The 1,066,958-nt window shown below is 34.2% G+C and overlaps 2 protein-coding genes and 1 long non-coding RNA gene across 8 annotated transcripts; all 3 read left to right on the top strand.

Moving 5' to 3' along the window:
• The first annotated feature begins 24,904 nt into the window (after nucleotides 1–24,904).
• LOC127558010 (uncharacterized) lies at nucleotides 24,905–43,844 on the top strand. 2 transcript variants are annotated; one of them, XR_007952698.1, is made up of 4 exons: nucleotides 24,905–25,001; nucleotides 30,730–30,821; nucleotides 36,212–36,283; nucleotides 42,783–43,844. It is a non-coding gene; the product is annotated as an uncharacterized LOC127558010 (long non-coding RNA). The 2 variants fall into 2 exon arrangements; XR_007952697.1 differs by having other exon boundaries at nucleotides 42,796–43,844.
• A 117,344-nt stretch (nucleotides 43,845–161,188) lies between these two features.
• Nucleotides 161,189–227,511, top strand: CWC22 (CWC22 spliceosome associated protein homolog). The gene is made up of 20 exons (XM_051986111.1): nucleotides 161,189–161,285; nucleotides 172,994–173,148; nucleotides 175,489–175,547; nucleotides 177,502–177,603; nucleotides 179,632–179,880; nucleotides 183,887–184,015; nucleotides 185,572–185,740; nucleotides 186,126–186,179; nucleotides 189,767–189,902; nucleotides 189,991–190,197; nucleotides 190,304–190,366; nucleotides 194,831–194,932; nucleotides 195,688–195,769; nucleotides 202,599–202,659; nucleotides 217,282–217,359; nucleotides 218,025–218,177; nucleotides 219,866–219,993; nucleotides 221,904–222,005; nucleotides 222,132–222,337; nucleotides 226,188–227,511. The coding sequence occupies exons 2-20, from the start codon at nucleotides 173,122–173,124 to the stop codon at nucleotides 226,769–226,771; spliced, it is 2,691 nt and encodes an 896-aa protein (XP_051842071.1). The 5' UTR covers nucleotides 161,189–161,285; nucleotides 172,994–173,121; the 3' UTR covers nucleotides 226,772–227,511.
• A 94,856-nt stretch (nucleotides 227,512–322,367) lies between these two features.
• On the top strand, nucleotides 322,368–853,864 carry ZNF385B (zinc finger protein 385B). Of its 5 annotated transcripts, XM_051986113.1 has the most exons (10): nucleotides 322,368–322,787; nucleotides 488,855–489,160; nucleotides 746,619–746,761; nucleotides 776,551–776,589; nucleotides 780,861–780,971; nucleotides 804,789–804,951; nucleotides 849,080–849,328; nucleotides 849,627–849,805; nucleotides 850,145–850,246; nucleotides 852,344–853,864. In XM_051986113.1, exons 2-10 carry the CDS (start codon nucleotides 488,857–488,859, stop codon nucleotides 852,560–852,562), a joined length of 1,509 nt encoding a protein of 502 aa, XP_051842073.1. In that variant the 5' UTR covers nucleotides 322,368–322,787; nucleotides 488,855–488,856; the 3' UTR covers nucleotides 852,563–853,864. The 5 variants fall into 5 exon arrangements, with proteins under 5 accessions (XP_051842073.1, XP_051842074.1, XP_051842072.1 ...); XM_051986114.1 differs by lacking the exon at nucleotides 776,551–776,589 and having other exon boundaries at nucleotides 322,375–322,787; XM_051986112.1 differs by lacking the exon at nucleotides 322,368–322,787 and having other exon boundaries at nucleotides 488,842–489,160.
• The last annotated feature ends 213,094 nt before the right edge of the window (nucleotides 853,865–1,066,958 follow it).

Consider the following 1,066,958-nt stretch of genomic DNA (forward strand, 5'->3'; position numbering starts at 1 on the left):
AGTGACTCTCTATTACCACTAAGATCAAACACAAACTTCATAAACTGGTTTCCAAATTGATGTGACTCTTATGATATTAAATTATGCCATATTCACTGTTTGCATATAGCTGATAATTTTGCAAAGATAAAAATTGGTATACATTATTCCTTTTCACTCACTATTCATTTCAAACTGTCCTTGCTCTTCCTTACACATGACACTCCTTCTGACTTTGCTGTCTTACACTGGCTGTCCCATATACCTAGAATTCACTCCCTTCTCACCTCCTCTTCTTCCAAGCTCAGCTCTATCATCAACTTCTATATGAGAGTTTTCCTGATCCCTTTTCCAGCTTCTAATGTGAGCAAATATATCAGTCAAGTTGTAAAGCAATTATGAGAAATCTATCCTTAGATACAGACTATACAAGAGTTAAATAGTTCTATGATTTGTTACATTATAGACCTTCCCCATGTATCAATAGCTTCAGGAGGGTCTCTCATCCATTATTCAAATAACTCGCCTCACCTTTAACCAGATATCTCACTTTCTCCAATTCTCTGTCTTCTTCTCTTCACCAATTCAAAGCCAAGTCTCTCCATTAGGAAGCAGAATATGTGATCTTAGGGCTGGCTTTTAAAGATATACTGAAAACCACTTAGGGCAATAATGTCCAGTATGCATGATGTGAATATACTTATATGTACACATGTTATCCTCCCAAATAAAATCCTTAAGGGATTGTTTAATTCTTACCTTTACAAGTCCCTGAACCAAACACAGTGCCTGGCAAATAAATTAGTAGGTATTTAATAAATGCTTTTTGATTATTTTATTTAAAGATTTCATACACAAATATGTATGTATGAAAAGTCTTTGAATACAGCCCAATGGTGCCTTTTGTCAAAGGACAAGCCTAGTAATTTTCAAGGGACTCATCACCATTTTAGTTTTACAAATGATATTTCTGGCTGAAACAGCACCTAATGGGAAAGTTTTAGAGTAATGGTGATCTAAATGAGAAGTATCCACACCTATAAAATTACATATTCTTGAAATTTTGAAATATGATCTAACTTATGATGTGATATACATATTAAATTATGGCATTCACTATGTTTGCATATATCCGATAATTTTGCAAAGATAGGTTGGTATTTTTCTAATTGTACAAAGAAAAAAACTGAAGCATGAAGATTAGGTTACTTGACCCAAGTTCACTCATTTTTTTGCTGGGAGGAAACTTGAAAAAGAAAAATATTTTAGAAACACATCTTTCTTAAAAGAGTTGTGTCAGCATAGGGTATGACATATAGTAAGTGTCTAATAAATGCTTCTTGATTAATTAATTATCATAGAGTAACTTTTGTTGTGCTTTTGGTGGCCTCTAAGTCTGGTAAGTATTGAGGCAGATAAAATAATTTGTTGATATTCAGAAATGCTTCAAGAGTATTATGTGTGTCAAACTAAGCAATTCATTCCCTATTATCTAGTTCAAAGTGTCAGGTACAAGATAGTAAATTTTTGTAAGTGTAACTAAAATCTTAGAAATAAAATTACAACCTACAGAATGTGCTTGAGAAAATATATTTTAATAGTATCTGTCTTTTTTTCAATAACATAAAGCTCATTTCATACTCACATAAAAAATAAAATCTGATCATTTGAAGGATTTATTTTAAAGGAATGACATACTTTAAACAAAATTATACAGAGACTCATATAGAGCAGAGCCATAGGCTGCATTTAATTAGATTCAATCTGTTTAGAATAGGCAAAGATACAGCCATTTGTAAATAAGAAAGCAGTCTCATGAGCAATGAGATTTTCTTCTGTCCATAGATCTCATTGAACTAATTCTTATCCAATTTCAGAAGTCTTTTCTTCCTCCTGAAATTCTTTTTTGGTAGCTTTGCTTCCATGCAATCTGTTCTTGGGCTACAATAAGGAAAAGAGAAAAGTGATGCCAGAGGACTCCTAATCTATAAAAAATAGACTTTATCTTCTCTTATAATCTTAGAATCATCTTTTAAAATGAAATAATGCAGATAAATCTATGAAGGAAATAAAGAAACATGTCACAGAGCTTGGAATCATTGAAATCTCAGATCTTCAGAAATTGGATACCCAAGATCTGAAAAGGAGCTTAGAGGTCACAACTCAATTCCCCATTTACCTGATCAGGAAAATAAGTCCCAAAAAATAACTTACACTCTTTTGCATCTAATTTGTGCTCTGACCTGAGTTTCAATTGATAAATGACGGACAAAAGCAGCTACACCCAAAGAAAGAACACTGGGAAACGAATGTGAACTATCTGCATTTTTGTTTTTCTTCCCGAGTTATTTATACCTTCTGAATCCAATTATCCCTATGCAACAAGAGAACTGTTCGGTTCTGCAAACATATATTGTATCTAGGATATACTGCAACATATCCAACATATAAAGGACTGCTTGCCATCTAGGGGAGGGGGTGGAGGGAGGGAGGGAAAAAAAATTGGAACAGAAACGAGTGTCAATATAAAGTAATTATTAAATAAAAATTAAAAAAATAAAAATAAAAATAAAAATAAAAAAACTAAAAATAATAATAATAATAATAATAATAATAATTTGTGCTCTGGTGGTTTTGCTGTGGTTGTTGTAATTATTTAATTGTTCAGTTGTATTTGGTTCTTCATGACCTGGTGGACCATGATATGGCAGGCTATTCTGTCTTCTACTATCTCCTAAAGTACCTTGAAATAAAACTCCATTAGTCCTACCAAACTCCTTTTATGACACAGATATGGTACTGATACCTAAACCAGGTAGGCTGAAAACAGAGAAAGAAAATTATAGACCAATCTCCCTAATGAATATTGATGCTAAAATCTTAAATAAAATATTAGCAAAAAGATTACAGAAAATCATCCCCAGGATAATACACTATGACCAAGTAGGATTTATACCAGGAATGCAGGGCTGGTTCAATATTAGGAAAACTATTAACATAATTGACTATATCAACAACCAACCAAACAAAAACCATATGATCATCTCAATAGATGCAGAAAAAGCATTTGATAAAATCCAACAGCCATTCCTAATAAAAACACTTGAGAGCATAGGAATAAAAGGACTTTTCCTTAAAATAGTTAGGAGCATATATTTAAAACCTTCAGTAAGCATCATATGCAATGGGGAAAAACTGGAACCTTTCCCAGTAAGATCTGGAGTGAAGCAAGGTTGCCCACTATCACCATTATTATTGAATATTGTATTAGAAACACTAGCCTCTGCAATAAGAGTTGAGAAAGAGATTAAAGGAATTAGAGTAGGCAATGAGGAAACCAAACTATCACTCTTTGCAGATGATATGATGGTATACCTAGAAAACCCCAGAGATTCTACTAAAAAGCTATTAGAAATAATTCATAATTTTAGCAAAGTAGCAGGATACAAAATAAATCCCCATAAATCCTCAGCATTTTTATACACCACCAACAAAATCCAAGAGCAAGAGATACAAAGGGAAATTCCATTCAAAATAACTGTTGATAGCATAAAATATTTGGGAATCTACCTACCAAAGGAAAGTCAGGAATTATTTGAGCAAAATTACAAAAAAGTTTCCACACAAATAAAGTCAGACTTAAATAATTGGAAAAATATTAAGTGCTCTTGGATAGGCCGAGCGAATATAATAAAGATGACAATACTCCCTAAACTAATCTATTTATTTAGTGCTATACCAATCAGACTTCCAAGAAAATATTTTAATGATTTAGAAAAAATAACAACAAAATTCATATGGAACAATAAAAAGTCGAGAATCTCAAGGGAATTAAAGAAAAAAAAATCAAATGAAGGTGGTCTAGCTGTACCTGATCTAAAATTATATTATAAAGCAGCAATCACCAAAACCATTTGGTATTGGCTAAGAAATAGATTAGCGGATCAGTGGAAAAGGTTAGGTTCACAAGACAGAATAGTCAACTAGAGCAATCTAGTGTTTGACAAACCCAAAGATTCTAACTTTTGGGATAAGATTTCATTATTTGATAAAAACTGCTGGGATAACTGGAAATTAGTATGGCAGAAATTAGGCAAGGACCCACACTTAACACCATATACCAAGATAAGATCAAAATGGGTCCATGACCTAGGCATAAAGAACGAGATTATAATTAAATTAGAGGAACATAGGATAGTTTATCTCTCAGACTTGTGGAGGAGAAAGAAATTTGTGACCAAAGATGAACTAGAGACCATTACTGATCACAAAATAGAAAATTTTGATTATATCAAATTAAAAAGCCTTTGTACAAACAGAACGAATGCAAACAAGATTAGTAGGGAAGCAACAAACTGGGAAAATATCTTTACAATTAAAGGTTCCGATAAAGGCCTCATTTCCAAAATATATAGAGAACTGACTCAAATTTATAAAAAATCAAGCCATTCTCCAATTGATAAATGGTCAAAGGATATGAACAGACAATTTTCAGATGAAGAAATTGAAACTATTACCACTCACATGAAAGAGTGTTCCAAATCATTATTGATCAGAGAAATGCAAATTAAGACAACTCTGAGATATCACTACACACCTGTCAGATTGGCTAAGATGACAGGAAAAAATAATGATGAATGTTGGAGGGGATGTGGGAAAACGGGGACACTGATGCATTGTTGGTGGAGTTGTGAATGAATCCAGCCATTCTGGAGAGCAATCTGGAATTATGTCCAAAAAGTTATCAAACTGTGCATACCCTTTGATCCAGCAGTGTTTCTATTGGGCTTATACCCCAAAGAGATACTAAAAAAAGGAAAGGGACCTGTATGTGCCAAAATGTTTGTAGCAGCCCTATTTGTAGTGTCTAGAAACTGGAAATTGAATGGATGCCCATCAATTGGAGAATGGCTGGGTAAATTGTGGTATATGAATGTTATGGAATATTATTGCTCTGTAAGGAATGACCAGCAGGATGAATACAGAGAGGCTTGGAGAGACCTACATGGACTGATGCTAAGTGAGATGAGCAGAACCAGGAGATCATTATACACTTCGACAACGATATTGTATGAGGATGTATTCTGATGGAAATGGATTTCTATGACAAAGAGACCTAACTGAGTTTCAATGGATAAATGATGGACAGAAACAGCTACACCCAAAGAAGGAACACTGGGAAATAAATGTGAACTATTTGCATTTTTGATTTTCTTTCCGAGTTATTTTTACCTTCTGAATCCAATTCTCCCTGTGCAACAGGAGAACTGTTCAGTTCTGCAAATATGTATTGTATCTAGGATATGCTGCAACATATTTAACATATATAGGACTGCTTGCCATCTTGCGGGGGGGTGGGGGGGGTGGAGGGAGGGAGAGGAAAAAACGAAACATAAGCGAGTGCAAGGGATAATGTTGTAAAAAAAATTATCCTGGCATGGATTCTGTCAATACAAAGTTATTATTAAATAAAATAAAATTTAAATAAAAAAAAAAAAGAAATAAAACTCCATTGCTTCCTTGACACTGACTATCCAACTCATCTTCTGCCATCCCTTTCTCTTTCTAAATATTAGCCTTTTCTAATGAATCCTGTCTTCTCATTATGTGGCCAAAGCATCTAAGCTTCAGCTTCAGTATTTAACCTTCCAAAGAATAGTCTGAATTAATTTCTCTAAATATTGACTGATTTGATCTCCTTACTGTCCAAAGAACTCTCAAAAGTCTTCTTTAGCACAATCTGAAAGCATTGATTCTGTAGCACTCAATTTTCTTTATAGTCTAACTCTCATGATCATAGATTGCCATTGGAAAAACTATAGTTTTGACTCTATGCACCTTAGTCCACAAGATAAATGTCTATACTTTTTAGTATGCTATCCATATTTGTCACAGTTTTCCTCCCAAGGAGCAAGTGTCTTTTAAACTCATTGTCAAGTTATTTAGGCTTAATGTTAAATATCTGCCACTCGGATCCTCACTTCCACATTCTGGGTTCCTTTTAAATTCAACTCAAATCCTTTCCTTTGTAAGATTTCCATTTCTATCCTCTCCCTTCCCTCTTACTCCCATACTAATACCTTCTTTTTGAATTTACTTTCCATTCAAATTGCATTTATTTTTGCAGATTGTCTCCCCTGTTGGAATGTGAGCTCATTAAGGGTAAGTACTGTATTTTTGTCTTTCTTTGCATCCCTAGCAATTAGCATAGTATTTGGTACATAGCAAGTACTTTAAAATTACTTATGAATAATTGACTATTCAAATTAATGACATAAAGGATAAGATTCAGGTTGGAAGGAGACCACTTTTTCTTTAAAAAGGACTATGTATATCTCTGAAAAAATGATTTAGATGAAAATTAGAAAGAAAAGGTTTTTTAATGTATAGAATTTTTTTTGGCTATACGAGATACAATTGACATATTAGAGTCCAAACTATAAATCCCATGCTATTTTGTAAATACCAGTGAAATACAGGGGCCATAAAGCAGGTACTGTGCTCTATATGGGCTAGGGATACAAAAAAAGGCAAAAATAGTCTCTGCTCTCAAGAAGTTTACTTTAGAGCAGGAGTGAAAATATGTACATGAATAGGTATAAACAAAATACATAAAATGCATACCTAGAATAATCTTAAAGGGGAAGGCACTATTAGCTGGAGAAACCAGGAAAGACTTTCTGAAAGAGGAAACATTTAAGCTAAGTCTTGAAGGAAGCTAAATATCCTGAAAGGCAAAGGTCAATAAGGAGAACATTCCTTGCATAGGGGATGGCCAGTACAAAGATATGAAGATGATAGAAAATGTGAAGAAAAGCAAATAAGCCAGTGGTCATGGAATGTTGAATAATTGGAGGAGGGTACTGTGAAAGAAGGCTGGAAAGACAGGAAAGGGCCCACTACAAAGAACTTTAAGTGCTAAACTAAAAATATCATATTTGGTCCTAGAAGTAATAGATAACCAGTAGAATTTTTTGAGAAGATATAAATAGATAGATAGATAAATAGATAGATAGATATACACACACAGATATATACATGTGTATGTATGTATGTATGTATGTATGTATGTGTATGGGGCATAGGATGACATTATCAGACCTGTGCTTTAGGAAAATCATGTTAGCATGAGCACAATAAGTATTAGAATGCAAAAATTGGAAGCAAGGATATCAAATAGAAATAGGTTATTAGGGCCATTTTTTGTGTGTGTGTAGAAAAATGAATTTAAAATATCATATAATTAGAAATATCAAGACTTGCCAACCAAGTAAATGTGTGGGATGATCAAGAAAGAAAACCTGAGGTTCATACTAAAAGAATGATGGTCCCTTTGATAATAAGGAAATTCTAAGCTAGGATAGGTTTTAAAGAAAAAAATAATGAGATCTATTTTCAGAATTGTTTAATTTGAGATGTCTATAGAGCATATAATTCAAAATACACAATGGAAATATAGAGACAGAGCCAAGATGACAGAGAAAAGGCCAGAAGCTGACTGAGTACTCCCTAGTTTCCCTTTGAACAACTATAAACCAAGTCTCAAAACAAATTCTGTTGTAACAGAAAGGATTGTATGAAACAATTTTCCAGTTTAAGACAACTTAGATGGAAAAGTTTGTCTCAATTGGGCAAAAATGCAGCCCAGAATAAGTGGTTTCTGGGCAAGGCAACCAGAGACCTCTAGACTCAGAACAGATCAGCAACCAAGTTCTTGGATCAGCAGGCCAGCAGCACAGTGAACTAAATGTGAGGCCTCCAGCTACAGCACAGCAGGAGAGCTGCCATCCCAAGAAGTCTCAATGCAGCAAACCAAGAACTAGCAGCAACCAGCATCCAGAAATATGGGAAGCCATAGATCCAGTATTAAGGAATGCAAAATTATTTTTTAAAGGGACAAATAAATGGACAATGAATCAAAGAAAAAAATTAAAATAGGCAGAACTAAAGAGGATTGGTGACTAGAACAAGGTAAAAAATCCTTTACAAAAGTCACAGAATATGGAAAAAACTAACAAAAGAATTTTAAGAGAAGAGAAAAGAGATTTTTAAATAACCTCTTTTCCCATAAAAAGAGAATTTAATTTTCTATTTGAAAGAAAAAAATGAACATTAAATAACTAGGTAAAAGGAGGAAAGAAAGAGGGAAAGCTCAATAAAACTCTAAAACTAGGGAAAGCAGTGACAAATTGGGGGGAGAAAAGTGATCCACTAGTTTTTCATGATACTTTTTTCTTTCCAATATTCTATATACTTGACTGCTCTTTTCAATTTCCTTTGTTTTGTTTTTATCATCCATATCTTGCTTTCTAATTGTGGTTGCACCCTAAAGCTATGTCATGGTCCTTTTTCTGTAATTTTGTTTGGAGTACATCCTCCATTTGAAGTATATTTCCCTGGCATGTAATAATTATTTCTATGTAAATGATTCTGATTTTGATTTTGTGCTTTTTAGATATTTCAAACTGGTTTTCCCATAAGCATCAAACTGAGCATGTCCAAAACTGAATTCATTATCTTTCCTTTCAAAGCCAATCCTATTCTGAACTTTTCTTTTCAAGGATGCAGTTATGTTTCTGGTTATCCACGTAAGTATAATTTTGTGTAATTCTGATCCTTACCTTCCATACACTATCAGTTGCTGTTATAGTTTGTACTTCCATATTGCTCATGTCAGTCACCTGCTTTCTCTTCAGACAACCATCTATTCCAAGTTCCTATCCCCTCTTTTTTTCTCAACAGTATTTTATTTTTCCAAATACATGAAAGACAATTTTCAGCATTCAGTTTTGTAAAACTTTGTTTTTCAAATTTTTCTCTCTCCCTCTTTTACTTTCCCTCCTCCAAGACAGTAAGCACTCTGATATAAATTAAATATGTGCTATTCTTTAAACATATTTTCATATTTGTCATATTGTTCAGGAAAAATTAGACCAAAAGGAAAAATAAACACAAGAAATAAAAAATAAATAAACAAAAAAAGTAACAATATTATGTTTTGATCCACATTCAATCTCCACAGTTCTCTGTCGGGATTTAACTGGCACTTTCCATCCCAAGTCTATTGGAATTGCTTTGAATCACCATATTGTAGAGAAGAACTAAGTCCAAGTCCATCACAGTTGATCATCCCATAATCTTGTTGTTACTATGTTTCATTCACTTCACTCAGCATTAGTTTATATAGATCTTTCCAGGCTTCCTTATTACCTTTTTCCAGAAATATTACAACTATCTAATTGGTCTCTTTACCTCAAACCTTTTCTCTTTCCCATCCAGTCCATTCTCCATAACCAGTAGGATGATTTTTTCTACTAGCCAGAAAAGTCTAAAGTATGATCACATTCAGATCTTCACTCTTTAAGACGTTACAACATCTTGTATTTCTCTAAGATCAACTATTAACTCTTTCATTTAGGATTTGAAGTCCTTCACAACCTATCCCCAATTCACTTTTCCAAACATTTTTAGATATTATAGCCTTTGCCATTTTTTACAATACAAATAAATCACCCTTTTTTTTGTTCCTAACACATAATGTTCCATTTCTCATCTCCATTCTTTTATATTGGCTATATCTCTATTGTTAGTTCTCTTATCGTATTTACATCTCTTAGAATCTTTGTTTATTTCAAAATGCTAGTGATGCAATACTTTGTATACATGAAGGCTTTCCCCATATTCCAGGTTCTGCTGCTTTCTCCCCCCAAACAATTTACCTCAATGTCCATATTTTATATATGCTCATTTGTGAATATGTTGTCTTCGAATAAAATGGAAGAACCTTGAGGGGAAAGACTTTTGTTTTTATATTTATATCACTAAAACTTAGCACCATGCCTTTCATATAAAAGATGATGAATAGAAAATATATACATATATATGTATATATATATATGCATGTATGTATATACTCGTATATGTATGACAAACACCACAAATGAACAGTGAGTTGAGCCAAGAATTGAACAAAAAGAAGATACATAGTTTTGTGTTTAGGAAATTGTAAAGTTCTTTTAATAACCACAAACTTCTCTCTGAATTAAAGATCAGCATGATATACTTTAATAATGATACTGTATAAAGATGTGTTCTGATGGAAGTGGATTTCTTTGACAAAGAGACCTAACTCAGTTTCAATTGGTCAATGATGGACAGAAGCAGCTACACCCAAAGAAAGAACACTGGGAAATGAATGTAAACTATTTGCATTTTTGTTTTTCTTCCCGGGTTATTTTTACCTTCTGAATCCAATTCTTCCTGTGCAACAAGAGAACTGTTTGGTTCTGCATACATATATTGTATGTAGGATATACTGCAACATATTTAACATATATAGGACTGCTTGCCATCTAGGCAAGGGGGTGGAGGGAGGGAGGGGAAAAATAGGAACAAAAGTGAGCACAAGGGATAATGTTGTAAAAAATTACCCTGGCATGGGTTCTGTCAATAAAAAGTTATTATAAAATAAAATAAAAAGAATTAAAGATCAGTATTTAAGTACCAAAATTTGTCTCATATTATTGTATGGCTGTGAGTTACAAAGCACAAATCTTCATAGAATTTAAATTCAGTTCATCCAAAGAATAATGAAGTAATGCCTTTGATGAAGAGCAATTTGCAACATACTGTTCAATTGTTTTGATTTATCTGATTCTCCATGATCCTATTTGAGATTTTCTTGGCAAAGATACTGGAGTAGTTTGCCATTCCCTTTCTTCTGCTCATCCTACTAATGAGGAAATTGAGGGAAACAGGGTTAGGTGATTAGCCCAGAATCACATAGCTAATAAATGTCTGAGGTTAGACTTGAATTCAGATCTCCCTGACTCCAAGTCTTCTATCCAGTGTACCATCTAGTTGCCTCTGGAATATATTACAAGAGAAGAATTATAAAGAATTATAAAGGAGCAATAGTCTAAAGCAGGGTTTCTTAAATTTTTTCCACTCATGACCCATTTTTACGTGAGAAATTTTTACATGGCCCCAGGTATGTAAATATAATATATGTAATATAAAATATATAAAATAAAATATACAAATCAAACATTTATTGATAATAAGTCATAATGTTGTGACTCCCATATTGAATTACAAGACTCCACATAGGATTGAGAGCCACAGTTTAAGAAACGGAGGAATAAATAATGTATGAGATATATATAGATATATATATAATAAAACAAGCTAATTATAGTGTAATGTCAGGGAAAACAACTAGGTATAGTACATGTACTCCAATGCTAGAAAGTTGGGACAAAGAGAAGATCCCCAATGCATGATGATGAGTGATGAATCTCTTATGGTAAACTTATGAGAGAATATGAAAAAATTAGGGGCATAGAACAGCAGGCATGTGTGGATGAGTCATGATCTGCACCACTGGAAGAAGTTATTCATTTAAACAAGATCAGACTTCCATTGATTATCTGCAAATTTAAATGAGTAGTTTGCCAAATTTTAAAGGTATAAAAATACTTTGCATTTATTGTATTTTATATGTAATTACTTGTTTACATATTATTTCCAAATATAATATAAGGCCCTAGCGTGTAATGACTCTCTCAATTTTATATTTGTATCCCTAATATGCAGCACTGTCTGTCATATAGATGATTATTTGTATAGATGTATAAATGGACAGATAGATCTAATTAGAGATAAAATAGATAAAGAGTTCTTTCAAAGGACAGAGCAAAAAAAGTCTAACATGACAAGCTTGAATACAGGAGACCAACTGATATGGGTACAAAGTCACACATCTTTCAGAGAATATGTGGTGTGCAAAATCAGCTTTTGTTTTAATCAATAAGAAAGAAGACAGGCATTGAATTTCTTCACCTTGTTTTGTAAATTGATCCTCAAAATCCAACTGTGTTGCCTCCTTGTGATAGGAAGTTGACTTACAATTCATAAAGGTTGTACAGTGAAATACAGGATTGTTTTCAAACTAAAGAAGCTTAAGGCATGAATGTGGCACTGCCTTTAGAGGCTGTCCTCTGAAGACAGCTCAACCTAGCAATGTTCACAGGGGCCAACTAACTAACCACCAGAAGGGTCCTTAGGAAATGGTGAGGTATTGTTCAAAGTATCTAATGAATAACCATCTGTTAAGTGATTTCAATATATGACAGTAGCAGGAATCCACCAATGAAATCACCAATCTTTTGAAGTACTAGCACACAGAAATAAGATCACTACACTTCTCAGTGAATAGAATAAATCTATTGGCTATCTAAATGTCCCTTCTTTTTCTTTTGTTTTGAGGGGGTAAAACAGGAGAGGAAAGAAGGGATGAAATAATTTTATTCAATTCTGGTCTTTTGCGATTTTGCTTATTCTTAAGAACAAGAAAAGCATTTCATAAGAAATGCCTTACTTGGATTACACTCATTTTATTTTCTATCACCAGGGGGCAGTGTTTCCTTTTCTTAAAAGTTCCTTTGTTGTCTCAATAGAGCAATCTGTGGCAGTGATCACATAGATGACTTAGATGACTCGTCAAAATTAATATAATTTTGTAATTGTGTCAACTGTAATTCAAAAAATCTGAAGATTTTAGATCATGTTTCTTGAAGAAGTCCTAAACCAAGCAATTCATTTATTGTCACAACCAAAACAGTAGAAAGAATGCAAGTTTAGATGTTGCCACGAGTCATGTAATTAATTCTTTCTTCCTGATGAAAAGTTAGGACAGTTCATAATTATCTTAAAACTATAATTTTAGGAGCAATTCAAGGTATGGGAGGGGATTGATACATATGTGGCCCTTTATGTAGGTTCCATTTTGTCAACAGAAGACATTAAATGGGATTTTGCCTAAAGACTTGAGAGCAGGAATTGTGCTTCAAAAGAACTTACACATTTTTCAGATCCTGCCCAGAAAGACTCAGTAAAATATAAAAATGTGCTAAAGGCTCACAAAGTCCCCATTCTTCCTTCAAAAATGACGGGCAAAAATGAACCAATTCAATTTGGGGAGGGTGGGAAGTGATGAATTCTCCATTTTACAGGGAAAGCAAAATTCACAATACTTAGATTGAAGTCTACCTAAATAAATTGGAAGAGTCCAAATAGACCAACCACTCAAAGGAAGTATAATGTGATAGAACACTGGGCAGGAACTCATGATTTTCTAGGCCTAATTTTGATTCTGCTACAAATCAACTGTGCGATTTTGGATAACTTTGCCTCTATAGATCATATTTTTATAAAGAGTCGCTTAGATTAGACCAAATTTTCTTAATATTGTGTATGTGTGAGAGAAACAGAGAGAGAAAAACAGAGAGAAACAGAGACAGAGACAGAAAGATAGAGACAAAGAGAGAGAGAGAGAGAGAGAGAGAGAGAGAGAGAGAGAGAGAAAGTTGGCATTCTATTGAAGCCTAAAGTCCATTTTTAAAATATTTCAAATTAAAAAAATAGAAATGCAAAGAAAAACAATAATAATGAAATGCAATTATTCCATTAAAAAACAGGTTCATGGCCCCCATATTATAGCCTTTTGATTAAATTAATTCTAAAGTTCTTCTCTAGTTGTAATTTATAGCATGATTCAGCAGCTTTAATATTGGTCCAATAGGTAAAATTTTGAAGGTTTTTTTTTTTCCCTCAGTCCTGCTCACTGAAGATTAAAATGAAGAAAGAAACTTCCTTCATACAGCTTCATTTTAAAATAAACATAATACTTTGATTTTGTCATCCCCAAACAGAAAAAAATACACGTTGTCCTTCATTTAACAAAAAATGTTGTAAAGGAATTGTTTTAGCAGAAAATAGCACATAAAACTAACTAAGCTGACTTGCCCACTCAACTGGCAACCTGTTCAAAACTAGTTATAAGGAGACAGAAAAAGTGATCATGTGTATGGTGTGATTTTATGATTTCATGCTGACCTACTGTTAAAATAATAAAAATAAAATAAACCTTTTCACCTGACCAAAAATTCAGTTAGGGGGTTTATTCCTTTAGTTGCTCTTCATTCATTTTCAATCATGTCCAACTTTTGGACAAAGATTTCTCCTGGCAAAGATAATAGAGTAGTTTGTTATTCCTCTTTGCAGCTTATTTTCCAAATGAGGAAATTAAGGCAGATAGGATTAAGTGTCTGAGGCCCAATTTTAACTCTGGAAGATGTTTTCCTTACTCTAAGCCCAGCAATCTATGATACCATCTCTATATGCCTATTACAATTTTAAAATTTTATGCTTTTATTATTTGCTTCTTAGTATAATTTTTTTCTTATACTTTCTAGAATTCAGTTTAATAGGAGATACTGGGCATAAGTACCTAAGGGAAGAGAGAAACCAGATACTCTCCCCACAAAAGAATAAGTTTCTGAAATAAGAAGAGTGATTACTATGAAAATAAGTCATTCATTTACTTATTTCATAATTTTGCACAAAGCTGACTGTCTCTCATTGGCACTTATACTACTATATGACAGCTTAGAGATAAGGTATTCAACAACATAAATGCATTATGATGTACTTCAAAAAACACCTGAATTGTGAAGTTTTTTCAGTAGCATTCTATTATCTCAAATATTTGCACAAAATATCAAGGATTTTATAAAAAAAAAAAATGTAAGTAGTCTTTAATGTGTCTCTAGATAGAGTATCAATTCGGCATTAAATTACTTTGTTTCGTGTTTATTATGTATGGCAGTGTTTGGAGACATTTTCCTAATAACAGCTAATTTTTTTTTAAAACTTTACAAACACCACTTATAATTGTGTGGTCAGAAACCATTAATAAAACAACTGGATAGCTCTCTAGAAGCAAAGCAAAGTTTATTTACGTTCTCGGGAGAATCGGGCGTCCCACCATCGAGCAGACAATCGAAGGGAGGAAGCACTGTAGGGGGTAGGGTCGGAGCTTTTATCCCTAACGCAAATTCCCCCTCCCACCACTGACCCTCATCCTTATTGGATGAGGATCTTACATTCTAAACGCGGGAACTACCCAAGAAATTGAACTTGGCCAACAAGTACATAGTTGCCCATATTTGGCTGAAATAGGGAGGATAACAAGAAGGGGACTTAAGTATGCCCTTGACCTTAAAGTCCTTCAGGCCTACTCAAACTTTGAAATAGATGAAGCCTTACTCGATTTTCACAACTGTCTTGAAAGATCTCATTTTATCTCATTCATAATCATGAAGGAAATATATCCTCAATCTATTTTCTGAACCACATTTTTAAAAAAATCTTTTGAGGTTTGAAGAATGAAGTCAATTTATATTTGCCATATTCATTTATGTTTGTATAACATAATCAAGGACATGTTTGAGTGTTTGAAAAGGAAGATCAGTATTCCTTATTTAGAACATACTATATTTTTAATTTGTATACATTTTTAAATATAATGAATAAGATCTAGAATAGAATTCTGCACAAAATTTTAAAAACGTTTCTGGATTCTCAGTCTGAACTAAAACAAATGTTATAAAATTTTAAAGAGTGGGAGTGGGGAAAACCACAAATATCATATTTCAAGTAAAATGCATCTAGCTTTGGCATTATTTTGGGGTTTTTTTCCCTTTTGTGAAAAAAAAAATTATTTTTGTCTGTTTATAGATTAAGAGTTAGGATTTAATCCTAAGGCAGATATAGACAATTAGAAGTCCTTTTAAGATAAGATTGATTTCTGCCTTTTTCCCCTTTTCTATCTTGCTGATATTGCAAGGATTGTAACTACATTATAACACACTTTGTAAACTAAAGTTATAAATTGTAGCTTTTTGAATAGAATTCATTATCTCTTCTCTATCTTCCTAAGAATAAGTTCCATAGAATTCTGTACCCTACTTAATGAACATCTAGGTGGTATAGTGATCCTAGCGAATGTCTTCAGATATTTGCAAGCTGTCACTTATCTGCAAAATGGGGATCACCTGTCTCCCAGAGTTGTGAGAATCAAATAAAATAATAGGTGAAAAGCTCTTAGTACAGTGCCTTTCATATAGTAAATGCTATATAAAATATAAGCTTCAATTAGTATTAACATAAATAATAATAAAGATATAATTTGTATTATATTTATTACAGATATATTTATTATCATAAATATATAATATAAGTAATACTTAATATCACCAGCCTTCAGAGAACATTTTGTTTCAATGAAGATTCAGACTAAAGACACTTTGAGAAGCTTAAACAAATGTTGACTGATACAATTCAATTTATTAATATAGGAGTATAAAGTCTGGGCTAACTTTCAGGATCAGTCAGAGTCCAGATCAATCAAAGTCCTTGGTCTTTAGGGGGAGAAGTGAAGGAGGCAGGCAAGCTGCCACGTGGCTTGCCAAACATGACTCCTGGACTCTGGATTCAATGAGCACCATTGGTGAAGAGGGCCATCACATAATCATCTCATCTAAATATATATATATATAGAACCATTATCTCACATCACATCAAATAGGTAATTAGCCTTAACTACTCTGCAGTCTCAGATTCAAGTACACTTTTTCAGAGTTTCAGTGCTCTACATAGGAAGAACCAACAATGAGCACTTATTATATCTCAGGAACTATGCTAGATATTGGGGATTCAAACTTCAAAATAAATCAGTTCATACCCTAAAAGAGCATACTTTCTCATAGGGTAGACAATGCACATAAGGGAATTGAGGCTAAGGAAGAGAGTTTTATTCTAAGAAGTCACAGAAATTGTGAATGTACCCAAATGTCATGACCTTTTCAGTAGGAAAGATAGTATTGATTCAATTACTATTCTCAGAGCAAGAAGTAGAAAAAGAGATGAGAGAGATGGGATTATCTAATCAGATGACAAGATTTCTACGACATGGTTTTCTGATAACTAAAGGGTAGGAACCACAATCTGAGGGCACATGAATATAGCAAGTTAAGTGAGCTTTTATTCATTCACTGACAGGATAGCTCACCCCAGTTTGTACCAAATCTGGCTGGACTGTGAAATATAATCTGGTCTCAAGTAGATATAATGGACAGTGTTATCTAAAGAAAGAAATATGGAAAGACCACAATACTTAAATATTTGGATAAGGTAAAAATCCATCAAGTACTACCAGAGACTTCATCTATTTATTTATATATAGTTATAATCTGTTTTAGAGCATGAGAGTGGGATGGGGTTATCTCTAAAATGGGTAGAGCATCAAAAGATTAGTCAGAACCTGAGAATGGTCTGCCATAACCTACAAATATGTACTGAAACCCACTAATATTCTAATAGATGCTCACTGGCAAGTTGGACTAGAAAGCTGTTCTTCAAAAGTTTATATACCAACAGAGAAGAAAGATAACAGGGATTCTACTGCTCTAATGAATAAAATTGGAAAGTTATAAAAACAATAACAACAAAAACGATGTTTTTGATTGATTCTTGTTTTAACTTAATATTGAAAAATAAAGTAAAAGTATATCTGGACAGGAATAATCAATTCTAATAAACTTCAATGGCTATTTTAAAATTATTACAATGAAGTTCCTTATGCTAATATACTCTCTGATTTCTCTTAAAGTAGATGTATTAGAGTCCTTTGTAATTAAAAAATAATGCTGTTATTTATAGATGTAATTAAAGAGATTATTCTGTAACTAGCAAGCTTTTCTGTGTTAATCTATATATAAGATCAGCATTACATGGAATTGGTGTTTCTTTATTATAATTTTGGGTTTTTTTATTGATTCAATTTAAATAGTTTAAATAAGTGTTATTGATGCCTTTTCTCTTTTAGTTACAATTATTTCTTCAATCATCTCCTCTAAATTGAACCCCACATCATGACCAAAAAAAAAAAAAAAAAAAAAAAAAACAATTAAGCACAGATATACAATATAAAAACTGTCTAGAAACATATACAATATTCCAACGTAGCAATCCTCTAACACTTTGTCAGGAAAGATAAGGCATGCTTCATTATCTTTTCTCTAGAACTTTACTTTTTACTGGGTTTTGTTTGTTTTCATTATTTGGATCTTTTTAGTGATCTTTTCATTTATGATTTTTTCAGGTATATTGTTCTCTTGGTTCTGTTTGTTTTATGCCACAACAATTCATAAAATTCCTCATGTTTCTACAAATTCTTCATATTTTTCATTGTTACAGGACAAAAATATTACTTATAATGATATATCATATTTTAGTCACTTCTCAGCCCCAGCAACCTTATCCAATTTATTACTCCCACAAGAATGATACTGTGATTAATTTGATTTATATTGACCCTTCACTTCTAATCTTAGAATTCATACCTAGGAATGGAATTTCTAGGTGAAAGAACAATCTAGTCTCTTTTCTTGCATAAAACCAAAAAGGAACTTTTTCAGATCCACCAACAGTGCATCAGTGTGCTGCCCTATAACCTCTTCCACAGTGAGTAATCTTTCACCTTTGCCAATGAGTGTGGAATAAAGTCAAAACATTGTTGCATTGGATATTTCTCTTACACCTGATGATTTGTAGCTTGGTTCCATGTAGTCACTTACATTGAGAGACAACAAAACATTGTGGCTAGAGAGCTAGCCTCAGAACCAAGAATACCTGGCTTCAAATCACATTTCTGACAGAAGATTGGCTGTGTGACTGAGCAAGTTTACTAACCAGTGAGGGAATCAGGAAATTTTTCTTATAAGAGGTAGCATCTGAGCTAAGAATTGAAGGGAGGGATTCCAACAGGTATAAGTGAGAAGGAAGAACATTGTAGTTTCTGCAACAACTTGTAGAAAAAGATACAGAGATGGAGATGGAATGTCATGAATGGGGAAAAAATAGCAGTCACAATAGCTTTAAACATGGAATAAATGAAAATATATCTAGACTGCAGAGGACTTTCATTGCCCTAAAATACAAGTTAATATTTATTCTAGAAACAATAAGTAGACACTGATTCTTCTTGAGCAAAGGAACAATGATCATACTTGTGTTTTAGAATGTTCATTTGGAAGCTGTGCAGAAGATTCAGATAAAGTGTGTAAGAAGTAGATACTAGATATAAGTGCAGGCTATTAAAATAGTCTAAGAAAGAGGTAATCAAAGGAAACATTACAGTGAATAAAATAGTGGATTTATAATCAGAAAGTCCTGAGTTTAAATACTATCTTAAACATTCACTCATTCTGTGGCTCTTGGCAAGTCACTTAACTTCTTATTTTCCCCTTTCCTGTATTAACTCATTTATTCACTATTTAGGATTATTCTTCACATTAGAGGAAAGAAGATTCAGGGGCAATTGAAATTTTTTTTTTTTTTTAGTTCATTGAAAGTGATAAAGACAGTAGTGAAAGACTTTTCTCCAATATGGTGGATGAAGTCATGAAAACAGCTTGGAGAGAAATTAAACCTACTTGGCCTGGATACCCTCCTTAAATGAAGATTCCAGAAGGAGTCATCCAATTAAAGAGAGAGGATGCAGGAACAGGGAGAACTTCGATTGTGTGGATTCCAGGATGGAGTAAGGCTTTTCAATCACAGGTCTATTAGTGATTGTGTGAATGTCACCTTTAAATACAATCTCAGATGAAAAAGTAAAAGCTATGTCTACTCAAGAATCTTCAGTAGTTCCCTCTTACCTCTAGGTAGTATGGTTGATACAGTGCCAAGCCTAGAATAAGGAAACCATCTTCCTGAATTCAAATCTGGCCTCAGATTTAGCCCAGGTAAGTCACTTAACTCTGCCTCAGTTTTTTCATATGTAAAATGAGCTGGAGGAGAAAATAAGAAATCACTCTAATATCTTTGCTATATATGTATGTGTGTGAGTGTGTGCGTGTGTGTGCATTATATATATCTATGTATGTCATGAAGACTCTAACACAACTAAAAACAACTGAACAAAAACAACAAATAAACTGAACAGTCACTGGGGAGAAGAGAACTGAGGTCAAAATCAGCAAATGAATAATAGTCCAGCATTTGAACCAAGGATTTCTGATTTCATGAGGAATATGCTTTATACTGCAGCATGATTCTGTCTCCTGAAAGTTACTGGTATAAAGAGGATTTTGTCATTCAGTCAATAAATATCTGTTAGGTACCTCCCATGTGCCAGTTACTATGCTAAGCTCTGGGGGATTCATGAATGAAAGAGAAAGATGGCCTCTGCCCTCAAATAGCTTATAATCTAGTGGAGAAAGCACACAAAGGTAGTGGAAAAGGAAGATTGGGCAAAAGATGACTTCAAGGAGTTCCAGATTTATTATGATCCTTTTCTTATCTCATTATGGACTTTAGACAGAAATTGTAACACATGGCTGTAATCCCTGATATAGAGGTGGGAATTGGGGAGGGATGAAGCTAGTCGATCTCTTGAGTTCAGGAATTTTAAGCTGTAGTTTGACCAAAGCCAATCAGGTATCCATATAAAGTCAACCACCAGTATGGCCACCAAGTTTCTTCCTAAAAAAAAAGGCAAAAAGAGTCAAATTGTAAACAAAATTTTTGTTCTGGTCTGCAGTGTGATCTGTCTAAAGTCTATTCTTTGGAGACAAAAATAGATTTCTCCTTTCCATGAATTCAGACTTTCCTATTGCCACATGCCAATTGAGAGACTCCTCCTATGTTCTCTGATACTCATCTGCAGCAGAAAAAAAAAATGGGTCTGCTGTGAACCAAACCAAAAATAGGACCAGATTGGTATGAAGTTGAACCATGTATAGAACACAAAATACAGAAGTAAAGTCATGCTAAACATTGTCAGTATATACGAATTGACTTCTGTTGGCTCTCTTCACTGATAGAAAGCAGAACATCCTTATTCTTTCAAATAGATTTTTATTTCACCCAGCCAGCCAGCTCCTTTCATGAGGAACATGAAGATCTTGGAAGGTACAGATTTGTTTCTTTTCCTATGTCTCAGAACTACTACAGAATGTCTAGTGCTGTTCTTATATGTACTTAATAGCTAGGAATGGTCTGCAATGAAGTGGGCAACCTGCTTGTTGCTTTAAGTGCCTTTTATCTGCAGGAAGTCCTTCCTCCCAGATCATGTTGTCACATTGAAGCCATATGTTTCTCTGTTCAAGGACACCTGTTCACATAGGATATGCCAAGAAAAAAAAAAAAAGTGAAAAGATTGCTTATGCTATAAACAGAACAGATGCTCAGAATTTAGGGGCATTTGAGAAGGCCAACCACAAAGGCTGTATTGTTGTGGGTGTAGAACAGGATTCTTGCTGAAGTATCCTAAGAGACCAAATTGTGTTACATATATAAAGATTTCTTTGTGTATACTTAAAATATTTATTTTATTAGAACTTCTGGTGCTAGAAAATTGAAATTTAGCAAGCTTGTTAAGCTACAAAACCAGTTTCTCAAAAAATATTTAGAAAATTAATTCTTAAAAGAAAATTCTTTTCATTGTTTTTAATTAAGACTTTTAATTACTGATTTCAAATTTTCCTGGTGAGTTTGCACAGATTTTCTTTGAGAGAGGAGGAGAAGGGTTTCACAAAACCATTCCTTTAAGAATAAAAAGAAATATACTATACAGAAAAATTAAATACAAAACACTTCCCTTTAACAAGGTAATTGAAAGGAAAGTCATCATAGTCAGAAAGTATACAAGGCTAGAGATAATGCCCTTTTAAGGCTTGGGCCACAAGATTGTTGTTAAAAGTAAAACTTTCAGACTTCGGTTAAGATGGCGGAGAGGAGGCACACAGCTGTGTAACTCCACACTTTCTCTCACTATCCATTTCATTACAAGCCTCTGAATTAATGCTTGACTGAAAAAAAACCCACAAATAGTTACCAAGAGAAGCCATCCTTGAGATTCGCCAAGAAAGGTCTGTCTTTACTGGAGGGCTGGGATGGTTTTACATCTGAATTCTATCAAACATTTAAAGATCAATTAACTCCAATGCTAAATAAACTATTTGAAAAAGTAGGGATTGAAGGAGTCCTACCAAACTCCTTTTATGACACAGACATGGTACTGATACCTAAACCAGGTAGGCTGAAAACAGAGAAAGAAAATTATAGACCAATCTCCCTAATGAATATTGATGCTAAAATCTTAAATAAAATATTAGCAAAAAGATTACAGAAAATCATCCCCAGGATAATACACTATGACCAAGTAGGATTTATACCAGGAATGCAGGGCTGGTTCAATATTAGGAAAACTATTAGCATAATTGACTATATCAATAACCAAACAAACAAAAACCATATGATCATCTCAATAGATGCAGAAAAAGCATTTGATAAAATCCAACAGCCATTCCTAATAAAAACACTTGAGAGCATAGGAATAAATGGACTTTTCCTTAAAATAGTCAGGAGCATATATTTAAAACCATCAGTAAGCATCATATGCAATGGGGAAAAACTGGAACCTTTCCCAGTAAGATCTGGAGTGAAGCAAGGTTGCTCTCTATCACCATTATTATTTAATATCGTATTAGAAACACTAGCCTCGGCAATAAGAGTCGAGAAAGATATTAAAGGAATTAGAGTAGGCAATGAGGAAACCAAACTATCACTCTTTGCAGATGATATGATGGTATACCTAGAGAACCCCAGAGATTCTACTAAAAAGCTATTAGAAATAATCCATAATTTTAGCAAAGTAGCTGGCTACAAAATAAATCCCCATAAATCCTCAGCATTTTTATACATCACCAACAAAGCCCAACAGCAAGAGATACAAAGAGAAATTCCATTCAGAATAACTGTTGATATCATAAAATATTTGTGAATCTATCTACCAAAGGAAAGTCAGGAATTATATGAGCAAAATTATAAAAAAGTCTCCACACAAATAAAGTCAGACTTAAATAATTGGAAAAATATTAAGTGCTCTTGGATCGGCTGAGCGAACATAATAAAGATGACAATACTCCCTAAACTAATCTATTTATTTAGTGCTATACCAATCAGACTTCCAAGAAAATATTTTAATGATCTAGAAAAAATAACAACAAAATTCATATGGAACAATAAAAAGTCGAGAATCTCAAGGGAATTAATAAAAAAAAATCAAATGAAGGTGGCCTAGCTGTACCTGATCTAAAATTATATTATAAAGCAGCAGTCACCAAAACCATTTGGTATTGGCTAAGAAATAGATTAGTGGGTCAGTGGGAAAGGTTAGGCTCACAAGACAGAATAGTCAACTATAGCAATCTAGTGTTTGACAAACGCAAAGCCCCTAACTTCTGGGAAAAGAATTCATTATTTGATTAAAAAAAACTGCTGGGATAATTGGAAATTAGTATGGCAGAAATTAGGCATGGACCCACACTTAACACCATATACCAAGATAAGATCAAAATTAGGCATGGACCCACACTTAACACCATATACCAAGATAAGATCAAAATGGGTCCATGACCTAGGCATAAAGAACGAGATTATAAATAAATTAAAGGAACATAGAATAGTTTATCTCTCAGACTTGTGGAGGAGAAAGAAATTTGTGACCAAAGATGAACTAGAAACCATTACTGATCACAAAATAGAAAATTTTGATTACATCAAATTAAAAAGCCTTTGTACAAACAAAACTAATGCAAACAAGATTAGAAGGGAAGCAACAAACTGGGAAAACATCTTCACAGTTAAAGGTTCTGATAAAGGCCTCATTTCCAAAATATATAGAGAACTGACTCAAATTTATAAGAAATCAAGCCATTCTCCAATTGATAAATGGTCAAAGGATATGAACAGACAATTTTCAGAGGATGAAATTGAAACTATTACCACTCATATGAAAGAGTGTTCCAAATCATTATTGATCAGAGAAATGCAAATTAAGACAACTCTGAGATACCACTACATACCTGTCAGATTGGCTAAGATGACAGGAAAAAATAATGATGAATGTTGGAGAGGATGCAGGAAAACTGGGACACTAATGCATTGTTGGTGGAGTTGTGAACGAATCCAACCATTCTGGAGAGCAATCTGGAATTATGCCCAAAAAATTATCAATTTGTGCATACCCTTTGATCCAGCAGTGTTTCTATTGGGCTTATATCCCAAAGAAATACTAAAGAAGGGAAAGGGACCTGTATGTACCAAAATGTTTGTAGCAGCCCTATTTGTAGTGGCCAGAAACTGGAAATTGAATGGATGCCCATCAATTGGAGAATGGCTGGGTAAATTGTGGTATATGAATGTTATGGAATATTATTGTTCTGTAAGAAATGACCAGCAGGATGAATACAGAGAGGACTGGCGAGACTTACATGAACTGATGCTAAGTGAAATGAGCAGAACCAGGAGATCATTATACACTTCGACAACGATATTGTATGAGGACATATTTTGATGGAAGTGGATTTCTTTGACAAAGAGACCTAACTGAGTTTCAATTGATAAATGACGGACAAAAGCAGCTACACCCAAAGAAAGAACACTGGGAAACGAATGTAAACTATCTGCATTTTTGTTTTTCTTCCCGGGTTATTTATACCTTCTGAATCCAATTCTCCCTATGCAACAAGAGAACTGTTCGGTTCTGCAAACATATATTGTATCTAGGATATACTACAACATATCCAACATATAAAGGACTGCTTGCCATCTAGGGGAGGGGGTGGAGGGAGGGAGGGGAAAAAAATTGGAACAGAAACGAGTGCAAAGGATAATGTTGTAAAATATATATATATATATATCCTGGCATGGATTCTGTCAATATAAAGTAATTATTAAATAAAAATTTAAAAATAAATAAATAAATGAATAAATAAAAATAAATAAAAATAAAAGTAAAACTTTCTGATATTCTGAATTGTGTTGCTTAATCCTATGATCTTTTCCAGACTTGGTAATCATTTTTTACTTTTTCAGCAGTTTTTGACCATTAACCACCCCTTCCTATAAGACACTGTTCTCATAGCTGACTGACGTTTTTTGGTTGGCCTTTGCTGAATCATCATCTTCCTCTTTTCTACCAAGTACCAAGTACCAAATACTTCAAAGTTTTCCTACTCTCTTCTATCTAGAGATTCTTTCCTTTTCTAATACCATAAGATCCTGTGGAGTTTGCCTTCCTCAGACAAGATATTCCATCTCCTAATGCAAAGGTATTTATAATGGCTTTTCCCCATGTCTAAATTCATTTTTCTCCTAATCTCCACCTCCTTGTTTCCCTAGCTTTTTTGGAGTCCCATCTAAAATCCTATCTTTTCTATGAAGGCTTTGTCACTCTTTCTTTTTTTTTTTTAATTTTTATTTAATGATTACTTTATATTGACAACATTATCCCTTGCACTCGTTTCTTTTCCGATTTTTTTCCCCTCTCTCCCTCCACCCCCTCCCCTAGATGGCAAGCAGTCCTTTATATGTTGGATATGTTGCAGTATATCCTAGATACAATATATGTTTGCAGAACCGAACAGTTCTCTTGTTGCATAGGGAGAATTGGATTCAGAAGGTATAAATAACCCGGGAAGAAAAACAAAAATGCAGATAATTTACATTCATTTCCCAGTGTTCTTTCTTTGGGTGTAGCTGTTTCTGTCTGTCATTTATCAATTGAAACTCAGTTAGGTCTCTTTGTCAAAGAAATCCACTTCCATCAAAATATGTCCTCATACAATATCGTTGTCGAAGTGTATAATGATCTCCTGGTTCTGCTCATTTCACTTAGCATCAGTTCATGTAAGTCTCGCCAGTCCTCTCTGTATTCATCCTGCTGGTCATTTCTTACAGAACAATAATATTCCATAACATTCATATACCACAATTTACCCAGCCATTCTCCAATTGATGGGCATCCATTCAATTTCCAGTTTCTGGCCACTACAAATAGGGCTGCTACAAACATTTTGGCACATACAGGTCCCTTTCCCTTCTTTAGTATTTCTTTGGGATATAAGCCCAATAGAAACACTGCTGGATCAAAGGGTATGCACAAGTTGATAATTTTTTGGGCATAATTCCAGATTGCTCTCCAGAATGGTTGGATTCGTTCACAACTCCACCAACAATGCATTAGTGTCCCAGTTTTCCCGCATCCCCTCCAACATTCATCATTGTTTTTTCCTGTCATCTTAGCCAATCTGACAGGTGTGTAGTGGTATTTCAGAGTTGTCTTAATTTGCATTTCTCTGATCAATAATGATTTGGAACACTCTTTCATATGAGTGGTAATAGTTTCAATTTCATCCTCTGAAAATTGTCTGTTCATATCCTTTGACCATTTATCAATTGGAGAATGGCTTGATTTCTTATAAATTTGAGTCAGTTCTCTATATATTTTAGAAATGAGGCCTTTATCAGAACCTTTAACTGTGAAGATGTTTTCCCAGTTTGTTGCTTCCCTTCTAATCTTGTTTGCATTAGTTTTGTTTGTACAAAGGCTTTTTAATTTGATGTAATCGAAATTTTCTATTTTGTGATCAGTAATGGTCTCTAGTTCATCTTTGGTCACAAATTTCTTTCTCCTCCACAAGTCTGAGAGATAAACTATTCTATGTTCCTCTAATTTATTTATAATCTCGTTCTTTATGCCTAGGTCATGAACCCATTTTGATCTTATCTTGGTATATGGTGTTAAGTGTGGGTCCATGCCCAATTTCTGCCATACTAATTTCCAATTATCCCAGCAGTTTTTATCAAATAATGAATTCTTTTCCCAGAAGTTAGGGGCTTTGCGTTTGTCAAACACTAGATTGCTATAGTTGACTATTCTGTCTTGTGAACCTAACCTTTTCCACTGATCCACTAATCTATTTCTTAGCCAATACCAAATGGTTTTAGTGACTGCTGCTTTATAATATAATTTTAGATCAGGTACAGCTAGGCCACCTTCATTTGATTTTTTTTCATTAATTCCCTTGAGATTCTCGACTTTTTATTGTTCCATATGAATTTTGTTGTTATTTTTTCTAGATCATTAAAATATTTTCTTGGAAGTCTGATTGGTATAGCACTAAATAAATAGATTAGTTTAGGGAGTATTGTCATCTTTATTATGTTCGCTCAGCCGATCCAAGAGCACTTAATATTTTTCCAATTATTTAAGTCTGACTTTATTTGTGTGGAGACTTTTTTATAATTTTGCTCATATAATTCCTGACTTTCCTTTGGCAAATAGATTCCCAAATATTTTATGGTATCAACAGTTATTCTGAATGGAATTTCTCTTTGTATCTCTTGCTGTTGGGTTTTGTTGGAGATGTATAAAAATGCTGAGGATTTATGGGGATTTATTTTGTATCCTGCTACTTTGCTAAAATTATGAATTATTTCTAATAGCTTTTTAGTAGAATCTCTGGGGTTCTCTAGGTATACCATCATATCATCTGCAAAGAGTGATAGTTTGGTTTCTTCATTGCCTACTCTAATTCCTTTAATATCTTTCTCGACTCTTATTGCCGAGGCTAGTGTTTCTAATACGATATTAAATAATAATGGTAATAGAGAGCAACCTTGCTTCACTCCAGATCTTACAGGGAATGGTTCCAGTTTTTCCCCATTGCATATGATGCTTACTGATGGTTTTAAATATATGCTCCTGACTATTTTAAGGAAAAGTCCATTTATTCCTATGCTCTCAAGTGTTTTTATTAGGAATGGCTGTTGGATTTTATCAAATGCTTTTTCTGCATCTATTGAGATGATCATATGGTTTTTGTTTGTTTGGTTATTGATATAGTCAATTATGCTAATAGTTTTCCTAATATTGAACCAGCCCTGCATTCCTGGTATAAATCCTACTTGGTCATAGTGTATTATCCTGGGGATGATTTTCTGTAATCTTTTTGCTAATATTTTATTTAAGATTTTAGCATCAATATTCATTAGGGAGATTGGTCTATAATTTTCTTTCTCTGTTTTCAGCCTACCTGGTTTAGGTATCAGTACCATGTCTGTGTCATAAAAGGAGTTTGGTAGGACTCCTTCAATCCCTATTTTTTCAAATAGTTTATTTAGCATTGGAGTGTCACTCTTTCTTAATTGCTAGTGACTTTCTTCTATTAATTATGTCCAATTTATCCTGTAAAATCTTGTTTATACTTTCAGCTTATCACCCTCACCAAACCCAGGAACTAAATGCCATAATTACAAAATACTTCTCACACAAATAAAGTCAGATCTAAAAAATTAGAAAAATATCAATTGCTCATAGATGTAAGCCAAGCTAATATAATAAAAATGCCAATTTTACTTAAATTGGTGCCATACAAATGCCAAACTGCCAAAAAATTATTTTGTTCAGTGCCAAACAGTGCCAAACTGCCAAAAAAAATTATTTTGTAGAACTAGAAAAAAATAATAAAATTTATCTGGAAGAACAAAAGGTCAAAAATAGCAAGGGAATTAATGGGAAAAAATACAAAGAATGGTGACCTAGCAGAACCAGACCTACAACTAAATTATAAAGCAGCAGTCATCAAAACCATTTAGTACTGGCTAAGAAATAGAGTAGTGGATCAGTGGAATAGATTAAATACACACAACACAGTAATTATGATATAGTAATCTAATATTTGATAAGCCTCCAAATTCCAGCTTCTGGGATAAGAACTCATTATTTCACAAAAAATTGCTGGAAAAACTGGAAAATAATGTCAGAAACTCGGCATATGGCTACACTTCACACCCTACACCAAAATAAGGATAAAATGGGTACATGCTTTGGGTATAAGAGGTGATACTACAAACAAATTAGAAGAGCAAGCAATAATTTATCTATAAGATCTTTGGAGACAGGAAAAATTTATGACCAAAAAAGAACTAGAGAACATTATGAAATACAAAATGGACAAGTTTGTTTACATTAAATTAAAAATGTTTTGTACAAACAAAATTAACTGAAACAAGATTAAAAGGAAAGTACAATGCTGGGGAAAAATTTATACAGTCAATGTTTCTGATAAAGAACTGTGTCAAATTTATAAGAATGAAAGTCATTCCCCAATCAAAAAGATACAGACAATTTTCAGATGAAGAAATTAAAGCTATCTATCTACAGTAATATAAAAAATATATAGTCATATAAAAAATGCTCTAAATCAATATTGATTAGAGAAATGCAAATTAAAACAACTCTGAGATGTAAAGGGCTGCAGGTAGTGGGGGAACTCTGGGTAAGATATAAGACCCATCAGCCCAGAGTGAACCTGCTGACAATGTCTAGTTTGGCTCCCCATCTTCCCTAAGGGCTTTCACCCTTCTGAGAAGTCAAGGAGGGAGAGTTCTACTTGAAGCAAAGGATACTTACAGTAAGAAAAGACATTTACATATCAATAGCAGGGTGCTTATAGTTAGCACTTGCTCAGTGTGGTGTGATGATGTAATGCTTCCACAGTTAGCACTTGAGCAGTGTGCTATGGTGATGTCGTGATGTAATGGTTCTACAGTTGGCACATGCTCAGTGTGCTATAGTGATGTAATCATACGAAGGTATTTAGGGGCTGAGAGGAGTAGAAATAAATAGACTCCATCTTTGACCATCTTCATGGGTCTCCTGCCTTCTTCACTCCTCCACTGAGACCAAGGACTCAGGCTGGCTCTGAGATCTTCCAGAGAGCTAGTCCAGACAGTATATTTTGGCACCCCAGCATGGGGGCTCTAGAAAGCACACTACATTAAGGTATTACCTCATACCTCTCAGATTGGTGAAGTTAACAGGAAAAGATAATGATAAATGTTGAAGAGGATATGAGAAAACTGGAATATCAATGCCTTGTTAGTGGAGCTGTGAAATGATCCAACTATTCTGGAGAGCTATTTGGAACTATGCTCAAAGAGCTATAAAACCACGCATAATTTTTGACCCAGCAGTATCACTACTGGATCTGCATCCCAAAGAAATCATAAAGGAAGGAAAAGGACCCACATATGCAAAAATATTTGTAGTAGTTCTTTTTGTGGTAGCAAAGAATTGGAAAATTAGTAGATGCCCTTTAATTGAGGGATGACAACAAGTTGTGGTATATGAAAGTAATGGAATATTATTGTTCTATAAAAAATGATGAACAAACTGATTTTTAAAAAGCCTGGAAAGACTTCTATAACCTGATATTGAATGAAACAAGTAGAACCACATTTCTAATACGTCCTGGCTCCTCAGTGTGACCTTATATAAGTCACTCAATATCTCAGTGATCTAGTCACCTCTCTAAGACTAAAAATTGCAGAATAGTTAACAATTCGCATTGGTATATTTTCCTTATCATGAGTTGTCTACAGCAAAGGAAATTATAAATCCAGACAATTCATTTAACTGTTTAAGTATTATATATTCCTCTCCCCCCTCCCAGTAGAATGTAAACTTTGAGGGCAAAAACTATTTTATTTTTTATTTTTGTTTGTTTGTTTTTATTCCCACCTTGCAATAAAAAGCACTTATATGCTGGTTGAAGCAAATTTAATACAGAAGACAAAAAGAAATGAGAAAAGCATAGAGAATAGCCTTTAAAAGTCTATTATATTCACAGACATAATATAATATAACACAATAATTTCAGAACTCTTTGGTGGTGAGAAGAATCAAAGGATATTCAGAGGTCAGAATTAAAGCATGAGTTTATTCATAAAAGTTCAGGCAAGGCAACATTTCCTCTCTATTCAGAATTTAATGCTTCCTCCCTTACCCCTAGCTCTCATTGTCTCATTCATTCTTTCCTTTAGTCTTTCTCCCACTTTTATGAGTCATGAAACAGTCATGAAAAACTCTTTAATGATATGCTCACTATTTCTAAATTCCCATGATCAAACTCCCCTCCTTTCTCAAACTCCCAGTACAAAACAAATTACAAATACTATCTAACTTTTCTCTTATCCTCCCTTCCCCATACCCAGGCTAATTTTCAACTTCCAAACAAGTGTTCTGAAGCACTTAAAGGGTCTCCAGCTTTGAAGAAGTTGGCAGCTTCAAACCCTTACAGACTTTGGTAAGCAGCTATTCATCCTTCCACATTTGATCTCAGACGATCTTCTTCTTCTAATAACAGTGTATCCTAAACTAGATAAACAGTCAGGAGCAGCTGTCATGAGGAACCAACAATAGGTAAATCTTGAAACAAAGGTAATGTGGGGGAGGGAGTTAAATTTTATTTTAGTGATGCTTTTTTGTTTTTACATCATATACTTCCCCCATTATATCTTTATTTATTTATTTATTTATTTATTTTTGCTGAGGCAATTGGGGTTAAGTGACTTGCCCAAGGTCACACAGCTAGGAAGTGTTAAGTATCTGAGACCATATTTGAACTCAGATCCTCCTGACTTGGTGCTTTATCCACTGCACCATCTAGCTGCCCCCCCCCCCCATTATATCTTAACCTATGCATACACTCTACCTCGCAACAAAAACAACAATCTGTTAAGCAATACTGACTTTTGCCTCTGTGTATGTAACATTTCTCACCCATAATACTTAGCTTGCTACTCAGAAGAAAGTGTTTCACTATCTGTTCTGCAGGACTATAACTAATCATTAACATTAATCTGGGATAAATTGCCTTTTAGTGTTACTTTTTTATGATCTTGCTGCTACTTTCTTCATGATGCATCATGTAATAAAAAGTCTTCCTGTATTTTTTCAGAATTCCTTATATCCTTATATCCTATGTATATATTTCTTACAATGCAATAATATTTCATTTTTTAATTTCACATGTACATACCTATATATACCACAATTTGTTTAACCAAGCTTTGAAATAGAAGCTAATCTCTTGGCTAGAATGACAGGAAAAGATAATGCAGAATGTTGGCAGGGATGTGGGAAAACAGGGACACTAATACATTGTTGGTGGAATTATGAATACATGCAGCCATTCTGGAGAGGGATTTGGAACAATGCTTAAAAAGTTATCAAATTGTGCATATCCTTTGATCCAGCAGTGTTACTACTGGGCTTATATCCCAAAGAGATCATAAAGAAGGGAAAGGGACCTGTATGTGCCAAAATGTTTGTGGCAGCCCTGTTTGTACTGGCCAGAAACTGGAAACTGAGTGGATGCCCATCAGTTGGAGAATGGCTGAATAAGTTATGGTATATGAATGTTATGGAATATTATTGTTCAGTAAGAAATGACCAACAGGAGGATTTCAGAAAGGCCTGGAGAGACTTAGACGAACTGATGCTGAGTGAAACATCATTAAACACTTCAATAACAATACTATCTGATGATCAATTCTGATGGATATGGCTATCTTTAGCAATGAGATGAACCAAATCAATTCCAATAGAGCAGTAATGAATTGAACCAGCTATACCCAGTGAAAGAATGCTGGAATGTGACTAAGAACTGTTACATTGAATTCCCAATCCCTATATATTTGTCTGCCTGCCTTTTTGATTTCCTTCACAAGCTAATTGTACACTATTTCAAAGTCTGATTCTTTTTGTACAGCAAAATAACTGTTTGGACATGTATACTTATTTTATATTTAATTTATACTTTAACATATTTAACATGTATTGGTCGATATGCCATCTAGGCGAGCGAGTGGGGGGAAGGAGGGGAAAAATTGGCAATTGGCAATGCTGTAAAATTACCCATACATATAACTTGTAAATAAAAAGTTATTAAAAGAAAGAAAGAAAGAAAGAAAGAAAGAAAGAAAGAAAGAAAGAAAGAAAGAAAGAAAGAAAGAAAGAAAGAAAGAAAGAAAGAAAGAAAGAAAGAAAGAAAGAAATACAAGCTAATCTCAAGGGATGGTCAGTCCAGTCTCTCTATATAAGGGTAAGTGATATACAATTCATTAGACAGTATAGAATATAATAGCTGATGTCTTCAGGTGCTAAAAGAGCAGTGCTAAAATGGACCACTTGTCTATTTTATAACAGAACAAAATGGAAAATAATTTTTAAAAGAAATACTAAAGCCAAACTATATCTACTCTACAATTGTGTCTAAAGTCAAACATAGATATTAAAGGGCACTTAGCTAATTTGAGAATAGGGTTAGAATAAACCCTACAATAATGTAACCTAGACTAGCAATCAAATACCAGAATTTCTTAGTAGTTAAGAAAAAAATTTATATTTCCTGATGTCACATAATCCCAAAAATATTAAACTGCCTAATGCCTTTTTTTTTATCATTAGGGATGAATAAATTGTCACTAGTCCTAGGTGTATCAGTAGGCAACTACTTTTTAGACTTTTTTGCATATTTGCTTATTATATGTATATGCCTTGTTTCCATCAAACTCCTTGAAGCCAAAAACTGTTTCATTTTTATCTTTTCATTCCTAGATTGCCACATAGTAGGCACTTAACAAATGTCTGTTGATTAGTAGACTTCCTTAGGCCAACTGCTTGTTTTAATTATTAAAATAATACTTTCAAATATCAAATCACACCCCAAAAAAATTACTACTTATTGCCACTCAGAATATTTCTTTTCTACTTTGTTACCACTTACATTGCCACTTACTTTCCTAATTACTGCATTCTTTTTCTACTTTATTTAAGGGGATATGGAAGTGGGAGTGGGAAAGGAAGACTAGCAATTCATTTCCCTAGAAAGTGTAAGTCAACATACCACAGAATAAAGCCCAATCTCCAAAACAGTTCTCAGAACTTATCATATTGCAAATGCATACAGTGGGCATTTTTAAAAGCTTTCATTTTATAGAAATACTCTTTCTCACTTGCAGGAAACAAAAGAATATTCAAGTTTCCAACAATATTTTCTTTGTAAGGAAATTGGTAATGTAACCTAAATGAATTAACAAAGCAGCCAGGAAATCTTTTGTAATTTAACTCATAATTGATTTGTTTCAGGGAGAAGTCTCACACAATTTTCTCTACTATATGCCCATTTCTGTCCTCTCTTTATTTAAACCAAAGTTAGATTTCTGTCATCTGAATGTTAATCCATGCAAATCTCACAGATGTTGTTTGAATGAACTGGAAACTCTCAGCATGATTCCAGTTAAACAGCATTGCTTGAACTTTTATGCATGATAGAGCAGTGCTAAAATGGAGCAGGTGTAGTCACACCAGATGACATACTGAGTCAGTACCATGTGCAAGAGGGATGGAATGGAGGATACAAACCATACCAAATAACAAATATGTTCTCTTAAAACATAGAGCCAGTCTCTAAACCTAGGAAAAAATGAGTGAAGCTCATAACTAATTAATTGTTTGTATATTGCTTCTACAGAACCTTCTAGAAAAGGACATAGTGAAATAGAACTGTCCCTGTTCAGTCATTTTTAAGGCATGTCTGACTCTGTGACCCCCATTTAGGGTTTTCTTGTCAGGGACACTGGACTGGTTTTCCATTTCTTCCTCCAGCTCCTTTTATAGGTGAGAAAACTGAGGCAAATGGGGATAAATGACTTGTCCAAAGATCACACAGTTAGTAAGTAGCAGAGCTGGATTTGAATTCAGGTCTTCCTGACTCCAGAACTGGCTTTCTATCCACTGCACCAGCAGCTGCTCTGAATTGTCCCTAGTCAACTGTTTATGAAAGAGAGTGAACAGAGAACCAAAAAAGCAGGCTTTCAGGGAGTGAAGGATCAAATTAGGTTATTTCCTATAGGAATACTATATATATTTTTTTCAAGAGTGAGTGTTAATTCTAGTCCTTTTATAAACTAGAATAAAACTCAGTTTTTTTCCAGTTGTTTTAGTTATATTTGACTATGACCCCATTTGGGGTTTTCTTGGCAAAAAATACTGGAGTGATTTGACATTTCATTTTCCAACTCATTTTAAAGATGAGGAAACTGAGGCAACCTGTGTTAAGTGATTCATCCAGTATCTCACAACTTATGTCAGAGGCCAGGTTTGAACTCAGGAAGACTTATCTTCCCACCTTCAAGCCTGACAATCTATCTGCTGCACCACCTAACTGCCCCATATTATGGGGTCCTCCACACCAAATTAGTTTAACAAGTTGCTAGCTTATTCAAAATATTTTCCCTTTACAATATTACTTCCTCTTGACATTTTCCATTTTTATCCAGGAATGCTCCAGCAACAGCTTTTGCTTAACTAACTGTATGATGTTCTGAAAATGTCCCCTTGCTGTGCACTAATTGATTTTTCACTCAATTACAACATTTGCTTACAATCAGAACAATATACCAGTGGAGGGCATCAATTTCCAAGAATTGCATGGTGCCTTTCCTCTAGTTTGCTTTCCCTGCTGTTGTTTTGAAATGTTAGCACAATTTGAATAGGGAGTTGGGGGGAATTTACCCAATTTGGTCCAATTTGGTTTTCAGAATTCCTTAGGAAAATTCTAATCTCTCTTGATTGACAAAGAACATCATCTCCAGAAGCTGAATCTCTTCTATTCACAACATACAAGAGTGATCAGTTCTTAGTGTATGTATCACATAGGATAATATGGACTAGAAGGGAATAAGAAAGAGAAGGCAAAGGAACTAGTATCTATTAAATACCTGTTGTGGAAGAGATACTATTCTAAACATTGACAGAGGACTAGAGAAGTATAAGAGCAAAGCCAAGACTTGGACACAAGTGTATATAATAAAAAGGCAGCTGAAAAGCAATTCCTTCTCCCCCTGGGAAAAGGATGAAAAAGAATTTCCTGGAGTCTGTGTCTCTGTATTTGCAGGGCTGGCTTTGAATAGATTTTGGCCATCATTCCCACTTCCAAAAACCTGGGTTCTTCTTTTGCTTGTGACTAAGGGTTAATGGCATGTACCTTTAGATTCATTTATAACCAGAGGCAATCATCTATTTTAACGATCTTTTCTCTGCTCTTTTGTTGAGTTTATAAAATTATCAATGGCTACCATGATAGCAGGGCAGTCAAATAGAAGGCAGAAGATTGTGTAGTGGATGGAGCATTGGGCTTGAAACTGAAAAACTCAACTTTAAAAGTTCAAATTTGGTCTCAGAGACTAGCTGTATGAGCCTAGGCAAGTTACTTTATTCTGCCTCATTTTCCTCATTTGTAAAAAATGAGTTGGAGAAGGAAATAGTACACCAATTTCTGTCAAGAAAACCCCAAAATGGGGCCCACAAAGCCAGTCCTGCAAGTACAGAGGCACAGATTCCAGAAAACAAATCAAAGTTTATTATTAATGGAGCTAATAATAGTACTGATGTCACGGGGTTGCTGTGAGGATCAAATGAGATATTTGTGAAAAGCTTAGCATAGTGTTTCATATATATCAGATGCTATATAAAGGCTTATTCCCTTCCCTTCCCCCTTTCCTTCTATTATCAATATAGTTCCAAGTTGTGACTTCTCTCCTACTACATTCTCTCTCCTAATTCATTCATACTTCCCTAAAGTTCTAGTCCACATCAAAATAACATGCTATTCCTTTTATCTTTTCCTAGGCTAAGAAAATGTATAAACATGACAAGCCCCAGAATTCTGAGCAAGGATACAACCACTTCCTCCACCTGCAGGTGAGGAATCCACCCCAAACATCTGTTACATAGAGTTCATGACCTCTTGGAAAGTTGACATTAGACCAAATATTAAACAGCTCAATTCTGCATCTGGAAGATTAATGCGAAGAGATCAAATTGAGACACAGTCAAGATTGGTGATCAATTTCCATTGATTCCATCCCATCTTCTCCAAAATATTTATTCCTCTATGATTATTGAGAAAAATAAGAAAAATAAGGATTGAGAAAAGGTCTTTAGATCTGGCCATTAAAAGATCTTTTATAATATAAGCAAGATCACTCTCAGTTGATAGATAAGATCAAGAGCCAGATTGCAGAAAGTTAAGAATGAATGAGATGAAAAAAAGAGAGAGAGAGAGAGAGAGAGAGAGAGACAGCAATTGTAGATAGCCTTGTCAAAGAGTTTAAACTTGAAATAAAGGAAAGATAAAGGACAATAGATATGGAGCATTGGTAGAACAGGTGAGTTTTGAGGGGAAGTAGGGGAAATAGGAGAGACAGAAATAGGGGAAGAAATAGGGGAAGTGAGTTTTGAGGGGAAGTAGGGAAACAATTAAACAGGCAGACACTAAAAAGTAGTTATTGGATAATAATCATAGAGGAATAAATATTTTGGAGAAGATGGGATGGAATCAATGGAAATTGATCTCCAATGATTGAGTTGTCTTCCAGTTGAGATTATGCAAGAGCTCTGATGGTGATGAGGAACTGGAAAAAAGGTAGGGGAGTATCACAGCAAAGCAAGGCCAATGGGTAAAAAGTCTCTTCTTCTACCTATTGGGGAATAATCTAAAGTTAGGTTAGTCTTCTGAAATGAGGTATCTCTGTCTTCTTACTCTTTAACTAAAAGAGACTGCAAAGTTTATTTTATATAATAGAATCTTTCAGGATGATTGATACATGAGTTATATATATATATATATTTACTCAAATTTACTCAAAAATAGTAGCATCTGGGTCTTGAGGTTATTGAGTTCCCAATAAATCTGAAATTAATTTAGAATGTCATAATCAGTATTATAATGGTGAAAAACCTCCCTCTTTTCCTCAAGATGGTGTCTCTACACCCCTAGTTTTACCTCCAAACAGTTCCTTTTTTCCAGATTTTAATTATCCTCACATCTGCTAAAGTAGACTTGCTTAATGATATTTTCAAGTGGTAGAAAATATGTTTCTTACTAATAAGGAAGAAGTTAATGCTGCAGTGGAAACATCCATTCCATCTTAGGATCTGTGACAGAGGAGAATGGAATTCATGTAGTATGAACTGAATCTTAGATATAGGTGGAGTAGATTTCAAAGGATTTATAGAAAAAGTAGATAAGATCCCATGGAGTAACATTCCACAAGAAATGCTAATTCAGGAAAGATGAGAAACTTTTGAGAATGAATATTTATCATAATGTTTCTTATTTTTAAAAATTTCAATGATGAATTTCAAAGAAAATAATATTTAGACTGGATTTCCTTAGAATTCAGTCCTCTTTGTAATAGCATTATATTGCAATTAAGCTTTGCTGCTTGACTAGGTTCAAACCTGCAAATTATTTTGAGATATCTCACAACACCAGTTTGTGACCCCAAATTTTGGGGGTCCCCCTTTCCCAGCCTCAACATTTGGTGGCCCCATACAAGGAAAGTCTAGCCTTCCATGGTTTGATTCCCTCCTTGTCAGGGTAAGCCTCTCATTTTTTTTCTCCCACAATCCTATAGCAGGACACCCCAAGTCACTGGGTCATCATGAGCTCCACGCTTAGCAAATTATCCTGTCCTGGGGATGCCAAGACTGGGAAATTCTTGCAATTTTCTGTAAAGTTTCTAGGGAACTTTTGCCATCCTTTAACCTTCTCTGGGATGCTAGAGAAGATGGAAATGCCATAGGATAGCTTCTGGCAAAATTTTATGTCTTTTGGCAAAGCTGGGCCAGTCCTCTTTCATGTCATTCTATGTATATCTGTATCTCTGTGTAGAATGTCTGTGTCATATTTGTTCTGTGAGCTAGTTTAAAATTGAAAAAGTTTCGTGAAACGTCTGTTGGGATTGTTAGCAAGATCAATATAGCCCAATTCTTTGTTTGCTAACTCTTCTCAAGTCAACTATAGGAAAATTCAAATTCTGCCTTACCAGCAGAAATAGGGGAAACAAAATGGGGTACCCCACAAAACCTTGCCCAAATATCCCCAACCCATCTTGGGGGAATGGGAATGGAGTTGGGGATCAGGCTCTATGGTCAGTATTCCCTGAGCCCCGGAAGCAGTCACCCCAGCTTTCAGCAGGTTCTGTCCAGGAACTGCCTGGGAAGAATTTGGGTACCCCTGGCAGCATCCAGAAAGCTAGTCAGCCTCTTAATTTGGTAAGATCACCATTCTCTGTCTCAATTGTGGATATATATTAGCTAATATATTTATCTCTACCCAGTTTTCTAATTTGTCAAGAGAAATAATAGATGTTGTTGTGAAGTACTTAGCATAAAACGTGCTATATGAATGTTAGCTGATTTATTTGATATAATTGCTTCATATTTGATAACTTTATGGGGTTTTTTTATTTGACCAACAGATAAATAATTTCTAAGAAATTTTAAAGGAAAGCCTACTAAAGGGACCTACTTGCACTTATAGTGTTAATAGAAGAGTTTTGCAACTTTTAGGAGAACAGAAAAGCAGTTTGCCACTACTTTAAAACTTTAGTTATCTAGAGTCAGACTTCTGAGAGGCCTGTCAGTAAAAACTGACATCTTTTCCTGACTCACAAGAGAAAAGATTTGCCCAAATTTGGAAAATAACCAAGTTGAAATTCAGTTTGTTCAGACTCATTAACTAAAGATAAGTCAATTTTAAACTTGGTTCCATCTCAATTTTAAGAATTGTCTTGTTTTCTCCCTAAAACAAAAGGGAAACTTATTTAAGGAAATAGAAACTATAGCTAAAACTATTTGGCTGTTACTTAGAAAATTGCTAACTAAGTTACTTGGAATTGTTGTCATCATGTTAAGCCTTATCAGTTTACCTCCAACTATGAGGTGTGAACTCCTTTCCCTCTTTACAGGATGGGGGAAGGTATCAAATAGCACAGCCCATGGAAACACTAAAAATAGTTGCAATTTAGCAAGTTCACCCCCTCTCTGGAATCTCTGTCAACTCCACTTAATTTGTAAGCTTACCAATTTTCTTGAAATGATCAGGGTAAGCATCATCAGCCCTGAGAAATAAACCTGTTTAGGATTTATAGTTTCTAAACAAGGAATGCATTTACTAAGAATCTATAAGCCTGTATAATGATTGATCCTTTGCACCAGGAGAAGTTTAATTTTATAAAACATATTAAATAAAATCTCTTATGAGTTTAAGTCCTGGTCAACTTTTAAAATAATGTATCTAGCCCTAAACTGTGATTGGTAGAATTTGCTATTAGTGATAAAATCACTTGGGGAGGTAACTGATATTCTTTTGAGCTCTAAATTTAATTACCTGATCATTAAGTCAGTAGCCCACCCTTCAGGGAAAAGGGATCTCCTTTTAACCTGTCTCACTGAAGGAATGAAAAGGGGAATTAAGAATTAGAAAAGTTACCTAAGGAGATGAGGATAACCCTGACTTCTTTCAGGGGCACCTTATAGAGCTCTTAAAAAATAATACTAATCTGGACCCCACTTCTCCAGAGGGGAGTACTGTCTTCAGATACATTTTTATTAATCAATCTGCTTGGGACCTCAAACTTCCCAAACTCAGCTATTAGAAACAACTTTAAAAATCTTTAAAAGTAGGGACTGAAAGAACTGCAGAGGAGCTGACTGAAGGATCAGAGCAAAAAATGTGGAATAACCTCAATTTTTAGCTGCTGCCATATCCGAGAACCATGGGGTTTCATGCTTTAGATATCACAGTCAGGGTCACTAGGCTGTAAACTATCTTCAGAGGAAACTCCATGACCCTTGCCCCAAGTATAGTCAGGAGGGCCATGGGAAGAGAGACTGCCTACAGGGGTAAACCGCCCCCCCCAAATGTCCTGTGCTCCAGTCTCCTCAGGACCAGGAGTTCGGGGCTTGGTCAGGCTCCCAACTACTCCACCATGATGGCTGAACCTAAACTAACTTTGGATGTGGCTGGTATAAGGGTGGAGGGGAGGTTGTTTTCTGTCTTACCCCAGCACTCTGGTCTCACCTGCCCTTTCTCCCTTAGAGTAATTAGGATTGAAGGAAAATTTAAGAACTGTTTTGAAACCTCCCTTTTGCCCTGCCAGTTTGGTGGCCTGTTACTTAAACATTCCTTTCTTATTATTCCCTCCTGTCCTGCTCCCTAGTTGGGGTGTGATTAAATGGTGAAGTTGAGACCCCAATTTTTCCTTCTCAGACCTCCAGATGAACTTTATGCACTTCCCTGAAAATCCTCCCATCTTCCCTCTGAAATCTGGGAGTAAATAGTCCTCTGTCTGGGACCAAGGAATCCCTGGACAAGCCACTCATGCCACCCCAGCTTTAGTGAGCCTATGGGATCCCAGAGTGTTCCCTCATAAATACCCAATAAAGCTAGTCTAGGGACGGATTATAGCCCCTGACTGAGAAATTTCTTAAACACAAGTGAGTCTTCCTACAACTATCCTCACTCAGATCCCAGGGGACACAATGGTTTTCCACTCTAGGATGCTTTCCTTTCCATACTATTGCATAAAGACTCACAATTTCTTTTTGCCCTTGAAGAGGCAAATCCAAGGGAACGTGACCCCAGACCAATGCACATAACCAATATGGGTTAGATGATATCTTGAGCTACATCCCTACTCAAAAGGCTTCTCTGACTGCAAGTCATACCAACTCTCCCCAGGGAGGTCTATGAAGTCCTTTGTTTAAAGGCCCACATAGTCTTACATTAAGATCCTGAAAGCTAATCTCTAGCTCATGCCTTAGCCCTACCTAATGAAAGGTAAGGTCAAGCTCAGACATGCTTACTTCCCAAAGAAACTTGGTGTCTTTGGGTGACCCTCCCACCTTAGAGTTAACTGAAGAAGCCTCTAAATTCCCTACACCAATTATTGGAGATTCTTAACCCCATCCTCCCCAACCAGGTTCAGAACATTTTTTCACTCAAGCGTTTTAGAATTGGGAAAAGGAATGAGAGTAAATATCTATACTGACTCCAAATATGTTGTTCATATTTTGCATGCTCATAAAGTTATATGAAAAGAAATGGAACTGATAATAGCAAAAAATTCTTCTATTAAATATGCAAGGGAAACAGGCTTGCAGATTCTACTGCCTGTGCTGCTGCTCATTTGCCCCTAACCATGGCATATTTACTTCCTCAGCTCAGTTTCAAACACCCTCAGGCCAGCTTTTTATCCCAGCCCAGTTCTTTGCAGAATGAATAAAACCACTCCTTCAAATAACTCAAATAACTGATTGAGGCATTTAAGATTAGCTTTCTTTCTTTCTTGTTATTTAGGAGAGCTTTGCTCTTAGTATTTTCTCTCTAGTTCTCTTAGGCTAGAAAACTGAGAGCAATGGGGGCATTCAGGATTGTTGGGTTGCCCTCAGCATTCTCAAGGCAGCCCATATATGTGACTTGATGCATTATTTGTAAAGGCTCCTTTCCCAAATGTCACCATCCCCATCCTGGATACCACCCCATTGTATTAGCTACCCCTCCCCCCCAGGGGAATAACTTTAACCTAACTATTCTTTGATTTCTTGGCAGAATGATGATAACTGTAGTATATCCATTCCAAAATTATTCTGTCAAACTCAATCATAATGTTTCTACACCATCTTCCTATACCTACACCTATACAAAGCTTCTTCATACTCACTTGAAAAAAAATACTTTCCAATCCTTGTGAAACCTATTTTCACTGGTCATAAGCTAGAAGAAACAATTAAACAGATATGTCAAATATACCCAGTTTGTGAAAGGGCTTCTAAACTCCCCTTTCTGAAGCCTATCTGGAGAAGAGGTACATATTGAATGTATGTATGAATGAATGAATGAATGAGGATTGATAGAAGAATTTTACACATAAACCCCCTCTCAGGGATTTTAAACTGCTTTTAGGATTTTGTTGTCATCTTTACTAATTGGGTAAAAGCCTTCCCTCTCAAGACTGAAAGCTCCTGTTTTTGCTAAAGGAGATCAAACTCATTTAAGATTAATTATTATCTCCACTCTGTGTGTTAATCTCTCTACCCAATGCTTAACACCTTTTTAAGTTCTTACATCCCAATTCATCTAAGTGCTCCTTTCACTGTGTATGATGCCACTGCTTCAGACACTGCTCCCACCCCTTCAAGAAAATAAAATTGGGGATTTGGGGGAAAACATTCTTTGGTATTTATCCTAGGAAAAGCTGTCTGGATGAGAGACATTCATGATAGCCTCATCAACTCCCCAGCCTTCCTCTGGGGTGGGGTTCCTAGCTATTGTCCTTATTAACTCCACTTTTATTTTTTTTTTTACTTTTGCTCATATTTGCTTCTTGTATTTTTAATATACTTGTTAAAGTTCCTTTTTCCAGACTCTAAATCATGAAATTCCAACAACATGGTCAACCTGAAATCACCTGATAACCTGATTCTGACATTCAGCACTGGACGCTGCTGGTGCCGCTGCAAGTTGCTTGTCTCCCTTCTCAGTCTAGACCCCCACTGGGCAAGGATAGCTCTAAGACCCTTTTCATCCTGAAGCAGCTCTAGAAGATGAGACCTCTATCCCTTTGTTCCAAATTATTTTGGGTATAACTGCTTGAAGGGGAAAAAATTATATAACATGATTTTGTGGTCCCTGACCTTGTGGAGCTTCTGTTTTGATGCGTCAGTAGTCCTAGGTCTTTTCTAGCTTTAGAATCTGCCTCAGAAAACTCACACACCCAAGTTATCTGATTCTGACCACTCCTTAGCCAGATAATTTCTGGTCTCAGGAAGCTCCCACAGATCAAAACTCCTGAGACAATAGTGAATAAAACCACTTTAATATATTGCTGACTGGTAATCTTGTCAGTAATAATCTGATCAACCAAGAAGCTCTCCTTCCAGAGACTAGTTCTTCCTACTGTGAGCCATAGAATTTGCATATTTATGATTGAAAGCTGTGTAAGTGTATCTCCTTGCTTCTGTTTTTTACTGGATTCCTTTAGAATTCAGTCTGCTTTGTAATGGCATTATATTGCAATAAAGCTTTGCCCCTTGACTAGGAAAAAAAAAAAAAAAGAAAAGAAAAGAAAAGAATATGATTTCAAAGGGAACTCATTAACCAATTTTGATCTTAAAATGACATGTAAAGAAGATGGAATTAAGGTTAGGTTTTTTTCTTGGTGTAAGAGGAACAAAACTAAGATTATTGCTAATCCTGTCTTGAACCAGCCCTGAAAGCAAAAGATGAAGAGTTACATTTCTTGGTAACCACACTCCCTGACTAGACATTCATCCTATCCAAGGAAATTTTTCTCTACAATAATCATGCAAATCAAAATCACCCTTATTTATGTCATACCACCAGGGAAAGATCAGGAAGCCACTATCAGATGGGCTTTCAAGTATGAGTGCTTACAGATCTTGGTGAGCACTAATCCCCATCCATTCTTACCCTAAATCTATGCCAAAGGACTGGAATACCAGTAACTCTAGCAACCTTAGAATCAAACAATTAGGTTGTTTCCTACCATTTTATCTAGTACTTCATTATATTAGAGGTTTTCTTATATTTATTCATGATGTTTAATGGGAACATATAAGAAAAACTTTAATATGACAAGGAAATACTATGAATTTTAAGATAATCTCAGATTAAAATTTCTGAATAAGAGAATTTATTGGCAACAATGACAAGTAGAATTCTCTACAATCTGAAAGTAATCTAGTCTGTCCACACAATGTTTTGGACATAAGAACTCCATAAGTGGATATGAGATCTATCAAAATAGGTGAAGGTAGAGGGAAAAGGAGAGTTGGGGAGTCAAATCAGAACTCTTCAAGATAAATATGGAAGAGAACTAATAATCTAGAACAGAATATGGAAAACTCAACCCTGAAAAATGTATAGAGAAAAATGTATAAATTCATAAATGTATAAAAGATATAGAATTCAAAATTCCAGTCATATAGCAAAAAGTATTAAAACAAAGTCAAAAGAAAAAAAATTGGAAGAACACATGAAATATGTACTATCCAAAATAAATGATCTAAAAGATGAAACAAATTGTAAGATGATATGAATGAATGATTTCTGAAATAAATGCAAGCTATCAGCCATAAGACTTTTCCCAAGGGAAATGCACATACAAACTAATTTGACTTCACTTAAAAAAATGTATCTTTAATAAAATGAAAAAAATTACTTACCTGTATATTGAAGTTGTCTTTGATAACTTCTGTACATACTTATATACATAAGTAGGGTGTAGACAATCTTTTGCAAACAATTTCATACTAACTGGAGAACATGGGAAAAAAATATAAATAGTTAAGGTTAGACATATTACATATTAAGGTACTGTTTGTAGAACTAGGAATTTGTTTAATAGTTCTGAAAGGTAATTTGCAATTTTCTTTAAAAAGTGACTAAAACATACATAAATTTTGATCCAGCTATCCCATTGCTAGGCATAATCAATAAATTCTCAGCTTTTCTGTGCATGATGTTCTTAGAAAACAGTACAAAATTCATAAAGATGAATATTGATGCATTGAATCTACAGGAAATAAAGAAGACTACCAAAAACTACCCTGTCACTAGAGTAATACCCTTTCCTCTATATAATTATTTATAGTGAAACTTTATTTCTGATAAGAACTTTTCTTAATGAAGTTACCATGAAATAATCTATAAAATGAAGTACAAAGAATAAAATTGACCGTAGGCAAAATATTTTTCTTCACTAATACTTTCTTCTTTTTGTGAACGTAATGACCCATCAATTCGTTAACATCAAAGTCAGGGATAATAGCTCTGCAGACATTCTAGCATGAAGCTTATCTACCATCTTTATTATCTCACTAAGCTGCACATGATTGGGGTTAGAGCTCAAAGAAGTTGCACTATGCTTTGGGGATATATTTGGAACACAAAACTTGAGTTTTAAAGACAAACAGTAAAAATAAGCAATTAATGCCTGGAAAGCTCTTTACAATAGTAGAATGGACAAAACTAGTAATGCACCTAGTAAGATACCAGCCACTCCACAAACAAATTGCACCTCTTACTTTTTCTCTACTGTATATAATTATGAATGTGCATGTTTGACATTGCAAAAGTGATTTTTTTCCCTTTTCATCCTTTCTCTTTCTCTTCTCCCTTTTATTGTTCAATTAGAATTTCCTGCTTATCCTACTGCATTATTACTCTTAAAAATTTCAACTATCTCTTGCCTAAATTCAAGTAAAAGTTACTCTTACAAGAAATCCTTACTCTCCCAACTCCACCTATGTATTTATATAATATTCTCCTGTAGTATCCCAAATATAGGGGGAAAAAATGCATTCTTTCCTCACCATCCTTCCCCTCTTGCTTTCTTCCTTTCTCCCTCTAATAAAATTATCCAAATACTTGAAGTCACAGAAGTTAAACACACAAATGTTAAGGATTGACTCTACATCACAGAGGCCAGATATAGAAAGATATCATATATGCCAAACTTTTCACAGTTGCATTTTCTGGAAAGAAAGAATAAAAAACTAAGTAGGAGCCCACCAACTGAGGAGCGTTTAAACAAATTAAGATAGCTGAATGTAATAGAATCCTATTTTTCCATGACAAATAATATAGGAAATCTTCAGAAAAGCATGAGAAACTTACATGAACTGATGGACCTTAAAATAAACTGAACAATAGTGTGCAATGATTATAACAGTATAAGTGGAAAAAAACTAAAAAAAATGCTCTGTAATTAACATTACCATGCTTGACTTCAGAAAAGAGTTGACAAACTCTTTTTTTCCTCTTTAAGTAAGAGTTAGGAAATAGGGATGTGCAATATTGCATATACTATCAGATATGACTGATGTATTAATTGGTTTTCCTGATCTTTTTAAAAATCCTCTCCCTTTTAATACTTGTTACAAGGGGGAGTTGGGGGTAGTATCATTATTTTTAATTCTAAAACAAAAATATTAATAAAAATAAGATTTAATACCAAAAAAGTAGGTTCATCAAGAAGCATGATGAGATGAAGGATATTGTGTTGTAAGAACTTATAGAAGAAAAAAGAAAATTTGAACAGAATTATTGGCGACCAAAAGATAATCTCAGGTTTAAAATGGAAATTACAGGTCACTACTTTAACAAAACTTCAAATTTAACATACCCAGAAATAAAAATGCCAAACTTTTCAGACTAAAAAAAAATGCTGCACCAAGTCAGGAAAAGATAAATCACATACAAGAGAATGCTAATAAGAATCACACAAGATTACATAAAAATGCAAGAAAACAGGAAAGAAATGGTTGAACATACCAAAAGAAAAGGGTTCACTCCAAAGAAATTTTTCAAACCTTTGGAAAGAAAATGACCCTCTATTAAAAGTAATGTCTTCTAAATGTTCCTGTTAAGAGAAGTCAAAATTTGAAGTGTAAACATAGGTGACAAAGAAAGTTTAGATAGCTTAAGGAGTCTGAGCCAATTATAAAGATCAAATGATGAGCAAATGTTCACATTCTGAAAGGGGAAAGAAAGAATTTTATCCAAGGAGAAGGCAGGAAAAGAAAGAGGAAAAAATAGAGGGAGGAAAGGAGAGAAAGGGAAAGAGTGGTGAGGAAAGAAGACATTTACTATTGTCTTAAAATCGGTATTCTACAGAAGAATATTATATAAATACATAAATGGAGTTGGGAAGTAGGAATTTCACAAACCTCATTCTTACTTGAATTAGCCAAGAGATAGTTAAAATTTTTAAGGGTAATAACACAATAGAATAAACAAAAAAAGTGGAATCGAATAATGAAAGGGAGAAGAGAAAGAGAAAGGATGGGGTGGGGGGAATCACAAATAAAATAAACCAAGTATGGAGAACTGGTTATAAAAGTATAAAGTAGAGACAGAGAGAGAACCTCATTGAGTGATATTTAGGTCTAGGATGAGGAAAAGGAGGGTATTGGGAATTGGAGATCAGACTACTTAAACTACAAAATAATTAGTGCTGCTTTCTTTCCCTTCCCTCATATATTTCTTTTGTTTTTAATTTTAAAGAGGGAGAAAGATGATAGAAAGAAAATTTTGAAGCAGGGATTTAATTTTTTTTTCCATTCTCAAGTCTTTTTCACCCAGAAAAGTTTTACATAACTTGGGTACATAGTTATACAAAACAGGTGCACAAATCAAACATTTCCTGATAATAAATCATAAAGAAATTTATTTTAAAACAATTCTTTGGTGTATGTACACAGATATAATTTTACCATTTTAACCATTTACCATCTTTAATAAAATGAAGGCAAATTTGCATACTAAGAGAGGGATGTGCTTGTTTATTTTTACATAAAAAATTAAATATTGAGGAAATGTTTGATACCTTTTACTGTCTCCAAATTTTTCATGATTCCCACATTATGCAATTATATGTTTATATAATCCCATATGAGGTCACAACTCACATTTTAAGAAGCTTTGTTGTAAAATATGTAAAACAAACTTAGCAATCTTTAACTGTTACTGTGAATGGAATGAAATCTTTCATAATATATAGGCAAGCAGAATGAATACTAAGCAAAATCTAACAATCTGTTGTTTGCAAGAAGTGCACTAAAAATATAAAGATTCATATGCTCATTCTGTCATTTATATATATTTAATAAAATAAAAAAAAATTATCTGAGTGTATATTGAGGTTTTTTTTTAATGAAAACACGATGAAAAATAAGCTTTTGTAAACAATTTCAAACTGAATATTCACAGTCTTACAACTGATTTATAAACATAAAGAATATAAGATACCACTGTAGATTTGTTTTTTTTTCTTATTTGTGTGTCAAAAATAAAAGTCTTTGACATCATAAAGTAAAATGGAGAACTTCTTCCTACAAATTTTTTTTTCTAAGCATATGTGATGGTCATCTAAGATTCACTTCTTCAATCAAACACAGGCATAACTTTATTCAATGTTCATCTGATTAGCCCTAACAAGAGGGGACTCAAATTTGCTAAATGTACTCATTACTATTAGAGAAGATATTTTGTGGAGTCTAAGGCAATGAAGGATTCCCAGTAGATTGGAGGTACTTAACCTGGCATTCTGTGAATAGAGTTTAGGAAATCAGCAAAGTTGGATTAGAAAACAAAAGAAAAAAATATTTTCATTGACCTTTAGTTTCCCTTGTAATCCTATGTGTTTAAACATTTATTTAAAACATTTAAATCTGTTGGGTTGTTTTTTTTTTGTTTGTTTGTTTGTTTGTTTTTTTTAATGAGACATCTCACATTCTCTTTTTTCATTCTTTATATTTTGTTTTATTATTTCTTGATTTCTTGTATTTTTTCTGGCTTCCCCTTGCCTGGAAGGCTTCAGGGTCAGCCAGAGTTAAGATAAATTAAAGTCTTTGGTCTTTAGGGGGAGAAGTGAAGGAGGTAGACGAACTGCTACAAGACTTGCCAAAGATCTCTCCTGAATTTTGGAGTCCTGAGTCTAGCCTCTCTCCTCCTTGTCTTGCTGCCAAGTGACTCTCTGTCCCTTCTCTTTTTGCCCTCCAATCCTTGCCTCTGATTATCTTAACACCAAACATTCAGCAAGCACCCAACAGTAAGAAGAGCCATTTATCCAAATATATGTTAATAGAGTCATTGTCACACATCGAATGGGTAATTAGCTTAAGTGCTTGGTTGTCTGATTCAAGTATATCTTTTTGGAACTTCAGCCTTCTACACATAAGGTTCTGGATCTCTTTTTCTAGTTTGTTGACTTTCTTTTCATAATCTTTTTTTTTTTTTTGGATTGTCCTTATTTTTTTTTTATTTTCTCCATTTCTTTCACTTGCTTTTTAAAGTCTTTTAAAAAATCTTTTGTGAGTTCTTTTTGTGTACTCTTTGAGGTATGAGACTTTTTTTTTTAATTTCCGTATACTCCTATGAAGATGACCCTAGTCTTCTCTAATCGCATAGTAGCTTTCTGTAGTTGAGTTCTTTCTCCTTTGCCTGTGTAATGCCAGAGAAACTGAGGCAGGAGAGAGATTAGAGAGTTTTTAATATTTTATTAATGGGAGAGTATAATTGACTGGACAGGACTCTTGTCTCAAATTATCCAGTCAGATAGAAATAAAGATATACTGGGACCAAGGAATCCATGTTGGTCCCAGGGCTGGAGGAGACTGTCATCTCAAAGAATCCAGCATACAGCATACAGCATACAGCCGCCAGCCTACAGCAATGAATGGAGGAACCCCGACTTCTTAAATACCTTTTCTCTAAACAAAGGAAGGGGTGAGAAGCACGGGAAAACTTCTGTCAGAATGGGGGAGGCTATAAATCCCAAAAACCCAGAGACAGGATGTCTGAATACACAGAAATAAAGATATCAGTGAGGTATCTTGGAATATTTTAGAGGGATATTGTAAATTCTTGAGGACAGAAAAGAATCAGGAGGTCTACTCTCTTGTTTATCTTGCTAACAATTTATAACCTTAGAGCAATTAATCCTCAGTCAGACCAAAGAGGGAGTTTTACAATTTAGGGGATTGAAACAGAACAGTTAAGGAAACTGAGACAAGGGAAACTAGTTCAGGGGAACTGAGTCAGGACAGTTAAAGAGAACTGTGGCAAAACATCTGTTCACTTTTTTTTTTAATTATTATTATTTATAGGTGTTTGTTAGTTTAATCACCTGTAGTCCTGGGGTATGGAGGTGGTGTCTAATCTTAAGTTCTTCTTCATTTTTTTTTCCTCTGATATGGAACCCAAAATCAATAACTGTCCTCTGTAAATGTCTACAGATAGCAGGTGCCCTTGCCTCATTGCTTCTGCACTTATCAGATGGCCTGATTCCTCCTTACTAAGGAATGTGTAGCACAGCTGGACCTAGTGTTCTTTATCAGCAATAATTCCCAATCTTCCTGAACTCTGCATGTCATCTACCAGACTCCCTGTGTTGTCTGGAAAATGAAAATACCTATGGCTGGGATGAAGCTACCTCCCAGCTCAGCTAGTAACAGGGTTTGCTACTTACTGTTTCAGCAGAACTATCCTGGATGTGTTTACGTTTTGAATGTGCCTAACATCTGTCCTGGTATCCTTATGGATCTTTGATTGTCCCAGGACATCTACTGTTCTGCCCCCACTATTGATTGTTTTTACTACTCTATGTCACCTTAAGACTATTTTGTCTTGTTTGTGGTAGAGATCTGATCTGATCTGCTATTTTCTCAGAATTTTCTTTGAGAGCTGATTTTCCTAACTTTAGTTAGGTCTCTATCATGTGAGTGATGAATGTGTACTATTTACTTATTTCATGGCTCTTTTTGTATTTTTAGTTCTATGGGTTTTCTTTAAAGAATGCATATTACTCCAAGGAAATATGCTAAAGTTGTAGTTCTCAAGGGCATATGTGACTATTAAAGATATTGGTGTTTGGAAGTCAGTATTTTCAAGCAGTGGTATATTTAATGACAGGCCTTTTGGGGGAAAAGTATGCATGTATTTAAATTTATTGTACATCATTAACATCAACAAAATAATAAATAAAGCCCATATTTGTAATATGTGCCAATTTATGAGGTATAAATACTTACGTGAAAAATTCAAAAATTGGCTCTCAGTACATCATTTCTTTCCATGATCCAATAAATCTCACCAGGCACAAAGGAAGATATAGTAGAAAATCAAAAACAATAGCAATAACTGACAAAGTTTCTTGTAAAGCAATTTTATAAATCTTTAGAAAATAAGCAAAAATCTTTAGGGTATGTGCTAGTTGGTTAGGTTTATTATTGATTGCTCTACTTTGAGTGTAGGCTTTTTGAAATTGGAAGAACAGTGACATTACTTGTTTGTTTTAAGCTGCTAAATTTTGCTATGAAAGGGGGAAATTGCTTTTCATGGGCAAATAAATAAAAAGACTGAAGTATTAAAGATTTAAAAAGTTATTTTTTATTAATAAAAAAACCTTTTTCATGCAGGATGGCAACAAAACTTTTGTCAGAAGTCTACATTACCCTGTATGAATTGGACATCATCAAACAATAAAATATTACCCTCTCCCAAAAATGTCCTAAGATTTATTAATTCCAATAGATCTGCAATTCTTGTTTCTGTTAAAGCAATGATGAACTCTGTGAAGTGTATTGTTATATTTTAGAGAACTATTCCAGAATTGCAAAAAAAAAAAAAAAATCCTAAGTGATAATAGAATACTGCAATACAGCCTTGCTCTATGTCACACCTTATAAAAGATTAAGAAATTTTCCAAGATACAAAGATAAACATACTTCAATGGCTTGGTAACTCATTTTAAATATCATTGAAAACCTGTGCAAATTGAGGTAGAAGGCAGATAGATAGCAAGTAGGAAGCACAGTAGATAGAGCACCAAGCCTGAAATCAGGAAGATCTGGATTGAAATCTGGATTCAGACACTTACTAGCTATATAACTCAGGGCAAGTCACTTAATCCCAATTGTCTGCAAAAAAAAAAAAAAAAAAAAAAAATCCTTATTGACTATATATAATCAAGATCATACATGAAAAAATGAGCTGTTTGTTAAAGGTAAACTTCATATCCAATATAATATACAGTATCAATATGATGAATTTAAAAATGTATCAAAATTTTGTTAATTCAGTGCCAAAATCATGCCCAAAAAATGACCATGGGAAAAGGAAATCCTATTGCATGTACAAAATCTTTCAAAAAAATGTAAAAAGGTGTAGGCTCTATGGTGTGCCAATAAATTTAGTTTTTCCTTGTCCCAGATAATTTACACTTTACTGTAAATTGTACATTGAAGAGAATACCTATATCGATGAAATCAGGCATCTATTATTGTACTGAAATATCTACAAAGTATGTGCAAGGTACTAGAGATAATACAAGTACAATTAAGGCATGATATTTGTCCTAATAGCACTAACATGATGATCTGTATATATTGGGTTAAGATCAGAGTCCCTATTTTCTTTCATGACTCAATGTATTTGTCATTTCTATGTATCCTTCCAAAATTCATGTCTCCCTCATTATCTTGTTCTGAAATCATCACCTTTTCCTCTATTAAAATTTTATCTACTTGAGATCAGTCTATATCCTACCTCTCATTAGTAACTTGAACAAAATAGGTATGTAATAAATATGGAATTTAATTAAGTTGAATTGAATTTAACTGAATTATAGTCTGATACATTGAATCATGTTTCATGAATTCTTAGGTACAAGATTCCAGCAGTTCCTGGATTGTGTTCCAGCAATTACTGAGCAATCCATGACAATTTCTTAAAGACATGGCAAGAGCAAATCTTCAAGGAAGAACATTGAGGGAGAAATATATTTACAAGCCTGTCTCTACCCCCCAAAATTTTCTTTGACACAGGTAAAAATGCATGTGGTTTTCGATTTTTAAACGGGTTGCTTGGAAATTCAGTTTGTAAGTCAGATGTTTGGCACTTGGGCCACAGTTTGCCATTTAAATGCTCCCAATGTTACTGAAGTTTGTTGATTAGGCTTATGAAATGATGAAAATTTCAAATTAGAAGAGCTAGAAAAGAATTTAACAAGGCCAGAACTTGGACTTGTTATAATGGCCAAGGTATTAATGTGACTAATACTAGGATAAATGAGACATGAGCATTGAGAACTAGTTTGACTTTAGGAAATGATGTGTACTATTCTTCGATTTCTGTCCATATCTGTGCTTCTTAGAAGGTGTAGTAAAAAAGCTAAAGACTAATGACTAATAATCTAAGAATTGTGAGGAACTAAAGGAATAGGAGAAACAAATATATGGATATCAAATCATGATCATGTGCCAACAATGGCTTTGGGAAGCTAGGTCATGCCCTGTATTCACTTATCATATTTGTTAGCTTCTGATCATGTTATTAAAAAGAGTGCTGGATTGTTTAGTGAAGGGACTAACATAAAGCATTCTGACTGCAGGTGCAGATAATTATAAAAAGAAAATCTCTTTGCAATGGAGAAGATATTGGTCCTAAGGATTTTACTTGACAAAATGAATAATGATAGAAGAACTTAGATGTGAACCTGAGAATGCCGAGCACCTGTATGGAAATAACCCAATATGGAGAGTAGGAACTATATTGCTGCATAGTAATAGCAATAAAATGAGAGTAAAAAACAAGAAAGATTACTCCAGCGGAATGAGACATTCAAAGAAGGAATAAAATCCAGTCAAACATATATAAATGGAGGAAAACATGGCATAATGAGTAGAATATACCATGCCTAGACTACATTTCCATGATGGGTGGATTTCTATGTGTGCTTACTGAGCTAAGCAAACCAGTAAAGACTTTAAACAAGCTATCCCCATACCTTATGATGATTTTGCATCTTTATAGAGTCTGTTAGAGAGAAAAAAAAAAAAAAAAAAACAGAAACAGGTCATAGTCCAATTACTGCCCAAATATCTTATTGTAGGTCTCATAGCAGATTAGTTACACAAGCTACGATTTGAACTCAGGTTTCAAGTAGGTCCACAAAAGCCTTTTGTTATGATTCTTACAAGGTGCTAAGTCACTGGAATTGATAGGCACTCAGGGAGATTCACAAGTCAGGATTCAGTTTAGGAGCTCCTACAAGCCCAGAGAAAACCCATAAGCCCACTCTCTCTCGGAGGAATTAGATTCATTCCAACTTTCACCTTTGTCCTGGCTGGAGAGATTCGGAAGAAGAGAGGCTGAAGAAGGAAGAAGCAAAGGACTAGCAACAGGAGTTCTTGGAACCAAGGAGAGAGATAGACTTCTATGAAAGCTAACCGGGTTATTTTGAAGGAGACAATAAAGGATTGAACTTTTATCCCTGGTTGCATTTGAGGTGATTATTGATCAGAACTGAAAGGAAGCCTACCTCCAGAACCCCCCCACCCTCCGCGAAACCTGCTCACAGAGAACATTATATTTTTAGAAAAGAAGAACACTACACATTTAATGAAACTAAAATTCTTATTTTTTTTATTTCAATAATCAAGGATCTGAAATTTTTTGATTCACTAAATTGGATTACAGTCCCTCTACAATCCAGGAGATAGTATTTGAGAGATGCTGTGTTTAACACACACACACACACACACACACACACACACACACACAACAAACAAAAAAACAAGAAATATAAAATAATCACCTTGTAACCACTCAGTTTTTCATCTCTATGAATGTAGTTAAACTTGTCTGAGATGACAGATATGTAGTCCTGTACCAGCTGTATGCTGGTTATGTTCTGCTGGAATGGCCGTGAAAAAGTATCATGGGCAAGTTTTAGCAAAAAGAAGAACTATATATTTATCTTTTTTTTCCCTAAAATACAGCAGGAAAAAACATTGTAAGGCTATTCTTTTTAAACATAAATAAATTTATTTAACATATATTGGACTACCTACCATCTAGGGGAGGTGGTGGGGGGAAAGAGGGGAAAATTGGAACAGAAGGTTTTGCAAGGATCAATGTTGAAAGATTACCCACCATATGTTTTGTAAATAAAAAGCCATAATAAAATGAATAAAAAACATAAATAAATTTAACCATAACAAAATAATTTTTTAAAAGATACACAAGGATTTCCTCACAATGCAATACTAGGATTTAAGCAAAAGTAGAAAAAAGATGCCTAATGAAAAAAATTTTGCAACTTTTTGAGAGAGTTAGGTGGCACAATGGATAGAGCACAGAGCCTAAAGTAAGAAAGATCTGAGTTCAAACCTCACATCAGACATTTACTAGCTATATGTCACTCAATCTCTGTTTGCCTCAATTTCCTCTACTGTAAAAGGTAATATTGCCTACTTTCCAAGTTGTAATGAAGAGCAAATGATATCTTAAAACTCTATGTAAGTATTAATTAGTATTATTGTAAATAATTATCTATTTTATGGAAAAATTTTGAACTGTTATGGGCCAGAACTTTGAAATAAGGATTCTTACAAGGTGTTAAGTCAGTGGAATTGATAAAGATATTGGTTATCTAGTTTAGCATGGTGCTTTAATGGTTTTCTAGTTCAGTACATGTACTTAGTACTTAATATAGTTCTATAAGATTCAGACTTACGATAATGTAATTATAAGAGCGCATATAATGTTGTAACAAATTCGGCCGGAGTGAGAGCCAGAGACAAACTCAGAAGGGACTCAGAGCCAGATTCATTCACTTCATCTCACAGCACCGTGGCTGGCCTGGTCTCCTGCACTTCCCCCAATGAGACCAAGGCTTATTGGAGCCAAAGGCAGACTCAGAAGGGCCACACATGGACTCAAAAGGGATGCAGAGACAGATTCATTCCATCTTCAGTCAGGCTCCTTTCCACTAAAACCTAGACTCCAGAAGGCCTCTAAGAAAGCTAGCTAGGCCCCAGGCAAGTAAACTAGATAGAGAAGGAGATAATAAAGGATTTGGACTTTAATACCTGGCTATTCTTGTGGTGATTTCTCTGACTTCTCCCAAGACCTCCAGAAAACCAACAAAGAATATTACATTGAGCAATCAATTAATTAATTAACAACTTTGTTTCCTAAATTGGTTGGTTTTGCTGTACTACTTTTCTTATTTTTTTCTTGTCTGTATATTTTAAGCAAGGAGACTTTTGCAGGAGTATTATTAATTGCCCAGATTATTTAATAAAAATAGATAATTATTAATAATAATAATACTAACTTGTATTGGTAATGGGATAAGAGATAGAAGTAATTAAGTATTTCTCATCCTGATATAGTCATTCAGTCAGCTAGCATTTCTATAGTACCTACTCTATTTCAACATTGTGTTATTACAGGGGAAACAACAAGAAGGAAAAAAGACATGAAATGTTTCAGTTGAAGTTTTAAAGGGAATTTCTGAAAATTTCTAACATTTTATTTAAAATGTTATATTTAATTATATTATTGGATATAATGGTTCTTTTTTTTAGACCTAATTTGCTTTAAAAGTGGTAGCTTTCCTTTTTCTAGGTTCATATATCTAGAACTTGAGGGAATCTCAGAGTCCACTTGGTCTACCCTTTCATATTATAGATAAAGAAGTTGAGATTCAAGAAAGTTTATATGATCAGAAATCTTTGGGGCTTACAAATGCAATGAAACCATCTTGATTTTATTCAGAATATCACAAAAAATTTTAATCTTCAAAGTAAAATTTCTCTCATTACAAAGACTTTGGAAGTTAGAGTTAAAAAATTAATAGCCAAAGCTAATAAGGTAGAATGAGTAAAATAAACAATAAACTGCCTATGTGTCACTCTATCTCATTCTGTGTCTCAGTACTTCTTCCAACCTCACAAATGTATGAGGCAAGATTTATTATTTGGTCCCCAGACCCTTGCATTGCACCAATCCCACAATTCCTTTAGAGGATAGGACTAATGGACACAGACTCTACTGTTTTCACTCTCCTAACTCCCCAGTCATTCTAAACTATACTGCCTCCATTTCAACCATCATCTCTACTTCTTTTCAAAGGAATATTGGATACCAATGCTGGATCCACCTCTGATAGGTGAGCTTTCATCCACTATGGGGGCATCTGAGCCTTTTCTTCACTTCTCATTATCTTCAGCCCTCATTTTTTTCAGTTCCCCTTTATGTGTTGTCTTTTTCAATTAGAATGTAAGTTTCTTGATGGTATGAACTTATCCTAACCTTAGTTATATCAGAATCCCTAGCAATTACCATAATGCCTGGTATCTGGTATTTAATAAATGCTATCTATCCATCCATCCATCCATCCATCCATTCTTCCATGTATCTATCTATCTCAAGGGTGAACCATAAGGTTAAAGGTTTTACCACATCCAAAGTAGGTAGCACAACTCCAAATACTCTTGGTAAATACTTCTGGCTTCAAATATATATCTATGCTTTATATATCTAGGGGGAGAAGGGGTGAGAAGTAAGATGGAGCAAAAATGAGGGAATCTTATCCCTTCAAAGATAGATATTGGTAGTGGGATAAGAGATAAAAGTAATTAAGTATTTCTCATCATGATGTAGTCATTCATTCAGTTACTCAATGCATTGGTCCTCAAACTACAGCCCTCAGGCCAGATGCGTCAACTGAGGATGATTATCCCCCTCACCCAGAGCTATGAAGTTTCTTTATTTAAAGGCCCACAAAGTTTTTGTTTTTACTATAATCCGGCCCTCCAACAGTCTGAGGGACAGTGAACTGGCCCCCTATTTAAAAAGTTTGAGGACCCCTGAATGAGAGTACCTATTATGTTTTAAGTACTGTGTTAGTTACAGAGGAAACAAAAAGACAAAAAAATCTTACTTGCTCCTAGTCTATGCTAAAGACTGTGCACTGCTCCTTCTAAGGTTGGAGATTCAGAAGATAGGGTCCTTATGACAATATGAATTTTGGAGACTAGCTATCTGGTCAGCTAACCAAATATACAGGTGGCATCATAAAAAGACATAGTAAGAATATAAAACAACAGTAATGAGAAAAGAATGATAATCCTTAGTACTCAGGGTATTAGAAAAAATAACCTTGACTATCAGATGAGCCCATAGACAGAGAAGTATATAAGTAATTTGCTAAATTGAGTGTCTGTAAAGTAACTAATAGCTACAAATAAAGAGATTTTCTTATAGTAAATAAAAGTTTCTCATAAGTGACATTTACATAACACTTCAAAGTTTTTTGGCTTTCCTTATTTGTATTATCACATTTATTTCTAGGTAGACAAAAAGCTCCTTCATTTATCATTCAACTTTAATTTTTTTCAAATTATATATAAAGATCATTTTCAACATTCACTTTTCTAAAATTTTGAATTGCAATTTTTAGTCTCCTTCTTTTTCTCCCCTCCTGGCTGCCCAAGACAATAGCAGTGTGATATAGGTTTTATATATGTATGTGTATATATATATGTGTATATATATACATACAATTCCTTCTTTCTTTCTTTTAGCTTTTTATTTTCAAAATATATGCATAGATAATTTTCAGCATTCACTCTTGTAAAATCTTGGTTCAAAATATTTTTCTCCCTTCCTTCCCCCCACTCCCTCCCTTAGACAGGAAAAAAATTCAATATATGTTAAACGTGCAATTCTTTTATACATATTTCCATAATTATCATGCTGCATAAGAAAAAGATCAAAAAACAAAAAGTAAGTCAACAACCACCAAAAAAATGTGAAAAAACTATGTTGTAATATATACTCAGTTCCCATAGTCCTCTCACTGGATGCAGATGGCTAACTCTATCACAAATCCATTGGAACTGAAATGAATCACCTTACTTTTTGAAAAGAGCCACATCCATCAGAATTGATTATCGCATACAGTTTTTTTGTGGTACTGCTCACTTCACTTAGTATCAGTTCATGTAAGTCTCTCCAGGCCTTTCTGAAATTATCCTGCTGATCATTCCTTACAGAAAAATAACATTCCATAAAATTAATCTACCATAACTTATTCAGCCATTCTCCAACTGATAGGCAACCACTCAGTTCCTTGCCATTACAAAAAGGGCTACTATGTTTTAGCACATTTGGGTCCTTTTACCTTTTATTTATAATCTCTTTGGGATATAAGTCCAATAGAGAAATTTCTGGATCAAAAGGTATGCACAGTTTGATAGCCCTTTGGACATAGTTCCATATTTATCTCCAGAATGTTATCTCCAACAATGTATTAATATCCTAGTTTTTCCACATTCCCTCCAACATTCAACATTATCTTTTTCCATCAATCTGAAATCTGAAAGGTGTAGAGTGGGACCTCAGAATTGTCAATTTGCATTTCTCTCATAATGATTTAGAGCATTTTTTCATATGACTAGAAATGGTGTTAATTTCTTCATTTGAAAATTGTCTGCATATCCTTTGACCATTTATGAATTGGAGAATGGCTTGTATTCTTATAAAAGTGAGTCAATTTTCTATATATTTTAGAAATGAGGCCTTTATCAGAAACCTTGGAAGGAAAAAAAATTTTCCCCAACTTCCTGCTTCCCTTTTAATCTTGTCTGTATCGCTTGTACAAAAACTTTTAAACTTAATATAAGCAAAATAATCTATTTTGAATTTCACAAGGTACTCTATTTCTTCTTTGGCTATAAATGTATTCCTTTTCCACAGAACTGAGAGATGGACTGTTCTTTGTTCTTCTAATTTGCCTATAGTATCACTCTTTATATTTAAATTATGAATTTCAACCTTATCTTGCTTTAGGGTGCCATATGTTACTCAATACCTAGTTTCTGCCACACTATTTTCCAATTTTCCCAGCAATTTTTGTCAAAAAGTGAATTCTTATCCCAGAAACTGGATCTTTGGGTTTATCAAATATTACATTACTATAGTGATTGACTATTGTGTCTTGTGAGCCTAATCCATATCACTGATCAACTACTCTATTTCTTAGCCAGTACCAAATGGTTTTGATGATTTCTGCTTTATAATATACTTTTATCTCTGATACAGCTAGACGACCTTCATTTGCATTTTTTTTCATTAATTCCCTTGAAATTCTTGACCTTTTATTCTTTCAGATGAACTGTTATTTTTTTTTTTTTTTAGCTCTGTAAAATAAGGTCTTGGGAGTTTGGTTGGTATGGATCTGAATTTAGGTAGAATTGTCATTTTTTTTTAATATTACTTTGAACTACCATGAGCACTTCATATTTTTCTAAGAGATTAGATCTGACTTTATTTGTATGGAAAGTGATTTATAATTGTGTTCATATAGTTCCTGACTTTGCCTTAGACTCCAAAATATTTTATATTATCTAGTTATTTTCAATGAAATTTCTCTTTGCATCTCTTGCTGATGTACTTTGTTGATAACATATATAAATGCTAACAATTTATATGGATTTATTTTGTATCCTGCAATTTTGCTAAAGTTATGAATTGTTTATAGTGATTTTTTTAGTTGATTTTCTAGGATTCTCTAAGTATACCATCATATCATCTGCAAAGGTGATAATTTGATTTCCTCATTACCTACTCTAATTCCTTTCATTTCTTTTTCTTCTCTTATTGCTTAAGCTAACATTTAAATAGTAATGGTGATAGTGGACAACCTTGTTTCACCCCTGATTTAATAGGAATGGTTCTAGTTTATCTTTATTATCTGTGCTGCTTGCTGATGGTTTTAAATAGATGCTACTGATCATCTATTTCAAAGGAAAACTCGATTTGTTCCTATACTCTCTAGTGTTTTAAATAGGAATGGGTGTTGGATTTTGTGAAATGCTTTTTCTACATCTATTTGGATAATCAAACAATTTCTGATAATTTGGTTATTGAATTATGAAATTATTGAATTATGCTAAATAGTTTTCATAATATTGAATCAGCTCTATATTCCTGGTATAAATCCTACTTGGTCATGGTGTATTATCTTGGAAATAACTTGCAATATCTTTGCTAATATTTTATTTAAGATTTTTGCATCAACATTCATTAGGAAAATTGATCTATAATTTTCTTTCTGTTTTGACCCTACCTGGTTTAACATATCAGTACCATATCTGTGCCATAAAATGAATTTGGTAGGACTTCTTCTTTCTCTATTTTTCCAAATGGTTTTCATAGTATTGGAATTAATTGCTCTTTAAATGTTTGGTAGAATTCACTTGTAAATCCATCCAGCCCTGAATATTTTTTCTTAGGGAGTTGATTAATAGATTGTTCAATTTTTTTTTCTAAAAAGGGACCATTTAAGTAATTTATTTCCTCCTCTGTTAATCCGGGCAATCTATATTTCTGTAAGTATTCATCCATTTCACTTAGATTATCAGATTGGCATACGGATTGCAAAATAGCTCCTAACTATTGTTCTAATTTCCTCTTCATTGGTGGAAAGTTCTCCCTTTTTATTGTTGATACTAATAATTTTATTTTCTTCTTTCTTTTTTCTAATTTAATTAACTAAAGATTTATCTATTTTATTTTTTTCATAAAATCAACTCTTAGTTTTGTTTATCAGTTCAATAGGTTTTTTTTTTAACATTCAATTTTACAAATTTCTCTTTAATTTTTAGGATTTCAAATTTTGTATTTAATTGGGAGGTTTCAATTTGTTCTTTTTCTAGATTTTTTTAGTTGCATGCTCAATTCATTGATCTTCTCTTTTTCTATTTTATTCAAATAATCATCTAGAGATATATAATTCCCTTAAGAACTCTTTTGGCTGCATTCCATAAATTTTAGTATGTTTTCTCATTATTGTCATTCTCTTAGATGAAATTATCAATTATGTCTATGATTTGTTGTTTCAGCCACTCATTCTTTAGGATTAGATTACTTAGTTTCCAATTAAATTTTTCATCTATTTTTCCCTGACGTTTTATTAAATGTAATTTTTTATTGCATCATGATCTGAAAAAGATGTGTTCACTATTTCTGCCTTTCTGAATTTGATTTTGTGGGGTTTATGCCTTAATAGATGGTCAATTTTTGTGTAGGTTCCACGGACTGCTGAGAAAAAAAAAAGTATATTCCTTTCTGTTTCCATTCAATTTTCTCCAAAGGTCTATCATACCTAACTTTTCTAGTCCTGTGCCCAATTGAAAAAGACCTTTCCTGAAGTTCTTTCAAAATAACTTCTGCTGGAAATTTGTTACACTCCAAATATTTATGGATTCTGTCACTCCAAAACTGGTTCAGAGGTTTGAACTATTGTTGATCTGAGGGAAGCCAGGAAGAGCTGGGACAAAGACCCTGTCTACTCTTTGCCACCTTGACTCTGCCCTACATACATCTATCTTATACATATTTCCATATTAGGTATGTTTTGAAAGAAAATCAAAACAAAAGGGAAAAGCCACAAGGGAAAAAAGTGAAAAAGTATTCTTTGATCTATATTCAGTCTCTATAGTTCTTGCTCAGAATGCAGCTGGTATTTTCCATTCCAAATCTTTTGGAATTGTTTTGGATCACTGTTATGCAGAGAATAGCTAAGTCTGTCATAGTTGATCATCATATAGTCTTACTCTTATGGTATATAGTGTTCTCTTGGTTCTGCTCATTTCACTCAATGTTCATTCTTGGAAGGCTGTCCAAGTTTTTTTTTTTTTATTTATTTTTTTTTTTTCTGAAATCAGTCTATTCATCATTTCTAATAGAACCAAAGTATGCCATTATATTCAAATATTCAGCCATTTCCTAACTGGTGGGCATTCATTCCATTTCCAATTCATTTCCATGACAAAAAGAGCTGCTACAAACTTCTTTGGGCACGACTCCTTTTCCCTCTTTAATGATATCTTTAAGATAAAGACTCAGTAGTGGAATTGCTGGATCAAAGATCATGCATACTTTTATAGTCCTTTAGCTATTTCATAAACTCTAACCATTTATCAATTGGGAAATGACTTATGTTCTTATAATTTTGACTCTATATATTTTAGAAATGAAGCTTTATCAGAAACATTAGCTATAAAAATTGTTTTCCAGATTTCTGCTTCCCTTCTAATCTTGGCTGCTTTGTTTTTGTTTGTGTAAAAGAATTTTAACTTGATGTAATCCAAATTACTTATTTCACATTGCATATTGTTTTCTGTTTCTTTGTTTAATCATAAATTCCTTCTTTCTCCAAAGAGCTGACAGGGAAATCTTTGCTCTCCTAATTTGCTTATAGTGTCAACCTATTTCAACCTTATCTTGGTATGGGATATGAGATATTGGTTTGTATTTAGTTTCTGCCACACTATTTTTCAGTTTTCCCAGAAATTTCTATCAGTTAGGGAGTTCTTATCCCAAAAGCTGAAGTCTATGGGTTTATCAAATAATAGATTACTGTAGTCACTATTATGTCTTCTTTACCTAACTTATTCCACTGATCCACCACTCTATTTCTTAGTATCAATTAGTTATGATGACTGCCATTTAATAAAATTTAAGGTATGGTATAGCTAGGTTACCTTTCTTTGCATCTTTTTCATTAATTCCTTGATATTCATAACCTTTTGTTTTTCCAGATGAATGCTGTCATTATTTTTAGCTCTTTAAAATAATTTTTGGTCGTTTGATTGATATGGCACTGAATAAATAGGTAGAATTGTCATTTTTATTATATTAGCTCAACTTGTCCATAAGCAATTTATATTTTTTCAGTTATTTAGATCTGACTTTATTTTTGTGAAAAATTTTTTGTGATTATATTCATATAGTTCCTAGATTTATCTTGATAGGTGAAATCTTTAAGATTTTATATTGTCTATAATTATTTTAAATGAGATTTCTCTTTGTTGTTAATATATAGAAATGCTGGTTTCTTACGTCATATTGCATTACTTTATATCCTGCAACATTGCCAAATAAATAAAGTTGCTCATTGTTTCAAGAAGTTCTCCAGGATTCCCTAAGTATACCATCATATTATCTTCAAAGAGTGAAAAATTTGTTTCTTAATTGATGATTCTAGTTCTTTCAACTTCTTTTTCCTCTCTTATTTACTAAAGCTAACATTTTCTAGTATAATATTGAATCATTGGGTTGATATGGACATCTTTATTTCACCTCTGATCTTATAATTTCATGTAATGATAGCTGATGATTTTAAATATATGCTATTTATTGTTTTAAGGAAAGTTGCATTTATTTCGATGTTCTCTAGTGTTTTTAATAGGAATGATAACTATATTTTGTCAAAAACTTTTTTCTGCATCTTTTGAGATAATCATATAATTTCTGATTGTTATGGATATGGACAATTATTCTGACAGTTTTCCTGATATTGAGCCAACCCTGTTATTGATATGGACAATTACACTGACAGTTTTACTGATATTGATCCAGCCCTATAATCCTGGCATAAATTCATCATAATGTATTATTCTGGTGATAAATTGTTACAATCTCTCTACTAACATTTATATAAAACTTTTCATCAATATTCATTAGGGAAATTGGCCTATAATTTTCTTTATCTACTTGACTCTGTGTTTGACTTTTTCTATTTGTGTTATAAAAAAAATTGTTAGGATTCATTCTCCTATTTTTCTAAATAGTTTATATAGTATTGGAATTAATTGTTCTTTAAATGTTTGGCATAATTCACTTACAAATTCATCTGGCCCTGGAGATGTTTTTCTTAGAGAGTTTATTGGTGGCTTGTTCAATTTCTTTTTCTAAGATGGGGTTATTAAGTATTTTATTTTTCTTCTGTTAATCTGTGCAATTTATATTTTTGTAAAATTCATCCATTTAGATAAGACTGTCAGATATATTGGCATAGAGTTGGGTGAATTAGCTCTTAATTATTGCTTTAATTTCCTCTTCATTGTTGGTGAATTCATGATTTCCATTTTCGATATTGTTATTTGGTTTTCTTCTTTGCTTTTTCTAATCAAATTAACCAAAGGTTCACCACCCCCTCCAAAAAAAAAAAACCTTTAATTTTATTTATTAGTACAATAGTTTTCTTGCTTTCAGTTTTATTAATTTCTCCCTTGACTTTCAGAATTTCTAATTTGGTGTTTAATTGGGAAGTTTTAGTCTGTTCTTTTCTAGCTTTTTAGTTGCATGCCAATTCATTGATCTCACTTTTTCTCATTTTTATCCATTAAGACATTAATAGGTATAAAAATTTTTCCCTAAGAACTGCTTTAGCTGCATCCCAAAAGTATTGACATGTTGTCTCATTATTGTCATTCTTTTGGGTGAAATTGTTGTTTCTATGATTTGTTGTTTGACCCATCCATTTTTTAGGATTATATTATTTAATTTACAATTAGTTTTTTATTTATTTTTCCAATGTCCTTTGTTGTACATAATTTTATTGCATCATGATCTGAAAAACATTCATTTAATATCTCTGCCTTTCCACATTTGATTGTGGGAAATTTATGCCCTAATATATAGCCAATTTTTGTATAGGTGTCATATAACAGCAAGAAAAAGGTATGTTCCTATCTCATTCAATTTTCTCCAAATGTCTATATGTAACTTTCCTGAAATCTATTTACCTCCTCAACTTCTTTTTTATTTATTTTCTGTGATTAGACTTATTTAATTCTGAGAAAGGGAGGTTACAATCCCCCACTAGCATATATCTTTCTATAACTCATTTAACTTCTATAAAAATCTGAATACTATGTGCATATATATTTAGTATTGCTATTACTTCAGTATCTATGATTCTACTTAGCAAGATATAGTTTTCTTCCTTATCTCTTTTGATTGGATCTATTTTTTGCTTTTCCTTTGTCTGATTTCAGAATATATATATGTATGTATGTATGTATGTATGTATAGCCCTTTCCTTCAAATATGTTTCTTTTAAACAATATATGTAGGATTCTGACTCTTAATACCCTCTACTATCCACTTCTGTTTTGTGAGAGAATGCATTCCATTCACACTTACAAAATATTAGCTGTGTATTGCCCTTCATTCTGTTATACCCATTTATACTTTTTTCTCTCCTTTCACCCTTTCCTTCCTCATCAGTGTTTTGTTTCTAACTTCCACCTTCTTCAGTCTGCCCTTTCTTCTAGCAGTCTCCATTTTTCTTTCCCTTTTCTCCCTTCTATTTTTGCTCTTCCTTCAATCAGCTTTCCTCTACTTTTTCTTTCTTCTTTCTCCTACTGCTTCTCTATAGGATATGATAAATTTTTCTATTTAACTGAATGTGTATGTCATTTCCTTTTTTGAGCTAAATGTGATGAGATTAACATTTAAACAATGCTTACCCTCCTCCCTTTTTTCCCTCTATTGCAATAGGTGTTTTGTGCCTTTTCATGTGATATATAATTGACCCCCAAAATTGAGATTTTTCTCACTATACCTGCATTGTACCATATTCTCCTTTTACCCAAGTGAAAAAGACCTTTCCTGAAATTCTTCTAAGTTATCTTAAGATGGAAAATTGTTTCACTCCACCTTTTTATGGGTTCTGCCACTCCAAAATCCACTTAGAAGATTGTTAGGGCTGTTTCCAAGGAAAACTGGGGATTTCTCAGGCAATTTCCTGACTTCTGTCTACCACCTTAGTTCTATCTCCTGGCATTCAACTTTAAAGTCAGTGTGTTAGTGATTAAAATACATTCATTTCAACATTTTATAATAAGAGCTGGCCTTTACATAGTGTTTTTTAACATTTCAAAGTGTTTTTCAAATATTATTCCATTTTGTCTCCATAACAATCTCAGAAGATAGGTGCACTGTTATACCTATTTGACAATTAAGAAACTGAGGAAGACAAAGGTCAAGTGACTTTTCCAGCATTACAAAGTGACTATGTGAGGATATATTTGAACTCAGGTCTTCTTCACTTGAGGTGCAATACTCTATCTACTGCACCATCTTCTTATTTATTTCTAATTATAAGTATTTTCATCACTTAAAAACTAGACAAAAGTTGCTGAGTGAAATGAGCAGGATCAGGAGATCATTATACACTTCAACAACAATACTATATGATGATCAATTCTGATGGACGTGGCTCTCTTCAATAATGAGATGAACCAAATCAGTTCCATTTGTTCAATAATGAATAGAATCAGCTACACCCAGTGAAAGAACTCTGGGAAATGAGTGTGAACCACTACATAGCATTTCCAATCCCTCTATTTTTATCCTCCTTCATTTTTGATTTCCTTCACAGGTTAAGTATACATTATTTCAAAGTGCGATTTTTCTTGTGCAGCAAAATAACTGTATGTATATATATAATTTAACATATACTTTAACATATTTAATATGTATTGGTCTATCTGCCATCTGGGGGAGAAGATGGGGGCAAGGGGAGGAAAAATTGGAACAAAAGATTTTGCAATTGTCAATTCTGAAAAATTACCCATGCATATATCTTATAATTAAAAACCTACAATAAAAAATAAAATGTAATTGTGAAAAAAACTAGACAAAAGTTTGACCCCACTATTATTGTATACTGATAATATTTTTAACTTTAGTTTCATTTCTTCCTAATTATAAGCCTCTGTTTCCTCCCTCCTTAAATTAGGCATACCTGCCTAAAATAGCCTCAAACAGATATTTGGAAATATTCAAATAATTAGTGTTCTTTTTTCTCTGAATATTTGCTTAGTGTGAATATTTTTTTTCTAAACTAAAATCTGATTTTTGCTCTATTTAGAATAGTGTTCACTACCAGAGAAATTACATTTCCTTGGTGATATATCCATATTGAATTTCTCCCTTTGGGGCATATTGTATACCTAATTTTTCTGGCTTATTTCATTAGCAGAAATGCATAATTCATATTCTCATGCTGTCTCACTTTGTTTCCTTTAGTGCATGCCTCAGAATAGTAAATAACTTCTCTTTTTTAACTTTATCCTTTCTTTTCATACAGTGATTGAAGAGAACCTTTCTACTAGTAAACCTGTCATTAATAGTCTAAGTTATTTTGGGGGATAGGAAGATCAAATACCACCAAAAGTTAGTTCCTTGGGAGACAATTTCATTATTCTGCACCAACAATTCCTTGATATTTTGGTCTTCATAATATAATGGTCTGCCTGGCTAATGGGAGTAGTTAAGTCACCTGTAGGAAGACTCAGTGCCATCATTAATAGCAGACCAATTCTGATTCTGGGAAAGCTAGGAAGAGGTGGTGGTTTTAAAAAAGTCATGAGATACTTGCCTTATTGTTAACTCAGTAATTGGGATTAACAGACTTCAGGATGCCATTTCTTTTATAACTCAGCTCCTGGATGCAACCTGAATTTCTGAAACATCTGCTTCAATCAACAAACATTTATTAAGCACTTGTTCTGGAACTTGTGCTAAGTATTAGGGATACAAGGAAAAAGTAAAATTAATAATAATAATAACAATAGTTAAGTGTAATGGGCTGAGGCTTGAGTTGATGCACTGAGGTCCCAAGCACATGAGGCTAAATAGTAATTGGACCATACTCTATTAATATATAAGCTTGGAGAAAGAATGGCACCCGCCCACTCTTTGTGCAAGTCCTGATGTGTTGTATAGGAAATGACGATTTTGGTGGGTGGAGGCAGGGGAGTGGAAAAGGAAAGGGAAGGAGAGACTGTTTTTTGCTTTTGCCATTGCAACGACCTTTCTGTTTATTTCTCTCTCTTTTTTTTTTTTTTGGAGTAATTAATCATTTTATTAATTATATTGGTAAATAAATAGTGACTAAAAGTAGCATTCTCAAATGTCAGAGACCCCTCATGGAACCTATTTAGTGCTTATATGTCCTTAGAAGAGTGTAGTGACCGTGGATTTAAAATCAGCCGGAGTCAGGAATTCAGGTTAAGGGGAAAATCTTCAATATTTATTGAAGTGAAGAGGTGAATAAAGATTGTGATAGCAAATATAGGCAGTTGCGACAGGAAGCCAGCTAACAGAGTGAGATGTGAGCTGAGCCAACCGTGGCAATGGCAATCCCAAAAGTCTCTCCTTCCCCTTCAAAAACTTGGGGGGATGATTGGATTTCCTGATATGTGAAGCAATGGACAATAGATTGGTTTTGGACTATCTCTTGGCTGCTGAAGAAGGTGTATGTGTTGACTGCTATTTACATACTCTCCTTCTAGGACTTCTGGCAATCTTTTACAACACAATGTTGATTTATATTGTTTGTTATACCGTTACTTGGGTGTATACTTCATGTTTGTTACACCACATCAAACCTGCACTGACTGTGGGGAGAGTCATCACTAATAGCCTCTGCGTTGTTGCTATGTGCTATGTGCTATGTGTTCCCATGCTGATGGGTTTGTGCATAATAAGACCCTTGAGCCCAGAAACCTGCTAGCAACCCCCACTTCCCTTTGGTGCTTTTCATCTCCCTTCCTGAGATGTCAGGGAGGGGAGGAGATGGCTCAGTGGGTAGAACACCAGCCCTGAAGTCAGGAGGACCTGAGTTCAAATCCAGCCTCAGACACTTAACAATTCCTAGTTGTGAGAAGAAAACATGTGCATAAATTCATATAGAAGAAAGGTAATCTCAGAGGGAAAGGCCACAAGAAAAACCTCCTGCAAAAGATGATGTTTTTGATGCCATAAAGGAAACTAGTTTCTAGAATGCACAGGTGAAGAGAAAAGGCATTCCAGGCACAGAGAAAAGGCATTCCAGGCATCAACACAGCCACTATGAAGTCATTGATTAAATTTAATTTCTTTTTTGAGGTACAGAAAGTAAATCATTCTGGTTAGATTTCCTAGAGGGAAGAAATTTACCAAAATAGGAAGGTATTAATTGTGACAAGCTTTAAATGCCAGAGATATTTAAACTTGATTCTAGAAGTAACTGGGAGCCACTGGAATTTTAGTGGGAAAAGAGTAACATGGTCAGATTGGGAAACATCACTTTGGCATCAAAGTGAAGGATGAAGTGGGAAGAGATTTTCAGCAGGAAGACTAAGTAAGAGACCCTTGCTATAGTCCAGGTGAGAGTTGATAAGCCTTTAAAATAAGGTGGCACTTGTAAAAAAAAAAAAAAAAAAAGGAAAGAAAGGAACAAATCTGAGGAAAAAAAATTATTTGGCAACTGATTGGGCATATAGAGAGTATGAGAGTGAGAAATGAAGGGTGCTGTTAAGATTGCTTGGATTGCCTAGAGTGCGTGCTTCTTTTGAACAGGGATTATTTTCATTTTTGTCTTTGTAACTCTGGTACCTAGCATAATGCCTGCTTTACAAGGAATATTTATTGATAAATTCATGTAAAGCATTTGCAAAGTGCCATAGAATCTATTTTACCAATGTCTTTTCCTTTCCATCTCCCACACCCAATCCTTTCAATTCTCCCTACAAGAAGCCTGGTTCTGATTAACCATTACCAATATTATTGTAATAGTATCTAAAAGGTGTCTCAAACTCTCGTATCTCCTTGCTTCAATTCTCCTATGTACCACAATCATCTCTATCTATATCAATTGCCTGGTCAAAATCTTTAGTGGTGCCTCATTATCTATGAAGTCTTTCAAGAGTCATAACAATATGCTCCTCACCTATTTTATCCTCTCCCAATTGGTAATGAATACTCAGTTACAACCAATCTGAACTAATAGTTATCCCAGGTAAACTTCAGTCTGCTTCTCCCACAACTTTATTCATGTTGCTTTCATGTGCTGCTATTATCCCTATTTTACAGATAAGGAAACTGGAGCAAACAAAAATCAATATGATTTTGTCCATGGTTACATTAATAGTCTCTGAGGCTGGATTTGAATTCACTTCTTCCCATCTCAAGATCTAAGTGCTACTAAGTCACCTATCTTTGAATAGGAAAAAGAAAAGATGAAGACAAAGTACTCTGAAATTCTGATGATGGAGAAGACTTAACATTTTTAATTGTAGACACCAGGGAAAGTTTCACAGAAGTTGCATCTCAGTTGAACACTGAATGAAAAGAAAATTTTGGCAGGTAGAAAGAGTAAGAAGGGAATATATTTAAGCCCGGCAGATTGCCTGAATGGATAGATTCATAAAGGTCAGAGATAACATGTTGACTGGGGAACAATTAATAGGCCTTTTGGGTGGGAATGATGAAGAAAAATGGAAAATAAGGCTGGAAGGTTAGACTGGAGCCAAATTGTGAGAGCCTTAATTACCAGGCTGAGTTTGTTATTTTATTCTAGTGGTACTTAAAGCTTTCCACAATCTGTCTTCAGTTTAACTTTCCAGACTTATTTCTGATTACTCCTTCACACACACTCAGTGTCCCAGCCAAACAGGATTATATAATATAACAGAAATTAAGAGGAGAGTGAAATTGCATCTGATTGGGAAACTAGAGAAAGTTTTGTTGAGTGGGTGGCATTTAATCTGGGCCTGGAAAAATCAACACAATTTAGACAGATACAGAGGATTGGGATGGACCAGTGGAAAAGAATATCACAAATAAAGAACAGCATGAAGCAGGCCGCATTGAGGGATTTCATTGTTTCCCAGAAAAGAAAGAAGCAACTGGGTGACCCAGAAGAAAGAGTGCTAGACTTGGGTTTAGAAAAGTTTGAATCTGGCCTCAGATACTAGCTCTGTGGTCCTATATCAAATTGTTTTTTGTCTTGAGGAGATGGGAGGTAAAAGAAGGAGGGAGAAAACATTTGGAAGGAAAAATTTTACAAAAATGAATGTTGAAAACTTTGTGTTTTTGGAAAAATAAAATACTACTGAGAAAAAAATAAAGTGCTATATAAATGCTAGTAAAAGTGCTATATATGTATATATAAAATTAGCATTTTATATATAGCACTTATAAATAAAATATAAGTAGCATTTATATTTTGTTAGTTATTAGTTTCATTGTTCTTAGAATCCTTTTAATGACTGATTCCTTATTGCATCTCTTCAGTTCCTGAATTCTTGTGAAAGGGTACATGCTTGTTGTATCCAAAGTAGTTTTCATTATTAGGAGGAAGATGAATTTAGTGCTGAAAGTGATATGAGAGGTCAATTCCAACCCTGTCATCTTATGGATAAGAACCCTGAAAAAAATTAATTAAATTTCTTTTGCACACATAAGTTAGAGTGTTAGAAGTTGGAATTTGAATCCAGATTCTCTGACTCCCAAATCTAGGAGAGTCCACATTCATAGTCCAAATAAAAAGCTAAGTCTACAGTCAGTTTTTAGGATTCCTTTGACTCAAGGAACCAGACTAGCTAAGGCTACTTATTACATAAAATTAGACTGGAAGGGATTGTGGAGACCATCTAGTTAGACCCCTTCATCTTATAGATAAGAAAACTGAGGCCCAGCTATTTACTGAAGGCTATACTTATAAATATCAGAAGCAGAATCCACTGGACTAGGGTCCACTGAATTCAGAGAGAAAGCCTTTTTTATTTACTATATATTCTGTCCCTCAAAGATGGAAAAAGAATAGCACTCCCTGCCAACAACTAGAAAAATTCTTAACTCCCCTGATTTCCAGAGTTTTGTGACTTCTGGTGCAGGCATACTCAAGAGAGGAGGAAATTATTCATAATGGGTTGTCTAGAAAGTAAGCGATCACTTTCCTTATGTTGTTATTAAGTCATGTTTCAGTTATGTCTGACTCTCCATGACACCATGTTTTCTTGGCAAAGATGTTGGCATGGTTTATCATTTTCTTCTCCAGCTCCTTTTACAGATAAAGAAACTGAAGTAAACAGGATTAATTAACTTGTCCAGGGTCACTTAGCTAGTAGCATCTGTGGCTATTTTTGAATTCAGGAAAATGAGTTTTCCTGTCTCCAAAACCAGTGCTCCATCCACTGTATTACCTAAGTGCCTTTCTTTATGATATTGAGTCACCATCACCCAGATTTTTGTTGTCTCAAAGTAATAGAAGCTTCCTATATATCCCAGAGCACAAGGTATCCCCAAATATATATTATACAGGGGAACCCAGAGAAAACCACACAGGAATGCCTGATTTCCCCTTCACCCTATCATTCCTAGAACAGTCTTGTTCTATAACAATAAATTTTCTCCTGGATCTCTTGTTCTTTGCCATATCAAAACAATTACCTTTACGCCATAGTTTAAGAGCCAATTAAAGAATCAGTTTGAGTTTTGGATCTCACTGCTTTTTTCTGATGGCTACAGATGACATCAAAGACACATAAGTTGACACCCTTTGCCATTGTTTAGTCATTTCAATCATACTTGACTCTCCATATCCCTGTTTGGAGTTTTCTAGGGAAAAAATACTGGATTAGTCTGCTGTTTTCTTTTCTAGATCATTTTATGGATAAAGAAACTAAGGCAAATATAATTGAGTGACTTGCCCAAGGTCACATAACTAGTAAGTACTTGAGGCCAGATTCCAGCTGCTTATAGATATCCTTTTTTTCTTTTTTATTATGATTTTTATTTTCCCTAGTTATATGTAAAATATTTTTGTTGTGCATATACATTCATTTTTTACATATTTCCATACATATCGATTTGGTAGAAAAAAATCAGAACAAAAGGGGAAAACCACAAGAAAAAAAGGGGGAAAATAGTATGTATTGATCTATATTCAGAATCTATATTTTTCTCTCTCTGGATGTATATGGTATTTTTCATCAAAAATTTGTTGGGATTGCCTTGGATCACTGAACTGCTGAGAAGAATCACATCTATCATAGCTGATCATTGCACAATCCTGCTGTTGCTGTGTACAATGTTTTCCTGACTCTGGTTACTTCACTGGGTATCAATTCTTGTAAATCTTTCCAGGCTTTTCAAATATCATCCTGTTCATTATTTTTACAGAACAATAATATTCCATTATTGTCATATACCATAACTTTTTCAGCCATTCCCCAAATGGTAGACATCCACTCGTCTTCCAATTCCTTAACATCACAAAAAGAACTGCTATAAACATTTCTGAATATGTGGGTCCCTTTTTAATGATATCTTTGGGATACAGATCCAGTAGTGATATTGCTGGGTTAAAAGGTATGCTCAGTTTTATTGCACTTTGAGCATAATTCCAAATTGCTCTCCAAAATGGTTAGCTCATTTCACAACAATGCATTAGTGCCCAGTTTTCCCACATAGCCCTCCAACATTTATCATTACCTTTGCCTATCATCTTAGCCAATCCAATAGGTGTGAGGTATTTAATTTGCATTTCTCTAATCAATAGTGATTTGGACCATTTTTTTTCATATGGCTACATATGGTTTTAATTTCTTCATCTGAAAATTGTCTGTTTATATCCTTTGACTATTTATCAATTGGGGAATGGTTTGTACCCTTATAAATTTGAATCAGTTCTCTATATATTTTAGAAATGAGGTCTTTATCAGAAACACTGACTGTAAAAATAATTTTTCCCAGCTTTCTTCTTTCCTTCTAATCTTGGGTGCATTGGTTTTGTTTGTGCAAAAAAAAAAAACAAAAACTTTTTAATTTAATATAATAAAAATTATTCATTTTGCATTTCATAATGTTCTCTAGTTCTTCTTCAGCCAAAAATTCCTTTCTTCTTTAAAGATCTGATAAACTATCCCTTGTTCTTCTAATTTGCTTATAATATCACCCATTACAGCTAAATCATCTGCCCATTTTGACCTTACTTTGGTATATGGTGTGAGATGTAAGACTTTGCTGAGTTTTTGACATAGCATTTTCCAGTGATTCTAGCAGTTTTTATCAAATAATGAGTTCTTATCCCAGAACCTAGAGTCTTTGTGTTTATCAAACAACATATTACTATAGTCATTGACTGTTGTGTCTTGTGTATCTAGTCTATTCCTCTGATTTACCACTGTATTTATTGGCCACTACCAGATGGTTTTGATAACTATTGTTTCATAATAGAGTTTTAGATCTGGTTCTGCTATCCTTTACATTTTTTTTCTCATTAATTTCCTTGATATTCTTGATCTCTTTTTTTTTCAGGTGAATTTTGTCATTGTTTTTTCTAGTTACATAAAATATTTTGGGCATTTTGATTGGCTTTGCAGTGAATAAGTAAACAAATTTGGGTAGAATTGCCATTTTTTATTATATTAGCTTGGCCTTACCATGAGCAACTGATATTTTTCCAGTTCTTTAGATCTGATTTTATTTGTGTGAAAAAAGTATTTTGTAATTGTGTTTATTTTATTTATTTTTTTAATAACTTTTTAGTGACAGAATCCATGCCAGGGTAATTTTTTACAGCATTATCCCTTGCACTCACTTCTGTTCTGATTTTTCCCCTCCCTTCCTCCACCCCCTCCCCCAGATGGTAAGCAGTCTTTTACATGTTGAATAGGTTACAGTATATCCTAAATACAATATATATGTGCAGAACCAAACAGTTTTTTTTGTTGCACAGGGAGAATTGGATTCAGAAGGTATAAATAACCCGGGAAGAAAAACAAAAATGCAAGCATTTTACATTCATTTCCCAGTGTTCTTTCTTTGAGTGTAGCTGCTTCTGTCCATCCTTGATCAATTGAAACTGACTTAGCTCTCTTTATCGAAGAGATCCACTTCCATCAGAATACATCCTCAAACAGTATCGTTGTTGAGGTATATAATGATCTCAGTTCTCTCTGTATTCATCCTGCTGGTCATTCCTTACAGAACAATAATATTCTATAACGTTCATATGCCACAATTTACTCAACCATTCTCCAATTGATGGGCATCCATTCATTTTCCAGTTTCTAGCCACTACAAACAGGGCTGCTACAAACATTTTGGCACATACAGGTCCCTTTCCCTTCTTTAGTATTTCTTTGGGATATAAGCCCAATAGAAACACTGCTGGATCAAAGGATATGCACATTTTGATAATTTTTTGGGCATAATTCCAGATTGCTCTCCAGAATGGTTGGATTCGTTCACAACTCCACCAACAATGCATTAGTGTCCCAGTTTTCCCGCATCCCCTCCAACATTCATCATTATTTTTTCCTGTCATCTTAGCCAATCTGACAGGTGTGTAGTGGTATCTCAGAGTTGTCTTAATTTGCATTTCTCTAATCAATAGTGATTTGGACCATTTTTTTTCATATGGCTACATATGGTTTTAATTTCTTCATCTGAAAATTGTCTGTTTATATCCTTTGACTATTTATCAATTGGGGAATGGTTTGTACCCTTATAAATTTGAATCAGTTCTCTATATATTTTAGAAATGAGGTCTTTATCAGAAACACTGACTGTAAAAATAATTTTTCCCAGCTTTCTTCTTTCCTTCTAATCTTGGGTGCATTGGTTTTGTTTGTGCAAAAAAAAAAAAAAAAAAAAAAAAAAAAAAAAAAAAAAAACTTTTTAATTTAATATAATAAAAATTATTCATTTTGCATTTCATAATGTTCTCTAGTTCTTCTTCAGCCAAAAATTCCTTTCTTCTTTAAAGATCTGATAAACTATCCCTTGTTCTTCTAATTTGCTTATAATATCACCCATTACAGCTAAATCATCTGCCCATTTTGACCTTACTTTGGTATACGGTGTGAGATGTAAGACTTTGCTGAGTTTTTGACATAGCATTTTCCAGTGATTCTAGCAGTTTTTATCAAATAATGAGTTCTTATCCCAGAACCTAGAGTCTTTGTGTTTATCAAACAACATATTACTATAGTCATTGACTGTTGTGTCTTGTGTATCTAGTCTATTCCACTGATTTACCACTGTATTTATTGGCCACTACCAGATGGTTTTGATAACTATTGTTTCATAATAGAGTTTTAGATCTGGTTCTGCTATCCTTTACATTTTTTTTCTCATTAATTTCCTTGATATTCTTGATCTTTTTTTTTTTCAGGTGAATTTTGTCATTGTTTTTTCTAGTTACATAAAATATTTTGGGCATTTTGATTGTCTTTGCAGTGAATAAGTAAACAAATTTGGGTAGAATTGCCATTTTTTATTATATTAGCTTGGCCTTACCATGAGCAACTGATATTTTTCCAGTTCTTTAGATCTGATTTTATTTGTGTGAAAAAAGTATTTTGTAATTGTGTTTATTTTATTTATTTTTTTAATAACTTTTTATTGACAGAATCCATGCCAGGGTAATTTTTTACAGCATTATCCCTTGCACTCACTTCTGTTCTGATTTTTCCCCTCCCTCCCTCCACCCCCTCCCCCAGATGGTAAGCAGTCTTTTACATGTTGAATAGGTTACAGTATATCCTAAATACAATATATATGTGCAGAACCAAACAGTTTTTTTTGTTGCACAGGGAGAATTGGATTCAGAAGGTATAAATAACCCGGGAAGAAAAACAAAAATGCAGATAGTTCACATTCGTTTCCCAGTGTTCTTTCTTTGAGTGTAGCTGCTTCTGTCCATCCTTGATCAATTGAAACTGACTTAGCTCTCTTTATCGAAGAGATCCACTTCCATCAGAATACATCCTCAAACAGTATCGTTGTTGAGGTATATAATGATCTCAGTTCTCTCTGTATTCATCCTGCTGGTCATTTCTTACAGAACAATAATATTCCATAACATTCATATACCACAATTTACCCAGCCATTCTCCAATTGATGGCATCCATTCATTTTCCAGTTTCTAGCCACTACAAACAGGGCTGCTACAAACATTTTGGCACATACAGGTCCCTTTCCCTTCTTTAGTATTTCTTTGGGATATAAGCCCAATAGAAACACTGCTGGATCAAAGGATATGCACATTTTGATAATTTTTTGGGCATAATTCCAGATTGCTCTCCAGAATGGTTGGATTCGTTCACAACTCCACCAACAATGCATTAGTGTCCCAGTTTTCCCGCATCCCCTCCAACATTCATCATTATTTTTTCCTGTCATCTTAGCCAATCTGACAGGTGTGTAGTGGTATCTCAGAGTTGTCTTAATTTGCATTTCTCTGATCAATAATGATTTGGAACACTCTTTCATATGAGTGGTAATAGTTTCAATCTCATCCTCTGAAAATTGTCTGTTCATATCCTTTGACCATTTATCAATTGGAGAATGGCTTGATTTCTTATAAATTTGAGTCAGTTCTCTATATATTTTGGAAATGAGGCCTTTATCAGAACCTTTAACTGTGAAAATGTTTTCCCAGTTTGTTGCTTCCCTTCTAATCTTGTTTGCATTAGTTTTATTTGTACAAAGGCTTTTTAATTTGATGTAATCGAAATTTTCTATTCTGTATAATCTCATTCTTTATGCCTAGGTTATGAACCCATTTTGACCTTATCTTGGTGTACAGTGTTAAGTGTGGGTCAATGCCTAGTTTCTGCCATACTTTGCCAGCAATTTTTGTTAAATAATGCATTCTTATCCCAAAAACTGGGGTCTTTGGGTTTGTCAAACACTATATTATTAAAGTTATTGACTGTTTTGTCCTTTGAACCTAACCTATTCCATTGATCAACTTGTCTATTTCTTAGCCACTACCAGATGGTTTTAGTAACTGCTGATTTATAATATAATTTTAGATCTGGTACAGCTAAGCCACCTTCATTTGATTTTTTTTTTTCATTAATTCCCTTGAAATTCTTGACCTTTTGTTTTTCCATATGAACTTTGTTGTTATTGTTTTCTAGTTCATCAAAGTAGTTTTTGGGAGTCTGATTGGTATAGTGCTAAATAAATAGATTAGTTTAGGTAGTATGGTCATCTTTATTATATTTGCTCGCCCAATCCAAGAGCACTTAATATTTTTCCAGTTGGTTAGATTAGACTTAATTTGTGTGGAAAGTATTTTGTAGTTTTGCTCATAAAGTTTCTGATTTTCCCTTGGCAGATAGATTCCTAAATATTTTATACAATCAGTAGTTACTTTAAATGGAATTTCTTTTTATAACTCTAACTGTTGGGTTTTGTTAGTGATATATAAGAATGCTGATGACTTATGTGGGTTTATTTTGTATCCTGCAACTTTGCTAAAGGTGTGGATTGTTTCTAAAAACTTTTCAATTTTATATAATCAACATTTTCTATTTTGTGGTCAGTAGTGATCTCTAGTTCTTCTTTGGTCATAAATTCCTCCCTCTTCCACAGGTCTGAGAGGCAAACTATCCTATGCTCTTCCAATTTATTTATAATCTCATTCTTTATGCCTAGGTTATGAACCCATTTTGACCTTATCTTGGTGTACAGTGTTAAGTGTGGGTCAATGCCTAGTTTCTGCCATACTTTGCCAGCAATTTTTGTTAAATAATGCATTCTTATCCCAAAAACTGGGGTCTTTGGGTTTGTCAAACACTATATTATTAAAGTTATTGACTGTTTTGTCCTTTGAACCTAACCTATTCCATTGATCAACTTGTCTATTTCTTAGCCACTACCAGATGGTTTTAGTAACTGCTGATTTATAATATAATTTTAGATCTGGTACAGCTAAGCCACCTTCATTTGATTTTTTTTTCATTAATTCCCTTGAAATTCTTGACCTTTTGTTTTTCCATATGAACTTTGTTGTTATTGTTTTCTAGTTCATCAAAGTAGTTTTTGGGAGTCTGATTGGTATAGCGCTAAATAAATAGATTAGTTTAGGTAGTATGGTCATCTTTATTATATTTGCTCGCCCAATCCAAGAGCACTTAATATTTTTCCAGTTGGTTAGATTAGACTTAATTTGTGTGGAAAGTATTTTGTAGTTTTGCTCATAAAGTTTCTGATTTTCCCTTGGCAGATAGATTCCTAAATATTTTATACAATCAGTAGTTACTTTAAATGGAATTTCTTTTTATAACTCTAACTGTTGGGTTTTGTTAGTGATATATAAGAATGCTGATGACTTATGTGGGTTTATTTTGTATCCTGCAACTTTGCTAAAGGTGTGGATTGTTTCTAATAACTTTTTAGTAGAATCTCTGGGGTGTTCTAAGTATACCATCATATCATCAGCAAAGAGTGATAATTTGGTTCCCTAATTGCCTATTCTTATTCCTTTAATCTTTTTCTCAACTCTAATTGCCAAAGCTAGCATTTCTAATACAATATTAAATAGTAATGGTGATAGTGGGCAACCTTGTTTCACTTCTGGTCTTATTAGGAATGGTTGCAGTTTGTCCCCATTACATATGATATTTACTGCTGGTTTTAAATAGATGCTACTGATTATTTTAAGGAAAAGTCAATTTATTCCTATACTCTCAAGAGTTTTTAATAGGAATGGATGTTGGATTTTCTCAAAAGCTTTTTCTGCATCTATTGAGATGATGATATGTTTTTGTTAATTTGATTATTAATATGGCCAATTATACTGATAGTTTTCCTAATATTGAACCAGCCCTGCATTCCTGGTATAAATCCTACTTGATCGTGATATATTATCCTGGGGATGATTTTCTATAGTCTTTTTGCTAATATCTTATTTAAGATTTTAGTATCAATATTCATTAGGGAGATTGGTCTATAATTTTCTTTCTCTGTTTTCAACTTACCTGGTTTAGGTATCAGTGCATGTCTATTTCATAAAAGGAATTTGGTAGGACTCCTCCATTCCCTATTTTTTCAAATAGTTTATAAAGCATTGAGGCTAATTGTTCTTTGAATGTTTGGTAGAATTCACATGTAAGTCCATCTGGTCCTGGGGATTTTTTTTTTAGGTAGTTGATTAATAGCTTGTTCTATTTCTTTTTCTGAAATGGGACTATTTAAGCAATTTACTTCCTCCTCTGATAATCTGGGAAGCCTATATTTTTGGAGGTAGTCATCCATTTTGCTTAGGTTATCAAATTTATTGGCATAAAATTGGGCAAAATAACCCCTTATTATTTCTTTAATTTCCTCTTCATCGGTGGAAAGTTCTCCCTTTTCAGTTTTAAGACTACTAATTTGATTTCCCTCTCTCCTTTTTCTAATCAGATTTACCAAAGGTTTATCAATTTTATTGTTTTTTTCATAAAACCAACTCTTAGTTTTATTTATTAGTTAAATACTTTTTTTTAACTTTCTATATTATTAAGTTCTCCTTTTAATTTTAGAATTTCAAGTTTAGTAATCGATTGGGGGTTTTTAATTTGGTCTTTTTCTAGCTTTTTAAGTTGCAGGCACAATTCATTGATCTTCTCTTTCTCTATTTTATTCAAGTAAGCCTCTAAGGATATAAAATTTCCCCTTATTACTGCTTTGGCTACATCCCATAAATTTTGATGTGATGTCTCACCGTTGTCATTATCTTGAGTGAAATTATTAATTGTGTCTATAATTTGTTGTTTCACCCAATCATTCTTTAAGATGAGATTATTTAGTTTCCAATAACTTTTTGGTCTATTTACACCTAATTTTTTGTTGAAGGTAGTTTTTATTGCATTGTTTGTCTGAAAAGAAAGCATTTACTATTTCTGCCTCTCTGCATTTAATTTTGATGTCTTTATGTCCTAATATATGGTCAATTTTTGTGTAGGTTCCATGAACTGCTGAGAAGAAAGTATACGCCTTTCTGTCACCATTCAGTTTCCTCCAGAGATCTATCATACCTAATTTTTCTAATATTCTATTTACCTCTTTAATTTCTTTTTTATTTGTTTTGTGATTTGATTTATCTAAATCTGAGAGTGCAAGATTGAGATTTCCCACGATTATAGTTTTGCTGTCTATTTCTTCTCGCAACTCTCTTAACTTCTCCTTTAGAAAGTTAGATGCTATACCACTTGGTGCATATATGTTTAATACTGATATTGCTTCATTGTCTATAGTACCCTTTAGTAAGATATAGTTTCCTTCCTTATCGCTTTTAATTAGATCAATCTTTGCTTTTGCTTGATCTGAGATAAGGTTGGCTACCCCTGCTTTTTTGACTTCACCTGAAGCATAATAGATTCTGCTCCAGCCTTTTACCTTTACTCTGTATGTATCTCCCTGTTTTAAATGTGTTTCCTGTAAACAACAGATTATAGGATTCTGACTTTTGATCCAGGCTGCTATCTGCCTCCTGTTTATGGGAGAGTTCATCCCATTCACATTTACAGTTAAAATTACTAATTCTGTATTTCCTGCCATCCTAATATTCCCAAATTATACTTTTCTTTTTCTTGCCCGCCTTCCCTTCTTCCCTAGTATTAAACTTATTGGTCCCAATTGCGTCACGCAGCTCTCCCTCTTTATTATTCCTCCCTCCTCCCTTTGAATCCCTTCCCCTTTCTTGTACCCTTCCCTTATTACTCTTTTTCCTTCTCCCTTTTCCTCTCCCACTTTTTAATGAAGTGAGAGAAGATTCTCTGTAAAAACAAATATGTGAATTATTTCCTCTTTGAGCCAACTCTGATGAGAGTAGGATTCACACAATGTTCCTCCTCCTCTCTAAGTTCCCTCATATATGATAGGTTTCCTTTGCCTCATCGTTGTATGTAGTTTCCCTCTTTTTATCTCCCCTTTTCCCTTTTTCTGACACTATCCCCTTTCCATTTCTACTTCCCCTTTTTACGTGATATTGGTAAAATCAAATTATACATATGGTTTTTATGTATATCCACAACAGAAATACAGTTCTCAAGAGTTCCTTTTACCTTTTTCTACTTCTCTTGAGTCCTGTTGTTGGAGATCACATTTTTTGTTTAAGTCTGGTTTTTTTCCTTAGAAACAAATGGAATTCCTCTATTTTCATTAAATGTCCATCTTCTTCCATGGGAAAAAAAATACTCAGCTTAGCTGGGTAGTTTATTCTTGGCTGCATTCCAAGCTCTTTTGCCTTTCGGAAAATCTGATTCCAGGCCCTTCGATCCTTTAATGTTGAGGCAGCCAGATCTTGTATGACCCTTATTGTGGCATCTCGGTATTTGAACTGTTTTTTCCTGGCTGCTTGTAAAATTTTTTCTTTCGTCTGAAAATTCTGAAGTTTGGCCATGATATTCCTCAGAGTCTTTATTTTAGGGTCTTTTTCAGAAGGTGTTCGATGAATTCTGTCAACTTTCCCTTCCGGTTCTATTCCTTCTGGGCAGTTCTCTTTGATGATTTCCGATAAAATAGTATCTAGGCTCTTTTTTTCATCATAATTTCCCGGTAGTCCAATCATCCTCAGGTTATCTCTCCTAGCTCTGTTTTCCAGGTCTGTTGTTTTTCCAAGTAAATATTTGACATTTTTTTCCAATCTTTCATTTTTTTTGGTTTTGCTTGACTGATTCTTGATGTCTCAATGAATCAGTCATTTCTATTTGTTCAGTATTGATTTTTAGTGAGTTATTTTCTTCATTAGCTTTTTTTACTTCTTTTTGTATATGTCCAATTGAATTGTTTTGCTCTATGGAATTTTTTTCCATTTCACTAATTTTTTTTAATGAGTTATTTTCTTTTTCCAATTCGCAAATTCTGTTTCCCTGCATTTCTTGGGAGTTTTTTATCTTTTCCAATTCATATTTTAGGAAGTTGTTGTGCTCTTGCATAGCTTCTCTTTCCTTTCCCCATTTTTCTTCTAGTTCACTTTTAAGGATTTTAATAGTCTTTTCTAGGAGAACCTTTTGTATTGGGGACCAACAATTGTCTGGAGACTGTCCGCTATTAGTCTCTTCAGGATTGAAAAGCTGCTTTCTTTCTGTATAAAAACTATCAATTGTCCTTTTGATTTTTTTTTACTCATTTTGTTAAAGCCTGTAGCGTCTGTCTTCAGAGCCAGGAGGTTACCAGCTTCCTTTGCAGAGCAGTGAAAGGTGTATGGACTGGTTGCTGTCCTGCTTGCTGGCTACAAAAAGCAGCCAGGTACTGGAGTGCTCTGGGAAAGAGTTCCCCACCTGGAAGTAACTCAGGCCTGTAGGGCTGAGCTGGGAAAGTGCCCCGCAAAGAACCCCTGCTGTGTGAGATAATGACTGCCCTGGGGCTGTGGGTGTTAGCAGTTGAGCAGTGAATGGATTTGCAAGAATGGGAAGTGCCTGCCTGGGAAGCACAGTCTGCTGGGGAAGTTCTATTGCCCCAGGCCGAGCCCCCCACTGTGCCGATTAGAGGCTGCCCAGGCTGTGCCCCCCTGCCGTGCAGATTAGTAACTACCCCTGCAAAACCCCCCGAACTACAGGATGTGGCTGTAGGGCTGCATTAAAGTCTGCCTGAGTCACTTCCGGGTTTGGGTAGTTACAGCCAGATCTTGTTAGGTTCTAGTGTTTTTTAGAGTACCTTCTATTTTAGGCTTTAATTTCTCTGCCAGTTTACTGCTTTGTAGTCAAGGCAGAGCAGTTTGCCTATAGCAGAGTCATCTCTATAACTTCTCTAGCCACAGAGGTCACAACCCGCCCTCCCTCGCTCCTAGTCTGCTCAGGATGCTAGTCTGTTCCTAGCCCCTCAGGACAAACCTTTCCTGGCGAGCTTCCAGATTGACTTTGGCTGCTAAATTGTAGTGCTTCTAATCCTCATGAATTTAAGCAGTGAAGAGCTATTTTTGAGGCTGGATTAAATAGTTGGTTATGAGGGGAAGAGAGGAGCTTAGAGAGTTGTGTGTGCCTTCTATGCCATCTTGGCTTCGCCCCCGGAAGTCTGTAATTGTGTTTATACAGTTCCTGGGTTTGTCTTGGATGATAGACACACAAATATTTTATTTTATCTATACTTATTTTAAATGAAATTTCTTTTTCTATCACTTGCCACTGGGTTTTATTGATAACACAAAGAAATGTTAATTATTAGTGTGAATTTATGTTATAAAACTGGGGGGCTGGAAGAAAGGGGATCTATCAGTAACAAATCCCAAACTATAATAATTCTAAAGCAGAAACCATTAAATGATTATAAATTGTTGTATCAGTTTAAAAAAAATAAAGGTCTTTCAGCAGAATTGTTTAGACATGCAACAAATGAAAACAAACGCAGTGGTATCCTTTTCAGTAGATCTAAGCTACAGGGGTAGGCACTCACTATTGACAAAACTGCAGGAAACCTGGGCAGCAATCTGTCAAAAATTAGATTTAGGCCAATATCTTACACCAAGATAAGATCCAAATGAAAGTGACATAATAAATAATTTAGAGGAATAAGAAGTTAAGGGAAAAGTTCTTGAGTAAAAAAGTGATAGAATAACAAAGATAAAATGAACAATTTAGTGACAAAATTTTTAAAGTTGTTTTCATTTTTTTTACTGTTGTTAAAATTAGCAAATGAGGAAAATATTTGCAGTAAATGTCTCTGGCAAGAGTCTCATATTCAAAATGTATAAGGAACTAATTCAAATTTATAATACTGAGTCATTGCAAAAGCAATAAATGGTCAAAGAATATCACTAGTCAGTTTTCAAAGAAAAGAAATCTAAATTATAAACATCTATGTAAAAAAATAGAAAAAGACAAAGTAAAGCAACTTTGAGGTATCATCTGACACCTGTCAGAATAATATAGATGACAAGAAAGAGAAATGACAAATGTTGGAATAGCTGCAGGGAAAAAAAAAAAACAGATATATAAGTACATGGTTGATGAAGCTATAAACCAGTATGCATGCTGGAGACCAATTTGGAACATTTAACTCCAAAATTTTGAATACTCTTCCCTCCTCCATACATATTATTATGAATCCAATATCCCAAAGAAATCAAAAAAAAAGAAGTACTTGTATGTACAAAAGCAGTTCTTTTGATGGCCAAAAAATAGAAACTAAAAGGGAGTCCTCCTATTGGGGAATGACTCAACAAATTGTGGTATAAGAATGTAATGGAATATTATTGTTCCATAAGATGTGATGTAATGCATGTTATGAACTGATGCAGAACAAAGCAAGCAGAGAACTGGAAAAGAAAGTTATATCATAGGATTTATAAGGAAAAATAGTTGCAAAAAACTTTAGGATTCTGATCAAGTCAATGATATATCACAATTCCCTAAGAATGAAGATGAAATATGACACTCCCCCACTTGAGAGAGAAGTGATCAACTTAAAATCCAGAGAGACACATACAATTCCAAATATTGCAAATGTGGTGATTTGTTTTGTTGGATTATGCAATTATGTGTTAAGAGCTTTAGTTTTCATTTATCTGATCAAAGAGGATATTTATTGATAGGGATACATTAATAAAAACAACATCAATAACAATTTTTTTAAAAGAAAGAATCCAGTCTTTTAGAGGGCCACTGGAGAATATGCTGGCATGTTTTAATAATCATGAAAGTCAATAGTCTTTCCTTAGTCACTAATTCTTACTGATATGAACCAATTTCATTTTAAAAAGCTTTCTTCCAGAGATATCTGCAACCAGAGAGAGAAATGTGGGGACTGAGTATGTTTCACAACACGATATTTTTATTCTTAAAAATAAATCATTAAAAAGTTATCTTCCCCCTCTTCCTCCAGCTCCATTCCCCACCATATTTTCTTTGGTATAAAGTATAGATTTTTTCAATTAAAGGAGTCAGAGTACACATACAAAATATAGCACCTAACATTATGAAACGAGACATCATTGTTGTCTTAATTCTGGATCTCAGAATGGGATGAAGGATCAAACAGACTGAAAGCAAGAAACACCAAGGGGCAGAGCTAATTCAGAAGCCAACTTTTGTTAGTATAGGAAGTTATAAGGACTGTGAATTGTGGGGAAAGGAATGACTTTCTCACAACCCCAGGGTACTACTGTAGATCTGGAAATGGATCTACCCCTTATATGATCATCTCTGTAATCAGCCTCTATATTACATTTATCTTTCACTGGTTAGATTCAGTTTCACAGGACTTTGTCAAAATAGCTACTCTCAGAAATTGACAAATTGATCTAGGATGAAAAAAAGGAAATAAAGTAATGCAATGACATGATGATTCAAAAGGAGCTCTAAGTAAAATAAAGAACTAAGAAACACATTCATGATCCTCAGATATAACACTAAATTGAGTGATGGACACCCACACACAGTAATTATTTTGTAGCTATGCCAAGAGAGACAGTGGAGAAAAAATAGCATTTTTATTTCCTTTAAGTTTGCTTTAATATTTTCTTCTCTTTAGAGTTCTTGTAAAGTTATATGATTTCTAGGATGGATTTTTGCTATAATGAAGGACTCTTATGAGAAGTTCTGCTCATCTTTTAACTATTACTGGTGCAAATAAGGACTATTTCTCTGAACAAAGAATCATGATATGTATCATGTGCAAACATCCTTCATACATAGCAATAAAGGTAAGCCTACTTTCATGAACAACTGAAAAGTTTCTTCATTCTGTTATTTTCTGTCATTTATAGTTCTCTATCAAAATAAATGTGTTTCTAAACTTTTATCTTTAAATTTTATTTTGAATCATTAAATGTTGCATTACTTTTGTGGATTAAATGTATTTGTATTATAATCATATTTGTACTCTAATTCCTACTGACTGAATAATAATAACTGCTAAAATTTATATAGCAATTACCACTGAACTAGCCAGGTGACATAGTAGATAGTGCCAGGTCTGGAACTAGGAAGATGATCTTCCTGAGTTTAAATCTGGTCTCAGACGCTTAACTACCTGTGTGACCCTGGGCAAATCATTTAATTTTGTCTGCCTCAATTTCCTCATCTGTAAGATAAGCTGTAAAAGGAACTGGCAGATCACTTGTTTGTTTGATCTGGATGCCCACTTTGTGTTAAACATTCATATTCTCAAAGGACTTGGCAAATTCCACAAAGAACGCATGATATTTGCCAAGAAAACTCCATATGGGGTCACAAAGAGGTGGACACAACTGAATAACAATAATACTTGCCAGTCACTATGCTGAGCTCATTACAAACCTTATTTCATATTATCTTCACAGCAATACAAGGAAGTAAGTTCCATTTTTATTGCCATTTTTGCAATTGTGGAAACTAAGGCAAACAAATTTACCCAGGATCATACAGCTAATAAACATGTGAAGCTGGATTTGAATTCTGGTCTTCCTAACTTCAGGTCTGGTGATCTATTTAGTGGGTCACCTACTATTTGCCAAAATATGAGCATTTCTAGCACATTTCTATGGTTTACTAAGACAATAAGACAGAGAATTTGACTTCAAGAATTTATCAGAAAATATAGGATTTATGCCTATTGGTATTTGACATAATCCTAATGACAAAGCATTCAATCAATAAATATTTATTAAACACTTACTATGTGACAAGAGAAAGATAAGGTCCTGATAAAACCAAATAATTGCAATAACTGCTCTCAAATTTTCCCATTGAGTGACAGGGCATGCCCTTCACCTTGAACCTGAGCAAATTTAAAATAGCTGTTTGGTATCATATTAAAAATCAGCACCTTAGGATTCAGATGCAAAGTTATATCATAATTATCCTAAAGTAAACAAAATAAAGAGAAATATGGCAGACACATACCTTACTTTTGTCTATTTTGTGAAATAGAAGATCCATATGCTATAAGACCTGTAGTCCAACTTAAAGTATCTGATAAACTTGTAAGAGATTTGAAAGTATACCCTTTACCAGCATAACAATACCATCAGTTTCAGAGATTTCTAAATTTCACAAATAAAATCAAAATTTTGCTATGACTAATTATTGTTTATGAGCCAGAGCTGCATCTCAGCATTACAATTTGGAGGAATTCTTCGGTAACATGCTACAGAATCCCCTTGACCATAATGATGAATTCCTCTTAGAGTCCTTGACAAAATTGAAATTGACGTTTATAATGACTCAATACAAAACCTTAGCCAGTGAAGTTGCGTTACAGAAATTAAAGGAGAAATTAATGGCAATGGTGTCCATAACGTCCAAGCAAAAAACTCATGCAAAAAAAATGAGGGCAGCAGAGCTTTAAAAAATACACATTTCACAGCATCAACAGATCAGCTTAGAAATATCAATTCCATCCTAGACTATAAAAGATTACACTAATACTTTGCTTTAAGATTCAAAGAGACATATTGAACATTTTCTTTTTTTCCCTTTTTTCATAATGAATATTTTCAATTAAAGGCACTTTGAGAGAATATGTTGTCAATACATTAGCTAGTGCTGGTATACATATATTATTTCATTTTATTCTCACAACCACCCTGGGAGATATGATAATTATAATTTTATACCAATTTTTCAGATGTAGAAACTGAGAAACAGAAGTTAAATGACTTGTCTCTCTTTCCCTTCCTATTTTTCTTTTGGGTAAGATAGATTTTTTTACCCAATTTAATATATACAATCAATCCTCAATATTAAAGAGTTAAATTTCACAACTTCAAGAATTGGTGTGATTTTATTAATAATTTATTTTTCCTTACTATGCATTGTAGAGGAGGGAAAATGAAGAGATAGATGAGTGCAAGTTTGTGGAACAGCTGATATCCTCCTAGATGTTTCACTAGTCTTGTTAACTTTACCATTATAAAGAGCTCAGTCCATTCTTTGCATATTTTTGTTTAAACCCAAGTTTTATGTTGCAATTATGCAAGTTCTTTGAGTTCTAAGCCCAAGAATAAGACACAGGAAGCAAACATTGCTGACAAATCATTTCAAGCTGGCATGTTCTTTACAATCTCCAGTGCCAGGCACAGCTGTGAAGGTCAGTATGTGGGAGGCAATGTCAAGACCTCACCAGTCTCAACTTTTACTAACTAATACAGTTCTGACATTATCCAACAAAAAAAAGTATAATAGAGATAGGTCAGGTAACCAAGGTGGCCAAGAATACATCTATAAACTAGCAGTCTTAGAAAGTATCTTGGTTAAAACTCACACGTACAGCACAAAAAGCCAGGATGTCCATCTTATTAAAATTTTAAAGTAAAAGTCTTTAAAGTAAATATACATACTATAAACTTAATTAAACTTTCAAATGATATTTTTATAGGTTGTAGCATTTATGTTACTGAATTTGTTAAAGCTTAAAACTATATTAAGACTTTTGGGATAGGCTATATTTGTAGGGCTATTATGTGGAATAAGGATTAGCTTTGTTCTCATTTTTCCTAAGGGGTGGGTACAATTGAAGAGTTCAATCTTATTCATGACCGTTTATTAATGAATCCTCCTATATTTGCTTACCAACTATTATTTTCATATTTACCCAAGGATTATTCTAGAGATTAGCTACACATTGGCATAGAAGAGAGAGAACATGGAATTCAAAGTTTCGAAAACAAATGTAAAAAAAATTATTTTATATGTAACTGGAAAATATAAAATAAAAAGAATTTACTCTTTTCTCCCCTCTCCACAATGAAAATCAGAACAACTTAGCAATTATCTCTTATCTATCCCTAATATTTACATAGTATCTTATACCTAGTAGATATTTTAAGATAATTGTCATTTATTGACAAAATCAATATTTGCCCATTTCCCATAGTACTTGACTTTAAGGGTCATTAACTACTTGGTTTTTTTTCCATCTAAGGTGTGTTGAGATGGCAAATATTATGAACTCTAGTCAGCACTGTATAAAATATTAAGCTAAGAGGTGAGAAAAGCATTAGTTCAGCAAGGAGCCAGATGGCAGCTTTATCTCTGCTGAGCTGCTTTACAGAAAGCAGCACCCTATGCCTTAGCAACAGCCTAAAAATTGCAGGGTCCTTCCCTTCCCTTCACTCCCTACCCCTTTTTATTTCTTTCTCTCCTTTTTTTAAAAAATATAATGAAGCAGTACATCCAGCAAGAGACTAATTTTGATTAGTTAATAGAAAAACTCTGAATTTTACTTGCTAAAAGCCAAGGCAAGAAAAATGAAATGTAAACAAACAAAATTCACTTTATGGCAAATTTGCATTCATCTCCTATGGATTGGTGATTTAATAGAGTATGTATTTCAGAGATTTTGAAAGACTTCCAGTAGACTCTCAGGAAATACACTAAATATTTTGAATTCTAGGCATATTCATAAAAGAAACTCAAGGTGCTTTTCAAGTTCTCAAGTTGTACTTATGTAACATTCTATTCCTCAGGGTTTCCTGGGACTCAAATGTACACACATCAGTGAAAACAAATATAGACTCCAAATGTGTACTGTACATGTACTACAATTCAACAGACATTTAAATACCTAGTCTGTGCTAGAATAAGGGCCACCCTATGAAAATAGGCAGACTTTACATTCATTTCTACAGAAACACTCAAGATGCATAATGAGGTATATATTCTTGGACATGGAAAATATGGAATATATTTTGCTAGAGTATGCATAGGTTACAAAAATTTATTTGTTTAAATAGAAATTCAGGAGGAGAAGACACTTCTTAATTGAAAAAACTAAACATCATTTTAAAAAAAGAAAAAATAAGCTGGAACTCAGATTTCTAGGAGCCAAGATGGCAGAGTAAGCAGTAAATTGCTGTACCTCTCCCATGTTCACTTCCAAACAATCTTAATTAACTTCCCCAAAACAAATTCTAAAACAGCAAAACCAGCAAAAAGATGGAGTGAAAAAATCTTTTAACCTTGGAAGATCATCAAAAAAGGTCTGTCTCAATCAGGTAAAGAGGAAACACAATCCAGAACAAGAAGCATCCCAGTCAGTCAGTAGCAAGTTTCACCTCAGCAAACCAGTAGAAGATTCTGAATTCTAGTGCAGTATAGCAGGCAAAGGCAACACTAGGACACCCTCATCTTCTCAACAGACACACACACACACACACACACATAAACATACCTCAATATAGCCATGGGAATAGACAGCTAGCTTCAAGAACACTACATGATTCAACATAACTTCAGACAAAGAGGCAACCTTCAGCAACCAGACCTCCATATGATTCAGCATAACTCTGGGCAAACAGGCAACCACCAGTTGCCTGAGACAGTTTCACGCTTCAGTATAGTCCTATCACAGAAACACCTGACCAGCCTCAGCATATACCAGACACCAACACTAAGACCCTGATTCAGCATCAGACAAGCTACCAGATCCCTATATTCTCCAATAGCACTAGCCATCACCCATTCCACCATCTCAGTATATCAACAGAGATGGGGATCCCTGGTAGACTTCAGTATAACATCATTGAAGCACCAGTCAAACAGATAGGGCCTACAGCCACGGTACAAGGAGCCTGAATTAGAGCTCCTTCCATCGTGGGAGAAAGGGGAAATTTAAATTGAAATCAACAAAAATTTACTTTTTCTTCCCTCCAGGGAAGTTTTATTTTTGGTTCTGAATTCCTGCATTTAGATGATGACTTCCATTTTGTGTCTTTTCATGTAAAATAACTTACTCATTCTACCTCTCTCTTCTTCCTGCCCCCAGTTTACTCCTCTTTCTCATCCCTTAGTTATTTTTTATGTCCTTCCCTCAAATTCACTTTATTCCCATATCTTCTGTTTATGTATATTCCTTCTACCTATATTAGTAGAGGTATAGTTTTGAAGAGTTACAAGTGTCATTTTCCCATAATTTCAAATTTAAAGGAAAAGAAAAAGATCCAAAAAATGAGTAAAACAACAACAGAAAGAATCTGACCATAGAAGTTATTGTGATGGCAGAAAAGATCAAGATACAAACTCAGAAGAGGACAACAATGTCAAAACATTTATGGGCAAAACTCCAAAGAAAAATGGGAAAGGGACTCAAGCCAAGAAAGATTCACAGAAAAGCTCAACAAGGAAATTAAAAATCATATAAGAGAAGTAGAAGAAAAACTAGGAAAAGAAATTAGAATGATGCAAGAGAATTATGAAAAAAGAATCAACAGCTTGAAAAAAGAAAACAATAATTGGCCAAATGGGGAAAAAAGTATCAAAGCTAACTGCTGAAAACAACTCCTTAAAAGTTAGAATTGGGCAAACCGAAGCTAATTATTTTATGAGACATCAAGAATCAAGCAAAAGAATGAAAAAAATAGAAGAAAATATAAAATACCTCATTGTAAAAACAACTGGCATGGAAAACAGATCCAGGAGAGGCAATGCTGGAATCACTGGAATACTTAAAAGCCATAATCAAAAGAAAGACCTAGCCAGTATCTTTCAAGAAATTATCAAGGAAAACTTCCTTGATATTCTAGAATCAGAGGGCAAAATTAGACACTTGCCTCAAGAAAAAGACCCCCAAATTAAAGCTGCAAGGAATATTATAATAAAATTTTGTAATTATCAAGTTAAGGAAAAAATACTAGAAGTGGCCAGAAAAAAATAATTCAAATATCAAGGAGCCACAATCATAATTATACAGGATTTAACAAATGGAACGTTAAAGAATTGGATGTTGCTGAATATGATGTTGTAGAAAGCAATGAAAAGAAGACTACGACCAAGAATCATCTATCCAGAGAAATTAAGTATAATACTTCAAAGGTCAGGGGGAATGGTCATTCAATGAACTAGAAGGATTTCATGCTTTCATAAGATTAGAATTAGACAAACTTTGATCTTCACTATCAAGACCCAGTAGAAATACAAATAGATAAAAAGGGGGGAAAAAAGAAACTGAAGGATTCAATATAGCTGAATTGTTTATATCCCTATATAGGAAAAAAGATACGTATAATTCTTAAAAACTATACCACTACTAATATAGCTAGAAGGGATAGTCATAGAAAGCAGATATGAAGATAAAGTGAATTGGAGGGCAGGACATAAAAAAATAGCTAAAGGATGAGAAAGAGGAGTACACTGAGTACAAAAGGAAGAGAGAAGTAGAATGGGGTAAATTATTTCATATTAAGATGTAGAGGGTTGAAACTATTGAATTCAATGCACTGAGGTTAGGACTGCTGAACTGGAGGCTAACTATTGATTGGACGATACTCTATGGGCATATGCTTGGAAAATGATCCTTTCCACTATCCATACTGGCTCAATGATTGGTGTATAGAGGATTGTAGGAGGGACTAGGGGGTGGAGTAAAGCTAACCAGGGACATAGTCTCAGTGGTGACAAGGGAGAAGGCAGTTGTGGAGAATCTGCCTCCATCCTGTTCAATCCTGTGTCTGGGGACCGAGAATAAAGATTGAGGACTTTTGCTTATCCTGACTCCAGCTGATTCTGGGGTGTCCTGGGTTCTAGCGTGGTTGTTACATTAAGAAGCATAAAATGGAAGTCATCTAGATCTAGGAATTCAGAGAACGCAGCTGCCTCTCAGTCTCCTTGTATCATCATCGTCATTATCATCATGATCATCATCCTCTCACAGGAAGAGATCCATTCTACAGGTCTGAGTTAGAGCTCCAGCTGACAAGAAGGCAGGTGGTTCCCATATCACAACAGATATGAATATGTTAGTCTTGTTTAAAAAGCTCCAATGATTCCTTATTGCCTTTAAGATATAATACAATCTCCTTCATGCTATGAGGATGAAAATAGCAACAAGGTCAACTACCATACTAATGGGAAACTATTTTATTCCAAAAACATGCAAGCCAAGACTAAAATGGAAGGAGAGTTGATGCATAATGTTTTTTGTTGTTGTTTGCAGATGGCTATGTATTCACAGTCTCTGAAGCTGAAATGCAATAAAGTATGGGTCTATTCTCTGCTGCTTGTACTTTTTTGGCTTAACAATTAACACCAAGAAAACATTCATTCTCCAGCCAGCACTATAATATCCAGACATGGAACCACTGGTTATAGTAAATGGAGAAGTTTTGAATATTGTGGATAAATTCACTTATCTTGCCAGTATGCTTTCTAGAAATATATACATAGATACTAAGTTTGATAACACATATTGCTAGAGATTGCTCAATGATTGAGAGGCTTCAAAAGAAAGTGTAAGGCTTCAAAAGAAAAGAGGTAATAAACTGACTACATAACTTCAGGTCTACATAACTGAAAGCCATTGTTATTATCTCATTGTTATATACCTATGAAACCAGCACCATGCCAGGAAATTGAATTACTTCCATTTGAATTTTCTTAGAGCAATTCTGAAGATCACCTGGAAGGATAATGTTTCAGACATTGTGGCTCTTTTTCAAGCTAAACTGCTAAATATTCAAACTCTACTTTAGAAAGCACAACTCCAATGGCATGGTCACATCATTTGAATGCAGAATATAAATTTGTAATCAACAAAAGGAACTTCTAAGGGCAGAGCCAAGATGGCAGAGAGGGCACACATTTCTTTCTGATCTTCTCCTACAACCCTCAGACCAATTAGCAATTCTGGTCTCTGAATTAGCTCTGGACCAGCACAACCCATGAATATTGGGAGTGCAACAAATTACCAGCAGAAGATAATTTGGAAGATCACCAGAAAAAGTCAGTTAAAATCAGAAACAGAAGGAGATAGCCAAGCACAAGCAGGCTGAGCACAGATGCTAGTACAGACAGCGCAGAGTCCAAAGGTGGTATGGATCCACAGAACAATGTGAACTCCACAGGGTGGTGAAGACTCTGTGGGCCAGAGAATATATGGGGAGGAATCTACAGCAGTGTTGCCTACTCTACCCTACTTGCAAGCCAGTAGGTCAGCAGAGGAGTTATAAAACAATCAACACAAACACAAAAGGTAAATAGTATAATATAGGGTTAATAAGATGGCAGGAAATACAGAATTAGTAGTTTTAACCATAAATGTGAATGGGGTAAATTCTCCCATAAAGCAAAAGCAAATAACAGACTGGATTAAAAGCCAAAATCTTACAATATGTTATTTACAAGAAACACATTTAAAGTAGAGCAATATATACAGAATAAAGGTAAAAGGCTGGAGCAGAATCTATTATGCTTCAGGTGAAGTTAAAAAAAAAAAAAAAAAAAGCAGGGGTAGCCATCCTGATCTCATATCAAGCAAAAGCAAAAAATGATCTAATTAGAATACAAGGAAAGAAATTATAGCTTGCTAAAGAGTACCATAGATAATGAAGCAATCAATATCAATATTAAACATATATACACCAAGTGGTGTAGCATCTAAATTCCTAAAGAAGAAGTTAAGAGAGCTGCAAGAAGAAATTGACAGCAAAACTATAATAGTGGAAGATCTCAACCTTGTACCCTCATAACTAGATAAATCAAACCACAAAATAAATAAGAAAGAAGTTAAAGAGGTAAATAGAATACTAGAAAAATTAGGTATGATAGGTCTCTGGAGAAAATTGAATGGAGAAAAAAAGGAGTACACTTTCTTCTTGGCACTTCATGGAACCTATATAAAAATTAACCATATATTAGGACATAAAGACCTCATAATCGAATGCAGAAAGTCAGAAATAGTAAGTGTATTTTTTTTCAGATCATAATGCAATAAAAATTACATTCAACAAAAGTCCAGAGGAAAATAGATTCAAAAATAATTGGAAACTCAATAATCTCATCCTAAAGAATGAGAGGGTGAAATAGCAAATCATAGACAAAATCAATAATTTGATTCAAGAGAATGACAATAATGAGACAACATAACAAAATTTGTGGGATGCAGCCAAAGTGGTAATAAGGGGAAATTTTATATCTCTAGAAGCTTACTTGCATAAAATGCAATATTGTATTAGAAATGCTAGCTTTGGCAATAAGAGATGAAAAAGAGATTTAAAGAAATAGAGTCAGTAATGATAAAATCAAATTATCACTCTTTGAAGATGATATACTTAGAGAATCCTAGAGAATCAACTAAAAAACTATTAGAAGTAATCCACAACTTTAGCAAAGTTGCAGGATACAAAATAAATCCACATAAATCATCAGCATTTTTATAAATCACTAACAAAATCCAACAGCAAGAGATACAAAGAAATTCCACTTAAAATAACTGTTGATAGGATAAAATATTTGGGAATCTCTCTGCCAAGAGAAAATCAGGAACTATATGAGAAAAACTACAAAACATTTTTAACACAAATAAAGTCAGATCTAAGCAACTGGAAAAATATCAAGTGCTCTTGGATAAGTAGAACAAATATAACAAAGATAATGATACTATCTAAACTAATCTATTTATTTAGTGCTATACCAATCAGACTCCCAAAAAACTATTTTAATGACCTAGAAAAAAATAACAACAAAATTCATCTGGAAGAACAAAAGGTCAAGACTTTCAAGGGAACTAATAAAAAAAAAAAATCAAATGAAGGTGGCCTAGCTATACCAGATCTAAAACTATATTATAAAGCAGCAGTCATCAAAACCATTTAGTATTGGTTAAGAAATAGAGCAGTTAATCAGTGGATCACAGTGTTCACAGAACAAAATAGTCAATGACTATAACAATCTAGGATTTGACAAAAACAAAGATCCTAGCTTTGGGGATAAGATTTCACTATTTGACAAAAACTGCTGGAAAAATTGGAAACTAATATGGCAGAAATTAGGCATTGACCCACACCTAACACCATATATCAAGATAAAGTCAAAATTAGTTCATGATCTAAATATAAAGAATGATATTATAAACAAATTAGAAGAACATAAGATAGTTTACCTGTCAGACCTGTGGAAGAGGAAGGAATTTGTGACCAAAGAAGAACTAGAGATCATTATTGATAACAAAAGAGATACTTTTGATTAGATTAAGTTAAAAAGGTTTTGTACAAACAAAACTAATTCAGACAAGATTAGAAGGGAAGCAATAAACTGGGAAAACATTTTTATATTCAAAGATTCTGAAAAAGGCCTCATTTCTAAAATATATAGAAAATTGACTCAAATTTATAAAATTCAAGCCATTCTCCAATTGATAAATGGTCAAAGGATATGAATAGACAATTTTCAGATAAAGAAATTAAAACTATTTGTAGTCATAGCAATCTAAATCACTATTGATTAGAGAAATGCAAATTAAGACAACTCTGAGATACAACTACATACCTCTCAGTTTGGCTAAAATGATAAGAAAAGACAAGGGAGAATGTTGGAGAGGATATGGGAAAATTGGGACATTAATACGTTGTTGGTGGAATTGTGAATGGATCCAGCCATTCTGAAGAACAATTTGGAACTATGTTCAAAAAGTTATTAAACTGTGCATACCCTTTGATCTAGCAGTGTTCTACTGGGATTATATCCCAAAGAGATCTTAAAAGAGGGAAAGAGACCTACATGTGCAAAAAATGTTTGTAGCAGCCCTTTTTATGGTGGCAAGAAACTGGAAACTAAGTAGATGCCCATCAATTAGAGAATGGTTGAATAAATAAAATGGCAAAATATTATTGTTCTGTAAGAAACAACCACCAAGATGATTTCAGAGAGGACTAGAGGGACTTATATAAACTGATGCTAAGTGAAATAAGCAGAATCCGGAGATCATTATATGTGGCAACAAGAAGACTATATACAATGATCAATTCTGATAGATGTGGCTCTCTTCAACAATGAGGTGATTCAAACCAGAGCCACTTATTCAGTGATAAAGAGCCATCTACACCCAGAGAGAGGACCATGGGAACTTAGTGTGGACTATAACATAGCATTCTCACTCTCTCTGTTGTTGTTTGCTTGCATTTTGTTTTCTTTCTCAGTTTGTTTTTCTTCCTTCTTGATCTGATTTTTCTTGTGCAGTAAGATAACTGTATAAATATGTATACATATATTGGAGTTAACATATATTTTAACATATTTAACATGTATTGGACTACCTGCCAGCTAGGGGAGGGGGTAGGGAGAAGAAGGGGAAATTTTAGAACAAAAGATTTTGCAAGAGTCAACGTTGAAAAATAACCCATGCATATGTCTTGTGAAAAAAAAAAGCTTTAATAAAAAACATCAACAAAAGCACTCTCTACCCAAATGAGTCTCTCCTGATCCTATCCAGCTGCTAGTGCTTCCCTCTACCCAGAAAGTTCTTTGCTTTTATGTATATTTGATATTTGGAAGTGTACTGTGTCCCTTCATTGTATAACTTCCATGAGGATATTAACTATTTTAGTTTTCCTATTCCTTAAGCCTATCACAGTCCCTAGCACAAAATAATTCTTTAATAAATGCTTATTGGTTGACTGATACATTAAAAATTCAACTTCCTTTACCTTATTTTTAACCTGAAGATAGTAAACATAGAAAAGTTGAATAAATAATCAAAGCTTAAAATGGATGCCAGAATTGCTGCCCCTTTGACCTCTAGCTCATCACTAAAGCCATTAGACTTCTGGGCTTTCTTAAATCTTTATGTACTATCCCACATTTTATGTTGGTCATCAGTTATATGAACTGAAGCACACAAATATGAGAGATGCTAGTAAGATTTGTGACAGAACAGGGTTCCCCTTGGTTCAACCCAGAGATCCAAAGAAATACTCTAGACTTCAGCTTTAACCTTAGTGAAGTGTTAATCTCTCCAGACTATCTCTGAAGAAACCTTGTGGCTATCTAGATTCAGAAGTATTCTCAACCCAAATCATAGGAACTTCCACCTCCTGGATACCTCTGAAGTGAGAGTGTCTGAATCACTGAAGACTAAGGAAATATCCCTGATAAGGAATATCAGACCCAGCTATCCTAGGTAAGAAAGAATCTGCACACATAGTACAGAAGCAGTAGAGCAGGGACACTCTTTGCTGCTAGCACTTGCTGGTGGGTGAAGGGTTTGGTTTAGGGTTCCAAGTCAGAAGAGAGAAATTAAATGAAGCCAGTGGCACCATCACCCCACCACCATCTCAGAATTATAGGTGGTTACACTAATAAGTTCTCATTTAAAAAAAAACAATTATCAGGCAAAGAAGAAAGAATTAAACTGCAGAAAGTCACTGTGAAAATAGGGAAGACAGAATTCATCTTCAGAGAAAAACAATGAAATAAAATAGGCCTCTCTTACCCCCTTACCTTAGTTAAATGTCTAACTGCCCAGAAAGAATTTACAGAAGACTCAATAAAGACTTTAAAAAAGAAACGCGAGAGATTAAGGAAAAATTTAAATAAATAAATATGAACCAACCAAGAAAAACAAGAAGATTATGAAAAGAAAGTCAATGAACTAGAAAAGATCCAAAGTCTTTAATAAGAAAATAACTCTTTGAAAATTAAAATTGAGCAAAGGGAAAGCAGTGAAGTTATAAGACATGATTAAATAACAAAATAAAGCATAAAAAATGAAAAAACCAGAAGAAAATGTGAAACATAAGAAAAACAACAGCTCTGAAGAGAAAACATAAGAATAATAATTGTACTACCTAAAATCTGTGACCAAAATAAAGGAGAACTTGATTGACTTGTTTGGAGAATGGCTGAATAAATAGAAATTTCAAGAAATAATCAAAGAAAATTGTTCTGAAATGATATAACATAAGAGGAAAGTGGCAATAAAAAAAAAATTCACCAATCATCACATCAAAGAGGTTCTAAAAGGAAAATACATATTAACATTATTGCTAAACTTCAAAAACCCAAGATCAAAGAGAAAATTTTATAAGAAATAAAAAAAAAATCCCACAATTCAAATATACTGAACCTACAATTAGTATTGTATACAATAGAATTGTATAATATCAGCTGCTATGATAAAACACAACAGGTACTGGAATGTTATATATTATCAATCAAAAGAATTAGGCTATGACCAAAAATATATCCAGCAAAATTAAGTATAATATTGAATGGGAAAAAAAATGAACATTCAGTGAACGCTACAATTTTTATTATTTTGTCTCAACTAAATCTGAATTCAGTAGAAAAATTACCATGTAAGGGATAACATCAAAGACTAACTTCAAAGGACTCAATAACGACAAACTATTTATGTTTTATATCTGGAAATGTAAGTCATATGCTTAATACTGATACAAATGAGGTGCAGAGGAAGGACCAACATGTTAGCATAAGATTAGGGAGGAGTACTAACAATTCTGAAAACCTATTCACATTGGAAATGGTTAAATAGGGAAGAAAACATACACATTGATACAGATATAGAAATACCAAGAAGAGTATAGCACTCTCCAAAATCTATAAAGAAATAAAAGGGGAACAATATAAGGTAGGGTATAGCAGGGTAGGTAGATTTATATCAGTGGGACAAAGTGTGTAGGTTAATGATAATGAGTTAAAGAAGGAGGGTAACAGTGGCATAGGAAAAGGTGGGGTACAGAAAGGTGTTTAGATTAATGGGAGTGGAATGAGATGTCTAGATTTATAGGAATTGGATAAAGGAGAGAAATGTGAGAGAAGACAAAGGAGGGATGCCTAGGTGTGGGAGATGAGGGTTAAATAATAGAAAGACAAGTTAAGGAGTAAAACTAAAGTATAAGAGTTAGCAGAAAAATAAAATAGATATACATAAACACAATAACAAGGATCTGAAATAGAACTTTAAAAAATAAAAAAGGAGGGCTAGTAATCATTAATCACAAAGTCAAACATAATTATTCAATCAAGAAATCTACATTATATAACAATTGTATGCCTGAAAAACATCACTTTGCAGATAGATTCTCTCTATATATGATTCAGTTATTCAACAAACATTTATTAAAAGCTTTTGAGCTATACAGACAGACAACAATAAAAATGAAATAGTCCTTGCCCTCAAGAAAAGCAATCTATAAGTGAAAATAATATACACATAAATCAACTAAATAAAAACGGGAGGAGAGAATTGAGAAGGGAGTCCATTGGAGATTTAGGGATCAGAAAGGATTTCATATTAAAAGTGTTTCTTGATATGATGAGTGTAGATAAGGAACATGCAGGACACTAACACAAAGTGCCTGATTTGTGAATCTACTACATTTATTAAGTCCCACATACCACTTTTTATAGTTATTATTATCTAAAGTGTCTCCTAAAAGTTTGTGAGTTGTGTTTTTTTTTTTAATTGACAGTTCCCACTTTCATAGCTTTCAGAGTTTTGATGGTTTATCAAGTCTTTGGTCTAAAACAATCCAACCTTCAAAGCATCTGTTAAGTTCCAACTGTGTGCATGATAATATTCTTAGCTAAAAAGGCAAAATGAAAAATAGTTCTTGCATGAATATAAGAATGAACTTACATTTATAAAATCAGAGACACAGAGTTGGAAATCCCCTCAAGAATCATCAAGTCTAACTTCTGCATTTTGTAAATGAGAAGTTGAGGGACAGAGAGGTTGTAAATTCCCCAGGTCAAATAATAGCACAGTCAACACTTGACCCTTGGTTGTCTTAATCCAAATCCAACAGTCTTTCCACTACTCCATTGCTACTTGATAGGGAATAAAAGATGAAACGTAACATACGATCATCAAATATATTGATCAACAAGCATTTATTAAGCAACTATTATGTACCAGGAAGTAGAGATATAAAGAAAAAAATATTTTAATGTTAAAAATTGTGTTTACATGGAACCGGAGGGAAATAAAACATTAAATAAATGTAAAGTAAAAAAGAAAATAATGTAAGAAGTAATTAAGGCAGATTCACTTGAAGGAAGTAGGGTTCATTTCTATACTGGCTAAAAGTATAAATGTGTTAATTTTTTATATCCTCTAAATTTGGGATCTCCCTGTCCTAGTTATAACCATGATATCTGGCCTATCCAAATCCCATACTCCCTCATTCACACTTAAGAATTGCCAAACTAGATTGCAGAAAGTTAAGGTATAACAATATATTTTACAAAATCCACAGAAAGAATACTAGAATAAAACTAATACCAAGGCCAAGACTAGATAATATATTAAGAAGTGTGTTTATGATAATTAAGACTAGTTCCATGCAGGTGCTGTTTAGGACAAGAATTCATTATCATAAATAATTTTGCCTTTTCCATCTTTTAGTGTATCTGGTTTTCCTTGTATGTATCCACTTTAGTTTGTATTAATTTCCACTTTAAAACCTAAATTATTGGTTTTTATTACCAGAAAAAAAAAAAAAAAACAGTGCAAGGATAAGGGAAAGGAAGAACTTTGCTATCTTCCATCATCAGGTGAAATAATAAGAAACTCAGAAAAAGTAAGATTAAATGAGGAATTAGCAATATTACCTCAGGGAGAAAATAAATGAGCCCTGGATAACAAATAGTGCTGAATCCAAAAGGGAGGAAAGTGACTTTAAGGCCAATGTAGCAAAGAAGTTGAATATTTCACTAATTTTTAATATTAAAAAAATTAGGTATTTGCCTTTTGAAAAGGGATACTGGTGAATATTCCCATTGAGTGTAATGAAGTCTAAATTATATGTTTGGTATATGATCTCTTTTATAAATATATGTATCACCCTATCTCATCCCCAAAGGTCAACCATGTCTGTCTCTGTTCTAACTATGCTCCCATGTATATATGTTGCTTAGGAGGAATAAAACCACCAATACAACCTGTTTTGTTTTTCTTAAATCAAACCGGGGGGGTGGGGGGGGGGGGGGGGGGCGGAGGGGAGTGGGGGTGGGAGGCAGGGATAAGGTTGACAACACACACACACTCTCTCTCTCTCTCTCTCTCTCTCTCTCTCTCTCTCTCTCTCTCTCTCTCTCTTTTTGTCTCTCTCTTCCTCCTCCTTCTCCTCCTCTTCCTCCTCTTCCTCCTTCTTCTCTCTCTCTTAAAAAAAAAAAAAAAAAAAAAAACTTCAGTAACTTCCTATCACATCCAGATAAAATATAAAACACTCTATTTGACATTCATAAACTAGCTCCCTCCCATCTTTCCAGACTTTTTAGACCTTACTTCCTGCACTATAATCTTTGATTCAGTGATATTACTCTCCTCCCTGTTTTACTTCATCTCTAAGCTCCTGGAATTTTCTTCTCTAGCTGTCTTCCATGTCTAGAATGCTCTCCTTCCTCATCTTTGTCTTGGCTGACTTAAGATTTGAGCTGGGTTCCTACCTTCTATAGAAAACTTTTCCCCAATCTCTCTTAATTCTAGTGCTTTACATCTCTTACTATATATTTCCAACTTGACCTTCAATGTAGCTTGTTTATTTATCTTTGCTTATTGTCTTCCTCATTAGATTATATGCTCCTTGAAGGCAGTGGACTGTCTTTTGCCTGTTTTTATATCTCCAGTGACTGACAAAGTGCCTGGCATTTAGTTTATTGCCTGATAGACTCTCTTGTACCCAGGGAGCCAGATAAATTAAAACTTAAATGCTTATTGTTACGGGGAGGTACAATCTTGTGCTGCAAGGCATACCTACATAAGAAGAAGACATGACAGACACCTTAAGAAAAACTTAACTTCAGAGAAAGAAAGTTGAGAAAGTAACACAAGCTTTTTAGTAAATTCAGGAATCTTTCAGTCTCTATTCAGGATTGTTTTTTTTGCTTAGCCAGCATTAGGTGAAAAAAGACAAAGTTAGCTAATTAAGCTAAGAATTATCCTTCTCCTTAAAAGTGTTCACAAGAGTGACTTCCCTTAAGAACCCCATAGACTTGGGCTCCTAGACCAGAGATATTTGGGGAACAAGATTATAAATACGTCTAACCTATTACCCTTCTTCTACTTATGCATCCTGCCTACCCTTCTCTTCAATCTAGGTCATTGATCATGCCATCATGTTTCTTCTACTCTTTGCAAAGATACAAAATCCAGTCAAGCTACCCATAAGCCATGTCTTTCAAATTTAGACAACCACATAAATACATATATCATACTCTATAATTTTATTGGCTCTAGCTTAATTGTTGAGAATCAATTGCTAAGAAATAGAGAATATTAACTTCTTAGGGTCCCTGTAAGAGTCTTGGGAAGAGACCTTTAATTAGTATAGCATTTGTACTATCCAATTCTTTCCCTTAATTTTTACTTGATGACTGTTCTGCCTCTGAATCTATGTATAGAGTTTTTTTATGAAAGTTTTTTCAACTTTTTGTATCTAAATCATAATTAGTAATATGATAATAACCTACTTATACCCACCATATAGCTCTCTATTGCCTTTTGAGTCATTGCTAATTTTGACTCTGTAAAAAGTTTGATATTTCATGATTTACAGTCATATAGCATTACCATAAAAATGATGATATTTTTAAAGATGAACTTTTTTGTCAAGGAACAGCTTGGAGATAGTTGTTCACACTACCCAATTTTTCAAGTGCAATCTGGTCTTCTCTCTTTCTTCTATTCAATTCTGGGCCCATTCCATTGTCCTTGTGCAGTTTGTCTAAAATATGTCTATTAATAGATTAAGTCAATGAAATATGCATCTAAATACACATTACATTCTGGACAAAAGTAAATTTTCTATGATTTGTTTTTTTCTTGTATGGATTGTTAGATTAAATTTGAGCAATTGTGGATTTTATTAAGGAAGCTTCATAGTATTCAGTAGCTTTATACAAATAGCACAATACCTTCTAGAAATAGGAGAAAATAAGTTTTACACCTAAAGCACTTTGTGAATTAAATATTAAAAGCACAATTTAAATATTATCCATTGTTGTTCTTGTTATTATTACCTGTATCAATAGGAAATCATTTCAACTTAAACTCCATTAAAAATTTATGGGAAGAAATGAACAACAATTAGAATTGCACCAGAGGGGAAGGTCTGCTCTGTATCCCTGAGAGAAACCACTTTGATGAAAATATGGATCCTTAGAGGCAGGATTGGGGAGCAATACTAAAATAAAAATTTTAAAAAAAGAACGAAAGAAAGAAGTTCTAGTTGACTGACTTGCTAAAAAATAAAATCAAGTTTAGTAGATGGTAAACTCAATATGGGTCAATAGCAAAAGAGAGCAACCAAAAAAATTAATTCAATCATAGACTACATCAATAAATGTAAATATTCCCAAAAGAGGGACATGACAATATTTGAATACTTATTCAAACCAAATCTGGAGTATTATGTTTAGGTCTGAGCACAACACTTTAAGGAGGACATTGAAAAACTGCAGTACATTTAAAATTATGAAAGCTTCCAAAATCATAACACTTAAGAAGCGGGAATTGGAGGTATTTAGCCCAGAAAAGAAAAAAGAAAAATATGTAGAAGGAAACATGATAACTGCCAAGTATCTGGAGGTTTATTTCATGAAAAAGGGATTAAGCCTGGTCTATTAATCTTGGATGTCAGTGCCCAACACTGCTAGAGAGAAGTGCCTTACATGCTTGATATATTTAATTGAATTGGCACAAAAGATGAGAGTTTTTTAATATATGTACAATCATATTAAATATATTTCTACATTAGTCATGTTGTAAAGGAAGAACCAGCACACACACACAAAAAGAAAAGTACAAGAAAGAAAAAAAAAAAAAAAAGAAAAAACATGAAAAAGAAAAATAGTATGTTTTGAGGTGATTCAGGCTAGTTCCAATGGTCTGGTCATGGAAAAAGTCATCTGCACTCAGAGAGAGACTGTGAGACCAAGTATGGATCACAACATAGTATTTTCATTTTTTTTTTTTGTTATTTGTTTCCATTTTTATTTCTTTCTCATTTTTTTCTTTTTGATCTGATTTTTCTTGTGCAGCATGATAATTGTGGAAGAATGTATAGAAGAATTGTTAATGTTTAATATATATTGGATTACTTTCCATCTAGGGGAGAAGGGAAGGGCAAGGGAGGGAGAAAAAATTTTGGAACACAAGGTTTTGCAAGGGTGAGTATTGAAACCTATTTATGCATATGTTTTAAAAAATAAAAAGCTTAAAAAATAGTATCCTTTGATTTGCATTTAGTCTCCATATTTCTTTCTCTGGATGTGGATAGCATTTTCCATCATTAGTTTTTTGGAATTGTCTTAGATTACCTATCAAAGTCTATCAAAGATGATCATCTCACAATGTTGCAGTTATTATTTGCAATGTTCTCCTGACTGCTCATTTCACTCAGCATCAGTTCATGTAAGTCTTTCCAGGTTTTTTTCTGAAATCTGCTTGCTCACTATTTCTTATAGAATAATAGTATTCAATTATGTTTATATACCACAAATTGTTTAGCCATTCCTCAACTGATGGGCATCCCCTCAATTTCCAATGACCACTTCCAATTCCCAGCTCAAAAAGAGCTACTACAAACATTTCTGCACATGTGAGTCCTTTTTCCTTTTTTGGAATCTCTTTGGGATACAGACCTACTAGTGTTATTATAAATTCAAAGAGTATGCATAGTTTTATGTCCCTAAGAACATAATTCCAAATTGTTCTCTAGAATGGTTGGATCAGTTCACAACTCCACCAACAGAGCATCATTTTCCCAATTTTCCCATATTCTCTCCAACATTTATCATTATCCTTTTTTGTCATGAAAGAGGTGGTATCTCAAAATTGTTTTAATGTGCATTTCTCTTATCAACAGTGATTTAGAGGATTTTTTCCATATGAGTAGAAGGAGTTTTAATTCCTTCATCTTAAAATTGTGTGATCATATCCTTTGACCATTTATCAATTGAGGAATAACTTATTCTTTAAATTTGATTCAGTTCTCTATATATTTTTTAAAATAAGGACTTTATTCAGAAACACTGACTATAAAAATCATTTCCCACCTTTCTGTTTCCCTTCTAATTTTGGTTGCATTGACTTTGTTTGTGTAAAAACTTTTTAATGTAATCAAAATTATTCATCTTGCATTTAATAATGGTCTCTATATCCTGTTTAGTCAGAAAATCTTCCCTTCTCCACAGATTTGACAGGTAAACTATTCCTAGCTCTCCTGATTTGTTTATGGCTTCACCCTTTTTGTCTAAATCATGTACCCATTTTGGCTTTATCTTTGTATACAATATGAAAGGTGGGAGATCTTTATCATCCTAGGATAATAGTCTCTCAATTTTGAGCAGTTCTAATTATTAGGAAATTCTTTCTTGTATAAATTCTTCCTATGAAACCAATACAATAAATTTAATTTTCAACATAAAGATCTCCAATCTTTATATATTAAAATATATTTTGATTATAATTTCATTCACTTTTCTCCAAGTCTTCATTAAATGGCACATCTCTAGATCATTAATTTATTTTATAGCATGATTTAAAGTCCCTGCATCATCCTCTTTACTTTCCTTAGATATATCCTGTATCTCAAAGTCTCTCTTAAAATATGGCACCAATGACTAAACATGATAATTCACGATTTCTTTGACCACTGTAATGTGTATTGTGAAGTACAAAGCCCAAGATTTAATTAGTTTTTTTTAACCAGCATTTCAAACTATTGACTTATATTGATATTGTAATCAACTAAAACTTGTAGGATATTTTCATAGGAGCCGTTGTCTAATCATATATTTTTCCTGCTATACTTGCACAATTGTTGTTATTTAATATAAATGCAAGTGACTTTTCAAATATATGACAGTTTGTTTTGTAAAATTAGATCTATTGTTCCAGCTCATTAGTATCTTTTTAGATGCTCATTCTGTCATCTAGATCACTAGCTATCATTTTTCTGATACAAATGTCATATCAGTCATGACTTGGATAAGTATGCCATCTATATTTTCATTGAAATTATCAGTAGAAATGTTGAAATCAACTTTGTTAGATGACAGAATCCTACAGCTACCATACCAGTATTCTTTCCACGATACCATTCTTTCATTATCCAAAAGAGTATGATGTGAAAGTTTTCCAAATGACTTATAGAAAAGACAATTAGTCAACCCTTAGGAAATTACCTCCCCCTTTGCAAAAATACATTTCTTGCCAACCTGCCTTCATGATTCATCCTTTCTGTTTAAGGCTCCATGGTTTCTAGAAGCTGTTTATTAAGGTGGAAATGCCCCCAAGAGGATGATATATTAGCCATCATTGGCCATTAACTCATTAGTATCAATTAACTTAATTGATGATCTAGTAGATCCCTAAGGAAAATGACTGTAAAACAAGAATGTTTTGACAAATGGAAAGGGATCAAGCTAAGTTCAAGAAAAAGACCACTATCAATCAAGCAAAATCTTGAATAGTTGGGAAGCAACATAAGTATTGGACTTGAACTCAAGTCTTCTGGACTCCAGGCCCAGGATATTTATCTATCTATCTATCTATCTATCTATCTATCTATCTAATTTATCTATGTTGTCTGTCTCTCTGTATGTCATCTGTCTATCTATCCATCGTCTGTCTCTTGGCTCTCCTTCTCTCTCTCTCTCTCTCTCTCTCTCTCTCTCTCTCTCTCTCTCTCTCTCTCTCTCTCTCTCTTTCTCTCTCTTTGAGTGTCAGAGATCAGATTTGGTATGGGATGGTGTAGAGAGTCATAGTCAATGGGGAAACTCTGGGTAAGGTATAATACCCTTCAGCCCAGGGGGAACCTGCTAACAATGTCTGGTTCAGCTTCCCACCTCCCCTAAGGGTTCTTGGCCTTCCTAAGAAGTCAGGGGGTGATGACAACCTGTGTTGAGATTGAAGCAGAGGGATATTAGGTAGAAGAGTGATACCTGGTAGCAAATTATGTACAATAGCAAGTTGTTTATGTGGTCCCACATGCTCAGTTGTTTTTATTACATTATATAAAGAGGAAAGTCCTTGAAATAAACAGACTCCGTTTTTCCACCATCCTCAGGAGTCCCACATCATCACTTCTCCAATAGGAAGGTATATTTTAATCACCCCGGCATAGGGGTTCTAGAAAGCAATGGTATGGTTTGTTACCCCAACTTGGGGTCTCTAGAAAGCAGGAATTTTAATCACCCTGGTGTGGGGGCTCTAGAAATTAACAGTATGTTTTGTCACCCCAACTTGGGAGCTCTATAAAGCAGGACACAACAGGGTGAGAATGGTAAAAATGCAGTATGCTGAGGAAAATATGGGTTTAAAAAAATGAAGAGAGAAGGCACCAAAATGAATTTTGCCACTTTAAGGGCCAGTCCTGCCCTGGTGACATCATCAATTTACAGATCATACAACTCATTAACTTCATTGATTTACTTATGTATTTTTAAATAACACTGTTGGTTACTCTGGAAAAACTTTCCCAAATTATGTCATTCTATGACAGCAACTAATAGCAAGTCATTCATCATTTTTAATAACAAAAATGAACTCAGCTCAGAATCACTTAGAATTGACACCCCCCAAGCCTAGGTATTATAGAACATTTACCCTGAATGTCACAGAGATTTGTTTCTTTAGAAATTGAGGCTTAAGATACTTGTTTCTCCTTAAAGTCACTTTATATAGACATCTTAAGTCTGGATATAATTCTAGAGGGAATACACTTAATAAATACTTTGAAGCTCCATATAATTACTTTAGAAATTGAGTTCAGTGTGAGATCCTGAGGAATAGATAGTGCTTTAGATCTATTTCTTTTTTCTTTCTTTCTTTCTTTTCTTTCTTTTTTCTTTCTTTCTTTCTTTCTTTCTTTCTTTCTTTCTTTCTTTCTTTCTTTCTATCTTCCTTCCTTCCTTCCTTCTTCCTTCCTTCCTTCCTTCCTTCCTTCCTTCCTTCCTTTCTTTCTTTCTTTCTTTCTTTCTTCTTTCTTTCTTTCTTTCTTCTTTCTTTCTTTCTTTCTTTCTTTCTTTCTTTCTTTCTTTCTTCTTTCTTTCTTTCTTTCTTCTTTCTTTCTTTCTTTCTTTCTTTCTTTCTTTCTTTCTTGGCTGAGGCAATTGGAGTTAAGCCTAAGGTCACACAGCAAAGAAGTGTCTGAGGTCAAATTTGAATTCAGGTCCTCCTGACTTCAAGGCCAGCACTTTATCCATTATGCCATCTAGTGGTCCCTTTAGGTCTATTTCTAAAGCACTAAGTTCCACTGACAAAAGGACTTTCTATATTTTGGCTTGGACATTGGTTCCAAAGTATCAAGTCTAAGGGACTAAGATATTACAAATTTTTCTGAATCACTTTGATTAATTCTAGACCATCTGTAGTGACCCTAGACCTAAATGGTTTCACATATTGATTGTTTTTAATAGACCTTTCTCCATTATAGCCAATCATTGACTTTGATTCTTCCCTCCTCATCTATCAATTGCCAAATTGTACCTATACTACCTCTATATTTTTTTTTAATTTCTCTTATCCAAGTATTGCTACTATCTTGGTTCAGTTCTTCATCTTCCTCGTCCCAAGCTATTATATAATAGCTTCCTATCTGATCTCCTAATGCCAGCCTGTTCCCTTCCAAATCTATCTTTCAAAGTGCTATGCAAATTATCTTCCAACTAAAAGAACACTGTACAGAGAATGGGTGGATAAGTTATGGTATGTGAATGTTATAGAATATTATTGTTTTAAAAGAAACAATCAGCATGATGATTTCAGAAAGGCCTGGAAAGACTAACATGAACTGATATTAAATAGAGAGTAGAACTAAGAGAACATTGTACACAGCAACAAAAAGTTTATATGATTGTCAACTCTGATGGATTTGGCTTTTTTCAACAATAAGGTGACAGACCAATCATTGTTTGCTTTCATTTTGTTTTCTTTCTCATTCTTTTCCTTTTTGAGCTGATTTTTCTTATGCAGCATGATGTGGAGATATGTATAGAAGAATTACACCGGTTTAACATATGTTGGGTTACTTGCTCTCTAGGAAAGAGTATTAGGAGAAAGAAGAAAGAAAAATTTGGAACACGAGGTTTTGCAAGAGTAAATGTTTAAAGCTATCTTTGCATATATTTTGAAAACAAAAAGCTATTATTTTTTAAAAATTAGGACTGATGCAAAACCAAAAAAGAAAAATTAAAATTAAAAAAAAAATTAAAGTTTTCATTTGGCCTAAAAACAAAACAAAACAAAGCAAATTATCTTCCTAAAATACAGGTTTGATAATATGTCCCCAATATAATTCTTCTGTATTTCTCAATTATTTACCTGAATAAATTATCCCAGCACTTAACCTCTCCACTATCTAGTTCTTGCTTTTTGAACTTTAATGCTATTCTTCATACAATCTTCCTTTCACTCAAACTTGACCATCAGACTCCATTCTTCTATTATACTCTCTTATCTCCCTACTATAATAAAGATTATCTGTTCCCCATACATAGAATACATTCCTACCTTCTAACATTGTTTCCTTCTTTCCTTCAAGTTCCATTTCATGTTTGCCCTCCTTTAAGCCTTCCCTAATTTCCATTTCTTTCCAGCCTCTCCCATAGTTGCAGTTGAAAGTGATAACTGCCTCCCTCCTCAAATATTCTTAAAACAATTTATCTGAATCTCTGGCTAGACTACATTTAACAGTATGTTTTTCATACTTATATGTTTATATATTCTATTCTCTCCCCCTTTCTGATTTGGCTACAAGCTTTTTGAGATCAGGAACTGTATTTTGTGTTTTTTGTTTTTTTGTTTTTTTTTGAAATAAGAAGTTGCTAGGGGAAGTTGCTGGGGGAAGATAGATGACACAGTGAACAGAACACTGGGCCTGGAGTCAAGGAACTGAATTAAAATGCAGTAATTAAAATACTTACTATCTCTGTGATCCTGGACAAATCTCTTACCTCTGTTTGTTTCAATTTCTTATCTGGAAAATGAAATGAAAAAGGAAATGGCAAACCACTTCAGTATCTTTGACATGAAAACCCCAAATGGGATCACAATGACGGAAACAAATGAAGAACAAAACTATATAAAGTAGGTGCATTCCAACATTTTGGATTGAACTTAATTAAGTTAATAAAATTAATCATGGACTTTTATACCTGAAAAGGTCCTGAATCCAAACCTGATCTTTTGCAGTTATATAAAACTTAAGTTCAAAAAAGCTTTAATGACCTTCCTGTAATCACATGACTAGTGAGCTATTGAGACCAGGTCTTTTGATTCTTTTTCTAATATTCTTTACAGCACAACATAAGGGCTATTTCCTCTGTATGGGAGAAGAGATATCAGGACTCTTGAGATTTTTTAAGACAGATTGAGTGAATGATCATGGAAAGAAATATAGATGTAGATGTAATTATACTCACTGGGACCAAAATGAAACCTTTCTCAACTATTTCATTTAAATGTATAAAGAGACTTCCAGAGATTTCCAGTTAAGAGAATTATCATAATAGCAACAAATGACCTACTTCATATATATCTTTTCCAGCAAAAATATGAAATTCATACCACACCAAATACTTAAAAGACATCCAATAAAAAAAATACAGTAGAATACTTCTTCCATTCCAGAACAATAGGAAACAAAATGCCAGCACAGTCAGTACCAATAGACAGATGTGTTTGCAGGATCCCACGATAAGTGAAGATCATCCAGACATAAATTCATCCTATAAGGTTCTGCATATGTGATGCGGGAAAGCTTCCTTTCTAGATTCCCACCCTCTCCTACTTAATAATGTAAATTGCCCTTTAACTCAAAAATCCTGGTCCTTTTGAATTCCAATAGAAGATCTGACCTGTTCCCAGCCCCACCCGGATATGAGCCAACTTTGGGGCTACACCCGAAAGCCCCTCGAGCTAAGTCTCCTATTATAAAAAGGCCACGCTGGGAACCCCTCTTTGCAGAGATTCCAAACATGGCTACCATGTGAGGACCCCTCTGTCCACTGGACCCTCTGTCCAGTGCCCTCCTTATCTCTACCTTCACCTATACTTTAACTTTGCTTATCTAATAATAAACCTCTTTTATCAATCTAGTTCTCTGGGCCAATAAATGCTTTTATTGGGAACTCGTGCTGCTACTAGACCACCTTGCGCCGAATCTGTACCCCAAACCTGCCACTAGACCTTAACCCTAATTTCATTTAGGTACCCCAAAGCTAGACCTCAACATTTGGTTCCCTGACGAAACGAACACCGGAAGCTAGATAATTTGGCGATCAAACTGGACCCCAACCTTTTCGGGGCACTCAGAACCAATCTGGGTTTTGAGCTGTTCAGGCAGTATTCTTCCAGGAAGAATCTGCGTTCTTTCTTTGGTCTCACTCTATCTCTAAAGGTAGTGGGGAGAATATCTGTGTTCCGTCTCACCCTACTTCCATTTCAGGTGAAAAGGCTTCTCTAAAGTCTTTCCTGGAGCAGATGCTTTGCTTGAAGAAACTCCCTCTGGAGAGAGAAAGGCCCTTCCTTTGCATCTCAATGCATTTCTAATCTTTTTTTCCCGTCACCAGATAGTCCAGCTCTCCAGCAGGAACTGCTGAGACACGAGAGGAAGTGTCTCTTTAACACCACCCCAGACCAAAGAGTGGTCATGTGGCCGTTCTGGGGACCCACCCCTCTCGGGGGTCCCAGGCCAGCGCTCTCTTTGCTCTGTTCTGGGGAGATAGCCGGAGAAACGTTAAGAGGAGCTGTGTTTGAGCCCTTCTCCCATGCCACTGTTAAGTGCAATGGAGTCTCTAATGGTCAGGCTGTAGCCACGAGGAGAAAGGTCACTGAATTGGGGTGAGTTTAGAGAATGTCTCTGCCCACGGCAGCTGCTCCTGGACAGGGGTAAGCGGTCTTCCCTTCAGGTTTTGCTCTCCAGCAAGATTTGGGGGCTTAGATGAGCTGCCCCGCCTTCAAGTTCCAGCGTGGAATCTCCAGAGGAGCCCTCGCCATTCAAGACGCACTGCGCTGGGTAAGATGGCATCTCTTTCTCCCCCACCCTTGCTCTGGCTTTTCCTCCCCCTTCTTCCATGGAGTGGGGAGTGTAGAACTCGAGGCCTGGTTCGGACCTCTCCCATGTGGCTTGGCAACCTGCCGTTTAAATGCTCCTATCCTGCCCCCTCCTTGGGGTTACTGTACAGTGGGGAGATTGGGGACTCAATCTAAATCTTCTCAAATCTCCGGAAAGGTTGTCTTTTAAAATAGAAATTTGCTAGCAATTTGGACAAGCGAGCCGCGCCCCTTCCAGACCTTTACCTGGCTCTTAAAGCCGCAGCTTCCAGCCCTCAGGAAGTGTGCTCATCCCATACATTTTAAACGGGACTCAGTTCCCTGATTTGGTCATCTTGTGTTAATTGTAGAAGCCTCAGAATTACGCTTTTGCATGCTCACAAGGCTGTCTACAAAGACGGATTTTAAACTGCTCTCGGTTTTTTTCTTAGCCTCAGGGCACTACTTAAAACCATTTCTTAGCTGCTTGTGGAGAGATAACCTAGGTAATGCAGGCTAGGTCTGTCTGTCTCACACTTCCCTACCTTACCCTACAGGTGGGAACTCTTTTGCTCCTAATTTTCTTAGTCCTAAGACCTTTTGCTCTTAGCACACTCGGTTCTGGTTCTATTCTTTTCTGGATTGGCATTCTATGTCCCTGCCAACAAAGGGTTTTTTCCTGGGCTCCAACCCTGGCCAGGTTGCAGCTTCAAGAAAGACCTTTGGAATGATGGCTGGGAATGAAATTTTAGGTCAAGGCAAATTAAATTCTTTAGGAGATGGCTTTTTATTTCTTTTCTCCCCTCATTCCTTGACTGCAGCAAGAAATGAGTTAATGGGAGAAACTGAAGCCATTTAAGAATTCGGTGAATACCTTTAGGAAAGAAGTCTGTCTTTCCCGTGTGCTTTTCTCATGTTCTTAGACTTGTTCCCTGTTTTCCCTCCCCATTCTTTGAGATGCTGAGGGACTAAGATGGGATAGTTAACCTTCCTACTTAGATGGTGTGTTTTCTAGAGGTATTGGGTAATTTGTAACTGAGTTATGCCTTAAAATTTGTCATCTCTGTTGGGCAATTATAAGTTATATGAAATTTGGTTCAGTTACTTGTGAACTTCAAGATCTGTGTAATGTTAAATTTAAAACTGTCTACTTAGATAAGAAAGATAGCTTTATAAGCTGTAAACCCTTTACTGTGATTCTTGAGAACTAGATTCATCTGAAGTTCTTGATTAAATGATAACTGATGTAGAAAATGAAATCCTTTGGGACTGCAGCTAATATTTGCTGGGAATTTGAGTTCAGGTGTGATTGCATAGACCAGAAGTAAAACTGCCTTAAATAGCTATTGTAATTTGTGGCCACACTATGGTTGCTGCTAAGCTTTTTTTACTTCCTGGGGCTAGAGTTTCTTTATCTAAAGGTTTACTTCACCCAAGTACTTGGGGCCACTCCCACCTTACCTTTTGAGAAGATGGCCGGCCTTTTACACTGTATGTTGATGGAAGGCAGGGCTAGGCCCCTGACTTGCTGCTCAAGGAGCCCAAGGCTATAGAATATGCATACTGTCTAGTGTTAAGAGAGGAGCTATTGAAAGGAGAACACACCCACTCCTACCACATCTCTCCTTTGCTACCTTGCTCTCAATGTTGGTGGCCCTCTTAGGAGGTTTCCACTGAGGCAAACCCACCATGTCAAGCTTCTATAACGGGGGCGGCTCAAATGCCCGGGCTAATTTGAGCTCGCGGGGAGACTCTTGGCAGTTTTGGGGGGATTTGTCGCTCATAGGACGCTATGAGGTCGAAATCCTGTTTTTTTTTGGCAAACGGTCCTCTGGGAGGGCCCTTTGTGACACCTTCTAGAGACGTCTAGGAAGGTTACGTTATAGAATGCGAAAGTTTTCGGGTTTTGCCATGAATTAGCTTTCTTAATTCTGGACAAGGTAAAAGACTTTTTCTCCTTCCTTATCTTGCAGTGGACACCCAAAGCCCTCCGGTCGGGCTTGGGTCGTCGTTGGGAGCTCTAAGCTCTGGCACAATTCTTTCGGAATTGCTGCGGATTGACAAAAGGCCTTCTTTTGTCGGCTCTATCTCTAAGAGATACGAGGGAGGCTGCAAGGATTTGGAAGAATAAAAGTTTTTTACCTGTCCACACCCCATCCCTATGGAGATTTTAAGCTTTCTCTTAATGCAGAGACAAACACTGGGCTTGAGAAAAATGCCTCATTCTCAACACCTGAACTCTGAATAGATTAGCTGAATTCCCAATCTCTCTGGACAAGTCCATCCTTTAGCTTTTTTCTTTCTAACCCTGGGACTGATTAACACTTATGCCCTCAGGCAAAAGCGGTGAGCCAAAACACACCCAGCACTCTTGTCTCTTTTAAAGCTGAAAGACTCAACCTAGTGAAACCTAGGACCCACCCACCATCTCAACTTTTTCGGGGTCCAAACCTCAATGTTTCTTGCACTCTGCTGCTAACAGCTGTTGGTTTCCCTTTAACTCTAACCTGAGACACTGAGCTCTTTTCTCAGGGCAACTTCTGCCTCCTGAAAAAACATTTGGAGCGGAAGCGCCGTTTAATACAAATCTCTCCCAGACTTAGGCCCGAAGGTGCCCTGGAAACTGTCCGAGGAGACCCTAGTCTCTGTCCTGAGTTCGAGCAGGAGGAACAATGGAGAAACTGCGTCACACCCCAGGGGCTGAATTGTCCCCCGGCGTCCTGTTCCCCGGTAGGGAATTGAGGTCTGGCCCTGTTTCCCTTTTTATCCCAGGACAGTCCCAACACCTCAGGGGCCCGTAAGCTGGGTTGGCAGTGCTGAGATACTTTGCACTCCCTCTGACCCCTTCCACTCCTCCCCCATAAGAGTGGGGAAAGTGGGGGGAAGGCTCAGGATCTTTGCTTATTGAGGAACCAACTCTTTTTAAAAAGAAAGGCAGCACAGTTAAAAGATTTCTAAGAGCTTAAATTGCATTCTTATCTTGATTAGATATATAGGCCTCCAGTTTTCCCCTGACTTCTCAGTCTACACCCTGGACCAACACCAGGAGAAATTAGATTTCCTGGAAATTAAGAGTGAAAGGGCTAAATTCGAGGCTACTTAACACTTTTTACTATAGACAAATAATCTTTTGCTTCCAGCATTTTCTCCTACTTCTCCTTGTTAGATGGGCCATTAGCATTTTACAGGCAGCCCACAGAAGGGACCTGATGCATCTCCTGCTGTCTCCATCTCCACCATGGATGACACCCCGGTTTTAACCTGCTCCGAGATCTGGGCTTAAACCTTTGGACTCTCAACCGCCCTTCACCCTGGAGAACATGGGACAACTGACTGGGAATGACTGACCGGGACACACACCCCTTAGATGCCCTACTGCCATCCCCAAACCCCACACCTCATGCCTCATCTCCTGGCATGAACCCCCAAATCTCTACGACCCTTGCCAGCTCGAAGCAGTTAAGAGGAGATCGGCGCCCCTTTTCCCACATGCCTTTGGAGGTGACTGCTTGAGGGGGGATGAAGAGGGGACCCCAAACTTGGAAAATCCTGGAAGGAGAAAATCTTCAATTCTGTCTCAAGAGACTTTGCCCTATTTCTTTTTCCTTAAATGAATTTAAGTTCCAACTGCTTGAGGGGGGAATGATGCGGGAAAGCTTCCTTTCTAGATTCCCACCCTCTCCTACTTAATAATGTAAATTGCCCTTTAACTCAAAAATCCTGGTCCTTTTGAATTCCAATAGAAGATCTGACCTGTTCCCAGCCCCACCCGGATATGAGCCAACTTTGGGGCTACACCCGAAAGCCCCTCGAGCTAAGTCTCCTATTATAAAAAGGCCACGCTGGGAACCCCTCTTTGCAGAGATTCCAAACATGGCTACCATGTGAGGACCCTCTGTCCACTGGACCCTCTGTCCAGTGCCCTCCTTATCTCTACCTTCACCTATACTTTAACTTTGCTTATCTAATAATAAACCTCTTTTATCAATCTAGTTCTCTGGGCCAATAAATGCTTTTATTGGGAACTCGTGCTGCTACTAGACCACCTTGCGCCGAATCTGTACCCCAAACCTGCCACTAGACCTTAACCCTAATTTCATTTAGGTACCCCAAAGCTAGACCTCAACATATGGACTTAGTCAAAGTGGAAAGTCCCACAAGGAAGAGAACTGAAGGCCGGATAGAAAAACTAGAGTGGAAACTTTGAAAGTCCTGAAAAGTAGCAACACCAAGAGTAACTTAATTAGCATTTAGACTGGGATAGTACAAGGTCAAGGATTCCAAGGTACTTAGCATTCTGTCCTTAAATACCATGAAGTGACCTGAAAATCTAATACTCTAAATTTGAAAGATAAGGTATAATATTCTTCTCTAAAATGTATTGTTCTGTGGGAGCAGGTTTCTTGGGGGGCTTCTGGAGGCAGCCTTAGTTTCAGTTCAGTGATCACCCCAAATGTAGTCAGGTATTAAAAGTCCAAATCCTTTGTTGTCTCCTTCAAAGTCTTGTCTTCTTCCTTGGGCCCGGTTAGCTTTCTTAGAGGCCTATCTCTCACCTTGGTTCCGTGTCCTTTCTGGCCCTGAGAGCTCTTCCTTATATATGTTCCACACTGAGTATACACCAATCATTATATCACGAGGAAATCATTATTTGTCGTAGGATTAAATCAATGCTAAACCAGATTTAAATACTGTCTCCTCAATTCCACTTACTTAGCACCTTGTTTCAAGTTCTGGCCCATAACAATGAGGAGAGGGAGAAGGATGAGTCTAAACACCGGAAGTAAAGTTCAAAGAAAGAACCTAGGGGCCTCAGAGTGAGACTACTCAAAAGAGATCCTCCAAAAGGAATCATTAACACTATGACAATTGCAAATAATGACTTAAAAGAAAAAATGGATTAATTCCAAGAATTCCTTGAGTACTTTGAATTAAGAGATTTTTTTTCAAAATAAATAAAAGCCCTGGGGGAAAGAATTGGAAGAAAATAAGTAGTTTAGATTTAAAAAATGATAAAGTTTACTCAAGAAATAGATTTTTTTTTTGAAAATTAGAGCAGACCCAACAGTAGTAAATAATTCTGTGAGATGGTAAGAAGTATTAGAAGAACATCCAAAAAATAAAAGGAAAAAAAGAAAGTAAATGTAAAATATCCAATATCAAAAACAACTGATTTGGAGAAAGGGAAAATGGTCAAGGAGAGGTAATTTAAGAATCACTGGACAATCTAGGAAACATCTTTTTAAAAAATCCTGGGTACTCTTTCAAGAAATATTAAATGAAAATGAATAGATAAAGTAAAGCTCCAGTAAATCCAGCAATCACATCAGTGAAGAAAAGTCCCAGGATTGGCATAGCCAAAACTGAATCATTCCAGTTAAAGGAAAAATATTACAAGCATCCAGAAAGAAATTCAGTTACTAAAGAATCACAATGAGAATCAAATAAGATCTGGCAGTTTCTACTACAAATGAAAGAAGATTTTAAAATACAGCATTCTAAAAAGCAGTACATATTTGCTCATAATCAAGCATAAATTACCCTGCAAAGCTAAATATAATTCCATGGAGATGGGGATCAGAGACTAGCTATCAAGATGACCATAAAAGCTCATAGAAAGACAAAGAAATTTCAGAAGGAAGCAGAGAATTTTTTTAAAGATAGGTTTGAAAGTTGTATGTGGAATTATTATTAATCGATTTATGTTTGAAAATACATATGTATTATATTGAAAAGTACATATGAAAAGATTCACAGATTCATATTTAGAACTCTTTGTGTCCTGCTATTTATATGATAGTAAGCTTTTTTTGTATTTAACCTTATAATAAAATGACTTTAAAAATGAAAACATTAATTTACACAATACTGACTTTAATGTCTTTACTATAAAACATTGTTTGAGATTTACCAGTTTACGAATTAAATTTATCATTAATTCAATGAACATTTAAATGTCTACCATGTACTGAAGTTTGCAGAAAGCAAAACATAGAGCTTAGATGAGGTATGGCTTCAACACTTAAAAAGCATATCAAGTCATAGTTAGATAAGTCACAAACATAATTTTATGACACAATATTACTTGATAAAAGCACCGAAGAAAAAGTAGAAAATGTTATATAAAGAAGAATACCATTACGAAAGTATAGAGGAAAACCAGAGAAGGCTTTATAATGTAATTGGCATCTCAGCTTGATCTTAAAGGAAGAAAATCATTTCAACTGTAAGGGTAAAGAGAAATCTAATCCAAGCATGGGAAAAGATATAAAGAAAGAAAGAAAATGCTTGCCACAGAAGAGTATCTAAGAATTGTCCAGTTTGATTGAACTACAGAGTATAATAAATGGAGTAGCAGGAGATAAGGATGGAGAGATAGATTAGATAAAAATTGTGAAAGACTTTAAATGTCAGAGTTGCCCCATCTTTTATTCAGAAGACAATAACTAGGGAGTTACCAGAGATTTTGGAGCAAAGAAGTGACTTAAACAAGTGATGTAGTAGGAAGATTAATTGAGCAATGGTATTGAAAGTGAACTTGGAAGAAAGTATATTGGAAGACACAAAGAACTAATTAGCAGAGTTTTAACTGCTTGGGTGAGATAAAATGCCAATTAGGGTGCTATAATGTAAACTTTGAGGTCTTTGAGGTCAGAGGACCTGTGTTAAAATCCTAGTCTTGTCATTACTTCCTATGTAACTTCAGGTAAGTCACTTTATCAGTTTACTCAGGTATAAAGTAAAAATGGACTACCTGAACTCTGAGGTCTCTTTCACCTCAAATTTATAAACACAGTACTTAGTAAGAGCTTAATAAATGCTTCTTCATTCATCCATCCTATGATGCTACTATAGTACCAATGGGAGGAAAGAGGAAAGATCAAGATGATAGGGATTTTATATAAATGGAATGAACAATATTTGGCAATTATCTTGGCCTAAAAAAGTCAAAGAGCACAACAGTTAGATTATTGGCTGCCATTTATAGAAATAGAGATGTTAGGAAGAGAAAAGTCTGTTTAAGTAAATTAGGTATGATTCACTTTTAGTTCTATTGGGTAATACAATGGGTAATGGTGGGACAGTCAGAGGAAAAGATGTTAAACAAGCAGGTAAAAATAAAGAACTGGAGTCCTTGGGAGAAGGAGTTAGAGATAAAGATCGAAATCCAGTTATCATCTGCTTAGAGATGGTAATTGAAACTAACAGGGTTGTCAAATTCTTCAAAAGGGAAAGTATATAAAGAAGGAGACCTAAGCTAGAAGCAAACTCATAAAATTGGAGACTCCAAAGTAACCTGGGTGACTATAGAACCCATTTGATGCAAAGAAAAAAACCCATTATGATTATGACATACTTGCCAAATGATTATCCAGTCTTTCTTGAAACTTGGGTTGCCATTCTGGAGAGCAATTTGGAACTATGCCCAAAGGGCTATCAAACTGTGCATACTCTTTGATCCAGCAGTGTTTCTACTGGACTTGTATCCCAAAGAGAACATAAAGAATGGAAAGGGACCCACATCTGCAAAAATGTTTGTGGCAGCCCTTTTTGTAGTGGCAAGAAACAGGAAACTGAATGGATGCCCATTAATTGGAGAATAGCTGAATAAGTTATGGTATATGAGTGTTATGGAATATTGTTGTTCTGTAAGAAATGACCACCTGAATGATTTCAGAGAAGCCTGGAGAGATTTACATGAATTGATACTAAGTGAAATGAGCAGGACCAGGAGATCATTATACATGGCAACAGCAAGATTATATGATGATCAATTCTGATGGACATGACTCTCTTCAACAATGAGATGTTTCAGGTCAGTTCCAATGGCCTTGTGATGAAGAGAGCCATCTGTATCCAGAGAGAGGATAGTGAGAACTCAATATAGATGTTGTTTTCTTGAATTTTGTTCTCTTTATCATTTTTTCTTTTGATTTGATTTTTCTTGCACAACATAATATTTGTGGAAATATGTATGAAAGAATTGCACACATTTAACATATATTGTATTACTTGCCATCTAGGGTAGGGGATGGGGAGAATAGAGAGAGAAAATTGGAATGCAAAACTTTGCAAGAGTGAATGTTGAAAATTATCTATGCATATGTTTTGAAAATAGAAGCTTTAATTAAAAAAAAGAAAGAAAATTGGGTAGCAACTATGATAATATCAAATAGTATAAAATGTATAAAATGCTTTGCAACCTTAAAGCATTATAAAAATGCTAGCTCCTATTATTAAGATCCAGGAAGTAAAAAATAAATAATTTTGAAAGATTTAATGTAATGGTAAGCCATGATTACAGAAGTTCAATGATGAATAATGCTATTCACCTCAGAGGTGATATACTAAATAGTCTTATCCCATATTTTTGGATTTGACCATTATGGCAATTTGGTTTGGGTTTGTTTGTTTGTTTGTTTGTTTTTTGTAATTTTTAAAAAATTATTTTAATGACAATAGCAGATGAAAAGTTTAATCTCTTAAAATTTTCAATCAAGTTACAGCAGAGAATGGCTATAAACCAGCCACAGTCACTAAAACATGATATATGATTTTCCACAGAGGTTGTTAAAAATTTTAATATAAAATGAGGTTTGTCTTGAAACTCAATACATCATTATTTTTTCCTAGTAAATTTATTTATTTTAATACACATTGCTTTGTGACTCATGTTGGGAGAGAAAAATAAGAGCAAAAGGAAAAAAAACAATGGGAGAGATTTTAAAAAACAGAAAAAAAGAAGTGAGCAAAGCATATGTTGATTTATATTCAGTTGCCTTACTTCTTTTTCTGAATGCAGATGGCATTTTCTGTCCAAAATCTATTAGGATTGTTTTGGATCACTGAACTACTGAGAAGAAGCAAGTCTTTCATAGTGGATCATCTCACATTCTTGCTGTTTCTGCTTATTTAACTCAGGTAAATCTTTAACTTAACTTAATAATTTGCTTAAGGTAAATCTTTCCAGGTCTTTCTAAAATCAGCTTGTTCATCATATTTATAGAACAATAGTATTGAATTATCTTCATATACCACAACTTGTTAGTCATTCCCCACTTGAAGGGCATCTACTCATTTTCTAAATCTTTGCTACCACAAAAAGAGCTTCTATAAACATTTTTGCATATATGGTTGCTTTTCTCTTCTTTATGATTTTCTTGGGATATAGACCCAGTAATGGCACTGCTGGGTCAATTTTCTTTCTTTCTTTGAGTATGAATACTTGTTAGAAAAAATTAAGCCTTTATAATTTAAAATGTTTAAGTTTAGTTCAAAACCCTTTTTTTAAAAGAGGCAAAAGGATAAGAATTCATCCAATGATACAGAAGAGTCATCAAAGTGGGAGGAGAAATATGTAGAATTTGGAATCTCTGAAGTCAAGATAGGAAAAAAATGTCTATTAAGAATAGTGTAAAAAAACCAAGGTCAAGGAAAATATGAATTAAAAAATAATTTTATGATTTAGAAGTCACTGATGACTTTATCAAGAGCTATTTCACTAAAGTAGTAGAAGGAAAAGTCAGAAAAATTAAAGTACAGAAAGAGAGCAGGAAATAAAGAAATTGCATTAAGGAGCCAACATTTTTTTCTTCAAAAAGTCTGGTAATGGGGAGAGATGGAATTAAGATGATGTAGTAAAGGTAGGGACTTACCTGCGCTCCCTCCCAAACTCCTCCAAATACCTTTAAATAATAAATCTAAATAAGTTTTAGAGTGGTAGAACCCCCCAAAAGAGAGAAACAATTTTCCAGTACAACATAACTTAGAAGTCAATTGGGAAGGTCTGTTGCACTCTCGTGAGAGTGGAGAATAGGCCAGTCCAGACCATACTAGAACAGCTTGAGCCCTAGCAAACTAGTAGGAGGCTTTAAGAGCCACTGTGTCAGTAGCTGCAATAGCTGCTTCTAGAGCCCTCAGTCAACAAATGGTAAGGGAGTAAAAACAACTGGAGAAAAGGAAATTACAAAGGTCTCTTTGCTAGCACTGAGGCAGACCTCTGTTGCTTTGACCATATTCAGACCCAAGTTGCAATCCTGGATGGCAGTTCCAGGATGAGGAAGGGCACTAAAACAATAGATCTTGTGGGCATAATGAAACTGGACTCTTCTCACAGTTCCAGGTCAGAAAAGAGTACTTGTGATCACTCACAGACCAGAGCACAGGCCAGGAGAGTAATAAACACCTCTTCTTAAATCATGTCACTTTGGAACAATTGAAAACTTATGGATCCATAGAAGTATCTCTGAAGATAGCTACACAAAATTTCTGAAGGTAGGGACAGTGCATCTTCCACCATGGAAGCAGATAAAAATTTAGAAGTCAAGTTACAGATTGGGTAAATAGAAAAAACAATTTCTGACCAAAGGATATCACTATTGTAATAAAGAAAATCAAAAGACATTCAGAAGATAACAAAGTCAAAATTCCTATATCCAAAGTCTAAAAGAAAAATATAAGAGAAATGGAAGAAAAATTGTTATGAGAAATGATAATGATGTAAGAAAATTATTTTTAAAAAGTCAACAGCTTGGTAAAAGAGACACAAAAAATACAGAAGAAAATTTAGAAAAATTGCACACATTTAACCTATATCAGACTGTTTGTTGTCCTAAGGAGGGGAAAGAAGGGTAGAAAGGGAGAAAATTTTGAAACACAGGGTTTTGCAAAGGTGAATACTGAAAATTAACTTTGCATGTATTTGGAGAAATAAAATATCCTAAAGGAAAGAAAGGCGAGAGAGAATAAAATAAATTGGGTGGGAGGATAGGATGGAAGGAAATATACTTAACAATAGTAATTGTGAAAAAAAAAATTGAAGCGAGTTTCTCTGATAAAGGCCTCATTTCTCAAACATATAAAGAACTGAGGCAAATTTATAAAGAATAAGAGCCATTACCCAATTGATAGTCAAAAGATATGAACAGTTTTCAGATAAAGTAATCAAAGTTATCTGTAATCATTTTTAAAAATGCTCTATCACTATTAATTGGAGAAATACAAATGAAAACAATTTTGAGATACAAAATAAAGGAACTTCAAAAGCAGTATAGACCAACTTATTTATTTCACAATAAGGAACCTGTAATCTACAAAAGTTAAGTGGCCTTGGGTAGTAAAAGACACGTGTAAGATTTAAACCCAAGTCTTCTGACTCCAATCCAGCACACTGGACAGAGATTAATCCTATTATCCCCACGATCAAGAATCTCCTCAATTGCTACCTAGACTTAATCACTGAATGGGTGTGGCCTTAGTCAAACTGAGATCTGTTAAAGACGTAACCCTAAAAATTCTAAGGTCTCCCATTGCATCCAAGTCCACATCCAGTTGCCCTGATCTATACCTAGCCACTGGACCCAGATGGCTCTAGAGGCGAAAGCAAGTAAAGTGACATTGCATAGCTCTCCCTCACTTAAATACAATTTACTTGTATGTCATGGCATCACTTTCCTGGTGTCATGGTCCTCTTCAAGAACAAACAAAAATTATGCTGATAAAGTCTAATAATGACTGGATGTACAAGTATAAAGTCATAAAGTCTTAAAAAAAAAAAACATACCTTTGAGAAACACTGCAACTTTAAGATAGACAATGGGTATATTATCTTCTAATCCCAAATCAGCACATATGACTTCAGGAATGTTTCTTCCCCCTCTTTCCCCTCCCCAATTTGTGAATGCAACAAAATATTAAAATATTTTATCAGTTACTGTCCTTGGAAAATACAGAACATTCAGTAACTATCTCACTGTATCATTTAGTCATTAAATAGAGTATAATGGATAGACAGAAGTGAACTTGATCAGAAAAACAGTTAAAGTATTACCAAAGTAAATGACCAAAAAAGAGAGATATAGAGCTCAAAGGAAAGGACTTGGGTGCAAGAAAAGGAAATCATAAGAGGAAGTTGTCTAGAAGTATTTAAACTAGTGGACAAAGTGCAGAACAATAGAATCATTTATCAACAGAAATGAGCCCCATATTGAACACAGAAAACTTCAGATCTTCCAGATTGAAAGAGAAAATATTACAAGTTGATAGGAAAAAATAATTTACATCCCAAGTGACTCTACTTCAAATAAACAGTATGTTTTATCAAAAATGAAAAGGAAAAGCTGGAATAATATACCAAAAGGCAAAGGGAAATAGCTTACATCCAAAGAAAAACTTTTAACCGACTTAATAATTTCCCAAGTATTCCTCCGCAGAATATTAATCAGACAAAATACAAAAAAGACAACATAATACTTCCACACACACACACACACACACACACACACACACACACGCACGCACACATACACATGGTTTAAAAAAAAAAAAAAACATGAACTGATGTCTAACCTGAATTCAAGCAGCATTTTTCTCCCACCACTCAGCATGTTGCAAGATTACACTAGCCACGTCAAGTACCTGATCCATAAGGTCATTAATGAATACTGACTGAAAAAACTTAAACAAAATTCTACCAAACAAATTATAGAAATTTATCTAAGATATCATGCATTATAACAAAATGAAATAGGTGCAGATAAATGCAATGAAAATATTGTACAAAGTACGCATTTTGCTAAAAATGAAACAAAAATACAAAATACAGTCTTGGAGAAATTTTTCTTTACTATCCTTAAAAAAATCTATCTGAAACCAAAAGCGAACAGCATGTATAATGTGGATATACTAGAACCTTTTCCAATAAATATGGGAATGAAACAAGAAATGATCACTTTCTCCAATGTTATTTGATATGTTTCTGGAAATAATATTAAACAGCAATAAGAGAAGATAAAGAAATTGGAGTCATAAAGAAAAGATAAAACTATCCTATTTGTTGATTATATAATAGTATACTTGGAAAAAGTAGGGAATCAGCAAATATGCTAATTATGTTAACTTTAACAAAGCTGCAAACTAAAAAATAAACTCAAGAATCAGCAACATTTCTGCATAATAATTAAAACAAAAACAAGAAGCAGTATAAGATGGGGAAATCTCATTCCAAATACCTACAAAAATATATAAAATATCTGGAGATCAACTCTCCAAAATTTCACAAAAGACTTATATAGATTCAGTTACAAAGCATTCTTTAAAGATTTAAAGAATAAGTAACTCTTGTACTAAGTTCTATGTAGCTATAGAAATAGTCAGTGCTCATGACTAGGCCATGCTAATAAAAATGACAATACTATAAAACTTAATTTATGCTTTTGATCCTATGCTAATCAAATTACCAAGTTATAAAAGCTCAATAAAATAATAATATAATTCTTTCTTCCACACACTATAATTATCAAATAGTTTAAATCAAAGGAGATTGTCTAAAGAGTAAGAAATGCTGAGGTGTTGGCAACTCTTGCATGATAACTCCTGATGATATGCCAAATGTTGAAAGCCTAAGATAGTCCTGAACAACTCAGCCACCACCTCTAGATAGAACCCTATTCCATGCAACTAAAAGAGACATTATTAAAGCCCTGCAGTGGCATTGAGTTCCCAAGTACCAGCTGCTGCAGCATATGTATGTCTCATCCCAAAGCATCATTGTAATTCCAGCAATACTATTTGAATATTAAAACAAACAACACAGTGGATGAATTTATTGTATGTGTTTGTCAACCATAATTTTTTTTTTTTTTAAGTCCTTTGGAGTGCTTCATAAAATCCTAGAGATTCATGAAAAAGAGTTTGAGGAATGCTTGTCTAATCCAGTCCTTTCATCTTTTCAATAAGAATATTCAAAGAAATTATGTTTCATACAAAAATCACACAGTGGCAGTAGTTGAACTAGAACCTATATATAAAAAGTCTCATTTTTCTTAGTTTTGCCTCATTCTTAAGCTCTTTATTCCCCCAATGATTTTAATTGTTTTCTTCTGGAATTTTTCTACCTCCAGTATGTCTCTCTAGATGTAATGTAATCAGAATTACAATTGCAGCCATGGGCATCTGACAAACAACTCAAACTCTTTTATAATCCTAATAATGATGTATTTGTTAGGGACTGAGCTATTAGTGGTTTGTTAGCTATTAATGATATCACAGCTATTCTAGTGGAATCAGAACTATATCTCTAAGGAGAATTATTTGCTTCTGTTTTACCTCTTTTACAGTTTATTTTACAAACATCTTGGATCACCTGTTCAAGTCTCTTAGCTCCCATTATAAAATAGATGCTTATGAATTAAAAACGTATTTTTCTAATAATCACAAATTGCTTTATATACAAAATGCTTTAGAGATGAGTTACATTTACTTCTATGTTTTTACTCATGTCATTCCCTGTAGTTGGAGTGTCCTCCCTCCCCGCCAAAAAAAATGTACCTCTAGTCATTTCCTCCAAAATCTGGATAAAAATGCATTGGTGATTTTCTTCGGATTTCTTTGCAGATTATTATGACATAATGGAAAAATGTGCTGAGTCTGATATCAAAGAATCTAGGTTTGAATTATGCCAATGACTATCCATAGCCATGGACAACTTTAATTTCTCTGGCCTTCAATTTTTCCTCATCTGTAAAATCAAAGTTTAACATTAGAAAAATTTCTGCCAACTCTAAATCTATATTCCATGATCACTCCTTTTAACTCATGGAATTTTAAGATTGTAAAGGACCTTAGAAATTCTATAAATCACATTTCTAATTTCACCATTTGTGTTTATAGTGTACTATATTGTTAGCATTGCTTAAATACTGAATCTACTCACTATTATCATCAAGAAAGCAACAACAGACCAGCAGGATGAATACAGAGAGGACTGGCGAGACTTACATGAACTGATGCTAAGTGAAATGAGCAGAACCAGGAGATCATTATACACTTCGACAACGATATTGTATGAGGACATATTTTGATGGAAGTGGATTTCTTTGACAAAGAGACCTAACTAAGTTTCAATTGATAAATGACGGACATAAGCAGCTACACCCAAAGAACGAACACTGGGAAACAAATGTGAACTATCTGCATTTTAGTTTTTCTTCCCGGGTTATTTATACCTTCTGAATCCAATTCTCCCTATGCAACAAGAGAACTGTTCGGTTCTGCAAACATATATTGTATCTAGGATATACTGCAACATATCCAACATATAAAGGACTGCTTGCCATCTAGGGGAGGAGGTGGAGGGAGGGAGGGGGAAAAAAAATCGGAAAAGAAACGAGTGCAAGGAATAATGTTGTCATTATAAAGTAATCATTAAATAAAAAAAAAAAAAGAAAGAAAGAAAGCAACAACAGAAATAATGCATTGATCCAGGATAAGGTTTTAAGTATTCTATGAAATAGTTTATTTGCATATAAAAAATAGAGAAGTTTGGACTTAATAAGTACTTAATAAGTATGGAATCATGAACCTCAGAACTATTTTGTGATTATTAGGTAAATGTACATTGCCTAGGTTTAATTAACAATGAGAATTTAACTACTTCCTATAAGCTAGAGTGAAATTTCCATTGTGAGAATCTTTCTATATAAATAGAAACATTTAATTAAAGAAAACACCACTATATGAGAGAGAGAAGAATTGGTTATTCCAAAAGACACCTGGATGGGAAAGAACTGCAAAGTAAAACAGAAGGACAGAACAGGAGTTTTTTGGGTTTTTTTTTTTTTATCAGTCCTGGAGGAAGGGTTTTTCTCTTTTTTTTCTTTTATTTAAAAAAAAAAAAAAGTATAGCACTATCATAGTTGAAGATTAACCGACCCTGAAACTGGAAGGGTTGGAGACTGCAGTTGTCATAAAGGAGCAAGCCCCACTGCATGGTGCCTATAGCTGAGTAGCAGTGGAGCTGCAAAGTGATGTAAGCAGCTAGATGGTACAGTGGGTAGAATGTTGGGCCAGTGATCAGGAAAACACCTTCAGATTTGTTTCAGACACTTTCTAGTCATGTAACCTTGGGCAAATCACTTAACCCTTTTTGCTTTAGTTTCCTCACCTAAAAAATGAAGTGAAGAAGGAAATGGAAAACTACTCCAGTCTCTATGTCAACAAATAAGTTCATGAAGAGTTGGACATGACTGAACAAGCAAAACAAATCAGCTCATCTCCTGAGGCACTTAATTTGCATCTACTAACATAATCTTCAAATTGATCTTCCTATCATAAATATATTCCCATCCTACACTGAGCTTACTGAGGTGATTTCCTTAAAGGGAAATTCTGACCATTTCACCTACAAACTCAAAAAAACTAATGGTTCCCTATTTCTTTCTTGTTGTTGTTGAGTCATTTCAGTCATATCTGATTCTACATGATATGGAATTTTCTTGGAGTGGTTTATCATTTCCTTCTCTGGCCCTATTACTTTTGGATCAAATAAAATCCTCTGTTTGTTTTTTAAAGCCCTTTATATCCTGTTCCCTTGTTGTTTTTTTCAATCCTCTTATAATTCATTTCATTCCAAATATTCAATTCACTAACACATTCTGTTCCTCATGTATGCCTCTTCATTGCCAAGTTCCATCCCTTTTCACTTGTTGTACCCTGTACCTGACTTCCTTCAAGACTCAAGTTTAAATTTTACATTATGCAAAAGCCTTTCTTTGCTTTCCTCTCCTTACCTCATATCTACTATTAGTACCTTCTCTTTGAGATTATCTCAGATATATACTATTTTTCTTATATGTACATAATTGTCCACATATTGACTCTCTTGTTTGAATGTGAGCTCTTTGAAGAAAGAGAGTATATTTTTTCTTTCTTTGTATCCCTAGTACTTAGCACAATTTCTGGAACACAGTAAATGTTGGTTGACTGACTGACTCCAATCATCAAAAGCTTCTGTCTTTTAAATGACTGCTCTGTGATTAACAGGTTACGATTAATTTGTTTACTGGGATTATATTTTAGCCTTCTTGATAAGATTTTGGAGGTGAGATAGGGGACAACAATGATTTGCTGATAAGTTTTAGGAAATCCTTTTGTCTTATCAGCAATATATTTACAAATTACCTATTAGGCTATATTATCTCTAGTGACAGTTTCCACAGATAGTATGAGAAAAATGTCAAGCAATGATCTGGATTTTTCTTGAAATACTATGTAGTTCCCAAATCCTTCCTTCACATTCAACACTTAAGAATTACCATTTCAGCCATGATTTTCTCTCTAAAATTTCTAGATGTATGATTCCTTGGCTCAAAACTCTGAGCTGAGTGAAGGTCAATGTTCTACTACACTATGATGGATATTCCTATTGCCCAAATCACTGCCACGCTGAGATGCTTATAGCTCTAAGCATCTGTTCTCTTTTCTTCCTTTTCCTCTTTGATGTATACAATGAAAACCAGGTGTCTTTTTTGTTGCAGAATTTGATTATAAAGGGGAAAAGTATATTTTAAAAATACAAAAAAGCATAAGCAATCAGAAACATAAACAGAGTATTCTATTCAGAGTAATCTTAGTGGTTTCCAAGATTATTTGTTAGTGCCTAACTAATTTCCTCCTGATTCCCATCTAGGAGGATCCACATAGTTTGAGATGTAACTACAAGGTCAAAAAAGATCACCAACTTTCCTTTCTTTCAATTTCCCATCTTAAAAATTGCTTTGCTCAAGCTTGGTTCCATCCAGTTTCCAGTTTCCTGAATTTATATATATATCTTTGTTCTTTTCTACTGGACCTGCATACCGAAATTGCTTTTTCCTCACTTCTGCTTCATAGAAGATTTTGCTTCAAGAATTAGCTTAACCTCCTTCTCCATGAAGTCTTAATCTTGCTATAAATTCTGTATATAATGTTTCTCATTAAATAAAATTTTCCTCTCCTTGCATACATTTCTGTATTTATTCTATATATTCTTATACATGTTCATGTAGTCTGCCTCAGTACGATGGAAGTTCCATGAAAATCAGACACTTTCATTTTGTGTCTTTGTATCTTCAGAATGAAGCATAGTACCTTTAATATATTATAAATTTAATAAATGTTTGTTGATATATACACACATGTATACATATGTGTATACATATTTATATATGTACATAATTACATATAATGTGGTGTACATATGTACATAATACATGTAATATGGAAGCCTTCTCAAGAGATACTTAAATTATCCATTTGAAGAAATAGCCAAACTATATTTTATGGCTTTTATGGAATTTCTGTGAATGATATGATTGCACAATTTTGGAGTCAAAAAAAACCCAGCTTTGCCAAATTAGTTAAAAATTATTGAGAAAGTCTGCCAGACAGAACTATAAATTTGAATCATAGCTCTCTACACCAATGCTGAAAAGGAAACAGAGCCATGCACAACTACAAAATATTCTCCATCTAGGCCTACAGAAATGAGGAATCAAAGGGGAGAGAGACAGAGAATGCAAGAGAGAAAAATACAGAGAAAGACTCTGTCTAATAGATTCAAATTTCATTCATTCTTTCTCTCTTTGATTATCTATCTGGATATCTGCAAAGGGGAAATGAAATATTGCTGAATTACCTTAGTATTCTTCTTTGAGTACTAAACTTCAATAAGATGGTGAAGCCCAAGGACACAGAATGCTTTAATTTTTTTTTCCCTCTAACTAGGTCATCCAAAAAAAAAAGAGAAAAAAAGAACTAAAAAAAAAAAATACTATCTTGTGTTAACATGCCAAATAAATTTTATAAAAGTCTTCCTTGGTTGTTAAAGTCTTTAATCATGTGTCATTAGAAACTTTCATTGAGGTAGAAGATCTAACGAAGCAACTAACTGGGCCTTTGCATTCAAGGAAAAACTTATCCATTTCCTTGCAGAGCACGTAGGGGTACCCTTCAATTCACACAAGAATTCCTCAAGACAAACTAGACTATGCCCAAGATATTCTATGTGTCCACATCCATCAAAAACTATGGCTCATAAATCCCCACTGATGGCTTTGTTTTTTTTTTTTTTTAATTGGTCAGAGGATAGAATTAGTTCAGAGTAAGCATTTGATGAAATAGCTTACTCCATGTGTGCTTCATAAATTTGAGGCACATTTTAGCACAAACATATAAACCAGCAGTGGAAAAATAGAAATAAGGGAACATTGATAGAAAAGAAGACATGTAGGAAGTAGTTAGGGCAAGTAAATATGTACATTTGGGTAACTCTTTTATGATGTGAGGAATGTAGAAGACCCTTACTCAAAATGATTACTCAGAGATCACTCAGTAAAAGGCAAAAAAGTTGTTTATTGAAAACCTCTGGAGGATGAGCCATCCCATCACAAGATAAGAAAGAGAAAGCTCATGGTAGGAAGATTAAAGAAGTAGTAAAGACACAAAGCTTTTATACAGAAAATACATCACAAGTAAGAGAGCATTGATAAGAGGAGGGGGAGGCATCTAATTGGTTAGATGCTATTCTATTCGGAGAGATTGGAATGGAAGATTTCTGTTACATCATAAATTGGGGAGCATTGAGAAACAGGGGCCCTCTCCCCTAATTGAATGTTAAACATTGGTGCCAAAGGCAGATTTGAACTGAAGGTTTTGTTTCCCTGATTCGGAGAGAAATCATCAGTCAGACCTTCAGATTATTGAGCTGACAGCATTTAATAATCTAAATATTGATAACATTGAACAAGGATAAATGTCATCATTTCTGGTTAAGTAAATATATCTAAACTTTTAAGTAAATTACACACACCGTACTGTATGTAGGTCACAGAGACACAGAAATAATAAATAAAATACAGAAAAAGAATTTAAACATGCCTGTAAGTTCTTCACTTTATCTCTCCATTCCCACACAATGTTATCATAGTATCCCTACTGGGACTGCTCTTCTTTGGTCTCTTATGGCATGTATTTTCTACTAGGTCTATAGTCATTTTTAAGCATTTAAAATGGATTACAGATTCTACTAGATTGTGAACTCTTAGTCAACAAATATCTGTTGAACAATTAACTCTATCTCTTGACTTTAGACATTTTCACTGGCTATCCCTCATGCTTCGAATGGTTTCCTTCCTCATCTCTGATTCCGGGATTCCCTGGCTTGCTTTAAGTCCCGGTTAATATTTTATCTTCTACAGGAATTCTTTCCCAGTTTCCCTTAGTTCTAGGACCTTTCTTCTATTTGGTTATTTCCAATTTCTATAGATTATAGTTGTAGGTATTAAAAACGTACATATATATATAGTTGTTGTTTGCATATGCAATGGATAGTGGCATGCTCTAGTGCTACTCATTGTCAGGTGGTTCCACTGACCTAGTAATCATAGAGTTTGTCTCTGCTTTTTCCCTGATTCCTCATTAATTGAAAGTTACAGAAGATAGGAAACAAGAATCTCCACCCCTCATTACATAGCCAGTCTCTGCCCCAAAGAGCTTAAGTTCTAGAAAGAAGATATAACTGTTGAGGGCTAAAGACAGAGAACTAAAGATTCTTTTCAAATCTCAGACCACCAGCCTTTATTACAAAAGTCAGTTCCCTGATCCCAAGGAGCTCACATTCTTTTGGAAGAAAATAAACTCAACCCTTGATTATTCCTTAATGTTCATGTGGATTTCAGTTTTCTAATTTTTCATTTCTCCAATTTAAATTTCATAACTGTAGAAAATAAATGTCCAATCATTTCTTATAATTTCCCCCTTTTTTTCCTTTTTAATAATTTGGTTTCCACATCCCTTTCAAACCCCTCAAATTTGGCTAATTTTAAAATTCTACTTCATAAACATCTATTAACACCTGCAAAGGTCTCCTTATACAGGATGGATAAATAATCCCTGAATTCTCTGGTAATTCTTCTGATAGGGTTGTACTAGGATGAAACTATTTCCATTTGTAACACATGTTCCTCCTCTTCCTGCCAAAAATCTTTCTAGAGTCATTCTATTTTCCCATGCCATTCTGCTAGTGGAATCTAGTATTCTGCTATTCTTCTCTTCATTGCTTCTCTGGTGTAACTTATCCAATATTAGTAGGAGTAGGAATGACCCAAATCCAGAACTATATTTTTAGCCTTGAATTCATTAGTTACTACCCTTGACTTAATTTTTCCTGATTCAGTCTTTCTTACTTCATTGAATGCCATGGTAAAAGAAATAGCTAATTAGATTGGTGCACAGGTCCACTCAGTTTCCAGGCAAATTGGGCTTAAGAATGCTGCCTCTCCAATACTACCCAAGGTTTGCTTGAGATATTCTCATCCAAAAAATTGCCAGAGCTGTGCTTGGTACATGCTACTGCAATCTCTAGATTTTTAGAATCTTTCACCTGATTGATCTCCAGAGCTGGGAGGGGAGTGGGGGGAGAGGGAAGGTTACTATAGCCTGGTTTATTCCCTTATAGAAGGGAAAGGTAGAACAAAGCACTGAAATCTCCTCAGGAATGTTATTTTGGGAACAGGATGGATTCCCTAATGCTTTTTTCCATACCTAAACTATCTGGGCATGGGACAACCCATAACACAGACATAAAATTTGCTTTTTTTTTCAGACTCTTTACAGAGTACTTTATCAATTCTATCCAGGCATTGGTGTCTATCTCTTGCCTTAAATTCTTAACTTGATTCTAAATCTTCCTAAAAGATCTATACCTATTACATGTAAAACTAACTTACTCTTTGATCTGCATTTTCTAAATAAACAGATAAATTGTGCACAATCCAGAGAAGCAAGAACTTGGGGGAAGGGACAGGAAGAGAGGGACAAGAAGAGACTCTATCTATAAGCGGATTTTCATCTGCTAAGCAATTTGTGTGTCACCTGAGTGACTAGGATTGAAATTGGGAGAATTTAGGCAGTTAAAGTCTGTAAAAGGCTCCCATTTCCCTTTGATATTGGGAAAATCCTAGATAGTTTGAGTTATTTTTCTTTTGTTAAGATTGGGTGAGTCTGAAGGGGGTACAGCTTCTAAGGGAAATGTAGTGATGATGAGGTCCCCTGAACTTAGAGTGCTTTTGTTCTAAAAATCTGTCTTTGATGATTCTAACATCTTTGGCTTTATTTCTATAAACATTACTGACTGTCAGACAAATAATCTGTTAGTCAATAATAACCAAGTTCCTTAGACAATAGTGAATAATCAGGAACATATAAAAATGCTGATGATTTCTGTGAGTTTATTTAGTTATTCTTATTTATTCATTATTCATTCTTATTTAGTTATCAGGACCATATTTGTGTCATAGAAGGAATTTGATAGTACTCTTTCTTTACCTATTCTTTCCAAATGGTTTTCAAAGTATTGCAATTAATTGTGGTGGGATTCATTTATGAATCTATCTGACCCTAGAGATTTTTTCTTAGCAAATACATTAATGACTCTTTCAATATTTTTTTCTAAAATGGGACTATTTAAGTATTTTATTTCCTCTTCTGTTAACCTGGGTAATTTATATTTTTGTAAATATTCGTCTATTTCAGTTAGATACCCATAGAGTTGGGTAAAATATCTTCTAATTATTTTTTAAATTTCTTTTTCATTGGTGCTAAGTTCACGGTTCCAGCCTTTTACTTTTACTTTACATGTGTCTCCCTATGTCAAATGTGTTTTTTATAAACAACATATTGTAGGATTCTGTTTTTTAATCCACTCTGCTATTCACTTCTATTTTATGGGAGAGTTCATTCTATTTACATTCATAGTTATGATTAGCAGCTCTGTATTTCCTTCCATCCTATTTTCTCCTCTATATATACTTTTATTCTTTCCACTCTGTCTTGTATTTTTTTTATTCTTTCCACCCACTACCTTATCTTTTATGAACTCTTCTCCTTTCTCTTACCTTTTTCCCTAGTGTTTGTCCTCCCTTCTATTCTGTCCCTTCCTTTTCTTTCCTCTTTCTCCTCCTACTTCTTTATAGGGTAAGACAAATTTCTATACTTAACTTAATGATTAAATTATTCCTCCTTAAAGCCAAAACTGATGAGATCAAGCTTCATATAATGCTTATCCCCATCCCTTCTTTTCCTCAATTATAATAGGTCTATCAGACCTCATCATGTTCCATTATACCTCCCCTTTCCCCCTTTTCACCCACAAATGGCTTTTTCTTTGATGTCATTACATCAGAGTCTATTCATACCCACACCTCTTGTCCATATGATGCCCCACTCTGTCTGCCTTAGTAACAGATAGTGATAAAAGTTATCAAAAGATGTTGTTTTCCCATCTAGGGATGTAAACAGTTTAATCTTTAAATTTATGTTTCCCCTATTTATCTTTCTATAGTTCTCTTAAATCCTGTGTTTGTAGGTTATATTTTCTATTTAGTTCTGGTTTTTTAGATAGGAATCATTGAAAGTCTCTTACTACATTGAGTTCCATCTCCTCCCCTAAAAGAGAGTAGTTAATTCTTGGTTAGAACCCCAGGTCCTTTGCCTTACAAAACATGGCATTCCAGTCTTCTGAACATTTACTGTAGAAGTTACCCAGATATTGAATAATCCTGCCCGCTGATCCTTGATATTTGAATTGTCTGGCAGCTTGCAGTATTTTTTCCTTGAGATTATTATTTTGGGTTTCATAACAATGTTCCTTGGGGTTTTCCTTGTGTGATCTTTCAAGAAATGATCAATAGATTCTTTCAATGAGTATGTTCCTCACTTTTTCTAGAATATTGGGAAAATTTTCCTTAATGAGTAAATAATTTTTAAATTGTCTTTCATGGATCTGTTTTCTAGGTGGGCTGTTTTGACATTTTCTTCCATTTTTTTCATTCTTTTTCGTTTATGAGGTTGATTCTTGATGTCTCACAAAGTCATTAGCTTCCACTTGCCCTGTGCTAATTTTTAATGTCTGACTTTCTTCAGTTATCTTTGTATCTCTTTTCATTTGGTTTATTCTTCTGTTTTCCTCAGATAATTTTTGCCCTTCCTTTTCCAAACTATTGACTCTCTCATGCATCTCTCTCATTCCCTTTCTCATTTTTTTTAACCTCTCTGATTTGCCTTTTGAAGCTCTTATGAGAACTTCCAAGAAGTTTCTTTGGACTTGAGACCAATTTATATCATTCTTTGATATTTATTCTGTGGACATTCTGTCCTCCTCTGTTTGGTCTGCCCTGTCATCATAGTAGCTTTCTATGGTCAAGGTTCTTTTCTGTTTCTTGCTCATTTTCTTTCCTTTTCTTTTGGTATTTCCTCTGTTTTTACTTTTAAGGTAGAACTTTGCTCCGAAGGTAAAAGGGGCACTGTCCCAAGCTTCCTGTGTAGTTCTGAGCCTCAGCTTTGTGCACAGGAGTCCCTTGTATTTGTAGAGGATAGCTTTGCCTAATCTTTTCAGGAAACAGACTGGTTTCCCAAAGTTTGCCTTCTGAGCTGGGACTAGAAGCTACCCCATTGATTTGCTCCTCTATTGATTGACTAAGGATCTTAGTTGCTGATTTATTGTGATTAAAACTTTCCAGGGTCTATTTGAGCTGGGATGAACACCCTTCACATCCCAGTAAGACTGACCTTTCTTGAAGTTTTTCCAGTTTATCTTGAGCTGGAAAGTAGTTAGACTGTTCAGAGGCTTGGTTTTAGGTGGTTCTCAAGGGAGACTGAGAGAGTTCCATCAGCTTCTTGACTTTACTCTGCCATCTTGACTCCACCTCCAAAAGTCTTGCCACTTAAAATTTTGGGACTGTGTGTGTTTAAATTTGAATTCTAATTCTGGATTTGTATGAAATAATTACTACTCTATTATTTCAGTATAAGATTTTAGAAATATTTGTGCATTGACATTGAAGTATTGTCACTAAAAATTTAAATCTATATTTGATTTGAAGTTAAAAATTTTGATTCCCTTACCTAAAGAGGTCACATGTTTATATGTCCTAATTAGATGAAATATGTTTAAGCTACTATGTTACTTGCTAAATTATATATTGGGTAATTTGTAAAAATTATATGAGCTGTGGCTTAATCAGCCCCACTGGATATGTGGTATAAATAATGTGAAATTTGGTCCAAAGTTATTTGATATTACCTATATTCTGAATCTTAAGATTTACCTTGCTTTCTCCCTTAATAAAGAAACAAAAGCAAGAAAATTTGTCAAATAGGGATATATGTAATTACAGAACAAATTTTATCTGAAAGGTATGTAATATGTCTAAAAATAAGGTAGTGAGAAGGCATCCGTTGAGAGGGAGAGAGCCTGGCTCCAAAATATTTAGGTTAGGTTTTAATGAAATGACACCAGTGGGGAAACTGAAATATAGGGGATGGGTAGAAGCTTTCTCCTGAGATCTGCTGCTTTAAGAGGGGTTAATGGAATAACACTGGAACAAATTATACCTAAGTATGGATTGGTAGAGATAATTGATTCTGATAATGGAATATCCTTTACTTCTAAGGTTTTATAAGAAATAATGGGAAGGGATTGCAAATTGAGTGGCAATTCCATACACCTGGGCATCTGCCCTCATCTGGGAAAGTGGAAAGAATAAATCAGATTCTTAAGAAATGTATTACTAAATTGATATGTTAGAGACTAAATTGCCTTGACCAAATGTTTGCCTATGCTTTGTTAAAAGAATTAGGACTGGGGGCAGCTAAGTGGAGCAATGAATAGAGCACCAGCCCTGAAGTCAGGAGAACCTGAATTCAAATCAGGCCTCAGACATTTAACACTTCCTAACTGTGTGACCCTGGGCAAGTCACTTAACCCCAATTGCATTAGGGGGGAAAAAACAATTAAAACTGTTCCTAGAATTGATCTGATACTTTCTCATATAAGATGCCGTTTAGTTTACTTTTATTTGGGAGGGAAAATAAGGAAAGACCCTCTTTTGAAATAAAGGATAAGTTTTTAAGAAATTAAATACTGGCAGTATCATCATCCTTTTTTAGCCCCTAGGAAGCAAGGATTACTGACCCAGACAACACCTTCAGAGTTTGCAGTTCCAGGAGTCTTGGAAAAAGCAAGTGGGAAGGATCTTACTAGATGCTACAAATGACTGAGACTGCAGTCTGGAGCCTGAGAACACCAGGCTTAAAAGACCTGTGGGGGAACCTCAAGAATGAACTTTAAAGGACAATTTATAAGCTCTAAAATTGACTTTGTTATTAGGAATGTTTTGCTAAGAGGAGAGGTTAATTGTGCTTAGAGGAATTTTAACAATATTGATCTTGTACCTGTTATTTATATTTCCAGAAAAGTTTATAGGGAGCCCTTTATTTGAGGAAGTTGAATTAGCATTTTTTTTTAGGATGAAGAAATTATTAATGTTAATTCTGATGGGATTCTTTAATGTGAAATTAGGATATGCTATATTCTACGTGAGTTTTAATTAGTTGTATTGAGTCATTTTAAAGATGTTCCCATTATTTAGAGAGATTCTGAGAACAATGATCTATATCTTTGTCCCTTTAAACATAGTTAATACCTGAATATGTTTTGATATAGATTGGTTATTAAGCATGTTAAAGTAAAATGATTTGTGTAATGTTGAATTTAAAATCTATCTACTTAAATCGGAAGATAAGCTGTGAACTTTCTAGATTGACTGTCCCACTGTTGATAATGGAAGTAAGTATATTCTATACTTATTTAGGATATGAGATCCTTGAGAGCTAAATTCACTTTAAGCTTTGATTAATGAGACTTGCTATTTGAGATAAAATCTTTTGGAACTGTAACTGATATTATTTGGAGTTTTGAATTCAAGTATAATTGTCTGATGGATCATCAAGCCAGTAATCTACCATTTGAAAGAAATATGGCACAAGTTACTCAGAGGAATGTGATCCTGAATTATTACAGGTTGGGGTTAGTATCTGGGTAAGAGGAGAACAACCTTGGCCAGTGCTGAAGGTGGGATACTTCTGACTCAGTTTCCCAGTGGTGTTCCTTTGAATAAGAACCACCTGATTATTCCTGAGTATAGCCATATAAATTGTTGAATTGTTGAATTGAGTTAAGGATGCTTTATCCTGTCATGTATGTGCTCTTAGGCTGAGACCTGAAGGACCAGTTTTTGATTATAATCATGTCTCTACTTATAGCAAATTTCTAATCAGGGCAAGTGTTTCTGTAGATGTAAGATCTTGCAGTTTCCTATCTGAAAATATGTGGTCATTATATACCAAATAAATGAGTAGTTGGCCTAGTCATCTACTTGTTGCTAAATGCATGTATCTATTTCTTTTAGCATTTTGTTGTGAAATGTTACCTGCTCTAATTAGTGGGAAGATAAATGATTGAGGTGATAGATTGCCCCAAGTAAGAGTTGGAGGGGTACAGAACCCCAATTTATATGTTGAATAGGCTCATTAGACTCCAGGCTATGGTAAAAATAATTACTAATCATATGATAAAGTCACTGGATTTCTTACAGATTTGAGAAAGCATATAGTTAGCAAGGAAAGGGATTTTATAGGTTTCATGGTAGAACTCATAATTTCCCAGTAGAAATGATATGGGTGAACTCTGAAATTGTGTGCCCTTTAATCTGTAAAGACTGTGTCCCCTTCAATCTGTAAAAGAAGGGAAATTCTAGGCTTCGGACTCCAGAGAGTCTGGGAGAAGGCATATTTTCCAGACAAACCTTTTTCCTAAGATAAACTGCTTATTCAATTGGAAATCTCGGTTAAATCACCCCTCCCTCCCCCTCCATTTATCTTTTGGGTAGCCAGATCTCTTTTTAGGAAACTCTAAATTCTGAAAAAAGCCTTCAAAGTAATTTTCATTCAAATTGGGAGATCCTGGTCTGATAATCAGCTCAAACTTTTCTCCAAGATCTGCTCATAAAATAGGTTTTTGTTAATTCATTCTTTCAAATTTCTTCATTAAGAGATTTGCCTGCTAAAAAAGAGCTTCTTATTGAAAAATAAAACTTCCTTTTTGCCACAGATTTTGGGGTTTGCAAATTCTTTTGCATTTGTACCTGTGTCTCCAAACAGAGGGATCTCTCCCCTTCTCACACATCATCATTTGGTGGCCTGGTATGGGGATCCCCAAGAGCCCAGATGAAGGAAGCCCCCTTTTCTGGTAATCCATTCTATAGCAAGGATAGCCCCAAAAATGACAAACTTAGGGAGATCACCCAAGCAGCTGAGGAAAACCCTGCCCTCTTTCAGGGCCACCTTTTAGAGGCCCTCAGGAAATACACTAATCTTCTTCCCAGGGGACCACTGTCCTCAGCATGCATTTTATTAACCTATCTGCCCCAGGTATATTGAGGAAACTGTCGAAGTTAGCCTTGGGGCCTCAGACTCCCATGATCTAATTATTAGAAGTGGCTTTTGAAGTTTTTAACAACAGGGGCCAAGCTGCAGTAGAGGAAGAAGATCACAGGGCCAGAGTGAGAAATAAAGAGCAGACTCCATTTTTGGGTGCTGCTATTTCTGAAAAACACAGGAGTTCGTTCGTGTTATAGGTGTAATAGACAGGGATACTAGGCACCCAACTGTCCTCAGAAAAAACTCTTGGCCCTTGCCTTGAATGCAACAATGAAGGGCACTGGAAGAGGGACTGCCCAGAGAAAGGCACCTCAAGCCTCACCCTCCAGTCATCTCAGGACCAAGAGTGCTGATGCCTGGGATTTGGCCAGTCCTCCCCCTCCCCCTTACTCCATCACCACCACCAAACCTAGGGTTACTTTGGATGTGGCAGGTAAGGCCACTGAATTTTTTTTTGATAAGGGGGCCTCTCTTTCAGTTTTGCTCTGGCACTCTGGTCCCACTCTATCCTGCTCCGATAAGTAATGGGAATTGAAGGGAAACTCCAGAACTGTTTGGAGACTTTCCCTCTGCCTTGCCAGCTTGGTGACCTATTGTGTGCACATTCCTTTCTAAAAATCCCCTCTTGTCCTGCCCCTTTATTAGGGCAGGATCTAATGGTGAAATTGGGGACCCAATTCTCTCTTCTCAGACCTCCCAGTGATCTTTTTGTACTCCTTTCAAGACCCTCTCTTATTCCCTATGAAATCTGGGAGGAAATAGATTCTTCTGTGTAGAATCAGGGAATCCCCAGGAGGGTGACACACACCATCCCAACCTTAAGATGCAAGATCCTACTGTATTTCCTCATAAAAGTCAATACCCACTTAAACCTGAGGCCAGGGAAGGATTGCAACCTCTGATTGAGAAATTTCTTAAGTTTAAACTTTTGGTTCCCTGCAAGTCTCCTTGCAATACTCCAATTCTTTCTGTTAGAAAACCGAATGGAGAGTTTCACATGGTACAGGATCTCAGGGCAATTAATGAAGCTATCATTCTGATCCATCCCTTTGTGCCTAATCCTTATACAATCCTCACTCAAATTCCAGGGGACACAAAGTGATTCTCCACCCTAGACCTTAAAGATGCCTTCTTCTGCATATCTTTGCATAAAGGTTCAAAGTTTCTCTTTGCTTTTGAATGGGCGAAGCAAGGGGAATTTCCCCACCAACTAACTTGGTCAGTTCTGCCTCAGGGCTTCCGAGATAGCCCACACATATTTGGACAGCCATTGGCTAAAGATTTAAGGGAACTGAAGCTGCTTGGCAGTAGCTTTATCCAGTACATGGATGACATTTTACTCTGCAGGAATCCCTAAATGCAGCCTTGAAAACCCTAAATTTTCTAGCTTTGAGGGGCTACAGGGTCTCCTTACCTAAACCCCACATTGCCTGCCAGTTCGTCAAATATTTGGGCCACAATCTCACTCCTACTTCTTGCTCTCTGAGGAAAGAAAACAAACCATCTTAAGTCTCCCAGACCCTGCCTCAAAGAAACAACTTCCTGCTTTCCTGGGCATGGCTGGCTTCTGCAGGGTATGTATTCCCAATTTGGGGATTATTGCCAAACCTCTCTATGATTCTATTCAAGGCCCCAATAATCTTCCTCTTGAATGGGGACTTAATAAGGCCAAGGCTTTTAAAACCCTGAAAGCCAAACTGACCTCTGCCCCTGCCCTAGTCCTGCCCAACTTAGAGAAGCCTTTCACTCTGTATGTGGATGAAAGGTGTGGACAAGCTTTGGGGGTTTTGACTCAAACTCTGGGACCTGACCACAGACCCATTGCTTATTCCTCAAAGAAATACTGGACTCAGTTACCCTAGGATGGCTCTCTGGCCTTAGAGCAGTGGTTGTCATGGCCGTTTTAATTGAAAAGGGCTCAAAATTAAACTTAGGACAGCAGTTCAAGGTTTTCAATCCCTCACCAGGTCCAGAGCATTTTAGGAGCTAAAGGGACCAGTGGCTTGTGAGTGGGAGACTTCCTACATATCAGGCTCTCCTGCTAGATACCCCTGACCTAACTCTCCCAGTGTGCCACACCCTAAATTCTACCACCCTGTCCCCTGGCACCTCCCAACTGGGAGAAATTATGTATAATTGTGAAGAAGTTCTAGATTCTGTCTACTCCAGCAGATTTGACTTATGAGAAATTCCCCTTGAGAACCCAGATGGGGAGTGATTTACAGATGGGTTGAGATTTCTTGAAAATGGGAAAAGAAAGTCAGGTTATTCTGTGGTGACTCTTAATGGCACCCTAGAAGCTAAGTTATTGCCTCCTGGGACTTGTGCCCAGAAGGCTGAACTCATTACCCTAATCAGAGCTTTAGAACTGGGAAAAGGAATGAGAGTGAACATCTATACTAACTCCAAATATGCTTTTCATATTTTGCATGCTCACAGGGCTATATGGAGAGAGAGATGTCTGTTGGCATCAAAGAATTTTCCCATTAAACACACGGAGAAATCCTACAGCTGTTGCAAGTTATCCACAAACCCAGGGAGGTTTCAGTCATATTTTGTAAAGGACACCAGAAGGGAGATTCACTTCAGGCCAAGGGGAATAAGTTTACAAATTCAACTGCTAGAGCTGCTTCCTGGGTTACCCCTGACCATGACACCTTTAATCCCCCAGCTCCCTGATTTGTATACCCCTTCTTATAGTTCAAAGGAAAAAACCTTTGCAGAAGAGAGGGGGTGCATCCTTTCTCCCTCTGGCTGGTTTCAAATGCTCTTTACTTCTCAGGTAACCCAAGCAGACACAGCCCCCACCCCTTCAAGAAGACAAAAGTGGGGATTTGGGGAAAATGTTCTTTGGTACTTAAAGAAAGACACAGCAATGCTAGTCCCCTGGGTGGGATACTTAGAATATGAAAACATTTTCTCCAACTTGACTGCCACAATCAATCAGCTGGCCAAGGAAATTTCACATTCTCTCCTGGAGATCCAAGAATCTTTGCACTCTCTTGCTAACATGGTTTTAGATAACTGAATGGCCTTAGATTATCTCCTTGCCTCTAGTGAAAGTGTCTGTACCCTGGTCAATATCTCTTGCTGCATGTACATTAACAATTCAAGGGAGGTTGAGCTTTACACTGAGAATCTCAGAGAAAGCTGGCTGGATGCAAGACACACACCCCTTCCCCCCCCCCCCCAAGTCTTCCTCTGGGTAGAGTTCCTAGTTAGTATACTAACTGCATTCCTAATTATTGTTTTGTTTTGTTTTGTTTTTTTTAACTCATATTCAGCCCCTGCATTTTCAAACTGCTTATGAGATTTGTCTCCTCTAAGCTTCAAGCTGAGAATTTTCAACTGCTCCTTCAGCCTGCAGATCACAGGATGAGTGATTGGGACACAGAACACCCCTGCTGCTGCTGTTTTCAAATCTCACACCTCCCCTCCTGTCTTGAACCTCTCCCTCCAGTGAATTTAGGGACAACTCTATGACCTTTGTTTATGAGATACCCTTTTTCAGTGATATTAACCCAAATCTTAACCCAATATCCCCAACTTAAGCCTCAAATACTATTGTAGTTATGAAGTAGCATTGATAATCTTCCTCCTTCATAGGATTGATGGACTCCTTACAAGAAACCCACTCAGATACTGGATAGTTTGAGGTTCATTCACCAACCAATTTCAATTTATTCCCAAACAAATGGGGCCCAAAGTCCTTTGGAGTATGGCACAATGATTTCATCTTCTGAAATGACTTCCTGCCAAGAATGGGCATTGAGTTGATTCATCCTATAGGGTCCCATTTGGAAGTGCTTGAGTTGATTTCAGCTAGTGGGTTGAGTCAGATCCCTGAAGATGGTCAAAAAAGCTATCTAGTGCTGGTCATTTGAAGATGAATTGCTCAAAGCCTAGAAGAAAACAAACCTAAGAGAATGAGAGAGAGAGAGAGAGAATACAAAAAGCAGAACTCTCATTCCTGGGAGGTGTGCTTATATCTTCTTTGAAGATTCTGTAAATAGCTAGTTAAGCATCATCTCTTTTAATAGGAATTACATTATAACTCAAAAGCAATTTTGAGAAAAGGAAAATCCTATCAAAATAACAGAGATATTCACAAAATCCTTCATTAATAGATCTCATTTACCTGTCAAAAACAGGATATTGAGATAAAAAGATTAGCCCAAACTTCACATGAGGCATGTGTAAAGCCTCTCTGTCAGTATTTTTTTTCTCTTTTTTAAAATTTATTTTTATATAGCTTTTTATTTATAAATATATGCAAAGTTAATTTTTCAGCATTGACAGTTGCAAATCCTTTTATTCCAACTTTCTCTCTCCTTCCCCCCACCCCTTCCCCCAGATGGCAGGTTGACCAATACATGTTAAATATTTTAAAGTATAAATTAAATATAATATATGTATACATGTCAAAACAGTTATTTTGCTGTATAAAAAGAGTCAGACTTTGAAATAGCATACAATTAGCCTGTGAAGGAAATAAAAAATGCAGGCAGACAAAAATAGAGGGATTGGAAATTCTATGTAGTTATTCATAGTCATCTCCTAGAGTTCTTTCACTGGGTATTGCTGGTTCAGTTCATTATTGCTCTATTGGAACTGATTTGGTTCATCTCATTGTTGAAGTAGGTCACGTCCATCAGAATTCATCAACATATAGTATTGTTGTTGAAGTAAATAATGATCTTCTGGTCCTGCTCATTTCACTCAGCATCAGTTCGTGTAAGTCTCTCCAGGCCTCTCTGAAATCATCCTGTTGGTCATTTCTTACAGAACAATAATATTCCATAATATTCATATACCATAATTTATTCAGACATTCTCCAGTTGATGGGAATCCACTCAGTTTCCAGTTTCTGGCCACTACAAAGAGAGCTGCCATGAACATTCTTGCACATACAGGTCCCTTTCCCTTTTTCAAAATCTCTTTGAGATATAAGCCCAGTAGTAACACTGCTGAGTCAAAGGGTATGCACAGTTTGATAGCTTTTTGAGCATAGTTCCAAATTGCTCTCCAGAATGACTGGATGTATTTACAATTCCACCAACAATGTTCCAATTTTCCCACATCCCCTCCAACATTCCCCATTATCTTTCCCTGTCATTCTAGCCAAACTAACAGGTATGTAATGGTATCTCAGAGTTGTCTTAATTTGCATTTCTCTGATTGATAATGACTTGGAGCATCTTTTCATATGGCTAGAAATAGTTTCAATTTCTTCATCTGAGAATTGTCTGTTCATATCCTTTGACTGCCAGTATTTTTTTTAAAAGATATTCTGTCTCTTTTTCCAATCAGACAGTGGCAAAAGAGGCAGAATATTGTAGGATGGACTAAAAAAGGTTAATATACATTACTCATCAGATTTTTGATATAAACTATTCCAAAGAAAACACTATGCACACTATACAAAAAGAAATGTTATTTCCACATTAGTAACCAACTTAAATGAAAGTGACTTTCCCATTGATGTAACAAAATATTCTTTAAATTACATCCCTCTAAGAAAACTTGAGTACACTAAAAGCCTCTTCTCTAAACCATAATAAAGATATTTCATTTTTAGTTTCAATAATCAGTAAAATAACAGATCCTACAGACAGTTATATTATTTTTATTATATTTACATAAGATCCTTTAAAGACCTTATTTCATACAGACATCTAGCAACAGATGGATGACTAAACCAAATTATATATTTACCTAATTATAAGATATAAAGACTACATATTTTCAGATTGAAAACAGCAAGATATTATATACTTGAACTGTGGTTATGGCTTCTGTTGACCAGTTACTCTGATTTTAGAAATTTGCTATATGAGGAAAAAGCAAGGGCCTGATTACAATAGCTAACAAACCCACATTATAGCCAACTAAAGAATCTGTTTGAGTAACTTAATGGTATTTCTCTGAAATGGTGGGTACTAACTTAATTCAGATAATCATTCCTGAATTCAAAACTCAAAACAATATCTCTTATAATCCCGAGAGATTTAATCTTAATAAGCACAGCCAAAACTAGATGTTTCAACTGTCAGGTAGAAATCCTGCTTTAGGAACTTCAAGAAAGCACATTTGTTATCATATTCATTAAACAATGAGACCATGATGCACCTAATAAATTAGATAATTTGCTGAATGGGTTTTGAAATAAGCATTTTCAGAGAATTTGCAGTTAATCAGAAATCTAATAAACTTCTTTTAGAAGTTTCTTGCATTGCTAAGTGGTAGAATCTTTGATATAGCATCACAAATGGCTTTGCCTTAACACAACCACAGACTTGAAAAATAAAAACATTCAGTTATTAATACCATGTCAATACAAGCTATTCCTTTAAACAATAGAATCAATTAATGATGAAAGTAACTTGATTTAACTAGCAAGGGGATATGGCAGAATTGGGTGTGGGGAACTCCAGTGAGTGGGTTTGTTTTCTTTCTTCTAAGGAGTAGCTACATCCAATGAGGGAGGCTTCTGCTTTCCAAGCCAACAAATCATGCAAATTACTAGTATACAGTTTTCAATCTTAAATTTTAGATTAACTACTAAAAATCCCAATCAAAAACCTAAAGGTGAAGAGATAGGAACTCTGTACCCAGAACCAAGCTTTTTTCAAACTTAGCAAGTTCACAAGTCAGGGGAATGGACCTCAGGTCAGGGGCTGAGTTTAGGACCATGGTCTCATCCTCTGGAGAGGTGGTCCATTCTGAAATCCAAGTTATAACAAACTCCTGAAAGTTTGCAGAAGAGCAGTTTCACCCCACCATGTCCTGACAGAAATCCCAGTCATGTCCCTGAGGTTAAACCCTCCCTGTAAAATCTTCTATGGACCATTCCTTTGAGTCAGCCCACCACTGTACTTCACCTTTTCCCTTTTCCCCTTCCCCCATGCCACATGGTATTTCTCCTAACTCCACTATGCTTCACCACCCCACTTCTCCTTCTTATAGCTAACTCTTTTAGGGTGCTAGGTTCTTTTTAGGACTCAACCTGCCAGCTAGGGCAACTTTGTGAACTTTTTTCTTTCTCCTAGCAAATGGCAAATTCCACTAAAGAATTTTTCCTTTTCATCATTAACTATTAAAACTCCTTTCTATGCTCTTCCACTCTATTTCATATTCACCATTAGGAAGAGTCTATTGTCTCCATTTTGTCTATACCCTCTTCCCTAAATAAATATACCTTTTGTTGAAAAGAACAGCCAATGTGAATTTTTCAGATGACTGAATCCCAACATTATCTGGTATCTACATAACCCAAATCATTTTGGAGTCCTCAAATCACATCTTTTGGTGCCAGACAAAACATTTTGTTCCTCTCTCTCTCCATTATACTATCATATTAATAACTCTTAACAATTTTAGATTTCAATGTTACAACAATAACTCAAAATAACTTAATTAGCAATTTCACAATTTTCATAAGTGATAGCCAAATAGACATAATATAGTTTATCTCCAAAATGGATAGGACTCTCATGTAATTTACAGTCAAGTTTCTAATTTCAATATATACACCAACTGAAAAAAATTATTTTAAAACTTAATACTTCAGGTTGTGATATTCTAAGTGGATGTTCCATTTAAACTATCAGTTGCTTTTGCAAATCAATCTTTCTTGTCCCTTGTTTTTAAAACCATCCTTTTTAAACTTTAAGATTGATGATATAGCTAATATCTAAATAACTTTGGACCAAATTTTATAAAATTTATACATATGTCCATCAGAGCTGACAAAATTTTAAAGCATAGCTCATAATTTTTACAAATTACCCAGTATACAATTTAGAAGGCAAATATATAACCTTTTCAGGTAAGTTACCAGCAAATTTTGTTTTAATAATCAATTTTTAGCTTAAAGTCAAATCAGATTTGAACTTCTAGTAGCAATACTTCAATATTAATACACACACAGTTCTAAAAACTTATTCCTAAATGTATCAATTGAAAGTAATTCTATCTTATACAATTTAAATTTAAACACACAGTAATTTAGGTCACAATTTTGGGAGAAAACTTCTCTTCCCCCTCAAAAACTCCACTCTCCTAGACTGCCCAAAATCTCTGAAATGGCAATAAACTAGTTGAGACCTGAAATGGAGACATAGGCTCCTGGGAGCAAAATGACTATGACTCCTATCCCTCCCTCCCCCTCTAAATTTTGTACTCTTCCCTAAATAGACTATATTGGAAAGGGGGAAAGATTTAAAGTATAAAATGATTCCCCTAGATTCCCCCAAGGCATGTGGATATAGATCATACCCTTTTATAGAATCCAGGGTCCCCTGAGAAGAGTTTTGGGATTATGGGAGGTTGGGGAACATAGAGACCTATCTACAGAGAAACATAGGCTGAATCCAGAGCATGGGGTTTGGAGAAGTCTACTGTTCTTTGGAGAGGCTGGACTGGACATAAGTCCACATGCAGCAGCCCTGGCCATTCTCTAGGGAGAGACCTTTGAAACCTTAAGGAAAATTCAGGTTAGTTGGCATCAAGATGCCTTACAAGTACTTTTCTTTTTTGCCATTGTTACTCAGGTGACTGAGAGAAACAGAAGATAAAACACACACACACACACACACACCAATACAAATTGCTTTTAAATTCCTTTCTTTTTGTCTAGTACAGAGTTGTTCCTTTACTTTCTGAAGAACATCACTTTTTTCTTTACTAGAGTTTCTTGTAAATTTCTCTTGTGCAGACACTTCCTGCACTCCAGCATGAAAATCTCTACACTCCAGTGATCCCTGATCACTAATATTTACTCTAGATTTCCTGACATCCCTCTCTTCCAGAACTATATGAGAAATATGTCTCAGGAGTTCCCACTTCTTAGAGCCATTAAATTCCCCATCTTACTAACTTGCTTGATACCTCAAACCCTGTAAGATGGCTTCAGTCACCAAAGGCAATACTTTGCCTTATGTTCTTACCCTTGGTCTTTGCACAGAGTTTGCCTAACTGCTACAGAATCTACTTTAATTCCCTTCCTAATTCCTGGATTCATTGATGACCTTATTACCCAATATGGTCCTGGGAGTTGGACAGTCTACGAGAGGGGAAAGTCCAAGGTGAGCCACAAGGCTATTGAAATTAACTAGACATATCTCATTGTGCTGAAGATATGGAAATCATCCACAAAATCTTACTAGTTTTGTTTTCATTTTTTTCCATCAAAAATACTTTTCATATGAAAATTATTATCAAAAGCACTACAATGAAAAAGTAGGCATGGGGTCAGCTGTTTTCCTTACTTTCACAAAAATGGTTGTTCACATAATTGAAAAACAAGCCCCTCTCTACAAGATGTTTATTTAAGCAGAGCAAAAAATCCAATATCTGTATTAATGATTATATTAAAATAATATTTAAAGTATGACTCTAAATATTATCTTGACCTAACACTGAAAAGTCTAACCCAGTTGAGTAATTCAAAAGCTAGGACTTTATCCCATTTGTCTCATGTTTTTCAGGGTGACCTACATAATCATCTGGGATTAGGCTAAGAAAAAGAAATGAGTCAAATATTGGTCTGTTCCTTTCAGGAACTCTCCATTTTCTAGCACTTTTTTTTTTTTAAAGCAAGTCTTGAGGACACAGGCTAAGCTGTATTTGTCTTGTTGTCTTGCAGAGTGCCTTACACATGATATATACTCAGCAAATGTTTATTAGGAATTCTGCTGAATATTTGATTTTGTTTTCAGTTGCTGCATTACACTGACCTTCTTGGTGTTCTTGATAGAAAATACTACACTTCCCCACTCCAGGCCTTTTCATTGGCTATCCCTATGTTTGGGATGCTCTCTCTTCTCACTTTCACTTCCTTACTTTTCTGGTTTACATTAAGATTTAGGTCAAATTGATGAGGTTAGGGTTCTGGTGGTCAGGGAGTTAAATAATGATATTAGTGGCAGGTGCAGGGTTCATGGAACTAAATGAAGAGGTTTGGTTCCCCTAGATTCCCCTAGGATTTGGCACAGGGTAGAGAGTTGTGGGAACCCTCTTCTGGTGGTGCAGAGGTTTTCCATAAAGGAATTTACAAACCCAAAAAGCTAGACTGGTAAAAGAAGTTTATTATTGGCATTGAGAAGTCAGCCTTTGCTATGAAAAAAACTCAATTCCTTGGGCAAGGTCCTGACAGAGAAGTAAAGTTTCTAGTGGAGGAGTCCTGGCAGAGAAGTAAAGTTTCTAGCAGAGAAATCCTGACAGAGAGGTATAAAGTTTTGTTAGGGAAATAGGTGAGAAAGATAAAGAAAGAGTAATGCTGAAAGAAAATATCATTTCAGCAGGCAGAGGGTTGCTGCTGTGTCAGTGAGAGAGATTCATTGTCTGCAAGGACTGAGCCCCAAGTTGGCTCATTTTATGACTAGAAGCTGGAGGCAGTTCTTGATGGGGGCTGGGTACAGCCTGGGCTGGAATCAGAATAGAAATTTTATAATTGAATGAGTGACTCTGGGCTGATCTTCAATTCAATGGGAAGCTTAATCAGTAATCAGTAGTGAATGTTATCAATGGGGAGTGATGCCCATCTCTCAGGATAAGAGAATAAATCTGTTTATCCTGTTTCTTGGGTGGGGTCTTTTACAAAGCCAGGATTCAAGGAGACTTTCTCCTTGAAGGAGTTTTCAGAGAGAGAGAGAGAGAGAGGGTTTCAGGGTCCCCCTTTCAGTTTCAGGCTCCTCTCATCAAAATCATATCTTCCATGTCTATACATAAATACAAAATATCTCTATATCAATACAACATAGCTATAGATATGTGTATATTGTATATGTATATGCAAATACAAAGTTTCTATATATGTCTATAGAACTCCAAAATAAATATTAGTATATAGAAACACAAAACATCATTCTCTTTGGATAAATACAAAATATCTATCCATATAGAAAAACAGAAAAAACTGGAGTCTTTCTTTGGGGGGGGGGGGGGGGTTGGGTGTATTATCGAGCTTCCTCTACAGACTGCAGGGGGCAGCAGTGAGGCACTAGCAGGACTGTGTTGCGCGTGCGCTCTGAGATCCCAAAGCGTGCTGAGTCACTGGGGGGGGGGGGGGGGGGGGAAAGGGGAGCGGCCAGGTCCGAGAGACTCCAGCTGTTTGGGGTTGTATTCTTCAGCCCCGGTGTTTTTAGCTTCTCTGCTGGGCTGCTGACTTGCTGCCGGAGCAAAGTATCCAAACCTGTAGCGAAGCTCTCCCCGCAGAGACGGCTGCGATCACTCCCCACCTCCTCTCCAGTTTGCTCCCGTGCTCTCACTGCCGCTGCCCTCAGCCTGCGCCCGATCTAAAACCGCCCCAGCCCTCCAGTAAAGACAAACCTTTCTTGGCGGATCTCAAGGATGGCTTCTCTTGGTAACTATTTGTGGGTTTTTTTTCAGTCAAGCATTAATTCAGAGGCTTGTAATGAAATGGATAGTGAGAGAAAGCGTGGAGCTTATGCAGCTGTGAGCCTCCTCTCCGCCATCTTAACCGGAAGTCCAAAAAAAAAGTATATCTATCCATATAGATAGACTCTCTCTCTCTCTCTGTCTCTCTCTCCCTCTCTTTATATATGTGTGTGTGTGTGTGTGTGTGTGTGTGTATGTATATACATATACACATAGACTACAGATAAATATATGTATGTACATATTGAAAGTATACACACACACACACACACACACAAACCTAGAAGCAGAACAGCTATGGGTAGGGGCAGAGGCCTTATATGATTCATTCCAGGGATAATTTTCAAGTTACAATATATATTTTTGTATACATTTAATTATTTGCATGTTGTCTTCCTCATTAGAAAGTGAACTTGAGAGCTGGGTAGCTATTTTTGCCTTTCTTTATGTCCTAAATATTTGCACCTAGTGAACATTTAATAAATGCTTACCAATTGATTGATTGATGTCGCTTTTCAAAACCTGTGAAAAGGAGAACTTGATACTTTTTCAATGTCTTTTACTAATTTTATATAATTCCTGACTTTCTTTAAAAATTCTTTGCATTAATATATACTTTGATTATTAGTTATTTGCAGTCCCTTAGTACAATCTCATTTTTAGGGTTGAATAACATTAACAAAAAGCTAGACCAATTAATCTCCAGCTAAAAAAATACCCTGGAATGTGAGTAGAAAGTTTTCAAAAGAAGAAAGGCAAGCTATCAAGTTTCATATGAAAAAATGCTGCAAATACCTAATAACAAGAAAATAGACATTAAATCCACTGTGAGGTATTATCTTGAACTAATCAGACTTACAAAGATGCTACAAAAGAAAATGGCAATTTTTGGAGGACCTATGACAAGGAAAGGATAGGAATGGGTTTTTGGTAGAACAGTAAAGCAGTACAACCAAAATCAATGTGGAATTTTATTCAAAAAGTCACTAAATTGCACACACTTTGTTTTATGTTTATACCCCCCAAAGAAATCAAAGGAAATGGGAAAGTAGATTATACATAGATATGGATGGATGGATGGATAGATGGATAGATGGATATGGATATGGAGTAGCAAATTTTGTTGTACCAAAGCATTGAAATCAAAGTGGATATTTATCATTAAGGAATGGTTAAATGAATTTTGTGTACACGTAAAAAAGACTTACTGGTGATTACAATGTAAAAGAAATCAACTATGAAAAACTTTAGAACTTTTTTTTTTAAAAAAACAATAGACAATTGCTACTCCAGAGAACTGAAGATGAAACATGCCATCCTAATCCTTTAAAGGGAAATGATGGACTAGAGATGGAAAATGAAACATATATCTTCAGATATAGCCAATGTGTAGACATGTTTTATGTGACTATACTTGTTATAAAAGAGTGCTATTGTTTGTTTGGAGGGAAGGGTTATAGTTGGAGAATAGAGAGTAATGATAGTGAAGCTTAAATAAAGAAAATAAAGAAAAGAACATCAAAGAATCATTTAAAAATTTTTTTTTTATTATAGCCTTTTATTTACAAGATAGATACATGGGTAATTTTTCAGCACTGACAAATGCAAAACCTTTTGTTACAACTTTTCCCTTCCTTCCCCCATCCCTTCCCCCAAATGACAGGTTGACCAATATATGTTAAATATGTTAAAATATAAGTTAAATACAATATGTGTATATATGTCCAAACAGTTATTTTGCCGTACAAAAATAATTGGGCTTTAAAATAGTGTACAATTAGCCTGTGAAGGAAGTCAAAAATGCAGACAAAAATAGAGGGATTGGGAATTCTATGTAGTGGTTCATAGTCATTTCCCAGAGTTCTTTCGCTGGGTGTAGCTGGTTCAATTCATTACTGCTCTATTGGAACTAATTTGGTTCATCTCATTGTTGAAAAGGTTCATGTCCTTCAGAATTGATCATCATATAGTACTGTTGTTGAAGTATATAATGATGTCCTGGTCCTGCTCATTTCACTCAGCATCAGTTCATGTAAGTCTCTCCAGGCCTTTCTCAAATCATCCTGCTGGTCATTTCTTACAGGACAATAATATTCCATAATATTCATATACCACAATTTATTCAGACATTCTCCAATCGATGGGCATCCACTCAGTTTCCAGTTTCTGGCCACTACAAAGAGGGCTGCTATGAACATGCTTGCACATACAGGTGCTTTTCCCTTCTTTAAAATCTCAAAGAATTATTTAATAAAATAGAGAGCAGATCAAAATTTAGCAGAGAAAAGAAACAGAACAGCATTAGATTAATGATATTAAATTTGAAATATTTTTTAAAAATAGATTATAAGTTCCTTGAGAGAATGAACTATTTTTCATCTTTTTTTAATCCGAAGGCCTATCACAAGCCTTTGAAAAAAGTAGGTACTTCATAGTAACAGCAGGATTATGTGATGTTCAAATGTGATGAACTTAGTTCTTTTCAGCAATATGGTGATTCAAGACAATTCCAATTGACTTGGGATGGAAAATGTCATCTGCAACCAGAGAAAGAACTGAATGTGTATTGATAGTATGGTATTTTTTACTACAGCATATTATTTTTTTTGGTAGAAACCACAATGTTTACATAATGTTTATTATAAAGGATAATAGCAGGATTGTTACTTGTTTCATTGCCATTTATATCTTAATTCCATCCAAAATGATGAGAAAAATACAAGTAATAATTATAGTAATAACATTATCCATAATCATGGCTCTGAAAAAAAAATACAATCTTCCTATAAAACTACAAATCATAATCAATGAATTTGCTAACTATTATTTGTAATTATAATTTTTGGCTTGCTAGAACCAGAATGTAGAAATAGAAATATTTCGCTATGCTAACTAAGGTTTCAATGGGTACAATAGCATGGATTCAAATCTAGTCAAGGTGATCATCAGTGAAAACAGGAATTTATAAAAGAAGCAAATAGTCCCATGTGTCCTAAAGGAAGGAGTCCCTCTAACTTCTAGTAGAGCCTACAAGGTACCAGAGGTAAAAGAATGTTATCTGAATAGGTGCAGTAGTAGGCACAAGGATAAAAGGTAAAAAAAAGAAGTCCATTATTAAAGCAACAATTAATAAAACAAAATATCCCTCCAAAAAAATAAAAAAAATAAAAAACTAGAAAAAAGTCTGGTTGGAGAAAGAGCTCAAATTTCCTTATTGAACTTGGAGTTTTTCTTAAGTAAGTGGCATTTTAATTGTAGATGAATGACATAGTATCCCTAACTTAGTGTCTTTAATGCTCCATTGCTTCGGGAGCTATTGCTCATCTTCTCAAATGCCCCCAAAATAAGCAACTATATTGAGAATCCAGTGTGTGTCCAGTGTGTTATAGTGACCTCTAAATATTTTTCACAGCATAGTATTTTTTACCTTTTTTTGTTGTTTGATTTTTCTTTCTAATGGCTTTTTCCCCCTTTTGGTCTGAGTTTTCTTTCAAAATATGAGAAATATGAAAATATGCTTAAAAGGATTGTACATATTTAACATATTTTAATATAACAAGAGATTGTTTGCTCTCTTGTGGAGGGGGGAGGTAAGGGAACAGGGGAGGAAAAGGAAGGAGGCAAAAAAATTTGGAATACAAAATCTTACAAAAATGAATGTTGGAAACTATCTTTAGTTATATTTGAAAAATTAAAATACTACTGAGGAAAAAAAAAAAAGTTTAGTTTCTTCCCTTGCAATATGGAGTAATAGAAGTTATCTGCCTTGAATGTTGGGAATCAAATACTTAGGAAAAGCCCTTTGCAAAAATTTACCTCCCTTCTTTATATAATGTCTCTTGTTATTATTCATGAGACTTCCTAGGTCTTATGAAAAAAAAAAAAACAGAAAACAATGAAGCAAGAACAATAAATATATCAATCAAAAAGAGAGAGAGAAAAAATAGTAGGTACTTGTTAAATGCTTGAATAGAATTGAATCTTTTGAAGGGCATCTTATAGGTGAATTTTTGAAGTTAAATTTGTTTGAAAGTTTTCTTTTACCTTTTTGATACTTTATATCTTACTCCTCTCTAGTTAAGTCCCTCATGTTAAACCATTATTTCTTTTTTTTTTAATTAAAGCTTTTTATTTTCAAAATATATATATGGATAATTTTCAACATTCACTCCAACAAAACCCTGAATTCTAATTTTTCCCTCCCTTCCTCCACTCCTTTCCCCAATCAGCAAGTGATCCAATATATGTTGAACATGTGCAATTCTTCTATACATATTTCCACAAATATGCTGCTCCAAAAAATCAGATCAAAAAGAAAAAAATTAGAAAAAATGCAAGCAAACAACAACAAAAAGAGTGAAAATATTATGTTGTGGTCCATATTCAGTTCCCACTATCAACTCTCTGGGTGTATGTGGCTTTCTTCATCGCAAAGCCATTAGAATGGTCATCTCATTGTTGATGTGAGCCATGTCCATCTGAAATGATCTATATAATCTTGCTGTTGCCATATATAATGGTCTCCTGGTTCTATCATTTCACTTAGCATCAGTTCATGTAAGTCTCTCCAGCCTTCTCTGAAATCATCCTGCTGGTCATTTCTAATAGAACAATAATATTCCATAACATTCATATACCATAACTTGCTTAGCCATTCTCCAACTAATGGGTATCCACTCAGTTTCCAGTTTTTTGTCACTATAAAAAACTCTGCCACAAACATTTTTGCACATATGGGTCTCTTTCCCTCCTTTAAGATCTCTTTGGGATATAGGCCCAGTAGTAACACTGCTGGATCAAAGGGTATACAGTTTGATAATTTTTTGAGCATAGTTCCAAATCATTCTCCAGAATGGCTGGATCCATTCACAGTTCCACCAGCAATGCATTAGTTTTCCAGTTTTCACACAAACATTCATCATTATCTTTTCCTGTTATCTTAACCAATCTGACAGGTGTGTTGTGGTATCTCAGAGTTGTCTTAATTTGCATTTCTCTGATCAATAGTGATTTAACACCTTTTCCTATGGCTAGAAATGGTTTTGATTTCTTCATCTGAAAATTTTTTGTTCATATCCTTTGAACATTTATCACTTGGAGAATGGCTTGAATTTTTAAAAATTGAGTCAATTCTCTATATATTTTAGAAATGAGGCCTTTATCAGAACCCTTAAATGTACAAATATTTTCCCAATTTGTTGCTTCCCTTCTGATCTGCATTAGTTTTGTTTGTATAAAAACTTTTAAACTTGAGATAATCAAAATTATCCATTTTGCTTCTATGATGTATCTTAGATCTTTTATGGCCACAAATTCCTTCTTTCTCTATACATCTGAGAGATAAACTATCCTTTGTTCTTCTAATTTTCTTATATCATTATTTATGTCTAAATCATGAACCCATTTCCATCTTATCTTGTTATAGGGTGTTAGGTGTGGGTCAATGCCTAGTTTCTGCTATTCCAATTTCCAATTTTCCCAACAGTTCTTGTCAAATAGTGAAGTCTTATCCCAAAAGCTGTAATCCTTTATTTCTTCAGGATGCATCTTGCCATAGACAATCTGAAATGTGCCTGCCTGATAGTATATAAGTATTAAGGAGTGGAAGTGTGAATAATATGTACATTTAAATTTAATCCTTTTTTATTGCTAAATATTATTGGATCTAACCCATGGATGATGCTTTAGTGAAAAATTCAAGTGACAGGCAGGAGAAAGAGAGAAGATTAACAAGATGGCAAAGAGTAAGACAAAAAGAGATAAAAAGAAATAAAAGTATACATACTTCTGATACCACTGATATCATATTTCATCAATTCCACCTGAGTACAACATTCTTAGAAAATAGAAGCATTTATTTTCAAACCAGTAGTTTTCAGTATTTATTGCCTCTTAGTCTTATGTTACTCAGTCTACGTCTCCTTAATGATAAACCTTTGCATAAAAAATTAAATTATCAAAAGGCAAGCACAGAGAAATATTTCAAAATATGGAACAGAATTCCAAATATTAAATTAATAACAATATATACAATAATATATGTGCTTAAGTATATTTACATTCATAATTCATTCATTGTTGCTATCATTGTTTATCTTTCATTTTTCAAAGAGGACCAATGACATCATGGGGTGATATCTTGACTTGTTTGTGAATTGAATTTAAGTGAGATAGAGTTGTACAAAGTCATTAGCTTCATTCTCTCTTCCAGCGTCATCAATGTCCAGTGGCAAGACAGAAGTCAAAACAACTGCTAATGGTCCAGGATGCAGTAGATGACATTGGCACTTTTCATGTCTGACTCTAAGTGTTTCATAGCACCTACTTCAGTCATCTCATCTGCCCATTCTTCACATGCTTGGGGAAGACAGCTCTCTAACTTACTGAAAGGTTTGAGGTCCTTTGATTACCCCCTAACCTGTATAACTGCCAAGGCAATTTTATCATGTGGTCACTAAGCATGATAAAGTTTCTTGGAGCCAGAGGTAAGAGTGGAATGACAGCTGAAGCAAAGGTAGATTTATAGATGTATTTGTGAATATGTATGTCTGTGTGTGTGTGTGTGTGTGTGTGTGTGTGTGTGTGTGTAAATAAATGACCCAAGATAATCACTGTTCTGCTACTCATTACCTCTGTGACTTGAGCACATTTTTTAACCTTTTTGGGTCTCTGCCTACAAAATGAGATGATAAGAATAAATGAGCTCCAGGGTCCTTTATAGTTTTTAACTTATGATTTCATGTGATGGATTCAGAGAGAGAGAGAGAGAGAGAGAGAGAAAGTACACTTTGTTATTAAGGTTGTTATACATATTGAGCTTATTTTGGAATATTTTGTAAGATGTTGGCCTAAATTTAATTTCTACCAAACTAGTTTCCAATTCTGAATAGTAAGTAACTGGTTTTGGTTTTATCAATTACTATTCCAAATGAATTTATTTCTGATTCTTAATCTAGTTTTTTACCACTGATTTTTCTATTTTTAACTAATATCAAATGTATTTTAATGATTACTGACTTACTATAGTATAATTTGAGGCCTCAAAATGCCATTCCTCCTTCATTTGCTTTTACTCCTAAGCAGATTTCTTGTTATAGTAAAAACAAGTCCCCCTCACCCCCATATAAGGTAATTTGTTCAAACTGTCACTTTCACTTTTACAAAATACTTTACAATCATGATGTCATCAGAGATAAGCACTAAGATTACTGTTTTCATTTTAGAGGGAATAAATGACAGGCCCAGGGTCTCCTAGTTAGTAAAGTAAGTAGGATTTGAAGCTAGGACTTCAAGTCAAATCTCTAGCCAATTCAATACTGAGATATTAGTGATCCCTCAGTAATTTGCCACGTGCTCCTGTATTGTGAACTTAGCTTTGTGGTTAAGGAGGTTAGAAAACTACAAAAGATAGACGGAGCAAATACGTTGTCAGAAATTTACAGGCTTTTCCGGGAGTATCTCCGCAAGATTATCACACTTCTTAATCACAGCAAGATAGCTTTGAAGCTGAGAACTACAGTTCTTACGTAATAAGCCAGCACGCCCAGCTGTAACAAGGGAACTCTGATTCCCAACGAGCATTGCGGTACTACAACGCCCACGATGCATCGCGCGAATTCTCTCTCTACGTTGGTGTGGACTGGAGCTTGTAGTTTCCTTCAACGCTTCTCTAGTGACCATCTTGGTGAGGTAGGAAGTTCGGCTGCTTGGAAAGTGCCTGCTTCTCTAGACTGGTGTCAGGATTTTGGATTATTTTCAAACGAGAAAAAAAGAAAAAATCCAGCTCTGAAAATACCGACGGCTACTCCATATTCGGATTTTGATATCTGTTATCATTGACTTGCTCTCATCACCCAAGCCCTCATCCTCACTCTTGAGGTAGGGCGGGAAGGCCAAGGGAACCGGAAGTTGCGTGTTGTTCCATTATGGCGGCGTGTTGGAGCTCCAGGTATTCACAGAACGCGTTTGTGAGAAATGGTGGAATAGAGTTGGCGTGGGGTTGGACGGTCGTAGGAGCTGGTCTCGGACTCAGCTGATAGTTGTTCAAAGGAAGTTCCGGCTAAGCCGCAGTTCCTTGAGGTGTGGGGCTGGAGTCTGTGCCTGCGGTTTGGCTGGGACGCGCCAGGGCGGAGCGGAAGGGGTCGCTCCCCCCTGCTCTGGCCAGGGGACTCTGCCTATTTTCTTTCCCCGCGGTAGCGCCGGAGTTCCGGGGAGGCCTCTTCTGTTCCGGGACTCTGGCTAGTGTCTAGTTGCTCCCACGAGGGAGGAATCAAGGAGTTCAGGGCAGTTAGAGATGGCCCCCCACCAACTTCAGCCTCCGCAGGGATTTCTGTGAGCCATAAGGGTGGCACCTAGGAAGCACTTAATTATTAACTTACTAGCCCATTCTTCTCTTTTCACCTTTGCCCTGTGCTGCCATTCCTCATTTCATTCTTTCATTGTCTCCATTCCCCCTTTTAACTTTCTCCTGGTCAATTCCTCCAGTCCTATCTACTCTTCCCCCTTTTCCTTCTTCCTCTTTCTCCCTCTTCCTCTTTCCTCATTTCCCTCTCTCCCCCATCTTCTACTCCCCTTCTGTTTCCCTTTTTCTCCCTCTTTCTCTCCCCACCTCTCTGTTTTCTCCCTTTTTTCTCACCCTACTCTTTTCATTTCCACCTGTTTCTGTCTTTACCTACTGAGGTAAACAGGGTTAAGTGACTTGACCAAGTCACCCAGCTAGTAAGTTCGTGAGGCAGAATTTGTTACTCTAGGTCAATACTCTATCCTTTGCACCAGCTCACTGTTTCCATTACATTCAGAGCCATCTCCACTTTTCTTGATATATATATTTGGCTACTGGACCCAGAGGGCCCTGGAGGGAAAAGAGGCAGGTGACTTTACACAGCCCTCCTTCACTTTAATTTACTTGCATGTCTTGGCTACATTTCTCTGAAATCTTGGTCCTCTTGGAAAACAAAGTACAAAGCACAACAACTTTACTAGGAAGAATTGCATACAAAACACCTGAGGTGGATTCTCTGCTGGTAATGGAGGATACCATTTAATTGAAGCTTGGAAAAAACTTTTTTTATTCACTTTTCAACTTGGGAGAGTTTTAGCTAGGGTGATGACTTTGTGAGTATTAAGAAGGGGACAAAAACAAGATGTAAAGGTGAACGGGTTTTGAGGGGTGAGGGACAAAGCAGACCTGATGACTGAGGTTGTGAAACTGGGTGTTTAGAAGGGTACATGCTGATGCTCAAAAAGAGATAAGAAAGCATTTGTTAGAGCAATTATGGGGGTCTGGGATAATCTGTTAGAGAAGGGCAAAAGGATTAGAATGCTTGATCATGGAACAGTTAAGATTAGGTTGCAGCTTGTGTGACTTTTTTTTTGGCATATTTAAAGAGTACTTGAGTAATAAAAGAGAAAATAGATGTCAGAGCTAACTTAGGATTGAGGTTTAGGGAGGAGAGATTGAGAGGAGAAGGGGACAAGGATTCAAAGGTAGTTGAATATATATATATAGATATATATAGTTGCGCTTTATATGTTTAAGCATATTTATATTTAAATGAGTTAAGATTAGAAATGGAATCAATCATCTATTAAGCATTTATATCTAGGTATAAATGGAAAAGCAAAAACATGGCCTCTGCCTTCATGCAAAATATATATAATATAAATGGAAGATAATGACAGAAAGAAGGCAAAAGAAAGGGAGTCTGGATGGAAGACAATAGGAAAGGCCTTCCAGAGACGATAGGTTTTGAGCTGAGTCTTGATGGAAACCATAAGATAGATGGGAAATGGGAGTATCTATGTATGGAAGATAACCAGTGAAAAGACATAGAATTAAAGAATGGAATGCCTAGTTCAAGAAGCAGCAAGGTGCTAGATTGTAGAATGTGGAATTGAATAAAATGTTAAGAAGCCTAGAAAAATAAAAGGAGGACAGGTGGTAGGTGTTTTTGAAAGCTGAAGAGGCTTTCACATTTGATCCTGGAGATGTTGGGGAGCCACCAGAGTTAAGTAGTGTCACAACTGTGCATAAGAAAAATTACTTTTGTCTTCTTAGTAGACTGGAATGGGGAAAGGCTTAAGGTAAGGAAGACCAAGTAGTCTATTGCCTGGCATGAGTTGATGGTAACTTAAATCAAAGTTTAAGACTGCCCAAATTTTGGAAGTATCCTGTGTATAGATAGGAAACTTATCCTGGCTGTTCTCATTCTTTTCTCTGGATTCATATTATTCAACAGATTTTTCACCATCCATTCTTATTCCCACTTCTCTAAAGTTACAGTATCAAAATGTGTTGATTCAATTTAGATCTTCCAGGGGTTCTCAAACTATGGCCCATGGGCCAGATGCGGCAGTTGAGGACGATTATCTCCCTCATCCAGGGCTATGAAGTTTCTTTATTTAAAGGCCCACAAAACAAAATTTTTGTTTTTACTATAGTCCGGCCCTCCAACAGTCTGAGGGACAGTGAACTGGCCCCCTATTTAAAAAGTTTGAGGACCCCTGTTTAAGCTCTTGATAACATTACCTCTTCCACCTTAATTAATAACAAATGTTGCTGTGTCAGTTTTATCAAAAGTTGCTTTGTTTTAAAATTTAACTTTTAAAAAATAATGTTTTAGGGGCAACTAGGTGGGTGCAGTGGATAGAGCACCAACACTGAAGTCAGGAAGACCTGAGTTCAAATGTGGTCTCAGATTTAACAATTCCTTAGCTGTGTGACCCTGGGCAAGCCACTTAACCCCAATTATCTCAGAAAAAAAAAATAATGTTTGATTGATACCTTTTGTATTTTATCACACTCATTTCTGTAGGGAAGAAACAACTATTGCCCCACCTTATATTGAATCTTCCCTTTTGAAATTGAAATTGAAATTGAAAAACAATTAAAATGATTAATCTGACAGTTTCATTATCCAACATTGTACCAACAGTATTTCAGTTATTTAAAGCTTAGTTTCCTTTTAGTAATCTTCATTGTGTTTTCTTTTGGATCTCTTTATTTCATTGAATTAATTCATATTAATTTTCTCATTTCTGGAAAGGATGATAAGACCATTTTTTATTTTTCTTTATTCAAAAAAGTCATCGCCAAGTAACTTAGCCTGTTAGTGTTGAGCTTCTCTATATTTAATTAGGATGATCTTTAAAAAGCAAACACACTGTTTTCTGGGACCATATTTAGATGTCCTATGTTAAACTAAGTATTGGAAAATCCTTCTCAGACCTAATCTCAGAAGAAATTACTTCTACTAACTACATATTGCCTCTCTCTCCCCTTGCCCTATTTTCTCTCTCTTCTTTCACCCTCTCCTTCTGCTAGAATGTTTTTTTTTTTTTTCCCCTTCCCTTTGTGATTGCTCTACAATATTCTTGTGCAGGAAAGTACAGGTATAGTCTTGCTGAGTTGGTTACTTGTGACAGGATGACAATTTATGTATTATCATAAAACCCACATAGTAATTCTAAGAAGAGCAGAGAGAGCTATAAATTTTATATAAATTACTCTCATCTCAGGAATTTCCAATTACCAAACATACACATATTGAATCACAAGAATTTCCCTACAGACTTTTCCTGCATAGTACTGCTACTGTATTCATTGTTTTGATGGAACTGCTAGAGCATCAAATGTTAGCAATCTTGTCACTTGCATACTTGCATTTTGTGATATTGAGTGAGTATGTAGGTTCCTTCCAGATAGCCCAACAAATGACTTAGAACCAAAAGAAAAAGAAAGATGAAGAAAAGAAACAACTTTTATACATCATAAGACTTAATATATAAAAAAGAAAGAAAATATTTTTAAAACTTCATTTGGGAAAAAGGCTAGTAAAAACTGAAGAGGATAGCAGGAGAAAAATGTAACATTTTACAGTATAATTAGATTTTGTATTGTCTCTATCATACACCATTTCGTAACACTTTATGCTGGTTTTCAGTATTATTTGTTTACATTGTATAACATTCTTTTCCTACATGCTTCTTTGTTGACTTAGTTCCTCCTCAACTTTGAGTTCTAGAAAATTTAGTGCTTCCTGATTTGCATCAGAATAATATATATTTTTGTAAGGTTAAAAAGTATACTTCAATCTGTATTCAGACACAATCAGTTCTTTGTTATGAGTAACATTTTTCATCACAAGTCTCTTGGATCTTTGTATTGCTGAAAATAGTTAATTCATTCACAGCTGATCATCTTACAATATTTCTGTTACTTTGTATACATTTCACTTTGCATCAGCTTATGGAAGGCTTTCCAGGTTTTTTCCAAGAGCATCCTGTTCATCATTTCTTATAGAACAATAGTATTACGTCATAGTCATATACCACAATTTGTTTCTCCATTCCTTCGTTGATGAATAGTCCCTAGTTTCCAGTTCTTTGCCTTGGGAAAATTACTTCTACTAACTACATATTACCTCTCTCTCCCCTTGCTCTGTTATCTCTCTTTTCTCTCTCTTCTTTCACCCTCTTCTTCCACTAGAATGATTTTTTTTCCCTTCTGACTGCCCCTCCCCCAGTCTGCCCTCTTTTCTATCACTCTTGTATCTTTCTTCTTTTCTCATATCTCCTTTCCCTCCTGCTTTCCTGTAGGGTAAGATAGATTTCTATACCCAATTGAGTACATATGTTATTCACCCTTTGAGTCACTTCTAATGAGAGTTAAGGTTTACTCAGTCCACCTCAACTATCCCTCTTCCCTTCCATTGTAAGTTTTTTCTTGCCTCTTTTATAGCAGATAATATACATCATTCTACCTTTCTCTTTCTATTTCAATACATTCTTCTTTCACCACTTTATTTTTCTTTTAGATATCCCTTCATATTCAACTAATATTTGTGCCCTCCCCAATTTTTTGTTATGCATCACAAGTATTATCTTCCCATGTAGAAATGTAAATGGTTTGATTTTGTATTCAGCTCTGGTCTTTTCATCAAGAACACTTGAAAGTTCTCTATTTAATTGAATGTCCATTTTCTTCCTCTGAAGGATTATATTCAATTTTACTGGGTAGGTAATTCTTGTAATCCTAGTCTCTTTGCTCTCCAGAATATCATATTCCAAGTCTTCTGATTCTTTATGTAGAAACTGCTAACTCTTTTTGTTATCCCAACTGTGGTTCAACCATATTTGAATTGTTTCTTTCTGGATGCTTGCAGTATTTTCTTATTGACCTGGGAATTCTGGATTTTGGCTATACTATTCTTGGAAGTTTTCTTTTTGGGATCTCTTTCAGGAAGTGATTGTTGGATTTTTTTTCAATGTCTTATTTTACCCTCTGGTTTTATAATATCAGGGCAGTTTTCCTTGACAACTTCTTGAAAAGTGATGTTTCCTAGGCTCTTTTTTTTTTTTTTTTTTTTTTTAATCACGGCTTTTAGATAATCCAATAATTTTTTTAAATTCTCTCTCCTGGATCTATTTTCCAGGTCAGTTGTTTTTCTAGTGAGATATTTCACACTATTTTCATTCTTCTGGTTTTGTTTTATTGTTTCTTAATTTCTCATAAAGTCCTTTGCTTTCATTTGCTAAATTCTGATTTTTTAAGGAATTATTTTCTTCAGTGAGCTTTTTATACCTTTTCCGTTTGGCCAATTTTGTTTTTTAAGATAATCTTTTTTGGCGTGTAGTACTTCCTTTGGCATCACTTTTATTTCTCTTTCCAGTTTTTCCTCTGCCTCTCTAAACTGATTTTGAAATTTTCTTTTGAGCTTTTCCATGGCCTGAGATCAAATCTTATTTTTCTTGGATGCAGAAACTTTGACTTTGTTATCATCTGAAAGTGTATTTTGATCTTCCTTATTGTAATAACTTTCTATGGGTCAAAATCTTTTTCTGTTTTTTTGCTCATTTTCCCAGCCTTACTTAACTTTTAACTCTTTGTTAAAGTAAGGATCTATTTCCAGGGAATAGGGTGCATTGTCCCAAGTTTTAGGAGCTTTCAGAAATCCTTCTAGGGACCTGTAAGCTTTCAGTTCTTCCAGTGTGGTTTGATGTAAAAAGAGATGTGTTTACTACTCTCCTGGCTTGTGCTCTGGTCTATGAGCAACTAAAAGCACTCTTTTTTGCCCTGAAACTATGAGAAGGATTTCTGCTCCACTGTGGCTTTAACTTCTAGTGTTCCTTGTGGCCTGGATATAAATATGAGCAAAGTAACAGGGCCCTGCTTCAGTCCTAGCAAAGAGACCTCTGTAATCTCCTTCTGACCAGTTGACTCCTTACCTATCTGAGACTACCAGAAGTAGCCACTGTTGATTCGGTGGTTCCCAAGGAATGTCCTGATTTGCTATAGCTAGCTGAGACAGCACTCCACTCTCATGCTAGAGAAACAAATCTTCCTTGCTGACCTTCTAAGTCATTTTTGACATCTGTGGGCATAGATGCCTAGAAACCACTACTGCTGTCACTGTTGACTGGGACCTGATCTTTACTTACTTTAGACTACAATTCACCCTTACTTGGTTCAGTAGGCCTTTCTTGCTGACCATTTAAATTGTCTTTGCCTGGAAAATTGCTTCATAACATCTTTTTGTGCATTCTGATGCTCTAGAATTTGTTTAAAGTCATTATGTAATGGTATTTGGAGAAGTTTGGGGGAGAGCTCAGGGGAATCCCTGCCTTTTATTCCCCCATCTTGGTTTTGCCTCCAGAATAATATTGTCATTAAAATAGATGGGCTTTTATTTGAATGAGAAATTTGGGGTGAAAAAAATTTTGTAATTCTTAATGCCAATTTTTTTTTTTCTTTTCAATCCTTGGTCCAACTTATTGTACATTTTCAGGGTCATTCTAAGATGCACATTCAACATGTCTAGATTATGGATATCATTGTCAGAACAAAGACATTCTTCATTTCATTTTGTCTCTGACCACTGAGATCTTTTGAGTGATTATAAATTTAATTTAGGAAGTTCCAAATTGCTCTGGGGCTTTATGTAATTGGAAGATAGCCATATGTTATTAGACACATCTGAAGATTATAGGTTATTCCCTTTAATTTGGTCTTTGCACTAGATCTTCTCCATAGTAGCAACACCTTTGTTGAATATACTTCTGTTTAATACTATCTGATATTAATTGTTAAAGAAGGTCATCTAGACCACACTTCTTGTACCATCATATAATTTAACAAAAGACAGAGAGTATAAAATCCCATTCTACTTGACTGTCTACAAAATGGCATTTTATTTGGTAGAGCAAAATACTGTATTAAAGGCTCTTTTCTAATAAGATGTCTTCTATTCATGTCAGAATTCTATAAGATTCTTTGAAAGACAAAATAACAGAAATAACTTTGGTACAAAGTTATTCTCTTGTAATTTACAGGGCGTATTCACCAAGATTTAGCCTCTGTAGATGATATGAATAATAAGACAAATTACTTATCATAATGTTGTATATGATGAATGATTTTTGCATTTGAACCTGAAACTTTGCAGAGAATACAGATGATCCAATATATGAGATTTAATTATTCACTCACTTAAAACACAAACTGGAGTTTGCTTTTGCCTTTTAAGGGCTACCATATTGGATTCTAAGTGACTGCTGGAATTCCCAAAGTTCTGAAGGTTTTGTTGTTAATATATGCTTCATTTTATTGCTTTGCTTTTGTCTACTTCTCTTGGCCATTCTTGCTGCTCTTCCATCTTTCTCCTTTTTTTTTTTTTGTCACGTCTTTCATATGGGTTGAACTTTTCCAGATATTATTAGTCTACAATAGGTGTTTATCTAAAAACATGTGATTGAATATAATCTACTTAAAATATTCTGTTCAAAAGCATCTTTCTAACTTGAAATGCTTGTTCTGGTGTGAAATTACTGTGGATGCTGGAAAGTTCTGGGAAAGATGGTCTCTTGATTTACAGTTATAATTTTGTAATTTCCAGTGCTTGTTTGCTTTTTTGATAGCCTATAGTACTAGACCTAACAGTACCAAATAAATAAATACCTTAAGCAACAAGGAATGAATTGACAGTCCTAAAGCGTAGGACTGACTATATCCCTCTTCTGGAGGAAAAAGAAGGGGGAAAACAAACTAATACTAAAATTGACCAACACACCCCTCAAATTTTAACAATCTCTTTAGCATTTTACACTGTTTACCCATCCAACCACCCCCTGCAAAGGCATAAAAGACCATATCTAAATTGTCTTTTTTGCTTTGGGGCCAAGATTGGTTCATAACTTTGCAACAATTGGTTTCAATTTGTTTATAGTGGTGGTTCTTTCCAATAACATTGCTGTGATCATTGTGTATATTTTCCTGACTCTCTTTACTTCATTTTACATCAATTTATGTAAGTCTTTTTTGCTTTTCTGTGTTCATCACAATTATTTCCTGAAGGACAGTAATATTCTATTACATTCATATACCACCTGGTTTGTTTCTTCATTCCTGAAAAGATGATAATGGTCATCCATTTTTCCCCCAATTCAGGATAAAAGTTTCTACCAGGAAAAGTGGTGCTATAAATAATTTGCTGCTTATCAAAACTTTTTTTGGGGGGCGGGGGGGGGGGGCGTCAGATCTCTTATCGTGGAATATATTCCTGGAAGCACAATCTTAGGGTCACAGGATATGAATACATTAGCCTCTTTATTTGCCTATTTTCAAATTATTTTTCAGAAGTTATACCCATTCCAATTCTACTAGCTATGTATTTGTGTACCTTTATTTCCACAACTTTTTCGTCATTGATTGTTCCTTTTAATTCAGTGAATATATAATGATCTCAAATAATATTTGCCAATACATTTTATTTGTTATGTTTTTACATTATTTTATGTTACAATTGTATATATGTGTAGGTAGAAAAAAAATTTTGAAACATTAAAAACAGACTCCATGTTAAGGAATCTTGATCTATGAGTAGTTTTTCAGGACTTGTTATTATCTAAAGTTTGTCATTCATAAGAACAAGAACAGAAAAAAAGTTTCAAAGATTATCTGAAATTAGGTTCAAACAGTGTAGTATAGTTCTGAACTGGGAAGTAGCTGCTGATGATTACACAAGTTTTGATGTTAATAGTTAGTGATAGAAACAACTGATCAAAAAATCAGTCTGCACAGGAGCTTTTTATGGATAGCTCTGCAAGCTAATCACTTTTACTACAGTATATAGTAGTATAAGAATAATAATCTGTTAAGTCCAAGCTAGTTCCCTGGAGGCCTCAGGATCATCCAGAGTCAGGATAAGTAAAAGTCCTTGATCTTTAGGGGGAGGAGTGAAAGAAGCAGGCAAACTTCCAGGAGTTTTGCCAAAGAACTCTTCTCGGTTCTGGATCAGAATCTCCATCTTTTTCCCCCTGGTCCTGAGTCAAAATCTTACCTCTCTCACCCCACCCTGTAATCCTTGCCTATGATTATCTTAACATCTAGCACCAATGGTGAGAAGAGCCATTTATCCAAAACTTATGCTGAAAGAGTCATTGTCTCATATCAAATAGGTAATTAGCCTGAAATACTTGATTGTCTGATTCAAGTACACCTTTTCATAGTTTTAGCCCTTTATAATAATCCCTATTTATTGATATTCATGTCATGTTAAATAAAAGACAATAATATAGTTCCCTTACTTATAAATCAAGAGTGTTAGACTTTCCTTCCTAAATCTATGATAATTTGATTTTAAAATGTGAAGAAATCTTAAAAACCCTCTCTTATTTTTGTTCTAGTATCAGGCTAATAATTAACATAATATTTAATAAGTCTTTCATTTTATTATCTCCTAAAATTGGGTCTACTCAACTACAATTAAAAGTGAAGAAAACACCTATTTTCTCCTACCCATTTTATTTCTTTCATTTGGAAACAAGCACTTCTAAATATTAAATAAGTGGTTACATGATAACATGAGTTTATGGATGTTTCTATGTGATGTTTAATTAAATATTTTACAAGTATAGAAAAGTTCAAAAAATTTTAAACTTTAATGGATAGTTTTTGCAATATTTTGTCACTTAGTTTTGATAGCTGAGTTTCAGTTAATCTAAATTATTTCTCTAATATGTATATATTCTAAGCAATGTGCTACTGAAAGTCTTGAGTATAGAGTAGTCATAGTGATAGCACAGAATTTTGAGATTTGCAAAGCTCTTTTTATGTCTATTTTTCATTTGATGCTCACAGTCCTTCTGAGAAAAAATGCTATTATTATTCCCATTTTAGTCAATAAGCATTTATTAAATGCTTACTTAGATACAAAAAAAAAAGGAACAGTTCCTGTTCTCAAGAAGTACATTCTACCAGAGGATACAACCTGCAAACAGCTATTTACAGGATAAGATGGAAATAATCAACAGAGGGAAACCACTAAAATGAAGAGGGGAGTAAAATCCTTCTTGTAGAAAGTGGAATTTCAGCTGAAAGGAAATCAGGGAGGCCAGAAAGTAGAGATAAGAGAGACATGCCAGGGACAACCAGGGAAAATGCCCTGAATTGGAAGATGGAGAGTAGAGGAGATAAATATCATTGCATCACAAAGTGCTTGTGGCATGTACTAGAAATATGTTCAGTTTCTTTGAAACTCAGTTATCATAGCTCAGTGATAAGATATCTCAAAATCTGAACATTAAAATGAAGTTTACAATTTTTTGAACATTTCTAGCCATAGCTACAAATAATGTACTATAAGGTTATACTCATAAAATATTTAAACAACGACAACAAAAAAAGGATTTTGTATTTGATCCTGGAATTGAAACTGAAACTGAGAGAGATTGACTTTTCAAGGATCACATAGTAAATATCAGGCAGGATTTGAAGGTCCTGCAATTCAAATCTCCCATTTTACAAATGAAGGAATTTTTTCCTTTGTGAAATTAAATGCTTGCCTAGGTCATGGAGGCAAGGAAATATGAGAGTCGATTGGTTCCTCTGATTAGGTCCAACATTCCTCCAACTGAACTACAATGTTATGATATGCTTTTATATTACAGTTGAATGGAATTCACTCAGTTTAACAAGCCATTGCTATTCTAAGTAAAAGTGGAGACGTTTTGACCTTTTTTTAAATGGAATTTATTTTATCAAACAGTTGAGTCCTCAGTTCACTTTCAAGTGATAAGGTTTGTAGTGATGTTACAACTGGTACATCAGGGTGAGTTTCAGTAAGAAATTTTAAATAACAATGAAAATTTTTGTTCTAAACCATCACTGAAGAAATTTTAGTGTTAAAGTAAGTCTATTGCTCATCTTTTTTAGAGTTTGATGAGTAGTTACTATTAAACCTAGTGTCTCCCTAGAGTATTTTTGCCCACTGCAGCCACTTGCTTGATCATTCTTGCAGTGGGTCTGTAGTTTCTGTCTCATTTCTCACTGTTTCTTTGATTCTCTTGGTCCTCTGGAAGGAACAAAAAATGAAAACTTATCGTCTTCATAATGTATTTATCTTTGTCAGTTAACTTTTATTCATCTATTGTGGCTATGAAAATCGATTAGGAATTTTTTTACTTTATTGTTATATAAATTGGATCTTTTAGGTTAGTTTTTTTGTATTATCCTGTGATAAAATATCAAGTCTCTACTTGAATTAATTCAAAATGAATTCAAAAAAATTCAACTAATGTTGAATTAATACATCATGTGCTATTTAAAGCAAATTTTTCACCATTGTTAACAAAAGTGAGCTTTTTTTGTGTGTTTTACAGATGAAATTTCTCCAATCAGTAAGGAAACACTAACTACCAGAGAATTCATACCATTGAATTCTTTATTCCAATTTGGAGCAGTTTGTGCACTGCTTCCTACTACTACAAACAGAAGTAAACAGCAGAAAATGAAAAGTAGCGTGGCCCATATAAAAGTAAGTATTTTTAGGGTTCCTTTAGGCAAGTTAAAGAGATAAGCACCATTCCAAAATGAGGATAAAATAGGCTTTTGTCAGTATCATAGTTCATAAAGAAGTAGGAAAAGAGAACATTTTTGTTAAACAGTTTAACTTTAAAAAAAATCCTAACAATATTTGAATGCTTGGTTAAAAAAATGTACCTCTCTGTGATGAATTAATTCTCTTACATTTTTCCAGAGGTACATAGATGTGGTGCAGGGAACATCTGACTTTTTAGCAGTCCAGGTTTTTATTCCTTTGTTGCTGTTGGTATTATATAGAAATGTCATCTGGCCTCCCTAAGCTTTAGTTTCTTCATAGATAAAATGAGGAAGTTGGACTAGATGGACTCTCAGGTCTCCTGACTCAGAATCTATAATATATATAAGAGGTTCTTCCAATAAATGGTTTCACAAATTTTGGCTTGTGTACTACTTCAAGAATTATATATGCAAAGATGAATAAATACCCATTTGAAGCTTTCCTGTCTTATGAAATAAAAATTAATAATTCTTGAGAAAGAGATTTTGAGAAGGAAATTGAGCAGTTCTCTGAAGCAAATATGCATTTGTTCATTCACAGATATCTATAGAAACTTTGTATGAATTGTGTCACAGAGTTTGAGAGGTATAGTGAAAAATCATTTGTGTTCACTAATAATTTCTCCTTCCTTAAAACTCTCTAGAGCATTTTCTTTGGACCTTTTATCATGACATCTTCTTACCCATTTGTGGGCAAAATATTCCCCAATTAAATTGTAAGGTTCCTGATAGCAGAGATTGTATAAATTTTTTTTTCCTCTTTTTATCTCAAAGCCTTGTATAGGGCCTGCAATCAGTAGGTTCTTTAAAATGCTTATTGATTAATTGAGGCTATTTTATTTTTCTTTGTCCCTCGTATACCCTTTGGTTTTGTCTTTGTTTTCCTGTTATCTGTTACATATTAGATACTCAGTAAAGAAATACATGTTGAAATGAATTGAATTTGTACATAGGTATTAGTGAACCATACCTATTATCTTGGTCATTAGTGTGACTTGTGTTAGGTTGACTAAATGTGACCATTTAAAAATCTTTTTTAGATATTAACCTTGATTTTTAACCTATGCTTAACCTTAAACTTTGAAATGCAATGATAATCAAGATACATAATTATGCATTTTAAGTTGCAGATTTTGTCTGTATAGGTATATATTGTGATTAATCTACATGTATGTACCTGTATGTTAACTATGCTAAGATGGTTATTATATTCTTTAATTCGGTGTCTAAGACCAATAAATGTATGGATTTCTTCCTACTACACTCCAGAAAATGTAAAATTAGACAAGGAGACACCATGCATTTACCTCTAGTCAGTTTTTTTTTTTTCAATAACAGTTATACACCATAAAATTATGTAGATAAGTGCATAGTTGTGTAGTAAATTTTTTTTTCCCTCCAGGTACATTTTTGAGGAGTTTAGCTAAAAACTACATGGCACTTAAGTTAACACAGCATTTACATTTTTTCCTTTTAACCATTTTACAAAAAATAAATTTCCTATTTTTATCAGAACTTTAATCCTGATTTGAAAAGCTAAAATTTCTTTATTGAAGTTGTAGGTCTAAAAAGACCTAAAAGTTTAAAACAAAAGACAATTACGTATAGTTTAGTGTCTGCAAATGTTCTCAGAACTTGCTAAGACACTCGTGTGCCTCATTTTTTTTTTTTTTTGCTTTTTTCCAGAAAAATTGAAAAAGTGAATAAACTAGATTCAAAAGCTATGTATATGCTTGATATGTTATATAATTGTGAACCATTTTGTTTTATATATATATATATATATACATATATATATATATATTCTGTTTTCAGATTAAAAAGCTGTATTACATCTGTTCTGATCCATAATTTTCTAGCCTTTTAGTGCTTCTTACTTTGGGTTTTAATGAGCTGTGATTATTTTTCAATGAGAGACCACAAAGATATTATATTGAATGTATGGCAGACTTCAGCAGAAGTTGCTCTTGAGCCTGGCAGAATTCATTTTTCAATGTCTCATTTAGGTAAAACTTTGTGCATAGAAATCTCATGTTGTAAGTAACATGAGAAAATATTTGCATAAATTAAAAATGAAATATAAGTGACCAAAGTGTTTCTAAAGTATTCCTGTTTTATACAAACATATTTTTTATTGCCTAGGATTTATTTTAACAAACATACTCCTAAATATTTAAATAAAAATAATTTCTAGATGACATGTGTTCAGTATTATGGGTTACAAGTGTTTGTTGAAACAATTCTTACCTTTTTTTTTTCTTTTTTCTCCTCAAAGCATAATTCTGGTTATGAAAGAAGAGAGCTTTCTAAAAGGAGTTCTTCTCCAGAAGATAGGTATAAACTTTATGTTCCACGTGCATTTAAAATTCTTGATTTAGAAATGTTAGAAAAATAGATTATAATTTCATAATATATTATTTTCAAGTGCCATGGTCTCTGACCCATTGAGATGTGAGACTACCTTCCACAAAAGTCCTGAGTTGTTTCTATAATTAAATCTCTGTAAAGAGACTCCCAAGGTGAAGAATTGGCCATATGAACAGTTTTATCCTTCATGCCCTAGAATGTGCTCCTTCCTCACCTCCAACTACTTATCTTCCTGACTTCCTTTAAGTCCCTACTAAAATTTTGCCTTCTATATGAAGCCTCTCCAAATCCTTTAAATCTAGTGCCTTCCCTCTGTTAATTATTTTCTACTTATTCTATTTATTGTTTGCTTTGTATATAATAATTTGCATATTGTGTCCCCCATTAGAGTGGTAGCTCCTTGGACAAGGATGATTTTTTTTTGCCTCTTTTTCCCTTTCATTCATATTTAACATAGTGCCTGACATTTAATTTGTGCTTAATAAATGTTTATTGATTGATTTTATGTGGAATTATTGTTTTTAATTATTAGGTAAAAGGCAATATTTACATGAGTCGAACATTCTAGTATGAATTAACTAAACATTTGAAATTTTTCTCAGTGTAAAATGTTAGTGAAAAAAAAGCAGAAATTATAAAAGTTTCACTATTCTCTATTGAATAAACCTTCTCTTGTCATCATTATAAAATCAAAGCTGACTAGTACCTGAATACCTCTTTTCTGGAATTTATGACAGTTTCATTATATATATTCAAATTACTTAAACTAATTAAGTTAGATAATCACACAGAAATTAGATCATGATTTTGTTTATGATGGGTTGGGTAAGGACAAAGAGAATTAGGAAATACACTACTACAGTGGCTTGCTCCTTTTCTCCTTTTGATTTTTTTTTCTTTGAAAGTTGAAAAATTCACCAGGCATCTAACCTTTTGTACTGGCGACTAGATATAAAACAAATCAGTAATGGCTATTGGAACCTCTAGCATAGTCCCTCTCCAGACGGAAATTGAGCTGGCACATATGCAACTAAAGGCTGTACCAAATTCAACCAGGACCAAAAACTTAATCGTTATGATTTCTTAAGACTTTAGAAGACCTTGTATGATTTTGGACAAGTGATTTTGTCTTGCTGGGCCTCCATTGCTTCTTAGAGAAAATGAGAGGATAGAACAAAATGGATCTTGATTTTTGAGCCTCCCGTGTTAAATATAAGTCAAAAACTCTTTCAAAGCTTGATGAATTTGATTTTAATAGATTTAGCTGCCAACATTTTTAAATAACAGCCAGCCGATCAGTAAGCATTTATTAGACACCTACCGTACACCAGGCACATTGCTAAGTACTATGTAAACCAAATGAGGCTAAAGATAGTCCTTGAGATCATAAGCGAACAAATATGTGTGAATGAGCTAAATGCAGGAGAAATAAGAGATTAATTAAAAGAGGAAAGGCATTAGAATTAAGTAGGATTGGGAAAAGGTTTCTTGGAGAAGACAGGGTTTTAGTTGGAACAGCAAAGATAAGGAGGTTGAACCTTCCATGCATAAGGGACATCTAGGAAAGCTGCTCAGATCTGAGAGATGAAACAGCCAGGAGATCAGTGTCATTACTATCAAAGAAGGTGGGGCAAAGAGTAAGGTAGAAGAAGATTGAAGGAGGAGGAGGAGGGCTAGGTTGTAAAGAGTTCTGCATGTCCCAAAGCGGATTTTATACTTGATCCTGGAAGTGAAAGGGAGCCACTGGAATTTATTGAATAGGAAAGATGATGTGATCAGACCTATTCCACTCCTGGTGTTTCAGATATGGTCAAAACTGATTTGATCATGTGATACCAAGTAGTAGGATTCTTAGTAATGAGTATTCATCACCACATTATTTTCCATCTTGTCAATTTTGCTTTTTTATTGTATATCTTAGATATGAAGAACGGGAACGATCCCCCCAAGACAGAGACTACAGCAGATCAGATCAAGAATATTCAGGACGAGGACATTCTAATGATAGTACCGTGGAATTGCGGTGAGTGTTATAAAAAAATTTGGTATTAACATTTGAATTTTCTTATCAGAATTTAGAATTAACTTCTTTAAGGTTGGATACCATGATAGGAGTAGATTTAATGGATGCAGCAAAATTAATTTTTATTAAGCACCTTTCTTCTTTATGCTGGGAAAGTTAGAACAAAGGAGAGAGGTATCATGGATTTGATAAGGAACAAATTTGCTCCCACTTTTCAAAAAGACACTTTGAATCCTAGGTTATTAAACTCTTGAAGTCAGGTATATCCTGACTTCAAAGTCAACTTTCTTCACTGTTACACATTACCTTCAGAATCATAATTTGCTTTAAAATTTTGTCATATATATCACCATTTCAGTAAAGCTCTCCACTATTCTCCCAAGTTGTTTACACTTTCTAATTTTAAAATTGCTTTATATTTATTTATTTGCATGACATGTAAATTCCTTGACAGGAACTGTCTTGTTTTTGTCTTTTTATACCTCTGATAAATGTTCAATAAGTGTTTGTTGAATTTAACTTAAACTGCTTCCAAAAATATTTCACACGTGTTTTGTTTTGTTTTGTTTGTTCAGTACATACACATACCTTAAACTATATATTTGTTTTTTTCTTCCAAAATACCTGCTTCATCATATCATTGTCCTGCTAAAAATATTTGATTCCATATATATGTTATGCTGTAGCTTACTATATATAATTATTCATTAGTTTGCTATACAAGAATGAAAAAATTCTTAATTCAAGAAGCATGCATTATATCTAAGTTAAAAGAGGAAAAGAGTAGACTTTTGAGAACACTAGCATCAGGATAAGAGAAGAATTGGGATTGATGTTTTTTATAAAGTAGCAAATGAGTTGAGGAACTCAAGGAAATGCCTCAGAAAATTGGGGATTGTTAAAAATGGAAGAGTCCATCCTAGATGTGAAGGACTATTTGAACATAGGCAAGAGAAACAAGCATGTACAGAGAGCAGCAGGTAAGCTTGTCTGGCTGGAATTAGAATAAGTGAAGGAAAGTTGCATACTGAAAATAGCTTTCAAAGAGCTTTAAATATCGCAAAGATAAAACCTGTAAAGCAGGAGCATTACAGCTAAACCTTGGCTTTAGGAATCTGGATTTGGCAGTTATGAGCAAGATAGAGTAGAGTAAGGGAGGAGAGACTGAGGCAAGGAAATCAAGTAGGAAATTTTCTCAGCAGTCTAGGGCAAAGCTTCCTAAATTGTGGGTTACAACCCCATATGGGATCATATAACTGAATGTGGAGGCCGTGAAAAATTTGTCCACAGTAAAAATTAACAAATATTCCACCAAGATTTAATTCATGTAAAAATAAACAAGTACATCCATCTCATTGTTATACCATTTTGTTTTCATCTTTAGTAAGTAGTAAAATATTTACCAAAGAATTGTTTTAAAATAAATATCTTTATGATTTATTATCAATAAATGTTTGATTTGATTTGTATACCTATTTTATATACCTACATTCCCACGGTCATGTAAAAGTTTCTTGGGCAAAAAGGGTCATGAATGCAAAAAGTTAAGAAGTCCTGGTCTAGGTAAAAGATCCAGACTTTCTAAGCTTGTTTTGAAGAGCTTATAAGCTAGTTTCAACCTACATTTTCCAAGTTCTTTCCTATTAATGTTTTACACAAATCCTTTATTCCACACACACAAATCTTCTTGCTCTCTCACAAATGTACCGTGAATCATCCTTTTTGTTAATTCTCTTCTCTGACTTGTGCCCAAGAATGCCTACCCACTTGAGATTCTCATAACCCACCTCTGTTACTTGCTTGCTACCTAATATGTGCAGTAGCACATTGTGATATATCTTGTATTTTTCTGTAATGTTTTGGTTTTTATGTAGTTGTCTCCTCAATCAGTTTCTTAAAAATAGGAACTATATTGTTTCTAATGCCTTGCCCCTTCTAGTAATTTGAATAGTGTTTTGTGCATTTTAGTTACTGAATGAATTGAATTTAAGTTTTTTTTCTTTCCATTTGTTTTTTCATTCACAACAGAGGGAGGGATAGAGAAAAACGTAGGGAGAGAGAAAGAGAGAGAGATTCAGATCGGAGAAGGTACAGAAAATCTCCTTCACCAAGCAGAAAGAGTACAGAAAGAGCAACAACTCAGAGCTCATCTCAGGATGAGCCCCCAACAAAGAAGAAGAAAGATGATGTGGATCCACTCCTCACTCGCACAGGTGGTGCTTACATTCCTCCAGCAAAGCTCAGGATGATGCAAGAACAAATTACAGATAAAAACAGGTACTTCCACATTTTACTAGGTGTCCAGTTAGATGACGTTAGTAGAAATCACATAGGTGCAAAAGGATTTTTGGAAAGAAATGGTGATAATATTTAGATAATATCCTTTGCTTCATTAGAAAACTGACATTGATCCATCCTATCATTCCCCTTCTCTTGATGAGAAAGAAATAGACAATTCAAATCCTGATTATATGGTTTGTACTTTTTGTAATTTTATCATCTAGTTATTCTTTGATTTGTGTTTAGTTACTATATCTGTATCTTCTGTAAGTAGTCATGAACTTTTTTGGGGGGGAAATCGATGACTTTTGAAGGCAACCTGTGTAAGAATGAGCCTGTGCATTCTGCATTTTAATTAGAATTACAGATTTGTTTTTAGCGTTGAAAAAAAAAAATATTCCCATCCAATAGCGATTTGATTTTATAGTAAAGCATGTTATCATTATATCTTGCCCTAACTATCTCATCTCCCTACAAATAGAAGGGGAGAAAATGTACAAGTTTGGTCACTGGAATAGAATCATACACGTAGCTCTTAAACAGATTGAAATGGCTAAATGAACCAAAAGCAGAGCTGGAAGGCGGGGGACATAAGTCCATCCAAGCTTCTTCTTAGCTCAAGCTTCTTAGCTTGCAACAGACCTGATAGACTCTGCTAGAGTGATAGAGCATTAGAAAGTCCTTTTTTCCCCCCAAGTTGACTTAAGCAACAAAGGCAAGCAACCATATATACATACAAAAGAAAGGTCAAAGTCTTAATCCAAACTGCTCCTTTTAAGTGATAGAATTAAAAGAATTTACAAACAAAGCCAAGCAAATAAAATGCGTTTGTATATTTTCATCAACACCTGTCCAAAATTCTGCCATTCTAGGCTCAAGTTTTCCTTCAAATTTTTTTTTTCTTCCATGTAGTTTGTCATGTTTTTAATTCTGATTCTAGTCTGTATTACTTATACATGTTTTTTTGTATGTTTCACATTTGTAATTTTTATGGCAATATGATACTCCATCATATGAATATACCATAATTTGTTTAGTTATTTCCCAGTTGTTGGGAATATAGGGTAATTTCCAATTTTTGCTGTTAAAATAGAACAGCTATGAAGACACAGATTTTTGTTTTATTCCAGCTACCCCATGTATCTGCTCTTTTCCTTTACTATTACCAGACCTGTAAATTATTTATTTATTTGCTTATTTTTAGTTTGCTTACAGGAATCTTTTTTCTTTTTTGTCCCAATTAAATGACATTTTGTTCATTTGGATTTGGCATTCTAGGCTATGAACATCATTTAGAATCTTAATTATTTTATTTCTCATTAGCCATCTCTTAGATCCTATGCATTACCCATGTATTTTGTAAGCATTCAGTTCAACAAAATAATTATAATGTGCCTGTAAGCATGGATAAAGTTCTTGATAGAAATGTTGACTGAGAACAAGCTTTGGTTTTTCTTGCTCTCATAGCCACCAGGTTTTTATTGATTATTCAGCATTTATTTAGCATTTATTGAGAGCTTGTTGTATGAAAAACACAATGCTAATTCATCCTTGTCTATTTTTCTTGCCACCAATTTAGATTTTTATCACCTCAGGACTCGATTACTCTCTCCCAACTTCTAATCTCTATTTTACTCTCCTAGTCTGTCTACCCCATTATCAAAGTAATGTTCAATATACTGCTTTCATTAAATAATTTCCTTAAAACATGTCAAACCATTGTAAGATTCTTTAGACAAGCCTTTAGAGGAAAAAGAAATTAACTTCTCTTAACTCTATCACTGTTAGTTCATAGATTAATTCTAGGTGTCATTCATAATTGAAAAGGAGCACTTGACAAACTGAAATATTCCTTAAGAGAGTTGCCAGAATAATCAGAGTCTGGAAACTGTCGTTGTGAAAAATGGTTGAAGAAATTGGGACTGTTTAACCTGGCAAAGATAAGATTCGAGAAAGATAGGAAACTTTCCACATTTGAAGGGCTGCTCTATAGACTTAAAAAAGAGTAGGACATGCATCCTGTTAAAGTAATGAGCTAAGCAACCTTGGAAGTAATTAAAGCAATAATGGATCATCGGGGATTACAAAAGATCTTTAGGACCAGAGAGATCAAGTCCAGTGCCCATATTTTATAAAGGAGAAAATGGGCCCAGAGAAGTGAAATCAAACAGAGATTCTTTCTTGTATCATTATAACAATGCAGTATTCAAATGTAGGCCAATGTAGACCAATGTACTGCTTATATGTTTATTATCTCCCATTTTCTCTATCCTTGAAGAGAAGCATAAAATCAGAGCATTTTGAAATTAGAATATATTATTGAGGACAACCAGTTCAAATGGATCTTCTCATAAAATGTGATTAGTTTTTCCTTGCCTCATTTTTTCTTATTTCCAGGAGCTCTCAGTCTCCTTATAATTTTTATTAAGAATTTCACCTACCTTCACAATATTTTTCACTACCAAAAAAAACTCTTTTTAAACAGAATAGAAGCAGCAGAGTGACAAAATGGGTAGATCATGGACTCAGTCAGAAAGAACTGAGTTCAAATCCTGCTTCAGACACTTAATTAGCTGTGTGACCTTGATTGTAAGTTACTTGACTCAGCATCATTTTCCTCCTCTGTAAAATGGGATAAATAATAGTTTCAATATCACAGGACTGTTGTGAGGTTCAAGTGAGATAACATAGAAAGTGCTCTTAAAGCACTTTGTAAATAGTAGTTATTTATTACTATTGTTATTATTACATGTGTTTGTTATTTAGTAATCAAATAGGTGAAATTTAGGCTTCTTAATATACTTGATACTCCATTCTAGTAATTCAAGAGATTCAAGTAAGACTCAGAGAAATTTTTATTGACAGATTTGTTCAACCATAAAACACATTCTTCACATGGAAGAATATGAGATTAGTTTTTGAATATCATCATAGATTATTAGAACTCAGTCTTCTCATTTAGACATTAAGTGATTTGCCTAAGACAAAGTAGCAATTAATTTTTTTTTAATAGAGAAGCTATTCATCTTCCTGGACTAATTAGTATAAATCTCTCTTAAGGCAAAAAAAAAATTCAGCAACAACTATGCTTGTAGACATGAATTTCTGCAAATATCACAGACTGTCCATTTTATAAGACACGACAGAAGTCATCTGGCACAAGCCATAAATTTATACAATTGTCTTCAACATATCTCACAAGGAATCTTTTACCATTTGCTTAAAAGATCTCTAGGAAGAGAAAACTTAACTCTTATACCCTCTTATTAGCCTTCTTTTATTTTGGTTTGTTTACATGGTCTGCTTATTTCCTTCAATGTTTCTTCATTGTAAATAAGCTACACACTAATTAATGAGTTTTACTTTTAATTTTATCTTATAATTAGCAAAAATAGTTTTTTGCCTTTATTAGGGGATCTTTACAACAATGGTTTTTGACAAGAAATGAAATGCAAAAGAATATTTACACATTAAACTTTAAGAAATGAAATTTTTTTCCCTTATACTCCTTTCACAATATGATTTGAAGTATTTTACCTGATTGCTCATGTATAGTTTGTATCATTGCTTATTGAAGCAGGAAAGAGGATTGAATTTAAAACTCGAAACTTTAAAAAATGTTTAAAATTGTTTTTACATGTAATTGGGGGAAAATATTTTTTTTAATGAGATGAATTCTTTATGAAAACTTTAGTGATAACTAAGAAGAAATTATAATCTTTCACCATTATTTTACCTTACTCTGGAAAAAATTGCATCCTTTTTATATTATAGCAAGTATCAATTTTCCCATAGTATGGCAGGTTTGAGCATCAGTTTCGCATTTTAGAATATGAACAGGTTAATTGAAAATTAGGCATTTATTTCTATGGTTATGATATATTGAATAGTGTCCTTTGTGTGTTTATAGTAAAATTGAAAATTAAAAAACTATTGTTGAATTCTAAATTTCTCATTATTATTATGAGATCCTTTGATTTACCTATTTTAAAATTTCTTATAGCTTAGCGTACCAACGGATGAGCTGGGAAGCCTTAAAGAAGTCAATCAATGGTCTCATCAATAAAGTGAACATTTCTAACATTGGGATTATCATTCAAGAACTACTTAAAGAAAATATAGTTAGGGGACGGTAAGTATCAAATATTTCATTTCACAGTATTTTTTAAAAAAGTAACCTACCAACAATGGCAAAAACAAACACTACTCTTTTAAAATATGGATACTAATCTTTGTAATTTTTCCTGTTTTCTTTCAGTGATATATATCGATATTCATTTCATGTGAATTTATGATTAACTAGATTTTAATAAGTCACCATGAAGCTTGTGCACACATACACATGTAACTGTTTTCAGAAGAACTTGTTCAATTGTTATTGATCATAACTCCATGTCTTAAACTGCTCGAACTCTTAACAACTTTATTTCAAAAGCTTTAAAAAAAAATAAATAGGCTGAAAATTTGGAAAGTGGGAAATATGTTTTTAAAAGAGGGCTATGACATACCCTTTGTTATCTTTAGACTATGTTGTCACAAGGTAAGAAAATTACAGATTCTTAATAGTTTTAAAAAGTACTTCTATATACCCCATTCATTTATTCATTTACCAAACATTTATTAAAGTATCTAAATGTGATATGTACAAGTGGTTAAAAAAAAAAAAGACCAAAAAAATTTCTTAGAGTTTACTTGTGAGGAGGGAGAAATGGATATAACATTCCCTGCTGAAAGACTTAATTCTATTGGGCATTCGCATTGTAATATAACTTAAATCAGTTAGCTTTCTTAGTTTAGTTAGCCCAAGACTAATTTTGATTGAGGAGCAGCAGGGAGGTAAGGGTAGAAAGTAGATATAAATCAGGGGGTCAGGCAGAGCTCTTCATGGTCCTAAAATTGGAGGCTTTTACAACTCTACATAACCACTAAGGTATTGATTTGCAGGAGGGTTGGTGAATGAAAATAAGAAATGGCATAATGCAGGGGAGGTGTTTTTTTATCTCTAGGTCCTCTCTTATGATAAGAGTAGTCTATGTTTCATAAAAAAATCTTTTCTTAGTCTGCCTTTAGTATTTAGGAAAGATGTGTGTTAGTGCTGTAGCTAATGTCTCTTGTGAAGGGCAGCTAGTTGGCACAATGCATAGATTGGCACACCAGGAGTCAGAAAGACTCATCTTCCTGAGTTCAAATCTGATTTCCAACACTTATTAGCTATGTGACCCTGGGCAAATCATTTAAAGCTGTTTGTCTCAGTTTCCTCACCTATAAGATGAGCTGGAGAAAGAAACAGTAAACCACTCCAGTATCTTTGCCCACAAAAGTCCAAATGGGTGAAACAATGAACAGCAACAATTTTAATACTTTTTTTTTTTAAATCCAATTCATTTATCTTTGAGATTTTGTAATTTTTCCTTTGATGTTTTTTTCTTTCCAAACATTGATTTTTTTCAAAATACCAGAGGTTGTGATGTAGAAGAAATAGGAACTGAAAGAAAGAAACACTAATCTATGTTTATTAAAGTGCTGAAAAATTTGGTTTTCATTTGGTTCTCATGGCTATTTATAGGAGGAAATACATTAAAATTGTTGATAAATGTAGTTTTTCCTTTGTAAAGATTATAGTGGATTTTTATAAATTTTCTTATTTAAATTTTTTTTGATGTGTTTTTCTGTTTTTTAAAATCACAGGGGATTGCTGTCTCGATCTGTTTTGCAAGCACAAAGTGCATCTCCAATTTTTACTCATGTATATGCAGCCCTTGTGGCAATTATAAATTCAAAATTCCCCAACATTGGAGAACTTATCCTCAAGAGGTTAATTCTTAATTTTCGAAAAGGCTATAGAAGAAATGATAAGGTATGTAATATACTTGCATTCTAAATGCTGTAATGGTACAAACTATTAAATGGTACAGATCTGATATAAAACAATATAGAGGAAGATTAAAAATAATTATATTCTTATCATTCCTTAGCATTTTCCTATTGATAAATTAAAATGAATGATGAACACTCCTAAATACTTTCAACTTTCAATACTTTATGCATATACAAATGTTCATTTAATGATACTTTAAAAAAAATTTATGTACTTGTTTTCCTACTTGAAAAACTGAGTTTTTCATACTAATTACATTTTAGATAAAACTGTTAAAATGCTTTAGATTTTATAATTAAATGAAGATATTTAAGACTCAGGAAGTTGTTTATTATATAACTTTTTCTGTTGCTTCATTTTGCAGCAACTTTGTTTAACTGCTTCAAAATTTGTTGCCCACCTAATTAACCAGAATGTGGTAAGTACTAGTCTTCAAATTTTGACCTATTCCATAAAATAAGCAATCTAGCCCTATAGCATATCATTTGTTGTGGCTGTTTTCTTGTGAAGTACAGCACTTATAAAGAATAAGAAAATGTATAGTTGGAGGTTTTTTATATATTCATTTTATATTACTAGCAAACTACAGGTGTGGACACTCTTTACAAATTACTATATTTTCAAATAGTGTGACTTCATTTATTTTTAATCTTGAGACTAAAATTGGAAATTGTTTTTCTCTTTCACTTGTTTAGTAGATCCTAATTATGGGAGCATGGTAGCAAATATTATTTCCTCTATATCTATGCCTTCAGGTTATTCAGTTTAAACAAATAAATAATTGTCATAGATGTAATTGATAAATATATCTTCATTTTGATGTGATAATTTTTAATTCATTTGGCTTAGAGTCAAATGCATTTCCTTACTCAATAGTTTTTTCCTCCAAAATAATTAGAAGTTTATACTCTTGGGAAGTAGTAACAGTGATATTGATGTCAATTAAAAACTTGCTTTTCTTATTTGTTGTTGTTAGTAGATTGAGAAAAATAATAAACGAAAATTAACATTAGGATTAAATTAAAATGAACTTTTTTTTAGGGTTCCTAAGTGCAGGGTTTCAGTGTCACTTGTCATTTCTTTTAACTATAGGAATTCCTTAGTTACTAAAAAAAAAATTGAGCAGCACTTCCCTAGCCACCATGAGAGTACAAGAAAACTTATTCCTATTGATAATTAATTTTACCTATGCTGAGACATTGTAAGATTTGCAAATAGTATATAATGAATAGTATAAATCTAATTGAAAATATTTTCAGAGCTTTTTCCAAAAAGTTAAGTTGGCATATTTTCTATTTTCCTTTCTATGAAGTGGAAACATTATTTTTGTCAGATACAAGGTTATTTGATTATTTTTTCATTACATTTTTGATGTTATTCATTATGAAATTTAAACTTCTTTCCTTGTAATATGTGTGATTTTTAGAAAAGATTGCCTAAACTTTGACTTCATTATGAGAAATGATGTTTTTATGATGAATTTTCCTAATAAAATTATTCTAAATTTGTTCATAAATTCATGTTATTTCTTATCAAAATGAAATTTTAAACATGGCTCCTGATCTTTTTGCATTGATAATTTGGGTCATTTCATAGTTATATGTAGCATTGTATCCCTTTACCAAAAACTGGTTTTTGAAGCAATTCATATGAGAGATATTAAAAAGTTGCATTATTATATATACATATATATATAAAATCTTTTAATCAGAAAATTGTATAACATATTCCTAATACAGAATTATTAAAAGTACTTTCAACTTGAATATTGAATTATATATTATAGATTTAAAATGGTAAAATATAGCATTTATCTAAATATGAAGAGAATATTCCTTTATTGGTCAGCCATTCCAACTATTTATTGATCGCTTTATTGTATCAAGACAGCTAGGTAATTCAGTGGATAGACTTCTGGGCCTGAAGTTAGGAAGATGTGAATTCAAATCAGGCTTCAGACACTTACTAGCTTGTGACTGTGGCCATGCCTCTTACTCTCTATATTCCTTAATTCTCTGGAGAAAGGGTAAAATCATTCCCAGTATCTTTGCCAAGAAAATCTCTTGGGCAGTATTGGCCTGCTGTAGTCCACAGATCAAAAAGAATCTTAATAGTACGGAATAGCAGCCACTGTGTGTCAGGCCTTTGTTAAGTGCTGGGAATATAAATACTAGTGGAAAGAAAGTCCCTGCCTTCAAAGAATAAAGAAAAGTGAAAGGGGGAAGGAGGGAGATGGAGTTTGCCTCTCATTTTTTTCAGGAAGTTTGTAGTGCATACTAGATCAGAATTAATCTAGATTGACTTGGAGGAACTCTTTTTTTTTTTTTTTTTTTTGAATTCTATTTTTTTTTTTTTAACTTTTTATTGACAGAACGCATGCCAGGGTAATTTTTTACAGCATTATCCCTTGCACTCATTTCTGTTCCGATTTTTCCCCTCCCTCCCTCCACCCCCTTCCCCAGATAGCAAGTAGTCCTTTATATGTTAAATAGGTTACAGTATATCCTAGATACAATATATGTGTGCAGAATCGAACAGTTCTCATGTTGCACAGGGAGAATTGGATTCAGAAGGTATAAATAACCTGAGAAGAACAATAGAAATGCAAGCGGTTTATATTCATTTCCCAGTGTTCTTTCTTTGAGTGTAGCTTTTTCTGTCCATCCTTGATCAATTGAAACTGAATTAGTTCTCTTTATCGAAGAGATCCACTTCCATCAGAATACATCCTCAAACAGTATCATTGTTGAGGTATATAATGATCTCCTGGTTCTGCTCATTTCACTTAGCATCAGTTCATGTAAGTCTCGCCAGTCCTCTCTGTATTCATCCTGCTGGTCATTTCTTATAGAACAGTAACATTCCATAACATTCATATACCACAATTTACTCAACCATTATCCAATTGATGGGCATCCATTCATTTTCCAGCTTCTAGCCACTACAAACAGGGCTGCCACAAATATTTTGGCTCATACAGGTCCCTTTCCCTTCTTTAGTATCTCTTTGGGGTATAAGCCCAGTAGAAACACTGCTGGATCAAAGTTATGCACAGTTTGATAATTTTTTGAGCATCGTTCCAAGTTGCTCTCCAGAATGGCTGGATGTGTTCATAATTCCACCAACAATGTATCGGTGTCCCTGTTTTCCCACATCCCCTCCAACATTCCGCATTGTCTTTCCTTGTCATTCTAGCCAGTCTGACAGGTGTGTAGTGGTATCTCAGAGTTGTCTTAATTTGCATTTCTCTGATTAATAATGACTTGGAGCATATTTTCATATGGCTATAAATAGTTTTAATTTCTTCATCTGAGAATTGTCTGTTCATATCCTTTGACCATTTATCAATTGGAGAATGGCTTGATTTCTTATAAATTAGAGTCAGTTCTCTATATATTTTGGAAATGAGGCCTTTATCAGAACCTTTGACTGTAAAAATGTTTTCCCAGTTTATTGTTTCCCTTCTAATCTTGTCTGCATTTGTTTTGTTTGTATAAAAACTTTTCAATTTGATATAATCAAAATTTTCTATTTTGTGGTCAATAGTGATCTCTAGTTCTTCTTTGGTCATAAATTTGGAGGAACTCTTTTACTAAATGTTCTGGGAGAAGCTGTCCAGTTAGAGAGAGAATCCTCTGGAACTGAGTTTGTATCCATTGTGGAATTCCATTGTTAGAATAAGGTTGTAGGATGAAGGATTGGACCTGATAGAAAGAACTTCACGTGCAGCAAGTGTAGAGAGAAATCCACCAAACTCTTTAATTCAAACTGTGTTAACATTTTTAAACAATTTTAGATGTTTGTTAATAGATTTTAGATGTACAAAAGTGGAAAATGAAAGTAGAAGAAATAAATTTACTGTCCAGTTGAGAAACTAGTGTCTGTAATAAGTCATAGAATTTATTGGTTTACAGCCTAACATTAGCTTCACAAGACATTTTCATTGACATTATGTAACATGAAGTATTTTATAAATAATTATCCAAAATCATCTCATTCTTACAGGCACATGAAGTTTTATGTTTAGAGATGCTCACCTTACTTCTTGAAAGACCAACAGATGACAGCGTCGAAGTAGCTATTGGATTTCTTAAAGAGTGTGGCCTAAAATTAACAGAAGTATCACCTAGGGGAATTAACGGTGAGTATATCCTTTACTATAGAGTTGAAGTTTTGGTTGAATATTGTGGGAGTGTTTTATTCAAATAACTTTTTCTTTTCAATTACAGCTATATTTGAACGTCTTCGCAATATTCTCCATGAATCTGAAATTGACAAACGAGTTCAATATATGATTGAAGTGATGTTTGCAGTACGTAAGGATGGATTCAAGGATCACCCTGTTATTTTGGAAGGACTTGATCTTGTGGAGGAAGAAGACCAATTCACACATATGCTTCCATTGGAAGATGAGTACAATCCAGAGGATGTACTTAGTAAGTCAGATACAAAAAAAAAACAATGCTAAACAGTTTGAAGTTCAATATAAACATCATAAGGATTTTCATGATTTTAAAATGTACTGTTTTTGTTTCTTAAAAGATGTTTTCAAGCTGGATCCTAATTTTAAGGAAAATGAAGAGAAATACAAAACTATTAAAAAAGGTAAGTAGAATTTTATTTTAATTCTCAAATTTACCAAAAACAACTGAAACAAGTATAATTTCATATTTTTATGTAGGGTTTTTCTGATTATCTTAAAATATTTAATTTGTAAGAAGCTTACTTTGTTTAAAAGTTCAAGAACTTTAAAAAATAGAAAACTGTTTAGGAACTAAAATGTATTCATTCCTAATTGAATTGAGCATACATCCCTTGTATTCAATCAACCAGCATCAGTATGCATTTAATAAGCATTTGCCATATGTCAGGAATCACATTAGACACAGGGAATATGATAACAAATGAAATAACTCCTGTATAAATAAAAAGTCTTAAACTTTGTTGGGAGGGGGAGGGGACCATGATATCTATAAATAAGTATATGAAGAATATTTACTCTCCAAAATGCAGAATCATTTGGAGACAGTGGACATTAGCATTCTACATTGTTGTGACCTTAAGGGAAAAAAAAGCATTATATAGAAGGTGGTACTTGAGTTAAATTTTTGAAGGAAATACAGGATTCTTAAGAGGCAGAGATGAGGAAAAAGTATCTTCTAGTCAAGGAAATGCCAATGTAAAGATACATATTTGAAAGTTGAAAAGTCATGTGTTAAAAGCAAGAAAGCTAGTTTAGTAGGAAGCCTGGGAAAAGGAATAATGTAAAAAAGGATTGGGATCAGATTAGAAATGCCAAATAAAGAAGTTTATATGTCATAATAGGAAGCTGCCAGATTTTACTGAGTTGGAAAGTTACATAGTAAGACCTATGCATTGGGAAAGTTGCTTAGGCATCTCAGTGAATGATTGATAGAAGAAGGGGGTAGACTTGTTAACAGGTTAACACAGGTTAACAGGTTGTTAAAACAGGTTTTAGTGAGAAATGAAAAGAATCTAAATGGGATGGCCACAAATAGGCAGAATTGACCAGCTACAAGACTTGTGAAGAAGAAATGGCAACTGACTTCATTTTTAATTTGAGAAAGAATAAAGAAAGGATAACATTAAGGTTATAAATGTAGATGACTAGTAAGATGTTGGTGTCCTTGACAGAGGGGAAAAAGAGAGAATTCAGAAGGGTGGCTTTTGGGGAAAATAATAATCTCTATTTCAAACTTTGTAAGTTGGAGATGTTTATGGTATCTCAATTTGAAATGTCCAGTTAGCAGTTATCTTCCCCTGTCCCTTTAAAATTCTTTTTATAGAACTAAGAGTCTGTATTTCACAATTCAACCATTATGTTATCTTGAATTGTTCCTGATTGTCTTGTCTCTTAATATTGTCTCTATACTTAGAATGAAAACTACTTGAAATGTCTTTTTTGTTGTTAAATTTTTATAGCATCAAGTATAATGCATTATAAATGCATAATAAGTGTCCTGATTAATGGAAAAACCCAAAATATATATTTTTTTATCCAAATTGGATATTTTGCTTTGAGAATGTAGGACTGTTATCACTCAGGAGAACAACTGAATGGAGACATACAGATAATACTTAAATCCATAGTAGCTGCTGAGGTCACTGAGTGAGAAAATTTAGAAAGGGATGAGAAAAGGACACAAAATAATTTTATAATGTGCCCAATTAAGGGCATGATGGATGATGAACCAGCAAGGAAACTGAGAATTTAACTTGATTATCTTCTTTTGAGCCAGTCTCTGGCCTTACAGGAGGTAGTATGGTACAGAGTGCTGGATTTTGAGTCAGAGGACCGAAGTTCAAATTCCACTTCAGACATTACCAAACCACATGTCTTGTGGAACCTCAGACAAACTTTTCCTCTTTGTGCCTAGTTTCTTCATCTGTACATGAAGGAATGTGGACTTCTGAGATCTCTTCTAGTTCTGACTCCATGGTGCTGTCATCTCTACTTTTAAAAAAATAGTGGGTCTTACATCCTGTTTTTATCAGCCATTTACCCAAATGCAAATGCTGTTGAGACGTATATCTTCATCCCTAGCCACTATTATTATTTTTATATCATATTTGCATTTCTATCTCTCTACTGAACATTTCTTCTCAAATGTCCTATTAGTATATCTAATTTAACATATCTAAAATGGAACTCATTCACTTCTTACCTCAAATCCCTTCTCCAATTCCCCATTGTTATAATATAGAATTTAGAGTAATAAAATACCTTAGAAGTTGTCTAATTTATTTCTCCTCCACCCTCTTTATTTCTTTTGAAATCAAGAGAGATTAAGTGACATTTCCAAAGTGGTTAAAATATCATAAGCCAGAAAAGCTTACAATTGTCTTTGACTATTAAATCTCTTTAGTCCAGTGTGTTCTCCCAATCCTAACAACTTTTCCCTCAAAATATCGTTAGAAATCATTCTCATCATTTCATACCATGCTTACTCAACAGTTGCATGAGTGATTTCACTAATTTTAGGTATCCTGAATTAATTTGCCAAATTTTCCTAAAATAACACTGATATACTTCTTCCTCCTGTCTGTGATGACTCTTCTTATCTATCTGATTCTCTCTCTCTTCCTTGTCCCTTCTGCTCTAGCATGTCCTACTTTCTGATCATCTGTTTCATTTATTTGTCTCTAAACATTTGCTCATGCTCTCTTCCCCATTCCTTTAAAATTCTTTTTATAGCACCAAGAGTCTATATTTCACAATTCAACAATTATATATTATCTTGAATTGTTCCTAATTGTCTTGTCTCTTAGTATTATCTTTATACCTAGATTGAAAATTACTTGAAGTGTAAATTTTATAGCATCAAATATAATGCATTCTAGATGCTCTAATTTTTCTTTCCTATCCTCCAGGATATTATCAGTATGCTAATAACTGGAAATAAAATTTCTCACTTTTAAAAATTAAAGATTAAACATTTCTCCAAGTTAAGCAAAATTCATTTTAGATCAAGAGAAACTGATGGAGATACTTACTAGAGTTTCTTTGACTTTCATTCTTTCAAAAAGATTGGGGCACATTTTCAGGTAACATATAGGAAAAGAAATGGAGAGAGAAAAGTAATAACGGGCAATGTTAGTTACAGGACCGCCTAATGAGTTGTATTTACTTTGTGGCTGGCAGCATTTTAGAAACAAGGTATTTTCTCTACAGACTAATTTCTGATCTCATCACTCAATCAAAATTGCTTTCTGCAAAGTTATTAATCATCTTTTAATTGCCAAATCTAATGACCTTTGCTCAGTTCTTAGCCTTCTCGACGTCTCTGCAGTCTTTGACACTCTTTGATCACTTTCTTCTCATGGATACTTTGTTCTCTTTAAGTTTTCATGACACTGCTCTCTCCTGCTTTTCTTCTTTGACTCATCTCTGACTCCTTTACTAAATATCTGCATTCAGATCATTCCTGCTAACCATGAGTATTCTACAGGACTCCATCCTGAATCCTTTTCTTTCTTCCCCCTGTACTGTTTCATTGTTGATCTCATTACTTTGCAGGGATTCAATTATTATGTGGATGCTAATGATTCTCAAATTTATTTAATGAGCCCTAACCTCCCTTTTGACCTTTAAGTGTAGGTTCATCAATAGACTGTGTTTTGGTCCAAATTCCAGGTTTGATAAGTTCAGAGGCCCTCATATTTAGAAGGTTGCTATATAAGAGAAGCTAAAGTAAGCTTGGTTGCCAGATGATTTGAAGACATAGTAGCTCGTAAATCACATTGACTAGGATGCAGAAGAGTTTACCTATGTAAAATTAGTGATTTAAAGGATGAAAAACTCATTGATCTTATGGACAACATCATCAAACAAATGATGTTAGAAGCCCAAAGTACCTTAGGTTTTAAAAAAAGTTTTTTTACTGTAAGACTAATAGAACGAATAGTATTTTTTCAAAATAAAATTTCTGCAACTGTTTGTTTTATATCTGACTACTCGTTGTATGGATTAATTATTGGTTTTCATGTTCATCATTTTTAAAAATGCCCATGTATAGCATGAAATGGATAATAAAAGAATAATGAATTAGGGTTTTGGGGGGAAGAGGAAGGTGAGTTTGTTTTTTATCTTTTCTGTTTTATAAGATGCTTTTGAGAACCTAGCAATTCTCAGAAGCTTTAATTTATCTTCTTCTTTACCCTTCTACCTTTACCCTTCAACCCATAGTTGACAACTTTTCTTAAGATAAAATAAATGTCTTTGTTGCCTCTCAGAGTATGACAGTTTCCAGTCTAAAATTTTCCACATTGTTTTGAAACGTTAGCAGTTAATAATTCTCTTTATTCTTTGTCAAGTCTTTGTGTTTTAACTACCAAGAATTTTTGGAGGAATGATAATAGATATGTTTGTTTGTTTGTTTGTTTTCCTTAGGAAAGCACTTTGAGTTAGCTTATATATATTTAAAGGGTTGGTTGGTGATCTCCTTCTACCCTGAAATACAGAATGAACCAGTTTTCAAAATGTGATATAGGCAACATTTGATCTTTAATTTTTTGCTATGATTTTGTTATCTACTTTGTTTTTTCTAGAAATTCTTGATGAAGGTGACAGTGATTCAAATACAGATCAAGATGCTAGAAGTAGTGAAGAAGATGAGGAAGAAGAAGAAGAGGGGGATGAAGATGAAGAAGGTAAACATTTTTTCCAAATTATTTCAGTACTATTTAAAAAAAATATAATGATACTTATGTAATTAACTCTAACAATAAATCTGGTAATTTTTTTTTTAAAGGCAGATTGATATTTCTACTTTTACTTGCTATTTCATTTTAGAATTTTAAAACAAATATGAGTAAAGATTTCAGAAATAAGAGGGATTACACATATGGGTAATATTTGCATGCTAACATTAACATTTGTGCTTAAGATTTTATATTGTTCCTGTGGTGAGTCCTCAGAAGTTCACACATAAGTGATTGAATTCTTCTAAAGTATTTAGGTGCCATTTCCCACTTTTGAAATGTTATCTTATCAGACAGCAACATGGAAGAAGTCCTTTCTAAAAAGAAATAGTTTGTGTGTGAAACAGAATTTTCTTAATTTGGTTCAAAAATTTTTTGAAGCAATTTTGCCCACTAAAAAACAACTCACTATATATTTTTTTTCTTAAAAAAAAAAAAGTCACATTTAGATTGCTCTCAGGGGTTTATTTCTAAAAGATCTTGCAAATATAGTTGATTCCTCTCCTAGAACCTGCCACAGAACATGCTAGATTATTCCTTCATGGCTCAATAAAGTTATTGACTACAGATTCTAGAACTGAAACAAAGAAAATAGTTTTGAAAAATCTGATTTGATGTTTTTAAAGCATAATTTTAAAAGGCTTATTTGCATTTGTTTCATACTTTGTGTGATGTTTTCTGAATTTAGCTTTTTTTTTTTCCAGGACAAAAAGTGACTATCCATGACAAAACAGAAATCAATCTAGTGTCATTTCGTCGTACAATTTATCTTGCTATTCAGTCAAGGTAAGTTCATGTCTGTGTATATTGAAAGCACTTTTGTAACCTTGGTTTCTTTGGTAATCTTAGATGCTATTAAGTCATTTTATTCTCTTGCAGTCAAATATAATTTTGAACAAAATCTTGAGAACTGCTACTCATTTCACCTAGGCTCTTGTGATTTAGTGTAAATTTAATAGTGTATTTTTACATGATTGGATTCCAAGTTCTGGTTCTAAACAAAAGAATTGTTCTCAGGTAACTTTTTAACGCTGTGTGTTGTAGCACAGATGGAAGAGATCTGTCTACATGGAAAAATATAAATAATATTAGAAAAAAGTCTCCAGACAAATTTGAAAGACCCTCCAAAGTGAGGTTAAGTAAAGACAATAACTACATTTTGAAAACACAACACTTCCTTTTAAACTAAAAGTCATTGAGCTTAATTATAAAGAAAAATCCATGAAAATGTTAAATTATTAATACATCTGTTGTTTTAAATGGGAAGAAACCTATTGAGATGGTGAATGCAGTGTTTACATTTTATACTAGAGGCAGAATGTTTTCACAGATTTGTTTTGTTACTAGGTTTTATATATTTCCACTTAATATGATGTAATATCTATGATTCATAAGTAGGAGTCAACTTGTTTTCAGTGTGTCTGAAAATTTTCTTGGCTTTAAATTCATCTTAAAATGCAAGAATGTTAAAGAGCAGGATATTAGTTGGGAATTTTTTTGGTTTGTGCTTAGCCCTTTATTCATCTCTCTTCTAAGAGGGAAAAATACCTCTTAATAATAAAATAAAGTATTGAATACTTCTTCTTTTCAAACTGAATTATCATAGAAAATTAGACTTCTCTAATGAATAAATAACTCTTCAATATAATAGATTGATATTCCATTTTGGTCTTTTAATCCAAAACCAATTTCTAGTAACTTTTGTTAGTCCCTGTTACTATTATAAATGTTCTTTCCTTTTTTTTCCATTGAGAATGTCCACATTTTCTTAATAACCTGAATAATATAAATTATTACCTCTTAGTACTTCGAAAAGTACAAAATTCAGTTTATTTCTGCTACCCTTGCAAATTATAATTCCTCCCACACATAGTCTCCATAATTGCCATGCACACTTTCATTCCTCAAAAATTCATCACTTTATTGATCGACCATCTAATGATAAACCTTCTAAATTTTACCAAATTAGTCTTTGAATGAAAACTATCATTCATTGCTAGATCACTGCTTTCTTTTCCTTGGGTCGGATATTCCAGAGGTAGTAGTTTGATATTTTTTCTTGTAGAACTTCGTAGACATAGAATTCTAATATGTAGTGAAAATGAAAGATAATGAATAAACAGCATTATGGTGGAGCTAATATGGAATATAATAACTACAAATATAATTTCCCCTTTTCTATCTTCCTAATTTCAAGTCATTAGGTGGCAAAAACTTCTCCTGTGTGGGCACCATTTTGGAGATCTCTGCTCTAAATCACAATCTTTCAACCTATGCCAACTGACACCCAAGACACCCTGCTATTCTATACTTGTGCTATTCCCATCTTTTAATGATTATTCTTTTACTCTTTAGTTGCCTGACACTCTAATAAGATGGTTCAGGTCATTTGACAGGTGCTACCTCATCTAAATCACAAACCTTTTGTGTTTTCAGCTGTTAATCTTCTACTTGAATTCAGTTATAGAGGACCCATCATTGTTAGCAATAAGCCTTTTCCCATCTTCTCTGAAATCATGATCCTTTGAATATCATTAATTTTTCTCCTCCTGTGTCTTTATTGCCAACTTCTCCAGTGCTTATAAGCAAGCCCAGGCTTCACATATCTATTTAAAAATAAGCACATTTTTAACTTTGACCTTCTTTATTTCCTCTATACCTTCCCCTCAATATTCTATCATCCTCCCCCCTAAATTTATCAACCTTTACTACTTGAATCCTAAAAAGAGTAGATCATACTCCATTTCCTCTGAATCTATTCTTTATTTAGCTTACTATCTTGTTTCCATCATGATAACTCCACTGAAATGTCTGACTGTTTGTTTTTTTTTTTTTGCTAAGTTGAATATCTTTGTTTTTCCCATACCGTTCCTTTACTTTCCTAAAACATATGATATGTCAGATTATCTATTCTCACTACTCAAAATGTCATCTTTTTTATTTCTGTTGAATATTTTTCTAAGAATCAACTTAAATCCTGTGTGGGATTACTTAAATTAAAATTAAAATCAAAGACTTTCAAGGTAAAAAGCAAAAAGGATTTATTACTACCTCATGAGAAAGGACATTTCTCAACCAATATTGGTATAGGAGTGCAAACCACAAGCTGCAAAATATAGGATTATATAGACTTTAATGTGGAAGGCCCTCCTCTTTCCTGGCCCTTCCTCCCATTCTGATTGTGGAAGTCTACCTAACAGAGAAAGAATATTAGCTGAAATCACATTCTTTATCCTATTAGGAACTTAGAGCTAATGAAAAGGTTGGAGTGGGTAGAATTGGAGAGAAATATATATTTATAATTGATATAATTAAACATCTGCAGCTTTTGACTATAGCATAACTTGTTATTGCAAAGTTTCAGATTATAATTAGGGTATAGATAGAGACTACATTTTTATAAGAAGCTTTCATTCAGTTTATTCCATTCAATCCCTCCTCTAGTTTATTAACCTTTGAACATCTCCCACACCCTTCTTGATACATTTCTTCAACTATCTCGTCCTCAGTCTCCAATCTCTTTGAGCCTGGCTTGCCAAAAAATTCAGTGTCTTAATTATTTTGATCACAGTCTGGAATTTAATGAGCCTTTCAGCATATAAATTGGGGTTCTATACCCCAACTCCCATCTGGAGGGACTATCCAACTGTCTGTGTCCCCAGTAATTGGAGTAGGTAACTCTTCAAAATAAAGATACCTATCACAAAAGTTAGCAACAATAGAAATGCTAAAAGAAACACTCAGACATAAGCATCTAGCAACAGATAGATGACTAGGCCAAATACTCACTTACCTATTTATTTAGATATAATGACCACATATTTTCATATTGAAAAGTGCAAAATCTTATATACTTGAATTGTACTCAGGGTTTCTACTGATCTCTTGCTCTGATTTAGAAAGTTTCTATAAGAAGAAAGAGTAGGGAAATAATTAAGTACATAAATGACAGGATAAAACATCCATAACTCAATTTGACTTTTGATAATTGTCACAGTTTTCAACCAAACATGCAGTAATTTACCTTATAGCCAGACTTAGGGATAATCAGGCGCATTCTTATTCAAAGGAGCACCATTGGGAAACTGAGTCAGATGGCTCCCACTTTAAGTGGAGGCCAAGGTTATCCTCTCAATTCTTGTCCAGGTACTAACTTTCACTTGTAACAAGTCAGGATCACATTTCTTTGAGTAGCTTATGACTTATTTTTTTTCAGATAGTGGGTTGCTGACTTGATGATTCATCAATCATGATTGAATTCAGAACCCCAAATAATATCAGCTACAATCCTAAGAGATTTAATCTCAAATAGCAAGTCTCATTAATCAAAGCTTAAGGTGAATTTAGCTCTCAAGGATCACATATCCTAAGTAAGTATTTGCTAATCTTATATTGATAACTGTAAGAGATTCATCCTAGGCAGTTCACAGCCTATCTTCATATCTATGTAAATGCAACATTACACAAGTCATTTTATTTTAAGATGCTCAGTAATCAGTCTATAGCAAAACATATTCAGGTATTAACCATATAAAAAGGGACAGAGACCACTGTTTTCAGAATCCCCCTAAACAATGGGAACAGCTTTAAGATGACTCATTACAACCACTTAAAACTCACTTACCTAAGAATAGTTAGGTAACATACCTAAGAGATTTTTACTTAACATATAAACAGACTTGTAGATTCTAAATAAACCTTTTTCTTTTTGGAATCTATAAAACTCAAACAAGTATTTTTCCCAGGGCTGACAAGATAATTTCAAGAAACAGAGCAAGCTTTCAAATTAAGTAGAATTAACAGGGATCCCAGAAAAGGGAGGGACTAAGCTTGATTTTCTTGTCTGTTCATCCAACTATCCTTAGGGTTTTTTGGTGGCATGTGCTAGTTTATAAATCTAGTTTATAATTTTTTTTGGAATGTAGAGACTCTTTTCTTTTATCTTTTTATTCCTAACTTCTAGTGTTGGTAATTTAATTGAACTTAGTTACTTCCTTAGGCAGTTAGAATTTGAAAGGCTTTGTTTAAAGTGATTGGGACAGATCTGTGATGTTGCTTTGGGGCATAACAATAAAGATAGTGTTTTTATTGTACAAAATTAAATGTTGCCTCTATGTGAAATTACATTTCTTAAAATGTAATAAGTTTTTTAAAGCAAGTTCCCTCATTGCCATAACCTAAATGTGTGCTTCATTTGCCCTTTAGGGACCATCATTTCTCTGTAAGGAAGTGAGTAGCCTGTGGGACATTTTAAACAGATCAAACCCAGTTTTTTTAGGTTACCTTTTGACAAACTCTCCAAAGTATTTGAGTTAATCTCTTTCCATTTCTTATCTTTAATATTGGCCTATTAAGACCCATCCCACCACTATCTTATTCTTCCAGTTTATGGGGGCTACTTGAATAATTTCAGCTCACCAAGTTTTTCCTCCCTGCAGGATTGATTTGTCCTTTTAAAACGGCTTAAGTTTTTTTTTTTTTTTTTATGCAATTCTGCTTAATTTTACCTTTATTCAAATCTTGAAGGATTTCATATGATTTCAGTCTTTCCTTACATTAATAGGTAGGACTGCTATTTCTCCTTTGATTTTCCTCTTTTTTTGAGTACATGTATGCAACCAAACCAGTTTTGACTGATGCTTGCTATAGCATATATATTCCTTTTTCTTTACTCATTCCTCCACCACTAAAAATTTATTCTCAGATTGAATGCATCTACTTCTTTCCAATACAGTGTCCAAGATATTAAGACTTAAACATAAAATGTGTTTTTATATGTAAATTTGCATTGTTAAAAATGGTTAACTTCATAATTTTGAACCAAAAGTAAAATTTTATTGGAGTTACTGAAAAATTAGAACTTATGCCTAACAACTAATCTATATAAGCTTTTAATTTTTTTTATTAAAAATACTTAATACAACAATGAGTATAACTTCAGAATGACCTCTTATATGGGAAAATGACTATACACCTTATAAATAAAATTATGAACAAGAAAAGCAAGCCTCTTATGCAGCTGGCTTTTTCAGTGATGTTTCACTTACTAGGCACGAAGGAAAATAATAAAATTTAACAAGGAAAACAGGATATTCATTACTTTCTCCATCAACTATTTGACTTGTTTTTTTCAGAATTTAGGTTTTATTCCTATTAACAAAAACTCAACTTTTAAGAAAATTAAAGGGAAAAATGTGCTTACATTGTTTCCATTTACTTTAATATTTTATTTCTATATTTTTGTGAAAGTGATCTCTTAAAAATTGACTTTCCCATTGCAAACTATATTTGTGTACATCATAGCTATAAAAGTTAATGGTTTATTTGTGCAGGTGGTTTTTCCTCATTATGCTTATTTTGATGTGTTGCTTTATAAAATTCATCCCTAGTGATAAGTTGTCTTGTGTTCATAAATAGTAATTGGTAATTGAGAGTAAGGGATGAAAACATAGGTGAATCTCACAGAATTTCTGTTGAATATTTTATATTCTGAGTTTTCCATTTAAGCAGAATGAGAATTACTATAGAAACATGCCTCTTGTAAAACCACATCAGTGTCAACATTATTCTTTAGTGAAGTTCAAATTTTCTAGTTTTAATTAAGTGTCAAGAAAGAGCGGTGAACCTAGAGCAACAAGACCTGGATTCAAATCCTGGCTCAGCGACATGATGCTTGAACAAATGATAAGACCTCTCTGAGCTTGTAAAATGAGAGGGTTGTGCCAGGGAACCTGTGAGCTTCTTGAGAACAAGGACTGTTTTTAGCCCTTTTTTGTTTTCCTAATGCTTAGCACAGTGCCTTGCACCTGTGCTTAATAATAATAAGTGCTTAATAAATCCTTGTTGACTTCACTTGAATGTTTCACTGAATTAAATATTTATATTATATTCCCATCTTGTTTTCTTTCTGTTTCTGCTTTGTGCTTCTCACTGTTTCTTTTTTATTATTATTTTTATGTAAGTGAATACTTTTAAACTCTCTTGTTATTTAGGTTCATTTAGATTTGGATATGGCTGACTATATGAAAAAAATGGCTTACTGGAGAAATCTGGGTCATAAGATATCATATTTTGAAGCTTAGGAGTCAGATACCCTAAAATCCAGACATTTAAACAAATATTTTGGACTGAATTGCAGGATTATTTAATTAGAAAATTTGAGAAATCCTTCAGAGCATATAACATGCACATACACTTATGTAATTATTCTTCTAGTGTTTATTTCATTATTATTTTGAATTTTCAAAATTATTTTTCCTCACTAGGGAAGATTACACTGTCATTTATTTTGCTGAATTTGTAACTTAAGACAATGAGTGGATTAAATAACTTTAAGAACCAAAACAAATTAAATGATTTTTCCTTTAAGTTACAGTTAAAATACAAAGATCTTGAATTGAAAAGTATGAGATAATATTACTGCCTTTGCTATGATAGTTATGCATCTGATATATCATTTATTTTCCTTCACATAATACAATCCACTGAAATTGCACCAAAAAAAATATCAAAATAGGATTAACAATGAAAGGAAACTCTGTGTCTTCAATTGTGCTGTTGTTTAAACGAATTCAACAAGTTGCAAATTTAAAATTTGACAATTTTTTGTCTGCAGTTTAGATTTTGAAGAATGCGCTCATAAGTTGCTGAAAATGGAGTTCCCTGACAGCCAAACAGTAAGAAAATTTATCATTTTCTACAAGGAAAAGTATAATGTGATGTTTAGCAAAGTTAGAGTTTGTGAACTGAAAATATTAGGTAGTAAGGGCTAAAGAGCTTGATCATAAACGTGTGCTTTAACAATTTAAATCACAGATCCTTCTTTTGATGTTTAACACTGTCCATCCTACAGATTAACCTATTCATGAATAAAGAGGGAAAGCATAAAATTTGGAATTTGCATATATAAATGCATTTGAAATTTAATTATTTTTAAAATATTTTGATGAACTTGATTTCTGTGCTGAATTTTTTATACAATGAAAAATTCTTTGGTAATGCAAATAGGAAAGATCACAGGGTCTTGCTGTTATATCACATTGTAACTGTAGAACAGAAAGTAAGTCCACACTGCTTTGATATTCCAAAAAAAATTCTAATTATCAAAATAACAAATAGTTGCTAGTCTTGCAGGGAAATTGAGTGGGAAATTGATTAGTATGCTTCTTGTTGTTTGATATTTATTTTTAGTCTTCTCAACTTGATTGTAATTTCTTAGAAGATTGAGAATACTTTTCTTTTTTTTGTTGTTATTTTATATGTTATTGATTGCAGTTAGCATGGTTCTTTGCATTACAGAATTAAATAAATGTTCATTTAATTATCCAAATCAGGAATTTAGGAACCTACTTCCTCTTTTGGACATAGCTCAATAAATTACCAAAGACCAATTGTCTTCTCCTCCCACCCCCCCTCCCCGTATTAAGATAGTTTTCCCAAGGTTCTCAAAGATAGCAGTCAAATTAGTCTTAAGTTTTTACTGAACATTTCATGATTTGGAGTTTGGATCAAATAATAGGGTTAAAGAAGTAGCAGTATGGCAGGATTGGGGGAGGGAGTATATAAAGGAAAGAGGAGACATGTCCTGGGCTTCTTCAGGTCCCATCTACAGAATCACCACCTATAAGAATGCCCTCCTTAACATCCCTGCTTTGCCTTTGAGATTACTGCCAATTTTTTGTATCTCTCTTCTTTGTATGTAGTGGTTTGCCTATTGTCTCTCCTATTAGACTGAGCTTTTTAACATCAAAGACTGTCATTTTCTAAAAGATACAAAAAACTAATGAAAAGAAGAATGCTTTAGAAAGCAGAACTGGCCAAGTGGGAAAAGAGATGTAAAAGTTCACTGAAGAAAAAAACACCTTAAAAAGAAGAATTGACCAAATGGAAGCTGAATTAATAAGAAAGCAAAAATAATAATAATAATAATAATAAAAGCAAAAGAAGAAGAAAATATGAAATTTCTTATTGGAAAAAAAAAAAACAGCAGACCTGGAAAATAAATTCAGGAGAGATAATTTTTTAAATTATTGGACTGTCTGGAAGCCATTATCGGAATAAGAGCTTCACCATCATCTTTCAAGAAATTAATCAGGAAAACTGCTTTGATATTCTAGAACCAAAGGGTACAATAGAAATGAAAAGAATCTACCAATCATCAAAATAAAGGAGAAGCCAAAATGAAAACTTCCAGGAATATTATGGCCAAATTCTACAGTTCCCAGGTCAAGCAGAAAATATCAAGAGCAGCCAGAGAGAAGCAATTTTAAGTATTCTAAAGCCAGAGATCCAATAACATAAAATTTAGCAGCTTTCTCCTTAAAGGATCAAAGAGCTTGGAATGCGAGATTCTAGAAGGTAAAGGAGCTAAGATTACAACCAAGAATCACTCACCCAGCAAAACTGAGTGTAATCCTTTGTGGGGTGGGGACAGAATAGATATTCAATGAAATAGAGGACTTTGATGAAAAAACTGGAGCTGAATAGAAAATTTGATTTTGAAATGCAGGACTCATAAGAAAAGATTAATCAAAAAGGGAAATCATAACTTTACATTATTACATGGGAAGATATTTGTAACTTGTAACATTTATTTTCTCATGATTAGGGCAGTTAGAAGGAGTATATATGGATAGGGCATAAGTATCAGTTGAATAAAAAGGTAAAATTAAGAGCTGAGAAAAATGAATGACTAGGAGAAAGGGAAAGGGGAGAGATATAATGAGATAAATGATTTCATATTAAAAAGGCAAGAAAAAGCTTTTATGATGGAAGAGAAGATGGTGAGAAAAAATTTAACTTCCTATAGAAGATGATTCCCTTTTAAAATAGCTTTTAATATTACAATTTTCCTTTAATGCAAACTTAAACTTCTTTCTTTACAACTTTCCCCCACCATCTTAAATTATGGAAAAATGTCAAATGTAATGAATTATTTTAGAAGAGAAATTCAATAGAAGTAGTCAGTATTTTTATCTAATCCCATTTTCATTTTGAAGCATTCAAAATGAGATGCAAATATATGCTACATGCTTTAGATTATTGCACTGAAATATGTCTTATAGAAAATACTCACTTTCCAACTCAGGCCAATAAAAAGCAGTAGTAATATTTATGATCTCAGTAGCTAGCAACAGATTTAATGTCTCCATAAACAGTGATTGTATACTTTCTTTCACAGATCATATTAAACAATCTTTTTTTTTTTCCCTAGGATTTTATGTTTTCCTAAGGAAAAAAAAAAGGGTAGAGGAAGATGGAGAAAAATACAGTTAAGAGTAACTGAAAAGAAGTCTATTTAGTAATGGAATGCTATTACCAAGGAAAATACAATTTTGGCTCCATAAAATGATTTTAAAAGGGAAACAACAAAATACCTTTCAGATGTGCTAAATTAAATTACATCAAGACTATGTTAAAAGAATACTTTGTAAGGCTCAACAGCTTAAAATTGTCTGTACTTTGCATATTTATTGTATCCTGTTTGAGTTCACTCAATTAGAACTTTTTAATCTGAGTTATCAAAAATGTCTTACTTGACAAATCTTGAAACAGATGTTAAACTTTTATTACCTACTAATGTGTCTAGCTAACACAGTGCTAAACACTGTTATATCATAACTAATCCAACTATTCAATGCATATTAAGTATTTGAATCTTCCATGTACATAATCCTGCATAACTGTTGTCCATGTACTCCTATAAATCCTCAACAAAGATTTTTTAAAATAAAAATTAAATATTTTATTTTTCCTGAATAACATGTAAAAACAATTTTTTTTTTAATATTTAAGTTCAAAATTCTCTCCATCTTTTCCCCCACCTTTTCATTGAGAAGGCAAGCAATTCTATATGTTATACATATATTCATGCAAAACATTTTGTAAACATATAACATTATAACATTTATGTTATAATAAACAATTATGTAAAAGAAAATATAGACACAAAACAAAAAACAACCCCCCCCAAAAAAGGCAAAACCCCCCCAAAAAATAATAAAACCAACCTCAAGAAAAATAAAGACTAATTTTAAAAGTATGCTTATCTGTATCCAGACACCACCATTTCTTTCTCTGGCTAAGAATAGCATTTTTCATTATAAGCTCTTCAGAGTTATCTTGGATCAATTCCAGGTTTTTCTGAGAGCATCCTGCTCATTACTTCCCATAGAACAATATTCCATCACAGCCACATATGATAATTTCTTCAGCCATTCCCCAATTGATAGTCATCCCCTCCATTTCCAATTCTTTGCCTACATAAAAGAACTGCAAAATTTATTGTGGCTTTCGGAGTTTCATGAATTATGTAGGATTCAAGCCCAACGCAATAGGCAAACAGGAGCTATTGTACAAGTTGCTTTTGACCAACTAGCTGGTGAAGGTCAGTATGCAGAGAGTTCAGAACAGATTTATTATCCCATAACAGTGTATGAGCAAATTTCTAAGGCTGCAATAAAAGCTTGGAATTCTCTCCCTGGACAGAAAGATGGAAATAATGTTTTCACAAAAATAGAGCAAGGTCCCAATGAACCTTTTGCAGATTTTGTGGGACGTTTACAAACAGCTGTAATAAGAACCATTGGAGACAATGCAGCAACAGAAATAATGACTAGACATTTGGCTAAGGAAAATGCCAATGAGGTTTGCAAGAGAATTATATGGGGGCTAGACAAAAATGCTTCTTTAAAGGAGATCATTAGATGCTGTGCCACAGTGGGCACAAATGCTTATTATGCCCAGACTATGATGAACATGGAAAGACAAGGTCCTTCTTGGCAGAGGAATTCTAGAGAAACTCGTCGATGTTTTCATTGTGGAAAAGTTGGACATTTGAGAGCCCAATGTAGATACAGAGATAAAATGAGAAGGCAGAGTGAGAGGAAACCCAAAACCCCATGTCCAAAATGTAACCGAGGCTTTCACTGGGCCTCTAAATGTATATTGACCCAGAGGAAGGAGAGGCAAGGCCCAGCTCTAAAGTATCAATCAAAGGACAGGTGGGGCATGATAGCAGCTGAGGTTACACCCAGAGAGACTTTAGAAATTCAGAACTCTGATGTCATCAACCAACAGAAAAGCAATCAGGATTACAGTTGGGAAGAATACAGGCCTTTTAAGACAACAAGACAATATCCAATGCAAACAGCTCCAATGTAATTACAGATGATGAGGAGAAATCCCAAAAGTGGTAAACAGAAGAGAATTAGATAGGTTAACTGCTTGGGGAAGAGGATCTGCTTATATTTCCACAGGTGGAAAAGGAATCAGATGGCTAACAATGAGACTGTCAAAAGAATTTTAAAATCTTCAGCTTTCAGTTCCTGAAAAACCAGCAAGAATCACTGGATTCCCTGAGATGAAAAATTGTTGATAAGACTTTTTGCAGTACTTCAGAGCTTACAGGAATTATTAGATTCCTGGCGCATGAACTAATGAACAATGGATTCCTTATGGACTATTTCTAGGATATTCCTTATGGAATATTCTAGGACTATTCTAAGGAAATGTCCTTATGGACATTTGTAAATTTTCAGGTCGATTTATGTTGTTACATTACTACTAGCCTGTGTTATATTACTATGTGCTTATGTATTTTAAGCAATTGCAAGAATCATTGGATTTCTTGAGATGAAAGATTGTTGATGAGACTTTTGCAGTAGTTAAATTTTCATGTTGATTCATGTTATTTGTTACATTACCACTAGCCTGTGTTATATTGCTATGTACTTATGTAAATTATGTATAATGCCTCCCATATTGATGGATTTATGTATACCATGTATATCTGTTACAAAGTTCTGGCCCATATTGATGGATTTATGTGTACCCCCTCAGAAACCCCCTATGTTTTAAAACAAAAGAAAGGGGGAGATGTTGGAATCCTTATTAACTGCTAACTAATTAGAGTTGATCTAATCTTACAAGAAGATGTTTTGGCCAGAACCTGAAACAAGGTACTAAGTAGAACTAATCAAGACAAGGCTTGTGTTCAAGCTCTTTGGGCCAGAGAGCACTATGGGAGAAAACCCATAATCCCTCTCTCTGGAAGGAGCATAAATAGGCCAATGGGCCAGTCGAAGAGGGGCTTGAGAGAGGAAGACGCTACAAGTCGAGATTTCACCGGAATGACATGAAGACTGGAGCTGGCTGGAGGCTGAAGAAAAGCAGAGGCAGAGGCTGAAGGACCAGACCTTTGGATTTAAAGACATTTGGAGAGAGCTCTTGGAACCAAGCAGAGAGATAGGCCTCTAAGCTAACCGGGCTATATTGGGATAATAAAAGATCTGAACTTTTATCACCTGGCTGCGTTTTTGAGAAGAAAAAGATCACCACATTTTGGCGCCCGAACAGGGACCGATTCAGATCCATCTGAACTAGATCACAACAAATTATTGGACTGTCTGGAAGCCATTATCGGAATAAGAGCTTCACCATCATCTTTCAAGAAATTAATCAGGAAAACTGCGTTGATATTCTAGAACCAAAGGGTACAATAGAAATGAAAAGAATCTACCAATCATCAAAATAAAGGAGAAGCCAAAATGAACTTACTGTTTTTTCATTAATTTGGAAATTCCCACCAATGATAGAGAGACCTCAGTGTTCACTTTCTAACTCAGGCCCATTCATACCTTTCTTCCAATGTGAATCAGTTCATATTCTCCCTGAGTTTGCCATAAGGACTTCACTAAGTAATCTGGAGGCTTTTATTTGATTTTTCTTGACATTGTAATGGTATATAAGTGGAACACTGACCCACTCCTTTGCAATGTGAGTATCTCTTACTATTATACAATTTCTTTTACTATTTAAATTCTCATTGCATATCTTAGAACCTGCTTTCACCCTCCATTTACCTCTCTTTTTTCCTCTCTGTGATACTCACTTTTAGTTCTTCCAAGACAGTTGTATTCTATCTCTCCCTGGTATATAGTAAACAGATTTTAAAAAAGGTTAGTAATAAAAAATAGGCTTTTTGATTTCTTGGAAAGTTTGGTATCTCTAAAGGAGCTTTATAGTTTCCTAAAAACAACCCAGCTTACACTCTATTCACCTCTGGCCCCTGCTCTATTTCTCTGTACTGTTTTTCCCATCCAGAGGTGTATTGGCCTCTAGCTATGGGCTTTCTTCTTTCCAGTGTAGATAGTATGAGTAATTATGTGGACCTTTTCTCGGTTCTACTTCCTTCTGAAGTTTAATGTTCCTTTATCTTACAAATGAGGAAAATGAGGCTTTTGGAGCTTAAGCATTTGACTCAATTTGTAAGTAAATAAGGCAGGATTGGATTCCTAGTTATCCTCCTCTGAAGTCTGTCCTCTTTACACCACATGGAAAAATCATAGGATTGTCTGTCTATACTGTAAGGAAGTAAGCTTATAGCTAGAGGGCAACACACCTCTGGATGGAACAAATGGTACAAACAGGGAGCTGGACCTTGAGCTGAATAAAGAGTAAGCGAGGTTGCTTTTAGGAAACTATAAAGCTCTTAATTTTTGAAAAATGAGTTTAATAATGTCATCAATTTATTAATACTTCTTGACAAAGAAGTGGAAAATGCAACAATACTAGATGGCATACAAGACAAAATTATTTCTTGGTAAATGAAAAGATTATTGAAAAGGAGGAGTGCATAGTTCAAGTAAACTCAATGTATAATCAAAAATAAGGATTGCCAAATTCCACATTCTGAATGGTATTCTGCCCTATTATACTGACATTTTTGCTATTTGAGGGAGAAGGAATATGACCAAAAGTGGAATGTCTCTCTTGCTTGTGTTTGGTCCTGACATTTTTGCCTGTTTTTCTTTGGTTAAAGGGGCTCTGTTCTTAAAGAGTTGGATAACTATAACTTTTCATTTCAGATTGAACATTCTTATATCTTTAGTTTGGTATTGTTTTAAATTCAGCTGTCATAGTAAACTGTCTTCATCACCCAAAAAAGTTGACATTTGAGGCATTTTCTAGATAATCTCAAACCTTATGTTTTTCTTTACCAGTGGATATATGTCTTCAAATTATTTTTGATTTTGTTTTGAATTGGATTTTGTGTTTTTAAAATAAGGAATATATTTATGAGAAGAAACTATTCATTTAATCAGTATTATCAAAGAATATATTCTATAAGTGGAATTTTTAGATTGCTTAAAAATATTTAAGTTTTAGTGATCCTTAATTGTTATGGGTCTACATACCCATGGTACTAAGTGGAATTGAGGAGACAATGGTTAAATCTAGTCTAGCATTGATTTAATCCTACAAATAATGGTTTCCTAGTGATATAATGATTGGTTTATACTCAGTGTGGAGCATATAAGCAGGGACTGAGAGCCACAGAGAAGAAGCTGGTAAAGGCAGAGAAGACAAAGGACTCGCTGCAGGAGCTCAAGCTCTGGGAACCAAGGAGAGAGATAGGCCTCTAAGAAAACTAGCCAAATCCCAAGTGAAGGAGACAAGACTTTGAAAGAGATAATAAAGGATTTGGACTTTAACACCTGGTTGTACTTGTGGTGATTACTGAACTGAAATGAAAGCTACTTCCAGAGACCCCAAGAAAACAGAAACAAGAGAACATTACACTTAATGGGGGGAAAAATTTTCAAATATCTAGGGTGCGGGGAGGATGTATGGGGAGATGTATCCCATACCAAAATGTATCTGCCCTTTTAAATGGAATTTAAACTTCACTTGTAAATTCAAGGTCATACAATGGCACTCTCAGGGCATTATAAGATTTGTAGGGCAATGAGCTCCATCTTGAATGCACCTAGAACATCTCCTTTTTTTTAATAGTTCTGTTGTTTACTTTCTAGATATCAGGGTGAAAGGCACCACTTTTTGTTAGCAAGGTACCTTTTAATAGTCTACCATCTTTTCATCCAAGTTGTTATCTGTCATTACCTAAGATAACAGATGATCCTACAATCCTGTACATTGGAATTGCATACAGAATGACAATTTTGCTTTTTCTTTGTTCTTGGATGGTTAAAATAATCAGTTAAGTGAAAAAATGCATTATATAATTCTGAGCAATGAATATTGCTTTTGAAATTTAAAGGATATTCAGATAAAAATAATTTTATTCTCCTGAAGCTAGTAGCTACATAATAGAATTTGAAAATCCATATTTGTCCCTTGGTTCCCTTCCCTCCTTCCCCCTGAGGCAATTGGGGTTAAGTGACTTGCCCAGGGTCAATACCTAGGAAGTATTAAGTTTCTGAGGCCAGATTTGAACTCAGGTTCTCCTAACTTCAGGATTGATGCTCTTTCTACTGTGCTACCTAGCTGCCCCTGTCCCTTGGTTTTTACTAAAGGTATTGTTGAAAACAAATATATTAGTGAATTAACCTTTAAAATTATAATTGAAGACAAAATTACTGAGGGAACTTGTCACATCACTTTAAAAATATAATTGAAGTATTATAAACTTTAATTTTAATCCATACAGATAGTTATTCTATAACAACACACCTCAATCTCTTGATAATATTTGCAAGACTTTTTTTTGAACAAATCTTTTTTCATGCATATGGTTATTTGAGATACCTTCCTAAAAATCATCGTAATATTTAATTAAAATGTTAAAATATTTAATTATTGTAAACCACTGGGGATAGTAATGCTGTAATTGTAATGTAAATTGCATTTAGACTGAGGGACAGGAAAGAAAAAGTAATTTGTTTTGTAAGAATTGCTGACTTTTATTTAGTGGTATCAGCATTTTAACCAATTTCATTGTTTAAAACCTAATTAACTACAATATAACTCTTTAAGAAAGAGCCATAAAAGTTAGTATGCATTTTAATACATCAACCTAATGTAATGTGACACTGCTCAGAAAAACTGTGACTAAGTTTTGATGCTTTTCTGATTTAACATTAGATTGAAGTACTTTTAGTATATTTTTGCATACATTTACAAATTTTAAATTTAATATATGATGTATTCATAATCTTTCTGCTATTTTTCAAAGATTTGCTTTAAACAAAATGCTAATACGTTATAAAACACCATTTTTAAACAAAACATAAACTTTAAGGCAAGACTTTCAAGTACTATATCTAAAATCAATTTCCTAATAACTAGGTTTTAAATATATACAAGTTAGGGGCTATATATTGAGCTTATTTTAATCCCTCTTTGCCCCACCCCAGACCCATCTGCCACCCAATTCCCCAAAATGAACAATTTCACTTAAACATTCTAAGAGTCTTATATACTTTAGACAGTTTGACCTGCTAGTAAATGGACCATGGCAGACTTTACCCATAAAATCATATACACATTGATATAGCTTTCTCTGAAATCAAAAGTGAATATTGAGCACCACTTTGGTAGATCCATGCTTTTATTAGCATGGGTAGTCTTTTCTCTACTGCAGATTGCAAATAGAACCATTGAATGGTTCTTTCTGTTGTTCTTACTTTATTTACTCTGTCAAATCATGTAAGGCTTCACAGAGTCACAGAATTTCAGAGTTGGGAGAAATTTTAGTGGCTGAGTAATTCTATCCTTGCCTGAAAAAAGAATCCCTACCAAAATACACCCATTAATTGATCTTTGAGCCTTTGCTTCTCATGTTTCCCTGAATTCCTCAAAGTTATCATTTCTTACAGTAGCCCATCCATTTGTCTGCCGTTTCCCAATACTTGGGCCTTTTCTTTGTTTCTAGTTTTTTGCTTTAAAAAAACCTCAGCATCACTGAGGTTTGGGCACATATGAGACTTTTCTTCCTATCTTTGAATTCCTTCACTTCTCTTTAGTTCCCAATTTACCACCATACCCTGCTCTCCCTCCCCTCCCCCCCCCCAAAAAAAAAGCTGCCAAATCTGTACCTGTGATCCTTTTTAGTAATTGCTGAGTCAAAAAGTTTAGTCACTTTTTGGGCATGGTTCCAAATTGCTTTCCAGAGTGAGTGGAACAATTCAAAGTTCTACTAACAATGTATCAATGTGCTTGTTTTCCCTCATTCCCTCCCAAATTTATCATTTAACTTTTTGTTACCTTTGTCAATATAATGTGATATAAGATGGAACCTCAGACTTGCTTTAATTTGCATTTCTGTTATTGGTTTGGGGAATTTTTTTCTTTTGGCTATTGATACTTTGATCATAGAAGAAAAAGTAGATAATTAAAAAAACATTTACATGAATTATAGCATGTAGAATAAAGTTCTTTTTTTACTTCTTTTTCCATAATTTGAGAGCTAAAGAAAGAAACAAATAGATTTGTTTTTGTTCATTGAAAATAATTCTTATTTTTTTGAAAGATCACTAAATTTTTTCATTATATGGGCAGTATAATTTTTAACTCTAAAAAGGAACCAGATAAACATTTATGAAGGACTTTGGGCAATATTCTATTCTAGTTACTGAAGGTATGTAAACAAGAAAGAAACAAGAACTTAACATTCTTCTGGGGCAACATAGACATATACCCAGATAAATAAATATAAAACATATTAAAGGTAGTTTCAGAAGAACAGGATGAGCCTATTTGGGGTCAGAAAACAAATGTTTTTCTGATGTATTCTTGACAGCAGCCTTGAAAGGAGCTATGGATTTCTTTTATTAATATTATTATTATTATTAAGGCTTTTTATTTACAGAACATATGCATGAGTAATTTTTCCAACATTGACCTTTGTAAAACCTTTTGTCCCTCTTTCCCCTCACTCCCTCCTCTAGCTCCCCCCAATACATGTTAAATATGTTAAAATACATGTTGAATCCAATATATGTACACATATTTGTACAGTTATCTTGCTGCACAAGAAAAATCAGATCAAGAAGGAAGAAAAAGAAAAACAGAAAGAAAACAAAAAGCAAGTAAATAACAACAGAGAAAGTAAGAATGTTATGTTGTGTTCCACATTCTGTTCCCACGGTTCTCTCTCTGGGTGTAGATGACTTGTCATCACTGAACAAGTGGAACTGGTTTGAATCATCTCATTTTTGAAGAGAGCCACATCCATCAGAATTGATCGTCATATAGTCTTGTTGTTGTGTATAATGATCTCCTGGTTCTGCTCATTTCACTTAGCATCAGTTCATATATCTCCTCAGGCCTCTCTGAAATCATCCTGCTGGTCATTTTACAATAATATTCCATGGAGCTATGGATTTCAAGAGGCAAAGTATATGAAAAGAAAGAGCACTGCATTTATGGACAACAGATTATTTAAAGACAGACAAGTGGTAGAATATCATTTAAAGATTGATCTATCTGATTGTAACTTAACATAAAGATGAGAAATATTAGGACATCGGCCTTACAAGATATGGAAGGCTGTGATGGATTTAAAAGCCAAAGGGGATTTTATAGTTGAACTTGGAGATAGGAGGAGGAGGAAATAGAGTAAATTCATGAGTTGTTTTGGAGTTGGAATCTATAAGACTTGGCCACATTTTGGCTAGATAGGATTCTGTGAGAGTGAAAAGTCAGGGATGATATCTGGTACATGAAACTGAGTGACTTGGAGGATGCTAATGCCCTTGACAGTATGAGAGAAGTTAGGAAGAAGAGAGGATTTGTGGGGTGAGGGGGAAATAATGAGTTCAGTCTTGGATATTTTGAGTTCACATTATCTACAAGGTATCCGTTTCAAGATATCCAGTAAGCAGTTATAAGATGGAAGATTAGCAGAAAAGTTAAAGTCTAGATAAATTGATTTCAGAATCATCTGCATAAACATATTTAGTTGAACTATAGGTACTGATTAGCTCTTCAAATCAAATACTACAGAAAAGGAGGCTCAGGACAGAGGTATGGGGAGGCCCCTACAGTTAATAGTATGACAGTGATCAGGGCCACAAAAATCTGAAGAATAAGTATGACATAAGAGAGTGATCATGGTATCAGAGGCTTCAGAGAGGTCAAAAGGATGAAAACTGAGAAAACCCCATTAGTTTTTTGGCAGTTGAGAAATCATTGATACTTTTGGAGAGAAAAGTTTGACTTGTACCCACTCATCATGAATAATGATCTAGCCAAGAGGACTGAAAAGGAAATATCAAGACATTGACCAGCATTGGAGAGAGGGCAGTAAGAGTCAGGACAGAGGAAAGGCCATTGTATTTAATGAATCAATCTTTAACTTAGTTTATTGCTGGGTTATCCAATTTTAAATATTTTCTGAATTATAAATAACATTCTCCTAACTCTTAATTAAAGATGTAGTCCTTTTATAATGAATCTGTAGGTGTGTCTTTTATCCCTTAAAGTAACAAATTGATTATAAATTAATCTTGATCTTTTGAATTATTTTAAATGTACAGGAAACTTTGACTCATTATTGAAAAAAAATTGAGACTATCTATCCCAAGCACTGACTTTTTCCCATGTTTATGTTATATATTACTGCTACCTCGTTCCTCATTATTCTTCTTTACTCTGTTTTGGAGGAAAAGATGAGTCTTTATCTTTGTAAACTCCAACTGCTATTTTTGTGCCCTTCTTTCATGTGCTTGCCCTTTCAGTTACCCCTCTTTTTTCCTAATATTCAATTTTTTAACAGCTGTTTCCTACTACTTAAAAATATGCTTAGATCTCTGCCACCCTAGCTCAGGAAGTACAGCCAACACCTAGAAAAGATATTCTTAACTACATATATAAATATATATCCTGGATTTCTGACATTCTAATGAAACCTAATAACCCTTTCTCAAAATAGTATTTAAATGAATAAAATGAAATATATAGGGTTACTGAGAAACAAACTATATTGAAATACAATTACCAAAAAAAAAAAAAATCCCTGTCCTAGAAGAAGCTATTTCTAGAAATATCCATCTTCTCATCTCCCAATTACTTCTCCACTCCTAATCTGTCTTCTAACTTCATCAACTAAAGCTATCTGCTAGGTTGGAATTGTCAATTCAGATGGCATTTTCTCTATGTTCTTCTGTGAACCACTCCTGGTGGGCATTCTCCTCCCTGGAAGATAACGCTGTCTCTTGACTGCTCTCCTGTTATTTACTGTTTCTCAGTGTCTTGAGCTGGATCATTTCCATGTCCTACCCTCTCTAGATGGTATGTCCCAGGGGCTGTCCAGTGTCCTCTCCTCCTTTCTTTAAACCTGCTGCCTTGGAAGTTTCATCAGCTCCAATGGATTTAATTATCATCTCTTTGATAACTCTTAGCTCTGTACATCTAGCTTCACTTCCTCAGACTCCAGATCTACATCATCAGCTGCCTATCTTAAACTTAATTCTATATAGGAAAGGATTCTTTTTTTTTTTTTTCACATCAAACTATAATTTGGTTCCATGCTGCTTTACTCATTTGTATGTTGTGCTATCATATTGTATATTACTCTCCTTCATGCACTTTATATTCCAACTAAGTTTACCTTTTTGCTCTTCTCTAAATGTAAAATTCTACCTCCTCCAGATTGCACCCAACTTCTATGCTAGGATGCACTCCTCCCATACTTTCTCATGGAATTCATGACTTTCTTTAGGTTCAGTTTAAGGTGTCACGTCATACAAAGGGAAACCCATTCTGATTCCCTCTCTAATATTACCTCGTATCATACCCCTAGAAATTACTTTGTTTATATTTTGTATTTCATTTTCTTTCTGAAGGTTGTTTCTCTGGACCTAGCTTCCTTTTCTCTTCTACCATCCATTACCAAAATCCCTTCTCACTCCAATAAAATGTAAACTTGAGGAAAAGGATTTTTAGTTTTTGCCTTTGTGTTCCTGATAATTGTTTGTTGAAGGAATTCCTGCCCAAAAAAATGGGGAAATTCTTCCCTTCATTTGTCATATGATTTAGATTTTAGATTTTAGATTTCCTTCGAGTGGGACAAAATGCTTTGTATTTAAGTAGCTATAATTAATTAGCTAATCTAATTGAGAGATAAAATAATGCAATACATAAAATTGCTGGCCCTGGAGAAAAGGTCCTGGGTTTAAGATTCCAGGGCTTTGGACAAATTCATCACTTAGTGCTCCAGGCAACTTCTTAAGAAAACTAAATTGTAGCACATCTGCAGATCTGCTATAGTAGGAGTTTCCTCACATGTCTTAGGTCTGGAGGGACATACCCGCCCTACCCAAAAAAGTCATTCTAATTATTATGATTGACACTGAAAAATAGCAACAAGGCAAGATTTTTTTTTAAAACTATATACTTATTGTGACGTGCTTGATATTTTCAATTTGCCCTCATGCAACAAAGCTTTATTACAGTGTTGAAAGTTAAGTGTCTGATATTTTGACATATTTATATGCTGAGTGGATGCAAACTTTTTTTGAAAGTAATAAATACATTACTTTTTTCCCCCTGAATAGAAAGAACTTTGCAACATGATACTTGACTGCTGTGCCCAACAGAGGACATATGAAAAATTTTTTGGCTTGTTGGCTGGGGTGAGTTCCACAATTCAGTCATTGAGTCATAACAGAGGATACAGCTAGTTTGTTGAGTTTTGTCATGAATATTATGAACTAACTTAAGCATTTTGTTGAAAAAAACAGAGAGAAGCTTGAAATTAGTTACATTTTACTATCTCTTATAAGATTTTCCTACTTTCCTTTGTATCGCTAATCCAAACAGTATTGTTTGGAATCCTAACACTGTGACACAGTGGACAATCTTTCCAAGACTTCTGGAAATTTCTGCCTCTGGCAGTTTTCCTATCCTAATATAATTAAGTATAGGTTTGATTTTGTTTTCCTTCAGTTCCTCATGTAAGGCATAGTCAGTACTCCAGAGAATATTAATGCTAAAACCTGTACTAATTCATTTTCTAGACTCAACTCCTTTTACAGCATTGCTTCTCTACAAATACCTGTTTCTACAATCTTTTACAAATAGAACTTTATTTTAGCATATATGTAAGCTCTGGATCAGTAAGGGCTATACATTTTAAATTTCCTTTGTAAAATAACTTACTGCACTATAGTGAGATATCTGTCAAATATTGCATAACATATGTGCATGCATTATTTGATGTAGAAAATGTACATTTTAATTTATTAGATTAGGGGAGTTGTGCTGAGAACTTATTTTACTTATTTTTTTTTTTATTCAGCGTTTCTGCATGCTTAAAAAGGAATACATGGAATCCTTTGAGGGTATTTTCAAGGAACAATATGATACCATACATCGCTTGGAAACAAACAAATTGCGAAATGTTGCCAAGATGTTTGCTCATCTCTTATATACTGATTCACTTCCATGGAGTGTAAGTAACACCTTACATTGCAGCTTTCTCCAGAATTCTTTATTATTCTTAAATAAAACTTTAAAAAAAATCTAGCCATAAAATTACTTTTGAGAAAACAAACTTTCAAATGAAATGTATGCCTTACTACTATTGAAGATTCTACTATAAACATGTTTTTCACAATAAAACTTCTAAAAAACTGAGTTGTTAACATAGGTACATGAGAAATACAATCTAGCATTATTCCACGAAGTTTTCTTTGACAGCTACTATGTTTCTTACAATAGTACTAAACGTATCTTTAGAATACTATCTCCTCTCCATTGCACTGATCAGAAAAGTTTAAAAATGTTCTTCAAAGATCTCTAAATTGTCAACAGATTGTAATCTATAAACTTATAAAAAAAATCTTGAAAACCTTGCCATTTTTAGACTTTACAACCTGGACCTCTTTACTACTGTAAAACTTATTTTATTTCCTGTGTAAAGTTGGCTATCCCTGGCATATTGAATACCTAACTCCAGCAGAGTACTATCAGCCTTCTATTTCTCAGTGAAGATCACCTGAGAAACAAGAAAAAGAAATGTCATCTTTTAGAGTGATAGAACGAGATGAATGAGTTACTTGGCCTCTCCTTTTTTCTACAACTATCATGGCTGGTTTCAGTATAATATGATGTAGGAAGAGATATAGGGTTCTGTCTTGAGTTGGAACTCCTTTTTTTCCCCATAGAAACAATGTTATAATTAATAAATATTCTCAAATATAGGGAATTAAATAGATTTTTGAGAGTTGAGCTTGGGATCATAACACCTACTTATGACCTAGTTTCTATAAAATAATACTTCAAATTAATATTTTGAATATAAACTACTCATTTATTGGAAATTTCTTTTATTTTGCTTTGCTTTCTTATAAAGCTTTATTCCTTCATGAAATAATGGAGGTTCCCAGTTGATATTCTCAATACCTTCTTGTTCATACAATCCTCACTTTTAATGATTTTAAAGCCTTACTATTTAAAATTTGCCATATGTTTCTCAAGAGTTCTGTATATTATATTAGTTCTGTACTATATACACATATGTACATATTGATACTATTTTTTTAAAAGCTCCAAAGTTTTTAGGAATTAATAATCCTTGCTTCATCATTATATAATAATAATTTTTTAAAAGCTAGTGTCCTGGTATATAAAAGCAAGTTAAAAATTAAAGAATGTTAAAACTGGCAGCAGCTTTTGAAGTCATTGACCTGACCCTTTCATTTGACAATTAAGAAAACTGAGGCCTAAAGATGTGAAGCCACTTGTGCTTTTGGCCTCACATCATTTCAGTAAGCAGATCTAACTTAGCTGTCCTGAGTCCCCTTCCATGTTACTTCCAGTTGTTTTCTTCAAGGAAAAAAAGTGAGCCTATCATAGGAATCTCCTTTGGGTTTTGAAAACTAATACAGAGAAATATTCTTTTAAACTTAGCTAAGTGGTCATGTATATAAAAAGTCAGAGTTCTAGTCAAATACTTTCTGATATAAGGTAAATATTTGCTGTAATTTTTAATATTACTTGTAAATATAGATCATAAAAGCCCAGAAATGAAAGCAATCTCTAAACTATCTTGTCAAATCTAATCTGATGTTTTCTTTGTTTCCATCTTCTGAAAACTAAAATAAAATTATCTGCCTTTTTCTTCCCCCCCATTTCCAGGTTCTTGAATGTATAACATTGAGTGAAGAAACTACTACTTCTTCCAGCAGAATTTTTGTTAAAATATTTTTTCAGGAACTTTGTGAATACATGGGACTTCCTAAACTTAATGCAAGACTAAAGGATGAGTAAGTGGATGATTTATTCTTTATCTTTGTCACTGTTGGGATCCTGCCTTTTGTGCATTTGCCTCTCTAGTTATCCCCCACCCAAAATAAAGCCCAATTGCAAAAACATGACTTTGAAATTTTGAAATTCTAAAAGCTGATTTAGAATAGATATCAGGGATTCGAATCAAAGTCAGCATACTTGGAAGGAAGATCACTAAATTCATGCTGCATACATGGATTTATTTGTTCTATTTCTTTAAGCTTAATGTTTTAAATATTTACATTTCAGTCTCACTATTTTTGCTTTTCTTTCTCTTACATATGTGGTTTCTATGTACATATATAGAGTTTAACATTCCCATCATCCAAAAAAAATTACTTTTTATTATATTGGGATTTCCTTGTATTAAATAAATACAAATAAATGATTCACTAATTAGGCCTTTGAAATCTAAATAACATTTTAATTGTAATAAGTTTGAACTATGATTTTTTTATAAATGATAGTTAAGGTAATGTCATTTCTCTATTGAATTTATGTACATTGATAAGATATATGACTTTGATCTGTAATTAAAATATTAAAACTTACTTGGATAAGAATTCAATGAAAATTAATGAATTAAATGACATTTTGGCAGATAAAGAACTTTATATTCATTTCCCAAAGTAATACTTTTTTGCTTATTAGCATCATTAAATATTAAGACAGTGATTTGATAATTTTAAGTCCATATGTAGAAACATTCATGATACTTTAAAGTTTTATTTATGTTATACTCTTATGATGTTTCTCCTCTAAGCTTTTGATAGTTTTCTATTAATCAGCAGTTAAGAATTATTTTATAATTTATTCTTTGATTCACTGGATATTTTTATAATTGTTTATTATGAATCATTTACTTGTTGAAAGATTTAAATACCACATGCTATCACTGTTACATTATTATTATAAACTTTCATTTGTCCATCACATTCCCAAAGTTTTAGTGCCGTTTTAAGCTTTAATAACTTTTCAGGGAAAAAAAAAACTGAAACCATTATTTGAAAGTTTAAATACTTCAACTTCTCTTAAATTTTTTGAGCTTGATAAGTTTTAAATTATAATTTTTTATTTTTAACAAGTAGACACTGTCATTATGCTTTGTTTGTGTGACTTTTTTCTTAGACAGGCAAATCAGTAGTGCAATTCATCTTGCCTGGCCACCTTGGTCATGTGATCTATCTCCACTAGACTTTTTCTTGTTCAGTAACATGAAAATCCTCAAGCATACATCCAAATTTCATTCTTAAGGTAATCTTAAGACTAGGATAACAAATGCAAACTGAACAAATGATTAAGATTTCTAAAAAGTTTGAAGATTGGAACAATTATACACAAAATTATAGTTTGTTGGATTTTTATTTTTAAAAATCAGTATTTAAAATTCTAAATAATTGTTTTGTAAATTTGTAACATTTATATTTTTCAGCTAATTACATTTTAAAGCGGCCCTGACCACCTGTATATCTTCTTGTGGTTACAAAGTGCCTTCACATCCATGATTTGTTCTTCACAGCAACCCTGTGAAGTAGGTAGTATTAAGTACTTGTCCGGTTTTGCAGGTGAAGAAACTAAATCTCATAGAGCTTTACATAATTTCTTGAGGGTCACACATGTAGTGATTAAGCTGAAATTGCTTTGTAATTCATCAAGAGAAAGTAGAATTCTCTTCATTTTACTACACTATCTCACAATCAAGTCTATCATGTGAGGATTTGCTATGTTGGTTTCATGCAAACCTAGTCTAATATACTACTGAGAAAATTACTTATTTGGTTGTATATAAGTACTTCTTTGAAAATTTTAATATATTTTCTAGAATTTTTTATTTAAGTATTCAAATTCTGCTACAATCAGTTTCTATTCTGATTTTTATTCTTATTAGAACATTGCAACCATTCTTTGAAGGATTACTACCCCGAGATAATCCAAGGAATACCCGATTTGCCATCAACTTCTTTACTTCCATAGGTCTTGGAGGTTTAACGTAAGATGTTTCTTTTTTTTTTTTTTTTGACAATGTTATTTAAATTGTATCTTTTTTAAAGTGAAAATTAACCAATACTTGTTTTGGGAGAAAAAAATAGCTAAATGAAATTTTCTTGTTGGGTAGGGATGAATTACGAGAACATCTTAAAAATGCACCCAAGATCGTCATAGCAAAGAAACCAGATGTTGAGTCATCAGATTCCTCCTCTTCCTCCTCTTCCTCTTCAGACTCTGACTCTTCAGACTCTGATTCTGACAGCAGTGATAGCAGCTCAGACTCTTCCAGTGCCAGTGACTCCTCATCCTCAAGTGACCACAGCTCAGATTCAGGTATTAAAAATGAATATATGAAGATGACTTTGCCTCTGCTATCTAGTGTGTACTCATGAGGTTTTAGTGAGAAGTAAGTTTAATTCAGAGTTCAGTATTCCTCTATATGGTATTTGTAATGCAGCATTTTGCTTATTTTAATCTTTTTAAAAGAGAATATATAATTCATTCAACCAAGTTTTATTAAGGACTTATTGGGTTCCAGGTCATGCAATATTAAGTGCTGGAGATACAGAAAGAAAAATAAAATTGTCTTAGCCCTCAGGGAGCCTGCACTTTCTTGAGGGGACACAATAAGTAGATAGAAAATTAAATACAAATAGTTATAAAATTTATCTCCCAAGGAGATAATGCTATGAATTAGGGAGCTAGGCTAGACTGATTACATTTTCTTGAATAAAATCTTGGCATTTATGATCCTAGGAACTTCTTAATGCGCGCGCGCGTGTGTGTGTGTGTGTGTGTGTGTGTGCATACTCACATATGTATACATGCATGCATAAAGGTATACACTCATGCATGTGTCTATGTGTCTCATTGTCCCTTTTGCCATAAGAACTATTAAAAGATTTTTAAGTTTGCGTTGTATGAATATACTAGTTTTAGTTTTTCTAGAAGCCCTGTTCATTTCACCTTTTATCAGTTCTATTTCCTTTTTAATGACTTCTTAGTTATAAACCTATAAATTGAATCCTATTCTTTTATTCCATTATACTGTGAGGCTGTACAATATATTGCCTTGGGACATCAAGTCAGATATATAATCATGTTGTTTTCTAGATCCTTAGGTCCTGAAAAATTTCTGGGAGCGTATATTCTTTTTCATATATGATTAAAGCAATATGAGAGTTAATATAACCTGTTCTTTCATTGAGTCTGGTTTGGGACCAGATGATAACACAGCATGAACTTCTGTAGTAAGGAAGCTTGCTGATTGAAAATTAATTTGATTTATTATATGATTTCAACAGTGAATATTTGTTAATAACTCAGTAAACATTATGTGGGTGAGATGAATTATGCATATGCCATGTCATCATGGTGATATTGTTGCATCCTTATAAGACTACATATAAGTTAATAATAGCAAAGCATAAGGTGAGAACATGGTGCATCAGGGTTAGAAAGACATTGGTTCATCCAAGAGCTGAATTGGCTTGTGCAAAGACAAACAACCACAATACAGCTGAACTGCTTGACAGAAATCAGAGAGTTGAGTTTTGAGTGACAAAATGACTGATTTTGCAGCATGCTGGGGAAGAAAGAGATGGGAGGAGAATGATGGAGGTGGATGTGGAGTGGCAGTATTTTTAATTTAGGATATTTTTCTACCATATTTTTGTTTGGCTGTGTAAGAACCAATACTATAAAGAGAATAATTTTATTCATCTCAGCACTTTATTTTATTTTATGTATCCAAACTGGAAAGGCAAAATAAAAATGAATAAATACTGGGTTGTAGCTAAAATTTGAGATAAACATTTTTGACTTACTATTCATGAATGATCTAAATAATTTTGAGATATTTTCTCAGAAAGCAAATGCCTATTAATAACTTGTTTTATATTTTAATATTTTTCTGCAATATAGTCAATATAGTATAGTCAATGTTGCTCTGATAGTATATGAAAAGAAAACTTTTGCTGCCATATTAAGGATCTTAATTTGAAAGGGAAAAAAAAAATCACATCAAGACCCTAATTACCTCTCAATGATGTTCTTATTATTCTGTGTGTCCTTGTGAGTATATATCATCAAAATACTAAAAAAGGCATTAAGAGCAGATCAAATTCTTTTTTTATTATTATTATAGCTTTTTATTGAGAGAACATATGCATGGATAATTTTTCAACATTGTCTTTCTGTATCTATTTTACCCTCTGTTTCTATAACTTTGGCCAGCAGTTCTCTTTGATGACTTCCTGAAAATTAGTTTCCAGGTTCTTTTTTTCATTATAATTTTCAAGAAGTCCAATAATTCTCAGATTATCTCTCCTAGATCTGTTTTCCAGGTTTGTTTTTTTCCCAAGTAGGTATTTGACATTTTTTTCCATTGTTTCATTTTTTTGGTTTTGCTTGACTGATTCTTGGTGTCTCCTCAAGTCATTCATTTCCATTTTATTCAATTCTGATTTTTAATGAATTATTTTCTTCATTTACTTTTTTTTTGTAATTATCCAATTGAGTTTTAAATGAGTTGTTTTGTTCTGTAGAATTTTTTCCCATTTCCTCAATTTTATTTTTTAGAGAGCTATTTTCTTTTTCCAGTTCACTAATTCTGTTTTCCTTAGAATTCATTACCTTTTCCAATTACTAATTCTGTTTTTCAGGGATTTGATTTCTTTGTCCACTCTATCTTTAAATGAGTGTGATGACTTATCCAGACCCTCTTGCCAAACTTCCTTTTCCTTTCCCCAGTTTTCTTCTAGCTCTCTTGTAAGAGCCTTTTTAATTTCTTCTAGAGCCTTGTGTGGTGGGGATCAGATCAAATCCCTCTTTGGGGAGTCATCTGGAGACAAATTGTTTTTAGTCTCCTCAGGGTTTAAAGTCTGCTTTCTATCTGTATAGAAGCTATCAATAGTTAGAGCGCGCTTTAATTTTTTACTCATTTTGACAAACCAAAAAAAAAAAAACAAATGAGGTCTGCTTTTTTTGGACAGTGTGATGTTAACAAGCTTCCTTTACAGACTACATAAGGCAGCAGTGGAACAGTTATGGCTGTGCTGAGTCACTCTGGGTGCTGGGTGGGTGTGGTCAAGTCCCAAGAGACCCCAGTGTTTTGGAATTGAAGTCTTTACCTCCTATGTTTATAGTTTTTCTGCTGAATTACTGGCTTGCTACCAGGGCAATGAAGCTCACACTGGGTAAAGTTCTCCCCGCAAATTTTCTAACAGCTGAGACTATACCCCGCCCCCTTCCAGTCTGCTCAGTATGAGGTGCCTTCCGTGCTCTCCCTACCTGCCTGCAGTCTATGCCTGGTCTAACCATCCCCACCCATGAGCAAAAACAGACCTTTTCTGGCAAATTTTGAGGGTATCTTTTGTTGGTAATGTATTTGTGTGTTTTTTTCAGTCAAGCACTAATTCCGAGGCCATAGCATGAAAAATAGTAGTCTGAAGACAAGAAAAGGGCTGAGATAGATGCATGTGTCTTCTCTGCCATCTTGGCCAGAAGTTGAGCAGGTCAAATTCTAAAGTTAAAAGTATCATCAGCTATTTATTTTGTTTTATATTTCCAGACTTTTTAGTTAAATATAAGCTCCTTTTGGGCCTCACAAAAAGCTTTCCATTTTGTCTGTGTGTCCTCACTTGTTGGCCTGGCACATATTTCACAAATGTTTACTTGATTAGAAAAATTTATAAAATATTTAACATATCACTGCATCCTCCACATCTTCAAAAAATATTGCTGTCTTTGTGGCCTTCATTTATTTTGATTCCAGGCAGAGCTGGCAAAGTACAGATTCCTTATCACTGCAGGGATAATGGAACTTGTGTGGGGCTTTCTTTTACTTTTCAAATATTTTGGAAAAACAGTTGTAAAGAATGCATAGAACTCTCATCAGTGGCATAAAATCTGTCACCTTTATTTTTATTTTATCTTTTAGAAACAAAATGAAGAGGATTTGTATGACATTTTGTGCCTGAAGATCAGTCATGGCTCTTTTAAAAATAACCATGATTCAATGTTTTTTGTCATTTAATCTTTGCTTTCTTTCCAATTAACCTGAAGTTAATGAAATTTTATTCTATTGGCAAGCTGTAAATGGTATTATTTTTATGTATTATGTATTAAGAAATTGAAGTAAATGTTAATTTACATGTACTTTATACTTTGCTTTCACTTTTAGATAAAGATGAAAGAAAAAAAGAGCAAAGAAAAAAGAAAAACAAAGAAATTGATAAAACAGTTAAGAAAAAGAAAACAAGTGAAGAGAAACACACAGAAAATAAAACGGAAAAAAGACAGCGAGAGACAAGAAGTGAAGGGGAGAGAAGATCAGAAAAAAATATTGACCGAAATTTAAGAGATTCAAATTGGAGAGAGAATTCATCAAAACATGGCTCTGACAGAGATACTACTACAGAACGAAACAATTACAGAGTTTTAAAGGACAAAGAGCGTGATAAATACATAGAGCCAGAAAGTAAATCTGGTGATATCAAGAAGAGGAGAGGAGAAAGAAGAAATTCTTTTTCTGAAAATGAGAGAGACAGACACCGAAACAAAGACAGTGAGAATCATAGAAGGAAAGAGAGATCAAAGTCAAGAGAAAGGAGTAGAAATAATCCAAAATTCAGAGAGGAAGAAGATCGACATTGGAATGGTACAGAAAAGGAATCTGAAAAGCACAGCAGACGTTCTGAGCCATCCCGAGACTCAAGGAGAAATCATGACCGACGAAGAGAAAACTCTCCAGGAAGGCGAAAATAATACTTAAATGCCTGACATTCAGTCTGAACTGAATTTTTTTACTTTTATTACTGAACTTTATTTCAAAAAAAAAAAAAAAAACCTTTGTATAAAGTACTGTTTTGTATTATACATTTTAAGAGGTTTTCAGTGAAAAGTATTTTATAATCAGTTCTCCCCACCTTCACCCCTCAAAAAATAACCTTTCCCCTTTGGTTAAACATATTTGAAGAGAACATTTTCACTAAAGAGAACGTAATGCTTGCTTTTATTTTGTGAATAAAATTGTCATACTCTCATTAAATCAGTGTATTTATCAGTAACAAAATTATTTTTCTGTAAATATTTCCTGGTGGTCTGAGGACATAATGATATTAATTTATTCATTTTTTTTTGTTGGAGTTTTTAAAAGGTATAGATTTAATTCCAAGTTGCATATTATATCTTGTACATATATAGATGAGCATAGCTTTTTTCTCCCTCCTAGGAATATTTTGTTATTTAGTTTTAAATGGTCTTCGTGTTACATTATGACCTCATTTACTTTGCCAATAATATATCTTCTTTTTTTTAATTGTAGTTTTTTATTTTCAAAACATATGCAAGGATACATTTTCAACATTGACCCTTGAAAAACTTTGTGTTCCAATTTTTCCTCCTCTCCATTCCCTCCTCTGGAAGGCATGTAAAGCAATTTATGATAATAATATCTTCTAACTGGATTTCATAATAAAGCTGGATTTAAATTTTTTATAACACCATTCTTTTAGTCATACAAAATATTATTGCAGCAAGGGTAATATATTTTCAATGGGGATTATTAATATATCCTTCTGAAAGGACATGTAGTTGTGAGAAATATCAACACCATAACTGAAATTATTCAAATTGTTTTGTGTGAATAATTTTAAAGATTTTCATCTTTGTAAACCCCACCATTTGAAATACATTTATTTTTACATTTTTTAAATAAAAAATGTCCTCTGAGAAACCAGATTTATTTACACACATTTTCCCTTATTTTCTATCAGTTATCTTAAAGAAACTAAATTCATTTAAATCAGCGGATTTGGTGTTTCAAAATTGCATAATATTTTATCTTTAGCAGTTAGTAAATCAAATTTCTGGTTTTTATTATAAAACCTAGACATAAAAAACACATGACTAAAGGTGTCAGAGTAATCTTTTGGCTAGTATGACTTCACTCTTCTATTTAGTTGAGAAATTAGCAGGTAGACTGTAAGTCTGGAATGAATTTGCATTATTTGTCTCATCTCCCTAATCCAAGGGACTAATCTAAGCAGATGCAAATATAGCTTTTTCTTTTTTTTTTAACATTGAGTATAATAAAATTAAGGTACCAATTAAGAGTTCAAGGCACTGAGATTCTAACATAAAACAGAAACCAAACCTATAAAAATCTGCAAGTTCATCCTTTCTAAAAATTGTCCATGCTGCCTAGCATATCTGCAGGTTATTTCCTTAATAAATAGATGTAAATTTTACAATAATAATGAGTTTCCAGAAAGGAGAGAAGAGATATAAATGCCCTTTCAGACATATTTCAATATTAAAATTTTAAGAAAGAAATATCATGGACTATTTGTGTTAACATAAATTAACTTTCAAAAAAAGTGGAAGGCTCAGCAATATAAAAAGCACTAGTAGCCTGGGAACATAGGTCATTTAAATTCTGGCTCTTGGTTTAATTTTAGCATTACAAAGCTAAGACTAAATCATCTCTTAAGAACCTTTCTAAAGCTTGGTGTATGTATACATAGACACATCCTGTAGGGTAGGCCTTAAATTTTTTCCACATGTGTAACCTCCTTCTGTTCAGGTAACTTTTACATGACTCTTGAGTATGTGAGTATACAAAATAGGTATATAAATCAAATAGCAATAATCATAATTTCACAACCCACACAGTTACGAGTCGCAACCCACAATTTAAGAAGCTGGGCTACAGAAAGAACATAAACCTTAGCAAATGAAATCATAAGGCCTTCAATAAAAAGTCTGTTTTTCACAAATTCCTTTCTATTAAAAATGAAACACCTACATATTTTGTGAAAAATGCAGGCTTCTACATAAATTTATAATAGATAATAAGAATTGCTTTCATTCAATAAACCCCTATTAATTACCTAGTACTATTAATTACATGGGTACTAGGTCTGCTACCCAAGAGAGAAGTAATGAAATACAAATAAAATCATACCTATCACAATCTATGATTAGACATATACAGATCAAAAATCAAAGCTTTAGAAATTTGCTTATTAGGCTTTTCTTGTGTATTGGCAGTTAAAATGTAAATATAAGAACGACAATATAACTTATGCATGATGGAAAATTAGGTCAGGGAAGGATTTTAATAATCAGTATTTGATGATAAGTTACTTTCTGTAGAGAGATGGTTTGCTTATTCATTGTATTTAGCCAGTGTGATCAAAGTCAAATTTTGAGGGGACAGTGGATTAGAAATTATAGCCAATCTCCTTTAGCTTTGGGCAAGATAACATCTTTAAATGTTAAAAATGGTGCAATATATTTGCCATGAAATATTTGAAATACAGTGTTTTAATGGAAGTATCTGTCAAAGCTATGATATTAGCCATATCTTTATTATCTTGGATGAATTATCCAAATAGTTTGCTAAAGGTCAGTCTTGCTTTTCAGTTTCTATTTTAATTGAATCTTTTATTTATATTCACTACCCAACTTACTCTTGCCTAAGCACAGCTTAATAGTCCAATGAAAACACTTGAATACTCACCCAGAAAGGTATGTATTTCAGTATATGAAAGGTTATATACAACAGTGGTGTCAAACTCAAATGGAAATTGGGTGACTGTTCCATACATAAGGATCCCTGCAAGTCATATATTGACTTAATATTAAAATGTAATATTACCTTATGTTTTGGTATATTTTTATTCATTTTGTTAAATAATTCCTAGTTGCATCTTAATCTGATTCCAGGGTATTGTAGACAATACATGCACTGATGGAGTAATGGAGTAGGAACATGGAAAAATTTAAAAGCTTCAATCTCAGCCAGTGTAATTTCATCATATAATTTCAACTGTCATATTCTGAGAACATCCAATATTTGGCATATTTAAATTTATTGCATGTTCAACTTTTTTTTTTTTTTTTTAATAAGATTTACTATTATACTCCTCACTAAAGCACCGGAATCTTGTTTCCTTCAGGGTTTTCTTACTAACCCAATCAGAGAAAAAGTAGCCCTGAGTTTATTGGTGCTAATTTTCATTGTACTATTCTTTCCACTTACATACCCTTCCCTTCCCCCAAGAGAAAGCAAGGAAATCAGTTGAGACTCTGGAAGCATTTTAGAAAATGCACAATTCTAGGAGCCATCTCTATCTAGATAGAATTATGAGCTTGAATAAAGTCAATCTACAAATTATTCTTTTTCAGGGTTAGGGATTACATTGTCTAGTGCATGATTTCTAAACCCTTTTGTATGTTAGGAACTTCTTTGGAAGACTAGTCAGTGGACCCCTTCTCATTAAAAGGTTTTAAGTGAAAGATTTAAATCTCTTGGCTAAGCAGTACCATAATTTAATAATGTCTTCTGTTTACTCTCAAATCTAACTGCATGCAAACTTTATGAAAAAAGCTATCCTTATTAGCTGAAAACAATTTCTCCTGAAATCAAGGTATGATAAAGATAATACTCAAATTTTTCACCCCTATATGTAGAAATTCCAAAGTATCATCTTTGTGATACATTTCAAATAGGTTATAAGTATCAGAGAGGAGCAAAGAAAGATGGTGAGACCTGAGAAAGCAAAAGTAACTGATGGGAAAGGAGGGAAGCTTAAAAAGAAGTTGCATTTGAGTTTAAAAAGACTAGTCAAAAGGTACTGAGAAAATTGGAAAACTATGACAGAAACTTGACATTGACCAACATCTAACAACTGTAAGAAGATAAGATCCAAATAGTTTCATGATTTAGACATAAAGGGTGCAAGGTGTAGCCTACCTGTCAGATCTTTGAAGAAAGGAGGAATTTATGCCCAAGAAAAAGTAGAGAATATTATGAAATGCAAAATCATTTTGATTACATTAAATTTAAAAATTTGCACTAACAAAACCAATGCAGCCAAGATTAGAAGGGAAACAGGCAGAAAACTGGAAAAGAACGTTATAGCCAGTGTTTATGATAAAGACCTCATTTCTAAAATATATAGAGAACTGACATAAATTTATAGGAATACAAGCCATTCTTCAATTGATAAATGGTCAAAGGATTGGCTATGAACAGATAATTATCAGATGAAATTAAAGTGATTTCTAGTCATATGAAAAACTGCTCTAAATCACTATTGATTTTTCAACTCTAAGGTACCACTTCACATATCTCAGATTGTCTGAGATTATAGGAAAAGATAATAAATGTTGGAGGGGATGTGAGAAAACTGGGACACTAATGTCTTGTTGGTGAAGTTATGAAATGATCCAGCCATTCCAGAAAGCAATTTGGAACTATGCCCAAAAGGCTATAAAGCTGTGTATACCCTTTGCTCCAGCAGTCTCACTACTGGGTCTGTATCCCAAAGAGGTTATAAAAGGGGGGAAAGACCCATGTGTGCAAAAACATTTGTAGCAGTCTTTTTTTGTAGTATCAAGGAACTGGAAATTGAATGGATACCCATCTGTTGGGGGATGGCTGAATAAGTTATGGTATATGAATGTAATGGAATATTATTGTTTTATAAGAAATGATCTGCAGGATGATTTCAGAAAAGCCTGTAAAGACTTACATGCCCTGATGCTGAGTGGTTCTGAGAACAGAACCGAGAATATGGTACATAGTAGCAACAAGATTATGTGATAATTATCTGTAATGGATTTAGTTCTCAACAGTGTGGTGATTAAAGGCAATTCCATTTTTAGCTTTGGACAAGATAATGTCTTTAAATGTTAAAAAAAAAATGGGGCTGTATGTGTGCCATGAAATATTTCAAATACAGTATTTTATTGTATTATAGACTTATAGACTTGGAATGGGAAATGCCATCTGTATCCAGAGAAAGTGGGATGTAGATCAAAGCATAGTATTTTCACTTTTTTTCTTTTGTTCTTGGGGGTTTGTCTCTTTTGGTCGGATTTTTTCTTGCACAACATGTCAAATATGGAAATATGTTTAAAAGAATTGCACATGTCAAATTGTCTGCTGGCTTAGGGAGGGGAGGAAATAAAGGAGAGGAGAAAAATTTGAAATACAAAGTCTTAAAAAAATGAATGTTGAAAACTATTCAAGTATTTGGAAAAATTAAATACTATTAAAAATCAAAAACAACAACCACCACCAAAAAAGTCTAGTCAGATTTTGACGGGGAAGAAAAGTGGAAAGGGCATTTTAAGCATAGAAAATGAAGAAAGACAAAACCTTAAAGCAGAATTATTTACTGCTGCTCCAGCATAACCTGTTGAAATTGGAAGGCAAGTGTGTAGAACAATAGATAATTCTGCAATGGCAGAATGATGTCAGATTATTGAAGGCCTTGAATAGTCTACAAAGGAGTTTGAACTTGGTAACCTTCTAAGAAAAGGAGTAAGATGATCACACATCTATGAATATCCAAGTGGATCTGTGATTTCCTCTATTCATAGGTTCTCTAGCAATGCAGATTTCAACTCATCCTTGCCTGCTTATCCTATGGAACTTCCCCCATACTCCCATGTCTTCTAAAACGTCACCATAGTAGACTAACCTATCACTCTGGTTCAGACCTTTACCACTTCTCAGCTGGATTACTGAAGTAGTCTGCTGGTTGATGTGGCTATCACAAGTCTCTACCCACTCCAGTCCATCCTTCACTCAGATGTCTCGTTTTCCTAAAGCACAAGTCCCACCATGTTATCTGCTTGGTTGCCTATCACCTCCCCCTTTAACCAATTTTCTTTTACCTTATACCCATCATACTTCTTGATCCAATGATACTGGTCTCCTTGCTTTTCCTCCCACAAGACAATCCATCTCCTGACTTCAAGCATTTCCTGATTGCCTTCCATGCCTCAAATGTTTTTGACTTATTGTAGTTACATGCAATTCTCCATGACTCCATTTGAGGTTTTCTTAGCAAAAATTATTGGAGTGGTGTGTCATTTCTTTCTCCAGTTCATTTTACAGATAGAGAACTGAGGCAAACAGGGTTAAATTACTTGATTATAAAATCTCTGAGGTCAGATTTGAATTCAGGTCCTCCTGATTCTAGGCCTAGTACTCTCTCCACTGTGCCATCTAGCTGCCACTGTGTCTGGAATGCTCTTCCTCCTCATCACCACCTCCTGGCTTCCTTCAAGTCCTATCTGAAATCTCATCTATAAGAAGCCTTTAAAAAAGTATGGTGTCCCATAAAATTTCTATGATAAAAATATGGTCTTGATATATAATCTAAGATAATACAAGTACATTTTTTTTTTTTTTTTTTTTGTGGAGAGAAGGGCAGCTAGGTGATGCAGTGGATAGAGCACTGGGCCTGGAGTCAGGAATTTTCATTTTCATGCATCCAGTCACAGATACTTACTAGCAGTGTGGCTTTGGCAAATCATTTAACCTATTTGCCTCAGTTTCCTCATCTGTAAAATGAGGTGGATAACTTCTGAGGCCTTTCCAATTTCTCACAATTGTACAATCATTACATTGTACATTTCATGAGGAATGGTCTTTCACAGTGTTTATAAAACTAATATATATATACATATATATATATAACATAATAAACTAATATATAAGAATATATTAGATTTATAATAAAGATGAGTGAATAAATCTAAATTGAGTTCTTACAGTTCTTCTATTCCAGAAAAAAGTCAACTTTCACAAGGTTGGGGTGTTATGGGCTTGGGAATTCTAAGGTCCTATACTTCAAAATGCCAGCCAGCATGGCTTAGAGGAATAGCCTTAAAGCCAGAAAGCTCCGAGTTTAAAACCTGCCTCTAATACATACTAGTTCTGTTACCATGGAAAAGTCATTTAATCTCTCAGTGTCCTAGACAACTCCTTAAGACTATAAATTATAAATGAATTGCCAATCTGAATTGGTTGAATGACTTCCCATACCAGGAGATCCATACATGGATAAAATGAGAGAGCTTTATTGGGGGGGTGGGGGAGGGATACTATCAGTCAATACAAATAGTATCTAAATTCCAGGATATATTGATAGCATAGTGCACAGAGTTTGGGCTTAGAGTCAGGAAGAACTAAATTGAAACTCATTCTCAATTTTTATAAGAGGACTGGTTCTGGGCAAGCCACTTAATCTCTGCCTCAGTTTTCTTTATTATAAAATGAAGAGAATAATATTCTTCTCACATAACTGTTGTGAAGATCAAATGAGATATTTGTAAACTATTTAATGCAGTGCCTCCTGACTCTATATTCTGGTGGTAAAACAAGAAAAACACAGCTTTAAACAAAAGATACTAATATGAAGACAAAGATCTTCATTACATATCACATAAAATATGGAAAGGAGATCTATTATGCTTATCTATGCTTGTGGACTTATTTATAACTGAAACATATTTAATATTATATGTTCTCTTATAAGGAAACATGTGCACTAATGATCACTATAGTTTTCTTTATTCAGCACCTAAATCTATGTAATATAAAATTAGCCACCTAATAAATGTTTTTTGATGAAGATATTATTCTGACAGTCTTCTCTACAGTGCAGTTGAAAACCAAAAAAAAAAAAAAAAAGGATTATTTATAGTACACTTTAAAAATCCTTGTTATTGATAAAATATAGTATGTATGTATGTGTATGCCTATATCTTTATTAACTGAATCTCTAGCCTGGACTATTACAATAGTCTCCTAGTTGGTGTGCCGACCACAAGTCTCTCCCTACTCCTCCACTTAGCTAAGTAATTTTCTTAAAGCACAGGATTTCATGTCAGCTCTCCTACTCAGTAAACTTTAATAGCTCCCTATTATCTCCAGAGTCAAATACAAAATTCTCTATTTGACATTTAAATCAGTTTACTCATTTTTACAGTTCCATCCTTCAAGAACCCATTGGTCCAGGGACCCTCACTCCATTGCTCTTCCTCGGACACTGATTTTGCATTGGAATCCTCTTTTCATTGTCACCTCCTCACTTCTCTGGCTTCCTTCAAATTAATGTCCAGTGAATATAGGGAAAGCATGTTGGGCACTTGAATGTAGTGTCACTAGAATATATTTGTACACTATTACATTAAGGAACCTTCTAGGAATAAGAAAACAGCAATCCTATTGTGTTCTACCCCAGTCAAGCTACATTTGAAGTATTGCCTTCAGTTCTAAGCACTAGTTTTTAAAATTATTTTTTATTTGTTTCATTATTTCCCCAATACATGTAAAAAAAAGTCAACAATCCTTTTTTTAAATTTTCAGTTCCAATTTTTTTTCTTCTGTCCCTCCACTATTTTGAGAAAGTAACCAATTTGATATACTGCATAATGTAGTTCCATTTTTGCATTGTTGAAAAAGAAAACAAAAACAAAATAAAACAACAAAAATAAAGTTTTTAAAAAGCATGCTTCAGTCTGCATTGTTCAATCCATTCATTCCCCACTATGAAGCTGGACAGCATTTTTCATCATGAATCCTTGGAATCATCTTGGATCATTGTCTTGATCAGAGTAGCTAAGTCTTTCACAACTGATCATCCTTACAATATTACTATTACTATGTACAATATTCTTCTGGTACTAACTTTACTTCATATGAATTCTCAGTTTTTTTCTTAAACTTTCCTGCTCATCATTTCTTATAATACAATAGTATTCCATCATAGTCATATACAGTTCAGCCATTTTCCAATTGAAAGGCATCCCTTCAATTTCCAATTCTTTGTCACCAAAAAAAAAAAAAAAAAAAAAAAAAAAAAAAAAAAAAAAGCTGCTGTAAATATTTTTCTATAAATAGATCATTTTTCTTTTCCCTTTATTTCTTTGGGGTATAGACTTAGTAGTGGTATTGCTAGGTCAAATGGTATGTACAATTTTGCAGTCCTGGAAATTCCAAATTGTATTCCAAAATAGTTGGACTAGTTCATAACTCCAACAGTGTATTATTGACCTAATCTTTCCACATCCCCTCCAGCATTTGTCATTTTCTTTTTCGGTCATGTTAGCCAACCTGATAGTTTTTAGGTGATACCTCAGAGTTATTTGAATATCGAGAATTTTTATGTGACTTTTGATTGATAACTGATTTCTTCTTCTAAAAACTTCCTATTCATATCTTTTGACCACTTAACAAGTAGTGAATGGCTCTTATTCTTTTGTTTTTTTTAATTTAGCTTAATTCCCTCTGTGTTTGAGAAATGAGGGCTTCATCTGAGAAATCATGTAAAAAACTCCCCATTTCCTCTTTTCCTATTAATTTTGACTATATTTGTTTTGTTTCTACAAAACCTTTTTCATTTCATGTAATCAAAATTATGTATTTCACCTCATTTAATTCTGTCTATATATTCTTTGGTCATAAATGCTTTCCTTATCTATAGATCTTACAGATACCCTTTCCTATGCTCCTGTAATTTATTTATGATATCACCATTTATGTTAAAATCATTTATTCATTTTGATCTTATCTTGGTATATGATGTGAGGCACTGGTCTATGCCTAGTTTTTGCCAAACTGCTTTCCAGTTTTTGCAGCAATTTCAGTCAAATGTTGAATTCTTACCCCAAAAGCTTGGATCTTTGGATTAAGCAAACATTAGATGACTATGGTAATTTACTATTGTCTAATGTGTATCTTGTCTATTTCCCTAATCTACCACTCTATTTCTTAGCAAATATCAGATTGTTCTGATACTACTACTTTGGAATATAGTTTGAAATCTGTTACTGCTAGTCCAAGTATCTTCACATTTTTTTTTCATTGTTTCCCTTAATATTGTTGACAATTTCTTTTTCAAGATCAATTTTTACTATTTTTTCTAGCTCTATAAAATAACTTTTTGGTATTTTAATATAGCACTAAATAAATTCAATTAGATGAAATTGTCATTTTCTTTTATATTGGCTCAGTTTTTTCATGAGCAATTAATATTTCTTCAATTGTTCGGCTCTGTCTTTATGTGGAAAGTGTTATGTATATGTATACGTCTGTAGGTATGTAATTATGTGCCAAGAAGGGTATAACACTCTCCAAAATCCATAGAGAATTAAAGTGGGAAGGGAACTAGGATAAGGTGAGATATAGAAGAGTGTGTAGATTAATGAGAGTGGGATAGACATATATATATATAAATGGGGATGAGATAAAGAGGGAATCAAAGGGATGGATAGGATAAGAAAGAGACCCATGGGGGTGGGAGTGGATGTTAAATAATAGTAAGGCAAGCTTAAGGAGTAGAGCTAAAGTAAAAAAGTTGGCAGGGATAGGAAATATATATACACACAATAACAAGAATCAGGAGTAGAACTTATTAGGAAAAAAATAGTAGAGCTAGTTATCATTGATCTCAAAGTCAAACAATTATTCAATCAAAAGAGAAATCTACATTTTATGTCAGCCATATTAATAATTAATTAATAATATTAATTAATATTAATCCCTACCTATCTCTTTCCTTCCTTATTTTCTTCCTTCCTTCCTTCCTTCCCTTCTTTACATTTTATTTTGGCAACACCATCTCCAGTTTCCTTCTCCCCCATAAATTTACAAAAAACAAACTCACAATCCTTCAAACAAACAAACAAACAAAAAAAACAGTCAAGAAAAATAAATTCATTTACTTGACATATCCTGTACCCTTCATTCTTTTACTAGGATGTGAGCAGCTTGCTATATTGTCAGATTTCTACAATCAGGGTTGATCTTTTCATTGAACAGAATTCCTTAGTTGTTAAAAGTTGTTGTCCTTTATGATTTTGTTACTATATAGATTGTTCTCCTAGTTCTTTCACTTCATTCTACAAGTCTTTCTAGGTTTCTATGAAACTGTCTTCATTTTCTTTAGTACAATAATATTCCATTGCATTCTTATGACAACTATAATTTGTTCAACCATTCCCTAATTGATATCCACTTCCTCATCTTCTATGTCTTTGCTACAACAAAAAGACTGGCTGTATATATTTGCATAAATATTGCTCTTTTTCCTTTTTCCTTAAATCTTTGAGGTACAGAGCATTTAGTGATATTGCTGGGTCAAGGGTTACTCATAGTCTATTGACTTTGAGAGCATAGTTCAAAATTGCTTTCTAGAACAGCTGGAGTAATTCACAGCTCTACCAATAGTACAACAGTGAATCTGTCTTCCCAGATCCCTTCCAACAACTATCTTGAGGAAGAGCATTGCACAAATATTTTAATCTATTCCTTAAGTCTTTGATTTGACATCTTTATCAAAGAAATTTTCTCTTATGATTATTCTCAGGAAACTAAATCCCATCTAACTTTATTTTCTTTGATTTTGTTTCTTTAAAAACTTTTCAATTTTATGTAATTCAAATAGTCCATGACATCTTCCATATTGGGAAATTGGCCAAAGATATTCCAGCCAAAAGAACATGTGTAGCCTGCTTGGCTAGATGCAATCCTCCAGGGGAATGATAGTTATTCTATGATTATTTCCTGTCTTATTAACATGTGATTTTAAAAAATGCCTCTTTGGCTGATGATCTGGAACTAAGTATATGTGCAAAAGACTTCCATAGGAGGCAATTTGTTATCTCTTTGTTCCAATAGTGACTAGGGCTTTTACTAATACAGACCTTGAAACTACTGCTACTCCTCTCTCCACCTGGAAATATATATTTGGTATGAATTCTACTGACTGCCTTCTTCTGGAGCAATTCCAGTTTGTCAATGTCATTCCTGTAAGTTAGTTCCCAGAATGAAATCTATATGATTGTTTGGCCAGCCTATAGTACTGTGGGACTGCTATTTATTTACATTCATTACAGCCTAAGATTAAGTGAGCTTTTTTAGCTTCTGTGTAACATTATGTGTTTATGTCAAACTAATATCCCACTAAAACCTCGACATTTCATTCACATGAACTATTGTATTTTTACTAGTGCTCTTGTTATTTTTAACTTATACATGGTACGTTACACTTATTACTTTGAATTTCATTTTATTAGATGTGGATCATTGTTTTAGTCTGTCAAGATCTTTTTGAATTGTGACTGCCAATTTATATATGATCTATTTCTTCCTGCATGTTTTATAGTTTCAGCAAATTTGATAAATATATCACATAAGAAAATGGAACTAGACCAAAGACAGAATCCTTGGACCTAATTAGAAACCTTCTTTTAGCTTAATATTGATCCACTGGGGTCAGAGATTAAGAGCTGAAAATGGAGCAGGGAAGAATAACTATTTTCTAATATTTAAGGGAGAAAACTTGGAGCCAGAAAGAAAAAACAGGAATTAGAAGTTTCAAAGAGTCAGATTTCAGCTTCATGAAAAGACAAATTTCCTAACAATTAGAACTGTCCAAAGATGCTTTTAAGAATTCTTTTATATGTCCGATTCTTTTTTAGTTTTGAGATATTCAAAGACAAAAAAAAGAAAGAAAGAAATAATGCCCCCCAAAAGAAGACAAATGAAACTATTAGTATATATACTATGTGAAAAAATGCAAACTATAAGTTCTGTGGGAATCACAAAAGCCTTTTTAGAGGAGGTGGTGCTTGAATTGATTTTTAAAGAAAAGTAGGCATTCCTAGAAGCAAAAGTGAGATAAAAGGAAGGAAAGAAGGAAGGAAAGAGACAGAAAGACAGAAGAGAAAAGACAATAGTGAAAGAGAAAAAAGGGAGGAAGGAAAAAAAAGAAAAACAGAAAGAAAAGAAAGTAACCTCAAGTGTTAATGCAAAAAAAAAAAAAAATACAGAGACCCTTCCTGTCTGAGATGTATAGGCAGAATTATACTTATCCTGCAGATATCTTCCATAGGCTCATTCAACACAATGTTTTCAGATTTTACTTCTATAAATTCTTCTGGTCAGGACCTTTTGCCTTTAAAGTAGAATGCTTACTCTCTGATAATATTTCTCTTTTTCATTTCACTTATCAATCATTGGTGTCTGGGAAGCCATTTAACATTTTAAGATATTCTCTATTTTTCAATCCCTAACCTTTGTTTCAAATAATAATTTGCATTGTAAATGAGAGGAAGTGTAAATATAATATAAATGTTAGGAGAGTAGACAGAAAGGTTCCCCTTTGAAGTCAGAGATAGAAGAGGGTAAAAATGATAGGATGTTCCTATAATCCTTGGAGTTGGGAAGGCAGCTGATGTGGTATAGTGGAAGAAGAATTGGAATGGAAGTAAGAGAACTTAAATTCAGATGCATAATATCTATGTGATCTTGGTCAAATAACTTAAATTTAGGGTCTCAGTTTCCTCCAATCAAGTCAATAAGCATTTATTAAACACAGTTCCAGGCATCATGCTAATTGCTCTCCATATAAAGAAAGACAAAAAAGCTACTGTCTTCAAAAAAGGAGATGACATACAAGTAACTATGTAAAAAAAAAAAAAGATAAACACAGGATAAATGGGATATAATTTCAGAGAGAAAGCACTAATATTAAGAAAGAATGAGAAAGATTTCCTGTAGAGTATAGTAATTTAGCTGAAACTTGGGAAAAAAAATAGAAAATGGAAAAGAGGGAAATAATGACTGGAATCTGGAATGACTTGTGTGAGATACAGCAAGGAAGGTAGTGATATTATATCATTGAGTGTGTAGAGGGGGATAAGGAGTAAGAAGACTGGAAATATAGCGAGGGGCCAGGTTATGAAGAGCATACCAAGTCAAAACAGATAATTTTATATTTGATCCTAGGGATAATAGGAGCCACTAGAACTTATGAATTTAGGCCTGCATTTTAGAAAGAATACAATGGTAGCTGAGTGGAAGGTACACTGGGGTTGAGGCAGAGAAATCAAACAGATATGATTTGAGTTTTTGGCATTGTCAGATGAGAGATAGGGGCATATTAAACAATACCTTCAAAATTGCTATAAATTGTCATTTACCATATCTTTGCCTTTTACTTGAAAACAGGAACTAAATTGCAAAATATTTTAAAGGGCTTTTCTGTACTATAAAGTGATGAGACCTTAATTACTATAAGAAGCCTTACCTAAAAATATATTTTGTAACAACCATAATAGATACTATATCGAATAGAATATGACTTGGGGGTAGCTAAGTTGCGCAGTAGTCTGAAGTAAGGAGAACTTGGGTTCAAATCTGACCTCAGAGACTTAACACTTCCTAGCTGTGTGACCCTGGGCAAGTCACTTAACCCCAATTGTCTTAGGGGGAAAAAGATGACATTTAGTTTGTGAGTCCAAGTAACTGGGGAAAGTACAGTGCCTTTGATAGTAATAAGGAAGAAATGAAGAAGAAAGGGTTTAAGAAGAAAACAACAAGTTCAGTTTTGAGTATAAATTTAAAATATCATCAGTTTGAGACATTTAATAAACAGATGAAGATGTGAACCTGGAGAGTTGAATAGGCAAATTTCAAAATTGTATCTACATAGAGACTATAATTGAATTGTTTGCTGATGAGACCACCAAGTGAAATATTATTGAGCACAATGGGAAAAATGCCCCTAAAGGTCAGAGCTTTTATGCATTCCCACAGTTTGAAAGTGATATCTGATTGAAAATCCAGGAAAGAAGGGGTTATTCAGGTAAGAAGAAAACTGGGATAAAGTAATGTCTCAGAAATGCAGAAAGAACAGTGTCAAAGATAAGAAAGTGATCAACAGTGTTTAAAAACTGCAGACAAATAAAAAACGATGAAGATTGAGTAAAGGCTATTGGATTTGGCGATTAAAGTTATTGGAGAGTGTAGGGAACTTCTTCATTTGTAACATGAGAATCTTGGACTGGATCTATTTTGACATCTTTTACATTTCTAGAACTATAAACTTAAGTGTATAATGATGTCATCAATACTTTCTATCAGTATTTAAGTGATTCACAGTCGGAGGGAAGCAGTTTTATGTTGGATCAAGCCAATCTAAAATTGCAATGTATTAAGAGTGGATTGAGTGTAGGAACAACAATGGTTCTAGTTAGGAGAAATAATGTATCTACAGCATTATAAGGTCTTTGATTCTGGGTCTTTATATCTTTGTGTTGACTGTGGTGAAAGCAGACTGTTCCTAGGTCTCTACTGGTTCAAGGTTTATGGTGTGTACTGATTTAAAATCTGTATATACCTTTAACAAGAATTGGAGGAAATACAAGAGATGAGAAAAGTCATGGTCAGCTCCAGCCTAGAATTGCCTATTTAAATTGGATTTAAGAAGTAAGAATTAGATTTGTAATGTCAATAAAGAACTTGGAAAAGTTTTTGATCCTGGATTTGTGAACAAGATAGAGAAATGGGATCTAGATAGAAACATATTAAAGTTAATGTTTCTAAAGAAGTCACTTCATAAACTTTAAAGTACCATACAAATGCCACCCAATATTGTAGTTATGTGAATGTGAAGGCAACTAAGTGGTACAATGGATAGAACCACAGGGTTTAGAGTCAGGAAGGCCCAAGTTTAAATTCAGCCTCAAACACTTTCTAGTTGTGTGACTCTGGGCAAATAACTCTGTTTGCCTCAAATGGCAATGGTAAAGTGAGCTGGAGAAAGAAATGGCAACCTACTCTAGTATCTTTGCCAAGAAAACCACAAATAAGATCATGAAGAGTTAGTCACAGTTGAAAATTATTCAATAACAATGACATGGATGTATAGCTGGTTGAAGAGTGCCATGTCTCTGATTGCATGCCATGTGTCTGACTCTAATTCTTTTCTACTCAATATGTTTATTAGATTAAAAAATTATCATGCTTATCAAATTTATGGATAGCACAAATCTTGAAGGGAAAACATATATTGCATGACAAATTCAGAATATAAATTTGATCTCACCAGACTAAGTATAGGAGTATAGGTTCATAGATCTGGAAGAAATCTCAGATTATCTAGTAAAACTACATAATTTTAAGATGAGGAAACTGAGGTTCAGAGAAGTTAAATGACATGGCCATGTGTCACACAAGTACTTTTTTGTCAGATATGGGATTTGACTCCAGGGACAATGCTCTTTCTCCTGAACCACACAGCCTAATTTTGTACTTAAAATACCAGTCACGCAAATATAACTTGGGAGGTACATAGCTTGTCAGCAGTTCAAGTACAAAAGACGTCTAAATTTTCATTACTAAAAAAGTTTTAAGTTTAGTCTTAGGGTTATGTTAAAGGCAGTAACAGCCCACTGTACTTTGTGTTGATAAGTGATCTAAAGTAGTTTGTTGTATTCTGGGGATGCAGAACATTTTAAAAGACACATTGAAAAACTAGAAAGCACCCAAAGTAGGATGACCAACATGATTAAGGGATCAAAAACCAGGTGGCTTGAAGAATGGGTTAGTCTAAAGAAAAAAAGAATTACATAGTTCTCTTGGATAGAGTACTGGGTTTGAACTCAGTAAAACTCATCTCCATGAGTTGAAATCCAGTTTGAAATACTCCCTAGTTGTGTTACTCTAGGCAAGACACTTAACCCAATTTGTCAATTTCCTCATCTGTAAAATGAACTAGAGAAAGAAATGGCAAATCACTCCTGTAACCCCAAGTGGAGTCACAAAGAGTCAGACACAACTGAAAAATGACTGAACAATTCAGTATTTAAAAGGTTGTCATATGGAAATGAGAAATTAGACTTATTTTATCTTGTCATATCAATATAACAATGTAATAATTAATTTTTTCCAAAAGATAGAACTGTATGGTAATGCAATTGGCTGACACATAAAATGGTGAGTTCACTGTCCCTGGAGAATTTGTTTAAGCAGAAACTGTCTCTCCTTTCTGGGATTTTGTAGAAGGGATTCTGTATAAGGGAAATAGTTCTTGATGTCCTAATGAAGAGGTTTGGGGTTGTGTCCCCAAATTATGAGGTTTGGTGCAGGGTCCGCTTGATTCCCCTAGGATTCAGGGTAGGGCAGGTAGTTGTGGGAACCCCTTTGGTAGGTGCAGAGGTCCTTTGTAAAGGAATTTACAAACCCAAAAAGCTAGACTGGCAAAAAGAAGTTTGTTATTGGCATTGGGAAGTCAGCCTTTGCTAGAAAGACTGAATTCCTTGGTGGCAAGGTCCCAACAGAGGGATATAAAGTTTCTAGTGGAAGAGTCCTGGTAGAGAAAGTATCTAGCAGAAAAATCCTGTAGCAGAGAAAGTGAATAAGGACTTATTAGGGAAATAGATAAGATAAAGTGGAAGTAACACTGAAAGAAAATATCATTTCAGCGGGCAAAGGGTTGCAGCTTATGCCAAGGGGAGACAGAGTTTCCTTGGCATGGCATATTAGTTCCTCTGCAAAGACTGAGCCCCAAGTTGGCTCTTTTTATACTTGAAACCTTGGCTAGAAGCTGAGGATTGCTTTTGATGGGGGCTGGGAGCAGTTTGAGCTGGCATCAGAATAGAAAATCTTGAAATTGAATGAGTGTCTCTGGGCTAATTTTCAACTCAATAGAGTTGGAATCTCCAGCTTTGGCTAAGTAGGAGTGGCACTCAACCAGTCCCACCTAGATAACAGAATGAAACCTCTTTATTTTGATTCTCTGAGGGGGTCTTTCACAGAGGCAGGGTTCAACGAGAATCTGTCCTTCAAGGAGCTTCTATAGTGCTTTACCTCATGGCTCACCCCCAAGGCCAGAGAGAGAGAAAGATAAGCGTTTTCGAGCTCCCCTTGTCACTATGATGTCCCTCCCAAAATATAAGAATCTATTGTATATTTTAAAATTTTATATTTATCCTGAAAAAGTAAACTTATTCTAAAAATGTAAAAGTTTAAAGGAAGAAAAAAAAAGGTATGTGCAAGATTCTATTTTTCTTTCGAATATATCTGGTAGAAACTTTTTGATTGAGTCAGGAATGTTATTAGAATATTCATTGATCAGTTGTAGGACACTTTTCTTGTTCAAAATAACATTGAAATATAGATAACTTTGCATTTAAGAAAATTTCAAACAATGCCCTAGAAGAGCATTGATGTTTAGTTTTAATTTGCTTTTTCCCTAAGGATTTGTAGGGAATTATAATTTCATAGGTAAAATAAAGGACTTCACATTTCTTGGTTTTCTCCTTCTCATCTTTCTTCTTCTATGACTGACTATAAAATTAAGTTAATCCTTTGATAGAAGCCCCGTGGCTAAAATCTGTCCCATTGGCTTCTGCTCTTTAAACCAACATGACTTATTTTGACCCTTCTTTAGGATAATGCATTAAATCCTTAGGTAAGTCAATCTTTTTTAGTTAATAGTCTGCTTTCAATATTACTAGCCTATTTCTTTAGCAATCTCAGATTACTACTTAATTTGTGATTAAATAAAATTAAATAATTGAAATGTCATTTAAAGAAATGTTCTTGATTCCCAAGGAGTCATTCCAAAGTTTCCTTAAATCATGAGAATCTGAGTTTTTAGTATTTACTTATTAGAGAAGAGGAAAACCACTCTGCTTAGGCAAATAGACTTTAAGTCTTTTCTTTCAGTAGTCATGAATACATTGGAGAATATAAAGATAATAGAATCATCTCAACTTCCCTATTTGATACAAAAAGCATTTTTTCTTGGAATAAAAAGGATTGTTTCTGTGTTTCTTCCTCTTGGGAAGACATTTTTTTCCTCCACCTTGAAAATGGGTCTTTTTCCTTCTGAGACCTTTCTGTTCTCTGTGCTTTTAGGTCACTTTCATTTTTTTTTTTTTTTTTTTTGGCCTGGCTGAGCTGTATCTCATCAAGCAGCAACTCACTTTCCTGGAGTTGCAGTTCCTCCTATTTTCTATCTTTCAGTGTCCTATTTTTAGAACTATTGTTTTATGCATTGTCAGCCACATATGCTAACCATTCTAGAAGTTGTCTCATAGAGGAGTATATAGGGGAATACATTTGATGAAAATCTAGATTATGTGCTAAGTGCAAAGCAAAATTATGATAAAGGTCTTTTTAATTGATTTTCCCCCACTAAAAATCAATATTGGACCTGAGGATTGCTGACTTCATTAACTATTGATTTGGCCACCGAACAAACAACCACGAAAATCAATGGTGAGGCAGTCAAACAAATGCCAATATGCTACAATCCTCTTCACTAGGGTGGTAGAGATAACTTTCAGAGAGGGAATGAGTCTCATGTACAGGAGCAAAGAAACCAACTTGTACGGCTTAGATTAATTATCAGAATTAGAAAAAGTGTGTCATGTTTATGGCTGTGCCCTTTCTAGCTTAAGCTGAGATGTGAATTCCCAGGAGCACTATGAATTTTCTGATAGAATCTTTAGCCAGAAGATATTGAATCAAGAAAGGACAAAGCATGATGCAGTATTCAATTCAATTCAATAAACATGAATTAAGTGCTTAGAAGGGATACCACATGGTGCCAGGTGCTGGGAGAGATTCAAAGATAAATAAAACATGATCTCTAGTAAATAATAGCTTACCTTTCAAGAGCACTTCACAGTGCTACTTGTTACAAAGGGATAATTCCAGGTTGGATTCTGGAAATAGAAAATACGATAAAAACACAAGGTAGGAAGGATAGATGATAGTACTTCAGAAGTGAGTCTTTTTTAGTCTGGTAGATTAGTCATTGAAAATGTCTCCATTAGGTTTGTAATAGTTTCAATAACAATGGACTGTCAAATATCTTAGGATGTCATTAAAACTAAATCACTAGATAAAGTCAATCCACTTTTTCTAAAAATCATGTAAAAATACTTGCCTCTCAATTTCTGAAAATCAGAGGTTATTTAAACATTGGCCTTCAGCAGCAGGATGAATAAAAATAAGGGTCCTTGCTGAGCTCAAACTTCATTCCCTTCTAGTGATATATGACCATAGATGAGATCTTTCTCCCACTCATGCTCTCCACTGCTGCTTCCCACCCCATAGCAGGCTTCAGACTCAGTGTCAGTCATTCAACCAGGATACTTGTGTAAGTTAGATAAAATCAATTGTGAGAGACCTCTAAGTCTCTACTCTGGATTCATGATCTCCTCTCTCAACTTGTCTTCTTGAGGAAGCCATACTTCAGTTTCATGGATTCAGACTCTATCAGCCAATGACATAGTATCTAATTTATCTTTTTCTTCTCTCTTATTTGAACAAAAGAAAAAAATAAAACTTTGATAATGATAGAATCACTTAGAACTTGTTGGGGTTATTGAGTCCTTCATATGCCCAATCTATGTATAAATCTACTCATACCTGAAATATTTTCTTTCAAGTTGCTATAACAAGTATTTTATCAATCATCCCTCCAAGATTACTACTTCTTTTTCGCCAAATATGATCCATGAGCAATTCAATTAATTTCTCTGTGTCCCATTTCATTATCTATAAAATGATGGAATTGGACTAGGTTAGAATCAAATAGGAATAAATCACTACAGGCACACATAGTGTCTTAGAAAGCCACAAATTATATTGATTTGTATTTTTATTTATTTTGTTAAACATTTTCCACTTAATTTTAATCTTATTCAAATTCAAATTTAACAATACTTATATCACTTCTTTCTCTAATTTGATTATCTAAATAAATTGAAATCAATGATCCTTGACTCTAAATCTATGAAGTCTATGCAGATGACTCCCAAATCTCTAGCTTTACTTTCCTTCCCCTATATCAATGCTCCAATTCTATATTTCTAACTAAATGCTGTGTAACTATACCTAGATAATATTAAAATACCTCAAACTCAACATGTATAAACTTATTATCTTCCTCCAAATCCATTCTTCCTGTTTTATTTCTACTCATAAGAAGTTATTCTCCCCATTTCCCAATTTCATCTGCTAGCCCTTTAATCTGTGTTCCAGATATGACTTCTTTCTGCTGCATCCAATAGAGATAGATGAGGTCAAAAGGTAACAGAGACAGAATTTCAAAGATGCTTCTAAGCTTTAGGGTCCCACCTAACTTACCTTAGTCACAGAAATGGGAAGTGTACGGTATTAGCCAATCTACTTCATTTTCCAGAGGCCACATAGGGATTCTTCTGTTGTCTTCCTATCCCACTCTGATACTCCTTCCTTACCAACCATCCCATCTCTCCTCTAAAGATTATTTGTCCATAAAAGGCCTATATTAGGAATTTCCATTTGTTTTTATTTTTTTAGTCATGTCCGATTCTTTATGATTCTATTTGGCATTTTCTTGGCCAAAACACTGGAGCAGTTTTCCATTTCCCTTTCTAGTTCATTTTACATATAAGAAAACTGAGGCAAATAGTATTACATGACCGGCCTAGCTAATAAGTCTCTGAGGTCAGAGTTGAAATAATGAAAATGAGTCTTTCTGATTCCAGTACCTGGTGTTCCATGCACTATGGTATCACCTAGAAATTTCCAAATATTCAATAATACTCATGTTTCGTCCTCTGCTTATACAATAGCCCATAATATCAACAGGGAAAGGAAGATAGAGAAAGAATAAGACTGAGAAACCAGATCATTGCCATAATCTTTCTGTAAGCTTCAGTGGATTCTCTGCCTTGGATTCTCCAGTTTGTGTTGTCATAGCTGCTGTTCCTCCTCCTCACTTAATCAGGAACAGTCTGTCTTCTTTTTTTGTATCCTTGATAAAGCAAGCTCATAACAGTGAATTCTTTAAACAAAGATAATATGATGATGACAAATGCAACTGAGGACCCTTTTACTAAATATCTTTGAGATATTTTAATGAGAATGGAAGTCCACAGATTGATATAGATCATCTTTGACCCTTTGTTTCCCACACTCCTCATAGAAACACCCAGTTGCTAAATCCTATAATTTCAAATACCACCAGTTCTCTCACATTCAGCATCAGCTCAGCACTCTTACTTCAACCACCCTCATGCATGTCAAACTTAATATGTTTGCTTCTAAACTTATCATTCCCTCCTTACTATCTCCCTCCCTTTGTTGTGCCACAGTTCCTTTATTATCCTCTCTCATTTTCCCTAATTATCTTGACTTAGTTTCCCTAAATTGCCCTGCCTGGGTTTCCCTGAATTGTAGTGCCTCAGTTTCTAATTGCTTTGCTCAGTCACCCCTCCCTCCTAATCACAAGGATCCAGATAAGGAAAAAAACCTCCTATCTTAGACATCATCAGAATGTTGGGTGCCTCTCCCCATTCTGTAATCCCAATTTATCAGATGTCCCCCATACCTCCCCCTGACTCTGTCAGAACCAGATTGTTAGTTCCCGCTCTCAGTGCTCTGACTCTGCCCCTACCTCTGTCTATTCTCTGTATCTGAGCAACTTATATATATGTTTGTTGGATTCTCACATTGTTTTCTGGATTCTTGGAGACGATAGTCTCATTCAGGCCCGAGACCAAACCATTTGGTCCCAGTAAATCTCGCCCTTTCAAATAAAATATTAAATACTCTCTAATCTCTATCTTGCCTCAGTTTCTCCAGCATTACACTTTCAACTTCTTTATTCATAATTATGATCAACAATAAATTCTTAGTTATTCAGGCTTAACATTTTGGAGAAATAAATTGAGTTTTTTTGTCCTATGTTCCTTTTCCCCAAAATTCAATCAAAAGATACTTATAATCATGCCCACCAACCTAGTATAGGTCTACAATTGTTATTGTTGTTTGATCTTCTTTCTGATCAGGAGGAGGAGATCTTGAATTGCAAATCAATTGGATTTAAGTGAGGCAAAACTGTGCAAAGTCATCAGTCCTACTCTTTCCCCTAGAGTTATCCAAATCCAATGGCAAGACACTAATCAGGATGACAGGCAATGGCTTTGAATACAGTAGAAGTCACAATACTTGTAGCTTGGACTATTGAAATAGCCTTCTAAATGACCTTCCTGTTTCCATTCTCTTTCCTTTCTTTTTCCTTTTTAATCTAACTTGTACACAGATGTCATAATAATCTCTTAATACTCAGGTCTCACCATGTTACATTTCATACAATGTCCTTAAACATAACTATATTGTCAAAAGAATGCTATGCAACTACTATCTACATGTTATCAAAGTATTTGACAATTGTGTGTGTGTGTGTGTGTGTGTGTGCTATATATATATATGGGAAGTACAAAAATTGAGACATATAGGATAGTCATTTAGATGAATTAGGAATGCCCGGATGGCCAGAGCAAAAGCATAGTCATTAATTAAGTAAACTTGGATGGAAGTTTCTAGTGGCATGCCTCAAGGATTTGTGATTGACCCTTCACTGTTTAATATTTACATTAATCACTTAGATTAAGTAATGATTAACTACCATAATGGGTTTGGGATCCAATTGACTTGATCACAACTCAATTTAACAGCCAATTCTATATTAATTCTTAATCATGTCCACTAATAAATTCACCATAGGGTGGCCACCTAATGTCCTAGAGATCTTCACTTTCTTCTGGCATTACAAAGCTATTGTTGGAACAATATGGCTGTCTACCTGTCATCTCTCATTCTTGCCATGTGACAAGATCATATATATTCCTAGCAAACAATTCCTTGTTGACATTTTTACTTCTCTTGTTCTTTAGAGTTCTTTATTGGTTATATATTGCAGACTGCTCACACCCATCATGTTCTTCTGGGTAATACTCATTTATTTTTAGGTAATAGGTATTGCTTAATAAATAATATTAATTAAATCAATAAGTAAATAAATGACTATTAATTAAATTAATTACTGGATAATTAAATAGATAAGAAGAGGTGAATGTGTAGATAGATAAAAATAGATGGATAGATACATAAAAAATCGATGACTAGGTAGATAGATAAGAGATAAGCATGTTTATCAGCTCTAAAATAATATGTCCAGCACTGCACTGAATGCAAATTCAAGAAGACAAAATAGTGCCTACACATAAGTGAAAAACAGAAAGGGAAATGAAACAATCCCAATGAAATAATTGTTAAAACAAGAAACTGGATTATAGCTGAATTAATGACTAACTGATTATGACATGGAGTGAAAACCCTGACATATTTTCAGAAAAAGGGCAATGCTAAAGATAGATGCATTTATAGGACACCTTGCTTGTAAAGTGAATAAATATATTGTTTCATTAAAATAGATTTGGTCAAAAATTTCAGGAAGGAAGGAAATTAGCATTTTAAAGTTATCTACTCTGTGCCAGGCACTGTGCTAAAAACTTTACAAATATCTTATTTGATCCTCATAATAAACCTCAGAGGTAGGTGCTACTGTTAGTCCCCCTTTCACAGCTGAGACAGCTGAGGCAGACAGAGGTTAAGTGACTTGCTCAGGATCACACAACTAGTGAGTGTTTGCAGCTGTATTTGAATATCTTCCTAATTCTAAACCCACTTCTCTATTCTCTGCACAATGTAAGTAATCTCTTGGTGACATGACATCACAATTAAAAGTCTTCAGTGTTTCAGAGCATAAGTCCTTCAAAACAACCTCTGAAGGCAGTATTTTATTTACTCTTGTAATGCAGACATAGCCACAAACCAGGTGGAAAAATTAAAAAGCAATTAGTGGATTTTCTCTGCCAGTTTATTCCACCTGTGTGGGAAAGACTATTTCCTGAAATGAACAGCTATGGTTTGGTTTGTTGTTGTTATTGTTTTATGCTATCTTTTAAGTACAACAGATAGTAATAAAATGATGATGAGCATGACAGCAAAAGAAAAGATAAAAAATGATAAACTTGAATAAAGCATCTTTATTTGAAATAAAAGAATGTAAAAAGAAACCCCATCTTTCAAAGTAAATTTTTACAATATTTTTTTAGGATTATTTTTCTTTGCATATATTTTCCTTTGAAAAAGATGTCATTTTAGAGATCATATTTTGATGAATACAGTATTGTATATATGTGAATATTTTTGGCGTATTGATGTTTATGACATAACACTATTTTTAAAGTATCAACCAATTAATAATTAATGCATGTATGCTTGACAGTGTATACTTTACAGTTATTAGGTATTATATCAAATGACATGAATTAAATTAATGTAAATATTTCATTAAAATTGATTTGTTTGACATTGGTCATGCTTGTCCTTTTAAACACTTGACCACACCAATTATTTTTATTACAGAGGAAGACTACTTGTCTGTTATCCATGGAACTTTCGACTGAATAAATATGTGCTTAATGGCTAAGGGTATAGTAATTTATTTGCTATTTTTAAAATTTTAACTTTTTTTTTACAATGTTTCAGTTCCAGTTCCTGTACAAAGTGACAAAGATTTCCCAGAATATTTACTTTAATTTAAATAGGATCTTATGATATGTATGCATGTATATGTGTGTATATGTATGTATGTATATATACATCACTTTTATTCTTTTGGGTAAAGCTACAAAGAATAAAGTTAGGACAAGCTCTATACTCTGTTATAGTGATAATTATAAAATAAATTTATAGCTTTTGAAGCCTCTTTCCTGTTAATTTTCTTTTATTCCATCTTCACTGTATGTAATTCTCTTTTTATAAAGCTATTTTATTGTCCTCATAACCAAACAAAGGCACAGCCAAAAACACAACACAAAATGCCATCAGTGACGTGATTAATATGTGTACAAGATAAATAGAATGGAATTAGAGAACTCTAAATCTATAATTAATATTCTAGAGACAGAAATGTTGAATATTAAAAACCTATTTCATCTTTCTTAAATTCTTGACAAGTAAAAAGAATAAATGTTTGTCTATTGTATAATTTGAATATCCAGTTCACTTTTATATTTTTCACTCATTTGATAAAGATTTATTAATCTCACTTCTATAATACAAAATGTACCAAATATTTCACAACCTAATGAATCTTTGAATCCAAAAGATAGAATAATCTCTTTGAGAATGCATTATGTTATGTTTTTCAAATGAATAAAATGTGTAAATATATGTGCATGTGCACATGTGTAGGTATGTGTGTCTATGTGTGTGTACATAGTTGTTTTACCCATGTGGGATATATGTGTCCACATAGGTCTCTCAAGATGTAGCTCACAGGGAAACAATAACATCTCTTTAGAGGCTTCTTCCCCACCACCCCTTTTTTCTAAAGGAGACTTTGACTCCTTTAGAGAGGAAACAATATTCAGCCAGAGCCACCCAACTGTCCTCAGCTGGAATTATATCTATCTACTTCCTTAAATATTGTTAATCTAGAGGAATAATTATTAGGCTCAAGTTGTACTCCTGTTCACTATTCCCTAATGGAGGAGAGTCCCAAACTATATATCCAAGATTTGATTCTTTTCCCATCAGATGTCAGCTCCACAATGAATACATATAGCATATAAACCCATTTATTGAAACCAATAGCAAATAGAAATGAAAGAAAGTAGACCTGAAAATATATACCAAATGATACACAGAGTGAATGAACTATATGTGATATAATTATATGTATGAGATAACTCAATTCAAATGAGAGAGGGGGAGAAAGAGAAAGGGGGAAAAGAAGGGAGAGAGAGAGAGAGAATGATGGATAGACAGACAGAAGGAAACAGAAAGACACAGAGAGACCTAAGTCCCAGATCTCATCCATGGGAAAATTCCTGGTCTGTAGTATGTAAGCTGAGAATAGTGACTTGCTTGAAATGCTAGATCCTCCACATATCACCTTCTTTCTAGCTCTAAAGAGAGCTTGGAATGGTGCATCTTCTCTCTTGGAGTGGAAAGCCACAAGACCAGGTGTCTCTTCTCTCTAGGACTCACCAACTCTGCCCTTTATGAAAATGTGGGACATTGAATGCTTTATTTTCACCAATGAGGTAAGATTTGAGACTTGAGTTACAACATGTATCTGAGAAACTTTTAATTAAAGTGTTAGCAGGCAAGTTTTCTTGGGATGATAATCTTTAAGAGACTCTGTGGCTATTCATTAGGTAATTAGGTGGCAATGAATAGAGCACTGGACTTGGAATCGGCAAGAACTGCATTCAAATCCTACCTTAGACACTCACTCTGTGTATGACTCTGGGCAAATCATTTAACTTCTGTCTGTCTCATTTCCTCATCTTAAAATGGAGATGATAACACCTATTTTATAAAGTTTTTCCAGGGATAAAGCAAGATAATATTTATAAAGTACTTTTCAATCTTTAAAACACTTTATAAATACTAACAATTATTATTATAGCAGATGTACTAAAAGCCACATTTACTTGTTCAAACTGTTATTTGGATATCGTTTACTGAATTTTTATTGTTGGGCACTTGAGTGTAGGACTCTCAAGAGGTTAGACCAAAAAAAAAAAAAAAAAAGCACGGGCTTAGGTCCTAGAGACAGACCAAAATAATGGGGTTCATGTACTGAAAGAAGTCTCAATTTATTGCAAGATATAGGATAATCAGAAATGAAAAAGACATCTCAACTAAAACCTACAAATAATAATAAATCCATTTATATAGATTTTTAAGATTTATAAAATGGTTTGCATATATTATCTTACTGGAATCTCATAATAAGGCTTTGTGATAAATAATAGAAGTATAATCCCATTTACTTGAGGCTCACAGATGTGAACTAATTCATCTTAGATTACAGAGTTATTCATTAAAGAGAATGGAGGTCAATTGACTCACAGCTCTAAACTTTTCTCATTTTACCATAATAGAGAGTAGGGAATTTCAAACATCAAGAAAACTCTGGAAGGCGAACAGAGACATAAATAATCCTAAATTATTTGGGAATTTATTTGCCTTTGGGAATATGTAGGAAATATATATATGTATATATACGTGTATATAATATGTGTGTGCATGTTATATATACTTATCATTTAAATATAATTCTCATCTGGGAAGTCATTTTTTTAAAATAAAGTTCTCACTCAAGAGGATCTAGGAAACTTTATACTTTTTCCAATCTTCATCCGTTTTCCTACACTGACAACCAGAATTCTCTCTCAGATTTTTGAAAATTTGTATCAGACAATACATTTCAAGGTTTGGCTTAGGTTCAAAGAGACTAACAAGTTTCTTGTTTAACCAAGAACATGGTTAGGAGCAAGACTCAATCTTTGTAGAAATCTGAACCCACTCTGGAAATAATCAGGTCACTGAAACCCCTAAGCCCTTCTGAAATGTTACAATAGATAATCTCCATTTTTTTTTCTCACCCAAAGCTAATCCACCCTAGGCATAAATCAGTGGGGTCCAATAGAATTGACCAGGGATCATAAGCACTAGGTTAAAGATAACAAATCAATAAACCGAGTCCTATCTGGAGATCTCTTACCCTGTCTGGCAGCTACTCAAATCCATGGTTTCATTTCTCTCTTCTCTAAAGTTTGCCAGGATTTCCAGTAGGGAGGTCAGCAGTTAAAATCAATTCTCCTTATTCACCCTTACATAGCAACTTAATATCAGTATTTTCTCTGGATATTCCCAATCCTCAACTTCTTTGGGGACCTCTTTACTACTCTGCTCCCAATTCTAGTGGTCCCAAAGATTTAGGAAAATGAAAAATAGCTTCTCTTATTATTATTGCAAGATATAGGACAATCAGAAATGAAAAAAACACCTCAACTAAAACCTACAAGTAATAGTAAGTCCCCTTTATATAGACTTTTACGATTTATAAAATTGTTTGCATATATTATCTTACTAGAATCTCATAATAAGGGTTTGTGATAAATAATAAAAGTATAGTCCTGTTTACTTTAAGAAGAGAGGCTATTTTTCAAAATTCTCCTTCCCTCTCCTTCCCCCCCCCCCCCCACATACATACATACATGTTAAGATCTAGGTGGCAAAGCAGATAGAATTCTGAACTTGGAATCACAAAGATCTAAGTTTCAATCGTGCTACATTAGTTGTATGACTGGGCAAATTGCTTAACCTCCATGACCCTCCTTTTGTCATCTATAAAATATGGTGGCGGGGCTTATTGGTATTTAAGATCCCTTTCAGCTCTAAATCCTTGATCCTATGGATTGACTTTTGCCTTAAGGTTATGATTTATATCAATCAGTATTTTCTCATACTTTGGCTCAAAGTTGATTTTACTGCCCCAATTATACCTATGGGCAGGAAGTACATTTAATATGTTATTTCCCTGAGTTTTGACAGGTGTGACACTTTTAAAAATTTGAGAGACAATTTCTGGGCAATTTAATCATTTTAGTAATAAGCCAACATTTTAAATAAAAGGGCCAGTGGTACTCTTGAATGCCAAAAGCAAGCATGGCATAATGGTCTCACAGTTTCCTGAAGGTGGTAATCAATTCAACTCTGATTGATTAATAATTAATGAGAGACCTAATATTATAATGAGGGGTTGAACTTGTTCAATTGAACTTTGATTATTATTTCTAAGTTACATCTAACTTTAGACAATTTATTTAAAAATTTTATCCTTACTCAAATCTGAGAAGAGTGCAATGGCTTCTCTAACTGGCTGTGTCTTAACAATAGTCTTAGGAAAGTTAACCCAACCTCATTATTGTTGTTTGTATTTCTTTTCTGAAGGGTACCATGACATCAGGGAGGTGAGCCCATGACATGCAAGTGAATTTGATTTAATTGAAGTAGGGCTGTGCAAGATCAAGTGCCTCATTTTACTCTCCAAAATGTTAGAAACAAGCTGATTCTGAAAGTCAGATAGCAAAGAAACTTTATTGAGAGAGAAAGTCCAGAGAAATTGGACATTTCTGGTCAGAAGCAGGATCTGGCCCTCTAATGGGAAGAGGGAGCACTAGGTACAGAAGCAAAAAAACTTTATGTTCTTAATTTGTCACAGTTCTTTCTCCCCAAAAGAATCACTTGATTAGTTTCCCTTAGGGTTACATCATTTCTTACATGCTACTCCTAAACCTGTTCCCCATCTGTCATCATACATCCCATGTTGTGTTAATGAGGTTCTAATTCTATGTAGTATGTGTCTGCATGAAGTTTATTAAGCAAGTGCCATAAATAAAAGCCTTTTACAGGTCCTTGAACTTGGTCAGTTTAAGCCAGTTTCTAGACTAGACATCTTTCTTATGTTGCCTTGAAACTTACAAAAGTCTATGGAAACTTAGCTTTTCAATATGTTTCATATCTGCTCAAGGTTTCTGAGGAATTGAATTTTAACTCTTCTGTGGAAACTTAACCCTAATTTGTTTCTCACAATTGCCATCTGGATCCAGTGGGCAAATATAGATCAGAACAACTAGGCATAGCCTTGGATGCAATAGTAGAACTAGGTCTTTTTAAGCCAGTGTTTCCCAAAGTATGGTACACGTACCCCCAGGGGTACGGGAAGAGTTTTGTGGAAGTACGTGTTGCACCAGAATTTGGTGGGGATATGCACTGTACCGTGCTTAGCTGTGCCTAATTCTACGTTCTCATGAGTTAAGTCAAGACAATCTTGTGAGGCATGAGATGGTCCAGTGTGACACAGCGTGAATATACCACCCTTCCTTACAGAGACAACTTACTCCAGTGAGTGGCTTCTCCAGGCGCCTGTGTATTTTTAGCTTTTGTGCGATTTTTCTTATAAGAAAGGTTTGTTATGTGTTTTAGTAAGTCCCACTGATTTTGATTATTTTCAAATAGAAGGATGAAATTGTGCTGAGATAACACATCGTCATAATTTGGTTCCCTGGTTGTTCATTTTAATCTGGCATGCGGCTCCACATCCAATAGTCTGTTCCTTTTTTTCAACTTAATGTCTACAAATGCTGAAAAAGCATGTTCACATAAATATGAAGTTGGAAAAGGCAAGATGTATTTCAGAATTTTTTCTGTTAAAACAGGATACACATGTTGCATTTGTAACCAGAATGATGTTAAAGTACACTCCTTATGTTTATTTTTCAAGAATCCTTCTGAAGCCAATTCCAATAATTGCTCTTTTTCCACATGCAACAAACCTTCTGGCATGGATTTATGTTTTATTATGAATAATTTTATTTTTCATTTATTATTATTTTGTGTATGTACCAAAAAAAGAAAAAATAAATATATTTTTATTGTTATTAAAATACATCCTTTTTTTTGACAAGGAGTACTCAGCGTTACAAAAATTATAGAAGGTGTACACAAATGTCAAAAGTTGGGAAACACTGTTTTAAGCCAAAGTCTTCTACAGATCTCAGTTTGAGGCCACACCCATTCAGTGATTAAGGCTAGGTAGCAATTAAGGCAAAGAATCTCCTCTTTCACATAGTCAAAAAAAAAAAAATTCTAAATAAATAAATAAGTCTATGAGGGGAAGAATCTCAGGGTTTCTGGCCAAAGTAGAAATGATTGATACTTATATTCAATCTGAGTCAGGGAAGAAGGAAGGAAGGAGGGAAGTAGAGAGGAAAAAAGGAAGGAAAGAAGGGAGGGAGGGAGAAAGAAAGGAAAGGAAAGAGGGAAGGGAGAAGGAAGCAAGGAAGGGAGGGAGGGAAGAAGGGAAAGAAGAAGGAAGGGAGGGAGTGTTGTGCCACAGTTCCTTTTTATTGTCCTGACTCAGTTTCCCTAAATTGTCTTGCCTCAGTTTCCCTAATTGTCCTGCCTCAGTTTCCCTAATTGTTCTTTCCATTTCCCTAAATTGATCTGCTTCAGTTTCCTTTAATTGTTCTGTCTCAATCCTCTTAGTTGCAGACCCCTGCTCTGGTTCATGACAACTGATATAACACAGGGCTAATTACTCTAATTATAAATGTGTAAACTCGAGATATGGGGGAGTTTAGACTTCCTGGCTCCTAACTCCTCCTAAGTCATCAAGAATTTATGGTCCTAATCCCCATCTTATCATTGTTTTTCCTGATCCCAATTTATCAGAATGTCTGGGGCCTTCCCCAACCCTGTCAGAACCAGATTGATAATCCGTTGCCCCCTCTCAGTGCTCTGACTCCACCTCTGCCTCGGTCTACGCCTTGGTAGCTTAGAGTCATGTGTGTATATATATTTTATGGGAAGCACAAATTATCTGCTGGATGCTTTGGACATCAACCCTGAGGGCAACATGCCCCCAGCGCAATCTCTCTCTTACAAATAAAATATTAAAACTCTCTAATTTCTATCTTGCCTCAGTGTCTCCAGCATTACAGAAGGAAGGAGGTAAAGAAGAAGGGAGAAAACAGGGAAGGAAGAAAAAAGGAAGGGAAAGAGGGAGGGGGGAAGGAAGGAAGGAATGAAGGAAAGGAGGGAGGAAAGAAGGAAGGCAAAATTTTCCCATTGCATCTAGTGTCATCTCCAATCATCCTGACCTATATCTGGCCGCTGGACTCAGATGGTTCCAGAGGGAAAGTGAGACAAGTGATCTTGCACAATCCTTCCTTAACTTAATTCACTTGTATGTCATGGCATCACCTCCTTGATGCCATCTCTTCCAGAACAAAGAATGAACAGCAAACTCTGTGAGAGGGCTGGACCACAAACTGGAACTGGTCAGTTGGAAATTTCCCTCTTTCTTTACCAGTACCGTCCTTCAAGCAACTGTACTTTTGAAATCAGGACTTTAGAAAAAATGGGTAATTCTGGATCTCTCCAAATTATTGGCTATTAATAATTGTTTCTTTCACAGGTGAGCATCCAAGCACAACATAATTTGGATGATAACAACCATAACAATTATTTGATATTTCCATGATATTTTCAGATTGTCAAAACATTCTGTGTACATTGTCTCATTCAATGCTTACAATATCCCTGCAAGGTAGATTCTATAGGTAATATTATGCCCATCTTAAAGATAAGCAAACATAAGTTCAGAGATGCCAAGTGATTTGTTCATGGTCTCACAGCTGGTAAGTCTCTGAGGTATGTCATTTGGAAGATGATTTTCTTTTCATAAAGACTCTCTCAAGAGTCTGAGTCAAGACCATTCCATCTCTCCAACTGTGAAGGCATCTGGGATCTAAAATCCTGAAATGTATTATTTTCCATTTTGCAGCCCTTGATGGGGCATCTAAGGAGAGAACATTTTATTTCTCAGCTTTGTAGGGAATTGCACACATGCTTCTCTCTCTCATTTTTCTTTTAAAATTTGCAGTGATTTTGTTAGAGACGATAGCTCCTTTATGAGGAAATACATCTGAGGAACTAAATGAGGCCTCCCAGCAGATTCAGTCATTTGCAAAGCCATTGGAGAATCCGTAGGCAGAAGCTTTGAAAACTGAGGGAGGGAGGCAATGCATCAACCGCTCATACTTATTCTCCTAACTGCCAGAGAAATTAAATTTGGTTTTCACCTTCTGAAAACTCAACACATTTTTATTGCACAAATCTCTCCCATGTTTAATGCTACCCTGCAATCAATTTTCCTATTAAAATGAATGTCTGGTCTTAATTTTGCATTTCCTCATTAAAACAGGGCTTAGCATATTCAGTGACTGCCCAGTTTATGGGTCTTGTTCCTAATTTTTTATAACCTTTAGATTCTCATTCAGTTCAACCAGGCTGGTTGTTTTTCGTACCTTAATATCTGTTCAAAGAATAATAATAAGTGACATTTACATAGTTCTTTAAAGTTTGCAAAGCCTTTTAAATACATTATTTTTGCGGATCCTTAAAACAATCCTATCGTGCAAATGATACTTTTATCACCATTTAATGCTTGGGGAATCTGAGGTTGAGAAAGATTAAGTGACTTGTTCATGATCACAGAGCTAGAAAGTGTTAAAGGCCAGTTTTGAACCTTAGTCATCTTTATTGCAAGTCTAGTACTTCTAGCACTACTTCTCAGATCATAAGATCATTGATTCAGAGCTGAAAGAGACTTTAAAGGTCATCTAACACCAATATCTAACACTAACAAGATAAGGAAACTCAAGCTCAATGAGGTTAACTGACTTGCCTCAAATCAATAACTATGTATCTATTTAAAATATATTTGTTTACATTCCTATATTATTTGAACAAAGTTTTATTAAACACTTTTCATACAATAGCCTGTAAGGTAGTTAAGAGAAACATTATTATCCCCATATTATAAACGAATTAACTAAAGTAGAAAGAGCTAAAGTAACTCTCTTGGAGTCATAAAGCTAGTAAATATCTGAAGTAAAATTTGAATTCAGGGCTTACTGACTCCAGGTTCAATGCTTTACTTACTGTATCATCTTGTTGGCTCAGGATATAAAATTAAATGTTTAATCAATCAGTGGATGTATTGTGTTTTCCTATAAATAGCCTATATAATAAAGGTGTCAATAAGTAATGCAGAAAACAGATTAGTAATGAATTTACAGTGTTTGCAACAGAATGTCAAGAGCTATTTAAAGCCATAAAAGAAAAAAACTTCCCAATTATGGGACAAAATCAGTTTATTTCAAGTTTTGTTGGTCCAATTAGAAGCCTATGGATTTAGCTAAATCATAGAGAATATATGCATGTATATATGCAGACATACACATATGTATGTATACATATAGATTTTATATCTATATGTATATTTATAAATATGTCCAACATTTACATAGTGCTCTAAGGTTTGCAAAGCACAAAGATCCAGTGTGTCCTAAAAGACTTAGTGTAATTTTAATCTTTAATAGGCTCATTTAATCAACCCTGTGAGATAGATACTGTTATTATCCCTATTTTATTGATGATAAAATTATGTCAGAGAGATTAAATGTATTGTCCTGAGCCATATAGCTAATAAATGAGGCAAGACTTGAAGAGTAAGGGCTTCCTGAATCTGTCTAACTCTCTTTCACCATGATATCTAGCTGTTTATTCTCTTTAGATAAAGATATCTAGTTATAGTATGGGAAAAATTGCAAAAAGACCTTAAGCAATTTCAACTTCATTTTTGAAATTTGCTGATTAATCAAAGAAGAGGCAAAGTAATCAAATTGGTGGAAATCTGCAATGGATCTGCCAGAGTGGGCAAAGTCGAAGAAATACATGTTTTCTTATGTATTTCTATCACTTAGAATCAATATTCTTGTGATCTGCTGAGATTCAACCTAAAAATAACATGTGTACATCACTTGATAAAATCCACTACAATAATGTTCCAATTTAGGAATAACCCACATAATACTGACCAATACAATGGCAGGATGTCTTCTCTTCCATATCCTCCACCTTGGTCTTGCCTTCCTGCTCACTGCCAGAAGTGATTGTTTCTTTCTTCCTCCAAGTGGAGACACCACCTGAAGCCCTCTGGCATGCACCAAAACTGCATTTCATAGATAGGCTATGAGCACTACTGCTTTCCCAATAGAAAAGTTATATTAGACGTGTTCTTTGTTATAGTTTTATGTCTTTTAAGTTTCTACTTCATCTTCTTTTTTACTTAAGCAAGTTAGCTATCTATACCAGATTACAGAGTAGAGTAGTTATGATTCTGTAAGAATTGGAAGAATTTACTATAGAAAGTAACAAGGAATATATATATGTTTAGGGTTTGTTTTGTTTTTTTGTTTTTTTCTGTGCCTTGTTTTCCAATATCTTGATTTGTTCTTGGGATAGTTTGATGTCTAAAAAATCAGTTCATTCAGTACAAGGGAGTTAGACTTGAAGTCACAAGACTCCATTACAAATCCTGGATCTAATATTTGGTTGTAATATCATGGCTTTGTAGCCACAAACAATTCACTTAACTTCTCATAGAGCTATAGATAATGAAACTATTCCAGAGGTATGGTTATATTTTCCCCTGATACTGCAGTTCATAAATCTTCCTTATTTCATTAATGTAAAAATATAAATCTCATGTAAAAATGAGATTGTTTAGGCTCTAACTGAAGTACTTTTTAAAAGTCTGTTTATTTGACTGCATAGACTATTCAACACTAACGCAAAATCATCTGCTTTTATTCTTTAATCTTGGAGTAATATCTTTCCTTTTCCTTTCTTGAGTTTAAGTAGTTCCTATAGCCTATAAAAATAGTATATGTATGTTCACTACTAATCTATCCTTTGCACTATTTATCCACATCCTTGATAATTTGGGGTAGCTAAGTGGCATAGTGGATAGAGTACCAGTCCTGAAGTCAGGAGAACCTGAATTCAAATCTAGCCTTAGACACTTAATACTTCCTAGTTGTGTGACCCTAGGCAAATCACTTTACCTCAATTGCCTCAGCAAAAATAAAATAAAATAAAATCCTTACTAATTTATTAAACATATTTATTTTATTTATTAATTTATTAAAAAACAAATTCAATCAATTTATTTCAATTCATTAGACATTCTCTAAACATTTATTATGTCTAAGCCACTATGCTGAGTACTATGAATACAAAAAGTGAGATAGTTCCTTTCCTCAAAGAGTTTATAATCTATAAATACCTGCAATACAATCTCTGATTATGATAAAGTACTATATAAATATTAGAGATTGCTATTATCAAGTTATCCAAACGAAATGTTTAACAGGCAGACTTGTGCCATTTAGATGAAGGCTAACCCTTTCGAGGTCAAGAATTGGCAGAGAAATTCTGCCATTAAATTTGAGGACGGTTCTTTTTCAAATGTCCACCCCTGCTCCTAGATAGCTATGTGACATGATTTCAACCTGGAATCATTTTTATATCTCTGACTTCATTTAGGTCCTCCATAAGTAGCAAGTCAAAAGAGTGTTAGGAACTGCAGTACTAGGAATACTAACAATACTATCTCTATTACAAATTGAAGTGGGATTTTGAGAGTTAATTTAGCAACCTTATTTTACTTCCCTTAAACAGGAAATTCCCTTATTTGTTTGCAGATAATCAGCCTCTTAACAGAACAACAATGTGTTTGTTGACCAGAAAACAAAATTAAAACATTAAAATGTTTTGAAAGCAGATAAATAAGAAACAAACACTTAATATTTCATAATGTCTTTAAACAAATATCATGATTTAGTGAAAAGAGGCCTTAACTGGAATTTAGGAGAGCTGAGTCTTTATGGTATATAATGTAATAACATTATCATCCTGTAAAAAATAGTAAATATAGGGGTAGCTAGTTAATGCAGTAGATAGAGTACTAGCCCTATAAAATCAGAAGGACCTGAGTTCAAATGTGGCCTCATTCACTTAACACTTCACACTTCCTACCTTTGTGACCCTGGGCAAGCCACTTAATTCCAATTGCCTCAGAAGAAAAAAAAAAAAAAAGCAGATATAACATATTCAAAGAAATCTAGAAAGACATCTATGATTATGCAGAGAAATGCACAGATCCAAAACAACTTGCAATACGCACCAAAATGCAAGGTAAAATAACTTTTAAAGATTTTAGAATTTTTATCAATTCAGTAACAAAATATGCCTTCAGAAAACAGATGAAAGTTTGTTTCTTACCTCTTCACAGAGAGGTAATAACCTAAGATGCAGAATGAAACTTACATTTTCAGACAGTACCAATGTGTTGATTTATTTTGCTTAAATACACATTTATTATAAGGAGGGGTTCTCTATTGGTGAGTTTAGGGTAACAAAAGTAAGACATTAAAAAAGGAAGAAGAAAAAAGAAATGTGTCAATAGACATTAAAAATATCCAGAATAATACAAAAAGTTCAGAAAAGGAGATAAGCAAACAAAAATGGTTTGCTAACACAAGGTTAAATTGAATAAATTCTTTACATAAAGAGAAATTTTGGCAAATGTGAGTCCTCTCTTCTAAGCTTGCAGTGTTTTGCCTGCTGCAATTCCCCATATGGAGATAGAATAATGGAGGTTTAAGTCTGCTTCTGAAAATTCATAATCTAGCCAACTCTCTGAAGTAGGGTGCTTCGTATTCAGGCATTCTCTTTCTAGTTTACTTATTAAATGATGAAGAAAAGATTTTGTTGATAGGCTGTTGTTGGAACTGTAAGTGTTTATAAAAGGTACTAACTGGATGATTCAATCTGTTTCTTGATCTCATTTGAGTGAAAAGAAATGTAAGCCTTTAGTTAAAAAGAGTGATTTTGTTTATTCTGAGTTGCTGTGATCACAAACGTGATGCTCTTCTCTTTGTCTCTTGATATATGTTTATTCTTTTCTTTTCTTAGATAAAGTAGTATTGGAGATGGAGTAGAATAGTTGTTGACCTTATAAGATTCAAAAGATAGGAAGACCAGAGGTTCTGTGAAAATGCTTATTGAGACCCTGAAAACCAAGCTGAAATATAACCAAGCAGTGGATGCAGGCAAGATGCTGGCTCCTATAAGCATGGATTTGGCTCTGTTGGCCATGCTATGTTCAAAATTGAACTTGTTGGGGAGAATGCAATATAGCAACTGCTTTAAATTTGAGTTCCTTCTCCTTAGAGTCTAAGGTGGCAATTGTGCCTCTGCCTGTTAGGAGAAAGTGATTGTACTTTTGTTCTTGATATATATCACCTAAGAAATTATCAACTTATAAAAGCTAACTAATTAAAAGATATTGGGTACTAATCACTAAAATATAGCAATGATATAAAGGAAATACTAACTGTAACTAACAACATTAGAAAGAACAGGCATGAACTGGAGCTTGAACTTTGAATTTGAATGAATTTGAAATTCATCATTTCATATACAATACTCTTCATTATTCTTTGTGTAGTACTCCCCTCTGGGGATGGTATTCTTGATTCACACTCTCAGTGGTGGGCAAGATATCTAGGCATTCTGGTACTATTATTTATAAACCCAAATGAATGTATTTCCTATTGTTTATCAGCCAGTCATCTCGAGGTTATTAGTGAGAAGGTATAACAAGAATATTAGTGAAGTTATCATCATCCAAAACTAGAAGTACATTGTGTCCCCGACACAAAGTTCTTGCAAAGAATGGGCTTAAATTTAGTGACAGTGGGCCCATGTGCATAATACATGGATGCCAAAGGAGTAATTCATAGCCTCTGATTATTGGAAATCCCTTTGTGGAATACACATGAAGTTCCCTTGAGGTGTAATACTTCTGAATTCCAAAGTTCAAAGTTTTTGTGAAGTGGGGAAATTAAAGATGTTGATCTTGTCTCTAGTAGACATTGCTAGTGATGCTGATGGTATCTCCTAGTCTCCACCTTTTGAAGTTCACATAATCTATCATAATTGGTCATAATCTGGTCAATTGCATTTCTGAATACTTTTAAAAATCTTTTTGGGAGAAGACTTTCTAATTGTCCTTAGAATGCTTCCCTCCACACTCAGTTTGATTCATTTTCTCCAACTAGCTCAATCTCTCTGATAACATGGTCAATGGAAAAGGGAGAGGAGAGAAAAAGAGGGAAGAACTTTATACTTTCTTCAAGAGCAATTTCCTCACTGATCTAATTATTCTAGAGAGCAATTTGACCAAAGGGCTATAAAACTATTCATGTTCTTTGATCCAGCAATATCATAGCTAGGTCTATTTCCCAAAGAGATTAAAAAGGTGTGGGAAGGACTTCTTAGGATGAAAATATTTATAGCAGCTTTTTTTTGTGGCAATTAAAAAATAAAAATCAAAGGGCTGTCCATCAATTAGTAAGTGGCTGAACAAGTTGTGGTATATGATTGTAATGGAATACTATTGTTCTATAAGAAATGATTAGCAAGATGATTGCAGAAAAAAACAGGAAAGACTTACCGTGAACTAATACGAAGTGAAATGAGCAGAACCAGAAGAACAATGAAGAATTGTGAAAGACTTAACTATTCTCAATAATACAATGATCCAAGACAATCCCAAAGGCCTTATGATGAAAAGTACTGTCCATCTCTATATTTGTTTTTAAAACTTTAAGATCCAAATTCTCTCCCTTCCTCCCCATTACGAAGGAACATGTGAATTTATGCAAAACATTTTCATTAGTCATATATTATCCAATCCTAGAGAAAAAACTTATGCTGTTTTATACAGACTGAACCATACTATTTTCCTTCCTTCTTTCCTCTCTCCTTCCCTCCTTCTTTCTTTCCTTTCCTCTCTTCCTCCCTTCCCCTCTCCCTCCCTCTCTTCCTCCCTTCCTTTCTTTTATTTCTTAAAACCCCAAAGCTCTTATTATTTTTTCAAATTTATTAAACTTATTCACATACAATTTATTTTTTATTGATTTAGGATGTCTGGGCCATTTGTGGTTAGTAAGGGATGAGGGTGAACCTCCACCTCCTTTTACATTTGCATATAGAAATATTTGTGTTTGCTAATATTCATTAAGTTTATAGTTTTTTTAAATGAAATTAAAAAGAAAAAATTGGGGGTTTGTCCCTGCATTGCTCATTGAATCCTTGAGTGATCTTAAGAAGGTGTTTATCCTCAAAGGGCCTCAATTTTGTCATCTTTCAAATGAAGGACTTTGATGAGATGACCTCTAAGATCCTTTCAGTGCTAACACTTTATGTTTTTTTTTTTTGTAAAGTAAGGTTTGCCCTACATTCACTGCTGAAAGGTACATCCATATATTTTTAGTTATAGAATTGTAAAACAATGTTTTATATTCAAGAAATAAAATATTTACCAATATTTTTATAATTCATGTCACAGATTATTTCTTCATGCTATTTTTATTTATTCACTTGCTATTTTTATCCATTTGCACGACACTTATAAAAGGGAGTACAATGTCAATCATGTGATTCCCAGACAGTTGTTTAATATTTATTAAGCATTATTAGGCAATGGCCCCAAAGCCAAAGGGAAATGGTGTTTTGAGGTAACTAGTAATTTAAGAACAAGTAGATTTTTTTCACCCAAAATGAATGGATAATTGTATCAAATTTAAGCCTCTCTTCTAGGGAAATATAAACCAAAAGCATTTGATGTGGAATCAAATTTACATGCTCCTATCCCTTAGAAGTTTCCATTCTAAAGCAACAAATCATACGGAAATCAGTCCACATTCATATTTGTGTGGTGTATAAATAAAAGCATTTTCACCTTCTGTAATTATATATATGATGTTTTCCATTTTAAAAGCCATAATAGATAAATATTTAGCCTATTTATTCAGCTTTATTGTCTTTGTGAGCCAAAACTTATCTTTTAATTGTGTTATTATGTATAGACACAAGGCATGATGGTATAGTGGGAAGAAAGGAGAGAATAAGCATTTATATAGAGCCTACTATATGCCGGACTCTGTGCTAAATGCTTTTTTCAACTATCTCAATTGATCTTTACAGAAATGCTAAAAGGTAGGTATTTTTATTATTCCCATTTTATAGTTGAAGAAATTGAGGCAAACAAAAGTTCCTTGTGGTCATCAGCTAGTTAAGTATGAAAGGTTAGGTTTTAATTCAGGTCTCTTCTGATTCCAAGCCCAGAGTACTAGCCAGAACATCAACTGCCATAAATAGGTACTCCCAGCTTAAACTCTTGAAATCTGGACTATCTCTCCAAGTGGCAGAGATAGAATTTAGTTATGAGCTTCAGGTATGAAGTTCAAGAACAAATACGTAGGACATGTAATCACTGCTCAGATTTCCTTTGATGCACCAGAGCTGCTCAGGTTCCAATCATGAACTAACTGTAGGTCCATCACATTCAATTCCATTTAAGCAGCATTTATCAAGTGCCAGTATGAGGAAGAGACTAAACTAGATGGTGAAGACAACAAGTCAAAAAAGAATGCAATCCCAATTCTTCAAGGAGCTCACTTTCTCTTGAGCATGGGAATAGCATACATATGCAAAGAAAACTCAAAATACATGCAAAATTAATGCAAAATAATTTCATGGGCACTAATAGCAGAATCTGGAACAATTTCCTGGGAAAGGTAGAATTTGAGCTTGATCTAGAATAGAAAATGTAATTTTAAGAGACAGAAAGCAAAGGTGTCACGGGAGAGAGCATGTTTTGGGGAACAATCTAGGCTGATGTATAGACACAGAAGATGGAATGTCACAAATAGGAAAATGACAACTTGACTGGAGTATAGAGCTCATAAAGTGAAATAATGAGAAATTACTCTAGTATATAGGCTGGAGTCAGTTTGTAAAAGGCTTTAAATGCCCAAAAAAGAAATCCATTTTTTAGCCAAGAGGCAGTAGGGAACAACCAAAACTTTCTAAACAAGGGAGTTACCTGTCCTTTTGCAATAACAATTTGAATTAGAGAAAGAGGCTACAGGCAGGGAGACAAATTAGGTAGGTGTTGCAACACTCCAGGGAAGAGGTGAGGAGGTCCTGAATTAAGGTGATTTTGATGTGAATAAAGAGAAAAGGATGGATATGAGTCAGGTTGTTAGCACTTACCATGTGTCGAGAACCTTGCTAAGCAGTGGGAATACAAAGACAAAAAAAGATAGATCCTGCTCCCAGTAAGTTCCCAAACATCTATGGATAAATAAGATTATCAGTAGAGATAAAGCACTAACTTTAAGGGAATTTGGAAAGGTATGGAAGGCAAAATTTAAACTGGAATATGGAATCCGGAAGCCAACAGATTAAGATGAAGAGACTAAAATTCCAGACAAGGAGGACAGTCAATGCAAAGGTACAGAGATGTGATATGGAGGGTCTTGTGAGAGGAACAGGAAAAAGGCCCATGTCACTGGATTGTAGAGTACATGAGGATGAGCAAGGTGTTAGAAGTTTGGAAAAGTAGGAAGAGGTTAGGTTATGAAAGACTTTGAATGCCAAATAAAGAGGGCTATATTGGATACTGGTGGTGATAGGGAGCCATTGGAGTTTATCAAATAGGAGGAGGCAGAATGGAGGGGTAGACTAGAGTGAGGAAAGACTTGAGACAGGTCAACTGACCAAAAAGCTATTGTAGTTGTCCAGATGAGCAGTGATGAGGGCCTATATCAAGGTGGTAGCAGCGTAAGAGAGAAGTGAACATATATGAAAAATGTTGCAAACATAAAAGATATAACTGACAGGATTAAGCAGCAGAGGATATAAATGAACGAAGAGGTAGGGAGACACAAGAGTGAGAAGCTGAATGTAAAACCTAAGTTGTAAGTCTCAGTACCTGGGAGGATGGGGTGTCTTCAACAGTAAGAAGGAAGTTAGAAAGAGGGAAGGATTTTTGGAGAAAAGATAATGATTTCAATTTTGGATGTGCTGAGGTTAAGATATGTGTAGGACATCCACATTGAGTTTTCCAGTTGCCACTATTCCATTCATCACAAATGGCTTTTCAAAACCTTTTCAAACCTCCTCAAACCTACCGTTATTCTTTGTCTACCCACCCTTCTCCCTGAAAACATCACCTCATACTTTGCTGAAAAATGAAGTCATCTGCCAAGAGCTCCTTCTCCTCCCCCCCCTACCCCTGTACTTCTCACATCAGGCAGTACCTTCTCCCATTATGTCTTCCTTCATCCCTCTCTTTAAGAGGTGAATTCCCTCCTTGCAAAAGCTAATTCCTTTACATACCCAAGTGATTCAGTTTTATCCTGTTTTCTCCAACAGATTGTCTCTTCTATAATCCCCATTCTCTCACTTATCTTCAATCTCCCCCCAATTGGCTGCTTTCCTACTGCCTACAAGCATCCCATATCTCTCCTATCTACAAAATAACACTTACTTGAACCATCCATATCCTTTTACACTAATCCCACATTTCTCCTATCTATTTTTTGGCTAAATTCACTGAGAAGGCCATCTACAAAAGGTGTCTCCAGTTCCTTTCCTCCCACTCTGTTCTTAACTCTCTAGTTTGGCTTCTGGCCTCAGCAAGAAACAGCTCTTTCTAAAGTTACTAACATTTTTTAAAATTGCTAAATCTAATGATTTTGGTTAAGTTCTCATTCTCTCTGTAGCCCATGATACTGTCAATCACTCTCTTACCTCTGACACTCTTCTTCTCTCCAAGTTTCCATGACATTACTCTCTCCTGGTTTTCTTCCTACTATTCCTTCTCAGTATCCTTTACTAAACCTTCATCCAGATTTCAGAAAGGTCTGGAGAGACTTACATGTACTGATGCTAAATGAAATGAGTAGAACCAGGAGAACATTGTGTACAGCAATAGCAAGATTATATGATGATCAATTCTGGCAGAAGTGGTTCTTTTCACCTGCTAGGTGATTCAGGTCAGTTCCAATGGTCTTGTGATGAAGAAAGTCATCTGCACCCAGAGAGAGAATTTTGGGGTCTAAGAGTGGCTCACAACATAGTATTTTCACTTTTTTGTTTGTTTGTTTGTATATTTTGTTTTCTTTTTCATTTTTTCCTTTTTGATGTGATTTTTCTTGTGCAACATGATAATTGTGGAAATATGTACAGAAGTATTGCACATGTTTAACATATATTGGATTAATTGCCATCTTGGGTAGGAAGTGAGGGGAAGGGAGGGGAAAAATTGGAACACAAGGTTTTGCAAGGGTGAATACTGAAAATTATCTATGTATATGTTTTATAAATAAAAAGCTTAAAAAAAAACAAAATTCAAGGGAAAAAATGAACTAAATCTTCACTTGCTAGCCATGGTTGTTCCACAGGGCTTTGTCTTAGACCCTCTTTTCCTCACACAGTCCCAAGCACTGAACTATGAATCATAACAAGTAGGCCAACCCATCAGTAATGACCAAGTGATAATAACAGGGAGAATCTGCCTTAAATAGCATCTCTTGGTTTGTTTACCCAATGAAAGTGGGACCTCAAAAGTTTATTCTTGATATTCATCCAAGCCAAGTATTTCAAACTTGATTTGGAATAGATTTCACATTAAATTCTTTAATTAATCAATTTATTTAATATTTTCCTCCCAGTTACATTCAATTTTTTAAAATATTTGTTTTTAAGATTTTGAGTTCAAGGTTCTCTCATTTATCTTCACCCACAATTAAGAAACCACATGTAAAGTTATGCAAAACATTTTCATAAAAGTCAAGCTGAAAGAAAACATAGATTTTCCACTCTAATGAAAATAAAAACCCTAAAGAAATAGTAAGTTAAAAATAAAGAGAAAAATAGAGAGAGTAATAGAGACAGCTTTGATCTATCAGACTTGATCAGTTCCTTCTCTGGATATAGATAGAATTTTTCATCATAAGTCCTTCAGAGTAGGTATGGATGATTGCACTACTGAGAATAACAAAGTCATTTACAACTTGTCATCCCAGAACATTGCTATTACTTTGTATATAATAAATTTCACTTTGTTCATGGAGAGCTTTCCGGGTTTTTTTTTTTAATACTTTAAAATTTTTTTTTTATTTTATTAAAGCTTTTAATTTTCAAAACATATACATGAATAATGCAAAAAATATACATGAATAAAATTTGTGTTCCAAATTTTCCTCCAACCCTCTCCCCTAGATGGCAAGTAATCCAATATATGTTAAACATGTTAAAAATATATGTTAAATCTAATATATGTATACATATATATACAATTATCTTGCTGCACAAGAAAAATCAGATCAAAAGGGAAAAAAATTAGAAAACAAAATGCAGGCAAACAACAACAAAAAGAGTGAAAATTCTGTATAGTGAACCACACTTAGTTTCCACAATCCTCTCTCTGGGTGTAGATGGCTTTCTTCATTACAAGATCATTGGAACTTGTTGTGATACAGGATCCACTTGCCAGTGGCTGCTGGAGTTCTAACTCAGATGGATCTCTTCATGTGAGAGGATAATGATGATGATACAATGAGATTGAGAAGCTGTTGCTGTTCTCTGACCTCTTTCCTCTTCCCTCTTGCCTCCAATTTATTTCCTTCCCAAAACAAGGGAATATCTAAGTTAGTAAAGGCTGCTTTGCCCCTTCTTCAGAGTGATTAGATCCTTTAGGAGGTGATTAGTGGAGTCTGTCATTCCATAGCTGTGGAGGCTCTCAGAGAATTGACCTGCTCCTTCACTTAGGCATGGTTCTTAACAGGAACTGGTCTGAATCATCTAAGAGCTATGCCCATCAGAATTGATCATTGTATAATTATGCTGTTGCTATATACAATGATTTCCTGGTTCTACTCATTTCACTTAGCATCAGTTCATGTAAGTTTCTCCATGCCCCTCTGAAATTATCCTGCTGATCATTTCTTATAGAACAATAATATTCCATTCCAGATTCTTTTTTTTTCCCTGAAGCGCATCCTGCTCATAATTTTCCAGAGAGCAATAATAGTCCATCAGAAAAACTTTCTTCAAAAAAGCTTTTTTTTATTTATTGTATTTTATCCCATTTATTTTCTCTCTCCTTTCACCCTATTCCTCCTCAAAAGTGTTTTTCAATTGACTACTACCTTCCCCAATATGGCTTCTCTTTCATCATCCCCCCCCCCCTTCTTTTTCTGCATCCTATTCCCTTCCTATTTTCCTGCAAGGTAAGATAGATTTCTATGTTCCCATTGAATATGTATGTTATTTACTATTTAAGCCAATGCTGATGAGAATAAGGTTCACTCACCCTTTCTTTCCCCTCTTCTACTCCACTGTAAAAGCTTTTTCTTGCCTCTTTTTTTTTTAATGGCAGATAATTTGCACCATCCCATTTCTCCTTTTCCTTTTCTCCCAGTAGATTTCTCTCTCACACATTAATTTCATCATTTTTAAAAAGAGATATTATCCCTTCATATTCAACTCACACCCATGCCCTCTCTCTATATATTCCTTCTTTCTAACTGACATAATAATGAGAACGTTCTAATGAGTTACAAATGTCATTCTTCCGTGTAGGAATATAAACAAATAAACTTTAAGTCCCTTATGATATCATTTTCATATCATTATCTTCTTATGCTTCAGAGTCTTATATTTACAAATCAAATTTTCTATTCATCTTGTCTTTTCATTACAAAAGCTTGAAAATCCTCTCTTTTGTTGAATGACCACCCACCTTTGAAGGATTATACTCAGTTTTGCTGATTAGGTGATTGCTTGGTTGCAATCCTAGCTCCTTTGCTCTCCAGAATATCATATTCCAAGCCCTTCAGTCTTTAATGTAGAAGCTGCTAAATCTTGTGCTATTCTGATTGTGCTCCACTACAATGGTCTCTTTCTGGCTGCTTGCATTTTTTCTCCTTGACTTGGAGTTCTGGAATTTGGCTATAAAATTCCTGAAAGTTTTTATTTCGGGATCTCTTTCAGGAGGAGATTAGTGAAATCTGTTAATTTCTATTTAACCATCTGGTTCTAGAATATCAGGACATTTTTCCTTGATAATTTATTGAAAGATGATGTTCAGATTCTTTTTTTGATCATGACTTTCAAATAGACCAATGATTTTTAAATTCTCTCTCCTGAATGTATTTTCCAGGTCAGTTGTTCTTCCAATGAGATATTATTCTATCTTGATTTCTCATAAAGTCATTAGCTTCCATTTGCTCAATTCTATTTTTTTTAAGAATTCTTTTCCACAGTGAGCTCTTGTACCTTCTTTCCCAGTTGGACAATTTTGCTTTTTAAGGCATTCTTCGCCTCATTAGTTTTTTTTTTTTTTAATTTCCTTTTGCATCTCTCTCAATCCTTTCCCTAATTTTTCCTCTATCTTTCTTACTTGATTTTCAAAGTCCTTTTTCAGCCCTTCCATGGCCTGAATCCAATTCTTATTTTACTTGAATGCTTTGGATGAAGGAACTTTGACTTTGTTATCATTTTCTAAATGTGTATGTTTTGATTCTCCTTGTCACCATAATAACTTTGAAACTTTTTTTGTTTTTTACTTATTTTCTTGCTTATTACTCAGCTTTTAACTGTTAGTTAAAGTGGGGCTCTGTTTCCAGGGTGGAGGGTACACTGTCCCAGGCTTTTGTTTTCAGAAATCCTTCTAGGAATCTGACCACAAGTACTCTTTTCTGCCCTGGAGCAGTTAGGTATGTCCCTGCCCCACTGTAGCTGTAAGATTTAGTGTGCTGGCTGGGCAGGGGCTCTGCTAATTGGGGTTGTGGTGGGACTGCAGATCACATTTCCATCCCATCACCACAGTTTCCTTCCACTGATCTTCTGAGTTCTTTCTGATGTCTCTGGGCTGAGAGTTCCAGAAGCCCCAGCATAGTGTCAGAGGTCCCACTTCACTGATTCTGAAGTCTGGGTCAGAAGTGGGGGCCAGAACTGGACCTGCACTTGGAATGTGTAGAGTCCCACTCTGGTTCCACAGACCTTTTCTGCTAACCTTTCAGGCTTCCTTGGAGTCTCTGGGCTGAGAGGTCTGGAAAGCTCCAGCAATGCCAATGATTCAGAGGTTGGGCTGGGGTCAGACAGGGGTGGGATTCGGTCCACACTGGGACTGCATGCTGGACTCCTGCCCTGGTGCCTTTTCTGCTGAGCTTCTAAGTTGCCTTTGGCTGGAAAATGTTCTATTCTGGTTTTTTGGGTGTCCTGATCCTCTAAAATGTGTTCAGAGTCATTATTTAAAGAATTTGTAGAAGTTTGGGGAGAGGCTGGGCAAATTCTTGCACTTACTCAGCCATCTTGGCTCCACCTCCCTCATACTAAATTCTAACTATGCTTCTGCTATTGACTTCTTGTGTAACATTAAACAAAACACATAACCTCTTTGAACCTCAGTGTGTTAATCTCAACAATGAGAGACTTGGGATAAATGATCTCCAAATCATCTTTCAGGCCATTTCTTTAACTATAAGAATGGGAGCAAGGGTTGAATTTTTGTGAACCATAACATTAGCTGACTCTAAATTGAGATTTCTTAAGGTCTTTCTGTAATTTCTCCCCTTTTTAAACTCATTCTCTTTAATTCATTTGATTCCATAGATATGCTGTTTCCTCATTTGTATTGCTGGAAATGATTTACGTTAGCAATTGCTGAATCATGTACCTAAGATTACAGACAATGCTATTTATACTAAAGAAATTGAGTGCACATCTATTTTAGCTTCCTGCCCTATTTTCATACTTCCATCCATTTGAATTCCTGTCCCATATGTTGCCCTCAGCATTCACTGTTTTAAACTGCTGTCTAGTTATAACTCAAATAACTTCTATATCAATAGAGACTCTATTTCAGTAAGAAGGTTACTTCTTTTTTTTTTTTTTCTACCTATTACTTAACCAATAAAGCTTTAATTGGTCAATTAAAAAAAATGTTGTAAGTTCTTTGACATGCAGGCAAGATGAATTACATAGATTTGAGGTCATCAAAAAAGAAATTCTGTTTTGTCAACATTGTAAAAAAATTTCCTCTTAAAAGTTGTAATTAACTCTTTGTATGAAGACTAGAGTTTGAACGTTCCAGTATAAAAATTGGAAATGTTTGAAGGAGAACAAACATTCTATAAAGGTGATGAATAATAGCAAGTGAAACTTAGGGAAATAAAAGATTTGATTAGCTTCTACTCAATTTAAAAGATTTTTCCTCATTGGAAGTTTTCAAGTAATCATCTTACTTATCAAAGATTTCTGTTTCATTGAAATATGGCATCACAGGTTTGAAAAGTATTTTAGAGGCCATTGAGCCCATCCAAAACTCAAACAACAATCAACTCTATAAGATAGGCAACAAATAGCCATTCAACTTTTTCCTGAAGACTTTCCTTGAGGAGCAAACCTATTGCTTCCTCTCACTTTTGGATTGCTTTAATTGTTGGAAATTTTTTCCTTACATCAAAATTACATTTGTCCCCTTTTCAATTTCCATCCATTTCTTCTAGTTTCATGCAAAACAAGAAAATTAATGTCTTGTTCATACGACTTTAAACACTTGAATGCAGTTAACAAGTTTTATTTTAGTATTCTTTGTTGTTTAGTCATTTATTAGTCAAGTTCAACTCTTTGTGACCCCATTTGAGGTTTTCTTGGCAAAGATACGGGAGTGGTTTGTCATTTCCTTCTCTACTTCATTTTACAGATGAGAAAACTGAGATTAAAAAGGATTAAGTGTTTACCCAGGGTCAAACAACTAGTAAATGTCTGAGGTCAAATTTGAATTCAGGAAGAACAGTCTTCTTGATTCTAGGACTGGCACACTATCCACTGTTAGCATCTAGCTGCAACATATAATCCTGTATAATTTACATATGACTATGTATAAACCTAAAATTCTTTTTTTTTTTTGGCTATTGTTCTCACTATTGTAACATTGCAGTTATGCATGTTGTTTCTTGATTCTTAACTTTGCACATTCTCTGAATTCTTAATTCAAACAAATACCATAATTTTTAAAGCCATCTACTCTATTTCTAGTTCTTTCTTTCAAAAATGTTTTCATGATTTTTTTTTTATATGGACCCTTTAGTTTATATTTTTTTGTCATTGGTCCCACTTGGGTAGATGCCTATTAGTGGGATCTCTTGGACAAAGAAGTGAAATTTTTGTGATTTTTAAAAACAAAGTTCCAAATTGTTTGTCTCATCTTTCAAAGATGATAGACCCATTGCCATCCATTGGCAGATGGCAGATCTCTCCTCTCTCTTGGGAAGATCTCACTACTCCTTCTTCTTCAGTTCCCCCAGTCACAGTATATGTACAGTATTCCTTTCCAAAGAAAAAATGCTTCAGGCCACCTATACTTTGGTAGGATGGAGTTACCAAGGCCAGAGAATGTGTGCTGTTCACCTGCTCTTGTGCTTTCCTCCTTTATGTATTAGAAGTAGCTCTTAAGTCAGAGAGTAGAGAAGATACCATTTACTATTACCATTAGCAGTGGTGGACAGGAACCTAAAAAGTAAATTTTGAGGTCAAGCTAGCTCCTCATAACCAAGACCCATAGAACAAGAAGTATATGGGCCTTTTACCTAGCTATAGGCCACAGGACTATCAGGACATAGCTGGAGTATTACAGAAAGGATTCAACACTTCCTGTAAGTTTCTAGGAAGGTGTACTATTACAGAGATTGTAGGTAGATTGCTGAGCCTCAAAGTTTCCCCAAGAGTGTGGTAGTGTTTAATTTGTATTTGTATACACTTATAGCTGCTCTTCAAATATGATTGGGTAGCTTCTAGTTCTCTCCTTGCTGAGTGTAGGAACTCTTGAATATGGGGTAAAGAAGGAAAATGGTGGGAGAAAGCATAGTTCATGTAAAAAGATATATTATAATAAGAGCTAGCATTTACATAGCATTTTTAGGGTTTGGAAAGCAAAACATTGCCACATTTTATTTCCACAATTAAAGACGCAGTGGTAAGACTTTATATTTGAAAACTGAGATTCATAGGCTAATTGACTTGCCTTAGGTCACTCAGCTATTAAGTTTCTGAGGTAATATTTTAATTCAGGACCTTCTAACTCAAGGTCCAGCAAAACTCTACCTGCTGTGCCACTTAATGGATGAACTAGCTATGCCAAATGTAGCAGCAGAAAATTCTAGTAAACCCAATGGTAAGAGGTATGGCACTGAAAAAATTTACAATTAAGTTTTGGTTGGAACATTCTGTCTTCATCAAATTAGAAAAGATAAACCATGGAGAGATGTATTTTTTTATTATAGCTTTTTATTTACAAGTTATATGCATGGGTATTTTACAGTATTGACAATTGCCAAACCTTTTGTTCCAATTTTTCCCCTCCTTCCCCCTTCCCCCTCCCTCAGATGGCAGGTTGACTAATACATGTTAAATATGTTAGAGTGTAAATTAAATACAATATAAGTATACATGTCCAAACAGTTATTTTGCTGTACAAAAAGAATTGGACTTTGAAATAGTGTATTATTAGCCTGTGAAGGAAGTCAAAAATGCAGGCGGACAAAAATATAGGGATTGGGGAGGTGATTGTTTTTAACATGTAAATTGAAAGGTTGTGAATAAATGAGTAATTCACAAATTTGAGGTAAACTAGGAAATTTGATCAAGAGTTTTTGTCAGATAAAGTTATAAAATCTTTTTTTTTTCTTCCAGTACAAGTAGCCCCAGCAGCAGAGGGAGGGAGATCAAACCTTTGAGAAGAAGTGAATCATTTTGATCAAGATATCTGCCACTATTATGATATTATGTCCTTGAGCTGTGAGCAAATCAGTAACAGAATCTAATATTATTGTTTCCTAGGATCCAGGTTGAAATAATATTGCCCAAAGTCATAGCAAGCCTGCTAACTGGATCCCTTATTCCAGATAAAATTAGATAATATTTTAAAGTACATAGTACATAGTACATGGTACATAGTAGGTGTACATAAATTCTTGTTGTATTTACTCTTGGCCTTCCCAAACATAATTATCATACCACTGGATATACTCCCTGATGTTATCTCATAAGTTAGCCACCAAAATTCACTGATATTTGTGTAAGTGTAAAGTCTTGAACAAACACCCATAGCTCTGGCAGAATTTCATGGCTATGGAATTTATGATTGATATAAAGTACTAATTGGAATGATTTTTTTTTAAACAGATCTTTTTACCAGTTTTTTTTTTTAAACTAGGTTTAACCAGATGTGATTTAATAGGCAATTTCTTATGAAAAAACTACCTCTACCAATACAGATAACAGTGTATACTCTTAGAAAAGGGTCCAGGTCCTGGAAGATTCTGGGATTTCCCCAGAATCCCTAGGATGGTGCAGCAAAGAGACTGGGAGCCAGATATTCCTGACACTGAGGTCAGTTTTCAATTTGCTGTCAAGTTCCCCTTTTTACAGGAACACAAGTAATGATAAAGTTGAAAAATAAGGCACGGTAGATAGAATTGGCCCTAATGGACTTGTTAGGTTGTCTGAAGGTCTTCCAAGATTCCTAGATCTGTACAATGATGAGATGCCCCTTCTCCTGGAAATGTTGCCTCCATTCTTAAAATTAAACAGATGATGAACATTTTTTCCTCAGAAATGGCATCTTTTTTCCTAATAGGATCTAAATTTAGATTGGGAGGGACCATAGAATCATTTATTCCGAATTCCTCACTTTAAACAACAAGATATGAAGAAACTGATGTTCCTTAAGTTGTAAAGCTAGCCAATGGCAAAACCAGGATTTGATTTTGAAGTTGGGTCTTCCAGCTTCAAATAAAATGTGATTTTCTTCACCAGGCATACTACCTCCTATTTCTACATACTCACACAGACTATTAGCCTTCTCTGCTACTCCCCCCCAATTTCCAGAATACCATAACTTTTTATTTCTGCCTTTCAGAATCTTCTTCCTTTAAAATTCATTTTAGGAATAACCTATTTCATGAAAATACATGTCTCAGTCACATGAATCTTTATTTCTTTATAATTTTATGCTCCTTTCCCTTCTCACCCCATCCCATACCCAGTTCCAAAATGGAAGTTCCAGGAGGTCATTTAAAAAGAGTCTGGATCCTCAGCACCAACAATTATCCCTTAACACAGGGAATCAATCAATCAACTTTTAAGCATTTATTAAGTACCTACTAAGGACCAAGCATTGAGGACTCAAAGACAGAAAAGTAATAGTATATTGGAAAAATATTTCTTGGTTAAATAACTTTATGGAAACCAGTTACCATTCTTGTGTCATAACCCTTTGTATCCATTACAAGAATACACATTATATTATCATGAGCTAAACTATTTATCCTGAACTATGATGTTTTAAAATTTTTCCTATAGAGAAGGTAAGGAGAACCAATTTCTCATATTCATCAGTTAAAAAGTAATTTTCATTGAACTTGGAAAGATACCTTAACATTTCCTCCCAGCCAGACAAGCCTTGTTTCTTTATTAAGTTTCTAGTTTAAAATATTTTTAAAATCAACTATATATATTTTATCTAATTTAATCCCACTCCCTTACTTGTGTGGCCCAGAAACAGGTGGGCATTTGTGAGAGTGCATCTCAGGCTGTTTCAGAAAAGAATTAGTTTTCAGTGTTCATGTGCTGTGCTCCATATGCCTCATTAAACATTCTGGCATCATGCTTGATTTTAAACATTATCTCATCTATTGTCCTGTGAAACCCAGGCAATAAATTCACTTCATCAAGAGCACCCCATTTCATCAGTTCTTCTTTCAGGGAGTAGCTGTAGTCTACTTTACAGTATTGTGAAGACAGTTGATATTTTTTAAAAATTTAAATAAAATTTAAAAAAAAAAGTTAGAGAACTTAAAAGAGCAGACTCTCTAGAAACACCAGGGAGACATTTATTGGGATTTGAACACAGGCCTATCATAATCACATCTTTGAAATTTTAAGACATGTATTTTGGAACCTGTGGAGGGTGGATTGGTTGGGTGGGGGAAAAGATTGATGACTAGGAGGTCAGATAGGCTATTACAGTAGTCCAGGTGAAAGGGTATTAAGGGCTTTAACTGGGGGGATAGCTCTGTGAGAAGCAGGGGCTGTGGAGTAGTTAAAGCTTGATCAGACATTGAAGATGCATCTCTTGGCACCACCTGTCACCTTGACTTTTGTTCTGCCACTGGACTTGGATGACTCTGGAAAAGAGAGTAAGATTGGTGACTTTGAGTAACTCTGAAATTTAAATCTAATTCATGTGCAAGTCAAGGCATCACTCATGATGTCATTGATCTGCTTCAAAAATGATAAATGAACAATACCTTTTTTTTCCATTTAAGTTAACTTGATAGTTAGCATTTATATCTCTATCCATGTCTTGAGATAGATGGCTCAGTAGATAGAATACTGGACCTGACATACATACATACACACACACACATATACATACATATATAAATATATAGACATATATATGTACATATAAATATATGGGGAGAGAGAGAGTAGGTGCTATATATGGGTATATATGTGGGTTTATAATACCTATATTCTAGATGAGAAAACTGAAATTGAGAAGTTAAGGTTAAAATCATGTAGCTAGTGTTAGAATTTGAACCCAGGTTTTCCTGACTCTAAATCCAACACTCTATCCACTATATACTATACACTATACACTATAGTGTAGTGGATGTCTTACATGGGTCAGTTTTAATGTCTATCTGTCATTTATGATCAAGATGAAGCTCTCCAAAAACTGACATAACAAAACAAGAACATTCCATTTATCATCCTTGATCAAGATCCAAAAGGAGCTGGAACACTCAATTACAGTCTCTTACTCCCTTTGAAGCTAATATATTTATTTGTTATATTTCCCTTAGTACCAAGAACTCCTCACCCTGAAACATTTTCTTTTATAAATTTTTTTTTCATTTGTATTAATCATCCAAGATCCACCTTATCACCCTCTTAACCAAAATTTCCCCCCAACGACACACACACACACACACACACACACACACACACACACACACACACACACAAATCATTACAAATGTAGAGTTGATCAAAACAAATTTCTACATTGTCCATATTAAAATAAAAAAAAATTTAAAAAAATTAAAAAGAAAGAAAGAAAAAAACCCAGCTCATTCTGCATTCTGAGTCCTTCACTTCCCTATCAGGAGATAGGCAACATGTTTTGTCAATCCTGGCTGGTCCTTACACTAATAAGAATACAGTAAAATGTTATTTCATCACATTTATATAGCGTAACCTGTATTCCTCAAATAGAGCACCGTCTGAGACTTCCATTCTTTGATACCTCAAAAAGAGCCATAAATATTGTTGTAAATCCTTAGATTTGGTTTTGCTTAGGACTAATCCCTCACTTAATCTACTCTTTCACTAATCCTTCCCCTTCTCCCCTTTCCCTCCTATTTCCCCTTTGAATGAAATATATTACTGTATCCAACTCAGTATGTGTGTGTGCACACAAGTACAAGTGTACTCTTCCATCTTTTGCACAGTTCAGAATACAGTGAGATTCAAGTCAGCACTTCCCTACCCCCTTCTATTTGTTTTTATAATTATCTACTTGTGTACTATAATTATATGACATAATTTTCCCCTAACCTTCCTTTTCTCCTCACCCCTTCCTCCCAGTATATTTTTCTTTCCATTGTTTTCTTAATATTGTCAAGATAAAACAGAACCATTGCCAGATCTCATTTAATCGGACTCTCTCGATAAGCCTTGATGATGATGGGGTTCAGAGGAGAGACAAATATCAATTTTAATATTTGAATGTAAACAGCTTATCTTTGTTTAGTCCTTTATTATTCATTTATGTTTGCCTTTTCAGGTTTCTCTTCATCCCTGTGTTTGAACTTCAAAGTTTCTCCACAGCTTTGCTCTTTTCATCAGGAATGCTTGAAAATATTCTCATTAAAAAAGAGGAAAAAATAATTTCCCCTCTATAGCAGTTTTGCTGAGTAAGTTATTTTCAGCTTAAACCCATACTCTTTTTCTTCTGGAATATCATACTGTAAGCAATCTGATCTATAGACTGCTAAATTGTGTGTGGTCCTGACTGTCTCCTTGCAGAAATTCTTTTTTTTTTTTTTTTTTTCCTTTTCTAGCTGCTTGCAGTAAGTAATTTTTTTTTTGTTTGTTTGACCTGGTAATTCTGGATTTGGGTTATAATGTTCCTGAGAGTTTTTATTTTGGAATTTCATTCAGGAAGTGATTGGAAGATTCTATTTCTACTTTGCTCTCTGGTTCTAAGAGCTCTATGCAGTTTTCTGTAGAGGGCTGAAACACTTGAGTTGATGTACTGAGATCGGTTTGAGCACTTGAGGCTAACTACCCGAGTGGACAATATTCTATGGGCATGTGCTTGCGGAATGGCCCTTCCCACTCTCCTGTGCTGGCTTGATAATTGGTGTATGCAAAGAATTGTAGGAGGGACTACAGGGTGGAGTAAGACTAGCCAGGGTCACTTTGGTGGTAGACGAAGAAGAAGATTATGGAAATTCTGCTTCCATATAATTCACTCCTACCCCTAAAGACCAAGAATAAAGACTAAGGACTTTTGCTTATCCTGACTCTGGATGATTCTAAGGTATCCAAAGTACTACCGCGGCATCACAGTTTTCCTTTTAGTGTCTATTGAAATATGATGTTCTTGGCATTCAGAGAGTCCAGTGATTGTAAAACATTTCTTCTTGGTCTGTTTACCATATCAATTGTTTTACTTATATTTGTAGGTTCATAAAGTCATTAGCTTCTACTTAGTCCTTGTTGAAATTCGCACAAATTTGCACACAATAATATTTCATTATGTTCTATACCATAATTTGTTCAACCATTCACCAGTGGATAGACTCTTGGGGCACATTTCAATATGCCAATAAAAATGTCTCAAATTGTCTCCAGTGTGGATCTGCCTCAGATGTGAGAACTTAAATTTATATAATGCCCTTAGTTTTACTCTAATTTTTTTTTTACCCTAGATTTATTCTATTAGCATAATTTTCATTTTCAACTTTTCTGGTCTATGAAATTCACAAGCACTAGCAGTTTATTAGCATGTGAGCTTAGAGGTCTTGAATAACAATTATAGATCTGGTAACTTATTTTTGTATAATACTTTAAGTTTTATAAAGTGCTTTACATACAGTATACATTCTTTAATTTGATTTTTCCAATAATCCTATGAAGTAGGGCTCAGAGTCAAATGAATTTCCCAAATCACACTAGTAAGTGCCTGAAGTAGGATTTGAAATTAAGTCTTTCTGACTAAATTTAGAGCTCCATCCAGTATGCTAAATAATAGAGATCAAATCAATAAGTATTAATTAGGTGCCTACTATTTAATGGGAATATAAAGAAGAGCAAATTCAAACCTTACCCTTAAGGAGCTTACAGTCATTAGACTGTAGGCGGGAGATAACTTATATATACACCATAAATTGGGTATAATCTCAGAGGAAAAGCATTAGCATTAAAAGAGATCGAGGAAGAGCTCTAGTAGAAAATGGGATTTTAAATGAGGCTTGAAGGAAGTTTGGTAAAATAAGAGAGCCAACAAGAGTCAAGGAAGAAGAGCATTTCAAATATGGTAGACAGCCAGTTAAAATGTTTGGAAGGAGATGGAGGATCTTGTACAAGAAACAGCAAGATGACCAGTAGATTACATGCAAGAGACTGAGGTATAGGTAGTTTGGAAATGTAGGAGATGGCCAGAATCTGAAAGGCTCTAAAAGCCAAAGTATTATTTAATTTTAGAGATAATAAGAAGCCAGAGATTTATTGAATGAGAGTGGGGTGATCAATATGGTCATATGTGGTGTTTTCTTCTTATTAAAATATGATAGTTCTCTCTGGGAGCAGGTTTCTTGGGGAGGTTTTCTGGAGGCAACCTTAGTTTCAATTCAGAGTAATAATCACTTCAAATGCAGCCAGCTGATAAAATCCAAATGTTTATTTTCTCCTTCCAAGTCTTATCTCTTTCCTTGGGCCCTGTTTGCTTTCTTAGAGGCCTATCTCTCTGCTTGATTCCAAAAGTTCTTGCAGCTTGTCCTTTGTCGCCTCCAGTTCAATTCTGACTCGTGGCTTCTTCTGAACTGACACTCCCTTCTCAATCTTTTCAAGTGAACTCTGCTGACTGAGCTGAGCTGTTTTTATGTTCTCTCAAAGGTTGACTCCTCCTCTGAGAGTGGGATTGTGGGAGGTGAGAATTCACAAAGTTACAAAGCTAACTTTGTGTATCTCCCATACTTGTGAACACTTGTGAATCTCATACTGAATACTGACTTGTGAATCTCCCAAAAGTGTGAACTCCAATGAGTACTTAAATACATTAATGCACTAGAGGATTTGCTAAGTACCATGCTAAATTAGGCAACTGACATCACTTTGTAAGGTTCTAACAGTTAAACTTATCCTACTAAATGGATGAATTAGAATCAAAAAAAAAAAAAAAAAAAATGAAACAGGAAGGCCAAACAGCAAGCTATTGTTCTAATCCAAGGGGATAAGGACCTGTAGCAGAGTAGTGTCAATATGAGTGGAGAGAAGGCAATAAATATGAGAGGTGATAATGATAAGATGGGATAGCAATTCCTACTTTGAAATATTAAATATAAAGCACAAGGTGCAAGGCATTTGTGAAGAACTCACAATGGCATCCACTTTGCCAAAAGGTACCTTTATTTATAAGAAAAGGTTATGAACAAAATGAAGAAGTAAAATAGACATCAGGAGAGGTAAATAAAAAATAGATTCAAGAAAGTAATAGAAAGATTGTAGTTAGCAAGAAAAAGGGTTTTAACAGTTAACAAAAGAAAAGGCAGTTTCCTTAAGGGAAACTCACAATTAACCAGGAGAAAGGTAACATGCCATGAGGTGGGAATATGCCATTAACTGGCAGGTTAAATCTATAGAAGAGTTTAGCAGACTAATCCCAAAAAGGAGTTTGCAATGGAAAGAGATTACACCATTGATTGGTTGGCTAACTCTAAAAAGGATTTAGCACCCTAAAACAGTTAGCTATAACTAAAAAAGGAGAAAGATACCATGAGGCATTGGGGAGAAAGTGAAGAGAAAGATACCATGAAGCTGAATATGGAAGACTAAAAAGGGATTTTAACAAAGATGGCACAGATTTATAGAGGAAATTTAGCTTCAGGGGTTTGAATTCATAACTTGACTTTCTGATTGGATACACTAAGGTATCTTTGTGGAAATCTTTCCCAAGACCTCCACAGAGATGGGACAGTAAGGCTGAGCTAATCGCATCAGTGCCCTTCCCTGATTGCCTCAGGGAGTATTATAATCTTATCAGTACTTTCGGCTTTCTCTGCTAACCCCACCTAGTTAACCAGGACTTTATTAGTAAGAAGGTAGTAATTATAAGATTTGGCTTCTAGATGGATTTGGCAGGAAAGGAATAAAAGAGAATATGGAATCCACTATAGGTTTCAAGCCTATATATATATATATATATATAGTGAAGTGTCCTTCTTCCCTTTCTCCTTCTTTCCTTCTCTTCCTGACTCAGGAAGTTATCATATGATAAGATTCATATGTCTTATCATAGACCTTAGAGATATATAAATCCAAGATGACACTTTGAATTTATTGCCAAAAATTCATGGCAAAATGATCTTCTCAAGTTAAGGAAGAAAAGTTTATTCTTAGGATATTGCAGTGTGAAATCATAACTTCAGAGTAATGAGGATCTGGATTGGATACAATCATTCTTCGGTCTGAATGCAAAAGTTAAACCAGATGCTCTCTCAAGGTCATCTCCAGATGAAAATCTTTATGGAGGACCACATAGCAACTTTGAAAAGCTCAAGCATTTCTGTGTTGCTATAGTTTTACAATTGTGCCCTTATTGATTTGAGGTCAGGCTAAAAGAGAGAAATAGAAGTGCCTGCATCCAGAATTGAATATATGATTTGATTGGCCACTGAGCTTGGGCACTTCTTTATGTACTGATAGTGCAATTAAAAATGGGATGCGAGGCTGACTGTTGTAGTATACAAGGCTGAAAATAATAAGAGACTGCCCATTTAGTGCCTCTATAGGGAAAGTGCTTTATGCTTGAATTCACACTGTTTATAGCTGCTGTTAGTTTATATGGAAAATGTGACAGCCAAAGTTTGAACGATTTATACTTTGCAATATAATTTATATGGAGTCACTTTGGAGGTCAGCTGAATGATGATGGTGTCAATTAATTTGGAAAATTTGACCTATAATTTAGGTTTTATCACCATGGCACGTTTTAGACTACCTCTTCCAATTATGCAAATTAGCATAGCCCCACAATTCCCAGGATTATAAAGTAGAATGAACCTAGAGAAATAGTGCTGCAAGCAAGAAAGAATTTTAAGAAAAATAAAAAATACAGCACATTTCCTTTACTTCTATACAAGAATTCTTGTTTGGTGTAGTAGAAAGGATATTGGTTTTGAAATCAGGAGAACTGGATTCAAATCCTGACTTTGCCACCTGATACCTATGTGACCTGGGACACAAGAAATTTGATTTCATTATCTATAAAATGAAGGTATTGAACTAAATTGCTCCTATGGTACTTTCTAGTTCTGATTCTATTATCCTAACTCAAGCCCTAATTATTCAGAATGTCCTCATTTCCTATCTAATTGCACCTCTCCTCCCTCTATCTTTTAATTTCTTTTTCAGTGTTACCTTCCTCTATTAGATAGTTACTTGAGAGCAAGGTATGGATTATCTTTTGCCTTTCTTTATACTGCATAGAATTAATGCTTAATAAATGTTTATTAACTGACTGAGATGTAAAGTGACTTTTTTTTATCTTGTGACTTCTCTGCCTTTCCTTTCAGTTTTAAATTTATGATCCTATGATCAGCAAAAATCTCACAATTGCCATCTGGTTTTCCACAGATAATGCTGTCTAACACTTTTTCTTAGGCAGCTACAATGTATTTGAATTACTGAAAGATACAGTGAATAGGATGATGGGCTTTGATTTCAAATCTGACCTCAGACACTCACTAACTGTATGACCCTGGACAAGTCATTTAACCCTGTTTACCTAGTTTCCTCATCTATAAATTGAGATGGACATGGCAAACCACTCCAGTATCTTTGCTGAGAAAACAGTAATTGAAGTCACAAAGAGTCATACATGATTGAAACAACTGAATGACAACTAAGAAATTTTTACATCTCTCTGTAAGGCTGAGTACTTATTCATCGGTATTATATATATATTTTTTAACTTTCTTACTACTTGTTTCTGATAAATATATACCCCTACTCCAAAATATGTTAATCTTAAAATTGTAAGAGCTTTAATGATTAAAAACTTATAGAAATACAGTCTCTCATATGTCCATTACATTATGTTCCTAATCTCCCATTGCCCTAAGTTCCTTAATTAAAGCCAGAGAAATTTTAATCATTATAATGATGTTTCAGGGAATCTATATTTTAATTACATTTAAGTGATGAATATTTGATGTCATATATTTGTCGGGCAAACAAGAATAAGCACTATAATCTCCCAAAAGACATTTTCTAGTAAAGACTTGATTAAAAGGATCTGGAAATTAGACATAAAATGTAAATGCATCCAAGGGATAAATTCAAGGACTTAATTCCACATTTTATGAAGAAGAAAAATAAAAACAAAATCTGCTATTGAGAAAAATTAAAAATGGAGCTATCTGAGGATTTTCAACAGACATTCTCTAATTTGAGGATTGCCATTATTTTGAAGTTACGTTGAGATCTCTTAGAAAAAGCTTGGTTTGGCAGTCCTTGTACAAAGAAGTCCTCTGAATAAAAGGCTCCCTGGAACCTCTTTACCTGTAGTTGGATTCCAGCATAATAGTAGTGCATTCAAAGCCCATTACATGGATTCTTTAGCAGGAAACAAAAAGCTACTGTGTAGGAAATCTGCAACCAAGTTGGCCTGGAGAGGGGTAACCCTGTCAGGGTTACCACTATAATTTTAATGCTATTCTTGTAAAGTACATACAGTGCCACTGGAGGGGGTGAGTGGGGCATCTCTAATTGAAATTTTTCTCCATGAACCAACTTTTGTTCTGCTTTAACTTATAAACTACCTAAAGGAGGGGAAAACCCTTAGGGAAGCTAAATAGCTTGTTTAAAGTAGAGGAGGAGGAGGAAGAAGAGGAAGAAGAGGAGAAAGAAGAGGAAGAGGAGGAGAAGAAGAAGGAAGAAACAAGAAGGAAGAAGAAGGAAGAGGAGGAGGAGGAGGAGGAGGAGAAGAGGAGGAGAAGGAAAAAAAGGAGGAGAAGAAGTAAGAGGAAGAAGAGGAGGAGGAGGAGAAGGAGGAGGAGGAGGAGGAGGAGGAGGAGGAGGAGGAGGAGGAGGAGGAGGAGGAGGAGGAGAAGGAGAAGGAGAAGGAGAAGGAGAAGGAGAAGGAGAAGGAGAAGGAGAAGGAGAAGGAGAAGGAGAAGGAGAAGGAGAAGGAGAAGGAGAAGGAGAAGGAGAGAAGGAGAAGGAGAAGGAGAGGAGAAGGAGAAGGAGAAGGAGAAGGAGAAGGAGAAGGAGAAGGAGAAGGAGAAGGAGAAGGAGAAGGAGAAGGAGAAGGAGAAGGAGAAGGAGAAGGAGAAGGAGAAGGAGAAGGAGAAGGAGAAGGAGAAGAAAACTACCTCTAGAGTAGGAAGGATCCAGGTTAATTTGGGTGTACCATTCTTCTTCTCTTGGGTTGAGTTCACCTAGAAACTTGGAAAATCATCCACAGATGAATAACTTGGAGGCCATGCTTCTCCACTTACACAATGGAGATGACTTAGATAATGTAGTAGTAGTAGAGTGCCTGCTCCTGGAGTTAGGAAGACTCATCTTTCTGAGTATAAATCTGGCCTCAGACACTTACTAGTTTGTGACCCTAGGGAAGCCACTTAACTCTGCCTCATTTTCCTCATTTACAAAATAAGCTAGAAAAGGAAATAGCAACCCATTCCAATAGCTCTGCTAAGAAAACTCCAAAATGGAGTCACACAATTGAAAAAAAAAACCCACAAAAAAGTATAACTCTTTAAATACTGCCTTGCAACATAACAGAAAAGAAATTTTTAATAGAAAACAGATAATGCATTAAGTTATTTGTGATGGGGCAAATCTATTTCTCCTATTCTCTCCCTGAGATGCCCTAAAGTCATAGGATCTCTCTCCAATTGCCCTTTTCTCTGCAAACATTATCCTTCAGTCCTTACTTGCTGTTTAACCATCTTCTGGGATAAGTGACTCTCAGGAAGCCTTACCTCCTAATGTTACAAATAGTTCCTACAGAGTCTGAATGCCAGACTTTGCTTGCATAGCCAGGGTCTTGCTAAATAAGGGGTCTTGTCCCACTGCTTGGTGATTCATGATCCCAACTATAAGAGAACATAGAAGAACCAATTACATTCAAGACATAACAATCAAAAGAAATAAAATCTTGGTGTCTCCTCAAAAAATGAAATATTGTTCTTCTCCAATGCTTACTTTTTTCTTGATGACACACATTCCTGAAACTGACATACTACTTTAAATGTTCCCCAATTTACCAGTTACATTGGAATACCTAACACAACTCAAACACAATATTTTCCCCAACCTCTTAAAAAAAACCCAAACAAACAAACAAAACCAAAGGAAGTAGAAGAACCCACCAAGACTTAGAAATATATTCTATTTGCAGCTTTGTTCATTTTCTTTATAGTAAGAATGCATTGCAATACAATGTCTTCTTAGTATTTCAACTCATAGGGCTATTGGGAGAATATTTATTTTTAAGACTAGAAAACCAACAATAGATAAAATCCTTCCATTTTTATCTTCTTCATTTTCCCCTTACTTATTGGAACATAGTTTCAGTGCTTACTCAAGAATTTTGCAAGCCCTTCCAGGTGAGTTCAAAGAAAAAAAAATGCTGGAACCAGAATAAACAGCGGCAGATAAAAATAAAGCCATATAAGATAATTAATTCTGTTTGCATAGCTCAGTGCTTCTCATGCTGGGCATCAGAACACCCATGAGGGTCAGGGTCACTGGAATGTCTGGAAGGAACTGGAGATTCTATAGTGGCAGATCTGCTAACAGCTGTTGGGCAAAGACAAAAGTGTATATAGTATGTTATTTGAATGAAGCAGGCTGATCTCCCAACTCCTGGCTTCTGTCACTATTCCTAACCCACTCTAAGACTGGCAATGATACCAGAGGGAAATTTGAGGTGAAAAGCTCTGATGGGCTATTTGGTGCAAAGCTATTTTCAAGAATATTTGAACACTATGACTTTTCTGCCACAAAACTGTACACTAGGCTTTATTTGTGGTGAATGATAAAAATTCACTACATAATCTACAATTGTAGTACAAAGGTTTAGTGTAATTAATCTAAGCATCAAAAATATGTTAAATCTTTTTTGGAAAGAAATTCTCCCCTTTAGAGACAGTAATGAAGACACTGAGGTTGAGTTTTTAATTTTTTCTTTCTTTTTTTTTTTTTTTTTTTTCATATTATCAGACCAGATGGCCTGATCCAATATTTCTCCACCAGGGACTTTCATAGATGGTGAACTAATTTGAGGTTGAAAGAGCCCTAGAGTCTTAATAATTCTTAACTTTAATTGGCTTGTTTATTGCATTATATTGTTGTATTGGAATTCCGGGAAGGGGGGTGAGGGGTAGGAGGTAACTTTCAAGAATTATCCCACCATAATAGGAAACCTTAGATATAAACATGTGCAAATAAAATAATGGCAAAACCTTCTCATCCAATGTGTTTAATAACTATATCTCTAAAGTTAATAAACTGTACATAAAATTTGACCTAATAATACTGCCACTAAATATATACCTAAAGCAATGAATGGAAGGAAGGATCCAAAAATTGATTATATTAACATTTTTTTTCTGGTTGCAAAAATTACTGGGAAACTAAAGGAGTGCCCATCAATTGAATAAATATGCTATATTAAAGTAATACAAGGGAATGAATTCAAAGAAATCTGAGATGTTTATGATTTAAAGAAGAACCAGAGAAACTTATCCAATGACTATATTATAAATAAAAGTAACATTGAAAGACATGAAAACTCTGATCAAAGCAACAACTAACGATGACTGATGATGAAATATGCTTCTCACCTAGTGGCAGAGAGGTGATAGATGGACTAGATAGGTAAAGTTAAATGCATTTTCAGATATGGCAGATATGTAGATTTGTTTTGTTCAATTATGATTACTTCTTAAAAGAAAGGTTTCATTAATGGGGGGGGGATTAGAAGGGAGAGAAAATCTAGAGACAAAGATTCTGAAGAAGAGAGAAGAAACAAAAGAATGTATAGAAGAAAACAAGAGATTCAAAAGAGACATGCAAAAATATAAAATGGCTTTGAAGCTACTTTTGAAATTTCTGTATATTTTAAAAAGCTGTATGTAGTATCAATTCTCTTATTACTAACACTCACAATCTTTCTTTCCTGTTCTTTTTCTGTGGAAATGTTCATTTTTGTTGGACTTTGTCAAGTTCAGAATAACATTTCACATATACACATATATGTATATTTTGTGTGTACAGATATATGTATATACGTATACATATTTGTATATAAATTTTATAAAGTTAAAGATGAGATCTAGACTAAAAATAGTTACCTGGTCTAAAAATAGATAAGTGTGCTAGAAAGAGCTAGAGCTTAAAGTTGATTGTTGAATTTTCAGTGTGAACATTTATACATTGGAATATGGCAAATCCTATAAATCAGATTTTAATTTATGTTTTTTGTTGTCTAGATTTTTTAAAAAAAGAGATGGGAAAATGTTAATAAAGCAGATTAAACTTATAAGTATGTCATGAACATTTTTTTAAATTAAAGAAGTGATTATTATTATATTTATCAGCACAATGCTACCTATTTGGATAAATCCTACAATAGTTGCTTTAATAAAAGTGGTCTCAAATTCCTAACACGATCCTCTCTTGGAGAACATGTCATATGTAGAAATAATAATGTCCAATATAATTTTCTATAGAAATAATGTTATACTAGGAATTTATGTTTCTGACTAAGGGTTTTGTGCTTGACTTTTTATAGAAATTATTACAACTTCATATGCACTTAACTACAAATTATACAGCTACATAATGTGTAGTGTAAAGCTTTCAATCAGGCAAGGCAATGTAGTAAATAATTATATATATTATATGTATATATATATATATGTATATAATTTATTTATGAATGAAAAGGAATAGTAAATGCTTTGACTTGTTCAGCTTTAATATCAGAATGACAACATTGCTAGTCCTAAATCTGGAAAATCTTGTGCCTCAAAAAAAAAAAGAACCAAGAGTATATTTATATGTATACCTTGAAGAATAATAAGTTTCAAGTCTTCCTTAATAATTCCATAAATAAATGTTGGAAAAAAATCTTTTCCCCAAATAACATTTTGCCTAGTAACTTATTATTTTATACAAGAGTGTTCTCTGAAGTCTTCACTATACTTACAGTCTTTCCAAAATTCATTAGCTCTACATATATTTATCAGTGCTATCTTTCCCACCTTCCTAGTTTTCAACACTGATCAAATAAAAATCAAATCATTTTTTGATTTGTTCTCCCCTTCTAATAATTTCATAAGATGCCCCCAGTAAATGTTTTAAAATAAATATAAAAACAATAATAAAATTTATTTGTCATAAAATATTGCTTTACATACGTGTGTGTCTAAAAAATCTCTTATGTTATTCCAAGATAAGATATATGTGCCTCTTTTTCTATATAAGGAATAACTTACTTAAACTCATGATCCTATGATCCCTAATAAAAAATTCTATATAAGTGAAATAAAAGGAGAATTTGTACCAGAGAAACTGGGATTATAATAAATGCATTATTTGTAGTTCTCTCACCAGCAAAATATTCCTTAGTAGAAAAAAGTTGTTTTCTTCAGTTTTAATGAGTTGTTAAGAATTATTCATAATTAGTTCATCAGTTTTTTTATTCTTTCAATTTTCCATGGTACAAATATACTGAATGGTATTTGATAAATGTTTGTTTAATTAAATGTATAAAATATAAATGGATACTTCAAAATAATTGGAAATAACATTTTCTTAAGCAACTTTAAAACCATTCAATCTTCATTAGGCTATCAACTTTCCTTGCTTTAGACAGGGAACAAAGTAAACAGTCCAGCACTTTGCCAAAATTATCATACTTTCTAAATAAGTGAAGCTTAAATTACTGACATTTTGCTACATTAGGCTTCTTTAGGCTTCTTACTAAACTAGCTCAGTTATCTCATTTCAGGTAGGTTTCACAATTACTATACATGGACCTTCTGAATTATGATGATTTTCATAAATATTGTGGACTCCTGATTAAATTGTAAATGCTATGTAAGAAGAAGGAAAGGCTCGATAATGTATTATCACATGTAATTATAGTTGAAATAGTTAGAAATTTGGAACATTTAATAGAGTGACTGAGAAATAACCACTTTTCCATTGCGTAACACCAAAATTCCTTACCTAGGGAAAGAAAGATTGAATTTCAGAAGTATGAAGAAGACACAGTGGTAAGAAGCCTAGACTGGGAAAGAAGTACACAGTCTACAAAACCAAAACAACATAACGGAGGAAAGAGAGAGGAGTAGCCCAAGTAGATGACAGTGTTGAAGGGTAAGAAGCAGGACCAAGTGTTTCCAATAAATATATTTTTCAATATGAACTAAATGGCTAATTCTTTGTAAGACTTTTATCAAATAAATCCAAATCTATGCTATTTGCATAATTATGGGAAAATAAAGCCTTGGAGTGTTCTTTTCTCCTTTATTAATGAAGTATGATAATCAAATAGAGGGGTTAATGATATCTTTATTTATTTTTAAATGACATTTCCTTTTGAAAATCCTCAAGCTGTCAGTCACTTTCCTTCCATGCAGCAGGCATTTTTGTTGATATAGTCTCCTCTAACAGCATCTTGATAAAGGGTATGTAATCCATTATATGAAAGACCACTAAGATCAGGGCTTGGAAAATAAAAGCCCAATATATCAATCAAGAAGTTCCTAACATGAAACTTGAGGTTTTTTCTTATGAGTTTTCTCCTTTTTACTAAATTATAAAACCATTCTAAAGTCATGGGCATGCTGTGCTTGTCATGATGGTTCATTGGTCAAGTAAAACCTATTATTAATCATTTTGTTTGACTTTGGAGCTCTATTAATTTCCCAAGTACTGCTTCATTCAATGAAACTAAAGATCTTGTGATCTTTAGGTAAATTTATTTTTGTTCCTCTTGTAGGTTTTAGATGTTACTTACATAAAAAGCTTTAAGTAAATGCTACATCATTTCACCAAATCAATACACATTTATTAATGACCCAATATGTATAAGGAACTGTAATAGATATTGGGCATTCAGAAACAAAAATTAACACTCATGCTCTCTAGGAGCTGAGATTATATTTAGGTACAACATATACACATGAAATTTTTGTTTTTATTTTGTGATCTGAACATGTGTTTTCTTTGGTGTTTGGTGTTCTTTTGGTTTCCTAGGTGGAAACTCCATTCCCCAAGAAGAATAATTGATGGAAAATGAGATAGGAGAGGGCACTAATAATTCAGGGGATCAAGGACGATTTCGCATAAAATGTGAAACCTAAACTGACTTTTGAAGGAAGATAAGGATTCCGAGCACTGAAGAGAAGGAAGCATTGCATTCTAAATGTGGTGGATTGCTTGTACAAATGCATCAGGGTGGGATAAGTTTGATTAAATCACAGAGTTTGTGAAGGAGCATGAAATAAGACTGGAAGGAAGTGAGAGCCATATCATGGAGAAGCTTAATGCTAGACTAAAGAGCTTGTATTTTATCTTATAGGCAGGAGGGATCCACTGTACATTTTTGATCAAGGGAATGGCACATTTAGGCCTTAGAGAAATTATTTAGCAATTGTGTGGATGAAGCATTGTGGAACAAAAAGAGTTCAAGACCAAGGAAAAATTAGCATTCTATTATAGTGGTCCAGGAAAGAGATTATGAGAGCTAGAACTGAATCAAGGTGGTAGCTTTATGAATAAAAAGAAGGTAATATATGCAAGTGGTATGGTGGAGGAAGAATTGATACAAATTTTCCAACTATTTGAACATAAGGGATAAGGATTAGGGAGAGGGAGAAATCAAGAATGATTAGGAGATTATAAACCCATGTTAGTTGAAAAAATGATAGTACCACCAATAGTAAAGGGGAAATTTGAAAGAATGGAAAATATTTACAAATCTACTAGGGTCATGATGATTTTGAGATGTAGGCAGGAGCAACCAGGAAGTGATCTTTAGTAAGCCTTAATTATTTAAGAAAAAAGATCAAGGTTGGAAATGTAAATTTGGGAGTCATCACTGTAGAGATAACATTAAATCTATGACACCAAATGAGATCACTGAGAAAAGATTATAGAGAAATAGAAAATAAGAGAACACAGCTCAGAACAGAGATCAAGTAAGCAGTCAGGAGAGAGATAAAGATTATTAAGCAAAGCAGAGTGAGAAGCAGTAGTGGGACAAGTAGAAGGAGATTTCAGGGAAAAAAAAAAAAACCAGCATCATAGAATACAAGGAGTAAGAATGAATCAAGAAGGAAGAAGTCTTAGAAACTACAGAAAGGTTAAGGATGATAAGATAGTAACTTTTAGTAGTCAAGTCATTTCAATTAACTGAGTAAAGAAATTGGAAGTTAAATTTCAAGAGGATGAAAAGTCAATGGGCTGTTGATTCTACCTAGGAGTTTGCCTATGAAAGAGGGGAGATATAGAGTAATATATTAAAAGGATGTCAAGAAAAAATGAAGATGTTTTTATGGATATCATACATCTAAATATATTTGTAATCATTAAGGAATCAGTCAATTGAAAGAGAGGAAAAAGGGAGAGAAAGAGAGGAGAGGTGAGGGAATAATTCATGGGGCAAAATGAAAGGAAATGTAACTGAGGTTATGAGCAGAACATTTGACTTTGGCAAGGACAAAGAGGAAATTGTATCTAGCTTGCATTTATTCCTGGGACAAGGATAATTCAGCAAAGATCGATAGTCCCCAATCTTATTTGTAAGACAGCTTTTTGTTTTCTTCCTCTTTAGTTTTGAGATCACCAAGGTAGGGAAGGAGGGAATAGTAATGCTGCTTGGAGGTAGAAACTAAATACACAATTCTGAGATTCCCAGAAAACTATTGAGAATAATCAGGCAAAGAAGTATGATCTACTAATAGTAGCACTAATTCAATCAGAAAACTTGCAAAACAAGAGGTTCATCTTCTGGGGTCAAATGGGCCAAAGAAGATAGAGCACAGGACTTGGAATAAGAAAGATCTGAATTCATCTGTTCCTACCTAGTGGTATGACTCTAAGAAAGTCTTTTAACCTCTGAATACTTCAGGTCCATTATTTATAAAATTGGGATTAAAATAGCACCTACCTCTCAAATCAAATATATGAGTTAACATACGTAAAGTGCTATACAAACCTAAGGTGCTCTAGAAAGGCTAGCTATAATTTCAGTTTTCCCTTTTATTAAACTTTGTTTTTAATATAATTTCTCTATTAAAATGTCACTATATTCTCTGGTCATCAAGTTGATACTCTTACTAAAAAGATACAAGTATTTTTCTTTTCTTTAATTAAAATTTGAAGAAACTGTTAAGATAAATGTGTATTGTTTATTTTCTTTTTCAGTACAAATTTTAGCTAATAAAGAGAATTAAATCAGAGCTAAGAAAACAAAGTTTCCATCTAGGCTTTCTGTTTTAGGGTAAATAAAATATGCTTGAAGCATATAAAATTAATTTTTGTAAAGGAAAATGTAGTTCCTTTTTCACTATTATTTCTACAAAAAAAGTAAAACCCTGAACCTTGTAGCTTTGGTAACAATGCAAGTATATATTGTTTTGTAGAGGTGAACAATTAAGAAGGAAAAAATGTATCTAATTATACACCTGATTTCAGCCCTAGCTTTTCTTCTTCTCCTAGTTTACTGTTATGTTTAATGCTATGTTCCATTTTTAGCTTGTGGGTAAGGGGAGAAGTGTAAAATATACTTGAAGCATCTGTAGGAATGGACAAAAGAATGAATAATAATAGGAAGTGTCTAGATACCATCTGGTATAAACACAGATGTTTGTTTCTTCTAAAAGTAAAAACCTAGCCTCTAAAAAAAGGAAGATTTACAATCACAGGACAACCTCAAGAGTATACTCTATGGAAACTTTTCTTTGTCCAACAGTAATTCTTCCTCCATCTCTTTTCATTCCTAATTTCTTTAAGAATGTTCTGAAGTCAATTGATATGGATTACTTATTTTGTCTATGAATTACAAACATACACATCAGAATTATCTGTAGTTTCAGCTGCCATATTTTAGTTGTTGAGTGTCAGATATTTCATATTCCATTATCCAATAAATGGATCAGCTAGGTAACAAGCACTTATTAAGCACATACTAAGTGTCAGGAGTTGTTCTGATAACAAAGACAAAAGAGAAACAATTCTTGCTCTCAAGGAATTTATATTCTAATATAAGCAAAAGAATGTAGAGGGGAGGATTCTGGGAAGATGGTGGAATAGATTGATGAATTTCAAGCTCTCCAGATTTCTCCCACAAATAGAACAAATTTGTGCTTCAGGATGAACATAGACTGGTGAAAATCCAACAAGATCTGAAGAAAGACCCCAGACTGGTATTAATCTGTGTGAAGTGCAAACACCTACATGCTAATTCCACAGAAACACCAAGTGGGAAGTCCTGGGGCTAATTGGATGTGACTGGAGCCTCAGCAGGAACTATAGAGACTTTTTGCCTCCAGACTTTTTGTGGAGTTGAGGTCTGAGTACAGTAAGACTGAGGGAGCCTTGACTGATTAGGAACTCCAGGCCCAGCAATGTCAGAGTGCTCCTGGGAGAGAAGGAACCAGTATCCAGTGTGCAGAAGTAGTGGGGCAGGAACTATGGTGGCTATGGGCACTTGCAGGAGGGTGGAGCTCTTGGTTTGGGGTTCCTGGTCTGAGGAGAGAGCTGGAGGAAAGCTTGAGGCACTTACCCCCATCCCATCATCAGAAGTGCTTTCATTAATACCTCTTATTAAAATAAAATGAACTGGAAAGAGAGAAAGAGAGAGGGAGAGAGAGAAGAGAGAGAGAGAGAGAGAGAGAGAGAGAGAGAGAGAGAGAGAGAGAGAGAGAGAGAGAGAGAGAGAGAGAGAGAGAACGAGAACCCAACTATAGAAACCTACTATGGGAACAGGGGAGATGGGAGTTCATCTTCAGAGAAAAACAGTGAAGTAAAAAAATGTTTCTATCCCAAAGTTTACCATGAAATGTCTCCCTCCCCAAAGAGAATTTGTAGAAGAACTCAAAAAAGAACTTAAAAATCAAATGAAAAACATTGAGAAAAACTAAAAACAATTTTAAAAAATAGAAGTCATCCAAGAAAAACAAGAAGATTATGGAAAAAAAGTTGGCTGCTGTTCTTAGGAATACCATTTCATCTCTTATCTCTGTGTCTTTGTACAGTCTGTTCTTCATGCCTGGAATGTACTCCCTTCTCACCTCCACCTGTCAGAATCTAATTATGTTTGTTATTTCTTGCTCTCTCATAATTTCACTGGCTTCCTCTTGCCCAATTCTAATTTTCAAACAGTTGTTTTCATCTTTGAGACTCTGTATCTAGAAAACTAGTTGGTTAACTTCTTTTGGAGCTTTGTGGTCTCTTTTGGTCATATGTCTCAGGGATAAAGAGTTTGCAAACTGAGATGACAAAAAGTCCCCTAATTGCTTATATAAAGTATATCAATGTTCCTTCCCTCTTTCTATTGTATTCCTAAATCTGGAAAGAACCAATCTTAATGGTACTTCCTCTTTATTTAAACCTGTCAAGGCTTATTTAGCTCTGATATCATCTTCTCCATAAAATCTTCCTTAGTTGTCCCCATATTTCTCTCTCCTTAAATTATTTTATATTTACTCATCTTCATGCATGTTGTAAAAGATGTGCTTCTTGAGGGTGGGGAATATTTCACTTTTGTATTTATATTGCCAGAACATTGCACAGTCTCATGGACCCAATAAATATTGAATAAATATTTGCAAAATGTTTTTGAATGGCCATAGAGCTTTCCCTATAGTTCTTTTCTCTAGTTTTTACTTTATCTTGATGTTTGATGAATCTACTTCCTACTTGTGCATTAGTGACTGCTAGGACCATTGCTCTAGAGACAACCTCAAAGAGCTCAAAATAACAGTATAAAAAAGTAAGGTGGGGAATGAAAAGATATTAGATCACACAAAGCACTGGAGTTTCCAGATTTTATAAATGAGGCAAATAAGGTGTTAAATTGTAAGCCATTTGAAGGCAGGAACTGCCTTTGTTTTTATTTGTATTTGTATCCCTAGAATTCAACAAAGCACCTAACACATGGGACATAAAATGTTTATTAACTCATGGATGGATGCTCTCAATAGATTTTCTATTCAAATGCATGTTTCAGTCAACAACAGATACTCTCAATTCACTTGAGCTTTTCTTTGTAGCCTGTCAAATTAGATTCTTTGGAGAGGTTATGAATTGCTTTCTAATCTCTGCAGTGGTCTGGGCCTTAAAGTAATGAACACAATGTCATGTACAAACAGAAGCATTTAAAAGAACTCTATAGTAAATAATAATAATAATAATGACAGTGAGTTTCTTACTATCCATAGGGAATTCCTCCTCAACTTCAATTTTGTGTTGGATTTCCTTTATTATAGAAAATTTGTTTGGTAATTTTGTCCATATCATAGCTTATCATGACCAAAGAATTCATTACCAATTGGCCAGCTATTGGTTTGAACTTCCCTAAATTTATTTAGATTAGTTTTAGGGAAACAGATCCGGTCTGTTTCCAGGATAATACTTAAAGGTTTTATAAATTTGTAGAATCTGGCAGAGCTTCTGTCCCCCTGCCAAAAACCAAGGATTATCTCCATGTTGCCATGAAGCAATGGGAGACCTAGAAAAACATGTTGTGAAAATTAAATGAACTAGCCAAAATTTAAGCATCATCATATAGAAAATCCACTTCTAGTATTTTTCTTTGTAACAGGAAATCATGATTACATGTAAAATTCATGGAAGGCTCTATACTTAGATGTGAATTCATAAAGCTCTCATGGAATTATTTGTAGAGTATTTAATGAAGCTTATGAAAACAATGTTGACAAAATTAGACATTTGTTTTCTTTAATCAAATAACACTATTGTTATGTAAGTATTTCCCAGGACTTCAGGTGGTTTTATCTTCTAATGGTTGGTTTGAATCTCATTATGCTTTGTTGGAAGACAAGAATTTACTATAGGTACATTCAAACACTTTGGGCTTGACTAGTAAAACTGACCTAATATTGGTTCTCAGATTGTTCTAATTTCATTAAGAAATGATAGTAATAAAAAATAAACTAGCCATATATGAGGTAGGTACAAATATTTCATTAGGCATTTTTTCTTTGCAGATTTTTTTCTCTGTTTTGAGAACAATGAGCTTCAGAATGAAAATGCAGACAATTTTAATTTTATTGGTCTAAATATTACTGTTGTGGTTCCAAAATACATCTACAAAAATATGCTTTGTAAGGAGAGAATAACGCAAGGCAGTTCTTACAGAAAAATTCTAGATTTACTTTTAGAGGAGAAAATAATTATATATATGCTATATTAACGCAAAATGTACAATTTCTACTTTGGGTCACTAGAATTCAGTCAAGGCATATAGTTTTTGGAAACAAATATGAGAGTAGTTCATATCTACAGCACTCACTATGCCACAAGTCATTTGGGTTTGATATATTTTAAAAATAAAGGACATCAAGACACCTATATATACATAGATATTTATATATGCAGAAATATATGTATATACATTATCTATGTTGAATGGTGAATAGTGCAGTAAGAGGAAAGAGACAGTTCAGAATTTGAAATGTAAGAAAAAAATATGTTTTTTTTAAAAGAAACCTAAGCTGTATGGTAAATTGAAAAAAAGCTCTTGCAAATAAGGAAATTGGAGGGGGGGGGGAGGGAGAGAAGCTTTCAGAAGAATAAAGAAATATAATTAAGAAACAAAGCAGAACCCAGTGTAGTAGGTGGTTACAATACGCAAAGTAGCTCTTTTTCAACAAGTATTTGTAGAAACCTAATGAGGTCAAGCCCTTAATACCAGTTTTTCAAATAGTAACTATAGTCTTAAATTTAAGAATAATTTTCTCAAAATTTATAGTGTAACATAGAGTGTTCTTCATATCTTGGTCTTATTATTCATCCACAAATCACTGTGATAGCTAATTTGCTACCATTGAAAAGAAGGGCATATTTAATTATTGTCATCAGTTAGAAAATAGAACAACAGAAGGAATATTAGTTCTAGAAACAGACTATTTGGATTCAAATCCTACCTAAAATGATTATTATCTTGTGGTATTGGCCATGTTATTCAACATCCCTGGGTCTCAGTTTACTTATCTTTAAAATGAAAGGGTTAGACCAAATGGAACCTTCCTTACATCTCTTTGATGACCATCTTACTTTTAGGAACTACATTGATCTCATCTAAGGTTGGATGTAGCAATCTCTCCTGTGCTTCTTTCTACAACATTAATTTGCATTAATTTATATCTAATGTTTTAAGTTCTTCCTATTTTTCATCTTGTGATTTACATAGATTTAGATAAACCTAAAACTATTTAACAAATGTCATTACCATGTAAACTTTATTATATCTTTCTTTAAGTCTGAAAAGCATTCACAACAGGTCTGTGATTAGAGTAGATCTTTACTGACTGTGAAGGCATGACATTACAGAATGAACAATTTAATTCAGTATATCAAAATTTGACCAATTGAAATAGTTTCATAACCTCTTGGGTATGATTCCAGTGTTTACACTATAAGTTTAATTAATCACTAGGTAATAAAATGCTACACACCACATAGTACTAAACAAATAAAAAGTCTGTCTCCAAGACAACCTACATTGTTTTCCCTAGCAAGACTATTCTTTTGGGTTTGTTAATTGTTTTATTTTTTCTGATTATACATTATATATAACCTTTTAAAACACACATTTCTTTATGAATCATGTTAGGAGACAAAAATCAGGACAAAAGGGGAAAACCATGGGAAAGAAAAAAACAGGAAAAAAAAGGTGAACATAGCATATGTTGATTTACCTTCGTCTCCCTCATTCTTTTTCTAGATGCAGATGGCATTTGCTCTCCAAAGTCTATTGAGATTACTTTGGATAAGTGAACCATTGAGAAGAACCAAGTCTTTCATATTTGAGCACTACACAATCTTGCTGTTACTATGTACAATGTATTCCTGGTTCTGCTTGTTTTGCTCATCATCAATTCATGTAAATCTTTCCTGGCCTTTCTAAAAACAGCTTGTTCATCATTTTTAATAAAACAATAATTTTCCTTTACTTTTATATACTACAACTTATTCAGCCATTCCCTAATTGATGGGCATCTACTAAAAGCGGCTACAAACATTTTTTCACATGTGGATCCTTTTCCCTCCTTTATGATTTCCTTGGGATACAGACCAGTAGCAGTACTGCTGTATTAAAAGGTATGCATAAAGATTGTACCCTTTGGGGGTTTGGGTGGGAGTAGATGAGGAAATTAAAGAAAATTCTGAAATCCCTTTTTTTATCTATATCTTGGCAATAAATTTCAGACACCCTTCCTATTTGTTTTATTTCCCTCCAAGCTTTTACTTAATCTCAGAAAGTGATATTTGATAGTTTTAAATTCCTTTGTATCTTAATATACATAAAGGCATGAATATTTTCATTGGAATTTTGTCTTATCTACTCTGCCCAGTTCAGATTCCTTCACTTGTCTTTCTATTCGCTCCCTCAACTTTTCATGACTCTCTCTGATCTCAAGTGGTTTCCCTCAAAGTCCTTCTAAAGAATGCAGCAAAATTAAGGTGAATTTATTTAATGAAACTTTTTTTAAAGCACAAATCAATGCCTAAAAATGAGATCTCGAGCCTGTTGCACAGACATATGGGAGAGATTTAAAAATACTCATTTACAAGAAATTGTGAAGCAGGAAGGGAACTAAGTAAACAAGCCAAAATACAGAAAAAATTACATATTAGAAGAGAGAAAAACAATAAGTGCCAAGTTAGAGAAAACATCTGAAATGGCAGTAAAATGTTGTTCAAAAAAACTGGCAACAAACAAAAGTAAATGACTAGACTAATTAAGACAGTAACTAGGCTATTGTTTTAGAGATAAGAAACCAGATGTTTTTATGCTTCCATCTTAGGAGAAAGCAGGTTTAGAGCTACCTTAACCAGACAATAATTTTCCTGGGACAACAGATGTGGACAGTTTTAAAATTAAAAAACACAAGTTACTTTCAATTAAATTAGATAATGCAGGAAATTGGAAAAAAACTATGTTTATGACTTTTCAAAGAAATTGATGAAATATTGAAATCACTATTTAAAAGAAGATATTAGGTTCACAAGATATTATGGAAGATTACAATATTAGAAAATTAGATTAACCCATTACTTTAATTAAAAGGTAAAAAAAAGAGAGATGAATTTATTTAGTATTAGAAATAGATCAATAATCTAGTGTTAGAAATTAGAGACTTTTATAAATGAGTTTTAGGATACTGGAAGTGTCCAACAAGGACTTGAGTAAAGGATAATTTTTTTTTAAATATATAATTCTTCCACTAGATCATTTACAGAACATAATTGTGATGACCGCATATTTAAAATCAGCCAGTCAGAAATTCAGGTTAGGGGAAAATCTTTGATCTTTATTCTTTGTGGAGATGAAGAAGGATCGGAGGGAAAGGGAGATCACGATAGCAATGTGAGCAGCTGCGACAAGAAGTCAGCCCCCACCTCTCTTCCTGCCCCTCTGCCGCCACCCATCAAAATCATCATTTCCTATACAACACATCAGGACTTGCACAAAGAGTGTGCAGGGGCCATTCTTTCTCCAAGCATATATATTAATAGAGTATGGTCCAATTACTATTTAGCCTCATGTGCTTGGGACTTCAGTGTATCAACTCGAGTTTCAACCCATTACACGTAATTATGATTATTACATTGGAATTTTACTAAAATCCTATGGCTCTCTCCCCTCAAAATTGCAGCCATTATTGGATATATTTCATCCAGAAATGCTTAGTTTCAAAAAGTCCAAATTATGAAATTAATTCATGAGTAAGGCAGTTCCATGACATAAATCCAAGGAATAAAATTACAGCAAGACCATATTCCAAACAAATAACAAAAATTCAGAGGCTTAAATTTGGGATTAATTTCTTATTTAACATAATTTATGGGACAATTACTGAACCCAGTATATGGTTTAATTCTCTGTTAGTTTAGACCTCAAATACTCAGATGGACACAAGATCTCATCCATTTTAGAATTCTTTATTCAATATAGATGACACTCCATCTATGCTTCCCTATCCTGTGTTTCTTATCTATATTGTCCCAAAAATTTGTTATGAAAGGACCACTCAATGTGCTTAGAGCACTTTCTTGCATTTTCAACATTTTATTCCCTCTAATTGAAAGTAAATTTTATTTTTTTAATTTTAAAGCTGTGTACATCTATTTTATTTTTTATCTTACTATAGAATTCACCAATCTTTTCTTTATATTATAAAAATTTTTGACCGTATAATTTATTTCTGTTATTTTTTAGAGCTCCTGGTTGGTTATATATTACTACATGTTTACACCCACTTAGGGTCCCCATATTCCAATGAACATTTCCATTTAGATCTTTGTGAAACCCGTTTTCATTTATTCAGAGACAGACTATTCCATATGATGATGATAATGACCATGATCATAATAAAGAAGGAGAAGCATTTACATAGTACTTTAAGGTCTGCCAAGTGCTTTATTTTTATTTTATTTTATTTTATTTTTTGGCTGAGGCAGTTGGGGTTAAGTAACTTGCCCACAGTCTCACAGTCAGGAAGTATTAAGTGTCTGAGACCAGATTTGAACTCAGGTTCTCCTGACTTCAGGGCTGGTGCTCTATCCACTGTGCCACCTAGCAACCCCTGCAAAGTTCTTTATATACACTATCTCATTTGATGCTCAAATAATACTGTGACCTAAATTCTGTTATTATTCCTTTTTCCAGAGGAGAAACTAAGGCTAAGAGAAGTTAATGGTCACATGATTATTAAGTATCTGGGGCAGAATTCAGATACACATATTCCTGATTCCAACTCCAACATTCTATGTACTATACTCCTTAGCTTCCTAATAGTAACACCGGTAGAATTTTTTAAAATTCCCTCCCAATTACATGTAAAAACAATTTTTTTGTTATATATGCACGCATTTTTTTTTTAAAAGATATTTCCTTATGAAGCATGTTGGGAGAGAAAAAAATCAGAAAAAAAGGGAAAAACATGAGAGGAAAAAAACAGAAAAAAAAAGAAATGAACATATCGTGTGTTAATTTACATTTAGTCTCCATAATTCTCTCTCTGGATGCAGGTAGTGTTTCCCATCCAAAGTTATTGGGTTTGCCTTGGATCACTGAACCATTAAGAAGAACCAAGTCTGTTACAGGTGATGATTACATAATCTTGCTGTTGCTATGTACAATGTTCTTCTGGTTCTGCTTGTTTGACTCGGCATAAGTTCATGAAAATCTTTCCAGGCCTTTCTAAAATCAGTCTGTTCATTTTTTATAGAACAATAATATGTCATTACTTTTATATACCATAACTTATTTAGCCATTCCCTAATTTATGGCTATCTACTCATTTCCCAATTTTTTGTCACCAGAAAACAAAAGCTGTTACAAACATTTTTGTGCATGTGGGTCCTTTTCCCTCTTTTATGAATTTTTTGGAATACAGACTCACTAGTGGCACTGCTGGATTAAAGGGCATGCACAGTTGTTGCACCCTTTGGTAATAGTTTCAAATTGCTCACCAGAATGGTTGGATTAGTTCACAATTCCACCACCAATGCATTAGTGTCCCAGTTTTCCCATATCCCCTCCAACATTTATCATTAACTTTTCCTGTTATCTTAGCCAATCTGAGAGGTGTGAGATGGTAACTGGTAAAATGTTAGTTTTTAAAAGGTAGGCCTTTGTTTTAATGAGACACAATTTTGCAATTTATTCAAAAAAATATAGCCTTCTTGCCTCTTTATCTACAACTCTCTGTTCAACTCACTGTCCAGCTATATTATTTAATCCTGTCCATTATTGGACAAGCTCTATAAATTGTGTATCCAAATGCATGCTGAAATCTAGGCAATACATATTTTTCTTTCACTTGGGCCTTCCTATGTGCATTGACAGGTCAAACTTCTTGGAGTGATTACAGATAATTTACAGGAGGCTATGCAATGTCCTGAGCCTTGATGCCATTAACACAATTTATCCTATAAATAGGATCTCATCCTACCTTGGGAATGTCCCTCAACCTGGACATTAAAATGTGTAAAGTCCGGGTTAGCACCTTGGATGTCTTAGAATCAACTAGAGTCAGGATAAGCAAAAGTCCTTGGTCTTTATTCTTGGTGTTTAGGGGGAGAAGTGAAAGGTGACACAAGCTCTCCACAACCTCTCTTCCCTTCATCCATTGCAAAAGTGACCCTGGCTTGTTTTACTCCACCCCCTAATCCCTCTTACAATTCTCTGTATTCACCAAAAGATCAAGCCAGCACAGAATAAAGGGGAAGGGCCATTTTCCAAGCATATGCTAATAGAGTATTGTCCAATAAGGAATTAGCCTTAAGTGCTCAGTTGTCTGATACCAGTACACCTACTCACAGTTTTAGCCCTTTACAAAAATGGATCTTTTCCCTCACAGAAGTAAATACTTTGGTGAGCATTTACATCCTTATTTAATGCCTCTCCTGATATTTATTAAAACATGGTCATTGAACAGGGTTATTTCAATCACATTTTCCAGGGAATTATGAATAAGGAAATCTTAACTTTTCTTTATGGAGCTTTGAGAGTTTGGTGAAGCCTCTAGAACTTTTCTTTGAATTAGATAGATGCAATAATAAAGTTATAAAAAAGGTATTTTTAAAAAAGGTATAAAAAAATGATGAAGAGAGTTCAGATCTAGCAGTCAGAATCAGAAGAATCTTCTGATGGAAATGATATTTGAACTCTATCTTGAAGGATGGGTAGAATTTCCAGTGGTGGAGATAGAGAATGACAGTCTGGATTAGGGATTATTCCCAACAAATCACAGTGTGGACCAAAGAAAATTTAATACATTTTATGCATAATAAGTCTAATTTCTCTTCCACATGGAAGAATACTTAGAAAATGTTCTCATGTCCATCCTAAGTCTTTTTTGTCTAGGCTAAACATCTCTAATTCCTTTAACTGATCTTCACATGGCTCAGTCTTAAAACCCTTAGCCAACTTGTTTGCTTTCCTTTAAACGATCTCCAGCTTATAATGGTCCTTTCTAATGTAATGAAGGTCAGGTCCTGGTGCAAATACCATCAGCTTTGCTAAAATGGATTCATCCATATGAAAAAGAATTGGTTCCAGGAGAATACAATGAGAAGTAGAATATTCATGGACATTCTGCATCGTCCTACCACATAGTTGAGAACAGCCTTATTCCATTAGTGATATAACCAGAACTCTAGACATTTTTTAAATGGCTTGACTTCGTATTTGAAGGGTATTTTTTTCCTATATTTTTGCCTTAAGACATAAGGCTTCTTCACTCACCCCATGCAGTATGTGGCTTGAGAGCTCTTCTTCACCTCTATTTCCCACTCCCAAACTATCTGGCCAATAGAAACAGCCCTGGGTCCTTTAGTTTTTGTTCATTTTTTTCTAGTATAGGTGCAGAGAATGGAGTGTCTGACCTGGCCTGGAACAGTGAGCCATGGGATTTCAGAAGTCCAGGAATCCAAGCCAGATATTTCAATCAGCTCAGAAGCAGCAGCATCCTCAAGCTCACAGTTCTAGGTCCTGGTCAAAAATGCCACTTCCAGGTTTTGAGTTGAGCTTGGTAGGAATATATTGTGAAGGAATATAATGAAGGCACTGAGCTGTGCTATAATCCTAATCCTTTTCCTTCCCCAAACAGGTAGAATAAAAAGAACTATGCTTCTAAGGTGTTGGGGTAAAATTTATATGTTCTTACTCTATTTTTGAAGTGAATACCCTTTTGTAAAATCTAATCTCCTGTGATTCTGGTCAGTTCCAATGGTCTTGTGGTGAAGAGAGTCATCTGCACCCAGAGAGAGGACTGTGGGGACTGAGTGTGGATCACAACATAGTATTTTCACTCTTTTTGTTGTTGTTTGTTTACATTTTGTTTTCTTTCTCATTTTTTTTTCTTTTTTGATCTGATTTTTCTTGTGTAGCATGATAATTGTGGAAATATGTATAGAAGAATTGCACATATTTAACAAATTTTGGATTACTTACTGTCTAGGGGAGGGAATAGGGAAAAGGGAGGGAAAACATTTGGAACACCCTTTTTTTTCCTGAGTCAATTGGGGTTAAGTGACTTGCCCAGGGTCACACAACTAGGACGTGGTAAGTGTCAAAGACCAGCTTTGAACTCGGGTTCTCCTGACTTCAGGGCTGGTGCTCTATCCACTGCACTACCCAGCTGTCCTTGGAACACCCTTTTCAAGGATGATTGTTGAAAATTATTTATGCATATGTTTTGAAAATAAAAAGATTTTAAAAATCTAATCTCATGTTAAAATGCTATTTACTATACCCTTAAAATGGGATGAACACTGTAGGTGGAACTTAAGCCAATGGCAGAGGGGGAAAGATACCTTAACTTTTACAGGTACCTGAAAATCACACTGTTGACTTGAAATATTTTTGCATTTCACTAAAGTCTCCAGATCTTTTTCAAATGAACTTCAGTTATAGCTACACATCCCCCAACTTGTTAGCAGAAGCAAGGCATAGTTAGATTGGCATAGTAAATCTCTATCCCCCAGTTTATATTTAGGAAGTTGGTTTTTTGACTTGGTTTTTCCCTATTACATTTCTTCCTAGTTTCAGTACACTGTTGGAACCTATTGAAAATATTCTTGGTTCCATTTTTTCATCCAACATGTTGTTTCTTTTGCTTCCTAGCTTGTGTCTGTCACTTGAATATATGGCATTGATAAAAAAATGTTACATTTCATAGCATTAGGGACAGATTTCTGGGATATTTCAAGAAAGTTCTTCCAAATTCACATTAATGACTATACTTTGGATCTGGACATTCAAACACTTCTGAATCTCCCTCACTGTATTATCATCTGACCAAGATCTTTTCATTCAGTTCACACAAATGATGTGAGAATTGCTAAAAATCTAGGTAAGCTGTAGCTATAAATATTCAGAAGACAGATGTGAGATGATAACATAATAATAATAATAATAATAATAATAATCCTTTAAAGAGGTTTAAAGTTTAAACAAAGCACTTTGAACATGTCATCTCCTTGTATTTATATCTCATTTTATTCTCACAAGAAGCCTAGAAAGTAGATGTTATTATTTATTATAATCATTTTACAAATGAAGAAACTGAGGTAGAAATTAAACAACTTGCCAAGGGTCACACATCTAGTGCCTGAGGCTGAATTTGAACTCAAATCTTTCTGATTCCAGGTTCAGCATTCTATCCACTTTACAAACTAGCTGAGTCTAGTTGATATGGAATAAAAATTTTAAATCACAGACTTGAAAGCTGATTGGACTTTGGAGGATTGAGGGAGAAGGAAGAGACAAGAGTAATAATTGTAATCTTTTATGACAGGACAACTCAGAAATACAATTTTAAGGAGATGGTAGTAACAGCATGAAATTGTGCAAAGAGGTTGGAATACTGAGAAATCATTTGATTAGATTTTTACTGGCTTACTGGTGATCTCAGAGAGAACAATGTCAGTTACATAGTGGATACAAAAGCCAGATTGAAAGAGGTTTAAAACGGGGCTAATAGCATGGGAATGGAATCAAAATGTTTGAAAGTGAAGAGAAATAGAGAATAGCAAAGTCAAAGGATGCTTTGCTTTAGGAGACCTCTCTCCTAAACCTGAGGGTGTTTATAGACAGAGAGGAAAGTCAGTGAAGAAGGAGAGAATAAATACATCTTGATAGAGACAGAATAACTGATGTTGTAAAGTCACTATAGACAGAAGAGGTCATTGAAGACAGAAAGATAAAGTCAAGAACATAGGGGGAAGAGAGACACACACATTGAGCTTAGCCCAATATTTAATTTTTACTAATACTAGTGTGGGAGGAAATTCATAGAAGCAACTAAACAATAAAAATCATGTCCAAGCTGGAAATATAGAGGCTATTCATGGACCCAACCACAAAGCTAATCAGCACAGAAGTTTCACCTGCTCCATTTTTGACCTGGACTAATTTGACTCTCCTAGGACATCCTAGGGGTGCTCCTTAGAGAATCACTATATTGTCTTTATGAGGATACCCAATCAGCTTTGTGTTCCTTTAGCTTAGAACTCCTAAACTCCTAAGTAATCAACCAGCTTCAGCCTTCTATTATCAGGGATGTTGAGCTGCAGAGGTCTAGTTTAGCTTTAGTTTGGAGAAGCAAATCATCAAACTATCAGGGGAAGAGAAGGATAGGAAAGAGAAGGGCAAAGGAAAGAGGAAAAATGGAAGAAGAAAGGGGGGAAGGAGAAGGGAAAAATCTCTATAACTATTGAGTTAGAGAGGGGTTATAATTTGCTTCTGTGGTTGAAATATTCACATCACTGAAATCAAGATCCATGAGGTTCTGAAGTTAACTATATGAAATAAACCAAAGTTTTGAGAGATTATTATTTCTACAGGATTGCAAATAATAATAATAATAATAATAATAATAATAATAATAATAATAATAATAATTAGAAACAAACCACAACAGTAAATTCAGTTCAAAGGAGCTAAGTATAAAAATGATTAATTTCAGAACAAGGAATTTAAAAAAGGAATGTGTGCTAACCAGGAGAATCACCTTGCAATCTAATCAGGAAAAGGATTTAAGGATAAAATCAGTGAATTTGTCTTTTCAGAAAGCTATCAAATAGGACAAATGAGGGACTAGATTAGGTTTCAACAGGATAGAATACGTAAGAAAAGAGGCACAGTTATTTCAGCAAGGCACTCATTGGCATCTATGAATAATACCATTACTGGCTTTGATCATCTCTGGATATAAATGACATACTTTGAAGAGGGTGTTTAATGTAGGGCAACACAGATGCACTTGGTTCTTGAGTATATATATGTGAGTATATGTATGTATGTGTGTGTTTGTGTTTTAATTAGGAAAGGTTATTGGAATCACATGTAGTTTCACTGAGAAGGAAAAGAAAAATTATGTAATTTCTGTTATTTATGACTAAAGTCATATGATAGTGTCCTTAAATAAGAAGGGAACTATTTATATACCTTCGTAAACAAAATATATAAAACAAAAGGTTTGTGAGAGTTTTCAAATTAAAACAAGGAAGATGAAAGGTAATTCAAACCCAAATTTTAAAAAATTATTTTTGAAGTCAAGCAGACAATTTATTTTCAAAGAGTACTTATGATTCACATTAAAAAAAAAGAAGAAGAAGAAGAAAGCCTCACCAAGGAGAAAGTCAAAGAATAGCAGAGATCCTAAAGTAAGCCAGAGACTTAACAATGAGTTTTATTTTTTTTGTTCCCAAAAGACAATATCTATCCACATTTGAAAAAGCAATATCTTTTAATGGAAACAAACAAACAAACAAAAACTTCTCCTTAATAATTAATCTTTAAAATCACAGAATGTTAGAAATGGAAGGGACATTAAAGATAACCTCATAAAACCCCTATTTGACAATGGCAGATCTTTAGAGCATGGCTTACTCCCATGTGTGAACAATGTTTTGCAACATCAATGTGTTATATAAACATGAATTTTTAAATTTATATGAACAAGATAATGGTTAAATCTAACATGAATATGCAAGTATTACAAAATAATTTCTCTACATAGATTATCCAATTTTCAGCAAACATCCCTAAAATATCTATTTCAAGGCTCTAAAAAATCAAGATATTCACTTTGAAATCTCTGAATCGTTAAACTATAAACTTAAACTCATTCCATATTGATTTTGTAGTAATAAATATCCTCATCAAATTTTGTCTCTCTGAATAAATCCTATTGGTTAGTATCAAAGCCTAAACATGTCCCACTAGAATTTTCCTAACATTCAAAAAAAGAGAGAGAGAATAAAGAAAAAGCTAAAAAAATTAGGGGACAGACATGTACCTCATAAAATATAAGAATATCCACAATATGAAGAAATATAATTTCTGTTTGGTTTTGTTTTCATGTAAAAAAATGAAAACGGTCACATATTTTTTCTTTGGGAGATATTGTCATGAGGTTCAATGGCTAAACAACTTTTGAATTTAAAGTCATGGTTATAAAAAGAAAACATAAGTAGAAATAGACATCCAAATTTTATAGGCTTTGTGGAGAATGATACTTATATGGCCTGATGTCATTGCTAAGCAAATAGGAACAAATCAAAACTGCGAATTCAGTTCACAGAATCTAAGTATAAAAGCGATTATTTTCAGAACAAGAAATTAAAGAAATATGTGCTAACCTTGCACTCTAATCACCTTGCAATCTAATCAGGAAAAATAATTTGAGGATATCTCAAAGAGAGTATCTCAGAATTCCAGAACATCAGAGTTAGAATGCCTTTAGAGGCTCTTTAGTCCAACCTACAGGAAATAAGAATCCCCCCTCTACAATATACCCAGCAAGTAATCATATAACTTTTGATTAATTCCAGTGGTTAGGAAGCCACTGTACCTTCAAGCAACCTATTCTATTTCTGGCTCATTTTAATTGTTAAAAGTATGGAGTGCCAGAATGTGTTGGAGGTCCCTTGGAAACCAAGAACTCCAGAGACATGTGGCTTAATGATGAAAGAGCCTGGAATTTTGAGATCAATTAATTAATAAACATTTATTGAGCCTACTGTGTACCAGACACTGTCCTATGTGCTAAGGGTACAAAAAGAGTCTCTGCCCACAAGGACCTTACAATCTAATAGGGGAGACAATTTGCAAATAAATATATGTAAAGCAAGTATATGCAGGATAAATAGGCAGCAATTAATAGAAGAAAGGTAACTGGAGAAGAATTCCAGTAAGATTTAATTTGAGATTTAAAGGAAGCTATTAGGTAGAGATAAGGAAAAAGAACCATCCAGGCATGGGGGACAGCTAGAGAAACTACCCAGAGTCAAGAGGTGGAGTGTTTTGTTCATGGAACAGCAAAGAAATCAGGGTGACTGGATGAAATAGTATGGTTTAAGGAATAATGTATAAAAAGAGTAGAAAAGTAGGAGGGAGCCAGGTTATGAAGGGCTTTGAATGTCAAATGATATTTTGCTTTTGGTCTGAAGGCAATAAGGAGGCACTGGAGTTTATTAGTACTGTGATGACATTATCTGACATGTACTTTAGGAAAATCACTTTATTGGAGAAGTAAAGATGGGATCCAGTAGGGAGAGATTTGAAAGAGGGAGAATCTCCAGTAAACTATTACAAATAATCTAGGTATGAAGTAATGAAAGCCTGCATCTTAATAGGGGCAGTAGCAGAGGAAAGAAGCATCATATGAGAAAGACTTTACAAAGGTTAAATTCATGGGCCTTGGCAAGAGATATTGGGGAAGTGAAAGATAGTAAGGAATCCAGGATGAGTTCTTGAGATTGAAGGTCAATGAAGATTTTGGGCAGGATAGGTAAATTTTAAGTCATCAGCATAGAGATGGTAATTAAATCCAAGGTGATGAAGCAACCCACCTTATTAGCCATTGAACAAGAAGAATTTGAGTTAGTAGACATCCCTCTTCCTTCTGTTCTCCAGATGGCATCATGTGACTCTGAAACTTCCCATGAGGGAAGACTCGTACTTTTTCGTTCTTTGCCTAATAAGTAAGGCATTAGCTCCCACATGGCAGCTAGACCAGAAGCTAGCTGGGCTTCTGGTGGCTGCTTCTGCTTTAGGCTTCTTTGGCTCATCATAGGTAACTGAAGTGAAGGTTTGGAAACATCCTTATGGGACTGAGAGGTTGGGACATCCTGAAAATCTTTAAGTGAACTATATAGATTATAGAGAGTTTCCATAATATTGAGCTAGAATAGATTTAGCTATTCAAATTCAATTTACTCTTTACTGTCTAGTTTATGCAATTTTAGTTAATTTAATATGAGTCAGTGTATCAAATAGCTGTCAAAAAAGCTAGTTCAATTTTATTTCATGTTAAAGGAAGTGTATTGTCCAGAACCAAAGAGGTGCCTTGTCTTTATCCACTGCCGTGGTCTTGGAAGAAAAGATAGCCAAAATCATCAATTGTGCTCAATCCCTAACCTATTTTTCCAGAAAATATAGATCAGGAGAAAACTGTTTAGGTAAAACAAAAAGTCACACTTAAGCCTACAATCAAATTCACTGTTCCCTTTGGCCTCCTACCTACTGATTCCAGCTTCTATAATCTCCTGGTCTACCATTTTTGATGAATTATACATTGTGCCTGCAGAGTCACCTACTCCATGCTATAATTTGGGTCTTCCTTAAGGTGAGGACTGAAATGATTCTTTTTTCCTAGCTTAATTTGTGGCTCACATCTACAGCCAGGTGGGATCATAAAGAACATGATGCATAATTCACAGGAAGCTTCAATCTGATCTAATCATACTGCCTGTAATACCTTTCTTTTTAGACCTTTTGTTTTGGCAGAGATTGTCTCTTAAATAAGTTGCTTTCAACAGGTGGGATGCAATGAGGTGCTGTTAAATACAATACTGACACAATCAGTGTATAATCACATGGACTTGTAATGCCAGCATTCACAGGACTTATCATTCCATCAATGATTCTATCCATATTAATTTGTATAACAACCACATTTAATAGGTAAAATTTAGTCTTGCTGAAGGAAGTCAATAATTAAATCAAAGGCTAGATATTTCCTTCAATATTCAGAGAAATATAGGAATAAAACTCACAATAAGTTTTTCATGTTAAAATTCATTATCCTCTACCTTGAGTGGAATGGGTTGAATTCAAGTAAAATATACATTTATTATAAATAATTTTGAATAACTATAATTTCTATATCTGACCTGAGTTTTTTGGTTAATAAATGGGAGGGAAGGGAGTTGCTAAGATGATTAATCTAGTTATTTGGAATTTATGTTTTGGTTGTTTTTTTTAATGGTATACTTAACAAAATTTAATTAGGCTTATTTCCCCAATCCATATACATGGTAGCAGGTTGTGTGCTCAGAGAATGAATGGTTACATCTAGTCCCTCAGAATCTTGGGGAAGTAGGCCTCTTCTAATGCTATTGGGTCAAGCTCCCATTTCAGTACATTTCCCCTTTTATCAATCTCCTGGGTGAGGGAAAATAAAAATTTTAAAGAAATCTTTGAAATTTAAAAAAATCAGTTTTTTCCTATAGTCTTGTAAACAAAACAATTGACCATTTCACATAAATATCTTGTCAGAATTTTTTCCTTATTATAATTTTCATAAGTAGGCAAGAAAATGGCATGAACATTCATTTCTTTAGTAGTAATCCAATAGAAATAATCACCTATCTTAAAAGAGTGAACATTTGATTATTTATAAATGCTCTCCCTTCTATTTACCTTTAATTTACTCTGTATGTACCTTGGATGTACCTATTTATATGTTCTATATGTAGATATGGTGGTTCTCCCATTTGAATGTAATGTCCTACAGAGTGGGATATTTTTAGCTTTTCCTCTATATCCTTAGCACTTAGCATAGTGCATGGAACATAGTGATCACTTAATAAATGCTTGTTGATTGATTGGTTGATTGATAGGCTGTTTCCCTGGCAAGGCAGATGGGGAAAAAAATTACAGTTTAATAAATTTGTGAAGAGCAAATAGCTACTACCTACTTCTCCTTTCTGGGGCCCATGTAATCAAGTTCCTATACATGATATCCTTTTAATCTTGTCAGAGTGAGCTATACATTTTTGGGGATATCTACACTAGCTAAGAATAACATCCCAGGAGCACAGCAGCAATAATTCCTCACATTTACAGTGCTTTAGGGTTTTGCAAGGCAATTTCTCCATAATAAGTCTTAATACTGTAACTATTAATCTTCATTTAATAATGAGGAAAGTGGGTTTCATTGAGATTGAGTAACTTGCCTAAGATTGAGTGGCTAGTAGGTGTTAAAGATAGGAATCAAATAAGTCTTCTTTCTCTAAATCCAATATTCTTTATCCTATACCATGCTGCCTCACCTTTGCCTTTATTCATGCAAAGAATAAAGTAGACTCTATCTTAGAATTAATTTTAGTGAGCTATATTGAGGCTATAAAACTTCAAATACACTTTCCTTTATCCAGTTCAGGAAAAAGGTCTGTGTGCACATAAAAGCTGCCCCACTGCCCTTCCATAGCATTCTTACCACTGGCTTCCAAGAGAAAATGCAATTTTTGCTAGTATAGAAAAATTCTATTCTGACTTACAGTGCATCAACTAAGTAAATTCTGTGAGATTATGCAATCTTTGCTTTTATTCATCACTTCAATAATATCTATTGTTCTGGAATGATGAGTGAAAATATAGAGAATCCTCCTGCAGAAATCAATTGATGTCATTTACGTCTAGGGTATATGAGATTATAGAGCATTTTCTGAATCATTGATGGATTTTAGAGAGCTACCTTCCTTGGAACCTGAATTCTATCTCCCAATACTACTTTTCTTTGCTTGTGAGGACTAGTGGCAGAAGAAAGGAGAGGTGGCATTATCATTCTAAACCTTCCCCTTTCAGGAGAAGTATCTTCCCTTAAAAGATTACATCTCCCCATCTTTTATTTAACAAGATCGCTGAGAAAATAGTGAAATTGTGGACTTCTCTATAATCCCTCTCTTCACTCTGAAGTCTTGTATTGCTCTTCTACCACCAAGGTGATAATTTCTCTGTGACTTGAACCTGACTTAAAATGCAACTATCTATCAAAAGTCCCTCTTCATCCTCCATTATGTAAAATGGAGCCTTTGTTCAATTGTTATAAGTAATTTAGGTAGCCAATGATGTTCTTTTTTTAGTTAGCAAACTATTTTATTTGCAAAACTGTCCCTATATTTTGTTTTAGGTTATATGTTTATGGAAGCCAAAAGTCCTTTTTTGCTCAATACTCAAATTTCAATTTTGTAAAAAATAATAAATAGACTATTTACCAAAAATACTTTATATTTGCATAATGATTTACAGTTTTTGAAGCCCTTTAAGGCATATAATTTTATTTGATCTTCACAACAAGCTTGTTAGGTACATAAATCAGTTAGCTGACATAGTGGATAGAGCACTGGGCCTGGAGTCAGACTTGAGTTAAAATGTAATCTACAATACTTATCAATGCTAGAACTTTACAAAGTCACTTAAACTTATTTGCTTCAGTTTTTTCAATTGTAAATAGTTGTTATAAAGATAAAATTAGATATTTGTAAAGGACTTAGCACAGCGTCTGGCACTTAGCAGGTACTTAATTAATACTAATTTCCTCCATTCCTTGCTAACCACAAAACACTTTAGACTTGATATCATCTTTCCTCAAATTTCATGTAACTCTTTCTTTTGTAATTCTCTAATGCAATAGATATTATAGATATAATAGATATTACTTAATATAGATGTTACTTAAATATTGTACCTTCTCTAGAGCCCATCACAGTGTTTTGCACACACCAGGCACTTATTAAATATTTGTTGTATCACTGTCATCGTTATATAGATGAAGAAACTGAAGTTCAAAAAGGTTAGCCAGCTACTATATGGCAGAGTCAAGATCAGAAACCAGGAATCAGCAAGAAGATGAAGAGTGCTAAGACTAGGTCATGGAATAGTTAACAAGATTTTGATTCCAAAGATCTGGTCATTAATGATTCAGTGTTACCTAGTAAGTCACTAGTGCAATGCACCAGAAAAGTGTCCTTGACACTATGCTATTTATTTAACATTTTTATCAACATTAAGTCTATCAATAAATTGAAGATATCCTCTAAAGTGAACTTATGGAAGAACATGAATAAAATTTGCTCAGGAGCGATGAGCATGGAAGGGTTTGTAATCATCATTAGAGAAGCCACTCAAATAAATGAAATCAGAGTCCCATTTGAATTATCATTCAAATAAATAAATGGGATAATTATCAGTTTTTCATACACCACAGAGGAAAAAGTGAAAACTAACATGTTAAATGACATATTTTATATTCAAAAAATTTCAACAGGCAATAGGACATTGATCCAAATCTAATATTAAATCTAGTGGGAATAAATATGAGCTATATCATAGTATCATTTCAGTTCTGGGGACTGAATTTAAGGAAGGACAATGGCAAACTGAAGAACAACCAAAACACCAACATATTGAAGGACCTTGAAATTATATAAGAATCCATTGAAAGAATGAAAACATCTAGCCTGAAGAAGAGAATTCTTAGTGTTGATAATTATCTTTAAGTATTAAGAAGTCTGTTATATGGAAAAAGAATTAGACTTCTGCTTGCCCCCAGAAGACAGAATTCTGAATTATGGGCATATGTTTCAGTGGCAGACTCTGGTTAGATAGAAAGAAAAACTTCCAAGCAATCAGAGTTATTCTAAAGTGGAATGCACTGCTTTGAGAGATAGTGGATCACCCCTCCCTAAAGTTCTTGAGCAAAGGCAGGAAACTCACTTGTTGAGAGTGTTGTAGAAGAGGGGATTCTCAGTAGAATAGATTGCCCGAGAGATTCCTATTTTCTAATTCCCAGTCTAAAGTTTTTTCCACTTTACCACAGGAGCACAAATGATTTATCATAGTGATTAAGCCACTTTTTCTGTCATCTTCTCTATTTCTGAAAGAAATGTACTTGCTGTTCTCTGGGTTGGCTACCCCTCCATTCCTGCCAAGGTGGTAGCTTTCTTTGCAATAATTCTAATATCTTATCCTAAGCTCCCTGGGTTGAATTTCATTTTCTTGTTACTTGGAAATTGCTTCACCTCCTCAGGAGCTGTAGGGCTGATTTAAAAAGAATTTTCCTGTGGGGTTATGGGAAGTAAGGTGATAAAATTCCCACACTAGTTATCAATAGGAAAACCCCAGACTTGAAGTAGTCCAAGTCACCCATATGAACAAGTTGTAGCTGAAATATTTAGGATTTGAATTTTTTCTTTCTTTCTTTTTTAAAATGATACTTCTAAGTACCAGGAAACACAACTGTCAATTCTTATGTAAAACCATGCTTAGTTAGGGGTGATTGAAAATGGACCAGGAGGAATAATGAATGTGTGTTGCACTTTGCAGGGGATTAAAAAAAATTACATAAGCTGCTACATTGTGCAGACTTTGGAGAACACACCACACGGTTGTTACATTAGTTTTCAAAGGTTAATCATTTGCTTCCAAGTGTAATCCAAAATTTTGATTTTTATCTTTAAATTCATTCCTCTACCTCCCACCCCCTTTATTTTTATTTTTTATTTGGACCTTAGATACTAAGAGAATTCAACATAACAATTAAGTTCAACTACAGAGGAACACCTATCAAATTTCAACTTCAAGGTTCTGGAAACCCAATATTTTCCTTATGGATTGATTTTTACTTCTGGAATTTCCTTCTTATCCTACTTTAGCAGAAGCCCATCTTGCTGACCTTCAGGGACTGGTGAAAGATTTGCTGTCTACCTAAGCTTTCTAAACCTTCTGGTTATTATTAAGATGGGGAGAGGGATACCAAGATTCAAATTTTACTTCAGAATTCTATCCTCTGGGGCCAAGAAGAAGCGTAATCCATCTCCCATAAGACAATCAATAAACGTCTTCTTTTTTTTCTTTTCTCCAGGATAGATTTCTTCAGTTCTTTCAATGGATTCTTGGGTGATATGATCTCAAGGTCCTTCCTTACTTGATGTGGTTGTTGTCTAGTTTGTCATTGTACTTTCTTAAATTCGGCCCCCAAAACCGAACTGATACTCCAGACATAGCTCATATTCATTCTTACTAGATTTAATTTGATTAGATTTGGATCAGTATTCTATTGCCTATTAAAATCTTTTGAATACAATAAAATAGGATACACACACACACACACATATATACACACACATATATATCTTTATATGTATACGCACATTATACATAATATATAAAACATTTATAAATATGTGTGTAAATATGTGTAAATATATACAAAGAGTTATGTAGAGCTGATATGGATTGTGGACATACAGGGGACAATCAGCACATTATTTCCCATGCCACAAGTCTCAAGTGTACTCAAGTGTCCAGTAATCCTAAAGTCCAGGACAGCTAATAAATCCAAACTGATGTTCTGAACTTCTTTTGGATTTTTTTTTCTTGAAACTTTCCCACTCCAGTCCACTCTGGAGAGAAATGTTGGCTGAAAAAATGGACTTCAGTTGGACTCCAAGATATTTATATAGGACAGGCTGTGCCAAGACATTACCAGCTGCTATGTTAATTATTAATGAGGCAGTTAATGTCAATCATCTGAGTGGAGAACCAAAAGGGCTGTTTTATTATAAATCACCTGGTTAGAGGCCCATGTCCTGGAGCACAGTGCTGTCATTTACAACACTTGGACTTCTCCCTAAAGCTGCAATGTCAGAGATCTGAGATATTACTCTAGTAAAGCTCCTCCTTTCCAATTCGCCACACCTTTGCAGTTTCTAAATTATTTAAAGAAAATTGTCATCACCAAGATAAGTTGCAGCAGGCTGCAAGGTCCAAAAACTTTTTTAAAAGACTAATAAATAAGCAGAGCCTGGGACAAATTAAGGATGTCCCTCTCTTTCTACATATACATCCCCAACAATGTTTCAGGATTAAAGTCTACCAGTGAAGCAATGCTGTGGGGGGCCTTTAGCATCGCAGACATTCTTAGGTATACCAAAGAGATGTCGATGATAGGCAGGGCAGTGATCTCTGAATTGAATAAAAAGGAGGAAAAAGAAATGCTGAATGGATTGGTTCCAAAAAGAGGCTTTTCACTTTTTACTTGAGTAATATTTAAAGCATCCACCCCATTGTTTGTTTTGGACAAACTCCACTTGGTGTTACCTTTGTGCGACTTAGCAAGCAGATTTTCAGTGACTTGAGCACAAGGAAAATCTATCCAAAGTGTCGTCTTCTACAGAATGAGTTTCCTCTCCCTCTCTCCGGCTTTGGAAGAAGGCACTCCCTCTGTCGATGCAGGGTTCTGCAGTGTGTCAAAGAGCCCCTGAAATGTTTCCTCAGCGAGTGTGTTTGTGTGTGTGTGTGTGTGTGTGTTTCTTTGCATTTGGAGAACCCCTTGTGTGCAAATTGTTAACTAGCTCTCTTATGGGATTTACGCATGCAAATACATATCTGAAGAGTCCCCTCTTGCCCTTCTTTTCATTCCTCTTATCCAGATCCCCCTTTTGGGGGGGCTACTTCCAAGCGTGACGATTTGGGGGATATTACACTGGAACACTTTGAACCCCAGCCCCAGAGCCAGGCTCACGAACAGAGGGAACCCCGTGAGTGGGAGTGCTTGCACACACACACACACACGTTACGCAGGACAGGGCGGCACACACCCCTCACCTGGGGTTTGGGGAAAGTGGGATGTGGGGGCGGAGTGGCTTGGGGCAGGGCGGCGCGCAGGCGCTCAGCTGGCAGGACGGTTGCTGGACGCTTCAGTCCTGCACTAGGGAGAAGAGTTGAATAGTTCCCGGGGATCAGTTCGTAGAAGCGGCTGTCTAGTCTTCAGCTACTTCTCCCCGACCGCGGCTGCAGTGGCGGCGGCAGCGGCGGGAGCAGGAGCATCAGCAGCTATCGTTCTCTGTTAAAGAGCGTCTGCGCGTTGACACCAGCCTTAAGCCTTGCTGGTCTCCCCAGCAGCAGCAGCAGCAGGAGCAACAGCTTCTCCCCCGCCCCGCGCACAAGCTGGAGGAGCCCGCGCCCGACGTTTCTGCTGTAGGTGCTGCAAGGTAAGGGAGGTAGTTCCCATCCCTGCATGCGTCTCTGCCCGTGTCCCTCAGAGATGGGAATGTTCCTGCAAATCCTGCAAGTCCTCTCCTTCCTCTTCCCCCCTCCCACCATGTGTCCTCCTGGGACTAAAAAGGACGACTGAAAGGATCTCTCGTCCTCAAAGAGTTTGCACTCCCCCTACCCCTAAACCCTAAGCCCTTACCCCTAACCCTACCCCCCTCGTGACTCTAGTGGGAATCTGTTTCCCACTTGTAGATAGATGATCCTAGATAGAAGCTGCTGGTCGGAGCTGCAGAGGCTTCGCTGGGAGCTCAATGTCACGGAGCAGGAAAGTACATAGAAGAGAGAAGAGGGCCGGCAGATCGCCAAGAGTAGGGGGGGTTTCCCAGTTTTGCAACGAAGCGAGAGGAGGCTGCGTTAGAAGTGGAAGAGTGAGGGACGGGGGAGAGGGCAAGTAAGAGCGACCCATCTGTTACCCGCCTCCTCCCTCCCTCAGCTGAGGAAAACGCCAGTTGAAGTTATCGGTCTGAATTTATATGGTGTCCAAAACGGGATAGCAGTGGGGAGTTTTTCATAGAAGGGATGCTGTTAGGGATGAGAGAGAAAGTCCGAGCCTTTCGTTTCAAATCTCCAGCGAGCTTGGATCCCAGCTCAAACTGGAGGTGGTGGGTGGGGATAAAAGGAAGACTCAGTGACGTGAGGTGGCATGAGGCAGAGGGGAGAAGGTCCCCAAAGTTTATCCTTGTTTCCAGTGCTGAAATGTACTAAACCCACTGTAGAGATAGCAGGGTGAAGGTGGCAGAGCAGGGTGGGAGGATGCTGTGGGATTGCGGAAGGGTTGTTGGGGGGGAGAAAGAAGGAGGGGGGAGTGCCATCTGTTTCACCACTGTCAGATGCGGGGGCCATCGGAGGGGGAAATAGAACTGGCAAGACATTTCTTTCCCAAAGTGCATCTCCCTAGCATCCCCCAGCTCTTGAAGTAACACATTTTTAATACTTATCTGGATGGGATGTTCCTGGAGTGGAGGCGTCAGGGGATGTGGTGGGCACAGCCTGAAAAAATTCAAATTGCAGGGTAATGACTAACAAGGATGCGCACCTCTACAATTGTAAAATAAAATCACTTTGTTAGCTCTCAAAAGTTGCTAGGGAGGAGAAGAGAGGAAGGGCTTCCTTTTCTTGGATATATTTTGTGGTTTGGTTTTCTATTGTTTTGTCCTTGACCACTTATTGGTCATGTATTACACCAATACACCTACAAATTTCGTGGAAGTATAGAAAAAATATGGGATAAATGAGGAAATCCAAAACATCGCCATTTATTTGCTAATGGCCTCTAGTCTAAAATATTGGCAACTGCATATTCCATGGCCGTATAACAAATATGCTTATTGAATTTAAGCATTCTTTTTGCAATGTCAGTATGCTTTATTTTTCTATGTCCTTAAGAGTTCTGAATTTTAAATTATCTTTTTCCTTCAATGCTTTCAAATCATGTTTGCCATTCAAAATGTCCTCACTTTTCCTCTTTTTTTTATGTGTACCATATATAATAACAGTACATTTATGTGTCATACAAACCTATTTTTTTAAAAACAAAAATAACAGGTTTATTCCAAATAGCTCATTTCTTTCAAAATCCATAAAATTTGCATGGCACATTTTTGTCCTCTGAGCTTTTTAAGGTATGAGATGTTATTTGCTTAGAGTAGCTAGCTATTCTGCTTTTCTACTAGTAGGCCTCTTCATTCCTTTATGGCTAAAAAAGCCTTTGGAAAGATGAAATATATCTTTCCTAACAAAAACCCCTATCTATCTTAAGAATCCATCTTGATGATCTAATTATATCACAAAGCCATAAATAGTTTTCAGTGTAACCCTTCTTTCATGCTATATTTAATTTGTGAGGCATTTCATTTCCAATGCATAATAAAGGTAAGGTTCAACCCTGAGAACCTTCATGGATTTCATGTAAGTTTAATATACATGCTATTTAGTGGACTTAAGGAAAGTAATACGTAGAAATGATAGAATTAAAAATATATAGAGACAGTGAAGAATCCGTGACTTGAATCTATCCTAATTAAAAAGAATTGGGGGAGAAAAATAAGTCTTATCTCTCCAACCAGAAAAGAAAATGTCAAGAGTGCATCCTGCTAAAACATGACTGTCTACTGGGACATAACTGCTGATGGAGCATAACTTTTCTTGAAGATGTAACTAGTAAAGGAAGATCCAAGTGTTTCAGAACACCTCATCACTATCAATCACCAGTTATTGACATTACTAAGAGGAATTGCACATACATTATTTGCCATTATTTAGAGCAGGATTAGAGAACACTTAGGAAGAAAATGGCAAGAAAAATCAACAACAATAACTTATAATAGTCAAAGCTAAGGGGTGAGGAACATGGATTGGAATATAGTCATTGAAACAGGTCCAAATGAATTCCTAAAAGAACCCAGTTGAGAGCAATGTTAGTAACCCAGTTGTCATCAGGGGACTGTACTTTATTTTTTAAGAGTGATTAATTTCCAACAGGATTAAGTGTAATTTTTATAAAAACAAACAAACAAAACAAAACAAAAAAAAATCTTTATTGATTTAAGGAAGCAAATGATATTTTGCAGTTTCTCTTGTAATTCATTTGATGCTTTGTCTTTTTAATCTTTAGATAAAGGCATGGTGGATAGCAATGTTGGGTTTTTCTCTTATTTCCCCCTTTTTTTCCTCCTTCACTTGTTTCTTATAATCTTCTTTCTCTATTTTATTGTTTTGCCACTTTCAGGGTGGCATGATGTTCCTTATCATTTTCTCTGTTTAGTCTCTTTTCCTTTCCAATTTTGTTTCCTTTTGGATTTTTAGTTTCCCTTTGCTCCTATGTTTGCTGCCTTCTGTACTGCTGTACCTCTTTCGTACTCTCTTTTTTTATTCCTTATAAGTCCATCAGCACATATTTGCTGTTCTGCCTTTCAGGTAGAATCATGGAGGGGTTAAACAAGGGGAAGCCAGTAGGAATGGCAAAGTTACAGGGACAGTAGATAACTCTCAGGTTTGAGGGTTTCTCACAGCTGAATCTTCCTTGCCTGGCATTTACTTTATAGTTGATGTTTGCAGTAAAGCTGTTTTTTTTTTTTAATTTAAATTTTGAAAGGTAGAACAAGGAGAAGGTTTTGGTTGATTTTTTGCCTTTATTTTTGTCTCCTTTTATCTGTCATCTTTTTTGCTTTGTACTTTCTACTAAAACATTTTTCTCTTGTAAATTATATTATCTTGTTATTTTTCCTACTTCCATTTTCTGTTCTCTTTATTTCCCTTTTTACCTTAAAATAATTGAACCTTTCTTATCTTGATTTTCTCTGCTTTTTACTCACATAATTCCTTTTTATTGGTCCATTTCTATATCATCACCACCAACAACCCCCCAAAAAGAAAAAAATGACATTCATTGTGCTCTTCCTTACTATTTACATTTTTAAAAAATATTTTTTCCACTTCCAAATTCAAGAAGAGTCATATTAACTCATCAAATCTAAATAGGACTAGTGCTTTAATGAATTCTTATTAAGTATCTGGCAGATAGATTTAGTAGCTGAATAAAGGAAGGTAATAGTTGAGTAGCAGATATGAGTATTATGTTTAAAAGAAATGAGTATTTTTGGATATTTGTATTTTTCTGAAGTTATGATCCCTTTTTAAACAGAATTTATTTTGCTTGTATTAAAGTGGCAAGATATTTTAGAGGGAAGACTATAGATTGGAAATTTTGAAATTGACTATAGCTCAGTATTCTTGGGAATTCCACTTAACCCTTTGTGTCTCAATTTGCTGGAGTGTAAATAATGGGGTTTGGGTAGTCGCTAATGTTTCTTTTCTGATGGTAAGTGTATATGGATAATGACTTTGTTGATACATTGTTAGTACAACAGGGATGGGGCAGGGTAGGGAAGGAAGCAATAATGACTTTAATTGTTTGGATTTTCTTGACAATATGCTATCTTCTATTATGAATGCTTCATGTTAAGACTCTAATGTTGATTGTATTTCTCTATTTTAAAATTTATTTTGATGACAAACTCTTCATGATGGGGCAGTACTTAAAACCTCTGAAAGGCTCTCATCTAACTCATTTCAAATTAAATCAGTTATACCAGGCTTTAAGTAGAGATACACTACCACGAAAACCTTTGACTAGCTTCAAGAAGTCCAGCTATTTATAATTGTTTTGAAAAGAGATTTATGTATTTTTTTAAGAAGTCAGCAAAAGCCAAAAATGTAGATGATTGCTTACATATGTATAGAAACTAATCACGTTTTGTTTTTGATCCAATTGATACCATCCAAACACTATGTCCCCCAAACCAGCACAAATAGATTAAAGTATATATGATCTGATAGCTTTTTAAAATAATCTAACTTTTATACTTCTTTAGTGGGAATACATTTTAGCTCATTAATGTAAATAATCTTATCATCAAGAAATAAAAATAATTGACATTCATGAGTTTTAGGAGAACAATTTTGTTTAGTGAATGAATATGAAATGAAATTTCAAAGCATTTACATTTTTGAGTTTGTGAGAAAAAATAATACCTTTGTTATTTTTTAATAGGGAGTTGTAATAATCTTATTCTGCCTAAAACAATCTACATTTTGGAACTGAAACACAGAAAAGGTTGAATGGATGGTAAGAGTAACTTGTTATCTGAAAGAATATATCTTACGTAATAACTCCCAAAATATACCAGGCCTAAGTTTGTGGGGGTCCTATCAATTTCAGGCATAGATGCACAATTATTAATATTTAAAAAGTAATTTGATAAAGGACTTTTTATCGCTGCCTGATAATTTGAAAATAGATTCTGTTTTTATATCATTTTTCTCCTTCAAAATAGAAATGGATCCACAACATAACCATGAACTGAGTATTTCTGTAAGCTTGACTGTTTAAACAAAACATCATTTCCATTAAGTTTTCTCAAATACTCTAACACATTTTCTTTAAATTTATTTTTCTAGCCTATTGATGTAGCATATATGATTAACATTACAACTGAAGAGTGTCAGTGAAATGGGAGAAAAAAAATTTTTTGATGTGACCAATTGAACAAATAATTAAGTTCATACTTACTTTAGCCCAAATATATTATTTAGCATTAAAAACATGCAAAATTTTACAGAAAGCTGTGATTTCTTTATATATTAATTGAAGTTGGCACTGTCTTTTGCAGTTTGGATATTTCAAATATTTTTTAAAACATGTTAATTGCTACTGTAGAGGAAAATGGCTTTGGCAAAATCATATTTGTACACCCATCTATTATAAGATGGGCTTTTACTTTGTATCATAAAAGTTCTTTTGACTTCTTCTTCTTGTTCATCTTTTATTCTCTTTTTTAAAAAATCTACTTAATAATATCTTATTTTTTCCAATTTCATGTAAAGATAATTTTCAACATTCATTTTTGTAAGATTTTTGAACTCAAGTTCTTCTCCCTTCAATTCTTTCCTCCCCTTCCCCAAGACAGCAAACAATCTAATATAGGTTTATAAATGTATAATCATGTTAAAAGAATTTTCCACATTAGCCATATTGTGAATGAAGACTCAATATAAAAGGATTCTTTCTTGATATGTGGTGAGCATTTTCCATCATCACAAGTTCCTTGGAATTATTTTTGATTATTTCATTGCTGAGAAGATTTAAGTCTACTATGGTTAATCATCATATAGTTTTGTTGCTATTTATAGTGTTCTCCTAATTCTGCTCACTTCATCCAGCATCAGTTTATATAAGTCTTTCCAAGTTTTTCTGAAATCAGTCTGTTCATCTATTCTTATAACATAATAGGATTCTCTTGCATTCATATACGACAACTTGTTCAGCCATTCCCTAATTTATGAGCATCCCTTTAATTTCCAATTCTTTGCCATCACAAAAAGAGCTGCTATAAATATATTTGTATGTGTGAGTCCTTTTTTAATGATCTCTTTGGGAGAGAGACTTAATAATAGTATTGCTGGATCAAAGGGTATGCATAGTTCTATATAGCCTTTTAAGTATAGTTTCAAATTGCACTCCAGAATAGTTGGATCATTTTGCAACTCCACCAACAATGCATTCTCCAACATTTATCATTTTCCTTTTCTGTCATATTAGCCAATCTGATAGGTATGTGGTGGTACTTCAGAATTGTTTTACTTTGTCTTTCTCTAATCAATGATAATCAATGATTTAGAGTCTTTTTCATATGACTTTAGTTGACTTTGAGATAGCTTTGATTTATTTATCTGAAATCTTCCTGGAAAGTAACTTGTATTCTTATAAATTTGATTCAGTTCTCTATATATTTTAGAAATGAGATCTTTATCAGAAACACTGGCCATAAAAATTGTTTTTCAGCTTTCTACTTTTCTTTAATTTTGATTGCATTGCTTTTTTATGTTCAAAACCTTTCAATTTAATGTAATCTAAATTATCTATTTTGCATTTCATAAAGTTCTTTATTCTTTATTTGGTCATAAATTCTTTCCTTCTCCATAGATCTGACAAATAAACTATTCTTTGCAACCTTAATTTGCTTATGGTATCATTATTTATGTCTAAATCATTTACCCATTTTGACCTTATCTTAAGAGAGGGTGTGAGGTGTTGATCTATTGATCTATACCTAGTTTATGCCATGCTATTTTCCAGTTTTCTTAATATGTGTTTTGGGTCAAATATTGAGTTTTTATCCCAGAAGCTGGAATCTTTGGATTTATCAAATCATAGTTCACTATAAATCATTTACTGCTATATCTTGTGTACCTGACCTATTCCACTAATCCACCACTCTTTTTTTTTAGCCAATACTAAATAGTTTTGATAATTACCACTTTTATAACATAGTTTTAGATCTGATACAGCTAGGCCATCTACCTTTGCTTTTTCTTTTCATTAATTCTTTTGATATTCTTAACCTTTTGCCTTTCATTCCGAAAAGGAACAATGACATCATGTTGTTATATGAAAGAATAGAGAAGTATGATTGGTAGACTGTCAAGTTGAATCACAGGGATTTTTAGATCTGGAAGAACTCCAACTTTATCTAGTCTAATCTCTTCAACATGACAATTGGGAAAACAGAGTTAGAAAAATTACATTAAAATGTTTGAGATTTGGTTTAGGAATTAAAATTAATTTCATTTTCAGGAATAAAGATTGCTATTTGTATCAGAATTTAACTCTTAGAGATGCGTGAAATGTCAGAAGATCTTGAGTTTTAGTATCTTTTTCAGGTTGGAAAATTTTTCTTAAGTATAAAAAGTGTACCTAATGTCTTTCTCATTTAAAAAAGTTGCTGTTTCTTAAATAAGTTTTATTAATGCCTTTATTTTTGCAACAATTGTTTGTGAATATACTTAAGCTAACATACCACCACCATCAAATGAACACTGTTGAAACAAAGAAAATCAATTAATCAAAACTCACCTGACACAGTAACTTCATCTAATATTCTATAACATTTTATGCCTTTTGTCCCCTATCTATCTACCACAAAGTAGAAGGTGCCTCTTCTTTAAGGTCAGAGTTGATCTTTAATAACTATTTTTAAGGCTATAGATAAAGTGACCACACTTGGTCAGTGGCAGTCAAGACTCTTGTTATTGTGATATCCAGTGCAAGGCACATCTTTCCCCACTTGAGTACAGTATTTTGTTTTTTTCTTCCAAAACTACTAATTAAAAATGTTTTTAATTTTATTGAAGCTGGAAATCATGCTAATTCTTCAATGTATGTTTCAAGCACCAACTAGTAATGCCATTCCTTCAGAAAGCAATCAGAATTTGATGATATCCACTTATGATAATTTACTTAAAAAACTATTTTTTATTTAAAAAAGCATTTATATTGTGCCTACTATGTGTCATAAACTGTGCAAAGTGTTTTTTATTTGTTTTTTGTTTGTTACAAAGATTATTTCCTTTGATCCTCACAACAATCTTGCAAGGTGGTGCTAGTAATCCCATTTTATAATTGAGAAAAATTTAGAAAAACAGTAATTTGTTGAAGGTCATATAGCTAGTGTCTGAGGCTGGATTTGCACTTAGATCACAGGATTTGGAGTTATAAGACTTGAATTCAAATTCTGGATTTTATATGTATGACTGGGCAAATTTGGATCAAATGGATTCCGAAGTCTCTTTCAGCTCTAAATATATGAATCTATGATTAATGTTTTGAAATATCAGTGTGAATATCTACAAATATTTATATATATATGTGCATATGTTTGTGTATGCATAGATATAATGATGATCATGAATACATCTGCTTTGATTATATAACTGAAATTTATTTTCCAAAATGAATTAGTGATGACATATTTTAATATACAAAAGTGTTCAATGCTGATGATTAAACTTTTCTTTATATTCACTGATAAGGACTATATTATTATATGTATTATCTGGTTTAATTATTAATGTCAGAGACTGTAAAGGTAATTATCATTTTCTTGTCAAGGAAAATTTGACAACCATTAGTTTTTGAGTGTTTAGTTTGGAACTTACTCTGCATCTTTAAATCCCTTCACTGGTATTTTCTCATTGATCTCTCTTTATTTTCTGTAAGTGATCAGTCACATGAAAGGGAGAAGCATCATCATGTGTTTGCAAGGACATCACAGTGACTCTTGAAAACAAATTAAGTCTAATCTTAGTAAAGTATAACCCTTTGCTGAGTTTTGACTTTGTTTCAGTATTTTCAGAAGGGGCTGAGTAAGTTAACAAATAGCTTCTAAATGCACATGCTCTTAGAATTCTATATGCCTTTAAGGAATTTAACAGGACCTCCGTTTTTTTTTTTCTTCCTGTATCTATGATTTTATTGATCCAGAGAATTTCTTATTGTGGAAATTTCCTCTCGTGTAAATTTTTAATAATTATAATAAGACTAGCATGGTACTTCAGGATTTACAAAGTATTTTATAAATATGATCTTATTTTATATTCACAACTCTGGGAGACAAATTCTATTATTATTTCCATTTTGTGGGAGGGGGGAACTAAAGCAGAGGTTAATTGATTTGTTCAATATAATATAGCTAGGAAGTATATGAGATAGAATTTGAACACAAGTCTTCCTGATTCCAACCCCAGCCCTCAATATTCATTGTGCAATCTACCAACCTCTAGAGAGTTACCTGCACAAATGGGGTTGTGATATGAATCATAGTCAGAACTGAATCGAAGGAATTGTATTCCAAGGTAAATTCATAATACTGTACACATTTAACCAAAACAGTGAATACAAGTTCTCCTGTATATATTATAACATATGAGAGACAGTTAGGCATAGATAGATTCAGTGCCAGGAACACTGAGGTTCAAGTCCTGCCTCTGACACACTGGCATTGCATCTTCAGATAAGTAATCTAACCTTTCAATGAGCTGAACTCTCTTATACTATAAGTTGATAAGAAGATTTGATAGGAGTAGCCTCACAGGGGAGTTCCCTACACCACTGAACTCCCTTGCATGGGCTGAGATAGCAGTACACTTTTTGAATGAAACTATTGAGAACTATTTCTATGCTTTAAAAGATTTCTTCTGTCAAACTGTAAAAGTCAATAAAGAGCAATATAGGCAAGCTTCTGTAGGGTTTTCCCTTTCTCAAACTGTAGATGGCATGAAAGAAAAAAGAATCTTTTTCACAACCAGATCCTCAAACAGAAGAAAATGTTTTCTCCAATCAACTCTCAGCATCAGAGATTTCCTCCAATCAGATCTGTTCCCCCATCCCATTAGCTACTGAAGCTATTTCTAGTCAGTTGGTCTCAGCTGTGTTCAGCTTCTCCTGCCTTCTGGGCAGGCTCCATTGGTTTCTGGGCTCTGTGTTCTCTCTTCTGATATCTTGGCTTATGAAAACAGTTTCTCTTTGACTTTGGTCTCTCACAATATCTTCCTTAATTAAATTAGGGTATATATATATATATATATATATATAGACCCATTTAGATTGAAAAACTCAAAACCCACATTTTTGTCAGATATGATATCAATAGATAATATACAGTTGTATCATAGTTTACCAAACATTCTATTTTTAGTTTCCCAGCTATAACACTAAAAAGAGTAATTTATAAATTAGTTGTTGGGAGACAGTATATTACCACCATTTTTATCACTAATAAAAGCTGCTTTCCCCCAAGTACTCAAGAACTGTTCATGTTTCTTCTTAAATTTTTTTCCTCAGTTTTTTTCTCCTTTTTCTGCCCCTTTGAGTAAATAAAGTGTCCACAAAATAAAGAGGCTGAAAAATTTTTAATCAAGGCCTTATAAATATAATATAAATATAAAATTTGGAAAGGAGATAAGTCTATCTAGTGTTTTAAATTGTGCTGTATTTTTCTGTGGCTCAACCAGTAATTTAGTAATGTTAACTCATTTCTATAATGCTTTAAGGTTCATGGAGTGCTTTTCTTCCAATAGCCTTGAGAAATAGGTAATGCAAATATTCTTATTTCTGCTTTACAGATGAAGAAACTCAAGTTCAGAGAGAAGAAAGCTACTCAAAGACCAAAGCAATTTAGACATTAAAATTCTGCATGTTTTACACTTTTATAATTACTTTAGAATTTTATCCTAGACATATAGAGTTTTATTATGTTGAAAAAGGTTTCCTCTTAACTCTTTTTCCTCCTCTCCATCTCTGGCCAAAATTTACACTTGTCCTAAATGATCAGGACCATAACTGATATTGATGGAATAGATATGTTGCCAGAGAGTATGGATTATGGAGTAGTTACTGAATGCAGGCAGAGAGCATAAATAGAACACTAGTGTGAGAACAACAAGGAGAGAAAATGATTAAAGTGATATGAGACTTAGAGAGTGTGTTAGTGCATATATATTCTTGGACATTGATTGGATATCCATTCTCAAACATTTGTAGATATTTTTAGATATGAATCTCCCCAGTGGGTCCAGGTCAGCCATAGGACAAATCTTGATTTAGGGACTATGGGTAGGCCATATTGAATCTTTGCAATCTGTCTCTAGCTTACATTTTTCAGTCATTACTCCTGCTCAGATATTTTGCATTCTGATAAAACTGTCCTATTTGATCCCTGTAAATAACATACCTTCTATCTCTCTTTTTGTAAAAACTATCTCCTATACCTGGAATAATCTTTCTCTGACTTTTTGGAATTCCTACTATTCAGATACTGCTTTTTTTTTTTTTTTTTAAACACGAGGCTTTTTCTATTCTCTAGCTCTCTTGAAATGAATTTTAATTATTTTTGTATTTTTTTACATATCATATTCTATGTACCCTTTCTACCCTACCAAAACACACTCCCCTTGAAGTAGAATGTAAGATTTTTGAGAATAGGGGCTATTTCATTTTTTTATCTTTGTATCTCCAGTGACCAGGAGAGTGCCTAGTGTCTAGAAGGCATTTGAATGTTGTTTTAAATTAAGAGCTAGAGTTGAAAATAGAGTCTTTTCCAGGCATATAGAACAGTCTATATAAAATTATGGTGTTAGAAAATGGAACACTAAGTTTGGGAAGCAGGAAATGGCCTAGTCTGACTAATGGGAAAAGTCTGTAAAGGTAGACTGCAGCAGCATTGTCAAAGACTTGTAAGTCTAAGTTGTCTGTATTTTGTCCAAGAGGCCAAATCTCTCAAGATACTTCCTCTGACAAGTGACACAGGCAGACCTGTACTTTTTTTAGTAGTAGCTATGTGAATGATACTTTGATTAAGGGAGATTCTGGAAATAGCTAAGCTAATTAGGAAACTACTTCAATGGTCCAGGCAAGATGTACTAAGAGAAATATTAGAGAGGTGGCAGTGTGAATGTAGAGAAAGGAATGTACGTAAGATGTTGTGAAGGAATGAGAGAAAGAATATATATGTGTATATGTTTATGTGTATGTATAATGTAGAAGTAATAAGATAGATATGGGTGAAATCAATTGAGAAAAGTTTTTAAAAAAAACAAAGATGACTGAAATTTTGAATCCGGATTGTTAGAAATATAGTGGCATGGAATCAGAAATAAAGAGGTTTAAAGAAGTGGAAGATGAATAACATTTTCAATATGTTGAGTTTGTGATACCTGAAGAACATCTGGCTTGAGATATGGAATGGGAACTTGAGAGAGATTAAGAAATCATAAGCATAGAGATGATAATTGAATCCATAGAGGTTTATGAGATCACCAAATTAGAAAGTATATAGAAAAATGGAGGAATAGGACAAAGTCTTATAAGGTGGATATTGGAGTAATGGTAAAGGGAATACTTATGATTAAGGGATATGATATGAGTGATTATCCAATAGAAAATCATGAGAAAAAGAAAAGTTCTCAGAAAGACAGAATATCCAAGAGGGATCAATGCTGTGAAACTTCAAGAATCAAGTGCCCCTGTACAACAACTTACATCTGGGGTCAAGTGAAACATGGCTAATCCCTCTTCCACTAGAAAAACCTTCCAATATTTGGAAATTGTTCTCTATTCCTCCCTCAGGCTGTTTATTTTTCAAGTTAAGCACTCAAAGTTCCGTTAATAGCAAACACTTTCTCTACTCCTCTTACCATTCTTATCAGAATGCCTTCTTCTGGTATGTTCTGACTTATTTGTCATTTTCCTAAAAATGTACCCAGAACAAAACACAATATTCTACATGTGTTCTGAAAAATCAAATATTAATTGATTATTTAGGCTATGATATAATGGAACTATCATTTCCTTTATTCTGGACACTATGTTCCTTTTAATAAAGCCAAAGTCAGTATTAACTTTAAAGGGGTGTTATTATTTTGTACTTTGATTTTTATTGATTCTGTAGTCCATTAAGCTATCCAAGTCTTTTCAAAGAAACTTGCCTTCCCATCCTATACTTTTGAAATTAATTTTTTTAACTTAAGCGTAAATCTTCACATTTTCCCAAATAACATTTTATTTAGTTTCTCTGCCAAGATCCCTCCTGGCTTTGATCCATTTGAAAATTTGATAAGTATTCAGTGTCTTAATGTAGAATAATTTATTAAGATATTGATCAGAATCAGGATTAAGGATTGATCCAGGATTGTGCCATCAGAAACCTTCCAAGTTGACAATGAACCATTAATGACTGCTCTTTTAGTATAGTTATTCAGCCATTTAATTAATTGTATTGTCATATAGACCATATTTCTTTGTTTAATCTGTGAGCATAACATTGAAAATTCTGTCAAATGTTTTGCTGAATATGTATATAGACATTACCTAACCTATTGCAGTGGCCTCTTATTTTTTTTTTCCTGTATTAAGCCTCTCCCCACTCCACTCCTCCTCACAAATGCCAACATGATTTTTCCTTAAAAGTAGATAAGGCGTTGTCACTTCCATCTTGGTCAGTTCTAATGGGTCATATTAACTTTTAAAAAATCATCTATTTGATTAAAATCAGAGCAGATAAATGAATTCCTTTTAGCTGTATCAGTCTTGTGAGTCCTTTTTATGATGGTCATTTCTGCTTTTGTTATCACAATTTTATTCCTGAGAAAGTCCTAACCCTCTTGGATGAGCTTTCTTTGGAAAAAAATACTAATTTATTAAAAACCACCTATTCTTTTAATATTGTGAAATCTGTTCTCTCAAAATTTATAGTGCGTATCAAACTTTTTCTTTTATTATAACTTCTATAACAGAATAGTCACCTTAGCCAGATGTTTACTTTACAAATAAGCCCTTCTTTTTAAAATCTCTAATCTTTAATGAACAGTAATAAAAATACTGTGCCCCTAAAAGCATTGTTTTTTGCCTAGGAATCAATTCCTTAGCTATTGTTTAATTAGGTAAGTCACTTAATCACCCTAGGACTTGATTTCATAAAAACAAAGGTTTGTAGGGAGTATTTGAAATCTAACATGCCTTTTCTTCTATCTCGAAAGATTCTTTCCCCTTTCCAAGCTTTGCTGAAATTGAATTTCTTCTGCTTAGTTTTTTTTCCTGGTTTAAAGCTATTCAATAAAGAGGGAAAGTAAGACTTAGAAAGGAGTCTGACTTTGAAGCCTCCTTTCACTGATGTGTCATTCTTCCCAAACTTCCAATATGCATACACAGGTGTTTGGCTTCTGAAAACTGTTATATATGTGGTTTTCTTGGCAGAAGTTTTCATCCACCGTTGAGAATCATCTCTGATCCATCCAGAATTTATGGAGGGCAATCAAGGTCCCTTCCTACTTAAACATATTGCTTCTGCACATGAGAGTTGAAAGAGTGACCTATTTAACTGTGGTCAGAAACTCCTCCCCTCTTTTTTGCAGAGGATATCCAGATATTTTTCGAAAAGAGAAGAGGTAGAAATGAGGTTGATAACATATCTGTGTGTGTGTGTGTGTGTGTGTGTGTGTGTGTGTGTAGATATATAGATATATACATATGTGTCAATATCTTCTTTTTCATATCCTTGGCTGAGCCACAGTGACACAGCTGCTTTGAACTCAAACAATGAGCTTGCAGCTTATAAAAATTTATGAACACTTGGTAGTAAAGAACAAACTGCTCATACCAAATCATAGCTTTTATCATCAAAATAACTTCATTATTTAAACTGGTTGCTGATTTCCAATAGTGAAAGATTAAAATGTTGCTAGACATTTTAACAGCTAGCAAACTTTCCTAAGAATATTTGGGATGCAATGATAGTTACACAATGATAGAATTTTCTCATTTTATAAAATTAGATTGTTTGAGAAACAAGTCTGAATGCAAAATTTTAGTCCCAAGAAAATCTGTGTCTCTGACAGGATAAGATTTTTTTTTATTAAATTAGCACAAATAAAGCACAATAAATCAATTTTGGGCTATTTTCCTATAACAAGAACAAGGAAATATAATGTTGAAGATGGAGTTCTTGACTCGAAGCCAGAAATTCTAAGTTCAGATCCCAATCCTGATGCTGCCTATGTGAAATAAAACAATTCATTTAGTCTTTCTGGGTCTTAATGTCTTCATTTTTACAATGAAGGATTTGAAATATTCCTGGCATTACTTTTTATGGTAACATGAGAACTGGAAACAAAGTAGATGATCATTGATTGGCAGAACATAGTATGGTATAAGAATGAAATGGGATCTTTTTGTGTCATATGATGAATATGAATGAGGAGTTCAGAGGAACATGGAAACACTTGTGTGAACTGATGTGGAACAAACCAGGAGAACACAGTGACTTCAAGAAGTACAATCTGTACTACAGTGCATATGAAGTCAGAGAACCTGATTCTGATGGTTAGCTTTTTCTATTACTTTCTGTATGATCTTTGGAAAGTCAATTTAACTTTCTGAATCCTATTCTTAAAAAGAGAGGAGTGGGTTAGCTGCCCTTCAAGATGCTTCCTAGATCTAAATATGTGATTTGTAATAATTTGTACAAAAACAATATCAAAAAGCCAAACTACAAGCATTTATTAAGTACCTACTAAATGCCTGACACTATTAGACACTGAGGAAAGAAGAACAAATATGAAATAGTCCTTACTCTCAATGAACATTTGTTTATTATAAAAGTCAACATATACACATATAATGCAGGTTAAATGCAAGCCTAATCTTAGTAAGAAAGAACAGAAAATGAAACATATTTCCCACCTCTTAGTAAAGAGTTATGAATATGTCAAATGCTTAAGATGCCCCACATGCTAAATTAAATTTTAAAAAGCCAAGTGAAGAGATCAGATGATATGATCTGCTCTGTTTGAATCTGCACATTGGAAGGCAGGTATCATGTTTCATCTCAGCCCTGTATCCACCAGTATCAAGCACAGTGGTCTACATATAATAGACACCTAAATATATAATACAATGCCACATTAATATTTTTCTTCTGTACATTTTCCACCTGTTGTCCTCATCAATCACCAAGAGTACTTAACCCCTCAATACAGAGCATGTCATCCATTTTTTAAATTAAAATTTCTCCTTTATGTAGCATGACATGGTGAATGGAAAACCAACCTTAGAGTCATGAAGCCCTGGATTTAAGATATGACCCACCTGGGCAAATTGTGTAGTTGTGTAGTTTCATTAGAATTTTCCCTATGAATGAAATAATGCCAACTTCCTATCCCTATCCTTCTAAACTTTTCCTTTCCATATGCCTCCAGGATTTTCACCCATCAAACATGGTGCCATTTCCTTTTCATTTTTGGAACGCTTACTTGAAAGGGACTAATGGTTGACTTTTGCTTTCATTTGTCCAGCTTTATGATCCTAAAGGTCTAGAGTATTCTGGATATATGGCAAACAACTTTTTCATTAAATGTGTTTTCTAATTCCTTAGGATGAGACTAGTCAGGGAAAAGAGAAAGGGGAGCAGTAAAATGGTCAGTAGACTGTAAGGTCCTTGAAGGTAGGCAATTTCACCTTTGTCTTTCTATCGCTAATACCTAAAAAAGTCCCCTGGCACATAGGCACTTTATTAAATGATTATTACTTGCTTATGAGAGGTGTAACTTTTTTTTTTTTTTTTTTTTTTTTTTTTTTTAATAATAAATTTTATTTTATTTAATAATAACTTCGCATTGACAGAATCCATGCCAGGATAATTTCTACACGACATTATCCCTTGCAATCACTTATGTTTCGTTTTTTCCCCCTCCCTCCCTCCTCCCCCCCCCCCCAGGATGGCAAGCAGTCCTATATATGCTAAACATGTTGCAGTATATCCTAGATACAATACATATTTGCAGAACCAAACAGTTCTCTTGTTGCACAGGGAGAATTGGATTCAGAAGGTAAAAATAACTCGGGAAGAAAATCAAAAATGCAAATAGTTCACATTCATTTCCCATTATTCCTTCTTTGGGTGTAGCTGTTTCTGTCCATCATTTCTCCAATGAAACTCAGTTAAGTCTCTTTGTCAGAGAAATCCACTTCCATCAGAATACATCCTCATACAATATCGTTGTCGAAGTGTATAATGATCTCCTGGTTCTGCTCATCTCACTTAGCATCAGTCCATGTAGGTCTCTCCAAGCCTCTCTGTATTCATCCTGCTGGTCATTCCTTACAGAGCAATAATATTCCATAACATTCATATACCACAATTTACCCAGCCATTCTCCAATTGATGGGCATCCATTCATTTTCCAGTTTCTAGCCACTACAAACAGGGCTGCTACAAACATTTTGGCACATACAGGTCCCCTTCCCTTTTTTAGTATCTCTTTGGGGTATAAGCCCAATAGAAACACTGTTGGATCAAAGGGTATGCACAGTTTGATAACTTTTTGGGCATAATTCCAGATCGCTCTCCAGAATGGCTGGATTCGTTCACAACTCCACCAACAATGCATCAATGTCCCCGTTTTCCCGCATCCCCTCCAACATTCATCATTGTTTTTTCCTGTCATCTTAGCCAATCTGACAGGAGTGTAGTGATATCTCAGAGTTGTCTTAATTTGCATTTCTCTGATCAATAGTGATTTGGAACACTCTTTCATGTGAGTGGTAATAGTTTCAATTTCTTCATCTGAAAATTGTCTGTTCATATCCTTTGACCATTTATCAATTGGAGAATGGCTTGATTTTTTATAAATTTGAGTCAGTTCTCTATATATTTTGGAAATGAGGCCTTTATCAGAACCTTTAATTGTAAAGATGTTTTCCCAGTTAGTTACTTCCCTACTAATCTTGTTTGCATTCGTTCTGTTTGTACAAAGGCTTTTTAATTTGATATAATCAAAATTTTCTATTTTGTGATTGGTAATGGTCTCTAGTTCATCTTTGGTCACAAATTTCTTTCTCCTCCACAAGTCTGAGAGATAAACTATCCTATGTTCCTCTAATTTATTTATAATCTCGTTCTTTATGCCTAGGTCATGGACCCATTTTGATCTTATCTTGGTATGTGGTGTTAAGTGTGGGTCCTTGCCTAATTTCTGCCATACTAATTTCCAGTTATCCCAGCAGTTTTTATCAAATAATGAAATCTTATCCCAAAATTTAGAATCTTTGGGTTTGTCAAACACTAGATTGCTATAGTTGACTATTCTGTCTTGTGAACCTAACCTTTTCCACTGATCAACTAATCTATTTCTAAGCCAATACCAGATGGTTTTGGTGACTGCTGCTTTATAATATAATTTTAGATCAGGTACAGCTAGACCACCTTCATTTGATTTTTTTTTCATTAATTCCCTTGAGATTCTCGACTTTTTATTGTTCCATATGAATTTTGTTGTTATTTTTTCTAAATCATTAAAATATTTTCTTGGAAGTCTGATTGGTATAGCACTAAATAAATAGATTAGTTTAGGGAGTATTGTCATCTTTATTATATTTGCTCGGCCTATCCAAGAGCACTTAATATTTTTCCAATTATTTAAGTCTGACTTTATTTGTGTGAAAACTTTTTTGTAATTTTGCTCATATAATTCCTGACTTTCCTTTGGTAGGTAGATTCCCAAATATTTTATGCTATCAACAGTTATTTTGAATGGAATTTCTCTTTGTATCTCTTGCTCTTGGATTTTGTTGGTGGTGTATAAGAATGCTGAGGATTTATGGGGATTTATTTTGTATCCTGCTACTTTGCTAAAATTATGAATTATTTCTAATAGCTTTTTAGTAGAATCTCTGGGGTTTTCTAGGTATACCATCATATCATCTGCAAAGAGTGATAGTTTGGTTTCCTCATTGCCTACTCTAATTCCTTTAATCTCTTTCTCGACTCTTATTGCAGAGGCCAGTGTTTCTAATACAATATTGAATAATAATGGTGATAGTGGGCAACCTTGCTTCACTCCAGATCTTACCGGGAAAGGTTCCAGTTTTTCCCCATTGCATATGATGCTTACTGAAGGTTTAAAATATATGCTCCTAACTATTTTAAGGAAAAGTCCTTTTATTCCTATGTTCTCAAGTGTTTTTATTAGGAATGGCTGTTGGATTTTATCAAATGCTTTTTCTGCATCTATTGAAATGATCATATGGTTTTTGTTTGGTTGGTTGTTGATATAGTCAATTATGTTAATAGTTTTCCTAATATTGAACCAGCCCTGCATTCCTGGTATAAATCCTACTTGGTCATAGTGTATTATCCTGGGGATGATTTTCTGTAATCTTTTTGCTAATATTTTATTTAAGATTTTAGCATCAATATTCATTAGGGAGATTGGTCTATAATTTTCTTTCTCTGTTTTCAGCCTACCTGGTTTAGGTATCAGTACCATATCTGTGTCATAAAAGGAGTTTGGTAGGACTCCTTCAATCCCTACTTCTTCAAATAGTTTATTTAGCATTGGAGTTAATTGATCTTTAAATGTTTGATAGAATTCAGATGTAAATCCATCTGGTCCTGGGGTTTTTTTCTTAGGGAGTTGATTGATAGTTTGTTCTATTTCTTTTTCTGAGATAGGAGTGTTTAGGATATTTACTTCTTCCTCTGTTAGTTTAGGTAAGCTATATTTTTGGAGGTATTCTTCTATTTCATTTAAGTTGTCGAATTTATTGGCGTAAAGTTGGGCAAAGTAACTCCTAATTATTGCTCTAATTTCCTCTTCGTTAGTGGTGAGTTCTCCCTTTTCATTTTTAAGACTAACAATTTGATTTTCCTCTTTCCTTTTTTTAATCAGATTTACTAAGGGTTTGTCTATTTTGTTGGTTTTTTCATAGAACCAACTCTTAGTTTTATTAATCAATTCAATAGTTTTTTTACTTTCAATTTTATTGATCTCTCCTTTTATTTTTTGAATTTCAAGTTTAGTGTTTGATTGGGGGTTTTTAATTTGTTCCTTTTCTAGCATTTTTAGTTGCAAGCCCAATTCATTGACCTTCTCTTTCTCTATTTTATACAAATAGGCCTCTAGAGATATGAGATTTCCCCTTATTACCGCTTTGGCTGCATCCCATACATTTTGGTATGATGTCTCATTATTATCATTTTCTTGGATGAAGTTATTAATTATGTCTATAATTTGCTGTTTCACCCAATCATTCTTTAGTATGAGATTATTTAGTTTCCAATTATTTTTTGGTCTACTTTCCTGTGGCTTTTTATTGAATGTAATTTTCAATGCATCATGGTTTGAAAAGGATGCATTCACTATTTCTGCCTTACTGCATTTGAGTTTGAGGTTTTTATGTCCTAATATATGATCAATTTTTGTATAGGTTCCATGAACTGCTGAAAAGAAGGTGTACTCCTTTCTGTCCCCATTACATTTTCTCCAGAGATCTATCATATCTATTTTTTCTAGTATTCTATTTATCTCTTTGACTTCTTTCTTATTTATTTTGTGGTTTGATTTATCTAATTCTGAGAGTGCAAGGTTGAGATCTCCCACTATTATAGTTTTACTGTCTATTTCTTCTTGCAGCTCTCTTAATTTCTCTTTTAGGAATTTAGATGCTACACTACTTGGTGCATATATATTTAATATAGATACTTCTTCATTATTCATTCTACCCTTTAGCAAGATATAGTGCCCTTCCTTATCTCTTTTGATTAGATCAATTTTTGCTTTAGTTTGATCTGAGATCAGGATGGCTACCCCTGCTTTTTTGGCTTCACCTGAAGCATAGTAGATTTTGCTCCAACCTTTTACCTTTAACCTGCATGTATCACCCCGCTTCAGGTGTGTTTCCTGTATACAACATATTGTAGGATTCTGGCTTTTAATCCATTCTGCTAACCGCTTCCTCTTTATAGAGGAGTTTACCCCGTTCACATTTATGGTTAAAATGACCAATTCTGTATTACTTGCCATCTTGTTAACCCCGGTTTATGCTTTTCTCCCTTCTTACTCCCTTACCCCCTCCCTTACCCCCCTTCCCAGTATTAAGCTTGTGAGCTCCCCTTGCTTCTCACAGCCCTCCCTTTTTCAGTATCCCTCCCCCCCCTTAGAGTTCCCTCCCCCAACTTATCCCTTTCCCTCCCAGTTACCGTATTCCCTTCCACTTAGCTTATTCCTTCCTTTTTCACTTTTCCCTTCTCACTTTTCAATGAGGTGGGAGAAGTTTCACCATAGATTGAGTATGTCTAAAATTCTTCTCTTACTGCCAATTCTGAAAGCAGTAAAATACTCACTATTTTCATTCCTCTCCATTCTTTCTCTCAGATTTACTAGGTTTTCTTTGCCTCTTCATGAAATGTAGTACCCCCACTTTCCCTTTTTTCTAGTACAATGTCCTTTCCACAACTAGTTTCTAGAACAAGGTATACATGTATTCTTTATACATCTTTACAGCCGAAATATAGTTCCCAAGATTAATCTTTACCTTTTTAGATTTCTCTTGAGTTCTGTGCTTGTAGATCAATTTTTTGTTAAGTTCTGGCTTTTTCATCAGAAATAGATGAAATTCGCTTATTTCGTTGAATGTCCATCTTCTTCCCTGGAAAAAGATGCTCAATCTCGCTGGGTAAGTTATTTTTGGTTGCATACCAAGTTCCTTAGCCTTTCGGAATATCATATTCCAGGCCCTTCGATCCTTTAATGTGGATGCTGCCAGATCCTGGGTGATCCTTATTGTGGCTCCTTGATACTTGAATTGGGTTTTTCTAGCCGCTTGCAGTATTTTTTCCTTTGCCTGAGGGTTCTGGCATTTGGCCACTATATTCCTTGGTGTTTTGATTTTAGGATCCCTTTCAGTAGGGGATCGATGAATTCTTTCAATGTCTATTTTACCTTCTGTTTCTATGACTTCTGGGCAGTTCTCTTTGATAATTTCCTGGAAGATAGTGTTCAGGCTTTTTTTTTCATCATACTTTTCTGGAAGTCCGATGATTCTCAGGTTGTCTCTCCTGGATCTGTTTTCCAGGTCTGTTGTCTTCCCAGAAGGTATTTCACATCCTTTTCCATTGTTTGATTTTTTTGGATTTGCTTGACTGATTCTTCTTGTCTCCTCGAGTCATTCAATTCCAATTGTTCGACCCTGATTTTCAGTGAGGTATTTTCTTCACTCACTTTTTTAAGATCTTTTTCTAATTGTCCAATTGAGTTCTTTTGTTCTGTGGAATTTTTTTCCATTTCGCCAATTTTGTTTTTTAGAGAGCTGTTTTCTGTTTCCAGTTCACTAATCCTATTTTTCAAGGATTTGGTTTCTTTATCCACTCTCTCTTTAACTGACTTCTCCAGGCTCTTTTGCCAAGCCTCCCTCTCCTTTTGCAGAGCCTCCCTCTCCTTTCCCCATTTTTCTTCTAGCTCCCTTGTGAGAGCCTTTTTAATTTCCTCCATGAGATTCATCTGTGCTGAGGGACATAAGGTCTCTTCCTTCGGGGATTTACCTGGGGACTGTTTGTTTTTAGTCTCCTCAGGGTTTGGAGTCTGCTCTTTATCTGTATAAAAGCTGTCCAGGGTTAAATTCTTTTTCAGTTTCTTGCTCATTCTGTCTATTTATCAAAGACAAACTATCAAAGAAACAGAAGGAAAAAAAACCCCTTGAATGGAGGCTGCTTTCTTTGGGGGAGGGGCAGGGTATTCGTGAGGCACAGGTCCTACTGTGCTATGGCGCCTGCGCACTGAGATCCGAGCGGGCTAAGACACTGTGGGGGAGGGGTGGCCAGGTCCCGAGAAGCTCCAGCTGTTTGGGATTGTATTCTTCACCCCCGGTGTTTTTAGCTTCTCTGCTGAGCTGCTGACTTGCTCCTATAGCAAAGCTCTCACCGCAGAGACGGCTGCGATTGCGTCCTACCCCCTCTCCGGTCCACCCGGTTCTGAGCTGCTATCTGTGCTCTGGTTGCCGCTGCTGCCCGCAGACTGCTTCCAAATACCGTCCCCGCCCTCGCGCAAAAACAGACCTTTCTTGACGAGTCTCAAGGATGGTTTCTCTTGGTAAGTAATTGTATGGTTTTTTTTTCAGTCGAGCATTAATTCAGAGGCATGAAATGAAATGAATAGTGAGAGAAAAACACGGAGATTACACAGAAGTGTATTTCCTCTCCGCCATCTTGGCCGGAAGTCCTGAGAGGTGTAACTTAATGATTTGCTAGTTCGGTTACTTTGTATCTCTGAATTACATACCTAGAAGGATATTAGATATCACCTAGTAAAATTTCTTTAATTTAAGAGGTAACTAGATGGTGCCGTGACGCGAGTGCTGGGTCTGGATCCAGGAAGAACTGAATTCAATTGTGACCTCAGACATTTGCAAGCTATGTGATACTGGGCAAATCTCTGTCTGCCTTAACTGTAAAATGGACATAATATTTATTTCCCATGGTATCATGAGAATCAAATGTGATAGCATTTATAAAACAACTGCTTGTTTCCATCCTTCTCTATTAGTGAGACCCAGGGTGAAGTAAAGTGACTTGTCATAACCAGCAACTTAGATTTGAATCCTGCTGGGTAGTGCCATAGTACACAGAATACTGGGCTTAGAATCAAGAAAATCATCTTTCTGAATTCAAATCTGACCTTAGATACTTACTAGCTTTATTTGCCTTGGTTTCCTCACCTGTACAACAAGCTGGAGAAGGAAATATCACTACTGTATCTTGGACAAGAAAACAACAAATGGAGTCAAAAAGAGTTGGAAATTATTGAAAAACATCTGAACAATCTCTAACTTAAAAATTTAATGACTTTTCTAAAACTATAATCTTTTTCTCTGACATTCTTATATCTTCTTCACTCCACTTGCAGCTCAATATCATACTCCTTTCCTTCTGCTTTATTATAGTCCTACTGTCATCTGATGAAATTTAACTGAGATTTGGTAATTGAGTGTTTTCACGTTAGAAGAATTAGAAAAAAATTAGTAAAAGATTCTGCTATATGATTACATATGAAAATGAAACAACAATCATTATTCTTTTTCTCAATTGAAATGAAGAACTATAACCTTAATCCTAATCTCAGGGGAGATAGATTGAATCAGAAGTTTGTGGGTACAGAGCTATGGAGGGGGTTGACTTATCAATGAAGATTACAACCTGTAGAGGAGAAGGAGTGACAGTGATAATTACATCAATAATAATACCTTGTTGTTGTAGAGTTGATTTTCAGTTTTGTCTCTTCATGACTTCAGAGAATTTTCTTGGCAGAGATCCTGAAGGGGGTTATAATTTCCTTCTCAGTAATACTTTAGCTTGAATAATAATAACTCTTATGAGAACTTTGAAGAAGGTAGTGCAAGTCAGCTAATTAGCAGATATTAAGCATTTACTTTGTGCTAAGCACTGCACTGAATTCAGAGCATTCAAAGAAAGGCAGAAGGATTACTAGTCTCATTTTTCAGAAGAAGAAACTAAAGAGGTTGCAACTTGTTTAAGTTTATAGTCTCATTTCCTCCTGGTCTAATGCTCCCTACTGTATATTAAGTATCTAGAAGCAAGCATGGAGTATTGGCTCAGATATGTTGGTTTACTCTGGTGGAGCATTCCAATTTTGTATTTCCTTGTTGGCAGAAGTAAGGAACCAATATGGGAAATGTTCCCAGGATATGTTACTGGCACACTCAGGTCTGGGTAACAGTAGTTCAAATCCTTCCCTTGATTTTCAAAGCCTTACTGGAAGGGAAAAGGCCCAGCCTTGGTCTTGCTTTTAGTAATTGGGCATGTATAGCAGTCACAGCCCAGGACAGAGGGTAAGTAGGCCACTGGAGAAAATGGACACAGAGAAGGCTGGTTATAAGCATTTGAACTAAAGATTGCTCTGGAAGATCAAACTTTGAAGGCAAAACTTTCATGGATTTCAAAGTAGTATTCAGAATGACTGCAAAGAAATGAATGGGAACTTTTTGCCCAGATAACTCTGTCATCTCTCTCTATTGGATCCCCCTTCTTTTTTTTTTTTTTTTTTTGAGAGTTCTTTCATTTCTTAAGAGGAGTCAAATTTGCTTTTGAGACTTAACCAAAAAGCATTTTGTATCTGTAAAATATTATAATAAATATTTATGTAACAAAGACTATACTTCTATAAGTTATATATTGTCCTGGCTGAAGGTCTATTATAAATAAACTTGAGTAATTAAAGAAGAAGAAAATGACCTTACCTCTTTGTAGCACATTTAACTTAAAGTCATCAAATATTTATTGGCCAAGAAACCTGTTTTCAAATCCTACTCCTGACACATGCTGACCGTATGTGACCCGAGACAAGTCACTTAACCCCATCTGTCCAGGTGCATTGTTGGCAGAGAAGGTCCCAACATGCATTGGGAGACATTTCCATATTTGGAAGTTTCCTGCAGTAATGAAATTATCTATCACGTCCACAGCCTTATTTTGATTTATCAAGTATTGTGGAGATAGTGGAGGGTAGGAAGAATGAGATAATTCTTGCCCTCAAGAGTTTGTGTTGTTTTTCAAAGGCTTTCATTTACATTTTAATTCTGTCTTCTAAAACCCCTTGAGGTAGGCAGGGCCAGCTGTTGTAGTCCTAGAATATTTGAGCCAAAAGAAACCATAGAGACTATTGAGTCCAACCTCTCTGCATTTTACAGATGGAAACAAACATAGGAAGGTGAAGGAAATTGCTGGAGTTCACACCAGAAACTGGTAGAAGAGCAAAAGCTAAGAAGGACCTAGCCTTGATTCAGCGCTTTCCTCACTGTCACATCCTATCTTCCCTCATTATCATCCCAATTTTATTAGTGAGGAAATTGAAGCACAATGAGTTTAGAATACTTGCCAAAAATCACACAACAATTACAAAAATGAAGATTGGCACTCAATATACTTGGCTCTGAATCTTGTCCTCTTTTCTTGGGGTCATATATCTTTCTTCCCCCCAATTTTTTGGTGCTGGTAATAAATTGGTAAATAGCTATGAAACATGCCCCAAAGTACTAGCTAGAAATTGTCATGACAATCTATAAAAAAAGAAGTGGGCCTCCTACCATGGTGGGGAAGGGGAAGAATTGAAAAGATCCATATGTATTATTTGCTAATACTTGTTTTATAGTTGAAGAAACTAAAATCACCTTCTAAGTAAAAACAATCCAAAACAGGACTGCTATGTGTCAGCAAATTCCAGTACAGAAATATTATGTAATAATGTACCACTTAGGTACATCTGATCAATTAGAACAGTTGAAATTATGTAATGCTTAACTGAGGAATTCCCTTCTCTGAGAACATTTCAGTTAAGTTGATTTAAGAAAGAAAAGGTTCCTGAGCCAGAAAAGTTCTTAAATTTGAAAGAATTAGGGAGGCAATCTTTTGGTAGGAAGATTGTTGGACTTGATGCCAGAAAACTTAAGTTCAGATCCTATTTCTCACACAGTCATAGTTCTGTGAATCCAGTCTAGTCAGTCACCATCATCATCATTGTCAACATTTATACAGCATTTTAATGTTGGCAAAATATTTTATGAATATTTTATCTTCAAAACAATCCTGGGATGTAGGTTTTAATATTGTCCTTATTTTATAGGTGAAGAAACTGAAGCAGACAAAAGTTGAGTGATTTACCCAGGACTATTCAGTTATTAAGTGTCTGGAGTCAGATTTGAAGTTAGGTATTCCTGACTCCAGGTTCATTTTGCCCCCCAGCAGCCTCAATATAACTACTCAGGGACTGGGTTTCATTATGTGGAAAATAGCAGAGGAGGGGTAAAGAGGGGGTAGATAGAATTAATTGATAAACTTCTGAGATCCCATCTAACTCTAAGAATGTGATCTGTGATCACAAAATCTGTGATCCAAAAATCCTTTGAAAAGAGTTGTTCTTTCTGTAATGTTGAGAAGATGAACCTCTCAGCAACTTTAATTCCAATTTTTGATTCATCTAGACTGGCATTTTGCATAATGTACTAGGAATACTAATTATATAAAGTAACAATATACAGACTTATTGAACTATTTTCCCGTCTTAAACCAATCAATTGCTCCATATTTAATTCTAACTACTATTTTTTGACCCATACAAAGATTCCAAAGGAGATAAATAAATAGATCTTGTACTGTCATCTCTTTGAGGTTTTGCCACATTTTGTTGTGAGCCACACAGTCAAGGGTTTCAGTGTAGTCAATGTATTAAAAATAGATTTTTTTTTCTGGAATTCCCTTGCTTTCTCCATAATCTAGTAAATATTGGCAAATTGGTCTTCCTCTTCAACAACTAGCCTATACTTCTGGTAATTTTCAATTCACATATTTCTGAAGCCAACTATGGGAAAAAGAGGGAATAACTATAAAAGTTCAAGTAAAAAAACCAAGGATTTCTTGTTTCTTGCTATTATTATTTATCATTAAATTTTTATCAGATCCCCCACTGTTGACTGTATATAATATATATGGATATATATGCATGTAATTAGATGTATGTTTATGTTCAACCAAATGAGTTGTAGAATAGAGAATCATTCAAAAATTTTCGATTATCTTTCCATAATTCTCAAAGAAAGTTGTGTTGGAAAAATTGTACTGCTGATTAATTTCTTTGTCTTAAATTTGACATAGTAAAGGAAAAAGTTTGAAGCCAGGCAAAAAAGAAATGTGGTTTCTATTGGCCCTGAGTTATATTTGATAATATTAAGGCTCCAAACATTGATTACTGTGACACCTAAACACAAATATGATCTTTAGTTAGGCATTTAATCAAAGTGCCAATTGGCACAAGCGCCTGTTGAACCCTTGACTAATTGCCCTAAAAAGCTGATAACAAGCCATCATTTTCCCTTTTGCTCTTCCTTCCACACACTCACTGCTTTCAACCTTTCCCATTCTTTCTTGTAACTTGCTAAAATCCTCTTTTTTCAAGCCCCAGTGCTGGTGCCAACTTTTTTAAGTAACCATGTATATTGTACATATACCTGTAATCCAGATACATTGAAATATTACTTGTTTTGCTCTTATAAGGTTGGATTACAAATAACATTGGGGAGCATCACAGGATCTATGCTTTCCTGACTTCTCTTTCCCACTCTCAAAGCCTTCACAGATCACAACCCATTTCTGCTTAGCACACTAGCTGAATGATGAGCTCTTTTCTTCTGTTCTCTTCTAGCATTTCCTTCACCCTAAGGGAAGTAGAGACTTAGACATAGCCTCAGAGATGTAGAAGCTGTCCCAAGTGAGTGGCATCCACAATAGCAACCAATGCATTCTTCTAAGGTAAATCTGAGTGAACATTTGAATTCAAGATGTAAAGTTCTATTCTTTATGTAAATTATAGAATGAATAAATCATAGGTTGGTAGTCCTCACAAGGTTCTTTTAAATACTTCCTCACCTCAAGTCAGAACTAGAGCTGGGAGTTTAGCGTTTTTCAGCACTATAACTCCATGCACATTCTGGTGATATCATGCTTTTTTCAGCTCTCCTTAAAGGAAAAGCAAAGGGAGAGAAGGGAGAAGAAAGTGAGATGGAAAGAGCTTGCTGTATATACCACTTGAAGTTTACTCCTGGGAGGCTCTCATCAAGCTTAGGCCTTATGTCCTGGCCTGGTCACTCTTACTTCATCACATTGGATGCAGCTTCTGATTACAATGCACAGTGGTTGCCATTGTATCACCCCTCAATACCAACCTTCTCTGGGATGCTTCTCTGCCATGTTCCTTGCTCAGGTGCCCTGGAGATGAAAATTCATAACTTCTTCTGGAACAAATAGTACATCCTTTCCTTTCCTCAATCTCTAAGCTGCCAGATCTTGTTTGGTTCATTTACCAAATCTCAGCATGTTTCCTCTCTTTACTTTCAGGTTAAATAAAGGGAATGAGGATGGAAAACTCTCTCTATATATAAGCTTTGTGATTTGCTCCATGACAAAGTTCTTAAACTGTGGGTTGCAATGTCATAAGGAGTCACATAACAAACATGGAGATTGCAAAATTGTGATTTATTTTCAATAAGTTTTTGATTTGTATGCCTATTTTATGTATCCATATACTTAGGGTCCCATAAAAATTTATTGGCCAATTCTCCAATTGATAAATGATCAAAGTATATAAACAGACAATTTTCAGATGATGAAATTGAAACTATTACCGCTCATATGAAAGAATGTTCCAAATCACTATTGATCAGAGAAAGGCAAATTAAGACAACTCTGAGATACCACTACACACCTGTCAGATTGGCTAAGATGACAGGAAAAAATAATGATGAATGTTGGAGGGGATGCGGGAAAACTGGGACACTGATGCATTGTTGGAGTTGTGAACGAATCCAACCATTCTGGAAAGCAATCTGGAATTATGCCAAAAAAGTTATCAAACTGTGCATACCCTTTGATCCAGCAGCGTTACCATGTTTCCCTGATAATAAGACCTATCCCGAAAATAAGCCCTCCCCTTACTGTGTAAGATTCCTCTAAAATAAGCCCTCCCCCGAAAATAAGCCCTATTGAGATTGCTACTGTAGTGAAGGTGATCCCCTGCGCTACACGCTACATTACGGTACCCTCTGTATGCACCGTCCACCCCCCCAACCCCCTCTCCTCCCCCACAGGGGGTTGCATCCAATCAGAGCTGCAGCAGTGAGCACGTCATCCTGTTCTTCCCCAGTGATTTGCTTGCTGGCGCCATTGAGAGCAGTGCCACGGAGGAGAGCTGAGGCAGGACAACATAAAACCCCGGTATGTAAGTGGGAGTGAGGGGGCATGATGGAGGATAAAAGGGGCATGATGGAGGATAAAAGAAGAACTCAGCCAGCACTCACTGTGCTAAAGAAATTGGAGAACTTCCTTGCAGAGAGAAGAATAGATCAAGTAATGATTCCTGCAGGAATGACTGCCTATCTCCAGACGCTTGATACTGCAATAAACAAGCCACTTAAGGACCATTTGCGCATGGAAGTCAATGACTACATTTGTGGAAACTTTGTGAAGCCCTGTCTGCAAGAAGTCGTGACTTGGGTGAAGAAGTCATGGGATAAAATTACTGACAGCTGTGTCACCAAGGCACTACAAGCAGGTTACCTGGACAAGACATGTTCATTTAAAGAGAGCTATATTGCTGGACATGACAGATTGGGCCCACTTCTTCTGAAGGAAATAGAGGCGCAAGACATCCAGGATGGAATTCAGAGTTTGGGCACTTATGACGATGTTGTTGAAGAAGATGACATGATCATTATTGAATAAAGGTACTTTTTTTTGTTCACATTTACCTGTTTATTAAAATTGCTGTCAATGTTCATTAAAATAAGCCCTCCCCTGAAAATAAGCCCTCTGGTGTTTTTCTGTCCAAAAAAATAATAAGATAGTGTCTTATTATCGGGGAAACATGGTACTTCTGGGCTTATATCCCAAAGAAATACTAAAGAAGGGAAAGGAACCTGTTTGTGCCAAAATGTTTGTGGCAGCCCTGTTTGTAGTGGCTAGAAACCGGAAATTGAATGGATGCCCATCAATTGGAGAATGGTTGGGTAAATTGTGGTATATGAATGTTATGGAATGTTATTGTTCTGTAAGAAATGACCAGCAGGATGAATACAGAGAGGCTTGGAGAGACTTACATGAACTAATGCTAAGTGAAATGAGCAGGACCAGGAAATCATTATATACTTCAACAACGATACTGTATGAAGATGTATTCTGATGGAAGTGGATTTCTTTGAGATCTAACTCAGTTTCAATTGATCAATGATGGACAGAAGCAGCTACACCCAAAGAAAGAACACTGGGAAATGAATGTAAACTATTTGCATTTTTGTTTTTCTTCCTGGTTATTTTTACCTTCTGAATCCAATTCTCCCTGTGCAACAAGAGAACTGTTTGGTTCTGCATACATATGTATTGTATCTACGATATACTGCAACCTATTTAACGTATATAGGACTGCTTGCCATCTAGGGGAGGAGGTGGAGGAAGGGAGGGGAAAAATCGGAACAGAAGTGAGTGCAAAGGATAATGTTGTAAAAATTACCCTGGCATGGACTCTGTCAATAAAAAGTTTTTATTAAATAAATAAATAAATAAATAAAATTTAAAAAAAAAAAGAAAACTGTCTATGCATGTGTTTTGAAAATAAAAACACTTTTAAAAATAAATTAAATTATAATAAGAAAAAAAATTTATTGTCCAAAAAATGGACATGTCATGAGTGGAAAAAGTTTAAGAAGCCCGGCTCTACGAGGCCTTAGGCTCTTCCCCTCTGCCGCACAGGTATAATGGTCTATAATAGTAATAAAACATAATTCCACAATGTTCACAGTTTATATTCATCAGTGCTCAAAGGAGAAAATATTTCAGCCTAACTTCACTTATTTTCAATTTCCTTGAAACATGTTTTATCTGTGCTTGAATAATGATGCAATTTGACATTGGTAAAGCTGTACTGATATGACAAAGAAGGAAGCTTTTTATGTTCATAGTTTTGTTTCATTTCTTAATATTTTTTATTTAAAAATTTTTGTAACAATATTCATTAATACTATTAATCTGTAGTTTCCTTTCTCTGTTTTTGTTCTCTATGGTTTAGATATCAAGATCATATTTGTATGACAGAAATAATTTGGTAAAATCTTATATTTTATTATTTTCTAATAATTAATTGTAATGTGAGGATGAGTTTTTTCCCCATTTTGGATAACTTATTTATTGCTATTCAATGAATTTTTTCCAAGACTGAGTTGTTTAAATTCTTTATTTGCTTTGTTAATCTGTGCATTTCATATTGAATCTGTTTTATTTGGACTGTCAGCTAGATTGGCATATAGTTAGGCAAAATAATTTTCTACAAATTTTCTGTATTTCTGTTTTATTTGTTACAAATTCATATTTCTTGCTTTTGCTTTTCAGAATTTTTTATTTTAATACTGGTATTCTAAAACTGTCTAATTCCTTTAAAAACACATTCCCACTTTGTTCTGTTCTTTTATTTTTTAAAGTTTTTAGATATGTTCATTTTCCTGTAAGTTCTGCTTTGTCTATATCTCCAAAATGTTGGTATGTTGTTTCTTTGTCATGAATTTTAGTGAATTTATCTATTGTTATAACCCATTCAGTCATTGTGATTAAGTTATTTTGTTACCAATTTTTAATAATTTCTTCAATAGACACTTATGGAATTTAATTTTATTGCATTGTGGTCTGTAAAAGATTTGTTTGCTATATCTGCTTTTTGGCATCTTTGTGACATTCTCATGCTCTAATATGTGGTCAATGTTTATAAAAATAGTGTAAAATACTGAAAAATATATGTTTTTCCTTTTATTCCTATTAAGTGATTAGCAAAGCTCTCTCATATTTAATGTTTCTAAATTCCTTTTACAATCTAACTTGTTTCTTGTTAATCTTTTTCAGTTATGTTGGTCTTGGTCTGAAAAGGATGTATTTAAGTTTTCCACTACTGTGCTTTTACTACTTCTCAATATAACTCACTTAGCTTTTCTTCTAAGAATTTAGATACTAAGTCATTTGGCACTTATATGTTTAATATTGACATTAATTTTCTTGTCTGTGATACCCTTCTTCATAACATGGTTTCTCTAAGTAAGTCTAACTTTGTTATTGACGTTTGAGTTTGTGATTTCATTCTTGATTTTTTTTTACATAAATGAACCTTAATAAATTTTGTTCCAGAATTTTATTTAACTCTATATCAGTCTTTATGTTGGAAGTATATTCCTTGTAAACAATATATTATTGGGTATTGTTTTCTAATTCATTCTGCTGTTTTTCCATTTAATAGGTGAGGTTATTCTTTCCAAATTTACAATTATGATTGTTAATTATATATTTCCCTCAATATTATCCTTATTCTTTGCCTTCTCTTTGTTTCCTCTTCCTTTTTTGTAAAGAAGAGGATGATGAATGAGAAGGGGAATTTTCAGCACCTGTGTTCTAGGATTGATGTAATCTGCTTCTGCTCCCTTCCCAATCTTCTCCTTTCTTCACCTAGAGCCTAAATATAGGTCACTTTCTGTGTTTCTCTGCAGTGATAATTTGTCTTATGACTAATCTGTCCTTGAATCTATACTCTCTATCATTCTCTCTTGTACCTTTTGTTTTATTGTTGAGTGAAATATATTTCTGCATTAAATTGTGTGTATGTATGTATATTCTTCCCTCCTTTGATTAATTCAGGTAAAATTGAGTTTACAATATTGTTCACCCATTCTTTCTTATTTATATGGTTGTCTACAGGTGTATCAATTATTTTTGATAATTTTCCATATTTTCGTCTCTTTCTCCCTATCCCATGTATTCATTTCCCTTTCCCTTTTGTTTTATCTTTTAAAATAATCAAAATATAACAAAACCATTCCTAGTCCCCTTTTCTTATTAATATTAGAGTTCTTAGGGGTTATACAAAATTTCTAAGGGGATACTTGTATCACTTCTGCTATGAAATATGGACATTTTATCCTTTTTAATTCCTTATGATTTTTTTTTTTACTCCTATTTAACGTTTTAGGTTTCTTTTCACTCTTGCTTCTGTTTCAAAGTTTTTATAAAACTTGAGTCATACTTAACATTTCCTAGCTGCGTGACTCTGGGCAAGTCACTTAACCCCAATTGCCTCAGCAAAAAAACAAATAAAAACCAACCAAAAAAAAAAAAAAAAACAACAACCCTGAGTCATTTTTTCTTGGTTGTATTTTTATATATTTTATCTTTTTGAATCCACTTTCCAAGCTTTTTGCTCCTGTTATAATGTTATATGCTAAATATTGTATAATCTTGACTCTGATTCCTTCATGCCTGAATACTTTATTTCTTAAAGTTTGAAGTATTTTTCTTTGATTTATAAGATTAGGATTTTGCTTCTGATGTTTTTGAGAGTTTTCATTTTGAGGTTATTTTTTCTCCAGGAGAAGACCATTGTATTATTTCTACTTTCATTTTGCCTTCTGATTCAGCGATCTGGGCAATTTCCTTTCATGATTTCTTGAAAAAAAAAAAAAAGATAGCTTGGGTTCTTTTAAAATTTTGGTCGTGGACCTTAAATAATCCATTGATTATTAAATCATTTCTTCCTCATGTGTTTTCTAGGCCCATTATTTTGGATATGCGATACTTTATTTTTCCTTCTTTTTCTTTCTTTTTTAAGGTTTGTTTGTTTTTTTTGGGGGGGGCTTTGTTTTACTCTAAGAAAGAGTAAATTTTTTGAATTCACTTACATTTTATTTCTTCTGATTTCAAATAATTTATTACTTGGGTAAGGTTTAAAAATCTTCAAGCAGAAGTTGAATGCCATTTGTCAGTTATATTTTAAAGGGGTATTGCTCATCAGTACCTAGCAACTCTTAAATTCTCTGATTCTATGAAAGTTTTTAACAATTGATTTAATTCTTAATTCTTATTTCTAATATCTTAATTCTAAATATTTAGAGCTATTTTGAAACCTCTAATAGGACACAGAGATATTTGCATTCCTTAATTTAGGAAAGCTTACTTAACTTTCTTTGAAGAAACTTGGTTTGGTATTAGAAGTAAGTATGAGCAACAACCACTTGTCACTTGCTCCCTATGCATTGCCAGACCTCTCTGTGCTGGATATGTAAACTTTTTATTGCACAGTTGCAAGTCTCTTTTTAGATCCTAAATTAAATGACTTTTTTTTTTCACTCTCCTGACTAGACCCTGTCACAAGTGTTCACAGAATTTTCTTTCTCCCTGACTTAGAGCGGAAAGTTAACTTGGATTTTTTTTTCCTTTGTCCAATCAAGGATCAGCTGGTATATTTGTGAAGGGGAACTAGGCTATACTGCATTCTTCTACTCTACCTACCATCTTGACTGGTCCATTTATTTGAAAATATCTTTAATACCATTTGTGTTGAAAAGATGGATGGCTAGGGATAAACAATAATACAATCTGATGGACTTGAAACTTTTTGAATGAAATGTTTTAAAAGATAGTCATTAATAGTTTGATGTTACATTGGCAAGAGATCTCCAGAAAAGCATCTCAGAGATCTATTTGACTCTTTTTTGACATTTTTTATCAATGACTTGAATTAGGAAAGGTTGACCTTCTTTTTTGGTTTTCATGTGATACAAAAGTGACAGGGATAGTTAACACAATGGATGACAGACATATTCTTCAACAATCTTGATATCTAAGAGAACTGGGCTGAAGAAATGAAGGAAAAGTATTATTAAGCACTTATTGCATGCCAAACACTTGTGAAAGTGGTCACAATGTTAGCACTTAAAAGTAAAATATTGGTGTCTGGAGCAAAGGTGATATTTATCTTATGTATTTTCCAAGTTTATTGGCTCATAGATTCATAGAAATAGAGTGGGAAAGTAGTTCTCTACTGTAGTCCAAACTGGAATGAAATATAATTGGGAAATATTTAACAAAATACAATAAAATGTAGATAATATTACAATTTAAAACTAAATCAATATATGGACCACATGGATCATTATGTTTAGTAGCCCCAGTTTTTGTTTGAGCTTGACAACTCTGATCTAGTCCAACACCCTCATTTTATAGTTCTTGAAAATGAGGTTTAGAGAAAATGATTTGTCCAAGCTTACATACATATTAACTGGAAGAATTAGAATCTGAATTTACATCATCTAACTCCAAATGCAGGTTCTTTCTCCTACTTCTCTGTGCACGAACTTCAACCTGACAAAATCTTTAGAATTGCAAATTAAGTTTTACTGTTTATTATCTTCCTTACTGAGTTAGTGATACACTAAAGTAGCATCATTGTCAACTGATAACCATGCCAGTGACATTAAGTAACTAGAAATAAAGATTACAGATGGTAACTTGACACAAGTAGAATTGTATTTAGAGTGTTAAGATAAGAGTTCTATCTTTAGTGATGCGATAGCATTGTGTAGTACAAGGACTGAATTTAGAATCAGAGAATCTGAGTTTAGATACTGCCTTTGTATCTTACTAGTTGGACATCTTGTAAAGTACTAATTATAATAGTAATAAAAATAGCTCACTTTTATAGCACTTTAAAGTTTGTAAAACATTTACATGCCTCATGTTTTAAAGAATACTTGTAATCTGGAATTTTTTCCGTTTGGTTTTTAAGTTATTATATTCAACAAAACAAAAACAACCTATCTCTTCCACTATTCCCCCATAAGCAAATTTAAATAAAAACAAAATAAAACAACAAATCCCTCAATGAATATATATGCAGTCAGTAAAAGCAAATTCTCATGCTAACCATGTCTGAAAATGTCTGTTTCTACATTTTATCACCTCTCTTTGAGGAAATGAATGAAGTTGTTTAATTTTCATTCTTTTAGATTTAAGGTTTATCATTATATGGATCAAAATTTTAAAGTCTTTAAAGGTGGTTTACTATGTAATGTTGTCATTGCATATATTTTTCCTTGTATTTCTTGTTTATTTCACTCTGTGTCAATTCATAAAGATCTTCCTAGTTTCCTCTTAAATGATCTATTTCATAATTTCTTTTGGCAAAATGTTATTCCATTACATCCATATACTCTAATTCATTTAGCTAGTCTTTAATAAAATGTCCCCTTTGTTTCTAATTTTTAGCCACCATAAAAACACCTATTATAAATATTTTGGTACATATAATGAGGGGAGCCTGAAACTGAAGGTGAGACACTGAAACTCTCTCACTCTGAAACTCCTTCAAGGAGAAAGTCTCCTTGAATTCTGGCCTCTGTAAAAGACCCCTCCCTAAGAAAACAGGATAAATAGCTTCATTTTGTTATCCTGAGAGTTGGGCACCAACCCCATTGATAATAACTACTAGTGATTAAGCTTCTTATTGAGGTGAAGATTAGTGCAGAGACACTCATTCAATTCCAAGATTCTCTATTCTAATTCCAGCTCAAACTGTACCCAGCCCTCATCAAGAACAACCCCCAGCTTGTAGCCAAAGCTTCTATTATAAAATGAGCCAACTTGGCGCTCGATACTTGCAGAGGACCTAATATGCCCTGCCAAGGAACCCCTCTCTCTGGCATAAGCTGCAACCCTTTGCCCACTAAAATGATATTCTCTTTCAGTGTTACCCCCTTCTTATCTCTTTCTCACCTATTTTCCCCAACAAGACTTTACATCTCTCTGTTGGGATTCCTCTATTAAAATCTTTACTTTTCTGTCAGGATCTTGCCACCAAGAAATTCAGTCTTTCTATTCATGCATAGCAAAGGCTGACTTCTCAATGCCAATAATAAACTTCTTTTACCAGTCTAGCTTTTCAAGTTTGTAAATTCCTTTACAAAGGACCTCTGTGCTACCGGAAGGAATTCCCACAACTCCCTACCCTTTGCTGAATCCTAGGGGAATCTAGGGAACCCTGAACCTTTTTATTTGGTTCCCTGAATCCCAAACTACACTAACATCATCATTTGGCTCCCTGAACACCAGGAACCCTAAACCTCATCACATATAGATCCTTTTTGGTCATGTCTGACTTTTTGTAATGCTATTTGAAGTTTTCTTGGCAAAGATACTGGAAGGGTTTGTTATATTCTTCTCTAGCTAATTTTACAGATGAAGAAACTTAGGCAAGTTGAGTTAAATGACTTGACAAGGTCACATAACTAGTGTGTGAAGCCCAATTTCAACTTGGCTCTTTACTTCAGGCCTGATATTCTATTCATATACCACCAAAGTGCCTCTTATATTCTTTATCTCTTTCTTTTTTGTAATATCAGTCTAGTATAACTGAGTCAAAGGATCCACACAGCTTAATAACTTTCTGAGCATAGTTACAACCAACACTATAGCCCTCCAAAATTTGTGACTTTTCTTTTCTTTTTTCCTTTTTTTTTTGTCTTGACTAATCTGAAACATGTGAGGTTTAATCTACATACATTATTTCATTTGTGATATCATTTTGCCTTTTCAGTCCTCAGTTTACTTATTTCTGGAAAGGGGGAATTATACTAGATAATGTCTATAGTACCTTATAAGTCTAAGTTCTAGGAAATTTCCTATAATATTTAAAATCCGACATCTTTTTGAACTCTAGCATCTCTTCATTCCTTTCAGAATTGATTTTTTTCCTGGCCTAATGCAATGATGCATCTACTCTAAAGTTTGAAGGGAAGATAGAAAAATCAGAAGTTTTTATTTATGAGGAATTGAAAAAATCAATAATGGGATTTCATTACCTTTAAAATTTCTCCTTTATTATGATTACAAAATTCATTTTTGTGACCCAATGATTATTTAAATATGCTTGAAAATGTGAGTGGTTAATTAGCCACAAGAAGTTTTAGCTTTTATTGTATCTAGGTCTTCATTTTTCTAACTTTCGGGTTATTTTGTGGGGAGAGGTTTACCAAGTTTCTAGCTGAGATGTGCCTATTGTTTTTGTTTGTTTGTTTTTTGATTATATATCATAAGGAACTTGTAAACAAGGAAAAAATGTGCCTGATATTTCAGAATGTGAGACCAGATACTATTTTTTGTTGTTGTTTTTATTAAAAGTTGGAATTTCCTTGTCCTGTGAGAAATATAAATATAAGAATGTAAAAACTTAAATACCAGTTCCTTTCTCTACACAATTCTCATGGATGTGATTTTGGAAGCTGCTGAATTGAAAACTGGTGGGGGGGGGCGGGGAGAGGGGAGTTCAGAATACAGCTTTAGATCATGCTCCCTAGAAGAGTTACTGGCCTTTTTAGTGACATTAACCAAAAGGCTTTCTTCATTTTAGTTTTGTTACTTGAAAAATAGCCAATCTTTCCACTTACTTACTACATCCACTAGGATGTAGTCTTGATAGAAAGTTGTTATGTAAATACTAACTTAGTAAAATTTCTCAATTCAGAAGTAAATTTTGTTCTGAAATGTGTACAACTGTGTGTGTGTGTGTGTGTGTGTGTGTGTGTGTGTGTGTGAAGGGAAGGGGATTATATTTCCTTTGTCCTTAAAATGTCGAATCTGAATATATATTGATGAAGTATTTTGAATTAAAAGCTCTGAAAAAATTCCATATAACATAAGCATTTCATGTCATGTATATTTTCTTCAAGTGGAATTTTTTTTTTTTTGCTTAGCTAAGATATTGACTTGAAAATGATTTTTATTTTATTGTCAATCTTAGTTTTCTGATGCATAGCTATTCAGAATTATATGCTTAGCTGACCCTTTAATTAGCTCTCATTCTGTCTTACATGATTTATAGCTTGGTGGTGCCCATGTAAAAATGATATATGATTAATGAAGTAGAAAGCCAGAATCAGTTCACACCTCCAATTGGTTAATGGTTTTCCTGAGTTTAGTGTATGTACTCTAGAGGAAAAGAAAGCAAGCAGTTCTAATCTCTGTCTCCATTTATCATCAAAAGGACAAGAAAGTCCAATTTGCTGTGATTTGTGATTGTTTGCATGTAAACTTTTTTATTTCATTAGAAGACACAAGAAAATTGAGTCAGATGTTTTAGAGTATTTGAAGTGAGATGAAAACAGTTTGCAGGCACATTACATTAGTTTTAAATTTCTTCCATTTATTGTAGTGTACATGACAATGGTTAAATAAAATTCTTTGCAAATAAAAAAGGTACTGAGTAATATAAGGGAAACAACATGGATATTTTTGAGGCATATTTGCATGGAATAACACTGTGTCTTTAAGCACAAGGGAAATATCTTCTGAAGGGAAAATGTAGTGATGGGAAGCATGTTTAATTTGCATTTGCTCAATTACCTCCTAGTTGTATCCAGAATGGAGGTACCACAACAAAAAACACATGTGGAAGGGCTCTGCTGCCTCAAAGTTGTTGAAACATTGTGTCTTGGCATACTTTAACTTTGAACTGCTACAAATGAAAGCTTTGTTATTGAATGTGTAGAGTGACCTTAAGCCTTCAGGGAATGGGAACAGAAACATACTGTTTCTTCTTTCTACTGTTAATTTACTCATTTTGAGGACACTAACTGCTGATATTTTCATAGAAGCTTTTCTTCTTCGTCTTTCTTCTTCTTCTTCCTTCTTCCTTTTTTTCTTATCAAACTATTATCTGTTTAATAATGTTATTCTTGGATATTGTTCCTTTATGAAAATCCTTAAGCATCATTTCTGTAGCAGGTATGCTAACCACTACCCTATTGAACCTTTGGTTAAGAATATTTATAAGTATTAATCCATGTGCAAGTCTTTAGAGTAATAAATAAAATAACAAAATTAAGTCATTTAGCATAATAGAAAGCACTTAATGTACTTATTTATTAATTAATTTCTGAGCAAAAGAGGAAGCTGCCCAAATGAAATGGATATATTTTTTTCTCTTTTAACATTTAAATAAATGATTGTATCTACCTACATGTGGAAAATGAAAAAATAAGTCAATCATTTGGTCATTTCAAAATATCTAAGTTTTTCTTGAATAGAACCTTTGGATAATTGAATTTTTCACATTTTAGATATACATTTATTTGGTGGTTAAAGATAGTCAATGACCAAATTGGTGATCACTCTTAATTCTTTACTCTTTGTTAGTATAACTTGAAGTGATGAGGTTTGATGAAATGGGGTAATTGAGGGCACGAAGCCTGCTCTTTATAACTATCTAAAAGACTATAAATTCTGAAGATTTTGATTTTTGAAGACTTGAATTTCCTTTAAGTATAATATTCTTCTTGTGCATAGATGTTTTAAGGATTTGGTAATCTTGTTCTGTTTTAGAAACTGAAGAACATGGAATTATGGACTTTTAAAAGATGTCTATTTCAAACCCCTTTCTTTTAATGTTGAGGGACAGAAGGTTCCAAAATATGAGATACTATGATTAGTACTTGGATTTGAAATCCAAAGATGTGGACTCCAATTCTACTTCTCTCATTATGTTTGATCTGGAGCATTAGGAAGTGGTTTGAATTTAGAGTTATAGAACCTGGTTTGAATTCCAAATTAACTGCTTATCTCTTTGTGCTCTTGAAAAGAATATTTAACATCTTTGGGGAAAAGTTTTATCATCTGTAATGTCAAGAGGTTATAATATGTAGTTTTGAAAGTTTCTTTCTAGGTCTAAATTTTTGATGCTTTAATTGTGACTCATTTTACTAGTATGCTAGAAGTATTTGGAATCAAAACATCTGAGTTCAAATTCTATCTTGGTTAGATGAAAGTCTTGGACTTGAAAAGAAGACCTGAGTTCAAAGTATGTTTTATACACTTATAAACTGTGTTTTCCTGGGCAAGTTATCCTCTTTCAATTTCAATTTCCTCATCTATCAAATGGGTATGATAATGGCACCTACTTCAAGGATTATTGTAAGAATCATATGAGCTAATTACATAAACCATTTTTGCAAACCTTAAAATACTATATAATCTCTGAAACAAATCATATATATCTCTCAGACTCACTTTACTCACTTATCAGCGAGTATCAGTTAGTATCAGTTCAGATCAATAATTACCCCAAATGCAGCCAGCTGGTAAAAATACAAATGTTTATTTCTCCCTCCAAGTCTTATCTCTTTCCTTGGGCGTGCATAGCTAGATTCTTAGAGGCCTGTCTCTCTGCTTGGTTCCAAGAGCTCTTGCCGCTTTATCCTTTGCTTCTGCCTCTGCTTTCTTCAGCCTCCACTGCCAGCACCAAGTTGGATCTGTCTTGCCTCTGAGATAGCCTTCTCAATCTTCAGTTCAGCTCCAACTTGTGGCTTCTTTTGACTTGATGCTCTTTTCTTCATGTAATTTGGCTGAATTCTGTCTGAGAACCTCTGTCTGTATCTTATATATGAGAGAGAGAGGAATTATGGGATATGAGAGAGAGGGGTTATGGGTTTCTCCCATAGTGCTCTCTGGCCCTAAGAGCTTCAAGGGAGGTGTGAATTCAGATATCTCATACTAAACCCTGAAATTTCCCAAATGTGTGAACTCCAATAAATAAAGGTGCGAACACAAGCATTGTATCAATTAGTTCTACTTAGTACCTTGTTTCAGGTTCTGGCCCAAAACATCAACTCTAACAATAATCATGCAGTAAAAACTTGCTCTCTTTCATGGTCTGACAGAAAAAATCCTCATACTTTTATGAAAAGAGGACTCAAAATATTCTGGAGAATAGAATAGAATAGAATCAGCCCATTTTCACAAAAGTGAAATATACTAACCCCAAGGATTGTATATTTTAAAGGGAGACACCACACACACACACACACACACACACACACACACACACGTATGTGTGTGTATGTATACATTTGTATACATATGTGTATACACAAAATTAATAAAAAGTAAAAGGTAGTTTTACAAGGAAAGCTATTAGTAGCTAGGAGCATGAGGAAAGACTTCATATAAAAGATGGCTCTATAACTGTTTGGGGAAAAACCAAAATTTCCCAGAGGCACAAGGGAGGAAGGAGAGCATTCTAGTCATGCTGAGACAGCCAGTGAAAAGACTTAGAAGATGGGAGGATAGGATCAAATGTAACAAACAAGTAGACTCATACAATTAGATTCCAGGGCAAGAGGAGGGCAGTTCTATATAAGAAGACTGTGTAGGATGGGACCAGGTTACTGAAGAGCTTTAAATGTCAGGTGGAGGAGTTTATATATGAGTCTAGAGATTATAGGAAACAGGCAAGAGGATGACATAGTAAGACTTGCATTTTAGGAAAATCCTTGGGAAGTGTGTGTGGGATAGATTGGAGGAAGGACAGATTTGAAACAGGGATACCATTTAGGGATCTATCGAAATTGTTGGTCAATAGGTGACACGGGTATTGGTTGTGTGATAGGGAAAAAAGAGAGATATAAAAGATATACTGGTTGTGGAAGAGAAAATTTGATAAATGATTAGTTATAGGAAGGTGACTGAGAGTGAGAAATCAAAGATAACATTGTTTGGGAAAGTTTGGAAGATGAATAGGTTTTAGGAGAAAGATAATGAGTTTTATTTTGGGTAAATTAAGTTTGAAATGTCCAAATGACATCTAGTTTGAAATTTCCAATAGGCAGTTGATGATGTGGAACCTGAGCTCAGGAGACAGAGTAGGGCTGGATATAAAGACTGGTAAGTCATCTGCATAGAGATTAAAATTGAACCTTAGGGAACTAATGAGATCATGAAGAGAGAGGATATAGAGAAAAATGAAGGTGAATGAAGAACGAATGCTGTACAGAACTTAGGATAAAATTGTATATAAAAGAATAATAACAAAATAACATTTCCGGAGTTATTTCTATCTGAACTTTATTTTTTTAAAAAAGATGAGAATGATGCAAATAAAACAAATAATGCAAAAAAAATGGCAATGATGGTACCATATGAAGTTGAAAAGAATATTCGATTTTTGAGTCAAAGAATTTCTGGGTTTAGATTTTCTCTCTAACACAAATTGTAGTGACCATGGATTAGCCATAAAATCTCTCTGAACCTTAGGTTCATCATCTGTAAAATGAAGATAATAATACATGTTATGTAAACTCATTAGGTCAACATCAAGAAAACTTATGTATTTAAATCACCATTTAAATGTTAAAGTGCTAAAAAAAAAAAAAAAAGAAAAAAGAAAAAAAACCTGTTCATTGTTATTACCCGCAAAACAAAAACTTTGTATTAGGTAATCTCTAAATTCCTTTCTATCTCTAAAAGTCTCCTATTTCTGTGACTTGTCAAAGATCACCCAGCTAGTTAATGGTAGAGCTAGGAATAAAGGTCAAATTTCCTGACTGTTTTAGAGTTCTTTCTATTTACCTTTGTTTAATATGATCAAAATCACTTTATCTCCTCTTGTTCCTAAAATTTCCAGAAGAAGCTCTAGTTGAATGCTACATCAGCTGAGTTCTGGGTTATGAGGATGTAGGATAAATTTCAAGTTTTAAAAATATAGTTTACTCAGTTGTTTCAAATGTATCTCAGCTAGAGATTCTGTAATTTCAGGTCTGTTTTTCTAAGGGTTAGTGCAGATTTTGTTTCCTCTGACATCATTTAAATAATTTATTTTCCTTTGTGAGGAAAAATGATAATCATTAAAGAATGTAATTGGGATTTCTTTCATTAGAATAAATTTTAAAAATTATTAGACGATATCTATCAAGCTTTGTTGAAAGTATTTACTTTGGACATTCTGAACATTATGTATAACAAGTCTCTGAAAAGAAAAATGGATTCTTTAATCCAAAGTTATAAATGTTCTGTGAATTTTTCTTTAAAAGGAGGCCTATGAAAATCTCTTTATTTCAGTGATTGAGTTTACTTGCATCATCTGTGTTTCACATTTTATTATAAACCTGCAGGACATTTCCTCTTAACTCCTAGCATTAAAACTAGCTCATTTATCTCTGATTCTACAAAGTGAATAAACTTCATCCCCTCAAAGGAATTTGTAAGAAGGAATCTTAATCATTCATAACAAGGAACAATGTGTTGTTTTGATACATATAAGTCTCTTAAACTATAGAAAAGGATTTTTATTTCGTTTTTCATGAGCATAGAGGTGTCCCTTAGCATTAAATTGTGAAATGTAGAGCTTTTATTATAGTTTGGAAAGTTATAAAACACAACCCCATTAAGGTCAGAATTAGAAAGCAGTATTTTAACAGGGTGTCAAATGATGCATACAGCTTCCAGATGTCTCTTCACCAAACCATATCTGACCAATAGAGTGTTTGATATAATGATCTTGTAGAATATATTATGTTCTGCTATATTAAAGCATTTGGATTTTTTTCACCAGAAAAAATATGTTAATTGTCATTAAGACTTTGGTAACACTCAACTAATTCTTCCTGTCACTTCCACTCTGGTGTGTATCCTCCTGATTGGCTAACTCTTAAGGACAGATACAGAGAATCTCATGCTTCCTGCTCCTTCTCTCCATCCACTGAAACCTTCTGATAGTGTTGTTACTTTGGTGTAGACAGGTTGAGACTATGTATCTCTGGTAAAATATTTCCCCAGGAAAACCTTGTATTTTCAAGCAGAATTTTATGTTAGTCTTCCTTGTCATATAGACCCTGGGCAACATTATCAGAGATACAATTACAAATGTTTCAGCCAAATAGATATATTTTGAGATATTTTAGAAATTTGTACTTGAAATGATATGTGTAATCCATTGCTTCCATCAATGTTTCCTTTTAAAAAACTTTCTCTTAAGTATTTATTTTATCTTATGTCACATCAATTTATTTAAAAAATTACATTGGGCAATGTGTTACTCTTTTTAGCATGTACACAACAGAAATTATTTCAGCATCTACTTTTTTTATTTAATATTTTTATTTTTCCTCATTTGCATTTAAAATATTTTTACATTTGATTTAAAACTTTGAGTTGTAGTTTCTCTCCTTTATCTTCACTCCCAACTCCCATTAAGAAAGCATTTATGAAATTATTCATCTTGTACTTTTAAAGGTGGGGGGGGTCACATACTTGTTGAAATCTCTCTATCGAGAACTATTTTAGAAAACTTAAAACCCGCCCTTAAAACTAGAAGGTTTAGTATTTGCCTACATTGTAATGATCCTAGAAAAGAGGCATTCTTATGTAATAGAATATTGAATATGGAAATAGAAAACTCAAATTCAATTCTTGAATGAACAGTAAACTTTTTTTCTGAAATGGGACCTCTGGGCACCTCAGTTTCCTCACCTATAAAATGAGTCACCCTGACTTCATGATTCTCTAGGGTTTTTTTCTGACTCTGAATTCTATGAATCTATAGATTTGGGGTAGGCAATTTCTGGATGCTATATTTTGAGGCATTTTTGATGATTTTAAGCCAGGGAGAATGACTTGGACTCTCAGTAGGTCAGAGATTTTATAGCAGAAGAAAATTAGAGAGATTTCTAAATTCTGTTCTAAATTATTGGGCTGATTTTTTTCAACCTTCTTTGGCTCTCATTTACTTTAACAAGAACCTTACTTGGGATAAAATTTAGGGATTTTACTTGTTTGTTTTTTTGTTTTTTAATAGATAAAATGTGCAGGTTTTATAAATCTTGAATATTTCCACTATCCTTTTTCTATTCTCTTCTGCTAGAATGGAAGCTTCTTGAGGAGAACTGCCTAAAGTTTGTATTTCTGTCTCTAGCACCTAGTAGACACAAAGACATTTAATAAGTGCTTATTAATTAATTGAACTATTTAGAATTACCATTAATATAATAAGATGTGTGTCAGCAGTTTTAATGAAATCCATCTTAGGCTCCTATTGATGAACTTTTAAAAGAATTAACATACTTTAATCTATTTGTAGGAAGGAGGAATGCAGGGAGGATGAAAAAGAGTAAAAAGTGCACAACAGAGAACAAAAGAATACTCTAAAAGAAAGCAAAGATGGACAGTCATTAATAAATAATCTATTTTTCTTATTGTAAATGCTTTCTCAAAATGGAAATTTATTGTCACATATTTTGAATCCTTCCTGATGTTATGCTGGGCACATGACAGTGCTTTGTTTTAGGTTTATTAATTTTCCTTTTCTGTTTTTCCTTTTCTTATTTTCTATTTAGTTTTAAATAAATAAATATTTTGAAAAGGAAAAAAAATTAATATAAAAGAACTATACTGCATAGGGACTCATATCTACTCTTTGTGCTCCTCCACTTGGTGGGGTTTTGTTTGATATCTAATAAAGGAGATACCAGCACATCACTAATCAATCATATTCAAATAAGCAAGCCATTACATGAAATCAGGTGAAACTATGAAAGAAATTGGTCAGCAGTTTAAAAGACACTTAAATAGTTTAGCTTTGAAATGATTTCTGGTTGGATTTGGGAGGATCAGGATAGAATTTGAGCTAAAAGAAATATGTTTGCTGGATGGACTGTTTCTCCATGTGGAACAGTGTTATGGTATCACTGGATGATTAATCAAGTGATTTTTTAAAATGATAGAGTAGGGGAGTAGTTATATATTCTTTGGGCCTAGGGCTAATACAAGCATCATTGCAGGCTAATGGTGTTCTTTACCCACTAAATAGGTCCAGTTAATTGTTAAATTCCATTCCTCCATTCACCTGGTGGAATGGGAGACATCTGTTTGAATATTTATTTAATCTATTTCATTTAAATGTTTATTTTGATAGAGTAAATTAACTTCATGGCAAAATAAAATTTTGTATTTCAGAGTTATACAATTTTGAATGTATCCTAAATTCCTTTAGGTGACCACTGCCCTACTTCAGGTTCAAATTATCTCTTAATTGTACAACATGATAACTTGCTAATTTGTCTCATTATTTCCAATCTCTTCCCTTACAAAACCTTTTTACATAAATACCAAAACAGATCTGACCTTCTCATTCTCCTCTCAAAAAGTTTTATGGCCTTTAAGATCAAATATAATCATGACAATAATAATAGTAATAATTTTATTATACATATATTTATATTATTGTAATATTAATATAATTGATATTTACACAGTGTTTTAAGGATGCAAATTGCTTGACAAAGATTATCTTATTTTAGCCTCCCAACAACTCTGGGAGGTAGATGCTATTTTTCCCTTTTTTCTCTTTATTTAATTATTTTTAATATACATTGTTTTATGAATCGTGTTGGGAGACAAAAATCAGAGTAAATAAGGGGAAAAAAAAAAACAGGAGAGAGATTTAAAAAAAAAAAAAACAGAAAAAAAGAAGTGAACATAGCATGTGTTAATTTACATTCAGTCTCCATAGTTCTTTTTCTGGATGCAGATGGCATTTTCTGTCCAAAGTCTATTGGGATTGCTTTTTATCACTGAACCAAGTCTTTTATAGTTAATTGTTGCACATTCTTGCTCTTATTGTGTATGATGTATTCTTGGTTCTGCTTGTTTCACTCAGCACCAATTCATGTAAATCTTTCCAGGTCATCCTAAAATCAACTTGGTCATTTAAAAAAAAATTTAATAGAACAATAATATTCCATTATGTCCATATAACTTGTTCAATCATTTGCCAATTGATGGGCATCTATTCATTTTCCAAATGAGCTGCTATAAACATTTTTGTAGCATCTTTTTCCTTCCTTAATAATTTTCTTGGCATGCAGACCCAATAATGGCACTGCTGGGTCAAAGGATATGCAGTTTTATTGCCTTTTGGGCATAGTTCCAAATTGCTCTCTAGAATGGTTGAACCATTTCACAACTCCACCAACAATGCATTAGTGTCCTAGTTTTCTCACATCCTCTCCACACTTATCATTATCTTTTCCAGTCATTTTAGCTAATCTGAGAGGTGAGAGGTTTTAGAGTTGTCTTAATTTGCATTTTGAAGTAGGTACTATTAATGTTTCCATTTTACAGTTGAGGAAACTGAGATAAGTATAGATTTGATGATTTACCCAGGTCACACGACTATTAAGTCTCTGAGGTTGGATTGGAATTTGGGTCTTCCTGACTCTCAGTTAACACCCTGCTTACTGTTCCTCCTCTATTTGTAACTTACCTTCTGGACTCATTTCACATTACTCTCTTATATGCTCTAGGTTCTAAGCAAATTGACTTATTTTGTATTCTTTGTGCATGCTATTCCATCTTTTGTGTTTATCCCTTTGAAAAGGTTCTCTCTCATGCCTAGAATACTTTTTCTTCACTTCCTCTTTGAAATTTCCAGGTTTCTTCATGGCTTAGTTAAAGTGCCAACATCTGGGCATTCTCCCCCTCTCTGGTAGCTGATATGTCATCCTCCAAATTAACTTATATTTTCTCTTTAAATTTGTAGTTTTTAAATCTGTGTACCAGAACACAGATACTATATTCTGTTTCTTCTTTATGTCTCCAATACCTAGCCTAGTCCCTGGCACAGAAAATGCTTAATAAGTTCTGGTTAAGTTGAATTAGTTTACTGAAACATGGGGCAGTGATTAGAACAGAGCTATTTTTAAAAATATATACTTAAACATGGAAAGTTTTTAATCTGTTCAATGTGTCCAGAAGCATACAAAGAACCCTTAAAACACAATAAACTATTTTGGAGTCTTCCTGAAGATTTTGATAGCAAAATTTACAGAGGGAAAAACCTTACTCTTACTTAGGGATATCCCTCCCATGTTCAACTTGGGGTCAATAGCTTTTTTAAAAATGTCTTTAATACATTCTATTTTCCCTGATTATTAACAACTTTAAACTTTTTTAAAGTTTTGATTTCCAAATTCTATCCATTCCTCCTCCCTTTGCACTCTGAGGCATAACATGATCATTTATTTAACTGGGAGGGAGGGAAGAGAAAATTGTCAAGAAATCCGATTCTAATCCTGTCTATGCTCTGAGTAATCATGTGATTTTGAACAAACCATTACATCCCCTTGGTCTTAGGTTTTTTTTGCTTGTAAAATGAGAATGTATATTTCTAAAAATCCCTTTCAAGCCAAAGATTTTCTGATGTTTTCTGTTTCTGTCTCAATTTCATTTGAAAAAGGGCTGATGATGAAATCATAAAATAACATGCAGATATTACACTAAGGCTTTTCTGCTCCCTTTTAAATGTATTCCCAGTCTATAAACATTTGTTAAATATTTCCTCTATGCCAGACAATGGATAGTCCCTGCTCTCAAGGAATCCATAGTTTAATAAGGGAGACAACATAGAAATAACCATGTACAAATAAGCTAATATACAGGATAAATTGAAATAACCAACAGAGAGAATGAACCAAACCTATGAGGCAAGGGCTTCCCGTGCAAGTAGTATTTTATGCTGGGACATGAAGAAAGTTAGGGAAATCAGTAGATGGAGATGAGGAAGGAGAGCATCCCAGGTATGGTTAACAGCCAAGGAAAATGCCTGATGTCAGGAAATGAAAGGTCTTGTTCAAGGAATAACAGAAGATGTACAGATTTATGTGATATACTATCACATAATATCTTGTGAAAGTTGGAGTTATACTTCTGCTGTTGGCTTCAATCCTTGATGACAGATGCTACCTTCATTTAAGTTCACTTCTCAGAAATGCTTTTTAATAAGGCTTTCATTAATCATGCTGATAATTATAATACTTATTTAGCAATTTTAAGATGTAAAAATGATTTGTGTATATATAATAAGTATTCTTATATTATATGTAATATATGCATATTTGTATATTAAATGTAGAACACATACATATATTATATATGTACACACCTTAATATCTGCACATACTATATATTGCATATAATATACATGCATAATATGATAGGTGAATCTCATATATGCATTGTATACATATGCATATATAACACACATGCAATGTATGTATACATACACATGTACATGTGTGTGTATGTGTATAGGTATGAACTTTACAGCAGAGTTGCTCTGAGGATCAAATTAAATGTGAGATTCATGCTATTATTATCTCATTTAATGGATGAGGACAGTAGGGGTAAGAAAGTTTATGTGGCTTGTCCAAGACCACAGTAGCCTATCTTTCATCACAGAAATGGATAGAATTGGAAAATCAATGCAGTGTTTTCAGTGAAGTTTCTTAAGGATGAAGTCATTTACCTAGCTGGTGTGGAAACTTTACCTTTTGTTCTTTGTTAAATAATTCTTTTCTTTCTCCTCTCTTCCCTTCCCCCACAATACTCCCTTTCCCCACCAAACTCCAATTCTAGAAAACTTAAGGACAACTGTTGTTGCTTTTTAAAAGTATTTTGAGAAATAGAACTTTGCTTGCCCATAATACACCCTCACTTTGGCCCAGAATAATTCTTGAAACTTTTTTTCCTTACGAATGTGAATGTTGAATTGATTTCCTGTATGTTTTCTTGACTATAAAATTTTCATTTGTGAAAGAAACAGCCACTGTTTTATTATAACAAAATTTCTTACTGTTTGTGATGCTTTTTTAAAAATTTCATGGCTTCACTTATATTTGAGTTTGCCTGTGCTTTTCTGTTGCTGGTTTTTATTTCCTATTTGATGTCATGACAATTGAATTTGATGGTAAAGTTTTAAAATAATTATTTATTTTATGGAGTTATTTTTAAAAGTTTCATAGCAGGCTCCCTAACGTTGTTTTCTTAGGGAGAAATCACTGAATAAGATAGTCAAGCCCTTGAGCAAAGCAAAGGAAGGGAGTGCTCCTATCTAGGCTCCTCTTCCAATTAGTGGTACAGGGGATGTGACACATAAGAGTGGCTATGTGGGGACTGAAACTGATGTGAGAATAAGGGGAGGACTTCCAGTTCTTTTAGTGATTTCAAGATTAACCTGCTTTGACAGTAGGAATGTTAAGGTAGCAGAGATTTTATAACAACTGATTTTAAAATATGTATAGGAACCATTTTAGAATTCCTTTATTTTGCTTTAGCCAGTTAGTTAGTGAAGTGGACAGAGCACTGGGTCTGGGCTAAGGAAGACCTGAATTCAAATCAGGCTTCAGACATTTATAACTCTGTGAGCCTGGTCACCTCACTTAACCCATTTTGTTTCCTTTTCTTAATCTGAAAAGTAAACTGAAGAAGGAAATTGCAAACCACTTTAATATTTCTGCCAAGAGAACTCCAAATGAGGTCACAAAGATCTGAACATGCCTGAAATGGTTGGACTTCTTTTGTTGTTGTTGCTCTAATTTTTCTGCTTCAGAATGATTAGTTTGATTCTTTCCTTTTTTTGTTCATTGAGTTTAAGGAAGATACTTTATTTGCATTTTGTGGTCAGTTGTTTTCAACTGATTGAGGAAGGATTAAATTTAATGAAACTTTCAAAGCCCAATTTGATTTTTTTTAAAGTCAAAGAAAGATTGAATACAGCATAAATAATATATTATTTAAAATATCTTATTTATAAAAATAAAAAGGAGGAAGTAAAACAAAATCTAAGACTGTCTCCTCTGTGATTTATCAAGCACTAGACTGGCTTTGCTTTAGGAAACTGGGGATTAGGATTTATCTGTCCTATAAAGGACACACAGAATTTAGATTAAAAGTAATCTGATTCTCTTGAGGTACAAATAATAGCTCAAAGGCCATTCAAGTCAGTTAAGTGTCCAGGGATGGTAAACACCATATGACTACTGATTGGTCCAGGGAAGAGTATTAACAGAATGAGAACGATGAATTTAATCCAAATCTCTAAACCATAACAGCTGCAGTTTCTAAATGAGTTCCACCTCAGAGTTTGGGACACTTGACATTATATTTCTTACATTAGAATTAATTACAATTTCATTCTTAACTCCTACAATGAGCCAGGCTATTTGGTTTTCATTTTACCTGATTAGGCACCAGTTTCTTACATCACTTCTGTTTTAGAATTTCAATGGAGGAGTATAGATATTGCTAACACATTGAAGTATGAACTATGATAATTTTTTTTAACTTCCTTTTTTGTTCATACTAGAAGCTCAAAATCACTTTTTATTAACAACCATAGAGAAACAAATGCCCTCTAGAAGTGTGATTCAGCATGTTTAGAGCAAAGGACATTCTTAATGGTACTTTAGAAATGATGAAGTAAGTACTTTAAATAATAATTTGTAAATGTTCCCTTTGTAGACTCTTAGAGACTGAGTTGGGCCCTCTTGGCACAGTGGCTTAAAAGCACTAATTCTGAAATTGGAAGAGCTAGATTCAATCCCTTCTGTGACACTATTTATGGGATTTTAGGTAACCATCTCTCTGATACTCAGTTTTCTTATCTGAAGAAAGAAATCATGGAGGTAGGTGAGTAGTTCAGTACATCTTAGGTATTATGATCATAGGGACCATGTCGAGTAAACAGCTCATTTTTAAATGCCTTGCTATTTCCTTCTTCAGCTCATTTTATAGATGTGGAAACAAGGTTAAGTGATTTGCTCAAGATCATATAACTAATAGGTGTCTGAGACCAGAATTGAACTTGTGAAGATGAGTTTTCTTGACTTCAGACTCAGTACTCTTCACTGTACCATCCAGCTGCCCAGGGGAATATGATTACAGTAAGAGATAACTGTAATCAAAAAATAAAATAAAAAAAGTTCTATGCTACAGAATTTTTGGGATAGTACATAGAATACTGGGCCTGAAGTCAGGAAGACCTGACTTCAAATATGGTCTTAGATTTTACCAGCTATATGACATTAGACAAATGACTAAACATCTATCTGCCTCATTTTCCTCAACAGTAAAATATAAATCATATAATGCCAACTTCTCAGGGTTTTTGTGAAAATCAAATGAGATAATATTTGTAAATACCTAGCCCATAATAAATACTATATCAATAGTAGCTATTTTTAATTATTATTAGTAGTAGTGATAAACATATTTTTGCTCCATCCCACCAGTAGAACTAGAAACAAATGGTGGAAACATCAGAGAGGCAATTTTATTTTTGCTTATGAGAGGAAACATCTTAAGTACAGTATAGAGAAATCCTAAAATGAAATAGATTGACTTGGCAGATTTTCCTCACATTAAAAATCTTCCAAGAGAAAGTTTGATGACCATCTCTCAGAAAGAAAATTCTGGGTTTGCCTCTTATTCTGTGTGTGACCTTAGCCAAGTCAGTTCTCTTTCCTGGATAAGGCTCAGTTTTGTCATTTGAGAAATGAGGTACTTTCCTTATGTGACCTCAAAAATCCTTTCATCTTGACCTTTATTATCCATTAGGGAATTCTTTGTAAGTATAAATTGGTCCATATGACCTCTAAAGGTTCCTTCTAAATCAGTGATTCTATGAGTAGGGGGCACTATATTTTTAGAAGAAAAAAAAGATGAACAATTCTTTAAAAGCTCCTATTAAGCACTTAGTACATCTTTTATTTTATTTTTTTTATTACTTCAGAGTAGCTCTTAGGAAGCCATTGGGAAATTCTGTAAAAAGAAGAGATATGAGCAAAACAATATATGAGTCAGAAAAATGAGTTATTTAAGTTGGTCCCATTCTCAGGGTTCTCTTATTAACTGTTTTTCAGGACATAGCAAATCTGTGCCACATTTTAGGGTGCATAAAGAATGTAGCACTTGGAAGTGGTTTAGACTAGCTAAATACCAATTTCACACATTGACATTTGATCAAATATGCCACCTGACATTTGGGTCAATTCCTCAGCTATGTGTCAGGAACCAAGGCCATTCTGTGTTGGTAGACTGTAGAAATCCTGACTAGGAAGGAAAATGAGGACTATGTTATCTATCTAGATGTCTTATTTTATGTTTTTCATTTGGAAGTTTCTCCTACAATTCTTTGAGGGGAGAGTTGTATTTGGCAAATGTCTTAAAAAAAAACTTTTAACAGTCAAATTAATATTGTGTAGTTCTTTTATGTAACTAGCTCATAACTTAAGGTTTGGAAATTCCACAATCTCTCTGTTTATGGATTCATTTTATTTTTACATAAAAGAATCACTTTCTAGGAGCAATTTACTAGAAATATACATGCACACATAAGCATATATATACATATACATACACATATATACAATAGATATATACACACATACATATATATACACATATGTGTATATGAGTGTGTGTGTGTAATGTGTCCCATGCTTTATTCTTTTGAAACAAAGTAATGAAGTTTTGTATTTTTTTAGACCCATAAGGCAATATTTTTGAAAGTGGGAGAATCTCTTAAGTGAGGACTCTATTTTTCTGTTCTCTTTTTAAATATGACATATCCACAGTGAGTAATGTTGTGTTCTGCTTTCTAGAGCCCCCAAGTTGGGGTTACAAAATATACCATGCTTTCTAGAGTCTCCATGCCAGGGTGATTAAAATATACCATCTTAGTGGAGAAATGATGAGTTACAGTACTGGAAACAAATATCTGGGCTACTGGTACCCATGTGCATGCTAATCAAGATCACAACCATACAAAATAATTAACAGGTATTTGTTTTCTTATGCTGGGATGCTCAAGATTTAGATTAATTATACTTTTATATACCTCTACAAATCCTGAGGATTGTGGAAATATGAAGTTCATTTATTCCCACTTCTTTCACCCTTATATACCCTCATACCCTTATGTAACCAAAACACTGGGCATGCACTAAGTATATAATGCACACTTGGGACTACATAAACAACTTGCTATTGCATGTAGTTTGCCACCTAGTATCACTCTTTACCACCTGGTATCACTCTGCTTCAATTACAACACAGGTTGTCACCACTCCCTTACTTGTCGGGAAGGCTGAGAGCCCTTAGGGGAGATAGAGAGCCAAACCAGACATTGTTAGCAGGTTTCCTCTGGGCTGAAGGGTCTTATATCTCACCCAGAGTTCCCCCACTGGCTGTGACCCTCTATAGATAGAGCACCAGGCCTGAAATCAGGAGGACCTGAGTTCAAATGTGACCTCAGACACTTAACACTTCCCAGCTGTGTGACCCTGGGCAAGTCACTTAATCTCAATTGCCTCAGAAAAAAAAATGACATCCCAGACAGCCTAGGTATCCTTCAAGGTGAAGGATCGGGTTGATGTGGCATCTGCATCTCTTTAGTAGCCTCTGTATGACAGATATTCATCATCATGAATGTGATATCTATACAGTTACAGTACTGGAAACAAATATCTGGGCTACTGGTACCCATGTGTATGTTAATCAAGATCACAACCATACAAAATAATTAACAGGTATTTGTTTTCTTATGTTGGGATGCTCAAGATTTAGATTAATTATACTTTTATATACCTCTATAAATATTCCTGAGACCCAAACTGTACAATATTCATGTGGAAGATTCTAATGCTATGATATTAAATATAATGGTAGTAATAATTTACAGTAAGACATTATAACAAAGAGCATGAATAAGGACAAAAATTGGTCTTTTGTTTTTCATCAAAATATTTTATGAACTTCCTTTTTTATTTTTACTCAAGGCAAAAACTCAATTTGCATTAACAGACTAAGATCCATCTATTCAGTTTAATGCTGTTAAAGAATAGTATGGCCTGTGCTTCAAAATTTATGGCCAGAAGCATATAGAGGAAGATGTCTGTGACAGAAATTGATATACAAAAGCCTGATAAATACAAAAGTTTACTTCTTTGCCCCATTAGGAATTCCAATAGAAAGATAAATAAAATTCATAATCTTTACTCTAAATGTTTGATAAATCACCATCTTCAAGGACTTCATCAAAGCTTTTTCCTATACACATTTCAGAAATAATGTGTAAGGATTCCATTTGACAGAATATTAAACTAAGTATTTCTCTATCTGTGGCAATGTTGCTCAATAGTGTTACAGTGACTATATACATACATATATGTACATATATGTATATATAACATTTATATAAAAACAAACTCATGATTTACTGTCATTGTTGTTAGAAATCCCCCTTCAGAATTGAAAAGGGGATTTTCTAGCATATATATTCCTAAAAAATGCATTTTCTTAGGCTGATTGTTGTGAATACCAAAGGAAAGCTACAGATTTTTTTTCACTTTTTCATCATTTTGGCAATATTAATCAATTATAAAGCATTCCAGGATTTGGAGACAATAGGAATTAAGAGACATTTTCCTTGAGGACATCCACTGGCAGCATTTCATTAATCACAATCTGAGAAAATTACTCACAAAGTAGTAGGAATAGAAGCATCATTGGTAGTGTGTCAAAGAAGAGGACAAATTTGTGTATTTTCCACCCCCTTGTTGGAGACTATCTTAGTTAAACATTCTAAACCAGGAATGACTTTTAAATTGCCTCTTATTCTGATCTCTGGGAAAATCCTATAGGATCTCATGTGAAACTGAAAAAGTTTTTTTTTTTTTTTCATCAGAAACTGAAGCCACCTAATAAGGAGATTATTATTATTATTATTATTATTATTACTATTTTACTTTTTACTTCTTATGTAAATTTCAAACAAGTAAGTAGAAAATATAAAAATAGATTCTTTTTAAGGTAGAGATTTTACTCATTTTCCCCTATCCTCCTTCCCTCCCTGACACTACAGATATTTCAAAATTATTTAAAAGAAAGGTTTATGTAGTTTATTTTGCAAGGTTTACTTTTGTAATTTTTGTTGAGATGTATTATATTCCTTGATCTCTCCAACAGTTTCATTTAATACTTATCTTATTTTTTATAGAGGAGGAGCTGAGAAAATATTTGTTGAGTTGAAATGAATTGAGTTTTGAAGGAAAGATGGTGAAAGTAAAAAGTCTAAAAGAAAGTCATGTTCCTTCCATTGAATTTGCTCACAGTGCTTACAGGCAAGGATCACTATTCATAAGAGAAGTAAGCCACTTTATCTAATTTTCTCACTTCCTGGATGATGAAACTGAGGCTCAAGCAGGCCAATACCATTTGTCCAAAGTTACATAAGAAATAAACACTTAAAAGAGGATTTGAATCCAAGTTCTGAGACTCCAGTTGTAGTTTCCTTCCTACTCAGCCTTCAGCACAGTAATTTGAGGGGAAAGGAAGAACGCATTATGTGTGAAAACCTGGATCTTTTAGTCCATGTGGACCAAGAAATAGAACATGTTTCATGAATTTAAAACAACCTACAGAACTATCTGTTGGTTGTTAACCCCATCAACATTATATGTAGTAACTCCTAACCAAAGTAAGTCCTTCCTTTCTTGGATAGTGACAAAGAAAAGGGTCTCCCGGAGTATAGAATACTGATGTTTCAGAGTGATGAGGGATATAAATGAAGAGAGGAAGATCTCTTATACATATATTTTGCTTAGGGGCAGGCTCCCAATATAATTTATGTCATATCTCATGGGTGAGGCAAGCACTATGTCTCATATACTCAAAATGTGAAGTTTTCAATAAGCTAAATGAATGTTGTTCAGTAAAATGTCCTAGGAGGCCAGAAACCTATATAAGGAACATTTTAAACACCTTCTTTTGTTCAAAAAGTCACCCATTATTATTCAATTTAATTTAAATCTACAGGCATTTATTAAGCACCTATTGTGCTAGGTGAAGTTCTTCAAGAATTTTATAATTCAATAAGGTTTAAGAAGTATGTGCAACTTAATAACACATTAGATAGAATAATAAGAACAAAGGAACAGGATCTAGATAGTTCAATAATTTCAAAGAAGACAATCATGTTTAGCCAGAAGGCTGGGGAAGGCTTCACGGAGGAGGATATCTAGAGCTAGATACAGAAGCTTGTCCTTAACAAAATATATTTATAGCTATATCTAGGATTTGTGTGTATGCATGTACATATACACATATACATAAATCCCAAATTAAGAATCTCTACTTTAAAGCTTTTAACGATTCATGAATACCAATGGTTCATTTGTTGGTTATTCATCATTGTTGCTACACATCTAAATCATCTTTCTGTATGAGCCCCTGAATTTCAATATAACTAGTTTCTTTTATAATTCTATGTATTTTATACATTTAAAGGCATGGTTCTGAGAAGGGGGTTTACCAAATTGTCAATGGGATGTAGACACTAAAAAGTTATGAACATTTGATCTAGAAATATTTTCCTAGCACTTTAGGTGAATCCCCTGTCTAGACTTTATGGGAATAAATGACAACTGTGTAAGATAAGAAAGTGTAGAAGGGCTGCAAACCACTTTGTTGTAGAAATAGCCTGACCAATGACATTATAGATTCATCAAAGTACCAAGTAAAAGTATATTACTTTGTTTTGACAATATTATTAGATCATCAATAACTACTTGGTCAAATGCCTACTTTCCTATCTGTCTAAAATTTGTGTAATGATCTATAATCATATTGAAGGTATTACTGATATGAGAATATTTGAAATGAACAAGCAGGTTTTCCTAAATGATATTTTATAATAGACTATATCTAGCATTGTACACCTGATGGAAATGTGTAAATAACACAAAATCCTTGCGTACTAAATATTAAAAAATATTTGAATTGGGAGTATGAATCTTTCTTATTGCTCTGCTCTAACAAGGTCTCTCTCATGTCCTTGTAAAAATTATATAATATTCCCTGAAAAATAGAACAACAATGATAACCTTGTTTGACTTTTCCTTCATTAAAATAAAGTGAGTCATGAAGTAGGGAAACAGTCTTACCAAAGATATTCATCACAGTCGTCAGGGAGATCAAATAAAGAATCAAAGGTGAAGAGGAATTTCCAAGAGATGAAGATACACTCTAGATGTTTCTGTTTGTAGGACAATATTTCATTATGTCTAGCATCTTAGATGTTACAGAACCTTACAAATGAGACCATAATCACAAAGCAAGCTAGCTCTCTTTGGCGAAAAAGGAGAACAAATGTGCACTATACAGATTTAATATGTAATTGATTGTACAACCCATAAACTCATTCATCAATATATTTATTTTGGAATGACAATGGAAACATTCAATGAGTTGGGCACAGAATTGAAAGGAATAAATAGAGTGGGCTGAATTGCCTTTAGGAATTCAAAAATTTCTTTTAATTAACCCAAATCTCTCTCTTAAGCAATCTTTGCTTAACTATCTTTTTAATATGAATATTATTTCAATGCTGATGTGTCTTTGTAAGTTATGAAACATTATACCTAAAGGGCAATGGAGATGTATGTGGTAGACATGAACCAACTACAATACAGTACTAACATAAAGTAACAAAGGATAGCAATAAAGACTTTTATCCAAGAACTATATAATCAGAAAGGAAGATGGTTTGTTCATGTTTCAAGAGTATGGGATAAGTGCTTTGTCAACATGTTTACTTAGTATTATCCTGGCATAAAAAGAACTCAAGATCACTAGCATTTGGGGTGAGTCCCCTAATATAAATCAGTGGGAGGACATGACCAAGATTTGTAAGGGATGAGTTGGCATTGTTGGGTTATGATACTCATCTTGGGAAGGAGTACTCTCATAGACAAGAATGTATTTTTCATACATTTTCTTTCTTTTCTTTTTTTAATTAATTTTCTTTCAAAACATATGGTTTGGACATTTCTTCAACATTAGATCTTGCAAAACCCTGTGTTCCAATCCCCCCCCCCTTCTCCCACACCTTCCTCTAGATGGCAAGTAGTCCAATATATGTTAAACATGATAGAAATATATGTCAAATCCAATATATGTATACATATTTATACAATTATCATCCCTCACAAGAAAAAAGAGAAGCAAAATAAAATGCAAGCAAACAACAACAAAAAGAGTGAAAATATTATGTTGTGAACCACACTCAGTTCCCACACTCTTCTCTCTGGGTATAGATGGCTCTCTTCATCATTGAACAATTGGAACTGTTTGAATCATCTCATTGTTGAAGATAACCATGTCCATCAGAATTGATCATTGCATAATCTTGCTGTTGCCCTGTATAATGATCTCCTGGTTCACTTAGTATCAGTTCATATAAGTCTCTCCAGGCCTTTCTGAAATCATTATGTTGGTTGCTTCTTACAGAACAATAATATTCCATAACATTCATATACCATAATTTATTCAGCCCTTCTCCAATTGATTCAGTTTCTAGTTTCTTGCCACTACAAAAAAAGGCTGGCACAAACATTTTTGCACATGTGGGTCCCTTTCCCTCTTTTAAGATCTTGTTGATTGTTGATTGAAACAAGTTGAAACCCTGCTGGATCAAAGGGTATACATAGTTTGATAACTTTTTGAGCATAGTTCCATATTGCTCTCCAGAATTGTTGGATCCATTCACAGTTCCACCAACAATGTATTAAGGTCCCACTTTTTCCACATCTTCTCCAACATTTGTCATTATCTTTTCCTGTCATTTTAACCACTTTGAGAGGTATTTAGTATTATCTCAGAGGTATCTCAATTTGCATTTCTCTGATGAATAGTGATTTAGAGCACCTTTTCATATGACTAGAAATAGTTTCAGTTTCTTCATTTGAAAATTGTCTGTTCATATTCTTTGATCATTTATCAATTTAAGAATGGCTTGAATTTTTATAAATTTGAGTCAATCTCTATATATTTTAGAAATTATGTCTTTAGCAGAACTTTTGAATGTAAAAAGAGTTTTCCCAATTTATTTCTTCCTTTCTATTCTTGTCTGCATTAGTTTTGTGTGAAGCCCGAGTCAACTCCCTGTTGACCTCAGGATCAGTCAGAGTCAGGATCAGCAAAAGTCCTTAGTCTTTAGAGGGAGAAGTAAAGGAGATGGAGAAAACTCCATGAGGCTCGCTTCTCCTTGTCCTCCTGCAATGTAACTCTGGCTTGTCTTAGTCCACCCCTTAATCCCACCTATAATTATACACTAAAAGATCAAGCCAGCACAGAATAGTGAGAAAGGCCATTGTCCAAGCATATACTAATAGAGTATTGTCCAATAGGTAATTAGCCTTAAGTGCTCAGTTGTCTGATTCCAGTGCACCTGTTTAGAGTTTTAGCCCTTTACAATTTTGTTTGTACAAAAACTTTTTAACTTAATATAATCAAAATTATTTATTTTGTGGTCAATAATGATCTTCAGTTCTTCTTTAGTCACAGATTCCTTCCTCCTCCACAAATCTGAGAGGTAAACTACCCTGTGTTCTTCTAATGTGTTTATAATATCATTCTTTATGCCTAAATCATGAACCCATCTCAACCTTATCTTGATATGTGGTGTTAGGTGTGGGTCAATGCCTATTTTCTGCCATACTAATTTCCAATTTTTCCAGCAGTTTTTGTAAGTTCGTATCCCAAAAGCTGGAATATTTGGGTTTGTCAAATGGTAGATTGCTATAGTTATTGACTATTTTGTCCTGTGAACCTAACATATTCTACTAATTGACTATTCTATTTCTTAGTCAGTACCAAATGGTTTTGATGACCACTGCTTTATAATATAGATTTAAATCTGGTACAGCTAAGTCACCTTCATTTACATTTTTTCATCAATTCCCTTGAAATTCTTGACCTTTTCTTCTTCTAAAGGAATTTTGTTGTTATTTTTTTCTAGGTCATTAAAATAGTTTCTTGGGAGTTTGATTGGTATAACACTAAATAAATAGATTAGTTTAGGGGGTATTGTTATCTTTCTTACATTTGCTCAAACTATCCGAAAGCACTTGATATTTTCCCAGCTGCAAAAAGTTATGAAACTGTGCATACCCTTTGATCCAGCAGTGTTTCTACTGGGCTTATACCCCAAAGAGATACTAAAGAAGGGAAAGGGACCTGTTTGTGCCAAAATGTTTGTGCTAGCCCTGTTTGTAGTGTCTAGAAGCTGGAAAATGAATGGATGCCCATCAATTGAAGAATGGCTGAGTAAATTGTGGTATATGAATGTTATGGAATATTATTGTTCTGTAAGGAATGACTAGCAGGATGAATACAGAGAGGACTGGCAAGACTTACATAAACTCATGCTAAGTGAAATGAGCAGAACCAGGAGATCATTATACACTTCAACAACGATACTGTTTGAGGATGTATTCTGATGGAAGTGGATCTCTTCGATAAAGAGAGCTAATTCAGTTTCAATTGATCAAGGATGTACAGAAGCAGCTACACCCAAAGAAAACACACTGGGAAATGAATATAAACTGCTTGCATTTTTGTTTTCCTTCCCAGGTTATTTATACTTTCTGAATTCAATTCTCCCTGCGCAACAAGAAAACTGTTCGGTTCTGCACACATATATTATATCTAGGATATACTGTAACCTATTCAACATGTAAAGGACTGCTTGCCATCTGGGAGAGGGGATGGAGGGAGGGAGGGGAAAAATCGGAACAGAAGTGAGTGCAAGGAATAATGCTGTAAAAAAATTACCCTGGCATGGGTTCTGTCAATAAAAAGTTATTAAAAAAATAAAATTTAAAAAAAGATATTTTCCCAGCTGTTTAGATCTGACTTTATTTGTGTGGAAAGTGTTTTGTAGTTTTACTCATATAGTTCCTGACTTTCCCTTGGCAGACAGATTCACAAATATTTTATACTATTGACAGTTATTTTAAATGGAATTTCTCTTTGTATCTCTTACTGTTGGATTTTGTTAGCAATGTATAAAAATGCTGATGATTTATGTGGATTTATTTTGTATCCTGAAACTTCACTAAAGTTGTGCATTATTTCTAAGTAAATCTGCAAAAAGTGATAATTTAGTCTCCTCCTTATCTACTCTAATTCCTGTAATCGCTTTTTCTTCTCTTATTGCTGCAGCTAGCATTTCTAATTGAATATTGAATAGTAATGGTCATGGTTGGCAACCTTGTTTCACCCCTTGATCTTACTGGGAATGGTTCCAATTTATCCCCATTACATATGATGCTTGCTGATATGATAGTTTTAAATAGATGCTACTGACTATTTTGAGGAAAAATCCATTTATTCCTATACTCTCTAGTGTTTTTAATAGGAATGGATTTTGGATTTTGTCGCATGCTTTTTTGGCATCTATTCAGATAAGCATCTGCTTTTTGTTAATTTGCTTATTGATATAGTCAATTATGCTAATAGTTTTCCTAATATTGAACCAGCCCTGTAATCCTGGTATAAATTCTACTTGGTCATGGTGTATTATATTTGAGATGACTTTTTGTAATCACTTTGCTAATATTTTATTTAAGATTTTTGCATCGATATTCATTAGAGAAATTGGTTTATAATTTTCTTTCTGTGTTTTCATCCTACCTGGTTTAGGTATCAGTGCCATGTCTATGTCATAAAAGGAGTTTGGTAGGAGTCCTTCATTCCCTATTTTTTCAAATTGTTTATATAATATTGGAGTTAATTGTTCTTTAAATGTTTAGTGGAATTCACATGTAAATCCATCTGGCCATGGAGATTTTTTTCTTAGGGAGTTGATTAATAGCTTGTTCTATTTCTTTTTCTAAAATGGGACTATTCAAGTAATTTATTTCTTCTTCTATTAACCTGGGCAATCTAAATTTTTGCACATATTCCTCCTTTTCACTTAGGTTATCAAATTTATTGGCATAAAGTTGGGCAAAATAACTCCTAATTATTGCTTTAATTCTCTCTGCATTGGTGGAAAGTCCTCCCTTTTCATTTTTGAGACTAACGACTTGATTTTCCTCTTTTCTTTTTCTAATCAAATTAACTAAAGGTTTATCTATTTTTTTTTAAATAAAACCAACTCTTAGTTTTGTTTATTAATGCAATAGTTTGTTTTTTACTTTCAATTTTATTAATTTCTCCTTTTATTTTTAGAATTTCAAGTTTGATATTTGATTGGAGGTTTTTAATTTGTTCTTTGTCTAGCTTTTTCAGTTGCAAGCCCAATTCATTGATTTTCTCTTTCTCTATATTACGCAAGTAAGAATCTAGAGATATAAAATTTCCCCTTATTATTTCTTTAGTTATATCCCACAAATTTTGTCATGTTGTCTCATTATTGTCATTGACTTGGATCAAATTATTAATTGTGTCTATGATTTGCTGCTTCACCCATTTATTCTTTAGGGCTAGATTATTTAGTCTCCAATTACTTTTTGGTTATTTTCCCCTGGCCTTCAATTGAATGTAATTTTTATTGCAATGTGATCTGAAAAAAATGCATTTACTATTTCTGCCTTTCTGCATTTGATTTTGAGGTCTTTATGTCCTAATATATGGTCAATTTTTGTATAGGTTCCATGAACTGTGGAGAAGAAAGTATACTCCTTTCTGTCTCCATTCAATTTTCTCCAAAGATTTATCATACCTAACTTTTCTAGTATTCTATTTATCTCTTTAACTTCTTTCTTATTTATTTGTGGTTTGATTTATCTAGCTCTGAGAGAGCAAGGTTGAGATCTCCCATTATTATAGTTTTGCTGTCTATTTCTTCTTGATATTGCTTCATTATCTATGATACTCTTTAGCAAGATATAGTTTCCTCCTTATCTCTTTTAATTAGATCACTTTTTGCTTTTGCTTGATCTGAAACCAAGATGGCTACCTGTGATGACCACATATTTAAAATCAGCCAGAGTCAGGAATTCAGGTTAAGGGGATAATCTTCAATCTTTATTGAAGTGAAGAGGTGAATAAGGATTGTGATAGCAATATGGGCAGCTGCGACAGGAAGTCAGCTAACAGAGGGGAATCTGAGCTGAAAGGCCATCACAATGGCAATGAGAGCAGTCTCTCCTTCCCCTTCCTTTTCCACTCCCCTGCCTCCACCCACCAAAATTGTCATTTCCTATACAACACATCAGGACTTGCACAAAGAGTGGGTGGGGGCCATTCTTTCTCCAAGCTTATATATTAATAGAGTATGGTCCAATTACTATTTAGCCTCATGTGCTTGGGACCTCAGTGCATCAACCCCAGCCTCAGCCCATTACATCTCCCGCTTTTTTTTGTTTTAGAACACAGGTGGTCATGCCATCTCTGACTCCTCAGGGAGGTCAGAGCCCCCAAGGAGAGGAGATCACACCCTCCCTGACTTCTCAGGAAAGGAGGTGAAAGCACCGAAAAGGAGGTCATCACGACCCCCCCTGACTTCTCAGGAAGTCAGGTGAAAGCACTAAAAAGGAGATAATCATGCCCCCCTCTGACATCTCAGGAAGGGAGATGAAAAGCACCAAAGGGAAGTGGGGGTTGCTAGCAGGTTTCTGGGCTGAAGGGCCTTATTATGCACAAACCCATCAGCATTACACAGAGGCCCGGGTTGATGCACTGAGGTCCCAAGCACATGAGGCTAAATAGTAATTGGACCATATTCTATTAATATATAAGCTTGGAGAAAGAATGGCCCCCGCCCATTCTTTGTGCAAGCTTATATATTAATAGAGTATGGTCCAATTACTATTTAGCCTCATGTGCTTGGGACCTCAGTGCATCAACCCCAGCCTCAGCCCATTACATCTCCCACTTTTTTTTGTTTTAGAACACAGGTGGTCATGCCATCTCTAACTCCTCAGGGAGGTCAGAGCCCCCAAGGAGAGGAGATCACACCCTCCCTGACTTCTCAGGAAAGGATGTGAAAGCACCGAAAAGGAGGTCATCACGACCCCCCCTGACTTCTCAGGAAGTCAGGTGAAAGCACTAAAAAGGAGATAATCATGCCCCCCTCTGACATCTCAGGAAGGGAGATGAAAAGCACCAAAGGGAAGTGGGGGTTGCTAGCAGGTTTCTGGGCTGAAGGGCCTTATTATGCACAAACCCATCAGCATTACACAGAGGCCCGGGTTGATGCACTGAGGTCCCAAGCACATGAGGCTAAATAGTAATTGGACCATATTCTATTAATATATAAGCTTGGAGAAAGAATGGCCCCCGCCCATTCTTTGTGCAAGCTTATATATTAATAGAGTATGGTCCAATTACTATTTAGCCTCATGTGCTTGGGACCTCAGTACATCAACCTGAGCCTCAGCCCATTATGGCTACCCCTGCTTTTTTTTTTTTTTTTTTTTTTTTTAATACTTCACCTGAAGCAAAATAGTTTCTATTCCAGGCTTTTGCCTTTACTCTGTATGTATCACTCTGCTTTAAATGTGTTTCCTGTAAACAATGTCTTGTAGGGTTTATGCCTTTTTATCCAATCTGCTATCTGCTCCTGCTTTATGGAAGAGTTCACTCCATTCACATTTACAGTTAAAACTACTAATTCTGTATTTCTCACCATCTTATTTATCCCAAATTATATTTTTGTCTTTTCTTTTCCTCTTCCCCTCCTTATCAGTATTTTACTTATGAGTACCATTTGCCTCAAGCAGCCCTCATTCTTTAGAGCCCCTCCCCTTTTCTTATACTTTTCCTCTACTATTTTTTTGTTTTCCCTTCTATTAGCCTACCCCTTTCCTTTTCTCTTTTCCCCTCCCACTTTTCTATAAGGTGAGAGAACTTTCTCTATGTAACCAAATATGTCTAATATTTTCTCTTTGAACCAAATCTGATGAGATGAAGATTCATGGAATGTTCTTCCCCCTCCATTCTTTTTCTCAATTATAACAGGTTTTCTTTGCCTCTTTGTGAGATGTAATTTCCCTCATTTTATCTCCACTTTCTCCTTTTTCTGGCATAATCCCCTTTCCACCTATAGTTTCTTTTTATAATGTAACAGTAAAATTAAATTATACATGTGTAATGATTGCATTTGGCACCCAGAGTGTATTAAAATCAACCAGAGTCAGAATAAGGAAAAATTCTTGAGATTTATTCTTTGCAGAGTGAAGGGGAATGGTGATATGAAATGAGAGTAATCATGACACGAATCTGGCCAGCAGTGCTCTGGCTCTCACACTCCACTCACTAAATCCTCTACGCAATCTCCTATATAACACATCAAACTTGCACAGAGAGTGGGCGGGGCCATTCTTTGTTTAAGCATATATTAATAGAGTATTGTCCAATTTCTAATTAGCCTCAAGTGCACGGACCGGACCTCAGTGCATTTGCTCAGCTTCAGCCCATTACATACACGCATTATCTATGTATACCCATAATAGTGACGCAGTTCTCAAGAATTCTTTTCTTATTACCTTTTATGATTTTCTTGAGTTCTGTATTTGGAAGTTAAATTTTTTGTTCAGCTCTGGTCTTTTCATCAGAAATAAATGGAATTCACCTGTATTGTTGAATGTCCCTCTTCCTTCCTGAAAGAAAATGCTCTGTTTAGCAGGATAGTTTATTCTTGGCTAGATTCCAAGTTCTTTTGCCTTTGGGAATATCAGATTTTAGACCCTTTGATCCTTTAAGGTGGAAATTGCTAGGTTCTGGGTAATCCTTATTGTAACTCCTCAGTATTTCAATTGTTTTGTTTTTGTTTTTGTTTTTTTGGCTGCTTGCAATATTTTTTTCTTTGGTCTGATAGTTCTGAAATTTAGCCAGCATATTCTTTGGAGTTTTAATTTTGGCGTCTCTCTCAGGAGGTGTTTTGTGAATTTTTTCAATGGTCATTTTATATAGAGTACCTCAGATAATGTGGAACTCTGGGAAAAATATACTTGAAGCAAAGATATGGCAGGGTGTTTATTCAGTGTGACTGATGAGATAATGGAGTTCTAGTTCACATATACTTAGTACTTAGTGTGATGTAATGGTTCTACAGTTGTGACATGCTCAGTGTTCTATAGTGATGTAATTGTACTAAGGTATTTAAGGACTGAGAGGATTTGAAATAAGTAGATTCAAATGTGTGTATGCCTGAGCTCGAGCCCAGACTCCAGACTCCAGACTTCAGACTCCAAACTCTAGACTCCAGACTCTAGACTCTATTCCTGACCATCCTCGTGGTGACTCTCCTGCTACAAACAAGAACCATCCAGAGATCCTCCAGAAAGCTAGCCTAGACATTACAATTTTACCTTCTGATTTTATAACATCAGGGCAGTTCTCTTTGATGATTTCCTAAAAATAGTGTCTAGGCTCTTTTTTTCATCTTGGTTTTCAGGAAGTCCAAAAATCCTTAAATTGTCTCTCCTAGATTTATTTTCCAGGTCAGTTGTTTTCCCTAGTACGTATTTTACATTTTCTTCTATTTTTTTCATTTTTTAAATTTTGCTTGACTGATTCTTGTTGTCTCATCACGTCATTCATTTCCATTTGTTCAGTTCTGATTTTTAGTGAATTATTTCCTTCATTTACTTTTTTTAGTTCTTTTTGTATTTGTCCAATTGAATTTTTAAATGAGTTGTTTTGTTCTATGGAATTTTTTCCATTTCACAAATTATATTTTTTATGGTACTATTTGCTTTTTTCATTTCACAAATTCTGCTTTTGAGGGGGTTGTTTTCTCTTTCCATTTCATAAATTCTCTTTTTCAGGGAGTTCTTTTCTTTTTCCATTTTGTCAAATCTATTTTTAAGGAGATGTATGCTTTTTCCATTTCACTAAGTCTATTTTGTAATGAATTTTCTTTAGATAATTTCTGTTTTCTTTTCCAAAACTTCTTGTAAAGTTCTAATTTCCTTTCCCCATTTTTCTTCCAGTTCTCTTTTAAGATCTTTTATAATTCTTCTAACAGAGCCTTGTGTGATAGGGACCAATTTATATTTACCCTTTGGGGCTTCATCTGGAGATAATCTACTTTTAGTTTCTTCAGGGTTTGAGATTTGTTCTTTTCTTTCACCATAGAAACTATCTATGGTCAGAGTTCTTTTTGCTTTTTTTTATTCATTTTTTACAAAAAGTTGATATTTGATTTTAGGGTAAGGGAGATTGTCCAAGCTTCCTGTATAAGCCACAGCAGTTGCACTGACTGACTTCAGGTGCTAGGTGGGCATTGCCAGATCTCATGGAATTCTGGCATTTCAGGGTTCTCTATTTATCTTTTTTGTTTGTGTTGGATGTTTTATAACTTCTCTGCTGATCTACTGGATTGCATCTAGGGCAGAGCATCCAATATTACTGTAGATCCTTTCTCCAGCCCCAGGTCTGTGCTACCTGCACTTAATGTCTGTGCTCTCCCTGCTGCACTTGGCCTCCCTCCCTCCATACCATATTGAAACAGACCTTTTCTGGTGATCTTTGAAATTATCTTCTTCTGGTAATTTGTTGGATTCCCAACATTTGTGGATTCTGCCAGTCCAAAATTAATTCAGAGGCTGGATGTGCTGATTAGTCTGAGAGTCATGGGAGAAGGTCAGAAAGTAATATGTGTCCTCTCCACAATCTTGGCTCCATCTCTTTCATACATTTTCTATTAAGTTTAAAGATCAGATCACTCTTTACTTGAATGAAAATTTTCAAAGTCTTTCAATTTCTTCTTCATTCTTTGTAGAAAACCTCTGTAACATATAAAGATTTAAGCTTCTGAAATAATAATTCACTCTTTGTTTTTAAAAAAAATTGTTGGAAAAACTGGAAAGTAGTCTTATAGAATTTGGGTAATTGATCCTGGATAAATGAACTGGATATAAAAAAAGACATTGTATGTAAATAAAAAGACCATAGAATATATTATCTATCAGAATTATGGATAAGAGAAAATTTTATGAATAAGCAAGATATATGGATCATTGGGAGATATGAAACAAGTAATTCTGGTAACATTAAATTTAAAAGGTTTTGTATAAATAAAATCAAAGTAGCAAAGATTAAAAACTGAAAATGGGTGGTATTTTATGTATAGTTTCTTGGTTAAAGGTTTCATATCCCAAATCTGTAAATTATCAAATTTATGAGTATATGACTAATTCTCTAAATGAAAATGGTCAAAGTATGTGAACAATTTTAATGAATAAATCAAAGCTATCTGTAGTCTTATAAGATGCTCTAAATCATTATTGATTGGAGATGTGCAAATTAAAATAACTTTGAGATGTTATTTCACCCATATCAGAATTTAAAATGTAACAAAAATTTTATTTTTTAAAAGTTCAAAAATAGAACTTTCCTACCCATACTCCTACCTTAAAACCTGAAATTTTTTTATTTAGATTCAGTCTACAAGTTTACTTTAGTCTCATCTTTGACTCTCAAATGCAGATGAATCAGACTTCTGATTCTAGAGTACATTTTGAGAGATTCTGTTAATTTAGCTAATGGCTCACTTTTCCTATTGAACAGAGTTTAAGGAATGGAACTGCAGGAGCTAATTCCATTTGAGTATGTGAAATTAAAGGGTTGAGAGATGATTGCATGAATAAGTAAGAAAAGCACTTTACTCTTTCAAATAAATGTAGAATATGTGGCTAGATGAAAAATATTAAAAGAATAGCACCCGAAGAAAGGCAGAAACAATTTACTCTGCATTTTATGTTATTGATAAATGGAAAATAATCTATAGTGATATGTTTAAAAACTATGTACTATGACTAATTTGTTTTATTTTTGCTCATTTAATTGTGAAGCATGCAACCATTTTAGTATCTTTGCCAAGAAAACCCCAAATGAATCCATAAAGAATCAGGCAATTGAAATGACTGAACAAGAATTGAACAACAAGGTTGAATCATTTAATAATTGTAGAAAGACAATGGAAAGATGAATTGAAGATTAACTTTTCATTTAATCTTAGATTCTCTTTTAATGTTCATATACTTGTATGTGGAGATATAACTATTTTATGCTGTTCAGTTCTGTTAAAAATGTCCATTGTTCCTACAATGTAAGATGCATTTTGTACTTAAAGTATTAGAATGCACCATCTGGGACACATCATATGTTCATATTTCTTCAAAAGAATCTCCAAATCATACTTCTGGGACTTTGCAGCTAATGAAGCAGAAAAAAAAATGGATAGAAGCAACAACTGCATGAAGTGCACTCAGTTTATTGGTTCATTTCATATTAAACTTGCAGAGAAAAGGGCTATTAATATGCAATTAATTAAATATTAATAATTATATACATATATTATATTAATTGAACATCAGTTGGAGCATACCTAACATATTTGAAGATCAATTAAGATATAATGTATATGAAAACATTTTGTTATGGTGAAGTGGTGTATCATGATAAATTGTTTTCTTATTTGGAAAATTTCTAGCAAATAATTTCTTTTAAAGACTAATTTTGATTGTAAAGTAATATTTTTATGAAATGAGAAATAGCTGGGAAAAATGAGGAAAGATATACAGGGGATTTGTTTTAGGGCATGGTGGGGGGGTACAAGTAAAAACAGAGAATGTATTTTGAAGACAAATGTTTATTTTCAAATATAAGCATTACTTTAGAGATCCTATATAATCATTCTTGGGCATTCTACTCTTGAAATCAGTATACAAAGAATGTTACTCAATTTGTCTTCTGGGAAATAAAGTAATTGCATATTAGCTTATCTAAATTCTTTACTTTGCCTCACAGTACAAGATTGTCTCCTTTATGTTGTAAGTATCACTGAGCAATGAGATATTCTACATAAATTTTCTAGACACTGAAGCCCTATTATTTGAACACAAAATATTTTTATATTAACTAATTTTGATGGAAAATTTCCTAAAATGTGTCACTCAAATCTTTTCCCTTCTTATAAAAATATACTTCAATGCATTAAGAAATTGTACTTTTGTTTCTTGAGTTGTTCCCTCCACTGATGCAGATCACATCTGTTTGTTAAGTCTGTCACTGACTTAGCAGATAGTCTTTAGGAATTGCTGTGGCTAATAAGTCCGTCATCATGTGTTAGAATTCTTACAAGGTGCTAAGTCACTGGAATTGATAGAGACAGTAATTATCTAATTTAGCATGATACTTAACAGTTCTCTAGTTCACTAATGAACTTAGTACTTATTAGAGTTTACACCTTTAAGAGAGCATATATAAGCTAGGAGCCTCAACCAGGATGCACTTTGGGAAGCCCACTAACCCACAGACCCACTCTCAGAGGCGGAGTCAGATTCATTCCAGCTTCCACCTTTGTGCTGACTGGAGATTCGAAAGAAGAGAGGCTGAAGCTGGCAGAGACAAAGGACTAATGGCAAGAGCTCTCAGAACCAAGGACAGAGATAGGCCTCTAAGAAAGCTAACTGGGTTATTTTGAAGGAGACAATAAAGGATCTGGACTTTAACTCCTGGCTGAATTTGAGTTGATTATTACTCTGAACTGAAACTAAGGCTGCCTCCCGAAGCCGCCCAAGAAACCTGGTCCCAGACAACAATATATTTTAGAGAAGTACATTACAACCATGTGGACAACTTGGAGCCTCAGATCCATGGAATTTCATTATATGGTTACTCAGATTAGGGGCATAGATGTCATCACAGAGTTAAATCCTGACCCTTTAGCCATTGTGTTAGGGCCTGCCTAAACTTGTGTTATTCTGGAAAAGTTTTTGAAAACCCAGAATAATCTCTGTGCTATGAAAAGACGTTGGAGTAGCATGGAAAGAAGTCAATGAATTATCTGGTACATATTTTATACCCTTGTCTTTATTAACTGGAATTATTATTATGAAGATCAGATTTTTTTAACCAATTAATAAAAAAATCATTAAGCACCTACTATGTGCCAGGTACTGTAAAAGAAATACTTTCAAGGACTATTGAGAAGTATTGAGTTCTTTTCCCTTATTCTAAACAGTCCAAGATTATTGTAGTTTTTTAAAAATTATTGTGGTTAATTTTTTAAATATATTTTAAACTTAAATGCAAAATAGGAAAAGAAAACAAAAACATTGCTATGTACATAGCAGAATATAAGAACAGAATCAATATACAGCAATAAATTTCCATTTCAAGAAAACCTATATAATAACTATATTATTTAACTATAAAAACTACACATTGTTTTCAATGTTCATCTTTTTTTTTTTTACTGGGCAATTGAGATAAAGTTACTTGCCCAAGGTCACGCAGCTAGGAAGTATTAAGTATCTGAGTCCAGATTTAAGCTCAGGTCCTCCTGACTTCAGGGCTGGTGCTCTATCCACTGCACCACCTAGCTGCCTATATGTCCATCTTTTCTTGTTTCCTTTTAGCTTTTCTTGTTTTCTGCTGTGTAGTTTTTACTCTTATTTTTTCTTTCTCCTCTCTACTCTCTAAGAAGACTACAATTAAGTATAGAGATACACAAAGACATATACATGGATACCTATAAACATACACATAAACAGACAGGTATACTTGTACACATATATGTAAGACTACACTATGTTTATTTCTATTTGTCATCTAGTTCCCAGAAAATGGATAGCATCTTCCTTCTTGTGGTTATTTTTGCATTTTTTTTCCTTTCTGTTGGTTGCACCTTCTACTGTTTCACTATTTCAGGCAGGTCATTTTCACTCTTTATTTCATTCTATTTTCATCAGACCAACCATCTTGCCAACTGAACTAGAAATCTCTGGAGGGTTTAACCTTTTATGTCTCATCTGTAACACTTCTCTTTTGGGTCTCCATAGTTTTCACCTAGTACCAGTTTTCAGAAGATTCTAACCATTCTTTACTAATTACTATTTGGTCACCTTCCTCACTACTTCAACATCTTTCTCATTGTTCCATCTGAAGTTCTGGAACCATTCTCAAATCAGTTATACCTGGAAATTGAAAATGGAGTTTCTTTTGTGGGGAATAGCAAGAAGTCTAGTGTCAATGTATTGCAAGTTTATGGGAGGGAAAGAAGACTAGAATAGTAGGAAGAGGCCAGATTATGAAGTTTCAAAAGTTAGATCATTTTATATTTGATTTCAAAAATAATTGGGAGGCAGTGAAGTTTATTAAGGGTGATGGCAGGGTGTCTATAATATGGGCAGATCTGAACTTTAAGAAGATCAGTTTCACCACTGAGTGAAGTGGGGAAAAGCTTGAGGCAGAGAAACTAGCAGGCTGTTATACTCATTGTATGAGGTGATGATGGATTCTAATAGGGGAATGTCAGAAAAGGGGGTATATGTGCAAAACACTCTGAAGGCTGTGATGACTTGAAAAATTGGAAATGGAGAATAAGAGACTGAGGAGTTGAAAATGAAACCTACGTCAAGAGCCTGGATGACTTGAAGAATGGTGGAAACTTTAATAATAATGAAGAAATCAGGATGAGGGAAGGGTTTTGGGGAAAAAGATGAGTTCAATTTAAAAATATCTAGAGAATATCCAAATTTAGGTATCTAATAAACTGGTAGAGATGAAATACTAGAGGTTAGGGGACAAAACAGGGCTAGACAAAGAATCATCTGCAGAGATATATAATTAAAAGCATGGAGCTGATGAAATTACCAAGAGGCAAAAAAGAACCTTAGAAGACAATCTTGGAAAGTTTATTAGATTTGTAGTACAGGTTGAGATCTAGAGATACCACACTCCCCTTTCTTTCCATTTGTTTTCATTGTTTCTGTTAATATTCTCAAATTTTTATTTTTCATTTTGATATGTTGTATTTTATAGAATTATGCAAACTATATCTTAGTAACTTGGTTAGTAGTACTAAATCTGTAAAATAATTTGATTAATATCATCATGTAAAATAATTTTTTTTGCATTTTAATGATCAAATCATAGTAGAAATATTGCTTGTTTAAGCTCAATCTTACCGAGAAAACTTAGCATGCTAGGCCCTGAAGATGTAAATTAAAAAAAGAACCAATTCTTGTTCTCAAGGAGCTTACATTCCATCCAGGGAGACAATATTTACACAATACATACAGGGTAAATACAAAATAAATGTCAGGTAGTTAGAGAATCAGGACTTAAGAGTTGGATGCATTAGAAAAAGGTTGGTATAAAAGGCATTGTTTAAACTGAGATTTTTAAAGGAAATCAAGAGCAGCTAGATGGTGAAGTCACTAGAATATTAGGCAAGAAGATTCATCTTCCTGAGTTTCCTATTTGGCTTCAGACACTAATCAGCTATGTGAACCTGGGCAAGTCACTAAGTATTTGCCTCAGTTTTTTTTGTCTGTAAAATGACTTGGAGAAGAAAATGGCAAACCACTCCAACCAAGAAAATCCCAAATGCTTTCACAGTCAGACTTGACAATCAATCCCTAATTTGATAGGCTATCCCCTATCTCTCCTATCCTTATGTATTACTCTTATTCCTATATTCTACACATAAACCCCAAATTTTCTTGTCTCTTTTCTTCTTGCATGAACAACAGTAACCATACTTGGAATGCCTCCCTACTCACCTCTGCCTTCTAGATCCCTTTTGTTATTTAATTCTTTTTCAGTCAAGTCTGATTCTTTGTGACCTCATTTGGGACTTTCATGATTGGAGTGATTTACCTAGCATTCTAGTCACTGCACCACCTAGCTGCTCTAGATTTCCTTCAACAAATGTTCTCCTGGTTCTGCCCATCTCAGTTTGTACCAATTCATGTAAGTCTTTCCAGGTTCTTTTAAATAATCCTGCTTATCATTTCTTATATATAGCACAATAATATTCCATTACCATCAAACTTGTTTAGTTTGGAAACTCCAACTGAACAAGGGTTGATTGTAATAGAATGTTATTGTGGTATAATTAATGACAAGCAGCAATATTGTACAGTGAAGAACTGTGAATTACTTAGCTATTCTCAGCAATACAGTGATCCAAGACAATCTCAAAGAACTCATGATGGAAAATATTAGCTCCAGAAAAAGAACTGATATTGTCTGAGTACAGACTGAAACTTCATTTTTTTTTTGCTTTCTTTTTCCTTTTTTCTTTATTTTTCTCATGTGTGTGTGTATGTGGGTGTGGATGGGTGGGTGTGTCTTCTTGCACAAAATGATTAATGTGGAAATGCTTATCAGATTCCTTACTATCTCAGGGAGCAGGAGGTAAGGAGGGAGTGAATATAGGGGAAGAAGGATTAGAATTTAGAACTCAAAAGGTTTTTTTTGGAAAATGTTAAAAATTGTTTCTACATATATTTGGCAGAAAAAATAAAATAATATTTTAAAAAATCCAATAGAGGAATTTATAATTGGCTAATCAAAACTGGTTATTCTAATTACTTTACTTGATTTATTTTAATGTTCTTTTGCATTTCATTACTATACCCATTGTCCTTTGGCTTTGCTTATTTCCCTCTGTACCCAGTTCATAAAAATAGTCTCAGGTGTCTTTAAATTTCTACTATTCTTTTTTTTTTTAATTTCATAATACTATCCCATTATATTCAGATGCTGCATTTAGGTCAATCATTCCCCAAGTGAAAATTGTCCAATTTGTTTCTAATTCTTTGATCTTCCAAAAAATGTGTTTTTATAAATATTTGGTATATATTAAAGCTTTCTGTCTTATGACCTTCTTGAGATATATGTCTAGTAATGTAATCTCAGAGTCAAAGGATATGAAAAATTTAGTGATAGCTTTCCCATAATTCCAAATTGCTTTTCAGAATGACTGAAGCAATTCACAGATCAGCCAGTAGAATGTATCTGTCTTTTCTTTCTCTCTCCCCTCTCCCCACAACATTGACTGAGCCTACCAGTTTTTTTGTCTGTGAGGTAAATTTGTAATTTGCATTTTTTCTTTTAATTAGATAGAGCATACTTTCACTTGATCATTTACTGTTAGCCATTCCTCTTTTGAAAATTTTCTTTTGAGCAGTTACCTATTTTGTAAAAGCTCTTAATCATATATATTTGTGTCAGTTAATTTCCTTTATAGCTTTATTCTCCCTTTTATGAGAACTATTTGATGAAAAGATTTTCACCTTTGCTTAATGGTTTCTCTTCCTATATTTGATAAAAAATTTGGGTTTTGTAAGTTTTTAAAATTTTTTATATACTCGAAGTTGTCTCTAATATAATTATTTCTATTTTCTTGACTGAACCATTTAGCAAAAATATGACCAGATATTTATACATTTTTATTTTCTCTTCTCCAAATCACTTAGTTTTTTTCACTCTGTATATATGTTGACATTTTAATGCACTTTGTTTGATACTTTATTTTAAATAAGAATTAAGCAATATTATACCCTTAACTTTTAAAAGTTAAAATAGTTTTAGCCTTCATCAAAATAATTAATAACCATGTAGTTTCCCATTATGTAATTTTTGTCATTTGTAAAATGACATTTTTGTTTCAAATTTGCATATTATGATCCTAAAATTAAATTCATTTATATTAATCATACTTGGCAAATTTGGTTTTGAAAAAATAATTTAGCTAATACTCTTGGTCAGTTTACATGGGGAATAGCACTAATCAAAATAGTCTTCTTCCTATATTCTCTTCACTTTCTCTCATCCCTCATTGCCTTCAGTAGATATATCTACTACAACTTGACAGAATGTAATGTTAATAGCAGGAATGCTTTCTTCTAGATTCATCAGAAGAACCTATATTCCTGGGGCACCCTTGAAAATTCCTTATTTATAATCTCGTTCTTTATGCCTAGGTCATAGACCCATTTTGATCTAGGCATAAAGAACGAGATTATAAATAAATTAGAGGAACATAGGATAGTTTATCTCTCAGACTTGTGGAGGAGAAAGAAATTTGTGACCAAAGATGAACTAGAGACCATTACTGATCACAAAATAGAAAATTTCGATTACATCAAATTAAAAAGCCTTTGTACAAATAAAACTAATGCAAACAAGATTAGAAGGGAAGCAACAAACTGGGAAAACATTTTCACAGTTAAAGGTTCTGATAAAGGCCTCATTTCCAAAATATATAGAGAACTGACTCAAATTTATAAGAAATCAAGCCATTCTCCAATTGATAAATGGTCAAAGGATATGAACAGACAATTTTCAGAGGATGAAATTGAAACTATTACCACTCATATGAAAGAGTGTTCCAAATCATTATTGATCAGAGAAATGCAAATTAAGACAACTCTGAGATACCACTACACACCTGTCAGATTGGCTAAAATGACAGGAAAAAATAATGATGAATGTTGGAGGGGATGCGGGAAAACTGGACACTATTGCATTGTTGGTGGAGTTGTGAATGAATCCAACCATTCTGGAGAGCAATCTGGAATTATGCCCAAAAAATTATCAAATTGTGCATACCCTTTGATCCAGCAGTGTTTCTATTGGCTTATATCCCAAAGAAATACTAAAGAAGGGAAAGGGACCTGTATGTGCCAAAATGTTTGTAGCAGCCCTGTTTGTAGTGGCTAGAAACTGGAAAATGAATGGATGCCCATCAATTGGAGAATGGCTGGGTAAATTATGGTATATGAATGTTATGGAATATTATTGTTCTGTAAGAAATGACCAGCAGGATGAATACAGAGAGGACTGGCGAGACTTACATGAACTGATGCTAAGTGAAATGAGCAGAACCAGAAGATCATTATACACTTCGACAACGATATTGTATGAGGACATATTTTGATGGAAGGGGATTTCTTTGACAAAGAGATCTGAGTTTCAATTGATAAATGACGGACAAAAGCAGCTACACCCAAAGAAAGAACACTGGGAAACGAATGTGAACTATCTGCATTTTTGTTTTTCTTCCCGGGTTATTTATATCTTCTGAATCCAATTCTCCCTATGCAACAAGAGAACTGTTCGGTTCTGCAAACATATATTGTATCTAGGATATACTGCAACATATCCAACATATAAAGGACTGCTTGCCATCTAGGGGAGGGGGTGGAGGGAGGGAGGGAAAAAAAATTGAACAGAAACGAGTGTCAATATAAAGTAATTATTAAATAAAAATTTAAAAAAAAAAAAAAGAAAATTCCTTATTTAGAATATCTCAATTCCTTTCTATTCCCCTTTCTAAAAGTTTACACCATAGATTATAATCCTATGAACTGTGGAAAAATTGTTATATTTTCCCAATAAGAAAATTGGAATGAAAATAGCTAAATGGGGTAAGCAGACTAGTATTCAATTTTCTCTGTTCTCAACACCAATCCAGTTTTAGTTGACTCCCAGGAAAGCATCCAGATGTGTACTTCTTTGCATCATTTGATTTGGACTAATAGGTCAATTTAAATTCTGTTATTAAGAAAGGAAGAGATGTTTTATAAACTCTATATCTATGCCTTCTATTCTTTTTTATTGAACCTACTTTACTCCAAATCTGTTTGTCAATATCCTTGGAATTATCTAGTAAAACACTTAGAAACAAAAACCATTAAATCAAAGCACAATAGAGAGAGAATGGTGTGTTTAATTAGAATTATCATTCATTGGACTGCAAGGAAAATTATAAATGTGATGTCATCAATAAAATACTACTACTAATAAAAATACTTTACAGAGAAGTAGCCATATGACATAATGATTTTTATTGAAGTTTTTTTTTATTTTCAAAACATATGCAGGAATGATTTTTCAACATTGACCCTTGAAAAACCTTGTGCTCCAATTCCCCTTCCCCCCATGCCCTCCCCTAGATAGCAAGCAATCCAATATTTGTTAAACATATTAAAATATAACATAATGATTATAATAGATGTTCACTCTGTGTTTAAAGTTTTCAAAGAGATTTATAAAAATTATTTAATTTGAGCCTCACCAAAAATCCCACAAAATGCTCCAGATATCATGAGAGGGGAAGAAAGATGGAAAAAAGGGTAAAAGGGGTGAGAAAGGGACAAGAAAAAGAAGCAGAAGAAAGAAGAGGAAAGGAACAGTATTTATAAACAGCTAGCTTTTTATGAACTAGTTAGTATTTATAAACAACTTTAGGGTTTAAAAATTGTTTTACAACTGCCATCTCATTTTATTTTTTTAATTTTTTTTAAATTTTTAATTTAATAATTACTTTATATTGACACTCGTTTCTGTTCCAATTTTTTTTTCCCCTCCCTCCCTCCACCCCCTCCCCTAGATGGCAAGCAGTCCTTTATATGTTGGATATGTTGCAGTATATCCTAGATACAATATATGTTTGCAGAACCGAACAGTTCTCTTGTTGCTTAGGGAGAATTGGATTCAGAAGGTATAAATAACCCGGGAAGAAAAACAAAAATGCAGATAGTTTACATTCGTTTCCCTGTTTTCTTTCTTTGGGTGTAGCTGCTTTTGTCCGTCATTTATCAATTGAAACTCAGGTCTCTTTGTCAAAGAAATCCACTTCCATCAAAATATGTCCTCATACAACATCGTTGTTGAAGTGTATAATGATCTCCTGGTTCTGCTCATTTCACTTAGCATCAGTTCATGTAAGTCTCGCCAGTCCTCTCTGTATTCATCCTGCTGGTCATTTCTTACAGAACAATAATATTCCATAACACTCATATACCACAATTTACCCAGCCATTCTCCAATTGATGGGCATCCATTCATTTTCCAGTTTCTAGCCACTACAAACAGGGCTGCTACAAACATTTTGGCACATACAGGTCCCTTTCCCTTCTTTAGTATTTCTTTGGGATATAAGCCCAATAGAAACACTGCTGGATCAAAGGGTATGCATAATTTGATAATTTTTTGGGCATAATTCCAGATTGCTCTCCAGAACAACAACTCTGTGAAGTAGGTGCTATTCATATTCATTTATAGATTGGAAACTGAAGCTCACAGAAGTTAAATGACTTGACCAGGATTATACAGCTAGTAACTGTCTAAAGACTCAGGTCTTCCAGATTCTATGCCCAGTATTCCACTATGGAAGTAATAGGAATCACTGAAGGATTTTGAACAGGAGAAAAGATGTCATCAGACCTATGTTAATTTGGCAGTTCTGCCGGGGGACAGATTTAAAAAGAGTGGGACTGAACATAGGGTGACTATTGGAATAATCTAGGTGAGAAATGATGAGAACAGTAGTGGTATAGCTAGAAAGAAGAGAATTGGACTAATGATTCAGGTGATGTGATTGTAAAGTGGAAAAAAATAAAACCATAGCAACTCATTAAAAATGGAGGATGGGGAAGAATCAAGGGATTGTTGTCTTTCTCACTGAGCCTGTCACACTTCTTTGTATGTAGCAGACACATAAATGTTTGTCAAATGATTTTTCCACTAAGGTATGGAATAATGGAAAGTGAGTTATATTTGTATTCCAGAATTTGATTTTACCAAATTTTTAAGCAAAAGAAACTCAATTTGACTGCCAAACCTTTTAGGTATCAGTTAATAATAACAACAAAATGCAAGAGAGCATGTGGAAGACCTGAGAAATGAAACAGACTTGAACTGTCACTAAGTGAAGGAAATTGTATGTGATTAAATTTGTATTGCAGTCATCAATAGATCATTAGGGAGGTAAACACACACACACACACACACACACACACACACACACACACACACACAGAATGATTCAAATTGTCTCCATGGCCCTAAATGCTGCTATTTTTATTTTCTTATCACTGGTTATTGTGAGAGTGGAGATAAGTTATTGTCTGAAACAGATGCTTCCATGACCTCCATGATCTCTTTTGGAGAAGGAAATGGCAAAATACTCCAGTATCTTTGACAGGAAAACCTTAAATAGGGTCAAAAAGAATTGAATATGACTTAAAAATTAAGTGAACAACATAAAGTTCTAATTAAGTGGTATAGATTGCCTAAGGAAGATGAATAAATGAATATTCTTTGTGCTGAATTTAGTGAGATGTATTTACAAAGGTGGAACTAAAGATTTTAGCAAAAAGCATATGATGTAAGATGATATCATGCATAAAGGACCATGCACATTAAGATGTATAAGATAGAATAATAGTACTACATGTGTTAAAGGGTAAAGTGAAAAATACATCTTTGAGTAATGTGGTCCATGGCTAGTATGAAAATGATAACTATTTATTCATTATCCATAATGAGGACAAAATAAAAGGAAATATGCTTACAATGAAAGTATATTTGACCTAGAATTTCCTAATAAATAAAAGCTGTTAATTGATTAAAAAATTATACTGTTTCTGAAATTGTCTTATTCTGGGGTCACAATGATGCTGATTTCTCTAATGAATAATTTTGAAGTTTCTGTAGTTGACACTGCAAGTGAGTTCCAGAGTTTTTCTAAAATAATAAAATTCTTCATATTGAAGGATATTTCCCTTCTAATATTCACAATGTAATTTTAATAATGATGACAATTTTAAGGTTTGCAAAGTAATTTTCTTTTTTCTGTTTTTTTCACTTTTGCCTAAGCAAATCCCCAAGTCACTTGGGGTTAAGTGACTTGCCCAGGGTCACACAGCTAGGAAGTAGTAAGTGACTAAGGCCAGATTCAAACTCAGATCCTCCTGACTTAAAGGCCACTGTTCTATCCACTTCACCATCTAGCTGTTCCAGTAATTTTTAAATATACCATTTTCTCTTTTCAGGTATCTTGAGAGGTAGGGGCTCTTATTAGCCCCATATTGTAGATGAGAGAACTGAAACAAATGAAAAGTAAATGGATTGTCTAAGGTCTGATGGCTAGTAAGAGCCTGTGGTCAGATTTGAACTTGGATCTTCCTAAATCCAAATTTAGCATTCTAGCCACAGGTAGCTGATATCTGGTCCCCCATTCTGAGGTTAGAAATGGGATATTATTAAAAATGAACAGCCAGTGTAATTCTAAAGACTGGTAAGCAATTAAACACACAATCCATCCTGGAATCTGAGTAGACTTAGACTTATTGTTGGCTACTCAGGAACAATATTGTTACTGCCCCTGCATCATATAAAGTAATGTTGTAGGACTTGTGAAAGCCTAATTCTCACCAATACCATCAATTATTCTTGTACTTATCTTTTCAAATGTAGTAAAAAACTGGACTGTTGCATCACTGTCAATACTTGAATATATATGATTTCTTAATATACATGTTACAATCTTCCTATGTGTGTGGAGTTAAGGAGAAGTCCTGCACTGGCTCTCTTGGCCATATCAACTTTGACATATATAAATTAAAGTGTTTAGTGCACTGATCTAACCTATCAATACAGTGGCATCACAATGTATCCAAAAACTAAATGAGAATTCACAATGGTCCAGATTGCAAGACCTTGACAATAGGGTAAGAAAGAACAAAGAAAGTGCGTGTTCCATATGCAAACCAATCCTTGCTTAGGCCCTGGAAGGTAACATCTTTGCTGTGTCTGCAGGTTTGAGGACATACAGTGCAGATTCTATAGGAAGGAGAGCTACCTTGAAAGGATATGTTATTCAGAATTCATTAGAACAAAGGTCAGGAAGAAGACAAAGATGTTCAGTTCACCTGGTATTAGATGATCTTGATTATACACATGACAGTGAATTTCATGGGGCTTCTAGGAAGGAATAGGATCTATGGCAAAGATTCCTCATGATTCTGCAGAGTTGTGGGTTTTTTTTTAATATTACTTACAGATGGACAACAGTGCAAACAGGTAGTTGATGCTAGATGTCAATGCCATTAATTGTTATTGATGCCTTCTGTAATATTTTCTCATAAGACCTGTTGTCAAAGTTTTTGAGTTATTCAAAATCTAGTTATTGTTCGAAGTTCAATTGTGAATATATGGTATGAAAATATCATACTGCATCATCATTGCAACAGGGCAACTCCAATGCCTCTTATGAAGGAGGTAATTGTAATAGGCTCATAGTGTCTGAGTTACAAGAGGTCATTCCTTTATCCTCCATTGTGTCCTTCAAGGAAAAATTAGACACTTGGGAGGAGGTGGAAAGAGTGTTGAGAAGATAGTAGTGTTCCACTCAGATTCAGACACTGAACAGTTCACTTGGAAGAAGTTTGTCTTTTAAGACAAAAACTAAATTGATGAAATGTTGGGACATCTAAAGGTACCTTTGATCAGATAGTTAAATATACTGGGTATCCTAGCTCTCTCTTATCATGATCTAATTGAAGCTGATTGTGAGGCCAGTATAAGTTCCTAAAGCTGTCCCCATGTTGAGAATTGCTTATGCTCAATAACAAGGCCACCTGCATGGCAAAATACAAATTAGCATGAAAGTCCTTCCTGTCAAGGTGTATGTAATTCAAGAGAAATTCTACATTTTCTTCTGTAATAATTATTTTCTCACTTCTAAGTTTTGCAAATCCCTCATGGCACTCATGTTTAAGGCTAAGCCTACATCCTTACTCATCTCACAATGTATTAAATCCAACTTAAAGGCACTGGGGATGAAAAGATTTTTGTGGGGGGTTTTCATAGAGATTATATATATATATATATATATATATATATATTTAGTCCATGTCTTTAAGGAGTTTACATATACATATATGGAATTAGTGTCTTCTGATCTATACTTATGACTAAAAACTTGTTTCTATGACTTTAAAAATTATAAATGAGAATCACTGTATCTGGAACCTTCTGTTACCATTTATTCAGACTAAGTCTTTAATGCTTTGGTCCATCTTTTGAATATGCTCAGATTGTATCCTCTATTGAGAGCCTAATCTATTAGGTGCTACAATAGATGGAGCACTAGCTCTTGAGTCAAAAGGAGCTGAGTTCAAACATGGTTTTAAAGACTAACTTAGTTGTGAGACCCAGGTCAAACCACTTAACCCTGTTTGCTTGAGTTTCCTCATCTGTAAAATGGGGTGGAGAAGAAAATGGTGAACCACTCCAATATCTTTGCTAAGAAAACCCAAATGGGCTCACAAGGAGTTGGATACTACTGAAATGACTGAATAACAACAATCAACCATGTAAATGCTTACTTCTTTCTCTCTCTTTAACCCTTTTCCTACTTCCCCCCACACACCCTTTTAATCAACTCCAGTATCTCCCTATTGCCTGCAGAATTAAATATAAAATCCTGTAGCTTATAAGACCCTTCAAAACAAGGCCCTTTCCTATTATTCAAGCCTCCTGAAACCACTATCCTATGCATAAACTCTATGCTTTAGAGCATTGGACATTGGATGTCTTGCACAGAATATCTTCTGACTGAGGGTTTTCATTAGTTGTTCCTGATGCCTGAAATGCTCTCTCTCTCCTTATCTCACCTCCTGGCTTCCCTCAAGTCTCAGCTAATATCACACAACTTAGGGGGTGGAGCCAAGATGATGAAAAGGACACACACTTCTTTCTGAGCTCTCCTGCTACCCTCACATTAAGTATATGAAATTCAGCCTCTGAAATAGCGCTGTTCCAACAGAACCCACAAATATTGGGAGTACAGTAAATTACCAGCAGAAAATAATTTTGAAGGTCACTAGAAAAAGTCTGTTTTGGTGGCAGGGGAGGAGGAGGCCAGACACAGATAGGGAGGCAGAGTATGGAAGCCAACACCGGCCAAGCAGACTCAGGGGTAGGTGCAATCTCCTGGGGCAATACAGACTCCCCATGCTGTGGACAATCTACAGGCAGGATTCTATCACAGTGTTGGCTACTCTGCCCTGGTTGGAAGCCAGTAGATCAGCAGAGAAGTTATAAAACATCCAACACAACCACAAAAGATAAAAAGTGAACCTCGAAATGCCAGAATCTCATAAGATCTGGTCACACCCACCCAGCACTGGGAGTGACTCAGCATGATCCCAGAGCAGCTGAGGCTGCTTGACTGCTGCTTCCTGGTGCCTATAGAGAAGTCCTGGAAAGCCTCCTTGCCCTAAAAGCAGATCCCAACTTTTTAAAAACAAATATGAGTAAAAAGACAAAGCAAGCTCTAACTATAGATGGCTTTTATAGTGAAAGAGAAGAATAGATTTCAAACCCTGAAGCAACTAAAAGCACATTGTCTCCAAAGGAAGCCCCCAAAGGCGATATGATCTGGTCCCCACCACAAAAGGCTCTCCTAAAAGAAATTTTAAAAACATCTTAAAAGAGAGCTAGAAGAAGAATGGGGAAAAGAAAGAAAAACTTTGCAAGATGGTTTTGAAAAGGAATATAACTCATTAAAAGATAGAATGGGAAAAGAATACAACTCCCTGAAAAACAGAATATGTAAATGGAAAAGGTAAAGAACTCCCAGGATAACAGAATTTGTTAATTGGAAAAAGAAAACAACTTCATTTGTGAAATGGGAAAAAAAGTTCTATAGAACAAAACAACTCATTTAAAAACTAGAACAAATACAAAAAGAAGTAAAAAAAAAAAGCAAATGAAGAAAATAATTTATCAAAAATCAGAACTGAACAAATGGAAATGAATGACTCAATGAGACATCAAAAATCAGTCAAGCAAAAGCAAAACAATGAAAAAATAGAAAAAAATGTTAAATACCTACTTGGGAAAACAACAGACCTGGAAATTAGATTAAGGAGAAATAATCTAAGGATTATTGGACTCCCTGAAAGCCATTATGAAAAAAAGAGCCTAGACACTATTTTTCAGGAAATCATCAAAGAGAACTGCCCAGATGTCATAGAATCAAAAGGTAAAATAGCCATTTAAAGAATTCACTGAACACATTCTGAAAGAGACCCCAAAGTTAAAATTCCAAGGAATGTTGTGGCTAAATTTCAGAACTATTGGACCAAGGAAAAAATATTACAAGTAGCCAGAAAAAAAAAAAAAAAAAACAATTCAAATATCGGGGAGCCACAATAAGATTGCCCAGGATCTAGCAGCTTTCACATTAAAGCTGGAATCTGATATTCTGAAAGGCAAAGGAACTTGCAATGCAGCCAAGAATAAATTACTCTGCTAAACTGAGCATTTTCTCCCAGGGAAGAAGATGGGCCTTCAATGAAACAGGTGAACTCCATTTATTTCTGATGAAAAAACCAGAGGGGGAAAAAAAATTGACCTTCAATTTATAGGTCTCAAGGGAAGCATAAAAAGATAAAAAGAACTCTTGAAAACTATATTTCAGTTATGGTTATACATAGAGAATGCATGTATAATTTGATTTTACTGTTATAATATATAAAAAAGGAACTAGAGGTGGAAAGTGGATTGTATCAGAAAATGGGAAAAATGGAGGTAAAAAGAGGGAAATTACATCTCATAAAGAGGCAAAGAAAACCTATTGTATTTGAGGGAAAGAATGGAGAGGAATACACATTGTGTAAATATTACTCTCATTAGATTTGCTCAAAGAGAAAATATTAGACATTTTGGTTAAAGAGAAACTTCTCTTACCTAACTGAAAAATGGGAGGAGAAAAGTGAAAAGAGAAGGGGTATTCTAAATTCCCTTCTAAATAGAAGGGAATACAGAAATGGTAGGGGAAAGATATAAGAAAAGGGGAGAGCTGCTTGAGGCAAGTGATGCCCATAAGCTAAATACTAGGGAAGGGGTTAGGGGAAAAGGAAAGAGAAAAAAAAAGAGAAAGGGGAAAGAGAAAAAGGGGGAAAATAAGATGGCAGGAAATACAGAATTAGTAGTTTTAACCATAAATGTGAATGGGGTGAACTCTTCCATAAAGCTGAGACAGATAGCAGCCTGGATTAAAAACAAGAATCCTACAATATGTTGTTTACAGGAAAGACATTTAAAGCAGGGTGATACACACAGAGTAAAATTAAAAGGTTGGAGCACAATCTATTATGTTCAGGTGAAGTAAAAAATCAGGGCTAGCCATCCTGATCTCAGATCAAGCAAAAGCAAAAATTGATCTAATTAAAAGAGATAAGGAAGGAAAATCTATCTTACTAAAGCTTTCTATAGATAATGAAGCAATATCAATAGTACACATATATGCACCAAGTGGTATAGTATCTAAATTTCTAAAGGAGAAGTTAAGAGAGCTGCAAGAAGAAATAGAGAGCAAAACTATAATAGTGTGAGATCTCAACCTTGCACTCTCAGAACTAGATAAATCAAACCACAAATAAATAAGAAAGAAGTTAAAGAGATAAATAGAATACTAGAAAAGTTAAGTATGATAAATCTTTGGATAAAATTAAATGAAGACAGAAAGGAGTACACTTTCTTCTCCTCCTTTCATGGAACTTATACAAAAATTGACCATATATTAGGACATAAAGACTTCAAAATCAAATGCAGCAAGGCAGAAATAGTAAATACATTCTTTTCAGATCATGATGCAATACAAACTACATTCAATAAAAAGCCAGAGGAAAATAGACAAAAAGGTAATTGGAAACTAAATAATCTCATTCTAAAGAATGAATTGGTGAAACAGTAAATCATAGACACAATAATTTAATCCAAGAGAATGACAATAATGAAACAACATACCAAAATTTATGGGATGCAGCCAAAGTGGTAATAAGGGGAAATTTATATCTCTAGAGGCTTACTTGCATAAAACAGAGAAAGAGAAGATCAATGAATTGGGATTGCAATTTAAAAAGCTAGAAAAAGAACAAGTTAAAAATTCCTAATCAAATTCCAAACTTGAAATTCTAAAAATAAAATGAGAGATAAAATTGAAAGTAAAAGAACTATTGAATTAATTAAATAAAACTAAGAGTTGGTTTTATGAACAAAAACAACAAAACAGATAAACATTTGGTAAATTTGATTAGAAAAAGGAAAGAGGAAAATCAAATTGTTAGTCTTAAAAATGAACAGGAGAACTTTCTACTAATGAAGAGGAAATAATTGGGAGTTACTTTGCCCAACTTTATGCCAATAAATTATATAGCCTAAATGAAATGAAGGAATATTAACAAAAATATAGGCTGCCCAGATTAACAGAGGAGAAACTAAATAGTTTAAATAGTCCCATTTTAGAAAAAGAAATAGAACAAGCTATTAATCAACTCCCTAAGAAAAAAAATCTCCAGGGCCAGATGGATTTACATGTGAATTCTACCAAACATTTAAAGAACAATTAACTCCAATACTACATAAACTATTTGAAACATAGGGAATAAAGGACTTCTACCAAATTCCTTTTATGACACAAACATGGTACTGATACCTAAACCAGGTAGATTGAAAACATAGAAAGAAAATTATAGACCAATCTCCCTAACGAATAGTGATGCAGAAATCTTAAATAAAACATTAGCAAAGAGATTATGGAAAATCATTCCCAGGATAATACATCATGACCAAGTAGGATTTATACCAGGAATGCAGGGCTGGTTCAGTATTAGCAAAGCTATTAGCACAATTATCATAATTGACTTTATCAATAACCAAATTAACAAAAATCATATGATCATCTCACTAAATGCAGAAAAAGCATTTGATAAAATCCAATACCCATTCCTATTAAAAACACTAAAAGTATAGGAATAAATGGACTCTTCTTTAAAATAGTCAGTAGCATCTATCTAAAACCATCAGTAAGCATCATATGTGATGGGAATAAACTGGAACCATTCCCAGTAAGATTAGGAGTGAAATAAGGTTGCCCATTACCACCATTACAATTCAATATTGTACTAGAAATACTAGCTTTGGCAAAAGATAAAAAAAGGAGATGAAAGGAATTATAGTACGTAATGAGGAAATCTAATTATCACTCTTTGCAGATGATATTATGGTATACTTAGAGAACTCCAGAGAATCTACCAAAAACCTATTAGAAATAATCTACAACTTTGGCAAAGGTACAGGTTACTAAATAAATCATCATCATTTTTATACATCACTAACAAAATCCAAGAGCAAGAGATACAAAGAGAAATTCCCTTTAAAATAACTGTTGATAGTATAAAATATTTGAAAATCTATTTGCCAAGGGAAAGTCAGGACCATTTTTGATAAAAATAAAATCAAATCTAAACAATTGGAAAAATATTAAATGCTCTTGTATAGGTTGAGTGAATATAATAAAGCTGGCAATACTACCTAAATTAATCTATTTATTTATATACCAATCAAACTCCCAAGACTCTATTTTATTGACCTAGAAAAAAAATAACAATAAAATTCATCTGGAAGAACAAAAGGTCAAGGATTTCAAGGGAAGTAATGAAAAAAAATCAAATGAAGTCGCCCTAGCTGTACTAGATCTAAAACTATATTATAAAGCAGTGGTCATCAAAACCATTTGGTACTGGTTAAGAAATAGACTAGTTGATCAGTGGAATAGATTAGGTTCACAAGACAAAATAGTTAATAATTATAGCAATCTAGTATTTGACAAACCCAAAGACACCAGCTTTTGGGATAAAATTTCACTATTTGACAAAAACTGCTGGGAAAATTGGAAATTAGTATGGCAGAAATTAGGCATTACCCCACACTTAACACTATATACCAAGATAATGTCAAAATGGGTTCATGATCTAAACATAAAGAATGAAATTATAAATAAATTAGAAGAACATAGGATAGTTTACCTCTCAGACCTGTGGAAGAGGAAGTAATTTATGACCAAAGAAGAACTAGAGATCATTATTGATCACAAAATAGAAAATTTTGATTATATCAAATTGAAAAGGTTTTGTACAAACAAAACTAATGCAGACAAGATTAGAAGAGAAGCAATAAACTGGGAAAACATTTATATAGGTCAAAGGTTCTGATAAAGGCCTCATTTCCAAAATATATGGAGAATTGACTCCAATTTATAAGAAATCAAGCCATTCTCCATTTTATAAATTGTCAAAGGCTATGAACAGACAATTCTCAGATGAAGAAATTGAAAGTATTTCTAGCCATATGAAAAGGTGCTCCAAGTCATTATTAATCAGATAAATTAAAATTAAGACAACTCTGAGTTACCATTACACACCTCTCATACTGGCTAAGATGACAGGAAAAGATAATGACAAATGGTGGGATTGTGAGAAAACTGGGACACTAATAGATTGCTGGTGGAATTGTAAATAAATCCAACCATTCTGGAGAGCATTATGGAACTCTGCTCAAAAAGTTATCAAACTGTGCATATCCTTTGACCCAGCAGTGTTACTACTGAGCTTATATCCCAAAGAAATCTTATAGAAGGGAAAGGGACCCATATGTGCAAAAATGTTTGTGGCAGTCCTTTTTGTAGTGGCTAGAACCTGGAAACTGACTGGATGCCCATGAATTGGAGAATGGCTGAATAAATTGTGGCATATGAATGTTTTGGAATATTATTTTTCTGTAAGAAATGACCAACAGAATGATTTCAAAGAGGCCTGGAGAAACTTACATAAATTGATTCTAAGTGAAATGAGCAAAACCAGATCATTATACATGGCAACAACAAAATTATACAATGATAAATTCTGATGGATATAGCTCTCTTCAACAATGAGATGATTCAAACTAGTTCTAACTGTTTAGTGATGAAGAGAGTCAGTACACCCAGAGAGAGAACTATGAGAAATGAGTGTGGATCCACAATATACCATTTCTACTCTTTCTGTTATTGTTTGCTTGCATTTTTGTTTTCCTTCTTGGGTTTTTTTTTCTTTCTAATCTGATTTTTCTTGTGCACCAAGATAACTGTATAAATATGTATCCATATATTGGATTTAACATATTCTTTAACATATTTAACCTGTATTGGACTATCTGTTATCTAAGGGAGGGAGTGGGAGGAAGGAGGGAAAAAGTTGGAACAGATGGTTTTGAAAGGGTCAATGTTGAAAAATTGCCCATGCATATATTTTGTAAATAAAAGCTATAATAAAAAATATATCATACAATTTACAAGAAACCTTCCCTGATCCCCCTCCCTCCTAGCCTTTATAATCTTGTTTGTACATAGTTATTTGTGTGTTGGCTCTTCCATTAGATTGTCAATTCAGAAGGATTCTAAAAAGATGGTGGAATAGGTCATTAAATTTTAAGTTCTCCAGATTTCCCTACAAACAGAATAAATTTGTACTTCAGGGTGAATATAGACTCAGAAGACTTGGGAGAGAACAAGGGTCCTTCTGGCACAACCCAATGGTATCCAAAGAAAGACCCCAAGATATGGATTAACCAGTGTGAAGTACAAATACTTCCAGGCTAGCTCCACAGAAATACCAAGTTGCAAACCCTGGGCTAGCTGGGTTTGGCTAGAGGTATCTTCCCACACGTCACTATTAGAGGCACTTACATTAATACTTCTCATTTTAAAAAATGAACTAGCAAAGAAGAACCCAACTAAAGAAATTTGCTATGGGAATAGAAGAGTAGGGTTCATGTTCAGAGGAGGACAGTAAAGTAAAAAAAAAAAAAAAGCTCCTTCTACCTCAAAGAGTAATGTTAAATGTCTCCCTGTTCAGAAAAAAATTATAGAAGAACTAAAAAAATAATTTAAAAATCAAATGAGAGGCATTAAGAAAAAACTAAAAACAATAAAAATAAAAACAATCCAAGAAAGATTATGGAAATAAAGTTAACTAACTAGAAAAGGAGAATAGTCTTAATAATGAAAACAAGTCTTTGATAATTAGAATTGTGCAAGGGAAAGCCAATAAAGCTATAAGAGACCAAAAAGATAATAAAGTAATATAAAGAAGGGAAAAATAGAACAAAATGTGAAAGATCTTATAAGAAAAACAGTAGATCTGGAGAACAGACAAAAAAAGAAAATATAAGACTAATTGGACTATCTGAAAGCTATGACCAAAAAAGAACCATGATAATGCAAGAAAGAATCCAAGAAAATTGTCTGGGAGTGATAGAACATGAAGAGAAAGTGAAAATGAAAAAAAAAAAATCCCCTGATCACCACTCATAGAGATCCTTTGTAGAAAACACATAGAAGAATTATTGCCAAATTTCAAAACCCACAGATCAAAGAGAAAATTTTGCAAAATTCTTGCAAGAAACAAGAAAAAAATAATTCCAATACCCTGAAGCTACAATTAGAATTATACAGGATTTAGCAGCCACAATAAAAGACAATAGGTCCTAGAATCATATATACTATCAAATAAATGAATTAGACCTGCAGCCAAAAATATCATGTCCTTTAAAATTATTCATAATATTTAATTTTTAAAAATGGATATTCAGTCAACTTGCAGATTTTCAGGACTTTCAACCAAAACCGAATTCAATAGAAAATTTAACATATAAAAACCAATATCAAAGATCAACTTCTAGGTTAACATGGACAAATTGTTTATGTTTTTTACATGGAAATGTATACTATATGTTTAAGACTGACATCAGCAATTGGGCAGCTCAAAAGAAAGATTGGGGCTGAGTTGAGTATGATCTCATTCTAAAAAAGCAAAATTGCCTAGGAAAAAGGTAAAAATAGTATTTATGTTATGTAAAAGAAGTACAGAGCAAGAATTGACACAGAGGTATTAGAGGAGAAAGAAGGACTTATAGTTCTGGAAAACTACTCACATTGGGAAGGAGTTAAATAGGCAACACTACATATATACCATGAAGGGTATAGTATGCTCCAAAATCTATGAAGAAATAAAGGGGAGGGGTGGACAGAGGGAGAAGCAAAGCATAGGGGAAGAATACAAGGGAGGGATTTATGGTAGGGAGATGTTGATTAATAGCAAGGCAAATTTAAGAGCAGAATTAAAGCAGAAAAGAAAGCAGGGATAGGAAAAAAGGTATACACAAACTCTACAATAAGGGTTAGGAATAAAATTTATTTTTTAAAAAAGTACGGCTAATAATCATTTATTTTAGATAAAGTCAAACTTAAAGATTCAATCAAGAGAGAAATCTACATTATATGTCAGCCATACTAATATGGTTTTAGATGAATGTTTACATATGGGTAAATGCATGTGTCTGACTATATGTAGATATGTTTGCATATTATTCTCTATATGTGTATGTGGTAGGTCTGTGGGTAGGTGTGAATGTATATTATATATATATGGGAGTATATTTATGTATGCATATATCTAAATATGTATATATAAATATACCTGTGCTTAACTATAGTCTGTTTGGGGAAAATAGAGGGAATAAAAGGGAGGAAAAGAATAAAGCAAAAAAGTATGCATCAGAGAACAAAATGTCACAAAGAAAAGATGGATACTCATGAATATAATCTCTACTACTATTATATATCCTTTCTTGAACTGTGAATTTATTGTTGTATATTTTGAATCTCCCTGATATTCTGCTGGACACATAGCAATGTTTTGTTTTGTTTTGTTTTCCTTTAGTGTTTTTCTCCCTCCCCCCCATTTTTTTGAATAAAAAATAATTGAGTTGTAAACAAACAAACAAACATTGTGAATTTATTTGTTTTATGCCTCCTTGTAGTCCCTGGGTCTTAAATACTAGTTGACTGCTCTCTTCTATCAGTAAAACTACTCACATGGGTAATTAGATATGAATAAATATAAATATGAATAAATAAAAACAAAGGAAGGAGATTACTAACCTTTGGGGGTGGGGAGAATAAGGAAAGGTACTGTGTCTGAGCTGAACCATGAAGGAAGACTGCAATGTTCTGAGCTCAGAAATATAGTAAAAAGCTATCTGTCCCCTATACTGAAATGTGCTCCCTCCTCAGCTCCAATCCAGAAAATTTTTTATCTTTTTTTATAGAGATGAGTCTCTATTCCCTCATCTCTATGACCTCATAAGACTTAACTTGAAAAATACATACTATTGTTACTTTTAGAGTGACAAAATTCTGTTATACTGGTAGGTGTCTTTATTAGTGTGAATAGGAATCATAAGTATTTGAATTCACACTGTATGAAATTATAATTATATAACTTAAAAGCAGCTGGGTGATGCAGCTATCAAGTGCCTGGCCTGGAGTCAGGAATACTCATCGTTCTGAGTTTAAATCTGGCTCAGACACTTTCACTTTTTTGGCCTTGGACAAATCACTTCACTCTGTCTCAGTTTCTTCATTTGTACAATGAGCTGGCAAAAGAAATGACAAATCACTCTAGTATCTTTGCCAAAAATACTCTGAAGGGTCCACAAAGAGTCCATACATGACCAAAAACCAACTGAACAAAAATATATGGGCAGTGTGAATTTAAATAATGCTTTTACTTCAGGAGATTCATTACTTGACCTAATTGTTTCTAGCTGCAATAAAGATCTTTTATTGCATCTTTCTTTTAGTGAAAAGAAAAACCTTGCATTACTCTAAGGATTGGCTGAATATTTAAAAAGTTTAAAATTGAGGAAATTAGTCAAAATTCTGATAAATTTCATATCTGATTATCTAAGTAATTTCTTTCTTTTAACTAACTTTGTGCATGTAGTTTGTAGATTGTGCTTTAGTGTGCGTTTTCCAGTGCATATTTCTGCTTCGAAGTAAATGAGAAGACAGATTGTTTCATCTTCAATTACAGAAAGACTGTGCTCAGATTTCTTTGGCAAGAATAGAGAATTTTAGTGAATATGATTTTTTAAGTTCAAACAGGGCATTTATGGATGCAGTCAATTTTTAATGTGGTAGCATCAATCTCTTGTTTATACCTTCTGTTGTCTTATTTGCTGAATCATATTAAACAGGTCACAGATTATGACCTTGTTTCTTAAATGCAGTATTTGACCTTTAAGAAAAATTTTGTGAAGAAATTTTTGAGTAGTTTTTTTTTTTTTGGGGGGGGTTCCTTTTTGCCCTCAGCTAAAATACAGATGCATTTCCTTTCCAAATTAAATTATGTAAAAGCTTTGGGAGAGGAATTTGCAGATATAAAGTTCCATCTGGAAGATGTGTCCTCTAAATTGAATACTTAGAGTTGAAATGAAAAGCCACTTGAGATTAGTAATCGTTTCCCCATTCCCCCTAACCTCCTAAAAAGAAAAGGTTTTATCTCCCTTTTTAGTGTTAGCTTTTAGGTTTTAAATTAAAATTCTGTTGTATCATTCAGTAAGTGGATGTCAAATCCCAGAGACCTATGTTTATGATTGATTTATATTTGAGTCAGGATTCAGTTTTTATAAGATAGAATCTTGGTTCCACTTGGCTCTATGGATTGATCCAACTTTTGATTTAAACTAATATGGGGGAGTAAAATCAAACCATTCTTTTTGTATTTTCTGATATTTATTAGATTGGTAATGAGTTCACTGGAAATCAAAGGGAAAAATTATTTCTATACATTTTTGAATTCTTAAATGTGCTTTAATATTTCAGTTTTGGGATATTCCAATATTGCTTTAATGAATTCGTGAAAGAAAGAGTAGCATGGTGATGTTAGAGGCAGGTTTTATTTTTTTGAGAACAGAAGACTGAATTGGATCAAGTGGCGGGAGGAAGGGGGGTGGGAAACAACTTACTCATTAGTCCTTTTACTTTTTAGCTCTCGCTTTTTTTAACATTGACCCTTTTAATTTAAACTAAAGTAAATTGGCTTTGTATGTTTATAATTTTCTTTTAAATTAGAATAGATAGCATTAATTCTTTAAGTCTATAGCAGTTCATTTCATCAAGTTGCTTGGATGGTTACTGCCAAATATAGCTATATTTCTTAGTTATTACTCAATTAGATTCATATACAGGGTGGTAGCTGCTATTGAGAGAGATAGGTGGCACAATAGATAGAGTTCTGGGCCTAGAGTGAGGAAATCATGAATTCAAATCTGATTTCAGACATTTACTAGCTAAGCAAACTTTGGCATAACACTGTATATGTTTGCTTCAGTTTCCTTAATTGTAAAATAAAGATAATAAAAGCTCTCAATAGAATTGTGAGAATCAAATGAGATAATTTTTAAAAAGTGCTTGCCACATAGAGGTGTTATATTATAAGCTTATTCCCCCTTCAATGAAATGAGTTCAGTTAAACAACAGAAATTAATGGTAGAGTACAAAGTGTGCTCAATTTGATATCACAAGATGCAGAATCAAATCTGGACTGTGCTACATACTAGTATGAGCACTAAATTTCCTCTGAAGGGATTGGACTTAGATGACTTCAAAAGCTTTCTTTACTCTCAATCTATGATGCTATAAATTCAAGTTCTCATTTGGAGTAGAACTTCATCTGTACGACGATATTTATGGTTTACCTTGGTACAGCGAGGTGTTGCCACAGGGTATAGAGTGCCCAGGGCCTGGAGTCACCTTAATGAGTTCAGATGTGACCTCAGACATTTACTAGCTGTGTGAGCCTGAACAAGTCACTTAATCATATTTGCTCAGTTTCTTCATCTATAAAATAAAATGGAAAAGGAAATGGCAAACTATTCCAATATCTTTACCCAGAAAACCCTTAATGGAGTCATGAAGAGTTAGACACAACTGAAAAATGACTAAACAACAATAAAAATGATCTTGCTTAGGGGAAAATAATGGCTTAATGTCTATAGGATTGACCTTAGAGTCAGGAAAATTTAGGTCCTAGTCCTGGCCGGCATGTAGTAGTTGTGTAACCTAGCATAACTTCTCAAGGGCCAGACAGCTCTTAACTTGCAGAACAGCTGTCTATATCAATAGCATCAGTGGTGGAAATTTCCAGGACAGAAGTTCCCCATGCTAATATTATCATAGGTTTAGATTTTAAAAATGAGAAAAAATGAAATTATAATTAATCAGAAAGTACCCAATTCATATGAATTACTGTGAGGAGAACCTACATGCACAATTACATTTCTTCACATTCTTTATTTCAGATGTGGGAATAAAAATGGGATATCAGTGTAGGAGCAGCAGTGTGGTGTGGGCAGAGGAACCCAGGATTGGGAGTCTGAAGCCTGGAATTGAAAGATCACTTGAGTACTTACTATTTTGGGCAAGTCAATTTACTTTTCTGAGTTTCTTATCTCTAAAATGAGATTTGGGGGTGAGTGAGGACTGGAACACTTTAAGGTTCCTTCTGTCTTTTCCTTTAGGTTCCTATGATTCAACATTTTAGGAACTATGATTAATGTGCATTCAAATATAGGAATTAAAATGTGTGGCAATGGCATACATCTTTTATAGACAAATACATACTGCAGAAAGAAAAGAACATTTACTTTTTTGACTCTCTTTCTCTCATATAATTCAGTTCCCAAACCTCACTTTTTGCATAATTTATAGGTAATTGAGTCAAATATGTGTTATTTTGTTTTCCAGTTGGAATTACTTGAAAAATAATCTCTTTTCTGTTTTTCATTGTTAAGGTAACTAAATGCTAACCCTTTTTTTCCCTCTGAAATAGCATTTTACAAAGATAGAAACAAATAATGAACCTCACATATATGGAATTTTTAAAAAATTAATTCAATGGAAAACCATAGATAATTGATTATAGCTATGATAAATAATCATCTTAACTATCTATTCAGTCATTTTGAGTCCTGTCCAATTCTTTATGACCTTATTTGAGGTTTTCTTAACAAAGACATTGAAGTGGTTTGCTATTTTTTTCTCCAATTCATTTTACAGATGAGCAAACTGAAGCAAACAGGGTTAAGTGACTTGCCCAGGGCCACACACCTAGTAAATGTCTGAAGCCAGAAGTGAACTCAGGAAGATGAGTCTTCATGATTGCAAGCTTGGCACCCTTTCCATTCTGCCACCTAGCTTCCTAGCGTAATATGATAACTGTCTTCAAAAGACTGAATTTTTGGCACAGTAGTTAAAACATTAGACCTGGAATCAGGAATACCTGAATTCAAATCTGGTTTCAGACACCAGTAATATTACCCTGCACATTCCTAACAATGGAATCATCTTATTTGGATGTGGAGAGGGGTAGGAGGGAAGGGTTCTCTGATATGGTAGCATTGAGTATTTGGCACACAGCAGGTGCTTAATAAATGTTTGTTGCCTTGAGTTAAGAACAACCTAATTAGAATGTTTGCATTTCTGAGTTTGGCAGATTTAAACCCAGAGGCCTGTAGTTTTGAAGATTTAAATCCTCACAGATAAACAAGAAAAGAAAATAAAAGGGCTTTTTTTTTTTTTTTTTTTTTTTTTAGTTCACCTATGTGCTTGCTATTTTGCTCACTTCCTTAATCAGTACAGTTTGCTCAGACTTGGATTCTTTAGGGAAGAGGTTGGAATTTGCATATTGAGAGATGCTGAGACTGTGAAACTAGTCAGTCTGCTCCCTGGCATTACCAGTTACTATTTGAATCTCTAATGAGACAAGCTGTTTTCCTTCTGAACAAGGTTAAAAAAAAAGACCCCAACAATAATAAAAATGCTTTTTGGCTTTAATTTTATACTTGATCATTTACTGTTAGACCTTTTATTTTTGTTCAATACATTCATGTAACAGACTTACCTGGACCTAGGATGGTATTTCCTAATGGAAGAGTATACCATTAACATACATATACACACAGGAAAGAGAATCATAGTAAAGCAGGTTCACATTTTAAGATTAAAGATACCTTCAGATCGATCTCTGGCACAAGGGTCTTCTACCTCCCCTACAGCAGTTCCCTCATCTAGGAGCTGGTAAGGTTTGCAAAATTCTTTTGAAGGTTGATATATAGACCATCAGGTTTGCATTGAAAGTAATACTCTTGTGTTGATTAAACTAAAAACCTCAAGTCAGTAAAAGTCTGTTCTTATAACTCTCACCAATTATTTCCAAAAAACAAATTGCATTTGTGATGTTAATTGAAGCTTTATCAGTGAAGGAACTGGCTCTGTGGGATAGCTAGTAGTAAGTAAGAGGATTATATTACTCAAGAAAGTAAAGGCAAGAGCAGGCCTTAAATTGTTTAAATAGATTTATAGAGATTGATAGACCTGAGAATTCTTAATGATTCAGATGTATTTTATTTCCTCTTTTGAGGAAGGGGAGCAATTCTGATGTTTCTAGGAATAGAGAAGGGGGAGAGGAAGAAGAGAAGATGGATTCTTATGATCCTAATGATGTAATAATTTGGAGCTTAGTGAAACTACTTGTTTTCATCAGTCTTGATAATGAGTGACCCAATCATCATACCCAATGTCAGTTAATTGAATTGATTCATTTCTCTTGTTGAGAGTAGATGGATTTCTTCTACTTTCTTTTTCCTTTTTTGATTAAAGCTGTTCATTTTTAAAACATGCATAAACAATTTTCAGCATTCACCTTTGCAAAAGCTTGTGTTCCAATTTTTTTCCCTTCACTTCTCCTACTACCTCCTCTAGATGGATTCAACATATTGAATTATATGTTAAACATGTACAATTATTCTACACATATTTCAATAATTATTATGGTACACAAGAAAAATTAGATCAAAAAAGAAAAAAATGAGAGAGAAAACAAAATGTAAGCAAACAACAATAAAAAAAGGTAAAAATACTATGTTGTAATCCACATTCAGTCCCCACAGTACTCTCTCTGAGTGCAGATGGCTCTCTTCACCACAAGATCTTTGAAACTGGCCTGAAAAACCTCACTGTTGAAAAGAGTCAAGTCCATCAGAACTGATCATTGTATAATCTTGCTCTTGCTGTTGCTGTGCACAACTCACTTCCACTCACTTCACTTAGCATCAGTTTGTGTAAGTCTCTCCAGATGTAAGTCTGGAGTAAGTTTGTGTAAGTCTCATCCTAATGCTCATTTCTTATAGAACAATAATATTCCATGATATTCGTGTACCATAACTTATTTAGCCATTATCCAACTGATGAGCATCCACTCAGTTACCAGTTTCTTGACACTACAAAAAGGGTTGCTACAAACATTTTTGCATAAATAGGTCTTTTTTCCCTTTTTATGTTCTCTTTGGGATACAAACTCAAAGAGTATGCACAGTTTGATAGTCCTTTGGGCATGGCTCCAAATTGTTCTTCAGAATGGTTGGATCAATTCACAACTCCATCAACAATGTATTAGTGTCCCAGTTTTCCCACAACCTCACCAACATTCATCGTTATTTTTTTCTGTCATCTTAGCCAATCTGAGAAGTGTGTAGTGGTACCTCAGAGTTGTCTTAATTTGTGTTTCTCTGATCAATAATGACTTAGAGCATTTTTATATGATTATAAATTGTTTTAATTTCTTTGGCTGAAAATTGTTTGTATCCTTTCAGCATCTATCATTTTGAAAATGGCTTGAATCCTTATAAATTTGAGTCAATTCTTTATATATTTTAGAAGTGAGACCTTTATTAGAAACCTTGGATGTAAAAAAAATTTCCCATTTTATTGCTTCTCTTCTAATCTTGTGGACAATGATTTTGTTTGTACAAAAACTTTTTAACTTAAATTCAAAATTATGCATTTTGCATTCCATAATGGACTTTACTTGTTCTTTGGCCACAAATTCCTTTCCTCTCCACAGATCTCAGAGTAGACTATCCTTGTTCTTCTAATTTGCTCATATTATAACTTAATCTTTAAATCATGAACCTGTTTTGACCTTTTATTGATATAAATTGGTAGGTGTGCATCATTGCCTAGTTTCTGCCATATTAATTTCCAATTTTCCTAATAATTTTTGTTGAATAATGAGTTCTTATCCCAGAAACTGGGGCATTTGGGTTTATCAAATACTAGATTACTATAATCATTGATTATTGTGTTGGGTATAACCTATTACACTGAAGGTCGGCTCTATTTCTTAGGCAGTATCAAATGGCTTGACAACTGTTGCTTTATAATATAGTTTTACATTTGGTAGAGATAAGCAACCTTCATTTGCAATTTTTTGATTAATTCCCTTGAAATTCTTGACCTTTTAGAATTTTAAGGGAATTAATAAACAAAATCAAATGAAGGTGGCCTAGCTGTAACAGATCTAAAATTATATTATAAAGCAGCATTTACCAAAACCATTTTGTATTGGCTAAGAAATAGACTAGTTGATCAATGGAATAGGTTTGATTCAAAGGACAAAACAGTAAATAACTTTAATAATCTAGTGTTTAACAAACCTAAAGACCCCAGCTTTTGTGATAAGCACTCACTAAGAAAAACTGCTGGGAAAATTGGAAATTAGCATGGCAGAAAATAGGCATTGATCCATACTTAACGTCATACACCAAGATACGTTCAAAATGGGTTCATGATCTAGGCATAAAGAATGAGATTATGAATAAATTAGAAGAACATAAGATAGTTTACCTCTCAGATCTGTGGAAGAGGAAGTAATTTATGACCAAAAAAGAACTAGAGATCACTATTGATCACAAAATAGAAAATTTTGATTATATCAAATTGAAAAGTTTTTGTACAAACAAAACTAATGCAGACAAGATTAGAAGGGAAGCAATAAACTGGGAAAACATTGTTACAGTCAAAGGTTCTGATAAAGGCCTCATTTCCAAAATATATAGAGAATTCACTCTAATTTATAAGAAATCAAGCCATTCTCCAATTGATAAATGGTCAAAAGATATGAACAGGCAATTCTCAGATGAAGAAATTGAAACTATTTCTAGCCATATGAAAAGGTGTTCCAAGTCATTATTAACCAGAGAAATGCAAATTAAGACAACTCTGAGATACCACTATACACCTGTCAGATTGGCTCAAATGACAGGAAAGATAATGGGGAATGTTGGAGGGGATGTGGGAAAACTGGGACACTGGTGCATTGTTGGTGGAATTGTGAATACATTCAGCCATTCTGGAGAGCGATTTGGAACTATTCTCAAAATTGTGCATACTATTTGATCCAGCAGTGTTGCTGCTGGGCTTATATGCCAAAGAGATTTTAAAGAAGGGAAAGGGACCTGTATGTACAAGGATGTTTGTGGCAGCCCTCTTTATAGTGGCCAGAAACTGGAAACAGAGTGGATGCCCATCAATTGAAGAATGGCTGAATAAATTGTGGTATATGCATATTATGGAATATTGTTGTTCTGTAAGAAATGACCAACGGGATGATTTCAGAAAGGCTTGGAGAGACTTGCATGAACTGATGCTAAGTGAAATGAGCAGGACCAGGAGATCATTATATACTTCAACAACAATACTATATGATGAGCAATTTTGATGGATGTGGCCCTCTTCGACAAGGAGATGAACCAAATCAGTTCCAATAGAGCAGTAATGAATTGAACCAGCTACATCCAGCAAAAGAACTCTGGGAGATGACAATGAACCATTACATAGAATTCCCAATCCTTCTATTTTTGTCCACTTGCGTTTTTTATTTCCTTCACAGGTTAATTGTATACTATTTCAAAGTCCAATTCTTTTTGTACAGCAAAATAACTGTATGGACATGTACACATATATTGTATTTAACTTATACTTTAACATATTTTACATGTATTGGTCAACCCGCCATCTGGGGGAGGGGGTGGGGGAAGGAGGGGAAAAATTGAAACAAAAGGTTTTGCAATTGTCAATGCTGAAAAATTATCCATGCATATATCTTGTAAATAAAAAGCTATAATAAAAAAAAGAAATTCTTGACCTTTTGTTCTTCCAGATGAATTGTTATATTTTTTATAGTTCTATAAAATAATTATATCCCATAAATGTTGATATTATGTCCCATTATTGTCATTCTCTGGATGAAATTATTGATTGTGTCTATAATTTGTTGTTTTACCCACTTATTATTTAGGACTACATTATTAGTTTCCAATTAATTTTTGGTCAATTTTTCCCTGGCCCTTTATTACATGTAATTTTTTTGCATCATGATCTTTAAAAAGATGCATTTATTATTTCAGCCTTTCTGCATTTGATTTTGAGATTTTTATCCCCTGATACCTGGTAATTTTTTGTGCAGGTTCCATGTACTGCAGAGAAATAAATATATTCCTTTCTGTATTCAGTCACTTTTCTCCAAAGATATATCATATCTACCTTTTCTAAAATTCTAATTACCTCCTCAATTTCATTCTTATTTATTTTGTGGTTTGATTTATCTAGTTTTGATAAAGCAAGTTTGAGATCCCCCACTAGTATAGTTTTGCATCTATTTCTTCTTGCAGCTCTCTTAACTTCTTTTTTAGGAATTTGAATGCTATAGCACTTGATGCATATATATTTAGTATTGATACTACTTCATTATCTATGCTACCCCTTATCAAAACTTAGCTTCCTTCCTTGTCATTTAATTAGGTATATTTTTGCTTTTGCTTGATCTGAGATTAGGATTGCTAATTTTTTTTTATACTTCAGCTGATGCATAGTAGATTCTGCTCCAGCCTTTTACCTTTTACTTTGTATGTATTATTCCGCTTTAAATGTGTTTCTTTGTAAATAATATATAGTAGGATTCTGGCTTATAATCTAGTCAGCTATCCACTTACATTTTATGGGAGAATTCATTCCATTCATATTCACAGTTAAAATTACTCTGCATTTCCTGCCATCTTATTTTCCCAGGTTATATTTTCTCTTTACCTTTCCCCTTTTCCTCCACCCCAGTGTTTTTCTTCTGATCATTACCTTCCTCAAACAGCCCTCCCCTTTTATAGCCCCTCATTTTCTGTTTCTCCTTCTGTTCTCCCTTCTGTTAGCCTCCCCCTTTCCTTTCCTCTTTTTTTTTCCCTATTTTTCTATATTGAGACAAGTTTCTTTGTGAACAGCATTAGTCTCAAAGTCTCTTTGAGCTAAATTCAATGAGAGTAAGGTTCACACAATGTTCAGCCCCCTCCCTTCTTTCCTTCAATTGTAATAGGTCTTTTTTGCCTTTTTATGAGATGTAATTTATCTCATTTTACCTTCCCTTTCCTCTTCTTCCAGTACAATTCCCTTTTCACTTCTAGTATCTTTTTTATATCATAACAACAAAATCAAATTATACCTACACCATCTAAGTATACTCATCAGAGATACAGTTGTCAAAAGTTAAACATATCATCTTTCCTTATAGGGATGTGAACTTTTTAACTTTTAAAAGAAACAATTATTTTTTCTTTCCTTTTTATCTTTTTTATGCTTCTCTTGAATTCTGTATTTGAGGATCAAATTTTCTCTTCAGCTCTCATCTTTTCATCAGAAATAAATGAAATTCACCTGTTTCATTGAATGGTCATCTTTTCCCCTAAAAGATAATGCTTAATTTTGCTGAATAGTTGATTCTTTTTTCCCCCAGATTTGTTAACTTTTTTTTAAATTTTATTTTATAATAACTTTTTATTGACAGAACCCATGCCAGGGTAATTTTTTTTTTTACAACATCATCCCTTGCACTCACTTCTGTTCCGATTTTTCCCCTTCCTCCCTCCACCCCCTCCCCTAGATGGCAAGCAGTCCTATATATGTTAAATATGTCACAGTATATCCTAGATACAGTATATGTTTGCAGAACTGAACAGTTCTCTTGTTGCACAGGGAGAATTGGATTCAGAAGGTAAAAATAACCCGGGAAGAAAAACAAAAATGCAAATAGTTTACATTCATTTCCCAGTGTTCTTTCTTTGGGTGTAGCTGCTTCTGTCCATCATTTATCAATTGAAACTGAGTTAGGTCTCTTTGTCAAAGAAATCCACTTCCATCAGAATACATCCTCATACAATATCGTTGTTGAAGTATATAATGATCTCCTGGTTCTGCTCATTTCACTTAGCATCAGTTCATGTAAGTCTCTCCAAGCCTCTCTATATTCATCCTGCTGGTCATTTCTTACAGAACAATAATATTCCATAACATTCATATACCACAATTTACCCAGCCATTCTCCAATTGATGGGCATCAATTAAATTTCCAGTTTCTAGCCACTACAAAGAGGGCATTTTGGCACATACAGGTCTCTTTGCCTTCTTTAGTATTTCTTTGGGATATAAGCCCAGAAGTAACACTGCTGGATCAAAAGGTATGCACAGTTTGATAACTTTTTGGGCATAATTCCAGATTGCTCTCCAGAATGGTTGGATTCGTTCACAACTCCACCAACAATGCATCAGTGTCCCAGTTTTCCCGCATCCCCTCCAACTGAATAGTTGATTTTTGACTGCAATCCAAGTTCCTTTACCCTTTAGAATATCATATTTCAGATCCCTTAATCCTTTAAAGTGAAAACTGCTAGTTCCTGGACAATCCTTATTGTGGCTCCTTGATATGTGAATTTTTCTTTCTAGTTGCTTGCAATATTTTTTTCTTCATCTGATAATTATGAAATTTAGCTATGATATTCTTTAGAGTTTTCATCTTGGGGTCTCTTTCAGGATGTGATCAGTGAATTCTTTCAATGGCTATTTTACCTTCTGGTTCTAAGACATCAGGGCAGTTTTCTTTGACGATTTCCTGAAAGATGTTGTCTAGACTCTTTTATTCATCATGGTTTTCAGAAAGTATAATAATTTTTAGATTGTCTCTCCTATATCTATTTCCAGATCAATTGTTTTTCTAATGAGGTATTTTACATTTTCTTTTACTTTTTCATTTTTTTTTTTTGATTCTTGATGTCTCATTGAGTCATTCATTTCCATTTTTTCAATTCTCATTTTTAATGAATTATTTTCTCTAGTTAGCTTTTTGATATCCTTTGGCATTTAGCCAATTAAACTTTTAAATGAGTTTTTTGTTCATTGGTGTTTTTTTCCATTTCACAAATTCTGTTTTTCAATGAGTTGGTTTCTTTTTTCATTTCACCAAATTTATTTTGTAAGAGTTTTATGCTTTTTCCATTTCTCAATATTTATTTTCAAAAGATTTTTCTTCAGATAATTTGTTTCCTTTTCCAAATTCTCTTGCAAAGTTCTCATTTCCTTTCCCCATTTTTCTTCTCTCTTTTAAGATTCTTTTTTAATTCTTCCAAGAGAGCCTTGTGAGATGGAGACCAACCCATATTACCCTTCAGGGTTTCATCTGGAGATGATTCACCTTTAGTATCCTTAGTATTTGAGATCTGTTCTTCTCTGTATCCATAAAAGCTATATGTGGTTAGAGTTCTTTTTGCTTTTTTACTCATTTTTGAAGGTAGAACTCTGTTCTTAGGGCAAAGGGGAGATTGTCCCAAGCTCCCTCTCCAGGGGACAGTGGCTTCATGTTGCCCTGGGGCCAGTGCTGTCAACTTCCTTCCTGTGCTGGGTGGGAATGGCCAAGTTTTTTCTGTTATTCTGTGGTTCAGGGGCTCATTATTTGCCTTTTGTAGTTGCATTGGATGTCTCATAGCTAATCTGCTGATCCACTGGCTTCTAAACCAGGACAGAATAGTCAATGCTGTTGTATTTTGCCTAAGAGCCTCCTGGTAAATTCCCCTGGTTTTTCCAAGAGACTTTGGTAAATGCAAACTCCATACCAATCTGGATCCCTGAGCTATGCCTGAACTCAGTCGTCTCCCTCATGCTTGATTGAAATAGACCTTTTATGAAATTCTTCCAAAACATCTTCTGCTGGAAATTTGTTACATTCCAAACATTTGTGGGTTCTGTCACTCCAAAACCAGTTCAGAGGCTTGATTTGGCGTTTATCTGAGAGAAGCTAGGAAGAGCTCAGACAAAGAACTATCAACTTTCCCCTTCTTGGTTCCCTGTATCTTCTACTTCTTTATACTTCCATCTCAAATTTGGGGAAAGAGAAAGTCATTTGTTCTGGTAAGAACCTACATGGAGAAAGAAGGCACTGATCAATAGAGAAACACAGTAGAAAAGGTCTCTGAAATGAGAAACAAAATACCTGGGTTCTAGGATCTCCCATGGATTCACAAGTTGCTTTACTCCTTGGATGTTAGCTGCTTCATCTGTAAAATGAGATTATAGTAGATTGTAGTCTAAGGTTTCTCCTTAGTCACAAAGTGTCTGATATGTAAGTAAATTGTACTTGGGACCAAGTCCTATCTGAGGTGCTTAGTCTTTGACTGTTATCTGTGCTGTGAGAAACATTCTGAACTTCTGAGGAAGAAGGGGGCAGGTAGGCAGGACTGAGGGGTATTGTTGAACTATGTTACCTTGCTCAATACTTAGCAGCAAAGAATTTAGAGGTCAGATATCAGAAATTGACTCCTTAAATTTTACAGATGAGGAAACTGAAGACCAGATCAGTGAAAGGACTTTCCCAAAGTCACACAGGTAGTAAATGGCAGAGCTTGAATCTGAACCTGAGTTCTGATTTAATATGGAATTTTCATACTTTATTTTGTCCAAGACATTGTTTATAAATGTTTAAAATATATATATTTTGCTAATTGTTAATGAACTTATGTAAATGCATCATATATCAATATAAATAATTGCCATTATAAATTTATTTTGATGGTCATTTTTGATCTTCACTGAGAATCCTAAAGAAGAGTTTTGTGAGCTATTTCAGTCATGTCCAACTCCTCATTGACCCCTTTTGGGGTTTTCTTGACAAAGATATTGGAATGGGTTCCCATTTTCTTCTTTAGCTCATTTACAGATGAGGGACAGAGGCAAACAGAGTTAAGTAATATGTTTATGGTCACATGGCTACTAAGTATCTGAGGCCAGATTTGAACTTGGGAATATGAGTCTTCCCAGCATTCTATCCATTGGACCATCCAGCTGCTTTTTTGTATATTTGATTGTTGTTCTTCATTTTCAAAAAAGAGCAAAATGGCATCACTATGTTGGGTACAGTGTGTATCTGAGCAGATTAATATTTACCACAGGTCAGGTACAAATAGTTCATATGAATGCTGAGAATGGAGATCTCTAAATATGCCTATTTCATGTTTCTTCTGATTCTACTACAATTCTGTATGGTCATAGTGCCTTCTCTGAGGGGGGCACACCATACTAGACAATCCTGTACTAATGTCTTCCATGTCTCATATTTGATCCCAAAGTTTCTCAGAGAGACCTTGAGAGTGTCTTTGTATTACTTCATATTAGTTATTGCCTTATATAAGTTCATAAAATAGCTTTTTAGGCAAACATAGGTTTGATATTCAAACATGTCCAGCCCATCAGTATTGCACTCTCTATAACAGAGTTTGGATCCTTCACAGTCCAGTTTGAGGAAGGACTTCAGTGTTCAGCACCTTGTCTTGTCAGGTGATTTTCAGAACCTTCCTAAGATAATTCAAATAAAGGTGATTCAGTTTCCTGGCAAAGCACTAATATACTGTCTAGGTTTCATAGGCATACAGCAAATGAGGTCAGCACAAAGGCTATTATAGACCTTAAGTTTGGTCACAGTCTAATTAATATCTATTCACTTTCATGCTTTCCTTGAGTGTCCCAAACAACAAGATAGTTCTGGCAATGCATGTAAAATATAATGTAAAAAATGTAAAATGCAAAATTGATATTTGGCAAGTGAAGGAAGTATTATTGCAAACCTGAAGAAAATAAATAGTATGATTACAGCTGTATGTTTCGATTTGATTAAAGATCATATTAGAACTCCAGGAGGTCTGTCTGATTGTTGCTTTTGCCTGATGATAATTTTCTCATATAAATATAAATATATATATATATATATACATACATATACATATCTACACACAAATATACATATATTTACACACAGAGATATGACTGAATAGTTTTTTAAAAGAGTTTTAAGTATTGGCTCTCCTTAGAGATAAAATGAAAGCAAGAGATAATAGAAAATATAGAAATTAGGAGAGTATTCCATGTACCTACCCACCTTTTCTAGTCTCCTATTCACATTGAGATCCTCCAACAAATTTATCATTGTTCCATGCAAATCTGAGGCTGATTACCACAATATGTCAAAAATCCATGATTTTATCTGTGAATCTGATAAATATCATAATAACTCTATATATTAGGTAGAGGCTGGGGGAAAAATTATCTGGTAACAAGCTTTTCTGAAGTTGACTAAGACTGTCTACAGATGATAGGCATCTTGTCTGCTACCAAACATCTATTTCCTACCCAGTGAGATATGGGAGCTTCTGTTCTACTGATATAGTCTTTTAAAAATCCAATAGTACTTCGTTTATATTCACCTTGATGATGGATCCAAGAAGGATTTTTGGTAAGTGATGCTATTTATGTTCAAAGAATTTAATTGAAATGGAAAACTCAATGTTTGAAAATAAATTTATGGAAAATATTTTAGATATTAAGTAAATTAATTTCAAATTAATTTTTCCTGATATTCCTAAATTCATGTGTTAGTAAAACAAACAAAAATACTTCTCAACACAAGAGGTCTATTTGCTTATATCATAGAAAACCTAAATAACAAGTTCTAAAGAAATATTTAAATTCTTATAAATATTTTAAATTTTGTAACTTTATTATGAGAAATTACCCAGGATGATTATATTATGCAGTTACTGTATTTTTGCTATAAACAGTAAGCTAAACAAAAGCCACATAGGAAAAAGCAAACATATTCATATATTCAGAATGATTTACACTTCCCCAAACCTATAAACTTAAAGCAAGTCATTCAATCATGTCTCTACAATATCTTTTCTGTTTGTATAAATAAACAAACAAAATAAATTTTGTCATTTTTTCTATAATCAGATATGTTAGTACTATTTCCCTCATTTTGCAGTATTTCATGCATATTTTTAAGGCTCACTACTTGTCATTATTAGTGATACATGTCATCGTTTATTATTATATTCCTTTTATAATGATTGAGAGTGTGGTCCAGGTAAGGGATGGTTATGGATTTAGAGAATCTATGTTACCTCTGCTATGCCATATTAAGGTGAATGGTATCAAACTGAAATAGAAGCAGGGACTATTATGTGCTAATGATATGGATGTACATCAAGATCCCTGCAGATCTGAAATTGACTTAGAAAACTTATATTTACATCATTTATTGAGAGGATTAAAATTGATCCTGTACCATTTTCTTATTGATTTTATTTGCAAATAATTAATTTTGTATATAACTGCTTATGGCACGATTCTTTTTTTCTGAACTTAGGTCAGAGTTGGCCTGTAATAAGTCAAGTTTAAAAATTCAGTTCTCCTACCAGGAATTTAACATCCTTATAGAACATGTAAGAAAGCAAAGGAGTTTGGGTCTAATATCTTTATTTCCTCAAGCTATCCTTCAAGGATATCTAGTTTGCCATCTAGAAGACTGGGGCTACTGAGTACACCTGTACTCAGACAACAAGCATTTGAAACAAGCATGAGAAAAGAAGTGGGGCTATGGCTAGCCCCCATTACCAAACTTCCAACCTGTTATGCTGTTCTCTGTATTTCAGCTCTGTAATCAATCATGCTATCCTTAATTCCATGATGTTGCTTACTCTACTCTGTTCTTTGTTCTGTACTCCTCAAGCTTTATATAAGGGAATTGTCCTCTTCTTCAGAGGCTTTGGTATTAATATAAGCAACCTATTGACCGATTTATTTACAGGTAGCATAATCTTGTTAAGAAAAATGATCTTATAATGAAACTCTGACTCAGTTTACCCCCTTTACAAATCTCAATTGCAACACCTTTTTTGTATTTTTATTGTATTTAATATTTTCCACTTATGTTTTAATCTGGTTTAGGCTTATTTGGAAGTTAACATCTCTGATGAAGGTTACCTTCTCTGAACCTCAGTTCCTTATTTTAAAAAATGAGAATTTAAAATAAAATTTAAAAATGAGAAGATTGAATTCAGTGGTTTTGGAGATCTGTTAAAGCTTTAAATCTATGATCCAATATGCCACAATTTATTTAGTCATCCTTTGACCATAAGACATAGATTTAGTTTCCAGATTTTTCTTATTACACATGAAGCAGTTTGTATATATTAGGATTTTGGTAAAATATTTTGGAAACTTAACTATGCAATAGTAAAAAAATAACAAAAATATTTTAAAAAGTTAAAAAAAAGTTTTCACTAAGTAAATTTATTTTTATCCTAAAGATGTTTCATTCAATGGTTCCACATTCCTGCAAGATGAGTAAGTTGGTTACAACAAACTTTTATTTTCACTCTTGGTTCCTTTACTATTATTTTGCTTTCAAGAATGAATTTATGGGGGGGTGGACCTCCATATATTTCTTCTGCAGAGAGCTACTTTGATAAGATTTGCATTTATGGCCATTTGAAGCACAGGATCCTTGGACCAAAGAATAAAGCTTGGTCAAACTGTATTGAGCATCTGAATATGCTTTTTTCTCACAGCATTTGTCACTTTCAGGACCACATCATTGTTTGTTGTTCACAAAACATTTTTGCACCTGCTTAAGACAGAGCAATGAACTGGATGACTCCTAAATCACGGAATTCTCCTTCATTTTTTTAAAGAAAAAAGGAAGATTAGACTTTATATTGTTCAGGTTTATGATCTTGATGAAGAAACTGAAACAATTTCTGTATAATTACTAATGTATAATGGATTTTAATAAGTAAATAATGATCCAACGATTCATTAGATGATATAATATATGATTGATACCTCGGCATAATTTCTGTATCAATTTTTCCAAACTTTCAGAGCTTTTCAAAAAGCTCCCTATTCCTCCTCTCTTTCTAGTTCTATCAATTGATGATCTTACTTCTTACTTTTTAGTGAATATTAAACTCAGCAGGAGTTTTTCATCATAAAGTAACATAGTGTACTGGAAAGTATTATGAACTTAATAGATTAAGTCTCAACACTGACACTTATTAAATGAGTAACTTTGGACAAATCATGTAAGTCCCATGAGATTTGTTTCTTTATCTTACTCAGAGAGGTCTAAACTAAGTGATCCCTAAGGTTCCTTTTTACTCTAAATCTATGATTCCATAATCAATCTTAACCTTGACATATTGTTATTAATGTGTCAAGTGAGATAAAATAGGCAGAGCTCTTTGAAAACCTTAGGCACTATATTAATGTCAGCTCCTATTAATACAACTATTTGTGATATTATTTCTAGATCTGTACCTGCCCTTTCAAGTTTAGGCTCAGATCTGTCACAATGAAAAAAAATTTAAATTAATGTATACTTGGTCACTATTGATTTAATAAAGAACTCATCCTTTTTATAACTGGTTGATGTCTAACTTAAAGGAGTGAATTGCTCATTGTAGAATTTTAGATAGCAAGAAACATATGGTAGTGTTTGGGGGAGAAGGAAAGAATTTCCTGTTATGCTATATCATGTAGGCAGACACATACCTCACTTATATAGGCTGACTATGTTCCAAGATATAGGAGATCTAATGATCCCATCCCTAATCCATCAACTAGAGACATCTATGCCATTGCCTTAGTCTTCTAAACAGTGTAATGATAAACAATTCTTGACTATATAGTGTTTGTATCACTCAAGGGTAAGAAAAAATGATAATCCTACCCAATTCAATGATGAAATTTACTTTTCTTTAGAATATGTTAGCTGTCTTTTCTGCTTTGCAAATCCTTCCTTAAGGAGCACTTAACAAGTGATGTTGTCAATTCTGTATTGTTGTAGACAATATTCTTTTTTCTCACTGGGTGATTGAGTGGGAAGTATCAAGCAAGATTTCAAAATATGTACTGACATTTAATTATATAAAAAAAGATCTCCTCCACAATCAATTCCCTTGCCAGATTCTATTCCATGTATTTGATTACCAGTTTCCCCATTCTTTCACTAGGAATTCAAAAACCGTTTGACATCTTCACAGAGATTTAGATTTTCTGCTATTTTTTTCTTTCTTTCCTCTTTCTCCCCTATCCCCTTCTCTTTATCTTTAATTCTCTGGGTGGTAACCTTGTTTATAAAGTTATAATATTCCTTTTGAGGTTTAGTGCAATTATTGATAACTATGTTATTATATTGAGTGAAGGAATACTTTGAATGACTACCTGAACAAAATGTGTATTTCCTGTGTTTTCAGTTTAAAAGTTGAGACAGTGGGGTTGTGATTACAAGTGAATGAAAATGAAACTTCTATTTTTTGTTCTTTAGAATATTATTTTTTTAAAACCATGATAATGCATGCAAAGAGAATTTTAAATGATATTAAAATCAAAATGACTACAGGATTCATGTGTTGGTTTTTCTATTTATTAGCTGGCTGACTTTGGTGAAGTCACTTCATATTGCTGAAACAGTTTATAAAAGGAAATTAATGGAGATCCCTCTGCTCCTTTTTCATTCTAATATTGCCTATAAAGATGCATCATTTTTAATAGTATTTCATTTTCCTAAATTCATGCAAAGATAGTTTTCAACAATCATCTTTGCAAAACTTTATATTCTATATTTTTCTCCCTTCTCCTTCTTCTTCAAAACAGCAAGCAACACAATATAGATTAAAGCATCCACATAATTTTTAAAAAGCTAAATTCCTTTAAAATATCAGTCAGTCAGTACACATTTATTAAGCACCCATTGTGTGCTATGCTGAGTGTTGGCAATACAAAGAAGAAAGTCCTTATCTTCAAGTAGTTCACAATCTATTGAAGGAGACAAACAAACCCTATATAGAAAGCCATAAATGGGAAATAATAGAGAAAATACACTAGAATTAAAGGGGTCAAAAAGAATTTCTTGTAGGAAACTATTCTGGGTAATTTTATAACTATTACCTTTAATATGGATAAATGTAAAAATCTTGCACTTGAATTAAAAAACTCAACTTTATAATGGGCAATATCTAGTTATATAACACTTGATCTGAAAATGATCTAGGGGTTTTTATGGATTACAAATAAAATATGAACTAAAAGTATTATGATGCAGCCAAGAAAGTTAATATCAACTTGGACTGTTGAGCCCAAGAATGAGAAAGATGATTGTGTCTTTAAATTTGGCAATCTGCAATATTTGCTTTGGTTCTAGATACAACTGTGTAGGCAAGAGATTTGAATTAGGGAGCAAATAGCCGAGAATAACCAAGATTGTGAAAGCTCGTGTCATATACGTGTCAGTTGAAGAAACTGAGACTGGTTGATCTGGGGAGAAGACTTAAAAAAACATGAGTACTGTCTTCATGTATTTTAAGAACTGTCATGTGGGAAAGCTGTCATGTTGGAATTCTATTTGAGCAAAGATAATCAGTAAAAAGAGGTAGACATTATAAAGAGGTAAATTGAGGCTTGAAGTCAGGAAACTTCCAAACACTGATCAGATTCTGAAGCAGCATTTTTTTAGTATATGGTGGTAGCATTTCGTTTCAGACATTGGTTGGCCTTTGGGGTCCCTTCCAATTCAGAAATTCTGTGACTTCGTTCTCCAGGCCATATGATGGCAGGAGTAATGGGCTAGGAATCAGGAAGATCTGTTTCAACTATTACCTCCTGCTTTATTATCTAGCTGACCATGGTCATGGCACTTAATTTCACTGAACTGGTCCTCATCTATGAAAGAACAACAAAGATAAAAATATTTGTAATGCCTACCTCAGAGGTTAATATGAAGCTCAGAGGAATCATATCACTGCAATGTTTTAAAACTTTAAAACATTGTGAATTGCTAGTATTTACATAATGTGTTAAGGTTTACAAAGCTCTATACACAAATATCAGTTTTTATTATAACCACAGCTAATTTTATGTGCTTTTTGCTTAAATTTTATTTTAATTTCAAAGTTTTATTTCAAGTACTCATCTCAGGATGAAGGTACATTGCCTAAATCATCAAAGTGGAAAATGAAACTCATAAGAGGATCAACCAATCAATAAGCATTTATCAATCACCTGCTTTTTGTCAGGTCCTTTGCTAAATGTCAAGGATATAAATACAAACTACAAAACTTTTTTTTTCCTGAGGCATATAGTACAATGAATAGAGCTGGACCTGAAGTCAAGAAGACTTGAGTTCAACTTCAACCTTAGACATCCGTTGGTTGTATGACCTTGGACAAGTCATTTTATCTCTGTGAGCCTCAGTTTGATTAATTGTAAAATGGGCATAATAGTAGTATCTACCTCCCAGGGTTGTTCAAATATTTGTGAATGCTTAGTACCATACCTATTGCCTAATAAATGCTTAATAAATGATTATTTTCTTCCTTAGAGAAAAGGGAATTATGGAGGAAAAGATAATGAATTCTGTTTAGACATGTTGAATTTAAGATGTTACAGTATAACTAGTTTGAAATGTCCAATTGGCAGTGGGAGATGGAAGACTGGATGTCAGAGGAGAGATTGGATCTGAATAAACTAATATGAGAATCATTTAAATAGAAATGTTAATTAAATCCATGAGAAGCTGATGAAATCACCAAGCAAAATAGTACTGAGAAAGAAAAGTTCAAAAGACAGATGCTTAGGTGATACTCCACAGTTAGTGGATGTGAGCTAGATGAAGAATTAGCAAAGGAATCTAAGAGAGTGATATTCAGGAAGAAAAATAAGACAGAGTTCTGTCCCAAAACCTATAAGAAGCTAGTAAAGGGTGATTAACAGCATCAAGAGAGGTAAAGAAAGAGGGGGTCTGAGAAAAGACCATTAGATTTAGAAATTAAGAAATCACAATAAACTTTTTTTTGGTTGAATGATGAGGGGAGAAGCCAAGTTGCAGAATTTAGAATAAAATAAGAGGACAGGAAGAAAAGATGCCAATTGTAGATGGCTTTTTCAGGGAATCTAGCCATGAAAGAGAAGAAAGGTAGGTTATTATAACTTGTAGGGATGGTCAAAAAAGTAAAAGTTGTTTTTTGTTTGTTTTAAATATACAAAAAAGATAGGCTATAGGGGTTTGGTGAATAGAGAGAGATTAAAGATTAGTGAGATAGTGGTGATGTCAAAGCATAAAATCTTTTGGAGAAGATGGGGTGTAAGGACTCACTTGTGCACATAGAGAGCTTTGCCTTGGCAAGAGAGGATACCTTCTTTTTTCAATTCCTTCATTTTATTTTTATTTTTAAATAGTTTTTTTTGTTTTTTTCAAATACATGCAAGATAGTTTTCAACATTCACGTTTGCTAAAATTTTATCTTGCTGTATTTAGTAGACAGGAACAGGAGTTAAGTAGAGAGTGAGAGTAATTCAAGGTCTGGGCTTGAGAAAACCTGATAGGTGATAGGGTAAGAGGGGGAAAAGATTTGAATATACAGTATAGTGTAGAGTTGGACTAGCTCATCAAGGGAATAAATGGGGAAAAAGAGAATGTAGCCAGTTCAGATGTAATGGTCTGAGAAGGAACTGAGGCTGTAAGAGAAATTAGAGATTGTAGTAAACATGAAGAATAAAGTGGAGGTGGTGAGGCAAAGGGAAAGATAAATTGATCATTGATTATCATCAAATGACTTTGGGAGTAAAACAGTTATGGATGATGACAAGTGCATAGGTATGTCCATCCCTATGTGAAGCTGAGGTGGAATGAATGAATAGGTTGAGGAAATACGAAATTTTGATTGTTGTGGGAATATCAGTGCATTGTAGTTCCTGAGAATAAGGTCAGAAAATGGCACTGAGAGACAATAAGCCAGGCTAGAAAGGTAGAAGGTTGGGAGAAATATAAATATCTATATGTTGAAGTTACAGTGGATACTATGAACCAATCTTGTTGCAGAAAAATAGAGAGTGTCTTAGGGATGATTAGACACAAAAATGGAGAGTATCTTAGGGGTGATTAGACAATATTTACCTAATCTTGACTGAAAGATAAATATAAGTTAATAAACCTCAGAGGAAAAGTAGCTGACTTGTCACCTGCAAATTTGATAAACAGACCATCTATTCCTTTTTTCTATATCATTGTTTTAAAAGTTCAATAGAATAGAACTAAGCTCAATTCCATAAGGTCCTTCAATGGAGATCTCCTGCCATGTTGAGATTGAATCATAAACAATTACTCTTTGAGTTCAGCCATCCATTCATTCTAAATCCACTTGATTGAATTATTGTATAAGCCATATCTTTCCATCTTCATATTCCACCAGAATTATATGAGATACATTATCGAAAGATTTGCTAAAAATGTAGGCAAATAAAATCCACAGTATTTCCCCCTCCCTTCTTCCAATACATTGGATAGTAATTCCATATAAAATAAATAAATGGGATTAGTCTGACATGATTTATTTATCACCAAAAATAATAAAGCCACACTCATTCTTTATTATTTCCTTTTCTAGATCTTTAGTATTTCTTTAGCAATACTTTTCCAGGAATCATGGTCAAACTTATGGGCCTATAGTTTGAGATTTCCACCATTAATACTAATACTCATTGACATTTGTGTAGTACTTTTAGTTGTGCAAAAAACTTTGCAAACATTATTGAATTTTGTCCTCAAAATAGCACTATGAGATAGGTGCTGTTAGTATATTGGATACTTTTTCCAGGAATCATGGTCAAACTTATGGGCCTATAGTTTGAGATTTCTACCATTAATACTAATACTCATTGACATTTGTGTAGTACTTTTAGTTGTGCAAAAAACTTTGCAAACATTATTGAATTTTGTCCTCAAAATAGCACTATGAGATAGGTGCTGTTAGTATATTGGATACTTAATAGATGAGAATAATGAGACAAAAATAAAGTGATTTGCCCAGAGTAATATAGCTAGTAAGGGTCTGAGACTGTATTTGAACTTAGGTCTTCCTGACTCTAGGTTCAATGTCCTTCAATGTATTAATTATCTCCTATTATGTTCCCCTTATTGAAAATCAAAAATTTGTCCTCCCATTTTATGGAGTCTTCCACTTCCAATGATCTTTCAAATATTACTAATGGTGGTTGATGATAATTAAGTGTATATGAGCAGTCACCAAAATGAATATAGAAAGTGAATATAGTTCAGGACAGAACTGTTGAGTAAACTCTAAATTTCCAAATAATATGTATCATGTGAGAGCTTAAAAATTATTTTTTTTATCCTAGCCCTGATTTGCTACCTACTTATATATTGAATTCTTAATGAACTTATTTTCTATTATCAGATAAAAACTTTCTCCCAAATTAAATATACATTTAGATATTGTTAACAAATACCACTTTCTTGTTTTGTTTCTAGTTCTTCCATAAGTGCTCTTCTAGAGAAGATGTGTCTAAAAAACAGATTCTTTTTTATAGAACTTAAGATAGTGGGCATCTAATTTCAGCTAAGTTAATTGACAAGTACAAGTCCACATAGAGTTACTGGCAGATAATGGGGCTAAAACAGAGGACACCTGATTCTTACTCTTTCTGCTGTATCATTTAATATATGAAAATAAGTCACATATTTTTCTTTTTTATTATAGCTTTTTATTTACAAGATATATGTATGGGTAATTTTTCAGCATTGACAATTGCAAAACCTTTTGTTCCAACTTTTCCTCTCCTCCCCCCCACCCCTTCCCCCAGATGGCAAGTTGACCAATACATGTTAAATATGTTAAAGTATAAGTTAAATACAATATATGTATAGATGCCCAAACAGTTATTTTGCTGTACAAAAAGAATTGGACTTTGAAATAGTGTACAATTAACCTGTGAAGGAAATCAAAAATGCAGGTGGACAAAAATAGAAGGATTGAGAGTTCTATGTAGTGGTTCATAATCATCTCCCAGAGTTCTTTCGCTGGATCTAGCCAGTTCAGTTCATTATTGTTCTATTCGAACTGATTTGGTTCATGTCATTTTGAAGAGAACCATGTCCATCAGAATTGATCATCATATAGTATTGTTGTTGAAGTATATAATAATTTCCTGGTCCTGCTCATTTCACTCAGCATCAGTTCATGTAAGTCTCTCCAGGCCTTTCTGAATTCATCCGGTTGGTTATTTCTTACAGAACAATAATATTCCATAATATTCATATACCACAATTTATTCAGCCATTCTCTAATTGATGGGCATCCACTTAGTTTTCAGTTTCTGACCATTACAAAGAGGGCTGCCACCAACATTCTTGCACACTCACCTATTTTTCTAACAATTTATCTGTTGTGTTACCTGACTGCCTAATTTAAAATAGGAAGTTGTCCTAAGCCATACCTCAGATGAACTCATTCCTAATTCTATCCTTATTACTACAAGTAGACTATTTGTCTCTTGTTATTGTTCAGTCATGTCTGACTCTTGATGACCATATTTGGGGTTGTTTTGCTTTTGGCAATAAGACTAGAGCAGATTGCCATTCCCTTCTGCAACTTATTTTATAGATAAGGAACCTGAGGCAAATAGGATCAAGAGACTTGTCCAGGGTCACATAGCAAATATCTGATTTCAGATTTGAACTCAGGAAAAAATGAATCTTCTTTTTTATTAATTACTCAGTAGTATTTATTGTTTCCAATTACATTTAGAAATAGTTTTCAAATTCATTTTTATAAGAATTTGAATGCCAGATTTTTCTCCATCTCTCCTATCTTTCCATTCCTTCCCCCAAGACAATAAGTAATCTGATATAAGCTGTACATGTATAATCATTTCAAACATATTTCCACATTAGTCATGTCATGAAAAAAAAACCAGAACAAAAGAATAAGAAAGAAAAACCCCAAAATGTGAAAATAGTATGCTTTAATCTGCATTCAGTTTCCATAGTTCTTTTTCTGGATGTGGATAGCATTTTCTATCACAAGTCTATTGGAATTGTCTTAGATTAGTGTAATGCTAAGAAAAGCTAAGTCTATCATAATTGCTCATCACTCAATGTTGCTGTTACTGAGTACACTCTTCTCCTGCTTCTGCTCACTTCACTTAGAAACAATTCATATAAGTCTTTTCAAACTTTTCTGAAATCTACTTGTTCATTTCTTATAGAACATCAGTATTCCATTACATCTATGTATCATAATTTATTCAGCTATTTCTCAATTTAAGAACATCCCTTCAATTTCCAATTCCTTGCCATCACAAAAAAAGCTGTTATAAACTTTTTTGTACATGTGGTGCTTTTCCCTTTTTTATGATCTCTTTGGGATATAGACTTAGTAGTGGAATTGCTAGATTAAAAGGTATACAGCTTTATAGTCACTTGGGCATACAATTTTACCTGCTATTCATGGTTAATTTGTTCCAGAAGGCATGGTGAGAGAAAAATGAGTACAAATGCATTTTTACATAATGAGTATATCTCTAGTCTACAGCCTAATCACCCTTTCCCCAAGGGGGAAAGTAGGGCTTCTAGCTATGGTTGTTGGGTTCCCAACTCGCTTTCTGAGAAGAACTATGAAATTTACATTCTTCCCCTTCCTTGGGTGTGTATGAAAGAATCTGGGTATAGAGGTAGAAGCTATGGACCAACACCCTCCACTACCCAGGGCTCTGACTGTCACTTGGGGCTCAGAGCTGCCAGGGATCCTGAGTCCTCTGTCACTGTTTTTGAGTAAACTCTACTGCTCCTACTTCTCCTCTTGCTGAGCATGCTACTCTCTCCATGCCCCTTCAAGTACTACTGTTTTGGAAGCCAGGAGATTATATGTTGTAGCCACAGCATCCTGAAGGAACTGCCCCAGGACATGCCTGTTTCTCAAAATCTCAGCATTGGTGGTTCCAACCTGATAGTTCTTGCTGGGGAGGAGCTACCTTGAGCCAAGGGCAATAGTAGCGGCAATAGGGGCTGGGCAGTATGGTTGGCCAACCTTACAGTCCTACTGTTTGACCAAGATAATAATCAAGTGTGCTGAGTGCCAAGCAAACCTCAAATCTTGAAGCATTTTTCCTCACTAAAACACACTAACTTCAATGAGTTTCAAAGATGACAAGTGTTGAGATATCACTATAGTTCCAAATTGCTCTTCAGAATGGTTTGATCAGTTCACAACTCCACTAATAAGGTATTAGTGTCCCAATATCCCTTCATTCCCTCCAACATTTATCATTTTTTCTGTCATCTTAGGCAGTGATAGGTATGAAGTAGTTCATTAAAGTTATCTTAATTTGCATTTTTCTAATCAAAAGTTATTTAAAACATTTTTCCTATGACTATAAATAATTTCTTCACCTGAAAATTGCCTATTCATATCCTTTGTCAATTAGGGAATGTCTTATCTTCTTTTAAGTTTGACTCACTTCTCTATGTATTTGAGAAATGAAGCCTTTATCTGAAACACTGTCTATAAAAATTGTTTCTCATATTTCATGTTTCTGTTTCTCAGCTTCTAATCTTGACTGCATTGGTTTTCTTTGTGTAAAATCTTTTAAATTTAATGTAATCAAAATTATTCATTTTTAGATCATAATGTTCTCTCTTTTCTTTGGTCATAAATTCTTCCCTTAATCAAAGATCTGATAGGTAGGCTATCCCTTGCTTTCCTAATTTGTTTATAATATCACTTTTTATGTCTAAATAATTAACCAATTTTGATCTTAACTTACTATATAAGCTGTTAGATACTAATCAATGTCTAATTTCTTCCATATTGTTTTCTATTTTTCTCAGAAATTTTTGTCAAATAGTGAGTTCTTATTTCAGAAATTGGAGTCTTTGGGTTTATCAAACATTAGATTACAGTAGTCATCAACTACTGTATCTTGTGTATCTAATGTGTTCCACTGATCTACTACTTCATTTCTTAGCCAGTATCAAATGATTTTGATGACTGTCACTTTATAATATTGTTTTAGGTCTAGTACAGTTAAGTCACCTTCCTTTGCATTTTTTTCATTCTCTTGAAACTCTTGATCTTTTGTTCTTACACATGAATTATGTTATTATTTTTTCTAGTTCCATGAAATACTTTTTGGTAGCTTGATTGGTATGATACTGAATAAATAAACTAATTTTAATAGAATTGTCATGATTATTAGTTTATTCTATCCATGAGCAACTGATATTTTCCATTTGTTTAGATCTGACTTTATTTGTGTGGAAAGTGTTTTGCAATTGTGTTCATCTATTTCCTATGTTTATCTTGGTGGTATTTTGAATTGTCTACGGTTATTTTAAATGGAATTTCTCCTATATCTTGTTGCTGGATTTTGTTGGTAATATATAGAAATGTTGATGATTTATTTGTGTTTATTTTATATTCTGCAACTTTGTTAAAGTGTTAATTTTTTCAAGTTATTTTTTCCCAGAATTTTCTAGAATTCTCTAAATATATCATCCTATCATCCTCAAAGAGTGATTGCTTTGTTTCTTCAAGATAAATCTTCTTGCCTTCAGGGCTGATACTCTATTCACATCTTCACTGCCTAGCAATAACTGTATGATATTGCCAGGTCACCATCTCTGCTCCACAGAACTTTATGCCCTGCCATCTTTTTGTTTCTTCCCTACAATTAAATTTGTAATTACCTATTTTACTTGCTTCTGATGTCAAAATTGCTAGTTATATCTTTGATATCATGATTCACACTATAAAAATTCCTTAAACACTAAATAAACCATATCTAAACAACACCATACCTCCTAGGCAGGGCTTGATGATGCCATCAAAATTTGGCAAAAAAAAGAATTTTGGTTTAGAAAGCATTGCAAACAGATATGGTTTTATTTCCTTGTATTAGTTGGAAGATTACAGTGATAGGAATCAAGGTCATAAGGATCTAATTGTTTCCAGCAGAAAGTAAGAACGTAAACTTTTAAATGTCATTGATCATAGGATATTGAGAATAGCAGATATGCTTGACAAAGGAACTTCATTTTTTCAGATCAACTTAGAAAGGGCAAAAAATAATTTAAAAGAAAACCTATACACATCCAACAGTAGAAAGGAGGCATTACTGTCTTTTTATAGGCAAAATTGTCTTTTATAAGAAAGGATTCTTTTTTGCACATTCTTTTTTTGTCCTCTTAGGCAGTGATCATCTTCCTTTCAGGCTGTCACTAGTCTGATGGAATAATGAACAAATGATGTACGTGAAAATCCTGTTTTTTTATTGGAAAACTAGGGGATCTGTCCTCTGCCCCCAAGAGGTTTATGCCACTGATTTTGAACAAGGTATTTCTTTTTCCTTTTTTTTTTTATCCTGAGCAGTTTACTGCCCTGCTTTTGACTCTTACAATCAAATGTCTGACAATCATAGGTGTTCCAATGTCTGAGTCTTTGTGGTGCAGGTTTCTCATCATCATCTTTTTATGTACCTGACCTTCTTCATAATAATTGGATCATCTTCTGGCCATAGTACTTTGGGGATTAATTTCTCAAAGAATGCTGCAGGGTCACTTCTTAGCAGCTGTCACGTGTACCATCCCCTATCCACTAAATTGCCAGCTTTGAATTCTGAGCCAGTGTTCTCAATTCTTCAAGGATCCCTGTGGATTTATTTTCTGCTAATATTACTCTTGATAGTTCTCACAGTTGCTGGGCTCTTTGACCTGGGAGAACATAATGTTTTTTATAAACCCATCTCTTTTCCCATCAATGATGGTAGCTTGGAAGGTAACTACAAAGTGAAGGTAAGAATCTGACCTTTGTTCATATGAAATGAGGTATAGAGGGTATACTGGTGTCTTCAAGCTCAAGGACATTATTACTATGATAATTACTATGTATGTATGTGTATTTATATATATATATATATATATATATATATATATATATACACATGCTCACATCAACACTGTATATATACATATGCTTCATCTCAAAGCACCATCTCTAACCTGACAAATTATACCAGAAACCATTCCCAGGAGGCATTTCTGCTCTAAAGCCCTCCTCTGCTGCTTGATGACTGCCTTTCCAAGAACATTATTTCAAGAAAACCCTAATTATGTTTCATCACTTCTTCCTTACCAGACACCACCCCCACCTTACCATCTGCCTAGCTTCTTCCATTTATACCCTTGCCCTCACCTTCAGCTCTGGAGTCATGAAACATGATAAAATTCAATTAAATCTATCATTGTCTTTTCTTCTGTGGTCCTACTCATATCCCAGATTCAAATAAAATGCCTCTCACTACACACTGCTGTCCAATGCATGTTGTTTTTCCTAGTTTGAAAATGTGAGGACTGTTTTTGCTTTGCCCAGTACTTATCATGGTTCTTGGCATCTAATAAACATTAAATGCTTATTTCTTCATAATCCAAGATTTCAAGTCTTTCCTATATCATATAACATTCAAAAGATGAAAAATAGTACTTTGATCAAAATTTGTATTTTCCTACCAGTAGAAAAAATATTTGCATATATTACTGTATTAATTTGATAGATCTTTTTTTACTTGTTTCTGTAAACTACTATAGTGACTTTATTCAGTAATATAGATAAAAGGATGGACATACATTGGTAGACTGTAATCTGTAACATTAGAAATAAAAATTCAAATTAATGAGCTCATGAATCCATTACCATATCTGAGTAGCATTTCATTTTTGACACCCACCAGGTAGTAAACTTTATAAATATGGCATGTGTAACAGAATATCTTTGCTGTTCAGTGAACCAACTAATCCTTTTCTTGAACTATGTTATGTTTACAAAATTAAAGAATAAGCTTGAGATACATGATTAAAGACATTATTCTCTCTATTTTGTAGAATAGGAAATGGAAACATTATGGCAAGTAGACAGTACAAGAACAGAGTCACTTCTTTTGCAGATTTTATATACATTTCTAATCATCTATTTCTCTACTTTATAAAATCCATTGGCTTCATATCATCTCAAGGAACAAATACAAAACTTCAAGAGATATTGTTGAGGGAGAATATAAGATTAAGAGGAGAAATTTTTACTTCAACTTTATATCTAAAAATAATTTAAAATAGTAACTAACAACAATAATTGACAAAAATTGTCAGGAGAAATTTTTACTTCAACTTTAACTTCATATGATAAAATAATGAAACATTTTTATGTTTAATCTCTTGCTTTTATAAAATTGCTTTAATTTCTTCTTGTTATTCAGTTGCAGCCAGGAAGTCTCTCTTAACTTCCCATTCCTAACACCTAACTAAGCCATTTCTTTTTTTTTTAGTATTGTCCCTTTAAATCTAGGACCCTTTCCCTACTTTGTCTTGCTTCCTCTCTAGTTTTCTCTCATCTTTCTTCTCTTACAGCCCATTGTCTCTAAAGTTTGGATCTATCTATCTATAGCACTGGCACACTGGATTCAGTTACAGATAATCTCCTGTTTGGCTCTTCTGATCTTTCAAGGCTCACAAGGCCATTGTCATCTTTAATGCTCCTTAAGAGTATTCAAGAGTAGGAAAGAGCAGATAAAATAGACTTAGTGGTGAGGTCATGCTCTCATGTGGTTATCATTGGGAGATAAAGATTTTATACAGCTCTCCATACATAGATGCCCCCATAGGCATCTCAAACTCAGCATAATCAGGACTAAACTGGTTTTCTTTTCTTTAACTTCTGTCAAGAGCATCACCATTCTTCCAGTTACTCAGGTTTGTGACCTTATAGTCCTCACTGACTCCCAGTTCTTCTTTAACTGCTTCCTCCCCTCTTCTATTCAGTTGCCATGTTGTCATTTCTGCCTACATGGCATTCTACCATCATTCCCATCCTTTCCACTCATATGGCCATCAGTGTAATTCAGTGCCTCATCACTTCTCTCCTGGATTATTCTAACAGCCTTCTGATTAGTATTCCTACTTCCATTCTCTCCTTCACAGCTGCCTAAATGATATTCTGAAAGCACCAACTTATCTGATGATGTCATTCCTCTGCTGGAGAAGGACTTCTACTATTTCCTAAGGATAACAGACTCTTCTAGTTGTCCCTTGAAGGCCTTCAAAATCAGGCTGCAAACTTCTTTTTCAGATATGTGACACATTACTCCTGATTACAGTCAAAACTGATTATTCACTCTCAGACCTATGGAAGAGGGAGGAATTTATGACCAAAGAAGAACTAGGGATCACTATTGACCACAAAATAGAAAATTTTGATTATATCAAATTAAAAAGTTTTTGTACAAACAAAACAATTGCAGACAAGATTAGAAGGGAAACAATAAACTGGGAAAACATTTTTACAATCAAAGGTTCTGATAAAGGCCTCATTTTCAAAATATATAGAGAATTGACTCTAATTTATAAGAAATCAAACCATTCTCCAATTGATAAATGGTCAAAGGATGTGAACAGACAGTTCTCAGATGAACAAATTGAAACTATTTATAGACATATGAAAATATACTCCAAATCATTATTAATCAGAGAAATGCAAATTAAGACAACTCTGAGATACCACTACACACCTGTCATATTGGCTAGAGTGACAGGGAAAGATAATGTGGAATGTTGGAAGGGATGTGGGAAAACAGGGACACTGATACATTGTTGGTGGAATTGTGAACACATCCAGCCATTCTGGAGAGCAATTTGGAACTATGCTCAAAAAGTTATCAAACTGTGCATACCCTTTGATCCAGCAGTGTTTCTACTGGGCTTATACCCCAAAGAGATACTAAAGAAGGGAAAGAGACCTGTATGTGCCAAAATGTTTGTGGCAACCCTATTTGTAGTGGCTAGAAGCTGGAAAATGAATGGATGCCCATCAATTGGAGAATGGTTGAGTAAATTGTGGTATATGAACGTTATGGAATATTATTGTTCTGTAAGGAATGACCAGCAGGATGAATACAGAGAGGACTGGCAAGACTTACATGAAATGATGCTAAATGAAATGAGCAGAACCAGGAGATCATTATATCCCTCAACAATGATACTGTTTGAGGATATATTCTGATGGAAGTGGATCTCTTCGATAAAGAGAGCTAATTCAGTTTCAATTGATCAAAGATGGGCAGCTACACCCAAAGAAAGAACACTGGGAGATGAATATAAACTGCTTGCATTTTTGTTTTTCTTCCCGGATTATTTATACCTTCTGAATTCAATTCTCCCTGTGCAACAAGAAAACTGTTCAGTTCTACACACGTATATTGTATCCAGAATATACTGTAACCTATTCAACATGTAAAGGATTGCTTGCCATCTGGGGGAGGGGGTGGAGGGAGGGAGGAGAAAAATCGGAACAGAAGTGAATGCAAGGGATAATGTTGTAAAAAATTACCCTGGCATGAGTTCTATCAATGAAAAGTTATTTAAAAAAATAAAAATAAAATCCTAAAAAAAATACCTGATTATTCACTATTCCCTGAACTTGGCATGCCATTGCCTGCCTGCCCCTAGATGTTTGCATAGGCTGTCCTATGGAATTCATGACCTGGAATTCATGACTTCCTCATTTCTGCTGGTGAGAACACCTGGCTCCCTTCATAGCTCATCTCAAGTGCCATTTCTTACTTCAGGCCTATATTGATCATGGGCCCTTTTCCAAATTCTAGTGTCTCCTCTTTCCAAATAACAATAATATCCAGCATTTATATAGCAATTTAAAATTTGAAAAAATTATATATGTATATAAATGTGTATTTACATGTGTGAAATCTCATTTGATTTTTTCAATACTATTATTAACCCCATTTACAGATGAGTAAATTGAGGCAGGTGAGGTCAAGTGACATGGTCTCTTGATTACACAACAGATAAGTTAGACAGGATTTGACTAGGATTTTCCTGACTGCAAGTTTAACTCTCTTAGCCTCTGTATCACTGAGCTATTTGTACTTGCTATTTATATCTTGTATATCTATGTATTTTTTGCAAATTACATTTTCTTTAATACAACGTAAACTCCTTCAGAGTTGGATCTGTTTCATTTTGGTTTTGAAGCTTTAGTGCCTAGAACAGTACCTGTACATAGAACATTCTTATTAAACACTTGTTGATCATGATGACAAAACTTTATTTTTCCTCCAAAGGGAGAATATTTCCCAGTTCTCTTTTCTAAGACCTACTTAGAAAAGATGTATGGGGTCCTAGTTCTTCCTACTTTGAAACCCTGTCTATTGGTTAGTTTGCTAAAACTGAATGCAACTGAACGTCAAACAAGCAGATTTTACTATTTCAAAGAAGAGTAAATAATGAGATTGAGAAACCTATTTTTCCTTACTAACTTTTTTTCGGTAGAAATCATTTGATTTCAAAGTCTATTTCTTCTTATACAAAATAGATAGAAAAATACTTGTTAAGAACTAAGCATGAATCCATTGCTATCTAAGTCTTAGAGTCTTTAAGGCTCCCAGGCCAAATAAGTGATATATTACAAGTATGAATGAATATTATTATTAATTAAAATGTTACATGAATATGTAATCCTGAAAAGGACAATTTAATTTTCTTTGAGAATAATTAAATTATCCTGGGCAATAACCTTTTTCAATTATTATTATATATTACTTCTGAAAAATTTTTTTCTAACCAAATATATATTAGGGGGAGGGGAATTTCACCAAAATTAGCTTCCTAGCTAATTACATGACAGTTAACTAGTGACAACAAATTTAAAATTGTAAACTCTATGAATAAAAATGTAGAAATATTTAAATTTAGAATAAGAATGTTTGGAATTGGTACTTATAGGCAATCCTTAATATATGTATATATGTATATTTAACCCATTACCTAGTCTAGGAGAAACTTTCTTTTGAATCCAATGACACTATGATTTCTCTTCATATGTTCTCATCTTCTTTACAACACTAGCCCAGGTCAGATGGGACAAACAACTCATTATCATCACCACCCTTATTCTCCTTTCTTCCAGTATTCCTAGTGCTTCATGATCAGAGATGATACCCAGGAAAGGAAGAATAGGAAGATGAAGAGAAGAAAAGGTCAAAAATACTTGTATTTATACTCTGTGGGAACTCTGCCACCATTCTGCCATTCCTGTATCAGCAACAAGAAGGGAAGCAAGGGTACAATGGAAAAAGCAATGGATTTGGAATCAAATCCCTCAGTTAAAACCAATATCTATTACCTACTACCTCTGTGACAATGGGCAAATCACTTAATCTCTCCAGGTCTTAGTTTCCTCATCTATAAAAATGAGGGTGTTATTGTGGGAAATGACTTCAATAAATAACCCTTCAAGCTCTAATTATAAGTCTATGAGCCACAAAAAATTAGTGATCTTTCCCTCCTCTCTATCAAGATATATCTTGATGTGGCAGCCATGGAAGCCATATCTAGGATCATGGTACAACTATTTGGAGCTCATTGCTATGCAATTCATTGCTCTATTTCTGAGCAGTAATTCAAGATCAGATTAAATCAAAAATGGAATCAAAGGAATAAGAGAGAATGTTTAATAAAGTTCAAATCCGGCCTTAAATGCTTACTAACTATGTGATACTAAGTCATTTAACTTACGTTTGACTTGTTCTATTGGAGAAGAAAACAACAAACCACTCTAGTATCTTTTTTAGACATGAAGTTACACCATGGCAAAGTTGACCAACATTACATGTTAAATGGGAAATTCCTGATTCTTGATTCAAACTGTTCTTTCACTTCAAATACATCATTTTTAAGACAGTGCTATACTGCTTCAGAATGTTAATTTAGAAAATCGAAATAATTTAAACTTAACTATAGCTGATCAACATAGCTTTGTATCCCCAGTGCTTAGTACAGTGCCTGGCACAGAGTCAGTGCTTAATAAATGATGTCTATTGACTACACCAGACAGCCCAAATTTGAAAGTATCATTCTTGTTATGTATATTGCATTAAGCTAGGGAATCTAATTGACTCATAACAAATATTAATCTATGGTTTTTCCACCTTTCTTCAATAAGGCATCTTCAGAGTGACAGAAGTTCTCATTTCTAATTTGAACAAAATGTAGAACCCAAAATAATTGTGGTTTTCTTAAGGAGCTCTGCAAATCATTTTAGATTGAAGTTATACCTGCCTAGGAATAAAGTGAAAAACAGAGAGTTTGTGTAATACGGTACAGTAGAAAAAGGACTAGTTATAGAGGCAGAGGATTTTAGTTCAAATTCTGCGTGTGTGTGTGTGTGTGTGTGTGTGTGTGTAGGTGTGCATGCATGCATATCCATGACTGGCATTTAGAAGGTGTTTAATAAAGGTTTATTGACTGACTGACTTCTGTGCTTAATTTTCCTAATTTGTAAAGTTAGGGAATTGGACTAGATGGCCTCTGGAATTTTTGCTAGTTCCAGATCTTTAATCCTATTTTTCCTGTTCCTATTTCTGCCTTTGGCCAAAGTCTTGATCTTGGTTCTATGCTAAAATCTGCTGTTTAATGTGATCCTAAAAGATCATAGGGTGAGGCAAATCCCAATTCTTCCTTACCTCTCTCTTACTCTACCAACCCCTGGTATATCTTTTTTATCTGATTAATGCTAGACACTGATTAATTGTATTGTCTCAAAAATAAAATCCATCTTATTTGTTAGAGATTGATCAAATAAGGACAATCATAATTCAATACAACAAGCATTTATTACATTTCTATTGTTTACAAAGCACTGTCTCAGGTACTGAAACCACAAGAAGTTTATTCTACAAGGTTTGAGAATGGTGGAATGCAACAGGTACAAACATAATTATAAAACCATAGAGAAATGAATACTCCAGAAAGACAAAGTGCTTTGAAATATAAAAATAAAAATAGATGCTAAAGCAAAGATTAGGAAATGAATATGTTCTGCCTTTCTTTTTGATTTGCTTCCTTTCCTAGCTCCCCTTTCAGCCTACAGTTCTAGTAGTCTCTAGATTTTTGAGATTATCTTCCATTTGCACTGTACATATTTTGTATGTATAGTAGTTTGCATATTAACTTCCTGATAATTAGAATGTATGCTCCTTGGGGCTGGGGACTTGTTTATCCTTTTTTTTTTTTTTTTTTGTATCCACATTGCTTAGCCTAGTGTCTGACACAAAGTAAGATTTTTTAATGGTTAGTGACTGATTGAAAGTGTTAATTGCTGATTAGGAGATTAGTCATCTGATGTGAGGAGAAGATGGTGCCAGATCTAGCCCTGAAAAAAAAAACTGTGAAACAGGAAGAACTGATGCAGCTTTTAATTTGGGGGGTTCTTTTCTCCCTTCTGTTAAATATCACTAGAGATTCTTCAGATGTGCTCCTCTTCTCCAAACCAGCTGGGAGATAGGGTGGGGAGAAACACTATATCAGTCATTTATACTGTGAAGTGATGTTTAAGCCACTGTGTCACCTTTCCTAGAGGGATTTGAAATTGAAGTCTTATCTCCCTATGGAGTAAAAGGTATTACCTTCTGTTAAAGGCACAGCAGGAATCACTAAGCAGGTAAGAATGTTAAAGAAAGTAGCACCTGAAATCACAGCATGTAGATAAATGGTTGCTTTCTCCTTTGTGGTATAGTGAAAAACTTACTAAAATAGAATTCCTATTCTAGTTTCCACTAGATTCTAATAAAATTCTTCTCCTCACTGGTCACAGAACCTTGATCAAGGTATTTAATCTGAAAGAGGAAGCTCAGTATCATGGAAAGAGCACTAGACTCAATGCTAGAAAGATCTTTATTTGAATCCTTTCTCAGAAAATTAATGCCCCACTGATGTGGGGCAACCCAAAGTCTATTGGCCTCATCATAAAATGAAGGGTTTGGACTTGGTTATCTCTAAATATGTGATGATTAGCTTATTCTTCAAAGCCTCTAGTTCCAACATTCTATTATTCTATCTTTCTGCTGGAAAGGTTTGGCATTAGCAAATGATGACACAGCCAATGGATATATTTCAGGCCAGATAGATACTTATAGGCCCAATGATGGTTTAGAAGTATTTTGCAATGGTCAATGACTAGAAAGTCAAGATGAAATTGTGTGTAGAAAACAAGTCTTGAAGTCAAAAGGATATGAGTTTTAGTCTTGCCATTTATATGTAGTAACTGTGTGACTATGGGCAAAACCTCTTAGTGCCCTCATGCAACCATGAAAAGATAAATTTTAGAGATTATCTGAAGGAATTCTCTCTTCTAAATTTCTCTCATAAAAAAGAAACTTTTTAAAGCTTTCTACTAATGAAATCATAGATCCAGAGCTCTAAAAATTATTTAAAAAGAAACATATATCATTCAGATGTAAAATTCTGGTAATGGAGCATAATAGTCTAAACCTATTGCAGTAGGCATGTACTCTAACAACATTGGGTATGTGCCTATTTGTCCATCATGACATGCTAGAATTGAAGAGAAAATGAGGGAAAACACAAGTTATTTATCTTTCATGTCCTTGTTATTTATGACATAGCATAAAATCAAAATAAAACATACAGACAATTGCATATTGTGGATATGTAAATGATATTAATGGAGAAATGATGAATGAATGATTCTTTGATTTTCAAGATGTAGAAGGAATTGGTATGTATCCATTCCATAGTACAACATTTTATATTCATTTTCAGGGATAAGAAAAGAGCAGTCATGGAAAAGAAAGAATCTAGGTTCTGTTATTCTGATAATAAATTACGTGGATGGTCCTACCTTGATAGCACCAAAGTACAATATTGGCTTTTCTCCAAGTTGTGGGAAACATTGGCTCCTTCATAACCTGTACCATTGCCACTTTCTTTCCTTGCACACAAAGTTCAGCTTAGAAGAATATTGGAAACAATAATTCTGGAAGTCAGGGCTGGCTTTGGAAAGTGTTGCTAAGTAAATGAAATTTACCTAAGATATACCTTTACCTTATGCTTATTCCTTTCTCAAGTACCCAGCACTTCCACTAACTCCTGTTTGCCTGGGTTGGTACTCTACTGAGACTTATCTTACCTAGGCAGGCAAAGAATATCCATAAACTTTTCTTCTGATGTTTTCCCCTCCTTGAAATTTACCTACTCTCTCCTATTTTGAAGTCCTGGTAGTATTCTACTTTATCACTGACTGGTTAATTTAATAAGCTTATTTGGAAAGTGATCATAGTATATAAATATTCGATTTAGTTATGTCTTTCTTGAGATCAGACGAGACTGTTGCCAAACCATGTCTGTAATCATGATCTCTGACATTGTCATAGGACAGGACAGGTCGTTTTGTTTCCCTGTTTGGAGCGTCTGAATTATACAGTCTTTCCTGAAATTGAGAGACTGCCTAATGTAGCAGAAAGAATTTTAATGAGTAGTCAGAAGATCTGAACTCACTCCTTACCTTTTCTTTTTTTTAATTAGGTTTTTATTTTCAATGTACATGCAAAGATAGTTTTCAACATTCACCCTTACAAAACCTTATCTTCTTAACTTTTTCTCTCCCTTCCCCCAACTCTTTCCCTGGACAGCAATATATGTTAAACATGTGAAATTCTTCTATACATATTTCCAAATTTATCATGCTGAACAAGAAAAATCATATCAAAAAGGAAAAAAATGAGAAAGAAAACAAAAAGCAAGCAAGCAACAACAAAAAAGATCTTACCTTTTTCACTATCTATATGATTTTTCTGGACTTTAGTTTCCTTATATAAAGAGAAAGAGATTGGAATAAATAATCTGTTAGTTCACCTTTTCCCCAAATCTGTTGGCCTTGTATGATCCTTTTCGTCTGTCATATGTATCTAGAACCATGACATTTGTTGGGGGTAATTCTAACTGGGAAACAGTCTAGGAACAGTGCCAGAAAAAGCAAATTACTGACTGGCATGGTTGCGTACATCTGTCTTAGAGCTCCTCTGTACTGATTGAGTCAAAAATTAGAGTAAAATCTGCTTCAGAAACTACTAAAAATTACCTATTATAATATATGGTCTGATTCCTTTTATGAAAAAACTCTAGTCTTATAGTCTAATTTTCTTTTGTTTTGATCTTTATCATCTCTTCTTCTAAGTCTGTATAATTTGCTAAAAGTATTTGATTTAAAGCCATAAAATCCTGCTTTGATCAAGGAAACAAAATATAAATTAATGTTTCAGTGATGAATGATGGTTTAACATATTACTCTTCTCAGGTAATGTTTATATTTTAATAGTCTTTCCACACCTCTAGCAGTAATTATAACCATTAATTGTGAGTATGGATAGTAATAGTAGGAATTTCAGGAACTGTTAAGAAATAGAGGGAGGTCATTTTGAGCAGGGAAGTTTTTGTTAACCTCGCTAAAACTGTACCATGGAGGACTAACACAGGTCAGTTGCTAGTTGAAAGTAAATGAATTCTTTTCTTGAATTAAGTATAATTGCACTTTAAGCAGAAAATGATGGTGAACTTAAGATGCAACTCTCTTTTCTCCTTTCCCTGCCTCCAAAGAAAAATTAGAATACTAGCCTATTTTTGCTGGACTAGAAAGCAAACTTTATAGTATAAATTAAATTACCACAGATAATAGGCAAAAGAGATTTTTTGTTTAGTTACATTTTTTCATAATAAGTTCAGACATGGAAAAGATGGCTAATATTAATAAATTGTGAGGGTTGGTATTCAAAGAAAACAAAATGCAGCTTAGAAAAAAATTCCAGGGGGATTGATAAGTGATATTGCTAATTTCCCCCAAATAGGAAGGTTTTTCAAAGAAAGAACAGAGAGGAATAATTGGGGAGGGGGGTTGCAAGGATGAAAGAAGTAGAATTCATTGTTTAGATAATATGGTGAAAAAGGTTTAAAACAATCAAGAAGCATTTATTAAGCACTCACTGTGTGTCAGACATGATGTTTGGTGCTAGAGATACAAAGACAAAAATGAGTCTACTTTCAAAGGCTTTATGTTCTAATAGGGTGGGAAAATTATTTCCAGTCTATTTTCATATTCCCTTAATCCCAAAATTTAGCATTCTAAGATATATGTACATATACTCTAAGGATTAAGTCCAGAATTTTGGCAGCTTGAAGTTCTTTTCTTTATCACTTTTAGACTCATTCCCCATGACCTCTGGCTAAATATAGTGTGGCAGCTAGCTAGCAACTTGTGAAGTTAAAACTGAACTCCCTTTAGCTCCAAGAGGGAGGAAATGTGATGAAGGCAGAGCTGGGGATAATGGATTGAGGCCGAATGGACAGGATGTATATCCCCTGGTGTTTCACCCTGCCTGGGTTATTAAAAGTCCAAATTCTGCTTTGATATTGCAGGAAGTTGGAAAGTTAGCTGCAAAGAGGAAAGGTGATTGGAGAAATGCTGTCACAGAAAGGATGATGGGATTCATAGAGGTTATATAGATTCTCAAAAAGCTCAACATTACATTTATGTGAAAGATGGTTCTCCTCTGCCCACTAACATTTATACTATGCATATTTAAGTAATTATAAAGAAATAAAAGGCATATTTATTCTAATGCAAATGCCAATCAGCACAAAGCAAGTAACTTGTATTTTGTCTCATTAGATAATACAACTGAATTAGTCACTTTTTAGGTCTCAAAGAAAAATTGGAACATTATAATGAATATTCAATTTCAGTGAAATACTATGTATTAATTGCAAATACAGACAAGGCCAGCCACCTCCAAAGAGATTAAATTTTCAGATGAAAATGTCATCAGTGCGCAGCTGAGTCAAGGATCTTGGTTTCTTGCCTTGAAATATTATACTTAAGCTTAAATGATTTAGTGTGATGAGACCTGACCTGGATTTGCAAGGCTATAAGTGATTGTTTTTTTTAATCGTAAGTAGTAGTCCAGAAAATAATAGTACATTAATAAGGGTCTTGGGGAGGTAACTTATTTATAATTTAATTTTGCTTTTTTTTTTCAGCTATCCAATTAGTATAATTAATTCATAGGGAATGATAATGAACTATAAGAAAGAAGTAATATGTTATTTTGGGTTATATATCTTATTGATATTGATGTTTCCAAAAAATTCATACAGAAAATAAAATTTTATTGGACACATGTCAGAAGCAGAGGTCAAAAGCATAAACATCATAGATATAAGTATTGCCCCAAATAAAGGAAATCACTTAAATATAACATATGGAAATATAGATTCTGAGAAAACAAGCTATACTTTAAGAAAACAAAAAGAAAAATACTGGCAAAGCAGGATTCCCATTCTAATGGTAGTGCCAGAGAACAAGGATAATATATGTAATAATATATTCTTCCCATGTTATGCTGAAAAATGTGCTAAACACTCACTGTATTCACAGGGGATATGATTTGGTTCACAATACACACAAATGAGGAAGTTTGTAGCAAGGTTTATGAGGTGTGACTATAAAGTAATGCAACAGATTTTCTGCAGTCAGTCTCATTCCTTTATAGTCATGCTTTATACTGTAAGATACTTCCTGATTTAGGAACAACCAATCTGGGAATATCCTATAAAAATGAACTTAGCTGCATATACATTATCTCAACTCAGTCAATTTTTTGTTTTCCTACCTTCTTCCTTTATTCCTGATAAAAGTTAAGTTTTGAGCCAATAGTACCATGGGACAATTGTTATGGAAGCCATTTAATTTAGCATATCTTCCCTACTATCTCCTTTCTTTCCCTGATATGGATATTTTATACATAGTTGTCTTTTTCAAAAATTTCCTTCATATCATTTAATGTTTTATTATATCATAGACAAGCCATTATTCCAATCACACACTTTTAACTGTTATATGTTTTCTCATTTTTTTTTCCCAACTCTTGCCTGGTTTCCTTGAGAATCTCCCTCATTCTTTGTCTCTTTTTCTTAATTTCTTCTGTGGGTTAAAAAATTATCTCAATCTTGATTGAATAAGAACAAAGAAATTGTTTGTAAAAACAAAGATGTTAATGCATTTGCACTAAGACTGTCATTGCTTCAATCCTGATTATGTAATATTACAGCTAAAATAAGTAGAACCTCTAATTCAAACTTCAAATTTTTTATAAATGTGGAAACTGAGATCCAGAAAAAAATTGATTTGTCTCCTATGGTGTTACAAGTTACCAGAGACTATGTTCCATTTAGGAGCCTTTTCCAAAACATTACTGTCTTGAAATGATACTATAAATCATAAAGAACTCGTGCCATCAGCATCAGATGTCCTTTTCAAATGTCCAGGACGCATCTTATGGGAAAGAAGGGAAGAGGAAAAAAAAATATTTATATAGTACCTACTATGCGCCTGACACAATGAAAAGTGCTATTTACAAAGACCTCTTTTGATGTTTAGAATCATTATTAAACTCTCTTTACCTTTTTAGTGTCCTCTAACAAAGCCTTTTATTTCCCCAAGCAATATTAATTCAAGATAAAAATAATTTTTATATAATTCAGTTGATTTTGTTCATTAGTATCACACTAGGATTATGTTCTACTGTTTTTTTTCCATTGCAAAGGTACAATGTTTCATTATGCTGTGTGCTAAACAGCTCTTTGTGGACAGAGAACTTAACCAACATTGATCATATTGTTTCTGTAGGAAAATATGTTTTGAGTCAAAACAACTAATTTGAAATTAACTTGAAAACCCATATCCTTCTTTCAAAATTCATTACTTTCTGAATTTCAGTTTGGGCCATTTATTACTATTAAAGTATGTTAATTATCTGCAATATTTAGGGCTGGGCACATTATTGCACTTGCATCCTTATAGGTCTTCTTGTTTTGCTCCAGTTGATCTCATGTTCTAATATTTTCGTGACTCTGTGATTGATCTCATTACTAGGAGTTTTTTTTTTTCCAATGAAGCAGATAGTAACAAACATATCTATGTCATCCAACCCCATGTGATTTTTGTCCATGTCTTCTCAAAAGCTCATCATTGGGGATATATCTACTCACTCTGGACTGGCAGAATACTAGTTTTTGACCCTTTCTTTCTTTTACATACTTGGGGTAGACACCTGCCCTAAAATTCTATAGGATTTGAGACCTCTTAGTTACTCTCTCCCTGGTTTAGCCTATCGGCCAAAATGATTTAACAGGGTGTAGCCATTGTGCATGCTACAGTTTCTTGGAGTCACAGGTGAGAGGTAGATCAGGTGGACATCAAAGGTGGAAAGCAGCATTGTAAAGGGCTCAGCAGTCTTCATTGTTTGAATGTCAAATTTATGCTTACTCTAAAAAGATTATTTTATGGAGAATTCACATAGGACAAATCTTCATAAGGTGATCAGAAAAAGTGATATAAAGACAATCTCAAGGCCTCTCTTAAGAATTTTAAAATTGATTGTATGACATGGAAGGCACTGACACAGAACCAACCAGGATGGCTTATAACACAACTCTAACAGTGATGTCATTTTTGGTTCTCACTGATAGTATTGATCTTTGGAAGCTCAGGCTTCAGTATCACTGGCATATAAAGATTAAAATGGGTGAGTTTACATGGCTATATATGCTAACCACTTTGGGAAAGAATCCAGGAAGATTATTAGTGAATGGAGAGAATTTTACTAAGAAAGCCAAGTGATCAATAAGAAGATCACTAAATTTCACAACAAGCCATGTTGTGTCTGAAGCCAAATTTGAACTTAGATCTTCGTGCCTCCAGGCTCCAGCTTTTATCCACTGTGTCATTATATGCTACTCTTTAAATCCTTTGTTCCTTTTTCTTTTTGCTGAATATGCCTTTAAAAATAAACCTAGATTATTTCTTCATTGTTCACTTAGTTCATTCTTTCATGTGCTTATGGAATCTACTGAAAATTTATATTATCTCAGTGGGCCTGTGCTGCAGCAAAGGAAATCCTAGGAATCTTCCCTAATTGATTTTCCATCCTACTCAAGACCACTGTTCCAAACTTTCTCCTTTCAAGCCTCCCATGGCTTCCTTCCTTCTACCCCTTCTTCTAGGACCTTGAATTGTACCACATCAATGAAATTGAAGCCATTTATTGAGAGCTCTCTCTTCCCCCTATCTAATTTCTCTCTGACATCTTCCCCTACTATCTTCTCCTTTATTCCAATTTCTAATAAGATGATATCAGAGATATTATTCTTGGTAAATCCTCCCCCTCTACAAGTATTCTAGTCCTAACCCCTCCTGCCTTGCCCAATAGATTGGCCTATTACATTCACTTATGCTGGAATCTTCTATATCCATTTTCTAGTTTCTTCATTGCTATCTACAAATATGCTCATATCTTCTCAATTCTTTAGTTAAAAAAAAACTTATTAAATCCTACCATTGATGTTAGCTATTGTCTTTTATTTTTCCTATCCTTAACTAAACTCTTTGAAAAAGCCTTCTATAGTAAGTCTTTTCTCTCCCCTCACTCTCTTCTAAACACTCTATAATTTGACTTTTAATCTCATCATTCAACAGAAACTTATCTCTTTAAAGTTAACAACATTCTGTTAATTGGCTAGATACTCTTTCCTCTCTGGATTTTTGTGACATTTTTCTCTTGTTTCTCTTTTTCTCTCTTTGACCATTCCAGAAGGAATGTTTTGCTGGAGTTTGTTTTTCTGAAACTTTATCTATGACATGCCCATTAATTGTAGATGTCTCTCATGGCTCTATCTTGAACCTTCTATTTTTCTCCATATATTTTTTGGGGGAGAGGAATGAAGCAATTGAGATTAAGTGACTTGTTTAGGATTACACAGCTAGTAAGTATTGTGTCTGAAACCGGATTTGAACTCTAATCCTCCTGAATCCATGGCTGATGCCATACAGGTGCCTCTCTCCATATACTCTTACTTAGTTATCTAATCAGCTCTATCATGTTCAATTACTTTATGCAGATGATTCTCATATTTCTATATCTAACATTACTCCAACTCCCAAGTTTGGTCCTACATCACAAACTACTTCATATGAACACTATTGCAAAATGCTTTTAGCACAAAAAGTCAGATCTAAACAATTGGAAAAAATATCAATTGCTCATGGGTATCCATCTGATTCCTTCTCCACATGTAGAGATGCAAGCAAATCCTCTCCCCCAAGCAGTTAGCCTATCTGGTCCCTTCCATTCACCTCTTTCTGGATCTCTCCACATCACCTAGCGATTATCTAAAGATAGTGGAGCTGCTCGCACTGGACACTGCTCTTCTGGTGGGTTATAAAACCTGTCTGCTGGAGCCAGTGCATCTTTATCAAAGATTAAAAAATTAATTGTATAGAGAACTAAATTTAGAAGTTCTCTAGGGTTACCCGTGGCTTCTTTTTTTTTCTCCCATAGTGCTCTCTGGCCCAAAGAGCTTCAAGGGAGGTGTGAACTCATTGAACTCCAATGAGTAAAGGTGTGAACACAAGCCTTGTATTAATTAGTTCTACTTAGTACCTTGTTTAAGGTTCTGGCCAAAATCTTGTAAGATTAGATCAACTCTAATTAGTTAGCAGTTAGTAAGGATTCCCCTTTCTTTTGTTAGATGAAAACACCAAAGGAAATAGGAAATCTAATCAGATTAGTGGGTTTCTGAAGGGGTACACATAAATCCATCAATATGATATACATGGTATACATAAATCCATCAATATGGGAGGCATTATACATAATTTACATAAGCACATAGCAATATAACACAGGTTAATAGTAATGTAACAACATGAATCAACCTGAAGATTTACACATGTCCATAAGTCCTAGAAATAGTCCATAAGCAATCCATTGTCCATTAGTTCATGTGCCAGGAATCTAATAATTTTTGTAAGCTCTGAAGTACTGCAAAAGGTCTCATCAACAATTTTTCATCTCAGGGAACCCAATGATTTCTGAAGATTTTAAGAGTCCTTTTGACAGTCTCATTGTCAGCCATCTGATTCTTTCTTCATCTGTGGAAATATAAGCAGATCCTCTTCCCCAAGCAGTTAACCTAATTCCCTTCTACCATCAGGTTGCTTCCTGGCTGGTTGACTGTGTAATCCCCTTCTCCCATCATATGGCTTTCTGGCTGATTGGTCATGTCTGGGAACTAAACTTCTAGGCACTCTCTGGGTGCACCATTGGCTGCCATCATGCCCCAAGTGTTTTTTGCCTTGGGCCCTGGGGCTGGGCCCCTCATCCTGTTTCCCTGAATCTGTCTGCATTCTGAGGCCCAATGGAAGCCTCTGTTGCATTTTGGACATGGGGTTTTGGGTTTTTTCTCACCCCTTCTTCTCACTCTATCTCCATATCTACAATGAGCTCTCAAATGTCCAACTTTTCCACATTGAAAACATCGACGAGTTTCTCTATAATTCCTTTGCCAAGAAGGACCTTGTCTTTCCATGTTCATCATAGTTTGGGCATAATAAGCATTTATGTCCACTGTGGCACAGCGTCTTATGACCTCTTCTAAAGGAGCATTTTTGTCTAGCCCCCATATAATTCTCTTGCAAATCTCATTGGCATTTTCCTTAGCCAGATGTCTGGTCATTATTTCTGTTGCTGCATTATCTCCAATGGTTCTTATTACAGCTGTTTGTAAACGTCCCACAAAATCTGCAAAAGGGGGACCTTGCTCTATTTTTGTGAAAGCATTATTTCCATCTTTCTGTCCAGGGAGAGAATTCCAAGCTTTTATTGCAGTCTTAGAAATTTGCTTATACACTGTTATGGGATAATAAATCTGTTCTGAACTCTCTGCATACTGACCTTGACCAGCTAGTTGGTCAAAAGTGATTTGTCCAATAGCTCCTGTTTGTCTGTTGTGTTGGGCTTGAATCCTACATAATTCATGAAACTCTGAAAGCCACAATAAATTTTGTCCTGGTTCGGTGCATCTTTATCAAAGATTAAAAAATTAATGGTATAGAGAACTAAATTTAGAAGTTCTCTAAGGTTACCCGTGGCTGTTTCAGGTTCTGGCCAAAATCTTGTAAGATTAGATCAACTCTAATTAGTTAGCAGTTAGTAAGGATTCCAACAACTACTTATTAGCAATTTCAAACTGAATGTCTCATAGTCTACTGTTCTGGGCTAGGCTTGACTTTGGCTAATCCCTAGCAGTTTATGTTTGATATTTGAACAAAATGAGACACTTGTAGGTCATTTAATGGTTAACCAAGAACTTTTACTTTGCTGTAACATGGGAATGTTATTCAATTAAGATATACATTGAGGGAACTTTGAATTCATTCAGCTCTATGAGACTCCTCTCCCTGAGCTTCCCCTCACAGTCACCAAAAGCTTCAGAGTATATCTGGAACTCTAAAGATCTGGGAGTGATGTTGACAGCTTGAGCCTTTAGTTCCCAAGCCAATCAAGTCCTTTTTTAAAAAAAATTCAAATTACATGTAAAAACTATTTTTTGTTATTTTTGTTAAATTTTGAATTTCACATTTTCTTCCTTCTTCCCTTGCCCCCTTCCTGAGATAGCAATTTTATGTTTTACTTATGTACTGATGAAAAACATATTTCCATTTTAGTCATGTTATAAAAGAAAGCATAAACAAAACCCCAGAAAAGTAAAGAAAAGTATTTTAAAAGTATGTTTTGGTTTACATTCAGATTTCATTAGTTCCTTCTGGAGAGATAGATAACACTTTTTATCACAAGTTCTTCAGAATTGTCCTGGATCATTGTATTGCTCAGAATAGCTATAATTCACAGTTAAACATGCTACTATATTGCTCTTGCTGTGTACAATGTTTTCTTGGTTCTACTTAGTTCATTTTGCAAGAGTTTATGTAAGTTATTCTATGTTTTTCTAAAATCCACCTGTTTATCATTTCTTATAGTACAACAATATTCCCTCACAATCTTGTTCAGTAATTTCCCAATTAATGGGTATCCCTTCAGTTTCAATTTTTGTAACAACAAAAAGCTGCTATAGATATTTTTGCATGCATATTTTGCATGGATTTTTCTTTTTTTAATTTGTTTGAGATGCAGACCTAGTATACTACCATAGGATCAAACAATATACACAGTTTTATAGCCTTTTGGGCATAGTTCCAAATTACTCTACAGAATGGTTATATCAGTTCCTAACTCCACCGACATATATTAGTGTCTCAATTTGCCCACGTACCTTCTAGCATTTGTCACTTTCCTTTTCTGTATTGGCCATCTAATAGGTGTGTGATAAGAGTTGTTTTAATTTGCATTTCTCTAATCATTTAGAGTCACTTTTCATATGCCTATAGATAGCCTTGCTTTCTTCATCTGAAAACTACCCTACATATCTTTTGACCATTAATCACTTGAGGAAGAACTTAAATTCTTATAAATTTGACCCAGTTCTCTAAATGTTTGAAAAATAAAGTCTTTATCAGAGAAATTTGCTATAAAATTTTTTAACACTTATGATTCCTAACAGTATATTTCCCTCCATCCAATTTTCCCCCATTTGTCCTTCTCATTCTTTCATTTCATTCTATCCCTCCTCAAAAGTATTTTGGTTCTGACCACTACCCCCAAATCTCTTATATCAACACCCCTATTTTACAGATATGATATGTAAGTGCCCACAAGCACTCTTTCCTACCCCTGAAAGTGTAACCAGGATTCCCCCGTTTTCTGTAATTGTACTTAGGAGTGTGTAGTGTTTCTCCTCTAAATAGAGTATGAGCAATGCTACAGAATTCTGTTCTCAGTACCAACAAAGGGTCCCCCATAATATCCTTTTGTCTATTTACTCAATCCCCTTACTGTCTGTGTGCTGAGAGCTCTGGGAGCCACTGTTGCCAATTCAGTCTCCCCCCGAAGCCTGCTGCTGTTTTGAGCCAAACATGGCCTACCACTGGCTGCCAGGTGCAGGGGTCCAGAACCTCAATGCTGGCTTTCCCTGGGGTTAGACACTTCATTGCTGGTTTGAGCCAAGTCAAGGGGCTTCACTGCTTAGTCAATCAAATCTTAAATAGTTGCATGTCTTATCTTGCAGAAGGTCTGAGAGGGGGTTAAGATATCGCTCCCCAGCATCTCAAATTCAGTGCATCCTTAAGACAATTTATTTTGATTTTTCCTAAACTCTCCTTTTTTTTCCAGTATCCCTTCTTGTCCAAGTCATCCATTTTGGTATTATCCTTGAATTTCTACTCTCCTTCATACCATATATCCATTCACTAAATCTTGTTATTTCTATCTCTCTGACATGTTTCATAAACATTCCATTCTCTCCACTTACATTGTCAACACCTTAATTTAGACCTTTATCACTCTTTCCACTTACACAGTCAACACTCTAGTTCAGATCTTCATCACATTTGACTATTGAAAAAGCCTTCAAAATGTTCTCTCTGTTTCATTGTTCCAACTGCAATTTATCTTCCATAGAGCTACCAGAGTGATTTCCCTACAGTGCAAATCTGACCAAGTCATATCTTACTCAATAAATTCCACTGGCCACCTTTTATGTATAGGAGCAAAAATAAATTCAATTGACATTGCAAGATTTTCATTAACCACTTTTACCTTACAGTCTTCTTATCAATGACTCTCCTTCTTGAATACTTTGCAATCCAGCCATTTCCATTCTGGCATATGTGTTGTTCTTTGCATGTGATATCCCATTTACCATTTCCATATTTTTGTACTGAATGTCCCCTATTCATAGAATGCTATTTTTCCTTGCTTTCATTTCTTAGAATCCTTCACAATTCTTCACAAGAGGCATTTCCTAGTTATCAACTGGTACTTTTTTCCTATAAGGTTATCATATAACTACTTTTTTTACCCTGTATATGCTTATTTATATACAGTAAATACTTTTTCCTCCATTAGAATGTAAGTTCTTGTGAGCAGGGATTGATTTAATACTCAAAAGTCCTTTTTATATCCCAACATTTAGTACAGAGCCTGGCACATACTAAATCATTTTTTAAATTAAAGCATTTCCCAAAAAAACATATGGATAATTTCCAGCATTCACCATTGAAAAACCGTGTGTTCCAATTTTTTTTCTCACTCCCTCTCCCCCACTCTTTCCCCTAAACTGCAAGTAATGCAATATATTTTAAGCATGTGCAATTCTTCTATACATATTTCTACAATTATCATGTTATACAAGAAAAATCAGATCAAAAATGGAAAAGTGAGAAAGAAAATAAAAGCAAGAAAATGACAACAAAAAAGTAAAAATACTATGTTGTCATCCACACTCAGTTTCCACAGTCCTCTGTGTAGATGTAGATGAGTGTAGATGGCTCTCTCAATTATAAGACCATTGGAATGACCTGACACTGTTGAAAAGAGCCATGTCCATCAGACTTGATCATCATATAATTCTGTTGCTATGTACAATGTTCTACTCACTTCACTTAGCATCAATTCATGTAAGCATCTCCAGGCCTTTCTGAAACCATCATGCTGATGATTTCTTATACAACAATAATATTCCATAATGTTCATGTACCATAACTTATTCAGCCACTCTCCAACTATAGGTATCTATTCAGTTTCCAGTTCTTTGCCACTATAAAGAGGGCTGCTACAAACATTTTTTGCATGTGTAGGTCCTTTTCCCTTTTTTATGATCTATTTGGGATACAGGCCCAGTAGAGACACTGTTGGATTAAAGAGTATGCACAGTTTGATAGCCATTTGGACATAGTTCCATATTGTTCTCCAGAATGGCTGAATCAGTTCACAACTCCACCAACAATGTATTAGTGTCCAAGTTTTCTCATATCCCCTGCAACATGCATCATTATCTTTTACTGTCATCATAGCCAATCAGAGGTGTATAGTGGTACCTCAGAGTTGTCTTAATTTTCATTTCTCTGATCAAAAGTGATTTAGAGAATTGTATATGACTAGAAATGGTTTTAATTTCTTTATCTGAAAATTGTCTATTATGTCCTTTGATTATTTATCAATTAGAGAATGGCTTATATTCTTAGCAATTTGAATCAATTCTTTATATATTTAAGGAAGGAGGTCTTTATCAAAAACCTTGGATGTAAATTTTTTCCCCAGCTTACTGCTTTCCTTCTGATCTTGTCTATCTTGTCTTTGTATTAAAAAACTATTAATTTAATATAATTAAAATTACCCATTTTGCATTCCATAATGTATTCTAATTGTTCTTTGGCCATAAATTCCTTCCTCCTCCACAGATCTGAGAGGCAGACTATGCTTTGTTCCTCTAATTTGTTTATAGCATCACTCTTTCTGAATAAATCATGAACCCATTTTTACCTTATCTTAGTATGGGTCATTGTCTAGTTTTTGCCATACTAATTTCCAATTTTTTCAGCAGTTTTTGTCAAATGCTGATTTGTTATCCCAGAAGCTGAGATCTTTGGGTTTATCAAACCCTAGATTACTAGTCATTGATTATTATATCTTGTGAACCTAACCTATTTCACTGATCAACTATTCTATTTCTTAGCCAGTACCAAATGGTTTTGATGATTGTGGCTTTATTTTTAGGTCTAGTAAAGGTAGGCCACTTTCATTTGCATTTTTTATTAATTCCCTTGAAATTCTTAACCCTTTGTTCTTCCAAGTGAACTTTATTATTTTTTATTTATTATTTTTTTACTTTATTATTTCACTTTATTATATTTATTTACTTTATTATTATTTTTCTAGCTCTGTAAAATAATTTCTTGGGAGTATGATTGGTATGGCACTAAGTAGATAAATTTAGATAGAATTATCATTTTTATTATATAAGCCCAGCCTACCCATGAACACTAGATATTCTTCCAACTGATTAGATCTGACTTTATTTGTGTAGGAAGTGTTTTGTAATTGTGTTCATATAGTTCCTGACTTTGTCTTGGCAGGTAGACTCCCAAATATTTTATATTATCTACAGTAATTTGAAATGGAATTTCTCTTTGTATTTCTTGCTGGTAGACTTTGTTGTCAGTACATAAAAATGCTAGTGATTTCTGTGGATTTATTTTATATCCTGAAATTCTGTTAATGTTGTGAATTATTTCTGGTAGTTTTTAAATTGTTTCTCTAGGATTCTCTAAGTATGCCATGAAATCATCTGCAAAGAGTGGTAATTTGGTTTCCTCATTACCTACTCTAATTCCTTTAATTTCTTTTCCCCCTGTTATTATTAAAGCTAACATTTCTTTTCTTTTCTTTTCTTTTTGCTGAGGCAATTGGGATGTGCTCAGGATCACATAGCTAGGAAGTATTAAGTATCTGAGGCCATATTTGAATTCAGGTTCTTGTGACTTCAGAGCCAGTGCTCTATCCCCTGTGCTTTCTAGTTGCCCATAAAGCTAACATTTCTAATACAATATTGAATAGTTTATAGTTATAATGGACAACCTTGTTTCACCCCTGATCTTATTGTGGATGGTTCTAGTTTATCCCCATTACATATGATTGTTGTTGATCGTTTAAAATAGATGTTGCTGATCATTTTAATGAAAACTCCTTTTATTCCTAAACTCTCTAGAGTTTTTAATTGGAATGGGTATTGGATTTAGTCAGATACATCTTTTTTGCAACTATTTTTCTGCATCTATTGAGATAATCATATGGTTTCTGTTAGTTTGGTTATTGATATATAAGTCCTTTTTTTGTGAAGAAATCAGGTTAAATTACTTTCCTGGAGTTGCTTAACTAATAAGTGTCAAGGGTTTGATGTTGTTTTTGAACTCAAGGCCTTCCTAACTCCAGGGCCCTCTGTCCTCTGTGCCACCCAGCTGCTCCCACATAGGAAATCCTTAAGGAATATTTGTTGAATGAATCATTGGTCCCTGAACAGGTGATAGATCATCCAGTTCCCATGTACCTATTCCAGCAAAAACCTAAAGTTTGCAACAGGCAAAATAATGATCAAAAGATCTAGTGAGAAACTATTGTCTATTGTAAATGACATACTATACCCTATGATTATATAAAGTATCAAATAAAAGACCACAGGAAAGAGGAGGAAACCCTCCTTTCCTTTTCCTCCTTAGCAAAGCCAATGTCAAAACAGAAGGCATGTAGCCTGCAAGGTTCTCTGTTTTGGAACAATGTTGGAGAAAGATTCCCCTAAGTCAGTTCCAGGAGGGTCAGAAATCTCCAAAGGGATAAATAAGACTCCCTAAGAGTTATTCAAGCAAAAAAAGTGTCCAAATCATCTGAAAATAGTCTAATCTTAAGAGATCACTCACATTTTCTTCTAAGATGTTTAGAAAGTACTGATAGGATTCAGAACCTCAACCATCCAGCGAGTCCTAAACCCAAGTATGTAGAGATTAGCACAAGAATCTAGGAAACCAGAACATAACAAAGCAGGACTGACTACCCCTCCAAAATGTGTAGTAGATTCCATCCTTGAAACAGTCCTAATTTGGGAGCTAAAGCTGTAAGTCAAAGTAAACCCCTACCAGTATTAAAAAGATGTTTCAAATCTTAACTCTATAAAAATTTTCAATAGAGACTCAAGAAAAAAAATGGATTTTTTGCAAGGACTATATAAATACCTAGAAGAAATAGCACAAGATACTGAAAAAATGAAATAAAAAATCTTGAGGAAAGAATTGAAAAGAAGTTAAATAATTTAGAGGTAAAAGTAAACTTTACCTAGGAAATGGACTCTGAGTCTATTGAACAGAAATCAGTTATTCTTTCAGAGAGAGAAAACAATTAGAACAAACTCAAAGTAGAAGAAAATATAAGAAACCTGATATCAAAAAGGATTAACCTGGAAAATAACTTAAGTTGAACCCATGACCCCCCACCCCCCAAAAAAAAGAAAAAGCTTACAAAATAATTTTTTTCTTCCCCCTTCTGCCCTCTTTCCTTTCCTTTCTCCCTCATTCCCGTTCTACTTCCCTCCCTCTCTCCCTTTCTCCCTTCTTTTTTCTTCCTTCCTTCCTTCTTTCCTTCCCTCCCTCTCTCCCTTCTCTTTTTCTTCCTTTCTTCCTTTCTTCCTTTCTTCTTTCCTTCCTTTCTCTCTTTTCCTATTTCTGATTGGCAAAGGATCCTTTACCTGCTTTGTTTCAGTGTATCTTAGACTGTCTGATAGCCAATTTTTCTGTGATGTACAAGGGTGATAGACTTAGTGTGGATAACTCATCAATTTAGCCCATTGCAGGTAAGACTTTCTGAGCTTAAATGATCCATCAACTTCAGGCTTCCTATTAGCAAGAATTATAGACCATTATATCTAGCTGAATACTACATTTCAAGAAATCATGAATGAGAGGGCGGAGACAAGATGGTGGAGAAGGCACATATGACTTTCTAAGCTCCTCTCATTCCCTTCATAACCAATTATTTAATTCAGCCTCAAAAATAGTTCTTCACTGCTTAAATTCATGAAGATTAGAAGCACTACAATTTACCAGCCGAAGTCAATCTGGAAGATGGCCAGGAAAAGTTTGTCCTGAGGGGCCAGGAACAGACTAGCACAGGCAGCAAAAGACTAGAGTCTTGAGCAGACCAGGGGTGGGGGGTGATCTCTGTGGCTAGAGAAGTTATAGTGACTCTGCTATAGGCTAACTGATCTGCCTTGACTACAAAGCAGTAAACTGGCAGAGAAATTAAAGCCTAAAACAGAGGGTACTCTAAAAAAATGCCAGAACCTAACGAGATCTGGCTGTAACCACTCAAACCCAGAAGTGGCTCAGGCAGACTGTAACACAGCCCTGCAGCCACATCCTGCAGTTCAGGGCTTTTGTGGGGGCAGTTATAAATCTGCACGGCAGTGGGGCACAGCCTGGGCAGCCTCTAATCTGCACAGTGTGGGACTCGGCCAGAGGCAATAGAACTTCCCCAGCAGACTGTGCTTCCTGGGCAGACACTTCTGGTCCCTGAAAATCCATTCACTGCTCAACTGCTAATACCCACAACCCCAGGGAAGGTTTGGCTTGGGGTAGTGAAACTCTCACTGCTCAGCGTCTAGCCCCAGGGCAGTTGTTATCTCACACAGCTGGGGTTCTTTGCAGGGCACTTTCCCAGCTCGGCCTTGTAGGCCTGAGTTACTTCCAGGTGGAGAACTCTTTCCCAGAGCACTCTAGTACCTCGCTGCTTTTTGTAGTCTGCTGGCAGGACAGCTACCCATCCATACACCTTTCACTGATCTGCAGAGGAAGCTGGTAACCTCTTGGCTCTGAAGGCAGACCCTATAGGCTTTAACAAAATGAGTAAAAAAATCAAAAGGAAGCTTGATCGTTTCTATACAGAAAGAGAACAGCTTTTCAACCCTGAAGAAACTAATGCAGACAGTTTCCAGACAATTGTTGGTCCCCAATACAAAAAGGCTCTCCTAGAAGAGACTATTAAAAACCTTAAAAGAGAACTAGAAAAAAAATAAGGAAAGGAAAGAGAAGCTATGCAAGAGAGTACAGAAAAGGCATATACCTCACTAAAAGAAAAATTTGATAAAGTGGAAAAAGAAAACAACTTCCTGAAATGTGAAAAAACTCTCAAGAAGTGCAGGGAAACAGAATTTGTGAATTGGAAAAAGAAAATAACTCACTAAAAAAAAATTTAGTGAAATGGAAAAAAATTCCATAGAACAAAACAACTCTTTTAAAAACTCAATTGGACATATACAAAAAGAAGTAAAAAAAGCTAATGAAGAAAATAACTCACTAAAAATCAGGACTGAATAAATAGAAATGACTGGTTCATTGAGACATCAAGAATCAGTCAAGCAAAAACAAAAAAAAATGAAAGATTGGAAAAAATGTCAAATATTTACTTGGAAAAACAACAGACCTGGTAAATAGAGCTAGAAGAGATAACCTGAGGATCATTGGACTACCCGAAAATTATGATTAAAAAAAAGAGCCTAGATACTATTTTACAGGAAATCATCAAAGAGAACTGCCCAGAAGTAATAGAACCAGAAGGTAAAATAGGTGTTGAAAGAATTCATCGAACACCTTCTGGAAAAGACCCTAAAATAAAGACTCTGAGGAATATTGTGGCCAAACTTCAGAATTTTCAGACTAAAGAAAAAATTTTACAAGCAGCCAGGAAAAAACTGTTCAAATAACGAGGTGCCACAATAAGGGTCACACAAGATCTGGGTGCCTCAACCTTAAAGGATTGAAAGGCCTGGAGTTAGATATTCCGAAAGGCAAAAGAGCTTGAAATGCAGTCAAGAATAAACTACCCATATGAATGTTATGGAATATTATTGTTCTGTAAGAAATGACCAGCAAGATGAATACAGAGAGGACTGGTGAGACTTACATGAACTAATGCTAAGTGAAATGAGCAGAACCAGGAGATCATTATACACTTTAACAACGATATTGTATGAGGATGTATTCTGATGGAAGTGGATTTCTTTGACAAAGAGACCTAACTGAGTTTCAATTGATAAATGATGGACAGAAGCAGCCTTAGCCAAAGAAAGAACACTGGGAAATGAATGTGAACTATCTGCATTTTTGTTTTTCTTCCCGGGTTATTTTTACCTTCTGAATCCAATTCTCCCTGTGCAACAAGAAAACAGTTCAGTTCTGCAAACATATATTGTATCTAGGATATACTGCAACATATCTAACATATATAGGACTGTTTGCTATCTAGGGGAGGGGATGGAGGGAGGGAGGGGAAAAATCGGAACAGAAACGAGTGCAAAGGATAATGTTGTAAAAAATTACCCTGGCATGGATTCTGTCAATATAAAGTTATTATTAAATTAAATAAAATAAAATATTTTTTAAAAAAAGAATAAACTACCCAGCTAAGCTGAGTATTTTTTCCTTGGAAGAAGATGGCCATTTAATGAAACATAGGAATTTCATTTGTTTTTAAGGAAAAAACCAGATTTAAACAAAAAATTTGATCTCCAACAACAGGACTCAAGGGAAGTAGAAAAAAGTAAAAGGAACTCTTGAGAACTGTATTTCTGTTGTGGATATACATAAAAACCATATGTGTAATTTGATTTTACTGATATAACATAAAAAAGGGAAGTAGAAATGGAAAGGGGATAGTGTCAGAAAAAGGGAAAAGGGGAGATAAAAAGAAGGAAACTACATGTGATGATGAGGCAAAGGAAACCTATCATATCTGAGGCAACTTAGAGAGGGGGAGGAACATTGTGTGAATCCTACTCTCATCAGAGTTGGCTCAAAGAGGAAATAATTTATATATTTGTTTTACAGAGAATCTTCTCTCACTTTATTAAAAAGTGGGAGAGGAAAAGGGAAAAGGAAAAAGAGTAATAAGGGAAGGGTACAAGAAAGGGGAAGGGATTCAAAGAGAGGGGGGGCTACTAAAGAGAGAGAGAGCTGCATGACGCAAGTGGGACCAATACGTTTAATACTAGGGAAAAAGAAAAGCATAATCTGGGGGTATTAGCATGGCAGGAAATACAGAATTAGTCATTTTAACTGTAAATGTGAATGGGATGAACTCTCCCATGAAGAGGAGGTGGATAGCAGACTGGATCAAAAGTCAGAACCCTACAATATATTGTTTACAGGAAACACATTTAAAACAGGGAGATACATACAGAGTAAAGGTAAAAGGCTGTAGCAGAATCTATTATGATTCAGGTGAAGTCAAAAAAGCAGGGGTAGCCATCCTTATCTCAGATCAAGCAAAAGCAAAAAAAAATGATCTAATTAAAAGAGATAAGGAAGGAAACTATATCTTGCTAAAGGGTACTATAGATAGTGAAGCAATATCAGTATTAAACATATATGCACCAAGTGGTATAGCATCTAACTTCCTAAAGGAAAAGTTAAGAGAGTTGTGAGAAGAAATAGACAACAAAACTATAATAGTGGGAGATCTCAATCTTGCACTCTCAGATTTAGATAAATCAAATCACAAAACAAATAAGAAAGAAATTAAAGAGGTAAATAAAATATTAGGAAAATTAGGTATGATATATCTCTGGAGAAAACTGAATGGTGACAGAAAGGAGTATACTTTCTTCTCAGCAGTTCATGGAACCTACACAAAAATTGACCATATATTAGGACATAAAGATCTCAAAATTAAATGCAGGAAGGCAGAAATAGTAAATGCTTTCTTTTCGGATCACAATGCAATAAAAACTACATTCAACAAAAAGTTAGGTGTAAATAGACCAAAAAGTAATTGGAAACTAAATAATTTCATCTTAAAGAATTATTGGGTGAAACAGCAAATTATAGACACAATTAATAGTTTCACTCAAGATAATGACAATGGTGAGACATCATATCAAAATTTATGGGATGCAGCCAAAGGGGTAATAAGGGGAAATTTTACATACTTAGAGGCTTACTTGAATAAAATAGAGAAAGAGAAGATCAATGAATTGGGCTTGCAACTTAAAAAGCTAGAAAAAAAACAAATTAAAAACCCCCAATCAATTACTAAACTTGAAATTCTAAAATTAAAAGGAGAAATTAATAATATAGAAAGTTAAAAAACCATTGAACTAATAAATAAAACTAAGAGTTGGTTTTATGAAAAACCAATAAAATTGATAAACCTTTGGTAAATCTGATTTAAAAAAGGAGAGAGGAAAATCAAATTAGTAGTCTTAAAAATGAAAAGGGAGAACTTTCCACCAATGAAGAAGAAATTAAAGAAATAACAAGGGGTGACTTTGCCCAACTTTATGCCAATAAATTTGATAACCTAAGTGAAATGGATGACTACCTCCAAAAATATAGGCTTCCCAGATTATCAGATGAGGAAATAAACTGCTTAAATAGTCTCATTTCAGAAAAAGAAATAAAACAAGCTATTAATCAACTCCCTAAAAAACATCCCCGGGACCAGATGGATTTACATGTGAATTCTATCAAACATTCAAAGAACAATTAGCCCCAGTGCTTTATAAACTATTTGAAAAAATAGGGTATGAAGGAGTCCTACCAAATTCCTTTTATGACACAGACATGGTACTGATATCTAAACCAGGTAGGTTGAAAACAGAGAAAGAAAATTATAGACAAATCTCCCTAATGAATATTGATGCTAAAATCTTAAATAAGATATTAGCAAAAAGACTACAGAAAATCACCCCCAGGATAATACACCACGATCAAGTAGAATTTATACCAGGAATGCAGGGCTAGTTCAATATTAGGAAAACTATCAGTATAATTGGCCATATTAATAATCAAATTAACAAAAACTATATGATCATCTCAATAGATGCAGAAAAAGCATTTGATAAAATCCAACATCCATTCCTATTAAAAACTCTTGCGAGCATAGGAATAAATGGACTTTTCTTTAAAATAATCAGTAGCATCTATTTAAAACCAGCAGTAAGCATCATATGTAATGAGGACAAACTACAACCATTCCCAATAAGATGAGGAGTGAAACAAGGTTGCCCACTATCTATTAGAAATGCTAGCTTTGGCAATAAGAGTTGAGAAAGAGATTAAAGGAATAAGAATAGCAATGAGGAAACCAAATTATCACTCTTTGCTGATGATATGATGGTATACTTAGAAAACCCCAGAGATTCTACTAAAAAGTTATTAGAAACAATCCACACCTTTAGCAAAGTTGCAGGATACAAAATAAACCCACATAAGTCACCAGCATTGTTACATATCACTAACAAAACCCAACAGTTATAGAGTTACAAAGAGAAATTCCATTTAAAGTAACTACTGATTGTATAAAATATTTAGGAATCTATCTGCCAAGGGAAAATCAGAAACTTTATGAGCAAAACTACAAAATACTTTCCACATAAATTAAGTCTGATCTAAACAACTGGAAAAATATTAAATGCTCTTGGATTGGGCGAGCAAATATAATAAAGATGATAATACTACCTAGACTAATCTATTTATTTAGCGCTATACCAATCAGACTCCCAAAAAACTATTTTGATGACCTAGGAAAAATAACAACAAAGTTCATGTGGAAAAACAAAAGGTCAAGAATTTCAAGGGAATTAATGAAAAAAAAAATCAAATGAAGGTGGTCTAGCTGTACCAGATCTAAAATTATATTATAAAGCAGCAGTTACTAAAACCATCTGGTATTGGCTAAGAAATAGACTAGTTGATCAATGGAATAGGTTAAGTTCAAAGGACAAAACAGCCAATAACTTTAATAATCTAGTGTTTGACAAACCCAAAGACCCCAGTTTTGGGGATAAGAATGCATTATTTGACAAAAACTGCTGGGAAAATTGGAAATTAGTATGGCAGAAACTAGGCATTGACCCACACTTAACACCATACACCAAGATAAGGTCAAAATGGGTTCATGACCTAGGCATAAAGAATGAGATTATAAATAAATTGGAAGAGCATAGGATAGTTTACCTCTCAGACCTGTGGAAGAGGGAGGAATTTATGACCAAAGAAGAACTAGAGATCACTATTGACCACAAAATAGAAAATTTTGATTATATCAAATTGAAAAGGTTTTATACAAACAATACTAATGCAGACAAGATTAGAAGGGAAACAATAAACTGGGAAAACATTTTTACAGTCAAAGGTTTTGATAAAGGCCTCATTTCCAAAATATATACAGAATTGACTCTAATATAAGAAATCAAGCCATTCTCCAATTGATAAATGGTCAAAGGATATGAACAGACAATTCTCAGATGAAAAAAATTAAAACTATTTATAGCTATATGAAAATATGCTCCAAATCATTATTAATCAGAAAAATGCAAATTAAGACAACTCTGAGATACCACTATACACCTGTCAGATTGGCTAGAATGACAGGGAAAAATAATCCGGAATGTTGCAGGGGATGTGGGAAAACAGGGACACTGATATATTGTTGGTGGGATTGTGAACACATCCAGCCATTCTAGAGAGCAATTTGGAACTATGCTCAAAAAGTTATCAAACTGTGCATATCCTTTGATCCAGCAGTATTTCTACAGGCTTATACCCCAAAGAGATACTAAAAAAGGGAAAGGGACCTCTATGTGTCAAAATATTTGTGTCAGCCCTGTTTGTAGTGGTTAGAAGCTGGAAAATGAATGGATGCCCCTCAATTGAAGAATGTTGAGTAAATTGTGGTATATGAACATTATGGAATATTTTTGTTCTGTAAGAAATGACCAGCAGGATGAATACAGAGAGGACTGGCGAGACTTACATGAACTGATGCTAAGTGAAATGAGCAGAACCAGGAGATCATTATACACCTCAACAACATTACTGTATGAGGATGTATTCTGATGGAAGTGGATTTCTTCAACAAAGAGATCTAACTCAGTTTCAATTGATCAAGGATGGGCAGAAGCAGCTAAATCCAAAGAAAGAACACTGGGAAATGAATATAAACTGCTTACATTTTTGTTTTTTCCCCGGGTTATTTATACCTTCTGAATCCAATTCTCCTGTGCAATAAGAGAACTGTTCGGTTCTGCACATATATATTGTATCTAGGATATACTGTAACCTATTTAACATGTTTAGGACTGCTGGCCATCTTGGGCAGGGGGTGGAGGGAGGGAGGGGAAAAATCGGAACAGATGTGAGTGCAAAGGATAATGTAAAAAATTACCCTGGCATGGATTCTGTCAATAAAAAGTTATTTAAAAAAATAAAAAAGAAATCATAAGTGAAAACTGACCAGTTCCGTTAAAACCAGAGGATAAAATAATATAGGAGGAATCTATAGATCACTTCCTGAAATGAATTCCTAAAGGAAAAGTGCCTAGCAGTCTCACATCAAAGAAAAAATGCTTGTAAGCATAAAGAAAAGATTTCAAGTACCAAAGGATTGTAGTCAGAGTAAAATAAGATCTGAGAGCTTTTATTTGAGACCAGAGGTGATCATGGAATACAATATTTCAAAAGTCAACAGATATAATATAGACTTAAAATCAAGAATTACTTATCTTTTAAACTTGAATAAAATCTTACACAGACAAATATATCTTTAACAGAATAATGTACTTTCACATGTCTCTAATGAAAAGATCAGGTTTGAATAAGGTCTTTGAAATGCAAATACAAAAGTCCAGAAAAATCTAGCAAGGTAAATTTATTTCAACAATTGGGATAAGATATGCAACATAGTGTTAATATTTTACTTGAGGAAAAAAAATCCCTTCAAAGGATACTGAATGCATTTAACAGAAAAAAAAAGTTTTTGGTATTTCAGCTGTTTTGAGGACTTAAGGAGGAGAAAAGAATAGGTAGGTTAAAAAAAAAGAAAATGTTAGCATCAAAAAGTAATAAGGGAGGACAGAACTTGCTATTTCTCATAATTTGAGTGAGTAAAGAAGAGAATAAAATCAAGGAAGAAATGAAGGGGCAGCAGATTAACTTCAGCCATCTGAAATGGACACACATAAACACAAAGAGTTTAGTATAAAAATATATCACTTACAACAAGTTAATAGCACTTAGCAAGTGCCTGGCATCTATTTAGTGATTAGTAAATGTTTATTGACTGAATGAAACAAGCAGGGATAAGGAATGCTGTGTCATCCCTATATGGGAGCATCTGGAGCTTCTTGTCATATGAAGCAGAGTGAAATCTAGACTTCAGGAAATGTATGAATATGAAAGTATGCATTTTTATTTTTACTAATATTTAATGAAATTTAGCATTTCATTCAGTTATCTAAAAATATTTAGAGGTGAGGTTTACCAGATTGCCAAAGGAGTGCACAGCACATACAAAGCAGTTTAAGAACTCCTGATTTAAAGGTAAGATTTTTGAATGGAACTTCATATTGGGTCTTCTTATGATAAGTAACTTATGGTAAGTATAGATTCTCTACTTTGATGTCTCTATTAAATAATGATATATTAATTATATATATATTTTTTAGTATTTAGGTGGTATAGTAGTGCCCAGAGTCCTGGGCCTAAAGTCAGGAAGACATGAGCTTGCACATCCCAGACATCCAAAATTAGGAATTTACTAGTTGTATGACCTTAACTTCTTTTTGTCTCAGTTTCCTCATCTGTAGAATTGAGATAATACCATCTATCTTCCAAGGTTATTGTGAGCATCGAATGAAATAAGTAGTTAGCATGATGCCTAGCATCAACATTAGCAGTTATTAATATTATTATTAATCAAAATATTTTAGTGTTAATGATCTGAGGATCATCAGAATAAAATCATCTCTTTTATATCTTTCAATTTTTACATATGCACAGAAAATATCTCATTGGAAGAGAGCCTTCAAAGCAATGTTCTGCTTTGCCATATCAAAGCATTTTTAGTCAGCAAACGTAAGTACAATGGCATCTGGCATATCTAAAATTTCAATTGGGTAATGATAAAATGTGGTTTCTGTGGAATGTCACTTTCAAAAGCCTATCTCATATACCCTCATCAAGGATGCCCTCAATGCATGTGTAGATTGTTCTCATTAAAATTTTATGTAGATGGAAAAAATTGGTCTATTTTTGGTAGTTATTGATACTCTCTGGTTGCCCTTAAGAAGGTGGACTGCATAATAAGAGACTGAATTTTTCTGTATGGTTTTGGTATTTTTTTTCCTTCTTCAGGTACCTTGAGAAGCAATCTCTCAGAACTATCTAAGAATTGTGTCATCTGCACTGTGGACCTACAAATGTACTTGACCTAATCTATTGATTTTCCTAATTGTTGCTCTGTTCACCTCAATCTCTACTTCCTCCAGAAGCATATGTTAACCTGAGATGGTGAAATCTGTGTGTAGTTGTATACCATCTTTTTTTTTAATTTTTAGATTGCTGATATAAGTAACATTTGTATATAGGTGACATATGTAGATAGTTGACAGGTATGACATTTTCAAATAAGTGACATCAAATAGGTGATCTAAGTGACATGTGATATTAGTAGATAGGTGATACAGGAAACTGCAGAAGATCAGGAGCATAAATTATGTTTTTAGATCAATGACATGGATGAGATTTGCAGATCGGTGATCTAGATGGCATTTGCTATTCAGTGCTGAAGGTAAAATTGGCAAGCATATGACATAGATGGCATTTAAGATCACTGACAAAAGTGACATTTGGAGATTAGTGACATAAGTTCAATTGGAAACTGGTAACATGAGTTGCATTGACAAATGGGTGACATATATGACATTGGCAAATAGGTGAAAAAATTGACATTGACAAATTGGTGATGTTTACAGGTGATAGAGGTGACATTGAGATATTAAAAGCATAGGTGAAATTGGCAGGCAAGTGATATTGGTTGGATAGGTAACAAAAGTGGCATTGATATTTGGATGAAGTAAATTAGTGTAGACAACTGACAAAAGTACACTAGCAAATAGGGAGTATAGGTGACATTGGTAAGGATATAGAGGTAGCAATTACATATAGACAAAATAAGTAATATTTGCAGATAGGTGACTTAGGTGACATATAGGTGACAAGCTATCATGGTGGCTTGGTGTCATCTTTATAAAGGTAACAGGTGAAATTTGGATATTGGTATCACAGGTGACATTGGCAGGTAGATGACATAAAAGACATTGCAGACATTTGACAAGGGTGACATTAGCAGATAGATGATTTAGGTGACATTGGTTGGTAAGGCATATAGGTGACATTTAGAGATAGGTGATAAAAATAGGTTTTGCAGGTGTATATCATAGGGGACACTTGAAGGCTGGTGTCACAGGTGGCACTGGCAGATCAGTGACATTGGTGAATTTGAAAGATAGGTGACTGAAGTGGTATTGGTAGGTAGATGATGGGGTGACATTGGCAGGTGAAATTAAAACACTACAGACATAGTAGATAATCTGCTATTAGCAGATAGATGATATAAATGATATTGGCTATAAGGTATACTGATGTTATTTACATATAGGTGACATTGGTGATGCTTATAGATAGGTGACATTTACAATTAGGTAAGGGGGTATTTGCAGTTAGGTGACATAGTTGGCATTTGCACATTAGTCACAGGTTGAACTTGCAGAGAAGTAAAAACTTGCACATAGGTGGCATTTACAGATCTGTGACATAGGTGGGATTGGCAGAGAGTTGTCAGAGGTGACATTGACAAATAGGTAGCTGATAGGATTGGCATGTAGGTAACATAGATGACATTGACGGATGTGTGCCTTTTCCCCCCTGAAAAACTGGGACAATTAACTCTTTTGTGTCATACATTTTCATTTTTGATTTCTAAAAATATAGATATGGAAAAGAACATTGTGATTCAAATAGAGATACCTGACTATGTCATTAAGCCCAAATCACTCAGGTTTTCACTGATTGGTCAATAATAATATGTCCTAGCCTAAGTCTCATTTGCTCATTGTTTAAGTTTTGATGGCTCACAGTAAATATAACTACACATTTTTTTTCTGTTCTGGCCAGAATCCTTGGAGGTCTTCCCCTTCCAAACTAACTCATCTTTTACCTCAATTCTTACCTGATCTTTAATTTCTGAATGGGCTTTGCCTCAGACAGATTAAGATCTGTGAAAATACTTTAGCTTAAGAGACCAGGATCCCCTACTACATCCTGGATCTCCTCCAGTCATTCTGATCTATATCTTAATTTGTTAATTAAGTCAAATTAAATGTTAATTCCATGCCATATCTTTTAAAAATATTCTGCTGATAGTCATCAAAACCATTTGCTACTGGCTAAGAAATAAGAGTGGTTAATCAGTTGAATAGGTTAAATATGCACAACACAATAATCAATGACTATAGTAATCTAATATTTGATAAACCCATAAACTTCAGCTTCTTGCATAAGAACTCAATATTTCACAAAAATTGCTGGAAAAACTGGAAATGGTATTTCAGAAACTTGGCAAAAACCTACAACTCACACCTCATACCAAAATAAGGTCAAAATGCGTATATGATTTGGGCATAAAAAGTGATACCATAAGTAAATTAGAAAAGCAAGAGATAGTTTAACTATAAGATCTTTGGAGAAGGGAGGAATTTAAGAACAAAGAAGAATTAGAAAACATTATGAAATGCAAAATGGACAACTTTGATTACATTAAATTAAAAAGGAGTTGTACAAACAAAACTAGCACATATAAAATAATATTAAAAGAGAAATATAAAGCTGGGGGAAAATTTTTATAGCCAATGTTTTTGATAAAGGTGTCATTTCTAAAATATAGAAAGAACTGTATCAAATTTATAAGAATACAAGTCATTCCCTAATTGATAAATGGTCAAAAGATATGAACAGATAATTTTCAGATGATGAAATTAAAGCCATCTATAGTCATATGAAAAATGCTATAAAACACTATTGATTAAAGAAATACAAATTAAAACACTTATGAAAGATTTGGTTCTCCTCAGTGGTTCAGTGATCCAAGGCAATCCAAATAAACTTTGGATAGAAAATGCCATCTACACCTAGAAACAGAATTATGGAGATTGAACATAAATCAACACATGTTATGTTCACTTCTTTTTTCTGTTTTTTTTTTCTCTCTCATGGTTTTTCCCTTTTGTTCAAATTTTTCTCTCCCAACATGATTAATAAAGTAATGTATATTTAAAAGTTAATATACATGTATAACCGAAAGAAAGGAAAAAAAGAAGAGAAAAACAAATTTAAAATAAAAATATTCTGCTGAGAAAATTCTGTGAAGTTGATAAGTAGGTCAGAAAATTCCAAGCACAACACATTTCCTCAAAAAACAAGACAAAATTGCACCTGAGGGTGAACTTGGGACAGTTAAAAACAAATACTGTGATCCTCCTTGTACAATTAGAAAAGATTCAAGAAAAAATACTAGGAGGAGGTTTAACCCTTCTGAAGTATAAACACCTCTAAGCTAGTTCAAATAGCAAGCAGAGTCCTAGAACTGATTGGGTTAAGAGGTAACCTCAGCTCCAGCACAGGTATTTTCACATCCCAAATAGTATGGAGAGTCAGGCATCTGAATCCTTTGCTGATAAGGAACAGTAGGTCCAGCTGGGCTGCCAAAACATTAAACTGGGCAAAAAGGATTGCAGGTACTTACAGGAGAGTGGGGTTCTTTTTTTGAGTTCCAGGACACAGGATGCAACTGAAGGAGATCTTATGTGAAAAGCCTTATCACAGGACTAGAAGCAATTAGACCAAAAATCTGTTACAAAATGAGCAGACAAAAGAGAAAGAACCCAACCATAGAAAGTTATTATGGCAATCGGAAAGACCAGGGCTCATCTTCAGAGGAGGATACTGAAATAAGAAAAGCCTCTACTACCCTAAAGAGTAATATCAAATTGTTACCTGCCACAAAAGAATTCATAGAAGAACTCAAAGAAAGCCTTTAAAAATCAATTAAGAAAGACTGAGGAAAAACTAAAGGACAAAACCAAAATAAAAAAAGGAATAATCAAGAAAAACATGAAGATTATGTGTGAAGATAGTCAATGAACTAAGAAAGGAGATCCATAAACTAAGGAAGATTGTAGTCCTTCTGGTACCACAGGAAAATGACTCCTTTAAAATTAGAACTGTACAGTGAAATTAGAACAAGAAATAATAAAACAAAATGAGATTAAGAATGAGGAAAAAAAAAGAATGTGAGACATATATAAGAAAAACAACAGATCTGGAGAGCACATCAAGAAGAAAAAACATAAGAATAATTGGAATGATCTGAAAATTATGATCTAAAAAGGAATCTTGATATAATAATGCAAGAAATAATTAAAGAACATTGTCTCAAAGTATTAGAACAAGAGGAGAAATTAAAAATAGAAAAAAAATTTCACTGATCATCACTTGAAAGAGATCTTAAAAGGAAAATTTACAGGAAAATCACAGCTAAATTCGCAAACCCCCAGGTCAAAGAAATTTTTATGAGCAACAAGAAAAAAGCATTTCAAATATGGCAGAACCAAAATTAGAATCACACAATACCTATCAATGACTATATTAGAAGATTGCAGGTCTTGAAATAGTATATATTGAAAAAGAAAAGAACTAGAGTTGCAGTTAAAAATACCATACCCATTAAAGTTAAGCATAATTCTGAATGGGGGAAAAAAAAACCAGTGGACATCCAATGAAGTGTCAGACTTACAGGATTTTTCAAGGCCTGAACTTGATAAAAATCTGACATATAATATTGAAGAGAAATATTAGGACAAACTATAGTTCATATGTGAAAATGTAAACCATATGTCTAAGATTATCATTAGTAAGTAGGTTATTTGAAAGAAAAACTGAGATAGAGCTAAGTATGATATGATTCTAAAAAACAAAGCCATATAGGAAAAGATAAAAGAGTAATTAGTTTATATGAATAAGGTGCACATATAAACTCATATACAAACATATATATATATACATATAAAAGTCTTCAAAATTTATTAAGAAATAAGAGGGAGAGGAAATAGCATAAGGGGAGGGGTAAATAAGGCCGTGTAAATTAATGGAAATAGGATAAAGCAAAAAGAAATAGTGGGGAAAAAAGGGTAGAGAAGAGGATAAGGGAGGGGTCCTTGGAGTGGGAAGTAGGTCAAGTGATAGCAAGGCAAAGTAGAGGAGAAATAAAATTGAGGAGTCAGCAGTAATAGGAAACCAGATATACACAAACATGATATTAATGATCAGGAATAGAATTTTAAAGGAAAAAATAGAGTAATAATATTTGATCTCAAACATAAAGTTAAAATGAAAAACAATCAAAAGAGAAAATATGGAAATACATTATATGCAAGCCATATTAATTAATATTATTTTAGACTATTTAAAACAGATAGTATGAGGTTGAAATATTGCTGTTAGTATAAGAAATGATGAGCTGGTAGATTTAGAAAAATATGAAAAACTTGGATTTAAGAAGATGAAGTTATCTACTTTCAGAGAAAAAGAGGACAAATAAGCATAGTACAACCTTGCATATGTGTGTGTGTGTGTGTGTGTGTGTGTATGTGTGTACACACATATTTTCTATAAATATATGAATGTATTTGTATTATAGATATCTATGTATATATATGCATGTTTATAAATATATGTATATATGCATGTATGTATGCATGTATGTATATAAATGTAGCCTACTTGGAGGAGATTGTGAGGAAGAAAAGGGAAAAAAAGAATAAAGTTAAAAGTACACAGTGGAGAAGAAAAGAAAACCTACAAGGAAGCAAAGAAAAGAAGGACCATTCTGAATACAATGAATACTATTTATTATATATGCTTTCTTGAAATGGAAATTTATTCCTTTGTATTTTTAATGTTCTTTTACATTTTGCTGTGTGCATGACAATTTTTTCTTTTCTTCTAATTTGTATTTCTTTTAAATAAATAAATACACTAAAAATGAAAATATTCTGCTACTTTTCTTTTAATCTTTCCTCTAATAAATCAGATAAATAAATAACAATCAATAAAATAAATAAATAGATGAAACTATATGTTGATTCAGGAATAGTTCTAACATCAATAATGATTTTTTGTCTATTTTGTCTATTTATACACAGCCAAAGCACAATTTTAATTTTATGATATAATTTAGTGTTTGCCACATTCACTGTATTCAATTTTTTTGAAATCATTTATATGTCATTTGAGGACATATTGGTGGAGGGAATGATCAGTAGTAAAACACTTTTGAGAAGGGACAGGGTGAAAGGAGAGAGAAAATAAATGGGAGGAAATAAAATTAGCAATATGAATTTAAAAAAATTTTGAAGCAAGTTTCTCTGATGGAACATTATTATTCTGTGGGAAATGATGAGTAGGATGCTCTCAGGAAAAAAAAAACCTGGAAAGTCCTCTATGAACAAAATGAAATATACTGTATACAAAGTATTAGCAATGGGATTGGTTCTGAGATGACTAGCTGTAAATGACTTGGATGTCTTCAGTAGGACAATCATCCTCAACTACACTGAACTAAAAATGAAAAATCCTATCCAAACCCCAAATAGGAACTTATAAAGTCTGAATACAGATCTAACCATTCTCTAATTCTCTCTCTATCTCTCTCTTTATTTTTAACTTAATTTTTCTTGAGGGTTTTTATTTTCTTTAGGATGGAAGATCCATGTTTTATTTCACAACTTGACTTTTATGGAGATGTTTTGCATAGCTTCACATGTGGTTTCTTAATTGTGAGTGGGGATAAGAGGAGAATCTAGACCTCAAAAATCTTAAAAATAAATGTAAAAAGATTGATATTAAATATATAATATTAAAATATCTAATTTGGAGCTTTTTGTGAGAAATATAAATCTTTTAACCTTTCTTTTACTTTATGCCCTTATCATTTTTCTAACACATTTTTGCCAATATTTAATGTCATTAGTTATTGTTTTAATGTGGAGGTTCTTCACAGAATTTTAAGACCTCTTCATCTTCTCTATAACAACTTTTGGCACATAGACTGCAATTATTCCTATATTAAATTTACTTTAGAAAATATTTATTATGACAAAAAAAATCCCATGAAATCATTTCTTATTCAATTTAGCCACAAAATTTATTTGCCCATCTATACAAGACTTGTATACCTCCAACTTCCAATTCTTTTTTACTTTCCAATTTGAATATCATATGAGGATATCAATATTTCTTCTTCTTACTCTTTCTCTCCCTTCTACATGTGGTCCATTTCTCCACTTGAGGTACATACTCTATATATGGATGCTTTGTCCACAGAAATATAATTTTTGTCCATTCATGTTTTGTATCTATTTTACAGTATTGGGGAGCTATATTTTTAAAAATTCATCTACTTGGTGTTCAGAAAATATCCAGGAGGCCAGTGTTACTGGATCACAGAGTATATGGAGGAGTATGAGCGGGCTAGAAGATTAGGAAAAGGCTTTTTTATGAAAAGACAGATGATTTTATATTTGGTCTCACATGTAATAGGGAACCACTGGAGTTAACCAAATAGAAAAATGATATAGTCAGATCTGCATTTTAGAAAGACCAATTTGAAGCTTAGTGTATAATGAATTGGAGTGGAGGCAAGAAGACCAGATAGTGGGCTATTTCAGCTGTCCAGATGTGAGATGATGAGGTTAAAGTGGTAACAGTGTCCCTTCTTCCTTCTGCCCTCTTATCAATTATGTTGTAGAAGGAATCTCTTCTCAAATTTTGGTTAACCTCTAAAGTTCTTCCCAAATCTGAAATTCTGTGATCTTAAGTAGCTATATTTGATAAATCTCAAATATGCTAAGTGTATAATATTATGTATAATAACTATTTGTCTGCTTTATTATATGTATTTCTTTACTGAACTTCAAGCTCCATGAAGGCAAGAACTTTGACATTCCCTAACACTGTGCTTGTTTATAGTAGGCACTTAATTCATGCTTGCCATCTCTAGTTGTCCTGATCCATATCTAGCCACTGGGCCCAGGTGATTCAGGAAGCGAAAGTGAGGCAGGTAACCTTGCACAGCTTTTCCTTACTTCAATCCAATTTACTTGCAAGTAATGGCATCAACTCCCTGATGCCGTTGTCTTTTTTGAGAGCAAAGGACAAACAACAACAACCTTTGAAAGAATTCCTTAACACTTGGTACTTGGTAGTATGAACGAATTTCTGCTGAATTTGGCTGCGTGATGTATTCTGATTTTAAAATTTAAATATGGTGAGAAATAAATGGCCAGTCAGTTTCTGATTTCAAGGACTATGTGTTCTTTCTATAGGTATGAAGCGTCCTTTAAGCCCTGACTACATCCTCGAAGATGGAATTATGAATATGTCTACCTTTCTCCGAGGTTTTGAAGAAAAAGGACCAAAGCATGAACGGTCTGACTCTCAACTAAGTAAAGAAAAAAAGAAAATTCTCTTTTCCTTCTGTGATGTATGCAACATTCAGCTGAATTCTGCAGCTCAGGCTCAGGTCCATTACAATGGGAAATCACACCTGAAGAGGGTGAAGCAACTGAATGATGGGAAAGTTCCTGCACATTCTTCCAGCCCTGGGTCACTGTTGGTTGGAACAAGTACAGGTATGTGAGACTATCAAGAGGTCATTATTTACATGGATGAACATCTTTTCTATTAGAAAAAATGGTTTTTAGGAAAGATGTGTTTTTCTCTTTATAACTGTGATGTATAAGATGATGTTATCTTCTCTTGCCAAGGTAAATTTCAGGAACAATTTATCACTTTTCAGTTTTTGGTTATTGATGTCTAACATAATTTGTGCATCAGAGCATAAGCCCTCTTGTATTCAAAGAGTGTGTGAAAATTTCCTAATGTACTTTTGAAGCATTTTTCCAAAATGAACAAATGAGATCATTTCTTTTTCTCACCAAAAATTCAATTCTTTTCAATTATCTGAATCTGTTTTTTACTTAATAATTTAGAGTACATAGAATATTTAAATACTGACTATTTATATTATTACATCAAACAGGAAAAATTTGAATCATGTGCATTTCAAGTGTTGTAGTCCTTTACTTAATTGCAAGTAATATACCGATTACTGAGCTAAAAGAAGCAAAATGGAATTGGTTTAACAAAATGGACATCCTACCTTCACAGGGTCAATCCCAACAATTCCACTCCTAACTTTTATTACTTGTTGGAATAGAAGCAAAAATTTAGTTTTGACATTCCTATTACAATTCTTGACTTGTCTTAGGACATTTATCTTACCTTTGGGAAAGTGCTTTTTTTTCTTCATCATCATCCTGTTGACAGAGTCCATATGAAAGGACAAAAATAAATAAACAGAAATAGTACTTTCTGGAAGACTACTACAAAATGTGGAAATTATATCTGGTTTTAAGTTTGAGACACAAATAAGCACTCTTTCTCAAAAAATGAAATAATTGTAAATTTTAGTTTAATAGGCACTTAGCAGAGGTAAAGAAGCCTTTAGAAATGCCTCTTTTTCTCTATGTAGGAAAATTCTTTTTTTTTTAATTAAAACTTTTTGTTTATAAAACATATGCTTGGGTAATTTTTCCAACACTGACCCTTACAAATTCTTTTGTTCCAAATTTTTTCCTCCTTCTCTCTACCCTTTCCCCTAGCTGGCAGCTAGTTCAATACACATTAAATATGTTAAAATACATGTTAAATCCAATATATGTATATATATTTATATAGTCATCTTGCTGCACAAAACCAATCAGATCAAGAAGGAAGAAAAAGAAAAACTGAAAAAGAAAACAAAATGTAAACAAAGAACAACAGAGAAGGTGAGAATGCTGTGTTGTGTTCCACACTCTGTTCCCATGGTTCTCTCTCTGGATGTAGATGGTTCTCTTCATCAATGTACAAGTGGAACTGGTTTGAATTATCTCATTGTTAATGAGAGCCATGTCCATCAGAATTGATCACTGTATAGTCGTGTTGTTGCCATGTATAATGATCTCCTGGTTCTGCTCATTTCACTTAGCATCAGTTCAAGCTTCTCTGAAATCATCCTGCTGGTCGTTTCTTACAGAACAATAATATTCCATAACATTCATATATCATAATTTACTCAGCCATTCTCCAATTGATGGGCATTCACTTAGTTTCTAGTTTCTTGCCATTACAAAAAGGGCTGCCACAAACATTTTTGCACATGTGGGTTCCTTTCCCTCCTTTAAGATCTCTTTGGAATATAATCCCAGGAGAAACACTGTTGTGCATACCTTTTGATCCAGCAGTGTTTCTACTGGGATCCAAACTGCTCTCCAGAATGATTGGATCCCTTGACAGGTCCATCAACAATGTATCAGTGTCATGGTATCAGTATCCAACATTGGTCATTATCATTTCCTCTCATTTTAGCCAATCTTACGGGTGTGTAGTGGTATCTCAGAGTTGTCTTAATTTGCATTTCTCTGATCAATAGTGATTTGGAGCACCTCTTCATGTGACTACAAATAATTTCAATTTCTTCATTTGAAAATTGTCTGTTCTTATCCTTTGACCATTTATCAGTTGGAGAATGGCTTGAACTATTATAAATTTGAGTCAATTCTCTATGTATTTTAGAAATAACACCTTTATCAGATCCTTTGGATATAAAAATGTTTTCCCAGTTTATTGTTTTCCTTCTAATCTTGTCTGCATTAGTTTTGTTTGCACAAAATTTTTTTAACTTAATATAATCAAAATTATCTATTTTGTGTTCAACAATGATCTCTATTCCTTCTTTGGTCACAAATTCTTTCCTCCTCCACAAATCTGAGAGGTATGTTCTTCTAATTTGTTTATAATGTCATTCTTTATGTTTAGATCATGAAGCCATTTAAACCTGATCTTGGCATATGGTGTTAGGTGTGGGTCTATACATACCCACTATACATATCCATAAGTATATACATACTTTCTGCCATATTAGTTTCCAATTTTCCCAGCAGTTTTTGTCAAATAGTGAATTCTTATCCCCAAAACTGGGATCTTTAGGTTTGTCAAATACTAGATTGTTATAGTCATTGACTATTTCATTCTGTGAATGTAACCTATTCCACTGATCAACTGTTCTATTTCTTACCCGGTACCAAATGGTTTGATGACTGCTGCTTTATAATATAGTTTTAGATCTGGTACAGCTAGACCACCTTCATTTGATTTTCTCTTCATTAATTCCTTTAAAATTCTTGACCTTTTGTTCTTCCAGATGAATTTTGTTATTTTTTCTAAATAGTAAAATAATTTCTTAGGAGTTTGATTGGTATAGCACTAAATACATAGATTAGTTTAGGTAGTATTGTCATCTGTATTACATTCGCTCAACCTATCCAAGCACTTGATAGTTTTCCAATTGCTTAATCTGATTTTATTTATGTGGAAAGTGTTTTGTAGTTTTGCTTATATAGTTCTTGACTTTCCCTTGGCAGATAGATTCCCAAATATTTTATCCTATTGGCAGTTATTTTAAATGGAATTTCTCTTTGTATTTCTTGATGTTGAATTTTGTTAGTGATGTATAAGAATGCTGATGATTTATGTGAGTTTATTTTGCATCCTGCAACTTTGCTAAAGTTAAATACTATTGTTTTTTTAGTTGATTATCTAGGGGGAAATTCTTATATGTGATAATTCCCCATATATGATTTAAGAATGTGTGATGTTGAGACAGCTAGGTGGTGCAGTGGATAGAGCACCAGTCTTGAAGTCAGGGGGACTTGGGTTCAAATCTGGTCTTAGACACTTAACACTCTCTAGCTGTGTGACCCTAGGCAAGTCACTTGATTCTTATTGCCTTGGTTAAAAAAAAAAAAAAAAAAAAGAATGTGTGATGTTATGTCATGTTATGTCATAATTTATGTTAAACTCTATTGCACTTAAGTGAAAATAGTCTACATATGAAAATCAAGCTAGAAATAATGTTGAAGAAATTTATATTTCAAATTAAATCTAATTCCACTTGAGTCTTGATTAATCATGATGGAAAATATTTGGCACTTAAGAAATCTCATAAGTCTTTTAAATTGTTAGACTGGCCACTCAAAGGCCTTAACCTCTAAGTTATAGAATAACATTATTTTAAATAATTTTTAAAAGCTTCCATAATCTACTCTTTCTATTGTAGAATAATTTATCCTTGCATACTTTCATGTATGTAATTACTATGCTATTAAAATTTTTAAAAAGGTATACCAAGAAAGTATCTGCAGCAGGATAACTAATGAATTAATATTCTCATTATTAATAGTATTATCATACTTATATTATGATGAACAAATAACAGATTTAGTGGAGGAAATGTCATAATTAAATGAAGGTATTGACTAAGCTTGAATCTCTGCTATGAAGTACAAAATGTGTAAAATTCAAATATAGCTGTGGAGATGTTATTTTTTTTCTCATCAGTACAGATGGTTTTAGTAAAAGTGGAGAATCTCTTTTTTTAAAATAACTTTGATGAAAAATTTGTAGACAATCAATGAACTTGCTAATTTCCTTCTGTCCTATAAGAATCAGCTATATTTTATCTTTAGCCATGACAAGTCCATGTAAATGGCACATATGATAAGAATTTACAAAGGAAGGACAATTTATATTATTTAACTTTTATAACTAGTGACACAATATGTGTCCATTATAAGAAGACACCATGTAATATCTAATGTTTCTTTGCATAAATCTCTAGATATATGAGTATTTAGATATTTAGGAACATAGGTGTTTAAATATTTAAGTAGTCAGGTAATTGGGTAATTAGACATTTACTTATTAGCTACTTAGGGATATGAATACTTAGGTACTTGGTAATAAAATTCTCAGGTACTTTTGTAATTAGATACTTAGGTATAGTTATTTTTATACTTATATATTAAGTACTTAAGTATTCAGAGATATAAGCACTTGGGTGCTTGGGTACTTAGGCACTAAACATTTAGGTTTTTAAGAAAATAGGCACTTAAGTATTTTGGGTAATTATGTACTTAAGTACTAGGGTATGTAGGTAATTAGGTATTTATGTATTTACATGTGTAAAAAAAATTACTCCACAGTTTGAACTGGTTAAATCCAATCTAAACAAGTTCAAACAGGCCTAATTTGGTTTAAATGCATTCATACTGGTCATATAAGTACAAATGGTTCATATCAGTTCATTAAGGTTCTAATTATTCTAAACTGAATGGAAATCAAGTTCAAACTCATTCAAACTAGTTTGGCTGGCTCCAGCTCATCCAAATTGATTCAGTCCAGTTCAAGCTAGTCTAAACTGGTTAACTGATGATACAAAAGGATATATATATATATATATGTGTGTGTGTGTGTGTGTGTGTGTGTGTGTGTGTGTGTGTACTTAGGTAATGCAGTGATTAGTTAGTGATATAGCCAGTTACTCACATATATAAGTAATTAGATAATCTGTTAATTAAATACTTAATGATGTCATTAAAGAAATCAAGCACATAATTAATTAGGGACATAGCAAGTGTTCTGTCCATAGAAAATTGAGCACTTAGGTAATCTGTTAATTAGGTACCTAGGCATGCAAGCAAAGTTAATTAGCTACTTGATAATCAGTTAATTAAAATATTTGGGTACTTGGTACTTAGTATTTAGGTACTTAGGGAATTTTGGGATAGGGTAAATTAGGTACATAGGTATATAAGCAGGCTATAACTATTTAGGAATTTAGGCACATAGATAATCAGTCACTTATGTTAATTAGGTGATTAGGTATGGAGGCTTTTAGGTATATATTCAGGTACAAAGGTACTTAGGCAATGAGAAATTTAGATACTTTATTATTTATGCACTTTTATTTGTGGACTCATATTTGCTAAATAAATGGCCTATCATTGTTTAAATCACTTCTTTCCTGTTAATCTGGCATAAGTAAAAGTGGTATTTAAATTAGATCAAACTAGTCTAAATTGGTTCAACTAATTCAAATTGATCTGAGCCTATTCAAACCAGTCTAAATAAGATCAATACACTTTAATCTGGTTCCAATTAAAAGTCTGGTGCTAACCTGTTCATTGCAGTTTAGTCTAAACTGTTTAGACCTTGGAAGTATTTAGCTACTAAAGTACATAGAAATTTAGGTAAAATGTAATTTGGTACTTAGGAAGATTCTGAAGAAGGATAAGGTAACAGACAGTAAGGTCTTTTTTTGAACTAAACTGCCAAACATTCAAACTCTACTGCAAAGAACACAACCCTATTGAGCTGGCCTCATTGTTCAAATGCCAAATGTACTCTTACTAAACAAACTATTTTATAGAAAACTCACACATAGGCAAGTGCTCCCATGATGGTCAGAAAAAGCAATATAAGGACATTCATGGTCTCTCAAGAATTTTTGAATTGATTATTAAACATGGGAGATCCTGGCACAGGACTACCCAACCTAGTGTCTCATCAGAGAAGGTGCTCAAAGCAGAATTGAAGTAACTCAAAAAAAACTTAAGATGTGCAAATTTAGAGAGTCCACCCCAAATGTTCACATGAATTATTTATGCCCCTATTTCTGTAGTAGCTCATGTTGGTAGTTTCTGAGCTTGTGTTGGTCTGATCGACCATAGTCAGAAACACTATAACTTAACTCTAACAGAATGATGTCATTTTGGTCCTCTTAGAAAATGAAGAACAACCACCAGCACAGATAATTAGGGTCATATTGCCTGCCCATAAACATAGGTAATTAGGCACTTAAGCAATCAGTTAATTTATAAATTAAATACTTTGATACTTAAGTACAGAAGTATTTAGATATTTGTTAATCAGTTAATTAGATACTGAAGTGCCTAATTACATATGAATTGAGTTAAATGTACAAAAATAAAGTTCAAACTGATCCAAAGCAGTTCAAACTGGTCTATACCAATGCAATCCAGTTCAAAGCTACCAAAACTGGTTCAAACTCATTCTGTAGGCTTTAATCTGATTTTCATTAAAAAGTCTGATTTTAACCAGTCCAATGTAGCTCAAAAGAGTTCCAACCACTTATGTTTAGAAATAGGTAGTTACTTGGATACACAGGTATTTATATAAAAAAGCAATAAGTTCTTTACTTTGAAGGTTATTATTTAGTCCCTCAATGCCATAATCAGGCTAATCCAGCACATAGGTAGATAGTAGTAGAGCTATAATAAATGCTTAGGTTCCACAATAAATTAGTTACTTCATATTCATTATTATGATGCTTAGCTAACTAGCTATTCAGTTAAATAACTAGTTATTTAGACATTTAGTTAAATACCAAAATACTACCTCTATTAGTTCAAAGCTACCTAAACCAGTTCAATTTGATTAAAACCAATCGAAACTGGGTTAATTCAGTCCAAGCCACCCTACATTGCTTCAATTCTATTAAAAAAAAAAAACCTACAATTCAAACCAATGCAATTTGGTTCAAACTGGTCTAATTTGATTTAATTTGATCCAAACTGATTACCTGAAGACATAAGCAGGTATGTACATAGGTACCATTTAAAAAAAAAAAAAAAACTCTGATGGAAAAACTTTGGCATATTTGTATTCAAATGTTTAAAATTTAAAAAAAAAATCTCCTTAAGAGATACAACTGAGATTCTCCACCCAACTCTATTCTCCCACAAAAAAAGATATGGGAGGAAGTTTGCACCCTTCTTCCAAAGCAACTAAAAGTCCCTCACTATCATTGGTCTGGACAGTAATGAAGAAAATTGTTTTTAGGAATTCTAGTGCATGTCTTTGGGGGCAATAGGAAACCCTTTTTTATATGAAAATGAGTTTGTTGTTATTGTAATTTCCTTGTTTTTTTTTTGGTGTGCAGAAACCTGGTTAAGTCAAAATGTGAATGGAGGGAGATCCTTCATTTCTGGCAGGTCTTCTCCCCTGCTGCAACTTCATGTATGTGTGGGTACTTAGTCCAGTAATGGTAAATTTTTTATAATCACTTTACTCTTCCCTTATCTTTCTTGCCAGCTACTTGAATAGGGGAAGGAGTAAGTATCTGATACTGCTCCTGCCTTTTAGGTGACTTGGGAATACTTAATTACATAGATACTAGAGTACTTAGTTATATAGGTAATTAGATACTTAATTACTTAAGGACATATGTATTTAGGGACATAGACACTTAGGCAATGGAGATGCTATGACTCAGGAAAAAAGGCCACTAAGTTGATTAGATGTTGCCCCAGTTCACACATTCATTATTACTCTAGCTAAACTGGTTTAATGCTCTTTCCCAAACAAGACATTCAATATTCTACTTCTTAAATCCGTGCATTTGTAAAGCCTATACCTTATTCCTGGAATATTTTCCCTCTTCATCTCTAACTCTAGAAATCCATAATTACCTTTCAGATTCAGAGCTAGTGTCATTTTACAAAATCTCTTTTCTTAATCCCTCCTTTGTTTGGCTCTTCCAAATTACTTTGTATTTATTTGTTTATCTAGGTACATCTTGTTTTCACTACTACCAGAACTATCACTCACTCAACCACCCAAGTAGAGATCATTGAGGGCAGAGACTGTTCTGGGTTTGTATTTGTATCACAGAAGTAGCAGAGTTATCTGACACAAAAGTAGATACTTATTAAATGCTTATCTAATTGAATTCCCAGTAACAAATCCTCTTTGGAGTTTGGGTAAACAAGTGAGGACTTAATATAATCAATACAAAGAATATGCAGTTGTTAGAATGCAAAGTTCTAACTCCAGTCATTTTCTTTTAAAGCCCTGATCACTTGGCCTCATCTTATTTTTCACAATCTTCTTACACTTTACTTCTTTCTATATATTCTATGTTTGGTTAACATTCCTAGCTATTCTTTACATGTGGACGATCTCAGATTCTACACATTTTTAATGGCTGGCCTCCAAGGCTGGAATGATCTCCCACTTTATTTTTTTTCTTCTTTCTGATTTCCTAAAATCAAGTAAAATTCCAACTACTGTAAGAAGCCTTTCCCAATCCCTCTCAATTTTTATTATCTTTCCTTGGGGATTACCTTCAATTTATCTTGTCTATATCTTATTTGTATATAGCTATTTGCTATCTCCTGGATTTGACTGTGAACTCCTTGAGAACAAGCACTGTCTTGTCTCTTTTTGTTTCCCTAATGCTTAACATAATTCCTGACAAATAGTAAGAGTTTAAATCTTTGTTGACTTGACATTATCCCACATCATATTGCTGCTCAACTCCCAATAAAATGAAATGACAGAGATGGAAAAAAGTGATACAAAATAAATGCATTTAACTACTGAATAACATAATGTTTACCAAATCATCCAATAAAAGTTAATCTCTATCATTCAGCATAGATAGAAGTTAATTTACCTTTTTTGGTTTTGTCCTGCAATATTAAAGCCTCCAATACAAGAAGTAATAGAAAGGGTTAAGTATGATTAAAGGAATAGAAGCATTTATTTTGGCTCTTTTTCCTATTCCACATGAGGTACATTCCACCTAGAGATCTTCTAAAGGAGCATTTGCATTTGCAAACTCTATGGGTACCATACATTTCTTTCCTATCCTTCCATGTTCAACTAGTTTATCTTGAAATTATATTTAGGATGACATTGAAGAGCAACATGAATCAAGCACACATCACTGGCAACATATTAGAAAACACATGTACACACATCATAATCTTATATCTCCCTGTATGATTTTTCACTTAAATTCAAGTCTTCTAAAGAGAATTGCTTGTTTTAGCACTGTTAATCTTTGACTCTTAGAAATTATAAAGTTAAGCTAACAGATCATTTGCTTGTATATAAACAAAACACACAGTAGAGTGTGCTGGATTGGGAGTCAGAAGGCTCAGTTCCAATATTGATTTCATGATTTATCTCCCTTAAAATTTTGGATGAGTTACTCAACCTATTTGGGCCTTGCTTTTCTCATCTATTAAGAGAGGTGGTGGGCCTGGATGCATTCTAAGATTTCTTTAAGATCTAAATCAATGTTTCTCTTTTTTTTTTCTTGCTTTCCATGTATCCTTCCTCTGTCAATTTTGACCTCCCTGGTATCCTTTAAATTCCAACTAAAATCCTAGCCTCTAGAAGAAGCCTTTTTTGATCCCTCTGAGTTCCAATACTTTCCTTCTGATAATTATTTCCTATTTATCCTTTATATAGCTTGTATATATTTGTTTGTATGTTGTTTCTCTCATTAAATTGGGAGATAGTGAAGTGCAAGGACTAGCTTTTGCCCCTTTTTATATCCTTAGGGTTTAGCACAGTGTCTGGTATATAGTAGCCACTTAATAAATGCTTATCAAATAAATGAATGCCATCCATCAAATCCCCCTTTATTTTGGGGAAGTGCACTTCTTTGCTCTTCTAGTGTTTGCATAGTTTCTTTCTCTCATTTTTATTACTGGACAAGGTTTATGGAGCATCCTCCATAGAAATCACAATTCACCCCACATAGTTTCAACATCCCAAATTCCTCCTTGAGTTTCTTTTGCTAACCATTTTTTTTCACTTTTGGAATAAATTCAAAAGTTAATTCTAGAGAATGGCCACAGGGTGGTGCCATAAGTATGCCATAAGTGCAGAGAGTATGCAGTGACGACATTTTAGAGCAGTGATATTTCTTAATATAAAGTAGATCCATTCATGAATTCTTTCAGAAAGGACATACAAATATAGCTCTTCTTTGTAAATATGTATTTCACCTTCCAACTGTTTTCCAAAGAAGTGAACAATGATAAAATGATATGATTTCAAATTAAGATGTCAGTGAAAAGTTATAGGTGAACTTAACTGAAGTAAAGTTGTACTTGATTGAATCATGAATAGATGAAAATTTCATAGAATCATAGATTTAGAATTAGATAGAAATCCAATATCTCCATTTTATAGATGAAGAAACTGAAGCCTGAAAAGAGGAAGGTCAATGGTCAGCTAGGTGGATAAAACTCCAAGCCCAAAGTACAAGAAGACTCATCATCCTGAGTTCAAATCAAGCTTTAGATACTTACTAGCTGTATGACCCTGGGCATGTTTTGCTCGGTTTTCTCATCTGTAAAATGAGAAGGAAAGGTCAAATCACTTCAGTTTCTTTGCCAATAAAATCCTAAATGAGATCACAGAGAGTTGGATACAATTGAATGACAATAACTAAGGTCCACTAATAACTAGAGCCAGGGTTAAGTGACATGTCCACAATTTGAGCCCAGGTCTTCTCATACCAAATCCAGTATTCTTTTCAGTGTGTAGTGCTGTCTCATAAGAAGAAGATGCTATAATCTATCTGTAAATTTGAAAGGGAATACAACTCCCGTCTCCACCAATTTGCAGAGGAGAAAAATTGAGATTAAGTGACTTGCTCAAAATTTCATAGGTAGCAAAGGTTTAAGTCAAGTCTCAGACTGAGATCCCCTTTTTCGAATCCAGGATTTTCCCCTCTACCACTCTGTCTCAATATGCCAATAGATTTTCCCTCTCCATCCCTAACATGTGCAATGAGTGTTTTATTCATGTAACCAAGCAATATTACTTTGATAGAATGTCATTGACTGTGCTACAAAATAATTGATAAAGTATGATTAAAGCTTATTCATTTTCCTTAACAACCTGACTTTTGCATACTTATAGTCAGAATTCCTGAGAAAATCAAATTTTATTCTAGTAATCAAATAATGGCTTATATTGCATTTAGGGGTCCTCAAACTACGGCCTGCGGGCCAGGTGCGGCAGCTGAGGACGATTATTCCCCTCACCCAGGGCCATGAAGTTTCTTTATTTAAAGGCCCACAAAACAAAGTTTTTGTTTTTACTATAGTCCGGCCCTCCAACAGTCTGAGGGACAGAGAACTGGACCCCTATTTAAAAAGTTTGAGGACCCCTGCATCAAGTATGAACTTTGATGAAATAGTTCAGTCTTTTTAGAGAAACAAACCTAGGATCTTTTTGGAATTCTATTCTAGGTGAATTTCCCTTCCTTTGCTTTAAGGAAGAAGCTAGTATTGTTGTGGTAATCATAATGTAAAAATAATTTGTTTTCTTGTGTTAAAAAAAAAGACATTTATTTCACTTTTCATTAAGGATCAGCTTTGGAAGTTTTACTAAAGAATTTGTTTTGCTTTTAGCTGTGAGGTCATTCCTACAAATGTGAACTCTTTATAAGTAAGCAGTACTATCTCTAGAGTCAGAAAACCTAATTTCAAATCCCACTCCGAAAACTTGGAAAAGTCATTATAATATACCTGGACCTCAATTTCCCTATCTTGATCTCAGAGGAGTATTTAGAATTGAGAAATCAAGTTATTGCCCAGGTTCACATATCCTGTGTGTGTCAAAGGCTGAATCTGAGCCTTTTGAGAGCAGCTCTCTATTAAATTAGAATGTCTCAGGCAGAGATGATCAAAGTAAAGGAAATGGGAAAAGAGGATGAAAGGGAAAACATATACTGAATTGTCCATATGTCTATAAATATTTTGATAAATAATTATATAGTAGTAATTCCAGTCAATATTGTATGATTTCATATGTGGCATTATCTGGGTTAAGGGGAAGAAGACCTTATTTGAGGTATACCTCATAAACCCTTGTCCTGCAGAAAGAATCCACGCATTCCACAGAATGCTTTTATCTGCAAATAAATTCACTCACTCAAAAAAAAAAAAATGCTTCTTTTCCCCTGGATAGCATCTTAAACTCTCCAATACAACTAATACTATGAATAAAATAAAGAAATGCCTTTTAGGCTGTTTATCTTTTTGAGAGTTGGTTATGATTTGCTGTTACAATGATTATAATTTTTTAACCCAAATTAAGATATGTATTCTGACTATTCCTCTTCAGTCTCCCTTGCTAGATTTTTATTCATGCCATATTCACAAAAGTGACCAGTGATTTTCATTAAATATATATCTGAATCTGTCACTCTCCTATTCAATAAGGTTGATTACAACTATTTGTAGGATGAAATACACATGAACTCCTCTGTGTGTTATGTAAAACTATTGACAACTTGGGCCTATCTATTCTTTAGTCTCTTTACAAATAGATTCCTTTCCATATTTTCTTTAATCCAACCATAATCTCCTCTCACATAAGGTTCTACTTCTGCCTTCCCTGTCCCCCACTTCTGAAATGTTTTCTTTCCTAGGACTACCCCTTTAGAATCACTAGTTCCCTTAAAAATCCATCTCTAATATCACTTTGAGCAGGAGCCCTTCCTCATTCCCCTAACCACTTTGTCTTTCCTTGAGTATATTCTTACAGCAATCCTGAAACCATTTCTTTTTTCTTTTTTTTTCTTTTCTATATATTCTTTCATTTATTAGAAACCCCTGATCCAGGAGTTCAGTTAAGATCTTTCATCAGATACATCCAGATCTATATATTCATCCCCATTTTTTCATCATTTGCTGTCTGTTGGATATTTTGAACTAGACATCCTAGATCTCAAACTCAACATGTCCAAAACAAAATTCATTATCTTTCTTCCCCAAACCAACCTCTCTTGAACTTCCTTATTTGGGTGAAAGGCATCCAGTTTCACAACTCCTGTGCCGTAATCACCTATGTGCTATCACTCTTCCCACATACACAGTGAGTTGCCAGGTATTACTGACTCCTTTTCCACAATATTTATTATAAAAATTACTCCTTCAACTCATACAAACCACCATCCCAGTTCAAGTACTTATCACATCTCATCTAGACTATTGTAGAGCTTCCTAATTGGCTCTAGTGTCTCAAATCTCCTCCTACTATAATCCATCTTCCATCCAGCTGACAAAGTGATTTTTCATTAAGTGCATGTCTAATTCTGTCATTCCCCTACTTGATAAGGTGAATGCCTACTATCCATAGGATGAAATATAAACTCCTCTATTTGGCATTTAAAATTCTTGACAACAAAGGGATCCCTTTATATCCTTTCAGTCTTACACAATTACTCTCTTCTGTGTCTTCTTTAGTCCCTTTATAAGAACCTTTCATATGAAGTTCCACTTGTATAGGTTTCTATACTTTTGCACTGCCTATGCTGAATTTCTGGAATCCCTTTTTTCCCCCTACTCCTAGCTTCCTTCAAAATTTATCTAGTACGACCTTGAATAGCAATCTTTCCTGGTTTTCCTAGTTGCTGATGCCTTCCTTTCAAATGGTAACTTTCATCTATTCTGCATATTTTATATACATATATGTATACATGTACATTCACATGTATGCATATGCATATTTTGTTCTATTCTATTAAATCCCTTGAGGTTCAGGGAGGATTTTTGCTTTTTCCTTATATACCCAACTTTAGCACTATAACTAATACATAACAGGTACTTAACCAAAATGCTTGCTGGTTGATTAATGGTCCTTCTACAGTCTTATTAAAATTAGTGCAGTCCCTGTATGATCAGTTTATTTGATGGACAGCTCTAGGAGCTCTACCAAGTAAGATGTAAAATTTTCCCAATTTAAAAACCAAGGGCCAGGGCTACAAGTGATAGTAGTTTTCTTTTCTTTTTTTTTTTTTTTTGGACATTTTATTTGGACATTGGATTGATAAATTTTACCAAGTTGATAGTTTATGACTTACTGGGTTCTTGTTATCAAAAGAGTGTGTAGAGCCAGCAAAGAAGAGAGGGTCAGTAAAGATCTTTATTCCCCAAGTGTTCTGCCTTCTGGTTTCTGGAGTTGAGTTGAGCCAAGACTAAGTTGGTATAGAACAGTGTCATAGGTACACATGATTAGAGTCAGGAAGCTTAGGGACTTCTAATGTAGTCTCCTCAATTTGCAAATGAAGAAATGAAAGCCAAGAGAGATAGAAATGATTTGTACTTTCTTGAACAAGCAGTAAACTGTAGAACCAGCATTTGAACTCAAATCTGGTGACTTCAAAAACAATTCTTTTTTTTTTTTTTCACAATACCCTATTGTTTTCCCACCATTCTATTTTATCTTCCACAGTCAAAAAAAAAAAAAAAAAACTTCACTTTAATATTACAATGACCTGTAAGCAGAAAATCTCAAACACAAAGGATCCCATGTGACATTAAAAAACAATAGAGACAATTGCTTATTTGCTTTTTACATTAAAAAAATGATGTGTGGTACTTTTTCTATTTTTGTTTTTGAGAAAAAGGAAATAGAAAATATACAGGAAGAGATATTTTATGATTTCTTAAAAATATGCACTTTAAATATATCCTAGATCTAAGGGGATAACAAAAATTTAATTATAATATAGCAGTGTTTCAAAACTTTCAAAATGAAACCAGATACTGAGCCTCATTTTTTAGTATTGAAACTTGTCTAGAGACAGTTAGCATGAGTATCTAGGTGGTGAGTGATTTGAATCTCTGAAGGCAGACTTCAGAGACTCTGTGTCTTGTTTGAAAAGAGAACCCAGCAGGAAGAATATTAATCCAGGGAGAAAGATAGTCGATGACTGTAGGCTGAGTGGAAATTTTGGTGCAGTGAGTTCTGTTCCCAGATGCGGAATTTATACATCACATTATCCTTGCCAGATTTTTTTTTTTTTTTACTTTCACCCACATGTTCAATATTTAAAATTCATGTCAAAGCGTCCCAGACTAGGAACTGCCATTGGTTCAGTAAGTTCCTGATCCACTTAGAAAATCTTCACAGATGAGCATGGAATCCATGGTAGTGTAACTTTGGCTTTCAGGCATATGCCAGATCTCAGAAGTCAACTTTTGGTCCCACTTTTATTCTTACTATCAAGATGCTGATTGTTCCAGGTCATCATGCTAGGGCATTGTGTATGTGTAAACATGTATCTAAGTATATACAAACATATATTTATGTATATGTATGATATATGCATATAATATGTATTTTATAGAAATGTAAATATATAAATACATCATATATATCATTGATTTTAATAGGTTATATAGTCTACTAAATTCATCTAATATATATTAGATAAATATATGCATTATATATGCAAAACATATTATACATTTGATAAACTGATATTAGCATCATAGTAATCACTATGGTGTGATTCTAGACATCTGGGACTGTATAAATCCAAATGCACACATACACTCCAAAGTAGATAGTTCACCTCCTATGTAGAAACTCATCTATTAATCTGATGTTTATTATGTATTCATTAAGTACAAGGTGGTTTACTCATTAATATCAGGGGTGTAGGAGGAGCAAGTAGGAGGAGAATGCCAAGTCCAGAGAGAAAGTTGGTCACGTTAGAAATAATTGTAAACACTTTTAGAGCATAACTGGCATTACTGGGAGAGTAGAGTAGCTACTTTAGTCTGATATATTGGCTCATAAACTACTGATGCATTGGCTTGTAAGAGTTAATATAGGGAACTATGCCCAAAGAGTTATCAAACTATGCACATCCTTTGATTCAGCCATGTCTCTATTAGGTCTGTATCTCAAAGAGATCATAAAAAAGGGAAAAGGACCCACATGTACAAAAATGTTTATAGCAGCCTTTTTTTGTGGTGGCAAAGAACTTGAAACTGAGTGGATGCCCATCAGTTGGGGAATGACTGAATAAGTTATGGTATGTGAATGTAATGGAAAATTATTGTTCTATAAGAAATTAACAGTAGGATGATTTCAGAGAGACCTAGAGAGACTTACATGAACTGACACTAAATGAAATGATAGGATCAAGAGAACATTGCATTGTACATGGCAACAACAAGAATATGTGATGATCAATTCTGATGGACTTGGCTCTTTTCAACAATGAGGTGATTCAGACCAATTCCAATAGACTTGTGATGGAGAGAGCCATCTGCATGCAGAAAGAGAACTGTAGGGAGTGAGTGTAGATCACAATATAGCATTTTCACTTTTTTGATGTTGTTTGCTTGCATTTTGTTTTCTTTCTCATTTTTAATCTGATTTTTCTTGTGCAGCATAATAATTGTGGAAATATGTATAAATGAATTGCACATGTTTAACATATATTGCATTACTTACTATCTAGGGGAGGAAGTGGAGGGAAGGGAGAGAAAAAAATTGGAACATAAGTTTTTGCAAGGATGAATGTTGAAAACTATCTTTGTACATGTTTTGAAAATAAAAGGCTATTATTTTTTTCTTTTTTGTTTGTTTTTTTAATTAAAGCTTTTAATTTACAAAAACCTTGTGTTCCAAATTTCCCCCTCCTTCCCCCAACCTTCTCCTAGATGGCAGACAATCCTATACACATTAAATATGTTAAAATATATATTAAATCCAATAAATGTATACATATTTATACAATTACCTTGCTGTATAAGAAAAAATCGGATCAAGAAGGAAAAAAACTGAGAAAGAAAACAAAATGCAAGCAAACAACAGAAAGAATGAAAATGCTGTGTTGTGGTCCACACTCAATTCCTTCTTTCTGGGTATAGATGGCTCTCTTCATCACAAGATTATTGGATCTGATTTGAATCATCTCACTGTTGAAAAGAGCCACATCCATCAGAATTGATCATCATATAATCTTGTTGTTGCCATGTACAATGATCTCGTGGTTCTTCTCATTTCACTTAGTGTCAGTTCATATAAGTCTCTCCAGAACTCTCTGAAATCATCCTGCTGGTCATTGCTTACAGAACAATAGTATTTCATAGCATTCATATATCACAATTTATTCAGCCATTCTCCAACTGATATGCATTCACTGAATTTCTATTTCTTGCTACTACAAAAGGGGTTGAGAAGGCTATACAGCTTCCTCCACTATTCTTTGTGCCACTCCCCTTCCCTAGAACATTTTACACTCTAAAACCAGTTCAACTGTCCATGATAATTGTCTTTCTACAAAGTCTTATTAAAATTAGTTCAATCCTAGTATGGTAAGTTTATTTAATGGGCATCTCTAGGAGCTCTACCAAGAAAGATGTGCAAGTCAAGATATCTTGCCTTAAGATCTGACGTTTTAAAAGAAAAAATCTGGGGAAACGTTACTCATATGCAACACAGCAGGATGATGTGGTGGCTCTCCAAATTATTTCTGAGTTTTGCAATTATTTCACAGCCACATCTCAGTAGGTTAGATTGTTATACCAATGAAACAAAGATTGTAAGTTTAAAGCTCCCAATTGGTTAGTAAGTTTTATTTAGTTTTATACCAAGATTTGAACTTTCAATTTCAATCAACCATTTTACAGATCCATATGCTGGGAAGAAGAAAAAATAAACAAAAGAGTAAAAATAAATATTAAAGGATTGATGCCAATCTAAAAGTAAGGTCTTTAGAGGCATGCCTGAGGGGTCTCTCCTTAATAAAACATTTCAAATAGATAGACATAGTAGATTGAATGAAGTCATAGGAAACATATTCATTAAGTCTTAGGTTACTACAAAGCAGCAAGGGATAGTTGACATTTTATTGGTTGACAGAATTGGTATCCAGAAAACCCTAATAGCTAGAATGATATATCAAGATGGAAGTTGTTAAGGAATAATTATTGAATCCTGTACTTAGTTTTAAGGCATCAGTTGTATAAACGTGGAAGGAAAGAGACACAGCTTAACAATCATTTGTATGATAAGGACATGGAAGTGTGAAGCAGCTGCCAAAAAGTTATTTCAATCATAAAATTCATTATTGTGCAGTTGTGAGGTCAAGGGAGGGAGGTGATAGTCATACTGTATGTAGATTGTTTATATTATGTCTGAAATTCTGTGTATGGCATGGTATAATCTTAGAAGGAACATTGAAATCCTTTTCTTCCAAAGAAGATGACTGGGTTGATTAAAGGTTGTGTGAGGAGCAGGTGATAAGACTTGGAATGTTCAGAATGTTCAGTATGGTAAGAGAGAATTAGGGGAGGATGTGATGACTGCCTTCAAATATTTGAAAAGTTGCCGAATATTAAATAAATATTAAAGGATTGATGCCAATCTAAAAGTAAGGTCTTTAGAGGCATGCCTGAGGGGTCTCTCCTTAATAAAACATTTCAAATAGATAGACATAGTAGATTGAATGAAGTCATAGGAAACATATTCATTAAGTCTTAGGTTACTACAAAGCAGCAAGGGATAGTTGACATTTTATTGGTTGACAGAATTGGTATCCAGAAAACCCTAATAGCTAGGATGATATATCAAGATGGAAGTTGAATATATAGGGTTATTCTTGTTGGTCCCGTGGGCAGATCAAGGACAAATGACTGAATATAAGGAAGACTTTCTTAAAAATTATAGCTGTTCAACCACCAAGTGCATTCTCTCACAGTGTATAGAGTGCTGGGTCTGAAGTCAGGAATACTTTTCTTCCTGAGTTCAAATTTATGCTCAGATTTTACCAAACATGTGTCCTAGGCAAATCACTTAAGCCTTTTTGCCTCACTTTCCTCAACTGTAAAATGAACTGGAGAAAGAAATGGCAAACCATTCTAGTACCTTTTCCCAGAAAATTCCAAATGGAATCACAAAGAGTGGGACACACCTGAATGACAACATGCACTGTCCAGAGGGACTTATCAGGGAAGCTGTTGAGGGGATCCTTGAATGGGATGAGAATCTAGATCATGTCCTGTGCTATGAAATACATGTCTTTCAGAAAAAGAATATGAAGCCACGGCTCTTTTCATGATGAGTCAATAGCACAGTATCTTTAGATATTTGCATACTGATGTAAATCTTATTTGTGGTACTCGGAACCACCACATTACTTGCATTTTTTTCATAGAATTTAGGTCCTGATGTATACTACTATTATTTTGCCCTTGTATAATATCTTGTGCATTAGATTGTCATAAGCTCTTTTAAAATGGGGATTATTGTTCCTGCTTGTATTCTTTCAGCTTCTTCCATCCCCAGCTCAGTGCTTGGTATACATCTTTTACAATTATTTGTTGAATTGAATTGAAATCAAATGGTTTTCTGTCATGATCTTTGGAATCCTTAAAGGAGCTCATTAAAGGATACTTTTTTGATCTTTGAAAATTGAATTATCACTCAGAGGTCAATGTAAAGACCATGGTCATTGTTAGCAGCTTGAAATAAATAACAAAGATCTGTGAAATACCAAAGTAAAAGATGTTATCAAGGAAGATGGACTGAATATATTGTGAATGGGAGGTATAACTAATGAACAGCCCATGTGCCCTACTAAAATGCCAAGAAATAAAGAATGAGGACCTTTATCATGTGGGGCATACTCCTCCATGGGAACTTGGAGAAGCACATGGACAATAATTGTACAGGCAGGCACGAGTGCATTCCATTCTGCATGATTGGATGGAAAAACTACATCAATGAAACTACCACTCAGTTTGAATTTACATTTACAATAATGGGGTATTGGGTTTTGAGTTTTCCAATATCTTTGATTTTCCCATATGAATGTTCTTTCTATCAACCCTTTCATATCTTGACACAGTAAGTGGTTTCATCAGTTGCTTTGTCTAGAACACGCCATCATCTGGTGAACCTTTCAGTTATAAGCCTCTTTTTCTGGCTCTTCAGATAACGATCTGTGAGTAGGCTTGTTTTTAAAGACATACAGCTTGGCAGAATCCACCAGAGCTCGCATATAACTTTAGAGGTATTTCTATGCTATGATGGCTAGTATAAGCTCAGAAATTAGAAATGCCCAGCAAGAAGAGATACCTGGTGTCATGAATTTAAAGCTGGAAGGGAACTTAGAGGCTATCAACACTTCCTTTTAACGGGTGAGTAAATTGGAGGCCAGAAAAATTTCATCTTTCCTGAAATCACACAGGTCGATCAGTCAGCAAGTATTAATAATGATATTAGATGTGATACTAAGCACTGGGGTATGAAGAAAAGGTTAAAAGTCATTGTATTCAAGGAGCTTACAGTCTAATGAAGGAGAAAATATTTAAACAATTATGTACAAAATATACAAAGAAAAAATTGAAGATAATCTCAGAAGGAAGACATTAGTTTTGAAGGGAACTGGAAAAAGCTGTTTGAGTGTCAGCTGGCTGGTACAGTTGATAGAATGATGGGCCTAGAATGAGGAACATCTGTAGTCCCAGGCATTTACTAATTGCATGACCCTAGACAAGTCAGTTAACCTCTATCTCCCTCAGTTTCCGCATCTGTAAAATGTAAACTATAGTATCCTCTACTTCCCAGTGTTGTTTTGAGGATCAAATGAGATAACATTTTTAAAGGTTTGTCTGGAGAACTCAAGAGAAGGTGCAAGAGCACAAGTGATAGGTGCTCCAAATTAAAAAAAATAATAATTGTGAATATTTAAAAGGAATAAAGAGCATTTAATGTCAGTGTCTCTCTGGAGGGACAATTCATTTTTCACTGTTTACTAAGCTGTGAACAATTAATTTAGTACTAAACAATTTATTGTTAATTTAACTTGTTTTATGTTGGTGGTGTTGATTATGAATGGAGTCCTTAATTCCATATCTCTGGTGCTAGGTTGTTATGTCATGCTGTTTTTCTGCATGGTTCTATGTGGTGGTTTCTTGGAACTTTAACCCCTACCTCCTACTACCATTCAAAAAAATTTAAAATTATGTTGCAAGGATTCTCAAAAGAAAAGTATTATGTACATTATATATCTGTATATATATATATATATATATAAAACACAGTATAGTTGTTACTGTTATTTAGTCAGATGTGTTGTTTCTTTTTTTCCAAATTTAAGACATTTTTCCAAATGCGTTATTCAGTTATCAATGACCAAAGCATATACTAGTTTCTATGAGCCCTTAGGGAAGGAAAAATACTTTCTCATAATCCAATTAAATACAAATGGTCATCCTGGTCATTGAAATTTATCATCAGTTCTAAAATTCTGAAATGTGAAGCTTAAATCATTGATATTTTACTTTCTTGGAATTATGGGAGGAAAATGACACAATACTATATATTATGTTTTTTCTTAAAGATTTATTTTTGTTTTATAAGCTATTATTGAGGAGGATATAAGACTTTCTTTTGGACTAACAGGAAAACATAATTAGCACAAGGAACCCCAGAGTACTGAAATTTAGAAGGGTCCACTTCTGGCCCTTGGTTGTCCTTATATCTGTGCCTTAACCTCTACCTGTACCTGGAGCATGACTTCTAAGTCCCTTGCCTTGGTAGGCAAGGGTATCGTGCCTATTACTCCTCTCTTTCAGAGCCTAGTGTATCACCAACACTATAACTTCCATTACAACTTCCCCTACACACACACACACTCACACACACACACACACACACACACGTACACATATGCACACATGTACATTCTTCCTCTCAGATATGGGGGATTGGGAATTTTTGGCATTTGCTATGGTAGAATAGACTGGATACTCTGGAAATTGTGCAATTAAGCTCTTTTTTAAGTAACTTGATTGAAAACTATTCATGGTACAATGAAGGTGAAAGTTAGCAAATGGCAGAGATGAGATCCCAAGGCATTCTTATATCCTCCAAGTGCTTCTTGAATCTTCTCTCATTCTGTTCTCCCCAATCTGGCAACTGTGCCCCTAGAATACATTGCCTTTCTTTCCACCCTTACAGGCAATAATACTGGTACTTCCTTATGAATTTACATTGCATTGCAGTTGATAGTTGTTGTAATTTAATAAATTGCATGAGATTATTTGTGGCATTAAATATCATCTAATAAATTTTAAAAGATTGTAGCATTTTAAACTTATTCACTCATAATTTATGAAAATAAGGTATTTTAACAATAGAAGCCTAGATTAATCCAATTTGGATATTCAGAAGGATATAAGAGATATGTCATCATGGGATAGATCAATGATCACCATATTGTCAACCAAGACTCCTAAGAAGTTTTGGTGAGAATGTATCTTCAGAGATTATTTGAAGTATTCAGAGATACCTCAAATATCTTTAAGAATCTGTTATGATCTTATCATTTATATATTTGTTAATATTTCTTTTAAACTCATTTACATACTTTTTATTATTAATTATGTCTATATTCACTTATATCTATTCAATTTTTCTTTATCATACATAGTACTTAGTTTTCTTTTGGTGTTTTTTGGGGGGTTCCTACATTGATTCAGTTGTGTGGTTAGGATTAATGCCCTATCTCCTAAAGTTAGACCAATCATGCTTCCTGATTCTTTTGTGTCTTTTTGACCTTCTATAAGCATTGCCAGAGTTTCCAGAGCTTATTGATTTTTTTTATATTTCTCTTCCCTCTTGCTATACTTTCTTACATCTTTATAAGGACATTCTCCTTTCTCTTTTTATGCCTCATCATTTTGTATTAATCTATTCATTTCTAATGACTTCTTGCATTTCTTATTCTCCCATAATTTTTAACATTGCTATTTCTCTGATTTCATTGCCATATTTCCAAAGCTTCCTCCTTCTCTATTTCATTGTAACAATCACCCTCAGCCTACTTTTTTTAAACCTAATCTAGAAAGATAATGATACTATCAAGACATCTTGAAGCAAACACACACCTATTCAAAAAAAGATTCTCAACTCATAGATCAATGATTTTAAAAAGGCTTCTTATCATCTCTGTAGGCTTCCTAAACAAATTTTTTTTACATGTTAAACTCTTGCTTATTCTCTAGAAAGAATTGTTATCATTAGCAACTGCAGCATCATTATCATTGTCATCCTCAAAAAGCTCATTTGGTAGGTTCCTTACTGCTTAGGAACTTTCAACTCAAAGACTCACACAGACTTAGTCATAAATAACATGACTAAGAAAATTAGACCAAGGCTTCATCAATGATAGAGGAAAAGCAGCATAAAATCACTTAATTCAAGCTTGTCCTAATTGCAGAATTATTTCTAGTTAATATTCATAACTAAAATTGGAGGAGGGGAGTGGTTGGAAGGCTTACCATATCTACAAATTATATAGATACCATACTACATTCTTCTGCTTCTGAGGGTCAACCAAAGAGACCTGCATTTAAATCTCACATGAGAAAACACTTGCTTTTTGAGCAAGTGTTATAAACTCAGTGAACTTCAGTTTCCTTATCTGTATAATGGGGAGATTATAGACTACTGAAAATGTTTGTAACTTTTATTGATACAAATGTACAATATAAAAATTGCCAGTGGCTTTGAATTAGGACCACAGTCATCCTCCCCAATCCTGCCACGGTCCTAGAGTTTGACTGTAATGCTCTTGTAACTGCTAATTGAGATATGAGAGAAACACACACAGAAAGACACACACACACACTCACTCACACACATGGTGGAGGGAGAGAGAAAAAGAGGAGGGGAAGGAGAGAGAGAAAAAGAGAGAGGGAGGAAAGAAAGGAGAGAAAGAGAAAAAGAAAGGAGGAGAGGGAGAAAGAGAGAGAGAGAGAGAGAGAAAGAGAGAGAGAGAGAGAGAGAGAGAGAGAGAGAGAGAGAGAGAGAGAGAGAGAGAGAGAGAGAGAGAGAAAGGAACATGGAGGAAGTACAGGGAGGAGAAGTGAGAAGGAGAAAGACAGGAAGAAGGAGAGGGAGAGAAGTAGAGACAGAGAAAGATGCTACTATTATATTCAAAGTAATGTGATTGGTACTGGGGGAGGTACAAAGTCTATCTAGGTAAAAGTAAAGCATGATTCTTGATTTCTGAACCATGCTGTTAATAGCTGCAAAATGAATGGAAAAATAGTGATAGAAACATGGGTGAAGAGTATAGTTTTTCATTCCTTCTGTGAAGGAATGATTCTCTCCATGCATGGGAGATACACAGTCCCACAGCTAGAGTCTTTGAGTTATAAGTAGTCAGTTTTACCTATTTTCCCAAAAGCCAGTTGTCTCTACTCTAGCTCTTACTAACTGTTGTGATCAAAAGTACCCTGATCTCTAGCATGCTGAAAAACAGCTGGGTTTTTCTCTATATAGACTTTTTAGGCCAACTGATACAAGAAGGATACTGCACTAAACAATTATGGATGTTGCTAGAGCCATATATTATATACTAATTTTGAAGACTTCCCAAATAAAAAGGGTTTTACTCTATGTTAGATCCTGAATGGATAAGCCCATGGAGAATACAGAACACATGCTGTGCTATTATCCAAGCAAGCCTTTGTTGTATTTCTTGGAAATATTAATTCATAAAGCCCCATTTGTACAGTTTTGTGATTATTTTATTAGAAAATTCATTTATTTTGGGGAACATATTTGGGGGTGTATGGGAGATAGTTGCACATGCAATGAAACCAATAATCTCAATAATGTCTTTAGTCATTTCTACTGTAACTTTCTGAAGTATAGATCTGCCTTTTGCTTTTATAAAGAGTACTAGCTGTATCATACATTTACAATTTAATAAAGAAAGAGAAAATACTACAAAAAGAAAAAGTTGTGAATTAGTATGTGTGTGTGTATGTAAGGGGTAGATTTGTGAATTGAGTAATCAATGGATTTTTTTCCTTTAATTTATCTGCACATTCCTTTCTTGCATGTATGTTATTCTGTGCCACAGAATTCACTGAAATCTTTTGTATGCAAGAACTTAGTTTTCAGGGAAAAACAATGTATTGATCCATGTTTATATTACTTTATACTTATAAAATATCATTATTATTTATTTTAAAGACTGGCACTTAGAGAAATGTGCATAAGGTACTCTTTAATGGATATCTGTGGTCAAATATATGGATTTCTTTCCATTATCATAAATGTAAATGCCTGTGCTGCTTTCATTTGTCTGTATAGAATAAGGCTCAGTAACCTACAGCTTTTTTGATTTTTTTGCAGCCTTTACAATCATAAGTCCTCCTAATCTCGACTACTGATTTCTTCTCTGTCTCCTGCTCATTGTTGAAAAGGCAGAGCTATTTTTAACATTCGCACACTTTAGCTGGAGGATCCTTTCTTGGGGGGTAAAGAAGGGGGTGGGAGAAGATGTTTGGAGCCTTTCACAATCATCTCCTTTTGATGGTTTGCTTGAATGTGATCACCGTAGCTGATTTCATGCATTGATAATGAAGGCATAGGTTGCCGGCTTCTCTGCATAAATCCACCTCAGACTTGTAGCTTGACAGTGCTCCCGCCTTTCAGTACACATGAAGATATAGGACTGAAATTGCTTTGCTTTCTTTACAAATGACTCAGAGTGTGCTTGTCCTTTCCTAAAATGTTGCCAGCGTGTAAAGGATTTTCAATGAGCGATGCAATAAGCCTGTGTCTGGGAAGGTTTGAAGCTGCATTGATATAACATTGTACTGTCACACAGATGATCAGGGCTGGAGCCAAAGCTCTGTAAGCAAGAACTGGGCATCAGACTGGTCACATCCTGGAAGTTTGGTTTATCCAACTTGGTTGCTATTTACGCTGGTGAAAGGGTGCTGCCATAATGTGGAGTGGACTTCCTAGTAGAGGTGAGCATTTTTTTTTTATTGTTAAACTTAAGACTCACCCTGAGATGTCTGTCTGAGATGTTATTATATGCTTTGTTAATTCTGTAGGGTCATCATTTGTGTTTACCATGCTACCTGAATGGACAAAAAGAAGGAAAGTGAATCTCTGAATATGTGATTCTTTTGGTTTTATTTAAAAGTAACTCCTTGAATGTATGTGTTAAGCTTTCTGTTCCTTCACTACTAGCTATTTGCAGAGGACATCTTACCAATAGGTGACTTCCATTGCATTTTAAACATTTTTGAACAAGTCACTGATATTATGGGATTTAATAGAATCACATATAATAGAAAGTAGGTAATTAACAGTGTGATTATGTGCTCCAGGTATATAAAAAGCTATAGATTGAATGCAATCAGTAGTATCTTTGACATGAAAAATATAGAGGGTACCTGTGGTAATCACAAGCTAAGAAAGCAAATGAAATAGATTATATACTGGAGTTATCATCTTGTTAAGCTTGACATTATTAATAATTAAAAGTTATGACCTGTTATTCACTGGACAACCTCTAGTAATTTATTTCCAGTGATGATTTTCTTTATGAGAGAGGCATAGAATTGCAAGCATTTCTGTATGAGCATAGTTTAATTAAATGTGACATTTTAAGTGCATCAAGTTCTATTTCCTTTAATGTAAATATAGTACTGACATTAGCCTGGGAAGTTAAATGACCAAATCATCAAGGTCCAACTTAATGTTACATAATGTACTGGTACCTATAAAAAAAGTGTTTTACCTGCAACTGAAAACCACTTAGATAATGCTAAGCTGAAAGTTAGCCTCTCTCCTCTTACAGTCCCCCTGCTTTATGTCTGTAAAACCTAGTCCAATTCTTATACGCTTAGAAAATATTTAAAGGAAGAGAAGGTGTTGACAATTACTCTGGCATGTTCACAATTGTATTATGCTTATTAAGTGTCTGCTTAAAATGGAGAGATTGTAGGGGGGAATCTATTTTTATTTGATTGGAAACTAGCATAGCTCTTGGGTTTTTTTTCTTCTTTTCCTGCTAAATTTATTTATGAGGCAGCTGCTTTATAGCTTTCAGGTCCAAAGTTATAGATAAGTGTGTATTTGTTTGACAGAAGATTCGAGAATTCCCATTTACTGCCAGTACATGTAAAGCTTGGCTAAGCAGACTGCATCAGGAGCAAACCATTTGTGTTAGCCAATCTGTCTTTGCAAGTCCCAGGGCCACTATCTTGCTAGAAGCCACTGTGTGCTTTTGAAAGCATGAAATTAGTTTTATACTGAGCACATGGTTTCTCATTTAGCAGTCCTTTTTATGGTAATGGTCAATTTATGGTTCACTGCCAGGATTTCGGTGTTCTGTCAGAGCTGATAGCTTCCGCTAAGGTGTCCCTTGGAGATTAAAAAAAAAAAAAAGGAAGGAAGGAAGGAAGGAAGGAAGGAAGGAAGGAAAGAAAGAGGAAAAGAAAGAAAAAGAAAGAAAACTCACCTAATTAGACCTTAGAAAGGAGACTCTTACCTCTGACCTAGTCTACTAACTAAATATTTTGGTTTTTCCTCCAAAGTTCTTTCATGTTATTTAATCTATATTGAGCAGGTGAATAAAACCTGCCAATTTGGTTAGTTCTTAACATATTACCTAGGGATGGTTAAATAAAGACATGTGAAATGTTTATTCCTACTTCTGGAATATGTTTGCAATAAGCTATTCTACTGATGCTGAAAGCATCATGTAATTCTTTGTCACCCTCATTAACAAGTTTGGTATTGCTAACACTATGAGGAAGAAATACAACCTCTTGCCTCCTTTTCCATCCCTATCATACCCCATACACAAATTAGGGTGTCACATAATATATTGTCATGCTGCCTTTCCCTTAGCTTTGATGACTAGTGACTGTTTAAGATTACAATTAATCGGCACATATACTAGTTGAAAAATTGTTTCTTCCATATAATTTCTTTGACTTGAAAAGTAAAGCTCTCAGCTGTCATCATTATAGAAATACTATGTCAATTTTTCACCCTTGTCATCTAGTGATGAGGAATCCAAATATGTAAACGAATGCTGAATTGGTGGTAATCCTGCATTGGTTTCTTTTGAGTACTTTGGATCATAACAGTACCATTTAATACAAATATTTTGGTTAATTTTAATGGAGGTAATCAAAATTAATGACTGGGATATTTGTTAAAGAATTTGTGTATGATTATCTTTTTCCATGATGGTGATGAGTATCCAGGTGGATCCATCTATCTAACAGGACTCATACATACTTATTTTTTTCCTGGTCTCTCCAAAGAAGAGGAGAAACTTTAAATCTTGAAATATCATTCAATTATTTATTTTTAGTCACTTGGAAATTTTTAGTTTGTTGAATCAATTAAAAACTGTTAAAGTTTAAATGTACATTATAAAAATATGGAAACATTTGTGACCAGTAAGAATAATCAGAAGCATACTTTCTGTTTTTGACACTACAGTGAGAATAAACCTATTTTGTCCTTACATTTTAGACTTCAGGTTATCACAAAGCATAAATACCTTCTTTCTAATAGTTGTCAGAATATATATATATATATATATATATATATATATACATATATATATATTAAAGACTTGAATTACAAATAAAACTTTTAGTTCTCATTATCTTCTTCCTAAGGCTCAGAAAAAAAAGGAAAAAAAAAAGCCTGTCTTTGAGGATCAGGAAGCAGTGGGAAAGAAGGACAGTAGGTGACTGCTTGAAAGAACTTGGAGATACAGGGCTGAACTATTTTTAAGCTTAAAAACCCAGAGCCCTCTTTGAAACTGAGACTTGTTATTTTACACAAAAATAATCCACAAAAATATCATTCATGAAATTAAAAGATAAATTATCTCTTATTAATCTTAGTAATAGCAGCTTGTCATTTATGGAAATATTTAGAAAGTTATCATGAGGCTGAGACACAGATTCTCAGTAATTCATTAACTATTTTGCTTACTTTCTTAACTCAAGATACCATTGAGCCCCACTTATTCTTTGACATATTTCTTTTAATATATAGATTACTGTGCAATCTAGTCATTTGGTAATCAAAACATAATTGTGCCCTTACTGTAAATAAAACCAAGTTCAGGTTTTTTCTTTTTCTTTTGTATAAGTGGAATCATTACTTTGGACTATTTGTAATGGATTCATAGTTAACTTAAAAGCATATGACAAAGATGTGTTAATATTTTGCAAAATATTGGACTCGTGTTGAGAAAAAGGATACTTGCTTCGAAAACTTCTCTATTCCAGCCCTTTCATTTTATAGATGGGGAAACTGAGGCTCATGTAGATTAAGTTACTAGCTCAATTTCCCACAAGCTATGAGAAAATGATCTCAGGTCTTCTCTCTCCATACCCCATGCCTTTTTTCTTTTTAAAATGTCTATCTTTTCCATTCTTTCTTCTTAAAAAAAAGATCTTGTAATTTTCAAATAAGAGAGTTAAATTTTTATGGAATAAATAATAGCCAAATTTTACTGAGTTCAAAAAAGAGGCATTCTCAGTTTTGACAACAAATAAATTTTGTCAATTCAAAAATTGTGCTTTTTCTGAGATATTTTAAAATGTCTTTTATTTGTCCCCATTTGGGGGCATATTTTTAGTTCTTCCATTTAGTTAAATCAGTGATACTCAATGCCCAAATCTTAGCTCTTCTTTCTCTCTATTGAAATTGATTTTTAGCAATGAGTAGATAGGGAACAAGTCAACTCTAGTTTCTTAATATAAGATACTTAATAAATTACAGTTGCAGTACATTAGATGGTATCCAAGGATCAACTCTAGGATTTCTAAAAACAAACAAACAAACAAAAAAACTTACTCTGATGTCTGTCTATCTCTCTTAGCAATATGAAGTTTTTCATAATCTAGTTATTTCAATCTTAAAACTTATTTTCTTTTTTCTTTCTTTCCCTCTTAACTATTTACAACTTTTTGCTGATTCTATGTAGTTCCTTGCTCTGCTTTGCACCTCAGGTTGTTGTAATGAGATTTTTTCTCCCTTATCACTTTCTTAAATATACTGTAGTATTTGGCAAAGTTTCTCACCTGGTAAATCACTTTTTCCCTATCTCCATGTCAGTGTTTATTTTTGCTATGCTTTTTAGTCATTCTTGACTACTTTTACATGTTTGTGGTTGGCAAAACATCCAATATGGATCGATCAGAGCAGCCAAATTTCAGTCAATTAATGTACCTTTACCTCAAGAAACCTGAGTGCATTTCTTTCTTAATTTTATTGGAATGGGCACTAGCTTGCATAGAAAATTGCTAATTTTGTGAAGAAGAAGTCACAAACTATTAACTACTTATGTTAAAGTACTGACTGGCTCATTTTTTCTTGTTTCTTCAGGAGTTAGCTTTTTTTGTTAGTTTTGGGTTTTTTGTTTTGTTTTGTTTTGTTTCATTTTGTTTTGCAAAACAATTTTTAACAATTGATATTGGAATGATAAACAAAATTGGCACTTCTCATGTGGGATGCTGATATTAAGAATTTACTCATTTAAAAGGATTTGTTCCAAAGTTATTACCGCTCACCATAAAAATATCTTCTATTATTATTTGTTTACACATTAGTAACCATGTGAATTTTATTCACAGACCCTAAGGTAATAATAAAATTCTAGTTTACTCCAGTTCTTTCACTGATAGAACTCTATTTTTAAATAGATAACTTTGAAATGAGTATATTTCTTTAATGTATATGATTAGAGTGGGTGGTGGCACGTTCTGTGTTCAGTGCTCCCTCCAAGAATAATCTTATCTCAGATATTTTTAGTTGAAATGCAAAGATTTAGGTCTACATTTTAAAGAATTTTTACAATTGGCACATAATTAGATGTGACTTTGTGAAATGACTTGTTATTCTTCAATTACTCTAGTACAATTGTTTTGATAGGCATTAGGACATGTTTTAATCTAACTAGTACTGAACCAGAGAAGTGAGCAATAGAAGAAAGGAGGAAATAATTGGAAAGAGGGTTTAAAAATGAAAATGTACATGTATTTACTAGAAAGACTTATCTCTAATTTAATAAACTGAGCCATGGATGGCAAATTAGGAGCAAGGTTCTGATCCTGTGTCTGATTCTGCCTCAGACTATGACTACAGGCACATCACTTTACTTTTATTTACCTCAAGTGAACAGAATGCTGGACTGGAATCAGGAAGACTGATTTTCATGAATTCAAATTCAGCCTCAGGTGCTGCTATGTAATCCTGGGCAAGTCACTTAGCCCTGTTTGCCCCAGTTTCCCTATCTGTAAAATGAACTGGATAAGGAAATGGCAAAATGCTCCAATATCTTTGTCCAGAAAACCCTACCTGGAATTATATAAGGTCAAACATCACTGAAAAATAACTGAAATCCCCCACATACTGACCCATTAAATCATAAGGGTTTTGATCAGCATTGGTGGCAAGCATTACCTACACTGACAAAATTGCAGATCATTTAATACCACATTAGATAAAGCATATAACCATGCATGAAATGAAGCTGTCAGCTTCCAGACAACTTAGCTAAATGAGCATGAGATATAAGAGGAGGCCAAGTGCATTCTACTATTGCAGAGCAGAAGCTAAATATCTCAAGTGTGGTGAACAAAGCTTGGGATTATAGGAAACAAAAGCACAAGGATCATTTGGAAAATAAATTAAGCTTTATCTTTACTTTCAATTGGTAAAGCTATTCTGATCCCTTTCTTCCCTTTAATAATATCATCGAACCTAAACAAACCCCCAAATGTCTAATCTTGATACCTTGTGACTGGTTGTAGATTTAGATCATCCAGAGATGGAATCATTTCTCTCCCATGAGACCTATTTCAAGAGTAGATAGGAAAGGAGGATGGATTTGGATTCAGAATCCCTGGACTTACATCCCTTACTCTGTCACATGCTAACTGAATGATCTTAGGCAAGTCATTTAATCTCTTGGAGCAGCCTCAGTTTTCATCATTGGTTATCCATATTACTGTGACCATTCAAGTTTCCAAAAAGTTTCAGTGTTATGTGAAAACAGGATAAATTAGATGCCTACTTGGTCTAAGAAGTAGGACACTCCAAGGCATTCCCATCCAGCTTGCCATGGCATTAGAAATGCCTTTCATTAGTCATTCATTTGGATTAAGGATTTTGTTCAAAATAGCTGTATTAAAATAATTTTGTACCCTACTAATCTATTTGTATACATTAGCCATTAATATCTATGGCAATCAAAATATATCATAAATTAGCCCCTACTCCAAGTTTTTTCATACTTTATACTCCTTACCCTTCCCTCTCCTCAGTCTTACATATACTCCTGCACCTATTGACATTGATTTCTTGGTTCTTCAAATAAGATGTTTCGTCTCTCAGATTTGGTTATTTCTGTCATCTCACATGCCTATAATTTTCCCTACCTTATCTCTGATTCCTGAATTTCCCATCTTTCTTCAAGTTCCAATTTCTTCAGGCTAATCATTGCACATTCTGATCCTCCATATGTCAATCCTTGTTTAATGCTTTTCTATGTTGGTTTTCCTCAACATCTTGTCAGTGTCTTTTTGAACTCTGGCTCCCATACTGAATACAATAATCCATACATGGTCTGACCAATTTAGAGTATATTTTAAAACCTCCTTATTCCTGGAATCTATCACTCCCTCAATGCACTCCGAGATGATAATAGTTCCATTTTATTGCCAAATCACACTGTTGATTCATACTGGTTGTACAATCCAAAAACACACCTAGTTATTTTTTTAAAGAAATTAATATTGAATCATACCTCTCCCATCTTGTACTTGGGAAGTGGATTTTTGACCCAACTACAAGAGTTTAAATTTATTGCTATTATACTTCATGTAATTATATGTAACCCATGCTCTAAACTATTAAGCTTCATTGAGACTATCATCCAGTGTATTAGCAAACCATCTCAATTTGAATATGTGATAATAATACTATTTTTATCTTTATTCGAGTCACTGGGGGAAATGAAGCACCATGATGCAGTGGCAAGTGAGCTGAACTTGGAGCACTGACCTCAGATTCATAGAACCCACAGTTTAGATCCTAACTCTGCCATTCATTCTCTATGGAAGCCTGGGTAAATGACTTACACCCTGAGTCTCAATCACCTCATCTTTAAATGGAGTGGGTTAGACTAGGTTACTTCTGAAGTACTTTCTAACTGTAGTTTATATCACATAATCCCACATGCATTACGTTTCTCGATCACTACAGTAGAGAACTCCTTACAGGGTGGCATCAAACCATTAATATAGTCATTTGAGTCAGGCCTTTCAAACATCTTTGGTAGGATTTAATTGTGATTGATCATCTAATTCCATCAGTACAGAATGTGGTACCTTTTTGCTAAACTATAGTTAAATTATAACTATAATATTTCCTTGACCTACTAGTTTAGCAATCCTGTAAAAAAAGGAAATAATCATAATCATTAGAGCTGGCATTAATATAATGCTTTAAATTTTGCAAAGTACTTTATGGATATTATCTCATTATAACCTCACAACAAATCCAAGATACTGGTGCTATTATAATAATCCTCATTTTAAAGATAAAGAAAATGAGGCAGATAGAATTTAAGTGTTTTGTCCAAGGTCAAACAACTATTAAGTGTTTGAAGTCAGATTTGAATCCAATTCTTACTGAAATCCAGATCTAGTGTTCTGTTTGCAATTCTATCTGAAGTTAGATTTTAACTCAGTTCTTCCTAAAACCAGTTCCAATGCTGTACTCAATATGTGACCTATTTTGCCTCTAAGGCTAATCTAGCATAATCTTGAGTTGCTTTGTTTTGGTTTTCCATTCCTGTGAGGGTTGTATGACTATCTTCTTTCTTTTAGTGTCTGAAAATGGACAGATACAAGGACTTTTATTCTTTCCATCCATCCTATATATCATGGACAAAATATAGTTGCTATTTATAAATCAACATGGTTATTACAAATGCAAATAAAGGACCTTATTCTTTATATGGTAGGAAGCTAGATAGCAAAATGGCTAGATCATGGGCTTAGAATTAGGAAGATTCTTCTTTGTAAGTTAAAATTTAATATCAGATATGTATTAGTTTTGTGACCTTTGGCAAGTACCTTAATCCTGTTTGCCTCAGTTCTTCATCTGTAAAATAAGCTGGAGAAAGAAATGCCACGCCAGTCCTCCTTTGTCAAGAAAATCCCAAATGCAGTCACAAAGAGTTAGACATGACTGAATAACTAGTGAATTGAACTTAAAATGACTTTATATTTTTGAACTATCGATAACCCAACATGTGATTCTTGGACACTGGAAAAGAATCACCAGGACATAGTAATTGATTAAATATTATATTTAAGGTGGGGGAGTTAATATTGATGTTTGGAATATGGGAGAGTGAGTGTGTTGTTATCACATGAAGAAATATCTTAAGAAACTTAGAAATGTCACAAAAAAAAAAAAAAAAAAAGAAATGGCTTTAGCTTGGCCTAGCTGGATCTTAATGAAATCAAGCTAGTTTTTTTTTGTGATTACCCCTTTCTGTTTCTAGGTATACATTAATCATCCCTTTACTAATAAATTCTACAATTTGGTCAGAAAGCAAGGTTAAGTTCACTGGCCTGTGATATGGAGTTTTATAGGACTTTAGTCATTTTGTAGTTTTTCTAAAACTCTGAAAAATTCTCTAGAATTTTCTCTAGTACAATTTCTTCTATTTTTTTCCGTCTTTTAAAAGACTATAAAGTCTCAGCAGTCACAACTTACAGTTTGTCAATCACCAAGACCTGTAGGTGTTTTCTTACTATATTGCAGTTTATATGGGTCTTTCAAATTCCTATTATTCATTTTGCTTCTGTCCTTCTCAATCTAAAGGTCATTCACTTTGACAGAGAAAATGCAAACAAAATAAAACTTAAGAAATTTTGCCTTTTTTTCAACAGAATCCCTGAATTTTTTTTGAGAGATTTGAAAGATGGAATAGACTCTATGGACCATCTAGTTCAAATTATATTTCAAAAGAATCTATACTACATCAAACTCGACAAGGGAGTCATCTCAGTTTGTAGTTCCCCAAGAATATACCATTTACCACTTCTTAAGACAACTTATTCTAGTTTTAGAAAGCTTCAATTGTTAGGATGTTGGTTTTTTCTCTGTCATTCCAACTAAATTTGCCACTTTGCAACTTTTACCCATTGCTCCAAGTTCTGAAATGAGGGCCAAAAGAACCAACGCTAAGTTTTCCTCCATGTTAGAGCCATTTAAATACTTGAAAGTAGCCATGCTCATCACCATACACATTCATACACACACATTCTTTTCTTCTTCAGGTTAAGCATCTTTAGTGCATTCAGTTGATCCTCACACAACATGGACTTAAAGTCCATCACCATGTGAAATGTCTTCCTCTGGCAACTCTCCTTCTCACTGTCCTTTCAAACTGTGTTTCCCAGAACTAACCACATTATCCTAAATGAGGAATGACTGGAGCAGAATACAGAAACTTTGCTTTTTATAAAGCAGCTTGAGATTGAATTAGCGCTTTTTTTTTGGCTGATATATCACACTACTAACTCATTGAGCTTGTAGTCAACTAAATCCCAATCTTTTTCACACACATTTCTTTCTAATCAGAAATGTCCCACATTACACTTGTGAAACTGATTTTTTTATGCAAGTGTAAGATTTTATATTTATCCCCATAGAAATTCATCTTTTTAGATTAAGCTCAACACTATAATCTGTCAAGATTTGGGGGATCCTTTCTATCACTCCATGTGCTTTTTCTCCCTTCCAGTTTTGTGCCATCTGTGGGATATGATATTCATGTCATCCCTGCCTTTATCCAAGGCATTGATAAAATTACTAAATATTGTAAATCTAAAGACAAATTTCTGGAATACTCCCATGAAATCTCCTTCCATGTTGACATTGAACCTTTAATAATTAATCTTTGACTTTGATCAGCTAGCCAGCTAGCTTATTCCATCTTATTGTAATATCAAGGCCTTCTCTAGAAGAGGCCTGTAAATTGACAATTATAAAAATGAACCAAAAAAATCAATCATTTTAAAATACACAAAAACAATAAGAACAGAAAGGAACACAAAACAATTTGTTGCTGTTTTCTCAAAGATGTACATACAGACATATAGTTTATTCCAAAGTCTTGGAGGGACAAAGAGAGAGAAGAGAGAGACAGAATCATAGAAATATATTATATGTTACATATCAGTATAATATATATTGAATATGTTACATATTAGTACACACATATTAATATATAAACTATATACATGTATATACATATAAGCCATATATATGTGTGTGTGTATGTGTATGTATGTATAGTATGGTGAAATACTTTTTCATTAATCTTTTTATAAGAACTCTAACATTTCAGTTGCTCCCATGATCCTTCTTCTTAGTGTGCTGAAATGTTTGATTATTAAGTTCACAATAACAAAGAAAATGTCTAGGTAAACTAGTTTTGTATGACATTCTTCTCATCTCTCAATTTGGTAACTCAATCAACAAAGGAAATGAGCTTAGTCTGGCAGGACCTTTTCTTGATATAATCTTACTGGTTCTTCCTATTCATTGCTTCCATTTTAAGATTAATTAATCATTTATTAAAGGCTTAGTAAGTGCAAAGCACTGTACTAAGCACTGGGATACAAATAGAAAAAAGTAGGACAGTTCCTACTGTCTAGGAACTCTCCTAAATGAAGTCTCAACATACATGGAAGGTTTTAGCTACAGGTTAAATGGGAAAAGTTCCATGGTCCTTCAGATTCAACTACAAAGTAAATATTAATTATTTTTGTTTAATGTCATTTCTGCTGATAAAATAATATTAGCTTTTGATTTTGCAATGCCTGGATTGTGGTAGTAAGAACTTTCTAGGTTTTCAGTAGCCATGGCTATGATATCTGCAGAAATAAGTGATAGGTTTCACATGCACAGAAGTTGCTTCCCAGAATGATGTCTGAGGGCACTGACTTTTAATTAAGGTAAACTGAGATGTTCACCAACCATCTTTTTTAATGAACTATAATTGTAGACAAACTTATGGATCCATAGTTTTGTTTGTTTGTTTTGAGGATTTCTTTTTTTATTATAACTTTTTATTGACAGAATATATGCATGGATAATTTTTTACTACATTATCCCTTCCACTCACTTCTGTTCTGACTTTTCCCTTCCCTTCCTCTACCTCCTCCCCTAAGTGGCAGGCAGTCTTATACATGTTAAATATGTTGTAGTATATCCTAGATATAATATATGTGTGCAGAACCATACAGTTCTCTTGTTGCACAAGAAGAATTGGATTCAGAAGGTAAAAATAACCTGGGAAGAAAAACAAAAATGCAAGTAGTCCACATTCATTTCACTGGTCTATAGTTTAAAGACATGTTCTCTTTTCTTTGGGGGAAATTAGGATATTCTCTAATTTTGAGAGATCTTTCTCATTTTCACTATTTTCAAAATGTTTTGAGATCAATACCTGAAAATGAGGTAAATTTAGGCTGGGCAACATATGGATCAAGAGTAGCTAGGTACTTTAGGTGGGTGTCAGTTTTCTTTTTGGACACTTTAGTTGTGTCATTTCCAATGATTTTCTACCTTGCTAGAGAAAATCTAAGCAAAGTAAGGATGGTAGAGTTCTGCCTTTTCTCTGTCATTCCAACCAATTTAAAGACCCTATTTTTTCTTCTCCTTTTTCCTCCCACAAAATAAAATTGTACTATTGTTCAGTTGTTTTAGTCAAGCCTAATTCTTTATGATCCCTTTTGGAGTTTTTTTGCCATGGATATTGGAATGACTTGCCATTTCTTTTCCCAGCTCATTTTACAGATAAGGAAATTGAGCCAAACAGATGACTTGTCCAGAGTCACATAGCTAGGAAGTATCTGAGGCCAGATTTGAGCTCAGAAAGCTGTATCTTCCTTATTCCAGGCTGGCACTCTACCAATTGCACTATCTAGATGCCCTATAATACAAAAATAAATGATGATGATGATGATGATGATGATGATGATGATGATGATGAAGATGCTGTAATATAGTTGGGACCCTTAAGACTTTGATAATCTGAAACTGGTGAGAAAAGTCTAAAACATAAAAATTGAGTTGGGGGCAGGGGGGATAATGCTTTTTATTTTTTAAAATTTTATTATTTTTTAAAATAACTTTTTATTGACAGAACCCATGCCAGGGTAATTTTTTACAACATTATCTCTTGCACTCACTTCTGTTCCGATTTTTCCCCTCCCTCCCTCCACCCCCTCCCCCAGAGGGCAAGCAGTCCTTTACATGTTAAATAGGTTACAGTATATCCTAGATACAATATATGTGTGCAGAACCGAACAATTTTCTTGTTGCACAGGGAGAATTGGATTCAGAAGGTAAAAATAACTCGGGAAGAAAAACAAAAATGCAAGCAGTTTATATTCATTTCCCAGTGTTCTTTCTTTGGGTGTAGTTGCTTCTGTCCATCCTTGATCAACTGAAACTGAATTAGCTCTCTTTATCGAAGAGATCCACTTCCATCAGAATACATCCTCGAGCAGTATTGTTGTTCTCCTGGTTCTGCTCATTTCACTTAGCATCAGTTCATGTAAGTCTCGCCAGTCCTCTCTGTATTCATCCTGCTTGTCATTTCTTACAGAACAATAATATTCCATAACATTCATATACCACAATTTACCCAACCATTCTTCAATTGATGGGCATCCATTCAATTTCCAGTTTCTAGCCACTACAAACAGGGCTGCCACAAACATTTTGGCACATACAAGCCCTTTTCCCTTCTTTAGTATCTCTTTGGGGTATAAGCCCAGTAGAAACACTGCTGGATCAAATTGATAACTTTTTGAGCATAGTTCCAAATTGCTCTCCAGAATGGCTGGATGTGTTCACAATCCCACCAACAATGTATCAGTGTCCCTGTTTTCCCACATCCCCTCCAACATTCCCGCATTATCTTTCCCTGTCATTCTAGCCAATCTGACAGGTGTGTAGTGGTATCTCAGTGCTGTCTTAATTTGCATTTCTCTGATTAATAATGATTTGGAGCATATATATCTATAAATAGTTTTAATTTCTTCTTCTGAGAATTGTCTGTTCATATCCTTTGACCATTTATTAATTGGAGAATGGCTTGATTTCTTATAAATTAGAGTCAATTCTCTATATATTTTGGAAATGAGGCCTTTATCAAAACCTTTGACTGTAAAAATGTTTTCCCAGTTGATTGTTTCCCTTCTAATCTTGTCTGCATTAGTTTTGTTTGTACAAAAACTTTTCAATTTGATATAATTAAAATTTTCTATTTTGTGGTCAATAGTGATCTCTAGTTCTTCTTTGGTCATAAATTCCTCCCTTTTCCACAGGTCTGAGAGGTAAACTATCCTATGCTCTTCCAATTTATTTATAATCTCATTCTTTATGCCTAGGTCATGAACCCATTTTGATCTTATTTTGGTGTACGGTGTTAAGTGTGGGTCAATGCCTAGTTTCTTCATACTAATTTCCAATTTTCCCAGCAGTTTTTGTCAAATAATGTGTTCTTATCCCCAAAACTGGGGTCTTTGGGTTTGTCAAACACTAGATTATTAAAGTTACTGGCTGTTTTGTCTTTTGAACCTAACCTATTCCATTGATCAATTAGTCTATTTCTTAGCCAATATCAGATGGTTTTAGTAACTGCTGCTTTATAATATAATTTTAGATCTGGTACAGCTAGACCACCTTCATTTGATTTTTTTTTCATTAATTCCCTTGAAATTCTTGACCTTTTGTTTTTCCATATGAACTTTGTTGTTCTTTTTCTAGGTCATCAAAATAGTTTTTTTGGGAGTCTGGTATAGCGCTAAATAAATAGATTAGTTTAGGTAGTATTGTCATCTTTATTATATTTGCTCGCCCAATCCAAGAGCATTTAATATTTTTCCAGTTGCTTAGATCAGACTTAATTTGTGTGGAAAGTGTTTTGTAGTTTTGCTCATAAAGTTTCTGATTTTCCCTTGGCAGATAGATTCCTAAATATTTTATACAATCAGCAGTTACTTTAAAATGGAATTTCTCTTTGTAACTCTAACTGTTGGGTTTTGTTAGTGATATATAAGAATGCTGATGACTTACGTGGGTTTATTTTGTATCCTGCAATTTTACTAAAGGTGTGGATTGTTTCTAATAACTTTTTAGTAGAATCTGGGGTTCTCTAAGTATACCATCATATCATCAGCAAAGAGTGATAATTTGGTTTCCTCATTGCCTGGAATAATGCTTTTTAAAGCCATATTGATGAAAAAGAAGATAGAGTTTACATTTGCAAAACTTACAAAGTAAGGATGAGAAGGATTCCCCAGAGATGAGGCAAGTCAACTCAAAAAGAAGAGATAGAATTTGGAACTTAAACCTTTAAAAATGTTTTAAAATCGTTTTAAACTTGAAATAATATTATTAGTATTATTATTAATAAAAATAAAAAAATTATCTTCCTTTGCCAGGCCTATCTTATTTTTTTGTTAGTTTTAGCACTCTTGCCACTATTTTTACTCTTCTGCCTATTTATTGGTCTTGCTTCTATTTTCCATATATTAAAAAAATCTAAATTGGTTAATTAGTTTCTTCTAACAGTGGAATCATATACCCCCTTGAGGCTATATGATGAAAGGGTGTTTACTCTTCTTTTTTCCCACTTCAGAGCAGGCACAGATATCATTTGCTTGCTTTCTAGCAACTCTTATCCTTTTAATTGATCAATGATTGGGAACACCATGGATATAATATAGTAAAGACCAAATCCCAACTCCTCAAGCCTCTTCTTCTTGCCAATCTTAAGGTATATGATTGATTCTTTTGAGCCAGAACAGAGACAATAGGAGATGTCCTTCCTCTTACCTGACCTCCAGTCATGTCATATCTTAGGCAAGACTTCTTCCAGAATGGAGACTTTTTTCTCCTTTCCTTTGGTAGAAGGTCCTGTGGGATCTCAGGAGGCAGCTGGTATTGTGAATAAGATATTGATTAAATACTGGAAAAGATGCAGTAGCAACAGCAAGCAGAGCACATTGAGCTATAAGAATTAGGCCCTCTGACCACTTCTTCCAATAGAAGAATGTTTCTCTTTTTGTTCACTGAAATTTATTCTTAATATCTCCTATCTAATTTTTTCAAAATGTTAATTCATATTTTCCTTTTAAAACTATTTATTTATTCCCCCAAATTACATGTGTGAAACAATTTTAAAACTTATTTTTTGGCCTTACGTTCCAAATTCTATCTCTTCTTTTTGAGCTGATTTGCCATTACTCTGGGAGATCATATTCATCTTTCCTTTATAAGTTTTTCAAATATAAACCCTATCTTCTTTTCATCAATATGGCTTTAAAAAGCATTATCACCTCAACTCGTTTTTTTTTTAATGTCCTAGATTTCTCACCAGCTTCAGATTATCAAAGTCTTAATAGTCTCAACTACATTACAGCATCATTCCACATTTTTGTATCTATTCTCTGTGAGTTGTTTTCTTTAGACAGATGATGTTATGAGTCTGAAGCTCAGTAGAAAGGTAAAGACAATGATTTGGGGGTCATCTAAAGCCACAGGAATGAGTAAGATTATTTGAGGGAGAAAATGTAGAGGAAAGTCCTAAGAACAGGAAATCAAGAAACATTCCTTTTAAGACCAGAATGCTATAAAGTGCTACAGAAGAACAGGGGGAAGGAAGAAAAATGGAGGAGTATAGTCTCTTTGAAAGTTTACCCCCAAAAAAGAATGGTTAACAGGATCAAATGTCAAGAGGGCAATTATAATTTGACAGCAACAAAAACGAGGGAATTAGAAAGTGATGTCACTAATAGACTTTTAATTAACAGTTTCAGTAGAGTTATAAAAAAAGAAGTTAAATTATAAGAGTTTGAAGACAGAGTGATGATAAAGAGGAGGCATTGAGTGGAGATAATCTTTTTCCAAGTGTCAAATAATGCAGATGAAATAGGATAGTAGCTAAATGAAGTAGAAGGGTCAAAAGATTGAAGAGAACTGAGCATGTTGTAGGAAGATGCCAGGAAGGCAAAGGGGGAGGTGAAAGTAAAGATGTATAAATGAGAGGGCATGTTAATTGATACAGATTTGAAGGAGGCTAAAGCGAAAGGAATAATGAAAGATTCACTTAAGAGGTAATTAGAAATACTGTTTCTGTGAAAGAGGAAGGTGAATGATGATATAAAGGAGTTTTGAGAAGAGCTCCAAGAAAAGTAGATTTCGGCTGCCCAGACTGGATAGCTCATTCCAGAAATGCCTTGGAATAGAGAACAGGATCATAGACTCATAACATCATATATTTATATTTAGAAGAGACATTAGAGATGATCTAGTCCAATTTCCTCATTTTATAGAAAAGAAATCTTGTTTAGTCATTTTCAGTCACGTCTGACTCTTCATGATCCCATTTTGAGTTTTCTTGGCAGAGATAATAGAGTGTTTGGCCAATTGCTTTTCCAGCTCATTTTGTAGATGAGGAAACTGAAGTAAACAGAGTGATGTGACTTGCCAAGGGTCACACAGCTAGTAAGTGTCTGAAGCCAGAATTGAACTCAGGAGAATAAGAATTCTTGACTCCAAGTCCAATATTCTATCCATTATACCACCTAGCTAGCTGCCTTTGAGGAGAAAACCATCTGAGAGATTTTACCCCAAATTTTGCAGCACTTAAAAGCTTCAAATCTCAGTACAATGGGTTCAACTTCAGTGCCTTTCCCTCATCATACCACAAAAATATGAATATTCATTTGTTTTTTTTAATTTTTGTTTAATAATGATAAAATTCAATTGAGAAAGGTTAAAGGAGAGGCCATGGGTGAGAGGTGAGGAAAAGGGCTTGGAATAGGACTCAAATAAAATCATTCCTCAAGAGAGAGCAATGTTGTGAGGATGGGGAGAGTACATAGGGAAGGGCAGTTTTGGCAACTTATGTTCCATTTTCCATTCTCCTACCCCTCTGATTATTAAGGAGAGCTATCTATCCCATGTAGATGTAGGAGAAAAAAGAAGATAATGAGGAAAAACATTTCTTTTTCAGTCACCAAGTCACATAACTGATCCCAAATGTAAGATCTTTTTATTCTTACGTTGGCTATCATAGGGGTTTGGATGAACAATGAATGGGTAATTTCATTAGTATAGGGAACTCTGAGATAAGGATACATTATTTTTTGCTGTTGTTAATTGATGTTTTCTAGTCATGTCATATTCTTCATGTCCCCATTTTGGGTTTTCTTGGCAGAGATACTGGAATGGTTTGCCATTTCCTTCTCCAGTTCCTTTTACAGATGAGGAAACTGAGGCAAACAGGACTAAGTGACTTTTCCAGGTATATACAGCTACTGAAGTGAGATTTGAACTTTGGAAGAGATAAGTCAGACTACAGGCTTAGTACTCTATCAGCTGTACCACCTAGTACTGATGAGGAAATTTTATCTACAAATCCAGGTTGACATTTTCTTTAGACTTAGATTCTTGGAGAGTTGCCTCATACACTGAGATTTAAATGACTTCCCTAGAATAATATAAACAGGATGTATTTAAGGCAGAATTTGAACCCAGACTCTGAGGCTGGTTTATTATGCTCTATAACATTACCTCTCAAGTTAGAGAACATAGATAAATGCAATACATAAATGTACTTTCTATATAAGATAGTTACTTTTTTTGACATCAGAAACTAGGTGGTATATTTTGTTTTTAACAATATCACAGAGCTAGTAATTAACAGAAAACATTATCATTCTAAATTTAGTGCTTAAATATTTGGGAGAATAAATTTTTTAAGGTTTTCTCAAAGTTACTGACATCAAATCCTGAAAGTGAGGTGAATTAGTGTAGCTGTATTGGTTTTTTAATAGACATAAAATTGTAGATCCCCAAGGGCAGTCACCCTAGCAAGATGAAGAGTTTTATAAATTATTTTGCATACTCTTATTGACTACAAGTATAGATTCGAGTCAGTAAATGGATTCTTCACCTAATTAGAATTGTTAGCATTATTACTTCTAATGGTGATACCTCCTACTGGCTGTGTATTTTTTTTTCCTTTTCATAATTGCATATAATATGTGAAATCATATTTTTAATTAAAATAAAAATAATTTAGATATGCAATGCATAAACTTAGGAAGTCATATATATACGATTACAATGAACATTAATTTGGGGATCTACTTACCAGCTATATTGCTTTAAAAAAACAATAATAATTTCCTAAGTTGAAAATGTAAATATGGGCTTAGTACATACAAAGTATGTAGGGCTAAGGGGATAAAGAATGATGGAGTGTAATTTTATGACAAACTGCTTCACAGTAAAAGTCATGAAACCACTTGATGATGAGATTATGATTTTCACCAACACACATTTACTATATCAGAGATAGTAATAGAAGAAATGTAAAGCAGTAGCTATCAGACCTGTTTGTTAAATAATCTTCTGAACAGATGGCTTTTAGTCTCCTGAGCAACTGGTTAAAATAGTATAGTACTTAATGAGAATACTTGGGTTTTGGTCCAAACCAGAGAAGATATTGCATTAAGTCTGATATGAACATCAACTTCTTCTGGCTTTAAGGTATGATATGCTGTTTCCCTTCTAGAATTTTGTGAGCTTATCAAATCCACATTGGTGGATCCAGTCCCTCCAGTGTCTATAAAAGTGTTTTATGCAGAATATTTCCATTTACTTTTACACCATCTTCAAGTAAAGAATGGAGCCTCAGTGGATGTGATTTCTGTGATGGAACTGTAAAATGTCAGTAGAGTAACTCAACACAAGTTGTACTACCATTTTTAAAGAGAAGAAAGAAAGAACAACTTAAAGGCTACATTAAAATAATATTAAGGCATGCCTTAAATCCACAGAAGTGACAGCATTCAGAGTTCATTCCACTGCGTGTACCTGACTGAACTCATGCTATTGTACAGAAAGCTTTTTTCATCTCCTACATTACTTCTCTGACAGAGGAATGCATAACACTGGGTGATCTTACCTTTGGGGCTGCAATACAGACTCGTGATGAGATGATTTAAAGATGGAATGGCAGTTTTATCATGAATTCCCTTGCTTCTAAGGACTTATTGCAAAATGTGAATGTTAATTTAACTTGTTCTTTTTGTTTAATAAGCTCAAAATCCCAACTGAGCATGAATGGCAGCAATTTCAATGCTCCTGTTCAAACTTCCAGCTTGTAGAACTGGAGGATTAGAGTTTCAAATGTATCAAGACCAGCTGGCTATTGATTAACTATACAATTTCCCAGAGATGTCTTTTGATATCTCACTAAATTAGTCAGTCTGCTGCTTTTAAAAATGTCCTGTCCACTGGATATAGGGATAGCATTATTGGCTTTACCATTTTTACAGTTGTGATGATGAGGCAATATCAGTATATTGCAAGAGCATTCTTATTCATTGTGAGAATAGAGTTCCCATCCAGGCTGTGAGACTTAGTAACTGTGTGACAATAGGCAAATTAGTTTATCTCCCAGAGCTTCAGTATTGTAACCTATAAATTGGGGATGGAGGCAGAGTGGAGTTGTGACTAGAAAGCCAGCTATGGAGGCTAGAAAATCTTGGATCAAATCACTTAATTTCTCAGTGCCCAAAGTACTCTTTAAATTCTTAAGTTTCAGGTTGCTAGAAGCATTTCCATACTGGGAGTTTCCAAGAGTAATAAATCTAGGGAACTAGATTTAAAAAAAATATTGGAGTTAGAGGAACAGAAGGATCAGAGTTCTAGAGTAAGAGACCAGAATTCAAATCCCATTAGCTATATGACACTGGACAAGACCCTTAACCCTGTTTTGCCTTGGTTTCCTCATGAGCTGGAAAAGAAAATTAGAAATCACTGCAGTATCTTTGTCAAGAAAACCCCAAATGTGGTCATGAAGATGTGGAAAATAACTGGGATTGGAGGTGGGACTGAAGAGACAAGATAATGATACATATTCTATCCATCTCATAGGGTTGTCAAAGGGAAAATATAAATCTTAAGGTATTATAGGTTACTCTAAACATGAGTGGCTTTTATTAATAGCAATTATTCACAAATTTTTCTTACTTCTGAACAATTGAGTAGTACTAAGCCAAACTAGCTAGATTAGTAGACCCAGAGTCAGGATTCAAATCCTATCCTGGTCATTTGCTCTCTCTATACCTCAATTTCCTCAAGAGCAAAATGAAGCTGATAGCTACAGGTCTATCTCACCAGGTTGTTTTGAGGTTTAATTGATTTAATATGCATAAAGTACTTTGAAAATTTTACAATGCTATATCAAAAAAAACTTTTATCATCCTCACTATTATCCTCTTTTGCATAATGGTTTCAATTTGTGAGATTGTTGCTTGGGATTGAAGAGAGAGAGAAAGTTATATCTGTCCTGATAGAAATAGATCTATATCAGTGTTCTTCAATCATAGCACCAGCTGTTCTGGAAAATAATTGGGAATTTTTGAAATAAATGTGGCAAAATATCCATATACTTTGACCTCAAGGTCTCATTCCTATATATTCCAAGGAAGTTAAAAAAAACTTTTTAAAAGCATCATATATATTATAATATTCATAGAATAACTTTTTATAGTTGCAAAGAACTAAAAATGAGTGCATAAACAAAATATGATATATGAAATAATAGAATAATATTTCAGATATAGATTTATATCTATATCTCTCATTAATCCCACTCATCAATTTCCCAAATATGGACCATTATAAGGATAATGGTGATGGTGATGCTATTAAATATACATTAGTCTCTGGGTATGTATACATATATGTGCTTATGTGTGGACATGTGTTAAAAAAATCATTTTAGTGCTGAAATCATCAAACCTATTAGTTAGTTTCAGTGCTAACAGTAAAGCTAACTACCCAGTCATTTTGCTCTTTCCTTTCCAAACAATCCATCCCTTACCTCTGTACTTTTTCATTAGTAGTCCTAGATGTCTAGAAGGCTTTCCTTCACTTCTTGGAACACTTAGTTCCCTTCAAGACTCAGTGCAAGGGGTCACATTGTACAAGTTCTTGCTTGATATATCCAGTCATTAGTTGTCTCTATACTGCATCTTTCCCTGTAAAATGACTGTGTATTTATTTTGTTTATATTCTTGTTGTTCAGACTCTTTGTGATCCATTTGGAGTTTTGTTGGCAAAGATATTGGATTGGCTTGCTATTTCCTTCTCCAGCTCATTTACAGGGTTGAGTGACTTATCTAGGATCACACTTCTATTAAGTGTCTGAGGACAGATTAGGACTCATAAAGATTAATCTTCCTGACTTTCTGACTCCAAGCCCCAAACTCTACCCACTATACTCCCTAGCTGCATATTGTGTATGTATGTGTATACATGTTTTTTCCCCTATTAGAATGACAAATATAAATTTCATTTTGTTGATAGAATGTAAGCTCCTTGAAAACAAAGCCTGATCTACTTTTTTGTTATACTTTTTGCACCTTTCATACTGCTGATATAAAGTAAGGATTTAATGTATGGTTATTCAATTGAATGCCGACATTCTACAAGATAGATCAAATGAGTCTAGAACCAGTGAGTTCAGTTAGTCATGACCTATCTTTTTTTTTTGATATATCATAGCTGTACTGAGTGTAGAGTAAGATAGATGTACTCTTAGGGAGGTCAGAATGAACATGAAAGATACAGCCTATTTTTTGGTAAATAAGCAGTTCCTGAGGGACATAACAATTAATTGTTGTGGTTTTATTTTGTTTTATTTTATTTAATTTGCTGTCTCTTTTATACAAGCCAGGATAAAATATTCTCCAACCAAGAACCTACCTATCTTTTTCTCTCTTTGTAATATCTATGGTTTCATATTCAGTGTTCTTCAATCATAGCTTTGCTTGTTCTGGGACAACAGTTGAAAATTTTGTAGAAAAATATTCATATACTTGAACCTTGAAATCTCAGGTTTAAAAAAGCTGTTTCTGACATTCAATATATATAGAATCTCTTTTTAAAGAAGCAAAGAATTTTAAAAAATGAATATCCATGTAGTGAGTAAAGGCTAAACAAATTGGGGAATGTGAATATAATGTAATAATATTTCATCTTAAGAAATGATGACCAGAATTCAGAAAAGTCCATAAAGACATATGAACTGATACAAAGTGATTAAGCCTAATGAAAACAACATATACAAGAACTATAGAAGCATAAATGGAAAGAAAAACAAAACAGAAATGTAATTAAATTGACCAAATTCAGGCCCACAAGAAGAGATGAGAAAATGTACTTTTCTGAAAGTATAGATAGTTCAGTAGAGTGCTGAACTTGGAGTCAGAAAGATATCAATCAGGATGTCATTTTAGGCACTGTCTGACCCGGACTAAAGCACTTAAAGTTTCTTTGCTTCAGTGTCATCATTTGTAAAATAAGGATAATAATAGCACCTACCAGACTATTGTGAAGATTATGAGATGATATATGAAAGGTTGCTTAATATCATTGAAGAGGTGTGTGTGTGTGTGTGTGTGTGTGTGTGTGTGTGTGTGTGTGTATCTGGGGTATGTCAAAGGAACTCTAGAAACTGTTGCATATGCTGCCAGGTAAAGCCATTGTGTCAAATTGTTTTTGAGAACCGTTTAAGAAATTTTAATTCTTTGTTAAACTAGATTTACTGAATATGAAAGTGGAAGGGACTATTGTCAAAATATATTAGAAAGCATTAATAATATTTATAAACTCAAATTTTATAAAGATAAGAATATTTTCAAAATGACATTTATATAGCACTTATATGAATTGGACTAATAATCCTGCCACTAGGTTTTACAGGTACAAGTATTTTACAGATGAGCAAATTAAATCTTAGGATCATTTGGATGATAAGTGGGAAAGACAAAACAGATCCAAATCTTTCAGATTCTAAATCCAAGAATGCCTTTTCAGGTAAAGATCAGTTCCAAAATTCCTCAGTGATGTTTTCTTCTGTCTCCAACCTGTTTTATCTGATTAGTAATTAAAACACCAAATTGTTTTAAATATTCTAGAAGCTATTAAAACAAGCATCTATTTGGGGCAGCTGGGTGGTACAGTGGATAGAGCACCAGCCCTGAAGTCAGGAGAACCTGAGTTCAAATCTGGCTTCAGGAACTTAATACTTCCTATCTGTGTGACATTGGACAAGTCACTTTACCCAAATTGCCTCAGCAAAAATTAAAAAAAAAAAAAAAACAACTAACATCTATTTTAATTGGGATGTTATAAGACCACACTATTTCCCAAAACTTCCACTATCTACAGGTCAGAGAAATTTTTCTCATCACCACTGGACTAACCTCTGGGAAATGACAATAAGAGAGAAAACTTTCTTTTCAACTTCTGCTATGTTATCTTCTCTCCCCTTTGAGATTTTTGGGGTTTATGGAAAGAAAAAAATGAGATAAGCCAAAGTGCATCAATGAAAGCTTAAGGGAGTCCTGTTGTATCCAAATATATGATGTGCTGCCTCAAAAGGTTGCATGAAAGACTTTTAAAATTTTACCCATTTGACAAGCTGGAAGTCTAAGTGTTGGGTTAGCCCTTACAAGTGAAGTCTTCTTGGTAATTTTTTTAAGGAGTTGATGATTTTAATTAAGACAACTCTGAGATACCACTACACATACAGATTGACTAGAATGACAGGGAAAGATAATGCGGAATGTTGGAGGGGATGTGGGAAAACAGGGACACTGATGCATTATTGGTGGAATTGTGAATACATGCAGCCATTCTGGAGAGCAATTTGGAACTATGCTCAAAAAATTATCAAACTGTGCATACCGTTTGATCCAGCAGTGTTTCTACTGGGCTTATACCCCAAAGAGATACTAAACAAGGGAAAGGGACCTGTATGTGCCAAAATGTTTGTGGCACCCTGTTTGTAGTGGCTAGAAGCTGGAAAATGAATGGATGCCCATCAATTGGAGAATAGTTGAGTTAATTGTGGTATATGAATGTTATGGAATATTATTGTTCTGTAAGAAATGACAAGCAGGATGAATACAGAGAGGACTGGTGAGACTTACATGAACTGATGCTAAGTGAAATGAGCAGAACCAGGAGATCATTATATACCTCAACAACGATACTGTTTGAGGATGTATTCTGATGGAAGTGGATCTCTTCGATAAAGAGAGCTAATTCAGTTTCAATTGATCAAGGATGGACAGAAGCAGCTACACCCAAAGAAAGAACACTGGGAAATGAATATAAACTGCTTGCATTTTTGTTTTTCTTCCCGAGTTATTTTTACCTTCTGAATCCAATTCTCCCTGTGTAACAAGAAAACTGTTTGGTTCTGCACACATATATTGTATCTAGGATATACTGTAACCTATTTAACATGTAAAGGACTGCTTGCCATCTGGGGTAGGGGATGGAGGGAAAGAGGGGAAAAATCGGAACAGAAGTGAGTGCAGGAGATAATGCTGTAAAAAATTACACTGGCATGGGTTCTGTCAATAAAAAGTTATTAAATATATATATATATATATATATATACATATATATATATTTGTTTACAAAAAAAGAGTTGATGATTTTGAATCAAGTCAATAAATCATTTCATTGAAGTATTTCACAACTATAACAGTGACTAGAATTATGAAGATAAAATGTAGATGTCTATTTGAGAAGAATTTTTCTTAGTTCTGAAACTCTGAATGCTGAAGAGCTATTAACAATTATTGCTATCTATTTTGCTGGTGGAAATGAAATATTTTTTATTGATTTATTTTCTCTACTCAATGACATCTAGTAGCATAATGTCACAATTCATGAACACAAGTAAATAAAAGCCCAGAAAGACAAAAGTAAATTTTTTAAAATCTTTTTAAAAATTATGAACTTAACAATTATCAAACACATGTATATCAATACATAAAGGAAAATTGCATATAAAATTATGACTGTCTACTAAATGACTTGCATATGTTAAATTTGTTCACATAGCAACAAAATTGTTTCATTTGTTTCTATCTCCTTCTGAACTATTTTTTCCCATGTGTATTTTTTAATATCTTATTTTTGCTCTTTTCTAAGTAGCTTTATTACTGCTCATTAAGTCAACTATCTCAAATAAAAGTTTTTCTCTGGACAAGAGAAATCTATTTAAACAAAATAATTAACACATTGGTCACATTTGAATTTTTTTTTATTTTGTACCTCTAGTCCATTTCATCTCTGCCAAGAAGGCACAAAAATAATATTTCTTAGAGTAGATCAGGTTAGCATTAAATTATTAATACAAATAGCTGAGTGGGAGTGAAAAGATCCTGAGTTTGGATTCAAATTAGGGTTCTGTTATTTGTTAGCTATATGACTGTGGGCAGGAAATACCCTTTTTGAGCCTTGGTCTCTTCATCTTTATTATGGTATAATAGTAATTGAATTGTGTGTCTCATGAAATTGTTTTGAAAGTCAAATAAGAAATTGAAAATCAAAAATTACTTCTGTGGGAGGCAAAGACTGCTTTTGTCTTTCTATCACCAGTACTTTATGCATAAATATTTGTTGACCATTGAATAATCAGAGTTCCTAAGTCTTTCATAATTGCTTGTTTTTACAATGCTATTATAGTATATCTCCTTTTGTTTCTACTCACTTCTCCTTACATCATGATTTCAGAGAATGAACAATAAAAAATGTTACATAGAGGTCTTGGACTATATATTGGGAACAAGATAATTTTTGGAAATGGCCAATGTGGGAATTTGTTTTGTTCAACCATGTATTTGTTATAAGGGTTCTGTTTTTTTTTTTTTTTTCTTTTTAGTAGGTGTAAAGTATTTTTACTTGATATACTTTTTCATTGACATTTTTATTGCATTGAGTTGAAATAGCTATAAAATACTTTACAAACCAAAAAGTGCTATACAGGTATCAGCTAATATTTTAATTGTACAATATTTAAGAAACATAGTAGAAATTGATTTGTTAAAATATTACTATTTTTCAGAATAAATTTTGAATTTAATTTTTAATTACCCTATAGAACTTAGAAAAATTACAGAAATTTTGAAACTAGGCCATCAGAGAAGAAAATCAACTATTTCTTACATGTTATGCAACTTGGGGGAAAAATAAGAATTTGTAGGAAGATATGCTAAATATTTTCTTTAGGTCTGAAAACCTAGGATTTTTTTTTCAGATTACTCTCACCCCCTCAGGTTTTTATTCAATGTCAATTCTGCAGTCTTATCAATATACTGGAAAATTTATGACTGTGGCTTGTTTATCAATTCTGTTTTCTGAGCTCATTTTGCAAACATAAGGATTCTGTTCTCCTGGAATCTGTCTGGATTGGACTCGCCCCCAGCTGTCTCAAATAGCATTTAATCACCTGGAAAGTTCTGTTGATTGTCAATGATGTTTGCTTGATTTATTCAGTTCTAGTTGTCTTGCCTTTTCCCCTGTGTCTTTCAAAATATCCCAGTAAATTAAATATTTCCTTTGGTGAGTTCTTGGAAACAGAAATTTTAAAAAGCTTCACTTTCCTTGTTTAAAACTAGTCAGTGTTTTCATTGTTTTTCCCTAATTTATTTCAGTTCTTTCCCTAATATAAACATTTTATATATATTATGTTTGCTCTGAAATTAGGTTCAGAGCCCCTGATTGTTGTTAAAATGGAATTTTCCTCTAGGACTGATAGCTTCAAGTATAAAATACCTATTTGTAACTGATTTTTAATAGAATATGAGGAAGGAAATGCTTGCAGTGTGACATAGCTCATACATTGTAGGATTTGGAATCAGAAAGTTTGGGTTCAAATCCATACTTGACACTTACTAGACCTGCAAGACCCATAAGACCACAAACAAATAATTTACCTCAGCCTCATTCTCTACATCTGTAAAATGTGGATGATGATGATGATATCTGTAGTACTACTAATAATAATATTAATAGCATCTACTTAAAACTTCCCTAAATTAAAAAGGCTCTATAAATGGGAGTTATACATGTGACTCATTATCTGCTTTAGTAGTTTCTTGGCGTGGCTTTTAATTATCAACATATAACTTAAAATTTCTCTCTACATAAAAAAAAGTACTTCATTTAGAAAAATGTATGGTTCATGCTTTTCTCTTCTCCAGAGTTGCTGAAGCTGAGAATGTTCACATATCATTTTAAAGTAAGTTTTCATTGATTCTTAAAATTGTATAATCATCATAATTTGCCCTGTAATCCTTCTCCTTGTCTTCCAAAGAACCATATCAAATAATAAATAATATTTCAAAGGGAGAAAAAGGGGAAACTTGGCATAATTGATATGTAGAAAAACACTGCAAATGTATGCCATATCACACGTATAGACTTCTTACCTCTACAAAGAGTATCATAGGGTATTTTCTCACATCTCTTCTTTCAAACCATCCATGTTTTTCCCGTAATTTTGCAACATTAATTACAGATTTTTTCATGCTTTTCTTTCCATTTACATTGTTATAGTCATTGTAAATATTGTCTTTTTTCTTATTTACTTTACAGCATTTCATGTTTCTCTTTAAGCTTCTCTATTTGTCACGTCAATCATTTCTTATAGCATAGTAATATCCCACTACAATCATGTAACATGATTTCTTTAGCCATTCCCCAATCATTGGGCTCCTACTTTTGCTTCCAATTCTTTACTATCACAAAAAGTGATGCTACAAATATTTTGATGTGTATAGGGAATTTCTTCTTATCACTGGTCTTGGTATATATAAATCTAGCATTGGCATCTGAGTCAAAAATGTGGGCTGTTTAGTCATTTTATTTGAATAATTACAAATTGCTTTACAAAATTTTTATGAGGTGATTCAGAGATCCATCAATAATGCAACAGATGATATGCTTATTTTACCATGACTTTTCCAACATTGACTGTTCTCATCTTTTTGTCATCTTTGCCTATTTGAAATGCATAAGGTGAAGCTTCATGGTTATTTTGTTTTATATTTTTTTACACAATTTCTCATTATTGGTGATTTGGACTATTCTATCCTAATATTTTTTAATTTGTTTCTCTTTTTGTTATTGCTTCTATCTTTGGTTTGTTTAAGAAATATCTCCTGTCGTTAACTGTGAAATGTATAGAATCTTTCTCTTCTAATGATCTTTACTATTAAAAACATTTATATATTTATAACATATAATATCATATATGTTGGTCTAAGCCTAATTTCTTTCAAATGGATTTCCATTTTTTCCCAGAAGTTTTATCAAATAAGGAGTTTCTTTCTTAAATAATTCATGTTTTCAGGTTTATCGAACAAAAAATTATTGAATTCCACTGTTCTGATTTTCCCTTTTCAAGTTCATTCTATTAATCTAACTCTCTTGTAATACTGTCTCTGCCTTCTTGTAGTTTGGGTACTTTTTCTTTTATGAATTTAGGTGCTAAGACATTTGGAATATATTTTTAATATAAATATTGGTTTATTATCTATGACTCCTTAAATTAAACTTTCCCTTGAAGATTGGACCTTAAAGCTATCTCCACTTCATTCCCCACTGGGTAATTCACATTTCACTATCCTCAGTCTTTACCTTAAGGGACTTTTAGGAGGACAGAACTGACCCTATCTGGAAGCTGGGCTCTTTACTTTAACTAGAACACACACACACACACACACACACACACACACACACACAAATACACACACAGTGTCTCTTTTTTCTCTCTCTCTCTCTGTCTCTGTTTTTTTCTCTGTCTCGCTCTCCCTGTCCCTCCCTCCTTCCCTCATATCCTGCCCTCAATCTTTTTGTCCTTATTTCTCTGACTGAACTTTTTTGTAGCACAAAGTACTGTTGGCTGCTATCTCTATCAAAGCAAGTTTCTGTCTTGTGGTTTTCCATAGCACTGAGTCTGATGAAGCAGAGCTGAGTTTTGTTGCAAGCCCATAGGTAGAGTTGGTACAACTCTGCTAGAATGGTAGTTCATGGGGGAAGAAGTGCCAAATGAGTGAATTAGAGGTTAATAACCTTATTTGCTCTTGGTTTATTGCCTTTTTTACATCCTTAAGATTCTTGGTGTCTTAGGCTGTGGAAACAATTCAAATTGTTTTCTACATTTACCATTTTGAAAAAATTTAAAAGAATATATGGATTAGAACATATGACTAGTCAGAGTTAAGGTTTTGTTGATTATATGATCTGGAAGTATACATACATCAGCTATAGTTTTTTAAAAAATTTTAATAGTATTTTGTTTTTCCAAATACATGCCAAAATAGTTTTCAATATTCGCTTTTGCAAAACCTTGTGGTCCAAATATTTCTCCTCTCTTCCCCCTCTCTTTTTCCCAAGATAGCAAGCAATTTGATATAGGTTAAACATGTGCAATTCTTCTAAACATATTTCAACATTCATCATGCTACACAAGAATAATCAGATCAAAAAGGAAAAAAAAACACAAGAAAGAAAAAATAAGCAACATTATAGAGATAAAAATACTATGCTTTGATCTATATTTAGAGTCCATAGTACTCTCTCTGGATGCAGTTGGCACTTTTCATCCCAAGCCATTTGGAATTGGAATGAGATTGGAATTCAACCTCATTGTTGAAAAGAGCAAGTCAATCATATAATCCTGTTTCTGTATACAATGTTTTCTAGGTTCTGCTCCCTTCACTTAGAATCAGTTCATGTAAGTCTTTCTAGGCTGTTCTGAAACCAGCCTGCTCATTATTTCTTATGAAACAATAATTATACAACAACAATTTGTATACTATAATTTATTTAGCCATTCTCCTACGGATGGACATCTATTTAATTTCTTATTCCTTGTTATTATAAAAAGGCATATCAGCTATAGATATTTAACCAATGTTAGGAATTATGATACTGTCAGTTCTTAAAAAACAAATCAAAACCATTTAAGAAACAGAAAATATTCAAGTCTGGATGAGATGCTGTTTCTGAGGCAATGGTGTTTATCTCTTGTGATAGTACTTGCCAGCAATTTGTGGTGGTAATGAGGATAGCCCTTCCTTCATAGGGATTTTTTTCCTTGATGATATCTTCAGGAGTTTAAAAAGGAATGCTAGAGTTATTAGGAGCACTGTTATTCCTGCAGATCCTAGATATAAGATCCTGAGTTGTCCTCATTGAGTTTGGAAGGGAGATCATAGTTGAAAGAGTAGTGTTGATTTGATTTACCTCCTATCTCTCTTTTGGATTGATTTATTGCTTCAACTAGGCTAGCATGTCTGCTCTTTGGTAGCCATTGGAAGTGTTGGGGCACAACATCTTACAAAATCCCTCCTGACTCCACTTAAATTATTTTATGTTATTTCAATAAAATTATAAATTGTATTATATTTAAAATAAAATTATAAAAAGATAAAAATTAATAAAGCACAAATAATTTTAAATTTTTAATTAAATAAAATTTAAAAATTAAAAATAAGTTATATGAAATAAATAAATTACTTTATAAAACCATTTTCACAAAAGCTTCAATAGCTTAGAGGATTAAATGAATCAATAGTTTTGGTTGTTGTTGTCATCATTGTCATTGACATTGTTGTTTAAGTTGCAAGTTGCTTTGATTTCCTAAGAATTAACTTTTATAGATATGTTTTATAACATCACTTTATAAATCTGTAAATTTGTTGGTGTGAGGAGTCCTCTTCCAAAACAAATTGAACCTCCTCTATACTATTGTGAACTGTCATTAGGAGTTACTGTAACCAAAAGAGTCAATAATCACTTTAAGGTCAACTTCAAGGTGAGGTTCTTCCAACTTGGACCTGTCCTTGAAAAATAATGTAAGAGGATTAAAAAGTCTGAAGCAGGATTCTATCACTTTTTTTCCCTACTCTGCTTCTCTTAAAATGGACTCTTAATACAGGTTGTATTAAGTAACAGAGATAATGAAGTTTCATAAATTTACACTTGTGTGTTTTATTTAAGTAAATTTCTCCAGAATTTTGGTAATGAGCAACTTTGACTAAAACTTTTCCCTGAAAATGTAGATTAGCCAGACTGACTTGAAGAACAGTGCAATCACTGTGATAATTCTCCCTCCAAAGATTTCTGACAGTGTTGTTTGTTTGTTTATTTTGGTGGTTGGTTGTTTTTTGCTTTTGTTTTTTTGTTTTATTTTGTTTTGTTGTGGGGTTTGTGTGTGTGTGTGTGTGTATGTGTGTGTGTGTGTGTGTGTGTGTGTGAATTGGGGTTAAATGACTTGCACAGGGTTACACAGCCAGTAAGTAATGATTATATACGACCAGATTTGAATTCAGGTTCTTCTGAATTCAGGGCTGCTACTCTATCTACTGTGCCATATAACTGCCCTGATTTTATCTTTATTTTTTATTAATGTCAATAGAAATATTAGCCTGCTATTAAATGTACATTTGTGTCACTTGTATATTAATGACCATTGATGGCATTAGTTATTTATTGAAAATCTATGTTTTGCAAGGTTTAAGGGTTTTTTTTTGTTTGTTTTGGGGGAGTTGGGGGGGTATTCTGTTCTGAAGTTTTCTGCAGGGTTTAAAATAAAATTCTCAACTTCTATTTGTGGCTGCTTTGATGCACTCCATATGGCTTAAAAAACATGGAATTTAGCTTTGCCACAACATTTTCTGAAGTTAATTATTCAAAACATTCTTGATTTAGACTTGTTTATTGAGTATTTGTTTTTATTATATAATAAAATATATAATTATGTATTATAATTAATATATTACATTATATTTGTGACATGTATAACTGTTATACAATTATGTATAAATCATATATAATCTATAATGTATGATATATGATCTACAGCTTCTGAGTTCAATGGAAGAAGACCTTACTCGAAAATTAAAAATTTAGGAGAACTGACAAGTATAATGAAAAGTCATTTTGAGGATGTGTTTGAATAAAATTGGTAGCCCAAATTAACCTATATATTGATTACTTCCTATTCTCGCATATATTTTTAAGGGATGTTTTAAAATTTTGTTTCCCTCTCTATCATAGGTAAAGAATTTACTCATCTTTTCTTATAAGATCATTTGTGTTACAGAATATTGAAGAAGCAGAAATAATGCTAGTGCTGTTAAGAACAGACATTTGAACAGTACAAAATGCTTTATATGCATTATTTCTCTTTACAAACTTAGGGTAGAATTTAGTCAGGAGGCTCTGTGTTCACTTACTCTCTCTCTCTGAAGCAGCTAGATGGTGCAGTGGATAGAGTACTGGCTCTGAATTCAAATATGATCTCAGACACTTAACACTTACTACATATATGATCCTGGGCAAGTCACTTAACCCCAATTGTCTTCAAAAAACAAACAAAAAAATGACCAAATCATTCCTATGACTGTTTGAGCTAGCCCCTCTGAGCCTCTGTTTTTTTAATCTGTAAAACTGACATAATGTCATAAGGACCTATCTTACAGGTCAGTTGTAGGACTTAAATGAAGTTATATATGTAAATACTATATACACATTGAATTATTACATAAGTGTATATTGTCATATGGTATACCTTGAAATTAATATAGCCCAAAAAATTTCAAAAGGGAACAAAATTCTGAACTATTTAGGACTTAAGAGAGATTCTAATGCTGGAAGAGTAAGTGGGAATGATTTGCATTGTACCCATATACGTTGTATATGTAACCTTCCTTTGAAAGGCAACTATATTAGATCAGGTTTCAGGAAAATCTGAGCTCAAATCTGCTCTCTGCTACTTAGTATCATGCCAGCCTCTTTCTGCCTCTGTTTACTTAACTGTAAAATGGGAATAATAATAGCACCTACCTCACAGAGTTGTTGTGAAGATCAATTGAGATAATATTTGCAAAGAACTATGCATAGTTACCAGCACTTAGTTACTATTTGTTTCTTTTCTCTTTGAAAGGAATCTCAAGGGATCTTCTAGTTAATCTGCCAATCCCAGGATAGTGATTTACCTCAATAACCTCCAAAGAAAGCTATAAACCACATTTTATCATCATTAAGTTTTTGCTGCTCACTAATTCCTTCCTTACCACAGGGCAGATGTTCTCTCAAAAATAGTGGAGAGCAATTTCTTTTTTCATGAGCCATAACATACAACAAAATGACATAGATTCAAGTCATGTATTATGGTCTACTGACAAAATGTACTTTGCTCTCGACCAGGAGACATAGTCTCTATTATCAATTCTTTCTCTTTCTTGGCATACTATCATTGGGTATGTTGGTTCACTCCTTGATATTCATATATAAATTGGAGAAAATAGTACATGATCACATTAATCATAGAATTTCTAAAGGGAGCAAGTGTATATAAAAGCTTCAGAAATCTTGACATGTTGTACAAGCAGGTAGGTAGCACATTACATATGGTGCAAGAAAATTTGAGACAGAATCTTGTTTTTGACTCCTACTAGCTGTGTGGGCCTAGACAGATCCCTTGACCTTGATAGACCTCAGTTTCCTCTGTAAAATGGGAAAGTGTCCCACCACTATGTGACCTCCACCAGGTCCCCTCTGGTAGATGATCAAATGAACTAGTTTGTGATAAAATAAAATAACATGTATAAAACACTTTTTTAAAAAAATGCTAGCTATTATTGGCTATTAAGATTACAAATGAAAGTGTTATTAGTATTATAATCTTTGCACACTAAGGGGCTTCAAAGGCAGAGGTAGGTGGCACAGTGGCTAGAGTGCTCAGCCTGAAATTAGGAAGATTCATTTTCCTGAGTTCATATCTGGTCTCAGATACTTAGCAGCTGTGTGAGCCTGGGCAAGTCAATTAACCCTGACTTGCTTCTTACAGAAGAAGACTTCTTCTTATGTAAAATGAGCTGGAGAAGGCAATGGCAAAGCACTCCAGTATCTCTATAAGGAAACTGTAAATAGGGTCAGGAATAGTCAGACATGACTAAAAAAACAACTAAACAATTTCTTAGTTTGCTCAATTTCATGATCTCTTCATCCAGCCTCTCCCATCTCCAAAGAGATATAGTCATTGTCAGCAAGTTCTTTATTACTTAATTGTGTCCTATTCCTTGTGACTATGTGGATCACAGCACACCAATGCTGTCAATAGTTTTCATGGTACAGATATTGGCCAAATCACATAGCTTTGCCATTTCCTTCTCTAATGGATTAAGGTAAATACAAGTTAAGTGACTTGCCCAGAGTCACACAACTAGTGTTTGAGATCACATTTGAACTTAAGATTTTTATGAATCCAGATCTAGTGCTCTATCCACTGAGCCACCTAGCTGTCCCCTAACAATTGTTACTCTTTTATAATAAAGAATTCCAAAACTCTATCACAGTCTCCAGAAATTCCATCTCTTCCTATACCTTACTTCTTTTAAACTTATCTTCCTCCTAGTTATGATCTGCAAACTAACAAATCAATCATCTTAGTTCTGACTGTATTCTCCAGCTTTCCTAGGGTTGAATCCATCCATTCATTCAATTCTCCAGTGGCTTCTACTCTGGAATCCTTTTCTGCTTTGTTTTATTGCTACTTAACCCTTAGCAAACTCCAACCTTATGTTACTTCCCCCCTTCACCTCCTCTGTTGTTACTCATATGGTGCTGAACAGAACTGGTGGTCACAAAATGCTGAGAGGGGGCTCTTACTCCTTCCTAAGATTATAGAACTTGGATAAAGGAAGAAGGAAGTAGAAGAGGACGGTAGCAAGAAATTTTAAATGACTAGAGAGCAGGCACTGTGGATATGGAAAAGATTAAGGTAGAAAAGTAGAATGTAAGAAATTTTAAAATTTATTTAAAATCTATAAACTATAAAACCTTAATCTATAATTATAATTAATCTATAAGTTTACCATATGTTCTTGAGATAGGTTCCAGAACCTCTTTTCTTCACTCCCCCCAGAAATTTTTACTGATTTATAACTATACTTTTAGGCAAAAGATTAGAACATGTCGTGAGAATCTACCAGTCTGCTCCGAAGCTGATTTTAGCCTCTTTTCTCTCCTCCTCCATATCCTACCTTCTGTACAGTCCCTTTATTTCTAAGCCATATATATTTTTTAAATGTGTCCCTTTTTTATCACTTGATAGGCTTGGTGAGATTGAACTTTAGTGGGGAAGATAATTGCATGTTTGGAATAAACAAGAATCCTCAGAGAAAAAAGGCAGAGAATTTGAAGAGTTTGGAATGAGCTTAAGATATATAGGTACTTTTGGACATTTGGGATAGAAAGGAGAGGAGAAGGCTTTAGAATCTAAAATGAAAGAAGGATATGCAGGAGTTATTTCATTGGACTAAAGCCTTGGAAGGTCACAAGGTGGAGGAGTGAGATGAAGGAAGTGGCACAACCAGGAGTGAAGCAGCTGCTGCCTTTGAAACCCAGAATAAGAACCCCGAAAATATCATAGGTCTACAAATAGACAGTGGAAGGCTGTCTCATATACATGTGAAAAGAGTACATAAGAGAAATTGAGAGAGTGCAAGCCTGAGAAGGCCATTTTTATCATGACATTTTGTGCTGATTGGAGAGGAAATGGGGAGAGGTGGAGGATATTAGCACAGAAAATGAGGATGAAATGCCTTCAATATGATCTCTGAGGATAGGGAAGAAAGGCTATATATTGGAAAGACTGCAAAAGATAAAGCCAACTATTTGAATACAGGAAAATCAGAAACAGAAAAATGACTCCAATATTCCCTTCTTAGAATATTATAAATCTTTTCCCACAACACTTCTTCCTCCACCCCCAACCCCACAACTTATAAATGTCATAGGTTATTCTTCCTCACATGTTTCCACATATGGACTCCTATGGTTGCAAAAATGTTGGTAAAATCTGAGTGTTTTATTGGGGACTTCTCACCAAATTAGCACAACAGCCTTGCTATCAAATATTAATTTTTCCTGCTTTCCTCAAACAATTTGCATAGTAATTTCTTGTTAAACTTTTGGGCTTTGAGTTGTCAGCTTTGCACCATTTCTTGTCAATTTCACACCATAGAGCAGTGAGAAACTGACAGTCAGAGTTATAGAACTGGAGAACAGCATGAACACATGCTAAAAATATATTGTAAAAAGCCAGCACCTTAATTTAGGGCAGTCAGTAAAAGTTCCAAAAATGACCTGCTTATGTATATTTCAATAAGGCAAATTTCTACTTGTGTATGGGTGTGTATGTATGTGTACGCCAAGACACATTTGTATATATGCTCTATAATTTATCTTAAGATAATTTAATCTTTAATTTAGCTATGTGATACATTATTCCATGTAATCTTATGTAGGGAGAGTGATTGTGGAACCTATATTGCAATTGTGGTTAACCTTTTCACAGTAATCGACAGCTTGTTTTGGCTAGAATTCTTTTGACATGTCGCTACAGTTAGGTGTTTATAAATTAGATAATGTTGATTAAATACTGTACGGTGCAGCTTTAATCAGAGAAATCTTTTTTTGTAAATTTGTTATTTTGAAGCTTTAAAAGATGGGGTCTAAGTGACTCATTCTGTAAGACACAATGACTAAAACAATCCCAGAAAAAGATTGATAGGGAAACATTAAACATTTTATGAAAAACAACAAAGAGTAATATATAAACATATGTGTCTTTATTAAATTACGTATCTGTTCCCCCACAATTTCTAGGCATTTAGGTGAATATATAATGTGTCTATATGTAATACAATATTATATGGCATATGTGTCATATCTAATACATATTACATGAAATATTTTATGTTTTGCAATATGTATGGATATGTATATTATTATAACTAATATATGCCATTAGACAAAGTAATACATATCACATAATACTGGTTTATTGTATGACATGTCAGCTATAACATATACCCTAATATATACATATAATAGTATCTATAATATGTATAATATACAATATATCTGTCTAAATATATAATATTGTATAGTACACATATTACTATATGTCTCTTCTAGGGGGGTCATTTCCAGTTATATCCTGATTATATCTTGTCACTAGACCCAAATAACTTCAGAGGGGAGAGTGAGATTAATGCGTTTGCACAGCCGTGCCTCACTTAAAGTCAACTTGCAAGTCATGACATCTCCTTCCTGATGTCATGGTTCTCTCTGAGAATGAAGGATAAATAATAACAAATCATCATTAATAGTATAATTATATCATGTATCAATTATACAATTCTAAGATATCATCATATAATATATTGTCATGTTAAGTATATATTACATATTTATGTGATGCCTAAAAATCATAGCTAAATATGTGTATGTGTGTGTGTAAAATGTCTGAAAATTTAAGATTTTTGAAACTTACTGCATATGAAAAAACCTACCAGTGATTATGGAGATGAAGTATATATTCTTAAAATTAGATATCTTTTTTGGTGAAGACATTTGAGACAAAAAGGAATAACAGAAATTTAAATTACCCAGACTTTATATGAATCATTGCTTTGTCAAATGTAGTTTTTGTATTATTCAGATTTGACTTAAAGTATCAAAATAGTTGTCAATGGTAAAAATTCAGTTTGTTCCAAACAATATTTATGTGTAGTACCTTGGATTTTTCTGCTAGTCTCAGCTTGAGCTCATGTTTGAATAAGAATATTATATACCCCAAGCTTTTGACTGAGCCAGCCTATATGAATTAATCATTTCTAATACATAGCAAGGGGTTTTAAAGATTTAATTTCTTTAAAGGTAAATTACACAGGTTTTCAATAGTTAGAGATGATATTAAAAGAGCTCAGACAGCTTAAGTGTTTTTGAGAAGTCTAAAAATCAAGAGTATATACATATTTAATTTGAAAATATTTTCTTATGTTGCTCCATCCCTTTGGCAATTACCGATCTTCATAATTAGAAGTGATAAAAGAGTATTTTCATACCAGTTATTCAAGAAGTCTTCTAATTACCTTGTATTTTTGTTTTTGCCAAGAAAAATGAGATTTGTTTCTAATTCTAAGAAGGCATTATCATATAGTGGATTGAGATCTAAAAGTGAATCAGAAGAATGAGCTTCAAATACTAACTCTGACACTTGCTAGATAGGTGATCATGGATAACAGTTTTCAGAAGTTCAATGAAGATACTAATAATAGTATAATGCCTGCCATGGATAACAGTTTTCAGAAGTTCAATGAAAATACTAATAATAGTACTAATGCCTGCAAGGGTTATTTGTAAGCAAAATGCTTTGCAAACTGTTGAACTCTACATAAATGTGAGCTATTATTTTATTATCATCCAATTCATAAACTGCTTACTATGTAGTTGGCATTTGAAAAACATTTTACTAGGCTATAAAGACAAAAATGAAAGCATTTCCTGCCATCAAGGCTCTAACATTCTATTAAGTGGAAAGAACACATACCAATAAATCAATAACAAAAACTTCTAATAGGTCTAAGTGGGGGGCTGAGGTATCATTCCATAGGAGGTAATACTTGTGATAAGGCTTGAAGTAAGCTAATTATTCAAATATAAATAAAAAAGAGTGTGTTTCTGGCACAATAGATAATTTGTGCAAAATAGTAGTAGTAATAATAGTGGTTAATTGTAATGTTCTTGCCAAAATGTAATGTTCTCTTATTGGGTTTTCTTGGAGGCTCTGAGAGCAGCCTTTGTTTTCAGTAATCATCACAAGTGTAGTCAGGTGTTAAAGTTCAAGTCTTTTATTATCTCTTTCAAAGTCTTGTCTCCTTTACTTGGGGCTCGGCTAGTTTTCTGAAGGCCTTCTGGACTCTTGTTTTCAGTGGAGATGTGGAGAAGGAGAGCCTGCCACCAAGGTGGTGTGAGATGGGATGACTCTGTCCGAGTCGAATGGCTTGTGCTGGAGACTTCAGCCTCCAGCCTTCTTTCCGCTTGTCTCTGAATGAACCTACCTGAGTTTGTCTGAGCTTATATGCTCTCTCATCATTGGTATAAATCTTGTACTAAGTACATGTACTGAACTAGAGAACTGTTAAGCACCATGCTAAACAACTATTGTCTCTATCAATTCCACTGACTTGGCACCTTGTAAGAATCCTTTATTTCAACTTCAGAGTTCTGGCCCATAACAGTTAATAAATGTAATAATGATAGCTTTTATATAGCACTTGAATGTTTGCAAAGCACTTTACAAAACTCATTTTGTCTTCCCAACAATCTTAGAAGGTAGGTACTATTTTACAGATGAAGAAACTGAGGCAAGCAGAATTTCTGACATTCCCAGGGTCCCATTCACAAGTTTGAATTCATCTTCTTGGCACCAGATCCAACAATATATCTACTCCATCACCTACATCTGAGAACAGAGATAAACCATAGAAAATAGAATTTGAGATAGCAAGTAGGACATTTTGAGAGAAATGTGGAATTGAGAAAGGAAGTAATGGGAATAAGCTTGGAAAACTAAGTAGAAGTCAGATTGAAAAAGGGACACACTGAGGTGTTTGTATTTTATCCTCACGAAAGTTCTTATTTCATGGTCCTTGAACTTTAAATAATATATATCTTTTTCAGTAATATAATTCAATACTTGCTTTCCTTTATAATCTTATATATTCTATACATTTAAAATATTATTTTGAGGCAGTCCATAGGTTTCACTAGTTCTCCAGAGAGATTGATATCAACAGAAATAGGAAGAACTCCTGTTCAAGAAGGAATGGGGAACCACTAAAGCTTCTTTAGGAGAATATTATATTCAGATCCAGTTAATTTAGCAACTGTATGGAGAAAAACAATGAACTAAAGGATGCAGTAGAAGCAATTTTAGAGATGAGGAAACAGGGACCCAGAGAAATAGGTAACTTATCCCAGTTCTATAGCTATAAAGGGGCTAAAATCCACTGCCCTTTTTATTACAGGGTACTTTTTCATACATGAACAAAAAAGTATGAGAAAATTATGAAGAAAACATTTTAAGGGAATTTAGGTTGTTTAGCTTGAAGAAGTTAGAACTAGTCACTTACTGTGACCTCTTTCAGACTAGTTTCCTGTTCTTCCTTTACAGTGCCCCATTTCTGTATGTTATTATTATATAAATGATTCCTCATCCCCTATCACCTTCAACATTCCTGGAATGTTCTTCTTCCTCACATCTGCCTGTTAGAATCCCTCGTTTCTTGGAAGATTTAGCACAAGTACCAGCTTCTACATAAAACTGTTCCAAATCCTCCCTCTTCCCCACTTCCCAGTTTTTAGTATCTTTTCCCTCCCACAATCACTTTATGTTTTTTTTTTTTTTTGTATGTATTTGTATTTGTACCTATATATGTGCCCATTGCCTTCCCCCAAAAGAATGCTAACTTCTTAAGATGAAGGGGTATTTCCCTTTTTTTTCTGCAAATAAGCAATGCATATTGGCACCTATTTGTCAGCTTGATTTATTGGCTGGTTGATCTTTGTCAAAAGAGACCAATTAGAAGAAAGAAGCTCACATTCAGGAAGGGTTTTCACTGATTAGTAAGAAAGAAGGATCTTCTTGGTCACTAGTAGTACATCATTCCTGAATGAATCATTGTGAGAATTTGTGAAGCCTCTTTTTCCTGGATATCTCCTAAAAGAAAATAGAAAATTAGTCTTTGATAGGCCATAGTTTGGCAAACTTTGAAGATCCTTGTTCTTCCATGCCAACATGTATTTACTTAGAATAGTGCATGAGTGTTACTCATGCACTCAATTGTGATATACTCAATTTTGATTAAGAGAAAACATATGATTCATATAAAGAAATAGGAGTAATAGTGATGCTATGAGTAAATGAGTTTAAAAAAATATTAAATACTACCCTGAATATTGTGTTATAGTTGGAGGTTCCAATAGAAAATTAAGACACTCTTTGCTCTTAAGGACCTCATTTTCAAATAGGGGAGACACTACTTATTAAAGGGTACAGTAGAGTGGTAGATGGTATAGCCTGATGGTCATGATGGAATTACATGGAAATGTAATTTAGTTTTGGTGTTATGAAAAAATATATAATTTTTCTTTTCATTGCGACTAACAAAACCATACTCTGCTAACTCCTATGATGAGATGGATGTTAGCTTCCACAAGTGACAAGAAAGAGAAGTCCTTGACCAAAAATTGGCTCATATTCCCATTTGCATGTAGATGTCATTTTGCTGCCTGTGTATTCTTCTTGTCATCCACATCATCTTGCACATATGGGACATATATAAATGTGTTTGATAAATGTGTTGACTTGGACTAAAGGGGAAGTGATTTAGTTAAAGAATCATCAGTGTTTACTGAAATAATCTAACTAGTCTAAAGAATTGGCGCTTTTCTATGATTTCTGGCTAATCATATCATGATACACAGATGTCTTGGTAAATGATATAGTGTATAAAGGGTATTGTAAATGCTATAATACTTCATTAACGTCAGATTAAAGTCATAACCGCAGGGTGGAATTTCATTGTATGATATTGTAATGTGTCCCTGTGGAATAGCCCTATGTGTGAAAATTCCTGTTTGTAATGAGGACAATATAGCTCTGAAATAACATATGCATCTGACCCATTCTATCTCACGGGTGAAAGCCAGGGGAGAATTGTAACCTAGAGTACCTCATTTTTTAAAATTGTTTTTCTTTTTTTATTAAAGCTTTTTGTTTATTTTATTTTATTTTATTATTTGCTGAGGCAATTGGGATTAAGTGACTTGCCCAGAATCACACAGCTAGGAAGTATTAAGTGTCTGAGGTCTAATTTGAACTCAGAACCTCCTGACTTCAGGGTCCATGCTCTATCCACTGTGCTACCTAGCAGCCACCTAGCTGGCCCAAAGCTTTTTATTTATAAAACATATGCATGGGTAATTTTTCAACACTGACCTTATATTCCAATTTTTTTTCCTCCTCCCTTCCACACCCTCTTTTAGATGGTAGGCAATCAAATATATGTTAAATGCTAAAATATATGTTAAATCCAATACATATTTACATATTTATAAATTTATCTTGCGGGGAAAAAAAAATTGGATCAAGAAGAAAAAAAACAAAAAAAAAAACAAAATGCAAGCAAATAAAACAGAAAGAGTGAAAAATGCTATGTTGTGATCTACACAGAGTATCTCATTTTAAGACTAGTAGACTTTTCTAAGATTCATTTATATTTCAGATTATAGTCCCATCTGACATAGAGCCAAAAGAGACCTTAGAAATTATTTATTCTAGTCTCTTGTATTTTGTAGAAAGAGAAAACCAAAAACTACAGGTTTAAAATCACTTGCCCAAACTCATGTAAATAGGAAAAAGCCAGTCCTGGCCCTCATGGAGGTTACAGTTTAATGAAGAAAGATAATGAATGTGTAGGAATGAAGTTGGCCCTTAAATGGTGACTTTTGGAGGAACTTTTCATTCTTTCCCTTTCATCAGAGGGATCCCAGGTAGGAGGCTACTTATGAGGCTTGAGTACTAACATTGATGCAGTCTGGTACAATGATGAAATTTCTGTTAATGAGGGTTTAAGAGTGGCGAGAGGTGGTATTGATGAAGAATTACAAAAAAAATACAGCCAGATGAGAAATAAAGAGCAGAAATTTAAAGTTAGGATATCTAGGTGCTAATTTGCACCTAGATTAAAGTTTTCTTTCCATTTTATAGTGATTGTGGAAAACTTGAAGAATGAGATTTTTTTTAGATTTCCAAAGAGAGTGGAAAATTATTCTATTTCAATCTTACCTATTTCAGTCTTTATTTAAGCATATGATACATTCTATCCCTTAGCCAAGAAAATCTTGGAGATTTTATTCAGAGTTAATATACATTTGCCTTTCCCATCATTTAGTCCTCAGGGCATCATTATGTATATGCAGTATCACCAAAGTGAATACTTGAAAACATTCTAAAAATTATGGGAACACTTATTGATGAACATTTGTATGTTTACCATAGTATAGAAGCTTTCAAAGCAATAAGAGAACAACAAGAGATAGAGCAAATTGGGCAGTGAGATAACAGAACAGTTTAGTTTCACTTGAAATAGTTATTTAGTACCAGTGCATGTTTTGCTTTGTACCTGAAATCTCCATTCTAATTTAGCTACAGTAAGATGATGTTGGTTAATGTGAAAATATGTTTTGTATAACTTCATATGTATAAACAATATAAAATTGCTGATCTTCCCAAGAAGGAGGGAGGGAATTATAAACCAAAAACTCTTAGAAATGAATGTTAAATTGTTTTACATGTAATTGGGAAAATTTAACAAAATAAATATAACCATATTTAAATAATGAAATAAGATACTAATCATACATGAATGATTTTGGAAAAGGATTTGTCAATCAGTTTGATGTAAATGGCTGAGGGCCAAATGACCTACTTATGAGACTTGTAATTTGGCAGCTTTTCTTCCATCTCTGGTGGATATCACACATCTTTTTTAATCTGACATTTGACAGAGTTTCTCATGCTAGTCTTGTGAATAAGATGGAGAACTGTTGGCTAGATTTTGAAACTGATTGAATAACCAGCCTCAGAGTAGGTATTAGTGTTTCAATGGTTACTTAGAAGAAAGTTTTGACTGGAAGCTCAGGGATCTAGGCCTTACTATGTGACTTTCAATATTTTTATGAATGAGTTGAATAAAGGATTCCCACGAAGTCCTTGTCAGATGTGTAAATGACATAGATGAGAGGTATAGTGAATATACAGTTAAGATCTATAAACATTTTAATAGGCTAAAACATCAAATGGCATCTAATAAAATGAAATTTAATAGAAATAAATGTAAAAGATCTACATTTCTGATTTTAAAAAGCAGTGTCACAAATTAGAGATCAAGGAGATATGGATAAACAGCAATGAAAATGAAGATTTCAGAGTTTTAGTATAATACAAGCCATAGATATATAAATGTTCAACCACCAGATCTTAGGAGGAAAATAATGTACATTTTCTCTCTCACTTTCTTAAGTCTAGAAATCAACAAAACAACAAATCAAGTCCAGATTAATAACATTGGCTGATTTTCTGGAATATAAATGTTCATGCTGGAAACAGTTTGAGCTGGCTTAGACACACCTCTGCTTCCAAGCCCAGTATAAGTCATGAGTGTGATTTTGTTGCTGCTGTCATGGTAGTTGTTCCATTTGCTTGATTTCATTGATTTAGGGAAGTCTCAGTGAGAAAACTCTTTCTGGCAAAACAGATCAACAACTATTTTACAACTTACTGTCTTGGGAAGGAATGCTAATGTGATTCAAATCTTCACTAAGATTGCATAGGATAGTGACTGCGACTAAGGAGGAAATGGTCCCACACCATTCTACCATAACTAGAAGACATCTGGGGTATTGTGTTCAGTTCCATATTCCTTGTTTTAGAGAAGATACTGGTAATAAATAATAAGATCATCCAGGGTGATGAAAAATATCATTTTGAGAATCAAGTGTTTTTCTCTGCTCACGTTCAAGAGAGTTCAATAAACTTAAGTGTGACACTAGGTAACAGGCCATTTCAAAGCAAGATCATATTTGTATATACTCTTATTCTCTGTATTTTCCTGACCCTATGTTGATCTTTTTCTAGATGTTCATTCAGTCACCTTTTACAATCATCTTTTAAGTAGACGAAATAAAGAAGAGGCAAAAAAGTTGGGTTGCGGCAATTCAAAAAAATTTTGGAAGGCTTGAAAATCACAAATAAATACAAGAAGTATCCAGATTATCATGCAATGGAATATAAATATGACATGTCAGAAAAATTCTAAACTCTGTGCATGATTTTGGCAGAAGGGGTATATTAATTGGACATATTTCTTCAGAACTAAGATTTCAGGGATGGACAAAAAATCATGATTTTATAAAAACTTCATTGGAGTAATGTTTTGGTTCTCAAAATCAATAACTTTCGCAACTAACATATTTTTATTGTGCTACTAATTGATGAAGTTCTTTAAACTGAATATATTAATGATGATTGAGACAAAGTTAATGCTCATTTCTTCAAATACAGAAATTTTCAAGGAAACAAATATGTATGTGAGCAAATATAGTGAGTTTTTGGTCAGTAAAGTCAGATCCATATTATAACTGATGTACTTTGAAACAGCTTTGTTTTATTTAATATTTTTATCATTCCTTGTTTTGTGTTGCATGGTAGCTAAGACAGTAGTATTCAACAGCATTGTAAACCAAAAACAATACTAGCATGTAATTTAAAATGGGGATATCATACAAAAATCCTTAATGAAATAAGGAACAAACGCAGTACTTAATAATAACTCATTATTTTTCATAGCACAAAATAAGGTAACTTTGTATACAATCATTAAAATGTATTGTTTTATCTATTTTACAGAAGCAAATAAAATCAATTTTCTTATATTAACTGTTTATGTTATCTAGGAATAATTTGTTCTGGGCTGAAAGGGAAAAAAAGTACCTGAGAATTTTAGGAGAGTAGATAGGAAGACAGGAAGGTAGAAAGACAGAAGGCAAGAGAGAATGAAAGAAGGAAAAAAGAAAGGAGAGGGAAAGGAAGGGGAAGAGAAAGGAAAGGGAAGAAAGAAGGAATGAAGGAAAGAAGCAAGGAAGAAGGAAAGGAAGGAAGCAAGGAGAGAAGGAAGAAAAAATCTCTTAAGTGCCTACTCTGTGCAGTTCCTTATTGTATTGATAGTCTTCCCATTTTGGAGGGAGATCCTGACTTAGGATTTCTTCAGGGTAATGAACTTCTTCCACCAACTCACATAGATAACTGAACAGCTTTGGAACTTATAATCTTGGAGGGATACCTGGTGCAATGAGAGGTTAGCAACTATGGTTACACAGCTAGTATGTCAGAAGCAGGGCTTGATCCCAGTTCTTCCTGAATCAAAGAATTGCCTTTTATTCATTTTGCAGTGTTGATTCTGAGCTCCTCCTTAGAGAAATTACCATTATTATATGAAAGAATCATACCTTTTTCAGTAATTTCATCCCATTTCTGATTTCTCATTATTTTGACCTTTAAGGTTGAGATGGTAATTACATTTTCATAATTATTCAACAATTAACTTTGTATACAGCACATGATAAAATTTATAGCATTCGAAGGAGATAGCATCTAGATGAATCCTTATCTTTTCCCAGTGAGAAAACTGAGGCTTGAAGCAGTTAAGTGATTTGTTCAACTTCTTATGCATGGCTATAAGCAGAATTTAGGTGCACTAATTTTCAATTCAGTATCCATTGTAAAACAATAATTTTCCATTTTGTTTTTCTATTTTTAAAAACTAGCCCTTTGAAAAGACAACTTAATAAGTTATTTCCCTGATTTCAATTTTTGAGGTTTAATTTAAGAGTTAAATGACTATGGCCATACAATATAAAAAGGACATTTAAACAAAACTCATCCTAGTTCAGAAGAAGAAAAGATATACTTATGGACATTCTTCAGAGAAAAATTGTTTCAGGTTTTTCCAGTGGAAAGAAGCTGGAGGTGGAAGGAAAGCAGTGTTAATATGGAATTATCATCACAATTTTATCTTAAAACAGTCAAGAATAAATTGTATTTTTTGAGGAGGTGGGGATGGAACATGAGAGGAATGTCAGACAATGGTATAGAAATGTTTGAGTGGAACCAGAATTATCAAGTCATAGATAAGAAATTCTAACAGTTACTTGAAGACTTGAGCAGAGCAGAGCCCTAGCAGGAGTGGTCTGAGAGAATCTGGTTGTCAGTGAGGAAATAAAACTATAGGTCTGGAATCTAACATCTCAACCAAAGGGAACAATTGTTCCTACTTTCTTCACTTCAACTTAAGACAAAACTATATGTTAAAGTACATGAGAACCTCCACTCGGCTTTAGGGATTCTGCTATGAGAGTTCCACAGAAGATAAGACTGTTTATAATAAACTTGTTATTGTACTTTACTGTCTTGGATGAATCCAAGATAGCCTCATCTGTATTAAAGTTCATGCTATGGAAAATTTGATTATAACAAATTGCAGTGTTTTTCTGACCATTGGCAGTAAAGTGGAAAGCCCCTATCCTGTTCTCTTTCCCTATATAAGAATCATTTTTTAAAAATTCTTGGCAGATAATTGTCTAACCTCCTCCAGTGATAGGGAATTCACTGCTTTATCAAGCAGTCCCTTTTATTGTTGGGATACTACAGATTTTAGATTATTTAACTGAAATCTGCTTCTCTGGAACTTTAATCCATTCTTCTTGGTACTTCCTTCTAAAGTTACAGATAAAGTTGGTAGCTTTTTAGTCAAAATACAGATTATATTTTTATCTTTCTTTTATGCATTACTCTCTAAGCATTACATACCTTTATATTTGTTCACGTTCTCTTGCTTTCTTAAACTTTCTACCTACCGTGTTTTGAAAAAAAATTTGCTAGGAACAGAAAGCCAGCATAGTGGATAGACCATTGGCTGGAGTCAGGAGGACTTGAATTCAAATTTTACCTCAGACACTCAGAATCTATTAGCTTTGTGAGCTTGAGCAAGTCATTTAACCCTGATTGCCTCACAAAAACAAGTATTTTTTTATTTTTATGTCAATGTTTACATTTTTATTTTCCTCCTTTTTCATATACTTAAATTTCATTCTTAATTCCTCAAAATAGATAGCGATATAAATGCTATTTTATTTTTCTCAGGTGTTCCCCATTGGTTGTTCTAAAACATTTTCTTACTTTTCTCCAACCCTGCAATAATATAATCTATGAAATAGTAAAGTAGGAAAGAGGAGTATCTAGTGTTTTATCTAAGACTTCCATTTTTCCTTTCACATCTATGTCATTACTCAGAAAAGGAACTCAGAGAACTTCTCGTATACCCCTCTTATTTTCCAGATGAGAAAAATTAGATCCAAAATGTGATCTTACATAAGTAGTAAACACAAGTTGAGGGATTTGGACACAGCTCCTCTGCTTCTTTTCAAAATCATACTACATTGTCTCCCTATTCATAGACTTGGTTAATGTACCTAAAAAATTATTTTATTGGATAGCATAAAGATAGGAAAGATTAAACCTGTGATTTCATTGCTATAGAGCATGTCAATCACTTTAAAAGTTACCTAGAGAAATTAAGTGACTTTCCCAGTGTCATACAGTCAGAGATATCAGAGACGGGACTTGAACCCAGGGCTTCCTGGTTTTGAGACTAACTCTCCAGTATACCATATCACCTTTCTGTTGTACCCTCCATTGTACTACAGGATTAATAGAACTAGGGGGTCTCTAAGTTCCTATCCTGCTCTCAAATTCTGTGATTCTATCATTCTTGATTGGAAGGAATTTACAATCTGGTGGAATGAAAAGGATAAGGAATATAAAAATAAGTAAACTACAAGGTAGAATATTCCTGAGTGCAAAAAAGTAGTCAATTTTTTTTTTTTTTTTACTTAAGAGGCACTAGGAGAGAGACAGATCACTTTTAGTTGGGGCAGAAGTAGAAAAAAGTTATAGGATCAAAGTAGAGTTAGAAGAATTCTTATAATCCATCTAATCCAACCTCCTCATTTTACAGATAAGGAAACTGAGTTCTAGAAAGATTAAGTTATTTGCCCAAGGTCACACAGGAAATAAGTAGCTGAGCCAAAATTTGAAGCTGGGGCCAATGATTCCAACTTCAGCCTTCTTTCCAGTGGACCATAATGTCACATTAGTATTTATCTGAATAACCTGATTATGAGTGATAAAAGAGAAATTTCATCAAGAAATGATTGGAAATGAGAAACTACAAGGATTGAGGGATGGCATTTGTAAATGCATAGAAATAGAAAAGAGATCATTTTGGAGTTCAAATTTATATGCCTGTTCTTCCTTATATAAATGGTTCTGATTTGTGACTGACTTATTATGTCATAAGTAAATAGATAGAGAGATTGATATAATCTCTTTTTATATAGATTTTTATATAGATAAAAATAAATATAAAGATAGTTTTGTATGTAGATATAGAGTTTTATAGATATACAATTTATATAGAGATACATGCAGTTGAGTATGCAGTATTTCTCCAGGGGTTATTTAGCACTTCCACAGAAAAAGGGATTTGTTAGCCTATGAAATGTCTTGTGGAAACAGAGACCAGATATTATTATGAGTACAAAGGCTGTTATTAGTGTTCAAATAATATGTGACTACTGAAAGGAATGTTAGGGAAAAGGCTAAGTAGTATATCTTAATTACAATATTGATTTTATATTAGAATTTCACCCTTGTTAGTAATTCTGGTTTGTGACACACACATATACTTGTACATATAGGAACTTCATCCTTGTCATACGTCAGTTAAGGGTAAAATCTCTTGTAAACATATTGAATTATTTACTCCACAATCATTGTCATAGTAGTAGTTGTTGTTGTTGATGATGATGTTATGAATTCATTTACCAAAAATTCCTTAAGGTAGAGAAGACAAAGTCCCAGCTAGTATACTTAGCATTGTAAGTGTTTCTGTTTTGGAGCTAAGAGATTTTAATATGTATGAAAGAATGTGCACTGATGTCAATCATGCAATCAAATGTTCTTCTAAAAGCCTATAATACCTAGAGTGGCAGAGGATGTTTTTGAAATGTATTCATGCTCCAAGTATACTTAGGATTGTCCTGGTTTCATAGAGTAGTACCATGTTTCCTCTTACCTTTTAAAGTCTATTCATCACATGGAAATGCAATCTTCTTACAGATATTTGGAAAATCATAGTATAACAAATTTTTTTAATCTGAGAATATGGTGAAACATTTTTGTATAAGAAAAAGTGGCCTTGAGAAGAAAAAAACATCTTTGTAGAAGGAAAAAATGTTAGGAAAGTTTTATCCTGCCCACATTTGATGAAAAAATTATCAGAAGATATCAGACTAAGCTTAGCACAGAGTTTCTATTAATAATAATTCTTCTTGCCATTCTGAATTTTCTTTAGAGTAGACAGCTTGGGGGGGAGGGGAGACCATCTTTTATTTATTGTCATCAATGTGGTAGGAAACTTTTTTTTAACTTTAAACTTTTATTAGTATCTCATAGTAGCAAAAGGCATCTGGCAAGAAGACCTAAAGTTCCAGAGCTTTGGGATTCATATTTGGAAAATTAATGAGATAAAAATGATTTTGTCCAAGTTAAGTCATTTTGAAAATGAGGTTAGCTCAGTTATCTTGTTAGTTAGCTTATAAAGATAATGCTGAATAAGATAAAGGAATACTGGACTTAAAAATTGAAAAATCTTGTTCAAATCTTGGCATTGTCCCCTAATCTCTGGGGGACCTCAGACAAGTGACTCAAACTCTTTGAGTCCTTCCATAAAATCAGGTTATTTGGCTGGATGCTTTCTAAGGCAGATGCTAAGTTCAATAATCTTTTTCTATATAGTAGTTATAAATTCCTAGTACTGTCAATAGTAGTTCTAGAGATGGCAACAGGAAGCAGGGTTAGTTGGTCTTGTTGCAATGCATAGTACTAAGTGGAATTTTATTTCATAACTTTATCATTTCTAGCTCATCAATGCATGTTATAGACTGAGCTGAGTAACAGCAAGGGCCATTATACTTGCCATTACCCATTACCAGGCTGTTAGTCATGAGCACCCCTCATGTATCACAATGACACCACAACAGAGCCTCCCCAAGATCAACATCACAATTAAGACCCACCACTTAGCCTCTTCTTTAACACCCTTCTTATTGGTCAAATGTTATTTGTACACTAATGATATGCTTTCTACTTATAATAATGTCTGGTCTCTCTTTCCACAGAACTACTTATAGGCTAACAAACTTCCTTTTTCCCTGGAAGTGCTAAATAATTTCTGGAGGTACTCCATTTTGACATATTCAACTGTTACTTCTACTTCTGTAGTGAGCATAGAGGAAGCAATTTTTTATGTAAGGCTATGAATGTCAGAACCTCCAAAATTTCCCACCTTGCAGTCCTATCCTATCCCAAGCTCCCAAATGGGGATGGGCAGTATGCAAAGAAAGAGAGGAAGTTTAAATGATATAACTATTACCCTGATATAATATATAATCTAGCAAGGAGAAGTTGAAAACTATGTGAATAACCATAACAAATGATAATTATATGAAAGTTCTCTTAGTTTAAGTGGGAAATGTTATTAGATATTTTGGGGTTCAAGGAAATGAGACAAAAGACTATTTCATTTCTAATCTGGTGAGCTCTTAAGAGCTATGTGCTGATTTAAAAAACAGTACATACGAATTACAACTACGTAAGTGAATGAGAGTAGATGGACAAAGAGTTCTGGTAGAGACTGAGAATGACTGAAAAATTATCTTTTATTTATTTCAATTAATCTAATTTATATTGACATTCAGTAGGATATTTTAATAAGGATAGAAGCTAAACCCTATGATTTCACTGGCATAGGGCATACCCAAGCAAAGAAAGTCTCTCTATCAATGTAGGTTGAGACTCTTGCTAATTAGAGACTCTAAAAGCACTGAATAGTGAATCTGGACTTGAATGTATTTCTTGGCTTTAAGGCAGGATCTCTACTGACTTTTCTGTCTCTTCTTTGGTATATGAAAAGCAAAGTGAATTATATGGCATTCCCCTCTCCCCTGACCCTCAATACAATTTCTCCCTCTCAGAAAACAACATTATAAACACCTTTGTATAGAATTTTTACTGTTCACAGTATGCTGTTGTTTTTTGGAAAGGAAATGGGTTGAGCCTAAAATATGTAATTCACTAAGCCATCAACAAGTATGCACAAAATAAATGAAATTGATGTTCTATACTATTACTTGTTTAGTGTTTCTGACTTTAATGATATGAATATTTTCAATATTCAGAAGATTCAATATTCAGCGATTATTATAAACAGTGGTTTCAGGACCCACAATGTAGGAATTTCTATCATAATGTTTTCTCTCCAATTAATTTAATTCCAATTTTTAAGAGTACATCCCTTAAAGCTATCTCCTTCAATCTTTAAATTACTTCTTAGCCTGTCAGTAATATCTGGAAAATTCAAATTATTGCTTCTTTAAATAAAACTACAATATATAAATATAGAAGTAAAAGTTAAACTTACTATACAACAGAACAATGGCTAAAATTCTAGTGAGTTAATATTTGAATAAACTGGAGCTGATGTTAGAAGAATGTGCCTGAGAAGCATTAGCATTATTGGAAAAAGACCCAGAAGGGCAATCTCTTGATTTTATTTTAATCTTGATGACCTTGTAGTTTGAGTTAATGGTTTTGTAGCCTGACTGAAAAGTCAAGATGACTTTTTTATTGACTTGAATCACAGAGAGAAGAATATTCAAAGTTGTATTAGATTAAATTGCAGGTCTGATACAAAATGAAATGCTTTTATGATCTTGCTTTTTTCCCCCTCCAATTCCATATCATTTCAGTTTAATGGCATAGTAACTATATAAGTGGAACCTACCAGCTACAGTTATAAATATTTATCATTCATTTTTAGGTAATATGTTTTATAGGTCCTTTTATGAAGGAAGCAATTGCTCTTAATGCAGAAATAGTTCTTCAGTGTGTATAAATTGACGCTGGGGCTTATCTGGCACCATGGAAATCTTGGTTCTCTCGACATTTGAAAACTTTCATGAGATTTTCAAGCCAAAAAGAACTTGATTTTTCTGAAAGACATTTCAGTATGTATGGCATTTCAATTTTAAGTCATCTCATGTTTTTTTGCAGCTTTCATCCCTTGCTACTGTTTGTCCTGGTACCAGAGCCACAAGTTCAATCATCAAGAGTCATGTTGCTAAGAAAATTCTCTTTCTATCAGTATATGGCCATATTCTTAAGCATTCAAACTTGGGATTACCCTTGAGACTGGCTCTAGTATTGGCATTGCTAAGGAAATATTCTCTTCTTCTAATATGGCTAGGGTTCAGAAATTATATTTCCTAAGAAGTCTTCCCTTGGACAGCAAATCTGTGTTTCTCCCATAAGACAGCTATCAATGGTTCAAGAAGAATGAAACTATAATACCAAAACCAATTTTCTATATCCTCAGATTCTATTCAGAAGAAAAGTAAAGGGGAAAGGATAAGAATGAGTTAAAAATAGAATATTATCTCCCTTTTACATGTCACATCCAAAAGGTATCTTCTCCACAAAAGATTTATCCATTCCCCCAAAACTCTGAGCTAATCAGTTCATCTTTAGAGAAGTATCCATCAATGAAACCCATCTCTAGCAAAGGGCAAGATAAAGCTCTATACCAATAAAATTCATCTGGGATAATTACTGCTTTTGCTCTCTGTTTAAGAAATATCTTGTTAGATAGATGTACATGACTATGATAAGCAATGCCATGTTATTTGATTATTTTTGTTCAAATGAATATTAAACATTGACATTTCTTTCCAATTTCCTCATTTTATCCAGAAAAAATTCAAGAAGAATTTATTTTAAAACCTATCATATACAAGACACTATATTAGTTGTTTGAAATAGAACAGATTTACTACATTTGGTCCTCTTCAAAAATGAAGGAAAAATATATCATTTTAGTTTCATGGAAATCACATTAGAGCTAACATATATACTAAATCTAACATATATACTATTTATACATAGCTTTGAATAATAAAAAAAATAATTAAGCATTTACTAAGCACCTAAAATGTACCTAAATCTGTTCAGATAGTATGAAAACTAAAAATGAAACAATTCTTGCAACAATTCTTATCAAATCTACAACAAAAAGGGAAATGTCTTTTGTCTTATCAACAATGTATCAGTGAGCATTCCTAAGCCCTCAATAGAGAGATATTACTTCCCCAAAAAGTCACAAAGTTGGTTAGAGGACTCTCCTGATTAACTTTTTTTTTTACACAGAGGTTATTATGTTGTCTTATTTTTTCTTTAAAGTTCTATTATTAAAATCTGATATTTATTTTATTATATCATTTCATTAACTCACAAGGTGTTCCTAAAAGGTAATTTTTCATCATTCCCATACATATTTATGATTTCCTCAATGTGAGGAACTCCCAGTATTGAAACTTCCTCCAAGAAATAATTCTGGAACTTAGGTTAAAATGGAGTTAAGCACAGAATTAATATGAGTGAGATATTGGACTCCAAGACTGGCTTTCAATCCATTGTTTTATCTGTAAAATGAGGATAACTAATAAGAATGGTGAGGAGGCACATTGATAGAGCAATGGACTTGGAGTCACGAAGACCTGAATTTAAACTCAACCTCAGACACTTACTAGCTGTATTACCCTAGACAAATCAATTAATTTCTGTCTGGCTCAAGTTTCCTCATTTGTAAAATGAGCATAATAATAACATCTAACTCTTAAAGTTGTGAAAATAAAATGAAATAGTGTATAAAGTTTTGCAAACCCTAGAGTACAATGTAAGTATTGTCTATAATCTTTCCTTTTCTTCTTCCTCTTTTTTCTCCTCTTCTCCTCCTTCTTCTGCCTCCTCTTTTCTTCTTCCTTTTCTTTTCCTTTTTCCTTTCCTCTTTTCATATCTATACTATCCTTCTAGGATTTTTGTGAGACTCAATTGAGATGTCCATGAAACCTTTACAAATTTTGAAGCACAAAATAAATGTGCATTATTATTATAATATACAACAACTGTTCTTTAAGGTACTATTATTATTGATATTTTTTTTGATGAAGAAACTGCCTCAAAAAGATCTAGTGACTTGCTCAAGATCAAAAAGTCTTATAAGAGGACTTGAAACCAGGAACTATACCTAAATTTCCTCATTGTTAGCATGAGAGATTTGCCAGTGAACTAAACTCTATGAACTTATCATCTACCATCCTGTTGTCTGTGACATTTGAGAATATCAAGTTAGCATAGTGAGTTTCTCAACACTTTTACTACTCTTGAGGCAACATAGTACAGTAAAGGAAGAACAGTTTTGTTTCATTTTTGGGTCTTTTTTAAAGAGCAAGAAAAGGAGTTTGCTGCTGCTCCCTAAATTTCATTCTCATTTTTAAATCTCACCTTGTCCTAGGGCTTCTGGGAAATCCAAGATCTCCTTACTTCATTCAGCATCTGCTACCAGGATGGCATCTTCTTCAGTCTATACTTCTAAAGTGATGATTTATCTGGCCTACTTTGGAAAATACCTTCCCCAGTCATCATCCTATTCCACCTCCTGTTTTTTTATATTTTCTTGGGAACACTCTCCATTTCCCCTTCCCTCTTTCTTCCTCTCTTCCTCTTTTTATCCCTCCCTTTCCCATCCTTCCTCTTTTCTTTACTTCCTTCCCCTATCTCTGCCTCTCCCCAGGGGTTTCTCTCCTCACTTTTAACTCCCAATCTCTCTTTCTCATACCCCCCCTCTTTTTTTTATCCTCTTTCCCCCCTCCACTTCTCTCAATTCTCTTTCCTCCTCCCCTTCCTTTTTTCTCCCTTCTTCCCCCACCACTTCACTTTTCCCATTCTCTTGATTTTCTACCTCTTCTTTCCTTCTCTTTCTCCTTCTTTCTCCTCCATTCTTTCTCTTCTCCCCTTTCTCTGCTTCTCCAATTATCTTTCTGCCTCCCTTTTCCTCTCTTCTCATTTGAATTCGGCAACATCTTCTTGTATAACAATACATGTTATGTTCCTTTTAATCTCAACTGATATTACTTTATCCCCATTGTCCTAATCTAGTGGTTTAGTAGAAAAGAGCCCTAGCAATGGGATTAAAGAGACCTGATTCCATGAATCACAACTCTTTTTTTTTTTGGTTTAAAAATATTTTGTTATTGTTGTGTAATCCTAGGCAAGCCTTTCCTGGGCCTTAATTTCTTAATTGGTAAATAAAGCAGTTTAGATTAGATCTGATTCTTTCCTTCTCAATATGATTATAAATATTATATTGTATTTTGCCAGCTATCAAGCCCCCTATAATATTGGTGGCATGGCAATGCACAAATTGCCAAGTATGGGTCAAAGGCCCTGGATTCAAATGCTATCTCTGATTAGCTTCTCTGAGCTTCAGCTTCCCCATCTTAGGAATGAGTGGCTTAGAATAGATGATTTCTGAAATTTCTTTCCAGCTCTATCCACAGTCTATCCTATCCACACTCTTATCATATCCACAATGCTATAAAATATAAACCCTTATTGTTATGGAATGCTTTTTAACTCACATTTCCAAAGTAGTAGTGATGGATTTGCATTGATCTATTCCCATTGTCTTGTTAACTCCTGCATGCATTAACAGTATGTCTCTTGGAGATACTGCCTGGGGTTATGAGTGAACATTTTTGAGGGTATGAAGCTAAATATGAAGCTAACTTTTTCATACTGGTCTTAGTACCATCAACTAGCATCAGCCTCTAACAAAGTGAGTTAACCATTTAGCTGCATAATAAATCACAAATTCATATTTTGAAGGACATCTAAATGTAAATAAAATAACCTTCCTAGGAAGGAGGCAGCTAGTGGCTCAGTGAATAGAGTGTCTGGCCTTAGTCAGTTCAAATTCCACCTCAGACACTTAGTAGCTATATGACCTGGGGCAAGTCACTCAATCCATAAAATTAGCTGAAGAAGAAAATGGCAAACTCCTCCAGTATCTTTGCCAAGAAAATCTCAAATGGGGTCCCAAAGAGAATATAACTGAATAATAATAGTGAAGGACAGACTAGATGAAGTAAACTAATAAAAAGACTGACCCAAGGTTTACATAGAATTTGATTTGTAAAATTTTGTTTGGAAGCAGAAACAAGCTTGTAGATCTAAAACATTTAAATAATAGTCACATATTCTTCAAATCTTGCCATTTACTATTATTGTTTATTAAATGCTAGTGATATGATGGTGTTCTATACAGTATATTCAGTGTGACTTTTACTAATTTTTTTTATATTAACTCATAGACATCCCTGAATTTTCTCCTTAAGGAATCTTAACACACTCGTATTTTTCATAACATGCCTGTAATAGAAATATTGAGTAATATTTATATAGCTATTTCAGCAACTTAATGAACATACTTTTGTAACAATCCACTTGACTTTTTCTCATTTTTGGGCTGTGAGAGGTTCTGAGAACTACCATTAATGCATATTTGTCATTTGCTGTACACCAACTGCAAGACTGATGTCATATTTATGGTCCTCAATATAAAGTTTTTTTTTTTTTTTTTTTTAATGAAATCCTTTTATGGAAAAAATTGTAGTCGGCAACCATACATAAAAATGGTATGTTCATATGTGGATCTAAAGTCTAATCATTTACTTATACCGAGTGATATTAGATACAAGGTAAGTTACTACTTTGTATTTTTTATACATTTGTATTTACTCACTTCCTTTTATGTTTACTATATGTATATCTGTTCTCATCTCCCCCATTAGAATATAAGCGCTTTGTGAGTGAGGATTTTCTCATTCTTTGTATTTATATCCCTGGGATCTAGCCCAGCACCTGGCAAATCATAGACCCTTAATAAATACTTTTTGACTCATTTATTAATACAACTTTACTGGCTCTAGAAGCCCTATTTTAAGAAATGCATTTTATCATTTATAATAATACTGGGAATTTTTGTTTGGTTTTCTCTCCTGGCTAGAGTATTTATAAAGCTTTATATCTTTTACATAAATTTTTCATTAGCATTTAAAATTTTTGCTAATTTTGTTTCTATTTTTAAACTTTTGCTTTTTGATTTACCCTCAACTTTGAACTGCTCATATTTTTAAGGACATTTCCTTCCTGAAACATATGGATGTGATACACTTTATTGTTCATATCTTACTTGCATGTTTTGTTTTACAGCAAATTTTCTTCATTTTGATACTTGTTTAGTCAAAGATTATTATTAAGAAAACTCAGTTATCCCATAAACATATTATCCTTGTACGTTTATTTTTTTACCAAAATGATCACTTTTGCCCCCTGAATTTTACCAGTTTTACAGTCACTGATTCATAAAGGATGCTTGATACTTTATCGTTCTCTGGACAGAACATAAATGTCATGAGTGGAGAATATATTTTTTGCTTTGAATTGTTATTAGTAGATTAATTTTTTAATGTACTTTTGGAAGCTAATTTTTTTAATTACTTGAAAATATTCTTTATTCCAGAAGTAACTCTTCATTGTTTCATTTCCCCAACCTCTCCATTTTACAGAGGAGTCAACTTGGTCAGTATGGAATGCTATAGCCTTGTAACAGATTTGAGACCATAGATCACATTTCTTTATTACTAATTGGAATGAGGAAGAAAATTGGAAAGATAGTCTACTTTCTGCCCCTTCCCTTACTGTGCCTTATTTCATTTGGTTCCAATGACATACTGAGAAGAGATTTTTTTTCAAATTGATCCTACCAAAATGCAAGGTCAGGCTGTAATGTGATTAATTAATGGTACCAGTAAGAGTACTGTAAACTAAACTTTGACATGCACAATGATGTGGGCTTCTCTAGTCCTTGAATGAGAAGGAAGAGTACAGGTTGCTTGTTATTTGTGGGCAAGAGACATAGTAAAGAAGTTAATGGTGAGGGAAGAGAGAAGGATGAATAGGCTTGGTGAATATTATAGAATCAGGGTCTAATGGTAAATATTTAAAGATGAGAAATACTTGGTTTTAATTTGGAAATTGATAAGTTACTGAGATTCTCTGAATAAAGAAGTGACATGTTTGGAGAGGCAAATTAGATGAAGAGAGATATTATTTTAACAGCAACATCACAGAGATGTCTAGATGAGAGGAAGAGGTCAGTATAGGTCATTTGTGGAAGGATATGTTGTCACTGTGGGTAAAAGGAAGAAAGATCAGATATGAATAACATTGAAGCAGAAGCACCAGGTTTTTAAAATTAATTTGGTTGGTTTAATAAGGCATAGTTTTGCTTGTTTGAAGGGAGCACTATGGAATTGTAAGGAGAATAGGCTCAAGGAGATAGAAAAAAATGGAGGAAAGAGATCATACAGATTTACTCCAACCCCCTCATTTTGTAGAATAAGAAATTTATAGGTACAAAGGTACAATAGAATGTGATGAAGATTCTTTTTGCAGCACTGTCAGGAATAGAACTCAAATCTAGATAATTAGGTAGAATGGGCTAGGGAGTGTATTAAGTCCTATGTGCACTGTAATAAGTTTTATGTTACTATAAGGACTATAGTATAGTCCTATACTATATAAGGAGAATGATTCTGAAAGAAATAATAACTGAAACATATATTTCATTTTAATATAATGTGAAAAGCTTTGCAAATTTTATCTCAGTTTCATGAAACCCTCTGACATCCGTCCTACAAGTGTTTTTTGTTTTTGTTTTTGTTTTGTTTTTTAATACATAGATGAGGAAACCAAGGTTCAGAGAGATTATGAGCCTTGCTCCTGACCATTCAAATCACAGGGTCCTAGGAAAACAGACTGAGAGTTCAAGAGACCTTAGAAGCGATTGAATCCAAACCCTGTATTTTGCAGACAAGTCTACTAAGACAATGTGAAATAACCTTTCCATAGAGGAGTCACAGAAGTAGTATGTTTCTTTAGCAAAGTTGAACCCGTTTTCACTTTAGGCTTCTTTTTACTACATTATTGTAACTTTGTGTTAAGGCATGTAGGCTTTTAAAAATATCTACCCAATTATTTATACCTTCTGAATCCAATTCTCCTTGTACAAAAAGAAAACTGTTCAGTTCTGCACACATATATTGTATCTAGGATATACTGTAACCTATTTAACATATAAAGGACTGCTTGCCATCTGGGGAAGGGGATGGAGGGAGGGAGGGGAAAAATCGGAACAGAAGTGAGTGCAAGGGATAATGCTGTAAAAAATTATCTTGGCATGGATTCTGTCAATAAAAAATTATTTAAAAATAAATTAAAAAATAAAATAAAATAAAATATCTACTCAACTATTCAAGGTAATTCCAATAGGCTTGTGATGGAAAATGCCATCTGCATCCAGAGAGAGAGTACTATGACTAAGTGTGGATGTTTTTCTAGCTTTTTTAGTTGCAAATCCAATTCATTGATCTTCTCTTTCTCTATTTTATGCAAGCAAGCATCTAGAGATATAAAATTTCCCCTTATTACAGCTTTGGCTGCATCCCACAAATTTTGTATGTTGTCTCATTATTGTCATTCTCTTAGATGAAATTATTAATTGTGTCTTTTATTTGCTGTTTCACCCATTCATTTTTAGGATGAAATAATTTAGTTTCCAATTACTTTTTGGTCTATTTTTCCCTGACCTCTTATTGAATATAATTTTTATTGCATTGTGATCTGGAAAAAAATGCATTTACTATTTTTGCCTTTCTGCATTTTATTTTAAGATCTTTATGTCCTAATATATAGTAAATTTTTGTATAGGTCCCATGAACCGCCTAGAAGAAGTGTACTCTTTTCTGTCTCCATTAAATTTTCTCTAAAGATCTATCATACCTAACTTTTTTAGTACTCAATTTATTTCCTTAACTAACTGAATGTGGATCAAAGCATATATTTTCATCTCTTTTTGGTTGTTGTTTGCTTGTTGGTTTTTTCTTTCTCACTTTTTCTCTTTTAATTGATTATTCTTGCACAGCATGACAAATATGGAAATATGTTTAGAAGAATTATACATATTTAACCCATATTGGATTGCTTTCTGTCTTGGGAGAAGGGAGAAAAGGGGAGAAAAATTTGGAACACAAGGTTTTGCAAAGGTGAATGTTGAAAACTATCTTTGCATGTATTTGAGAAAGTAAAATATTATTAAAATAATAAAATAAAATACATTCCAAAAGGGTAAACAAATATTAAATATTTCTTTCTGGAAAGGACTTTTTTTTAGTTCGGTGTTACAGGGCTTGAGGTAGCTATTTTATATTTAGGAATGTTCTTTGTAATAAATATGGTACAGAAGGAAAGATAAAAATTTGGAAAGTAAAATTTTGAGAGATTCTTGAGTATGTACATTCCCCATTACTCATTTCTTAAATTTCTCAGGAATGCGTCATTGGAACCTAACTGAAACAGACCTTCTTAAAAGTTAATATTTTATTGTGTAGTGTACTTGGAAACAATGATATAATGTGGAATGTATTTTATAGAGAAAATAAAATTTTTGAAACTTTTTTATGTGAAGAGGAAAGCCTATCTTTTAAATGTTGTCCATTCAAGCAATATTTATTAAGTATTTTAGTGCAAGGAAAGGAATAGGGGACAGATACTTACATAGCATCTACTACATACCAGGCACTGTAAAAAATTATCTTATATCATCCTTGCAACAACCCTGCAAGATGAGGGCTGGTACTGTTCCCATTTTGTTGTTGTCATTGTTGAGTCATTTTTCAGTCATATCTTCACTCCTCATGAAGTGAAACTCATGGAGTTTTCTTGGCAAAGATTCTGGAATGATTTGCTGTTCTTCAGCTCATTTTACAAATAAGGAAACTGAGGTAAACAAGGTTAAGAGGTCACCTAGCTAGTAAGTGTTTGACTTTTGATCTCAGGAAGATAATTCTTCCTGACTCCAGGTCCAGTGCCTGGAAAACCTAGAACCTAGTCAGAGAACTGCCTACTTCCCATTTTACAGTTGAGGAAACTGAGGCAAATAGACATGAAATCATCTTCAGGATGACACATCTCGCATGTGTCTGGAGTTGGATTTGAACTCGGATCTTTCTAACTCCAAATGTTCTATCTACTATACTACATCACTTCCCAAGGATCTATACTTGGGCAGTGAAGGAAGCAGGAAAAAGAATGAATACAATCACCTGTAAAATAAATAAGAGCATAAGCATTAGAATTTTACACATTCACACACACACACACACACACACACACACACACACACACACACAAAGAAAATAATAGTGTAAAAAGTTGTTACCAAAGAATTATACAAGCAAAAATGATGCACTGGTCATGTGATAGGTATAAGAGATAACCAATAGACAACAATCTATATGTTCCCATTGATGTTTTTATGATATTAAGAGAAAATCAGAAAAGCCCTCGGCCCACTGGTAGACTCATAGTGAAGAACTTAAGGGCCAGCATGGGCAAAGGCCCTCTGAATGATTTCAACCATTTGTGCTTTTCATTTTACTCAAATTATGTTAATTTGGCTCTCACTTGTAATGTGTGTTCTTCATCATATATTTTTTTATTGTTAGTATTCAAACAGAAATCATTTTTATCCTTTTCTAAAACAGATTAAGTCAAGATTAATTCTCCAAGGTGTCCCAAAGTTTTAATGCTGTTTTAAGTGTTAGACTTTTGGAATATCCTATGTAACTGTCAGAATATTTCCCTTCCTGAGTTTAGTCAAAAATTAAAAGAACTAGATAAAATGCTATTGATCAAAACTTTTAATATGGAATGTGTATATGTGTTGTTGACATCGTCTGACATCAGCAAAATTATATAAAACTGCTGCTTTTGTAATTACTGGAGACAATGATGCCTGATACCAAGAAATTCAATGCCATGAACTTGTTATTATTAGAGATAAAAATTTACTCACAATTGCTTTGGCCTTTTCATCGTTAACTGTTGAGCAAGTCAAATGTGAAGGATAAAGTACCAAGGGATAATGTAATTGCAACTCTTCAAACAATTGCATTCATCTTGAGAATGAAGATTGATAATGTGGAAAAGAGATCTATTGTTTCAGCATTAGAATTGTGGGCTCTGCCAATGGCTATTTAAAAAGATTCTCCAAAACTTTTTTTTTATCAAAATTTAATTCAGCTACTTTTCATTAAGTAAGACAAGAAACTCTAATTCCCCAAATTTATGGTTGACAAAAAGCCCCAGGGCAGTATTTACACATTTTCTAAGTTTCTTGATAGAGAGCTCTTCAATTAGAAATAGACAAAAGGGAAATTATGTTTGTATTGTTGTTGTTGTTGTTTCTTAAAGGAAAGATAATTTATTCTTCATAAAACATATCAGGAAAACAGCAAACATATAATAATGCTAAGAGATAATTACATAAAATGAGAGTAGAGTATTTTACATTATTTTAAAAGATATTAAATTACTTTTAGGGTTTTTTTGAGGGATGGCATTTTCCTTAAACTGCTTAAGCATTTTTATTTCTTCAAAATTATCTTCAGCATTTATAATTATTGAGGGTTTTTATGGGAAGGACACATTTCTTTGGGCAATTTTTATGATATCTTTCTATTTTCAATAGTGAAATTTTGGGTAATTTTCAAAATAAAATAGTTGGGGTAGAATAGATCTCTCAGCACTTTTTCTGTTACTTTCTAATGTTTATATTTTTGCAGGTTATAGATGTCTACTATCTTATCCCAATTAGATTGTGAGTTCCTCTGAAGATTCTATATTTTCCCATTGTCTAATGGAGTATTCTTTGTACCTCAGATGCATGGGCAATATCTGTTGAATTAAATGGAACATGAAGATACTTTATTGCTGTAAATAAAATAACTAGGACTAATCCTACCTAGAACTCAGTGCAGTTTATGATCATAGGGATTTACAAAGAAATAGAAGTACAATAACAAGGCCTTAAAAGGCAATGTGAGTCATTAGAAAAAGAACTGTGTGTATTTGGAATCAGAAGACCTGGATTCAAATATTAATCTGCTACTTCCTGTTTCTGTCATCTTGGATCAGTTGCCAAACTTCCTCTGGACTTTAATTTCCTTATCTGTTGGATAAGGTGATTGAGGTAGACAACCTCTAAGATACCATCCAGTTTGAAAATTTGATCCTTCCTAGACTTTTTTCCTATTGTATATAATATTATCTGTATGATGTTCTTTCCCCCAGTATAAGGACATAGGAATTTTCATTTTTGTCTTCATACTCTTTTATATTTATGTAACACTAATCCAATAATTCTCAAACTGGAGGTTGTGATTTTTTATTACTTTGATAAGTTATACTTCACTATATTTGGTTTTCTTTGTCATTTTTTATGTGTTTATTTTTTGCCCTTCGAGACATTTGTTTGGGAAAAAAAAAAAAGTTTTTACCACACCACCAAAGGGATCCATAATAAAAAAAAGTTAAAGATCTTTGCCCTGATATGTGTTTAATAAATTACATGATGATTTTAATGTTAGACAAAGGTGTTCCTTAGCATACATATCAGCTCTCTCTACTTTGTTAAAAACCTTTTTTCATGGCAATTGGGATTGAGTCATTTGTCCAGAGTTATACAGTTAGTAAATGTTAAGTATCTGAAGCTGGATTTGAACTTAGGACCCATGCTATATTCACTGTGCCATCCAAGTGCCCCAATGAACAGTTTTGTCTTTTTCAAGGCCATCAATGGATTATTCCATTTTATCAGTTGTGATATACAAGGGAGGTCATATTGTTTTCTTTTAATTTATGACTCTAATTAATTACCTTTAAAAATTAATGACAGCAAGCTTTAGAGAAAATGTGATTGCCAGGGGAAGAGATCCTTTCAGTTGATCAATATATAACAATGCCACAAAGATTAGCTCCAATTCAGACCTGCTTTGATATTAGCCTCATGACGCCCGATTGGTGATCAAACATTGGTCTAACTCAATGATGCCTTCAACCTAGTGAGCACCAATTGGCTACTTATCTACAGTTAATAAGTAAAACCATTATAGAAACCATTCAGAGATGAAATAAGATTGACTTCCTGCCTTCATAGTACTCATATAGAGGAGGATATGATACATATATAGATAAATATGACATATGATAAGTGCCTAAGGGGAAGCAAGATAGAGTGGATAGTACAAAACAGAGTCAGAAAAACCTAGGATCAAACTAGAATCACTTTACTTTCTGAATCTCAGTTTTCTCATCTATAAAATGAGGCTATAAATATTCACTAAATAGAACAGTTGTAAGGCTGTGATGAGGCATAAAGTACTTTGCAACTTTTAATATATAAATGTCAGTTTATTATTATGAGGGGTCACACAAATAGTAAATAGTAGAGCGATGGTATTCAAAACTAGGTCCTCTGACTTCAGATCCAGTGTTCTTGTGTCTTGCTGCCTGTCCCCCCACTCCCTTTCTCACTCTGTGTGTAGGATGGTGCCAGCATAGGAGATTGGAAGAATGATAATGTCATTTCTATTGATAGAAATAAGGGTGTCAGGAGGAGAAGCTGACTTGGGTGATGAGATGATGACTTTACATTTAGAAATTTTTAACTTTATGGTGCAATGGGAATCCAAGTAGAAATGTCCAGCAAGTTGTTGAAAATTTAAGGTTGTTGCTTGAGGTAAATATGAGAGACAGAGAGAGAGAGAGAGAGAGAGAGAGAGAGAGAGAGAGAGAGAGAGAGAGAGAGAGAGAGAGAGAGAGACAGAGAGAGACAGAGAGACAGAGAGAGACAGAGACAGAGACAGAGAAGGAGACACAGATACAGACAGAGATTTAGGGATCATTCACATATAGTTTAAAGTTGAAGGTGTAGACATGGATAATATTTTCAAGGGAGAAAGTATAAAAAGAGAATATGATATAGAACAAAACCTTATACTTAGAATTTGTGAGGAGATGTAAGCATAACTTAGAAGGAAAGAGATTAGGAGAAATGGAATAAGCTGGAGAAGGCAATAGAAACAGAGGGAGAAGGAAGATTGAGTAATCAAGAGTGTAAAGTACTTCAGAGAGCTTGAAGAGCATGAACATTAAGAAATGAGCATTGGATTTGTTGAATTAAGTCATCACTGATCTTTAATAGTCCTTTCAATAAAGTGGTGGAAGTGGAAGCTTGATTGGGTAATGAGATGGTAAATGGGAGACAAGAGAAAGAGATTATTCTTTCAAGGTAGTGGGGAGGGGTTAGAGATAGAAGGGAAAGAGAGAAGGAGTAAACATGTATTTTATAGAAAATAATGGAAAAGGAAGTTGAGAGAGCTCACTTCTCACAGCTTCCATCTTATCTAAAGTAGGAGGCAAAGACATCAATTTGAATGTAGATTTGAAAGAATGGAATCAGTGCTGTAGAAAATGAGAAGGAAATGTTGATGAATTGTTGAATGAGAAGTTAGCCAGTTAATATTAATATTTAATATATGTTTTACTTGTTTGTAGTGGATATGTGATGGAACTCATTAATATGATTATATGACTTTCTCTAGAAATACCAGTGACTTTCCTGTAGTCATAGAAAATGAGAGAAATGAATATGTGAGAGATGACTTGCTCAATGACGACATAGTATAATAGTATAAGGGAGAGTGCTGCCTTGGAGTTTAAGCACTTTAAGCACTTACTAGCTTTGTGACCTTGAGAAAATCACTTAACCCTTCTTGCCTTGGTTTTCTTATCTGTAAAATGAGCTGGAGAAGGAAATGGCAAACCACTCTAGTATGTTTGCCAAGAAAATCCCAAATGAGATCATAGAGTGAGATACTATTGACAACAGCAATAGGAAAATCCTGACTAAAATAAAGAGCCTGGTCTATAGATATAAGAGTTAGAAGGAGTGTTTTCCTTCCCCCAGTTTCTAGGGGGAAAGGAGATAACACAGGAGTCACATCTTTTATATTAATTTCATTAACACTGTTTTCTAATCAACTAAATTTAATTGAATGAGATTTCACTTTATTAATACTAATAGAATTTAAGAAACATGTCTTCCTTGCCCTGAGAACTGGGAAAGCAACTTATGTCTCTTAAGCAGATTTCCAGAATAGAGGATCACTAAAGAGTGTAGTTATGGAACTGTGACCATTCGAAGAACATCCAAAAATAACAGATTTGAAATGGATTCATGTACTAAAGATTTCATGTTATGTTGCTTTTCACATTCATTAGATCAAATAGATCATCAGGAAAAATGCATTAAAAAGATTGTCCTTCTACCATTAACATCAAAAAATATGTTTTTTTAAATAAACAGAGGCCATGGAAGAAGAAAGATGGCAAATCTGAAAGGAAGTCCACCATCAACCTACTGCATAAAGGAAGAGTGGATAGAAGTGGCTAAAGATTAGAGAATAATTAGCGGCAGAAACTTTGTTCTCATTGTAGGTCAGGGAATAGTCAGGAAGACTCATTTGAACTCCTCAAAGATACTGAAAATCCTTTCATAGGTATTAAGTTTCTTGCCAGATCAGTTACATATCTGTCATGATGATCGAATAATATCCACATTTTGGTCTTGGTGGGAGATTAGTAGGTCTTTCTTATATGTAATTTACAAGAGAAAGTAGGCCTTGAGATAAAATTCTAAATATTTCTAAAATTCTAAATCTCTCTCAAATGAGATGACCTGAGTGTCAGAAAGACCTAAATCAAAGTCTTCTATTTAAGACATATTGACTTTGTTACCCTGGAAAAGAAAGTTAACTTCCCAGTGTTCCAGGAAATCCTTAAATATTGCTAATTTCTGAGAGTATCAATAGAGGCATTTTCTTCACAGGAAGTTGCCCATACCAATGAAATCACAGGTTCAAACAAACAAGAAAAACTATCAAACTGAACTTGGGGTTCAGCATGACCCACAAAAGTAGACTCTTGTTTAATTTTCTTTCATGAAAAAGGTAAAATAGATCAAGCTTTAATATCTGTATTCTTTCTTTCCCTCAGCTCAACTTTCACCTAAGTCATATGCCTGACAATTAGATCTTCTGCCTGAATAAAAATGTTCATTTGCTTTTCTAATATACCATTTTAACACGGAACTCTGGAAGAAAGCATTTTAACTTTTATAGTAAACAATAAAAAAGCCTCATAAAGCTTCTCACAATGCAACAATTAATTCTTGTCTGGGGCTGAGATCTATTACTTATGAATGTCTTTGTTGTGATATTTGTGTAGCAATTATATTAGGCAGTATTGTTGCTCTGACTCCATTTTCTGTTTCTGTGGCGTGTTTATTTTAGGGAACTTTGTAAAGGACATATTTTTAAGAGGCTATAATCACTTCACACAGGCAACTGCGATCTTAGCAAGTAGCTATTAACAATACAGACAGAAACTTTCAATGTGATGGCTTTAGACATCATGAGATTTCTTGATGCTATTTTAATGCACTAGGAGTATAAACTAAATTTAGATCCTGCTGACTATTGTGGGAGATAAGTGAGTTTCTCTCATGCAGACAATACTAGATTTAGTCAGTGTGTATTTCTGTCAAATAGTGAGTGCAGCTTAGCTTACACTCCTTGAAAGAAGCAGCATGGTGGTCATAAAAGGAGTATTGGATTTCAAATCTGAAGACCTGAATTTGAATGTTGGTGTCACCTTGGACAAATGATTAGTATGTGGGGAGGGGGATTTCAGTTGCCTTATCTGTGAAATGAGGATTTTTAATTACCAGATTATCTCACTGAATCTCAGTATTAGAAGGAACCTCAAAGGTTACTCATAGAGCCCATACCTCAACAGGAATTTCCTTTATGGCATTGCTAGGCATTGACCATTCAGCTTCATTTTAAAGACCTCCCATGGGAGGAAGAGCAGCAATAGGACAGAGGACAGCTCCTTTCAGGGCAGTGCATCCAAATTTTTAGTTACTCTAATTATTAAGATGTGCTTCCCCACGCACATCCAATATGAAACTAAAATTTGCCCCTCCATTTTCTGCTCAATGTTTCTTGATTTTCCCTTTAGGGCCAAAAGCAAATCTAATTTCATTTTCATGTGATAAACCTTTCAGGTATTCCCTACATCTTTTCTTCTTCAAATTAAATATTCCCACCTACTCTCAAAACTTGACCTCCAGTTCTCTTATCACACTAGTAATTCCATATTGTTACTATCTTCTCTTCTCTAAAATATCACAATTTAAACAAAATAATAATACATATAAGTCTGAGAACTTAGGTTTAAAGGAATTCACTGTTACAGAATGGTAGTGATAGAAGAAACCTTAGAAATTATATATTCCAGAGCTTCTGAATTTTTTCCATTCACAACCCCTTTTCAGCCAAATTTTTTATGCAAATTCAGGTATGTAGATAAATCATACTTTCATGATCCCTTGATCTAGTCCTCTGTCTCTAATAATAATGAAACTGAGACCCCCAAAATAAAAAATGACTCATTCAAGGTGATATAGAATGTTTTTACCCTCACATTGCTTTTCACCGTTTATTGATTCATACATATCTAGAATATTTCTTTTATGGTCATCATAATTCATTTCATAGAAAGGTAATATACTTCACTTAAAGGTTATGTAATATTCCACTGAAGACTTCTCTGTAATCAAAAAGAAGGGGAAATATGAATAGAATACTAACTTTTTACATTTTAAGTATTTCCTGACCTCAAATGAACTGGCAGTGATATTGTCTATGACGTATGTACATGCATATGTTTATACATGTAAGTTTGTATGGGTGAAAGGAGGGAGACAGAAACAAAGAGAGACCAGGAATGAACTATCTCAGGTCTGTAATTAGGTATTACTTCACCAGAGCCAAAATGAATAAGTTTAAAGAAAACCTTAGGGAGGGGCAGAAAAGGAAAAGGACAGAGGACATTCTGGCTATGGGTACAGCTGATGCACAGATGGAGAATCTCGTCACCCAGAGAGTTTGATCTACCCCCCTAAGGATTTGGGAAGTAAAGTGGATCCCAGAAGAAGATGTCATGGCAACAGGACTCTGAGGACCCTTGTGTTGCTTAGTTGAGACCAATGGAAGAACAACAGAACCACAATTACCCTGGAGAGGAAGTATAAAGTATAGAAGAGGCTTCCCTTCCTCCCCTTTCCCCTATTTCATAACCCCAGGGACAAAGTCCTATAGGGCAGTGGATATTTCCAACTCTACAGTAGAATTCATACATAGTCCTTGCTTCCTCTTGGAATACTCTGGCATCTCATCTTTCTCTTTATTAGATACTACTTGTGTCATATTTATCTTTGTTTATGGATTACATTTTTCTATCAGTTTGTGAGCTCCTTGAGAGATAATTGTTTTGCCTCATTATATTCCCATCTTATAATGGTTAAACTAAAGAAAAGATGCCAGTCCATGGTTTAGTTTTGTTTAAAGTGGGATAGTAAGAAGCATATATCATGTATACATATAGCTCTTTATCCAAATGAAAGGACTTATAATTCTTTATCAAATTTGACAAATATGTGATAATGTATAAGTAATGGGATTTTTTAATTATTAATTCAGTGAAACATTTTTTCCACATAAAACTGAAATGTGAACTTTATCTTCTGGTTGTAAAAATAATTTTTGTCTAATTCCTTTACCTTGGTGACAGTAACAATTATGAAGTCGGGGGGGGGGTTAGTTTATTGTCAGTGAACATTCAACCTTCTAAAACATCCTGGAAGAGAAAAATTGCAACCTGGAAAAAAAAGAAGGAAGATAAGAATAAGGCCAGAAGGTGGGATCATAGGGAGACACAAAAAAAAGAGTGCAAGACAGCTAGATGGCACAATGAATAGAGCACTGGATTTGGAGTCAGGAGATTTGAGTTCAAGTTCAGCCTGACACTTGACACTGTATGACTAGCAAATCACTTAACCCCAACTGCCTTGCCAAAAGGATGGCCTCATTACCCCTATTCTGGCCCCTAAAGATATTAAGACCTCTCTAGTCTCCTTTACTTATTTTGCATTTATTCTTAATTATGTACAACTAACCAGTAAGAATTCCATGATAAAGAATTTAGAGTGAGTCTGGAGAAGATAGGATGCTCCCAACTTTAAAATACCTGACACTCCTTTTCTTTCTTTTCCCCCACATCAACTCCTTCCTTTTTGTTTGCTTCTGAAACTTGGGAACGAATAAAGATCTATGAATACATTGACTAAGCAGAGAACGGACTTTTGGCTGTTTTCTTAGTATGCGTGTGATGCAGTAATAAGTGCCTTTCCTTCAATAAGCAATCAAGATCAACAGTCTGGTGACAATGAAGCTAGTCTTTTCTAAACTTAAGTTTCCTGATGTATATTATATTGAAGTCATCCATAATAAAATCCCAGCATTTTCATATGACTTGAAGGACACATGTCCTACTTGTAAACACTCTTGTTTATCTTTGATCAAGATTAAAGGCTAGCTTCACTCTACAAGATTTAATCAAAATTCCCCATCCTTAAGGAAAGGTGAATTGCTGAAGAAAACCCTGTTACCTTCCCTACAGACAGTCATAAAAATTGACCAGCAGACTTGTTCACTGCAGTATATTTTCTAAGATATTTATTTAAATTCAATATAAAGTTTTGCTCTGAAGAAGAAATCATCCTCAGAGATTGATATGATGCTTTTTTTCAATCATGTTGGCATGTGATTACTCTCAGGAGGAACCTGTATTATAAATAAAGAGTTCAAAAGAGTCCTCTGTGTCAGAATTCAGTTAATATTAAGAATGTTTAATAGAAACTGTTTGCTGATATCACCTGTGCATTTGTTGTAAGATTATCCCCAGATCTAATGACAAAAGATTTATTTTATATTAGAAAGTTTTAATTGTCACTTATTTTTAAAGAAAGCCAAGGAGGATATTCAAAAGGTTCTTGCTTATATGAAAGCTGAATCATTCATGATACAAATGAAATCCACTTTCCTTCAACCAAAACTAGAAGAACTAGAGACATTCCATTAGCATCTTCTTTTTAAAAAATTATTCGATAACCTAATGTCTCCACTTTGCAGCCTCTTGTCCATCTTCATAACCTAATTTTTGTGTATGTTCTCTAGTCTTTTAATAATATCATGGTTCTCTCCCTTTTACCCTCAGAGATTTTGATCTTTTAAGTAATAAATCCCAAATGAACAAAATTTCCCCAAGAAATAAATGAAAATGTAAACTTTATTTTCCCTAAGTGATGAGCATCCCCAAACCATTTTTATAATGTTTCTGGTTTAATACTCATCAGAGACTCTGGGCCTAGGAGACAAATACCACCATCACAACAGAAAACAATCTTCCAATGTCTGGAGTGTAGAAGGATCCTTTGAGTTACTCACTTGTCAAATATAAGATAGTAGCAGTGACATTTTTTATAGCCCTTGCTGTCAAACAGAAATACATAAAATCTAGTAATTGTAGTTTAGACTGCTCTGAAGCAAAGTGAACAAGTAAATACAGCAAAGGAAAAAAAAACACTTTGGCTTAACTACTGATGATATGGGATAGGAAAGGGAAAAGGGAGAAGAAGAGTGTTACACCCAGAAAGTCTTTAGACTCTCTGACAACCTTTTTATTATAGCCTTGTCTTAGTGAAAACAAGTGGTAAATCACATGGACTAAAGAAGACAATATGTTATTTAGGGGCAGAATTTATGCTGAGAACTTATTATGGCATCCATTACTGGTTGCATTATGACCCATTCTCCCAAATATTCAGCATTGCTTTTGTTTGTGATATGCTGAATTGGGCAGTAAAAACAATTTTCTATTAGATACTTTAATCTGAGAGCATTTTTATCCTCATTGTAATGAATTTACTTTGTATTTCTGTGTTTTAAAATTAAATTCAACAAATGTATATTAGATGCCAACTATCTGTAAGGCCCTATGCTAAATGCTACATTTATGAAAATGAAAATCATAGTTCTTGCACATAAATCCTAAATTTTTAAAATGTGCTCCAAAAAGTTGTATTCTGATATAAGCATGAGTTTATTTTCAAAGATGCAATAACTTTTTTAAATAAATCAGTTCCAGGGATATCCAAAAATAACAAGGAATGTACAAAAAGGACTAGACTTGAGATCCAGAAGGACTGAGTTCAAAACTTCCCTCAGAGATAGTTAATTGCGTTAATTCTGGGTAAATCAATTAACTTCTCTTTGTATCAATTACTTTATAAAATGAGATGCCAGGATACAGACAATGAGGCTCCTTTTTTGTGTCTTCCAAGATAGCTTAAAATATTATTTACTTTTTGCAGACAGCCCAAGGAGGATATTCAAAAGGTACTTGCTTATATAAAAGCCAAATCATTCATGCTACAAGTGCAGTTCATTTTCCCTTATTCTCACTTAAAGGAGGTCTCCCCATAGAGCCCTTCTGACCCTGCTGAATCTTCTCCCTTTCCCAAGCTGCTTTCCTTTCTCTCAGACTGTTTCATCAGATTAAATATTTGCTGACTCACCTCACTTTAAGCCAGAGCTCAATGATTTCTAAGGTCCTTTCTATGTCTGAATCTAGAAATCCATGAATTGTCTGGTTCTTTTTCAACCAAAGAGGATTTCGGCATTTAGAAAGGATACTTTGTTTTAGAGAAACACCACAGTTGTAATTAAAATATTCTATAAAGATCATGTTATGAGATGGCCCTTGAATTAGAAATCTGGAAATCTATAGATTTGAGCAATGTTGCATTGATAGCCCAGATAAACACTTGGGTTTCTTTAATTTGAAAATCATCTAGTTCAAACTCTCACTTGTAATAGATAAGAAAATTATATCTCAAGCAGATGAAATAATCTGGTTGATTTTATATAATTTTTAATTCAGCCTATTTACAATTACTTTATTTTGTCCTATAAATACTATCCAAAATGGCTTTGTTTGTCTCCTGAACTTAGTTTATTCCTGAATTCAGCTGGTCTTTAATAGGTCATTCTTTAATAAGCTAGTTTTTAGTAAATTAAATTTAGAATTCCAGTTTTCTTGTTAATCGCTGTTTTATTCTTATGTCAAGGAAATCGTAACTCTTGAAGAAGACAGGAAGACACTAGGAGTGTGATCTAATATCTTTATAGCACCAAACTATCCATCTGTGATATCTGGTTTTTTATCCAAAGAAGTCTGGTTTTTAAAAGTAGATTCAAATGATGAACATTTCCTAGTCACAGGAGAGGGTTGTTGCTAGTTTTCATCCCCAATTTCTAACCATTCATGTTGTTCTCACTCCCATGATGCTATCTATTCTGTAACCAATGTCACTGCCTTTCTCACCTACCCAACTCTGTATTCCCCCAAATTATATTTACTGGTGTGGCCTATGTCAGTGGTTTTATGTCGATGGAAAAAACCAATAAATAGATCTTGCTCAGACCATTATCTCTATGTCTACCTTAATTTTCAAATGTGACAATTGGAGAAAGGACTGATCCCTGAAATAGTCTTCCAGGGTAAAACCCTAAGAGTTTACTGGTAGAATTTATCCTTTGAGGCTTCTTCCACAACTAGGGACCTGACCCTTTCCCATGCCCCATCCCACCCCACAATTTCTTCTGAGCTGCAGGCCCCCTGTTGGGGAAAAGTTACAATTTTGGCTACATTTGTCTTACGGTGCTAATTTTTTTTCAGTGTGATGATTTGGAAATAATTGGCAATATAAAACTCAGCACCCCTCCCCATTGTTGATTTCCTTTGTCTGACACCTCTTTGGGGAAATCATTAATAAGCCCCAGATGACATTCTCTTCAAAGGGGAGCTCCTAGGTTTACAGCCAGAGAAGATACTTTCCAAAATAGGATAAGGAGACCTGAAAAAAACAGGATAATAGTAGTAAATAGTAGTAAAAAAACAGTAGGAGAAATTTGAGACTTGGAAAATTTTCTTTGTAAGGAAGGTTCTTAATATGTAAGGTGAGAGGGAGAATCTTCCTAATTAAGAGGAGATGATAACTAAAATCATAACAAAATTAATCAAAGAATTCCAGAAATTGACAAAGGGGGAACATATACACAGTGCAGTTCTGTCTGTCTGTGCTTCTCTTTATATATAGAAAATTGGAGCTGGAAATAAGAAGGAAAAATTTTGCTGATAAGTGCTTACATCTTGTGTCTGTTTCGTGACTATGGTCTGAGATTATTAGTATTTGAGATTCATGAACCATTTGCATTGTCTGATTTTTAAAATAAAATTTTATTTTCCCTCAATTACATATAAAAACAATTTTAAACATTCTTTTTTTTAATTTAATTCCAAATTTTCTCCTTTCCTCCTTTCTTCCCCATTCCAGACAATAAACAATTTGATACAGGTTATCAAACATGTTAATACCACATTAATCATGTTGTGAAAGAAGACACAGATCCAAAGAGGGGGAATATGAAAAAATACAGAAAATGAAAAATTTTGTGGTTAGATCTTCATTTAAACTCCACCAGTTCTTTCTCTGGGAGTGAATAGAATTTTTTTCAACATGACTTCTTTGGAATTGTCTTAGATCATTGTAATACTGAGAAGAGTTAAGTCATTCAGTATTGCTTTTAATATGTACAATGTATTTTTGGTTCTGTTTACTTCACTTTACATAAGTTCATTAAAACTTTGCAGGTTTTTTCTGAAATCCACTTGCTCAGCATTTCTTAAAGCACATTAATATTAGTGCACAACTTGTTAAGCCATTCCCCTCAATTTCCTATTGTTTGCCATTACAAAAAGAAGTGCTATAAATATTTTTGTATAAATGTATCCTTTCTCCCTTTTTAAAATCTCTTTGGCAAACAGACCTAGTAGCAGTATTGCTGGATCAAAGCGTATGCACTGTTTTATAGCCTGTTGGAATAACTCCAAATTTCTCTTTAGAATGGTTATATCAGTTCACAATTCCACCAATAGTACATTGGTGTCCTAATTTTCCACATCTCCTCCAGAACTTTTCTGTCATATTAGCCAATTTGATAGGTGTGAGATGACAACTCAGAGATATTTTAATTTGTATTTCTCTAATAAATAGTGATTTAGAGCATTTTTATATGACTACAGATAGCTTTGATTTCTTCATGTGAAAACTGCCTATTCATGTCCTTTGACCATTTATCAGTTGAGAAATGATTTGTATTCTTTTAAATTTGAATCAGTCCTCTATATATTTAAGAAACAGGACCTTTATCAGAGACACTTGCTATAAAAATTGTTTCTCAGCTTTCTGCTTTTCTTTTGATTTTGGTTGCATTGATTTTGTTTCTACAAAACCTTTTTAATTTAATATTTTATTAATGTTCTCTATTCTTTGGTCATAAATTCTCCTCTCCATAGAAGTGATATACTGCCTTGTTTTAATTAACATGGTTTTAGTGGTCTGAGGAAAAGAAGTGTGCACAGTATTTAAAATGATAGTCTTTTTCTCTGCTTTTTTAATACTGGCCTTTTAGGAGAATATAGCAATAAGGACAGATAAGGGATATTTTCTCCCCTCTCTGATTCTAGATATTTAGGGCATTGTAAACCAATTAGATATTAGCCAGAGACCAAAATTTAATTTCTCTACTATAAATTTCCAAATTGTATTTTGAATGATTTTATAAATGTTGAAATATTTTAGTGAGTTTGGGGTTAACATTCCTTAGAGTTTGTTTTAAGGAAACTAAGAACACAATGGTGAATATTACATGATAACCATGAAGGAAAGAAGTAGAGCTTGAATTCAGCCTTGGCGTTTTTTTACTCTAAACCTGGTACCTTTTTAAAATTAGAAATCCATATTTCCCTAGTATTCAAAAGGCTTACTTATGGCACCTACTGCTAGGGATTGAATATCTCATTGCCTCCCCACAAGGATGGTTTGGCAACCTTTATACTCTCTAAAAGCAATCTTTTTAAGCCTATTAGAAGGAGGCAGAGCAGGTGGTTTACTCACTGTCCCAGTTACATAAGTACCATCCCACTGGCTATTCATTATTTCCTGTATTTAGAGTATTGGGGAGATGATAAACTTGTCTGTGCACATATAATTAGTATTATATTTCCCCATTCTACCCTCTCTCTTTATTGTTGTGGTTCATTTAGTCATGTCCAACTCTTCGTGACACTATTTGAATGTTTGTTGGGGGGGGGTTGGTTTTGCTTGTTTTGTTTGTTTTGTTTTTTAGCAAAAATTCTGGAGTGATTTGTCTTTTCTTTCTCCAGCTCATTTTACAGATGAGAAAGTGAGGCAAAAAGGAATAGCTAATTTGTCCAGGATCACACAGCTAGTAAGGATATGAGGCTAGATTTTAATAGAGATCTTCCTGATTCTGGAAATAATATTCAATCTAGTGTATTGCCTAACTACCTTCTCTCTATTTTACTTCAAATCAAAGTAATTATTTGATAGGTTATATTGAACTTAATTCAATGGGCGCATTTTGTTCTGGCACTTGGAATGGACAAATATCAGTAATGATGAAATACAATATATAAGAAAGAAAATTTAAGAATAGATATTAAATCTTAATACTTTTCAAGGTTTTATTCTACAATCTGGTATAAAAAAATAAAAAGGAAGATAAAAGGTTGTTAGAGAAAATGTATCCCTATTAGCCTATTCATACAATTGGGGATTTAGTACTTTGTCCTTTCTTCTGAGTAGTTAATTTCTTAAAGAGAGACAGCTTGGTAGTACAATGGATAGAGCACAGTGAGTATAATCAGGAAGCCTTGAGTTCAAATGTGATGTCAGATATTTCTTAGCTGTATGACCCTGACAAGTCATTTAACTTCTGGCTGCTTCATTTTTCTGTAAAATGGAGATAATAATAATCTGATAGTCATTGTGAAGATCAAATGAGATAATGCTTACAAAATGCTTAGCACAATTCCTGGTAATAGTAGATGCTTAATGAATGTCTGTTTCCTTCATGCTTTAAATATTGCTATATATAATTCAATTCTATGAAAAATACTTGAAATATTCTTTGTGTTTGAAGGAGCAGAGATTGCTCCAAGAAATGAAATTAGGTTATTTTAAGACTTGTATTATAGAAAACGACTTGAGTGGAAGCCTGAAGAGCTGAGTTCTAGTTAGAACTAGAAAAAATAGAAAATAGAAAAAATAGAACTAGAAAAAACTAGCTTTTGCTATTAATAAGTCTTTCCCCCTCTCTGAGGCTCTTTCCTCCTGGAAGGTGAAAGGTTTGACTGACTGCCAAAGTTTTCAGTTCTAATGGTCTATTAGTCTTTGACTAAGAACAAGTGTAGATAAATATTTTTGTTAAGATAAATGGGTTCAAAACCTAATGAAGAAATTTGATCTGGTGTGTTATTAATCATTGTTGGCTGAAGGTTTAATAAACAATGCTAACTAGATGGCATAATATATAGAGTGTAAGCCTAGAACCAGGAAGACTCATCTTCTTGAGTTCAAATTTGACACTAATTGCATGACTCTGGGTAAGTCATTTGACCCTGTTTGACTTAGTTTCGTCATCTGTGAAATGAAATAGAGACAAAAATGGCAAACTCCTCCAGTATCTTTGTCAAGAAAACCCAAAATAGAGTCACAAAAAGTTTGACTGAAAAATGATTGAAGTGAACTTGGTAAACAAAATCACAAATTGAAGAGTCAAGTGAGAAAAAATGTGTCCTAGAAAACTGTGTTTTAAATTATAATTTGATTGCAGCCTTTTTCAGTGTCACTAGATACTATTTATTTCTCTTCAACATTTTCATCTGCATCTGAGTATGGAAACTATGAAAGAAACACTTGGGATTAAGTTGTGCAGGAACTGGTATATGGCATCTTTTTGACTGGCACTTCTGACTGTACTCTTCCTGTGTTCCATGGTAGGCAGGTCACTTATCTCAACTGCCTTATCTATTAAAAAAAAAAAGAAAAGAAAAGAAAAGATTGCGCTAGTTGGGCTTTTTCAGTTCTACATCTATTTTGTTAATGTTCTTTGACTTTTGTCTCACACTTACCCTGGGTTGATAAAAGATGGAACAATAGAATCCACAATATCTTATTGTGCCATGAAAACAGTCAGTTAAATTGTTATGGGAAAATTGGTGTAATTATTATATACTCTTTATACATTGATCCTTGAACATTATATACTCTATTGGTCAATGATCAATATATAGAGAGTGGGAAGAGGTAACAATTATATTAATATGTACCTAAATGTGATCAGCTTAAAATAAATCAACTGCTCTAATAGCTATACACATGCACATACTCATACATACATGCATGTACATATACAAAGGCTTGATTAGATTAAAGAATTTAATTCAATAAATATTAATATCTAATATTTAATTAAATTGATTAATATTTACTTGAATGTAATAATTAATATTTATTTAAATTAACATTTATTTGAATATTGATATCAAAGAACAAATATATTTAAGACACTGTGATACCATGCTAAGTCCTATGAAAAGCACAACAATGACAGGGGCGCTCCCTGTCATAAAGAGCTAATAATTTTTCTATGAGGAGGAGAGGAAGTGTGTACATATAATATATGCATGGAGAAGTAAATACAAAATAATTTTTGAAAACAGAGATAACCACACACTGGGATGTACAAAAGAGGTAAGCTTTTGAAAAAAGTAAAGTTTCTGAGAGATGAAGGGAAAAAGTGTCACATAGGCATGAAGGCATGGGGTGGGAGATAGAATGGGAGTACTGGAACAGCATCTAGAAAGGAGTAGAAACAGGATATGATATATCAAGTGTGGTATACGGCTAATAGTCTAGTTTAACTGGAATACAGAATTATTAATTGGAATTCCATGTAGTAAGTCTATAAGTAGGTAGGAGTCAGATTTTTTTTCAGGCATTAAATGCCAAACTGAAGAATTTATAACTTATCTTAGTCAATTAGTATGAAACCATTAAAAGTTTTTGGATTAGCCTTGTACACTGAGAATATCAATTTGGCAACTGCGTAAGTGAAGATACTAGAAGCCAGGAGATCAGGTAAAAAGCTATTTCAATAATCTAGGTAAGAGATGATGAAGGCTGTCTGAATGAGGGGGCCACCAATTTTTATTTTGCTATCTCCCTTCCCTCTAAAAAGAATCAAAAATATTTTATGCATAGCAAATTAGGAAAAATATACTTGTAGACTGAAAATATTACTGTTTTAATATTTAAGGTCATTTCTAGTTTTAACACTGTCACATGCTGAGTTATAGCAATCCTAGACAAAGCAAGTAGAAATAATGTAAAATGCTGTTACTTCTATCACCCTGTCCCTGTGTGTCATAATTTATAGGAGTCTTTGATGTACATTTTTTTATCTTTAATGTACATATTCTTTTGAATTTTGCAGTTGTTTGGAATAGATGAGGTAGCTATCATATACCCCTTTCAGCAATCGGGAAATCAAAACAGAGAGAAATAACTTATGTGAGATCACACTATCGGTCTATGGTAGCACTCTATCTAGATGGCATCTAATTCCATTTAATCAGTCTTTTTCTATTCAGCACTTACAATGAGCAAAGCATTATACCGAATGATTAGTTTGTCTAGGTCACATTCCACTGTACAAAACTATGTTTCTGAAACCAGTGAACTTATTTTGAATCTAGTAAATATAGAGCTGCAACTATGAATTTTTTTTCCATTCAGAACAAAACCAGTTGAACATAAAGAAGAAAAATGAATTGTCTCATCCTTGGCTTCTCTGTAATTAAACTGACATGTGACGGGTGAAGAGGTAGAAGCAACTACACCATTTGACAGAATGGACTCGTGCAGATATATGGACAGTGGTCACTATGGAGAGAAACACAAGACTTCTATCACCTCCATGTTACCAACAAGGGATACATCCATGTTTACACTTAATTAGGACGAATGGTTGAATATACCTCTTACTGAATATTTTTCATATTTTGAAATTCAGTCCCCCAAAATATGTTGTTGAAAGAAAACATAACTAGTGAATTTTGTGGTGATTTTCTTCTTTTAGAATATAATAATGATTCTCTCTGGGAGAAGCTTGGTTTCTCGGGGAGGTTTTCTGGAGGCAGCCTTAGTTGCAGTTGAAAGTAATAATCACCTCAAAACACAGCCAGGTGATAAAAGTTCAGATCTTTTATTGCCTCTAATATATCCCGGTTAGCTTAGAGGCCTATCTCTCTGCTTGGTTCTAAGAGCTCTTGCAGCTTTGCCCTTTGTTTCTGCCTCTGCTTTCTTCAGCCTCCAGAGCCAGCACCAAGTTGAATCTGTCTTGCCTCTGAAAGAGGGCTTCTGACTCAATCTCCCAGAGTGCTCCTCTCCGACCCCAGTCAATGTTCCAAAATAAAACTCCTCACTCAGAGAGGGCTTCTGGCTGAACTCACTTGATGCTCCCCTCTCAATCTAAATTCAGCTGAATTCTCGACTCGTAGCTTCTTCTGACTTGACTCTCCCCTCTCCATGTAATTCAGCTGAATTCTCCTAAATGGGCCTCTGCTTTCTTCTTATATATCAGAGCTTGGGATTATGGATTTTTCTCCCATAGTGCTCTCTGGCTCTAAGAGCTTCAAGGGAGGTGTGATATCTCATACTAAACTCTGAAATCTCCCAAATGTGTGAACTCCAATGAGTAAAGGTCTGAATACAAGCATTGTATCATTTAGTTCTACTTAGTACCTTGTTTCAGGTTCTGGCCCAAAACATCTTCTTGTAAGCTCAGATCAATAATCTATCAACTCTAATGAGTTAGCAGTTTGTAAAGATTCCAACAGAATTTTAAAAAGAAAAATTTATATTTCATTGGACGCGAGGTGGGGGAGATGGAGGAAGAATGAGAGACACACTGTTAAGGGTAGAGAGTGGAAAGAGGAGATTAGAATCCTAGGTTCCTTGGTGTCCAGAGATTCTGCTGAGAAACTTCCTTTATCAACAAATGCAGTTCAGTACCTTCTCAGTAATATTGAATCTTAGAAGAGTTATGTAAGAGGTTTATGTGAAACCAGGTCTTCTGTGCACTAAGCTTAGCATGCTATCTACTATACAATGCTACCTATTGTATTAATTTAATATAGATTTTCTTCAATTACATGTTAAAATTATTTAACATTGTTGTTTTTTTAAAGATTTGAATTTTATCCTTCCTTCTCTCAATCCTCTCCCAACTCCCTGAAACAAAAAGCAATCAGATATTATATTGTATGTCAGTAAAGAATAATTTTTAAAGGCCTATTTCTCTTCCCAGAAGTAGATATACCAGAAAACTTTTGTCTGAAGAATTTTCTCAGAAATAGTCTGAATTCATGTCCAAAGTTTTAAAGGTCTTGTCTGTATTTTTTCCAATATGTGCCATGGGCAAACTAAAAGAAAAAAAGGCCAAAAAAGGGTACACTCTTCCTTCCAGCTTGCAGTCATTCATATACTATAAACAGTTACAAGGTATTCTGCCACCCCAGGCAAACTTAGCCTGAGAGAGACTATGAGGAGTTTGAATAAAAAGAGCAAATTACAATGGGTCTTTATTATATATGTGGAGTTAATAATTTAAAAAAATGTTTGAAATGGTGAAGAGCAATGACTCAAACTTAACCCCACTGAATAATTGTTGTCACATCTGAGCATTTCTCTTGAGAGAACACCCGTCACGTTATTAGCACAGCTGCTATCCGGTAAGAGGGGAGCAGGTGCCCTGTCTGCTATCATCACTGATGACATAATGATTCTTTTGATGTGTCTAGGAGTGTAAAGATTTGATCTTTCTGGAAAAGTGTTAATTGTATGGCACTGTGTTGCCATGGAAATTTTTATGACATCAACATCAAATTAATAGAAGGAAAGCTATTGTGAAAGAGTTCTACTTTCTAGTGAAAGGTTCTACATTACTTTCCAGTGAGTCTTTTCCCTCCTCCACTCATAAATTCTTAACTACTTAGAAATTAAGCACCTTTGTCATCAATAACAATGAACAGTATAGCCTGGAGTCTTAGGTGTCCCAGTCAAGTTTTATATATCTGTCTTGGAAACATGTTCGCTTTACTGGGTGTGCAAACTTCATATATGTGGGTATACAAACTGAAAGTGATGAGATTTCTTGGAAGAACACTGGGCATTGATAATAGTTCTCATTTATATAGCACTCACGGCTATATAGCATTATCTAACTTTTTTGAAGCTTATTATAAATTCCATATGGCTAGCACATTGATTCTCCTTTGTCTTGTTTATTTTACTTTGCTTATGGTACAGCAGTGTAGAAGCAGTGATCAGGGGAGCCTCCTACCTATGCAAAAGTCATTTATCCACATACTCTCTTCAGAATAAAAGAATCACTAGAGACCTTGAGAACTTAACTTGTCTATCACTCTGCCTCCAGGAATCACTTATCTTACAAGAAGAGAATTCTAAGTGGAAATTATCTTTCTCTACATCTCATAACCCTTTGTAATAAACATTTCTTTTCTAAGCTTTCTTAACCCTCCTGTTTCAATTTTCATACTTTGTTCTTGCTCTTCTTTGAGGCATTTCATGGCTCTTCATTCCATCAATTGCCCAGTCCCATTCTTAATAGTACATTCTCATAAAGACTTCATTATTGGAACATCTAAGTGGCTCAGTGGATAGAGTACCAGCCCTGAAGTCAGGAGGACCTGAGCTCAAATTTGACCTGAGACACTTAACTTTTCCTAGCTGTGTGATCCTAGGCAAGTCACTTAACCAATTGTCTCAGGAAAAAAGAAAACAAAACATTAAGCTGTTTTATTTTGTTTAGATCCAGTTTCTTCATCTGTGAAGAAAACTCCACATATGGAAATTTCTTCCACCTACACAAATCAGCAATTTGTTTGTCTTAGTCTTAGAAAGTTGCTTGGTGAAATGAACTAATATGTTAGAGTCAAGACTTGAATACAGGTCATCCTGATTTGTAGCTTCTTGTGGTTCAGCAGTTTTCCAAAAAAAGAAAAAATGGCAGTCTCTGGTCTCAAGGAGCTTGCAATCTAATGGGGGGAAAACTATACACAAAAGAAAGCTGGGGTGGAGGTGTGGGGTGTGGGAAGAAGAAGGCATATAGCTTAACAGAGTCTACTCCAAGGAATGTAATTAATGAAAGGTTAGTATCTATGAGCCCTCTTTAAATGGAGATTTGGGAAAGAGTTCTGCATTCCAGTCCAGCAACATGAGATTATAGAAGAAATAGCAAAACTGAAAAATCTCCCAAGATGATGAGCTCCCTCTTGAAGATGGGAGTATGATTCTCCAGTTCAAGGAGGACAAATAGTGGGAAATGAATAAATAATTCTCTACATCAGACTTACTGAAGATATTAAATGTAAAATTTTCTCATTTGACAGCTTTTTTTCTAATGGCATCGATTCTATTCAGTTCACGCTTTTTATGATCAAAGTTGTTTATTTTGTTTTGTGTTCCTTTTTATGCCTCATTTAATTTCCCTTTTATGCCTTATTTGATTATGGATTCTTACCTTAACTACAGTTTCAAAAGAACCTCTATCTATTCTCTCCTGGTTATTTTAGGATTTTTTTTTATATATTTAGATTGCTTATCTACCTATATGGTACCTAGAAGATGCTGATATACATTATTTTAAAAACATTTTGCAGCTTTCCAAGGAGTACTGAAGAGTCCTTCCTTAAATACTTTATATTCTTGAAATTTTTGAATACTGAGTTATATTGTTTATTTCTGAATGTTGTCTTTCTAGTTTGTTTCACTGATTACATTGTTATTTTTTAATTAGCAATAAATAGTTTTTATTGTTACTACTTTATGATAGCTTGAAATCTGGCAGTATTAGCCTACTTTAATTTCTTCTTTTTTGCCTTTTATTTCCCTAGAAATTGTGGACCAGGGATTCTTAACTTGTGATCAGTGAATTTGATTTTAAAATATTTTGATCACTGAATTTTGATATAACCAGTTTCCTTTTGTAATCCTAAGTATTTTATTTTATTATTTAAAATAATTTTTTCTGAGAACTATCCATAGCTTCATTGGATTGTTAATGGGGTTCCACAATACAGAAAAAGTTAATCACTGCATTACTTTTGTTTCTTCAAATAATGTTATCTAGTTCCATAAAGTAGATAAATTTTAAGGCAAAAAAAAGAAGAAAAAGAAAAAGAAAAGAAAGAAAAAAGGAAAGGAAAGAAATAAAGAAGGGGGAAAAAAAAGAAAGGAGAATGAAATTCAGTTATATAACACTTCCCTTGATAGTACTTTGGTATAACACAAAATTAGTAAATTGATTTAAAGAGAACCCTCCTTTATATTTTATTGACACTATCCAGCCATGAACAATGAAGGGCTCTCTAGTTATTTAAGTTAGGTTTTTGGGGGGTATTGTTTTCACTTTCTTAGTTATATTGCTGTACATCTTAATTGCTTTTTGCTATATTGGTTTTCAGATATTTTGCATGTTTGCAGCTATTCTGAATGAATTTTTTCTCATTATCTTCTGATGTTTCTTATTAATATACCAAAATGCCAAGTGCTTTTTTTAAGATGTAATATATACCCCTACTTTATTGAAATTGCCACTTACATCATTTGGTTTCTTGTTTTGGTGTTTTTAAGTAAAAAATCATAACTATAACTGGGGATTTTTTTAGTACTTTTTTGCTAATATTTTGCCTCTTAGTGTCTCTTTTTTATTGCTAAAGCTAGTATTTATTGCTAAAGCTAGTATACTAGCTTTATAGATAGTATATATAAGCATATAAAAATATGCTGGAGAAGGGGGATTTATTTGTTTAATCCCTAAATTTAATTGGAAAAAAATTCTTATTTGAAAAAGGGTATTTCTATGCTTATGCTGAATGAATATTATATATTATTAAAGGGATTTATATATGTATTGATATAATAATTCTCTTTATATAATTATGATAATTGTTTTTTAATGTTGAATAATCTTTGTACGCCTAATGCACACCTTAGTCAGAATGAAATTTGATAGGATGTATTACTATAGTCTCTTTGAAAAATATTTTATATAAATATTTAGGTGGCATTTGAGCTGAGTCTTAAAAGCAATAAAAGATGTTGAGGCAAATATGAAGCAACAGAGAATTACAGAATTGGGAAATAGTACCTATACAGCAAGTAGGTTGGTTGAGCTGAAGTGCAGAATGTGCAATAAGGAGTAGAATGGAATTACTTTAGAGATATGGGTTGGAAACAGATTGTGAAGGTCCTTAAAGGACAAATTGAGCAATTCATATTTTATCCTAGAATAAGATACTCTGTACACAAAGACTTAAGAAGGTCAGTAGTTTGTAAACAAAATTGTTTCTTTCGTTTTTCTTGCTAATATGTGTAGATATAAATATATATATAAATATGTGTTAATTAATATCAACATATTAATATTATTATTATATTACATTCCCAAGATATAATTAATTAATGATAATAATATTAATAATATAATAATATATAATATAAATTAATTAATATATATATATTAAAATCCACTCATCATGATCCTAATTTTCTTTCCTCACATACTCCTACTCTTTTCCTTGGTCTTGCTTATCAAACCTGATATGTTTGTATAGAAAATAAAAACTAGAAGGGAATAGTATTGTCTAGATTCCAAGATAGATACAGGTACCTGATCTCCCGACAATTCTCAAGGTGAGAGTTACTTTGTTGAGTTTAATTTCATAGGATACTGTAATATGATGTAAGGATAATGGAAAGAATGGAAGAAAATAGAAAGGGGAGGTGAGAGGATTTAATAGTGTAGGTAGCTAGGTGGCTTAGTGGTTAGAACACTCACCTTGGGGCCAGGAAAATCTTATTTCAAATGCATCCTCAGATTTTTCTTAATAGCTGTGTGACCCACTTTATCTCTGTTTGCCTTGGAGGAGGAAATGACAAATCATTCTAGTATCTTTACCTTCATGAACAGTCTTGATGGGCTACAGTGCATAGGGTCACAAAGAGTAAGGCATGACTTCGTGTTCAACAACAGATGTATAGTGGGATGTTGTCAAGCTCAAAGTCACTGTTTTGTTGTGGGATATCAGCTGAGCCAATGATTCCATTACTGATACAGTCTTGCTGAAAGTTATTTCTCAGTTCTCAAATAGCCATAAATAAGGAAAAATTGGATTCCATTAGGCATCACACAATAATATACATGGCCATCTATATGAAAGATTTTTGTCTTTCCATGCAAATTTTGCACATAGTAGATAGCTAACAAATGTTCATAACAGATCCCAACTGTACTATTCCTCTATCTTCATTAGAACAATTATGCTTGTAGCATAATACACTTTGTTCCATGCCTTTATTTTCCTTTCCTATATGTTGGAAATTAAAAAAAATATATTTTACATGCAATTGTTATGTTTTGTTTCCTTATCCACTCTTCCATTTTCTTTGGAACATTATCCATTTATATTTAGAGTTATAATTAAAATTATTTGTGGCTGGATGTGTGACAGAGTAGCAGGGAATTCTGAGATTGGTAGATCACTTGAGCTAGGAGTTCAGAGCTGCAGTAAACCTATAGACCATCAGATGTCTACACTAAATGTCTTGTACCAATATGGCAAGCCACAAAAGAGCAGAGAACCACCTGGCTGCCAAAGGAGAGTGAATATAATCAACAATGGGATGGATCTATGAGTGGTTGATCAGTGCACTTCCAGCTTGGGAGATGTGGGGAGATCCAATCTCTAAAACAAATAAATATAAAATTATTTATGCTTAAATATACTGTATATATGCACATATCTACACATACACATGCACATGTGTATATTTGCATATTATTGCATATATGATATCCATATATACATGTATTTGTATATATGCACATATATTTGTATGTATACATCACACAAATTTATATATTTCTGTGTTTGTTTCTTAACTTTCAAATAGATACTTTTTTCCCTTGTGGTTTATTTTGCATTGCTAAAGTCTTTGGCTTGCCCAAGATATCATATCTTGAATTAACTTTTGTTATCTCTCTCTCTCTCTCTCTCTCTTTCTCTTACACAGTGCATACCCCTTTTCTTTCTCAGCCTCTATAAGAAATAGTATAGAATCTTCTGGTCCCCATTATGTCTTTGATCACTCTCTTATCTAAATAATTTTTATTTGTGGCACCATTTACAAGAAATGTTGAATTGAATCATTATTTTCCTTATTCCTTTTACCTTATAATATGCTCTAAATAATCATTCTTAATTTTTTCTCAAGATCCCTTTGCACTCTTCAATATCTGCTATATATGAAATTAAAAAGCATCAATTTTAAAATATTAATTCATTTACAATACCAATAATAGTCATTGCATGTTAATATAACATATTTACAAAAATAACTATATTTTCTATAACAAACAAAATTAATTAGGAGATAGTTATTGTTTTGTATTTTTGCAACTCTATTTAATGTCTGACTTAATAGAATACAGCCAGATTCTCAAATCTACTTCATATCCAATATGTTGTGGTCCATATTTTTTTTTTACTGAAGTATATGAAAAAAAATCCATCTTTAACAAATTGGGAATATTTTAATAAGTAAATAACTTCTTAGTATTATTCTGAAAACAGTTTTGACCTCATGATATTTTGAGAACAGCTGCTCTAGGTTCTTTTCTTCCATTGATAGGCTTTGTGTAAACATAATCTTTTCCCTCTCATAAAAGGAAGGACAAAGAAAAAGAAGAAACAAGAGAATAAAATCATGATTATCTTCTGTAAGTACAATCATAGATCTCTCTCATTCATCTCTTTTCCATAGTTTCCTCTTTAGGGGAAGGGAGGAAGAAGATGAAATAGATCATCTTAGAAACCTTATCTTCAGAAATTTTTATTCATGGAGTTATGGAACTGTTAGAATTTGTGACCTTTCATTCACCTTCTTCTCATTCTTAGACTTGCCATAATTGTTCCTCTGCCCACCCACCCTCTGCTATGTAATTCTTTTCCATGCTCAAAGGAGATGTTCTCAAGTTCTTCCTGTCATCTTCTATCACAACTCACTACTAGGTCTTCTTCAGAAGGATGTACCATGCTACTAACCCTTTCATAAATGGAACCTAATTCCTCATAACCCCAAAACTCCAAAAAAAGTCATAGCTTACTCTTCTTAAACTTGAACTTAGGTTAGGCTGGATTGTGACTCAAGATCCTATACTTCTTTCTTCCTTTCCTTTAACTTGATCTTAATTTCATTATAAATTTTCCTTTTTGCTGACTTCAGGAGGAATTACTTAACCCCAACTTAAAATACTTCTGATTCTCTAAAAAGGACTTTTATTGGCATGGCCTTATTTTCATTGACACTGAAATTTTCTTGTAATCTTCTTTCTTCCTCTCCCCTGGGAGGAGTAGGTGAAAAAAAAAAAAAACACACACAAAGGAAAATGAAACATGTGCTGTTCAACATTATCTTTCCAAATCTTGACAGATGGTGGACTGTTCTTCAAATATTTGAACCTGAATTGAAAGCTACATTTGTTTATAACTTTTTTTTGTAAATGAATTTACAAGTAAATTCACCAAATAAATATTATATTCAAAAAAGTACTTTTCCCTTTCTCTTCTCAACCCCTTCTGACCAATTTTAAAATTTGTTCAGATAATTTATTATTCAAATAGTCCTCAAAGATTATAAGCCAAATAAAAATATAAAATGACATATTTCTCTAGGGGGAGAAAATGTTTCATTTTGTCATTTAATTTTTTCTAACAACACTTGTTTACATTTCTTATGTTTATTTTGAGTTTGTCCCTCAAAACCCTGTTTATCTGAAATTTAATTTGAAGATATGCCTCAATTTCTTTCCTTTTGCTATAGATCCATCTTTTAGCATCATTATTAATATTGATAAATCTTTAATTTAGTGAAGTTTTGAAGGATACTTTATTTGGGTGGGGGGAAATTGAATGCCAATTTGTTATTCAGAATATTGCTTCTGAATCTCCTTTGTTTTTTTTTTTTATTACTAAGAAATAGATTGACATAATTTTGATCCAGGTTTACTTGGCATGTCCAAGTGTTTCTCCTGACTGCTTAGAATATTTCTTTGAAATTGAGACTATAGTGTTTCCTAATATAGTTAATTTAAGATTTCTGTTTGTGATTGTTCTGTGAATTTCATAGATGTATACTTTTCATTCTATTTTCAATGCTTCTGAGAAGTTTTTGCTTCTATAATTTCCTGAAGTAAAGTATTTAGATTTTATCTTTTATCATATAGTGGGGGTCAAGGGGAGGTTTGAATTTTTTTTGTTTTTTGGGGTTTTTCAACTGGAATCCTTATATTTCCTTTATTTTCACATTCTATTTTCATGTTGACTTTCCTTGGCTTGTAGATTTTCATTCTTTCAGGCTTGTTGTTATTTGTTTTTGTTTAATCTTTTTATCTACTCTTGAAATGTAGATTTTAAAATGTATTTCTTCTTGAAGTTTTAATTTCCATACCTTTTTAAAAAATTCTTTTATTGCTTATCTAAACTATTTTGAATTTTTTACATTTGCCCCCTAGTGTCATTTTCTAGGATTCTATATAGAGTTCCTTTCCTTTTCATCAGATATTTCCTTTCCTCTGGAATATTTATTATTATATTGGTCCATTTTCTTACTTGTTTCCTAATTTCTTCTATAGGATTCTATAGAATCCTAGAAAATGACACTAGGGGGCAAATGTAAGAAATTCAAAATAGTTTAGATAAGCAATAAAAAAAATTTTTAAAAAGGTATGGAAATTAAAACTTCAAGAAGAAATACATTTTAAAATCTACATTTCAAGAGTAGATAAAAAGATTAAACAAAAACAAATAACAACAAGCCTGAAAGAATGAAAATCTACAAGCCAAGGAAAGTCAACATGAAAATAGAATGTGAAAATATAGGAAATATAAGGATTCCAGTTCATCTTTTTAATCAGTGTCCTTATTGCCTTTACTTTAGTTGTCACATTGCTTGCTATATTATAGTGATTTATTGGAGCCTGGGTTTAACAATTATTATTTTTTCATCTAATTAAAAGTGCCCTCCTTTTCCCTTCATGTAATTATTGCTTTTCCCTACTTTTCTTTTTTTTTATTTATTCATATTATTCATTCATTTATTTATTTATTTTTTAAAACTGTTTTAACAAAACCCTCTTTTTTCTTGTAGGATTTGATTTGCATAGAGTTGTATAATTTTTCTCCTTTTCTGTTTTTTCATTCCTTTTGTTGGCGTTTTTTTTATTTTATCACTTTGCTGTTTAATATTTTGAAAGGGGGTTTTAGGGCTATAGAGGGAGAACAAAGACTGAATATAACTTCACACGCATTTGACTTGCAGGAAGATTCTTATAATTGGATTTTCATCAAAATTCTAAATATTCATAGAATCATCAAAAATGACCTTAGAGAATATCTTGGAAATGACTATTTAGCAAATAAGGTTGTGAGGGCCAGAGAAATGAAGCATTTTGTTTATGGACACCAAATTACTTAATAGAAGAGCTGACATTTTAATCTATGTTTCCGTCCTCTTACTCTAAATCAGTGCTTTGACTACTACATGATAAGTGAAGAATACAATATCTCTATCATGAAAGAAAGCGAATTAATGGAATAATTCAATGCAAGACCTCTTTTAGGTTATCTGATTCTCATCAGCAATAAAGAAATGACTATAATGAGTTATTTTTGTTAATATTTGGGTCAAAATTATGTCAATCTATTTCTTAGTAATAAAGAAAAGGAGATTCAGAAGCAATATTCTGAATAACGAATTGGCTTTCAATTTTCCCCCACCCAAATAAAGTATCCTTCAAAAATTCACCCATGATTTTATATATGTGGTTTCCCCCCTCTTTTGACACTGATTGCAATACTTCTATGTCTCACATTTGTGTAACTTTTATATCTTCCCATAAACCCTCCACAGATTAGATTCTTTTAATATTAGAATGGAACAACATTTAAGAATCCCTTAAGTGGGCAGCTAGGTGGCAGCTAGGTGGTGCGGTGGATAGAGCAGTAGCCCCGAAGTCAGGAGGATCTGAGTTTAAATCTAGTCTCAGGCACTTACCACTTTTTAGCTGTGTGACCCTGAGCAAGTCATTTAACTCCAATTGTCTCAGCAAAAAAAAAAAAAAAATTCTTTAATGGTCCATGCTGTGAAAATTCACTCTTTTTTTAAATCTATAAGGTAGAGAAAACAGAGCTGGTAGGATAAAAATGTTTATTTCAAAGGATAATTTTACATTTATATATACATATTGTTTCCCCTAATCCTTCTACTGTAAAATACAAAAATTATTTATAAATTTATTTATAAAGCAGTATCAGTGCAGAAAAATAAAAATAGATAATGATTGACTTTGTTGTACAAAAATGGATAATAATAGAAACACAACTTAGATATTACAAGCCTTTATTCTGAGTAAAGACACAACTGTGCCATTTGATACATAGATGCTTAATGATGTTTATTGATTATTGACAGATGCTAATAGTTTGTGGGATAGGGTTTAATGTTATTTAGAGTGTATTTTGTTTCCTGTATATAGAAAAAATCAGCTAGGTCTTAGCTGGTTAGTTAATAATAACTAATTTGTTACAATGCTGTAGTAGTTTACTAATAAATCATACTTCCATAAGTCTCTACTCTTCCTAATCCATACTTCATCATCCTAAATCTAGGACTGCCTCATTTTGAGCCAGTACTTATTCTCATCATACAAAATTCTTCGTTCATGATAGTTTATTCCCAAATATGGGCTTAGGAAATGTTCAGGTGTATCATCTTAAGGCAGGCCAGGAGTATCCTAAGTGAACAACCAGAACTTTACCAGGGAGCTGTAGCAACAACTATTTGTTCTGGAAATCCTTTGAAGCAAAACTGAAATTGTGGGTTTTGACTCCATATGAAGTCTCCTCATTGAATGTGGGGATCATGAAATTCTGATTTATTATCAATAAATGATTTGTATGCCTATTTAGTATATATATATTTTTTACATGACCATGTATGGGTTTATACATATTTGTACATACACACACACACACACATATATATATATATGTATGTATGTATATGTCCTTAACTTTTTGTGTGTGCCATAGAGCCCTCTGGAAATTTATTGAAGTTTGGGCTTCTTAAAATAATGAAACTAATTAAAATAAAATTATCTATCTGTCCTTGTGTATATTTTTTAAGTTCACAGACCCCAGATTAAAAATTCCTGCTTTAAAAGTTGGATTTTATATTTGTTATAAAAAGAAATCTCTCAGAATGGTTGAAAAAATCTTCTGTATTTGTTTTATTATTCATAAAAGCTAAAACTTTAGCAATCACTTTATAAACAGTAAGCATTTTATAAAAATTTGTTGATTTATTTTTTAAAATAAGCAAATAAACCACATGCATGGCTTAGAATCATTTCTTTCCAAATAAATTTCTCATTGGAAACTAACATATGAATGAAGTAACTATTTACATGGTAAAATACTCTAACAAAATGGTTACCATCATGCACCAACATCTACAATCAGTCTCATGTGATGAAATCTGGGGTTGCACAGTTAACATTTATCTACTTGCTGAGTTTTGTGTCTGTTCTTACCTCCCCCACCACTGTTGCTAGAGGTGCTTTCTCCAACTGCTTGCCTGCTGGGCCTTTAATTAGATGCTTCCCTTATCATTTTCATTAAAATACTCTCTATTCCCTGTTAAAATAGGAGCATACATTCTGCTTTTTCTCACTATATTCAATTTAGCTCAACGTTCATTGATAGCAGAGAGAGAACTGAATTCAGAAACAAAGTTTAAGTTGTTTCCCATTTGATGCTTCTTTACTGTGTGAGACTGGGCAAGTCACTTAACCTTTTAATTTATTCCAGCTCCACTTTCCTCACCTATAAAAGAATAATACTACTTTTACTGATAACCTCACAAGGTTATTTGAAGAAATGTCTTCATTCATAGAGACTGTTCTTCTCTTTGCCAAAATAACCTTTTTTGTGTGTTTGCCATGAAATTTATTATAATGATTGTCACAATGGATCAATGTAGTCAGGAAGGCCCAAGTTCAAATCTTGATTTAGACACTAAGTATGATGCTGAGTAAATTGCTTAACCTGTATCAGCCTCAGTTTCCTTTTCTATAAAATGAGGATAATAAAAAAACTTAATTCCAAGGGTTATCATGAAGATAAAATGATAATATTTTTATAGAGTACATAAGCAAATCTTAGAGCTAACAATAAATGCTCCCAAGCTATTATTATTCATAGCTCGAAAAAATGGCTTGGCATCTAAGGACTCAGTCATTAAATATAGTCACTAGAAAAAATTGGTTATTGAATTTCAAGGAGTCTTTTTTATTAACTGAATAGGGATAAGGGTTATTCTTTGTTTAGTAATTTCATAAATATGAAATTATTTAGATGTAAATTATTTTAGGACCAGGATTTTGTCTTCTCTCTTAATATCTCTTGCACTTAGCACAATGCCATGTAGTAAATGGCAAACCACTCCAGTATCTTTGCCAAGAAAACTCCAAATGGAGTCACAGAGTTGAACATGACTTAAAGCAACTCAACAACAATAACAAAAGAATTCAATAACCTTTGTCAGTAATAATGATTTTTTTCTAATTGGATAGCGTACATTTCCCTTATTCTTGGAGTTCTTCATCCAGATGCAGAATAGACAAAGTGGTCATGGATGTTGTAGAAGGCCTTTCCACTGAGTTATTGGATGAATTCTTAAACCTCAACTTGTTAAAAAGGTGGGTCACAATCTGATATGGGGTTGTGTAACTGAGTGTGGGAGTCATGAAATTATGATTTATTGTAAGTAAATGTTTTATTTGTATATATCTATTTCATATATCTACATATTTGGGGTCATGTAAAAATTTCCCAGGGAAAAAGGGGTCACAAGTAGAAAAGTTTAAGAAACCTTAACTTGATGACTATTCAACTCCCTTTCAACTATGAGATTCTGGGACATGTTTTTGAGTAATTTAAAACTCATAGAAGACATACTTATGGTTCTCAGTCTTGTGGTTATTATACTTTAGCTTCTATGAATCTCTGACGTTTTCATAAATTATTACTCTGTACCATTATGAGTACTACTGCAGGCTTCACAAGTACCACAGTTCAGATATTTACTTGTCAAATAAATATTTTTCCTCCTGCTATCTCTAGACAAGAAGGTATGTAGTAAAGAAGGAATTAGAAAGCAAAGCAAGAGTAACTATCCAGTTAGTAATATTGGCAAATGCACAAAATTAGGTTTTATGTGTTTTATTCTTTCCTTACAATGTTTTAGTGCAATGTTTGCAACAAACACCAGTCAAACATGAAGCAAATTTCAAACCAAAATCTCCATTTGCATCTTAATCAAATTTAAAAAAGAATTTACTATGCATTTTAACAAAGTAAAATCAAACTAACAAAATATTGTTTTGTGTCCCTGTTCCTGATTCCATTTGTGTGTAGGTATACGCAGAGCTCTATTATATTTTGAATTTTTCTTTTTTCTCTTAAAATAATTATATTCAATGCATATTTTCTTATTCTATTAATCTCTATTAACTTCATTTCATGTTACTCTGTATTTCCTTGTATTCTTTATATCTTCAGTTCTATAACATTCCATTTTTATTCATTCTTCCTCCATTATTGAATATATATAAATCAATTTCTGTTTTGCTATTGCAAATAAGTAAGCTTTGAATATTTTTACATAGATTAATCCTCTTCTCTCCTTCTGCCTTTTCAACTTTTTTTTTTAGGATTATGGCTCTAAGATGATATATCTGGGTCTGTTATTTAGAAATTTGTGCCAAAATCATTTTGAGGTCATCCAATCCCTTCCTCATCTGTCCCCCACAAAACTGTTACCCTGAGAACAAACTCCATTTTCTTGTTAAACTGATAATCCTGTATCTAAAGGCTTTTGCATCTTCCCATCTAAATCTATTTCTTAAGGCAGAAAAAAATGGCCTTATTTTGTTTGAAATTCTCATAAGCAGCCAGGCCTTTTTCTCCTGTTGTGTTCACTATTGGAGATGTAGTATGACTGGCTACCATTCTCTGTGAATTTATGTTGAAGACCATTATTGAATTGATAAAGACTGAACTGTCTGTTTTTCCTTTTTTTTTTTCCTTTTTCTTCTCCTCAGACATGCTATCTTTTATTCTTTTGATATTTTAATATGGCTTTTTGCTGATTCTTTTCCCCAAGTCTTTGTCATCCCTCTTTAGTTATGGACCTGAGAAATAAACATAGAGTTCTGGAAAATGCCAGACCACTGATGGATAAAGTAAGTTGGCTTCAGAGTTTTGACATATTCTCCTATTTATTTATCCTGGTATGATGATTACAATGTCAAGGTGACATTGTTGGCTTAGGGTGAGCTTATTGGCCATCCATGAGTTCTAATTTTTCCCCCATGCTTACCCTGAGAAAACCTCAAGGTAAACCACACCTTTTATTTTTGCTGTTCAAGTTTTATCCTCGGGGTATGACATTGCATTTGCTCTTACTTAATTTTAAGCAGTTAGAGAACACATAGAACCAGAGATTTATTATAACTGAGTTGGAGCCAAGGATGAAAGGCCCAGAGAAATGTTACTCCTGGCGTTTCACAGAAGAAGGTGCTATGCTTACATGCAAAGATATGCTGAAACTAGCTTAAACCAGCTTATGAGAAAGAGAGCCTTTTATTAAATTTTCAGCAGAATCATTTACATTTCAGAAATTGGCAAATCAAAACTTCATTTGTTGTGTTGTTAAAGGACTAGAGTTAAGAAAGCAGTGGAGAAAATGTTAATAATGTGTATGAAACTAAAAAGTGTTTCATGGGTATGTTTTTTTAAAAAATCTGGAGAGCTATTTTAAAAAACATTTACCAGAACATCCCTGGCCACATTTCAAATATCTTCATGCCTTTTAAATACTATTACCTTCCAGATGAGAAAGTAATTCTGGGGTGTCAAACATGACCACCATCTGAATCAGATTGAAATGTGATGTAATTATGAAATGTTTAACAAAACAGGTAAGTAAATAAAAACACAGTGGAAAAAAACAACATTAATATGTGGTTTTCTGAGTCAATATGTGGCCCTCAGAGATCTATATATAGAATTAAGTACCCTGTTTCAATTTGAGCTTGACACCATTCAGGTAGATTGTGGTTATATCCTTTTGTGACCAATGGAAAGATCATTTATTTATAAAAAATACAATGTAATCATATATAATTTATGTCTGCAAATAATAGGAAATGTCTCTTAAATATGTCAGGAAGCTAGGTGGTGCCAATTCTGGAATAAACAAGACCTGTGTTCAAATCCAGCCTCAAATACTTACTATCTGTGTGACTGGTATATGTCACTAAATCTCTTTGTATGCTTCCGTTTTCTCATTTGTGAAATAAGAAAAATAATAATATCTAACTCCCAGGTTGTTGTTCATAGATCACCTCTGATGAGATAATAATTATAAAGTACTTAGCAAAGTACTGGACACACAGTAAATGCTATGTAAATGTTAGTTGTTGGTATTATTATCATTATTCCAGGATGTGTTTAAAAAAAAAAAAAGAATCAAATGGAATAGAGTTGAAATAATTAAAGGTAACCTCCATAATTTCCTAGAGTATTTCTGATCTCTGTCTTTCACCTTCCTTTTCTGTGAAGTCTTCCCCCATTAGAATGGAAACTTCTTGAAGCTAGAGATTACATTGTTGTTGTTGTTGTTGTTGTTGTTGTTGTTGTTTGCTTTTATTTGTTTTTTCAGTATTTAGCACAATTCTTGGCATCTCAATGAATGTGTTTCTTACCTTTTTTCTTTCTGTTCTTCCTTCCTTCCTTTTCTTTTTTTCCTTCTTTCTAGGTATCAATTTACCTATACAGGAAATGCGAGCATTGGACAATATGAACAAAAACCCTTCCATCGTTCCTACTTTTTCCTTTATTTCCTTCCCATGTCTTCTTCATTCCCTTTCTTCTACTTCCTTTTCCATCCTCTCTCTTCTCATTTCTCCTTTTTCTCTTTTCCTTTTCTTATTTCTTCTTCTTCCTTCTTCTTCCTACCTTCCTTGTCTTTGTGTCTGTTTCTGTATGTATATCTCTTAATCTCTGTCTCTGTTTTTCATCCTGTCTGTATTTTTTGTCTCCATGTCTTTGGCTCACTCTACATCTCTCTTTCTCATTCTTTGTCTCTATCTTTCACTATATTTTTGCTCTCCTACTCCCTACCTCCCGTCTCCTTTTCTTCTTCCTCTTCTCCTCTTCCTCTTGCCTCTTTTTGTCTTTGAACTACCACCACATGAATATAATTAAATATACAAAATCTAGTACTCTAATACTACATAGTATTGTCACCAGAGAAGCCTGGTCTGGTTTATAGTAATTTCTGTGAAATTGAATAAATGATTTGAGCCTAAGGCATGGGAGTTTTGTCTCTCTTCTCTAATTTATTATTGTGAAAACAAACTCATTTTGTCTCTGGGATTTTAAAATACTAGAAATTATGTCTTTTTAATCTTGCTTTTTCAGTTTTTAAAAAGCCTTCATTTCCTATTTTTGCAAGGCTTTTTATCAACTAAATCTAGTCTGTACTATATTAATTCTTTAGGTCAAAATCCAGGGAAATCTAATTTCTATTTGTCATTCAGTCATTTTCATTTGTTCACTTTTGGGGTTTTCTTGGCAAATATACTGGAGTGATTTGCCTTTTCTCCTCCAGCTCATTTTACAAATGACAGGACTGAAGCAAACAGGGTTAAATTACTTGCCGAAGGCCTCACAGTTAGTAAGTAGCTGGGGCTGAATTTGATCAGGACAATCACTTCATCCATTATACCACCTCACTGTCCCTAATTTCTATTTAGCTATTAGTAAATACTTAAATGAAAAGTAGAAAGAAAGTTTACTGTGTCATTTCTTGTCTTTAAAAAGTTTTTTGGCGAAATATCCATACCATATTGATATAATTAATCCATGATGACACTGAATTTTCATTTCTTCAAATTCCTGACATCACAGAGTAAATGTTTGTATTTTTTGCTGCTTCTGTAGATGATAACACTTTTTTTTACTTCTCTATTTTTAAACACATACATCATAGAGTTCATAGCTTTAAAAAATCACTGAGAGAGGTTTATTTTACTTTCTACTCTCACTTCAAAAAAGGAAAAAAAATTAGGAAGTTGGGTACATCAAAAAAAAATCTTATTTCCATCATTTATTTCTTCCTATGAACAGGTAAGATTATTGCTTGGAATTTTGATGAAACAAGAAGATTGAGTCAAAATTTACCTTTCAAATGTTGTGAACTGACCTATTTTTTATAATTTTTTTTGGCTCTTTAGGCCTAGGAGGCAAGAACTACTGACAGTCCCTGTATTGTCTGTTAGTTTCATGCTAGGTACACCAATAAGAGTGGAGTCCAGTACCTTAGCTGACTTAGAATACAAGGAAGAGTTTGTGAGTGCTCATGCTCAATCTGTAATAAAACTTCTGCCAGGTTCAAGCTCTTCTCAAGTTTTTAGTCATAAATTCGATTTGTACAAATTACAGTTTTGCCGAATCAACTGTTGATGAGAAACATGCTTCTAGGTAAGTAAAATAAAATGAAAATTGCTCAGGACTTTATATTCTAAGAGTAGATTAGTTCTGAATTTATAATAAAAATAATATTCAGTTTTTATTCATCTGAGATTCTTTAATTTTTTATGTCCTTTTTTAATATGGAGAACTCTTCTAATACTGCATGTCTTTCTAACTCCATGGAATTTGGGCTTTGGAATTATCATATTTTGCCTTTCAAATGAATGTAGGGCTAAGTAAAATTCTCCTATCTAGTACCTTAGTTTTTCTTTTTCTTACTAAAAAGGTTATTGTGACATTTGGGGTTTGCACCAATACATGCCAAAGTGACTGACACAGCCATTAAACCCTATTTTTAAAGATGTTAACCTTCCTTCATACTTAACTTTATTCGTAGTTGAATTAGCCATAAAAGCTGCTTTTTGTTGCATTTCCATGTACAATATTGTTAAATAGTTCAGCTGCATGAAAAGGAATGATTTTTAAAAGGAATATTTGTACGTGATCACTTTATTAATATTTTAAATGAATTTTAATGTCTAGAATCCCATGCCTTGAAAATTGATTTCAAGTAGTGGAACACTGAAAGGGTGAAGTGTTAATGCATCACATAATTTATGGTAATGGTTGCAATTATACAAATGTAAAGTAATACTTTCCAAAAAATATGCATGCCATGTTTGAAAATAATATTTAAATATAGAAATCAGACAAAGGCTTTCATTGTTTTTAGAACATCATATAATTCATTTCAGTTCAAAATATACAAACTTGCATTGATCACCTGCTATATGGAAAGCACTTTTATAGTAAACAAGATATGATATAAGAAGTTGATTTTTCTTGTAAAGCAGTGTTAGAAGAAAGTTCAGAATTTTCAGGAATGTCAATAAAAGACAGTAAATTAATGATAGAAGATATGTTCTGTTCCCTGGAAGTATTTCTGGTCATTGAATTGAGATTTTTTTTTAAATAGACGTTAGAAAGTCTAAGAACATAGTTATATAGAAACATACATTTTGACAGCTTTGATTCCATTAACACATGCACAGTAAATTGGAGCAACTCTGGAGTTATATAAGTCCTATGTGAGAATATTTAGGAAAGTGAAATTAAAATATTTGATTTGAATTTGGAAGAATCTTTAAACCCATTGTTGTCATTTTACTTGTGAAATTAACTCAATCCTCTCTTTTCAATTTATTCCATGTGATGTTAGACATGAGATTTTGGATATGTCACTGAGGATCACTGTCAGAAATTAAAGCATTGAGTTATATGTTTAATTTGAACTGATTTTCTCAATTACATAAATTATTCAAATATATAGGCAGCAAAGATAAGGCATTTATAATGTGAAATGTATGTATTTTTGTTGTTGCAATTTCAAAGTGATCATTATAATATTTATCCAAGTAACAATTTTAATACCTTCAAAAATGCAACATCTTGATTTTGGCAAATGAGCTCTCAGGGGCTTAAGTTGGGTTGGCATTGCCTGATTCATAGGTTGGAAAGAAATTACTTGTACGATATGAAACATGACATTTTTAAAAAATCCTATCATTATTGTATGATATTTCACTGGACTTTCATACTCTGCTGGTCTAGCAAGATGACCACACTCAGTCATGCTATACCACAAGGTTTACTGGAAATGTGTGACTTTAGGGAAATGATTTATTCCTGTGTTCCAGTCTTGAGTGAAAGATTTTCCTGCAGGTATTGGGAGTCAGTCTGGCCTGACTTGAGCTCTTTCACTGTACTCTGTAGAAGCACTGGGCTATAATTATGTCAATGGTTAAAGCTGTTTAAACCTTATGAGAGTGGGAGAGGGAGGTGGTTGTTTTTTTTTTTTTTTTCTTTAACTGTTCAGATGAAAGACGTGTTTGTGAATTCATCTTTGCCTTCAATTCATACCTGGGTTAAAATGAGCCATCATGTGCAGCAGTTTTCTGGAATATTACATAAACTTTCTTGTTCCAACTTTTGCAGCCGTTGGGAATATGCAGACAGGACTGAAAGAAACCAAGCCTCAAATTCTTCACAGGCAGGAAATCTAATACTTACACAATAATCAATAGAATAATGAACACTGAGGCAAAAACTCTGATGGGGTTTATTCTATAATAGTTCATAAGAGGGAATATTTCCTTTAGGAAAAAAAATGTGTTCTTGGACAAGTTGTTTAAACCACATCGTGCCTTGGTTTCCCCAACTATAAAATGAGATCACTTCAATTGCATCCTTTTATTTTAACAGTCTCAGAAGAAGCAGCCTGAAGCAAAACAAATAGGCGGATCTTCCTATCCTGATTTACCTTTTCCACATTTAATCTCCTATCAGATATCTTCAATAATACTTCATTTCTGATGAAAGAGGGAAACCATTCCCAGGTTTACATAACATCTAAGCCACTTTTTTTGTTGTTGTTCAGTCATTTTGGTCATATTTGATTCAAACCCATTTGAGGTTTTTTTGGCAAAGATACTGGAGTGATTTGTCATTTCCTTTTCTAGATCATTTCACAGATGAAGAAATGAGACAAACAGTTTAAGCGACTTTTCCAAGGTCATACAACTAGGTAGCACGTGGCTGAAGCCATATTTGACTCAGATCTGGCATTCTATCCATTGTGCCACTAGGTGACATATATGTATAAAATTATGTATTTATGTATAAATGTGAGTATATATTTATATATGGATATGTATGTGTGTTGTATTTATGCTTATCTATACATACAAACACACATACATGTGCATGCACACACACACACACATATATATATATCAAAGAAGCATAAATAAGTTAGAGCCACCAAATATTTATTAAGTAAAGATATTTGTGCAAAATATTATGGCAATCCTAGAGATAGAGAGCCAAAAATGAAATAGTCCTTTTGATCATGAAACAAATTATTTTTTCATTTAAAAAAATATATTGTTTAATCTATTTAATTATTAAATTTTTAAAATTTTGAATAGCCAATTCTCTCCCTCCATTAGAATCCTCCCCCACTCACTGAGAGTGAAGGAAATGTGATATCAATTATAGATATGAAATTATGCAAAATATATTTCCATGATACAAAAATATTCAGGAAAAAATAAAGTGGAAAACTATGTTCCAATCTACAATCCAACTTCATCAGTTTCTCTCTAAGTATAGATGGTATTTTTGTCATCTTTCAGAATTATCTTGAACATTGTATTGATCAGAATAGTTAAATCATTTGTAATTGATCATCTTTATTATATTGCTTACTGTGTACAATATTCTTTTCTGCTCACTTCACTTTGCCTGAGTTCATATAGTTAATCCTAAGTTTTTCTGAAACCTTTCCTTTTATCACTTCTTATGGCACAATTGTATTACACTACATTATTTTTCTATAAGTTATCTAGTCATCTCCCATTATATAGGCATCTCCTCAATTTCCAATTTTTTGCTACTACCAAAAAAAATGCTATAATTATTTTTATACATTTAAGTTCTTTACCTTCTTTTTAAAAATTTCTTTGGGATAAAGATAATTTTTATAGCCCTTTGGGTATAATTCTGAATTATTCATAAAACCTGCATTCTATAGTGTAGATACTTACATGTACACAAATTCTGTTCAAAGTATGTACAAAGTAATTTAGGGGGAAAAGTATCCACTACTGAATGAATCAGGGAAGTCATTATTCAGGGGTTACCTTGAAGTAACTAGGGATTTTATGAAGTAAAGCTAAGAAGGAAAGCTTTTTCCACACACAGGACCATTACTGACAGAGGTCAACAAAAAAATAATGAGATGTCTTGTCCAAGGATCAGTTAGCTCAAAGATTCTTAAAGATTCTTAAACTTTTTCCTTTCACGACCCCTCCTTACCCAAGAAATGTTTATGTGACTCAAGTGTGTATTGTGTAAAATAGGAGATCTACAAATCAAACATAATATATCATAATTTTGGGACCCTGCTTCCCCACATATAATTTAGAGATTCATATAGGTTTGTGAACCATAATATCAGAAGCTAGGAGAAAGCTGGCTAGTCTAAGTGAAATCAAGTATAAAAAGGGAAATCATATAAAACAAAAGTTTGTAAAGATAGGTTGGAATTAGGTTGTAAAAGATTTTTAATGCTTGAGGATTCTGTCTTTTCACTAAAGGCAGTAGGGAGCCATTGAATCTTAGCATGCGTTTTATGTGTAGGTAGAGGAGATTTGGCAGTGTTCAACCATGAATATTTGTGGATAATAATGTATTTTTGTTGGATATTGAATGATGCTCTCTTCTGATTATAGTTCCATTAAATACTTTTTTTAAAATTTACTACAGATGTGAGATCTTGAATTATTTAAGGTCATACCCCATTTTTCTTTCTCAGTTTGGTGTTCAGAGGACCTCATTTTAACTAGTGGGTAGCACACATGTGTACACACACATGCATACACACACATACACAGAGCATTTCTGATATTCAACATGTCACTATTTTCCATACTTCTCTGTAAGATGCTGCTCATTTTCAGATAGCTCCAGACATGCATGGAATTACTCATAGTGACAAAGTCAATGAGAAGAACCACTGGGAACCAGCAGACAGCATATTCTCTATGATGATTTGAATAGATTTAGATAAATTCTCATAGGACTGCAATACTATACTAGAACAGATCCACAGGACAAGATGACAAATTATTTTGAAAGAGGGCAAATCCTGAGTCCCCTGCTCAACAGTTCTGATTTAAATATATATATATATATATATATATATATATATATATACATATATATATATATATATATATATATATTCTTTTGCTTTTCTGATCAACCAATAGTGGCAGTAGTCATAGTGATAAAAATGAATATTATGATTTGCATTTTGTATAATGCTTTGCATTTTTCAAAGATTTATCAAATCTATTTGATGCTCTCCCTCACCCTTAGTTAGGCAGAGTAAGCGTCATTCTTGTTTTATACATAACAAAGCTAGTTCTCAGTCTGGCATCACAGGACCAGAAAGCAACCCCACTTCTTTTTATTCCAAGGCTACCACTTTTTCCATTTCCCAACATGTGCCTGTTTAAAACTCTAACTCCTCAACAAAGACTTAGAGCTAGAAAAGATCTTGATGGTAATAAAAGCCAAGCCATTTTTTTCTGCAAATAAAAAATTATGACCTTGAGAGACTAAATGACTTGACCTGGGTTCTTCAAATGGTTAATGGCGGAGTATTTATTTGAGTCCAGTTTCTCTTTCCCATGTGAAGTCATACCTCCAAAATTAGATTTTATTTCAAGTTTAGTGCTTGATCTACCCTACTTCAATATCTTCTTAGGTATAGTAGAGTAAAGTAGAGTATAATAGAGCAATACTTGTTCCATTATACCTCAATACCTTTTCAATATATGTAGAATGAAATAGCAGTGCAGAATAAAAACATATGATTCATCTTATTAACTTGTTTTCAGCCTCACTTCTGATATAATTTTTTGATTTATATTTCTGAAACTTTTTTCGATGTTAAAGTTCTTAATGATACTAATAATAATCAAGTTTTTTTTTAATTTCTTAAACAATAAGCATTTATTAAATGTATGATATATCCTAGGAACTGTTATTTGTCCTTTCTTTCTTTCTTTCTTTTTAATTAAAGCTTTTTAATAAACAGTTTTAAGTTAGAAATTGCTTTATTAATGTTATTTTACTTGATCCTCACAACTACTCTAGGAAATGGATGCTATTATTATTGCCAGTTTACAGATGTGGAAACTGAAATAGACAAAGGTATGGCACTTGCTCAAGGTTTCATAGCTAAAAAAATGTCTGAATCTGAATTCAAATCTTCCTGACTATTCTATTCATTGAGCCCCCTCCTAGCTGCTTTAGAATTGAGCTTAGCAAATAGGTACTGAGTGTTTCTCTTTATGCAAGAATTTCATGCTAGTTCTTGGCTTTGTCTGTGCAAAATCCAATAATAAGAAAGAGCAGAATGTACCCAGTGTTATATGTGTGGTTAACACATTTTCCCCCAGCTAAAATAGCCCATAAGTAACTGAATTAAGAAAAAGAAGAGATTCTAATTCTATAAAAGCTCTTGTTCTTAGACATGTGTTTGGGGAGGAGGGAATTACACATAGTAGGTAGGTAACATTCTAAACTTCTTATATTTCAAGAACTTTAGAAACTTTAAGCCAGATGCTTCCACGAGATGTTTCTTAGACCACTTCCAGCATTTTGGGAATGTTAAAAACTTTTACAGACATTAGTTTATAAGGGAAGAGCAGTTTACTAAAGAATAGCAAGAAAGTGCTTGTTCAACATTATGTGTTCTCTTATCCTTTCAAATTCTGAAGTTTAGAGGTTTGGTATAACTCTCCCTTCTTGTCCCCACACTCCCCCCCCCAAAAAAAGGGCAGAACAGGATAAAGTTTTTATAGATGGTGAATTTCGTGAGAATAGACTCAGATAAAAGAATTTTGTGATACTTTCACCTAACCCCACCCCCAGCACACACATACACAGTCTGAGAATTTGGTGGCCAAAAAAGGACTTGAATTTCTCACTTAGTCACATTCTTCTGGAGCCTGATTTTACTTCCTCTTTCCTACCATAAGCTTTTTTTTCCTACTTTTTCCTCCCCATTTTCTGGTGTTCTTTTTTAATACTGTTATCTATATACTTCTAAAGCTGTTTAACAGGAAGTTCTTGTATAATGTCATGAGGCTTTTATAGGAAAAAAAGTGTCAGATGACTTTAATATTGAAAGTCACAAAATTACCATAGATTCAAGCATTTCCTTGTAATCTTTTGAGTATCAATGATAAGAATGTTTCTAGAAGTTCCTATTGAATTTCTCTGTTTACTAAATGAAGAGAGATTTATCGTTTCTACAAAGTATTTTCATTATCCATATTATATCTATTGATGTAAAATCTATTGTATATACTTAAAGTCTGGATGTCCGTGTGATCTTATCAAAAATATTTCCTCTTTTAGTGCAGATTGCATTCTACCTGTGCCTTTTTGTCTCTGTTGCCCCACAAATGTCATAACAAATAAAACATGGCATCTTATCTTCCTGTCCAATTCAGAGCTTTCTTGGAATAAAGAATGATATGAACAAAGACATAGAACTGGAAAATACTCAGGATATGTAGTGCCCTGGAAGACTTATATAACACTTTAAAGTTTGCAAAGCATTGTACATGTTACCTCTTTTGATTTGTTGTGATATCTTGAAAACAGAATTCACTTAAGGTTTAGAAGTCATAGTGCAGACCGCACTTAAATCTGGGTACACTCCAATCTATTCCTGTAGAAAGGGCTCTATCACTACTAGCAATTAAAAACATAAATGAAAGCGTGCAAATGTTATTCCAATATAGTTTTTGAGTGTTATAATCACCTCAGAATTTTTACAAGTTTATCTGTATAAACTACCTTATTACTTTTCAGATAGATGAGGTATGGTGGTTAAAATGATACTGATGCATGGGTGTCCAAAGACAAAGATTTTGTATGTTGGCTTTGTCATTAGTCTTAATTTTTTACCTATTATAGAGTCTGAATTCTGGGCTAAGTATGTATTCTCAGATCTTAATCCATACCCTGTATTGTTGTTATTGTTGTTTCTATTAGACACCTAGTTAACCATCTTCATTCATGTATCTTATTTTCTCTGAGGAGGGTAGATATTAGAGTTAAGAGGTAGCATGTTATTTTGGAGAGAATAGAGAACATGTTCATAATTTGTTCAGTTATTCCCCAGTTGATGGGCACTTGCTTAGTTTTCTGTTCTTTTTATCTACAAAAAAAGAAAGACTATAAATATTTTTGTACATGAGTCCCTTTCCTCCTTATTTAGTCTTTGGGAGATAAAGACTCAACGTGAGTATTACAACTCAATAACTTTTGAAGTATAGTTCCAAAATGCTTTCCAAAGCGACCAATTCACACCTTCACCAACAGTACAGTAATATGCCAGTTTTCTTTTATTTGGAAAAAATGTTTGATGAATGTGTTTTGTTTTTAACATTACAGACATTTAGCATCCCCCACCTATCCAATTTTTATTGGTTTTAATTAAAAGGAATTATTTTTCCTCCCTCCCATTCTATTTAAAAGAACAAAAAATAAATCAAATTCCTTTTGACAAATATACACGATCAAGCAAAAAAATTCCATCATTGGATAGCATGTTTTATCTAGAATCATGGAAAGCCATTGTATCGATCAAAAGTTCTCACAGCTTTCAAAGTTCTTTGTCTTTACAATGTCATTTTTATGGTATAAATTGTTCTCCTGGTTCTATCCATTTCATTCTTCATAAGTTTATAAAAGGCTTTAAAATTATCTGTTTTTAAAATATTGTTATGGTATAACTTATTCTTCTGATTTTGTTCATTTCACTCTAAATAATTTCATATAACCTTCCATGTATATTTGAATCATCAATTTCCTCATTTCTTATAGCACAACAGTATTCCAACAGTATATATATATATATATCCCCCTTTTCTTTGATCTCTTTTGGGTGTAAACTTATCCATGATATAGCCAGATCAAAAGGCAAACATTGTTGAGTAGCTTTTTATGAACAATTCCACAATGGCTGTAGCCATTCATAGACCTACCGGTGATGCATCCATATGTTCATTTTCCCATAGCCCCTCTAACATATTTTCCTTTCTTGTCAACTTTTGTCAGTCTGGTGGATGTGAAACAAAACCTTTGAGTTGATTCAATTTGAATTCCTCTCATTATTAAAAATTTGTCATATGACTATTGATAAAGTAGCATTTCATCATTTGAAAACTGACCAGACAAGTAATTTCAAATTTTGACATTGAGATCTTGTAATATAGGTGGGTATTTAATGGGGCTTTAGTATTAATTAGCTTATGAAATCAAACCATGACCCAGCCCACTTTTCTACCATGATTACACATTATCCCCCTCAGGCTCTCTATCCTTCAGCCAATATGCAGCATTACTGTTTCCTACAAATAACATTCTGTTTTCTGCCCCTGTGCTCTTGTACTGTGTCCTACATGTCCTGGAATGCTTGCTCCATATGTCTGAAGTAATCTCCCTTCTCACCTCATCCCTTTGTTTCCTCTGAAACTCAGATCAAGTGCCACTTATTTTTTTAATTAATTAATTTTATTAAAGCTTTTTAAAATTATAGCTTTTTATTGACAGAATATATGTATGGGTAATTTTTCAACATTGTCCCTTGCACTCACTTCTATTCCATCTTTTCCCTTTCCTCCCTCCACCCCCTCCCCTAGATGGCAGGCAGTCACATACATGTTAAACATGTTAAAGTACATCTTAAATACAATATATGTGTACACATCCATACAGTTCTCTGTAGAAAAATCAGATTCAGAAAGGTAAAAGTAACCTGGGAAGAAAAACATAAATACAAGTAGTCCACATTCATTTCCCAGTGTTCTTTCTCTGCATATAGCTAATTCTGTTCATCATTGATCAATTGGAACTGAATTGGATCTTCTCATTGTCGAAGATATCCACTTCTGTCAGAATATATCCTCATATAGTAGTGTTGTTGACGTGTATAATGATCTCCTGGTCCTGTTCATTTCACTTAGCATCAGTTCATATAAGTCTCTCCAAGCCTTTCTGTATTTATCCTGCTGGTCATTTCTTACAGAACAATAATATTCCATAACATTCATATACCACAATTTACCCAACCATTTTCCAATTGATTGGCATCCATTCAATTTCCAGTTTCTAGCCACTACAAAAAAGGCTGCTACAAACATTTTGCCACATACAGGTCCCTTTCCCTTCTTTAATATCTTTTTGGGATATAAGCTGAGTAGTAACACTGCTGGCTCAAAGGATATGCACTGTTTGATAACTTTTTGAGCATAGTTCCAAATTGTTCTCCAGAATGGTTGGATCCATTCACAACTCCACCAACAATGCATCAGTGTTCCATTTTCTTGCATCCCCTCCAACATTAGTTACCTTTTCCTGTCATCTTAGCCAATCTGACAGGTATGTAGTGGTATCTCAGAGTTGTCTTAATTTGCATTTCTCTGATCAATAGTGATTTGGAACACCCTTTCATATGAATAGAAATAATTTCAATTTCATCATCTGAAAATTGTCTGTCCATATCCTTTGAGCATTTATCAATTGGAGAATAAGTGCCACCTATTTTTTAAAAATTTTAATCTACCCATCTAACCCCATTGTTTTCTTTTTTTTTCTTTTGCAGTTGAAGCCATTTGTGATTTAAGTTATATAAAATGACATTTGGGAAAAAATTTTAATTGAAAAATTAACATCCAAATAGGCTGCTTTTGAAGCATGACATTTGATATAAGAGATTTTAAAAAAGAATTCTCAATCTAATTGCACAAGGAGAAGCCAACAAGGAGCCAACCAGGGATCAGATGACTCTTTGGGAATGAATGAGGGCAGAGGTGTCCCACGAGTTCTGTGAATCTTGAAGTCCCTGGAGATCAAAGGAACTGTCTCCAACCATTAATTCTTACCTCCAAATAATTAAATCTATGTTTTATATATATCCTATATTTATATTCCCATAAACATATTGCAAGCTTCTACTAAAATATAAGCTCTTTGAGAGCAAGAACTATCTCATTTTTATATTTGTATTTCTAGTGAACAATTCTAGTAAAAAAAAAAATTCCTGTAAATAATAAACAAAAGTTGATTTTGTTAGCTGCCATGAAACTCTTGAATGTTCCCACTCCCAGGTCATGCAGTTATAATTGTCTAATGCAGAAGGTGGGATTATTCACAGAAAACCTCAGTGACAAATTTAGAAGAAATAAATTGTCCAAGTAATTTTAGAAATAATTGTTTTTAAAGCTGCCTATTTTAATTTTGGATAATAAATCCATAAAGTTATGAATAATTTCATTTATATAGTAGATGGAATTTTGTGGAATTTTGATTTTTGCCCTATTATCTTTCCCTTACCATTAGATTGAATTTAAAGATAAAATAAATCAATGTAAGTTGATCTTGCTTTAATAGACTATAATCATAGCATAGAGATTTTTCCATAAATGAAGATTTTTTAATAAAAATGTACTATACACATGTGCTTCACATGGTATGCACTGTCCAATAGTATTCAAGCTACTACACTACAATATTCTGTTTAATTTTTGTTTCCTCCAACTTATTTCTATAAGAAAATTTATAAAAATCCATCTCTTTTTTCACATTCTCATTCAAATAGTTCAAGCTCCATGGCGATTTTAATGGCTGTTTGCCATGTTCGTGCTAAGACTACTCTGCTGTGCCATTTCTTCCCTATTTTTCATCTCTTTTTCCAGATTTTCCATGGGGAATGAAAGAGATCATAGAAAACTATCTATTCTGTAGATCTTGCATTCAGAAATCACTTGAACACATCTCTGTCCTTCCAATTTTTAACAGATAAAAGAATGTGTTGCTTCATGTGTCAATTGTTGAGTGTTTTCAGTGGCAAAGAATCATTAAAAGGCATTATTTCCCATTTGCCATTTTGATAGTAAAAATAGCCTATTATGTTGTTTTGCCCTAATCAGTTCTTCCATTGTATCTGTGTATGACTAGATCAATTGTCTGATGATTTAATGCCACTTAGCTGCCTACTAAGACAGAAAAAGGTTTTAGCTATTTGGCAGCCAAGTCCTTTTGCTATGTCACATCAATTTCTGAATTCAAAAGAAATTCATAATGTTATATAGAAAACCATACAGTATTTTTGTTTCATTAGTTTTGTTCACCTCCCTATCTTATTGATTTGCTTTTATTCCTGAGAATAGAAATGATGTATCCACATTGTATAGAATAAATGTAAGTTATAGCTATATCCAAATACCTTTTTTTTTTTTTTGAAGATACATTGTCATCTTTTTCTAGCTGACATATAGTTAAGGGTTTCCTTTTTCAAAAACAAAACATGCTGCCTTTGAACCTCCTGTTAGCACAAAGGATATCATGTTATCCTTTTAGCATTTAGTGATAGATATCTATTACCTAGGCTTCCATTTGTATTTAAGCATTCCTTATCTTGAATAATGTATGTAATCATCTTTGATATACCTGTTCATGATGATAGCACCTGAATACATAAAAGCTATGAATGAACGAGCATTCTTTGCTGACCAGTATACTAAACATTGGATCTGGGCACAATGCCAGGGTGAGGTTAAGAAAGAAATTAAATAAAAGTTCATTCCTCTCCACCTAAAAACTGAGTATTCTCTGCTCAGGTGCCTAAAACTTTTACAGCAAGAAATGTGTTCACTGTGTATGTCCAAGTAACTATTACAAACATAAAAATGAGAATTGTCATGAGAAGAATTGTATGAACTGAAGCTTATGTGAAGGAAGCGGAATCAGGAAAAAACAATAATTAAAATAATGTAAATGGAAAGAACAGCAACAAAACAATGAAAAATTAAACATTGTGAAATTATAAGAATCAAGGTTGATCTCAAAAAAGAGATATGAAAAAATATCTTCCTTGGCCTTATTTGTAGAGATGGAACTGTAGATATGGAACATTTCTTAAACCTTTTTTCTTTTGACATATTGGTTTGTTTTCTCTTCTATTCTTCTTTATATAGGATGGCTATCTGAGAAAGGAAAGAGTGAAAGGAATGGATGTAAAATATAGGCCAGGAAAAACAAAAGATATCAATAAAATATTTTCACAAAAAATAATGAAAATAAGCATTGCCTCATATAGTGATTAAGAAAAAAAATCGTGGTTGAATTCACTGAGATTCAGGTATGGAGTCTAATGGAAGTTAAATAACAATGGGGAGGAAATAAAATATGACCCTATGTTATTTTTCTTTTTCTTTGATTTTCATAAGAATAGTATGTTTTTTTAAAATAGTATTATTTTACCAAATAAGTGCAAAGATAGTTTTCAACCTTCATCTTTGCAAGGTTCCAAATTTTTTCTCCCTCCTCCCCTTTTCCCCCTCTCCAAGATCACAAGCAAGAATAATGTTTTTTAAGACAACTATGTGTTGTGTATATATTGCTGAAAGACTGCTCTACTATCATTGCAGTATAGTATAATGTATAATATAGTGTGTGTGTGTGTGTGTGTGTGTGTGTGTGTGTGTGTGTGTGTGTAGTATAATGGAGAAAGGCTTGAATTTCGAATTAAGAGGTATGGGTTGAGTTTGAAGTTGGCTCTTCCACTTTTGAGATTTGTGACTATCACTGAGTTTCAATTTCTTTACCTGCAAACTTGGGAGGTGAATTTATACATATATATATACATATATATATGTCTACCTCACACTCCTATGTATGGAAAAGCAGTTATAAATATTTATTCTTCTCTCAATATGGATTGTTAAGAAGTAGAAGTAAGCCTTAGGGAAGGTAAGTTATTTCCAGAAATCATTAAATCTTTGAAAAATATGAAGAAATGGCACACCAGACTAGTCTTAGAATGAACATGGCAAACTTCCATTAAAATTGCTATGGAGCTTGGACTGTGAATTAAATTTGAAATATCCAGAGCAAAATGAGTTTTTGAGTAGCAGCCATTTTCTTTTAAATTACCAAATTTACAAGAATTTTGTTTTCTTTTCAAGTCTTACCTCTTCCATGTAATTCTGCTTGGGAATTCTAGTCTATGTTAAAAGACTTTCCTGAACAGTAGCTCTGTACCTTGATCTCTACTCTATATATTAAATTGCTTTCAGTCTATTCCTGACTTTGGAATAACCTATATATTCACTCGTAGTTGTTATTCTTCCTGTAAATTTGTCTCTAAAGTATCTACTCCTCTTCTTTCATTTCCTATAGATTCTAAGTTCAGATTTTGTTGCTGTTTCAGTTTATTGGGGACTCTTTAAAACACAAACATTTAACTATGTCAAAGAATTCCAGAACAGATTTTAGAAAAACTAAAACTTACATCTCAGTTTGATAGTAAATTGGTCCTTTCCCAGCCTATGTGCAATCAGGAACAATCTGAAACCTGGATTACATGTCATGTTTGTTTGTTTGTTTTGTTTTTCAAATCAGAACTTCCTGGGATGGCTCTATAATTCATCTGATGTTAATTCTCCAAACATCAAATGAATGCAAGCCATTATTGTGTTAGCTTTTATTTTGAATTGTCTTCTTTCCCATTTGGATTATCTTCCCTTCACTAAAACAAATTGTTTAGGATGATGTTTGTTATTCTAGAGTTTCAGTTTACTTTAACTTCAATTTTTTGATTCAAATGATTTAAATTCTTTCTTGTTCTGCTATTATCAAAATGTTTTATGAAAATATCAAATAAAGATCTACTTCTCAAATTGGCATTATTACTCAAAAGTCATATGAAATCATGAAATAATAGATATAGAACAAGAAGATCCATGAGGATCATCTAGAACCCTCCTTATTTTACCCATGGGAGAATTGAAAACTAGAGGATAAGGTAGAAATTGGTCTTAGAAAACAACATGAGGAATTAATGCAAGATGCTCAAAGATTCCTCTGACTCTATATCTATATTATCAAATAAAAATATTACAAACAATGTCTACATTATTTGTAGCACAATGTCTAACATATTTGTTTTCTTCCCTCTTCCTTCATCCTTTCTACTTTATCACTGATGTAACCTTAAGCAAATCACTAAGCCTCTAAGGAACTGTACAGACCTTGCAACCTGTTCACATAACACACACATACACACACTCACAAAAACACAAGTATGTACATCTAATACCAAATTTAGACTCTTTCAACTTTAATTGGTCTAATTATTCTCCATTATAATAGATAACACATCATAGGAATCCAAAAATTTCCTATACTTAAGGACATAGATCTAGGCGATTTCAGAGGCAATCTATCCAACTTTCTTATTTCATACATGAGGAAACTGAGGCTCAGGTAAAGTAGGTCTACTTTTTCTGAATAAGGAGAAAAGACAAATATATTTTTCTCTTTGGTCTTTTAGCTTTCCCCAATACATGTAAAACATATTAAAAAATTCATTCTGGGAGTGTACTCCCTAAAAAAAGATGGACCAATGTGATTGACACATGTAAAAACATGCAAAACAAATAATTCTGACCTCTTTAGAGCTGGTTTTTGACAGGGAAATAATTTTTTGGAAAGAAAGAGAGGGAGAAGGAAAGAGAGAGCCAGAGAAAAAGATTCAAAGAGGGGGGATGGAAGGAGGAAGGAAGAAAGGAAAGAAAAAAAGAAGGAAGGGAGGAAGGAAGGAAGAAGGAAAAGAAGAGAAGGATGGAAGAAGAGAAGAAGGGGAAGAAGGGAAGGAAGGAAGGAAGGAAGAAAGGAAAGAAAAAAAGAAGGAAGGAAGGAAGGAAGGAAGGAAGGAAGGAAGAAGGAAAAGAAGAGAAGGATGGAAGAAGAGAAGAAGGGGAAGAAGGGAAGGAAGGAAGAAAGAGAGGGAGAAAAGGAAGGAGTTAGGGAGGAAAAGAAGGAAGGAAGGCAAGAGAGGAGGGAAGATTATAGTAGGGCATAAGAATTAAGAGATAATAACTAAATTATAACTACTCAGAAGCAAATAAGTTAGCATTTCTGCACTATGGTATCATGAACTCATCTGTTTTAATAGAAAATCTTGTTCTTGTTTCACTCAGCATCAAATAGTAAGTTAAAAGTTACATGATGGAAAATGTCAATTCTTTTCTGGAACCATAGTTGTACTTGTGGAGTCAGTTAGACCTACTTTCCCAACTCTTTTGTGCTTCTAATAAAGTGATAGATTTTGCTGAAACTGAGCGAACCATAGTATTCTAAGACTTTTCATTGACTTTCCAGGTAATAAAATTCTGATTCCCAGTTCTCATAAAAGTGGGGAAATGACAACACTTCAGCAGAAATCCATTTTCATAACAATACCACATAATGGAAAATGTTTTTTTTTCCTTTCAAAGCATGATACAGTTTTGTTACAAACTTCAATATTATGTGACCTATATCAAATGTAGTAGAATATGTAGAAAGGTGGCTTGGGGAACAGAAGTGTGTTAGCTAACTTGCAGAGCAACCACTGCAAACACAGGGCCATGGAAGAATTGTTAAAAGGATGGTCTTTCAATAAATGGAAAACAGTTTAATATGTGAAGTTGCTAAATTGGGATTGCTTAATCATATAATTAAGACAAGAAGATTCATAGTTTTCTTGTCTTTTTTGCCTAAACTTTAATGAATTAATTTCAGCTTAGGTGGTAGTAGTAAATTGATAATCTTATCCTGAAAACAGCTGGCCCCATTTGGGATAGAAATCTCACCTGAATTTGCCAAGTAGGCTAATGGTTCAAAGATTATAGAAGATGAAAGGTGGAAATGCACATAATTAGCCTTTCTTGCTCTAGATCGTATATGGATAGTAGGTTAAAACATTTCAGATTTATACCCATACATTCAACAAAGGATAAGCAGCTACCAATGACAGAAAGAAAAGGGAAAATAGCTATGTTTCCTCTTAAAAATACTATATGGTCATAAAGAGCTTCATTGACTATTAAGATTGAAAGCACTTTTTTAAATTCATTTTTTGTGAACTGAACAACCATCAGCAAAGATAAACATTTCAAATATCACCATCTTCTTCCTCTAATTTTCCCCTAACTGCTGGTGTCTTCCCTACCATCTACAAATATCACCAACTTTCCCTTGGGCATCCTTAAAAAAGAAAACCTTCTTGAGATTCTCTCACTTCTGAGAAGGATTGTCCTATAAATCTCATCTTCTGAGCCAAAATATTCTTTTATCTCCATAACAACTCTCACATCCATCCCCTTTTCTCTACTCATATAACCACCACTCTAGGTTTGACCTGATCATCTTTTACTTGGACTGTTAAAATAACCTCCTAGTGTAATTGGTCTGCTTGCCTTAAGACTATGTCATTTCCCTACTCAGTACACTCCAGTGGCTCTCTGTTCCCTGTAAAATTTACAAAGATCATCAGCTCCTATCTACAAACCATACTGTCCATGATGCTCCATCTGCTTTGTTCATGCATTTAGACTTCTATGCCTGAAATGCTTTCCCCCTTCATCTCTACCACCTAAAATCTCTAGCTTAAGAACTAGCTCATATGTCACTTCCTGTAATCGTCCTAAGTGTTAGTGTCTTATTCTCTAAGATTACTTATCTTTTTTTAACCCATCTGTGCATATAAACACACATACCTACATACATATTTATGTGTGTGTATACACACATAGAGACATGTTTCCCTCATTATAACATAAGTTCTTGGAGAGCAAAGGATATTTTCTATTTTTATTTATATCTCTAGCACTTAGCACAGTTCCTGACACATAGCAGGTACTTAATAAATACATATTGATTATCATTTGCATAAACAAAGAATAGGAAAGGATTATTTTTAAAAAACTGGGAATTTCTGAAAGCATAGGACTTTCCCCAAGTAGATATTAAATTTAACAAGAAAGTAATAATATTTCTTTATTTGTTTTTGAACCCTTCTTCACTTCTCTTGATTTTTTCTGGATAGTGTTTTTTTGAATATTTTACTGTTGATCTCTTTTTCTTGCATTTCTATAATAGTCACTTAATCTTCTCAATAGAATCCCTTCCTTATAACAAAAAAGTATGGGAAAAAATCCACAACATAGACAATGTCAGAAATCCTAAATTACATCTGTACCTTTAGGCTTTCAACTGTTTGCCAACATGTAGATAATATGCTTCAAAACAGTCTTCTGATTTGAAGTCTTTCAGATTTGTATTCTTTTTCATTATTGTACTTTATTGTACATCATTGTACTTTCTTTATTGTACATCATTGTACCTACATTATTGTATATCATGTGCATTGTCTTTATGATTCTGTTCCTTTCACAGTACATTGATAGATACTTGTCTTCCTGTGTTTCTTTGAACTTGTCATAGTCATCATTTCTTATTATACAATCATATTCTATTCATTTATATGCATAAATCTCAATAAGGTTAAAAAAGGAGAAAGACCCACATATTCAAAAATATTTATAACAATACATGCTATTGTAGGAAAGAATAGCAATTACATTCAAATAGATTTTTTCCTCATTCTTGCAATTTCCAAGAAGATAACATTTTTCTTCATTTTATAGATGGGAATAATGAGGTATAAAACTATCCATCTTGTCACATACTTAAAACAGAGCTACTTGCAGAATCAAGAATTTTAAGCTTTTTGCCAAATAATCTTTTCATGATATCCCATTACCCCTAACATAGTTTTAAATACTAAGTATTTATTAAAATAGCCATGTTTGCAGAGCCTTTTGCTATGTATTGGAGGGAGATATAAAGTATAGATAAGACAAACAAATCCAGGTAACTCTAAATAATGTTACTTGAAAAGTGCTTAGAGAGTACTGTAATATTAAATATAACATATACTATATTATATTATAATATAAATATATAATATATGCAGATGTAATATATTGTGTATATAGTCTATTATAACAAAAATTATATTATATTTAATATTATGATGCTCTCCAAACACTTTTCATGTAATTCTATTAGCATTACCTGTATGTACACACTTATAAACACATATATAATCATTTATTTGTTTTGTGCAAATATACATATACACACATATGGTTTGAAGGAGAGGGTTGCAATTCATATGGAGTGAGAGTGGGGGGTTCCAGTGAGAAAGTAAAACCTTTTGAGATGGGCTGTGGAAAACAGATATTTTATTATGAAAAGGGGAAAGAAGAATATCCTAGTTCTAGGGAATTTGGTGAACAGGTACAAAGTTGGGAAATTGCATCTTCTGTTAGTCCAGCCTTTGATTTCTGAAAAAAAAAATGTAGAGGGTTGAAACTCTATGATTGATTTAAACAAGGTATTAGCTCAGTGGAATTGATAAGACAATGATTGTCTAGTTTAGCATGGTGATTAATAGTTCCTTAGTTCAGTATGATTGAATTAATCTTACAACAAATAATGGTTCCCTAGTGATATAATAATTGGTTGTATTTGTATGATGAATGGATTTAATTGTAATAGAGTGTTTAAGAGGCCAGAGTCAGACCTGAGGGGGAGGGGGGGAACTGGAACAGACTTGGAGACATAGGACTGGAGGCTGGAGCAGAAGCTCCCGGAGTCAGGGAGACTTCAAGACAGAGACCATCGTCCTCTTGCCTCCCCCCCAGAAACCAAGACACATTCCAGAGGATCTCCAGAATTCTGGCCCATTACATCTTCCACTTTCTTTTGTTTTAGAACACAGGTGGTCACACCCTCCCTGACTTCTCAAGGAGGTAAGAACAGCAAAAAGGAGGTGTTCACACCCCTCCTGATTTCTCAGAAGCGGGGTGGGGTAAAAATACAAAAAAAGAGGTATTCATACCCTCCCTGACATCTCAGGAAGGCAGAGAAAAACACCAAAGGGAAATGGGGAGTCAAACCACATTAACAGGTTTCTGAAGGGTCTCACTTGAAATAGGTTTACATAAATCCATCAACATGGGAGGTATTACACAAGCACATAGCAATATAACACAGTCTAGTAGTGGTGTAACAAATAACATGAATCAACATGAGGAATTATACATGTCCATAAGTCCTAGAAATAGGGCAAAACCAATTCATTGTCATTACTTCATGTGTCAAGGAATCCAATGATTCCTGCAAATTTTGAAGTCCTATATCAGTCTTATTATGTCTCAGGGAATCCAGTGATTTCTGCTGGCTTTGAAGTTCTGCAACAGTCTAATCAACAATTTTTCATCTCAGGGAATCCAATGATTCCTACTGGTTTTAAAATTCAGAGTTTCAGCCCGCTACAAAAAAACATACTAGGGGAATCTTCAATATGCTTTCCACTCTAATACTCCATGGTTTGAATTCTTTATTTACATCTTTATTTAACAGAGTATGTGATTCTGCACATTTACTGTACAATTATGTGCAATTTAGATTATGTCTATACTTGACTCAGAGAAGAGCTACAAATATTATTGAAGGGTTGAACAGGGTGGAAATTAAAGAAATTTTATTTCTAAGTCTAGAGAAGTCCAAAGAAGTTACTTTTCAACTTCCTGAGAAGAAGAATAAGTTGTTCTCCATTTCAATGATGTAACTATTAGAATAATTAATTACCAAAAATAGCCAGCAAGAGAAGCTATGAAAAATTGTTTATACAGTATGGACCTGAATGAGGAATAATGTAAGGGAATATAATAGGAATTATAAAATGAGAAAATATAAGTAAATAAAAGTAGTAGAATACCAGATAAGAAAGGCTCTCACTACCTGTTATACGTACCTCTTAGGATCATTGCAAAGTTCAAATGAGTTAATACATATGATATACTTTGAAAACCTTAAAATTTAAAGCACTATGTAAATACAAGTAATTATTGTTATTATCTTCAAGATAAGATTCACAATAGGGCATTTTTATGAATTTAACAATCATAATAATTTCAATAATTTTGATTTCATTTTCATCACATCATTTCCATGAATAAAGAATAAGAAAAAGAACCATTTGTAGATTATATCATATGCAATTTCATAATTTCTGCTATTTTTCACTAGGAGATAGTTTTTCTGGGAGTTAAGAATACATATCCCATTCCCAGGTGATAATTCTATTGGTGAGCCTCACAAGATACAGATTAGCAGTCAATGAAACAGATGTCAAAAATAGCATTGTTCTAGTTATCAATAGTGTAATTCTTCAATTAATCAGCAAGCATTTATTAAGTCCCTACTATGTAGCAGGAACCATACTAGTTGATGATGAAAAAAAGTAATTCTTTTCCACAAGGAACATAAATTGTCTAAGAAGATAATTATACAGGCAAATACAAAATGAGAGTGTATATACATATAGTTTCCCCCTTCTCTTTTTACCTACATATAGAAAATAAGAGATGGCTTTCTGGGAAGGAGAAGGAGATGAATATGAGGGGTTTAATCAAGGAAATACAAACATAAAAGATATCAATAACTATGTATTACAAAAAAGAAACTTTAGCTTGCTTTTTTTCTTTTGGATGCAATCAATACTGACTTGCCCAGAGTTATATAGCTAGTACCTAAGAACAGATTTGAACTGAGGTGCTCCTGACAACAGGGCCAATACTCTATTCACTGTGCCACCTAGCTGCCCCTCTTAGCTTTTTTTTAAAGCTCAGTTTAAGTTCTACCCCTTTTATGAGTCTTTTCCTGATCCCCCAGCTGCTTATGCCTATTTACCTCTATTCAAAATTATCTTGTAGATGTATATATGTGCATGTACATGTATGTATGTTTACATATAAACATACATGCACATAGCTACATACATAACACATGTATGTATGTTATGTGTGTGTTATGTTTAGATTGCCTATATGTCTTCCTCTATCATCCTTTATAGAAAAGAGAAGAAAAAATTCATCAAAACCAAACACTATATTAGAAAACACACAAGATCACTATTCTCATTACATCATTATAGTTATTATACATGTTGTTTTCCTGACTGGTTATTTCACTTGGTATCAGTTCATGTAAGTCTTTACATGTTTTTCTATATTCATCTTGTTCATTTCTTACAGTACAGTAAGAAAGTTAGGGATTCTAAGAAATGGAGGTAAGGTACAAGTGCCTTTTAGGCATGGTGTTAGAATACAAAAGGGCTCAATTTGATTGAATCATAAATCAAGAGGAGTGATGTCAGTTAGGAGACTGGAAAGTTAGATGGGAACCAGATTGTGAAGGCTTTAAATAACGTAGAATTTTATTCTAAGGGCAATAGGGAGACCCTGGAGATTTTTTGGGCAGAGGAATAACATGGTCAGACTTGACCTTTTAAAATATCGTTTTGGCAGCTGTGTGAAGGATAAATTAGAGAGAAGAAAGATATGAAATAGGGCTATCAATTAGGAAGCTATCACATTTGTCCATATGAGAGATGATGAGGCTTTGAAATAAAGTAGTGGTTGTGTGAGTAGAGAGGAATGAATAGGAGAAATGTGTAGGTGGAGATGACAAGACTTGGTAATTCATTGGACATGTAAGGTGAGTTAGAGTGAGGAGTGAAGGAAGATACTGAGATTACAAATATGTATGACCAGAAAGGTGACTGTGGTGCACCTGATAAAAATAAATGCATTTAGAAAAAGATTCCCTAAAGATTTGCTGTGGGCCATAAGAATCTGAGGTGACATATATTCTGTTTCCTTCTCAGGAAACTTGGTTCACAGTGCATGCCTTTCAGACATAAAGCAAGAGCTTTGTTTGTCCATTGTAAATTGATGATGACAGTCAATATTGTTTCTAGTGCCTTATGACATAACTTTCTATACATGCATTTACATATAACACATCATTCCAATGGATTAGAACTTGGAACTCTAAATTTTGGAAAACATAAATTCAGGACAGATTAAAAAAAAAAAACAATAACCAACTCAAAAAACTATATGTTATTATAAACTATAGTTTAAAATAGGTTCAAGCAGGGCTTAAATAAATGTATATATATATGTAGTATATTCAGAATAAAAAGTTAAAGCAAAGCAGGGAGTTTTTTGCATTTTTTGAGGCTGAAATCAGAGATAGTAAGTTTGCCACTGACTCCAACAAAATAGCCCTTCAGGAATACCATATGGGCTTAGATGGCCTGTGAATTTGACCCATAATGATAATTTTCCTGTTTTAGGCTCAGAGCAAGCTAAAATTTAAATTTCAATCAGATTAAAACTAAAACTTTGGCATTTAAATGTCAAGATATTTAAATGTTAGAGTGTTATATCTATGTGAAATAAAGAATCTGTGCATTGTGGAGTTCATGAGAGCATTTCCACATATAGTCATTTGGCTATTGAATGGAAAAATTCAAGTGTGAGCAACAAAGACATATGAGAGGAAGAAAATCTGAATAAACTGCTCTTTTTTTCTTTTTAATCACAGAAGAGTGACATTTTTTAAACACTAGCATCTTAGTTCTTCTAGATCAACAGTGACTTGGACAAGCATACAAAAAAAGCAAACAAAAGCTAATATAGAGTGATTAGTCATCTGTCCTGAAAACAACATTAGAAGTCACCTCTCTCAATTCTTTATGTTGGAGTGATGACATAGTTTAGGACATTTCTTTTTCATTAGGGAGAATGAAGAGGTGAATTAGTGGGGGGAAGAAGTTGTGTTTTGTTTTGTTTTTTCTTTTCCTTTAAAGCTTCAAGGAACAAGAAACTGTGATGTTTCCAGAGGAATCTGAAAGTGGACACAAAAATTACTCAAGAAAAACTATAATCAGTTAATGTGGCTGGTACCAGGAGCAGGGGGTCTGTGGCTTGAGATGCCGCACATTGCTGCTGCAGCAACCGCCACAGTGTCTGCCAAAACATCTCATGGTTGAAAACTAGATAGGAAAGTCTATATTATTTCTAAAAATAGACCTGGAAAATTTCCTGAAAATGTTCACTGGCAACTCCCTGATTTGACGGGAGGCAACATACTGTAACTGAAGAAAATATATTGCTTATACCATCACCAATGAGATTATCACAGAGCTATCAAACTAATAGCTGGAAATCGGAATTGAATATGCTTTCTTATTTTGTCAAAAGTAATATTCATGGAGGTGCATAGACAGATATTTATGCAGCTTCCCTGTATTTTGGGCTTGTGTTGCATCGTATATATATGTATATTTGTAATCAACATATAGCTTGGGGGGAAAAGATAACATAGTACAAGACATTATTACTACTGGCTATTTACTTAGAAAGCAGTAGCCCTTTGGCAACATGCAAAAGATAGTATCCCTGTAATTTTAAAAGAATTTTACAATTTAAAAATTTAACTTTTTCTCATGCTTGCAGGAAAGTACATTTGATAGTCCTACAAGGCTCTGTTTCTGCAATATATGAAGCATATTAAATAACTGGAGCCTTCCACAAAAAATAGCAGGGCAAGTAAAGGAACAACTGGTAGATGAGATGTTGAAGGAAATTATAAAGATCTTAAAAGAACTTTAAAAAGAATATGAAAACTGAACAATGAAATCACCACCACTATATATAAAATAAGTTTGTGACAATCTATGGACAGGCCTGCCTATTGATTTGACACCTGAAACAGAATCAGAAGATTGAAGCTTATATGTAAATGAAAAAATAATTCATGTACCAAGGACTGAGCTCTTAATTAGTTGGTGATCATTTGTTTGCTTTTTATTACAAGACATTTGTGAGGAATAAGGCTTTCAACTGCTTTCTATCCAGTACTTTGTAAAATGCTATTAATTCTCTAAAAATCTCTGAAAGAGAAAGAGAAAATGGGTTTAAATTGCAAATAAGAGGTATAAAGCAGACTGACTTATCCAGAATCATGACCAGATATGTACAGTAATACAAAAAAGTGAAAATAAAAATGAACTCTTAAAGATGCTACTAAAGTTTTATTTACTGAAAACTATCAGAAGGGAAACATTTGTATGGGGAGGCTCAGGTAGATAGAAATAGCTCAGAACTGGGAACAGAAATTTACAGATCATCTTTTAAGAGCCCTTCCTGCCCAACAATTCTATAATTATTTTCAATTACAAGTTTCAGGTACAGGACCAGGTGTCTAGAAGAGGTTGAGTAGGTATTCATTTAGCTGACTATTAATTATTAAGGGCTAGCCATTACTGTGACAGAGGGGTTGTGTCTACAATGGAACTATCTAAAAGAGGCCCAGGGAGTCTACTGGCAAATGTCACTTGGTGTGGTCAGATCCTGAAAGTAATAATAATAATAACTCATGTTTATATGCTCTTCAAAGATCTTTACATCCATGATCCCAATTAAATCTAAAGACTAAGTATTACTTTCCTGATGATGTTTTTGAGAAGATTCCTGTAGCTCCTTTGGGCAAGGGTATCTGCTTAAAGGTTCAATTTGGCAAGTTAGAAATATTCCAATTTACAACTTAATTCTTAACTTGAGCTGGATCATTGAAAGCAGTGCCATTTTACTTTCTAATTACTGCTTTTAAGTAGAGTGATCAATAGGAGCATCAATTGGTGAAAGAAATTCTTTCCTTTATTTCTTTAATTATTCTTCCTCTTCTTCCTTCCTTCATCCCCCAACTAAATGATTAAGATTAAACTCAGCATTAAGAATAACAATAATCCACTTTTCAAATTTAATGGATTATGTAAAGAACAATCTTAATATCTTTTAAAATTACTTATGCCCAAGTTTTTTAGAGATAATAAGTTATCATCTCTCTAAAAAACTTTTTTTTAAACTGGCAACTAAGGTATCTTGCTTTATAACCCATTATACTGATATGAAGAAATTCAAAATGTTAATTATATATGTGGCTTGGTGGGTTCCCACTGTGAGTATAAACTTAAGAGATATGTTTTCTCTGTGTGAGAGAGAGTTATAGAATTTATAAATCTTAATATTATGTATCTATTCAGACATTTAGAGATAATGAGATAATGAATGTACCTTACCACGTATCTGAAATTTTGTCTTTTGTTTGTTTGGATTTTTTAAATTCTGTGTTCTTTTTTTAAAATAAAGTAGCTATTTCCCCATTGAAAACTGGGAGTACTTTGTCCTTCAGAATGTAGGCTGAAAATTATAGGAAGACATTGGATGATATTATCAAGTATCTCCTGAGTATATGTGTGTATGTCTGTGAACACATATGTGTGTAATAGAGAATCATATGCTTTAATTAACAAACCAACTGAGGTTGAAACTCCTTTTAATAATACCCATCCTGGAAGATGGATGGCATTGGGGAATTCCAGTCTTTCATTACTTAAGTCAGTGTTGACAACAGTGGCTGCTGAGTAGCTGCCTGTAATGCTGTATTGTGTGTGAACCTCTTATCTACAAAACTACAAGATAGCTGAGACCATGTCTGTATAGCCAACATTTCATTTGACAAGTAGTTGTTCCAAAAAGATAAGAACATCTCCCATATAAATCAAGGGGACTGAGAACCCTTTGCCCACTTTGTCTGGAGAGGGAAATGAAGGGTGCCCAGTTTTATGGAAGAGAGAATTCAAGTCCTCAAATATTCTCCTTTACCTCCCATATTATTTCTAGGTAATGGATTTTTTGGCAAAATATATTGTTGAAATATTGTCTTTATTATTGCCCAGAAGTTTTAGAGCATGTAGTCTTCATATCATCAATTTTCATTAGGTTTAAAGCAGGGTTTCTTAATATTTTTGAGTCATAGACTTTTTTTAGAAGTCTATAGAGAAGAAGAAAAAAAAACCATTTGTTAAGCTCCTATTATGTTCTAGGAACTGTGCACAACTACTTTACAAATATTATTTCATTTGCCTCTCACAATAACTTTATGAGGTAGGCATTATTATTATCCACATTTTTGTTATTGTTATTCAGTCATTTTGGTCATGTTAACTCTGTGAACCCATTTAGGATTTTCTTGGCAAAGATAATGGAAGGGTTTGTCATTTTCTTCTCCAGCTCATTTTACAGATAAGGAAACTAAAGTAAACAATGTTAAATGACTTGCCCAAAGTCAGACAACTAGGAAATATCTGAGACCAAACCTGAATCCAAGATGAGTCTTCCAGATTCTACGTTCCTACTCCACCTACTGAAGCATCTAGCTGCCCATATCCATTTTTCATTTGAGGAAATTCAGCAGACAGAAGTTGTTTACCAACAGATATAAAGATAAAATGTGTCCTGAGATCAAATTTGAACCCAGGACTTTTCGATTTCAGACCTACTGGTCTAGTTATTTTTCAAAATCATGTATTTTTTATTTTCCTTAATGCATAAAATATATGATTGTAAAAGAAACCAATTATTTAGGAATAGAGTTTTCAAACATATTAAAAATTAGTTCATGGACTTTAGGTCAAGATCTTTTGATTTTAAGAAAAGAACAATTTAACATTTGACAAGTAATGCTGTGTATTTAACAAAGCATGAAAAGGAAGAAGTTTGACTTAGAATCTGGGAGACAAGATGAGTTCTAATCTTGGCCCTATTTTACTAATTGTAAGACACAATTTGGAATAGCACTTCCATAGAAGATTCTAGTACATATCAGACAAGGTCCCTTCCAGATGTAAGATTGGGGGATTCTGTCTGGGGGATTAAAAGGAGATTTCTTTTAATGAGTTTCATTCTCTACAAAACAAGGCAAATAGCAGTTGATCCTCCTCAGTTCTTTAGAGGGAGGATCTTCATAATAGATGGTAACATATATCCTTAATAATAGGTGGTACTGATCATCACACAGTGCTTCTCTTCTTTATAAATCTGAGGAATTTAAGGGGTTAAACCTACCAAACAAATTCAAAGTCTGAAGAGACTGTGACCAGGAAACACCATTTTTTCTTTTTTTTTCCCATCCTCAAATACTTTTCCTTCCTAAATTCCTTAAATACAACCTGAGAGTTGACCCTTTGTTTTCAGGAATTTGTCATACAATGGATTTGTACAATGGATATAGGCCAGCAAAAAGATTTTTTTCCAAGTAGATTGAGTGCCACACTAGGAAAGATCAAAAATAAAATTATTTGAAAGTAGGACACTATGTGTCAGGGGGAGGGAGACAGAGAGAAAAGGCTAGACATAGATGGATAGACGATAATTAGAATAGTTACACAGGAAAAGATCAATAAATAAAGCCCAAGAGACAACAAGAATTCACAGTGAGGAAGGGTGGGCAGAGAATATGATGAAAGGTAACATAAGGGACACAGTTTTGATTTATTGGGTTTTTTGTATATGTTTCTTGAATTAGGGAGGAGTACATCATGATGATAAAGCAGGAGAGGAGAGTGAAAAAGGAAGTTTGACATGGTGATGGGTAATCCAGATGGACTGGAGTTAGTAATTCCAATGGAAAAATGGAAAACAGTTATCCACAGAGATTTTATAATCTGTAGATCATGATTTTTAAAAATTTATTTTATTTTAATAGCATAAAATTTTCAAGATACAAGATAGTTTTCAGCATTAGCCTTTGAAAATTCATGTGTTTCAAATTTTTCTCCCTCCCTTTTCTCACCCCCTCCCTAAAGGGGAAACAATCTGACATAGGCTAAACATCTGCAATTCTTCTAAACATATTTCCATATTCATCATGCTGGACAATAAAAATCACATCTAAAGGGAAAAAACACAAGAAAGAAAAAGAAAACAAGTAAACAAAAACAACAATAAAAAAGTGAAAAATATACTTTGATCATCATTCAGTTTCCATAGTTCTCTCTCTAAACATGCATGGCTCTTTTCATGATAAATCTATTGGAATTGTTTTGAATTGCCTCATTTTTGAAAAGAGCCTAGTCCATCATAGTTGATCATCACATAATCTTGTAGTTACTATGTACAATGTTCTCTTGGTTCTGCTCACTTCACTTAGCATCAGTTCATGGAAAGATTTCCAGGCTTTTCTGAAGCCAGTCTATTCATCATTTCTTATGGAACAATGATATTCCATTACATTTATATACTTTAATTTATTTAGCCATTCCCCAACTGATAGTCATCCAGTCAGTTTCCAGTTCTTTGCCACTACAAAAAGGACTATTACCAACATTTTTGAGCATGTGGGTCTTTCTTTCCTTTTTAAAAAACTCTTTGGGATACAGATCCATTAGAGACAATGCTGGATCAAGAAGTATGCACAGTCTGGTAGCCCTTTGATCATAATTCCAAATTGCTTTCCAGAATGATTGGATCGGTTCACAACTGCACCTACAATATATTAGTGTACAAGTCTTACCACATCCCCTCCAACATTTATCATTATCTTTTCTTGTCTTCTGAGCCATAGATTATCATTTCTTAATGTTGCTTCTGAATTTCCATTCAGAAAGAAAACCAATACTTTTATGCAAAAAAAAAAAAAAAGAGGTGAAGGTAACATTTTATATTTAGCATAAAATACATTTAAGCATATGATAAACAGTCAATTTAATTTTAATTCATTTGCAATTAAAATTTGTACTGCAATGACTCAATGAGTCCATGTTTTCATTGATGTGGGCATCATCTCCTATATTGTATAGACTGAAGTTCAATCATGTCTTTTCATTATGTGTGATTCTTATTCCTGTATTCCCATTAGCGTTTCATGAAAGAATTACACAAGATCCTGGCAACTTTTCTCTAGTCTTTTTAACAATCTGTGTGTACCAGGGCAGCACTTCGATATTTCTGTGGCCCATTTATCTCCCTTCCTCATTCTACATATAATGAATACACTATCTTCTCTGATCATATATAGAAGATATTTTTAAATCTACTTTCAGTAAGGTAGATCACCATTATCAATAGGCCATAGTCTGCTCAAACCAACTGTATGTCTCGCCAATTAATTTGTAATTTTCGATCTTTGGATATTATGGTGCTCTATGATCTTTCAGACAACTTTACTGGATGATTTTGTTGTTGTTGTTCAGTTATTCAGTTGTGTCTGACTCTTTAAGACCCTATTTAGGGTTTTCTTGGCAAAGATACTGTAGTGGCTTGCCATTTTCTTCTCCGGCTCATTTTATAGATAAAGAAGCTGGGGCAGACAGAGTCACAGGGTCACATAGCTAGGAAGTGTCTAAAGTCCATATCAGAACTCTGAATGCCCAGCATTCTGTCTACTGTATCACCTAACTGTCCTAGGAGACAACTGATATTAAAGAGAAGGGTTTTGTTTTGATATGTTTGGTTTTATATTTGTTTTTCAATGACTAAGTTGAACCTTTTACAATTTCTCAAGTTCAGTCTCACCTGTTTTCTTCCATTCATTCATTTTTGGGGTAGGTTCGTTGTCTATCTGCTTATCCAAGATATTGATTAAATAAGTCAATGCACTGACCATTTAACTTCATGTCTTGTGTAGACATAGTCATCCACCTCAGAAGTAAGTAATCTATGGTCGATAGCTCAAATACTATGAGCTAAGAGATCGCTTTTTACATTTGAAAATAAAGTTTAACCTCTGTTAGTTAAATAGCTGCACAAAAAGAGACAACAGGCTGAATTTAGCCTGAAAGGTCATAGTTTAGTGATATTTGATTTATGTGATCTTTCTTAAATGAATTGCTACAGATCTTTTTCATGTCTATAGAAACTTTTCAACAAGATATACTGTATTCTGGTGCTTGATGCAACTAATTTAATAATAGTTATGTAATGCTGAAGAAACTAAGGCAAGATAGAGATCAGAGAATTTTTAATATTTTATCTGAGAGGGAGAGATTGTGCTGGGGACATACTGCCCCCAGGGCTGATGTCCAAAGCATCCAGAAGGGAATGTGAGTTCCCATGAAATATATATACAAATGTGGCTCCAAGCTACGAAGGTAGACCAAGGCAGGGATGGAGTCAGAGCACTGAGAGTGGGAATGTACCATCAACCTGGTTCTAACAGGGTAGGGGGAGGCACCAACACTTTCTTATAAGTTGGAATCAAGAAGAACAATGACAGAATGGGGGGCCATATTGTTCCAATTCCAAATGTACACTTTCCAAAAAGATTATTTTATGGAGAACTCACACATGGCAAGCCCTTATATGGTGATCAGAAGAAGTGATATAATGACACTCTCATATAGGTTTTTTTTTTTATCTGACTGGGCATTCTGATAAGTTGGGAAGGTCTGGGGTCATGATGTCTAAGATAAAAGGTCTTTCTCCTTATCTGGATGAAACATTTACAGTTTATAATTTTAGCATAGCCAGCCCTAAATTATATCAGTTCTAATGATTAGGATGGTGTTGCAACCAGGGGGATTGAAACAGAATAATTAAGGGAAACTGAGGCAGGACAATTAGAAGGGAATTGTGGCACAACAATTATATAGAATCATGTACCAAAATATCATGTACCAACATTCCCTCCACTTTAGTTTTGCCTTGTAGCCTTTCAAGTTGAAGAATATATCATCATTGAAGTAGCTGGCTTTGCTTCTATTTTTGTCCTCTGAAGGCATTTAACAATTTGACTGAAAATATTATGCTAAAAAACATGGGAGCAAGTATACAGTCTTGTTTCACCCCATTGGAAACTGAATCATTTCCATTTCAATTGTCCTAGGAAGATTCTAAAGATAACCTTGCAGGATAAGATACCAAACACTGAGGTCCTTTTTGGAGCAAAATTGCCAAGCATTCCAACTCTACTATAGAGAGCACAACTCTGTTGGGCTGGCCATATTGTTCCAATTCCAAATGTACACTTTCCAAAAAGATTATTTTATGGAGAACTCACACATAGCAAGCCCTTATATGGTGATCAGAAGAAGTGATATAATGACACTCTCAGTGTTTCTCTTAAGAACTTTAGAATTGATTGTATGACATGGAAGATATTAGCACAGGACCACCAAGCATAGTGTGTCCCCATCAGAGAAGGTGCTGTGTTTTTTGAACACAGCAGAATTGAAATAGCTCAGAAGAAATGCAAGATGACAGAGTTGGAGAAGCCACCCCAAATGTTCATATAGGTTTTTTTATCTGACTTGTGGCAGAGAATTCCTAACTCATATTTGTCTGATCAGTCACAATCATATACACTATAATTTGACTCTAATATTGTGATATCATTTTGGTTCTCTTTGAGAGCAAAGGACAACAACCAGTCAGTTATAATAGAATATCCGAGGACTTCAGCATCATCAGCTATTTAATCTGGAATCAACTAGGACATCCTATATCATGGTGGTAAACACTTATGAGAAAGCATACATCTCCCTGTTTTATGCCTATCTGATGTTGATAATTAAAACTCGTAGGACAAAATGATCTGTGGTGGAATCTGTCAGTGAATCTTGAGTAAGTGTACATTTGTATAGGAGATACTATATTGGCAAAGGACTTTTTTCAGGCTTGATTTTACTCTATAAAATCAGCCAGTTTTTAAAAAAATTAACAATAAAATCCACTAACATCCTGCATTCCCTATATCTTTCAGCCAGTTGTGTGATTTGAAATTTGTTCTTTTGTAGAAAGTCATTTGCAAAATTCTTCCTGTTTTCTTATTTTCCTCATTACATACACAGATCATTTTATAACATATTTTATGGAGATGAAGAAACAGGAAAGTAGATCAGGAATTCTGATGTCCTCCCCATTAATTCCCTTACTTTAGGGAATATGCAATTTTTCCCCAATGATTGGGTATATTCCTTTCTTTCACATGTTTTAAAAAATCAATCCATCAATGCTCTGGAAATTCCCTTACCTCTTCAAGATTTTTTTCTATGAAAACTTAGTCTGATCTAGCTATTCTCTTTGATTTCAATGCCTCTTTTTCTCTCTGGTCCCAGGATATCAAAGTTTTTCTTGATAATTTCTTGAAAAAATGCTGTCCAGGTCTTCCTTTTGATTATGTCTTTTAGGTAGTCTAATGATTCTTCTGGTTCTATTTTTAGGTCAGTCATTTTTCCCATGAGGTATTTCACATATTCTATTTTTTCCCATTCTTTTGCATATTTTTATTCTTGATGTCTCATAAAGTCATTAGTGTCCAATTGCCCAATTCTACCTTTTAAGTAGTTATTTTCCTCAATTAGCTTTTATATTCCTTTTCCATTTAGCCAATAATACTTTTTAAGCAGTTGTTTTCTTTTTCTAAGATGTTGATTCTTTTCATAATTCTCTTGCACCACTCTCATTTCTGTGATGACCGCATAATAAAATCAGCCGGAGTCAGGAATTCAGGTTAAAGGGAAAATCTTCAGTCTTTATTCTCAGTAGAGGTGAGGGGGTATTGCGATAGCAATATGGGCAACAAGGATTGCCATAGCAATATGGGCAGCTGCGACAGGATGCCAGCTAGCAGAGAGGGATTGGAGGTGAAGGGTGGTCGGGATAGCAATGCGAGCAGCTGTGACAAGATGCCAGCCAGAAGTCTCTCCTTCCGCTTCCCTTTCCACTCCTTTGCCTCCACCCACATCATTTCCTATATAACACATCAGGACCTGCACAAAGAGTGGGTGGGGACCATTCTTTCTCCAAGCATATATATATTAACAGAGTATGGTCCAATTACTATTTAGCCTCATGTGCTTGGGACCTCAGTGCATCAACTCAAGCCTCAGCCCATTACACGTTTCTTTTCCCAATTTTCTTCTACCCCTCTAACATGATTTTAAAGCTCCTTTTTGAATTCTTCCATGAGTTCCTTCTGGCTCTGTTTTTCTTTGAGATTTTGTCCATAAGTGTTTTGTCCTTATAGTCCTCTTCTGAGTTTGTATCTTATCTTCCCTATTACCATAATAATTTTCTAGAATGAGATTCCTTTTGTTGTTGTTAATTTTTGTCCATATTTTTTGGTCTTTTTCCTTTCTTTTAAATTTGAGCTCTGTTCCCAGGGTGGAAGGGATGCTATTCCAAGTTTCTTGTGTCAGAGGCTGCTGGCCCTGGCTGTTTCCCTGGTGCTTCATTGATGCTGTGCTAATGGGCTGGGGGAGGTGGCTTGCACTGCTGGAGGTTATAGGTGTCTGGTAACTTACCAGGTACTAAGCCAGGACCTTAGTGGTAGTCTCTAGTATGTGCTGAGGTAGCTGGAGTGTTTCTGCATTTCCTTGGGGCTACACTGAAGCTCATGGCTGTCTGTATGTCTGGGCCCATGCTGAAGCACCTGATAATCCTTGGAGCTGGAACCTGTCTGCTCAGGCAGGCACGTGGAGGAGCCTGATGTTAGTATTTGCCTGTTCCACTTCAATGGAGCTCAGGATCTCTCTCTGGTTTGCTGTGGTGAGGCTTGCTGCTGGCCTTCTGGGACACTTCCTGTCCTGAACTGTGTTTGCCTCTTGCCCAAGTGAGAAAGACCTTTTTGGTGATCTTCCAAGTTTCTTGGGCTTAAAAGGTTGTTTCACCTCATCTTTTTGCTGGTTCTGCAGTTCCAGGATTTGCTTTGGGGCTCCATTTTATGGTTATTTAGAGGTGTATAGAAGAGAGTTGCAGTGATTTGCTGGTTATTTTGCCATCTTGGCTCCTGGAATTCCTAAGCTCATCACTTCTTACCTAGATGATTTGCAATGATTTGAACTGAATCTTGAAGCCAAGAGGCAGAGGTGACTGAAAGCATTCCAGGTAGGATGTATGGCCAGTGCAAAGCATATAAATGGAAGCATATTCATGAGGATGAACGCCAGTATAATGAATCATAAAATGAGTGAGATTAAAAGATAAGAAGGGCACCAGGTTATGAAAAGTTTTAAAAGTCAGAGATCTTTTTATTTGATTCTGGAGGTTTTTGAGAACCACTGGAATTTGTTGAGGGGGAAGGGGATGATGGTACAGTACTGTGGTCTTTAGGAAAATTTCTTTTGGCAGCTAAGGGAAGGAAGATTTAGAATGGGCAGAACCTTGAGGCAAACCAATCAATTAGAAGGCTATTAGAATTGTCTTTGTGATGAGAGCCTGGTATCTTCTGTGAGAATGGAGAAAGGTTCTGCCAAGGCAGAAATGATGAAACTTGGTAGTTGATTGGATAAATTGGATGAATAAGAGTCAGGGTGTTTAGGAGAATGACAGTGCCTTTAGGGGATAGTAATAAGAGCGTTTCATCTCCAACAATGATAGAATTAACTAATGAGAATATGGCTAGAGGGTAGCTATTTTCATGGATGTTTTTCCTTTGCAATTCACCAATTGCCTAACTCCTACTTGGGTCCTATGCTGGAAAAAGTGGCTTCATAGACCAGAATTGTATATGCTGGGTGTGTCTTTAGCAAAACACATAGAAATTTGTTTATATCTTGTCCAGAGCTAATATTCTGGACCCCCAGGGCATTTCCTTGTCAGTGACAATGATTGTTTTTCTGTTCTAGCTGAAATGGTGGGAATGTAAGCTTGCTGGGCTGCCACCAAAACTGGAGATTCAAAATAGGCTTTTTCCAATATGCATTAAAACTTAATGCTGAATTCTAAATATCTTGAATTCTGCCAGTCACTCAAAAATACTTTCTACTATTTGTGCTAACATTGAAAATGAACTCATTTGAAAATATATCCAAATATTTAAGGGTTTTGTAAAGTATGTTGGTATTTTTAGGGCTTGTAATGATGGTGATGTAAGAAAACAGTCATGGAAGAAACTGGCCCAGTGTAGGCTCCAGCTGTTAAGGCGCGTTCTTCCTCCCAGTTGATGTCTCTGCCTAGTGTATACACCTCAACTCTTTCCTATAACCATTGCTGTTCCAATTGACTGTTTTAGTCATCAGCCTCTTTTGAGGAGATCCTGCCAGGTCTGCAGAATTATGCCAAATCATGTTCTGGAGTGGTGATCTGTGGAATAGGAAATTGGAAATGCTTCTTAAACTAGTTTTAGTAAAACATTTACTTATTCTTATATGTCATTTGAAATGGATCAAAGAATGTAAGACTTCTGGAATAACCCAACATTGAACACTCTTCATCCTTGCTGTATATGGAGAATCTGAAAATCTTTTAGGACTTTCCCTAGTGTGTTTCCTTTCTTTCCTTGACCCAACATGCACTTTGAAAATAAAATTTATTTTTGGCTTTCTAGACATTCTGAGATCTTCTAAGAAACTTTGCCTGGAGAGTTTCCTATCTCACTAAATCTCATAGGTGAAGTATATGCTTTATTAAAGCAGAAATTGCCACCAAAAAACCTTGAAGTTAAGTTCAGAAACTCTATTATGGTTATGAAGTTTTTGATAGCTTGGCCTGCTCTTATGGACATCAGAATGATGAGACTTATGATTATGGTTGTCTTCAGAAATTGTGATGGTATAAGGTGCTATTTTCTATTTTTATTCATGATCTGATATTGTAGCTCAGTATATTTCCAAACAAAAACCTTTAGAAGGGAATCCTAATAGTCTGCACAATTACTCTGAATGATTTTTTTTTCTTTTTGTATCATTATGTCATTTGTTAAGGTGAAAGGAGCAAACAAACCTTTAGTAAACAATTGTTGTGTGTATTTTAGTTGTTAGGGGAAATCACTGCCCAGGAACCATTTAAAAGAAAGAGAATTTAAAAAAAAAAAAACCTTTTCCTTTAATTTTACTTTTTCTAGTAATTTATTTTAATATTTATGTAAAGTTCAAGGAAACAAGTTTTCTTTCTCCTTTTCTTAAATTGTTTGAGTAGTCTACTTCAGCTACAATGAAATCATCTTTTGTATAAAGGCATTAACTAACACTTTCAGTACCTAGAGTCAGCTAAAATCTTGTTTCTGAAACCTGAAAATTATGTGATTGTGGGCAAATCATTTAACATGGAAGTTTCAGTTTCTTTATCTATTTTTAAAAAATGACTTGAACTAGATGATCTTTTGAGTCCCTTCCAGTTCAAATTTGAGATGCTATAAAGCTAAAATATTTTGGATCAGTGGTTATGTTTTATCTATCGAGAATAAACTGTCATAATCAACCTTCCTTATTCAAACTATTTAAACTTGTCTGGCTTTTCAGTGGTTTCCATTTTCATTCACTGTCGTTCCCAGATTTTATTCATTCTAAACAGGCATGAATGTTTGGTTGCATAATCCATGTCATAAAAGAATATTAAATATACATGACTTTTTGATGAGTATGGTATAGGCAAGTTTATTCTAGTTTACATTTACAGTAGGTATGAATTGGTAAATATGATCTGATCATGAGAAATGGTCAAAATATTTTATGCAGTAGCTCTTCATTTGAAGTGATTTTTCAACCTACTCTTTTTTCAAACCCACTCCTTTTCATTAGTAGCAGGAGAATTTATAAAAACAACTTTTAAAGTCAGAACTACTCGAATCTGTAAAAGACACCAAACTCCAGGTTGTCATGGGGCATCATGAATGATACCACAGTCTTTACTAATGTTGTGAGTTTCTGTTACTTTTCATTTTATTTTCATGTATGTCTTTTAGTCTATTCTTATTCTAAATTTAGGACTAAATTTAGAGACCAGCCTTCAAAGAAATGGACCCCAATCTTTAAGCATCATACTATCAGTGAACTTGAAAACTTTTTCCTTTAGACCACTCTAAAGAGCATGTTTCTTGCCTCATAAATATCTTTCAATTTAGTGAAGGGCAAAGATACCGTCTGAAGGAAAAGATCCCAGTGTCTTGACACTTAGAATGATTACTCTTGATATAAGCCACCAAGATACGTTCTGTTATAATCAGATAAATTCTCTCTGTTTTATTAAAAACCAATGCACACATTTATCACTCAAGAGTGTTCCTGGTACCTCTATGGGGACTTTAAGGGAGTTGAGGAGTTTATTCATCCACAGATTTTGGAGGTACTTGCTCCATTTTTCATCTGAGCAAAAAAGTCATTTTGACTATTATAAATATCCAAATTAACTATAAAGAACAGATGAAAAAGATGCTATCTGCATTCAGAGAAAAAATTGATAAATAGAAATATGTATAGAATAATTTTACATATATATCTATATATATCTAATGATAGCCATCAAGGGGGAAAGGAAGGGAAGAAGAGGGTAGAAAAAAGAAATTTATATAACTTTATTATATATTTAAAAGGAATAGCAACATATATAATAGATTTGCAGTTTCATCTGCAGTTATCTTTTTTATTAGACTATGTAATGGACATGTTTGTTTTAGTCCATAAATTCTTAAAAATTAAATATTTTTTTAAAAGTACACCTGGACAACATTGAGACCCAACAGGGAAGTTTAATCTGGTCAGTTTTAAAATATCTGGTATTGATTTAGCACAGTGACAGTGAAGCTGATCATTTGTGGTTAGATTCCATCTCAGGCCTAGTTATCTGATTCCTTTTTTTTTCTTTCCTAAATCATGCTTTACCCTCAGAATTGTGACAATAAACAGGATAGGCCAGGTGCCACTTTATAGAAGCAGTTACATGATTATACCCTTTGTGTACAGTTATATGTTGAGACATGGGAGGCAAAATATAAGCTACCGTATTTCTCCTTATATTGTAGCCCTAAGCATTGCATGCCCACTGTATCTCTTATGTTATTGTCTAAGTAGTGTTAGCTCAGAAAAATGGGACAAAGAGGATGCCCAAAGTTCAAAGTGCCATTCTTCATGGCTTTGGATCCTTTAAATTAAAAGGAAATTAATCATGGCTTAAATACTCTCTTTTCTACATATAAAATTTATTGGTGCCTTTTATTCTTTATATCACTTATTTTTGAATATTAGCCCTCTCTGATATCAAAGAAAACTCCTTTAAAAGCAGTTGATCACAATTACTATGCTTAATAATATATTCAATATTCTACCTCTCCTGACCCACTTCCATTCCCAACTTCCCTGTCTTTCTCCTTAGAAGATGGAATCACGTGTCATTATCTGTTCTTCTGATGCAAAACTTTTTTTATACTTATTTTCAGTTTAGCTTTTTTCTCTCATTTTCATTAGATGATTGTATTCATTCCATAGCTTCTTATGATTCTGCTTAATTTCTCTGCATTCTTTTTTTTTAACAGCTTCCTGTGTTTCTCTGAATTCTTTATATTTGCTATTAAGTAATTATTACAATCTCACAGTTATTTGTTGAGCCACTCTAATTTAGTTTCTTAAAGTTTCTTGGTCACATCAATCATGGCCTACTTCAAAGTTCCTGAAAATCATTCTTCATTATCAAGCCAGAACTAGATTTTTACATATTACTTGCCAATGATCACACAGATTTTATTGTTAAAAGTTTTAAGTGCCAATACAGGGGAAAAGAGTCTGGCAAGATTATTTCACCATGGTTTCTTAGAATGGAAAAAAGGATAAGAAGAAAGAAAAGATCCTGGGTATAGAGTTGAAAGTAAGTAATGTTTTAATGGGAAAGGAATAATACCCTTTAATACATTCTCAATTAAGGAAAAGAGATAGGAGGATATTCTTAGTTAGAGAAATCACAAAAGAGTGGAAATCAATCAATGAATTTTAGAGACAGGGAAACAAGATGATTGTGGAGTCTAGTAGGGACTGGACCTGAATAAAGCAAATGCTTTGACTACTAGTGATTCATCTTGTAAAATTACAATCACTCCTAAATCCTAGCAAGCAGTTGGTAGTGTTGGCTCAAATGGATATGACCAAAGTAAAAGGATTAAGGTAGAAACTAAACTCTTCCTTCTTTTCAATGTTATTTCAGTTCCCTAGTTTAAACTTGGGAGAAAGCACTCTAGGCACTAATGATTTTTAACACCTACTAATCTTCCTTCCAGCAAGAAAGCTAAATCCCTAGCTGTTGGTAGTGAAAGGAAACAATAATTGATGCTTGAGATTTGGGACTGGGACTAGGACCAAAATTGCATCAGAAACTGGTGCAAGAACAAGACTATGTTTATTTAATCAGTAAATCAATCTAGAAGAATTTACTAAATGCCTATTATGAGTTAGCTACTGAGGATAGAAAGATAAAAATGGAACTGTGTTTGCCTGCAGGTAGCTTAGATGTTTTGAAGTGAGAAAATATGTAAATAATCTATACATAGATAGAAAAAATAAGGTTATTGGGATAGGGGATAGCACTAGTTTTTGGAGGTTTCAGGGGAAAAAACTGCTTTAAGAAAAACAGGAAATTTGTAGAGACAGAGATAAGGAGGCAATGCATTCCAGATATAAGAAGCAGACCCGACAAAAGCACAAAGATTGGGGATATTTTGTTGTGTGTGAAAAGTACCAAAAAAAAAAAAAAAAAAAAAAAGACCATTTTGATTTGGGTAGGTTGGAGAGGATTTTAAATGCCAAGGAGAGGATTTGTTTTTCATCCTAGAAGATATTAGGAGGTACTGGTGTTTTTGTTGTTGTTTTGTTTTGTTTTGCTTGTTTTAGCTTATTTTTGACACAGATCACTTTGGCATCTGTATGGAAGATGGATAGGAGAAAAGATAACACAAGGCAGGAACAGCAAATAGAAGGCCATTACAGTAGCCCTTTGGATAGATTTAGAGGACCTGAACTATGTTGGCAGCGGTGTGAGTAGAGAGAAGGGGTCAGATACAAGACAAATTGTAAGGTTGGAACCAATATGAGGAAAGAGCGAGGAACTGAGAGCAGCTCAGAATTGGGAAGAATAGTGATATCCTGGAAGGAAAGGGGAAAATTCATTAGAGGGTTGAGGTTTGGGGGGCTTGGAACAATAATTAATTCTGTTTTGGATATGTTCAGTTTGAAATGTATGCCTATAGTATATCTAGTTTCTAAATGTCCATGGGTGAAATAAGGCTGGGGCTCAGGAGAATAATTATTGAATACATATGTGTGTATGTATATATACATATGGACATGGATATGGATATATATATATATATATGTATGTATATATATATATATTCAGTGCTAGCTATTTTTTAAATATGTATATACTTATATATGTATATATTTCTTTATATATAACATATACATACAGACATACATTTGGACAGCTTGCATGATCAGTTCTCAAAAGACAAAAATTTGCGTGTTGCAAATTCCATTCTGAGCTGGTGAAAGGACCCTCAGGCCTACCTGTTCTCCTGTTTTGGCAGCCCCCTGAAGTGAAGGGGAAGTCTTAGCAATGGTTAAGAGAAAACTATATATCTATCTAATATTATACATACACACACAAACACACATATATACATACACTTCAGGGTCCTCTGAACTTAAAAGAAAAACTAGCAATTCAAAACTGTCAACCCAAAATCTTAGTATCAAGAATACTTCTCATATTTGACAGTGCCATAGTAGCTAACAGGGGAGATTATATTGGGGAAAGAAAGGCTGACTGATTTGAATAGTTATTGGATGTAATCAGATATGAAAATATTAATACTAATAGCTAAAATTTATACAGCACTTCAATATTTGAAAAGTGCTTTTCATATTTGAATCTCAGTTCATTCATTTGAGAAAAAAATGAAGACACTTGGCCATTGGCACTTTGGGAATTAGATAAAGTGAAGGAAATAGAATTTAGGTGTGAGGGTATTGGTGGGACCAACTAGAAAAATGAACTCATTATTAGATAGCCAAATGAAAAGCTAGTACTGTACACAGGTGTTTTCCTCTCACTGTGTATACATTCTTTGTGTATTGGGGGAGGGAGGGAGAGAACTGGAAGAGAGACAGAGAGAAAAAGAGACAAAGACAGAGAGAAAGAGAGATAGAGATAGAGACAGAGACAGAGAGAGAATGTTGTGGTAGTTGCTTTAACACAACATATCTGTTGTGTTATATTCCATTAAGTAATATATCCCTGAAAACCCTACTCCCTTTAAATTATTTTGGGTGAGATACCTAGAAACCTAAAAGAAATTTTTATTTTTTTTCAAATTCTTAAAAATCATACTGTAAGAAATTGACCTTGTTTCAGTGGCCATTTAGAAATAAATTCAGTGACATGTTACTGACATGGCAAACATCTCTTCGTATAGAATGCACATTTCTCATACATGAAAACTATTCAACTGTTTCTGTGTCTCCTTGACAACAGCAAAAGCATAACAAGAAAAGTTGCTGAGGTCAACTAAAAGAAATCTTATCTGTCCAAGTGTCTATTGTGCACAATAAAAGAACACAAGGACAAGACCAGTTCCATCCACAGGCACAGCCTCTATCATAGGGGTATCATGTGTCGCATTTCTCAAGTAGGACAAATACTGGAAGATGATGTTGATGCCATTGGCAATTTTTATGAATTATACATGACATTCTGTTCTTAAATTCAGCTGAAAACTGCCATTTACCCTCTGAATGAAAGGTATGATGTGAAAAGTGAAGTGTTGGGTGAGTAAACATTAGATGCTGCCAATATAATGGATCTTAAGTACACTTCTCTGTACTGTCTAGCAATGATAGAAGACTAGACTTAAAAAAAATTGCAGGACTAGTCTTTAAAATGAGATGATAGGCTGCCAAAGTGCAATGATACAGCACATTTGTGCTATTTCAAAAAAAAAATGAAACAACAGCAAAAACTCTTTTAAAGTGTGACTTTGCTATTTCCTTTTAGAACTTTACTTTTCTGATGCTGGGAAGCAGAGTCTCTCTCTCTCTCTCTCTCTCTCTCTCTCTCTATATATATATATATATATATATATATATATATATATATATGAATTTAATTCCAGTGGCCTCCAAAAGAGTAACTGTGAAATAACTATGAAAGTTTTGGGAAGGTAGATGGGTCATATAATTCCCTCCCCAGCAAAGTCAATAGTGGGCTTATCTCTAATAAGACCTTTCAGTTTTTCCCCACTCCACCCACTTTCACCTAATGTTTTCCACATTTGCCATATGTGGACTCCCTGAGGAAGTTATAACCTGGTCAGATTCAGGCACCTGTAGATATGTGATAGTAGACTTAAAGTTGGAAGGAACCTTAAAAGTTACCAGTTCAACTCTCTCATTTTACAAATAAGGAAAATTGAGAAACAGAGAGTTTGAGAGTCTTACCTAAGCTTATACAGGTAAGAAAGGGCTGAAGAAGGTATCTTTTACAAACTCTGATAATTTCTCATATAGCATCTCTGCTTAAGAGAACCTATGCAAGACAAAAAAAAATCAGACAAACTATTGTGACAGGAGCCATGATTTTGTAAACAAATATCATTCCTCTTAGAAAAACTGAATGATTCAAGGTAATCTAGCTGAATTTTGAAAGACAAAAAAAAAAAAAAACAAGAATAATGAATATATTTGTGAAGATATTTTTAAGCTTAGAACCACCAGGATGTATTTCTTGAATTCTATGGGTAGGTTTTCTGAGAACAAAACTCCTTGGGATAAGACTTTTGGGAGTTTGTGACATCTTATCTGAAACTGATGGAGAAGAAAGACAAAATGTTACTTAGCCATCCCCTCCCTATTCACTAGGGGAAAAAAAAGAAAAAGAAAAAGTTTGAATTAGAGCTCAGATTCTTTGGACTAAAAAGACTCTTATGGATTCATCTCCTTTATTTTACAGATGGCAAAAACTGAGGCTCTGAGAAGTGACATAACTGACCTGTGATCATACAGCTTTTTATTGTCAGAGTTTGAATTAGCCAATCATTTTCTTGAACTGGCTCAGGTTTCCTGGCCAAAATCCAGTTTTCTTTTTCTACTATAGTGTACAACAATTGCACAGCTAGGTGATACTTTGGTAAGAGCATCCTGGGGGTAGGAAGTCTATTCATGAGTTCAAATCTGCTCTCAGACACTTACAAGTGGTAAGGCTCTGGGCAAGTCTAGACAAACCCGGTTAACCTCAGTTTCCTCCTATGCAAAATGAGCTTCAGAAGGAAATGGCAAAAGTTATCTTGCACATGAAAGATTGGATACAAGTGAAAAATGACTTAATGCACACCATGAGCTGCCAAGTGATTCTATTCCCCTCCTCTAGCAGGAGATTAGAGTTGAGATGGAGGACTTGGGTCAGTGATTATAAGTAATTAGCAAGCCCAGAGGAAACAAATGCAATTAATTAGGTAGGGAGAAGAGAGTGTAAATTCAACAGTATGTTGAAAGAGGAAAGAGAATTTGGCTTAAGATCAAATACAAAAAGAGTTTATAGTTTTAAAGAGTCTAGATTAGTAGAATGGAAAACAAAGTAACCAACAGCAATTTGAGAGTCTCAGCTAGCATGGAGAAAGGTCACAGAAGCCATGAAAGGAGAGAAATGAAGTGTCAGTGAATGACAGATCATATCACTCTGATGTTCAGGATCAAATATGCCTTTTTCTTTTGCTGATGGGTTAAGCATGCCCAGCTGTGTCTGGGCATATCAGGCATGGGGAACAGCCAATGCAAAGGCACAGAGATGGGAGATGATGTATCCTCTGAGAGGTACAGAAAGATGAGCAGTTTGTCTGGATTGTAGAGTGCAAAAGCGAAGAAGAATATTTAGTGAGACTAAAAAGTTGCACTGGCCTAAAAGAGCACAAAAGCTATAGAGTACTCACTTAAACAGGACTTTAAAAAAAAATCTATTGGTCTGAGAAAACTCAATAGATCCAACATTCTAACAGACTGCTGTAACCTGGTAAAGGTCCAAGATATCACGAGGCAGGTTTCCTTTTTCTTGAGTTCACTGCTTATTTGAATTCCATTTGAATCTGAAATGTTGTTTCAATCCATATAAAGTACATTAAAATAATCCCTTCTATTTGAATGCATGAATTGTAAATCATGTTGTCAGTTCAATGTGTTGTTGGTTATCTCTTCCAGTTCTTAAATTCTGACTCTGAATACTGATGGAAATGATTGTTACTGTTGTTATTTTTCTGTTCAATTGCTGAGTGCCCAATAAGTGGTATCCTACAAAAGACACACAATCTCTACCCTTAGGCTTAAAAATTAATTACTTAGCATTATTCATTCTTGGATATAAATAACTCTAGAAGGCATCAGAATAAAAAGAATCTCATCACACATATTTAACATTCACCCTTCTCCCCTCTACCCAAGGTCTTAGATCAAACATATTGAGGAGGTGAGAGATGTCCACTTCATTGCCACTTCTGCTGCCCTAATTTGGGGATAAAGGAGGTCAGGGAAGGGATGGCCTTGAAGCTTCATGACTATTTTTACCAAATAACCTAAAGACTTCACTTGAAAACACCTGATTTAAGAATACTAAATAAGAATAATCTTAAAGTATGTATCCTTATAATGGTTAGACAGACAGGATAACATTTGGGGAGAGTGTTGGTATCAAACTTGGGCTCAAATGAATCTTTTAAATATACTAGCTATGTGACTCTGGGCAAGTTATTTCACTCTTTCAGTTCTGGGAAATTCTTTAAGATTTCAGAGAAGATGCCAACTTGCATGGATGAGAGTTTTCTCATCTCAGTACCTTTAAACAATAAGTCCTATTCCTAGCCCTTTAGTAGTTTAAACAAATTGATTTTATACATACATACATACATATATATATACATATTCTACATATATATATATTAGTACATAACCTTTATATTTATAAATATATACAGATACATATGCCTCTCTATATATATAATACTCACATATATTATGTGTATAATATACACATAAACATGTATATGCATGTTTAAATGTGTATCTATCTATCTAGTAAATAAGATAGTTAAGTAGTGCAGTGGGTAGAGTGCTGGGCCTGGAATCAAGAAGATTCATTTTCCTACTTTCAAATTTGGCTTCTGACACTTCTTAGCTGGGTGACTCTAAGCCAGTCACTAAACCCTTTTTGCCACAGTTTCCTCATCTGTAAAATGAGCTGAAGAAGGAAACCACTCCAAAATGGCAAACTGCTCCTGTATCTCTGCCAAGAAAATCCCAAACAGGGTCACATGACTGAAAAACAACTGAACAACAAAAATATTGCATGTAGCCCACATATGACATATGTGCCATGACTATTCTATCCCCGAGTTGACTATTAATATAATTGTCTGTCATTATATACATATTACAAGTATTATGACCTCTTGCTGAACTTTTGAAACAGTAAATTATAGTGCATTGGTGATTTATAATGAATGACTGATGTTAAATTGCCAAGTTCACCTTCAAAACAGTCTTGAGATACAGTAAGTTCTTACTATGGACCATATTCATCTTCTAATACTTTAAACTTCCTCCCCCTCCACCTCCTGCAATCTTTGACTCCCTTTAACAATTAGGGATCTTAAAGAATGAGTTGTCAGTTGTGTTTTTAGAAAATGACTTGATACTCATATGTATTTTTGTTGGCTAAAGCATAGATGAAAAGTTTAGGAAACAGCAAGACATGATGTTGTGATTTCATCAAAAAGCAAGCAAGCAGTATTACAAGGTTCTCCTCATCTTATGTCAAGTCCATCAGAGCAGAGTGAGTAAAACAGCAGATGGAGGAAATGAAATGTTATAAGCTAATTATGCTTTGCCAACACTTGAAAATTATATCACCTATTAATGTCTAATAGGTTAAAAGAAAGTATAGCCTATCTAAATTATTCTCTGCATTTCCGTCATGCCTCACCAAGAATTTCTAAATCTTTGAGATGAGGTCCATGTGTTTTCATTTATTGTATTATGACTAGAGTACATTATATCAATGTGTATGGTGTTACTAGCATCATAAAATTATACAAGTACTTCTTAAAATATGCATTATGTAAAATAAATTACTTTACTAATTACCTACTCTGCTAGAAAAGAAAATGCTTACTGTTCCCCTGGGCTACTGAATATAAAATATTTTTGGAATTATGCACAAAGTATAGTTAGGTACAGTGAAAGGTTTGCATTTTGAAATGGCATAATGTCTACCTGAAATATAGTTTGACCTAACCCTCTATATACTGTGCTTGATAAAAACTGGTGTTTGCCTAATAAGCAAGAAAGTTTGCCAAAAAATAACTTAGCTGGTTTTACAGGGAAACAAATAAGAGCATTTGGACAATATACAGTTACAGCTTGGTACACCATGCAACACAGTTTAATTTTTAGTCATTAAAAAAGTATAAAAATGTGAATGTATCAAAAAAAATCACAAATATACTACTAAGAAATCTAATTTTATTTCTTTAGCTGCTTATCTATAACAAACTAGATCTGAGAAAGCTTAGGGATGTATTGTTTTAGAAGACAGATGAGTGGGACAACCTACTATGGTTATCTTTTAGTAAATAAATGATGGAGGTGTCTTAAAAGTATCCTCTACCCCCCCCAAAAAAAAAAGAACAAGTCACCAGAGGAGGGAGGTTTACATATTTTCTCTTCAATTTCTTTTTTTTTGTAAATAATTACTATATTGAACTTTTCTAAACACATGCTTTCTTGTCTCTTCAACTGTATTTCAGGTTTGTATTTTTCATAATTTCAGTCTGTCTTCTTCTTTGTGAGTACTTTTCACTTTTTTTGACATCTTTGGCAGGTGATATAATTCTAACTCTCCAAAATTTACTAGACACAGACTAGCCAAGTGTGGCAAACCACTGCAGCATTTTCAAACACACACACACACACACACACACACACACACACGCAATGGGGTCACTGAGTCAAATCAGACTAAACGGAATCCAAGTGTTAAATTTTATTGTTGTTTGCCTTGATTTGGTAAATAGTTATTTGTATCCTGCTTCCATTAAAGGCAACTGATATAGGGGGAAACAACCTGTTTGGAGAATATTTCCCCTTTTTAATTATTTTTCTGATTTTTTTTCATTTCCCTGGTAATACATTAAAAATCATAAAACAATGTTTGTTCCAAAGTCACAAGAGGCATAATTATCTTGAATAATTAAAATGTCCTTTTAAATTTCTCATTTAGATTCCCAGGGTAATAAGATACCCTATTTCAATGACTAAGGCAGTATATAGACAGTTTTAGTAAAAGACAGAATAAAACCTTATAACTTCATATTCTTGACTTATGAGGTCTTCCTGATTGAACTACATCATCAGACACAAAGATTTTATCATATGTTAGAAAACACGATATAATTGTCTTTCTAAACTCCACAGTTGTAGTAACCACTATAGGTGGATGGCCAGTGTTGAGCTAGGAAAGGCCAAAAATTAATTCAATAGTTACACTGTCCAGAGAGATAATCTTCTGAATGATATAAGAGTTAATAAATAGAGATTGAATCTCCTCTCCATTATATCCTATAATCACTCGTAGATGACGTCAGTATAATGTTTTGATACAGGCAGATGCAATGATGATGCACAGAGTAGATTATGGAGGCTAAACCTAGGTTGAAGTGATGTCTTGTTGGCCACAATGTAACCTCATACCTATTATAAAGTCACTTCTCAGTGTACCTCGGGCAACTCCCTGAGGCTGTAAGTTACAAAAGAATTACCAACTTGCTTTTGGGAAGAAAGTTTTCAAACTAGTTCTTTCAACTATGAAATTATAGGTCTAGACAGGGAGGGGAGAGAAGGGGAAATGAGAGCCCTGCTCAGTGTATTTTTATTAATGAGAATCTGAAACTGCCAATGTGTAGTACCCTAAAAATAAAACTGTTTTTAAAAGTCCTGATGCATGCTATATTTTTAACCAATGTACAATGCTCAGTGTTGTTGAAAGACCTTCTTAGGATTTTTCTAATGAAGTCTCCAACAGTTTATAAAATGAGACTACTTTCAGTTGTGGTTGTGGTTATAAATAAGGAAATGAGTAATCATGGTCCCCCAGACTGCATGCCATCATTTCTTGGACCCCAAGCATATAGGAAACCAGTTGCATTTGGACACCAGGCACTGGTGAACTTACCTTCATCTTCAAACAATGACAGAAAGAGTAGTCAGTCACTACAGGTGGTAAAGAAAATAAATTTTAGTTGCCTTCTCAGAAAGAGAAGTTAGTCTTTTGAGTCAGTTAAAATCTGGTAGCATTTACAAGTGAAATAAACCATTACTACTCCTTTTTAAAGGAAGCAATACACATAAGGCAGGCATCTGAGCATAAGGGCTAGAATTGTGGCCCTGGAATCAAAAAGACCTGGGTTCAAGACATTTTCCTGTCAAATATTAATTTTATTCTAGGGTTAACTCTTCAGTGTCCCCAGGAAACTCTCTAAGTTATAAAGCATTTGCTGGTATATATGTATGAAGGGAAGAAATTTCCACATAATTTAAGTCCCCTTGAGCAAATAAAATCACAAGGCCATACTAAAAAAAATCAGATTTTTATAAAGTAAATAACATGTTGGGCTAGTGGCACATATGGGAGGAGAGAAAAATGGATTGTTATATTATTAAGTGTCATAAATTATAATGTATTTTAATATAACAATATATTTGGCACAATAAAAAAGAAAAGAAAATCAAACCTTGTAATTCTTCCTCCAAGGCATTATTTTATAATGGATGTGAATTACAATGAAAAGAAATAATTCAAACGTGATTTTGTTATTTGTCTAAGATAATTGAGTTGCAAAATGCCCGTCTAGAAATAATGAAGTACTTGGGAATATACAGTTAATTTTGCTGCGAAATTTAGTTGGTACTTCTTTCTCTTCATTATCCTCTCTTCTCAACTTATTGCAATCTAGCTTCCATCCATACTACTCTAAGGTCACCACTGATCTCCCAATTACCAAATCTGCTAACTTCAGTTTGGGTGTCACTCATTTCGTATGACCCCTCTCTCTATGTTTTGACATCCCTCTAACACCACTGCTGAATTCTCCCTATTTCCTTCATTGAAGAGGTCCTAAACTTTCCTGCTTGTCCACTCTTACCTCACAAACTGATGAAGCATGAGTAGTTAACAGCTCCTTTGAAAACAATCTGGCAATTTTAATGGACCATTGGTCAGTTAATTCTTGGCAAGCAAAAACAAAAATACCAATATGACCCCAGGCTAGTTAAAAGAGTTTTAGTGACTAGAGTAGAATGAAGGAAAATAGAGGCAGCAGGGGACAGTGTCTAAAAAAGCAATGGAGGAAGAATCAAGAAACCTGGTTCCTTCCAGCTCTGCTACCATCTATGCGATTTTTGGTCTTCATTGATGAGATCCTGAGTAACTGGGTACAGCAGACAGATGGAGACTGTCATATTGATAGTATTGCTCTCTGGGGCATGCAGGGAAGGGCATTGGTGGGGATCAGTTTAGCCTTGTCTCACCCTCTATGGAGGATATGAGATAGTCCCACTTTGCTTTGTCCAATCAGAAATCTGAATTATGTCAAACCCCTGAAGTTGAATTTCCCTTCTAAATATGTTCATGGCACACATAATCTTTGCTGAACCCCTTTTGGCCCAGTCCACCCCAGAACTCTGCCATGTGGTGTCTTTCCCTTCACCCCTCTCCCATGCCATGCGGTGTCTCTCCTCTCATGCCCCACCATGCCTCTATTCTTTCTCCTTATAGCTAACTAACTCTTTCGGGATATTAAATCTCTTTTGTTATTTAGTCTCCTAGTTAAAGGCATATTCCAACCTTATACAGTGTTTCCTTTCTCCTGGTTAATTGTGAGTTCTACTAAAGAACTTGTCTTTCTTTGCTAACTATATGCTCTCCCAATTCTGTATCATATTTATCATTCCTGGTGCCTCTTATATCTTCATTTTTTCTGTAACCTCTACTCCTAAATAAACTTACCTTTTGCCAAAGAGAATGGCCATTGAGAATTCTTCCCATGATTGAACCTCAACATTTGATGCGTACATCAATCTCATTTAGTGCTGAACCCCAAACATATCTTTTGGAACCAGCAATTGTTTTCCTAGATAACTTCATTTTTCTCCAAAATCACATCAATCATTACACTGTATAAAATGAGAGAATGAGATTAGAAAATATCCAATATTCTCTTCAGCTACAAAATAGTCAATGTCCAAGGAGGACTTCAGAAATAAACTGACAGTTCCAGATTGCTGTTTCCAAGACTTAGTTAGGTGGTGGTAGTTGAAGCCACTTAGCTGTCAGCATGGAATAAGTGCATTTGTTATCCTCATGAAGGAAGATCAGAAGGGAGCAAGGTAACAGATGTTACCGGTAATCCTGATGAAATTTGGGGGAGCAATTTTTATAAATAGAAGGGAGGGACCAGGAAAGAACTGGGGAAATAAAGGATATTTGAAGGAATCCAGGATGAGTTGAGGGAAATGTTCTTAAAGTAGACTAAGGAAATTTCAGGCTTTGGGAGAGAACAAGCTAGTTTGAGTTCCTATCAATCCTAGCAAAAACATCAGTCACCTTCACTAGGTGACTGCTAGTCAATGCTAAAAGTAACTAATAGTCCAGGATTTTGGTCTGGTATTTGAATATTCCTTAGGATGTGATTATAGACATTACTGGGGTGGAAAGGATGAGAGCAAGAGCACCAGGTGAGATCTTTGTAGCAAAACTGTCCAGTTCTGAGAGATCTGATTATTCAAATAACTTCTGTGTATTTGCATTTGTAGTCCAATGAGTGTGTCTGGGGAAAGTCTTTTAAATAGGGCTTTGTTGGAAGCTGACTAATGTCTTACGAACAAAATATATCAAATTGTATCTTCCCCTTATTTCCTCTCTTTCTCTTTTCTTTCTAAACTTGATCCCTTTATTTTAATTTTTAAAATTGAGGTTTTTTCATATCACCTTAATTTCTAAATATAATTTACTTTCCCCCTTTCCCCCAGAGAGCTAAACCTTATTTCAAAGGGGTTTTTTGTTTGTTTGTTTTTTAAATGACAGGGGAAGTAAGTTAGTAAACTAAACAAAATATCAACCAAATCTGATAGTATATGCCAGTTCCATACCTGTAGTCTCCAACTTCTATGTAAAAGGAAAAGAGGTTTATTTTCTCTCTTCTATAGGGGTAAGCCTTTTTTTTTTTTTTTCAAAACTAGCTCTTAATAAAATCTTTTCTCAAAAAATCCTTCTTCTAGTATCTACCAAGATTGCCATAGTGTTTCTGGGTCTTTTGATATTTACAGTGACAATACCTGGGCTCTCTATTTGTTATTCATCACTCGAGATATCTGTGGCCTCCTTTTTCTCTCATCTAACTTCTTTACCATATCTTGTAGAAAATTGGTTGCCATTTCTTCTATATGCCATTATTGACAAAATGCTAGAGGCCACTTATGTCTATTACATATTTTTATTAAAGGATGCCAAATGAAAACTAGCTGTAGGCATGTAAAGCTACTAGTATATTAAAAAACAATATAGTTATAATTATATTTAGTATAGTATATACATAGATATATGGTAGTTTATATGGTAGATATATAATCACTATATATGTGTATTATTATTATATATAAACAATTATCAGATAGTATATGCTGTCTGATAATTATATCAGTATATATGATACTATATAGTCTATATGTGTATATATAGACTATATAGTATCATATATACTGATATAATATATATATATATACACACACACACATACACACACACACATATATATATACCAGCATATATGGTAGCTATATAACCAGTATGTGTATTAGTACATATATATATGTGTGTGTGTCATATAATATATATATAATTATCAGATAGTATAGTATATAAGGCATATAGTTAGTATAGTATATATGTATATGTATGTATATATTTATGTATGTAATTAGTACATATGGGTAGCTAGGTGGTGCCATGGATAGCATGCTGGACCTGGAGTCAGGAAATCTCATCTTCCTGAGTTTAAATTTGACCTCAGACACTTAATAGCTATGTGACCATGGACAAGTTACTTACCCTGCTTGCCTCAGTTTCCTCATGTGTGAAATGAGTTGATAAAGGAAATGGCAAACCACTCCAGTATCTTTGCCAAGAAAACCCCAAATGGGGTCATGAAGAGTCAGACATGACTGAAATTTCTAAACAAAAGTATAGTATATAAATTTCCTGTGGTATCCAAAATCAGAAGATCATTCCCTCTATACTTCCAAACTCCTGGACTTTAAGAAACAGGAATTATCATATACTAGTTTAAAAGTGGGAAGTTTCTATTTAAAGTGAATGCTCTATAATAACTTAACTAGTTTTATAACATAGTAGTTTGCTTAGAAAAGGTTTTCATCCTCTAATCTGAGCATACCCATTTCAAATACTGTCTCCACTGATTTCCTCTTCTTCTTCCTTTTCTTCCTCCTTCTCCTCCTCTTCTCCTTTCTATTTCATCCCCTTCCCCTTCTTTCCCTTCCCTTCCTTTATTTTCCCCCACTCCCTTTCTCAAACTCTGTCTCTTTTTTTACACCTTGCTGACTATCAGATGAACTGACAGCCTGACAATGATAACCTTCTCTACAGTGGTATTTTAAACTTAAATATGGGGCTCTAGACAGAATTTGGTGAAGTGATTCTGCATCCAGAGCTTGGTTCTCAGCAAGAGAATAGAGGTAAGGAATAGAGGCTAGAGCCTTTATTCTGGCCCAGTCTTGATCTTTAGTGGAGGAGTGCAGGAGATAGGAGAGCCACCAAGAGAATGATTAAAAATGGAATATGTCCCATTTCCAGTCCTCTCATCCCTTAAATACCTTGGTATGATTACATCATTACAGGACACTATGTGTGCATGGCATTACATCACCATGCTAAGTACTAAGTATATGTATACTAAAGAACCATCATCTCACCAATTCCACTGAATTAACATCTTATAAGTATCCTTGTTTAAAGTATACTTCTCCAAAGCTTTAGCCCTCTACAAATAGATATTACCCCTTTTAAGATAAGGAAATTAACCTCCAAGAGGTTATATAATTTATATATAGTGACACAACTGTAAAGCATCTAAGACAAGATCCAGATCCTTTTAGACTGTCAGTCTGGTGCTCTTCTTTTATCTATTATTTTGCTTTTCTGATGCACTCAAAAATTAGGTTTTTAAAAGAAAGATAATTTCTTAAGTTTTCTTGGCAAATGAGGCTTTTCTGAAAGCTGTCATTGGATACATGCAGATATTTGTCCATTTTATTGCTTTGAGACTAAGGATAATTATCCTTCCCTACTGCCAAGTCAATGTTTAATTAGAATCATAGAATATTCAAATTGCAAAGGATCTTAGAGGTCATTGAGTCCACTTAATAAGGCCACTCTTTAATTTGTAGCTTTAACTTCTCTTTGCAAGAATATGAATGTTTCTCTTTACTTTATGAGGTACATTTAATTTTTCTTTCAAAATGAACCATTTCATCTCCTATGCTGGCATGGCTTTAAATGCTCTTTTTATATCTCTGCAATCATTGCTATACCTGTCTCTTCGACTGGGCTTCATCATTTTCTCATGTTATTTTCTGTTTTCTTTTCTTAGTATCATTCTGTTTCTGTTATCATTACACTAGGCAACCATAGAAGTTGTATAACCATGGACATGTCACTTAATCTCTTGGATCCTTCCACATCTATAAAATGGAAATAACCTCCTATTTCTTACTTCAGAGAGTTGTGAAGACCAAGTGAGATGTTAATGTTAATAAAGTATTTTGCAAACTTTAGATTCATATATTAATGTCAATTATTACCATTATTATTATTATTATTATTTCATTCATTCAAACCAAGATCTCTCCTAATTCTGTTTTAGATACCCTTCCTACTGCACCATATTTCTTCAGTAATATATAGAATGGATGTATTTTGTGGGGCAAAGGTATGAATTGAATATAATTTACTAAACATAAACAGATATACAAAAGACACTCAAGTACCAGAGCTAAGTCCTGATCACAGAAATAAAGTAACTATAGAAGTCAGAATCGAAAAAGCTTTCTTAATGGAAGTCTTACTCTTTGATATCATCATCATCATCATAGCTACATTTATATAGCACTTATTTTGTTACAGTTACTATATTAAATACTTTAAAATTATTATCTTATTTGATTCTCACAACAATCTTGGGAAGAAGATGCCATTATTATCCCATTTTACAGAGAGGAAACTGAAGCAAACTGGGGTTAAGGGCCTTGCCAGGACTACCCACATAACAAGTGTCTAAGGCCATATTTGAATTCAGATCTTCCTGACTCCAAACCAGGTACTCACTGTGCCACTTAGATACCTCTGAAGTATTAATAGGAAATATTAAAGCTTTTAGGGCTACAAAAAAAAAAAACAGTGGGGTCTTTCATCCATTGAGTAGTACATGTGTTTCATCCTGATGGATTCAAAAGAAAGCTGCTGACCGCATTTATCTATGTTTGTGAATGTAGCAGAAAACATTATTTTCTTCCACTGAAACTAAAAAATGAAACAAGTAGGTATCTTCAAATGGCAATTTCTAGTTTGTCTTGTAATGCCCCATCCATCAGTATTTCCAAAGTTTTGGGGGATAAAACACTTGCTTGGGCTGTATCATTCTGCTTCCCACTGATAGTCTGAATGCTATTATTTGAGGAAAGTTGGAGCTCAAAAATTTTCCCCAAATAGAGTTTATCTTTTTACATTTTTATTGCTGTGGCACATTGACTTCGATTTTGTTATGCAATTTAATGTTAATAGCTTTCAATTTGTAAAAATAAAAAATAAAAAAAATTCTAAGTCACTTCAGTGAGAGAGCATCTACATCTGCAGACTTTTATAAAAGATGGAAAATTTAAATGTAAGGTGTGACTCAAACTAGCTCATTTTTAAACTATAAAGATAATGAAATTATACACTCAAATAATTTTTTTCTACTTTCAAATAGAATGTAATCATCATTTGAAGTATTTTTGTAGCATGGAGTAAAAATTGGCTTCAGAGTCAATTTTTTGAGCCAGTTAAGGGTTTGTCTCATTGCTTTTAAGACTTGAAATCTAAGTCTCTACAAACATATTATGGAGTGTCTAATGAAAAAGATTGAGCTTAGCTTGAGATGGAGGTGCCTGCCAAGTTCCCAGTATGCTAGAATATTCACTTGTATTAACCATTACCAGAGCCCATGTTGGGCATGAAAGTCCTAAACATAATTGTTGTGATAGCAAGCATTCAGTAAACAGCAGGAATGGATAAGAATTGAGCCCTCCCTTTTTTTGAGCAACTGTGAAAAGTGCTTGAGGGCAAAGAGGTTTCTTGAGAACATTCACTCTTCTTGTGACGTGAACCACTCTTGGTTGACTCTTTTGGTAGAAGGAATTACCAGTACCATACTTATTTCCTAATGTACTCATGAATCTGGTTTTTGCATACTGTTATCATTACCCTTTATGGCATGCCCACTGTGTACAAAGTCCTGTCCTGTCATGTAGCACCACGAAGCTGAAATTACAGACTTTACTGCAGTTCAACTACTGAAAAGATCTTTACAAGCAAAACATCTTAGGGAGGGAAATACTTCTGTATAAAGCCATAGAACAGAGCTAACATTTGAGTTGGCATATGGCCACACATTAAGTGAAATCTCAAAAGGGTTTCTGGGAATTTACAGATAAATGGAAAATGTGGCTAGAACAGGAAGTAAAGCCAGGGCTGAGGAGAGGCTAAGTTGGATCAGGGGGTTTCTTTGAATAGAAAGAAGAAATGTCCCTTTGGATGGAGTTGTTAACATTAAACTTTTTTCTCAAGATTCTTATTTGCAATGTGTCAAACATGGTTATACTGCCAAATTGGAAAAGGCTACTATGTCTAATTTCATCTAGGAAGATTATCTATAAATATTATCAATTTTTGAAGTATACATAGAAATTATACAGGCAACAGCCAATGCTTCTTCCTTCTGACTTCACTAAATTAAGAATATATAATGATTGAGTGGTCATTATGTGCAAAGCACACTTTCTGCCTAGTTATTATTTTTTAAAAAGTCGAAATAGAATATCTGTGAGTTCATTGATTAAGTACCTACTATGCGTGTTGAATTCAATTAATTAAATATTAATTTATGTGCAAGGTATCATTCTAGATTGTAAAAGAAATAAAGGCAAAATTCTACAGTCCTGACCTGAAGAATCTTATGTTCTTTTTGGAGAAAGTATTTTTTTTTTCTCTTTCCAGAAGTTCTGTAGAGGCAAACAGGTCGTTCTTATACATAAGAAAGCAGGTCATACGTGTATATTGATCCCCAGATCCCAAATCCCAAATCTTTTTTTTTTCATTTGCCCTTGAAGAAACTTCTAGCCATAAGATTAAGTCAAAAGAGAAAGGGAAAAAAGGAAATATATATTGCCATGTTGGCAATATATAATGGCTAACAGGCCAATGTGCTTGCATTGAAATTTTGGAAGATAACTTCTGCTGCAATAGAAGATCTATGCTTCTATCAATAATCCAACATTCCAAACTGCTTATGACACTAGGAAAAGATCTAGAGAGCTATTGTGGGACAAACCACCACTAATGGCCACTTGCTCCTTGCTATTGCTAAGCTACTAAAGTATGACCAATGAAGAAAAAGCTTGACAAGGGTTAGAATGTTATTGTGACAGAGGGGTAGACACAGAGACTGGGAAAAGACCAGACTATAAAGTGGTAGAGCACATTAATGACCAAAAGCAGAAATGGAATTGAACTAGACTACTAACTGCTGCATTGCAAAGATCTTAGCAAGACCTTCACCTTGACCAGTGGCTAAAGAAGGAAGGAGGATCACTTATCCAAAGAGAATATATATTGTATTCCCTTGCTGCTTAACTAGTTATTAACCTAATTTTCTGAAGTCTACCAAGAGCAGGGCATGAGCAGAGTCAGAGCCAATATTGTTGCTGCAGAACCTCCACTATCACTTGTGACATCTATCAAATACATATGAGGCCCCTGGATTACTGTCATTTCTTCATCATACACCACTAAGAATTGTAGGGGATTTTGTGATTTGTCATTTTATTGTAATTTATTTTTCCTCATTTATACCTTGGCTTACAACACATATAGCATTTTAAAGTAATTAAATTGGATTTATTTAAACTATTCTATAAATCAAATATGTTTCCTTTATTCCAACTCAGTGGAGATTTAATGAATATGATTTTATCCATCAATCCTCACAGTAACAAAATTGTTTAGCTCCTAAAAATTTATACTCAGAGGTCATTTGTTTCTTTTCATTTATAAGTGTCTAAAAAGGTGTCAGACCTTGGAAGATTACCAAGTTATTATTGCAAGGAACTCATAAATCCGTATGGACATCATATTGCAGAACCTTTCTTACCTTCCACCAGACTCTCAATGCCCAAAAGCTATAACACTATAGTTGTTGCTTCATTTGGTGACACATTATAATAAGTAATAAGTTGTTCCTCTTGTAGATTTAAGAAGGTCTTTCCCATGTGTATTTCTATGGTTTGAATATATGTAAATGCTGTTGTAATTATGAAAATATGAATTCATTAATAGAAAAGTATGAAAAGTGTCAATGATGCTTCTGTGATTCTCTTACGAATGTGCGTAAAGGAAAAGAAAACTATAAGCTTCAGATGTGACAAATGTCTTTTAGAAAAGAAGTTTCTGGTCCATCGAATTTTAATTAACTGGGCTCTACCATTGATAAGAGAATAAGTGAAAGCTATATGTGTTCACAACCCCAGATATTTGGATATTTTGTAAATTTCAAAGCAATTGAAATCCTCATTTGCTGCTTAACTCAAGTATCTCATTTTACAGATGAGGAAACTGAGGCTCCAAGAAATCAAGTTTCCTGCCCATAGTCAATCAGTAAACACAGTTATTATTAGGCACCATGCCAACTGCTAGTCACACACACACACATAAAATGCTGCTTGTTGCCATACTAATTCTGTTTCACTGAGATGTTTGACATAGAATAGAGTCATGTCAACACAAAATGTCTCTGATACATTTTACAAAAAGTTCTTTTCATTCAGCAAAATTTATTATCCCCAAATCCCAGCATTTGTTTCCTTTGTATGACCCTATTTGTATATCAAGCTTCTCTAGGGTGGGATTTTGTAGAGTGTGTGGTATGACATAATCCTTTCTTCAGTTCACCATATCAGACCAGGCCAGCTTGAGGCATTCTTCACTCTACTCTCAGATCACCTCTTCCTCAGCCATCTTGTCACTGCTTTGCAGAGATTTGCCATTTCCTCCTCCAGCTCATTAATTATAGAGGAAGAAACTGAGGCAAACAAGGTTAAGTGACTTGCCCAAGATCACATAGCTAGTAAATGTCTGAGGCCAAATTTGAACTGAAGAAGTAGAATCTTCCTGACTCCAGATCCAGTGTTCTATCCACTGAGCTACCTAATTGCCCTCTGGAAAACTTAATCCTTTTAATTATGGAATGCTCCTTTTGGGACCTTAATGTCCTGGTTGCTTGGTGCTTCATGGGAATATCTATATCAAGTCAGGCTGATTCTAATTATGCTTAACTTCATTCCCTCTATACCGCTTCCATTTCCTTGCCATCACAGATATACCTCCATTCCTTTCCCATTCTACAGGCATAATCAAATCAATACTGCCATCACTACTGGAAAGTTGTCAAGTCTTCTCCCACTTAGTTCTACTCATCATTAGGATAACTTTCTAGACTAAAATACCCCTCTTTAGCTACCATTCGCCTTTTTTGTCATCTACACTTATTAAAACATAAAGAACAGGGACTTCATTTTTGTGTTTGAATTCTCAGTGCTTGGCATAAGCCCTGAAGAAATTCTTTTCAAAATTCATTTGTATTAAAATCTACTCATCCTTTACCACATAATGTTTTGTTTGTTTCTTCTTGTGGTGATTCCAATAAGTTTTTCAGTGTAATCAAAACACCTTCACATATGCACATGTTCTTTCTTGAACACATTCTAGGCTATGGGGAATTATAGATATGTTTTTAATACATCTTCTATTTCTCATAGTATCTTTGTGACATGGAGGTGATATGTATCTCTTAAAAAGCTAGCCTTTATATAGCTCCTTTGATGCTCATAACAATCCTATAAGATAGGTACTATTATCATCCCCATCTTTCAGATGGGGAAAAGGAGACAAGCTCCCATCCTACAATCTACACTGACCCAAGAACATAGCTACAATTTAAAAATCTGTACTTAGTGGGAGCTTCCTTCCTTCCTATCTCCCTGCCTCAGCTTTGACTTTCTGAGGTCTGCCAATCTGTCCTGCTCAACCCCTATTCATGTCCATTGTAGTATTTCCAGCCCTGAGTATATTAAATTTAGAACTTGCTATCTGCTAAGCTGCTGAAGCCTGAACTTGGACTAGTGAAAATTGCTATTTTGCTCATAGCAAGAACAGTCAGTGCATCAAAAAGTAGAGCAATTGGCCCCCAACTTTGGAGTTAGATACATACTTCACAGTTCATTCTTTATATGGGATCAAGAGGTAACTACAGAGAAGAGATTTTAACAGTCTGGGAGACAAACTCAAGAGTTGCCTTTTAACTATGCAGAATCAAGTTTAGTGTGTTTTCTAAGATATTGACTGAATTGACTTTTTAGATTTTTTTATTACTATTTTGTAGTTTATAATACTTTGCATTTATAGAGTCTTTCATCCCAAAGAAGCAAATCCCAAGGTACTCTATTGAATGCACATCACTGAATGAACATCATAGTTACTATGACAACCATACTTTTAATCCCTCTTTTTGTTAACTCATTACTTTTCCCCTAAATATCCTTCCTTTGAACTGAAACTTTCTTTGCTTGAACTCTACCAAAATTTTGGCTTTTCAAAATTTATTTCTTCACAATGTGAAAGGTTGAATTAATCCTTTTTAGATAGTTTTGTGTTGTAGCATGAGTTATTGTTATAATCCATGTTGTCACATTTCATTTTGAAACTTCAAGTTTATCCGAACCAGGATAAAAACCTCTTGTCCAGCTTTCTTTTAAACTGTGACATTTGAACTGAATATATATGTTATATCCACCCCTTGAAAAGTTGCATTATCTCTGGACCAAATTAAAAGGTCAAATAGGATGGTAGTAGGATCAAGCTATCTATTAGTAAGGTACATAGATAAATCATATAATAATTACTAATGACAATAGCTAGCATTTTTATAAATATTGAATATTTGGAAAGCAAAAAATATTATTTCATTTTATCCTTATAACAACCCTGGGAGATAGGTGCTATTATTAGAATGCTCTTTTCGTAAATGAGGAAAATAAGGCAGAGTTTAAGTAATTTGCCCAGAGTAAAACAGATAATAAGTATATGAAGCTGGATTTGAACTTGGGTAAGGAAATAAAGTTAAGCATAACCACAGACAGCCTGATTAGATATAGAAGAGCCCATGAGGAACCCAGCAATAAGGAGAGTTCTCTATCCATCAAGCCACCTGGCTTCAGAGACAGAAATCCAATGGGACTTTGGACTTGGAACTTAGTGGAATTATGCTATAAAGGAATTGAAGTAAGCTGTGAATCCAGTTTCCCTTCCCCTTCCCAGAGAGGGTGAAAGGATTTTTACTATGTTCTTGCTGTACCTTATGCCTTTGTATGTACCTAATCTAAATGTTAAACAGTTAAGTGGGACAGGGTTCAGGAGAACTCTAAAATTTGGACAATACTATTGATGGGGTCTTAAGCCAGTGGCAAAGAGACTGCTGTTGTTATTGTCTGGCCTTTATTCTCAAGGGGACCAGAACATCAGGAAGGTGATATAAGACATGCAAGTGGGGAATTAGATGTAAGTGAGGCAGAATTATGTAAAGTCACCAGCCTCACTTTCTCTTCCAGAACCTTCAGGGTCCAATGGCCAGATATACATCAGGACAACTGGAGATGGCCCTGGATAGAGTGGGGGACTTTGGCATTTTAAAGCTAATTTTAACAGGTATCAATTTCATTGAGACCGCATCCATTCAATGATTAAGGCTTGGTAATAAATGTGACAGAAAATAGCCTCTTTTATCTAATCGAGAGAGAGAGAGAGAGAGAGAGAGAGAGAGAGAGAAAAGCAGAGACAGAGAGATGGAGATGTAGGAAGGGATGAAGGGAGGGAAGGAAGGAAAGAGGGAAGGAGGAGGAGAGAGAAAGGGACAGGGGAAAAAAGGAGAAGGAAAGAAGGAGAGGGAAAAGAAGAGGGAAGGAGAGAGGACACACATAGAGAAACAGACAAAGAAATCTGGGAGGAAAAGATACTCAGAATTTCTGCCCAAATAAAAACAATTACTATTTATATTCACTCTGAGTCAGTACAGGCCCAGGAATGACAAAGTGAGGTTTGGCCTGGGACATATTGTTGGTCAATCAGTGAGAGCCAGAATGATCTGGGTTTAAGGCATGGTCTTAGCCCTTGAACCTCAAGATATCTATCAGGATTGTTCCTTTGAGCAAAGCCCTCAAGGAGAGAAGAGAGAAGAGGAGAGGAGAGAATAGAATAGGACAAAAAAAGGAGAAAAGAGGACAAGAGAGATGAGAATAGGACAGGACAGGAGAGGAGACAATAAGATAGGACAGGAGAAAACAGCAAATGACAGGAGAGGACAGGACAGCAGAGGACAGGAGAGAAGAGGACAGACAAGAAAGGAAAAGACAAGACAGGAGAGGAGATGAGATAACAGGTAAAGAGAGAAGATAGGACAGGGGAGGAAAGGAGAGGACAGCAGAAGACAGGAGAGGAGAGGATAAGAAAGGAAAGGCAGGACAGGAAAGCAAAGGAGAGGAAAGGAGAGAAGAGGACAGGAGAGGAGAGAAGAGGACAGGAGAGGATAGGAGAGTACAGAAGAGGAGAAAACAAAATAGGAGAAAAGAGGAAAGAAGAGGGCAGGAAAGAAAAGGAAAAGAGAAAGGAGGGAGGGAAGGGGAGGGGAGGAATAAAAGTTGTGCTGTTAACCAGTTGGGAAGCTTCTGTTCCTACTCAGCCTAACTTTTTGGCTGCCATATGACCTTGTTGATTCATACTGAGCATTCAGTCACCCCTCTCCCCTCCTCCATATTTTTCTCAAAAATTGTTGGAACTGTCCAGGGTCTCTTTGTTCCACAAAGGACTTTATTTATCTTATATTAATTGATCAAGATTTAGAAGTACTTATAACTGAAAAAAATAATGCAAATTATTTTTGGTGATAGATCACCAGATAAAATCATATAAAAGATCATTTTGCTGTTTTATTAGAATCAGGTAGAATGAAAAGAGTGCAGGCTTTTGAGTCCTGGATTGAAATGCTTTCTCTGTTGGTGGGCATATCACTTTAAGTCTCTAAGTCTCCATTTGTTCCTTTGTAAAAAAACAAAAATAAAATAAAATAAAAAGGGATGAAAGACCAGATGAAATGACTTCAAAGGCCTCTTCCAATTCTAAGTCCATGATTTTGGGCAAGTAACTTCACTTTTCTAGGCCTTCTTCCCTTATGAGAGAAATGAGATGTCCAAAGTGCCTTCCATATCTGAACAACATAACACTACGAAACAACTTCTGAGAATGGCACAATGTTGTAGAATTCTGAGAAGGGGCATTAGCAATATGCATCTGCTTGGTAGAAAGTCATCTTTCCTGAGCAAAGACTTTCTGTGGTTGTATAAGTCAAAAGATTGCCTGTCCCACAGCAAGTAATCTGCCAAAGGCTCTAGATGAAGAGTCTGGAAAAGGCAACTCTCATGCTTTCTAATAATGTGGTTGCTAAGTCTTTATATGACAACTAAATACCGTTAACACAGCAGGCTCCAATAAAGACTGTTTTAGAACCATGGGATATCAGAGATGGAAAGAATTACTGACTGACAGTCTGTCCAAATGCAAAATCAAAGGGAAAAATATTTATTTGTGTTTAGGGAAATAGAAGATGGAAAAAAAGATCAGATGTGATATACTAATATCCAGCTTAAACAGGAGCACCTGTAGAATTTGGTTCAAAGATTGTATGTACAAGAGAAAGCAAAGTGATCTCTTGAGAATAGTTAAACATCTACCTCTGCCATTATGGCTCATAGAAATTATGATATGCCCAAGGTCACATAAGCACTAAATGGTAAAGACTTGACTGAAACCCCAGGTTATCTGACTGTAACCCTTGAACAAGAACTCTTTCCTTTCTACCAATCTGTGTCCAGATGGATTATATAATCTTGTCTTACTCCATCCTCTTTAACGGTTCCTTTTCTGTTTCCCCCACTCTTCATTCTCTTTTTGATTTTGTAAAGTGAGTGTTAAATCATCAAATGAGAGATTGAAGATCCAAAAAGACTTTGATAGGCTGGAGCAATAGATCAAATGAAATAAATATATTGGGGATAAATGTAAAGTTATAGCCTCAACTTCATAAGAATAGAGGCCATGGACAGTTCCAACAATTTTCAAGAAAAATATAAGGGAGGGAAAAGGTGTGATTGAATGCTTAGTATGAGTCAACAATGGCAGCCAAAAATGTAAACTGAACTAAGATGCATTATGTCCAGAAAATAATGTATAATTCTCTTTCAAAGGTAGAATAGTCTGTTTTAGAAAGCAAGTTAATGAATTCCCTATCACTGAAGATCTTCAAGCAGAGGTTGGATAAACACTTTTTGAGAAGTGTTATGGAAAGAAATACTGAGCAGGAACTGGTTGCAGTCAAGTTGCCTATAAGGTCCATTCAAATTCTGAGATTCTGGGTGTTCCAAATACCTGTCTGTAGCTTCAACTTCTTCACCAGCTTCAAGGTGTTTCACCTTTGTCACCTATTCAGCCTATTCAAAATTTATTATTTCATTATCTTTTCTCACTTATTATATTTTCCCCCTCTTAGATTTTGAGCTAGAAAATACCTTAGATATGATCTTCTCTAATCCCTTCACATTACAGATGAAAAACTGATGCTCACAGACACTGTAATTTACTTCTATTTGATGCAGTTTTCTCATTGGCAATATGAAGGGGAGAAAGATATTTTAGTATCTTTCCCCAGAAAACCCTAAACGGGGTCACTAAGAGTGGAACACTATGAAAACAACTGAACAACAATGTCTTTCTAAACCATCAGCACAATTTTTTGAATAAAAACTCTTGCTGCTGGTACTCTCCATAAATCACCTTACATTAGTCCTGTACATACACATGTACATATTGACTTTCTTGCTAGGATTCATGTAATGTTTTTAGGTTTGCAAAACATTGTACATACGCCATCTCTTTTTATCCTCACAATGACCCTGTCAAGTATGTGCTTTGAGCTCATCCTTACAGATGATGGAAATGAGTTTGAGAGTTTATGACTTGCCCAATGTCACAGCTTAGATGTAATGAGGTAGGAATTTGAATTCACTTCTTTCTAACTAAGTCTTGCAGGGTTGCTCCTTGCCACCTGGCTACCAGAACAATTAGCTCCTTAAGGAGAATGACTATTTTCATTTATCTTTTTATCTCCAACATAAAGTAGGGAATCTGGGAAGATAGTTTATTAAAGCTCCTTGATTGATTTTGTTCGCAAATTATCCTTTTCCTTCCTCTAGCTTAGTCTCATAGGGGAACCTATCTTAATTTTTTCCTCTTCCAGCAACTAGTACAGGGCTCTGTACACAAAAATTCTTAATAAATATTTGTTGAAATGAGGTTATTCAAGGCAATTCCAATAGACTTGTGATGGAAAAAGCCATCTGCATCCAGAAAGAGAACTATAGGGACTGAATGTGGATCAAAGCATAGTATTTTCACCTTTTGTTGTTATTTGCTTGTTTTGTTTCTCATTTTTTATTTCAATCTTTTGAGCTGATTTTTTTGTGCAGGCTGATGAATATGGAAATATGTTTAGAAGAACTGCACATATTTAACCTATATTGGATTGTTTGCTGTCTATAGGAAAGATTGGGGGGAGGAAGGAAGAAAAATTTGGAACACAAAATTTTGCAAAGGTGAATCTTGAAAACTATCTTTGCCTATATTTGGAAAAATAAAAGGTTATTAAGGAAAATAAATAAATATTTGTTGAATGGGTGAATGAGCTCATTGTGGATCACTGGAGTTTAAGGTGTTGATGAGTTGTTAAGGTAGATAAGTGGAGGTTTTCAACATGCATCTGGAAACAACTTGATTCCTTCCTCTGCTTATACTATTCCAGTTTTTTAAAATACTCTCCTTGCAGCCCTCCATTATATCATTCTATTCTTTTCCCCATCACCCATTTTTTACACATTTTAATCCTACTTGTCCTTCAAGGCTCATTTAAAATGTTTTCTTTCACATTGTACCCAATTCTTCATGCTGTACTAGAAATGTTTTCTATCGCTACATCCTTACCAGTCTACCAGTCCTTTCTCACTTTTCTTTATCTAGCTTTTGGCCACTTTTACTCAATTCTAAGCTCCTGAAAGAAGGAACTATGTTTCATTCCTCTTTGTATTTTCTCTAGGGCTATATACATGGTGAATGTTCAATAAACAAGTATTAAATGTGGAAAATTCCCTATATTAAACAATACAGAAGAATCTGCAATAGTAAAATCCACTTGGGGACATTTTGTTTTCCTGCGTGTAACATTTCTCACATAATAGCAGCATTCTGACTTATAGTGGGATGAAGAATGAATGAGGTAGCCCTAGGGAGTAGCTCACCCTCAGAGTATTTATAAATACATGTGGAAAGGAAAAAAAATGGTCACATTGGCATTCACAAGGTTCTCACTTGGATGAGAGATTTTTATTAGGAACAGCAATACAAGAATGAGGAATAAGAAATTCTTTGGTCAGTCGGATACGGTCAAAAATAGAGAACAAAAGCGGGAAAATGGAAAACATAGTAAGGAAACTCAAAAACTGGGAAATAAGAGGCAGCATATAGAAGAGGAAAGTATGTATCAAAGTTTCTTAAACTTTTTTCCACTTGAAATCCCTTTTTGCCTGAGAAATGATACTGGGTATATAGATATACAAATCAAACATTTACTAATAATAAATCATAATTTCATTACTCTCATATTCAGTTATACAATCCCATATGGAGTTGCAACCGACAATTTAAGAAGCTTTCACAAAGTATGGTAGATTTTGAGGATCAAAGTTTAAATCTTGATTTTCCTGCTTGCTTTTGTATTACTTTGGCCAAATAACTTAAACTTTGGGGGATGAATTAGAAAACCTCAGAGATTCCTTTCACTTGTGTATCTTCAGCCTGTGAAATCCCCCTCTGCCATCAAACTCTATTTTAATGAAGAACTAAAGAATTTTGTAATGGGAGAGATTTAAAGAAAAAAAGAGAGCCAGCAGCATCACCAGCTTTGGAAAGCCATGAAAATCCATCTGCATACATAGCATGGCCATGCAACATATTGCTGGAGAGTAGAGGGAGGATTTCCCTAGCTTCCTTCAAATCCCAGCTAAAATCTTAACCTTCCATAGGATGCCTCTGCCAATCCCTCTTAATTTTAGAGTCTACTCTCTGTTGATTATTTCTAATTTACTCCATCTCAATATTAGATTTCCATTTGGTCCTCCCTCAGCACTCATTTTATAAAAATTAAAAATTAATTTAAAAGTTTAAGGGGAAAACCATTTTATGAATGATGTTACATGAATGAAGCTTTTAAAAAATCAACATTATATCCTTCAGTGCTCATCACTTAACTTAGTATAGTCTCATAGGATACTCAAAGACAATCTCAAGATTATCCATTTCTTAACTTGCCCATGAGGGCTACACTTACATCATCCACAGCACAGGGCTTCTAACCTGGCCTGCACAAGAGGTATTCCTATTTAAAAGGACACAAACAATGCCCCTTGGAAAAAAAGCCCTGCGTAGTTTCAGCCCCATCTCTCCTTACCAGGTGACTTTGAACCATGTGTTTCTTCTGCTAATTTCAAAACTCAGGTCACAGATAACATCAGTTCACAATGGACTCTGGACGTGACAGCAATCTGTTTTAGTAACTGAGTCAACCTTAGGCTGTGTGCCATTTGCTGGCTCATATCATTTGTGAAGGTATTATTTTCCCTACCCTGGACACAAAACATAGGGGCTTAGATTTACAAAGCCATAGAGACAATCCGAAATGAGGAGTGTGGAACATTTTCTGCCCTGGCATCCCAGAAAAGAGCAGGTATTCTAGTGGCTTTGAACAAAGATGAATTGATTATAACTTCATTAGCATGATTTCTACTTAGTAACATTAGGTTCTTTAGGACACCTAGAATAATAGACTTAACACATCATTATTATTATACTTATCTTGGGTTATTTGGGTTATTGCCAGCAGTGCTTACATGTTTATTAGCTCATCTTGAGCAATTGTTTAATAACAGTAAGATTATTAAACAAAAGATGCAATTTCGTATATACCTATATGCTTAAAGTGTAAAGGAAGAAGGAAAGCCGACTTAAAGAGAAAAAAAAAAAAAAAAAGCTGGGGGTGGGGCTAGAATAGGGCAGTGGAGAGAATTTCACAAGCACTACCTCCCTGTTCTCAGCCCTAAATCTGGCTCCCTAATTTCAGTTTCTTCCTTCCTTCAGAGGGGCCTTTTCCCCTCAAAAAAATCATCATTTTAAAAACTATCTTGTAATCATTTCCTCTTTTTTAATATTGTTTTCTGCCATTTTCAATGGAAATTGATGCCTTGTGAAATACTTCACCCGAGGTATAACCTAATAAATCCTCTCAGTCCTGTGAAGAGGGGAACCTTCAGGAGGAATGGAAATGGGCAAGATAAGGCAGTGACTGAGCTTGGAAAGTGTGAGAAAGATCAGAAACATCTTCGGCAGGTGAGCTTTTTGAGGAAAGATCTAATTACTTTACTGACTCTCCTAACTCTGCCTTCTCTCTGCCACAATATTTGTCATTCCTTCCACTTTATATAGTTTAGAGCTGTAGTTATGGGTTTAAAACATTATTCTGGCAAAATAAGTGCTGCCATAGATTGGAAAATGAGTAAATTATATGGATCATTATTTTTTCCTGATAATGTGGGGAAGAAAAGCCATCATTGTGAGGAAAATATAAACAAAAATAGAAAAATAAAAATATATAATGTGAATAATAAATACATAATATAAATAATCTATCAGGACCTGTTTTGAAATTTAGTGGTCACACACAGCGACAGTCTGGGATTCCTGTAACAGCACCAGTTATCTTAATGTTATTTTATGTAGTTTCTTTTAATCAAGTGCTAACCCTGCTCAGCTTCTGAGATCAGATTAAATCAAGCATGTTTTAAGCGATAGGATCATAGCTTCGATAATATGAGAAGATGAATTTTCCTAGTTATATTTCATAGGTAATATATATTATTCATATAATAGATTGGAAAAAGTATAGACTTACCCCCTCCCCATGTCTACAGGAAAAAATATGTCCATAGGAAACAATTCATCATAATTGAAAAACCTTTTTAATATTATGCAGGAACTTAATTAAATCCCAAAGCAGATATTTCCTTTGTTTTCCTTTCTAACAATAGTTGTGTAAATAAAGCTCATTAAAAAATATGTTTTTTTAGAATTCCCAGGTAGGTTATAATAGATGGTAATCCCATAGGAAAATTCATACTGCTTCTTGTAAAATATGTTTAATATAAGACTGTAATGATTTTTGAGGAGCCATCAGATTCCACTGTCAATAAAAGAGGCACAAAGTAGTTAAATATACTATGACTGGCACTGCCAAATCCTTCTGTAAGTAGTTTAGATAAGAAGCTTTCAATTAAACTTAACACATTTTCAGTTTAAAATGTTACCTTGTTAATAATTCACATAATGAAGCATCCCCACCTGGGCTGTAAAACAATAGAATGTAATAACTCTGTAGGTATCTTTTATGATCCATTTTGCCTATTAAAAACACAGTCCAAAGACTTCATAATATTCTGTTCTGCTCATTTTTTCCCAATTATTGAATGTTACTGATTATAGTATAGTGAAATCATCTGGGAAGTTTTATTTGTCTTGTCTAAATAGAAGTAAGCTTCCAGGAGACAAAGGAACTGTTTCATTTTCTGTCATGGCATTCCTAGTTCCTGATACAGAGTTGGACATATAGTAATTTTCCCCTAAGAATAGACTGATATGTAGAACTTTTTTCCCAATTCAATCTAGGGTAGAGGTCTCAACACTAGAAGCCAATAGAGAAGCAGCAGGAAGTAAAACTACTCTCCTCCTTCTCCCCGCCCGCTCTATCCTTAAGTTTCTGAAATCTGTGCTAAAATCACAGCTAGTATTTGGGTGGTTCCAGTCTGCTATGCCAAGGACACTGCTATTGCTGCAGCCTTCCCAAGATGTCAGCTGAGAGATATTGTAATAAAATAATTCAAGGTCTTGAAGAGCCATAGGTTATATGAGAAAAAACGCTTAAGAGCTATGGCCTCAGCACAACTGTGGAGATAAAATTGTGAATTTTTATCCTATAATATATTAAAGGTATATGATAGGCTTTCCAGTAATCTTATGTGATTCCATGCCTTACAAAGCTATGTTTCTTCTCTGCTGCTTTAACATTTATATCAAAATGTGATTTTGTTGATCTGGGGAGAGAGGGGAAAGGGAAAGTATTCCTAAATACTGATTAATCATTTCAATCAATATAAATTTATGTTTATTTCTATCAATTTATATTTTTACACTTTTATATGTTTTCATGAGTATCACATTGAAAGATGTATTTTATTACCTGAATTAGAATAGCTTATAGTACAGGATACAGTAAATCTTGATACCATTTGTGAAATTGGGAAAATATCTTCACTCCTATGTAAACTAATTTTTTTTGTTTTATCTGTTAAAAGAGAGTTTGTATTAAAACTCCAAGATTCCTTCTAGTTCTAAGTATATTGTAGGAGTTTCTCAAGTTTCATTTTCTCATTCTTAACTAGTTATATGATTATAGAATCACAGTTATATGCAAACTCAAAAACTAAAATATATTAAAAAATTAAAACTCATCCAGCTTGAAGACCTCTAGTTGGGGAAAGGATATAGGATATTGTCTCAAAACTGCCTTACATATTAATATCTGAGAAAAGAATGATTTTTGACTGAGAAGGGTGAGAGTTGCTCAATTTCTTCAAAATATTTAATTATAGTGGTCATGACTATACTTGCTATGTGTTAATGTTAGTTTTTTGGGGAAATTACTTTTTAGATATTTTCCCTATTTATTTTTTTCCCAGAGAAAATATTTGGCTAAAAAACCTCTTAACTTTATCCTTGCTGAAAGTATTCCCTTGCTGACAGAAGAGCTTTACTATAACCTATAATATATATGTAAATACTTGATTTATGAGAAGTAGAGTTATTTTAAATTATTGATCATGGTGAAAAACTTTTGCAGCCCCATTTGGGATGATTTTAATACTTTGGAGCTATGATCATAGTGATGTGTTTATTCCTTTCCAGTGATGGTATTTTCTTAAAACCCATAAAAAGCCTACTTATTCTGTGGGATTCTTATTTATATCTTTACTTAAGTCTGCCATTGGCCTGGTAGGAGCCACTCAATGTTCCCTGAACATATCTTAATGTTGCATAGATGACAATAGAACTCTTTGGATATCCATCTCTGGTCCAGGGAAATGGATACCCTTTCCCTGATCTTGAATTTCTATGACATACTTGATTCTGCTTCTTCTACACAAGATGTCATTCATAACACAAGGTTGCCTACTCATAACTACTATGTAACATTTTGTTTTTTGCCCTCAACTTTCTTTGAAGAGGTGATATTCCATGAATCACAGACATAGGTTACCAGAAAAATAATAATGATCAAATGACTGATCTTTCAAGGAACCTTGGTTATGGGAAATCACTTAATCATGTTGTGGTTATGATACCAAATACTTGAATATCCTCATTTAAGTTGTTTATGTGTATGCTGGACCTTCATTTTCCCTTAGTAAAAATAAAAGCTAATATTTAGGATCATAGGACTGGAAGCCTTATTTGAGAATCAGGAGATGTAAGACTAATGGCCAGATTTTGTGGACTGCCTCAATTGATGTGTTTCTCTATTTCTTCGTTGATTTAAAATGTAGATAACTCCTCTAGCTCTGTCTCTCAAAGACATTGAGGGCCATGATAGAACTTCTAAAAACTCTTTAAAAATATATTCTTATTAGGAATTCCACCTGTCTCTGGACAGAACATTCTGTGTTCCATTGGATTGAAAAGTAATCTTTTTTGTCTCAGTAAATCATCATAAAGTAATCGTCAAAGAAGAAAACAATGGAGATATTTTGGAGGGGAAATTGTGATAGTCAGAAAACATTTGTTTGGTATCAAACTTGAGACATCAGGGGATGATTCTCCAAAAGATAATTTATGACTTAATTTTTCATTCTTATTTTTGGTGGTGTCTGTTTCATGAACACCAAATTGGATTTCTGTCTGTAATTCGGTGTACTTTGAATTTGGAAGTGGTGGTGGTAAAATAATGGGGAATGGAAGAGAAAGAGAGAGAGAGAGAGAGAGAGAGAGAGAGAGAGAGAGAGAGAGAGAGAGAGAGAGAGAGAGAGAGAGAGAGAAACAGATTAGCATTGGTATTGATGAATAGCACCATGAATTAACATCATAGTAAAGTGCTACACATTTCCTGGTAGGGAGTTATAGAAGGTATGTCCTCATTGCTCAAATTCTGTCTTTTTTTTTTTTTTAAATCAGTCTGTCTTAGAAACATCCTACCTTCCATAATTGCTTGGCACTTTTTCTCCAAGTGAATTTGGTGTTGATGAGAATTGTCACATTGACAGTTCCAGATTACTCATGAATGAGTAAAGCATTAAAATCCATTTACTTGTTGGTATAACTATAATTTCCAGGTTTCTACCACAGCATTTTTGAGGGGTTCCTCATTTGTAGGGTCGAAGCTGTATGGTTATGTTAGCAAGATTCTTGTTGTCACCCATACAGTTACAGCTGACTAATTTCTAATCCCATTCCCCCCTCCCAAATGGTTAATAAATTAAATGAATAATGACAGTTAAAATTTATGCTGTGCTTTTGCTCATCATACACTGTTATTTTATCTCTGAAACAACCCTGAGTGCAGTTGTTATTTGTAACTACCATTTTACCTAAAAAGAAACTAAGGCTCAAAGATTGTCACTTACACAGGGTCACACAGCTTAACAAAAGCAAGATTTGAACCCAGATTCAATATACATTAACTTAATTCTCTTACTCTTTCCTCTCTACCATAGATAATGAGCTTGGTGTGTCAGTGAATTAGTAGATTTTTAATATATGCTACTAACCTCATTGTTTCCCACTCAGCACTGGTTCATAGCTAAAGCCACCATGGTCCTTTGTCATCTGCCTCTAGCCCATTCAGCCTTGTTTCTCCTTTTTTTCCTCTCCCTTCCCTTCCTTTCCATCCCATTCCCCACCCCTAATAGTATATGTGCCAATCGCCATTACCTTTGAATGAAAATCTGAGTTGATGATATCACCACATTAGCAAGGAATTAGGATAGTGTTCTCTTTGCAAGGATAGCTGAAATGTTTGCTAGATAGAAGCATCTAGAGGGAAGTAGTTTGAGAAGTCCCTGGCTAATTTCTTTTGTACCACTGGGAAGCCATCAGATAGTAATGACAGTTTCTGTTCTTTCTTGACTTTTAAGTCTGAGAACCAAACTGACAAAGAACAAGAAAATTCCAAATTAAAGCTGACAACCCTCCCTTAATTCTTCCCAGGGTGCTCAGGAATGATGATTATTTAACACTTATGTGTCGCTGTAAATATACAGACCTGTGTTCAACACATGAAATTGTGCCAGATGGGGTAAATAGAAGGAGCCAGGCTGAGAAACAGGAGAAGACAGTTTAACTTTCTCCCCAGTGGCCTGGGGTACATTGCAGTAGAGGAAGCCATAGCTTCAAGAAAGGAAGCAGAGAACTCTGGGGTACCTTTTTGTACCTCAGGATTATTACTAGAGAATTTATGCCACTGTGGCATTTCCCTTATGAAGGTAAGTGACTAAATATTTAAAATTTTGCTTCTGAGAGACTTCTTTTTTATGGATGATGACCCAGGTTAGCAACAGCATTTTTGTAGACAAAGGACAAGATATCACTATCATTTGTTAAGAGAAAAGAGGAGCTCTTCAGAGACAGATTGGTCATCCGTGCCAAAAAATGCCTGCACTATCCCTAGATAAGTACTTCTCCAGGGAGGGAGAGAAGTAGGTGTTTTAAATGATCTCACACTTGTAGGGAAGAGAGAAACTAGGTTCATTGAAGACTTGAAGTAGAAATATATGGTTAGGCCTGTCAAATCTCAGGCATTGATTTGTATCATAATTTTCAGGGAGCCTTCCTAAGACGAGGAGAAGCTGGTCTTTGAAATATTAAGTCATTTGAGTCTCACAACAATGCTGTGGAAGAAAATACAATTATTTTGCAGTTGAGAAAACTGAGGCAAAAAGAGGTTATGTGACTTGCTCAGGAACTCCAGTTTTCTTAACTCCAGCCTCAGTGCATTATTTACTGATTCAACCAGCTGCCTCATAAAGTTTACAATGCTTTCACCTCGTCCCCCCATGGCCCTGCTCAGATACATTTTCCTCCATCTAGAGGTTCCCTTATCTTTTTGGAAGGGATCTGAAAATAGGAATTTTGGGCTAACTCATTGGATTTAAAAGTGAAATTTGTTGTCAAAAGGGATAGAAATTGAATATTCATTGCTATTTCTTATCTTCCCCAAAATACTGAAAGCTATTTGTGAGGTTTGAAATAAAGCTGCATTTGAGAAGGAAATTTTAATCTTTGTGTATTTGTGTGTATGCCGATGTGGGGGAGGAGGGGAGATGACTTTAACTTCTCTCCATCTGGATCACATCTGCATTTTAAAGCTAATTTCTTATAAGCCTCAGTTTTCTTTTATGAACTTATTTTGTGCTTATTTGTGTTGCCTAATAGAAGCCTTTGGCTCTTACCTCACACCTACTTTGCATTAAAACTTATTAAAATGCAGAATGTTGATCATATAACCCTATTGGGTTGTATAGAAGCTTTACATATTAATTTCATATACTGGAAAATAATATATAATACACCAAATTAAACATTTTCAATAGTTAAGTACTTAGCACAATCTATGGTCATGAAAAATCAGCTAGATTTCTTCATGATTGTTTATACTATTATCTGATAGTAAATGATTTAGCCACACTCCCCTCTGGTGAAAAATAAGATTAATCCTAATCTCCATTTACAGATGAGGTAACTGAGAATCATAACCACTAAATCAGCCCAGGAAAAGAAAACATTATGTTCCAGTTACTAAACAAACTAAAAAGTCATCATACTACAACCAGCTCTATAAGCTTTTGTCTGGCTTATCTTCATTAAGTCGTTAATCCTTTGTCTGTTTTTCTTTATGCAAGCCATCATGATTTGTTTTCATTTTACCATGTCTTCATTTGATATATGCCCAAGGAATTGAAATTCATTTTGCTATTAACTAATCAACACTTAATCTAGAAAGTCAATCACTGATGCAAAGTCAATCACTCCAGCAAAGAAGAAAGAGAGAGAAAAGAAACAGAAAAAAAGGAGGGAGAAAGCAAAAGAAATCAATAACATATTCCAAATCCAAAAAGAAATTATTTTTGGTGGTCCATATGTATGAATCCATATGTATGAATAATGAATCTATGATACCAAAAAATTAATCAAATATTTAAAAGGAAAATATTTATCCAACTAACACTATAGACATTGAACTTTCTGTGTTGCTCATATTTAGGAATTCAGGAATTGCTGGGGTATTGAAGAAATAGCACTAGATTAGAAGCCAAAAAAAAACTGCGTTCTGGTTTCAACTCTTCCACTAAGTGACTGTGTGATACTGACTGAGCAAGTCATTTTATCAATTCATTCACTAATGTTTATTTGTTTATGATGTGCAATGTTCTGTGATAAGCGCTGTAGGAAATTAAAAGATAAATGAGACATATCTTCTGTTCTGAAATTTTCTAGAGTCTAGGAAGGTTACATACATATAAATATAATACTGTGGTGACTGTGAAGAGGAGTAAATTTTGTACTATAAAATCAGACTAGTTTTCATTTAGGGTAGCTAAATGACCCAGTGGATAGAGTATTGGCTCTGAAATCAGGAGGCTATGAGTTCCAATGCAGCTTCAGATTCTTACTATATGGCCCTAGGCAAGTTCCTTAATCCTGTTTCTCTGTTTCCTCATCTGTAAAAAATGAACTGGAGAAGTAAATGGCAAACTACCCCAGTATCTTTACCAGGAAAACCCCAAATGAGGTCATGAAGAGTCAGATATGGCTAATTAACTAAACATTTTCTTTACCACAGCACTATAGTGGATAGAGTACTAGAATTGAATTCAGGAAGACCTGAACTCAGAGTCTGTCTGAAACATTTATCATTTAGTGTCTCTGTGACTCAATTTCTTGATCTAAAAAATGAGGCTAATGATCGAACCTACCCATTAGGATTGTTGTAAGGATCAAATAAAACCACTAAGCAAAATTTAAAATATTCAACAAATGTCATTACTTGTTATTTGTAAAAATGAGGAGTTTAGACAATATTGTCTTCAACCTTCCTTCCAGCTTTCACATTCTATGACTTTTGAATTTCTAAGGACATCCTCCTGGGAAACTATCATGGGGAATATGTCAGTTAAATAGCAGAAAAACAAATGGTGCATCTTCTTTTGTTGTTTTTTTTTTTTTCAGCCATTCTTTTTTGGTCCATTTTTTGCCTTCATCTTTTTTGGGAGGGAGAGAGATAGGGGAAGATAAGGGAGAGGGAACTGCTCCCTTACCAAAATCTTTTAGCAGTAAATAGGTATTGGGTGCTGTTCTTCAAGCCACACCTGCATGATGGTTCTTAGGGTTAATTATGACGAGCTCCTGAGGAGTCTGTTCTGAAAGGCAATGTATATTTCCAACCAAATCTGGCTCTCTTCTGACTATCATCCTGAAGTTTTCATTCCATCTCCTAAAGAAATGTTCTTAAAACATGTTTCAAGACATTTTCTTTGAGCCTTTAGAGTTTTAAATCTTTGTATTTAAGGATTGGGGTGTGTGTGTGTGTGTGTGTGTGTGTGTGTGTGTATTTAAAGAAGTCAATAATGACCAAGTAGGATGAGTCATTTATTAAAAACAGTATTTTATTCAGAGGCTAACCAGAGACAAGTAAATAGGTTCTATGGAACAGAATTTGAGATCACTGTGGTTTACCCAGAAAAGAAACAGCAAATAAGTCATGTTAATGGTCAGCAGTCTGATGAGGTGATTCAATTTAAATTCCCATAAGAGGGAAGAAGAGAAGAAGGAACAAGCTGTAGACAGGTGTGACAACTGTTAAAACTCTTCCTGTATGTGCAAGTCACCCCACCTTGGTGGGTTTTTCCTTTGTACTACAGAATATGGCACTAAATGAAATGAACTTTTATGTTTCCTGTCTCAAGAAGGTTTAGATCTGTGTACCATGGTCTGAACTGAACTAGTAACTATAATCAGTTTGAATCCTGTTTTCTGCTACTTCCTTGGTGAGTTTAGACAATGGGCGTTCTCGTTCTCTCTCTCTCTCTCTCTTTCTTTCTCTCTCTCTCTCTCTCTCTCTCTCTCTCTCACTCTCTTTCTCTAATAGGTCAGGTTGCCTCTCAAAAATAGTTTATAGACATTGGAAAGATTCAGCTAATAGTTTACTATTTTATTCAAAAGCATCTGAATAAATCAATTTGAATAAATCAAATTATGGATTTTATTAATGAATAAGTATTAAGAGAAACTATATTGAGTAGGGATAGACAACTGATCTTGGACTATGGAAAAACCTAGGTTCTAATTCTGCCTCTGACACATATCTTGGCCAAATTGCTCAATCATTTAGTGCCCTCAAAAAACTCTCCTAAGACTCCATTAAAGTTGAAGACCAGATACCAATCTGCATTGGTAGGGGGAGATTTCCCAGTGCCAAGGACATCATAGGTCCCATCCCAAAAAGTATTAAAAATATCATTTAACTTCTAGTTTTTTTCACTGTGTTGATATCACACTTTTGTGTTATGTTAGAGCATATGGCCAGTCTTTTGAAAAGAAACCAAAGTGTTGATGATGATAAACAAACACTTATTGAGTGCCCACTGTTGCCAAGTGCTGTGCTAACTCAAGTACTTCTAAATTAGGTGTTAATTGAAGTAATATCACACAGGGACAGAATGAATATGAAAAGCTATGTAGACTTGCTTTATATTATTATTAATAAAGCAAGCCTAAGACAGCAGAAAGATCTTGGGACCCAGAAGATCTCAATTTGAAGTCCTGGCACTGCCACTATTTCCATATGTAACTGTAAGAGAATCATTTAAACTCTGAGTCTGGTTTATTCATATATAAAATGGAAATAATAATATGATTATCTACCTGATAGGATTGGCTGTGTATATCCTAAAGTGCTTTGTAAACTGTAAAACAGTGTAAATCCCAGTGAATGTTATCTTTAGGATTCTTTAGATATACCACCAAGAACATGTTAACACTTCATATTTAGAGCTTATTTCACATCCTCCAGTAACTACTACATTCCTCCAACTCTCTTCTTCTACCATTAGATAAATGGAATTTTGAAAAAAGAACTAGACATTTTAGAGAAAATAAATTAAAAACAAGCCAAAAACAACCTACCTATTTTGTGACCCTTGAACTCCCTTCTGAAGAATATGACTTTGTCAAATTGCTAGGTCACTGGGATTTCCCTTTTGCATTGATAGTTATTTTTTGCTTCTAAAAGATTGAAGTGTTTAGAATTTAGATGCTTCTATTTATATTCTTCATAGGCTTAGGTTCCTGTGGGGCAGACTATGAAGGCAGAAGACGGACAAAGAGTTTCACCTGCTGGGCCTGACAAATCTAATGCAAATAAAATGTTTTCAAAAATTTAGGCTAGGTCCCCTGAGGAGCTGTTTAATCCTGATTTTGAAAGCTCTATCTTCTCATAGGTTCAAATGCCATGCCTAAGCAGTAAGAAGTAGATTCGTTCCAAGGGAAGCACCAAAAGAAAATAAAGTAAATTATTTTTATATGTAACCACATAATGTAGCTTCCTAATATCGCTAAGAAAATATAAACAGACTGAATCTGAGGAAGCTATGTCTTGAAATAAAGTGGAATATAATATCTTGGGTTTTGTATATAAAATCCTTTATTTGTATTTTTACAAATTAATGTTTCTGCCTTGAGCCAAAAGCATGGAATCCATTAAGAAATAATCTATCCTAAAAATAAATAAAATTAATAATCTATTCTTTTGACTATGAGGATGTACTCACATCAACTTTACCCATGTATTCAATGTGTATTTTCCTTTCTTCTTTCAAGCCCCAGTCTTTGGAGTCATCTCACTCCTAGCTCTTCCAATGTCTTTTACTAGCCTATACTTAACAGCCCAAAACACAGACTCCTCTTTCACTGAGAGTAGAATCCCTAAATCATAAATATCAAGCTAGGAAGGGGTATCCCTAGCAGTCTTTAATAACTTCAGAACTTTAATAACTTTAATAACATTCATGGAGCAATGACCCATTGTGATTCCAAAGGACCAATAAGGAAGCATGTCACCCTCCTTCTGACTGATGGGATAAGAGATTTGAGGGCCAAGTTTTAACATATCTTTCTTGAAATGTCAAATGTGTGTTTTATTTGCTTATTATTATCTGTTAAAAATAGTGCTTTTATCTTTTGGGGGGGGAATGATATTCAGGAAGAAAGAGGGGAACTAGAGTTAAAGTTTAAAACAAAAAGACAAAGTATCTCATAGCATTTTGTTTTAATGCACAGAAGAGAAATAAAGGAATTTCAGAAGGTAATAGATAAGCAGGACAGTTTTGAAAATAATACATAGAATTTATGATATCCTTTTAAAAATGCAATTCGTACATGATAAAGATTTTCAATTTTATGTCTATTGTATATATGTGTTGTGGTTTTTTTAAAGGATGGGGGTGGTTCAGTGTTTTTAAATCAGAATAAATTCCCTAATTTGGAAGGGAAGCATCATCTTTACCCTCAAATTGTTTTCCTCAGTGAACAAAGGGGAAATAAGGCTCACAAAAATAAGGAGATGGAGTTTTTTGCTTTTGTTTTTGATGTAATGAAGGTCTGACACTTGCCCTGAGTTTCTTTAATGGCATCTCCCCATGTGGAAACGCCAGGAAGCTTGCTTCTTGGAGAGCTGAGATAACATGAAATACAAGTGTCTTGGCAGCTGGGAGTGGTGCATACACTTATAATTCTTGCTGCTGGGGAAGCTGGGACTGGTGGATCACTTAAGCTCTGGAGTTCTGAGCTGCTTTGAGCTAAGGTAATTGAATACCCTGGACAATGGGGCCACAAAGCTGTCTTTGTTGTTGCGTTTGTCAATTCAATTGTGACTCTTTATAACCCCATTTGGGGTTTTCTTCACAGAGATCTTGAAGTTGTTTGCCTTTTCTTCTCTAGCTCATTTTACAAATGAGGAAACTGAGGCTAACAGAGTTAAGTGACTTGGCCAGGACCATACAACTAGTAAATATATGAGACCTGATTTATACTCCAATCTTTCTAACTCCAGGCCCAATACTCTATACATTGTGCCCTCTTAACTGGCCCAGGTAAGGAATGGAACAAGTTGCCAATCAAGGGTGATACTAGTCTTGTACATGACCACTGAGCTTCTAGGAACAAGATAGGAAGAAGAGGAAAAAAAGGAAGGGAGGGACAGACAGAAGAGAGAGACAGACAGATAGACAGAGACACACAGAGAGAGACAGAGACAGACAGAAAGACAAAGACAGAGATAGAGACAGAGATTAACATATTTTACAGAAACTGTGGAGCATACATGGACATTCTGTACCTGTGGCTAACCAAAATGCAAACAGGAGATTTAGATTGACTTCAGAAGTCACTTCCTCTGTTTCTCTTGGGAGAGCTCAGTGATTTATTTTCTATTTCATGGCAGCTGAAGGAATAGGGGATATGTCATCATGAATTCCAAAGATCCTGTAGAAAGAGATGGGGGTGGAAAACCTTAGTATCCCAGCATTCTGGAGTTAAAATTTGTCACAAGCACAGCATTGATGCACTGAGAAGCAAGAAGTAATCTTGACTATTCTAGCCCAGCAACAGCTGAGATAAGAATTCATTTGACAGTAGCACTGCCTTTGGATGTAAACTTAATGAGACTAGTGCTATGGAGGAACCGAGCCTACTCTGTGGAGGAAATGGGCCTAGAGAAGACAGATTTCAACATAGGTGTAGAGAGAGTGGATTCTTCTCTATAAGAGATGGAAAGACAGCTGAACAGAAGCATGGGAGGGTAAGACAAAAAGAAAAAAATAGCTGATGGTCCATTTCAGCTGGGACATGAGTGTTTTGAAGGACAAGGTAATATCTGGAAGGGTAGAATGAAATTTAGAGCCAGATTACAATGAACTTCACATGTCAAACTAAGGAATTTATATTCTGTAAGTATGAAGTAACTGAAAATTTAGAAGGGAAAAATATCACAAAACATATACATTAGGAACATTATTTTAGCCATTGTTTAAAGAACATAAACTCAGAAAACTTTAGTGGCTAACTGTGGGGCAAACCATTCCAGTGACTTTGCCAAGAAAACTCTAAATGGGATCAAGAAAAGTCAAAACAACTGATCATCGAACTGAACTATTACCTCTAGAGATATCCAAATGGTGCAGTGGATAGACTGCCAGGCCTGTCAGGAAGTCTTCTCTTCCCAAGTTCAAATCTGGCCTCAGACAGTTACTAGCTGTGTGACTTTGGGCAAATCAGTTAATCCTATTTGCCTCAGTTTTCTTGTCTGTAAAATGAGCTGGAGAAGAAAATGGCAAATCACTTCACCAAGTGAAGTGGTTTTTTTTAACCAAGAAAAATCTTTACCAAGAAAACCCCAAATGGGGTCACAAAGAATAGAACAGAACTAAAAACAATAATAATTGTCTAGAATGAATTATAAACTCCTCTCTTTACCATTTAAATTTCTTCATAGCCAGGCCCTTTCCTACCTTTGTAGTCTTATCCATTACGTCCTTCCACATATTAGCTTCCTTGCTGTTTTTTCCCATAACGCTCCACCTTCTTTTTGTCTTTGAATTGACTGCTCTTCAAGACTGGAATTTACTCTTTCCTCACCTTTACCCCTTAATAGCTTCGATTTCCTTTAAGACTTGGATCAAAGAGGTGGCCCTTTTCAACAATGAGATGATTCAGGCCAGTTCCAATGGTCTTGTGATGGAGAGAGTCATCTGCATCCAGAGAGAGGATGATTGGAACTGAGGATGTATCACAACATTGTGTTTTCACTTTTTTGTTGTTGTTTTCTTGCGTTTTGTTTTCTCATTTTTTTTCCTTTTTGATCTGAATTTTCTTGTGCATCATGATAATTGTAGAAATATGTATAGAAGAATTGTACATGTTTAACATATATTGGATTATTTGCCTAGGGAGTGGAGGAAGAGAGGGAGAAAAAAATTGAAACAAAAAATTGAAACACAAGGTCCTGCAAGTATGAATATTGAAAATTATGCATGTGTTTTGAAAAAAAAAGTTTTATATATAAAAAAGAAAAATACAGAAAAGCTGAAAAAAAGATTTTAAAAAAGACTTAGATCAAGCACCATCTTCCCTTTGAAGCTTTTCCTAATCTCCCTCATACTTTAATGGTTACTGCATTTACTCCCCAAAACTACCTTGTATTTATTTTGTATATATTATGTCTGTATTTATATAAGTACCTGTTATTTTCCTTTGGAACATACCATTCACTTAATGTTTGTTGAAGTGAATTAAACTATAAAGGAGTAGAAGAAGAAGCACATCAGAGCAGAATCATAAAGGTTGATGGGGATCAACTGTGTAGAATGTTACCAAAAAGAAATCAAGGGCTATGGGATTTAGAAAGGCAATTTGGATTGGAGGATTATGGTTCATTAGAATGTGATGTCTTTGCAGAAAGTGGCTGTTCTCAGTGCCTAGTATTTAATAAATGCTTAAAAGTCTCATCAGTTTATAAAGAGTTTACATTACATAAAGAGTTAGTGAGTACACAGTGAAACAATTCAGGCAGAAAATAGAAACTATTCTTTTGGAAAGTTTAGTAGTAAGAAAGGAGGTAAAATATGAGTGATTTTGAGGAAATGGCAGGGTCAAGAGAAGATTTATATAGGATGAGAAACACTCAAGCATGTTCAAAGTAGAGTTAGAATGAAGATGAGAGGGAATGATCCATAGAGGAGGTATGAGGTATGAGGTCAAGAGGTCAAAAGATACAGGCAGTAGGATCAGTCTTAGCAAAAAAGTGGGCCACTTCATCTGGAAAGACCAGAATAATGGTGAATACAAAGAAATTCTGAGTTAAGGAGATGAGGCTACTCAAGACAGGTGAGTGAGAAATTAATAAATCTACTCAGAGCATACCCAAGGTCACAGTTGGAGATTTCAAGAGATTTGGAACAGCTGTTGTAGAGTGATGAGAAGTAAATCAGAGATGGATACAACTGCTGTACACTCATGAGAGGGACCATTAGATATTAGCTTTTTTTAGTGGGATATAGAACAGGATGGTTTCATTACTTCTGCAAGTGGTGCTTGGCAGCTTGAGAGTAAGAATGGAAAAATTAAACATCTGGCAGGCTTGGCCCAGGGGTGGAGATTGATGGAAAGAGAATAATAGGGGAAAAAAGAAACAGAGGATTCCAAAGTACAAATCCTTTGGATATATTCTTTCTAGGATCAACATTATGAAGAAAAGAAATGGAACTATAATAGGACTATTAAGTCTTCAGAAGAGAAAGCTAAGAAGAGATGAGATGGCATAAGGACAAAGTAAATTTCAAGCAATAGTGGGATTTTAGGGTATAGAAAACTGTGGGTAGACTGAAAAAGAGTGAAAAAAGGAAGTGAAAAGTTTGATAAATTAAAAAAAAACAGAACTTAGAAGCTTTGTTGGCATAATGAAGTAAGTCACTGAGAATGTTGGCAAGGATTGGTATTGGGACAAAGACTATAAATCTTATAATGGAATCATTGAAGATGTAGGCTATGAGTGAATGACAGAGATTAGCATCAAAATTGTTGATTAATAATGACTGAGTAAGCCTTGAAGTTCAGGTTTGACAAGGGGTATTAGGAAAATTTCTGTGGATCCAGTGATTTAGGGAGTCAGGAGAAAGAGTCCAACTAGACTACTTACCTAGTACCTATTATCCCCTGAGCAATTCCAAATGGCCTGATTGAGGGTTGAACAGGGCCTAAGACTTAAAATTTATTAGCCATAAGGCATAGGATCAAGGAAATAGGAGCTCATTGTAGAATAAACTAAATTCATAACAGTTGAGATCAAAAGAGAACATATTAAAGAAGCTAATGTTTAGTTGTTTGAAATAATATAAATATGTGTGTATATATATATATATATATATATATACATGTATGTATGTGATTATATAAATAGATATAGCTATATGATGAAATTGTAGACACCAAATGTTGGGGTTCAGTCATGTGAAAAATTCACAATGGCCATTCTCTTTTGCAAAAAGTAGGTTTACTTAGCAGAAAAGGTTAACAGAGAAAATGAAGACAATACAATAGACACCAGAAATAGTAAATATGAAATACAGTTGGGTTAGCATATAGCTAGGAAGGAAAAGGGTTTTAACAATTAACAATGGAAAAGAAGAGTTCACTAGTGGAACTCATAATTAACCAGAAGAAAAGGTATACTCTATGAACTGTGAGTATGCTTTTAACTGACAGGATAAATCCATAGAAGAGTTTAGCACAGGAGAAAGACACCATGAGGCTTGATAAGGGGGATAAGAAGAAAAGAAACCACAGGCAAAACAATGCCATGATGGACTTACCCAGAGGCTACAGCACAGAGGGCCTGAGCCTTGGACAGATTTATAGGAGAAATTAACCTCAGGGTTGACATACCTTGGATTTCTGACTGGACACCACAAAATGGGGCTATCCATGACCTCCACAGAGGGTGACACTATAAGGTTGAACAGATCCCCATCAGTTCCCTTCTTTACCTCAGGGAGTAATTTTATTAGTACTTCAGTGTTTCTCTGCCAATCCCACTTAGTAACCCAGTTCTTCATCATTTATATGTCTGTGTCTGTCCATGTCTGTATACACACAAACACAAACATATATATGCAGATTATATATAATATATATGTATAAATAAAGAATAGAATTCATACATTTCATTATCACTCTTTCCTACTGATATATATTAATCGGGATTTGTGTTTTTAGTCCTAAGTAGTGATATGCTAATAAAATGTTTAACAACTAGCTCTCTGAAAAGAAAAAAAAATGTTTCCAGGATACACATTAAACATTTTATATTATTAGCATTTTATTAACATATATTATATTACTTTCTATATTATTAACATTTTCTCCATCATCTCATCTGAAACATAGAATGATTGATTTATAGCATATGAAGATTTCTGAGATTTAAATGTCTTCACTGAAGGTTTTAACAATTAGCTATAGCTACCTCTTGCACTACAGCATATTTAGCCATCAAGCTAATCTTCTTACCAAAAAAATCAGACTGACATGAACTTCTACCATTTTCCTAATATGTTCATAAAGTACACTTTAGTTTTTTTTTTTCTTTTCTTTTTTTCTTTTCTTTTTGTTGAGGCAATTGGAGTTAAATCACTTACCTAGAAAGTGTTAAGTGTCTTGAGGTCAGATTTGAACTCAGGTCCTCCTGACTGCAAGGCTGGTACTCTATCCACTGTACCACCTAGCTGCCGGCTTAATTCATTTTGTATCATACCAAAAAAGAATCAAGTGGATTATGGATATGAAAGTATTTTGTAACTATAAAATGTATAACTATTGAGATATTATTATTTTCTTCGGCCATTCTTTTAGAAAAGGTACTTCTGTATTTGTCATATAATTTGCATAAATCCACATTAATTGTAGATAGATATTCCTATCTACAACATCCCATGTTTGATCAGAATAAAGAACCATTCAAATCCAAGTGTCAAAACCAAGCTTTTTTTTTTTATAAAATTTGCAATGCAAATGTCATTACTTGTGATTGTGATAAGCAGAATAAAGAAAACAATGAAAGACTACAAGGTACTTGTTAGACATTCAGATTGCTTTAAGAATTTTCCTTAGATGACTTAAAAAAGCAAAGAACTATTATTTCCCACTTGGTTATGAGTTTTTATTATTATCATCTCAAATAGGAATAAATAAAATTGATAACTCATAATTAACTCCCACGTTCTCAGTATTTGAACATGAAAGCCCAATGGGTATATACATTTGCCTATTTAGAACTTAGAATATTTTGAGATAACATGTAAAGTACTTTGCAAACAAAGCTCTATATAAATGGTAACTTTAATAATTATTATTATGATTGAGGGGAAATTACTAGCATATAAAGAATCATTTAAATTCTAGTAATATTGCTTATATTCTAGATTACAACTTGAAGGACAGCTATGTTTCAATTTAAGAGATGCCATAAAGTTAATGGTCATTGGCACCAGAAAGTATTTGATTGAGCTGAGATTCTTGCTGTGAAATGCAAGACCTGTGAAAATCCAAACAGATTTACTCCTGGTCATTCTCTTCTGATCATTAATAGAGTTACATGAAGGCAAGCTCCAAAGTTAAATCATTCCTCTTTACATTCGATTTTTAACCCAGGTCTAAACACTGAATTGGTTCATTGTTCTTTCCTGATTTGGACATTAACCAGTATTCATTTTTTAGCCAGAAAGATAACATTTTTAAAAATGACTTATTTTTGCTTAACAACTTCCTGCTAAGAATACTGAAACATAATTATCTAAGCTGAAAAAAAATTAAATTGCAGTACCTTTTCTTTCTTTTAAGAATAAGATGTTATACAATTTATGGGTTCTGCTTTAATAAAACCTTAAATTAGCCTGACAATTTTTTCCTGAGACTAGCAATTATAACAGAACTCAGGTCCAGTCACCAACTTTTTCTACCAGAAATATACTGACATATGCAGTCAGAGATACTATTTAAAGTACATGTCAATTCTATATAGTGAGAGAATTGCAATAATAATTATTGTTATCTGTGAAGAAACTTTTTTGGAATTTTTTTTAAATTTTTTTAGGAAACCACTTTTTTTTTCACTGTGACTATGCATATCATATATGTCATATAATATGTGATATGTATATAATATAACACCTATTTATAGATATTTATATAATTCACACATATATCCCTGGGGCAGACAAGTGGCACAATCATTTCATTTCAATGCCTGGAGTCAGAAATGCCTGAATTCAAATCTGGCATCAGGTACTTTCTAATTGTGTGATCCTAGTAAAGTTGCTTAACCCAGTTTGCCTCGGTTTCCTCATCTGGAAAGTGAACTGGAGGAAAAAAAGGTCAAGTCACTGTAGTATCTTTGTCAAGGAAAAAAAATCCATTTGGGAGGATTGTGGGGAACATGACTGAAAGAGTTGGACATGACTGAAATGACTGAATAAAAAAATTTCGATCTACATACAATATCTATATCTATATGGGGCAGCTAAATGACATAGCTAGAGTGGTCTGCCTAGAGTTAGAAAGACCTGAGTTCAAATCCAGCATCATGCATTTAGTGTGTGATCCTGGACAAATCATGGCAAATCACTCCAATATCTTTGCCAAGAAAACCCTATGGACAGTATTGAAGAGCTATGGTCTATGAGAAAGCAAAGAGTTGGAAACAACTGACTTATTGAATAGCAATATATACTTATCTATTTATATAGATAGATATTGTTATGCCCTGAATAAAATTATTATAACCCCCCCCCCTTTTTTTTTCTTTCCATTAGGACTGGGAGACTGAATCAGGAAAAAACAAACAAACAAACTTGAAATACCATTGAGTCATAAAATTCCAGATGCCTTATCTCAATCCTTGCTAGGATAATTCCCCCTCCTTTTGAGTATTGTCCCTTGGCTTGTTGTTTCTTGCCCTCGACCTTCTTGTCTTGACCCTTATCCTGTCAGGACTACATTATAATCCTCTCCTGGAATTATGGCTTGTCCACCCACACAGTATTTTTGTCCCCCTTATCTGCCTTTGTTCCCCTACAAAATTGTATACTCAGGCTATGTATACTCAGACAACTATAAAAGTTGCCTGCTTCAGTTCCTCAAGGCTGAATGATTTTTGAACATGAGTTCAATTCAGACAGCTAGCCTAAACTCTTCACATTAAAAAGATTAAAAACCAATTTCTGTCTTGCCTCAGTTTCTCTGGCATTACAATATATACACATATTTAGATAACTATATACACATCTAAGTATTGATCTCTCTCTACAGATATACACATGCACACATATATATGTTTGTGTGTGTGTGTGTGTGTGTGTGTGTGTGTAGACACACACACACACATTTTTTAAGATTGGTATCTAAATAGATAGATAAACACATATATAAAGATGATATAGCACCAAGTTCTAGGAGAGCAGTTCAGAATGTAAAAACTTCAGAAAAGACATTATCTTAGCCACAAAGAGCCCTTTATTGTCCTAAATAGGCACATGAAGTAATTAAAATCATTTAGGAGTGGGCTGTAATTGAAGAGAGCTATTTAAAAGTCAGAGAGAAAAAAGAGAGAGGAAATAAGGACAGGGTCTAGAGAGTTAGGGAAGAATTAGTAGAAAACAACTTTGCATTATGTATACATTAGCAACTGCAGGATGGAATGCCACAGAGTGGAATATGCTAATACAGGATAATGAAGGTACTTTGGTCACAAAGGTTATTTGTAGGCCTGTTCAGAAGAGGAAGGATCCTTTATCTGCAGAATCATTGGATTAAACAAGCCTTGGTCATGTTGACAGGATAACAGTCCTAAGAATTTGGCCTTCATTTGTGTTTATTATAAGGTTGTCGATGGGAATAGTTAAAGTTCATATCACTCTTAACAATGGCTGCATTACATAAAAGATTTGTAATAAATAGATATCAATATGAAGAATGTACGGATATATATAGATATCAATATATGTAATTTATATAATATGTAGTTATACATAAATACATAATTATCATCAGTATTTATAAAAACCAGAAATATAATGAAGAGAAATCTATAAACAATTGAAAAATATTGTTCTGCTGAGTAGCTTTAACTTCTTCCCTCCATCTTTGGTAACTACCTAATAATTCAACTTGAAATGGCTAAATTGATAGACTAGTTTCATTTTCACTTGGTGGATTTACTAACAAGCAGGGATATGGCTCCAAATACTAGCAATAGAGGGGAAAGAACCTGCAAGAAACCAAAATAATCCACAATGAGGAGAATCAGTCCCTGAAAAATTGAGATTGCCCTATAATCAGTTCTCAATTTTATGCACTAATGGAGAGGAGCAGAAGTATGAATAATCCTGATATAATTACTTTGTAGTTTTTGGAGAAAATGCAATGATTTTTAAATAACATATTTACTTTATTTATGTTTGGGTTAGACAAGTATTAAAATTCATCACAACTACATTAAAATTAGTGTGTATCACCTGAACGTATATGAAGAGAGCAAATATATGCTGAGATGGTAAGAAAAATGACATCCTAGAATTTAAATTTTTTCATTGGTAATTTATAATATGAATTTTCTTTTGGACTTCACTATTTGGAGAGTTAAAATCATGAGCTCTTTTTAGACACCAGGGCTCTAGATCTTATCTATGTTTTGAACAATCCGCTGGCATCCCAGGGAATACTGGTACAAGTTAATGCAATGGTAGAGCTAAAAAAGATCTTAAAGATTATTTAGCACAATGCTTCTACTCTATAAATGAGGCATCTATGGCCCAAAATGAAGTGATGGTCCTAAGGTCACACAGTGAATTGGTAGCAGAATCGGGACTATAAGAACTGGGTCTCAGAATCCTCAACCCAATGGTCTTGCCACTACAGCATTTGGTAAGTGTTTATTCAGCAATACCTGAGTTCAAATATGACCTTAGACACATATGGTCCTGGGGAAGTCACTTAATCTCTATTAATACCTCAGTTTTTTTATCTATAAAATGGGAATAATAATTATACCTATTATTTCCCAGAGTTCTTGTGACTTTAAAATGAGATGTCTATAAAATCACTTTATGAATCTTAAAATATGATAAATATTATTAATTATCATTATTATCTTACTTCAGAAGTGCTGTCTCACTTCTAAGCAGAACCAATTAATAAGTCATTTAAGAAGCTTTTGTTAAGCACTTAAGTTTCAGGCACCAAGCTAAGCACTGGGGATGCAAAGACAGAAAAAATGCAACAATCCTTTCCCTCAAGGAGCATAATTCTAATGAGATTATAAATCAGGAGGGAAGGAATCAAGCAATTCAAGAAAATATCTGCAGCAATGGTAAAGAGCAGATGGGCACTTTGTTTTGTTTCAACGGGAAGACAAGCACAAGTATGTAAGCTAAGGTGCTCTGCCAGTGACTTTGATCTTCTTGATGAATTGACATTATAGGCAAAGTTGGCCTTATTACCTCTCTCCTTACTTCTCAAATGGCAAAATTTCCTAATATCTTACTAATCTCCTAATATCTCACTTTAAAATCTTAGAGCTTGTTGTCTCATTCTCTTCTATTATCTAGTCAGTCTTCCAATTCTGTAGAAACCTCCTTCACAAAGTCACTTGGAGTCTTCCCTTTTATTTAATTTCTACTGCTGACATCCAACTTCATCCAACTGTCCAACTTCAGCATGTCTTACCTACATTATTGCTTGCTTTCATGTTCTTCCTCCAATTCATCTTGATTTTGTAGTTCATTAGAAAAAATCTATTTTCTCTCCCTTCTACCTTCCTTTCCTCTTTGAGAAAATTAACAAAAATAAAATCCATACTGGTATGCAAAGTCAAGCAAAACACATTTTTGCATTAGTCAGGTCAAAAAATTATATATATATATTCACCATCTCTGAAATTTTGATTGACCATTGCATTGAGCAATATTTTTGTGTCTTTCAACTTTTATGTCTTTACAATCTTTACATCTTTACAGTTTTTATTAAACAAGTTGTTTTCCTAGTTTTAGTCACTTCATTCTGCATCAATTCATGTAAGCCTTTCCAGGGTTCTCTGAAATGTTTTGTTTCATCATATCTTATGTTCCAATAGTGTTCTATTTCATTTTTACACTATAATTTCTTAAGCTATTCCCCAGTTGATGTACTTGACTTTAGCTTCCAGTTTTTTGCCATCTCAAAAAGATTTTATGCATATTTTTGTCGTTATGAGTCCTTTTCTTCTTTCCTCAATCTCTTCAGGATATAAGCCAAGTAGTAGTGTTATTTGATCAAAATTTTGGTAAGAATTGGCATTTGGTAAGGGGAATGAAGCTTAGCTCCAAATCACTTTCTTGATTTCTTGACCAATTCACAGCTTTACCAAAAGTGTATTGTAAATGTTTTGCTGAAACCCCTCCAAATTTATTCTTTTTCTTTTTTGTCAGTTTTGCTGACTTGATGGCTGTGAGGCAGAACCTTAGAGCTGCTTTAATTTGCACTTCGCTATTTGTGGTTTGGAACATTTTTTTATATAACTATTGATATTTCAGATTGTGCTGTCTTAAAAATTGTCTATTTATATCCTTTGACCATTTATCAGTTCCTCTAATTCATTGTATATACTGCTATTGAGCAGCCTGAAAACATGAATTTTAATGTCACTCCCCTGCTCAGAAACATACATCATTATCCTATGAATAAATAATAAAAATAGTTTAAGTAGCTCTAGTTTATATGGCACTTTGAGGTTTACAATGCACTTTCCTCATCCCATTCCTATAAAAATAGATAATATAAGAAATATTATCCCCATTTTATAGATGAGAAACCTGAAGCTCAGAGAGGTTGTATCTTATAGTATGATATTGAGGTCATACATATAAATAGAAGTATCAGATCAAGGTCTATCATCTTCTGAATTTTAATATAGGGCTATATGGATTATATTATTTTGCTTTTAGAAGCATATTGAGAATCTGGTACTCTGTCATTCAAACTTTTCCTTAGCTGACTCTGCTTTATAGATTATGATGTTAATATTGAAACCCCAACATGTATTTGTTTATCTCAGCAGCTTTTCCATATATGAATCATACTCATTTCATTCAAAATTCACTTGGTAAAAAAACTAAAATAATGCATTTCTTTCCACTTATTACTCATGAGTTTTAAAAAAAAATGTCTAGAAGTATATTATAGAGTTCCTTAAGACTACAGTGTTTGTTCTCATATGAAATAGCAAAAGTACTTAAATCACGGAGTTTAGCAAATTTCATTCTGTCATTCATACTCACTGTAAAAGGACAGTACATCTCCTGATTAGTCAGGCCAGTTCAACAAATGGCCATCTCCATTACCTTCAGTGAAGACTTACCAACCACCAGAAACAAATCACACAAGATAGGACTATCTTATATTTCCCTATTGTTCTATGAAGTAAGGAAGTACTTTCTCTTTAGAAAGTCTGGAATCACCTCCCAATAAAAAGTCTGACTTAACAATGTCAATGGCAAAGAGATCCATCTTCCCTTCCTCCACTATATTAAATATTTTTATTCAGGTACCTCTTGACATTGGTTTTGCTTTTGGCACTGCTTCCAAATCTTTTAATTTCTCATTTCTTCCTGAATTATTTCTTTTTTCTGTCTAGAGATTATTCGGGTTTTTTTTTAATAAGCTAGAATATAGTGACATTTCTCAAATCCTTTTCTTGTTCCTAGCAGATAGACAAAAAGTAATTTGTACTCCTCACAAACCTCAGGCAAAAAGGCACTGTAACACATTGGAGAGGACAGAACATAGAAACCATGAAAATGAGTAATACAAACCTGCTCAACTGAATTGATGGTTTTCACAATCTCATGTTTCTCACATTCCTTATGGGGTAATACACATAAGGATATACAGATCTCCAGACTGACTGTTCTAGGGAGGATATTCTGTATTATATGCCCCTAGAGTATCTGTATCCCTTAGCCACCAATTTAACAGAATAACTGTCAGTTCTGCTGCTACTATACTCTCCTTTCTTTCCCTACCTGACTTTTTTTTTCTTACTGATTTGCCATCATTTATGAGTTTTTTGCATTCCTTCCTAATTATACTTGCTCTCAAGGGAAGGGTGGTATTCACAGTTGTTTGTTATGAATGTTAATGATTTTGCCAAATAAAAAAATATTTCCTCGATATATATCTACCTCATAAGCACACTAAGAAGGCTCTAACTCCTTTTACTGTAGTGTCTATCTAATTTATATATAGATTTCATCTCTCTCTAATGGCCCTTTCCTAGTAAATAGCTACAATTAATTTGACTTGAATATGTGTTTCAATATTCATGATTTTGGCAGCTACTGAGTAGATTTTATGAATGTTTACTTTAGTATTTTTCTTTTTAGTCTAGTAGATTCTATGCTCAATGGAAAAGCAGATAAAAGTGCCCAGAACTAAATAGAAATAGATTAGATTTTGCTCCTACAAAGTTTGTTACGTGACTGTCAGTGGTAAGAATCCTGCCTATCTTGAAAAGAATAACCAGGAAAGTGCATTCTGTTGTTCAGAGTTCTGAGAAGGGACAATGCTGTATGTCTGATTGGTATCAGTTCTGGTGGATATTATACCTTCAAAAATGTGCAAAGCTATTTCCTCCAGAATAGAATATGGTTTAGCTACATTTGCCTTCTGTAAAATAGCAATTTATTTTGTTTTATGTACTTCTTATGGGCCCAAGTCCCTTAATCTATGGACAATGCTTCCACTAAAATGTGCTTAGCCTGGTACATTATTTTACAATTCCTAGTGAAAGAAATTCTTTTGTCTGTCTTATAGGACATCATGGTAAAGGGACCATTAAAAAAATCAATCCATTGAGTTCAAGGACAGATAGTCTTACATAGAGAAAATTCATATTGCTTGTTTCCAATAATAACTAGGCATTTCTTACTAGTTCAACCCAAAGTTCATTACAAACATTATTTTCCCTGGCACTTCAATGCACTTGTTATGATTCTCCTTCTTTTATACATGAAGAAACTGAGAATAAAGAAATTGAGTGATTTGATACAAAGCCACAGAGCCATTCAGTCTTAAGTAGAATTCAGAATCCCTGACAGAATGTGCTACCTTTTTATCTGAGCTTAGAAATAAATCTTTCCTGTTAAAGGGACCTTTTAAAGGCTTTTCACCCATTTTCTCTTCAGTTTCTTTTCCCCCTATATGGTATTGATTTCTATTTTTTTTAACTTTAAAAAATCTCATTTCATAATAAGCTGGTAAAAAAGAGCAGAAAGTCAGATCCTTATATTTATTAAAAGTTCTTGCTATGGAAATCTTCATTTCTTTTTAACCTTAAAGCCAAAGCACTGCCAGTTTTGAGCATTCTGTATTTATTATGTCTAATGACTATTAAGAGATATTGTCCATTAACAATGATTAATCAATAAATGATACCGCTAATAATTCTGTTTTTCAAAACAAAACATTATTAATTTAATTGAACAAATGCATATTTTAAAATGACTATGTTTTTTAAAATGACCTTTGCTAGACACTGGGAATGTTGTGTGGAGATGAAAGTACCAGATTTTACAATGTGGTTAGGGGAGATAAAATAAGTATTCTATGAGGTTTTTGACCTTTTGTTTCTCCAGATACATTTGATCATTTTTTATAGCTCTAAAAAGGAATCCTTTGCTAGCTTGATTGGTCTGGAATCAATCGATAAGAAAATCAATCGAAATTGTATTCTCATTTTAAAAAATATTGACATGGTCCAACCATAAACAATTAACAAGTCTCCAATAAATTAATTCTGTCTATTTCTTTAAAGAGTATTTTTAGTTTTGGTCATAAAGTATTTGTGTTTCCCATGGCTGATAGACACCCAAATGTTTTATACAAGCTGCTATTATTTTGAATGGGATTTTATCATTTTATCTCTTCCCTCTGGGTTTTGTTAGCATATGTAGAAAGTACAATAGAACCATTCTTTTTATAAATAAAAGGCATCAATGGCCTTTCAGATGCTTTTTAAGACAATATTGGTCTATGCTGAACCAGTCTAGCCAACATATACAAGTTGGATGAAGTTAGAATTCCATATATCTAGAGCTGTTTCCATTATAATGATAACCGGAATGACAATATATTAGCATTCTATACCCTCTATCTTAGTACTACATACTGTGCTGTGCTAATACTGCACTACGCTATATACTAGCATAATGCACTATATTAGTGTCCAGTTCTGTATACATAGTGAACATAGCCTCAGTCAGCAAGCTGATTTTAGATACTTAGTATCAGGCATTGTCTTGGGCCCCAGGGATACAGAGGTATACAACGAAACAAGTCCCTGCTTTCAAGAAGCTTACATTCTCTCTACATAAAGAATCTCATCATCTCTCTCTTTGGTAAATGGCAAGAGATAATAGTTTCAGAAAGTTATTTTCCTCAAACTAGAGAAGAGGCATCTGTGCTTTCTATGAAAATCAGGAACATAAGAAAATACTAATGAATAAAGACAGAATTCTTTGCAGTCTTAGTTTTCAAAAGCTTTAAAGCTCTACCATGTGGTACACCTGTCTACCCAAGAGCACTTCAACCATGTTTTACATGAAGGCTTTTTCAGTGAAAGGATCTGAGCATACCCTTTTTGACAATACTATTAATTGTGAAGACAAAATATTTTTATAGCAAATTTAAATTGAATGAACAACATTTATATATGGTTGTTTAGGAGAGCAGTTTATCATTTCAAAATGAGGCAATCAAAGCAGAAAGCTACATGTCGCTATAGAAAATATGATACAACATAAAAAATAGTGGTATTTTGTGTTCACAGTCTAGGCTCTGAATAGTTTTTTAGTACTTATAGAAGAGCTTTATGTTATAGTTACTTGTCAGTTTCTACACTGAAACATTCCAGTGAGTCTACCCAGAGGAAATAAAGGTTAACTCTTTTGTGTGCTCTGATGCTTTTGGTCCCCTTTTATAAAGCAACTCTTTAACAATTGGAAAATTTCCATTCCCTCTGCTCCCCCAAAGTAATATATTTCATTATTGTTTGCAGAGTAAAAATTAGGTATATAGTGTAAGACACTCCAGATGCTGCAAAGAGACTAAACACAATGATGTGTGAAGTGTGAGGATGAAGAATATTACTAAGAGTGAGATCAAAGAAGACTTTTTGGAGAGATGGCCTTTAGATTAGCTTTTAAAGGATGGGTAGAATTAAAGTTGGGGAAGGAGGACTTTCTAAAAAAAATTTTGAACAAAGTCACAGAGGAAAGACAAAACAGGGTATGTATAAGTATCAGAGAGTAGGGTAATATGAAGGAAGGTAGTGTGTATGTATAAAGGATTGAATAATAGGATAATAGCAGACTGGGAGATTCTGAATGCATGACAAAGAATTATGAACTTCGCTTAGGCAGGATGAAGTCAATGAAGATTTTAGAGTAAGGTGGTGGTGTGATCAGATTTATCAATAGGAAGGGTTGACAATACTATAAAGGTTAGAGTCATTCATTCAAAAACATTTATTTTATTTTGCATTGGTGAGGTGAAAGAATAAAAGTGGATATTTGCCAGTTTAATAGTTTTTATAATAGTTTAGGTTGTTGATAATATTCCATACTAGGGAGAGGCAGCATAGACACTGGATTTGGAGTTAGAAGATCTATTCAAATCCCACCTTGATCTCTTACTAGTCTTATGACCCTAGGTAAGTCACTTAACCTTCTCTGAAGCTCAAATGAGAGGACTGGATTCCATAGCCTCTAAGTTCTTTTCTGTTTATAAAATAATGATCTTATAATTGTCATGAAGTCAGGTAGAAAAAACATTTCCAGTTGTGCATCAGAGAACTCTCCTTGGAGGAGTAAGCATTTGAACTGAGCCTTAGAGGATAAGAAGGCTGTCAGTAAGCAAATAGAGTTAGAGGGAGAGGACATTCGAGTTACTGAGAATAGAATGAGCAGTTTCAGAAGAAAAAAAAAAAAGAAGACATTTAAGAGTAAGTGATTAATTAGTAATTGCCTTATTGAAATGATAGCTGCATGTTCAAGCAAAAATTGTTAGCACATCAAATGGTGCTTTTTTAGCCCAGATAAGCAAAAATCCTACTTATGTTTACAGCCTGTTCTCAAAGGCTAATTGTTTTCTTTGAAAGTATATTTCGTGTTAATGGTCCTTAATAAGATAGCAAAGAAACCAGTAGATGTAAATAGAGCTATAGGTATAGATGTACTTACTGTTTTCTTCATTGTTAGGAAGTATTAACAAGTTGATTGACAATAACACTAATAAAATATGTTGATAGATAGATAGATAGATAGATAGATAGATAGATATATGAGATTCCATCACTTCCTTAGTTTAGTCACAGAAGGTCAAAACACTTCATTGGAGGTAGCTGCAGAATCAATGAATCAATCAATAGTATTCATAAAGTGGCTGTTAGGCAGCGTTACTCCAATTCTACCTCAATATGTCAATAAGTCTGTCATCAGTTTGGGGAAGATTGTAGAGTCTACAGAGAATATCTTGTTATTGGTTGAGAGAATCAGTTCTTCCTTTTGAGTTTGTATATGAAAAAAGCAAGTATTTAGGAGAGTGCAACTGTCCAGCAGTGGAAGAGCTGCAATTCAGAGTTCAGTTAGTATAAAAGTTGGAGCCAGAAGTGGTGACCCTTGAAAGAGAATTCCATTATTGTAGACAAAGTAGAAAAGCAGACTTTTGGACTTTCTCTTTATCCTCTCTCCTCATAAAGCTGACCATGTCTTTTAAGAGACTGGATCAATATAACATATCTAGTTAGGAGTAGAGAACCATATAGAGAATAGGTATAGAAATAGAAAGTTGGAGGCAGCAGTTTCAAAAAACATGACCCTTTTCACCAGAGAGAATGCCAACTGTGAACTCAAAAAAAAAAAAAAAGGGGGGGGGGGGTGTTCAAGCCATAGAATAATAAGAGTTGTGAGTTAACCTTGACCACATATGGATCTTACCCATGTAATCATTACCATTGGGCTCTAGGTTTGAACTCACTCTTCCTATGAATGTGTGTTTATTTTGGAGACAATGAGTTCCAGACTCTTGGGTGGAATGCTATAGATAACCTATTCTTACTATACCATCTAGGTAAATTATTTTGGTAAAATACAACTAAGTTTACTGGTTAATCATTAATAAGAAGAAGCAGGCTGGTTATATTTAGACTCCAAGAGTACTAGGGGATCTCTAGGGATCCAATCTGAGAGTGGGCATAAAAGGATGTATTGAAAGAGTAGCCCAGAAGGAGTTACCTACATGCCTATATAAGAGGACATGTACTATAATCCAATCCCTTTATTTCAAATTAAGGAAACCCAGATGTAGACAAGGTAAGTGATTTCAAGTCACCGAGTTGAAAACATTCTACTATGAAATCAAACTTTAGATTGAAGATGAACCTATACGTTGATTGCAGGTGTGTTAATTGCCCCCAAAATTAGCTTAATTTTGGTCCTGGTATGTTAAGGTCCCTGCATAATATGGATGCTTTAAAAAAAAGTTATGGAAATTGAAAAATAGCATAATTTCTATATAGGCAGCAATGAATTTTATGATTAGAAAAAATCTTCTTATGAATAGTATTTTGTTTGTTTACCCAAGAACTAGTAAGCAATGACCATAACAACAAACCTGTCAAAAGTTACACATATGCAAGTGTGTTTTATTTTGATCCTTAAACTAAACCAAAAAATAATTGAAAAGAAATAAATGCCTCAACAAATTCAAACCCATTCTTTTTTATTTTATTTTATTAGAAAATTCCTCTCATGTCCTACCTATCCTATCCTAAACCACCCCATTCCTATCAGCAGTAAGCATATAAAATTCATGACTTTTGATTTCAATGATGTTGTAGTACATTGTATATTATCACTTTAAAGTTTAATTTTTTTCCTGAATTGTGCCCTTTGTTGTTTTATTATTATTAGCTATTATGAGCCATATAAAAACACATTTGTATACTTTTTTGACCCCTAATAAAATATAATTTCAAATTCTTTTAATTTACTGATTTTTCCCTTATTTTTCAAATTATCACGCTATGATAACTATTTTTTAAAAAATAAAAAATGTTAAAACATGTAATTATTCTTCACAATATAAGTGTATATGACTCTAATTAATTTTTCATTGTTTTTCCTTATAATATACATTAACTAATTTTGTGTGAAATCTATTGTGTTAAAAATACACTAATGAATGACAAAATAATCTGTTTCATTTTAAATAAAAGCTAAAACATCTCCTTGAGGGTTTCTAATTGAAACAGGAGAATTTATATATATTCCTATACCAGATTGTATGTTATGATGGTTATTAGCTTATTGTTGAAATTTGGTTATGATGTGATATGCTAGCAAAACTCTCTACATATGAAAACTTAAGTCTATTACAAAAAAATAAAATAAATTAAACTGAGAACATTACTTCATTTTTTTTGTCATTTTGATGTTTTCAACCTCCTTACTATTCTACTCATCCCATCCATCCACCCAATTACACATAGTTTTTAATCACAATTTAAAAAGCAATAATACATGTAGCAACAAAAAGTTGTAGATGATCAAAAGAAAGTACCCAAGATTTTGTACAGCATAGATTAGATGGTATCTAAATTTAAGGCATTAATCTCTGAGCACAGATAATCCCATGATTCTCTTGGTTTAGAACATTCTTAACTACCAAATGAGGATAGTGTTTATTTCTTATCCCCAAATTCCTCTTCTCCATTGTTAGTTTGGGATTATCCCAGATATTCACTTTGAAAAAACTTGACAAAATAATTCATCATAGGTTTATTTAAGTAATAATACTTCTAGTATTTGATTTGTGAAAATCAATCTACTGACAAATTTTAAGAAATTTTTGATAATTTAAAACAAAGTGAATTTGTGTGTGCTGAGAAAATTCTTGAATTAAATGGAGCCTATTCAATTCTAATACATATTTCTTCATCTAGAATCCCTTTAAAACTTTGTATAGTGAATGAATACCTTACATTTACTTTACAACTGTCCTATGGTCACAAAAGTCTTTGTAAGATAACTTGCATTCTGAGTCCAAATAATTTTCTTTCTTAGGCCATATCACCGCAGAAGCAAAACCTTCTAGTTAGTTTCAGCTTCAGCTAAACTTCTAGACTTTCTTTCTCTTCAGACTGCATCTCATCTAATTGTAGACTGGGATCACAGAAATGAGCTATGGGAGTTGGGGTATAGGAGCTAAGAGAAGAAAGATATTTTCCCTGGGCATTATTCAAAAGTTCTAAGCTTTTCCAGGCTCCAACAGAAATTTCCAACTTACATCTGTATAAGAGAGTTGTCAGTGAAGGAGCCAATAAGTATCCAGTCAGGCTAGAAACTTGCCCTATATACCAGGTTTCCGTTATGAGAAAAGTACAAAGATCCCATTGAATAAAAAGTCCCACGTGGAGAGAACAAACAGAAAACAAAAACCAAAAAACATACTTCCTGAAAGACAAAAATTAACATGTGAGGGTCGTATTTATCCTATGTTCACCAGACTTTAACTCATCAATTGCCATGTAGCAGTTCCAGATCTCCTCCCAGAAGGGGCAAAAAAGGCAGTTCTGGGAAATTAAATTTACTTCTTCAGGACCAAAAATACCCCAAATTTTCTAAACACCTGAAGGTGGATTATTTTGAAATTTTGTTAAAGCTTTATTTTGTTAAGCTTTTTATTTTCAAAACATATGCATAGTTTTCCACATCCACCCTTGCAAAATCTTGTGTTCCCATTTTTTTCTCCTTCCCTACTCCCACCCTCTCCCCTAGACAGCAAGTAATCTAATATATGTTAAATGTGTACAGTTCTTCTATACATATTTCCACAGCTATCATGTTGCACAAGAAAAATCAGATCAAAAAGGGAAAAAAAGGAAAAAGAAAACAAAATGCAAGCAAACAGCAATAAAAAAATGAAAATACTATGTTATGAGCCACACTCAGCTCCCACAGTACTCTGGATGCTGATGGCTCTCTTCATCACAAAATCATTGGAACTGACCCAAATCACCCTACTGTTGAAAAGAGCCACGTTTATTAGAATTTATCATTATATAATTTTCTTGTTGTTGTGTACGATTTTCTCTTGGTTCTACTTGCCAGTTTTATTTAATAATTTCCTTTTCCCTCCCACAAACAGATTAAACTATTTTGTAGTAATGAAACAGGAAGTTTTTTTTTTTTCTTGTTCAATTTTTTCAATTGTTTCCAACTTTCTGTGACCTCATTTGGAATTTTCTTGGCAAAGACACTGGAGGGGATTACTATTTCCTTCCCCAGCTTATTTTATAGATGAGGAAACTGAGACAAGCAAGGCTAAGTGACTTGCCCAGAATCATACAGCTAATAGGAATATGAAGCCAGATTTGAGGTCAAGTCATCTTGATTTTAGGTAGATACTCTGTCCACTCTTCTACCTGGATCAAGGGTAGGGAATGTTTGACCCACAAAGTCTTATATGAAATCATTTGCTAAAGCAATTGCAGACAATGATGAGCTGAAAGCTAGATACAATAAACTCTTACTTCTTGAGTTCTATAAGTTGATGGCCCATGAATGATGTTATAAAATGTCCAAATGTCTCTTAGCAGAAAAAAAATTCCCCACCCTTGACCTAGATGTCCCCACATTTTATCCCATTAAAAACATGATTCTTAGAGGTTTTTAGAAGTATTCTGTTTTAGAAATCAGGCATTAGCTGGAAAATCTAGCTAATTTCATAGTATAATTTTATAATGGAAAAATTCCATTTTTATAATAAAGATGGAATGAAGATAGATATTCCTTAGAATTCTCCCATAAGAAATAAAACTGTTTTGATATCAGGTGCAAGGAAGCCTTTGCAATGAAATGTTTTAGACCTTTATTTGACAGTATTAATTTAAACCAGATTCTGAGAGATTTTAGGTATTCAGTCATATAGGCCTAGCAGTTGCTGACATCTTACAAAGATGCTGACATCTTTTAAATGTTTTCTTATGGAAGGTGCTATGCTATTCATATGAAAGAAAATATGAAATTTGTCATCTCTGTATAAAAGATGTCCTAGATAGGTCATATTTCATGGGTTTTATGTTTTTAATCTTGTATTTTTATTTCATTTTATTTATTTTTAATACACATTGCTTTATGAATCATGTTGGGAGAGAAAAATCAGAACAAAAGGAAAAAACCATGGGAGAGGGAAAAAACAGAAAAAAGAAGTAAACATAGCATATGTTGATTTACATTCAATCTCAAGGGTTCTTTTTCTGCCTGTAGTTGGTATTTTCTATCAAAAGTCTATTGAGATTGCCTTGGATCACTGAACTCCGGAGAAGAACCAAGTCTTTCATAGTTAATCATTGCACATTCTTGCAGTTATTATGTACAATGTATTCCTGGTTCTGCTTGTTTTGCTGAGTACCAGTTCATTTAAATCTTTCCAGACCTTTTTAAAATCAGTTTCTTCATCATTTTAATAGAATAGTAATATTCTATTACTTTCATATACCAAAACTATTCAGCCATTCCCTTAAAAAGCTGCTACAAATATTTTTGCACATGTGGGTCCTTTTCCTCCCTTTATGATTTCCTTGGGATATAGACCCAGCAATGGCACTGCTAGGTCAAAGGGTCTGCACAGTTATCTTGTATTTTAGAGCAAGATAGTCACAGGGAATTAGGTTATACGGCCAGGTCAATGTATTCTTTGAATTGACAATATTGAACTTAAAAGAGATTGGATCCAGCAAATATATTTACAAATTCAGTCAGGAATCATTTCCCATAGTGTCCTCCCCTCCTCTCTTTCACAGCAAATTTGAGTCCTTGAATGATTGATACCAATTTATAACTGTATTTATATAAAATAACTAATCTACTTATATAAAAAAGAAACAAAGCAGACAGCCTAGTATGCCATTATTGGCAAATTAATAATCCCAAAACTAAATAAAAAGCCTTATAAACCATTCAGAACAGTGAACATTTGTTTATTAAGCCCTTATTTTGTAGCATGAACTTTGCCAACAGCTAAGGATATGAAGAAGAGCAGAAGATAGTTCCTTCCCTTAAGGAGACCACAATGTAATGGGGAAAGACATCATGAATGAACATGTAAATATATGTGTATATATACAAATATATGATTTAAAACCAAGTGGATATATATATGTGGATTATATAGTTTTAAACTATATATGTGTGTATGTATACATGCATACACATTATATAATTTTAAAACAAATGAGGGGAAAAGGCAGAGGCAAAAGGTACAGGCTTCATTTTTATGCTGGGAAATAATTAAAACCACCAAGAATTTCCTGGCCTGTTAAAGATGGTGTCCTCACCTCAAAGGAGAGCTTTCCCAAACTTCTCTTAGAAGGGAGTAACTTGCAACCCTCTAAGTTACAGTAGAACAGAGAGGCTGTTATCTTGAAAGCATATCCTCATCCTTCCAAAACTTGTCAAGAGGGATAAGTACTACTTAGTTCTGAGCATTCATGTGGGTACAAATGAAAGATGTCTCTTTCACTTTCATTTGCTCTTCTCTCACTTTCTTCTGGACTTTTTATATGAGATTGTATTCCCAATCCCCACTCTATCAGTAGATAGTATCATCTCCTGAAAATCTTCTTGGGTTTTTTTTATACATAATAACATATCTATATATTGTTTCCTCCAGGTAGATTGTAAGCTTTTTGAAAGTGGGGGTCCATTTTCTCTTCTTTGTAGCTCCCCAAACTGAAAAAGAGCCTCATTTGTTATGAACATTTAATAAATATTTTATTTGTTGACTGACTGCTTCTTTGAGGGATCTAGAAAATATTAAGATTTCAAAAGCTTTTAGGCATGAAATTGTAGAGCTGAGGAATACAGGTACTCTTTTTTTAAATCTTTGCTTCCAGTCATAGATGAGGATTTCAGAAGAGAGAGACAAATTTTCAAAATGAATAGCTAATTAAGAAGGCAGTATCTGATAAGAAGATTTGGATTTCTGTATCTTTTTAAAAGTGAATTTATTTTACATGCATTATCTTTTTTTTTACCTACAAGTGTTTACTCTACAAGTGAACAATTAAAAAATCTATTGTGCATCATATCTTAAAATATGGGTTCTAGGGCAGTGTTAAAGCATACCTAACAAGGCAGGTTCCATGGTCAACCTCTCTGAGTGAGATTTTCATATAACATTGGCTGCTGGATAACCCCATGGCTTCTTATCAAGATGCAGTTTAAAGGTCAGAAAAAAATGAAGAAAATAGGCTGAGTCCAATTATAGGGCCTGCTATTAAGATACAGGAAAAGAATACCCAGTAAGGGAGCCGAGATAGGCCAAGGCAATTGAGTACCTGCAATGCCAACAATTTGCGGGGGAATGAAAACGAACATGTGAATGGCTCTGGTAAACACAGTGCCTGATCTTGGCTGGTAAGCTCTCAAACTGGCCACTGGCAGTTCGTAGAAGTGATCAAAACCACAATTTAAAGGGTGGTGACAGAAGTCACTTCTGCTATTACAGTTTATCCCAAGATGCCACTATCCTATGAAGGCTGTAGAATAGCTTTGGTTCTTTAAATACTTGGCAAAAGTGATTTCATTTGCAGGCAGTCCTGAAGAAACTGAAAATAGGAACACTCCAATCTTAGAGAGTGACTCTAATCGGACAGGGTCAGGGTAACAAATGGCCCATCAGGAAAACTACTTGGTGTACACAGTGGACATGCAGTTAAGTGCTGAATGACTTTCACTCCCACTTTGGTTATCCTATCAAAATTAGGAGTTCTTAGTGTATTATGCTTCCATAGCATCCAGGCTTTCCAATACCAAGATCATCTGCCACTGTTATAATAATTCTGAACTTCAAAAATGCATCACTGTTGACACTGTCACTGAATATCAGAATTAAAAGCATCTTCATCTTCCCTCCATTTTTGTTCTGCTATTTTTCACCTTTTGGAATCAAGCAATTAGTTCCATGTGCTGAATATTCATAATGTCCCATATTTTCTAAGTGGCCCTTTACTGTTTACACAAATTTTATCTATCTTGTCCCTATGTACCTTATTTCAGAGGTTCTTTTTCTTTTTTTAATAGCTCTCTATTTTCAAAATACATGCAAAGATAGCCTTTAGCATTCATCCTTGCAAAACTCTATGCTCCAAATTTTTCTCCCTTCCTCCCACCTCTCTTCCTTAGACAGCAAGTACTCCAATGTGTATTAAATATGTATAGTTCTTCTAAACATATTTCCACATTTATCATGCTGCATAAGAAAAATCAGATCAAAAAGGGAAAAATAAGAAAGAAAAAGAAATCAAGCAACAACAAAAAAGGTGAAAATATTATGTTACGATCTGCATTCTGTCTTCACAGCACTCTCTAGATGCAAATGGCTCTCTCCATTACAAGTCTATTGGAACTGGCTTGAATTACCTCATTGTTGAAAAGAGCCATATCCATAAGAGTTACTGTTACTGTGTATAATGTTATCTTGTTTCTTCTCACTTAGTATTACTTCTTGTAAGTCTCTTTAGATCTTTCTGAAATCATTCTGCTACAACTACAATTTTGGATAAAATTCATCTACTGAAACTTATTCATCCAATCCCCAAATGATGGGCAGATCTTTTTCAAGAAAATACATCTACTTTATGATTACCTCCTGGGAAAAGAGAAAGTCATATTACAGCCAGAGAACTCCCCTTATGGAAAAACTCTCCATATGGGCCCATTTGAGGGGAGCTTCTTGTTAAGATTCTAGAGTAAAAGGCTCCTGTTCTTCATGGCTAGCCATAATTTCAATGTTTAAAAAGGTTCAAGAAATATCATTTCTGAGTAATTTAATCATTTTATTTATAAGGCCAGCAGATTATTAATTAAAAGATAGTCATTTGACCTTCTCTTAGACCAAAGACCTATGTTCATAATTTTAAAGATTGTAATTTTGGTTTGTCATCTGTATATCCTTATCTGAGCTACAGATTTTCCAAAAAAAATATATAATGAATAGAATCTATAAATTATATGCCAGTGAAACAATTTTTATTGCTAGCAAATACTGTGGAATGTATGAAGAAAAAGATGGCTATTGCACCATCTAAAAAAAAGTGTTAAGCATGAAGAAACAATATGACTTTATCACAATTAGATCATACCAATGTATTTTCTTTTTCTAATGGGGTTGTCAAATTTCATTTTCTGATATACTACAGAACTTGTGGATCTGCTTCTTTATAAATTAGCACTTAATTATGTCTTCTCTTGTATTTTTCTCTAATTATTTCATGTGCTATGAGATTTGAATTATTGAAATAAGACAGACTCTAAATCTTACTACTTTGATATCTATCCATCCAGAGAGTCCAACAGTCTCCTCATACCAGGAGTCCTTAACCATTTTGAGATATATCATTTAATCTTTTATCAGTCCTAACAAGTCATCTGGCCCTTTTAAGAAGAATTTTTTTTAATCATTATATAAGAACATACTAAAATTCAATGAGACATTAGTAAAAATAAAGAAGTATGTGTTTTTTTCCTATCCAGTTCACAGGCCTTCAGAAATCCAGCCATAGATGCCTTGGTCCATGAACTTCTAGTTAAAGTTTCTGCCCTTATACAAATGAGATACAAAGGATATTTGCAAGAGCAGAGTAATGACACCCACTTCATCTTTGTGGAAGATACTTTTAGGAAGAAACTCATTGGACTAATTATAAGATCTTAAACATTTCAATTCTGTAATTCTCTTATTCAAGAATAAGAACAATTTATTACTATCTTCAAGACACTTTTCCAAGACTAGAAAAAAGCTATTTCTGATTTCAAGGGGTTTAAAATCTTTGAACTGAAGACAAATCAGTTTCAGGAATATAAAAGTGGGATGATAAAGGTCTGTATAAGGGGCTTTGCTCTAAGGTTTGAAGGGAAGACAACACTTGATAGAATGTGGGAAACGAGGTTTTCTCAATCTTGATTGTGGGAAGATATGGAGTCTGAGGAGTTAAAGGTGATTTATCACTCTCAGATCAAAGATTTTTTAAAATTCAAGTAAAAGAGACTGAATTAAACAATATTTACCTTGTTCAATTTTACATGGTTGCAATATTACCAGGTCAAGAGATCAGAGGGACAGAAAGCTATAAAGGCATTGAATAGAGAAATGGTACAGATATTTTTAGACATTGACAGTGTCAATAAAATAATGTAAATGGAAGATTATAGGGAAATGGCAAAGCTGACAAATTTACCTGTAAATGGTGGTCTTTAGATACTATCAAATAGAATTTTTAACCAGAAAAAAATAAGTATATTTTACACATATTTTATATAAGTATCATGACAGCCTAGATCATCTTTTTAGTTATAGAGTTTCCCATCAAAAGGCAGAGACTTGTGAATAGCCAACATTATAAATCAGATAAATAAAGTGAGATGTTCTTTCTATTATGAAAGGTTGGCAATAAAGTTAACATAAGGGCTTCTTTAAGCAATGAGCCCCACTCAACCTCCCACTATTCTCACTGGATATAACTTTGTTTAAAGATCATTGAGCAATAGAGATTGCAGTCAGAAAAATGTAAAGTGAAAATACAAGGAGCCATTGTCAATTTAAAATTAGAGATAAACTTGAAATCTGTCTGATATTAACTACAAGTAGATCTGAAAATACTCTTTGATTTATGGGGTTATATTTATATCACTATAAAGTTGTAAAAAGAATCAGATTTGTAGCTTGACTCTGTCAAGCTTTACTATAGCTTTATATAGCTTTACTATATTTATCTTTAACAATTAATTCCATCTTGGTAAGCCTCAGTTTCCTCAATAGCAAAATAAAGCTAAGAAATACTATATGGTTATAAGACCACCTACAGGGGTCTTCAAACTTTGTAAATAGGGGACCAGTTCACTGTCCCTCAGACTGTTGGAAGGCCAGACTATAGTAAAAACAAAAACTTTGTTTTGTAGGCCTTTAAATAAAGAAACTTCATAGCCCTGGGTGAGGGGGATAAACATCCTCAGCTGCTGCATCTTTTGCGGTCATAGTTTGAGGACCCCTGAAGATGGATGCCTTTCATATCCATTGGATTAGGAAGACTTCTGTTAGAGGAGAAATACTCCCTAAGTAATATATTTTCTTCTCACTAGGGACTGGGCAAGAAGAGAAACCTGGACCTTCATTTCCTCATGTGTTTCTATTAATAATGCAATTAGAACTATTTTAAAAATACTTTAATTGTCATTATTAGTGTGACACTAATTGCAATAGAATTATTATTGGATTGTTGTTACTATGATATTATAGCTACAATTGTAGGGATACAATAGTAATACTGTGGTTCAATTATATAATGTGGACTAGCCTAGAAGCCTTGTAACATTAATGTGGGAAAATGCATTATGAGTTCCAAGCAACTGACAAATGAATTTTTGGAATATATCTCATTTGCATAACATGAATTATCTGCACTTTGTTATACAGTACAGGAGCTTTTAATTTCTTGGAAAAACTAATGATTATCAAATCAATAAATCCATCAATAATTACATTTATGTAGCACTGTATTAGATTATCAGACTGTACAGAATATCACTCTATTATGTAATCAGAGGCCAGTATGTGGCCAGGGATCTGTATGAGGCTAAGGGCTCTCTCTATTCTTCTCTCCACCCTCTACCCTGGATTTGCTATAAGGTGTCTGCAGGGAGGCAAAATAGATCTCTTTAAGCCTCTTCTCCCTCTTTCTACCTTCCCCCCAGGGAGACTTTAATTTCTGCCAGCAGGGGAAACAGGAGGTTGAGATTAGAGACCACTCTGCTCTTCTCAAATAGAGGAGTTACTGTGCTAGAATTTCATCTATCTGCTCCCTTAATTACAATTTGTCCAAGAGCCATGATTGGGTTCAATCTAACCTCTGATCACTATTTCATTATTGGGGAGATAATGCTCTATTTACCCCATTCTCTTTCCCTGAACTTTGACTTCTTTCCCACTAAATACCAATTTCACCTTGCAAACAGCCAAGAAACCCAAAACAAAACATAGAAGACATGTACCAGAAAATAAAAAGTGAAGGAGTTCTTCCATTGGAAAGGAAGTAACTTGGCTCAACCACGAATCTTATCCAAGGGACAACTCTCCAATGTCTCTAGGACAGCAAACTGGGGACAGATACATGATGGAGGCTACTGGCTCTTCCCAGAGTCTTATCCTTAGCAATCCAAAATGGGGATAGCCTCTTCCATCTTCCCTTTCAAAATTGGAAGCCAGAAGCCATTAGACACTTGAAGGAGTCCCAGAAAAGATGGAAGAAGTGGGGCTTTCTCTTTCTTGCCACCCCCCCCCCCACCTTCCCCAATATCCACGGACATTGGGACAAGACCTGCATTTAGTTTTCTTTTTTTTCTTCTGTGATCAGTAGTCTCCTGAAGAGAGAATAGAACTTTTTGTACAATTACCCTTTTTTTCCTCCAAGATCTTTCAGAAATGATTGTGCTCTGTGGTTTTGTGGCTAGGAGGAGGTTTACAGTCACAAATAGAGTATAGAAGCAAAATACTGTTAGGAGGGAATGGAAGCAACCTTCTCTTTTATTTCTGTGTCATATATTGTATCTTATCTTTATTTCGTTTCCGCCCCCCCCCCCTTCATTAGCTTTTCCTTCATTTATGTATTTTGGGTAATGGAGCACCATGATACCTTAAAGATTTCCTTCTTAAATATATTTCCCCAAGTGCTCTTTCCTTTCTTCATAGAAATGGCAGACTGATTATATAGATGATAAAATATAGTATAGGTAGTATAGATATAAACATCCTCAGCTGCTGCATCTTTTGCGGTTGTAGTTTGAGTATAGTATAGATATAAATGGATAAGTGCAGCTTTAATTTTTTCGTGCATTAAATGCTATGGAATACTGTGTTAATTTAGAGGACTTATCATGAACCTCTGTGTCCTTGGTTTCCCTTGCTCTTGATTTCATATGCAGACCAAGTAGGTATGGGGCAGAACTAAAAGAAGGAATGCATTAGTATAGAAAGGAGTAAGGATACACAACTTCCTATTTACTCTTCATTAGGGTATTTCAAAAGAAGACTATACAAAAGTGAAGAAAAGAGTAAAGGGAGAAGGCAATGAATACTGAAGTTGACCCAAATGTTGAACACACAAACATAGTTTATTATAGAAATTCAATAGGAAAGGATGGATACAAACTTCCTGAGCTTGAAGAGATAAAAGGGGAGAGTAAAAATATAGAATCCCAGGGGATGTCTTATATTGCCTAAGATATGTAGGGAATGCCTGAATAAACTGGCATATGAATGCAATAAAATATCACTGCACAGTAAATGATGAGAAGTTCAGAAAATCATGAGTAGGGAAGTGTTTGAGAGAATTCAGAGATTCTCTTACAATCACAGAAGAATTTATTAACGTCATAGCAGACTTACCAAACTCTGAGAGTCTGGCAATTAAAAAGAGTTTGGGACAACTTTTGTATACTGAAATTTGGGGCTTAGCTAGCAGGCTAACCACTCACATGTGGAGGGCAAGGTACAGATAAGGGAGAAACCAAAAAGTCTTTTCATTCAGATAAGGAGACAGGATGTCTTTCAGCAAGGTATTGTCAATCAAACAGGATTTGGGGGGGGGGGGAGGGAGGGGAACAGATGAGATTTTATTGCTTCACATTCCTTAGTTGGATGTGTAGTTTTGAGTAGATCTTTGGCTCTGATCCATTATCTCCCCCATTTCAATCTTAGAGAGAGGAAATTCAGGAGAAAAGGGCTGAGGACACAAGAGAGAATTAGTTTATTCGTTGACTGACACTGGAAAGAAAACCTACTTTGAACAAACTTAACAACTCTGATAAAAGCACTGACCAACTATGTCTCCAAAGGACTTGTGATGAAACACATTACTCAGTTACTGATGGGGAGTCAGTGGACACAAGATATAAAAAGAAGACATAGATTTTTGTAGAGAGACAGTGTATGGATGGATTTTATTTGATTTTACTTATTAGTTGCACTGGTGTGTTTTTTTTTTTTTTTGCTTTTGTTCCCCGCCCCCCTTTATTTCTCTGCATTTTTAATTAAGGAAGACACTTAAAGATTTAGCAGGTAACATCAAAAAAGGACACAAAAAACAACAAACTTCAGGATAATTGAAAACACTTTTGAAAATGTTGAGAAGAAAACAGAAGTTCAGAAGGAAGCAAATTTAAGCAGGAAGATTTTAAAAGTAACATGTAAAATATATTATGTATTTTTCTTAAATCAGGAATTATCAAATGAAGATTGATGGTTCCATATTGAATCCTCTTGTGGTCTGGTGTGTCTGTAGAAATGCTCTTTTCACTGATATTTAAATTCATTATACAATTTTAAAAGCCTGTGATGTTGATGTAGAATGCTTCTATGCTCTTCAAATTCCAAATAATTATTCATAAATCGATTGAGCTTATTTAAGCTAGACAGAGAAACCCTCATGCAAGGTCTACTTTATGTAATGAGCATGTTGACTGCTCTATCTCATTAATCACTAGAGGCTTACCTGTCCTTGAAAGTGACCCAGTGAAACCAGACAGAAACAGACTGCCAGATCTCTGAATTTGTGTCGGTGGAATGAATTTTCTATGGCCTGCCAATGCGCTAGTAGTTCACTTGAGTTATTATTGGCTCTGCCTGGCACACAAGCAAGAGGGCCATGCCAAAAGGGCAAGATTCTTTCTGACATTTGGAACCGTCAGTCACTTCATGTCTTTTTCCTTCAATGAAATATCCCTCAAGCCACCTCATCAGTATCAATGAAACACAGTTTACCATAAATAAGGAAATAGCCTGTTTATTGCTTCAGTTGCAACTTGGGTATATAAACACAAAGAAAACAGAGTGGCCATGTTCTAATTGTGTGGACAGATGTCTCTATGTAAGGAGTAAAACTGATTATGGATACTTAAGTGTGAATATCAATCTCATTTTTAGAAGTATTTGAAGGAAAATTCTTCAGAGTTAGCTTATTATGCCATAAAGATCTCTGGACTTGGAATCAGAAGCCTTGAACTTCATTATTGACTCTATTGCTTCCTAACCTATGTGATTTTGTGAAAAAAAACTTATTTGTTATTAAATGCAAATACTCGTTTGTAGAGGAAGAAGGGAGAGACTGGACTTGTGAATTCATTGGTATAGGGAATTCCCAATAAGGAAATTTGATTCACCAATAAGAATGGCAACTGCTTTGCAACTTAAGGTCCTAGAGAGCTACTTGCAGCACCAAAAGTTTAAGTGATTTACCCAAGTTTGTTATACATCCAGTTTATATTAGAGATGTTACTTGAAGCAAGGTCTCCCTTTCTGAAGCTTTCTATCACTTATACCTCATTGCCTCCCTTTGGGAATAATAATACTTATTTTCCCAGCTTATGAAATCCATAGGAGGAGAATGAAATATGCAAAGCATTTTTGTAAGCCTAACATAAATGTAATTTGCTATTATCTTCTTATTCATAAATATTAGAATGTGGGATAGTGGATAAGAGAAGATGAAGTCCAAAAGTCTTGCATTTAAGCTCTTCTTGTCATATACTAGCTCTGTGACTGGAAAAAAGTTATTTAACTTCTAAATGATGGAAACAACTCTCTAAGAATATAGATTGCAAAGTTCCTGACCTGCATTTGGAGATACAAATCTATGTTTCTCATACTGATCGCATCAAAGCAGAAACCAAAACCAAAACCAAAATCAAACATCTCCCAAAACAAAGTTAATTTTAATCCTATTGAGTACAAAATTGATTTAAAGTAAAAAGTCGTCTAGATTTTTAAAAGCTACTTATTCACTTAACTACTGAGAGAATATTTTCCCCTCGAAGTCTTGACTTTTAGAATTTTCCCATGTAAACAGATATAGGTTACATTTTTTAAAAACTGAATTGCTTTAAAATAAAATCTTATTTCCTTTTTCTTTTGTTCTTTTTTGGTCAACGATGATACTATAGCAGGTCCCAGGTAGTTTGAAAAATATTAGAAAAATGACATTAAAAAAAAAAAAACAGTGTCAGTCTTTTACATTCTATTTGGTTGCCTGCCGTCAGTAGGTAAGCTGCCCTCCCTCCGGAATCAAGTTGCAAACACAATCCTCCATAGTAATTAGAGCTAAGCACCAATTACAGTACGTCTGATTTGTTCAGACTTAGTGCCTGCCAGTCGGCTGTTTCCTAGCACCACATATCACGGGAGCACCAGGTTGAAATGATGGAATTATTTATCTCTAAATGCAATAATACTTCATAAGAGTGTTGGAATACAGAAGTGACTGAATTGTAAACTTTAAAACTAAGGTAAGCATTATTGTTTGACCAATATTTATACCTTGGGGATTTTATTTTTCCATGAAGTAAAAAAGGTGTGGAGAGAGAACACCGAAAATTAATTTGTGGAGAAGTGAGGAGTTTTAGAACTAAAATAAATACTGTATTTGTTGGTATTCACTCCCTCTCCCATCCAAAAATTTATCCTATTCTCCTGTTCCTAAACTTTTATAAAATTGCAATGTAAATATCAAGTCAGACTTTGCCAATTTTCTCTGTAAGCTAAAAATGTCACCAATTTCTAGAATTTCTTTTGTTCTTTACATTATCACAGTTTGTTGCATTTCTTTAAGTTTGTGGAGTATTACATTACCACAAATCAATCAGTGAGCTGAAATAGTATACCTGTACAGTAAAGATCCATGATATGTAGTTCTTGTATTCATATCCTTACAGTAAATAATTCAAAGCACAGATGTGTATATGTATATTGATCACACTTGTAAAAATTCCAGGGTCAGGTTGATAGACTGATTGCTGGTATGCTGTTTGGAGATGGATAGTATGAGTGAGCTATACTCTTGTCCTATGATTGTGATGGTGGGCAGCATTCTAGAGACTCAATGTTCCTTCTGGTTCAGGCAAAAACTCAATGGTTTGTATAGTTTTCATACTTCTTTGAAAGAGAAATCTAACTGGAAATCAGATCAATTCAGGTCTTGAAAGGGGATTATTTCCTAGGATGAAGTTAGACTTATGTTTACGTGTATTCAAGGTGGAGATTTAATATCCTGACTTTTACCTTTTCTTTGTCCCTGAGCTCATTCCCAGGGATCCTTCTTTGCAGTTTTTGAAACATGGATAGATGTTTGTTGGAAAGAACTTAAAGGCTCAAAGTGTGAAGGTGTTGTTTTTTTTTTTTTTTTTTTAAACTGGGAATTTGGAGTTGACTTCAAAAATATTGAGAAACAGATTTTTTTTTTGCCTTCTTTGTGGATCAAATGTATAGACATTGCCTTTTCCATGGACTGTTTGCCAAAAGGAGAATTGATACCAATATATGTTGATCTTTACTTGTAAGTGACTAACTCCCAAATCTGTAGCTAGTGTGATTATAAATAGGATGATTCAGTATGCTTATCAAAAAGATAAGCAACTTGGAATTAGAAGGCCAAACTTTAATGCTGATTCCCTAATAGTTTTTGTTGTTGTTATTTTTGAGTGTGTGATATTAAACAACTTTCTTTTTCTGAATCTGTTTCATGAGAATTAATTGGGAAATAATACTAATATATTTTATAGGCTTTTAATAAAAGCTTACAAATGATGTAAAACATGTGAAAGTTTGGAACTTCTTGGAGAAAAAGTATCCAGTACTTTATAAATCCAAGAAATCATCACAGTTATAGCGTAAAAATGACTTGCAATAAAAATTTACTATTGTTACTGTGAATTCAACTTAAGTTCCTACCTGTCACACTATGTCACAGAAAGTACGATACCATCATGTTTCTGTATAGAAAAGCAACTTGCCTAACTACACTAGATTTTACTAGAGATATGTCCTAACTGATTTGTTCAAAGGACCAGTTTTAATAATAATAGCCTGATAATAGCACATTTCTAGCATTCACTTCCTGATTTTTGGATACAAATGTTGAGTGGGGGAGAAGGGGAGAATACAGTATAACAGTTAAATTAAAACCAACCCTTTCCCACATATTTGTGTACACACACACATACACACACACACACACACACACACACAAAACCACACACATCCTTTGGGTGCTTTTTTTTCTTTGCTTCTTACTGGCGTGTTGCTCAGAATTTAGTAAAGAATGGCTACTTGCAACTCCAAATATAAACAGTATACAATTTAGGGATTTGGGATTTCTATATTTTTAATTTAGACTAAAACTTTCTTTCCCAAAGTGAATTTGTTAGCAGTTGGCACACATTTTATGTAATGTTTATTTTAATTTGTGTATTATAAAGAAATGGGAATTTCAAAATGATGTTTAAGATAGAAGAAAGAGGAATCAAAAAATTACATACAAACTTATCACCAGTTAAAGATGACAATTATATCAACAAATTCATTTTAGACACAGACTAAAGAAAGTTCAAAAGAATGAATCAAACAAGAGTGATGTGAATAGTTGTCTCGATTTATATTTTTCAGGGATAAAGCAATAAATAATAGAGGTTACAATTTCATGTAAAGTGGTGTAGATTATCTTGCTCTTTTTATTTTATTTTCTTATATTTTATTTATATGTGGAATAGAGGCACTAAAAATATAAAATGCTTCTTCTGGAAATACCTACTCATTCCTTTATCTTCTAAAACAGTTTACTGAAAAGACAAATGCTTACTATTATGTATTAGTTCATACTACTATGTACCACTTCATATGTAATACTGTGTATTAGTCTGTCTATTAGGACTACAACTAGTCCCTAGGAAATAGGAATTTTTTTTAAATGACATGGTAATTATAGAAATATATAAATAAGATCTAGAAAAAATAACAACAAAATTCATATGGAAGAAGAAAAGGTCGAGAATCTCAAGGGAATTAATGAAAAAATAAAAATTAAAAAAAAAATCAAATAAAGGTGGCCTAGCTGTACCTGATCTAAAACTATATTATAAAACAGCAGTCACAAAAACCATTTGGTATTGGCTAAGAAATAGATTAGTTAATCAGTGGAATAGATTAGGTTCACAAGACAAAATAGTCAACTATAGCAATCTAGTATTTGACAAACCCAAAGATCCTAACTTTTGGGATAAGAATTCATTATTTGACAAAAATTGCTGGGAAAACTGGAAATTAGTATGGCAGAAATTAGGCATGGACCCACACTTAACACCATATACCAAGATAAGATCAAAATGGGCCCATGATTTAGGCATAAAGAATGAGATTATAAATAAATTAGAGAAGCATAGGATAGTTTACCTCTCAGACTTGTGGAGAAGGAAGAAATTTGTGAACAAAAATGAACTAGAGATCATTATTGATCACAAAATAGAAAATTTTGATTATATCAAATTAAAAAGCCTTTGTACAAACAAAACAATTGCAAACAAGATTAGAAGGGAAGCAACAAACTGGGAAAACATTTTCACAGTTAAAGGTTCTAATAAAGGCCTCATTTCCAAAATATATAGAGAATTGATTCTAATTTATAAGAAATCAAGCCATTCTCCATTTGATAAATGGTCAAAGGATATGAACAGACAATTTTCAGATGATGAAATTGAAACTATTTCCACTCATATGAAAGAGTGTTCCAAATCACTATTGATCAGAGAAATGCAAATTAAGACCACTCTGAGATACCACTATATACATGTCAGATTGGCTAAGATGACAAGAAAAAATAATGATGAATGTTGGAGGGGATGCGGGAAAACTGGGACACTGATGCATTGTTGGTGGAGTTGTGAACACATCCAGTCATTCTGGAGAGCAATCTGGAATTATGCCCAAAAAGTTATCAAACTGTGCATACCCTTTGATCCAGCAGTGCTACTACTGGGCTTATACCCCAAAGAGATACTAAAGAAAGGAAAGGGACCTGTATGTACCAAAATGTTTATGGCAGCCCTGTTTGTAGTGGCTAGAAACTGGAAAATGAATGGATGCCCATCAATTGGAGAATGTTTGGGTAAATTGTGGTATATGAATATTATGGAATATTATTGTTCTGTAAGAAATGACCAGCAGGATGAATACAGAGAGACTTGGAGAGACTTACATGAACTGATGCTAAGTGAAATGAGCAGATCTCTAATGATAGGAGATCATTATACACTTCGACAATGAAATGGCATTTGTTCATTTTTACATTTTCAGGATCCTGGTATGAATATGAAAGAGCAAGCATGAGGAGAGCCTCTTTTGCTATATAAGATGCAATTCCCTTTTGGACCAAATGTCCATGCTATAACATGTACAAAGCTTTTCTCTTATCTCTCTGAAGCCTCCCAACAATCCTGGAAGAGAGAAAGCCCACTATTTACTCAGGGAATGAAGGCAATCAATTACCAGGAGCTACTGCTTCCCTATTTTGTCAAAGAGACAGGCAGCCTCATCTAACTTGGCTAATAATCCAAATGAAACTATTCTTGGCCAAATAGAGCTTTTCTTTTCTGGTCATTTATGATGTCTTCCCTGTGCTGCTTATGCTAATAAATAAAATTCTATATAAAAATCTGTCTTAGTAAATCTAAAAATTTTTTTTAAAGAATATCCTTTTTAATTTTGAAATCTCAGTTCCTCCATTAATGTTATTAAGTTTTCACTTAATATCCTGTTGTTATTGACTCCTGATCAGCCTCCCCAGATTACTCACTTACCTCTGCTTTCTCTCTGCTATAAACAAATGATAGCCCACACACCAGCTTTTCTAAAGGTGGAGTCAGGTGGATGTACAATCCACAGTCACAGGAAGCTATTAGCAAACAGCCATTTCTGTTTAACAAAAATGACTTCTCTCCATGTGAAGTTTTTCACAGCCACTTTCTCTATTTTTCCACGCTATTAAGATTTTCCCCAACATTCTCAAACTCCAGCCTTTGAGCTACTGGCTAACAACAGAAAAGGATTTTCAAAAGCATCAAGAAAGAGCATTGTTAAAAAGAGAATCTATGCACGTTTTACCCAGAAAGTTTGCATTGTAGTGTGTTTTCCTTTAGTGTGGGAAGCCACTTGTTAATGACTTGGAAAGCTCTGGTTAATACTTAAACTGAGGAAGCTTCCCTCTTCCAGCAAAGGTGGGATTAAAAAGTAGTCAGAGAGTAAACATTAACTGTTTCTTTAAACTGAAGGTGATTCTATGGTATCCCTTTTTTCTGATTTAAAAAAAAAAAAGAAAATGTCAGATGATATTCATCTGGCTCTTGAGTATGGAAGACCTACATGCATCCTAATAACTAATTTGATTTACCAAATGAAAGAAAACAAAATGTGTAGCCCAAATTAAAGTTTATACCTTTAGCTTTGTATGCTGACCTCATAGGAGCTGTGTTCTATCCTCTTTCAGTCAAGATCATTTGTTTGAAGGCAGAGAAGAGGACTCAGTGATAAAGCAGCAGGGAGGGTCAAATGGCAGAACTGACTTAATTGATTATAATGGAAGATTAGTTGCTATTTCTTAGGTAAAAGTATCTAATGCTTAACTGTTATTTCCATCAATATAAAAACTGCCAGCAGGAATTCACTGACAAATATATGTTTTTCTTTAAGTGATTTAAAATCCTTTCTTTGCTTCCACCAATGGTTAAGAGAATGTTTTAATAGAATTGGTTCTGTTTTCCTTTTCAAAATTTTTATAATATTGTATAGTACTGATCATTGTATAACCTAAATCTTTTGTGACTTATTAAATTTTAATAATCATAATAACTAACATGTACATAATCCTTTATCTTTGTAAAGACCTTTATTGAAATTATCTCATTTGAGTCTCATAACATCCCTGTCATGTAGTGGTATTATTTGACACATTTTTACAGGTGATGAAACTGAGGCTCACAGAAACAGTGACTTGCCTTGACCCACAGAGCCAGGACCATTACTACTTGAGTGCCCAAATCAAACCAATTTTTTTAAATTAGGAAATTTTATCCTCTGAATGAGCTTCACCTTCATTCACTACTCTAGATCATTTTAATATTCTTATCTAAAGAACTATCTTAATCAAACCCAGTTAGATTAGATTCCTTCTTGAAGCAAACCCCTCCTATGACTCTGAAATCAACACAGGCATTATGAAATTCTCACTTCCGGTGAAGTATCAAATGGGAGGATTTGAAATTCAAGAACTTGAGTATTGATATGAATTCTTTCTTTCTTTTTCAATGAATTTCATATTGTAATTAGTTCTCTATGTTGTTTGTTTCTGGATGGAAACCTTAGCAAAGGTTATTCTCGAGAGGATTTTAGTTCTTTTCAGAGAAGGAAGTTAGTCTTCATTAGTTATAACTCAGAGGTTCTTCTGAGATATCTACTATAGAATTTAAATTTAACAATGCTCTGGAAATTTTTAGGGATTTCTGAGCCCCACATAAAACAACAAAAATCCAAATGATCATATAAAAACAATAATTTGCATTTAAATAAGTGCTGTGTGATTCGCAAAATACTTTGATTACAAAAAACAGGCAGTACAAGTATTAAACCCCACATTTGCAAATGAAGAAACTAAGATTCAATATGGTTTGTCCAAAGTCACAGAATCAGTAAATAGGATGTCTAATACGTTTTGATTAGAATCTCAAATACTCCTTGTAAGACCTCTCTCTATTAGAGAACCTTGGACTTGAACCCAGATTTCAGGACTGAAATTATATCACACTTTCTTGCTGCTTGAATTGATACAAGTCTTGGGGGCTAGTTGATCCAGGATGGGGCTAGTGACACATAAGCACAAATAGATCCCATGATAATATTTCAAATGCCTTGACTCCTACATCAATTTTCTCTAAAAACAAAATAAAAGAAGAGCTGTAAAGATAGGGAACTTGATGTACCTTTAGGATTTCCAGCTATAAATGAGCCACCCCCTGCTGTCCTGTTTGTGTCAAATGGACGCAACATCTGAAATGCTGCAGCATCCCAATGAAAGGCTCATCCTTTTCTTCTTTTTATAAACCCTGGTGAGGTGCCATCTAACTCAAAGTAGATCATGACTTAAAATTTGCCATGCTGTGCCCTCATTGCTATTTTTTGATGCATTTGACTTCGTTATTACTTGTAAACTTCAGTGGTGATGCTCCAGAGTTATTTTTAAAAGGAAGACACTTTGCCAATCTGCTGCTGCTGCTGTTCTTCCCCAGAGGGCATTTTGAATTGTCACAGGAGAGACTCAGGAACAGGACTGAGCTTGAGACTCTCTCTTGCTCAGCCTTTTGTTAGACTCAGTGCCAGAGACACTCCTTGGTTTGATACTATGTCTAGTATTACTGGATTCTCCTCTGTTCTCTGCTCATCTTCCTCCTAAAAAAATCAGTGTTCAGAGGAGTTTTTATTTCTTCACAAATCATCCTGAGCAAAGTCAGTTTGACACGAGACAAAAATAAGGGACATTTGCTTCAGAAATGGAGAAACTCCAGCTTTTGAAAGCTTATTTTTCCTTCATATATGAATGTAGATTGCACCTTAAGTGAACCAGTCACAAAGTATTGAGATTTTAGTCTAATTATATGCTTGACCTAGACACAGCACAAGGTGCTATTCAGAATTCAGAGAAAATACCTTTACTGACCATGAGAATCCATCCTCAATGGTGGGCCTAGATAGGACTTTTAGATATATTGCTCCTTCACTCAATATTTCTTTAACAAATGCCAAATTTTCTCTGTAGGGAATTATGACATTTAGTAAAACCTTATCAGAAAGGGAGAAACATAGACATTATATATATATATATATATTACAAAGTATTAAAAAGAATATTAGATTTTTTAAATTAATATTTTTAAAATAATATTTTTTCTCAATTACATGTAAAAACATTTTAACATTTATTGTTTTTTTAAATTTTGAGTTCCAAATTCTATTCTTTTCTTCCTTCTCTCTGCCTCCATGAGATGATAAGCAATCTGATATAGGTTATATAAGTCACACATACTTTTTTTTTTTTTTTAATTTTTTATTTAATAATTACATTATATTGACACTCATTTCTGTTCCGATTTTTTTTTCCCCTCCCTCCCTCCACCCCCTCCCCTAGATGGCAAGCAGTCCTTTATATGTTGGATATGTTGCAGTATATCCTAGATACAATATATGTTTGCAGAACCGAACAGTTCTCTTGTTGCTTAGGGAGAATTGGATTCAGAAGGTATAAATAACCCGGAAGAAAAACAAAAATGCAGATAGTTTACATTCGTTTCCCAGTGTTCTTTCTTTGGGTGTAGCTGCTTTTGTCCGTCATTTATCAATTGAAACTCAGGTCTCTTTGTCAAAGAAATCCACTTCCATCAAAATATGTCCTCATACAATATCGTTGTCGAAGTGTATAATGATCTCCTGGTTCTGCTCATTTCACTTAGCATCAGTTCATGTAGGTCTCTCCAGGCCTCTCTGTATTCATCCTGCTGGTCATTTCTTACAGAACAATAATATTCCATAACATTCATATACCACAATTTACCCAGCCATTCTCCAATTGATGGGCATCCATTCATTTTCCAGTTTCTAGCCACTACAAACAGGGCTGCTACAAACATTTTGGCACATACAGGTCCCTTTCCCTTCTTTAGTATTTCTTTGGGATATAAGCCCAATAGAAACACTGCTGGATCAAAGGATATGCACATTTTGATAATTTTTTGGGCATAATTCCAGATTGCTCTCCAGAATGGTTGGATTCGTTCACAACTCCACCAACAATGCATTAGTGTCCCAGTTTTCCCGCATCCCCTCCAACATTCATCATTATTTTTTCCTGTCATCTTAGCCAATCTGACAGGTGTGTAGTGGTATCTCAGAGTTGTCTTAATTTGCATTTCTCTGATCAATAATGATTTGGAACACTCTTTCATATGAGTGGTAATAGTTTCAATCTCATCCTCTGAAAATTGTCTGTTCATATCCTTTGACCATTTATCAATTGGAGAATGGCTTGATTTCTTATAAATTTGAGTCAGTTCTCTATATATTTTGGAAATGAGGCCTTTATCAGAACCTTTAACTGTGAAAATGTTTTCCCAGTTTGTTGCTTCCCTTCTAATCTTGTTTGCATTAGTTTTATTTGTACAAAGGCTTTTTAATTTGATGTAATCGAAATTTTCTATTCTGTGATCAGTAATGGTCTCTAGTTCATCTTTGGTCACAAATTTCTTTCTCCTCCACAAGTCTGAGAGATAAACTATTCTATGTTCCTCTAATTTATTTATAATCTCGTTCTTTATGCCTAGGTCATAGACCCATTTTGATCTTATCTTGGTATATGGTGTTAAGTGTGGGTCCATGCCTAATTTCTGCCATACTAATTTCCAATTATCCCAGCAGTTTTTATCAAATAATGAATTCTTTTCCCAGAAGTTAGGGGCTTTGGGTTTGTCAAACACTAGATTGCTATAATTGACTATTCTGTCTTGTGAGCCTAGCCTTTTCCACTGATCCACTAATCTATTTCTTAGCCAATACCAAATGGTTTTGGTGACTGCTGCTTTATAATATAATTTTAGATCAGGTACAGCTAGGCCACCTTCATTTGATTTTTTTTTCATTAATTCCCTTGAGATTCTCGACTTTTTATTGTTCCATATGAATTTTGTTGTTATTTTTTCTAGATCAATAAAATATTTTCTTGGAAGTCTGATTGGTATAGCACTAAATAAATAGATTAGTTTAGGGAGTATTGTCATCTTTATTATGTTCGCTCGGCCGATCCAAGAGCACTTAATATTTTTCCAATTATTTAAGTCTGACTTTATTTGTGTGGAGACTTTTTTATAATTTTGCTCATATAATTCCTGACTTTCCTTTGGTAGATAGATTCCCAAATATTTTATGGTATCAACAGTTATTCTGAATGGAATTTCTCTTTGTATCTCTTGCTGTTGGGTTTTGTTGGTGATGTATAAAAATGCTGAGGATTTATGGGGATTTATTTTGTAGCCAGCTACTTTGCTAAAATTATGAATTATTTCCAATAGCTTTTTGGTAGAATCTCTGGGGTTCTCTAGGTATACCATCATATCATCTGCAAAGAGTGATAGTTTGGTTTCCTCATTGCCTACTCTAATTCCTTTTATATCTTTCTCGACTCTTATTGCCGAGGCTAGTGTTTCTAATACGATATTAAATAATAATGGTGATAGTGGGCAACCTTGCTTCACTCCAGATCTTACTGGGAAAGGTTCCAGTTTTTCCCCATTGCATATGATGCTTACTGATGGTTTTAAATATATGCTCCTGACTATTTTAAGGAAAAGTCCATTTATTCCTATGCTCTCAAGTGTTTTTATTAGGAATGGATGTTGGATTTTATCAAATGCTTTTTCTGCATCTATTGAGATGATCATGTGGTTTTTGTTTGTTTGGTTATTGATATAGTCAATTATGCTAATAGTTTTCCTAATATTGAACCAGCCCTGCATTCCTGGTATAAATCCTACTTGGTCATAGTGTATTATCCTGGTGACAATTTTCTGTAATCTTTTTGCTAATATTTTATTTAAGATTTTAGCATCAATATTCATTAGGGAGATTGGTCTATAATTTTCTTTCTCTGTTTTCAGCCTACCTGGTTTAGGTATCAGTACCATATCTGTGTCATAAAAGGAGTTTGGTAGGACTCCTTCAATCCCTATTTTTTCAAATAGTTTATATAACATTGGAGTTAATTGTTCTTTAAATGTTTGGTAGAATTCACATGTAAATCCATCTGGTCCTGGGGATTTTTTCTTAGGGAGTTGATTGATAGTTTGTTCTATTTCTTTTTCTGAGATGGGACTGTTTAGGATATTTACTTCTTCCTCTGTTAGTTTGGGCAAGCTGTATTTTTGGAGGTATTTTTCTATTTCATTTAAGTTGTCGAATTTATTGGCATAAAGTTGGGCAAAGTAACTCCTAATTATTGCTCTAATTTCCTCTTCGTTAGTGGTGAGTTCTCCCTTTTCATTTTTAAGACTAACAATTTGATTTTCCTCTTTCCTTTTTTTAATCAGATTTACTAAGGGTTTGTCTATTTTGTTGGTTTTTTCATAGAACCAACACTTAGTTTTATTAATCAATTCAATAGTTTTTTTACTTTCAATTTTATTGATCTCACCTTTTACTTTTAGAATTTCAAGTTTAGTGTTTGACTGGGGGTTTTTAATTTGTTCCTTTTCTAGCATTTTTAATTGCAAACCCAATTCATTGACCTTCTCTTTCTCTATTTTATACAAATAGGCCTCTAGAGATATGAAATTTCCCCTTATTACCGCTTTGGCTGCATCCCATACATTTTGGTATGATGTCTCATTATTATCGTTTTCTTGGGTGAAGTTATTAATTATGTCTATGATTTGCTGTTTTACCCAATCATTCTTTAGTATGAGATTATTTAGTTTCCAATTATTTTTTGGTCTACTTCCCCCTGCTTTTTTGTTGAATGTAATTTTCATTGCATCGTGGTCTGAAAAGGATGCATTTACTATTTCTGCCTTACTACATTTGAGTTTGAGGTTTTTATGTCCTAATATATGGTCAATTTTTGTATAGGTTCCATGAACTGCTGAAAAGAAAGTGTATTCCTTTCTGTCTCCATTACATTTTCTCCAGAGATCTATCATATCTAGCTTTTCTAGTATTCTGTTTACCTCTTTGACTTCTTTCTTATTTATTTTCTGGTTTGATTTATCTAATTCTGAGAGTGCAAGGTTAAGATCTCCCACTATTATAGTTTTACTGTCTATTTCTTCTTGTAGCTCTCTTAGTTTCTCTTTTAAGAATTTAGATGCTACCCCACTTGGTGCATATATGTTTAATATAGATAGTGCTTCATTATCCATGCTACCCTTTAGCAAGATATAGTGTCCTTCCTTATCTCTTTTAATTAGGTCAATTTTTGCTTTAGCTTGGTCTGAGATCAGGATGGCTACCCCTGCTTTTTTGACTTCACCTGAAGCATAGTAGATTTTGCTCCAACCTTTTACCTTTAACCTGCATGTATCTCCCCGCTTCAGGTGTGTTTCCTGTAAACAACATATTGTAGGATTCTGGCTTTTAATCCATTCTGCTAACCGCTTCCTCTTTATGGGGGAGTTTACCCCGTTCACGTTTATGGTTAGAATGACCAATTCTGTATTACTTGCCATCTTGTTAACCCCGGTTTATGCTTTCCTCCCTTCTTTCCCCTTTCCCCCCCTTCCAAGTATTAAGCTTGTGAGCACCCCTTGCTTCTCACAGCCCTCCCTTTTTAGTGTCCCTCCCCCCGCCTTAGAGTTCCTCCCCCTATCTTACCCCTTTCCCTCCCAGTTCCCGTATTCCCTTCCGCTTAGCTTATTCCTTCCCTTTCCACTTTTCCCTTCTCACTTTTCAATGAGATGGGAGAAGTTTCACCATAGATTGAATATGTCTTAAGATTTTTCACTTAAAGCCAATTCTGAAGGCAGTAAGATACCCACTATATTCATCCCCCTCCATTCTTTCTCTCAGATATAATAGGTTTCCTATGCCTCTTCATGAGATGTACTACCCCCACTTTACCCTTTTTCTGGTACAATGCCCTTTCCACATCAATTTCTAGAACAAGGTATACATGTATTCTTTATACATCTATATAGTCAAAATATAGTTCCCAAGATTAATCTTTACCTTTTTAGATTTCTCTTGAGTTCTATATTTGTAGATCAAACTTTTTGTTAAGTTCTGGTTTTTTCATCAGAAATAGATGAAATTCGCTTACTTCGTTGAATGTCCATCTTCTTCCCTGGAAAAAGATGCTCATTCTCGCTGGGTAAGTTATTTTTGGTTGCATACCAAGTTCCTTAGCCTTTCGGAATATCATATTCCAGGCCCTTCGATCTTTTAATGTGGATGCTGCCAGATCCTGGGTGATCCTTATTGTGGCTCCTTGATACTTGAATTGGGTTTTTCTAGCTGCTTGCAATATTTTTTCTTTCATCTGAGGGTTCTGGCATTTGGCCACTATATTCCTTGGTGTTTTGATTTTAGGATCCCTTTCAGTGGGTGATCGATGAATCCTTTCAATGTTTATTTTTTCCTCTGTTCCTATGACTTCTGGGCAGTTCTCTTTGATAATTTCCTGGAAGACAGTGTCCAGGCTCTTTTTTTCATCATGTTTTTCTGGGAGTCCAATGATTCTCAGATTGTCTCTCCTGGATCTGTTTTCCAGGTCTGTTGTCTTCCCCAGAAGATATTTCACATTTTTCTCCATTGTTTGATTTTTTTGGATTTGCTTGACTGATTCTTCTTGTCTCCTCGAGTCATTCAATTCCACTTGTTCAATTCTGATTTTCAGTGAAGTATTCTCTTCACTCACTTTTTTAAAATCTTTCTCTAATTGTCCAATTGAGTTCTTTTGTTCTGTGGAATTTTTTTCCATTTCGCCAATTTTGTTTTTTAGAGAGCTGTTTTCTGTTTCCAGTTCACTAATCCTATTTTTCAAGGATTTTACTTCTTTATCCACTCTCTCTTTAACTGACTTCTCCAGGCTCTTTTCCCATTTTTCTTCTAGCTCCCTTGTGAGAGCCTTTTTAATCACTTCTATGAGGTTCATCTGTGCTGAGGAACAGACAATCTCCTCCTTTGGGGAATCACCTGGGACTGCCTGTTTTTAGTCTCCTCAGGATTTAGAGTCTGCTCTCTATCTGTGTAGAAGCTGTCAAGGGTTAAAGTCCTCTTCAGCTTCTTGCTCATTCTGTCTATTAATCAGAGACAAACTACCAAAGAAAAACAGAAAAAACTGGAGTCTTTCTTTGGGAGGGGGGGCTGGGTGTGTTATCGAGCTTCCTCTACAGACTGCAGGGGGCAGCAATGAGGCACTAGCAGGACTGTGCTGCGCCTGCGCTCTGAGATCCCAGAGCGTGCTGAGTCACTGAGGGGGGGGAAGGGGGGGCGGCCAGGTCCTGAGAGACTCCAGCTGTTTGCGGTTGTATTCTTCAGCCCCGGTGTTTTTAGCTTCTCTGCTGGGCTGTTGACTTGCTGCAGGTTCCAAACCTGTAGCGAAGCTCTCCCCACAGAGACGGCTATGATCACTCCCCACCCCCTCTCAGCTCTGCTCCCGTGCTCTCACTGCCGCTGCCCTCAGCCTGCGCCCGATCTAAAACCACCCCAGCCCTCCAGTAAAGACAGACCTTTCTTGGCGGATCTCAAGGATGGCTTCTCTTGGTAACTATTTGTGGGTTTTTTTCAGTCAAGCATTGATTCAGAGGCTTGTAATGAAGTGGATAGTGAGAGAAAGCGCGGAGCTTATGCAACTGTGAGCCTCCTCTCCGCCATCTTAACCGGAAGTCCGTCACACATACTTTTAAAGCAGATAAGAAAGGACATTTTTTTATAATGAAGATTTTCTTTGAAACTTTTTGATTTGGCTCTTGTTTTATTTTAAATAAAAACATGGAGTTCTCACATGGATGCCTTTTGCTTTGCACCAAAATTCAATTTTATATGTTGCTGAAGCAAGCACAAGTTGAAGTGGTTCTGACAGCATTGAAGATATCCAGTGGTGAATTAGCACAATGAAATAAGATCACCAAAGTTCTTTTAAAAATACATATTTAGTTTATGCTGAAGCTTTAAAGATGGAATAAATATATTTCAATAACTCCTATTTCTTTTGGAGACTTCAGAGTCCAAAGATGTGAGAATGTTAAAATAGCAGTTTCATTGAGGAAAAGGATATTCCCATGTTTCATAATAAAATAAATCTATCTTCTCATAGTCTTCCAAACATTCATTTTTTGAAGCGTCTCTGATTCTATTTTAAAATTATTTAAAGGCTCATTTTGGAGGGAGGAATTATCCAGGACCTTATAAAGAACAAAACCTAAGTATGTTGTTGGTACTTGATGAACTGCTGATTTTTTTTTCATTTATGAGAGCACTGCATTCCTTTTAAGGCATCTAAAAAGCTACAAACTTCCATATATTTAGTGGGCCCAGTGAATAAGAATGTTTGACTTGAGATCAGGAAGACCTATATTCAAATACTACCTCAAATATTTACTAGCTTGATTATCTTGGCAAATCACTTAACTTGCCTCAGTGTCAAGTTCCTATTATAACAATAATACCTAACTCAAAGGGCTACATGATGATCAAGATAATAAAAACAAGATAATATATATAAAGGGCTCTGTAAACCTTGTCACACCATATAAATCCTAGCTATTATTTTAACAATATTATTAAATAAATAAATATTATTTATTGTTAAATAAATAAAATCATTTAATATACCTATTATTTTCTGTTATATATTATATATATGTTAAATTTATGTATGTATGTATGTATAATATTTACATGTTATATGTTTGTAATTGTTATTAAATCCTTTCATTCAAGTCCACCTCCTCATGACCTCAATTGGGGTTCTCTTGGCAAAGATCATGGAGTAGTTTGCTATTATTTGCTGTTCATTTTACTCAGTTTTATGAGTAAACTGAGGAAAACAGAGTTAAGTGATTTGCCCAGGGTAAGGTCAGATTTGAACTCAGGAAGATTATTCCTGACTCCTGACCCAGCACTCTATCCACTGTGCTATCTAGCTGCCCTATATATATAAAATATTAAAATATTAATAAAAATCCTTTTTGCTTTGTCAATTCAATTTACACTTTAGCTCCAGGCCTTTGAAATATCCCCAGTACTCCTTTGAGAGAATGAGTTTAAGCAATCAACAGAAATTGTACCAATACAGTTTGGAGTTTGCAGTATTCCACGGTGGGCTCACCATGTGCATCAGTGAGCAAATGCGAGTGTGTGTTTCTTTTTTGTGGGCAGCCTTGTCAACAGAAGAAAGCTGGCCATAGCTAACTATTCCCCTCACTGCTCCTACATTGCTCTCACCTCCAGCAGTTATGATTGACGGTACCTGACAAGAGTTTTTTCCCACAACCAGCTCATATGTCAGGCTAAGAGAATTGGGATCTGAAAAAGACAGGGTTAGGATGTTAAGAAGCAAGGTATATGGAGGTGGGGGGTGGGAGGAAGGGAACAACTAGAAAGAAAACAGGAGAATTACAAGTGCCTGGAGATGATGGGGTATGATGAGCATTGCAATTTAGACACATCTTAATTCTTTTTAATTTAAGAAGTTTTTAGTTATGTAACTGATACAGTAGTTATAATAACCTTTATTCCTCCCCTTCTCTGTGGCCCTGTCTTCCTTTTGTACATTCTAGTTATACTGAAAATCACAAATGAAAAAGGTTAAGACTGTCAGGTAGATGAAGATAACAAAAGGATCCTCAGCCCCGTGCATTATCATAGGATTAGGGCTAATGGACGAATCAAACAAGTAGGGATGACAGTTTGGAATCACCAAGTTTTTTTCACCGTCCTCCCACTCATGGATGGCCCATTTTAGCTATAAACTGGTTCAATAACATCATTTGATCAAACATTTTGTCAGGCAGGTAAGATTGAATTTCTAAGGTGTCTGTACTATTTAGGGCATTTTTTTCAAATTCAAAATAGTTTTTCATTATTCGATAGACAGGCAATAACCCATACACATATATTCATACATGCATACATATATAGTTAAAGCTTAGCTAAGAACCAGTTTTCATAACAAAGCCAATCATCCACCCATTTGACAATATATTCTGTGTATCTCTCCTAGAGAAAATGTAGTTAGAGCAAGTGATACTCCAAGTTCTAGATTCAGGGAAAAATAAATCTGATTAAATTATTTATCTAATAGATTTTATTTTAATTCATCTTGATCAGTCAAATGTTTACTGAAAGGACACATTTAATAACTCTTAACTAAGAAGTATTTCTGAAAGAAATAACAGAAATTTATGAGCATCACTTTGCTGATTTGTTGTAAATAGCTAGCTTATTATTATTTCCTAAGTCTTTGGCTTTGACAAAAGACCCCGGGTCTCCATTTAATTTACAAATTTAAAATCTCCATAGCTTAGGAAATAATTTCAAGTGTTACTAAGTCTTTTATCAAGTTCCAGTAAGTTACTATAATAATGTACATGTGTTACTGACACAGTTACCTGAAATTGCACTTTTGTTCATTTATATGATTTCAGCAGAGGGTCAGACAATGCATTATTGATTTAATAGCTTTCTGTGTCTATTGAGGCCTGCCATCAAATTGAAAGCTGGTGGAGAAGATAGTTGTATTTGGGGGGAAATTTGGGGAGGAGAATGTCACAGCCTGAAAGTAGACATGGATGGAAATTGGGACTATTGAGTCATTGATTTTTAAATTGTATTTTAAAATCCAGAGCAAAGAGTACATGTATGTCATATATGTTTTTGTTGTTGAGTCATTTACATTGTGTCTGACTGTGACCTCAGTTGGGGTTCTCTTGGCAAAGATATTGGAGTGGCTTGCAAAACGTAGTTCTGCTTCAGGGGAAAATAATTTATATTGTGCTATATAACTTCAGATTCTGTACTCTAATATGATCAAACCATATTTTAAAACTGTGTCTCTATAATTTAATTTTTAATTTTTTTCAGAATAGTCGATTTGTAAATTAGCCTTATTAAGTACCTACTGTGTGCCAAGCACTATACTAAGTGCTGGGTATACAAAGAATGGTTAAAGACAGCCCTTGTTTTTGAGGTGCCCACAGTCTAAATAATGGAAACAACATACAAATAAAACTATTTAAAACATAAAGGCAGTGAGGTAACACATTGGATAGAGGGCTGGGTCTGCAATCAGAAGGATTTGAGTTCAAATCTGATCTTGGACATTAATTAGCTGTATAGGCAAGTAAATATCTACTAAGATATAGTTACAATACAAAATTAATTTAATGTTATTTAATAAAAATATAATATAATTTTTACCATAACAGCAACATTATAAATGGAGCAGGGAGGGGAAGGATGATAGCTGGTTTCAAGCATTGTATTGGAAGACTATTATATAGTTTTTAAAAAAGACACATGTAGGGCAGTGGATAGAATGCTAGGTCTAGAGCCAGGAAAACTCATCTTTCTGAATTCAAATCTGGCATCAGACACTTACTAGTTGTGTATCCCTGGGTAAATCACTTAATATTGTTTACCTCAGTTTTTTCATCTGTAAAATGAACAGAACAAGGAAATACCAAAGTTCTCCAATATCTTTGCCAAGGAAACCCCACTTGGGGGCAGGAAGAGTTGGACTTGAATGAAAGGATTCAACAGTAACAATACATATGACCTGAGGGATCTAGATACTCTCAAACCTGGACATCTGCAGCCTCCCTTACCCATTGTGTTTCATTTCACTAATATGAAAGCTGCCAATATTAAATATCACATGTAAAAAGTGAAAGCAAGGTATTGAGGTAAATCTACTGGGGCAGAGTTGATTTATAATTATTGAGATGATTTACTAGCAGTTTAAAATATTCTGTATTTAACACGATCAATTGTCTGTTATTAAAATGCTAATTAAATGGTAAACATCTGCTAAGTTTTTTATGATAATGAACATTGGAAGTTCCAGAGGTATCTTTTCCCCTAATTCCTGCCTAATTTATATTTACATATAGATTTGATTGAGTGAGGGGATGGCGATGAAGCAAGTGACTTGTGATGACAAAAGACCAGTTTGTTTATTTCATCTCTTGTATTCTTCTTGATTTTACAAAGTGACTCTCCAATTCCTCCAGAGAAACTTTATCCTATAAAGCTATCATAGCCTCAGTTGTAGAATACAGAAATAACCTGTTTTACCTTTAGGAGAACCTTTGTAGTTTACTGAAATGAAAACAAGGGATAATCATTAACCAAAAAATCAGTCCACTATAATGAGAATGACTATGTCATAATTTTAATAAAATCAGTGTAAAAAGAGAATAAAATTTTAAGAGAAGTAAATGTTTTAACTTAAGATGTAGCTCTAAGTTAACTGCATTTAAACTAAAATTCTATGTTTTTTAGTAGGCATTTAGGCATAAGCTATTTAAATGAATACTTTAACATGTGCCTTTGCAATTCAAGATGTGTTGATATTGACTTGTACTAACAGACTCCATAACTAGACAATAGCTATAACATTACCTAATTAGAAGGGCAGTATGTAATTATATACAGGATTGTCTCTGAACATCATGCTGAAATCAAGAATGTTTACTTTGAAACTGACTGGGAAAAATATAATTTTCTTTTCTATCATTTCAGTGATTTACTTGCTGAATTCTGCTATGAATTCCAAAATAGTTGGTTTATATCATGGGGCATTTCTAACAATGTTTTGCCACTACAGATATATTCTTCACAATTTTCTTTACTACTTTTTAGGATTAATCTAAATGAACCCAGAGAGCCAATTCAAAACTACACTCAATAATGTCTTGGAGTGCTTCAAAATTTGGTAGCAAACTTACCAAGTGATTATTATGAAAATAACATTGGAATAGATCTGGGTATTCTAAGAAGGCATGTATAACTAAGGATGGAAATTTTAATAGAGGGCACATTATCCTCTTCTGTTAGTTTGTCCTTGAAGTCAATAAGGGGTTACAACCACATAATTGTCATGTACTTTTTTACACAGTTCCTAAAATCTCTCTTAACTAAGACCCATTGCCTCTGAAACTTACTCAGGATAGACAGTGTGGTTGTAAGTTAAAGTTCAGAAATTCATTTTTGTATAGATTTTTATTTTAAAACTATTCAATCTAAAAATCAAAAGTCTAATTAATGGGGATGGTTATTAATATAAATGTTAAAAAGTAATGAAAGAATTTATAATCATTTAAAATCAAAAGACAGAAGAAATTTCATTTAGAGTCTGGTTTTGAGCTATATGTATATTTATACAACATTGCCCCAAATCTTCTCTACTTTTTCCCAATCTCATCCTTTCCCACGCATATTTATCCTCAAACAAGGGAAAATCCCTGACTTGTTTTATATTGTGAAAACAAATAATTTAACTCCAAGCTTCCTTGGAAGCAGACAATAACTATAGAGCATTAATATTTCTTTTCCTTTAAAAAAAAAGGCAAAATAAAATAATCACAACTGTTCCCAAATCTAAAGATTGTATAAAATGTCTCCACTAATTATTCATAACATCATGTATAAGGCAACCCCACGTGGTAATAGGCATCTGGCTTTAATAGAAGCTCCTCCCCTTCTGTCTTTTGCCTTTTTGGCTTGTCGGAGCTGCTCAGACATTTTCATTCTACAGTACCCGCCAGTATGATTCATGTACCATATGTCTTTTTAGAGTCTGAGCAAGTACGACCCTGGGCATAGGGAAGCACTCTGCATCATTTAGACAATGAGAAAGTAAGGTGCCTTTTAATCGTATTGACTCCTCCTGTACCATTTTATTACTCCCACGTAATATATCTCTTCCAGGTTGCAGCACAGCAGTTTTATTCTTGTGCCCATAGGTTGTGAGAGATATGGAGTGTGAGTGACTGAATTTCTCTTTTTTGTTGTTGTTGTTGTTCTTGGCAGGTAGTACATGCCACAGTACCACACTTCCTGCACTTGTGCGCACACCTACCCTGATGATGCAGCCTTCCCTGGATATCAAACCATTTATGTCCTTTCCAGTGGATAGTAGTTCTGCTGTTGGGCTCTTTCCAAATTTTAACACAGTGAGTAAATGCATTTTATGTTATTTATTTGTCCCTTCCTTGATCTTTTTTCTTTATTGCATTTGAGAATTTTCAATAGATGGAAACTCTCTTTCCAAAGTGTGTAAATTTAGCATTAATTATTGATCAAATCTATTTCGTCTGTGTTAGGGAAGATAATGTCTCAACCATAGGAATTACTAGTAGATTCACTTTAATACATTTTTCTCCAAATGGCTTTTTACCTGTTGCTTTGCACAATTTTGATAAACCTTCTAGTAAAATAGGAGCCTCACTTATTTCTGGGATCCTGTTCATATGCTAGAAGATTGTAATTTCAAAGTATCAAGCTAATTTTTCTTGCTAAACTAGAAAGGAAAAAATGATTCTGAACTTTGTCTCTCCAAGAACATTTTTATTTTGCAGACTTTCTAAATATCTTGTGAATCTTAGACAATTGGTATTTTTTAAATGTTTAAGTTATTATAGATTAAATGTGAGTCTGATTCAATCAGGATTTTTGCAAAGGTTAACCCTTTTTTGGGAAGATTCTACATTTAAAATATGTTAATTATTCATAAGATTCTTAAAAGTTCTTTCAACAAATTATAAATATTAATAAAGTTCTCTCATATCCAATCACCTTGTTTATAATCAACTGGACTACTTTCCTAATCTGAATGCTTTGCCAGTAACACATTGATATCTTCCAATAACAGTCAACAGACTTCTAAAAGTAGAAATGGTTAAGTAATTTCGGCGATGATGGGGCTGATTTCTGTACAGTCAGTAAGTACAGTCTAGTTGGGCATGATCGTTTACATGGATTAGACAGCATCATAGATGTTGCTGTAATCGGAAGAGAATTGCATTATCAACACCACCAGACAGTGAGTGTTTGAAGCACTGCCAAGTGTTTCCTTTTGCAAACTTATCTTCTGCACGAAGTGAAAACAGCAAGAGGATTTTTTCCTCCAGGGTTGTAAATAAATTCTGCTGACAGGCCTTCTGCCATGGCACAGAGTTGTAAGGTAATTAGGGTGTAACAGATCAGCCAACTTTTTAAAATAGTGGTGGCCTTGACTTGGAGATTAAACAGTTGGGATTTTTTTCTCCCCTTCATTGGGTTTTTCAGACACAACTGAGACAATAAAAAGGAAAGATGGTAAGCATCCTTTACGATGCAGTGAAACCGATCAGTAAGATAAATTACCCTTGTCCTCTTCACCAAACTCCATCAATACAACCCTCTTGGAGCACAGCAATATACTATTTCAAGAGACTAAATAAAAAGCATGTCTATTATGTCTTTTATTGAACATATGTGCTGATCAACAATAATCACATTGAATAATATCACTTGGTACATTTATTACGTTATTATTTTACTTTTGTTGTTTGTTTTTTCCCTTTAATGTGTATTTGGGAAACGGCACCTGGAATAGAGGAGTGGGGTGTTAGAGAACTAATAACCATGTTAACTACTACACAGATCACCTGTCCACAATCATGCCTTTGCACTATGTGAATAATGCCTGCCTTATACGTAATCTTGGAAAGATAAGAAATAAAAGTAAAATTTCTAAACTGGTGGGTGGGACCTATAGCTATATACAACATGCATATTTGTTTCTTTCTCATGCTGTAATTATTTACCTTTGATATAACTGATGCAAAAATGATATTTTTTAAAGCTATCTAAAGCATGCTTCTAGAAATGGAACTTCACTATTTACTGTTTGAGAGAAATCTAATTTCTTCCTCAAAATAACATTTTGTTAAAGAAAAAAGTGGTTTCTACCCAGCCCTCTGTGGGAAACAAGCAAACAGCTCCCAATGAAGCCAAACACGAGTTCAACCTTCACTCTAGTCTCTCTTACTTTCTACTATGTGAAGTATGTTTCTTGGGTAGAGAATCTTTCAGTTAGTTAGAATATTGAAAAAAAGTTATTGAATCAAAATATGAATTAATGAATTTATGTAACTTAAGTTGTATGAACTGAGTGAGCTGGTCTTGGAGTCAGGAAGACCTGAATTCAAATCCTGCTTCTGACAACTGTTTTGAACAGGCTCAAGTCATATAAATGAATTCTCACTTGAAGTGACTGAACAGTTATCTTGAGCTTTAGTGGAGGGAGTCTGCATACCAGGGGTTCCTTATACCAATGAAAACACAAGCCCAAATCAAAATGTATTTATAAGACAAGCTTGGCTTTCTAATGGTCTTCACAAAACTCTAGAATAACCTATGGATTTTGCATAGCTTTTGTTAACTTACATTTGTGGATTTTGCAGGTGGGATTTTCTATTATGGCATCCTAATCTAAAACTTATGCACATAGTGAATGTTTGACAAGTGTTAGTTTAATTGAATTGAAATATTATCTAATTTATTTCACAAAGTAACTACCTTTTTTTCTTTAATAATGTTTTATTTTTCCTAATACATGCAAAGATAGTTTTCAATATTCACCTTTGCAAAATTTTGTGTTCCAAATTTTTCTCCCTCTCCCTCTGCCCCTAAACAGAAAGCAAATTGATATAGGTTAAACCCCTGCAATTCTTCTAAATATATTTCCATATTCATCATGCTGTACAAGAAAAATTAGATAAAAAGAAAAAAAAACATGAAAAAGAAAAAACCCACAAATAAACAACTACAAAAAGGTGAAAATATTATGCTTTGACCCACATGATCCACTGAATGTGGATCCATAGTTCTCTATCTAGATATGGATGGCACTTTCCATCCATTACAAGTCTACTGGAATAGCTTTGAATCCTCTTATTGTTGAAAAGAGCCAAGTCCATCACAGTTGAACACCACATAACCACAGTGAACAACACATAATGTTCTCTTGATTCTACTTACTTCACTCAGCATCAGTTCATGTAAATGTTTTCAGGCTTTTCTGATATTAGCCTGTTCATTATTTCTTATAGAGCAATAATATTCCATTACATTCATATGCCACAACTTATTCTGCCTTCTCAAACTGCTGGTATCCATTCAACATAATTTTTTTTAATGTAGAATTCTTCCTCCATTTTTGCTCCCTGCTTGAACTTAATTTTATTTTGTAGATTCATTTGCTGGAAAGGCTGAGCTTTTATCTCATAGATAAAGAGCCTATAGCAGTAAAAGCTTAAGCAGGAATTGCCACATACAGATGCAGCCAGTATTTTAGGACCCAACTTTATAAGCATTCTACCAAAAAAAGCAAAAAAAAAAAAAAAAAAAAGTCTTAGCCCAATTGTCTTGAAAGGAATGAATAAATATCTTATTAAAATGTGGACTAGAAATACTAGACTTGGAGCCAGAATATTTGTGTTTGATTCATAGCTATTTATTATACTTGTGACCTTGGGGAGGTCACCTTCTCAGGGCCTCACTTTGCTCATCTGTAAGATGAGGAGGTTGGACCAGCTGACCTTTCAGGTCCCTTCCAACTTTAAATCCTCTGATCTTGTGCCTGAAATAACATAGGACTAAGGAGTAAATATAGCAATGTGTAAAACCCTGATTAAAAACCCTTTTATCACTTAATCATTTCTGCTCTGCTGAGCAAGTTTTTTTTTTAATTTTTAAAAATTTTTATAGTTTTTTTATCTTTCCAAATACACATAAAAATAGTTTTCAATATTCACCTTTTAAAAATCTTGTGTTTCAAATTTTTCTCCCTCTCCTCTTCCTTCCCAAAGACAGCAAGCAATCTGATATCGGTTAAACATGTGCAATTCTTCTAAACATATTTCCATATTCATCATTGAGCAAGTATTGAAAACCAGTTTTCTAGACACATTTGAGTTCATCTCTCTCTCTCCTTACCTCCTTCCCTCTCTTCTTTTAGTCTCCCTTCTCCTTTACCCATTTTTCTCTTCTCCCATCTTTTCCTTCCCTGCTCCCCTTCCCTCTCTCTCTCTCACTTTTTCCTTTCATCCCTTTCTTGGTATATATATATACTCCCCTTCCCTCTCTCTCTCACTCTTTCCTTTCATCCCTCTCTTGGTATATATATATATATATATAAAGCAAGCCATTATAGACAACATATTTGAAAGAATGCTGTCAAGAACCTACCATCATTTCTGAGAAACCAATTCACAAACTGTTCTTCTTTATAGCCTACTTCTGAGTTTAGAATAAACACTCATGATGAATTCCAATAATACCTTATTTTGGCCAGGGTATATTTGTATAAGGAATCATATTTTGAATAGGTATATGGAAAAAGCCTTTTGTAAAAAGCATCTTGTTTTCCTACCTGTGAGATAAACACTAAAACGGTAGCCTTTAAGAAAATGACATATTTTAGTTCTTTTTAAGTTCAAAGATTTTGTCTATTTCCTTCCTAGTAGATTGTTAGAAAAAAATTTGAAAAAATCTTTCTGCAGGAGAAATGCTCCACAGTAACTACCAGTACTCTACACAGTAACACAGTTACTACCGGTAAGTATCTCTACGGAAATGGGCAGCCTTAGAAGCTTAGTAGATAGTGTCAAGCATTGACTCATCTTCCTGAGCCCAAATCTCATCTCAGATACTAACTGTATGATCCTGGGCAAGTCACTCTGTTTCCTCCTCTGCAAAATGAGCTGCAGAAGGAAATGTCAAATTACTTTAGTATTTTTACCAAGAAAATGCCAACTGGCACCACAAAGAGTCAGAAGCAACTGAGCGACCCATCTTGAACCCAAATAGGAAGCATGACATGACAATGATACACAAAACACATGGCATCAACTAGGGCAACTAAGTGATGCAGTGGAGAGAGTCCTTCACCTGGAAGCAGAGAGATTTGAATTGGAATATGTCTGTAGACACTTAATAGTCACTTAACATCTCTCTACCTCAGAGGTTAAATATAAAATGAGGAAAATCATTATATTACTGTAAACTATAATGTAATATGAACTGCAAAATATGGGAAATAATAGCTACTTGTAGTAAAGATCAAATGAAATAAAATTTATAGGCAATTTGCATAGTGCCTGGCATATAGAAGGCACTTTTTAAATGCTAGATGTTATTGTGTACAAACAATACATATGTAGGATAAAGTAGAGATAATCAACAGATGAAAGGCTCTAAGATTAAGAACGACCAAGTAAAACTATTCTTTCTTTCTATCTATTTATCTATGCCTGCCCACATATAGATATATATGTATGTGTGTGTCCATATATATATACACACATCTATACTATATATGTATACTGCAAGTATTTCTAATATGCATGTATCTGTACAATTTATGATTTCTGTAAAGGAGGTAGGAGTAACTCAATAATTTATGCCTTTTCTGAGTCCCTGAGGTGCCATAACATTTTAATTTGTTAAAGATTTCTCATCATTCTCATCATTAAAGGATTATGGCTATCCAGATAGAGATTTTTAAAAGAAGTAGCATTTTTTAAAAATGAATCTTTGCCTCTCTGTGTTCTAGAATACTCTCAACCACTCCCCTCTCAACCCCTTCACAGGATGGAATAGTGTACCTTTCATGGCTCTGTTGATAGTTCAATATTTGCTGTACCTCAAGTCATCAGTCACCTCCAGTCTCTTTTCTATCAATACTTCTTTCTTGCCTTTTCTGTAAGGCCCTATTGGTTTTATGGAAACTGTGGTAACCATCCCATTTCTATTCTGGCCTCAAACTCACATTTTTAAAAATCCTCTGGGTCACTGATATGGTTCATCAGCATTTGGGGAGTCTCTTCATTGCTCAGAAGAGAGTTCTGGATTCTGTAAGGGAGAAAGAAGATAAATTGAAGGCAGTTCAATTCAGCTCTGTGGGAACCTTACAAGTTTAATCTGGAGAAGAGAAACATATGTGAAAAAAGCCCTAAAAAGGAAATGCAAAATGCAAGCTTTATTATTGCTCTATGTACAGGGTAGAATTGGGAGGTTGTTGTAAATGGATTTGAGGGGATTCTGGAGGAGCCATACACACCCGTTATCTTTGTTATTTAGTATGATTTATGTTTGTCAAGTGCCTCATGGTCATTTATTAATTAATAGGCATTAATAGATATTCAGAAGGAAATACTAGGGCTTGTGCCAAAAGAATTGGGCTCATTTGCATTGAATCCTCACCCCTTCCTACATAAACAGCATATTACTTTTGCTTTATTTTTTGAGAGAAGACACAAGAACTGATCCATAACTTTATTCAAATAGAATGAGTTCATTAAAAAAAAAATCCTTATACCTAAGATTCATGAAGCTTTATAATTTACAGACATGTATTATACATATGCATTTCTAGATTTAAAGAAAGATCTTTCTATTCAACAATATCCTCAGAACCATAGTAACTTGTCAGTTATTCTGTCAATTGACAGGTGTTTTACACACCTATTTATTTGATTTGTCTTTGTGAGTCCTCCCATAATTTTGCAACTGTTCAGGAAGGCTGAACATTGCAGGTCACCGATGCTTTATCGAAAGAGTTTTTACATTCTTGTTTTAGTGAAAATAATCTGATTCCTGTCTCCTACCTTGTAATGATTTTTTCTTCCAATCTATGAACAGGGATATGTAGATGGATTGAGGACTCTTGCTGAAATATTAACCTGAAATTCTTCATGTGATTCTTTTAATTGTTTTTAAGAGTATTTGAATTCTGTATGACAATCTATACGATGATCTATATATGTTTGCCAATTATTTTATCATCTCTGGGTAACTCTTTGAGATTCTGCATTAAGTATCACATGGCATTCCCAATGTATATTTTTAAAATGATATTTTCTTGAAATGGAAAACAAAGAGGGTACTAAACAAGAAAACTGGGGACTAGAATAATTTTATTTCTTAATAATTATGTTGCAATGAAACCTTTATAGTTAATATATTTAGTTTATTTGTTTTTGAGTCTATCTGTTTATTAGACTTCAGAGAAAATTATTATTTATATCTTACTTTAGAATTATCAAAATGACCATTTTTCTGTAGCTTATACTTTTAAAGATTCTATTTAAGGATTCTCCAAAATGGCATATTTTTCAAGTGTGCATATTCAGTAATGACTAGTCTCAATGCAGTTTAGTGGAAATAGTGCAGGATATTGATTCTGAGGACCTGATTCAAAACCTATCTCTACCACATAGTACCTACAAGACTCTGGGCAAATCACTTAACCTAGGCCTTCAATTTCTAATTTATCAGATCAAGATATTGATCCAAATGACATCTAAAGTTCCTTCTAACTTTAAATCTATGTCCATATTTTTTTTTTTAATGCTCTGACAAAGATATAACTTTTGATATGATAGTATGTTTATCTTACTGTATCAGTAATATATTTACATCCTTTTATGTATGCATGTGTATGTGTCAGCACCTCGAAGGCAGGCAGCATATGTGAGACAATGAATGCTTAGAATTCTAATATCTAAATTCATGTCTCAACTCTTACATTTATTTACTATCTGAGTGGCCCCTTAAAATATCTGAGCTTCATTTTTCTCATCTTTTAAAGGGAATAGTCATACTGGAATGCTCTACCTAACAGGTTTATTATGAGGAAAACATTCTGTAAAGTGCTATATAAATTTATAAATAAGTTACAACTTTTTCTAAGTTGGAAAAAAAGCATAGCAGAAAAATATTTTTAATTATTTTATGGAATATATTTGAAAGTTCCTATATTTATCAAGGAATGTACTACCTATATACATTATCACATAAGAAACACAATGTAATTAAAACTCACATTGTTCAGTTCTCAAGAAACTCATATTCACAGAGTGGGAGAGAAGTTGTAACTAGTATACCCATCATTGAGCCTAAAGATTAAAAATAAGCTACCTTCCAGATCACAGCAACATACCTTAAATCTGTTAGGAAAAACAAAAATCATAGAATTCTTTGAAACTTTATAAAACTAATGGAAGTTCAGTGTCAATATCTGAGCTCAGAATTTATTCTATATTCACTCAGATGTGATAGTGTTGAATTATGCAAATATGCAAATTGGTAGAAAAAAATATTACTTACCATCTATACTATTCTCTGCCTTACCTCTCTTTCTAACTCATCAAATTTGCCCTATAATTAGAGTGACTTCCTTCTATCCCTTTTTGCTGGTAAACAACCATCCCTCCCTTGTGTAAAAATTCTGTTCAAGATTTGCCTTTCTTAACCCTTTTTAGGGACTTATTACCTATATTATTGTTTTTTATTATTTATTACCTTTATTACCACTTACTTTAGCAGTCCTATTAGCATCTGATTGTCTACATTTATAATGGGGGGCAGCTAGTGGCACAGGCCTGGATCAGGAAGGTGAGTCTTCCTGAGTTCAAATCCAGCACCAGACACTGTGACCCTGGGCATGTCGCTTAATCCTATTTGCCTTAGTTTCCTCATCTGTAAAATGAGCAGAAGGAACCCTTCCAGTATCTCTGTCAAAAAATGCCAAATGGAATCACAGGGAGTCTGAAAAGAGCTTTGATCGTGGTAGTCTGGGAATACCTACACTCCTGCTTTATGAATGGGCACCTCCCCCAAAACCTATCCTGTTCTGTGTGCCCAGGGGGCTAAGGACTTTTTACTTTTCAGGACTGACTCCTCATAAATCCAAGTACTATGTTTTACACATAGAAGATATACGGTGATTCTTAAAATCTGCAAACACACACAAAAATATCAAATATCAAATATCTTTGACCAGGCTCTGCAGTAGCAGAATAAGGGATGAGACAGGGGCCCCTTGGACTTTCTAAGAGAAGATATCTGTCAAAGGAAAGGCTCTAGGAGCCCACTCTGCATCCTCTCATTTGGCCCCTGTATTACCCTGGCCTCAACCCTCATATTACTCTAAAGCCTATTTTACAGTGCTAGGGTTTCAAGGATTATGTGTACTTGGAGGATGCAGCAAGTTCTCTGGCAACAGAGGGGTTCCCATCTCTTGTCCCAGAAACAGCTTGTCAGTTTTAAAGAAGAGAGTCAATTTAGAAAATTCTGTCTCTGTCTCTCACTGTGTGTGCTTGTTTCTGTCCCTCTCTTTAAGTCTCTGTGTGTCTCTCTCTTCCTTTCTCTCTCTTTCTCTGTCTCAATGTCTGTCTGTCTCTCTCTCTCTCTCTCTCTCTCTCTCTCTCTCTCTCTTCTCTCTCTCTCTCTCTCTCTCTCTCTCTCTCTCTCTCTCTCTCTCTCTCTCTCTCTCTCTCTCTCGCCCCCTCTCTTCCCCTCTCTCTCTCTCTCTCTCTTTGTCTGCTCCCTCTCTCTCCTCCCTCCCTCTCTTTCTCCTTCTCCTTCCTCCTCTCCCTTTCTCTCTTCCTCTCCCTCTTTCTTCTTCTCCCTTCCCCTTTTTACACCCCTCCCTGTTTCTCTCACTGTGTGTGCATGTTTCTGTTCCTGTCTCTTTCAGTTTCAATTTGGGTGTCTCTTTCTCTGTGTCTCTCTCTGTCTCTCTCTGTCTCTCTCTCTCTCTCTCTCTCTCTCTCTCTCTCTCTCACTCTCTCTCTCTCTCTGAGTATGTAGGGCCTGCCTTCCTTTTAATTTTTAACTAACTACTTATAGTTAATATATACTATATAGTGTATATATGCCAAGTATACATAATATGTAATATAGTTAGCATAAATAATATAGAGTTAATATAGATCATGTTTATGACTATATATGTATATATATATACATATGCATACATATATTTATATTGATATATCTAACTCTATATCTCTACATCTACATATTGCTATATATCTGAATCTATGTTGATCCTTCTAATTTTTATCTAACAACAATAAAAGCAAATTTCATTCTTTAACTTCTTTGAGGGGACCAAGTAAGCCTCTTGTGTGCTTTGTACAACCTCAGTATACTGTAAAAACATAATAAATATAAAAAGTAACAACTATTATTGTACAATTCATTCCCTCTGGCCTACTAGAGGTATTTCTAACATGACTGCTCAATAAATATTAATTAATAATGGTATTCTCTGAGAAGCTGATAGCAAAAAAAATGGGAAATCATCCAATACTATAGCCATTTTTAGTTTCTCCTGCTTAGAATTAACACTTCTTATGGGGAAAGTCCAAGTCTTAGAATATTTCAGTCCCTAGACTGTTATAGGGCAGCTAAGTGGTAAAGTGGATAGAGGGCTGGATCTGGAGTCAAGAAGATTATCTTTCTGAATTCAAGTATGACTTCAGAAATTGAATAACTGTGTGACCATGGTCAAATCATTTTATCTTGTTTGCCTCAGTTTCTTCATCTGTAAAAGGAGTTGGAGAAGGAAACAGCAATCCAGCTGGAGAAGGAAATGGCCATACACTCCAGTATCTTTGCTGAGAGACCCCCAAGTGGAGTCACAAAGATTCAGAAACAACTAAACAATAGCAATAAAACTTTTATTTGCCTCTGAGTGTGCAAAGGATGAAGTAAAGAGTTGTTTTAAGTGGCACTGATTTGAATGGTACTAACACTTTCAGGACCATTGCAGGTAGCTTGGAAAATGCCTTTTCTAGTTTAACTTTTTTTTTTTGAAGTCAGTTAATTCTAAATATAGGCATTAAAAAACTGACATGGTGGTGGTAATGGTGCCAGTTGTGGTGTAGTAATAGGGTCCATTTTTGATGTGGCTAAAAATATGTTATAGTCAATTCTTTTAGCATTCTTAACTGGGAAAAAAGAGAGCTAGTCTATGCTTCCCTTTTATTTTGAAAAGATCAGAAAACTGGGGATATAACCCATGTCCTTTGACCCAAGTTTAATGTTTCCTCCACCTGGCACCACTTTATTGGAAAATCACAAATCTAAGTAAATAGCAAGTAATCTATAACATACCAAATGGAGCATGCAAAAGCAAGCATAACCCCCCAGGTGATGCATTTGAGAAATATATGTTTTTTGAAGCACTTGATAAATCCTTGTGTCTCCTAAATTCAGACTGAGAAAATATCTTCTATACTATACCCTTTTAAAAAGATATCTTTGTCTTGTCTGCCTATTTGCTTATTTTTTTAATGTATCCTTTCCTAAGTACAAGTAAACAAGGTAAGTGGTTTAGTTGGTGAGAAAGTTATCTTGACCACTTTCACCTGCTGCCAGTTTAAGAGGAAATATACCCACATATAATGTTAACCCACTTTGCACACAAAGATTGATACCATAGGGTAAGAGAAGGGCTATAAACAATACTTTAGCCATTCATTAGTTGGTTTATTGAGTTAGAGGATCTCGGTTAAAAAAAAAAGCATATCCCCAAAAGTTAATTATCTATATGATTCTGTACTAGTTATTATATTCCTTATTACATAGACTTGGTGTGAATTTAAAAAACTAGCAATAAAATAACTTGTGAGGTTGCCTGCTAAAGAAAGGAAGTCAAAAAAAACAACAGATAAGTATACTTAAAAGATGCATTTTGCAAAATATTTGAAAGTAGTTTCCTTATTTTCTCTATTTTCCCATAGTTTGGGGATGATAGAGAAGTAAAAAAAAAAAAAAAGGGAGGGCAAAGAGAGGCCCAGAACAGTTTTTTGTTTGTTTGTTTGTTTTTTCAGTAGTATTTTATTTTTCCAAATACATAGAAAGATAGTTTTCATCATTCATTTTTTAAGACTTTGTCTTCCAAATTTTTCTCCCTTCCCTCCTTTTCCTCTCCCTTCCCCAATAATATGTACAGTCTTTTAAAATATATTTAATAATATGTTTATAATAAATAATATAAATAAATAAATAATAAACATATTTAAACATAGTTCCATATCTTTTGTATTGTACAAGAAAATTGTACAAGAAAAATCGGACCAAAAGGGAAAAAACACAAGAAAGAAAAAACTCTACCAACAAAAAAAGTGAAAATTCTATGTTTGGAACCACATTCATGTTCCATAGTTCTCTCTCTGGATACAGATGGCATTTTCTATCCCAAAGGATTCTTCTTTTAAATAAAACCAAAATATCCTTTGTTAAATAGATTTGCATGATATATATGAAATTATCAGCACATTGTTCATTCTGATTTGATCATTATTTTCCCCTATTGAAAGAAGAGCAATTGTAATTAAGTTCATTTCTTAGTAGAAAAATGCAATGATTAAAAAAAAAATTAGGAACTTTTTCCCCCCAATCTCTTACCCAGATTATTTTCAAAGTCCAAAAGCAAGACACAGTCATCTTGTGAAAAACAAAGAGGGCAGCAATTAATGAAATAGATGAACATCATTACAAATAGTTATTTTTTAAATTTTTATTCTGAACTTAAATAACAAAAAAGGTTCCTACCATAGGTTCTGAAGAACAGGAAAAATATTTTTTAAATGAAGTATTTTTAGATATTTTAGATATATGTGCATATATATAGAGAGAGATGTACATATTTGTAAAAACAATTCAATACATATTTTCAAAATGTTACTGCTTGTTCTCCTTTCTAAACTTCTTTCTCTTCTATGAATCTTAAAAAAAAATGTTTTAGTAGCTCTATATTTTGCCATCACTATTGCTAAACCTCACTTCTTCCCAACTTCCCAATTAGTCAATATAATGTTAGAAACAACAATAAAACTTTTAAATATAGTGAAGAAAATTGAATCCACAGAGTCGCTGTGTCCAAAAAAATCTCTCTCTATACCTTATGTCCACCATCTTTCTCTAAGGAGGTAGGTAATATGCTTCATCACAGGTACTCTGAGGATATGATTCCTCATCACAATGATCAGCATTCTTAAGCCTTTCAAAGCCATATTTTTCTTTACAGTGCTTCTAGTTTTTATACAAATTGTTTACTGTGTCAATTCACAATACCTCCTCCTTTTTAATACTAGTATAGACCCCCTTTTACCATCTTATATCTTTCCTTTCCTCAAACTCTCAGATTTGAACTAATTCACAAAAAGGGACAATTGTTTCTTTTCTCTGTTAAAAGGGAGAAGGTAGTTCCTTACAAATGTTCAAATAAATTAGAAATTTAATTTATTAAATTTCTCAGTTTCTTTGGACACTTGTTTTGCATTTCAAAATTCCTACTCATCTTTGTTCATTTCATCATAAACTCTCAAATTCTTTTATGCTTTTTTTGATTTTTCCTCCTGTAGGATTATACTAATTAAAAAAAAACAGTTTTGTAAGCCTATATCTTCCTCATTTTAGAATATTATATTCTAAGATCTCTATTTATAGTAGATACTGCCGGATCTTTTTTTGATCCTGAGTGTAGTCCATTGGTATTTGAACTGTTCTTTCTAGAAGCTTAAAATTTATCTTCTTTGATGTGTAAGCTCTGGTTTTTGGTTATAACATTCCTGGGGCTTTTTGTATAGGGGTTTCTTTCAGGAGATAATAGGTGGTTTCCAGCTTCGCTATACCTTTTGATTCTAATAGGTCTAAGCAGGTTTCATTCATGATTTCTTAAAATTGAGTATCCAAAAATTATTTTAGTCATGGTTTTGAGGAAGTGTAGTTATTCTTAAAAATTATCTCTCCTTGATCCATTTTCCAGGACAAATGTTTTAATATCAATTACATTACATTTTCTTCTATTTATTTTATTTTTTTTATTTTGTTCCAATATTTCTTTGTCTCATGAGATCAGAATTCTCTTTGATCTATTTTAGTTTTAAGGAAGAGGGTTACTCAGGTTAAATTTACCACTTTCTCTTCTAAGTTATTGATTCTCCTTCCAATTCTTTCCTCAAAATACTTTGTTTTCTTTTTTAGCTTCTGCTTCATTTCATCTAGATACTCATGTAGTCCTCATGGATAGTCCACTTTTCCTTTGAATTTTTGCTGCTTTTTTTCACTCAGGTCCAACTCTTTGATGTGAGATGAAGGCCTGTTTTAGGTACTGACAGAGAGAAAAAGGGGGAAAAGGAAAGTTTGGAGTCTGGAGGTAGGGTGGAGTAATGAGTTCAGTTTGGGATATGATGAATTTAAGATATTTATGGTACATCCAGGTTGAGACATACAAAAGGCAGCCACAGATCTAAGCCAGAAGGTGAGGAGAGAGATTAAGGCCAGACAAGAAGATCAGAGATTCATCTATAAAGAGATGATCATTTAATTCATAGGAGCTGATGAGATCCACAGACAAAATTGTTTAGAGGGAGAAAATGTCCAGGAACACCCATAATTAACCAGAATGAACTTGACGGATACCCAGCAAAGTAAAGGTTGAAGGAGGGATCAGACAAATTAGGAAAAGAAATAGAGAGTGATTGATAGTGTTGAAGGCACTATCAATGAAAGGTCAAGCTGGATGTGTGTTAATAAAAGGTCATTAGAAAGAGCAGTTTCATTTGAATGGGGAGATTGGAAGCTGGAGGGTTTAAACTGCAGAATTTAAAAGAGCTGCAAGGAACTAATGGAGTAGAATTGGGTGCACTATTGTAGACAGTTTGTGTTAAGGAGCTTAGCCACACAAAAGAGGAAAGATCTGGGACAATAGCACCAGGGATAGATGGATCCAGTTGAGGAGGGGGGGTTGTATGTGAATACATGTGTTTGAGAATGGGAGAAGCATGGACATGTTTTTAGGAAGTAGATTACTGAGAGATGGGATGGAATGAGATCTCATGTATATGAGAGGACTTGGCAGTGCCCAGAAAAGGGCCTCCTCTTCCGGTAAAACATGAGTGAAGGAAGCAATAGTGGAGGAGAGAATCTGAATGATTGTGGGTAAATGAGAAGAAGAAGGACCAATGTTCTCTTTTTTTTTCCTCCTGTAAGAGGAGGCAAGATGCTCAGCTGAATGGGGAGCAGAGGTACCACTGTAGATTTGATAAGGGATAAAAAGATTTGGAATGGAAAAGTGACTGTGCTGAATGGGACACTGAATTGATTATGGAGGTATAAAAGGAATGCCAAATGACATGGAGGATTATATAAAGTTAAAATTATATAAAATAAATTTGTAATGGTCTCATTCATCACAGTTTCATGACTTTTTCCAACTCTGTTCAGCAGCACATAAATAAGAGGAAATAATAAAAAGTTGAGGCTAGAGATAAAATTTATTTAAGAGGCATTGGAATTCATTCCAAGATTTTAACACAAAAATAGAATTGATAATTAGGCACAATTAAGTCGATTATGTTAGAAAACAGGCAGTTTCTACTTGGGAAACATGGGGTAGAAGGAAGGTATCATGTTTAAGCAGGAAAGGAAAAGATTGGGATTGGAGAAATAAAAGTTTCTATAGAGTCACATGCTCAGATAGTAGGCCTTTATGTCCTAGAATAAATATTACAGAAATTCAAAAAACAGATTTCTAGAATCTATAGTGGAGCTAGTAAGGACTGTCTGAGGAGATGGAGGTCATGTACTACCCAGAATATTAGGGAAACATTGGGTTAGAAATCAAAAAGGCTTAATTTTGTTATTTCCACTTATAGATTAGTGACCGTAAGCAAATTATAACCTATTTGAACTTGTTTCCTCTGCTCTTAAAATTGAGGGAACCTGTCTTGCCTACCAGAAAGATATATTTTTTAAAAAGGGGAGTTCATGAAAATTTAGTCTATATGTCTTATTTTTATATCTCTCGCAAAATGTCACATGGTGGATTCATGCATAACAAATGCTCTATAAATGTAATTGCTAAATGAATTAATGAATGGATGGTGCTTGAACGGTTTAGAATATGATTAGGTATTTAGAGAGGCAGTGTAATGGAATGAAAAGAATGCCAGGTTTGAAATAAGTTGGTCCACAAGCAACGTAGTAAGTGATTACTATGTGTATCTTGCAAAGCATAAAATCAAAAGAACTGTGTAGACACCATGACTTTGTCACTTAATATTCTTGGGGGAGTTACTTTTTGTGATTTTTTGGTGTTTTAGTTTCTTAATTTGTAAACTGAGGGGGTTGGAATAGTTAAGCTGTGAGATATTTTGTAATTCAATATCCATGATTTTATAAAGTCTGGGAATAGGATTTTATTTGTTGTTAAATTCCTACTTATCAGTCAATCAATAAACATTTATCAAGCAACTACTATGTGCCAGGCACTGTGCTTAGCACCAAGAATACAAAAAGAGACAGAATTTAGTTGGTGCTTCTAGGAGCTTATAATTTAATGGAAGAGTCAACATGCAAATAAATATTTTCAAAGCAAGCTTTGTATGGGATAAATAGGAAATGATCAATGGGCATAATACACTAGATAGAATTAAGAGGGGTTCAGGAAGGCTTCAAGTAGCTAATGAGATTGTAGTTGGGACTTACAGAAAGACAAAGAGGTCAGAATTCAGGGCACGGAAAGGAGAACATTCCAGCCATGAGGGACAACCAAAGAAAATGTCCAGAACTGAGAGGTGGAGTTTCTTATTTGTGCAACAGCCAGGAATCCAATGTCACCAAATCAAAGAGTATGTGTTAGGGAATAAGGTATAAAAATATTGGAAAGGTAAGAGGGGGATAGGTTATGAAGGGCTTTTAAATGCCAGAGTATTTTATATTTGCTCTTGCAATAGGAAGCTAATGGCATATATTGAGTAGGGGAGTGACATGATCATACCTGCATTTTAGGAAAATCACTTTAGTGACTTAATGGAGAATGGATTAGAATGAGAAGAGATTTCAGGAAGGTGATTACAAAAATTTAGACATAAGGTGATTAGGGCTTCTATTAGAGTTATGGTCATGTCAAAGGAGAGAAAGGAGTGTATTCAAAAGATGTCGCACAAGTAAAATTGACAAGTTTTTGGCAAAAGTTTGGATATGGGGGTTAGTGGGGAAAGAGAGTGAGGAATCTAAGAAGACTCCGAAGTTACTAGCCTAAGGATGGGAGAATAATATTGCCCTCTGCAGCAATGGAGAAAGTAAGAGTAATTGGAAGGATTAGGGGAAAAGATAATGAATCCTGTTTTGGACTTAAGTGAGTTTAAGATCTTTACTGAACATCAGTTAGACATCTAAAAGGTAGTTGGAGATAGGAGACTGGAGCTCAGGAAAGAGTTGGGGGTAGGATAGGAAAATTTTATTGACATCAACATAGAGATGATAATTAAATCCTTAGGGACTGATGAAATCACTAAGTGAAGTAGTATTGAGGGAGAAGAGGGCCCAGAACAAGAACCCCGAGGGACAAGTATGGTTAGAGGGTGTGATCTGGAGGAGGATCCAACAAAGAAGACAGAGGAGTAGTGAGATAGGTAACAGGAAAGCCAGGAGAAAATTACATCTAAAAAACATAGAGAGAAAAGAGTATCAAGACAAAGAAAGTGCAGTGTCAAAAGCTGCAGAGGTCAAAAAGAATGAAGGTTATACAACACCAAAGTCCCTTTTTGTAATAAAATCTGTCAGAATAAAATAAGATATATGTCAGACACTTTAAAAAAATTCAAAGTACAGACCTTTGATGGATTTATTGATTATTAAACTAGACCTATAATTTCATTTGCTCTTGATGACAAAATTCTTATTATTAATGCATCTTTTCTATAATCTGTAGTCTTAGAGAGTTCCCTGAGATACCTAAAATGTTTAATGACTTGTCCAGAACCAAAAATCTAGTAGTGTATAAGAGGAACAGCTTGAATCCAGGTCTTTTTGAATCTGAAACTGGCCATTTATTAGCCACTGCATCAAGAAGCATTTATTGAATACTTTCTACATTCCATATATAGTACAAGCAATATACAGAAAAGGACAGAAATAGCCCCTTGCCCTCAGGTTCCTATTCTTAAAAAAAGAAACAAACATGAAAATAATTCATTTTATCTGAGGTAGATACAGAATCTATAGCAGGTTATCTCAGAGGAAAAGGCACTAGCAGCTACTGTGGAAGCAAACCAGGGTGATGGAAGTAAATCAGTATAACATAAGTACCTACCTCTGGGATGTGTTTCAAAGACTATGAGAAGGCAGATAAGAAAGAAAACTGGGGGAATTAAAGACACACTTCATGGGTTTCACATTTTGCCAATGTTTGTCCCAGTTAACCTGCAACTGTCTTTGGACAAAAAGGAAGTTTTTGGCAGTGGTATATTTATGTTGTATAACTTATAGACATGTACTCCTTAAAAGAAACAAAGTCCTAAAACCATATACCATAAAGCCTTTCAGATTCTAGTACCTAGCACATAGTGGGCTTTTAATAAGTGTTGATTGATTGATTGATGTGATTTATGAAGGAAAAATTTTTAAATATTTGAAGTCATTGTAAAGAGGCTGCTCCCCTCTTCCCCCTGCCCCAGGATTTATTGAGGGATCATTGGATTTAAAATAATACTTGAAAAGCATTTCTTTTAATATAGTAGCAAACAAAATAGATTTTTTGAGTTATGAATTACTTTTAAAAATAATTTTACCCATTCAAGGCATATTGTTGGGTTCTTCCTCTCAAATGCTAACCATTTTCTGGCAAGATTTCATGGTTCTCTTTAAGTTTCTGTCTCATCTGTCTTTCATAAATGTCATTCTAAAGAAAAGGGTCCATTTCTTCTAATGACATTTTGATGAGTAGCTAGCATAAATCAGATGTTTGTTATTTGACAAATATGAATAATTACATGTTCTATTCTGAAAACATAAATATACATATACATTACATATGTACATACATATATATATTAGAAAGGAAAAAAACAGTGATTTCTCATATACACAAAAATGTTTTCTCCCCAGATTTGAAATAGCATCCTAAAATAATGTTTAAAATCACATAAGCTAATATATTCACAGGCCCACAAATCAAAGCCTATTCAGAAAGTGAGACATTAGTATTCCTCAAGAGTGAAAACCATTTATTAACATCAGAGAAATGTCAGTCTCACAATGTCTGAACAAAATGTTTAGAAGGGATGCACATTGTCTAAATCATTCACTTCAAAAGGCCATGAATTTTATGACATAGTCTTTTTTAGAAAGTCCCCTAGCACACTGCTCATCACCCCTTATGCAATCAGACTTCCTGTTGTCTTTAGAGGGATTTGCCTGGCCCTTTTAAATGGGTGAGTTGCTTCCTGAAGAAGCACTGGGGCTAAGATAAAAAGTTTGCTGAAGCTATACATCAGTGCTATATTCTAAGCCATTGTAATATAGTCTGAGACAAATAGCAAAGTTTGCCGGGAATCTGTCATCACAGGAAATTATCAACAAGTCTAGCCTTTCCTTTTTGTATGTTCATGGCCTCAAGGGCAATCACAAAAGATTACAGTTTCCATTTCAGCTTTCATATCACTGAAGCTTTCCATCTCAAACTAGACTTGAGAAGTTGATTTCAAAAGGCCAGTTTTTGCCCTGATCTTTGGGGAAAGTCATGGTTTGGTAGCTGTAGCAAGTGGTGTTGTTTTGGTCCAATACACAGATTTGGTCCAATGGCCAGTTACATTTAATGTATTCAATATAGTGACATTTCAGCTTCATATGTTTTAAGTGTGGGGCTTAAGCAAATTTTGATGAGAATCTGGGACAAAAAAGAACCTTGATGGGGAGTTGCAGAGATGAGAATTTCCCATGAATATTTTGATTTCCTTGAAGTGCTATTCCTCTAAGGAGGTGACAATTTGAAAGGGAATACAGGTGAATCCGGGATAGCTAGATGGCACAGAATAGAATGTTGTGCCTAAAGTCAGGGAAACTCATCTTTATGAGTTCAAATCTAACTCCAGAAACTTAATCTCTAGGGGACCTTGAGCAAATCGCTTAACCCTGCTTGCTTCAGTTTTCTCATCTGTAAAATGTGCTTGGGAAGGAAACAGCAAACCAAAGTGTCTTTGACAAGAAAACCTCAAATGGGATTATGAACAGTATTGCCAAAGATAGAAGAAGAGATCATATGGAGCAATGGAAAGAACACTGAAGTCCCAGCATCCTCTCTCTAATCTTGACTTTGCATCTGTGTGTGCTTGGGCAAGTCCTATAATTTCTGTGTGCCTCAGTTTACTCCTTTGTCAAATAAGCGGGTTCATTTCCATCAGTAGATCAGCTATCAGGGATAGCAGAGTACTGTGGAGCTCTTAATTCTCCGTACTCCACACTAAGCCTCTCCTAACAAAGCCCAGGATCTCACGAGCTTTGTTGTCTGCCGTAATACCCTGGTGACACATGCTGAACTTGTAATCCACTAAAAGCCCCAGATAGTTTTTCAAATAAATTGCTGTCTAGCCATGCTTTCCCCATAGCAAAATCATGCAGTTGATTTTTTTTAATCCAAATGTAAGACTTAACATTTGTTGGTATTAAATTTTATCTTTTTAGATTGACCTCAGTGTTCATGGGATTATAGGTTGAAAGATTTAGAATTAGAAAGGGACCAGGGAGGTCATGCATTCCATTCCCTTCATTTTACAGAAGAGAAAACTTGATGATGAAGATGATAATGATGATCCACAGTTATAGAACACTTTAAGATTTACAAAATACTTTACATGTTATTTTATTTGCTCTTCTAAACAAGAAGGTACTATTATTATCTCCATTGTATAAAAGAGGACATTGAATCAAATAGAAATTAAATGACACATTCAGAGTCTCTCAGCTATTTAGTAAGTGGCACAAATTCAGGCCCAAGTCTCACACTCTATCCACTGTGTCACTGAGCTGCACTAAAGACCATATTTCATATTGTTGAGATGGTGGGGAAATTCTTTCATCCACAATATTAGCTCACCCAGCTAGTTTTGTGGCAGCATTAAATTTGATAAGGTTATTATTTATGCCTTTATCCAAATAATTGATTTAAAAAATGTTAATAGCAGATAGCCACTCACAGATCTGTAGTAGGTGCTGATGCAAATTTCCTTCCCAATGCCATCACCCCATTAAAGACTCTTCCTTTGGTGCATACATTTAACCAAGTCCAAATTCACCCAATTGTCCTATATTTAAAATCCTTTGTCTATCTTTTCCTTGAGAAGAGTGTGAGAGATCATCTTCATAGTAAACTAAACATTATTCTCCAAGTTGTTGATTCACAATAATCCTGTCAAAAATAAGAAAACCAGGTTGTTCTGGCACCAAAGGCTCCTTATTAAGCCATGTTTTCTCATTGTGATTACCACATCCGTTTCTAAATGTTTGCTAATTTCCTCTTAATGGTACAATCTAGAATTTTTCCAGGAACCAAAGTCAGATGCACTAAAGTTTTCATTTTCCACATTCTTCTCCTTTTAAAAAATTGTAATGACAACTGTTTTGTTTTTTCCAGGCCTTTGATTTTTTTTCATTCCCCAGCATATAGTGAGCTTAACAAATATTTGTAGATATGTGCCAACCACATTAATTATAAATACTGAATTACAATTATATTTATACTGTGGATATATTGTGTGTATGCATATATATTTGTAAGTATGTGTATGTATGCATACATATGCATACATGTATATGTATTTATATATACATAAGTATTTATATTTGGGTACATATGTGTATATGTACATGCATATATACACATGTCTATATCTACTCATTCTTAATGGAGAGTGAGGGAGAAGAAAGGGCAAAGAGTAAAGGGAAAAAAGGAAAAAAATGAAAAGTGGAAAAGAATAAAAATGGATTGTAGGAGAAAGGAATAAATGAAATTTACTCAAGATGCTGATAGCATCTCCATAACAAGAGTCCTCACAGACTACTTTTCTAAATTAAGCATCTATGATATTAATTTCAAAATGATTGAGTCTACAGGAAGGCTCAAATAGAATTTCTATAACCATGATAGTAATAACATTGGAATGGGAGGAAAAGATGAAGATTGCCTCTTCTTAAAGAAGCAGAGAATGAGGTATATGTTGTCAAATAGAGGTTTGATTTGCTTAACTGTATACTTCCTTGTTATAAAATGAAGCTTAATTGGGGGTCATAAGTGGGGAAGAACTAATTCTAGTGTTTGTTGTTTTTTAGCATAAAAATTTAAAAAAAAACAACCAGTTACTTCATTCTTCTTGGACTCACTTTTTGCATCTTTACAATAAGTGGATTTGATTAGATGATATCTGAGGGTTTTTTTTCTCTGAAATTTTCTGATTATAATATGCCAACTTAGCCTTTTTAAAAAATTTGGCCTGCTTAGGATATTCCATTGTCATGATTGTAATATCCCTTTCAGTTTAACCTGTTATATTGACCCCTACCAATTCCCAATTGTCACATCTCTTATTACAGCCAGTGTGTGATATCTATTCTCCATGTGAGATAAAACAACAACAACTATTTTCATTTCTTTGCTTACTGGTTGAACATGGAATTTGTCCAGACAGGTCCCAGGTTTTCTACTTGTATACTTGTTCCTTCTCTACTGGGATTTTCCTTCTCACATCTTTTTAATTTGTGTCATGGTCTTGTTTTGCTTGAGCATTGAGATGCATCTGATTAGTCACTGAGCAGTCTTTCAAATTTAACTTTGACAGAACGGTTTTGAAAGGATGCCAATTAACAGATTTGGCTGTACAGGCGGATATATTGATTTTTAAATCAAGAAAGTCCATTACTTCCCTCATCTCTTATAAGACCTTTATGACAATTTTTTTCCCCAGTGGGTAGACCTGAAAGCCAGCAAACTCACCCTTAATCTGATTATTGTCTTCATATTTCAGATACTTCACATTTATAGTCTTTCAAACCATGTTAATATGAGTCAGCAGGCAGCTCTAATATCATTTTATTTCCTTTTTCTGGCAGATGAGAAGCTCTCATTATCAAAAAACACAAAACTATCTACCTCTGCTTAAAGTCTTTTTTTTTTTTTTTGGAAAGATAATCTTGACTTAACCCAGACTATTCACAGGAAGATCAAATACTGAAGTTAAAGTTTAAATACATTGACCACAACTAAAATTGGAAATCTCAGTTTAAAATATATTATCTTTTAGAAATAGTGAACATTTTCCACCAATAATTACCTATGTATTGCATCCCCCTTACCCTTCCCCCCAACTAAATTATAAGCTCCTTGAAGGAAAAAAAATATTCTTGAGATTTTTTTGAGCCTTTCCTTCAAGCACCTAGCTGGAAAAAGGAAGAAAGTGGCATGCATATCTTATTACTTGATTGAATCAGAATTCAATTTGGGTCTGAAATTTTTTAAAGGGGCATCATGGGAAAATGTCCACACTGAAATCACATTAGAGAAGCACTTTGCAGTTATTGTTCTAAATCTGCATTCTAAAAACATGGCTTATTTTATTTTCACTTTTGGTTCTGGTTCTTTCCTGTATGGGGACCTAGCCAACCCAGGTCATCTAAACCCAATCATTTTACTTGCTCTTGGTGAACACATTCCAAGTTGTCATAACTAAACAATTGGTATTCATCCTTCAGCTAAAGATCTCATTTCCAAATTTGACAATGTATGCCTCTTTATTTTACTGGGATATGTAATATTGCATAGTCTTTATTACAAACCCCTGGAGAGTAAGGACTTCACAGTCTATTCCCTTCTCTAGTATTTCCCTGCCAAGCTATTCAACACTTAGACCCACAACTTGGCCGTCTAAGCACTCTGTTGTTTAAACAATTTTCCTTGTTAAATGTGTATTCCTCATTCCCCTTAAAGGGGGCTTAACCATCTTTATATTATTTTTTCCATGTTATTATCTTTGAAACATTTAAGTACCTTAAAGATGGAATTATTTTGGTGTGAGGGGAGGAGGATCAGGACATGAGTGAGTTTTTACTTATTTTTCTTGCATTCTGATAAAAGAAAAACAGCTCTTCTATTAGTTTCCAGACTTGTCTCGTACACTTGTCTTTTCAACAAAAAACCAAACCAGCAAAAGCATCATGTTTGCTTTGGAGACATATGATTCAGCTCATTACCTTAATGCTGTTTCCCTACAGAGATAGATATCACTGAAACTGCTGAAAACTGAGGTTGAAAGAAGGTGGGGCAGAAGATGAAAGACTATCTTTAACATACAACATTATTATTTTTTTAAAATAACTTTTTATTGACAGAACCCATGCCAGGGTAATTTTTTACAACATTATCCCTTGCACTCACTTCTGTTCTGATTTTTCCCCTCCCTCTCTCCACCCCCTCCCCCAAATGGCAAGCAGTCCTTTACATGTTAAATGGGTTACAGAACATACACCATTTTAACCAGTTAGGCCTGTCAGGGTTTGCTTTTCCTAACTTCAATATGTTTGCAACAGTCTTAAGTTTACCTGTCTTACTGTTCAATGCAAATGTATATTAAAGTCCAGAAACTTTTTGCCAAGGATCACCAGACATTAGTGAAATATCTGATTAAATTCCATGCCCACTGCAACCTAAGTTTGAAATCTCTTTGTGAAATGAACTTTTGTAAATGTTCTTTGCCATGCCTTCTTAAATTACTAATGGCATAATTCCAGCTTTCCTGCATTGTTCTTGACCCCAGCACTATGGAAAATCACCAGATGCACACAGATCAGATCAAAGAAATAGAATATTTTGCTTTTGTATGAATGATATTTGTTATTTATGATAATTGATTAGTTAGGCTAAAATTGAGTTTACAGTAGGATATGTGGACATACCATTAAATATACCATATTAATAAAATATATTTTTCCTAAAAATTCAATAAATAACTTAAGCATTATTTCTTTGCCATAGACTGAGAAAGTAGAATCCCCACCAAATAAAAATATAAATAAATTAATTTTATATACATATATAAAGAAGAAAGAAAATAAAGACTAAATAATTTACTCTTACACTTGATAAATAAACAAACAAATGCTTTTATCACTTATTTCCCAAAAATATGTTAAGGGAAAACAACAACCCATTCATCTTATCCAATAAAATGACCAGATCATAAAAATCAATTTAATTTTTCATTCTGTATATAGAAAAAAAAGTATCAATGGTATTGTTGAAATTGCAACACTATGAAGTTAATAGTTTTACAAACTTCAATTGGGGAGGACTTTGTTCAGTAGTTTTCCATTGGCAGTATTGGAATGTCTCATACGTGTTCAAGTGAGCTTATTTGTCCTGTTGAAGATGGAATTATAACAGAGTTTGATTTCTTATGAGGTTATCATGATACAGCATTTGAAAGAAAGCCTGTGGCAACCCACCTGCCTTTCCTTCTTGAAAATGTGGACAGATATGCCCCTTAACATGTTTGTTTTTTTTTTTCTTTAGTCTTCATGTATCCTGAATATGTACTTTGATAAAATAAATTTTTGTTAACTTATCTTAGGAGATTCTCAAAACATTAAAGAGAATCACACACACTTAGAGACCGAATATCAAGGCAAATATAATAATTAGCAATCATCTCTGGACAAAGTTGTGATTTCCTCTGAGGATAATATATGTACAAATTTCTGGGTGAGTTGGTGATTTCCTCATAGAAATAATGGAAAAAGAGCTAGGAACTGAATGGAACTACAATTAAATTGTACCCAAGATATTTTTTTTTCATTTATTACAATGGGCAAGGACTAAGTACTACCAAGGTGAAACATTGTAAATGTTACTTCCTTAAGAAGTTTATAACTTTAGGGCAAATAAAGGGTACAGTGGATAGAACACTGGCCCTGTAGCCAGAGGACCTGAGTTCAAATGTGACCGCAGACAGTTAACTCTAACTAGCTGTGTGACTTAGCCCCAATTGTCTTGCAAAAAAAAAAAAAAAAATTATAAACTTTCAGGGAGAAGAATGCAAATAGACAAGTAATTATTTTAAGATAAGTGCAATGTAGAAATCCATCAAAAGAGATACATTTGTATTTTAGATGGGTAGGAGGTTTGAAAGAGAAGTCAGGACATCAGGGGAAATCCATTAAGAGATTTTACAGCATTTCAAGCAAGAGTTCCTGAACTATGGGGATACTGGTAAAGATGTGGAAGAGGGAAGGAAATAGAAATGGGAGAGATTATGAAGGTAGAATTGAAAACTTGTTGCTGATTGAATTCAGAAGCTAAAGAAGAGTCACAGGTGACTGAAGTTCAAACATGAGTGACTCAGAGATGGTAATTAATACCATCAATAGATGTTGAGAAGTTAAGAACAGCTTTGGAGAGAGCATGGGAAGTTCATATCTGGACTTGGAGCAATTAATTGTTAGGGCATATATTACCACCAAAAGCAATTAGGAAAGGGGCAGGCTGGCTTTTGACATACAGATTTGTGTGTGTGTGTGTGTGTTTATCCTTCCATAAAGCGAAACTAATGAATCTCAAAATTCTCATTCTCTAGAGATAATAGAAAATACACAATTCTTCTTATTCTTCAGATAGATCCTGTACCTGTTCCAAACTTCATCCAAAGACATTTTTGCAATTGTCTCTTGTCAAATACACACACATACACTATTGTGTATGGCAAAAAATTAATTAACTTCTTTGTGAAAAGGTAAAAATTTTGGCAATAGATATAGCATTTGCTAGAAGTAAAAGGCATTGATGATTTTCTTTGTTCACAGTGAAAACAAATCATACAAAACAAAATAAAATACTGTATTTTGGTTGTCTGAATAGTCCTCAAAAGAGAGAAAGTGAAGTGGATCAGTCCAAAAGCATTCATTTATTTAAAAAAAAAAAAAAAAAAAAAGGATTACAATTTAAGGTTCATTTCCTGGTAACTACCCCCAGAGGCCTGATTGGCTGCCTTGTCTCTGGGAATAGCAGTAAATTGTAGTGCTTACCTTAGCTTCCACATGGTGGCTCACTTGGGAAGTGGTCTAGGCTCAAAGATCCTGACCAAAATTGCCACTGCAAGTACATGTTGCCAACTATCTGCTAACCAGAATTCCTAAAAATGCTATAATATTCAGGTAAAAAATTACCTTTATCAGTCTGGGACTGAGGTGAAACATGACTTGTCCAGCTTACTTTCCTATATCTGCCTTTCTAAGGCAAATGATATCACATTTTAGACTTTTTTTTTTTTCGGTAAGTGTGTTAAACATGTATCTTGTAAGGATAAATCTACTTCCACACAAGAGTTTGTAGATTTTATCAGTCTTTCTTTGCCAGCTTATTAAGATATTAATAAATTGGGCTAGAACCAAAACATTGGAAAGAGAAATGGGCCATTTACCTTTCTTTAGATCTGGTTCATTTCAATGATTATTAAGAACCTATTCTGGACAAGGTGCTGGCTGGCAAAGGTGAGGTTCATATTGAAAAGGATCTATGATTTGGCACTTATGGAAATTGACACAGAGCTGAGGTTACAAGTGATGAAATATCAAATGAAAAAACAAATCCCAGTATAGCATTGTAGATGTCATGTATTTGGGTGGTGTGGTATGAGAGAGTTAACTTTACCAATAAAAAGAAAAAGTTGGCCTTTCTTGAACTGGCAGGAGATAAATTACCATTGTGCTGTTTGTATTAGTTTTCTTGTATTTAATTTTTCAGGGTTTAAGAAATAAAACAGTAACTCAAAAGCATATGATCAAAACAGTGATAAAAATCAATTCCTTGGAACTTCCAAAATACTTTACTTTATGAAGCACCTGTCATTTGACAAATTTATTTTCCTGAAGATTTGGTGTTTTTAAGATTAAGATTTAAAATTTATTATTTCACAAATTCTTCTATGAAAATGGCTAGTTAATAATATGGAAAAAGAAGGGAATAAATAATATTCCAGCAATTGTATTCCAACAATACTTGATATTTATTCCAGTACTTTGATAAAAAATCTCAATTATAGGTCTAGAACTTTTTACAATTTTTCAAAAAGCCAATTGTCATAAGTTTTGTTTTATGATGGATACAAATTCTTAGGGTTGTCTGCCAGTGTGTCTGTGTTAAATATTCCAATACTGTCTATGTCTGTTATTCAAAGCCAGCAATTATTAGGCTGAAAAGCCCTATATTTTGCCCCAAGATTAGACTTATTGGAAATTATGTTTTATATTATGGGAAAAAAAGATAGAGATGGGACAAAGGGGAAAGCATGTTTCAAAGCCTTCTGGGAAAAAAAAAAAAAAAAAAAAAAAACTACTTTCCACACTAATAAGCATAACAAACAGACTTTACCTGGGGGTGGAATAGATTTCTACCTAATGGGGTGGAAATGTAAGGGCAAATAGGAAGTCCTCCTCATCCTTACCAGTGCCTTAAGACCTTTCAAGAAGGAGCAAAACCTTTCTGACCTTCATTCAGGAGACATAAAATGAAAAACTTTATGGGTAAAGTAAAATTGACAAATTCCTACTTAATTGTGAGTGACTAAGAATAGATCTTTTCATGAAGAAGGTATTAAGAAGGAGGGGAAGAGTCATTCAGAATTTGAATGAATTAGGAGATACTACATTTAAAAAAAAGATATAGAATAAAGTCTGTTTTGGAGTAGGATGACAAACTTTTTTTTACCAATCTCAAATTTTTGACTAAGAGAAAACCCTGCTGTTATGTCTGCTTTGTCAAGTTGTATGGTCCACAGGTAGAGTTTACACTAGTTTTATGTAATGGTGATTTACAAATTTTTTATATGTATTATATTTACACATATAAATATTAATTAATTGCCATATATATTTATTATATAATATATATTTATATATTTACAATTTTTGGTATATCTTGCCTTATTTAAATAGTAGGCTTTTTGAAGGCAGGAACACATTTTCTATTTATTTCGTATCTCCCATAGTAGTTATGATAAGTGTTTGAGAAATGCTTTATAAAATAGTTGTTCAAATGCTTTGTTAATAGTCAACTGAGGTTGATAATGGAATCATAATTATGGTGAGGTCCTAGTAGCTTTTAAGAAGAGTTTCCAGAGGCAATATCTAGTCACAATACTGGCTTATAGGCAGTCCTCTTAACTTCCCTCCTCCTAAAGTGCTTTACTAATCTTTAATTCTGCTGGTGCAGACACCTCACCTCTTTTTCACCACTGTTTTGACTGGTGTCTGAATGCATTTTGAGAATTTAATGGAGATATTTTGGGATGTAACTCAAATTCTACTCATTTGTTAATGCAGTAGCAACAACAGCTGTTTATTCACGGACATAAGTGACAAGGATTAGTAGTAATTCACTTGCCTTCATCAATAGAACTCAGCATCATTAGGTATTATAGATTGCTGTAACACTGTATTTTAATGACAAATATATATATGTGTATATATATATATATAATATATATATATCTGTGTGAAGACATGCACACACATGTATGTATATGTGTATATATATATGCATGTGTGTGTATGTGTATAAGTATGTATGTATGTCTTCATTAAGTGTTTTATAGTTTAAGTACATTAAGTACCTTGGAAAGCCTCATCTTTGATGTCCTTACTTTGTTTCATTCCCATATAGGTCATATTTTGTGTTCAATATACCCTTGCTCAAATGCTTCTATTGAACAACCTAATAAAAGGCACTCTAATGTAATGTGAATGACTTTTTGTTATGAGACTAAAAATCTGTAAGTAAAAAAAAAAAAATTACATAGGTTTGTGATTCTCATAGTCTATATTTACATCTAAAGGAATAGCTTTGTATACATTATTATCTTGATAATAAAACTGTAGTGTATGTTTTATTAAGACCAGTTTCAGTAAGTAATTTAATAGTGTATTCGTCCATAACAAGCCTCCAATTATTTCATCTCTCTCTAGTAATGACCCCACTCCATTTTTCATTTTTAGTACCTAAAATGCTTATTGGCCTAATGGTTTTTATGTTTCACTCCAGCATAATTTTCATTGAAAAAGTGGCAAGTATTAACTCTTTGTAACCCTAGAGAAACAGTATCAGCATTTTAAACCCACATTTTCTCTTCTTCCTTTGTTCCTTCCTTCCTTCTTTCCTTCCTTTTTTCCTTTTTCCTTTCCTTCCATTCTTCATTTCTTCCTCTTTTTTAAAGTTTCATTTAGATAAATGTGTCTGCTAGCCACAAAATTCAAGTTTCATTCACCTGTGACAACTTTTAACTTTTACTTTTTTTAGAAAAGAAGAAACTTGTTTGGGACCAATAAATTCTATCAGGTAAGGACTGCTGGTAGTGGAGTTTTCTGACAGAATTTTTCTTTTCCTCTTTTTTTGGAGGCAAACTTCTAAAGGTTAGAGAAAATCATGTTGTTTAGCAACAAATTCTGATTCTGTTGCTACTGAAATGGCTTTTATATATAATGTGAGCTAACATGAAACGTCTCTGGTTTTTGTAATAAGGCCATTTATTTTTGCAAACTTACCACTAACTGTAGAATTGTGCCAAGATGTGTGTATGTGTGTGTGTGCATGAAGTTCTTTAAGAACTCATTCATTTTTTAACAAGAAAATGACCCCCAAATTCTGGGATAAGTACCTAATAAAAGCCTGAAGATGAATTTTGTGAATGTAATAATCTTAAATTATTCAGTTCTCCTTGTGTATTACGTAAGTGTATATATACTGCTTATTTAGTCACACATTTCTGATGATTTCAGAAGCCTGACATCATTTAGTGAGAGAACAATTTTTAATTTAGTCTACATCTTAGCTTTTACTTTCAACTGATTTTAGAAGTTTGATGGATAAATTTTGAGAAAATAAATAATTCAATCTTATCCATTGTAGGCTTTCTTTTTAAATATAAAAACACCAATTATGTTATTGCTTAGTCTGTAGCCTACTGAAATGACTCAGGTATTTGTAGTTATTGCATTTGAAGACAAATATTCAAAACATTGGCTAGACAGTGTTGCCTCTTTTAGAGGTATGAAATGGTTTGGCAAAGTGGGACATTCTTTTTTGTACCATTTAGAGTCTTTTCATACAAATGATGTCTCAAAATATGTTCTTAGGCCAGCACTATAATTATAGATGTCTGTGATAAATAACCGAGAAAGGAAGATATAAAGAGGTTTAAGCAGGGAGGAAAATTGTACCCTTTCCAAGTGTATTTGAAATGAAGTCTAGAGTCAGGCAGGAAATAAGAGTGAAGCAGTTCCAAGTCAAAAGCCTGGAGAAAAAAAAAATTCTTGTATAATGAATGGACAGGTTGTTGGAAGGGTAGAGAAAAGGGTACCAGAATATAAATAGTCAAAGGCTACTTAGTAAATGTGATTTATGGTCATGATGAAGATTGTATCTCTAAGTGGGAACCATCTGGCAAATGCTTCTTGAGAACCTCTGGAGTTGTAATTCTATCTAGGACAACAAGGAAAACCTTTTTACTTTGCTTCTCCTGGAAGCTGGTCAGCAGCTCATAAACAATGAAATTTAGACTTCTTAGCCTCAGGAGAAAAGAAAAAAGTATTTTCTTGTTGAAGTGAGGTATGGTATGAAATGTTTTGGCAAAGTAGAACTACCAGTAAGGAAAATCCTGCACTGATGCCGTTGTGGTAGTGATGCTGGACTCTTGAAACTTATTATGGGAAGCACAGTACAAAGGATTTATAGATAGATAGAAGACTTGAGCTCTGTTTTCCATGAAACCTTTGATCAGTCATTTAATTTCATTTTAAAATCAGTTTCCTTGGGTGTAAAATGAGCAGAGTGGACCAAAATGATGTATAAGGTCCCTTCCAGTCTAGATCCAATTATCCTATAATCCTAAATTTTTACCAGTTTGAAAACTTTGGCCACAGATGATAATTAGCCTGGGTATCAGGTGTTGGAAGTCCAGTCTAGCCAGGGGCAAAAGGGTTAACCAGAAAGTTGGCTACCACGTGATGATTTTTTAAAAATAACTTTTTTCATTACTTTGCCCTTATAACCCATGAATCTTTCAGAATATCAAAATGAGTACTATAGATAAGAGTTCTGAGCCACAGTCCTGTTTAACCTGGGAATTCTGAAAGCATATGCAGAAGCTTTTTCAAGATCTGTCAAGTTTTAGAAGCTTGTTTCTACTCCAGGGGGATGTCGGGACTAGGAACAGTGAAGAAGGGCTGGTATAGGGTTCCTGAAGACACAAAACTGGATTTCTGCTACCTACGTCTTGGGTCTGATACCATGCAGGTACTGATTCCAGGTTTAAAATGCTTTGCAAAGCCTGAAATCATAAACATTTGTCTCCTAAGATTACCCTTTTGTGAGGCAGAATTTTATTGTTTACTTGCAATATTTGAACTCCAGAGTAAAGATGCCTAAGGAACAAAACATATTTTTGAACCTTTGATACTTTTGGTATTGGCTGTTCCCAGGAGAAAATAGTAATGCTTCATTCTTGCAGCAGGCTTACATAGTTTGTCTACTTCTATGCACACCAAGATAGCATGTCCAGTTCTGTGGCTTGTAAATAGAAATTGACACTACAAATATTTTAAGTTTATTAGGAACTCTTTGAACCAGAAGATGTATGTGAACAATTAACTTAATATATTTTAATTGTGACTTTAAAAGCAAGTTTTTTTAAAAATTCCAAATGTTTTTATTTGTCACCTAAAATAATTTTTCATTCTTTCATAAATTCTGAAACTCTGTGGGCAAGTGGCCACCCTCTCCTCCCCATGCTACTTTGAGCTATTCATAACTATTGTTTGTATGAACTCATATTTCTATGAATTACAGCAAGTTGGAGCTGCAACAGACCATAAAACATGGTCTAGTTCAGTACCCTCATTTTATAAATGAGGAAAATCAGACCCTGAGAACTGAATTTACTTAACAAGATCACATATTATGTTAGTTGCAAAGTGGGATTTAGTATCCAGTGCTACTTCTCCCTTCCCCCTTCCATCTTAATGTGTACTGTTGACTGTCAGAATCTAGGCTATAATCATGACAGAAACAAAACATTTTTCTATTCATTCACCCTAAGGCAGTGCTGTGTCAAAATCAAAAAGAAAAAGGGGCCATTAAAACATAGGTAAGAATTCCTCTAGGCCACGTATTGTCTTAGAAAACTACATATTCATATTATCTATATTTTATTGTATTTGTATGTATTTTGTCAAACATTTTCCACTTACATTTTTATTTGGTTTAGGCCCCACTTGGGAGTGTTGTAGACAGTGTGTGCCAGGACTGGCCACGTGTTTTGACACATCTGCTTTCTTTCTCACACATTAAGGCATTTTAAAGGCCCAACATTTGTTAATGTTGAACTTTCTTAATTTTTAACTATATATAGAAGTGCTCAGTTATTTTGTTGAATTAAATTGAGTTTCTCGTGCTTTAACAAAGGTTATCAGCTATTTCAAGGGTAATGTTGAAATTCCAGAGATTTCATTCACTGATGTGATTTTGTTTTTGCATCATTCTCTGTTTGAAACTGACATGTCGTTTTTGCTGAATTTGAAACTGCCAGAGATTTGAAATACTGCTTTAAATCAGGGCTTTTTAACCTAAGATCCATAAACAGATTTTTCAGAAGGTCCATAATTTGGATGTGGAAAAAAGTTTTCTTATTTATGCCCATATAAGACAAAGTTAAGAGCCCCTACTTGGGAGTGTAATCAGGTCTAGAGAAGAACGAGTATCACTCTGCAGACACTACACTCAACATTGTTTCTTTTGTTTTTCTCTTTCCCATTAGCATCACATATTTTTCAGAAGGAATATTTTGGTCGTTTCTTACCAAGCATGTCCACACACTCTCCTACATGAATTTATATCCTTGCTGAATAGCTGGGGAAAAAAACCCATCATCTTATTAAAGGCTTGAAATATTGACATATTATGTATCTACTAGATCAATATTTAAACAGCGTTTGCATGCTGAACATTTTGGTGTAGGAGCCTCTTAAATGAGGTATTGTGACATGTGTTTCCTCTGTGATTGATATTTTGGAGTGAGTGAATAAAAATGATTAATTAGCATCACTGTAAAATACAGATTAACAGCTGTAAGTTTAAATTGGAGGTTTCTATGATATGAGCCTGCAATTTAAAATTTTGCTATGAATCAATCAACAATTAAGAAACTGAAATAACTTTTGTTTTCTTATTAAGATTTTAACTTAGTTACTCTGGAATTACTTAATCTACTCTTTAGTGTCTGGGGGAAAATTAACATCACTTTTAGTCCATACCCTTAGATCTCCTGTTTTATGGTTCCCTAAAATATTGGTGGTATCCGAAAACTTCTAATCTAGGTGGCACCTGTCTTTTGACCTGGTGCTTTTGTGGGGATTTCCTGTGCTCTGATTCATTCCCTGCCAGTCCAAATGTCTGAGATGTCCTGTGAAACCACAGAGCTTAATTTTATAGCACAGCTCTGGAACAAAATTTAACAGTAAAATCCTAAAGGAAAAATTAAAGTATTTAAAATGTTCACATCATTTACTCTCCTTTGAAGTTATAAAAGACATATTTTCTCATTTGCCCTTTAGATGGATCCTGTGCAAAAGGCAGTCATAAACCACACATTTGGAGTGTCCATTCCCCCAAAGAAGAAACAAGTTATTTCTTGTAATGTCTGTCAGCTTCGTTTTAACTCTGACGTGAGTATCACCTTTTCATTGCTCTTTGTAGGTAGGAAATTTGAGGAGTGAGGAGCTAGGTGGATCCCTATATGGAAATCTGTACCCTTTTACATGCTCTGCAGCATAGCACCTTTCTGGGAAGTGTGACCATTAGTCAGTAGTGTTTCTTGTGCCAGGTTTCCAAAGTTATTAGCATCAGTGGAAAGATAAGAACCAGATTAAGTGGTCAGTTGGAGTTATTAGGGACATTTTCAAGTGACTTGCAATGCATGACATTTTACATTTGATTCCACATGTTGAAGTTATTTGATAAAAAGAAAAACCTGAACTAAGAAAATAGAAAGACAGGTTTGTGAATGCCCAATAGTAAAAAGGAACATGAAATCACAAAAATTCCCTAAGAATCCCAATCATTTGTGTATATCAAACCCTACATTTTCTTTATTTCTTCAATATTTAAGGAGCAGCGATGTCCTGGTTTGGGTAATTGTATCCAGTGATGCAAATCGCAGCCCCTTCAAACTTTAGTAGATGGTCTTCATGAGTCCCTGTATCCCTAATATTCATCACCTGGCAGCCTATATTTCCTCTGCACACTTTGGTTGCTCTTCCAATGATGGACATATAGTCCATCATATTCAAAGTCTTTCCAGGCCATTTGGAACCAAAAGAGCCAACAAGAACCCAAAGTCACCTCTAGACCATTCAAAGGAAATGGCACATGAGTAATGTGCATGTTTTGTGTACTGATATGTAAGCATTCATCTAAACATTTTGATGAGTATACTGTAAGAGGTGTGGAATTTTGTAAGAGTTCTTCAGCCATTGACCAAAGACTGGAAAGGAACATTGCACAAGGTCATGTTAAAAACAATTCACTATCACCATTCATTCAGTCATTCAACAAGCATTTATTTCCAAAAGTAGAACAAACACACTATCTCATTCATAAAATAATAATAGTTGATATTTATAGTAATTTTAAAGTTTACAAAACACTTTATACTTTCTGCTGATATGTGTGACCATCCTGTGAAGTAGGTGCTATTATTAACCCCATTTTATAGATGAGGAAACCAACGCTCAGAGATTTTAAGCAATTTGCTTATGGTCACTTAGCTTACATGTGGCTGAAATCTTTGTAACTACAGGTCCAGAATTTTATTGCCACTATGCTCTCCTACTCTGAGTTTATTCAATAAACCTTTATTAAGAAGGTAAAAACAAATACTTATTAAAATGAGTGCTGTGCTAAATGATAAGGTAAGGACAAAATTCTTTGCCCACAGAGAGCTCTTAGTCTAGTAGGGAAATAAGACCCCAATACAAATAGCAGTAATTTACAATATTACATGAAAAGTATGTTTGAGAGATATAAAATTGTCCTTTTACTTCTCTTAGAAATTATTTTTGTTTATACTTTGTTAAGGATTAGCATGAGCTCTTGATTATCATGTCATATAGGACCTACCTCTAACTTCTAATGGGACATGAAGACATAAAAAAATCATCTCAAAAATAATCCAGGCTCAAGTCTTGAATATGGGCTCTTATTTGGTCTTTTATAAAATAGAATATAGGTCTCTTATAGAATATATACTCTATTACCTGTTTTGAAATTAATGGAATTAGTAGAATTTATTGAGAAACCTGTGTACTAGTCTCTGTTCTTTCCATAATAAGGCAGGGGATCTTAGCCAAGCAATTTAAACTTTTTTATAACATATTTTCCTCATGAATATAATTAAAGGGATGAAATGAATGATTTCTAAAGCCCTCAGTTTTGGATAGTTGTGGTACTGAGAGTTGTTGGAATACACGGGAGCCACCTGATAGTGGCTGCTAGAGTTTCAACCCAGAATGGATCTCCTCTTTTGAGAGGATGATACAAGAAGGCTGAGGGGCAACAGCCTCGCAGTCAGAGAAGTCAGAGAACACCAAATGCCAATCAGTCGGAGAGGTCAGAGAACAGCAACAGCCTCTCAGTCGGAGAGGTCAGAGAACAGCAATGGCCCCTCAGTCGGAGAGGTCAGAGAACAGCAGTGGCCCCTCAGTCGGAGGGATCAGAGAACACTAATGGCCTCTCAGTCAGAGAGGTCAGAGAACAGCAACAGCCTCTCAGTCAGAGAAGTCAGAAAATACCACCTGCCTCTCAGTCGGAGAGGTCAGAGAACAGCAACGGCCTCTCAGAGAGGTCAGAGAACAGCAACAGCCTCTCAGTCGGACAGGTCAGAGAACAGCAACAGCCTCTCAGTCGGAGAGGTCAGAGAACAGCAATGGCCCCTCAGTCGGAGAGGTCAGAGAACACTAATGGCCTCTCAGTCAGAGAGGTCAGAGAACAGCAACAGCCTCTCAGTCAGAGAAGTCAGAAAATACCACCTGCCTCTCAGTCGGAGAGGTCAGAGAACACCAACTGCCAATCAGTCAGAGAGCTCAGAGAACATAAACTGCCTCTCAGTCAGAGAGGTCAGAGAACAGCAACGGCCTCTCAGTCTCCTTTTTTCATCCTCTCACAAGAGGAGATCCATTCTGCTGGTCTGGGTTGGATCTCCAGAAGCCACTGTCAGGCTCCCATGTATTATAACATTGGATGTTCATTTATTCTCTTAATATCTATAAAGAAGTTAGCATCAGGCATCTAGGTGGTGCAGTGGCTAGAGTGCCAGCTCTGAAGTCAGGAGGAATGGAGTTCAAATCTGGTCTCAGACTCTTAACACTTCATGGCTATGTGATCCTGGGCAAGTCACTTGAACCTTTTAACCTTTTAGCCTCAATTTCCTCATCTGTAAAGTGAACTGGGAAAGGAAATGGCAAACTACTCCAGTATTCAAGGAAACTTCAAATGAGGTCACAAGAAGTTAGACAATTTGAATAACAATTACAAAACTCTTTTCATATTTCATGCGTGAAAACTAAAAGCCAGAGTAGTTGCTGAGGAATCTCGGATATACTTCTTTGAGAAAATTAGGGAAAGTCAATGGACATAATGCTTTCTGTTCTCCAATTCTATGGAAGGTTCCACCATTCTACCAGTCTCCCAAGCTTCATCCATCACCTCAGTGCCATCCTTATTTCCCAGTTCTCCTTCATCTCATCTATCAAATCAGTCATTAAATCTTACCTTTTTTTTTTACCTCTACAAAATCTCTTCTAGCTCCTTATCTCTACTCAAACAGATTCCACTTTTATCGACTCCCTCCTTTCCTCTCTCTAAGATGGCTATAGCAATCCTACTTAATCTTTCGCCACTGCAGTCTATCTTCCACTTAACCACCAAAGTGATTTTCCTTAAGCAAAGCTACAAACCATGTCACTCCCATAATTCAGTAAACTCTAGAGGATCTCTATTGACTTTGGATAAAATATAAACTCTCTTTAGCTTGTTTAGGCTCTTCAATCCCCAACTCATCTTTCCAGATTCATTGTACATTACTACTCCTTCCATATTCTGTGAGCAGCCAAATTGAGCTCTCTTTTATTCACATACAGCCCAAAATTGCTTTACTTTGCATTGGCTTCCTTTCATTTGTGAAATGAACTCCTTCCTTACCTTCATGTCATAGAACTCCTCTCTCTCATCTTTCAAGATACAGTTTAAGCCAAATTTTCTACATGAAACCTTTCTTGATTTCCCCAATTAATAGTGCCCTCTTTCCCAAACTACCTAGTATTTAATTACATATTTTAAATATTTATCTCTTTACTTTTATATATATAGCTATATATAATACATATACATATACACACATATATAAATTATATATATACACATATATACACACACATATTTATAGTATATACATACACACACACACACATATATATATATATATGTATACTCAGTGCTAAGCAAAAAGAACAAGTCTGTGCCCTCAAATAGTTTATAATCTAATGGGGAAGGCTACATGGAAATAAATACATGCAAAACAAGTTATATTTAATGTAAATAATTAGCAGATAGACGGCATCAAAATTAGTGATTAGGAAGGTTTCCTGTAGAAGATGGGATTTTAGCTATGACTTAAAGGAAGCCAGGGATGTTAGTCAGAGAAGAGAAGGGTGAACATTACAGACATAGAAGACAGACAAAATGTCTGGAGCTGAGGAATGGATTGTCTTGTCTGGGGAATGGCTAGGAGGCCAGTGTCACTACATCAAAGAGGACATGTTAGAGAGTGAGTATAAAAACATTGCAAAGGTAGGAGAGGGCCAAGTCATGAAGGGTTTTTGAATGCACTTTCTAGTTGATTTTGGGAAAAATAAGTAAACACTAGAGTTTGTTGAGAAAGGAAAGGACATGGTCAGATTTGCTGTAGAAAAATTTCTTTAGTGACTGAATGGAGCATGGTGAGAATTAAAGAGGAATAGGGGATGACTCCTAAATGGCAGGGCAGGGATGGTGGTAGTAGTCTCTACAGTAATAGGAAAGGTAGGAGGGGGAGAAGGCTTAGGAGAAGGAGAAAGAATTCTGTTTTCAACATAATGAGTTTAACATATCTACTGGGCATTCAGTCAGAGATGTCTTCTTAAAGACAGTTGGAGATGTGAGACATCTCTGTAGATCAGCTGAGAGTTTGGAGCAAGCTAGGTAGTTTTGATTGTCATTAGCCTAGAGATGGTGATTAAATCCTTAGGAGATGATGAGCTCACCAAGGAAGGTTGTTTAGAGAGAGAAGTTAAGAGAGCCCAGGACAGAAGCCTAAGGGGCTTAGAAAACATGATCTGGAGGAGGGTCCAGCAAAAGAGACAGAGAAAGATTGGTCAGATAGGATGAAAACTCAGAGAACATGATTTCTAGAAAGCTCAGAGAGAGGAGAAAGTGATCAAGTATCAAAGGCTGCAGAAAGATCAAGGAAAATGAGGACTGAGAAAGAGCCATTGGATTTGGCACCCTTTGCAGAGAGTGATTTCCATGGAATGATAAGGTCAAAATATGGATCGTAAAAGGTTAAGATAACAATGAAAAGCAAGAAATATAACATCTATGTGTGGATATATACATATTTATGTATCTGTATGTAATGTGTATATACATATTTTTGTACATGTACACATTTCCTAACTTCCTATATATAAGCTAGGAAGTGTTAAGTAAGTGTCTGAGGCCAGATTTGAACTAAGGCCTCCTGATTTCAGGGCTGGTGCTCTATCCATTGTACCATCTAGTGGCCCCTATAAGGATCTTAAGAATAGAGATTGTTTTGCTATATCCATTGTCTCGCTAACTCCAGTGACAAACATAATGTCGGGCATATAGTAGGTGCTTAATAAATGCTTCATGATAATTCATTTATTGCTTACAATCTTTCTAAAGGGATTAACAACAGTGAGCTTTTGGTATAGATCCATTATAAATTTGAGCTTAATTCAGTATCAGATATTTTCTGTGTCTTTACTATAAAGAGAGATATGTGCTGATAGAGTCATGAGAAATGTGTGTATATGTGTTCTTGACTTTGTTAAATTGGGCTCCTTTGTTAAATTTCAAAAAGCTCCATCAATAATGAAGAGAGAAATTATATTTTTGAATTATATTTAGGTGCTCATCTGCCAAGCCATGAAGCCTTGATGGCAAATCCATGGTATGCCCCCACAGACACACACAAATTCACAGTTTTTAGTAATACTGAAATAATCTGCATAGCTGAGCTCTGAAATTATGTTTTATTTGAATGGATGTTTATTATTTTGTAATTATCCTATTTACATTTTAATATAAGAATTTTAAAATGTCCTTATCTCCTTTAATACCATTTCTAAGACTGAATTGGCTATACTCTTCAGTGTAAAACATGTTTATTGAAAAATCTGGAAGAAAGATTTTAACAGTTAATTCTGAATTCTGCAGTTCTACATTCCCTAAGTAAAAAGTGCCATTAGAATTCAATGTGACTTATGTCTCCTTTGTCCAGCTTTCTGTCATCTCAGGGTGGTACAGCATTATTGGAAAGCCAAGGCCACAGCTTTATTTTTACAATACAAAGTTATGTAAATGAGCAAGCATTAATCACAAACATTTCCCAAATGGACCTTTACAAATTAGCACCGTTAACTTTGCCAGTGGGCAGGCATTTAGGTTTAGGAATAATATCTTTCTTCTCCTGAGTTCCAGCCACTTTCATATACATTTTACTGTCTTGTCTCCTAACACCTGTCCTCCCCTCTCCCACCTTTTTTTTGTGACTCTACTTCTGTACCCAAAGTAGTTGGAGTTATGAGCCCTTGGGATGAGTAAGAACATTCTGAAATATGTTACTCAATTCTCTTCTTGTCCAACATAATTGCAAGTACAGATTACTCCAGAATTGATAACCTTAAATTAAAATCCCTACCTGTCTGTTTGAAAATCCCATGTCCAAACACCAGATTTCCCAGAGAAATATCTTCTCAAGAACTGTGCTATGCTGTGCTGGATCTTATCTAAGGATCTGTTACTTTGCTCATCATTTGCACAACTGGATTCTCCTTCTTCTCCTTCTCCTCCTTTTCCAGGATCCTTCTCCTTTTCCTTCTCTTTCTTCTCCTTCTCTTCCTTTTTCTTCTTTTCCTCCTTTTCCCTCTTTTTCTTTCACTCCTTTTCTTCTTTCTTTCTCCCTCTTTTGTTTTTTCAGATCAAAAAATGAAAGTAGTCCAAACTTGCTTCTTTTAATCGCTCATACTATATTAGTGCCTTGGAAGAACACAATAGGGACAATGATGTATGAAGGGGAAAATAATGATGAAAAAGGAAGTAAGAGTCTCCTTATTCAATACAAGTTTATTGGGATGCTTATTGAACTTATCTTACTTTCGTCTCACAAAATCAGTATAGCTTGACTTCTAATGAAATAGACAAATACAAATGAACATTTCTTTAGACTGTGTATTTTAAACCTAAAAAACATATGAGTGTTAAGTATTATCAAAATCTAATAGTACAGGGTGGCTAGATGGCGCAATGAATAGAGCACTGTCCCTGGAATCAAGAGGACCTGAGTTCAAATCCAGTCTCAGATACTCAATAATTCCTAGTTGTGTGATCTTGGGCAAGTTATTTAACCCCAATTGCCTCACTCCCCCCCCCAAAAAAAAAAAAACTTAATGGTACCATTGCTTCAAAAGTAAATAAAAATCTGTGCATCTTAAATAAGCAACAGGTTTTTATATCCTGGCAAACTGGGATCATTCATCAACTGACACCTCAAAAACTTGCTATGTTAGTATTGATAAATCCATTGAGTGGTATAGGCTCAGTTTTCAAATCAAAAGTCAAGTGAACCAACTCTTAAATATTTGACCTTTTTTTTTTTTCAATAGCTTTCCAAATTGAGAAGCAATTCAAGATCATGTTAAGCTAGTTTCCCTTTGCTTCTGATTGTGTTTACATAGGGTTTTGTTACTGTTGTTTATTTTGTTTTAAGTAAAACCTTAGCCAATTTCTCAGAGTTCTGTGGTCTGGACTTTGAATCTTTCTTGTGCATTAAAAAGTTTTATAACAAATACATTCTACTACATCATTGATTTATTTTAGACCAATCAGGGGTGAAGCAGTGGCCACATTTATGAAATTTCATTTTCATTCTTTATTAAGCCTTTATTCTCAGATCACAAAGGTACACAATCATTCACTGATCAGGCCTTATCCCCCACAGATCCCAGTTAAAAGTATCAGTGTGGAAGCACTGTTTCCATGCTCTGTCTATTTAACTTGCCATCTTAGTAGCTTTCACTCGTCCCTCCTTCCTGTAGATTTCTTTCTATGTCTGTATCCTTTCAAGATCCACATGAGGGCACTTCTTGATTTTCTTCGATCAATGATGTAATAATAAAATAGGAAGTCTGATCTGTCTTACATAAACAGCCCTAGTTTACCATCTGCTGCTTCAAATGGATGTAGTGCCAGCTCTGCTAGAGACCTCTGGCCCTCATCTATTATCCAGCAGAGATCTCAACAGCAGTGAGATTAGGGAAGAAAGCCACAACTTTGGGTCCCACACCGATTTCCCTTCCATGTGTTGTTGGCTGATTTCTTCCTCTTCCTTTTGGCCACTAGGTCGGACTCCACCTCCTTCACCAGCTGTCATGGGGAGGCTGGTCCCCATAGCAGCTGGGATACCTTCAGTGAAAAGCCAGCAGGCCCCTGAAACTGTGACACTTAGAGAGCCAGTCAGCTTCAAGGGCACCTGTATGGCTTCCCTGAAGGTCCAGCCTTTTTAATTGTGTCATTATGTAACATTTTTGTAGTAGAATCTTCATTCTCTTATTGACTGTCTTGACTTACTGCATTTTAATATTTGCAAAGAAGTAGCCCTTTTGCATGTAACCAGTAATTTTATTTTGATTTTAGTCTCTTTTTTAATACTTGATAACTATATTTCAGTATAATTGGTTTCCTTTGTACTCCTGTGTATTCTATTTTATGCATTTAAAAGTGTTATTTTGTAAAGGCTTCACCAAGCTGCCAGAGAGATCCATGAAACAAACAAACAAAAAAAAGATTATTTATTATTATTAAGATTATTAAACAGCATATATATACATATACATATATATATATATATATATATATATATATATATGCCATTTCCTTAGACATTTATTTTCTGACCAAATATCAGTGCAATTTAATATAAATAAGCTTTCTGGAATGCAAAAACAAAATCTCTTTTTTTATATGATTTATGAAATTTTACCCTTTGTATTCACTAGCCAGATAAATGCTTCCTAGACTAATTTTTCTATTCCTGAGCTCTTGCAATACTGTTGACCATTAAAATGCTAGCCTAGCATTTCTAAAAGTACACAATTATTAAATTATTTTAATAATTTAATTCAATTATTTATTTCATTATTAATCATTAATTATTCAATTAATTTTAAAAAGATGGGTAATGTCTCTAAGTATTAACCTATTGCCTATCATTGACATGTACTGTCAGTATCTTTCGTGGGATCTAAAAAGGCTTCACCAAAGATTTAAACAACCTAATCAGCATTGAAAGCAACAGACCTTTTACTTAGCATAGGCCTGACATCTCCAAGCTTGGGTAGTCTTCTAGGACTATCCCTTTATTCAAAGCAACACTGACTATAAGAAAAAAAAAAAAAATAGAATCAATGCTGTCACTAGGGAATTTGGCATGCAGTGGTCTCCAGGAAGAAAGTCCAGAGTGGTCTAGGATTTTGTGAATCTGTGCTTCCTGCCAACTCTAACTCCACAATGACTCAGGAGTCGTGGCTGTTTCAGGTCAGAGCTACATAAAGATAGTTATAGGAGGGACTTCTGCTTCCCCTGTCCTTCCTGAAGTATTGGCAAGCTTTAAATGCTCCAGGTAGAGCAAATTCCAGATATACCCAGAAAATGAACAGGGCAAAAGAGAAAATATGAGGAGACAACGTGACTAAGGATTAGTCTGTTGGACAAAGAAAAATTAAATCAGAAGACACTTACATACTCTCTGTATGTCTGTCTGTCTCTCTCTGTATCTATCTCTGACTCTATGGGTCTCCTCACTTCAGTAGGATTTCTCTGTAGTTGGTGCTGCCTTTTTTCATAATATTATCTCAAGACACTTTTTTAAAAATTGGAGCTAATGAAAATATCTAAGGATACAACTTTTACTTGGCTAGTGCTTGAACAACCAACTAAGAATAACCTCTTGTTCAAAAACAAAACAGATATTGGAAACTGGGTATGGGGAAGTGTGAACTTAATATGGGGTGACCTGTTCACTGCCATAGGGGCCAGAGAAGGCTACCATTAAATTGAATTCAGTAATGACTGATTAATTAAAAAGATACCACAGTGATAATAATCTTGTTGATGTATTGGAAGCCAGAAAGCTCCTTTTTTAAAAGTTTAAAGCTGATTTTAAGTATGCAGAAATTATTAGATAAGAGTAATTTTAAAAGTTTGAAAGCTTAGCCAATTCTTTTAAAAATCCTCAAAAATGGAGAGGATCAATAGTATCAAATGAAAATCTAGAAAATGCTAGCCTGCTTTTGTCAAACATTTTACATTTTTTCCCATAAATAAGACTATTTATATTGATTCTCAGGTTTGGAGGGTACTGAAGCAGATAGGAAGTAATTAAAAGCATAAATCTCAAGAGCTTGTGAAGGTAATTCTCTGCTTTGTAGACAGAGCTGACAAAATGATGAACATTTTTAGCTTCAACATGACAGAAATATTGCATGATTACAGGGTGTCAGGGTATAGCTTACTAAGAGTTCTGTTCAATAGCAACTATTTAACAAACCTTTTAACTAAGTTCACTTGACTTTCTGAAGATTGTTAATAGTTATTTACTAATGACATCATTTCCCAAATATTGCTATCTTACTGAGATTTCAGTATCATTTTCAACAAAATACTATTTTAAATGAATTTTTTAAAAGTATGACAAAATAGAATCTGCTGGATTAGAAGAAATAAAGATTAGAATCATTTAATTTATACCTTTCTTATGACGACAGGTGAATATTATAACATAAAGTTTACTCACCAGATTTTAAAGTTAATTTTTGTAGGAAATTTTTCTTTTTAAATGTTCCCTTTAGAATCTAATATATACTATTCACTTAAAACCAAACCTCTTTTTTCTTCTAAAAGGACCTGGTTTCTCAGAATAAGCATTAAATAATGGACTTTAATAAAGTTATGAAGAAGTTATGAAGTTATGAAGAGCTACCCAAAAAAATGTCTCTCATGTCATTGTGAAGAATAAGATAGGTATTATATAGGGATATGCTATGTCATGTCTCTTCAGCAAAATATCATTTAAGAGTGCCTTGAAAGACAACTCCTCAATGAACACTGAAGGAAAGCATACTAGAAAGATCTCTGATTCTACTGGCAGAAGATCTATATTCAAATGCTGCTACTGATGCATACTATGTATTTGACTTTGATTGTGACTTTGGATGAGTAACTTAACTCAGTTGGGTTTCAGGATCTCCAAAATAAGAATAACAAACCTGGACTGTTACTTAATTTAAGCCCTTTTCAACTCTAGATCTCTGGTCTACACATTATGCTTTATTCCATTATGCCAGGATAGATTCCATCTTTAGAGTGCTTTTATGATTATACACTATTGAAACTTTCTTTTAAAAAGGTATTAAGTCTTTTCTTTTTTCATCTGCAAAAGTCCATTTCATGGTGATAGCAAATATTAATTCATGGAGTTGTTAAAAGACTACAGAGAATTATTCTATTCTTAGTCATTGTTTTCTTTTCTAAAATTGTCTTAGAAGACATGGTCTTTGTGTTCCATATTTTGGCTTGTGTGTATATTTCTTTTTTGCCTGGCAAAGGAAGCTTTCATTATAATTGGCTAGAGCACATTTCTTAAGAATAGGATAATATTCACTAGATAGGGGTTTGGGGGAGTAGAGGCAGAGGAGAGAGGTAGATTGAGACTGCTGAGAATTCAGTGAGCACAAATGAAGAGTCAGGAAGAGTTTCTAAACTGAAAATATTTTAAATTTATAGGTTAAAGTTAATGTTCATCTTTCACTTTAGATATGTTTGTTGTTGCAGAGACATTTCAGTTGTATGCAACTTTTCATGGCCCTGTTTGAGGTTTTCTTGGCAAAGATACTGGAGTGGTTTGCCATTTCCTTCTCCAGTTCATTTTACACATAAGGAAACTGAGGCAAACAGGATTAAGTGACTTACCCAAGGTCAAATATCTAGCATCTGTATTTGAATGCACTGAAGTTGAGTCTTTGTCATTCCTTGTCTTATCATTGCATCAGCTGGCTGCTCATATGTTTAATTTAAAATATGTTTAGTTTCCTATAAATTCTTTTGTTCCATGAGTTGATATTGACCTTATCTATAAAAATTTAAATCTGAAAGAAGGAAGAGAATTGTTTGTATAAAACAATGAAAAGCTATAGGGAATAAGAATAAGTAACTTTTCCATTCCCTTGTTGTAAAGCAGGTAGTGGTAATTTAATAAATTTCAAAACTCCTACAGATTGGATCTGAGAGGTGTGAAGTGGTATCTCAAGATAGGTTTTATATTATTTCTGTAATCAGTAGTGATTTTAGAGCATGTTTTCATATGACTACTTTTTAGCTTTGATTTTTGCTTCTGAAATCTACCTGTTTATATCCTTTGACTATCTATTGGGGAATGGCTTATATTCTTATAAATTTGACTCCGTTTTCTATATATTTGAGAAATAAGGAATATTATCAGAAACACTATAAATTTTTGCATTGATTTTGTTACAATTCAATTTCTGTTAAATTAGGTTTTCATTCAAATCGAGAGTATCCTAAGATTTTAGTTCTTGATTTTGCAGACATGATAAATAATAAAAAAATTTTTGATGTTCACTTTAAATAAGGAGAAATATATTGGAAAGCACCCTGGATTTAGGGGTTAGCACATATCCTGGCTATCTTAGTAACCAATCTATGACTCTGGGCATGGAACACACCCAGCAAGCATAATTTTCAAGATTTAATTTATCATTTTAAATGAGACCTACAGGTGAGTGTACAGCAAAATTTGACATATAGAGACTAAAATTATAAATTTGAAGAAGTAAATAAAAATAATCAATACAACCAGCTTTTATTAAATATCTACTCTGTGGAAGAAAAACTACATCTGAGCTTACTTTTTAGACATTTAAATATTTGATAGTTACATTTTCATATATTTGCATCTTACATATATGGAAATTTTTCTAATTTGAATAGTACTAATTCAAGTTTATGATAATACAGCCAGGTAAAATTTAACTTCTCTTGGCAAACTTTTTGTCATAGATAATGTAAATTAATAGCATAAATAAGATTTCTGGGGAACAAACTTTTTCAAGTACCCTTAAGCACTTTAGAGGCATCCATTTACATGTAAGCAATTGATATGCTAATTAAAATAATTAGCTATTCATTAAAACTAGGCCCCTAAGGACCTCTATTAGGCAACTTTCTAAAGGGTGAACTCAGTTTAATTTGTTACTGAAAAAATAACAAAACTTTATTTCCTTTCAAATGTTTCGTTTTTTAGACTTTTCACAAATCGCAACTGTCATTCACTTAATTCAAATACTAAGATTTTTACTATAATCATATAGTGACAGAACTAATTTAACTTGATCCCCCAAAGTTAAATAACTTTTTGATTTTATTTGTTTTTCCATTTGGCTTAAAGTCTTCCAAGCTAATTGTCTTCAACTTACATGATAGGCTGGTTTATGATAACAAAAAAAATCAATAGACCAAAAAAAAAAAAAAAAAAAGAACAAACCTGTTTCAGCCTTTGCTCTCCCTGTTTAAGTATCTCTATCAATCAAATTAACTACAGAACTTTTGCCCTCTGACTTCAGGGAACAATTGAAAGAAATAAAGCATTTTAGAACTTTTCTCAAGGAGAATATTAATATTTGGTTTTCCTTTGATCTGGGCATTGTGCATCTCTAGCCTGAGTACCAAGGTCACAGACTACTCAGCAGGAACTTCCATTTGGGGTCCTGTATCCCTTGCCACCCTTATTGGTGACAGATTCTTCCAGCCTCTATTTCAGTAAAACCCCAGGTGTTCTTCTTATCACTCACCTGACTCTCTACATCCATCACCTCCACAGCCTCCTTCAAAGAACACCTTGCACTACTTGGCCCCTACTGTGCCATTATTCCTAGATGAAACGTGTCAGCACACTCTCAGACAACCTAACTTGGCATTCTACTAACAAGGGCAACGATCTGGTCCCTATTCTTCTAAGTGTGTAGTCTTCCCCATTTGCAGGTAAAATCTCTGAGAACAGTTGTGTCTGAAAAAAGCTGTGCTTTTTCTGGCTTTTAAATCCAAATTTGTTAAACAGTGCTTAGTCCTGATATTTAGAATTGGTCATTTCCAAATTATAGGTACAGTTATGTTTCCTATTAAGATTGTATGTAGTGTTGCAATAGGACAGGAGGGGAACCATCTACATTACTTTTTGTTTCATACCAATATCTTGGAAAAAAATAGCCTGAAAAGAACTGTGTTTTCATCTTCAATTTTGAGTCTCTTAAATGAACTCATAAAGGTTACTGCTGCATAATATAGTTGATCTAAGTGACCAATTTACCATTTTGTCATGCTCTTTTAATGTTCACAATCAGAGGGACATACAATTCTTTCTGAGTATTCCAGCGGTCCTTTTATGATCCTACATTTGTGTGTGTGTGTGTGTGTGTGTGTGTGTGTATCTTCTTTTGCTCCTCCACACATAATTTGTGTTATGGTCACCGTATCTTGTATTGTATCTTGGAGATATTGTTTACATGGGCTTCTAGATGGAATCTACAGTGGAGACTCAGGAATGTTTTGGTGTTAAGAGGACCAGTAAAAATTCCAATTCACATTAATCTCACATCTTTTGCTTGGCCTAGGCCAAAATACAGGCTTGAAGCAAAACTTCCAGCTGAGCCTTGTAATCCATTTAAGCAACAATCTTTCTCAGGCTCAAAGCCAAGATGATGGTACCTAAAACCATATGCATCTTTTCAACAATTTCTCACAGTTAACTAAAAGGGGTGTCTGCAAGTTTGAGCATACAGATAGTTGGTATTTTTTTCTTTAAAAAAATTCATGTGATGCTTTTACTCTTAAATTTACATGCTGAATTATTTTTGTATAGTAAAACATGTCTATCTAAAAATGTTATAAGGCCTCTTAAATGATAAAAATGTGAGAATGTTAATTTCAAATTAATAATGAGAAATAATAAAGTATTCATAATATACATAAAATATTCTGTAAGCCACCCCATGACAGATCTGCTAAACATTGTCCTTTCAAGTCATTTTGTCACATTTGTCTACTGACAGTTAACATTTGTAGTGTTAAATAAGCTTCAACTCTCAAAATGTCAGGAGAGCTAAAACTGAACCTAATTTTAGATTTATTTAGAGCTTTGTATGTAAATTTCTTTAATGCCAAAATGGAAAACAGAAGTAAATGTAATACCTTCTAGACAGATTAAAAATTAATGTGTAGAAGCCTAGTAGGCTAATTTAAAAGACAGTCAGAAGACTTGAATTAGTTAGTTGTGTAGTCACTGCTTCAATTCATAGGTCTGAATTATATTACATTACTTATCATTGGGTACTGAATTGTAAAATTGCCTTTTTAAAAGTATACAATGGCACTCCATTTTCCTCCTGAAATGTAACTACACTCTCAAAGATGTTAAGAAATTGGAAGGTAGCTGGGGACTCACTGAGAACCCTGAGTCACTCTTCTTTCTACTTCAAAGAAGCTAAAAATTATTAAGTAAAATTTGTAAGCGTTAATATGCATGTGAAATTAATTTGGAGAAAGAAAAATCATTTCCATTTTTAATAATTATGAAAACAAGAAGCAAATTAAAGGAGAATATTAAGCAACCATGAATAAAGTCTTAATTTTTATACTACTAATATTAATAATATTTAATTCTGCAAAAACATTTTTAACTAGATCTGTGATTCCATCTGTACAGAGAACTTCTAGTGAGGAACCTTTACAACCAATGTAGATCAGCAATTTGTTATTATATGAACCTTATGATCTTACAAAGGTAAAGAATTTCATCAGTGAAATCACAGGTATGCATAAAAACCTTGCAGATCCTACAGACAAAGGTAATGTGGCTATAAAGTAGGAAATCTTATGTAACTCATAATTTGCTAATTATTTAACACTGTAGTATTGAATTCATCCACAGAGCACTAAACACGATTGCCCTTCTGTGGGGTGGGGGAATCTTTCTGGAAGGATGAGGATCTAGTTTCCTTAGAATATTTTATTAAATATATTTATTAAAATGTTTAATATTATTATGAATAATAGTATTATTGTTATATTCACTGATTCCCTCCTCCCTTTTTATGCAACAATATGCTTTTAGATTTAAGTTCCCCCCATTTAATTCATTTATAGAAAATCTAGTTCTGTAGGATGCATGTAGTGATTGCATATATGTGTATCAGTGTACTGACGATTCTTGGCCATAAGCCAAAAACTAAATGCATTTATGTCTGGAAAAGATAATCCATAATTGAAGTAATCAATATTCTGAGTAATGCTTCTGAAATATTTTAATCTTCACTTCTGAGTAGAGTATAAGTTCCTTGAAGACAGAATGCAGTTTGTTTGGAGGTTTTGTCTTTATATTTCTGTGCATGGCACAGTTCCTTGCATATTGATAAATGTTTGCTGATTTGCTGATTCAATTCTGGATTGATAGAATATGATATTTTAAAAGATAGCCTTAATATTGATCTTATTGTATGTCAAAAGTAACTAAAACTGAAGAGACCTCTCCACAGGGAAAAAAAATCACATAGGTGACATAACTGTGTGAATGGAGTATGTAGAAGGAAAATGTAGCATTAGATAATGTCATACAATATGTAATTCACACTTTGATGTTCAGAGTACTCCTATGTCCCACACCATTCTCAGCCTGCCTACCTTTTCCCTTCTTGGCCCTATACTTGTGGTCCAGAATTTCACTAGGTGTTTTAAAAATGTTGCTTTTGATGGATTGATCTCAGCATTATAGGCAAAGAATAATCTGAATTTTTAAAGCAGCTGAAAACTGATTTATAAAATTCATTTCAGCAAGAAGGACAAAATTTCATCTATTAAGACTACTGTAGAAAAATTCATATCAATTTAGCATTTCAAGTGCAAATGTATTCCAATGCCTTATTCAAATTACACTGATTCTGATTCTTCATGTTGGTTCTTCTTGTTCTATATTTACAGCTTTTCAGAGTAACACTGTGTGGAGTAATTCCATTGGTGAATTATATTCTGTGAAGATGAACATCAAGACTCCTGGCTAACTAATAAGCTGTAGTTGAAAAATTAATTTGAAAACTGCTAAAGACCTTTCTTTTTAAGAAGTGAATTAATTTGCCTACATGAAAATTTTTTGATAACTCAGATCATTAAAATGTATCCCAAACCCCTTTATTCAAATAATGACATTTTAAAAACAGCTGCAGCATAAGATTGTATTCCCGGCCCTGTCTTGTACTTTGTGATGACTTCTAAATTAATCCCAGAGATTCTACATTGTAGAAAGTACATCTTCTTTTCTCTTCAATGAGAGATCTCTATTCCGAGTTCATTGATATTTTTTTAAAATGTGTGCCTACTGTAAATCCAGTTACTATGGAATGCCCAATGTGGGAAGCAACAGCTGAACCATCCATCAGAAACCAATATGACTGTGTAATAGAGAACTAAAAAGTCAGTGGTCATTTTAATCCTATTTGGATTTGTTTTCAACAGACCTTAATAGAGGAGAATTTTGAATGAAATTGTCTTATGGAAATAAATATCAGCAGAAAATTTTACTAGCAAATTGATGAATTAGTAAATGTATCCTTTGACTCCTTGTTTAGCCATATTTGATTTTGCTGAGCATTTTAATAGGGAAAATATTTACAAGTTAAAACAAAGTTGTGAATGGTCAGTTATTTAGCTATTATTTAGTAATCTTAGCCTCTGTTTGGCTTCATTTTTTGATAATCATTGATGGATTAAATTATAAATATTTCAGTTACTATTTTAACAGAAGATTATTATTTAGAACTAAGGATAACATTTGTAATAAAAAATCCAACACCTAAGCTACATGATTATTTTCTTTTCTGGACTGCATGCAGATAACAAATTTTTCTTCATAAATTCATTTTATGAAGTTATAGGATATAATATTAAAAGTATTACATTTTACTTTGGTAGCTTTTACTGAAATGCTTTGGTAATTTTTATTGGTGTGAATAATTTTGAAAGAGAAATGATGATCTCAGACTAATATACATTTCCTTTCAGTTCTATGAAGATTATATCATACACACACACACACACACAACACACACACATATAGACTCTTTCCTCCTGTGGGTTTTCTGAACCCTAATATAATTTACCCTTTATAATAGTCCTAAATCTAAGGGAAAATATTTGCAATGTTTTTAAATAATTTATTTTAAGTAAGCATACTAAATGCAGTAGTCCTAATGACTCTCTGAAGGATGAAAAAAATGAGATTCTATAGGAAAATAGTGAAATTAAGAGAGAATATATACATCCTTACACACACACACACACACATAAACACAGACTTCTCCCACAATTTGGATGGGTCCTTCATAGAGTATTTATAGGAAAATATGGGGACAGGGAGGATCACATAGGATGAGGTGTAAAGGGGTCACAATCTGCACTAGTGGAAATATTTCATGATTTAGCTTTTTTTTTTTTTTACTAGAAGACTAGACTTGAAGGTAGAATGGTTGAAAGTACAACCCTTTGCACATTTATAAGGCATAGGGATTATGGACTTTTCTGTTCCATACACCTAAAATTCTGAATTATACATATACAGAAAATATATGGGAAAATATCCTCAAGCTTTTCCTCTAAAATACAACACATTTCTCTCTATCATTTTACTCTAGAGAAATGGGTTTCTTTAGAATGAGTAAGCTTGGGGGAAGAAACCCTATGGTGTTGTGCAAGTAGACAAAGAAAGAATAGATGAAATATTCTCACACACTATTTCCAAGTCAAATTTCCACTTATGGGAACTCAGTAAGTTCAGAGGAGAGCACCCCAAAACCAATTGGATTCAGCAAATATTTGCATATGACAAGCACTATTGATAAGGGCTGGAAATAAAGTTTAGAAAAGACACAGACCTTCCTTTTATGTAATTTATGTCCTAGGATTCTTTTCAGAGAGTAGCCACTTGGTAGGACTCTCCTGATTCAAGCATACCTTAGCATGTGTTTTTTTTTTTTTCCCCCACACCCTGAAATGCCTTCCTCTGCCTCTCACCTTCTCTACTAGAGATTTGTAATTACAGGGTTTTCTGCTGCTTAATAAACAGCTGAAATTAAGCTAAATCTGGTCAAATAATGGGTTTCACTCTTCCTGGTTGACTTGAGCTTTCTGAACCTTAGCCTCCACTTTTTTCTAATTTTTCTTGTGAAAAGATTCCTGGGTAAAAAAAGTTTCATGAATCATTTTATTATTCAGCATCTCTTTTTTTCCAAAAGCCTAGGGCAATGAGATACAGTAGCTGTGTGTGGCAGACACATTCCCATTTCCACCTGTAATGAGATTACAGTAGCAGGAAAGGTACTTTTGGTGAAAGGTGGAGAGGAGGAGAAATTAATCTTTGGTTATTTAAAAAAAAAAAAAAAAAAAAAAAAAAAAAGCTTGAATGAGAGCCTGGATATCATTATCCCCTTCATGTTCTGGCTAATGAGAAGAAGTAGATTGTAGCCATAGAAATCTTACTTATCTTGGCATTTAATGCAGTTTCACTGAACTGTGTCTTCATGGCTAAGTGCTAATTGACACTCTTAAAGTCCTACAGTGAGCCCTAAAAACAGTTAATGAGGAAATGACACTCTGGTATATAAGGCTGAGATTTTTTTTTAAGGTAATACAAATTTCCTGAGCGAAAGTGTAACAAAGTAATACTGTATCATTTAGTGCCCAGGGTGAGAACAATTATCAGAGGCCACACAAGTGTCCTGCAGTTCCAGGAGTCCTTACAAATGAAATAATCCCAGCTACCCACTAGCAGCATCTGACCTAATGTGTTTAAACAACGTGGCTGGCCTGGATTGGGGTAATAGTTTTTTCATTGTACTTAAATATGAAGCTAAATAGATGTACTCACCCCACTTAAATTTCAAAAGCTTGCTTTTTCTATTTTTTGAAGTTTTAATTAAATTCCAATATTGAATTTAGTTGTTTTGCAGGTGGGTCTAACTTTTAATGATCCCATTTGGAGTTTTCTTGGCAAAGAGATTATTGTGGTTTACCATTTTCTTCTCCAGCTCATTTTATAGATGAGGAACTGAGGCAAACAGGGTTAAGTGACTTGTCGAAAGTTACAAAGAGTGACTCTTTTGAACTCAGTGAGATGAGTATTCCTGACTTCAGGCAGTGCTCTGACCATTGCACCACATAGCTAATGTCAGAATTATAATATAACTTGTTCAGCGTGTGTCCTCTGAAAGAAGCATCTACTTTATATATATTTCAAATGTGTTCAAGTAACTTTTAAAACCTTGATTTTATTACTATGTATTACCAATTTACGTTTGTTGAAATTCAGTTAGCCTTTTCTGTAGCAGCTTTAGGTATGTCAATATATTTTATCTAAATAGATTTTATCTGAATATATTTAAATCCTGTTCAACCAACCTTAAGCCTAATAGCCTAGGGCAGAGATTAAGATAAGTGAAATAAATAGAAGACCTGGAAATTGCAGTTATGCTTCCTCCCATTCAAAATAGTTTTTTCCCCTTTAACAAAGATAAAAGCCCTTGAGATGTGCATCCAGAAGGTGTGTTATACCAGTGATTAATCTCTAGAAATATAGATGTGAAAAGTCATGCAAGAAAAGTGCTGATTGTGTACAAGGTCATGGTATGTTTGATAAACACCTGGCTTTTCTGGTGTTAAAAGAAAAGCTGGATTATAAAATACTAAAGTTATTCCACATACCTTAAGCTATTTGTGTACAGAATTAAGAATTGATCCCAAATAAGAATATGGAGGCAACATACCCAAAACCACATATTTAAAGAAATGTAAAATAAAATTGTAAGGAGAGAGCCCTTCCTTCAGAGATGAGACAAGTTATGGTGTCAAGTGATGCTAATGTTCTGCTGATGTGTGTCATTTGGACCAAAATGTGTGTGACATTTGGACCAAAGTTAAATATAACATTCAACAGAATAAGTTGCTCCATCTGTCTCCCCTGTGGACCGTAGTCCAAAATTGTGTTTTCTTTCACAGCAAGAGTTTGCAATGCTGAGAAATTGGAAGGGGTGCCCTCTAACCCAGCATGTTTTGACTGGGGTTGGGTACTAAATGGATCACAGGAGCTTAGCCAAGTAATCCATGCCCAACAAATTGAAGCACAGGCAAGAAAATCAAATGACACACTCAAAAAGATTTCAGATGGTTTAGCCTTGCTGTGAAATGTTGAGTAAGTCAGTTAGTCAATCAACAAGAATTTATTAAGAGCCTACTCTGGACCAGGCACTATCTAGAGGATATAAATAGATATATAAAAAATCCAGTTCCTGCTCTCATGGAGCTCACAAAGTTATGGGTTTGAGAGTGAGCTAGCAGAAGGGCCACCTGAACAAACAATGGATGCGGCTGCATGGATTTACATTGCCTTCAGATCTGTGCACCAGAAAAAGGATAAATGGGTACGTTTACCTGCAGCTTAACAATGTGAAAGAGGTGCCCAGAGCACTATTTTTGCACACCCTGCAAGTGGCAGAAGTGAGACTTGAGGTCAGGTCTTTCTGGCTCCTGGATCAGCTGTCCTCTTCCTAAAATCATGTTCCTCGGATGAAATTTTTCAAGATAATTCCCATTGGGAATCCTTCTACCCAAGGCATCAAATCTTAAATTTCCCAGCCTGCTAATCAACTGCCCAGACTCCTCTCATTTTTCCCAAAAGCACTTTTATGATTATCTGCTCTCTCCCATCTCTGAAATTTGCATTCCCTTTTGCCCTAAAATGCCCTTTTCCTCCCATCATTTTGATCATCTCCTTTGAAACCCCAGCTCAAAAGTTCTCTGCCATAAGAATCTTCCATAAGTAAGACTAACCTAAGGTGATCACTTCTTTACTCGAGAGGTTTATAAGATTGTGAGCCTGAAGGGAACTGAGGGATCATTCAGCCTTGGTCCCTTTAACAGATGACTTCCCAAATCTAGGTCCTTCCTGTTCTAGGTTAGCTTGCTTTTGCTGATAAGTTATCCTTTATAGTATTTCTCATTCTATCTGTTATTATCTCATTACTTCTATAAGTTCCTCAAGGACAGGTAAACTTACATATCTCATAGGATCAAAGATGAAGAATTGAAAGGGACCATTTAGACCAGTCTTTTCTACAGATAATGAAACTAAAATTAGTGGCTCATTTCACCATTCTATGCTGCCTTCTGCTTCTTTTGTAGTTCTCTCCCAACTATCCCCTTCTCCAGTGATAGCTATATATAAACATATACACACACACAAACATACATACACATACACACACCAATGGAATATTCTGTACTCCAGTTTTCAATAAATGCTTGTTGAATTAAATGATTAGTAAGCAGAAGCATCATCACATATGTGGATGTACATATACATACTGCAGATATAAAGAAAATCAGTGTAATTAAGTTGTGCTAAGGAAGCAATAATATATCTAATACACTCTATACCCAGTCTGCATTTCACTACTTCTTTAATGCCAAACTAAAGTATCCATATATATTCTTCCCACATATATTAGAAACAAAATTGCAAAGAATAGATGTCATTTTTTATCAATCTGTAAATTAGCACCCAAAACTGTAAGTGCTAAGGGACAAGGTAGTCTTCTTGGGTCAGAAGGGAAATTCTCAAATGTCCATGAACCCATTAAATATTTCCTCTATCTCCTGCTGTTTGTTTGGCATTTGGAAGATTTTATCAGTCATTTTTCCTTTGATGTTATCCCTTTCTCTTTGATGTAGGAGGGAAGTCATAGATCTACCAGTGCTTCCTTTAGAAATGGCTTAAGGATAGCATAGCCTTCCTTTCTTACTCCATCCAACTTAGAAACCCCAGGATCATCTCTCTCATTTTATAATTTCTATTTTTTTTGTCTGTGAATTAGATTACCACTTCTTTCAGGCAGTTGAGAGAATTGCACATAACTAAATGTTTTGTTTACTATACTATTTAATTGATCTGATGGCTAATTTATTCATTTGTGATTAGGGTAAAATCCTAGGAAGTTTAGACTTGGAACAGGTCAGCTTTGACTAAGAAGAGAAGGGAAGGAGAGACAAATTGAAGAAAGTTCAAATTGAAGTGTAAAAACATCTGGGAAAAGGAGCGTGGCAGTGCTGGCCCGGGGCAGTCTGCTGAAAGACAGTTTGAGGCTACTGTGGCTGTAAAAAAAAAAAAAACAGAGAAATGCACCAGTAGAAATATAAAATGGACACTAAAGACAAATTCACCTATTTCACAGTTTTGCCTCTTTCCTGGATGTTTAAATCCTTCAGAGAAACAGACATGGGTGCTCTTTGCTTGGTGAAGTTAACACCACTTTATTAAAATCTCTTAGGTATATGTCTTTTTCACCCCATTGCTCCTCAGCATGGAGTGCGGATGACCTCTCTCAAAAGCAGCATGAGGATAGCAAAATGAGGCAAGTCCTTTTAAGCTGGAGAGGCCCATAGTGAATAAACAGTATGATGAAGTATATGTTTGTTGCCAAGGGACTGGCCACCAGGTGATGATCCCAGGGAAGGGATATGCCGGCTAATGAAGACCATCTCCAGGGTGTATCTGTAGAGATTGCAGTCTGTGTCAGTGACCTCTGAATGAATGCAGCACCAGCAAAATCAGATATGTCCCAAGCATGGAAACGTTACCAATCAAATCAATCAATAAACATTTATTAAGCACCTACTATGTGCCAGGTACCATGCTATGCACTCGAGTTACAGAAAGAAGCAAAACAAAAGAAGTCCCTGCCCTCAAGGAGCTTACAACGTAATGCAAGCTTGTTAAGGCAAGGAATGTTTCATTTCTCCTCATCATATTCCCAGCACCTGGCACATAACAAAGAGGTTTAATAAATGTTTATTTATTCATTGATTGATTGAAATAAGATACAAGTTTGCTGCCTTACACTCATGTAAACCGTATTCTAAACTCTATTGGTGCCTATTATTGAAAGTGTCTTTTTTTTTCCCTACATTATCATCCATTGTGGTGTATGGAAAGTAGCAAAAAAAAAATCAGCCTGATTTGTTCTCCTTTGTAGAGCCAGGCCGAGGCCCACTACAAAGGAAGTAAGCATGCCAAGAAGGTCAAAGCGCTTGAGGCATCGAAAAATAAACAAAAAGCTGGTTCTTCCAAGGACAGCGCAAAGGCTAATCCCAGCTGCTCCATCCCGCCAGTCACAGGCAACAGCTCTGACAAATCAGGTCAATGACAGCTTCGGTTCTTTACATTCTTTGTGGTTCTCTTTTTTTTTTTTTTTTTTCCCTTTCTCTCTTTCTCTCTTTTTTTTTTTGTTTGTTTTCCTGAGTTGTTGCATGTTATTGTCCATGATTTGTTTGTGTAAGTATTAATATGTTTTCCTTCACAGGAAGGGTTTTGTTTACTGTCCAACATCTAAATGTTTTGTTTTGTTTTTTTTTTTTAAATCTGTGTCAGACAATGGAAGAACATTCATTCTCTGTGGGAAGCCTGTGGAGTGAGTTATGGAGAAAGCCCTGGAACTGGAGTCAGAATGCAGGAGATTTATTGAGTCTCAGCTCCATCCCTTTAACTGGTTGTGTTACTTTTGGCAAGTAACTTCCACCTTCTCGGTGCCTCAGTTTCCTAATCTGTAAAAAAATGAAAGTTTTGAAGTGGATGATTTATTTCTAAGATCTTTCCTACAAGTTAAGTTCTGAAAGTCTATGAAATAGAATTTGCATGTATGTATACTACAAAGAATTTATATTCCTACATAAGTATATACATATACATGCTCTGAATTGGTTTTACATTCCCATTCTAATTGAAGTCTGGCTACTGATTTTATTTACTTATTATTTCAAACTCTTAGAAATTTAGCAAAGATATAGCCCTTCTGGCTGTAGGGAATCCAAAGCAAGACATAAATTGGATTTAAAGGAAATTAAACAAATTCCACCTCTCTTTTCATTTAGTGTTTGATTTGTCCCAGAATGGGGGCAAGGAACTGCCAAGTGAATTTGCTCCAAGGGAGGGGCCCTTGAGAGAAAGCATCCTGGCAGAGTGGGTAGAGTGAGCAATATCTCTGTCGAATTTCAAAGAATTGCCTGTGAGATTGCGTATAAGATTGTGTATTATATCTCTCTAAACCTTAGAAATCATTGCATCTGCCCCCTTTATTTAACAGGAAACTGAGAACCAGAGAAGAGAAATGACTTAGCCTAAATTTACACAGCTGTTTAATGGCAAAGCAGAGACTAGAACTCTAGGCTCCTTCTTTCTGGGCTTTATATTTTCTGTTATATACAGATGAACTTATAATCTTAAGAAATGGAAATTCCATCTAGGACTAATTCAGGTTCTTTGTCATATTGCGCATAATTTTTTTCCTTATTATCCATACTATATTATTATCCTCCTGACTCCAGGGCTGGTGCTCTATCCACTATGCCATCTAGCTGTTCCAACTACATTATTATCTGTAGCATACAATCTTTGATGTGTTAAAAATTAAAGACAATTAACATTCAAAAGTCCAGGGTAGACCAATTTATAATTCCTGAGAAGTATAAAATCTAGGAGTTTCAGTGAATAGAGATAAAGCACCAGGTTTCTCAGTAGATAGGTCCTGTGAAATTGTGTTTTATTGGGCTTTCCCCACTCTCAAAAGCCAGTGCCTGATGGATGAGTCATTTTGTTTCAATTGATAACCTATTTTTTTTTAATGAAGGTATTTCCGTGTTACTTATGCTCTGTTCCCTTTCAAATGATTTCCTTGTTAAGCTATTAGATAAAACAGTAGCTCTAACTTTGCTCTGGAATCAAAATTGCTTTGAATAGAGATAGAGGGTTAAAGATACTTTTGGAATGGTAGCAATAGGATTGTGGATAAGGAATTTATGCACACAGTTATAAGTTAACTTCAAGAGCTCCAGGATGACCAAGGTAAGGGGACCATTGTTGATTGTTGAAACCAGTGAGTGTTGGTTTCTAATACTGAGTACTTCAAAGTTCTGTGGCCATGTTTCCTGTGGATGTGTCTTCTGTCAGCACAGCTTTTAGCTTCTCTGCAACTTTAGAGATGGTCAATGAGTCAGTCAGTCAGTCAGTAAACATGTGTTAAGCCCCTACTATGTGCTAGGCACAGAGCTAAATATTGAATGGTTGTGCAGAGATGCTATGCCTGCAAATCAATCCCATCACTATCACCTTGTTGATGAACCTCAAGAAACTTGAAAATCTTGAAAGAATTTGCTCTAAAAAGGATTTAAGGAATAATAGCTTTCTTAAACTGATGGAACAATAGCATTTATCTTTAGTTTCTTAATGCTTATAGAGTGCTTACTATATCTACAACATAGGATGGTGTGAGTACTATTATTTCCATTTTACAGATTATGAAACTGGCTCTCATAGCTAGTAAGATGAGATAATGACACGTGCCTTGCAACCCTAAAATTCTACAAATTTAAGTAGTCATCTTGATGATTTTACACCAAAGGAGGAGCAGTTCAAGGTCATAGCTTAAGGTCATACATCCTTACAGAGCAGAGTCTTTGGACTCTTTCTCACATCATTGCACTTTCCAATAGACGATGTTGTCTCCTGTGAGATTCTGAAAGAAAGAAGTCACTGTCAATGTGTTTGTTATTTGGATTGTGCTTCTCATCTTCAGCAGGTCTTTCAGGGGAAACAATTAAAGTGATACCCATTTGTGCTTTCCCAGAAATTGTGAAGTAGAAACTTTTTCACCTGAGCCTCTGGCTTAATAGCCAGTCCAGGGAGATGACGGAGAGGGATGGTATGTGCTCTGCCAGTAAGCTCTGAGATGTCAGTGTCCACAGCAAAATTGAAGATAACTGCCTGGGGTTTAGATTTGGGATGTGTAGAGAATATAAGATAATGAGCAGAAAAGAGAGAACTAAACAGAGAAGGACAGAATTTTAAAAAAATCTCAGGGGCCATCTAGTCTGATCCAGAGGTGAACAAGAGCCCCTTCTAAAGCATCAAAAGAGTTCATACCCCTGGTCTTTTATTAAAGACCTCTTGTGAGGGGAAATCCATTACTTTCTGAGATGGCCTGAGCATAAGAAGAACAATTAAAATACAGGCAACATTTTTAAAAGGAGATGGAATTGGGTGAGAGGAGAAAAAAAACAAAGAAAAAGAAGCCAAATTTAAAGATTAGTACCAAGGAAAGAAAATTTTTAAAAGATTAAATGAATCTTATCTTATCTACTAAATACATATGAAATTGGATCTTTATTCTATTAGATTGAGAGCCTCCCCTTTTTTTCCTCTCTTTTTCTCTCCATATATATTTATATACTTATATATTTAGACATATGCATAATGCTCATGTATAATACATATGTGAGTACATATATACACATAGACTATACAGGCATATAATATACATCTGTTTATATAAACATGTGTGCACCTGTACATGATAATATATACATATGTACTGTGATACATACATGTATATATGCCTATGTATATGTATTGTACACAAACATGTATGTATATTGTAGATAGGAAGAAGAAGAAGAAAGAGAAAAGAAAAAAAGAAAAGAAAAGCAGCAGCAGAACCAGAAAAAGGAGGAGTTAAGATTTATAGATGCAATGTTTTCTTTTACTATTCCCTGGTAAATATCAGGTATATATTCCCAGTCAAGTAAAGCAATTTTAGAAACAAAGAAAAGAGAATCGATTGACAAGCATTTATTAAGAGCTTAGCAAGTGCTAAGCAGTGGGGATATTAAGATGTTAACAATCCTTGGTTCTCAAGGCTCTTAAAATCTATTGAGAAACTACATATATACATACAAATACACACATATACGTATATATGTGTGTGTACATATATAAGTGTGTATTTATAAAAAATAAATAAAAAGTGATATGAGGAGGGAGGGAATGCACTACTGGATGGGAGGATCAGGAAAGGCTTCATGTAACAAAAATTAACATGGGGGTCCATGAAATTTAAAACAAAAGTATTTTGATGACTATTTCAACACAATTGATTTCATATGTTTTTTTTTAATGCATTCAAAAACATTGTTTTGAAAAGGGGTCTCTCAGCTGCCCCAGATTGCTAAAGGAGTCCAAGTACTTAAGCTAAAACTGTGTTGAATGATTGAAGGGATGGGGTGAGGAGGGAGAGCAGCAGCCCAAGTACACGGGTGGGTTGTTTTTTTGGTTCATGTTGGTAGAGGAGGAGAATGGTATGAATCAGACTCTTTTGAGGGGGGCTATTGTGATTAAATGACTTGTCCAGGATTACATAGCTAATAAGATTCTGAGGCTGGATTTGAACTCAAGTCCTCCAGATTTCAGGACCTGTGCTCAATCTACTATACCACAATATTTTTTTTAACTACACATAAAATGTGACTTTTAATACCCTGCTTCTCCAAACCAAGTTTTTGTGGTATTAGTCAATAAACATTTATTAAGTACTTACTATGTGCTTGGCACTGTGGAAAGAGCTAGAGTCCCAAAAACAAACAAACAAACAAAAGATAGTATCAGAGGATTAGGCTAGGTCATTTGGCAATAATCTTGGTTATCATTCTGTTAGCTAGATGCAATGTATATTATCTTTAGTGTCTTTATCTACATTATCTGACTTTAAAAATGTCTAATTATTTGATGACTCTGTTGACTGTCCTTCCTGCCTAAAATGCCCTCCCTACTCACATCTACCCCTAGGATCCCTCTTTTTTCAAGAAGCAAATAAAGCATCACGTCCTACATAAAACCTTTCCTGCCCCATTCAACAACCCTTACCCGCTTCCCCAACTTAAGTGTATTTGACAGTTTTGTATTTACTTCATATGTATTCTCTATATGCATATTTATTTGTATTTTAGATATGTAGTTTATTTGAATTTTATTTGTATTTTTTACTTTATTTTTTGTATACTTATATGTCTTTTTATCTTCTTGTAGATGTTAGCTCCTTGCTAGTGGAGATTATTTCAATTAATGGTATTTCTATCCCCAGTGGCTAGAACATTCCAATATTTCATGTTTTCTTGCCTGATTCTTTTTTCCTGAATCATTAGAATCAATCAGGTAGTGATGAATAAAGAGTAAAAGAATTGAAGGCAGGAGATCTGGTTTTAAATTCTGAGTACCTCTTGAAAAGTCATTTAATCTCTTTAGACCTCTATTTGTATTTTTTTGTAGTATTTTAGTATTTTTTTATTTTTGTAGTATTTTATTTTTCCAAATACATACAAAGATAGTTTTCAGTATTCACCTTGGCAAAAAACCTAGTGTTCCAAATTTTTCTCCCTCTTTCCCCTCTCCCCAAGATAGCAAGCAATCCAATATAAGTTATCCAATATAATGTGCAATTCTTCTAAACATATTTCCATATTGATCATGCTGTTCAAGAAAAATCACTAAAAGGGGGAAAAAATCATGAGAAAGAAAAAAAAGAGCAAACAAAAAAAAAAAGATGAAAATCCAGTTTCCATAATTCTTTCTCTGAATGCAGGTGGTCTTTCCATCTCAGGTCTATTGTAATTGCCTTGAATACTCTCATTGTTGAAAAGTACCAAGTCACAATTGCATCATCATATAGTCTTATTGTTACTGTGTACAATGATCACTTCACTTAGTATCACTTTATGTAAGGCTTTTCAGACTTTTCTGAAATCATAGACCAGTTTCTAAAATGGGATAATAATCCTTGTCTTCCCAAGTTCTTGATAGTGAAATGTTTTGCAAACCTTAAAATGACATATGAACAAGAAACTTAGATGGTGAACTGGGCTTGGAGTCAGGAAGATCTGAGTTCAAATCCTGACTCAAACACTTGTTAGCTATGAGACCCTAAGATGCCTGTCTTTACCCACTCTCAACCTTAGTTTCCCTCTTTGAAAGGACAGGACTTGATGTCTGTCTTTTAAGATCCTTTCTAGCTCTCATTCTGTAATCCTATGAAAATGTTATTTATTTTTCTACCTCAGTTCCACAAAACATTAATACTAAAGAAGCATTTTAAAATATTGTTCCCATCATATACACCAGAGAAACTATACTAAAAGCATTAGCAAATGATACCATTTAAAAAATAAGGGTTGTTTGTTTTCCTAAATACATCTCTATTGTATTTGACTAGGTATCACATTCTATATAAAAATTTCCACCTGTTTTTTTAATAGATTGTGTAAATAAGTAGTATGAGAAGCTATCCTTTTCAATGTCTAAAATTGAAAATCCAGTCTAAGAAAATGAAGATATAACCCCAGATTTGCCACTTTTGACCAGGGACTCCACTCTTTAAATCTCAGAATGCTCTGTCCAAGTCATAAGGGTTATATCTCCTTAGAAATCCAGTTTGTGATAAAGGAAGGATGGTGGGAAGACTCCCTCCCAAAAGACCTAGGAATGTGCAGGGGAAAAATGCCCCTGGGGGAAAAAAAGGCAGATTGATTTAAGTATTTTAATTGGTCAATTTTATTTCAAAATGCATATTTCCTTCCAAGTCTGAAAGTTGATTACTTTTTTTGCATCAGTTAAGTGAAACCTATGAATATTTTCATATTCATAAAATAAAATATGAGATTATAAAGAAAACTATATTGAAATATATTTATCAAAATAAATTAAACAAATCTGTAGAACCTAAGAATGCTTGTTAGTATAGCCAAAACAAAACAAAACTAAAAAGCACGTTCACTTTTTTAATTTCAGCACTGAGTGGCACTTGTTTTGTGTTTTAATTCCCCTGACACTAATCTTTCCTCTTTCATAGGAGGAATTCTCTGCATTCTGACTAAAACAGCAGCCATATGCTGCCAAAACTTTTGGATGAAAAGTAGAAAATTCCATCAGCTAGATTTTCACCCCTCTGACTCCAAACATCTGGATCTTTCCAAATAGCCAGGTGTGGGATGGAATATCATACTTTTTATCCAGATGTTTTAGTTCTGTGTAGCTTAGAGGCTTCAGTTCTAAGGAGATTGTAGTATGCCAAAATTCACAACCATATAACATTGTCAGGACAGCACTGGTGCTTTATTGATGGAATTTTTCAGTGCCAGGGCTGGAATTATTAAAAGCACAGATTTGTGGGTACAACCTGGCTGCAATATGTTTCATAGGGCCATCTTCTTCCACATAAGGAGAGGCATATAAGGAACATTTTTGAGGAAATGGATGATGGGCCAGTTGTGGTCATGGTTAGGGAGAGGACATAATAGATATCCTAAGACACGTTCTTTTACTCACAAACATGTAAACAATAAAGACCTCCAGTATGTTGAATGGACACCATGGTCTAGACTCATACAGGATGATAAAAACTGTGTGAATTGGTTGTGAAGTGCTTCAGTGGAGAGAATACCAGCATTACAGAGATCATAGCCATTTAGATATTAATGATGTTCAATGGGTTGGGAAAGAACAGATGAGGTAGGAACTCTTAATGTTGTGAATTTATTGCTGGATTTCACATGGACAATAGAGGATATATCACTGTTTAAAAGCAAGCATGTCTGACTAGGCAGATGGAGCATAGCACATGGACACTGAGAACTAATCCTTTTCTGAAACAGTGGGCCTTAGACAAACCCTCACAAATGCCTCCTCTTTCTGGATCACACAAGTTATGAGTAGAGTTAATTGAATGAAATATATAAAGTGGATTTTTTAACTCTTTGAAAGTAGATCCTCAACAAAGAAACTAGGATCATCTTGCATGGGAAAAATGTTAAGGTTTCTTTCCAAGTTCAAAGGAAATTCCTTTTTAACTGCTAAAATTGAGAAATTGGTTCTCTTCATCCTCTATATAGGAGGCTGGATTGTTTTGTAGGTTTTTTGTCATATTTCATGATATATAATTTAACTCATGATAATATAATATATATTCTTGTAATAGAATTCTACTTTATATAAAAGATTATGAAAAACAGATAACTTTTCCATATAATTATGTTTATCAAGAAATGTGTCTCCAATACACTATTATCTTTTCTATCTTTGTGTTTTTAGTGTCAAGAAGAGTGCCTGGCATGTAGTAGGCACATAATAAATACTTGTTCATTTATTGATTGATTCTGTAGGTTAAGGAACAATACTTGGTGCTGAGGCAAACTTTTTTCAAATGATCTAATTTCAGACCTCAAGATGTTTTTGGAACTGGATAAGATGAGAAAAGAGCATGAGTAGAAAGAAGTTGAAATTATACACAAATAAGGATGTCAGGTTAATATGATTGGGATACAGATTTTCAGGAAATAGAGATTTTTCCTAAACTGAAGATTCTAAAAGGCAGAAATAGAAAGTCATTTTTTCTGGGTATTGGAAGGAGAAGGTAAGAAGGCTGATAGACTGTATGAGTATGGTAGAAGTGGGATGCAGTATGGTATAGTGAGTTTTTTAAAGTGCTTTATTTGAAGCTGGAAGACTTGGGTTCAAATACAAGTTTTACTACTGACCATACAACTTAAGGACTTTCAGTTTCAGTTGGAATAAATGACTTCTAAGGTCCCTCCAATCGTAAATTTAGGATCCTATGAACCTTTTATGCTAAGTCAAGTTCAGGAAACATCTAATAGTCTATTTTATCATGAAGGTAATTAATATGTCTAAAGGTTAGGTTCTTTAGAGGCATCAGGGAGAGACTTAAAAGCAATTTAAACAGGGACCTGTCATAATCAGGTCTTTCAAATTTTAGAGTATTTTGGAAGCTATGTGGATGTCAGGTAGGCTATTATAGTAGTCCAGCTAAGAGTTAATAAGCACTTCACTTAGGGCAGTAGCTCTGTGAGAAGCATTCTCTGTGGAACAGTTAGTTAAAGCTTGAAGACACTAGGGTCATCCAGTGTATCCCAGGCCATCATCAGTGGTGACTTTTGTCCTGCCATTGGAAGAGAGAGTGAGACTGATGACTTTGTGCAATTCTCAATTAAATCCAATTCACAAGCAAGTCAAGATATCATCCATCATATCATTGATTCTCTTCACACAACAACAGCTTTATGAGTTGAAAGAAAACAAAGATGGGATGATATTGATAGAGCTTGAATGGATAGGAATTGACAGGTGTGGTTGGATGAGAAGCGTGGAAGGGACAAATCAAAGATGATTAGACAGGTTTCTGAAGGATGCGAGTGCCATCAATACAAATAGGCAAGTTTGGAAGGGATTGCTGGGAAAGGGAGAGGGAATGAAGCTAATAAATTAAATTTTGTACATGTTGAGTCCAACATATAATATATGTGCCTATATGCCTATGTGCCTATATATGTGCCTATAAATATAAGTGCCTAAATGATTTGAAGACATAGGACTCACATTCAGAAGGGGGAATAGAGGCATCCATGTGAAGGTGATAATTGAGTCAATCTCAGGATGGTGAATGGGGGAAAGAGAAAATGAGTTTAAAGTACTCTAACAATAATTAAATTAGTTATATGATCCCTAACTTCAAAAGTGAAATCATGGTTATCATCCTCTATGAAGGTCTATAAGAAAGCAGGTATCCATTCAATAACCAGGGAAGATTTGGATCATCTTGTATAAAAGGCAGAGAAATGAAGAGATAGCCTCTCAGGGCTTTTCCCAATTTTTTTTAAGTAGTCAGACCATCTGTACATAGGAAGATGGATGCATATTGAAGAAAGTGGAACCCTAAACTTAAAATATTTTAGCTGACTTCCGGAAATATTGCTGTAACATTTTGCCCACAAACCCTTTACCTGAATTTCTCCTTAGAGTCCAAGTGTCATAATATATGGTACGGTTAATATATACTCCTGCTATAACACATGTCCCAAAGACCAAATTCATTATTATGTTGTGACAGCATGTAGTGCCACATAACAGAATCACAGTATGCAGGGCCTGAGAAAAATCTGGTTTTCTTGTAAATGTAGATGACAATCATAGGAGTTAGTGTTTATTTTACTTAGTGCTTTATGTTAATAGGCTTTTTGCATTCAAATTCATTTTTAGAAATTAATTGGATATCAAAAGTGGGGGCTATCCTTATTTCAAACATGCAGATATTATTCAGAGCTAAATGCGTATCTTGGATCACCTTTCTTCTAATTTGGAATAAATGAATTAATCCCAAATGTTATTGAAATATTTACAAATATAATTAATAATAAAATTTATAGAATTTTCTATATGTTCTACTCATGGAACATGAACACTGAAAAATAAGTACAACATATATTGTATTTAAGATATACTTAAACATGTTTAACATGTAGATTCTGCCTGCCATCTAGGAGAAAGAGTGGAGGGAAGGAAGGGAAAAGTTGGAACAGAAGTTTTTGCAAGGGTCAATGTTGAAAAATTACCCATGCATATGTTCTGTCAATAAAAAGCTATAATAAAAAAAAAGAAAAGTATAAATATCCTAAAGTAATTTTATTGAAAAGCATTAGGATCAGATTTGAGAACAAACTATCCTTTTGGCCTGCTTGATAAACTTGCATGCAAATGAAGATAATATTTGGACTTATTCTATTAATTCTCACGAACTTTAACCTAGAATTCTTTACTATGTAAGATTAAACCTTTTATTTAATTAGTAATTAGTATCATTGTAGATTTGATTTTTTTAATAAATATATCTTTGTATACTGTAACCTATTTAATATGTAAAGGGACTGCTTGCCATCTGAGGGAGGGGGTGGAGGGAGGGAGGGGAAAAATCGGAACAGAAGTGAGTGCAAGGGATAATGCTGTAAAAAATTACCCTGGCATGGATTCTGTCAATAAAAAGTTATTTTAAAATAAATAAATAAATAAATGGAATTAATTAATTAATTTGGGAAAAAAAAAGAAAAATTTTATCTTGTAGCCCCAGAAATCAACCCCAATCTGCTAGCCCACATTATAGGTCGGAGATCTTATGTTTTATTAATCAATTGTAGAACACAGACATAAGAAAGCCATTTCAATTAAATAGGTTCTCTAGAGGCATCAGGGAGAGACTTAAAAGCAATTTAAACAGGGACCTGTCATAATCAGGTCTTTCAAAAAAACCCTCATGCTTACTCCAACATTGCCAAAGTGCTGATGTCTTCTGCTTAATACTATGGGCTGCTCTCTGCTGAACCTGCTTCCTCTTCCAGTCATTGCTCTCTACTGCTATTTATGCTGCTACTCATTTGCCCCTTCCCTCCATGTTTCCTCCCTGTCCCCATCCTTGAAATCCCCACAGCTAGACTACTGATATCTCCATTCAGCATTGTTAGATCACAGCTAGAAAGTTTTATCCTTTTCTTAACAAATACCACATTCCTGGTTAAATCAGCTAATGTCCTTTCAATCATTCTGTACCACAAGACTTTGAGCCAAAGCAGAAAAGGACTGGGCTACTCTTGGAACCCTTCTTGGAATTGTTAACAGCTTCCCTTAGAATACTTCTATTAACTGCTAAATTCTGAACTTCCTTGTCTTCTGTCTTCCTTGGGGTCTCAGTTTATCCCTAACTAAGGGACATTTTAGTTCTCAGGTCTTAACATACCTCTTGATTGAGCTGTATCTCCATACGACTTTACTTACCCAAATGGAAAAGAGTTTGAGAGACTGGTAAAGAAACTTTTGACATTACAACATCATACCCTCTGCTCTATGTTAATAGAAACAGTTAACTAAAAAGCTGAAAGGTCATTGACCTTTGTACCACTTTCCCCCAATAATATACTTCGCCCCGTAATACAGGCCTGACCTCCCCCATATCTCCCTATATCTTTATTATGAATAATTGACAAATGCACATTTTAAATATAAAATGACAGATTTCCATTGTCCCAAGTTCACAAGTATTGTGACTGTATTTTTTCCATTGATTTCTGTGCCTGATTTTTATCCAGTATTAAAGCAGGAAAGTGGGTATAATGAATATAGTGGCAGCAATTGACTACCTTGTAGAGGGGAACATGGCTAAAGTTTCCTGCATATTGTCAGAGGGTCAGGGTGAGATGTAATAAAAAGGCAGAGGGGGATGTAGTGAGGGATAACTTTTACCTACTTGTGCAAGGCCAGGTGCTACCATCATACTCACAAAACTACCAAGATGTTAAAGACCAGTGGTTCTCAAACTTTGATTCTCAGTAGCTTTATTCTATTAAAAATTATTGAGAATTTGTCCAGTTTTTGTTTATGTGAGTTATATTTGTAGACATTTATCATATGAGAAGTAATTTTGAATTTGTAGTCCTTCTGAAAGGGTTTCAAAGATTCCCCCCCAAGGAGTCTTTGGACAATACTTTAGAGTTCTGATTCTAAACAGTAGGATGCTGTTGCCTCACATCCCTCCTTTGTGGAAGCTATTGGAGGGCAATGCCTAAGAAAACTACTAGAAAGAATAGGAGAGAAGCATCAGCAAGAAAGAGCATTCATAAATCCCAGCTAGCTCAGTTGTTCCCACAATTTCCTAATATTTATAAATTTAAAGCAATTAAGTAGCTTTGTCCAAGGTCATACAGCTGGTAAATGATAGAACTGGAATTTCAGTTGAGGTTCTCCTGACTCCAAATACAGTGTTAAATCCTGCTTTGTGAATAATCCTAAAATAAAAATACGACATTATTTTCTAGGATTAAAAAAAAGCAAACAACCTATGATTTCATTGGTCATAGGAACTTCCTACTATCAATGCAGGTCATCACTTGCTCTGAAATTTATAGCCTCAGAGAGCTTTCTGGGGCACTGAACTTGCCCAGAGTCATACAGATAGAGCACATCAGAAGTGGGGCAAAAACTCTATTCTTGCTAACCTTGAAAATTTATCAACTATGCCAAGTTGATGCTTCCTCTCAATATGTGTGTATCTTATTTTAAAAAGTTTCTGTATTCGATCCTAAAGATTTATCTATATGCCATTCTACTCTCATAACTTTGAAAAATGAATGTTTTAAAAAGAAAAAGGTTGTCAGATTACATTATAGAGTAGTTATCAATTAACAAACAAATCTGATTGTCATGAAACACACTTGTTTAAGATGGTATGGTTTTAGTGGAGGCTTTTCTCCCACTAAAGGGTTAATAATTTCTGTTTGAAGGAAATTTCTTTCTGCCAAGGATAAGAGCAGATATCCTTGCCTCACATCATTTTTATGTGTTCCTTCAAGTGTTTCATATTTTTATATGCTATTAAAAATGCTACCAAATTTTCCAAATGACACCCTTCCATTTCAGCTAAATTCTGAATGCTCCCATCAATTAAAAAGCAAGGTCTTCTCAGTGGTTTTCTCCTCCTTTTTCTCAGCTGCAATGGAACCTTGTGCTGTTGTGCATTTTTGTGCAGAAAAGACAGTTTTCAGCTTGGGTAGTGCCAATGTCATTTATAGACATCAAGCCATCATAAATTTGGCATACATCTATCCAAATCCAAGAAGCAGAGATTTAATATCCCCTCATAAGACAATAGATTAAACATATTTATGACAAACATCTTAAGTCTGAAGTTCTTTCTGGTACACAATCACAAAGAACGTAAATGAGCCCCATCTGTCTGAGGAAAATAGACCATTATTCTGAAGCCCACACTCTGTGAGTTGTACATTCATCATTAAGACTCTCAGAATCGATTTTTTAAAAATGGAACTGTCAGCATCTTTTTTCCCTTGTACCTTGAATTCGTGGGGTGGGGGAAGCAGACCTGCCAGGCAAGGCTACCGACAAGTTTGCAGTCAAATTCGGCCCATGCTTTAGAAACTTCCAAAAAAGTCTTAGAACATTTTTCAGTGCTCCAACAATGCCAAATCTGAACTGTTGGTCTCTGCTCTTCTGCAAACTGTTTCCCAGTATTAGGTACTAAATGATTCAGGCCTTCAGTTGTGATTGACATATGATAAGCTGAGCAGCTGCAAATTCTGCTAAAAGTAAAATCTTGGTTCTTCTTTTCTCTTCAATCTATGCCTCTGTTAGGAACTAATCCGAAGACTTTTATTTTAAAGTAATAGCCACCCCAATAATTGTATTTATATACTACATTTCTCCACTTTATAAAAGGATGATGAAAGAGTCAGGTATTTATATTGTCTGCCTTTGAGTCTCCTTTAGAGTCTTGCCATTTTGTGACTTCTGCTGAATGATTTGTACCAAACAAGTTTCCAGTTGATTTGTCTTTAATCTCCCTTGAGGAACAAAATCTTTTCCAGCCTATGGAGTGCCTGTTGGATATTCTAGGTGATGTGATAGCATTTATGCAGAAGCAACTACTATGTGCCGGGTACAAGACTAGCCATTAAGTGATTTTCCAAGATCACGCAGTTAGTATTTGTGAGAAATGGGACTTGAACCCTTGTTTTTTCTGTCCCTAAGGTCCTCTGTCCATTATTCTTTATAATAATTGAATATTTCAAAATATTTCAGAATTGTCCTCTGTTCAGAGTTGGAAATAAAACAAACCATAGCCTTATACATCAGCAATAACATAGTACAACAAATTATTTTTCCTTCCCAACATCAAATTATCATTGAATTTCTGGCCCAATGGCACCCATCTCCCATGGGGACGGAGCATCTTAGGATGATTTGGTCTTATATTACTAACAAAACATCCATTTTCTCTTTTGAAACAAAAAAAAAGTTCATTTCTCTTGGCATAGCATTTGCTTTTATTAGTTAACAGAGAGATAAAAGCAAGTTTCAACAAAATGGCAACTTAGTCCCACACAGGAATTTGACTTCAGTACATGGCATTTATTCTGTGGACTTTGCCCCAGTCTCTCTAGAACCCTAAGTGATAGCCCTGAAAATTTACTTAACTGTATTAAATATTTTAGATATAGCACAGATAAAATATGATTTCAACTGTCATTTAAAATGTCTGTTTGTTTGGTATATAAAGTAGAAAGGCTCACAATTTGCAGAGCAAAATCACATCTGTCACTTTTACTAGACTATGGCCAATATTCCCTGTGGGTCATTTTTGCAATCTTATTTCCATCCTTGGAATCTCTATGGGAATTATTCCCATAATTCTGTAAGTTGCACAGAGTTTTGCCTTCTGGGGTTTGATTTCAGTGACATGAATTATGTGCTATCTTCTCCATTAAAACCCACATCTCAGGAATGAGTTATTTTATAACTTTTGGTGGCAAAGAAAGCACTCCTCCCCAAGAAATCAAAATATTATTTCTGTATGGAACAGATTTAAGAAGCAAAAAACTACCCAGATTAATAAAAGCCATTCATTTGATCAAACCCTGACAAACAAGCCTTCTTTTGTACTCCCCTGTAATATCTGACAGGCCAACTGACATGTGCCAGGGAGCCAACACAGCCTGCCCATTTTTGACATATTGATAATTAGACCATTCTTTTATCTGACCATGAGACTGGCAGCCTGTGCCCAATTACAAAGTACTACAAGGACACAAGAGGACACTTGTCTGTCAGTTCCACGGGCCACAAAATCTCAATGTGGTGATCTGTGGTTGCCAGACTGGCTTGGATATGAAAGAGCAAGGGAGGTTATGGGTCAGAACTGGAGATTGATGGAGTTCTGCTCAGAGGCCTTTGCACAGACCAGACAGTGCTTTTGAACCGCTGAAAATCCTCACCTCCCTTTCATGTGTGCAGTGTTCTCTTCCCCAAAACATGCCTGGTTATTTTTAATTTCTTTTAAGTGAAGTAACATAACAGGGAGTCTACTTTAACAGTGAAAACCATCTTTATTTCTCTCACCTTAGCAAAATTACACAGATGAACATATCTGAGTGATCATAGATTTAAAAATAATATAGCTAACATAGAGAGCTTACTATGTGCCAGGCACTGTATTAAGTGATTTGCAATTATTATCTTATTTGATCTTCCTAACAATCCTAGGAGATAGGTATTATTATTATTCTCATTTCATGATAGTATCTGCCACTATAATTAGTTTATGACAAAAGACAATTTGACCATAGTGAGATAATTAAACATAGAACTGGAGGATATATAGCTTTGGCTGCTATGGATGAGGAATTTTTTTTTATTATAGCTTTTTCTTTACAAAATATATGCATAGGTAATTTTTCAGCATTGACCATTGCAAAAACTTTTGTTCCAACTTTTCCCCTCCTTCCCCCATCCCCTCCCCCAGATGGCAGGTGGCAGGTTGATTAATACATGTTAAATATGTTAGAGGATAAGTTAAATGCAATATATATACACATGTCCATACAGTTATTTTGCTGTACAAAAAGAATCAGACTTAGAAATAGCATACAATTAGCCTGTGAAGGAAATCCAAAATTCAGGCGGACAAAAATAGAGGGCTTGGGAATTCTATGTAGTGGTTCATAGTCATCTCCCAAAGTTCTTTCCCTGGGTGAAGCTGGTTCATTTCTTTACTGCTCTATTGGAATTGATTTGGTTCATCTCGTTGTTGAAGAGGGCCAAGTCCATCAGAATTGATCATCATATAGTATTGTAATTGAAGTATATAATTCTCTGATCCTGCTCATTTCATTCAGCATCAGTTCATATAAGTCTCTCCAGGCCTTTCTGAAATCATCCTGCTGGTCATTTCTTACAGAACAATAATATTCCATAATATTCATATACCACAATTTATTCAGCCATTCTCCAATTGATGGGTATCCATTCAGTTTCCAATTTCTGGCCACTACAAACAGGGCTGCCACAAACATTATTGCACATACAGGTCCCTTTCCTTTCTCTAGTATCTCTTTGGGGTATAAGCTCAGTAGAAACACTACTGGATCAAAAGATATGCACAGTTTGATAACTTTTTGAGCATAGTTCCAAATTGCTCTCCAGAATGGTTGGATTCATTCACAATTCTACCAACAATGTATCAGTATCCAGTTTTTCCACATCCCCTCCAACATTAGTTACCTTTTCCTGTCATCTTAGCCAATCTGACAGGTATGTAGTGATATCTCAGAGTTGTCTTAATTTGCATTTCTCTGATCAATAGTGATTTGGAGCACCAAAATAGTTTCAATTTCTTCATCTGAAAATTGTCTATTCATATCCTTTGACCATTTATCAATTGGAGAATGGCTTGATTGCTTATAAATTTAAGTCAACTTTATATTTTGAAAATGAGGCCTTTATTAGAAAGAACCTTTGAATGTAAAAACGTTTGTTTTCCCAGTTTATTGCTTTCCTTCTAATCTTGTCTGCATTAGTTTTGTTTGTACAAAAACATTTTAACTTAATATAATCAAAATTATCTTTTTTTGTGATCAGTAATGATCTTCTAGTTCTTTGTTTACTAACAACTTTCAAGTGATCTTAGAGAGTAGCTAGACTCAAGGACAAACTAAAGTCCAGCGAGGGTTTCCTCAAATCCACAGGGCAAAAGACATCAAGGGAGTGTTGTTTAACAGTTATCTTTCAGCCAAACACATAGTGCCAACAATTTGCGAGGTAGAGCTACTTGGCTGAGATAATGCTGGATTATGATGTTATTCTATATAATATTTTTAGGTATTATAGAGTAGTAAAATAGAGAAGTGGATTGGGAGTCAAGGAAAGTGGGTTTGACTTCTACTGCTTCATTTGTGGTTATGGGTGGGTAGGTCACTTGAATGCTCTGTGCTTCATTTTCCACATCTGCCAAATGGTGGAAGCTGTTCAAAGTTCCATTGGAGCTGTCAGGAATGAGCCAGAAATTCCACAGGCACAGTGGTCTGGCATCCACCACCAACCGGCATGTCACCAAGGCTGTTCTAAAATAGTCTTACTATTTCATACTGCATTTACTCTTTCATTAACTCACATTTTAGGATTAATTGCAAGTTTATAAACTAGCAATACTGGCATAAATTTTTTGATATAATCCAAGGCAGCATATCCCCCAGTTATATGGCTAATTATCTCACTAGTCATAATGTATGGTCAAATTGTCTTTTATTATATACTGATGATAGTGGCAGATGTTGTCATGAATCACCCCCAACAAACCGAACCCTTCAGTTATGTCAAACAAAACTTCCTTTGCTTCTGCCATAAATTAAACATTGCTTTATTTACATTATCTTGGCTTGAACTAAGAGGAATAGATACTGAGAAGCTTTTAAAAACATTTCCACATCCAAATTTGTTGAACTTTTTTTTTGGCGTGTTTTCTTGGAATTATTCCCCCTCAAATTCCCAATTGTTAATGTTTTAAAAGTAACCATTTTCTTGTTGTTGTTGTTGTTGTTGGGGAATCGTTTCAGTCTAACTCTGTAACTCAACTGAAGTTTTCTTGGCAAAAATACTCAAGTGGTTTGCCATTTCCTTCTCCAGATCATTTTACAGATGAGGAAACTGAGACAAATGGGAATATGTGACTTTCCCTAGGGTCACATAGCTAGTAAGTGTCGGGGGTCACATTTGAACTTGGGAAGATGAGTTATTCTGACTCCAAGCCTGGTTGGTACTCTATCTACTGTATCACTTAGCTGCCCCAAAGCATCTCAATTGTCATTTAAGCTATTAAAGTTCTAAGCTGAATTAAGATCTTTGGGACAGTTTAGGGCCTGTTCCCTAGGCAAGGTTACCTAGGTAGTTTGCCTAAGATTTCTGTGGTACCAGGAAGTATTATTTTTATCTTCTCAGACTCTCCCCCAGCTGCCTACTTATATCTGAAATTCCACTAACAAGAATCAAAAACTTGTTACTCTATGCTAGAGATGGAAGGTTAAAATATATTTACCACTGGGGAGAAGGAAGATTTAAAATTTATAAGAAAGTGTAAAAGCTATATAAGCTATATAGCAGATGAGGTTGTTTTTGCTGGGGAGAGAGCATAAGGACACCGCCTACCAAAAAATGAGCAAACAAGCAGACTCAGAGAGAGACTGGAACAGGTAAGGGCAGTTGTCTTCCTGCCCTATAGGTTGTGAGTGGGTTCAGTGTTTAGGAAAGGTGTGATTTTTTTTTAAAGATACTATTTGTGTGAACCAGAAGAATTGTCGCGTTTTTGCTATTTTGCGAGTTAGCGGGTTACCAGTTTGAAGAGGTTAAAGTTAAGTAGGAATATAAGTGATTCTCAACAGTAATAGTGTGAATACTCACCAAGTTAAGTGGTTTCTAGAATAGCCCAAAGCCTATGGTTCATTTTGGGACACAGAAAGTTTGGATCCTGAAGGAAATTGTTGTAGCATATGAAAGGTTAGTGTCATGTTGGGCTTCCTCCTTGAAATGACCTTCAATCATGTTGCTGTAAACATTCTTGGCTTCTGTGCAAGTGAAGATGGTGATAGGATTCAAATAATATCCAAAAAATCCAAAAAATGAAGCATGGTTGGTCTGATCTCTTCTCAAAATAGAGAAACTCATTAATGGGAGATGGAGATCACAGGGGAAAGAGGGAGAAGGCAGTTGAAGCTTAGTGGAAACATCCAAAGAGGGGAAAGATTGTCAGAGTTGGAGAGGATATTGGACTTCAGAATGATCTAAATTCAAATCTTCTTTCAGATACCTATTAGCTATGTGACCCTGGTCAAATCATAACCTCTCTCAGCCTTAGTTTTCCTCATTTCTGAAATAAGAATGATAATAGTACCCAATTCACAAAGTTGTTATAAGATCAAATAAGATAACATTTATGAAGTGCTTTGTAAGTTGTAAATTGTAAAGTACAGTATAAATTTTATAGTCGTCATTGTCATCATCATCATTGTTATCATTAATTAGCCATGCATCAAAAAATGTCATCATGACTCTCAAAAACAATTAGACTGGTCAAGAACTGAGAATAAGGGTTAAATTGTAGCCTGATTTCTACATCAATACCTTCAAAATAGGTCAGCTGAGTGATGCAGTAAATTGAGTACCAATCCTGGAGTCAGGAAGATTCTTCTTCCTGAGTTCAAATATGACCTCAGATATTTACTAGCTGTGAGACCATACGCAAGTTATTTATCTCCTTTTGCCTCAGTTTTCTTATCTGTAAAAGTGAGCTGGAAAAGGAATTGACAAAAAAAAAAATCTAATATTTTTGCTAAGAAAACTTCAAATAAGGTCACAAAGAATTGGATGTGATTAAAAAATAACTGAATAACAATCCTCAAAATAGTAACAAGAATCAGTAATAGAAACAGAATTTCAAATGTAATATGGAAGTTGAGTATAAAAACACAGGATAAAAAGGCATAGAAGGGTTGCATTTTGTATCAGTGGAGTATTTACCCAATAAGATCATAGATATACCTAAGTATAAAACTGTGAGAAAGTACTTTATTTTATTGAACCCAAATCAACTGCCTCCCTGTAGCATTCAAACTACTGAAGGACCACAAATTAAATTACAAATGACAGTTACTTTGTTTCCCAGTTCCCCTAATCCCATTTTTTCCTGGGTTAAATATTCTCCCTGTTTTCCATTTGTAAGTTTCTCATAGTTCTCACTCCTTAGCTGTCTCTTAGCAATGCTATCTACACCCTGCCTGACTTTTTCTACCCACTGAACTCAGATTCCCTATCTCTGGGGTCCTGGATTCTGATCAGTGAACTGTCAGTTTATCAAGTCTAATCTCTTTCTGATCCTCCTCCAGACATACTACTGTGCTCAGATCCTTCCTGTGGACTCATATCCTCCTGTATTTACCCCACACACACACCTCTTTCCACTTTTATAACTCCCCTTAATCTGATGTCTTCCTCTATTAAAATATATGCTCTTGCAGTCAAGGGTACCTTGCTTTCTTATTTTGTTACCCCTTCTTCTTATCACAGTGTCAGTATTAATAAAAATGCTTTTTCATTTATATTCATTTATCCATTCACTATTGTGGTTCATTCTTCTAGGACTTCTATAGTTTGGCCAGTGGATCTCAAACTTTGATTAGAGCTCCTGGAAATGTCACCTTTACACCAATCTGTCCCTGTTCCCTTTCTGCTTCTTCATATGTCTATTAATCTCTTCAAGTATTTCTAGATCTTAATGTGCTTTGCTCAGTTGAGTTTTAACCCGAGTCCCTTCAAGCAATTAATTACAAAATAAGCAGAAACCTTCAATCTGGAATATTACAAAATCTTTCATTCATTTCTCCTAAAAGGCTCCTGGCTATGCAGCAGATTTTAGAAAACTTAAAGAATAGCATTATTGTTAGCTTTACAAAAGGATTATTCCCTTTGCTTGAGGATGTACTACAGGGTTTTTTCAGTTAGCAAACTTCCCCTCTGCCTTAAATCATAAAGCAATTTCAAAAGTTTATTTGCCACACAACTTTTTTAGGAACACATCCAAATGTAGCAATTGTTGTAATAAAAGATTATCAACTGAGTATATACAGTTTCTCTTCTTCCTCTTCAGTATAGTTCTAGAACTTCAGAGACTATAAAATAATACCACTTTTGGCAGGCCAAAAGATTTCAAAACCACCAAATCTCCAAGTTAGAAAGGACCCCAGAGGCTCATCTAAGCAGCCCTACTCATACCTTAATAGGAATCCATTCTATAACAAACCCAACATGTGGTCACTAAATCTCTTTGCTTATAGAACACCAGGGAAGTAGAATCTGCTATCTTCCAAGCCAATTCATTCTATCTGGGGACAAATCCAAATTGTTAGGAAGTGGTTTTATATATATCATGCTGAAATGTCTGTCTATCACTTCCACTAGATATTCTGGGGCCAAGTCAAACAAGTCTCCATGTGCCAGTCTTTCTCCTATATTTCTCCTGAATGTTACTCTTTTCCTAGTCCCTTCAACTCATGTTTGTTCATATGACATGATATCAAGGTCTTTCACTATCACCAAAAGTTGATTACTTTTCTTCTTAAACTATCAACTCTAACTCTAAAATGTATCAAATCTAAATCCAACTGGAGATGTGTTACAGATCTGTCAATTATCAACATCCTAGTTTTCAAAAAGGGAAAACAATGCAATGTAGAAAAGATGATCCAGTGAATTTGATTATTTCTGGCTACATTCCACTTGTCTTACCAAAGCATATTACAATGAAACTATCATCTCCATAATACTCAACGTATCTCTGTCAACACAAATTTCAGTAGTTTTTCCAACTATCATGTCTTTCTTAATAGAGCTATGTCTGTCTCAATACAGATCTCAGCAGGTTTTCCAATTGTCATATCACAATTTTGAGTATTGAGGTTGGAATTAATTAAAGCTCTCTGATCATATAGCCCCCATATTACATTCATAATGTTGACATTTTGAACCTCTTTGTAAAATTTTACATTTATCCCTATTAAATTTTTATCTTTAGATTTAGCCCAAGATTCCCAAGTGTTTCAAATCCTTTATATTGATTTTATATTCATTTTCAGTTACTTGGCTTTCATACATCTTCAAGCCTTTTCAAAATCCGTTTGTGATGAAATGCCCCTGTCTCTACATTGGACCATTTTGTTGACTCCTTTTTTTCCTGCTGAGTGGAATAATTTCTTCTTGAAACTTTAGGATTTCGTTCTCCTATCTTTCTATCCCTTTGGGGACAAATTCAAAATATTAAGACTGCTGATTCTATTGAATATTTCTCTGTTTCCTCCGAACTCTACTGAAATCTAGGATATCCGACTTTACAAAACTTTCCTCTATTCTTCTATCACAAATTCCAAGATGAGGTTCTCATCATATCTACTGCTGGATTTATTACTGCTTTTGATTAGTGAGGTCTAGTAGCAGTAGTTCCCATTTTTATATACTCTGCTTTTTCAAGAATCAGATCATCATTAAGCCAGTCTGTAGACTCCTGAGCTGCTGCTCTAGAGGCCTTAGGCAGTAGAGCCACAGCAGATGTTTGGATAATTAACGTTCCCACCCCTACTACACAATGCTCTGTGCCAGGTTTCTGATCTATTTCCCAAACTTCTGATGTTTTCTCTTTCTGGCTAGAAAGTCTGTGGTCTACTAAAATGTCAAGAGAAATTATTATTAATAGCCATTGATTTGGGGAAATCCAAAATTCCCCCTCTCTTTTTTCCAGTGTTCTCATTTCCAGGCTGTGTCTTTAAAAGACATTGCTAATAATGAGATTGAATTAATTGTCTCTTCAATTTTATTCAGATCCCATCCAGGTAGGAAAATCCATTGTTTTCTACACATTTGGATGGTGATAAATACTTTGATCAGATTGCCCAAGGCTGGGCAATTTAGTAGTAAATGATATAATCAAAGCTACATTCCCCTCAACCCCTCATTAGAATAGGTCCAAGTCTCATTATAATATTTATTTTCTCTCATTGATTGTTAACCAATTAGAGTTGATTGCTACTCTCAGGAATGCTTATTTTTCCAAAGGCATATAAATTGTGAGCTCACTGCCATGATTGGTGATCTTGGGCATTTGAGAGAGAGTGGTGCTGACCCATTTAATTGGTGATATGCTAGTGTTATCAATAAAATGATTAATTACCCAGAAATCATGTCTTAGTAGACCATTTTAACCATCAGAAGAGTGAGATTACTTGTGTTTCCTTCACTATTGATTGGCACTTAATTTCATTTCTTCCTTTAAGATTCCTGAATTTCTTTACATGAATCTATCTTGTAAATAAACATTTCGATTATGCTATCTCCCTTCTACTTTTTTTTTTGGCCTTTTTGAATAAGATATTTCCTGTCAGAGTCCTGAGATTATTGTGAAGTAGATTTGCCTTTTTGAATACTTTCAGTTTGCTATGCTTTAACATCTGCATAAAGGTATTTGAGGCCATGGACTTTGCTGCTGGCTGTTTTTGTGGATTTTCCACTTATGCCCAATGAATTTCTGGATACCTATTATGTTGTTATTATTACTATTATTTCTGCTTAGCTACACCTATTCTCTCTGTGCTTTTAACAATACTAGAATGTATATTCCCTGAGTGGCAAGTCAACAAACATTTTAGCCAGGCTCTATGCTAAGCATTAGGGACACGATTTTGTTATTCAGTCATTTCAGTCATATCCATCTCTTTATGCGTTTTTGGAAGTTTTTGGAGTTTTCTTGGAAGAGATATTAAAGTAATTTGCATTTCCTTCTCCAGCTCATTTTACCATTCAGGAAATTGAGGCAAACAAGGTTAAGTAAATTACTTATGGTAATCCAGATAGTAAGTGTCTGAGGCCAGATTTGACCACAAGAACATGGTCTTTCAGACTCCAGACCTAACACTCTATTTGTTCTATGCGCTGTGCCATTTAACCGCCCCTGCAGGTACAAAGAAAAGAAAAGAATAGTCCCTGCCTTCAGGAACCTCACATTCTAACATGGAAATCAACATGGAAATAAGTACCTACAAGATATAGAGAGTAGATGAAAGTGGGAAGTGAGTCAGGCCAGGAAAAGCCTCTTTCAAAAGGAATTTGAGCCGACTCTCAAATGAACTAGTGAAGGTTAAAGACAGAAGTGAGACAAGAAAGAATCCCAAACAGAAAGAAATCTTTTTAATTCTCTACAAGGCCTTGCAATAACATGTGATCTGTAAATATTAGAATGGCTAATTCTAATCTTTGCCCAGTGTTCTTACATGCCCAAGAAGCCAGGTCCTCTGTCCAGTAAATTTTCTTCTGTGACAAACAGCCTAACACTAAATAAATCTCAGATGGTAAAGTATCATTTTGATGTTGATTTTTAAATGTGTCCTTTGACAAGAAAAGAGCTAATTCTGTGCACAACTTTGTAGTTTTTGCCTCACACTTTTGCAAAACTTTCAACTTCCTACTGGAATACTAATTTCAATTTTCAATTCTCTATCAGTGGTATTGTCAGAAGTAGAAAGAAAATAAGGGACTCAAATAAAGAAAAGGGTTAACCAGTCTCTTGCAGCACATAATTTACATACATACAGGTTTGCAATTAAATGTTTTTTTTCTCTCCTTTTCCTTTTTCTTTTCTTTTTTTCTTTCTTTCTTTCTTTTTTTTTTTTTTTTTTTGCCTGTTATTGGGTCTCCTGGGTTTTTCATCCTCATTTCTCACTAGACTGCACAACTGGTTAGGAAGTAGATATTCTGACTGACACCCATTAATTTCTCATTATTTAGAAAGTAGGGAAATAAAGCAGCAAAGAAATCTTTCTGAATCCCTTATCAAGGTTGGGTAACTTGATTTAATGAGTATGAAGAAATAATATGGCAGTGCTTTGTTTTTTGGAATGAGAACGAGAACGTAGGACAAGGTACTTATGAATGCAGTAAAGAATATGACCACTAGTCACTTAATTGCTTAATTTCTTTTGGCACATATTAAGTGCAGAAAGAAAAATTAATAGTAAAAATTGATGAGGGGAGCCTTTCTTTGTAACCTCAGCTAGAATAAGGATTTTCCATTGAAACCTCAGGATTGATTTTCTAACCAGTTTTCTATAGTTCCTAAGAGTTCTTTTGCTTTTCAAGTTGTAGATGCAGGAAAAAAACATTGGTGACTTTAGTTCTGTGCTTTTAGGGAATATTGACCAATTGACTTATTGTTTTTACAATGAGTTATTTTTAACAAAGGGAAGATGAAATACAGTTAGGTGGTACAGTGGATAGTGTTGAGTATAGTCAGAAACATTCATCTTTCCAAGTTTAAATGCAGCCTCAGATACTAGCTGTGATCCAGGGGAAGTCACTTAATCCTATGTGCTTTACTTTCCTCATCTGTAAAATGCTCTGGAGTAGGATAATGACAAACCATTCCAGTATCTTTGTCAAGAAAATCCTAAATGGGTTCACAAACAATGGGGCATGACTGAAACAGCCAAACAACAATATATAAATACAATCTGTTTTGTAAAGAGGAGAGTCCATTACTTTTTTTTTTATTAAAGTTGCAACTCTCAGAAAACCATAACCTAAATTATATCTTTTATAATAATGATGGTTGCTTCTCGACAATGTTTGAAAAGTTTTTTACATGCCCCTTAAAATGTGTCTCCAAACAACCAACTTTAGATGTTCTACATGCCTCCAATATATAGAGAGAGAGAGAAAGAGAGAGATACATATATATATGTGTATATATATATATTTATATATATATATATATATATATATATATATATATATATATTTGTATATATATGAAGTATAGATTTAGAAATGGAAAAGATTTTGGAAGAAACCATTCATTCTATTCTTCTTATTTACAAATGAAAAAAGAAAAATGAACCTCAGAGAAGTTATGTATCACACATATGCAGTGACAGATCTAGAATTTGAACTCAGAATTTTAACTCTAAATTGAGTGCTTTATCTGTTGCAGCACACTGCCTCTGGTAAATGCAGCTTTCTCTTTTGAACATCTTCCCTTTCTTTTTTGCACAATTCATAATGCTCTTTCAGAATTTTATCTATTTTCATTAACTTAAATGGACTTCAACTTGATGGATGAGCACTCAGCCTAGTCCCTGACACATAGTAAGCGCTTAATAAAAACCCTGTTGACTTGGTTCAATGTTCAGTAATCATTCAAGAAAGAACATTTAGTGGCTAATGTAAATGAGACATTATTTGGTGCTGCACAAAACAAAATTCATAAGAATCATAGGATAATTGTACTTCAAGCCAGAGGGGACCATAGGAATCATCTTGTTGAACTTGGTTTTTTTTTTAATTTAATTTGATTTTTTTAAATACACATTTTTTATGAATTATGTTGGGAAAGAAAAATCAGGAAAAAAAGGCAAAACAATGGGAGAGAAAAAAACAGAAGTGAGCATAGCTTATATTGATTTACATTCATTCTCCATAGTTCTTTTTCTGGATGCAGATGGCATTTTCTATCCAAAGTTTATTGGGATTGCCTCAGATCATTGAACTATGAGAAGAACCAAATCTTTCATAGATGATCATCACACAATCTTGCTGTTACTGTGTGTAATGTATTCCTGCCTGTTTTGTTCAGCATCAGTTCATATAAATCTTTCTAGGCCTTTCTAAAATCAGTTTCTTTATTATTTTTTTATTGAACAATAATATTCCATTACCTTCATATACTACAACTTGTTCAGTCATTCCACAATTGATGGGCTTGAACTTGTCTTTTTACAAATTAGAAAAGTGAAATTTAGAGTTATTGGCCCAGGGTAACCCAAATAGGAAGCCACAAAGCCTGAATTCAGGCCTCAGATCTTCTTTCTCCAAATGCCATGCTTTTCCCCAAGATGCCATATTGCTTCTCCATGTGAAAGTCTTGTTTAAAAACAGTATCATTTCCCTGACAGCTTTTGTGATTTTTTTTTTTAGTTTGGTCATTTTTTAGTCTTGTCTGACTCTTTGTAACCTCATTTGGGGTTTTCTTGGTAAAGATAATAGAGTCTCTTCCAGCTTATTTTACAGATGAAGAAACTGAGACAAATAGTGTAAAGTGACTTGCTCAAGATCACACAGTGTCTAAAGCCATATTTGTCAAGAACGTGAGTTTTCCTGACTCTGGACCCAACAATCTATCCATTGTACCACATAACTGCCTCATTATTAATCCTTAAAAATCTTTATTTTTCCCTAAAACATAATGTCCAACACAAAGACCTTGAAAGCAAAAGAAATTTTATCATACAATTAGATTTTAATTCATAAGGGCTCTGGGTGATCTTAGGATACCGGGGACACAGCTGTAAATAAATCCAAAAAATAGGATCTTAGATAAGAGGGGATCTTAAATGCAGTTCCAGACTACAGCATTTAAAAAGCCTTCTATTGTCAATTGTTTTCCATGTGTTTGCCAAAACATTTCATTCTTTTTTCTTATTCAATATTATCAATAATTTTGCTGAATAGGATGTTTTTGGCCACAGACCTACTTCTTTTGGTTGTCAGAAGATATGATTCTTGGACCTGTGTTTTTTTTATCATGGCTTCTGATAAGTCCTGTACAATTCTAATTGCAGCTCCAGCATAGTTGAATTGTTTTATTCTTGTTTCTTGATTTGAGGGTTTTGAAATTTGGTAAGAATATTCTTATGTGTTTTCTACAAAGGATCTCTTTGAGGTTGTGATGGATAGGTTTTTTTTTTCCTATTTCTACTTTCCCCTCATGTTCTATCACTCCAGGAAATTTTTCTTGTATTATTTCTTACATTATTGTGTCAAGGTTCTTCTTTTGGTCACAACTTTCAGGCAGTTCAATTATTCTGATAATTTCTCTTCTTGACCTGTTCTCCAGATCTTATTTTTCTTATACTTCACATTCTGGTCTAGTTTTTTATTCTTTATAATCTGTTTTATTTCTTCATCTCTTATAGCTTCACTGGTTTCCCCTTGCCCAATTCTAATTTTCAAAGAGTTATTTTCATCTTTGAGACTCTGAATCTTCCTTTCTAGTTACTTAATTTTTTTACATAATCTTGTTTTTCTTGGATGGTTTTTATTCTTATTTTTTTTTAGCTTTTCCTCAATGTCTTTCATTCAATTTTTAAATTTTTTTGAGGTTTTTCTTTAAATTCTCTCTGAGCATGGAGCCATTTAACATAACTCTTTGCCGGTAGAAGAGGCTCTTTTTACTTCAATGGATTCTTCTAAAGACGAATCTTAGTCTTCCCCATTTCACTGTAAGTTTCTATGGTGGGATCTTTCTTCTTTGTTGGTTCATTTTTTTTTCTAATTTGATGATGTAACTCAATTGTTTTTTGTTTTTGTTTTTTTTTAATAACTTTTTATTGACAGAACCCATGCCAGGGTAATTTTTTACAACATTATCCCTTGCACTCACTTCTGTTCCGATTTTTCTCCTCCCTCTCTCCTCCCCCTCCCCCAGATGGCAAGCAGTCCTATACATGTTAAATAGATTACAGTATATCCTAGAAACAATATATGTGTACAGAACTGAATAGTTCTCTTGTTATACAGGGAGAATTGGATTCAGAAGGTATAAACAACCCAGGAAGAAAAACAAAAATACAAGCAGTTTATATTCATTTCCCAGTGTTCTTTCTTTGGATGTAGCTGCTTCTGTCCATCCTTGATCAACTGAAACTGAGTTAGATCTCTTTGTAGAAGAAATCCACTTCTATCAGAATACACATTTTTTTAATAAAGGGTATTGATGTGAGCACCTCCAACAATGAGATGGGAGGATGGTGTCTCTTGCTTCACTTCAGCACTCTCCTATGACCAGGAACCCCAAACTAAAATCTCTACCCTCCTGAATGTGCCAGCAGCATCCATACCTTCCTGTCTCTGCACTTGCCAGCTATGCTGGTTCCTGCTCACCCAGGACCGCTTCTCTGCAGCACAGACAGGCCTGATGTTCCAAATCAGCTGCACAAGCTGTCTAGGAGGTAAAAGTTTTTGTGGCTCCTGATGAGGCTCCAGAACCCAGCTTACCCCAGGAGTCCACTGGGATCTTTCTCTGGATTTTCTTAGGTTGTAACAGGAGGATCCTATTCTGCCCCAAGCAGTCTTGATTTTTTACCAGTCTATGTTTGCCTGGCACCATGCTAATGCCAAACTGATAAATTTGTTCCATTTGTGGAAGAAATCTGAAGAGCTTGAAATTTACTCCACCCTATTCACCCTATTCACAGAATTCTTCCCCCATATTTTATTCGTTGTTGGAGAACAAATTTTCTTAGTTTATTGTTTTACCCAGAAATTCTTTAATATGAAAATAGGCTTAATTTCCTTCATTTTGACTCGCAAATTCACCAAACTTTGATTATTGCATAGATTTTTCATATTCTTGGGTTCATGTTTCTGGGTTTCATCAAATTGCATGTCAAATCCAGAAATGTTTGTGACCAGATTATTTTAGAAAACTCTAATTTAGTTAGTAACTCCCTTGAAAATAAGGGGCTGACCCAAATAATATTTTTGACCACAAAAAGGGAAATGATCTCAAAAGTCATCTATTATACCACCCCTCTCCAACATAAGTGGTGATTAGCTTTTGTTGGGAGGGGGGAAAAAAATCTCTAATGTTTTTCTACTTCCGTTGATTAACATTAACTCAGAAGTTCTTAATCCAGGATCTATAAAAATGTATGTCTGGGTTTTTGTTTTTGTTTTTTTTAATTTTGATCACTGTATTTCAGTATGTCTTCACTGTTTCTTTTCTTTCTTATCTTTACATTTACATTATCTTTACATATATTGCCCCTCAAATCAAACAAGAAAAACAAAAAACAGAAAAATAAAAAAACCCTAATATCCCTTGTCAGCATAACAAATTCCCACATTAGTCAAGTTCAAAAATACATGCCTCGTTCTAAATTTTATGTCTATCATTATCTCCAGTATTCTGCACTTAGGAATCATTTTTTAAAAATTATTTCTGTGTTAAGAGAGCTTCCTAGCTTGCTTAGACTGGAAGTGAAGATATTACTGACAGGACTGGTCTCATTCTGGTCAGTAAAGGAATTTTAAACTGCACCATTTCCCAGCTGAAATACTATGGCCCTCTTCAGGGAACCTAGTATGCTGCCTCTACCACCTAACCCCTTCACCATGCTAATGCCAAACTTATTGCAAACACCAGATCTCCTTAGTTGGCTACAGCTGATTACAACTCAGAATTTCCAATCTCAACTTTCTAACAGCTCACCATGCTCAATTCGACTGATGATTTTATCTTTGCATTAGCCAAAGTCCTAAAATCTTTCAAAAATATTTTTCTTTATAATGTGTCATTGTGTAAATTTTCATTAAAAACAGCTTAAAAGATTATCATCTGCTTTGTTTTAAGCAGAGAAAGAACTCCAACAGTTGTCCATTACTTCTCTATGCCTCATTGTCAGACTTGTGATATATTTCCTGAACTCCTTCCTCCTCTAGTTGCAACTCTCTCTCTATGCTTGTATTATATCCCAAGAATTTATTGCTTCTGTTCTTGCCTCTATTGACATTCACTCAAGTGCTTTCTTCTCTTCTCTCCCATCTTTGATTTACATTAATATAGTTGACGAACATATTTTCTTAAGAGACAATGCTATGATAAATGTGGAAATATGTTTATAAGAATTGTGCATGTTTAATCTATATTGTATTACTTGCTGTCTAGGACAGAGGCATGGAGGAAAGGGAGGGAGAAAATTTTGGAATACAAAATTTTGCAATGGTAAATGTTGAAAACTGTTTTTGGATATATTTTGGAAATAAAAAGTCATTATCAAAAAAGAGATAGAAAGAGGGACAATGCTACTACACCCCACCCCCTTTTTAATTATATATTTATTTTGACTAATGTAGGTCCTACAGAGCCATGTTCCACATCTACCTTGTATCAGTGGTATCCTAATAGATCAAATGTGCTGCCTAGTTTTAATACCTCAAGTGAACTCTGCCATTGTGTGTGTGTGTGTGTGTGTGTGTGTGTATTTTGCAATTGCTTATAATCTAAAGTCATTAATTAAATTTAATCCTAGATTTTTGAACATCTTTACTTCTTTTCTTCTTTGTTATATGTTAACTATTCTAATAATCTTAGGCAAGAAACCCCCATGTACAGTGAGGTCTACAGTGTGGTCATGAAGTCATATGCAACTAAATGACTGACCCACAACAAAGCTACTTTCTATAGTAGCTGTTTAGTAGACATAATTCTTCCTTCATTTTCACTTGCTAAAAGCCCTCTGAATTAGAATTGTAAGGCTCCAGTCAAAACATTTTTAAAATTTTTACGTTTACTTCACACCTGGCCAGAAACTTATTATTGTTCTATTTTAAGCTGTAGTCCAAAACTCTACATCTCATTCTCAGATATTCCATTTTCAAGCAGCTCTTCACTTCTCTGCTTTTCTCTTGAGAATCATTTGGAGGCAGTAACGAACACACTACTTTTTCACTTGGGGTTTTTTGTATGAAATTTTTAACAATTCATAAGTGCTTTGAAATTTGTTTTTGATAGTATTTATGTCCACATGAATCATGAGAAGTAGACAACAGTTAGCTGGTTTGATCAGTCAAGAATGTTTTCTTCCATACATTGAGTATACTTTTTCTTTCCTTCCCATCAGATCAAAAGATGGCTACCTCATTATCCCACCACAGAGAGCTGGAAGCCACCACTATTCATTTCTTCTTCCTCAGACCCTTATTGAATACTCTTACTCTTGGTAGCACCTTTGTGTCCATAGCATTATTCCTTAGGGGACAAGCACTGCTTCTTTTCTTCTCCATGTGGCATTTTTTCTTCCTTTTTTTTTTTAAGAAACATATCATTGTCCCTGATAACCTGGAGTGATAAAACTTTCTTTGAAACTCCCAATCTTCCTTGAATTTGTGGCCAAAGAAGTAGAGTACATTATGAAAAGCAAAATGAAAAATTTTGATTACATTAAGTTAAAAAGTTTTTGTACAAACTGAACCAATGCAGACAAGATTAGAAGGGAAACAATAAACTGGGGGGGGGGGAGGATTTACATCCAAGGGTTTTGATAAAGGCCTTATTTCTAAAATAGAGAATTGACTCAAACTTATAAGAATTCAAGACATTCTCCAATTAATATATGGTAAAAGGATATGGAGACAATTTTTCAGATGAAGAGATTAAAGCCATTTATAATCATATAAAATGCTTTCAATCATACCTTTCAGACTGGCTAAAATGACAGGAAAAAATAATGATGAATGTTGGAGAGGATGTGGGAAAACTGGGACACTGATACATTATAGGTGGAACTGTGAATGGATCCAACCATTCTGGAAAACAATTGGGAACTATATCCAAAAGGCTATCAAACTACACATATTCTTTGTTCTGGCTTTTATCCCAAAGAGATTATAAAAAAAGAAAAAGGACTCACATGTGCAAAAATGTTTGTAGCAGCCTTATTTTTATTGACAAGGAACTGGAAACTAAGGAGATACCCATCAGTTGGAGAATGGTTGAATAAGTTATGATATATGAATATTATAGAATATTATTATTCTGTAAGAAATGAGCAGCAGAATAATTTCAGAGTGGCCTGGAAGGACCCGTAAGAACTGATGCTGAGTGAAGTGACTAGAACCAGGAGAACATTGTATATAGCAAAAACAAAAAAAAAAGAAACTCTCAACTTTCCTTTCCAAGAAGGACATTTTTCTAATAGCTCTTTTGGAAAACTCCGTTGACAGACTTTGGTAGCCTTCAACTCCATAGTATTCACTTGGTTTCTCAAATTATCATTCTTCTCACATCCAAGGACATTCCAACTTCCTTTGTTTTTCCTTTGATTGTTTTGTTCTCAAAGTAGTATTCATTCTCCTCCTCCTCCCCCCCCCCCACCAGTGTCTATCTCCCCCCTCCTGGACTTCATACATTGGAAATTCCCTCTTTCCCTGTGGCTTTTCTATCTGATTCCATCTAGAACCCCCATTTGAAGGATCCTGGCTCAGACCAGCTCTGTGTCTTGATTCTTCTCCAGATTTTTCTCTAATAGATTCTCATTCTAGGATACCTACTCCCAACCCCATTCCTCCCACCTTCCCAACCATTTCATCTTCCTTTTAGGGGTTGTCTTCTCCTATCTGAGTATAAGAAAGAAAAACATTAGGAACTAAACTGTCTTTCTGCTTGCATTTGTGCTTAGCATACTACCTGGAGCTTAGAAACCACTTATTAAATGCTTATTGACTGATTGAGATCACTTAATGGACAGACCTTCTCTTATCTTGCTTTATCAACTACCTTCTCTTCTCCTGTAGTTTTTTTTTTCTTTTTACTTTGAGTAAAAGCTTGAGTTCTCCTTATCTTTCAGATCTTTTTCTCTCACTTTCTCATCTGCTCATTCTCCTCCTTCTTGACTTTTCTTCAAGAAAGCTCCTAAAAAATCTAAGTAAAATAAAATTGCTCCTCTTCAGTATCTCATATATTTGTAATTTTGTCACAGCATGTGTTCACTCCCCAATACAGATAATAATCATACTATAAATTAGACCTGCAATGTGCCCCAACACATATACACAAAAATTGTTCAAACAATAGACATACATAGCTCACCTACAGGACTTCTATTCAAATTTTTCCCAGCTTGGTAGGCCCATGTTGACCAGTATGACTTTCAAAAAAACAAGATTTTCTCCCGGTCAAAGTGAAGAAAACTTTAATTAGAAAACAAATTGTAAAACATTTAAGATAAAAGTTCTCCAAAAATCTCAGTAATTTATAACAAGTTCACAAATGATCCAGGGAAAAAAAAGTTAAATCATGACTATGCCCTGCCATGGATAATTGCAAATCTACCTGCCTTCCTTTTGCTTAGTAAGCATAAATGTAACTACAAAATGGCCTAGAGAGGGAGCAAAATGTCATTAGGAGTATGCTACTTTAAAATACTCTTCATTCATTGCCCATGAGATGAGCACTTTTCAGGAGATATTCCATCAAGTACGTGTCATTCACATTCTTTCTTGTGATGATTCACTTGCTAGAGCCAGGGGTATAGGGAGCCTATGACTAATGAACAGGTGGTGTAGTCTCTGTAAGCTTTGTGGAGCTTGAACCCATGACCTTGGAATCCTTAGCACCAGCTGACCTAACCAGCCCATAATAGAAGTAGATTTGTTGTTTTATTAGTGACATTAAGCTAATTTAGTATAGTAACCTTAGAACAACAACCAAAATAATTTATCACAGACCTCCAAGAACAAAGGCACCTTCTCTCTAGAGCTAAGTGCCCTTCAGAATTGATGGGAATTCTTTTTGAAAATGTCAGTCCTGGATTGAAAAGACAGTTCATTTAATGTTGTCCAAGTCAAGGGCAAATCTGATGGGTAGAAGTATGCACTGGAACCACAAAGATTTAACAGTCCTAAATTTGCTCCTGCAAGCACTGAAGAACTTATTTGGTGATCGAGTACTTTACAGTGGAAACAGAAGGGAGTTTGTGTTGCTCTGAAAATATTATAATTGAAGGTCTAGATGAAGATGGGTCTGACCCAATTAATGGTGTAGTTAGTTCTCTAAAACTCTTTGGAGTATGCAACAGGTTTCTTTGAATCTTTTCACTGGGTACGGAGATTTAAGGATGGGTTAGAGTCATTTGAAGCCAAGTCAGGTGAGGTGTTGAACTGCGACATCTCCCTCTGATTTAGAAGTGAAGGATAACCCTAAAGTAATGAGAACCATTTTCATACGCAGGGCTATGCACACTCAGCCAGACACATGATCCCAGTCTGGCTCTGAACTTGGAGTTCCAAAAATGTTTTGAACAACGGTGGCTTTAAAGTCTGAAACCTTTCTAGCTGAATATTTTTGAAGGGGAACAGCACTTATTTGGGTATCTAATTTCTGATATGTTTATTTTTTAATAGCTTTATTACTTTACCTGGCAAATGAGGAGGAAGGTGAAATTAAAGACAATTCTGAGGTGGCTAAGCAAATTTTGCCTAACAAAGCCTATAAGACAAAACATGAAATACAGGTGTTCTAACAATCAGGAAATAATTAAGGCAGGCAGAAGGGCTTGCTAATTAAAAGTAGGTCAGAGAATACTTGGGGGGAAATGGAAGATCATGATGACAAGCATCTTTATTAAAGAAGCTGAAGTAAATAGTATCTTAATTAAATTTTGAAATACAATAAAATAAAAATTTGTTGCAAATGTCAGTGAGAGAAAAGCAAGACAATGGATTTTGACACGGTAACTAGTTGAGACTAGAAATAACACAAGAAAGCTGGGAAGAAACATAAAGGTTTATTATGCCTTTGGGAAAAAAAAATCACTCAAATTATTCAGATTCAGTGGACAGTGGCATAAGTGAAAATTCTAGTCTGTAGTTTTTATTGTTGTCAAAATTTGTGTCAAAAAGTAGCTCTCCCAAATTAGGTGGGATTTATTAGACATTTCCCAACTTAGAATTTATCTCAATAATGCTGTGATTATAAGCAAGCCAATGAAAATAGAAAATAATTTATGTTTAGCTGAGAAAAAATATTAAAACTGGGTATGTCCACTCCTTTAGGGCAGAAACTATTTTGTTTTTATCATTTTTATTTTTATTTCAGTTTTTATTTTCATTCATTTTTATTTTAGCCTTGCATATGAGAGGCCTTTGATTAAGTCCTTAATTGAATTAAAGCTCATTCTAGATTATGTAAACAATTAGCAGATATTTATAGTTACTTAGAAAATGACATGAAAATACTATAAAGTATGTCTAAGTGAGTCACATTAAGTGTAGCCATTGTGTCTCTGTACTTAATTTCAAAGATGAAGTGACCAATATTATTTAGTAGTTTGACTTCTTTGTAAGATAATGAAGAAATACAGTTCTTATAAAGAAAAGTCATGACAATCCTATCAGAAGGAATTAGTCCAGAGCAAAATATGTCCTTTAGTCTGGTCTAAAACGTTACAATGATACAAGCTAGGCACTCACCAATCTGAAGAGGAGGCACTGCAGGGATCCTCAAATTTTTTAAATAGAGGACCAGTTCACTGTTCCTCAGACTGTTGGAGGGCCGGACTATAGTAAAAACAAAAACTTTGTTTTGTGGGCCTTTAAATAAAGAAACTTCATAGCCCTGGGCGAGAGGGATAAACATCCTCAGCTGCTGCATCTGGTCCACGGGCTCCGTAGTTTGAGGACTCCTGCAAGGCATCAGTTTATCCAAATTGTTCTCATTATTTCCTCCCACACAATGCTCCATCCATCTCTGGGCTTGTCTCCCAGGTCTGTGATATATTTCCTCCTTACCTTCATTTCATAGAATCTCCTTCACAACTCCACTCTCCAGTTACATATAAAACAACATTTTTTTTGGTTGTACAGATACATTCATTTTTTACATATTTTCTCATGAATCATGTTGGAAGACAAAAATAAGAAGAAAAGGAAAAAACTACAAGAAAAAAAAAAAAACAAGGAAAAACAAGTGAATATAGCATGTGTTGATTTACATTCATTCTCCTTAGTTCTCTCTCTGGATGCGGATGGTATTTTCCATTCAAAGTTTATTGGGATTGCTGGGATTCTATCCAAAGTTTATTGGGATCACTGAACCATTGAGAAGAACCAAGTCTATCATAACTGATCAGTTCAGCCTTGCTGTTGCTGTATAGCAATGTTTTCCTGGTTCTGTTTGCTTCATTCAGCATCAGTTCATGTAAATCTTTCCAAACATTTCTAAAATCAGCCTATTTATAGAACAATAATATTCCATTATTGTTCTGTAAGGAATGACCAGCAGGATGAATACAGAGAGGACTGGCGAGACTTACATGAACTGATGCTGAGTGAAATGAGCAGAACCAGGAGATCATTATACACTTCAACAACGATACTGTTTGAGGATGTATTCTGATGGAAGTGTATCTCTTTGATAAAGAGAACCTTAATTGATCAAAGATGGACAGAAGCAGCTACACCCAGAGAAAGAACACTGGGAAATGAATATAAACTGCTTGCATTTTTGTTTTTCTTCCCAGGTTATTTATACCTTCTGAATTCAATTCTCCCTGTGCAACAAGAAAACTGTTCGGTTCTGCACACATATATTGTATCTAGGATATACTGCAACCCATTCAACATGTAAAGGACTGCTTGCCATCTGGGGGAAGGGGTGGAGGGAGGGAGGGGAAAAATCGGAACAGAAGTGAATGCAAGGGACAATGCTGTAAAAAATTACCCTGGCATGCAGTCTATCAATAAAAAGTTATTTTAAAAAAAAGAACAATAACATTCCATTACTTTCAAACACCACAATTTATTCAGCCCTGATAATGAAGTTTTAAGCTTAAGCCCGAATACATAGAATACTATATAAATGTTAGTCATTGTTTTTATTATTCTGTGTCATTTCCCTCAATAGAATATAAGCTTTTTGAGGCATGAACTCTTTCTTTTTGTCTTCATGGTCCTTAGCATCTAACATTTATAGAAAGAGATTGATAAATTGTTGTTGATTGATTCCAAAGTAATACCAGTAGCAAAACTAGGACTTGAACCTAATTCTCAACTCCAAATCCAGCATTTTTTCCAATATATCGCATCTGCCAGTTCTGTGTTTGTCAGTAAGTTTCCTGTGCATCCCCACTGGTCTTTTAAATTGGTTCTCCTTTTCATCCTTATCAGAATCATTTTGTCTTATGTTTTCAGAATTTCATTCTTGAGAACTTAACCTTTTAAAATTTTAAGCCACTGGATTCTATCAATATTTTCTCTGAACCCATTTCAAATCCCCCTTTCTCCTTCTCTGTTCTCACCTTTTCTACCCACACTCCTATAATTTCTGCTTCAACAATAAACTCCTCCTTATCTATCATAAATAGATTATGATTTGCAGTCCTTTTTGGTGCTTCTTTATTTAGCATTTTGAAGTCTCAAATTTTCATTAAGACAAAACATAGGGTTTTTTTAGCTTTCTGCTTTGGGAAAAAGAGTTCAAAGATGCTTATCATTCAACATTATGATATTATCTTTTTATGCTTATGCTTGCACTATCTTTTGTAAACTTTTTTCCTTCTATCCAGATTCTTCCTTCTATTCAAGTGGTCTATAGTACAATCTGAGTAATGGAGGGTAGAAAAGGGGAAGAAATCACTTTAGTTTCTAGAAATTAGAGTTAGTTTCTACCTCTTTTGATTTTCACTCAAATGTTGTCCAAAATGTTTTTTTTCCCCTTTAGTATTCTGGATTTCCTTATATTGTTATATTTCAGAGTCTTTTGCTATCATTTCTATAGAGATTTTAAAAATATTTTTATTCTTAATTTAACATTTTTAATATAAAATTATAATCTACTTTTTAAACTGAGATAGAATATACATTTCTGTATCCAAATTCCAGTCATGAGCCCTACTCTATTTCACCAAAGGTACTATAAACTCAAAAGCTTCTCTTTATATTAGGATCTCTAGTTCACCTTTTTTGCTAATCATACTTTGTATATTTGCATATAGTCTTCCAAGGGTAGGACTTTATTGTTCTTTCTCTCTCTCTCTCTTTGATTATTAATTCCTATGAATTATTGCTGTGGTTATCTTCCTCCTACTTTCTAGATGGTACTCTTGTCATATCCAATTCTCATTTCTCTTTAGTCATCAGAATTTAGAGGAAATACTGCACAGTGGACAGAGACTAAGTCTCAGAGCCAGAAAGAACTGCTTCTAAGTTTGTATCTGACATACACTACACTAACCATGTGATCTTCAGCAAGTCACTGAAGTCCACAGTGAGTTGCAGAGAAGCTGCTGACCTGAACTGGCAGTAAAAGCCACTCAAATGATTCTCCTAAAGCATGTGTCTGATCATCACACACACACACTATTCCCTCCCCCCTTCCCCTCACACACACTAAAAAAATCCCTACACCATATTGCTTTCAGGAACAAATTCTGTTTGGCATTCAAAAGTCTAAATGACCTAGCCCCTTCCTACCTTTCCAGTCTTCTTATACCCTACTCCCCATCACATATTCTTCAATCCCATGACACTGGATTCCTGGCTCTTCCATGAGCAAGATACTACATTTGTGGGGTCTCTGGATATTTTCTCTGGCTATCCCCATGCCTGAAATGCTCCCTTCTCCATTCCTGCCTCCACCATGGCTTCCTTTAAGTTCCAACTAAAATTCCATCTTTTACTGGAAGCTTTTCCCAAACCCTCTCAATTACAGTACCTTCTGTTTCTTAATTATTTCTTATTTACCTTTTGTATATAACTTGCTTTGCATATATTTGTTTGCATGTTGTCTCTTTCATTAAACTTCTTGAGAACAGGAACTAGTTTTTTGCCTCTTTTTGTAACCTCAGCACCTTAGTACATTTTAGACACATAGTAGACTTCTTAAGAGATATTGATTGACATGATAAAATCTACTTATATAATGAGATGTCCATATCTCATTTCACTTTCCCACTACCAGCTAAAGTCTTTCCTTTCTTTTCTAGACAATGGGAAATGAACACTGAAGACTTTTAAGTATGAGAGTGACATGATCCTAATATTGCTTGAGGAAAATGTTTCTAGAAGTAGTGTCATTGATGGATGTGAAAATGGAGTTAGGAGGACCACATGGAAGATTAGTAATTAGAACCTGAAGTAAAATGGGTACAGAGATGGCATAGAAAAGAAAGAATGGAGGTTTGAAGGTTATGTTGTGGAGGTAAAGTCTACAGAATTTGACAACATAAGGAAATGGAAGATTCAGAAGTCTGAAGTTTCGGATCTGGTTGACATAGAGATAATAGGGTTGTAGATAGAAATAGAGATGTTAAAGGAAAGGTTTGGGCAAGAAGATGATGAGTTTAGTTTTGAAGATATTGAGTTTGAGGATATAGCAAGACATCCAGATATAAATATCCAAGAGACTCTTGGAGCCACAGGCTTAGAGCTCTGGAAATAGGATTGAAATAGAAATAGACATTTATGAGTCATATGCATAGTTTTGCTCATTGAAAATTTCAGAGTGGATAGAATGGCTAAGATAGAGTATAAAGAGGGAAGATACCAAAAGCACAATCTTGTGGGGCATCTATGTTTTAAAAGTAGAAAAAAGATGAACTTGCAAAAAAGAAAAAGAGAAAGTCTAGGAAAATCAAGAGAACATGAAATCATGGAAACCAAGAAAAGAAAGCACATTAAGAAGAATGTAGAAACATCAAGGAGTGCAAAGACTAGGAAAACCCCCATCAAATTTAGTGACAGGAAAATTATTTGGGATTTTGGAGAAAACAATTTTAATTATAACATGCCATCATGAAATTCCAAGAACATGCAAAGCAACAAATATAGATTATTTCTCTCCAAAGTTGTTGATGAAGGGGTGAATCAAGTACTCTATATTCTAAGAAGATAGCAGAATCAAGAGAAAAGTATTTGTGTTTTTCTTTGAGTTCTTTGTAGAATAGAAGAAACCTAAGCAAATTTATTGACTGAGAGAAAAGGAGCCAATTAAAAATTAGCAGGTGAATATACTTTTAAAAAATGGGAACTGTTTGATAGAATAGGTTCAAGAATAAGAGTTCCTAATCTGAGATCCAAGAAGTAACTGAATTTTAATCTAACTGATTTCCTTTGTTTTACAAAACATTACTCTGACAAGAGGTCTATAGTGTTTACCAAAATACTAGCAGACTTCATTATTCCAAAAAGTTAAGAACTCCTGTTCTGAAAACAAATTAGGAAGTGTTAGAAGCAAAAGCTCAGATGAAGAAGTTAGAAGCTAAAGATGAGGATTGATGGTGTTTTAGTTAGACAGCATGTGACTTCTCTGTAAAGAAGAAGGTGACATCAACTTCTGACGCCAAGAGGTGACATTGATTGGTGGAGTTACTGAACAGAAGATGTGGGAGATCAGAGAGATTGATCAATGAACAATGTAGCTGAGGGCCTAGGTGAGATTGCATGGATCTATCCTGGCTGCAGTCATCACTATTCATTGCTTGATCTAAGAGCTTTCAAATCCAAGAAAGTCAGAAGAGAGGAGAGAGATGATGGGAGTTACCTAAGTTTGGGAAATGATTAGCAGGGAGGATGTGGCAAGGCAAGACAATAAGGAATCAAGAGTGCAGGATCAGGAGTGGTGAAATTCATGCCCTCTGCTTCAAGGAACACAAAGCAGCCTTTGAATTTAGAACTTCATTGTGGTCAGTTGTTCTTTTGTTCAGTCCTACTGTTCTTGAGCCCATTTGGGGCTTTCTTGGTAAATATTCTGAAGCAGCTTGCCATTTCCTTCTCCAGTTCATTTTATAGATTACTCTGACATAAAATTGACATAAATGAAATTAAGTGACTTGCCCCAAATCACACATCTAGTAAGTATCTGAGGTCACATTTGAATTCAAGTCTTCCTGAGTCCAGGCTTAGCCTTCTATCCACTGTCTATCCATCTATCTAGTTGCCCCAAGGGACCTTGGAGCACTCCAATTCTGAACAAGATTCCTTTATAGCATACTCAAAACGTAGTCATCAAGCATTGGCTTGAAGACTCCAGTGAGGTAGGGCTCACTATCTCCCAAATTAATCCATTATACTTTTAAATATCTCTGACTGGGGATAAACTTTTCCAAGGGATTATGAGCAAAGAGAAGGATTTCAGAAATCAAAATTTTGGAGTGAGTGATGACATCTAAAATATGATCCCCTAAAATGGGTTCTGAAGCAGAGTAGAGAATCAAGTTGACAGGAGGCAAGGAGTTGACATAACTGCAAGTCATGATAAAAGAACCATCGTTGTAGATAATGGCATTTTGAAAAATAGTGCTGGGGAAAGGATAGAGAAGACAACCAGGTGCCAGAGTTAGTAAGAAAGCTTAGTACATGACAGTAACAAATATATGGGATTAGGTATGTGAACTTCAAAGAAAGGCAAATTAAAAGTTTGCAAATAGTAAGCTCATTCTTAAGCGAGAGAAAAAAATGAACACTCAGTATCTGAGAAGATTTTCAAAATGTTGAGTGATCAGAGAAAGTTAGGTTTTAGTGAATTTGGGCAATGGATGGAGGATCCAGGGAAACACAAGTTTGTTAATGGTGAAAGAGGGTTCCAAAGACATGGGAGAAATTAAAAAAAAAAAAAAAAAAGGAAGATTAGGGACTGGGAGATATATGCCTGGGAGGTTCCCAGAAAACCACAGGAAGTATAGTTAATCATAGAATTGTAGAGACAGACAAGAGTTTTGAAATAATTCATCTCTTCAGTTTGCAGTGAAGAACAACTTAAAAGAATAATGAGGTTATAACCTGTTCAAGTCATACAACTCATTACAGGTATCCTTGACCCCGTTGGTACATAGTACTTTGTACTTAATAGGAATACAAATAAGTATTTGTTGTAGGGAAAAAATTCTGTAACTAATTTCTTTTTCCCATTAACTACTTATTGAAAGGAGAGCTATCCATGTCAAGCAGAGTCCACATGCAATGTTGAGAGGAGGAAGAAAAAAACAAAAGAGAAGCAAAATTTAACCATCTGTTGGGATTATGGACAGGACTGGGGGGAAAAAAGATTCATAGAGCAGCAAAATTAAGTCTTAAGAATACATAACTACAAATATGAAGGTACTATATCACTGAATACATTTCCTACATTGTTAATTCCATAAGGCTGAAGTTCTTATAAGGAAAACTTATAGAAAAGAGCGAATCAGTTCTCAGGAAGTTTGTACTTCAACAGACCTGCCTTATCTTACTACGGAAGTTAGGATAGACTAACAGATCCAGATACTATTATTTATAAAAGCTATACTATCTTTTTACACCTGAATCCTGTGACCTTTTCCTGGATGTTGCATAGTATTCTGAAAGAATGAAAGCACCTGCATAAAGGGAATTACTTGTTCCCTCTCACTCGTTGATAATCAGATTCTGGGAGCCAGCTTTAGGGGAAAAACCCCTCAGGTTTCTATACATCCAATGTTCCTTTTAGATTTTAGTTGAAATCTTCTCTCCCACTGTCTCAACTCTAGATTTGCCTTCACAAATATACACCCTGCTGAAGGTCATTTTCATTACCCTAGTAGTTACTCCATCACTCTTTATCTACCAGACCAACAGTGCTCAGATTAGATTTAGATATTGTTGCTAAAATATAAAATTTGAACTTTAATGCCCCCTCTTTTGCTTAATAAACTATTATCAGCATTTTCATCGATATTTTCCAGAAGCACCAGCTCGGTTGGATGTGGGCACATGACTGGATTTTGCTGCTGGGTGGCAGAGGCTCCACTTTGTGTACTGAAGGAACCAATGAATAGAGCCCACCTTCAGTCACAATTGAGCCTGGTTGGAGACAGATTCTGTAAAAGTCATTCTGACCTCTCATGCAGCTATCACATGTAGGTTGGGATTATGAGCTTTTAAGAGTTGCACAATCAAAATGCCAAGATGTTTGTGAATGGTTTGGTTAATCCTCATCATTTTACTTCTGGTCCATGTCATCGTTTGATTCTTAAATTTAAATTTAAAAGGTGTCCTTGCTTTTTTGCATTTTTGGATAAATTCTGTTGTCAGACAGATAGCAATGAAAATTTAACTAATCATAGCCAAAGTTAAAAGTGCCTGCGCCTTCTTCCCAATCCTACAAAGCCCAGACTTTTAACATGATGTCAAAATTGAGGTTTTAGCTTTATAATCATGTGGTTAATTAAAACTTAAGTAGTCAAATGAAGCTAACATTACCTAATGACCGGTTCCATGTTACTATCATCTCATATAATAGATAGTGAAACCCTGTCAAAAGAATTGGGTTATGTTGATAATGATTTTCATTTCTAGTTAGGAATACACTGGAGTAGACCTTGTAGTTCTATGGTATCAGACAGAACATTGTTACCACAGCCTGATGCAAGTGGAAGAAGAAGGACATTAACCTTCCCTACCATCCGTTCCCCACCAAAAAAACCCCAAAAACCAACAATCCTGGATCTTAATCTGTATTAATTTAGAACTTGATGGCTTGGAGCTTTTATTTTTAAATATAAGATAGTTTGTTTTCAGTCCCATTAAAGTTACATGAACCAAAATTCAGTAAAGTACAAACAGAATTTTTTTTTAATTCCTTGGATGTAATTTAAATAGATTTGCATTTTCTTCTCTGACTGTAATGACACAAATCTGCATTTCTTTTAATAGAAGATAAAGGGAAGTTGAAAGCCAATAGTTCTGTTCAACCTTCGAGCACTGATGGAGGTTTATTTCTTCCCAAATCTGGAGTAACTACCCCACTGGCCCCAGGAGCAGTGACCTCGCCCTCCAAGAGCACAAATGGAGCTCCCAGTGCCGTTTCTGAATCAGAAGAGGAAAAAGCCAAAAAATTACTTTACTGTTCTCTATGCAAAGTGGCTGTGAACTCTCTGTCACAGCTAGAGGCCCATAACACAGGTTAGCATCTGTCTCTTGAATTTAAATTATGCTTATGACAACTGCAAACATTTTTACCGCTAAAGCTCCTGATTGTCTGTCATTGCTTAGCCGTTACAGATATTTCGGCTTTCTGGTATAAAGGAGTCAGCCCTTTTAGGAAAAATGTGACAACAAAGCAGAGACAACCCATTGATCAAGCTGCTCTAGTTAATGTCATTTCAGCCAGGGAATTTTCTAACCTGAATAATTTTAAGGCCAATTTCACTGTGCTTATTAAAAATGGTAACACATGTATGTACATTCCGTGGCTCTTTAGGATCCAAACACAAGACAATGGTAGAAGCTCGCAATGGGGCTGGTCCAATTAAGTCCTACCCAAGACCTGGATCCAGGTTAAAGATTCAGAATGGCAACAAGGGTTCAGGATTGCAGAACAAAACATTTCATTGTGAAATCTGCGATGTGCACGTGAATTCAGAAATTCAGCTTAAGCAGGTAAAGTGAATGATTCTGTCAGCTAAGTCACTCCTTTCTCTGGGTCACATTTTCCGCATCGGTTAAATGAGGGGCTTGGACTGAATCATGCCCTCTCAGATCCATTCAAGATCCATTTGGAATCTCAGCCTGCATTGTATTTGGTCTCTACTTACCTCTCTATTTTTGCTGAACAGCATGCTCCTGAATGATAATTGTAATGTGAGAGAGGTCTTAATTTCCGTAATTTTTTTGGTGACTTCACCCAAGCCACCTCAGAGAACTGAATGTGAGTGTTCATCCATCCCCAAGGAGGAAACAAAGAGAAAAGCTAATATATGTGTTTGAATTTCCTTGCAGCACATTTCTAGCAGAAGACACAAGGACAGAGTGGCAGGGAAACCCATGAAACCGAAGTATAGCCCTTACAACAAACTCCAGCGAAGCCCAAGTATTTTAGCCGTGAGTACGACAGGCCATGTATCTCCATGCTCTGTACTCTTGTCTGGGGGAGTTGGGGCTGGGAAGAGTGGGATGAGGATGGATATGCTGAAATCCTAAGGGTCACATATGGCGAGTTCAGGCCATACAAAAACAAAGAGCTAAGAAAGCTGACAAACAAGGGGGGATTGCTCAGTTCCTGATCTTCTGGAGAAAAGCTTTTGCCAGGGTGAGGCAAAAAAAAAAAAAAAAAAAAAAACAAACAACAACAACAACAACCCTGTAGGGTGGTACAGACAAAGCTCTCCAAGGACTCTAGTCCCTGCCCTTCACCCCAACCTCTGCCAGCACCTGGAGCCATACCCCTCATTAGCATATAAAGAGGAGAAGTAATGACAACAGAGCTAGGGCAAGTGATGCCTTGGGAACCCTTCAGCGAGCTAAACCTGATGGAATCACTGTGAATGCAAACAGAAGTCTATCCTTTTTTTAAATTATTATCTCCCCTCACCTCCATTTCTGGCTCTTCACCTTATTTTGTGTGGGTGTTAGAATCTCTCTTGCTGTGGATGTTTAGCATACATATGGATATTCAGCTTTTCTAACCTCTTCTCAAGATGTTAGGTTCTCAGTTGTTTATTTATTTTTTTTGATAAAATTACCCAAGACCCCCAGAAATTAGACATCATATAAATACACAGACAGATGGATTTCTCAGCATCCTAAGGCTCCCTATAGATGACTTGCCCATTTTGTGACAATAGATCTATTGTCCACAAATCTGCCCTCTTTCTGATAATATATACAGATGTACACTGCACTGACTAAAGGTGATGTATGAAAATACAGATTTTATAAGAAAGCTACATTAATTAGGAGTTGAGTGATTCATGAACATCTCTAAATTCTCTTTCAACTCAAATATTCATTTAAATAGGGGTTGAGTGATTCTTGAACATCTCTAAGTTCTCTTTCAATCTAAATATTCATTTAATAAGCTATTAAAACAATAAATAATAAGCTGTTAAAATTTGAAATTAAAATTCTATTTGTACCCAATTTTAAAAGGAGGATACATTTTTTTCCCTAAATTGATATACCATTAAACTGACTTATCCAGGGCAGCTAGGTAGCATAGTGGATAGAGCACCAACACTGAAATCAGGTGGATTTCAAATCTGGTCTTAGACATTTAATATTTCCTATCTGTGTGACCCTGGGTAAGTCACTTAATCCCAATTACCTCAGCAAAAACAAAACAAACAACACCACCACCACAAAACTGAATTATCTATAATACATCTCTTCTGCTCCCCAGTGTCATAAATCACCTTTTTTTTAAGGCCAATAATATTCCTATATGTTGAAATTTTTTACTTAGGCAGGTGAGTTTGAGTGATTCTTATGCATCTCTAAATTCTCTTTCAACTCAAATATTCATTTAATAAGCTATTAAAAGGAACTATTAAATGATAAACTATTAAAACTTGAATTTAAATTCCATTTATACCCAATTTTAGGAGCTTGCACTTTTTCCTAAATTGAAATACCTTTAAACTGGATTTATCCACCATTTATTTCTTCTGCTCCTCCATATCATAGGTCACATTTTTTTAATGCCAATAAAATTCCCATGTGTTGAAACTTTTTACTTAGGCAGATGAATGGAATGTCACTCAGCTATTGCAGAAAGTTTCAGTGAGTTGCATTATGGGGTAAGAAAACTCTTGGGAGTTTGAATTGAGCTCTGAAGTCTAAGCAAAGAATCTTCTGTGTAGAAAGGTAGCATTTTATTTTTCTTGCCAAGCAGCACCATAAAATAGCTTGAGTACCTATTCAGTGGAAATTTTCCCATGCTCTAGTGCCCAGAGGCAGAGACCACCAAAAAAGGGAGAAGTAGAAGCAAATTTAAGTTAAACTATGCCAAGAGCTGTGCTGCCAAGCATATGAAACAAACTCATTTCTTAAGTTCTGAGTCTGGAGTTAAGATTTTAACAGCTTGAAGAAGCTTTCTGCTATTATATTATTTGGGAAAATATATTTTTGTTAATGTTGCTAAAGCAGTATTCTCTTCTTCCTTAACACTGACCCTCACCTTTTTTCCCCCTTCCTCCATAGGCAAAACTTGCATTCCAGAAAGATATGATTAAACCTCTGGCGCCTGCTTTCCTCTCGTCTCCTCTGGCAGCTGCAGCAGCTGTCTCATCTGCCCTGTCCCTGCCGCCCCGGCCATCCACATCACTATTCCAGGCTCCAGCCATACCACCGGCTCTTCTGAGGGCAGGCCATGGGCCCATCCGAGCCACTCCTACATCGATTCTTTTTGCTCCATACTAACAATTAAAAATGATAAAGTTGTTGTGGCCAGTAGGAAAGAGAAGAAAAGAAATAAACAAAATAAAAATTAAAAAGGATCAGATCATTGAACCATTTTAATTTTGAAAGACTTCCCTCAGAATCAGTAAAACCTGCTCCACCCTCTACTCCCCCCTACCCTAAATGCACTCAAGGATGCTCATGGACAGGCAGTCATTTAGCAGTCTGTATCTCATAAGGGTTGGTACAGATCTTCTCTTCTTCTCCAACTCTGTCTAAATTCTATATCTGAGACATTTGGTTTCTGATAATGAGTTGGTCAGAAAAGTTTCATCATCCAAATTCTCTGATTATATTTCCATGGGTGTGAGCTTACTGGAAAACAATATGGATTATTTTCCTGTCAGACTTGAAAACTAGGGTCTTCCTTTTGCTTCTGTAAATAAATCTCTGGAATCCAACTGGGCATATTCATGTGGGAAAAAATAGATTAACAAAAGTGCTTAATTGTAGATAACATCCTATTAATGGATTACAAATGTTTTCTTTCCCGTGTACTGTTGTTGACAGGGATCGTGTACTGTTTTAGACCCAAGTCCTGTTGTACCTTGTGTAGTACTAGAACTGTATCTCCTGTCTGAATTAAGCATTTTAGTTGCTGTGTAAATGTTAGGAAGCAACGCAGCTTTGAGGTATTTTTTTTATTTTTTTAAAAGAAAAGCAAGATAATGAAGTATTTCTTTTATTTCATATTTTATTTAGAAATATTTTTAAGAAATAGAAAGCCATATAATATAGTTATGATTACTACCTGTTTGGTATTTGTTTAACTTATTTTGTCGCTTCCTCACTAGTATAAGTTGCTAAGCAATGTACAAAAACAAAAACAAAAAAATGAGCTTCCTAAATGCACATTATCTCAGCTCATGTGTGTTCTGCAAGAAGACAATGAATCTATGTATTTATACGTAAATAATTTCTCCTCCATTTCTAACCTGTCTTCATTTGTAATGATGCTACATAATTTTGTGGCTCCCTAATGCAATAATGTACAGAATATAAAATATTTATAATTAAACAACTAGTCTTTTCTGTTGATTAAATATATTGCAGGTTCTGCCTCCTTGTCATCCCCCTTCCCTTTTTTAAGTTGATATCAGTATGAGTGAACTACTTGTGATATCAGGGGTGACAGGTATAATAAAAGCAACAAAATAGAATTAACTCTTTTAGATCATCTGTATCTGCAATCTGTAAATGGTAAAATGTCTGTGTATTTTTTTAAATGTATCTTTGCAATAAAACAGTATGGAAAAAATAAAATTAGTGTTTGGCATTTATTCCCTATGCCTCCAATATGCTTCTAACTTTAAATCACCTATCAAAAAGTCTTTAACAGGTGCAAAGATTGTCTCTTGTCATTGAGCATTTATTTTGCCTTTTTTTTTTTTGGTCACATATTAATCTGTGAACTTCATGGCTTCCCCTTGAAGTAAGTCTTTATTGCTATACACTATACCCCAAGGAAGTCAAGGGGATGAAGAAGGTTGGAAAAGAGAGAAGTTTTTCTCCTATCATAATTCTTGATTACAATCAATTTGAAAAGAAATAAGAAGGGGGTAAGATAACTTAGTTGCATTAGGTAGTACAGTGGTTAGAATAATGGGCCTGTAGTAGAAGGCTCATCTTTATGAGTTCAAATACAGCCTCAGGCACTTATTTTGGGGCAGGTCACTTAATTCTATATGTCTAACTTTCTCCATCTGTAAAATGGACTGAAGAAGGAAACTGCAAACCATTCCAGTATCTTTGCCAAGAAAAACCCAAATGAGATCTCCAAGAGTCAGGCACAATTGAAAAAACTGAACAGCAAAGATAATTTAAGGCAAGTTACTTTAAAGACAGTTCAGATACATTAAGAAGGTCTCTCTTTACAAATAAGAACATTAAACTGCAATTGTGTGGGCTCTATGATTTTCAAAGTTCAGTTGACATTATCTCATATGATTATCACAATAGTCCAATGAAGAAACCAGCCCAAACCTTAAGTTCCTCAGTTTCACTGGTGAAGAAAACTAGAAAAGAAAGATTAAGTGATTTAGAGCACGAGTCCAGAGCTCAGGTCCTCTGATTTTTAGTTCAATACCTTTTGCTATTTCTTTGTAATGTTATGCTGTGCAGTTTGTCCTGGCAATTTGAGAGTCTAATTAGGTTTCTGCCTAGCCTTCGGTATTTGAAATTATTTATTACTTATTTGATCAATAAGCACTACAGACTGCATACTACATTCTCTCCATTAGTCTGTGGTTGCATAGTCAGATGCTGTATTATGAAGATATTTCTGGGACAGACTCATACTTCAGCTTCACCGTGTGGTTGAATTGAGAAGGTTTTCCTAGCCTCCAAGGACAATTGTATTTCTCTTGATCTTGCATCATCCCACCTAGCATTAAAACAACTCATTGTACTGCACCCCTTCTACCTGAAAAATGTCCTGAGACTATAGTCAAACAGATTGATGAAGCTTTATATTTGCTTATCTAATTTATAGCATCCTGATAAAAAACACTTCAGGGAGCAAGTACAAAAGTATAGCTATTAATTAAGATGCCTACAACAGAAGCAGTAACCATTGTCTTATTATAATCAATAGAATACTTATTGGAAAAAACACTTTTTGTAGTATGTTTCATATGACTAAGATAAACAGAGTAATCTGAATAAGAACTGTCAGATTAATTTACAAAAAAGATCTCTAGATAATTTCTTTGAGCTAAGGGTCAGTAAGTATTATTTTCTTTCTCCTCTGTCTCTAACCCTCTCTCCCTCTCTTCTTTACTTAGGGCTATTGCAATAGGTTAAAAAAATTAGGGGAAAAAAAGGGAACAAAATTAATGATGTAGAGGAATAGGACATATGTGTATTTTACATGGAAAACAATACTAAGAGATGTTGGGCAAAAAAATAATTACCAAACTAAATATTATGGAATGCATCAATCACTACAAAACATTTCCTGAATATGTATTTTTATGTCATCTGAGGAGCTCTCATTGGAAGTGTCATGATTTGGCTTCTGTAATCAGGGTTTGTATTCAAATCTTGCTCTTGATGCTTACTCTCTCTTTGACTTCAGACAAGTCCTTAGACCTAAATTTTTTAACTGTATAATGTACAGGCTGAATTAAGTATCTCTGAAGTCCCTATCAGCTCTAAACAGATGATTCTATAATTCTCAAGTGTGAAAATGAGAATAACAAAATTTTCCTCTAGCATCCTTGACCCTGCAAAAGAAAAACAAGCTCCAGTTAAAATAATAATAACTGATATTCATGAAACCTATAGGTGTATGAACTGCATTCTTTTTGAATGTCTCTCTTTCCCTGATTTTTTTATTGCTTATTTTAATAATATTTTATTTTTTCAAACACATGCAAAGATAATTTTCAACATTCATCTTTGCAAAACCTTGTATTCCAAATTTTTCTTCTCTCTTCCCCCGTCCTTCTCCCCAAGACAGCAAGCAATCTGATATAGGTTAAATATGTGCAATTCTTCTAAATATATTTCCATATTCACCATGCTGTGTAAGAAAAATCATATCAAAAGAGAGAAAATGCAAGAAAGAAAAAGCAAGCAAATAACTACAAAAAGATGAAAATACTATGTTTCGATCTACATTCAGTCTCCATAGTTCTCTCTCTGGATGCAGATGGGTCTTTCCATCACAAGTCTATTGGAATTGCTTTGAATCATCACATTGTTGAAAATAACCAAGTCCGTCACTGTCAATCCTCACATCATCTTGTTACTGTGCATAATGTTCTCTTGGTTCTATTCATTTCATTCAGCCTCAGTTCATATAAATCTTTCCAAGCTTTTCTGAAATCAGTCTGCTCATCATTTCTTATAGAATAATATTCCATAATATTCATATACCATAACTTATTCAGCCATTCCCCAACTGATGAGTATCCACTCAGTTTTCAGTTCCTTGCCACTACAAAAAGGGACTGCCACAAACATTTTTACACATCTAAGTCTTTTACCTTTTTGTATGACCTTTTTGGGATAGAGATTCAGTAGAGACACTACTGGATCAAATAATATGCCCAGTTTGATAGTCTTTTGGGGATAGTTGAAGGTAAGAATTCTTAAAACTCCCAGAGTCCCACGAGCCTCATTTATGGGGTCCGATTGGGAGATTTACTACTGACTGAGACCAAAAAATGGTACAACATTAGTTTTATCATAAACAATTGCATTAGTTTTCACATGTAAAATACTTTGAGATAAAAGTAAAGGTAGAATTTAAGCTTTTTAAGAACAAAGAATTACATCATTTTCATCTTTTTATCCCCAGCACCAACATAATTCCTAGCACACATTAAGTGTTGTTGATTGCTTTACATATATATCTTATTTGATATAACAATTCTGTAATATTAAGTTCTAATATTCCTATTTTACAAAAGAAAAAAGTGAAGTTCTAATATATTAGGCAGCTTGCTCCAGATCACACAGCCACTACATGAATGAACTGGGATTTAAATTTGGACCTTCTTGACCTCAAACCTAGCTTTCTGTGCACTGTGCCATAGGGGTTTAGGCATGTGCAATGGCTCAATAATCTTCAAGAGTTTGTACACATGCTCCTTCCTTAAGTAAACACATCTGTCAACAACCCAAATGGTGTAGATTTGCCTCTGTAAAGTGAATACTGTCCAGACCTAAGAAGCAGCTGTGGACCATTTCTGATAGGTTTATGATTTTGTTAACATGATGGCATTCAATTAATTATGAAGGAGACATGTATGCTATTTGGGGGAAAGTCAACTACTCATGCCAGATGGCTGATTTAGTGTTCTGAACATCCACTTTATAACACGGAGACTCCCAATACTGTAACTACAAGATCAAATTCCACTGGGGTAGCTCATCTTAGTCTCTTTCCTTCCTACCGGTAATTAGCTGTGTTGGGGGATTTCATCAGAGACCTGACAATGCAGGCTTTTCTGCAGGTATGGATTTTTTACAGAAGGGAATTGTCTTCATTGTCCTTGACTAAAATATCTAGAGCCTAACTGAGAATATTATATTTCTGAAAAGAAGCGATATAAGTCTCCTCCATAAACAAACCAAACATCCCAAACTTTGGCACTGAGACAGAATGCATATGAGAATGAATACTTTTTAGCTAGCAAATAACTCATTTTACAAGATTACCATGTGTAACTTAAACTAAAAAGAAATCCAATGTATGGCAGTTCATAGAATCTCACAGTCGGAAAGTCCATAAGTCTGTGGGGGTCATTTATTTCAACTGTTATCTCAGCAAGTATTCCCTCTTAAAGTTAACAAGTCTCTCTCTCTCTCTTTCTCTCTCTCTCTCGCTCTCTCTCTCTCTCTGTGTCTCTCTCTCTTTCTGTCTTTGTTTGTCTCTTGTCTCTGTGTCCCTCTCCCTCTCTGTCTCTATTTCTCACACACACACACACACATACACACACACACACACACACATATATATGTATATATATGTGTATTTATACATAATATAGCTATGATGAAAAAGAATTTTATGCCCTAGCAGAGAGTAACACAATCACAGGATTTGTAAAGAAAGCAAAAGTGAAAGCCTGCTAGTCATTGAACTGAAAGATAGAATTTAACTGAGAATTCAATTGGATAATAATAATAATTAACTAACATAGTGCTTTAAAGTTTTTATAAGACTTTATGTATTTTTCTCATGTGACAATGGTCCTAGGCAGCACATTGCTGGGACAACTACATCATTCTGCTTCCTTCAATTGGTTCTCAGCATCCTTACCATCCTGATTATTCTTTATAGATATCCTCTACCATGTCAATATTCTTACAATAAAGAATTTTGATCAGAATATGATACTAGAAATGTGAAAAGTAAAATGGAATTATCCCCTTCCGCATTCTGTATGATCCCTCTTTTGAAGAAACTTAAAACTGATTTGGAGGCAACTAGTGGCTCAGTGGAATCAGGACTATTTGAGTTCAAAATTGTCATCAAACACACACTGGCTTTGTGACCCAGGCAAGTCACTTAACCCCAATTGCCTCACAAAAAAAAAAGAAAGAAAGAAAGAAAAGAAAAAAGGAGAGAGAGAGAGAGAGAGAGAGACCCCATGTAAAGTTCTCTAGGCAAAGATACTGAAATGCTGTGCCATTTAATTTTCAGAAATAAAACAGAGAGAGAGAAAAAAAAGAAAAGAAGGAAGGAATGAAGGAAGGAAGAAAGAAAGAAAGAAAGAAAGAAGAAAGAAAGAAAGAAAGAAAGAAAGAAAGAAAGAAAGAAAGAAAGAAAGAAGAAAGAAAGAAAGGAGGGAGGGAGGAAGAAAAGAAGGAAGGAAGGAAGGAAGAAAGAAAGGAAGGAAGAAAGAAAAAAAAGAAAGAAAGAGAAAGAAAGAAAGAAAGAAAGAAAGAAAAAAAGAAAGAAAGAAAGGAAGGAAGGAAGGACGGAAGGAAGGAAGGACGGAAGGAAGGAAGGAAGGAAGGGAAAGACATGAAAAAAGAAAAACTATATAGAGTCATAAAGTATCAGAAACACTGAGTGACAAGTTTGATTTAGCCTTTTTGACTTTAGTATGACTCCATTGATTCATTTTAATATTTTTTCTCTGGCTGTCTTTTTTTTTCTTTTTTAATAAATTGTTTTCTTTTTTAAGGTTTTCAATAGATTTTATTTTCCCAAATAGATGTAAATGTAGTTTTCAACATTACTTTTTGTAAGACTGTGTCTTCTAAATTTTTCTGCCTCCCTCACTTACTCTCTCCCACCAACACAGCAAACAATCTGATACAGGTTAAACATGTGCAATTTTTTCAAAAATATTTCCATATTTGTTGTGTTGTGCAAGAAAAATCAGACCAAAAGGGGAAACCAGGAGAGAAAACAAACAAATAAAAAAGGTGAAAACACTGCTTTGATCTGCATTCAATGTCCATAATTCTTTCTCTGGGTGTGAATAGCATTTTCCATCCCAAATCTTTGGGACTGCCTTGAATTAAGAACTGGCTGTCTTCTTATCATGTTACTGTACTTTTGCTCCTGCCCTGAGGACATGGGCTTCTGATTGGTGAAAGTTCACCAAATCTAGGCACCCCCAGACCCATCTGGAACTGTCCATCTTTCTGTCAAGCTGCTGTAAAGCACTATTACAATAATGAGTTCATTTTAAGCCTAGGGAACAAAACAATGATCATAAAGATTTCTTTTGTTTTCTTCTCTTTGATTTTACGGACTTTATTTCAGATAAAATTCTGGATTCTTTAACAATCATTCTGAAATCCCAGTTGGGAAAAATTCCTAACATCTGGACAGAGGTTGGGTTTTCTTTCTCATCTTACATTTACATCTAATTCTCATTTAGCTCTAGTATCTTTGTGGTTGTTAGAACATTCCATTTACTGGAGATATTTGGTTAACAAAACAGAAAACTATATGACTATGGATAGACAGGCATTGAGAAAAATTGGGAAAAGAGCCAGCCTGTTCTTGAGATTTTCCTCAGCCTGAATCATCTGTTCCATGATGCTCAGAGAACCAAGGATTCTCCTCAATATCTCCCTTCTCTATTATAGCTCGGTGGAGCCTTGCTCTCTGCCTACTCCAACTTCTAATGCCCAAACATTCACATATTCATGTATTTATTTATGTACACATTCACATATCAGATTTTTGTTTATGTTATCTGATACAAGGATTTCCCCCCATTCAATAGTATTCATTATTTTAGTTTTGTTGATTTTATTATTGCAAAATCTTTTTTAATTCTATGTAAGCAAAATTGTTGTCTATTTTGTCCTTTGGATTTCCTCTATTAGTTGTTTCGTTATGAACATACTGAATATGAAGAGTCTCATTACTAGGTTAGCCACATTGATAAATTTTTCAGCCATGGAACTTCTTGAAACCCCATGTAAATCACTAATGGGTTATGATCTGCTTTGGTGGAGGATGAAATTGCAAATCCCTGATATATTAAAGTAGTAAAAAAGCATTGTTCATAAATGATAGCATATTATGAACTTTAACATTTCTTACATAGTTATTATAGATCCCATGTCACTCAATTGTATTCATTATCATTTAGTTCAGTTCAACTTGATTCCTTCTTATGCTAAAAAATAAATAAATAAAGCGGCTTCTGTGAATATCTATTGTTGTATATATAACCTTTGTTCTTATTCCATTTCAGTCTTGTCTGATTCTTCAAGACCTCATTTAAAGTTTTCTAGGGAAAGATACTGGAATGGTTAATTTTTCAGTTCATTTTACAAATGAGGAAACTGAGGCAAGCACAATTAAATGACTTCGCTTCACACAGCTTGTGTCAGAGGCCAAATTTGAACTCAGGAAGATGAGTGTTTCTGACTCCAGACCCAGAACCTATCACTGTACCATCTAGCTGCCACATACCTTTTCCCAACTCCCACTCCTACTAATGATGAATTAGAATCCCAGAGCTAAGCAAGCTATATATCTTTTTTTCAGTGTTCTAGAGGAATCCCATAGATGTCAGAAGTGATTATCTAGTGTCATTGACTTGAGCCCCCATTGGTTTACTATCTAGTTAGTCAGACTTAAATATTCTTTAGAAAATATTCACTAAAGTAATACAATAATAGCAGAATGAAAAACATTCCCCCAAAGATTTGTGACATAATTTCATTCAAGTACATATGTAGTCAAGGGGAAAACAGGCTCAATTTTAGCCCATTTGGCAAGGGGTAATTCAAAGATTGTGAGAATTTATTTTCTCCTATGTGTAATATATTTAAAAAGTTTCCCCTTGAATCTTTTTGCTGGGGTTCTTGGGGAATCATGAGTTCAATCCATCCTTGGCTCCTGATCATGTAGAACTGCCAAGAACTGATCTAGGGACAATATTTAAGACACCGATTGGAAGACTGGAGCCAATATCATCCTAGAGGTACAATAAACTAATGAGAACACAATGTCTAGCATATGGTAAATGCTTAATAAATCAACTAACTGACTTGAAGATGAGAAGGTTCTATACCCTCCAGATTAAAGCTGGAAATGTCCATCTCCAGGGAAGAAAGAGGTGAGAAATGGAAAGATGATCAGGATCAAAGCTGACCCCACTATTTCTCTTCCCCTGACCCAGGCAAATCCTTTTTAGAAAGTTCAGCTGGAACTCCATGCTCCCTTGCATTTCCAGAATTATAAACTCCACTCAACAGATAAATTGTAGATAATCCCAGGTAAGTGGTCCTCAGCCTATTCAAACATTATTCTTATGCAACCTCTCTCTAATTCAAGTGTTTTTTTCATTTTATCTGAAGTTTTTTAATTGATTAAGAAATGTTAAAGTATCTGAGCTAAAAATGGGGTGGACTGGTTTCAATTTCACTCTTACCCTATCAATTAGGCAGTAACTGAACAAATATTTCCTAGAAGCAACTACCAAGATAATTTCATTCAAGATAATGAACCACCAATTATAAATGAAACAAGACCTAAAATAAGGAGACATATGCTTGCCAAAAGTCTTTTCTACCATCATAAATAATTTCTTTCATACACTACTCATGAGAAAGGGATTCCATACTAATGATAAGATCCTCCAAAAGCTATTGTCTGTGGATGCTTTTTAAAATTACATCAAAGAATAGAACATTACAAAGCTTCATTAATGAGACCCACAATTACTTTAAAAAAAAAAAGACAACAATCTATATAGAAAGAACTAAGCTGATGAAAAATGTCTGCTGCCCAAACTATGACTTAGGAGACCTGTCCATTGAATTAGGAATATCATGTATCTGGAGGGAATATGGTATCTGTGATCCTATTCTTTTTGAAAGGCATTGAAAATAGGTGAGATCAGAATGCTATAGGAAGAAAGAGACTAGGCAATGCTGCTTTGGGGAAATTGTGCAGTACTTTTAATGATGTCAAATTGCTCTCTATAATGAGTCAATGTTTTATAATACAAACATTCACCTGTTGACTTTGCATAGTTGCAAATATTAAGATCACTAAATCACTAAAGGGACAAAATTGCCTAAGACAAGAAGGCATGGAGTTGCAATCTGCCTTGGTGAATGGAATGTCTACATCATTAAAATCACACATCCATAGAAATACTAAAGGCTTCCACAAATTTAATGGTAATTTTAAAACAAATTTCAGGAACTGTTCTGCTTCTAATGATTTCAAGTAGGCTTGGTAATCCTCACTGAATACCTAGAACATGTAGGTCCTAGTTCTTCAGTAGACCCCTCTATGATTATCCTATATTTATGATATTGACACCAAATCCCAAATCTTGAAGATCTGAATAATTGAACATCTAAACAACTGAATTTTTATAGTCAGATTTTAAAAAGCTGAGTATGTGTCATTAGAAAATATCAGCATTATAAGGATTAAAATATACAAGCCTTTTGCTCTTGAGTGAAAGTACTTTTTTAGATCATTATATTGTAATATACTGAATACAGGAGAAACTTAGAAGAAAAAAAAAGTGATTTCTGCTGAATCCAGAGGTGTAATTCTAATGTGAGCATTCAGTTCAAGTTAATGGTGGGACAAAATGAGACCCTTACAAGTCATTGAACTGTTAATGCAAAATATATATTTTCCTTTATACTATGAGAATATGTAACAAGAATAAAATGGCCTTGAGCATCTCTAGACTTGGCTGCCCAGTAGGGCAAGGTAATATTACTTCCATGGGCCTAGGGAGTTACATTCCACATGGCTTTGGTTTTTTATGTTCTTCAATGCCAAGAAAGTTGTATCAGGGAAATACAGTAGGCCTGCCGCATATCAGTTGGAGAGTAGGGGATGAGAAAGTGAGAAAGGAAGTTGTAACCAATTACTAGATCTCAGGATGCAGCTCTGTCTAGGTAAAGCTTCTCTTTGTTGTAGATGGGAGGAAAGAAGCTGTATCAGGGAAACACTGGCTCTACCAAAAAATAAATAAATTTCCCTTAAAGAAATTGACTGGGCTTTTTCCCTAAGTGAAGTGTTTTCTACAACAGAAGTAAGATTTAGCTGTTGTTTGATTATTTTCAAAGCTTGAGTGAGAAAGCATCACAGCGTGAAAAGAATAATATACAATCTTTCCCAGTACATGACACCATTTAGTTCCCACCTTCTTTCCCCACCAGAACCAACTCAGTATGTCAAACTGGAAAGGATGTGCCAATATATAAGTTGTTCATTCTTCAGAAATAGGGTCCTTTTTGGGCTTCATCTTACCTTTATCTATATTGATATTGCATTTGGATGTCAACACATGTTCTGCTTACTTTCTTTTTTTATTATTTTTTATTAAAGCTTTTTATTTACAAAACATATGCACGGGTAATTTTTCAACCTTGCAGAATTTTCTGTTCCAAATTTTTCCCTCCTTTCCCCCACCCACTCTCCTAGATGGTAAGTAATCTAATACATGTTAAATATGTCAAAATATATGTTAAATCCAAATATGTATACATATATACATATTTATACAGTTATTTTGCTGCACAAGAAAAATTGGATCTAGAGAGAAAAAAAACTTTCTACTTAATTTCTACTAACTTTCTACTAAATGTAATTACATTGAACTGAATATTAAAAGTAATATCTGATGACAAGCAGGGGACATTTTCATGAAGCCTACCAGAGGATACTGGTGTTTTGGATTTTGTATCTCACCTCCCCAAGACAAGGATCAATGGTGTGCTCCTTGTCATTTATCTGTTCATCTGAGGTACAGGGAAAAGCTCTCCTGAGGTGCAATATCATTTCAGACAGCTGGCTATAAAGTTCATGAATCCATTAAAACGCAAGGCTTTCATTTAACCATAACATTCACAATGTGCAATATGGTTGTCATTTGGAATCACTATGTTGAATGGTTAAAAATGATGATTTGTTTTCAAGGAAGACACCTGGGACATATGTGCAAGCTCTCAGTCACTTACAGTCAGAAGATAAGGGCTCCCCTGATAATTTAATTCAATAAACATTTATTTAAAAACTTAATATGTGCCAGGTACTGAGTTAGTCACCAGGGATACAGAAAAAAAAAATGAAACAGTTCCTACCCTCAAGAAACTTCTATCAAGAAGAGGGAAATATGGACATAAAGTGAATACCTAACATATACAAAATTAAATCAAAATGATGGAGCTGGAGATAGAAACAGAGAGAGAAAGATAGGCAGAGAAACAGAGACAGAGAGACAGACAGATAGAGAAAGACACACAGAGAGAGGCAGAGAAGGGAGGAAATGGGGGAAAAGAAGGAGGAAAAAAGACAGAAATAAGCAGGTAGACAAAAACAGAAACAGAAACAGAGGCAAAGAGACAGAGACAGACAAAAACAGAGGGAAAGGCATGGAAACAGGGAGAGAAAGACAGAGATAGACATAATAGGGAGATAGAGATAGGGAGACAAACAGAGAGAGGTAGGAAGACAGAGACAGAGACAAGACAGAAACAGAGACACAGAGATAGACATAGACAGAGAGTAACATACAGAGATGGAGAGATGCAGAGATAGAGACAGAGAGACAAAGTCAGAGACCCAGAAACAGATAGAGAGACAGTAGCAGAGAGACAGAGACAGAGAAACAGGGAAGGAGAGATAGACATACAAAGATAGAAACAGAGAGATGGCAGGAAAAAGACAAAGAAACAGAAATAGAGACAGAATATCTAAGGTTACTAAAGGAGCCCTTGTTGGAGAAAGTATTTGGGTTGAGCCTTGAAGAGACATAGGACTTGCAAGTAGTGAAGAGAAGAAGAGGGAACATTTCCAGACCTGGAGAAAATCTGTTTAAAGCCACAGAGATGAGTAGCTGTATGAAAAACAATAAATTAACCAATTTGGCTATAATATAAAGTATTTGAAAGGAAATAATAAAAAAATCAGTCTGGAAAAATGAATTAGAACAGGACTGTGAAGGATTGGAAATCAAATAACTAGCTAACATTAAAGGATTAGGATTTAAATAATGTGTTATGGTTTGCAAAATGTTTTACATATGTTATTTCATTTGATCTTTACTATTATTTTCTCTATTTTCAGATGAGGAAATTGAGATTGAGAAAAGTTAAGTTCCTTATCCAGGGTAATAAATGTTTGAGGGAAATTTTTAATTTAGATCTTCCTCACGCCAAATCCAACATTCTGTCCACTGTGCCATCAAGATACAAATGTATTTTTTCCTAAAGGCTGACATCCAATGAGGTATCTTGAAGCAGGGAGTGATATCAGATCTGTGCTTTAAAATATTCATTTGGGGGTGAGAGAGTAAAGATGGAGGAGTAAAGGAGGAACTCATGGAGCTCTGTTTCAAATCCCTCCTATTTCTTTTAAATAATGGTTCTAATAAAGAAATTCTAGAGCATCAAAACACAGAAAATGAAAGAGTGGAACAATTTTACAGTCTAAGATGACTTAGAAGGTCAGCAGTAAAGGTCAGGACACAGCCCCAGTGCAGACCACCCTGACCCCAGGTGCCAGCAAAGCAAGAATGAGCCTTGGGCTTCTGAATCAGAGACAACACTGCTAGTTTCTAGACCTCTCAATTCAGACACCAAAGACAACTTGAAAGATCAGCAAGCAGGAAAAATTTGTCATCAGGATGAGAAGGCTTTGGGAAACCAGCAAACCAGGAAGGGGAATTGCAGTAGTCCCTTCCAGAGACCTAAGCCTCCAGGCAATCTCTTTACTAGAACTAAGGAAAGACTTGCTTTTAGCACACTGGAACTTACAGCCAGAGGGAAGTGGGGATACTCCTAACAATTCCAGGGCAGATAAGAGTTCTTGTGGTCAGATCCCTAGAAGGAGTTCTGAAAACAGCTGCACCAAACCCCTGGAGCCTGGGACAGTGCACCTCCACCCTGAAAAAGAATCTTCTTTAACAAAGAGTTAAAAGCTAAGGAATAGAGAAAATGAGCAGAAAACAGAAAAGGATTCTGACCATAGAAAATTACTATGGTGACAAGGAAGGTTAAAACATACATTCAGAAGAAAATAACAAAGTCAAAGCTCCTATATCCAAAGCCTCCAAGAAAAATAAAATTGGTCTCAGATCATGGAAGAGCTCAAAAAGGATTTTGAAAATCAAGTAAGGGAGATAGGCAAAAATTCGGAAGAAAACTGAGAGTAGTACAAAAGGAAATACAAAAAGCTAATAAGGAGAAGAATGTCTTAAAAAGCAAAATTGGCTATATGGGAAAGGAGGTACAAAAGCTCACTGAAGAAAAGAATTCCTTGAAAATTTTAATTGAGCAAATGGAAGCTAATGACTTTATGAGAAATCAAGGATCAACAAAACAAAATCAAAAGAATGAAGAAAATAGGAAAAAAATGTAAAATATCTCATTGTAAAAACAACAGACCTAAAAAAAAAAAAATCCAGGTGAGATATTTTTAAAATTATTGATCGGCCTGAAAACTATGATCAAAAAAAGAGCCTAGACATCTTTCAAGAAATTCTCAAGGAAAACTGTTCTGATATTCTAGAATCAGAGAGTAAAATGGAAATTGAAAGAATACACCAATCATCTCCTGAGAGAGATCTTAAAACAAAAACTCCCAGGAATATTAAAGTCAAATTCCATAACCCAAAATGTTATAAACATCACACATATCCTTTGAATTAACATTGCCACTATTAGGCACAGATCCCAAAGAGATGTTTTAAAACCACCGATATATATAAACCCATATGTATAAAATATTTAAAGCAACTCTTTTCTCAGGACACAGAATTGGAAATTGAGGAGATTTTCATCAATTAGAAAATGGCTGAATAAATTGTGGTATGTGATTATGATGGAATAATATTGTTCTAAGGAAATGATGAGCAGGATGTTCTCAGAAAATCCTGAAAAGTCCTCCATGAACTCAAAAAGTGAAATGTACAAAGTACAAAGTACAAAATAATAGCAATGTTGTGAGATGATCAGCTGTAAATAACTTTACTATGCTCAGCAATAAATGATCTAGGATTAATCTGAAGAACTTATGATGAAAAATCCTATTCAAACCCAGAGAAAGAATTGTTTGTGTCTGAATAAAGACTGGAGCATATTCTTTTATTTTTACTTTATTTTTCTTGAGGATTTTTTTGGTGTGGGAGATCTATGTTTTCTTTCACAACATGACTTTCCTGGAAATATTTTATAACTTCACATTTGCCTGCTTAATGGAAGATGAGGAAGGGGAGGGAGAAAGAGAATCTGGAACTTAAAGTTTTAAAAAGAAATGCAAAAAGTTGTTTTGCATAAAAGTGGGGAAAATAAAAATTATGAAATAAAATTTGTATTAATTTTGCAGTTGTGTGTAGAATAAGGATTAGCATTTGTTTGCAAACTGGTAAAATTATGGACATTTTCTCAAAATTATATTTTTAAACATACAAAATAAAATGCATAAGAATTACAAAGGAAAACAAGTATATTGATATATCATTTTCAACAAAAATTTAAAAAAACAAGTTCACAGATATCAGGTTAACAACTCCAGATGTAGAAAATGAGAGAAGCATTTTTCTTTGTATACAACTAAGAAAATGGAGTAGAATCTCATTTTCTTTACTGAGGAACAGAGCAATGCATGGCATAGAATCTCTAAGCTCATTATTATCTCAAGCACCACAATAGAGATAGCTATAGTTGTATGAGCAAAAAATTATATACGTTCTAACTGCAGGCTTTTTGAAAAATGTATGGCCCAAGTAAACTTTGAGTATCCTAATTCCAACTCTTACTCCCACAAATAAGTGTGCTTCATAGAACTAGGATGACTCTATCATCATGATACCAGAGTATACCTTTAGTGTACCCCAAGAGATAATGGGTAATTTTATCCTCACTATTTATCCCCAGTGGGAAAAGAGGAAAGAAGGACATGAAGAAGAAGGAAGGAAAGAAGGAGGGAAGGAAAGAGGGAAAGAAAGAAGGAAAGGAGGAAGGAAGGAAGGAAGGAAGGAAGGAAGGAAGGAAGGAAGGAAGGAAGATGGAAGGAAGGAAGGAAGGAAAGATGGAAGGAAGGAAGGAAGGAAGGAAGGAAGGAAAAGAGGGAAGGAGGGAGGGAAGAAGAAATAGAGAAATTCTTCTTAAAAGCTAGCATGTATATAGCATGTTAAGATTTGCAAAACATTTTTAAAACATCTCATTTGATCCTCACACCAATCCTGGAAAGTGGAAGCTATTATTGCCCTCTTTTTTACAGATGAGAAAACTGAGACTGAGAGAGATTAAGTGACTACCTAGCTTGTAGGTGTCTGAGGCTGGACTTGAATCCAGATCTTACTCCTTCACTTCCATTCCTGAATGCTCAAGAAGATCCTCTTAATCGTGGATTAAGATTCCTTTTAGGATTCCTTAAAACAATTCTAGCAAAATAGGTGATGTAAGTATTCTTACCTCTATTTTGTAAATGAGGAAATAAGATCAGAAAGATAATATAATTTATCTTTTGGAGGATTCCACAACTACTTTATGTCAGAGTCAAAATTTGAACTCATATCTCTTGATTCCCAGTCCTGTGCTCATTCCACTGAAAATCCCTCTTAAAGGCTCTGGAAATCAAATGATTTTAATATATTTAACCTAGTAAGACACTAAGTAAGATCATTTATTTAGCAATAACAAAGAACAAAGATTTAACAAACATTGTTTTTTCATTCAATATTATAGATAATTTTGTTGGATATGATTTTTTTTTGCCACAAGGTAGTTCTTTTGATTACCAGTTATATGATTCCAAGACCTATGATCTTTAATTATGACTGCTGATAAGTCTTATTCAATTTTAATTGTAGCTCCAGCATTTTTTTGAATTTTTCTTCTTGTTTCTACCAAGGTTTTCTCTTTGATGTAGGGATTTTGAAATTTGGCAATAATATTCCTATGTGTTTTCCACAAAAAAATCTCTCTGATGAGGTGATTGGTAGGTTTTTTTTTTCTATTTCTACTTTTTCTACATGTTCTATTGCTCCAGGACAATTTTTGTGGATTTTTATTATCAAGGTTCTTTTTCTTTGGTCATAGTTTTCATGTAGTCCAATTATTTTTATATTTTCTCTTCTTGATATGTCCTCCAAATCTGTCATTTTTCTTATAAGATGTTTCACATTCTGTTCTTTTTTTATTCTTTATATTGTTTTGTTATTTCTTTGTCTCTTATAGCTTCACTAGCTTACCTTTGTCAAATTCTAATTTTAAAAGAGTTATTTTCATATTGAAGAGCCTGTGTCTCCTTTTCAGTTAGTTAACAGTTATTTCATAATCTTTTTTTTCTTGAATTTTTTAATTTGGTGGGGTTTTTTTTTTTAGTTTTTCCTTAGTGTCTTTTCATTAGATTTTAAATTCTTTTTTTGAGTTCTCCTTTAACTTCTCTCTAGGCAGGGGGCCATTTAACATATCTTTTTGGGGGTAGAAGGTTTTTTTTTTTACTTCGGTGTCCTCCTGAGATGATAAACCCCAGTCTTCCCTGTTCCTATAGTAAGTTTCTATGGTTGGGCTCTTTCTTCTTTGCCAGCTCTTTTTTTTTTTTTTTTAAATAGGAAGTATTAGTGTAAGCAACTCTAATCTTATAATTAAGGACATGGTGCTTCTAGCTTCACTTTAGTACTCTCCTCTGATCTGGAACCCCAAACCATGAGCTCTCCCTTCCAGCAAGTGCTTGCAGCCAGCAGTATCCCTACCTCACTGTCACTGCACAGCTGGGTCAGGCCTTCCTAATCAGTCTAGGTTCACACAGTCTTTCCAAACTCAGACCCCCTGACTCCTCATTCTGTCTCGGAGGTGAAAGTAACAGTGATTCTTGCTGGGACTCCCACCAAACCAGCTAGCCTTAGGGCTCCCAACTTGGTGTTCTTGCAGAGCTAGCCTGAGATTTTTGCACTTCACACACTTAATTCCCAGCTTGGAGTCTTTCTTTGTATGTTCTTGGATTGTGCCAAGAGGACTCTTGCTCTGCCCCAGGTCTTCTTGATTTTTTACCAATCTATGATTGCCCTGAGGTGCAAATTTCTTACATTTGTGGGGGAAATCTGGGGAGTTTGAAATTTACTGACTTAGCTGTCATCTTCTCAGGATCTTCCCATCCTTTTCATTTCATATAACTTATCCATGTCTTTTGCGACCCATAAATTCTCCATAGATGAGCTACCGAACAATCTAGTGCTCTTCCTTTATTTTAAAAGTCACACTTTCTGTCTGTCCCATTATCTATTGGATTTATTATATGATCTATTAACTTCATTTTCCTAACAGAAATTTTCTGAATGATATCCTTGTACCACTTTTGTTTTTTGCAAGGAAGTCATCATCAATAACTTATAGACAGCTTACACACTCCATGCTCTTTGAGTCACACATAGTTTTTATTCCTCAGAAATTATGTTATTCTGTGATTTGTAACTATATAAAATCTCTGTAAGAATTTTGGTGTTGATAGATAAACAGACAAATAAATTGGAGGAGAAAAAAAGAGACAGAGCTGGACAAAGATAAAAGAACAAGAACAAGAAGCAAAGAAGAAAGAACAACAAGAATAACAAGAAGTAAAAGAAAAAGAACAAGAAGAAGGAGGAAGAGGAAGAGGAGGAAGAAGAGGGGAAGAAGGAGGAAGAAGAAGAAGATGATGAGAAGAAGGAGGGAAAAAGGGAAAGAGAAGGAAGTACAGCTACTTTGAAGTGTTAGGAGTAAGCAAGGTATTATAAAAAGAGGATAGATCTTGGGCTTAGCAAAGTCAATTTGAATACTAACTTTACAACTTATTTGTTTAATTTTTAAAAAGTCATTTAACTCCTCTATTCCTCAGTTTCCTTGTCTGTAAAGTCAGAATATTAATACTTATGCTACCCTATCACCTAGTCTTATTTTGAGAAAAAATTTTTGCAAGACACTTTGTTGTATTATGTATCACATTGTTTTGTGCTGTATCATGTCATGTTTCATTATATTGAAAATACTGAGCAAGTTCTAATGGCAATCGAGATACTTTTGTCATCCTGTTCAATTCTAGGCTCTACTAAATCCATCTAAACTTTCTGTTAAATGTGTGTTTATTTGTGTGTATCCATCCAGTTAGACTCTATTATTGCACATCCTTTAGCATGACACTAGTAAACACCAATGGCAAATGTAAATCTCCTTATTTTGTATCTCATTTAATATTGATAAGCAGAGCATAGTTGAATAATCATTTCCATAAATTGATATGTATGGATATATAATATTAATATATGTATTAACTTGGCCTTCTTTTGGTAAATGTTTAATGTTGCATTTTGGATTAAGACAAATATTTTTTAAAATAACCAACAGACAAATAAACCCAAGGGGATCTTGAATTCTCTACAACTTGTCAGGTCATTTATGACCATGAAGTGATATAGAAAATCATTTGAAGTCTTACCATTCCATTCCAATGCCTAAATTTGCATAGAGCATGAATGAACGAGATATGCCTCAGTGACACTGAGGGGAATGGGAAGGTTTAATGATAATGGATAACCCTAGCAAGTTCTAGAATTCTCAGCACAATGCACCCTATGCACTATGGTTTGAGAGAAACCCTCAGTCTTAGAAACTTTCATCACATGAACAGTGTGGAGGTTTGATGGCTGAGTAGCAGGAAGACTGAAGGACCTTCTAAGCTATGTGACCACATGTTTCAGGATGCTGCTGAGAGGGGATGGGGTGAGCCATGTGCACCCATACACACACATACATACACACACACACACACACACACACACACACACAGAATGTATGAAAGTCTTCAAAATTCAAAAAGAAATAAGAAGGTGGAGGATTCTATGAAGATGGAGGTGTAGGTTGGTAAATTTCAATCTCTCTAGATTTCACCTCAGGGAAAACATAGACTGGTGAAAAACCAAGAATACTTGGAGCAGAACAGAGGTTCCCCTTTTAGTGTGCTTTCTAGAGCCCCCCCACTGGTATACCAAAATATACTGTACACTAGAGTTCTGGAGGATCTTAGGACCAGCCAGAGTCATTGGTCTTAGTAGAGGAGTGAAGAAGGCAGGAGACCCATGAGAATGGTCAAAGATAGAGTCCCTTTATTTCAAGTCCTCTCAGCCTTTAAATATCTTAGTACAATTCCATCACTTCAGCACACTGAGCATGTGCCAACTATAGCACCATTACATCACCACAGCACACTGAGCAAGTACTAACTATAAGCACCCTGCTCTTCATATGTAAATGCCTTTCTTATTGTAAGTATCTCTGCTTCAAGTAAAACGCAGGTTGTCAAGCTCCCCCTGACTTCTCAGGAAGGGTGAGAACACCAAAGGGAGATAAGAGTCCAACCAGACATTGTCAGCAGGTTCCCTCTGGGTTGAAGAGTCTTATACATTATCCAGAATTCTCCCACTGTCTGTGGCTCTCTATACCTCCTACTACAACACAAGAATATCTGAAGAAAATCTCTGGGCCAGGATTATCGTATGTGAAGTGTAAATACCTTCAGGCTAGCTCAGCACAAATATCAAGTAGGGAGCTCTGGGGCTAGCTGTATTTGGCTAAAGCCTCAGCAGGAACCACAGAAACTTTCACCTCCCAATTTAAAAAAAACTAACAAAGAAAATAATTCACTAAAAATTAGAATTGAACAAATGGAAGCAAATGACTCAGACATGAAGAAGCAATCAAACAAAACAAAACAAACAAAAAAAGAAAGAAAGAAAGAAAGAAAATATAGAAGAAAATCTAAAATATCTACTTGGGGAAACAACTGACCTGGAAAATAAATACAGGAAAGACAATCTAAAAATTATTGGACTCATGATGAAAAAAGAGTCTAGATAATATATTTCAGAAAAATCACCAAAGAAAAATGCCCTCATGTCCTAGAAAAAGAGGATAAAATAGCCATTGAAAGAATCCACTGATTACCTCCTAAAAGAGATCCCAAAATGAAAACTACAAGTAATATTGTAGCTAAATTCCAGAATTAGCAGATCAAGGAGAAAATACTGCAAGCAATCAGAAAGAAAGCATTCAAATATTGAGGAACTACAATCAGGATTACCCAGGACCTAGTAGCTGCTTCCACTTTAAAAAATCAAGGGGCCTGGAATATGATATTCTGGAGGGCAAAGGAACTTGGACTGCAGTCAAGAATCAACTATTCAGGAAAATTAAGCATTATCTTTCAGGAGAAAAGATTCAATGAAATTGGGGAAGTTCATTTAGTTTTTATAAAAAGACCAGAGCTGAACAGAAAATTTGACCTTCAAATGAAGAGCTCAAGAGAAGCATAAAAAAGTAAAAAGGAAAGGAAAAAACTATGTTTTTTAAAGATTAAATGGTTTGCATGCCTATATAGGAAGATGACATGTTTAATTCTGGAGAGCTGTATCTTTGTTAGGGGTATACTTAGAGGATACAGCAATAATTTTACTTTCCATGATAATATAAAAAAGAAACTACAAGTGAAAAGGGGATTGTATTGGAAGAAGAGAGGAGAAGTAAAATGGAGTAAATTACATCACATGAAGAGGCTGAAAAAAACTTACTGAAATTGAAGGAAAGAAGGGAGAGGGATGAACATTGCATGAATCTTAATCTCATCAAATTTGGCTCAAAGAGAGTTATCAGACATATTTAGTATAGAAACTTGTCTCATCCTATAGCAAAGAAGGAGGAGAAAGGGTAAAGGAAAGGGGAAATAATAGAAAGAAGGACAGAAGGAGGAGAAAGGGATAAAAAAGGAGAGAGATGCTGTAAATGGGGAGGGCTTAGTGTTTAGCAGGAAAACACTGGTGAAGAGGAAAAAGGGAAAGGGAAAGAGAAAGATATAATTTGGGAAAAATAAGTTAGGAGGAGAGAATAGAGTTTGTAATTTTATCTGTGAATGTGAATGGGATGAACTCTCCCATAAAATGGAAGCAGATAACAAACTGAATCAGAAGCCAGAATCCTAAAATGTGTTATTCACAAAAATACATTTAAAGCAGAGTGATATATACAAAGTAAAGGTAAAAGGCTGGAGCATAATCTATTACTCTTCAGCTGAAGTAAAAAAAAAAAAAAAAAAAAAAAAAAAAGCAGAAGTAGTGATCCTGTCCTCAGATCAAGCAAAAGCAAAAATAGCTCTAATTAAAAGAGATAAGAAAGGAAACTGCATCTTGTCAAAGGATGCCATAGATAATAAAGTAATGTCAACACCAAACATATATGCATGCAAATTTATAGAGGAGAAGCTAAGAGCAAAAAAAAATAGACATCAAAATTATACTAGGGGAGTATCTCGACCTTACTCTCTCAGAACAAACTAGATAAATCAAACTGCAAAATAAATAAGAAAGAAATTAAGGAGATAAATAGAATTTTAGAAAAGTTAGGTATGATAGACCTTTGGAGAAAACTGAATGGAGATAGAAACAATATATTTTTTCTCATTGATACATGGAAACCTACACAAAATGTGATTATGTTTTAGAGCATAAAAACATCAAAAATCAAATGCAGGAAGGCAGAAATAGTAAATGCATGTTTTTCAGATAATGATGCAATAAAAATTATATGTAATAAAAAGCTAGGGGAAAATAGACCAAATATTAATTGGAAACTAAGTAATCCAATCCCAAAGAAAAAGGGGATGAAACAACAAATCATAGACACAATCAATAATTTCATCCAAGAGAATGACAACAATGAAACAACATACCAAAAATTATGGGATGAAGCCAAAGCAATTTTTAGGGGAAGTTTTATACCAAAATCATAGGAAAAGTTTTATATTTCTAGATGCTTATTTGCATAAAATAGAGAAAGGGAAGATCAATGAATTGGACATGAAACTAAAAAAAGATTAGAAAAAGGACAAATTAAAAATTCCCAATTAAATATCAAATTTGAAATTCTGAAAATAAAAGAGGAGATTAATAAAATTGAAAGTCAGAAAACTGTTAAATTAGTAAACAAAAGTAAAAGTTGATTTTATGAAAAAACCAACAAAATAGATAAATCTTTAGTTAATTTGTAAAAAAGAAAAGAAGGAAATCAAATTGTTAGTATCAAAAATGAAAAGGGTGAACTTTCCACCAATGAAGAGGAAATCAGAGCAACAATTAGGAGCTATTTTGCCAACTGTATGCCAATAAATCTGATAATCTAAGTGAAATGGATGAATACTTTAAAAATATATAGATTGACCAGATTAATAGAGGAGGAAATAAATTACTTAAATAGCCCTATTTTAGAAAAAGAAATTGAACAAGTTATTAATGAATTCCCTAAAATAAAATCTTCAGGGTTAGATGGACTTAACATGTGAATTTTACCAAAGATTTAAACAGCAATTAATTCCAATACTATGCAAAGTATTTGGAAAAAAATATAAAGGAATTCTACCAAATTTCCTTCATGACACAGATATGGGGCTGATACTTAAACCAGATAGAATGAAAATAGAGAAAGAAAATTATAAACCAATTTCTCTAATGAATATTGGTGCAAAAATCTTACATAAAATATTACCCAAAGAGATCACAGCAAAGGATAAATCCAAGTAGGATTTATACTAGGAATGGAGGCTGGTTCAATATTAGGAAAACTATTAGCATAATTCATGATATCAATAATCAAATTAACAGAAATTATATGATTATCTCAATAAATGCAGAAAAAGCATTTGAAAAAATCCAACATCCAATCCTATTAAAAACTCTAGAGAATATAAAAATAAATGGAGTTTTCATTAAAATGATCAGTAGCATGTATTTAAAACCATCAGCAAACATCATATGAAATGGGGATAAACTAGAACCATTCCCAATAAGATCAGGGGTGAAAGAAATTTGCCCATTATCACCATTACTATTCAATGTTCTGTTATAAACATTAGCCTTAGCAATAAGAGAAGAAGAAATTAAAGGAATTAGAGTAGGTAATGAGGAAAAGTATCATTCTTTGCAGATGATATGATAGTATACTTAGAGAATATCAGAGAATCAACTAAAAACTACTAGAAACAATTCACAACTTCAGCAAAGTTGCAGTGTACAAAACAAGTTCATGGAAATCATTAGAATTTCATTATGTTACCAACAAAATCTAGAAGCAAGAGATACAAAGAGAAATTCCATTTAAAATTACTATAGATAATAGAAAATATTTGGGAGTCTACCTACCAAGCAAAGTCAGGAACTATAAAAACACAATTACAAAACACTTTCTAAACAAATAAAGTCAAATTTTAACCAATTAGAAGAATACCAAGTGCTCATGGGTAGGCTGAGCTAATATAATAAACATGACAATTCTATCTAAGTTAATTTACTTATTCAGTTCCATACTTATCAAACTCCCAATAAATTATTTTACCAATCTAGAAAAAAATAATAAGACATTTCAGCTGGAAGAACAAAAGGTCAAGAATTTCAAGGGAAATAATGAAAAATGCAAATAAAGATGGCTTAGCTGTATCAGACCTAAAGCTATATTATAATGCTGTACTCATCAAAACCATCTGGTATTGGCTAAGAAATAAAGCAGTCAATCAGAGGAATAGGTTAGGTTTACAAGACACAGTAGTCAATAACTCTAGGAATCTAGTGTTTGATAAACTCTAAAAGCCCAACTTCTGGGATAAAAACTAACTATTTGACCAAAATTGCTGGGAAAATTGAAAATTAGTATGATGGAAACTAGGTATTTACTCATACTTAATACCCTATACCAAGATAAGGTCAAAATGGGTTCGTGATTTAGACATAAAGAGTAATATTATAAGCAAACTAGAAGGGCAAAAGATTGTCTACCTCTCAGATCCATGGAGAGGGAAGGAATTTGTGGCCAAAGAACAACTAGAGTACATTATGTAATGCAAAATGGATAATTTTTATTATATTAGGTTTAAAAAAGTTTTTGTACAAACAAAATTAATGCAGACCAGATTAAAAGGGTAGCAGTAAACTGGGGGAAAAAATTTACATTCAAGGATTTTCATAAAAGTCTCACTTTTAAAATACATAGAGAATTGACAACAAATAACTAAAAAAAAGTGAAAATAACAAGGTGATATTTTCACCTTTTTTGGTTGTTGTTTGCTTGCTTTTTGTTTTCTTTCTCATTTTTTTTCTCTTTAATCTGATTTTTCTTGTGCAGCATGATAAATGTGAAAATATATATAGAAGAATTGCATGTGTTTAACATATGGATTACTTGCTATCTAGGAGAGGGGGTAGGGAGAGGAAGGGAGAAAAACATTTGGAACACAAGATTTTGCCAGGGTGAATGTTGAAAATTATTTATGCATGTGATTCAAAAATAAAAAGCTTTAACATTTTTTTAAAAAGAAAGAAAAAAAGAAACTTTCACTTCTTGGACAGATTATGAAATTATTTCTGACTCCTGGAAAACTAAGCAAACCTCAGTTGATTGGGAATGCCAGACCCAGCTATGCTCTGACAGGGCTCTGGGAGAGAAGAAACTAGCATCCAGTGAATGCAGAGGCAGTAGGGCAGGGATGCTGCTGGCTGTGGGCACTTCTTGGAGGGTGATGCTCTTCGTTTAGGATTCCAGGTCAGAGAGGAGAACTGAAGTGAAGCCAGAGGCACCTTCTCCAACCACACAATTAAATTTGCTTACACTAATACCTTTTATTAAAAATAATAAAACAGCAAAGAAGAAAAAGCTCTACTAGAAATCTGTTGTGAGAACAGGAAAAAACCTGGTTCATCTTCAGAGGACACTGAAGTGTAAAAAAAAAAAAAAAAAAAAAAAAAAGCTTCTACACCAAAGACTAAAATGAAATGGCTCCCTGCCCAGAGAGAATTTATAGAAGAATTCAGAAAAGAATTTAAAAATTAAATAAGAGACATGAAGGAAAAACTAAAAACAAATCCAAGAAAAATAAGAAGACTAGGGAGGAAATTAACCAACTAGCAAAGGAGATATAAAGTCTGAAAGATGAAAATAATCCTTTGAAAATTAGAATTGGACAAGAGAGAAAGCCAGTGAAGCTAGGAGAGATCAAGATATAGCAAAGTATATTAAGTTGTGACCCCCCCCAAAAAAGAACTTTGACACAATAATGCAAGAAATAATCCAAGAAAATTGGCCTGGAGTGATAAAACATGAGGGGAAAGTAGAAATAGAAAAAAATCCACCTAATACTACCTCAATTAGTTCTTTTGTGGAAAACATAGGAATATTTTTGCCAAATTTCAAAATCCCCAAATCAAAGAAAAAATTTTGCAAGAAACAAGAAAAAAAAAACAATCCAAATATGCAGGAGCTATATTAAAATTGTACAGAATTTATCAGGAGCTACAATAAAAGAGCTCAGGTTTTGTAATCACATGTATCAACAATCAATGTGTATACATACACATGTATGTATGGATGGATATATATATATATATATATTACTGTAGCTTGCTTGGGGGTACTAGGAGCAATGAAAGGAGAAAAAAAGGTATGCAGCAGAGAAACAAAGGACAATTTATAAAGAAATTAAAAAAACATGGACATTCATGAATATAGTTTTTTCTACTAACATATATACTTTCTTGAACTGGCAATTTGTTGTTATATATTTTGAATCCTCCCTGATGTCTTACTGGGCACATGACAATGTTCTCTTTTGTTTTATTTTATTTTGTTTTAGTATTTCTTTTTTGTTATTCTTTTTTCTTATTCTGTTTTTTAAAAAATTGAATTAAAAAAATAAGAAGGCAAGGGGATAGGGTTGGATGAGAGGATAAGGATGGCACTGTTGGAGGGATGGATAGATTAAGGAATGGAAGGGCAAAGTGGTGGGCAGAAATAAAGCAGAGGAGCAAGGAGGAATAGGATTAGTAGGAGGAAGAAAGAAAATACACAAGTAATTATAGCTTAGAATGTGAATGGAATGGATTTACTCATAAAACAAATGGATAGTAGATTAAAAAATTGAATTCAACAATATGTTCAGGAAACACCAAAAATGAGAGATGCACATAAAGATAAAATAAAGGACAGGAGTATTTATTATGTAAGAGAGAATTTACTATGTAAAAAAAAAATAGCACTATTCATGATCTCAAAGTTAAAGCTAAAATAAATTTAATCAAAAAAGAAAAAAATTAGGGAAACTACAATTCTATGTCAGCAATATTATTCAATATTGTTTTAGACCATTCAAAATAACTAGACAGAATAAAATACCTGAGAGTATATCTCTCAACACAGACATAAGAACTATAAGAACACAGACATAAAACACCTTCTATACAAATAAAATCAGATCTGAATAATTGAAATATCATTTATTGTTAATGGCTAGGTAAAGCCAATATAAAAAATAAAATGATGATTTTACCTAACAAATTTATTTATTAAATGCCACTCCAATAAAATTTCTAAAAAATAAAAAAATAAAAATAAAAACCTTACTGAGTAGGAAAAAATGGTAACAAAGTTCATTAGGAAGACCAAAAGGTCAGTAACTTCAAAGAAACCAGAAGGAAAAGATATAATGGAAGCAGATTCAACTATATAAAACCTTAAACAATATTATAAAGTGAGAGCATTGCTGAAGTGTAAAATGGATATTTTTTATTATTTTAAATTAAAAATTTCTTCTATAAATAAAATCTATGAAGCCAAGAATAGAAAAATGAAGACAATTGAGAAAAAAACTTGCATAGACAATCTCTCAGACAGGCTATGATCAGTTTGGAACATTACTGTGGTCTAGGAAATGATCAACTCATTGATTTAGAAAACTATGCAAAGACTTGGACTTATGAGGGAAGATGCTATCCTCCTTGAGAGAAACAGATGATAGGAGGAAATAAGCATAATATTATCTTACATAAATATGTGTAAACATATAAATATACATATATGTGTATGTTTATAGATATCTATGTGTGTATATGTAGATACATAATACACACATATATATAATATACATTTTTTATATTATACATATATATATATTTGTACTTAAATGTAGTCTTCTTTAAAGTGAAGAAAGGGAAGGGAGAGAGGAAAACAAAGTAAAAAATACACAGCAGAAAATAAAAGAAAACCTACAAGGAAAAAAAGAAACTTTGAAACAAAAGGCAACTTTGAAAACAATGTAGTATTTATTATATTCTTTTTTTATTATAGCTTTTTATTTACAAAACATATGCATGGGTAATTTTTTCAACATTGACCCTTGCAAAATATAGATTATTGTTTTATATTGAATCCTCTCTTATGGACATGATTTTTTTTCTTTTTTTTTTGTATTTAAGTTTAAAATAAATTTTTAAAATTTACCAAAAACTATACTTGATGATCTGAAATGAATTCTCATATTTTCATTAAAGAAACTCCTCAATATTCAGATAAATTATTCTTATAAAAAGTCTATCAAGAGGGGGCATCTAGATGATGCAGTGGATAGAGAATCAGACCTGAAGTCAAGAAGAACCTGAGTTCAAATCTAGTCTCAGATACTTAACACTTACTAACTGTGTGACCCTGTGCAAGTCACTTAACCCCAATTGCCTCAGCAAAAAAAAAAAAAAAAAAAAAAAAAAAAAAGTCTATCAAGAGGAAAAAGTCAGCCTATCAATTGATACTTATTGATGTCCTTTTTATTGCATTGTTATTATTTTGTTGTATAGTTTATAATACTGTGATTTTTACTCCTAATTGTTTCTTCAAAATTATGCCAACTCCTACATAGACTTATATGGGGAATTTAGTCTGGTTCTTCTACAATTCCTAACTTCTACTTAAGTTGTTTCCACATCCTTAGAAAAATAAACACACTAAAAATGTTCAAACCTCCATTGTGTATCTTTATTGCTAACAATGGCAAAATAAAATTACTGTAGAAACAATGGCAATTCAATATGCCTTCCAACTCTTTCCTTGAAAAAAATAAAAGCATTCATGATTATAAAGTACTTTACAAATATTACTCATTTAATACTTAGAACAACTCTGGGAGGCAAGTGCTGTCATTATCCACATTTCATAAGTGAAGAAACTGATATTCAGAGAGGTTAAGTAACTTGCTCATAGTCACACAGCTAGGAAGTAAGGTCAGACTTGAACGCAGGTCTTGTTGACTCAGTGCCCAACACTTTAATCCCTGCATCATCCAGTTGCCTCTATATGTGATATAAAGGCATAAAATTATCTAAGTAGTTGCAAACTTTGGGTTTCTTGCATTTCTCAAATCCAAATTATATTTTCTTCCATGATTTTTGTCATCTTTCTCTGTTTTCACTTTCATCAAGTATCAAAGTAGTTGTTGATTTGGTTTGACTAATCAAACTTGAGATTATCAAGTTCTTTACAGTTATGGGTCTACTTATTTACCCTTATGACAGATGTTGGTAAATAAGCTTCAATTCTCTTCCTGGTAGTCTCCTTGTTGCAAATGTCATGAAGAATCCAAGATGAGACAAAGAATTCTACAATCTGGTTTTTATCACATTTGAATGAAGTATATAACCAACTCTATCAATTCTTTTTTTTTTTTTTACTCTCCAAGGGATAAGCTTATCCTTCCACTTATCTGTAATTCCCTTATTTCTTCTGCTTTCATTTACAGTAAACTTCCATCTTGAATCCTAGGATCACAGGGGTTGAAGAGATCTTAGATGTCATCTCATCAGCTCCATATTTGACTAATATCTCCTTGACAAAATCCCTGAGGAGCTCAAAGATCTCCCCTTGATGTTTGCACTGACTTCATGGACATGAAGAAGCAGCATATGAAAAGCTACTGAAATATCATGATCAGTAATATTTTGAAATGTCTTTTTATTTTCTTTTTTAAAATAATATTTTATTTTTCCCAATTGCATGTGAAGACAATTTTAACATTATTTTTTTAAAAGTATTGTCATTTGTAGTTTATAAATTCCCCAAACTGATATCTTTAATATGGTAGAAATTTTAAAATGTTTGTTGACTTGAATCTCCAATTAAAAAAATTAAACCCTCCTGTGCTTTCCAGAATGATTTTTATATATTTCACCTTTAAATTTAGAGAACAATAGATTAATAATCAGAAAGATATTATAACATAATATGATTGGGTTTTATCAGGAGCAAATCTACTATTTTGTCACTGATCAAAGATCTCAAATTTAGAATACCAATATTCAAATTAATGCTTGAAGACCGAATAAAAATTATAATTCTTAATACATGCAGCCCCCATTTCTGTCAGTGCAGTAGCAGAAGAGGGCTGAGCAGGGGGAAAAAAATACCTGCTGTATTTTAATTTGTTTCATGTGTTTCCAAAGAATTCAATACCACAAGTTCACCTTATTAGTAAAAAACTTCTCTCTACTTATCTCTCTCTGCTCTCTATTTACAAGGACTAGTCCTTGGAAAGCAATTCAAGTCAATAAGCATTTATTAGCACTTAGTATATGTCAAACACTCTGATAAGGGCTAGAAATGCAAATTCAGAGAGAAAGAAAGAACTACAAAGAGAGAAGAAAATTAACTCAAAAAGTTAGTTTTCTAATGGGGAAAGATAGCACCCTAAAAAGATGGTTAAAAGAATGAGGGAGGAAAAAGAAAGTACCTATGAGATAAAGGCATGATGAAAAAATGGATTGGGAATACTCAAGTGGAGCCTGAAGAGGGCTAAAGGTATGACTGACCTGGATACTCTCCTTAAAATTGAGGTAATTATAGAAAATTAAATGATAGCTGATGGAGGATGTGGGAAAAGGAGGTCACTAATGCATAATTAGTGAAGTTGTGAACTTGTCCAACCATTCTGGAGAGCAACTTGGAATTATACCCAAGAGGCTATAAAACTGTGCATACTCTTTGATCAGCTATGTCTCTAAAGGGCCTATATTTTGAAGAAAGAGAAAAAATAACAGGGGAGTGGAAAGGACTTATTTGTATAAAAATATTTATAGCAACTTTTTGTCGTGGCTGAGAATTGGACTATGAGGAGATGTCCAACAATTGGGGAGTGGCTGAACAAGTTGTAGTGTATGATTGTAATGGAATATTAATTGTGCCATGTGAATGTAATAGAAATAGTGAGCAGATGCTTTCAGAAAAACTTAGAAAGACTTATGTGAACTGATGCAAAGTGAAGTAAGCAGAATCAGGAGATCATTGTATATAGTCACAGCAATATTGTATGAATGATCAACTATGAAAGACTTTGTTGCTCTGATCAAGACAATTTGTAACAATTTCTAAGGCACCATGATGAAAATTGCTATCTATCTTCAGAGAGAGAACTGATAGAGTCTGAATATATATCTAAGCATACTATTTTTCACTTTCTGTATTTTTTCATTTTTTTCCTTTAGGGCTATGTCTTCTTTCATAACATGATTAATATGGTAATTTGTTTTGCATGATTGAACATGTATAACTTTATTGCTTTCTGCTTGGGGAGGAATATGAGGAAGGAATAGAGAAAATCTTGAACTATAAATTTAAAAAAATCAATATTTAAAATTATCTTCACATATAACTGGGGAAAATAAGATATTTATAGTTTTTTTTAAAAATTGAGATCATGAAAGGAAGTTATCAACCAGAGGGAGGGGCTGCAGGGATACAGTTTTCTTCCAATGTGAGGGGATTATAGAGCAGAGATAGAATCCAAGTTGTGTCACTGTGGAAAAAGTTCACAGAGTCAAGTGTTGAATCCAGAAAGTAATGAAGATATGACAAATACATCATTATACAAAGTTCTCATAATGGGCTACTCTCAAAGCCTACTGAACTACACAGGACTGCTTGTTTCTACCCTACTGACCCCAAACTACTTTACTTTTTAATGTCTAATGTCTATTTATTTTAATTTTGCTCCATTCTCTTCCATTAACTGTCTTGTTTTGATTGATGTGCCTGCCAATATCCTTCTTCCTCACCATCTAATTTGTTACTTTTAATTTGTTTTAGATTGAGAAATAAGATGAAATTATTAGTACTTTATAGCACTAATAAGGCTAAATTGCCTATGAATGAAATTTTGCATAGGTTAAAAAAAAAAAAGAATGTTCAGTTACAAATACCTAATAGGCAATGTGATATCAAAGGGAACATAAAGGAGGGGAGAGCAGAATTGAATCTGAAAATCTGAATTCAAATCCAGCCTCGAACAATTACATCTTGTGTGACTTTGAGTAAGTCACTAAACCGTGAGCCATGAGAGGATGGACAAGATGACTTCTGAGGTCCATTCTAGTATTTGCTCTAGAAACAAAGAATATACAGTCTCACACATAGATTTTTATGGCACTTGTTTTGATTATTCAGAAATATAAACTCCCCTCCCCAACCTCCCCTTCTTTGTTCTCACTTATATGCTACAAAAAAATGATTATCAGATAAGTGACCTCTGATTAAATGAAGAGTTCCTAGATCTTGAGAATGGATATTTTTCTAAAACATTTAAAGATAATAGGGTTTTTCTTTCTTTATATTTCCTTTAACTTGTTTTTAAGCAGATGGTGTCAAGCATTCAATTTTTCTAGATAAGGAAAGATCCATTCTAGAAAAGAATTCTAGACCCCTGGGGACACTGTCACTCACTAAGCCAGAATCAATGACCCAAGCCTAAGGAACTTAACCTCTTTATGATGGAGGGAAGCTAGGTTATTTTGACTAAGTGAAGCCTTGTTGTATTTAATCACATCATTGTCTCCTTCATGCTGCCTTCACCACAAATCTCCCAAGCTGTCACTAAGTACTATAGTCATGGGAACTTGGGAGCATTTTAATTTGATTTACTATTAACCTTCTAATGCAAAAAAAAGAGAGAAATCCTACAAGTAAATCTTCTTATACCATTTTTTAGCTGACAAAGTGGACTTCCTAAAATGATAAAGAATAATTTGTTAGCCCATTGGTGAAAGTTTGTGAACTAAGTAATAAGAATATGATTGGAACCAACTTAGAAATTTGTAAGGCATTTCATATTGGACTGGGGACCTGCCAGGTGAATATTCAACTGCCTGGGCCTAAGAATGGGTGATATGGAAGGAATATTCAATTCTCCCAGGCAAGTCCATTAAGTTCACTGGAGCTTAATATATGAATCACTAATGTCTTGAAAGAAGACATTATTCTTTTAAATTGCTAGAATTTCAGGACTAAAAGGAACTTTAGTGATCATTTAGTCTTTTTTGTACCATGAATTCCTTAGGCAATCTGGTGAAGTCTTCTCTGAATAATGCCTTTAAACTCCTAAAACAAAATACATAGGATTATAATGGAAACTAATTATATTGAAATACACCTATCAAAATATTTTTTAAAAAATTTATGAACCCCAGGTCCCTGATCTAGTCTAACCTGTTAATTTTACCAATGAGAAAAATGAGGCCGAGAGACATTGAGCAGTTTCACTAAAATCCCATCGTTTATATTTTTCAGAAGGAGAAAGACCACAGGATTTCCTTAACTACTAATCTAAGGCTCTTTTGATACACTCTACTGCCTGAGTGGAATTTCTACTCAGGCTCAAATTCATAATACCCTAGTGGAATACCTGTGCATAGTAAACACTTAGTAAATATATGGTGAATAACTGAATAAATGAATGATGGAGTTTTCTAAAACTCAGCACATACAATACACATAACATACAGAGAGAGCGAGTGAGTGAGAGAAAATTAGAGGGAAAATTGGATAGAGAATGAGAGAGAGAAAATTAGAGAGAGAATGAGAGAGAGGGCGAGAGAGAGAGAGAGAGAGAGAGAGAGAGAGAGAGAGAGAGAGAGAGAGAGAGAGAGAACGCCATGCATTGAAGTGTGGCATTGAGTTCTGAAAGTCATTAGCATAAAGAATCTTTAGCAATTCATTAATTAAACATTTGATTTTTCCCTTGTGTGTGTTTTTGTTTATTTGTTTTTTTAATAAACTTTGAAAAAGTACCTGGCAACTTAAGTGAAATATATGATCTAAAACATACATTAACTGAAATTAGTCTATCTCAATTTTCTCCTATGACTTAGGGCCAATATGAACTTTTATGAGGCATTGTAAGTTACCCCCATGATAATGTGTATTAAATCTGATATTTTATTTATGAATAATTCAATAAATTCTTTTACCATGCTAAGGTTTCCTTAGATTGATCAAATTTTCTAAAGATAGATGAGGTCAGTTTCACACTAAGTCTAAACCACTTCTCAAAGTGTAAAAAAGAGAATATATTTTAAACCAACAATCGCTTTTAAATCTTCCTCTTTAAAAAGAGAAAGAAAAATTATTATTTCTATCTAAACTGTCACATTTCATCAATAATCAGTTTTTTATCTTCTTAAGACAGAAAGTTTGATTTATTTATCTTTATTGTCTTCTACATCACAATCATTTCTCTAGGAACTTTTCCTTGTAACAGAGAGAAAAGCTAAAGACAGTGTTTGCATCACTTTTGTTTTTATTCAGTAGTTTCACTCATATCCCACTCTTCCCTAACACACTTGGGATTGTTTTAAGCAAAGATACTGGAGTGGTTTGCCATTGCTTATTTCAGCTCATTTTACAGATGAGGAAACTGAGGCAAACAAGGTAAAATGACTTACCCATGATCACACAACTAATAAGTACAGGAAGCCAAATTTGTATTCAGGAAGATGAGTCTTCCTGGCTCCAAGCCTGACATTCTATCCAATATGACACTTAGCTGCCATTTTTGTATCATTCCACCCCTATGATTCCCCACCTACAACAAAAGAAGTGCATTTCCTTATTCTCCACAGTCAAAACTAATTGTTATTATTTAAAAGTTGGGAATATTTTTTTTGGTCTTTTCATTTACAATATTGTAGTCATTGTGCATATCCTATTTTTTGGTGGGGAGGGGGAGGTTCTGTTCTCTTATTCTGTAATAATTCAGACAAGTTATCTCTTGTTTTTTGGAATTCCTTATATTCATCTGTAATAACACAATTATAATCCATTCCACTATTGAACCAATGTATATCTCTTTTTTTGCTACCAAAAATACTGCTTTAGCTATTTTAGTATCTATTGCCCCTTCCTTCCTTTCTTCTTTCCTTCCTTCCTTCTTTCCATCCATCCTTCCTTCCTTCTTTCTTTTTTTCCTTCCTGCCTGTCTTCCTGCCTTCCTGCCTTTCTTCCTTCCTTTCTTTGTTTCTTTCTCTTTTTTCCTTCCTTCATTCTTTCTTTCTTTATCTTTTTCTTTCTTTTTTCTCTTTCTTTCTCTTTTTTCCTTTTCTTCCTTTCTTCCTTCCTTCTATCCTTCCTTCCTTTCTCCTTTCTTCCTTCCTTCCTCCCTCCCTCCCTTCCTTCCTTCCTTCTATTCGTCTTTCCTTTCTTCTTCTTTTCTTCGATAACTCCGGGCTTCCTTCCTTCCTTCTTTCTTCTTTCTTTCTCCTTTCTTCCTTCCTTCCTCCTTCCTTCCTTCTTCCTTCCTTCCTTCCTTCTTTCTCTCTTTCTTTCTCTCCTTTCTCTCTCTCCTTCTCTCTCTCTCTTTCTCTCTCTCTCTCTCTCTCTCTCTCTCTCTCTCTCTCTCTCTCTCTCTCTTTCTCTCGACTATTGAAAAAAATTTTAGCCAAAGAGTTTCTGCTGTATTACAATCAGATGTGATAGTTAATTTTTCACTTGACTTAGAATCTCTTAAAGCAACATCAGGCTTGTATTTCTTTTCTACATTCATTTAAATTCAATAGAATTCATTATAAAAATGTAAAAATATTAGTTTTTTCACAGAATTTAGATTCTATGAGAAAAGAGTGAGAAGAGAAACTATTTCATTTTGTTTTGTGCTCCCAATGCCAAACATATTGTCTGGCACAGAATAAATAAATGGAATCTTCTGAAGACCACCAGGAAGCCATGCATTAGATATAATAATTTTATGAGTCATATTTCTGATGTCTTCATTATTCTGCTAATGTCACTCCTCCCTTGAAATATTAGAGAGCTAAAATGAATCCAGGGGCCAAAAGTGAGGAGGCACTTTTTAAAAATTCCTCCACACCAAGAGCTGCCAAGTGTCCTTTGTGAGTAGGGAGGATGTAGAGGAGGTAACAGGAGTTCAGTAGCACCTAATAAAGCTGCTGGAATGTCACAACTCAGTCTCTCGAAGCAGGTGGAACTGACATGGGGAAAGCCTCAGAAGTGTTGGCAGATATGAAACTAATTTCCCGTTGACTGAAGCTCTCAGACAATCATGACAGGGGAGTTCCCATTCTCCTTTTGACTTTCAAACAGGCTGTCTTCTTCCTCTCACTGTCTCCACACACAGGAGGAATATCAGAGAAGAGGGATTCTTATCTCTTGAGCAATGATAGAACTTCGGAGAGGTAGATCCTAGAAGCCCTAATTATTGTCTGTTATCTGGGGAGTTCGGAAATCTTTTTGATGAATGTAGAGTTGTTTTCTTTTGTTTTGTTTTTTTATGGGATCTGACAATGCCAGACTTTCATTATGGGGACAGTTCTCTCCATAGAGGGAAGGATTTAGAACAAGTATAAGTTCTCTTTGCCCTTTTCAGGTTCTTCATAAGAAATCTCAGTCCATCTTGGGTCAAATGTAAAGTAACTTTTATGTCCTTCTTCGGGAGTAGAGAGATCACCAAAAAAAAAAAAAAAAAAAAAAAAAAAAAAGGAATATCCAGAAGACAAAGCTTTCATTGCCCACACAGAGAAGTTTCTAGTAAAAAAAGTAAGAATGGAATTAATTAGGGCATGAGACTGGGAAGGTGAACAGGCCATAAAACATTGAAACAAAAATATAAATAGTTAATTTCACATATATTAATACCAATTAAGTACCAAGCACATTTAGCAAAAACTCTCAAAATATTTTCTTTTTTTTATATTTTAAGTGTTTTTATATTATTATTATTATAGCTTTTTTATTTATAAGATATATGCATGGGTAATTTTTCAGCATTGGCAATTGCAAGATCTTTTGTTCCAACTTTTCCCCTCCTTCCTCCCACCCCTTCCCCCAGATGGCAGGTTGACCAATACATGAAAAACTCCCAAAATATTAACATTAATAATAATAGATAACATTTATATAGTACCATGTACCAGTCACAATGTTAAGTCCATTACTGTAATGGGCTGAAGCTCGAGTTGATACACTGAGGTCCCAAGCACGTGAGGCTAAATAGCAATTGGATGATACTCTATTAATATAGGCTTGGAGAAAGAATGGCCCCGCCCACTCTCTGTGCAAGTTTTGATGTGTTATATAGGAAATGACATAGAGACGATTTTTGTGGGTGGAGAGAGAGAGGCAGAGAGACTGCTGGTCGGGTTGGTGTCACGAATGCTCTCACTTCCTATCACCATCCCCCTTCACCTCAGCAAAGAATAAAGATCAAGGATTTTCCCTTAATCTGAATTCCTGACTCCAGTTGATTTTAAAATATGCGGTCATCACACATTACAATTATTAATTATCTCATTTGATCCTCATAATAACCCTAGGAGATAGCATTATTATTCTCCTCACTTCACAGATGAGGAAACTGAGGCAAACAACCTTTAAGTGACTTCACCATTGTCACACTCTTATTAAGTGTCTAAGTGTTGAATTTAAACTCAGACCTTCCTGACTTCAGGTCCAGTGCTCTAATCCACTATTGTCATAACAGACATTTATTTGGCTTTTTAAAGTTTGCATCGCATTTCATTTATTATTTATGGCTTATTCCTTCTTTCCTTTCTAATTTTTTTTTTTTGGATCTCCTTGGGAAGAATATTGAGCACACATTGACCAAAAGATTTCTGCTTTAGACTCAGAGATGAGAGTTACATTTTCTCCCTGAGTATAAATCTCTCAAGGAAACATCAGGCTTGTTTTTCTTTTCCATTATTCAGTATAAAATTCCATAAGATTCATTATAAAATTCAATAAAATACGAGTTCCTCCATAGAATTTAAGTTCCTTGAGAAAAGGCAGTAACAATACTATGAGGTAGGTTGCTCAACTTTGAGACTTGAATAGATTTTATGTGGCACACCCTCCAACAGAGCAGCTTATAACTTATCTTATCCATGACTCTTCATCCTATTTGATTCTTCTACATACTGACACATCAATCATCCAGGAGATAATTTACTCAACCTGCTGAGATGTGGGAGGATCTTCTTTCTTCTAGATTTCTTGATAACACATGGCTATCAATAGGACATGTGATCTGTCCTTATGGACAGTTCCTTATGGATGCTCCAGGTAGGTACTTCCAAATATTATCCCCATTTTATAAATGAGAAAGTTGTGGTTGGTCATTTTTCAGTCATGTCTAATATTATCCCCATTTTATAAATGAGAAAGTTGTGGTTGTTTAGTCATTTTTCAGTCATGTCTGACTTTTTATGACCCCCTTTGGGGTTTTCTTGGCAAATATGCTAGATTGGTTTGCCATTTTCTTCTCCAGCTCATTTTATAGTTAAGGAAAGTGAGACAAGCATGGTTGGTTGAGTGATGACCAAGGTTATAATAGCTAGTGTGTCTGAGAGCAAATTTCAACTCAAGGAGATGAGTCTTCCAGACTTCATGCCTGACACTCTAGTCATTGAGCCATCTCACTAATCATAAATGAGAAAACTAAGGCTAATGAGAGATTAAATGATATGTTTATGGTCACATTGCTAGGAACCATCCAAGGAAGAATTTGAATGTTATGTCCAAAATCTGTCCTGAATTTCCCCTTATTCCAAATCTCTCAAATGTGTAAAAAAGTAATAGCAAGCTATTACTTTTTTTAAAAAATCAATTTCTGTGATTTCTTCATTATATGAAATTCCTGCTGTGGAAAGCTCATCTACTGATGTAGATCAATAACTCATCTACAATACTTGCAATTTATTGGCTTGGTATGCTGAAAGGTTGTGACTTGACCATTGTCTGTGGCTCCCATGTGTCAGAACCCAACTTGTTCCTAATAATGAAGATGGTACTTTTCTCATGATTCATAAATATTATCTTTACTATCCACAGTTTTGTTCTCCTTTCTTTTGTAATCAAGATGTTTAGTGCTAGTGGGTCAGCTTTAGACTGCAAGCCTCTTGAGCTTAGAAGCTTAGTCAATATACATCATAGGACAATTTCACAAATCCTTCTTAATGGCAACAGTCAATTTACTTTTATTCTTAAGCATTCTTCTTGCTTGGCTTTTCTACAGAAATCAAAGCAGGAAGGATACTCACTTGAATCAACACTTTCTTTCTCCAGTTTAATAATCCTCCCTTCCCAACATTTCCTCAACATAAGCTAGTTGTATCCTGATCATGTGTCTGATGCATATTAAACATCATATAACTGTTAGCTGTTATTATCATACTAATTGCATACGTTCTTAAGAATATCTGTTTCATAATTTAATGCCACCATTGAGATTAGAGATCTCAGCATACACAAGTCAAACTGACTCATAGGCTGAATGCTTTTGAGTGATGTGGGTATCATTTTAGAGATCCTTCACTGTTCTAGGGTTTGAAGCAATCAGTAAAGTGTCATCTGCAAATGGGAGTTTCTACAGTACCTTACTATCTAAAAGAAAAGCCTTCTTCAACTTGCACCCAACACTGAAACTTCTCTGTGACGATAGTAAACAGCCACAGTAAGCCCACGTAGAAGTTTCTCTATGCCTTGCTTGAAATCAGTGATCAGAGGATCACTGGATAAAGTCCATCCATAAAAACGGAGCAAAACATCTCTCTTAAGGTCCGTGTGCTTGTAAAGCCTTATGAAGTCCTCAGACAAAAAGTGATCTTACATATTATTATTACAAGCCATGATATATAGCGTTATCTGAAAGAGTGATTTATATTTTTTAATGTATTTTAAATCCTTCTTGGGGGAAAAAATGGAATGAGAAACATGAAGCTATATTGGACACCAGAATAGTTTAATTACAGTGCCATCTTTCCTGTAATCAAATCAGTTTCTAAAAAGACTTCATATGATTAATTTTGAAAGAGAAAATCTAAATATTTTAAGGATATGCTTTTTCATGGCATCTGATTTTGATAAATATGGCTATGTTTTCAAACCTCCTTTTGTGACTCAGAAAAGCTCTGGTTTTTGTAACTGAATCAACTGAGAACAATCAGCTCTTCATTTGAAATAATCCAGAAATGATCTTCCCCATTTTATGTTTTTAAGGTAGGGAGTCCAAGGTTTCATTTTTTTTATTGAATAAAAGACACTCTCTAACCAAATGTGACGATTCTTCTTTTCTAATCATGGAAAGCAATATTTTTATTTTTCAAGATATTTCTAAAACAATCAACATTATTAAGCACCTACTATATAATAGCTAGGCACCAAGCTAAATTTTGGGGATATAATCAATAAAAACTTTTAAAATGATATCCACAGTCATGGAGCATGTAACTTGTAAGAAGGAGTTTGACTTGTGATTGATGAGATCACTAAGCCTTGTTATTGTATTATAAAATACATATTCTTAAGAGCTTATGCAATTAATATAAAAGAAATATGATCACTGTCCTCCAGTTGCTTGCAAACTAATGAGGGGAGAATACGCACAAATGAAGGCAGAAAGGGATGGAAGGAGGTCAAGGAGTACCTGGTGTGGGGGCATCTTGTTCAGCAAAGTTGAAATCAAATAGCTAGCAGATATAGAATATATATTAGCAGAAAATAGAATGTATATATATATGTGTGTGTGTATGTGTAATATACAACATACACATATGTATATATTTGTATGTATTACATATATACAAAATACATGCATATATATAATAAATGTGTATATATGGATATTTGTATACATATATGTATATATGCATATATATATATATATACACACACACATATAAAATATTGCTAGTTATATCTCTAAGATGAGCTAAAACATTGGTGTCAAACTTAAATAGAAAAGGAACCCTGGCAGAATATTGATTTAGAAAACCACAAATTAACACTATCTATATTATACTGTATTTTTTCTCATTTTATTAAACATTTTAAAGTTACATTTTAATCTAGTTTAGAATACATGAGAGTTTTGTGGGCCATAAGTTTAATCCTTCTGATCAACATTTAGTCTGGCCCAGAATCTGCCCAAGAGAAGGTAAGAATGGTACTGAATGGTGTCAAAATTAAAGAACTCTTTTTTTTCCCTTTTTATTAATGAACTAAATATTTTTCTAGGACTTTATGATAAGATGGATATGAAATATTATATTGGAAACCTCTACTGAAGCACTTTTCACACTGTGGTTTAGTAACCCCTAGAACCTTTTCAAAGAGTCAAGGAGATCAAAACTATTTTCATAATAATACTAAGATGTTTTAATTTCTAATATAATATATATTGATAAATATAAACTGCACAAACAGAAGTTTAGTGCGAAGGTACTTCAATCATTTTTAAGAATTAAAATATCACCCTGAGACCAAAACATTTGAGAATCACTGCTCTACTGTGTTAAAAATAAATCAGTAATATAATGGTGTTATCAAACTTCTCTAACTTTTCTCTAGAAATGGAGCAACTTCACCATATGCTTTTCCTAGAAATTTCAATAAATTTGGGGGGCATGAAAAAGTTATGATTTGGTCCGTGACCTTCAAAATAATTTATCTGATCTTCACTAACTAGTTCACAGGCAATTTCCCTGCCTCTAGTCCGCCTTGAGTATGTCCCTTCTCCAATCCATTGTTCACACAGTTGCCAAAATAATCAATGATCTTTCTAAGTCAGTGGTCTCATGATGTCACTCTCCTATTCAAAATTCCTTAGTGTCTCCTTTACAAAGTAAAAATCAGTGGTCTGGCAACCTCTCTTTCCAGACTTATTTCATAATACTCTTTTCTGTATACTCTTTAGCTATTCTCCACTCTTTCTCAATAATGTCCCATCTTAGAGGCTGCCCCTATGTTTGGACTGTATTCTAATTTCCCTTTTCCCTACAAAAATCTTCTTCTTTCTGCCAGATGCAACTTCAGTTATGAATCCTACATGAAGCCTCCCATGATCCCTCCAACTGAAAATGACTTCAAATTTCTTTCTATCATTCTTATAGGATCTCTCCTTTGCCCTTTACATCTTGTGCCTTGGATCATACTTAAGTATACTTATCATATTCCTTCTGCCCCCCAGCAGTGTCATTAGATTTTTAAACTTCCTTTGAAGAAAGTGTGTTGTTTTTCATCTTTGTGTGCATAATGCCTGGCACTTATTTAATAAATATTTGTCTAATTGAATTAAATCAGAGCCATCTAGAAATGTGACAGCCAAGTGGCACAGCAGAGTACTGAGCCTGGAGTCAGGAAGACTCAATTTCCTGAGTTTAAATCTGACTTGGATAAGTCCTGTAACCCTATTTACCTCAGTTTTCTCTTCTGTAAAATGGTCTAGATGAGGAAATGACAAACCACACTAGCACCTTTGCCAAGAAAAACCTAAATGGGCTCACAAAGAGATAGAACTGAACTCTTTCTCCTCTCTCTGTCTCTGTCTCTGTCTCTCTGTTTCTCCCTCTCTCTTTTCTCTCTCTCTTTATCTCTCTTCTGTGTCTCTGTTTTTCTTTCTTTCTTTCTCTGTCTCTGTTTTTCTTTCTTTCTTTCTCTGTCTCTGTTTTTCTATATCTCTTTCTGTCTCTCTCTGTCTCTGTTTCTCTCCTGTATCTGTATCTCTCTGTCTCTTTCTTCTCACTCTCTCACTCTTTCTGGCTCTCTTTTTTTGTCTCTCTGTGTGTGTCTCTCTTTGTCTCTCTCTGTCTCTGTCTCCTCTTATTCTCTCTCTCTCTCTCTCTCTCTCTCTCTCTCTCTCTCTCTCTCTCTCTCTGTCTCTCTCTGTCTCTCTCTCTCTCTCTCTCTGTCTCTCTCTCTCTCTCTCTGTCTGTCTCTCACACACACATACACATAACCCTAGAACTATTTGAAAATAAGACCCACACAAACTAGGAGCAGATCCCTATTGATTTCAGGTTGAAACATAGCCTCAAAGGTCAGGACTGTCCTGAATGAACTTGAGTGGTTCACATGGTACCCTGTTTGGCATCCTCTGCCAGCATCATACCTACAATGTCTAGAGAACCAGTCAGCCCATAGCTATCAACCCTGTGCCCTTTGGTGCCCTCTGGAGGATGACAGAATGGCACACAACTGTTCAGTACATAGATAACATACCACCAGTTATAAGGCACAATTCAGAGGACCATGTTTAAAAGCTTTCAACTCTGCCCAAACCCCCACAAAATTTCCTCCCAAGATTACATTCTAAAGTGCTGATGTTCCTTTAGCACACCCCATATAGTTTCTTTTTTTTCTTTTTTTTCTCATTAGCTTTCTACTTCTTGAGATACCTGACTCCTTTGAAACTTACACATGATATCAAAAACTTAAGGAAATGTTATAGAAACAAAAATACCAAGAAGAAATAAAATTAGTTTTGAGCAAAATAAAAAAGAAGATTAAAAGAAGGCTTTTAGTAAAACCAATACATTTCAAACAATTGTCAATGAGACAGAATGACCTCTTTCCAAAACAATGTAGGATTTAAGAACATCATCCCCCTGCCCAGCCTCAACCCCCAAGTTTCTCTGTGCTCATTTTTGAAATGTGAACATTGCATGACTATTTTTTGGCCTAATTTTCTACAATCCATTTTTAATATGCCAGTCCTTTTTTTTTAAAATAACTTTTTATTGACAGAACCCATGCCAGGGTAATTTTTTACAGCATTATCCCTTGCACTCACTTCTGTTCCTATTTTCCCCTCCCTCCCTCTAGCCCCTCCCCCAGATGGCAAGCAGTCCTTTACATGTTAAATAGGTTACAGTATATGCTAGATACAATATAATATGTCAGTCCTAAGCAACCTGCCCCTAATGACCTATCAACTCTTGCCCTTTAAAAACCTTTTCACATTCTGAGAGCCCCCATAACATGCCCCTTTAAGTGCCCAGTGACCTTCTTTCTCTTTCTATAGTTCATTTTGTCCAAACTTGATCCCAGAAAAGGCTCTGAAACTCTGAAATATTAAGATACAAATACCTGATAATGCCTTTTAAATTGTTTCTTCTCCTACCTGAGTTTGCATTTGAATAGATTATCAGACCTTAATTAAAAGAATTCCAGGCATAAACAAGAAGGTCAGGAAAGTGTTGGGAGGGTAGGAAAAAAGGAAGAATATTTTTTATGTCCCTGAAATAGTACCAAATAATCCATTAATTAATCTTAATCCATCCATTAATGAGACTAAAGAAATAGTTTATTAAAAGAAGCAATTTAACATTCACTTAATTTTCAAATTGTACAAGTTTAGTAAAAAAATAAAATTAATATTCCCAGTGCTCAAAGTACTCATGAGTACCTAGCATTCTTCTCTTCAGTATTCTCTTATGCAATCATTAAGTCTCAAATTTATCTATGAATTATGTGGGTGTCTAACCTACAAGAGAAGATTTTCTCCAGTGGAATAGGCAAATAAGAACAACTTGTTCCAATGGTGACTAGAGCAGGTGATATGGACTAATTAGCATCCCAGGCCATTGCTAGTCATCTTCACTTTTGTCTTACCTCTAGACATTGATGAGTTTGAGTCACAAAATCATTTTAACTATTAAAAATTCCCAAATTATATCCCAAATATAAATGTGTTATGAAGGAAGATGAATCTGCATCAGAGAAGAAACTGATAAAAAAAAAAGAAGCATATATAGAATCGTTTTATATTTGTTATTTTGTCTAACAGTAACCATCGCTATCATGGGAAAGAAAGAAAAAAAGGAAAAAAGAAATATACATAATAACTTTATTATATATTCAAAAAAATAGGAAGTTGTATATATAAATTTATAATTTTGTATGCAATTGTCTTTTTTCTATTCAACTATACTATAGAAATGCTTATTTTGTCTTGGGAATAAAATAAATATTTTTTTTTTTTTAAAGAGAATGAGGTTGATGATCTTGTGTGATTCTTCTTCACCTAAATCCAATTCACTCAAAAATCAAGACATCATTCCATGTTGTTATTAGCCCTCTTTAAAAAATGAAGTATGAACCACAACAAAAATTCTCTAATATATGGTATGGAATGTGTAATAGATTGTCACTAAAATTTGATAATGCAGCAAGTGTCTGTCTAGTATATTCTTCCATTGAGATCAAGTGCCAGTTTTCCCAGACTGAGATTATCAAATTTAATACCTTGCCTAGGACCTCCAAAGGTAGCAGCTACACTATGGCTATCAGTAGAAGCATCAACTTGTACCATATAGCATAAATCTGTTTGTATATTGCAACCAGTCTATATTTCTTAAGTCCTCAGAGCATGACTCAAAAGATCTTATGGGGACATAGAGAGATGTGGAGCTATGGGCTCCTTTTCCTCCTCCCATCATTTAATGAGAATATTTTTCAAGATGCTCCCTAATATTAGTCTTCTTATTTTGTCTTTCTGTTCACTTTTGCAAATTCACCCACTCTTAGGACTTCAATGATTATAGCATTTAGATGACTCTCAATTTCTCATCAACCTCATATTTTCAGTTGACCACCTGGGATCACATAAAAAATTTCTCAGATATAAAGGGGTCACAGATGAAAAAAGTTAAAGAAGTACTGTTCTAGGCAACTCTCTAAGTCTACAAATTGCCAAGTAGGTATCAACCTGCAATGAGAAGGGGAATTTCCTCACCTGGTAGTAACCCATAACAGTGAAATCTCAGGTTCATTCTCTATCTCTATTATTTGATTTGATTTTGAGAATCCTCAAGAAAGTCACCTCCCTCATTGAGTATATAATATGCCTTGTTTAATGTAGCCTAAGAAAGTATTTGTTTTCTGTTGTATTTTGCTTTCATGTCCTACTTTTGACTTCTGCTGGATGGGAAGTATACTAAAAATCTCTCCTTTCCCTACCTCCCTTCTGTCTTTCATGTGAGTACTTACATACCTTTGGTGAATCCCTGCATGGCATCAACATATCCATAAAAGAGCTCAAGTTTTTCAATATCAGGTTTCATGATTCTCCATTTGTGGAGAAATCCACAAATTGTGGGCAAAATTCAGGAGAAAGCTGGTAAATGTTTAACAACTGATTTTCCTGAGAAGGCAGAGAATGTAAACCCAAAACACTTTTAAATTTAATCTATATCATTACTATTTTCTCCATCACTTTCTAGAGAATCAGCAAAGCAATAAATCAAGTTCTAGTTTGTAGCATTTGCTGATTTCTAAAAATTTAACAATCAGATCATTCATCTTCAATGATCTTCTCCCCTACCCTTAGTTGCTACAATCCAACAATTTTATTCCTCCCTCTTTGTTAGCACTACTTGATCTTCCCTTGATTTTCTCATCTCTCTCTCTCTTACCTCCTAATTCTGGTAGAATCTCAAACTTCCTTCAATGCCTACTTTTTCAAGAAGACTGTTTTTCCTTACCTAAAACTGGTGCTACCTCAATATTGCCCCCAACTAACTTGTATTTATTTTTTATCATATACTTATTTTGTATTTATTTTTATGTATACAAGTTTCTCCTCACCCTACTCCAACTAGAGGATAAGGTTCTTAAGGATATAGATTACTAAATTTTTGCTTTGTGCTTCTAGTACTCCATTAATTAATATGTATTAATTAATAGGTATATCACTGGTTGAATAATGCTTATTAAGGAATGGATATAGGTTATTACATGTTTGACTGGACACTCAGTTAAGTAATAGATTGGGGTAAAAAATGTTTTTGCTATAAGTTCCATAGAGACCGTACTCTGGACCAAGTACAATTGTATAGAGCATTTGGATTCAAGGGATAAACGGTGATTGTGGGAAAATGGGACTAGACTACAAGTCCTTTCAAAGTTCATGCAATTTAAATGATAAACCAGTGAGACTTTTAATAATAAATGATTTAATTTAAATAATAAACTAATGAGGCATCCTCTCTAAGTGTTCTCCTATTAAGATTCCCATGACATAACACATGTATGATAAGCAGCCCCTTATGGTGTTGGGTTTTTCTAATTAACTAGAGTGACAGAATATGGTACAACATTAAAGAAAAATCCTTGAAATATAATAACATAAGGCACTCTAATATTGATTGAACATATAACTGTATACAGCTTCAATGAGATTATTGTTCATCATAATAAAGTAAATAGTGAATGTTGGTTGTTGCTAAGCCTAAGGTTTTTCCAGTTGTAACAAGAATTCATCCCTAGAGATACAGCCTGAGTTCAGCTAAGGTTCTGGTGGGGTATGAGATTGGTGGCTGCATCATTTCATGGCAAAATTTTTCAATTCTGTAGGGACATTTTCTACTCTGTGAAATAAATTGCTAGCAACACAAATGTTTATATTGGTTTGGTGCCCTGGTTTGATCCATTTTTCCCATTTATTTTTACAAATTTGTTGTAAAAATATTAGAAGACTTTTGTTACTCAAATTATATGACTGAGTTACAGCAGATAATCTATAAATTAATTAGAACCCTATTTCCATAATTCTGAAAGTTTCTACCTCTTGCTTTTAATGAACAGTTTTTCCCCCATTTCTAGTGTAAATAAATTATGTTTGCTTCCCAATTTTCCCCTTACAAGAATTCAAACATACTGTATTTGTGTTTATCAGCACATCACATCTGTGTCAGGATAAATTCCCATTTTGCTTTCCATTTCCATTTTAGATAAGTCCTCACTGAACTAAATTTCCAACAAATATGAGTAAGGCTTTAATAGTTTAAATCAACCACCAGCTAGTGGAATAGTTTCAAGTTTCTCTCAATTCACTCACAAAGATTTTCTCATTATTTTTACCTTAGGTCGCCATAGTCCAGTATTTCTATTCTTTCTTTTCTATATCTTCCCACTGCTCTCCCATCTTTCCTTTAACCTCCTTTCTACTGGGTCATCATACAGAGTTGATTCTGACTTTCCCCTACTCTTCAACCACCAGGCTTCATTTATCTGTTCTATTTGATTCAACTTCTTTCAAGAAAAACAGCATCATTTTTCATCTGTTATTTAATGAAATCTCACCCAATTTAAATGCAAGATACTACTGTTACTTTAAAAATGATAGACAGATTATAGGAGATTTAAAAGAGTCAAGACCATCTGAGTTCAGCTGTGACCTCTGTTACACCCTAGCAGATTAACCCTAGGCAAATGAATTAATCTTTCAGTCTTCCAGGTCAGTGTTGTCAAACTCAAATAGAAATGGGTTCCACTCAATGGGTGCATCTTGACTTATAAAACCACATCTTAACATTGTTTACATTCTATATTACTTATATTTATTTTGCCAAATATTTCCCTAATACATTTTAATTCTGTTCCTTGCCCTTATGTGGCTGGAAAACTGAGTTGAACACCTTAACTCCAGGTAAATTCCTAAGACTAAAAGTTGAAGGAAAGGTGCTGGCCTGTATTAATAGAGAGAGTTTTGTCAATAAGCAAAAGCTGCAGACTTAGGATATAAGAATGTTATTTTTTTAATATTTCATTTTATAAAGACAGAATGTCCACTCCTGAATTTTAAATTAATTGCAGCAAAATAAGCTCTTATTCTTTAGCTTATTATCTGGTGAAGTGTTTTCTTAGAAAACAGGACAAATTAACAGACTTTGTAACTCTATCTATACATGCAAATTATTAGGATAATTGAGGTCTATTAGTTTCAACCAGTAATTCTTTTAGGTAGATGCAGGATTGGAGAGACTTTTTCAGGTTAACTTGACATTTAACTGCATTTCTGTAGTGAATGAAGTGATTCTAATGGCTGATTTGAACAACTGCTTGCTCAGCCTGCAAAACATTTGGGGATCTCCAGGGATAAGAGGCTCTTGAGTATTTGTTAACTCACTTGAAATGATGGGACTTTCTCATCCTTAGGAATCCCTAGTTTTAAGAAATTTGTAGGCCTAATCTCTATAAGAGAGAGAGAGATTTCCTTTAAAAACAGAAATTTAGACACAGAAATATCCTGACTCCCTGAGGCATAAAAGGAAAAACTCCTGGGTTTTCTCAGAACAGAGAGAATCTGGGGATGCTGGTAGATTATATAGCAAAACAGATTCCCTTCAAAAATCAAGAGAAGCAAATGTACAGCATGGCACCAAGCTGGAGGGTAAGAGCAGTGGGTTGAAGGTGGTGGTTCAAGGTTGTTAGAAAGAAGCAAAACACTTCTGCCAGTGCACTTGAATACAAGGTCTATTGTTGCTCCCTTTCCTCTTGCTCCCTTTTTGATAACCACTAGGCAATTCAATACTTGGTTAAATTTAATCAACCCCTATTGAATGTTTACTGAAAGCTCCAAGTTAAATGCTCCTGGGAATAGCAGGATGAATAAAACAGTTTTTGACCTCACAATCAGTGAACTAGTTGATAGAGAAGATAAGGGAAGTATACAAATAATCTATGCCTTAAGAGGCTATGGAGTGCTATGGGGGTTCAAGGAGAAGATCAAAATCCTTTAGACAGTTTAGGAAAGGGTTCAAGGAGGATGTTTTTGCCTCCTTTGTTAGCTTTTCATTCCATGGATTGCAGCAAAATACAAGGGAAAGTATGCCAGCATTGAAATATAGGGGTCTTATTCTATAATATAAAGGGGTTAAATGAGATGACCTTCCAGTTCTAGAGCTTTCAGCTCCATTTCCTTTAAACATGAGCACTGCTCAAGCCTCTGCCTTTGACCTTTGTCTTTGCTTTATTTTTGTTAATATGTTTTATTTGGACACAACAGTTATTTCCTTCAAAACACAATAAATCTTGCTAGCTCCCCCAAAGGTAGTGGAATTATCATTATCAATAGAAAGGAGAGGAACATCCATTGACTTTGATAGTACATTAATGTTGACCTTTGCATTTAATCAAAGTTCTACATCCTTTCTAATAAATTTATTTACATTGTTGTCATTATATATGTATATATAAATATATATGCATTTTTCTATATAAATATATAATTTACATAAGTATCCATATATGTAATCCTTTAAACTCTTCTGTCTTTATCCTGTTAGAAAAATCAAGTCAAGCCAAAAAAAAATTTTTAAGAGAAAACTACACTATATAAACTGATGTTAAGGAAAATAAATCATCAAAATTATGGGTTAATTTCTTAAACAAACTCTGTAAGTCATACCTGAGGAGTTCCTGTGTGCTAAAATATCTTCCCTCAGTGGAAGTACAATTTTTAACATCATTAATTCCCATTGTACCCACCTAATAGATGTACCATTTTGTCTCACTTGACCAAAGGAGTTCTTTCATTTGGAGGGTCAACATGTATAATAGACACAGTATTACTCTTGGAGCCAGAAAGGCTTGGGTTTCAGAACTTTCTCTAATACTTCCTCTCTGTGCAACCACAAACAAGTTTCATAAGCTCTCCAAGCTTCTATTTGCTCATCTCTAAAATGAGGATAATAGCTCGGTCTTATTTACTTCAGAGCATTTTAGTAAGGCAAAAATGAAATGCATGTAAATTTCATATAAATTTCTGCTGGTATTTATGGCATTTTCTATGAGTCTCTAGTTTTTCAGTTTTGATTTTTGAAAGATTTTGAAAGAAAATATAATGCCAAAGATAACCAAATCTTATTTCAAATTAACAAATATAATTTATCCTAATTGAAAACCAATCAACTGTCATTTTTTTTAAAAGATGGAATGTTTATTGAGTATAGTGTTTTCAGAAGTTCCACTTTGAATAGCATGTTATTAAAATACTGCATAGACCATGGACACTTGGGAAAGTTCCTTGTCATGCCCCCAGTAATGGAAGGTCCCAGAAGACACAGTTGAGAGGAATCTGCAAATCTCCAGACATGCATAATTCTAGCGATGCAGGACAGTAATTCTATGCCTGGAATCAACCATGAAACCTTAATAGGCATGAGGTCTGACTGTACTTAGAAATCAATTTTTGTTCTGCTTTTTCATAGCTTCTATATTTTCCCTTTTTTAAACTGCCCTAATCTGCTTTCCTACTGAGACTTATTTCCAATAACATATAGTCAGGATAACTGCATCCTTAAGCCTGGTGGGCCATGTAGTTGTTCGTGCTGGGAATGCAAGAATGTCAGGAGAGTATGGAAGTGCAATATAAGCCATCAACTTTTCAATAAATTAATGCTTGGACTCTGCTGTTGGCTGGACTTTAGTACAGGCATTAAGAGTCAAGAAACAGCAGCATGCTTCCAGAGGGACTCTATTAGGGTCACTATGAGTATTGCAGAGCATATAAATGAAGGAAGAGTAATAGAAATTTAATTAAAGTAAATTTTGCTATGTATGTTACTTGTGTGTTTCTAATAATGTATGTGTTTTTTCTTTAAATATAATATATATATATACCCCCAAAAAGAGTTAGCATTTCTAAAAGCAATCAAACTAATAAACTGTAATAAACAATCTTATATTAGTAAATATCAAAAGATCTTAGAATTAGAATTGCCAGGGAGCTAATCATTCAGTCCAATATTCTCCTTTGCAACTGAGACCAAGAGGTTACTGCATCCTTGTTATTATTAACACATAACACCCCATCTCCATGTGGATACTTATATAGGCTGCCCACAAAGTCTATAATTTACTCCCTCCTCATCTCTATCCTTTAAAATCCTTAGCTAAGTAAGACAAACAGCCCTCTTCTCTCATTGATGAGCTGCTCCTGGTCTTTTTATTTTTTTGAGGAAACACCCAGATCAGCCAGATTCCATTTCCCTCCCAATTCTGCTACAGAAACTTCAAAATCTTTCACCACACAAAGAATTCTCACCCCTGGCTATTCAGCTCATTTTATGTGCTACCTCCATTCAAATTTAAGTTCCTAGAGGGCTAGGGCTATATATTTTTGCTTTTTTCCTTCTTCTCTTCCAGAGCCCAGAGTCAAATAGCTGGTAAACAAATGTCAGATTATTTTTAAAAAGTCTTTCTCACTTCAAATCAATTTTCTATCCATTACACTAAGCTGCTTTAAATATGTCATATCGTGCTATGTCATATTTCATGCCCTCTTATACAACATAGGAGGACACTCATGATGGGGGAAACTCTAGTATGAACAAAACTAAGTCATATCTAAACTTTGTTTTAGAGATTTTCTTTTCATTTGAAAAATTTACTATTGCTTCTTCTTTTACAAGACATTCCATTTCTCCATACATTTGCACTACCTGTCCTCCATGTCAAGAATTCTTCACCTGCTCATCTCATGGCTTCCCTAGATCTTCTACAAGAAGTCTTTCCTAATTTTGTTTAATTTTGTTCTACTCTGTTAATGTTTGGCATTATCTTGTTTGTATAAAATTATTTGCATATTGTTTCCCTACTGGACTTTAAACTCTTTAAGAGCAAAGATTTATTTTTTCCTTTCTTTGTATTCTTGGTGTGTTGGAATCTTTACAAACTGCTAACTCATTAGAGTTGATAGATTATTGATCTGATCTTACAAGAAGATATTTTGGGCCAGAACCTGAAATGAGATACTAAGTAGAACTAATTGATACAATGCTTGTGTTTACACCTTTACTCACTGGAGTTTACATGTTTGGGAAAGTTCAGGGTTTAGTATGAGATATCTGAATTCACACCTCCCTTGAAGCTCTTAGGGCCAGAGAGCAGTATGGGAGAAAACTCATAATCCCTTTCTCTCAGAAGAGTCATATATAAGCCAGTGAAGAGTGATTCATTGGAATATTTTCCATTCGGCTGGCTGGTGGCGGAAGGAGAGTTTTCAGAGGAAGAAGCTACGAGTAGAGAGTTGAGCAGGAGATTGAGAAGGCTCTCTCAGAAGCACAACCAGATTCATCTTCATCTCACAGCACTGTGGTGGCTGGGCTCCTGCACTTCCCCCACTGAGACCAAGCTGGTCTGAAAGACTTGCCAGAAAGCTAGTCGAGCCCCAAGTGAAGGAGACAAGAGATTCATTCCATCTTTGTGCTGGCTGAGTTGAAGAAAGCAGAGGCAGAGGCTGAAGGACAAAACCTTTGGATTTGGAGACATTCGGAGGGAGCTCTTGGAACCGAGCGGAGAGATAGGCCTCAACTAACCAGGCTAATTTAGAAGGAGAAAATACATGTTTGTATTTTTACCAGCTGGCTGCATTTGGGTGATTATTACTTTCAATTGATACTAAGGCTGCCTCCAAGAAAACCTCCTCGAGAAACTTTCTCCCCCAAAGAAAACCATCTCATCTTATATTATTATTATAAAGAAGAACAAGAATCACCACATTGGTGTTTTATTTAGCACAGTGTCCAGCACATAGTAGGTGTTTAAAAATGCTTGTTAATTTGATTAGAAAAAACAAATGCATTGATGAAGGCTTATGAATTATCATTTTTTAGGGAATGTTAAGACCAATGAATTCTTTGAACCTGCTTTGTCAGGGGATCCATTCTATGACATAGAGGGTGGTTCTATATACAACACAATCTAACATTATAATAATAGAACCTTGGAATGTCCATTCCAAAGTTTAAGCAAAGTTCTCAGAGATGAATTGACATATCACTTCTTTGATATACCAAGGATCTCCTTCTGTCTTTTTTACTTCAAGAGAGAGCCTAAGATACAATCCAGGAGTCAGTTCTCCTAGATTTCTGTAAATGATAATGAATAGAATTAATTCTCAGTTCCCAAGGTAAACAAAAGGGGAGAAAACAGGAAATAGAAAAGAGTAAGCTGTAGTTCCTTCAACCCACAGAATATAATTCCTTGAGGGCAGCAAGTATTTTATTTTAGTTTTTGTATTCCCAGAATGTAGCATAGTGCCTTTTTATTAAACTGGGTTTGCTGAATGATATTGCAATATCTAAATCAATTTCTGCAGAATTTCAGTTTCATTATCTAATATGTAAGCTACCGAGCTTTGTAAAAGTGCAATGTCAGAAATAAATAGTCAATAAAATAATAGACTATAACAGGGGAATATTTGATGTTAGGTAAATTGACTGATGACTAAATTAGAAGGAACCATCTGATATGTGGACCTCATGAGTCTCCTGGACATGATGTTTCAGAATCTCTCCTGGTTTTGATCTAGAAGTCTTAGTATACCACAGTTGGCATCAGTGTTTTACCAAATGTGGCTGTCAAGATGATGTCTATGTGAAGTTGCTTGGGGTTAATTCAGGTCAGGGGGACTCGACACCACACTGCAAGAGGGTGATGCTGTTTGGGCTTAGGCAGTTGAACAGAACACAAACAAAGCTGTCTACAAGGAAAGGTGTAGGTATTTAGCAAGGTTTGAGAAGCCAGGTTTTCCTGTGGAGAAGGTGGATGGAAGATGAGACAAAAACTGGTATGTGGGATGGCTATAAAAGATGGTAGAATGGGGAGGTACAACTCCCCTTGGTCCCAGGCAGGCTTGATTGGTTAGAAATCCGAAATGGATGCTTGAAATCATGTAGATTAAACAATTACATGTACTTTGTTGCTACTGTTATCAGAATTTCAGGTCCTGATTGAAAAAGATTATGCATCAGAAACCTATATCCCTGGGAAAGGAGAGTGCAAGTAGGAAGTATCATTGTAGCCAGCAAGGGAGGAGATAGAAAGATTAGAGTCAGGGCAACTAAGATGTTAAAAAGATCCAAGGTGGGAGAAAAAAAAGAAAAGAAAGGAAATTTGTAAGTAGAGTACAGAACTTAATCTGAAAAAAAAAGTGATAAACTTTAGTAAAGAAATTTTGCCTCTGTTGGTTTTTAATTCCCCCTCTGATTAGAAAATTCCTTCTCTAAAACTGTGTTTAAAACCCTGGAGATCTCTACGATAAACAACTTAAAACCTTTTATGCTATTACATGCCTTCAATTTTCCTATATTTTCCCTGTAGAGATATGAAAAATCCCTGTAGGCTTTAGAGTGTCTTAAGTGCTTTAGTCATACAATATTCGATTTGAACTAGTATAATTTGCCAGTTTCCATGATTTAAAAATTGTATGGTATGACATTTTATAATAGTCCAAAGAATATCATGGCATTTTTGTAATCTTGTAATGCAATTCAACATTTTAACGTTCAAGAGAGCGGCACCTGGATTCAAAAGACACCGTTTAACTTTGCAAAAAAACAGCTTTCCTAAGCTGAACAGAGTTCCCTAGCATACATGCTGGCATGTGGAATTCCCTAATCAATAATGACTTTTGGTAGTCTATCTCCTTTCAAAGTGCTTTTATCTTGTAAAGACTTCATAGAAGGTGATATATTGTCTATTTATTTTTACATATCATAATGCCTAGTGCCAAGCTGGGCATGTGTACTTGCTACTTGTGTTTGGTTTATTAATTCATTATTATCTATATGATTGGATAAAGTATCAGAAAGACTGGGACAGTCACCCTACTCCTCCATTTCTTGAGGCTGCGATTTTAAGGGAGCCCATTGAAAATGGATAAGAAAAAGTATGAACTATCATATTTACTGGTATTTGAAAGGTGGGATTATTTCTGTACAACTGGGCTGATGAGAGCCAGCTCTTTTTGAATATTTTCTTTTTTTTAATCATTGATTGTAGAAAAACATTAAGGTTTCATAGGCATACAACATATGAACTCATTATCCCTCATATTATTAACATTCTGCCTGCAGATCTTTGCAACCCATAACACTCTCTAATAAAGCCTAAATCAAATTAAAATGTAATTGGAAAATCATTATTAATCAGAGAAATGCAAATTAAGACAACTCTGAGATACCACTACACATCTGTCAGATTGGCTAGAATGACAGGGAAAGATAATGTGGAATGTTGGAGGGGATGTGGAAAAACAGGGACACTGATACATTGTTGGTGGAGTTGTGAATGAATCCAACCATTCTGGAGAGCAATCTGGAATTATGCCTGAAAAGTTATCAAACTGTGCATACCCTTTGATCCAGCAGTGTTTCTATTGGGCTTATAACCCCAAAGAGATACTAAAGAAGGGAAAGGGACCCGTATGTGCCAAAATGTTTGTGGCAGTCCTGTTTGTAATGGCCAGAAGCTGGAAAATGAATGGATGCCCATCAATTGGAGAATGGTTGAGTAAATTGTGGTATATGAACATTATGGAATATTATTGTTCTGTAAGGAATGACCAGTGGGATGAATACAGAGAGGACTGGCGAGACTTACATGAACCGATGCTAAGTGAAATGAGCAGAACCAGGAGATCATTATATACCTCAACAATGATACTGTTTGAATCCTACAATATGTTGTTTACAGGAAACACACCTGAAGCAGGGAGATACATGCAGGTTAAAGGTAAAAAGTTGGAGCAAAATCTACTATGCTTCAGGTGAAGTCAAAAAAGCAGGGGTAGCCATCCTGATCTCAGATCAAGCTAAAGCAAAAATTGATCTAATTAAAAGAGATAAGGAAGGGCACTATATCTTGCTAAAGGGTAGCATGGGCAATGAAGCAATATCACTATTAAACTTATACACGCCAAGTGGTGTAACATCTAATTTCTTAAAAGAAAAATTAAGAGAGCTGAAAGAAGAAATAGACAGCAAAACTATAATAGTGGGAGATCTCAACCTTGCACTTTCAGAATTAGATAAATCAAACCACAAAATAAATAAGAAAGAAGTCAAAGAGGTAAATAGAATACTAGAAAAGTTAGATATGATAGATCTCTGGAGAAAATGTAATGGAGACAGAAAAGAGTACATTTTCTTTTCAGCAGTTCATGGAACCTATACAAAAATTGACCATATATTAGGACATAAAAACCTCAAATTCAAATGCAGTAAGGCAGAAATAGTAAATGCATCCTTTTCAGACCACAATGCAATGAAAATTACATTCAACAAAAAGCCAGAGGAAAGTAGACCAAAAAATAATTGGAAACTAAATAATATTATACCAAAGAATGATTGGGTGAAACAGCAAATCATAGACATAATTAATAATTTCACCCAAGAAAATGATAATAATGAGACATCATACCAAAATGTATGGGATACAGCCAAAGCGGTAATAAGGGGAAATTTCATGTCTCTAGAGGCCTATTTGCATAAAACAGAGAAAGAGAAGGTCAATGAATTGGGCTTGCAACTAAAAATGCTAGAAAAGGAACAAATTAAAAACCCCCAGTCAAATACTAAACTTCAAATTCTAAAAATAAAAGGAAAGATCAATAAAATTGAAAGTAAAAAAACTATTGAATTAATTAATAAAACTAAGAGTTGGTTTTAAAAACCAACAAAATAGACAAACCCTTAATAAATCTGATTTAAAAAAGGAAAGAGGAAAATCAAATTGTTAGTCTTAAAAATGAAAAGGGAGAACTCGCCACTAACGAAGAGGAAATTAGAGCAATAATTAGGAGTTACTTTGCCCAACTTTATGCCAATAAATTCGACAACTTAAATGAAATAGAAGAATACCTCCAAAAATATAGCTTGCCCAAACTAACAGAGGAAGAAGTAAATATCCTAAACAGTCCCATCTCAGAAAAAGAAACAGAACAAACTATCAACCAACTCCCTAAGAAAAAATCCCCAGGACCAGATGGATTTACATGTGAATTCTACCAAACATTTAAAGAACAATTAACTCCAATGCTAAATAAACTATTTGAAAAAATAGGGATTGAAGGAGTCCTACCAAACTCCTTTTATGACACAGACATGGTACTGATACCTAAACCAGGTAGGTTGAAAACAGAGAAAGAAAATTATAGACCAATCTCCCTAATGAATATTGATGCTAAAATCTTAAATAAAATATTAGCAAAAAGATTACAGAAAATCATCCCCAGGATAATACACTATGACCAAGTAGGATTTATACTAGGAATGCAGGGCTGGTTTAATATTAGCAAAACTATTAGCATAATTGACTATATCAATAACCAACCAAACAAAAACCATATGATCATCTCAATAGATGCAGAAAAAGCATTTGATAAAATTCAACATCCATTCCTAATAAAAACACTTGAGAGCATAGGAATAAATGGACTTTTCCTTAAAATAGTCAGGAGCATACATTTAAAACCATCAGTAAGCATCATATGCAATGCTGAAAAACTGGAATCTTTCCCAGTAAGATCTGGAGTGAAGCAAGGTTGCCCACTATCACCATTATTATTCAATATCGTATTAGAAACACTAGCCTCGGCAATAAGAGTTGAGAAAGATATTAAAGGAATTAGAGTAGGCAATGAGGAAACCAAACTATCACTCTTTGTAGATGATATGATGGTATACCTAGAGAACCCCAGAGATTCTACTAAAAAGCTATTAGAAATAATTCATAATTTTAGCAAAGTAGCTGGATACAAAATAAATCCCCATAAATCCTCAGCATTTTTATACATCACCAACAAAATCCAACAGCAAGAGATACAAAGAGAAATTCCCTTCAAAATAACTGTTGATAGCATAAAATATTTGGGAATCTATCTACCAAAGAAAAGTCGGGAATTATATGAGCAAAATTACAAAAAAAGTTTCCACACAAATAAAGTCAGACTTAAATATTTGGAAAAAATATTAAGTGCTCTTGGATAGACCGAGCGAATATAATAAAGATGACAATACTCCCTAAACTAATCTATTTATTTAGTGCTATACCAATCAGACTTCCAAGAAAATATTTTAATGATCTAGAAAAAATAACAACAAAATTCATATGGAACAATAAAAAGTTGAGAATCTCAAGGGAATTAATGAAAAAAAAATCAAATGAAGGTAGCCTAGCTGTACCTGATCTAAAATTATATTATAAAGCAGCAGTCACCAAAACCATTTGGTATTGGCTAAGAAATAGATTAGTGGATCAGTGGAAAAGGTTAGGTTCACAAGACAGAATAGTCAACTATAGCTATCTAGTGTTTGACAAACCCAAAGATCCTAACTTTTGGGATAAGAATTCATTATTTGATAAAAACTGCTGGGATAACTGGAAATTAGTATGGCAGAAATTAGGCATGGATCCATACTTAACACCATATACCAAGATAAGATCAAAATGGGTCCATGACCTAGGCATAAAGAACGAGATTATAAATAAATTAGAGGAACATAGGATAATTTATCTCTCAGACTTGTGGAGGAGAAAGAAATTTGTGACCAAAGATGAACTAGAGACCATTACTGATCACAAAATAGAAAATTTTGATTATATCAAATTAAAAAGCCTTTGTACAAACAAAACTAATGCAAACAAGATTAGAAGGGAAGCAACAAACTGGGAAAACATCTTCACAGTTAAAGGTTCTGATAAAGGCCTCATTTCCAAAATATATAGAGAACTGACTCAAATTTATAAGAAATCAAGCCATTCTCCAATTGATAAATGGTCAAAGGATATGAACAGACAATTTTCAGAGGATGAAATTGAAACTATTACCACTCATATGAAAGAGTGTTCCAAATCATTATTGATCAGAGAAATGCAAATTAAGACAACTCTGAGATACCACTACACACCTGTCAGATTGGCTAAGATGACAGGAAAAAATAATGATGAATGTTGGAGGGGATGCGGGAAAACTGGGACACTAATGCATTGTTGGTGGAGTTGTGAATGAATCCAACCATTCTGGAGAGCAATCTGGAATTATGCCCAAAAAATTATCAAATTGTGCATACCCTTTGATCCAGCAGTGTTTCTATTGGGCTTATATCCCAAAGAAATACTAAAGAAGGGAAAGGGACCTGTATGTGCCAAAATGTTTGTGGCAGCCCTGTTTGTAGTGGCTAGAAACTGGAAAATGAATGGATGCCCATCAATTGGAGAATGGCTGGGTAAATTGTGGCATATGAATGTTATGGAATATTATTGTTCTGTAAGAAATGACCAGCAGGATGAATACAGAGAGGACTGGCAAGACTTACATGAACTGATGCTAAATGAGATGAGCAGAACCAGGAGATCATTATATACCTCAACAATGAAACTGCATGAGGATGTATTCTGATAAAAGTGGATTTCTTTGACAAAGACTCAGTTTCAATTGATAAATGATGGACAGAAGCAGCTACACCCAAAGAAAGAACACTGGGAAACGAATGTGAACTATTTGCATTTTTGCTTTTCTTTTCGAGTTGTTTTTACCTTCTGCATCCAATTCTCCCTGTGCAACAAGAGAACTGCTCGGGTCTGCAAACATATATTGTATCTAGGATATACTGCAACATATCTAACATATATAGGACTGCTTGCCATCTAGGTGGAGGGAGGGGAAAAATCGGAACAGAAACGAGTGCAAGGGATAATGTAAAAAAAATTACCCTGGCATGGATTCTGTCAATATAAAGTTATTATAAAATAAAATAAAATATTAAAAAAAAGATACTGTTTGAGGATGTATTCTGATGGAAGTGGATCTCTTCGATAAAGAGAGCTAATTCAGTTTCAATTGATCAAGGATGGACAGAAGCAGCTATACCCAAAGAAAGAACACTGGGAAATGAATATAAACTGCTTGCATTTTTGTTTTTCTTCCCAGGTTATTTATACCTTCTGAATTCAATTCTCCCTGTGCAACAAGAAAACCGTTCGGTTCTGCACACATATATTGTATATTAGGATATACTGTAACCTATTCAACATATAAAGGACTGCTTGCCATCTGGGGGAAGGGGTGGAGAGAGGGAGGGGAAAAATGGGAACAGAAGTGAATGCAAGGTATAATGCTGTAAAAAATTACCCTGGCATGGGTTCTATCAATAAAAAGTTATTTTAAAAAAAATATTTCCCAATTACATGTAAAAATATTTAATAATTCATCTTTTAAAATTTTGAGTTCCAAATTCTCTCCCTCTCTCCTGTACGTCCCTTTCTCTTTGAGAAGGCAAATACTATGATATGGATTATACATGCAAAGTCATGCAAAAATATTTTTTCATCATATAAAATTTGAAGTATTTTTCTATAGAATATGGATAACAATAAAGGAGTTCAACATTAAAGGGAATCGAGAAGTCAATTTACAGAATATTTTCAATATATATTCTTTAAAAACAATGTAATTATGAATTAGAAAATGAAAACTGTGTTAAGCTGCATAATAATTACAAAATCTTATTCAAACATTTTAAAGATACTTATTGATGTTGATGTGACATACTCTATTGAAGAATAGATTTTTTAAAACAATAAATCAAGTTAACCAATGAGTCTGATGAAATGCTTTATTCTAGAAATTAATAAGGGGTCTACCTCAATTTCTAATTAGGAATTTGAACATTTTGTGTAGCACATGCATTAATAATCAGGTAGGATACTATATTCTCTCGACTGAAAATTCATGTACATTAAGTCTAGCTTTAGCCAGTCATTTCCAACTTATTGCTAAAAATGTATATCCCTTTCTTTTACAGCCAGCTGTGATCTTGCTGAGGTTTCTAAAAGCTTACATTATCCTCTCATTTCTGAAGACTTCATGGAATTAATCTAAAAGTGTATAATCATTCTAGAAACAGCCTTAATGAATAGCCTTGATGAAAGAGAGTTGACAGATTCTGGGTCAGTTTTACAGTATTTCCCTTTCTGTTTAATCAAGTTAGAAGTATGTTGTGGTATTTCTCAATAAACTCATTTTATTGTTCCCCTTTGGCATAGCTCACCCTTGAAAATCACCCAGTACACCTTTGCTCTTGGGCATCGTCACATCTGATGAACGTTTCTATATCATTTCTCTTCCAAATGACCTCAAGTGTTATAATTCTCAACTGTATTTTATTTCTCTCTTATAGCTTTCAAATAGAATACATGGGAGAGAAGATTGTTTGCCAGCCCCTCTAGTGGTGATTGTAACAACATCTCTATTTAAAAAGAAAATAAAAACTTTTCCTTTTATTTGGGGCTCTTTTTTGTAATCTAATTAAATATAGCATTTTATCTTTCTTGCAGAAGGTTTGGGTGATGGGGTTGATTAAATTATAGATTTGTATTTTAATTAAACATAATCAAATTATAGATTGTTCTTCTCATTTCTTGCATATTTTAGGCCATATTGTTTCTCATTTGCTGATTTTTTTTGTCCATGTTCCAGTTACATTTTCTTCCTTTTTCAAATAGAAAATGTTCTTTATTATCCATATGTATAAAGGAAGCATATCAGTACAAGTATTCTTTGGCCTTGGAGATTGATTTTGTACTTACTTTTGCTTATGAATATGCCTTATGTTTTGGGAATCTATAACTATAAGACACCAATGGATCTGTGACCTCACTGGTGTCTATTCTCATTCCAGTGATGTAAATAACAATAACAATTTATACTTATTTGCAAACAGAACTCATATCACTTGAAATTGTCTAGGAATAACTGAAGAGTTATCATTTCCCTCATTCTTCCTTGTTCTAGTTTCTCTTCATCTCCAGCTCTGTATCTCTGTATCTCTGCTCCTCTCTACCTCTCTCCCTAAACCTTTCCTGTTTCTCTCTTCTTTCCTCTCTCTCTTTCTCTACCTTGTCAGTCCTGTTTCTGGAATCTTTCTGATCTTTCTTGAATCCCTCACTTTGAATCCCCTCTTTGGCCTTTCTCCAGCATCTCTTTTCCCTCTGTTCTCTCCTTGTGTCATCTATAAAGGACAGAATGCCATAGGAAATAAGGGCTGCATTGAAAATTAGAAATACCTGAATTTCAATCCGAAATTTTGACACCAACAATGTGTTCTTGGACAAATCATTCAACCTTTAACCTTCTCTTTCCTCACCTGCCAAAGGGAATTTAGTTCTACAGCAATCTAACTTACCAACTTGTTGCAAAGTTCAAAAATGATAATATATACAAATGATTTGGCAAAATGTAAGATACTCTTTAAATGTCAGCCATGTGCTACTACCCAATCCCCCATTTGTTGAGAGTTTCAAATTGATGTAAAGCTTTATCTTCATAGAAATGATCTCTCTCTTTCCAAACTTGCTGTCATTCTGATTTACACTTTTCTTAGAACAGGAGATATACTTGATGTTGTTTGATTTAAAATGAAATCTTTTGCTTTCAAAGTTCTAAAGGTTTGTAAGATGCATGCGGGACACAAGACTTAACAAAATGACTTAAGTGGAAGAGATGAATACTTCAGCAAAAATTTTAAAAGCAATATTAGCTGTGTAGGATCCATAAATCCTTCCCAACAAAGTGTCCTGAATGTAGATGGTGCTCAATAATTGTTCATTGCATTAAACTGCCAGGGAATAATTGAGAGTCAACTATACTGATTTGAGTCAGCATCTTTACCTAGCTGGTGAATGGAACTTTGAGGGGAAAGAATCAATCATTTTCTCCTGCCTCAGTGTAGCCAGAGGCATTATCAACACATCTGGTGCTTCATCTACCTGGAAAATAAGGATCTTGCTCTGGTCCATTTTCTGAGCAACAAAAAGTAGCCTCTGTCTGTTGAATCATAATTTTCTTTGACTCCTGGCATTAAGTTATAGTTTCAGATTCTAACAAAATAGATTGTATTTTTTTGTTTGTTTGTTTTTTGGGAAATGTGGGGATTTGATCCTGATATCCAATCTATTCTATGCCTTTTGAAAGATTTATGTTGAAAACATCCAAATCATTCTTTCTAGGATGCAAGGCCAAAGAACCTGACACTAGGATTAACAGGTAATGCTTTCTTTGCTCTGATAAGAAAGGAGAAGAATTATATAAGTGCCAATTTGAGTTCTTCTCTCATGAAACTATTGTCCTATTTTACTTAGGGTATGAGAGGCTACTGTGGTAATAAAACCAATGTTAAGGTTTGGGGCACCCTGTTGAAACTTGGTTCATTTCTTACCTCTGACATTCAGAAGCTATATGATTTTAAAGAAATAACTTAAGCTCTCTGAGTTTAGGCATCCCAGGAAGCATCCATTTGTAAAATGGAGATAATGTCTGCATTGCCTGCTATAAATATTGTTGTCAGGCTCAAATGGGATAACCCATGTGAAGTCTAGGTTCATTTTATAAGTTGTCTTTCTATATTAAGATGTAAGTTTTGGAAAGGCAAGAACTATTTTCCTGCAAAGCATATGTTAAACACCTATCGTGTACTAGGTACTTTGTAAATATTATCTCATTTGATACTCACAACAATTCTGTGATGTAATTATCATTATTTTTCCTATTTTAGAGTTGCAAAAACTGAAGCAGATAGGAATTAAGAGAATTATGTGGAATCATATAGGTAATAAGTATCAAGGTTAAATTTGAACTCCTTTCTTTCTGACTCCAGATGCAACATTGTACTCTCTATCTGACCATCTTAATTGTTTGTATTTATACTCCCACTACATAGTAATCATTTAATACATGCCATGTCTAATCTTATGTATTGATTATTATTGTTATTTACTTAATTGCAATTTAAGTGCTCAGCAAGTAGTGACCTGCTGTTACTTTTTCTCTCCTGGTAAGAAAAAGGAAGCAAGAGATTATTTCCTCTTATATTATTAACATTAAAATGGCTTTCATTTCTGGGGAACATTATCCTAAATTTGACCTTTCAGCATAAGGCATATATCAGGAATTATATTAAGAAAGTAATGGAGCAATCTTTTCAGAAGTATATAGCTTCACCATCTTCTAAAATCAAAACCAAAACAAAACACAAAAGCCCCTAAGTCTCCAAGACATTTTCACTGCTCTTCATGTGTCTGCTAGAAGTGTTTGTCACAAATGCATATTTCAGCTACATATCACAGGCCAGTGTGATAGAAAGAGAAATATAAACTTGTGAATAAAATATTTATGATGTGCAGTCACTCATACTCCTATATTTATAGACCATTTGGTGTGTATTTCTATCACAACTGTAAAACCAAAATTTGGGTGGATCCTCCAGCATTTGAATTGTCTGTTTCAGAGGTTTAAATTATACGTCCACTAAATTGAATGCATCTGAAATAAATCATGATCTGTTTATAAATATCAGTATTGCAAAGGAAAGAAAATGATGTTTATGCATTTGGCTTATTACTGAATTAAGAAGAAGGTCATCTCAGATGCAACAAGATTACCAATCAGTTTCTATATTTGCACACATTGGAAGAGATGGCAATTTTAAAGAAAAATGTAAAGTGACTGCTTTTTCAGGAATAATTATGATTTGCTGCCGTCTGATTCCTTCTAACTATTAAAAAAAAAAAAAAAGTTTGCCAAAAGCCACTTTTGGGTTGTCAAAGAGATACCCTTGAAAGTGGGTGACAAAATCTCTTAATAGTATAATATGAAGGAAGTCATATTTCAACTAGAAAGCCAATGAAACTTTAAATCTCTTGAAACCAGAAATTTTTGAAGCATCCAGTCCAATACCAAAAGGTAGAAAAACAAAGATGCTTCTCTTGTCTCCTAAATTTTGTTAGGCTCTATTTAGCCCCGCTTTGGATAAAGATTCTGGATCAGAGAATTACTTTACTATTCTATTTCAGTCCACAATCAATCATTAAGCACCTACTATGTGCCAGGTGAGAGACAGCATGGTGTAGTTGAGAGATAGCTAGATAGAACTTAAAACCAGCTGAGTGCAAGTCCCATTTCTGACACCTACTGGCTGTATAAAGCTAGACAAGTTCCATGGAAAACTTCTCAATATCCCTATACAAGTCTAAAGTTATGAGGTGCACAAGAATTGCCAATCTGCATTGATAGAGGTAGTTTCTTTCCCAGAAAGTTTACTACACAGATAAAATCACTGGATCAGACAAAAAAAATTATATTAAAAACTGTTATACAAATTTTACATAAATTATATTAGTTACATAAAATTTATCTAAATTATATTTTTATTTTTATATAAAGTTTATATACACACACATATATATATAGATACATACATGAGTGTGTGAGTTTGTAGCAAAAATGACCTACCTCTTTCCCAGAGCCAGGCTAACTACATCTGATCCCTCAGAGTTCCAGAGAATAACTCTGAGAGATGAGATTTCTCTTCTCTATAATCATTAGCTTGAAGCCTGTACAAGTGAATTTGTGCTTGAGCTCCCCAGTTATTCAGGCAATACAGAAGGGCTATACGAAGATTAGCTGTATTAAGGAAAATACAAAGTAGACTGACATGGCAACAATTCTTTGCAGTGACCAAGAATAAAACCAACTGGAAACTCCCATCAGCTTTGAAGCAGACCCTGAGCCATTTGGTGATTTATAGATCTCTAAGAGATAGCCTTATCTTCAGAGGTTGCCCTAATTGTTGATTATGGGGCTCCTGGACATATCCTATTTTAGAACTTCTTTTTTTTTTTTTGTCTGTCCTCAAGGCTAATCATCAAGAATGCATTCTAATTTGTGTATCAAAGGGCCATAACTTAGACATCTGGAATTCTTCCTGCATCTCCCCTGCCTTTGGAAATAGGAAATTTTGATTCATTACTTTCTAGGATTTCTTCCAATCTTTTCTTCCCACTTCCCTGCCTTTGTTTGAAAAGTATATATACTATCCTTCTCCAATACTTGGTGGGCTGTCATAAGCTACAGTCCCCCTATGCATGTTTTAATTTTCTGCTTAATAAAAACCTTTAATTTCATAGGAATCAAGTTCTGGTTTTCTTCCCTTTAGGGAGAAGGGGATTTGGATTTCAAGAAATGGTCTTTGCATTCTCTGGGCATCTTTCCCCTTTGAGGGAAAGAGGGATCTAAATTCCTTAAGGAGAGCATCTGCCTTAGTATACAAGCCCCATAGGAGGTATTCCCCTACAGTGTTCAATAATAGTTAGTAGAATCTCAGTTTCATGTCACTGCTCAACCCCAATTAGCTTTTACAAAGGGATATTTCCCACAAAGATATAGCAAGGAAAAAATATGTAAACATTCCCCTCAACATCTGGGAGGGATTCATGCTCTCCCCTATGTCACCTTGTTCTCTAAAGAAGTAGGCTCATAACTTAGATAACATTATTCCCAACAAGTTCTTGTCCAAACTCTGCCTAACTGCTAAATAAGTTCTTGTTTGGGCTCCTACTGAAAGTCATTCCTGAAGATCAGTCCTTTTCTTTTCACAAGGTCATGGGCAACAACCTCTTTTACCTAAAAGGGAAAAAGCAAATACAGAGATCAAAGGCTGAGGCCCATTTTTCGAGCCCACATGGCCTCAGAGAATAAGCTCCCATTTCCCTTGCAGTAATATCTTTTATAAGATGCTGTGAATGAAGGGGGTCATTCTACCCCAGCACAGCTGAAATAAAACTGGCCAAAAGGACTAGGTCAAAGCTAACAGGTCTTTTTGAATGCCTTTACAATCAGCCAAACTATAACAAAATGTCTATGTATACTCTAAGGCATTCATATATCATCATGATTCTTTGGAAAACTGACTTCTTAACTTCCCCATATAGGGAAGTTATAACATTTTTACAAACTAATGGATACTATATATGCACCAGAATCTAGGTACAAGGTACAATTGCAAAGAAAAGAGGGCTGGATTTAGAAATGGGACTTGCCTTTGAATCCTACTTTGATTCTTATCTGTGACCAGGTCTTTCCATTTAGGCAAGTCATTTCCATTCTCAAGGGATCAATATCTTGATTTGGAAAATGAAAGGGTTGACTGGATCGACTTCTAATAATTGTTCTAATTATAAATCTATGATTTCATGATCTTTGTTTTAAATTCTAGGAATAAGACAATGGATTAAATGAGCCCTTATGCTCAGGAATTTATAATCTAACTGGGGTATAGGACACACAAATCTTTCTGTACTAGCCTCTAAGGTCACCTATGGGATCTAGGGAGATTCTAGGAATTATTCAGTGGCTAAAGTTTGTTCCAAGGTAGCCCTGAGACTCTGGCTACAATGAAAGTCCCACATTTACCCTGAGAGATGAATAGCAAAAATGAAAATGTCTTCTTGAAATTATTTAAACCATAGGTATTCTGGAGTCAAGTCTGACAAAACTTTATTCTTGGGACTCAACACCTAGTTTGATCTTCAAGGTTAAGAGATAAAAATAAATTTACCAGAGCATTTATTCTTCTTCTAATCTCTTTCATCCTACCTATCCATCCACTCAATGACAGACGACATATTATATAAAAATCTTATCAATTTATATCTTGAAAGGACCTACTATAACCTAATAGATAGGGAAACTGAGGCCTGAAAGATGAAACAATTTACTCAAAGTCCAAGAGATGTAAGTAAAAGGGCCAAGATTATAGCCTAGGTCTTCTATCTTCAAATGCAATTTTTCCTTCCCTACATATTATCTGTTTCTCTATCTACCTATATAAATGAATAAATATGTAATATATATGTGTGTATATATATACATGAAAAAAATATATATATATATAATACATATATGTGTATGTATTTGTGTAGCTGGACCTTCAAAGCTTTCTCTATGGCATGTGATTAATAGCACTGGAAGAAAGATATGACCTTTTTCTTCTTTATCTACATATTTTAGGAAGAAATTCTGAATAATTTGATAACTTCAGCTACTCAGTGGAAATGGATGTGACCTGAGAAATATCCAGGAAATGAATAGTGTGTCTTTGGAGCCTCTAAACCATTGCTGTTAAACTCAAATAAAAATGGGGTTCATTAATCCATACATAGGCTCCATGCTGACCTCATTTTGACTTAGAAAACTGCATGCTAATAACAGCCATGTTTTATTGTATTTGCATTTATTTTATTAAATATTTCCCAGTAGCATTTTAACCTGGTTCATGCTGCACTCAGGGATGTAGCTTGTAAGCTTCATGTTGATCCTTCTGTTCCTCTAAGCCATCTAAGTACTTCTTCCCCCAAATACTCTTTGCTCTGATTCACTGTTCTTCCAAAGACAAAAATGATATGATGAATGAAGTACTGAAAATGGAATCAGAGGATGTGTATTCAAATTTTGTTCTGCTGTCTTCAAGCTCTGTGACCTTGAACAAACCTTTTCCCCTGTCTGGGTCTGTTTCCTCATCTGTCAGATGAAAGTGCTGGGCAAGATGAACTCTAAAGACTTCAAACTCTAATTCTACAATTTCAACAACATGTATTTGGCAAAGTCTTTGTTCCTTAACTTTTATGCCTTCTAATTTCTGGAAAACTATCTGAATATTGAATTTTCCACACAGTTTTGGAAGTTCAAGATAAATGACCTATGAATTCTCTAACACTCTTCAATATTTTCCTCTCTTATTGTCTGATGCTTGAAATTCTAAAATCACGGCTTCATCTGATATGTTTGGTGTATATTTAAATTCTTAGGAAATAATAATGTTTTAAATCCTTGTTAATCATTTATGCTTTAGTGTAAATGAAGATTGAAAGCAAGCTTTTGATAGGGGGAGGGAGGCCGTAGAGATACCTTTTTGTTTGTCACTTACTATGAGTTTGATTTTCTTTTCTGTCTCAAAATGTTCCTTACTGAATCAGGGGCAGAGCACCGAGGCTGGTAGCTGCCAAGGAGATCTGACAGGGTGGCCAATGGAGAAAGTCCTGAAACTGTCACTAGAATATTTAAGCCTAGGAGCCCAGGAACAAGGCTTCTCCCCTTTCTCAGACAGACTGATTATTTTTGCACTGGAATGCTCCCTTCCCATAGTCATGAAGGCAGTTAACCTGACACAAAATATATTTCTTATATTTTTTTGTTATGGATTCTGAGTCCAAATTTTTCAGTTCTTTAATATTTATAGCCAATTTAGATTTTTAACAAATATTAAATTTTGATGATGCTTGTTGTACCAAGGAGAGATTTCTGGCAAGGGAGAAAGAGTTTTGAAGTTAAAGCAAAACAAAATACCCTCATGATTAAAATCTGGAAGTAAATAATAATGTGCCCAAGATTCTGTAGGAGTTTTCTAGCCTTTTAACTCCTGTTAAGAGTTTTCAGCAGGGTCTCTAAAAAAAGTTTAGGGAACATATGATCCCTATCAGGAATCTAAATAGAGGTTAAAAGGAATATTGAGTTGTGACTGATTCTTCTTAACCTCATTTGGGTTTTTTGTATCAGGGAAATACTAGCCATTTCTTTTGCCATTTTGGTTGAGGAAACTGAGGCAAATCGAGTGAAGTAACTTGTCCAGGGTCACAGCAAGTAAGTATCTGAAGTCAAATTTGAAATAAGATCTTTCTAAGTAGGAATTACCTAACCCTAAATTAAATAGTTTTATAGGACCATAGACTGAATTAAAACCAGATGCAGTCCAAGGATAGGTAGTGTTTGCCTGGAATACCCTGCTAGTATCTGTAACTATGTCTCTGGATAGTGATAGTTCATAGCTCTCAATCAACCATTAAAAAAGTATCAGGCTGTTCTTCCTAGGGAGAGACTGATAGATACTGTTTCTCAGTAGATGACTGCAGAGCATCTTCTGGCCTTAAAGAGACAAGATATCCTGAAGCCCTGTAGATGGTAGCAGAGAGCAGCTTGGGGACTTGTGACCTGTAGAAATGGCCAGCAATTATTCACTAAAGAGAAGGGAAGCTGCATCCAGCACAACAACCATCATATCAAAAATGACATGTCCCAGCAGAAACAATGCACTCAGCAGAGAGCAGAGATTGGACATCCCATAGAGAACAGCAAAAGAATAGCATGTTGTTGTTACCCCCAGGATACTGGGGCCACAGCATCAGAAGTGTGAGCTACTGTGGCCAAGTGTTCCAACTGTACCTTCCACAACTAACTCCTGTTTTATGCAGAGGTGGAAAATTATGAATGTGAAATTTTTGAGGTGTGAGAAATGAGGATTGAGAAATCCCCTGACAGCAATGGGATCCCCTGGTCAGTCTATAAGCTTTGCAAAATTCTCAAACCCCTTAACTATATGGATATGTATACAGATATTGTATTTAACATATACTTTAACATATATTGGTCTGCTTGCCATCTGGAGGAGGGGGTGGGGGAAAGGAGGGGAAAAGTTGAAACAGAAAGTTTTACAAGGGTCCATGCTGAAAAATTACCCATGCATATATCTTGTAAATAAAAAGCTATAATAAAAAAATAATAATTAAAAAAAAAAAAAAGAAAGTCTCAAACCCCAATGAATACAAGCTCGGGTTTTGTGGCAAGAATGGGTTTATTACACTGAGAAGAAAATATCTTCATCAGCGGGCAAAATCCTGGTAAGACTTTTGCAAAGGTCTGGGCATATAGGGATCTATTAAATTGAGTCTTCTTGGCCTGGAACTAGGGGCCTACCAATAGAGGATGGTGACTATGCCCCAGGTTGAGATTTCCAATTGAATGAGATTACTTATCTGGGAGTTTCCCCTGAACTGGAAGGTGTAGTCCCTCCCAAAAGGTTTTGAGATCCCTAACCCAGGATCACTCTTCCCCTACCCTCTAAGATCTCAGTTTATATCAAAATGTTACAGATAACATCAGACTTTTTTTGATGTTAGTTAGTTTTGCTGAATGCCTTTTTTCTTCCTTCCTTCCCTTTTTTTCTTTCTTCCTTCCTTCCTTTCTTTTTCTTTCTTTCTTTCTCTCTTTCGTCATTCCTTTTTCTTTGTTTTCACTTTTTCTTGTCTTTCTCCTTTCATTTCCTTCCTTTTTCTTTTCTTTTTGTTTTTCTTTGAAAAAAATTTTATGTGCCTTCTGCCAAGGACCTTCAGGCTACATAACAACCTTTTGTTAGTTCCCTACAGACATAAGTTAGCAACAGTGATGGGGGAACCCTGAAACTGTCCACCTTGAAACTGTCCCTCTTGACCTTTGGGGTGAGCCCTGAAATTCTCCTCACAGGGGCCCACCCTTAGGGCAGTTAAGTAGTTTCATTAGACTGACCCAGGACCATTCCCTACTTATCTAAAACTTAAGTGGTCTCCTTTAGCTGGAAATCTAGATTTGAAATTTCTATAGACCTCTATTGAGCTGAAAATTGCTTCAGGACCACTCTCAGTAAGTGGTCTCATTTAACCAGAAATCTAGGCCTGGGGGCAGTGACAATATTGAAGTAATCTCATTTAATTAAAACTTCAGATCTCTTTTAAAGGGTAACTTGGGGCTCATTTCTTTGCAGAAGCCCAAAAGCAGGACTATGACAGGCCAAGGAACCTCTCTCTCTCCTTAGCAAAACTGCCTGGCAGAACCCTGCTTGCTGAGAAGACACCCTCTTCTCAGTGTTAACACCCCTCTTTATCTCTCTCTCTGCCAGGATTTCTCAGCTAGACCTTTACTAATCTGTCAGGACCTTGCCACTGAGGAAGTCAGCCTCCTAGCAAAAGTTGACTTCTCAGTGCCAATAAACTTCTTTTTGCCAGTCTAACTTTTTAGGTTCGTGAATTCTTTCTCATTGGACCTGCGCCGACCAAAGGCAGATTCCCACAACTCTCTGCCCTTTGCCAAACCTCATTAACAGGAGACTCTGAAGTGTGTCTTCTATCATTTATGTTTTCTGGTCACACATGTTCCTTATATGTGTTTTGCATGTATTTTGGTCATACATTTTGTGTGTGTCTCTCTCTCCTTTGGTGATATGATAACCTGGTTTAAAAAAAAGTACCCCATGAATGTACTGTGTACCCCTTTGTTTTGCTTTATTAGCAATAACAATTGATTAAATGTCTTATATTGAATTAATGTGTCTTCTGGCAGTTAAAGCAAACATATTACTGAGGGCTTATGAGCTATGGTTTTGAGTGATGATGATTCATGGAGTACCTTAAACCTAGAATATCTTCCCTTGGGGTTCATATGTTTAGAGGTGCCCCAGAGACTACAGAAATGAGTATAATTATAATACTAAAGGTAAGGTTTATGCCTTCTGTATGCTTAGCAAAGCACTACAGCATATTGTGGAGTCTATATAAATATAAAATCAATCAGCATTCTTTGAAAAGACTGCAGATTACTGCAACTCTTCAAGTTGACGTCAGTAGATACTGTACATTTCCAATGTAATTAGACTTCGATTTTCATGCATTTATTCTAGGAAATAATAGAGCTTAGAATGAATGCCAACACTCCTGTGCTCATTCTCTCTCCGTCTCTCTCTGGCTTCAAGTGATAATAACACAAAATACAAATTGGCTCCACCAAAGGAAAAAAATGTATGTTTTAGTGCCAACCATGATATTATCTTTGGCTGGCTCTTATGCAGCAGATGTTTCTCCCAATGATAAACAGGATATAGAATGTTTATCTTAAAGGGCATCTGTCCCCTGGGGGTACAGAACAAATGCTTTGCAGGTTCAAATGGCATGTTGTTCCGGTCACTAGTTCACTTCTTCATCATCCTCCCTTTATCAGGTTTCTATCACTTATGACCTTTACAACTTATGGGTAATTTGGTATTTCAAGAATTTGTTGTTCCCTTGTTTCAGTCATATCCAACTCTTTGTGACCCCATTTGGGTTTGGGGGATTTTTTTGGTAAAGATACTAAAGTGGTTTGCCATTTCCTTTTCTAGCTCATTTAATAGATGAGGAAACTGAGGCAAACAAGCTTAACTGACTTTCCTAGAACCACACAGCTAGTAAGTATCTGAGGCTGGATTTGAACTCAGGAAGATGGGTCTTCCTAATTGCCCTATCCTCTGTGCAAACTAGCTGCTTCATTCAAAGAATATCTTGTTGAAAAAGCTTGATCTCTATTGCCCACATGCCCTCATTTACCAAATGCCCCAATAGCTGATCTTTCAGAACATTTCTTCCCTCAGATGCTGAGTTGCTGAAAGAGTGTTGTAGAGGCAATATAGTCAGCAGGTAGAAGAATCAAATAACAAAACCTTAACCAAGCCACAGAGATAACTTTCAAAGAGGAATAGAAAGCAGAGAATCTAGAAAGAAGTAAACAAATGTTCTTACAGGGAAGAAGAAATCAACTCAACCACCTAAAATGGCTTGTATAGAAGAATACTTAAGCAAGTGCTCTGAACATCAGCCCTTGCTTTTTAACAGAAGCAAAGAAGCTCAATAAAGAAAACACTGGATTGGGAAACAAATGAGAGGCAAAATCTGGTTCTAACCATGCCACTGTGGAGCTCTGGTGTTGGGGGGGAGGGGGGAGGAGGAGGGAGGGATTTGCAGAGGAGAAGGCAAATCACAACTTTCCTCTGTCCTTAGTTTTGTTTCTTTAGCCAACTAAATGAGAATAGTATTACCTGGTCATCCAACAAAATGAGGATATAAGTGAGAGAGAGGGAGGAAGAGCAAGAATGAGAGCAAAATACAGACTATTTTCTTATTATTGTCTTCAATCCTTGATATTGTGGTTAGTCTTTAAAAAAAAAAGTTATAAAAATCTCTACTAATTCCCATTTCCTATTAATCTACTTCAAGCTAATTGAATATTAAATTGTTTTTTGAAAAGCATCTTTTAAAAAAACAAAATGTATTACCTGTATATAGTAAAAATCTGATATGAGGGAACATATATTATATAGGTAGGTATCACATGGAATGAGCACTAGATATAAAATCAGAAAACCTGAGAAACTGGGCAAATTGGACCTTAGTTTCCTCAGCTTTACAATTAGGAAGTTGGACTAAATTACTTCCATTTATTGTGTTTATCCTCAATGTTTTTTACATAAAAGGTACTTAATGAATGTATATTGATCAATAAGACTGATTTCTAAGTTTTTTTTCTGGTTTTTTTTTTTTTTTTAGTTCTAGGGCTTATGATCCTATCTCCACATTGATTACATATACAGTATTTAAAAGGACATGCCTGGGAGCTTTTGTGGACAAAGGGAAAATCATACTCTATTAACAAGTCCTTTATTCTTTAAAAAAAAGTATGTGAGCTAAGAAAGATCAACAGACATCATGGGGGAAGATCATTTCAGAACTAACACAGAAATACAAAAGAGAACAGAAAAATTAAGTCACTTAGTGGGATTTTTGCTTATCTTTCCTAATAGTGTTCATAATAAACATAAGCAAATATACCATCATGACTATAATTACATTTATAAGCCAATATCTTTTGGGGGGAATTAGAATTAGGAGGAGGGATCAAGATAGGAAAAGAAAATATGAAGAAAAGATGTTCTATTAAAAAAATCACCCATATCCTCTAAACCAGAGATTCTTAATCTGTGGTTTGTAAATTTGATTTAAAAAATATATTTTTATAACTATTTCAACACAGTTGTTTTCCTTTGTAATTATATGTATCTTATTTTATGCATTTACAAATATTTACATGAGAAATCTGGCTGTATCAGAGTGCCAAGAGGTTTATGACATGGGGGGGAAAATAAAAATCCCAGCTTTAAACTAAATCAATATATATATTGAGCCTTGGTAACTTCAAGGTAAAGATGGGCAAATGAGAAGATGAGAAAAATGTTGAAAAATATGATTTGGGATCAAGAAATGATTCGCTTATAAAGTTCTCAAGAGTTTTATACATACGTGTATCTGTGCGTTTGTTTATTTATTTATCATAATTCCTTTAAAAAGGGAATTGGAAGATTCTCTTTGTGGCCACTATTGAACAATATTACAAGTAATGAAATTTTGGGCTACACCTTAATAGATGGTAAACAACCAGTTATTGTTGTGGGATTCCTTTTTTTGCTATACAATCTCTGTGTAATCAGATCATCATCTGGTTAGAACAACAGTAGAAATCAAGATCAAATTAAAAGAAAGAATAAAGGAGCATAGTTATTTGTTATTATTCAGTCATTTCAGTCATATCTTGGCAAATATACTGAAGTAGTTTGCCATTTCCTTCTCCGGCTTGATAGATTAGAAAACTGAGTCAGAGGGGATTAAATAATTTGCTCAGAGTCACACAGCTAATAAATGTCTGAGATCAGAATTGAACTGAGGTCTTCCTGATTCTGCTTCCTGGCACTCTGTCCTTTGTATCCATTTAAGTGCCTCCCCAAAATGAATTGTTACTGCTATAGTGTGCAATTATAACAGTTATAAGAATTATTTAAAAAGTTGTAGATTCCTCCCCCAAATGGGAAATAAACAAGATTTAAACTAAGATCAACCAAGGAAAAAGGTTTAGTTGCATGTAATACAATTTAATATGACTCCACAGGAAAAAATCTAATGAAAATAGATCCATTGACTGAGTTGGCCAAGCCAAGAAGAGCTCTTCTATGGATCCACTGGTCTGAGAAAGTGACATCCAGAAAGTGTGTATAAATAATGCACAAAGACAAGGCACCCTAATTTGCAAAAATTAAAATTAAAAAATTTATTATTCAAAATTGACAAAAAGAAAGAAATTTAAAAAATGTAAATAACCTTTCAAATATTTTTGTACTTTTGTAGCATTGATGTTTCTTAAGCTATTAAAATATAAAATCACACTATCTTTTAAGATGCTATATATAATAAATTTTATATTTGATACATGACATATTAAATAGTGAATGTTTTGTACATAGTAAATAAATAATAGCTTTGTGATATTATTTTGTGCTCACCATATCTATTCCCTACTGATTTTTTTTTCTCAAATAAAGTTTATGATATGGAGGTCTGTAAAAGCCTAATCTGTAGTATCCCTTTACCTGTAAAATCCATAGTATCTACCTCAAAGTGTTGTTTGGTGGCTCAAATGAGGAAACAGCTATAAACTTTTTAAGTTTATACACTATATAAATTCTCATTATATCAGTCATGATAAATATTTTAGAAAATTATATAAATTGAAAGGAGAATTAAATATGGATATTGAGATTAATATACTCACTAAATAAAATAAAATTTTAGATATAAGGATATAGAATGATCTAATTAAAACCTATACATCCATATCACAAAATATATAAAAAGAGAAAATCAAAGTTGCTTCAGAATTATCTTTGATTTTTTCTTCTTTATCTCATTCATTCAATTAGTAAACAAATCTAATCAATTCATCCAAAAATTTCTCATATAATTCCTTTCTTTTCTGTTACTACTATCACCACTCTGGTCTTACATTTTGTTATAATATCTTAATAACTAATTTTTTTTTCTCTTCTCTCCATTTTCTTCTCTGACAAATCTATTCATACACTATTTCCTGTTTCCTTGTCCTGTCATCAATTGAATCCTCTCCTCCCTTTTAAAAGACCATCAGTGGGTCCTTATTACTTACCAGATAAAATATTATTGCTTAAATTCAACATCTAAGGAACTCATAAATTTTCCCTATTTCATTTGTCCAATCTTATCTCTCACAATTTCTCCTTTTGAACTCCTACTCCAAATTGATATCAGCATTTCATAAACATTCCAAATTTACTTCTAAATCCTTTGTTCATGCTATTCCTTTCAATTGTAAAGCCTTCCTTCCTATCCCCCTTTCTGCCATCCTACTTTGCTACTTATTAAAATCTCTCTTCCTTTAGGGTCCAGGCTATATCTCTTCCCTGGGTTCTACTCAAACTATTTTAGCCCTCATTATTCCAAGATTTTTAATGACTCTTGAGCTCAAAATAAGTGACAAAAAACAAAGAAAAAACAAAACAGAACAAAACAAAAATTTACTATATCTTGGGCTCCATTAATAGAAACAACAATGTCCAACATATGAAAGTACATGGCTTCATTGTATTTTACTCTGTTAGGCCACCTCTGACTTTTGTATGTGTTTATAGATGTCATGCTTGAGAAGTTTGACAAGTTGGAGAGGACCAGGATGGCCTTCCATAGGAGGATTAGTTGAAGAAATTGATGTTTAGCCTAGAGAAAAGATTAAAAGGAGACATGAGAAATGTTTTCAAATATTTGAAGTGTTGTCATGGGAAAGATGGATCAGACATGTTTGGTTTGGCTCCAGAAAAAAAGAAGTAAGAGCAATGGGTAGAATATGTAGAGAGGCAGATTTCAGAAGAGAAATAAAAAGCTGGACAAGATGCAAGGGTGGGGAACCACCTTCCTTAGTAATTAGGGCTAGTCAAAAGTGGAATGAAACATCTTACAAGGTGCTGGATTCTCTCCAAATAGAAGTCTTCAAAAAACAACTAGATGACCACTTTTAAACAGGAATGTGCTGATAAAAAATTAATAATAAGTTCTCCAGGGGGGAAAATATATACACACTTCACATATTTAAGTTTAATTTGCATCATTAACATTTTCTCCATCACTTTGTTGCTCAACAAGCATCAAAATAATAAATCAAGTGCTGATTTGTAGCATTTGTTCATTTCAGAGATATTAATGCTCATATTGAAAATTGAACAATCAACTCTTATGAGCTGGTTCAAGCAGGTTCCAGGACACACTTATTTTAAGATTTATTGTAAAGAGTATCCTTGTTCATAGGTAGATTGGCTTAGATGGCTTATAAGCTCCTTTCCAATAATGAAATTCTATGATACTATAAGCTTCTTCGGTAGTTCTATAATGTTTCTTTTCAGTTTGACTGTATCAAGACCCTAATAAAAGCAGTAGTGTATTTTTTACTATGGCCCCATTTGGGGATGTCTGGGTCTTAGCTGGAAGTCCTATGTTTCATTTTCTTATATATCCATGTATTCCATAATTATTTCCAAGATTCTTTTGTTGTTCAGTCATTTTAATCATGGCTGACTCCTCATGATTTATTTGAGTTTTCTTGGTAAAGATACTAGAATGGTTTGTCACTTCCTTCTTCACTCATTTTGTAGATGAAGAAATCAAGGGAAATGGTGTTAAAGTGATTTGCCCAGGGTCACACAGCTGTCTGTGTGTCTAAGATCAGATTTGAACTCAGAAAGATGAGTCTCCTTGACTTTAAGCATAGTGCCCTATCCACTTTGTTATCTAACTGCCCTTCTGGTTTCCTATTAGCACAAAATTTTAATTATATGATACAGATTTCTCTCTCTCATACACATATATACATATAAATATACACATATGTACATACCTACACACATATACTTTTATGTATGTATAGCTCTATGGAATATCTGGCTGTTTTAAATGTGCATGTTTTATTTTACCAAAGAAATTGTAATAAATTCCTGAAGGTCAAGAAATTTATCTTTAGCTTTTTTTCTTCCTCCTCAGCAGTGTTAGGCACACAATAGGTGTTCAATAAATACAGATAATAAATGATTAAAGAGAAGAGATCTGTTATATGATAGAGATCATAGTATCATAAAAGAATAACCCTCTTCTCTCATACCCCCAAGTGAAGTAGCATCAAAAAGGTTATTTTGGTGGAAGTTAGTTCAAATACATCCATATGTTAAGAGTTTGTAGAGACATATGACAGTGATTAGGGCCATCAGAGGCCTGAGGAGAAATATGTTAGAGAAAAGACAATGAGGCCCAAAAGTCTCAGCAACTGGAGGCCAGGCAGAAAATGAAACAATCTCTCAGAAGTGCTAATTCTAAAGTAGGAGGCCAGAGTGAGAAGCCAGTAATTGGAGGGGGATTTCAAGCCAGGAAGATCTGTACAGGTATCAGAAGGCATACCAGAAGTTTAGAAGAAATGACTAATACAATCTCTTTCCCTATAGCTTCCTCCCACCTTCCCCCCTGCTTTTTAAAAAATCATTCATAATGTTTTATTTTTTAAATTTAACTTTTTTTAAATTCAAAATTACCTTTTTCCCTTTACCTCCTATCCCCTCCATTGTCAAGCCAAGAAATACAATATTCATTATATCTGTGTCATGCAAAGCACATTTTAACATTAATCCATATTGTATAGGGTAAAAAGAATAATAAAGAAAGAAGAACGTTATAATCTGCAGTCAGAGACCATCAGTTCTCTGGAGGCAAGTAGTATTTTTTTATCATGAGTCCATTGCAATTGTAGTGAATCATAGTATTGTTCAGAATTGCCACGTCTTTTATAGTTCATTTTTATTACAATATTGCTGTTCTTGTGAACAATATCCTCTTAGTTTTGGTTGCTTCATTGTGCATTAGCTCATATAAGTCTTTTCAGGTTTTTCTGAAACTATCTCCTTTATATCTCTTAAAGTACAATAATATTTCATTACAACTATATATCTTAATCCATTCAGTTATTCCCCAGTTGATGGGCATTTGTTTTCTAATTCTTTGCCACCACAAAAAAAGTCTCTCTATTTGTATATGTGGGTTCTTCTTTATTTTGGGGGAGAAGGTGGGGTACAGACGTAGAACTGGTATTGTTGAGTCAAAGGATATACACAGTTTTATAGCCCTTTGGGCATATTTCCAAAATTGTGATAGCAGTTCATAGTATATTAGTGTACCTAATTTTTCATAGCTCCTTCATTATTTATTTTCTTTATCTGTCATCTTAGCTAATTTGATGGGTATAAAATAGCATCTCAGACTTATTTTAATTTGTATTTCTCTAATTATTGACGATGTAGAATATTTTTCATGTGACTATTGAAAGCTTTGGTTTCTTCTTCTGAAAACTGTATTTATAACCTTTGACTATTTATCAATTTGGAAATGGATCTTATTTTTATAAATTTGGCTTGATTCTCTATGTATTTGAGAAATAAGACCTCTATCAGAGAAATTTTCTACAAATCCCAGTCTCTCATTCTCCACTCCACCCCTGGTTTCTTACTTTCTTTCTAATTTTAATTACATTGATTTTGTTCTTGAAATTTTTTAACCTAACCTAATCTAAACTATTCATTTTACCTCCTGTGATGCTCTTCAGCTTTTATTTTATAATGAACTGTTATCCTATCCAAAGATCTGATAGGTAATTTTTTTTCTGTGCTCCCCTAATTTACTTAAAATATTGTTGTTTGCCCTTCATTCTAGAAGAGATCAATGACATCATGAAGAAGATGTCTTGACTTGCAAGTGAATTGGATTTAAGTGAGACAGAGCTGTGCAAAGTCACCAACCTCATTCTCTCCTGAAAGGTCATTTGAGAAGAGTTGCAAGACATAGGTAAGACTGCAGATAACCCCAGATGTAGTGGGAAACCCTTGGTCTGTTTTATCTAAAGTCTTTCCCAGGTCTCAGTGTGTCTGAAACAATACTTATTAAATGATTTAAGGTTAGGTAAGAAATGAGGCAAAAAATAACCTAGTTTGTCTACGAAAAGAAAAAAAAAAAAAAAAAAGTCAAACTGGGAGGGGAATGCCCTCAGGGTTTCTGGCCTAACTAAAACAGTTGCTGTTTATACTCACTCAGATATCAAACCAAAACGAGGACCAAATAAGGCTTGTGCTGAAACCCATTATTAACTAATCAGTCAGAGCCAGAGTGATTTAGGTTTAAGAAGTGGTCCACTGGGTCCATTTGAATCCAATGGGTTTTATCAAAGCCTGATTTTTCACAGTTCTATTTCAAGAAATCATAAATGAAATTACATGGGACAAAAGACTTGAATGTGCCATTAAAAAAAATAGAATAAATAAGTAAAGAAGAGAAAAAAAAAAAGTCTAGTCCCCAAATCCCAAAATATCTTGTGAGGTTGCAGTGATCAAAATTTATATTCTTTTGGGCAGAGGACTCACATGTAAAGGTATAATTCCTCATGTGAACAAGAAAGGCAGGAAGGCAGGCAGGAAGGAAGCAAGGAAGGAAGAAAAGAAGGAAGGGAGGAAAGAAAGAAGGGAGGGAGGGAGGGAGGAGAGAGGAAGGAAGGAAGGAAAGGAGAGAGGGAGGGAGGGTGGGAGGCAGGAAGAGAGGGAGGAAAGGGAAGAGAAGAGAAGGAAGGGAGGGAAGGTGGGAAGGAGAGAGGGAGGGAGGGAAGAAAGAAAAGAAGAAAGGGTGATATCTTAATTTGCAAATGAACTGGATTTAAACATTATGATGCTACACTTTATATCTGATGTAAATTGTGTCCTCTTTAACCTTTTGGGGGGCTCTGAAACTGTGTCTCCGTTAATCTGTGAGGGAAAGGTGATTCTGGGTTTCAAGCTCTCCTCTGGGAGGGGCACACCTTTCCCAGACTACATCCTTCCCAAATTAAGTGGTCTCATTCAATTGAAGATCTTGGCCAGGGGCTAATCACTACCCTCTATTGAATTGGAGAGTAGTCCCTTGAACTACTCTCAGCTCAGGGCCTGGGAAAACCTTGAAAAAGCCTCAAAAGGCTAAATAAAAGGTGACTCTAACTCCAACTCTTTGGAGAAGTCCTAACAGGATTTTGTCTGCTAATAAAGCTATCTTAGTATACTATTTTCTTGACCCATCTTTGCCAAATTCCTAATCAGGAGTTTTGCCTTTTGCCGGCTAAAAAAAGCTTTCTTCTTATTGAAAATAAAATCTTTTTTTTTGCCACACAGAGTTTGGGTTGCGAATTCTTTTGCAAGGGATCTGAGACTTCAATCAGAGGGGATCTCTTACCCTCAATTCTTGCACCTCATCATTTGGTGGCTTATACAGAGATCCCTGAGAATCTGGCCAAGATAAAGCCTTTTCTTGTTATCTATTCTATAGCTAGGATGACCCAATTCTTGGGAAATTTAGGTTGTTGGAGTTCCACGATTTAGCAGAATTCTCTCACGCAGGCCTGAAGTGGGAATTCCCACATTTTTTGACCAAAAGTCCCCTTAATCACAGAGCTTTTTGTCATCTCTCTCTCTCTCTCCCTCTCTAGGGACCCCTAGAGAAGGACAAGGTACTATAGAATAGAGGAAATCTGGGGCTTATGGCAAAATGTGACAACCATCCACCATCTTTAATGATCCTTCCTTAGAAAGTCTTAAAAAACAGACAAATTCAGCTTAAAAGATCTCAAAACTAAAAAGTTTAAATTAAAACAGCACTGCAGGATGCTGCTTAAATTTGCTAGAGGGAAATCAAACTCTCTCCTTCCTACTCCTCTAGAGACACAGGAACCCTCCTTTGCACCTCTATGCAGTCTTTATCGGGAGGCTTTTGAATCCCTTCCAGAAAAGGACCTTATGTACAACAATATTTCTTTAACTCTGTCCCCCTCACCTGAACCAGATCCTGAGACTTCCCAGCCCCCACTCCTCAATCCCTCTGATACATGGAGTGGGACCCATTTTTCTCCTCCTCAGGACACTGATTTTAACTTTTGCCCCCTGGGAGAAGCAGCAGACTCTCAAGGCAAGACACTCAGAACAGAGGGGCCTCTTTCAATGTCAAATCTCTCCCAGATAGCAGAAAAACCTGGCCATTACTTTGAGGACCCCACCCAGTTTTCGAGGGGTCCAAAGTCAATGCCCTCCTTGATTTGTCCTGGGGAAATGTTAATATTAAACAATCTGCCCTAGATATACGGAGGAAGCTGCAGAAGTCAGCTTTGTGCCCTCAAATTTCTCTCCTCAGCTGCTAGAAACAGCTGTTGGAGTCTTTCATGATAAGGATCAAACTGCAGCAGAGGGAAAAAAACCTCAGCATTAAAGTGAGATATGAACAGTCCCTACTCTTGCTGCTGACATTTCCAGGAATCATAGAGGTTTATGCTTTAGGTGTCATGGAAACTGTCCGAGGAAACTCCCCAGTTCTTGCCCTGAGTTCGACCAAGAGGGGAACTGGGGAGAATGTCTACGGGGACAAGCTGCCCCCCCCCCAATGCCGGGTCCTCTAACAAGAATTTGGGGTTTGGTCAAAGTTCCCTCTCTCCACCAAATAGCCCAACACCCAGTGGCCAGTAAGACTGTTGAATTTCTTTTTACTATGGGGGGACTCCTTCCCTCTCGCTCTGGCACTTTGGTCTTGCTTGCCCCTCTCTTCATAGAGTGGAGATTGCAAGGGAACTAAGAATTGTTTGCAGACTTTTCCTCTGCCTTGCCTGCTTGGTGACCTGTCATTTATGCTTGTTTCTCATTATTCCCTCCTTTTTGGGGGTGTGATTTAATGGTGAAATTGGGGATCTAATTTTCTCAGACTTCCAGATGGTCTTTTTGTGTTGCTTTCAAAGCTCTCCTATATTTTCTCTGAAATCTGGGAGAAAATAGATTTCTCCACTCCAGCCTTAGCCAGGATTGAGAAATTTCTTAAGCACAAACTTTTGGAGCCACTTAACTGCATTCTCATCTTGATCTACAATTCTGACAGGCAGGGCCGTGACCTAGGTGATCCCAGACCCATTGCCTACTTCTCAAAGAAACTGGACTCAGTTTCCCTAGAATGGCTCTTGTGCCTTAGAGAAGAAGCCTCAAAATTTATACTAGAGCACCAGAGCATTTTAGATGGCAAAGGGCATCAGTGGCTTGCTAATGAGAGACTTACTACACATCAGGCTCTCCTACTAGACACCCCTGACCTGACTCTCTGGGTGTGTCACACTTTTAATCCTGCCACTTTACTTCCTGAAAACACTGTCAGGAGACATTATACATAGAGGCTGTTGTTTCTTAAATGAAGGAGAATGAAGGAAATGAAGGAGAAATCCAGGTGAAGGGAAGCAGATTTACAGATTTAGCTGTCCCTGTTGTTGATTGTTTGCCCCTGATTATGGCAACTTTAATTCCCTGAATTACCTCATTTATCTCCCAGGCAAGTAAATTCTGAAAAGGCCCCTTGCAGGGGGTTTCAAACTGCTTTTGGTTTTGTTTACACCTGTACTAATTGGGTAAAAACCTTCTCTTGTAAGGCCCTTACTAAAAAAGATCATACTCGCCTAAGCCTGCCTGGTTCCTTGCACAGCATTAAACAGTCCAGCTTTTACTTCTCAGAAGACACTGGAGAAAGAAGGGTGAAATTGTCTGCATCCTTCTTTTTCTCACTCTTACTCTTTTCCTAACTTTCTCACTCCAAGCATTTTCTCCTAGCATTTTCTCTTCAGCTTTTCTTGATATTTCTGCCACTAGTTAACTCCTTCTTAGCCTTTTAGTTAACTCTTTCTTAGTCTTTCAGCTAGGGAGTTCTGTGGACAGTGGGGGCCATTCAGGAATGTTGGGTGAATTATCAGCATCCTTAAGGCAGCCCATTGATGGGACCTGATGCAATTTTTTTTGCAAAGGCCCCATTCCCAAACATCACCATCTCCACCATGGATGACACCCCACTTTTAATCTGCTCCTAAGATTTGTTTCCTCTAGGCTCCAAACTACAAACTTCTAACTACTCCTTTGAGGAAACAAAAGCAAAAATTTGGGAAAAAACATTCTTTGGTATCTATGCTAGGAAAGCTGTTTGGATAAGAGGTATTTATGATAGCCTCATCTCCCCATTCCCAACCTTCCTCTGAGTGAGTTTCTGGTTCCTGGTTACTATCTCTAGTAACCTCCATATAAACTACACTTTTATTTTTTTTCTCTTTCACTCACATTTAGTGCTTGTATTTTTAATTTCCTTGTGAGAGTTGCTTTTTCCAGACTCTGAGTCATGAAATTCCAACCACTTGGTCAACCTGAAATCACCTGAGATCTGATTTACATTACTGCTGCCTACAACTCACTCATCTCCCCTCTTCAGTCCAGACCCCATTGGGTAGGGCCAGCTATTTGCCTCTTGTCAGCTTGAAGCTGCTACCTGAAATTGTGTCCCCTTTAATTTATGGGGGAAAGGTGTTTTGGGGTCTCAAGCTCTCCTCTAGGAGAGGCACACCTTTTCCAGACAACACCCTTCCCCTGTTAACGGTCTCATTCAATTGGAGATCTTGTCCAGGGGCATAATCACTACCCTCTATTGAATTGGAGATTAGTCCCTTGAACTACTTCCAGCTCAGAGTCTGGAAAAAAAACCATGAAAAAGCCTCAGAAGGCTAAATAAAAAGTGACTCTGAACCCTGAATATTTGGAGAAGTCCTAACAGGATTTTGCCTACTAAGAAAGCTGTCTTAACATACTGTTTTCTTGACCCATCTTTGCCAAATTCCTAATCAGGAGTTTTGCCTTTTGTGCTAAGAAAGCTTTCTTCTTAGTGAAAATAAAATCCCTTTTTGCCACACAGAGTTTGGATTGCAAATTCTTTCACAAAGGATCTGCGACTTTGACCAGAGAGGATCTCTTATCCTCAATTCTCGCACCTCATCATATCTATATCATGTAACATTTTGAGCTTTTTAAAATATGCAATCTTAGATGTTGGTCTGTATCTAGTTGGTCTGTGCCTGATTGTTCTATGCCAGACTGCTTTCCAGTTTTCCCACCGTTTTGGGGAAGTTCTTGCTTCCAAAACTGGTACCTTTGGATTTATCAAATACTGTATTCATTTATTTCTATTCTATTGATCAACCATTCTATTTTTTTATCCAGTACCAAATTGTTTTGATGATTATTTCTCAATAGGATAATTTGAGATCTGGTACTGCTAGGAAGTTAATACTTTCGCTTTTTTTTTTCATTGATTCCCTTGATATTCTTATCTATTTATTCTTTCAGGTGAATTTTGTTATTTTTTTCTCCAACTTTATAAAGTAATTCTTCAGTAGTTTGGTATAGTACTGAATAAGTAAACTAATTTGAAGAGTATTGCCAATCAATCAAAGAGTACCAGTCCTGCAGCCAGGAAGACCTGAGTTCAGACTCAGACCTGTGTGCCCCTTTGCAAATCATTTGATTCTGTGTGCTTTATTTTCTTTACCTGTAAAATAAACTGGGGAAGGAAATGCCAAACCACTTCAGTATTTTTGCCAAAACAAAATAAAACCCTAAATGGGGTCACAAAGAGTTATACATGACTGAAAAATAAATGAACAACAGCAATAAGTACTTTCCAGGATGCCAGAGCCTTTGATTCAATTAGAAATCCTGGTCAAAAAGCACCCCTTTGAAGTGTTGTTAATTCCTATAGGAGATCTGGGATGTCCCAGATCTGGGCGGGTCTATCTCTTGAAATCTTTTGCCAAAGCCAAGCCTCTGCAGAAAGAGGCTTGAGCACACTTAGTGAGGGGGGAGAGGAATTCCATGTGGCTGCCTTTCCCCACACTCTACCTCCAAAGAGACAGGGGGAGGGAAGACAGCTAACCTACCCCCCCACCCCTTTTCCTCCCCAGGCTTAACTAGGGCTCTGTAGCTGGAGTAGCAGAGAGCAGTGGGGGTGAGTTTAATCTTCACCTTTGAAGACAAAAGATCCCTATCCCAGCCAACCTTTAAAGCAGCAGAAAGTAGTGGGGTGGGGGTGGGTTCCCAATGGACTTTTCCTAAGCTCCAACCTTGTCCAGTGTTGAAGCCTTTAGAAAAGTCAGACCCTAACTGGAGACACATGACCCCTTTCAAGTAAGTTAATAGAACTTCACTCCAACAAATTAAAATCTTACACTCAAAGATAACTAAATCTAGCCTGCAAAGGCAACAGTAATTTTAAAATCATCCCCAAATCTCTAATCAGATGTTTTCTCCAGCTAGAGTTCAAAGCAATTAGCATGAACTCCTTTTCTTCTCCAGAGGTCTTATCTAGGGTAGCTCCATTCAAGCCACACCTGAATTAAATTACCTGAGTGCCAGTTTTCAAAGTTTAAAATCACCTAACAAATTTTAACCAATTCCCAAATTTCTTAATTTAGCAGAGCTCTGAACCAACAGAACAAACAAGTCATATAAAACACATGGACGTGACTGCGTGGCCAAAAACATGTAACACACAAAGCAGGGGCTATCTGGAAATTTTAGACTAGGCCTGAGGGAAGTTGTCAGCTCTAGAGTCTTTCTTCCCAGAATCCAGAGTTGTTGTTTTTTTTTAGCCAGATGGTGTCTTTAAAAAAGACACTCAGATTTATACTCTAGAATGCCCAGAGTTGGACCAACAGGCACATAGATGTGTCTTAGACACCTAGGTAGGGTCCCCTGCGTCCAGGGATACCATGCCCAAAATTTATGGCGTCAGCATTTCATAATTCTGGGAATCCAGGTGCTAGCACATACAGACAGAACAGAACAGGTCTTAAGACTTAACCAGATGGTACACCAAAAGATACCCAGACAGACTTACTTTCCTGTGGCCAAAAGGGGGTGTCCACCATCAGGCAGTTGTGGCTGGAAATTTCTCTCTTTCTGGGAAATTCTGGAAAAAACATTCAGGGGGCCAGCCTCTCCAGGCCAAGAATTCAGATCCCCAGCCACCCTGAGGCCCACGGCAGAGACTTGAATGTCTCTATTCTCTAATCCCGCTCTCATTCTAACATCTGAGTGGGAAGCCTCCAAAATATAATGCCAGAGAAACTGAGCAAGATAGAGATTAGAGAGTATTTAATAATTTATTAAATGGGAGAGATTTACTGGAACCAAATGGACCCATGGTTTGGTCCCAGGGCTGAATGAGACTATCATCTCCAAGAATCCAACCATTGTGGGTTCTCAATGACCTGTATACACATGGCTCAGCTAGGGGGTAGACTGAGGCAGGGGCGGAGTGCTGAGAGCAGGAACGGGACTCTGACAATCCGGTTCTGACAGGGATGAGGGGAGGCATGGGGGAAGGAACCCTGGACATGAGGGGAGGCATCTTGATATTCTAAAACATAAGCTCTTGTATCCTTATCAAATATTCTGATAAAGAGGGAGAGGAGGTTTTACAGGCCTGAGAAGCAGAGAAACTGAGTCAGGACAGGAAAATTAGAGAAACTGAGAAACTGTGACATAACAACACAATCAGCAATTCTCTCAGTAAGCATTTCTCAGAGAACAGCCTTTATTATAGCTCCCTCGTGCAAGTTTCTCTTGATAACATGTTGTCCTCTCAGTTAGCTAAGGAGATTCTATGATCCTGTCTCTCCTTTTAATATATTCTTGTGCAATGAATTCATTATCACAAATACCTGATTCCAGTTTAATTTTACAAATGCATTCTTTGTTGACAGGCAAACTCTGGGAAGAAAGGGGGGAAAAGGCATTGTTACTTTTTAATAGAGAAAGGTGGAGGTGCCACAAAAGGGAAGAGAGTGAGAAAAACTTGTAGAAAGTGATAGCAAAAGCTAATCTATTTATTTATGTTTTGAGCTCTGCTGCTGTGAAGTTTAAAAGCAGAAGAAGCTTAACTTTAAAATTACTACCCTCCTCAGTTAAAGGGACCTTGCAGACAAGAACTCACTAAATAAATGTGACCTGATGCTATCATTATTACTATTCTCATAAACTGAGTACTTTTGCCACATATTGCCTGTGTAATCTTCTTTAGGTTCATCATCTGTAAAATAAAAGGATTGGCTTAGATGACTTTTAAGGTCCCTTTTGCTGATAAATCTGTAATTCTCATGACAAAAACTTAAGGGGAAATGTAACCTTAGCACCATTCCCTTTCTTCTCTCTTATATTTAGGAAATGATTGATTATAAGATGTTGAATAAATTCAAAAATAATGTAAGAAAAAATGCTGGCTTAAGGGTCAAATCCTGAGAGCCACTGGGGGGCAGTAAAGGATGTTATTGTGCAATTTAAAGGCTTTACATAAGCCTAAAGCATTCATCCATGATGCCCTTTGGGTATTTTTGACTTACCAGTGAAAACCAGATCGAAAATAAAAGCGACCTTTGATAACATGTGAGATCTTGCTCAATGAAAACTTTGTCTTGAGTTTTGAAGTGTCTCATACTTTTTTTTAATAATTTAAATTTTAGATGCAAAAAAATATGATTTGGAGGATGGGTTTGGTTATTTTGTTTTAATAGCAGATGTTTTTAAAGAGTAATAACAGTGTAACTAATTAATTAATATAACTGACTTGGGAAAAAGAATTAACTGGGAGTTTTCAACAGCATGAAAAAACGCAATACAATAAAAATATGGTTTGGGAGTATGTTATACTTTTAAGAGAAGATGGAAAGGAACAAGCATTTATTAATCATCTGTTATGTACCAGGCACTGTGCTGATCATTTTATAAATATTATATTATATTATGGGATCCTTATAACAACCTTATGAGATAGCCCAAGATCACACAGTTAATGTGTCTAAGGTCAGAGATCATAGAGAAATGGAGCAGTAGATTGAGTTCTAGATCTGGAATCAGAAAGACTTCTAAGAGTTCAGATCTGGCCTCAAGCCCCTGTGAAAGTATAAACTTAGACAAGTTAGTTAATTCCGTTGGCCTCGGGTTTCTCATCTGGAAGATGGAAACAACTTCTGGAATAGGAAACAGCAAACCACTCTTAATCAAGAAAATCCTAAATGGGGCCATGAAGAGTAAGCACAAAGGAGAGGTGAGTCATGAGTGTGAACAGACTACAACATATGAAAGGGGGTATCCTTTGAGAGATACATGAATGGAGAAAGATGGACAAGTCATATAGGGATAGCAACAGATAACTTGTGAACAATTTGCTATTAGTACCCCCCCAAATATCTAGAATAGTACTTCTCAGATCTTTTGATTTCAAGATACTTTTATACTATTAAAAAAATTATTGGGAATCTCAAAAAACTTTCATGTGGTTTATATTTATCAATATTTATTGTATTAGAAATTAAAATACTGATACATTTTAAAATATTTTATTTCTTTACTTATTAGAAAATAACAATAATGAAATATTATATATAAACATCAGTAATATTTTATGGTAAATAATTATATTTACCCCAAAAAAATTAGTTAGAAGAGACATTGTTTTGTCTGTTTTTGCAAATTTCTTTGATGTTTATCCAGAAGACAACTGAATTCTCATCTTTGCTTCTGCATTCAATCTGTTGTAATAATATATATCATTTTGATTGAAAAATATGAAAACAAATTCGGTGTCCCACAGATATATAGTTAGAAAGGGAAAATTATTTTTAAAAGCAAATAATGTCAGCATTATTGGACAAATAGTTTTGACTTTGAGGATCTCTGAAAAGGTCTTAGGGACTCTTAGGTGTCTGTTAACCACACTTTGAAAGCCACCATTGTAGTAAAATATTGAATCCCATTGGCATCCCCATGAGAGAAAACTTGTAGCATATTGGATAAGCATACACTCACATAAGCAAAGACCTGGACGAGTTTCATATTGTGTCATTGTTAAGAGAACTCACACTGGCAAAATAATAGATTCATTAAAGAATTGAAGTATATTTGTGATTGTCTAGGTTGTCTAGGTGTAAGACATATCATTTCTATAGATAATTAATAAAAGTTTACTCTGGAAAACAAAATGAGGTTGGTGACTTTGCACAGCCCACCCTCACTTCAATCCAACTCTTACATATCATGGCATCCCTTCCCAAGATACCATTGTACTGTTTGAGAATGAAGGACAAACAACAACTTTTTAATAAGGACTGTCCATAAAATGTGGTAATTTTAATGGAAGTGAATTAGCTGAAAGCTGAAAGTATTCATTCCACTAATTGTCATCAATGAGGTTATATTTTATAATACTGTGATTAAGTTTGCTATTAGCAACCATTTCTGTAACCCACATAGTGTCTCTACAAGACTGATTTTGAAAGATTTAGTCTAAAAAGATTCAGAATGGATTGTCATCCACACTGACTTCAATGTATCTATAATATGATGGAGAATAGTAATAATCAGTATTTCTATTTGCTTTAATATTTACAAAATACTTAACGGTCTTATTTAAATCTCATATTAACCTTATAAGACGTATAATTTACCTCTCATAGTTAAAGAACTTGAGTTTAGTGTTTAGTGATTTGTACATCATCATTTCTGATTTCAACTACAACATCATACACAAAAACAAACATATACATAAACAAATAGACATATATACATTTGTGTAGGGGCATATAGGTGTATGCTTTCCTCCATTGGTACAGGTTGCAGCCCATCCATGTCTTATTTTTTGTGATTCTCATGCTTATCTTCCCTTAGCTCCTCCCCGCAAGACTCAATCATCATGAAAGCATTACTTCTATCTCTAGATACCAGTGGAGCACTAGGGTTGCTTATCAGTTTTCTTTTACTATTACAAAGGATATAATTTTAATATTCAAAATATGGATCATCCTCAGGGAGAAACTTGAGTTCATTAAAATAATTTTGAGTTTTCCAAAGTTAATCATCTCTCTGTCTTCCTCTTGGATCTAACTTATTCATTTGCAGTACCTATATAAGGTGTATGTTTATACACACATATGCATATATACATATATGTACAAAAACACACATATGTCCTAAATATATACCCCAAATGATATTCATTCAGTAAATAGCATAGCTATTCAGTCTTCATATACTAATTTTTTCCTCTTTGGATAGTTAGACTAATTTCTTTTTAGTATTATGGATCTATGTAATGTTCTGGGCTTAATGCAATCATCATAATGTCATCAATAGAAGCAACTGGAGAATCTCACCATCTATAGGAAATCCCCCCTTTTATTGGATTTTCTGTTTTCACCCATGAAACTGATGAACAATTATAGCAATCATATGACTCTTTGCTTTATTCTTTGCATAATATTAATGACCATAAAGTGAAAAAGCCAAGTTTAGCTTTGCTATTACATCTTCCAAAGAATCTTACATGGTTTTTACATATACATCAGACACTTTGATGGAAAAGTTTACTGAAGGAGACACTTTGCCTTATTGTATTATGGGTTTTTTTAATATAGCAGTGAATATTAAGTACCATGTGTTGTATTATACATCTTTTAGTTAACAGTTGGTAAAGGTGATACTTACCTTGGAATTATCTAAGCAAAGACCTGTCTAGTCACCAGCAACTCTTTCAAGCCCTTGATGCATGGCTAGATTCCCCACACACACACTTTTGGTATTCCCTCTTTCAGATAACTTAAAAATAATCACTCAAAGCCATCAAAATTATACTGCCTCCAGTTTGAACTTCCTCTGAGTATATTTCATCTAATTTACCTAGTTTTCTGACTTTATTTTCTCCAATGTCATGTCTCCTTCTAGAAGTACATCTAGAACTCTGATATTAGAGTCTAAAAAATATACATCCATTGTCCTTGAAGGTAAGTTATCAAAATCTTCCAGATCATTTCCATCTTTTTTCTGTTTGTTATCTTTCTTTCAGCTTTATCCTCAGACACACAAACAATGTTGCTTAGTTAGGTAACTCACCAAATTTTCTCCAAATATATTTTTTCCTTTCACTGTTTCTTGCTGTTTAAAAATTTATAAAGTTTATAATCTCCCACCATTCTTCTCCATAAAATTTTCACAAATACATGTATATCTTAAGCCAGTGTTGTTCTTATTTGTTCCCTCTCTCTACTTGGCAGGAAAGCCAAATGTTTGCTGACTACATGGGTTCTTAGACTGACAGGAGTTTGGAGGTACCTTCATTATGGCAATTTATTGACATTGGGTATACTTCATTGATGTCAATAATATTTTCTCATCTATTTTGAAAGATACAATGTTGTTGAATCATTTTTCAGTTGTGTCCCACTCTTTGTGATTACATTTTTAAGGTTTTCTGAGTGCTTTGTCACTTCCTTCTCCACTTCATTTTACAGATGAAGAAATTAAGGCAAACAGGATTAGATGATTTGCCCAGAATCACACATCTAGTAAGTCTCTGCGGCCAGATTTGAATTTGGGAAAATGAGTCTTTTTGACTCCAGACCTGGCACTCTATCCACTGTGTCACTTAGGCCCCAGAAGCAACACTACAAAAATGCTTAAATGGTCAGTAATCTGAATGATTTGGAAATTTCCTTCTCCAGGGATGCATAATGCAAATTATTCATGTCTGGCCATCTTGTACAGTTCATGTTTAGTCTACATCCTCCCATAAATTCAGAATAGGAGGCACACCGTTGTGTTAGACATCTCCCATTTTCTTCAAATATCACTAAGATACTACTAAAGGAATATGGGTATCCACTAGCCATCCTTTGCTCTCGCTCAACTCTTTCTTGAGGACATCTTTTGTTTCCCCATTATTTCAAAGTTTCTAACTGGTTAGATGTTGCATCCTGCTCATACCAATGCATACTTGTGCATCATCTTCTATATGACATTCATTTTCATAGGTCAAATTGGAGGGTTTTTTAAGTGACATGCTATTTCTTTTTCTTGTTTTTATTCTTTTATCTCACTTCCTATTCATTTTTGTGTTTGCTGTAACAAGTCAGTTATACAGACAACTGATTCAAAAATTAATTCCGCAACACTAATGAATATTTTCCTATTTGTTAAAATATAATTAACTTTTTAGTGCTTTAGTGCTTTTCTGCTTAGTGCTTGATATGTCTAATGCTTTTCCATTTTTAATATATTCGTTATGTTTAGAGAGTGAGACTTCTGTATAGGTCACTAAACTTTCACCTTTCTCATTCCTTAATCATGAACTATATTTTCAGCATTTGCATTGAAATAAGCAAATATTAATGCATATGTTAATTTCTTTGTAGAAATCCTCTGATTTTTTACCTTTTATTACAAATATTATCACATAATTTATAACTCTCTTCATGCTTTTTTGTTAAATGTTTCTGTAAAAAGTACATAACATAAGCTGTCATATTAAGTGTCCAAATAATATATCAAAAAAATGGTGTTTCTTGTTGCTTTTGAATTTTTGTTTTTTAGGAATTTACAATTCTGTGACCCTATTTGATTTTTTTTTGCAAAGATACCAAAGTAATTTGCCATTTCTTTCTCCAACTCATTTTACAGGTGAGGAAACTGAGGCAAACAGTGTTAAGTGAATTACCCCATGTCCCACAGTAGTAAATGTCTGAGGATAGGTTTGAAATGAGAAAGATGAATCTTTGATTCTAGGACTGGTCCTACCCACTGCACCCCATAGATGCCTTTTAATATAAAAGACCAATTCCTTTATCTCTTAAAAAACAAGTTGTGAACCCTTCTTCCATTTAGCTTCAACTTTCTTTTACTTTTCATTTCATTTAAAGTGACAATTTCAAGATTTACTCTTGAATTTAGCTCTTGAGGTAGCATGTCTACTTCTTTGTCTTTGGACAAGGATATGACATTTAGAGCTCAATTAATGTTAGCTTTAAAAATGTGATTTTTAACTCCCCCCAAAGCCCTTTTCTACTATTCTTGTATAGTTGCTAAAGAAATAGAAGGTAGACAAATAAGATTAAGGGCTTTTTTGTATTTTTCTTTGATTAATGGGCCATCTTTGAGTTAGCATATTCATCACCAAATGACCATTATTCTGGTGATTTACCTCTCTAATTATTTTTCTAGATAATTTCTCAGTAAGCAGACATAGTCTTCCTCTAGGGACCATACTCAAAGCCTTTCCAGCATGGTACAACCTGCCTTAGCTTGCATGACACTATCACATTACAATATTGCAGCAGAGTAAAATTTTGTAGAATTAATCGTTCTAAATATTTAAAAATGTATGTGTATATATATATATATATATATATATATATATATATATATATGCACATATATGTGTGTATATATGTTACTTTGAAATCTCTGAGAAATAATCCTAGTTCAACCTAGTTTTCCTAGGGGATGACAAGAGAAAGAAAAACAAGTGAAAGGATAATCATGAAATATACTCTGAAATCCAAAAGAGTCAGTTGGAGATGCTAATGTGAGCAGGAAGTACATTGCCTGGCTTTAGGGAAGGAAGGATGTTAATGGCTTTAAAATCAGTTTGCATAGACTTTCAAAGGAAAACAGAAGGCTGTTTGGGTGGTTCAAGAAACATTTCTAGAGATATCTAAAGAGACCTCTTGTGTGGAGGGAACAGCTGAAAATATACAAAACCAGTAAGGGGACAAAACGGGCATTGTGGAGGCAGTTACGTGGTGTCATGGGTAAAAACAATAGATGTAAAGTCAAGAAGGCCTGAGTTCAAGTTCTGCTTCAGATGTTTACTAGCAGAGCGACCCTAGGCAAGGCTCTTAATTTTGGTCTTAGTATTCCCATGTGCAAATGGAAGATAATAACTATACCTATCATACAGGGTTGTTGTGAGGATCAAATGCAATGATGTGTATATGGTCCTTTGCAAGTCTTAGTGTCATAAAATATTTGCTATTAGCATTATCATCAATATTATTTATATAATTGAGTTTTGGTTCAGCAGCCTCTAACTAATCTAATACTCCCTGGAGTCTCTTCTAATCTTTTTCAAATACCTTCCCCAAAACAATATTATTATCTGGATAAACCAACTCTTAGTCATTTCTGTCATCTATGATTTTTTTCCTGAAAAGTGATAGGAGACATAAGGAGTGAACAAAAATCATTTAAGCCCAAGAGAATCAGCAGAGAGATGAAGGCTCTTTTTATATTATCTTTCTCTGCTCTGGCAAGGCAGTATCCCTTCCAAAGGTCCAATATAGCCATTGGATACCCAGGAGATGATATACAATGTCCTAAATACATGATATAGTGGACTTACTCAGGTTAGTAATTATTATTTTTTAGTTCAGGGTTTAGTAATTTCCATATATCTCAATCTTACTCATTGTTTGGGTTTTGATTGCTAAGAATAAGTGTAATAAAAAATTATTTGTTCTGGACAGAAACTGAGAGTTTTTCCCTCCCATAATAATTCATTTGTGAAAGTAAAGTAGACTATCTTTTCTTACCCGGCCTTTAATCACCCATCACAGAATGGGTGTTGCCTCAGATAAACTGAGACCCAGGAAAGACTTTAGCTTAAAAAGACTAAGGTTGCCCACTGCATCTAGGGCCATCACCAGTCATCCTAAACCATGGCTTGCCATTGAACTCAGATGACTCTGGAGAAGAGAGTAAGGCTGATGACTTTGAACAGTCCTCCTGCATTTAAATCCAATTCATTTGCAAGTCAAAACATCACCCTCCTGATGCTGTTGGTATTCTTCCAGAAAGAAAGAGGAAGAACAACTTTCCCAGTCCTTTTTTGTACTACTACCATGGGTGAAGGATAAGAACTGTATGGCTCAGTCATGATATAATTGACCAATGGTTCTTTCAGCTTGATCTTGATCTTCATGTCAAAAAGAGTGACCTTTTGGGACCTAACCCTGGAGAGGGTTTACAAATGATCAGAGTGGATTGTGTGCTGTGTTTCTGGAGTAACTACCCATTCAGTGAAAATGCTCTAGTCCTTAAACTTGAGCTTCAGATAAGTCTTCCTTTCTGTGGTCACCATGGAATTTTCACAATCAAGACTCTCTGGTTGTACCCCAAGGTAAAGAGTTTTGTTGCCTTCTAAATATCTGGTATTTCTACCCTTCCTATATAGGCACTGTCTCCTATCTTTCCACAAGCTTTTGCATAAGAGACAAGGTTTCAGGTCCTGGGTCCTAGCTTGTAGTCTGCAGTTTTCCCTGAGCACTCTGGGGAAGGCTGAGGTTGGGACACTCCCTGCATCTTCATAAAAGATCTCTTCAGGTGGCTATTGAAAATGTCTCTTTCTTGAACCAAAATAAGCCTCTTTTTTCTGTACTAGGTCAACTCAGAATGAGTCTGTTGTCATTTTGTGCTCTTGCTAACATTGGTACCATCACCTGAGACTTTTAAAGTTTGGGAGTCCTCTTTATTCTGTCTTTCCTTCTTTCTAGGGCAATTGGACCAGGTTATACAAATTGTCTACTGTCTACTATGCAAATAACCCTTCTGGACATAATTTTGAGGGAAACATTTTGTAAATTTTTAAAGTGCTACATAATTAGGAGTTGTTGTAACAGTTCTGGTGACTTCCCTACCTACTATGCTTTGAGATCAGAGAAGAATTATCTAATTGAAAGAGCCAAATTTAAGACATGGTAAATTCAGACCATCAAAATGTTTTGTCAATAAGCAGTGATTCAAGATTGTAGTAATATAAGAAAGCAAAGGAAAAGATGACATAGCTTTGTAAACTTCAGCTAAGAACAAACAAAAGCAGGAAACACCAGAACTCTTAGACATACAGTACACCATTTGAGTGCCAAATGTAAATTTGTCTAAGAGACTATTTTATGCATAACTCATGAAAGGCAAGCATTCACATGGACATCAGAAGAAAGGATACAAGGACTTTCAAGGTCTCTCCAGAGAACTTTGAGATCAATTGTGCAACATGGGAAGCATGACTGTAACAAGAAAGGCATTATGCTCGATGAGCAAAGAATTACAGTAGCTTGCAAGAAATGTAAGATGTAAAATTTAGAGACATCTCTACTCCAAGTGTTCATATGAGCCTTTTGTGCCTGATGGAGTACAAATTGGTCTGATGAACCACCACAGTCTATCTCATACCTTGGCCCCAGTATAGTGATGTCATTTTGATCTCCTTTAGGAATGAAAGACAACAACCATCTATCCTGAAAGATAAACACAGGCAGTATGACTTGCCCCATGTCCCCTTAATATGGCTCTTTTTTGATGGATTGAGTAATTAGGAGAAGCAAGTGATATGCATATTGTTCCATGTCAGGTCATTCTATTTTCCTCTCCAGAGACCCTGCAGCTTGGAGACTGCCTGCTGTTTTGTGGGTTGTATGAGTCTCTAAGCTAGATCAATGCTGCTTATAATCTCTGAACGGATGCCCTGTGGACAAACCTCTATTGTAATGATCTTTAACACAAACAGAACTTGCATTTGTCCCAATGGATATTTTTCATGTTGTGCTATTACCCACTGAACACATTCTTAGAAGGTAATCAATCCATCATGGTGGACCCTGGAAAGTACATTTTAATGTGAAAATCCTGCCAACTCACACATTAAGGCTTAGATGCCAATTTTTTCAAACCTATCACTAACTAATATAATTACCTCCTGCTGCGAAGCTAGATGTTTATGTATGGCATCATTACTCTTGGTAATTAGGTCTGTAATTTCCCATAATATATGATCTATTCTTTTCTATGTGTTAAAAGCTAGTGATAGTAATTGATCATTCTCTATCTGTGATTTGCATTGCTCTTTACTCAAGGAAATATTACTTCTTATGAACTTGACAGAGCTATTTTCAACAATATAACTTAAGTCACAATATTTAATCATAACTCAATATTTATCTTCAATGCACAATGCATTCCAAATGACAAGTTTACTTATAAATGATATCACTGATGGAATTGGATCCAACATCCAATCAGGATATGGGATTTTTATTTAGTTTGGAGGCTGAACCAATTTTCCAAATGAAAATAATAATAATATATTTATGGAATGGAATGGAAAGGAAAGTACATAAAAGCTACCACATCTTGTCCAAAAGAGGAACAGCTATTATACTACTACACTACATATGCCTCATCATAAAATTGTACTTATTGAATCTTTGACTATGTATATATAACACTGTTCAATTTTTAGTCTGTGATTTCAATACAGGAAACTGCCAGTGAGGAAATGCCTTCCTTTAAGGAAGATTAGTAACTGCTCCTCAACTTATAGTCTTTTACAGTTGATTAGAGTCAGAAACATACATATTATATATAGGTTTTCCCGACTGAAAGGACATTTCTTTAACCAGCGTATGATGCTGCCTCTCACAAAATGTTCATCCAAAGTCATAGTTGACACTCTTGTGGGCAATTTTTCAATGCATTTGCTTTACAGTGGGAAGCAGACTGTGTTTGGATTTAGAGGATCAATCACTACCTTCTGATCTTAGGTAAGTAATGTAATTAATCTTCTACTTCCTTCTCTTGGAAATAGGTGTGGACAGCTAAGTAGTACAATAGATAGAGCACTAAACCTGGAGTCAAGAAGACTTATCTTTAAGAGTTCAAATCAGCCTTAGACACTTATAACCTGTGCCATCCTGGACAAGTCACTTAATCCTGTTTGCTTCAGTTTCCTCAGCTGAAAAAGAGCTGGGAAAGAAATGGCAAATTGCTTTCTGCCAAGAAAATCTAAAATGGGGCCAGACATGACTGAAATGACTGAACAACAACAACATATGATTGCTAAGTTTTCTTCCACCCCTAGATATTGTGATCCTAAATGGAGTTCATTCTGAACACACATGGGCAAAGTTACATGGAAGGGATTATCTTTTTTTTTTATTTATTTAATTTTTTATTTAATAATTACATTATATTGACACTCGTTTCTGTTCCGATTTTTTTCCCCCTCCCTCCCTCCACCCCCTCCCCTAGATGGCAAGCAGTCCTTTATATGTTGGATATGTTGCAGTATATCCTAGATACAATATATGTTTGCAGAACCGAACAGTTCTCTTGTTGCGTAGGGAGAATTGGATTCAGAAGGTATAAATAATCCGGGAAGAAAAACAAAAATGCAGATAGTTTACATTCGTTTCCCAGTGTTCTTTCTTTGGGTGTAGCTGCTTTTGTCCGTCATTTATCAATTGAAACTCAGGTCTCTTTGTCAAAGAAATCCACTTCCATCAAAATATGTCCTCATACAATATCATTGTCGAAGTGTATAATGATCTCCTGGTTCTGCTCATTTCACTTAGCATCAGTTCATGTAAGTCTCGCCAGTCCTCTCTGTATTCATCCTGCTGGTCATTTCTTACAGAACAATAATATTCCATAACATTCATATACCACAATTTACCCAGCCATTCTCCAATTGATGGGCATCCATTCATTTTCCAGTTTCTAGCCACTACAAACAGGGCTGCTACAAACATTTTGGCACATACAGGTCCCTTTCCCTTCTTTAGTATTTCTTTGGGATATAAGCCCAATAGAAACACTGCTGGGTCAAAGGGTATGCACAATTTGATAATTTTTTGGGCATAATTCCAGATTGCTCTCCAGAATGGTTGGATTCATTCACAACTCCACCAACAATGCATTAGTGTCCCAGTTTTCCCGCATCCCCTCCAACATTCATCATTATTTTTTCCTGTCATCTTAGCAAATCTGACAGGTGTGTAGTGGTATCTCAGAGTTGTCTTAATTTGCATTTCTCTGATCAATAATGATTTGGAACACTCTTTCATATGAGTGGTAATAGTTTCAATCTCATCCTCTGAAAATTGTCTGTTCATATCCTTTGACCATTTATCAATTGGAGAATGGCTTGATTTCTTATAAATTTGAGTCAGTTCTCTATATATTTTGGAAATGAGGCCTTTATCAGAACCTTTAACTGTGAAAATGTTTTCCCAGTTTGTTGCTTCCCTTCTAATCTTGTTTGCATTAGTTTTATTTGTACAAATGCTTTTTAATTTGATGTAATCGAAATTTTCTATTCTGTGATCAGTAATGGTCTCTAGTTCATCTTTGGTCACAAATTTCTTTCTCCTCCACAAGTCTGAGAGATAAACTATCCTATGTTCCTCTAATTTATTTATAATCTCGTTCTTTATGCCTAGGTCATAGACCCATTTTGATCTTATCTTGGTATATGGTGTTAAGTGTGGGTCCATGCCTAATTTCTGCCATACTAATTTCCAATTATCCCAGCAGTTTTTATCAAATAATGAATTCTTTTCCCAGAAGTTAGGGGCTTTGGGTTTGTCAAACACTAGATTGCTATAATTGACTATTCTGTCTTGTGAGCCTAGCCTTTTCCACTGATCCACTAATCTATTTCTTAGCCAATACCAAATGGTTTTGGTGACTGCTGCTTTATAATATAATTTTAGATCAGGTACAGCTAGGCCACCTTCATTTGATTTTTTTTTCATTAATTCCCTTGAGATTCTCGACTTTTTATTGTTCCATAGGAATTTTGTTGTTATTTTTTCTAGATCAATAAAATATTTTCTTGGAAGTCTGATTGGTATAGCACTAAATAAATAGATTAGTTTAGGGAGTATTGTCATCTTTATTATGTTCGCTCGGCCGATCCAAGAGCACTTAATATTTTTCCAATTATTTAAGTCTGACTTTATTTGTGTGGAGACTTTTTTATAATTTTGCTCATATAATTCCTGACTTTCCTTTGGTAGATAGATTCCCAAATATTTTATGGTATCAACAGTTATTCTGAATGGAATTTCTCTTTGTATCTCTTGCTGTTGGGTTTTGTTGGTGATGTATAAAAATGCTGAGGATTTATGGGGATTTATTTTGTAGCCAGCTACTTTGCTAAAATTATGAATTATTTCCAATAGCTTTTTGGTAGAATCTCTGGGGTTCTCTAGGTATACCATCATATCATCTGCAAAGAGTGATAGTTTGGTTTCCTCATTGCCTACTCTAATTCCTTTTATATTTTTCTCGACTCTTATTGCCGAGGCTAGTGTTTCTAATACGATATTAAATAATAATGGTGATAGTGGGCAACCTTGCTTCACTCCAGATCTTACTGGGAAAGGTTCCAGTTTTTCCCCATTGCATATGACGCTTACTGATGGTTTTAAATATATGCTCCTGACTATTTTAAGGAAAAGTCCATTTATTCCTATGCTCTCAAGTGTTTTTATTAGGAATGGATGTTGGATTTTATCAAATGCTTTTTCTGCATCTATTGAGATGATCATGTGGTTTTTGTTTGTTTGGTTATTGATATAGTCAATTATGCTAATAGTTTTCCTAATATTGAACCAGCCCTGCATTCCTGGTATAAATCCTACTTGGTCATAGTGTATTATCCTGGTGACAATTTTCTGTAATCTTTTTGCTAATATTTTATTTAAGATTTTAGCATCAATATTCATTAGGGAGATTGGTCTATAATTTTCTTTCTCTGTTTTCAGCCTACCTGGTTTAGGTATCAGTACCATATCTGTGTCATAAAAGGAGTTTGGTAGGACTCCTTCAATCCCTATTTTTTCAAATAGTTTATATAACATTGGAGTTAATTGTTCTTTAAATGTTTGGTAGAATTCACATGTAAATCCATCTGGTCCTGGGGATTTTTTCTTAGGGAGTTGATTGAGAGTTTGTTCTATTTCTTTTTCTGAGATGGGACTGTTTAGGATATTTACTTCTTCCTCTGTTAGTTTGGGCAAGCTGTATTTTTGGAGGTATTTTTCTATTTCATTTAAGTTGTCGAATTTATTGGCATAAAGTTGGGCAAAGTAACTCCTAATTATTGCTCTAATTTCCTCTTCGTTAGTGGTGAGTTCTCCCTTTTCATTTTTAAGACTAACAATTTGATTTTCCTCTTTCCTTTTTTTAATCAGATTTACTAAGGGTTTGTCTATTTTGTTGGTTTTTTCATAGAACCAACTCTTAGTTTTATTAATCAATTCAATAGTTTTTTTACTTTCAATTTTATTGATCTCACCTTTTACTTTTAGAATTTCAAGTTTAGTGTTTGACTGGGGGTTTTTAATTTGTTCCTTTTCTAGCATTTTTAATTGCAAACCCAATTCATTGACCTTCTCTTTCTCTATTCTACAAATAGGCCTCTAGAGATATGAAATTTCCCCTTATTACCGCTTTGGCTGCATCCCATACATTTTGGTATGATGTCTCATTATTATCGTTTTCTTGGGTGAAGTTATTAATTATGTCTATGATTTGCTGTTTCACCCAATCATTCTTTAGTATGAGATTATTTAGTTTCCAATTATTTTTTGGTCTACTTCCCCCTGCTTTTTTGTTGAATGTAATTTTCATTGCATCGTGGTCTGAAAAGGATGCATTTACTATTTCTGCCTTACTACATTTGAGTTTGAGGTTTTTATGTCCTAATATATGGTCAATTTTTGTATAGGTTCCATGAACTGCTGAAAAGAAAGTGTATTCCTTTCTGTCTCCATTACATTTTCTCCAGAGATCTATCATATCTAACTTTTCTAGTATTCTATTTACCTCTTTGACTTCTTTCTTATTTATTTTGTGGTTTGATTTATCTAATTCTGAGAGTGCAAGGTTAAGATCTCCCACTATTATAGTTTTACTGTCTATTTCTTCTTGCAGCTCTCTTAGTTTCTCTTTTAAGAATTTAGATGCTACCCCACTTGGTGCATATATGTTTAATATAGATAGTGCTTCATTATCCATGCTACCCTTTAGCAAGATATAGTGTCCTTCCTTATCTCTTTTAATTAGGTCAATTTTTGCTTTTGCTTGATCTGAGATCAGGATGGCTACCCCTGCTTTTTTGACTTCACCTGAAGCATAGTAGATTTTGCTCCAACCTTTTACCTTTAACCTGCATGTATCTCCCCGCTTCAGGTGTGTTTCCTGTAAACAACATATTGTAGGATTCTGGCTTTTAATCCATTCTGCTAACCGCTTCCTCTTTATGGGGGAGTTTACCCCGTTCACGTTTATGGTTAGAATGACCAATTCTGTATTACTTGCCATCTTGTTAACCCCGGTTTATGCTTTCCTCCCTTCTTTCCCCTTTCCCCCCTTCCAAGTATTAAGCTTGTGAGCACCCCTTGCTTCTCACAGCCCTCCCTTTTTAGTGTCCCTCCCCCGGCCTTAGAGTTCCTCCCCCTATCTTACCCCTTTCCCTCCCAGTTCCTGTATTCCCTTCCGCTTAGCTTATTCCTTCCCTTTCCACTTTTCCCTTCTCACTTTTCAATGAGATGGGAGAAGTTTCACCATAGATTGAATATGTCTTAAGATTTTTCACTTAAAGCCAATTCTGAAGGCAGTAAGATACCCACTATATTCATCCCCCTCCATTCTTTCTCTCAGATATAATAGGTTTCCTATGCCTCTTCATGAGATGTACTACCCCCACTTTACCCTTTTTCTGGTACAATGTCCTTTCCACATCAATTTCTAGAACAAGGTATACATGTATTCTTTATACATCTATATAGTCAAAATATAGTTCCCAAGATTAATCTTTACCTTTTTAGATTTCTCTTGAGTTCTATATTTGTAGATCAAACTTTTTGTTAAGTTCTGGTTTTTTCATCAGAAATAGATGAAATTCGCTTACTTCGTTGAATGTCCATCTTCTTCCCTGGAAAAAGATGCTCATTCTCGCTGGGTAAGTTATTTTTGGTTGCATACCAAGTTCCTTAGCCTTTCGGAATATCATATTCCAGGCCCTTCGATCTTTTAATGTGGATGCTGCCAGATCCTGGGTGATCCTTATTGTGGCTCCTTGATACTTGAATTGGGTTTTTCTAGCCGCTTGCAATATTTTTTCTTTCATCTGAGGGTTCTGGCATGCCACTATATTCCTTGGTGTTTTGATTTTAGGATCCCTTTCAGTGGGTGATCGATGAATCCTTTCAATGTTTATTTTTTCCTCTGTTCCTATGACTTCTGGGCAGTTCTCTTTGATAATTTCCTGGAAGACAGTGTCCAGGCTCTTTTTTTCATCATGTTTTTCTGGGAGTCCAATGATTCTCAGATTGTCTCTCCTGGATCTGTTTTCCAGGTCTGTTGTCTTCCCCAGAAGGTATTTCACATTTTTCTCCATTGTTTGATTTTTTTGGATTTGCTTGACTGATTCTTCTTGTCTCCTCGAGTCATTCAATTCCACTTGTTCAATTCTGATTTTCAGTGAAGTATTCTCTTCACTCACTTTTTTAAAATCTTTCTCTAATTGTCCAATTGAGTTCTTTTGTTCTGTGGAATTTTTTTCCATTTCGCCAATTTTGTTTTTTAGAGAGCTGTTTTCTGTTTCCAGTTCACTAATCCTATTTTTCAAGGATTTTACTTCTTTATCCACTCTCTCTTTAACTGACTTCTCCAGGCTCTTTTCCCATTTTTCTTCTAGCTCCCTTGTGAGAGCCTTTTTAATCACTTCTATGAGGTTCATCTGTGCTGAGGAACAGACGATCTCCTCCTTTGGGGATTCACCTGGGGACTGCCTGTTTTTAGTCTCCTCAGGATTTAGAGTCTGCTCTCTATCTGTATAGAAGCTGTCAAGGGTTAAAGTCCTCTTCAGCTTCTTGCTCATTCTGTCTATTAATCAGAGACAAACTACCAAAGAAAAACAGAAAAAACTGGAGTCTTTCTTTGGGGGGGGGCTGGGTGTGTTATCGAGCTTCCTCTACAGACTGCAGGGGGCAGCAGTGAGGCACTAGCAGGACTGTGCTGCGCCTGCGCTCTGAGATCCCAAAGCGTGCTGAGTCACTGAGGGGGGGGGAAGGGGGGGCGGCCAGGTCCTGAGAGACTCCAGCTGTTTGGGGTTGTATTCTTCAGCCCCGGTGTTTTTAGCTTCTCTGCTGGGCTGTTGACTTGCTGCTGGAGCAAAGTATCCAAAGCTGTAGCGAAGCTCTCCCCGCAGAGACGGCTATGATCACTCTCCACCCCCTCTCCAGTCTGCTCCTGTGCCCTCACTGCCGCTGCCCGCCGCCTGCGCCCGATCTAAAACCGCCCCAGCCCTCCAGTAAAGACAGACCTTTCTTGGCAGATCTCAAGGATGGCTTCTCTTGGTAACTATTTGTGGGTTTTTTTCAGTCAAGCATTGATTCAGAGGCTTGTAATGAAATGGATAGTGAGAGAAAGCGTGGAGCTTATGCAGCTGTGAGCCTCCTCTCCGCCATCTTAACCGGAAGTCCCATCCATTCACATGGAAGGTATTATCAAAAATCCATTCACACTGACGTGATTTTTGCCAAGTATTCATTTACAATCTACAGCAATTACATTTGCTATTTTTGAATTTGAAATTTTAAAATATGCTTTAATTTATAGACTAAGTTTTATTTTGTTTATCTTAGAAAAATAATCATTTTTTTAACCACATGTCATGGATTGGGAAAAACAATGCTTCCCTAGGATATTTTATTTCTCTCTAAAAGAGCTCAGCATAAGAGGTTACTCATTATATCTATCTTGATTCTCTATGCTGAGAATTTCTATACTGGTCATGTGAAATATGCCAATTTATATAACACTTTTCATAATATCTCATGCCCAGTTTCTTTTTTGTTTGTTTGTTTTATTTTTATTTTATTTTTTATTCAATTACATGTAAACAAAAAATTTAGCATTCTTTTTTTTTGCAGTTTCACATGCAGTCATCTTTATTTTTTTTTTAAATAATAGTTTTTTATTTTCAAAATACATGCAAAGATAGTCTTCAACATTCACCCCTGGTAAACTCTGTATTCCAAATTTTTCCCTCCTTTCTCCCTACCCTCTCACCCAGACAATAAGCAATCAAACATATGTTGAACATGTGCAATTCTTTTATATATATATTTCCACATTTATCATGCTGCACAAGAAAAATCAGATCAAAAAGGAAAAGAAATGAGGAAAAAAAATAAAGCAAACAACAACAAAAAAGGTGAAAATACTATGTTGTGATCTACTCTCAGTTCCCACAATCCTCTTTCTGGATGCAGATGTATCTTTTCCATCACAAATCTATTAGAATTGCCTTGAATCACCTTATTGTTGAAAAGAGTCAAGTCCATCACAACTGATCATCACATAATCTTGTTGTTGCTATATACAGTGTTTTCTTGGTTCTACTCACTTCACTTAGCATCAGTTCATGTAAGTCTCTCCATGCTTTTCTGAAATCATCCTGCTGATTTGAGTATTAATTTTTTTTTTAATTTTGAGTTCTACATACTTTACCTCCATCCTTTGTTCCTTTAAGGCATCTCCTATCTATTCCCAAGCTGAGGTGCTGAATAGGGCATTATGAATCTGGTTTCAAGTCTAAGCTCAGCCACTTTTACTTGTAAAACCATGAAAAGATCATTTAGCTTCTTTAATTTCTCTGTCAAACAATAATGATTCTTTAGCTAGATAATCTTAAAAGCCCTTTCTATCTCTAAGAATGTATAAGTCTAAGGGTACTCCATATTACTACATAAAATTCACTTCAAGATTTGGCAATGTTATTTTCTTATCCTGTTATATAAGGCTGGTACCCACTTTATTTTTAATGGTATTTTTTTCATTACATGTAAAAACAGATTTTAACATTTAACATTCATTTGAAAATTCTGAGATCCAAATTTTCTTCCTCATTTCCTTACCTCCCTAAGACAGTAAACATTTTGATATAGGTTATATATGTGCAAACGTGTCAAATATATTTCCACACTAGTAATGTTTTGAAAGAAGAATAAGACAAAATTAAAGTAAAAGCATGGAAAAATGAAAATAATGTGCTTCAATTTGCATTCCATCAGTTCTTTCTATGGTTGTGAATAGCAATTTCCCTCATTGAATTTTTAGGATTGTTTTGGATCATTGTATTACTAGAAATAGCTAACTCATTCATAGTTGATCAGGTACAATGTTATTGTTTTTGTGTACATTCCATTGATGTTCTTTCTTTTCTTTTTTTTTTTTTTTTTGTTCTGCTCTCACTACCTTTTTACCTCTTCCTAACAACTTTCCATCCTTCTCCCAAATAAACACTTTTCCTTTTAAAGAATGAGTATAGTTAAGCAAATTCCACTCACTATCTGAAAATCCATGATTGTCATTCCACCAAGAGGTAGGCAGCAGGCTTTGTCATCACTTTTCTATAGTCATGATTAGAAATTAAGTTGATCCAAGTCTTAAAGAGGCAACTCTGTAGGTGATGCAATTTGTAGAGTATTGGACCTGGAGTCAGAAAGACTTGGGGTCAAATTCAGCCTCAGATACTAGCTGTGTGACGTTGGAGAAGTCACTTGGGTCCATTTGCTTCAGTTTCCTCTTCTGTAAAATGAGCTGGAGAAGGAAATGGCAAACCACTTTAGTATCTCTATTAAGATAACCTCAAAAGAGTCACAACAAAACGATTAAACAACAATAAGAGTTCTTAGTCTTTCAAAATAATTTTCCTTTAAATTATTAGTCATTGTATAAATTGTTCTCCTTGTGCTGTTCACTTTACTCTACATCTGTTCATCAGTACATTTTTTTCAAGTTTCTTTGACTTTGTCCCTTTTATTAATTTTATGACACTGCAGTATTCCATTATGTTTCTTTACCATAATTGATACATCATTATCTAATTAATAGTACCCAATTTGCAGAGCGTTTTTTGCATTGAAACTTTGAAAGCTCTATAGAAACTGAAATAAATATTCACTATCATGGTAGAGAATGGCTGTTGAATGAGGAGAGTTTTTATAAAGAAAACAGGAAGTATCTCTTAATTCTGGAAAAGGATAGACTGCCTGACTCTTCATACCCCACAGTATGGCTCCCTGTTCATGTATAATATCTACTATGTAGTCAAAACAGTCCTTGATTGGAAGGAGTGTCATACATGACCAGGGCTACTTTTTAATGTCGTTGTATGGGTAAGTGGGATCTCCCCTAAATACAACAAAAGTCTAAACATGGAAGGTCTTTCTTCCAGTTTTATATATATATATGTATATAATCGGAGGAATACTTTAGGTAGAATAGCCTTTTTTTCAACTGTACTTTTATATAAAAGTTTAGGAAGGGAAAGTCAAAAAGTAATTACCAGCCAGATTTACATGTAAAAAGGAAGGAATTTGGAATAAAGGATTTGAGGTGCAGCACAATTAACAACATAATCCAGCCTCTTTCTCTCTTGCCTTTTTCTACTGGTCATTTCCTTGGTAAGACCCAGAGGATGTTGCAGGACTAATGGATTATGTTGCTCCTCAGACAGGCATGTGGTTTTTGTTTCTTAGTTGGTTCAGTCATGTCCACCTCTTCATGATCTCATCTGAGATTTTTTTGGCAAAGTTACTGAAGTGGTTTTCTATTCCTATTCCAGTTGATTTTCCAGATTAGGAAACTGGGGTGAACAGGATTAAGTGACCTCAGAGCTAGTTAAGTGTTTGAGCCCAAATTTGAATTCAGGAAGATGAGACTTCTTGACTTCAAGCCCAGCACTCTGTCCATTGCACCACCTAGCTCCCTTCAGACAGGCATAGATATTTGCAATGTGTTGGAAGGTATCCTCTGAAATGATTTTGGGAGGTAATGTAATGGGAGGTAAAATTTGGCAATCACTAAATGAAAAGAGTGACTCAGCTAAGAGGCTTGAGACATATTTAAATCTCACCAGCAAAAGGAAACAGTTCAAAAAACATACTAAATGCCAATAAGAGCTAATTAACTAGTTGACTGGCTTTCCTGTGTTCTTTAGGAAATTAGGTCCTAGAAGCTAAGAGTCTTCTCTACTCTTAGAAAGAAAGCAACATAATTAGCTAATGCTTTTTCTTTAGTCCAATGACTGGTATATGAATATAGAGCTCACGTCCTCCTTTCTCACTAACAGAACTGAAGCCAAATTTCTGGATCTTAGAGACAGATAGCCAGAGACGGATAGAGATAGAGAGACACACAGAAAGGGAGAATTGAATAATCCACTTATGAGAAAAGTAGCAACTAGATTGAAGAGTGCATGGGAGATCCATTGGTAGTAAATGTAAAAATAGCCCAAAGCAGAGAGAGAGAATTGTAGGAAGAAGAAACTTCTGCAAGCTTAGTTATGAATAACAGAGATTAATGGCCCAGAAAGTAAGACTTAACTAAATAGCATGATATCACTGGGAAACACTGATGATCTTACAATGTTAAACTCCTGAAGTTCCTCCGCTACACACATGTTCCTCCACATATGTGCTCTCTAATCCTAAAAATCATAAAATCTGAGATGTAGAAGAGAAATCAGTGGCCATCTAGTCTAACAGATATGCCAAAGGAATCCTCACTAGAGTATCCAAGTTACTAAGTGAAGACTTCCAAGTAGAGAGAACCCACCGCCTCTTACAACAATCCATTTCATTGTTAATTCTAATTATTGATAAATTTTTAATATATCAGGCCTAAATTTATCTTTTTGCAATTTCTACCCATTGCTCTTTGTTCTGATGTCTGGGGCCAAATAAAAACAATCATTCTATAAATGATAGCTCTTCAAATATTGAAAATAATTATCATACTCCACTTTCCCCACCCGGAATAAAGCTTCTTTTCTCCAGGTTAAATGTGTTCATTTCCTTCAACCAATTTTCTTTTATCTTGAACCATCCTGGTTATCATCCTGTGAATATTTTCTAATTTATCAATATCCACCTTAAACCATGGTGCTCAAATATTCTAGAGAAGAAGTGACAAGGGTAAAATGTAAATGGATTACCTCCTTTATTCCTGGAAACTCAGCCTCTCCTAATGGAGTACAAAATTGTTTACTCATTTCTACTAAAACTCATATTCTTTTCAGAATAATTATTGTCTATATACACCTTCCTCGTGTACGTTGATTTTTAATACCCAAGAGCAAAACTTTCTAATTATGCCCATTAAGTTTTACCTTATTAGATTAAACTCAGTCTGATAACTTCTCAAGACTTTTTTAGATTCTGAATCTGTCATTCAGTATTTTAACAATCCCTCTCAGCTTTGTGTTATTTGCAAATTTGATGGGCAGGTCATCTATACTTTTATCCTAGTGATAAAAATGTCTACGACCAAGCACTTAAGTCAAGAGTACTTCACTGGAAACCTATCCCACTGGCAATAAACCATTAACAGCTATTCTTGGAATCCATACGTCCAACCACTTCTGAATCCAATTGATTTAATTGTCATCTAATCCATATCTTTCTAATTTCTCCATGTGAGTATTATTTTTTAAAAGCTTTGCTAAAATACAGTTTGACTACATCGATAGCATTCTACCCATCTGATAATTTAGTAATCCTATCAAAAAGGTAAGTGGGGTTAGTCTGGCATGATCTCTTCTGGATAAAGTCTTACTGACTCTTTTTAAAAACCATGTTCCTTTCTAGATATTCACCAACAATCTTTTAAATGACAATTTGAGAAATTCTCCAGGAATTGAAGTTTATACTCTTTTTGTCTTTGCAAACTGTTATCTTTCCTTTAAAAAAAAAAAAACAAACAAAATAACATTTGTACTTCTCCTATCTTTTGATACTTCTCATATTTTTTCATTATTTTTAAAATGTCACTAACAGTCTCCCAGTAATCACAACTAATGGCTCTTTGAGACCCAGGAATAAAGTTTATCTGACTCAGATGACTCTAATTAATTAAGGATAGATAAGTGCCCTCTTACTCTTTGCTTACTTCTTAGTCGACATCTTAGATGACATAGTTGACATCTAGGAGCCAAGCAGAATTGAATTAGCTCAGAAGAAATGTAAGATGTGCCTAATTAAAGAATTCACTTCAAATATTTATATGGACTATTCATGCCCAACCTATGGCAGAGCACTCTGAGCCAGTCAGATATACTATAACTCCATTTTAATAAAGTGGTATCATTTTGTTCCTCTTTGAGAATGAAGGACAACTAACCAACCAACCCTTAGTATACAGAGTGTCCACTTCACCTATCATTTCCACTGAATCCACAAATAACTTGTCGTTAATGAGAATCAGATCCAGAACAGAATTTCCTATCATTGGTTCCTCGACATTTTGAAACATGACATTCTCAAAAAGGCAAGTAGAGAAACTATTTACTAGATGCTATGCTTTTGATGGAAAATGGAAAGAGATACAAAAAACATCATGTTCCCTGTTTGTGTGTCTGATATGCAATACTTAGTTATATCCCCTCTTCTTGTTGATGGTTTATATATTTGTGAGAAAGTATGACTCAGATTTATGGCAGGGGTGAGGAGGTACTACTACTTTTTTATGCTTTTCTATTTCATCAAATGACTTTACTTTCAATCAGTTGTATTCTCTGGCTGATTAGTGAGAGTAAACACTTCAAAAGATTCCATATATACCAAATGAGTCATAGCAACACCTTTTGTGGGAGCAAAGACTTATAAATATTATAAATGCTGGAAATGAATAAACAAATTATGACACATATATAATGGAATATTTCTGTGCTGTATGAAAATTTAGGGATTTTCAGAGAAGCATAAGCAGACAAATGAACTGATATCAAGTAAAATGAACAAAACCAAGAAAACAATACATATAATTATTTCAACCATATAAACAGAAAAGAAAAGAAGTGAAACTGAAAGCTATGTAATTTGGAGCAGACAAATGGGACCCTAGAGAAAAATTGAAAAAATATACCTCCTTATCTTCCTTTCAAAGATGAGACACCATAAATATGAAATATTATATATACTATCAACTAGTTGGTGTTTTAGTTGATCTTGCTAAATTGCTTTTCTTTCCCTTTACTCCCTCCCCTTTCTTATTTATTCTGTCTTACAAAATTGGGAAGGGGAAGGGATATATTAAAAAAGAAAGTGATAGAAAAACAAGTATCAACAAATTTTAAAGTAAAGGCATCACTGGAGGGCCATGTGCTATGATTTCTAGAAGCTGTATTTTAAACCTATGTAGTTTATCTACATTGGCACCCATGAGAAGCCTTAGTAGATTCTCAGTGGGAGAATCTAGGAATGAGACAAAGGAAGTTTCTTTGTCTCCTTGGTTTAAGATAGTATATTGCTAATCTCTGCCTAGACATGGAATTAAAAATTCACTTCAATTAATAAACATTTATTACATATCTATTATTGTGTTAAGTTTTGGGGATATAAAATTAAGGCAAATAATTGTATTCTGTGTAGTTGAAACCAGGAAGAACAGCTGATGTCTCATAGAGAGGCCAGTTTGTGCCATTTATAAAGGAAGGTTTTAGAAGCAGTTGGGTACTCTACCCTCCAGTTTTCCAATCAGAAGAGAGGGAAGCTGAGGGAAACGGTGTCAATCAAGAATTGTATTAGCAACATGATGATGAGATTAAAAATGATCTTGTTTAAAGGTTTTGCAAGGGTCAATGCTGAAAAATTACCCGTGCATATATCTTGTAAATAAAAAACTATAATAATAATTTTTAAAAAATGATCTTGTTTCCTGGAATTGAAACCATGTACAGAAACACTTGACAAATACAACTTTATATCTGTTTCATAAGTGAACCTCATCTTAACTTAACTCAAGATATGAATCCAGGTCCTCTAACTCCTAGGGTTGTATAATGTTACTGAACTCAATGGAATCATGGAGCTAGAATGGACTTTAGAAATCCTCAAACCCATACAAAACTCATTTCTTTATTTTACAAAGGAGGACATTTGCCCAAAGACATATAGATTTCTAATGACTAGACTCCAGTTTTTCTGTTCAGGGCCCTTTCTATCACCCCAAATTACTTCTATAGCAGTGTCTTCCCTATCTATTTGTCAGGTTTCAATAAAGTATCATAAGCATACAAATGAGTATTTGCATGGCACTTTCAAGTTCTAACTTGACATAAAAGTATGACATGAGGGTTATTTTTTCTGTCATCCTTTTGATGCTTGAGGAGTTTTGTCTGGCAAATGCCCCTTCTTCTAAAAAAAACCTTCATGAATAATTACACCTGGCATTTTTGTTTCAATTCCACAAGTGCTTCAAAGCTTAAAAAAAATGTTAAGACTTGCATATTAGTGAAGTTAACTGCCTTGATTGTGAATACCAGGAGACAAATAATGCTATGTCAGGCAGAAAATGCATTATTTATGTGAGTTTGCTTTTAATTGATGGATTTGAATAATTTCCACCTTAAGTGTTTGATAGAGAGAACTGAATGCCTTAAGGTACAGACTCCAGTTTGGCTTTTTCTGATGTAGGGCATTTTGTCCTTGGGGCAGGGCTGCCTTATGCTTTGGATTGGTGGGTGGCTAGGGAGGGAGTGTTGGGGAGTGAGAGGGCATAACCTTTGAACAGCCAGAAGGCAGAAAGAATGAGGAAACTGGGTGCCTCTCGAGCTTTGTAAAGGGAGGAACTCCGGCAGTGAATAGAAGGAAAATAGAAAAAATTTCATATATGTCTCCGTTTCATTCACACAACTACACATTTCAGGTCCTCATCATCTTTTACTTATGTTACTTCGAATTGATCTTTCTGCTTCAAGTCTCTTCTCAGTCCATTTTATTCTTCACTGTGATGCCTTAGGAATTTTTCTGAAGCATTGAATGAGGTGGAACTGTGAACATTGTCTCACAAGCTGGAGACAGTATTCTAAAGACTGAGTGAAGGTTGGCTGTGTCCCAGGGCCAGGTTTCTTTCTCCAGAAATCACGTGGTTTACAAGGAGAGGGACCTTTTCTTTGTGAGACTAAGTTGGAGCCACCTTGGCATTGAAACTCCAATATAAAGTAATTTAGTCATCCTAAAGATATGGTTGGGTTGAAAGTTTTTCATTTATGACTCAGAATGTGAGGTCATTTGCCCTGGCTAATCAGGACAAAGATCCAGCCTATAGGAAGTATTAGCCCATGCCCCTAAATAATTCTTGTTTGTTAATTGGGCCTTGCCTCTCCTTGTCTAACTGCTTGTGGAGCCGGAGATGTCCTTTCTTGTGAAATTGTAATGAAATTCCTCTCTGTTTTTACCTTGAGAAATCTCCTTAATGTATTTGATTTATTTGAGGCGGTGGTCTTGTCACACATAGCATGAATTGGACTATGAGATTTCCTGGCTCTTTTCTAGTCACTTAATTTTTTTTTTTTTTACTTTATGAAATAAAAGCCTTACAATAATATAATTTTTAAAAATAGATTGCACACTTTACTCTCCAGCAATACTGACCTGCTTGCTATTCCTCTCAGACAACACTCAATTTCTATTTCCATCTCTTTGCAGTGTCTCCTAGTCTGGGAGATGCTCCCTTCAGCTTCTTAGTTTTTCTAGCTTCCTTCTAATCACAGCTCAAATCCTAAATCGATAGGTGGCTTTTCCCAGTTTCCACTGCTAGTGGCTTCCACATGAGATTATTCTCACTTACATTGTGTATGTATTATAATACCTATTTGAATACTGTTAGAATATGAGTTTCTCCAGCCCAGAACCATAATTTGCCTTTCTTTTCTAAAAAATCAATCCCAGGAGAAAAATTTAGTCTGAGTGACCTCCATGTTTAAACCTTGCTTGACCTTTAGGATAAAATGTCCAGCCAGCCTGAAGGATAGGGTAGTTCTGTTCTCTAAAGACTAATCTCATTCCTTCAACACTGATCCCATCTCTTCCATGCTAAACCCATTTCCTAATGAATGTTGTACAGGGGAGGAGCTAAGGTATCATTAATCCCATCTTCTACCAATCAGGATTTTGGTTGTTATTGTCATTTCAAGGCCTTTCCAGGCAAAGATGCTGGAATGCTCTGCCCTGAGCTTGACATAACAACAATGCTTTGCACTCAGCCTCTAGATAAACATTGCTATAACTAAATTACAGAACTGATGGTCCCTCAGATTGGACAAGCACCAACAGGTTTAGACATAAACTGATTTACTATGAATGGAATTTTTGTTACTAGATAACCTTGCTGTTGCTGTTATGCCTTTCCACTATTACTGCATTACACTGATGGATTCTTTATTTAGTCCCAAATATATAAGTCAAGATTTAGCTCCACTGCCTTGGGTCTCCTACTGGAGGAAGCCCCAACAAGGAGTCTAATTTCTCTTCCCCAATGGAATAAAGAAATTTTTTTTTTGCTTTTAAGCTCTGTGAGTTCATTGGTACTTTTGCAACAATGGTTGCAAAACTCTGTAACTTTGGTTATTTGTTTCCAGAATTGACACTAAATTCAATTCTGGCCTCAGACACTTCCTAGCTGTGCAATCTTGGGTAAGTCACTTAACTCTGTTTGCCTCAATTTCCTCCTCTGTAAAATGAGCAAGAGAAGGAAATGGCAAACCAATACAGTATCTCTGACCAGAAACCTTTTTTTTTTTTTTGGTGTCACAAAGAATTGAAATTGATTGAACATTGAAAATGATTGAACAAGAGGGAAATAGTGGAGTCAAGAACTATATAGAGCAATTCTCAAAGAAAACTGGGCTAGTCATTGTTCATCATGTCACTAGAGAGGGCAGTAAGTGCTGGAAAAAGAGTGAATGTGTCTGTGTGTGTGTGTCTGTGTGTGTGTGTGTGTGTGCATGTGTGTGTGTGTGTGTGTGCGCGCTAAAAGCTAAAACCAGAGTGTCTACCCATCAGCTAAAGAGTGACTGAACACATTATGGTGTTTGAATGTAATAGAATATAATTACATAAACAAATCTAATTTATTTTAAATCAGAAGGGAAACAGGTAACTGAGAAAATATCTTTGCAGCAAATTTATCCCATATCTAAGATATAATCAGTCAATAAACTTCCATTAAGCCCCTATTATGTGCCAGACAATATACTAAGTGCTAGAAATACAAAGAAAGTGAAAACATAATTCCTCTCTCAAGAAGGAACAAATTGAAATTTATAAAACTGAGAGATATTTGCTAAAATTATCAATCTATATGAAGTTTTTTTTTCAAAGAAACAATGTTCTAAATCATTAAAATTTAGAGAAATGAAAATTAAAAGTTTCAAGTTCTACTTCATATCTATTAGACTGACAAAAAAAGGAAAAATGAGAAATGTTTGTGGGAATGTACATGTGTTCTATTGGTAGAAATGTGAATTGGCCCAGCAATTCTGGAAAGAAACTATGCCCCCTAACTCATTAAACTATGCAGGTCCTTTATTTTATTTTATTTTAAATAACTTTTTATTGACAGAACCCATGCCAGGGTAATTTTTTACAACATTATCATTATCATTATCATTATTTTATACAACTCACTTCTGTTCCAATTTTTTCCCTCCTTCCGTCCCCCCCCCTCCCAGATGGCAAGCAGTCCTTTACATGTTAAATAGGTTACAGTATATCCTAGATACAATATGTGTGTGCAGAACCAAACAGTTCTTGTTGCACAGGGAGAATTAGATTCAGAAGGTATAAATAACCCGGGAAATAAAACAAAAATGCAGGCAGTTTCTATTCATTTCCCAGTGTTCTTTCTTTGGGTGTAGCTGCTTCTGTCCATCCTTGATCAATTGAAACTGAATTAGCTCTCTTTATTGAAGAGATTCACTTCCATCAGAATACATCCTCAAACAGTATGGTTGTTGAGGTATATAATGATCTCCTGGTTCTGCTCATTTCACTTAGCATCAATTCATGTAAGTCTTGCCAATCCCCTCTGCATTCATCCTGCTGGTCATTTCTTACAGAACAATAATATTCCATAACGTTCATATACCACAATTTACTCAACCATTCTCCAATTGATGGGCATCCATTCATTTTCCAGCTTCTAGCCATTACAAACAGGGCTTATGCAGGTCCTTTAACCTAACCATTGCCAAATTCTCCAAAGTGATGAAAAACAAAGAAAAGGGAATAATATGAACAAAAATATTTATAGCAACCTTTTTCAGGATATCTTAAAAATAAACAATAAGATTGTCTCTTTCTATAATGCCTCAGCTTCCCTGCCTCATTTCCCTGAATTGTTCTGCCTCAATTTCCCTGGTAACCACCCCCTCCTTCTTTGCCCCAGTGGGACTGAGAGAATTGGGGCCTTGAAGCTCTGGCCACTCTCACATTCCAGTGAGTCATAAAATTCCAGAGGACTTATCTCAAATGTTTGGTATCTCTTGTCTCAGACTCCTGTCTTCTGCTCTGCCTCCTTATCTTGACACCCAATCTGTTAGGACTAAGTTATGATCCTTTGCTGGAATTTCTACTCACCCAGTGCTGTGCCACCCCTCCCTTGCCTTTGTTTCCCTGATAGCTGGAGCCTTATAAAAGTCTCTGGAATTATTTGCTGGGTGCTGGATGTTTTGAAACAAGAGCCCTATTCAGTCAGCTGAGGACCAGACATGGATCCTGTTTGGCCACTAGCCCAAATTCTCCACTATTAAAATATCAAAAACCTAATCTCTGTCGTGCCTCAGTTTCTCTGGCTTTACAATCCTACTAGAGAAAGCAAGTCACAGAAAAGAAATAATAAAATATTATTAAGCCAAAAGAAATGATAAAATGGATATTTTTAGAGAAAACTGGGAGTCCTCCATAAAAAGATGCAGAATTGAAATGAGCAGAACTAAGAGAATAATCTATAAAATGATAACAACATGATAGAGGAAAAACAATTTTGAAAAACTTTAACATTCTACTCAATCTAATGATAAACCAAGATACAAAAGAATGCAGGTTAAAACTGATAAATTTAAAATGCAAAAAAATACATATTTTTAACAAAACCAATATGAGAATTTGTTTTGTTGGGCCATCTACATGTGTTTTGGCAGCTTTATTTTTGTGGAGAATTTTAATTTGTTCAATTTGGGATAGCTGAAGAAGGGGTGAAATGTAGAGTTTTTGAAATATAACTAATATTATAATCAAATACAAATTTTGATAAATTTTTCACCAAAAAATAACCCCATGCAACATAATATTTGATGTAGCCTTTTATGTTATAAATATCCATGTTATGTTACTGTTATTTTGTTCTAAATATTATTGATTTACATATTAATAAATCATTCTTTATTGTTAAAAAAAAAAAGAAAACCATTGAACCATAACAAAAATATAAATATGAAGACATCAGTGAAATTTGGGAAGATGTATGATATGTTTCAAAATGAAATCAGTAGAACCAAGGGAACTAGGTAAAACAACAAGAAAAAACTTCAGAATTCTGAATTGTTGATCACAATTAAATATTTGTCAATGAAAACTCTTTGTAATTTGACCCCTTCCTAGCTTGGGACTTCATAAGATGATGAAGAAGCAAGCTTCTTGTCTTTGCAAAATGAATATATATTTTCAGATAGAGGTAATCTGTTTGTACCACAGTGGAAGGAAAGAAATCATTGAGAAATAGCAGTTATTAAGATAAATAGACAAAACAATTATTTTTTAAATAAAATAAACTGGTGTTAATCATACTATTGTATTGAATTTAGGGTCCTTTTTCTTGAAGATGAAAAGTGAGTTTCCATTTTTAAATTCAATTTGTTAAATTTGAGAAAGAAATCAAAATGTTGATTGTTAACTAGTTGAAAAATAAATTTTCCAGATTACTTCCACCAAAATATTACTTCAGGAAGCCAGGGAAGTGAACCTGGCTTGAGAAAAACTATGCCAGCAGTTGACAAGCTTTGGCAGGACAACCAAGCTGGAATGAGTTCAATTACCAGCCTTACGATGGACCATCTGTCCGACATACAGGAACCAACCAAAATAGGAATAGAAATCATCATCACTAGAAGACTGGTTATCAAATGATGAATAAATTTTATTTTGACCAATAGAACTCCAGATAATGAGGACATTTATTGCATGGTTATTCTGTACTGTATTATTCAATATACTTTCACTTCCATAATGACTGAAGTAATGATAGAAATAGAATAAAGAGGATGCTAAGCATAATTTAATTATTGTTATTTTAAAGTTTTCTCCATCCAACAACCAATATTATCATGAATTAATGCTGATATTCTTAGTGGAGACAAAACCAGAAGGTGTAAAGAGGTCACAGCTAAATGGAAAAACAGTTTCCAAGTTCAAATCATAAGAACAAATAATAAAGTTGGTTTCATTGTTTGCCCAAAAGCAACAAGAAACATCATTTTATGAAATATTCTGCACTCTCATTTTGTAGAGCTTATTATAATTGGCAAAAATAAAGAGACCATTATAAAGATAACAGAAGGTTATATGCCAACATTTGTTGCAGATAATAAATTGGAGAAGCCCTATGAACGATGTGTTAAAATTCTGTAAATAAAGCCAAGGTTGGTGATATTGATATCATCTATTTAAATATAAAATTGGATACTTGAGAAATTGAGTGAAGTGAAGACCTGTGGTTTCATTGATATAACAACTTTCTTGTTGATGAAACTTTCCTCTTCCAGTATAAGTCATCATCTCATTTTTTAACTCATGCTTTTAGAGAATTGCCTAAAGAACTGAGTAAGTGATTTGTCCAGAGTCACACAGCCAATATGTTTTAAGATGGAATTTGACCCAAGTATTTCTGACTCTAATGCCATCTCTCTATTTACTATTCCATGCTGCCTCTCAGTGAAAATGAAAAATTAGAAGAAAGGGGAAAAAATATTAAGAAACCTCATGTTTATATAATATGAACGCTTTCTTCAAGAACAACCTAGTAATGTACATAAAATAGTTTGCAACTTTTTTTGTTATTGTTATTCTATGGTATTTGCTATAGCTATATATGGTATATGTATATAGCATATTTATGCTATAGCTATATATGGCATGGCTTTGACTTTATGACTTGATTATATAAGAAAATATTTCTTATTTCCCATGCAATGTAATTGGCCAAATGGATTGACAGAATTTTCCCTGCATAATATAAGGAGATGTTTCCTAGAAAAGGGGTAGCAGCAGGGAAAAGATCATCGGAAAAAAGAGAGATAATCCTAAAACAATTAAAATGGTGATATCTGCTCTTAATTTGAAATAGTCCTTTTCTAATAGTAGTAAGTTAGATCTCTCTCTTTCTCTAAAGTTCTTCATATAGGATCAGTAACAATTAGCTACTGACATCATTCTATGGATCTGGTTTGGAGTTAAGGATCTATCTAGAAATATAAATAACTTTAAAACCTGTCCATGTTCTTTCCTCATCCCTGAATACATTCATATCAAACATAGTCTTTCATGAATTTTCTAGAATTCCTTCTTAATTATAAATGAGGCCTATTGACCCCTTCCATTAAATGTTAAAGCAAAATATCAATGAAGGTGCTGTACAGCTTTACAAAATTATATTGGACTGATAAGCCAAAGATGGCAGAGTAAAGGCAGAAACTTACCCAATCTCTCCCCCAAACTGCTCCAAATTCCTTTTAAATAATGACTCTAAACAAATTTTAGAGTATCAGAGCACCCTCAAAAGATGGAATAGAACATTTTCCAGCCAAAGCCAATTAGATCAGCAAAAAAGGTCTGTGACTACTAGCATGGGAGTCCAGTGTGCAGTCTAGTACAAGCATGCCAGTATAGCCTGGGCCATTGCCTTAGCCCTGGGCCCACACTAATAAAATAGGATTGGGTCTAGGTTCCTCTGAATCAGCCTCAGTACTGGTGGCTTCCAAACCTCTCAGACCGGAGACACCAAAGAGAACTTGGAAAGTCAGCAGAAAAGTGTATGGCAACAGAGTAGGAGTCCAGCATACAATTGCAGTGCAGGCCGCATCAGTGCAACCTAAGCCCCGGACCAGCCCTTGCCTTTGAGTCAGTAAAGCAGGACTCTGTTGCTTTAGCATACCTGATCTTAAAGCTATAGTGGAGCTGGAACACTCCTTATTATCTGTATCCATAGCACAAAAGAATGCTTGTGGTGAGGTCTCTTGAAGAATCTCTGAAAACTGCACAAAACCCCTGGAGCTTGAGACAATGCACCCTCCACCCTGAAAACAGAACCTTACTTTAACAAAGAATTAAAAGCCAAGAATTTGGCTTGGAAAATGAGCAGTTAACAAAAAAAGTTTCTGATCATAGAAAATTACTTATGGTGACAAGGAAGGTCAAAACACACACTAGGACGAAGATAACAAAGGCAAAGCTCCTATATATAAAACCTTCAAGAAAAATAAGAATTAGGTGTAGGTCATGGGAGAGCTCAAAAGGAATTTTGAAAGTCAAATAAGAGAGATAGGGGAAAAATTAAGAAAAGAATTGAGAGTAATGCAAAAGGAAATACAAAAAGTTAATGAGTAGAAGAATCCCTTAAAAAGCAAAATTCGACATTTGGAAAAGAAGGTACAAAAAAAGTGCTCATTGAAGAAAATAATTCCTTAAAAATTAGAATTGAGCAAATAGAAGCTGATGACTTCATGAAAAATCAATTTTGCAATAAAGCAAAATAAAAAAAGAAAGAAAATAGAAAAATGTAAACTATTTCATTGGAAAATCAACTGACCTGGAAAATAGATTCAGGAGAGATAATTTAAAAATTATTGGTTTACCTGAAAACCATGGTCAAAAAAAGAGCCTAGACATCATCTTTTAAGAAATTATCAAGGAATACTGTTCTGATAGTCTAGAACCAAAGAGTAAAATAGGAATTGAAAGAATTCACTGATCACTTCCTGAATGAGATCCCAAAATGAAAAATCCCAGTAATATTATAGCCACATTCTGTAAGTCCCAGATCAAGAAGTAAGCATCCAGAAAGAAACAATTCAAGTATAGTGGAGCCATAGTCAGGATAACACAAGATTGGGCAGCTTCCACATTAAAGAATCAGAGGGTTAATGGAATATAATATTGAGCTAGAATTACAATCAAGAATCATCTATCCAGCAAAAATGAGTATAATCCTTCAATGAAAAAGTTGGAAATTCAACAAAATAAAGGACTTTAAAGCATTTGTAATGAAAAGACCGGAGTGGAATAGAAAATTTGATTTTCAAATATGTTTACATTCATCCATGGGAGAATGATGCTTATAATTTAGAACTTTCTCATTATTATTGCAGTTTGAGGAGTATATGTAGGTAGAAGGTACAAGTGTGTGTGTTAAATATGAAAGGATAATTTTTTTTAACAAAAAATTTGAAATTAAGGAGTGAGGAATGTAGTGTGAGAAAGGGAAAGTGAGAAGTGGAATGGTACAAATTATCTGCCACAAAAAAGAGGCAAAAACAAGTTTTTATAAGGGAGGGGAAAATGGGGAAGAGAGGGTAAGTGAACCTTATTCTCATTAGAACTGGCCCAAAGGGAAAATAACTTGTATACTCAATATGGGTATAGAAATCTATCTTACTGTGCAGGAAAATAGTAAGAGAATGAGATGGGAAGGAGTAAGAGTGGTAAAAGAGAGGGCATATTAGGGAAAACAATAGTCAGTAGCATAAACACTTTTGATGATGAACAGGGTGAAAGAGAGAAAATAGAATAAATATACACTAATTGATATTTTAATATTTTTAACATCTACTGGTCATCCTGCCATCTGGGGGAGGGGATGGGGGAAAGGAGGGGAAAAATTGGAACAAGAGTTTTGGCAATTGTCAATGCTGTAAAGTTACCCATACATATAACTTGTAAATAAAAGGCTATTAAAATTAAAAAAAAAAGAATAAATATACAGTTAGCAAAAGTAATTGTAAAAAGAATTCTGAAGCAAGTTTCTCTGATTAGGCTTTATTTCTCAAACATAGAGAAAACTGAGTCAAATTTATTTTAAAAAAAAAAGAGCCCCAACTGATAAATGATCACAAGATATGATCTATATCCAAAGGACTATAAATTCATGCATATCCTTTGATTTACCTGCTAGGATTTACCACTGCTAGGAATGAATACCAACAGAGATTTCTTTTTAAAAAAGGAAAAGAACCTATATGTACAAAAATATTTGTAGTAGCTCTCTTAGAGAAAAGAAATGGAAATTGAAGAGATGCCTATCAATTGGGGTGTGGCTGTAAAAATTATGGTATGTCATTATCATGGAATATTATTATTCTATGGGAAATAATGAGCAGGATATTTCCAGGAAAAAAAACTAGAAAGTTCTTCATGAACTCAAGCAAAAAGAAATATACTATATATAAAGTAATAGCAATGTTCGGGGATAACCAGTTATAAATGACTTTGCTATTCTCAGCAGCACAATGAGCCATGACTACTCTGCAGTACTTATGATGAAAATTCTATCCATACCCAGAGAAAAAACTGATTATATCTGAATACAGATTGAAACTCACTCCCTCTTCCTCTCCCCACCTCACTCTCTGTCTCTCTTGTCTCTGTCTCTCTCTGTGTGTCTCTCTCTCTCTGTCTCTCTCTTAAACTTCATTTTTCTTGATTTTTTTATTAGGGTGAAAGACCTTTGTTTTCTTTTACAACATGACTTTTATTGAAATATATTTTTTAAAAGGGAAAAGGATGTATTTGCACAAGACTATTTATACAAGGCCTTTTTGTGGTGGCAAAAACTAGAAATGAAGGGATGTCCATCGTTAAGACTTGAAATAAATCAAAGCCATGAGTTGAGGAATAAAGCATCTCTAATGAGATAACAAATAAAACATTTGTTAGCCTGAAGAATATTCAGTGGATTTTCCCAAATTAGAAACCCATGGAAAAGCCTTTTATCCCCTTTAGCAGAGAAGCTGAAAAAAAGCAGCATTAGATAGTAAGGGCTGTTCTTGAAACCTTGGCAAAAAAACCATTTCATGATGAACAGATTGATTTCAGAAAAAACTAAAAAGACTTACATGAGATGTTGCTGAATGAAGTGAGCAGAACCAGGAAAACAACATATCAAGATCACATGATAATCAACTATGATAGATCTAGTTTTTCTGAGCAATTAATTGATTTAAGATAATTCCAAAAGATTTCGGATGGAACAAGCCTTCTCTCTCCAGATAAAGAAATATTGAGACTACATATTGATGGAAATTATTATTTTTACCTTTTTTTGCTGTTGTTTTTATTTTCTTGTGGTTTTTCCCTTTTGTTCTGATTTTTCTTTCTCAACATGACTCATATGAAATTATGTTAAAAATTGATTGTACATGTATAACCTATATCAGTTTGCTTGCTTTCTTAGGGAGGGAGGAGATAGAGAGAGGGAGGGAAAAAAAAATTGGAACTCAAAATCTTATAAAAATTAATGTAGAAAACTGTCTTTACTTGTAATTGGAAAAATAATATAACTTTAAAATTAAAAAAAAAATAAGCATTTCATTCTGGTTGTTTTATCCCCACAAGGCAAAATTCAGGATAGGACTTAAAGTCTCAGTCAATTCAACCTAACTGAGACTATCTTGCTGGGAATTCTATTGACATTCTAACATTATTAGGGTCATTTAGGGAATGGCAGATAACATTTCATTTGGTATTAACATTTCTGTCCTTATATTAACAATTCTCTGTCACTATCAGTTGAGGAATGGTTGAATAAGTTGTGATACATGATTCTAATGGAATATTATTGTGCTACAAGAAATGAATAGGACGTTTTCAGAAAAACCTAGAAAATTTTATATCAATTGACCCAAAACGAAGTGAGCAGAACCAAGAGAGCATTGTACACAATAATGTCAATATAAAACAATGATCAGCTGTGAGTGATTTAGCTATTCTCAATAATACAAGATTCTAAGACATTTCCAAAGAACTCATGATGATAAATGCTATCCACCTCCAGAGAAAGAACTGATGAAATTTGAATGCAGATTGAAGTATACCATTTTAAAAAATTCTTTTTCTTTAATCTTTTCATGGTTTTTTGGGGGGAGGTCTTGTATTTTCTTTTACAATATGACTAATATCTAATTTTTTTACATGATTGCATATCTAACTCAAATCGAATTGCTTGCCTTTTCAAAGGAAAAAGGAAAGAGGGAAAGATTTAAAACTCAATTTTTTTTAAGTTAAAAATTATTTTCCCATCTTCTTCTGGATCCATGATGCCCAGTGTTGCCAATTCTAATCAGTGGTTATGTGAGTGATTTTTTCCCCTTACATCTCCATTTCTCCATATTCTTTCCTGTCACTGCCTTCCTTCACCATCTTATTCTCTCTCCCTATGTTATCAGCCACAGTACCCCTTTTACCATTTGTCTTTACTTTCTTTCCATATTTGCTCTGATACCCTCTGTACTTTATTAAAATATAATTACAGATTAACTTCCTGTTGCCATGATGTTCTTTCCCAGAGAGTATCTAAAGAACCAGGTATGTCTGCCCTGTTTAATAGTGTCATAAATTAATTATCAATTCATCAAATTTGTGTAGACTTTTTGGCTGTAAAATAATGTATATCATAGGAGAGGGATGTGAAATAAGGCTAGAAAATTAAGTTAGAACTAGTATGTGAAAGGCCTTAGACACCAGGATTAGAAATTTCCCTAAGGTATTTAGCAGTTAAGAGTATATCTGTATTAGACAAGCCCTAGGGATGAAAAGTAAATAGTGTGTGTTTATACACATATACACATGCATATTTATATAATGCATGTATATATTACAACTTTTTAGGATTCCTTATGTATATTACGTATAACTCATATGTATTATATACATGTTCATGTTTTATATGTATGGAATGCGGCATATATAAAATACATGTGCATATGTGTAATATATAGTACAGGTATATAGTAATACAGGTGTATGGTAAGAAAATCATATATTGTATTGTAAAGGATACATTTTTATATATTTGTTAAACTAAATACTATTAAATTAAAAAAGACAACCCCAGAAAGACAGTCTGCACTCAAAGTACTTACATTCTACTGGGAGATACAACATGTAACAGATAAGTGAAGACTAAATAATTTGAGAATGGAAGGAACATTAGCACTAAGGTGTTGCCCCTTAAACATCTGACTGACTGCTTAATGAGGTAGCTAGGACTTGTAGATTCTACTGTCCCTGATTTATGGGCTCTGCCTTAAAGCATCCTGATCCTGGAGGGTTTACTTGGCTAGCATCTTCAGCAACCTTAGTTCAAGTTTTCTCTATGCCCCCAAGTACATGTATCTATGCAGAACAGGGTTCTACCAAATCTACTGAGATATGATCTTCATCTCCTGGGACAGTCTATGGGACTGAAATTCGGAGAATTCAATCATGAAGATGGCTCTAAAACTTCTTTCCAGATCATCTTGGTTTTCTTATATCTTCATTGTTTTTAATTCTAACTGATTAGGATATAGAATTAAAATATATGAGCACATATACCTGAATATTTATTTATACAAAGATGAATGATGTCCTTAAATAGTCATCATGCATGTGTTTGTTATCAATGTAATCATAATTACATTGATCTACTAGCTTGTCTCAATTTTACTAGAACTAAAATGTCATTCTAATTATTCCCCTTTTTGATAGGAATAGGAATAGTAGCTGAACTTGTGATTTCCTCAGAATAAAAAATTCCCAGGTAAGGAGATTTCTTATATCAATGAAGGGTAGCACTTTTTGGAACAAGTTGTCAAGTCAATAAGCATTTATTAAATTTTTATACCATATTAAACACTGGAAATAGAAAGGCAAAAACAAGCCTTTTCCTTGAGGAGATCACAAATTATTGTAGAAGATAACATACAAATAGCTTCCACATCTATAAACATGATATATATAGGATAAATTGAAAGTGATCTCAGAGTTAGAGCTCTAACATTGAGAGGGCCTTAGAGCTTTTCAGAGTTGTCCAGTACATTGAAAGATTAAATGACTTGCCCAGGCAGTGTTTTAGAAGTAGGACTTGAAATCAGTTTCTTCTCATCTTTGAAAGTTTATCCATTCATTTTATCCAACATGTTGTCTTTCATCTCATTCTAACATTTTCTTTTTAAAAAAATTGTTGTCATTACTAATCTTGGCAATGTTGTTCTAAACAGTTTATTGTGGTTCCCTTTCTCAGTTTCATCTTCATCTTATAGTAACATAAAAGTTTTAGAATTTTGGAACTGGCAAGGATCTGACAACTGATGACCTTCAGACTCATTCCTGTGTTCTTCAGAATATTTCTCCTCATCATAGATACCATGACTTGTCATGATCATCAGTCTTGCTCTCTTCACTATTGAATTGTGTGCTAAAGAACTGTAAATTTCTCATCTTTGGATTAAGTAGAAATTTTAAATGTTTTTTATATTATACCCATACTTCCAAAGGAATTTTCTTGGATTCACTATAACCAGGGAAGGTTTTCCATATAAAAAGGTAGTTGATACTATTTCCCATTGTCAAATTTTTTGCACATTCAGTTAAGTAACTTCATATTGGAGTTTCAACCTACAGTTTAAGAATTTTGCTCTATATGTCCATTTGGCCTTGAAAAAAGTGACATTCTCAGTTTGCTAAAGGATCTAGATTTCCAGGAATGAGTTAAAGGGAGGGGATCAGAAATCCAGCCTGGTCATTTGATCAGTGTGGGAAGCCCATTCCTTCAGTTCCAATGGGACAAGGAAGTTTGGTGACTTCTACCAAGATCACAAATCTAGTGCTTGTTAGAGACAAGACTGGAATCCATGATCCTTATGCAAATCTATCTCTCTAAAAAGTTTCTGAAGGATACTTTATTAAAGCCAAACTTTTCAATGTTTCCCCTCTTCTCTGCAGCTTTCTCATTTAATCTATTTTCAATTTGTGTTAATGAGTGAAGTTAATTTACTTTGATTAAAAAGTTTCCTTATTGGGGAAAATAAATATCCTTAACAGGAATTCCAGTTTTGTAGCCTGGCCTATCCATTTATCTTCTGCAATAAATAAAGGTCTTCTCAGAAGTATTTTATCACAAAATGCCCTAAAAAGACCTCTTCCAACAACCAGGAGATTCTTAATATGTAGACGACCAGCATGTAAATTAATTGATGAGATATAAATTAAGTACTTCAAGCAACTAGTTGTGCTTTAAGTGTTTAGACTATAAATTCATTGTAAATATGTACATTGTAAATGTCATTCAATGTATTTATGTCTCCAGCACCTAAGAGTGGAGGGACATGGTAAATATTCAGAATATTTGTAGATTGCTTTTATTTTGTTTTGGTGGGAATTAGCATGGAGAATTCTGAAACAGATTTTTTGATGTATCTTCCTTTGTAGGGTTTGCTTCAGATGAGAAAAATGGAGCTAGAAGTTTGGAGATAGACTAGGGCACAACACAATATCTAGAAAACATCAGATTTATAAAAGAATGATGAAGGACCAACAAAGAATAAAGCCTACTTCCAAATATATTTGAATGTAGGATTAGGAAAATTGATAAAAGCTCTGCAAATCATTAGATTTTCCTTTTGTCTATTATTCTAGTCCCTTCTATATGTTGCCACAAAGTAAAGATTATAAATCTATTTTGGGGGATCAGAGACTTATAATTTCATTAGGGTTGGGAACTCCCAGCATGGAAAGTCCCTCCATCAATTCAGATCATTCCCTGCTCTGTAAGTTATACTCTTAGAGAATTACATGGAGTTCTGAGAGGTTGAAATTTGTCCACGGTCACATAGGCAATGTATACCAGAAATAAGACTTGAACCTCGGTTTTTCTCATTTTGAAATCAATATCTCTCTTTCTCTCCCTAAATTAAAAAAAATTAATAATAACACACCCCCACTACCACCAGTGACAAGCAATCCTGGTAATCCAGGAAGTAGTGAATTTTGCCTTCTTTCCTGGGGACCGGACCATTTTGTTTAGATACAAATAGGTTTAGAACATCATTGAAATACTTTCTAATTTTATGACTTTGAAGTTTGTGAAAAACCATATCCTGTTTTCAGGGAGCAAGACAACAGATGAAGAACAAAGCTTGTAGTCCCCTCCTGTTGGCTAAACTGGACTGCAAGAATCTAAACCAGAGAAGAGAGAGATTTACAATGAGAAGGAGAAAAGGGTGTAAATGGACGAAGGACTGAACAACTCAGCTGTCAAAGAGATCGTCCTAAACTCAGGTCCAACCATGTCATACCCCTTTTCAATAAATTCTTGTGGCTTTCTATAATTTCCAAGATAAGTTTTAAAAGTCCTTCATAACTTGCTCTACCCCGCCTTTGTAGTGTTTAATACACATTACATAGCATCCCCATCCCAATATTAGGTGATCCAATGACATGGACCTCTTCAATGTTTCTCCTTACTCTGGACATTTTCACTAGCTTTCTCCTTGCTTAGAATACTCTCCTTTTTCATCTGTGCCCCTGACTTACCTGGTCTCAGTCATGTTCCAGCTAAAATTCTACCTTCCATAGGAAGTCTTTCCTGTATCCCTTAATTTTAGTTCCTTCTTTTTATTGGTCATTTCCAAATTACCCTGTGTATAGCTTGTTTGTATATAGTTCTTCTTATAATTGTCTCTCCCATAAGATTTAAATTTCTTGAGAGCAGGAAAGGTTTTGCTTTTTTTATATTCCCAGAGCTTTAGCATAATGCCTAGCACATGGAAGGCATGTTATAAATGTTTACTGCCTGATTGAATTTTGTTAAAAGAAAAATATTTAGGTTCTAGAATGCTATAAGCCCATAGTACAAAAATCTATCTAAATCTCAGCTTAGAGCTAATATCACATGATGAGTAAACTGTCATATTTCTTCATATCTTCTCCCTATATTTGCAATCTGCATCTTAACAGCACTTTGCATATCTGTCACCTCCAATGTGCAATAGATGTCAGTTTCAGTATCCATGATATAAACTTTCTCTACTACCCTGCCTAAAATAGACTTAGACAGTCAAAGGCAATTAGCTCATAGATGTAAGACATGAAATTTAGAATTTTGCAACAATAGTAAACCTCCCAGTAGATTTTTTTAAACTACTCATTTGCCTTAGGTCAGAGTACATTTCTCCAGAGCCTTTTTAGCAACAAAGTAAAATATGTCAGTGTTTATACCTGAGAAATGCTGGTGGAAGAGTGACAAATAATTTTATCTTATAATTAGAAGCCATATTCCTGGAAGTTATTCCCCTCTCAAACAATTTCACTTTTTCCATGATGTTCTTAAAGTTACAAATTAAAAACATGACACTCTTGGGAGGTAACATCAAAGACATCATGAAGGATATGCACCTGGAAAAGGTGTGGGCCAGTAGTATAGCAAGAGTGAGGGGCAAACAGACAACTCAAGTATTATAGAATAATATCTCTGCAAAAGGGCTTTAATACTTTGGATAGCTCCTCTAGTGAGGATTTGTGGAAAGACTTAGACAAGAGTCATAGAGAATGAGAAAACATGGATGGGGTGTAAAGTCCACTTGTGGGTTTATAGAAGGACTTTTCTTATCACAGTTTCAATATATTGTTGGTCAGCCTAAGAAATTAAATGGGAATTTTTGCAAAGTTTTGCTGAAGCCACAAATGATACCAGATGACATGTGAAGGCTAGCATGTTACACATAACAAGTTTAGAAACTCAAAAATGCATAACATAGATGTAAAATGTAGCATAATATCAATCCAAATTTTATAATAAAATACTATAAGCAAAGAAAAAAGAAAAATTTAGACTCCTTGCATATGAAGAGAGTGCTAAAAAAATTTTTACATAGATTTTTCAGATCACAGAGACATGTAATGTGATGTGGAGAGATAACTATATTGAAAGTGAAATCATTCAGTCAAGAAGATTCATTAATATAATAATTTTTTTATCATAGGGAATACAAAGTATGGGAAAATGAAATAAATATTTATTAATTTCCTATTATACACTAGGGACTGTTAATGCTTTACAAATATTTTTTCTGAATCTCACAATAACCCATGAGAAATGCGTTTTTTTTTTTTATTCTCATTTTATAGTTGAAGAAACCAAGGCAAATAGAAGGTAACTGGCTTGCTCACAGTCATACACCTACTAGGTATCTGAAATTAGATTTGAATTTGTCACCCTTACTCCAGGCCTGCCTCAAGGAAAAAAAGGGGAAAGAAGAGAAAAGAAGTATCTACTCTCAAGAAGCTTATAGTCTAATAAGGAGACAACATACAAACAATTATGTACAAACAAATCATAAACAGGATAAATTGGAAACAATTAATAAAGGGAGGCACTAAAGTAAAGGGGGCTCAAGAAAGGCTTCATGGAAAAGGTGGGATTTTAGCTGGCATTTGAAGGACTCAGTACTTGGAACTTGTCTCCTAGCCCTGCCATTTACTGCCTATGAGACCTTGCCCTCTCTGCACCTCAATATTATCATTTGTAAAAAGAGGGAGTTTGCACTTCATAACCCTCAGATTGACTAAGATGACAGGAAAAGATAATGATAAATGTTGGAGGGGGTGTGAGAAAACTAGCACATTGATACATTGTTGATGGAGATGTGAACTGATTCAACCATTCTGGAGAGCATTTTGCAACTATGTCCAAAGGGTATTAAACTATGTGCATGCCTTTTGATTCAGCAGTGTCTCTAGTAGGTCTGTATCCTAAAAAGATCATAAAAGAGGGAAAAGTATCCACATGTGCAAAAATATGTGTAGCAGTCCTTTTTGTAGTAGCAAGGAACTAGAAACTAAGTGGATACCCATCAGTTGGGGAATGGCTGGATAAGTTATAATATATGAATGTAATGGAATATTATTGTTCTATAAGAAATAAGCAGCAGGATGATTTCAGAAAAGCCTGAAGAGAAGATTTACATGAACTGATACTAAGTGAAATGCATGGAAGTTAGAGAACATTGTATACGGTAACAAGATTATATGATGTTCAACTGTGATGGACTTGATTCTTTTCAACAATGAGGGGATTCAGTGCAATTCCAATAGACTTGTGATGGAGAGAATGGGGATTGGATGTGGATCACAACATAGTATTTTCAACTTTTTTGTTGTTTGTTTACTTGTTGGAATCTTTACAAACTGCTAACTCATTAGAGTTGATAGATTATTGATCTGATCTTACAAGAAGATGTTTTGGACCAGAACCTGAAACAGATATACATGGTATACATAAATCCATCAATATGGGAGGCATTACACATAAAATACATAAGCACATAGCAATATAACACAGGCTAGTAGTAATGTAACAAATAACATGAATCAACATGAAAATTTATACATGTCCATAAGTCCTAGAAATAGTCCAAAAGGAATCCATTGTCCATTAGTCCCTATTCGGGCACCAAAATGTTGAGTGATTCTTGTTCTTCTTTAAAATAATAATATGGTTCTCTCTGGGGGAGAGGAGGTCTCTCAGGGGAGGTTTTCTGGAGGCAGCCTTAGTGTCAGTTCAGATCAATAATTACCCCAAATGCAGCCAAGTGGTAAAAATACAAATGTTTATTTCTCCTTCCAAGTCTTGTCTCTTTCCTTGGGCCCGGATAGCTAGATTGTTAGAGGCCTGTCTCTCTGCTTGGTTCCAAGAGCTCTTGCCTCTGCTTTCTTCAGCTTCCAGAGCTAGCACCAAATTGAATCTGTCTTGCCTCTGAGAGAGCCTTCTCAATCTTCAGCTCAGCTCCGACTTGTGGCTTCTTCTGACTTGATGCTCTTCTCTTCATGTAATTCTGCTGAAATCTGATCGAGAGCCTCTGTCTGTTTCTTTTATATGAGAGAGAGGAATTGTGGGATATGAGAGAGAGGGATTATGGGTTTCTCCCATAGTGCTCTCTGGCCCTAAGATCTTCAAGGGAGGTATGAATTCACAAAATTACAAAGTTTACTTTGTGACTCTCCCATACTTGTGAACTCCAATGAGTAAAGGTGTAAACACAAGCATTGTACTAATTAGTTCTACTTAGCACCTTGTTTCAGGTTCTGGCCCAAAACATCTTCTTGTATGATCAGATCAATAATTATCAACTCTAATAAGTTAGCAGTTTGTAAAGATTCCAACACTTACTTGTTTTTTTCTTTCTCACTTTTTTTCCCCTTTTGATCTGATTTTTCTTGTGTATCATGATAAAAGTAGAAATATATTTAAAACAATTGTATATGTTTAACCTGTACTGAATTACTTGCTGTCCAGAGGTGGAGAGAGGGAAAGGAGGGAGGAAAATTTGGAACACAAGGTTTTGCAAGGGTGAATGTTGAAAATTGTCATTGTATGTATTTTGAAAAATAAAAAAAATTATTATTATTTTTTAAAAAGAGGGAGTCTGACTTAGTTAACTCTAAGGTCCTGTCTAACTCCAGATCCATGATAATATTGATCTATATAAGTCAAAATCATGACATGCCTCTGTTGAAAAGTTGGAATAGATGAGAAATAAATAAAAAAGCTTTGAATTATAACTATTAATTGATTGGTTGATAGATGATCTTGATTTACTATCTTTCTAGAGATACAAGAAAGAAGATGGGGAGCATTCTTCCAAGTCAATTTGTCTGTATGACACCATGAAGCTAGAAAAAAATAACTGTAATGTAAAACAATAGACATCAGCAAAATTTTGTTTTAAAAAATGCACTGTGACAACACGCTATTTAAAGGAGTCCTCTAATTAATTCTTTTCTTCAGCAAATAATTATTCCTTTATATTTTGTATCACTATAGGCTTTCATATATCAGATTTGATTAAAACTAGGTCCATCTTACAGGAACTGATGCTAAGTGAAATGAACAGAACCAGGAGATCATTATATATCTCAACAACAATACTGTATGAGGATGTATTCTGATGGAAGTGGATTTCTTCGACAAAGAGATCTAACTCAGTTTCAATTGATCAAGGATGGACAGAAGCAGCTACACCCAAAGAAAGGACACTAGGAAATGAATATAAACTGCTTGCATTTTTGTTTTTCTTCCCGGGTTATTTATACCTTCTGAATCCAATTCTCCCTGTGCAACAAGAGAACTGTTCGGTTCTGTACATATATATTATATCTAGAATATACTGTGACCTATTTAACATGTATAGGACTGCTTGCCATCTAGGGGAGGGAGTGGAGGGAGAGAGGGGAAAAATCGGAACAGAAGAGAGTGCAAGGGATAATGTTGTAAAAAATTACTCTGGCATGGGTTCTGTCAATAAAAAAGTTATTTAAAAAATAAAAATAAAAATAAAAAACTAGGTCCATGTTTATTATAGCAATTTTTACTTTTTACATTGAATATAATCACTTACTAATTGTGTTTTCCATCTTTCCTTTGAGAATGATAAGGGGAAAATATTATTAATCCAATTTTATTCCTTTGCATGATTAACAGTAAACCATATGAGCTAAGTGAAAACCAGTTATTATCTTCCTATCACATTCAAATGAATGGTATAATTTTAGGTTATATAATGGATGAATTCAAAAAATGACTAAGATTTACTTATAAAATCAGATTTCATTTCTCAACATTGTTGGGTAAACTTGAAGATAAATAAAATTATCAAAAATAGACACTAAACTAGATAAACTCAAAATCAGTCTCTAAATATAGATTATATATATATTCATATTGCATATAAATATATTTATACATTATGATATATTTTATATTAGTATATTCTGCAAAAAGATATACATGGATACGCGTGTGTGTGTTTACTGATTTTGTGCATGTCCTATGCCATCCATATATCCCCTGTATAGTAGACACTAAATGGAATTGGAAAATATAATGCTGAAATTATTTATGGTACTATTAAGGAAAATGTTAGTTTGTTTTTGAGCTATAATAGTACAACAAATCAGAACGAGACTTCTGATTGATTGAAAAGAACTAAGATAAAATGCAATTTAAATAAGCATGAAAACGAATCTAATCATCCCTATTATTTCTTAATACCTTGATCTATTGGGTGAAATTTTTAGGTCCTCTACCTATTTTTATCCACTGCTGAAAAGTTAGAGTCAATAAGATTAGGGAATGCATTATTTCTGTTACAATTTCATATTCTAAATATAGAAGTTATGTTAGGTAGTTAAACAAAATTTCCTTCATTGGAAGACTAGAAGTCATAATAGAAAAAACATTTTAATGATTGTCTTTTCTATTTAAAGGTATTACCTAGATTTTCAATATTTTTACAGTTTTCTAATACTTATTTCTGCATAGATTAGACCTGGAAATTTAAAACATCATTTTGTAATACTCTCTGAGTTAGACCTTTTTAGGAAGAAATCATTTTTGCATGGTGGTAGCTTATAAAACAAAAAAATAATACTTCTGAGGTACTATTCTAATTAGCCATTTCTTCTGTTAGTCCATTGGGTGAGGTTTGCCACATTGTAATGATGACATGGACCATGGATTTTTATACCAATTAAATCAAATACTTATCCAAGTGCAAGTTTCATCTTTGAACACTTTGGGGAAATTAAGATTGTGCTGTCATTTAAACAAAACTATTCATTCAAGTGAGAGTACACAATTATATCTCCTCTTTGAATGTCACCACTTGAATGAATTAGCAGTAATAAATACGGACTGCTCCTTTTGTTCTAAATCTCTATCACTAAACCAAATTTGAAAAGATCACTTGGTACAATTCTCTTTGAGAAGTTGTGGATTTTTAAAGCATTTTAGGAGATTTCTTTTTTTTTAATTTCCCATTTCCCCATCCTCTTTTTAAACAATAAGGTTAAATGAAGCCAAAAACAATGTATCTATTCATTGAATTCAGTTAAATAATCCAAATAAATGGGGGAGGGGGAAAACAAGGCCAACTAAACTACCTGAATTAATCAGTTGACTAGTCTAAATAGTCAGTGGGTGAAAATAGTTAAAAATTTGAGATGCAGAAAATAATATTTCACTCAAAGGTAATTGTAATGTTGTCAAAGTAGTTTTTTTTCTCTTACTTAAGTAAGAGCTAGACCTACTAATTAAAACTTCTAAATTTTCTATTAAGGGATTGGAGATAGGAAAGGAGACAATACTTGATTCCTTTGGTATGGGGAATTATAGGATGATAAATTTCCTTTATCAATTCAGATCAGCACTTTCTCCACATCTTAAAATCTTAGAGAGTTACCAAGAACTCTAAGAGGATAAACGACTTGTCCAGGATCACACAATCAGTATGAGTCACAGACAATATTTAGACCTCAATCTTCCTCTCTTGGAAATGAGCTCTGCATCCTTCCCCCAATTTCCTATCAATTTTGAAACTATTCTTTTGATGACCAGCAGGATGAATACAGAGAGGCTTGGAGAGACCTACATGGACTGATGCTAAGTGAGATGAGCAGAACCAGGAGATCATTATACACTTCGACAACGATATTGTATGAGGATGTATTCTGATGGAAGTGGATTTCTCTGACAAAGAGACTTAACTGAGTTTCATTGGAGAAATGATGGACAGAAACAGCTACACCCAAAGAAGGAATACTGGGAAATGAATGTGAACTATTTGCATTTTTGATTTTCTTCCCGAGTTATTTTTACCTTCTGAATCCAATTCTCCCTGTGCAACAAGAGAACTGTTCGGTTCTGCAAATATGTATTGTATCTAGGATATACTGCAACATGTTTAGCATATATAGGACTGCTTGCCATCCTGGGGGGGGGGGGAGGGAGGGAGGGGAAAAAACGAAACATAAGTGATTGCAAGGGATAATGTCGTGTAGAAATTATCCTGGCATGGATTCTGTCAATGCGAAGTTATTATTAAATAAAATAAAATTTATAAAAAAAAAAAAGAAAAAAAAAAAAAGAAACTATTCTTTTGATGTTCTTTTTCTTAAGTCTCTATTACTTTTCCCTGACTCTCCTCCATCCCATAGAACCCTCTCTCATAACAAATAAATATTATGAGGCAAACGACACACATGTATTGTAATATAGTCCAGGAAAGAAGTGGCAAGACTGAATTAAGGCCATGGCTGTTAAAACAGAGATAAGGTGCTCTAAATCCTCAGAACACTCCAGTATCTTTGCTGAGGAAAACCCAAATGGGGATCATAAAGAGTCAAACTGTACAACAATGATTATAAGGATGCTGATATCTTAGAGAAAAAAGGAAGTTTGGGAGAGGAGTGGCTTTGAGAGGAAAGCTAATATAATTGAGATCTGGAATCTTCTATAATACAATCATGTCAGCTCATTTAATGTTTCTATGACTCATTCTGCCCTTCCCAAAATGAAAGGTAAAGGTGTAACTCTTACTGTTTTAATATAGAACCTATCTTTCGACAGTTCTTGAGTGATCTCAGGACAAGATTTGAGTATCAAAGGCAAGGATTTTTTAAGCATTTTAGGAGATTTGTTTTTGTTAGGCCCTCTACCTATTTCTATTCATTGATGAAAAGTTAGAGTCAACAAGATGAGGGAATGCGTTACTTCTATTACAATTTCATATTCTAAGTATAGAATTTATATTATGTAAACAATATGTCTTTCATTGAAAGACTATAAGTCATAAAAGAAAAAACATTTTAATGATTGTCTTTTCTACTTAAAGATATTATCAAGATTTCCAATGGTCTTAAGGAAGCAAATACTTGTTAAACATTTGCTATGTGTTAGAAACTATGCTAAGAACTTTATAAATATTTTCTCATTTTACTCTAACAACAACACTAAAATGTAGGTACTATTATCCTCTACATTTTATAACTGGGGAAACTGAGACAGACAGGTTAAATGACTTAGGCAGCTAGTGTCTGAAGTAAGATTTGAACTCAGGACTTTCTAATTCCACACCCAGTATTGCTATCTACAGTAACCACATATCTGTATCTAAGCAATTTCTCTACATCTGCTATGAGTGCCCAGGTTGGGAATGGGGTATAGTAGTCCTAAGGAGCTAATATCCAGTATGGAAACTTACAGCAGTTGGTCTGAGGGAAAAGAATAAGGTTATAATGGGAGCAAAATAGGGTAAGGGTATAATGACTGAAGGAAGGCACAATTGTGTAGCAGATAAGCCCTAAGATTAGCTACAATATGGAGGGCAAAGTACAACCTATCTTTCCACTCTCAGCTGATCAATCATAAACATCTACTAGTCATGTCCAGATGGCTTAGAAGATCATCTGTGATGATCATTTTGGTAAACTGCATTCATACACCCAGCTTGTTTCTCAAATGCCCAAAAAGGACATCTGTTAAGGAAGGCTACTCAGAATCTCACTGTGATTGCTCTGATATTCTTTGAAGCAAGCAGTTGTCAAATGCTTCTCAATGCAGCCTGCACTATTTCTGCTGCAGATTATTGATTGAATTCCATAGTTAGGACATCCCAGTTATTCTCTCAACAACTTTGGTTGTAACTATCTGCTGGCTTCTTGAATACAGGAGGTCTAGTAACCAGAAATATCAATCATTGCTTTATATTTCAAGGTATGTATACATGTGGATTTTTTCTATTTGCAAAAGAAATCTCTATAAAGCCCACAGAATAATAGAAGCTTTTTAATTTTTCCAACTATGCATAAAGCCTATAATCTGATATGGTTCAAGTATTAAGAGTTTGCATGAAAAAAAAAAAAGAAACTGCTGTTTGAATAAGACATAAGAGAAATAAGAACAATTTGTAGTTTTGATAATAGGATGATTGGACATGTTCAAATATGCAGCTCTTATCTGCTGGGGGCCAATAGTGACCTGACTCTGAGATCTATCCATAATTCTAGATGTATGTTCTACACCTCACGTGGCATAGTTTCCAGTGAAGTTTGGTTCAAATGTATTTAGGGAACTGCATGGTTTAAATAGTTACTTTAGTAACTTGTTTTTTCATTACTGTATTAGTGAACTCATGGTATGAGTATTCTGTTCATTCGAAATTGCAACTTAATTATCCCTTCTTGCAAATGTCTTTCCATAACTCTCCTATAGGTGATCTATTCAGAGTATCAGAGGTTTTCTCTATTCCTTTAATATAGAATGGATACTAGTGAAGTGGCTAGGCTATCTCTTATCTGATCATCATTATCATAATACTAATAATTTGTTATTATTGTGTCTTTTCAGTCATGTTTGACTATATATGATACACTTGGGTTTTCTTGGCAAAGATACTGGAATGGCTTGCCATTTTCTTCTCTAGCTCATTTTACAGATGAGAAAACTGAGGCAAACAGGGTTAAATGATTTACCCAGGGTCACATAGTAAGTATCAGGCCCTCCTGACTCCAGGGCCATCCCTGCATTTACTATGCCACCTAGCTGTCCCCAGCTTAGATATTATCTTAGGTTTGTAAATTATTTTATAAATATCCTTTTAAATTTTCATGACAACCCTATAAAGAAGGTGTACTATTATCCTCATTTTACACACAAGAAAACTGAGACTAAAAACTTAAGTGAAATCCCTAGGGCCATATAAGTATGAAATATCTGAGGCAGGATTGGTTATAGGACTTCCTGAGTCCAGGCCCAGAGTATTATCAACTGTGTCATCTACCAGACCATCTTCATTTCCAGTCACAACTATCTTTGATAAAGTCCTTTAAGCTATTTCCAATGTTTATATTATGTCTGATAATATTCTGCAAGCTTCTTACACTCAACTTGTGTCTTTCCATTGCATAAGGGGCCCTACCATTTGGGCTCTTCTGAATTGGGGGTGTTATTTGCAATTTTATAGCAGTACTGGGAGATTATTGGTATTTTCAAAAATGGTATCTTCTGCTATAGAATTATTTATCTATAATATATATATATCTATAGAAGTATGTCAAAAATGTTGCATAATTTCCCAAATTTGAGACAACTGGTTTCTTCCTTCCACTCATTTCTGAAATCAACCATGCTGTCATCTGTAGTATTTGAAATAAATTCTTTAACAGAGTTAACTGTGGTCTAATCCTTGGGGTAATCCCTAAGGATAAAACTATAAAAAGCAAGCTAGGTGTTGCCCTCAAAGGGCATATATTTTAAGGGGATAATACAATACATACAGAAAGTTTTGGTGGGGAGGAATTTCAGTTAAGCAATTTATTGACATGACTTTAGAGGATTTGATATCATTATTATTATTATTACTATCATCATCATATTAACAAAAATAAAGATAAAGTTTGGGGGACAGAGGAAAGAAAAGAAGTGTGAAAATGCTTGGTGAATACCAAGGGCTAGATTTGAATCAGTTTAAAATGGAGAAGATGCACCAATTAAAAAATAAGAACCCATGCTGGCAGTTGGAAATTCAGATTAAAGGTTAAACCTAAAACAAAGGATCTTAATATGAAGATGGACAATTGGCCACTTGCCCAAGATATACGTGCTGATTAATTCACTGAAGTCACTGCTCATTCAACTGCTTATCATAATCAGGGCAATATGATTGTTTTTCAGCATGAACAATTAGGCTGATCTCTTTTGGGTAGCTATGAATCCTCTAAAGGGTACCCTCTGGTATTCTGGGATTCAATATAATCAGCCTAATTCCATCTATAAATAGTAATATCTATAGAACTGCTCTCCCCAAAAGAGAGAATATTTTCTAGGGAATTTTTTCAGGATGCCTTTTTTGATATAAGAAAAAATTTTTGGTGAAGATATAGCTTCTTGTTTTATACCTCACTTGATACCGTTGTTCAGTAGCTCATTAAAACAAGTTGCATCTTTCATTGTCAGTGACTCGACATGGCATAGAAGTGACCTTGTGTTCTAGATTATGGAATTTAAGGCCTTGTAAGTTTTAATGAACTGGAAGTTTTTAGCTAGATCCTTGTGATCTTGCTATAATGAAGTATGGTTAGTTTATGGACACAACACCAAAATTTATAGAATGTTAATAGCACCTACATTCTTTAAATAGCATTAAAAAATTAACCGAACTGAATATAGCACTTAGTTAATAGGAATAACTACTTAAAATTTTAAAAAAAATACCTGATTGAGAGGAGAGATTTCTGCCAAGTTCTGCCCTGTTTTACTATCTATCTATTCTCCAAGCAACTGTCTTTTCTAATAGAAACCTTGTACTGTTCTAGTATCTCTGACAAGAGGACCTGGTGACCCTGGATAAAGAAATGAATCACAGTCTTCTTAACACTGTGGAATCTTTGGTCTCTTTTCTGTCTGTTGAATTTGTTTATAAAAATGATTTGCTTATATGAACGGCAGTTTTTAGATAAAGAAATCAAAGTTATCTGTAGACATAGAAGAAGTACCTTAAATCACTTTCGATTAGAGAAATGCAAACTAAAACAACTCTAAGGTACCTCATACCTATCAGATGGGCTAAAGTGATAGAAAAAGAAAAAGAAAAATGATAAATGTTGGAGAAGATGTGTAAAAATTAGGACACTAACATGCTTTTGGTGGGGTTGTGAACTGCTCCAGCCATTCTGGAGTGCAGTTTGGAACTATGCCCAAAGGACAAGCAAATTGTGCATATCCTTTGACCAGAAACACCACTACTAGGTTTATACCCCAAAGAGATAAGAAAAAAAGAGAAACGGATCTACATGCTATAAAAATATTTATAGCAGCCCTTTTCATTCTAAAGTATTAGAAATTAAGAAGATGCCCATCAATTAGGGAATGGCTGAACAAACAGTGGTATATGAATGTAATGGATTACTATTGTGCAATAAAAAAATGATGAACAAGCAGATTTAAGAAAAACCTGGAAAGATTTGTGTGAACTAATGCAAAGTAAAATGAACAGAACCAGAAAAACATTGTACACAGCATCATAAATATTGTGATGACCAATTATGATTGACTTAGCTCTTCTCAGCAAAATAATGATCCTAGACAAATACAAAGGACTCATGAAGGAAAATGCTGTTTATAAGCAGATAAAGGACAGGTGGACTCTGTATGCAGATCAAAGCATTTTTTCACTTACTTTATTCTTTCTCAAGTCTTTTTTTACCCTTTTGATCTTTCTTCTTTCACAACCGTGACTAGTACGGAAATATGTTTTACATCATAATACATGTATAAACTAAATCAAACTTCCTACTTTCTTCAGAAGAGGGAAGGGGAGGGAGGGAGAAAAATTTGGAACTCACAATCTTTGCAAAATAAGCACTAAAAATGTTCTTGTATATCTGGAGGGGGGATAAAATACTATTCAAAAAATGCCCCTATTCTCACTAAGTATTTTAAGAAGCTTTTTGCTAGGTATCAACATTGGTGATAACTGCAATGCAAGTGTTGGGCATTGGCTTTTGTCTTAGGATCAGTTTAGTTACACACTAACATGTTTACCACTAGAAGAAAGATGATGGATGATGAGTTTAGTGGCAATTACAACTCATGAAAAACTAATACAAGAAAGAAAATTAAAAATTGATTAAATATTTATTGTAGTAACTATAATGTAGTTAGGAAGATACTTAGGAAGCAATGAATTTTAGACTTCAAAGAGATTTGTAAATCATATGTTTCTTTGTTTATAAATGGGAAAACTCATGAGCCAACTAAATAGTCAAATGACTTGCCCAAAGTTACCTAAATACTTAAGGGGAAAGACTAGACTAGAACTAGGTCTTTTGATTCTCAACAAAACGCTTTTCCATCATATTACATTGTTTCTTTTAGTTGTACCTATATGCTTATATTTCCTTAAATATTATTCAAGATTGTATTCTTTTATTTAAAATAGATAAAAATCATAATAATAACTAGAATTTAAGATCTGCAAAGGACTTTATATATATTATTTCATTTGATTCTCACAACAACCTAGTGAGGTAAATATTGTTATTATTTTATTTTACATATTAGGACAGTGAGACTGAAAAGCCTAAGAAATTCATAAAGACTCAGAGACCAAGTCTCATAGGTAAATAAGTATCTACAGCAGTATTTAAACTGAAATCTTCCTGACTAACTAACTTCTGTTATTTATTAATTAGTTAAACTATTGGAATCTTAATCTCATCTGGGTTGAAGAGGGGTCATGTACATTTGGAAAGTTTAGAAGTTTTCTGAACTTCTGAAGAGATAAGAAAACTGGGAAATAGAATGGGGGAGGAACATTTAGAAGGGGGTATAGATTAAGATGACAAAGGTTGGGGGAGAAGATCAGAAAGGGAATTTTAGAGAGGCAGGTAAAATAAGGAATAAGAAGGTAAAGAGAGAAGATAAGTTACTAGGGTTGGGTAAAAAGAGAGGATTAGAAGAAAAATGAATAAAAATAAGATGGATGGAAATTCACAAATAGTAATTAAAACCTTGATTGTGAGTGGGGTGTACTCACTCATAAAATAGAAGTAGCAGAATGGATTAAAAATCAGAATCCAATATTTTGTTTATAAGAAATATATTTAAGAATGATTGATATACAAAGAGTTAAAATTAAAGGTTGGAATAGAGACGTTAGCAATTGTGATCTTAGATAAAGTTATGGCTAAAATAGATTTTATTAAGAGATAAGCAGGGTAATTACATTTTGATAAAAGGTATCAAAGACAATGAAGCAAAATCAATAAAGAAACTACATATACCATATACTATAACAACTAAATTTTTAAAAGGAAAATTAAATGAATTACAGGTAGAAATAGATAGTATACTATAATAGAAGGGGACCTTAATCTTCCCCTCTCAGAACTAGATGTATCCAACCAAAAATAAATAAGAAAGAAGTTAAGGAAGTAAATAAAAATTTTAGTAGATAATATAGATATAATAATTATCTGGAGATAACTAAAAGGAAATTAAACAAAGAATACATCTTTTTCTTGGGAGTTTATGATCCTTTTACCAAAACTGACCATAAAAAATACATAAAAAATCTTATTCTTAAAATCAGAAATATTAAAAACATTTCATTTAGATCATAATGCAATAAAATTATATTTAATAAGTGGACATGGAAACAGATGAAAAACTAATTGGAAAATAATCTAATTTTAAAGAATTAATGGGTTAAAGAAAAAATCTTAAAATCAAAAGAAAACAATAATGATTCAACATATATATGTTGTTGATAAGATACAACAAAAGCAGGGGTTAGAGGGAAATTTATACCTCTAAATGCTTATATTAATACAACAGAGAGAGGGCAGACTCATGAATTGGATATGTAATTTTTTGAAAATTAGAAAAAGAACAAGTTAAAATTCCTCAATTAAACACTAAATTGTAAATCCTAAAAATTAAAAGTGAGATTTATAAAACTGGGAGCAAAAAAGCCCACTGAATTAACAAAACTAGGAGTTGTTTTCATGGAAAAAAATAGATAAAAATGGTTAATATGATTTTAAAAAAAGAGTTATTTTGTTCAATTACATGCCAACAAATTTAACAATTTAAGTGAAGTAGAAGGATATTTACAAAAATATAAATTACTTATATTAGTAGAAGAGGAAATAGATTATCTAAGTAGAGTAATTTTAGATAAAGAAATTGAACAGCCTATAAATGTGTTTTCTAAGAGAAAAGCACCAGGACCAGATGGATATACAAGTTGTACATGTACAAATGAATTATATCAAACATTTAAAGATCACTGATTCCACTATTAAATAAATTATTTGGGATAAAGAAGGGATCCTATCAAACTCCTTTTATGAAACAAGTACTGATAATTAAATCAGGAAAAATTAAAACAGAGACAAAATATTATAAAACAATTTCATCAATGAATATGGATATAAAAATCTTTTATTTCTTTATCTTTTCCTTCCTTCCTTCTCTCCCTCCCTTCTTTTTTTTCTCCCTCCTTCCCTTCTTCCTTCTCTTTCTTTTTTTCTTTCTTTCTTTCTTTCTTTTTTCCCCCAGCCCTACCAGTTTCTCCCTTGATCTCTACTGGGACTATTCCTACAAAGATAATGAATTCCATTTTAGCTTTCTATAATAGTCTTCATCTTTTTCTTCCTAACTACCTAGGCTTTTAGGTCTCTTTCTATATGGGAATAATATAAAATTCAATCCACTCTTTTTGGACCCCAATAGGACTGAATAAAACATTTACTTTATATTAAATTCTAAGGTATTCCTAGTTTTGTTAATTGCTTTGTTGCAGATTTCAGTTGTCATTATTTTTCAGAATTGTAAAAATCTTCATTTATTCATCCAAAAAATAATCATTTAGCACCCCCTCTGTGCCTAGCACCAATTATAGAAGCATAAGATCTGGCTCCTGCATTGCAGAAAATTATAATCTAGCTGAAGATCTAAGATATATGCACATTAAGCTATTAAGTAACAAGGTATAGCAGAAATCCAGATGTCATAGATGGCTAGAGAAGGGGGAGAATGGGATGGACTGGAATAATCTAGAAAACCTCATAGAGAATGGAGGTGGGCTAAGTTAAATGTGAAGAATAAATAGGGTCAAAGGGAGAGGGGGAAGACACTCTGGGGAGCATGGGAAGAGAACAATGAACAGCCTAAACAAAGGTTTCAGTCATAAATTAGTACAACATATGCTGGGAACAGTGAGGAGAGAAATCTCTAGAGAGAGAGTTTGGAGCTGATATTAGTCAAAAACAAGTTCAGGCAGGGTAGTAATAAATAACCCATACTTGGATTTCTATAGTGTTTATATAGAATTTTACAAATATTTTTGTTATATCAGTCCTATTCAGCAGGAAATACAAGTATCATTTCCCCAGTTATACAGATGAGGAGATTAAGGCACAGAGAAGTCATAAGAATCATCAGATTCACATTTAAGTCTTCAGATGAATACTCATTGCCCTTGTAGAACTCTGAGCTCCAGACTAAGAGTTTTATATTATATTCTCGGACATTGAAGAGGAGCTGTTGAAAGTTCTTGAGTTGGGAAGTTACTTGAAAAAATACTTTAGGAAGTGGTAATGTGGTAGAAATGTGTCATTTTCTATTCTATCTACTCTAAATTTATAACATTGTGCAAAATGTGCACAGGGCCAATCAACAAGCAATTTATTATTCACTTACAATTTATCCTATTCTGTGCTAAGTAATGAGGAATTAAAGGCAAAAACATGGTTCCTACTTTCAATGAGCTCACAGGCTAATGAAAAAAGTCAGACATAAAACAATCTTATAGACTTAACCTTTGCCATGGAGGTCATGGAGTCTTTGCCAAGAGGGCAAGAACAGGAGTAATTCTCCAACTAAAGGATAACAATAACTTATGGATATACCAACTGATCACAAGAACATAACTACTCATATAAGCCAACCAAGTGTGGCCAATTGTGATAATACTTTGTCTAATCAGTTAATTGCCTGATACCAATTCGTAGCCTTTCAAAAAGGATCAGTGATATCCCAGGGTAATGTTTTGAATTTCTTGTGGGCTGTATTAAAGGGAGGCAGAATTGCTCAGAGTTGTCAGACTTTTTCTTCCAGAGTCGTTGAAATCCAGTAGCAAGATAAAAGTTAGGACAACTGGTGATGTCCTGGAATGTAGTGAATAACCAAGCTATAAATACTCCAAGGCACTTTCTTCAGCCTCCTTCATGGCTGTTGGAATGAATTGTTCTCATCTGCCCATTTCACTGGTGGAAGTTTTCATATACTTGGAATAGACACCCACCTAAACTCACCTATGTACCCATTAATTACACTCAAACTGATTTAATCCATCAGTCAATATGGTTGGATTAGAATGTGGCCACTATGCAAACTACAATTTCTTGCTTCTTTAGAGCCACTGATACTGAACTACTGAAGTCCAAACCTCAAAAACAAGCTTTTGTCACCACTCTCTTTCCTTGAATTTTGTTTTAATTTTTGAATTTGAACCAACTTCTTTAGATATCCCCATCTAATCCTTTTAACTCCATTATCATCTAATTCTTGCACTTAGCTTGGTCACACTGAAAATCTGGTCCCTAACTAAGTAGACTTCTCAGCCAAAGCCCCATTTCTATCTGTTCCCCCAAACTAGGGAGATGGGAAATTCAATCAGAACCTTGGACACTTAAATATATATATATATATATATATATATATATATATATATATATATATATATATATATATATATATACATATCCAGTGGAAGATGTTTCTTGTATTAAAAAACAAAATTAAATTAATGGGGAAATTGTATGACAGTCAAATTCAGAAAGACTAGTAATATTTAGAGGATGGTAAAACAGCAATTGCTATTCAACATATTTAATAATGACCCAGTCATTGAGGCTTTGTAGTAGAGTAGAAGGAGAAATGGATATAAAACCTGATGTCCTGATTTCCTTGTATGAATTATTTTGTTTCTCTAGACTTCAGTTTCCTCAATCAGAAAATAAGGACATTGAATTAGATAACTTCAAAAGTTCCTTTCAATTCAAAATCACACCATGATTGGCAAATTGGTTTTTGCATTTCCTTCTCTGAGTCATTTTACAGATGAGGAAACAGAGGCAAACAAGATTAAGTGATGTAGCCAGAGTCATAAAGCTAATAAGTATATGAGATTAGACTCAAGTCAAATTCAAATTCAATGTTTTCGGATTCTAGGCCTAATGCTCTATCCACTGAGCCATCCAGCTATTCATCAGGGTTAGGCTGAAGCTACTTTTTTTTCTTCATGGAAGTATTGCATAGACAGCACCATTGGAGTCCTTGAGTAGTCACTCTCAAAATGCAGATTCTAGTCTGAATTCTGTTGTCAGCTGACCATGTGAACATGGATAATTCTTTGCCTTCCTACATTTCTATTTTATCATCTCTAAAAAGGGAATAATAAAGTCTGAGGTGAGGGATGTTTTAATGTTCTCAATATTCCTGCACTGGAGTCCTCCATTATTCATTATAGATAGCATGAAGGCAGCCTTGAATTCTCCAAGACTATACAATTGGAATACTAGCTCTGACTAGGCTTTGATGAGGGTCACTTCAGCTATGATTCAAGAAGAAGCTCAATTAATTTCTAAGAAGCCCAACAGGTGTTAAATGCTTTCAAACCTAGAATTTTACAAAGCATATCAACTAATAGAACAGCTGGAATTTGAAGTGGTGGTAGACAGATGTGTCTGTACAAGAGGTATACTTCTAAATGTTTAACAACTGTCTCTTCAGAAAAATAAAAAGTAGACATAAATGCCTTTAATTTTATATTGTGTCTTTATCATTTCATCTATTATTATTTATGGCTACACAATCATCATAACAATAAATCAAGTCCTGAACATTCGGTTCTTTTTTCAGTCGTGTATGACTCTCCATGACCCAAACTGAGGTTTTTTTGTCAAAGATACTGAGGTTAATCTTTTTAGATTTGCTATTTCCTTCCCCAGCTCATATTCCAGATAAGGAAATTGAGGAAAAGAGGGTCAAGTGCCTTGACAGAGGTCATACAGCTAGTAAAGGTATCTAAGATTAGAGATGAACTCAAAGATGAATCTTCCTAATTTCAGGACCAGCACTTTACACTGCACCACCCAGCTGCCATTCCTGATCAGCTCTGAAGAACAGGTACCAGTTGTAATTCACATCAGGAAAACCATGGATATTATAAGTATCTTTGTTAACAATGTTATTGTTAAAAAGGAGATGTAATATATTTGAAGATACGTAGTGAAAAGCAAATGAAAAGATCACTTTTTTACATAATAGGCACCTGATAAATACTAACCAGTTAGTTGGTTGAGCTATGAGACTTGCCCAAAGTGGTATAGAAAGTAGATAGCAGAGGTAGGGTTCAGATCTTTGCCCCACACTGCTTCCCAACCTTATGAAAAAATTATTCACAAAGAAACTGAAATAAGGAATTATGATTGATTTCTGTTTCACTTCTTTAAAATATCTCATAAGGAAATCAATCACCATGCATTTTGGGAAAGGGGGTACTAGTAAAAGTATGTAGGTGAGGCAGAGAGATTATACTTAGTATCCTGTGATTTAAACATCCATTCATATCCATTAAGAAGGAAAACTTTGCTAAAGGAACTACATGGTAGTATGGATATAATATCAGTTTTGGAGTGAGAAAGATCCAAGTCCAAATCTGGCCATAAACATGATGAGAGAGAACAAAGAGACAACCTATCACATATAGGACATACTGTACATTATAATGTGACATGGAAGATATGTCATACATGTTACTTATATATCACATACAAATCACATTATACTAGGACATAGACGGTAGACCACATGTTATGTAAACATATATAGGATATATTATACATCATATGGTGATATATAACCCTTTACAGATATATCATATAATACATATTGTGTATTATATATTTATTATTTATTATTTATGTATGTCATATATAAATCATCTTTATGGTACCCCCTCACAGAGATGACTGAAAGCTAAAAGGACGTATTTTATAAACTTTAATATGCTATAGAAATGTAAAATATTATAAATATATGCAGATTAAAACAAACTTCGGATATCATTGACCCAGCAATACCACCATTTCTAAAGAGGATTAAGGAAAAAGGAAAAAAACCTATATATTTTGAAATGTTTATAGCAGTTCTCTTTTTCATGACAAAGAACTAGAAATTGTAGGGAGGCCCATCAATTGGGGATTGCCTGCACAAGTTGTGGTAGATGATTGTGATGGAATAATACTGTGCAATAAGAAATGATGAGCTCAATGATGTTAGAAAAACATAGAAAGACTTTCATGAAATAGTGAAGAATGAAATGATCAAGCAAACAGTGTATATTTTAACAAGATTGTTTCATTTTGGGAAAGGGGGTACTTTAAATGAATAAGTAATTTTACTTATAAATACCCAAATTAACTATAAAGGACATGTGAAAAGCGATACTGTTTGCATGCATCTAGAGAAAGAATTGATAAGTAGAAGTATATATAGCATAATTTCACATGTGTGTGTATATATACATACACACCTATTTGTGTCTAATAGTGGCTATATCTAGGATAGGGGAGTAAGAATGGAAGAAAAAAAAGAAATTTACATAATAATTTTATATATTTGAAAGAAATAGCAAGTTACACATAGATTTGAATTTTTGTGTATAATTATCTGGTTATTATACTGTTACGGAAATATTTGTTTTATTCCAAGATTTGACTCTAAGACCAGTACTCTTTCCCATTACCACATTGCCCTGCAATGTTTTCATAGAAGCTATTGGTAACTTTGAGCTTTAGATCAATAGCACTAACCTTTTAGTGTTCTCTGTATCCAAGACCTCAGGTAGCTTAAACCTTGGCTAATTATATGACTTCCCTAAAACATGCACCAAAAAAATGAACATAAGCAACTTGGAAAAAAGACTTAGAAAAACCAGATCCCTATAGTCACATTTTTCTGACACAAAGGACTATCACCTACTCTCTCTTTATCTCTCTTTCAAAAAGAATAATTTCAAAATTTTAGCATTCATTTATACACACACACACATTATTATTATAGATTTTTATGTACAACATATATGCATGGGTAAATTTTCAGCATTGACAATTGCAAAACCTTTTGTTCCAACTTTTCCCCTCCTTCCCCCCACCTCCACCCCCAGATATCATTTTTACCAATACCTGTTAAATATATTAAAGTATATATTAAATACAACATATAGCATTCATTTTTAATAAGATTTTGAGTTTCAAATTTTTCTTTCTTCCTTCCTCCCTTCTCAACCCTTTTCCAAGGAAATTTGATCTAGTTTATTCCTATGCTATCATGGCAAAGCTATGTCCTTATTAGTCAGTTGTGAAAGAAGAAACAGATCAAAAGGAGGGAGGAAAAGAAAAAGAATAAAGTGAAAAAAGTATGCTTTGATCTGCATTCAGAATCCATTAGTTCTTTTTCTTGTTATGTATAGCATTTTCCTTCATGAGACCTTTGTGCTTGTTTAGAGTCATGTTGCTGATGCTGTGTAAATACTTTCTTGGTTCTGTTCATTTCACTTTGCATCAGTTCACACAAGTATTTCCAAATTTTTTTTATTCATCATTTCTTATTATACACTGGTATTCCATTACGTTCATATACCACAGTTTGTTCAGCCATTCCCCAATTAATGGCGGCATTCCCTCAGTTTCCAATATTTTTCCACCATGAAAAGGGCTGCTATAGATATTTTTGCACCATATAGGTCCTTTACCCTTTTTAATGATCTCTGGATTTACAGAGCTTGTAGTGAGTCAAAGAGTATACACAGTTTGATTGTTCTTTGAGCATAGTTACAAATTGTTCTCCAGAGTGGTTGGATCAGTTCACAACTCCACCAACCATATTAGTGTCCCAGTTTTCCCACACTTTTTTCAACATTTATCACTTTCCATTTTGGTCATATTGGCCAATCTGATAGATAAGAGGTGGTATCTCAGAGCTGTTTTAATTTGTTTGCTTTTCTCAAAGGAAATAAGTTCTATAAATGCTGTATAATGAACCAGGCTACAAAATACAAGCCAAAGGTGATAATAATAAAAACTAACATTTATAGAGCTCTTACTATATGCCAGAATTCTGAAAATTACAAATATTATCTCATCTGATCCTTACTTTAATCCTTAGATAGGTGTTATTATCATTCTCATTTTACAGCTGAGAAAACTGAGGCAGATTTCAAGGGTTAAGTGACTTACCCAGAGTCATACAGATAGTAAGTAGGAGGCTGGATTTGAACACAAATATTTCTGATTCTAGTGCTCTATCCACTGTTTTCCTCCCCCCAAATTGTTCCTACTCAGAAGTATCCTGGAGTCAGGATACTTCTAGCTTGGCTCAAGCCAATTGTTTAATTTTTCAGTCTGAGCATTTACATCTCACAAATCAAGACCTGCTACAATTCAGGGCTTGATATATTGGGATTTTTTTTTTGATTGTCTAGAATTAAAAAAGTGTTAATAATGCAGATTAAACTTAAAAGTATAGAGGAAGTGGAGAAGAAAAAACTTTTTTTTTCCAATTATGTATGCATGCATTTCTTCCTTTCATCCCCCAGTCTGTTCTTAAACTTTTGCCAGAACACTCCTTACTGCTTTATAAACATTGCTTGAACTCTGAAGGAATACAGTAGAAGGCTGAGGTAATGAAATCATCACTAGATTGGAAGTTTAGTAAGACAACAATAATTACTACTATTATTATAGATGCTGCTGATTCTACTACAACTACTAATGATAACTGGCATTTACACACTGCTTTAAGATTTGCAAAGTGCTTTATGTTCAATATTTCATTTAACCTGCTTAACTTCTCTTTATATCTTCTGGATGCAGGCAGCCCCAATACAGAAGAAACCTGTGATTTTGCTGAAGCAATTGGCAGCAGCTACTGCTTTCCACCTCCACAGTTCTGCTGCCTTGATTCCCTTGATGTGGTTAAAAAAAAATGAATAAGCAATCTAAATTGTTTTTCTCCCTTTCTTGCACAGATACTTAACCAATATTGTGTCATAGGCTCCTTTGACAGCCTGGTGAAATCTATGTGCCTCTCCTCAGAAAAAGTTTGAAAGTGAATAAAATGAAATGAACAGGATTATCAAAAATATCAATTATATCCTTTTTCATTTGAGCTCATGGATCCCCTCAAATGGTTAAGATTCCTCCCTCTGCAGAATTCATTTGATTAAGAGTACTAGCAACACACACTGCATGATTCATTGAACTTACATATTTAAAGTTATTTAATCACTAACAAAACCCAACAGTTAGAGTTACAAAAAGAAATTCCATTTAAAATAACTACTGATTGTATAAAATATTTAGGAATCTATCTGCCAAGGGAAAATCAGAAACTTTATGAGCAAAACTACAAAAAACACTTTTCACACAAATTAAGTCTGATCTAACCAACTGGAAAAATATTAAATGATCTTGGATTGGGCTAGCAAATATAATAAAAATGACAATACTACCTTATCTATTTATTTAGCGCTATACCAATCTCTTTGTCGAAGAGATCCACTTCCATCAGAATACATCCTCATACAGTATCGTTGCTGAGGTATATAATGATCTCCTGGTTCTGCTCATTTCACTTAGCATCAGTTCATGTAAGTTTCGCCAGTCCTCTCTGTATTCATCCTGCTGGTCATTTCTTACAGAACAATAATATTCCATAACATTCATATACCACAATTTACTCAACCATTCTCCAATTGATGGGCATCCTTTCATTTTCCAGCTTCTAGCCACTACAAAGAGGGTTGCCACAAACATTTTGGCACATACAGGTCCCTTTCCCTTCTTTAGTATCTCTTTGGGGAATAAGCCCAGTAGAAATACTGCTGGATCAAAGGGTATGCACAGTTTGATAACTTTTTGAGTATAGTTCCAAATTGCTCTCCAGAATGGCTGGATGTGTTCACAATTCCACCAGTGTCCCTGTTTTCCCACATCCCCTCCAACATTCCACATTATCTTTCCCTGTCACTCTAGCCAATCTGACAGGTGTGTAGTGGTATCTCAGAGTTGTCTTAATTTGCACTTCTCTGATTAATAATGATTTGGAGCATATTTTCATATGTCTATAAATAGTTTCAATTTCTTCATCTGAGAATTGTCTGTTCATATCCTTTGACCATTTATCAATTGGAGAATGGTTTGATTTCTTATAAATTAGAGTCAATTCTCTATATATTTTGGAAATGAGGCTTTTATCAGAACCTTTGACTGTAAAAATGTTTTCCCAGTTTATTGTTTCCCTTTTAATCTTGTCTGTATTTGTTTTGTTTGTACAAAAACTTTTCAATTTGATATAATCAAAATTTCTATTTTGTGGTCAATAGTGATCTCTAGTTCTTCTTTGGTCATAAATTCCTTCCTCTTCCACAGGTCTGAGAGGTAAACTATCCTATGCTCTTCCAATTTATTTATAATCTCATTCTTTTATGTCTAGGTCATGAACCCATTTTGACCTTATCTTGGTGTACAGTGTTAAGTGTGGGTCAATGCCTAGTTTCTGCCATACTAATTTCCAATTTTCCCGGCAATTTTTGTCAAATAATACGTTCTTATCCCCAAAGCTGGGGTCTTTGGGTTTGTCAAATACTATATTATTAAAGCTATTGGCTGTTTTGTCCTTTGAACCTAAGTTATTCCATTGATCAACTAGTCTATTTCTTATCCAATACTAGATGGTTTTAGTTACTGCTGCTTTATAATATAATTTTAGATCTGGTACAGCTAGGCCACCTCCATTTGATTTTTTTTTCATTAATTCCCTTGAAATTCTTGACCTTTTATTTTTCCATATGAACTTTGTTGTTATTTTTTCTAGTTCATCAAAATAGTTTTTTGGGAGTCTGATTGTATACCTCAGTTTCAACTGATCAAGGATGGACAGAAGCAGCTACACCCAAAGAAAGAACACTGGGAAATGAATATAAACTGCTTGCATTTTTGTTTTTTTTCCCGGGTTATTTTTACCTTCTGAATCCAATTCTCCCTGTGCAACAAGAAAACTGTTCAGTTCTGTACACATATATTGTATCTAGGATATACTGTAATCTATTCAACATGTAAAGGACTGCTTGCCATCTGGAGGAAGAGGTGGAAGTAAGGAGGGGAAAAATCGGAACAGAAGTGAGTGCAAGGGATAATGCTGTAAAAAATTACCCTGGCATGGGTTCTGTCAATAAAAAGTTATTTTAAAAAAATGATAAAATAAAATGGCATATAATCTGATATAGTTTATACATGTACAATCACATAAAGAAGACAAATTAAAATAAAAGAATGAAAAAATTAAAAAAATAAAAATAAAGTTATTTAATTCTTCAGTTAAAATGGTTTGTTATATAATATAAACCTCTTGAACTAGAATCAGAAGAAAGATCCTTGGTATTTGTTTTCCCTCAAGTGAGAATGGGTTGACAATAAAAATCTCTTCCTTTTTATTCAGTACTCCCCAAACCAAGAGTTTCTTCTTATTTTACAGATTAGCCAGCCTTCCAGTGGGAAATCCAAGAATCCTTGATATAGAGCCAATACTCCTTGCAAAAATGGGGTCTTGAAAAAACTAGGATTTAATCAATGTCATTGGCTTTATGGGTAACAGAGCCTAAACTGTATGACATGTCTATTCTAAATCCCTACATATATATCCTTTCCAAGACTTTTGATGAAAAAAAAAAAAAAACTAAGAATCAAGAACCCCCATTTACTGGCATTAATAAATCACAAAGAAAAATTAATTGTTATATACTAATATTCATTCACAGTACTTATTGTGATAAAGTTGAAAGAATCCTAGACCTGTATGTCATAGATCTCGATTTCTGTCCTGGCTCTGCAACTTACTAGCTATATGATCTAGACAAAGTCACTGAATCCCTAAGTATCTAAGTTCCTTTTTATCTGTAAAAAGAAAAAAAAAATCATATCTGCATTATGTACTTCACAAAATTGTTGTGTGGATCATAATGTAACATATATTATAGGTTCTAAAAATCTAATCTGCAATAAAAGAAAACTGAGGCAGATATCTAAGCACAAATCATTGTCCCTAATCCATTGAAACTAAGACTCTTCTAAGGACTTCTGCTTGGGAAGAAATCTCTTTTGTAGCCATTGAGAAAGAACCACAAACAGATGAGGTGGTATAATTCTTTGGTCAATTCCAGAAGAGAGAACAAATATATATATATAATACAAATACCATTAACAAAAATTCTAATCAGGAGTTTTGCTTGATGTCGGAAATCCTCCCTCTTTTTTTTTTTTTAAATTTTATTTTATTTAATAATAACTTTGTATTGACAGAATCCATGCCAGGATAATTTTTACACGACATTATCCCTTGCAATCACTTATGTTTCGTTTTTTCCCCTCCCTCCCTCCTATACAATACATATTTGCAGAACCGAACAGTTCTCTTGTTGCACAGGGAGAATTGGATTCAGAAGGTAAAAATAACTCGGAAATCCTCCCTCTTAAGGAATTAGATATCAATATTGTTACTTAGATTATTTGATGACTGAAAAAAGGCTAGAATAGTTTATCTCAGAATCTAAAAGTAAATATTAAATCTTAAAGGTAGGAGAATAATTGAAATTTATTTATTTTTGTTGTGAATTAAAATATTTAAGATAACAAACTGACATTGGAATGTGGAGAAAGCAATACTTGCCTAAGAAGCCAGGTGGATGGTGCAGTAGGTCAGATATTTCCAGATTCATCAGATTCCCTCTATAAGCAGACGTAAAATTGCCACAAAATGAACATAGAGCAGCAAAAATAGAGAGTTAAAGCAGATGTCTTTCTGAGACATCTTAAGAAGACCTCAGACATGACTCCAAGAGCTAAGATTTGGTTTAAGTAAATTGTAAACATCTGCAGACTGACTTCAATGAATAAGCAAATGGAAGATCCTAAGGAAGGCAGACTAGATCTTAAGAACTTTCACCTCAGGAACTTTTACCTCACAAACTTTCATCTAAAGAACAGTAGAATTTGAGTGAGAGAAGATTGAAGGACCTCCTGCTGTTTCTGGAAGTCAGATTTAGTGGTGATGAACAGAAGGCATCCTGGACTGTGGGCAAAGAGGAACAAGAACAAGTCCAATGAGTGTGGTACCCCATCAAGACAGAACATTTATTTAAGAGGGTAGCTGGGATTTAGGGGAGGAAAAGAAGAGTCCTTGAGACTGAGTCCCCAGACAGAATTCAGAAAAATAACAGTAAGGAGGACCTGAGGCCTAGGGTAACATTACCCATACTTTGAGATTAAAACTTGATTATAATAATAAGTTGCTAAAAATAAAACAAAAATTAAAATGAGTAAGCAAAGGAAAAAAAAACACCTAACTATTGATAGGTTCATATTCACAGGAAGATAGTGAGGTTAAAAAAAAAAAAGCCATTCCTAGCCTAAAGACTAATGTCAAATGGTCACAAATCCAAAAAAAAAAAAAAAAAAAATCTTGGAAGAGCTTAAAAAAAGAATTCAAAAATCAAATAAGAGAGAATGAGGAAAAGTTAGAAAAAGAAATTAAGAAACTCAGGAACTTTATAAACACAATTATAAAAAGAAACTATTTATATAAATAAAATCAGATTTAAATGCTAATATTTGGAATAGGAATATTAATCATTTGTGAGTCAGCAGGGTCAATATAATAAAAGTGACAGCTTTATCCCAACTAATTTATAGAGTCAATGCCATTCCAATTAAATTATCAAAAAGTATTTTACTGAATTAAAAAATAATAACAAATTCACTTGGAAGAACAAGAAGATTAAAGGAAATGATGGGGGTGGGGAGATTTAAAAAGAAAGAGGGTTAGCAGTACCAAATCCTTAATTTTATTGTAAGGCGGTAATTATCAAAACTCTCCAATACTGACTAAGAAATAGAAAAATAGATTAATGGAATATAGTAGACATATAATATATAGCAGCAAATATACATAATAACCTTGTATTTGATAAGTGTAAAGACTTAAAATTTTGGGATAAGAATTAATTATTTGGCAAAATTGTTGGGAAAACTGGAAAGAAGTAAGTCAGAAACTGGGCATAGACCAGTATCTTATACTATTTACCAAAATAAGTTCAAAATGGATACATGATCTAGAAAAAAGATTTTATGAGAACATTAGGAGAACACAGAATATATTATCAGATTTACAGATAGGCAAATAATTTATGAATAAACAAGAGACAGAGAGCAAAAATAGATGTAAAAGGGATAATTTTGATTACATGAAAATAAAAGGGATCTGTTCAAGTAAAACAAATGTAGCTAAGATCAGAAGGAAAGCAGAAAATTGGGGGGGGGCAGGGTAATGGCATAGGGGATTTCATAAATAGTTTCTCAGATATCCAAAATACAGGAAGAACTTTGTCAAATCTATAATACAAGATATTTCCCAATCAATAAATGGGTAAAGAATTGATAAATATGCAAGTCTATTCACAATGTTTGTCTAACAAAGGCATTTGACACTGTCAGCAGTAAGGATTTATGGAAAATTATGGCAAAATTTGGTAGGTTGGAGAAATTCTTCAGTTTTGTACATCAGTTTCATGACAATATGCTTACGCAGGTTTTGGTTAATAAACAGTGTTCTCATGCTTTCCTAGTCACCAGCACAATGAAGCAAGGCTGTATTCTTGTCCCCATGCTTTTCAGCATAATATTTTCTATGATATCGTCAGTTGCCGTCAAGAAAAATGAAAATGGCATTAAGGTAAGGTACCACACTGATAGTAAATTATTTAACGTTTTTATATACTTTTATAAAGTATACAGCTTTCTCTTTGCAGATGATTGTACACTCAAGGCAGCCTTTGAGGCTAGATGCAACAAAGTATGCATCACTTCTCATCCATTAAGGTTGATAATTTTCACTTAACAACACCAAGAAAACACAGGTTCTCCACCAACAGCACCACACAATCCATTTGTGGAAATATCAATTACAGCAAATGGAGAAATTTTAAATGCTGTGAAGAAGTTCACTTATTTGGCAGTATACTTTTTGGGTATATACCCACAGAAGATGATTTTGATGCACACACCATTTGTTTTTTATGTTATTGTTGTTTGTTTGCTTTTTATTTTCTTATTTATTTTCCTTTTTGATATGACTTTTTTTGTGCAGAAAGTTAATTGTGGAAATATGTATAAAAGATTTGCATATGTTCAACATATATTGGATTGCTTGCTGTATAGTAGAAGGGGTGGGATGAAGGAAAGGAGAAAAAAATAGAACACAAGGTTTTGCAAGGGTGAATGTTAAAAACTATTTTTGTATATATTTTGAAAATAAGAAACTATTATTTAAAAAAAATACTGGAAATTAAGGTCCTTTCTCAAGCTAAATTGCCAAGCATTTAAACTTTACTGCAAAGAGTGTAACTCTTATGGGTTGGCCAATATTGTTCAAATGCCAACAGTATATTTGCCTGAAAGATTATTGTACAGTCAATTTAATCAAGTCAAGCACTCACATGAAGGTCAAAAGAAGTGACTCTCAAGGTCTCTTTAAAGAACTTTGGAGTCAATTGTGAAATATGGAAGACACTGACATAGTACTGTCCAGCATGATGTATTCTGTGAGTAAAGTAGAATTGCAATAGCTCAAAGGAAATGTGTGATGCACAAATTAAGAGACATCTACAATCCAAATGTTTATATGGTCTATTTTGTGACCAACCTGTGGTAGAGCCTTCCTAGCTCGCATTGGTCTGATTAGATACACTGTAGCACAACATAGTGGTATCATTTGGATTCTCTTGGAGAACAAAAGACAACAAATAACCAGCCATAAGCAAATGAATGTCCTACAATTATTTTTCAATGCATGATCTTTCTATGTGTCCACTATTCCCTCTGGTGGGATATGTATCTGTAGGAACGTGTCTCCCTAAATCTTTGGTTTGAACTAATTGTGTCCCCTGGCTGGATAGTTAACAACAACAACAAAAAACAAATGCATCTGTGGGTGCTATGAGCTATGGTTTTGAGTAGATTTCAAGCCGCTATTTCACAAAAACAAGCCCCAAACACTGAAATGGTTTTAGAGGAAATTTATTAGGTCATTTAATAGGAAAGAGTCAGAAAGGGTGTGGCTCCTTTCTTTCGTTTTTGAGGTTATATAGAGTTCAAATAAGACAATAAGCACATTTGCCTGATCTCATATAGGCAGTAGTTAGTCTCCAGGAGGATGTTTTTAGATGTATACCTACAGAAAAGTCAATTTAGTTTGAGGAATCCAAAGCTCTAGTTTTGGATAGAACCAGAAAACCCCCACAAAACAACAAGCTTTGGGTGGACCCAAAACAACACTTGAGCAGATTTAAAACATTGGGTGGGATCTTAGAATTTCTTACAACCATTTAGCTTCCCTGGAGCATTTCTAAGGTCAGTTTGCTGTTTACAAAAAAGTTTTAGGTTAGAAAATTTTCTAGCCACATAAACTTAGGTTCAACAAAATTAAGAAAGTATTATGAACAATATGATAAAAACATTCTTTATACTATAGAGTACTTGAACCTAGAGTAGTTTTCCAGAATCTTACTTTCTACATAGAATGTAGGAAAATGTGAATTTAAAATGTAAAAGGTAGAAAAATATTCATTTAAGATATATAAAAGAATATAATAAAACTATTGGATATATTTATGTTCTGCAAAATGATGATTATATATAAAGAATTATCTGAAAAAGATAACAGTTCAAGTTGAAAATTATTTTTCTTTTTTTTTTTTTTTTAAGAAGGAAGTTGGGGTTAAGTGACTTGCCCAGAGTCACACAACTGTCAAGTTTCTAAGGTCAGATTTGAGCTTAGGTCCTCCTGATTCCAGGACCAATGCTTTATCCACTGTGCCACTTCGTTGCCCTGAAAATGATTTTTCAAATAACAAATTAACTTATATTCTCTTGAAAAATGACCCCTTCATTTAATTATACATTTATGCAATGTGTACTAATGTTATCTCATGTATACTTTATTTCTACTGATATGGCTGGAACTTTCAAGAATTCTAAAGAATGTTTAGAGTGGAAAAGGGGTAATTAAATAATATGTAGAAAAATCTTTATTTCTCCCAAATCTTGACTAAGCAGCTTATGTTTGAATTTTTTAAAGAATTTTAGCTTCTATCTATATTTAGAGCAGAAATAGGTAAAAACCATATGTTTCCAAGAAATTCATCATAAGCAATGTGTAATGGACAAGTATCTGGTTTAATAATTCTTAATGCTAAAATATAATATAAATTCCCAAATACAAAAAATGTTACTTAATAAAACTGCAGGAAAAGTTTATGTTGAAAAATATTTGAAGGATAAAGGGGAACCATATTCAAATGGAGGAGATTTTGAGAAAATACAATAGAATGGAAAAGAATATGAGAATTTAGAGAAGCAATAAATGGTGTGGAAAGGGATAGGAGATGATTCTACTGAGAAAATATTAGAAATAAACAGGAGGAAAAAAGATGGCATGCAGTTGGAATTACTTTGTAATGGCAGTGCTTAAAGAGGAATGAATGACGCAGATGTCATACTAATTTCTTCCAGAACACCTGAAACCAAATCATTTTTCTTCTCTCCCTGTATATCCTCTTTCTATTCTTTTTTTTGGTAAAATAATACATAATCTGCCCTATTTCCTTTTTTGTACTTTATAAAGATAAACACCTGGAAGAAATCTGGTTACCAGATGTGAGCCTCTGTAAAAACAGAGGAAGGTAAAGGACTGAAGAATGAAGGAGGAAGAGGGAGAAAATGGAAAATCTGAAAAGGATAATGGTAGTCAAAATTTATTCAGCCTTGTGTCAGACTAAAGGAACTCTAAGAGAAGTAGCTTACTTCAAACCTCTAATTAAAATAACCAAAAGATACCATGCATTGTTAATATGTCCAAACTATCCTTTAATTTTTATTTTTATTTGTAACTGTACTATGCATTCTAAATCATAAGTAGTAAGTCAATGATGAATTTCAATTAAAAATACTAACATTATTTCAACTCATTACCTTTACAGCATTGAAAAGATAAGGTTCATTATCTTAGTTTGGGGATCTCCAACAATAGCCATAGGAACTTTCAGGTAGAGTACTTAAATTGTTGAGCTACAGGACAGTTCCCCCTTTTATTGTGCAAAAAGAGCAGAGACATGATGAATTACTGGGTCATAGTAAATTCATCAAAATCTTGGTCTGTACAAGAGATTCCATTTTGATGCTGGCAGTTAAGATTAAACATAACTCAAAATGTATTATATTTGATGAAAATATTAAATAGGATCATATTATAATTTTCTTTCTTTCCAATTATTTTTACCTGCATTTTAATATTTCTTCCTCTAGAGAAATCTATTTCTATTCCTATAACCTTTCTTCTTAGCAACACAGGAATTATTGTAGATCAAACAAAAAAACAAAAACATAGGTTTTACAACAATTGAATCTTCATCCTCCTAGTTGTACTCAGTTCTTGTCGAAACATTTGCCTGTAAAGATGCATTTCAGAAATGTCTGCTACATATGAACATTAATTTCACGGTAGGCAATGCTGTCAGTCAACTAGATTGTCCCATTTTTCTAGCCTGTTTTCTGATGTAGCAAATTCTAAATAAGTAGTCTGTTAAATTATTTCACATAATTTAAAAATAGCATGTCATTACCATCAAGCACCAAGTAGAACGATTTAATTTCAAATCGTTTCCCCATACACTGACTGAAGAAATGGCTCTGTGATCATTTTTGACCTTTCATCAGCATAATTGCTAAATAATTAACAATGGTAAAATGATTACCACCTAAAATATTTGAAAATGATTATTAAAAGACCTCATACATTTGATTGAAATCATGACCTATATATTTTCTATATGAATGTTTATTAAAAAATGACAATAACAATAGCATTTAGGATTTTTATCTGAAAGCTCATGAACACACTGATAGTATATCTCAATTCCCCACCACACACACACACACCCAAAGGTCAGAGAAGATCCTTAATTGTCCTTTTCAGATGATATTCTTCTGTACTGTGTGTAGTAAGTAATAGTATCAAATATGAGTGCAGGATCATGGTTCAGGTGGAAGTTTGAGATCTACTCCATAGTAAGCATTTTTCTCAAAATATCAAAATACATATGTAAGAATCTTTTTAACTGCTGCAGTGGATTTAAAATATATCTGCATAAGGCACATTATCAATATATTGACTGGTTTTATGTCCTTAGGATTGTCCGGGTTCATTTAAAAACAAAACAAAACTCAGAGAAAGGACAGTTCTTATACTAAAGGACAGTTCTTATACTCAAGGACCTTCTTTATAATTTTCTCTTAGCTGCAATCTGTTTCACTGAAAAAATTCAGTAGTCAACAACATGCCTAGCCTTCTAATGTCCTATGGAACCAAGGTTTAGGCAGCCAGAAATGGCTTTAGGAGTTAGTGGTAAAAGGCACTGTGGAAACTTACTTTTTCAACGGCTGTACCTAGCCCACAATAGGCTCTTAATAAATGATCGTTGAATTGAATTGACTTTTGTAGCCAAGGCCATCCTCAAACTGCCTGTACAGCCAGGAAATACAGGAGGAGTAGGAAGCATATCTACCAGTGCCAAATTTGAAAGTCCATGAGGTCTCTCTGGCTACCACACAAACCTCTCCAATTCTAGATTCCCTAGAATCTAGTGGTGTCCAATATATTACGGATATGTGGAGGGTATGTATCCTATAGTCAGTGAATTGTTAGGGATGACTTTAAAGTGCTTCTCAAGCATTTGGTTTTCAAAATCTTGACTCTGTGTGTGTGTGTGTATGTGTGTGTGTGTGTGTATACATGTGTGTATGTAATTGCCTATACAACAATAAACTTATAGAAGCAAATTAAGCAAAAAAGAAATGTATGTATAATATTAGCTATTCTGACCCATAAATGAAAAATTAGGAAACTTCTTAGCTTTTCAAAGAGGTAGAAAAACCAATAAGTCAGAAAGAATCTTTCTATTGGATCTAGTCTGGCTCCTATATTCAGAGTGATAAGGTCTCCAGGGATTAGACTTTATGATTTTAATTTAGGAGGTAGGAGAGATTAATGTTAGAATAAATGGTGAGATTTTTGAGATTGGGAAGGGATCCAAAAAATTTGGGGGGGTCACAGAGCAGTGTCAAGAGGTGTCTCAAAAGAATTTGCAGGCTTGAATTCGTATCGAAGTCAAGGGGCAAAGTTTATTGTAATTGTAATGCCAAGTGAAGTGGGATAAATTCCAAATGAATTTAGTAAAGAACCAGAAGCAAGGAGACACATTTATCTGGTTCTTCATGTCACTAATATGCTAATTTGTGGCCTAGAGGTAGAACTCAGGAGTGGTCTCAGGAATTTGGTTATCACTGACCAGCAGACCTAGGACTATCCTAAAGCCAGAAGATTTTAGAATCATTGACAGATTGTCAGAACAATGACATTCTAAGGTTAGAGAGTTTCTGGATCACTAATATATCTTCCCTAAAGTTTAAGGGAAGAAATACTATTATATAAATAGGCCAGAAGACTTTTACAGTCATTGACAGAACAATAGCATTCTTAGATTAGAGGGCCTCAAGATCACAGATTCCAAAACAAGAAAATTTAGAATCACTGACAGATTGTTAGAATAGAAGCATCCCAAGGTCAGGGGGACCTCCCTACTGCTGTCTCCCCTAGAAGCTTTATTCCATCATTTCCCCTCTCAAGCAGTTTGAATTGCCAAATTCATCTGGAATAAAAGGATGGAGATCTCATCTTCTGGAGCCACTTTATGCTGATAAGGGGTGTAGAGCTGTCCCTGCCTCGTGGGGTCCCGACTAAGTAGGGGAAGCACTCAACTTGATGATGGCAGCAGCAGCATTCAGAGAGGTGCTGGGTATCAGAATCAGTTAGCCCATGGTATTCAGAGTGAATAAATAGTTGGAAGTTCATAGCTTGGAGTCTGGAGGAAACAAATCACACAAATAGGTTAAAAATACAGGGATCAAACATGAATAACAAAAAAAAAAAAAAAAAGAATAATTAAAAGTACAGTTAGCATGGAGATTACTAGAGAGAGTAACCAGGAATCCCACCCAAGGAAGATTGGTAGGAGGGGTGGTAGGCAAGGCCATCAAAAGTGTCTATCAAAAAATTAATTCCCTAAATCCCTGCTTTTGTCTCCTCAAAGGATTAGAGGTAATGGGTAGAATAGTGTGGCATTTAATAAAAAGAGTGCTCAGTGACCTAAGGTGCAAGTGCCATAATGTTTAAAAAGCATTAACCATTGGGTAGAGAGGATGACATGCAGAATGGAGATTAAATGGGTTTGATCTCCTTTAGCAAAATCCTCTGAGCCTTTTCAGTCTTACAAGGGAAAGCTTTTACCCAATTAATAAAAGTGTCAACAAAAACCCAGAGCAGTCGGAAGCTCCTGAGATGGGGCCTATGTGTAACTTCTATCTGCCAGTCCTCCCCAAATATGCATCCTTATCCAGATAAGCTTCAGAATGGGGGGTTTAACAGCCCTTTCAGAATTTACTTGGGCACAAACTGGGCAGACCTGACAGATATATTTAATTGTTTTTCCTAGCTTGTGAACAGTGAAAATAGGTTTCACAAGGGATTGGAGAGCAATTTTTTTTCCCCAAGTGAGTTAGTAGCTTGGTTTAGACCATAGAGAAGTTTCCATTGGTTGGTTTTAGGATTAGAAGTTGACCTGAAGGTGTCTGAAATCACAGAAGAAGAAAGGGTGTACCCCCTTTATTTAGCACAAGACTTGTTCCTGGGAGCTATATAAGAGAGTATGGAAGTTGAGGAGTTGGGAAGTTAAAGGTACCATAATCAGAGACAAATAGGCAGCAGCACAAACAGAAATAAGCCTGTTTCCCTTGTCTGAAGTGAATTCCCTTTCTGATATTCTTTCCCTAATCCTATAATTCTGTGAGGGCAAAAATGCTCCAAACCCTGAAGGGTTAGAACCTCCAATGGTTGGCCTAGAGTGTACTTTGGGGCATCCTCCCTTAGAGGGGCTATGGCAACTAGTTCTAAGGCAGGCGGGTCACCCCAAAGGCTCCAAGTTTCTTTGAGAAGGCAAGGTTTCTGGGATTGGGTTACAGAGACTGAGTCAAGACCCCTAAGACCTGACACTACCTTCCATCTACATACAGTGAAAAAGGCTTTACATAGGAATAAGGCCAGGGCAAGAGATTAGTTTAGCTTTCAGGGTCTATACAGACTGATAGGCTGTGTGGGCCTTTAGAAAAAGAAACTTCATAGCCCTAGGTGCGGGGAGAGGGGCTGGAAGTTAAGGGTTTTTATGGTTGCTGCCAGAGAAGCCCCTCGGATAGGGCTGCAGATCAAGATATCATCTACATACTGGATAGCCAGTGCCTGTTCAAATATGTAGGGAAGCTCTGAGCTACCTCATGGTTATGGATGGCTCTGCCTATCTTAATTGAAGGGGGTTATGTTTTCCTGGATTGCCCCTTCAAAGGCAAAAAAGATTGGGAATCTTTCTGCAATGGTATGCAAATGAAAGCATCTTTAAGTTCTAAGGTAGAGAACCATTTTGTCCCCTGGGATACTTGTATTGAGCTCACAGCTTCTACTGACCATTTGCTCTGATTATAGAAATTTACTATGAGAGGAAAAAGCGGGGACATGATTACAATAGCATCAAAACAGGTCCTTCAGGCTTCAATCTGAGAAAATACATGACAGGATAAAGCTTCCTTAGATCTGTCTGACAACCGATCATGCATTAGTAATTCCTCCTCATAGCCAGACTCAGGAATAATCAGGTAGGAAACAAAGAATCAGACCTGGGAAACTGAGTCAGAAGGATCCCACCTTAAGCATAAACTAAGTTGTCCTCCCAACTCTTGCCCAGATAACTATGACCAACTATGACCATTCAAGAAGGCATTCCTCTGAGTAACTTATAGCTTTCTCTTGAATGGTGGGTCACTGACTTAATGATCAGGCAATCAAATTCACAACTCAAAAGAATATCAGTTATAGTCCCAAATCATTTTATCTCTAATAGTAAATTCTACTAATCATAGTTTAGGTCTTGATACATTATTTTAAAAGTTTACCAGGACTTACACACATAGGAGATTTTGTTGAACATGTTATATGTTTAAACTTATCCTGGTGCAAAGGATCAATCATTATACAAATTTATAGATTCTTAGGAAACACTTTCCTTTTTTAGGAATTACAAACCCTAAACAGGCTCATTTCTCAGAGCTGATGATCTTGCTTATCTTTATGGTTTGAAGAAAATTGGAAAACTTACAAATTAAGGGTAGTTGGCAGAGACTCCAGAGAAAGGGTTGAGCTTGCTGTTGCCCACCCCAAATATTCTTAGTGTTTTCATGGACTGTGCTGTTTGACACTTCCCCCTACTCTGTTACTGCATACTTCATACTAAAACCTATGTGACTAAGTCACACTAATTGGATTGTGTCAGGTGTGAATCAGAAGACCTGAGTTCAAATCCAATCTCAAACAGTTAACTAGTTGTGTGACCCTGTTTATCTCAGTTATTCATCTATAAAATCAGTTAGAGAAGGAAATTGCAAACCATTTCAGTATCTTTGTTGAGAAAACCCCAAATGGGGGTCACAAAGAGTCAGCAAGACTAAAATAATTGAACAACAAAAACAACAAGATGATCTGGTTCCCACTAGTATTTCCAGATTTAAATTACTCTACCACTATATTCCAAGGAAATTGGTCTGTAGGCTGTTCCCTGAATTTGTGCTTCTGTGCATATTTAGTTAATATTCAATTGAATTCAATTTAACATGAAATTAGTCTATTTAACATTAAATCATAAATCTATTTAGTCCAAAGTAATTGGAATAATCTATTCTCACCTTCACTTCTTAAAATCTCTAGCTTCCTTCAAAGTTCATTTCAAAATACTATCTCCTACAAAAAGTCTTTCCTGAGCCTTCCAGTTATAGTCTTCTCTCCTTCTTGAATTTATGCTATATTTTCTTATCTTTATCCATAACCACATCTTCTTTTCCCATTCCCCAGTCAAGCAGAATGTATGCTCCTTGAAGGTTTTGGTTTTTTTACCTCTTTATTTTCCTTGTGCTTAATAAATGATTAATAAATGTTTCCTAAATTTAACTGAAATAGAATAAATGAAACGAAAGGAAGAGAGTCACATTGTCACATCTAAATGCCAAATAGTGGCATCTAAATGTCAGATTCAGAGTTGTAAGGAACCTAAGAAGTTATCATTCAGTCCAACATTTTCATTTTACAGATAAGGAAACTGAGGCACAGTGATGTTAATGATTGCCAAAAGTCACAGTTACAGTAAATGGTAACAATAAGACCATATAGTCAGACTGATATTTTAGGAATGTTAATTTGCCAACTCTGTAGAGGATAGAATGGAGAGGGGACAAATGAAGCAGAGAAATAAATTCTAACATCATAATAGTATAGGTAAGAAAAAGAAGCAATATTCTCATATGAATATACCACAGATGACCTGAACAAGAACAGATTTGGAATCTGGGAAATATATCACATAAGGCTGAGACACAGAGGCATGATAAGAGCAGTGATAAGGAACCTTATTTATTTGGACATCTGTCAGAGTTTCCTCTTTGCCAAGAAAAAGGAGTAACTGATAATTTTTTGATTTGTCCTAATAATAGTTTCATACTTATTATGAAGTATGTTCCAGGTCTGGGAACCAACACGGGGAAATTCTGTTTTAGATCTGATCCACACTGACAAAGAAGAAAATTATCTAAATTTTATAGGGGCTTTATCATATAATTTGTTAAAACAGATAGAATGAAAAGATGAAATCAGGAGTATGGTGGTATATAACAATTGGTTCTCCAGAGCAAGACACATTTTTATTTTTATTCCAAGGGGTAAACATTTTATTATATTATTAATAGCAGGCTTAAATGATAAGGGTTTTTAGCAAGGAAAGGGGTATTAGCAAGGGGGAAGACAAGTTTCCTAGAAGTAACTAGAAGAAAGACCCCAGTAAGGGGTAGGATTATGCCATTGACTGGTGGACTAACCTTAAAAGGGATTAGCACCCTAAAAAAAAAGTTAGCTCTAACAAGAAAAAAAGATACAAAGATACCATGAGGTGGGAATAGACTGGCAAGATAGACCTAAAAACGAGTTAGCAGGGATCTACAGTATGAGGATTTTATAGGGGAAATATAACTGCCGTGGAGAGGGTTGATATCATAATTTGGCTTTCTGATTGGATACATTAACTGAGAAGTTATGACAGTTTTATAAATGCAAAAGATTCAACTAAGAATTCTACCACAGACATCCACTTGGGATAGGATTGAAATAAAGTCCATTTAAACAAAACTTAATCAAAATCAAAAAGGTCCATTTATAATCCTACTAATGCTTCTTCCTACTTGCCTCTGAATGTAACTAGACTTTTAGATTGTTTACAGTAATTTAGGTTCTCTATATCAATGCCTATCTAGCAATCTAGGACCTCATCATTTCCCCCTCTCAGACAAATGGATCCAAACTCTTTTAGGGTAAGAGAAAAAGATCTTGTCTTCTGAGAATGGGCATAGCTTTGTCCCTGTTTCAAGGGTCCCACTTGAAGGGGTGATGAGCTGGAGAGCTCAAAAGCTAGTCAATACAATGGCAAAACACATTTTAAAATTTAATCTGCATTATTGCTTTGTCTCGATAACAAAATAAATTAATCACTAATTTGTAGTATTTGCTAATTTCTGAAGTGTTAAAGTTCACATTGAAAAACTGGATTGTGTTGGCTCCAGTGCACTGGTGCCTGAAATGGAACTGAAAAGTTAGGTAGGATCCCATGGTCTAAAATTCTACAGAGATAGCCCAAGACAATAAAGAATCAAGAATAAAATTCTAAGAAAACAGAAAAGCATTCTTATGAAGAAGAATTGTCTAAATATAATGTGAATTCACATAATATTTATTTACCAACTAGTTTTAAAAGAATATATAATAAAATAGAAAGAAAGGCAATTGTCTTGAGTGACCTTTTTCATTCACTAGTTCCTTATCTTGACAGCTGTTACTTATCTTACAATTTGAGGTATTCCTAATAAATGAATTTCTACCTTTGGAATAGTCATGTATCAAGCCATCATTATGATCGTCATCATCATTGTCACTATTGCTAATACTATTTATCATCTACCATGATTGTAACCACAACCATATTTTGTGAAACTCCTTTCTTAAATAATAAAAACAGTAGTAGTGTTTTTTATCATTGCTTTGCAATTTTTCTTGAAGTGTACAGCTATAACCTTGAAAATTTGCTTGTTGAAAGTGCTTTTTTTCTTTTCTTCTAACTTCTACAAAGAGCTTTGCCATGCCCCTTTTGCAATAATAAGGGAGACCTGCCAAAGTCACTCTTAGGATATTTATTAGTATCCAATCTAAGCAAGCTTCATTACTAAAATGCCTGTGTCACCTCCCAATATCAATGATGAAATATCATCTTTATGTTAATTATGGGAACCAGTCCATCATAAATTTCCCCAAGACAAATATGTAAGTAGATCTGAGTCAAAGATCAATCATGAACATGGAAATGGCAATACAAAAACTAAGTTTGTGTGATCTTGCTGATTAGTACTCAGAAAAGACTGAGATCATAAACTCATGCAGATGCCATCTAAACAATAAACACTTAGAATCTTTAGAAATGAAAAATTAATAGGTCTTACTATTAAGAACAGATGTTAGAAGCAGAGCTTTTTTCATTATATAAAAACAATGTAATCTCAAATTACATATCACAACATGTACTCAAATATGTAGTTGCAATAGCATCGAGATTGTTGGTGTAGGGTCAAAAGAAACTCTAATGACCCAAGAAAAGTGTTCTACCTTTAGAATTGTCCAGAGAAACCATGACAGTAAGCCACTCACTTCCAACCTAATATCCAGGTGTTTACAATTTATCTTTGTAATAAGATATGCTTCAATACATTTCACCAGAATATACAAGAGGTGTGAAGATAATATTTGCACATCATTATTTTTAGAAAGCAATAGCTGATAGATGGTAGAGAACAGAGAGAAGAACTTAATCACTTCTCCAATCCTGGAATTACCTACAGGAAAGTGGAATAGTCTGCGCTGGAAGACAAATACAAAAGTCTGTTTAAGGGTTGGATGGTTGTTTCATTTGGTTGAAAGATTTTTTGCATTATTGTTCAAGCATTATATTTCAAGCTTTTTTAATATAAAAATCTTGGTTCTGATCTGAGAATAGCAACTGCTCCCTCCTCTCACCTCCAAATTCGGGATTGGATAAGCATGATGGATATAAGAATGGTGAAAGCATCATAATAAACAATTCTTAGTCTTTTAATACAGGGCTTTCAGGTGATCAAGGAAATGATATATAGATTGGGGATGATGGAAGATACTAACTTCCGTCTACTGTTAAGACAAAACAGTGCATTATCAAAGAAGCTAGAATGTTCTTCCAGAAAAACAAAAAATCTTATGGATTCAGAACTGATTAAATAGAGTGTAGTGTATGTATTATCAGAATGTAAATCAAAGGCCAATTGACAGCCTCTGATGGTCTTCACCTTACAAGTTTGTGGACTTCAAACCCAGAAGAAGCTAAGGAAACTTTCTAGAATTTTGTATCTCAAGTCCCATAATTAAGTTTTATAACCAAAGAAATAGTTTCTTTGTGTGAACTGTGAGTCAAAGGGCCTAAGCAAAAGCCAGATGATGAATCTTTTCTTTGTCTTAATACTAGATAGATCTCTGCAAAAATTTGTCTTAAAAATTCACAGAGTGTGGTCTCTTATGGCACTAGTTTGTATATCCTGGAATTTACTGGCTCCAATGTCTTGCTGAATATGAAGATGCTAACCCTCAGATCATATCCCCCAAATGATCTTAGTTACATCTCAGATCTGATCTGTTGATTAATTGTGGTGGCAAAGAACAATACCTGGGAACTGAAATAATTTAGGAAGAAGTTTAAAAGTCATCTGGCCAAGGGAGAAGGGCTTAAAAGGAGCAGCCTACTCCCCTGAACCTCTGTACATTTTCAATTCAATTCAAATAGTTGATTAGCTAGCATGGAGGCTACTTTCCCCCATGGCTCTTTTTGGGCTCACCATAACCTATAGTCTTGAGTTGAGCATAAAACGTTCAATCTCTAAGCAACAGGTCTGGTCTCAGTCACACAAGGTTAGATTCAAACAATATAACTGTTTTTCTACAGATTGCTGCAGGAATTGAATTGGAACGGAGAGGATCCTAATTATATATGTGTGTGTGTGTGTGTGTGTGTGTGTATGTGTATATGTGTGTGTATGTGTGTGTGTGTGTGTTTATGTGTGTGTTGTATCCATATACACAGAAGAAACTGCACAGTGGAGGCTTGACCAGCATATATAAGCAACTTCTCCTAAAAATACTTAAGATTATTGTCAAAATGAAATACTAGCCTTAGACTTTTAAATTTCTTTGGGATTTATTTTGTGTTTAAATTGTGAGTGTATTCTAAAATAAGACCTTTTATGGTATAGTGATTCTATTGATATCTACTTTTGACTCTCTTGACTTCTAGATATGCTTCGCATTAATTGGAAAGGCCATTTTCTCCTTTACCACACTGGCAGAATTCATTTTTTTATTTCCATTACTACTTTTATTTTTGGAATATGTTATGTTTCTCAGGGAAATTTTGGGGAGGAGAATAATATCCCAAGTTCATGGGAGATTATGTAAATATTAATATATGTAATTCTATTAAATACATACAATATGTAGAATAATTCTAAAACTCATGACAATTCGGGCTTCAAAGCCTGACTACAAATGTATACCACAATCAATTTTTAAAAATAATTTTTCTCATTGAAAAAAATTGTAATTTCACAAGCAGAAGAATATCCTTTATAACTTCCAATACTAGGCTAGTTTTAAAATTGTGTGCAAATAAAAAAACAGAAAATTGAATTAAAAAAGGAGATTGTGCCTTTGTATGTAATAAGCCAAAGGAAACTCCTACTGAGAGTTACTAGTACACATTGTTATCGTTGTCTTTCATATTCAGGAAAGATTGAGATCATCAATGAATGAAAAAATAGTTGCCATAACCTGCTGGTAACTATGGCTGATACTGTTATTATCATCTCTAATTTGCATTATTGGAATCAATCAAATTGTTTGGTGGTTGAGAAATTTTGGCCTTATGAAGGAAATGAGAATGGTACAGAGAAGGCAGAAGTTGAGGAGACTTACTGGCTCTATGAATACCACTAAAGAGAAAGACATTGAGTGAGGCAAGTCCCAACAAAATGTCAGTTGTTTCCTAGACTTGCCCAATTGAAACCTAGCTATCCATGCACACTAGAATATAGCCCACTATTTCATTTCTAAATGTTTTCAGTTATCTGAATTTTGCCTTAACCACAGAGGTCAGAAGTTAACTACAAATAGATATAAACATAAGGTGAGAAAGAGAGCTCAACCTCTGCTAAGGTGTTAAGAATATTTCTACCCGGGGACTCAGAGTAACTGTGACATAACATAGGACTTCCCATCTAAAGTAACTCCCTAAAACTGAAAAAAAGAGAATTTTGTGGACCATAAGAGCCATTGTATTGCCTACCCCTCCAATCTTAAAATGAGCTCATTATTATAACATGAGGTTGATTATAACATGGTCCTAGAAAAATAGTAATGTCAAAACTTAGAATGAGGCAAAATTCTTTTTTTTTTTAAATAACTTTTTATTGACAGAACCCATGCCTAGGTAATTTTTTACAACATTATCCCTTGCACTCATTTCTGTTCCGATTTTTCCTTTCTCTCCCTCTACTCCCTCCCCTAGATGGCAGGCAGTTTTATACATGTTAAATATGTTATTGTATATCCTAGATACAATATATGTGTGCAGAACCGAACAGTTTTCTTGTTGCACAGGGAGAATTGGATTCAGAAGATATAAATAACCCGGGAAGAAAAACAAAAATGAAAGCAGTTTATATTCATTTCCCAGTGTTGTGGATTCTTTTTTCACACTTACTTAACTTACTTAACTAAAGTCATGTTTAAGTTAAATCCTTCTTCAAGAATTTTAGCTCATTCACTGATGCTGAGTGAAATAAACAGAACCAGGAGATAATTATATACTTTGACAACAATACTGTATGAAGATGTATTCTGATGGAAGTGGATTTCTTCGACAAAGAGATCTAATTTAGTTCCAATTGATCAATGATGGACAGAATCACCTACACCCAGAGAAGGAACACTGGCAAATGAGTGTAAACTGCTTGCATTTTTATTTTTCTTCCTGGGTTATTTTTACCTTCTGAATCCAATTCTCCCTGTGCAACAAGAGAATTGTTCGGTTCTGCACACATATACTGTATCTAGGATATACTGTAACCTATTTAACATGTATAGGACTGCTTGCCATCTGGGGGAGGGGTGAAGGGAGAGAGGGGAAAAATCGAACAGAAGTGAGTGCAAGGGATAATGCTGTAAAAAATTACCCTGGCATGGGTTCTGTCAATAAAAAGTTATTAAAAAAAAGAAGTAATATAAGTTTGAATAAGCATGAAATGAAGTAATGACATAAATAATGAGTGAGAATAAAAATAAGAAATGAAAAAAAAAGAAAAAAGAATCTATGAACTAATTACCAGAAATCAAAGAACTTTGATGCCAGGAAAAATTCTAGAATTTATTGTTAATGAACATCTAGAAAAGAAATGGGAATACCCAAGAACCAATATAGCTTTATCTAAAACAATACATGGTAGACTAAGCTTATTTTCTCTTTTAACAGTTATTGTACTGATACATCAAAGGAATAATTTATTTTAGTTTACCTAGATTTTAGTACATTGTAATCAGAAGACCTGGATTCAAATCCCAGCTAAGCCATTTACTATGGAGGAGACCAAGAACAAAGTCACCTAAGTTTTCAGGACCTTATTTTTCACATCTATAAAATAGGAAATTGTAGGCTAAGGTCCTATTTAGCTCTTGAATATATGATCCAATGATTCTTTGCCATCATTATGGGGGAAATGGATAAATGGACTGGACAATTCCATTGTTATTATTCATTATTTCTTCATTAATTATTTCAAGTTCTTGTAGAAATTCTCCAGGAAAATGCCTTATGGATCTGTGATTGACCCTGTGCTACATAACATTTTTACCAATTACTTATCTGAGATATAAATGGCATGTTTATCAAATGTATAGATGATATAAAGCTGAGAGAAATAGCTAACATGCACTTTGGATAACTGAGTCCAGATTCAAAAAGATCTTGACCAAATAGAATATTAAGTCATATAAGGATGATAACTGGCTTTTGCTTTGTGTTAAGAGGCTTGTCATCTAGCACATAAGTTGCACATACTAAGCATTTAATAAACATTGATTAGATTGGAAGATGAAATTTAATATGGATAAATTCAGTCTTACACTTATGTTCAAAAAATCTAATTGCAAGAAGAGGGTAGCAAGGCTCGATAGTTCTTTGTCTGAAAAAAAGATCTACGATTTGAAGCAGAATGCAAGCTCATTATGAGTCAGCATTATGATGTGATAACCAAGAAAACTAATGTAATACTAATCTGTATGAAGAGAAGAATACATAATAAGTATGAGGAAGTAATATTCCCACAGTATTTTGCACTAGTCAGACTATACTTGGACTATTGGGTAGCATATTTCAGAAAATACATTGATAAACAGAGTAAGGTCATTAGATTGATGACCTCTTTCTAGGTCATACCATTCAAGGGGTAGTTGAAGAAATGTCAGTTTACCCTGAAAAAAAAAAATTAAAGGAGCATGATAGGGATCTCTAAGTATGTTAAAAGGTTGTCATCTGGAAGAGTGATAAGACTTGTTTTACTTGGCCCAAAAGAGTAGAAATAAGAGTAATGAGTATAAATTGTTAAGAAGCTAATTCAGATTCAATGTAAGGAAAAACTTCCTATGAATAAAAAGCTATCCAAAGATAGCAAGGGCTCCTTCTGGAAGGAGTAGGTTTTTCTTTACTGGGAATATGCATGCAAAATTTGAGTTCAGAGTAGAAGCAGATTCTCATTCAGTTACAAGTTTTATTCCATTTTATTATCATAGTGGAAATTTGCCAGGAGTTTTGCATCTCCCATAGTATTATGAACTGGCCTAGAAAAAACTGAGTTAGAGTTCTAGTTCTTTTACTATCTGGGTTTATGAATTTTAGCAGATTTCAATCCCTCTGTCAAATGGGAATGATGCCTGCTGTATAGATCATATGGCTTTGGGTTGTTTTTTTTTTTTTTGTTTTGGTTTGGTTTGGTTTGGTTTTTTTTTTTTTTGGTATCAAATAAGAGAACAGATGTGAAATGATTTTGAAAAGTAAAAAATACTATATGAATAGAAGCCATCATTAGTTTTCCTCATTTAGATGTTTTCTTCTTTATTTTTCCTCTAATGCAGTTTGGTTGGGAAGCTAATTTATATACCAAGACATATGCAAAATACTTTAAATTCTTTAGAAGGCAGATGTCATATATGACTCAGGATAAATACCAGTAACTACATAAATCTTGGCTAAAGACAAGTGTCATATTTCTTTAGCAGGGAAGAAAAATTAGCAAATTCATTATTAGGATCCTATTTATATATCTATTGTCAAGGCAAATTATTTATTTGTTTTATATCTGTTTTGTCTGGATTAACATCATTAATATTCAGGAGTAAATGAGTTCTGCAGTTGAATTTCATATATTTTGCATTTTAAAAAGGGGCCCAAGCTCATCCAACTTTTGCACATGATGACACTTGTAATCAATGGATAAAATATAATTTAAATTAGCAAGGAACAATTTACATGTATGTCATTTTCGTTAGCAAAGAGTTTTCCTCATATCATCCATCCCCATTTTAAAAGTAAAAAAAGTACAACTTTTAATGATCACTCAACTAGTGTCATAGGCCAAATTTGAAATCATAGCTCAGGTGTCTCCAAAGCCAGTTCTTTGATCATTAAGCCATTTTGCTTCTCCTATATTTGATTTCTTCAATAGCTAGTTGGTGCAGTGGATAGAATACTAGGTTTGGAGTCAGGAGGACCCAAGTTCAAATTTGGCCTCAGACACCTACTAGCTGTGTGACCCTGGAGAAGTCACTTAATCCTATTTGCCTCAGTTTCCTCATCTGTAAAAACAAGAGGAAATGGCAATCCATTCCAGCATTTTTGCTGAGAAAAACCCAAAAAGAGTCATGAAGAGTCAGACATGACTGAACAAAGAGAATATGAGGAAATTTTGCTACATATGCCCAAAAAACCTTAGCTGGAGGCATCCATGTGGAAGACTGCAGAAACCTGTTTCTCCTGCATTTTTCTACCAGGTTTGCTCTTTCTCTGGTGGTAATCAAGACAAAGGTCTTGGTCACTTCAGGCAGTGCTGAAGTGCTGAACTGTGTTGGAATCCTTACTAACTGCTAACTAATTAGAGTTGATCTAATCTTACAAGAAGATGTTTTGGGCAGAACCTGAAACAAGGTACTAAGTAGAACTAATTAATACAAGGCTTGTGTTCACACCTTTACTCATTGGAGTTCAATGAGTTCACACCTCCCTTGAAGCTCTTTGGGAGCATAAATAGAGCTTCAATGGGCCAGTCAAGGAAGTTCTTCAGAGTGAAGAAGCTACAAGTCGGGATTTCAGTGGAGTTACGCCAGAAGCCCTCTCTCCGAGGCAAGGCAAGAAAGAACATATTTCACTTGGCTGGCTGGTCGCGGAAGAGAGTTCAGCTGCATTGGAGAGGAGCACTCTGGTGCAGACACAGAGCACTTTGTGAGATTTCACCGGAATGACATGAAGAGTGGTGCCGGCTCTGGAGGCTGAAGAAAGCAGAGGCAGAAGCAAAGGACAAAGAGGCAAGAGCTCTTGGAACCAAGCAGAGAGATAGGCCTCTAAGCTAACCGGGCTATATTGGAGATAATAAAAGATCTGAACTTTTATCACCTGGCTGCGTTTTGAGAAGAAAAAGCTCACCACAGAACTGGATGTGAAGAAAGATTCCTTCCCCTAATTCATTTTAGGCCTTTATGTTTTTTATTAGTTCTTTTCAGTTGTATGCATAGGCAATATGTCCCGAACCTGGAAACATAAACCATTGGGGCCTAGGAGGCAGGATTACAGGCCAGATGTTTCTCTTGACTAACAGGGAAGTCCTGAGAAGCCAAGGTGTAATAATACAATCCCAGAGGGGCTTTGTACCTCAAAATTGACAGAACCATGCTATATAAGAACTAAATTAAACTGTGAATCTTATCCCTTTCCCCTCTAGAATTAATGAGATGGTGAAAGGTAGAATTATATCCCAAAGTGTTTTGTAGGGTTGTTCCCACTTTTGTCCTTATTATACATTTGAAGTAAACATTTCTTCCTAAAAGCTAATCTGATTGGTAAGTGGTGTGTGAGATAGTGATCCTTACACAAATTAATTAAAATCTGAGATTCTTGAGGTTAAAAAAAAAAAAAAAGAAAGAAAAAAAAAAGATTTATTCCAATCTCCAAGATAGGGCAACTCCCAATAGACAAGATGTCAGTAGAGGAATACAAAGTACAAACTGCAAAACACAAAATTAAATGGATCTTGAACACAGAAGCCCCCTTCCCCTCATCTTTTCTCATATTGTTTGGGAGAGTCCAGGCTTGCATTCTAAATGCATAGATATATTCCAAAAACAAAAGAATATTAGTAAATAGCAAACTCTTAATTTAAATTTTCCTAGAGAACTGTTATACAAGCAGATAAATTTGGATAGAGAATTTCTGTTACCTGAATTCCCAAAGCTATTATCACCTTTAAAAGCAGTACTTAAATGCTAATTAAGAGGTAGGGGGAAGGGGGAACAGGAGGAGGGAAAATGGTCATCCAAGACAATCAAACACCTGCAGCTTTTTAGCTATACCTCAACTTGTTATTCTAAAATCTCAAGACATAGTTCAAGACAAGTTCATTCCCATGAAAGGTCTTCACTCAGTTATCCCATTCAGTGGTAAAATAAAATTGGAGTTTGGAAGTCCTCTAGAACTGTAGGAACTCACTTGGTGATTGAGACAATTGAAGAAAGACTAGACACCCCTAAATTTTCTAAACTGTACTTGAGGACCTTGAAGAAGAGGTAAAGTGTAACAGCCCTGGCTTTCAGTCAGTGGGGACAGGAGGAATCACCTTTTTATTTTTTTATACAAGATATATAAGCAGAGAATAATGCATACTGATTTGAAGTTCAAAGATTTAGGCCTAAGTATCTGGGCTGCTGTTTTAAGACCTTGAGCAAGGAGTCAGCTTCCTCAATTATAAAATGGGAAAAGTAATAATTGTACTACCAAGTTTAAAAGGTTGTTGTGAGAAAAGTGATTTTTTTAAACTTGAGTGTTACAGAAATGTTATATTATTATTATAATGTAAATGAGAGCTATTATTGTTGTTCTTATTTTATGAATTTGCTAATTGGCTTTCTTGTTTCACTTTAGAAATTAGTTAACATTTGGTTTTTAGCACAAGCCTATTTTATTATAGGTCTTCTCATATATATTTTAACATTTATACTAATAATCCTGCCAAAATAATAGTTTATTATCATAAAACTCCACTCTATATTTTCTATATTTCTTAAGTAACATTCCTTGAAATATAGTTTAATAAATTTAATTCAATTCAGCAAATATTTACTAAGACCTCCTATTTGCAAGAAACCTATGCTAGACTCTAGGCATTCAGAGACTGCTTACAAAACTACAACAAAAACAAAAATAGTCCTTGCTATAAAAAATGAAACAAGATTAAACTAGCATTCTACTGGGGAATAAAATATGTACACAGATAAGTAAATAATATATAATCTGAGTCATACTTTAGCTGTATATTAAAAAGAATTTGATAATGTTGCATTAGCCTAAGAGTAAGTGAGAAGCAGCTCTTTCTGATAAGAAATCTGTAAATACAAGAAAGGGAGTTAACAATGAAATAATATTATCCATCAATAACATGTTACAGATTGTTTCCTAAAGAGATTCAAGATGTCAAGACCAGCAGTTCAAATGCATGCTTTGGCTTAGGGAAGTATATTTCCCTACTCATATTTCTAACTGCTAGGTCTCTATTAAGTGTATGTCCCAATTCCCTCCTTACCATCAAAATTGTATACATTGGTGGGAGAATATGAACCAGGTTTATGGATTGATATTTTGATTATTCTCGCTTTTATCTTCTATTGAGTAAAGGTTGTGATCATTCCTGATTTTACCTTCTATTTAATAATAGTTAAAATCATTTTGATTTTTTTGGTCTAATGCAATAAATATTTTTTTGTTTAAAAATCAATGGTATTCTTTTGGCTGAAAATGGTTAAATGGGAAGCACACTGGTTTGGGTTCCAGTATTAGAGTAATAAGAATATCTCTCTTCCCATCTCCCATACACACCAGGATTATCTCTAGGAGTAATTTCCCCTGAAAGCATTAAGTTTAGCCATGTGGTTGCTCCTCTGCAGAACAGGTTGGATGACAAAGCTGGCTTTAGCCTTGGAGAAAGAGAACCTGTGTAGAATTGGGAGCCTGCTCCAAATCTGGGCTACACTTGAAATAACAAATTACTGAAAAAGTATCACTTCAGTTCATCTTAATTATATATCCAGAGCAAATCCCACTTCAACAAGCATTATAATTCAACAGTCATTCACTGTAAAAAGCTCAGAATAACAAAATTTCAAGGCTTTGTTGATTGTGAACTTCAGTGGATCTGATATACTATCATTGTGGGTATTCCCTCAAAAAGGGCAGAAAAAACTCATCTAAGTCATCACCTTGTTATGGAAATTTTGTATTTTTTTATTTCTTTTTATTCAGACTGAGGGTCACTCTTCCTACAACCTTAGGCTAATTGAAAACTTGTCTTCTGTTAATATTAACTTCATCTGACCAAACTTTGACCCATGAAATGATAGTGTTAAGGGAAGACAGACATTTCTTAGATAGAAGCCAAAGAGGAAATTTGACCCTCCCAAGAAAAAGAATCCCAACTATCTCTGATTCCTTGGTTGTTTTGGTAACATATAAATCCTTTCCTCTTACAGTCAACCCAATGTGAACCCTCTAAATGTAGTTTACTCTGTAACCTGACTTAGTTTACCTATGGTGTCTGGTTAACTAGGTTCATTTCGTTAAAAGATAAATGAGATTGTGATTCTATTAACTTTGTTCAAACTTTTATAATACTGAAAGAATCAATCTGTCTTTTTGAAGCTTTCAAGGCTTTTGAAATTTTTAAGATGAAACATGATATTGCAAATATGGAAAAATATTTCTTTGTCTTTCTGATGTAATTTTGTCTATAAGCTTTGTTAGATTCCTAATATTTGTTCAAATTATTGTTTGTTCTGACGCCTGCACTTGTGCTTAAGCATAATAAAATTTAGGTTTTAACCTTTACAATTTTTGCATTGTGGTAAACTATTTCAGCAACATAGACTCCAAAAGGTGATATTTCTCCCATAACAACACCCTTTGACATTTTTTCCTCATTATCCCATAAATTTCTTTTAGAGGATTTATCTAATATACCAGAATTCTTTCTAGAGTTTAGATCTATTCATACTTCCTCTGTACTAGTAGAGGATTTCTATCAATTATCAGTTGACTGGCCCACATACTTTTCTAATCATACATTTCCTAGACATAAGGGCAGGTGAGTGATATAGTGGATAGAGTAGTAGGCCTGGATTCACTTAATCTCTGTGTACCACAGTTTGCTCATCTGTAAAATTAGGATAATAATAGCATTTATTTTAGAAGGTCATTGTGAGAATCAAAAGAGTTAGTAATTGTAAAGTGTTTAGCACAGAAAATGCTATATAAATGTTAGCTGTATTATTAAATCTATTTAATGCTGCTTCTCCCATGCAAATCATAATTTGTAACATACTTCACTCTGCTTATTTGCATCATGAATTTCTTTATTACACTTTGGATCATCTGCAATTTTGATATTTTTAGCAATTGTAGTATTCCATGTTTTACAAGTATATAGCTTCAGTAATCAGACTTTGGTGTGTAAAAGATATGGAAAAACAAAAACCACAAAATATTTTCTGCTTTTAAGGAGCTTACAGTTATTGAGGATCTACTGTATTTACGATGGATAAATGAATGCAAAAGTTAATACTTTATTAAGCATATATTTTGTATCAAACATTGTGGCAACTGCTGAAGTTACAAATAGAATAGTAAGGAATTGTGATGATCAAAGGATTTATTTTGTTTTGGGAAATCAAGAAGCAATGTTGGAGAATAAAAGTGCTACACAGTTTTCTCAATGAAATACAGTTACTCCAATTCTGTCAATAATTAATTCATATGCAGTGCCTATCCTGGATATTTATCTATGAATCTTCATGTATTTGACATATACAGAGAGATTTAAATAAAGGCAAGACTTATATAAATGTTTCACCATTTATTATGTATATAAAACAGACAAAGGGCTGTTCATGAATTCTTTGTGTATGTGTTTGTGTGTATTATTAGACTGATAGGGCATAGTTTTCTACCTCATTTTCCTTCCTACTGTTGCATCCTCCAGCCCAGCAAAACTTTGGTTTTTGTTTCTGCATATCAGTACCTGGGACATGGTAGATTTTAAATAAATATTTGATGATGTATATTGTTTGCATTCTACAATCAACAACTTGAGTCAATAAGAGCCAATAAGTCACTTCAAGTACAAAGAGGGTTGATAGTCTTTCAACATTTAAAAACTATGCAAGGAACTTTTCAATGAAACTTTTATTGAATACTAGGAATTTAATTTTCTCACAATTGATTGAGCAATATATGTGATGATCAGAGAAAGAGGGGATCGGAGAGTGGAGGGTGGACAAAATGCTCTCTTCCTTAAAAGCAGGTGGCTTCAATGTGAGATCTTTGAGCCAATCAAAGTGTTTGATTTACCATCTGGTTTTGTGACTCCTTTAGAACTCATTGCCTTTCTCATATCACTCTATGCAGTGGTTCTCAAAGTATGGTCTAGAGAATCCTGGGGATCTCTGAAACCCTTTTAGAGGGTCTACAAATTCAAAAATAGTTTTTATTTCCAATATGGTAAATGCCTAGAAATATAACCCAGATAAACAAAAACACTTTGGAGAGATCTTCAATCATTTTTAATAGGATAAAGATACTGAAAACAAAAGTTTGAGAACCACTGCATAGCCTTTTGGAAAGTTTTGATTCTTTTCCATTCCTAGTGCAAGATTTCTTCATCAACATTGGAAGCCAATATGGCTGAGTAAAGGCAACATTATAGCTGAGTTCTCCCAACATTTCCCCTAAGTGATTTAAAAATAGTACTTCAAAACAAACTCTGGAGCATCACAGTCCACAAAAGTTTGGAATGAGACATTGTTCCAAGCCAACACAACTTAGGGACTAAGGTGAAGAGGTCTGTGACGTTGTGGTATGTACTGACCTGGAATGAATATAGTAATTCCATATGTGAACTGTAGAATGTCAGCAATAGCTGTTTCAGAAGCTCTAACCACTCAGAGTTAGTAAGGGGACTGGACAATTGATATGAAAGAGATTACAGGGAATTCTTTGTGCTAGTACTGGGAGTAAGACTGGGTGTTGTTAGGAATTCCATTTCCTGTACTCAGTTCTGAGTCACTGTTTTAGGACAGAGAGAGTGTTATTGCTCGTGGCTGTGAGGAAACAGGGTCCCTTATTGGGAAAGGTTTAGAACATAGACAAGGAGATTAGTGATGACATTTCTTTTCTTTTTTTTCCCCCTGAGGCAGTTGGGGTTAAATGACTTGCTCAGGGTCACACAGGTAGGCGATATTAAATGTCTGAGGTCATATTTCAACTCAAGTCCTCCTAACTTTAGGGCTGGGGCTCTGTCCACTGCACCACCTAGCTATCCCTACATTTCTTTTCAAATCATATTACTTTGGAAGAAATAAAAACTTACAAACCCCAAGAACTAGTTTTGAAAACATCAACTCAAAAAAGTCAGAAACTTGAAACAGTAGTACCTTCACCCCATGTAAGCAGAGTGAACTTTAACATAAAGTTCAGAGTTAAGAAATAGTCTGGGAAAAATAAGCAAACAACAAAAAAAGGACTTGACCATAAAAATAGAAGATCAACACACAAACTCAGAAGACAGTGATATGAAAATAGCTACAAGCAAAATCTTAAAGAAAAACATAAGTCCCCCAAAAATAATTCTTGGAAAGATAAAGAAAAAACAAAACAATGATTTTTAAAATTAAGTAAGTGGTAAAGAGAAAATTTAGAAAAGAAATGAGAACTTTTGCAAAAACAAGATGATAAGGAAAGCAGGAAATGGAGAGAAAAATTTACATCAAGTTTCTCTGTCTTATAGCACAACATCATATTGTTCCCATCACAATCATATACCACAACTTGTTCAGTCATTCCCTAATTGATGGGCATTCCTCCAGTTTCCAATTCTTTGCCACCACAAAAATAATTCTGTGAATGTGTTTGTACGTATATGTCCTTTTACTTCTCCTTTGATCTCTTTGGGTTACAGATCTAGATTTCTGGGTCAAAGGTATGCTTGGTTTTATGACTCTTTTAGACAAATTGTTCTTCATAATGCCTAGATCAGTTTACAACTTTACCAACAATGCATTAGTGTCTGAATCACCTTTTTTGTGTGCTATAAGACATAGTGAGTGTCATAGTTTCAGATATAAATGAAGTGATACTTAGTGAAGTGAGCAAAAGAACAACAATATTGTTGGTTGATCAACTGTAAAATCATCAATTGATGGTCAATTATTAAAGATTTGGCTACTCTAACCAATATATTGATTCAAGATAGTTTCAAAAGACTCATTATAGAAAATGTTAATCATCTCTAGAGAGAGAATAAATGAATTCTGAATCTGGTTGAAGCACAGATTTTTTTCTCTCTTATTTTTCTGCTTTAAAATATATATATATATATGTATATATATATATATGTAACTAAAATGGAAATATGTTTTATATGACTTCACATGAGTGATGGACATCATAGTGTTTGCCTCCTCAATGGGTGGGAAGAAGCTGGAGGGAGTGAAAGAATTTGGAACTCAAAAAAAATTTTTTTAATGAATGTAAGAAAGGAAGGAAGATGACAAAAAGGACAAGTATTTGTATTTTAATGACTACCTTTGATTTACATATAACTAAAACTTTAAATGAAGCATAATTTTTGGCTAGTTTATAAGAAAAAATAGAGATGATAATAACTTCAAAATTCCACATAGGAATGACCTAAAATCATTATCTACTTCTACAAAAGTCAGACTTCAAGTGAAATAATTATGTAAAGAAGAATGATAAAACAAACATTAATTAAAGGTCTACAATAATCCTCAATGTCCCTCTTACCCAATATTAGGTATTATTATTATCCCCATTTTTACAACTGAGGAAATTAAAGCAAACAGAGGTCAAATGTCTTGCCCATGGTAAGTGTCTGGGCTGAATTTAAATTTAGGTCTTATTAACTCCAGGCTTAGAGTGTAGGTCAAGAAGTCTCCAAAACTTGAAGTATTTTTAGAAAGAATTGTATTTTAAAAAAAAAAAGCAAGAAAGAATTATATTAGGTAGATCCTTTAGCAAAGAATAGAGCCAGAAAAAGGTGTAGCTCTCTCCTCAAGTCTTTGTGAAGTTATTTCATGTTCAGACAGGGGTATAAGGACATTGGCCTCAAGGAGGCAATTATGCAGTTTTCAGAGGAAGGATAATTTGAAGATGCATATCAGCATGTAAATATAAACCCTCAAATTTGAAGAACCCAAAACATACACTTTGGGTGTACTCAAAACAAGAACAAGGTAGGATCTAAGCATTTCCTGAAGGCATCTGCCTTCCTTTTAAGTGACTGTGAGGTCAGCCTTACCTCTCTTATAAGCTTTGGGTTTGACAATTTTCTATTTATATGTAGCTAGGTTCAAATAATATTAATAAATACTTGTATTTTTGCCATAAAAGCTCTATCCATTTTTAGCTGCTTCTATATGGAGGAGAGAGGGAAGGGAAGTACAGTAAAATATTATAAATTGAAGATATATTCTGGGGTGAGGATGGAGTATGGGGATGCATTGGCATTGGTAGGAGCCTATTTAAAATGGCTGGAGCAATATTGGGTTCTTTAAGAGGAGGAGTGTTGTCTGAGCATTGTAAAACAAAGGGTCAGGAATTCTGCTTCTGATTCTGCTTGTAGGAAACAAAGATTTCCAGATGCTATAATTTGTATGGAACAAGAGAGCATTCTGATGGAACTGAGAAGAGTATTCTCAACACAATTCCTCCCAATGTCTTTGCAATTTTTCCAAGTTGAGTACCTGGGAACAATTTGTAGCAACCATAGGTATGATAAGAATTAAAAGGAACTTCCTGATAAGTTCAGTAAAAACTATACCAAGAAAGTCCAAAAAGCAGAGAATAAGTATTAATTCAAAAAACAGATAAGGAGTCCTACAAGCTCTGATTAACTGGGTTTGTATATCTTGGAGAGAGCAGGGTCGTGAAGCTGCCACTATCATAATGCTGAATTTAGCACAGATATTGGAGTAGCCAAGGAAAATGTAGCACAAGTTATTATTGTTGAGTGCTGCATAGTGTGGAAGATACAGACATAATGTATAACAATTGTCACAGCCCTAAATTATGGGCAGAGGAAGAGGGAGGAAGAGAGAAGTATAATTGAGCACTCTACCTTAGACTTTGTAATGGAGGAGAGGAACTAGCCTGAAATGGATTCTAGACTTTGGGAGAATAGATTTCAAAGAGAGTGTTTACTTAGGCGATTTATAGTCACTATTTGTCTAAGACCCCAATTAGGAAAATTCCTAACGTATAGGCAGAGATTTGGATCTCTGCCTTGATTTACATTTATTTTTATCTTGGTCCCTTTGTGTTTGGGGCAAAATTCAACAGAAACAGCATAGTACTTAAGAATGTCAGTACATAAGCCAGAATAGAGAATGTTTTGCGGGGAGAGACTTTTTCTTAAAAGTCCTCTAATTTGTGGATGTGTACATCTAAAAGTATCAATCAGTTCAAGTCTTCTGCTAGACGATATCTAAAAGTTCTCCTTAATTTCCCCATGACTTAATTCCATCTTCTCCTCTGAGTTGTTGCCTCTGAGTTGTTGCTTTTTCTGGATCAGTTCTGGATGTTGTCTCTTTCTTTTTTCTGCTGCTAGATCTTTAGAATTTCTCTCTTGTTATAAGGTAGTCCTCATTTATACAAAATCATTCATGCCTGAACAAGTTTCTCACACAGTGCCTTTGCTTAAAGAAAAGTGATCCCAAAATGCCTAATTCTAATTGATTGATTCATTCATGAATTGATCTTACATAATGAAAAAAGTAATTACTTTTAAGTGGAATAAGTTAAGCAATGAAATCTTAGTCTTACAAAAGGATAAGTAGGATTCCATAGTCTATATTCTTCAAAAGTCAGTAAATGAGGGATGAAATGCTCTCAAAAATGAAAATCTGAAAATACAAAGAAAAATAATTTTAATGAGATGAAGGAAAAAGGCCTTTGTCTAAATAGTCCCATCTGGATGCATTGGGTCATTTCAATTGTGTCTGACTCTTCATGGAAGTTCTTGGCAGAGATACTGGAATAGTTTGCCATTTCCTTCTTCAAGCTCATTTGCAGATAAGAAAACTGAGGCAAAGAGGATTAAGTGACTTGCCCAAAATTACACAGCTAATAAATGTCTGAGAACATTTAAACTTAGATCTGCCTGACTTCAGGCCCAGTGCTTTATCTACTGTTCTATCTAATTGCACAGGGAATTAGTCCCCATTTAAGTTTTATAATATATATACCCAAGATAGATGAAGAGCTGTTAATAGAAGATGAGTAGAAAATATGGGGTAGTTGTGTATGAGGTCAGCCTGAGCTGAAGTGAGGCTGTTTAAAAAAGAGGACAAAAAATTTTTTAAAGGTACATTGAAGAAAAAAAAGAAAATAAAAGAAAGATTAAAATTAGTGTACAAGGTGAATAGGACAGTGACAGAGGATGGAAGAGTCACCAATTTCAGGTGAACTCTATACCAAAGTACTGAAACAACCCAGTGGATATGATTTGCTAAGACATTGCCCTTAATCTTTGAAAGAATATGAAGAATAGGGTGCATGACTTAAGACTGGAAAAGAATAGATGTACCCTTTTTTTTTTTAAAGAGAAGAAAGTAATCTGCACATTTCAGGTCAATGAGCATGATTTAAGTTTCTTGCAAAATTGTAGAATATATTATTAAAATATAAGTTCTTAACCCACCCAGTCTGTTGATAGATTTCAGAAAATCCATGACATTGGATGGGGAAAAAAATTACATCTTTATTTTCCCGTTGTTCCCCTTTGTAATACTATTTATTTTATCTTATGCATTTAAAAAGCATTTATTGTGAGAGGAATCCGTAGGCTTCACCTGACTGCCAAATGAGCTCATAAAAGAAAAAATTTAATAACCTCTATATTAAAGGAATAGTTAATTCAGTTCTATCTAAAAAAGGAAGCTGTGATCACAATGAATCAGTATGGTTTCAATAAAAACAGGTGTCAAAATTCTCATTTCCTTTTTTTTTTCCCCTTTGGACATAGCTACTAAGACTGATAGACCAGGGAAATACTATACAAATAGTTTGTGTTTAATTTAATGTTATTTTTAATTCATCATTTCATCTTTAATAATTTATCCACAACACAAAGGAACCTCATATTTTTTTTTTCCTTTAAGCTGAAAGCCATGATATATAGACAGAGATGTAGGCTTCTTGATTTGATAACCACCCGGGTATATAGTAGAAACAATTCCAATTCGAGAATGGGCTAAAGTTGTGAAAGATTTAAGATCTTCCTACTGGAAATGTCCTTAGTTTAAGAAGAGCTTTTTAGGATTAGATTCAGAAGTAGTTATCATTGCTGGGTGAGTTATAACTCAGAATACCAACCATGCCTTTTAGGTGATGAGGACCCTGACACATATCTTGATGGTGATAGAGTACCTGTGCCATCTTGAGAAAAGGAGAAATGATAAAATCAGTAATCCTGCTGCTCTCCTGGGATTGTTTTCTTTCAGATGTAAACGTAGCATTCTTACTCTTTGAGGTAACACTCTGAAACATACCTGTATCACAGAGGTTTGGTGCTAACTACAACACAGCACAAAAACCAAAAGGCTTTATTATTAATAGAGAAACAGACTGATAAAAACAGAGATGGATAAATAGATAGAAGGAAAGACAAATAGTTATGTTCAAAGAAATCTTATTCTCTTCCAATTTTACCCTGATTAATGAGGAAATTCAAGAAAGAAAGCTAAAAGGATATTAATTAGCATACCAAGGCAACTAGGGGCAGTTGTTTGTGGCCAGCCTCAATCCTCAATCACTTTTATTTCTTCCTTCCTTCCTTCTTCCTTCCTTCCTTCCTTCCTTCCTTCCTTCCTTCCTTCCTTCCTTCCTTCCTTCCTTCCTTCCTTCCTTCCTTCCTTCCTTCCTCCCTCTCTCCCTTCCTCCCTCCCTTCCTTTTTCTTTCTTTCTTTCTTTCTTTCTTTCTTTCTTTCTTTCTTTCTTTCTTTCTTTCTTTCTTTCTTTCTTTCTTTCTTTCTTTCTTCCTTCCTTCCTTCCTCTCTTCCTTACTTCCTTTCTTTCTTCCTGTCTTTCTTCATTTCTTTCTCTTTCTTTCTTTCTTCTCAAATATCTGTAATCAGACCTGTGCTTGAGGAAATTCACTTTAGTGACTAAATGAAAATGGATTGGAGTAGAGAAAGGCTTGAGGCAGGCAGACCCACCAACAGGCTATTACAGTAAAATAATCAAGGTGTAAGGTGATAAGGTCCTGTACTAGAGTGATGACAATGTCAAAAGAAAGAAGGAAGGTATTTGAGAAATGTTTGCAAAGGTGAAATCAACAAATCTTGGCAATAGCTTGGATATGGGGAGTGAGAGAGAGTGAGGAGTAGAGAGTGAAACCTAGACTGAGCTTTGAAAGACTGGAGGATGGTTGCCCTCTACAATAATGGGGAATCGGGGGAGGGGGAGGATTTGTGGGGAAATTTGATGAATTCTGTTTTGGATATTGAATTTAAGATGTCTACTGGACATCCAATAGGAGATTTTCAAAAGGAGTTAGAAATACAAAATTGTAGGTCAGAAGAGAGATTGGAACAGAATGAGTAAATTTGAGAATAATTAGCATAGAGATATAATTAAATCTATTGGGAGTTAATGATTCATCAAGTGAAGTAGCATAGAAGGAGAGGAGAAGAGGGTCCAGGACAGAACTTTAAAAAATACCCACAGTTAGGAAGAATGGTCTGGAAGAGGATCCAGCAAAGGAGAGTGGACAGGTAGGTAGAAGAAGACTCAGATGAGAGCAGTGTGCTGAAAACTAAAGAGAAGATATATTTGGCTTATTTATCTGTGTCTGTTATATCCCACCAATAGAACATAAGCTCCTTGAGGACAAAGGCTGTGTTGTTTTGTTGTTGAACCCCCAACATGGAGCTAACTGCTTTGCACTTATAGAATAAATTTTAAATAAATATTTATTGAATTGAAAATAATTCAATAAAGGCAAGTCAGGAGGGATAATTAACCCAATAGCTGACAAAATCAAAATCTAAAAAGATCTCAGCAGACTAGAACAATTGGGTCTAATCTATGTAGGATATCCCAAAATTTTTAGCACTGTTTGCTACTACAAAAACTTGTTACATTCTGCATGAAGACCCTGAACAAGATCTTTCTTGCCCTTCCAGTAGAACAGATAACATGAGCATTTAAAAAGTATTTGCCCATTTAGTTTGAAAGAAAATTAGGATTACTAACTGTTTTAAAATAAAGAAAAATTGGCAAATTCTTAAATTTGCCCTGAAAACTATCATTTATTAAGTATTTATTTAGGACTTACTGTGAACAATGAGTTATGAAGAAAATAAACATAGTGCTTGTTCTTGAGTGCCTTATAATCTAGTTTGGAAAAGATTTATGCAAACAAAAGATAATTAACAATACAAGACAGTCTTTGACCTGTAAATAATAAATAAAGGAATAGCATCTTAATACAATTAACCTTGATAATAGAAATATAAATACAATTATAATTAATGAATTTGTTTGTTATTCTTCTCTAAGTTAAGGTAGAGTCATGTAGTATTTTATTATTTTTATTTTATTTTGAGTAATTTATTATTAAAGCACTAATTTATGAATAAATAGGATCTCAGCTTTCTCAGTAAAGCTAAGACCCCAAATGAATGTCACAACTTTCTTTTATAGTTTTGGGGAGTACAGAATCAAAAAAAAAGGAATTTGTAGGCAGAGAGCAAGTTATGATTGATTAAAAGAGCTCAATATCATCAACGGTGAAAAAAATAGAGCTAAGGCATGAGGGACAATTTGATTGTTTAGAAATTGGGATTGAGGAGCTACCTTCTATCCCTCCAGTACTAAGAAATATTCATTGTTTGATCTACTTATCTGTAAATATGATTAATTAAAGATGATACAGAATCAATTTGATTAATTTATCTCTTTGATTCTACTTGGCAAATTGATATATATCAGTTATGTCACTAACTACATCATCCATTTTTGAGCCTGTTGATATATCTTAATAAGTCTTTTAGTAATATCCCTTTTCCCAAAAATGTATTTAAAAATACCTTTGAAACATTGCTTTAGACAATTGATCAGAGAAGGTATAATATTTGGCCCATTGCTCTCCAGAATCTCCTTAAGAAAAGAAACTATTGGGACAGCTAGGTAGCATAGTGCTTAGAGTACCAATCCTGAAGTCAGGAGGACCTGAGTTCAAATTTGACACACTTAACACTTCCTAGCTGTGTGACTGGGCAAGTCACTTAATCCCAACAGCTTCAGCAAATTAAAAAAAAAAAATAAACTTAATTGTTTTTCTTTTTAAACAGTCTAGTATATTGCCTTTTATAAGGGGGCACTTAATAAATACTTATTAAATTATTATTATAAATATTTATGATAATAATCTCTATATTATAAAAATTTTACTTTAAAATATCCTTGAGAATTCAATATCTAAATATACACAGACTAAAATAAGGTCCACAAGTGCCCCAGATGTAACCCTGATTTATAAAAAATGCAACAATAATTTTTTTAGTAGAGCTATGCCTATTGCGCATAATCTCCCAACTGTAAGGAAAGAAAAGCTTTCAGAGTACAAAGATCGGTCCAAGCAGCTCAAAATCATGCCAGAATTGGATAAATGCATGCAGTTGCCATTGTCCTTTCTGTTGCTGGAGTTGTAGTGCAGCTTTTTTCAGTGAGTCTCCTGTATATGAGTTTACATTCTAATGCTTTTGTTCAATTCAAAGAAACAATTGTTTTATCCACCTGTGCATAATCCTTAGAATACTGTGTTTTGAGAGAAATATCTCCTTTCTGAGTTCACATGGTAGGTAATTGTTGCCAAATATACATTTACCACAATGCAGAAATTATAAAGGTAAAAAAATAGATTTTTATTATTATGCATAAGCAAAGGTTCAGGCTTCAGAGAAAATCTGAACAATTATGAGGATTTTGAAAAGGCTTTTTATAGGAAAAATTACATCTTAATGACAGAAAAAGAATAATTATTTTATATACTGCAATCTTATATATTCCAAGTGAGTGCCATGACAGTTAAAGATAAATCAATAATCCTATGCTTCCTTCAATGTCATAAAAATTAAACAAAGTTAGTTAAACAGAATCATAATCTCATAAATCCTCTAAGGAAACAAAGTTCATCAAACAATAGGTAGATTAAACTACATTTAGAGGATTCATAGTAAGGTCCTTTAAGGAGAAGGATTTGCTTGTCTCTAAGGAATCAAGGACAGTTGAGATTCTTCCTCTGGCTTCTTATCTAAGGAATACTTAAGATTCTTAAGTAAATTTTTATACCTCATGGGACAGATTTTTGTCAGCTAAGACTGATATTAACCAAAGCAGAGGGAGGAATAAAAGGAAAAAAATGAATTCCCATAACAACTGAATATAAAGAAATATGGTAGGATACTAACTTATCCCAGGTTTCTATCTTAACTTAATCAGAAAAGATGAGAATGACATCATATCGTTTTAAGGTATGCAATGTGCTTAAAGTTTTTTTTTTTTTTAACTTAAACACTTCCAAAGAAAATTTCAGTTAAAAAAAAAAAAGTAGAACACAGAAGAGTATTCTAAGCAAAAACGTGTTTCTCTATTACTCACCACTTGATTTTTTAAAATCATAATAAAATATACTTTATATAGAATTATGTAACAAATATAAAAAATAAAAGTAATAAATTCTCTAATTATTTTCAAAACTTCCCTACTTCATATGCTTCTTTCTGAAGATTTTCCTATCCTATGCATTACAAAGAAAAGTTATGATGGCCTTTTTTGCATTATTATTATTAACCTCACACACACACTTTTAATAAGTGACAGAAAATAGAAAAAAAATCTTAATAAATTATGTCCAAAACTGTTTCTGTCTGTGAACCTTGCATCTGTTACCTTTCTGTCAGGAGGTAGGTAACATGCTTCATCAAAGGTTTTCTAAGGAATATATTTGGTCATTGTGTTGATCAGAACTTTTAATACCTTCAGAGTTATTTTTCTTTACAGTGTTTTGTCCTTTTATAAATTACTCTCCTGGTTCTACTCATTTCTCTTTTTATCTAAAATCATCACTTTCATTATTTCTTAATATATTGCAATATATTCCTATGATCCAACAGTTTAAATGGCTATGACCTCCCAATTTAGAATCAAATTCTTTGTTTTTCTTTTTCCTATCTTCTAATCTCTCTAAGATAGCAAGAAGTTTGTTTTTGTTTGTATCTCAGTATTATCTTCTCCACTCTCATTCCCTCACTTTATCTCTTGTCTTCCTATGAGCTTGATCAATTTCTACAACAAACCAAGATGTGTTTCTTTGTTCTTTCCTGATAAGGACAAATCTGATGCCCATTCTCTTCAGTCTTTCTTTTATATTTGTATATTCTTCTCATATATCCCAATTTTGAGAAGTAGCAAATTCTACACCTTGCTTTATCCTTCCTACCTTTCCTTCCTTATTATATTCTTCTTATTGTTTTCTTAAAACTCTCAAAACAGAAGCAATCCACCAAAGGACCTCTGTTTTTATTAAGCTCTCTCTGAACACATTAAGGTTCTAAAGGGACACTTGTTTCTTCTTCCCACTTTCATACAGCTCCTTCCACATGCTCAAAAACATTTACCTTTTTAGGATTCTCTGCACTGTTGTGTTTGTATTTCCAAGTTCCAACTCAGTCTGGTCTTTTCGTCAGACATGCTTGAAAGTACTTCCATTAAAAATCCACTTTTCCCTTATAGGAATATATTCAACTTTTCAGAATAAATTATTCTTGATTGTAAGCCTATTTTTGGAATATCCAAGATCTCTCATTTTTTTGTAAAAACTATCTGATTTGGAGATATCATGAAGCTACCCTCTTGATACTTAAACTCCTTCTTTCTAGATTCCCACAGTATTTTTTCTTTGGTGTGGAAGCTCTGGCTTTTGACTATGGCTCTGGGACTTTTCCTTTTGAGCTTCCTTTCAGGAAATGATCAGTGAATGCTTTTTATCTTAACTTTGCCATCTAGTTCTAATAGATCTGGGCAGTTTTTCTTAGTGATTTCTTGAAATAGAATGTCCTGGTTTTTTTCTCTCTTTTTAAAATCATAGTTTCTAGGGAGTCCAATGATTTTTAAAATTATCTCAGCTTGACCTGTTTTTCAGGTCAATTGTTTTTGGTGTCATGTATCTTATATTTTCTTCTATTTTTTCCCCACAAGTACATGAAAAGAACCCAAACGTAGCAAGGTAGAATGGTTGATAGAACGTTGGACTTGGAGTCGGCATGACCTATCTGTATTAAATTTAACCTCAAACATTTGCTAGCTGTGTGATCCTGAGCAAGTTCCTTAACCTTTATCTGCCTCAGTCTTTTCATCTGTAAAATGCAGATAAAAATAGTGTCTCCCTCCAGATTTTTTCAAAGAATCAAATGAGATAATATTTATAAAATATTTTGCAAAGTGACATATAAATGTTAGTTATAATTATTATTGTTGTTGTCATCAAGTATTATCATTATTATTATTATAAAGAATGTGTCAAAGTCAGGGTCTAATTGGGCCTTTCTGACACTAAGCACCAGTTTTACCATATTTCACTGCTTCTCATATGACAAGAGACAGTAGGTGATTAAACAGCTAAATTAATTCAGAAAATGAGGCCATTGCTATTATGAGAGATTCAGCTGGGAGAAAACTCCTTAAGAGTAGGTAAAATTTGAGCTGAGCACTGAAACATAAATATTGATTTGGATTTTCTTAAGCCTATGCTCACTTTCTCTTCAATCCCCATTATTTTTCAACAACTCATGGATTAGTGATAATATTGACAATGCTTTTAAGGTTTATAAAATGTTTCAGATACATTATATCATTTAACCTTACAACCAGTAAATTAGTTATTATGGTTATTATTGTCCTCATTTTACAAATGAGATACAAATCAGAAAGATTAGGTGACTTGCCCATAGTCATACTGCTATATAAATATTCAAAGTCAGAATTTCAACCCAATTCTCTCCTGACTCCAGAAGTCATACTTTCAAATATACCATACAGTTTGCAAAGTTTGCAGTTGGAGGGGATCCTAAAGATCATCAACCAACTTTTTCATTTTTAGGAGGCTGGAGAGACAATGGGGCTAAATGGCATACCTAGGGTCACATAGCTAGAAAGTGTCAAGTATCTGAAGCTGAATTTGAATTCAAATCCTCCTGACTTTATCCACTGTGCCACCTAGCTGCCCTCTGTTTATTTTAAAGATGAAAATTTTAACCCAGTAAGTCAAAATGCCATTAATTCATAAATATTTTTCCTGTCTTTTTAGTTTTTCATGTATTTTTTCTCGGGCTTTCTTCACATTTTCTATATCATTCTTGGAATGTACTGTGGACCCAGTATAGAGAAGACAGATTTGTGATAGGAACTAAAAACAGGAATATAGGAACTGTCCTGTATTCTACAGATCATGGGACTAAATTGGGACCTTATAGGAACTATGTTCCCTACTTTGTGGTTATATGTCTCTAGATCAGTGATATTTCCTAAGAATTTCTTAATATATACCAATAAAACTATGATTTATATAGCATCCTCAGGGAATCAAGAGTTTAGATAAAAATAGACAGGCCATCTGAGAAATCTCTACAATTCACATGTGAACAGGCTGTTGAGCAGCCCAGTTCCATGTAGGTAGAGGAGACCTGGACTCAGGAAGACTGAATTTTTAATTACTTGCTGTGTGCCTTTGTTTGCTCACCTATAAAATGTGCTGGAAGAAAAAATGGTAAAACATTCCAGCATCTCTGCCAAAATTCTTAAAACCCCCAAACCAAAAACCAAAAACCAAAACCAAAAAAACCCAAAGCCAAACCCAAATCAAAAATTACTGAATACCACATTCTCTATTTGATTTTGGACCAGTCACTTAATTTTTCTATTAGAAACTGGCCTAATGCCTGTACTCTCTTAGTTCAGGTAAAATTTGGGGATGAAATGAGTCACCTGTAAGTCACTGAACATTCAACAAAAAGGATCTCTATCACCGCAAGAATACACAACAAGGTTACAGTATCTTCAGTAATGATTGGCCCAAATGCTTCTCTTCCTTAGAGAAATTTATATGGTTAGCAGATCATTAAGCAAAACTTACTCAACATGGGTACCCAATAAGTCTGAGAAGCCTAGAAGTCAAGTGACTGAGATTTTTTTTTTTATTATAGCTTTTTATTTACAAGATATATATGCATGGGTAATTTTTCAGCATTGACAATTGCAAAACCTTTTGTTCCAACTTTTCCCCTCTTTCCCCCCACCCCTTCCCCCAGATGGCAGGTTGACCAATACATGTTAAATATGTTAAAGTATAAGTTAAATACAATATATGTATACATGTCCATATAGTTATTTTGCTGTACAAAAAGAATCAGACTTTGAAATAGTGTACAATTAGCTTGTGAAGGAAATTAAAAATGCAGGTGGACAAAAATAGCGGGATTGGGAATTCTATGTAGTGGTTCATGTCATCTCCCAGAGTTCTTTCACTGGGTGTAGCTGGTTCAGTTCATTACTGTTCTATTGGAACTGATTTGGTTCATCTCATTGCTGAGGATGGCCACATCCATCAGAATTGATCATCCTATAGTATTGTTGTTGAAGTATATAATGATCTCCTGGCCTGCTCATTTCACTTAGCATCAGTTCATGTAAGTCTCTTCAGGCCTTTCTGAAATTTCTTACAGAACAATAATATTACATAACATTCATATACCACAATTAATCCAACCATTCTCCAATTGATGGGCATCCACTCAGTTTCCAGTTTCTGGCCACTACAAACAGGGCTGCCACAAATATTCTTGCACATACAGGTCCCTTTCCCTTCTTTAAGATCTCTTTGGGATATTTAAGCCCAATAGTAACACTGCTGGATCAAAGGTTATGCACAGTTTGATAACTTTTTGAGCATAGTTCCAAATTGCTCTCCAGAATGGCTGGATGTATTCACAATTCCATGAACAATGTATTAGTGTCCCTGTTTTTCCACATCCCCTCCAACATTCACCATTATCTCTTCCTGTCATCCTAGCCAATCTGTAGGTATGTAGTGGTATCTCAGAGTTGTCTTAATTTGCATTTCTCTGATCTCTGATCAATTTGCACCTTTTCATATGGCTAGAAATAGTTTCAATTTCTTCATCTGAGAATTGTCTGTTCATATCCTTTGACCATTTATCAATTGGAGAATGGCTTGATTTCTTATAAATTAGAGTTTTTCCAGTTTATTGCTTCCCTTCTCATCTTGTCTGCATTAGTTTTGTTTGTACAAAAACTTTTCAATTTGATATAATCAAAATTTTCTATTTTCCGATCAATAATGATCTCTAGTTCTTCTTTGGTCATAAATTCTTTCCTCTTCCATGGATGAGATTTTTTAATACTTGGGTCACTAGGAAGCTGTGTCAAAGAAAGAATGAGTCAATCAGGTCCTGGAAGCACATTTTGTTTCCATTTAAAGAAAGCTAATCTTTGTTAGAGGGGAAAGGAGAAAATATGAATCTAATTATGGACCTAATCCATATTATGGGGCAATGGATATTAACTCTATCATACTATATGTGCCTCAGTTTACATGGCTGCATAATGAAGATAATAATATCTACCTACCAGAGTTATTGTAAGACTAAAATGAAATAAACCTTAAAATTCCATGTAAACAGGTAGATATTAATAGGATCATCAACTTAGAGATGAAAAGTACTTTGGATACTATAGCTCAACCCCCTCATTTTTATAGGTGAAAAGACTAATTAAAAGATTAAGTGATTGTTAGGATTGTCTGATTTTGAAATCAAGTCTGCTAGTTTCCAAGTCCAGTATTAATCCAATATAGGAAGTGCCAAACACCATGACCCACAATACTCCTTGAGTGGAGCAGAGCAAGATTAAAATATAATGGCATTGAGGAGTGTAGTTAAGGGTGGTGCAATGGATAGTCAGGAGGATCTGACTTCAGATCCAGGCTCAGACACTTAATAAGCTGTATTACCCTAGGTAAGTCACTTATCTCTGGCTGCCTCCCCCAAAAGCTTTGGGTATAAATATATATGTATTTGAATATGTGTGTGTGTGTGTGTGTGTGATAGGTTTTGACCTATCACACACACACACACACACACACACACACACACACACACACATATATAATACACACACATATACATATGTAAGACATGTATAAATATATATACATGATTGAGAAATATTTAATGTAATAAATAAAAACACAATAAGATATGGATAATAGTCATTTCAAAACTAAGTCAATATATAACCTACAGGAGACCTTTTGTATAGATTAGTTGCTCTTGTTTCTGTTTGAGTTAGACTCTACTGTATTTTGCTCTTTCCCTCTAAAAATCCAATAAATCTTGATTTAAAAAAAATCAGAAAACAATGATTCATTTATAATTATTCATGTAATAAGAGACTGTCCAACAAGAGCTCTGCTTGATACATTACCCATGTGAACTTGGCCCAGATCTTTACAAGTATTCTGTTACTGTTTACTGTTTGTTAACCAATTAGTGAAAATGCAGTTTTTTGATTGGTTTCTGAGAAAACTGATTATGCATTCAAAAGGTACTGACTGGCCAAAGTAAAATGTTCTCTCTCTGTCTCCTCTCTGACCCCTCCTTCTTCCTTCCCCCTCACCCTCTCCATTTTTGTCTCTAAAGTCTCAGGACAATGTGGAAATAAAGTTACATTCATAATTGCAAAATTATCTACAATTTTATGCAAAACACTTACTCAAAAGAACATGTAATGACCGCGTATTTAAAGTCAGCCGGAGTCAGGAATTCAGGTTAAGGGAAAAATCTTCAATATTTATTCGCGTCAACTCAAGCCTCAGCCCATTACAAGAACATTTTGGGATGATCAAAATTTTGAAGATTAAAAAACTGTTTCTGAGAGGTTCAATGAGTTATCTATGATCACATAGTTTCTAATTATCTGAAATGAGATTCAAAATCAGATTTTCTGACTCCAGATCAAGAACTACATCTATTATACCATCCTTCTTGTCAGCAAAGTTAATATAATTTTTTAAAAAAGTCTTAGCAACTGTATGTTAGGGGAAGGCATGCTATTTTCATTCGCACTTCTTTAACTGTACAAAGAAAATGTTAGAATCCCTTTCAAATTCTGTTTCTGTCTACCAAGTTCTTACAGTGCTTTTTCTCTTTCCACTAGAACAGAGATAAAAGATTGGAGGGAGAAGGGGAGGTAAAGGAATAAAGAGGGAGGAGTGACTGTGGGGGATGGGGAAATGCTTGCAGTAGCAGTTAATCGATATCTGCTGATGTACATTGTATGGCTATCAGTTATGCACATTTAGTAATGGCTTAAAATGAACTTGCCTGGAGGAAACACACTTATGGCTTAGAATAAAATGTTGATGTAAAGATTTATTCAAGGTCAGAGAGGTAGAAATACTTGAATGGTGAATTAGCTCTAGCTCAGAGGTTCTTTGCTTCAGTACCAAGAGGAAAATGAGATCCTTACTCATTCTTTCCCCTTGATCTCAGCCCTCTTTAGTGTATGAATAAATGCAAGATATAAAACTACTCACACAAACTACAAAAAAAAAAAAAAAAAAAAAATGTCGCTGGCTTGTGCTCATGTTCTGAATACACTAATCTGTAAAGCCTGAATCAAGCAAGAAACTCCACACCCAAAGAAGTGGCTGAAACCCAGGATGACACAATCTAGAGCATTTTACTACAATTGTCAAATTGCCAATTAAAAGAAGAAAGAAATTGCTTAAAGGCCCTTTGTTACATAATAATGTTTTATTCAGAAGGAAAGAAAAAAGTCAGACTGTCACAAAAGGCAATTCTTACCACTTTCCTCCTTAACCCCCTAACCAAATAAATTCCTTACTCTTGTTACCCCCACTCCCCTAAATCACCCTCAAAAAAAATGGCTACTGAGTTATTCCACCAGTAGCCATTCAGCTTGTTGGTCTTATAGAAGAGTTTCATTTCTCTCTCCAGAACAGCTGGAAATAGGAACTGAATCCAAAGCCTCCTCAGTAGGTGGGGACAATGTTAGAGTGCAGTTAATCTTTATTTTGTTTAAAGTTTTGGGGGTTGAAGTGAACATTAAACAAGGGTACCACTATTGCTTATCAAAGAACTGAAGTGAAGAACAAACACTTCTGTCTCTAAACTATATTTTTTAGTGTTCAGATTCATGATCACTGATGATAATATTTTTGGCCATTTTACTCACTCCAACAGAAGGCTGGAAAACATTAGAAAAACAAGTGGACCTTATGACTTGGATTAAGCTCTTTTTTTTTTTTTTAAACATTCTTTCATGTCTTACTAATAATATTCAGGACTTGCTCCTATGTTCAGGCACTACAGATGTTCTAAAAAAAAAATTAAACACAAAACAAAGAGTTCTTTACTGTTACTAATTCTATTTAAGAGCCCTGTTATTCTTAGGCTATTCTTCATTTAATACATAAGCATTCCACTCTCAAGATCTACCTTTGTGATGATGGGCAAATCACTTAACTTCTAGCAGCCTTGGAATCCTCATTTATAAAATAAAATAATTGGGCTAAAAGGCCTCTGAAATGGCCCTTTGTCAAATGAAAATAAATGACCAAATAGTCTCAGAGGTTATGCAACCACTGTTAACTCTAAAAAATATCAACGAGTTCACAGAAGTAAAACCCCAACTGTTAACTCTGAAAAATAACATGATTAAATTAAAATAAAATAGAACCAAACAGCTAATAGTGATTATAAGCAAAAAGCTTTCTTTATTTCATTAGAGGAGGGAAAGTAGATATGTGAAGTCAGGTCTCCTCCAGGAAGAAGCTCACTACAGCAAGACCAAGCTTTGATACATACACCAGTGGTAAGACAAAGAAGTACAATGAACTTTTAGCTGTGGCTAAATGAAATAAGTTTGATTAATACATAGCAGGGCTTCATGACTGGAATGTGATTCCTACAGGTACTTGTCCAAACTCGGTGGCCCCCTGGGATTGATATGAAAAAAAGTGTGGGATTTTACTCCAACAGATTTCATCCAGAGAGTAAGCACAACAAATTATTCTTATGCCAAATTCAGAGCACAGCTTGCTTGTTGGGCCTTAGTTATGGAAAGCAGGATCTTCTAATAGTAAAACGGAGGAATGAAAAAAGAAGGGTAGTTTTTTGGAATAGGAATTTGTACATCTTCTAGCTCTATAACTATAATGAGGTCCTGTGATACTATTGTCTTGCCTCCATAGGTCTGCCTCTTCATGAGCTAGCTGTTATATCTAAAGAACTATGAGTTAGGGGCAGCTAAGTGGTGCAGTGGATAGAGCACCAGCCTTGAAGTCAAGAGGACCTGAGTTCAAATTTGTCCTCAGACACTTAACACTTCCCAGCTGTGTGCCCTTGGGCAAGTCACTTAACCCCCATTGCCTCAGCAAAGACAAACAAAAAAACTATGAGGTAAATAGTGAAGAGGAGAAAAAACAAAAACATTAATAGGTAAAACCATGTTTTCTTATCCTTTATGGGGGGTGCTCAGGCTAATCATTTCTTCATTTTTCAAAAACTAAAATCCAGATTTTTTGGTCATGGTGAAGAAAATTCTCTGTCTTTGAAGATCATTTCAGCCCTGGAATTCATATTCTTTAGACCCTATGACCTCTCTTTCTGATTTAATAGATCCCAAATAGGACTTCTATGTAAGGAGTGTACTTAAACTGACCATTGCTTCATTTCTCACCAGACTATAATCTATATTCTTCCAGCATACCTCCCTCTTTTTTAATCTCCGTTTTGCAAATGAAGAAATTGAGACTCTACAAGTTTAAGTGCTTTTAACACTAGGATGTGTCAAAGGTGGCAATTTAACCCAAATTTTAGGATACTCAAACTAAAGCTTTAGACTTAGAAAAATTTTATAATATATTCCAAATAAAATATTCACATATTTTGATATTTAGTGACTTTGATGCAATGGTAGGCATAGGCTAAGATAGCAAAAAAATTATGATAGAAAACTTGGTTTCTTAGTAAGGAATGAAAGAGCCAAGGAAATCTCAAATCTAAATACCATGGATACTTTCATTGAAAAAAGAATTGGGAAGTTGAACATGGTGAACACCAAATAGCTTCATGAAAATAAAACTAATTATATTTTAACAGACAGGAAATGACTCATTACTGATGTTAGAGTCATTCCTGAATAGTCAGACCACTGATTTGTTAAGAAAGAATAAAAATGAGGAAAGATATAATATGCAATTAAAATGTCAACCACATCTCTCTTTCTCTTTTTTTAACCATATCTCTTTAAGCAAGTTGCTGATTCAAAAATATATATATATATATTTTATATATAGAAGTTTGACAGATATAAATTGTCATAACAAAGAGACCAAAACAGACTAAAATTTCAGTTAGTAGATTCTTCATCTACTTGTCAAGCGCAGAGGTATGGAAGCCAAGGGTAACATTAGCTAGAAAATAGATTGTTTTTACAAAATCTTATAAAAGTTGTTGGAAGATTATGAAAAGCATTTCTTTATAATATAGCAAGAGCAGTAAAAGAAAAGCAACTCTGAAGAAAGCAAAATTAATCTAACTAAGGGCATCCTGAAAACATTTAAAGATTAAACTGGAAGGAGAATAAAAAAACAAATAATAGATTTGCAAAAATTTTTATAACTCACTTTTTTGGCTATCAAAGACAGCAGAGCTAGTATATTTGGATAAGAATAATAATAGCTAACACATAGTACTTTGAAGTTTAGATAATGTTTTATGTACATGATCTCATTTGAGCCTCATAAAACAATATTTTATGTTTTTTATCAGTATTTCATACTATTATTCCCAATTTACAGATAAGAGAACTGTATCAGAGGCAGAATTTAAATCATAATCTTTCCTGATTCAAAATAAAGTACTCTGTTCACTATTCCATATTACCTAACATCTCACCCCTGTAATGAAGGAAATAAAAATGGGCAAAGCTGCTGGATTAGACCAAGTATATGCAGAAGGTACCTATGTTGTAGGTGATATAATTTGGAAAGCATTGAGAAACTAATTCTTAAGGTAGCTGAGAAAGAAATGGATACTAAAGGCTTGGGCAAAAACCTTGGACCTTATCACATAGCTTTTTCCAAAGAAAACCAAAAAAAATAGCAATAGCAAAGTACCGTTTTATTTGCCTACTTTCTTATACATAAAATTTTGATGAGAATAATTTGTAAGCATGGTGATATTATATCACAGTCATTTTTAGAATTGCAAAATTGATTGAAAATGTAGAGAACCCCAAAATTCACTGCATTTTATTTGTTGTTAGCAAAAAACCTTTTGATTCAGTAAAGAAAAATTTTCTTAAATCCTCCAAAAAAGTTGATTTCTATGAGACCTGAAATACATAATGCCTAAAATAAACTTGTCCAATGATTCTTTAGTCATTAATATAAAAGGATATGTAAAATAGGGAAATATATGATCTCTAAACATGTTTGCCTCTGTCATAGGGAAATATTCAAATCAAAGAAGGCTCTTTTATGGATGGCAAGATTCATTAGATGTTCTTTAAGAATGATGTGCTGATTATATCATGATGAAGTCACAGAGTGTCCTAAATGAAATACACTTAAAAAAAGATTATCAATAGCCATGTGTAGAAGGCTGAAACGCTTGAATTGATGCACTGAGGTCAGGACAGCGAAGCACTTGAGACTAATTACTGATTGGACAATACTCTATGGGCATATGTTTGGAAAATGGCCCTTCCAGTATCCTGTGCTGGCTCGATGATTAGTGTATACAGAGAATTGTAGGAGGGACTAGTGGGTAGAGTAAGACTAACCAGAATCACTTTGGTAGTGGACAAAGAAGAAGGAGGTTGTGGAGATCCTGCTTCCATCTCTTTTACTTCTACCCCTAAAGACTAAGAATAAAGACTAAGTACTTTTGCTTATCCTGACTCTGGATAATTCTAAGATATCCTGGGTGCTAGCGTGGTCGTCACAGCTATATAGGTCAAACTAATGCTAATTGTCCAGACCACATTTTAGAGGTGGAGAGACAATTGTAGTATTCACCCAATATTATGTGTATGTATATGTGTATATATATATATATATATATATATATATATATATATATATATATGTATATATTTTGGACAGATACTACAAATGGACAATGGGCTAGATTTACAATCGAATAGCAAGATGAGTATTGGAGTACAAAAAGATAATTTTATGGAGAAAATTATGAAAATTTACATAGCACATTTCATTGTATGAAAACTTTAATTTGTATAATGTTCCAAAAGGACACATCTCTTTATACTAATTTGAAGAGATTGTTTACTTTCCACTATCTTTTCTTTCAGTGTCAATGATCAGGTTCCTTTCAATCAGATATGACAGTAATTTAAATCCCTGAAAAGAGCGAGTGTTACTTGAGCTGAAATTTTGTTTAATTTTATTTTAGAGCACAGGGAAATTTTAGGGTTCATATGGGTAATATAAATACACATTATTTAAATGAGAAATCCCTTAAAAAATATCCCAAGCATATACGATGTACAGCCATAAAATTTACATATATTACTACATTAATTACATGTGGAGTTAGAAAATGAGCTTTTTAACTCAACTAACTACTTGAATAAGGGCAAGCTACTTTATATCTCTAAAACTTGGGTTCTTTTTCTGGCTTTGGTAATGTGTGTGTGATATTGGGCAAATTAGTTAACTGCTCTGCATTTTGGTTTCTTCATTTTAATGAGAATGGTATTAAGATACCTCTAGTTCTAAAATTCTGACTGATTAGAAAGACTGTCAAAATCACAGACTCTCACTCAGAGTTGAAATGGACCTCAATGATTGTCTAGTTCTCAGCTTCTTAAATCTCATATGGGATTGTAACTGAATCCCTGAAGTAACTGAAGTTGAGGTCATGAAATTATGATTTAAAATCAGTAAATGTTTGATTTGAATACCTATTTTATATACTCGGGTTCCTATAAAATTTTTTGAATGAAAAGGGATTGCAAATGTAAAAAGTTTAATAAGGCTTGCTCTAGTTGCCCTTGCCTCATTAAAAAAAACCTCCTCAACAAAACATTTCACAATATACCTAACAAGGGATCATCTATTCTCCACTAAACAATTTCTAGTGATAGAGAGCACATTACTATCTGAGACAATTCATTTCACACTATAAGAATTCTTAAGGTTAGAAAATTTATAGTAAGGTAAAATCTCTTGCTGTATTTTCTATCCATTTTGACCATTGGACAAAATAAGACAACTCTTTTCTACACCACACCCCTTTCCCATTAAAGGTTGTGTTCCTAGATCTTTAAACTTCCCTTTGTGAAAAATGGTCTTAGGTATCATTTTTCTTTGGACATGGTCTAGTTTGTCAAATCTTTAAATGCAATGTCCAAAAATGAATGGAACACTCTATATGGGGTCTGAAAAGAGAAGAGTACAGTGGGAATTTCATCTTTCTTGTTTTGGTCACTCTTTTTCCAAGAAAACAAACTAAGAACAAGTATACTTTTTTTTTTTTTTTTTTTGGCTACCATGTCACATTGTTGATATAATGAGTTTACTGGCCACTAACAACCCCAGGACTTTTTCACATGAGTTGTAATCTAATCATATCATCCTGATTCTATATTTGCACAGCTGATTTTTTTTGAGTCCGAACATCATTTTATAGATTTTGTTTATTTCAGAAAGTGTAGGAATGGTTTTTTTCCCTGTTACTTTTTTTGGGCCATCCTGCTTGCTACCAACACCTTATGAAAGTTTAGTTGGAAAAAAATTGGCACAATGAGTATGGGTTATGAAAAAATGTTCTGTCCTCTAAAGGATCCCATGGGCATTGTCCTAGATTATGAGTCAATAAATGGTAAGAATTTATTTAAAAGTGAAGGTTATATAAATTCAAAAACTTGAGGAAGAAGATACTTTTTAAAATCTAGGGTTTTTTTTTAAGGGAAATAAGAAAGAAGTTTTCTGCTTAATACCTCTTACTTATACAATACTTTAATATTTCTAAGTTGTTTTACATATATTACAAATAGGAAATTCATAAAAATGGTAATTCAAAATAATTATTCTTTTAAAAAAACCTTTTTGTTTATTTTGAATTTAATAATTAAGATTTATGCTTATCGCTATATTTTGCTATATATTTAGATGAAAATAAATGCTATGATTTTAATGTTGTAATTTTTTTTATGGTTCTTAAAATTTTTGCACTTTGTGTGGAATAAAGACTTAAATTTTTAAAAATGTGTTTCCAAATAATGAAAACAAAATAGCTTTTGGTGGTTTAACAAAGTGATTTTAAAATTGAATTTTCTCTTTACATTTTTAAAAAGTTGGGCACAATTATTATAACTATGAGAGAAAGCTGCATCTTTGTTAATAATAGTTTTCTTGTTTCCTTTACCAGGAAATGCACAGGTGGTTAAAGGGCAAAAAGTACTATAAAGGACTTGATAGATGTATGTTTTATGCAGAGAACATGCTATTAGAAAATTAGATATAAAACATATTTAGATATGTTTAAAATGCAATTTTTACTGATATAGTATATACTTAAAAATTTATTATCCTCATGTTCTGATATTCTAGATTGAAGATAGTCCCTAATACTTGGGCTAAACTTCTCTGTCATTTAGTTAATGATTTATAAATAAATAAGTGCCTGATATGGGGGAGAGGAAGAAAAGAGAAAAGCCTGCTTCTATAACAATTTTGAATTAGAATAATCAATTGCATTAATCCATCTGTGTATTTGGATTTGCTTTATGTGGATATGTGTCTATATGCGGGTCTCAATGAGTGGGAGTGAGCTGGATGGCTTGGGCTGTCTGTCCTTTTGTACTTACCTGAAAATATTTCTTCTCTGACTGAAGGAAGAATGGAAGAAGAAAGAAAAATAACTACTTACTTACACTGTTCCCATCCCCCATATGAAGTCACTGAGGCAACATTTAGAAACGTTATTCTTTTAATTGATTATTCAAATTATAATGCAATTTGAAGCTGCTATTAATAAGACTATATGGTTGGGGGGAAATGTTCTAAAGTAATATTAGTTACAGAATTGCAAATTAAAATAATTCTGAGTACCACCTCATACCTATCAGATTGGCTACTATGACCGAAAAGAGAAATGATAAATGTTGGAGATGGGGCAAAGTTGGAACATTACTGCATTGTTGGTGGAATTGTGAACTAATCCAACCATTCTGGACAACAATTTGGAAGTATGCCCAAAGGAATATAATATTGTGCATACTCTTTGATCTAGCAATACTACCACTAGGTCTATTCTCCAAAGAGATCATTAAAAATGGAGAAAGTACCCACATGTACAAAAATATTTATAGCAGCTTTTTTTTTTTTTTTTGTGGTGGCAAAGAACTAGAAATTGAGAAGATGCCCATCAGTTGAGGAATGGCTGAAAAAGTGGATGCATGAATATAACAGATGTATTGTAATACTGTATTTGAATGAATGGAAGGGAAAAATGATGAGCAGGTAGATTTCAGAAAAACCTATAAATACTTACATGAACTGATGCTGAATAAAGTGAGCAGAACCAGGAAAATACTGTGCACAGCAAAAGCAACATTGTGTGATGATCAGCTCTTCTCAGTAATACAGTGGTCCAAAGACAATTCCAAAAGACTCATAATGAAATATACTATCCACATCCAGAAAAAAGAACTGTGAAGTCTAAATGCAGTTTAAAACATTCTATTTTTACTTTTTAATTTTTTATAGTTTTTTCCCCTTTTATTCTGATTCTTCTTTCATAAAACGAGTAATATGGAAATGTTTAATATGACTTGTACATGTATAATCTATATCAGATTGTTTACTGTCTTGGAGAGGGGGGAGAAAGAAAAAGGAGGAAGGAAGAAAGAAAAATTTGGAACTCAAAATCTTATAAAAATGAATATTAGAATACTATCTTTACATATACTATTATTATTAAGGGGGAAAACATGGTCATTTTCTATGAATTACCTGCCTATAAATGTGTGAAAAGAGGGTAGTCACATCCAAGGGGGAAGAAGGGAGCTTTTCCTCAGTAAAAGCTGGGAAAGGGTCACCAAGTCAATGAGAGAGATTTTATATATATGCATATGTATATGTATATAATAGCCTAGACTTACTTCTTTTCATAGTCAAAAGTCTGATATTTATACTTGAGGCACTAAAAAGTTACATCAGTAGACTAAGCCTTTCGTCTTCTAATCAGTTATGTCTAGGGGAGGATTTAAAAATATCTTAAGGGGAAAAAAATTATCTAGCTTTTATGATATAGGGCCTTAATATATTGATCCTATCATATCCTTGTTACTTTTAAAATTTTGTTTTCTACTGTTCCAAGCAGTCAGTAACCTCACAAGTTTGAGAGATCAGGAGCTAATTGACCAGGAACAATTTTTCAGACCTACTTTGTATGAATCTGGAACCAAGGTGTCCTTTGGCTCTCCTTTATTCCAATCCCCCAATAACTCCGCCCACACACCTTGGCTAACAAACAAGCATACATACATAGTTTTATAAGGTGTTCAGGGAGGTTAGTACCTGTGGTATGAGGGCTTGCTGAATATTTTTCAGGACTGTTTTGGTTTCTACCTGTCACCTAACTCTCATTTGTGGCTCCAAAAAAGCTGTAGCAAGCACCGGAGCCATACTTCAGTAAATCATTTCAGCAGACAAGCTAACTCAAGTTGAGGGTAACCAAGAACCTTTAAATCTGCTGGTTAGTTAGGGGAATGCATATGAAGCATATGAACACTTCCCCTGGCAGAAAAAGCTTATGGAAACAATTTTGTTCCAATGGCCATGAAGGTGGCTGAAGTAGGTGAGGTGGACAGTTTAGAATTTGGCCAGACATTGAAGATACCAAGGTCATTAACCTATGCAATCTGGGGAATATGCACACAGACACACAGACACAGACACAGACACACCACACACATATCTGTGTAACAGACTAATGTTTTCCATTTTCTAGAATAAGAATATTATATCATAGGATCTTTAAGTTATTGCTAGGCTATCATTGTGTTTAGATTTTATAGTAATAATACAGGATTTTTGATATTTTGGGGTTACAAATTCTTTTCATAGATATTTGGTGCCTAAATTCACAATTAAAAAAAAAATACTACATTTCAATTAGAAGTTAATGAAAACAAGATGTAATTTTTTTTTCTGGTCCAAGTTATGGACTCCTTGGAATTTGTTCATGCACCCCAGGTTAAGAACCCCTAGCATAAAGAAAGTTTTAATTCCATGTCACTTAGCTAATTAAAAGGAAAAACGGAACTATAATACACATTTTCTGCCTCCCAGTTCAGTCTTCTGTCACAACACAATGATCTTTTATTTAAGAAATTGGATAATTTGTTTTGGACTTAGTGGACAAGGATAAGTATCAGTGTGTTATGTAAAATATTCAGTTATGTCACTGGTCTGTGGATAATGATAAGTAAAGAATGTCAGGTAGTAGAGAAATCTTATTATGATAAATAAAGAATGTTTGGTAGTTCAGAGGAGAACATTAAATGTGTGGCTCAGTGGAATTAACACTATAATCCCTTTTTTTTTTCTTCACCCACAAGCCCAGATCTACCTTCACAGTTGCCTCTTGCAGGATTAGAGCTACTAATATCTTCCCTCTATTTCTTTCCTTTCTCACCCCACATTAGCAGGGCATTGCTTCTTTACTTGGGTTTTTATTCCATTTCTCTTCCTGCATGCAAAGATTACCCAACCATCAACAGGCTTTTCTTTTAAAAGAATTTATTATAATGAAATAAAAGGAAAACATGCCCGGGGCTAAAATGAAAAAAAAAAGGGGGGGGGTCATTATGATGTTAAAAGAAATCTGTCCATTAATAATTGTCCTACTGGCAAGTATATTGGAAATTAGTTTTTAGTATATCTTTGTTCTGCTTTCCCTCTTGCCAGACTTTCCCATCTTTCAGATCTTTCTGAATCCTTTCTCACAGATTCACTTCCCCCTCCCACTCTCCCTCTCTTAATTTCAGCTTTTGTGGAGCTTGATAGAAGGATAAAATGGGAATAATAATATAAACTTCACAGAATTGTTCAGAAGATGAAATGAGATCATAGAAAACAGTAATAAATATATTAAATATTCTCCTGAATTAGGTTAGGGGAGTCATAGTTCATAGGTGTATAGCTAGAAGAAAACTCTGAGTTCATATGGTCCAAAGCTTTCATTTTCTGGGTAAGGAAATTGAGGATTAGAGAAATGAAGAAATTTATCCATGGTTGTATGATAGGAGTAAATATCAGAGCTCATAGTTTGAACTCAGGTCTTTAAATTGGGGTAACACTAAAGCAACTAGAATGAAGACTTTTTGAAATCAAGGAACTTAAAATAAGAAAAGATATTTGCTCATTTTTCTCCTATTTCAGTGATTTAATTTGATGGCAAATGCTTTTCCAAATGAATGATGATATGGTAAACCAGTATCTTCACTGGGTCAATTAGGTAGCACAGTGGATGCCCTATAGTCGGAAGGACTTGAGTTCAAATTTGACCTCAAGCTGTGTTGCCTGTTTGCCTCAGTTTTCTTATCTATAAAATGAACTGAATAAGGGATTGATAGACCATTCCAGTATCTTAGCCAGGGAAATCCCATCACTGGGTTCATGTACACAACTGAATGGTGACTGAACAACAACAAAAGAACCTGCACTAGAGAAGTGAGAAAGTAGGAAGCTCATCCACAAAATTTATGTGTATTACAAAGATTCATTAGAAGGTATCATTTACAACCAAGTGGAGATAGGAGTGGAATAATTGATTGATTCAGGATTCCAAATTTCATCTAGTTTGGGATGATTAATGCCATAGCATTTCCCTTTTAGGACAGAAAAAATCCCATCTCTGACATATATTAAAGTTGTTTCTTCCGTTGAGGAGATTCTGAGACTGGTGATTGGACTGGGAAAGACAGTTGTTATCTGTCACCATTGCTTCAAAATTTACTTTTTGGGTATTGGAGTACAATAATAGGAAGAGACAAATGAAAGTTTAAGATCAAAATGATTTCTAATTTACTCAAGGCTAGCTATTGGGATATGGTTGATCTTGTGTATGATGTCAGTCTCTGTGGAGCTGTTGGAACTCAAAATGACACTTAACTATCATGTTATCAATGAGGACAGACTGGGATCCTTTTTTTAGTCTGTTTTTGTGGTGATGGGAAGAATGATATTATAAAATTAAGTGTGAAGTACATATTGGTATATTATGTTGCCAAATTTTTGACTGCCATTTATTAAAGGTAGCTGCAAATCTCCAGAATGAAGCTAGACCCAATACTTTTACACTTATATATCAATTTGTGCCTAATGGTAGCTGCCTTGGGAGGAGAGGGGGTGAAGAAAGAAAAAAGGAAAAAAAAAGGAAAACTACATGATAATTTTGTTGTATATTTGAAAGGAATAGCAAGTTGTGCATAAATTTTCATTTTCATGCTCAATCATCTTTTTAAAATTGTACTATATTATGGAAATTTTTTCTATTCCATAAATTAAAAACAAAATAATAAAAAATAATTAAAAAAACTAAAAAATATAAAACAAAAATGTAATTGGGAAATTTTAACAAAATAAATAAAAATACAGCATAATGTTAAACTGTGGTTTTTCTAAATCAATATCTATTTATATTTAGTTTTGACATCTCTGGTATTGAACATTGTATCAGCAAGTGTGAGGAATATAAAGACTAATAGGACCCCTGTACTTAGCTTCTTGTAAGTCATAGTCAAATAGGTGAAGGGAATCATATATAAATAACAATAATATTAAATGAAATATGATGAGAACAGTGTTAAAGAACCCTAACTAGTTAGGTCAAGTAAGTTTCCTGGAGGCTGTGGCACCAACTTGAATGCTAAGTAGAATATCAAAGAAACAGAAAGGAAGGGAAGTCATTACAGGCACTACTGGTGACATACAAGGTTCACAAATTCCCCAGGAAATCCAGGTCAGGGGAAGAAGGAGTAGTGGCTGTGTAGGCCTTATAAACTTGGTTCCAGGGCCTTGTGAAAAACATCAGTGGCTTTACAAACCACATCTCCCTATCATTTCTGACAATTCTCTTCAGCCCTATTCACTTCTTACATACCTAAAAGACATCTTCCTGGAGGCCTACATGAGCTCAAAATAAATGGTGAGATGTGTGGAAATCAATCAGTCAGTGTTTATTAGATATTCACTATGTGCACTGTACTAAGTGCAGAGGGTACAAAAAGAGCTGTCTCAAGGAGTTCACAATCTAACTAGAGAGCCAAAAGATGAATTGTCTTGTTTGTGGATCAGCAGGGAGGTTCTTGTCAGTAGATGGAATAGTGGAAGGGGCTAAAGTACAAGGTTAGGTTAGAAAGGCAGGATTATGAATGTCTGAATAGGAGAGGATTTTGTACTTGATCCTAGAGACAGAGGGGAATCATTAGAATTTCTGTGTGTGTGTATGTGTGTGTGTGTGTGTGTGTGTGTGTGTGTGTGTGTGTGTAGGGGAGGTGCTTGTGCTTTAGGAAATCACTTTGGCAGCTGAATGGAGGAAGGATTAGAGTGGGAAGAGGCTAGAGACAGGTAGACCCACCAACAGCCTATTGCAATAATCAAGGCAGAAGGGCTTGAACCAGGGTGATCTGTCTGTTAATTGAGAGAAGAGAGACATTGCAAAAAGTGAAATTGATAGACTGGTAACAGTTTAGATATATGGGAGTAAGAGGTAGGAATTGAGGATGACATCTAAATTGCAAGCCTGGGGGATTGAGGAGATGGTGTCTTTGATTATAATAAGGATGATGGAGGATCAGTTTTTTCAACATATCTGAAAGACTGTTGAAGAAATTTTGTAGGGATATATTTTGGGGAATTTGGGCAGGGGAAGGAATCAACAGGGAATAGAATTTCTTGGTGCATGCCAGCAATGTCATCCTTGAAGACTGGGGAGATCATGGTGATGGGGTTAGTTTCCTAAGTGGATTTAGTTACTTCAGGTGAGGGCCTTGGAGTTGAACAAACTATATTTGTAGCCAGGAATGGATAAGGACAGAAGAGGTTGGGGAAATGGGAGATCAGTAGTATTGACTAGATAAGGAAATATAAGTGACATTTAGATGGGTTAAGTTTATGAAAATATCTAAGGGAATGGGATAAAAAGAACTAATTCATGAAGAAAGGGAGTGAAATGGGGTTTAACATAAGAAAAATGGAACAGGGCTGGTAATGATAGGAGTAGAAAGAAGGAAAAATAATTTGGATACTGGTGTATTCAACAATTCATATTGAAAATGATTAACAGTTTCATGAGCACTGGACACTGGGAAGCATAGGTTATCCCTGCCCTCATGGAGCTCCCATAGATTGTACAGTGGAGAATCCTATCATCTATTGGTATCAAAAGATTTGGCTATGTACCCCAAGAAAAGAAAACAAAGCATTAAAATCAAGACACCCTCATTCCTTTCCCTTAAATTCTCTACTACCAACCACTTTATGCCCTTGGGCCTCAATGTTTCCATCTGTGAAATGAAGGAGTTGGGCAGAACTTTCTTTTCCATTCATCAGTTATCTTTTCTCACAAGAACATACAGAAGCTCAAGCTTTCAAAGTGAAAGCCATGCCCAGAAGAACCTATGAACTGGCAATGAGGATTTGACAAGTGACAACAATTAAAAGGCTAATCAAGGAAAGAGCTTCTCTACAGGTTTTAGAGCTGGAAGGAATCTTGGAGACCTTCTCTTCACTCTTGTTTTACAGAAGAACTTGAAGTGACTTGTCCAAGGTCCTCACATAAATTCACATAAAAGATGGGGTTAGGATAGGAAA

This window comes from Antechinus flavipes, chromosome 3, assembly GCF_016432865.1.
Source record: "Antechinus flavipes isolate AdamAnt ecotype Samford, QLD, Australia chromosome 3, AdamAnt_v2, whole genome shotgun sequence".
Taxonomy (NCBI): domain Eukaryota; kingdom Metazoa; phylum Chordata; class Mammalia; order Dasyuromorphia; family Dasyuridae; genus Antechinus; species Antechinus flavipes.

What these genes read in the sequence shown, in the direction of transcription:
- CWC22 (XM_051986111.1), top strand. Translation starts at nt 173,122, where the DNA reads ATGAAAAGTAGCGTGGCCCATATAAAA. An exon ending in AGTTCCCTGACAGCCAAACA is followed by an intron (nt 202,660 to 217,281) that starts GTAAGAAAATTT and finishes CCCCCTGAATAG; the next exon opens with AAAGAACTTTGCAACATGAT. An exon ending in ATAGGTCTTGGAGGTTTAAC is followed by an intron (nt 222,006 to 222,131) that starts GTAAGATGTTTC and finishes CTTGTTGGGTAG; the next exon opens with GGATGAATTACGAGAACATC.
- ZNF385B (XM_051986113.1), top strand. Translation starts at nt 488,857, where the DNA reads ATGAAGCGTCCTTTAAGCCCTGACTACATCCTCGAAGATGGAATTATG. An exon ending in GTTGGTTGGAACAAGTACAG is followed by an intron (nt 489,161 to 746,618) that starts GTATGTGAGACT and finishes TGTTCTTGGCAG; the next exon opens with GTAGTACATGCCACAGTACC. An exon ending in CAACAGCTCTGACAAATCAG is followed by an intron (nt 804,952 to 849,079) that starts GTCAATGACAGC and finishes TTCTTTTAATAG; the next exon opens with AAGATAAAGGGAAGTTGAAA.